At 46.5% G+C, this 947,037-nt stretch overlaps 4 protein-coding genes across 6 annotated transcripts; 2 read left to right on the plus strand and 2 right to left on the minus strand.

The window, feature by feature from the left end:
* Nucleotides 1–3,517: 3,517 nt before the first annotated feature.
* Nucleotides 3,518–11,455, plus strand: LOC146865559 (uncharacterized). The gene is made up of 3 exons (XM_085640165.1): nucleotides 3,518–3,769; nucleotides 6,360–6,536; nucleotides 10,994–11,455. The coding sequence occupies exons 1-3, from the start codon at nucleotides 3,518–3,520 to the stop codon at nucleotides 11,453–11,455; spliced, it is 891 nt and encodes a 296-aa protein (XP_085496291.1).
* Nucleotides 11,456–85,296: 73,841 nt separating this feature from the next.
* Nucleotides 85,297–213,590, minus strand: MARVELD2 (MARVEL domain containing 2). 2 transcript variants are annotated; one of them, XM_085632382.1, is made up of 7 exons: nucleotides 213,491–213,590; nucleotides 209,306–210,492; nucleotides 138,353–138,388; nucleotides 133,929–134,077; nucleotides 127,579–127,750; nucleotides 106,496–106,546; nucleotides 85,297–86,350 (listed from the first exon to the last, which is right to left on the minus strand). In XM_085632382.1, exons 2-7 carry the CDS (start codon nucleotides 210,476–210,478, stop codon nucleotides 86,231–86,233), a joined length of 1,701 nt encoding a protein of 566 aa, XP_085488508.1. In that variant the 5' UTR covers nucleotides 210,479–210,492; nucleotides 213,491–213,590; the 3' UTR covers nucleotides 85,297–86,230. The 2 variants fall into 2 exon arrangements, with proteins under 2 accessions (XP_085488508.1, XP_085488509.1); XM_085632383.1 differs by lacking the exon at nucleotides 213,491–213,590 and adding an exon at nucleotides 213,229–213,355.
* Nucleotides 213,591–336,198: 122,608 nt separating this feature from the next.
* On the minus strand, nucleotides 336,199–380,661 carry AK6 (adenylate kinase 6). The gene is made up of 5 exons (XM_085632386.1): nucleotides 380,048–380,661; nucleotides 358,983–359,075; nucleotides 357,672–357,730; nucleotides 357,447–357,592; nucleotides 336,199–336,498 (listed from the first exon to the last, which is right to left on the minus strand). The coding sequence occupies exons 1-5, from the start codon at nucleotides 380,094–380,096 to the stop codon at nucleotides 336,309–336,311; spliced, it is 537 nt and encodes a 178-aa protein (XP_085488512.1). The 5' UTR covers nucleotides 380,097–380,661; the 3' UTR covers nucleotides 336,199–336,308.
* Nucleotides 380,464–853,279, plus strand: RAD17 (RAD17 checkpoint clamp loader component). 2 transcript variants are annotated; one of them, XM_085632384.1, is made up of 17 exons: nucleotides 380,464–380,482; nucleotides 456,181–456,281; nucleotides 456,792–457,061; nucleotides 460,287–460,364; nucleotides 491,382–491,538; nucleotides 501,081–501,217; nucleotides 537,296–537,348; nucleotides 537,464–537,589; nucleotides 537,702–537,771; nucleotides 584,336–584,447; nucleotides 662,342–662,539; nucleotides 735,561–735,646; nucleotides 754,763–754,909; nucleotides 774,340–774,486; nucleotides 815,866–815,986; nucleotides 818,559–818,616; nucleotides 852,116–853,279. In XM_085632384.1, the coding sequence occupies exons 2-17, from the start codon at nucleotides 456,237–456,239 to the stop codon at nucleotides 852,369–852,371; spliced, it is 2,061 nt and encodes a 686-aa protein (XP_085488510.1). In that variant the 5' UTR covers nucleotides 380,464–380,482; nucleotides 456,181–456,236; the 3' UTR covers nucleotides 852,372–853,279. The 2 variants fall into 2 exon arrangements, with proteins under 2 accessions (XP_085488510.1, XP_085488511.1); XM_085632385.1 differs by lacking the exon at nucleotides 380,464–380,482 and adding an exon at nucleotides 380,671–380,844.
* Nucleotides 853,280–947,037: the final 93,758 nt, after the last annotated feature.

Below are 947,037 nucleotides of genomic sequence, written 5' to 3' on the forward strand. Positions count from 1 at the left end.
TTTGAGACCCCCGCAATACTTATCCGTTTAATGTTATAAGAAGTAAGAAATTACATTATATTGCGCGAGTAGGTGAAATTGTATTCGCGTGTATTTGGTTGCTAAGTGATCATGTATTTAAGGCTGTTAATTATAAGTCATTATCAAATAGTATTTATTCGATTATTTTGTAACTATAAAATCACATGTAGAGCAGTAAAAAAATAATACTCATATCATAATATATTGGATACATGAAACCGATCAAATGGCTGTTACAAGATACAATTGGGTTTGCATTAAAATGTTGTAAAAAACCAGCCGACATAGTCTACCAGCAGAACTAATCACACATATGTAGCGGTCTAGTTGTTATCACGTCACGTTGACGTGACGCAGGCGGCCATGTTGGCGCCGGGGTGCGCGCGCAGCATTAGCGCGCCGGGCAGCCAGAGGGAGAGAGTGCCGGCCGACGCTCCTCGGTACATGCTCATCAGAATGCTAAATAAATATAGCGGTAACCCAACAACGTGCCTCGTGTGATTATTGAGTAACATTACAACATAGTATTGTAATTGCATTTATATAGCGCTTACTACCCCAGTCGAGGCGTTGAAGCGCTTTTTCTGCGAGTAGCACGCTACTCCGGAACCCAAGAAGGATTAGTGTTTAATTAGTATAATGAAATATGAAAGTAATTTGAGTGGTGGTTGATAGGTTAGTCAGTTATTTGGATTCAGAAGGATAGCGGAGGGATATAGGAGGGAAAAAGGTTTGCATTTATATAGCGCTTGTTATCCCTGATGGGGTGTTGAAGCACTTTTTGTTTTTACGAATAGTACGCTACTCCGGAACCCATTAAGGATTAGTGTTGAATTAGTATAGTGAAAACTGAAAGTGATTTGAGTGGTGGATGATACGTTAGTCGGTCATTTGGATTGAAAAGAGTTTCAGAGGGATAGCAGAGGGACAGAGGTTTGCATATATATATATTGAGCTTGTTACCCCTGATGGGGTGTTGATGCACTTTTTTCGCGAGTAGCATGCTACTCTGGAGCCAATAAAGGATTAGTGGTGAATTAGTATGGTGAAATATGAAAGTAATCTGAGTGGTGAATATTAGTCATTTGTATTGAGAAGGATAGCGGAGGAATAGAAGAGGGGGAAAGGGTTGCATTTATATAGTGCTTGCTACCCCTAATGAGGTGTTGAAGCATTTTTTTCGGTGAGTAGCACACTACTCGGAACCCATAAAGGATTATTGGTGAATTAGTATAGTGAAATATGAAATTTGATAAGTGGACATGTTAGTCAGTTATTTTGATTGAAAAGGATAGTGGAGGGATAGAAGAGTAAATTATTTTTATATATATATTTATTTATTTTTGGGGAGACGTCGTAGCAGTAGTAGGAGGCTTGGGATGAGTAAAAATGGATGTAGAGGGGAAGGGTTTAGAAAGGCTTGTTTTGGGGGATCAGTATAGTAAAAAAAAAGTAGCAGATGGTGCAAGGAGGGGATAGTCTAGAAAGGGCTATTTTGGCTTCAAGTACATGGAAGGTATATAGATGCATATAGGAAATAAATATAAGTAGATTAAAGATGCATTCAATAAACTCTGGTTTTCAAGTGTTGCACTTAAAAAAAAAAAATATATATATATATTTTTTTAAAGATAATTATTCAACATGTTTATACAAAGCAATACACGTATATAGGTACATATCTATAGCACAAAAAATGCTTATATGTAGAGGGATATGCTGTATATTTCCGTTTGTGTATGGTGCTTATGTGGGAAAGAGCCAATTCTTGAGTCGTTTTCTGAAGATAACGTGGTTGTCGGTGGATCTTATTTTGGGGGGTAAGGAGTTCCATGGAATCTTTTGCCATTTCAGCCTTTACCAAGCAACAGACCTTAAACATAGTTTGGGTGTCAGATAAGAGTTGAAGAGACCGCAAAAGTGGTCGTGCTTGTTTGTGATTAAGAGAAATCAGAAGAGGTTTGAAGAACAAGTGAAGAGTATCCTGCAAAGACTGGTGGTCGCAGCCACAGGTACCTAAAAAACCCAGGAACTGAAGCCCCTCGGCGAGGCCAGGAGGTGATGTATCGTATTAAACCTCAATGTGGCCAATACAAATCTGTCCCTATCCTTCCCCAGAGTACACGGGTATGGTTTCATGTGAGGTACAGTTTTTAGTAACAAGTGGCCCCTGACCGCGGTTTTCGCAAGCTTAGTTGTTGTCAATCAAGAGCTCTGCGTTCTAAGAATGAGTGTCTTAGCCGTCTTACCTCTGCGTTACTTGCAGACTCTGGGCTAAAAAACAAATCCTCATTTCCCAGGCTGGGTAAGACAACCTTAATATAAGCAATCCACAGAATCTTGGTGACATGAGGCATAGTTCGACAATCCTTCAGAATTTGCTTGTTCAACTGTGATTCCCGATTTGTCCAGCTCTTAATCCAACATATTAATGGTCTACAAGCCATCGTGTTAGCTACGTATTGAACTCCTAGCTCCTTGGGTACTAAGAATGCCAGGGCACTATGAAGAACCTGCAACACCCAGTTTAAAAACTTGTTTTTGTCAGTCTAAATGTTGTTTGATATGATCCAGGATTATTCGTTTATATGTAATGTTTGATAACAATTGGTTTTCTTTATAAATTTATGTGCATTGAAAGCAGATCATGTTATGTTTAATTTATACAGTGGCCCCTGAAGAAGGGACGTCCTGTCCTGAAATTCGTTGGGCAATATACATTTTGAAACTTGAAACGCACAGATGAATATTTCATCACAAACTTTTTAATTACTTTATTGTTTGTTTATCACCAAAGGTCATTTGAGAATTGACAGATGTAATTACAGTGTTCGTTTATGAATTGAAAAAAACAGATTCTGAATACATGAATCATGTGACAAATTGATCAAGTTGTTTCTAATCTTTATTGAAATTTAGCAATTATAAATTATGGCAAAAGATTGTATATCCAGTTGAAATTGTTAATCTTGTATGTTAAATACACTAGGAAGTGCTCACAGATTTTCAGGTACAATGTCGTCCTGAATATAGTTAGTGTTGCAGGGGAGGTTCGGCAGCTTCCATACTCTGTGATGCATGCAATCTTGCAAAAATCTACGATACAATAGGTTAAATTGAGCAAAGGAGTGCCCCATTCAAATTATATTTTTTTGATTATCTCATTCTGTCCTTGGTAGTTGGGAGCACCCAAGTTGAAACATGTTTTTTGAAAGCATAGCTAACATTACTGATAACAGAGCTGAAACAAAAGGATAGACCACTGAAGAAGCAAATGAAATATATGCATTCATTCAGAAAACTACGATTTTTTAACACACAAGAAGGATCAACAGCACAACAATTAAGACACCTGGAATTCGTTTTAAGAAGGGAACTAAATCAGCGATTACATGCATCTATGTTGATTCAGTACCATAAAACTAAAAGGATCCTGAGAGGATTAAGATTAGCCATTAAACCCATGTTATTTAGTTTCAAACAAAATAAAGGATTCATGGAAAGATGGTATGCAGTGTTAAATAAGTGCTTGCTGGATTTGATCTTGTTATTGATTGAAGAGTTATCTAGATGCATCAAGGAGTTGGAAGAAGAAATTGATAATAGTAAAAGGAGTTTATCTATCCGGATGGAGGTGGATAACTGGAATAACACCTTGGAGCAAATCAATATTTGTTTAGATAAATATGGCAAGGATCTTGAAAAGCATAAATTACGTACATTTAAAAGGGACACTATTGATTACAAGGTAAATGAAGTATATACCTGGGCAGAGGTATAGGCCTCAGAAACTTCCATAGCAAAAGCCAAATGTTTCATCTGAGGAAAGTAGTGTATCTGATAGAGAATTGGAATCCAGTTGATCACCAATCTCAAAAGAATCTGGAGTTACACTGAGGGGTGCCATTGCAGAACACACAGGCACAGAAGCCATTGGAGACAACGCGACAGCATCATTTGTCGTACTTTAAATTTTGGGACCACGTAGGAGGCATGGCCCTACACTGCCTATTTCGGTATCAGCGAACCGCGAATGGCCAATGCGGTATGTACAAGTGTTTTGCATAACGTTTCATCGATAAATTCACTTTGTATACGATATTACACATTGACTTCGTGGGTTCCATTTTAGAGCGGTAGCCATCTTATGGTTGCCCTCACATAGGCTGCACATTAAGGACATGCACAGGCCTTCAGAACACATGTACATTCTATTGACTTCTCTGTGACCTGTGCGAACTGGCTCCACTGCTCGAGGTCAGTCCGGTCTCACGAGCTCCCCTTCCTACGGCCACCTGTGATTAGCATCAGGGTGTGACACACCATAAAGCCTTTCATCCCACACAAGCCCCGACTAATCTCTTTCACACCTGATTCTGCTTCCTGCTTTATGGCCTGTTTTACGAGGAGGAGGTGCCCGTGTTTATTGGGGTCTGCTGTTATCTGATGAGGGATCTGAGCCTCGCTGGGTAAATAATTGTGGGCTGGCTGAACCGAAATGTGGGATGGTCATCATGACTCTGCCTTTTCGTTTGTAATGAATACATATGAATGACCATATCGTAAAACGAGGAATGTGTGCCTGAAGCATGATATTTTGTATATAAGGAGAAGACTGGTTTTGTAACCTTGAGCAGTCTCCTGAGAACATACTCGCGTGTACTTCTAGGATACCTGTTACTGACTGCAGTCATAATAAAATCGATCTTTGACGCCACCACAAGACTCTGTGTTTCTGTGGTCCAAGACAGGAAGAACTCGAAGTCATAGGGTGCTACCCCTGGCACCGCTGGGTCCTAAAACCCCAGTACTTCAGTTGGCGCCCAGCGTTGGGCGATTTCAGCGGTACTGGTCCAAGCCAGAGGTTCGTGAGGAGCTTCGTGTGGAAATTCTGGAGGAAGGCCGCCACTTCATCGACCCCTGCATGTCGACGTGGTCCGAAAGTCTTTGCTGCGAGGTTCCCCGCTTGCTGACGGCTACGAAGGACTGCTGCCCTGACTATCGCCCTGTTTTGGACCCTTGATAATTTGGTAGAGCGAAACGATTAACCGAGTCTTCTGGTGACGTCATCGATACCTCAGTTAAGTATAAGTGGAGCGTCTCCTAATTCTTAGTTTGGTTCTTAGTTTTGGTATCCCTTCGGGATCGCTTTGATTTGGAGCTTGCAAGCGCCAAAGCCGAAGGACTCGTGTATTCACGAGACTATCGCGTTTTGATAATCCTTTGAAGTTTGAAACTAGACTAGTGAGCAAAGATGCCTGGTTCTAGTATATTTGGAAACTTGTTTTGTTTGGGTTGTAAAAGGGATTCCCAATTAGAGGATTCGTGTCCGGTTCTTCCAATTGGAACTCCAACTTATGAGCTTTATGTAAAACATGGCGTGGGCCCCATTGCATATAATGAAGTATGGATCCGATACACCAGGAAGGACGGTGTTTTAAAATGGCCCCAAAATGGTAGTTTCGATACAGATATCTTAGACAATTTGGAAGTTAAATTATTTAAAAAGAAAGCCCGGCCGGCGATGTTTGATTCTTTCCGCCTATGGCGAAAGGAAGCCAAACAGAAGGAAATTAAATTAGCAAAAAGAAGGTATGTCGATAATGCAAGCAGCTGTACAATTTAAAGATAATGAGGAGGAACAAATGAATGAGCAGTTACAATGGCAAAGTAAACTAGGGATCGATAAATGTTACCCAGTTTTACCGCACCTTCAACAAAATGTGTTAAAAGAAAAGGAGAAAGATCCCCTAATGTCACATTTGCTGAGTTCGCCACCTCCGTATGCGCAGAGTGCTACAGCACCTCCGCAACCCTTGAATGCACAGCCTCCAGGTAATGTGCCGCAAGCTTTCCTGCAGCCGCCAGCTCCTCCTCAGCCGGCGTCTGCTCTTGTGGTGCAGCCCCCTCAAGGGCCGCCGACTTTGCTGCCTGCCTCCCCTTTGCCTTCTGCGACTTTGCCTGCCCCATCAGCTGCCTCCCTTGGCGCTCTTCCCGATATTGTCCTTGCATCTGCATCTACACCTACTGTGCTTCCCTCTGTTTTCTCCCCTGTTCTTATGTCAGATTCTCCTGCACGACAACGCATAACTAGTGCGGTTACTAGTTTTGTGTCGCCTCTCCTTGGGTTATCTAGTGTGATCCCTGGCTCACAACGAAAGCAGTTGCGTAGTCAGCTGCCTGGTTCTGAAGAGAGAGAAGTATTAGACCGCATGGCACATAGATGGATTGTTTACCCTTCGAGATATGATGTGGAATCTGTTCTAAGTGTTTTTCATCAATGGGAAGCACCAAAGCAGATATACGTTTTTGAACAGATGTGTGCTTTCCTTTGTCAGGAATTAGAGGATAATGGCTTAGAAGCAATTCCACAGGAGTTGTGTCGTTTACGGTTTGAATTCGAAAAAGGCACGATTGTGGGTTCTGATGTCGAAAAAGCAGTTGTGGCGTTGTTGTCTTTTAGGATTGAGGATCCTTCCCAGCAACTGTTTGAGCATGACCCCTATGGTAAAAAAGTGCGACAATACCCTATGAGAGAAGTCCCTCCGGTATGGAAGGAAGCCGTTGCGGCTGATGCCGGTCTCGGTATTGCTGCTGCTCCAGCTCATTTCCAGCGTGTTTGGGGCATGTCCCTTGGAAACGATCTGAAGTAATAGCGCTTAAACAGACATTGCCTGATCCCCGTAAAAACCCTGCAGGATATTATAAGGAGTTGTCACAGACGGCAGGATCATGTATCATGAATCTAGCTGACATAGATATGTTGTTTGGAAATGTTGTTCCACAGCCTTTGTGGGGATTGATTCGTAATGCAGATCATGCTGCAGAGTTAGGTGACACATGGGCTAATATTATTATTGCTAATGATGGACAAGATGGTGGTGCCAAGCCTGACCCTTTGGTAGCAGAACTCCCTGCTAGAATCATTGCTTACATGAAGACTTTAATGCCCGTGATGCGTGTGAATTGGGATAAATTGTCTGCGTGTAAGCAGAAGAAAGATGAAACAGTGTCTGATTTCTTCACCAGGTTTGAGGAAACGTTTATTGACCACAGTGGTCAAGATATGAGTACGGAAGGTGCTCAACGATTATTTGTTGATAAATTTGTGCATAATTTGCTTCCCGAGTTGTGTAAGAAGTTAAAAGATTCAGAGAGTTCTTGGGCTGTTTCCTCATCAGCGCAAATACTGGCTACTGCACAGTATTACGAAAATAGAGATAAGGATGAGAAAGATAAAGCAGACAAGAAAACGAAAGAATTAAAAACGAAGGTTCTTTTACAGCAAGCTTACCCGCCACGTGGTGGCCAGAGTAATTATCAGCAACAGCCACAGTTTCAGAGAAACGTGCAAAGGTACGAGTATTCTCAACCACGTGTTCCTGTAGGCCCTAATCAATGTTCATATTGCAAGGAAGAGGGTCATTTCAAGTATAGTTGTCCTATTCTGTTACAGCGCTCTAATGGCGCTTTTAGCACCAGAGGTAGAGGTGGTCAACAAGCTCCTAGAGGTAGGGGACGCGGGAATGTTCCCCAGAACGCGCGTCCTCTTCCATCTCAAAATACGATTAATAGTTTTGATCAGCAAGCCAATGCAACTGGTAGGACAGCTCAGTACTATAACAATGACTATTATGCAGAGGATGAAAATGTAGAAAGAAATGATTACTAGGATAGCCGTAGACAAAGAGAGGGAGTTGTTTCAGTGCCAGTGGATCAGAGTGGACCGTATGTCAAGGTGACTACAGCGGGTGTGTCAGAACCTTTTCTGTTGGATACTGGTGCTACAAAAAGTTCAATTATGCATTCAAAACTCCATGGCGCACCTTGTCTGGCGACACGAATGTTTCAGTAGGTTTTTCTGGCGCCCCGGTTAGGAACCCGATCTCTAGTCCTATGTCCCTTTCTGTTGGACCTTGTGAGCTGAAAGCACCCCTTATCCTAACGACAGGTTGTGGTGAAAACCTGTTAGGATTAGATTTGTTGAAGAGATTACATGCGACATTATATTGTTCCCCCTCGGGAGTACAACTTACACTTGGTAGGAAAGTGATTTCTCCAATGTATTTGTCAAGGAATAAACTGCCAGCTGAATTGTTGTCTCTTCCGGATGATCTTTGGGCTTCTGGTCTTAATCATGTGGGCCTTTTGGAAATACCGCCATATGTGGTAACTTTGAAAGCCAATGTTAAATTGCCACGCATTCCCCAGTACAAGATCTCTAATGAAGGTGAAAAAGCATTGCTAGCGATTATCTATGATCTGATTGAAAAGGATGTAATTGAAGAGACAAGAGGTAACGTTTGCAATAGCCCTGTTTTGCCTGTTTTAAAACGTACTGAACCTTCACAGCCACCTGTTTACAGATTTGTGATCGATCTTAGAGAGGTAAATAAGATTGTTGTGCCACAGTTTCCAGTTGTCCCTGATATAATTCCAGCTTCCGCTGCTTGGTTCTCAGTGATTGATTTAAAGAGTGCTTTCTTTAGCATCCCGATTGCAGAGGAAAGTAGGGACATTTTTGGTTTTAGCCTAGGAGGTCGTAGCTTCCGTTTTTAACGCGCTCCTCAAGGCTACTGTGAAAGCCCATCAATATACAGCCAAGCTTTAAAAGCACAGCTTGATGCAATTGTTTTACCTAGTGGTGCCACCCTTATCCAGTATGTTGATGATTTACTAATCGCCGCGGATACTGAGGAGATTTGTAAAGAAGCTACGGTGTCATTGTTGCGTCATTTGTCTGCCTTCCATCACAAAGTGTCTCTCTCAAAACTGCAATATTGCCGACAAGAAGTGACCTACTTAGGTCATCTCTTTTTGAAGGAGGGAAGGAAACTGACCCCAGAAAGAATTCAGGCCATTGCAAAATTGAGCGTGCCAAGAACACAGAGAGAAGTGCGTGCTTTCTTGGGTATTACTTCCTACTGTAGGCAGTGGATCCCGAGTTTTTCTTTGCTGGCAAAACCTTTAATAGCATTGACATGTAAAGATACACCGAATCTCGTCCCATGGTCTGAAGAGTGTCAGAAAGGTTTTTCTGAATTGCGTGAGGCATTATGTTCAGCTCCTGTGTTGGGCACTCCCGACTACAGCAAGCCTTTTACATTGTATGTTCACGAGAAAGAAGGTTGTGCATTGTCAGTGTTGACACAGTCTTTTGGAGACAAACAGCGCCCATGTGCGTATTTTTCATCGACCTTGGATCCAGTAGCTAAGGCCTTGCCAAGTTGTTTGAGAGCGGCAGCAGCTGTCTCTATTCGACAGTCTGCTGGGTTAGTAATGAATAACACGTTAATTGTGATGGTTCCGCACGCAGTGGACACGTTGTTGAACAGGACCAAGACACAGCACTTAACTAGTGCTCGATTGTCAGGTTATGAGTTGACACTATTAGCGAGTCATGTACACATAAGAAGATGCAACACATTGAATCCAGCTACTTTATTGCCGATTGCAGCAGACACAGATGAGATTGAACAGCATGATTGTCTGTTCAGAACAGAAGAGGAAACAAAAGGGAGAGTGGATCTTAAAGCTACTGCCTTGACTGAGTGTGATGGTACCTTATGGGTGGATGGTTCATGCTTCAAGCTTCCGAATGGTGATACGACTGCTGCATATGCTGTCACGACTTTGCACACGGTTGTTGAAACCGCACGTATACCACATAACTCGGCTCAAGCAGCAGAGCTAATTGCACTTACGAGAGCATGTGTGTTGTCGAAAGGTATGAAGGTGAACATATACACCGATAGCCAGTATGCTTTTGGCGTGGCCCATAGTTTTGGGCGCTTGTGGAAAGAACGTGGATTCCTGACTTCGCATGGAACCAAAATTCAAAATGGTCAGTTGGTGAATGATCTCCTTGAGTCACTGACCTTGCCGCTACAAGTTGCGATTGTAAAATGCAGTGCACACAAGAAAGTTACAGATGATGTCGGTCGTGGTAATGCATTTGCTGATGAAGTTGCGAAAGAAACAGCAAAGAATGTAAATAATCGAATGTATGTTGCAGGCCCTGCAAGATGGGTTGGTGATGTTGGAATGTGTGAAGACACGATAGAGAGCGTGAAGTCCCTTCAAGCTGAAGCCACAGAGAAAGAATTGAGCAAGTGGAGAGAAAGTACGGGTAAATTGGATGAAAAAGGTTGTTGGGTCGATTTGTCAGAACATCAGCGTTGGTTGTTACCCGATGCGTATGTGCTTGCAGTGGTGACGATGGCTCATGGAATGGCCCATATTAGTGTAAAAGGGATTTGCAAGTGTTGGCTCCAGTATGGCAAAATGCTGGAATTCCCAAATGTGCAGAGAATGTGGTTAAGAATTGCATGGTGTGTCTGAAGTACAATCCTGGTAGGGGAACCCCAACTCCAGCTGGTCATTTTGCACCTCCAACGTATCCGTTCGAGGTTTTGCAGCTAGATTTCATCCACATGGAAAGGTGCAACAATTTAAAATATGTACTCGTTGTGTCTGTGCTGTCTCAAAGTGGATAGAAGCATACCCCTTAAAAGACAATACTGCCTTATCCACAGCTAAAGCCCTCGTCAAAGAATTTTTCCCTAGATTTGGAATGCCAAGAATGGTCTGGAGTGATAATGGGAGTGAATTTGTGGGTCGAGTGATGAAAGAAGTATGTGAAGGGCTAGGCATTACACAGAAATTTCACGCTGCAAATCACCCCCAATCAGCTGGATTAGTAGAGTGCTATAACGGCACCTTAAAACTTAAATTGGCTAAGATCCAGGCGAGCTCTTGTCTTAAATGGCCTGACGCTCTGCCTTTAGCACTCCTGTCAACCAGAATGACTGTGCACTCACGAATGGGACTTAGTCCATATGAAATAGTGTTTGGCCGCCCGGCCAATATATGGGGAGTGCCAAGGCGCACAAAATTCAGCGAAATCGAACATCCAATACTGCTTGACTATCTGTATGAATTGACGGCTAAATTGCGTGTTTTACACCAACAGGTGCACGATACTCTGCCTCAGGCCTCTGAAGCTCCAGGACATCCCATCGATCCTCGAACGTGGGTGCTGATGAAGAATTTTCAACGGGCAAAGAATGATGAGCCCCGTTGGACCGGCCCCCATCTCGTCCTTCTTTCTACAAGATCGGCTGTTCGAGTGAAAGGAAAGAAGAACTGGATCCACGGCGTCCACTGTAAAAGAGTCCCTTTGCCTTTGCCATATGACCGGTGGGTCCAGGAGGGGATCGCTGATTCTGAAACTGAGACCGTGCCTCGTTTTCTGCCTTTTAGCGATGCGCGTGTGAAAGGAACAAGCTCTGAGCAAGAAAGTGACAATATTCTGCAAGAAGCTGTGCCACCGTCAATCCGATTGGATACTACAGAGCCTGAACTTTTGTTTCAAGATCAGACAGTACCCGGACGAGAACGCTATAACTTGAGGCCTAGAACTATGGACAAATAAAAATTCTTTTTCTTTGATATTTTTGACAGTACAGCTCTCTCTCATCTGAGAAACTTTCTTATTTTTGGTTTTTCTTTTTCGAACCACCATCCGGGTTCAGCTGTAGGGTCGCGGTGCCAAGACTTTGGGGTACAAGCCGGAGACGTTAGGTCAACGGTTCTGGTTAGTCTGGGGCATTCCCTGGACTGACAGGTGTATTCCTAAGCAGAAGAAACTCACCCGCCGCGAACAGCACGATTAGAGGATGGAGTTTTTCAAGATGGAGAGACCCGCTGAGGAAATGAACTTTAAGAAAAGAATATGTAAAATAATGAAGAGCAAACGTTTTGTATTATTATGTCTGTTTGCACTAGTTAGTATGATGATGTTTACTGTGGGATATGTATTATTGTCCTCTCAAGTGCCATTTGCACCAACCGTACAGCCTATTGCTCCTCCTACTGTCTCCTTACACTCTTTCCACCCTCTGCCTGAACACGAACAAGCTAGACGGTCTGAGTTTGTAAACAACTCGTTTATTCAACTCCTGCACCAGCACCAACTAGTTATGAATACAACCAATTGCTGGGTGTGTGGTTTAATGCCACATACCATTAATAAGGGTATCCCATATCTAGTGCTGCCGTTTAGCTATAATGGATCGTCATGGGCATTCCAGACTATGTTTCTTTTTGCATTAGATGCCTACTCCCCGCGACAACCGCGTTCCATCAGACCTAGCACAAACAATAAGGCCTTAATGAAAGGAGTTGCTGATATGAGCAGAGATATCGACGCATACTCATCTATTCCCTAGGATGAATTGCGAGCTTATGTAGGTTGGAACGCGACGGGGTATAGCATTAGTCTGGGCAAAAAGCAGCGCAAAATTTCATCCCCAATTTGGGTCGTACCCCACATAGGTCGGTTCTGTCTACAAGGTAATGGTCAGAATCCAAGAGCTCAACTGGGAAAAAGTGACTGTACTGAAACGTACGCTTTTCCATCACAATTTTCCCCTGCGTTTTTGGCTGCCAAGGGTACACATTTTGTTTGCAATGACCGAGCATATACATGGTTTGCCCCCTGATTTCTCGGGCACATGTTATATCGCAAATTTGCTACCACCAACATTTACTGCTGCCTCTGATTATCACAAGACCAGAGTTGTGAGAGGCGTTGTTAGTCAGGAGGATACTGCCGGTCAGGAAGCGGGAGACTTCTTTTTGGGTTTCCTGCCGTTTTGGGGACCGATGGTCAATAGTAGGAACCTGAGACAACTGACTCGTGTGGTTGAATCCACTGTTAATGTAACGGCTGGTGCCCTTGGTAATTTGACAGCTGAGCTCCAAGTGGATCGCCTCATGACTTTGCAGAACCGTATGGTTCTAGACGTCATACTTTCAGACCGTGGTGGGGTATGTAAGGTCATCCAATCTAGCTGTTGCATTTTCATACCAGATAACGCTCCAACAGTTTATCAAGCCATCTCCAAACTGCATAAAATATCTGAATCTATTCACGTAGATAAAGGAGATTGGTCACTGATGGGGTGGTTCTGGGAACTGATATCTGCCTGGGGATGGAAGATTCTGATGGTCATTGGAATGATCTTAGCCATTCTTTTCCTGTTCTGTCTGTGTATACAGTGTGCTCCTGCAGTATGTGGCCTCTGTGCTACATCGTGTATAAGGAAACCTGTAACGAGGGACGAGCTAAGCAATAGGATGATGCTACAGCAACATCTCCATGACCTTATGAATATAGACCTGGACTCGGATTAATATGAGTATAGTTATTGCCTATGTAAGGGCAAAAGGAGGGTCTGTGGTACTTTAAATTTTGGGACCACGTAGGAGGCATGGCCCTACCCTGCCTATTTCGGTATCAGCGAACCGCGAATGGCCAATGCAATATGTACAAGTGTTTTGCATAACGTTTCATCGATAAATTCACTTTGTATACGATATTACACATTGACTTCGTGGGTTCCATTTTAGAGCGGTAGCCATCTTATGGTTGCCCTCACATAGGCTGCACATTAAGGACATGCACAGGCCTTCAGAACATATGTACCTTCTATTGACTTCTCTGTGACCTGTGCGAACTGGCTCCACTGCCCGAGGTCAGTCCGGTCTCACGAGCTCCCCTTCCTACGGCCACCTGTGATTAGCATCAGGGTTTGACACACCATAAAGCCTTTCATCCCACACAAGCCCCGACTAATCTCTTTCACACCTGACTCTGCTTCCTGCTTTATGGCCTGTTTTACGAGGAGGTGCCCGTGTTTATTGGGGTCTGCTGTTATCTGATGAGGGATCTGAGCCTCGCTGGGTAAATAATTGTGGGCTGGCTGAACTGAAATGTGGGATGGTCATCATGACTCTGCCTTTTCGTTTGTAATGAATACATATGAATGACCATATCGTAAAACGAGGAATGTGTGCCTGAAGCATGATATTTTGTATATAAGGAGAAGACTGGTTTTGTAACTTTGAGCAGTCTCCTGAGAACATACTCGCGTGTACTTCTAGGATACCTGTTACTGACTGCAGTCATAATAAAATCGATCTTTGACGCCACCACAAGACTCTGTGTTTCTGTGGTCCAAGACAGGAAGAACTCGAAGTCATAGGGTGCTACCCCTGGCACCGCTGGGGTCCTAAAAACCCCAGTACTTCACATTGTCTTTTTTAGCCAGAAGCTCGGATCTAGAGAAACCTCCTGACCAGGCGCAACTTAAATCAACCATTGCAAGTCAAAAACACATAGAGGAAAAAGAAGAAGACAGAGACCAAAAAAATATACGGAGCCAGAAACCCTAGCCATTAACATTTCATCACACCAATTGACAGAGAAACTATTGAAAGGTTCTAAATGAAGGTACGTTGTTTGTACCCACCTATATCACCAATTTATTTAAATCAGAAATTGCATTATTCAAATTCATGAGAGTACTAAGATTGCGATTTTTTTTTTGTTGAAAATATCATATCTGAGAGAAATGTGGTTGAAGAACCCTTGTACTCGGAGTTAAAAAAAAAAAGTACATTCATGTCTCCTGTTTCCCACAAACTACTTTACATGTTTGTGATTCTGGTGAAAAGGGATTTACAAGATTTAAAATACGCAGGCAACAAATGCACAAATTTGTCTAAACATGAGCAACACATGTTGACGATGTTGGCTAAAAACAAGAATCTCACATTTCAAAAAGCAGATAAAGGGGTTAGTCATCATGGATCGGGTATTTTACCTCAGGAAGTTGACGTGCATGTCTCAGATGAGTCCAGTTTCATCAAGTTGAGTTACGATCCAACTAATGAAATGAAGGAAACTCTTAATAAGATTTTAACAAAAGCAATGGAAATGAATTGGATTAATGAGAACACAAAGGCATTTTTATCTACACCTTTTCCTAGCTGCCCAAAGTTGCATACGTTGCCTAAAATTCATAAAGATTTAGAAAACCCTCCACTCAGGCCAATCGTGTCAGGTTGCGGATCTTTATTTGAGCCACTTGGTAAATATGTTGACTCTTTTCTTCAACCAATTGTACAATCTTGACAGTCATATACACTAGACACTACAGATTTTTAAAAATTGTTTGCAGAATTTACCTAAGGTTGACATGAATAATTGGATTCTGTGTACTTTAGACATGACAGCACTATTCATCTATTCCTCTGGCTGAGGGATTGGAAGCAATCGAATGGACACTGGTCACCCAGACACCCTTAAGAGTCATCAAAGTGTATTTGCTTGAACTGCTACAATTTTGCTTACAACACAGTTACTTTGAGTGGTAAAGTGATTTTTTCTTACAAATCAGTGGGACCTCTATGGGTTTTGGGGGGCCCAACTTATGCCAATATCTACATGGCCAAATTTGAGTCTGGCTAATTTTTTTCGACAGAAGAATGGAATGAACATATCATGTGCTATTTCAGGTTCATTGATAATATTTTCTTAATTTGCCGACATACCGCGTCAGCATTATTGGCAAACATAGCAACACTCAATGAAAAAAAGGAAAGAATCAAATTTACTTACACCATCAATAAGACAGGAATAGCATTTTTGGACGTTTGCATTGAAATTCATCGGGCCGAGATAAAAACAAGAGTTCACATGAAACCTACTGACAGGAATAATGCTTTACATTTCCAGAGTTTCCATCCTCCTCAATTACTAAACAACCTACCATACTCACAAATGATAAGAGTCAAAAGGATCACGTCTCAACCAGAAGAGAGTCAAGAAGCCATAGCCAAAATTAAGTTGAGATACTTAAATAGAGGATATCAAAAACAATCCCAGATCAAGCTGAAGACTGCATCATACTCATAGAAAGACAAAAAATAATTACTAAGAAATTGAAACCTGATAAAAGACAAACAGTCTCTGCTTCGAAATTCTCTGAACAATCGAGACAGATTGAAAGAATCATATAAAAAATGGGAACTCTTGCAAAACGAGTCAGATTTCTCACTAATTTTCAATCAGAGACCCATATATGCATTCACCCGGGCCAGAAACATAAAGGATTTACAAACAGTCACAGAGAACATCGTGGTCAGCAATCCGAAAAGCATGAGCAAATGCCATAATGCGTCCACTGTAATAATGTTATTTGTGGGAGTAACATCACCCATCCTAGAATGGGGGAAATTGTGAATTTAAAACATTCTGCAGATTGCAATTCGAACATTTTTGTATATAGTATCAAATGCCTGTGTGGTCTCTTTTATATTGGAAAAATGGAACGTAAAGTGAAGACCCGTATATGAGAGCATAAGAGTACTATCCGGAACAGGATTATGAATTCTAATCTGGCAGCACATTGGATAGATCAACAACCCAATATCACACAGTTACGGTTTTCAGTCTTAGAAATAGTTCCATTCAAGGCTTCATTGTATCCAAACAAGAGGTTACTACAAAGAGAGATATTTTGGATCAAAAGATTTGATACCATGATGCCACATGTTCTGAATGATAAATTGGAAATTAGTTGTTTTTTATAAATAGGATGAGGTTTGACACCCAAATGTATCTGTGCACACAGATCACGTTTGAGTAGATGCTCCCTTTAAGACATATAATTGGATTTTTTGGACAGGTAGCATGGTTGACATATGTCACATTGGACATGTTCGATTAGAGGTTACCTTTAGGAAATATAATTGGCATTTATAAACCAATTTAGTTTCAGGCATTGCGGTCGACATTTGGACATCAGATTAGCAGTAGAAGCAATGGGGTGGCCAACCAATTAATGTATCATTGAAAAACTAGCATGAAAAACATGCACCCATCTAGAAGCAACACCGGAGGGCATGTTAAAATTTAAGATACGTTGCAATGGTCATTATAGTGACACACGTAAGCAGGAAAGAAGAAAATCATTTACAATATGTAGAGCACGGGTGTCACGTTGGATTACTAACTCACATTATTCGCAGTTTATTTGCAATTCAAATGGAAGCACTCATGTATGCTTAGTGATCGTCTGTAATTTTTGCAGTGATTATTTAAGGTCAGAAGATCACATTGTTAATAAGATCGCTTGGCAAAAACAGTTATTATGATTGGTCTGGAGTCATTAGACTGTTGGTGTTCTAGAGACTTAGGGAACGGTACATAGGTTTTCACTATGTTAAGATGGCCGCCATGCGGGATAATGCTTTGAGAAGTTTTACTGGGAGTCGTCCGTTTCCTATGTTTACTGTGGTTACAAATCAGAAGTTTGATGCGGCGACGGATTTATCGAGACATGAGTTTTCTACATTGGAACAGTATTGGGCGGATGGTGTTTAAGAAGTGTTTGAGATCTACTAGGAACCAGGTGCATCAATATTGGTTTGAATACGGTGTGCACACCGGTTTACAAACTGGGGAAATCATGCAGTGTTTAATTCTGGTCTTTGGGTGCAGTATAGCGTTGTAGTAACTAAGTATTGTAGAAGACGCCAAGACTGTGTACCTAGCTGAGTCAGAGTTTTTTAGGACACATTTCGGCGGGTAAGAGTTTTAGAGGTGCATGTTATGAATCGGTGTGTTACACACAGAGAGTGCATATCGTTGACACTTTCGCTTAAAGTTGGTGACAGGATTTTCACTGGAATCGTTTGTGTTGTCTGGGAGCTTCTGTATTGTGACAGGTGGAAGCAGTATGTAACAGAGTCATCAGCGATACTGGTTGTCACTCTAGTTGAATTAACATTCATCTACTCACAGTGCATGTTTTTTCATTCACCACTTTTTTTGAGTAAATAAGGTGCCTGAGGTTGTTGAATACGATCCAAGATTATTAATTTATATGTCATGTTTGATAACATTTGCTTTTCTTTATAAATTCATGTGCATTGAAAGCAGATCATGTTATATTTAATTTATACAGTGGCCCCTGAAGAAGGGACGTCCTGTCCCAAAATGCAATGTAAATTTTGAAACTTGAACACACAGATGAAGATTTTGTCACATATCTTTGAATTACTTTATTGTTTGTATATCACCAAAGGTCTTTTGAGAATTGACTAAGATGTAATTACGGTGTTTGTTTATAATTTGAAAAAAACAGATGTTGAATCATGTGACAAATTGATCAAGTTGTTTCTAATCTTTATTGAAATTAACAATTATGAATTATAGCAAAAGATTGTATATCCAGTTGAAATTGTTGATCTTGTATGTTAAATACACTAGGCAGTGCTCACAGATTTTCAGGTACATTGTGGTACTGAATATAGTTGGTACTCTCATATACCCCTTTAAATCCCTACCGTATAGTACCTTAGATACGCATTTGGCCTTATAGCCCTTGAATATGGCACTCGGAAGACGAAACTCCAGTTGCTGTGCAAATCTGTAGACCGTGGCCGATGCCTTAATCAGTTCTATTTTCTTAGATTCTGTTAGACTTGGCACCATTGGCGTGGGTCTCCCTTTCATTTTTCGCTGTTGTCTCCTCTGTTTTTGCTGGTATTAGAGGCCCAGGGCGCTGTGCCACTGCCATTCAGTGACACAGCGCGAATGCTCCCTGTGTAAATATGACACGTGAATTGGTATCTCCATGATTGGCTTATTTGGGTTACCTGTTACTCCCTAGTAGCGTGGCCTGTGTGTGCCCAGGGCTGGTAACCCAAATGCTGCTGATGGGCCTGCAGCGCTGGGTTGCGCCACCCACAGAAGCAGCTTGTTAAGTGTGTCTCAGACCTGCCACTGCAGAGTCTGTGTGCAGTCCAGGACTGCCATCTTGGCTGTGAAGTGCACCCACTTCCCAGCCCCTGAACCTTCCCATGGCATCATGGGAGTCACCCCTATGGTAGGGTGCATTGTATGTGTAAGGTAAGACATGCCCTGATGTGTGTAGCATGTCCTGGTTGTGAATTACACCCAATTTCGTTTTTCACTATTGTAAGACTACCTGTTCTCCATAGGCCAGAATGGGAGGTTTGGCTATTACATTTTATAGTCCTAAATGACCCAAAGCACATAGTAGAAAAACGAATTTATTATGCCTGATCTCATAATATTAAAATACATCTTTTAGTTAAGTTTATTTTTATATTCTGTGTTTGAAAATACTACTTTTAGAAAGTAGGTATTTTCTTGCCTAAGCCTTCCAGTGTGCTCTGCTGTTATGTGTATTGGCTGTCTGGTTTTGGAAGGACAGGGCAGGCTGAGTCAGACCTGGGTTGAATAGAGAGATCTGCATTGGAGTATGGGGAGGGGTAGCTCCTTGACATGAATTGGGCTGTGCCTGGCAAGGTGAATGCTGGCTCCACCTCCTACTGTGCACCTGATGGCAGACCCCCTCTTTCTGAAAGGAAGGATGCAGCCTGGTAAACAAAGTTCTCCAAGACTGGGCAGAACTGGTTCTGGCTGGGTTCAGTGACTTGTAGCTTCTGAGAACAAAGACTTTTGGGGTATAAATATCTGTGCTGAAACCCCTACAATTTGTATTGCTCCTGGACAACAAGGGGAACCTCTGTCCGTGTAACTGAAGGAATCTGCAGGAGGTGACTGTCCTTGCGTGCTGTTTTTGGATTGGCCTGCAGTAGTTTTCACTGGACTTGGAAGAAGAGGAAAAGGACTTTGAAGAGAACTTTTATTTCAACTTGCTAAAGCAATCACCCAAGGGCTAGAAGAGAGCTAGCCTCCTGCTGGAGTCTCAGGCACATCAGACTCCACCACCAGCCTCCTGATTCCTCCCAGCGAGGATTTCTATCTGCAGGTGAGGCTCCTGTGAGTTCCAGGCCCTCTTGTTCTACTACGGTGAAGAGAGTGCTGAAAATCATCGCTAACGCCCGTTTGCAAGCTGCTGCAGCTGAAGAGCTTTCGGAAAAATCATCGCTCTGCTGCCGCCGAGCGCTCGCAAACCAAGGATCATTGCATCGCACGCTTGCAGGCCACAAAGAGCTCGCTAACACCCAAAGATCATCGCATTGCACGTCTGCAGGCTGTCGAGTGCTCGCTAACCAAGGATCATCGCATTGAGATCATCGCATCACGACATCGCAGTGCGGGCGCCGTGCGTCCGCCATTTTTATCCCATCACACCCGGATCGTCGCTCCCTCGTGGAGCGCCATTTCTTCTCATCACAACAAGGTTGCATACGCAACAGGCTTGGCGCATCATCCTCCCTTGCGGCAAGGATTTCAATGCATCGCCGGCTTAGCGTGAAGAAGTTTGTCGCTTTGTCCCGCACGCTTCTGCAGATCAGCGCATCATCCTCCCTTGCGGCAAGGATTCAACGCATCACTGGTCTCGCGTGAGGAAAATCATCGCTACAGCTCGTTTGCGACATTTTGGTTGTTTTGCTACAGAAATCAGGTACTTTGTAAGTAAAAGGGTCGCAGAGACCACTGCCTTGAACTGAACTCCTCTTTGCACACTTTGAACTATTTTTGCAGCATTTCAAGAATAATCCTATTTTGCAGTATTGTGGCTTTTTACCGTTATTGGTCTTGTGATAAGTCTATATATAAAGATACTTATTTTTCTATAATTACTTGTGTGGTGTCCCTTTGTAGTGTTCTTCACTGTGTATGGTCATAAATGCTTCACACACTGCCTCTGAGGTAAGCCTAGCTGCTTGTGCTACGTTACCACAGGGTTGAGCAGGGGTTATCAAAGGGTGTAGCCCTCTTACTCTGACTTAGGAAGAAGGGTCCCTACTTGGACAGTGGCCAGCCATTGCCAGCTAGAGACCCCCATTTCTAACAGATTCCACAAGGGGTTTCCAATTACTGTGACAACCAAATATTACCCGGAGATATGGAAATACTAGAACTTTAGTGAGAGCCCACCTTAAATGTTTTTGAGTGTGTATTTCTTGGGCCCAAGACCATCCTGTGTGATTTGAAAAAATTAAACGCGAGGTCCATGCCAGCCATGAAAACCAATTTGTCAAGCAGCAGTTGCAGCTCCACTGCTGTTCTTACCATCAGGACTGCATTGTCAGCCTATAATAAAATAGGTATATGTCTTGATCCCATCTTCGGGTAATCAGCTCCAGTAGACCGAAGGGCTTTCTCTAAACCGTTGATATATAATGCAAACAGAAATGGGGCAAGGATGCAACTCTGCCTCACCCCTCTGCTTGTGTCAAAGGGTTGAGTGCTCGTCCCCCTCTGAGAATAATGAACAGGCGCTGTAGTGTGAGCATGTAGATCACTCAACAGATGTACAATGTTAGGGCCAATGCCCAGGGCAAGTAGCAAGTGCCATCGTTTTTCATGGTTGACTCTGTCAAACGCAGACATCGAATCCATGAAGGCGAAGTGGATGGATTAGGGCTTTGCAACGGTGTACTTATTGATGATCGAATATAGGTTAAGGCATTGGTCCGATATTGATCTGCCCTGCCTGAACCCATATTGAACATCAGAGATAATATTATGCTTGTAGGCCCAACTCATCAGTCTGTAAAGCACTACCCTGCCAATGACCTTTACCACTCTATCAATCAGGGAGATAGGCTGATAGAATGGTGGATTGTCCGTACCCCACTTTTTAAAGATGGGAACAATTGTTTCAGATGCCAATGAGGGGGACAGACTCATGACTCTTATTCACTGCTCGTTAAGAACCATGGTCGGGATTGGGGGACAAAAATCATTGTCATCCAGCCACAGGTCAGGGGGATTCCCATCTGGCTCTGGTGCTTTATTACAAGACAGGCCCGATTACCCTTGGTCATTTCCTCTAAGATAAAGACAAAGTCTGGACATCTCGCGTAAGAGACACCAGAGGCCCTATCCTTACCCGCCGGTTCACCATTATACATCTCCCTAAAGTATGGCATTCACTGCTCCTCAGTTATATGATGACATAAAACGGGGTCATTATCGTTAGCGGGGCTAGGTCGATTTATTACATGCCAAAACAGGGCGCTAATCCCCACTTCACTGGCTTGTACTAGATCCTCCCACTCTCTCTCTCTCAACTTGGCCTTACAGGTAGCAAGTTGCTTCTTATAGGTCCTATAACAGACGCTTATTATTATTATTATTATGGAATTTTATAAAGCGCATGGTTACGCACCTCGGCGTGTCCCCGCGCTGAGAGGAAATAGAGGCGAATCAGGAAGAAGGTCATAGTAGTGCTGAGCGGTAAAGGTGGGTTTTTAGTGCTTTGCAAAATTTATTCTCTGAGGGTTCAAGGCGAAGCTCTGCCGGGAGAAGATTCCAGTTTTTGGCCGTGAGAAATCTAAAAGATCTCCCTCCCATTCGAGCTTTCCGAAATTTGGGGATGACAGCTAGTCCAGTGCCCGAGGAGCGAAGCGACCGCTCCGGTCTGTAGGGGGTGATAAGATTGCAGAGGGGAGTAGGTGCCCTGCTCATCATAATACGATGGCATAGACATAGTGCCTTAAAGATGATCCTCTCCCTAAAGGGCAGCCAGTGGAGAGTCTTCAGGGTGGCTTTAGATGGCTTACGTCTAGGCAGTCGCAGTACCAATCGAGCTGTAGCGTTTTGAAGAACTTGGAGACGATTGAGGCACTTTGCTGTCACGCCTAAGTATAGAAGATTAGAGTAGTCAAGTCTAGACGTGACTAGGGCATGAACAAGAGTCTTCCTGGCGCTGACTGGAAGCAGATCGAGAGTTTTCCTTAAACTTTTAAGCATGCCAAAGCAGGTTCCAACCACCCGATTAATCTGGGCAGTAAAGGCGAGATCAGAATCACATACCACTCCCAGATTTTTTGCCTGTTGACACGGCACAGGGGTGGGTCCCAGGCAGTCTGGCCACCATGCGGACGACCACACACTCGGTACACCCCCCACCACGAGCACTTCAGTTTTCGACCCATTCAGCTTCAGGCAATTAGTAGACATCCAGGAGGCAAGCTCCTGCATGCATGCTCTGAAGCTGGATGCCGAAACATCCGGTGCTCGTGACAGCGAAATGACGAGCTGTGTGTCGTCGGCATAGGTCACTAACTGGAGGTCGTGGCTTTCCACTATGGTGGCAATCGGAGAGACATACAGGTTAAACAAGGTGGGGCTCAGGGCAGAGCCCTGTGGAACCCCTTGATTAAGAGGGAACATGCGAGAGTAATGTTCTCCCTGTCTAACCTGAAAGCTCCTGTCAGTGAGAAAGGATTGGATCCACCTAAGTGCAGAACCCGTAACTCCACCTTTGTTGAGACACTGTAGCAAGATGGAATGTGCTACAGTGTCAAAGGCTGCACTAAGGTCCAGTAAGACGAGGGCCATAGTATGTCCCTCATCAACGCCTTTCCTAACGGTTTCAGTGGCCAAGAGTAACGCAAGCTCCGTAGAGTGGTGGGCCCGGAAGCCGAACTGTGTAGTGTGGAGCAGGTTGGCTTTCTCCACAAATGCCATCAGTTGAAGATTGGCTACCTTTTCTGCCACTTTAGCCATGTAGGGGAGGAGAGAGATGGGTCGGAGATTATCCATCCTGTCCCAACTGAGGTTAGGCTTCTTTTGGAGTGGAAGAACTACCGCCTGTTTCCAACTCTGAGGTACACTTCCGGAGCTAAAAGAGAGATCTAGAACATCACTAATATAAGGTTCAAGGATCTCTATGCTCTCTGCTAGAAGTTTAGGAGATGCAGGGTCTCGTGGGGACCCTGATGTAATCGAGCGACAGATCCGCTGGAGCTCATTCGAGGGAGGGACAAGGAAATTGGTTAGGCTGTTCGTATCTATGTCTGCTAATTTGCTCTCAAAGAGAGCTGCTCCCATTTCTGTCCTTCCTGAGAACGAAGAGTAGATGGTAGCTACTTTGTCCGAAAAGAAGGCAGCGATACGATTGCAGGTGTCTTCAGAGACCAATGACGGGTCCATCGAGGCACCGCAGACAGCAATTTCCTTGTAAATTTTAAAAAGCTCCTTGGTAGAATTATTCGCTTCATCTATCCTGCCAGAGAAGTACTTAGTTTTGGCCCGCCTAATTTCGGTATGATATTTCCTGCGTTTATCTTTATATCTTTGTTTATCTTGATCAATGTAGGCCAATCTCCATTGTCTTTCATATTGTTTACATTCTGCTTTCAATACACGGAGTTCTTTACTATACCAAGGGGCGGATTTCTGATGCCTTCTGTGCGAGTTGTTATGGCAAAGAGGGGCAGTGTCATCGAGAGCTTTATTTATACGAGCATCTAATCTTTCAGAAGCAGATGTTGCATCCTCACCTCCTGGTTTACCGCCAATGGACAAGGCAATGTCGAACTTTGCTTTAGAGAATGCGGTCCATTTACGACGCATAAATTTAGAGTTGGTCCTCTTATGACTATTGCTCAGAGGGCTGGTTAATGTAAACGGAACAAGGAAGTGATCAGACCATGAAACAGGAACAGGGGCCTTAATTTCAATACCTTCCCAATTCACAAAGATAAGATCCAGTAAATGTCCCTTTTGATGGGTGGGGGCTTTGGATTTAATCTCTAGTTGGAGGGAGTGTAACTGTTGACAGAGGTCAGTTGCTCCTTTGTCCAGCGGGTCATCCCAATGGATGTTGAGATCGCCTAAAAGCAAAAATGTATCCCTGCGTAAGGCGGTCTCAGTCAGGCCATCAATGAGGCTATTGGAGAACTGAGTACAAGGACCCGGAGGGCGATAGATCAGAAAGCCCTTCAGTATGTTTCCCTCGTTGACCTTGATGGAAAAGGCACCCGTCTCACTGTCCGCAATAGCAAGAGGTTCGAGCTGGCAGTATAGTGGCTGTTTGTAAGCAATGGCTATTCCACCACCTCTGCCCACCATCCTATCTGAGCGAGCCAACACGTATCCAGTAGGGAGAGAGGCTATTATATCAGGCTCAGAATCAGAGTCGAGCCAGGTCTCAGTGAGAAATAATAAATCCAGTTTCAGATCTGTAAGCAGCTCGTAAATGTCAAGGCTATGCTTCCGCATGGATCTTGTATTGAGCAAGCCGCATAATAGCTTGCTGTTCTTGGTTTTATGCACGGGTTCAATGCGCCAGTTGTATTGACATTCTGTGCAATTACCAGACTCCTCTGCCTTCAGACTGTGTAAACAAGCTTTAGAGAGAGGTGGGCATAGAGCTCGAAGTTGTCGAGCACTCCAACGGATTGCTAGCCCTCTTTGGTCAGGGGTTGTGGCCCCTTGCCCCGGCCGGCCGCAGACGGGCTTGCCTTAGGCGCGCCTTCGGCGCGCCAGCGGCGCGCCCGCTGCGCGCGTCCGCTGCGCGGTCGCGAGAGCATCGACCTAAATAGGGGCAGATGAGGAAGCCTAGCGCGCTAACCTCAAGGCACCCAAAATGGCGGCTACGTTTAGGCAGGTAAGATCGAGCTGTGCAAAGATGCAAAAACAGTCTTCATGTGCAAATGGCAGTGACAAATTCGTGGCAGTAATTAAGGTAAAACAGTTTTAAAAACAACTCTTTAAAACGCTATATGTCTCGCTATAGATCTCGCGCTCTAACTATGCACCCGGCTCAAGCCTCAGGTGTCCTCAGCACGGTCGCGAGAGCATCGACCTAAATAGGGGCAGATGAGGAAGCCTAGAGCGCTAACCTCAAGGCACCCAAAATGGCGGCTAAGTTTATGCAGGTAAGATCGAGCTGTGCAAAGATGCAAAAACAGTCTTCATGTGCAAATGGCAGTGACAAATTCGCGGCAGTAATTAAGGTAAAACAGTTTTAAAAACAACTCTTTAAAACGCTATATGTCTCGCTATAGATCTCGCGCTCTAACTATGCACCCGGCTCAAGCCTCAGGTGTCCTCAGCGCGGTCGCGAGAGCATCGACCTAAATAGGGGCAGATGAGGAAGCCTAGAGCGCTAACCTCAAGGCAGCCAAAATGGCGGCTACGTTTATGCAGGTAAGATCGAGCTGTGCAAAGATGCAAAAACAGTCTTCATGTGCAAATGGCAGTGACAAATTCGTGGCAGTAATTAAGGTAAAACAGGTTTAAAAACAACTCTTTAAAACGCTATATGTCTCGCTATAGATCTCGCGCTCTAACTATGCACCCGGCTCAAGCCTCAGGTGTCCTCAGCGCGGTCGCAAGAGCATCGACCTAAATAGGGGCAGATGAGGAAGCCTAGAGCGCTAACCTCAAGGCACCCAAAATGGCGGCTACGTTTAGGCAGGTAAGATCGAGCTGTGCAAAGATGCAAAAACAGTCTTCATGTGCAAATGGCAGTGACAAATTCGTGGCAGTAATTAAGGTAAAACAGTTTTAAAAACAACTCTTTAAAACGCTATATGTCTCGCTATAGATCTCGCGCTCTAACTATGCACCTGGCTCAAGCCTCAGGTGTCCTCAGCGCGGTCGCGAGAGCATCGACCTAAATAGGGGCAGATGAGGAAGCCTAGAGCGCTAACCTCAAGGCACCCAAAATGGCGGCTACGTTTATGCAGGTAAGATCGAGCTGTGCAAAGATGCAAAAACAGTCTTCATGTGCTTATAGAGTCCTTATCTCTGGGGACTGTTCTCAGAGCCACCTTGAAGTTCTTTAAAGCTTCAGTACAATTCCTATCAAACCATTTTTACTCACTAGACCTTTCCTGTCTCAGAGGGGCGCTCAGTAATGTGCCAAATTTCTGGGAGATGCCCTCAAAGACATTTAGGATTAACTTACCGGGGGTATCCGGATCCAAAAAAGTAAGGAAGTTACCTATACATGCCAAAAAGAGTGAATTTCTGAGCTGGGTGGCCTCGACTTGGAACTATTTGTCACAGCTCCACCGATCTTGGTGGGGGAACACGCCTGTTGTTACATGTGAGCTTCTGGTACTACTCCATGTCCTCCTCAAGACCAGCAAAAGGGGATTGTGATCACTGAAGACACTGTACTTTTTTAATTATAAGAAGTGCTCCTGGTTTTATGGTATTTACCTTTTTAACATTTCCGTCAGTATTTATCCATATGTATTTTTTGGTTTGGCCATCTTATCAGTATTTATCCAAAATGTATTTTGTATTTTGTGAATAAATGAAAACAAAAAAATCCTACATTTCTGCATTTATTTAGTAGATAAACGTGCACTCGTACTTTGATGCCTGTCCTTTATAGCAAATTAAGCAGCCATATATAACAAAACAATCCAAATACAGGTAAATATTGGTATTATACTACAAATATATATTCACATATGACTGTATTTAAGGGAAAATGTAGCCTATGTTTTTAACTCCCTATGGTGTCTGTATGCACAGCTGTTGGACTGGAGTTCATGGCAGACAACATGCAGAGTCACTCACAAGAAGTCCAATTTTCTGTATTTTTATGATTTTAAAAATAAATTCAGCAAGGAAACATTATTTACTGTCTGTATTTGTCTGTAAAAATTGAAAACTGGGCGCCTTAATTATAGGGCATATTTGTTTTGGATAGGTCTTTGTTTTTAGGTATGGTTTGACAGCAGCGGTGTCTTTGACCTTATGTGATAAACAGAAAAATAACTTTAAGAAGTTCTATGGTGAGAGGAGATTTGGCTCTACCTAAACGTTGGTTACCTGAAGTCAGCGTTGGATTGGGATGCAAAATAGGCCTGGCCACCTAAAAAAAAGTGCCCCACATTTGCGGATTGTGCTTTTTCGCAAACCACTGCTTCAATCTTTTAAGTATTATGAAAAGAAGGGGAGGGTTGTTTAAAAGAGGCATGGTTTCTTAACTTCAAATGCTGCCAGGATTCTTTTTTTACATGGATTAGTTCACACTGGAGAACGACACATGAATATAAGCGAGGCCACTTCCGCTCAGGCCCCCTGCTCAATCTGCATACCTTAATGGGCCAGTCCAGCAAGAGACTGGCAATAACACTTTTACCCCCTTGGTAAAAGGTAGGAATTAGAGGCCCATTTGCCTCCGGTGAGGCCGCTCAGGCCCCCAGCGGGTCACTGGCAGCATCTGTAAAACACAGACACAGCCCAAATCGGCTTCCATGCTACCCAGAAAAGTGGCCCACAGCTGCAACTCAGATACTGGCCCATTGCTCGAGTGCCCGCCTTACCACTCCGACCCAGCCCAGAGTACAGCATTTCATGGGACAGAATTTGATGTGCGTGCTTCTTCTGAAAGAGTGGTTGTATTGCACTCCTATTAGCTGGTGACGGGTTTTCCCTCACCTAACATGGCTACTGCATTCCAACATGATGCGGAGGCATCCCTGGAACTCTCTGTAGTGCTACACTAGTATTGGCTGCACTATTGTTGATTTCTCCTTGCTAGGTGAATCACTGAGGATAGTGTATGGACCTCTTTACATGACATGTATGTTAAGGTGGATATCTGTCTACAACTCACAGAGACATGATCAGTAATTTCAGTACTTCAGAATTGTCTGACAACCAGTGGCGTAGCAAGGTCAGGTGGTACCCGGTGCGGAACATTTCTTGTCAGCCCGGCTTGACAAAATGGCAAAAATATGTATTTAAAACACATATTTTTGCCATTTTGTCACCCCCCTCAGTGATGACTCCCAGGGCGGCCCGCACCCACTGCACCCCCCTTCCTACGCCACTGCTGACAACCAATCGCATGACTGAATATATTCTGAAAGCCATTTGGGAGTGGGAGTCAATCCTTTTGTGTGAAGCGGCTCATTGGCACATTAGCAGGACCCTGTCCAATCCTAGCAAGCTGCACAGGATTTCAAATTTCTAATTTTCCGTGGCATCTGCACGTGCCTCTCTGGTGTCTAAGCACTGTCCCAGCTGTGCTCTAACTGGTCTTTGCTTGTGGATGACAAAGGCAAGTTGGAAACAAGCCCTGTACAAAAGTGGCGCTGGGCCATGACTCCCAACCTGGACTCAGCCCCCCGCTATTGCTGATGAGGATAGTCTGGATGTGAGGAGGGTGGGCCAGGGCAGCAGTTTTGAGTAGGACTGACCTCATGCTTTAAGAGTGAACGACAATCGGACTTGTCTTGGGGTTCTTGTGGCAGCCAGGACTGGCCATACAGGCTCTTACCGGTGCCCATGGTTCTGGAGCTCAGGTCAGTTGGGGATAGGCTTTCTGTGTGTGACCATGGCTCCTGTAGGATATATCAAAAACCAAAGGACATGATGGACGGAGTGTTGAACATTGCAAGCACTCACCCCCAGTCAACTGATCTGGGTTTAATCCATCACCATTCTTTAGCCCACTCTGCCACCCCAGTTCAGACATGGCCATATGCAAATCAGTCTGACCCTGTGCCTCATGGGAACAGTCCAGCCCGAACTGCCAAGCCATGTCTTCTCTGGACCGGAAACAAGCTTCCTAGGACCGGTTTCTGGCATTTCAGCCGTCTTCAGCCAGGCTTGCTTGAATCCAGTGGCAAAGTGAGCAAGGGACTCACGTCTGAGCATACCCTGCCAACTTATGGCGAACAAAGCAAAAACCAAAGGAAATGATGGACGGAGTGTTGAACATTGCAAGCACTCACCCCCAGTCAACTGATCTGGGTTTAATCCATCACCATTCTTTAGCCCACTCTGCCACCCCAGTTCAGACATGGCCATATGCAAATCAGTCTGACCCTGTGCCTCATGGGAACAGTCCAGCCCGAACTGCCAAGCCATGTCTTCTCTGGACCGGAAACAAGCTTCCTAGGACCGGTTTCTGGCATTTCAGCCGTCTTCAGCCAGGCTTGCTTGAATCCAGTGGCAAAGTGAGCAAGGGACTCACGTCTGAGCATACCCTGCCAACTTATGGCGAACAAAGCAAAAACCAAAGGAAATGATGGACGGAGTGTTGAACATTGCAAGCACTCACCCCCAGTCAACTGATCTGGGTTTAATCCATCACCATTCTTTAGCCCACTCTGCCACCCCAGTTCAGACATGGCCATATGCAAATCAGTCTGACCCTGTGCCTCATGGGAACAGTCCAGCCCGAACTGCCAAGCCATGTCTTCTCTGGACCGGAAACAAGCTTCCTAGGACCGGTTTCTGGCATTTCAGCCGTCTTCAGCCAGGCTTGCTTGAATCCAGTGGCAAAGTGAGCAAGGGACTCACGTCTGAGCATACCCTGCCAACTTATGGCGAACAAAGCAAAAACCAAAGGAAATGATGGACGGAGTGTTGAACATTGCAAGCACTCACCCCCAGTCAACTGATCTGGGTTTAATCCATCACCATTCTTTAGCCCACTCTGCCACCCCAGTTCAGACATGGCCATATGCAAATCAGTCTGACCCTGTGCCTCATGGGAACAGTCCAGCCCGAACTGCCAAGCCATGTCTTCTCTGGACTGGAAACAAGCTTCCTAGGACCGGTTTCTGGCATTTCAGCCGTCTTCAGCCAGGCTTGCTTGAATCCAGTGGCAAAGTGAGCAAGGGACTCACGTCTGAGCATACCCTGCCAACTTATGGCGAACAAAGCAAAAACCAAAGGAAATGATGGACGGAGTGTTGAACATTGCAAGCACTCACCCCCAGTCAACTGATCTGGGTTTAATCCATCACCATTCTTTAGCCCACTCAACCACCCCAGTTCAGACATGGCCATATGCAAATCAGTCTGACCCTGTGCCTCATGGGAACAGTCCAGCCCGAACTGCCAAGCCATGTCTTCTCTGGACCGGAAACAAGCTTCCTAGGACCGGTTTCTGGCATTTCAGCCGTCTTCAGCCAGGCTTGCTTGAATCCAGTGGCAAAGTGAGCAAGGGACTCACGTCTGAGCATACCCTGCCAACTTATGGCGAACAAAGCAAAAACCAAAGGAAATGATGGACGGAGTGTTGAACATTGCAAGCACTCACCCCCAGTCAACTGATCTGGGTTTAATCCATCACCATTCTTTAGCCCACTCTGCCACCCCAGTTCAGACATGGCCATATGCAAATCAGTCTGACCCTGTGCCTCATGGGAACAGTCCAGCCCGAACTGCCAAGCCATGTCTTCTCTGGACCGGAAACAAGCTTCCTAGGACCGGTTTCTGGCATTTCAGCCGTCTTCAGCCAGGCTTGCTTGAATCCAGTGGCAAAATGAGCAAGGGACTCACGTCTGAGCATACCCTGCCAACTTATGGCGAACAAAGCAAAAACCAAAGGAAATGATGGACGGAGTGTTGAACATTGCAAGCACTCACCCCCAGTCAACTGATCTGGGTTTAATCCATCACCATTCTTTAGCCCACTCTGCCACCCCAGTTCAGACATGGCCATATGCAAATCAGTCTGACCCTGTGCCTCATGGGAACAGTCCAGCCCGAACTGCCAAGCCATGTCTTCTCTGGACCGGAAACAAGCTTCCTAGGACCGGTTTCTGGCATTTCAGCCGTCTTCAGCCAGGCTTGCTTGAATCCAGTGGCAAAGTGAGCAAGGGACTCACGTCTGAGCATACCCTGCCAACTTATGGCGAACAAAGCAAAAACCAAAGGAAATGATGGACGGAGTGTTGAACATTGCAAGCACTCACCCCCAGTCAACTGATCTGGGTTCAATCCATCACCATTCTTTAGCCCACTCTGCCACCCCAGTTCAGACATGGCCATATGCAAATCAGTCTGACCCTGTGCCTCATGGGAACAGTCCAGCCCGAACTGCCAAGCCATGTCTTCTCTGGACCGGAAACAAGCTTCCTAGGATCGGTTTCTGGCATTTCAGCCGTCTTCAGCCAGGCTTGCTTGAATCCAGTGGCAAAGTGAGCAAGGGACTCACGTCTGAGCATACCCTGCCAACTTATGGCGAACAAAGCAAAAACCAAAGGAAATGATGGACGGAGTGTTGAACATTGCAAGCACTCACCCCCAGTCAACTGATCTGGGTTTAATCCATCACCATTCTTTAGCCCACTCTGCCACCCCAGTTCAGACATGGCCATATGCAAATCAGTCTGACCCAGTGCCTCATGGGAACAGTCCAGCCCGAACTGCCAAGCCATGTCTTCTCTGGACCGGAAACAAGCTTCCTAGGACCGGTTTCTGGCATTTCAGCCGTCTTCAGCCAGGCTTGCTTGAATCCAGTGGCAAAGTGAGCAAGGGACTCACGTCTGAGCATACCCTGCCAACTTATGGCGAACAAAGCAAAAACCAAAGGAAATGATGGACGGAGTGTTGAACATTGCAAGCACTCACCCCCAGTCAACTGATCTGGGTTTAATCCATCACCATTCTTTAGCCCACTCTGCCACCCCAGTTCAGACATGGCCATATGCAAATCAGTCTGACCCTGTGCCTCATGGGAACAGTCCAGCCCGAACTGCCAAGCCATGTCTTCTCTGGACTGGAAACAAGCTTCCTAGGACCGGTTTCTGGCATTTCAGCCGTCTTCAGCCAGGCTTGCTTGAATCCAGTGGCAAAGTGAGCAAGGGACTCACGTCTGAGCATACCCTGCCAACTTATGGCGAACAAAGCAAAAACCAAAGGAAATGATGGACGGAGTGTTGAACATTGCAAGCACTCACCCCCAGTCAACTGATCTGGGTTTAATCCATCACCATTCTTTAGCCCACTCTGCCACCCCAGTTCAGACATGGCCATATGCAAATCAGTCTGACCCTGTGCCTCATGGGAACAGTCCAGCCCGAACTGCCAAGCCATGTCTTCTCTGGACTGGAAACAAGCTTCCTAGGACCGGTTTCTGGCATTTCAGCCGTCTTCAGCCAGGCTTGCTTGAATCCAGTGGCAAAGTGAGCAAGGGACTCACGTCTGAGCATACCCTGCCAACTTATGGCGAACAAAGCAAAAACCAAAGGAAATGATGGACGGAGTGTTGAACATTGCAAGCACTCACCCCCAGTCAACTGATCTGGGTTTAATCCATCACCATTCTTTAGCCCACTCTGCCACCCCAGTTCAGACATGGCCATATGCAAATCAGTCTGACCCTGTGCCTCATGGGAACAGTCCAGCCCGAACTGCCAAGCCATGTCTTCTCTGGACCGGAAACAAGCTTCCTAGGACCGGTTTCTGGCATTTCAGCCGTCTTCAGCCAGGCTTGCTTGAATCCAGTGGCAAAGTGAGCAAGGGACTCACGTCTGAGCATACCCTGCCAACTTATGGCGAACAAAGCAAAAACCAAAGGAAATGATGGACGGAGTGTTGAACATTGCAAGCACTCACCCCCAGTCAACTGATCTGGGTTTAATCCATCACCATTGTTTAGCCCACTCTGCCACCTCAGTTCAGACATGGCCATATGCAAATCAGTCTGACCCTGTGTCTCATGGGAACAGTCCAGCCCGAACTGCCAAGCCATGTCTTCTCTGGACCGGAAACAAGCTTCCTAGGACCGGTTTCTGGCATTTTAGCCGTCTTCAGCCAGGCTTGCTTGAATCCAGTGGCAAAGTGAGCAAGGGACTCACGTCTGAGCATACCCTGCCAACTTATGGCGAACAAAGCAAAAACCAAAGGAAATGATGGACGGAGTGTTGAACATTGCAAGCACTCACCCCCAGTTAACTGATCTGGGTTTAATCCATCACCATTCTTTAGCCCTCTCTGCCACCCCAGTTCAGACATGGCCATATGTAGGATATATGGCAGCAACACTCATAAGGCATATGTAGGAATGATGTTTTGACATGGAATACTTCACTCGACTGACCTCCCTGCCATGTCCAATGCTCTCAGGGTGTTTCAGGAACAGTTGCTGCACTGCAAGTTTGAGCTTGCTCTGACTCGAATGCGAGGATTCTGATGCACAGCTGTGTTCAGGAGAGACTCCAAGTCCCGGTTGTAATGGTTCACTCCTCTCCTCTCAGATGTCACCCTCAGGATAATTGAGTGGTGACTTAATGTTGGGTGAGTGGTGTCTGAGTGTGCAGGGTGAGTTTTGCATCAGTGTGCAGGGTTACTGGTATGTGTGTGTGCTCAGGGTACTGGGTGCTTTAGTGTGTAGAATGAAAGGTGTGAGAGTGGAGGGTGAGTGTGAGTGGTGTGTTAGAGGTGTGTAAATGCATGGTGAGTGGTGTGTGAGTGTGCAGAGTTGGCAGTTTTTGAGTACAGGTTCAGGTGAGTGAGTGCAGGGGCAGCGATGTCTGAATACAGGGTGAATGTGCAGGATAAAGGGTGTCTAAGAGGCGGGTAAAAGTGTCTAATTGCAGAATCAGCAGTGTGTGAGCGTGTAGGGCCAATGGCGTGTGTGCAGGATGAGCGGTGTATGAGTGCAAGTTGAGATCTATGAGTGTGCAGGGCGAGCATCAGTGTGAGTGGTGTGAGACTGCAGGGTGAAAAGTATGTGAGGAGACTGCATGGTGAGAGGTGTGTAATTGCTGAGTAAGAGGTGTATGAGCGTTTTTTAAGTGAAGGCCGAGAAGTGTGGGTGTGAAGTGAGGTGGGTCAGTGCAGGGTGAGAAAATGATGACTACAGGATGAGTGGTGTGTGACTAGATGGTGCGTGGTGTGTACAGTTTGAGGTGTGTGCGGAGTGGGCGTTGTGTGTGTGCAGAGTGAGCGATATGTGAAAGAGGTGACTGAATGTAAGATGATGTGTGTGTGTGTGTGGGGTGAGAGGTGTGTGTGTCTAGGGTTAGCATATGAGTGCAGGATAAGAGATGTGGGAGTAGGGTGAGGTGTGAGTGCAGGACGAGAAGTATGTGAGTGCAGGGTGAGTGACTAGCATACATGGGGTTTAAGTGCATGGTGAGGTATGTGTGCAGTGTGGACGTAGGGTGAGAGGTGTGTGTGTGTAGAGTGAGAGATGAGTGAGTGCATGGAGTGCAGTGTCTGAGTAGAGGGTTTATGTGGTGTTTAAAATTTGAACCGTGTGTGAGGGTACAGGATGAGGAGTGTGTGTGTAGAGAGTGAACAAAGTGTGAATAGAAAGTAACCAGTGTGTGAGTAAAGGGTAAGCAGTGAACTAGTGTCCAATGTGGACAGTATTTGTATGTGTGGGGTGAGCGGTATGTGTAGGGTGAGTGAGTGCAGTGTGCGATGTGTGTAGGTTTAGGGGGAGGTGGGTGAGTACAGGGTGAGAAGTATGTGAGGAGTGCAAGTGTAGGGCAAGAGTTATGAGTGCGAGTGAGGTGTGTTGGTACAGTGTGACAGGTGTCACTGCCAGGTGAGAGGTGTCTGAGTGCAGGATGATCAGTGTGCAGCGTGAAAGATCAGCTTGAGTGGTGTGTTAATGATGCATGAGTGTAGGGTCAGAGGTATGTGAGCAGTATGAGTGCAGAGTGAGAATAACAAGTGCAGGATGAGAAGTGTGTGGTTGGAGGCTGAGGTGAATGGATGCAGGGTGAGAGGTGTGTGAGTACAGAGTAAGCAGTGCGTGAATAGATAGTTTGTGCAATTTGAGAGGTGTGTGTGTGTGCAATATGTGCAATGTGTGATTAGAAGCTAAGTAGTGAATACAGGGTGAGCAATAAGTGAGTATGCAAGGTGAGCAGTGTGTGTGTGTAGGATGACAGAATGAGGGCAGGGTGAGAGGTGTGGATGTAGGGTGAGGTGGTGAGTTTAGGGTGAGCAGTGATTGAGTAGTGGGTGACTGCAAATTGAGAGATGTGTACAGGGTGAGCAGTGTCTGTTTCTAGGGTGAGTGGTGTGTGAGTAAAGAGTGAGAAGTGAGTCAGTGTGCAAGTAGAGGAGGGGGGGGTGGTGGTGGTGGGTAGGGTGAGCAGTCAGCATGAGTGTTTTAGTGGAATGTGGGTGCATTGTGTGAGAGGTTGAGCGGTATCTGAGTTCAGGGTGAGAGGTGGGTGGTGGTGAGTGCAGGGTGAGCATTGACTGAGTGCAGTGTAAGAGTGCAGGGTGCATGGGGTGGGACTACAGGGTGCATGGGGTGGGTCAGATGTGGCTTAATACAGGGTGAGCGCTGTACCCATGTGAATGCAGAATTAGTGTTTTGGCTTTTGTGAGTGCAGGGTGCAGCTCCTTTAAGCCAGACATATTAGCATTGGTCAGTGCTTTTCAATAAGTGGTGTGAGGTGTGTGAGTGCAAGGTGAGGTAAGTATGTTCAGGATGAGAATTATATAAGTGTAGGGTGAGAGTTGTGAGAGCGGGGTGGGGTGTATTGGTGCGGGGTGACAGGTGTCATTGCTGGATCAGAGGTGTATGAGTGGTGTCAATGCAAGCTGAGCAGTGTGCGAGTGTGCAGCGTGAAAGATAAGCTCGAGGGCTGTGTTAGTGGTGCCTGAGTGTAGGGTGAGGTATGTGAGCAGTTTGAGTGCAGGGTGAGCATAATGAGTGCATGATGAGAGGTGTGTGGGTGAGGTGGATTAATACAGGGTAAGTTGTGGGGGAGTACAGTGTAAGCAGTGTGTGAATAGATGGTGTGAGCAATTTGTGAGGTGCGTGAGTGCAGTATGTGTGAAGAGTGAGTAATGTGTGAGTAGAAGGTAAGTGGTGTGAATAAAAGGTGAACAGTGAGTGTGCAAGGTGAGCAGTGTGTATGTTGGGTGACAGCATGAGTTCAGCGTGAAAGTGTGGATGGATGTAGGATGTGACGGGTGAGTGCAGGGTGAGCAGTGCTTGAGTAGTGGGTGGGTGCAAATTAAGAGGTTAGTGTGTGTGTAAGAGAGCGACAACAGCCTATTTTAACGGGAACAGAATGGAAAAAGACCTGAGCAGTTCATAAACCCACAACATGAGCCGAAGTTTTTGTCCTCAGAATGCAAGCCCCAGCAGTGTGCGCTAGTATACTACGAGAACACCCCTCGTTTGCTCTCTGAGGTCTGTGTTCGTACGTCTGTACTGTGGATATTACCCCCCCCCCCCCCCCAAGCTGCGTGCTCCAAGTGGTTCATCTGCATTCCTCGGAAGGGTCCCCAGCAGGACAAGACACGTGTGAAGCTGCTGAACGTGTTTAGAAATGTGTGTGGCTGGCCGAGGCGATAGTAACGTCACACCACCGCCCCAACTCCTGACTTTGCTATTCCCTGCAATTTGGTAGAAAACATTTGAGGAAAATAAATCTTACACCAATTCCAAAATCACACACCGACGCCCTCATGTTGTGACAATGGAACATTTCTGTCCAGATTTGTTCATAGTAATGTTGATTTTTCTCTTTTATATTTATTTCATGATATTAAAAGATCCTTTTGAAAATGAAGCTCGCCCTATCAAAATAATTTACCTTCACTTTGGCTAGCTTTTGCATTTCTTAGTGGCTCTCATCAGTGAACAGTAGGATCACAAACTGTCAGATCCTGTTGGGAGGGCCACAGGGCACAGAAAGGCTGCTGGGCTCGGGCCCCTACCACAGTGGTGTCCCGGGGTCCATCCTGCCATGGCTCTGTAAATTGGGCTCAGCACAACCCTTTCCACAGTTGATTCTCAGGTTTGCAGGGGTGAGCAGTTGAAGGCTTCTCAGGGAGGTAGAATGGGAGACAAGAGCTGATAATTCAACAGAAAACCAGAAGACCCCATACCATATTGTCCAGCCCAGTGTTTATCTTAAAGTTAAATTATAGTCCTTTAATCACACAAAAAAGTAAAAGTGCACCGCTTTATAGGAATTGCAATTACATGTTTGTAATACAGTTACAATATTCAGTAAAGCACTACACCCCACATTCGGAATTACATCTCCCCACTATCGAATGTATCTAATGACTTCAGTCCCAAGTATACTGTGAGCATAGGCATAAGTCACGGGTGCAGATTTCTTCAAATACTTCACTGATGAAATGCAAAACTTGGTTCTTTGGTCAAGAAGAACTTGGAACTGGAAGAAAAAAGGGGGATGGTTTGGGTCCCCACATTAAGGAGTGTAAATCCATTGTCTAAAGCTTCAGAACCAGCTTGGGTGGTTCTCTTTCAAGTATCATTCAATGTCTATTCCTCAAACATAGCTTCTGTGCAAGGTGATGGTTCTCACAGGAAGAGTATTCAAAACAAGGGCACAATGAAGTGTGAGATCTCTGCACCTGGCAGTCAGCAGCTTTCCTGTAGCAGCAATCGGCAAAAAACAAAAGAGCAGGTCATGCCGAGAAACATCCTTATCTTGAACAACAGAAACTGCAGCCCCACCCCTCACCCCTACAATTTACCAAATGGCAGTGCACAGGAAGAACCACTCAGCAGCCTTTTGCTAACAAGTTCCTCATTGACTTTCTAAGGGAAGGCCTGCGTCCGACCTCTTTCAGTTCAGCGATTGAGTCTCCACTCTCCAGACACAGGAAGGCAAGCATTATACTTGCACTGTCTGGGGAAGATGTCCATATTATCCATCTTGTGCCATGCTAAACCAGAGGCATCCAGAGCTGATCCCACCGGGCCCAGTACTCAAATTCATATAACCCACATTCCTTATACCATACATGTACAACACATTCACTGCACACACAAATACGCAACACACACGCAGAATCAGCACAAGGTTCTGGGGTTCACATAACAGCGGAACTTCACATGAGAGAAGCAAGTCGTTTTGCCTCTACTTGACATAGAAATAGGTCTAGTCACACTACAGATTCACAAAACACAGGACACCACTTTATATGTCTCAGCATGGCATGGACAGTAATCTTATGCCCACTGTGAAGGTACGCTTTGTGCGCCCCTTCAAGTTACAGACCTCGCATTACCAGGGGCAGACCTAAGCCTCGGCGCACGCTAGAGTAGAATGGCACTAGGGACAAACAAAGGTATGGGCCATTTCAGTCCCAACACAAACAGGACAATACACGCTGGAGAACAAAAGTAGTAGTTAAAATAATGGCACTATCATCTAGATCACACAAATGATCTAGTTCTCGATACTTGCATTCTTTCGAAGACACCCTTCTAATAAAATGTATGTACCAGATGTCATTTGGCAGTTTCAGCCTTAAACATCATAGTATTTATTATCTTTAGAACAGAGGTCTTAAACTGTGTGTTGCACTCCCTGGGGGTCCGTGGTTGTAGTCCCAGGGGGGTGCAAATGCCTCAAAAAAGTACTTTTAAATGAAGATGACCTGGAAGCAACATCCTGTGTTTTTTTCCCTCTGCGTGTGGCAGTGTAAGATCTCTGTGCCCTGCTGCCAAGTCTATGTGCACCAAGGGACTGATCATGCATCTCAGCGCAGCACCCAGCTATATAAATCTGCCGCAATAATCACTCGGAATGGGACTCAAAATGTTGTGATAATATAAGATGTTTGCTGAAGGTAAAGGGGTGTCCTGGTGACAATGACCTGGATGGGTTAGAGCTGGTTAATGCAGCCTGTATGACCCTGGAAGGAAATAACAAAGAGGATGGCACTCATCTAATCTAGAAGAGCATGAGCCTCTTCTCCATGAAGGTCTGTATTATAAGGGTGATCATGGTGAGGTAGATGTTATACGGTCTTGGCTTGAAACTGGTCACCTTTCTCCCACTGTATTTTCTCCATCTGACTTTGCTCCCGCTTAGTCTGCCACCCTTGAGCCCATTCTTCTCAGGCTCTCTTCCTTCATGGAATACAGGCCCTCCATGGGTGCTAAGTCTTTGGATCTTGAACGCCTGCCATATTATCCACTTTCTTGTTAAATTTGTCCAGCAACATCACCAGTGTCCCCTCAATGCCTCCTGGACAGACCTGCCATCCCACTCTTTTCAGTGTCTGCTGATCCACCATGAAGCTGGGACCGCAGGTGAAAGTATTTTTCTCATCAAACCAGCAGTGAGTCCCAGTAGGACAAAACGTGTCTGTGAATGTTAAACAATTTTGAGAATTGCTTGATTTGGGCAGTCAGAGTTGAGTTTAAATGGGTAATGGTCTCAGACTGACAATATTGAGAGATTTTGCTTGGAATCCTTGAAGCTAAATATTGGCTGCCTCTAATTCAAAATCTGCCTAAGACACAGTCTCTACTTGTGACGTGATTGTGGGATGAAATCCTACAAGAAGACAGGTAGGGTTGAAATGGGCAATGCAGCGCGTAGCTAGTCATGAGACATGTGCCGTTTTATACCCGATATAACAGTGGATTATTTTGTTGCGTTCCAGTACTCATCATCATATTGGAGTTGGTTGGTATATACAAACACAAAAAAAGTGGGATGCTAGCACCCAACTACAACAAGCATTGGCATAGCCAATAGGTCTCGCCTTTGAGACCTTATAAGTGTTTAGCCATGCAACAGTTGCATAACTAAATACTTATAAGGTCCCAAAAGCGAGACCTATTGGCTATGCCAATGCTTGTTATAATTAATTGCAGGCTTACCTTTTGAGACTCATAACCTGAAAGAGGATGTGCTTTCAGTACAGAGCTCCTTAAATTTCTAGTGGACGCCAAGTGCTAAGAAAGAACACTTACCTATGGCGAGGAGTGGAGTTGGCAAGAAAGGTTAACTTGGGGTTAAGCATTTGCTCACGGAGAACATCAAAGCGGCCGCGAAAGTGAAAGTGATCGCGAACAAGCGGGCGCGCGCCCGCGCACATGCACTGTAGCTCTAGGCTGGCCATGGTAGCACTTTTCTGAGCCCTCACAAAAAGTCTCGCCAGACCAGCGCATGCGCTGGGTCAGGCGAGACCTAAAAATACAGTGTTAGTTATATCACCTTTAACTCTTTCTGCTGTATCACATAAACATGATTTTGTGCTGCACTTGGTATATACACACATGTATGGCCCCTGAGTGTGGGTCTAATGGAAATTTGACAGTGTAAGAAAACTGCATTAATATGGGCTGTGATCAGATGTAGAAGCGTGTGAAGGAGGTACAAAGTGCCTTAAACGGTGGCAGGGTGAAGTTAAATGAAATGCAGTTCTTAGAGGTTAGCAGGTGTTTGCCACTTTCTGAAGATCTCTACACCTTCAACAAACCTTACTAATAGTTACACTTCTTTTTGTGATGTCCCTGTTAGAGACACCCTACATTTTTTATCGCAAGTACAGCTATGGTGACAAGTCTGACTTCTCCTTTCACTGGGAGAATGTTTAGGACATAATAAAATAGGCGGGATGCTCTGTGCCATGGAAGGGGAGGGAGCACTTATTAACAGCTGTCTGCAACCCACAGCAGAGCAAAGAGTGAGCAGAAGTTGGCGAGCCAACAAATTGAGCCAAGGGTCCACTTTGGATCTAAGAGTCGTGCACAAAATGAGCCCTGAAAATATTTGACACTTAAATTGTGCAACAACATCACGTTAGAATCTGGCAAGATGTCTTAAACTCTAGAAAGTGTACTTCTTTAACACACAGAAGATTTTCACCTTAGCACATTAGTTCATTTGAAAACCTTTATTCAAAGTGGGAGTTTTGTAAACATCAACAGAGAAACATTCATGCCCCAGCCCTGATCACAGTGCTATAAGTAAACAAACAAGCTGGTTAGTTGTCATGTATACAGCATACTTGGTTTGGTTCCAATTATAAATGGAGCAACGTTATAGGCTATTACCTCAAACACACTACAGTGCGCATCCTGAACTCAAGCATTTGAATGTGATCTCATCAGAGGCGCAACTAGAGGTACATTTCGGGAGGGGGAGGGGCTACTAAAAATGTAGGGGGGACTGACTCTTCCAGCAATATGCAGAGTGGGGGATGCAAGGACTCTAAGAAGGGGTGAAAAACAACCAAGCCTCGTTAACAAGTAAATGGTTTTTTAAAGACCTGTGAAGTACTCGGGTGCGGCTGCAAGAAAACGGACGCCAGCCCACAGCAGCTTCAAAACTGTGTGTGTGTGTGCGCCCAGAATGCTGTCTCAGCCGGGCTGACACACGACGGGGGGTAGGGGGGGAGTGGGAGGCTGAAGCCCTTTGAGCCCAATGGGCATTGCGCGCCTGGATCTCATATGTGATAATGAACAAAAGGATGCTTGGTAAAATAATAATTGTGCCTAGGATCACACAATTAGGTCAAGCAGGGAATGATCTTATATTTTCCAGTTTTACACTGTGCAATTCAGCCACTAGATTGCTATCTAATTCTGCCATCAAATATTAATGCTTTGTGTTTAATTCTGAAAGACAGGGGCGTAGCTTCAAGGGAGGGGTGGTTTGGGATGTTACACTCCCCTAATTAATGTATTTTCTTATAATTGGGTATACGTGATTACAGTCGGGTATGGCGAGGAGTCTGTTGGATTTTTTACATACTTGCAGACAAAAACTCACACACACTCTCTTCCTCTCTCTGTATTGAAAGTCTTCAAAAATGTTTATTTTACAAAGTATTGTGTTTTAGCTCACTTAGTACCCCTACCAAACTGTATTCCTCTCCCTTCCCACTGCCCCTTAAGCTCCTCTCATGCGCCCTGCTTTTCGTATAAAGTATTTTAACATGTTATGCCAGTGTGATGGTTGGAAAATCTGAATCTCACCCTCCCCAATCTTACTTACCAAGCTACACCGCTGCAGAAACGATGTGGTTAGATTTTGCTGACAGGTAGAATTCACATTTTATTTTGTGCAATTTTACATAAGTCAAACTTTGGGCAATTTTACCCAGCGCTTTTACAACAGAAACCATACTCTTAAGATTGATCAGTGCCAAATATATACATTTCTGCAACAGGCTTCTGGATGCCGCTGCTGCTCCTTGCAGGCGCCCCACCCGACACTAACAGAGCAAGCAGCATGTTTAACTTCTGCCGGCTCCGAGCTCTGTGATCCACTGTGGCAAAATCTGTGCAGACTAGAGAAAGACCACTGCTCCTCGTATTTCAGCTGCACCAGCGACCACTTTCTTTGTGTCGCTTAAGGTTTTAAAGCTAGCAAACAAACTGTCTCTTGGTCTTGCATGAAGTATTAAAGTGCGTGCTTTAGAGGTGTGTGTGTACACTGGAAGGAATGCAGTGTGCACACCTGCGCACACATGTCTCAGGAAACGTTGCTTGAAATCGCAGCTTTGGTTATTTGGTGTGCTTCAGCGTGTCTTCAAATACATGCATCAGTTGAAGTGCTTAAAAAAATTATGGTAATTCTGATGCTGGGTGAGGGGGTGGAGCTAGACACCATTACCTGAGGACGCGGACAGCACAAGCTCCTCACCTACCGCAAACCCTCGGCCACTAGCAACCTCCATATGTATCCCGCTTCTTTTGCGAAGGCGCCTCCAGGAAGTCGTGGACAGCTTGTAAGTGCCAGAGAACGGCAGTGAAAGCAGGGTCGGCGGAGGAGCGTCGCCCCACTGCTCTAAGAGCAGTGGAAAAGTGAAAAATAAAATAATAACAAAGTTATTATCATTTTATTTTTCATTACTGTGAGCTAGATTAGGGTGGGGCGGGGCTAGTGCACATGACTGCTTGGCCGGCCCTCTCAGACCGGCCAAACGGTCATGCGCGCTTTGCCTGTTCCCCACCAGGCTGCATTACACAGCCTGGTGGGGAACATGCCCAGGCAACCGGTCCCCATCTGAGCGCCGATCCACGACGCTCAGACCAATCACAATGCTGCATTGCAGCGGAGCATGGGAGCCTGTGTGCTTCCGGAATCTTCTGCAACGACAGAGAATGGAGGCGGCCGCGGCACAAGGAGGTAAGTGGTTTTAAAAAATATATATTTTGTACCTTTGCCCCGTCCCCATTCCCTGCCAGCCGCCACTGGGTGAAAGACCGCTGGCAGCTCTCAGCATGGCTCAAGATATTAGCCTCGCACTTCTAATGGGGACCACGCTGCCGCCCGACATGGCCTGGCTGCACTGCCTCTCTACCCCTGTAGGAGGGTTGCTTGTCCTTGGGCCCCAGTGAGGACTAAAGATTTACTGGAGGCCAGCCTGCTGCACTGGGCAGTGACGAATCTCGATCAGGCAATCGCCCGCTGCTGACAAGATGGCTGCCCGCTAGCATAGCGTGGGGCACGAAGCTATCGGATCACACCCCTGAGTAGGGCGCTGCTCCAGAGAGCTGTTCCAACAAGGATGAGGGCTTGAGTACCCCTTTGGGGCTATCCCTCATCTTTGTGGATTTGAGTGGGGCTCCCAGGACCATATTGCTGCCTCTTTAAGTACCACATGCAGGGCAGGGCTGCTATCACAGCTCTTGCGCCCTTCACTGGCAACTGGGGATAGCACAGGGTGCCCCCCCCTGATATTTTGCATTCGGCTGGCAGGGGACGTCTGGAGAAGGCCTGGGAGAGTGGAATTGCTGTGGCCCCTCCCCCGGAGAGCTGACTGCTGTTTTCAGTCCAAGTGGACATGGGCACTGCTGCTGGCAGCTACAGTCCTACCTCTGAACTGCCCGGGGTCAGCCTTTCATGAGCGTGCTGTTGGAGGCTTGGATGATCACTGCCTTTGCTCCTCTAAGCCCTGATGGTGACTGCAGGATTTGGTGGGCAGCCTGCATGGAATGGTTGCCATACAGTTAGTGATTCTTTCTTTTGCGGCCTCTTCCCCCAGCTCTCTATGGTCTGGACCTGGTGGTGATGGTGATAGGGCTGCTATAATCCCCAAGAGCCTTGGAAATCTGGCTGGTGGATGGTGCTGCAGTTACCCGGAGTTCTCCCTGACTGCTGATGGGAGCCTAGGGTAGATCACGCTACAATAGGACCACTGTTAGGTAGTAGTGCTTCACTGGTGTTTTTCCCTGTGTCCTGCGGCGGTACTCCTTCCTCTACTATTGCGATTACCATGGGGCACACATGACATACCAAAGACGATGCGTCCACAAGCTCCTCATAGCAGGGTTTCAAGCAAGTTGCAAGTCATGGTCACATAGTGCATATTGATAGTAAATTCGAACAACTCATGACTTAAATCAATGCTTCTGCGGAACCAGTGGAGGGTAAGATTGACTCCATTGTAGTGGTACTTGGCCTTATCCAAGAGGACTCCCAGAAAATGTCTGAGATGGTCAATGCTCTGGACAGCACTGTGCAGTCCTTGGCACCAGCTGTTTAATCCCCTGATCACCATCTTACACTATTGGAGGCCCGAACGCGGCACTTGACTGCTCAGCTTGATGATCAGAAGGGGTGGGCCATCTGGAACAATGTCCGAATTGTGGGACTCCCGGATCGTGTTGAAGGTAACTTTATTTTGGCTTTCCTGGAGGATTGGCTACAGGAGGTGGTAGCCCCGGAGGGCTTATCCAAATTCTATGTCTTGGAGTAGGCTTATAAGGTACCGGCTCAGCCTCCTCCTCCAACGAATTGAAGGCAACTCTATTTTGGCTTTCCTAGATGATTGGCTACAGGAAGTGGTAGCGCTGGAGGGATTATCCAAATTCTATGCCTTGGAGTGGACTCACTGGGTACTGGCCTGGGACCCCCCCTCTTCCAGTGGTTTTGCACCTCTTGCACATTTGTGACAGGGATCATCTGCTACTGCAGGCCCCCTTTTATACAGCATCTGCTCATGACCCCTTTGAGGTGGACAATGTCAAGGTGTCTTTATATCCTGACTTCACCCCCTAGGTTCAGACCGAGAGGATGTTGTTACTTGCGATTAAGATAAAGCTGCGTGACCTGGGTTTGCTTTGCTCCTTACTGTTCCCCGCCCGGCTGAGATTCTAAACAGAGGATCAAGTGCACTTCTTCATGGACCCTCCTGCAGTATGGGATTGGCTCGAGTTATATGACAAGGGCACTGTACATCCTGATCTGCCGGAGCAACAGACACCGCTGCACCCACAGCGCCAAAGATCACGCCGTAGGGGGCTTATCTGTCGATTAAGTCGCAGGTGGCACTGGAACAGAAGAGGGAGGTGGAGACCTCTGCCTCTCTTGGAATTGGTGAAGGCTTTCAGCAACAAATATCACTGGCCCATCGCAGGTCTGCTTCTGACTGAGGATTCTGTTGTGCCAGGTCTAGGGAACATACTTCCAGGGGTTACCACGGGTACAACTGAAGGAAAGTGCCCCTTTTTGCATGGTTACCCCCCACTTTTTGCCTGACATCTGATGCAACCTGACTTGATGTACCCTGGGCCCCTGACAATCTGGTTTCCAGGGCTTGTGTTCTTTCACAAACCTGTAACTGTGTACCCATAATTGGCACATCTCTGGCCACAGGTAAGCCCTTTGTAAAAGGTACCATGGGTACCATGGGCACTGTGCCCAGGGAAGGCCTCTAAGGGCTGCTGCACCTATTGTGCCACCCTTAGAGGTACTGTACCTTAACACCCAGACATTGCCATTGTAGGCTGCATGTTTTCGTGAAGAGAAATGTGAAGAGTTGATGTAGCACACATCCCTGTGTGCCATGCCTGCAACCCACTGCCTTAGGCCCAGGTGAACTACCCTCTATTAAGATGCACTAGTGGTATGAGCCCTGTACCCCAACAATGTCTAAGGCCTTTCTTGGACATTGTAAGTGTAGTAAAGCCATAAAGAGTATATGGTCTGAGAGTTGGTCATTACAAACTCACCAGCTCCATAATGGCTTTACTAAAAACTGGGAAGTTTGGTGTCAAAATTCTCAGCAAACACAAGGAGATGATGGACGGAGCGCTGAAACTTTTCAGACACTCACCCCCAGTCACATATGTGGGTTTAATCCATCATTGTTCTTTAGCTCACTTCGCCACCCCAGTTCAGACCCAGCCATTTGCAAATCAGTCTTGACCCTGTGCCTCATAGGAACAGTCCAGCCCAAACTGCCAAGCCAGGTCTTCCCTGGACCGGAAACAAGCATCCTGGAACCGGTTTCGGGGTAACACCCTCCATCAGCCAGGCTAGCTTGAATTCAGTTGCAAAGTGAGGAAGGGATCCACCTCTGGGCATACCCTGCCAACTTAGGGCAAACAAAGCAAACACAAGGAGATGATGGACGGAGCGCTGAAACTTTTCAGACACTCACCCCCAGTCACAGAAATGGGTTGAATCATCACTGTTCTTTAGGTCACTTTGCCACCCCAGTTCAGACCCATCCATATGCAAATCAGTCTTGGCCCTGTGCCTCATGGAAACAATCCAGCCCGAAATGCCAAGCCAGGTCTTCCCTGGACCGGAAACAAGCATCCTGGGACCAGGTTCGAGGTAACACACATCATCAGGCAGGCTAGCTGCAATCCAGTGTCAAAGTGACCAAGGGAACTTCGTACCGGCATACCATGCCACCTTAAGGCAAACAAAGCAAACACAAGGAGATGATAGACGGAGCACTGAAACCTTTCAGACACTCACCCCCAGTCACAGATCTGGGTTTAATCCATCATCAGAAGAAGAGGAGGATGTAGGAAGGTGGATATCTGACTATGGTTACCCCCAACTTTTTGCCTAGTGTCTAGCTGGTTTTTCGACTTAGTTGGCCTGAGATCCTGCCATTCAGGGTCTCAGGCTGTCTGCTCTCTCTGTAAAATGGACTCCATGTACCCTAGGTACATAATCAATTGGTAAGGATCACCTTATTGGACCCTGTACAGTGTACCCTAGGTACCCAGGGCATAGGTGTACCCTAGGCCTCCCAGGGGCTGCAGCATGTATTATGCCACCCCTGGTCTGGCCTTCCAATCAGACACAACTGGCTGATCACTCAGCTGGGGCAAGGTCGTGTAATCACCCCTTGCTTAGATATAGTATGCCTATATCTGCCCTTATATATAGACACATGTGTACCTATCAGTCACTCCTATGGCAGGCCTTAACAATCCTGGAGGCAGAGTGCTTGGTAACATGTGAGATGGTGCTCTAGCATGAGCTGAGCCTGTCTGCAGCTTTCGGAACCATGTCCTTATAGCTGTTCTATGATATAGCCTACCATATACTCTTAAAGTGCCTTATAATCTTAAACGGTTATGGTAACTATGGTTTGGCTTTATCAAAACATGTCGTGTAAGGTGTCTAACACTTTGGAATAATACCCCCATACCATTTCTGGTGATGAGGATATTATTCCCCCCTTCTAGAGGGAGAGACATGTTAAAATCCTACTTTGCTGTTTAACTCTAACCAAAGCCTCAGCATCACAAAATGGATGCTGCTGCCACAGACACAAGTCTGACCTCCTGCTGCTGGGAGTGATCCCAGCCAGGGAGGCCTGGACAATAGGTTTCCTGCTTGGGGAGGTGCTAGCACCTCCCCAGACAGCCTTTAGTGTATTGGGGCAGGGTGGGCTGAAAGGAATGAGACATGCCTGGGGCACACAAGGTGTTCCTTGCATAGTCCAGTTCAAACCGGCGCTGGGGCACTCCAGCCCCAGCTATGGCGCGAAACTGGACAAAGGGAAGTGGGTGTAACCACCCCCTCCCAGGTCCCACCCATAAGGCGTGACCTAGCAGGTATCCCAGCCCCCCAGATTAGTATAAGAGTGGGAGTTGGGCCTCAAGAGATTAGATTATCCTGAACCTGCAAAACTGAACAGAAACTCTGGACCTTCGACATTCGACGAAAGAAGAAGACTGAAGAATCTCCCTTGTAGCCAAGGAGTGGCTACCCTGTGCAAACAGGCACCATCAAGTGACTACCCTTTGCTTTGTGAAACGTTCGACGAGGAACCGACTGCAGAGCCCGACCAGAGCCTTGATTTCCAGACTTCTCCGACCCTCATCCACATCTGCAGCAGAGCTGAGATCCGTGGAGGCGACGAGCGACGTGGGACCGGCTACCTGGGAAAAGTGGCTAGTAACTTACAGCGCAGCTTCTGAGGTACCCTCGAAGTTGTGCACCGGGGATTGAGAAGCCCCAACCCCAAGCACCATCTGCACCGAAGACCAGCCCCCCACACTCCACGAGTCCTGCGTGGGGCCCTTCAGCATTTTCCTGCTTGCCGCGTCTGTCCGGTTGCTTGCCCGCTGGCTAGTGGCCTCTGTGACGACGCTCCCTGAAATCTTCTGCGCTGGTTTGGCTCCTCCAGACTGGCTCCCGCTTCTCTGCAAAGAAGAAGCACCCCAGACCTTCCTGGTCTGCACCAGAAGCAAGTCCCTTGTTCTTCGTGGGTTCCGCTTGCCAAGGCTTGGTGAGTCCTAGTCCAACTTCGACGCCGCCGACAGCAAGAGCCTTCGTGGGACAGCTCGCCTCCTGGTCCTGGTCGTCCTCGACGCTTCCTGGTCCTCCTGGCTGCAGCGACAAGCTTCACCTTCACCTGCAACTCTTCACGACATCGCCTGGTTCCTTCCTGGTTCCACGTGGTCACTGGCTAGTGACCTTGACTCTGTCCCCTCTGCTTGCAGGTTTCTTCTCTTCTTGATCCCAGCCTTGGGATCCACCGGACACTCTCTCCTGACTGCCTGTCAGCATCTTTCTTCAGGCATCCATAGGAGTCGACGACGAAAACGACGCATCTTCACCCCTATGCACCCGCAGCCGGTGGGCTAGGTAACTTGGGTACTCCGGTGCTCATCAGGATAGTGACTATCCTAGTGTCTAGTTTTCAAGTCTCAACTTCCTAGCTACTCCGGAAGTGTCCTAAATCTATCTATTTCTAAACTGTAACATTGCTATTGACTTTTACGCATTACGCGTGAGTGTTTCCACTCTGCACACGAATCCCGTGGGCCTCCCACTTCCTAACTAACGCTAGTGTAGTGTAGCCCCAGCGATTCCCTAGGCCTAGGCCTATTCTATTTCCGTGACAGTGGTTCTTATACCACTTACTTAGTATATGGTTTGCGTGGCCCCTAGGGCCTAACTGTATTACTTACCTGTGTGACTTACTGTATGCATTAATAAGACTGTGTTGTACTTACCTCTAAACTCATAAAGAGTGCTGAGGGTTTGCTTAGAATAAATACACTTTATTTTATATATATATCTGTTGTGGTGTCCTTTCATTTGGTATTCAAGGGATTATATATGGTATCACAGCTGGCTTCACATGCCATTCAGAGTTTAGCCTAAGACTGCTCTTGTCCATGCTACCACTAGGATAGCTGGTCTATAAGGTTGACTTTACAACCAATCACCATAAGGGTATTTGGACTGATATAAGGTGTACACTATAACTAGTGACATCATACATCAGGCCAACTTCTCACAGAGGACACCTACTGCTTTGGCCCCAGCTCTATCGGCCTGTCCTGGAGCAACCCCCAAAGCCCGGAGGACCTGCCTTCAGTCATCTAACAGACTCTGTCTCCCATGAGCACTAGATTTGCTCAAGCAAAGACTCATCCACAGAATCTAGATTCAGACGGATCTGCGATTCTGCACCCGACGCCCATGGCCCGAGTTAGAGTGACCCAACACCCCAAGGATGTCTCCCCAGCGATCTTGACCTGGGATCTGGTGATCCACAACCTCCCTCAAGCTTCAAGACGTCACCTGCAGCCTCAGCCTGAAGGATCCCCCGACTATCACCAAAGCTGGTAAAGAAGCCCGACGCCAAAAGACACCCCTGCACACGACGCCCCACGGCCTTGGGTGGCCCAACCAATGGTGTCCAGGCATCCCCCAAGAACCCAACTTACCTCTCCAGATGGTGGTTGCCTTCAGGAAGTCTCCCTGCCAGAGCCTGCAGCAACTTTGCCGAACAGAAGGTCCACATTGGAAAGCACAGTGTCCCCCGACGTCCTCTTGGCACCCTGCACCCGGCCGCCCCTGTGCCGCTGGTGGAGCAGTTTGTGTGCTGATTGTTGGCCCCTGCAGTGCTGACCTTAACCTCAGGAGCTTTGCTTCCACACCTTAGTGGCCTGCTCGTAAGCAGTTCCTGACCAAAGGCCCTCTTAGCCCCTCTAGCTAACAGTGGGCCCCTGCTGCACTCTGCACCCAGCTGCTCCAGAGCCGCTGGTGGTGCAACTTGAGTGCCTATCTAGACCTTGGGCAACCATGGTCCCGACCCCCAAAACTCCCATTCGTGAGTCGAGTGCTTACCTGTTAAACAGATAACAATTTTCCTTCCATAGGGGTCAATGTTATGTGTTTTTGACCCTAACAATTTTCTAAGTGTTGAACTGATGTTTTTATGGAGAAAGAGTAACTAAACTGCAAATCTTTAAAAGTCTTACCGTGCTTTGTGGTATCCCCCGGTGTGGTGTCTAGGCATACCACCCTGAGTAGTCGATGTAATCCCAAAGTAATCTAAAGGTATTACAAAAGTAATTACTATGTGATTTAAACTGCTTTTTGAACCAGTACAAACCTGTAACAATTACAAATCCATTCCCAATTACATTTCAGTGTAAAGTATTACAATTGAAAGTATATTTTACTTACGTGTGCCAAGTCCATCTTGGTTCTAAAAATAAAACATAAGTATATGTTTGTATACTTCCCCAACTGGTCTGGATTCTGTCTCTGAGTGGGTGTAATCAGTCCTTGATTGAGTGAATACGATAAGTGCTTAACACACCCTCTGGATAAGCCTAACTGCTCACCCACACTACCACAAAGAGAGTTGTTAGTACTTACCTAATTTAGCCTCTGCTATACCTCTGGGGACTCCCTGAACTCTGTGCACACTATACCTTACTTTGGTATAGTACATTGCCGGCTTCCTACAATAACTGATGATCTTGTTTGACGATTGCCTGAATGGCTATAGATATGGATGCCAGTGTAGTCCTGACTGTGGTGTGGTGGCTGCATCGTTTATAATACTGTCAATTTCTCCTGGTTCCCGTTTCTGATCTGTGCGGGCTGGGGAGTGCTGACGGCGGGAGGCACCTTTAACAGGGAGTCCCACTCTATTAGATTTCCTTTATGTCGGCCTTTTCTCCTCTTTTGGCAGGCGGTCCCATTTCTCCAAGTATGTCTTTCCATTACGGAACTAGTTGGTCCCTTTTGGACTTTAGTTGGCTCCTTGGTGGGCCCTGTGTATTTGGGAGGGTGTATGGAAGACCTATTGACTAGTGTTTTGATGGGGCACATGCCCATGTCCATGGTGAGATCTATGAATGTATTGATTAGAATAGCACGCTTTTGTTGGGCTAGGGCACTGCAGGAGACTCGCACTAAATTACCATACATGTGCACGCTCCTGTTGTTTGTTGGCTGCCCGGCTTTGGGAGCTATTGGGGGTGGTCAGGGCTCCACAGGCGGATGGCGGTGGTGATCACTATACAGGGCGATTTATTTGTGGGAGTGAGATTTGTCCCTTCTTGGAACTCCAGGAGCACTTTTTGCTCCCAGGAGCTCTTGTGCATGGTATATGTGAACGGTGGGGCCGTGGAGTTGCGGAACGACCAAAGCATGAATGCTTGCATCACCTCTTTCTCATCACGGGCCAGACGAGGGCGGTCACGGCACCATACAGGCCTCTGCTGAAGGGGGCACAGTTGGACCTGGCGTGTCTCCGTCGGTGCTGGGAAGAGGACTTGGGTAAACTTCTGTCGGATTCGGCTTGGAGGAGCGCACTGGAGCTCACCAAGGGTGTCCAGGAATGCCCGCTTCAAGCTTATTCAGTTCTATTATTTACACCAGGCCTACCTCACCACCGGTGAATACATGTCATGTTCCCAGAGGCGGCGTTGGGTTGTCCTAGATGCTCTGCGGATGATGCAGGTTTTTTGGTATGGTCCTGCCTGATGCTGCTCAAATACCAGACCACTGTCCTCCTGGTGGTTTGCAGGGCTACTGATCGGTATTTCAAGCTTACTCCCCAAGTGAGCCTGCTGGGCCTGCACAAGCGTGGTGTGGCTCGGAAGGTGGCAGATAGATTTGCGGAACTGGCATTGATTCTCGGCTGTAGGCAACTGACTATGAGCTGGAAGTCGGCTCATGATCCTGATGTGTATAAATGGGGATTGGAATTCGTAAAATGGGCTGTGTGAGAGGGAAGCAATTCGAAGAGAAGATACTAGGAGGGTACGGGAATTACTTATTCTGCCCGCTTGCGATGATGTACTACTGGCTTGCTCCAGGCTGGAACCTGGTGGGCATAATATGGAGGATTGGCCCCCCTCAGAGGTTCCTTAACCTCGTTGAGTATTTTAGAGTGTGAGAGTGTAGCTGACCCGCGCTTTTAAATGGGTATGGATGCGCGGATAGGTGAATGTGGCCCCGGATTGCTTAGGTGGAAGCATGATTTTACAGGCTACCACCATAAATGGAATTTGTCTACTGAGAGGCCCCCCCCCCCACCTTTCTTTTGTATTTTTCTATTATTTATTTATTAGGCGCTTACCGTAATGTGTAGTGGTACTGTCTCATTCTGCCTGCCTGCACTACTCCACTGCAATCTGCCTTACTTGATTAAAATGCAAATAGAAAAAACTTTTTAAACAAAAACTCTGATCCTAGGTGCTGTGGTGGCGAGGTCCAAGATGTGGCTAAAAAGAACCACATTTTCTGTATGTGCATTCTTAATGTTTCACCTTCTGGTAACTGCATATAAAATAACGCAGACATTTTTAATGAAAAATAAATTAAGATAAACCAATTCGTAGAAATGCACCCTTTTACGTTATGAATCCGTTGATTAATTCAATCCCTGCAGATGTGTATGTGATCAGAGAGTCACAGAACAGAATCCTCAGTGGCACAATGGGGAATAGTGACTTGTGTATGTATAGTGCTGCGAGGTCCCAGCCTGTAACCGAAAGCAGTGTGAATGTGTACAGCATTATTTGAAAACACCCACAGTATAAGATAGCTGCCATGGGGGGGCACGGCTTTAGCACACGTAAGATGCCCATCTAGGATTGGGGGCTTTGAGGGGCTTTTGTTGTTGTATTATGGGGTATATGGCCACTTATATTAAGCATGGGTTTGCTCTCCCTGCTCACTCTATCTTCCATTTCTCCCTCTTTCTCCTACTTAGCCATTGAAACACATTCGTTCCACACCATATGCAAATCTCATTTGCTTCTTTTTGACTTACCAGGTCCAGTTAGTTTTTAGGCGACTACAATACCCCATTGGAGTTTGGAACCTATCTAAATTTGCTAACCAGGCTTTTGCTATCTCTCTCTGATGACGTACACCACACTTAAAATATTATTTGTGAACACTAAGGGCCTCAACCACCGAATTGAGCACTAGAAAAAATATTACATTATTGTCACAAACTTCATGGTGATATCATGTTTCTACAAGAAACAAGAGATGGCATCATTGAGGCACGCAGTATGCAATACACCTGGTTACAATATAGTGTGTGTGCCCAGCGAACAAAAAGAAAAATGGTGTAATAATGCTTGATTCGAAGAAAGTTAAAGGTACACTCAAAACTATCTCTCAGGATAAGAACAGTAGATGGCCAATAACCAATGTCACCACAGGTGATCTTATTGCCGATATTGTTAATATAAATGACCCCCAAGAATAATGAACCATCCTTTTGAATTGACCTTTCAATGGTCGAAGGATCCAAAGCTTAGAACCAACTTCTCGAACCGCTTTGACTCATTACGAATTAAGGCGATTTCAAGAAGAGCCTGAAGACTTGGCTGTTCCTTTCTCCGGATGGCCTGTGTTATTCTTTACTATAATGGTTGGGTACAGGACTATTTCCTTTTTTTCTCATCTGTGTTGCTTTTTCTTTTTCGTCATTTTTCTCTTTTTGACTAAAGTTGTACCACGACAAAACAGAGACAGAGTAATGTAGTATACTACTTATTTAACAAAATGGTTGGATTTGCATCAAAAAGTTGTTTGTAGTAAACATAGGCTTTTGAATAGCAAAAATAATAAAAATATTAAAACAAATGGCACCTTATTTTACTTTAATACGTCAGGGATAGGATTGAGGCCTACGCTATGATTAGGGTAATGCAAGGGGCAAATGTAAACGTTATGGGCAATGATTAGGGCTAAGGATTGGGCATAAAGTTAGGCATGGGTTAAGAATAGAATAAGAGTTATGATATGAGATGTGGTATGAATATGTGTCAGTGAAATTGAATTGTTTAGGATTATTGTTAAGTGTTGCATGTTTCAATTTAAATGTTGTTAATATTGCAATCTAAATAAATAATGATTATATTAAATCAAAAATATATTCTGGGACCTTATAGAAAATGGACTGTAAGAGCTAGGGCAAAGGATAGAAATTCACCTTATCTTAAACGCTTTGTTAAATTACCACAATGTGTAGCATCGCCTTAGGGTATTTAAAAACACTAGGAATTATTTGTATTTATTTCCTCGTTAACACAAGTACTTAAAAAGGTTTTACTTTAAGTTCAGCTGAAACGCATTCAATGATTTTAAGAAGTAATGAATATATTAATATCTAGCTTATTGGACAGCCTCTGACAACAACTTAAACTTCCTGTTGTCTCACAGGTACTACCTGAAGGCCCTGGCATTCATATGTTGTATGTTATTAAGAAACAAATGAAAAAAACTTGATCTATATATAAAAAAAGGATAATGGTGACCGAAGGTTAAGGGGTCAGAGTAAGGGATGGTGCAAGGGTTAGGACTTCATGTAGTGTAGGGGTAAGGCTAAAATGAATAGGGTTAAGTTGGAAGTTATGGTTAGTGTTTAAGGTACTGGTTAAATCGAGATATTTTGGTATTGGGAGGTAAAATGAGACTGTTTTACCTCTACATGTTTGTATTTCACATCCAAATAGATGTAAACTACAACATCCAATCAGAATTGACTGATATCTCTTTTCTATCACATCCTTGTCTCGCTTTACCTTTTGACATGGTGCTGTGAGTGGACGAAGATATGCCACCTGCAATATGAGAGTCCAGTCCAGGTCTTCCACCCACCAGCCTACTGGCACAGGTGTCCCTCTCTACTCCACACCCCCTTTTCCCATTAGCTCTGGTTTCACTCAAGGTTCTGGAGACTAGATACAGCTGGTGAGTTAACTCATAAGGGGACCTGGCAGGATTGACCTCACGGTTCAGTATCCGTTTATCAAAGCAACGATTGTCCACTTTAGCATTGTCCACTTTACCGTTGTCCACTTTACCATTGTACACTTTAACATTGTCCACTTCGGCATTGTCCACTTCACCATTGTCCACTTTACCCTTTTCCACTTTACCATTGTCCACATTACCACTGCCCACTTTACCATTGTCCTCTTTACCTTTATCCACTTTACCTTTGCCCACTGTACCGTTGTACACTTTACCATTCAACACTTTACCGTTGTCCACTTTACCATTGTACACTTTACCTTTGTACACTTTATCGTTTTACGCTTCACTTAAACATTGATTATTTAAACAATTGCATAAATAAACCTGTGCTACAGAATACACACTTAATCGTGTGATTCCTGTTACACTGTCTAATTATCACTGTTCACACGTCACGAGGAAAAACTTACGAAACTTAAGCTTCTAGAAGAGAGGCAAAACCTGTGGTAATCGGAGCACAAAACTCAGATGCCGCCTGTTAAGGTACATTGTCACCCTGCGTTACCGACGTTCACCGTGTGCGGTCCCAACTCACTGAAATCGCAGGACTCCTAATGCGCGCCTTAGTGTTGCAGGGACCAGACAGTGAACAGTGCAAACAACTTAGTTGAGAACCCCATTGTTTGTAGGGAGTATAACCTTTCCATGCGTACAATTTTGGATTTCAGCTCCATGCAGATTGTTGTGCTTGTAACTTTATTGCCATAGCAAGAGACAAGGAAGTAAACATGTTTTGAGGGGTTAGTTTACAGCACAGTCACGAGCTGACTTAAAACCCCAGGTGACGACTCATAATTTAGTTTGTACAGAGGTTACCTGACGCCACCTGCAGTCCGCTCGCCTTTCTATGAGTCACGCCTCACGCCTTCCGGGTAACCTCGCGGCAGTCAATATAACAGATCCCTATCTGGAGATGAACGCGCCTCCCCGCTGCTGCTTATCTGTGAGGCAGCCCTGCCTGGAATTCATCTACTTCCTCCTCATTCAGGGGGCTTTTACGATATGCCCGGACTCAAACGAAGCACCGATGACGTGCTACAGGGAAACCCAACTTAACATATAATGGCAAAGCCAGCAGGAGGGGGTTATAAACAGTGCTTTAAATGGGAAAAAATTAGTGCAGGTTCTCGCTTAAATGTGACAAGGGGGTGGGGCTAGGGGCGGGGCTAAAGGCATGACATGCGAAGCTTATTGACTTATTTACTAGTTGCAGCACATAGCAATGCAAAAGACATTTGTTTATATAAAGAAAACAGGTTAATTTGTTAAACATAACGAAAGCTAAACACAGTGATATTTTAACATTTCCTTGTGTTGTAATATTTCTCTCGCTTTTCTCTCACACAAAACACGCACAGGCAAGCAGGTAAACAGACAAACATAAGCAGACACTCGCACCAAAGAATCAGGTGGGATTAAAGCCATTTTAACCTCGTTATCTCCCATGGCTTTCTTTATTGCGCTGCCTCTGGGCTCCCTCGACTCCTTACAACACAGCATCATGGTGAACACCCAGATATCATGCAAATGAGCCACGTTGAATACTACAGCGGCTCAGGGCTATAAACGTGCTTTGGCTGTCAAAGAGATAGGCTACCATCACTAGAGGCCAATACCCTACCCTTTCATGAGTACCAGTACTCTCCTGGCAGGAGAGAAGTGCCAGTACTCAGAGTGATACAAATAAGAAGTGCCCGTACTCAGTACCTGTGAGTACCGGCCCATTTAAAGCACTGGTTATAAAGGAAAATGTCTCTTTATTTACAACTCGACCATTGGTATATGCATGCACTCTCACCCATGCAACCACGCACTACCCTTGCACGCATGTGACTATACATCCATCCTTTTACCCATTCTCGCATTCACCCACCTACAATATGATACAGAGACAGCCACTGATAAACGAAGGGACTCTCAGTTATCAGCTATTGAAACTAGACCCCGTTATTTAATATAGTGTGGCAAACAATGCCCACCAATGACAAAGCCCGCTAGTGACTGACGACCCCAAGACCTAATGAAAAGGTCCCAGAATGGGGAAGTCTGTTTAGATTCAAACCAACGGGTGGCAAAGCACAGAGGTGGCAGTGGGCAACACTGGCAGAACGTGGAGGGCCGGCCTTGGCAGCTGCCGCCTGCGTGAAAGGTCAGCCACCTTCAGGGCTGGCATTGGCCCTAGAAACCTTCAGCGCTGCCAGTGGCCCGGACTGGCACACCGTCCACACGTCTGCCTTCATGGGTAGCAGAGCACATGGCTGGCAGAGAGGTCGCCTGACTGGCAGTGTGCTGGGAGGCGTGACTGTGTTCAGGGACAAGCAATAGCAGGGTCTGGGTGACCGTGCACACGGCCAGCAGACTGTCTTGCATCCGCCTGGCAGTGTGCCAAAATAAATGTTTACGTGGTGGAGGGTGAGAGAGAGAGAGAGAAGTTGATGAAAGGAGGTGCGTGCCGAAGGGGTGAGTGGAAAAAACGGATGAAGATGGAAGATGAAGTGTCAAATATTTGCATATGGAGGCATTTCATAAAGAGATGTGGTAGAAAAAAGGCGTGACTAAGGCAAATGAAGAGTTTGGAGAGGAAATGGAGGGAAAAGTGTACACCTGGACAGGTTGAGACACTCAGAATACCCCTCCCTTTTCACAGACCTTTGTAAGATTTCCCTCACAATATCAATGATGTCACTTAACTGTTGAGTGATGTCATACTTGAGGCCAAAGCAGTGCTTCACAAGCTCGTAAATTAGGGTTACTTTGCCTAACCAAAACTGACTAACTGTCAAAGTACAGTGGTTTTTAGGTTTTTTTTTGTAACCATATTTTCACTTTAGCTATGTTTTTCATTGAATTTGATTTTTTTGTAACCTACGTTTGGTTGTTCTAACCTAAGCTAAGCATAACTTCACTTTAAGCTTTGTTTTTTCAGTAAATATTTGGGTTTTTTGATCATATGCATCATCCAAAAGTTGCCCTCACTCAACCTGACTTGGACTGGGGTTGCTGCATCTACCACATCCAACAGTTTCCTGCACCCAGCCTGCTGTGTTTGGCCTTCAGATGTGCCCGGCAGAGGTTAGCAGCAGAGCCCCAAGCCCAACTTACAGTGGAGGACAACCCCTGCTGCACATGACTTTGGGGTTACATAGGGACTGGCCCCAGGATTTTTAAAAATGTTTCATGGACGCACCTGTAAGCTTTGCGAACGCTTGCTAACTTGAGGACGAGCTGGTCAACCTGTGGGGTTCACGGACCTAATTCTGGATTTGCAGACCGCAGGCAATGTCCAGAATAGGTCCATGACACTTGCCATCAGTTTGTAATCCTTTGAACAAGATTAGCAGACCTCAGGGTGGGGTAATGTTGGGGATGATGGGGGCAGCACACCCAATTCCAGGGTCTGCAAACTCCACTGGAAATTAACTAAAATGGTTTATTTGTTTAATTTGAATCTCGGAGGGCACTAACTCTCCCCTGTTTTCGTTCTTTCTATTCTTCAACATTTATCTTCAAGTTGTGGCCAGTCAATCAGAGGACTTTTTTGCCCCCCTCTTTCCCCACCTGATGGAACTGCATGAATCTTGCCATGCCAAATCCAGATTTCATGAACTTTATTGCATTGGAAAGCTTTGTGCAGATTTGTCAAACGCCGCCAAAGTTATTAGGAAAACAAAAATGCCTTTTTGAGGGAACCTCTGACTTAACTATCACTACACAGGGTTTGTTGATGCCTATGTAATCGCTCCAAAGGTGTTCCCTATAAAAATAATTGAGGAATTAGTGGTTAACCCCTTGTTTTTATCTCCCACACAACCAAGAGTGTTGATGACTTTTCTGGATTAAAATATTTGGCCTGCAAGGATTGGAAACTGTTGTGTAGTTCAGAACGTTTAACATGAAATCACATCATGCCATTCTGTTGCTAAGAGTTTTACAACGCCGTTAGATTATTTTATGATGTAGCGTGGAATGCGGTTTGTGAACTCTCACCACTACAGCAACATTTCATGCCGGGTGACGTTTCTACAATTGGCGATGAGCGATTTAAGGCCCATCCCACTGTGGAGAGGTTAGTCGATCCTTAACAGAACGAATGGCGGGGGATGTTTGAGGGGATCGTAGGGGCGGGGGTAGGATCAGGTGTCAGTCGTTGGATGTATAGCGAGGTCTTAGTTTTGTAACACCTAATTTTAAATACTGTGCACCCTGCCTTATTGGGCAATAAGGTCTACCTTAGAGGTTATTGATAGTTTCATATTTATCAAGGTTTAGATATTTCAACAGGGTGATTTGGACCGGTTGAAACTGCAGTTTCAAACTGCACACCCATTTTGCAGTGGCAGGAATGGAGACATGATTTACAGGGCTACTGCAATGGGTGGCATAATGGGTACTGCCGCCCACTTTTAAGTTTAGCACCCCGGGTACAGGTATTACCATATACTAGGGAATTACAAGTAAATGTAATGAGCCAATTAATTTTATGCCAATTTTTGCCTCATTCAAAAAGAAGAGCACTAGCACTTCTTTAAAAAACTGTTTATTAAGGTTTTATTTTAGATACTGTGTTATGTCATGCATGCAGAGGTAATCTGAAATCACAATTACAGGTTCTTACATTTGCATAAAAATTGAACACTTGCGCTATTCTATTTCACTTTATATGTCCATTACGTTGAAATCTCGCCACCTTACGTTGTCTTTTCTGTTGTAGATTTTTGCAGGACTTGTGATTCAGTCTCATTAGTTTGTTTAGTTCCAGGTAAACAACTCTTCAAACTTGTTAACACAAGCAACTGTTCTCCACTGGCGATTGTTTACATCTTTTAACCTTCGTCACCCTCTAGTCCTTCTTTGTGGCTCGTCCTATTGGTAGCTCTGATAAATGGCTCTAGTGCATGGAGATCTAGTTTGGTAACTATTTCGTTACTTCCGATGCAATAGTGTTTGGATAAAGCCATCATCAATTCACCCCATGTGTCTGCTACGGGTTACTTTCTAGCACTTCCAGTCTTTTCTGTCCAGTGCTAATCCTTCACTCTTGGCCCATCTACAGACGCCTCTTCTGCACAAGCATTAGACCACTGGTTGGCAGAGATAAAGTGCATAGAGGTTTGTGGCCAACAAAAATGGGTTCAGCAAAAAGAAGGCAACAATCTGGGGGAATACCATGCAAATGAAAGCCATTTCAATAAGATAAGTTTCATATTGTAGATTATTACTGCTAAAGTATGGACATTTGGTGAGTAACTTTTTTCCTTGACCAGGATAGCTGGGGTCTTAAAAACAGTGTAAACCCTCTGAAAGTGTGCAAATCTTTGTACTGCAAACACTAAACGCAAACATGCACTGGCAGATCCAATTAGGTTCACATTTGTGACCTATTGGCTTTGCCAATGATATTTAGCCACGTTGCACAGCAGATGCAGCATGGCTCAAGTTAAATGTTGCAGCTGCTTGCGTCATTTTGCATGTCATGCACCACGCATACAAGCACCTACAAAATCAGGCCTGCACTTTATTTAGTTACCAGGGAGGTGATAGCAATATGGGAGTTGGGGAAAAGTAACATAGAAGGTGCATGTAGGGGAAGGAACAATGGGAACAGAAAAGGGGGACATGCGTGGGGTGAAGTAACACAGGAGACACAAGAAGGAAGATTGGAAGAAGCCCACGGGTGACACAGAGCAACACAAGTGCATGAAGAGAGAGATGGTAAAGAGTTAATACCCCATGGGTGGGATAACCACAAGATTGACAAGCTGGGAAATTAATAAGAAGCAGCCAAATGAGAGTGAGAGGAAAATCAACCAATGGTAAGTAATGGGTGGGCTCCTCTATGTTCTTGGCCTAGTAGGCTCAACCTAAAAACAGGCTGAAAGATGAATTAAACTTACTTTTGCCTATGATACAGGAACTTTCTCTGACTAGGATGACTATGCTGCCTTGGTTTTATATCCCTTTTTGAATATCATAAACTTTTCATCAGACTACAGGATATGCTGTTGAAACTGTAAAATGAAGGGAAGCAGACAAAGGTGAGATGGAAGAAACTTGTACCACTGTATACTAAAGGAAACATAACAAACATTCCATCTTGTGACCAGACACACTTTTTTCCTGCCAGTTTGCCCCCAAATAGAACAATCACAGATTAGAATGGAGAAGATTATGGACACCACTGCTGATCTTTGTCTGAAATTGATTATCCACAATGGTAGGTAGGCAAAACCCGGGGTCACCGTTTGGATTTATGTATATTCTGTTACTTATGTAGAGCAAACCGAGCACTAAGCTTTGGACTTAAAGAGGGCAGAGTATCAGACAGTTGCTAATCACGAGGCCCATACGGCCTATCTGGCGAAGTAAAAAGGAAGTTATGATGGAGGGACCAAAACAGGCAAGCTGCTGGCATGGCTTGGTTGTAAACAGAGAGAGAGCATAGCTGTTAGAGAATTGAAGGCCGAGTCCAGCGACAAGGTGACAGGGAGCAGTGAAATAGCTCTGAAATTTGCCAAACATCTGGAACTCTTCTATGACTCCCACAACGTGTCCTTAATGGGGCAGTCTTACCCTTCATAAATGACTACCCCATGAGAAGGCGGGGGTGGCGGGAACCCATGGTCAGGACTTGTATGCCAATATCACAGTGGAGGAAGTCTCATCCGCTATGGGTCAAATGTAATCTGGTAAAGCTCCTGGCCCCAATGGCTTCCTGATTTCTTGTTCAGGAAGTTATGGAGGTGGACCGTGACCCCTCTGCACGCAGCATATGTAAAGGCTTTTTAGGAAGGAGAGCTCTCAGATGACATGTGCACTGTGACCATAGTACTGATCTCGAAAGCAGGCAAACCCCTGGATAGATGTGAATTGTATAGACCCATCTCATTATTTAATGCGGATATCAAGATCCTGGCCAAACTGCTGGCTGCCAGGCTGAAGGCGATAGTGTTGAAACTAGTGCATCCAGACCAGAATGGATCTATGCCAGGTCACTCTACCAGGCTGAATCTTGGGCAGCTGCACAATAATTTGGCATCAATCTGGGGTTCATAGGCGGGAAGAGCTATTGTGTCCCTGGATGCTAACAAAGCTTTTGATTCTGTGGAGAGGGCCTACATTTTCAGAGTGATGGCCAAGATGGGGTTTAGTCCGAATTACATCCAGTGGGTCAGATTGTTGTATGACCGTCCTGTAGCCAGAGTGCAGGTCAATGGATACAAGTCACAGGAATTTAGTGTACAACATAGCACCTGTTGAGGGTGCCCACTTTCACCGATGTAATTTGCCCTGGCCATAGAGGTATTGGCGGAATGGGTATGTATGGATCTGCAGGTGTGGGGTTGGCACGGAAGTTGGGGTATGAACAAATGTATTTCATTGTATGCTGATGACATCCTGCTGTATTTAATCAATTTGGCCCAAACATTGGATAGGCTATGTGATATCTTCTGCATTTTTGCCATCACACCGGTTTCGCCATAAACTGGGAGAAATCGCTACTGTTCCCAATGGAGGATACACTAGCCGCTGCAGATAGGAAGGTCATAGTTTAAGTATCTAGGAATCTGGATAAGTAGATGCCTGGACTCGTATTATGAGGGGAAACTTGGAACCCTTGCTTAAACGCCTGGAGCAAGATGTGAGACACTGGCAATCGCTACAGCTCTCCTTGTTAGGGAGGGCATCGATATTTAAAATGGTAGCACTCCCAGGGTTCCTATATATCCTCCAGAATAGCCCCTATAGGATTCCCAAGGTCTTTTTCACAACGGAAGACGCACTGGTATTAATACTACTTTGGGCAGGGGGACAACCCAGAATAGCCATGGGAGTCTTGTGTAGGTCAAAGTACGAAGGCGGTTTTGCCTTACGGAACGTGTGGAGGTATTATGAGGCAGCACACGTGAGTTTGGTGAACAACTGGGCATATGCGGACTGGAATGACCTGCCATTTAGACAGGAATGAAATGGGGACAGAGAGTTACCTGCATGCACTATATTGGAGCAAATTGACACCCTAGGAGTGCCTGGTAACAGAAACAGTGGTAGGGATTTGGCATAAACTAACCAGGGAAATGGGATGGAATTGTCGGCTAACTCCTAAAACACCACTGTGGGAAGGCTGCAGGGTGCGGCCAGTGGCGGCCTTCCAGGGATTTAAAGGTTGGGATACAAGAGGCCTATCCACATTGGCAGATGTGTGTGACGCAAATGGGGTGGTCCCCTTCTCCTATCTCAAAAAAGAATATAAGATGTCAGGAACCCAGCAGCTGTATTTCGCAGGTTGTGGCACGCCCTAGGGGAATGCGTATCCCTGGAGGAAGAAACACAAGAAGATTCCCCACTAGAAAAAAGACTTTTGGATGGGCTTGTAGAACATAAACGTATCTCAAGGACGTACAGCACAGTGATGAGTCACACAGGCTCCTCTGCTGTGGTTACAGGAAAAATGGGAGCAACAATTAGGAGAGTTAGATGAGGATGACTGGCGGGAAGCAGAGTTCCCTGCGATGGTGGCAATAAAAGCAAGTTTTAGATTGACCCAACTTATGGTCCTCTATAGGACATTCTAAATGCGTACCCTGCTCCACAAGATCGGGAAGACGTGAGACGCGTCCTGCCTGAAAGGTTGTGGATTAGAAGGTACTTTCCTACACACACTATGGAGTTGCCCCTGTATTCGAACCTTCTGGGAAAGACTGGAAAAATCGTTGGAGGAAGCGACTGGGTTACTATTGGAGCTACAGCCCCGGTTGGCGCTACTGGGCATATGGAGCCCGACAAGCCATTCGATACCAGAAACTGTTAGTAAACTTGGGTTGTAGGGTGGATAAATGGGAGTATAAAACTATATGTGCCTGTTGGCTATTGATCAACCGTCACTATCGTCTTAGTCATCACATATATTCACATTGCATACATTACTCGCACACTCACTGTTGGGTAGGTAGGAAGCACTTCTAGTGAAACGAAATAGATAAAAAACTCTGTATTTTAATAATCAATATAAATTCATCACAGTTGTGTTGTATAAAACATAATAAATCATATACAAAAAGGATCATATACAGTTAAAAATGATAAAAGCACCAAACACTATATCACAGTTGTTTCACAACATATTCCCTGTTATGGAAAGGAGAACAAAAATTGACAAACAATGTGTCATATATCTGTCAATTTGGATTTCTAGAGGCAGTGTCAGACATGAACATACTGATCCCTGTCTTTCCCTAACTGTACCAAATTTAACACTAAAAAGACAACTGGCGTCGACGCGTTTCGGTGGTGATAACTTCACTTAGAACCACCTTCCTCAGGACTCAAGCTATTTTCTCCTTGTAATTATACGTGTTCAGTTATGATGTAGAGTTCACCTATTAAAGAAACATATTTATACATTTTAAACTCTACATCCATGAATTAAAAATTATTCTTTTATGTTACAACGGTGCATTCATATATGTTACCAATACAGATGTATAGTTTTTCAACAAACATTTCTTTTCACATATTGGTCTATTAAATAGACTAGTATTCTTAAATGTGTAAACTATTTCAAGTTCAAAAAGTGCTTAATACCAGACAACAAACCCAACTCTTCATTATTTCATTCTATGTAGCTCCTTACACGCATCTTTTCATACTCATTCAACTCTTGTCGTTACATTCAACTTTTATCCTCCACTTCTACATGGAACTCACCGGTACGAACGTACTGCGGCAAAGTAGTCTCCAAAGGTGGAGTACTTGTAGATGTCTGGATGGACGTTCAAGATTTGCAGAAATTGCTAGAATAGTAGAAAACTCAAATATAGATTTCTATTTCTGGAAATAGTTGAGAAAACAAATAAGGGCCTCCATCATTGCCCCTATTTTTTGATGTCGCTTATATTCCTCTAATTGTGTCATTTAATTCTATTTCCACAGTTTCTTATTAATGTTTGTACATTTATATAATATTGCTGCCATAAAGGGATATATCCATGACAATCATCGGTGGGTTTTTATAGATAAACTTTTATGGTTCGTGCCTCCCGATAACACATTCAGAAGGTGGAAATATAATTCATTGGTTGTGTCTAATTAATATACTCATTATATAGACATACTTCGATAATTATCATAGTTAGGACCAATAACCCACCTAAATTTTTTTCAAGGAACGCCAAAGACGGGGTAAGTTTCACTTCATATTCAATTAGTTTGCCAGAGTAAGTCTTGATCACTGTAGGGTTAAATTAGAGTAATGATTGGCAATTAGTCTCCCTTCTCATTAAAGATATGCATCGGGTATTTGAATGGATTGTTCCATTCGCGCTCACCTTTCGTTTCTGGAGTTTTATTTATTCCGGACGGATATCAGTCCCTCTTTTATGTTTATTTATTCTTCTTTTTCAAGCCGGAATGCGCGTATGGTTTGTCATCTCCCTTAATATTCTGAAAAATGAGGCAAAACCATTGTGTAAGTCCCATTGTATATACACCACCTGTTAGTGTAACTATCTATTCATCTAATTCAAATACGTTCATTGATGTTTTAATTTTTGGGCCCCCTCTCAAACAAAAATTTTTTAATATACTGAAGGGTAATCTGGAATGGAGGTAGGCGTATTCATAATCCCCTCTGTTTGTATTTTCCATTTCGAAAGAGTAAACCAATTCGTGCCCCTTATTGTGTCGGCGTCATTATCTTTGCACCTACTCCGTTAGTCATCAGCTAACTACCACCCATTTGTCCAATATTTTAGTCCAATAACAGGGAACCTTCATTGTTGGAATACTTTTAGACTGACTTCCCGTGTTTAACTGCAAAGCGGTGCGTGTGGGAATTCAGTACGGCTGTAAATAATTCCAATGCAATATAAAAGGTATTTCTACCCCCGTGTTATCGTGGCCCTGCTAGAGCGGACTAGTACCAGCCCATATCGATAATTAGCCCACCCATTGCTTACCGTGTCTCGGGGTCGTATGTGTGTCCCTCCGTCTTTCGTCTATTCTTCCGCTTTCTGTTTGTGCTTGCTAACATCGGTTGTTATATCCGTTTAGATAACGTGTGACGTCCTCCCATGCGTGCATTAATGGAAACTAACGTTTTCCTCCCGTGTATGGTCCATAGTCGCCATCTTGGAATGGGATCAAGGTTGTCACTCGGATAGTTTCAAACTCATAAATGGCTTAGTTTACCCATTTCAAACTCAGAATTATTCAGATATATCAAGGCCGAACTTCTTTTATCCAAATAAGGTCGGATTGAATGTTCTATATAAACCCCGTTTTTTGATAATGCCAACTAATGACAACCCCTCTGAATCTATTTAGAAGATTTCTTCACGAAAGAAATTTGTCTTTTATGTTATTCATTGTATCATATTCTTGTTATTTCCCCTATATTTCTCGCTTTCATTTTTGAGGGTTCCTCGTATGGTTAATATGCTAAGGATTTTTATATGTATTATTGTTGAATTCCTCGCCACACCATCTAGGAGTCTCTGTTATCACCTAATTTAAATCCGACTCGTATTGCAGGTAATGATACTGCACTCAGGGGTTAGACAACTAATGTCATCCAATCCTCTTTGGAATTTAATCCTTTTTGGACAGTATTTAGAGTGAAAATGTACCATTGTTCTCTGTTCTTTCTCTTTGTCTCCATATTCCCTCCTCTTCTGTTGGTCGTAATTCTTTCTATAATGAACCATTCAAAATCAGTATGTTTGTGGTTCATTGAGCTATAGTGCTCTACAAGAGGGGCATTAGGTTTCTTTATTTTGATTGCTGACCTGTGTTCTAAAAGTCTCAGTCTCAATTCTCTCCCTGTTTCACCAACATACGCTAGTCCACAAGGGCAGCGCAGGAGATATACTACATTTTTAGTTCTACAATTATTTAAATGTTTGGGGACCATTGTGTAGCCATTGTATGTTAAGGATTTAGTAATTATACAATTCGTGCATATTGAACAACTGCTACATTTATTGTTTCCTAAGGCTACATTTCCCTCAATTGTTCTCTGTGTTCGTTGGTTTTCCTCCCTGTATGTTCTGACCAAGTTTTTACGTATGTTGTCGTTACGTTTAAACGCAAATAGAGGTTTAGGTAGTTTTTTTTCCTCACCTTCGTTAAGAATACCCCAATTGGAGTTAACTATATTTTTGAGTCTGTTGCTTATATTAGAGAATTGGGTGACAAATACAATTCTGTTGTCCGAGTTACTCTTCTTTCTCTTTTGATCTTCTACATTAGGATTTAACATACTTTCCCGATTGTAGAAGCGGGCTCGCTTGAAGGATCTTTTAATTAGTTTTTTGGGGTAGCCCCTGTCCTGTAGCTTGTTTTTAAGTATAGCGGCATGCTTGTTGAAGTCCTCCAATGTTGAACAGTTTCTTCTGAGGCGTAGAAACTGCCCAAAGGGGATATTGTCCCTCTGGCTCTGGGGATGATAGCTCGTGTAGTGGAGCAATGTGTTCCTATCAGTGGGTTTGGAGAATAGTTCAACTTCCAGGAGTCCTTCACTGGTCTTGATTGTGATATCTAAGAAGTTGACTGCCCTGTTGTTATAGTCGGCAGTGAACTTGAGGTTGGTGTCCCCCAGGTTTAACCATTCCAGGAAGTCAACCAGGGTGGGTTCATCTCCCTCCCAGATGAAAAAGATGTCGTCAATGAAGCGGCGCCAAAGACGGATGTTTTCAGAAAAAGGCGCCGCTTCATTGAAGACATGCTTCTCCTCAAATTTGCCCACATAGAGGTGGATAAATGGGACATTGCACAGAGGTGAGGATCCAGGATTCTCCCTGCACATTCAAATTGAGTATTGGGAATGGAGTTGTGCAGAATAATGTAAAGGAAAGTTTACAAGGGGAGAGGGTGCATGAGAAAATATGAAAAGATATGGGGGGTTGAGCCATGGGAGCGGGTTAGGAGTGGAGGTAGAGTGTACACACCTTCTACAAGGGCTGAGAGGGCCCCATATGCCAGTATATATCACAAACAAGAAACCCTTGTGTCTATGAAACAAGTGGAACTGCCTAGCTGTGCGGGGCTAATCCTTTAAAAGGACAAAATCCATCACCCACCAAAGGTGGCATGCTTCATTGGGATCCACCTTGTGCCGTTATGCCTACTCACTGCACGGGCTACAACCACCTCACTGAGAGGGAGGAGCTCAGGGATGTTTTGTATGGAGAGGGGTATACTAACTACCACAATGAGGGCTCATTGGCACCAATAGACCATGGGGCCAATTGCAATAGTGAGAAACTAATATATTTGATCACCTGCCCTTGCCAACTAAGGTATGTTGGAATGACAACTCGTAAGGTAAAGATCCGCATAATGGAACACAAGAGCACCATAAGATGCAGAAAACAAACCACAACACTTACCATCCACTTTCTGGGGTAAGGTCACCAGGCGGAGGACCAGAAGTGGACAGTGTTCAATCAATCCAACATTCCTCAATTCGTGTCTGATATCACAGGGTTCTTATTTATAAGGGAACTGTGGCGGGTTTATAGACTGCGATGAGACAGGGAAGGACTGAATGATGATATCCCTTGGTCCTCTTTCAAAGCTAGCTAAAGCAACAACTCTGTGTACTGTACATTACTAATACACCTGACTTAATTTTTTATGACATTTGTCTATCTGTAAGATATAGGGAGCTACCCCACTAAGTACATATAGTCATTTAATTCTTCCCCTTTACATCTCACAGCTAGTGTTCCCAACCGGATATGCCCCCTGTCCAAAGAGTATGGGGACTCCAGGGCGAGACCTCCGCCCCACATTGGGAGAGAGGGGGCAGGCCAGACAGAGAATATTTTGTGTGTGAAAAAGGCAGCTTTATTGAAACAGGTGCACATTACAAATACCATACCTAGCAACTATCTTACAAACTAAAACCTCGCAATACATCCAACGACTAACACCTGATCCCACCCCCACCCCTACAGTCCCCTCAAACATGCCCCCACCCTGTCATTAACATATCAACAACATTACAATATATTGCAGTTAAAAATATGCCCGACTATAAAACCAACCTCCCATACCTGCCTTTCCGAGGCTGTAAATAACAAAATGTCTACAACTGACACTTAAACTACCTGCGTACCCTTTCCCTGCCCACAACTTCCAACACTTAACCAAAAACCTCTGCCAACCCTGGCCAACTTTTCAAAATGCCGCCCCTCCTTCCTACGTACACCACTGGGCTCACGCCTGCCTGACTTTGCACGTTTAGGGTTCTGGCCAAAACTTCTCTGACCTCAAGGAGGTATAAATCCATACCAATCCTAGAAAGGTGTCCTCCACCTCTGAAAAACTCTGCTGTGTCAAAATTAATCTCTTTATGTTAAATCCTACCAAACCCCAATCCTCTACAAAAACGGGCCATCTCGGTGTTAAGCTTCCATCTGGCCTGATCCACTGCGCCTGGGTTGAGCGCCCCGCCAACTTCTACGCTGAACAAATTCAGTCCAGAAAACAAAACAACCTGCCCACTGTTGTTTGATTAGAGCCAAGTCAGTTTTCATGTTTTGCATCAAAACAAGTCCCTTTTCCTTACACAGGTCATTCTCACCTAAATGTATCACCAATATGTCCGGGCACCTGCCGCCCACCAACAAACTGCTTAGACAAGGCACTAGCTCTTTCCAGTACATGCCTCCTTTACCTTTCCACAACACTTTAAATAGAGGCTAATTAAAACCTATGTTTTTTCCAAAATAGCTCTGGTGGGCCGAAACCTGAGCCCAATTTACGAAGTAGTACCCCACCAGCCAAATTGTCATCTCTTCAGAAAGGGGGCCAGACACAGAACCTGAAACGAGAAAAATCTGCATGAATTTAAGCATTGTTAACAATCGCGCCAGCTGCCCCGTCATCCCTTCTCAGGTAACGCCTGTAACATTCAGAGGACCCGCGCCCCAGCCGCATGAGGTCTCCCCACTCCCAACCTCTATTAACTTCTGACGCTGCCCCAATTCGGAACGAATGTGTCCCAAAACCCGCTCTGTTGACTCCAAGCTTTTTGAAGGCCATCCTCAGAACCGCTAATAGCTGGCATGCTGTCACTCTGCCCCTATTAGCATGCATAAGAATTCCCCCTCACCCTCAGACCCTCCCGACAGAGCGTGCCACCGAGACGCTCATCTAAAGGGGCAGGTTAAAGAAGGTTCAGCTGCTTGTAGCAATACCCATTTTCCGAGTCCCCTTTGATCTGTTTTAGACTTATGCAACCATATATGGACCCCCAAACTACGCGGGACCACTTCTTCCCACTTCACTCCCCCACCCTTTTTGTCTCCTAGCATCTCTGATACCCTGAAAGCGCCAAAGAACATCCACACCATGAGTGTAGAAAACATACAAGTCTCAAATTTGTTGATACAAATTCCTGGCAATATCTTTAACAACCGGCCTAGCAGCCGCCAAGACAAAGGCTTCCTCAAGTGCTTCTTCTGACCATATTCTCTTGCCCAACCCTTCAAAATTCTTGTTCCTAACTTGCCTGCCGATGGCGGGTAGCCCCACAGCAGCTTGCCCACAAAAGCAATCCCCGCTAACTTCCCAGCAATTGTGACTCTATACAGTCCTTTGTCAATGAGATCCAAAATGAACTGTGTGACATATACACGTTGCCCACTGTCAGTACGGCTCTGTGCGCCTGAAAGCAAGAATTCCTTCCACGCCAAACAGTAAGCTATCCTGGTTGACTTTGCTAGAGACCTTACCACCAGTTGTGGCATCCAGTTGTGGCATCCTGTGTTGCCTATGTACCACAACTGCGGCGGCATTGGCGTCAGAGTCCTGTCGGCGTCCTTGGCTGGCCCACGGAATCTTCCCCACTGCGAATGAGACACAGCATCTGCTACGTCATTGTCCACACCCGGGACATGTAGCGATCTAAAGTCAATGTCATGTCGCAAGAAAACCAGGACGAAAACTCTCAACAGCTTCAAAACCTGTTCATCCCTTGCTGACTGGCTATTCACTATCTCCACCACTGACATATTGTCTACTCTGAATGTAACTTTCTTGTGTGCCAGCTGTTCTACCCGCAATGTCACCGCAACTACTAAGGGAAAAAACTCAAGAAAAGCAATGCTCCTACCTCTATCTCTCCATTGTAAAGGCCATTGTTCTGCATACCACCTCCCTTGCCAAAACAAGCAAAAACCTACACTGCCTGCTGCGTCTGAAAATATTTGCACGTCCCACAACAAGTCATCCTCTCTAACAAGTGGAATCCCGTTGAAAGACTGCAAAAATACCCTCCACATTCTCAAATCTTCTTTCACACCTACCAAAAGCCGCACGCGATGGTGAGGTAAATATTGACCTGACAGTGCTTGCCCCTACCTCCTACAGAAAGTCCTTCTACTCTCACTACTCTGCATGCAAAGTTAAGATGGCCCAACAGGACCTGTATTTCTTTGACCTTCACCTTTTCACGGGCTAGCATGCCATTCAGCAATTCCATTGTAGAAGTAGGGTAAACCCAATATACCCTTGAAGGCTTGGGCAAATCAAATAGTAGTAGGTAAAAAATGTCTGCAAGGGATTTTATTCAAAGAAAATTAATGATTGGTTGTTCCGAAATTATTTGTGGGGTGAGTCTAGTTAGATCATACACCCAATAGTCATCTGACTACACAAATTAATGAACATAAAAAAGCACAAAAACACGGGAATATCTTTTGTTGAAAATGCAATATTATTTATATAGATGAATCAAGTTAAAAGAGGGGGGTACAATTGAACAATACATTCAGCAATAGATCATGAAAGAGGTACAAATAAAATTAATCCTTCAGTTCATGAAAATGACATCTATTCCAATGGAATCAGAAATAACATATCTCCTAATGAGAATAATAATCACTTCAAACAAAAATTGTTTCGGAAATAGACGTTTCGGTCTTTTAAGGCGTCAGTCCATCTTCAGGACAATGGATATTGCAAAAAAGGAAGGACCCCTATATAAACACAATACAATAAGTCACAGGAATGTAAACATCATTGCACTATAAATTTATAATAACACAATACAAGATACCCGTGTAGAACCAAAGAAACTTAGAGTTATTACTCTTGTGACAACCGAATTGTACCAGCATATTATATTATATTATGGTTTGTGCACTTTAAAGGTGAAAGAGAAATAGCATACTTCATGACCATCGCCACCCTGAATTAAAAGGACGTTGCTCAATAAACTGATCGTGCTTACTTTTTCAAGTCAAACTCAACACGATAAATCCTAGTCGTGGAGATTAAGTCTGTGCCTCTTAAATAGATGGCGAAGCTATCACTAGAAAATCGAAAAATATATGATGAATTAATTAAACTTAGTGATGTCTACTTCATATATCAATAATTATTTATCAGTGAATTATTTAAAAACATACCTGATCAATGGATCACGTATCGGCCAAATTTAATGGCGATAATTTCCAAGACCGTCACAATTAATGGCGTCAATGTCAGAGGGTGGTCATTCATCCAATGCCAGATTTATCAATAATCTCTGCGGAATATCAAAAAATTAAATATAGATGATATTGATAACCATATGTTATGTGACTCAGATAATAAATACCACCATCTGTATTATAATTCTTAGGAATTCTGACATATCTAGATGTTCAGACTATAGCTAGAGAGGAGTGAAACCTTCACCAAACACGTCATGGTTACTCATGTTATTTTAATTCTGCTGATTTAGATATTACAAACGTCTTGCAGATATCCTGGCGAGCTGGTAATAGCTATTAGCAGACACTCTTAAGCGTGGGTCGATATCGACCACTTACATCCAAAAAGCATATGGTTACCCAATTTATTTAGAGCACATAACTAATGCAAGGCTCTAAACGATATAGTTAAGCACATTTGGCAATTTGTAATTATAGTGGCGAACGTACTAACTGAGGATAAATTAAGAAACCTCCAATTTGCAGAGCGTGAATAACATAAATTATTAAATCTTAACATTATTGATTTATTAAAACATGCCTTGTCGTTCTTTTTTAAAAAGAAATGTGTAAAATAACAGTCAACGTCAGTGGACATCGCAGATTTGTATCAATGTGTGTTTACTAACATCAATACACTTATCACAAAGAGACCTGTGCGCGTTTAAGATAAAAATCTAACGAAATGTTTCGCTAGACTCAACCATAATTGGCATTAACTCTATGTAGCGAAATCTCTATCAAGTGCAATTCATAGGCGTTAGAATAGAAACCTCCATGCCATGCAAAATCGGCAGGACACGGTAAAAAATAAATGTTAACGCTAGAAAACAGAGATGCATAATAGGTCTACCTGCTTCCTCAAGGAGAGGCGTTATCGGAAAGCCAACGTCAATCCTTGAAAGCACACGACGAACCTGGGCTTAGCACGTCGGCGTCTATTTGAGCTACATGAACCGGAAATAGACGCGTATATGACCTGGTGCAAAAGTACGGGCGGACTTAGAGTAGAACTTATGACTAGTATAGCGGCCATTTTGAACTACCTGAACTTACACTGTTCAGATCTAATCAGTGATAAACTGTCACTCCATGTACACTTTATTTGTCATTCTTTTCACCAAAATTGTGCACAAAGCCAGAATAACACTAATCGTGTATTTACCAAACAAATGTATAACAAACAGTCATGAGTATAGCAAGCTTGGATTTGTAGCACAAATGTCAAAATCATGTATATTAGTGTCACATAAAACATTGCAATATAATGTTTACAAGATGGAAATTACAATGTACATATATAATGTTTAAAAACACTATTGATAGGTGACATGTAACACATAATCATCTGTAACAGTCAACTTTCACTATCTAGTTACCTGTAGTAAAAAAATGATGAATCAGAGCACCATTATGTGGTCCCAGGTAATATTATCAAAGACATGCTAAGGTATGCCATTCAGTGGCAGAATTCAAACCCTCTTTGATGCTGTCAGCCAGACACATCCATCGGTTCTCCTTCAACATGAGGTCCTGATCTACGTTGGATTGTCTGATAGTGGGTTTAACCACTTCCAGTACCCGCCACAACATGTCTTTCTCTGTGTGTTTTAAACGCACATAATGTTCGACAAAGGGTGCATTTTCAACCTTTCATCGAATCCTGAACTGATGTTGCAAAATCCGTTTCTTAATCATTTGTGTCGTTTTCCCTATATTCTTAAGGCCACACGGGCATTCGACGCAATAGACAACGTTACTTGTGTTACAGTTGGAAAAGGACTTGAGTGTAATCTTTTCACCATTTAATTCATTGATTTCTGAAGCTGAGACATTGTCCTACACAGATGAATACGTTTTGAAAATTGCAGCGGGCCCCTCCCTTTTGGGCACCCGAGGATCTGTGACACACCTACCATATGAATCGGACCTCAATCAATTAGAGAGACTGAAAAAGAAATTAGTTCGAACTGAGCTTCATGCTAAGTTCCTCACTGATTGCTTGAACGCAAATATTATACCTACAGGCCTACAGATCAAGAACATGCCCATCATCTTTATAGAGGATGAGGATTTCAAAATAGGCTTTAGCTTTGCATCAAACAAGTGCTCACGCACATGGATGGTGCTGAGCATAGAAACAGCGATCAAGCATATTAAGTTGCTCTCCAAAGAGATTGAGAACCTTGAGAATAAAATCAATTCAGATTCAAATATTGCCAACGCAAAAGTATTATTGGACAAAATCGGACAGACAATAAAAGAGTTTGAGGAATTTAACTCCCATAAAAAAACTGATAAATTGCATAAAGATATTAAGAGATATAGTAAAGAAAGAACATATCCATATCTCCAGAAAGATTTCTACCAACATAGATCAGGCCCTCATGTTGAAGGAGAACCGATGGATGTGTCTGGCTGACAGCATCAAAGAGGGTTTGAATTCTGCCACTGAATTGCATACCTTAGCATGTCTTTGATAATATTACCTGGGACCACATAATGGTGCTCTGATTCATCATTTTTTCACTACAGGTAACTAGACAGTGAAAGATGACTGTTACAGATGATTATGTGTTACATGTCACCTATCAATAGTGTTTTTAAACATTATATATGTACATTGTAATTTCTATCTTGTAAACATTATATTGCAATGTTTTATGTGACACTAATATACATGATTTTGACATTTGTGCTACAAATCCAAGCTTGCTATACTCATGACTGTTTGTTATACATTTGTTTGGTAAATACACGATTAGTGTTATTCTGGCTTTGTGCACATTTTGGTGATAAGAATGACAAATAAAGTGTACATGGAGTGACAGTTTATCACTGATTAGATCTTAACAGTGTAAGTTCCGGTAGTTCAAAATGGCCGCCATACTAGTCATAAGTTCTACTCTAAGTCCGCCCGCACTTTTGCACCGGGTCATATACGCGTCTATTTCCGGTTCATGTAGCTCAAATAGACGCTAACGTGCTAAGCCCAGGTTCGTCGTGTGCTTTCAAGGATTGACGCTGGCTTTCCGATAACGCCTCTCCCTGAGGAAGCAGGTAGACCTATTATGCATCTCTGTTTTCTAGCGTTAACATTTATTTTTTACCGTGTCCTGCCGATTTTGCATGGCATGGAGGTTTCTATTCTAACGCGTATGAATTGCACTTGATAGAGATTTTGCTACCCGGTGTTAATGCCAATTATTGTTGAGTCTAGTGAAACATTTCGTTAGATTTTTATCTTAAACGCGTACAGGTCTCTTTGTGATAAGTGTATTGGTGTTAGTAAACACACATTGATACAAATCTGCGATGTCCACTGAAGTTGACTGTTATTTTACACATTTCTTTTTAAAAAAGAACGACTAGGCATGTTTTAATAAAGCAATAATGTTCAGATTTAATAGTTTACGTTATTCACGCTCTGCAAATTGGAGGTTTCTTAATGTATCCTTCGTTAGTACGTTCGCCACTATAATTACAAATTGCCAAATGTGCTTAACTATATCGTTTAGAGCCTTGCATTAGTTATGTGCTCTAAATAAATTGGGTAACCATATGCTTTTTGGATGTAAGTGGTCGATATCGACCCACGCTTGAGTGTCTGCCAATGGCTATTACCAGCTCGCCAGGATATCTGCAAGACGTTTGTAATATCTAAATCAGCAGAATTTAAATAACATGAGTAACCATGACGTGTTTGGTGAAGGTTTCACTCCTCTCTAGCTATAGTCTGAACATCTAGATATGTCAGAATTCCTAAGAATTATAATACAGATGGTGGTATTTATTATCTGAGTCACATAACATATGGTTATCATTATCATCTATATTTAATTTTTTGATATTCCGCAGACATTATTGATAAATCTGGCATTGGATGAATGACCACCCTCTGACATTGACGCCATTAATTGTGACGGTCTTGTAAATTATCGCCATTAAATTTGGCCGATACTTGATCCATTGATCAGGTATGTGTTTAAACAATTCACTGATAATTATTGATATATGAAGTAGACATCACTAAGTTTAATTAATTCCTCATATATTTTTCGATTTTCTAGTGATAGCTTCGCCATCTATATAAGCGGCACAGACTTATTCTCCACGACTAGGATTAATCGTGTTGAGTTTGACTTGAAAAAGTAAGCACGATCAGTTTATTGAGCAACGTCCTTTTACTTCAGGGTGGTGATGGTCATGAAGTACGCTATTTCTCTTTCACCCTTAAAGTGCACAAACCATAATATAATATAATATGCTGGTACAATTCGGTTGTCACAAGAGTAATAACTGAGTATTTTGGTTCTACACGGGTATCTTGTATTGTGTTGTTATAAATTTATAGTGCAATGATGTTTACATTCCTGTGACTTATTGTATTGTGTTCATATAGGGGTCCTTCCTTTTTTGCAATATCCATTGTCCTGAAGATGGTCTGATGGACTGACGCCTTAAAAGACCGAAACGTCGACTCCTCCATCTATTTCCGATACAATTTTTGTTTGCAAGTGATTATTATTCTCATTAGGAGATATGTCATCTCTGATTCCATTGGAATAGATGTCATTTTCGTGAACTGAAGGATTAATTTTATTTGTACCTCTTTCATGATTTATTGCTGAATTTATTGTTCAATTGTACCCCCCTCTTTTAACTTGATTCATCTATATAAATAATATTGCATTTTCATCAAAAGATATTCCCGTGTTTTTGTGCTTTTTTATGTTCATTAATTGGTGTAGTCAGATGACTATTGGGTGTATGATCTAACTAGACTCACCCCACAAATAATTTCGGAACAACCAATTATTAATTTTCTTTGAATAAAATCCCTTGCAGGCGTTTTTTACCTACTACTATTCAGCGATTCCGACATTTCCCTTTTATTGTCCTCTGGCAAGCGCGCCCGCATTGCCCTTGAATCAATTTCAATTTAAAAAAAAGACAGTGCAGTGCTGGGGCCCATTGTCTTTTCCGGTGCCAATGGCATCACAAGTTCCCCCATCAGCTCTTTGAAGTTTTCCAGAGCCGCCTGGCACTCTGGAGAGCTGGGGGAGCCCACAAAGAAGAAATCACCCAGGTAATGTGTCACTAACTGGTGCCTTGTGTGCTGTGAAAAAAGCCACTGGAAGAAGGTACTGAAACCCTCAAATAATGTATATGACCTAGGGCATCGGTAATGCTTTATCCACATACCATTTCCCGTCGAAATGGATACCCAGAAGATGCCAATTTTCTGGATGGACTGGAAGCAAACAGAAAGCTGATTTTATGTTGCATTTTGCCATTAGTGCAGCTGCACCCGCTGTCATAACTAGTGACATGGCCACGTCAACTGAGACTATGGCCTCCTTTTCATCGATAAAGTCATTTACTGAGCTCCCTTCTGCCCATGATAAATGCTGAATTAGCCGAAACTGACCCGACTACTTTTTTGGCACCACCCAAATGGGTAAAACAATCAAGTTTTCTATGGGCCAATCATAGAACGACCCTGCCATTCTTCTCTCCCTCACTTCTTTGTCCAATTTCTCCTGCACTATTTGTGTGTGCTTCTTTGCTGAATTGAGATTCTCCGCCCACCTCCTGCGCCTCGGGCTAGTATACCCCAAATGAAAATCCCATCTAAAACCCTCCCTCAAAATTTCTGCTGCACCTTGGTCCTCCTATCCCTGTAGCCCTACTTCAATATTTTCCGGCATAACCAGAGTACAAGCCTTTTGGCCCAGCCCCTTGTGCACCCCTAGCCCCCCGTGCGCCAACAAATTGCGGACGCTGTTGCCCCCTGCATTGGCTCCCCCTTGTTGCCAACGCAGGTTTCCTTGGTGGTAGAAGGCCCGCACCAAAGCAGTTGACCAGCGAATGTCGCCCCCTGCACTTCGAGCAATTTTAGCGGAATTTACAAAATTCTCAAGTGCACAAACCTTTGTTGAAATCCCAACAAGCCCCTCTCAACCCCGACTGACCTTGTCCTGTACTCTGCGCCCCACCCCGGGTGGATCTCCTCTGAAAGGGCGGGTAGACTATCGGAAGACCACTAGCTGTAAAGAAGGTTTTATTCCCTTTTGCCACCCCCATGGTATGCAGCCACAAATCAGTGTCCAACTATCCCCATTTGGCTTCTGGGCCCCACACAATGCGTGCCCTAACTTCCTAGTCTTATTGTGCCCAAGCATATCTCCCCCCTTGTAATTTGAGCCTTCCGGATCACATCCATGTATTTAAATAGCGCTACGCAGTGCTCAGGATATTTTTCGCAGTAAATGCTTGCATATAAATTCTGCCGTCCAGTTTTCGATTGTCAATGTGATCCTCTGCCGCTTGACCAGTTTGTACTCTTCTTCTTTTGACCCTACTTTCGCTCGCACCTCTCTATGCAACAGCTTCAGCATTTCTACATACTCCCCTTTCCAAATGCGCTCTTTCGTAGTTAGCATCAAATGTGCTCCTAATGGCTTAGTCATGCCCATGTGAGGGAGTATTTTAATCTTCAATTCCATACTCTCAGGTTTTTCCCTCTTCTCCTCAATTGCATCATCTCCCTTGTCTTTATCATTATTGGTCTTACTCCCTCCTGTGACAACAACCTCTTCTGTGCCCACACCTAAGTACGTGACATACTTACCCTTCCGTAACCTACCCTTCCTATCCCCCCCTTATGCTAACCGACACCATGCAGTCCGCCTCGCCAGTGGCCCCGTATTAATCAGTGGCTTAGCTGGCCTCCCTGCAGGCCCGACGCCTTCCGTGGTATCTGAAAAACACTAGCAGACACATTAATCCGCCCCCCTTCTCGGTCCTCTTCTTCCAGTAATTTGCCTTCTTCACGGCTTTCCTCATCAAAATCTAGCTCTTCACGACCCATCCCTTGATGCCATTCACGCTGAGTCACCACCCTAGAGCCCCTACTGGACCCCCTTTTCCCTGCTTCTAGTGGTGCTGAATGCACCCACCGGTATTCCACCGGCCCAGCAGACCATTAGATCCTGTTATCCGTTGTCCCTGAGGACCGCTGAGACCCGCCAGGTGTTGAGGCCAGCGAGGTCGCCCTGGGCCTACGTATGCTGGCCATGACGGGTTCCCCCATTGGTACCGGGCGTGCCGCCCGATGCTCCACCCTCCCTTCTTCTTAGCGCCAGTAAGCCGCTCCCAGCTCTGCAGAGTCTGTCCCGCCGCGTTGCTCCTTCGCCTGAAAAACAAAAGTCTGATCTGGTGTGCTGGGCCTAAGCAAAATCCCCTTCTGCTGCAGTCTCCTCTTCGTACCTTGCTGAGAGCCCAGTTCTGCCCACCCTAAACCTGACTTGAAACCCCTGACTGCTTCACTGTCACTGCCCCCCTTCTTCATCCCCGCTCCAGTCCAACATGGCAGCAACACACGTTGTTGCGGGGCCCTGCGCCAGATTCCGCCCAGGCCCCCCAAAGTTGGGCTGTAATTCCACCCCTGCACGCCCTTTGCGGCCCACCCTTAATGACCCCTATACCCCTGCCCTTCTGCCAGCGACCCCCCTGAGCCAAATAAGCATCTAACTGACCCACCCTATCCAGACTCCTCACTTCTTCATTCAATGAAGTGAAGCTATCTAACCCCTCCCAGGCATGAGTGCCCCCTGCTGGCTCCCAATCCCGTGGGTTGTTGTTTTCTTACCCCTCATCAGAGTCCCCCAGCTCAACTAACCCCCATGCAATTCCAAAAACCTCTCCCTCCCAGCGACCAAAAGCCCCATACCGCTGAGGCCACTCCAAGATCTCCTTGACATTCCCTACTTGTGCATGCCCTATCAAACCGAGTGAGGTCATTACCAGACTCAATATCACTCTCAGCCCCCCCCCCCCATAAACCTGCTGAGCAGATGTACGCGTGCGTGCTTCTACTTCAGCACCGCACCGCAACTTGCTCCTGTCACCTCCCCGCCTCCTCCTCCCTGTACCTTCAAAATTGAAGTCCTCGCTCCCTTTCTGACAGCTCCGAGGTCTCCGGTGTCATTTACCTCAGGCCCCGGAGCTGTCAAAGCCTTCTCCTTCCTTCATGCGCCTGCTGTGCCCTCATGGCCCTGCCCCCCTCCTCCCGTCCCAGAGCCTTAGACACAGCCCGAGGCCCTGAGTAAGCAGATGCACAAGGGGCTGCTATCCTAGCATACGAGCTGCCCCTCGCACTTACCCCTGTACCTTTGACCTCTTGGAAGAGGTGCACGCCACCACTGCAGCCGCCACCCACGCCGACACTCACCGGGGTGGGCGCGATGAGCCCGACACTCCTGGCACCAACAGGTCAAGCCGCACTGAGAAGCCGCATCGCCTCCAGCACACAAAAATCATCCATGGTAAGACTTAATGGCCTATATAACTAACCCAATCTCTGTCAAACCTAACGTCCTACAGCAAAAAAATGCTCTACGCTACCACAGCGCCCAGCCACGCTGACCCTTATAATTTGGGCTATAACTGGGCTATATTTTACGAGCCCAAGACATTACAAAATGGCCGGCACCTGGCCCACCCACCCCCTCCCAATCTGTCTGGGTGGCAGACCTCCCTACGCTCAGCTGCCCCCCAAAACCCCATTGTTATTAAAACCTTTTCATTAACCACTGCTCATTGGGTTTCTGATAGTAGTACTAGGAATTTAACAAACCATATCGTACAACAACGCAGCTTAGTCAGCCCTTTATTTTTATCAATCTAACTAGAGAGATATACAAACCGCCTTGAGTCCCTACATATGGGTACACCCCCATGTTATATATAAAAACAATGGTTCCAAGGAATGCTTTATTGTTTTTGCCAATTTCTAATTGGGTCTCCTTTTTGGCACTACATTTCCCATGTCCGAGCCAAGTTATGTGACTGTGCGATTCTGGCGTCGCTACATCAGTGTTTACAATCCATATGACGAGTCACGCTGCGGCCAAAACACACACCGGTTCCTACTTAGCATAAAGCGGGACCGCTATTTAAAACGGCGACCTATTGAGACCTCTCTCCCCTCCCGATGGGGCTACAGAGGCTCGGTCGTCGAACAAACAGGTAACAAGATCAACCGGGAACCTTATAAACATAAAGGATGGTCAACATTAATGCTCTTTCAGCCTGCCTCTCTTTGTCTAACATAGGCGGTGGTGCAATGAAGGGTTTGTCACAAATTCAGAGATGAGCCTTCATTCCTCGATCAACCATAATACAGTACTTTCTTTCTGACGCCGCAACCAATATGCATATTGGTTGCGGCTCCAGGGGATACTAATTTGTTTTGTGATACTACGGTTGTAATTTCCCCTACCCCTGTGGACAGCAATGTTCTGTAATACTGTATATCTACTCTTAACAGCATGATCGATTTATAAGGCATACATTTTTACACTGAGTGTGTAGGTGGTGACATCATAGGGACTCCCCTCTAGAGCACCTATCTTTGTTGAAACATCCGATGTACCATTGTATTACTTCTCACACTTGGCTAATATAACATAGTTGTAATCCTAGTGCATATACTTGACAGTAATTGACATATAACACCAGGAACCTGTGCTTTCCTTTTCTATGAAGTTCAGAAGGCTGGGTATCTCTTCACCTTTTTTCTCCTTTCAATTAGACAAGCTTCCAGTATGCACACTACATCGATATCTCGATATAAGTGCATACACTGGATCTTTCTGCCTGGTTTCTTTTACATATAATGAATGCACAGAAGAGTAGTAAGCGACTACTAACCACCTCTCAACTGCCACTTATCTTTCAGGGCGGTGATGTTTCCTGAGCCGCATGTCAGGTTGAGGTGAGGCTTCTTTCCCAACCCCAACGGTAAGCCTAATCATTACAAACTTTATAAGCGTGGGGCTATAATGAAATGACAGTTATGTGCATTTCTGAGCTATAGCCTTGGCATAAATGCAATTGTGCATGTTGTTTTGTCTTGATTAGTTAGTTTCGCGCTTGAGCGACTATAACTGTTCTATGCTTTGACCTAGATTTTGTGCAATTGTGACTAAATCTTTTTCTTTATGTACACATTTCTTTAGGGACCACCAGTGAATCCCTCCCAAACTAAGTTCAAAACTTTGTACAAATTGATTTTTGAGATCAGTTTCTATTGATCAAACTTGGGTTCTGTGATCTTGATTTAAATTATGGGATAAATGACGATCAGTAGTGGCACTTCTTTTGATGTTCAGTATTTATGGCCGAGCCTTACTGATTTTCGGCCAAACTCTTTCTTGGTGAGAGTTTTTTACCTTCCTGCAGCTTTTTGTGTTGTCTGGCGATATCCTGGTTCCCGATGTCACCAGAAATAGTACGTTTCTTGGCCAAGTATGTCAGGTACCATATCTGATGACCTTGTAGGTGGTGTAACAGGTGATGGAGGGGTTGGATGGGCAGAATGTAATCCCTTCAGTGATGTGGGTCCTGTGATTAATAATCTTCAGATGCTTGTCGGGATGTGCCTCTGTGTGAAGGATGATTTTTATGGATGCCAAGATGGTGTCTGAAGGGGGCATAGTGGAGTATTACATCCATCGAGGTGGGAGGGGAACATAAACGGTTTTAGTCTTCTTGGAAATGTTATCTTGGAATGCGAGGTCTGTGTCAAGGGTGAATCCCAGGAACTTTGAATTGCCTATCAAATGCGGTGTGCAGTGAACTACTTTTGATTCGGTGACCCAAGCTCGAATGGAGCTCTCGCAAACAAGATGAATTGAGCTTTAGGTAGGTAAATGACACCCAGGGTTGCATTGTTCAAGTCAAGATTTTAGTAGCCGAATTTGGCAGAGGTTGAAGTCGTCAGCTTATTGGTCGATCTTCTCTAATGTTTCCATTTTAGTATATCCCACGACTAGGCGGTAACTAATAATAATAATAATAATATGAAATTTATAATGCGCTCAGCTTACCCGGGGACATCCCGGCGCAACAGACCAGAAGGAAAGACTCAGCTAATCACTACTATGGAAACAAGTGGGTCTTAAGAAGTTTCCTGAATGGTAGGATCTTGGGCTCTGAGCGGATCTTGAGGGGCAGAGAGTTCCAAAGAGAGGCCACTTGCACAGAGAAACGCCTGCCCCCAGAACGAGCTCTTCTTACTCTCGCTAACTGCAAAAGGTGTTTTTGGTCCGAGCGCAGCAGACGTGGGGGTTTGTAAGGACGGGCCATGTTAGCAAGGATGGGGGGGCCTTTGCCATGTAAAATTTTGTGGACTGTACATAGCGCTTTAAATTCGATTTAAAGCGCTATGCGCATAGCGATTTAACTCCGAAATTGTGTTTCAATACACAGACAGTGTCTGAACTTGGGGCTTTGTACATAATGGGATCTGTAGTCAAATAAAAGCTTTGTTACATGTAATAAATTCAGGGAGCTTGGCTTGCTGAGTGTTTCGTTAAACCTCAAGCATCCAGCAGATCAGCTTAAAGTTAGTGTTAGTAACTGCGTAGTTTGGCAGTCCCTACAATTTAAGCAAGAGAAAAACGAATGGCAACCTGACACTAGCAGTTGAAAATGTAATATATATGTATCAGAAAATGACACACCCTAAACATCTGTATACAATATCTGCCAGCACTACTCATTTTTATAGGAGATGTGGTTATTTGCGACTGACAATTATGCTCGTAGCTTGGCACTGCACCTCCCCACACATATATCCTCCTCTCCCCGTTTCCGTGGGATTCCAGGAATGACAAGAGATCTTAGAAGGCCCAGAAAGTTCGGCTGTTCGGCATTATTATTAGCCAGAGTAAGAATTGCCAATGCTTGGTTTTTAGGCCTCTCACTGACGAATTAAGTTTGAAGCAGTGACAATTGATAAAGTAATGCCAGGCAGAACACGCAACCCCCGTTCAAATACGGTTATCGCCAAGACCCATTGACATTTGACAGAAGGCAAATATTGCCTCCTTATCACCACTAACTTACCATTATTGCGCTTGGAAGTAGTTCTGCTGGAGATACATCTAGGCAAAATATGAGAGAGGCAACTTGGTATTACATGACTTAGCTGTGGAAAATATGTTTGGAAAACATTTACAACCATCAGTATGTCATCACTACAGAGTGCGAATACTGCAACCTGCTGAACACCATTATGAAGAAGAATTAACTAATGTGCAAAGTGAACTACAGCTTTGGAGCATCACTATCAATATTATTTGCATATTCCTTCAACCTTTTTGATATTCTAGATGTGAAAATGAAGAAATGTACGTGTTTTGTTAAACTAAAATAAAATGTATGACAGGAAGGAGAACCAAATTAGTATACTTAGCAACCTAACAAAGCACCCAACGCTTTAATAGCAAGTGCTGTTCAATGTCATGCTATGTGTGAAAACCCACAATCAATAAACAAGAGCATAAAGTACAACATAAAGTGTGGAAAATATAAAACTCATGTGGAGCAGTTAAATTACGAACCAAGCTTCCACTGCTAAAATAAAACTGTGACTCAGATATTGTAAAGCTCAATTTTCTTTATTGCACTTTTTATTAAGATTAGCTTTCTCAATCCGAGCCATATGAAGGTCTTGCCTATGTGCTTGCTATTTTTTCTCCAGTCCATTGCTGTATAATCTACTGTACCTGTCCTCCTTGAGCACGTGTTACTTCTGTGCTAGCAAGGCAAAATACACAACAAACATTCTATACCTTGTTAGAAGAGGACTCTCATATCTATTTAACACCCGAGACTTTCACTTCTATTGAAGATCCAGAATTCTGTGGCCAGACTTAAAAAAGCAGCTCAACTAATATTTACTTTGCATTTAAAAATAAGTTGTGGTAAATAAGAGATCCATGAGAACAAGAGCATTATAATTAGCTCCTCTCCAATTCACTTATGCCACCTTGGCAGAATATGTTCAAGACAAAGCGACAAAAAAGCTATGAAAATCTAATTGCATGTACACAAAATAGAAGGAACGAAATATGTGGTGTTGTGTTAAAATGTAAATGCTTCAACTGTACAGAGACGGCACTTAACAGAAAAACATATTTTCAACTACAATATGCATTATATTTTGGATGGCAGAACATTATATAATATTGATCTACAATCCGTTGACTTTTTTTTTTTAAGTGAATGCATTATCAGCTCAAGGCTCGATGGTATAGACTTTTGATGCAGCTTTGTTATAGTTTTGGGTTCAACTACAAGATTAATTTTTTTTTAAAAAGTACAAAAATATGTAAAAAATATAGCAAAAGGTTTCTTTTCCATGTTACCATAATAAAACTCAAGCTGCATTTTATTGTAAAAAAAACAATTATTCGTTTTTAAATAAGGCATTTTTATAGTGATACATTTGCTTTCAAGCTCTTCAGACATAGCAGTAAATTTGTACAAAAAAGCAATTCTGTGTAAGAGACTGTCCATGCAAGTACGGCTTCCAACTAGTTGTATCCATCATTCCAATTCATAACTTTATCGTAGTCCTGAATTCTTTGTTTTATATGAGAGAGTTTGTTCTTCAGATATTCACATCGCTCTTTCTTCTCCAAAAATGTAGGATCCTGCAAAAAAGATGAAATCTATAAGTACAGACAAACTTGGAAAATATATACTTTTCAGATACACAAACATGGGACCAACGTCTAAGAAAACATATCCATATAGAACAAGGCACTTATATTTATTTAATCATCCTCAATATTTAAACCAAAGTACTGTGTTAGTATTGTCAGTAGTTAAGTGCATTCAAACAAATATGCACATTAAAAAGGGTTTCAAGTAAAAGCAATACAAAAGCGAGTCATTATTTAAATGCAGAAAATACAATTTGTCAACAGAAGAGCGGAATTGCTTCATGTAGTAGCAGTTTAAAATCTTCTGAAAAGCCATTGATGATAAGTGACATACTTTCTTATCTTCAAATTTAGCTGTTCAGAATTTTTTTTCCCTTAAAGTAATTATTCTAGAATCAACGTAATGACTCTGTTATTTCGTCAAAAACAAAGTGAGCAAACTCCTCGTAAAGCAAATCTCAAGTTAGGTGGTGGAGCAAGGGACAACCAACCGTGACAAGTAAGTAATGAGCCCAATTGCCAAGCTGCAAAAAAATGAGCAATGTTTATATCGGTTATCTGATGTTATCTTATGTTACACTGAATCTGGCATAGTTTAGGCAAAGCAATCGTTGCCCTTGTGTTTGCTTTGTTTGCCCTAAGTTGGCACGGTATGCCTAGACATGGGTCCCTTGCTCACTTTGCCACTGGATTCAAGCTAGCTTGGCTGATGAGGGGTGTTACCCCGAAACCGGGCACAGGAAGCTTGTTTCCGGTCCAGGGAAGACATGGCTTGGCAGTTCTGGCTGGACTGTTCCTATGAGGCAAAGGGTCAAGACTGATTTGCATATAGCTGTGTCTGAACTGGGGTGGTGAAGTGAGCTAAAGAACGATGATGGATTCAACCCAGATCTGTAATTGGGGGTGAGTGTCTGAAAAGTTTCAGCGCTCTGTCCATCATCTCCATGTGTTTGCTTTGTTTGCCCTAAGTTGGCCGGGTATGCCCAGATGTGGGTCCCTTGCCCACTTTGCCACTGGATTCAAGCTAGCTTGGCTGATGAGGTGTGTTACCCCGAAACCGGTCCCAGGATGCTTGTTTCCGGTCCAGGGCAGACATGGCTTGGCAGTTCGGGCTGAACTGTTCCCATGAGGCACAGGGTCAAGACTGATATGCATATAGCTGTGTCTGAACTGGGGCAGTGAAGTGAGCTAAAGAACGATGATGGATTCAACCCAGATTTGTGACTGGGGGCGAGTGTCTGAAAAGTTTCAGCGCTCCGTCCATCATCTCCTTGTGTTTGCGATCCACCACTAAGACAGTTTTACAATAAAATGACACCAATATTACATTTCATAGCTGTCAAAAATTAAACAAAGAAACAGTAGATATCCATATTCTAGAAATTTTGAGCATCACCATCCAAGGATAATGAACATATACTTTCAGAAGAATATGTTACCTAGTACCAATATTGTAACGCATCAATAACAACCAGTAATCATATAGTATCGAAGACATACAATACAAAGATCCCTCACTGCCTTAAAGGTTCATTTTTGAGTATGTCAAGTTCTTCAAAAGGTTTCTAAATCTTTCAGGTCATCAAAAATCTTCCCATGACCCTCATGAAAGATCCTTAATTTCACTGGACCCACAAAGGAAAAGGGGAAATTAAGTACTTTTAGTTCCAATTTCAGACTAAGAAAGTTCTTCTGTTGCAACACTGTCGGTCTTGCATTGACTTGAGAAATGCCAAATGTTTGGGGCCGTTCCATATCAGGGTTTTTTTATTTGTCTCATTTGGTCGAGGATTGGTTCAGTGTGCTGATATTTAAGTGGACGGAAAATCATACGTTTTGGACTTCGAAGGGGTCAAGGAGCGCTTGGTGGGGATTTTGTGGGCTCTCTCATTTTCCAACTGTTTTGTGAGAGATAGGCCCATGGCTTTTGGTAGCCACAACACCAGTAGAACACAGGCCTCTCCTTCAGAATCATCAGGGAGGCCTAAAATTCTCAAATTACCCCTTCTGTTTCTAGCTTCTAGGTCGTTGACCTCTCTCTACAAGGAGGTTACATCCTTGGCCATCAGGTCAGATTTTTTTGGACAGCATGGGGAGAGGAGTTGGCCTAACGGTTAGGGCGGTCGACCTTGAATCTGGGGAACCGGGTTTGAGTCTCGGGAATGACACTGAACATTTTGTGAGTCTGGGCAAATCACTTAATCGCCCCGTGCCTAACAAAAAATGAATGTATTCTCATGTAACGCAACTGGTGCTAAGTAAAGCGCTCTGATAACGGGTCAAGTTTGTGCTATATAAAACTCTGTAAAAAAAATAAAAAATAAAAAAAAGACGGTCTTCTACTCTGCTGATCTGCATTTCTGCCTCCTTAATTCAGCTGGTTAGAGATTTAGCATCATTTCTCATTGCACATGCATGTATGGTGTTTATTAGGCAACAAAATATGTAGTGAGGTCGAGTAAACTTGCTCAGAGGGATACACGTAGGCCCAGATTTCAGCAATGACCTTTGCATTCTAATAAAAAACTATTCACAAGACTATCTTGTTCCCAAGTTGCGAATTAATTGCAACTGCATATTTACATTCACGTTCTTGTTGCCTCATCTGGGGCCTGTGGATCAAAGTCTGAGGAGAGAAATAGACTGGTAATCATATAACCGCAGGATAAACTTTGTTTCTTCAGGGATCATCAGCGATGGCAACACAGCAGCGAATGTCGCATAGGCAGGCCTTTGGCCTGGCAGATTTATTAGACAGTGAAGTGGCTGAAGCAAACAAGTGTGAATAGGAGAAAATCATGCACATGCTCGGGACCGCAACCACCAACATTGCACCCACTTGCGCATCCATGAGGGCAGATGAAGTGGTTACGACAAACTTCCCTCAGAGGCCGTAATGAGAGTGCACTATGCCATCTTAAGAACAGCTGTGTCAAAACTACAAAGGCTAAACTGAGCATAGAAATCTCATGAATTTAGTCTGAAACAAGATCGCTAAAGTCAAATCAAATCAGGTGTTTATTAAGCGCGACTACTCACCCGTAAGGGTCTCAGGCACTGGGGGTGTGGGTTCCAATTCATCAAGGAGGGGGTCTGTCGAAGGGCCAGGTTTTGAGGTTTCTTGCGAAGATGGGGAGCGATGTTATCTGTCTGAGGTGGAGTGGAAGGTCGTTCCAGGCTCTGGCTGCGCAGAAGGAGCAGCCTCCCGATCTGGTCTTTCTGGTGCGGGGGACCACGGCGTAGGAGAGCTGGGCTGATCGTAGGGTCCTTTGGGGTGCATGGAATTTGAGTCGGCTATTCAGGTATGCTGGTCCAGTGTCGTGGAGGGCCTTGTGAGCGTGGGTTAGTATCTTGAAGGTGACTCTAGCTTCGATGGGGAGCCAGTGGAGTGTGCGCAGGTGCTGGGAGATGTGGCAGTGTCTTGACAGGTTGAGGACCAGTCTTGCAGCGGCATTTTGGATGTTCTGTAGCTTGCAGGTGAGGTTTTTGTTTATTCCGGCATAGAGTGCGTTGCCATAGTCGAGCCTGCTGGTGACCAGGGCGTGAGTAAAGTCTAGTGATGGATGTAGATCCAAAGGCGGTGAAATGATTATCTGCTCTGTAGTGTAGACAGTGTAGAACCACCTGCACCTGTGATTTTCATTCTGCGGCAGCACTCCAAACCTTGGTGGCCATCTTGCTCTGGCACAAACCACGACCCTTTAGAGCCCCTTCTGCAATAGCAGTTTCTCCCAATCCCATTTGAGCAAACAGATACATACCACTGGGTGACAGCTAACAGAGAAAGTGCTCTGCAAGATTTACCATGTAGACAAGGTGGCAAGGCAATTGGAATTGGAGTTAAGCGTGCTCGCCCAGTGCGTAAGAAGAGCCAGCACTGACTTTCAACAGATGTACACTGCACCACTGCTCTTCAGTGGTGTTGGAGAGGTCTCCTGCACCCCCTCAGTTCACGGGAAAATCGGTGTCTGTACATGAGGCCAGTCCAGTCAGCCCCTACAAAGCCCTTGAGGCATTCTTGATAGTGCAGCAACAATTGTTGTACCCATAGGTGGAACGGAGTGAATGAAGCAATATTGGCACTTGGTAGCAGGGTTGAATCTTTGGAGAATCTTTGCTGCATGGCCCACATACAGTTGTTGGGGTTCCATGCAGTCACCTCAGAACACATCGTTATCCCTCAACCATGAAAGAGGTGCCTTTGTGGACTTCCCTCCAGGGCTTTGTATTCATATTATGAAATTCAGCTGGTATGAAACATTTTGAAGATCTGCATGTTTTGGTATCCTTCCCATTTGAAGATGATGAAAGATGGGAAGTCTTAGGTCTTAATCCAGTAGAAGTAGTGTAGATATTTTTAGGGTGTTTGAGGGAAGGCTCTGACATTCTTAGCAGGAAATTATAGACTGAAGAAACTGTGTTATGCAAGTACACTCAGCTTCAGAGCTCTCGAGGCCACTAGGACCAGCTGGGAAAAGTAGCGATTTTGGGGGTGGTTTTTGCAGGTTGCTTTATTGTGAGCTGAAGTTCTACTCTTTTTGCCTGCTGCGTCCCTCTCATTTCTCCAATTCTTCTCTCTCTTTCTTCTGTCCATTACTTCCTGTGCCACTTCACGTGTTTTCCCTCCTTGTTTATTCTGTGAGGTTAAAATGATCTTGCATTAAGGTAACCATATAGTGAAACCCTGAACAGCGCTTTTCTTTATTGCAATTCAGTAACAGCCTTGTGTCAAACTGTGGTATTAAACCTCTTGAATGATGGGGAGTAATTCTTACATGTTAATAGTGTGGAAGATAAACAAAAAACCACAACAGTGTCCATGATGAGAAAAATACATATGTGCAGGTCTAAACTTGTATCCTATGACCTCCGGATTGAAAATCTGTAAAGGCCACCTTCCCTCCTTTTCCAACACTAGAAAATGAAAGCCAGCCCTTTCTTGATTTGAGACATATGCTGTATCTACACATTACTTGCTCTATATCACTGAACAAGCCTAAAGCTAAGCATTTTTTTTTCACAACAAATTTTATTAAGCATTAATGGCAGCATACATTATAGATACAATTCGGATTAAAAGCTACCAATCATTTTTAAACATCAAGCTAGCCTGCAAATACAGCAGGCCCGACATTTGAAACTTGACACAGGCTGCCACATATAAAGCTAAGCATTTTAACCAAGTTACCAATTGTCATGTCTTGAGAAGCTGAAACTATTTCTAATTGCAGAAAGCCTTGTTTGAGTTATGTGGCTTGCCTATTAAGCAATAAAACACTATTTTGTACATACTTCAATTTGCATGGAAGTAAATGAACCTTGACCATAAAGATGTGCATATTTACTGACTATTTTTAAGTCTCTGCAGGAGTCTGGCGGATATCTTCTTCAGTTAAAATACTACTTCGGCACTGTCTAAATAAATAATAAATGTGTATTCTATTATTACCTGAAGCTCTGCGTAAAGTGTGCTTTTCTTAGATTGTATATTTTCTGTACACTTTAATAAAAGCAATTCAAACCTAAACGGTCTACACCACTGGCAATGTTACTTAATACATTTCTGGATTTGCCTTCTGTGGCTAAAGTCATAACACAGACATTATTGCACCTATTGGCCAAACAAGTGAAGGATGCTCATGGTTTGAGATTAGTATATTGTACAACAATATTCTATCTGCTGATAGGTCATGTCAGAATATGAGCTTGATCTATTGTCACACAAAATACCATTAATTATTGATCCACTACAAGCACCTGCTCTTTGTTATGCAATCACTTCTTCTAGAAGAGATTCAAGAAACAAAGGTTCGGTGAACATTACGTTTTGCTTGTAGGCAAAGTCTTATGCAATGCCCTAACAATTGACATTGTCTCTGCTGATGACCATCTCTTATACGGAAAGCATCTTAAATAATCTTAGTTAGAAATACATTAATGAGACCTCGAGTATAATATCTCTTCTGCCAGCTTCCCACATTCATCTGTTTGTACCCAGCCCATGCTCTAAAATGGTCTTTGGGAAGAATGTGGCTTGTTTTCAAGCCTTACATGAGGCCCTTACTGAATGTGTGCAGTACAGCATCAATGACAGGCCAAGAGAGGATATGGAAGGGATAGCCAGCAGGATGCCTCTGGTGGGCAGTGCGAACAGAGCACTGCACCTCTCTTTGCTGGTGGCAATAGCTCCGGATCAGAAGTATGAACACTTGCGTCACATGGGCACACATATGAGTGATGCCAGGCCAGCTCCAAGCACTATCCCAACTGTACAAAATAAATTAAAGTTGCAGCAATCAGAAAATGGGGGATAACTGCAAGGCAGAATGTTTAGAATGCGGTCATGTAGGTGAACAGTCACATCAGCAAGCCTGGAGGACATCAACATTGTAGAGCGATACCTTTGCCTGAATCCTTTAAAATGTAAACACAAAACTCTTGGCCTATGAGAGGACTTATGTAGTGGAACAGAAAATATAGAGAGGAGGCAATTAGATTGTTGCCAATCTTAATGTATAGAATGAGTGAGATGCTTGAAGGTGATAACAAAGAGTGTAAGCCAACAGCAAAAGTGGGCTCGGAGAGCCAACCTCATGTAGTTCTGTCATTCCCCTAAAACAGAAGCAGAAATAGGGAAAACAATTAAGTACTTACTGATATTGAAGGCATTAAAATCCTCATGACTTAAAACATAAAAATACCTAGCCAGAAACAAGCAACCAATGACAATAAACAGCACCACCACAGAGATCGTCAACTGCCAGAATCTCAAACAATGTAGACAGCCTAAATAAATACAACAAGAGATTACACCCTCAGGCAAAACATCAGCAAATGACACTCCAATACAGAGAATTTGGGACAGAGGTACAAATTAATAGTACAGCAGAGATGTCAAAAATAGGCTAGCACAAATTAAGATGGCAAACAGTTTCTAATGCTGGGTCTTACCAAAAACACACAGATAATTCTCAAAGAAAAGTAGACACATTACTTATAGGACTAGCCCGTTGCCCTTCAGCAGCTACTGGGAATCGGTCTGACCAGAAATTGACTATCTCGTGATAGGATATGTTTATTTGCAGCAAGCAGTGAATAAAGTGAATGTTGTATTGCACTGCACCCAGTTTCACACCTCTATGCTGTTCACTGATTGGTAATAGCTCTTACCCCTGAACTTGGGGTCTTTGCTGCTCGACTGCATCTCGATGGAAATCTGCAGAGGAGGGCTGATATCTGAGCCTCCATTCAGCCATTCTTACAAGATGCATCCCAGGGTTTTCAGCAGTTATCATTTTCAGTTTTTATGTGTGTAGTTTCCTATGCTCTTCCTCCACCAAGGCTGCCGTCTCCCTATCTTCTATAACACCAGTTGGGAGTTCGATATCCATAGAGGTGGGATGGAGGGTAAAGCATCTGCAGATCTTAGTGACTGCTGGAGTTTGGAGGAGGAACATCTGAACACTCAACATGGGAGTCTCCCGATGCTAAGTATAGAGGGTTTCTCAAAGCCAATATGGCAGTTAGCATTTCTGGGTCAACGAAAGAAAAGCTGGAAAGACTCCTCTATTCTGAGGTGAGTAGACAGCAATAACGTGTGTTACAAAGCTTCAACCTTCCTGTCTCTGTCACGTTTCTGCACTCCTTTGCGTTGACAAGTTTGTGTTTCTGTTTGGTTCTTATTGTGTCATATTCCTGTTGCTAACTGTGTTGTTCATGTTTTGTTTGCATTTATATGGAGACCTTTTTTAGATTGTGTTTTTTCCTCGGTTAGGAAGGTGCGCGGTTCTTCACATCTGCCTTTCGTGGAGATTCTGTGAACCTACTGTTTTATGAGACTGTTTTCCTGTCTCACCTTGCAAGCCCCTTTTTTTTTAGGAAGATGGGCTAATGGTGTCCAGAGATGGTTGCCCTTCTCATCCCTTCAGCCACCACCGAAGTAAGGTAAAGGCTGGCTTAAGACCGCCTCTTATCAGGACATTCTACATGACAGTAAGCGCATCTTGTTTTTTAGCCGAACTTTGCACAAGTGATAACGAGAGGAAGCAAGTGTTTTGTTGTTGCAAAGAAAGTATTAATAGGAAAATGGATCGGATATGATGCAGGGGGGACAGCGATATCCTGCAACCTGTACACCATATTTTGAAGATCTGTAGAAAGCCTTACAATATATAGAAACAAGGGATTAGTATGAGAGTCACTATAATTGTAACACCACCACAGAGACAGGAAAATATATTTGCAGATGTATGAAGAAGGTTGACATTGATACACAAAGTGTACACCTACATTATCTACACGTTGGAAATAGATACCCATGTCAAAGCTACACAAAATGATACCCAACAAATTAATTGTCATTATTTGCGAGTGTATTGGCAGACGGTGAGTCATTTTCTCTAAACACCACCAGTTTCAGGCCCTCAAAATTATGAATGTAGATACTTTCTACACAACTGGTTGTTACATTTACCACAGGTATAGCGAATTAACAAGGGATATTTGTTACAAAGTTTGTGGGAACTGGGAAAGAGAACCCTGACATAAGAGTAAGTAACTCTGTAGCCAGTTGCGGCTCCTCCGCTAAGGTGGAGGAGCGTCGGCCCACTGCTCGTTGAGCAGGGCAAAATAAAAATAAAACGATAATAACAAGACGTTATCATTTTATTTTTCCTTGCGGGACTTTGACTGTAGCCGGGTCGGGCTGGGCTGGGCTTCCTCCACCGTCAGAGGGAGCAGGAGTGGTTTACACTCCCATCCTATGTTATGTTATTTTAATTTATTATTACGCGCAGCTACTCGGAAGTGTCCCGGCGCTAACAACAGAAGAGGCGGCCAAACCACAGATATCCATCAAAACAGCAGTGTCTTCAGGGATTTTCTAAACAGGTGCGGATAACAAATAGCCCTCAAAGACAGGGGAAGAGAGTTCCAGGCAAGGCAGGCTCTACGGGCAAACGAGTTGCCCCCCAATCGAACACGCCTAAATTTGGGGGTCTGCATAAGCAGCAATGAGGGTGACCTCAGCTGTCTCCTAGGAATATAAAAGGAGAATCTGTCCTGCAGATACTTGGGGCCCAGACCGTGAAGGGCCTGTTGAACAATAGACAGCATTTTGAATTTAAGGCGTGATTCCACGGGAAGCCAATGAAGTGCCCGAAGTTGGGCCCGAGCACTTTGCAGGGAGGACAAGCCGCCCAGGAGTCTGGCTGCCGAATTTTGGACCACCTGCAATTTCCTTACTAGGTGGCCAGGGCAACCTACCAGGAGGGCATTAGCGTAGTTAGGCGGGAGAGTAGCAGAGCACGCACCACCGTTTCTCTGTCCCTGTCTGGGAGCAAGGGTAGAAACTTCTTAAGACTCCTCAGTAGCCCAAAGCATGTGCCAGCAAGTTTTTTTATATGCGAAGCAAAGTTCAGGTTTTCATCAAACCAAACGCCGAGATTTTTAACGGCTCCATTGATCGCTGGGGGACATGGAAAGCTCGGAGGCCAGAGTCTTGTTCTAAACTCAGAGGAAAAAGAGCCGAACAACAGGACTTCCGACTTTGCCTCATTACATTTCAGCTGTGCATTGGCCAACCACTGAAAGACCGAGGACAGACACTGATGAGGTCTGACCACCGAGTCATCTTCTTTGTTCCAAGTGAACAGCAGTTGGGTGTCATCCGCGTAGGCCATCACTTTAGCCCCCAGGGACTCTGCCAGGAAAACCAGCGGAGTCACATAGATGTTAAAAAGCAGAGGGCTAAGTGACGACCCCTGCGGTACCCCCGTAGTAGCCCTCAAGGGGACCGAGGCACAAGGAGGAAGCCAAACCTGCTGCATCCTTCCCTCCAAAAAGGAGCTGATCCAAAGCAAAGCTTTCCCAGACACTCCAATGTCCGAGAGGCGGTCAAGGAGCATGGCATGAGGCACCGCGTCGAACGCCGCCGAGAGATCAAGCAATATAAGTGCCGCTTTCCCGCCGGCGTCCAGACACTCCCGAATCGACTCCGAAACCTCCAACAGGGCGGATTCGGTACTGTAGGAGGCACGGAATCCAGACTGCGCCGGATGGAGAACACCAGCCGCCTCGGCATAATTAGTCAGTTGGAACGTGACTGCCTTCTCGCAAACTTTGGCCAGACTAGGCAAAAGTGAGATAGGTCCATAATTCTCTGGGAGCAGAGGATCAAGGGATGGCTTTTTGAGAAGTGGCAATATTAAAGCATGTTTCCATGCCATGGGCACATGTGCTTCCCTTAGTGATTGATTGACCAAGTAATTGACCTCAGTGTTGATGGTATCTGCCATTTCCGAAAGTAGTCTGGCAGCGCACGGATCGTTCGGCGAGCCAGACTTGAGGGCTTTAAGAATTCTAAGGGAGCCGAACAAGTCAATCGAACAGAACTCAGAGAAGCTGGGGATCGAAAAGGCCTTAGGCAGGGTGGGAACCTGCTCAATACTAGCCGACTTCAACAAAGGCCGAAATGTCTCCTGGATGCTAATAATTTTATCCTTGAAAAAAGATGCCAAAGTGTTACACCAGGTGTCCGAGACAAGGGCCACAGCTACCTGAGCACTAGGAGCAAGGAAACTCTGCACTATGGCAAAGATCTCTTTGGCGTTGCTATTAGCCCGTTCAATACGAGCAGCATAGTACAGGCCCTTGGCCTCCCTAGTCGCTCTATAATAGAGTTTTTGTTTAGATCTGAGAAGCACTTTGCCATGGTGCTGGTATCCACCGGAACGCCAGGACCTTTCTGCGACTTTGCAGATGTGCTTAAGACTCCGCAGCGAGGGAGTAAACCATGGCTTAGGGGGGGACTCTCTTCTCAACTTGGGCAGCCCAGCCGCCGACACCGAAGCAACAGCACCTGTGATCCACTCATCGAATTGGGTGACATTAGCCTCCAGGACTGTGCCAAAAGTGGGCCGAGAAGCATCAAGCGCGAGGCTGAGCTGAGTAAAAACCACCTTCTTGGAGAGGGGCGGGCGTTTACTGTTGGACGGTCTCCAAGCGTCTTGTAACGCCCAGGAAAAAAAAGATAGGAAAATGATCTGACCATGCCACAGGGCGCGGCTTCATGACAGAGGTAGGAAAATTAGAGCAAATCATATCAAGAGTATGACCACCCTGATGAGTTGGAAACAAGACCACTTGGGATAGATTTACAAGATGTAAGGAGTCTAGAAAGGCAACTGAATCTGCCTCTTCGCTGCAATCAAGGTGGATGTTAACATCCCCAAGGAGAATAAATTTCGAAAACCTCAAAGCTCGCTCAGCTAAAGCCTCGCCACAGGATGCTAAGAAGTTCACAGCTGGGCGCCGACTGGAATGGCCGCCTAACCTCGGAGCTCCGCCGGAGCTAGGGCTCAGTTACCCGTAAATCTGCATTTAAATCCGGCCATAGGGGAGTGAAACGCTTATGAAGACATCAGGAGCAATTCTACACCGAATAAACCCAGAAATAATCGCTGGCTCGGACATCGGAGATCACTGAAGGCGTGCGGACCGATGGTACCGGTGAAAGGGGGCGGCGCAGTCGAGGCCGGGAGAACGTGAAGACGACACACTGCCTACAGGGAGGGAGGAGCGCCGAGGTCTGCGGGCGCTGCTGGAGGAATCGCCAGCAGTGGGGAAGCCCGACAATACCGGCTGGAGACCTCCGCCCGGACGTAGCCTGGAGGCGTGGAAGAACCCGAGCGACAGTAAACTGGAGTGGCGTCAGCGAACGGGGTGGTGCCCCACAGAACTCCTCCGTCAGCTGGCGGCAAAACGGCAGGGGCACTATATTGAATAACTGTGGAGAAAGGGGGAGACGAGCGGAGACTGCGGGTGTCAGGCGGTGAGTGCGGCAAGCGGGGGAGGCCCTGTCGGCCCCACAGCGAACAGTAGTGGCCCTGCGGGAATTGCTCTATACCCCCCTCACACCGCGATCAACACCCCGGGGTCTGTGATACACCGCTGGGGCCCAGGGGCAGTGTGTGCCAGAGAGTCCTAGAGGCTCACAGGGCTGGCCGGACAGCCCGTACTCCAGCCCACCGCAAGAGTGAAAGTAGTACGGGGATAGAGAGGAGCCCCACACGGCTTCCCTGCGGGCCTCTCGGGGGCGGAACTCCGGGGCTTGAAACTCCGGCCTGCGGTCGGGCGTCCCTGGCCCGCACTGGGAGAGCGGAGTGGAAACAGCCGGTGCATGCGGCGAGAGGGACACGCATTAACCGCAAGCAGAGCGGCAGGACGCACGTCATGGAAGAGGCTGCATGGGGATCCGCCTGGTGAGAACGCACCCGCTCAGGGCGGGGGGGATTGCACGACCGAGGGCCTACGCAAGCACCCTTGGTCTAGAGTGGCGGGCTGAACATTGAGGTAGGCGCAGCGTGGCAGTGGTGGGGTCGCCGGAAGAGCCCAGAATCCCCCGGAGGTCATTGGCGTGGCAGTGATCGATCGGCGCTGTGGCTCCAGTCGGGGGCTGAAGACGAGAGGGTGGTGAACCACCCGACGCGGAGCGGCGGAGGCCGGGACGCACGCACTAGTCTGGCACCCTAACACAGCATCCGGACGGGTGGCAGGAATGTCGAGTAAGGCTGCGCCGGAACACCCCAGTGCAGCGCCGAAGTGGTAGAGGGAGGCAAGACTGCCGCCCACTTGTGACCAGCTGGCGAGACAACGGTGAGGACCCAGTACACCCGCTATCAACGCCATACCTGGCTGAGTGCAGACTGATAGCAGCTTCGGAATTTATTGGTGGTGAACCTGCTCCTGGAGAGGCCTGCGGGCAGTAATTGGGAAGGCTGGAGCGCAGAAGAAAGCCGGCCACCGGACACGGTGCAAATATGAGGCCCAAACACGGCTCCACGGTGCAAGTCAATAAGCTGGACAAATATGCGATCCCTAAGCAGTCCCAGTCGTCTGCGGAGGGACAGGATGGCAGACAGGGGGAGTCGGAGCCGTCGTTGCAATCCATAATGGCGGCCATTACGAGTTTGGGGACCACACTTGAAACGAAAATGGACAAGATGTTTATTGAAATGAACCTTATGAGGGAAGATATGCAGAAAATGACGGACCGGGTCAAAGAAACAGAATCAAACGTCACTGCACTTCAGACAACCACTAAAAGACTGGAGGAGAGAATAAATGCCTTGACCCACCAACACCGCCAAATGGCGGCGAAGCTCGAGGACCAGGAAGGGAGGGCCCGACGCAGTAACATCAGAGTGGTGGGGGTTCCGGAAGGACTTGAGGGGCCGAGTGTAGACCTCTTCCTGGAAGACCTGATATTAAATCACCTCAAACCACAAAGACTCTCCTCATTCTTCACAGTGGAACGGGCACACAGAGCACTGCTCCCCAAACCGAAGCCGGGGGCAGCTCCCAGAACGATCATCGCAAAAATTCTGAACTACAGAGACCGGGATGCTATCCTACAGGCCGCAAGGGTTAAGGGAGATGTGAAATATGAAAATGCCACTATCCGGTTCTTCCCAGACTTCACCCTTAAGGTCCAACAAGAGAGGAGGTCCTTTGAAGGGTTGAAAGCCGCCCTGCGACAACGCGGGATGAAATACATGATGTTCTACCCGGCGAAGCTGAAGATTCTTGTGGGCGGAAAATCGATCTTTTTCACAAACCCTCAGGAGGTGCAAGACTGGCTGGACAGTACAGCAGACCGTCAAAAGCACACTGGACCTGCCACGGGGGGGACAGAGCCTGGAAATCGAAGGGTAACATTTGCGGGAGTCGAGGTGGAACGTGGACCGCATACAGAACGCGCATGGAGATCACGGTCCAGCAGCCCGGCTCGGGCTCCACCGAACCAAGATTCTGATACATGAGCTTCCTGCTCTCCACTTTGAAAAAGACTCCAAAATAGTAATGTGCAAAAAGGGGGGACGCTGCCCAAAAGGACAACAGGGGGCGAATCCTGGTCCCTAAGCCATCGCGGGACAACACTACCTGCAAACTGTAAACACTGTGCGGCACACATGCATGTCCTGAGCCAGAGACACGTACTACCGAAAGGGATCTGCCGCTTCATGAGGTGGAGAACACTACTGAGGTGCATAGAGGTAGCACTGAACTCCCCATATGGCACACACTCTTTTCGGCACGGGGGAACGGCCTGGGCGGCAGGGATCGGCTGCTATCCACTTCCCCAACGCATAGTTGTTCACAAATTGGGGCGATAGGCACTCTGCTGGTTGGGGATGTGGGTAGTTTGGAACCTACGTGGCAGGGGGGCGGGGATGTTGGGGTTGGAACTTTGGGGGACTGTATTTGTTGGGTTGTCGACAAGGGAAGGAAAGGGAGGCAGGCGGGGTTGTTATTGGTCGCGTAATTATGCAGCATCGGTCGCATGGTCGGGATACTTGAATTTTGAGGAACACCACACTCCCTGTTCTCCACGTCACACATGCAGTGGGATAAAAGTCTTAAAATTTTAAGTTGGAACGTTAATGGGTTGGGGGACAAAATTAAAAGAAGTATTGTGCTACAATACATTAAACGCCACTCCCCTGACATCGCACTACTACAGGAGACACATTTGATGGGAAACACTTGTAGAGCACTTAACAGATGGGGCTACAAAATGGTCACACATGCGGGGTTCACGGCGGGGTCCAGGGGGACTGGGATCCTAGTGCGCCACTCTTTCCCCTTTTCGATTCAACGCTCCTGGAAAGACCCTTTGGGGCGCTACGTCGCGGTCGCAGGACAATGGGAGGGCCACACACTCATGCTGGTGGCGGTATACATTCCGCCGGGTGTGCAAGCACAATCATATAAAGATTTGGGTGCCTTCTTATTGGGCTTACCTACGGGACGCCTCGTGATTGGAGGAGATTTTAACTCCGTGGTCTCCGGGGAATGGGATAGGCATCCTCCGCGGGATATAGGAGTAGGACAGCAGTGGCTCCCCCAATTTCTTGATGCCTTTGGCCTGGTCGACGTCTGGCGGAAGCACCACCCCACCAGCAGAGGGTACACTTTCTTGTCGGGAGCACACAATACACTGTCTAGACTCGACTACATCCTCGCCCCAGTGCAGACGGAGATGACTGTCACGGAAATTGCGCACCTACCCCGGGGCATTTCAGACCACTCGCCGATATGGGCCCACCTCACAATAGGGGACAAGAGAGTCGAAGGCTTAATGCCGGTAAACCCATGGCACCTTAAAAGCCCAGAGACTAGAGCAGCACTGGTAAAGGCCATTGAGCAGTACTTTATAGTCAATGAAGGTACGGTGGACTCACCATCCATTCTATGGGAGGCATTCAAGACAGTCATTAGGGGGCAAGCCCTCTCACTCATAGCGGGTAAGCGTAAAGAGAAAAATAAACAGCTGACGGATATCGAACATGCAATCGTACGGCTTGAGGGGAAAATTGGCCGGGAGCCTGACGATGACAGCTCCCACCAATTGCAAATCAGGGCAGCGGAATATAAGGACATCGCCACAGAAGCGGCAAAAACTCTTGCCTGCAACAAGGACGGGCGTATATATGACCAAGGCGATAAGGCGGGCAAACTCATAGCCTGGCTGGATAAGAAAGAAAGGGAGCAACGGGTGGTGCCAGAGCTCAGAAGCGCTTCGGGTACCATACTAACCGAACCGAGCGACATAGTGAGAGAGCTAGCCCTGCACTTTGAGCAAGTATACCAGAGACAGTCTGACCTCAAGGAGGACGACTCCGCTGCCTTCTTAGCAGACATTCATCTGCCCACCCTAATGGACCGGGAACGAGAGGATATGGAAAACGACCTCACTACAGAAGAGCTAATCAAAGCAATAGGTGATCTCAAGTTGGGTAAGGCATTAGGGCCCAATGGCCTTCCTATCGAACTCTACAAGCTTAAACCTGATAAGATAGTGCCATACCTGAAAGCCATGTACTACGATAGTCAGAAGAAGGAAATGTTACCTAAAGATCAGCGCATAGCCACGTTGGTCGCGATTCCCAAACCAGGGAAACCGAAGGCGGAGTGCACGTCGTATAGACCTATTTCACTCCTTAACGCGGAACCCAAAATACTAGCCAAAGTCTTAGCCAACAGGCTCCGTACTGTCATCACCAAACTAGTGCACCCTGACCAGTCGGGCTTCATGCCTCATCGGAATACCGCCCTCAACCTTAGACGCCTACATGGTGTTCTGGGGCGTTGCCCCGGAATCCAGGAGGACGCCATGGTGGTTTCACTGGATGCAACCATGGCATTTGACACCCTTGAATGGGCTTACCTCTTTGCAGTGCTAAAGAAACTAGGTTTCGGGCCCAAATTTATAGGGTGGGTGCGCCTCCTATATGCCGAACCGCTCGCGAAAGTGTCAGTTAACAACAAGACGTCAGAGCTATTCACTCTTGGTAGAGGTACAAGACAGGGTTGCCCCATGTCGCCGTTGCTATTCGCTCTCTCGCTTGAGCCACTGGCGGCTTGGATACGCAGGGACGTGGCCATCCGCGGACTCCGGTGGACTGAGGGCTGGGAGGACAGGATCTCGTTATATGCAGACGATATACTGCTTTATCTGTCTTCCCCGGTGCGTTCCATAAGGGTGGTGTTAGACATATTCGCCAGTTTCGGAAGAAACTCAGGTTTTCGTATTAACTGGAGCAAGTCATCGATTTACATGCTCCACGGGAAAGCCCCCTCCCTCCCGAGAGACTGCGCAATTCAGATAGCGGAGGATGGCTTCCGTTACCTAGGGATATTCATCACTACTGACGTTAAAAATCGGTACGACAAAAACCTGCTACCTCCATTGCGAAGGCTGCGAAGGGATGTAGAGGTCTGGAAGAGGTTGCCCCTGTCCCTACTAGGGAGAGCGGCCCTATTCAAAATGATGGCCCTGCCTAGATTCCTCTATGCCCTCCAAAACTACCCAGACACGGTACCGCAAACCACCCTTAGGGAGGTCGAGTCCCTGCAGAGAGACCTATTGTGGGAGGGCAGGCCCCGAATTGCGCTAGGCAAGCTCACATTGGGGTGGTATGATGGAGGTATAGCCCTTCCGGACATCAGGAAATACTATTGGGCAGCGCAACTGGCAGCAATAAACCAATGCCAGTACGGAAGTGGCGACGACCCAGCGTTCGGAATGGACAGGTGGCAGCTGCCGGGGGGTGACTTCACGAGATCCCTGTATTCCAGACCCAATAGGTATCTGCTCACTGGCCCCACGAAGCACGCAGTCCAGGTGTGGCATGTGGCCACCAAAACCCTGGGGTGGGCAAATAAACTTACGTTAGCAACCCCCCTCTGGGATACAGAGAAGCTGGGTACTCTGGGGCGTAGCAAAGGATTTGCAAAATGGGACCTCATCGGCATTTCGCACATTAGGGACTTATGGGGGCGGGATGGAGTGGTGACGTTTGCTACACTGCAACAGACATACGAAATGGCGACGTCGGAACACTTCCGTTATGCACAGATACGGCATGCCCTGCAAGCCGCCATCCGACCCGGCTCGGAGCTCCCTGAGGCGTCCCCACTTGAGGATAGACTGCTTGATGGGCATCTGCCAGACAAATGTATTTCTCTCACATACAAAAAGCTCATCCATCACACCCCTGACCCCCTCGTGGCACTCAGGGAGAAATGGGTAAGGGATGGCCTGGAGGTGGACGATGAGGAATGGCAGGAAGCACTCTCCTCGCCAAAGGAGGTGGCTATATCGGCGAAGCTAAGACTAATACAACTAAAGATTTTACATAGAGTCTACATATCAGGGGCCCAACTAGTCCACATGGGGAGTGGGGCGGACGGGATGTGTAGGAGGGGATGTGGAATGCAGGGTACATTCCTACACATAATCTGGGAGTGCCCAGTAGTTCATGGCTTCTGGCGGTGCACACTGAAAGTTGTGAGTGAGGTGTGGGGAGTGCCCTTGCTGCCGGAGGCCAAGAGATGCCTCCTGAATGTGTGGGAGCCCACAGATTTAACTGTGCACGGGAGGTTGTGGGCCACACTTGGGCAGATGGTGGCAAAGCGAAACATAGCGCAGCTGTGGGGGGCCGCTACGCCACCTACGTTAAAGAAATGGAAGGAGGATATGGACTGGTGCATGATCCGCGAGAAAAACGTTTACATAGCACGGGGTTGTCCCAAAAAATGGGTGGCGATTTGGACTAAGTGGAATACATACCGGGGAGGGATATGTGAGCCGCTGGCTATCACGTCGCCAGAGGACCACTGTACACTGTGAACCGCAATGTATGTTTAATGTAGCTCTGCTTGCAGCGCGGAAGAGAAAGTACCGACGCATGTGTAAACCGATGCAATTATATTATGTGAGATGTGATGCTGTGTAACATGACCTAAGTTTCTATGTTTAAATAAAAAGAGTTTAAAAAAAAAAAAAAGAAGTTCACAGCTGAGCCAGGGGGGAGATAAATCAGAGAGCCACCAAGAGTGAATTGGGCCGAAAGTTGCAAACTAAAATGCAAGGCCTCGCAATTGCCCCAGAGAGTAGAAGTTTCACTTCGAAAGGTCCAATTGTCCCTATACCAGATGGCCAAGCCACCACCTCTGCCAGTGCAGCGATCCACCCGGTGAACTTTAAATCCTATGGGTGTAGCCATGTTCACTAAGGGATTAGAAGAAGCATCAAGCCAAGTCTCGGTCACAAACAAGATATCCAGTTTATTATCTATGATCAAGTCAAAAACATCCAAGTAGTGCCTTTTCACGGATCTCGCATTAATGAGGCAGGCGCTGATGGTGATGGAACTTGAAGAGACAACAGCTGAGCCAAATGGTATAAACTCTGGCGTAAAGCGAAACGCACAGCTACCACATACAAAGTCTGAGGAGGGGAGGTTAAAGCAGACTTTATCAATAGGGCACCGAGGTGGCTATAAAGATTTGAGCCACCCAGCCGACAGAATAAGTGGGCCGAAGGACTCAGAGGTAGGACGGACAGAATGACATGCCCTATGCCCTGACAGTGCGCTGACGGGCGCAGACGGGCTTACCTTAGGCGCGCCTTCGGCGCGCCCGCTGCGCTCGTCCGCTGCGCTTCCTGTCAGGCATCCTACTTAAAGGGCGTGGCTGGGCCCGAGGAACAGCGTGCAACATCTAGAGTTCTGACCGCGAAAAACGCGCGTCGCACTCAAGATGGCCGCTAGATTACAAGAAAAACGTCCCCCAAACGAAAGCCCAGTATACGAGGCTTGTTCCAAAAAGATGACACAAAGGCAAATTCCCACAATTAAAATTCAAATTCAGCCCCCCACAAGTTCCCACAATTAAAATGCAAATTCAGCCCCCCACAAATTCCCTCAATTTAACAAGCGAACACACAAAAAGCAGAGCAAAAAGTAATTTTAAATGGATAATCGGCAGAGCGCAGCCTTACTGAAGCCTAAGGGCACATGACGGCTTGACTGGCCTTCTGGGGCTGTCTAAACAGTCATGCGCACTTGGCATGTTGACTACTGGGCTGTGCTACACAGCCCAATGGAGAACATGCCCAGCCTCACAGTTACTGCCTGAGCGGCCGTTATGGCCGCTGAGACCAATCATGACGCTACTCCTGTAGTGTCGAGATTGGCTGGGAGACGCCGGGAGATTCGGTGCTTCCCGTGTTCTGCGAGGACTGAGAAGAGACGTGCGGCGGCGAAGAAGGTAAGTACATTTTTTATTTTTAAATCATGCCTCCCCCCTTCCTGCCCCCCCACCTCCGCACAGAGGCAGCCACCACTGTGTATAGTTGATTTGTCTTTGAGAACAGGAGGCCTATACTAGCTAACATGAGTTGACAGCAGTGACGTTCATTTTGCCAATCACTTAGTAATGGGTATGCAAAATATAAAAGATGCTCTCACAAATAAATCTATATAGCTATACACTCCTCTTGTAATTTATTACAAGATTTGAATACAGCAATATAAATAAATAACTCAGTTTGCATACAGAAGCTAAACACTCTTTGGAATAGGATAGACGATATATGTAAATATGTAACTTAGAAGCCTACAAATACAAATTTCAATTTCATGAGTAAATAATTTTCAAGAATTAAACAGTCAGCGTTCCTGAAGCTCTTCAAAGGGAATCTTTAACAAAAGGGTTTACACTACATGGCTTGGCAAACACCAGGACTCGAGGATATAAAATTCAGCAAAATAAACTAGCAATACTCACATTCTTTTTCTTTTTGTATTCCTGAAGGACTTTTGCAACCCGGTCATATTCCTAAAAAAGCAAAAGAAAAAGGAGTTATGCACAAAAAGTTATGCAGACACATAGGGCCCGATTTAGATCTCGCAGACGAGTTACTGCGTCTCAACGGTGAATGATATCCCGTCCGCCGAAATATGAATTCGATAAGATATAATGAGATTTGTATTTCGACGGATGGAATATCCGTCACTGTTGTGACAGATTAACCAGTCTGCCGAGATCTAAATCAGGCCCCAAGTCATATTAGGCTCTAAATATAGAGTTTTTGCCTTTTGTAAGGTTAAAAGTGATTTAAGTTTCTACTTAAAAAAAAAAATGTATTGCAGATTTTTCAAATATAAATATACATGAAAAGAGTCACATAATAAAAAAAAACCCTATCCTTGCAATGACAGATATAAACAGCTCGATGTGGTAACCAATAAATTCATAAAGTTACCTTGTATAAATTTTGCAGATGCAAACATTTTTTTTAAAACTACTCCAAATTTATGACAATGTTCTAACCGAGTTGAGAACGTCACATTGAGCTCAGCCTAATTACACTTAATTCATGACATTAAAACATTGAAAATAGTTCACTGAAGCCATATAAAGTGCCACTCATCGATTATAGTGCAAATAGAGCAATAAACATTACTCAAAAACATACTAATCTCAATGTCAATTATTGAAACGTTGAAAACACATGCAATTCATAGCCACGGTGCAAAATATGCTACTAATATTACTGAATTCAGCCAGGATAAAAAGAGTTGAGTGCTAATTCAGACAGTAAAGTGCATAAGGTGGTTCTAGCTTGCAGCATTGTTGTTCCCGAGGGAGTTGTGCACATCTGATATATGACAGCCATGGAGAAAATCTCACTAATTCCGGGAGACCTAGTTTAGCACCTTTGACCACTTAATCCGGCTGAGCTGACCGCAGGACACTAACCCAGTCCGGTATAGAAGCCCAGATCCGGTTCCCCTTCTTCCTGGCTTTTCCTCCTTTGCGCGCATACAAGGAAATTTCCAAATTGTATATTGATAACAGATGTGCAAGCCATTGGCGAAATGACGGGGGATGTGGTCAGTCTGGCTGTATTGCATCCAGCCAGATTAATGCAATGCAGATACGAACCACTGCCATGATTACAAACACAAAGAACTGATCGGGCCTTGTAACCCCCCTCACTGTGCATGCCCAACAACATTCGACCCTCGAAGACACGACACGCATGATGAACACCATCCACTCCGGATCTCCGACCGACCCATGCCCCCACCATGTCTTCAACAAGGCCGCCTCTACCATCGCACCCCACCTCCGAGATATCATCAACACCTCCTTCGACACAGCCACCTTCCCGGAGAGCTGGAAGCACGCCGAGCTCAGCGAACTGCTGAAGAAACCAACTGCGGACCCGACCGACCTCAAGAACTTCCGCCCTATCTCGCTCCTTCCATTCCCTGCCAAAGTCATCGAGAAGGTCGTCAACAAGCAGCTGGCCGCCTTCCTCGAGACGAACGGATCCCTCGACCCATCGCAATCCGGATTCAGAGCCAACCACAGCACCGAGACCGCCCTCATCGCAGCCACCGACGACATCCGAGCCCTGCTCGACAAAGGTGAAACAGCGGCACTCATCCTCCTTGACCTCTCCGCAGCATTTGACACTGTCTGCCACCGCACCCTAGTCCAACGCCTCAACGACACCGGCATCCAGGGGATTGCTCTGGAATGGATCATCTCATACCTCTCCCGCAGAACACAGAGAGTGCGCCTCCCTCCGTTCCGCTCTGAGGCCACCGAAGTCATCTGCGGCGTCCCGCAAGGATCATCGCTCAGCCCCACTCTCTTCAACATCTACATGAAACCCCTCGCTGCCATCGCACGCCAACACAACCTCAACATCATTTCCTACGCCGATGACACCCAGCTGATTCTCTCCCTCACCAGAGACCCCGACACCGCCAAAGCCGACCTACACGAAGGGATGAAAGATGTCGCCGAATGGATGAACATCAGCCGCCTGAAGTTGAACACGGACAAGACAGAAGTCCTCATCCTGGGACCGTCGCCCTCCGCCTGGTGGCCCCCGGCCCTGGGCACCGCACCCAAGCCAACGGACCACGCACGCAACTTGGGCGTCATCCTGGACTCCTCCCTTTCGATGACCAGACAAGTCAACGCCGTCTCCTCATCTTGCTTCCACAACCTCCGCATGCTCCGCAAGATCTTCAGATGGATCCCGACCGAGACCAGGAAGACTGTCACCCAGGCCCTCGTCACCAGCAGACTAGACTACGGAAACACCCTCTACGCCGGTACAACAGCCAAGCTTCAGAAAAGACTTCAGCGTATCCAGAACGCCTCCGCCCGTCTCATCCTGGACGCCCCCCGACGCAGCCACATCTCGAGCCACCTGAGAGACCTGCACTGGCTCCCTGTCAACAAGAGGATCACGTTCAGACTCCTCACCCACGCACACAAATCCCTCCACGACCTGGGCCCAAGGTACCTCAACGACCGCCTGACCTTCTACACGCCCACCCGACAGCTACGATCCGCGAACCTCGCCCTCGCCGTCGTCCCTCGCATCCAGAGAGCCACCGCCGGAGGAAGATCCTTCTCCTACCTGGCGGCTAAGACATGGAACTCCCTGCCTGTCCACCTGCGGCTGACCCAGGACCACCTCGCCTTCAGGAAACAGCTCAAGACCTGGCTGTTCGAGCAGTAGCAGACCCCCTTCCACAAGCGCCTTGAGACCCTTCCGGGTGAGTAGTGCGCGATACAAATTCCTTGATTGATTGATTGATCAATCAATCAATCAATCATCGTTTGTATGCACAACATTATCACCCCTAAGGGAATTTGGGTGCTGAAAGTGCAGTGTTCCTGTAAAAAAGGCAAGTCTTGAGCTTATTCCTAAAGTCCGCCAGGGAGGGTGATGGAGCAGGTAAAGCAAAATTTTGTATACCTCCTCTATCTTGCATGAAAATACTAATTATATAACCTACTTATGGTATAATTTGACTAACGGTTTGCTGTGTTCTATTAATCAACTATTTGCATTTTTATTAGACACCAATTACACGTGGGACTTATTGCTATTTGCATGGCAGAATAACTCGAATAACTAAATTATGTACGCATATTAATAGTAGTACATGTGGTAATAGGATATCGCATGATTTATGTTGCTTTTGTGATGTTTGCGTTCCCGTTTTGGACCGTAAGGGTGAGTTTTATTGCTTTAAATGTCGCTAAAAGCTAGGAAAATACTAAAACAAAGGGATTAGTGAGGGTTTAACATTAGAATCTTCATTTCTTAGTATTAATTACTCTTTTGTGTTTGTTTCGCTTAAATTGGCATTTGGGCCTACCAAATCATGGCGTCCAAAATGGAGTTCAGAAGTGCCCACCGTCTTGTGAGCACGATGCCTACTGCGCAAACTCGGATGGCTCCGTAGACCTCCCGGCGACCTCAAGGCACAGTGTTCCTGGTCAAGGATAGGAACATGGAGGATTGCCAAACTTCAGTCAGTAAAATCTGGTCTAAATGAACAATTGGGACATACAAGCAAAACTTTTACATTGTTGCATAAGGGCAACATGGACAGAGGAAGTGAACCAGCATAATCCATGAGAACCTCAAGTAATGTAAAAATCGGATGTTTCCAATTAGCCAATCGTCTGCCTTCTTAGCCTAAGAATGTTTCATGTTATTCCGAATTTCATTATAAAAAGGGTACTAGAATAGGGAGGGGCATTCAAGGCATCCTGCGGTTTTCGATGACTGCACACCCCTATCAACCCCACAGGCGAGGACAGATGCTTGCACGATTTCTGGTCCTTTGGAGATCTTTGGGACTGTAACGTGCTGAGCAAAGAACTTTCGGACTTTGAGCTTTGGCCTGCTTTATTTGGACAATTTAACGGCTAAATTCGGTTATGCAGAGCCAAATGAATTAGGAAAAATCCAGATAGCAAGAATAGGTGTCATGCGATTTGTGCTGATTGAACAAAATTCTAAACTTTGATTGACCAAAATGCTAATATTAATTGCAAACAAAATTTAGATAAACAAATATTTGATTAACAGAAATTACGAGTTTGTGGTTTTTTCAATGAAGAGAGTGGAGGATTCGGAGTCTTAAATGCGTTTTAGCTGGTTCTAAATCACCATCAACCAGTCCAACTAATTGGTCCATCGACCAAGTGGTGGATTGCCTTGATGTTTAAGGTTAGGATTCTATAGGTGGTGATGCTAATGTATATTCTGTAAAATAACTTTTCTTCCCTATAGGTAATAAGGTACTCCCCCACATGTCCAGCGCGTAATCATCATCCCTCCTGTGTGCAGAATCATGAGAGGAAACGTATGAGTGTTGGTGTTATGGGCCCCACCAATGAATGCGTGTGTGAATGAGCTAGTGTGACGTCGGGTCTGCGACGCAGGGAGGATAGTTGTCAAATTTGCCTTTTTCTTTCTTCTTTTTCCCCGATTTCGTGCTGGATCAAGGGTGCTGTTCGAAGGCGGAGAGGCAGGTTGTTCCGGGTCTTGGCGGTGGTGCAGGAGAAGGAGCAGTCCCTGCTGCGACTGTCAGATGCACAGGTGCGGGCGAGTAAGGTGGAGCGTAGATGCCTTGAGGGCAGATGGAAGATCAGTCTGTGAATGATGTACGAAGGTCCTTGGTCGTGGAGAGCTTTGTAGGCATGTATGGGGTTCTTGAACTGGCATCTCTTCTGGCTGGAGAGCCAGTGGAGGTTTCTGAGATGTGGACTGAAGCAGGTTCATTTGGGGAGGTCTAGGATGAGTCTGGCAGCAGCATTCTGTATGCTCTGGAGTCTGCTGAGGAGCTGGGTGGAGATCCAGATTAGAGCATGTTGCTGTAGTCGAGGTGGCTGGAAACAAGGGCCTGTGGGACTGTCTTTCTGGTGTTGATTGAGATCCATCTGAAGATTCGGCGGAGCATGCAATGGGTATGGAAGCAGGAGGAGGTGACTGCGTTGACTTGTCGTTTCATGGTCAGCTGGCTGTCAAGGATGATGCCAAGGTTTCGTGCATGGTCGGTCGGTGTGGATCGGAGTCCTGCTAGCCCACATCTGTGGTTCCAAACAGAGGTGGTCTTCTTGAAGATTAGAACTTCTGTTTTGTCAGAGTTCAGTTTGAGGCAGTAGTCTCTCATCCATTTGACTACATCAGTCATGGCGCTGCAGAAGTTGATTTTGGTGCCGGAGGGGTCCTTGGTGAGTGAGAGGAATAGGTGAGTGTTGTCTTGTAAGAGATTATGTTAAGTACGTGGGATCTGACGACATCTGCGAGGGGGGTCATGTAGATGTTTAACAGGGTGGGGCTGAGGGATGATCCTTGTGGTATGCTGCATATGATGTCCTTGAGTGCGGAGGTGTAGGGAGGCAGTCTGGTGCTCTGTGTGTGCCCTGTGAGGAAGGAGGCGATCCACTTGAGGGCGTTTTGCTGTATGCCAATGTGTAGTAATCACTCCAGGCTGGTTGAGATGTTTTAGGAGTATTTATTGTAGATCAATAGTAGAGCAGTAATACAGCCCCACCAGGAGCAGCCAGCATGGTTCTCAGCCCTTATCCAACTGTGGTTTTCATACACCAACATTCCATGTTACATCATACTTACAGGGTTCCACTGGTGGAGCGATTGATGACAAACTACAATATAGCTAGGATATAACACAATGTTATAGAGTCTGTCCCATGAGGGTGTGGTGGGCAATGCTGCCAAATGCATCAGAGAGGTCGAGGAGGATCAGGGCCAGTTTCTCCATGGTCAAGGAGAGTTCTGTTGTCATCTGTGGCAGCGATCATTAACTCGGGGGTCAGAGTAACATTACGTTTTAGCACAGTTTCCATGAACTTTGTTATATCGCGCTTAAATGTTTCAAACGCAGGGTATGTACTGAATATATGAACCACATCCGTCCTCTGACTTAGACAGCGAGGGCAGCTGATGCCTACTGAGCCCCCCATTTGGCAATTTTTGCCGGTGTATAATAAAGGTTGAAAAATGTTTGTAATGTTGCGCCTGCAAACCAGCTGAACACAACAGTATTGCCTAGCTAAAGGGATTCGTAAAAACAACAGTCTGAGGTGCCCAGCTTCTGCCATTTATCGCTATACTTCTCAAGATAATCCAGTAATAAAGAACTCAGACCCCCAAATATCTGACTAATTGCACACCCCTCCGTAATCCTTAGTAACTCCATTAGAGCATCTTTGGCGAAGCCTCCTGAGCCCCCGGTTTTCTTCAGAATAAAAACACGGACCTGTAGGTATTTATAAAATTCCTTATGATTAATCCTAAAGTCCACTTGCAATTCCTCAAATAAAGCTAATCTTTCCCCCGCATAAAAATCCCCCAACCTTTTGAGTTCTTGGCCCTCCCAGCTGAGCACATAAGAGTCCTTAAAAATTACGGAAAGTGTTGGGTTTCTCTGCAGTGGAGTATAATAACTGAGCCTATCAAGCACTGTCTTTAACCTCAAAGTTGACCAGATCTCAAACGCAGCACAGTGGGTTTTGAATCGGACCTTCTTGTAATAATTGGGTTCTATGTGCCTCAAAAAACTACTTCAGGCCTTTTCCCCAAGTAATAGGTCATAAATGGGGGGTGTATTTTCTCCATCCCACCAATCTCTCACATGCCCTCCAATGAGGGAGCACATATACTCCAGTGCAGCTGCCCACTGATAAAGTTTCACATTTGTGACAGCCCACCCCCTCTGTCCTTAGAGAGCGTCATGTATTTCAGTGTTCTTCTATTTTTGCATATGATCAAATTAATCTGCATATCATGTCATCCATTATTTTGAACCAACATTTCGCAAGCCCGAGTGGGATTGCCCTAAAGCAATAAAAAACTTTGGGTAAAAATAGCATTTTCACCACATTGCAGCGGCCAACAATAGACAAATGCAAATTATCCATCTTCCAGAAATCTCTTTTCGCCTTTTGGATGATGGGGCTAGACTGGATTCCATAGTTTGGTCCACATCTGCTGCAATATTCAAACCCAAATATACAGCTTTCTCAACTAATCGTGTTTCAACAATTTGTATCTGCCTATTGGCCACCAGTTTTTTGACAGTTTAGAGAATAACTGGAAAACATCCGAGACACCTGGACCTCTTTTTCTATCTTCTCCAGTGTCGAACCAGGATTGGGCGTCACAACTGCAAAATAGTCTGCTCAAGCAAGGACCTTGGTACTCCATACTTGAAAATGCATAGGACTAATTAGTGCATTAGCTTCTAACTTCCAAATCAAAGGGTCTATATAGAGAGTAAATAGCAAGGGGGGACAGTGATACCTCTGCCTGTTGCCTCTCACAATCTGTATTTGCCCAGACTATCTCCCCATGATCTGAAGCCTAGCAGTAGGTTTATGATAGACTGCAGCCTTGATGTAGCTTATCCCAAATCCAAACCATTTCATAACAACCCACAGAAACCCTATCAAACACTTTTTCTGCGTCTAATAGGGCTAATGCCATGGGATCCATGGAGATAGTGGCCGCATCAAAAAGCGTTTTGACTCGTCGAATATGATCTGTGGTCCCGCTCCCTGGAATAAAACCATGCTGTCTAGGAGAGAACGCCTTACCTATAATCTGACTGAGCTGCGGGGCTAGAACTTTAGAATATAGCTTAATGTTGCTGTTGATTAGCGTAACTGGTCTATAAGACCCAGGGTCTTGCAGGGGCTTTCCCTTTTTTAATAACACTACTATATTAGCCAAGGACCACGAGTCCGGTTGCCCCTATTGCACCTATAAGAATGTCTTAGCTAGATCAGACCCTAGGAGGGTAAAAAAAGGTCATCAAATTCTAGTGGGATCCTGTTGACTCCTACAGCTTTCCCAGATGGGAGAACTTTAAGGGCCTCTCGGATTTCCTCTCTAGTGAAGGGAGCGTCAAAAGATACCGATCTTCAGGGCTTATCTTGTTTACTAGAATTGAATCAAGATATTGCCTTATATTTTCCTCCTCAGCTCAATAAACCTTCTCAAAATATGTTCGAAACACCGAATCCCATCTAGATCAGTAGCGGTGTTGCCCCTTCAATCTCTAATTTTGGTAATCTCCCCTCTGAACACTTTTTACCTAGTGCGTACCCCAAGGAGATATCCTACACGCTCGCTGTATTCATTGCACTCCCGCCAAAAATGTTTCTGCTGCTCTTTTTACCAAAATGTCATTAATGGCTGTCTTACCTAATATAAGTGTTTGCTGGACTCTCTCAAGGTCTAACCCTTCCAAGACCGCTACAATGAGTTGCGCCTCGACATCTTTGAGCTCTCCATATAACTCCCTCATATTCTGATTTGGTCTTTTCTGCCGGTTCAGGCTGCAGCTAAGCATTTCCCTCCTTACACCGACTCTGAATGCATCCCACGCTATTACAAATGAGGCACTCCCTCGGTTGTATTCCAGGAATCCGGTTATTCATATGTGCCCAACAAGAGGGATCTCAATAACGAGAGTGTTGTGATCGGACATTACCCGGGGACATTTTTCAATTTGGCAGCAAACAGGTATAAAACAGTAATCCAGTTGGGAGTGTGTCCTATGGGTGCCTGAGAAAAAAAGAATAGCCGGGGTCCAGCATTTAATCTTATGCCATATGTCAAGTAGTCCATGGTCCTCCCTCAAATGAGGCAGAGCTTTAAAAACTTTAGATTTACGGCCAGTATAACTATTGGTTCCAGCGTCAAACAACCCTCCAATCACATTGATATTCAGATCTCCGCATATAATCGGGGTTGGCCATGATGCCAACTCAATATCCAGAAAATTAAAAGTTGTAGGGTCATCTACCATTGACCCCTAAACTGAACATAAAGTAAAGACGCCAATAGCACGGTGGCAGTTAGTGACAGCCCCCCTCTATCATATTTATCAGCCAAACAGAGTTTAAAGCTACATATATTTTTATGCACCAATATTGCAACCCTAGGGTTCTGGTGCCCTGTGTAGAGTATAAGTGTGAAGCCGAGAGATTCCAACAAGTTTTTCCTTGACGCCTCGACATGCATTTCTTGCAGAGAAGAAATATCAGCCCACAGCATTTTTAAATCTTCGGCCACTTTTCAACTTTTGGCATTATCATTTAGGCCACAGATATTCACAGTCGCTACATTATATGGAACATATTAGCAATTAATCACGCCAATAGCCAGATCGCAGGGACCACCTTCAGCATCAGCCTTTCCTGTGCTACCCTGAAGCATTGCTCGCTCTGGCCTATTTTTTAGTCAACTTTGCTCTTGCATTGTGCACCACTTCCCCCACACCCCTGAATTGACCCCCTCCCCGACAAAGCCCTTCCCATCCCAAACCCAGACTAATCCCCCCTCCTCACTACCTCCTAATAGACTCCTCCCTCTTTGTCCCCCAGACCACAACCTAGAAGCAATTAGACCTCCCAAGGCCTGAGCGATAGCTCCCATGTTCACCGTTTGCCACCTCCCTCTCAGCACTGGCCACCTAAATTGTGTCTAATAAGAAAAAGAAAAAAAAGAAAAAGCACGTATTATCATAAGGGGATAATCAGATCCAGTGCACTCCAGATCAGATAACGCCAATACATCAAAGGAGGCAATTGACCACAGATATTTAGAGAGGAAACCACAAAAAGTCAATAGATCAATAAGCACATTAAGATATTCTTTAACCTTAACCTCCAATAAGAATGTATGAGTCTTGCCTTTTAAAATAATTTACAGAGGAGCAGGATTAATAAAAAATGCTTAACCCCCAACGTCTGAAATGGTTTAATAAGCTGTCTCAGCCTACATCTCCTCTAGACTGTAGAATGACAAAAGTCTGGCCATACAAAGAAAGTCGTGTTATTGAAACTGCGCTTACCATTGGGCGGGCTGTCTCATAGATCCCTTGCCTCAGCAGATAGTTCCAAAAGTACACAATTACCGCTCTGGACCTGTTGATACTCTCTTCTGAAGTCTGAACTTGTTTCTTGAGCACCAGCAGAAAAAGGTGCACTCTCTGAATCTCTGTATCCCAGTTTCATTAGGCTAGCTCAGGAAAAGCCCCTTTGAGAAGGCTCAGCATGAAGGCCCTGATATCACTGCCTTCCGCTAGACCCAAGAACCCCAGGTTATTCCGTCTTTGTCCATTCTCAAAGTCCTCCATTTTTCATAACATATCGGATATCTGAGACTCATGCGAATCAGCTCGGTGATTGTGCTCCCATATCAGTTTCCAACACTGCAGCAAGTTCTTCCACTGAGGATGTCCTCTTCACAAAAGCTTTATTACCTTTCCTTACCACCCCTTGCAATTCTTGTGTGGCAAGTTGAGATCCCTGAATTTCATTACGAGTTTCCTCTTGATGCTGCTTTATAAGCTATATATGAGCCACAGTGTAGACTCTTCTGTTCCATCCATAGAGTTCAGTTGTGTTCTCTCCAGAGCAGATGGTGGGTGATGCCAATCGTGGGGCTCTGGATATATCTGCTGCGCAGCACAATAATCCCACTTGAAAGCTGAAGCTGCCTGACACTTATTCTCTCTCCTTCAGATGAACCGGTTTGGTTTCTGCCATTCGATTTCCTTTGTCGTTTTGTTCCCCTAACCATAGCACTCAGTCCCTCTGATAGGCTGCTTACACTGGCCCCACAAATAAACAGGCAGAAATCATCATCTAGATCACAAAGGCCAGAGCTGGAGGAGACAGAGCCATCAGTAAGCGTAAATAATTTGTCTCTTGGGTCAAAGGAAACCCCTAGGTTCTTATGAGGCCCAACACACTTGACTAGGGATTTGTTACCATTGGTATGGGAGTCAGGCAGTTTGAAGACTCGAGACCCCTCACTAACGTCAGTCTTATCCATCTCATGGGAGCAAGCTATGGGGCCATCCAATGCCTCACCCAAATGCGTCCCACTAAGTCTCTCCCCTTGGGTCCTCGGTGCTTCGACACGTCCACCAAGCGTTTGCTTTGCTGAACATTTATGATTCTCTCCTGTGCCCGTCTCATTAATATCTTGGGAGCTCGCCCCTACCACAGCAACATGGCCCCCACTAACCTGCTAAGTGTTCAGCAGCTTTCAGCTACCGGGGTCCTGGGGACCTTCGGAGAAGTGTGGCTCAATGATTAGAGCGGCAGACCCTGATGCAGAGGTCTAGCCCGGGACCAGGGTTCAATTCCCCGCCTCGGTGGGTCTTGGGCTCAAAAATTCCACGGACCTGATAATTCTCGCCTCGGTACCATTCCAATCATGGAGTCCCACTCTGCAACTCTGGGCAATAGCTTGCTTAATCTCCACAACGGCCCCCACAACGCTAAGGATGCCTGGCCTCCACCTTGGGGGTGCCCAGGAGTGGACGCCTCACAGGGAAAGCCAGGATGGGTTCCACAGCGGTATTCGTACAAGCGCCTTGAGACCCTTGCGGGTGAGTAGTGCGCTATACAAGTATCAATTTACATTTACATTACATTACATTCGGCAATCTGTTATCCGCGTGGTTTGCCATTGGGGGACGTGAATCAAAGTCTTTTGCAAGGGACACGTTGGAGCTCTGCTCTATCATAAACTTTGCCGCTTTGGTAGGATCTGCCTCAGTCCCCCTTAAAATGGTGCCTGATGACTCCGCGAGAGACAGGCTGCCCCCAGAGGCTGGGGCAGTAAAAAACTCCATCATCAAAGGCGGAGACTGCAATGCTAACCCCTGTAATCCATATTGTTGGCACTCCTGGTTTGTGAGTTTTTTTTCCATGGTTGCCTCTCCCTTCAGGCTTTTGGCAATTTGTGGTTCTGTCTTTTTCACCCTCATTCCAACACTACTCCCGTCTGTTTTAGAGCAAGGATGCCCAGAAAGGCACGGTCCCTGTGCTGCAATCTCCTTGTCCTGAATCGACATTGAAGTTTTCGGCGGCATTCTGCTCGCTACTATTTGACGCACACAGACATCAACACCAGGACGCCACTCGAAACCAACGATGCGTCTTGGTGTTCATACTACCCACTGAGCAGCACAGGACGCTACCAGCACCAGTACCCAGACCACAATCGGCCGGCAGACTTTCCGCTTTACTCCCAGAGAAGGGCCAAGCAATTCTGCATGCCGTATCTGATAAAGCCGCTCTCCTTTCACTAGCTGCAGGGAAGGAACAGTTCATGAGGCTGCTATGCGGTCACCATCTTGCTTCTCAAGAAGTTTCTTCTTACTTAAAATGAATTTAATATTTTCAGTGCCTTTTTAGATAAATCATGATAGGTAGAAGACTCAAATATTTGTGCTTTACATTATACATTATACTATTTATACTAAGGGTGATCGCAAATTCGAAGTTAATTAGATTATCAAAAACGGTTACAAATTTAAGTAAAGACATGTACTAGAAGAATGCAGTTACACAAATATCAGCTCTCTGTATGACTTCAATATACTTCTCATTTTTCACAGAATGCAAGAGTCACTAAAAATATAGCAGTTAAATATACATGTTAGTGCTGAATTTATGAGCTCTGTGTAGTATTCCTTGCTTAGAGTTATGCTTCTAAATGCAGGTCTAACAGCAGAGCTCCCCCCCAACTGACATATCCACATGCTGTCCTCCTTGCAGCTGACTTCATCATCATTTTGTCTCCTCTGAGACTCCAGGGATTCTAGTATTGAGGTCCTATGCAATGGCCCTTCACTGCTTGAACACCAGCTGGAGAGTAATCAACTATCTGCTACTACATTCCCCTAAGATAGAGTAGCCCATGGAAGTACTCAATCCCTCTGTGTGGAATAAGGGTTGCAGCACATAGGTTGTCTGACAATACAAGGAAAGCATTAAAGGTGGTGTGACCTGTGGAGGTGAACAGGGGCTGGCTAACAGTGTTTTGTCAGGGCCTACCCAAGAAGATCTACAGACCATCCCTTCCATTGCTATTAGTCATCTGCCACTTATTTACTCAACCTAGGCTATGTTAAATACACCCACCTAAGTTAGTCAATGGAGCATGCATCCAGCTCTCAGTTGTCCTCCTAATTATGAAAAGCAAACCAGTGAGCTAGCCAGTGCATTCATCTGCTCACAAACACTGTAGGGAGTCGCCTAGACAGGAGTACACCTCTTTATAATCTTTTGTTCTGCGTCAGGTTCTGCTGCTTAGAGCATTTACACATGCATCAATTAAAAATAAAATCACTGCTGCCAAAAAATATACTCATCAAGAATACTGCTAATCTACAGCAGCGCCTCATTAGTAGCCCTCTCACTACTCCAAGGAAGTGGGTCATTAAAACAAGGGATTTCTTGTCATACATGAATTGGAATTTCTTTTTCCAAGTCTTTCCTCTTCCAGCAATACACTGAAAATAATACATATTTTACCTTATAGGGCTAAACTCTAGATCATGTTATAACATAACCTGCTTTTGTTTTATAGGCAATTGTGTCACTGGAGTAAAGCACGTACCTCATCCTACATATCTTAATACTCTAGAGAAGACTATTTGGGATTTTTACTCACCAACCCAAATCCAATTGAGATGGAGGCCACTTAAGAATTGCCCCACTCAGCTACTCCCAAGACACTATCCAAGTATACAAACCTGACCACACTGGTATCTGGAAACCAGATGGCCATTTTAACACACATTACCTTCTCATTATGTATCTCATTACAGTCCCTATGCAATCTGGGGTAAACCCACTTCGCAGCTGCATAACAAAAAACAGTTTTTTGTTTTCTTATACTTAGGTCACAGGGCTCCAGTGGGAGTCCCCACTGGGGAAGTGCTCCCATAGGTTCTGGTGGAGAGCCTGTGGTCATGGTTCAGAGTCACTGGTAAGCAGATATGGCTTACCTTGACAACTGTTCCATCCCAAACCCTAACAGACTTCTTTCTGAAGCTTCTCAACTTTCAACCAAATACCAAAAGAGACTCACCATCAGGTGCCTCTGCTTTGCCAAAACAAGTAGATTCTTGTGGACCAGATCTCGGCTTTCCATTAAAGTGCATTTACAGTTCAAAATGTTTTTGAACAAATGCCCTAAATCCTACACCTTATTCTAGATCTACAGAGCTTCCTGACGAAAACTATTGACTAAAATGTTCCTTAAACAATAACCATAGCACACCTCTCGACTGCAACACCTGGGAGCATATAGATAGATAGATAGATAGATAGATATTCACAGCTATCTTTTTTCAACCCTTACTTTGCTCTCTATATATTGAATTTTTTATTGAAGATTTCCACACTAGCATTTGGAGATACCAATAGGGGCGAAGCATCTCGTCAACATGACCCAAATTCACATAGTAGGCTCTTCAAGAACATAAGCAAGAGTAAAAATAAACTTCAGACAACCTTTACCCTCCCCCTGCCTAGTACCTATAACCCTAATATACATTCTATAGACCACCAACTGCGGCAGAAGGTGGAGTGTAATTAATCCTGATACCACCATTGTTCACTACAGTCCTATTGTTGTATTGAGGTAAATAACCTAATGCTCTAGTTGCACACATAGCCCCAAGGTTTTCAATCTAGGGGGAAAGCCATACATGGCAGACCCTCTGACGTCATCCAGCAAAGGTTTCCAAATCGTGTCAAAACTACAGGTTCTCCCTTGACATTACTGGATAGTTGTTCTGTTGCTAAATTGCTCAACACTTTTCAATATATTGATGTTTGGAGGGACGGGTTCTTCTTTCTCCTCTGGCTTCCTATGACCAGTTAAGCGGCTCCAAAACAATTCCATAAGAGCTAGCTATCATACTTTCTAACCCCTCTCATGCCCTGCAGTTTTACCCCCAGGACAGCCACTCCAGCATTCCTGAGTCCTCTGAAATGGGGTAGCCCAATACCTTCTTAACGGTTGTCAAGAGCTCTTTATGCTAGAGGCATAAACCTTGACTGGACCACCAAGCACCTGGTGTATCTCCCATTTAACCCTCCAGCATTCAGGACTTAATGTTTGAGATCATATAATTTTGTAGTGGCATAATACCAGTTGTATATTAATTTACATTTATAGTGGACCTCTATATTTTGAAAGTCAATCGTGCTTCTCGCCATGTCTTTTATATAAGGTCTTCCAAGATCTTCAAGGTATATACTTCCCCAATTAACACGCCTATTTCAATGTTTGTGCCTATGTGGCGAAAGGGCTGCGAGATTAATAGTGTTTTATGCAATACAGAGATCACCCTTTTGGTTCCAGAGAAAAAAGTGGAAAGCTTTTCAAAATGGGGTTCCTCACTGATAAATACTATCTTAATGCCAGGATGTAGCAATCAATGTTTAAATTGCCAGTAATGCAGTATTTTCTCTTCTCCTCAGACAAAGTCACATTTCCAGGTGTTGAAGGAGTTAACTCGGTGGGTCCTGTGAAAAATGCACGATAAGATTATGCATCCTCTGCCCCAGTCTCGTGAAGGTTTTCATGCCCCATCTCCAGAGTTGGCATGCATCGGGGTATGTGGATAACGAAAAGAAAGTAAACCGCATTTAAATGTTACACAGTCCCAGCGTCCAAGACTTGTCCTCGTGGGAGAACTTCAATATGCGCTGGGTAACCATGCTACATCCCAGCACATTCTGCCCATTAATGTTCGTTCCATTTGGATCCATATTATATCTTTTTCTATTAGAGACCAGTCAAACAGGACTCGTAGTTGGGCAGGCTGGTAATATAGTTCACATTTCGGAAATACCTGGGCACCTTCTGAATAAGGCCCCTGCAGGAGCTTTAGTGCAATTCTGAATTGGGATCTGTTACATACAAAGAAGTTGCCCTTATTAAATGGTAAATTATTGCTAACTCTGTAGGGACCTCATTGTATGTTGTTGCCTTATGTGGTGTTTCCCTAATTAATCAATTATAAAACATTTACGAGTTTCTGTATTCTATAACGTTATTTTTAAATCATTTCATAAACGTTCAACTTACATTAAAAACATTTGTTCATTTTTAATACATAGAGTTGTTGTCTTGACGAGCATATTCCCGTTGTTTTGGTGTCCTAATTTGCACCTCATGGCTTCTTTTTTTAAATCATAAGGATTCCTTCATTGTCTTCTTTGGTTTGAATATTGCAAAGTCTCTTTTGTAGCTTATTGATTCTTTTGTAATCCCCTCGTAATCCACTGTTGACTTGTTTCTTCCACACACATTACTTAACTAGTAGCATCATTAGGATTTTCCAGGCATGGCAACCACCCTGCTGTTCGAGTCCGCCAGACTGTGTGCTCGGCGGGGACCCACTATTCTCTCCCCAGGTAGCAGAAATGCCCTGGGTTGTCGGTGGAGCTGGCAAGAGCCACAAGAGCAATGTCTATTCAACTCAATGTCATGCTGCACACTCCAGTAATATTATTTCAATGCTAAAGCTTGTTTATTCTAGAAATGGATAAGGGGTCGGCAGCATGCTGATAATATGTAATATTTATCTCCCTCCCTGGGAAAATAAAGGTGAGAAATCCACATAATATTGACACTAAGCATATATATCTTTCTTCTGCAATACTTATACGGGATAACTTGAATTTTTGTCTGTATGAAAGTGACCCGTAGATCTGTGCTTTAAAAACTGTGATGGTATTTGGGGTCTCTCTAAAGCTTGCGTAGCAATGCTAGAAGACCTCAACTATACAATCAACGGTTAGTCTATATTTTAGACAGGTAAATGGACACTGCTAATGACTCACTGGCTCATCATACCCATACTACTGCCCCAGCCCTAAACCTGTTGCATTACATATTAGTTTCGGGTAAGGGTTGACTTCAATATCTCACATATTTTTGTCACACGGATTTCAAAGCGATCATCTACCCAGTTTGCTGCAAGGCATTGTTTTCTATGTTGAGAACTGCAATTTGCTGCATGTATAAAGATCAATGGATAAGGTACAAATGTGATGTCACAAAATTGGTTGGGAATTGATATAGTAACAGGTTGCTAAATTTGAATCTGGCTAAGCTAACAGATCTTTATAAGGACACACAATTTAGAGAAGAGGAGTTGCCATTTTGGGAAGTTATTTGCCAATCTGCTTTACATGCGTCTGTTATTCCCTCCACACTGCACAGTACTTTTTTACTGCCACTTTTAAACAAAACCGCCATTGAAAAAAGTCAACCATGGTTTGACAGAGTGTAGGAAGATTTGCTAAAAACACAAAATTCCAATACAGGCTAATATGTATAGGAAACAGCTTATACTGAATGTGAGAGAGAGAAAAAAAGTTGCAGCCTCTCAATGGGCAAGAAGTTGCCAAGAGGTGAAAGGAAGAGATGACAGACGAAGACGGAGATCTTGATTGTAATAAGAACATGAAAGCATGGCATGCTCATTCAGAAACCTCTTATGGGGAAAAAGCAACAATGCCATCTCTCAATACCTATCTACCCCTGGTGGTTGGAAAATAAACTGGACTGTAGCAATAATAAAAAAGTAAATTATCCAAACAAAGAGCTCTAGTGTACCACGACCAAACGGCATTATTAATGCTTTTTTAAAACTCAATCCCTACATTTGGACTAAGGGATTATTACTGTGGTTATGTGCTATTGCCAACAAACAAAGGATTTCTCCCTGTATGTTGGAAAGCTGGTTGAGTTTAATGCACGAAAAGGGGGAATGCTATCTGCCTAACAATTAAAGTTTAAAAAATAATTAAGAGTTTTATATAGAACGAACGCGACTAGAAGATATCAGGTATCAGAGCGCTTTACATGAGCACCAGTTTCATTGCAGACGGACACATTATATTTTTGCTAGGCACGGGGAGATTAAGTGATTTGCCCAGAATCACAGGATGTTGAGCGTCGTTGCCGAGACTCGAACCCAGTTCTGGATGGAAAAAAATGAGGTTATACCAACCTCCCAAACTGGCTTTATACAGGGTTCGTCAACAGTGGATAATGGAATGGCACTAACATTATTTGCGCACTTTAATAAATAAAGGCACCATCCCCAATATATTTATAATGGGCAATAACACGATTCCCTCTAAAGCTTGGAGACTCCAAGGTGTCAATCCTAGCATATACAGCTGATTTAATAAACCATAGGATAAACAGGTGATTTAATAATCATGCCCCAAGCACAGGTGGGCGTCCAAGGCCTCTGGAATAATCTATTGCTGTTTACAACGAGTGCAATGAATTAAAAGTGAACACACTGAAAACCAAGATTTTGGGTTGGGGACAGTTAAAATTCTCATGGTATGTGCTTAGTTTTAAAATGGAAGAGATTACCTTTAGATCTACCTTAAACATGTTTCTGATTTGGACCACAAGAAATTGTGTAGCATGTCTGGGTCGAAATGTTTTTTGTTATATTTTGAAACTTTATTGAAACCTTTATTTGATGACTTGCATTTCTTTATAACTCTGTTATCTTCTTCCACCCCTTACTCTCCCATCTCTTGTTCTTCGCTCCTCCTCCTCAGGAATGTTGCAAATTGGTAGTTCTAAGGTTGTCAGTTGAGACACAGGGCTAAATGAGCCTGAATTCTGACAGAAGATAGTTTGGCTCTTGGTGTTGCTGATCCCAGTGACCCAAAAAAGTACTAGTTTAACCTTACTTCCTCAGTTCACCCATAGATCAGCTTTCATGACAATTTTGGAGGGTGCTCTTTGGTTCCACTCACACAAGTTTTCACTAGTAAGAGAATGTTAGTTTTACTATATTGTGCACCTGCATATTACGCCGATAGCTATGCCCTGTTATAGAAGCTGAAATGCAAACACATTATTATATGCTGAACCTAAACTGCCTGCTCTTTCAGGGAATCTTCACTTTAACCGGCTTCCTTGAAATACTGCTAATAATTAAGCCTCACTCATCTGAGAACCTTTAGGCCAGGAAGTAAGTAATGAAGAAAATCATACTGAACATTTATGGACAAAATGAAATCTTACTGAACCATGGCTATTGATTACACAAATCAAGGCCTCACTTCGAGGTCTCGCCTGCATGCCGCAGTATAACTGGAGCTTTAATGAAGATAGGCTTCCTTTGAGCGGGTAAAAACATTGGTTCTCTTTTGACTTATCACTATGGAGAACTATCCGTTTAGAGATGCCTATAAACTATCTTAAACCTTCTGTTTGAAAATTAGGTTATGAATATTCAAATGTCTGACGTTCTTGACATTAAGATTTGTTGACATGACAGGAACGCTCTCCATGTGTAGAATATTGTGTCTGCCACCTGGCTTAGAAAAATGTATCACACATATTCTGTATATGTGACATAAAAACTGTGGAAACATTATCTGAGGGGAATATTCATTGAAAATGCTACATTCATGATTATCAAAGCTATTGAATTAGGTCTACGGAGGGATTGATAGAATTCGCTTTAGAGGGATTACATATTTTAGAGAAGTCATACAATCATAGTATATTGGCAAATCATTGCGATGATCGCTGGTAGTATTTTTGAATGCGGTAGGCACTGATGTAATCTTTTCTGATGGGGTCACTGCTACAACATTAATAATATTAGTAGCTCTCGAACTACAAGCGGACTATGACCTGGCAGATACTGAACGATTCCGATACCTACAAATCCGACACGCACTCCGGGCGGCGGTCCCACCCGGGACCCGGCTGGTGGAGTCCTCGCCGTTGGAAGACAGACTCCTCGCGGAGCACTTGACTAAGAGAGCGACGTCTCTGACATACCGGAAGGTGATAAACAACCAGCCGGACCCATTTTCAGCCCTTAAGGCTAAATGGGAGACAGAGCTGGGGGAATTTGACGAGACGGACTGGCAGGCAGCGCTCTCCTCCCCCAAGGAGGTGGGGATATCGTCCAAATTGAAGCTGGTACAATTAAAAATTCTACACCGCACGTACTACACCCGCACACTCTTATATAAACTTAAACGGGCCGACTCCCCGCTATGTCTCAGGCAGTGTGGTATGGACGGTAGTCTTTTCCATACCCTCTGGGAGTGCCCCGTAATTGCCCAATACTGGAAGGCGATAATGCGCACACTCTCCCAGGTGACAAAAGTTCCGACGCTTCCGAAACCAAGAAGGTGTCTCCTCAATGTATGGAAGCCTACAGATCTAAGCCGCGTGGCGCAACTCTGGGTGACACTGGGACTCCTGTTGGCGAAGCGCAATATAGCCCAAAGATGGAGTTCTAGGCAGACCCCTACCCTCGCCCAATGGTGCAGAGACATGGACACCACAATGGTTGTCAAAAAAACAGTATACATTCACAGAGGTTGCCCCTAAAAGTGGACCCAGGTATGGGGAGGGTGGAATGCATACAGAGGGAACATATGTGAACCCCCGCGTGAAACCTCAGAATCGGAATTGAGTGACTGAGATTATATGGCTTATCCATCACTTGATTATAAATGGCTATGTTACTACCTGATGCCACTGATGTACCAATGTTCTGTGAAGGTGTTCTCTGAATCTCGATACACAATCAAACGGTTGTAATGCTGATGTACACAATGCCAATGTACGTTGTTTTGTGTTTGAATTTATTAATAAAAATATTTTAAAAATAATATTAGTAGCTCTCGATGAGTTCATTGAACATAATTAGGTCTTATTACAGAAAAGGTTACAGACCCAGAGTCTACACTTTTAAAACTCACTGTGGGGCCAACATCTCACAGTTAATTGCCATGGTCCTTCTGCAACACTCCAAGACTAGGTTCTTACTACAATGTTGCACGGTTTCTAAAATTCTTATTTCTGCAGATGAATAAATGCCATTGTCTCTCGGTCCCAGTTCTAGGTTTTCAAAATCTGGAACTTCTCAGGGACACAGTATGATGATAACAAGGGGAAAGGCATGCTAGCCGACGTCAAAAGCAGCAGACTCGTCATCCTTTATGTGCATGAAGGTTACAACTTGTAATTGAGCACAAAGCACTAATAAGCTAGTAGTGAATACGTCTCTGGCATAAATGACAAATGCTTTTGCTCACGAAACCTCAGTAAATGAGCACAACATCTCAAATTCTTTCCCCTGCAGCACTATCGTGTTCCCAGCATGCTTAGACAGTAAAAGAATAATACTTACCATCTGGTTATCTGGGTTCAGAGGCAGCTTGCTCATCACCGAATCCAGCTCATCAAACTTTTTTAACACTGCCTGCACCTCAGCAGAAAGTTCTTTATATTCTGAAAATTGATCATTAAACACAGCCTTATAGCGATCTCGTTCTTCGTCTGATCGAATTACTGGATATTTTCTATATAAAAAGAAATTACATAATTAGAATGAATTTGCACAGCAATTTGTCATTTCATTATCAGAATATTTGTCTAAAGTAATATTCAAATCACTCAGGTAAGAAACGACTGCGGATGCTAGGGTGGATCAGTTGTCCATGTCAAAAAATGTCTATATGGTAGCTCAAAATTCAGATCTATATTATCTTTTCCCAGAAATGTTACAGTAAGCTTAAAAAATGATGAGCGGAGATGAGATGTTCAATAACATACATCAAATCATAACCAATGTATCCTTTAACTAAAATAAAGATTTTGTTACTGCAAATCACATTGCAACTATTTGTTAATATGAATTATTTGTTTGATTTCTGCATTGGTGCATAGAGTACCAGAGTTTAGGTCACAAACTAATTTTGTGACCAGCGGTGGGTCAGTTAATATGTAGCATGACAAATGGGAAAACAGCTGTCAGACCTGTTTGGGGGAAGGGTGCCTCACAGGGACTACTGAGGTAGGACTGTGGTGGTTAGTGTCATTTGCCTTTGGTGTAGTTCAGGAGTCTGTCTTATAATGGCTCTTTAAACTAGGCCAAGTATGCCAGTTTCTGCAATTGACTCTTGGCATTGCAAGGGCATGCAGTCAAAGTCTTCTCAGTGAGGTGGTGTGGGTGAACAGAGACTCAGAACTCAAACAGTCAAACAACAGACACCAGAATTCACTGTCCAGCCAGTACTGGTTTTAGTAAAAAGGAAGTACTTTAATGTTACATCCAAACGGAATACAGTATTTCAGCTACAGAGTACTACAACTTCACCTACAGGTAGCCACACCACCTATAGTGACCTATCCCAACTCTTAGTGTGCCTCCCAAGTATCTTTGATGACTTAGCAGCAATAAATTGTCATAAGGCCATGATTATAACCAGATGCAAGTTCACTAACCGATCGTCATCTCGAGTAACCCATATGTTAGTTGATTCACGGCAGGCAGACAATATAGGCACAGTCTATTTGACTTTCTGTATCAGGCACAGTTATCTATTTCAGTGGCAACATCACTTGGTGTAGCGCAGGATGGTGCATTTGCACTGTTGCTGTCTTCGTCTGTGGCGCTGGACCAGTGATGGCAGCCTTGCTCCTCACTTGGATCATTGGAAATGAACACTGCAGCAAGCCTACTGGACGGATGCTCATCTTTGATAGAAGGAGTCCCTCCAGGAGATGGAGCAGGGATGCCAGACAGCCTGGTGACACATCGCAACTTGGGTAAGCGCTGGTTGCAATGCCAATGTCAGTCAGCTTTACTAGGTGCATCGGACGCCAATAAAATGGCTGGGCTTCCCCTCTTGGACTGTCTCTCTTCCTGCAGAGCCAGACACTCACCTTCCCTCTCAGACATGGGCACAATGGGCGAACACTCTCCATCTGTTTGTCAACCTTCCTACAGTAGCAATCAGAGAAAGACCAAAGGGCAGGCCGTGACTCGAAATGCCCTCACACTCAATAACAGAGACTACTCACTGAACCCCTCTATTTCACCATCTACTAAATGGCAGCGTTCAGGTTGGAATAATCACCAACCGCTACTAAAAGGCCCTTATTTCTAACAGAACCCTTGTGTCCATCCTCCCTCAATTCAGTGTCTGAGCCTCCAGTTACTGGAATGGAGGTAATACGACGACACAGGTCCCAGGATGCTTGTTTCTGGTCCAGGGAGGACCTTGCTTGGCAGTTCAGGCTGGACTGTTCCCATGAGTAGCAGAGTCAAGACTAATTTTAATATGGCTGGGTCTAAACTGAGGTGGCATGGTGAACAAAAGAACGATGGATTAAACCCAGATCTCTTGAATGGGGGTGCATTTTTTGAGTTGTTCCACATTCTGGCCATCATTTGTGTGTCTTTTGCTTTCCTAAAAACATATTAGACAGCTAGACAAATAGCATTTTCTGGCTAGAACCTCTTTGTTCTTGGAAAATCTGGGGTTTGGTACCAACTATAACAGTCTGTATCACTGCTCTTTCTTGTAAAGATGCAGCAGAAATACTTAGGCATTCTCAAAAATAGGATCAGGACAGGTCTGTTATTTATAGTTTTCACTTTCTAGTTTTTCATTTTATTAATGTCAGTCTGTTAGAGTGAACTTACAAGTAAACTGCAAAGCAAAGAAGGAGTGTGACAAATGTTGTGCTCTGAAGAAGCATTAATAATGGGGACAAAGATCAAAACCACCCTTCGTGATCAGAGCATTCTTCATCGGTTAGACTTCTAGTCAAAAAGCTATCCTCCCAAACTGTTCTGATTCGTGGAATTACTGTCTACAGCTAAAAAAAAAATCATAAGGTTACCAATCCACATATGCTGACCCAACTGTGTGAGGGCAACATCTCCTCTAGATAACTTGTGCAAAACACTAGAGCGGTGGCTGCCACCTTGTACGTGGCAATGAAGGGGGTACCATAGGTACCCCCCCAAGTGCAGCCATCCATCCCGCACCCCCCCTGGGGGCCCGCAACGGGCCCCCAAAGTGATTTACTGTATGCCTTTCCAAGCAGAGTCTCCGCCATGGAAAGGCATACCCACCGCAAGCATCATAATATGGATGGCGGTGCCTGCAAGGCACTGCCACCATATTGTGGGCCTTTTCCGCCCGGCCGGCAATCGTGCGGATTGTCGAACGGCGGAAAAGCGGCAGACGGACTTTCCATCCACCGTGGTAACCCCGCCATGGTAATATGGCAGGGGGTAAATGTAGTTGTGATTGCGAGCGGATCGGCGGTGGGGTCCGCCCGCCATCATACTAGGCCCCTAGGTCATCAGATACAGTAGTTAATGGTGTGGAACATTTATATTTTCAAGTGCCACATGCCAATAGAAATGAGTAGTCCTCATCAATGTGAGTGGGGCATAGATCATACAAATGGCCTTTAAAAATTCATTAACAACTTTAGCAGGATGCTGCTTAGAGACATAGCATTTAATATACACAAGTCCTGTCCTGAGTAGCTTGTGTTTTGGTTCAGGGAAGACCTGGCCTGGCAGCTTCGGCTGGACTGTTCCCATGAGGAGAAGGGTCAAGACTGATTTGCACATAGCTGGGTCCAAACTGATGTGGCTTGATAAGCAAAAGAATGATAGGTTGGGATGGTACACGAGTGATTGTCAGTGGTTGGACAAATTGTAAGCATTCCTCCCAGCACCTTTTGTGTGTTCTATGAGCACTAACAGACACAAGTCTTTTTTGACCCAGAGGTTGAGAATGTCACCTTTGATGTGGACAGTACCGGATTTTGTGTTGTGTTTTGGTCTGAAGCTCGACTGTACTTTGTTCAAGTGGTAGTTCATAGCTATGATGTGTGTAGTAAGTTCAGTAGTCACCACCTTTTCAATGACTTTGCTTTTGAAAGGTAATTTTTTCACGGTCTTAAATTTTGAGGGTTTTCTGGAAGTTTAATTTCTTAGGTATTGGAGTGACTAGTCCCAAATTTAAAGTGGCTGGTAAGCTGCCTTCAGGCAATGATGTATCTACAAGTTTGAGAAGCAGGGAAAGAAATCAGCCGCTGATAGAGCTTCATCTGAAAGAGTTGATGAATTGATAGTCATAATGATATTGCAAGGTCCTTTGTGTCCAGAATTTGAAAGGATGACCATTTGGTAAATGATCTCCCTTGCTACCTTTTTGACCATGTCTGGAAGAAACTTTTGGTGCTGCTGCCTGTGTCCCCAATCTTAATATTGAACTAGCTGTTTTTCATCATGAGGTCTTTCTATTTGCATTCCCAGAGGACCGGAAGCCATCAGATTCCATAGTTCTCCCATTTTTTATAGTGGTCTCTTTAGAGTTTTGCGTGGGGTTCGACAGAGAGAAAGAAAGATCAAATGGCGTTCAAATGTGGAGAATTGGGATGATGCTGTAGCTACATAGTCCCTTGAACTTTTATGAATGAAAGCTACTCCTTTGTTTTTTATGTAAATCTGTCTTTATGGAAGAAGGCACATCCATCTTGTCTAGGATGTCTGAATACATGATAATGCAGGAGAAAGCAACGTTTCTATTATGAAGAGCATGTCTAGAAGGTGAGAATTTAATCGAGCCAGGGTTCTGCAAGAGTGAGCTATAACTGATCTAGTGCTGATGAGCATCCATCTTAAGGCTAGAGATGAGTTTAAATAATTGAGGATGCAGTTTTGATATTCAGAAGCATGTTGAAATGAGTCTCTTGACATGGGTTGGTGATCGAGCGAATGAATGGAGTGATGTCACAAAGAATGGTAATTTGTGATCTTGTGGCTTTTTGGTAGACACATGATCCAATGGCCTCATTGACTGAAGAGTAAGGAAGGTGAATCTGACGTGGATGTAGTTCAAAGTTACATATGAATCTACAACGGTAGTGAAGCTCTGAAGCTTTAAATTATGGCTTACAGTTGATAAGTCATTGTACCTGAGATCAACAAAAGGCATATGGAAGAAGTGAAGGTCAAAGTAAGTAAGAGATATGCTCACACTGTTGGCAGCTTAGCACTGTGTGGCCAGAATAGGAGACAGGCCTTAAAAATTGGACCACAAAACCTCTAGTCTAGGAGGCAGTCTTCAAGGTTGGACCAAGTTGGCTTACTTTAAGTCTTGCCTGCCATGGTCACACTACAAACCTTACAAGAGAATACAAGGACAAAACATGGACGCAAACACACAACAAAAGACAGGATTAAAACATGGGGACATGGGAAATTGACAACAAGAAAGCAAAGAAACGCAAAGTGATTCCAGAAGTAAATGTTTATGCAGTACCCACTGACACCCATGTAGTACTCACTGACAACCATTTCCTTACATCTTGTTAGTGTGAGACACCCGGCTACCAAACCCCCCGAAAACAGAATGTACTGGCTACCACCTTCACTGGCAACTCTAGTAGCCCAAACAGGCCACAGGAGTCCATTTCACACAATGACAGGGACACGCATGACGCACACGAATAAGAAGAAGCTCCTCTGCTTCAGCTTTTTTTTTTGGAACACTTCACTCGACCTGCAACTGCAACAAACTCCCTTCCAAGAAAGTATTCCCACCTTTGTGCCAGCACGGCTCAGCTTTTGTAAGAGTTCCTGCAGCACTCCGTGTACTCATGAGAGCATGGAGTAGAGGCCATCTCTATGACCATCTTGGATGGGATACTTTCATAAACAGGTGAGACCACCAAATTAACCTGTTTATACACCAAAAGATTTTACAGCAGGTGGCTATTGAAATCAACAATCCATCCGTATCGGAGAAGCCAATCAGCATTGGAAGAGATTTGAAAAGGAAGCTGGTGTGGTAATGATCGACTAGATTTACAGGTATTGTGCTTCAGAATGGCCAGGTTCAGAGTGGTGAAAGGAGCAAGTAAGCCATCCCAGATGACAGATTCTTTATTGTGGTTTTGTAATATAAGTAGAGCTCCTGTTTTTTTTTTTTTTTTTTAACATTTCCCCCTGTATTTATCCATGTTTATTTTTTTGGACATCTTATTGCTATTTAGACATATATGTTTTGTGTTTATTTAATAAACTATGTGCACAATTGTATATTTCCACATGTAGTTAACTGATAAACATGCACTCATCCTTTGATGCCTGTCGAGTTTTAGCACATTAAGGAGCCAAATATAACAAAATAATACATGGACGGGTAAATATTAGTATTAAACTTCACATATATGCTGTTTAACGATATCTCATGCTCTTTTTTATTTAAATTTGTTTATTGCTTTTCACATTTTATATATAGTACACAACCGCTCGGGTATTACAAAACTGTGTAGGGGTTCCTTGCCCCTCCTCCGATTTTACTTATATGTTTTACAGCAATAAACAGACCGAGCGGTCGTACATATCAATATATGTCCGTGATAACAAAAATTAGTTTTCTCGTTTTTTGATAACAGATCTCTCATGCTCTTTTGTAACTCCCTATGCTATCTATCTACTCAGCTGTTGGCCTGGAATTCATCTAAGACAACATGGAGAGTCACTTAAAGGAAGCCTAATTTTCTGAATTTTTATGCTTTTAAAAGAAAACACATATAGGAAACATATTGTTTTAGGTCTGTATTTATCTGTAGACATCAGCAGAACCGGTACACTAGGAGTCTTACATATACGACTAACTGCAGAATTTTACAGCAATCATCGCTTCATATAATAATACTTACCCTATATAGTCAGGCAACACTATGGGCTTAGGGATATGTCCTGCTGGAATATGCCCACTGAGCAGTTCTGGTTTCAGAATCGTCGGTTTCAGTTTTTGGTTACCCACTTGTACTCTGCTCAATGGATCAGTTCCTACTGCCACTTCATGCTAAACAAAGAACACACACATTACATCACATAGTAATACTAGGAATTTTACTATAGAAATATAAAATTACTTACAATAAGACAATGCCACTTTAATAATTGTCTAAAAAAGTAGGAGGTTACAAACTGGCTAAAATTAGTATAATGTCAAATTTATGTTAGACCTGGCAATTCAACCAACTTTAAATACATAAAAAAGGGTATTAACAATCGTTGAAGTTCAAAATCACATTGCCAGTAAAGCACCAGCGCTTCAATACTGATGTAATTTATCACATCAATATGCTTTAGTTGATCTAATAGAATGATGCCTAACACCTGATCAAATATATGTTCCTATTACTTTAAGTTATTCCATTGCCAACAGTCATGGAAATATATAGAGAGACATTAAAAATAATTACCGTCCCAAAATCATACTTAACTATCAGATTTCATTCGTCTACTGAGTTCTGGAATTAATGTTAATGTAAGCCCTCTACTTCTTGTCCTATTTGAGGTCCTAATAAAATAGAACACAACTGCTAATTTAAATGTTCTAAAACCAACTTCATCAAAAAGTGCACCACTGACACATATAAATTCCTAAGAAAAAGACGATGCGGGCAAATACATAAGATGTGTTCAACCGACTCATAATAAAGGTTACAAAGACAACACTTGCAATTCACTCTTCGAACACCGCTCTATGCACCTTAAAACTAGAAGATTAACTAAACTTAATCACAAGAACTTCTTTTAAGCTAGTCTTAATCGAAACAGGATTATCAAATAGAGAGAGTAGCACTAGTATAAAAGGCAGACTTACAGTAAACCATGATGCTTTAATAGTTTCCACTGACAATTTATTGGTTGGCAAGTCACACAATTTTTCCTACTGGATAAGTTGGTATCTGAGCAGCATAGTAGACCATTAAAACTTTACATATTTAAGGTTTACATTTCTTATACAAGTTATCATTTAAAAGCTTTTGGTGGCTTTTAATGAGACAGAGTCTATTTAAGTAAAGGACAATAAACATCATAAAAGATACTGTTAGAACTCAGATCCTTGGTGTGGTATTCTCCCAGACATTTTGACTTCCCACCCCTATTTTCACTGAACTCGTTTTTGTTGGTATTGGGACTCAGTGCACTTTACCCCTGCTAACCAGTGTTGTAGTGCTTTAGTTTTTTCCCTTAAACATGGTAAGATTGGCATACACCCTAATTTTAACATTTAATTTATTTAGCATTCCTTAGAAAATGGTGATTCATATACAGAGTCAATAAATTAAATTATGTAAGTGGGCACCAGCACTCATTGTGACACCAATTAAGGTAGCACTGTAAAACATGTCTCAGGCCTGCCTCTGCAGCCTGAAGTGCAGTTTTAAAGTGCCATTTCGACCTGGCAAAATAAACTTTTGAAACACGAAAGAACCGAACTAGGTTCGAATCAAACTGCACAGCCGAACTCGAATGAATCCAATCAATCAAATCATCAAATTTCATCTTTGTTTTCCTCTGACTTTACTCCATTATTAATGCTTTCTTTTTCCTCATTTTATTCACCCAGGTATGCTTGGCATAAGTAAAAACGCAGGAGACATAGAATCAATCTACATGTCACGATTTATTATAAAATGTCCCAATGCATTTCGGGAAACTTCCCTTCGTCAGGAGACTCTAAAATACAAAAGTAACAAACACCACCATCAACCTCATTGTCACACATTTCACTTGTTTGTTTTAAAAATATATTCATCTCATTAAATATTCCTTATTTTTAACGTGTATCAAATACCCGTAAACCAGCATTTCATGATGGCCAACTATGCATAAATAAATCGTACTGAGAATCGCACTTGTTAATCCTACCCAAACCATTTTCTTCTGTCCCCAGGAGTCTCCCATACCTCCATTGCACACTCCTCCCATGTGCTCAAAGCGCTACTACATCTAACAGATCGTTTATCAGCTATGGGCTTACCGTGACATCTCTCGGGTTACTACCGTGGTTGAAAGTCCGTTTTCTCAGGTTGTGCTTTTCTACTGGGGGTCATCATACGTTCGAATTGCATGAAGTGCCACTGCACATCCTTTCTAACTATTCCAGTCGTGCTTAATTTATAGTCCCTGTTCCTCCTTCCCCACAGGTGTTCCATACCCACGTGACTCCTTAGGTAACAGCGTGACTCCCTAGGTAACAACGTTTTAATCCTTATCACTTACCTCTATGTTAGGCCCCAACGACTCATAGGGCAAGGTGCATGGTATTTAAAAAGTAGGACATGTGTGCTAACCTACTACGTGCTATGGTGCTTAATATGACATCCTGCCATCTACAACAACAACTACTACATCTCAAAGGGACTGAAACAGATGAGGGTGTTTTTGAATGTATCCCTAAGTGAGGACATAGTTCTAAGACAATGAACGGAAACTTCAGTTACGCTTTCACTGAAAAAAGCTGGCTTGCCCAACTGACTTCCCGAAGGTTCACCCAGTCTTCAAATCTACCATGCTTAGCAAAAGCAAAAGATTTCCCCGAACCACAATATAGTAGCATATTTAGGTCCTAGAGGAAAGTGAATGCAAACCACCTCTCTAGTTGGATGGGAAGCGACAGTCAGTCAGACACTGATCGCTAAACTAGAAAACGAGGCCATATTTAGCTACACAAGAATGTAGGGAGGCTTGCTAACAAGTGTTACAAGTCCACACAAGTGAATAAAGGTTGCCATCCAATCCTGAGAGGCAGCCAAAGAAATCCTCCATACATAGAAATAGTAACTATAGCATACAAAATACAAAGACAAGAAGTAGAAGAAGGAGTACCAACCCTGAAAAGGAGGATGGTGTCTGCAAGGGAAAAGCCGAAATTCAACTTTATTGGCAGTAGCTGTATTGAGGTCCCAGGTAGGTCGTTCATATGTGAACAGAGAAATTCACTTTTAGAAGTCCAAAAGGATATTGGGTCCCTTGGAGCCCTATATTTATTGTTTATATAGACTCAAGTTCATCCTTGTTGCAGAAATTGAGACAAACCCTTCTTCCATCCCCTCCTCAGTCTGACCTATGACCAACACTTTTAAGCGAATAAAAGACACTGACATCTCCATAGACCAAATGTGTTTCGGAGTGAAGGGCCAAGGAACCAAAAGATTAAAATCAGGGTTAAGAAGGGATAATATATTTCCCCACCCGTATTATTTAAATCCTGAACATAACATGGCTGGAAGCGATGAACAGAAGTACCCCTTTCCCTGGATGCTAACAATGGTCATGCTGGCAAGATCAGGAACAGCTGCAGGTTAGAGAGAATCCCAAAAAAACAAGACGTTCCTCCAGGAACGAGCAGCAGGTAACAGGAACGCGAGCCACATACCTATAGCTGAAAGGGGAAACCACATACGGAAAGAATAAGACAATCAGCTGGAGGGGTAGTGGCTAGAGGGGAGAAGGTGCGCCACAAGGTAGATTATGTCATGCCTGGAATAGATTTGTCAGATCAAAGTAGGTAGGTTCTGACTCCTGCAGCCATTTTGAGGCGGTCAGACACCGCAGACGATCTAAATATCTCCCATGCACTTCTGGAAAAAAGTTATCTACTTGGCAACAGCCACCCAATCGCCCTAATAGATCGAGGAGGATGAACTGCACCTTAAGACAAACCTCAAAGAACAACAAATATTGCAAATCCATCGCCCTTTCCACATTTTACGCGTCATGTATTTCCTACCTGCGCGTGCGAAGCTCTGGCAGCCAGAATGCTTACAGTACACTGTTCAGGAGATTATTCTGCCCAGAGTCACAGATTGGAACGTCCTGTGGTTCCTTCATCGTGGTTAAAAAAAGATTCTTGTCTATTCACTCACAGGCTGCAAACATTTAAGCCGCACGGGCACGACACAAATCGTCATGGTGAGGCAACAGGCAGAGAGAACAGGAAACAAACAGGTATTGAAATACCCGCGGCTCAATCAAACCTATCTGTCCCAGATGCAAAAGCAAATATCCTGCTCTGTTCTAAACTCATGAGAACACATATGAGATGGCGAGGACTAGGCAGGGCATGGGTTAAAAAACTGCACACATACTGCATCACTAGACTTACCCTCGAATCACGCTCTTCAAGCAGGACCGAAACTGCTGCAAACAAGCAGTCATTTTACACGGCCAATCTTTTTCAAAGGTTAAATGCATTCTTAATATAGTGGGTATTGGTAGAACTGTGGTTGAAAACAAAGTATTTAAAAAAAACTAATTGTAAAACTTTTAAAAGGCAACTTACGAGGTTCTTGGCTACTGGAATCGGATGTTCGTTCATCTATAAAAAACAAGAGTTAACAAGTCAGGGTTGGTTCTGAAACTGAAAATGTTATTTATTTATTTCCTGCTCAGGCTCATCCCAATCTCTCTACATGCACCACTCTTTCAAACATCAGTGCTGCAACTGAGTCACAGAAAGGGAGAATTGTTATGCAATTGATTCCTACAAAAAAAGTTGGAATGTACTTTAGTAGGAATATGCCTACGGTTGCAGTAAATGTCTGACTTTTGGAATTGAGAAAGAATTTCAGGAACAGATGATGCGGTTTTAAGGTACTCACACACATAGACAGTTACACATGTCTAAATGCAACAAGTGTACGTTTATGTATGGGTAAATGTTATTTAAACTTGAATTTTCACTTTACAACTTTCTTTCTCTAGGGGAACGCTAATGTTCCCCGCAAAGAAACCCCTCTCCATACACACCCACGGACTTTGGGAGTGTAACCTCTCCATCCCTACCCTGGATATGCACCATTCTTCTGCCTTGAATGGCTAAATCTCCAATCAGAGCCAACGGTGGAATAAGCCTATAACAGGTTTTGAACACACACAAACTTGCAAGTCGGCAGGTGTTCATCTACCTGGGCAGATACCCATCACCCCATTCACTGTCCTACACTGGCATACCCATCACTACTATCTGAGGGAAAGCTGATCTGCTCACAGGTGACACTACATCACCCTGGGGAACATTATCTGTGCAAAAATTCATTTATACACGTAAATCCAAGTTTTGAGAATACCAAATGCAAATTAACATGGAGGCACATGAGTGGAAAACAGTACAACTCCAACCATTGCAGAGGAACAGTACAAATGCAATTCATGGGGTGAGCACCCATGGAGGAACCCACTGACTGTAGGGGGTGTAGTTTCAACAGACCCTTGTGGTTGGACTCCTTCCTCAATAGCCTTATCTAAGCAGATGCTGGATGGAGTTGTGTGGTACAGGGCCTTGCGTTGCTAGCAGTGGCTGATGCTGGGTACACCAAACAGTCAAAACACATACAGATTAGCCTCCTTGGAGTAGTTGCCTTCTCCGTTATAGAGCTGCTCTCCACTGGGTGGCACCAAGAGGGGCACAAGACTAACATCCGATATCACCTCAACATGCACGGTGCCAGCATAAGCAGGTGTGCAGCTCTAAGCTGTGGAGCAGGTACATCTTTGGAGGCACACCTTTGGAAACACTGTTTTTTTAAATTTAAACACATTATATTCAGTTTTTCCGATTACAGTACAAGCAAGTAGAACATTCGAGTAATTACTATTTTTGCAGCAGGATATCACTTATATACAAGGTGGTAACAATAAATCGCCTGAGGTTTGTTCACAACTTAAACATTGGCCACCTCGATATGCTCGTCATATTTGGGACCCGGCTAGTCAACCTACGTCACAACACAATAACTCTTCACATCTTGCCACCGTATCAAATTCACTTGTTTCTGAAGTCAAGAATTGTTAAGTAATACGCATTTTACAAAACTCCCCTCCCCTGCTGACGGGCCGCTCCTGTGCTTTAAAACTGGAATCAGTTAGGGTGTAGCTCTAGCCTAGCTTCTAAGAGCCGCAAGTGGGGTGTCCATCCCGATAAATGGATGAATCCGTCTTAAATTGGGGGAGGACAAGGGGGGTATCAGACTAGATCCCAAGCTTGAGAATTCGTGTAACTACCTTAGTAGATGCTCCCATCTATGTAGGAGCGCAGTGACAGTGCGCAGAACCTCCTGCATAGTTTCATGGTACAGGGGTGCTGGCCGCCCTAAAAGTCTCCAGCAGGAGGTCCCAATTCATAGCAATAGGTTCTATTCTTAGGCCTCTCTTCTCCTCACGCCGGATAGCTATACTCTCAGCCAGTCCCCATTTTTCTACTTCCTCCGCCCAGCTAAGTAGTGTTGGGGCTACAGGGGATTTCCACCTCCTACTGATGCCTCGCTTGGCAAGTAGCAAAGCCAGATGTGCAAATTTAGCCTGTACTTTGCGCTCTTTATGCCTTCTATATAGCCCCAGTAGACCTGTATCTGCTGTATGCCTCCCTATGTCACCCTCCAATGTATCCTTTAAGATAGTAGTTTAAGATAGTAGTTACGCCACTCCAACATCTCCCCAAGCTGGGGCAGGTCCATAGTATATGTACCAGATCTGCATCCTGTTCCCGACATCTAGGACAGAACGGCAGGATGGTAGGAAAAATGATATGTAACCTATGTGGAGTCAGGTATGCCCTCTGCGTCACCATATATTGGATACATTTAAAACGAGTATTGCGGGATACTTGTTTTGGGCATTCTAAAATCAATGCCTGTTCTTTGTCTGTAAATGGCCTACCTATATCCCGTTCCCATTTCACACATGTTGCATTTAGTGGAGATGGGCGGTGTGCGCGAATGCCTCTATATAGCCAGCAAGTTAGATGGCCACCCGTCCCCATGAGATGTATCAAATGGACCAACTCATGTGTATTCGGTTCTGCCCCATCTGGTGCCCAGTGTCTGTTAACATAACGCGTCAGACTGGCATGAGTTAAGAACAGTGTCTCAGGGACCCCCCGTTCGTTCGTGAAATCCGTGTGTGTGAGTAATAACTTATCCACAAATAAGTCCCCAACTGTTGGCATTCCAGCTTGTAGCCAGGGTTTTAATTTGAAAGTGGTTAGTGTGCCCAGACTGGTAGGAATACGCAGAGGGACTATTTGTGTAGGTTAACGCCCGTTTCTAGTAGGTGAGCCAGGTGTTAAGGAGTGTTCCTGCCAAGTGTGGAATGGGACAACCCAGAGAGAGCAGTTTGTGTAGTGTACCCTGAGCCAGTTTGTGTTCCGAGTAGGCTATTTCCTGCTAATTTCGACCTGCTAGCCAATAAGAAATTGTGTCAATAGACAGTACGCATAAAAATCCGGAGCCCCTATCCCACCAGCTTTAGCTGGTGGTAGTAACTTCGCTAAGCTCAATCTTCTACGACCTGTGCCCGATATTAAACTAATCAGGAGTGTATTCAACCTTGTAAAGACTGCTCTATGGACTATCTCAGGTGGATTAGTAAAGAAGTACAGTAAACGCGGGAGCATAACCATTTTAAAGCTTGCCAGTCTCCCTGCTACTGAAAGGGGCAGCTGCGCCAAAAATGCAACTTGAGCCTTCAATGATCTGATCGTCCTATATAGATTCCCTTCTATGAGATCTATTTTCCTTCTATAAATTTGTATTCCTAGATATTTGAAGGTGTTATGTGCTAGTGTTACGTGACGGTTTCCAAAAGGAATAGTCAGCTCTTCTGCAGCACTAAAGGGAGAAGCATAGGATTTTCCATAATTTATTGCCAGACCTGTTATGTATTCAAATTGTGTGAAAAGCTGTGCAGCGGGTTCCAAGTTATTACACAGCTTCCTAGTATGCAGGATGATAATATCCGCATATAGTGATATCGCATGATAGGCTCCACTAAGGTTTATACCCCAATCTGCTGAAGATGTTCAAATTTTATAGGCCAATGGTTCAAGGGCAAGAGCAAACAATATCATACGCAGCTGTTCCAGTAATTCTGCATATTTAATGCAAGCTTCCTGGAGTTCTGGCTTTGCAGTGGGGTCTCGGGCCACCCTAGTCTCGAGCACAGCCTTCGGTGTCCTGCAGATGTTATGTTATGTTAATTGTACTTACCCGTAGGTGTCCTGGCGCTGAATGCTGCCTTCTGGTTGTCAGAGTATGAGTTAGCCCAGGAGGTAAAAAGCCAGGTTTTAAGTCCCATCCTGAATGTCATCAACTCTGTGGTGTTCCTGAGGTGGAATGGTAGCTCATTCCAGGACCTAGTGGCGCAAGTAGAGAAACTTCTTCCCCCCAATTTGCTTTTTTAAATGTAGGTACTACCACTAATCTTGCTCCTGTTGATCGGAGTGCTCTCTTTGGAGCATACCATTTAAAGCACTGTTTTAGATGTTCCGGACCTCTACCATGGAGGGCCTTGAAAACTGTGCGCAAGGATTTAAATTGAATCCGCTGTTTGACCGGGAGCCAATGCAACAGTTTTACTCCTTTTTTTATTGATACAAATTTTGGTGTTCCAGTCAGAAGTGTTGCTGCCGCGTTCTGCACAAGTTGAAGCCTACACAGATCTCTGTGTATCTGTTGTCGCATACCCGCGGAGGTGCTAATAGAGGTACCTCCAAGTACCACTTTAAATGTCTCCCATTCCAGACCCACTGAAGTCGCCGTACCAGCATTCTCTGCAAAATAGTGCGTAATAGTGGACGCAAGTGTTTCCTGAAACACCACATCCTCCAAGTATCGGGGTCGAGACGCCATGTTGGTACTGGTGCTGGGATGCGCTCCCATGTGAATGTGACCTCCAGCACACTGTGATCTGAGACTGTTTTGCCCACATAGGCCGCTCGGGTGGTTTGTGTAAGGAGTGACTGGCTGCATAGTATATGTTCGTTGCGTGTATGGAGATCGTGTGTGGCAGAATAAAATTAATATTCTTTCATTCCCTTGTTATGGTTCTGCCATTCGTCCGCTAGGACCCATCCCCGTGTCCAGTTCTGCAGCACTTTAGAGTGGCGTATTGTTTTGGCCCACTTAAGGGTGGGTGGGATCTGTCCAATACAGTGTCAATAATCAAGTTAAGGTCGCCCCCTAGTATTCAACATATATTTGTCCAGTCCGCAAGTGCTGCACTAAACTCGGGCATAGAAAAGGTCTTGTTCCGAGTTGGGAGCATACAATCGACCTAGCCCTATTGGGGCACTGTCAAGAGTGCCCTGGAGAAGGATATATCGGCTTTCCTTATCTACCCATTTCTCTTGCAGTGCGAATGGAACCCCAGACCACAGCCAAATAGTAGCTCCTTGCGCATAAGCAGAGAAGGCTGTACTATATACATGTCCTCACCATTTGTTCTGTAGCTTAGCGCTTTCGGGTTCCGTTAAGTGTGTTTCTTGCAAAAACACTATTTGTGCCCGACGCCGGATTAATTGAGGATGCACTCTTTGGCTTTTGTGGGGTGATCCCATACCCCTAATGTTCCATTTAATACAGTTGTACTGTTGTAATGTACTTGCCTTAGCCATTAAAGTGTATGTACTCATACCACTGAACCCAAAGTGTCTGTCGGGCACGGCCCGTCAGCATTCCTAATAAAAACCCCAATACGCGGTTCAACCAAAGAACTTGGTTCGACTAAACAAAAAAAAAAAATGCTAACTAAAACTGCAATTATAACATTTGCTATTGCATTGGGGGCAATGGCTAAACATGACCAAAGGGAGCCTCCCATGCTCCTAAAGTTAGTCAAAAAGAGAGGGGTGCCAGCCCCCGCCCGCGGGATCCCCCAGGCCGCAACCTGAGACAGAGTTCAAGTCGTTTAAAACAGCAAAACAGTAAAGAGAGCGGGCATCAATCCCCAGAAGTAGGAGTCACAGGGAGCATATGTTTTAGTCTGTGATCATCGAGTGTTCACAAATTAGCTTAACCCCCTGTAGTGCAGGAACCAGATGATGTCTCCCCCATTAATAGTAGTGTTACTTACAATTTGTGGCTCAGGAAGTCCGCTACATCCATAATGGGTTAACTATTCAGCTGAGCTCTGCAACGTTTGATTTAGTTGAGGAGGTCATTCACGGCCTGTGATGACAGTGAGGAAAACAACTGTGGACTTTGGTCTGACTCAGATTGTGCCGCGTCTACGTAGAAGACTCATCATCTGTGACTATTCTTGCATCTCTAAAGGTAGCAGCAGATATGATGGCCTTTCTCTGTTCCTCCAGTAGATGTTCAGGTGTTGAGGTTGCAGCTTCCTCGTGTTGCTTGGATTTAGTTCGGTGGTGTTGCGTCTGTCGCCTCCTAGGTAGGGACTCCTCTGTTTGTAGATGTGCGGAGTTGACAGGTAGATCCGGGAAAGTATGTTCAATCAATTCCCATGCTTCCGTCGGGGTATCAAAAAAGTTGATCTTTTGTTCAGGCATAATTTTTAGTTTTGTTGGAGAGCGCATATTTTAAAATGTATTACTTGCAGATGTTGCTTGACTCCATAATATTGCGCCCTTTGCTTCTGCACTTGTAGTGTATGATCCGGAAAAAAGGAAATGCATGCATTATCCTTTGTGACTGGAGCTTTTTCCCTTGTAACATCTGGTCGCGGTCTCTGTAACTGAGCACTCAGGCCACAATAGGGCAAGGTGGCATGCCCGGTACCCTACGTCATGTGGGTACTCTATGTGCTCTCTCTATGCAGAAGGCGTCAGATAATCGCCCCAGTGGAATGAACGACTTGAACCAAGTTTCCGCATATAGCGTTGCATTTTGTCCTTCCGAGTTCTCGGGCAGCACATTATTCCGACGAGACCGCCCTTCTGCATCTTCCACCTGTTCTTGTAGAGCTTTGAGCTGATATTGCATCCTTTCCAAATCGTTAGAGTGCTCCTTCTGCTTTGGATGCAATTCCTGTACTGACACCTTGTTGGCAATCACTTTCTCAGCGAGTTTTTTGTGGTCATCGCGTATGATAGCGATGTCTGCAGTGAAAGAGCCCAGCTGCTGCTCCATCGGTGCTCATGATTGCTGTATTTCTTGTAAAATGAGGTACAATTTGTCCGGTTGTGCGCTCTCCGCAGTAGGAGGTATCATATTAGTGGATGTAGGAGTCGAGGTTGCACTGGATTCTTCCATGTTCAAATTCCTGCCCTTCGTGCGGCCCATGGCGCTGTTAAGCCAGTATACGTGTCCGACGTGAATATATGATGCCGGTGTGTTCCTGTAAGGAGAAATCGTGGTCGTCGTCTTCCTAGAAAGGTTGTTCACCAATGGTATCTCGGCAATGGGTTCTATCTTCGTCATACCTATGGCTGACGCGCCTTGACTGGGATCCTCTCTGATCCGTCCAAAATGACCCTGTCAGTTCATGAGAGGAGCGTGCCATTGCGCCACGAAATTAGTTACCTCACTGCAGTGTTTAGCTACCTTTAAGCAGTACACCGCTCTCGCTGCTAGATTCAGGATTCTCCTTGCAGCAAAGTGCCGCATTTCTCGTCGGCCGTCTTCAGGGAGCGCCATGTAATTCGGTCCAGGCCGCTGATGTAGTATCACTGCTCACAGATGGAGGATGCAGGTAGTGTTGATTCCTATTCCCGCAACGCTATTCTGGGCGTTACCATGTAATTACCCGGCAGTGCTCTGCACCTCAGGTCACCGCATACTGCTAAAAATGTCACAGCATACACTTCCAAGTCATCTCAGCAGGGGTCCCGCCACCTCTCTACAGGGGGGCTTCCTGCGCCAATCGGGGCCAGTTCCAAACCTTGTGCATTGGCCAGGTCCAGCTGCAATCACACAGCCAGAACTCTGCACCAGTCTGCTCTGCATGCCTCAGGCAGCCCAGGGTAGGTAGTCATTCAAAGTAAACCTCACTAGTGGCAGTAGTGGTTAATAGTACAGCCAGGCAGAAACTCCTGCATATTGTTGCCAGGCTAGGAGTGTAAGCATCTCTGGTACTCAGTCTCCAGGGGCAGCAGGCTTTAATGAAGTACTGCAGCACCATACGCTGCCAGCACACAATGGGGACAACAAGTCCTCTTCCACAGCTTTGCCCCTCTGGGGCCGGGTCAAGCGCGACCTCAGAGAGTGCTGTATCTCGGGGGGAAACAATTAATTCACCACACAGTGGAGCCACACACAGTGAGCCGAAGGTGAGACAGTTGCAAGCCCCTCGTCAATCCGATCCTTCCCGGCTTCACATATCTAGGCGCCGCAGTGTACAGTAGGGGTTCGGGCGCTTCTCACCTCGCAGATCATGCAGCGGGCCATGATATGCCTGGAAACCCCAGCTCTGTCACAGTCTCACCGACTTTTACATGTAAATACGTAGGATTACTTATAGGGTAATATATAAATCTATTTCCCCTAAATCAGTCGTTCTTTTCATGAACTCTGAATAAATCCCCTGTGCCATGCAACTTAGTATTTAATAATTCCCAAAATGTGAAAAGACTAGCCACAAATAAAGTCACTCAACCAACACCCATCAAAAGAAAATAAAACTCATAAAAATGATGAGGTGCAGAGAAAAAATGTGGAGACATGAGAAAGTATGTCACGTGCGCACCACCAGAGGAGCTGCTGGCAGGTACTCACTAGCTTGCCCACGTTTTTATCATCACTGATAACTTTCTCATAAAGGAAAAAAATGGTGTCCAGAACAAAGAAGTGTGAGAAAAAATGTTTTTGAAAGAATATATGCAAAACCCCAAAGAAAAAGAGACCTGTGAAGTCTCAAGTAAAATTAGGTCTAACTCATGTATTCATACACTACGGTGGATTTGCTATATGTGATCTGCACATCAAAAATGTCTCCAAATAGTACTAAATCAACAATACACTTTCTTTTGATCTTTAATATTGGGTTCAATCTACAATGTATGTTTTTCTATATGATTTGCAGCCTTGGGGAAGCACTAGGTGGGGCGAAACGTGCGTCAGCTGCTGCAGTCCAAAAAAAGAAATAAAATGATTTCTGAATGATCTACAGCTACGTGGATACTGATTTGGAAACTCTCCTATAATATGATGACATGGTTGTTGAAAGTGTATATAACATATGGGATTAGAGTTACTGGTGTATTTTGTGCTCTTGTGTTTTTTTGTTAGGACTTCCAATTTCTTTATTTCATTGCATGAATTATCCGAAGGTTAAAAACACAGTCATGTCGTATAACCACATCAAGGATGGCCAACATGTTTCATTGCCTTTTTCAAAGATAGCGGCAAATTCATCAGGGCATCATTCACTTCCCTGGACCTTTCTACTTAAGAAAGAGTGACTGCGAATATGCAAAAAAGGAAGAAAGAAAGACAAGGCTGGTAATTCATGAGAGACATCACCCATTCCCATCCTCAAATTCAAGACAGGTAGTCTAAGTTAAAATCAACTAAGTTGAAATAACAACCACATAACATGAGGTTATCAGGGTTATTTACCTAGTGAGAGCCACGGGCCCGCATACCAGCTCTCACCTAATTGCGGGGGTATGTGCTATGTACACTATTCTCCCCATCTGTAAGCACCTCTGTTGCTCACACCTTCATCTGCGGAGACAGACATATACAATGAAAACACAAATGTGTCACACCAAAATCCTCTACCAACACCACCAATTCAACCTGTATATCCTCCGTTATACTAAAACTCAGGATTGAAATTGAAACGAATTTAGACATCAAGAAGTTTGTATCCTCCCATGACGTATTGAAGATCTTAAGCGAGTCATGCCTTCTCGAGCCAAGAGCGCATTCACACCCCTTCTCTTTACATTTCGTTTTGTTGGAAAAAAGTTTGCCATAAGCCTTTTCCCACCAATTCAATGCACACACAACCCTTTGACAATCGTCTCCCCAACCATACTCTCAACGTTAGGGCTACAAATGCGCGTAGTCACTCGCCCCGGCAACAATACGAGCCAGTGCGCGTCTTCATTTTATAAGAGTAGCGTGTCTCTTCCACTTCCGGTTCGCGTCAAAGCGTGAACTACACGACCGGAAATAAGAGAAACGCGTCATTTTACGTGAGGCCGATTCAGCGGCCATCTTGAAAGGGTCAGTCTTGTATCTACTGTGATGCTATTGTTACCCAAACAAAATACAAATATATTCGCATCACAGCCACCTTGCAAGGTCAATGCAGCATAATGATGTTCAATAATACTGAGCTGCCGCTAAGCACTTTCCATTAAAAAAACACCACATTTTCTCAAGACCAATTATAAATGCAGAGAGATTTATATTTTGGGGGCCATTTATAACCAAAGTCAAATCACGCGCACAATTAAGGACGCATCAGATGGCTAAGGGAACTAGGCATCCTAAAGCATGTATACCTTCAAAACAGCCAAAACAATTTGTCCATAATAGTAAGGACATAACATTATCTGACCCAACATTGACCACAAGTGACCAGTACTACATATGCTATCATTGTCTATCTAGTGATCTTATTCCATTCAATTTGGTCATTAAGACCAATTTGGTCCGCCTTTTCAGAGTAAATCCAATGCGCCGCTTTCATTGCAAGTGTTCTCTCAATGTTATTGGGGTCACCTATTGCTTTTCCCAACACCACCCACTTCACTGCCCTGTAATTGTGTTGGTTATCTTTGTAATGTTGAACCAATCTCGTGGTCAACTTCCCATTTTTGATTGTACTTAGATGTTCTTGTATCCTCACTTTGATTTTTCTCGTTGTGAGGCTAATATAGTGTAACCCCATGGGCAGGTTAATCTGTAGATGATGTTTGTTGAATTGCAATTGCTTAGCCTGTTTAGGTACCACGTTCTCCCATTCTGCAGCTGCACACTCAAGAGTTTTTTCGGTGAGCTCACATACTGAGCATCCCCCACACAGGTAGTGTCCAGGTGGAATAGATGTGCTCATTGTTTGTTGTATAGGCCTCGTGTGGACAAGCCTGTCCTTAAGATTCTGTGCCCGTTTAAAAGCAAACCTAGCTCTGGGGCATTTGGTAATCATTGGTAGATAACAACGTCCAATGCTTCCTAATCACCTGACGGATTTTGGTCGATAAGGGGTCAAAAGTCAGTACAACAGGCAGACAATCATTTTTTTCTTTTGTATTCCTTCCCAGTAGGGCCTCCCGTCGAGTATTATGTGCTCTCTTGCGAGCCCTGTTGACAATTCTTCTAGGATATGCACGCCTCACCAGTCTTTCAGTTAAACTTTCAGACTGTTGCAAATAATCATTCTGTCTGCTGAGGAGTGTCTGTAAAAGAGGGGAGTTTGTTCTGAAATATTTCAGCGAGTATTCATCCTGGAGAGAGAGAGCCTGCAGGCATGCTTCCAGCAGGGCATCCTTGCAGGCCCGTAGGCTCCAGCAGTGAGGTAGGAAAAAAGGACTTCTCTTCAGAAATATTAGCGTGAATCTCCTGGAGGATGGACAGGACACTAAGGGACCCAGGGGCTGGAAGACCAAGCACTCAAGCCTAGTCCTAAGTCGCAGGCAGGCTTTCTAAGGACACCTTGAATCAAGTGCATCGCTAAGATACAAGGGGACATAGCTGATGAAAAGAAGCTGGTGGGAACACCAGCTCTCAAGCCAACCACTCCGCAGCTGCATTTGCATGCTGCTCATCTCCACTGCTAGGTTTACCAACACTGTTTGGTCAGAAAGCGCAATAGGTGGAGCTTTTCCCCTTTGTTGAGGTGATGGGAGATGCTCCAGAAGTTGGCTTCAGCCACGTACAAGCAGCATATTTCTAAGCTATTCACTTCATACAGAATAGTGCTGAGAAAGGACAATTCTGAGATAATGAATAATTAAAACTAGACGATTAAACCATGACTGATACTGAGCTGGACTCTACCTTTCCGAGCCTGACAGACTTTAGACTATCATTCTGGAACTCTCAAGTAATCTGAAGTAATCAAAGAGTGATGCATTTTGTTTTATGAAATTGCATAATAAATTAGTAATAGAACTGATGTGGGGCTTCCATTCCCTTCAGAAAGTGGTGACAAAAAACAGGGAGGGTCTTACAAATATGTATATATGTTCAATGTGACAAAGCAGTAATTCTGTAAGGCAACATTTTTTGCGCACCTCTGTGGGAAAAGGCTTCTTCTACATTAATTTACCCATTCTGCCACAAACACTGTTAATTTCAGATCATTAAAGTAAAGTTATGGGAACACTACCACATAACAGTGACACAAGCTTTCAGAACAGGAAATGGGTGATGACCAAAGCTACTAGACCAAAAGAAGATCAAGGACATCTTGCTGCCATCTCTCCATCGTCATGGATACCCCATGCAAAAGTAACTTATAAGCCAGCACGTATTAGAATATCAGGTGATTTTACACTACTGAGGTCCAATAAACTCATTGGAATTGTGAGATACTACCAAATAGTGGGTCAGTCAGTCATCATCTGGATTTGAGGCCTTGTGCAAGATAGCAGAGAAGGTTGTATATACAGGTCGTAGTTGCCCCTGGAAGTTCACTAAACCCTGGTATCAATGGAACATATGTCATGGACTTAATTGAGATTCTTTAATCAGGAGGTCTTGAAAGTTGGGGTACATTGTCACGCTGAAAAGTTGATAGCCACCATACGTCACTAATGAAGCCGAGTTATGATTTGTCACACTTAAGCAGTAGTTCTTTAGCAGTACACTGGAGGCGTTTATTAGCATTAGAGTGGTTGGAATTCTGCCGAATTACATGCCTGACCATATGTGTAGTTATGTTATGAAAATTAATAAAACAGTTTTAAAGGAGGATATCTTGCTGCCTTAATCAAGACAATGTTGCTTCTTTCTGCTGCCCGAGGCCCTAGTTCTCTATGGGTGAGTCAAATCATAGACTGCCACTTAGAACAAAGTATAGCATATAAGTGGGAAAGGGTCAGGCAAATCTGTAAATATCTCAACATATACAACTTCAAAATAGCTTATACAATCTGAGGAGTAACCATGTTTGGTTCCTGATCCAGTGACTGGGCCGAATGAGACTATCAAGTATATTTGAGTTATGAGTTTGTCAGTATTAAGCACAACACAAATCTAATGCACATTAGTAAGAGCAGGCCTTATCCAAGCCACAGCAGAAGACATCCTGCCTATGAAGGTGAATGACTGCTCACCTCAAGCCTTTTTAAGGTTTACGTGCAGGAGAGGATCAAATAAGCTTCCATAAACCAACCACCAGACCTCACAACTGTCATACGCTTATGTTAAGTGATATAGAACAGCTATCATTTTAATAGAAACCAACTTATGCTGCAGATTCAACAAGTTTCACTTTCTTGCACAAAACATTTGTAGAGAGGGCATATATCAGTTCACTGACTGAGAACAGGCCTGGGTGAAACTTCAATTACACCGGGGTAATTTTGTGAATTTCATGTTACGCAAAAGACTGGAACGTAAGCGGCTGTCATTCGTGGTATTGTGGTTTTGGTGCTATTGTGGTGTAATTTCACATAATTTCCCAACATTTTTTGCGTAATTGTACAACAAGTTACGTGATCATCATACATCCTTGAGACTCCAGCACACTGATTGAGCTGTATTCACTACATTCCACAGGCATGGTTTTACAATACAGTAACAACGTGAAAACAGTTTGCCATTCCCCATCATATAACCCCTTCCTGTAAGTGCCATCTGCTTCTGCAAACTAAGCATTACCTTTTGTAAAAAAAAGAGGGCATGACACACTACGTAAAAGAATGGATGGCACATCTATTGATCATTGGGTCAAATGTAATGCACACAGGAACTGACTCAGTGCGTACGAGTTAAACAAACAAATAAACAACCCGTGAATCCAGAAACCATCGCCAGCCTTTGTCTCAATTCTAAAATGCAATTTGTAGACAAATCATTTATAGCAGATTAAAGCTCGTGTTTCAGATGGTTTACCATTGACATGGCCTTTCAACACAGCACAGGAATAAACTCACAATACCCTACAGTCCTGCTCACAGCATGATTCCATTGTAAACTGCCTACCTGAGAACTTGCCACAAAACACCACCCCTCAGCCTACCACAATACATTGGATTGCAATAGTTACCTCAATCACCTTTCTTTCAAGGAATCTTGTCCAGTGACCTCAACTCAATCCCCCAAAACTATTCACCAATAATCCACTACCAATTCTGCTATCATTGACACTGCAAACTTGGTTATTCCAATGTGCAGTGCACCAAGAGTTAATAAATGACTTTGGTTGATTAATCAACGTCCTTACTTAATGAAAGAATAACAATTAAGAGCTGAATTAGGTTTGGAGGAACGAGTGATATAGCCGAAAACATCTCTACCTGCGAATAGCTTTGCCTAGGTTTGGACATTTTTAGTTAACTGAGATAGTTGGCTTTATGACTATCGGCCTGGGAAATTCTGTCATCAACACACATGTATAATTTTTATTCTTTTTGATACAAATTTAGTAAAGAATTAGTCTGTAAATATTTTATAAATGTTTGTTCTGCTGTAAAATCCAAATTTATTTTTGTTCGTATTACTGTGCTTTAGCACAATACATATATTAGGTATGAATTACCTTCAAGGACTTGTCCTCTTTAAAAATGCTACTCTATAGCCATTTTCTTTCATAACTTGATACTGGGTATGACATCATACCTCACTGCGCAATATGCCACACATTAGAAAAATTGCTCAAATAAGAAACTGCACCCGTGGCTTCCTTTTTCTACCTGTAACTCCAAAAACATGACCTTTACCCTAAATCTGGGGACTGAAAACTGTAGAGAGAGGAAGATTTAGTGACTTAAGTTTTCCAAAAATGTAATCTACCACAACATCTTGTTATATCTTGTTTGAATCCACAGCTCTCTTTCTTGCTTGTTATTGGAGTGTTACAAACTGTAACATGTATTTAAAAACATAACCTGAGAATACTAACATGGCTGTAAAGGAGAAAAATAAGGGACTGCAAATCTGCAGTATGAAGAGAATGTATGTAATTAGCCAATGACTGTCATTTACAGATGATCTGAAATTAATAGGAGAGTTAGTTTGTAGCATTTGGTTATTACCCACTTTAGAACACCAACATCCAGCCAAAAGAGAAACAATGGATGGAAAATCAAAACTTGACCTTATGCTAAAAAGGGGACATTTTAAGGAAGGAGCAACATTCCCTACACCGCGGCAACTCGTAGGGCTGTTTGTTGTTGGAAGCTCAATACTTGACACAAGGTCTGGTATTGAATATGTGTTGTTACTTCGCATACCATTAGTGCGCATGTTTTTAGTGCGCTGCCTTTACTTAGCATTTGCCATTTCTAAGCATGATTTTACTTTGCATGGTTTTAGTTTGCAACTGCATTTAAATCGATTAAAAATGCTTTTGCTTCGCCGGAAATTACTGTGCATACCACTACATCGCAATTTTAGTTTGTTTAATATAAATTCTTTCCAAATAGTAACCTATCCCCTGGAGCGGGATGCCAGGAAAACAGGGGTTTTGGGTGGGGAACTATTTTAATAAATAGGGTAATACATGAATACCCGGGTATTAAATTTAATACCCAAGTAATTTTTTTACTACTCTTTTTTGGGGGGGGGGGAATAATTACAATGAATATGTCCGACATCCTTTAAAAATAATTTACGTCAAAATTATAATTTAAAAAAAAAATAATTCAGAGTTCCAAAAACATACCTAATACCAATATAACAGTGTTAAAACAAGTACAACACACTTAATGATATTAATACATTTTCATTTTGACATACTATATATAAAAGTCCTTTCACTCTTTTTACACAATCACATTACCCAATCAGATCTCAAAATGGCAGATATTCCACATGCCAACCTAACGAAATATGTTATTAAACATACACTTTTTTTTAACAAAATTACTCCGGTATTATTTTTAATGCACAAGTATTTTTTTTACATCCTCTATTTTTAAAAAACTCGCTCACAAAAAAAACTCCCTATTATCTATGATAATATTTACATTTTCATAATATATTTTATTCCCATTTCAACATGCGCCAAACTCTCTGCTCTTTAATTCATGAAACTAAATATACTCAAATAATGTATTATTTTAATACTATTACTTACATGTTTTACGTGCCGCCATTTTAAAGTCCTTTTAAATATCCTGTGTTTATTTTCCCCAAGCACGTTACTTTGCCAACCACGTTCTAAGCGTGAACATGGTGTCTGTTGGCGGACTCGTGACACTACTTGATGATGTTTTCTTAATATATTTTGTTCCTATTTGAACATGCGCCAAACTCTGCACTTTAATTCATAAAAAAATATATTCTAGAATAATGTATTAATTTAATATTGTTAATTTCCTGTTTTACGTGCCGCAATTTTAAAGTCCTTTTAAATTTCCTGCCAACCACGTTACTTTGCCAACCACGTTTTACGCGTGAACATGGTGTCTGTCGGGGGATATTAAAGTCCTTTTAAATTTCCTGCCAACCACGTTACTTTGCCAACCACGTTCTACGAGTGAACATGGTGTCTGTCGTGGGGCTCTTGACACTACTTGGTGAGTTGCAGTTGTTTTCGAAGTACAAACATGCAAACTAAACGTATTTGCGTACTACTAGCATGCGTAGTAAAAGCATGCTAAGTAATAGTGCCTGCGAAGTAAAAAATGCATAGTAACGGTAGTTCTAAGAAGTGCCCGCGAAGTAATGGTAGATTGCCCTGGTATTAATATATACACATAGACTTTGTTTGGCGTGGAAGTATGCATTGAAAACAGACAGGATGCCTATATAAGAGAAAGGCTTGTTTGGGTGCAATGGATCAGTGGCATCCAGAAACCCTATACAAATGAACCATGAGATAATCACATTGTGCACAAAACCCAAGAAAGGATCTCTGGGTATTTTATCTTTACTGACCTCTATGGGGATAGAAGGTCTAGTCATAAGCCGCCTCCTATTGTTCTCTGGATATTTTTTAGAGTGGAAAATGTGCTGCAGTGGTACACTTGGCCGATTGGAGGTGTGTATTAATATATTTAAAAAAATACAAGTTGGGGAGTGCAGGTTTTTTTTTAAAGCAAGTACAACATGAGTCCCTACTCAGAGATTCAAATATATATTACCACATCTTTACAGGGCATCTGACTATTTGAGCCTCTAAGCTTGGCACATAGGTAGAAGAATAGAAATAACTCACATGCCGTTTTAGGTATTCAAGATGCTTGTTAAGAAAAGTACATGTCTATTGACCAAGGTGAAATAATAAAATGGCACCAGAAATAGGCTATGGGTAGGAACAATAGAGAAAAACAGAAAATAATTTATTACGTCAACTTCCAACCTGATTTCTTTCCCTTTGCACATATGTTCTGTTGCATGAATGAAAATTAAATTACTATACTCATATTGTTTTGTATATGTGTATTGTAATAATTTCTGTAATATTCTCATGTGTATTAGTGAATAAACTGGCTTACTTTTATGTGTATATTTCTAGTTTTGTTGTATTTACTAGCCACAATAAAGATATTAACTGGATATGTATGTGTAAGTTTGGAGGAGAATTGTCCCTCAGATTAAACAAGCCTTATGAGAATCGATCTTAAAAGACTGTCCAGACTAAGGCTGCTTGAATCAAAGGGTTGACAGTGAAAAGCAGCGTCGACAGATAAACAGTATGTAGAGCTTGACCTGTACAAGCTTGGTCTCCTGAAGAAATAATTCTAAACATTAGTCAATTAAAGTAGCCAAGAATGTAGTTAAGTGGCAATAATTATTTCTGCTGACAAATTACAAGCATATTTTCTGGCAAAAAAATAAAACGTGTAGAATCTAAAGGGCATAACATAGATATAGAATTTTAGGTAGGTGTGAATACAGATATAGATACGTTTTGAGACTATTAGCATTATATGTAAGAAATGAAAAGATTTTAGATTACAGTATGAAAGTCTGTTGCAGACTAAAACATTGAGTAGATGTTAACAAAAGAGAGCCACAAGAGGGTGCTAGCTAGAGATGAGTATCTAAATCCCCCAACCCTCTCAGGTGTTAAAGGGGAGCATTTTAGAAAAAATGGCATTGGAACTTTCACCACCAGATCAAATCTCAATCACTCAAAGCAAAAACACTCATTTCACAATATTTACAACAAATCTTCACAGCAAACAAAGAAACCTTCACCTACAGACTCTCCAGTTTGAAAAACACTAACTTTTCAATACTGTCTCTTATGCTATGTGCAGATATTTATATAGCGCAAATCACCAACCGGTCTCTAAGCGCTTGCTTAGGGAACCCGTCCTGGTATTCCCCTATGAGATAACCCAGCAGGGCATCCACAAGGTGAAAGCCAGGCATCCCGCCGCGAGGGGCCATTGTGGAGTCTAAGCAAGCTATTGCCCAGAGTCGCAGAGTGTGAACCCATGAATCGAGTATGCACTGGAGCGAGAATTATCGAGTCCATGGACAATTTATGGACTCAAGACCCAGCCGAGCCGGGAAGTGAACCCTGGTCCCGGGCTGACCTCTGCTTCCACGTCTGCCTATTTTAACCAGTGAGCCAACCTCCTATCGAACTCTCCAGGTCAATGAATCCCAAGTTACCTGAAAAAAACGGTATGACTTAAATCACCACTAAGCAAAATTAAATAAAACTAGGGTGCAAACAGAAACTCTCTGATAACCAGGATTCTGAGTCATATCAATCCCCTTATCCGTCACACAAACCTTGATTAAGAATCCTTAATGCCAGAGCCACTGACTTACTTCCTTTCTTTATATTTCCATCTGTATTTATCCATATTGATTTTCTTGCATGCTATTAGCCATATTTAAATTTAAACACAGTACAGCTGTATGACAAGTAACATTTTGAAATAGCAACATCTGGTTCGGCAGTTTCATTAAAATAATCTAAAAATTACCCTTACACAATACATGTAACAAAAAAAGGATGAGAATTACAGTGTTTGATTAAACCATATAATTGCTTATGAACCTTGCACACATAGAAGTCAACATACTTATTTACTTGACATTTTTGTCTGGGTATCATTGCAAACATATTGAGGATTTATTGAGGTGATAATGAGAAAGAGTGATCCTAAACACTGGACCTGTGGATCCATCACACATACCAGTTATACAGTATTGTCTAGCAGATTATCAGATCCATTATTATTTTATATTTGCATACAAAGTTACTTTTATATTATTATACAATAATGTAATTGTTTTAAACTTTTTCATATACAGTTATATACATTTTCTGTTGGAGACGTACAATAAACAATTATACAGCCAACATTTATTTTTAGAGTCTTTATTTAATTATACCACGATTCAAAATCCGTATCTGCATCATACAATGCTAGTTTCTAAGGATTTGGCACTCATCAGGACCCCTGTACAAACTAACTCATGCACATCCCGAATGTGGTCGTACAAACAGTAGTTCAATATCTATTTGTTCAGATTGGTTTGGACTACTATTTTAAGAAACAAAATGGGACTGTTAGCTTAAAAAAAATCTCTAAGCATTAATGCTGTCTGGCTATGCCCAGGGTCTGTGAAATGTTTTTCAATATGTATAAACAATTTGGGCATTTTCCATGCTCGTTGGGTGTGCCCATGTCCTCCCTGGAGTTAATCTGTTACAATCCTGCCCCAACATGGGCTATGTCCAACTGTGTGGTTGGTAAGCTACTGGTTCGATTTGCAAAGCACATTAGGGCTGGTGAAGATAAAAGCCTAATTTCTCCTCGTCCAATCAGATGAGAATTGTCTCACATACCAGAAGCTGTCTAAACCAATTAACGCATTTTCCCCATGATTTAAATAAACCACAAGAAGGAATTTCTTCTCGCATATACTTTATCTGTATGTCAAAAAGAATAGCAAAAATTTATATTAGGTTTTGTATTCATAAACCTATAAGGGATTTTCTTGAATAAGCTTAGAACCGCTTAACTAATCTGCACCTTATTTGGAATGAAGAACCAAGGTCAATCAACCGAGACCCATTTTTCAAATTTTAAGTATAGAGGTACTACCATGTCTCCATAATATATAGTTTTATGGACTCATTCTGAAAATGTAAGTGGCACACAGACTTTCACTAAGGCCTAAATCCGATTGTGCTGTCCCTTCCTAGTGAGGCGAGTTAGCGAAATGCTGGTGCTCCATCTGTTTAAGCTCCCCGTCTGAGCACACCCCTCAGTCGCTGGTGAGCATGCAAGAGCATTTCATGCATGCTCATAGACTGGCAAGTACTTTTGTTCTAATTGTTTTACGAAAGTCCAACAGTGGTCACAAACCTATTCCCCAAATATTCAAGAGCAGGACAGGAGTTAGAATAGTAAATCATCCTCTTCTGGAATACTTGGGGTTATTTCTATGCCGCTCTTCCAAACAAAAATCAACATCTGAAAATAGAGGAAGCACAGAAATGTAGGCACTTCCGGGTGCATAGACAGACATGTGAGCTTGAATAGTAGGGTAAGGCAAAGGCGTTGCAACTCTCGTGTCCACTCACTTCTGGAAGGTGGGTAGTACGGAGAAAGTTAATACCATCAGACTAACCTCTGAAGAGCCTGTAGGACTGGGACAGTGAGACACAGCAGACAGCCCTAATACATGCTCTAGCCCTCCTTACCTCCAAATGCTGAAAATTAACGAAGCAATTATGTTCAGAAATTAAAATATGAATTGAGTATTATATACTTAGAAATACACATCATCACTCCTATTAAAAACAAAAACAAGGTTGAGAGCAGAACCAATGAGTCTAGTAGTTTCAATAAGGTATCACACCCGTGGGTTTAGTGGTAATTTGTTGATTTTTAAAGGCCTGTGATGGGAAACAGATTAATGAAGTAGAAACTGGAGAGTTACAAGAGCAAAGAAAGTAATCAGTGCTGCAGCAAACCTGCACTGTGTTATTTACCTTTTTTAAATACCAGTGACGAAGTCTGATGGAGGATGCCCCTGCTGGTTGCTCATTTAAACCTGAGTGCAGTAAATCAATTTTGTTCAGTGGACTGTAAGCCAGCTTGTTGATTAGAGAAAGGAGATTCAATCATGGAGATAGGCTGGCATCCAAGGACAACTGTTGACTGCAATTAGCCCCTCTAAATGTGTTCTAACAGATTACTAGCCGGAGAAGACTGCTAATGGTGGGGATGTCCCTGGGAAGCCTTGGAAAATGGCATTACTAATACCTAGCAAAGGGGCAATCAACATGCGAGTCACAGTTGGGATCTCCAAGAACCAGAGGGTTCGCTTGGTTTGCCGTGCTCAGATGGACAGACCATTATGCCATTTGATTACTAGTTGGGTGTAGCTGTCAAGGTCAACATGAAGTCATTTAACGCAGTCTTTTGTGACTCCTTCTTAAGTTGGGGGCACATTCAATTTATGCAACAGCAACTGGGAAATTATTCTTGTTAAGAAAAGGAGATAAGACCAATATTTCACATCTCCAGTATGTAGTTTGAATCTGGAATTGTACTACTAATTGTCATTGCTCGCAGCAGCTCTATTAGGAGGGAGGGGTGTAGTACAGAAAACTGACCTGCTTTTGTGTGTGAAAAAGGCAGCTTTATTGAAACAGGTGCGCATCACAAATTGTCCTGGCAAAACTGTGTTACAAAATTAAAACTTTGCTATAGATCCAGTGAACAAGACCCTGGCTCCACCCCTACAACGCCCCCCCCCCCAACATACCCACCCTGCAGCTTACTCATTTAACTGTATTGCATTTCAACATTTTCAACTTTCTATTCCCCCTACATCCTACTACTATATGTATGAACCTGTAAGTAACCAAATGTCCTAAACTGAACCTTGAACTACCTGCCTACCCTTCCCTAGCAGACGGTTACCCAGCTGGCAATACCAACCACTTGACAACCTTTTCATGCCCCCGGAGCACCTCTTCCAAGCAGCAGCGTAAACAAACATACCCCAGTGCACCTGTCTCAATAACAGAGCCCCTATCTCAAGACTCACCATTTTTCACCCCAGTAGATCCTAGCCAAAGGGACGGGCGGGAGGGGTATTTAAAACATTCTTAACTCCCAACTCCCACCCACCAGGTCATCTGAACCCTAAATTGTGGCTGGTAGCCCAACTCGACCCCCAAAATATATGTTTGGGCTATAAACGTAGCCCAGTAGAAAAAGCAGTCACTCGACTGCACCACCCTCTCAATCTGTCCAAGGGGAGGGGGGAGGGGGGTGGGGTCAGACTTCCCTTCAGTCAGCTGCCCCCCCCACCCCCCAAGTCCTCCCCTGTGCTATAAAGCCAGCAAACACCGACTCGCTTGTTTAGCAATTCTCACAGATCTGTTTCAAAATGAGAGTTTCCCACTATCATGGAAAGAATGTTAACTCAATTTTGACTATGTAGGTCACTGCAATATTTTGAAACGCCTGATGTCCCCTTCAGGTACCCTCCGATTGGCATAGCTGTTCAATAAAAGCCATCTTTCCTTTTTTATTGTAATAAGTATATTTATCCTGCCTACCCCTCACATCAGAGAAAAGCTCTTTTTAACATTTGGACCACTTTAGCTGCAAAATTGGTTCGATCAGGTTAAGTTTTTCCATGTAAAACAATCTTACTACGTTTTGTCTCCTTTTCCGCATGGTGGACGTCTGAATATTCGATTAACGATAGGCTAAATAAGTGGCATACTCTTACCACCTCATACACCATATTCCTACTGTACACTGAGCAGCTTCACCCATGGCTTTGCCTGACTTCTTGTGCTCCTCTGTATTAACTACTAAAGCATAATTATGGCCTTTATTTTTAATCCATAATCTCATTTGAGTAAAATCCTCTCTCAGTGACCCTCTGAGGTTCACTTCAGGATTTGTAATTTACCAAATGAATAAACCACTTATATGTGTCTATTTACCAACAGAAATCATCCTTAAGACTGGTACAACCCACCCCAAGGTTCCTTCCGCTAGATCAAACTTAACATGATTATAAAACAGGGTAGTCCTATGTCAGTCCACAAGAGTCAGAGCCATATTACGCTTTCAGGATTGCCACATATTATGTAAATGATCACTTTTTAGATTATTTGCATGCACATTTATCACACATGGTTATTCGGATAATTTGGGCACGATCCTACCCCTATGTTCCATCAGTGAACACCCCTGATGTAGAGAATGTACCAATGATAAACATGTTGATATAGTAAATAAGCAAACCTGCGTACTTTGTAGACATGAATGAATGAAACTCTGACATACAACAGTCAAACTCAGTTATCTGGGCAATTGCTACATCCCAAAGCATATCATTGTCTAGGCTCTGTGTTAAAAGCAGAAACTGTTCATCAAGATTTTTCATGTTTAACGTGAAAACAAGGGACACACACAGTAATAAGTCAAAGCGATCACAAATTCGACAAATAAAGAAAGAGAAGCACTAGATGGGCCCAATGACTTGCAAAAAACAAAAAATCCAAAATCTCACAATTACTAAAAGTTAAATGTGCAGGACCAGAAAGCCTCAAGCTGGTAATGAAAAAAAGGGATATTAACTAAAAAAGTGCATGGTCAACAGGAAGCATTTGTGACCAAGGAGGTCAGAATACAAAATCAAGTTGGCATAGGCTTATATAACATTAAGAACAACTTCAAAACAGAAAACAGAGCAAAACGAGCAATTTTCATTCCTGAGATAATGCATCCACATCGCAATGGATGTTTTCCATGAAGATACATTGCTCAGCATTAGGAGTAGGTACAGGACAATAGGAGAAACAGTTTAAAGGTGCCATATGGAGTTCCACAGTGATCATCTGTAAATCCTCTCCACTTTGAAGCCAATCTGCGACCACAACCTTTTTTTAACCACTCCTGCAACAATGCTACTAACCATCACTTGCATGACTAACAAACACAACCAACACCAGGAACTGCACACCTGTCTGTCAGTCATCGATAGATACAGGCTTTCTGAAAAACTAAACTGCTCTAAAGTAGAAATGTTGCTTAACTGTGTTAAATGTGCTTAGTTACCTCCAAATCTACAAAGTCATCAACTCCTAACAAGTCAGTCACCACCAGCACAAAATAGTCTAAGAAGCACTATCATCTTAAAAAGGCAATTTAAGTTAAGATATGAAGTATGAATGTTTCACCCCAGAACTTCTTGCATTACTTCTGCTGCATCCTTAACTTCGCAGATCGCACAGGGATTACTAGTAACAAGGAATTACCATCAACTGATGCTTTGACTCTGCCAACACACTTTATCTTGTTCTGCCAACGTATCAACTCTGCGGCCTCCGAATCCATACAACTAAACATGACAACTAAACTAGTCATCAGACAGAAGTCCTTGGTCTTTATCCACAAGCTAGAAATCACTCCTCTGGTTGTAATGAATGTGCTTTTTGCTAAAAGGACACACCCAAACCCTGCACTCCCACTTTGGAGGCAAATATACCACTGCACCTTTAAATAATACACTTTGAGCAGCACTCCCTAAAGACGAGGAAACGACACAGAACTCCCTTTAGGCGAGGCAAGAAAACAAAGTCAGGTGCATTTAAAATAACACACAAGTTTATTAATGCAATATTTTAGAAAGGCAGGCTGAATAATCAGTAATTGCAGACTCCCAAATATCAAGTGAACAATTAAATGAACAATTGAAATAAAATGCAGTATATACAAGTAGAAAATATATACAAAATGGTTAGAAACACCTCACCGATTGAATTTGCATCATCCTTGCCAACTCAAGCTGGGGAAGCCCTTCAACAGCCCAGGAAGGAGATCAATCAGGACTCAAGTTCCGTCACCTCCAACGCAATACGTCTATTCTGTGGTAAACTTCCACCTGGCCCCCGAAGGCTCCCAGCTTTAATACGATTACTAAACGTAATACGAAGCTTTTATAAAACCTCGCCCCCTTCTCATGAGAAAGAACCGAGCTGGATGTGCCAGTCTGCATCAAGGCCAAGACGAAGGTTGGCCAAGCTCCCGTATTTTGACTTTGAGGCAGAGTCGTACATTAAACAAAAGCAATAGCTCAGAAAAACAGAAAGACCTTGAATGTGAATAACCCAAACAACTTGCAAGCACTGCTGTGCACGCAGAAAAACTGCAGCAAGGCAAAGCCAAGGAAAAAGGATGACATGAGGCCATGTCAAAGCCAATAGTAAGCACTTATAATTCTCATAACCCAAACAACTTGCAAGCACTGCTGTGCACGCAGAAGCAAGGCAAAGTCAGAAAACAAGATGACATGAGGCCATGTCAAAGCCAATAGTACTGTTCTACTTCGTGACAGCTCCCACCAAAAGACAGCAAGATTACAAGACAGAAGAGAAGCAGGCTTTTGCAGGACCGTCCTACATTAAGGCTCGGGTAAAATAACACACTAAAGTCAATTAAAATGGTGGTAGTTGAAGGTCATCATAGGGTGCCAGACCACAAGAGTGGCTCTTTCATTACACTGGCCCTCCCTTCAACTTTTTGATCACCTACAAAATATTTACATGAAATGAAAATCCTCCATTTAAGAGTCCCAAACTAGGGGGCGCTAGGTGGCGCACTAGCGAATGGACGCCTTCACGTGAGGCTCCCGCTGGACGGCGGTTCATATCCGTATATTTATCCTGAAAACGGCACGGCTGGGCGTCGTAGTCGCCTGTGGAGACGCAGAAGGGTTTCCGGAGCGTCCTGCCGAATCTGAGGAGTTTACGAGGAGAGGGGACGGAGAAACGATGCCTGGATACTTGCAGCAGAGGTCGCGGCTGAAGACGCTGGGACGCACCGCCGGTTCACGCAGGCACACAAGGCGCGGCTGCGATAACGGCTGGCGGCCGCTGACGCAGGCTGAGTGTAGGACGCTGCCGGACGCCTTCGGAACTCAGAAGCGGGTGAGGTGCGGGGCTGCCAGGTGACCCGCTGCTGTGGGAGGTGCAGTTGGGACCTAGGCGTCCCCCCCATCCAAGTGCAGAAGCTGCGACGGGACTTTGGCTGTCCCGGGCGTGAAGCGGGACTCGCGCTTGCTAAACGCGGCGCTGTGCCAGGGGGTGGCTGCAGGGAAGGACATCGGCCCCCCTCCCCCCCCCCCTCCGGAGCTGAGGCAGACGTGGCGTCTAGATCTCCCAGGTAACGAGGGAGCAGAGCTGGGAGAGCTGGTGGGCGGGCGCGGAGCCGCCGAGTGGAGCCATTGGGCCTGGAATTGCTGGGGGATCTGCACGGGTGCGTACCTGACCCTGGGCAGCTGCTGGGACTCCTGAGAAGTGCGCTGGCCGGCTGGTGGATGCGCAGCAGGCGGTGAGCCTATGGTGAGAGGAGAGGGGGGGCCGCGAGCAGCCTGATACCCTGGTTCTCTTTGGAACAAGTGTCTGCTGGGTCCTGCTAACTTGCAGAGAGTGCGGTGGAACCCGCTGGGAGCGGAGGAACGGAAAGACTGTGCCACTACGCGTTGGTCGACGGTACCGGCGAGCTGGTGGAGGGAAGGCTTGGAGGCGGGGGTCGGCGCCGCATCCCGGTCGGGAGGAGATCTGCCCGTGATCGGTCCCTTTGCTGGGGTTAACGGAGGGCACCGCCCGAGGACCAGGATGGGAAGGACTGACGCGAGACAGCCCAAACTCACGTTTGAGGCAGCCAAGAAACCGACCAAGGCGGGGGAGGAGACTCGCGGCCCGGCGGAGCCACCCGGAGTGGCGGGAGGTTCGGTGGATGCGGCGCCAAACCTACTGGAGGTGCTGCGGGAAATGCGACAAGGGTTTGCTACGATCGCAGATAGGGTTGATAGGGTATCCTCCCGGCTGGAAACGGTGACACAAAAACTGGATGCGCATGAGGAAAGGTTGACAGTGGCGGAACAGCGGATATCGGATGCCGAAGACACGGTGACACAGCACACTTCGCAACTATCCAGAATGGACAACCTGCTACGCCTCATTGCGGCTAAAAATGAGGAGTTGGAAGCGAGAAGTCGGCGCAACAATGTGCGCATCGTTGGTATTCCAGAGACGACGAATGTGGGTAAAATGGAGGAATACGTCGAGAAGATGCTGGTGGCGGCGATTGGCTCGGACGCCTTCTCTCCCCAATTCATAGTGGAGAGGGCGCATCGGGCCCTGGGCCCTGGGCCCTAGACCGCGGCCGGGGGCGCCGCCCAGGCCGATCATCGCCCGGTTGCTCAACTATCGGGACCGGGATGCTGCCCTGCGGGCCGCACGAGGCACGCGTTCGTTATCCTACGAGGGGAACTCCTTCACGCTATACCCGGACTTCACACAGCTAGTGCAAGAGGAACGTAGGAAATTTCTGGCAGTAAAGGCCAAGCTGCGCAATCTGCAACTGGACTATGCACTGCTCTACCCGGCGCGATTGCGTATCACATATCAGGGTAGGCAGAAATTCTTCACAAATCCTCAGCTGGTGGAGGATTTTCTAAAGCACTACAAGCGTACTCAACGGCCAGGGGCTGGAGTGGAGGAAGCTGCGGACTCCCAGCGTCCAGAGCTGTCGGATGGTGAACCGTGAGTGGGGAGACCCTTGACTAATTATATGGTAGGACTTGGAGTTGAGAGTGTCGCCAGGGCCCTGCGCCTGGAGTCACTGGCTGCGAGATATTGTAATGGACCTTGCCTTGGTGTAGTTGTTGCGGGATAACGAGGACTGGGGGATGGTTGTGTGCTGCGGGGGTCTCTACAATGTCAGATACCTTCTTGAATGCAGTAAATATGGACAAATCTTGTTGTGGCTGGCTAAGGGGCGATGCTGGAGGCTGACTGCGGACCTCGGGTGCCTTTGCTTCTGGCGCTGTCCCCATCCCCCTGTATCGCCGGGCCGGAACACGTTCTGCGTGGGCGGGCTGGTGGTCGCGGGGGGGTATTAGTGGTGCCGCCTAGGTTCGCTTCCCGATGGGAATTACCCTAGTACATGGTTGAGGTTTGGGGAATGTATTTGCCCGTGTTCTATGGGGCATGTATGGGGAGGGGGGGATGCAGGACTGGCAGGTTGGGGTTTGCTTCAGTGGGAGCGGGGTGGGATTATGGGATTCAGTTATGTTGTGGATGTTTGCAGTTCCAATACGGGGAAAGGAGACTCGGGCGGGATGCGGGATGATCGTCTCTGGAGGAGACAGGTGGCGAAAAAAGCACTGCGCTAATGATATGGCTTTGTGGGAGTCAAGCGTTGAGGTGGCACTGGGGGTTATGGTGATGCATGCTGTGTTCGGGGTGGAGGTGGCATACTGTTTAGGGGGCTATCTGGATATCGGGAGGGTAACGCATGATGGCTGAAAGCGCACGCAAGTCGAAAGTCACAATTATGACTTGGAATGTCCGGGGGTTGAATGACGCGAGAAAATGTAGGAGGGTGGTGGCATACCTAGAGCAGCATCAGGTGCTCATTGCTTTGTTGCAGGAGACGCATCTTAGCCCCCGGACCAAGTACACATTTGCGAGTAAATGGGCGGCGGTGCGTTGCTTCTCCTCGTACTCAGGGTATGCCAGGGGCATGGCGATCCTGATCAAGAAAGCGGTGCCGTTTGTGTGGCTAGGTGAAAATACGGACAGTGAGGGGAGATTTGCCTTGCTGTGGGGTAGGCTTGGCACTGACATGGTCACGATTGTAAATTGTTATGGTCCAAATGTGGATACGCTAGCCTTTTTCACTGCGTTGTGGGGCAGGATACTCAACATAGGTTCTATGCATATCATCTGGGGCGGGGATTTTAACATCACAATGACTCCAGGGATGGATAGGTCAGATGGAATCCCACAATATAATAAAGGTGCGAGGGACGCTGTGGCTGGCATAGTGGAGGAAGGTGGACTGGTAGATAGCTGGAGGTTCGTGCATACTGGGAATCGGGAGGGGACGCACTTTACAACTTATGCCAACACGTGGGCCAGGCTTGATTATTGCTTTTTATCTAGGGGGCTGATGGGGGACTTAGGGCGAGTGGCACATTTGCCGAGGTCTTATTCGGACCACTGTCCAGTTCTGGTACAGGTAGCAGTTCCAGGTTATGGAAGGGTGGCACCGAGATGGCGTATGCAGCCCACGGCATTGTTGGATACACTATTTCAGAAAGAATTGGGGGAGGAGATAGCAGAGTTTTTTCCCCGCAACAAGGGGTCGGTGGATAGTGTTGAGACCATCTGGGAGGCGTTTAAAGTGACGGTCCGGGGATACTACATCTCTAAGAGCTTTGGTGTGCTCAAAGACATACGCAATGCGCTCACCAAATTGGAGGCTGAAGTGGCGGAGCTGGAAGCCAGGATGGCCCGGGAACCAATGGGTCCTATCCATAGGGAATTCAGAGAGGTGCTCACGCGGTATGAGCAGGAAGCGGAAAGGGAGTCCAAATTTAGGGGCAAACATTGGCAGGCCCGCCGATATTGTGAAGGAGAGAGACCAGGCCGTGCTTTGGCAGAGGTTGCTAAGCACTCGCGGGGCACCTCGCATATATTGGAGATACGAGCACCGGGAGGGAAAATGCGTCAGGACACGAAGGGGATCCTGGGTCAATTTACCGCACACTATGCAGGGTTATATGCAGCGAGTGGAGGTGAGGAGGGCATACTTGGAGATTTTTTGGATGATGTGGTATTATGCTGGCTGAGTGATGAACATAGACAGTTTCTTGGGGCCCCATTTGAGTTGGATGAAATACGAGAGGCAATTATGTCTCTGAGTAATGGTAAGGCGGCGGGGCTGGATGGGCTGCCGGCGGAATTTTATAAATGCTATATTGATATCATGGCCCCAGTGCTGCGGGAGGTCTTTGAGGAGTCTCTGGAGGTGGGAGTGTTACCTGGGACGATGAGGGAAGTGCTGATTACCTCACTGCTGAAACCGGGGAAGGATCCAGCGGACTGTGATTCGTATAGACCGCTGTCTTTGATAAATTGTGACGCCAAGGTCTTGGCGAAGGTGTTGGCCACCAGACTGTCTCTGCTAATGACCAAGATTGCCCTTCCGGACCAAGCAGGGTTTGTCCCGGGGAGATCAACTGCTAGTAACCTGCGAACGCTATTCTCCCTGATTCACACGATAGCGCCGGAATTGCCCGTGGCGGCCGTGTTTCTGGATGCTACCAAGGCATTTGATTCGGTGGAGTGGAATTACTAGTTTGCTATTCTGTATAGGATGGGGTTTCCCAAGATCTTCGTGGCATGGATTAAATTGCTATATACTGACCCGCCAGCGAGAGTGCTAATTAATGGTGAGGTGTCTGAGCCTGTCCCACTAACCAGGGGTACTAGACAGGGTTGCCCGCTGTCTCCCTTGCTTTTTGCTATAGCGATCGAACCGTTGGCATGACGCATCCGCCAGCTGCATAAACGAAGCGCCTTTAAATGTTATCAGCGGCAGATTGATGTGTCCCTATACGCTGATGACTTAACGCTGTATGTGGTGGACCCGCAGACTAATCTTAACCCACTGCTTCGAGAATTTCTGGTGTTTGGGCGGCTGTCTGGCATCCAAATAAATTGGAAAAAGTCACAGTTTTTCCCCCTGACCCCTGCGGTGGGCCGATTTCCCTTAGACTATCCGATCGAATGGTGTGAGTCGGATCTTAGATATTTGGGGGTGCAGATTTCGAAGGTCCGTGAGGAGACGTTGCGGTTGAACTATGGTACTGCTATGACTAAGTTGGAGGAGGATGTTACTCGCTGGATATCTCTGCCATTTACGATGGCCGGTAGGGCCTCACTGATCAAAATGGTGGTGTTACCTCGTTTTCTATACTTCTTCCAGAATATCTCGTACTATCCAGGCGTTTTTTTTTCGGATGCTGCACTCTGTGCTGTTGCGGTTGTTCTGGGCAGGCAAGCAGCCCAGGCTGGCATGGTCGATCATTACCCAGCCGTATGATAGAGGTGGATTTGATGTTCCAGACTTCCTGGTGTATTATATGAGTGCGCAGGCCCACTTTGCTTATCATTGGTTTGCACCTGAGCCATTTCTGCCGCAGCTAGCGGTGGAGGACTGGATAGCTCGACCACTGCCGCTGAAGGGCATCATACATGGCCCCGTGCGGGTGATGGGTATGACGCTCAATACAGTGGCGTGCACGGTAGATGCGTGGCGGAGGGTTCTGTGCAGGTTGGAACTCAGCTTTATGTATGCTCCTACGTTGCCGCTAGTGTATCATCCAGAACTGTCACTGTTGCAGGAAGGAGGGTTCCAGGGGCTTTGTGCTAGGATAAAGGTCCGGCATTGGGGTGACCTTTTTGCTAACGGACGGTTTAAAACACGAGAGCAGCTGTTCAGTGGATATCTGCCGACTCCACTGGACGTCTTCTACTATGTTTGGCTGCGTCAGGGGCTGCAAGTGGTCTTGCCGCACTTTCCACAGGAACCTGAGATAGTCAAGCCCCTACAGGTTGTGCTTACATCCTCAGATGGTAGGCATTTGGTCTCCCAACTCTACGGCAGCATTCGGGAGTGCAGTGGGGGAGTGGAGTGTGCAGCACTCAGGCAGTGGTGTGCCGAGTTGGGCAGGGACATCACTGTGGCGCAGTGGACATATTGTTGTGACTTAACATCCCAGATATCGTCCAGTTGCAGATTACGTATTATTCATTATAAATTCCTGCAGAGAATGTACTATACGCCCGCTAGAAAGCTCAGATTCCGACTATCGGACAATGATAAATGTGAGAGGTGCCACATGGAGGGAGCTGATTTTTTGCACCTGGCCTGGCTATGTCCCGGGGTTGCTGAGTACTGGTCGCAGGTGCACACGGCGCTGCGCCACGGTGGGCGACGTGGTTGAGAAAGATCCGTTCATTATGTTGCTAGGCTATACTGTGTCAATACCTAAAGTGCATCGGAAGTTTGGGAACATAGCAATACTGATGGCGAAGCGGCGAGTTGCTTGCCGATGGGGTAGGGGTCGAGCACCGAAATTTAAGGAATGGATAGAGGACTTACTATACTGCCAGGAGCAGAATGTCATATACGCCGACACACAACCACTGCATAGTAGGACTAGGGAGATATGGGACCCACTCAGGGGGCACGGCCTAGCCCCGCTGACGGGGAGGAGCAAGTCCTTGCGGGAACGGCACGGCCGGACATAGTATCCGCCTAGAGGTGACGTAATGGAGGCAGGCGAGGGTGGGGACTAGGTGGGAGGTAACGGTTTGTGCGGCGCTGAGATGATCTGGTTGGGCTGTGGTGAATGTGGACCTTATGGTCTGTGGTGTGAAGGGGTGTTCTTGTATGACTGCACCCCATGGACGACGCTGATGCCTGGAACTGATGGGCCTCGGATGCTGGAAAGTCAGCTCGTAGGCCTGCATTGTAGAGTTTTCAGTGGTATTGTTATCGCGTGGGGCATGCTGGTAGTCGCCACCGGACCTCCGGGGTGTCGATCATTTGGCTGTGTATAGGGTGGATGACGACTTTGGGGATGTATCATTCCAAGCCGGCCCGTGGGGTTGTAGGCGAGAGATTGTACAACTGTGCAATACTATAATAAAGGTTTTGGAACTTTAAAAAAAAAAAAAAAAAAAAAAAGTTTGCTTAGCAGAAAAAAAAAAAGAGTCCCAAACTAGAACACGACAATCTTGGATGCTTCTCTGCCACCATAGCCAGTTCTAGGTTCTCAGAGCACTCTGAAGGTCAGATAAAACGCACAATTCCTCGCCATCCAGGTAACCAGCATGAGCAATGCACTACTGTTAGCTGCACCAAGATTTACCACCTCGTCTTCAGAAGAACTTCAAGCCGATAGGTTATGAAATATGCTTTGAAACAGCTCATTCGGGTCTAATACACCGTGAGGCAATTTGCTCTGTTCAGCGCTTTATACAAACCAACACGGAGGATAAAATTAGATTTACCATCTTTGTTTGAAGAAAAAAAAACAGAAGGGAAAGGTGCACAGATAGCTCCTAAAGTACTGTCACCGGCACCAACAAAAGGGGAAAAATAGACAGGTTCAAAGAGACCACTTCTGCCCTGTGATTACAATGCCACAAGATATGCAAAGAGAAAAAGGCAAAGTAGGACATTGAAATGCAAAGTGGAGAAGTGCGAGCCACGTCACAGACTGAAGTATGCTATTCTGACAAGGCACTTACTTCCACATTGCTACAACAGTCAACATGAAAACACAGAAAAATCACAATATTGTTACGATGTTGTATTTTGAATCATACCACATCTAAACTGTACTGACCAAATACAGAGGGTCGCACTGTGCCCTCCTTCCCCTGTAATAGAGAGGAAGTAAGATGAAACAGCTGCATCTATTTTATTCACAGTTTGAACTGTTACGCTTAATATTACAAAATAGTAATCAATTCTGCAAATTTGATTTTGTTTTCTATTGGCTTGAACCATATTGTTTTTTAAAATATTTTTGCACCCACAACACACAAAGCTGTTTCTTATCATTAATTTTAGAGACTACAAAATAGTAATCAATTCTGCAAATTTGATTTTGTTTTCTATTGGCTTGAACCATATTGTTTTTTTAAATCTTTTTGCACCCACAACACACAAAGCTGTTTCTTATCATTAATTTTAGAGACACAGGCAGACTCGAAATGCTAAAACCTTATCAAGTAGTAGCTATTCTTTTTTAAATGGTGTATTTATTCATATTTTTGCCATATTTATGAGCCAAAAGCATTAGAAAATCCATTTCCATTATTTAGTGTTGATGAAATTCAGTATTTTGTTAGATCTCATTCATAGCAATTGTCCGAATCACAGATTATCCCATCAGCAGGTGTGACTTAAGTGTGAATACCGATGAGTATGTATCATTTCTTTATAGGAAATAGTGCAATATTTGTTTGAAAAAGAAAACTCTAAAATAGACACTGAACATGCCCTACACCCAGGCCAACCACAAAAATATCCACAAAATAAACCCAGAGCCTACATTCACCAAACCATTAAGGTATAGACCTTATTTATTTCTTTGGAAGGGGGGCTTGTATCGCCATGTGATAACCTATGCAGGGCCTTTCTAGCCAAAGACACATATCTTCTGTCCTTCAAGTTCCATATCATGTAAATACTGGTTATCTGTGCTATTTGTAATCGCAGTAAAAAGCATTCAAGTAGTCTAGCTAGTAAGAAATGGCAGACCAGCTGTCTGATTTAGCGCTGACATTCATGCAGATGCATGGCTTTTTAGGTCTCACCTAGCGTTGCAGCGCATGCGCTGCTCACTCTGCGAGATCTATTGTAGCCGAGGAGACTTCGGAAAGCGACTTGAAGCCCCGCCCATCCTTCCCATTTTCCGGCGTCATTATTTATGTTAAACGCTGGCCTCCGATTGGAAACGAGGCTTCTTGGTGAACGCCCCGTCTCCTTCTCGGCCAGCCCATCCGGACTGGATCGTGTGCTGGAGGCGTGAAACGGTCTCCTTCCATTAGGTCGCTGAGCACTTTTTTTTTTATTTGCAGTGTATTCGCTTTCATTTTAGCAGCCGCACTTGTTTGGAAAGTGGTGATTATTGTACATTTTGAAGGTACAAATTATTTTTCGGATTAACAAAACATGTGGACATTCTTTTAAAATCTGCAAGGCTTGCTTCATAAAACAGCACTTTGGCTCTGACTACAGTGTGTGCGTAGTCCATAGATCGGTAGTAAGTTAGCATTAGCATGTGTTTTTTTAAAACGGTGTTACGTTTCTTCCCTCCGTGTCCTTGGACTGGCACCAGATCAAGAACAGTGCTCAGTTTATTCTCCTGCCACCTCTCCACGGCTGCGTGCTTACAAAGGCACTCATTCAGGGATCCGTGAACGATTTTCTGTGATATATTTTAAAAACCTGATCGACGAGTAAGTACTGTTATATTTCCTCTTCAGTTTGACACAAAGGGGGTTATGGTTATGCACGCGAGCACTTTTTATCCCCGTGGTTTGTTTAAATAAAGAGGAAAATGTGTTTTCCGATGACCAAAGCATTTCTGTTATGCGTTTTCCTATACTGGATGGAAACTCATTGAGGAACCAGGGAATGACCCTATGCTAAGCAACAGTGGTCATTGATTTTAGATTGCGATGCGAGTGTCCTGTGGAACGGAGCTCTTCATCATTTGACGCAGTCCTGCTTCATTACTCATGTAGGGTTGAATTTTACCTGGTGCTTTACCTTGGACTAACCCACAACAGTCTTAAAAAAATACCTCTGAAGTGAAATTTAGCATGAACAACATCCACCTCCAAATACCAGCAGTTTGACCAAATGTGATTGTTTTAGTGGCTGTAAAGTAATGTGGCCACTTTGAGGTCGAGCCCCAATGCTTTCTCGTCCTCTCTGGCCCTCCTCCATTACTTTTCTCTTTTCTTCAGCATTGCATCGGTGTAATCCCCACCCTTCCACTTTAAAAAACACAACACACTTTTGCATATTTTCTTTTCTTTTTTGTTATCGATCCACCTGGGATCTGTAGTTACAAAGGGAAAACAAAGCATTTTGTAGGCCGAGTCAAAGGCTTTAAACCTGCTGACAGCTCACATGCGCTTTGGTATGGCGACGATCTTTTGTGTCTTTAAAAAAAACAAGCATTTGCAATGCAATAGGTCTCGCATTTACGCGAGTTGAAGCTATTTGCATTGTAAACGACAATGCGTTTTATTTAGGTTTCAAAAACCAAAACATAAATAAAAGGCATTGTCATTCACAAAGCCAATTGCTGAAACTCGCGTAAATGCGAGACCTGTTGCATTGCAAATGCTTGTTCTCTTTAGGGCACATAAACAGAATGTTACCACCTTAGATTTGGGGCTAAAGCATTGTCAGCACCATCCAAGATTACTTCGGCTATTTAGTTTTTGCTATTAGTAGACACATTAGCAGCCTAATACTCGTTGCAGCTTTGGTGGTTCTTCCTTTATCGCTTAACAGATTTCAATGCAAATAAAAGAGTGACACTCCCAACAGTTAAGTGAAATCAATAAGTCAATTAATTCTATCTTGTAGGTCATCAATTAGGCCAGTTCTGTCTTTAGTGACTGATAAGAGCTTACTGAAACCATATACCATTTGCTGGTCAAGAGATTCTAAAAACATTCCAAAGTCTTGCCTTTTTTATTTCTTTATTGACATTTTCGTAAAGATACAATATACATCAGTCATTACAACAAAAACAACTCGGTGTATAGTTGTCCAATGTCTGTAACAGTGCAGAACACATACATATGACCTCTTACAAAATGTACATGACATAAGCAATGTGATCCCTGTGCGTGGGGTGCTAGAGATGCAGAATGAAACTATGACATAGCGCGACATCGAAGTATTCCAGTAGGTCATTTGTGCAGATCCTCATTTCCTACTTATACCTTTATCTAGTACATACATCAATTGACTCAAACGACTTCAGTCTGCGCAATCATCTCTCTTTCATCCTCTACTACACACGTCTTCTCCCGAACCCAGTCAAGAAACGGTTCCCAGATCTCTCGTGGTCTGGACGTGGGTGGCATTAACTCCCAGAAAGTAGAAAGTTGTATCTGACCGTATGTGACCTCCCTAATCCATTCTTTGATTGTGGGTTTCCTCTTCCTTCCCCAATATATTGCTATTTGACGTTTTGCGAACAGTAACAAGAGGGCATGTAACTTACGTTTCTTTACATGTGTGTCCTTTACATACCCCAACAGTCCCACCATTGGAGAGGGTTGTAACTCTAATCCCAGGATTTGATTAATGGACATGAAAATATGTGTCCAGAACTCAGCTAGTTTGGGGCATTCCCATGCCATATGCAAGAAGGAAGCCTCTAGTGTCCCACAACGCCAGCAGCAGCTATCCTCCCTAAGTCCCATCTTATGTAGGCTAAGGCGTGTTCTGTAATATCGATGTAAAAATTTGAAGTGAATCAGACGCAGTCTGTAGCTTGGGGAGAGCAGCAATGTGTCCATTGGTCCTCGGTCAGAGGGGATTCCAGTTCCATATTCCATTTATGTCGGGCGCTAGGCACTGTCACAGGGGCGTCTATTTGCATATTCGTATAGAGCCTGGTAATGAGTCTGCGTGGAGAGGGTGTTCGCAGCAAATTCTCCAGGGCCGCTAGGGTGCGTGGTTGGTTAGGAAATCCAATATGCAGCGCACGACACGCAGCTCTAATCTTGTGATACAAGAATGTTTCTCCGAAAGGTACTACCCGACCCTCCTCTGCCGTCGGAGGATCGCGAAATACCCCCCTGGATAAAGGTCCGCGAATGTATGGAGTGACATCTTCTGAGCAACCTTTTAAATCAACTCGTCATAAATGTTCGATAGCATTGGGTTCTGCGCCAGGGGGATAGAGGGGGCATATAGCACCTGGTCACCCGCTCTTCTTTTCAGCCCATCCCAAGCCCACCTCAGAGGAGTCTATGCCCTCCAAGGGTCTTTTGTAGGGTCGGTGGATCGCCACTTGTAAGGGAATCGGTGCAACCGCGTCAGTCTCTACAGCCACGTGCGGCTGAAAAGGCGTAGGATGGACCCAATAATGCAAAAACTGTGCCTGTGCACACAATGCGTATAGTTTCATATCCGGGGCGCCCAGTCCACCCTGCTTGAGCGGTAGCGATAGTAGTTCCCACGAAACTCGAGCTTGCCCCCCGACCATACCAATGAGATTAGCAGCGATCTTAGTGTACTAAAAAAAAAAGATTGTGAGAGTATGATTGCCAAATTTACAAACAGGTATAAAAATTTGGGAAACACCACCATTTTTACCAATGCAATCTTCCCGGCTAGCGACAGGGGCAGTTTTGTCCACAGTGTAACTTTCTCCTCCAACCAAACAATGGCCCTGCCATAATTTAAGTTCCACACCTCCTGCAGGTCCCTGCTAATCCAGATTCCCAGATATTTCATCTTTTAGTCTTCCCACTGTATCGCGAACTCAGATGTCACTGCCAACGTATTCTCTGTGAGAGGGAATACCACCGACTTAGTCCAATTAATAGATATACCAGCCAGCCCACCAAATTTGATAAATTCTTGTAAGACTGTGTCTCAATTTTGTGCAGGGTTTAAGATATAGAGGGTAACGTCATCTGCATACATTGATATCAAGAGGCTTCTAGCGCTAAACCCTATCCCTTTGTCTGTGTGGTGTTGTCTTATACGTGCAGCCAAGGGCTCCATCGCGAGGGCAACTAGCAATGGGGACAATGGGCAACGTACCCCTTGTAATTTGAAATGGATCAGATATTAGGCCGTTTGCACGAACCCTAGCCGATGGTCCAGTGTATAACAACCTTATCCATCTTACAAACAAAGGACCAAACCCCATTCACTCAAGAATTTTAAACAAATACGGCCACTCCAGCGAATCAAACGCTTTCGTCGCGTCTAGGAAGACCGCCGCCGCCTGTACATCTTGGTCTAGATAATGGTGGACTGAGAAAATTGTTCTAAGATTGTGTGAGATGGACCTGCCAGGTATAAAGCCCAATTGGTCTGGGAGGGCTATCAATGGGAGCAGGGGTTGCAACCTGTTCGAAATCAGTTTTGCCAGAATTTTAACATCTACATTTAGTAGCGACAGCGGTCTATATGAATCAAGATCGTTATCCGGTTTCCCAGGCTTCAATAGGGTTACAAGTATAGCCTCCCGCATTGTTTTCGGCAAAGTACCCGTTTCATGGGCCTCCTCATAAACCGCCAGGAGTTTAGGTGCGAGTTTTGACGCAAATGCCTTGTAAAAGGCAGTCGTCAGACCGTCTGATCCAGGGGCCTTATCTAACGGTAGGATCTGTATTACTGCTGATACATCCTCCATTGTGAAAGGTAGGTGCATGTATTTCCGGTGTCGGTCATTAAACCAGACCAACGCCAGGGAGTCAAGAAATGCCTGCATTCCCTCTGGGCATTCGGTTTGCGTGGCTGTGTAGAGATGGTTATAGAAGGCGGAGAACTCTTTAAGTACCTCCACTGGGCCCTTAGCCGTTTCGCCAGTCTTGGCTTTCAACTCAGGGACATAGACAGCAGTTCTTGTTTTTTTTAAGCATACCTGCAAGTGTCCATCCAGGTCTGTACCCCTCGCCGTACCTACGTGCCTCAGCATATTTTCCAAGGAACTTTATTTCCCTCTGTGCCTCCTCATCATATTCCAACAATTTAGCCTTCAATTGAGCTAGAAGTGTGGGTGAGTCTTCAGAGTATAAATGTATTTCTAAATCATGTATATGCTTCTCTATGTTCTCCAAAGTGGTCCTTATGGCTTTAAGCACCCCTGCCTGTCTAGAGATACACACCAAAGTCTTGCCATCAATGCATCCCAAAGAGGCTGCGGCGGTGGTGGGTAGTACAGATATTAGGAGGGGCAGAGGTAACAGGGTCCATTTGTGATAAGTTTGATGTTAGTGGGGGAAAGAGAGATAAAACTCATTTTTTTTTCAGGAATGAAAAGTGGTAAAGGAGCAGCTTATTGCGTATTTATTTGGTTGCTTCACAGGAAGAGAGTCACTATTGACGGTCCGTCACTTTACAGGCGGTTGTATCTCATATGTCGCACCCATTTTGGAATATCATATGAAGTTGTGCATGTCTTGCAATTCGTTGATGTGCTTCCTGGCTGTGGTAGACATCTTCAGCAAAAGAAATGCAGAGTCTGATGCTTTAGGCATTCTGGATCCATGAAGTCAAAATAATGGTGTAACGAGAGACTAGTCCTACGCTCTTTATATTACACTGTAGTGCTGGTGAGCATGGGATAATGTACCCTAGGGAGGATTTGCTGACATTGTGCTTCGAACAGCTCAGTGTTGATGTGAACAGAGAAGAGGTGCAATCTGTTTAAATTGATAGGACCTTTATCAATAGTCAAGCTTTTAACTCTTTTCCAAGCATTTTGCATTATCCACCTTATGATTTAAATCAGCATGTTATTAACCACGTTGGACCGTGTCAAGGTTTGATCTAGTTTGGTTTTGCCATCATTAAATCATGCATTAGTAGTATGTGATTTAAATTTTTGGTTTAAATTTAACAGTTTCCAAATGTCTGTGAAAATGTTCTGCTGCAACCCTTCCTTAAAATAGCTCATCTTGTGGACTCTCGCATCCTCTAGGGTATTACCAATATGGTTAAGGTGGTGGCATGAGCCAATCATCATGCTTTATTTTCTTCTTTGTTCCTGAGGTTTCCATCTGGACTAAAGATGTACTTAATAGTTTATTTTGATCTGAAAGAAGTTGTTGGGTCAAATACTTATTAGCAGAAATTCATGAACATTCTGCATCATATCAATTTTTGCCATAAATTTAAACACTATTTAATCTTTAGTGATTAAGAATGTCCCTCTACGTATGTCAATTAACAGCCCCCCTAAGAGCAGAAGAAATAACAAGGTCCTTGATACGTTTAAAAAAGAATGCCTAAACTTTAGTGAAGGAATTTGCTTCTGCTGCCAAATAGCCATGAAGACAGGGTTAGACCCACGTTAAGCAGAGTTTTTTTCTTTTGAAAACTTTTGAACTCTCTTAAGTAGCTTAGGAAACTATTAGGCATACCAATAAAACAATGTCTCTACAGTACATCATGACTACTAGACTAGAGTGAGAACAAATAATGCAGCAAAGACAACAAAACTTCCCGCTTTCCCTTGGAGTTCCTAGGGAGGTCGCCTTATCTTCCCCAGTTTTGATGTCGCACAGATAGCTACTGACAGAGTCTTAAAAGAGAGAAGACAGAGTTCTGTCTGCCATGAACCATTTTGAGTGTGTAACAATTTCTTCTCTGGGCTGAGGAACAGCATGCTGGTGTCCATCAATCTGGCCATACAACTGAAGCGGGTGAGAACAACAAATTGTGGCAAATACACCCACAACCCCTTCACTTCCTTTTCAAGTGGAACCAATGTAATCTATACACATTTGTCGTCTTGGGCAGGCCCCAATTTGCTACGGGCAGCACTGCTCCGTAGCAAAACGGTAACAGCTGCTGCTTTATCCTGTATTCCTGTCTTTGACGCCATCCTTGCACTATTGCGCGCTTTGCACCTCTGATAAACGTCTAGGTTTTAACATTTTTAAAATATTACATTTACATTGTGTGATTTTAATGAATACAAGTTTTTAGCCTACCTTCTGCCGCCAATACTTTTAGATAGACATCACCCCTGACCCCAGTCCGTCACGGCGTGTGCCGATTGTACGGAGGGTCGCATAGGGGTTGCACAACTTCCGGTCTTGGACGGAAGGTCAGGTGCGCGTTCTAGTGTTTCTCCCACAATTTGCTTACTTTAGCGGGGCGAGGTCGCGGACGCGCGCAGCACTACTCCGTAGCAAAACGGTAACGGCTGCTGCTTTATCCTGTATTCCGGTCTTTGACGCCATCCGTGCACTATTGCGCGCTTTGCACCTCTGATAAACGTCTTGCTTTTAACATTTTTAAAATATTGCATTTACATTGTGTGATTTTAATGAATACAAGTTTTTAACATACCTTCTGCCGCCGATACTTTTAGATAGACATCACCCCTGACCCCGGTCCATCACGGCGTGTGCCGATTGTACGAAGGGTCGCATAGGGGTTGCACAACTTCCGGTCTCGGACGGAAGCTCAGGTGAGCGTTCTAGTGATTCTCCCACAATTTGCTTACTTTAGCGGGGCGCGGACGCGCGCAGCGGCGCGCCGAGGCAAGCCCGTCTGCGCCCGTCCGCGCCTGGCAGTGGCCAGCGGCCCGAAACCCTGTCGGTTTCGTTTTAGGATGTACTAAGACTCGTCCTTTCTTTGTCCCAAAGTATCCTTGGACAACCCTGTCGTGTGATCAGATGACAATGGGGCTTATTCAATATTCGAGTGCCCAACTCAAAGACCTAAATGTCTTCTCCGCGAATAGCACCTGCACTTCTGAAAAGGACTTGTTCCAATGCCCTGAAATTAGGCGTCTATCCAGTTTAACCAATGCAGCCTTACTCGCCAGTCCCAGGCCGTTGAGGAAACGTGAAGCCCCCCTCCCCTCACTGAAAGCAATCTATTTTAACACCCGTTCTGTCTCCAAACATTCTTTGGAGATATGGGATTTACTGGATCAAACTGACCCAGAAATATGTTTTATCACAGAAACTTGGCTTCAGGAACATGCCGGTCCTGATCTGCATGTAGCCCTTCCTCCTGATTATAAAACTATTCGTATTGATAGGAAAGAGAAAAGGGGAGGTGGTCTTTTAATTGCTTATAAATGCACTTTAACAATCAGCGCTTTGGAAAATGTATCATGCAGTCAGATGGAAATTTGCATTTTTAAAATTATTGGTCTTTTAAGTGGGTCTTGGAGAGGAGCCCTGGTCTACCGTCCCCCTGGCACAAAAGGCGACTTTTCGGATCAACTAGTTGAAACCATTGCCCCACATGTTATAGCCTCTGACAACTTCCTTCTCCTTGGTGATTTCAATCACCATGCGGAATTGCTCCACAATCAGGACACAGACAAATTACTCTCAAATATGAATTCTCTTGGTCTGGTTCAAATGGTGGCTGGGTCTACCCATTACGCAGGCCATACGCTTGATCTTCTTTTATCTAATGCACTGGAACTGGTCATTGAAACCCCGGAGCCTTTGTTATGGACTGACCATTTCCTGTTGAAATTCACTATCCCCACTACCCTTAGAAAGAAATTACACTCTGACAGCAACCAAGTATCTTGTAGGCCTTGGCGTAAAGTAACGTCGCCACTATTCAAAGATAAGTTCTGTCCTTATCCCTTAAACCCCGAGGCGAGTGTTAATGACGATGCTGCGCAATAAAATAACGCAATACTAACTAGACTGGATCTAATTTCCCCGACACAGATCATTAGGTCCAAGAATCGAACCTCCTCCTGGTTCACGGATCATTTAAAAACCTCCAAAAAATTGTGTTGCATCGCAGAAAAACTGTGGCGGAAAACAAAACGCTCAGCAGATCGTGAAAACTATAAAAAAAAAATACACCATGGTTACATGCGCGAGATTAAACTAGCCAAAAAAAAAACACCTGGTAAGTCGGATAACTAAGGCAGAAAATTCCTCAAAGGAACTATACCACATCTTTAAAGAATTCACTACTGCTGCTAATGAACATACTGTTCCTGTCTCTCAAAATTGGACAGATTGCTTATCAGAATTTTTCGAGGAAATAATTATGAATATTCACAAAACTTTCCCCACCACCCCTGACCACGGGTACACTGAACCACTGTGTCCATCTCTTGACCGACTTTACGGAGTGTGAACTTAAGTCTGTCACCACGGCCATAACTAAAATAAAATCTGGCTCCCCCGCTGATCCTTTCCCTTCTAAATTCTTTCCAATTATGGCACCTACAGTCCTACCAGGGCTGGTCAGTCTATTTAATAAATCCTTGGCTGAATCCGAGTTTCCTTTATGTTGGAAAACTGCCAGAATCAGACCAATTTTGAAGAAGCCTTCGGCAGATCCAGAGATACTTCTGAATTACCGGCCAATCTCTCTATTACCCTATTTCGGGAAAATGTTGGAGTCCTTGGTAAATAAACAGTTGGTGTGCCACCTTGAAAGCCACGGACTTTTGGATCCCTCGCAATCTGGCTTCAGAGCAGCACACAGCACTGAGACTGCTCTGGTAGAGGTCACCGACAACATTAGACTAGCTCTGGACAAACATCAGTCAGCGATCCTCGTTCTGCTCGACCTGTCGGCTGCCTTCGACACCATCTCCCATCGTATTCTTGAGCGACGTCTCTGGGAGGTTGGTGTCAGGGGGCAGGCCTTGAAATGGTTCATCAGCTACTTGAAGGATCGCAAAACCATTGTCCAGATGGGTAATACCACCTCTAGTGAACGATCAGTAACGACGGGCGTGCCCCAGGGCTCTATTTTGAGCCCTACCCTTTTAAGATTTACATGGCACCCCTAGCTGCTGTGATCAGAACTCATGGCTTCGACGTCTTGTCCTATGCGGACGATACACAGATTCTGGTCACGTTGGGCCCTGACCCTAACTATACTAAGAAGCGTTTTAAAGACTGTTTGATCCATGTGGACAAATGGATGACATCGAACCATCTTCAGTTAAATGGGAACAAGTCTGAGATCATGCTTTTTGGTAAAGCGACCAACCACTGGACGCAGGATTGGTGGCCATCCAGGCTTGGTCCATGTCCCCCTCACAAGAACTTAGTCCGGAACCTAGGATTCCACATGGACAACTGTCTGTCCATGAAGGGGCATGTGAATCATATTATTGGTACCTGCTTCGGTGTTATGCGGAGCCTTCGCAGAATCTAAAAATGGCTCCCCCTCGAGGCCCGCAGACCCCTAATACAAGGTCTAATAATTAACAGAATGGACTATGGCAATGCTCTTCTGTTATCAATTAATTCTGATCTCCTAGACAGACTCCAGGTTCTTCAGACCACTGCTGCGAGGCTGGTCCTCGACCGCCCTTATAGATCGCCGTCGGCACCTTGCCTGAAAACCCTCCACTGGCTTCCAGTGAGAAAACGCACCCTTTTTAAGACCTTATGTCTAACACACAAACATATGTATGAAAAAGGTCCTAAATAGTGGGTGCAAAAATTACAATGGAACCAGCCGTCCAGGGCACTGCGTTCTAGTGACTCTGCTCTGCTCACCCCCCTCAAAATTCACACTGCTAGACAGGGTGGGTGCGCTTTCTCATTCCTGGCTCCAGCTTCTTGGAACAAAATGCCATTCAAACTTCGCAGCATGTCAGACCACAACTGTTTCCGTAAGAGACTGAAGACCTGGCTGTTTGGAAAATAGCCGCTGGCCCAGTCTTCTTACCTGCTCTCAGCAGCCTGCAAGCGCCATGAGACTCGCAAGAGTGATATGTGCGCGATACAAATACCCCTGACTCGACTTGACTTGAATTGAAGGTGGGAGGGAATAGATAAGTACTTTAAGATGTTTAATAAGTGCAGAAAACAAGACCACAAACCATCATCCTTCAGGAACTGGCTCCAGCCTCCAACAGCCAGAAAAGGGGAAGTTTTAGAACCAGAATGCAAAAGCAAGTGAAAAACAAACATACAACGTCTCAAGATGATGCTTGAGGTGTCAATATGTACAATCAATTTAGCCACCCCTTAACTACATTAATGAAGACATATCACAATGTTAGTGATCGAAGAGTACAACAGGGAAAATCAATTTATATTCTTGTTGTAATACAAGCTGGAAAGGGGAAAAGCCAGATAATTTGGAGGCACGCCTACCAAGCGTTCAACAGCCCATCCTCTGGTTCCACAGAAAGGCCTGCTAAGCCTCACCATGTCAACCCGACCTCAATTCTCCCCGAGTGGCTTCTCAATAACTTGTCTGTGCCAAAGACTTTTGTTATGGTGCTACCCACCCTGATACAGTGGTGGCCTTCGTGGAATGGTACGCTGAATAGTCATGTTGCATAATGATAGAAAAGATTGTTGGGTGGAGTTCTTTAAGGCCAGATACAAGCAACCTGGGGCCCTCTTTCCCTGTTTGCGACATGGTGCACCTTAAAACAGGTGCACTGGGCGGAAACAGGGAAAGGTCGCCCTATTATATAGTATGCACTGCACCCAAGGCAGCTGCGAACCTGTGCTGCCCTGGGGGCAGCACATTCAAGTGAAATACAGAGAGGCTTTAAAGCAGCCGCTCCATGTTTCACTATGCAGACTGCAACCCGCGTGCCCTTTCAAGGGGGTTAGAGATCCCCTTGCAGGCGAATGCAGTGAGTGACTGCAGCCACTTGAGAGGGGATGCCTTGGGGGGGGGTCCAAAGGACCCTTCCCCCCTCTCCCCCTCCAGAGGGCCGCTGTCAGGGTGCGCACTGACAGTACCCCTCCTGAGAGCTTCTTTGCCTCTGCACCCGCGTTTATAATACGGCATGGGCGCAGAGGCAAAGGGATTCCCTCATTTGCATGGGGCATGCCCCCATGCAAATGAGGGAACGCCCCCTTGAGGAAGCACTGGTGCTGTATGTGCACTAGTGCTTTCAGTATTATAGAAGGAGCCGCACAAGCTTCTGCGGCCCCTTCTGTAATACCAAAGTGCCCCGGGGCGCGCAAAGCGGGCGCAAATGCCCGGTGCGCCCCCGGAACACTTGGTGTAATACAGCTCCTGAACCATTAAAAACATTAGCTTAAATGGCTATTGCTCCCAAGTGGTCTTATCTCTGTCAGGTAGACCTAGGGCAGGACTAATGGCATGGTTTAAAGCCACTTTTGATTGTAAAATCAGTTTGGATCCTTCAGATTGCACTTTATGTCGAGCTTTTCTATCCATGTGGCCCATTGCCCAATGCCTGAATATTGTTTTCAATCTTTTTAATAACGGGTATTTTGAGATTGATAACACTGCCAATTTTAACATGATTTTATTCTTGGCTTGGAAGCCCAACTTGCCTCTTTAAACAAAGATTATCAAATCATTTTAGAGGGGGATTTTAACACTAAACGTGGGTTAAAACGGATGGGAAATGTGTGAATTATGTTTGATAACACTGTTATAGGCCACAATTAGCACCCCAGGGATCAAAGCACTTTTGAAAGTAGAGAGTGCTTCTCTATCATGGACCATATTTTTGCTACCCATAATCTGTTGGCTAGGGTTTTCAGGTCTGACACAGTCATTAGCGCATACAGTGATCATAACCCCCCCTAATCCTTGATTTATGTATTCAGGTGGAGTCAGTGGCCATGCAATCTTTAACAGTTAAGACCCAAGGTTTGCACCTGGCCTGGCGAAATACTTACCTGAAAATTCTCAGGTGTAAACTTATCTAAAACATTTTCTTTTGGTGTCAAATAGTCTTACTCTCTATGATGATCACCAGGCTGTGGGCAATCTATTTGTTCAGCTGAATATAGCTGTGAGTGGATTGCTTATTATACCAAGTAGACCAGGGGGTCATGAGGTTAAATGGTTTGATCAGCATGGTAGGAAGGCCTCGGTGCACCTACACGGGGCACTGAAGAAGATATCTAGGGACTTCTGCAAAATCCAACAAGGTAGAGTAGAGCATAAGGCTGCTCTGAGGGCCAGAAGTAAACAGCTATAAAATGAATCCTGGGGGAAGTTGATTAGGTCATGCAGGCTGAAAGACACGAGGGGCCTTTTGGCTGGAGGCTAACAACACTAAAAGTGCGAGAGTTAAATCGAGCAATATTTCTACCACCATTAGCCCGGAAGCCCTCGTTAACCATTTTAAAGAGGCGCTCGCCGGTCAAAGGGAAGGAAGGTTGCTGAAATGAGTTACTTAGAAGCTGTTCCGCACTTGTCATATATTTTATAAACCTGGTCACAAGCTGGGGTGCTCACCAGTGAGCCAGAACATGACCGCTTAATAGCAGGTGTGTACATTGTGCAAGTTAAGAAAAAAAAACTGTAGTCATTGTCTGCATTCATCAGGCAGCACTGGGCCTAGTGTTTCCAATGGCTATGTTGAGGAGGAGGTGGCCTTCCCATTAGCCCTGGAATTTACTCTTGATGATGAGGTTGTGGAGGTGATCAATAGGAGTCCCTCAAATAAGGCTCCAGGTCCGCTCGCTTTTGTGTAAGTCCTTTAATGCGATTTGTAAGGTGGGACTACCAAAGTCACGGCACACTACTGATATTGTCCTGATTCGTAAGAAGGGTAACCCTCACTCGCCAGGGTGTTACCGGACGATATTCCTGCTGGACTCTTCAGGGAGAGTTGTCGTGGAGTGTCTTCTTAGCTGGGTTAGAGAGACCGATACGGTGACAGAGGTGCAGCATGGGTTGTGTGAGGGGCTCAGCAAGGTGGAGCAATGCCTAAATTTGCATCTGCTGATCAGCAAGTATAATGTCTGGCTTTCATGGACCTCTCCTGTGCATTCTATAGCGTGGTTAGGCCTAAATCATGAGAGATCCCGACCAATCCAGGGGTAGAGGGAGATTTGATACAGTGCCTGACAGCATTATGCTATCACTGGTCAGCTTCAGTTAGGTTTGGTCCATCAAGAGAGCAGACACTTAGTTTCAAGATAGGGAGCGGGGTGCGCCAGGGATGTCTAGGCTCTCCTATTGTTTCTTTTATATATTAATGGTCTAGGCAGGCACAACCCTGTCTAACTAAGTTTTGGACACCCCCTCGATTGGTACCACTTTTATGATATGCATATGACGCTGTTTTACTCTCCAGAACCCCCAATAGCCATAATTGTTTTTTCAAGAATTTGTTTTTTTAATGGGGACACGTGGTTTGGTCATTAATCAAACAAAAACATATATCATGGTTTGCATTCCTACGAAACATAAGATGTGAGGCATATTTTTACAAGGTCATCCTGTCGCCCAGACCCAGTATTTTTCATATTTGGGCATAGTTATGGATGCTAGGGTTAATTGGGGACCGTGTACTGCTAAAGTACACCAGAAATTTGTAAGTGGGGTATATTTTTAATCTTGCTAATCTGCATTGGGGGAAAAATCTTGTAGCCCCCCCTCTTGGTGGTTTATAGAAGAAAATGCCTCCCACTCCTTCCATACGGCTCGGCAATTTGGGGTTACTCCAATATTAGTCTCCTCCAGGGTGAGCAAAATAGGGTTTTTTAGGCGACTCCTTGGTGTTCCACCTGCATGCTCTACTTTTATTATGCACGCAGGAACGTGGGGCGGATTATGCTGATATTATTAAGCTTGCCCCCTTGTTCTGGTGTTTGGTCTGGGTGAACCCACATGCGTCGCTAAACAAGGAGATCATCGGTGACGGTCTCTCATGCGAGAGAGGTCCGAAAGTTCTTTGGCTTAAAAACGTTAAATCTGACCTGACGAATTTAGGAAGGCTGTCCTTTTTTTTCTAACCCAAATGCTATAACTAAACCTGACTTGGCCTGGGTAAAAAACACATTTAAGAAATGGATGAGGGTTCTTAGAAAGGAACATGAACTCAAAAGCTTACTGTTCTGGAGTATGTGGAGTTACACAGCTCACTAACCCTGTAAGCCTATCTGGAAGAGATCAAGAGATCGTGGGACAAATTAATAACTAGGTTTAGGTTAGGACTTGCGAGATGGCACCTTGGCTTTCCCCTTGGCCAATCTAATTCATCCTTAGTACTGATATGTCCATGTGACGAATCCTCCCCACAAAGCCTGCTGCATTTCACCTTTTTTTGTCAATTTTTTACCGATTTTACCAAAAGGTTTCTAATCCTAATTATTAGGCAGCAGGGAATCAGAAACCGTGATCAGCTCTGTTTTTTTGCAGCAACTTGATTCCACATTCAAATGTATAAATATTTGCTGCTTTTTAAAATGTGCTATCAGCATAAGGAAATCATTGATGTTTTAATGGGATGGTACATTTGGGGTGGGTCGTAACATCCGTTTCTTTGAGGGATTTGCTGCGATTGTTACTTATTTGTGAAAAGATGTTGGGCCGACCATGTGGTTTTCATTTCTTTTTACATTTTTTATAATTATCGACCATGTATTTGGAGCCTCGTGAAATTGTATGTCATTTGATACTTGCACTTTATCTGCTACTACCTCATAAGGAAGAAAGAAGGACCATTGTTAGCTAGGATTGTGGCTTCCTGTGGCACGGTTTGCTGTCTGCTTTTTAACAGTGATGTGTATTTGCTGATGCTTTTCCAATTTTAGTGCAATCGATTGTTGCGTCTATATGATGTGGTTTTTATGTGCTCTGATGGCTACTTTTGTAACTTAAATAAAGTGAGTTTTGATTTTATTTTATCTAGGAGTGTACTAACCAAACCCAAAGCAGCTGCCCTTCGGACACACTGCAACCTTGGATTTTGTATTAGCCTGGAATCCAAAACAGAGTTCAAAAGAATGCAGACTCTGGAAATATCAATGGGAGTCACTGGTGCACATAGGCCGCACTTGCCCAGTGCTGCCTGACGAATGCAGACAATGACCACAGACTTTCTGTTAACTTGCACAATGTAGGCATCTGCTGCCAGGTGGAGGTGTTCTGTCGCACTGGTGAGCATCCCAGCAGGTTTATAAAATATACGATAAGTGCGGAACAGCTTTTCAAAATACTTTATGGGTTTTCACAAGGTATACAGAAATCGAATAGCAGGGTACGCAAGGGTATCCAAGGCAAAACTTTACATGTGCTCGCTTACATGACAGTCTAGTCATTGTGCCCATGGAACTAACGAATTTCAGCAGACTTCATTCCCTCTGCCAGGCAAGCGCTAACTTAACATAAAAGCACCATGCACTCCCTGAACTTTCCTCCTAGTTAGAATGTGATCTTTTCTAAGGTGCTTGGGCAGCCCTGTTACTCCTAGTAACTTTCAGATTGTGCTAAGCCTGCAAAAAGCAAACCATCGTTTGCGGCTAGATCACCACCTGACTGCACTCTGCTCTTTAGTCTGATCGACACGCGAACCTGTCTACATATTGAATTTAATGACGAACAGTCCCATCTTAAGATGCTCATTTTATTGTTACGTTCATATTATTAATGGCAATTTTATTAATATCGATCAAAAATATGGTTTTAATTAACTGAAATATTTTTCAATGACAATGATGCCAGCTTCTAGAACCGATGTAGACAGAATGAGGAAATAAAAACAGCATCTCAACCGTAATGAACATTTAGAAGGAAGAAGGCTGTCTGAGGATAGATGTGCACATGCCAGAATGCAATTACTAGTAAAGTATGAATTAGGAGAATATAGCTTTAATCATTACGATATCACACAGAGGGACTGAAAGACCAAAACACAGGACTCTACAACTCCTAGTACTCATATTGTTATTGGCTAGAATAGTGCGGATAAATTAAGGTGTCTCTGAGGTGATTTGAGACTAGAAGACATGCTGTAATACTTGGGATGTCCTTTGGATGTGTGCTGGTATTTATGTAAGGGTGTTGCTGCAGCTGATGACTACTAAAAGTGTGTGAGTAAAGCTATTTTGACCTAGCTGCTGAGGAGAGATCATGGAGAAGAAACTCTACCCTGGGTCCTTCCTACGCTTGCCACTTAGAACTACAAGGTTAACCTACTCATCCCCGGAAGGAAGTGTGTGTGATCTCCTACAGTATGCACCCAAGGTGCTCCAGCTGTGACAAGACAGATCGAGTTGGTGGTGAGGGTGGTTGGATTGTCGTGGGACAAACTAGTCTGCTTGCTCTGTACGCAGAGATAAAACTAAGACATTTAGTCTCAGTATCGTGCACTTTAAGAAAAGATATCTAAACCCTACATCAGAATGGATCACCAATACACAGTAGAAAACAAATTATCAGTGACCCAATTAGTTACAAAGGTTTATTAACAATGACAATATGATGTGCATATGTATTATGTTGTCGTATCTAACATGATTTATAGATGTGCAGGTTTTGGATATGAAGTCGCGTTCAAGTGGCACCGATCTAGGACGCCTGTCCATGTAATCCAGTTAGAAGGAGGAAATAATGAATGCCACTGGTTGGCTTTATCATTCACACAGACACTGGTCAGTAACTGATGCAGGGTAACCTAGTTTTCCTGAAGGAGTGAAGGTGTTATGTGTGAATGCCGCAGAAAATACTTCTACCCAGGGCACTAGCCACTGGTGATAGAATTTAGGCTATTAGGCAGGAGAAAACCGCTGACACTTGTTAACATGTACTGACTGTCTCATTAATTACAAATAGCACAAGAGAAAAAGCATTTACAATTCCAAAAGTAGAAAAAATGATTGCTTCCTGTATACAATGCAGATATGAGATAAAGAATTTAGTGTGTGATGATTCAGGGTATTTTTGAAACGTCAAATAGATTACCTATGCCTTTCAATGCCTGAACGCCACAGAAAGTGGACTGATATACCAAACAGCCAAGAGCATGAGGTGACAGAAAAATACTAATCTGGAGAGAGCTAACGCCCATTCAATGCGTTGGTTGAGGGATTGGTAAAAGCAGGAGCCACCAAGCCAGGCCAAAAGATGCTGTTTCCCTAAAAGAGTTCAGCAAATTTCTGTAAGGCAATCTGGTGCGAGACTACTTACACTAACGCAGCCACATAATGCGGGGAGCATATACAGAGCCCGATATTGTAAAACATGGGTCCTACCAGGCTCTTACGCAGACACCTGGTGGCTGTGGTATTTTAAGCGGTTGTCCATAAGGTCCACAAATATGGCTTTGGTTACCATATACATGAGGACTGCTAGCTCCTTCGTTGCAGGAGGAGGAAGGCGGATGGTCAGACAGCACCCTTCATCTTCACCCTGTCCGAAAGGAGTGTATCGGGTTTAAAGGCTTTGCCATTAAATCACTACAGAAAATACAAGTGGCACAGATAAAACAGGTAGCTTTCAATAACGTTACTTTCTACAGACAATGAAACACTTATTTTGCTTAAGGTTATGGCTCAGCACAGTTAACCATACCTCACTAAAAACAAACTGTTAATTTAGGTAGTGTGAATGAGTAACACCTGTTGCAAAAAACACCGTTCAAGACCGCTTTAAACTTTGATATCTTCAATTACCAATCCAGTCAACCCAGAGTCCTCTCTGTGTTTTTAATAATGCAATTAAAATAATCAATACTAGACTTCTATAAACACATTCAAATAAGTAATTTGCCTTAAGACGACAATAACAGTTTTTCACGTGTCCCACACGGTGATTCATATGCTGGTGCAGTAAGTTCATGTAGACATACATATTTTGTGTTTTTCATAAACAGACACACCCAGGTGACGTCTCCTCCAAGGCCACTCTACCAAGGTCGCACTTGTTTGTAATTAGGTCATAAATCAAATCATACTGAAGGGAGTGTTTGTGTGATCAGCATATTCTAAACACGACCCCTTACCTAACAGGAAGAACAAGAATTGAAAACGCGAATAGGTGTAGATTTAGAACATAAGTAGTCAATTATGAATGCGTAAAAGGAGCAGAATGAGAAATATTTGGTGTGCACATATTTTGACGAATATAATTTGAACTACATATTAGAAAAATAAAGAGCTTAAAGTTTGTATTTGTCTCAGTCAGTCAGTCAAAGAAGCTTTATTGGACTAGTCATAGTCAAGTCATAAATGCATTACAGATAAAAGATTAAAAAAATAGTACATTGTATTTCTTCCTAACCCAGCACAGCGGTGTGTGTGAGAGGTAGTTTCCACTGTACAGTACAAAAGTGTAAAGAATGTGTTGTACATTACTACTTCTCACAACATGGCTGCCTGTTGTCGTTATCCCTTTCTTTGTGTTTCCACTTCCCCACCCTTCCAGAATACCTGCATGCATTCTATGTTCTACAGTAATGTTCTTGAGGAGTCAGTTGGTGGTTCGGTCAGCTGGTGTTGTGTCTGCTAAGCTGTCCTCTTGAATAAATCTACCTTCTTACCTTATGGATGTGTCTGGCTGTTTCCTGATGATCTTACAACAATCTGGCAACGATTTGAGGAACTACTGCTGACCAGACCACAGAGAAGACTGTGAACTGTCTTCATCACAGCCTTAAGCGACACTTCGCCAAGGGAACCCACATTCTGCTCCTTCCCTGCCAAATGGTGGTTGTGTTGTTTCTGGGGCAGAAACGAAAAAAGGAGAAGAAATCGGATTAAAGCACCTCTGACGTCATCCACGCAACCGTGAGTTAACTGTTGGGTTCGCGTGTGCTTCCTCTTGCACGCTCTATGCATGTTTCCTGGTTGCTAGGAGGCCGGGTCAGCAAGCGGCGATATTCAGAAGCTCTTGTTCCTGCGTTCCACGCCTCTCTTCGTGTGTCACCACGCAACGCGCTGCGTCACGACGTCCAGCGTAAGGTGACCATCTTAAGTGTTACTTCCACACATTGCCGCGTTGCTAGGATACCACACCAATTCTTTTAAACGAATCTCCTCAGCCATTGAAGGCATTTCAAGTTAGCGTTTACCGCATTTCACTTGTACTGCGCATCACATCTACCACGTCTACGGTGATGCGCACACCCGTGTTATGTTATTCGGTGATACGCACACCCTAAGCCTACTCCTGAATAATATATATTGGTTACATCCATTCTCCAGGTACTTTTATTCTTTTGCAGTGCTTCTCACATGGTGATGTGCACACCCTCAACGTGCATTATCCCAGCATATGTATTGGCACATTCACAGAATATAATTATATTATTGTTTGTTTTTTAATTTGTTTATTAACATACTTACCATCTACTATTATATTCATTTCTCTGTGTACACTATTCCCAAAGCCAATAGCCATGTCACAACAGATTGCAGTCACTCTACCTCCTCAATTCTTAAACGAACCTGGTACCCCCTCCATACCATGGGAGGACTGGATTGTAATATTTGATAACTATCTTGATGCTTTAGATGGTCAGGAATTCTCAGAAAGCAAAACAAGCATTGTTACTTAGCGCATTGGGAAAGGAAGGTCAACGCATTTTTAGATTTCTACCCCAAGCGCTACAGGCAAATGAACAACCCATGCCCGATGAATACAAGGAAGCTATATGTAGGTTAGAGGTTTGATCTGCCAAGGAGGAGAACCTAGTTATGAACCGTTATAAGTTTTTACTCATCGGCAACGGAGTGAAGAATCTATTGATGACTTTGTTGCTCAACTGCGAGAACTATCCGTAAAGTGCAAGTTTGGAGCTATGACTGATGAACTTATTAGAGACCAGTTGATTGTACAATGCAACAATCAAAAAATTCAAGAAAGATTATGGGTGGCGAAAACCCCACCTTGAAAATTGCTATTGATCTAGCCAAAGTAATTGAACAATCGGAAATATGTATGAAAGAGCTACAAAAAACTAACACTCACCAAGAGGTGTCTGAAGTATCTGAAAAGAATGTGGGAGATGGAAGTGATTTTGGTGACGATGAATCGGTTGCTTTAGTTAGAAACAGAAACAGACCTGGTAACAAAAAGAATACGTTGGTAAAGTCCTCCACCAAGTTTTGTTTGAGATGTGGCAGCAATGGTCATGCATCCGAATCTAGATTTTGTTTTGCGTCGAACAAAGAATGTTTAAAATGCAGTCAGCTTGGCCATTTTTCTAAAATGTGCAAAACTAAAAGTCGTCCAAAAGTAGCTGTCATCCAAGATTTCCCCACAGAAATGAAAAAAGAGAGAGAGAGAGAGAGAGGTTGTTGAAAATACAGATTTGATTATTGATAATGAGAAGAGAGAGAATAGACCTAAAACAGCTTTATTCCGTATTGATGGCCGTAAAGTGTCTCTCATGGTAGATAAGGGTTCTAGATATACCATCATTCCAAAATCCATGCTGGAGAGTGAATGGGGAAGCAAAATTTTACATCCCAGTGACATATCTCCTGCAGGGTACGTGTCTGCTAAGCTGTGCTCTTGAATAAATCTACCTTCTTACCTTATGGATGTGTCCAGCTGTTTCCTGATGATCTTACAACAGAATGTTAATGTAAAAGCCAATGTAAAGATACAGGCAGAGCAAACTACTTTTGCCAGAAGTTAGTGGTAGTTTACGAAAGGAAATAAGGGCTGCAGAGAATATCACTAAATATGTTTCATAAGAGGAAATCGAACACTTTTTAGGGCTCGCGAGAGCTCTTTTGTGTGGGGTTAAAAAACGGAGCCTGGAATCGCACACGCTCGTGCGTGTGATTTTCCTTTTGGCTTCCGTGATTGGCCTTTGCGTGCGTGTGTTTCTGAAAGACGGCACGCAATAGGCCAAAGGCGGGCACATTGCTCCGCCCATGGCCTATTGGTGTCTGTTACCACGCACCAAAGTCCATGTGGTTTCAATCATCGTGCCCAGACACGGGCGCGATAATTGAAAACACATGTTCGGTGTGGCGCGTGCGCACCACTCGCGGGCGTTTTTTTTTTTACAATAGCGATCGCTTTCGCGATCGCTTTTTAGTGCCGCTTGTTTGAATTTGAAAGAGTCTGTATCATGTTTTACGTGATGTTTGTTGTATGAATCACAAACGTTTCCTCGACTCGTGCATGGGCTCTAAGAGCCGAGCCACACCACTGGCTCGGCTCTCGTCGGCTCTCCCTGTTTATTGGTTTACTCGCCACCTCCACTACTTCATACTTATGTTAGTGACTCCACACCTCTGCATTCAGGACAATTACATGTGTGATGTTTACAAACAGCTACTGGAGGGCAGCACAAGGTAGAAGACGCGAACCAGCACTGCTCCTGGAGTTGTAAAAGATTATCTCTGCAGCTAGAAGGGATTATGTTAGATACAAAAACCACGCACAAAACAATTCCATCACGGCTGAATGAAAAATATCATTTGATGGCCAAAGTTCGGAATGCAAGGATGGGTCAGTTACAGGGATGTGGACGAGGATTTATAAAAGATGAAAGCAAAATGAGAGAAGGTGCGGGAACCGCCTTGAAGTAGCCTGTGTAGCGGGTGCTAGAGATCCTCTCCGGGATGCGCTTAGAGTGAACACCTGATGGTGCTAAACAACAGAGACCCCAAAGCCTCCACTGCAGCGGGCCTGTTCTAGGAAATGTCCTCTGATGAGAGCAGGCAAGAGTGCATTATTGCCTTGCGTCTTTCATCTTCCCTCTCTCCCGTCACTGCTTGTGACCCCGCGCCCCCTTCTATCTGGTAATAATCCGAAAACTCTTTTCACTTTCGCAACCGGTAGCAGATGTCTTTCATTAGTCTGTCCAAACCTGCCATTGTGTGCCATCAATGCTGCGGCAGTCCTGGAGAAATGTGTCATGTGTGTGCATCTGTGCGTGACTGCCGGACACTCCTGAGGCTTGAGCCGGGAACAGAGGCGGTTTGTCTCGTCGTTTCTCGCTGCGCTTGTTTTAAATACTTTTTACCATTTTTAAAAAATAAATAACTTACCTGCACTGTCTTAACCCTGCTTATTTGCACCTCAACTTCATATATATTTGCTATTAGTATACTCGCTGCCCTTGCACATACCTCTGTGTTGGGAGGGTATTCCTTTTGCGATCCTAGGCACTGAGAGCACGCCGTACTTGGGCGCGACCACCATCTTGGGTGAGGGTAGGGTTGCGGGCCAGCCTCTCCATACCCCTACCGGAAGACGGAATTAATGCGCGATGGCGCGAGCGCACAGAGGGCGCGCCTAAGGCAAGCCCGTCTGCGCCCGTCCGCGCCAGAACGAGCCAGGACCTATAGACATCCTATTCAGGGTAAGATAATATATACCAGTGCTCAGCTTCATCAGCTTAATAGGGCACCGATAGATAAATGTTTCCATCAGATGCGGTGCGACAAACCTGGGAAAAACTGTTCATACTGTTCATTCATCCTGTCCCCCCTCATTTCTCCTCCCACTGCCCGCACAGCACACTATAAAATGTTTCTACTTAATTGTAGATCTATGGTTAAACACCGTAAGGAGATTTCAATGCTGTTACAGGATCTTAACCCTGACGTCATATTTCTAACTGAAACTTGGCTCAATTCCAACTCGGACCCAGATATTGTGGAGACCCTCTCTCAGGGATACATAATACAAAGGGTGGACAGGGCTATAGGTAAAGGTGGTGGCATCGCAATTATCCTCAACGACTGTTTTTCCTGTCGTTTACTAGGGAACCCCCTTACAGACTGTGAGAACATGCATTTTTCCATTGAATTTTCCCCCTTACTGTCAGTTTCTGGCATTTTGATTTATCGCCCTCCTGGAGCAGATGGCTCCTTTTGTAAAGAGCTGGTAGAGACAGCGATTAACTTAGCCAGCATGTCCGCTAATGTTACCCTAATAGGTGATGTTAACCTACATTTTGATGACCCTACAGCGCTCACAGCGGGCGAACTGGCAGCTGATCTTGCGACCCTGCAGCTTTCTCAAAAGATCTCCAAGGCTACGCACTTGAAAGGGCATCGCCTTGATTCTGTGTTCTCCAATTTGGAGTACCTTACAGGAGATGATCCCATACCGGTTCCTTGGTCCGACCACTCTCTTATTCCTCTCTCCTGGTGCCCGGTGAACCCTACTCCGCAAGCTCAATCTTTATTGACCTTGAATAGACCCTGGTCTAAGCTTAACCCTGATAATTGGATTCAGGTATTGGAGAAGACCAGACCCATACCCGTTTCCTGTCCCATTGCAGCGGATAAAAATTTCCGCAGCTGGATTGAAGATTCGTTGGACCAGGTCTTACCCAAATCCCTGATAAAGAAAAAAAACAGCACTTATAAAGCTCCTTGGTATTCTGCGGAACTACGTGCTCTTAAACAATGCTGTAAAGTTCTTGAAAGGAGGTGGAGAAGGGATTTCTCCGACAGTAAGAAGACTGAATATAGGAAAGCTATCAGCAAATATAGAGCAGGAATAAAGAAGGCACAAGCTTTGTTCTATGAAGAGAGAATTCATCAGGCCTCTAATTCTTCGAAAGAAACCTTTATGATTATTAAAAAACTCATGAAAATTCCCGTCCCCTCTATCGCTCCTGATTTGTCAGGGAAACGCTGTAGCAAACTGGCAGAATTCTTCAGCACTAAAATGTATAAAATAGTGCGATCCATGCCCGATGCTGAGACCACATGTGATGATAAAGGTGCCCCCCTCCCTGATCAGACACTGGACTCCTTTCCCCCTCTGCCTTCAGAATTGCTTCTGACACTTTTCTCCCAGGTTAAAAGCGGCTCCCCCAGAGACCCGGCCCCTATGAACATTCTGGTTAAGGGATATTGCTGCAGAGGTGATTAATCAATCACTTTATACAGGTATAGTGCCCCCGAAATGGAAAAGGGCTATGGTGAAGCCACTGCTGAAAAAACCAAATTTAGATCCTTAAGAGCTAGGTAACTATCGCCCTATTTGCCTTCTCCCGAGAATCGCCAAAATCACAGAGAAATATGTGAACTCTATGCTCTCTACGTTTTTGGAATTGCATGGGGCTCTACATCCCTCACAGACAGGATTCCGCCCACGATAGGGCACGGAGACTGCCCTGGTGGCTGTGGTGGAAGAGGGTGGAAAGATTGTAGACGCTGGAGACTCGGCAGCAATCATTCTTCTCGACCTAAGCGCTGCATTCGATACGGTAAACCATTCGATTCTGATACACCGTCTCAAAAAAGATGGAATTGGTGGCTTGGCCCTGAAATGGCTCTGCTCTTTCTTGGAGGACCGAGCTCTCCAGGTCTTTGAGGGAGACATGAGCTCGCCACCCCAACCTCTGCTATGTGGCGTCCCCCAGGGATCGTCGCTAAGTCCTACCCTGTTTAATATATACATGGCCCCCCTGGCAGCCATTATAGCGCCATTTGGAATTCAAATGGTAACATATGCCGACGATACCCAACTAGTTGTGGCCCTCAACCAAATGACTCATCAGACTAAGGCCCTCTTCTTTTGTCTATCTGAGGTCTTTAAGTGGATGACGGCCTCCCAGCTGAAGCTAAATGGGGATAAGACGGAGATTATGATTCTGAGCAACCCCCCGCCCCCATCTATATTGAGTCCTCATGGCCAGCGTGTATGGGCCCCCTTCCTGTTTTCAAAACTGAAATAAAGAGCCTAGGCATGTGGCTTGACCAGGATCTGTCGTTCAAAGTGCAGGCTAGGAAAACAGTGGCCACCTGTTTTGGTCTGCTCAGAATGACAAGGAAAGTGCTGCCTCTCCTCCCCCCTTTGGCTAAGAAAATCCTGATTCAGTCCCTGATACTTTCTAGGATTGACTATGGTAATGCCCTTTTTCTGGACGCTCCAGCATTAGTGAGGACTAAACTCCAAAAGATTCAAAAATGTGCAGCCAGACTGCTCTCAGGTGCACCCAATCTGCCAAACTTTCTATTTGCTCACTGCACTAGCTGCCGGTGAAGGAGAGGGTAAACTTCAAAGCCCTCTGCATTGTACACAAAACCCTTCAACGGTATGGCCCCCCCTCTCCTAGCACCCTTAATTCGGCCTTACAAAGCCAACAGGAATCTCCGCTCTAATGATCTTCACTTAGTTTCAATCCCGAAAATTAAAAGGGCCCGAAGCGAAGGTCGCCTCTTTTCCTTTGATGCAGCCAAACTTTGGAATGCCTTGCCTCTCCGGCTGCGAAGTGAGCCTAACCACCTGGCCTTCCGAAGACAATTGAAAACGCTCCTGTTTCCCTAATCTTCCTCATCCTGTCTGCAGTTAACCCAGCGCTGGGAGGCCTCCGGGTAGCCATGCGCTTTATAAATGTACTTCATTTCATTTCATATGAGGGGGTTTGTGCGGACGCACGTGTGTGTGTGTGTGCGCCTGTGCATGTATGAAAGACTGTGTTCAAATTTGTGTGTGCTTGTGCATGTCTGTGCGTGTGATGGTGTGTGCATGTACTTGGGTGTTTCTGTTCTAGAACATGTGACTATGTGTGCTTGTGTTTGTGCGCGCAGATATTTCTGTATGTGTGCTTATGTCTGTGCGTGTGATGGTGTGTGCATGTACTTGAGTGTTTTTGTACTAGAGCATGGGATTGTGCTTGTGCGCGTGGATGTTTCTGTATGCGTGCTTGTGTGCGCGCTTCTGTTCGCCTATGAGAGTGTGTGCGCACATTTGTGTGTGCTTGTGCATGTCTGTGCGTGTGATGGTGTGTGTGTGTGCGCATGTCCTTGTGTGTACGTCCTTGGGTGTTTTTGTTCTGGAGCATGTGATTGTATGTGTTCTTGTGTTTTTGGTAGTTTCTGTATGTGTGCTTGTGTGTGTGTGTGTGTGTGTGTCTGTGCATGTATGAGAGTTTGAGTGCATTTGTGTGCGCTTGTGCATGTCTGTACATGTGATGGTGTGTGCATGTATTTGGGTGTTTTTGTACTAGAACATGTGATTCTATGTGTGCTTGTGTTTGTGCGCGCGGATGTTTCTGTATGTGTGCTTATGTGTGTGCTTGTGCATGTCTGTGCGTGAGATGGTGAGTGCATGGACTTGGGTGCTTTTGTTCTGGAGCATGTGATTGCATGTGTGTGTGCGTCTGTGCGCATATGAGAGTGTGTGCACGCATTTGTGTGTGCTTGTGCATGTACTTGGGTGTTTTTGTTCTAGAGCATGTAGTTGTGTGTGCTTGTGGATGTTTCTGTATGTGTGCATGTCTGCGTGTGTATGAGTGTGAGCTCACATTTGTGTGTGCTTGTGCATGTATGTGCATGTACTTGGGTGTTTTTGTTCTAGAGCATGTGATTGTATGTGTGCTTACGGATGTTTCTGTATGTGTGCTTGTGTGTGTGCGTCTGTGCCCGTATGATAGTGTTTGCCCGCATTTGTGTGAGCTTGTACATGTGATGGTGTGTGCATGTACTTGTGTGTATGTACCATGGGTGTTTTTGCGCTAGAGCATGTGATTTTATGTGTGCCTGGTTGTGTCTGCGCATGTTTCATAATCAGTTAAGTAGCTTATAATGGTGTTTAGATAAAATATCAGGAAAAAAATATTGTTTGGATCAAATCTGGTGTCAATCATATTGAGGACAAATATATCATGAAGGTAAGTTTCTATGCGTGAGCAAAGTTTTACAACATATAGCTCCACATATATGTACCTTTAACAATCTATACATCTTCAAAGTACAGAGATGTGCAGTTTAGAATAGTAAGTCAATACTCAACATACCTCCTCTATATCTCACTTCTCGATATTTTTGACACAATATTCTGTCCGTCAACCCTTGCAGAACTCCCATCGGCTGTCCTGCCATCTGAGCTCTGGCTCCAGCCAGTCGTGGTGAGTGGGGCCTGATGTACTAAGCAACTTTGCGATTGGACAGCCGCAGCCCGTGAGGGTAAGATTAGTGAGGCCGGGTGGGGAGGCATTTCGACAGGCGACGAAGAGGGAAAATTATTTATTTATTTAATTTCCCCTCATGGTCGTCTGGTGGAGTAGGCAGAGGTGTGCATTCCAGCTTCACCCCCTGATGCTTTTACAAATGGATTCTTTTTTATTTTTTTTTACAGCAGCACCGGTTCTTGTAAGGCACATGTAGTGCTTTAAAAAAAAAAAGAATTTCCATTTGGAATCTGCTGTTCCTTGCAGGCCACCATCCCTGCTGGAGTGCCGTGACTGCTTATTCATTACGCAGGTTGCTCTGTGACTTCCTGCGAATGATGATTTTGCAAATCGTAATAATGCATAGGTGTGTGAAAAATCTGATACACGTTGCAAAAGTCAATGGGAAATTTGCTATCACTTCTTCCAACCAGTGTCTTTGTACATCTGGCCCGGTTCGGGAAGCAAGCCAGTGATTAAGCAACATGATAGTGAACTTTTAACATAGTTATATGTAGTCGGATAATATTTAGTGCTAGTAATGGTTACATCTTTTGAAATTCTGCATAATTCTCAACATATTGAGAATATGAGAATGATTATTTTCGACTGGGTGTTTTGGGGCAATTTTATTGCATTGTGGGTAATGTAGTTTACCGAACGAGCTAGTGGGAAGGTTAAGGAAGAGTAATTGTTCAATTAAGTAACATATAGTAGGGCGGGATTTCCGACAGGTGAATGTGGTTAAAAGCGAATGAGAGCACGGGGGTGAACTCTTTGGACCATGAGACGAGACTGGATGGGTTTGAAAAGTTGTGGCAGGTATGCAAATATTTTGGGGAACATCGTGGCAGAGAATAGAATGAGGTGATAGCGAGTGGGTTTAAAATGTGGGTACGTGTTGAGAGAGAAAAGTCGTGGAATTGGGTGAATAGATAAGAGTAAAATGAGAGGTTGCAGCGATGTTAAAGGTTGAAGGTTATATGCGGGAGTTCGCAGTGTGCGAATAGGGAAGGTCAAGGGAGGGTAAAGGGGAGTAAGCGTGCTGAATGATAAGTTACCGATAGAAGGGTCTTTAAGAACGGGGCACGAGTATAGGTATTAAGAGAGGAGCAATAAATATACTGAGACAGGCTGAACAAAATACACTTTTTTTATGATAGATGCAGCAGGTAGCACAATAATAATAATGAAATTAAAATGGTAGATGCATAATTACAATAATGAATACTGATTGAATGTTAAATGTTTTATTGTCTATTTCAGTTACCCCTGAAGAAGGAGTATGCCCGAAATGCATTGGGTTTTTTAATAAACACTGCCGTGAACTAACCTTGCATCTGTACATGTTTTTGTAAGAGGTCCGGATGGGCACAACAAGAACATGAGAAACTTTGAAAATGACATAGCATTCCTACGTGTGGATTGAACTGGAATTGATCTAAAAAGGTGCTAAAAAAAGTTGGTTTAAAATGGAACAACAAAGGAAAAAGTGAAAAACCTGAGTAAATTGTTAACTATGAGCAGGCGCAGAATGGGCGCAAGCATGTTGGCAGTGCGACTGGACATGGGGTGAAAAATCGCCCCACATAAAGAACTGTATTGCATGCTACATAAAATGTCAATTTGTTTCCTTAATTAGTTATGCCTATCCTAACCAATTAAATGCATTAGGAAGTAGCGGTCTTTAGAAGTATCTGGTTTACCAGAATGTAAAACGAGAGAGCGCGAACTACTTCCTTTGTTACCACAGTTATCAACCAATAAAGCAAGCAGTTTGCCCGTAACGTGAAAATAAGTAAACATGACCGAGTGTTCTCTGCTTAGAGAAACAGATTAAGCTTTTTTGCAAGGACTCAAAGTATATACATTGACATGAACATTAAATCTCAGTTCAAAGATATCAAGCTTTTACAGGTGACAGACCAAGGAAAGGGACCTAAGACTCCCCTCTCATTGCATTTGTCTGAGAGTTCATAATGTAAACAGATTCCTATTGTATCTGGGAAGTCTGGTTGGGGAGGGATGTCTCAGGTCAGTTAATAGTTACACGGCCCCAATTGCATCAATTGAAGTCGTTCTCCTTTTTTTCTGGAGACCCCTGTACCATGGTTTCTCAAACTCAGTATCCCTTTTAGCACTTGAATCTCAGGGTAATGAGACAAAGGAGTCCAAGTTTGACTCAGGCTGGTGATGTGGCTTATAAACTCAAAATTAGGCAATGTTTAAAAGATAAGATACCTAATGATCATACAACTATATACTACACACCAAAATGACAAACATTTACAACATTTCAAGTGGAATTGCAAATTGAAATCCCTCCTAAATGAGCCATGCAGAATCAAAGTGTGCCTCAAAGAAATACCACGAGACAACTAACTAGGTACAACTAAAAACTGATCTTATGTGCGTGGTTCCAGGTGACAATTTGCACACTAACTGGCTCTAAATCACAAAAACAGGAATGCCATTATATTGTATTGTAATTGCATTTATTTAGCGCTTACTACCCCTGATGAGGCGTTGAAGGGCTTTTTCTGCGAGTAGCACGCTTCTCCGGAACCCATAAAGGATTAGTGTTGAATTAGTATAGTGAAATGTGAAAGTAATTGGAGTGGTGGATATGATTAACCTTGAGTTTCAAGCACTCCATAAAACCTATCTGAAAGCTCCTGTAGGCCATTAGCAGTGCGAGCTAGGAGCTCTGCGTCATCCTTGTACAGGAGTACAGAGACCAGGAACGAGCCAATATTGGGAACATCAGGAGTAGACACACATAGAAAAATATCTAGGGTGTTAATCACTGTTCCCAATAAGCCGCGCGGGCGCGCACCGAAGTCACCCCAAGCCCGCATTGCACTGAATTTAGCGCGCACACAACATCTAATCCTGTAAAACCGTATTTATGTTAATTGCGGCACCCGTGAGCGCTGCAATTAACATGAATACTACCTCAAAGGGTCACAATCAGCCCCGCAGCTTGCACTGTTACGAAAGGAAAAACAGTTTCTCCAAAACAACGTGTGCTTTAGCACACGCTGTGTTGGAGACTCTGCTTTTCTTTTCTTAATTGTGCACAGCTACGGGGACGATTGTTACCCTTTGTGTTAGTATAATGTTAATTTCGGCGCCCCTGTGAGCTGCAATTAACATGAACGGTGCTGGACCCCGGATAAGTACGCACAGCACGCCCTGGGCGAACATCAGCGCTGCCCCTGGATGAATGCCCTCTCCCCGCCTTAAGACTGATTGGCTAGTGTTGGGAGCCACGCCGGGGACCCTGGACTCGGACCTCATGCAGGCAGGTAGGGGCCGTCTTTACTTGTTCCCAAGCCCCTCCCGGCCAGGGGTCTTTTATCCTCTCACCGAGACCTCGCTGTCCAGTGGCACCGCCCGCTATATGGGCCCAAAGCTCGTGGACTGGAGGCCTGCGCACATCTGTCGTGCCAGAGATCTGATAACCTCCGTTTCATGCACGCCTTACAGGTCCACGGGGAGGGGGGGTGAGATCAGTAGGTCCCAGTGGCAGCTTCGGACGGTGCAAAGATACCTGAAATTAGGCAAGTGACATCATATGACAAACACAGGTCGCAATGGACGTGACCTGCTCACCCTTTCCAAGGAGATACGCTCTCGATTCAGGCCCGGTTCTAGCGGGTGGGCCAGGCCCACCCAGACATGAGCCTGGCCTACCCCAACAGGAGCCATGGCCCTCACAGTGAGGGCTAGAAGGCAGGTGCACAATGGTATTGGGCTCAAAGGGTTGTGTGTGTGTGCGCGCGCCGGGGCACACACACAGAGACAGACAGTTTTAGAGATTATCATAGCCGCACCCGAGTACTTCACAGGTCTTTAAAAGACCATTTACACGTTAACGATGCTTTGTTTATTTTTTCACCCCTTCATCGCCACATGGCGAAAGGCGACAAATCCTTTCATTGACAAGGATAACCTTTGCCTACTGTTCTGCTGCGTGGATATATATTTTCCTATGCAGCGCAGGAGAAAATAAGTTTGTTTATCCCTATTCACCTTTCCTGACCCCTGCAGCTGCTTATCACATCAGGCTGTGACACAAAGTTTGTCTAATGGAGTAGTAGGAAAGAGAATGTGTTAAGATTTGGTTTTTCTTTTAAGAATCTGCAGAGGCCCAGTAGGACATCTACTTCGTGTGCGCTTCATTTAAACAGTTTTTATCATTATCATGGCTGATGCAGGAAAACAATAAGACAATAAAAGATGCCCAGATAACGCTGGTGATTAATGATCCTGCTTGAGAGCAATCATTTGTCTGTTAGTAGTTTTTAAATGTAGATGAACTGTATTTTATGTGGAAGCTCAGTGGGTTACTGCCTTTGCCATAGAGATCCTTGTGTTACTTGCAGTTCAGAAGTTACGATCCTAACATAGGACAGTGACCAATGAACTGTCACCTAAGAGCTGCATACAAACATGAATGGAATAGTTAGAACTTCGCTTTTTTTGTTTTGTGATATAGTTAGAACTTCCTCAGTCTTTCATAATTCTAATGTTGCTAAAATGAGTATGTTTAGGCAGATATACATTTTTATCAGTAAAGCTGACCCCCATGGAATACTCTTTAAATCCTAAGGTTGTGTTTCCCCAGACCAAACCCTCTCAAAATATACTGCCCACCAGTATGGATGACATGTGATTCATACACCTTGTAATCCTCATTGGCTTATGTGACATTCCCTGTAGACTGATTTACATACTTGTATGATTCATTGTCTCTGTATAAAGTGTGCGTGGTGTAAAGTACTTACACACACTACACTGATATGAGTAGCGCTATACAACAAATGAAATGCATATGAGAGAGGGGCTACGGAGCGATGAGGGGCACTGGTGGAGGGTGGCAGTGAGGGAATCTGAGGAGGAGGTAGCGGGAGTGGTTGTGGAGCGAGGAGGGGCACTGGTGGAGGGTGACAGCAGGGCTCGAGTCGGGGTACCACGCGGGTGGACGGCGTCCCCCACTTATTTTACCGGGTGCTCGATAACTGGAGCAAATGGAGCCACACATTCACTCTTTGGCCTCTCTGGGGCGAGATCGGAGCTCATTCAGAACGCTGCAAACGCGCTGGCTTCTCTGATGCAATAGCATCTAAGGGGTGAGCGAGGGGAGGCAATGAGTCTGATGGTGCAAGCCACCTTTCGTGACGTCACTTCCTGTTGTCCCCCCACTTCTTTTTTTAGGACTTGTGCCCTGGGTGACAGTGACAGTGACAGTGAGGGAATCAGAGGAAGAGGTCATGAGGGGGAGGGGCTACAGAGAGATGAGGGGCACTGGTGGAGGGTGGCAGTGAGGGAATCCGAGAAGGAGGTCATGAGGGGGAGGGGCTATGGGGAGATGAGGGGCACTTGTGGCGTGAGACAGTGAGGGAATCTGAGGAGGAGGTCAATAGGTGGGGGCCATGGAGGACGTCCCCAGTGTGCTTCACATCAGACTTGCGTTGGAAGTTGGGGTGGAGCAGGTGCTGCAGCATCAAAGGGCATAGAAGAGACTACATTTCTTAGGGGACACGGAGAGCCTTGGGGAGAGCTGAACCTGGGTCTGGCCTGGCTCTAAGAGCCAGATCATGAGCTGAGCCATAAAAGATGTAACTAGGGTAACAAATGTGAGGAAAATGGTAGACTAGAAAACAGAAAAACATGGATTTTTCATCATATTAAAGTGTTTCAATGGCGAGTAAACGATATTTCATGGAACTGAGTGATGTTTATTGAAAGTAATATTTTTTATAACATGAAACATTCAAGAATACCGCCGTAGCTGTACGATTTTGCCACAAATTATCCAAAACTTGTTCGCTTCGGGTGAGGTCCTGCTATAAATTCAACCACAGCCTGGCCCAATTGCTTTGTACTAGTCATCTTCTAGTGAATCCAGTGATCCCACGCCTAGCAGCACTAATTTCTGGGGACCGTTACATATTTTTCCTAAACAAACTTTCATCCAGAGCCACAGACAGAAAACAATGCACATCTTCTGAGCTAAGCTTTGAGGACCGGCACTTATTGTTTTACAAATTAAGCACTGTTTTCCGTAGTATTTGGCAATTGTTGAAGTACCAAATGAACGCTGCAGTCTACAGCAAGAAGATTCCACCTTTTCACAAAAATTAACTTTGAGCGGTTGACACAGCTGCACATGGCCAGGTTTCGCGGGTGGCACCCGGTGCAACATTTTTTCTTTGGTGCCCTCCTCTCATAGCTCTCTTTTCCACAAGTTCACCCACTGCCACTCTCCAAGAGTGCCCCTCATCTCTCCATAAACGCTCTCTCATATATATTTCATTTATTTTTATAGTGCTTCTCATACCAGTTTAGGATGTCGGATCACTTTACATCACGCATATATTACACAGACATGAAGGCTTATAAGTGTGCAAATCAGAGTACAGGAAATGTTACATAAAACAATGGGGATTTAAAGGTGTAGGACTACCATGTCATTCATGCTAGCAGAATGTATGTTTTTAGAGTGTTTAATAAAAACCATAAAACTACACTCCAAACATCTCCTACAACAAATACAAGGGTCATATTAGAGTAATCTTAGGCACCAAAACAATTCAGCAAGAAAAAGGTCCTCAGCCTTGTGGTTGTTTAAAAACTCAGGATTTTGAAAGCACAAGTCTTGTTTGAGACTCTGCATTTATTTTGTTAATAGAACGCAGCTGCAGGGCTGATTGTGTGCCTTTCAAAAGTATTCATGTGCAGCGCCTTGTACATGCATAACTGCTGCAGCGAATAGCATAAATACTTTCAAAAAGGCTCACAATCTGCCCCGCAGCCATGCTCCTATTAACAGTGATGGCACTGGACTTGTGTGAATGGCCCTCTTCCACATTACATGTTTTCCTGGATGCCACACATTTCACAAACTATCTCTGACGGGATATCCACACATTACTCCGTAGCTTGCACATCAAATTATAGATATGTAATTGTGTATATATGCGATCTTGTATAGGCTCCTAACATTTCCCCACCCTATGAACAGTGCTCGAGTTGAGGATCTTTAGTAAAATCGTATTACGGTACCACCATTGGAGTCCTGTGCTTTTCTGAACCCGAAGTGTACTTGCCTGTGTAACCAATTCATGTCTTGGCATGTGTATCTAAATTGAAAACCTGCTTTAAGACCATTCATGTGGTGCTGCATGTGTGGAAATGCACTGGCTTTTCACTTTTTGTGAGCAAAAGTTTGGAGTGATATTTGGCGCTGCACCCCCACGCGTGGTCTGGTTCCTGGCGCACATAGTCTTGGTTGTAGCGCACAGAGACCTTACACTGCCGCACACAGAGGAAAAAATTAGAGGGAACATTGGTGTTAATATAAAATAAGAATAACAAGGGGGCCAGTATATAGCCTTGTATAACCCCAGCGGGTGTCTTGGATGGGAGAAGTCTGGTCACCGCGCTGGGTGTATCGTACCCTATATGGACCTCTTGCAATACATTTAGCTCTTCATGATCAGCAAGTGTAGTCCTACAGGCTTTGTCAGGTCATTCACAATGTAAAATGAGAGATAATCACATTTAAACATCAATATGGTAATCCTATTCGCTTTAACACAAACATAAACATTGCCAAGTGGTCTTAAAAGACCCACCAAGCATTTTAGGCAGAGCCAAGGTATACAACAATAGGCACATAAAGTCTCCATCTTGAGACACCGAGCATGTATTGTGAGGAAACCTATTTACTACTAACCCCCTTTCTACCGTATTTGTAAGAGAGCTTGCAATGTAAAGACATTTTGTATGATCTTTGACAAGCAGTTGAATGTAAAATAGCTTCCTATAATATTTTTCAGAGAGTTCACAATGTACAATCCCTTCCTACTGTACTGGTCACGAGAATACACCATGATAAGCTCTGTCCTACTGTATCTGACCAGGGTTCTTTGTTAACAATGTCCCTATTAGTTACGAGTAACGGAACTTCTTTTAAGAAGGGCTCAACTATTTTCCAATCAAATACTCGTGGAAAAGATGAACTTGTGAGTAGAGACACACCACCTCTCTTAGTACTACAATTTACAGCTCTTTTTCTGGGTGATCACATAAGCACTCACACACAACTGTGCTGCCAAGCCAAGCAAATGAAATCACACAAAAACAGGGGGTGTCAAAGGTGGTAGCCAAAATGCTTTGCTACTAGAGTAATATATAGAACTACATATTCAAACATATTTGTCTACAACTTCAACACGGTATAATAACAATACACCCACAAAGGCCTATTACATATACTTTTCACAATAAGCAATTCAGGCCTATTGCCTAGGTCCTAAATGTTCACAGTAAACAGATCAGATCTAAGGCAACTTACATAACATCGCCCAATTAATCAATCAGGCCTAAGGCTTTGATCAGTGACTTGGCACCATAAACAGCTCAGGACTACCATACTGTGCAATATCTGTGCAATACAAGTGTTCTGTACAATATTCTGTCAGTTAAAGCGTACAACTTCTGCCCAGTCAAATCCAGTGGGGGGAAGAAGGTCAACATGTGGGAGCCAAAGCCCCTCCCTAGCTCTTTTTAGGTTAAAGCCTACAAAACAGCGCAGCTGTCTGGTTTCCAAACACTCCTTGGGTACTTTAATGCATTTCACCCATTGTTACCATTGGCTTTGGGTTTTGTAACTCACAGTTGCTTGCTGGCTTTATTTGTTTTATGCTGTCCAGTGTGACTTTGTCCCTCTTGTGGAGCATAGCCTGTTCACTGTATTCTTCCACGAGTGCTCCCTTTTTATAAACAGGCCTTTAAAGTTTGTTTTTACCTTGTCATATTTTGTGTACATTCAAAGACAGAGTTCAAATGTCAGGCCCTGTCTTCAGACTGAGTTCGGTGTTTACTTTGCTTTCTCTGACTTCAAAGTGAGAATATTTATGTGACAATCATGCTGGGCACTATGGGTGGAGGAAGGCAGTACGATGTAATTTATTTCTAGCACACAACATTTAAATGTCTGTAAATGAACTATGCAAATATTTCAGTATATATCAGAATTATGAAAGCACAAATGAAGTAAATTTTTTGTAATTCTGAAGTGTGATGGAAACGCATTTCAATACGATTAAAACAAATCAGTACACTATTTCTACACATTAATTAGAATTACAGAAAATGTACTTCATTAGCTACACCCTTGAAGAATGTGTGACTATAGGGCGCTCCACCCCAGCTTCCGAGGCACTTGACACCCAATAATTGTGGGTGATTCTCTACAAAGACCTTTAGGAGTCAGGGTGAACCAGATGATGAAGCATGACACTACTACAGTGTGTGAGGGTTATATATAAAAAAGGATTTTTTTCCTTCCCCGCACGAGTCATTCGGAGCTAGCACATCCATTTGGGGTGACTGACCCCTTTCTCCAGTGCATTATATAGAATCGCCCCCATGACCCTTGGTGGGATACTTGTTGGCTGAACTGAGTTATTTATACTGCATTTAAGAGGTATGAATATTGAGTGATTCAATATTTTTTTTAATCTTCGGAGATTAATGATCCAAAAAAAGAAATCGCTCAGCTGGTAACCTTGTGCCTAGATATTGGGACCTCCAAACTATACTCATCACAAGCGGTTAGAGATACTTTATCATAAATATATATTTACACCCAAAGACACGAACATCAAGTCCAGCTGTTTGAATTTCTGATTGAAGAAATCCAGATAAGCTGATTGCCAGTATTAACAGAAATTTGACGACTACATTGAAGAAATATGTAAATTGTGTCTTACCTCACTTTCTAGATATGCTTTCCGTTTCCTATTCTCTTCGTGCCTCCACAGCTTTAAGCAGACAATGGCACTAATGAGGTAGATGAACATAATCACAAATAGAAAGATCATGGCTGCTGTCTGTCCGCCTTCCACTCGACAAAATGCAGCATTCATTGGAGTGTTAAACATTGCATAATAACATAGTCCTCCACGGTTTGTATCATTCACATAGACAATAGCAGCTGCAAGGTATAGAATGAACAGTGCCACATTTATTCCAAACTCCGTTAAGGGCCACCAGTTGGAATCCAGGAGAATTGTTCGATAGTACATGGACATGCCAAGCACAAGGAGAACTACCGTTGTTATCCAAGCCAGGCCCGCTACCACAAGCACAAAGGGGGTTTTAGGCCCACTATAATAGTAACCCCCAGTCATACTGGTAGCTGCGTAGCCATAGGGCTGTGAATATCCGAACATGTTGTACCATTCATTGTCTTTGTGGATATACGCTGTAACACAGGCAAAGACACCTGCACCCAGAAGCAGCTCCACAATTCCCAGAATCCTCAGCAATCCTGGCCAAGACTTCATGTAGGCGTATCTCATGTTATACTCTTCCACCCTCTCGCTATATGTTTTTGCTGTTTGAGTATGGCGATCTAAGGAACCGTAGGGGTCTCGTGGAAGCATGGCTTCAGCTTCCTTTCGGGAATTGTAGCTTCCACCTGATCCACCATATGGATCTTTGTAAGAACTGGCAGCAGATTTTGAGTTCAAAGCAGAGTCCCTTCCATGTGTGGGTGAGGGCGGTGGTGAACACTCCGCCCCCTTAGAGATGTAGTTTACATCAGACATGGGATTCTCCCAATGTTCATTTTTACTCCCCCTGAAGAAGTTTTTCCATGAATCGGGAATGAATCGTCGTACAGGTCGCAATTCAAGAGCAGTAGCTGGATCCTCACTGTCACTTGGATAAAAGTCAGGGCCGAAAGGAGGTTGGAGTGGAAGAGGAGGTGGCGGGAGCGGATCTGCACTCAGAGCCAGTTCACAGTTTTGCAAGCTTTGAAGTGATCTTCCGACATCCATGCGCTGGAGTGAGTCCACTGGTACCTCATCATAGTGAGAAGGCTTTCCATTTTGTACTTGTGCCCGTGACCTTTGTCCTGATGAGAAACCACCTCCAGACATTTGTGGTGTGTACGCTAGTGAGAAATAAAACGTGAACAAATGTTTAGACGTAAAGAGAGTGGCTGTTTTCATGTGTACTTTTACCTCACATTAGTTCATCGAGGCATGCCTTTTTCCAGAATTGCTGTGTGTGCCATTTCACAAAAGGATGGATGAACTCTGCTTTTTATTTAAATAACTTTTTGCAATGAAGGTTCATTAGTAATAAAGTGAAGAAAAGAGAAAGAACAGGGGTGAGGAAACCAGTCCAATGGCCTTAACATCTACTTTTAGCAAAGAAATGTGGTAACAAATCTCGGTAAGCTGCTAAAGGACTCAGGGTGGATGGCTGGATGAGGGTTCAGAGGCATCTCCTACTTCACATAAATGGTGCAAAACTCACTCTATTATCAAATGCTCAACAGCCCAGGTCTAAATTTCTGATTACATCTAATGTCGCTCCTCTTCAGAATATGTAGCCCTTCAAACCGGATACCATAACTGATCATCTCACTGATCCACCAAACGCAGAGCGGAGCATGGCAGATGCTTAGTAAGACGCACCGCGGCAGTAGGGCTTGGAGTAATAGGGATTAAAAATAAGTAATCGATGCATTATCTCTATTGCCATTTTACTCATCTCGGTGCAGGTCTACGGCCTTCCAGTATCACAGAATCCAACAAAGAGCATTAGAAACCTCATGACCGTTCTAGTGACATTTCAAAAAGGGATCATGTGATTGACTGCTGGACATTAAACACATGTAGAAATATGCCCATCCCCTTCCGAAGCCTGAAACTTGTAGTGCTGGGTAAAGGTGACAGCAGAAGCCCATATCACTGTCAGAAAAATGCCCTTTACATCCACATAAGATGCAACCATTCATCTAGGCGGATTCCTCTGGGGGAATCAGCCAGAGGATGCCATAGCAATGGTGGGACTAATCCAAAGCCTGACCGGATACCATAAATGTAATTTAGCCTGGTTTATTTACAAGGCAATTGCACACGATCATGTGTTGGATATTGCCTATGGAACTGAAAACACTGTGTGCCTTGTAGTATAGTTCCTATTTATGCCAAGTCATATAAAACTGTTTTCTTCTTAGACCCAAATGAGTTCATGATAGAGTAGAATGTTAGGGGAGCATCCTGCGAAGAGGTGAGAGCTGCCGACTGGACGTCAGTTCCATATCTCAGTGGCTGTGGTATTCTTAAATAAACTTGTTCCCACTCTACTTAGACCATCGTAAATGTATGGACAGCAGACATAACAATTTAACCTTGGCGAGAAGGATGGGATCTGCTATAGCATCCTAGTGGGCAGAGCAGCCATTTGTCTTTTCAAAAACTTGCCTATTCTGAAAGACCTTGCTTTCTCTTCGGACAACAGCAGGTGTAAAACCAGCACCATGACTGCAACACCAGCACCACAACAACATATACATTCTGATTCTCTCAGTGAGTTCATTCCTGGAGTCTAGATATACGTTAGGGACCATCTCTTCTACGAGATGAATATGCCACCAGTGGTTTGGACTCTCAGAGACACTATGTATATTCTACCGGTGGCAATTCACAAAGACTACATGGATAGCAGTTCTTATATTTTGCCTAACAAGTTTTCACAGAAGATTCATAAACTAAAGTGCTGGAATCTACTGGTTCTCCCAAAGCAGACACACGTCCATGCAACGATACCTACCACCACCATAACTTTCACAAACCTACAGCATTTGTCAAACCCAATTACCATGCTCCGATTATCTAACTTCGCTTTCCAACACACACATTATTCATGCATGGTCTCAATAATATAACAGGCATATTAAGGAAGATCCGGTCATACTGACAAATGTAATAGTGCACAATCTATATAGTACCTTTTACATCACTTCCCTACCCTCAAGATAGCCTTAAGCTGATGCCTTTTCTCTCAACTTTCAACTATCATTCTATTAAAACCTTTGTTCTCGCTTTCACTGCTGTTCTTTTAGATTACTCTCTGTGCAGAGAACAAAATGATAACGAATATCACCCATCAACTTCAAAACACACCTCATAGTCACTCGTATTTTATTAGGTCTCCAAAAGACTTACTACCCATGTATGGCCGAATTAGTTAAGCTTATAAAGTACATGCACAGCAATTTTTGTACTAATGTAATCTCTTTTGCAGGCTTTTGTCACATAATTTGTGCCAACTTTTGTTTAATAGTTTGATGCAGCACTCCTGCACCCCGAAGGCAGCTAGGCTCTACACTAGTGACATTATATGCCTACTTTTCTGTCATGAAACATGACAACGCCGAGATGGTGAAGGGAAAGAGAAGCTACTTCCAGTGCTGTACCTACTCAGCCCGCTCGTGTTATAACTATTACCTACTCAGCCTGCTTGTGCTATAACTATTACCTACTCAGCCTGTCTGTGCTATAACTATTCTAAAGTGTTTTTTGGGAGAGTTTCTTGCTCTTTTGCATGCTGTCCGGGAACAGCGTTTTATGGGAGTGTGTGCTATATATGCAGCCTGTCCCTGGTGTGAGACAAGCTTAACTGTTGTTAGAAATGCATTATGGGTGTTAGAGAAGCTTGCTAAAAACTGTACTTTGTCAATGCTTGTTTTCATGGTGGTGTTGATTGTATCTGTGCCCAGGGCAGTGCAAGACCACGCAGAGCCAAACATACACCGAGTCCACCCCCAACCCCCCTTGCGCTCAGTAGTCAACCGGTACTTCGAGGAACTAAATAACCACGCACAGTGATACGGTACCTTCTCCGGCCTTTGCTAGCAGCGGGAAAAGAATGTAAATCAGCACCAAAGCCTGCGCTCGGACGGCACTACTTTTTTTCCTACTCGGACATAATCCTTCCCCAAAGAGCCGCCGTTTAAGACGAGATCGCCATGAGGGTAGGGGGGGAGAAGACAGCCCTCGCAGTGCTCCGAAAGGGGTAGTTTAGAATCCCTCTACGAATACGCTGAATGTTGTATGTTACATGTGCGGGGGCACAGTCTGCGCAGTAGGGTCTCTTACCTGTTCCCCTGCAACAAGTAGCTTCCTCTCCCGTTGGCTCCGCCCATACCGAGACATTGTGGCATACTCCTGGGTCAGGTGACTGGCCTGCGGTGACGTCACGCCGAAACCTAGCGCAGGTACTGGCTTACCTGTACAGTAAATGCTCCCAGTTTCTTCCCTGCCTCTCGGCTCACAGCAGGCTAGTCACTGCTTGCACAACCACTGTCATGTGAATCTCTCTCGGGAAAAAGAAAAGTAATGAGCTTCTCATGTAATATGGAGCCTTGAAAATAGAATACTAAATGTCAAATGCTAATGCGAATAAAATATAATGTTAGATAGAGAAGCCATGTCTATATTTGTGGCCGACTCCGTTATAGTTTAGTGCCCTCATTTCAAGTGCGAGGTGTTAGTCTACTTACTCCTGGCTTTGTAACTAGATAAAGTGCATTCTGGGTCTTGTAGTTTCACATTTAAAAATGTACCCATGAACTGTATATCCAGGGCTTTAAGTGGGATGAAAAAATGGGGGGGGGGGGGGGGGTCTCTCAAAGGGGCGTGGCCAGTGTAATTAAGGTTGTGGCTTAAAACACATAAGCTAAAAATCTGTGCTTAGCATAGTGTGCCGCCCAACTTGTATTTTGAAGTTTCTGTCATTGCATCCAGATATATGATACAACAAGTAACATCACACCTACAACAAGTCAGGACTATTTTTTAAATTTATTTATGGCATTTTTTTAAAGGGCGGACATTATCCGAAGGTGTCAGAGCGCTGTACAATAGAACCAGTTACATTACAAGAGAAAAGTGTTACACAATAGAACATTACAAGGATAAACAGGAGACTTAAAAGGAAGGGTACACACAAAAAATTCAACAGAGCACGCAAGGGTGAAGAATGTACAAGAAATAATACAAATTTACAATGATGAGCGAACTTCCTCAAGGGGCCTGAAAATGAAAGTATTAGTTCTCAAAGTGTCTTTGGAAGAGAAGAGATTTGAGGTCAGCTTTGAAGATCCGGGTAGAGGAGGTGGCACGGAGCAATGGGGGAAGTGAGTTCCAGATTCTCACCTCATTGCCTGAGAAGGATTGCGCCATCGATCTTTCCCTTTTTGAAGGAGGGGGGCTCAAGCAGGAGCTTTTCCGCATTGCGAGAAGGTCGAGAACCTCCAGACAATTTCAATTTATTTGCCAGGTAACGAGGGGAGGACTTGTGCAAGGCTTTGTGTGTGATGCAGGCAGTTTTGTAAATAGATCTTGCCTCGATCGGAAGCCATCGAAGAGAGGACAGGATAGGAGTGACGTGGTCGCTTCGTTTAGACCCTGAAATGAAGTGAGCTGCTGAATGGAGGATTGATTTGAGAAGGGAGAGGTGGGATTTGGTTAGGCCCATCAGAAGAGAATTGCAATAATCCAGTCTAGAGAGAAGCAGCGATTGTACCAAGGTTTTTAGGTCTTTCTCCGGGAAGAACCGACGAATCCCCCACAGAAGGTGCAACTGGTAACATGCGTTCTTAGCAATAGAGTTGATGTGGGAGATTAGTTTGAGTCTTTTGTCAAGTATGACACCTAGGGATTTAGCGCTGTTGACAATGATGGGTTTGTTGTTGAGTAAATTCAGCTGATCCATCCAAGATTGAACAGGAGGAGGGGAAAGAGAGGAAGAAAGGAGGAGGAATTCAGTTTTGGCGGGATTTAGAATGAGTTGGTGAGCTAACATCCAGTTGTGAATAGAGTTGAGAGTAGAGTTGAGTAGTGAGAGATCGTGTGCGGAAGACACCTTGAGGTAGATTTGAGTGTCATCCACATAAAGATGGTAATGGATCCCAGATTTACTTAGGAGGTTCCCTAATGGTTCCAGGTAGAGATTAAACAAAGTGGGTGCCAGGATAGAACCTTGAGGGACGTCTTGACCTACAGCCAATGGAGACAAAAGACGCTATCTTGATCATTTGAGATCGGTCTGAGAGGAATGAGGCAAACCATTTAAGCACTGTGCCATCCAATTCCATTCTCTGTTGAAGAGTGTTGAGGAGGGTGTTATGATTAACAGTGTCAAAGGCTGCAGAGAGGGCTAGAAGAATCAGAAGACACGATTTCCCAGAGTCGAGTATATGCAGTGCATCATCAATCACTTGCAGCAGGGCTGCTTCAGTGCTGCAATTTTGGATGAAGCCAAACTAAAAAACGTTGAGGAGATTATTGTCCATAATATGTAGGGAAAGTTGTTTCGCAACACATTTTTCGGTGATTTTTGAAAGAAAAGGGAGGGTGGTGATAGGGCGGAAGTTGTTGTGGTCGTTCGCATCAGCGGAGGTTTTTTTTAGAAGAGGGGTAACCTGTCCTGATTTGAGGGCAACAGGGAGGGAGCCTTATCTGAGGAAGAGATTAACTAGCCTGGTCCAGTAAGAGAGAGTATGGGTGTAGAAATTGATAGCGATTACACTAGGGATGGGGTCAGAGGAATAGTTGGAGTGTTCCGTTTCCAGGATGCATCTGAGGAGGTCATCTTCCGAGATGACGTCAAAGTTCTGCCAAGTGATTAAGGATTTCCGCTCCTCAATAGGGGTGGGGTGGGTGACCTGATCCACCAGTGCTTTGCATCAAAGAATATCGCGAAATCTGCTGCTTTCTTTGTGGAATCCTCAGGCTTAATGGTTAGGGGAGAACAGTTTGGGTTTTTGATGAGGTCAAAAAGTTTTTGGGGTCTGTTTTTGGCTGAGTCAAGGAGGGATCTGAAATGTGATGCTTTTTCATGGAAGAAGTGGTTGTGGTATTTGGAGCTTGCTGAACGTAAAAGAGAGAGATTGGAGGAGGATGGAGATTTTCTCCAATGTTTCTCCAAGATTCTAAGGTTTTTCCTTTCATCGTAAAGAGCTTTATTGAACCAAGGTGCTGAGGGGGTGGGTCTTTTCCTTTTGTTTTGGAGTGGAGCGACATTATCGATTTCGACTGCTAGGACTGAGAGGCACTGAGAGGTGAGATCGTTGACATCCATGTTAGGGTCTAGTCTAGGAAGTGACCACATAACAGAATCACAAAGAGTGTCAAGATCAATGTTTTTAGTGTTGCGGAACCAGGTATTAGCTCTTTTAAGTTGGCCGAGAGTTATGACGTGCGATAGGTGAAAACGGAAGGGAATGAGGAAGTGGTCAGACTAGTCTACATGGATGGGGGGAGCAATAGTCGGCAGGTCTGCTTTGGATACAACAAGGTCCAGAATTGTGCCCTTGGAGTGTGTAGTTTCCGAGCAATGTTGGAAGAGATCATTGGCTGAGAGAAAGGGGGCAAGCTTGTTGGCAGCCGAGTCTTCCAAATTACCCCAGTGGAGATTAAAGTCACGCAGGAAGATCTGTCTGTCACTTGGAGAAAATTGGTCACTGATGAAGTCGGTGAGTTCCTCCACAAAGGAAGAGCAGTTACCGAGTGGGTGGTAGATGGCATGGAATCTAAAGGGTGAGCCGTGATGTACTTGAAGTTCTAGGGATAGGCATTCGAAAGTACTATTGGCTTTGTCGATGGTTGTTAGTTGCATAAGATAAATAAGCAGCAACTATGGCTTGTATATAATATTGAAAAAGCTTCCGCTTAAAGCCCTGGTGACACCACGACAATGTTGCTGCTCCTGAGTTTCAAAAAGAGAAGGGAATCCAGAGAGAAAATGACTCTCTTTAAAGTATTCCCTTCCCCTACAACGCTCAACTGGCATGACGTCATGCCGTAACTTCTCCACTAGTGAGAAGTGAGCAGTGTGAGCACGCACACATCGATGTGCCTGCTGTCACTGCAGTCCGGAAAAAACGGACCGCCTGTGCCAGGGCACAAAACAGAGCCCGATAGAGACCTGTTTCAAGGCCTCCTTTAAAAAACTGCCGGTGCTCAGTCCCGGTGAGACCCGGCCCACTGAAAACCCTGTGTATTTCCTAGTATGCAAAAAGCTGTCTGGGAACAAGTCTGGACATGCTGAAACTGTCACACATACAAAGGGCGTATATTTATAGTTTTTATTAAAAAAGTTATTGATGTTTCTATATTCCTATTTACACTTGAAAAAGCTCCATGACTTGAGTTGAACATATCGGTATTACTATAATTCAAATCACTATTAGAATGTTAGAATATGGAGAAAATAAGACATCAACATCTTTTAGACGTGTTTCTCAGGGAAGGGCAGGTTTCAGTTAGGAGTCCGTTTATCATAATCCAGAGTCACAGAAGTATGAAGGGATCTCTGGAAATATACCCTTGGGGGCCTTGTGACCAAGGGAAATATATATGTGTATATTTACTCTTGTCAGTGCCCTTTGCTCTAATGCAATGAAGGAAAAAGCCCCTCCAGGCCTAGCTAGGTAGTAAAAGACAGCTATAATTGTAGATGAGATCAGTGGGTCCCTCATACACGGGGGCTCCAGTAACACTGCACCTGCTGCACCATTGCTGAATGTGCCTCTTTCTGAAATGTATATTTACTACTCTAACTCTGCACTGCTTTGCTATTCTCCACTTCTGAGTATAGATTTACACCAAGGTGTATATTTACATGTCTCCACCTCCTCAAATAACGGGGGGGGGGATGAAGCCTCCTACAACAGGATATATGAGTGTAAAGTTAACACTAGTGGCTCCTCTATTGGAAAATATCAGCAACATTATTTACATTTATTCTCTAAAAAAATTACTAAAAATATTTGATGCATAATATAAATGTCAATTGATTTTAACGATGTATTACTATCTAGAACTAATAAAATAAAATGTTACAGCACATTAGCTAGTTAATTGTCGAAACCCCTTTTAGAGGGCCACAGGACACGCAGGGGCTACGGGGCCCAACCGTGGTGGTTGACACCTCTTACTCCTGATGTCCCGGGGCCTGACCTACTATGGATCCTGAGCATCTGGGCCAAGTACCCTCTCTGCACTTGACTCTCCGTGGTAGCCGTGGACAAGCAAAGTCTCCCTCTGTGAGGAAGTGGAAATACAGCTTAGTGAACATGGCTGATAGCTCAAAATGCACTCATAATGTTAATAAATCAAAGTCCAGTCAAATCCTTATTTTTATATTAAAAATAAGCATATTATTTCTAACTCTATGTTTTGAAAGAGGCATTGCAAGATTTATAAGCAATAACACAGTCCCTTTGAGGTAATGGCTCTAGTGTTAACTGTTAAATCACTGTCCTACCCTCCTCTTGCAATGTGGGTGGGCTTATTCCCGATTCACGGGTGGCCGCATCCAGTGAATGCTCACCAGTAGGCCTTACTCAAGAGTCCACTCTGACGCTTAGGAAACAGTCAAAAGTATATATGGTGCTGCAGTACCTTTCAAAGGTTTGGGGAACACACAAGGGTTTAAAAACTGCCCTCACACACAGCAAACTGTGTCATGCTTCGTCATAAGGCTGCTAACACACCTTTGTGCAAACCAACGCTGGAGCTGGAGCAATAGGGAGGGGGAAGACAATACAACACGTAAGTGAAAACAGTATGGGATCACAAAGTGAGCATAGGTGCAGAAACAGTGATTAAAACGGGTCACGGGAAATCCCAAATACAACTTTAATCTTGGATGCCCTGTCCAGAGTAAAAAGGTCACTTCAAGACCAGTGGATGGTGGTGGCATGGGGAGCTATGATGAGTCACCTACCCCTCCACTCTGCAAAACCGTCGACATGTTTCAGCCGGCAAAATTAAATACCCCGGCTTTCATCAGGACTCACATAAGAAATGAACCCATGGGTACTACCCCTACCTCCTTTGATCCAAAGACAGGGGGAAGACACCCTTCTGAGTAACTGCTCAGATGATATGTGGTAGAGCGCCTTGCTCTCCAAGAGGAACCTGTAACAAAGTTAATAAAAACAAGTATCAAACAAACTGCAGTACCCTCTGTGAATAAACACACAAGAGTCCAAAGTGGTGTACACCCACCCGATAAGAACAGCGATTCCTTATGGGCGTCGCGTCACCGGCATGGGCCACAGGTGCAATTCTTAAGGCCCTGCAGTGTATTTAATAAAGACAGACATCCCACAATCTGCACTAGTTTATAAATAAAAGGTCACTCAAGTAAAAAATCAGGTGACTCATCATAGCTCCCCATACCACCATCCATGCTCTTGAAGTGATCTTTTTACTCCGGACAGGGTATCCAAGATTAAAGTTGTATTTGGGATTTCCCGTGACTAGTTTTAATCACTGTTTCTGCACCGATGTTCACTTGTGATCCCATACTGTTTTCACTCACTTGTTGTATTGTCTTCCCCCTCCCTATTGCTCCACCTCCAGCGTTGGTCTGTGTGGAGGTGTGTTAGCAGCCCTATGATGAAGCATGACAGTTTGCTGTGTGTGAGGGCAGTTTTAAAACCCTTGTGTGTTCTCCCAACCTTTGATCACAGCGATCATCAGTGCACAGTCCACCTTCTATTTTGTGTGCAAGTAGTTGTTGCAGGAGGTCAAAGTGGGACGTTTTTCCTCCTACCCCTTACTTTTTGTGTGAGTTGGGCTGCAGTACCTTTAGCAGCAAGTCCCCTCGGGGCCCAGCAGGCCCATATCAATTCATACCCTATCCAACAGCAAAGAAACTTTCACTGTTTCAGCTGGTGCCCCGACCGTGGGCACCCTCAATGCTCCAGTCCTGCTCGGTCGAGTCGCTCTGCATGCGGTATGTGTGGCATGCAGGCTCTCCCTGAGCTGTGCGGCCGACTTCAACAGTGATCGATGTGCTCTTGGCTTCCGGTGATAAGTTCGGCCACACTGTGGGACGGGGTCAATCCTTGAGCTGCGGACTGAGTTCCAGCAATTGAGCGATGTCCTCTCAACATCCCCTAAAGTCCACGGGACATGTCAGGGGCAGGTTTTAGTGCTTATTTCTGACATGCAACGTCACAGCTTCAGTTTTCTGGGCCGACGGCCCAAATTTCTCAATACCTGGCACCAGCAGCCTCTCCTGGCATACATGGTTGTTCTGATACCTGTTGGGAAGGCATTGGCTTTCCCTGTGCAGCCAACTACACCACAGTGGCCCATCCTGGCATACAGGATCGCCTCTAAGGTCTGCATGGGTCTTGACACTTTGTCAGCAACAATTATTTCCACGGTGGCCCCTGCTGGCATATGGGGTCATCGCAGCAAGGCAGTACGGGTTTCACGCTGCCTGCACTGCACTTGATTCATGGCTAAACTCATGGAGGGAGGCCCTCTACTAGCATATGAGGGTTGCCGATCTAAACATGCACACGGGCAACGACCGATTCAGTGCTTAGCTGTCTCCTCACACTTCACACTGGGAGTCCTCTCTACTTGACCTCGCTCCCTCCAATGCTCTACTCTTCCTCACAGGGCACACTGTTCTTAGTAAGCAGGCAGGCGCTAGTGCTTCAAGCTCCAGAGCAGGTGGCTTTGTTTTCCCTGGGTGATGTCCCCCCACCCAGCAGGGAAACTAGCAGGCTTTGGCCCCCCCCTCCTGGTCACAGGCAGAAGTCTTGCAGGGATTCTCCTCACACAGGTCGTCTGGCTGTTTAGCAGATCAACATTTTTGGGGGTCTCAACCTCCTCTTCTTATAGTCCATTTCCAAACACCAAATATGATTTAGGGTCTGGCTCTTTGAAGTTTTATGACAGGGTTCTGATGATTCTTTTGAAGTACACCCTTCCCTACTCTTTTCTTCCTCTTGAAAAACGTTCAGTCTCCACCGGAGAGACTCTGTAGCTGTCCCACAACACAGGCCATGGGATTGACTAGCTTTCACACCTGGATGTCAGCCACAGAGATATGTGCATCAAAAGGTTAATCCCAGACTCCCAGCCCTACTCCTTATGATTCCCTTATCAACCCCATCAGCGTCCAGGCCTCTTCCGTGTGATTTCTCACTGAATCAAAGACGACCCTTTGATGTGTTCTGGGGGGAGTCTCTCCTCTCTCTTCCTTCTCCAGAGTGTCCCACCCAGCTTGCAGGAAGGCAGCAATTCAAACATCTGTTTGAGGGGATGTCTCTATTCCTCATATCTTCACCAGGTAGGCCTGGGTTTCCAAAATGAAACCCAGGATCATCCATGTAGTGTACCATTGCAAGCACACCTGCATTCAGTGTTTGGACACAGCACACACTATTCAGTACTGTTACCTCCATGCATTGCTCCCTTCACAGACACATATATTCAGCACACACATTCACCCTATGCACTGTTCAGTACTTTAGCCTTTCTGTGTTGTGCCACAATGTGATACTTGCAAACACACACAGTGCCAGTACACACATTTATACTGTGCGCCCAACACTTATTCATTCATGTATTGTACTTTTCGCAATCCCAGAATATGCATTCACTGCGCAAGCACTGCATAGCACTACATCTCTTGTGTGATGTATCCCTCACAAGTATATATACACCCAGTACATACACTCACCATGCATGTACTGCATGGCACTGCTCTATCCCTGTACTGTACTCTTCCTAGACACGCATATATCCTGCGCAGAGTCACAACACTTTACATCTAACTGATGTAGGCCACGGGTGAGTTAAGCACGCAGCAGCTGAACTTTTAAAAAGGTGAGTGAGCCTGAAGGCCTCACTCCAGTGACACAGGGTAAAAAGGACCTGGTCACTTCTACCGTCAATACACGGTATGCTGCCACCACCGCGCCCGTGCTGCTTAACTTTTGGTCAAGGCAGTAGCCTTCCACTCTATGAGGGTACAGCTTTGGGTGCCCTTCCCAGTCCAACAAAACTGCAATCCATGAGACAGGCCTATGTCATGGCATAAACTCATGATCCGTGTTTGCCTATGGCAGCAAAAATCAGCATTAGGGATCAAGACAATAGTACAGTTGGGCACTCAGGTCAGTGGTACACATCCATTGCCATGCAGAGGACTTTCTTGTCTCAACAGAATTAAGTAATTAAAGACCTAAAGCAATGGACAGTCGGCCATACACGAAACGCAGCACCTGTACCTGTAAGTCACACATACAGTGTCATTAATAGACAGAAATGCGTGCTAACAAACCAAAAGGGCCCCCTGTCCAGGAGCACCTCCCCACTGAAGGGGATACAACACAAACAACCACAAGATTGGATCAGCACCACAGTCTGTCAATAGCAAAATCCGTAATTGTACAAAAATAAATAACAGTAGAAACAAGTCACTGCTAATGCAAAATCGTCTCGTCTCATTCTTCTTTTTTATTCCATTTAATCAAAAAAGTTTTTTTCATCAGCCGACGCGTTTCATCCTGTTGACTTAGGACTTCTTCAGGGCAAAAAAGTGGCCGACCAGCTACAGATAATCAAGAACGTTAGTGTCCATTTGTAACCGGTGCTGTTATGTACGCAGATCTATTGCTACCATGAGGTTTATATTTTATAGTATTATCGAGTGGTCCAAATGATAATGGAATGAAGTCATGCAGATGTCCAATATCCAGCTACGTTTGCACAAAAATGTCCATGTGTTAAAATGGCTTGATAACCATAGCCTTAGGGAAACGTAAGGCCAAAAGGTTCCATTAGGAACATATGACAAAGGGTGGAAAGTGTCCAATCCGACTTATACTCGAAGAAGATGCAGAGGATCGCGTATATATGGCCTAATGCCTTACTAATGCTACATCATCAGTACTTATTAGCCCTGAAGAAGCGGCTATAAGGAAGCAAATAGTTTTTCACGAGACTGATCTCAATAATATCCGTACAATTTACATTGTTTGTGAAAACATTGGAATATTGCTGTCTTTTTTGTATAAAAACCTAACATAATTTTAAATGAAATAAATGGGTAACTAATAAAATTGTGAGCCATATGTTTCCAGTAAAAACATGTTTTGCTCACCGTTGGAAAATCACTTTCAAACTTTGACACGTATAAGTCCCCCAGCCTTCCCTGAACAGCCGGAGGGACCCGTAATCGCGCTAAAGGCGCAAGACATTTCCTGTGGCGCGGGACGCTGTGTGTGACGAACAGGGCTGTTTCTCCTGCCTGCAGTGATTTTTGGCAGTCTGTCCAGCTGGGGTGGGACTTCATTACCCAGCCTTCCCTAAGCAGCAGGAGGGGTCTGTAATTGCGCAGGACATTGTGAGGGACATGCGCAGGCATGCACCTGGGCCAAGACCAGACCAAGAGCGGGCCCATCAGAGCCTGGAGGAGGGTGGGCTGGTCCACCCCTCTTGGCTCGGCCACCAAGATCTATCATCTGTATGCTTTAACAGCAGCCATCGTTGGAAAACCATGGGTAAGAGAAAGGCAAGTGCCATCACTGCGCCAGGTAATGATCCTCAGACGGCTGAGTCCATTACTAACTACTTTAATACCGCAATGAGTGCCATCAACTCTGAGACTGAGAGTGTGGAAGAGAGATTGGGGGCAACTAGAAAGAGCCAGTCACTAGCAACTACCAGTGACCATGTATACAATCTTGCGCAAGTCAACCTAGACATAATAACTGATGCAGGGGCAGTTGTAAACGAGGCAAGTTTAAAGCCAAATAATCCATGTGTGTGTGCAGGGGACCTTGACATCACAACACCACCACAGGCGCCTCAAACCTGTCCTGGCAGGTCTCCAAATAAAGATAAAACAGGTTCACCTCCAACTAAAGAAAGAAGGGCAATACCCTCCTGGTGCGCGTGCCCAAGGCCTGCGGAAAGAAGGTCTCGGAGTGCTTGCCGACTGAAACCAGGAATGGGTTTATAAAAATCCCAAAGTACATGCACAGGTGCAACTCTCTACAACTTATGATGGAAGTGATGTTAATGTCCTCGGAGGCATTATCCAACTGGAAGGGATCATCACAAACCTACTTAGTCCTGTGCTGGCTGTGCTCAAGCGTATTGGTAAAACCTTGAGAGAGCTTGCTGTACAAATCCAGCACAAGTCACCTGGTTCCATCGAGCACTTCAATGCCCCACGCGACTTGAGGAGAATGCTCCCCCTGCACAGTCACTACGGACGATGGGAGTCTGAAGCTCCATAACCTAGTGCCAAGGCCACAGGCTGCCTCTGATGGAATAGGCCGATGCCCTGTAGAGAGGTCCTTCCCCTCTTCACATATAGGTTCTGTTTCTGTTGCACCAGACTTGACAAAGAATTCTCTCCCCTTACAGCTACCCTCTGATTGTTCTCCATACATGATTGTACTAAAAAAGAATCCACCTTTAAGCCCAAATTTCTCTGAGTTAGATTCTCAGTTAAAGCATTAGCTTACTCACTGGTACAGCTCGCCTCTTGGTAATATTAATAGTCATGTACTCTCTAGAGCCATAATAGGCGTCCATAGGGTATCCTGGGTCGGCAGTAGACCAAGAAAGGAAGTAGGCAATTGTATCGTAACCAAATGTTTTGCGATACCCAACTGGTTGGCTACATTTTACACAGGCTGCCTCAAGGGCCCTCGCAGGGCATACTATTGGTCCCGCTGGGGTATTTTTATAGGAATAGGATACTTTACCATGCACACCTTTACAACGTGTGCCATTACCACGCATTTTTTACTCTGCAAAATCTTTTACAATGCAGGGCTTTACAACGCAATCCATTACAATGCATTGTCCATTACAACGCAATTTACTATTCTAACTCCACCGGGGCGTTGTAATAGGGAATGCGTTGTAATGGTTTGCGGTGTAAAGGCCTGCGTTGTGAAAGATTTTGTAAAGTAAAAAATGTGGAGTAATGGAATGTGTTGTAACGCAGTCATTGTAAAGGATGTTTACCTTTTTATAGACCCAGGCAAGACGCTCCCTTTGTCTTACTCTTTTCTAACCCTAGAGGCACAAGGACATTTACTATCCTGACAAGGAACTGTTTCACTGCCCTCGAAGAGGTGGACTAACTGGATCATGTCAATACAAGACCAAGATTGACTGCAGGGGGAGGAGCCTAGCGCGCAACCAAGATGGCCGCGTAGGTGCGAGGCTCCCGAGGACCTCCGCAACCTCCTACGTTTATCCTGTCTTCATCCTGAATCGGTTGAGGGGACTGTGTCGGTGAGCCTGAGTCGAGGTGGTACCCGTTTTCCGTTTTTGAATCGGACCCCGGGTGCCGGGGTGAGCACCGACTGAAGTTTGCGGCCTACTTCCCTCCTGACCCCGGATTCGAGTTTGGGGGTAACCCAGTGGCGAAGTGAACAACAGCGGCGGGCTGGGCCTGGCGAGTCGCGTGCCCCGCACTTTCACTTTCGCTTTTGACTCCCCTTGCCCTCATCGCAAGTGGGATTACGGCGTTTCTTTGTGTTGAGGTGGCCTCGCTGGGAGACCCTGCCTGCCTGCCTGCGGTGGCCCGCTCTGCCGTCCTGGGGTGACCCCCGGGGCTCTCGGCCTTGATTGATTGCTTGCTCTCCACTGCGTAGCTGGTGAGGTCGCGAGCCACACGACGATGGCCACGAAGCAGGAAGGGGATCGGTTGAAGGCCAAGTCTACCAGGCGTGGCACCGCGCATCAGGCCAACATTATGGACCGCTACACCCTCCCGAAGGGGTCTCCCGGCGGATCGCACAAGTCCTCCGAGTGCCCCTCGGATGCCCCGGATTTGCCTGCGGATCTGACTTTGCAGGATGTTATGGGCGCCATTGCTGAGATGAAGACCTCAGTGGGCCAGCAATTCGACACCTTGGCACATAAACTCGACGCGGTCCTCATCGATGTCAACCTTGTTAGAGCCGATCTCTCTAAGACAAATGACCGGGTCGACTCTTTGGCCCACACCGCGTCGGGCCTCACGACTGAGGTAGCGGCCCTTCAGACGGAGGTGCATCGGCTCCGTCAGGCAAGTGCGCTCCTGGATCGGCGCCTGGAGGACTCCGAGAGCAGGGCCCGGAGGAATAATATCCGCATTATTGGAGTGCCCGAGGGACGGGAGGAGTCGGCGGCGGATCTCTTTGTGGAGGACCTGATCTCGACCCATCTCCAGCCTAAGGGGCTGAGTAAATTCTTTGCGGTGGAGAGGGCCCATAGAGTTCCCGGAGGCAGGCCGAAGGTCGGAGCCCCTCCGCGGCCTCTTATTGCCCGTATTTTTAACTTTCGGGACAGGGATGCGATTCTGCAAGCTTCCAGACTGCAAGGGCCGATTAAGCTGGAAAACATGGAGGTGAACTTTTATCCTGACTTCACGCAGGCGGTCCAGAAGCAGAGACTGAGTTTCCTGGGTGTCAAGCGGCGGCTTCGGGACATGAACCTAAAATATGCCATGCTCTTCCCGGCCAGGCTGCGGGTGGAGGCGGATGGTCGCACTCACTTTTTTGACCGTCCTGACATGGCCGGGGACTGGTTGGACACTTTGACTGGGGACATGGTCGGGATGGAGGGGGGGCGACGGGAGGTGAGCGCTCACCGGACCGGGTCTGAGGTACTGACACCGTGGCTCACCCCGGACGATGCCACTTTTGGCCATGCTTAGGGTCTTTTGCCTATTGTGCCTTGTTTCCCCTCCATGGGAGGTTGTGCTGGGTCTCGAGGGGGTTCTCCCTCCTCCTCTAGGGGGTCTTAGTAGTTCCATTTACATAGGGGCGACAGGCACACTGCAAGTTGGGGGGGCTGTTTGGGCTCATGCAGGGGTGCAGGGAGGGGGGAGTTTTGTTGGGGCTGTTGGGTTGGGGTTGGGTATTGTTTATTTGTACCACAAGGCAGATGTATTGTTGTGCTACTTCTACAGTGCTCCCTGGGGGGAGATGGCTCGATTTCGGCTATGATGGGGGGTAGGGGACTGAGTCTTTTGTCCTGGAATGTTAATGGAATGGGGGACAGGATAAAACGGGGTGTGGTCCTGCAGTTTTTAAAACGTATTTCTCCCGATATAGTATTTCTGCAGGAAACACACCTCATTGGAAACTCCTTTCGTGCTATGAATAGACGGGGCTATCGCCTTATAGCCCACTCGGGCTTCACCTCTGGTTCGAGGGGCGTGGGAATTATGGTTAAAACTTCGCTCCCGTTGGAAATGGATGAGGTGTTCCACGATGACAGGGGACGATACACGGCTCTGGTGGGTAGATTGGAGGGTAGAGTGATTGTTTTAGTTTCTGTTTATGTACCGCCAGGGTTGCAAACGACTACTTTCGCTGATCTGGGACGCCTCCTCCTTGGCCTTCCGGAGGGGATTCTAGTGGTTGGGGGAGATTTTAACGCTGTAGTTTCCGGTACTGAGGACCGTCACCCTCCTAGGGATCTCCCCCGTGCCAAAGCGTGGCTGTCCGGCCTCTTGGATACATTGGGGCTGGTGGATTGTTGGCGGCTGAAACACCCTACGCAGATACAGTACACCTTTCATTCCGGGGCTCATGGCAGTCTTTCAAGGCTTGATTATGTTCTGATGCCAGCGGCACAGGCGGGGAGGGTTGGGGAGGTACGACATTTGGCGCGGGGTATTTCGGACCACTCCCCGCTCCTGCTGCACTTCGACATTGTCCCGAGGGGGGAGGGGAGGGTGGTCCCGGTCAATCCCTGGTATCTGCGTGACCCCACAATTCGCGCAGATTTGGTTAAATCTCTTGAGCGGTATTTTGAAGATAATGTGGGGTCTGTATCGTCTGCGGTCTCTCTGTGGGAGGCGTTTAAGACGGTAATCCGGGGGGAGGCCCTGTCCCTCATTTCCCATTCCCGGAGGCGCGGGCGGGAGGAGGTGACCCGTATTGAAACTGAGATAACTGAATTGGAGGGTGATCTGGAATGTGGGGTGACGGATGACAAATTACATGCTCTCCGACTCAAGCAGGCGGACTATAAGGCCCTCGTCACGGAGGCAGCCAGGGGCCTCAGTAGAGAGCAGCATGGGAGACTGTATGATGTGGGTGATAAGGCTTGTAAATTGCTTGCGTGGCTGGATAAAAAGGAGAGAGCGAGTCGAGTTGTCCCGTCGATTGAGAAATTGGATGGTGTGTGTGTCACTGATCCGGGTGAAATTGTTGATTGCTTCGCAGACTATTTCCGTGGGGTGTATTCCCCGGTATCTTCCCGCTCGGAAGAGGATTCCCATGCTCTGCTCAGGGACATTGCGCTGCCTTCCCTTTCGGAAGAGGATAAAGTGTCGTTGGACGCCGCCCCTACATCTGAGGAGATTGCCCTCGCCATACATTCGGTCGCTTCCAGCAAGGCCATGGGTCCTAATGGCCTTCCCATCGAATTGTACAAGCTGCGACCGGATACGCTGGCGCCACATCTCCGCGCTATGTTCCTCGCGGCCCGTTCGGCGGGTTCCGTCCCGCTGGACCAGCGTCTGGCCACTATCGTGGTTATTCATAAGGAGGGGAGGCCGCGGGATCGGGTCACGTCTTACAGGCCCATTTCTCTGTTGAATGCGGAGCCCAAAATTCTCGCCAAGGTGCTGGCTAATCGGCTGGTTAGCATGGTGTACGATCTGATTCACCAGGACCAGTCCGGCTTTATCCCTCATCGCAACACCGCGCTTAATCTGCGGCGTCTGCACGGGGTGCCCGCGCGGGTCCCGTTCATACTAGAGCCAGCCATTTTGGCGTCCTTGGACGCCACTATGGCGTTCGACACGCTTGAGTGGCCATATATTTGGGCGATGCTGGCGAAGTTTGGTTTTGGCCCGGGATTCATTGGTTGGGTGAAACTGTTATACTCCGGACCTCTGGCGCAGGTGGTGGTGAACGGTAGAGTGTCGGCTCCGTTTGAGCTGGGCAGGGGTACGCGGCAGGGCTGCCCGCTGTCGCCGCTCCTCTTCGCGCTTGCCTTGGAGCCCCTGGCGGAGTGGCTGCGGTGGGAGCCTTCCATTCGTGGTCGCCGTTGGACCCCTGAGTATGAGGATCGCGTATCTCTTTACGCAGATGATATCCTTTTATACCTTGCTTCCCCGCGTAAATCGCTGATTGTATTAGTGGATGTTTTGCATTCCTTTGGCCGCAATTCTGGCCTAGTCATCAACTGGGCTAAATCCTGTGTGTATGTCCTCTCCGGGGAGACTCCTATCCTACCGCGGGGCTGCCCTATCCAGGTCGCTCCGCAGGGATTTAAGTACCTGGGTATCTTTATTACCCTGGACGCTGAGGCCCGATATCAACAAAATTTGCTCCCCCCCCTCCAGCGCCTGAAGGAGGACGTGGCGCGTTGGAGGCGCTTGCCGCTCTCATCGCTTGGCCGTGCGGCATTGTTTAAGATGATGTCGCTGCCACGTTTCCTATATGCTTTACAGAACATGATGGATGTTGTCCCGGCGCGCTACTTTCGCGAGGTGGAGAGTTTGCAGCGCCAACTATTCTGGGATGGGAGGCCGCGTATCGCCCTTGTGAAGCTGACACTCCCGTGGTATGACGGGGGGGTCGCCCTCCCAGACATCAAACGGTACTACTGGGCCTCCCAACTGGCCGCGATAAACCACGGCCTTTACGGGCCCGCTCTAAACCCGGCCTTTGAGATGGATAAACTATTACTGCCGGGTGGTGACTACAATCGGGCGCTTTATTCTCGATCGCTCGACGCGCGTCTGACGGGCCCTACGCGGGTCATGGTACGGGTGTGGCACGCGGCAAACTTGGCGATGGGGTGGAAGGATCGATTGACCCGGGCGACGCCACTGTATGCCTCTGAGCGGCTGGGCTCCCTGTGGACCTCGAAGGGCTTTGAAAAGTGGGACATGATAGGCATCAGCAGGGTGGGCGATCTCTGGACGAGGGGGGGATTCAAAACATTCGATGTGCTGCAGACGGAATTCCAGTTGCAGGACAGGGAGTACTTTCGATATCTACAGGTCCGTCACGCGCTGGTCTCCGTATTCCCGGATGTTGCCTCCATCCCGGAGTACTCCCCTCTGGAAGATAGAGTGCTAGATGGGCATGTGCCGGATGGCATGATTTCCTTGATTTACAAAAAGCTCATCAACGATCGCTCGGGACTGTTGACTAGCCTTCGTGAGGCGTGGGTCGCCGATGGATTGGAGCTGGACGACGAGGACTGGGTGTCTGCGGTGGCCTCCCCGAAAGAGGTGGCCATACCGGCCCGCCTTCGCTTCGTCCAGCTCAAAATACTCCATAGGGTCTATGTTACGGGGCCGGGTCTGATGCGTATGGGATATTCCGTGGATGGGTTGTGTCAGCGTGGGTGTGGTTCATTAGGGACCTTCGTCCATATTTTGTGGGAATGTCCGGAGGTGGCGCGATTCTGGCGTGGTGTGCATGCGGTGTTGCGGGCGGTCACACATGTGCCACTGCTTCCTGAGGCGAGGAGGTGTCTGCTAAATGTGTGGGAGACGACTGATTACTCAGTGCCGCAGACGTGGTGGGTGACTCTGGGCTATATGGTGGCCAAGCGTGACATAGCGCAATTGTGGGGCTCCCAGAGGTCGCCAACGATCTCGGCATGGAAGGACAACATGGATTGGTGTATGTTTCGGGAAAAAGTGGTGTATATCGCGAGAGGTAAGCCTGGGAAATGGGTGAAAGTGTGGGGCCCCTGGAACTCCTACCGTGGCGGTATTTGTACCCCGCCGCTGACGCCTGATCTGGCACTGGCCCCGTCTCCCTAGTCTCCTTGTCTCCTTGGTTCTGGGTTCGGAGTCCACTTTGTCTCCGCTCTGGCCTGTCCCCCCCTGCTTTTCCTGTGTATCGGTAGGGTCCTCCCCAGGGGAGCGCATACTGCTGCTTCGATTTCTTGCTGCCTTGTGGATTTATTTGTTATTTCTTACATAAAAATGGAACCGCCATCTGGGGGGTTCGGACGGTGTGGCCGCCAACGTTTTTTTCTTTCCAACTCCTGTGATCTCTCTCACGCTGCAGCGTGTGTTTCCCACTTGTATTCTATGCTCTTATTGTTTGCTAGCGGCCGGCCCGAAGGTTGTAGGCCCATTTTTGTAACTCTTTTGACTTCTGTAATAAAGGTTTCAAAAAAAAAAAAAAAAAAAAGATTGACTGCAGGGCTCTGCGGGTCATGCCACTCAAGGGTCGACTGTACTAAATTAGTTCAGCCCCACAATAATAGAATTCCCAAACGTGGGACTGAGCATCCGCATCTACCATCAAATGCAAATCATCATATAACAAGTATCCTGATTTCACACTGATTCAATCCCAACCCAGGAACAGTGTTGCCATGTGGAACAAGTAAGGACACTGTTATTTCCTATTTGAGTCTGCTATTCTGGAATGTTGCTGAAATTGCAAGAAAAACGTAATGATAATAACTGGGAACCCTGATACCCGACCACCAGATAGTGTGCCTACAAAAGACATGGTTCCGGACAAATGTACGTAAATGGTTTTTATTCAGTGTTCACTCCTGCCACCCCATCGACATCAGGGCACCACAGTGGTGGCCTATTAACCAAGTGTCACCATGCCACCTAAGATATCCAAAACGTATTTGGACTCTGTTCATTTCCAGATAATCCGTGTGCCATTTAGTTGCCTCTTGTTGTCCTGATTAATTTCTATCACTACAATTTTTTTATTACAGAGTCACTTGTTTATGCGTTTGGTAAGGAGTTGGTAGGAGTGAATGAAGACTATGTTATATAAGGTGCGGGGGGCGATTTCAATTCCAGACTATGCCCCATTTCCAACAACCTTGTTTGTGGGACAGGAGACAAAAAATCACCAAATTACTCCACTTTGAACATAATCTTTGTGGAGATATGTTAAGCAAACTGTTGGTGCCCCAAGATTATATCTTTAGTCTAGACCTGGCCCGACCAAGGATACCAGACAGGTTACATACATGGGAATGGAGATTGAATACATTGCATTATCAAAGGTATGGGTCAGGAGGGTACATACATTTTCCATCATAAAAAGCCCCATGAGTGATCACAATCCGATGGGTCTAGGCCTATACTTAGGGCTGTCAATATCGGTCTGTAATGTGGTGGTTCCCACGATTGAGTACACTAAAATGGCGCAAATTACGGGATATTGACCCTATCGCACTCTTGTCTCTACCTTTGGAGGAAAAGAGGGAGCAATTTGAGCTATGTTTAAGTTTTCAGCCCGATTCATTGGGGGTTATGAGGGCTTTTACAGAAATATGTAAGAGCGTAACTGAATTGCTGGTGGCACCACAGCCACGGCAGCTCCAAGTGCATTGAATGGTTTAACAAATCCTGTACACAAGCACATAGTAGTCTGATACGGGCAGTTAAAAGGTCACTTAGGGATATTATGGAAGTCAGAACCTGCAGTAAACGTTATAAGGACACTGCCAGGGTAAGGAAAGAGAAGATTAGAAGGGAGGCTTGGGAGCAATTTAATTCCGCCTGCGCAACGAACGATGTCTCTCAATTCTGGCGAGTAGTAAATGCACCTTTTTTTCTAAACAACCCACCACTAGTATAGATGCCACAATTCTAGAAAATGCTTGGGTCACCAATTTCACTAATGTATACAATTCGAACAATCCATGTTCACCCCGATGGCAGCTCAATAAATGCTGTAAACAGCCCAGGGGGAGACGATCAGATAATAGTCACGCTTAATGATTTTATATCGGCAGTGGAAAGATGTGTCCATGTAATAAAATCTCAGGACCCGATGGGGTCCCGATTTATCTTTGTAGGAGTAATCTGGATCTTTGGTCTCTGATTCTGGTGAATGTGTTACACAGTGCGATCCGTACTGGCACCTCCTAACTCTTGGTCTAGGGCAATTATTATCCCCCTCTTCAAGATGTGGAATAGAAGTGACTCACGGTGCTACTGCCCAAATATCCTTTGATAGATTCTACAGCTAAGGTGTTAGGCAGGATACTTACTGCTACCCAGACTGGAAAACTGGGCCACAGACAATGGCATTTTAACGGAGTCCAGCATGGCTTCAGACAGGGACTGGGGACAAGAGACCAATGACTGAATCTTCATTTGTTAACTAGTAGATATGTGCTCGCCAAAGGGGAATGCTTTTATTTGGCGTTTATGGACCTTAGTGCAGCCTTTGATAATGTCCTTAGGGGCAGGTTGTGGAGTATGTTGTTGGAAAAGGGGACTGATTCGTAGATTGTCTATTTACTTGCCCAACTTCATGCGGACGTTGAAGTTAGCGTCAAGTTTGGGCCCAGTGGGGAATATACATCATCTACAAAAATCAGAAAAGGCATCAGACAGGGGTGCTTGTTGTCCCCCTTCCTCTTCAACTTCTATATAAATGGCTTTGACAGTTACCTGTCGGCCATAGAAGCTGATTCCCCTAGGATAGGGACCAGGAAGCTGCCAGTGTGGATGTATGCAGATGACTTCATTCTCATGGCAAGATCAGGGCGGGGACTGCAGAATTCATTAGATTGATTTGTCATATGTGTCTGATCTGGGTTTATCAACTAACAAAGAAAAGTAATTCACTATGGTGTGCTGTTGCCCCTGAGCAAGGGGGCTCCTTTTCATATCGGTGGTATAGTACTCCAGCGTGTATCCACCTTCAACTACTTGGGGTCGTCCCATTCGTCATTACAAGCTCATTGAAACACCTGTTGATTGTGAGAACAACGCAATTTGAACAGACCGTTGCCTCCCTGTTCAAGTGTGCTGCAAAACTAGGGTATATACTGTCATCAGGCCGGAGCCTTATCAATTGCCTCCTAAGGAGTAGGTGTATGGTGTTACAGTGACTCCTCGCAACTACAGGTCAGTGAAAATAACTTCTTGTGCAGGTTGTTATCACTCCTCAAAAGTGTGCCGGCCATAAGTCATGAGGAACTGGGGCTTCATTATCAAAGCGATTTTATAAGGTTAGCGCCAGCCATGTTGTGGATCTCCATTCAGTCCAGGTCTGAAGCCGTCCTTAGCCAAATGGTGATCAAATGGCTGATGCATGTAAGAGAAGTTCTGCAGGAGATCAGAAAGTTAGATCTGTTCAACCCAGCCCCAGAGCATTAACAGGTCAACTAAAACCCAAGTGAAGAGCAAAGTACTGGGTCTAATAGCTGGGAAAAGAGTTGAAGTAGAAAGGAAGAAAAAGTCAGTTGAAGCTTATTTTCCATTGATCACAATCGCCAATATGGAACCATATTTCGCTAAGTGCCACAGCACCAGAGGTTTTATTTGACCAGATTTAGACTTGGTATGGCCCATTTCCTTCAGATGCCTAAGTTAACCCATTTGCTGCTAGGCCTCTTCCCCCTCTGTGCTAAGCCTTTTTTGGGCTATTTGGGGTAGTTTGCGCTTAGGCCCTGTAACTTTTTGTCCACGTAAGGTATTCATATCAACTTTGCGTCCTTTTCTTCTAACATTCTGAGGATTCTAAAGGTACCTAGGGTTTGTGGCTTTCCCTGGAGGGGACTGAGAAATTATCCAAAATACAGCTACATTTTTGTTTTTTGGGGGAAAATGTGCTGCAGAAGAAAGCGTCTATTTTTTCCCTACACATGGTATTAACAAAGGGTTTGTGGTGCTAAAATCACCATCTTCCAAGCTTTCAGGAACAGGCAGACTTTTGTCAGAAAACCAACACTTTCTACACAGTTTTTGCATTTTTTCTGGGACATAGCCTATTTTTCCTATTTGTTGTACTTTCAACCTTCTCCCAGTTAATGGTAGAAAGGGTGTAAAAGCAATAATGGATCCCGCAAAGCAATTCATTTCCGAAATGTAGACAAAAGTCTGAATTCAGCAAGGGGTCATTTGTGTAGATCCTTCAAGGTTTTCCTATAGAAACAGTTGAAATAAAAAAGTATTGAAATTGAGTTGAAAATACAGCCAACTGTGCCAACGTTTAGAAAGTGTTAGAAAGTGTGGAAAAATTTATTTTTTTAAAGCTAAATTTGAGGTTTGCAGGGGATTCTGGGTAGGAAAATGTTGGGATATCCATGCAATACACACCTCCCCGTGTCAGGAAAAGGCAGGCATAGGCGCCTTCAAGTTTCATATTCAGGCTCAGAAAACCCACAATAAAGGACAAAGGTAATACAATTTTATTTCCTCTCCTATGGTCCATTGCGAACAGCTCAATCAGTCATGAAGGGGAGTGACTATAAATAGAGTACTTGTATGTAGGCTGACCTGCGTAATTCCATTCACCTGTGAAGTCATTTTTGTTCTCAAGTAGAGCTGAAGAAGTGAAGATTTATGGCTGCCGGTTTTGGCAGCATTTCTATGTTTTCCAGTAAAAGGAGTTGTGGATTTTGGTGGCTAAAGGAGGTCTGCCTTTTCTGTTGTCTCAAGTTTCCTGTTAAAGTATCAGGGAAGGATTTCTCTGTTTGTTCTTCGATTAGCTGGTGTGTTTTCATTTTCTGAAGCATAAGGAGTGCTTGATTTATTTGAATTAATTTCTTGTTCTGGAAGTCTAATGACATTTTGCACTCTGCAAGCTTGTTGCTAGGGACAGCTGTTAAGCTGTAATTCTTATCCTGTTTGGCAAAGCGTGATGGACTACTGACATTATACATATAAGTGACTATTTGATTTTTTACTTTAAGATTGTTGTGCTGCTGAATCACAGAGTGTTTTATTTTACTTTCTGCTTTTTTCCTAAGCTCCCGAAATACAAAACTGGTTCATTTTGTAAGGGGAGTTTTTTCCTTGTGACATTTAAACTTGGGAGATAAATTAAATCTTTGCGATTAACATTTTCTTTCGTGAGTAACTATCATTTACCTAAAGGAATTTAGCTGTTTGCTAATTTTGGTCCACTGGCTGCATATTTCTCAACACAGAAAAGAAAGAATTTTCTGAATCTAATGTTTGGTGGCATTATTTGGTTCGTTGATGAGAATATTCATCATTGACAAACATACATGTGTTTTACAGTGAGTGCATGGTATGTATGAATTTCTATATAACACATAGCCTGTCTTATACTAGTATCACAAAGTTTTTGAATGAGGATTTTTAAATTTACTTGAGATCCATTTGTTTTGCAGCATTTTTGTACATATCAGTGAGAAAGGATATATGAGACTAAATGTGGTGCATAAGGAAAGTCATTGGTTCCATAAGGCAGAAAACCATATGATAAGTATTTTTTCATAGCAAAACTGTATATATAAGTTATCTTCTAATAGCAGTGAAAGTGGAGACCTTAATTGTCTTTATCTTTTCTTTACAGGTCTCCTTCCTTGCAGCTCCTTTCCCCACTACCCTCTCCCTCGCTCAATCACTCCAAGCTTCTGTGCCATTATGGTATGCGGAATTGGGTGTATTGAGGGGTGAACCCAATCTGAGTATCGTTCTGATCCCGAGGAGTTCGTACACATACATAGTCAGAACTTGACACCCTGGACTCCACTGGGTGCCTAGTTGTCAGAAATGTCTGGGTTTGGTAGGGTTCCATAGATGGCCCCTGGGCCCGGGACCAAAAATGCAGGTGACTCTCTCGCAAAACCAGATAGTTCTATGATCGATAATTTTGAAGTCTCCACAGTACATCTTAGGTCATTTCCTTTTGCAGGCACTAGTCCTACCCACATATGTGAGGTACCATTTTTATCGGGAGACCTGGAGGAACTTTGGGTGGTGGCCCATGATCCCACAACTTTCCCACACAGAATTGTGAGAAAAATTTGATTTTTGCCAGCTAAATTTGAGGTTTGCAGAGGATTCTGGGTAGGAAAATGTTGGGGGATCAACGCAAGCCACACCTTCCTGGACTCCCCGGGTGTCTAGTTTTTAGTAATGTCTAGGTTTGGCAGGTTTCTCTAGATGGCTGCCGAGCCCGAGACCAAAAACACTGGTAACCCCTTAAATAACCAGGTCATTTTGTGATTGCTAGGTGGGCACCTGTGTTTTTGGTCCCAGGCTAGCAGACATTTAGGGGAACCTAAACAACCCAGACATTTCTGAAAACTAGACACCTGTGGGAGTCCAGGGAAGTGTGGCTTGCGTTGATCCCCCAACATTTTCCTTCCCAGAATCCGCTGCAAATCTCAAATTTAGCAAAAAAACTCACATTTTCCTCTAATATCTGTGTGGGAAAGTTGTGGGACCACCGCACAGCACAAATTTCCTACCACTCAGCGTTCCCAATAAAAATGATACCTTACTTGTATGGATGGGCCAATTGCCTGTGACAGGGTAAGGCCAAAAATGCATAGAGATTGAGGAGGGCCCAAAGTGGGTCCAAAGGGGCATTTTGTCAATATGTTTTTAGGCTAACACTACTTTGGGCACACACAAGTGAGGTATAATTTTTCTCAGGAGACCAAGAGGAACGCTGGGTGGTAGGACATTTATGCCTGCGTGGTGATCCTACAACTTGCCCTCACAGAAATGTGAGGAAAATATGACTTTGTAAGTCAATTTGAGGTTTGCATGGGATTTTGGGTAAGAAAACACTGGGGGATCCATGTAAGCCACACTGTCAGCAAAGAGTCAGTCCACACACACCACCATCCATGCACACCGCCAGCCAAGTGCCATCCATGCACAACGTCAGCCAAGCACCATCCATGCATACCGCCAGCCAAGCACCATCCACGCACACCGCCAGCCAAGTGCCATCCATGCACACAGTCAGCCAAGCACTATCCATGCACACCGCCAGCCAAGCGCCACCCACGCACTCTGCCAGCCAAGCGCCAGTCCACGTACACCGCCAGCCAAGCGCCAGTCCACGTACACCGCCAGGCAATCTACACACACCGTCATCAATCGCGAGTCCACACACACAATTAGCCAAGTGCAAGTCCACACACACCACCAGCAAAATGCCAACCAAAGGTCAGTACACACAGACAGTGAGACAAGCTCCAGTTCACACATACAAACTTTCCAGGTTTCTAGTGGTTTAATATCACTGAAACTGCCAAAATGTGTGCCTAAAAAAAAGGGGAGCCACCCTTGCCTATGGGGCTTCTCCCTGACACGCCCATAAACATATCCCTAGTGCCGTGTGGGCTTTCTGCCCCCCACTGAGGGACAGCTATTGCCCCCATCTGCCTCCCAGGGGAGGCAGAAAGACTGTGGCTAATTTTTGGGGAGGTGGGGGTATTGGCGTGCCCATCCTGGGCAGCCCCCACCCCTACATACAATAAAATAAGCATAATCCCTGGTGCCTAGTGGGTTTTCTGCACCTTCGAGGGGAAGATAAGGGACTATTGCCCCCATCTGCCTCCCAGGGAGCAAAAAGACTATGTAAAAATGTTTGGGGGTGAGGCATTGGCATGCCTATTCTGGGCAGCCCCCACCTCTACTTACAAAAAACAACATAATCCCTGGTGCCTAGTCGGCTTTTTGCCCCCCTCCTGGGGGGGCCAGAAAGACTGTGGAATTTTTTGGGGGAGTGGGGGCATGGGCATGCCCATTTTGCATAGACCCCACCCCTATATACATAAAGAAATAAATCCCTAGTGTCTAGTGGGCTCTCTGCCCCCATCTGCCTCCCAGGGCGGTCAGATAGACTGAATTTTGGGGAAAACATTGGAGGAGCAAAAGCCCTTGCCCAAGGGGCTGCTAACCCATCACTGGTGCATAATGGGAGGATCCCTGCTTGGGGATCGCCCTCCTGCACTGATCCCTTAGCAGGGATTACACTAGGGATGGGCACCATTGGAAAGAGGAGATTCTCCCCTTTTCAATGATACCTCTCCCGTCTGCCTCGGTGCTCAGGGGGCTGAGATTGCCCCCTGAGCACTGAAACTGAAACAAGCCGATCGCTTCATTTTAGTTTTGGTTTCAGCATGACGCCCACATTGATCATCATTTCAGTGAAAGAATCAGAACAGCCTCGGGAGCTGGGGAAGCTCTTCCCCATCTCCTGAGGCTGTTTGGGGGGGGGGGGGAAAGGAAATCCCTCTGGTGCCCGCACCAGAAGGATTTCCTGTGCCATGTGGTCAGACGCACGGGATCGTCCAATGCATATGAGCACTTTTGCATCGGACGGCTCCTGCGCATCCGACACATGGAAGGGGTTAACAGAGATTGCATACCCTGTCCATGGAACTCATTAACTTCCCAGTCTCAGTTGCACTTGTTTTTCCTTTGTAATCTATAGAAAGATCTGAGAACACAGGTCCTAAGACCTTTGCTCAGGAGCCTTAACATTAGAGAATGCAAGGCAGCACTGGAGTATCTCCAGTTGCTACAAACTGATGTTTGTCACACAATCTATAGATTTATCGCTGCTGCTGTTAAGAAGCAGCGATTAGTTGGGAAATGAAAAACAAAAAGAAATCAAATGTTTTTATTTACAATGGAATTGTTTTTATACCTTTTGATATTATTTGTGATTGTTTTCAGTACTTCTGTGTAGTCACTTTATGTACGAAATTGTCTGCGAATGATTTTTAGACAAAACTATAATTCATTTGTGCTGTTTTGTCCCTTTCATCCCTTTCTCCTCTGTTTTAAATTTATGACTATGAAGGTGCGAAGCATGATTTTAAGTAAGATGACTTCATGTTTTCGGAAAGTGTCAGCTAAGAACAAAATGTATTTTATGTCTATTCTTTTATGGCTTTGTTAAAACCAAATAAAGATTGCAAACTGAAACTGAGAGGTTTAAGGTAGAATCAGAAGCACACGTGTATAAATATAACGTGGCCTCATACAAATTTGTTTTTAAATAACATGAGATGTACCATCCTACTCTAAGCAAGTAAATCCAAAGAAGGAAGAAAATTAGGCACGTGTCATCAGGAGTTGACTAATTGATAGAGCGCAGCTTGCTCTCCCGAAATCATGGATATACTTGGTCTCCGGGCTTGGTGGGATCGCTTATGTGTTTTTGTTTGGCGGTGGACTCAGAAGAACTGTTCTGGAGTCCCGCTACCCACCGTTTGCTCAAGGAGCAGGATTACTTTTTCTTAAACACATCTTATGGCTTTTGGGAAGTGCTTGAAGGCCTCTTTAAAACCGTGAGTTTATTCGTTTTTTTTGCACCTGAGGTTAGGGTAAGCCTTAGCGAGCTTATACCGCCAAGGTGCTTTTTTTGTAGGTCCTGAAGAAAGCTTCGTGTAGTCACGCCAAGGGGCTGAAACATGTCGACCAATGCATAGGATGTATCTGATCAATTCACATCAGTGATTAACATCCATTTTTTCACTTGTTTTTATTCTGCGCCAGGTTCGTCGCCATTAAAAGTGTTTTGGACGAATCCTGTGTACTTTTTAACCAGCACTCATTTTTTCTATTTTTACACTTATCACACATAACAATCTCTTCTTGTTTGATATTTACGCTCCGCTATAAGTAAGCGTTGAAGCACACCAGAGGTGCAGTAGGCATCTCTGGTTGAACCCTATGATGAAGCATGTCACCAACCAGGTTGGTGAGTGAGGGTTCTTTATCTAAACTTGAGTGATTTGTCATTGGCACATTGCTATATGTTAATGTTAATGTTATGGGGTGCTTATAAAGCGCAATCAATCATCCCCATGGGATATCACGGCGCTATAGTTGCAGACAGAATTGCGTAGGTAGTGCGGGGAAGTGCCAAATGATTACGTTTATTAGTCGGGTGTGGGGAAGAGGAACGTTTTTAGCTGTTTCCTGAATGATAGGTAGTTAGTTATGAGTCTAAGGTGCACAGGTAGATCGTTCCATCTGTTAGCCGCCAGGTGAGAGAAAGCTCGCCCTCCCATCTTTGCGGTTTTGACGCGTGTGGTTCTGGCTCTAGCAGTGGATTGAGAGCGTAGATTTCTGGGTGGGAAGTAGAGTGTGACTTTGTTTTTTAAGATGCACGGGCCTGTATTGTGTAGTGTCTTATGTGTTGTACAAAGTAGCTTAAATAGAGCTCTTTGTCGAATCGGCAGCCAATGCAAATCCCTCATGCAGCTCTTGGCTGAGTCAAATTTTCTTTTATTACATATTGCCTTAGCCGCGGCATTTTGTACAGTTTGTAATTTGGTGAAGAGATAGTCATTCATTCCTACAAACAGAGAGTTTCCGTAGTCTAACCTACTCATTAGTAGGGATTGGGCCAGAATCTTTCTGCAGTCCAGTGGTATCCATGGAAAGACTCTCCTCAGCATTTTTAACATGGCAAAGCCTTTACCACATGTTGTGGATACGTGGGTTTTCATGCTTAAGGCTGTGTCCAAAGACACCCCTAGATTCTTGGCAGTTGGAGTCGGGTCTGGGGGGGTGCCTAATGTTGTAGGCCACCAGCTGTTGTCCCATAGCTGGGAATGTCTGCCAAATAGCATTATTTCCGATTTGTCTGCGTTGAGTTTCAGACAATGACTATGCATCCAGGTTGCTAAATCAGTAAGGCAGTTGAGAAGTCTGCCTTTGGGGTCATTCTCCTCATCCAAGGAGATCATCAGTTGGGTGTCGTCTGCATAAGAGCAGATCTCGACACCCCATTTTCGCCCTATTTTGGCCAGTGAGGACACAAATATGTTGAACATAGTCGGGCTTAACGAGGCCCCTTGTGGGACCCCATACTTGATGTTCCGAGGAGGGGATTGAAAATCACCTATCTGTACTGATTGCGTCCTATCTTGGATGAAGGACTGTAGCCAACTTAAAGCTTTTTCCCGAATTCCCTTTGCTGCTAGGATTTCTAGTAGATGATTGTGGGGTACAGTGTCGAAAGCCGCCGAGAGGTCCAAAAGTATCAGGGCCACTGTTTTCCCCTGATCTACCATGGTTCTAATGTTGTCTGTTACAGCTAGGAGGGTTGTCTCCGTGCTATTGTTTGTTCGAAACCCTGTTTGGGATATATCCAATAAATCATTGGTTTCTAAGAAGTGGGACAACTGTCTGTTGACCAATTTTTCAAGTACTTTAGATAGGTAGGGGAGTTGGGAAATAGGTCGATAGTTAGCAGGATTGTTTACATCAGTGGCCACTTTTTTTAATAGAGGGGTCACTATGGCGTTCTTCCAGATTTTGGGGAATTCGGCAAGATTTAAGGAGGAGTTCAAAGCTTTTGTAACTGCTGGACATATTATCGGGGTTAGTTGGGAGAAAATGAAATGAGGACAAGGGTCTGATGGGGAGCCTGATTTTACCTCTAACATGACTTGACTCACTTCTTCTTCTGAGAAGGGGCCAAAATTGAGGCAAAACGCCTGCAGGGGGGGTAGTCCCTGAGGTTCGGTGTATGTAGACTTAGTGTTTAAAAAGGAGGCATAGATTGTATCTATTTTGTTGCAAAAGTAATCGTTGATTTTATTACAATTTTCTTGGGAGGGAGGGAGGTTGGATGAGAGACCCATGGGACTGCATAGTTCTTTGACAATTTTGAAGAGTTCTTTTGAGGAGTTTTTGTTTTCTGTGATTCTGTGCGAGAAGTAGTCTTTCTTTGCCTTCTTAATAGCTTTATTGTAGAGTGTGTGTTCTTTTTTGTAGATGGCTCTAGCGTCGTCGGTTTTGTTAAGTCTCCATCTATGTTCGTATAGTGTGCATTTTCTTTTCATTATTTTTAGTTCCTGTCCATACCATTTCTCAGATCTAGTGGATCTTTTTTTGTGTTGGGTGACAGAGCAGTGGTCAAGGGCCTTACTGATGTGAGACTGGAGTAACTCTATTTCGTCATTTGGATCAATGATAGTCGTGTTTGGGTGTGAAAAATCTTGCTGAAATTTTTCTATTGAAAATCTTTTCCAATTCTTGGTTTTAGATGAAGTCCAGGTTCGAGATTTTGAATTTTTGGAAAATACTTTGACCAAAAACTCGATTAAAGAATGGTCTGTCCAGATCAAAGGTTTTACAGTGTTGATTACAATGGAGTCTATATTAGAAAAGATTAAGTCTAATGTGTGTCCTGCTATATGTGTGGGCTTATCGATCCTCTGCGTAAGCTGTAGAATTTTCATGTCTTCTAGTAGTTGTCTAGTAAGGACATTGTTACCGTTTTCATAGTGTATATTGAAGTCACCTATCAGCAGGAAGTTTTTATTTTTGAGGCAGACTGGCATGATTTGTGCAAGAAGCTGGGTACAAAAATCCAACGTACTGCCTGGAGGATTGTAAATTATAGCTCCTCCGAGCAGAATGTTGGTGTTAATAGATACCGAGAAGGCCATAGCTTCATGACTATTGACCTGTGTGATTGCCTCCTGTCTGCAGGAGAGGGAGTCTTTAAATAATAAAGCTACCCCCCCGCCTCTCTTCTCTGTCCGGTTCAGGTGAAGTATTTTATACTCATTTGGGAGGGCAGTTGCAATATCGGGGGCGCTGTGGTGATCCAGCCATGTTTCTGTTATAAAAGCTAGGTCAGGTTTGATTTCCATCAGAATGTCCCATAAATCCGTAGCATGTCGGGGAAGTGATCTAGCGTTAATGTAGATGCATTTCAGGATAAGATTTGGGGTGTTTATTGTAGTGGGCTCGAGCCAGCTCATACTCTCCCATCTGCAATTAATGCAGCCGAAGGGGCCAGAGGTGTTTACCGGTCCCATTCGTGCGCATCGTGCTGGGTTATCAATTGTTTTATTATTGAGGCTTTTAATCTCATCACTGGAGTAGTGTATGCGGTGGTTCGTATTTCCTTGGCTGGGGCTGCCTGTTTGTGCAGGGGGTATGGCCCCTGGTCCCGGCCCGTCGCGGACGGGCGCAGAAGGGCTTGCCTTTGGCGCGCCTTCGGCGCGCCGCCGGCGCGCCCGCTGCGCGCGTCCGCTGCGCGCGTCCGCTGCGCGTTGCGCTGTGCATCGTCTTTTACCTCGATTTGCTTGAAACTGATTGGGGGTTGGACCGGAAGTGCCGGCCCCCTTGTGTTGCACGTGACTCCCTCCACACAATCCGAAGATTCGGTGGTGGACCGGGGAGTATGTGCGTCTGTCAGCGGTATGAATGCGGTAAGATTAATTTTAAGGTTAAAAGATGGATTTGACTAAAATATACACAATATCACACAATGTTTTAAAAAGATTAAAAACAATGTTTTTTAAAAATATCGTGTAGGACGTTAGGAGCCCTTTACCAGGCGCTCCAACTTGGCAGTTAAACAGAGGTTTACAAAACACAGAGGGCCCTTTGCCAGGCGCTCCTCTCACGTAACCAGCAGGCGCTCTTGCTCTCGCTCTCACCGTTGCATTAAGCGCGTCCGCTGCGCGTTGCGCTGTGCATCGTCTTTTACCTCGATTTGCTTGAAACTGATTGGGGGTTGGACCGGAAGTGCCGGCCCCCTTGTGTTGCACGTGACTCCCTCCACACAATCCGAAGATTCGGTGGTGGACCGGGGAGTATGTGCGTCTGTCAGCGGTATGAATGCGGTAAGATTAATTTTAAGGTTAAAAGATGGATTTGACTAAAATATACACAATATCACACAATGTTTTAAAAAGATTAAAAACAATGTTTTTTAAAAATATCGTGTAGGACGTTAGGAGCCCTTTACCAGGCGCTCCAACTTGGCAGTTAAACAGAGGTTTACAAAACACAGAGGGCCCTTTGCCAGGCGCTCCTCTCACGTAACCAGCAGGCGCTCTTGCTCTCGCTCTCACCGTTGCATTAAGCGCGTCATTTCTTTTACATTTTTCTAGTTTTCTTGTATTTGCACACTCTTTTGTTGTTTAATTATACTTGGAGACCATCAGCTATAAGTTCATGATTTTAATATGTATGTCCTGAAGAAGGTGGTGTGAACCAATAGTATTTTCACTGAAACGCCGCGTCGACAGATTTTAAACATTTATACAGAGCTGTGGAATTAAATGATTTATATATTTTGAATATTGTGTTTATGTAAATGATTCTTGATTAGTATGTTTATAGTATGATTATGTGGTTTACAAATACTTTTTAATAAATGTTAAACTCTAGACGGGATAGTGATACAAAGACTGTGGTACTGAATTTCCGTTTGCTTTTAAAATTGTTAATGTTGATACATACTACCCCTAAGTGTACGCATTTGAATTTTGAATTGATGTACCCCAAAAAAGTATATAAATACAAGTATTCCATGAAAGAGAAATTAACTTTTGTTTATTTATAGATCTAAAAAATCCTTCCCCTTAGACTGTGAACCATCCAAGCTCATTCTTCACCCTCTACCTAACCATCCCAATCACCACTGCTTTGATACAACGCATCTTTGATACAATACACCTTTGCCTGAAAACTGTCAATTACCACTATTTTTCTCAAGAATACAGATGCATATCTCAGAGACCTGAATACCTTTTACCACATATTAAACCTCCCATTTATTTTGAATGTCCCCGAAAGCTGTTTTGAAAAGCAATTTAAAAGTATTCCATATACTGCAGTCAGGCTTCAGATCTGGTTGCAACATACATTTTCACATACTACAAATAGCTAATGATGCACTACGCATACTGGACAGTGGTAAATCTTGCCTTCTTATTTTCCTGGACTGTCAGTCGCATTTGACAGATTTAGCCAAGCATCACTGTTAAAAACATAAGGAGAATAGATGGGACTCAGTGGGACAGGTCTGAGATGGTTAAAATCCTAGCTTGACAACTGATCTTAGTTAAACTACCAAACTCTCTCCAGCTCCATTATCTCACCAGTGCTCTTCAATCTATATACTTCACCCTCACATACCTTCTAAGACAATTCAACCTTTCTTCCCATCTATATGCTGATGACACTTGCTTTACCTGTGGGTCACTTTTCCAGAAGACATAGCAAGTCTGGCAAAGAAACCAGACCATCAGATATTGAAGCTTTTACACCACCTTAAATCGAAACCCCAGAAGGCGGACTAGTTTTCTCCTATGTACTGCACCACTCTGTACAAGACTAGCCTGATGAAATTATTCTGCTCAACTACATGATTGTTCAATATGTTAAAATGCTAGGCTTTACTCTAGATAAAACTTCAACATCAAATCAGATTCCCCCAGTGAATTAAGATACTCATTCCCACAGATGCCTTTAAAACAGTTGTCCAGTCACTGGTGCAATCAAGTCTCAAGTAGGGAAACCCTTACGAGCAGGCACAACAAAAACCAACAAACACCTTTAAAAGCAGCCCTCAACATGACAGCATGACCAATATCCGACACCAAGATCATGTCAACCATAAATAGCCCCTTCTCTTATAAATCCAGTCTATGTTACCAACTGAATATATTGTGACCTTGAGCCTCTCTTCCAGTCTAGTTCCTTTGACCAATTCAAGGACATGATAAAACCTACATTCTCAACTTTGGATTTCCGACAACATCCCCTCATGAAAACAAAAGTGCCCTTTTACAAATGGCGCAAAACCAGAACACTGTGAATCTGAGAGAAAGTAAACAAGCCTAGTATTCAATACAGCAAAGTCAGACAATTTCCAAGATGTGCTATCTTCATGTTCTAATCCTCAATAATTTGAATATTACAACTCTTATCCCCTCCTTGTGTTCATTGTAGTTCCCTCTTTCTGCATCAGACTTTGCCTCCAACTGTCATCCAAGATTTCAGACAGTAGAACTACCCTTGATTCATGCCTATCAGCTCCACTCGCGATTCACGATGCTTATGTCACCAAACTATGCACTTTCCTGCCTACATCTCCAGCTGAACTAATCCTCCATACCATACTAAAAACTGCCAACCCCTTGTTTGTATAACCTGATCTCTTTAGTACACACCTAAACATTTTTCTTTCCTCTCTTGCATCCTACTGCCACTCCCCCAAATGGGCAAAAACACAGAGCCAATTAGTATAACCTCAAATGTGTACTCATTATTGTCAGATATTTAGTCAACTACAACACTGAGCTTCATGACCTTATTGTCGATGAAAATATTGCTATTACTTTCAACATTGAAACGTGACTTAAAGAGCACATCAACTCTGACCTTATTGTAGCCATTCCCACCTCTTATAAAAATCATTTGACAGGGCAGCCCTATTAACCTAGAGGCAGTCTAGCAGTTATCTATAAATAACCATTTTGATTAGTTGAATTGACATTCCATTCTCGCCATCTCAGAGGCTGAGCTCCTACATGTAGCAAATAAGAGCTCTCCTAAAATTATGTTTAAAACTCAGATACTTTATAGACCATCTAATTTTCACAATCATTTTTCGCAAAATATAATGTGAATTCTCCCCCCCTGTATTCATTCTGCTAATTTACTAATGCGAAGTGATTTTAACCTTCATGCTGATAATCCCACCGACAATAATGTTAAATTGCTTCTTGATAATAATTTCAACTTTTTGCAATGCACTAAAGCCTCCACTCACTGCAAAGGCAATATTCTGGGCGTCATCTTTGCTCCTTCAAGCTCTATCGTTGTTTGAAGTATTGCTGCTCTCATTTGGCTGACCACTGCTCCACATTTTTCTCTCCAGTCCTCTCAACCTATTCCCAATCAAGTGCTCCAGCAACAAAACATGTAGATAGAAACTGGTCATTCCCATCTATTAACATCGCCCTGCTTCCCAAGAAAGTGCTCCAGATACTATTACTATGACTTAGAGCCCTTTAGCATAATTTTCTGAGACTCAATCAGTAGGGCTCTAAAGACCTCCAACCTATTAAATCCACTCACCATAGGGGGCGTGGCTTGGAAGAAAATTTGGCAGATGCCTTACTTCGTGGTTCTGCTTGAATTCCCTACTATCTTACATTATCCTACCCTCTATAAAGCTTGGGACATCCAAATAACCTGTGCTTCTCCCCCGATGTGTTGGCAACTGAGTGAGAAGTTTCTTGCCTGGTGCTGAAGTGGGAGTGCAATCGACTTGGCCAGGCTTCCGAACCACTAGGGAGATTGGACTGGGCAAACAGATGCTCTGGGCTGGAGGACATGGAGGAGCTGACCTGCTGCAGACCTGTGAGTGTGAAAGAGAGCCAGAGTGCGACAGTGGTGAAGTGCAGCTGGGCTTGAGTGCTTCGTAATGGATCAGTGAGGACTGCTGTGTCACCCGGCTTGGCAAGTGCACCCCCCACCACTGAGTGTCATGGAGGCCAAAACACATATATCAGAAGTCTAAGATAATTCAACAAAATGCAAAAAGACATTTAGAGGCTCACAGCTATCTCTAATGACTTGAAAGAAAAAATAGAAGACATGGAGAGAAGGACACGCAGTCCTAACATGAGTCTTGTCGGGGTGCCTGAAGGAACACAAGGCTCCCAAATGATGCAACTCTATCTGACCTTTCGCAAAACATGGACCCTGGCTGACACATTGTCTGACTGTTTTGCGATAGTGTGTGTACAAGGCCCTTGAAGACCAACCCCCTCCAAGACCCATCACTGCACAATTCTTAAACAATGAGGACAGGGGTAAGTTCCTGAGGGAACTGAAGGCCAGAAACGCCATCATACTTCACAACAAGAAAATAATGCTGTTCATGAATTATACCCGACTGATACAACAACAGCCTTGCTGTCACGATTCCCCATCTCCATACCCTTATCACAGAGAGTACACACCTCAGCGCTCCCCTAGGGTATGAATGCACGAGGGAGAATGACTGAGCACTACAACTCCCAGCATACCCTGGGACATTCCTCCGCCGTTCTGATTGGCGGACACTAATTCAAACTCCCCCTTAAGCACCTCCTCCACAGGAAGAAGGTGCTTGACAATCCGTTTAGCTTCCTACGTCGGAGCGGACGCTTTCCTTCCCGCACTGGATTTCCGAAGACAACGCTGTTGCAGATTTCATCAGGGCGGACGCTTTCCTTCCCGCGCAGGATTTCCGAAGTCAACGCCGTTGCTGAATTCCTCGAGGTCCCGCTGGGACATTCAGCGCCGCGTTTGGAACTTCCTTCACGATCGTTACCGGACCCCGAGGGCTGCAAGGCATCGCTGTTGGCACTCACGCAAGTACTACTCCCTGAGCGTGACCGCGTTTGCCTTGCTTGTGACCCTCGTTCATTTTTGCTTGCTGTGTTCTTGTTCTTCCCGCACAGAGGTGCAAGGAGAGAACTTAACCCGGGGTAATTTCTGCTTGTGCAGAACTGATTTCTGCTGCCTCAGTCCACCACGGCTCCTCTTCCCCCGCCCTGTGGGTACAGACTCTCGTGCCGATTACAGGGGGGTTTCTACAGCTGTCCAGATTGCCCTGGGCTGTGCCTCACGTCAGTACTTTTCAGCTTCTGCCTGAGATAGAACGGGAGTACAGACTTCCATTCAAAACCTTTGCCTAGATCCCGTTAAGAACGGAACGCGTTCTCTACGTGTTGAATTCGGACACGTATTTCCTGGGTCGTGACTGCCTGGCTCCAGTAAGTGCCTGGGGTGGTTGCCTTGGGAAGGGAAGGGACGGGGGAGAGTGGATGTCAGTAGAGATAAGTGCTGATGCTAGTGTACCTTCTTCTCGTCCCTCTATAGGGCCCTCCCACTATCCGGATTTCGAGCGCAGACCAGACACTGGCCAGACGCTTCCCAGGCAGTGACCTTTCTTATTTTGTCCCCTTCCCTTTTCCCCGGGGTGCTGAGTCACATAGCTGCGTATTCTTGCACTGTGGGGCATAGCATTTCGGAGAGCTGGGAAGCCCTTCAGCTCGTCATCGTTCCCGCTGGCTGCTGCGACATGGTTAGTGGAGTTTAACACTGTCCGTCATCACTAACACCGTGACAGATTGTCAAGCCCACGAATTGACGACCAGCCTGAACGATGGACACGAATGTAGTGTTGACCTCGTTACTAGAGAGCTTGAATGCTCTACAAGTAGAGGTGCAAACTGCACGCTTAGAGAACCAAGATCTCAGAAAGGAAATGGGTACTCTGCGTAGAGAGGTGGCAGGTCTAACGCGGAGAAGCCCCTACATTAGAGAAGCAACGCTCCCCCCCCCAGGGGTCACCACACGCCCTCCAGCCAGGGAAGACCAGGCAGGTGGTTTTTTTTTTACCATGTCCTCAGGTCCTTCACAGTCTAGTGATCCAGTACCTACAGTTCACGTGATTCAGAATACTAGCATACCTCTAGCACCCCCTGAACGCTTCTATGGCGAACCCAAGAAATTTGAGACTTTTCTAAATCAGTGCCGGCTTCACTTCTTGTGCAAACCAGCGGTCTTCCAGGATGACACGGCAAAAACAGCATTCATGATGTCGTATATGGGGGGAAACGCCGCTAGCTGGACCATCCCGTTGATGGAGAGAAACGATCCGGTCTTGCACCAATTCCCGGACTTTTGCATAGAATTACGTAAACTCTTTGACCGAAAATCCCATATGTTAACCTTGGACCGTGAACTCCTCACCTTAAGGCAAGGGACACAAGATTTGCTCACATACGTCACCGCGTTCAATCGGTTAGTGGTAGAAACCGACTGGCCACCTGAAAAAAGAACCACCTTGTTCTACCAGGGCCTGAGAGGGGAATTGAAAGATGTACTTTCCCAAGTAGTTCAATTACCTCCGACGTGCGAGGAGATGATCGAACTGACCGTACAATTAGACCACCGGTTACAGGAACGCAAGGGAGATAAGACTCGGGGGGAAGCACGCCCCTGGTACCCCAAACCTAAAGAATATTCCGAAACAAGATCCAAGAACTCGGAAGGAGTGGAACCAATGCAAATCGGAGGTATACGTGGACCCCTCTCCGTAGAAGAGCGAGAGAAACGAAGAAAGATGAAGCTCTGCTTATACTGCGGGAAAGGAGGTCATTTCATCCGAGAATGCCGAGGCCGAGCACAGCTTCCCGAAAGGAGCCTGTCACCAAGACAGCCGACTGTGATGGGAACTAAAGAAACGGCGGAAAACTGAAGAGCCCGAACGAGTTTGAGATCGCTGGACCGGGCGGAAGAAGAACCTCGATCTCCTCCGTCATAGCCAATACCCTACAACCCGCAGTGGCGCACCTGAATGTAGCCGTATCCCTATGGGTGACCCAGGGTTCACCCCTTCAAACAGATGCCTTATTGGATTCGGGGGCAACAGGGAACTACATGGATATCGACTACGCTCAGAAAATAGGCATCCCCAGCGAAAGAAAAGAAAAACCCGAATGGGTAAAGGCAGTGGATGGCTCAGTGCTAACCTCAGGACCAGTCACCTCGCATACACCACCGCTACTAATGCAGTTCGGTGAGAACCATCTAGAGTGCATACAGTTTGACCTGATTGATGCGCCACAATTCTGTCTAATTCTGGGTATGCCCTGGCTGACACTTCATGATCCAGAGGTAAAGTGGGCAGCCCGCACCGTTACCATGAATTCCCAGTATTGCAAAGAACATTGTACTCAAGTTAAATTTCCCCCCGGAGCCGTCGAGAATACCAAGGCAAGGCTAGTGGCAAGCGCACACGTACCAGAAACCTCTGTTATTGCAGCCACGCTACCAGAGGAATACGCTGACTACAAGGCCCTCTTCGATAAACAATCCGCGACACAACTCCCGCCATATAGAGTTTACGACTGCCGCATTGAGCTGATTCCAGGAGCGGATATCCCGTGTAGTCGGGTATATGCATTGACAGAGGCTGAGACCCACTACTTACAGACATACCTGGAAGAGAACCTCGCCTCAGGATTCATCACCCATTCATCCTCACCAGCCTCGTCTCCCCTCTTTTTTATACCGAAGAAGGACTGCGACGAGCTCTGCACGTGTATAGATTATCGCGCACTAAACCGGGTGACGGTGAAGAATCGCTACCCATTACCCTTGATTCCGGTACTCCTCGATCAAATCAAGGGGGCCCGATATTTCACTAAACTGGATCTACGCGGGGCATACCACCTGGTTCGGGTAAAGAGCGGAGACGAGTGGAAGACCGCCTTCCGAACAAAATTTGGCCTTTTTGAGTACCGGGTGATGCCATTCGGGCTCTGTAACGCCCCAACAGCGTTCCAATACTTCATGGACGAAGTATTGAGGGGATACTTGGACAGTTTCTGCATGGTCTATATTGACGATATTCTCGTTTATTCCACCACACTCCAGGAACATGTTACCCACGTCACCGCTGTTCTGGATCGGCTTCGTCAGCATTCTTTGTATGCTAAATTGGAAAAATGTTTATTCCACGTACAAGAGGTCACCTTCTTGGGCTATGTCATCAATGCTCAGGGGTTCAAAATGGATACGAGCAAGGTGGACGCTATCATACAGTGGAAAACCCCACAGCACGTAAAAGCAGTACAAAGCTTCCTCGGCTTTGCGAATTACTACCGGCGATTCATAAAGGACTTTTAGAAAATCATCCAACCCATATCGCATCTACTGAAAAAGGATGCTCCTTTTGTCTGGGTAGAGGCAGCAGACCGATCATTCCGAAGTCTGAAGGACAAGTTCACTCAAGCTCCCATCTTGCGACATCCAGACCCGCAAGTCCCCTTTATTGTAGAGCCGGATGCTTCCCAATATGCTATTGGTGGTGTTTTGTCCCAAAGACATCCTAAGACAGGGCAACTACACCCGGTAGCCTACTACTCGAAAAAACTAAATCCCCGCGAAATCAACTACTCTATATCGGACAAGGAATTATTGGCGATAAAAAGGGCCTGCGAAGAGTGGCGGCACTATCTGTTGGGGGCTCATCATACATTCGAAATCTACACAGACCATCGAAACCTGCTCTTTTTGAAGACTGCGAAAGCACTAACACCACGCCAATTACGATGGACTCTTTTTTTTTCGGATTATGATTTCATTATAAAGTACCGGCCAGGTTCCCAGAATGGAAAAGCGGATGTCCTCTCCCGGCTTCCTCACGAAGAGAGAGACACCGCAGACGCCCGCATGGAAACTCCATTCATTCTGGCAGAGGGAGTTGTGAAAACACCCACCATTGCCGTTATCACCGCGGACCAATTCCTGAAAGAAGTCCAAGCATCCCTGACCAACATAGACACACAAGCCTGGTTAACGAAAGCCCCGGACACAAGATCGGAGAAAGAAGGTCTGCTCTTTGTTCAACACGCTCTGTATATCCCTACGACAGAATTACAAGAGCAAGTAATGACCTGGGCTCATGATACGGCTTTGGGAGGACATATGGGAATCCAGAAGACCATAAAAGGTATAGAACGATCTTTCTGGTGGCCAACACTGAGAGCTGATATGCGAGACTACGTCAAAACCTGTGCCGTGTGTGCTCAGGGTAAAGCCGTGCATTCGAAACCCACAGGACAGCTATGTCCTTTACCAGTTCCCCCACGCCCCTGGCATACCATTTCTATGGACTTTATCGTAGAAATGCCTCCTTGTCAGGGATATACGGTGGTACTAGTGATCGTTGACCACCTTACCAAAATGGGACACTTTGTCCCTCTGGAAAAACTCCCTACTTCGTATGGTTTGGCAAGGTTAATGCTCCAACATGTCGTACGAGCCCATGGAATTCCCTGTGTGATCATTACAGACCGAGGGACACAATTCACCGCCCGCTTCTGGAAATCGCTATGCGCCTCCATGAAGATAGAAGCCAAGCTCTCAACAAGTTACCATCCCCAAACAGATGGAAAAACGGAGCGCTTGAACCAAACCTTGGAGCAGTACCTCCGCTGTTATACCATGCAGAATGCCACGGATTGGGTCGATCTCTTATGGACCGCGGAATTCGCATACAATAATACCGAACACTCTACGTTGGGATGCTCTCCGTTCTTCTGTTTATTGGGACACCACCCAAACATACTCCCCTTCGAGTGGCCCATAGAAACAGCTCTTCTAAGCATCCAGGAACACCATGCTCATCTCAGGGCAATTCTCATAGAGGCAAAACATAACCTGGTGAGAGCGCAAGCAGCTCACAAAAGATTCGCAGACAAGAAAAGAACCCAAGAACCCGACTATAAAATCGGGGATAAGGTCTGGCTAGCTACAAAAAACATACATCTGAAAGGCATAGACAAACTCAAACCCAAATACATAGGCCCCTACAGTATCGAAGAAATCATCAATCCAGTAGCGGTACGACTAGCATTGCCCCTTACTGGCGAATACATCCTGTCTTCCATGTTTCCCTTCTCCAGCCATGTCCAGTCAACGTTCGAGTTATAGATCAACCCCCTCCAGTTGTTGTAGATGGGCAGGAGGAATATGAAGTGAACAAAATTTTGGATTCCCGATTGATTCGGGGACGAGTCCAATATTTGGTAGATTGGAAAGGATTTGGGGTGGAGGATAGAACATGGGAACCCGAACAGAATCTCCATTGCCCCGAGTTAGTAGACCAATTCCACGAAGACAATCCAGGGAAACCCGGACGACCGCCGAGTCGGCGATCCTTCAGGAGGGGTTCTGTCACGATTCCCCATCTCCATACCCTTATCACAGAGAGTACACACCTCAGCGCTCCCCTAGGGTATGAATGCACGAGGGAGAATGACTGAGCACTACAACTCCCAGCATACCCTGGGACATTCCTCCGCCGTTCTGATTGGCGGACACTAATTCAAACTCCCCCTTAAGCACCTCCTCCACAGGAAGAACGTGCTTGACAATCCGTTTAGCTTCCTACGTCGGAGCGGACGCTTTCCTTCCCGCACTGGATTTCCGAAGACAACGCCGTTGCAGATTTCATCAGGGCGGGACGCTTTCCTTCCCGCGCAGGATTTCCGAAGTCAACGCCGTTGCTGAATTCCTCGAGGTCCCGCTGGGACATTCAGCGCCGCGTTTGGAACTTCCTTCACGATTGTTACCGGACCCCGAGGGCTGCAAGGCATCGCTGTTGGCACTCACGCAAGTACTACTCCCTGAGCGTGACCGCGTTTGCCTTGCTTGTGACCCTCGTTCCTTTTTGCTTGCTGTGTTCTTGTTCTTCCCGCACAGAGGTGCAAGGAGAGAACTTAACCAGGGGTAATTTCTGCTTGTGCAGAACTGTTTTCTGCTGCCTCAGTCCACCACGGCTCCTCTTCCCCCGCCCTGTGGGTACAGACTCTCGTGCCGATTACAGGGGGGTTTCTACAGCTGTCCAGATTGCCCCGGGCTGTGCCTCATGTCAGTACTTTTCAGCTTCTGCCTGAGATAGAACGGGAGTACAGACTTCCATTCAAAACCTTTGCCTAGATCCCGTTAAGAACGGAACGCGTTCTCTACGTGTTGAATTCGGACACGTATTTCCTGGGTTGTGACTGCCTGGTTCCAGTAAGTGCCTGGGGTGGTTGCCTTGGGAAGGGAAGGGACGGGGGCGAGTGGATGTCAGTAGAGATAAGTGCTGATGCTAGTGTACCTTCTTCTCGTCCCTCTATAGGGCCCTCCCACTATCCGGATTTCGAGCGCAGACCAGACACAGGCCAGACGCTTCCCAGGCAGTGACCTTTCTTATTTTGTCCCCTTCCCTTTTCCCCGGGGTGCTGAGTCACATAGCTGCGTATTCTTGCACTGTGGGGCATAGCATTTCGGAGAGCTGGGAAGCCCTTCAGCTCGTCATCGTTCCCGCTGGCTGCTGCGACATGGTTAGTGGAGTCTAACACTGTCCGTCATCACTAACACCGTGACACTTGCTCCTTCTTAGTAGTCAAACAAAAACTGTATGCCATACAACTTGACTATGAGCTCATGTTTCTGGACAAATTGCAGCCCCTTTCCCAAAATAAACCTTTCTTCGTCGAAATACCAGAGGAAGCATTGGACTGAGTGGAGGTGAGAGATCCTCCCAGAGGCCAGGTAACTTGTACAGGAGGTTCAATGGGAAAGAAATTTGGGCCATCCAGACCAGGTGACTGTGGAACTTGGTGGCAAGAGAGAAGCCAGGGAAAACTGCCACCTTCTACGAGTGGCAATGAAGACATGGCCGATAATGGAGGGAGGGCCAGTGTAAGAGAATGCAGGTGTGTAGGCTGTTACTGTCACCACTGACTCACTATAAACAATGGTCCAGCGACACTTAACAGTAAGTTGAGATCCTGGCTAGATGGGATGCCTGAGGTTTAAACCCAATTTCTCACTGAACAGTTTGGTACAAATATGGAGGTTAGGAGTCCAAACTGTTTTTTTTTTGTGGGAATCAACAGCCCCAAGCACAGATCGAGGATAACCTTTAGATATAGGGACCAATAAGTGCAACTGCCATTCAACCCACAGCCAGTTTTGGTTGAAGCTACACAAGTTGTGAGCGTAAGAGAACAGTTGCTTCCTGGGAAGAGGGATGGCGGGATAATATAGAGGAAGTTGGGGGTGTATGTTTGGGAAGACGGGCAGAAGTCCTTCTTACAGCTGGGGACCCAGGCAGTTTTAGACCCACGCAATAGAAAGCCTAGGGGGACAGTGGGGAGTAAACGCCAACAGCAATATTCACAATGTATAGATTCACTGCACACTGCCACATGTACAGTGTACATTGTCACTAATGAAAAAAGAGTGAGCTGATGGCACACCTGGGTCAGTTTGCCTTTCCAGAGTGCTGAGATATATTACTCAGCCCTCACATGCAGCAACCTAAAATCCTATTATGGAATGGGAATGAGCAAGTCAACACATTATGAAGGAGGGGTCTCAATATTTACACAGACACAGGCTGGAGTTTGCCCTTGTAGAGGAAACTCATCTTGCATGAAATACATGAAAATGTTTGAACAGGGTATACATTGTAATTCTTGCATACTCTTGTTTTAGAAGAGTGTCCAGAGGAGTGGCCATACCAGTGAGGAAAAATCTGCTGTTCCAAATAGAACATAGACATTGCTTGACCCCGGGTGTAGATAAACGGAGATACGGGGGATGTGAAGTAGGAGAACAATTTGTTTTAAATGTTTACACCCCCCCCCCTACACTGCAACAAATGGTTTTAGAGAAATTGGGACAGATCCTGTCACTGCACATAATAGGGGGTGACTTTATAGATCTGTTGGACAGGGCTCTGGATAGAATGATACGCACACCAGGCCCCCCTCCTAGGCCTACCAGATTAGCATAATTTACTTATGCTATGGACCTGGTGGACACATGGACAGCAAAACATCCGGCAACTAGGCAATACTTCTTTTTCTTGGACGTACATAAGACTTTATCTAGAATTGATAACATGGTTGTCCTGTTGAGTGAAAACTTGGCCCTCCTAAGGGCCTCAGACCACTCCCTCCTTTGAGTTACGCTGAGAAGAAAAGATAGATCTCAAAAAGGTCATTTAAAACTGGACAGTTTGGAAGTCCAGGACAAAGAGGTACTGAAAGCACTACGTACAGCCACCAAACTTTATTTAAAAAGAACGGTCACTCAGTGGATTCACTTATAGTGTTCTGGGAAGCATACAAGATGGTCCTTAGAGACAGAGAGAAAAACATTATCTCCCAAAAATGGAAACAGAAGATATAACAAGCCACACACCTGGAGAAGGAGATACTGACAAAAGAAAGACTACACACCGACACAGGTTCGCAGGCCAGTCTCTAGCTCTTAGAGGCATCGCAGAAAGGAATACAACTCACTGGCACATAAAGTGGCCAAACAGCACTTTTATGCAACACAAAATAAATTGTACAAAGTGGGAGATAAGGCAGGTTGGCTTTTAGCCTGACTGCAAAGAGAGAGGAAGCAGGCAGATGCGTGACAGTCAACGAGGACCAGGCCTTAGCATTCGAATTCGCACAATGATACCACTCCCTGTATAGTAAAAGGCTGACTAGTAGCGTAGAAGGGGAAACAACCTTTACAACGCAGTCATTACATCGCAGTACCTTTACATAGCAGTCATTACATCACAACATCCTTTACATTGCATGTCATTACAACACAGCCATTACATCGCATGTCACTACAAAGCATGTCATTACAATGCATGTCACTACAGCGCAAGCATTACATCGCAAGTCAAGTCAAGTCAAGTCAAAAAAGCTTTTATTCGGTTAGTATAAATACAACCATATAAGCTGAATTCACATAAAAATATACAATAAAAATTTTATAACATATATTTGACTTAATACAAACTAATGACAGATCTCTGAACCGAGACCAGTATCTCGCACGGAGTGATAAAGAACCATACATAAATACACATCAATAAAACAAAATAAAATCCGACAGATGTCGCTAATAAATAAATAGATATTATAAAGTAAACTTAGAATCAAACGGAATTATAGACTGCACTTGCTAATAAAGTAATATGTGTGTAGTACAAAATTTAGGCATACATATTTACATTAGCATATTATTACTCAGGACATAAGGCTATCTAGAGCACCACCATGTAATCATAGTAACTTATACACATCTACATGATAGCCATTATAAAACGCATTTCTCATAATCATAAAATTATAGATTTCCTGGCAGCTCTACACTTCAAAATAAAAGATGCAACATAGAAGCATACGTCTGGGCTTTGAAGGAAACATAATAAGTTCATAGCTTCTGCTGTTAAACGGATATTATATTTTAAAAGGATAGGTTTCAAATAAAACTTCCTTAAGAAAACATAAAACTTACAAAATAGCAGGAAATGGCAACAGCTTTGTTTAGAGACGTTATCACATGGGCAGTTTGAATTGGAACCTGCCCCTATTACAGGAAAGGATACTAGATGATGTACAATGCCTAGTCTTAAACGTACTAAAACAAATCGGTGCGATTTATTAGTCACATCCACCAAGTACGACTGAAGCCCACTCTTAAGGCTAAGCTGCCTATAAAATACAGAAGTTTTTTGGGTCCGAAGTTGTTGACTTCTTTCTTCCATCTTATACGATATAAAAGTGTCTTTAATTTCCTTCTTTGAAATAGGTATTATATACTCTGAATGAATATTAATTCCAAACAAAGTATTAAACCAAGAAGTAATGTAATTTAAGCACGGAATACGATGACATAGATCTAACTTAAGGCAGTCTTCAATTACAGACTGTGTGAACGCAGTTTCCTTTTTATGCCATATTGCACGCCATAGTAATAGGGGGCGTACTGCCGCCAAATCAGAAATATATTTGAGGCCAGTTTCCTGGTGAATCAAGTCTGTGGAAGCTGCAGCCGGGACACATAGCAGTTGTTTAAGGAAACTGTTTTCATTTATCTGGAGTTGGGCGGTAGAGGAATAACCCCATAATCCAGCTCCATATAGAGCTGAAGAAACACATCTCGCATTATATATGGTAACCATGTCCTTTATTCTATGGTCCCCTATTTTCGTTGCAAAGCGAAAAATACCATTAGAATTCCTATTTACTTTATGTCCAATATTTACTTGCTCGTTAGTCCATTTGCTGTTGCCATCAAAATTAATACCTAAATAGCAGAATGTCTTAACAGCTTGGCTCTTTGAACCTTCTAGGAAAAAGGAACATGGTGACTTCAGTTTTTTACCGCATGTCATTGTGAAAGTCTTAGATTTATTAATCAGCAATTTCCTGCCATTTATAAAATGAGTAAAAGCGTCGATGAGACGTTGTAGTCCCAAAGGGGTGCGGGAAATTAGGACAGCGTCGTCCGCGTATAACAATACCGAAACGACCATATTGTCAATTTTGGGGGCATCGGCTGGGATGTTGTTTAAAATAGATGCAATTTGATTAATAAAAAGAGAGAATAAGAAGGGTGCCATAACACATCCTTGCCTTATGCCTCTACGCACAGTAAAGAAGGGAGTTCGCTCGCCAGTGGGCCCGTAGCGTACACTGCAAGAAAGTTTTTCGTATAACCTTGCTAGAAAAAATACAATCTCCTCCGGTGCTCCAAGGTCGAGCAATACTGACCAAAGGAGCGAGTGGTCCACTAGATCAAATGCGCTGCTCAAGTCAGCGAAGCATAAAAACAAATTACCTCCTTTCACTGTAGTATATTTATTAATAAGCAAATCCAAATTAAGGCATTGCTCGATAGTCCCAATGCCTTTCCTGAAAGTACATTTGAATCTGCAGCCCAATCTTCCAGTCTTTTTAAAAGTACCCTACTTAGTACTTTAATTGAAGAATCTAGCAATTAAATAGGACGGTAGTTACATGCTTCAGATCGTGATCCCTTCTTATGTAGTGGGACAATCAATGATTCCGCCCATGATTTTAGAAAATTCCCCTCCGATGCAGCATTAAAAATTCTTGTCAGGATTGGTGCCCAGAGATCTATTTCATCTTTATATAAATCAATCGGGACACCATCCGGACCTGGTGCCTTGCCCCCTTTACTGTTTGCCATCCCTTCTCGCACCTCATTGACGTCAATCATTAATGGCATAAATGGCCAAATGGAATCATTTGATAAAAACTGATCTAAAAAAACCTTATCTGGGTTAAAAATATTAGAAAAATGTTCTATCCACTCTGTGCAATTAACATAGGACGTCAGCTCAGGGATATGATCATCCTTTAAAAAGGGACTATTTATAATTTCCCAAAAAAGTTTTACATTTTTAGTGTCACTTGCAAAGCCTAGCTTATCCCAGGCATCTATTCTCATCGCCTTTTTATGGGCAAGGACAGCTTGTTTGTAGGCATATCGCAATTTGCGGACTAAGATTTGGTCACGGGGCTTGGACCTTAGAACTGTCTTTAGGTTAGTTAATATCTCCGTACATTCGGAGTTGAACCACTTCTTACCGACATGTTTTGGGCCTTTGGATTTCCGAGTTAATATATCACTTACCACCTTATTAATATTAGAGAATTCCATACATAATTTGCTAGGGGTAACCTCATCCCTTAGACAGTAATTAATACTGTCTCTACAGCTACTAACCACAGCCGATTGGATCTTATTTGGGTCTACACCATCCCATTTAATTCTCATACCATTCGGCCTGATAGGGAGAATATCTGTAATTATATAATCCTTATTAATCAGTTTGTTACCCCATGCCAACAGGTCTATGGAAATACTGTTGTGGTCACTAACCACCTGTTCGGTTATCCAAAGGTCCACATATGGACTATTCCTAGTTAGTAAGATGTGATCAATATTACTATTTACTTCTCGACCAGTGAATGATGGACATTTGATATGGCCCTTACTCTCGGTGCAATCCAATAGCTCAAGGTCGAGTTTGGCCATTAAGGCATTAAGGGTCATGCCGTAATCACAGTGTGGGAAATGTAACATATCATCCTTGGTCCCTACGATGGTTGAGTAAGACTTCATATAACCACAAGAGTTAATAAATGTGGTGGGACAAGCTTGGATATTAAAATCACCTACCCACACAACAACAGTCAGCTTAAGTGAAATATTTAATACCTTGTCCAACTCTTTTTCCAGTGAGACTAAACAGGCTCCCCTGTCCCTGCGAAAATTATTATTGTAAAAATTAATTAATACCAAATCCTTTCCAACAGGGAATGATAGGCGCAGAACTTGACTATGGGTGTCAATGGAAGAATAAGAAATAATTTTACATCCAATCAATTTAGTTGAGATGAGCAACAATAATCCACCCTTGGCTCTACCCATTGAGGAGGGTATTGCATTAACACAATATGAGGTATAACCTTCCACAGCGACATAGTCTGTGCTCCATGTTTCTTGGAAGCAAATTATGTCACTTCCGCCGTTAATGAAATCCAGCCAAAAGGGAGTACCCAATTTATTTCCAAGACCTGCGATGTTCCAGGTTGTTAATGAATACCCTTCTTGAATCTTGGCGATTTTATCGTAATGCCTATTTGTAGGTACTTCTATATTCGTGATAGGCTCTCTAGGTATGCTAGCTGTTAAGATGTCAGGCACGCTGGAGTCATTTATAGCCGGTAACCCGTTCATTATAGAAAGATCCTGACGGTTAACAATGACTTCACTTTGCCTTATGGTTATGTTAGGGTTCACCGTAATCCCCTTATCAATATTTCCCGCTATATTACCTAATAAAGTTCCATGTCAATCATTATCCTCCATTTGTGTCAGACATTGAAACCTGTTATAAAGTGGTAAGGGGGAAAACACAGAACTAGCAGCTGGCTCCATAGGCATCCACTTGTTCCTAGCACGAGGAACCCTGTGACCAAAAACTAAGTTGTTAAACGCAGGGAATTTGTAGAAATAGGCAAGTGGCAAGAGGGTAGTATTGTATTCCCAACTGGAAGGCGGGGGGGCTGAAGATAAAACTTTGTGAGCCCAAAATGGTGATCCAAAATTAATTATAACACAGTCCCCTTCAAAACCTTTTGATGTAGGACCTATCCAACCCACTCTTTGAGTAAGCAAGATCTTATCTGCATCTAAGATTGAAAACCCGCAATTTTTACTTAACCAATAAAGGGTTTTATTTTTAAGAGAGGCATTTGTTTCAGGTTGCCCTTTCCGTAATCTGGGGACATTACACAAAACTGCGACATATGCTCCACATTCAGGTGGCAAATTCATAACAGAAGGAACATTATTGTTTGTAAAATCTTCAGGTTGACGTGTGCCCCTTAAATGATCTGTCGTTGGGCCTCCTTGCTTCTCGGTGCCTTCCATAGGGATGGCAGCTTTTTCCAAAGGAGCTATACCATTCCCTTCATGGCTTCCCCCAACAGTTATATTACTACTGTTATTGTTGGTGCTGTCAGGTAAAGTACTTGGAGCTAAATGGTGTATAACTGGACCTCTTGATTTATCTTTAACACCCACGGTCATATGTGAATCAGATCTAGATGCAGCTTTATTTAGAGTGGGTTCCGTTTGCGGGGCAACTAGTAAAGATTGGGTAGCCTTAATTAAGTGGCGAATTTGTGTTATATGTTGTTCTATAGAATCCATCCGTACTTCTAAGTCACAAATTTTCTCCAAAATAGGCCCTATGTGTGTCGATAATAAAATTTCCATTTTCTCTCAAAAGCCATCCTTGCCAACCACATGTACAGTATTATCACACTGTGCATCAGGAACTTTAGACTGAACTACTGGTGATTCCCCCTTACGACCAAAAAGGTTACCTGCCTTTTTATAATAATTCCTACAAGTTTTACCCCTATGTTTGTATACAGACTGATCTTTCTCAATATGCTTTAACTTGCTTTTGGCCTTTTGCCCTCTGGTTCTCACCGGTGAAATAACAACATGAGTCGTGGCCAACTGTGGAACATTAGGCGGCAGATTAGTAATATTACCATCTAAGTCAATAATGTCATTGGGTGGTTGAAATTCTGTGCTTGAGTCCTGTCCCGAAAGAACAGGTGTAGTCGAAAGTCTGCTTACCCTGGGCGACAAATCAGGTTGTACAATATGAGTCACTGTTGAAGGCTCAGAGATTTTATGAGGGCCTGGTAATCCAATATAGGAGGTCAACAACATGGAATCGCATGAATTAGCCATAGTAGTAGATGAATCAACCGGCAGTACAGGAAGGGCACAGCCAATAGGAAGTGAGAGGCGTCTTTCTGTGTTCTCTATTGCTGATGCAACAACCCCGATGGTTTTCTGAAGCATGCGGTCTATGGCTGTTAGACTTGGGAGTGGAGTATTAGTGGATGTATTCTGTCTGGTATTAGGCCGAGTGGGACCACTAATAGGCACAGTTTTCCCCATCCTTCTAGTCAACTCGGAACTCACGAACACAATCGCAACTAGTTGCTTTTCACACAGGCTTACCTATAATGCAAGTCCATATAATCGGAAGACCATAGGGGGTGGCCCAGCCCAGCCTCTCCCAGCCCCGGACATCGCAAGTCATTACAATGCTATCATTACAATGCATAGTACCCTTACACTATCCAACACTTACCCTACTGTTGCACTCACTGGAGTTAGAATAGTATTTTTTACCCCTACACTATCCAACACTTACCCTACTGTTGCACTCACTGGAGTTAGAATAGAATTTTTAACCCTACACTATCCAACACTTACCCTACTGTTGCACTCACTGGAGTTAGAATAGTAATTATTACCCCTATACTATCCAACACTTACCTTAAATGCGATGTAATGGTATGCATTGCAATGGTATGCATTGTAAAGGTATGATGCGATGTAATGGAATGCATTGTAAAGGTAGTTTCTGAAAATGCGATGTAATGGCATGCGATGTAAAAGAATGCGTTGTAAAGGATGTTGAGATGTAAAAACTGCGTTGTGAAGGCATGCATTGTAAATGTATGTGTTGTAACGTCATGCATTCACGTAGAAGACATCACAGCATTCTTGGGAGAACTGAAGATGCCCAGTCTTGATTCAGACAGCAGAAAAAGAATTAACACTGACCGAAATCTCAGAAGCAATAGGCCTTATGCAAAGTGGTATGACCCCGCGGCCCAATGGTATTCCAGTTGTGAATTTTATAAGAGGGTCTCCCTGGAGCTGGGTCCCCATATTCATAATATGTTCATAACGCCATAGATACTGAGGAAATGGCACCGATGTTCAGCATGCAATTATTGATGTACTCCCAAAAGATGATGATGATAGATAAATTTATAGAGTGCAACTGTCACTCCGGGGAGCATCATGGCGCTATAAAGAGGGGAAACCCTGAAATGTCTGTTCTTCCTACAGACAAATCTCCCTGTTAAACACCGAAATTAAAATATTGGCAAAGATCATGGCAGGATGTCTAGCAAAGATCATCAACCCACTGATCCATAGAGACCAGACAGGATCATTACCCAGGACGCGTACTTGACTCAATCTTCAATGACTGAGCAACTGGATGGATACAATTAAAAAATGCATGTGAGCCACTGGGCATTATAGCATTTCCGGCAGAAAAAGTGTTAGTTTCTATCGTCTGGACCTACCTTTTCCAAGTCCTGACGGCCCTTGGACTTGGCCCTAAATTTCGTCAATGGGTAGTGTTAGAAATGGGATTTCTGGTTGGCTAGGGCTTGCGCCAAAGCCAGGCAGAAACCACCACTCTAGTCAGGGCAAGGAAGTTACACGCCAAAGACAACCCCTGCTCACCCCCTTGGTAGCTTGGCACGAGCAGTCAGGCTTATCCCTGAGGCAAGGTGTAAAGCGTTTGCGCGCGCACCCAGCAACAACACCCAAGGCCCACCACAAAGGAAACTCCACACAAGGTATTCTATAAAAATAGCCTTTGCATTATAGTAAAACACATTAGATAAAAACACACACTTTACAATGTGCCAACAGGCACGGGCAGAATTTACAAGGGATTATATATACAGGGGACAGGGCCACATGGACCACTGTCAGGAATTAGCACTTGTAGAACTAATACTTTCAGGACATAGGATCTAAAATTACTGTAGCACACAATTAGAAGATATAGCGCACAACCAGTACCCACTGGTAACAGGTAAGTACCCTCTTGGGAAAAGATCACGCAGGGAAACATGAACACCCTAGCATAATTACCACTAGTAAAACAATCTCCAATGCATCAACACAGTTTAGGAAGGAAAATATCATGAAGACATTGCGCAGGCGCAAAAGTACATATATGAAAATCACCAGGTGCCCTAGGGGAGGGCACAACACAGCAAAACTGTCCCCAGGCCAACTGGCCTCTCAGGGGTGCGGAAATGACCAATATCCAATATCCAGTGATATCAGGGGGCGACTGCGCAGGCTGCGTAAGCCAGGCGCACAAGGCACAACCTAAACGTGGCAGCTGCCCACTAAGTGCTGGGCAGCTGTAGGGACTGGGGCCTGGGCACCTCTGGGCCCTTAGAACAATTATGGCAGTCGTCGGAGCCTGTCTGGGCTCTGAATCAATAATGCCCCCGTAGCGTTGGAGCCTCGTGGGCTCTGAAACAAACAATGTGCCCCGTTTGGAGTCCCTCTGGACTCTAGCCAATGTCGCCCCCAACGTTGGAGCCTCGTGGGCTCTCAATCACAAGTGCCCCCGTATAGGTAGGAGCGGCCCGCTGCCTTCCGGGGCCGCTCTTCTTTGCACAGAATGCCCCCAAAAGGTTGGAGTCCCACTCGGGGGACTCTTGACAAATAATTGGTCCCCAAGCAACGTTGAGGCGGCCCGCTGCCTTCCGGGGCCGCCCGACACTTGGAATGCCCGGGTGCCTTGATCAGGCACCACAGAAATGCCCCCGCAGTTGGAGCCTCGTGGGCTCAAGGAAATAGACCGGTCTGGGACCGGCACCCACAATACCCGCACGGAGTCCCCCAGCCCTTCACAACTTACCGGGCTGTTCGCTGGGGACTCCCACGGTGTCTCCGCTCCGTCGCTGTGGCCGGTAGCACTCCGGCGGGGCAGGGGAGACCTCCAACTGGTCTCGACTCCGGGCGACGCAGCCTCGCTTCCCGGAAGCTCCCCCGGCTCGAGGTGCAGGGTTGCTGGCCTGCCAATGGCAGCACGGCCCAGAGCGCCTCCACCAATGGCAGCGCGGCCCTTGCGACGAGCCTCCAGGCTCAGGAGCGCCTCCACCAATGGCAGCGCGGACCTCTCACGGGAGCTCCCGGGCCGGTGGCGGTGATTCTTTCGGGACCCAGGCTTCCGCCGGCCCAACAAGGGGTAGGCTCCCGTTCTTTAAGCACATAAACGCGGGGTGGGCACCCGCTAATAATAACGAAGAGGTGCAGAACAGCGGGGTTGGCACCCGCGGTGAAATTAAAACAAATAAGCGGGGTGGGCACCCGCCAACGAGCGCCACAGTGCGGAGTGGGCACCCGCCACGACCCCAGCAGAAAGCGAGGGAATCCCTACGTCGGGGTTCCCCCGCAAATCATCGCAGCTCAGCGCTGCTGGCCATAAATAAAGCGTTTTTCTCCCTAAGAAGGCCAAATAAGGCGCTCTTCCAGGCTTTCAGGGGAGAAAGCAAGTCCAGCCAAAGTCTGCAGAAGCAGGGCGGGCAAAGACTGGGCCCAGGGGCCAGCTCACAGGGCCCTCCAGCAGGGAGGCAGTCCCCAGTGGCGGTCTCTCCTGGCGCCCAGCAGCAGCAGGCCCCCCTCAAGTTGGATCAGCAAGAGAACACTTGTAAGGGGACACAGCCCCTTTTTATACAGTAAAAAGTCTTTGTCTGAAGGTGCAGGGAAGGGGCGAACCAGTTCCAACAGGTTCCTGAGCACTTTGTTTTGCTCAGCCCCTCTCCCTATTCACTGGCAGGGCTAGGGTCATTAGACGCACCACAGGGGCCGGAGCCAGCATTGTGTGGGGAAAGCCCTGTCCTATTCAGGACCCAGGTATACTCCTCCCCTGCCATCAATATGCTAACTCCCTATTCACCACTGGGTGACTCCTCCTGACTCTGGGGATTTCCCTAGTCCGTCACATACCTCCATCAGCCAATCGCCAGACAAGCCACACATTTCACACTGCACACTGAAGTGCCCACTTCTAGAAGTGGCACTTCCACACTAGGTACAGGCACGCCGCACACATCATCGCGCAGCATTCAATCACACGAGTCCGCACATACCAAACTCGGGCCTGCACACCCCACGCATCAGGAACTACCAGGACACATACATTCCCCCATGCATTCCTATGGGAGGGCAGGCCAACCTCACAACACGCACGCACTTTACCCTGGGACACAGCGGTAAAGTGCGCAGAAACCCAAAAGCACTACACCAAGTCACCAATAAAAAGCAAAAAGTCTCGGGGGTGAACCTGCCAGAAGGGCCAAGTCCAACAGGTAGTCTTGTTGAATGGGAAATCCATGGCCGAGGTTAAGAGTAATTTGGAGCTAACCCTCTGACACAATCCATCTTCTGCACGGCACACGAAAGAGGTGTCCTCTGTTCCCTCTCATCTTCGCCCTCAGTATGGAGCCGCTGGCATGCTTGATTCGGGTGTTGACAGATATAGTGGGATTCCCTGAGGTCGTAGGGGAACCTGAGATTTCACTATATGCAGACAATGGTCTACTGTATCTTTCTAAGCCCATGCTGTCTCTGAACATGATTTTGCCCGTGTTTCAGAATTTCGAACGATAACCAATCTGACTTTTGGACAAAAACCTGGGGGATTTGGGGGGAGGGTCCTTTGAGAGTTTCAATCAAATGCTGAACGGTGGCAGAAGCTACCACTCTGGTTACTAGGGAGGGTACCCGTATTTAAAATGATCACACTACCCAAATTCCTCTATGCCCTCCAGAACACCCCTTGTATGATACCCGACACTTCCTTTGATAAGATAGACAGAATCCTGCAAACATTACTCTGAGATGGAGGTCTACCTAGGATAGCTCTTCAAACACTACAATGCTCGATATAAAATGGTAGCCTTTTGCTTCCATATATAAGAGTCTACTATTGGGCATCTGTTCTGCTCGATTTTCCCGGCCTTCTTGTGAGGAAAGGTGATTGAATGTGACTTCAGTCTCTTACCATTCAAGTCTAAGGGTTAGAGTAGTGAATGGAGCCTATTTACTAGGCACTTCGACATGATCCTGTGCTATTCCCCATAGATCAGGGCTTGCACACATAGCCTAGGGGATAGATTCGTTAGTATTAGGGATAATCTGTCCTGTAGTGAGGGTATTTCATGGAGCCGTGCTGAATTCAGGCCTGGTAGGCCTCAAACGGGAGGGACTCCATCTTTCTTTCTGCTCCGGCAGCTTGGGATGCTTCTAGGTCAAATGTAATGTTTTAGTTATGAGGTGTTATTCGCTTGGAGAGAACCGGTTCAGGCCGGCCCTTATCGAAGGATTGTATTTTTCTTCATGCCGAAGACACTACATCAGGCCGGCCGGCTGGGAACGTGTCCTTGGTACGGGGAGGTACAAGAATTTGGTGGGCGGCAGGTTACGGGCCGGAATTTTCCATGAGGAAACGCACCTCTATATTAGTGAAAGTCTGAGGCAGTTACATGTTCAGTCCGTAGGCGGCATCTAGCCGTTAGCAGTAAAGCTACTACTTATTCCAGGGAAGACAGACGCCATCTTGAAGGCGGAGAAAAACCGAGAGACAGACACTCTCCTAGCAGAATAGCCAGAGAGGAGAGAGTAGCCGATAAGGAAGAGGTCCCAGTGACTCGGAGAAAGGTGAAGAGAACAGCGCATGGTGGTGCAGACATGTATCCGTGACTGCGGAGGTGTGACTTCCAGGCGAGCCGAGGCACAGACGAGAAGGGAACCTAGATGACCACTGAGTGCAGGCTACATACTACTAAGGTGATGTCGACCCTTTCTTATTAGAGTACACAACTTAATCTTTCACTTTTATTTGCAGGTTATGTGTTATATTGTAATGTTATGTGATTGCGTATGTAATGAGTAATAAAGTACCCAGTTTGTAGTGAATCAACATGTGCTGCGTGTTCTTGTATGAGAGGGTAGCCTATTCTTCTAGTCAGCTGCGGCTACATGAACAGATGTTAACCCTGATCAGGTAAGTGGTAACTGAATAAGGGAAAGAGGAGCCCCTCGAACCGGAGAACAGGCTATGCTCGAACTGGCAGTTCTTGTGTGATCTGATGAATAGTGAGACTGATTCCCTTTTTGTATGTTATGGTGATCATAGGATGAACTGTCGTATGAGACTGCCGTCTGGGTAGAGAGGTCTGGATTCGTATGGGATCGCGAGGCCGCCACTTGTGATACTGTCGTATGGGCAGAGAGGTCTGGATTCGTATGGGATCGCGAGGCCGCCGATTGTGCTGAGACTGCCGTCTGGGTAGAGAGGTCTGGATTCGTATGGGATCGCGAGGCCGCCACTTGTGATACTGTCGTATGGGCAGAGAGGTCTGGATTCGTATGGGATCGCGAGGCCGCCGATTGTGCTGAGACTGCCGTCTGGGTAGAGAGGTCTGGATTCGTATGGGATCGCGAGGCCGCCACTTGTGATACTGTCGTATGGGCAGAGAGGTCTGGATTCGTATGGGATCGCGAGGCCGCCGATTGTGCTGAGACTGCCGTCTGGGTAGAGAGGTCTGGATTCGTATGGGATCGCGAGGCCGCCACTTGTGATACTGTCGTATGGGCAGAGAGGTCTGGATTCGTATGGGATCGCGAGGCCGCCGATTGTGCTGAGACTGCCGTCTGGGTAGAGAGGTCTGGATTCGTATGGGATCGCGAGGCCGCCACTTGTGATACTGTCGTATGGGCAGACAGGTCTGGATTCGTATGGGATCGCGAGGCCGCCGATTGTGCTGAGACTGCCGTCTATGTAGAGAGGTCTGGATTCGTATGGGATCGCGAGGCCGCCACTTGTGATACTGTCGTATGGGCAGAGAGGTCTGGATTCGTATGGGATCGCGAGGCCGCCACTTGTGCTGAGACTGCCGTCTGGGTAGAGAGGTCTGGATTCGTATGGGATCGCGAGGCCGCCACTTGTGATACTGTCGTATGGGCAGAGAGGTCTGGATTCGTATGGGATCGCGAGGCCGCCACTTGTGATACTGTCGTATGGGCAGAGAGGTCTGGATCCGTATGGGATCGCGAGGCCGCCGATTATAAGAGGTCTTGGTATGTATAGTAGGAATTCCCTGTCCTTAGGTGGTAGATATATGTGGTTACCTATTGTAGATAGGCCCTAGGGAGAGGGAGGGGGTAACGTTCTGGCTGGGTTAGTGAGGCTCTGATGAGCGGGTTCTATCTGATCCGAAAACCCAAGTAGAACATTTGGCGTCACGAACCGTTTACGAAACCTGTGTGCGTTGTGGTTGTATCGTGTTTGCTTTCGGCGCGTGCGTGGTTTCGTTTGTATATTATTTGTATATAATTGTGTGTATAGTTTTTTTTTTCTCTTTCTTTTTCTTTTTCTTTTCTCTTTTCTTTCTTTTTTCTTTCTTTTCCGAGATGTTTTCTAGAAAGTCGAAATCTACTTTTAAGTTGCCCGTTGATATTCCCGGCTGGGATTCAACGCCTTATGAAGCCTTAGCCCGTGAGTGGGCTGATTCTACTGGTTTGAGTGAGAATTGGAATTCTTTTTTGGAGCTGGCGGAGCCGGCTAATGTGATTACTTGTTTACAGAAGGCGCCGGTATCCAAGGGTGATGAGCTTCCCGTTTTGGGGCGCAGAGGTTGGATTGTTCTGTCTGCGTACAGGATTCTGCATGAGAGGTTGTTGAAGTTACAGAAATCGCATAAGGATGTGGAAGCGAACTTTGTTGAGATTCAGAATGCTCATACTTTGTTGCGGTGTCAAAATAAGTTGCTTGCTGACAAACTTGAGACGTACCAAACTATTGCCGAGAGGGCGGCTGTGCGAATTGCTCGTTATAAATACAAGAATCGGCGTGGTCGGGTTTCGACGCGAAAGGTGCGTCTGGTCGTGGCGAAAGCCGGACTGGATTGGAATCCTGATGAATGGGATGGTAATATCTGGAACTCGAGTGATTCTCCTTCCTCGGGTGAGGAGTCTGCCAAGCGCGAGTCCTCTCGCTCCGGCCGTGATTGTAAGTCTGCTTCTTGCGCCTCTGATGGTGCACCCCGTGATTGCGCTCGTCCTTCGAGGGGGGTCGATGCTTCTTCCACTGATTGTTCCTCTACGTGTACTGATCGAGCTCCTTGTGATGCTCGTCCCGCAGTCTCGGTGCATCCAGTTTTTCGGCGGAAGTTGCAGCAGGCTCCCGGTGCTCCGAATGGTATTGCTTTAGACTCTTTGGAGGATTTTACTCAACAAGAAATTAGTGATATTTTGCAGCGATTTCGGCAGCGAGCTGGTGAGACCTTACTCACATGGATGGTGCGCCTTTATGAACTGGGCGCTGCTGGCATTATGTTGGATGCTGGCGATTGTTTGAAGTTTTGTTCCTTGAGTTCGGATTCTACTGTACAGGATCATTTTCGTAACTTTAATGGTGGTGGTCAAATTACTTTGCTTCAATTGGCGACTGAGGGTTGTAATCAAAAATATCCTACTGAGTCTGACTGGCCTGTGAATGACAAACCGTGGTATACTTTGCGCGATGCTGCACAACGTCTCAAAGAGGAGGTGATGAAAACGGCAATTTTTCGGAATACTGTTGACAGGTTGCTTGATGGTTTGTTGACATCTTCTGTGCGGAATCGTATTATTCGTTCTTCCCCTGTTGCTTATAAGCAGGTCATGATGACTTTATTGATTAATCAGACTGGTAACATATTATCTTTGGTGCTGGAATCGGTACGCCAACTCGGTGAGTTGGGTGAGTGGTTTAAACCTGAACGGCAGTCCCGGCCTGACACTCGTACTCCTGGTGACAATAAACTTACTAGACGTGATATGTTTTTTGGTCTTATGGCCGATGGTGTGCGGAAGGAGGACATTGACGGTGAGACTACTTCTCGTTTGTGGGAAATGTTTCGCAAACGTGGCTTGGATCGAAAGGAGGGTGCCCGGCGTGTTCGGACGACTGAGTGTGATCGTGGTTTTTCTGACGGTAGCGGTGATGACGACCGCCGTGGGCGCTCTGATCGTCGTGATGATCGACGTTATGTACGTGATTTGTCCCCCCGTCGTGAGAGAGACAGAGACAGAGAGGGGGAAAGAGAAAGGGGGAGCGATGATTATGTTAACAGCAGACGTAGAGATGATAGGGATCAATCCCCTGAGTTGAGAAGGAGAGAGGATCGACACAGATTGGCCGATCGAAACCCGCAGTACAATGCAGAGGACAGGAATCCATTTCGTAATAGAGATGGATATGAACAGGAGGTATCGATACCTGGGAAACGTGAGATTCTTTATCCTGATTTATCCTGGTACACAGAACGCAGTAAAAATGACTAGGAAATAGGTCAAGCTCCAGTACACAGATGGGCTCACAGAGATAATAGACCCTATGTAGATATTGATATTTATTGGAGACATCGTAATGTCCAAAGGGCCCGAGCATTGGTAGATACAGGAGCGGAGGCCACTCTTATTCATGGAAAATCAAAGAAGTTTAAAGGTCAGCCTTTTACAATTACCGGATTAGGTGGAAAGGAAACTCCCGCAGTTCAAACTTTACTTGAAATGAGAATAGGTAGAATTCCTAGAAAAGAATACTCTGTATTAGTGGTACCACTCTTAGAATTCATAATTGGAATTGATATTTTGAAAGGAATGACTTTGCACTTAGATGATGGATGTTACCAATTTGGAACTAAACATTATATATCGTCCAGGCCTGTACGGGTTGGTCGTTTAAGAATGCCCCCCATAAAAGTTCCCCAGGCGACAAAAGTGGTTTGTCAGAAGCAGTATCGTATTCCAGGTGGTCATGAAGAGATTAGTACCACTATTCAGGAGTTGGTGGATGCAGGAGTTATAACCCCAGTTACTTCTGCTTGGAATAATCCTGTTTGGCCTGTACGTAAGAGTGATAACTCTTGGCGCATGACTGTTGATTATCGAGAATTGAATAGACACACACCCTCTTTGACTGTTGCAGTACCGGATGTTATTACCCTAATTGAAAGAATCCAAAAACATCCAGGTACATGGTATGCGTCCATTGATATTGCTAATGCTTTCTTTTCGATTCCGATTGCCCCTGAGTGTCAGGAACAATTCAGTTTTACGTGGAACGGGCGTCAGATGACGTTTAGAAGTCTTCCCCAGGGCTATGTGCATAGTCCTACGATATGTCACCGGCTGGTGGCAGAGCATCTGGCTGAGGTACCGGTTCATCCGCAAATTCAGATATGTCACTATATTGATGATATTTTGATCCAAGGCGAAACACAAGAGGAAGTTCAGACCCAATTGGACAGAGTCATTGAGTGCCTGCATGAGAAAGGTTGGGAAATCAACCCGGATAAATTACAAGGTCCGTCCCAGGCTGTGAAATTTTTGGGTATTAATTGGCATGAGGGGCACCGAGAAGTGATCCCTCAGGTTAAACAGAAAATTCTTGATTTTGCAGTTCCGAGGAATAGGAAAGAAGCCCAAAGCTTCATTGGTTTGTTTGGTTTTTGGCGCCAGCATATTCCTCATTTGAGTCAAATATTGGCCCCTTTGTACCATGTCACTCGTAAAAAGAATGCATTTGAATGGGATAAACCACAGCAAGATGCGTTCAGTCTGGCAAAAGAAGCAATTCAGCATGCTCTGGATTTATGGCCTGTATGTGATGGTGATGTGGATTTGAATGTGTCTGTACAAGGCCTCTATGCGAATTGGAGTTTGTGGCAGAAACAAGGCAAGAGTAGAGTACCGTTAGGTTTCTGGACCAAAAAGTTACCTGATGCTGGTGAGCGTTATACACCTTTTGAGAAACAGTTACTTGCATGTTATTGGGCTCTGGTGGATACCGAGCAATTGACTTTGGGACATGATATAGTTTTGCGACCTGAAATTCCTATCATGCAGTGGGTTATGAGTTCGCCGAAAACTCACCGAATTGGACACGCTCAAGAGGCGAGTGTGATTAAATGGAAATGGTATATACAAGACAGGGCACGTGTGGGACAAAAAGGAGTTGCATCTTTGCATGAGCAGGTGGCGCGGGCGCCATCGACTGAGACTGAGAGTGAATGTTCCGTACCTTTAGTACAGGAGTCTCCTGTTAAGTGGGGTAGACCTTTTGATGATTTGTCCGCAGAGGACAGAAACCATGTCTGGTTTACGGATGGTTCAGCAAGGTTCATAGGGACGAAACGGCATTGGAAGGCGGTGTCCTATAATCCGATCACACAAAAATTGCTGAGTACAACTGGTGAGGGTAAGAGCAGTCAATTTGCTGAACTCTATGCTGTTTATCAAGTTCTGAAACAAGAGTTACCTGGCACATGTCATATTTTCACCGATTCTTGGTCTACTGCCAATGGACTGGCAGTTTGGTTACCGACTTGGCATTCCCATAGTTGGAAAATCCATTCAAAAGAACTGTGGGGAAAAGAATTATGGCAGGAGATTTGGGAAATGCTCCCACAGAGTACTGTTACAATCTTCCATGTGGATGCTCATACCCCGATAGACTCTCTTGACAAATTCTTTCATAACATTGCAGATGAGAAATCTAAAATTGCTGAGGCAGTGGTGGACAGGCAAGATTCTGATATTGCGGGATTGGCGAAATGGGCCCACCAGAAAGCAGGACACTTTGGAGAGAAAGCCACTAGCAGGTGGGCTGCTGATCGAGGAATTTATATTCCCCTAGATTTAATCAAAAATGTTATTCTACATTGTCCCATTTGTCAGCATATCAGGCAGCGCAAAGTGCCCCAAACTGTTAAAGGTCATTTACATCGCGGGAAATTGCCCGCTCAAATTTGGCAGATTGATTACATTGGTCCACTTCCTATGAGTAGGAATTGTCAATATGTTTGCACTATTGTTGATACACACAGTGGCCTGTTGGTGGCCCTTCCCTGTAAGCAAGCTACCCAATTGAATACTATTAAAACATTGGAATTGATTATGATGTATTATGGTGTGCCATTCCAAATTCAATCTGATAATGCATCCCATTTTCGTGGAAGATTGGTACAGGAATTCTGTGTGGAAAACAATATTGAATGGGTGTTTCATATACCATATTATCCACAGGCCTCGGGTCTTGTGGAGAGGTTGAATGGCCTGCTGAAAGATCAGTTACGTAAATTAACAGATGACAAGTATAAGAATTGGCGAGACTTTTTGCCTCAAGCGCTATTGATTTTGAATAACCGTCCTTTTCTAAATGCTGAATCCCCACTTATGCGTTTGTTTCCTCCGAATGTTGATGCTAAGCCCAATGAAATCAGAGAGACTGTGATGTACTGGGAAATTACTCCCGGAGCTTTGGCTCCATGTAGAGCGACCCCAGGGTCGGCAGGTTTAGACTTGCATGCCATGGATGACACCGTTATAAAAAGTAAGAATCAAGTCATCATTGAAACTGGTGTTGGTGTTCATATACCAACTGGGAATTTCGGATTAATCGCCCCTAGATCGGGGCTGGCTGTAAAAGGCGTTCAGGTGCTTGGAGGAATCATTGACAGTGATTATCAGGGAGAGATTAAGGTGCTCCTGCTGAATAGCAGTGAGGTTGACTTACTGATACATCAAACTGACCGAGTGGCTCAATTGCTGATAATGCCTGTTTTCAGTGGTGAGATCACAAAAGGCACTGCCCCAACGTTGCTAACTGTACGAGGCCAGAAAGGTTTTGGCTCCACAGATAATCCTGGGGCCAGAGTTTGGGTGCAGTCGCCTAAGAATCCCCCTGAACAAGCAGAGGTCATTGCAACCGGTCAAGATAACACCATTTTAGTTATGAGACCAGGGAAAGATAGCTGGGAAGCAGTCCCGGCTGACAAATGTTACTTACGAGAATGAATAATGCCTGTATTTGATTCTCTTTCAGATCATTCTTTGGACTGTTGCTGCAGGATGTGTCGGCGTTGGACTCCTTTTGGGCTGGTACGACGAGAGAGGAGGGATCCCATCAACCCGGGCTGAATTGAGAACCCGAGTGTCGCGTTCCTTCGCTGCGTGGGATTCGTCGTCGAACTTTTGGACTACGTTAGCCAAACGAGTGACTAAAGCCCCTCATTTCTGCTTGACACCGATGAGATCGGTGACTGACATTCTAGCGACTTGTTTAGTTGCTGTCCCTGCTTCATTGGAGACTTTGACTCATATTTTTAATATATCGAATGCTCGCCCCAATGTTCTTCTGGGCGATTTTGCTACCTATGAGTATTGCCCCTTGTGTACTGTACTGTCAGACCCGATACCCCCCATCCAGTCCCAAATAGTTACCTATAATATCACACAGGGTGATTTGTGTTTTTTCCTTACTTGTGATCCTAGTGCGATTTCTGAATGTATGCGTTTAAGATTGAAAGGTGCCACTTCATTCACCGCTCATGAACGAACTTTGTGCCTTCAAAGGACACCAAAAACATGTACTTCTGTTCAGAATAACATGACTTGCAAGAGTTTGGTAGTTACCCCCAGTCATTATCGCACGATGTTACTACCTGCCGGATGGCTTTTCTCATGTGGTAATACTTCCTGGCCATATATCCCCGCAAATATTTCTGGAGGCCCTTGTGCCATTACCAGACTGAGTTTGTTAATGTTTTCATCACATCCGAATGCCAACTCTCGTGTGATTCGAGATACAGTGAGGTTACAGGAGGATTGTGACTCATCTTTGCATTTATATTCCAAGTCTGAATACCTTAGCCTGGCTATTTCAATTGTTGGTGTTCCTGCTTTGGCAGTTTATAATGCCAAATCTATTGGGAAAATGGCCTGCTGGATGGTAAAATCCATTAATCATACTTCTACAGTCCTGTCTGACATGCTATTAGACGCCCAGGGTGAACGTAGAGCTATCTTGCAAAATCGAGCGGCCGTTGATTATCTTTTGCTTAAACATGGACACGATTGTTCTGATTTTGAGGGTCTTTGTTGTTTTAACTTGTCTGATCATACAAAATCCATTCAAGCTCACATTGATAAACTACATGACTTGACAGAAGAAGTTAGAAAACACATTGACCAGGGCTGGTTTGACTGGCTCTTTAATTGGTTACCTGATTTGCATATGTTACGTCAGATATTAGGAGGTATTCTGATTACTATCGGCATTTTGATTTCTATCTGTTGCTTTATTCAGTGTATTCCTTCACTACTTCAATTTTGCACACCTGGTACTAGACATAGATCAGTTAGTTTTGTTTCATATTATTCTTCCACAGATATTAGTTCTGTTTAATGAATGTGTAATAGACTGAAGTCAAGGGTGAAATGTTCTGCTCGATTTTCCCGGCCTTCTTGTGAGGAAAGGTGATTGAATGTGACTTCAGTCTCTTACCATTCAAGTCTAAGGGTTAGAGTAGTGAATGGAGCCTATTTACTAGGCACTTCGACATGATCCTGTGCTCTTCCCCATAGATCAGGGCTTGCACACATAGCCTAGGGGATAGATTCGTTAGTATTAGGGATAATCTGTCCTGTAGTGAGGGTATTTCATGGAGCCGTGCTGAATTCAGGCCTGGTAGGCCTCAAACGGGAGAGACTCCATCTTTCTTTCTGCTCCGGCAGCTTGGGATGCTTCTAGGTCAAATGTAATGTTTTAGTTATGAGGTGTTATTCGCTTGGAGAGAACCGGTTCAGGCCGGCCCTTATCGAAGGATTGTATTTTTCTTCATGCCGAAGACACTACATCAGGCCGGCCGGCTGGGAACGTGTCCTTGGTATGGGGAGGTACAAGAATTTGGTGGGCGGCAGGTTACGGGCCGGAATTTTCCATGAGGAAACGCACCTCTATATTAGTGAAAGTCTGAGGCAGTTACATGTTCAGTCCGTAGGCGGCATCTAGCCGTTAGCAGTAAAGCTACTACTTATTCCAGGGAAGACAGACGCCATCTTGAAGGCGGAGAAAAACTGAGAGACAGACACTCTCCTAGCAGAATAGCCAGAGAGGAGAGAGTAGCCGATAAGGAAGAGGTCCCAGTGACTCGGAGAAAGGTGAAGAGAACAGCGCATGGTGGTGCAGACATGTATCCGTGACTGCGGAGGTGTGACTTCCAGGCGAGCCGAGGCACAGACGAGAAGGGAACCTAGATGACCACTGAGTGCAGGCTACATACTACTAAGGTGATGTCGACCCTTTCTTATTAGAGTACACAACTTAATCTTTCACTTTTCTTTGCAGGTTATGTGTTATATTGTAATGTTATGTGATTGCGTATGTAATGAGTAATAAAGTACCCAGTTTGTAGTGAATCAACATGTGCTGCGTGTTCTTGTATGAGAGGGTAGCCTATTCTTCTAGTCAGCTGCGGCTACATGAACAGATGTTAACCCTGATCAGGTAAGTGGTAACTGAATAAGGGAAAGAGGAGCCCCTCGAACCGGAGAACAGGCTATGCTCGAACTGGCAGTTCTTGTGTGATCTGATGAATAGTGAGACTGATTCCCTTTTTGTATGTTATGGTGATCATAGGATGAACTGTCGTATGAGACTGCCGTCTGGGTAGAGAGGTCTGGATTCGTATGGGATCACGAGGCCGCCACTTGTGATACTGTCGTATGGGCAGAGAGGTCTGGATTCGTATGGGATCGCGAGGCCGCCGATTGTGCTGAGACTGCCGTCTGGGTAGAGAGGTCTGGATTCGTATGGGATCGCGAGGCCGCCACTTGTGATACTGTCGTATGGGCAGAGAGGTCTGGATTCGTATGGGATCGCGAGGCCGCTGATTGTGCTGAGACTGCCGTCTGGGTAGAGAGGTCTGGATTCGTATGGGATCGCGAGGCCGCCACTTGTGATACTGTCGTATGGGCAGAGAGGTCTGGATTCGTATGGGATCGCGAGGCCGCCACTTGTGCTGAGACTGCCGTCTGGGTAGAGAGGTCTGGATTCGTATGGGATCGCGAGGCCGCCACTTGTGATACTGTCGTATGGGCAGAGAGGTCTGGATTCGTATGGGATCGCGAGGCCGCCACTTGTGATACTGTCGTATGGGCAGAGAGGTCTGGATCCGTATGGGATCGCGAGGCCGCCGATTATAAGAGGTCTTGGTATGTATAGTAGGAATTCCCTGTCCTTAGGTGGTAGATATATGTGGTTACCTATTGTAGATAGGCCCTAGGGAGAGGGAGGGGGTAACGTTCTGGCTGGGTTAGTGAGGCTCTGATGAGCGGGTTCTATCTGATCCGAAAACCCAAGCAGAACAGCATCGCAGCTTAAGTTTGTTAATGATTGAGGGTTCACCTTGATGTGTGACCCGGTGAAGATATTGGAACAGATCTTAATGGAACCTCGCTCCTATCTTCACTATATGTATGGGAGAAGATGTGACATGATGCGCCCCACCAGTGCTACTCTGGTGACCCGGGACATAGGATTGAAATACATGGGGTGACACACCAAGCTTACGCGGAAAAACCCTTATGGCAGGGTAACAAGCTGCAGGAAGAGGGGAAACTGAAAGGGTTCAAAAAGTGGGACCTCATTGGCATTCTAAGTTGGACGGCATAATCCAAGACGATTCTATAAAATCTTTTGAAGACCGGCAGGAAGAATACAACTTGCTCCCTACCCAGTGACAAAAATAACTAAAGCTCAGACATGCCTTGGAGGCAGAGGGGGAAGTCTGAACAGACTTTATTTTTAGCCCCCCGTTGGAAACCATGGTGTCAGGAAGAGTTTATGGGTAAAGCCATCTCCTTCACCTACAAAACTCTCATTAATAACAGGCCTGAGCACCTACCAAACCTCAGGGCAGCCTGGGAAGCAGACCCAGGTCAATTAGAAGGTTGAGACTAGGACACCAACGGAAAGTAGCGATAAAAGACCAGTTGAGTAATTCAACTGAAAGTCCTCCATAGAGTACAATATGAAAGGAGTAAACTATACAAAATGGGAAGGGGGCAATCCCCAATATGCATGCACTGTGGAGAAGCCGAAGGTACGTTTTTTCACACTGTGTGGGAGTGCCACTCCCAATCCAAAGATACAGGTCTACAATAACAGATACATTGTTGGGGGGTCCTGGTGGGCACCGTGCCTAGTAGCCCTCAGTTCACACACTTAAGGATCCCATTTGTTGTTGATCTTCCTAGAAAGCAACTGATGTTCAGCAACCTGGGTTTTATACTATCAAAAATAAACATAACCGGAATGTAGGGCAATCCATCTATCCCCACTAAGCAAATGTGGTCAGCTGGGAAGATAGCTTGTATGAAAGCAGAAAGGGCGGTTTATGAGGAGAGACGGTACCAGCATAAGTCTGCAAAAATATGGTGGGAGATCAAGGACATACAATGGGTTTGACTGGGAAAACCGGTTACCTTAGAAAAATGACCCTTCGTTACAAATGCTGGGTGGTGCCCCATAAAGTCACGCAGAAATGAACAGCAGTGATTGTGATGATTTCTTTACTGGTGATACTGTGTGCCGCTGATTGTTTGAATGTGGAAAATCAAATAACAAGAAAAATAAGCATTAAAAATGCAATAGGTCTCGCTTTTCATTAAGTTAAAGCCATTTGCCTTGCTATACACTACCATTTGCAAAGCAAATGGCTTTAACTTAATCAAAGGCGAGACCTATTGCAGTTAGATTTGTGTGGAAACATTCCTTAAAATTGTTGTGTGAAATGGTATCACCAAAATCTTGCATTGCTGCATGGTTGGGTACTGTTCCAACGGAGTGGGTGGAAGATGGGGCGTGGAGTGATGAACAAGTGGACACCTTGAGCTATGTCCATAGGGTTGCGTTGAAGAAGACGTGTGTTTGCAGGCTGTTCTGAACTGCAGGTGTTGTGATGTACACTCCTATTTTTTGGGATTTGGTGTATTGCCAGGGTGAACGATTTACAGCGGCTGTTTTGTTTCAGGGTTGTCGCTGTTTCACGTGAGGACCTGAATGGATGAGTTAAGAGGTATCTTGTAAGTATTTGCTGAATATGCTTTTGAAGATTAGCCCTATAGTCTTGCGTTATGTGCTTTCCATGATGGATTCAGAGGCGGCTTTTAGAGCTACGGGCTGAGAATGAACACACTGGCAGGGCTGTAGGCATTCCAGTTACATGGATGTGTTCGGGCCTCTGACTACACCAGGGTTTGGTGGTTTCTCTGAACATTGGCTGGAGGACCGAGAGCTTATGACTGCGGGCTCATCTCCAACTGCTGTGGGACAATAGGAATGAAACTGATTTTAGGATCAATAAATCACACATACGGATTGTTGAAAGGAACCCTTGCTCTTTATAGGAGTCTCTCATTAATGCATTAGTGGAGCTGTCTTTCCATATGAACCCAGCACTGCACGAATCCTGCATGTCTTTGTATGTTGGGCCTGCGGACTGCTCTATGTTGTATGAGCATCAGGGACACATGGAACATGGGGCTTATGCAGTGGGATAAGGGGGGTTATCTCGTGTGTCACAAAGACAAGAGAGACAGAACCGAATGTGCCCCACTTACCCAAGACCTGGGTGTGTTGCACATGAAAAACTGACTCCTTCCAGGCAGCTGCCTGTGGTGTATAGCCCTGTGGCAGGTCGGGTACCCCTGCTCCCTGCCTCTCCGTGGGCAGGTGGGCGTAGCTTCCACCCTGCTAGACACTGGAGAGCCCCGTGCATTCCTGCGAGGCATCTTTATAAGAGCCTGCGTGGCCTTGAAAGCGAATGTACCGCTGTATAATTTACGTTGGCCAGTAAAAGGCATTGCACGCACAGCACATCGAATTCCTTCTGAGGAACACGCAGATATATAAACCAGGGGCATTGCAGTGTGCTGCTCTCTAATGAGGACTGCCCAGAAACACTGCGCTCCTGCTTCCACTGCTTTCAGTCCGTCATGTTGATACTTTAAGAGAATTAATAGTTATACAAAATGCAGCTCGTGGCACCGCATGACAAACACCTGACAAGTATTCTCACTCCCTGCCAGCACGGCATGAAGAAGGGCACCTGCACAAGATGCATATATTATTGGGATGCACTACCCACTAAAGGGCGGGCTGGTGCGTTATCTATCTATCTATCTATCTATCTATCTATCTATCTATCTATCTATCTATCTGTCTGTCTGTCTGTCTGTCTGTCTGTCCATAAATCTATGTAACCCCTACTCACGCCTCACTCTCCTCTTTCTCTCTCATTGTGTACATATCTTGTAAGGCCACTTCGCTCCCCCTCACCTTTTCCCTTTTCTACAGCTTCTCCTTGTCTCTACGCCCTGTGTTCTTCAGCTTCGTTGAAACACGGCCTTCCGCTGCCCTCGACCTTCGAGGAGGCAGGGTGGCACAAGAGAGGCATGCCGAATGCCAGACAGAAAATAAAGCGGCTCGAGCACGACCTGCCCCTTCCATTGGCAGACGGCTCTTGGAAACTGGTTTGGGCGGAGAGGAACCTGGCAACAGAGCTGAAAAGGATCCCATTCGCGGGCGAGGTGGCGAGCCTCGCAGGATGTCAGAATGGTCGGTGCCTATTTAGCACAAGAGCTCTTCCTCCCCGGGGGCCTTAGGTGTTTCTCCTCAGACCGCAGCCAACAGGGGGACATGCCTGTTGGAATAATGCCGTCACCGCCAGGTAACTCCAGGTGGATACCTCTGTGGCGCGCCCCTCCCCCGAAAGTATGCATGTTAATAACACAAAACGCACAATCCACATCTATTTCAATGAATTTGGGGTGTATTTTTTATTGAACACGACTGTGTGTTCTATGCCGGTTACATGCAGGCGACCCGCACCCTGCGCCACTCCAGCTCTCCAGGTGTGCCTGGGAGGGGTGGGAGGCCACCATTTTACAGAAGCAGGTAACGTCCAAGGGTGGATGTGCCACAGCCCAGCCCCTCTGTGTTAGGCACACGGTCTTTGATGCACAGCAGCAGGCTGGGGTCGGAGAGAAGTCTTCACGCAACAAGTGCGAACATGCCAATGCCATGCAGACAGATGGAACACAAGCCAGAAACAGGGTGTGCTCAGCTTTGCACACACACGGGGGATGCCACAGAGCAGGCAGCTATCTTACGGCTCCTCGGCTGGTGACAACACCTCGTGCAGCCTGGACAGAACTGCGCCCAGGGTTACTTTTAATATTCAGCGATAAGCTAACCAAGGGCGACACATTAACACCTTCATCCATTACCTAAGGCTCAGCATCATTTGATGCAAACTACTCCCACCAGGGCTCACTGGCGTGACTACACAGCGCGCACACACTCTCTCAGCACTGAAAGCAGCTGGAAGGCAACTATAACAAACATCGATCTCTTATCTTTATGGGGCCATGTGTGTCTAATTAGCGTGGAGACGCGCACCGCCCCCGACCTCCCAAAGGAAAAAAATCTTGACGAAACCAAGATTTCTTTCCTTTGAGAGGTCGGGGCAATGCGCTCCTCCATGCTAATTAGAAACACATGGCCCCATAAAGATAAGAAAGTGCTTTGCGACAGCACCAAAGCAGGCGTCCCAGTCCGGATCGGAGGCGAAAGGGCGTCAACAAAAAAACCCTAATTTCCAATGGCAGGCCACCGTTAAGCATTAAGGGTGACGCCAGCCAATGAAAATGAGGGTCGGGGCTTCAAGTCCCTTTTCAAATCTACTCTCCTACGAAATCTCTCGCCCAGCGAGCAGCGCTTTGCGCTGCAACGCCAGCCGAGACCTAAAAAGCATTACAAAAATCCATTCACCATAAGAGTTTACTCCTAACAGCTCCCTGGTCCTCTCTACTTCCTTAATGGAACCTAAAAAAAAGATGCAAGCAACTGGAATGCAAATGGACTACTGATAAAATTAGTTATCAGCAATCTCCGTGGTATTTCAAAAACGTATTAGAACCATTTACATCAACTAATATAGTTTTAACAAAGTTGCACCCACCTAACAAACGTTCAAAGCCACTTGCCCCCTTTCACAAAAGCTATGCAATAATCTCTCATTTGTTTTCAAGATATAATCAGTGAAATCCTGAATTTTATTCAGACTTCACCTGCCCCGTTCTGACATTAGCTAATCCAATCCCATATTGGTCAAACCTATATCTAGAACTTAATACCATTGAAAAAAGACAACATATAAAAAAAACTCTCTGTCCTCAGGCTCCATGCTCAGCTAGCTCTATTAAGCTATAGGCACTGCTCATTGTCCCTCATTTAACGAAATTATACAGAACCTCCTTTTCCCACAATGAGATCTCCATCTCTTGGAAGTGAACGATGGTAGTCCTACTTTTTTTAAAAGCTAACACTGGACCCTAATGCTCTCTCCAACTACCACCGTACCTCTCTACTAGCTGCTGCTTCTAAAAGTAGTCATTCGCTAACGCACAACTGTCTGCCTTCCTGGAATCATTACAACATTGTTTTTTTTGTTTGGATGGATTGGTTTGTGGACGTACAATGTGGAATGAAACTATGTTTCATAGAAAGAGTTCCCATGTGCATACTAGGACTACTTGCAACCTTTTCCGTTACTTTGGGAACATCTGCCACGAGAAACTGTCTTCTTTTACTCACTCATGTGCCTTTGCTAAAAAAAAGACTGTTGTTCACAAACTTTACATTTTGAATAGTTCGACAGCTTACGTGATGATCACCACCTTTTCACTATAATATGTGTCTTCTTTATGCTGCATGACAATCACCCTATATGAACTGACCAATGGACTGAGTGGTCTGATCAGATGAGGTGACCCAGGAGGTGTCACCCCGGAACTTGCAGATTGATAAACATTGTGTGACAAAGAGACAAAAGAGTAGTTGACTTTTCCATCTTGCTTTTTGAAAATTGAGAGGATGCCACAGAGCAGGCAGCTATCTTACGGCTCCTCGGCTGGTGACAACACCTCGTGCAGCCTGGACAGAACTGCGCCCAGGGTTACTTTTAATATTCAGCGATAAGCTAACCAAGGGCGACACATTAACACCTTCATCCATTACCTAAGGCTCAGCATCATTTGATGCAAACTACTCCCACCAGGGCTCACTGGCGTGACTACACAGCGCGCACACACTCTCTCAGCACTGAAAGCAGCTGGAAGGCAACTATAACAAACATCGATCTCTTATCTTTATGGGGCCATGTGTGTCTAATTAGCGTGGAGGCGCGCACCGCCCCCGACCTCCCAAAGGAAAATAATCTTGACGAAACCAAGATTTCTTTCCTTTGAGAGGTCGGGGCAATGCGCTCCTCCATGCTAATTAGAAACACATGGCCCCATAAAGATAAGAAAGTGCTTTGCGACAGCACCAAAGCAGGCGTCCCAGTCCGGATCGGAGGCGAAAGGGCGTCAACAAAAAAACCCTCATTTCCAATGGCAGGCCACCGTTAAGCATTAAGGGTGACGCCAGCCAATGAAAATGAGGGTCGGGGCTTCAAGTCCCCTTTTCAAATCTACTCTCCTACGAAATCTCTCGCCCAGCGAGCAGCGCTTTGCGCTGCAACGCCAGCCGAGACCTAAAAAGCATTACAAAAATCCACTCACCATAAGAGTTTACTCCTAACAGCTCCCTGGTCCTCTCTACTTCCTTAATGGAACCTAAAAAAAAGATGCAAGCAACTGGAATGCAAATGGACTACTGATAAAATTAGTTATCAGCAATCTCCGTGGTATTTCAAAAACGTATTAGAACCATTTACATCAACTAATATAGTTTTAACAAAGTTGCACCCACCTAACAAACGTTCAAAGCCACTTGCCCCCTTTCACAAAAGCTATGCAATAATCTCTCATTTGTTTTCAAGATATAATCAGTGAAATCCTGAATTTTATTCAGACTTCACCTGCCCCGTTCTGACATTAGCTAATCCAATCCCATATTGGTCAAACCTATATCTAGAACTTAATCCCATTGAAAAAAGACAACATATAAAAAAAACTCTCTGTCCTCAGGCTCCATGCTCAGCTAGCTCTATTAAGCTATAGGCACTGCTCATTGTCCCTCATTTAACGAAATTATACAGAACCTCCTTTTCCCACAATGAGATCTCCATCTCTTGGAAGTAAACGATGGTAGTCCTACTTTTTTTAAAAGCTAACACTGGACCCTAATGCTCTCTCCAACTACCACCGTACCTCTCTACTAGCTGCTGCTTCTAAAAGTAGTCATTCGCTAACGCACAACTGTCTGCCTTCCTGGAATCATTACAACATTGTTTTTTTTGTTTGGATGGATTGGTTTGTGGACGTACAATGTGGAATGAAACTATGTTTCATAGAAAGAGTTCCCATGTGCATACTAGGACTACTTGCAACCTTTTCCGTTACTTTGGGAACATCTGCCACGAGAAACTGTCTTCTTTTACTCACTCATGTGCCTTTGCTAAAAAAAAGACTGTTGTTCACAAACTTTACATTTTGAATAGTTCGACAGCTTACGTGATGATCACCACCTTTTCACTATAATATGTGTCTTCTTTATGCTGCATGACAATCACCCTATATGAACTGACCAATGGACTGAGTGGTCTGATCAGATGAGGTGACCCAGGAGGTGTCACCCCGGAACTTGCAAATTGATAAACATTGTGTGACAAAGAGACAAAAGAGTAGTTGACTTTTCCATCTTGCTTTTTGAAAATTGAGAGACAGTTTTCAACCTTGCGGAATCTGCAGGCTTTCCTTGGGGTGACACATATGATGTGTGTGCTATTCCTGGACTCCTTTGCCTCATTGGGAGAGAACCTTCGAGCTGATATGATTCACAACTTTTTCTGAACTTTTCTTCTATAGTTTTGGTAATTGATGGGCCACAAGAGATACATTTGATTATTTTGTATTTCTCAACAAATGGCTGATATTTTTGTATTTTCTTTTCTTAAATTTGTTGATAAAACTAAACTATCCTCAAATCCTGTTTTTGTCTTTCTATGGCTTGTCTTCAATTATCAATAAACTCCCGCATCTCTGCTCTTGGCATAACTCCCCCCACCCCCCTTTCTCGCCCTCTTCCCACAGTCGATACTTCCCCCACGATTTGTGAGTCAGTTCCTTTGCCAATCCCTAAAAACTTCACTGCCTTCTACCTCAATACCCGGTCTGCTGTTGCCCATGCGCACGAACTTTCGGTCCTGCTGGACCTTCATGCTCCTGATCTCCTCTTCTTAACCGAGACCTGGTTCTGCGACGACTCCCTCCCTGCCCTCCTATCCACCTTACCGGCCTCCTACTATGCCTTCAGGGCGGATCGTTCTTCAGGCAGAGCCGGGGGCGGCGTGGCGGTCATCGCACGTACCGATCTCCCCTTTCAAATTCTATCCCTACCTACCATTGCCACCACCGAATTTCTGGTGATCCGCACAGTCTCCACCTCTCCCCCCCTAACCTGCTTCCTCACTTACCGTTCCCCTCAGTCCCCCCTACAGTTTCTCCCTGACATTTTGGAGGTCCTGGCCACCATTACAGTCAACAACTCCTCCATCTTGCTCCTTGGCGATTTTAATTTCTGGCCCTCCGATCCCGCCGAATGTCCGTCATCAAAGGAATTTTCCGAAACCCTTCACTCCCTCAACTTTATATCTCATGTTCACTCCCCCACCCACATTAAAGGTCATCGGCTTGACCAGATCTGGTCCCTGAACTGCCCTGTGGAATCACTTTCTATTTCCCCTTGCCCTTGGTCTGACCACCACCTGATTTCCTTTCTCCTTCCTATTCTCCCTCCAGTTAAGCCCCTTCGGCCCAAAAACACCTGGGTCCGATCATGGGGCCGTGTCAACCTTGAGAATCTCTCCTCTCTCCTTACCTGTTCTCTTCCCTCTCTTCAGGGCTTTACCACCGCCTCCCAGGTTGATGCCATAGATCAGTGGCTCTCCCATAGCCGCGACTCCGTTGCCCCGCTCAAGCGCATTACTGCCAAACGCGACAAAGACGCCAATCGGTGGTTTAATAAAGAGCTTAAAACCACCAAACTAACAGCTCGCCGCGCGGAGCGGGCTTGGAGGAGAAACTATTGCCCCACTTTGAAACTGGAATACACCAACATCCTGAGCCAGTACAAAAAAGGCATCTTAGAGACTAAAACTTCTTATTTCTCCTCCAAGATCTTAGCAGCAGAGAACCAGTCCAAGGAGATATTTACCATCGTTCATAACCTGGCGTTCTCGGACAGAACTACTCTAAAACCAGCCCCGTCCGAAGATCTCTGCCTCTCTCTCAATAATTATTTCATTCACAAAATTGCCACCATCAAGGCCAACATCCCTCTTCCTTCCCCATCTTTTGTTGACCCTCAATGTCCTCCCCCCAAAGGCGCACTGACTACCTTTCCCCCTATCACTCGGGAAAGCCTGACCTTTTTGGTGCCTTTGATCAAATCTGGCTCCCCGCTCGACCCCTGTCCTGCCCACATCCTCCGTCACATCTTTGTTTCCTGCCCAGACCCTCCCCTTCACCTCCTCAACAGCTCCCTTTCTCAAGGCATAGTCCCTAGCTCCCTGAAATCCGCGGTAATTGTGCCCATTCTGAAAAAACCTGGGGCAGATCCTTCTGTCCCAGCCAATTTCCGCCCCATCTCCCTTCTGCCATTTCTGGCTAAGGTGCTCGAGCGCCATGTCACCTGCGCTCTGAGTTCCTTTGTGGAGAAGCACGGAGCCCTTGCCCCCCGCCAAGCCGGCTTCCGCCCCGCACACTCTACGGAGTCCGTTGTCATGTCGGTTCTAGAGACCCTCAGGGAAGGTATGGACACCAATCAGCACCAGGCCCTTGTGCTCCTCGATCTCTCAGCCGCCTTCGATACGGTGGATTATAACATCTTACTTTCCCGTATCAGGGCGGCGGGGATCGGGGGGACTGCCCTGGTCTGGTTATCCTCCTTCCTGAGCAACCGCACCCAGGCTGTCCGCCTGGGTGACTTCACAGAGGACATCCGGAAAGTTCCGTGCGGGGTACCCCAAGGTTCCTCTCTCTCTCCCCTCCTGTTTAATTTGTATATTGCCCCTCTGATTTTCTCTCTTCAACTGATGGAGGTCGCCGTATTTAATTATGCGGATGACCTCCAGCTGGTCTTCAATCTTTCCTCTCCCTCTGCTGTTCTTAATTTCCAAACTGTCATGCTTCATATCAGGGACTGGATGAACCGCAACCACCTTAAACTCAACCCTGATAAAACCGAGCTGGTGTTGACGGGTGGTTCATCCAGTCCCTGGTCCCCTCTTTTTTGGCCCCCCTCTCTTGGTTCTTCTCCTGTTCCCTCCTCCTCAGTTAAAACTTTAGGCATAAAACTTAACTCTCAACTCACCCTTCACTCCCAGGTTAGCTCTGTGGTATCTTCCTCCTTCCTCTCACTGCGTACTATACGCAGGGTGTCCCGCTTCTTCACTTTCTCTGCCCTTAAACTCATCATCTTGGCCATGGTGGTGTCCCGCCTGGACTATGGGAACGCCCTGTATGCCGGTATCCCTGCATACAGTCTGCTTCACCTACAACAGATACAAAACCAGGCGGCCCGCCTGGTTTTCAATCTCCCTAAATTTCACCATTCTACCCCACTTCTGAAATCACTTCATTGGCTCCCCGTGCGAGCTAGAATTCAATTCAAGCTCGCATCCATCACTTTTCTGGCCCGATCAGGTTTGGCGCCAGCCTTCATCTCCTCTGAGATTGTTTCATACGTCCCCACCAGGGCTCTACGTTCCTCCTCCCAGTCCCTCCTCTCCATCCCACGCTTCCGGAGAAAGAAGCTGGGGGATCCAAATTTGCTATCCTTGCCCCCACCCTCTGGAATTCCATTCCCCTTGAACTTCGCTCCATCACCCTCTACTCACAATTCCGCAAATGCCTTAAATCCCACTTATTCACAAAGTCCTTTGAATAAATGCTCCCTCTGCCCTCCCTGCTTATAACCTCAGTCCCCGTTAGCTATAGCGCCAAGAAACCGCTGGTATACGTGCGCTCTAAAAGTACTTTCAAACTCAAACTCAATTGTGCATTCCAAATGAGGATTAATGAGAGATGGGAATGTACATAGAGAGTTCTCTGGACACAGATTCTGATGTTACTATTCAGCATAGCTTTAACTGAGTTATTGGGTTGTATGATCTTAGTCCGAATTAATTTCTTCAGGAGATTTGATCTAGCTGTAATAATCCTGTATTTCTATAGCATAGTGTTGAGGGTTATATATACACAAATCTAATTACCAGTTTGTAGGTCAGTTATTCAATACCTGGTCCTCATTGGATAATCTGATTGGATCCCCTATATCTGACCTCTATTGGCACGATTCCAGATCCACCTGAGGACCAAGTAAATTTGACTGAAGTTTAGTGTAAGGAGATAAAGTGAGACAAAGTAAATGCGGGCTGGCCGACAAAGTCACCGCAGGGGACCCTCATAAGAGGGCGGGCCCTTTAGTGCCACAAGATGGCACACTGGGCAGCCTAGTGTACAGAGACCCCTTAGGGGTCCCGCTCGTCACTTCCAGCTTGCCCATGTAGTTGTGATAGAATTGGAACTAAGGGTTGGAATATGATGGGACAACTGTTACAGAGAAAGGAGAGAGAGGCTGGGAAGTGATGATTAAATGGCTGTAGTGGTCGTTGCACTTTAATTGCTTCTTGTCCTTTATTTACGTGCTGCGTGTTCACTACAGGCTTTTGGTGATTAGCTTTTGACCAGACAGCTGGTGTATCAATTAACGCATGCTGGCCGACTGCCATCACTGGGAATCGACCATTGCAACATTATTTGAATTGATCCAGGAATTGTCCATGGTGGTTTTCTGATGTCACGTCTGGTGGGGGGGGGGGGGGGGGAGCTGAGTTTTAGGTGTCTGTATTGTAGGCTTTACGGCTGCTGGCAAATGGTTATTCTTCCTTCATACTGATGCATAATTTTACAAGAGGAGCTCCTGCGATGAACACGTGTTAATCGTCATATGATGCATCCTGAACAGGAGACACTGCGCGAACAGTTGGGGGACATCTCTGCATGTCTCCAACTACACACACAGATGTAGGCGTGCTGATGTAATCACGCTTTGCACACTGTAGCGCTGCCATTTTGAATTTTTGGAATTGGAACTTCCGAGCAAATACGACCTGAAGGTATCAGAGTGCTTTATTTATTTGTTATTTATTTAATTCCTTTTTATATAGCGCGGACTTTACCCAAAGGTGTCAGAGCGCTTCACAATAGAACCAAGTACGTTACATGAGGAGAATATTACATATTTACACGTTACAGAAACAAACGGGAAACAAGAAAAGGTCAAATAAAACAATTAATTGTCAGTCACACAAAAAACACAATAGGATGAAGTTTTACATTAGCACCAGTTGCGTTATAGACGGACACATTCATTTTGCCAGGCACAGGGATAATAAGTGATTTGCCCAGAATGACAGGATGTTGAGCATCCCTGCAGAGACTCGAACCAGGTTCCCCAGCGTCGAGGTCAACCGCTCTAGCCGTTAGGCCACATCCTCTCTGCTGGCTCTACTCATGAATAAACTTGCTTACGTGCCTAGCAAGCTATTGTACTCACAGCTTTTATGTAAAGGTGCATCCAATATCAACTGGGCAAGAATGGCTTCACCGGTCGTAAACATTGCAAACACGGAGTTTTGATCTTGATACGCTGTTAATAGTCTCATCTTCCACTAGCTTAATTCTGGCTGGGCTCTCCTTGTGCAAGTGTCCTATTTATGAGTTTTTCATGTGATCGCCTCTGCAGGTCTTGGTTCATGTCAAGGTAACTCGTCATTACATGCTTAAAATAGAATCCCTCATTTTGGGCGTGGCAACATTACTCTGAAATTAGCAATCGACTACTTTCGCTGTTTGTTACAGAGCATGTGCAGTTACAGTGGAAAAGAAAGAGCTAAGGGTTTCCATGTAATTATTTCGCCTTGCAACTAATCGACTGTCATGGCAAATACTTTGGTAACAGTTAATCCGCCTGAAGAGTTGTTATGTGTTCCCAGTGACTCCCCTTTGCTTTCGTTACAGTGAAGAGAGTAATTTTGGAACTACATCACTACTTTCGAGTTTGGTGGAGCTTTATTTCCAGAACATGAAAAAAAGTTTGATTGCATTCCTTAGGTCCTCAATGTTTGAATATTCAGTCTACCAAAGAAGGTGTGGTGAGGAATGGTAATGTTTTTTCTGAAGCATTGGCCCAACTAGATAATTACTTTTCACCTATAGTTTGCATAGGCATTACACGTTATCAAGTATTTCACAGAGTTCAAGAAAAACATGAGTCTGTTATAGATATGGGAACTTAAAGGAAGAGTTAATACAAGATCAGGCGGACGCGCGCAGATACGTGATAGTCGCTGCTGCTGAAATCACCGCACTTGATTACTAAGCTCTTAAACATTGATTTTAGCACTCTGTTTTTTTTTTTAAATTGTACTTTTAAAATTTGATATTTACTTTACTGCTTTCTTGCTGCACTTTGCACTTTCTCTGATGCTGGGCCTGACGCCTGCATCCCGGTCCACCACGGGGTTTCCCCACTTGTTGTGGAGGGTGCCGGCATCACAGAATCCCGCTTTCCGGCTATTGAGGGCTGCTAGTGGCGGAGCGGAACAGTTAGCACTTTAGCGCTCACAGCCTATTTAATTGCCATGCTACCCTCGTCGCGCAGCGGACGCGCCAAAGGCAAGCCCATATGTGCCCTGTTGCAGTTAGCGCTCTAGCCGGAGGCTAGAGCGCGAGGGGGCAATACGCGAGTTGAGCTCACGTCGACGGACGTGAGCGCGTGTATATACAATAAAGGGGCGGGCGAACAGTTAGGGAGTTCGCACCCAACGTCAATAGCGTGTGAGTGTCCAGTTATTGCGCACCGAGAGCGCGCTAGGCCATAGACAGGTGCAAGCAGGCTCTGCAGGCCCCCACCCTCTACCACGAGGGGAGAAACACAACACTGGCGACGAAGGTGGGCCCCTGTTTCAATTTAAGGGATCTGAGCAGCCCTGATAACCCACGCCACCGGCCTCTGAGCAGCAGACACACCCCTCGAGCCTGGGAAGGTCTCGCCTGGCGGCGCAGCGCACTGAACCTGCCTGTAACGAGCCACCGGCAAGTCAAGTGAGTGGAGGACCACTGTAGTCACGGCGAGCACGTGGGTGGTATTTCGACGCCGTAATGAGCGACACTGAACAGGCCGGCCCAGCAAGGGCGCTGCCCCATCACCCCGCGTCAGGGGTCTTGCCTCCGTTCAGCGAAGCCGCTGACCCCACGACAGCTGCCCGCGATGGCAGACCTGGCTGGGCAGGCTAGAGAACTATTTTATTGGGTCAAGGGAGACGGATGGAGCGGTGAAACGGTCTCTCCTCCTCCACTACGCGGGGGAGGAAGTGTACCTACTGTTCAAGCACCTGCCTAACACGGGGAACCCAGATGACTACCAGGCAGCAGTAGCGGCTCTGAATGCGCACTTCGACCCCCAGGTCAACCCAGACTATGAACACTTTAAACTACGCCAAGCGAAGCAGCGCAAAGGGGAATCTGTGGATGCTTTCCACACGAGGCTGAGAGCCCTCGCAGACACGCACCTTGTAGGGGACAGGGCCAAAGAAGAGATCCGGGCGCAAATAATTCTAGGAATCAGTTGTAAGACGCTTCGAGGGCTGATACTTCGCCAACCCAACATCACGATGAACGAGATCCTAGTCCTGGCCAGAACACATGATTTGTCAGCGGCGCGAGCGGAAGAGATGGACCAAGCCCTAGTCAAGGGTGCAGACAAAGGCGTAGAAGTGAAGGTAGAAAAGATGGACGCAGTGCGAGCGAAAGAAAGGCCACAGAAGCTCCGGGACCGGTGGGCCCCGGCTCAAGCCCGGCAGTGTGGATACTGCGGGTATGACGACCACCCACTCAAAGCATGCCCGGCTAGAGGGAAAACGTGCACCAACTGCGGCATCGACAACCATTTTGCGTCAGTCTGCCGGAGGAAAGCGCAGAGAAGCGGACTCAAGCGAGACAGGCCGCTGAGGAAGCTGGTGAGACAGCTATCACACATGTCGCTGTCGTCACAGCCGAAGCCCAGGAGGGGACAGACCAAGGGCTTTCAAGACTCAAGCACAGAGTCCGACGATGAAGACGAAACGTACCTCGTGTTGTTCACCAAGGCCCTAAAGCGTACCAGACGACCGCAGCCACGGTGCGACATACTCATAGCCGGATCGGAAGTGAATGCCGTGATCGACACAGGCGCGTCCGTAACAGTGATGGGTGTACAGCAGTATAACCGCCTCAGACCAAGGCCTGAGCTCCGACGATCCAAGGCCAAGATATACGCCTACGGAAGTGACACGCCGCTTCCGCTAAAAGGCAAGATGACGGTAGCGGTGCAGTCGGGACAATCAGAAATTGTCATTGACATTCACGTAATCGACCAAGAAGTGGACACATTGCTCAGCGGGCACGCCGCAGAGGATCTAGGGCTCATCACGTTCCTCCGGATGGTCCAGGACAGGCAAGTCGAAGACCTGTTGGAAACATTCCAAGGCCTATTCTCAGGACTAGGGAAGATCAAGAGGCCGCCGATACGCCTCCACATCGACCCCGCGGTACAACCGACAGCCCTCAGACACAGGCAAATTCCATTACACCTACGCCCGCTGGTAGAGGAGGAGCTCCAAAGGCTGGAGGAACAAGGAGTGATTGAGAAGGTCACAGGTCCCAGACTGTGGGTATCCCCAATGGTGATAGCTGAGAAACCACGACAACCTGGGAAAATCCAGATGTGCATCGACATGCGCCTCCCTAACAAAGCCATCAAACGGGAGAGGCACATCACTCTGACCATGGATGATATCGTGTCGGATCTAAACGGTGCCCGATGGTTCTCGAAACTAGACCTAAACGCAGGCTACCACCAGCTCACCCTAGCGAAAGAGAGCCGGTACATTACGACATTCAGCACGCACCTAGGGCTGAGACGGTACAAACGCCTAAACTTTGGGATCTCGTTGGCCGCCGAAATTTTCCAAAATACCATTAAAGACATCTTGATCGGCTTACCTGGCGTCATAAACGTGAGCGATGATATCCTCATCTACTCCAAGACAGTGGAGGAGCATCACAGACATTTCCGTGCCACCCTAGCACGCCTACAGGAGCACGGTGTCACCTTACACCGGGAAAAGTGCCAACTGTTTCAACAGACGATCGAATTCTTCGGATACGTGTTTACTAAAGAAGGCATCCAAGTGGATCCCCGGAAGTCCTATGCCCTCAAGGTGGCGGCAGCCCCTGCGTCAGTGGCCGAGGTCCTCAGCTTCCTGGGGATGGCCACTTATTGTGGGAGATTCATCCCGAATCTGGCCACCCTGGCCGAACCTCTCAGGCACCTCACCAAGACAGATGTAAGGTGGCAGTGGACCAACACCGAGGAGGCAGCGTTTGAGGCGATCAAAGGGGCACTAATGGACCAAACCACACTGGTCTACTTTGACCCGAGCAAAAAGACCGAGATCCTGGTGGATGCGAGTCCTGTGGGGCTAGGGGCGGTCCTAACGCAAGAACAAGAACCAGGCCAGTGGGCAGCTCTAGCGTATGCTAGCAAGGCCCTCACAGATACAGAGAAACGATACTCCCAAATCGAGCGTGAAGCTCTGGCGATCCGATGGAGCTGCCGTCACTTCCATTTGTACGTATGCGGACACCCGTTCACAGTGGTGACAGACCATCAGCCGCTAGTACCACTATTCCGAGGGACAGCACCACACCCGCCCCCACGAATAGAACGATGGGCCATTGGCCTTCAACAGTATCACCTAAGCGTAGTATATCGGCCAGGGGCTAAAAACCCAGCGGACTTCCTGTCCCGACACCCAGAGAGTGGTAACAAGCCCACGCCAATGGACAGTGAAGAGGAGGCGGAAGGTCACCTCGACATGGTGGCTGCGCTGACGTGCCCCAGTGCCTTAACTCTAGAGGAGATTCAAGAGGCGGCCGCCCACGACCCGGTAATGGTCAAAGTCAAAAGCACCATCCTCGAAGGCTCGTGGCAGCACTTCCTACAGACAGCAAATTCATGGTCCAACGAGAACAGAGACGACCTCCAACACATGTGGAGAGTACGCCACGAGCTGAGCATAACCAGAGGAGGACTCATCCTAAGAGGCTCCAGAATTGTCGTCCCAGCTGCCCTCAGGACAAGAGCTACACAGCTAGCCCACAAAGGACACCAGGGGACGGGGAGAATGAAGGCCAGGATGAGGGAGAAAGTGTGGTTCCCGAGCATGGACGAATATGTAGATGACGCCGTTCGTAGCTGCCAATCATGCCAGCTAACCAGCGGAGCCCAACCACCAGCTCCCATCATAACCGAAGAGCACGGACAAAGCCCATGGGAGAAAAGAAATGTGGACTTCGTGAGCCTGCCAGACGGGCGAGTCACGTTAGTAATCATCGACAGCTACTCGAAGTACCCGATAGCGGAGGCGTTGCCGTCCACCGCCTTCGTGCACGTGGGACCAGCCCTGGAAAAGGTGTTTGGGATGTTCGGATGCCCGGAGGAGCTGCGGAGTGACAATGGGCCTCCGTTTCAAGGACACGAGTTTGAGGAACTCGTAAAATCACATGGCATCCGCCATCGGCGCATCACCCCGCAGTGGCCCCAGGCCAATGGGGAGGTAGAGCGGTTCATGCGGACCATCAACAAAATACTGCGCATCGCCGTGTCCGAACAGGTAGACCCGGAACATATCATGGTTCAAGGTGGTGAGGAGGCCTGCTGATGACCAGGAGGCTACGGGAGTCGACGAAGACCATGACTCCGGGGCCCTCCCAGCGAGTGTACCCAGCTCCGTCCCACGGTGCAGCCCAGGGACTGATCTGGACAACACCGAACGCCCAGGTGGCGAACCAGGACAAGAAGCTGCACCAGCAACCCAAGCCCCGGCCCCTCGGGGGGCCTCAAGGTATGAGCTGAGAGAGAACCCCAGGCCCAGCAGCCGGTTGAGAGACTTTGCGTGCCAAGTAAGTGACGCCGCGAATTAGAAGCTGAACTGCCGTCAAGGACTAAAGTTGGAGAGGGATGTTGCAGTTAGCGCTCTAGCCTCCGGCTAGAGCGCGAAGGGGCAATACGCGAGTTGCGCTCACGTCGACGGACGTAAGCGCATGTATATATGATAAAGGGGCGGGCGAACAGTTAGGGAGTTCGCGCCCAACGTCAATAGCGTGTGTGTGTCCAGTTATTGCGCACCGCGAGCGCGCTAGGCCATAGACAGGTGCAAGCAGGCTCTGCAGGCCCCCACCCTCTACAACGAGGGGAGAAACACAACACGCCCGTCCGCGTCCGGACGGGCCCAGGGGCCACGACCCTTGCCCCTTTTTTGAGGGACAATAGGAGCTACTCACAAAAGCAGTTATACAAGCTCTGGCCTAACCCACAACATGATTGCAATACTTTTAAACTGGAAACCCCGGATTCCACCTGCTCCTGCTCTGGCTATGCTTTTGTTACACAGTACAGCAGGGAACATACCACAAATACCACTGGTTCTTAGAACACCAATACACAGAAGCTATTCCCTGCTAGGAGTAAGGTTACTCCTCCCAGGGAATTCACCTTCTTCAACATTAATTGTCGGTCGCTCCCCACACATAAGGATGACATTTTTGACCTCTTGTGGAATAAACAACCTGATGCTATTTTCCTCACGGAAACGTGGTTACACAAGAGCTCTGGCCCCAATGTTGCGTCCGCTCTGCCCCCCAACTACACGCAAATTAAGAAGGATCGTGGTGCCAAAACAGGAGGTGGCATTGCGCTAATTTTTAATAATTCATATACCGGTAAATAGGAGGATTTAGCCTTCAAGGATTGCGAGGCCAGCTCATTCAATCTCCCTTATACCCCATTTCACTCTCTGGGATCTTGATCTACCACCCTCCTGGGCCAGCAGGCCCATAGGCTGCGGCCTTTCCTGAACTCATCGCCCACTTTCTGTTGGACACTGCCAACTTCACTATTCTGGGAGACTTAAATATTCACTTCAATGACCCAACATGCAGTACAAGCACTTCCCTGATGGCTGATCTAGCAGCTATGAATGTCCTACTCTGCAACTCAGGTCCCACCCATAGGACGGGTTATTTATTGGCCCCATTTTTCTAATCTATCTAGTATCTCATGCCAGGCAGCTCTCCCAGTACTTTGGTCCGATCATTTCTTTGTCGGGTTCAGGGTGAGGCTGGATCTGCAGCGTGAGAACACACCCATCTTAGCCACCAAGTCGGGGACTAGAAACTGGAAGAAACTAGACATAGATACTTTTAACCAACACCTCTCCAACAACATCCCTGCCATTACTTCAATCAATCTAGCAGACTCGGACACGATCCATACCTGGATTTTAACAGCTATTGATGCATGCCTCCCACCTTCTATTAAAAAAGTGAACACTCACCGACCTCCTGCCCCATAGTTCTCGGAAAGGTTAAAAACAGAGAAAACCAAATGCAAGGCACTAGATAGACGCTTGAGGAAGGACTATGCTCCAGAATCTAGAATTGTATACAAATTAGCTAAAAGGGACTACCATTCCCTCTGCAATGCTGCCCGAGCTAAATATGTGAGTAACACCATTACGTCGGCACATAACAGCCCTAAGGCCCTGTTTAAATTATTCAAAGATCTTTCGGGTGCAGCCTGCCAACCCATTCCCCCTGTACTAACCGAAGCTCAATGCGAGGATGTAGCCAAGTTTTTCATCGATAAAGTGGAGAAAATCTACACAGAACTGAACGTAGTGACAACCAATGTGGTGCAGCAAACTAAGAACTCCCCCCTTAACACCAGATTGTTTTGCTCCGCTGGCAAACCAGACCGCCGTACCTGCTAATACGCTAGAAAATTGGCTGCTTCTGGATACCATCTCTTTCAACTGCATCTTAAATAGCCTGAAATCCGGCTCACCCAGAGATCCTCTTCCCATCCCCGTACTTCAAAAATTGGAGCCATCGTCACTAAAGTTTATCATGGAGTTGCTTAATGCATCCCTGCAGGAAGCAACCGTTCCATCTGTATGGAAACATGCCATGGTTCCCCCAATGCTGATCCGGCGGAACTATTTAATTTTCGCCCGATCTCTTTACTTCGGGCTTTTTCTAAAATATTAGGAAGGCACATTAACCAGCAATTGACAGATTTTGCCGACTCCCACAATTTTTTACATGCATCACAGTCTGGCTTTAGAGCTGGGTTCTCTACGGTAACCACTCCTTTGGGAGTTACAGAAACTTTGCGTCAACGGCTTGATATGGGCGAAACTGTAGCACTCATATTGCTTGATTTGAGTGCTGCCTTCGACATTGTGTCACATACCGCCCTACTAAAAGCTTTACAATCTCTGGGCGTTGTCGGGACAGCACTCAAATGGCTCCCTGATTTCCTGACCGACTGTACTTTTCAGGTTTTTTCCCCGTCAGCAAGCTCTAAGTCCCATGCTTCTCCTCATGGAGTACCGCAGGGCTCTATCCTCAGCCCATTACTGTTCAATATCTATGTTAGACCTCTGGCTACAATTGCTGAAGATGCTGGGCTGTCTATTTTTTCTTACGCTGATGACACCCAGCTAATCTTCTCCCTTTCCACCAAAGAGGCATCTTCTCTCCAGGTAGGGCTTCAAAACATAGCAGGTTGGATGCATGCCGACTTGCTAAAACTTAACAGCGGAAAAACAGAAGTACTAATTTTTGGGAAAAATAAAGATCTCTGGGGCCCCCAGCATTGGCCTCTTCAAATGGGTGCTCTTCTCCAACCTGTGCAACTGGTCCGCAATCTAGGCGTAATCATTGACGACCAACTATCTATGAGGCAGCAAGCAGTCAAGGTCGCCTCAATCTACTTCACCATCCTAAAGTGGCTTAAAATAATCCTTTGGATGTTGCCCGGTCCCATGCAAAGAACAGTGGTCAAGGCTCTTATTACTTCCAGGCTGGACAATTGCAACGTCCTGTATTTAGGAGCCAATAAGGAGGTGATTCAAAAACCGCAGGTAGTGCAGAACTAGGCGGCCAGGTTACTCTGCCAGGTGCCTAGAAGGGCCTCCATCTCAGGCTCGTTCTACAACCTTCACTGGCTTAGGGTGGAGAACCGCATTAAATTCAAGGCCCTGAGTTTTATGCAGGGCCAGACTGGGAGTCGAAACCAGCCCTGGCAAACTGCTCAGCCAGCCCCCCCGGAGAAGGGGGTGCGACCGAGCTGTTTTCTAGGGCCGGTTTCAGCTGATTTTGTTACGGGGCCGATATTGCCAGCCCCCGGTAACAAAAACAGCCCCCAGGGGTCCAAAACCAGCCCCACACTAGCGGCCCACCGGGGAAACGCCCAGTGCCCACTAAGGCCAGTCCGGCCCTGGTTTTATGCATAAAATCAAATCGGGCACAGCACCACAGTATCCGAGTACCTTAGTCCATCCCTACCTCCCACCGCGCCTCCTTCTATCTTCTACTCAAGCCAAATTCTCAGTCCCTAGGACCAGACTGTCGCGCATGGGAGGCCAGTCTTTCTCGTGCCTGGGCCCTTCTCTGTGGAATTCACTCCCTACATCACTTTGGAATGAAACCAGCTATAAGAAATTTCGCAAAGGCCTAAAAACGTGGTTATTCAATCAATAGTCTCTTCTCAATCTACTCGTGTGAGATGGCGCTGGGAAACCCTCGGGTAGATGTGCGCCTTATCAAATTAAATTAATAATAATAATCAGGTGGTCATGCATATGCGTAATTCTGCCAATTCAGGAACGATTGCAGGTTAATGGTGATGCTGAGCTAAAAGATATCACGGCCATTGGGACGAAGACTGAATTGTCCAGGTGGTGTGCGAAGGCTATTAAGACAGGATGTGGTACATTAGAAGAGAAGTGGTTGCTAAGGTCACTTTTGACAAATAATAAGAAAGTTTAAATCTGATAAGTATAATAAGGGTAAGAACAAGAATCAATTACGTTGTTATCGCTGTGATGACACCAATCATTTAGCATCTAGTAAGAGTTTCCCTGCCATGAAATAAAAATGTAGCAACTGTGCTAAAATTGGCAACTTTGCACAAGTGTGTAAAATGAAACATACATTTTGGGAAGGTCAAGTGCATTGGGATGGGGATACAGAATCATCTAGTAATGAGCAGTCAGATTCTTAATATGTTTTAAATATATACGGAATGAGTTGTGCTTAACATTTATGAGGGTAAATTGAAAAACAAACCTATTTGTTTTGTGAACATTGGAGGTGTTGGTATTCATATTGTTGTGGATTTTGGATCCTCATATACTATTGCAAATGAGAAGGTTTAGAAAAACAGTTCTGAGAAAAAACTAGGTTTTACACTCATTAGAGGGGATATTGCACCAGATATTTTCAACAGATAGGTGATTGATATTTTGAGAAACAGGAAACTTATCTTAAGATCTAAGAACAGCGATTGCCTAGGGAAATTGTATGTAGCCAGGAAAGGTCTTGTACTATGATGGTTGGATCAGAAAAACCTACATATCACCTTCGATTAAAATAGTAAAGAACAGGTTTCAGAGACTACTGGTTCATGCATGGATGACACATTTTCTGGTGTGTTCAACAGAAGCGTTGGGTTCTTGAAGGGTGTTGAACACAGGATTGTACGAAAAGAAAATGCTATTCCTAAACTTCATAAAGCAAGGAATGTACCAATGTTACTAAGGGAGGATGTGTCTAAAGAGCTGCTCTGGTTGGTGGGGGTGCAAATAATAGAACCAATTGAGTCTTCCAAGTGCTTGGATCTTTTGTTTGCGGCTTAGTAAGCCAATGGTAAAATTAGGCTTTACATTGATCTTCAGGATTTGACCAACACTATTCTCATTGATCGCTTTTGTCTATCTGAGATTAGTGAGTTGGTGGAATTGTCCAAGGGTAGGAAATTGTTTTCCACATTAGATTTGTCTACAGCATACCATGAGGTACCTATGAGGAGAGTAGGACATGCACCTCTTTCATTATTCAAGAAGTATGTTTGCCTTAGCCTCAGCTTCAGCGGTGTTTCAGAGGCTTATCTTTAACCTTCTAGGGAAAACAAAAAATGTAACTGTTTTTTTCAGGATGACATGATCATAAATTAGAGAAGGTTCTCAGTATTGTGACTGATCATGGAGTATTCAAATTGTAGATTTTCACAAACAGTAGTCACAAGATTAATGATCAGGGTATTAGACCAAAAAACGTGTTGGTAAGTTATATTATGGCTGTACCAGCACCACAGAATAAAGACGATCTAAGATCCTTTTTGAGTTGTTTTACGTTAAGTTTGTTAAAAATTGATCTATGAACACTTTTACAATAAGAAACTTGCTGAAATCTAAGGTTTCATTTGAATGGTCTGAAGAATGTGAGAAAGAATTATTTAATTTAACGTGATATTGTTTCTGCACTGGGGTTGCAAGATTTTGAGCCCCAAAGCACTAGTTGTTTCACTACGGATGCCAGTAGTGAGGGATTAGGTGCTGTGTTATCACAATTTAGGGAGGATGAAATAGAAGTTGTTGTCTCATTTGCTTTTAGAGCTCATTCTCCAGCAGAAGAGATGCATGCTGGGATTGAGAGGGAGGCTCTGGCATGTGTTTGGGCATTAGAGTATTTTCGTTCATTTGTGTGGGGAAATTAAATTATCAGGTGCGATTATAAGCCTTTGGTCAAAGTGTAATCCTCCGATGGCTTATTAAAATCTTCCCCAGGATTAGCTAGAATTCCATGCGCATGTTGGATACGTGAACAAGGTAGTGTATGTATCTGGGAAGAAAAGTGTCGGATTTTCTTTTTAGAAGGCCAATTACGTTAACTGAAAATCAAGATGTATTATTAGAAGAGAAAAAGGTAGCTTTGATTTGGGGCAGTGGTTTACAGAGTTTTGATAAGGAGTCATGGGTAAAAGAATGCAAGAAAGATTGTTTGATACATATAGTTGTTCGCTGAGTTGAAGTAGGTTGGGCAAAAAAAGAGAAAGTTTTACTCATTGAGACCATTTTGGGAAGTTCCTAATGACTTATCATCGGTAGATAATTTGCTACTGGCAAGGGGAAGCAGTTTTGTTCCCCTGAGTTTAAGAGAAAATATAAATTCTATGTGACATAAAGGTCATCTGTGAATCAGGAAAACAAAAAGTGCTGTGAGGAATCTATATTAATTTCTAGTAATTGACAGTGATGTTGCAGTGATTGTATGGCTGCAGAGGAGCACCAATGACACAGTATGTGTGCCTGGATGCACCTTGCAAGAGTGTTGCAGTGGATATAATAGGATCTATTGGTGTTCAGAACAAATCATGGATATGTTCTCAAGGTGGCCTTAAGTTAAAGTGGTTTACAAGGCTGAAATTGATAGTGTGTTGCGATTTGTAGACAGAGTGTTCCAAGATGAAGGTTTAGTTGCATGTTTATTGAGTGACAATGGTGTTCAATTCACTTCCACTGAAGGGGAAGGATTATTTGAGGACTACTTCCCTGTATAATCCTATTGGCAATGGAATGGTAGAGGGTTTTAACATTGTTTTTTAAAGGAGCTATACAAATTGCCCTTAAGAATGGTTTGAATTAGTTGAGACAGGTCATAAAAACGGGGTGGTCATACAGAGTTATTGTAAATTCAATTCTGAATGGCTAGTTAGAACTGAAGTGGTTCATTGGTCTAGACGTTCACTATAATATAAAGAATAAAGGGTAGGGGAATGGTCAAGATGGCGGCCACATCGTTGTGAGCTTTGCAGCTAGTCCATCCAATATCCTCTGTTAATACTGCCCATCCAGACCTAATTGCAGAAAGTTTCCTGGGCACACTGAGTGGCCAGCAGACACTGCCAGATTCCCAAGCTGATGGCCGTAGTCCCCATATTGAGGAAACTGTGGCCATGTGGTACTGGCTGTGACGGCGGGCCTTGTGTGTGCCCTACCCGCTTGCAGGATCCAGGCTTTTGATTTCCACTACCTGCCTGTGAGGTGGCCTGGGGTCCAGAGGAGGTCGTTACCCCGCTGCTGTCGCTGAGAAGCTCGGAGGGGGATGCCCTCCGCAGATCAACACTGTCTCCATTGAGGTGAATCTGCTCAGGGCCGACCACCGTAAGCTGACAGACGAGCAAGTGAAACGGATTCCTCACTGTCCACCCTGGGGGCCACTGTGCAGGAAATCAAATGAATCATTAAGTGAAATATTGAAACAGACTAAGCCCAATAGAATATTACTAAGGGCAATCCCTTGTAGGACGTAATCCCTCACTCACCATAGATGACATGCTTCATCATTTGAGATTCTCCTCCCAGAGGAAAAACCTAGTTCCTCTGGGGGCTACAACCCCCTCTCTAAGAGGGAGGAGCTCAGGGATGTTTTCAAAATACACTGGAGGATAAGCTAAACATGTCGACCATTACTTTTTGATCACCACAGTCTATAATTCTTTGACTGGAGGTGTATACGATTTTAATCCTGGTCTTGCACGGCTGTGGTAGATTTACAGTTACATTTCTCACTTTCGCCTGCCATTCCTGAACTAGTTTTAACTACACCATTCTCACTTAATTGCTGGTTCATTCGCACTGCACCCCTCACTCACACAATAAACTCATCATCTGAGGATTTAGCTTATCCTCCAGTGTATTTTGAAAACATCCCTGAGCTCCTCCCTCTTAGAGAGGGGGTTGTAGCCCCCAGAGGAACTAGGTTTTTCCTCTGGGAGGAGAATCCCAAATGATGAAGCATGTCACCTATGGTGAGTGAGGGATTACGTCCTACAAGGGATTGCCCTTAGTAATATTCTATTGGGCTTAGTCTGTTTCAATACTTCACTTAATGATTCATTCGATTTTTTGGACTTACAGACCTCAGGGTTTCGTATTGGTTTTTGATTTGCGATTGGGGAACAAACCCTGTGTGGTCTTTAAACCTTCCCTGAGACCCCCCGGCTTAGAACCGTTTTGTGTGTATATGCCCACTGTGCAGGACCTGCATGGTCGAGTGAAGTTGATGATTGAGGAGGTGGCCTTGCTGCACAGCAGAGCGGAGGATGCCGAGGGGCGCGCAAGGCACAATGACATTCGTCTAACGAGGTTCCCAGAACGATCGAAGGGCCCCAACAAGGAACCCTTTGTTGAGACCTGGTTGATGGACATGGTGCTGGCTGGCTGAGTCCCTAAGTTTTTCTCGGGGAAGAGGGCCCATTGAATTCCTGACCTTTCTTAAGGTCAAGCAGTGTCTTCCGGAACTGAACTTAAAGCATGCCCTTCTGTTTCATGCGAAACTGTGAGTGGTGGATGGAGAGACCTCTATGTCTTCACTACACTGGAGGATGTCTGGACTGTGCTCCATGCCAGGGTTGTGGCCCCTGATGCTCCTGGACAGGTCAACCCTGGAGACTGGTTGACATCCCGCACTCGCCGGCGCAAAAAAGAGACCTACTAGGGCCTGACCTTCCTAAGACAGGGTGTCCGATGAGCAGGCTAAGGCTGTGAGGGAGAACTTGCAACATAGCTCAAACCCATTTTCGTTGCTGCAGGTTGAAAACCCATCGGATTCTGGCTCAGGCACAGAAGGCTCTGGGTCATCCATGGCAACTATTCGCCATGGCCCGACAGTCACTCCGCGCTCTGTGGATGACTTGTAATGCATGCTAGTTGGAGCACGGTGGTTGAGCTGGACTGACCTGGACATTTGGCTGTGGCCCTGCAATGTTGAGGAAAGCCCTTGGACACTGGAATATCTGGGGGTAAAGTTCCTCTGACTCGGACTAATGCCAGGGAATTGATCAGAGATTGTTCAGAGATGTACTACTCCTGGCCTGCCCCTGACAGAATACATTGCATGAACGTGATAAGATTGCAGGCATCTGTTATGTGCCAATCGAACTGTTTGGGTTGTTGTGGCAAGGGGCGGGAAGGTACTCAAGCCTGGGTTACGGGAGTGGTTCCGATGCATTGTTGGATTGTTCCTTCCTTTCTGGCTGGTTGAGTGGACGATCTGATGAGGTGCCAGCTTGGCGGGGGCTTTGAAGGTTTTAAGATCTATAATTTATGAGTATGGCTACTACCTTTAATGATTTAACCTGGAACATACGGGACATGGCGACCCCTGCCAGGCGACACTGAATGTATGCCTACCTCTAGCGTAGGCATGTTCACTTTGCCTGTCTCCAAGAGACACATCTGACCACAGGGGTGCTAGATAAAGTCAATAAGTGATGGAGTGGACAGGTTTACGGAACTGGATATTCAGCTTATGCCTGGGGGGGGGGTGGGGGGTGTCCTTATTTGGTTTGCTCTGGAGGTCCATTCGTAAAGACTAGAGTCAGCGCTGACAGGGAGGGGTGTTATGTGACTCTGGAAAGTACCTTGGATGTGCGCCCCTTATCCATGGTCTCCCTTTATGCACCCAATCCTGTTTTTAGACTCTCTCTCACCGACCATGAGGCTTGAGCCACTAGCCCCAGGGCTCGGGGGGGGGGGGGGGGGAGACTAACTGCATGCACAGCGTGAACCTAGACCGCTCGATAACCCCACTGCTGGGTATACAGGCAGACACTTTTAGCAGTGGTCTAGGTTATCCAACTTACATGATAGCCATGTGCTCAGGGCACCCTGGGGAGGTGGAGTACTCTTACTACCTACCGGGACACTAGGTTCACGCTATGCTGGATTACTTCTTTTGTAGTGTGGACTGCTGGCCTCCAATATGCGGTTCGCAGTATCTGGGTAGGACCCTCTCAAGTCATAGTCAACTACAGGTCACGTTTCAGTGGGCAATATAAGGGCTTCTATCCCAGCCTGGCGTCTTTGGATGGAAGCCTTACAGGATGCTGTATACAGGGATACCACAGTCGCGCACATCTTCTGATACTTTGAAGACCACACAGGTTCAGTGGGCTGCCATGAAGGTGGTCTTGAGGGGCCACAGCATTGGCACGACATGGGGAGTTAAGTCAGCTCATTCTTGGTGTGATGACTCCCCCATTTTTTTTTGCCCCCCCCCCCTCGCCTATACTCTCATGGTGGTCTCGCCACTCATAATGCCACAGCACCACCTAGTGGCGTATAAAAGCCAGTCAAAGGGTGTTACCTGTTACTGCAGTTTTTTTTTAGGTCGAGCCTAGCGCAGCGTGCATGCGCTGCTCCAGGAGATGACCTTTTGGAAAAGGTCTGCTCCTTTTTTACACTTGTGCGTGTGGCGGCATCCACCTTGCGGGAGGGAGCAGCGGCGCGTGCAGGGGCCATCTGTTTTTCTAATTAGCTTTCACTTTCGTGCTTTTTTGAGCTGCTGCACGCGCAGGGGCCATCTCTTTTTTCTAATTAGCTTTTTCTTTTCCTCTGGCATTACTGTTAAAATGAGCCTCCGGAGTGTTTATAATGGCTATGAGAGCGCGCTCTGGTGTTCAGACTAGAGGCAGGGCGAGTTTTGTGCAGTGTCCGTCAGTCACTTTGGGGTTTTCAGTAAAGATTTCTTGATGGCTCAGATGGTTTCCTTTTACAATCAGCAGAGTATACTGATGCATCACCCTGCGGTTGGAGCACTAATTTACATGAAAATAGAATGAGACTGATATTGATGACAAAGGAATGGAAAATGCAGTCTTTTTGTGACTGCTGATCTGTGTGACACAAAAAGGTGCGTTTCGGCTTCTCTGCAGTAATCGTCTTCTGTTTGAGGTCTCTATATGTATTATGGCGGATGGAGAATTAAGAAGTCCTTGTTGCAAGATGCACTACTCAATATTTCCACGGCTCGGTATTTGTACTCATTATTAAGTTGAATTAAATATTTGCCTTTCGTCTCCTAATGTATAATTAGCCACTGGCATGAACTGTAGAGACAACCTGTCAATCTGTTTGGTTTGCAATGCAATCTAATGTAGCTGTTCTGGTCTCCAAGCCTAGTCCCTAATGGTTCTTGGCACTTGATGCACGGGCTAAAAATAGCCTTTCTGTCCTAGAAGGTTTTAGCTTTGGATTACGTTAACTGGGACACGACAGACTGACGCAAACAGTATTCCCTCTGCATGTCCAGTGTGGGTCTGCTGAGGAGGCACATGATATTGACTATAACAGGCATTGACTAAATAATGATAAGTCATAGACGCACATTAAGAAACTTGATTTTCCAATGTAATAATAATTTAAACATTATTTTGTTTTTGTCGTTGGGACACAGATTTTATCTGGAGTGCGTCCAATAATAGGAGAACCTAAAACTACGATAATGGTCTCGGTGGTGGAAAAATCAACTCTTCTTGTTCGTGAAGGTGGCAACTGCCTCTAGAACTTTTTTATAACTTAACTGTTTTTAATGTACGTTTTGTTTTTTACAAACTGTTAAGCATGTGAATATATGTTTCATTAGTTGGGACAACCTGGTTAGAAATGGAATTGCACTTTATTTCCATTCATCCTACAGCCCATAACATTTCCTGTGAGTTCTCTATCGAGTGTCTTTTAAACATTTAGGTAAGAAAAGGCGGTTGCTCAGTCTCAGGTTTTATTATTAAAAAGCTTATGGTTGCATTGCCTTTAACCCTCATAGAAGTAAAGGCAATAAATTAGATTTTAACTGAACTATACTTTGCTATTACCAATATTGATATACACTTTATAGCAAATCTGTCTAACAGTACAGCTACATTGAGTTGGAGTATACATTTTAAAAGGCAGGAGGATATTAAATAGTGCTTTAAGAAAGCACCACGTCCAGGAATAGCATCCCGAAAGGAACACTGAAACCCCAAAACTTCCTTAGGAGTAAGTGTGCTTGAAGTCTGGGAGCTATAGTCCCACTGGCTGAAAGTCTTGTTAAGAATGTACAGTTTTTCTCAAACACTGAAACTGGACTGTGCACGCAGGCCCCAGTTTAAAATCGAAATTCCTAACTTGTGATAAAGCTGTGCAGTGGATAAGCGGTCTTGAAGCTTAGGGCAGGGAAGGTCCTTCTTTCTTCCTCTTCCTTTGGCATTTGTTAGCTCTGTATAGTCTACATCTCTTCATCCATACATATTGAATGTATGCATGCTGCTGCTGTTCCTACTTGCTTGTTTGCACTCCAGTATCGTCAATACAAACACATTATCTAAAGAAAGTTAGAATTGTGGATTTTAATTTGGGAATTCCAAAAGAGCAAGTGTATGTGTGTTTCTACTAGCATTGGACACTGAGCACTGCCTGCTTTGTACACTTTAACAAGCCATCTGAGACCCTCCAGCTGAATGAACCCTTTGTCACATGTACTTTGGGCCTGGGTCCATCTGTGGTAGCATGAAGGTAGTTTTTGGCGTACCACAGAGAAGTTCTTTCCCTTGTAACTCTCCCAAAATATGTGTTTTCTGCTAAAACTGTCTGCTTCTTTTGAACAGGCATCAGAAGTGGAGGGGGGAAATAAATAAATATGAAGATAATGGTGAAATGATGCACGTGTTAAAAAAAAAACCTGCGAGTTCTTAGGGCTACAGCAGAGTTTCTGTGTTGTTTAATGTATTATTATGCTGCCTTATAGTTGGAGACAGGAACACATTCTCTCCAGACCCGTATAGGATTGCTCTGTTGTCAGGCTAATCCTTTAAAATAGGTGGTAAAACAGATGTACAGTGATGCTTGTGAAACCCAGGGGTAGACCGCATGCTGTGAGCTCTCCCTGGGATAACAAGCACTGGCATAGCCAATAGGTTTTGCCTTTGGGACCTTATAAGTATTTAGTTATGCAGTACAATATCCTTGGTGCAACAACATCAACTGTTGTGTGGCTAAACACTTATAAGGTCCCAAAGGCGAGACCTATTGCCTATGCCAATGCTTGTTTTTCTCTGGTGATGCACTCATTGGCTGCTACTCTACAGAATAGGGTGCTTTATATCAAGTGGGGTACACATCCTATTTTACCTATATATCCCAACACACGCCATACTATTGTGGGTCCTACTACTAGAATACTGTTCATATATGCATGAGAGGGTAGATCTTCTTGTTCACCTATTGACCATTGCTTATCAGAACACTGGAATGTTGAGCATGACATTGAAGACAGTGGAGTGCTCCGGGCTTCTAATAGCCAGTAGAAGCCCGAAGCAGCAACATTCCCATGTTTGCTTTCCACAGCAGTTGCTGTAAACAAGGGCCTCACGGAGCCCGCTGAGTTTTCTATCCCCCTCTGGCTGCGCGAGGCCTTTATTAAGCAAATTAGAACATTCTGCGCTCTAGTGAAGGAATGTTCAAATAGCCTCTTAGACCTCAGGAGATTTTCTGTACATTGTTAAAGGCCCTCGCCTTTGGTTCAGGCCTTTAACGCTGGGGTGGGCTATAAGGCCATATTAGAAGATTGGAATGTTGGGAGCTCCATTGTAGACAATGGAGTGCTCCATGCTTCTACGGGCCGGTAAAGGCCCGCAGAGCAACATTCCAATGTTTTACAAAAGCCTCTCTAAGTTCGAGGGGATTTAAATCCCCTCGAGCTTCGAGAAGCCTTTGTTTAATTTGTTAGAACATTCTGCCCTCTAGTGGCAGAATGTTCTAATAGCCTTAAAGCCCTTCGTAGCAGGGCTATACCGCTATTAAATTCCCGCTGCTTTTGTTAAAGTCCCTCGCCTTCGGCTCGGGCCTTTAACGCTGCAGCGGGCCTTTAATAGCCGGTATAGCCCGCTACGGCGGGCTATAAGGCTATATTAGAACATTGGAATGTTGGAAGGTCCATTGAAAACAATGGAGTGCTCCGGGCGTATAATGGCTGGTATAAGCACGGAGCTCCAACTTTCCAATGCTTCTTTGTTCACAGCTGTGGCTGTGAACCAAGGCTTCAAGGAGCCTGAGGGGGTTTCAATCCCCTCGCTCTCCCTAAAGCCTTTGTTTAATTTGTTAGAACATTCTGCCCTCTAGTGGCAGAATGTTCTAATAGCCTTATAGCCCTTCGTAGCTGGGCTATACCGGCTATTAAAGTCCCTCCCCCTTGTTAAAGTCCCTCGCCTACGGCTCGAGCCTTAACACTAGAGCGGGCCTTTAACAGCTGGTATAGACCTCTACGGCGGGCTATAAGGCTATATTACTGCATTCTGTACAACTTGTGGTGATTTATGTTTAAATGTCAATAAAGAAATTTAACACAAAAAAAAATAGAATATAAAGGGTACTGTGACAAAAAACACACCAAAGCATGTGAGATAAAGGTGGGAAAATAGGCTAAAATAAAATTTAAAAAACGGAAAAGTGCCTTAAGGGACCATTACATGCTATGATCTTCAAAGGGTAATACAAGTTCTAAAAAAAAATCTGTGAAAGTCGAGAATTGCAGTTGTTGGCACTAAACAGAGTGGCACTGTGTCCAAATGTGGTGAAGGAAAAAAGGGAAATCGGGTACAATTGTTTGAGGATTTTGAGAACTAACTCAAAGTAATGACGGGTGAAGAAAACCACTCCGATATGGATTTGGAAGTTAATTTTGACTACAATATAAACTGCAGTCAGGAGAATTAGTTGTTAGAAATGCATGAAGGAATTGTACAGGTCAACAAAGGTTGAGAGGGTGAACCGAGAGATACTAAATGTCTGTAGAGGGAAATAAGTCTTTCCAAAGCTTTGGATGATTTTTAATGTTCTTACAAATGTTTAATTAGGAATGAGATAAAATATATTTTAGAACATTGGAATGTTGGGAGCTTCATTGACAACAATGGAGTGCTCCGGGCTTTTAACCCCTTGTGCGCTCATGACGGAACCACGCCGACATGAGCCACGGGCGGCGTGTGCTCATGACGGCGTGGTTCCGTCATGCTGCGGCCGTTGACGGCCGCTCCTCCCACGCGGCTCTAATTCCCCGCCTGTGCGGGCGAATTAGAGAGTGGGCGGAGTCGTGACGGAACCACGCCGTCATGAGCACAGCTCGCCCGTGACTCATGACGGTGTGGTTCCATCATGAGCATGGCGGCGCCGCGCTCACCCCTCACCCCCCCAGCGCTGCGGCGGAATTTGCACTGCAGCGAAGGGGTTAATGGCCGGTAGAAGCCTGGAGCTCAAACATTCCAATGTTGTGGTTCACAGCTCTTGCGGTGAACAAAGGTCTCATGTAACCTGAGATTTCAATCCCCTCGGGCTCCGTGAGGCCTTTGTTTTATTTGTTAGAATCTTCAGCCCCATAGTGGTGGAATGTACTGAAAGCCTTCTAGCCCTCCATATCTGGGCTATACCAGTATTAAAGTCCCGCTCCCTTGTTAAAGGCCCGAGCCAGCCTTTAGTGGCCTCTATAGCTGCTACACCAGGCTATGGGCTATAGTAGAGTGATCGAAGTAGTGGCTGTAAATTTTCATTCTGAAGTTTAACATTTCCATTCATATGCTTCTGTGGAAGCTCTATTGGGTAAATAGTATGTCAGATACTGTAAATTAAAAGTTACAGGAATTGATAATACATTTGTTAGTGAATAAGGGTGTGTGCGCGTAGTGGTGATAGAATTGGAATATTACAGGAGACCTGAGGGAAGAAATGTGATGTGATGACCGTTACACAGGAAGGAGATAGACGCGGGAAGTAGTGGTGCGATGGCTGCACGGATCGCTGTGCTTAAATAAAGGAACACAAACAATTACAGCGTTCACTACAATGCATTTATTTATTTTTGCCTTTTTGATATAGTGCAGACGCGACCCGAAGGTACTGGAGCGCTTTTAACGAGCACTAGATACATTATAAAAGGCTGAATTCATTCATTTTATTTTAGACACAGAGAAATTAATTTGCCAAATGTCACAGGATGTTGAGCCAAGACTCGAACCTGGTTCCCCAGCTCTGCCTGTAAGGCCACATCCTCTCCCCGTCTGAATGCTCTGGGATGCTGCAGCGTTCACAATGCAGGAGCACAGCAAAACTACTTAACAGTTGTGGATTTTAACTTTTCTACAGCTTTCCTAGCTGGAGGAAACCCAAGCTCCAGCTTCAAAACATTCTGAAGCTCATGAGGAAACAGTTGTACGAGGGCTGGAAGAGTGAGTCAACCACCACCACCACCACCACCACCACCACACCACCACCCCCCAGCGGCCGAGATTTGCAGCCGTTCGATCCCAGCATCCTTTATTGACCGACAAGTGTTCCACGAGTAAATATAGCAGCATTTTTCATGGATGTTAAAGCAAAAGCAGGCGCTTGAAGGTCCACACTGAGTTACTGCCCTTTAAAGGCTTCCGCTGTTTCTTTAAATTGAATAACTTCGCTACTAAATTTCTTCCCATGCTGCATCAGAATGACTTATAAAAAGCCTGGTTAATGGCAGACCTTCATGAGCCTGTGGCAAACGGCTGTTTCCCAGTTGAATTTGTTTCCGTGGTTAGAAACACTTACTCGAAGTGTGCGTTTTCTTGGTTAAGACGGACCCTGAGGCTTCCACGCCCTGCGGCACTTGCTTTGTTCTCGCCATGCCCGGTTCCGTGTGAGGCCTGCTCTTTTTACATGCACGGCAGAGTGTTATTAGAGGCATCATTCTACGTCAAAGGGCTGTATTTATCCCAAGTTATAGATTTCTTTAACAAAACCTCGGTTTGCCAAATACTTGGGTATTAGTCACCATTCGCATTGGGGCTCAGCTCATTTGTAAATGACCATTCCGTACCCAAGAAGTTTTCCCAGCGAATGTTCTCTTTACCTGCTGTTGCCAGACGGGCAGTCTGTGGACACTGGGCATTCATTGCATAGTGCCCCAACTATTTTTAAACAGGGCACCATGCATTTTGCAGCAATGTTAACTGGGTTGATCTGTCAGTTCCAAATAATATAGCACAAAGCACTCAAGAATAACATTTCATATTGCCCACACTGAAATTGCTTAAGCATTTTCCTCAGTGCTTTCAAAACAAGTATTAGCAAAGCCAATATGTCTTGTTACCCAAGAGCTATTGGCTTTGTCAAGCTTTTGTTTAGCAATCTTGTACAGCATTGTGGCTGCGTGTGAAAGAAAAAAGCGATACAAGGTCCACGCTAACTGCATCACAGCGCGTGTTTTTTTCCTTTACTTTAGCCATGCTTCACAACTTCCGAGCTGCTGTATAACATGGCTAAAACACATTAACAAAACCAATAATTCTTGCAAAGGTGAGACCTATTGGCTTTGCCAATGCTTGTTCTGCTTCAAAGTACTGATGTTCTTCCTTTTGAGCATAGTAAAATAACGTACGGCTACAACACATGCAATTACCATGCATGCCTTGACCACCCCTTGTAAGTAAATACATTTTTTTTAAAATAACTTACTTTATATTTTTTGGTCGGTGGAGGGGGACCTCCCAAACCCTACCGATAAATTAATATTTCTTTTTCGGGTGCTGGGGGCACCCCAAAACCCATCATGCTTTTAATTTTCTCCTAACCTCACTTTACCCACACCATAACCCTAAAATTACACTTACCTACCTTTAACACTACCCAGCCGAAGCCTTAAATTACCCTTACCAGTCTTAACCACTGCCCAGTCTAAACCCTAAAGTTTCCCCTACCTGTCTTTTTTTGATAAACACATTTTTAATGATCTAACAAGGAGGCACCAGCCATACATTACGACACCATGAAGACCAGGAGTACAAACAATGATCAGCGCGACCCATTTCACACATTTGAACAATAAAACTACGTGTGTTAGGACATTCCCCTGGAGACTAAACCATTCCCCCAACCACTTCCCCCAAACCCTCCGATACTTCCTAGGACACCCACGTGCTTCTTACATAGTTCTTTCCTGCGTGGCACACCAATCGACCCCAGCCCGCCAGCGTCTTACACATGGGGGTTCAGGGCTTTTCCATAAGGCTGCTATGTCCCTTTTAGCCACCACCATTGCTGTGGTAAAAGACAATTTGTCATTCCGGGACCCATCCAGCCCATCCGTAATGCCCAGGATCATGTGTTTCAGGTCATGCGGGACATTCCACCCCAGTATTTTAGTGAGTTCCTCCTCAATATCCCCCCCAGAACCGCGCCAGGGAAGGACAGGCCCATACCATATGGAGAAAATCAGCAGGGTTGTGACCACATCTCGTGCAGGCGGAGGTTGGGCTAAACCCTGCTCGATGAAGGCGTACAGGGGTGAGGTAAGCTGCATGCAAATAATAAAGTTGCATCATACGCAGCCTAGCGGAGGCGGTGACCGTCCTAGGGGCCCTTCTTCCTCCAACATGCCTATCCATTCCTCCCACTGAGTACTTAGTCGATCTAGGGAAGTTGGGGTATTATTGATCAGCGTACGGTAGATGCGGGAGATGCCCCCCCCTTCCCAAGTCCCCCAGCATAATCTGCACCTCAGGTGGGCTGTGGTCAGGGAGACTTGTGCCTATTGTGAGGTGTGCTTAAAGCGCATGCCGCAGTTGTAGATACTTATAGAATTGCGACTGGTGTAGGGAGTGTCAGGTTTGGAGGTCTTTGAAGGAGTGCATGTGATCCCTCACCCACACGTCACCCAGCTGCGAAATTCCTATAAGGTCCCAGGATCGGAAACCCTGCAGCCCAGAAACCTCTTTAAGCCAGGTCCCCTGACACAGGGGTGTGCATTGGTTCAGTGTCTGTGTCCATTTGGTGTGTCGCAGCGCTGCCCGCCAGGCCAGCAGCACTGAGCGAGTCACCTCCGGCATTTGGGACAGGATAGGACCTCCATACAGTATAGACTGGACCCTGTTCAAACCCAAATCACCCAGTTCAAGCCTGTATGCCGGATAAGACCAACCCCCATTGAACCAGTCGTGAATGGTGAGCAGGCGCGTGGCAAGATAGTATAGATATAAGTGGGTCATGCCTTGGCACCCGAATGAGGCAATCCTACAGACGTCCAGAGCTGTTCTGGCTCTACCTTTCCCCCAGAGAAACTTCATAGCTAAGGTATCCAGTTCGCGAAACCAGGTCCTGGGGGAAGCAAAGGGGGTATGTAGAGGAACCGGGAAGAATCATTTTAAAGAGGGCAACCCTCCCCATGGGGTTCAGGGGCAATGTTTGCCACGTCTGAAGATCCGCTCTAGCCCTCTTCACTAGGGGAGCAACATTGAAGGCCCAGCTGAGCTCGGGGAGTAGAGTCACCCATATCCCCAAGTACTTGAACGATTGGTGACCGAGTGGTATGGTAGACTGCCAATCAAAGCACTCTCGGGACACGTGGAGGGGGACCAGGACCGATTAATCGGAGTTTAGCCCGATGCCCGTTCAAAGGACTGTAAAACGCTGAGACAATGGGGGCGACCAGGCGGGGTCCGCTAAGTAGATGAGTACATCGTCCGCGTAAAGAGCGATCTTAACGGTTTCGGTGTTGGGCCATTCCCAACCCCGCACCGTCACGCACAACCATATCAGGGTCGCCAGGGGCTCCATCACCAAAGCAAAAAGGAGGGGTGAAGAGGGGACATCCCTGCCTCGTTCCCCTGCAAACCGGGAAGGGTTCTGACAGGACCCCATTTGATAGGACCCGTGCCCTCGGGCGGGCGTAGAGAACCTGGACCAGACCTCTAAAGGGGGGGCCAAAACCCATCTCGTCAAGGACAGCCTTCAAAAAACCCCAATCCACCGAACCAAAGGCTTTTTCAAAGTCTACAAGGAGGAGTGCTAGATAGGAGGTGAGCATGGGACGGCGATCCAGGACCACCTGCAGCCTCCGGAGACAATGTTGGGTGCCACACAAGGGCATGAACCCACATTGGTCGGGATGCATCAACGCTGCTAAGTGGGGCTTGAGCAGCTGGGCGAGGACCGTGGCGAACAGTTTCAAATCAGTATTAATGAGGGAAATGGGGCGGTAATCCGCACACCATGGCGAGGGTGGCTGGGATTTGGGAAAGACCACTATGGTGGCCATGTCCGTCTCAGGGGGGAAGGAGCCTTTCTCAGCCACCTCCTGAAACAGTCCCGCAAGGTAGGGAATAAGGGTTTCGCGACATAGAGCATAGTATTCCTGAGGGAGGCTGTCCGGGCCCGGCGTCTTGCCGGAGGAGATGAGGGAGATCGCCTCCCCAATCTCATCTTGGGGACATGGGGCGGTCCAGGTCTTTTTGAGTTGTGGGGTCCAGGTGGGAGAGACCGCTGGCGCTGATCCGCAACAGGCCGGAAAGCGAGAGGGTAGGATTTCTGGCTGCATACAACTGACGATAGTATGAGGCAAAGGCGTGAGCCATCCCTGCTGGGTAGCAGTGCACCGAACCGTCCTGATCCTTGATTTCAGGGATTATATGGTTTGCTCTAGGGTAAGTGGCTAATCTGTGGAGGAGCGAGCCATTTTTGTAACCCCATCCATAAATCCTGGCCACCGATGAGCGCCAGAGGAGCTTGGCAGCGTCCAGCGAAAGTTGTCTGATCTCTGAGCGAATGTGAGCAAGGAGTCTCGCCTCGGAGGCTTCAGGAGGGTGGGTGGATGTTTGTTCAAGATGCAGTGCTTGCGCCTCACCTGAGGTAATTTGCTCCATTTGCACCAGTCGTTGGATTTTGAGCTGACCCATGGCGACGCCCCTAATGAACAAGTTACTTACCTTCGGTAACGATGTATCTGTATGAAACGTTAGTTAGATTCCTCACCTTAGAATATCCCCAGGCGTTAGGCTGGATCCAGAAAGATTTTTGTAGCAATACCCCTTGCGCGTCGCTAGGCGTAGTCTGCGGCTCCGCGTCTGTCGTTGGCGTCGTGCGCCGGAATGACGTCGGAGTACTTAGACGCCGCCCTCGCGCGCTGACGTCAGTTCTTATACATAGCTTTCCGCGCCAGGGACGCTGAGCCATGCAAGAGACCGACACTGGTGCCAAAAAATCTAGGGCCCTGAAAGGGAGAACCTTAACCCTAGATGTTGGTTCGCAGAATGGGGAGGCTGGGTGAGTCGGTGAGGAATCTAACTAACTAACTAATGTTTCTTACAGATACATCGTTACCGAAGGTAAGTAACTTGTTCATCTGAAACAAACACGTTAGTTAGATTCCTCACCTTAGAATAGATACCCCAGCAATACCAACCCCGGAGGTGGGCCTGCGAACCAAGATCACACCAGAAAGTCCTGGAGAACAGAACAGCCAAAGTGGCCATCTCTCCGGACTTGGCTGTCCAGGCAATAGTGCTTGGCGAACGTGTGCAGTGAAGCCCACGTCGCCGCCTGACAGAGGTCCTGCAAGGGGACTCCCCGTCCCAGGGCAGTTGTCGCTGCTGTGGCCCGGGTGGAATGGGCTCTCAGCCCAACAGGAGGGACCTTTTTCGCCAAGGAATAGCAGAGTTTAATACACAACACGACCCGTCGCGAGATGGTCCGCTTGTGCACAGCTTTACTCTTCTTCGCACCTACATATCCAACAAAAAGTTGGTCGTCCACCCGGAACGGTTTTGTGCGGTCCAAATAAAAGGACTGCGCACGTTTTGGGTCCAGACGGTGGCGCCTCTCTTCATCTTTTGAAGGATGCGGAGGCGGAAAGAAGGTGGGCAGCATGACAGATTGCCCGATGTGAAAGGGAATCACGACTTTAGGAAGAAAAGAAGGACGTGTCCGGAGGACAACCGTATCCGGATGAACCGAAAGGAAGGGAGGCTTAGCTGACAGAGCCTGGAGCTCACTCGCCCGCCTAGCGGAGGTGATAGCCACCAGGAAGGCAGTTTTCAGAGTCTGTAGACGAATGGGACAGTTGTGAAGGGGCTCAAAGGGAGCGCACATCAGAAAAGTGAGAACAAGGTTCAAGTCCCACTGATTCATTACGAAGGGAACAGGAGGGAACATATGAGTAATGCCCTTGAGAAAACGTGGGACAACAGGGGACTTGAAAAGAGAAGGCTGATCAGGAAGCCTTAAGAAAGCAGGGATTGCAGCAAGATAACCCTTCAAGGTGCCCAGAGCAGAGCCCTGCTGGGCCAAAGAAAGAAGAAAGAGTAGAACCTCAGAAAGAGGGGCAGAAAGGGGATCCACAGCCTTTGCTGTGCACTATCCAACAAATTTGTTCCACCGGCAGGCGTATACCGTCTTTGTGGAGGGACGCCTGGCTGCCAGAATGACATCACAGACTTCAGGAGGCAAGTCAAATGGCATCAACTGCCGCCGCTCAATCTCCACGCATGGAGGTGGAGGCTGGACAGGTTCGGGTGGAGGACCGTCCCCTGCTGCTGCGACAGAAGGTCCTCCTGAAGAGGCAGTCGTATCGGGGGAATCGATGGACATACTGAGTAGCTCGGGATACCATTACCTTCGTGCCCAATCCGGAGCCACCAAGATGACTTGGGCCCGGTCACGCCTGATCTTCTTCAGCACTCTGGGCAGAAGTGGTATAGGCGGAAAGGCGTACAACAGACCGCAACTCCACTCGCGACGAAAAGCGTCTCCGAGCGAGTGCCGCCTTGGAAATTCCAACGCGCAGAACTGCTGACATTGCGCGTTCTCTTCGGTGGCGAATAGATCTAACCAAGGCTCTCCCCACTGCAGAAAGAGGCCTTGCGCCACATCCGAGTTCCGACACCATTCATGATCCATCATGCACCGGCGGCTGAGTTAGTCTGCTCTGGCGTTCAGAGAGCCCGCCAGATGTTGAACCACCAGGGTGATGCCCTGATGTTCCAGCCATGACCAGAGGCGCAGAGCCTCCTGATAAAGGGTCCACGTCCCCACCCGCCCTGTTTGTTGCAATACCACATGGTGGTGGTGTTGTCCGTGAACACCTGCACGACACTTCCCCGGCCAGAGGGAAGGAAGGCTTTTAGTGCAAGTCGGATCGCCCTCAGCTCCATTAGGGTGATATGGAGCCGAGTCTCCGCCGGAGACCAGAGTCCTCTGATCTCCGCCTCTCCCATATGGCCCCCCCATCCCAGGAGGGACGCATCCGTCACTACGAAATGCTCCGGTTGGGGTAGGGAGAGGGATGTGCCGCTGACCCAAACACGATTCGTGAGCTATCACTGCAGCTGGTTCGCAGTGCCCTCTGTGATCAAGACATGGTCGGACAGGTTGCCTCGATGCTGGGCCCACTGAAACTTCAGGTCCCACTGCAGAGCCCGCATCCGCCACCTAGCGTGAGGTACCAACAGGATGCAGGAGGCCATCAGCCCCAGAAGCCGCAGCACCAACCTGACCGAAACCCAGGACAGAGGCCGGAAGATGGAAATCAGGGCCTGAATGTCCCGGACCCACTGTTCCGGCGGATAGACCCGGAACTGCGCCGAATCGAGAACCGCCCCAATGAAAAGGAGCTTCTGGGAGGGACTCAGGTGCGACTTCGGCACATTGATGGAGAAGCCCAGCGAGTGCAGGAGGTCGGCCGTAGTCTGGAGGTGGGAGACGACTAGCTGGGGCGAGCCCGCCTTCAACAGCCAGTCGTCGAGATAGGGGAAGACTGGAACCCCTGATTGGCGCAGATGAGCTGCGACCACCGCCATCACTTTCGTGAACACCCGAGGGGCACTGGTGAGGCCGAAGGGGAGCACGGTGAACTGAAAGTGCTCCTGAACTACCGTGAACTACAGGTAACGCCGGTGGGCCGGCAGGACGAGGATGTGGAAATAAGCGTCCCGCAAGTCCAACGCTACCATCCAGTCTCCAGGGTCTAGGGCAGCCAGAACCTGAGCTAGAGTGAGCATCTTGAACCGGTCCTTCCGGAGGAAGGCGTTGACGCTCCTGAGGTCCAAGATCTGGCGTAGGCCCCCTTTGCCCTTCTTGGGAACCAGAAAGTAGGGGGAATAACAACCACGACCTACTTCTGGACCAGGAACGCGCTCGACGGCCTCCTTGGCCAAGAAGGCCGAAACTTCCTCTCGTAGAAGATGCAAATGATCCCCCGACATACGGTGGTTCAGCGGCGGCATGGCTGGAGGGGTCGTCTCGAAGGGGAGGGAGTAGCCCCTTCGGACGATTTGCAGCACCCACCTGTCCGACGTGATGGAGCGCCAGTGGAGCAGGTGATGGCGAACCCTGCCGCCCACTGGCATCGAATGGGCCTGAAAGCTCGGACTAGGAAGGCTTTGAGGCAGATGCTGCCGGGGTGGATGTGGACTGACCGGCACGTTGACCTCCAGTACCGCCTCGGCGGAATCCACATCTGCGACCGCGTGCAGGTTGGTTCTGCGGCCAGTGGCTGGGCGGACGTGAGGAGGCGTCCCTTCCTTGGCCACGAAAGGGACGAAAGGCGGAAGTTTGCGGCCGTGGGGCCGAAAGACCCAAGGACTTGGCCGTGGCCTGGGAGTCCTTGAACCGAGCCAGCGCACTGTCCACCTTTGCACCAAAAAGGCGAGTGCCATCAAAGGGCATGTCCATGAGGGAACTCTGGACATCCCCCGAAAATGACATGGACCTCAGCCAGGCGTGACGCCGGAGCGCCACCGTGGTGGAAATCGCCTGACCCAGCGAGTCCATGGTGTCAAGTCCACACCGTATGGCGTGCCGTGCTGCATCTCGACCGTCAGCAAGTGCTTGAGTGAGTCGTGTCCGGGCCTCCACCGGGCACGAGGGCAGCATGTCCTCCACCGTATCCCACAGAGTGGGAATAACGGTCCAAAAGGCAAGCGGTATTTAAAGACCGCAGCCCCAAACTCAGGGACGAGAACAGTTTCTTGCCAAACTGTTCCAACCTCTTGGATTCCCGATCCGGAGGAGCGGACGGGAAGTAGGATTGGGAGGTTGAGGCCTGGATAAACAGACTCTCGGGGGTGGGGTGTTGGAGACGAAACTGGGGTGGCCCGGAGCATAGCGGTGGCGCCGGGCAACGTTCCGGTCCACAGGAGAGACTGTGGAGGGCTTGGACCAAGTGCCCTGCAGAACGTCAATGAGGGCCTCATTAAACTGCAGCAGAGGCTCAGTGGAGCTTGCTGTCGGTTGAAGGACCTCTGTGAGGACGTTAACGGCCACAGCAGGCAACTCCAGCCCTAGGGCGTCGGCCGCCTTGCGCAGCACCACTGAAAAGGCTGCAGACTCCTCCGAGGCCACAGTCGGAGGAGAGCTGACACCAGCATCCGGGGAGGTATCCAGACCGCTGGCATCCCCCAATTCCTCTGCCCAGTCCTGAGAAAGTTGGGCCTGAGCGGCCATAGGGTCTTCAGACCCCTCCCAGTCGCCCTCGTCATCTGATTCCCGATAAACAGGAGGAATGATCGGAGCCGGGCAGTAGATGAAGCGTTCTCCAATCGGCGGCGGTAGCGGCACCGGACGGCGCCGCGGTCGGGCCCGGACCGGGGCTAAACTGGGGAACGACGTCGTCCGGGAACGACGTCGGGGGTAGAACCGGTGTCGGCGCTGGCGGAGGAGGCGTTGTGAGGTCGACCGGCGCTGACCGAGATCCAGGCCTGGATCCCTCGGGGACCTGCGGCGTCGGGGCCGGAGCCGTCGATGGCGCCGGAGCCGCCAGGACACGCGAGGTCGCCCAGTCGAACCTGCGGGGCCCGAAGGCGCGCCTAGAGGCGTCGACGGCGGAGCCAGGCCCCTCATGACCGAGAGGAAGGCACTGACCTCCGCCGGAGTCGCGTCAGTCCCAGGGACCGGCGGGTATGGGGACGGACGCGGCTCCTGCGGCTCAGACGGAGCCGCGGGGGTGGGACCACCCTGACCCTCAGCCGAGTCCCGTGACCGGCGAGGGGAGTCCGAAGAGCGATGTCTCTTGGACTTCTTGGAGTGCTTCGACATACCCGAAGACCCCGACAAGCGAGGACGATGGCTGCGGCTCCGCGATCGGTCCTTGGACCTCATCCTGGACCGGGAGAGGCGCGGAGCAGAGCCGAGCGCCGAAGCTCGAGAAGCTTACGGGACCGCTCCTGCCTAGCTTTCGACGTCAAGGCCTGGCAAGCGAGGCACGATTCCGCGTTATGGTCGGCCCCCAGGCAATAAAGGCACCGGCGATCGGTCGCCGACATCAGGCGTCACAGACTTTGAAACCAGGCATCCTACCGGCACCAGAGTCGAGCCGATAGACCAAAAGAAGTCAAAAAAGTTAGTCAAAAAATGACTAGGGGTAAGCTCTTCCTGGATCGGCGCGGAAAAAAGAAGAACTGACGTCAGCGCACGAGGGCGGCGTCTAAGTACTTCCGACGACGTCATTCCGGCACACGACGCCGACGACGGATGCGGAGCCGCAGACGACGCCTAGCGACGCGCAAGGGGCATTGCTACAAAAATCTTTCCGGATCCAGCCTGACGCCTGGGGATATTCTAAGGTGAGGAATCTAACGTGTTTCTTTCAGATCATGACCTTGCCAGCCTCCCACAGGGTGTCTGGGGAGAGCACCGATCCCTCGTTGGTCAGAAAGTATTGCTTAAGTTCCTGTTTCTTATCCTGAAGGAACCAAGCATTTAGCCTCCATGTTTGACACATAGAGGGGGACCCGTGTTAAGCATCACTGGGGAGTGGTCAGAGATACCCCTGGGAAGGATGGAAACATCCTGGATCATGAGACAATCAGTCGAGGGAACGAAGAACATGTCGATACGCGCCCGTGTATGATGGGCTGCCGAGGTATGTGTAAACTGCTGAGAATGTAGGTGCCAGACACGCCATGCATCGCAAAGACCCAATGATTCAGACCAAGAGGTCAACTTTCTTGCCTGCGCGAATCTACCAGGGGAAGGAGGACCGGTCGTGTCCAAGTCAGGGGAGGAGACGGGATTAAAGTCACCCCCAAGGAAGGTGAGACCTAAGGGCAGGGACCCTAGCAGGTCGACTGATTTGGCCAGGGTCGCTGTCAACATCGGCGGGGGGGGGGGATGTAGAGTGATACAAGATGGATGCCCCCGTTTGGCATGCCACTCAAGGCCATGAAAGTGCCCTGGGCATCATGGGTGACGCGCGCAGTCACTAGAAGGAGGGAACGTTTCACTAGGATTGCCACCCCACGCGAGCCTCGAGTGAATCCCGAATGCCAAACCCCATCATAACCGTAACGTGTTAGAAAGGGACAGTGATTACCCAGCAAATGTGTTTCTTGTAGCAATAGGACGTCATCCCCGAGGCATTGCGCATAACGTAGTACTGCCATGTGCTTAAAGTGGTCCAGGAGGCCATTGACATTCCAGGACATGTCGCGCAGGTAAGTCCCTATCAAATGCGTATCAGGTATTTTGGCAGATAGTGTCCGTGATGGGGAAAAGTCTCAAAGGGAAGTCGGGCCATGGGATGCGTAGTCTGCAGGTCCGATTGACTGTCCAATGAGGAGCTATCGTGTCCCCAACCTGGCTTTACCACTACCTAAATTTTTCTTTTAAATAACAAAGATGTTTATTATAATTTTTAAAAACCTAGATGATAAAAGGTACAAATAGTTAACTGCATGGTAAAGACTGCATGGTAAGGGCTGTTTCTCCTTGTAAAACGGTTGTACAAGACACTATCATGGTTAGATTAGATTACTATTACTTCGTATTTCTTAGCTTACCAACATTCATACTCCTTCTCTCACCTTGTGTGATCTGTTGGTTCAGTGCAAAGACACCTACTGTTGGGTAAAATTTGAGCTCTGTAAGTCAGCAATTCATTTACATAGGCACTCATTTTGGGGAATTAGCACTTATTTTTATCCCACTGACGTTTACTGAGAGCAAGAGAAAGACACACGACAAAGATGGAGAAAGAGAAACACGGAAAAACTGTCACAAAGGGAGAAACCAGGAAACTGCAAGACAAACAAGCATTTGTAATGCAACCGGTCCCGCATTTGAGAGAGTTGTAAATGACAATGTCTTTTAACCATGTGTTTTGGTTTGGAGTGGATGTATGTGGTTTGAAGTAGAACTATGTGGGTTGAATTGGAATTGTTAGTTGTGGAATTGTGTGTTCTGTAGTGTATTTGTGTAGTGGAATTATGTGGGATGGTGAATAGATAGGGGTGAGTGCTGCACAGAATAGACAGAAAGGAAGATAGAGAGGGATAGGTAGTTTATGCACCGAGTGGCGAATGAACTCCAGACAGAGGACCAGAAAAAGTGTGTACGCAGAAGACACCCCCAAGAAGAGGAGCGCTTGGGTTTGAAGGATGGAAATCTTGAAAAGGCACAGCAACGAAATTGTGCTCGAAAACCAAAAGTGAACCACTATGAGAAAGATGGGAAGAGTGCGCGTGAGTGGGAGGGGCAGCCAGAAGGGCAGTGGGGAAGCGAGAGGTGGACCAGTGCACAGCGTATGAAGGCACAGGAAGGTAGCATGTGTGAGCAGACAGTATAGAGAGAATATAGAGAGTGTGAGGGAGAGATGAGAGGGGCAGTGGGTGTGTGGGGGAGATGACCGGGTTGGTGGAAGTGCGATGTAGAGATAGGTTGTATTGGAATGCATTGATGTGGGATTGTGTGTTGTGGGACTGTGTTGTGGAAATATGTGACATGGTGTGCTATGGAATTGTGTGACTAGTAATTAAATGTTATTAGCTGTTGTGGAATTATGTAGAGTTACATTTTGTTATCGAGTTAATTTTGTGGAATGGTGTTGTGGAGTTGAATTATGTGGTGTGCTGTTACAATTTGTGGCATTGTATGATGTTGAAATCTGTGGTGTGTATGGAGGTATGTGGTGTGTTGTGAATTGTGTTGTATAGTAGAAATATGTAGTTTGGGGTGGAATTATGTGGTGTGTTTTAGAAATGTGTGGAGTTGAATTGTGTTACGTTAAGTGAAATTATGCTTTTTGAAATTATGTGTCTTGGTGTGTAGTGCCTTTATGTGGATTTTGATATGTGTCAAAGTGTATTTATGTGGGGTGTCTTTGTGCCGTACTGAGTAGAGCGTAATTATTGGTAGTGTAATCATTTAATATCACCACACCTTTCAGATATCAAGCACTAAATATTCGCAAAATCAGTCCTAACATTACTTTGACAGAGGTGGACTTGTAGAAGCTCAAAACTCAAGAAAGTGGAACACCCCCAACCATAATCTGAAATCGGCACCCGGTTGGAAGCAATTCAGGAAAAGGACAGGTTACATAGTTGGACCTACTTTCGACTGAACACAGTTCTTGGGTTGAGATGACAAAAAAGAAAAACAAGCACTGGCATAGCCAATAGGTCTCGCTTTTTGGACCGTATAAGTATTTAGTTATGCAGCACATTATCCTTGGTGCCACAACATTAACTGTTGCATGGTTAAATACTTATAAGGCCCCAAAGGCTAGACCTATTGGCTATGCCAATGCTTGTTTAATTAATGTTACAGTGCACCTGCACAGTACAGCCTGGTCCAGTGCATCTCAGTATGTTGCAAATAATTGTAAATTTGAAGGTCGTTTAGAGAAGCCCCATTGTGAATGATTCTAAGAAAATAATGAGCTCAGATTATCTCTGTGTGCCTTAACATTATTGCAACGTTTTATGGGAACCATATGTAGGTGTTGCAACTCTTAGAATCATGATCTTTTCAATTTTCCGAAATCCAATGCATTTCGGGCCGGGTGCCCTTCATTAGGGATCACTCTATGGTTAAACAGATAATGCTTTAATTCAGCGATGAAACCATAATGAAATTCAAAATGAATGATAAGTTAGCTAGTTGTCTTATGGTGCGTGTTTTTATTCAAGGTCTAGTAATATACTGTGACCGTTGCAGGACGAGGTATAAACTTTGAGGCTATGTGCTAGAAAGTGCGCATGAATATAGTCTAAGTTATTAGATCTCGTAACAGTTGTCTGATGAATCCAAGATAACCAAGATAGAGATTAAAAAACGATCGACCATACACAGATATCAGTGCAACAGTGCTTAAAGAAGTGATAATCGTGACCGAGTTCCGACGCGGCATAAATAATGCAGTGGCTTCTATTAGTGAAAACATGCTTAAAGTTATTTTTAAAAAGTTTTCAGGCTACGGTGCACCGGATAAGGATAACGTGCTTTAATGGTATTATAGTGTCAGTGAAAACATGCTTAAAAATGTCACATATCATTTTAGAGTTGTTCTGTGACTGAACGGCGAAAACTGGGTGGAATGGTACTAACGGCATATTATATAGGGGTCTCTATGAGATTATCGTGTATCGAGGTGGTTATACGGTGCAAAAGGCGATACTTTTGGAAGTGATTAAATAAGACTTACTTAATGATGTGAATAGCCTGAGGTAATCGGTGATGAAACCAAGTGTTCGCCAACTTGTCGAAGCTGAAAAAACACCGGGAACTGGCGGGTGGTATTTAGAGAGTCTCGTATATGTTAGTAAACAAAACCAGCGCTCTCCAGGCAGCCACGTCACCCGCGATTTACTTTTAACATTAAAAGTAAAGCGCGGGTGCCGCGATTATACCAAAAGTAAAGTAATAGAAAAAAACCATCTATTTCTTTACATTTGGTATAATCGCGGCACCCGCGCTTTACTTTTAATGTTAAAAGTTAAGCGCGGGTGACGTCATCGCGATCACGATCGCTGTGAAAGCGAAACTGATCGCGATGACGCCTCCTGAGTGCTGCTGGCTGGCCTAGCGCATGGCGGCCTGGCGCGCGTGCACGCTCACATGCACGCAAGCGCTAGGCCAGCAAGCAGCACTTAAAAAAGCGCATATACAAAATGTCTCTCCGAGCCAGTGCTAAGCGCTGGGCTCAGCGAGGCCTAAAAAACGGTCTGAGATACAAACCCATCAAATTGCACACCAACTTGCTCTACTTTTTTTAATTGGAATTTTTCCCTATCTTCGTTTTTTTTTTTTTTTTAAGTACTTGAAAGAAGACATAATGCTTTTAAAAACTTCTATTTAAATGCCACCACTATAAACATTGACCTCCGCACTATTATTTGGAAATTAGACTAAATGCAATCTCCCCCTGTATGCCGTCAGAGCATTCTGTAATTACTTAACTTTGCTACAGGACACCTCTATCATCACTGTGGACATATCCTACTTCGTCTGCCCTTTAAGACGTCAATTATTTTTAGGGAGGGAGTTAGTAGCCTTGAAATCAAGGTTTACCTGAAAAAAAAAAAAAAAACATGAGGAACGTTTCTGTGTGTGCCCTGGAACCTTCGCACTCCAAACCTAATGTTCCTTTACAGCCCAAAGCCCATTTGTGAAGCACGGAGTCTGTTCATTTTAGTTACTCAGTCGTAGTTTATGGAAAGATTTCTAGAGAATTCTCGTTAGGACGGGGGACTCGACAGGGCTGCCCCCTCTCACCCTTGCTGTTTTCCCGGGTCCTGGAATCGTTGGCGATCTGGGTCCGTGCAGACCCGTTGATACGAGACCTTTGTTGGGCAGAGGAGTGGGAGGACAGAATATCCATTTATACAGACTGTGTCCTTTTATATGTGGTATCGCCACACGCTTCCCTGTGTAGGATATGGGATATATTCACTTCCTTTGGAAAACGCTCAGGGTACACAATTAATTGTTCTAAATCAATGTTTGTTCTCAGGGGAGAGGCCCCACAGCAAACCCAGTGTACTGGAGTAAAGGTGACTAGGGATGCATTTCGATATCTATGGATTAGGTCACGGTGAACTCAGAGGCCTTTGTCGACCATAATCTCCAGGGCCACCTATCACGACTTAAAAAAAGATGTCTGTCACTGGAGGAAACTGCCTCTTTCCCTACTGGGTAAAGCAGCGGTATTTAAGATGATAGCATTGCCCAGATTTATTTATGTGTTGCAAAACACACCATTCCCAGTCTATATTTTCAGGTTATTGAATCGAAATGGAGAACCCTGTTGTGGGATGGGAAGGCTCCTCGTATAGCACTCAAAGCTGACCCGTGTTTGGTACGATGGGGGAATAGCATTGCAGGACATCTAAAAATATTACCTAGCGGCACAGCTTGCCAGTTAACCAATGGATGTACTGTCCCCCTGGAGATCCAGAATACGCCATTATTATTATTATTATTACTGAGTTTTATATCGCGCCTGGTTACCCTTGGGCATCCCCGCGCTCTTCCAGAGAGAAAGACACCATAACACAGAACAGCAGCATTAGGCAGGGAACAGGTGGGTCTTTAAAAGTTTTCGGAAACGTAAAGTACTCGTTTCAGAGCGAAGGAATAACGGAAGGGAATTCCACAGAGTTGCAACATTTATGGAAAATCTTCTGCCGCCGGTCCTGGCCTTCCTCACTCTCGCAACTTGCAGCAGATGTTGGTGATCCGAGCGCAAGGTACGAGGGGCCTTGTAGGGTTGAACCATCTCCCGTAGGATGGGTGGCCCTTTACCCTGCAGGATTTTGTGGGCCATGCAGAGTTCTTTAAAATTCACCCTCTCTCTGATAGGAAGCCAGTGAAGCACCTTAAGCGCCGGGCGGGCAGATTGATGCCTGGGAAGATCCGTCAGGAGCCTAGCAGCAGCATTTTGTACTTGCTGCAGTTTGTTTAAGGTTGTTTCTGGGGCCCCCAGAAACAGCGCATTGCTGAAATCCAACCGTGAGATGATGAGTCCCCGGATTAGCAGCCTCCTCGAAGCCATCGGGAGAAGAGGTAAGATCTTCCGGGCAGCCCGGAGCAGACCAAAGCACACGCCTGCTGTTATTTTAGCGTGTGTCCTAAAGGAGAGGTCCTGCTCCAGCCACACCCCCAAGCTCTTAATCTCCTGTTTGGGGGTGGGTGCCACTCCCAGGCAGCTGGGCCAGCTGCTCGGTGAGAGGGAGGGAGGGGAGTTCCCCAGCATCATCAATTCGGTTTTCGAACCGTTAAGTTTGAGTGCTGAGCTGCACATCCACGTAAAGATCTGAGATAAACAGGTGTGCAGCCGGTCGGGTTGGTTTGCCGACTGGGGGAGCCCTACCACCAACTGGGTATCATCAGCGTAGCTGATGATCTTGATACCCAGTGGCAGCACCACACTCTCCAGTGGGGCCATATAAATGTTAAACAATGTAGGGCTCAACGATGAGCCCTGTGGCACACCACACTGGAGGCGGACAGATGTTGATTTCTCCTGGCCTTCCCAAACCTCAAACGTCCGGCCCTCCAAAAATGACGCGAACCATTTCAGGGCCATCCCGGAGACCCCCACCACCGACAGCCGTTGGAGTAACACCTGGTGGTCAACGGTGTCAAATGCCGCACTAAGGTCCAGGAGGATCACTGCCACCGATCCCCCTGAATCCAAAATGCTCCTGGCATTCTCCACGACTGCGAGCAGGGCAGTGTCCGTCCCCTGACCAGGGCGAAAACCCGTTTGGGAATCACCCAGGAGGGAATTGGATTCCAGAAAACCCGATAGACGCCTGTTCACGAGTTTCTCCGCCACCTTGCTAATGCCGGGAGGCAGAGAGATGGGCCTAAAATTAGCAAGGTCGGCGGGGTCCAGGCTAGGCTTCTTCAAAAGGGCCTTGACAACCGCTCCCTTCCAGCTGGGGGGGGAACCACTCCTTTGGAGAAAGAAAGATTTATAAGGTCAGTCACAGGGCCGCCGATGATAGAGGCGACCTGCTTCAGGTAGTTCATCGGTACAGGGTCTCTCGGTGACCCACTCTTCACAGTCGCCAGAACCCCGAGAGCTTCCTCCACCGTGACTAGGCCAAAGGAATCCAGCTCCACTGCCCGCGGCCCGGGGCAAAGCCATGGGCTGCCACCCGAGTGTGTCTCCTGGGCTAGCTGAGGAAGAGATGCCAAGATGTTTTCAACTTTGGTCTTGAAGAAAGAAGCAAGTTCGAAACATTTCTCACGTGGGTTATCGTGAGTAACCGGGGGTTCAGGAGTTTGCAGGAGTTCTCTGATAACCCTGAAGGATTCCTTCGAAGAGTTGGAAGAGAGACCTATTCTCTCCTCGAAAAACACAGCCTTCGCTGCCTTGATGGCGGATTTATAAGTACCGAGAGCCACCCGATATTCTATCCGGCTGTTTTCCCTCCAGTCCTTCCTCCAAGTCCGCTCCATCCTCTTGCAGCCCTTCCTGAGTAATCTCAGCTCTGGTGAATACCAGGGGGCTGATCCCACTCTTCTACCCCTAGTAAGTAATCTTTTCTTAGGTAGAATGGCATCGAGCGAATTGGTCAGCCAGGTGCTAAGGTTCACATCGGATGGTCAACTGTGGCAACCACATGGCTACAAACAAGCACTCTACACCCCTTTCAAAAGCGGAACCCTCACGGGACCAACATCACTCACGGTCCAATCATGGCATAGGACCCTCAAAACACTAGGATGGGAAGGAAGAATCACAAGCCACCCCCCCCTGTGGGATTTCCATTAATTGGTCACTTTGGGACTCAAGCCTGGGTTCAATAAGTGGGACATGATCAGCATCTCCAGGGTGGTAGATTTATGGAAAGGAGGGAAAGTCATACCATTTCCCAACTTGCAGCATGAATACGGTCTGGTTACATCAGAGACTTTTAGATATCTCCAAATTCGACATGCCAAAGATGGCAGTAATCCCCAGGGGAGAGGTCCTCCCGGACGCGTCCCCGTTGGAAGCTAGGCTACTTGACGACTATAAGACGTGCAAAGCGATCTCATTGACATTTAAAAAACTGATTCATAATACCCCAGACACATTGCACTGGCTCAGTCAGCATTGGGAGGCAGACAGGGGGGACATAGAGGGGGAAGATTGGAGAGAGGAGTTATCCTCACCTAGGGAAGGGGCGATCAGGGCACGATTCTGCCTAAAACAGCTTAAAATCTTACATAGCGCTTACATGTCATGCAACACACTAGCAAAGATGGGGAGGAGGCCCAATTCCGTCTGCCTGCTGAGATGTGGATGAGATGGTACCTTCCGCCATATAATCTGGGAGTGTCCAGTGATGCAAATTCATTGGACTTTAGGGATAACCTGTATAAATAATCTGGTGGGAGAAAGTGTACCCCTCACAGAGAAAAGAGGTTTACTAAAATGTGTGGGAATCCACCGATCTAGGCCAAATCGAGCAAGTATGGGTCACGATGGGGTTGATGGTGGCTAAGAGGAACATTGTGGGAATGTGGGTAACAGAGATACCACAACTGAAAGATTGAAAACGAGACATGGAGAGGTGTGGTGCAGCGGCCAGGGCAGCTGACTTCAGAGCACAGGGCTCATTGTTCGATCCCCAGCTCCGGTGGCAGATCAGCTCAGCACCATGTGACTCTAGGCAATAGCTCACTTAATTTCCACAACTGCCCCCAGCGCCTTGAGACCCGCGAGGGTGAGTAGGTTGCGCTTTACAAAACCGGCTTTTACATAGACTGATGCATGATCGTGGAAAAAGTTATCTGTGAAGGCCGAGGATGTCCACGAAAGAGGGGAAAGATAGGGACACATTGTAATGAATACAGAGGTAGGCTTTGCGCTAAGCGGGGGCAGGGGGCGAACAACCTGCAATGCTGGCCATGGGTGGAGGGGCAGACAGAGGAGAAGATGGGGAAGAAACCCGCTGATGTGCGTGGATTGTCAAGGGCAGGAAACAGAAATAATAATTTCACAATCACCATGTATATGTGCAATAACCGGATATTGTTGATCTTATTGTGTGAATGCTACCTTTACTCTTCAATAAAAAGGTATGAGAAAAAAAGCTTATGGAAAGCAAGCTCTTCGAAGGTCTTCACGTTATATTCAGGTTATATGCATCCCGACCATCTCTCAAACTACTTCAATAACTTATTAACAAACAATTTAGTATCTACTAGTACCAACTAACATCTTTAGGAGGTTCGCACAAACGGATAAACAACCGGTTCTGTATTTCTGTTATGTACAGCATTTCTTGTCCAATCATTTTGCCACCAATCTCCAATAAAAAAAAAAAATCTTGAAAGATAGGTGGTTTTTTTCCACCCTCTACTACTGCCTTCAAAGGAACGTGTAGTGAGTGAGCTGCTTAGCTGCTTTTGGAGCTAGAAATCAAGGCAGAGCTGTGAAGTCTTTTACAGTGCTCTTTGTATCTCAAAGCATCTCAAGGTTTTGGTACCCCTATTTAGATAGTGAAATACACTCAGAAGGCCTGAGGTGGAGCAAGGCAGGTTCTTATCCGCCCTCAGGCAATCCCTACCTGGGAACAGTTTGTTTTGTAAAATATAATTGTCACAGAAATCGATTAGGCAGATGGTTAGCTGCAGAACACTGCAGTACTTCTCATTGATGCCGTTTAATCCCGCTTCCTGGAGTTTCACTTATGGAAAGCATATGCACCAGGATCCTTTTACTAAAATGCTGTGGCGGGCAGGATACCCTCTCTTGCCAGAACAATGCAGTTACTTTAGGACTTAAGATTTGGTGGAAAAGGAGGGCAAAGGGGGAGAATAAAGCTCTGTAGGTTTAGTCCATTGTAGAGTTTACTCAGCCAAAACAGTATTCGTTCTTCACAGGCGGGTGCTGAGCAAACAAGGCGAATGACACTTCACTGTGATTTACATTGAAAAATACCAACAGTAGCAATGCAAGCATGACTAATCTGTAGAAAAAGACAGACCTCCACCATTCCTTGCAAAATAAACCCCTGCAACACTATCATGAATCTGGTGCTGCAAAACCAGTTGAATCATTTACAAAGCCATCATGACCAGCACATCCACTTATCTTGCAATCAAAGGTCACCTCTCTGGTGGTTCTAGGCACAGCCATGAATGTAAAAAGAAAAGGGAAAAACAAAAGAAGAAACAGGCCTTTTTTATCCAAGTCCCCAGGATTCTGGAACAACAATCCCCCATATCCTTTAGGATTGCATAGACACGTTTTCAATTTAGAAAAGGAAGCAGAAGCTAGTGCTCGAAGCAGACATCACAGTTAATTAAAGGAGAGTAAACCTGCATCGCCTGACACTAGATAATCATACCCCCCGCCCCCCAAAAATTCCAAATGGGCAAATAGGATTTACAAAGACGTTTGTGGTGACTGCAAACCCGATTTGGCTTTGAAATAGATCTGGATAGCTGATAGCGGGCTTAAACCTAGAAGCAACACTTTGGACAATGATATGCCAAGATCATGGCATTTGCACAGTGCTCAGCCCTCAGATCTGACCTCCCCCAAACTAGTCTATACCCCAATCTTCCATTTCCCCTCTCCGGCCTAATTTATTGCTGTAGTCCTCATCCCTCACCTTCATGTACTTCTAGACCTCAATCAGCTTGTTGTGCCTGTTGTCTACCGTAAACTACTCCAAAGCAGAGCTCAGTTCCTTTGCAACTAGGTTTGCGATATGGAAATCACACCTTACTATGGCCTTCTAGCTCTGTGTGCCATTATTCAATGCTGAATACATTTATTTATTTTTGTTCACAAAGTGAATACTGTGCAGCATTGCTTACATATGGGTAAAGCCACCCCGCTTCACATGAGCACTTGCAGGCACGGACTTCTGGTCGAAGGTGAAATTAAACCAACTTTACGTTATCCACAAATGCTACTGCTTTTTGGTTACAGGCTCAAATAGCAAACAGTCTAAGAGCGTACTCGTATGCTTTCAAAGTCATTGATTTTACAACGGAAATAATGCTTTTACACTAACCTCATCTTTGGGCAGACACTCCAGTTTATGATGACAGAGGACCTCCCACCCCCTAAAACAGCTTAATTTTGGAATGTCTCACAAAGTTTCAGATACGCTTCCAAATTAAGCCATTTACACATGAGGCCTCGTGTAAATTTGATGGCTGCATTAATGACAGTCTGGGTTATATGGGATGACCAGAGCAACGCAGAATAACTATGCCTCTAAAGCTACTCACACACAGCTAAAATGTAATTCTTAATTGGGATAGCACAATGACACTATTGCATTTGTATATTTAAGGGACATTAAATGATTGGTGCTAAATGTATGCACTCTGTGCCGCCATTTCTTTGTGGGGACGGCTCTATGGAACACAATGTTCATCCCTTAACAGCATAAACGTTCATTCCCCTCACCGGTGCAGTTCGTTTAGATGAGATATCATGGTCATCATTTACTTTAACCACTTCACTAAGGCAGGACCAGACTCTTTGTGGCTGGGTCTTGCTACCCCCTGTTGTATTTAGTAAGCTGTTTTGTGGGCACTTTAAAGATGGTCACAAACTACCTCATAATTAATTTTTATTGATCACTGGTATGTCTGCCCTCCTGCATTCAGTGCCTCTCCTTGAGCTTCTATGGTTGCTGCTCACAATATATAAAAAAACAAGCATTTGCAATGCAATAGGTCTTGCATAACTGATAGTTTGAGGTATTGGCTTTGCAACAATAATGCAACGCCAATAGCTCATACTTTCAGTAATGCTAGACCTACTGCATTGCAAATGCTTGTGTAGTGAGCCAGGAACCAGCACTGTAGGTCTCAGTGCAGTATCGCAGACTGCTCCTAGAGGTACATAGTGAGCAAGGCACCAGCACTGCGGACCTCTTTTGGTCACATATGGTACTGCACCCTGCAGAAGATATGGTAAATCCAATCTACCCATAATGCATTGCAAGCAAGACAGTACTACTAGTACATTCAAATAGCTATGTCCATATATACATTTAGTAGCTTTGAAATGTGAAAATTACTACATTATTTTCGGATTAGGTTGTACTCTGTGTGGAGCAGATGAAGGGGAATTTATAGACCGTCTCATATAAATGTGAGATGTTCTAGTGAGCGAAGTAACCACTGCCAGCCTAGCTTAGGACCAAGCGTGTCCTGCCTGAAGCCTTTAAAGAAAATAGTTCCTTGAGGCTGTAATTAAAACCTCGGGAGTAACAATACATGTAACAGGGGGAGGGGAGGGGGGGGGGGGATGTCCTCATAGTCAGCAAAGTAACCACTGCCAGCCTAGCTTAGGACCAAGCGTGTCTTGCCTGAAGCCTTTAAAAAAAAAAATGCCTTGAGGCTGTAATTAAAACGTAGGGAGTAACACCACATGTAACAGGGGGTGTCCTCATAGGAGGTTACAAGAAGAGAAAAGGCGGTAGTAAGAAGGGACTACTAAGCCTATTGACAAATGAAAAGCCACCATTTACAAAAGAACAGGGACAGAAGCCAAGTAAAAAGATGGGCAGAAAGTGGACGGGGCTTAATGCACATATCCTGAATACAGCAGGTCTTGAAGAGACAGTGCAAGTGCTGTCTAGGCGAGACCTAAAAAACATTGGCTAACATTTCTGATTCATGAAAGATGGAGAATAGTTTTACTTTCAGGAGCATATTGTAGCTGTGGACACTATTACAATGCTGGCTTCATAAGCAAAAGATCAAAGCAACGTGACTACATACAGAATTGAAAATATTTCATTTATTGGGAGCATCTACACCCAGAATCGTCCTATAAAAAAAAAAGTATGTATAAATCAGTCCTTTAAAGTCCAAGATCTTGCATCAGGATTTAATTATTGTCTTTTATCCACTGCTCTGTCCACTGTGAAATCTGTTCCACGTTGCGCTCCATGTCTTCAGGAGTGTTGCTGGGTAATTGGTAGATGATTTCCTGCTTGTAGGATTCTAGGGCCTCTTCATAAAGGGTCTGAAATATTTCACACTGCACGTTGTCCTGTAGCTTTTTATCTGTATAACCCCTGGAAACAAAAACAGTTAAATACATTAATGTATGTTTACCAAAGAGATTTCAGAAGCTAGTCAGCCCGCGTACCTGGGAGAAAGTGCCTGCAGAGAAGCATTACAAACAAAGCTAGTCGCCGGAAACTAAATTTCCCCATATCAAGTATTCTCAAATGGCTGCATTCAAACCCTTAACACTGTCCCTAACTAAAGGGCCAGCAACTTGCTTTGCTAAGACCAAGACTGAGACTATACCCTTTGTGTAGAGTAGACTGTTTACCATGCTTTGCTACTCTCGAGATGTGTCTACTGTCTCTTCGGAGACAGCTGCGGTTCTTCCATAGGTTCTATGTTCAGCTTCTTGAGAGAAATAGACAATTGAAAGAAACCAATAAACAAGCATTTGCGATGCAATAGGCCTCGCATTTGCAAGAGTTTAAGCTATTGGCATTGTTAATGACAATGGCATTTATTTATGTTTATTATCCAAACAGATAAATAAAAGTCCTTCTCGTTTACGATGCCGAAAGCTCAAACTCTTGTAAATGCGATACCTATTGCATTTCAAAGAAGCGGCTGCCATTGTCCTGGGCTGCTTGGAAAGTGGAAGAATGCATGGCGCTTTGAAAGTTGTAGGAAAGCATGCTGTGCCTGCAGTAGGAGAAATTCATTGAAGAAAATAGTGCTTGCAGACTAAATAAGACGTACTGTGTAACAACCGAAGTAAAAGGGCCAGTCCTCATGGGAGGTTACAAAGGAACAAAGGAAGACAACGCGGTACTAAGGAGGGACTAACAAGCCTATTAACAATTCAGAGGCCAGCCTTTACGAAGGACAATGACGCAAGCTAATGACAAATGTGGGCGGAGTGGGCGGGGCTTCAAGTCCATACTCTAATACAGCATGCCTTGCAGAGCAGCGCATGCGCTGCCCAGGCTGGACCTAAAAAATGACTCCCACACCAAGTTTGTGTGTGGCCATCGGGAAGACCGCATCCGTGCATCAATTTGCAGCGCCTTCAGAGGAACCACAGGTACGGCGGTTCCTCTGAAGGTACAGAGTTCATCGTGGGACTATGACAAGCGGAGTCCACCCGGGGCAGCGGATGTAGTGTACTTCACCACCGTGACAGTTGGCGGGCAGCCTGCCAAACTTAAATGCAGGGCCTAAGTGTTACTTTTTAGCCAAGAGAAGCCAACTCTTTTAAAGCAATACACCCTTCTTTACAGCATTCTAAAATAAATTAAATCCATTCCAGATCAAGAGACATATAAAGTTATCATGATTGATTTTCACATTTCCTTTTAACTTTTTTAAATATAAATTGATGTGATTCCCAGTGTTCAGGTTACCTTACTTTTCAACGGATTTTAATACATTGCATGTTTTTGTGGTTGCCTTTTTTTGCACCATTTTTGTTTTCCTTAATGTTCCTTTTTTTGTAATTCACTATAGAAGGAATTCGTCATAAAACATTGCACTGTACCTATATCTGTAAAATAAGTCTGGCAAACACAAATGAATCAAGGAGGCAGAGGAGGGACTGCGGCGCTACCCCCACGAGGAGCACAGCCCGATGATGCTTTACACTCGCAAGGGTGTGTAGGGGCACAAGAACAAACAGGAGGAATCTCCCCACTCACATACACTCAATTATCACTCTCTCACTCACAGCCATAGCGGGTTGCAGAGTGTTCTCGTTCCCTCTTCTTCCAGGAACTGATACCAATAAGTGTAATTGACGAAGGCCATGGGAGCATTGGTACAGGACCTTTAGTTTTTCTAATTAGCTCCTAGTCCCCCCCCCCCCCCCCCACCCCCCCCTTCTCTCTAGATTGTGTCTATAAGGGATAGGAATACACCATATAATGTTAAATATGTTGCATTCCTGCCCTTTCCCTTAGTGCAGCTAGGTGGCTTGCTGGGCTGTTTGAAGGTTTGCTAAATATGCCCAAGCCCAGAATTTATAGCGCTAAATGGCATATTTGCATTTTGTGTGGTTGGTCCTAGTTTTCCTGAATTTAACTTAATTGTGCAAAAGGAAATTATGTGAATTTTGCACACCCCACCATACAACCTGAACCAGACAATGCAAGATGTCAAGTCGAGCCATTTTTAAGATGGACTATTCCCCTGAAAAGTACATTCCCCAGCCTGAAGAACATCACTCTGCTGTGCAAGCCAAGGCAAGCTGGCAGGCTAACACCCTCGGTGAAGGTGGACTCCCATGGTTACAGATTCCATGTATCGGTATCCCTAAGGGAGGAAGAGTATTGCACATAGTGGAAGATGATCGGTACTAGGCTGGATGTGCGAGCCTTGGCTCCTGGACCTAGCCCAGGAATAGGTTGAAATGTAGGGCCATGACATGCCACATTACTGACGTGTGGGACGTATGTCAGACAACAGTGAGACAACAAACTAAAGCACAATCCATGAAAGCGGAGGCCATTGTTTGCTCCTAAAGTTGGATTGGGACAGAAAAGAGGCCCGGGCACCAAATTAGAAGTAGCTCCATTAACAAATCCAATAACTAAAAAGTAGTGGGCCACAATTACAAATTAAGTTTTAAATTTGTAATGTAAAGACATGTTGTATAGGTGGTGTTTTACAAAGTATGGCAGACTCTTTTTGTGCTTGCAGCAATGTTTGTGGTAATATCATAGAAATTAACAATAAAAACCAGCCCACCAGCCAATAAAATCACCCCACAAATAGCCAAAAAACCAACCAATGCACTGATCTGTCAGGCCAGCCTATAGGGCAGGGCCTGGTTCACCTGTCCCCATTCGCACCCCACTGGCCTTTTGAGTGCGGTCCAATAAAAGGGCGTCACTTGCACCATGTACATATGGTTTAATAGTCAATCATAATTTTTCACATTTAACAATTGTGGCCATATACAAGGTGTGCATTACAAACACAATATCAAAGAAGGAGAAGGGGGACGAGGAGCTGGTTGCGGTCCAGTGCCCGTGCTCCACTGTCAAGTCGTTAGACCAAAAGAGGGGGGTCACTGTTCCATCGGTGTGGGTGCTAGAGAGTCACCCTCACACACAAAAGAGAAGAGAAAAACGTGTTGGAGCTGAAAGTGGATTGGGGCTAGGTATAGGATCCACTTTGTAAGGGGAAGAACACAATTTGTCTCTTGTTGCCCTCAAACAACCAGAGGGTTGTGTGACGTCATTGGACGTTTGCTCCTCGTTAGGCCGGTGCTGCAATGCCTAAAGGGTCCCCCCGAAGGGTCACTTTGGCGGAGATCTTTTAAGAGAACATGCCGTTAACCCCCACCAGCCCGTGACAACACAGGTTACCGGCACCCCAGCCCATGGAGTAACTTTCCATGAGACGTGAGGTGAGGCTTAGGGACAGTTACTCTTGTTGCGTGTGTATGTGATTTACTAATCTACTGAGCCACATATGGTGGTATGACCGGAGCGTGTACGTAGCTGCCTTCTCAGGTTGGGATAGGATATGCATATGCGTTACGGCCTCACTTACTCTCTGCAGTACACCGCATCACACCACCCGATCTGGGGAGCGGCTATTATGACATGCTTCAATCAGAAAGAACCAATGTAGGCCTTTAAAATCTTACCATGTGTACTTCAAAATTGGCGCGTCCCAGTCAGTGGGGGCATTCGAGAACACCAGACAAACTCTGGACGCAACCGGTAGGTTGCCCAGTGAGTAGGCTCGGACTGCCCCTCCCCCAGAGACCAACCCCTTGCCGAAGCCAACACCAATATCATGTTTTTTTGCCCAGATAACACACAGCGCTTTCGAATACAGACACATGCCATTTATCTATGCTTAATAAGTGCATTGTGTCTTTTTTATATTCCTCCATTTCCTCTCTCTATCTAGGTCATATCTAAGGGGCGAATCAACGACTGAGTTGTAGCTTAGCTGTAGTGACCATTTCAGTTATCAAGGGCACATTACAGCCCAGAGACGTAACACACAACCTTCTGTTTTTTAGCATGGCAAAGGGACCAACACAGTAATAAATGTTTCCGCATTTGGAATCCTTTAGCCATTTTTAATTCTTATCACACACACACACTCACTGTGCACATAGGTCCCACTCCCCCAACACACCCCAATTCATCAAACGGCTGTTCTCTTAAAAGATCTCCGCCAAAGTGACCCTTCGGGGGACCCGTTAGGCCCAACGAGGAGCAAACACCCAATGATGAAGCATGACATCCCTTGGGGTGTGCGAGGGCAACAAGAGACAAATTTGTGTTCTCCTCCTTACAAAGTGGATCCTGGACCTAGCCCCATCCCCTTTCAGCTCCAACACGTTTTTCTCTTCTCTTTTGTGTGCGAGGGTGACTCTAGCACCCACACCGATGGAACAGTGACCCCTTTTTTTGGTCTAATGTGCATTACAAACAGACATACTTTGCTTGCTCAAGGTAGTGTTGTTAGTTAGATGGAATGGAAAGTTGTTATGATAAGGGGCTGATCGTGGAAAACAGCAGTTGCGCATTTGATCATACGCCCATCATTTATAAACTTGTTTAAGAAATTATCTGCTTGCTAATAGAACTAGACCAGAGTTTTCCCCGTCCCTTTTCATTAACATTAGGTCTTGCAAAGCCCGACCAATGTTGGACAGTGTGAAACTACAATTCCCAGCATGCATAGTGATGTGGGATCAGAAACCAAAGCTGGCTGAAAGTCGTCCTCATGACACAGTGCCCCTTGACAGCTATAAAACAAGCAGCCCTGCCACACTCATAGAAACAGGCTAAGTGAGTGCTTCGAAGGACACTTCTCTGCACTTCTCCGCTTTTATTAGTGAAACAAAGTCCACATGACTTGGTTCACTAGCTATGGCCGCTCTGTGACGTAGCTGCACAATATGCTTTGATGAATCAATAAAGCAATAATAAGTTACCCAGCAAAGCCTGGGCGATGCAGGCCAACGGCCTCGAGAACAGACCAGACTTAATGATGCTTGCTGCACAGAGAGCCATCTTATGCGGAGAAACATGGCATGACTGCGGGTGGACCACACACAAGACAGTCATAGAAAACCCATTCATGCCCACGCCGCACATAAATCAGCAGGGCAGCTCTTGACCCTACAGCCCTCTCCTGTCTCTGTAGATGCCATCTTACCTGCTTCTCTGATCAAATATAAAGGTGGCGGGGTGAAAAGGCTGATGGCACTGGGCCTGGCCAGTTCAGATCTACTTGCGCCACCTGCAAACCTGCTCTGCACTGGCACTTGTCACACACAATGAAAAGCGCGGTTCCATGGTGGGGAAAGCAGGGGGCACAGACACGAGATGTGCACATAAAAGAGGAATGCCCCAGCTAAGCTGTCTTCTAGCAACAGAGCAATGAATACACAAAGGGGCTTATTATCTCAAGTAAAAATGCCAACGCAGAAGAGTGGTTACAAAGCATGAGAAACTGTTGCATGTTATCAAATATAAGAAATTAAAATGCATTGCGTAGCAAATAACTCTTCTGAGCTTTAAGGCACTGCAGTGTCCGAGGAGAAACTGAGGTCTGTAATACATACAATGTGGAAATACAACAAGATAGAGAGCATCTCTTTTTGTCACAGTATGAAGCAGCGGCATCTTGTCAGCTCGGTGTGCATGAGATAAATGTACTGAAGACCACAAGAGTGGTAAATTGCATGAGCTGTGTCCCCGGTTGTCCAGCGTAGGCACACAAAGGTTTGATTTGGGCTTGATACAGGGCAAACCCAAGTGTTTTCCCTCGCCCAAACTGAAAAACCTGGAGAATATAAAACCAGTTGGAATATATGCGGGGAACTGAAGGCCTAAGAGTAATTTCTACATGTACAACCAGTAAATGTTAAATTATTTAAATCGCTGCCTTGTGAAATGTGAATCATGTTTTCTAGCAGTTAATTAAACCAAATCTGAGCAGCTGCTTTGGGTAAGGGCAGGCAACGGAGCCCAACAAAGCCTAAAAATAAATAGCCTACTCTGCATGCTTTATGTTTATGAGCCACTGACTACTTTCATTATCGGATCCCTTCCCATAAAAATATCGGCATTCAGATTCAAGGCGTAACGCTCCTTCCTTGAGGCGACTCGTTAGTCGGGATTTCAATAGAATTAGATTAGATATCGAATTTCCAAAGTCAGCCATAGTGTAAACTGCGGCTACAAATGATTTATATTAATTACATGACCTGCACACCGTTTAGCCGCTTTGGTTTGAAAGTACACCAAGGGCTAGAAGAGCAGGAGATGAGGGCCCGAGTAATTTTCTATTTCTGGCCCAGGGATTAAGGGTGTTGAGGTGTGCTCCCTGGATATATTTTTACCCTACATACGGAGAACTAAGAGCCACAGGAGAATTTCACACTTTTGGAAGGACATCTCTTCATTAGTGTGCGGGTGAACGGAGGGCCCTTATTTAAATGAGAGGGTTTATCGACTAGGAAGGCCATGCGAGTTAGAGAGGTGTAGGGAGCTGATCAGGCACGGCATACCTGCTGCAACAATGAAATATACAGGTGGCAGGCTGTACTCTTAGGCAGAATAGGGCACAGGTCCCTGGCACTTCTCTCTCGCACCCAATGAAAAGCGCGGTGCCAGGGTGGTAAAGGCAGGGGGCGTAGACATAAGAGGTGTACGTAGGAGGGGAACGTCATCCTCTTCGGCCCGCCCACCCCAGCTAAACTCAAAAAAACAATCTGAGCAGCTGCTTTGGGTGAGGGCGGGCAATGGATCAAAAAAAGAAAAAAGCCTAAATACCGAAGGGCTACTAAATTAAAATGCAAGCGGCACAAGCTACTCACAGGGTCTGGGCGAGCTACCGGTAGCTCGCGATAGACTGTTTGGAGACCCCTGGTCTAGATTCATGGATTTTTGCTGCTAAAATTATTTCTACAACTCAAGTCAATGAAAATATAGCGCAGTACAAGGAAAAACTCTTCTCAAATCCAGAAGTGTGCACTGTGGGCTACTGCTCATGGCACCACCCAATTCGTATTTTCTCTAAAGGTAAGACCTGCCATGTTACAGATCCTACGGTGCAGGGGGTACTAAAGATAGGGACAACCCTGCTACATTTCCTAGCTCAGAGAAGAACTGGAAATCTTTAGGTCTGAAGAGAATACTTTAACCTGGTCATCATAGAAAAAGAGATTCCTACAAAAAAGTGACAGATTATTCTGTAAGATTTTTGATAGTTCATTTCTACAGTGTTCTAGAGACTGTACGCCCAATATGGCTCAAGGATTCTCATTAACAAAAGACACCGGCTTAGATTAAATAGTCAACCACTGGGAACTAAATGCAGAAAGTGAAGAGGGTAGGAGTCATCTTAGAAAAACGCTGAGGAAGGCCTAATTTTCTCACTATTACAATGAATTTTTTTTTTGCTCGTCGTGAAAACAAAGACAGACAGCACAAGAACAACAAATTATGCAGAAACAGGCATTCATCATACCTGTGTAAATCAAGCGAGAAATGAGGAGAATGAATTCATTTTTTATAATTTTATGACGATTAGAACTAGCAACTGGGCTTACCTAAGGGCCAGAGAGAACAAACTGTTAACCATATAATTTTTCCTACTTGACAAAGCTGGAAAAGGACCAGTGATTTAGCAAGTTCTCATCATCGAACACCACTAATTTGTCTGCTCATGTAGAGCCATACACAATTACTGCACATACAGCTACTAATAGCTGTTGAGATCAAAACGGTGCCACTGATAATTGAAGGTCTCCATTCAGCGTTAGCACATGTTGAGGGTCTATATAGCACATATGGAAAAGAAACAAAATAATAGGTCAAGTAGATGCAGTAAAAGAATGTGGAGAGTGGTAACCTGAAACATTATATATCAGAAAAGACTCCACAGAAATGCGCACATGGCTGCCAACAAAAGGGTAGATTCATTCAGGAATTCTTTAGAAAGTGCAACAAAAAGCAGTCGGGTGGAAGAAAATTAGAGGCCTGGAAAAGTCTTCTTGAAAAAAATAATAAATAAGAATTGCCAACGAGGTTATTAACACACAGCAAGACTTTTCTGAAGCGGTGGTAGTGCACTGTAGACAATTAACTAAAATTAACTTTATTTAGGGCTCAGAAAAGTAAAAATATCCCCACAGTAACGTTTTTTCGTTAACCCAGCTCAGAAAGTGTTTGAAGTACTTGGCACATTTTATCAGTAGATTGGCTAAAGGATTCCATCATGGCTACCTTGTCGAGTGCATGACCGAGCTACAAACTGTAGCAAGTCGGTATACTAGGAGGGATACAGGACTGGGTGCATATTTAGAGACTGGAGGTAAGATATTATCTGCTGTGGGTTTTCTCTATTTCAGGGTTACTCATAGTACGGCCCGCGTGCCGCCAGCGGACCGGCAAGCCTTCCTTGGCGGCCCGCGGACCTTTCAGACATCGTACCGGTGTACGAGCGAGGAAGAATGGAGTTCAGGCAGGCAAGAGCCCCATTATGCACTCGAAGACGGAGGGCTGCTCTGGTTGGCTGAAGCTCCCGCCCCACGTTCGGAAATAGCCCGCAGTGTGCAACGATTGGCTACTCAACCGGAGGCTGCAGGCTGTCTCTCCAATGAGCTGTGGAGAAAAGGGAACCCTCCGGTTGGATGATGTACGTTGGAGCCGAAGCCCGCGCTTCGGTCAGCCTTTGTCTCCGTGTCCATCCATTCAATTGTAGTCACACGGATCGCTCGCCCCCGGTCAACTGGGAGAGGAGCCCAGGATGTTATAAGTGTACCGCCCTTGGTCACCCTGGAACACGCCGCCGTTAACTGCGCTCGATTTCACGTTCACATCGTCTGGGAGAGGGTAGGGGGGGGGGGAGAAGAGAGAGAGAGAGAGAGAGAGAGAGAGAGAGAGAGAGAGAGGGTAGGGGGGGGGGAGAAGAGAGAGAGAGAGAGAGAGAGAGAGAGAGAGAGAGAGAGGGTAGGGGGGGGGGAGAAGAGAGAGAGAGAGAGAGAGAGAGAGAGGTGTGTATGCTGGATCTGGTGGCTCAGTGGACGAAGGCGTCTGCTGCAGGGACCTGTGTTCAACCTCATGGTCACAATTTTTTTTTTGCTTAAGCCCCGCCCCTCCCCCTCTGACCCCGCCTCCACCGGTGCGGCCCTCAGCCACAAACCACACTGTAAATTTGGCCCCCGAGAGAAAGTTTGTGAGTACCCCTGCGTCTATTTCCTGGGGTTGCGGTGAGACCAGGATGACAAGCAAGGACCTAAATGAAAGTCACCAAAAAGAACTCCATAACAGTCCTATGAAATGTTAGGATATTGGGCTACGGGTGTCCACTTCATTTTCAGTACTGCTCACTACAATGAAGTCGGAAGGAACCCAGCTTCTCAGTAGTCCCTTAACAGCAAGGCTGAGCTAGTTCCAGCAGGGCAATGCTGGTCTATTTTGTGCAACACATCCTGTGTTTTGCCTCGCTGCCTACGTGTTTTGAAGTTGCAGGAGGGTATTAGCACTTAAGAAATAAAAAGTATCTCATCGAGCCAGACTGCTCGAATTCATAAACCTTATTGTGCAGACTTTCTAGCCAGTGGCCATTGCCGAATGGTCAAATACCAACACGCAGATAGTAGCCTGGAAGTTATTGATCAAAGAATCAGGGAGGATACTCTTGATTTTGGCAAAGAATATTTGGTAAATTGCCACTAAAACGACGGTGGATCGTGGACTTCACCTGCACATTCGGGTGAAACATCGACGTGTCAAACTGAGTGTTGTTGGCCTGCAACGGTGTGTGCGGGTTGATTAAAAACAGCGGCTGGCATGTGTTTTGTACGTGATGGGTGGTGGCAGGGGTTGTCTTGAGCGCACCGGTGTCATGTAGATTGGGGTACTTGGCCCTATAAAGATGCCTGGACCTCAGTTGCCACCAATAGGAGTGGGCGATGCAGTGTGTAAGGGCAGTAGCTCTGTTCTGGAGAACAGGATGATTAAAAACAAACAGTTCGTGCAAAAACTCCACGATGTGGGTAGGCCCTGCGACGTATGCAGCAATACACCTTCTGTGTGCGCACGTTTATCCGTTTATACAGTGATGCCATGCAATGGGTGTAAAAGCACACATGTCCATCTTGAGCCTGCCCGAGACATATGAAAAGTGTGCATGTGAGCACAGCCATGTCACATTGTCTGTAAGCATTAAAATACAACTGCTGTAGTATCATAACCACATGCTCTAAGCTGGAATACGCAGAGTTCTAAAAGGACCTTGGGTTGCGCTGGCCACAGAACTTTTGCACATTCACTACTTTTATTGTTTGTCTGAAAAATTGGCCCGAAATATTTCACCCAATCACGATAAAATACAACAGTAGGTTAGCCTGATTCTGTGTGTACCATTCACACTTCCAATGCTCCTGTGTGCTGGCAGTACTGCTATAATATACTGCATCTAAATTCATACCTTAACTCGAATGCCCTCTTATGCAAATACATCGTTTACATCATAGTTTAGGTGAGTAGGTGTATGGTAGGTGTAATAAAGGCGTGTATGTGGTTTGCATGCCTACAAATGAATACCAATAGGTCCCGCCAGTGGCTTTGACAATTTGTTTTAGCCAGTTGTACTCTAGTGCGGCTGCAATTCAGTATGGCTGTAAGTTATTGGAGTAAAGTGGCTTGGAGTGAAACGTTCTTAGGTTGAGCAGAGTATAGTGTTTTGGAGTTGCGTGGAGTAGAGTAGACTTGAATGGTATGGTGCGTTATGGAGTGGCATGTAGTGTTGTGCAGTGTAATGTAGGAAGTATAGTGTCGTATAGTAAAAGGGCGTAGAGTGGAGTAGACTGTAAGAGTGGGGCAGAGTGCTGTGGAGTGGCATAAAGGGTGTTGTGTAGAATGGAGTAGCGGGGCACAGAGTGGCAGTGCCGAGTAGAGTGGCGGTGCGGCATAGAGTGGCGTTGCATAGAGTGGGATACTGAAATAAACAAATGAAAAACAATGGGCAGGCTCAAGTTCACAAAATATATACATGTCTCGAAGAGACAGATCAAGCGCTGTCTAGGTTCGACCTATAAACGAATGGGAACAAACAAATGAATAAATATGGGCAGGTACCTTTTAGTAATTCTGGTCATTACAATGGCTCTTGGACCAGTAAAGCCCACACAAAGCTATATAAACAAGTTGAAAGCAAGGTTAAAATTACAGGGACAGTTAGTAACTGTTTCAGGAGTCAATAGTTCATAAGTGAATTCCAGCTAATTGGCACCACCCATTTAGGTGTTTTAGCACTTAAAGCCTCTTGAAACATTGGGATTCCCTGCTAGAACCATCCATGTGCAGCTAGCCTCCAGGTTTAGATAGAGGACTCTTGTCCACTATACTGGTGGATCGCCTTTATTCATCTCTTCCAGGGACTGATTTATGTAAGAACAGCTCTGTATGGTTTTCTTGTACCTTTGTGTATCATGCTTAAACTATAAAAACACTATAGAGGCGAAGCGGTCCCACTGGCTGGCTCTGAACTCTTGGCAGCATACACCGGCCCTAGCATGACGCCAAGTTCCTGCCCTAAGGAGAATGCCTACACACCTTTGAGGTCGGCTACGGAGAAGTAAAATATGGCATATCACCTGGCTCCAAGAAAGTCCATATGTTTAAGTGCTGCTTGCCTTCTGAGACTATTGCAATGTTTCAGAAAAAGCACTGCGTATAAAGCAAATTATCAACAAACGTGCACCTCTTGAAAAGTGTAGTATCCTGCTAGGTTTTCAAAGATGCCCAAACTTTTAAAACCAAGCTCTTTTCAGAATGCTCGGGTTCTTAAGCAGTGGAGGGTGCAAGATCCTCCTTGCGAAGGTCATGCTACCTGGTGGGGCAAAGGACAACCAGGAGACCCTCTCTCCTAGCATAGATTACCCATATGTCTGTTTTTAACCAGACAGTGTTGACCTCCCAATTTCTTCATGGTCATCCTGGTGTCGCTTTTGGCTCTGGTGTTTTACTTAAATAATCACCCAATTCAGTTAGACTGCAGCTTATATTAAACAAAAAAAGATAAAATAACCTAAATTATTTTCATTGGTCTCACCCTTCAAAACACGATGATACATTCTTTACAAACTCAAAAGGCTAAGAAAAAAGGCACTTCAAACTGTTAGAGTGCCATGCGCAATCCGACCTGCACTTAAGACCGCACCCCTGTTATCTAAAACTGTTTTAGCAGTCGCAAAAGGAGAATCTGGCTGTTTGCGCCCGCTAAAGAGCCTTTTCATATGTACTAACTTTATTTTGCGAGTCGCTAACCTATTACTGACTTGCAAAATAGGGTTTGCATGTCGGTATTCGGAAGGAGAGTGTTGAGGGCATCCCTTACTAATAGCGAGTAGCAGGGGGATGTATGAATGTTTTGTGACCAGAATGCAGTCGCCAAACATTCATATTTTACCGACTCCGTTAAGGAGGTGTTAACCCGTTGGCAAACTTGAAGGGGTCCACAGGTGAGCACTTCCCCCCTTTGTGAATGTGGGAGCCAATTTGGAGCAGGCAGTGGTGGATGGACCACTACCTGCTCTAAAAAAAAAAAAAAAAAAAAAAAAAAAAAAAGAATGGAGGAAACTTTATTTTTCTTTTTTAAATACATTCCGTTTTCCTTAAAGGAAAACGGGCTGCTGCACTTAAAAAAACAAAAACCTTTATTTAAAAAGTATCACAGACATGGTGGTCTGCTACCCCGGAAGGGCAACATCCCTGTGATTACAGGCCATTTCCAATAGGTCGTAAACTGCAACTTGCCTCATGAATATTGATTAGGTAGGTCAATTGCGACCCCATTGGAAATTGCTAAATGTGTCTGAAACACATTGATACATTGCATTTTGCGACTTCCTAATTGCGAGTCGCAGAAAGTTGCAATTAGGAACTCGTAAAATGTTTGTCGCACATGTGCCCTAAATTGCTTTATTATGCAGGTTGGTTTTGAGGCAATTCACTGGTGTAAAGGGTAATAAACAAACAATTTGCATCAAGTATCTTAACAAAAACAATGATGAACGCTCATAGCACCTGGATAAGGACAGCACGCAAGTGCTGTGTTCTTGAGGCTTTGTAGTAGCAGATTCACAACATAAAAGGAGATCAATACAGAATTTGTAGCACTAACCATCGTAGCTCAGCACTGGACCAAAGTAGATTTACTAATGACACCTTCGAGAAATAAACATTTGATTCAGCAAATTAAGACACTGAAAAGCGAGCAAGGGGCAAAAACAAAATTCCTGGTTAATCCAAATGCAGGAACACAAAGCACGAAACACCTCACAAAAGAGGTGGAATACTATGAAATTAAATTAACATTCTTAACATGAGGCGATGGAAAGATAGCCTTTAGTGGCTAATCCCACGTCTAGACTATGAAAAGTAAATCTGATATCAAATACATTCCCTGGCTTCTGATAAATTAAAGTATACCCAATTCAGAACCACAGACAAATTCAGTACTACGATGCCTGCGCTGCATTCATAAAATATCCTCCATGCTCACCCACCAGGACATTTACTCTGAACTTTCCCTAGTCAGCAGAGACTTAGCCATTTTGACTGATGCCCGGTGGAGCTACCTTGCGAGCTAAAGGGGAGATGGACTATGGATTCCCTCCTTTGGCATCACCTACCCAGCCGGTCTTTGGGCAAACTCTCCTGCGTCTCTCCTGTCCTTATCTCCCTCCTCCACCTTCACCTACCCCTTTCCACTCTACCCTTCTCCTCTTTCCAGCTATTGACCTTTGCCCTCTCCCGTCCTTGCTCATAGTTCCCACCCTGATTACCAACTGAACTTTCTTCTGCGAGCTTTCCCTCGTCAATTGAGACCTAGATTTTTGACTGATGCCCGATGGAGCTACCTTGTTTAGCTAAAGAGGAGACGGACTGTGAACTCCCTCCTAGGACGTCACCTACCCACTCGGTCATTGGGTAGACTCAGCCTCATCCTCCCCCTTCACACTTTCCCCTTCCACTCCATTTGTCTCGCCTTCCTTTCCTCTCTCAATGTGTTGATTATTCTTGATGTTATTTGTAATGGTTAGCATTTTTCTGTAACATTGTGTAACCTAATGTAAAGCGCTCTGATACCTACAAGTCTAGCCAGCGCTATATAAAACTCATAAAATAAATAAAATGTTGAAAAATCAAATTTTCAATTCTCCTCTGGATGCATTTTAGAAAGACTAACTACACAAGTTGGGCACTGAAATACGAACACACGCAGCTCTCCACTGCAGTGCAGAAAACAGACTACCTAGAGAGAATGTTTTAAGAACTCTGAACAGCAATCCAGAGAACAGATCAGTTCACATCCGTTCCTCTGCGTGGTCTAGGATTTCCAAGCACCTTTAAAGCCCTTGTGTCACATCACAAAACAGAATCAACAGATATTAACTGAAGATATGAAAGAAATTAAGCAGCATTTCACACTGCCGACAAACAAAACTACCTTTCAGCACGTAAAAGTCTGGAACAAAGAGGAGGCAAATTAGAAGTTGCAAGCTCTGCAGTAAAAAGGTAAACATGGCTGTACAATCCCCAATGCATGAAAATGGTCTGGCAGTGGCTTAGGTTTATGGTGAAAGTACTTGCAGACAGGGGCGGACTGTGAACACAAACCAGCCCTGGCAACTTAGTTGGACCGGCCCCAGGAGGAGCATGGGGGTGGGGTGGGGTGGGGTGGGGAAACACTGCTGCCAAACAGGCCCCCCAGAAACACAAGCATTGGCATAGCCAATAGGTCTCGCCTTTGGGACCTTGTAAGTGTTTAATTATGCAGCACAATATCCTTGGTGCAACAACATCAAATGTTGCATGGCTAAGCACTTATACGGTCCCAAAGGCGAGACCTATTGGCTATGCCAGTGCTTGTTACCACCAGGTGGGTGGAGGGGGGGGGGGGGGGGCTTTCCCTCGCATCTAGGGTGGCCACATATATGGCAACCTTTCTATTCAGAAGCCATGCCTGTGTGCCTTTTGTTGCCCAATGGTAAAAATACCCCACTCCACTTGCACTGGTTTGAAAGGCATGTTTTAGGGGACCACTGGCCGGGAAAGCCTCTGTCATGTGCCTGCATGGGCGGAAGATGTTTTGCATTTGCGCTCTATAAGCTTTGGACGCAGGAACGGCATGGATAGTAGATACCAGAGGTGTGCGTGTTCTAGTTCTTCCAGCAGAGCCAACTTCCTCTTTCTAAGCCAGACCGTGACAAGCGGAGGCGGCTGCAGCAGTCCAGGAAGAGACGATGCTCTCCTTCCCACTAACAGGCATCTGCTATGTCAACAAGAACTAGCAGCAATGAGCAATTCATAAAACTACGTCAACGCTGCAGCATGAGGGAAGTCTGTTAGCATCCTAGCTTGGCCTTGTGAGGACAGGAACCACCAAGTAGAAGTAAAGAAAGCAAACATTTCCAATGACCTTACTGAAATATTTCACGGTGCAGAATAATCAGGGATGAAGGCTGCCCCAACCTCAGCCGGAAGATTTCAAGAACTTCATTGTGTGGGGAAATAAGGAACCTTCACAGTGGCAGTTCATTACTTCTGATGCTGTGTGAACTCAGACCATTAGCCAGATATTAGGCAAACATCTGCCAAGTCAATAGGGATGGCGTTGGCAAGCCAGTGCAACGTTTATTTCGGCATGCGTGTGCCGTAAAAATGAAGTGAAAACATGCCGCCACCCAAACAGGGCAGTCATATGCTTACAATAAAAAGAGAAAAAATAAAAATACACAATTGCATATAGTTTGTGTAGCACAGTACAGGTGCTTCGTAGCAGGCAGGTGAATTTAGAACATGCAAACCCTTCTTTGAATGCACATCACAGGAAAATCGAATTCCCTTTGGCACAAAGGGTACTATTGACTTTTAATTACTGAAACGGTAAACAGTTGCACAAAGAAAGGAAAAGAAAAAAAAGACCCATAGAAGACAACCCCAAACTCCACTGGAAATATTTGAATATGTGCTATGCCACTCTTTTATAGTGTTCAACCATCGCTTGGAACAGGGGGCGTTCTACAGAAAAAAACATAACTTAAACATGCTGTGGCCAACACCAATAGACACTAGGTAAACTACATTCGGCAAAAAAAGGACGCTTCTAGCCTTGGTCTGCCCTGAAGCAGAGGATGTGTACGAGGAAACCAGCCCCGTGGCGAGAGCGTGTGTGTACTAGAAACCGAGGCACTACCGAATAAGGCCTTCGTGTCAACATAGGCAAGTTTTATTCAGAGAATCCTGGCACTTCTCTGTCAAACTGTGGGAATGTAATATTTATAATAATAAAAAAAAAAAGGAAACGCAAGGCCCAGCTGTACAGCGTGTTCGGAATGGTGACAAAGCAGCATGCAGAAGAGAAACACAAGGACAAGCAGGAAGTGGGATAGGGGAGAGGGTAGGGCACGTCGCGCCCTCTAAGGGGAGAGAGGCACGCAGGCTGGCAAATGGTGTGCACTTTCGCGGCCGCTTTGATGTTCTCAGTGGCCGCGCGGCTCACTGAGAACATCAAAGCGGCCGCAAAATGATCACGCAGGCTGCCAAATGGTGCGCGCGCCCGGCACACATGCACTGTATTTGGAGGCCTATAAAGCACTGGTTTGCACTTCCAAATCCCCCGTTTACTAAAGCTCTCGCCAGAGCAGCGCTAAAGCGCTGGCTCAGGCGGGACCTAAAAAACGGCCCCCACCCTTCTGGCCTACCGAGAAAACAGCCAGCGCCCGCTACGGCCAGTCTGGCCCTGCTTGCAGAGGGACAAGAGGAACTGCTACACTCCTCTGTTTAGATGGAATCAGAAACAACGTATGTATTAGGCTGTGTATTGCAGATGGAGAGACTGAGGAGCAATATCCTTTCCCACCCTTTACTCCTCACGTCACCAATCAGACAGAGGCTTCCAAACTCAAACCTACTATTTGATGGGTATCTTGAGGGGTAAGGCATGGCAAAGGACCCGGCTGTCAAAGTCAAATTTCTGGCACATATCTCTAAAACTGGATATCTGCTTGCTCAGGTTGTTTTTTTGTCATTTATGTAATTACTTGACTTCTACAGTTAAGCTGAGAGTTCACATGTAGGAGGAAGCAATAAATTGTGTGCATACTGGGGCTCAATCATGTCTGATAGCAGTAAATTTGTCCCAATCATTGAAGGTGTGGTGCAATGAGGAGGCATATCCGGAGCACACTCAGTGAGATCTGTAATGTGAGCACACATTGATTTTACCAAATAGCTAGCCGGCCTCATTAACAAACGGAGCCTGTATACCTAGCATGCCCCTCCTGGCAACTCAGATACAGGAAAAGAGATAGGGCACAGCGAACATAAACCTGGTGTACAACATTTACACCAACGTAAAGATCTTTGTACAGAAACATCTGAACAAACTAAATGAACAGCCAGTGTCCTGCCCAAACACTGTACCAAACGCAGACTACTTACTAGACTCTTGTGCCTGGGAAGTGATCCTCTTGAAAGAAAGCCCTTATTAGAGACAACATAACTTACAGAATGGGACAATGTATACCAGGTTTGAAGACTCCCCTGACGGTAAAGGACGGGGACGCTAATCTCTACAAAGGAGACATGGTCTTCCACAACCATATCTGATAAGAGGAGGCGTGGGAGAAACACACTGTTCTCAGCTGTAGGTTGCTCACTAGTGCAGAGCTGTAAATGAGGGACAATAGAGGGTGCAGGTTATGTTTTGCTTTTGATCCACACTACTTAATAGAGGACCTCTCGGAATGTAGTTTGCTTGCAAGAAAAAGAGTCTGAAGCAAGAAGTACTTGGCATGCAACTACTAAACCTACAAAAGAAAGAAATGGAGGACAAAAACACATACAATCCATCCAACACTAAACAGGGAGTGCTCACAGCTTTTTCAGTCTGCTTTGGGGGAAATTGGGGGCTACTGGGCCCATCTAGAGAAGCATGTGGAAGGATCACACAGGGAGCTTTAAACTCAATTTTGGGCGCATTTCATATTCATCCTCAGACTGGCTGTAAAACAAAGGAAGGTGAGCTTAGAAATAACCAAAATATAGAGATCTTTTTAAATTCTAATTATGAGTGCACCTAACCCTTCTTCTCAATTACATTCCACCAGATTATGTGGAGGCGTCAATGTAAAAATACACATTTATTTTTAAACAGGGCTCAACATCGGTATTCAACTAATTGGTTTATTTATTTTACTTGTACTGTTAAATAAACTACAATCGTAACAGTTTCTTTTGGCTATTGTCTATTGCTGGCGAGCTTGAACTGTCTTTACCTACAATTGCTTGGTAAATCAAAGCCCTAGAAGAAATGAAGTAAAAATGCTTGTATTGCTATGAACCTTTCAGTCTGAGAATATTTTGTTAATTTCTGTTCAAAACTTCAACACAGGGCGATTCATATAGTCGAGGCATTTGTTTGCCACTACAAACAATGCATCAGTTTTTCAACTGGCACAGTGAAAAATACTTAAAAGTAAACAGATGTCATCGAATGTTCTTGTGTTCGCTCTTCATATTATGATTATTAACAATCTGGTTTCAGCACTTCCAGGTTTGCATTTATGTTTTTTCTTAGAATTGCTACCGTTTCTCAGTCAGAAGTGAATGCTAACAGGATATTACTAAGTATTTCTAAGGGAAACGTTCAGCTGCCACCTGCCAATTCATACATGTTCAGAGATGTATCTAAAACGCCTGTGAAAGCTAGGACTATAGAAACCTAGGGAATTCCGAGCCAGCTGCGTTTTACATGGGCCATGTATCTATGAATTCACTCAGATGCATTGTGGTAAATGGGGTGCATTATAACTCACCATTGTTGGTGTAGCCAGTGCAGAGTGTCTCTACACATGCACTTCAGGATATTTGTCCTTAAGTAAGAGTAATTCTTTAAATTTGGGGGTGGCACACGGTCTCCTCAGGTTTTGTACCACTTCCAGAGTGCAGGTGCATCCGAGCTCGGCAGCTCAAGAGCTCAACAAGAGCCAGGGATGTATCAAAAACGCCTGTGAACTGACAATAGAAATCTATGGACCCAGTTATATGAGCCAGATGTGTTCTGCTGTGGCCATCTTCCAATGAATTATACTCATTTTCTCTTCTCTATTCAGCTCAATTGTTAGCTCAGCTTTGACAAGATATTTTCGTTGATTGAGAGAAGCTTGGCCCAGGTCATTATTTTTCAAGGATTATCACCATTTAAATGAGTTTCATTATGCGAATGTATCTTATGTGGACATACTGAAAATCCGGAATGGATCATGCCCTCCTGGTCCCAAGATGGACACCGCAGGCCTTCCCTGCTTCCACAATCACCAGGATTGTCACAGCAAGTCAGTAATTTTCTCGTGTTCATGATGCAAATGAGAGCTAGCGTGGTACATCGGAGGTACTGCTCTATATGTAATTAAGTTTCACTTTTGAATAAAGGTAATCAGTATCTGAATTAGGAGTGTATTCAAAGAGTCTCCTGAAAGCAAAAGGCAGTAGCACAGATTAGAGAAAGTCACAGCTCACTTAACCGGAGTGAAAAGGAAACAACATCTAGTCAAATAGCCTTGATTTGGAGATACTGCGGTTCCTTAAAGCCCATCAGAAATCCAGCTTTCTGAACAGGTTATCATGTAACAGCAGCCACAACTTCAACCTGCAGAACTACCCATTTATAGTTAAAAGACCTCAAAGACGAGGTACACATTGTCGACATTGTACCCAATGAGGAGGACTCCTCCTTCAGATTAAGGCTGTGGTTAATTCAGTCTTTGCAGCACCTAAGAATAAGCCTCGATCTCCTATTGCAAAAAAAAGGACTACAATGATCTCAACGCCTATACTTCTTGTAAAGATTTCGCCATGCAAACATGGCAGCATTACAAGTAGGCTGATGGATAATGGTACAGGATTCAAAACAATGGGAATGCCTTAGGTGTTCTCCGTGAAGGATCTGAACTAGCAAAATACTTAGAGGGGCTTTAAACTATCCAGACTCTCTAAATGAGTTGTCATGCAAGGTCTTTGGTAGCAAAGAGAAAGCGTTGGTCAGAACAAAAATTTTTCCATTACAAAGAACATCTGTTTATTACTTCTCTGCCCATAATGCAAATTAAAAATCGACTTAAGATGTTCGAGTAAGGCTTATGCGACCCCTCAAGTAATAGTTATGCCACAGTGCTGACAACAGAAAATTAAACATTTGTGAAAAGCCCATCCTAAAACACATTGCCTTAATTCTTTGTGTGTGCAAGATAGGTTGCAGAACAGGAGTTCAATTCTTTATCACTACTGGATGCAGATAATCATCAAGAGCGTGTAGCACACACATGCTCTACCTGGACCCCATAAATATGTAGTATTGTAGCATGTCAGTGGGATACTGCACTATTTCCAGCATAAGGTCAGCTTCACATCACTTTGTACAATTAAAAACAATGTTTTCAGTTCTGTTCCCCACAACGAAGGAATGTAGGCCTACTGGATCAGGCCACTGTTTCAAATCAATGCTGCGACAGTGGTCCAATTAATAAGCAAAAACAGCCTCTCGCCGAGTTTCTGAACATTTAGTAAAGAACAGTAACAAATCTGAGAAAATCGAGGACAACTCTACTTAAGTTATCAAGTCTACTGATTGAAGTATTGAGCAAACGTCTGCTGTGCACAGAAGATAATGAATTGCACATATGCACCTCAACACAGTGGTGCACCCGTTTGTGATACAAGTTATCAGCAATAATTTGAAAAACATTAGAAATTTTTAGTGCAAATAAAAGTTAATACTTCCACGGACAAGTTATTTCATGGATGGGGATTGTACACTGGCACAATTACCCTATTTCTCTCACAAGGAAATACAGTACCCTGGCCACGTTTAAAGACTTTCAGACACAATGGAGAGACTATAAGAAAGAATAGTTGGTTGTCAGCCTCTCTTAGTTACGACCATATCACCATCATGCACCAGCTCTTACCTGGTCTCTAACCTCTCATAGAGCAAAGTATTGTCCGTGCGGAGCACAAATACTATCTGAAACCACCGCTCCGGGAAGAAGTCGCAGCCATGATAATCAACAATCATTCCCCCTCTGGACATCCGGTCTTCAAGTTCATCAATCACCTGAAAAGGAATGGAAACGGTATTATTACAATACCCAACAAACAAATACAGAATGAAGATTAGTATGAGAAGTACTCACTCGGTCTTCATCTATAACAGGGCAATCATACTCTTCATCATATCCTTCATATAATTCACCTGCAAAAGAAAAAGACCACTAGGTTTTAAAGTATGACTGCCAAGTTTCCATATTTATTTATCTATCTACCAGAAACCCTGCAGCTTACCAAAATCACTCCTCCCCCAGCCCAGGGGGTACTGCTGTGAATAGCCCTTCCAAAAAAGCACAAGCACCTACCACAACCACCTAATTCCAAACGTAGGAATCACCCGACAAAAATGTAAATGGAACTGTACACCCCACCAAGATGCAACAAGTACAGTTAACTTCTACAGACACGTATTACCAGTATTTACATTTCTGCTTATAAACACTCTCACGGATGCTCGTCTACAGACTCCTTCAAACAGAGGCTCTCAATTGCCACAGTCGTAAGAACGACAGGCATTTTACAAGCCTGTTGGCACCACCTCCAAACAGAAGTTCACCAGAAAAACTATTATTTACATTTCGGTTACCTCCTTCTCGTAACCCACACCCCATGCCAATAAATACAAAGTCAGGCACAACCATTAGCACTCATACCAAACACAATTTTAACTAAACGTCAATTTCAATAAAACAAAATAGATATATTTAGATTCACACAAACATCAAAATTAAAAGTTGTCTCTTGGTGCAGTGATTTTGAGTGAATACCAAATAAAAACCTTCTTTAGCGTTTTAGCCATAGGAAAATTTGAAGAAAAAAAACCAGCCTGCCTAGTGCAAGCTTGCCAACTTGTCGAATGAATTAAAAAAAAACCAATAACATGCAAATATGTTGTACTCTTATTTCACCCATCAAAGAAAATACCTTTCCGTCAGTTTACTTCGTCCTATCTTTATGCCATGCCCTACTCTCAATCCAAAAGGTTACCACAAAACTAATCACTTCCTTAATCTTAACTTTAAGATAATTACATTAAATTGAGTTATATATAACCAACACCCTAATTGAACTCCATTTTTAAGTAAAATAATGTCTTTGATTTGCATGCTTTTTTTTTTCTCCAAGAGAGCACGTCTCTGGAAGAATGTTGCACCAAGTACTCAAAGTAGGGTGGGGAAAGGGGAGTTGTCAAAGCAGAGATAAATATCACGAGGAGGCAGATTAGCTATAGCTAAGTTTTTCCTCTGAATATTTAGGTCATCCTTTCTGTCTTCACGTTTTCTTTGCCAGACTCATTATTAGATGGCTGTTTTCACAATTCAGCTGTATCAAAATGTGGGAGTGAAGAGAAGGACAATGATTGCAAAAGGAAACACAGTGTTTGCAAACAAACATACCTTCTTTTGCTAGATCGCTTACACTGATATACGTTAGTCCTGTACGTTCTGCCAGTTCTTTACCCAGCGTAGTTTTTCCAACACCTGGTGTACCTGCGAAACAAAAAGGTAAATAATACCTAGTTACTGGGAAGGGAACAGGAGTGGATGTTCCTAATTGTTCCAGATTTATCTCACAAAAACACATTCTACTTTATAATCACCATTTAGGGTATTTTTTACTTTAATGGGGAAGCCCTTAAATATTAGTGCCAAGTTCATAACAGAGCTTTACTCCACCCTTACACAACTTACTCATTTTACCAGAAGCTTTTGGTTATCTATTTTTGTACAAGTCAAATTTTATCTGGAATACACTAGGTTGCTGGGTATTTAGGCCCGGAGTAACTTGTAGACCACAGCCTTAGGACGAAAGAAAAGGCCAGGCCTCAAAATGATTGTGTCTTCAAAAACCCTAAGAAAAGGATGCTTTAAAGAGAGAGCACCCAGTTCACACAAAGGCTGAGCGGAGAATATAGCCAACAAAAATAAAGTCTCAAGGGACAACAAACGCAAATCCAAAGAGTCCTGGGGCTCAAACGAAGGAGCCATCAATGCCCCCAAAACCAAAGAAAGATCCCACGAAGGGAAGTGCTTCGGAGAAGAATGAACAGTACGCTACCCCTTGAAAAGGGGAAACAGTCTTTATACTCCGTAGTTTTTATTTCGGTGTACATTTACCACGCATTTTATACTTCGATTAGCCTGTTTCCACACGAGTCTTAACATCGCAAGACTGTACCACGCATTTTGAACACAAGGTGGCAGTGTTTAACTATAAAATAGGACGGAATGCAGAAGGTATAATAAACAGATTAAACAGTACATTTACAATAAATGTATGCAAATAACGGTGGTAAGGCTACTGGGAGGTTCCGGGAAACAGCCTTTTCCACAACGTTTTTCCTATTAAATACTATTACTGCAAATGTTTACAATGTAAATATTGTTTCAATGCATGTCACTACAACGCGTGTTTTCACCACCCAAATTCAGCAACTGCCAAGGAAAATTTATAAATGCCCCTTTCCTTTTGTTGTTTTCCCGCATGCTGTTTAATATATAAAACCATTTTCCTTTTGTTGCCTGCGCCGAGGTAAAGAGCAATGTATATGGTTCCCTACTGCTATTTAATAAATAAGACCACATTTGTATATAGTAAACACATGTTAAATTGTACTGTTTCTGTTAAAAGGCTTTTTAGGTCTCGGCTAGCGATGGCTGCGCTTGCGCAGTCTCGCTCGCGAGAGATAATGACTTGGGAGAAGAGGGGCTTGAACCCGCCCCTCTTCTCCCCTGTTCTCCATTGGCTGGCCTAGTAAATGCTGGCCAGCCATTGGAGAAGAGGTCCCGTCACTCCAATCCTGCCCCGTCCTTTTCGGATCGGGGGGCGTGTTTTTTGCGAAAAGTCTCAGGGAGGAGACAACAGCAAAACACGCCCCCGAATCCGAAAAGGACGCTCCCTTTCTCCGAGGCATTTCTACTCTACCTCAGAGAAAGGCTGTGGTGTGCCTATCCGCTCGATGGGCTCCAACGATTTCCTGAACGAGCCCCCTTCACTCGTCACTCCTGACAGCCATTATTGACAACATGTCAATTCCAGGATATGAAAGCAGCGGGGGCCGGGCGCGGACAATCGGGCTGTCAATTAAGTTTTCCCCTTTTTGTGAAAAAGGGGACCCGGACAAAAGCACTGCCCGGCTGGGGGCTGCGCTGCCCCAAGGATGCGAGCCCCCCTCTCTGCACAGTTTACCATTCAAAACCAAACAAACGGGGCCTGCCCTTTTTAGTGCCAATGCAAGAACATGCGGACGTGGAAGTGTGGGGCGGCTTAAAGATGGCGAGAGATACACTCAGATACACATATTCATTTGCATTTTTTTTTAAGTGCCAGCAAACACTCCCTGCGCCCTTTAACGCTGTGCGGCTCCCGGTGGAAGCGAGCGCGACGCTGCTATCTGCATTGTGCGGCGCGAAACTTCCTGTGTGTATTGATCCCTTGCTGAGAGCACTGTCCGTCATGGGGCTGCTTTGTCTGGCAGTCACTTCCATTTGAATTTGACTGACTGAGGGAGCCTGGTTTATTTATTTGTAAAGGACAACAAGGCTTTTCATTCATAATTCCGGCAGCGGGGACGGGTGCTAATGACAGAGCCCTGAATAATGAGGGCGCGCGGTATTCAAGGCAGGAAGGAGCGCGGCCGGGGGTAGCCAAATGAGTGGAAGAGCGGGAAGTAGGTGAAAGTGCCGGTGTGTGCGTGTGAGAGGGAGATGGCGTGTAAAAAGGCCCACAGTGTGGGGGAACGAGATCACAGGCGTTATACAGACATAGGGGGTCCTTAATAGGTGTGAGACAGAACAAAAAAAGAGGAAACCGGAAGAAAGGTGCAAAGCGGCCTGCAATCCAATAATTAATTCTCTGCCAAATTTACAGCCTCCTAAAGGTCACAGAGGCCTTCCAGTTACTAAAGAGAGGGAGGAGGGAGGTCAAACCAAGTATAGGCCCTGGTGTGTTTTTTTTTGTTGCAGTTTTTATATGCGGCGAAGTTGGCCCAAGAGCGCGACAGCGCTTTATACAACCACCCGTTAATATTACAAAAAGTGAGGTTATCATTATTATTATAATTGTACTTGCAATTTGTTATTATACAGCTTGTTCCTCGAAGCTGGGAATTTCCTTTGGTAGGACCTCTGGGAAAACACAGAACTCAAAAGATAAAATACATTTAAAATTCTTCCTATTTTAGCTACTCAAATAAGAGCTATCAGTTGCTAACGTCCTGCACCCTGTATAAGTATGTCATACGAACAGCTGAACGTGGGGTCTGGCTGATTGGAGATGGCTCTAAAGAGATTAAAGGCCTCTCTTCTCGCGAGACTGTTGTATTAAATCACCGCGAGCGCCCCATTTTCAAGCCAAATGGAATGAGCCCGAAGACAATGCCACACAACATGGGGGCTCTCTTGCAAGCCATACCCAATTTAAAGGTGTAGGCCTGTTAGTTGGATTATAAATAGGTGGCAAAATCCCTTCCGTATTATAAACCCAATTACATGTGGATAGTAACACCTCGATAGCGCCTCTTTCACATCAGCCTGCTGCGAAGCACATGCACGTTTCATTAAAACAGCTACACAGCTTACGTTAAAACCAGTAATGGCTTCCTAAACAAGCAGCACAAAGTGCCTGACGCCGACAGTGACGTGGTCCCCGCTACAGAACACCTAAAAAATATAAACAAAGAAAATATCCAAGTTCAACAGTGGCATCAGCGTCCCAGAGAACAAAGGAGAGAAGCATACACGTCCCGAACAGCAGGCCTTTAAGTCGGATGAACAAACTGGGGGGGGAAGAGGGTGATCTCTCAAAGGGGCGTGGCCTATGTAACTAAGGTGGCTTAAAAACACCTAAACTAAAAAAAAACCCTGTGCTTAGCATATTGGGCCGCCCGACTGGTATTTTGCTGGTTCTGTCATTGCATTCAGATATAGAATACAACAAGTAAAATTATTCCTTCAGTTCTGAAATGATGACTGAAAGTCCTACAATGAGTCTCTTCGAAGTTACATCAAAGGCAGTGAAGGGTGGTACTGCTGCAGAGTTCAGATTATTTTTTCACCCTGAGGGTGAGGGCAACAATGGAGAGCCCGATAGAGACCCATCTCAGTATGTGCTTTGTAGAACTGCCCGTGCTGAGCACCCGCAGGACCCTGCCCACATAAAGTGCTGCTGAACAGTCTAGCATATTCCTTGGATTTCAAGGTGAATTTAGTGAGGGTTGCATGGCAGTGAGTGCACAGAGTGAGTGAAGAAATGCATGGCAGGGAAGGCACGGAGTGGGTGAAGAGTTGCATGGCGGTGAGGACACGGAGTGAGTGAAGGGTTGTGTGAGTGAAGGGTTGCATGGGGGTGAGGACACAGAGTGAGTGAAGGGTTGCATGGCGATGAGGACACTGAGTAAATACGTGGGGGGGGGCAGCTTGGAGCTGGGTCTGCATGGGGGCTTCGGCCGGGACTTCCTCAGAGTTAGAATGCATGTATGTGGGGACCGGTGGAGAGGGTCGAGGGGGCACCTTTCATCCATTTGTCAGAGGCGGGAGTCCGACCCCTCCTCTCTTTGAATATCTGGGGTTTGTGTGTAGGGTGGGATTACAGGGGTGCGGGTATAATTTCTCTTCACACCTGGGGCTCCCTCTCACAGAGGTGACCGCTGAGGTGGGCGGGGCTTTGAGACGGCTTTCACTCTGGAAGGCGAGACATCCCTAATCCGACACAAATATGTGCTAAACCCGCTCAGAGCTGCCCGCTGACCAGGGCGATTAGACCTTTGTCCCAGTGCCCCACATTTACACACAGCCTTGGTTTACACAGGGGTTACCAGCCTTTTCTGTGCCCCACACACCCTAGGAAATGTTTGATTAATGTTCGCATTGCACCTCCTACAAAAGTAACATCACATTTCCTATTATGCATAGAGTGTCGCACCCCTTGAAATGACATCTCGCACCCCCGGGGGGGGGGGGGGGCATGCCGGGTTGGGAACCCCTGGTTTAGCAGAACATCTCTCCCTCACTGCCCTTAGCGAGGTAAAAGGTGTATGGGCCATGGCAAAAGGGGCTGGGGAGGGGGGCAGGAGCGATTCAGAGTGAGGATTGGGGCGCCCATCATACATGTGCCCACCCTCAGTACTTCCTCAGTGGTCGCCAAGATGTTGAAGCTGGCACCCCATAGAGTGATGCTGTGAGTGAGTGCCTTGGGTGCTGGAGGTGGGGTGCCGTCATTCCCCAAACGCCTCCGGTTCCAGTATTGTTTAAGGGTTCCTATAACTTGCAGGGTGGGGTGCCCTAGTTTTGCAATAGCAATAAGGTGACTTTCGTTCACATCTGGATGAAAGAGCCCCAGATCTCGGGGTGGGGGGAGGGGGCTTTGCTGCACATATGCGTCACGTCACAGACGGTATAACTCTGCAATGGAGCGGAAGGGGCGCAGAGCGGCATGTCTGGAGTATTGCTAGTACTGGGGTCTGTGTACCCCAGAATTGGCCTAAGGTGGGCATAGGGGGCGTTGAATCATTCCCATACCTAGTCTAAAGCCATGGCAAGGGGGGATGTATCCCATATCCGTCCAATCCCAGTATGGGGTACATATCATTCGCACGAGTCTATAGCAATACAAAGTCCGTCTTCTGCTGCTCGTCTTCCCCTTCTCTTTTTTAAATATTTATTTATATAGTTCTTGTCATCAGGAAGGTTTCATGGCACTGACATGCCAGGCGAGGGCCATATTAAGATTTCACCAAAGCTTAATCGGAATAAATACATTACTGTAGCCCTCTACAAGACATATAGGGGGTCATTAGATTTCTTCTGACAGGTCTCCTGTCTTAGCACTAGACAGGAAAAGGTGCGTCTCCCTGTCCACTCTTTCTTCATTCTGGAGATACAGAATTTCAGGTCTGTCTTGGGATGTAGCGCACAATAAGGGAGAAACTTACATTTAAGATTAGCCATGCCAGATTGTATGCCCTATGGAGAGACATTTGGACTGTACACTTTTCTCTCTTTCTCTTCTACTCTCTTTCTTACTCCATACCCATTTCTCTCTCCACTTTTCTCTCTTTGTCCTTTTATTCCCATCTCTCTTTTACTTCCCCCTCCTACCCCTGCCTCTCTCTATTGCCCCAATTCCACATGGTTTTAGTTTAGACCACTGTTTAGATAACACCAGTTTCTGTTAGTAAAGTGCAAAGGTCATCAATTCATGAATTTAAACGAAGCACCAGACGGTGCCCTCCGTGACATGTAGGTTGCAGTTTCCGGGGAAAGGCCAACTACCACTGAAATCGCCCTGATTGGTTAATAATACCCCTTTTACTAATTTTGAACACAAATAGTCAGAAAACCGTTCACTTGGAACAGCCCTAAAAGCCCCCATATTGCCATAAAACGTACAGTGTCGAAACTGGGAAATGTGAAAGGCTGTTGTTTTCTCGAGTTGGGAGTCCACTGATTTGGGAGCAGCGGCCCTTGCAGCTCCCCTGCCTAGTGTGTGATGGGACCAGTGGTGGGTGGAGAGAGTGAGCATTCACGAAACCCCGCATGCCAGCAATAGAGCTCATAGTTGTGTTTAAAGGCAGCAGCCTTGTTCTTTTATTATTGCCTGCAGACTGGGAGGGTGTTTATTGTGGAAGGTGAAATGGTGATTTAGTGTGATGTGACTAATGGGTTCTCGTTCGGAATTATGTTAATCACGTATGGAGGGATGGATACACCCTCAGGATAAATCACAGAGCAAGTGGTAGGTGAAAATGTAAATAATTGAGAGAATGCATCTGCGAGGAGCACACTGATGTATGCATGAGTGATTTATTACGAGAGGCATGTCTGTGCCAAGACCGGAACACAGAAGAGGCGCTGCACACGGGACAACAGGAAGGGTTGTGATTCCAATACAGCACCACCGTAGTAACAGGATGGGTTAGTCATGCGTAGGATCCCACAATCCGGTCAAGTGAGGACAGCCAGGATAACAACACAGGTCTTCTTAATCCGACAGGTGACATATCCACTAAAGCCCATCATAGATTTCACAACCATCTGAAAGGGGAAAACTGAACACACTCAAGAACACTGCCTGAACACAAAATGAAGGCTGCTTGTATTTTCCTCTGCGGAACATGTTTTATTTAGTTTTTAGGTCTCGGCTAGCGAACAAGCATTTACAATGCAACGGTCTCGGCATTGTTAAAGTTAGAGCTATTGGCATTGCTCATGACATTTTTTTTGTTTATGTTTTTAAAACATGTAAAGAAACGGCATTGTTATATACAATGTCAATAGCTTAATCAGTGTGTGTGTAGGTGGCTCTGTGTGTGGGTGCAAATGCAATAGGTCTCGCATTTGAGAGTGATTAAGCTATTGACATTGTAAATAACTATGCCGTTTCTTTAAATGTTTTAAAAACAAAAACATAAACAAAAATAATGTCATGAGCAATGCCAATAGCTCCAACTTTACCAATGCCGAGACCATTGCATTGTAAATGCTTGTTTAAATATGCTTCCGAGGTAATTCAGCCGACATGGCGGAGGAGATTGATGTATGACACAGAATCTTCAAGAGTACTGTCCCAGGGAATTAGGCTATCATCTCTCTTCTGTGCTTCTACGGCTTATTCTCCCTTCATGTATAAAGCATTAGGGGCAAGTTAGGAAGAATAAGACAGATAACACAGAAATAAAAAAAATAAAAAGGAGTACCACAACTCAGGAAGAGAGTAGTACTTCTGGTTTGTTGAGCACATTAAGCAATTTAACTGTCGTTGAGATTAACACCAAACAAGGTGCCCCTTCTTCAGACAAAATTAATGTTACTCTAAAAAAGAAATTAATCCAACATTTATTGTTAACATTTAATTTTCCTAAATGTAATATTGTTGCAGCTAATATATATATATATTTTTTTTAACTCTGCTGTTTTGAAACTTAGAAGTCCAGTAGTGGCAGTGTTACTCTGTGAATACTGGTTAGTATGTCCGATCACTAAAGTAATATGAAATAACCGAAGTAATGATATTATGCGTGCTCATGGTTTGCGTGGCAAGTGTATTTTCAATGTATGCCAATGTAAAAGCGTGCTATTGGTATGCATGGTAAACACTACGATGTAAAGACATGCGTAGTAAAACCACACGTGGTAATGTCATACATCCCTTGAAAAGATGCCCCACCAAACCATCGGGATCGGACAGATTGTTCCAAGAACTCCGAAAAGCCTTAATCGCAGCCCACTGAAGTTTAAGGGAGGCATCCTTCAACCCCAAAGAAGGCCCCTCCTTTAGAAATAGCAGCACATCAAACAAGGTAGAAGAAGTAAGGTCCAAACCCTTCCGACACCACCTACTGCAAGAAAGCTGGTAAGATATTGGTAGAGGAGCGCCTAGCAGCCTGCAGAGTCTAAGTCAAACTAGCCAGAACCCCCTTACGCAACACACCTAGTCGTTCAACCTCCAGGCCACCAAGCGCATCCTGGACAGAACATCCTGCTGTAACACAGGGAACACCAAGGGGGAGGGAGTCAGGAGCAACACCCACTCCACTTACCTCCTTATTTCCGCAAGAAGAGGAAACCAAGAGGCCCAGAGCCCAGCCGGGGCACTAAAAATGACAGACGCTCCAAATATCTGGAACCTGAGAAGCAGGGGAAAGGAAGGAAAAGTGTAAAGAAGCCCCTGTGGCCACTGACAGGAAAGAGTTTCCACAGCCCAAGCACACCCCTCCCAGATCGCAGAGCAAAACAGTGGCACCTTGGCATTGAGAAGACTCTCAAAAAGATTTATCACAGGGACACCTCACCACTCTGTAAGCTCACAGACAGCAAAAATCCACCGATGAAGGAATGAGCCCGCTGAGAGCGTCCACCACAGTATTGGAGCCCCCCCCCCCGAATATGGATCGCAGACACTACCAACAGAGGAGACTCCGCCCAACAAAACAAATTCTCTGCCACTAGAGCCAGAGAAGGAGATTTTGGTCCACCCCCCCGTTCACATAAGCCATTGTCGTAACGTTGTCTATGCTGACCAGAATGACTGCACCCACCAGATAACAAGAGATGGCCCTCAGAGCCAAGAGGACAGCTTCTAACTCCCTCCAATTCGAAGACCTCCTGCTTCGAAACTGGGACCGAGGGCCCTTGACCTGATGCACCCCCATTCAGGCCCTGCAACCCAACAGACTGGCATCCATTGTGACAATCAAGGGGGCATGAGGTACCTGACAAGCCATCAACCTTGTCCACCCAAATCTATGGGGATACAGTACTTGGAGAAGATAGGGGAAGACACTGGGGAGACCAATCCACCAAGTTGCGTGTCATCAGTTTGTGCAAATGAAAGCCAGTCCAGGGAACCAGAAACACCATTGCAGCCAGATCCCCCTGAACCTGGAACCAATGTGCAGCCACCTAGATGGGCCGGGTAAAAAAAAAAAATAAAAAAAATAAATAAAAAAAACACACCAATGTGGAACTGGATCTTCACCACCCGCACCTCGGGCAATGTGCCCACTCCCAAATCGGTACAAAACCTTGCCCTAATAAAGAGACAGTCCTGGCCCAGATCAAGGCTGGATTTTTCCAGATTGATAAGAAAACCGCGCTCCTGCAAAAAGTCCAGTAGCACCCTGTGTGTCTGCGAGCCAACCAGCTTGAGAGAGCGTGAACCAACCAGTCATTGAGGTAAGGATGAAGGACGATCCCCTGACGGTGGGCCACTGCCATCAATAGAGCAAACAGCTTCATGAAGAGCCTCGGGTGGACTTCAGACCGAATGGCAATACAGCAAACTTACCCATCACAAACCTCAGAAACCTCTGATGATCTAGAGCTATAGGAACATGGAGGTAAGCATCTTGGTGGTCTATGAAGGTCATAAAGTCCAGGCACCGACCAAGGGAATTATGGACTGCAAGGTCACCATTTTGAAAAAAATGGTCCAGACCCACCCACTTACTCTCTTCAGGTTCAGAACCGGCCTAAAACCACCGGACATCTTCTGAACCAGAAAAGGAATCATATAGCAACCCAGTCCCTGTTCCTCCGCGGGAATCGTAACAATTGCCCTCTTCTCTAGAAGAGCAAGAACCCCTTCCAGAAGAGCTTGCCTCTTTCCCAGATCCTTGGGGAAAGGAGTATGGATGGTACCCCAGCCGGAAGGCAGAGTGACAAAGTCGATACGATAGCCATTTCTGGCAATGTTCAAGGCCTAACGATACCTCAAATCCAAACTCCAGGCGTCCAAAAAGCTTTCCGCCCACTGAATTGAGGCCTCCCTGCGATGGGACTTCCGCTTGAAGGAATCATGCTGATCCTTGGCGCCCGCCGAGGCAGACGACTTTTTCGGCTGGAGCTTCCTCTGACGCTCTGAAAAAGGCTTGGAGGGCTACCGGGAGGAACAAAATGAAGAAGGTTGATCCCAAAAGCGATAAGACTCCTTCTTCCCTTTGTACAGTAAAGCATGCTTTTGATCCTTGAAAGCCTTAGTAATCATGCTGTTTAACTGAGCCCCAAACAGCAACTTACCGTCAAACAGGACCTTAAGGAGAGAAGACTTCTGAGGAAATATGAATTTTGTGATCAGTTATGTCCCCTATCGTAGACCCCAACGGCTCCATGTATATGCTATAAGTACATGTATGTTCCCTCCTTCTCCAGTTTTGAAGACGCAAATATATGTGCGTCCACCGTCAACATGTCCTCTTTCAGATCCACCATGAATGGGTCAGATATTCCTTTCCTAAGTATGAAAGGCCACCGACTTTATGTGGTTCACTTTCCACATTTTACAGACTCAAGCGAGTAGGCCCGAATTCTGTCATCAAGCCTTTTCCTGCCTTCTGCCTCTGAAAGCTCCAGTCTGAGCCTGCATCTGTGACCATGAACTTTGTCTTACTCCCTGCGCGGCTAACGGTGCCTGATCCAGCCCGTCGCCTGCCAAAAACTGTATTTCACCTTCAAGATTATCTCCTCCGCCCCTCATCCGATGCATTCCTGTCTAGCAGTTTAGGTAAACATTCCTCCAGCTACCGTGCAAAGGGCCAGGCCTCGCTGTCCTCATGCAAGTAATTCATAGCCCTGTTACCATGGAATATTCCTACCCCCTCGCATCTAGTGTAGACACTTAGACGCTTGTACACGCACTAACAGTCAGTATAGTCAGTATAGAATAAGATTCTATCCTAAGAGACCTCTCTTTTTTGGATAACACAGTTCTTTAAACATAGGATATTAGATATGATTTGGGATTAGGTTGACATAACCCCAGACTTCTGTCTCCACATGTAGAGCTAAATGTCAAGTCCTTTCTCCCTCTAGTTGCACGTCAATCACACGTCATGCGGCTGCGCACGCATCTCTGCCAAATATTTCTGCTGACATTGCAGGATTCTCTTATGGATCCACCCACTTATGACATCATGTATAATGACGTTTTCTAGTTACGCCTATTCTAGTTACGCATGCATATTATATTTTGTCTTATCAGTTGATACGCCTACTACATCTGTTTCACTGTAAATGCCTTTTCTATAAAAATGATTACCTGTCAATAATATATGCCCTTCCTTCCTGAACTTTCGTGGTGGTGGAATAGAACGCCAACAATTCGAATTGTATTCCTTTGTATAGGAATAAAGCCTTTTTAAACCTCTAATACCACGGATTCTGCCTCTCATTTTACTGAGTTGTTCTTAATAGACTTTACCGCATAAAAAATAGTACCGGTAACGAAATATTTACCACACTTCTCAGAAAAGTCCACCTTCCAATCACGCATCAACAAATTCCTCCGAGCAAGCACCATGGAATCAGTCGCCATGGCGGAAGACTTCAAGACATCTGAAGACATGTCCGCCTGCAAGTTGGCCTGTTGCTCCATGTGAACCAGCAACTCAGAACAATCTGTCTCCTCCTGAATTGCCGTGGCCAACTTCTCAAAGTCTGAAACGAGAGACTGAGCCGCATATGCTGAATAAATACCAGCCTTGAAAGTCCGATTCTCCGGAGAGAAAGCCTTCTTAAGCACCCCCTCAATCTTTTTGTCTGTAGCATCAGAAGAACAATCCTCAGGATTAATTGCAGTACGACCAGTGGCCAGAACAGCGCCCACTTCAACTGATTGTGGAAAAAAAGAGTCCTCACCATCCTTCAGCGAATAAAGCTTTTGCAGAAATCGTCGAACCGAAGAGCATTCCAGGTCACTCCATTCACCGGTGATCAAATCCTTGATTCGGCCAGGAAATGGCATAGCAAAAACAGGAGGCTTAACATATTGTGGGAACATGCCTTCCGCTTCCTCGGAGGAGAAAGGCGCAAACCCCAAATTCACCTGGATGTGCTGCCTAATGTCCGGGATCTCCTCTCTATGCACAAACTTCCCAGTAGAGGTGGAAGGGCAGTCAGTCTCCGAAGCCAAGGAGTCCCCGGGGGGGGGGTCCACTGGACCCACAGTCGAACAAAAGCCCGGGTGCCTAGGCTAGGTCTGTCATTCAAATCCCTGGCTACAGCTGCTTCAATCATCGCCTGAAACTCATAGGAAGAGCGCAAAGCAGAGGTTTCGCAGAGCCCCTTTACCTGCTCCAGCTAACCCTCCTAAGTAGAGGACAAAACATGCTTGCGCTTGGATGCACACTTGCCCACCATCATAACAATGAAGAACACAGAGCCCACTTCAAATAGGCAGACACCCCCTCCCCCACAAGACCCGGGACCAATTAGTAACGGAGAGACAAATGAAATATGTCACAATACCAATAAGGAAGGTGATAATAAACCAACCAATCCCCGATGTACACAAGCACATGAAAAAGAATAAAAAAACTGCCTTACACAAGGCCCTTACTGTAATCAGCGAATAACTGACAATAAAGCCACGCCGTCTCCTCCCTATTTGACGCAACCTCCCTGGCTGGCCGCCGACCCGGAAGCACAGCTCCGTCACCAGGACTCGCAAGCAGACGCGCCATCAAGGAGCACACCGCGACTCCCAGGCACAGCGCCTAATGGCTATCACGCCGATCGGGCCGGCCCACCATGTCCGACCAGCATACCAAAATTAAACACTCATAATGACCGCAGCACCACACACGTCCGGCGTGTGGTATACGCATACTACAGTATGGTAAGACAGTGAAACAAGCATTTGCAATGCAATAGGTCTCGCATTTACGCAAGTTTAAGCTATTGGCATTGTAGATATCAATGCATTTTATTTATGTTTTAAAAACATAAAACATAAATAAAAGGCTTTATCATTTACAATGCCAATAGCTCTAACTAGCAATAACGCGAGACGTGTTGCACTGCAAATGCTTGTTATTGTATTGTTTTTGGCTCATGGGCTGAACTGTGAGTTGTTAATTCAGCGGGTTATATTTAGGTACGGATGGTGAGATGTCAGAAGACCAGGAATACTTGACTTCTGCTTTAATCCTTCAACCTTCTACTGATTGGCATATCCACTAAGCACCCCAAGTCCAAAATCATTTTTTCCCGTTTTTGTGGGCTTTTTAACTTGCGTCAAAATTGTGTTCTTTCTTTTATCCACTCCTTACTAGTCTCCACTTGTAGTTTGTGCAGTTTAAAAAAAATTAGTAATACTCTATAGCACTCTGCTACTTAGCATACATTGTAGTGCATTTTTCTGTAGTTTTGAAATATAGCACAAACTCGACCCGAACGCCGAGTGCTTTACATGAGCGCCAGTTCATTACACAAGGTCACATGCATGGTTTATAAGCATTAGGATATTAAGTGCTTTGCCCTGAGTCACGAGTGCACGCTTTACAAGCAAACATACCTACACGCATCACATTAAGCAGGTTAATCACGCCCTAGAGATACATTCATAGAACAAGAAGCAGCACACACACACACAGGTTACACACAGGACAAGCAACAGCACTGACACACAAACCCACACTAGGTACACCCAGAATAGCAGCACAGACACACCAACTCACACTAGGTGCACACAGAACATTAGCACAAACACACACACTTGGTGCACACAGAAAAGCACCAGCACAGACACACAGACACACACACACACAAGGTGCACACAAAAGAGCTAAACAGACACATAACACTTGGCATACACAGCAGTGATAGTTGCACTGCCGCCTGTTCCTACAGGATACACCCTGGCGCCAGACCGTCTGTCGTCGTCACTCACGTCGCCCAGTGCTGCTGCCAGAGCATGGTTTACACCGTAGTGAGCGTTACCGGATCCGAAGAATTTGCCCAAGGTAAACAGTGCGACAGCTCAGGTCAGCCAGGCCAGGAGTCACAAGGGAGCTGTAACAATGTTCGAGGTGGGACGGACACCGACACATTATCGGCACCAGCTCCACTCGTAGGGAAGCGAGAGTTACTGGGGTAGCACCTGCACTTCTATTCTAAACAGGACTGCTCCACTTTCTGACACTTCATGTGGAGGAATAAGTTCAAGATCACGAAGTTTAGTATAAAGAGCCAATATTCCTGGTTTTGTACTTGTGCCATGCTGATAGGCAGTGTGAAGTGAGTGCAGTTGTGGCACACACATGCAGTGGTGTCTCCGACCTATAACTTTCATTCTGAAATTGGTGCATTATTTATTCAAGGCCTTTTGTATAGCTCTTAAAAGTTGCTAAAAAAATAATAACCACCTTACCGGGTCCCGAGCCGCCTCAGCCCTTGGCAGTGGCGGCCTCCCAACAGGAAGCAGCATCAGGCAGCCTCCCTCCCCTCCAAGTTCTACTGCGATCTCTCTGAAGGTTGCTGCCGTCTGCATGGACAAAGAACCCAATGTAGCTGCCTTTATATTGAGAAGGGTGTCCCGGTGCCTGTCCTGTAAGCCCCTCTTCTCCCGCCTAAGTTCTACTGCGATCTCTCTGAAGGTTGCTGCCTTCTCTGCAGTTCTCGTCCACTCGGGCCTTTGGTGAGCAGGGAGTAAAGAAAGTAAAAGTGGGGAGCAATGCGAAGCGGCACGCCGTGCTCGCACAGCATACGAGTGCATATCTTCTGTCCGGGCGCGTGCACATGCCCTGTCATGCACGCCGGACAAAGACAGGGAGGGAACCAAACATGCTTTACTCCCAATAAAAAGCACGGATTTTGAAGGCGTGCCAATACGGAGTGTGGGTGGAGCTTCCAACCTCGCTTCGCAAGCTAACGCGATGACAATAGGATCTCGCCAGGAGCGAGCACCACATGTGCTGCGTTGCTAGGCGAGACCTAAAAACAGGAGGATGTTTATTGTATGATCGAGAATCATGTGGTGTGGGTGTCTGTTGAGGCAGGAATGCCTCATGTATGTAATGAAGGGAAGGATGAGGTATTTAGAATTTCCAAGCCAGCCGAACTTAGCGCATCCTTGTTGACTACAGAAGTTCTTCAACATTTCAGATCAAGAGTTTGGCATAACAGCTATACTTCTCGTTGGGCTAGAAGTTCCCATCTACGATGCCATCAAACACTAATCATGTACTCGCATTGTCCATCACCATCTCCCCTATCCACCCTCGAAACTTAGGGCTCCTTACACTCTTAAACAATTGGTGAGTTCCCTGATAACACCCACACAATCACAAATTTGATGACAATCTGTAACTATGTGTTTCCCCTCCTTTTTTCGACAGCCGTAGTTCTGGTCATCAATCCTGTTAGTCAGTCAACAAAAGGGGGGCACTGTTCCAGAGTGAGTGATGCCAAGAGTCAAGCACGCACTATAAGGAAAAAGAGAGAGAGAGGAAGGAAAGGGTGCTAGGTCTGGGACTCAGTGGAGGGAGGGGGGGGTGAATAAAAGACAAATCTTCAGGCAGGTGTCAGGACGGGGCAGGTTTACTGGAGCAAACACCTGAGTAAATACCCCAGTAAGGTGCAAGCACCTTAAGCCTCTAGTCTATGGAGCACTGTTAGCTCCACTTTAGGTCACGATCAAGAGGGCATATCTGACTACTTAGTCTTAGCCACTACCTATAGTACTTAAGGTAATGGCCCCCACTGATCGTTTAAAGGGCTAATGTTACCCCTCTACTTCTTCACCTTCGTGCACAACATCCCTTTCACAGTTCTTTCTGGTCCTGATGAAACGCCAGGGATCTTTCTGACCATGGAGGCGTGAAACATGTCGACCTTATAGTTACCTGCAAAAACAACAGTTGATGGACAGAATGCAGAACAATGTCATATATTCACCCCAGTACAGAGATCTGGGCCTAAATCCATCGTTTTTTTGCTCACCATGCCGTTCCAGTTTGAACCCAGCCATATGCAAATCAGTCTTGACCCTGTGCCTCATGGGTACAGTCCAGCCCGATCTGCCAAGCCAGGTACTCAAACGCTTCGTCCATCATCCCCTTTGGTATCGCTTTGTTCGCCCTAAGTTGGCAGGGTATGCACAGACGTGGGTCCCTTGCTCACTTTGCCACTGGATTCAAGATAGCCTGGCTGATTAGGGTTATGAACCCGAAACCGGTCCTAGGATGCTTGTTTCTGGTCCAGGGAAGACATGGCTTGGCAGTTCGGGCTGGACTGTTCCCATGAGGCACAGGGTCAGACTGATTTGCATATGGCCATGTCTGAACTGGGGTGGCAGAGTGGGCTAAAGAACGGTGATGGATTAAACCCAGATCAGTTGACTGGGGGTGAGTGCTTGCAATGTTCAACACTCCGTCCATCATTTACTTTGGTTTTGCTTTGTTCGCCATAAGTTGGCAGGGTATGCTCAGACGTGAGTCCCTTGCTCACTTTGCCACTGGATTCAAGCAAGCCTGGCTGAAGACGGCTGAAATGCCAGAAACCGGTCCTAGGAAGCTTGTTTCCGGTCCAGAGAAGACATGGCTTGGCAGTTCGGGCTGGACTGTTCCCATGAGGCACAGGGTCAGACTGATTTGCATATGGGCATGTCTGAACTGAGGTGGTGGAGTGAGCTAAAGAATGATGATGGATTAAACCCAGATCAGTTGACTGGGGGTGAGTGTTTGAATAGCTCAAACGCTTCGTCCATCATCCCCTTTGGTATCGCTTATAGTTACCTGGGCACATTATGCTTTTGTTGGTAACCTATGGGTTTTTAGGTCGAGCCTACAGCAGCACATGCGCTGTTGCTCGACTTTTAGTAAGGGGCTTTTCAAAGTCCTACCCAGAAGCTTTCCTGGCCTAAAGCTTCCGTGAATGTGCACGTGAACGCGCGCAGCCTCCATGGTTATCTCATTAAGCCTTGCTCTGCTTGCACTACCCCCTCACTCCCCCCTCCTTTCTCCCCCCGCCCTTCTCGTCACACGCGTGCACTCCGCCCCCACTTGTTTATTTACTTTTTGCCGCGAGGCCATTTCCTGTGCGCGCGTGTGCACTCCCCCCACTTGTTCTCTTAGTTAATTGTGATATTCCTCTCTACTACTAGATACATTCTCTATGTTGTGGGCTTTCCAGGTCTGACCTACAGTTGTGCTCATCCACGTGCTGTAAATAAATGAGCATCCTAAAATAAAGACACTATGTTGCTCCACCTAGCAACTTTGGGACCTTCTCTCTAACCGGTGAGTCTGGATTAAATAAAGGCAGCATATTAACTCTCCCACCAGTAAGCTTTGACTTGATGTCATCTTCTTTAATTCTCAAATCAGCCAAAGATAGGTTTAGGAGTGAATTCATCAAAGGTAGGCTTGGTTTTCGACCAAATAGTTACTCGCCTTTTTCCATTTTTATGGCGAGTTCATAATACGGTCACCAGGTGAAATGCAAATGAATTGCAGGATACACTGTTTAAGTTGTAAACTGGTTAATTTTAGTGGTTCAAGATGAGGGCTTGGAATTAGTTGGCATGCTGTGTTAAAAAACCCCGCGAAGTGCCTCAAAACCAGCATTATAGTGCGAAACAAAGGACCAGACATTCTGTTAAATGTTACCCCACTCACTACAAACACATTAGCAATGGTGTGTTTAAAAAGTGAATGAAAAGGTTTGGTGTGAGCACTTACTAGTTGGCTTATTCTTTATGCCTGTCCAGCGAATTATTTCTCAGCAAACAAGCCAACTGTCAGAGACACGAATTGTACCTGCTATGGAGGCGAACATGCTTTAGGATTCAAATATGTCACCTATACTGAAAGGCCCTACAAAGCGAGTTATACATTTTGTTGAAATGAGGATACAGTGTAATAAATCCTGGACCGATTAATATAGTGTGATGGTGCTAAAAGCATCATGTGTTAGGAATCAGATAAAGGCTTTAACATTGGTATTGGTAATGTGCAAATATCTAAAATATTACATGTTTATTGTGCCAATCGTAGCTTCTATAATTAATGTCACTTTCATCTTGTGGTGAGAGTTGAATTCCTTGCTTATCTGAACAATCATTGGCATAGCCAGTAGGTCTTGCCTTTGGGACCTTATAGGTAGTTAGTTATGCAGCACAATATCCTTGGTGCAACATCACCTGTTGCATGGCTAAACACTTATAAGCTCCCAAAAGCGAGACCTATTGGCTATGCCAATGCTTGTTAACTCTGCCAAGGGTACCTCTCCATTAAAATTCCTTTTGGTAACCCTTAGACAGTTTTAACGCATTGCACGCACGATATCACCCTTCACTTAGGACTCCATCCACAGGCCCACATGCACCCAACGGCAGTTCTCAAAAGATCTCCGCTAAAGTGACCCTTCGGGGGACCCGTAGGGCATTGCACCGCCGGCACGACGAGGAGCAACTGCCCAATGATGAAGCATGACATCCTTCGGGGTGCGTGAGGGCAACAAGAGACACAATTTGTCTTTTCTCCCCCCCCCCCTCCCACTGAGTCTCAGATTTAGCACCCTTTCCTTCCCTTCCTCTCTCTTTTTCCTTATGGTGAGTGCTTGACTCTTGGCATCACTCACTCTGGAACAGTGCCCCCCTTTGTTGACTTCATGGTTAGTTTGGAGCACAAGTACTGGACCATTAACTAGCTCCTGGTCCCCCCCCTCCCTCCCTCTCTTTTTTGACATTGCATCAATTCTGCTACACATAAGAGACAGCAATTACTGCAGAATTCGCAGATATAGTGAACAAATAACAGTCTAGCAATGCAAGCCGCATTGAAAGTTTTTAAATTGTCTTTATATAAATGTTGATATCTATTGGTAACGTCACACAGTCCGACACCAATTGATTTTTTTTTTTTTAAATGATTTTTTTTTTTAAATACAGAAATAGGACCATAAAGTTTCCATGTATCCAATGCGCCCCCATCTCCAAAATGCCAGCGCGGAGTGGTTTGGTCCAAACTTGATCCAACCATCGCCTGTTTTGCCTCAATCATCATTTACCCAGGAATGCATATGCTACTGCTAGGACCTCTGAGGCACCGCCCACTTCATCATTGCACATCGCCGCTAAGACTCCGGCATCCAACACAATATGTGAGTTAGGCAAAGGCCTTGTCCTCTACCAGTACAAATAGCCATGCAGATCAAACACAAAAGAGTCTCTTTATCTATACTTTGCTCATGTGCACGGCCTTTTTTTTTTTATATCAAATCAATAATCTCAACTGTAATGTTTGAAAGAATGTTAACTCAAAGGTATGGACCACTCATTTCATAAGGCTTTATTCGGAGCTTAAACACAAGTCCATAAAAGCAAAACAAATACACAACGAATACATTAATCATAACCATAATGAAAGATTACAAAACAGATTACATGATTAAAACATTTAAATGGTTAAAAAAGCATACTGGGCCTTGCTTTGATAGCTAGTAGGAGGAAGGTAGTAGTAAAAAAGCAAACATCAGGATAAGGTTTAAAAAGCAACTTCATAGCATCTTGTACACTCCTGACTCCATATTTTAACAGGATAGGCTTAAGGTAGGCTTGACGATAGTTACCATATAGATTACACAGTAAGAGAAAGTGCATGGTGCTTTGAACTGATACATTATCACATGGGCATGGGCCGACCGGGTGTTTTTTGATACACGGGTAGGCCACCATATGGTGCACTATCCCGAACCTTAATCTGGTGATAACATACCGGTGAGAGGATCGGGTGACTAGGCTTAGATACGGCTGAAATCCCTCAGTTTCACAGAATCTGCCGTAAAACATACATGTACTTAAATTACTACTAATCCTTTCCCGCTTCTCTGACTTATGGACCACTCAATTGTAATATGCTGAATGTTATACGCCTACCCACAATTCCTCTAATGTGAGAAAAAGGAAGAAGGAGAAGAATATATAAAACATTCCAACGCAACATAGGAAATATTAATGGAACCAATTAAACGTACTTGACAGAACATTTTCATGCCCATTACACATGTTTCTAATTCCAAAACAAAACTGATACAAGAGCATCTGATAATGCCAAGTGAAAAGACCAAACCCAACATTCAAGGACCCAACATAACACTTTAAGCCAGATGTGGTGTTCTGCATCACAGAGTTCCAGAATGGATACTGGTTATCATGGTGGAACGTTGGAACAGGGTTTGGTGACAGTTGATCTGGTCCTCAGTGTGGATGGCGGTCTCAGCATGTACTCTACATAAATATAGAAGAATATAACCTCAAGGGTAACTCTACAGGGAAAGGTGTGGCGTAGTGGCCAGGGGTGCTGACTCTGAAGCACGGGGCTCACGGTTCAATCCCCGGCGGCAGCTCAGCCCAGCATCATGTGAATCTGGGCAATAGCTCGCTTCTTCTTCCCGACGGTCCCCAGCTCCTTGAGACCCTTTGGGGCGATTCGTTCGCGCTTTACAAATACCGGGCTATTAAGCTTTATTGAAGACCACACGTTTACACCAGACATTACCTAACGTTAACACAGGAGCACAATATTAGCTGCCAGGCTATGGCTAATAATCACAACATGGTAACAAAAAATGCACATGGGTTAAACGCGGAACGTAAAGACTAAAATAATTACGAGCACACACACACCCAAACACAACAGGCCAGGGACCTGGGCCAAACACACCTCACGGCAGACTTTCTGTCACATTTCTCAACACATCAGGTACTCTTTTTAATCTCCACTCTGGTCAATGAAAAAGCCAAGAACAGGGGTGGTCGCACAGCCCTGGCCGCTAGGAAGCCGTGCCATGCTCTCCATGTTCTGATAACGTATCATAAATATTAAACAATTTGAGTGATTTCAAAAGGTTTACAGATATGTTTTCTGATTAAGCAGCAACAGAAATTTTAGATTGTCTGCAGTTCATTGGCTACGAGTCTTCGACTCGTCTCGAGTAGATGCAGTCGCATGATGCCAGTATCAAGAAAAAGTAACTAAAAATATTTGGCAGAGTTGGATAAACCGTCGGGTTACGCCACTGTGCCAGGTACCGTCCTGAGCTTGTGCAGTATACTGAACTGCTATCTACAGAAATTCGATGCATCCCCCATCCTTGCACGCCAACAGGCACGAAAAGTAAAACACAATTTACCGCTAACTAGCGTAATACCATCAGCTATTAGGATCGAAGATGCACATTCTCACCGGTGAGCAAAATATTGGGAGCCTTCTGGAATCCATTCGACGCCGCCATGTCACGTTCAGTATATTCAGCTCCTGTACAGCACGCGAAAGCACAGAGGTTCCCTAACTATGACGAAAGAGGCTTTACAAAACGAGAGTGCGCTTTGGGGCGTCAACTAACCTTAAGGCGGCCTGGCAGCTGCCTGCAGCCAATGTAGTGAACTCTCCCGTCTCCTTTCACTGCTCCCGCGCTCACAGGTCGATCCTTGATTGTAACGCGATATAGCAGGAAGTCTCCACTCTTGGAAAAAGGTGGAGCTCACATAAACTATCATCTAGCAGAAAGATGTCGGGATTCCAGAGAGACGGTGTATTGTTGTGTTTTAGGACCTTATGAACTCTGATACAATGCGTAGCAGATGTTCCTATTGTAGGCCACATTTTTAAACAAATATGGTAGGCTACTTGTTTTGCCTGATAATGAGAGCAATTTGAAGGATGACATGACAGACGCCCAACTGCATGCGCTTGTGGGAAGTTGAACTTCGTTCTCGTATTGATTTATCCCATCTCACTAGAATAAGATGGCTGCCACTTTTTCTTGCTTTCGTTGTTTTGAAGCCAGTCATTTCCCCAGTAGTTCGGCGCCATTACTGGTGACGTCATGTGTATGCGCCGTTCTGTGCGCAGGACCCGTGACTGTTTGTTGCCGGTGTGTTTGACGGCTTTAGTGGACTGTTGTAGCGATTTCCTTATGTAGAGACTACCTGACAGGCGCTTAAGGAGTGGAAACATTTTTATAGAAAACTGTCCTGGAGGTGAGAGTCCTACATGTCAGTGGCTGCACTTTTATGGGGCTAAGTGAGATTTTGGTAGGAGTTGCAAAGGATTTTTCCAACTCTCGCCTGTCTCGAATAAGGACCTAACCCAGTATAGCCATTGGTTGCGTTATGGATGCCCTTTATGCTCATTCAACTCTGTACTGTCACGCCGGCTTCTCGAATATCTCTGATTGTCCTCTCTTTACTTATATATTCGTGTGTTGCCACTTTCCCCCCTGTTAGAAGATTGCCAACTTAGGCCAGGCATTGACACAGTGCATTTTGGCTCTGATTGACAATGTGTAAATACATTAATATATGTTGCTTGTGCACGTTACCTGTCCAGTGGCGTCCACAAAAATAGATTCGACTTTCGGTCATGGGAAGGAATTACTATATAATTGCAATTGTCAATCACAGCGGTGTTGTACGAGAGTGTCAGGACTGGCAGGTTAAGGAACGTGGGAAGCTTTCAAACCAGAAGGTCCGGTTCTCAGCGTAACCACTTGATCAAATTGTGTGATCTTGGGCATATTCTTATATATCACTCTACATTTTTTCATTAACTGCCAAAATCTGGGATCATCTAGAAGCAAATTTATTGAATCTGAAATATCCAAGAACATTTATTCGTAAACACATAAATCTGTTTTTCCTTCTTTTGGTCTACCGTGGTAACATTGCCTATTATTTGTCTAATCCCATTTCACTGCTCAAAGTTATTCTTGATATTTATCATAGCGTCACAGGTGGGCCCTTGATTAATTGACCATATATAGTAAGTGAGTGCTGTGTCCAAGTGGAGGAAACCGATCGCTAGATGCAATTAAGTTAATTGATCACTCAAATATCACTGACTTCCCATTTAAGAGATCCAGATTATTTTATGCATGCTTCTCAATTCACCCTTATTTTTTGTTTGTACTCGCCTTAGAATAGTTTCCACTCTATTTTAGAGATTCCGATTATTTTATGCATGCTTCTCAATTCACCCTTATTTGTTGTTTGTTCCCACCTTAGAATAGTTTTCACTCTTCCTGCATGGCATATGCTCCTTATATGCTTCAGTGGGGTCAGACTCCATCTTCAAAAGATTGTTCACTTCCATTTGTTCAATCGGATCACTTGCAACAAACCATTAAGTTCAATCTTCTCAAGAGCTTCACAGGCATGTTTTTTGTCACAAAGGTAACTGACATAAAATCAAAGCAATCGACTTAAAATTTGGCATTGATAAAGGTCTTTAATTGCTCACTCAATTTTATTCTAGTTTGTGAGCATAAACATATTATATTTATGATAACTATGATTGTTCGGACTGCTAACAGAATACATCCAGAAAACGGTCTTCTAATTTAGCAATCAATGGGACGCTAAAGGTTTACGTCCACTGTAGGTATGTGAATTTGAGCATGGTGGGAGTTATGTGACTAAGCACGTTAAGTGGCAGCTGACTAAATAGCCTGCTCTGTATTTGTAGTCTTTGTGGGACGGTAACTTCATATCTCCCCTAGGAAGAAACAATGACACAAGCCTTGGTAATGTACAGAGCCACCCTCTCAGGTTAGGACCTTCACCTAAAAGAAAGGACTAGAACCGAGGGGACTTGAGGGCTGGACAGGCAAATACTAGTCCTCCTCTACCCACCGGCAGGAAAATTCTACATAACTCACTGACATCCTCTCCTTCCTTGTGGGACACACTGAACCCCTAAGTATGGAGAAGAGTTGTTAGTCATGCATGTTCATTGAGTAAGCAATAAGTTAGTGAGGCACAGTGGGTTATCACTAATGATTCACTACCCCTTGGGCAAGTTATTGGCCAGCATGTGGTGATGTTAGAACAAGCTTTCTTTCCTTTAAAAAATTTCCCATAGCTGTGCATTATAATTCTTTCAGACAGGTATTAAAAGCATAGCCTGTCATAGGCGGTCCCAATAGGAGAAATAGTGCAGTAATAGGGTAACCAGATATTCCCAATCTAATATTTTCTTTTATTCTTTTAATTTGTTTCATGACATCTACCTTCAAACACATGTAACATAGCCTCAAGCTTCTGCTTAGTCCTTACATGCACTATACAGATGATTTCTTCCTAGCATGGATTTCCAGCATTGAACAGTTCTATCAGTATTATACTGAGCAAATATTCTCTAAATAACTGCTCTATTTGTAAACACTGTGTAAGGAACCGCTAGTCTATCTGCAGTATGCCTGCTGGTATTGTGAATCACTTCTGTTCTCACTCCTCTTCCCTGCCCATTTCGTGCCACTTCCATCAATGAAACTTGGATTGCACCTAAAGACACCACTATACTTGATGCTCACCTGAAATCACTTGGTGAAACGTTGAGCTCCTTGTCAACAAGTTCCTGATTCCAGCTCGCTCCACCCACCCGGTCACACTCAGGCCCCAGGAGTCATTGGATCCTTCTTGAAACTCCTAAATTAACTTGGACTCACAGCCATACCACTTTCTCCGAGTCCTTAGTGACCTCACTTTCAGCAAGAAAAATGACAAAACAAACTATTCTCTTCATTTAACTGCTCTCACTTTACTCCTCTCTTTACCATATCTTCTTGGCATCTTTATTGGCACACTTCACTCGGTTTTCAACTTTCACTATCTGTGTAGGTGTATAGGAAGCTTGAATTGCTGATTTGTGGTGCACCTTATCTTAGAGAAGATTGAGAGCACATTTTCACTTTACAAATGGCAAACCATCTATTGGCTTTGTGAATGCTTGTTTTACAGTCAATTAAATGTAAGCTAACGCTTACTCTCGTCTAATGCTTTAGAAATATTGTAAATAGGACTCATTTTGAGCTTTCATATCATTAGTGTATTTTTTTTAACTGTAATCCTGCCAGTGATCTAAACAAGCATTGGCATAGCCAATAGGTCTTGCCTTTGGGACCTTATAAGTGTTTAGCTATGCAACAGTTGCATAACTAAATACTTATAAGGTCCCAAAAGCGAGACCTATTGGCTATGCCAAGCGGCCGTGAGGCCGCGAAAGTGAAAGTGATCACGATCAAACATCAAAGCGGCCGTCGGCCGCGAAAGTGAAAGTAATCGCGGTAAAGCACTGCGCGCGTGCCCGCGCATATGCACTGTAGCTCTAGGCTGGCCTGGTAGCACTTTTTGGAGCCCTTTCAATAAGTCTCGCCAGACCAGCGCATGCACTGGGTCAGGCGAGACCTAAAAATGACATTACCAGTAATCATAAAGAACGCCCAGATTAAGGCGGAGTATTCAGTATTGATTCACCAATATATACTCCATTGTGGATTTTTACACTCTCAAAGATATTATTACATGTTTGAAAGCTGATCGAGTTTTAGATTTGTCACAGTAATAATTTCATGATCATAACATGAGAATTTATTCTTAACAGTATGTGCACCAATACCCATATGAGCTTTAACCGCACACCCTTAAATCTATTCGTCAGTCCAACAGTAGTATCAGTTGATTAGGAAACGCAAATACAGTGTATTTATTAGTACATGCAATTCTGAAAAGGTAAACTCAATTAATGTTCTTCATATCCAACAGAGAGTCCAATACAGGTCAAACAAATTCGCTGATTCTTGTCTTTATTAGCTTTAAAAGAATTCCCAGCACACGATATAGCTGACGCGTGTTTTGTCTGTACTCAGACTTTTTCAAGGCTGGAAAAGTAGATATGTATAATAAGTATTCCATATTCAAATCAATGATAGAGGGAGGTAGAAGAAGCAACGATCCATTAGGCTTCCAACTAGTTATCTATAATCAAGGAGAATAGATCACTTGTACCCGTTACCAGGGTTCATGTGGTTCTTTCCGTCATTTGGTTAAAAAACCCTCATTTACGTAAACATTTCAAAGGGCGGTATATCTTGGTTCTCCGCCTTAGTTCAAGTACGTGACAGCATCATCATAGGATTTCTTTTATGCTTCCTCCACCTGGAGGGAACCACTGGATATTACAGTAGTGATCAAAAATTGTGAAAAGTGCTCGTGTGGAGTGAAAAATTGTTAAAAAGGGGTTCCTCATGCTACCTAGAACATATTTTATTCTGTCTTGAGCATGGGAAAAGAATAAAAACGGTATTGTGCAAGATTGGCCATACAATGAGTCCACTGCACTGTTAGTCCAAGTGATCGGTCGACATGCTTCAGCCCCTTTGGTGACCCTAGGGGTCGGGGGACTTTCGTCAGGACCTAGAAAGGAGTGTTTGTGTGGAGGAGATGGATTTGTCCAAAACCAGAGTCAAAGTTCAGGATACGTATTGCTGAACTTAAGGTCAGGAAATACCTAATGTGGAGAAGGGAAAGAAAACATAGTCAAATACATCCTGAAAACATTATAAGAAATGTAGGTAGTCTTGTGATGAGGTATGTTTTGTTCAACTTGAACATTTTACTAAAAAAGCAATTGAGAAAATGGCAATTCTTTAAAAGGTAGATACAGCATTCATGTCCAACCTCTTATAAGCAAGTCAGTGGGAGCCCTAAACGCGGCAGTCTGACATGTCATCTGGTATTACTGAAATTGTGTGGGAGTTATATAAGCTGCTAAGAGAGGTTGTACCGTTATTGTGGTGGCATGTGGTGGTGAAACACCTCAATAAGCAAATACAATAATGGCAACTCTTTAGGAAATCGATATCGTAAAAGCCCTACTGGTGTTGGTATAGAGAGTTTATACAGTTCGCCAAGTGTGTTAAGAGCTTTTCATAGTTGTGCTAATAGCGTTATGTCTATGTACTAATATCTAGACTGCTGAGCGTGTCTATTCCTTTAGTAGTGGGCGCGTACCTGGAGCCAATAGTGAGGTGAATGGTATGCAGTTTTTGACGCCGACGTTAAAAATTAGAGTCTGTATGCAGTATCAGGATTGACTAATCCACGTTTCTGTTGTTCCCATTGAAGCGCGTGTTTAGGGGCGCTAAGCAAGGCGTGTCTTAGGCCAATAATGGCGTGTAGGGTGACAAGTTTATAAAGTTGTATTGTAACGATGATACCGCTGTTGACATTGTAAGTCAAGGCTGTCACTGCCAGCGTGAAGTTTTTAAAAGCGCATGATGAAAGGCATTCACGTGAGCAAATCTAAACCAAGCGCGTACCTTTGAAATCCTAAATCAGGGCTTCAGCGGGAGACGGAGGCGCAAAAGTACTGCTGCTAGAAAAGGTGGAAAAGGAAAAAGAAATGGGGACAGAAATCAAAAGGGGTTTGGTTTGTAACGTTACGTGTCTCCTATGTCTCTCCGATCTTTCTGTTCCTCGTACCGATTCCTGCAGTATACACGACTTGTGCTGGCGCTGCCTTCCTGTTCCCAGGTGACGTAGAGGTCTAAAAGGGCAGACCTTAAATACTATGTTAGAATATAGAAGAAAGACTAGTGTTTACGTGAATGAGGGTTTTTTAACCACATGAACCCTTGTAACGGGTACAAGTGATCCATTCTACTTGATTATTAATAAATATTCCATACAAGATGCACAAATACAATGGTTATCCTATTTACACAGAATACAAAACTGGTGTTTCCCACAACCTGCTTGTGAATAGAGACATTACACTGAATTAAATCTACAATTAAGTAGATGCTTGTAAAATGCCTCGACATTTGTATTAGAAAAGTCACCTCGACTATGATACATTATTGTGTAGCAGAAAGAGCATCGGATGGAGGAAAGAAACAGATGGACTTTTAGATACATATATACATATTATCACAATCTGATGTGCGGTTTTTCCTTATTAAGGAACACTACTACCTATCAAAGTATGTGCACCAATATTTGCTTCTGAGGATCAGAAACCTGTAGATGATCCTTGGACATACCTTAGCCACTCTCCCTTTTGAAAGAAGAAACATAAATGGAGAAGAAATCAAAACCTTTTATTCGGCTATAATATGTGTGCTCCAAATGGCAGGTCTAAACTAAATGACCTAAATCAACATCCACACCACTAATGGAGTAGGTTAATTTTCGTGGATTATACATGTGCACAAGTATTCTGTTAAGCTACCTTTGATAATTAGAATTCTGTCCAGCTTAGAGAAAAATCAGGATCCACAGTACACATGAAGTTGTTTCATTTAGAACATAAACATGTTTGCAAGTGTCAGGATACTATATACGTTTTTCCAAAGGTATAAGGCGGCCATAGAATCTGCAAGCTTGATATAAAAGATTGTAAAACTATTTCATTTCATATTTGGGGCATTATATCAAGATAACATTTTCTGTCTCGTTTTTTTTTTACTTGAATATGTTTCTTATTGAAATCCACTTCAGATAGCATCAAGTCTCATCAGTTCTCTGTTAAGGCTATCAGCAAAAACTAGAACATCTGGTCCAAATGGACTTTCATTAAACATGTTAAAATTATAAAAAGTATTCTGAACCAGATTTCCTTTTTCCTGTAGTGGAATATTTTAGATTCAAGCCAATTGCCTAGATCTTATGGGGATTTGTTGTGCAACCTATCTACAAGAAAATGGGATTCCACAGATCCAACTACCTACATACTGATTGCTTTCTTGGATTCACAGTAATATGTTTTGCAAGCCTCCTACTTAATGTCTTAACCTCATGGGTTGAAGAATTTTTTTTTGTTTGATAAGATAATTCCACTTCTGAAGGTAACATTTTATCATTGCATATGATGTGTCACAACAGGCCAAGGCTAACTCCATGTATGTTTTTATAGATCAGTCATCTGCTTTTAATAGAATTAACAGGGTTATGTTATGAAAGAAATTATCATCTTGGGAAAAATATTCACTTTTGACCCTATTGACCTCATTGCAAATAGATACTTGGTTTCCTATCCAGGTAGGAATCGGTAATTTGCTTATTCAGAAAAATGGACTGGCAACAAGGGTTAATTTTCCATTCCATGTTTGTCCCTTTTTAAAATTCGTTTTACCTGTTGTTAGACTGACATGTATTTGTGCTACCACAATTCATGGCATACCTATTGTGTTCTATACTTATCTGAGGAGGCTTTGCGTCAGCCGTGTTCAGCCATTAGGGTTTTCAGCGTAAGAAACTTTGGTTATTGGCTTGTGACATTGTCAAAACCATTTTGTCTCAGCCCGTAGGAGAATATGTATCTCACTGTTTTTAGGTCTCGCCTAGCTATTGTGTTTACGCAATCGCTATGCGAGACTCTAGTAAAAGGGGCATTTCAAAGTGCTCCCAAAAGTGGATTGCATGGCGAGCACGCGCACAATCCCGTGCATCGTGCCGCCTTGCAATCCGTTTTGGGAAGCGCTTCAACCCACTGGCGCCCTCGGCATCATACTTCAAAGGGTCCGCTCCCCAGCCTGGAATGCTCTCCCCTGCCCCGCCAAGCGTGCGCGCTTGCTTTCACTTTCGCGCGGCGGGCTCTCGCTCGCGTCCGGACCAATTTGTCTTGTTTTTGTGTTGTTACTTTCCTTACAGAATTACTTTGCTCTTGCCCCTGAAAAAACTTTCCTGTCCTTGCATTATGTATGATGAGTTGCACAGAATTAATTTCTAAAGTGGGATTCATTGATTTCCACGTGCATGTAAATCCGCATACCACTGCCTACATTTTTGGGGCTTTGTGCTGTATGAGTGTTGAGATTCTTGCTAGGAGAGAGTGATATCTGTTCTTGCTGAAATTGTTACCTTCCAGTGCAGGTTTGTGGCTGAGGCGGGCCAATCTTTGTGTGGAAAGAACTGTATCGGAGGGGGAAATGAAGATCAGTCTATTCCTAGCAGCTGTCCTCTCCTTCACATCTCATTCGAATCTCCGATGGGCTTTGTACAGCGCATCCATTGAAGCCCTATTCCGCCATCAGGTGCAAATGTAAAAATACTCAAACGTACATGCTGTACTAATGCTAGTTCAAACCATGAGGAAGACACCAGAGCTATGGCTCCTAAACTGACCATACACACGCCCCCTAAGCCACCCAATCTCCCAAACACACACCACCTACGCCCTTAAAGTACCCACATGGTACGGTCTGTTCCAGCCACTCCCCTCTCCTTTGACGACTCACCCCTTTGTGCAATTAAAAACCAAGAATTTGCAATGCAATAGGTCTCGCATTTACGGGAGTTTGAGCTATTGGCATTGTAAATGACAATGCCTTTTATTTATATCTTGGTTTTTAAAACATAAAATAAAAGGCATTGTAATTTACAATGCCAATAGCTTCCTCGCGTAAATGCGAGACCTGTTGCACTTTCAATGCTTGTTCTATTGGCTGTTAGGATGTGTCCTTCCTCCTATATTATAATGCTCGAGGGACTATTTTACATGTTCCTGGTTTTTTAATTAACACACATTCAAGTGTTTAACACATTCGATCTTTACTCATTGCAGGCTTTATTTTTATTTAAACGTAGCAGGCGTTTTTAAAAGCGTTTCTGTTAGCGCTCAAGCGTGCACCTTTGCTTAAGGTAGCTGCCCTGTTGGTTTTTCCCTTTTAAATTCTGACTGCCTGACCTCAAGACAGCTTGAAATCTTAAACAGCTCGGGAAGAAGTGGATGTTTACTTGTGTCTTTCTTTTGTATCCATGCTTACTACACATAACGTAATATCATTCTTCTTTTGGAATAAGTTTGTGAATGTTTACCTCTGACTTGCATGTTGTTACCATGCACACAGGTTTGCTTACCTCAACCGTTTATTCTTTAAAATCTTAGACATCCATTGCTATAAACATTTTACTATTGCCACATTAAACAGAATGCAGTGCATGACCTTTGGGAGATCATGGTGCTAAGATTCAAACTGTTGGCTCACTCATACTTCAGCATGTAGTTGACAGAGAGCCACCCCGCCTGCTGTTTTATGGGAGGTACTCCGAGTATCCAGTAGTGTTTGACTGAAGATAAGTTGAGCGCTTAGATACAAGGCAAAAAAAAACAAGCATTTACACTGCAATGGTCTCGGCATTGTTAAAGTTAGAGCTATTGCCACTGCTCATGACATTATTTTTGTTTATGTTTTTGTTTTTAAAACATATAAAGAAGCAGCATTGTTATTTACAATGTCAATAGCTTAATCACTCTCAAATGCGAGACCTATTACATTTGCACCCACACACAGCCACACACACAAAGCCACCCACACACACACAGCCACTCACACTGAAATAGAGCCACCCACAGAGCCACCTACACACACACACAGTTATTAAAAGGTGTTTCTGATGGCGTGACAATCGTCTGCTCTAAATACACAATAAAAATACACTTAAAATAGGTATCATCCACCCAAAATAGTTAGACAAAAATATGTACTTAAAACAGCATCAAAATATTTAACTGTTCAAAACGTTAACATTAAATGTACTACAATGCAGGAAAATGGAATAGGGTCCGACTCCATAAGTATCATATTCCACGCAAACATCCATTTGTAATATAAAAATTGCAAACACATGAAGGATAAATAATATATTTCCAAATGTTAACAGTGTAGCCTGGCGCATGAGTGACATGCAGAACGAGAACCGCCCTGCTCAGCCTAAAAGCCAGGCGAGGAGCGGGTAGCTGCAAAGTACCCCTACGGTGCCATCCAATTGGTGACATACAAGTGGAGTAAACCTAAAGATACCACACGACTTCCACCCACAGTCTGATGTCAGTCCCCACAACAAGCCTGAGCTCCCCTACCTGGGCAGCAGTGCAGGCAGCTAGGGCAGTCGGGCAGCTGTCAGTCGTTGCTCAGTTCCCTCTCATTGACCGACTTCCCCCGGGGCACCCCAGTGGACAGCTGGACCGAGACGGGCTGTCATCCCGCGGCTTGGATCCCCCGCCCGTGATTGACTCACCATGGGTCCTCCACCAGCCAGACCGGGCCCGCTCCACGCTGCGTGGCGCCCGCCCACTGGCGGAGACCGGGGACAGCTCGGTGAGTGTTTTGTACACCGCAGGGGCACGTGCGGACCCCATGGCCAATCAGCACCTCTGGAGCCTGTGCAGCACGCTGGGATTGGTGAAGGTGCCAACGATGATCCAATCCCATGTATTATTTTTTTTTTGCTGCATAAGATAAGAAGCAGCAACTAAGGCTTGTGTATGATCGTCGCACGCTTTGCGCCAACAGCAAACAAGTTGATGCACAACTTTGCATTCCTTACACTTTGCTGGGCAAAACGCCTGCTCAACGTCTGCCACACTTGGTTAGGCACCCCGAGCCGTTTACTCGGACACTCCTAATCCTGATGGGGGAGGGAAGTCCTCTGGTGATTACTAGCCGTACGCAAAGATGAACGCATGGCCTGGACAGTCAAGGTTGTAGCGCCAGGCCAGAAAATCTATCGTGCCCAAACAATCCCGCCTACTGTGTTATTCGTTCCCAAAGCAAATGCGGGGGTGAGGGAGGGTATACCCTGTTCAGACGTACTGTAACTAGCGTCACCTTCGCTGAAGAGCACCCGGGGGGGGGAGGGGAGCACAATGAACGCCATGCTTACATTACAGGCGAAGTCAGGGCACGGCGGGTGAGTCGTCCCGAGAGCGCATGACCAGGACTACCCTTCGCTCCAGAGTAAGTCCGCCCGTGTCCCGAATTGGCCAGTGAGCGTGGCACCGATGCCTTGTGTCCCCATTTTTTTTTTTTTTTTGCATGTATATAGACCTGAAAGGATGGAGCACTTTCATGAGCCCAGTTATTACATAGCATCTATAGTATAGGCACGGGAGAGTAGGAGATTTGCCCAGAATCACGTGAACGTGACCCCCGAGGCTCGAACCCTGGTCCCAACACCAAAGTCGGCAGCGCGAACTCGTCCCCAAGTATGGAGCGGTAAGTGAGCACTGTTATACATTATACATTCAGGCACATGAGGCGTAAGTGATTTTCCCTGAATCACCGTATGTGAACGCGACCCCGAGGCTTGGACTCTGTAGGGAGGGTCACTATAGTACCAGCCCGAAAGTCGGTAGCGCAAACTCAAATCGCAGAAACTCAATATTCTGTTCGAGGTAAAAGGGTGAGGCCCTCCCCGCAAGCCCGGTGACTGCCGCGGGTCGCTGTGCCGACCCCTCCTAAGAGGAAACTACCCGGGCCGCTCCGGAGCAACGGTCACTAGTCTGGGGGGGAAGGGGAGGCCCAGCGATGCCGACGCATCCCTGCTATCCCGATCGTTGCGAGGGAAGTTATGGGGGGGGGGGGCGATGTCAGGCGGAGCCCCAGCACATCTCGTGGGGCCCCCCACGTGTGCGCGACCAGGTGCCAACTCCAGTCACTCTTTGTGGGCAGAATAAGCCCACTCCATACTACTGTAAGGGCCAGGGCTCGCCCCGGAGTGCACATAGCCTGCGTTGCATCAGAGGACCAAACGGCACCTCTGCCCGCATCCCCCTGCTGCCCCATGCACAAGCCAGCATATTAGTGTGGGGAAGCGGAGCGATGCGAGCACGCAGCCCCCTCCCCCGTTTGCTCAACAGTGGACATACCACGCCTGCACAGGGACCTGAATTGGCGGGAGGAGAAACCCTGGTTTTCTGAGCAAATCAGGCCTGTGCTCCATGGCAGACACGGCCAAGTGGAGCAAGGAATCGATTCCCCGTCCCGTGTGTGAGCGTCGCCCAACCCCCAAAACCCCACCGTTCCGCAGGCAGCGGTAGAATGGTGATACCAACGGCGGCCACCCCCGGATAATGGTCCTCGTGACAGTCGGGGGGTGGGGGGGTTGGAACTAATCTTGTTTAGGCTGCTTTGTTAGGGGTTGCGACGATCGCTGCCCTCCTCCAACCCAACAGTCTGGACCAGGGCCGGACTGGGAACCAAATCCGGCCCTGGCAAAGTGCTCGGCAGACCTATGCTGAGGGTTGAAAAGCATGCTAGAGGTGCGGGAAGCGTGGTGTGATCAGCGCCGAGTGAAGATGTCGGTGGGGTGAAGAAGATAAGAACAGTCTTACCACTCGATAGGGACATCTTCAGCAAGATCAGCACCAGAGGTGAGCAGGGTTGCCCGAGAGCAGGGGGAGAGGACGAGCACACCACTGCCTTTCTCCGAGGCGAAGCAGAAATGCCTCGGAGAAACGCAGCGGCGGTTTCGAATTCGGGGGCGTGTTTTCCTTTTCTCTCCTCTTGCCATTGGCTGGAGGAGAATTAGAAAAGTTGCAAAAAACACGCCCCCGAATCCGAAAAGGACGGGGCCTGTTCGGAGAGACAAACCTCTTCTCCAATGGCTGGCCAGCATTCAAGAGGCCAGCCAATGGAGAAGAGGGGAGAAGAGGGGCGGGTTCAAGCCCCTCTTCTCCAAGTCATTAAATCTCGTGAGCGAGACTGCGCAAGCGCAGCCTTCGCTAGCCGAGACCTAACCACAGGCGTTTCTGAAGTACTATGCACACTGCATTAGGCAGGATTCTCTGTTTTACAATGAACTTGGCAAAGAACTTTAAAACCTTAATTTCACTTTACAACCCACCTTTAATCCATTCAGAGTAGTAATGTGCCCCCCTATACATAACGTAAAACTAATGGGTAGGCTTTTATGTTTGTAAAACAAACCCATTGCATCATCTGAGTGCTCTTGTTTAGTGGCTGTTTTGCTGATGTGAAGAAGTTGTGTGAGACCTGGGCAGCCCCACTCTGAGCTTTTCAGTAATCTGTATAAATAATTATTTCCAAGCTCACTGAATGATGCATTATAATGTGTCCAGGCTGAAATTTGTGCATCGGGGTTGGGGGGCAGAAATTAAAAATGCATATTGAGAAAAATATGCACAGAACTTATCTGTCTGAGAAAGTGTGTGGTTGGTTATTTATGCTATCTGTGTAAACACATCTGGATTTTCATTGGTCGATCTGGCTTTTATTAATAATGTCTATTGGTTACAGAACTGTTTATGCTTATTAACTTCTGTTATCTGAGTCTCTACAATCATTTTAATTCTAAAACCTGCCTGTAAAGCACTAAAGAGTCCTGCCTTACCATGGTTATTTGTTGAGCCCAGATTCTAGTGAATTCAGGCTATTTTATCTATTTAAATCCACGCCATTTGAATGTTATATGGTGGGATTCCTGCTGTAGTCGCTGAAGGTTGCTTCTATAGAAGAGAACGCTGCTCTTAGGAAAATTATTGACATGCACTGCAAAGCTAAATATAGGTGATTTCAATGTTGTGTGTGCGCCTTTTTGGGTCGAGCCTAGCGCAGCGCACATGCGCTGCTCTATGGGGAGGCCACTTGGAATCACTCCAGACTTTATTAAAACTTGTCCGTGTGGTTTTCCAAATTCCACACATTCCATTGGCCTTTGCGTGTGGCTTTCAAAAATGAACGCACACAATTGGCTAAAGGCGGGTGCATGTCCCGCCTTTTCTCTAAACGTTCCCTCCCATGGCGTTTGGGTTTCGGGAGCGAGCAGCGGCACGCAGTGTGCCAGCTCCTTCCCTGGATCATGTTACTAATTAGCACGGCAGCGCGGTCGCTTTTGCGGCTGCGCTTCTTTTTTAGGTCTCGCTGGCGTTGCAGCGCGAAGCGCTGCCGCCAACGAGAACTATTGTTGCCGTGATGCCTCTCAAGGGAGACAGACCGGGGCACGCGCAGCGATCGGGGTCTGTGGACGCGCTTCTGAGACGCGCTTGCGCAGATGCGCACACACAGACATGCACGCGCACACATCCCGCCGCTGCCGAACCCCCTCACCGCAACCTCCGATCGGCTGTTTTATCAAATTGTCCTTTTGTCACTTTTAAGATTTCTTCCATCAGCTGTTTCCTCACATAGGGAGGAGGGGCAGTTCCTTCCATGCAATACGGCCCTTGCCACAGTGAGTGACTGACTAATAATACATGAATGATGTCACGGTTACCTTGCCTAACTGAGGTATTGTATCTGTTATTTATATGGAGTTTTCCATGGCCACGACTACTCGGACTTGCCATCTTGCCGTGAGAGCTCACTTGGTGTTTGATCGACAGTAGGAGGGAGGTCTGATTAGTTTGGCTTCAACTGATGCCACAGTCACGCGTTTGCATCTGGAGCACAGGCAGAGCAGTGAGCCCGTATTTCATGACGGATAAATCTAGCGCACCGCCTGTTCCAAGGATGCATGAAAGCGAGCAGGTACCCGGGACCGTTTAACGTTCCAGAAGCTGATGGAAAGCAGGCACTCCTTGGCGGAAAGTTGCACTAACAGAGCTTACCCGTATTCCACTGCACACAGATTTATTGTGGTGCAGGTTGTAATATTTGCCCTCTCTGCTACTTCTCACCCCTCCTGCGCCTTGCCAACTAGAGAGCCCTTGGAATCCAGTAGGGGTCATAATATGTGCTTTATGCGGGCACTTGACTCGCCTTAACTGCATGCCTCGGTTTACTGCCCTCCTTGCTTCTGAATTGAGACCAGGTGTTGCTTTCTGTAATCCGGGCACATCACTTTCCACAGCGCGGATGGATGCCGGCGAGGACCCAGTGACCTGCCGCCTCCTTGCTAAAGTGCACAGGGCATCTTGTAGTAAGCCTTGCTCGTTGAGTCCGTTTTAGCAAGGACTGGTGAATGGGCCAAGTTTGTTGTTTCTCAGCTGGTGTTTGTATTTGATAGTGTATGGGAAAAAAATGACTTTTGGGCCGCCCGACCGCCTCTGCCTTTAACTATCAGTATCCTCTATTTACTAGATTTTGCGGTTTAAATTTTGGTGCGATATATTTACCTACTGGCAAAGTGAGTTGTTACTCAGGAGTAAAATGGCAGTTAGGACTTGAGTATGGGTGGTAGTTTTGGAGTATTAATCAGAGTTGCTTTGCTAAGCCAGTGTCTGAAATCCATCGAAGTTAGTTTTGAAATCTCCTTACAATTTGGTCCTGGGCTCTGATAAATTACTCGTATGCCCTCCTTCTGATCAGTCTGTGAATAACCTGGGTAAAATGGCTGTACAGATCTGGCCGCGTTTCTTAAGTTTTGACAAGGGGAAACTAGGAGTAATTTGTGCTGGGATACACTGCAGTGCTTTCAGTTCTGCAGCTGGTACTGGGGAAAACATGCAGGACTACTGCATTATCCCAAGGCTGCACTGCAGAATGTTCTCGAATGTTGTAATAGGTCTCCCAAACTCTTGGACAGGACCCCCCAATAGAAGAAACAAGTTAACCTCCTGCATGACCGAAATAGCAAACTGGATGAAAGCCAACTGCCTCAAGCTCAACACAGACAAGAACGAATTAGTGATCGCCGGCAAGAACTCCTCACGATGGTACTCCACCTGGTGGCGGCTGGCCAAACTCAGACCCACACTCAGCATCCATACCATGAACCTTGGAATAATCACGGACAGCAAACTGGACATGAACTGTACAAGTCTGCTTTATCACTGCATCAAGTAGATTCTTCGTAGGTGTGAAAAAATTCGGTTTTAATGAGGAAACATCTTGCGTACAAAATTGTCCAGAGCACCCAAACTATGCAAATTGAAAATGTTGTATGCTGCACACTATCCCCACCAACCTAATAATTTTGCCCCCCTTACAAAATACGAGCCTCTTCATGAGTAATATGCATTTTGTTTTCTTTTAGTAGAAAATTATTAATCCTGTACCTTAGATGGCTGCATATTTTGGTAGTGGAACAGCTGTTTATTTGACTTAACATTAAGTGGTTGGCTTCAAATGGTTGCACAAAGAGCAACTTTGTCCTACTCAGTTTACAGCTGCATGTTGAATCACTGTAAAATGTGACTTCTAGTATGGTGACTTGTAGCAAAGGTGTTTCCAACATGGATACAGTTATGAGGCTGAAGGTATCAACACTACTCCTGTGTATAGTTTTGTAGAGATTTTCCTTTAATCCCAAAGAATTCTAAAATCTAAATGGAGCTTTTACATTCCTGTAAAAGGGAGGTAGATGTTAGGACGACATCACTGGAATATTGCGCTGATAGGTTCTGAAACCTTAAACCAAGTTGAATCGTGTTTTTTGATGGCAGATACTTTTGAGTGTCTGTTACCAATACTTTCTGATGAAGCAATAAAATTTCGCAAATGCAGCTGTTACAGGGCATTTTATAGAGGCCTAGAGTAGTACAGACACTGGATCTGTAGCGGAGAGAGCTGTTGGTGCTTGGAATACATGACCTGTGCAGGGACTTGAAAAACACTCTGGGGAATGAGGAATTGTAGAAAATACTGCTTGAGTACAACGTTTGCAAATAGTTTGTCCTTTCATTTACGTATTTTTTTTTTGGGGGGGGTGGGGGGGGGGGTTTCCCCACTTCAGATTTTTTTTTTTTATACCCGGACGCTTGTATTGCAATATTTTTAAGTGTAATCTGCTCCCGCCATAGAGGGTTGATAGAGTCTTTGCCCTGAGGGGGTCATTTTACCACTCCACTGTGGTAATAAATGGCATACCTTTGACTGCTCAAACAGTTGTTTCCCTTTGTAAAGACATTGTTACTTGCAACCAGTGAGGCAGTAAACCTGTCTCTGGTAACATCAAATTTGACCTTTGCACTGCAGTAGTAAATGTGTGATTGTGTGCTCATTAGCACAGTTGCTCTAAATAACATTTGTTAATGGCCACATTTATTTTCCTGGCATGAAACAAAAATATATCCTACATGCCTAAACTATACTTTTTTTGTCTTCATATGCTTGGTAGACTGGTCTTTTATGCATACGTTCTATTTGTGGTTCTGTGGAGCCCTGCATCAGTGATCTGCACTGTCACTAGCTGCACACGTGAGGAACATGTCTGTTATGTTAGCAACCATTATTGTGTGTTATAAACCATGGGTGTGTCTAACACAGCCTTTACCTCTTCTCCTCCTTTGCTTATTTATATTCATATTTGACTGATGTTAATTATGCTGAGGATTACATGGTGGAAACCTGAAAATTCCAATAGCTAAAGTTCCTTGTCTTTGAGGGAATTCAGTTGCTTAAACAATACAAACAAGTAATCCATTTTATTTTTGGTACCTTTAGTATGAATCTAAGATTAGGTAGCTGTGATAACATAGAGCCTTTCAAAAGTGAGTATTTAGAAATGTGCACTTTTTTTTAGATCTTGCCTACCAGAAGGCACCAATCCAAAATCTTAAAGTCCGCGTAGAGTCCCCCATTGCTTACTGTTAGTTGGCTTCATTGTCACTCATTTGCTTGCTTATTATTCAATGACTTGCTTCCTTTGTAGGTCTCGCTGGCGTTGCAGCGCGAAGCACTGCCGCCAACGAGAACTATTGTTGCCGTGATGCCTCTCAAGGGAGACAGACCGGGGCACGCGCAGCGATCGGGGTCTGTGGACGCGCTTCTGAGACGCTCTTGTGCAGATGGGCACAAACAGACACGCGTGCGCACACATCCCGCCGCTGCCGACCTCCCTCACCGCAACCTCCGATCGGCTGTTTTATCAAATTGTCCTTTTGTCACTTTTAAGATTTCTTCCATCAGCTGTTTCGTAACAAAATTATTGGCCGACTAATGGCACTCTCTCAGGCAAAGGCTGTGCCTACGGCGCATGCGCACGACTTTGTTACATGCACCTCGGTTCCCGTGATCAATTACAGTAATGCTGCTTGGATCTCGGTACTCACGGAGAAACTCCCTGTTTGGCCCGCTCATCTTCCACTCGCGATCACTGCCGCCACGATCGGGGCACGCTACCCTAGATAGGGCACACCACTGCTGCCTGCTTCGCTGTCAATACTCCCACGAAGAACCAACTACTCCATCCCGCTCGCTGTTTGTACACACCCCGCCCACACTGCACATTCATTGGTCGGATGAAAACAAGTGGACACATTTTTGGCTGTTCTATTGGACATGGCCATTGACAAGCAAATATTTACTGCCAATCAAAGTGATAACCTCATTGCACACGGAAAAACAAGCAAACTACATCCTTATTGGTAGTGCAGCAAAAAAAAATCGCATGCGCATTCTCCAAATAGTGTCCTTTTTGGCTCACTACCGCAGTGATTAGTCACAAGCAGCCACGAGCTGTGAGATGTCATTAGTGAGGGCTAATGACGTACACGGAAGCAGATGGATCCTCTCGTAGCAGCAGTCGCGTTAAGAGGAGAAAGCAAACCGGCTAGGAAAGGTGACATTCCAAATGCGGAAATTGGTAAATAATAGAACCCGAGGGTGCAATTTTGAGGTCTCCCCGATCTGCTCCTTTCAAACCTCCAAGGTAAACGTTCCATGTAGCCAGTATGGTTTTACCTTTAGACTCCTCACGGTAGCTCCCATTTTCGTGTATTCTAGTTCCATTTATGTAGCGCTTACTACCCTTTATGCGACGTTAAAGCATTTGCTTTTCTTCATTTACTTATATTTCCTGCTGTCGTTACTATCTTGTTCTACTTCTTGTGTGTCTGGCTGGCTGTGTGAATTGAAGTGCAGTGTGTTGGCTTTATGTGTCTGTTCGTATTCGTCTCAGTGCGTTCCGCAGTGCTAAGTGCAGTGCTGGCCGTAGGGCTGGGCCGGCGGCGTCTCACTGAAGTGCTTGAGAAGTGTCACTAAGACATACACGGTACCCTTGTGTCTAATGACAAACAACAGCTGATGCGATCTCTCAGATGGTGTATGAGTTATCGTTTCTGCCAGTAGCTGAGTCGGCCCCAGAACCAAAATGGAAAATGGTCTTCGCCCTGGGGGCAGGACGGAGACGGTAGTCAACAGGTCGTTTACATTTGTGAACATTGGCAATGTTAACGTTTTTATTTTGAAGAGATTGCCTAATTTGATGTGTGTAATTAGGTTATCTTTATTAAACAGCACATATCGACACACGAGGCTCCTGTGACCGTATAACATGGCTCTGTCAAATGAGAGAATGAAAACCTATATTTGAGGGAATATGTGGCATTGTATTTGACACCACACTCTGACCGTGAACAATAGGCCCCTAGTGTCTGTTTCTGGCCCTTTCTTATTCGTAAGCCCTATGTGCATCTGGGAATAACACACATATGCACGCCAAACAGCTATACAGCCTTGGTTGTACATACATTTACATTAACATGACCCGTAACACATTTTTGCTTGAATTTAGAGTAGAGGCAAGGGTTGCGCGTGCACGTGACAAAAAGGGAGGGCTGGAGCGCCAGGCGGGAGAGAGAACAGAAGGGCAGTGAGAAAGAACTTATAAAGAGAGCAGGGAATGACGGTGGGGGTGCAGACGGAGAAACACACAGTGAAAGGGAAGGAAGGAAAGAGAACAACTGAGAGAAAGAGGCACAATGAGAAACAGCCACAGAGAGAAGAGAAAGCACAGAGAAACCGAATCTGCTGCGGCGTGGGGGGGGGGGGTAGTCTGGGCCTCCACTCCCCCCCCGGACATCAAATACTGGCCACCCGCGTCTGTGCGGGCTCCTGACCGACCCCTGCTTTCACTTAGAAAATAACTTTATTTGACAATTCGGAAACTTGTCCGGTTAGCTGGACCCGTCGACTCCGTGCTCCCCACCCCCGCTTCCCCACACTCCCCCTCGCTGAGAATTAAAGGGCCCTCCACCCTGAGTGCTGCTGGGCACAGGAACCCCATCACCTTCAGCGTTGGTACCACCCCTTCTCCCCCAACCCCGGGCCCCCATCTGTGTCCCCCTGAGAGTTCAGAGACCAACCTAAGCGTTTGAGCCCCCGCCCTGAACATATGAACCCCATCCTGGCATTCACAACACCAGCCCCCCACCTCAGCGTTCAGACCCCCACCCTGAGCATTGCGACCTTCACCCCCACTATGGGAAATGAAGTAAAAACAGATATTTAAATAGTTATCTGGCTTAGTACTCACACACACCCTTGCATCCACACAGTCTTTTTTTCAAGTTTGAGTTTATTGAGAAACAGGGAACAGCATTTAGTAATGCCTTAAGCAAGAAGAACACAAGTCAACAAAGAATAAACAAGCATTAAAAATGCCATAGGTGGAGCGCTAGGGGGCGCCGGACCGCAATGGCTGCCTAGCAGAGCGGCTCCGAGCGCCCGGCCCCGTCTTCTGCTGCTTAAGCCGTCCCTCGCTGCCCTGGCCGGGAGCTGACGGGCGCTTCTGGACTTGCATTGGTCCAGCGTCCGGGGGTGAAGTCTCGAGAGCTCCGGTCCTCCCCGGCCGCCAGCCAGCCGTGTTTGAGGCGGGCCCGGGACGCGGACGCGGAGCACCTGGAGCGGAGCACGGCGGAGGAATCAGCGAGAGTCCGCGGCGCCCACGAGGTCTCTGGGCCCCGGGTCTCCGGAGACACAGAGGGAGCAGTTTGACCGCGGCGATCGCGGGGGCCCTTTCCCCCCCCCCCCCCCCCTCAACACCCACCTACTGATCCTGCCTGCCGGTGGGGGGGTGGAGCAGCCTCCGGGGGACCGCTCGGCGCCGGGTGGTGGCTGGTGAGTGCGGCGGCATCGAGGCGACCTGCAGGGCCCTAGCGGTGGTGCTTGAGATCCGGTGGTGGACTCGGGGGGGTGGGGGGGCACCGGCGATCTCTCAGCTGCCTGCCTTCCCCCCCCCCCCCGTGGCTGCTGCGGGCCCTCGGAGGGTGCCCGTCTGGACCCGCAAAGGGACGCTTTGGGGCCGAGGCTGTACCCATGTATCGGGCCGCGACCGGCGGTCGGGAGGCCTGGCTCCTTCTCTCCTCCTTCCATCTATGCCCCGGGGGGTCGCCCTACAGCAGTTGCACGCCTGTAAGGAGTGAGGGGGCACGGGGCCCCGCGGGTAGTGGCGGCATCGGCTGTGGGTGAAGAGTGGTGGCGGTACTTTACCCTGGACCCTGACGAGGTGTGGCACGGCGGCGGACCCTGGGGAGGGCTCGGCTGTCATATCGGGCAGCGCCCCGGGAGGCGATTTGCGGGGCCTGTGTCTGCTGGCTGCCCGGGTGAGGGGAGGCCTTGACTGCACGTTCCTCCTCCCACCGCCCGGTTCCTCGGCCCTCCTGGGCCCACCGGGATCCTTTGTGGGGCCCACCGGCGGGTACGGCTGTTCCCGACGGACTGCAGTGCGGCAGGCATGGGCAAGGACAGGGCCTCCAGACCGGCGCCTGCGGCCACCCAAACCAGGATCGATCAATTTACGACCTCCGAAAAGGGAACTGGTCCGCCAGGGGAGGCAGCATCGGCGCCGGCCACGGATTTGGCGGCCATCTTGCAGGCCATTAACGCATCCCGTTCCTCCCTGGAGGGCATGGTGGGCGAGGTTAAGGTAGATGTTGCCCTTCTCCGACAGGATCTGCGCAACGCCACTGCCCGCATCTCTGAGGCTGAATCGAGAATCTCAACGGCGGAGGACGATATCCGGCAGCTGCAGGATCAAGTACGGGAGCTCACCACCCACTCTAAAGAGTTGCACCGCCGGGCTGAGGATGCCGAGAATCGGGCGCGTCGCAGTAACCTCCGCTTGGTGGGGTTTCCGGAAGGGGCCGAGTCGGGCCGGGCTGACGACTTCTTGGAGCGCTGGTTCCGCTCCTGGATGCCAGCGGACAGCCTATCGGCCTGGTTTGTTGTTGAAAGGGCCCATCGCTCCTTGGCCCCGAGGCCTCCGGGGGCACCCCCCCGCCCCTTCATTCTTAAAATCCTTAATTTCAGAGACGCCATTCTCCGGGAGGCCAGGCGGGCTGAATCCCTCAAGTATCAGAATCATAATATCATGATCTTCCCCGACTACACTCGGGAGGTTCAGGAGCAGCGGCGATCCTACACGGAGGTGAAACAGAAGATGCGGTCCCTGGGCCTTCAGTACCAGCTGCAGTTCCCGGCCCGCCTCCGGGTCATCTTTCAAAACAAAGCCATTTTCTTTGAGACGCCTCGGGCCGCTTGGACTTGGTTGACAGAGGAGCACCCGCTCCACCGTCCTGGGCAGGGCTCCCCGGCACGGAATCGCAGGGGACCGGTTACGCCCAGGCCGTCCAGGACCCGTCGTAGGAGACGCACCGTGCCCCGGGGACGCGCTGAGGGGGCGGTGGTGGTTACACGCTCCATGGGACGGCCGCGTCGGGCCTCTGGAGCTTCCCCTGCCTCTTCTGTTGCCCCTGTCAGTCCCGATGCCGCGGACTGCCGGGCCGGATCCCCGGTGCGGTCGGGCTCTGCTGCCCCGCCCGCTGCACAAATGGACATTTCGGACCTCTCCCGCAGTCCAGTTATTTGACTTCCTTCTATGTTGATGGCTTGCTTGATTGCGAGGGGACTGGGGATGGTCTGCCGGGCTGCTAATGTTAACGTTTGGACTTCCGTGCTCCGCTTCAGAGATAGCTCTCGGCCAGGGCGGGGGATTTGGTCATTATCCGTTTGATCGGGGGTCCACTAGGTGCTCAGGCCCGAGCGTTTTAGCTTGGTCGTTGTTCTTCACAGTTAGGGCGACAGATGCTTCTGTTCTCGAAGTATAGGGTGGGGGGTTGGGGTGGTTTCGGGGTTGTTTCTTCCTCCTAGGGAGGATTTTGTTGGTTAAAGAGGTCCTCCTCAGGTTTCTTGTTCTACGGCATCATTGTGTTCCTGACCTTCTCACTGGCCTGCTTGCCCGTGATCTCTCCCCTTGGGGAGCCCCTGCGCCTGCGTCCCCCCTGGTCTCGCTGCGGAGATCGCGCTCAAGGGACTCCCCCCCTACTCCGTACCATAGATGCTCCAGCATGGGGTGATGGCTGACAATACCGTTCCTAGGGCCGCCATGCGTATTCTGTCATGGAATGTTAATGGTCTTCTGGATCGCTTCAAGCGCATGGCAATCCTTAAATACGCGCAGCGTCTGGGGATTGATGTCCTTCTCCTGCAGGAGACTCATCTTCTGGGCAACAATTGTCCCTTTCTTGCTCGTTACGGGTACGATAGGGTGTGGCACTCAGGCTTTGTTAGGGGTTCCCGGGGAGTGGCTATCCTGCTTCGGCGGACTTTTCCCTTCGTTCTTGCCCAGGTGCACGTTGACTCCCAGGGTACGGCGGTTGCGGTTTGTGGCACCCTTGGGGGGCGTCCCCTGACCTTTGTCTCCTTGTATTCGGCACCGTCCCTGTTGCAGCCCGTCCTTTCATACACTGCCAACTTACTTCCAGCACTCCCGGCGGGTGCGCTTGTCTTGGGGGGGGATTTCAACGCGGTATATACACCCAGCATGGATGCGACGGGTCCGGTCTCCACTGCCAGGGCTACCCGCTCGAAATTGTTGTCGGGCTGGGCTGAGGCCCAGGGTCTCTGTGACGTCTGGAGGGTCTGGCACCCGCAGGCCCGCCAGTACACCCACACCTCAGCAGCGCACCATTCGCACGCCCGGATTGAGTTAATTTTTGTCCCCTCCACCGAATGCGCAGGGGTGCAGGATGCCCGCATTCTTCCTAGGGGTGTCTCAGACCACTCTCCGCTGTTTCTGGCCCTCGGCCCGCCTCCCTTTTCCGCCCGCCCTGTGTGGCGCCTGAACGCTTGGTTCCTACAGGATAAGGACTTTCGGAAGTTGGTGGGAACTGAGATTTCCAATTATTACCGACACAATGTGGGATCGGTCTCTTCCGCGGCCGTCCTCTGGGAGGCTGGGAAGGCGACTATTAGGGGTGCGGCTAAGGGTCTTGTACAGCAGCAGCGCCGGAAACAGCTCCAGCGGCTTACCGAATGTGAAGCGCAGGCCCTGGAGCTCGAGCGCGACCCAGAGACTCTGGGAGACGCCGGGCGGGCGCGACGCTTGGCCTTTCTACGGGATGAAATTCGCCTGCATTCCATGGAGGCGGCGAAAACTTTATGGCGCTCCTCGGTGGCGCGGGTGTACGGATGGGGAGACAAGAACGGTGCTCTTCTCCACCGGCTGGCCACGTACCCCCGGTCGAGCAGGATTATCCCCGCTATTGTGGGCCCTACCGGTGATACTCACACGGCCTCCGTGGCGGTGGCTCAAGCCTTTGCTGACTACTACTCCACGCTGTACCGCGCTCGGAAGCCCGGGACCCCCCTTAGGGAGTTGTTGGGAGCGGGTGGTGCGGAGCTGCAATGCTTGGGGCGTGAGACTAGGGAGTCCCTTGACTCGCCCATTACCTTACAAGAAATCGATGATGCCATCAGCCATCTGGCCCCCGGGAAAACCCCGGGCCCGGACGGCTTCCCGCAGGAGTACTATGCCCACTTTCGTGAGACTCTCGCTCCGCAGCTTTTGGACCTCTATGCAGAGGTGCTAGAGACAGGTTCATTCCCATCGGAGACTGACACGGCTACGATAGTCGTTCTCCCTAAGACGCAGCCTCCGTCGCAGTCCTGTTCGGACTACCGACCGATATCTCTTATTAATACTGAGGTCAAAATATACGCCACCGTCCTGGCACAGCGGCTGCGTCCATGCCTCAGCTCCCTGGTCCACCCGGACCAATGTGGGTTCATGCCGAACCGAGGTACGCGGCACTGCCTGCGGCGCCTGCATCTCGCCATGGCTCACCGAGCATGCCTCTCTCCATATCTAGCTCTGTTGTTGGTCGACTTCGAAAAAGCCTTTGACTCAGTGGGGTGGGTCTACCTTGATGAGGTATTGGAGAGGATGGAGTTCGGTCCTCAATTCCGCGCCATGGTCCGGATCTTATACGCGGCGCCACGGGCTAGGGTGTTGGTGAATGGGGCTCTATCCCGCCCGTTTCCTATTGGGAGGGGGACGCGTCAGGGCTGTCCGCTCTCGCCCCTCCTCTTTGCCTTGGCAATGGAGCCTCTGGCGGTTTTGGTCCGCTCGGACCTTGCTCTCCGTGGGTGGGCTTGGCCGGGCATGGTCCCCGATAAAATAGCTCTGTATGCGGACGATGTCCTCCTTTACCTTTCAGACCCGGCTACCTCTGGTCCTATTGTGCGTGGGATTCTTCGCCGGTTTGGTCAGGCGTCGGGTCTTCGCCTCAACCCTAGGAAATCGGTCTTGGTTCCGCTACACCCAGCTAGGGATTGCTTCGATTGGCAGTCCGATATTCCCCTCCGGAGGCTTTCTTTTAAGTATCTAGGAATCTGGGTCACCCTTTTACCAGAGCTCTGTTGGGCCCTTAACGTGGCTCCCGTGGTTAACAAAGCTAGATCGGACCTGGCGCGATGGCAGTCGCTCCCACTGAACCCACTGGGGAGGATTGCTCTCTACAAGATGATGATCCTTCCCAAATTCCTATACATGCTGCAAAACACGCCCTGCTCTTTCTCCCGTCTGTGGTTCCGGGACTTGGATGGTATGGCGACCAAGTTTCTATGGGGTGGCGGTAGGGCCCGTCTGGCCCTGGGCCGGTGCCGGATTCCATCGCACGATGGAGGTATGAGCATGACCAACCTTTATTTATACTACCTTGCGACTCGACTCCTGGTGGTCCATGACTGGTTCTCGGGCGGGTGGGGCGACCCGGCCTACAGGCTGGAGGTGCAGATACTGGGGTTCCCCTCTATTCACAATATGCTCTACGGGGCGACGCTACCTCGGTCGCTTCCGGATGTTGTGCGGGCCCCCTTCTTGGCTTGGCGTGCTGCTCTACGTCATACCCGATGGTCGAGGAAACTGACCCGCGTTACACCACTCTGGCAGGGCACTTGGCTGCGGGAGGTCACGGGCTTGGAGGGATTTCGGGCGTGGGATCTCCTTGGGATCTCCTGCTTAGGCGATCTGTGGCGAGGGAGTCACATGTGCTCCTTCCAGGAGCTTCAGGCTCGCTTCTCGCTGTGCCCCACACAGTTTTACAGATATCTTCAGCTGCGCCATGCGCTTCGGTCTCATATACCGCTTGACTCGCGGATCCCTGACCATAGCCCACCAGAAGCGCAGGTGATGATGGGGTTTCTGGGTAGGGGGGGTATCTCCCGTATTTACCGGACCCTGGTCAATAACACCCCTATGGACTGGGAGGACACGAAGTCGCGTTGGGAGGTTTGGGTGGGGCCGCTGGACGAGATCGATTGGAGGGAGGCCCTTATGGCGCCTAGGACGATCACCTCCTCGGCCAGGCTGCGGCTCATCCAGCTTTACTATTTGCACACTGCCTATCTGACCCCGGAGCGCCTCCACCGTGCGGGTCTTTCTACTGATGCTTCCTGTGCCCGTTGTGGGGCAGACCCGGCGGATTTTTTCCACATGGTGTGGACATGCCCGCGTCTGGAGAACTACTGGGGCGAGATTGAGGCTGAGCTAACCGAGACACTGGGGTGGGAGGTCCCCCATGATCCCAGAATGGCCCTGCTGGGGATAACGGATGGTCTGGATGGCTCCCGTCATGAGAAATTTTTCTTAACTACAGCTTTGGTGGTAGCAAAACGGGACATTGCGGCCGCGTGGAAGCGGTCTGAACCACCCACATGTGCTACGTGGAGGAGGGGGGGTGGATTGGTGCGCAACGCAGGAGCGCGTGCTGTATTCAGCGCGGGGCTGTCCTAAGAAGTTTCACAGAGTATGGGGGAAGTGGCTAGGGGGTATAATTTAGGGGTGGCAATGCGGGTGGATGGATGAGGTGGTCGGGAAAGGGGCGGGGGTTCTTGCTGTTGTTTGCCAGTGGTCGTAGACGATATCTTTTGATGCCAGTTTGCTTGGACGGTTGTCCATGTAACTTTGTATGTTTATTTGCAAAAATAAAAATTTGTTTATCAAAAAATGCCATAGGTGGGCATGGAGCAACCGATCTTCGTAGCTCGGGGATGCCCGCGTAAACATTTTAAAATCTGGCAGCGGTGGGCAGACTTCAGAGGCATTTGGTTGGAGCCGCCAGGGGACCAAGACCCAGGGCAGGAATTCTGAAGAGCCAGGGCAGGTCAGGAACACAAGAACAAAAAGAGGGTGAGGGACTATCACTCTTGTTCCCCCTGATTCAATCAGTTAAACAACAAAAGAGTGACAAGAGAATAGGGAGCAAAAAAGGCACGGGCAAAAACCAAAAAGATTTGTTAAAAGAACCCTCACTCACCAACCTAGTTGGTGACATGCTTCATCATCGGGTTCCCACCAGAGAGGCCGAATGCCTCTCTGGTGTGCTGCGACGCCTGTGTTACAGCGGAGCTGGTTTCTGATTGTGAAGGGGAGTGAGATTAAAAGGTAAATGATTTTAACCAATGACAAGTTTATTCTTGGCAAATCAAAGACCAATAAAAACGTGAGTTGGGCAAGATCTGGTTGGTAATGTTAACCAGAGCTTGACCAATTTATAAGGTCGACATGTTTCTGCTTTTTGCGCCCAGTTGGCTAAGCTTTCATCAGGACCACAAGGGTCTCCACGGCGGTATGCACACGCTAAGGCGCACCCTGACCTGTGGAGATCAAATGGTAAAACTCACGGTTTTACCGAGAAGCCTCCTATTTATCCGGGGCTAAGAATGTCTGAAAAAGAAAATAAGACAGACAAACCACATATAAAGACATAAAAAGACAAAACATTGTTGATTGCATTTGCATCTTTTTAACGTGCTTGCGTGAACAAAAACTTTTTGTAACCCGTGCTGTGGAGCGAGAGTGGGTGTCCGGATAGCGATAATAGCTAACAACACCTCAATACGAGTGATTATTCGTCGTATATGAACGGACTTATGGAAATGTGGACTATTTTCACAAGACCGTGAACATTAGTTGTGCCTGCATTTGATTACATCAAGTGATGTCAGAGCTACTGACAAAGTGCAATCGTAGTGGCTATTTGGCCGGAGTGTATGTCGAACATATAGCGAACTCGTCAAGTGGTAGGCATGCTAAAAACAAGCGTCTGAGGTGTTTGCCAGGCGCCGTTGCTCCAGAGCATGACTAACATTTAAAATTGGTTATAAAAACAGCTGCATGGAAAAACCAAATGGCCCTCTTACTTATGTTGTTGGTGTTACTAGCATCATGGGTCCGGGAGGGGGGTAGTGAGCTATAGTATCTGGCGAAATAAGAAGACAAATCATAACTGTTTTGATCTGCTTTTGGTAGATTAGTTGAAAGGAACCTAATGCGGTGTCAAAAAGTGGTTCGTCAACTTACTTCCATGCTCGCACACTCCCGCGATCAACCTCGATCTGTCCTCCTCGGCCCGGATATTAGTGAGTGAATGGGGAACACGGAAGTAAATACTCCGTGGTTCCCGTCACGTGATTATTTTTACGTGCGTATGCGTGTGATGCAGTCCGAAGGGGCGGGTGATGACGAAGTTTGAGTTTGTGTTCCTATTGGTTCTCCCCTCGTGATGGGGAGGTTGTAAACTGGCGCGTATTATTCAATGGGTTGAGAGTGCCAAATACACCCTTTGTCAAAACGTCAATTTACAACGTCTAATCTCAAATAGTAGACTATTTCCCTGATGTTTGGCAGTTTATAGGGGTTGGCATATACCACATCGTAAAAACTGCCTATGGGGAGTCTTGGTCGAGGACAAATAATGTCAACATGATAATTCGTGCTGACAAGAAAATCAAAGGCTGTGTGCGGTGCAAAGAACTGCACGGAGGCTACTAAGGTGTTGATGCCAAACTGGTTCGGTTGGATCAGCGAATTAGTTTTTCAATATAGCACCCCAAGGGATATTGTCGTTCAGACCTTTGAGATGAGTAGATAAACGATAAACCCAACGTTGTTCTTTCTCAAATAGCAATTGTTGGGTAGTTGCTCCAGGCCTGAGTTTTTCAATGATCGTCCATCTCATGTCATTCGTTGTGTGATTCAACTGCAAAAAGTGTTCCGCCAGTTTTGTGCTCAGCTTGCGACATCGGATGGTGCTGCGATGTTCGCAGATGCGCTGTTTTATTTTCCTCCTCGTCATGCCGACGTATCTCAGTCCACATGGGCATGTGATCAAGTAAACCACGTCGGTGGAGTTGCAATTGGTGTGCATTCTCTGCATCCATTGTTTTCCTTGTTCAAGTATTAAATACTTAGAGGGTGTAGGAAGGTGGATATCTGACTATGGTTACCCCCAACTTTTTGCCTAGTGTCTAGCTGGTTTTTCGACTTAGTTGGCCTGAGATCCTGCCATTCAGGGTCTCTGGCTGTCTGCTCTCTCTGTAAAATGGACTCCATGTACCCTAGGTACATAACCAATTGGTAAGGATCACCTTATTGGACCCGGTACAGTGTACCCTAGGTACCCAGGGCATAGGTGTACCCTAGGCCTCCCAGGGGCTGCAGCATGTATTATGCCACCCCTGGTCTGGCCTTCCAATCAGACACAACTGGCTGATCACTCAGCTGGGGCAAGGTCGTGTAATCACCCCTTGCTTAGATATAGTATGCCTATATCTACCCTTATATATAGACACATGTGTACCTGGCAGGCCTTAACAATCCTGGAGGCAGAGTGCTTGGTAACATGTGAGATGGTGCTCTAGCATGAGCTGAGCCTGTCTGCAGCTTTCGGAACCAAGTCCTTATAGCTGTTCTATGATATAGCCTACCATATACTCTTAAAGTGCCTTATAATCTTAAACGGTTATGGTAACTATGGTTGGGCTGTATCAAAACATGTCGTGTAAGGTGTCTAACACTTTGGAATAATACCCCCATACCATTTCTGGTGATGAGGATATTATTCCTCCCTTCTAGAGGGAGAGACATGTTAAAATCCTACTTTGCTGTGTAACCTCTGACCAAAGCCTCAGCATCACAAAATGGATGCTGCTGCCACGACACAAGTCTGACCTCCTGCAGCTGGGAGTGATCCCAGCCAGGGAGGCCTGGACAATAGGTTTCCTGCTTGGGGAGGTGCTAGCACCTCCCCAGACAGCCTTTAGTGTATTGGGGCAGGGTGGGCTGAAAGGAATGAGACATGCCTGGGGCACACAAGGTGTTCCTTGCATAGTCCAGTTCAAACCGGTGCTGGGGCACTCCAGCCCCAGCTCTGGCGCGAAACTGGACAAAGGGAAGTGGGTGTAACCACCCCCTCCCAGGTCCCACCCATAAGGCGTGACCTAGCAGGTATCCCAGCCCCCCAGATTAGTATAAGAGTGGGAGTTGGGCCTCAAGACTTTAGATTATCCTGAACCTGCAATCTTGAACAGAAACTCTGGACCTTCGACATTCGACGAAAGAAGAAGACTGAAGAATCTCCCTTGTGGCCAAGGAGTGGCTACCCTGTGCAAACAGGCACCATCAAGAGACTACCCTTTGCTTTGTGAACGTTCCACGAGGAACCGACTGCAGAGCCCGACCAGAGCCTTGACTCTCAGACTTCTCCGACCCTCATCCACATCTGCAGCAGAGCTGAGATCCGTGGAGGCGACGAGCGACGTGGGACCGGCTACCTGGAAAAAGTGGCTAGTAACTTACAGCGCAGCTTCTGAGGTACCCTCGAAGTTGTGCACCGGGTTATTGAGAAGCCCCACCCCCAAGCACCATCTGCACCGAAAACCAGCCCCCCACACTCAACGAGTCCTGCGTGGGGCCCTTCAGCATTTTCCTGCTTGCCGCGTCTGTCCGGTTGCTTGCCCGCTGGCTAGTGGCCTTTGTGACGACGCATCCTGAAATCTTCTGCGCTGGTTTGGCTCCTCCAGACTGGCTCCTGCTTCCCTGCAAAGAAGAAGCACCCCAGACCTTCCTGGTCTGATCCTGAAGCAAGTCCTCCGTTCTTCGTGGGTTCCGCTTGCCAAGGCCTGGTGAGTCCTAGCCCAGCTTCGACGCCGCCGACAGCAAGAGCCTTCGTGGGACAGCTCGCCTCCTGGTCCTGGTCGTCCTCGACGCTTCCTGGTCCTCCTGGCTGCAGCGACAAGCTTCACCTTCACCTGCAAATCTTCACGACATCGTCTGGTTCCTTCCTGGTTCCACGTGGTCACTGGCTAGTGACCTTGACTCTGTCCCCTCTGCTTGCAGGTCTCTTCTCTTCTTGATCCCAGCCTTGGGATCCACCGGACACTCTTCACTGACTGCCTGTCAGCATCTTTCTTCAGGCATCCATAGGAGTCGACGACGAAACCCGACGCAACTTCAACCCTATGCACCTGCAGCCTGTGGGCTAGGTAACTTGGGTACTCCGGTGCTCATCAGGATAGTGACTATCCTAGTGTCTAAGTTTCAAGTCTCAACTTCCTAGCTACTCCGAAGTGTCCTAAATCTATCTATTTCTAAACTGTACTATTGCTAGTGACTTTTACGCATTACGCGTGAGTGTTTCCACTCTGCACACGAATCCCGTGGGCCTCCCACTTCCTAACTGTTGCTAGTGCAGTGTAGCCCCAGCGATTCCCTAGGCCTAGGCCTATTCTATTTCCGTGACAGTGGTCCTTATACCACTTACTTAGTATATGGTTCGCGTGGCCCCTAGGGCCTAACTGTATTACTTACCTGTGTGACTTACTGTATGCATTAATAAGACTGTGTTGTACTTACCTCTAATCTCATAAAGAGTGCTGAGGGTTTGCTTAGAATAAATACACTTTATTTTATATATATATCTGTTGTGGTGTCCTTTCATTTGGTATTCAAGGGATTATATATGGTATCACAGCTGGCTTCACATGCCATTCAGAGTTTAGCCTAAGACTGCTCTTGTCCATGCTACCACTAGGATAGCTGGTCTATAAGGTTGACTTTACAACCAATCACCATAAGGGTATTTGGACTGATATAAGGTGTACACTATAACTAGTGACATCATACATCAGGCCAACTTCTCACAGAGGGGGAGGTCAAATGACAGACACTGCATGAGCCACAAGGATAGTGGCCAACAATGAGAGGGAGGCCCCACGTACTGACGATGGACTGTTCTTGATTTCTTTCCTGAACTTTCGGACGGGTATGCACCAGGGAGTCCTTAATGCTCCTTGCCCTTTTATAAGAGAACAAGGGTTTCTCCCAATCATGTTTATTGCTTGTCAGAATATTCCAATGTTTCCTTATGGACTTGCTCACTGCGTTGGAGGCTGCGTTGTAAGTTGTGACGCAAGTGAGAGGTATGGTGTCCTGATCCTCTTTCTCATAAACTTCCAAAAGAGCTTCTCTGTTTTGGTTACGAGCTCGTTTGTTGCTCTTTGAGAGTATTTTGTTAGGGTAACCACGATCTTTCAATTTGGCAGTAAGATCATTGGCTTGTTGTTTGTATGTTGAAACTTCACTACAGTTCCGACGGAGCCGAAGGTATTGACCAAATGGCAGGTTTTCCCTCAGTGGGCGAGGGTGGTAACTGGTGAAATGTAGTAGATTGTTTTTTGCCGTCGGTTTGTGGTGGTTTTGGTTTGGTCTTTGATTTGCCAAGAATAAACTTGTCATTGGTTAAAATCATTTACCTTTTAATCTCACTCCCCTTCACAATCAGAAACCAGCTCCGCTGTAACACAGGCGTCGCAGCACACCAGAGAGCCATTCGGCCTCTCTGGTGGGAACCCGATGATGAAGCATGTCACCAACTAGGTTGGTGAGTGAGGGTTCTTTTAACAAATCTTTTTGGTTTTTGCCCGTGCCTTTTTTGCTCCCTATTCTCTTGTCACTCTTTTGTTGTTTAACTGATTGAATCAGGGGGAACAAGAGTGATAGTCCCTCACCCTCTTTTTGTTCTTGTGATATTTTGCAGCGCACAGCTGCGAGGGTTAACTCCCTTTCTTTTGCCTTACTTTAGCGACTCCACATATAGCAGCATGGATAACCTTGGTCTCTCTTACTCGAATGAAGAGGTGGATGCCCTATTGGCAGACCCCTCACTCTTTTCTGACCCCTCGATCGCTCAAACAATTTCACAAACCACAGAGTGGGATAAATTGAGCGAACAGAAAAGAGGGCGGATACGTACCATTCTCCATGGCACGATCCTCACCGAATACTTAAGAAACAACATAGCACCCAAAGGTCTGCTGGTTACCAACGCCCCTCGCATTTTTCTGGATGATGCACAATTTAGAAAGGAATGGGCACAGATCGCCTGGCACTGTACCAGGGATTGGTTGGTGCTCATAATAAAAACAGCATTAAGGCTCTCGGAGGCTATTATGGTAGAGATCCAGTTAACCGAAACTCACTTCAGGACCACCTTAACTGGCTACAAAAAACGACTCGACGAACTGAATAAAGAAATTAATGAGTATAAGGATTCTCTCACGCAATCTAAAGCCCAGAAATTCCAGAAGGATCTATCAAGATGGTCATATTCAAGGGCATATCCATACACCAGCCCAGACTACACCCCGCCTTCAAGGAATGACTACAATACTGACAGTTCATTTGATGGTTCTACAGCAAGTGATTCCAGTGGCGATAGCTATAAAGCACGCCAACGGGGAAGAGGAAGGAACAGACGACAATATAACAACCAGACCTGGCATCCCTTCCAACAATCTCCTTTCCAACCCCCACCATTCCACCCTATGATGGGTTGGAACCCTGGCTTTTTACCGCATCCCCAGTACCAACAGAACCAGTATCGCCCCCCTTTTTTAGAGAGGGGCAGAAGAGGCCGCGGACGGAGAAGAGGACCCACCCAAGTCCAATGGCAACAGGACGAAACAGTGGGGGACAATACGCGGAGCAAGGCACCACGAGCAGGCCCCAGCAATCAAAGAGTTTGATCACGAACCTCTCCTCAGTGATACTTACATCTGATGAGACTTCGGTCTTGGAAAAGGGGTTAGGTTTCGTACCTACGGCCCGTTTCGATAGATTCAAACTCAAATGTGAACTTTCAAACTTCTTCAGGAAACTGAAGCTTAAGAGTTTCTTCGAAAAGCAGCCCCTGGATAACACCCAGCCGCTATTGAGTGACACAGGGTTTAAGGTAAAATCTACCTTCACCCCGCCTCCTTATGCTATTCCACCTGAGATCACAGCATTTGAACAGGCAGTATCCAACGATATTGACGCCTTTATGGAACCAAATCGCTTCAAGAACATGAAAGCTGGCGAGTTTCAAGCTTTATATTCTTTGCAAGCCAACACGAACATCGTGATAAAATCGGCAGACAAAGGTGGCGGAGTAGTAATACAAGACACCACTGCCTATGACACGGAGTGCAGACGCCTCCTTAATGACCCTATCAGCTATACTCCCCTAGTTGCGGATCCCACCCATGAACTCCGGAGCTGTAACGCCCTGAACGTCTCAGGATCGTTTAACAGACACGATAATGAGGACGCAACCACTTGTGAAGGGTTAGTTATTTTAATGAAGGCAAAAACAATACAACGAATAAACAAAAGTTATAGTCACTGGAATCCTCCAGGCTAAGTACGTTACCAGCCCACAGCACGGATGGTCCTAACCGTCCTCTGCATATACGCCGATCCCGGCGTATGCCAACAGAGGGCAGAAATGAAATGGCCGACAATGCCAATCGGTAGGCTGTGAGGGGCACGACGAGTGTTGGGGAGAATCGAGGAGTCAGGGAAACACCCAGCCGGGGTCTCTACCTGAAGGGAGCAGCCGCTCAACCTCTTCCTCCGACTGCACCGGGACGCGGAGTCACCTCCTGGTGATGCGTCACCGATACCCCAATCAAAAGCAAGAAGACTGAACCGAGAGCAGCCGCTCGATCGATCCTGTGGACTTCCGAGTCTGTAACGCGGCAAACACCTCCTGGTGTGCGTTACAGCTGGCAGTCCCTGTATCTCTGGTCGGGCTGGGAGTTACGACTCCAACCAGCAAAAGCGCCACTGCGCTTTGACTCAGCCGAGTCAAAAAGCGAAGCTCAATGGTTGACCGGTAGAGCTTCCGGGTCCTTCACAGGTGACGATGGGGCAAGACACGGCCCAGGGAGTAACGACTCGACCTACCTCCGTTCTTGCCTTACTGGAGCACCACTCCGGAACACTGCTCTTCACGAAGCAGGTACGTCGGTGTAAACACAATATCCGACAGCCTTGTACCTCCCGGTTCCTCCCTTTATAGGGCGTGTTTTCCTTGAGTTATGTAACAGCTTTCCTGTTTACATAAGGGCGTGTTTTCCCTTGAGTTATGTAACAGCTCTCCTGTTTACATAAGGGCGTGTTTTCCCTTGAGTTATGTAACAGCTCTCCTGTTTACATAAGGGCGTGTTTTCCTTGAGTTATGTAACAGCTCTCCTGTTTACATAACCTCTCAACCGCTAAGCATCCTGGGAGATGTAGTCCGTTTACGCTGGTTACCGTTTTCCTCCCCTCGCATGACAGGAATTCTTGACAGTACATCCTCCCTCTCAGCGGCTCCCCACGGGTCCAGCGCTGGCAGGAAAACGCCGATGGAACAAGGAGACCAAGCGCGGAGCATGAACCCCTTCAGCCGGTTCCCATGATTGCTCCTCCGGGCCATAGCCTTTCCACGCAACCAGGTACCACAGCTTCCCCCTGCGCCATTTGGACGCCCGTATGCCCGACACTTCATACTCCACCTCCGACTCCACGTATACCGGCCTAGGTGTCCCAGACGGCTTGGAGGGTGCTGGTTTGAGCAATGATACATGAAAGACAGGGTGTATCCGCAATGACTGGGGCAAGCACACCTTCACGTTCACGGGACCCATACACTTGGTAATGCGATAGGGGCCCATGTACTTGGGATGGAACACACTGTTCTTTCGAAACCTCATGTTTCTTGTGGATATCCAGACGTAGTCTCCAGTGCGGTACAGTGGCCCGGGCCTTCTCTTCCTGTCGGCCGCAGCCTTGTATCGTCTCTTGGCCTCTATTAGGACAGCCCTTGAGCGCATCAACGTGTCTTTTATGTGTGCCACCCTGTCCGCTGTGGCGGGAATCCTGTCCTCTCTGAACGGATGTAGAAATGGCAAGAACCTGGGATGTTGGCCATAGTTGCTATAGAACGGAGATGACTGTGTGGAGCTGTGAGTGGCGTTGTTATAGGCTATCTCTGCAACCCATAGCAAGTCGACCCATTCTTCCCTGCCCTGGTCCACAAAACATCGCAGATACTGTTTGAGCGTTTGGTTCAGGCGCTCGGTTTGGCCGTCCGTTTGAGGGTGGTAGCTGGTGGACAGGGCGGTCTTAACATGCAGCGCAGTGCACCAAGTCTTCCAGAATTGCGCAGTAAACTGCGACCCCCGGTCCGACACGATCACCCCAGGTAATCCATGCAGTCGTACCACATTCTTTAGGAGTAGTGATGCCAATTCCCCGGCCGTAGGGACTCTCTTGCAGGGGATGAAGTGCCCCATTTTCGTCAAGTAATCCACCACCACCAGTATTGCCGTCATCCCCTGGTCTACCGGTAGGCCCACCACGAAGTCCAGTGATATGCTATCCCATGGTCTATCCGGGGTCGGAAGTGGATGTAAGAGCCCTTGGGTTCGGCCATGGTCGGCCTTCATGGTAGCACACGTAGGACACTCCTGTCCCCACCTCCTGACATCCACTCTCATGGTTGGCCACCAGAAATGCCGTCCCATGCTAGCCACCGTTTTTTCAAAGCCCAAATGACCTGCGCATGGAGAGTCATGGCACCAGATGAATGCTTGTTTCCTTAGCCTAGGCGTGGGTATCAACAGGCACCTGCCCTTCAGGGGTATCCCGTCCTTCAGCTGCCATTCTCTGTGACTGAGGAGCCACCTCCGCCATGCGAATGACCTGATCCCTCTCTTTATTCCCCTCAGGAAAGTATCCGGTTGGATAACCCCCAATACCATCCTCGGGGAAATGATGGAACGCTCGGTCGCAGGCAATGGTTCCTTAACTGCAGATTGACTGGACAGGGCGTCCGCCTTCCGGTTTTCCGTCCCTGGCCGATATGTGATGCGGAAGTTGAACCCCGCAAAGAAGATCATCCACCGCAGCTGCCTGGGAGAAAGGTGTCTTGTGGCCGTCATGAACTGTAGATTCCGATGGTCCGTGTACACCGATACCACATGTCTTGCCCCCATCAACCAATGCCTCCATTCGGTGAAGGCGTCCTTGATTGCGAGAAGCTCCTTCTCCGCAATATGGTAGTTGCGTTCGGCGTCGTTGAGTTTGCGGGACATGTACGCAACGGGATGAAGCACCCCTGTGTCGTGGTTGCGTTGGGACAAGATAGCCCCCAGCGCCACATCCGAAGCGTCCGCTTCCACCACGTAGGGGAGATCCGGATCGGGGTGAGCCAACACCGGCGCCTTACCAAAGGCGCTTTTCAGGGCCTCAAAGGCTGTGTTCGCTTCAGGGGACCAGACAAACTCCTTGGACTTCCTCAGTAGCTGTGTGATTGGGGCCACCAATCCTGAAAATCCATCTATAAACCGCCTGTAAAAGTTGGCGAAGCCAATGAAACTTTGGACTTCCTTCACGCTTTGGGGCACCGGCCATTCTTTCACCGCCTTGATCTTTCGTTCTGCCATCTCCTGTCCCTCTGGACTCAGCATCACTCCGAGGAATTCCACGGACGTGACGTGGAAGTCACACTTGCTGAGTTTACAAAACAGCTTGTTTTCCCTCAGCTTTTGGAGCACAGCATTGACGTGGTGTACGTGCTCCTCCACACTGGACGAGTAGATGAGGATGTCGTCGATATATACGACCACGTAGATATCCAACTCCTCTCTGAATACCTCATTCAAAAAGTACTGAAAGGCTGCCGGGGCGTTGCACAGACCGAACGGCATGACGAGGTACTCAAAAAGGCCGAACCTGGTCTTAAAGGCGGTCTTCCACTCGTCTCCGTCCCTCATGCGCACCAGATGGTATGCCCCTTTCAAATCCAACTTGGTGTAGATACGAGCTTTCTTGACCTGTTCCAGCAGTACACTGATGAGAGGCAAGGGGTACCGATTCTTTATGGTTATCGCATTCAATGCCCTAAAGTCCACACAGGCTCTCAGCTCCCCATTAGCTTTCGGGATGAAGAAGAGTGGCGAGGCGGCCGGAGACTTGGACGGGCGGATGAATCCTAGCTTGAGGAGTTTATCCAGGTACCCCCGGAGATGCACGTTTTCAGGCTCCGTCAGGGCATACAGCCTGCCGCTGGGAACGCTGGCCCCTGGCACCAGGTCGATCTGGCAGTCAAACTGTCTATGTGGTGGTAGCACTTCCGCCTTCACCTCATCAAATACATCCTCAAAACTGTGATAAGCCTGGGGGAGAGCCACATCTTTTTCTGCCGCTGTAGCCACCGTCTGACTCCCGCTCTCATCTGCGTCAAGGGATTCCGTTCTTTTTCCACAATGCAGGATGCAATACGGTGACGTCATTTCGACGCGATGTGTTGGCCAATCCACAGAGGGGTTGTGTTTCTGTAGCCACGGCAATCCCAATATGACGCCATATTGGGGCGCTCGGATGATGTTAAAATCGATTTGTTCCAAATGGTTCCTCCCATATCTCATCGGAAGGACCCCCGTGTGCTGCCCGATGGGCCCCGTCACCAATCGCCTTCCGTCTACAGCATAGACGTCTTCGGGTACAGCTTTGGGAAGAAGCACTAGCCCTAGCCTGCATGCCTCGTTGTGGTCCATAAACATGCCAGTGGCCCCTGAATCCACCATGGCCACAACGGGTATCCACTGGTCATGCACTCCCACGTGCACCGTGAGAAACAGGTGTCGGTGTCCCTTAGTGACCGAGTTGGAGAGTGAAGGGATGGATGAGTGACTCCGAGATGCCCCTTCTTTGGTCTGGGAGTCCTCTAGTTTTCCGCCGGTATGTCCACCACGGCTGTTACCGACCGGTTGGCCCGATAACGTGACGTCTTCGGTTTGGCAGGGCATTCACGTACGTAGTGGCCTTTTTTGCCACAATATAGGCACAATCCTTGTTTACGGCGTGACTCTTTCTCCGTGGCTGTGAGGCTCGCTCGTATTGCGCCGATGTCCATGGGTTCTCCCTTGGATGCGGTGGAAGTTTCAGGACTTCCCACCGTCACATAGGATGGAAGGGATTTTCCTTTTCTCCCATGATCCCCTTTTCTTTCACTCAGCCTATGTTCCAGCCGTAATACCAGGTTGATAAGGCCCTCACATGTCTTGGGTTGAGGGTCAATATGAGCCACGGCGTCTTTGAGCTCATCGCACAGCCCGTGATGGAAGAGCGCCGTCTGTTTAGCAACAGGCCACTTGGTTTCCGCAACTAGCCGTCGGAACGCGTTGAGATACTGCACCAGGTCGTTGGATCCCTGTCTCAACTCAAGCATTTCACGGTCCGCCGTGTACGAGTCAGCCCTTCTGTCGAATACCTTCAGGAATTCCTTGCGAAAAGCACCCCAATCACATAAGATGGGGTCGTCCCTGCTCACCAGAGGTACGGCCCATTGTGCCGCGTTTCCAGCCAAATAGGAAATAAGGAAAGCCACACGAGCCTGACTCGTGGGGAACGCCTTTGGTTTGCACGATAAATGTAGCGCCACTTGTGTGAGGAATACCTGCACTGTGTTAGGATCCCCACTGTACCTCTCTGGTGTTGCCAAGGGGATGGCTACCGGCATTTCCACTACTACCGCAGGGGTCTGGTTCGTGAGGGAGGTGCTGGGCGTGAGCGGGTCCAATTGGATAGCATCCAGTCTGGCTTTTACATCGGCTGTTTCTTGCCTAGAGGCAGCCACTTCAACTTGCACGGTCGCTAAAGCAGCCAGCACATCATCAAGTGTTGCCATGTCTGTTATCGACCGGGAGACAGTTAGTGTTATTACGGTCGGATATTTTGTAACGCCCTGAACGTCTCAGGATCGTTTAACAGACACGATAATGAGGACGCAACCACTTGTGAAGGGTTAGTTATTTTAATGAAGGCAAAAACAATACAACGAATAAACAAAAGTTATAGTCACTGGAATCCTCCAGGCTAAGTACGTTACCAGCCCACAGCACGGATGGTCCTAACCGTCCTCTGCATATACGCCGATCCCGGCGTATGCCAACAGAGGGCAGAAATGAAATGGCCGACAATGTCAATCGGTAGGCTGTGAGGGGCACGATGAGTGTTGGGGAGAATCGAGGAGTCAGGGAAACACCCAGCCGGGGTCTCTACCTGAAGGGAGCAGCCGCTCAACCTCTTCCTCCGACTGCACCGGGACGCGGAGTCACCTCCTGGTGATGCGTCACCGATACCCCAATCAAAAGCAAGAAGACTGAACCGAGAGCAGCCGCTCGATCGATCCTGTGGACTTCCGAGTCTGTAACGCGGCAAACACCTCCTGGTGTGCGTTACAGCTGGCAGTCCCTGTATCTCTGGTCGGGCTGGGAGTTACGACTCCAACCAGCAAAAGCGCTACTGCGCTTTGACTCAGCCGAGTCAAAAAGCGAAGCTCAATGGTTGACCGGTAGAGCTTCCGGGTCCTTCACAGGTGACGATGGGGCAAGACACGGCCCAGGGAGTAACGACTCGACCTACCTCCGTTCTTGCCTTACTGGAGCACCACTCCGGAACACTGCTCTTCACGAAGCAGGTACGTCGGTGTAAACACAATATCCGACAGACTTGTACCTCCCGGTTCCTCCCTTTATAGGGCGTGTTTTCCTTGAGTTATGTAACAGCTTTCCTGTTTACATAAGGGCGTGTTTTCCCTTGAGTTATGTAACAGCTCTCCTGTTTACATAAGGGCGTGTTTTCCCTTGAGTTATGTAACAGCTCTCCTGTTTACATAAGGGCGTGTTTTCCTTGAGTTATGTAACAGCTCTCCTGTTTACATAACCTCTCAACCGCTAAGCATCCTGGGAGATGTAGTCCGTTTACGCTGGTTACCGTTTTCCTCCCCTCGCATGACAGGAATTCTTGACAGGAGCACAATTCATCAACTGGTAGAAAACGCAGAACTCCAGGGTTTTATCACCAAACAAGAAGCAACTTACCTCACAACCAGTGAGGGTATCATCCCTTACTTCTACACCCTCCCGAAAACTCACAAGAACAGGATACCTCCTCCTGGACGTCCCATAGTTTCTGGGATTGGCTCACTGTTGGAACCCTTGTCACGCTACTGTGATTTCTTCCTGAAACCACTTATACAGGCCACTAGCACCTACCTCAAAGACACGAAAAGTCTATTGGCCCTCCTCCATGAGATCACTCTTCCAGATGGAGTCGTTTTTCTGGTGACCATGGACATTGAAAGCCTTTATACCTGTATTCCTCAGGATGACACCATCAATGTAATCAGGAGCACCCTTGAGTCTAGCCCTTGGAACTATACAACTCCGCGTGAATTTGTGATCGCATGCGCCACACTTGCATTAAAAAGAAATTTCTTTGAATACAAGGGCAACCTGTTCTTACAGTCAACAGGCACATCGATGGGCAGCACTTTTGCGCCTTCGGTAGCTGGGCTGTATGTATTTGATTTTGAATGTAAATTCATTCTAACGCCACAAAACCCTTTTTCGTCCAATATTTTCTTTTGGAAAAGATATATTGACGACGTCTTGATCATCTGGCAGGGTTCTGAGGAATCCCTCCTCGATTTCTACAACTGGGTGAATGAATGCAATCCTCACCTCAAGTTTACACATACTCACAACAAAGATGAAATGATTTTCTTGGATGTGGTAATCACCAGGGTAGGCAATACGCTTCAAACCAAAACTCACCACAAACCGACGGCAAAAAACAATCTACTACATTTCACCAGTTACCACCCTCGCCCACTGAGGGAAAACCTGCCATTTGGTCAATACCTTCGGCTCCGTCGGAACTGTAGTGAAGTTTCAACATACAAACAACAAGCCAATGATCTTACTGCCAAATTGAAAGATCGTGGTTACCCTAACAAAATACTCTCAAAGAGCAACAAACGAGCTCGTAACCAAAACAGAGAAGCTCTTTTGGAAGTTTATGAGAAAGAGGATCAGGACACCATACCTCTCACTTGCGTCACAACTTACAACGCAGCCTCCAACGCAGTGAGCAAGTCCATAAGGAAACATTGGAATATTCTGACAAGCAATAAACATGATTGGGAGAAACCCTTGTTCTCTTATAAAAGGGCAAGGAGCATTAAGGACTCCCTGGTGCATACCCGTCCGAAAGTTCAGGAAAGAAATCAAGAACAGTCCATCGTCAGTACGTGGGGCCTCCCTCCCATTGTTGGCCACTATCCTTGTGGCTCATGCAGTGTCTGTCATTTGACCTCCCCCTCTAAGTATTTAATACTTGAACAAGGAAAACAATGGATGCAGAGAATGCACACCAATTGCAACTCCACCGACGTGGTTTACTTGATCACATGCCCATGTGGACTGAGATACGTCGGCATGACGAGTAGGAAAATAAAACAGCGCATCTGCGAACATCGCAGCACCATCCGATGTCGCAAGCTGAGCACAAAACTGGCGGAACACTTTTTGCAGTTGAATCACACAACGAATGACATGAGATGGACGATCATTGAAAAACTCAGGCCTGGAGCTGTGGTAAATATTCTTTTTTTACCTTGACTGAATTTCATACGGAATCTAAAATAAAGTAAAATAGCTCAGAATAACAAGAGGCAGAATCCGTGGTATAAGAGATTTTCTGAATGGGCTTTATTCCAAAATGGCCGACTCGAGTGGCGGCCTTCAGGTTCCGTCACCACGAGGGTTCAGGAAGTGAAGTACCGTACTTTATTGACAAGAAGTAACTTTTATAGGTCATACATTACAATGAAACGAATGCAAAAAGGCGTAACAATTGATAAGGAAAATGACATAGTAATACGTAATCGAAACTAGGCGTAATAAGGAGCAAAAAAGAAACATGATTGGCTCTGATTATCATACATAGGTGGATCTATAAGATAATACTTAACATAGATGCGCGCGCAGCAGTATGACGTGTGATTGACGTGCAACTAGGGGGTGAAGGGGACTTGACATTTAGCTCTACATGTGGAGACGAGAAGTCTGGGGGGTCAAGTCAACCTAATCCCAAATCATATCTAACATCCTATGTTTAGAGAACTATGTTATCCACAAGGAAGGACTCTCGGACAGAATCTATTCTATACTGACTGTGTGTGCGTGTACAAGCGTCTGAGTGCCTATATGAGATGCGAGGGGCAGAAAACTTTCCATGGCAACAGGGCTATGAATTACTTGCAGGAGGACGGAAAGGCCGAGTCCTTTGCTTGTGAGCTAAAGGAGATGTTTACCTAAATCACTAGACAGGAATGCATCGGCTGAAGAGCAAAGTAGATAATCTGAAGGTGAAATACAGCTTCTTGGCAGGCAGGCGAAACTGGCCGAGGCAGGCACTGTTAGCTGCACAGGGAGTAGGACAAAGTTCATGGATACAGATGCGAGCTCAAGCTGAAGCTGTCAGAGACAGAGAGCAGGGAGAGGCTTTGAGGACAGGATCGGGCCTACTTGCCTGAACTGTAAAAATGGAGTAACTTAGCCATATAAAGTCGGTGGCCTTTCATACTTAGGAATCGAATATCCAGCCCATTGATGGTGGATCTGACAGAGAACATGTTGACGGTGGACGCACATATGTTTGCGTCTTGGAAACTGGAACTGGAGGGAACATACATGTACTTGTGACATGCACATAGAACCGTTGGGGTCCAAGATAGGGGACATAACTGATCAGGAAAATCCACATTTCCACATTCCCTCCTTGTCCCCTACTTGCCCTTCAAGAGATATCAATCTTCATCATTCCATCGATTTGCTCATGGAGCATCATTTCTTCTTCCTTCTTCTTCCGGCATTTTGAACGAGAACCTTGATATGGAATGCATGATGTGGCACACAGACCACAAATCGCTGGTCCACATTGCAGGCATAAACAACAACTGAAGAGCATAAGAAGGCCAATACCTAGGAAGGATAGAACTCTCCATCCCCAGGCTGATATCACACTCCAAAACCACCCGGACCACGTCCAAGTGCCTGGATTCTCGTGTATCTGGCTCACAATCTTATGAAGGCGTGTTATAGCTTTATATACAGATGGCGAATTTTCTGGTATGAATATGCAGCAGCTGGATCCGATGACCCTGCAAGCTCCGCCCCTATCGGCCAGGATGACGTCAAGGACAAGACGATTCTGGAGAACAACAATTCTCATCACTGATTGTTCCTCTGTCAGATTGCCTAGGGCGGCTATAGTCTCGTTTACTACAGCTTCAAGAGTCTTGGTTAGTCTACGTATCAGCTTACTATTTGATATTGTACCTATATAGGGAAAGATACCTTTATTGAAATCTACATACTTGTCCCATGCCGTCTCAGTATAATCGACAACTGGGAGATCTCTTCGCTCTCTATTGTGTACTAAATGAACATCTCGATAATAATCAGGAGGAGCTAGGAAAACAGGTGGCAAAAGGAATGCTATGTAACAGGTACCATCCCAATCTAGAGGCAGACGCATATATGCCGTCTGACCACATATAAAGTAAGAATGGCGAGAAGCTCTAAATGAGGATTTACCTTGATCACTATATTCTACTGTAGTAACGCATTGGCTATGGCCCATATGTATGGAACCAACTTTTCTTACACATAATTCACCCTTAACTGGAAATACTGACATAGTGGGCAGAATTAGTTCAACTTCGGATTTGACATTCAGAATCATAAGATTAGGTGTAAAATTACCTAATTTATACACTTCATTTTCTAGATCAGTCCCCGTTCTACTGGGGTGACCCTCCTTATTAGGGTGACAGACTTTGAATAAAACTAGATTTAGATTTCCCCATATCCAATGTTGTTGATAAACTGCTGTGTCTTGGTCTATGGAATTTAGTAAACTAAACCATGCTCCGCAGGAGCCATTATGTGTGAACGGATGTGGAAAGAAAGGCAGAACTCCTTTGTTATTCTGATAGGGAGGGAGTCGGCCACACACCCAACAATTGGTGGCATTACTAGTCTGATGGGAATGATGTAACATACTAATGAAAGTGTTATTGCGCAGCGCAAGTCTATAAGATAATTCATGTGGCGGTAGGTCACTAAAAGAATGTTCAGCAGCAACATTATAAACATGTCTAGAAATAGGATGATATATGTGCAAAATCACACTCGTAATAATTATTAAAAGACTCAATAAAAACAGAATTAATAATGTCCTCATACAGTAGCTACGCAGTGATTTACAATACGCCTGTCGTTTCAACATTTCCCGGGTATTTTCTCTACTCAGGTCCAAGGGATACATGTCAGAGACAATTCAACCGCTTCACCTTGGAGAGGACTTAAACAATCAAATTGCTCGACTGTTTGGGCCTAAGCTTTAATTTATAGTTCTGAGAGTCACTTTGCTCAACAAAGGGAAGTTTTGAATCAGTCTGTGAGGGAGTGCAGGGCACAGTGTCTATATCCGAGGATAGTCCATGAAATTTCTTGATGTGGCTGGAATGTATCCAGCCCTTGCGGCCCTCAACTTTCACGGCTGTTCTTGTGGTCAGCAGGACTAGCTTCGGTGCTTTCCACCTGGGCTCCAACTGGGTCTTGCGATCAAAATTCCTCACAAACACCAGATCACCCGGAACAACGTCATGGGGTTTCACCTCAGTGTTGTCAGGAAAGGCTGCAGCTACCTGTGAACGACAAGATTGTAGTGCAGACATCAAGGAAGCCAAGTAATCTGTTAGCATATCACAATTAACATCAGTTATTTTACGTGGTATTGGCGTCCCCCACATATTTGGTGGTCTTCCGAAGATCACCTCATACGGGGATAGCCCTGTTCGAGAGTGTGCTACCATTCTTATGTAAAATAGTGCAACTGGTAAGGCTACTATCCAGTCAACACCTTTCTCCTTACATATTTTAGACAATCTGATTTTCAAAATTTGATTATGTCGTTCCACGAGACCTGCTGCCTCGGGGTGTCGGACACAGTGGAATTTCCACTGATATCCCAACAAAAGTGAGACATGTTTCATTAATTCGGATGAGAAAGGCTGGCCGTTATCTGAATATACAACACGTGGTAAACCGTACCGTGGGAAGAATTCTCGGACTAACTGTTTGGCAGTAGTCGGGGCCGTGTAATCTGATACTGGGTACGCCTCAGTCCATCGGGAGAGAGCGCAGACAACTACAAGAACATATTTGAATCCTCGACATCGTTCCATCTGGATATAATCCATTTGGAGCACTTCAAAAGGATGATCAGGAGTCTGGAATCCACCCTGTTCTACGGGAACACTTTTTCCTGGGTTGAACTGACAACATATCATACAGGTACGGACTTTTTGTTTAGCTGCTGCTCGTAAATGTTTATTGAACCAAATGTGTTGAATGCTATCTAGCATAGCTTTCTCTCCTAAATGCGCCGGGCTGTGAATTGTAGCTATAATGGCTTGGACCATAGAGTCAGGAAGAAACCATACAGATTTCTCCTTCGTCATCCATCCCTGATCTGTCTGGATCCCTCCTAGTTCAGTCCATTTCTTTAATTCTTCTGCAGTAGCATGTGTCTGTATGTCAATTACATCAAGTGCGGGATCCTTAATTGTCATACACTGTGTTGGTGTCTGAACTATTGGCTTTGTCATGTCTAATGTGCGATTCTGAGCAGTCTGTTTAGCTGTTCTGTCAGCTAAATCATTGCCTTGAGAAATGATATCAGTAACCTTCGTGTGTGCTTTACATTTCATAATCGATATAGCAGTGGGTAGATGTATGGCGTCTAACAAGGCATGAATGAGGGGTCCGTGCTGAATGTGGGCACCATGGGAGGTTAAATAACCTCTCTCTCGCCACAGCACGCCGAAGTCGTGTACAACTCCGAATGCATAACGTGAGTCAGTGTATACATTAACTTTCTTATTTGTGGCTTGAATACAGGCTTGTGTTAGAGCAATAAGTTCTGCTGCTTGGGCTGACAAAGTATCTATACAGTTTGTCTCAATAACTTCAGTGTCTGTTGTGACTGCATACGCGGCCACTAAATCTCCTGTACTTGTTCTCATGCACGATCCGTCTACATACAACGTCAGGTCTGGATCTAACAATGGAACGTCTGTCAAGTCTTGTCTAGGTTTCGTCTTTATTTCAATAATTTCAACACAATCATGAGCTAGTGGGTCTGTTCCAATTACAGGTAAAAGTGTAGCAGGATTCAATGTATTACACCGTCGGATCTCTATGTGTGGCTGAAACAATGTCAGTTCATAACCGGTAAGTCTTGCTATGGTCAAGTGTTGTGTTTGTGTTCGGTTCACAAGAACTTCTACTGCATGTGGTACTTGTACTGTCAATGGATGCCCTAACACTATGGCATCGCTTTGTCTGATTGCTAAAGCTGTTGCCGCCACTGATTTCAGGCACGCGGGCAAAGCCTGAGCTACGGGATCTAATGTACTGGAAAAATAAGCACATGGCTTGCGTGATCCTGCTTGTTCCTGAGTGAGTACTGACAAGGCAGTACCTTCGCGTTCTGTAACAAAGAGTGTAAAATGTTTGCTATAACATGGTGTTGCTAAAACAGGTGCTTGACATAAAGCTTTCTTTAAGCTTTCAAAAGCTTGTGTATGTTCCTGAGTCCAAGGGAGAATAGTCGATGTGGCTGCCTCCTGTGTTGTTAACTGAATGAGTGGTTTTGCTAGAAATGCGTACTGAGGGATCCACTGCCTACAATATGAAGTGAGGCCTATGAAAGCCCGCACCTCCTTTTGTGTCTGGGGTATTGACATGTTAGCAATTAACTGGATGCGATCTGGTGTAAGCTGCCTTCCCTCCTTGGACAGCGAGTGACCAAGATAAATAACTCGCTGGACACAGAATTGCAGCTTAGAAGGAGACACCTTGTGCCCCTTGTCGGCTAGAAAATGTAAAACTGTCAGAGAAGCCTTTTCACATTCATGTTCGCTTCTCGCGGTGATCAGCAGATCATCGACATATTGAAGCAGTGCAGTATTGACTGGCATGTGGATACTGTCAAGTTCTCGTTTCAGTGCTTGGCTGTAGATGCTGGGGCTTTCTGTGAATCCTTGGGGAGCGCGTGAGAATTTAAAGCTGCGCCCATTTAAACTGAATCCGAACAAATATTGGCTTTTCGGATCTATTGGGACGCTGAAAAAGGCATTCTTGAGATCAATTACAGTAAAGAATGTTGCTTCGGAATCAATTGCTGTCAATAATGATGATATATCGGGGACCACAGGAAATTGTGGCACAATGCACTTGTTTAGTTCACGCAAATCAATAACCAATCGGTATACTGGCGGAGCAGTAGGATCAGTTCGTTTAAGAATCGGAATTATCGGTGAATTACATACATTGGAGTCTGTTTCTACAACTACTCCTTGGGCAATTAGCTCATCAATGATTTTCAACAAAGCCACTACAGCATCTTGCGGTAACTTGTATTGTCGCATTCGTGGTAATACCACTCCTGCCTTGAGTGTAACTGTGTATGGTGTAATGTTCATGCAACCAACATCAGTAGGGCCTTGTGCCCATAGATGCGCTGGTAAAGTCTGTAGTCGGGGATCCATGTCTCTAGACACATAGTGACCTTTAAAATCACGTAAAAACAACCTTACTCCTTCCGGAGAACAACATATTATGGCTCCTAGGGCTTTCAGAGTTTTAATTCCTAACAGATTTTCTGGGCATGATTTAGTAAGCAATAAATCTGTAGTTCGTGTCAAAGGTCCTATCGTAAGTGGAAGAGGCTGTGATACTTCATTAACAATAGGTTTTCCTGAAAAACCAAGGGAAACATTTTGAGAGCCTGAGAGGGGTACCCCTGGAACTTCACTACGTTTTATAGTTGTTCGACTTGCCCCTGTATCGAGTAAGAATTTTCTATCTTGACCTAATAATTCACTATGTACATAAGGTCCTTCTTGATCTACAGGAATCTCGATAAGGGGTAAGTCAACTTCCCTCTCTAGGCTGGTTCATGCGTAACGCTGATACTCAGGATATTCATACTGTGCAGTCTGATACATTTGTCGTGTTGTGGTTTGTGTGGCAGTAGCAGGCAACGGTGGTGCAGCTGGCACAAACTGTATTGGCTGTTGTGCGGCTGGCATGGCCTGGGAATGCGGCATAGCTCCTTGTTCATTCTGATCTTGTCTGAGTGGCCGTGATCTTTCTTGTGTTTTACCTATGGCGATATTATGCTTTAAAACTGGACAATCGTGTACGTAATGACCTGGCTTTTTGCAATAATTGCAGGTCCCTTTTACCGGTCCTGCTGAATCGGACTGTGTCATACCCTTTTTATGTCCTTCAGCCGGTACTGTCTGAGACACTAGCATTTTCATTTTTGTATCTTTCATACGTCTTTGTTCGTGTTCTTGTTCATCTCTAATTCTATTGTGATGATACTGTAACATTTGTAGCATTTGTGACGGAGTGTTACTTTGCCAGGTACTCTCGAATTTCAATATTCTATTCTTTACTGGAGGTAATGCATTTTCTACTAATTTTGTCACAAATAAATGTGGATACGACTCACTACTTGTTCTTATACCACTATTTATTCCAAAACATTTTTCAAATCGGGCATAATAATCACTTGTGTCTTCATCATGCTTTTGTTTACAGGCCGTGATTGCACCCCAATCTTCCTTTTTCGTAGTTAATAAACGTGGCAGTACTTGTACTAGTAAACCTGGTAATGCTTTGACTTTATCCCCGAGCCCTGAACCTGCAGTTCGGGCCTTTTCTTCCGTTTCTAATGCTGTCCAATCTATCTTTTGGTCTCCCACTTCCCACTCTTTTTCTTTCAGTTTTTCATAAATGCCAGCAGGTAAGAGCACCTTTAATATCGTCATAATATCAGGATAGGTATACTCTCCCATCAGTAACATGTCCTTAATTTCTCGGTGGAAACCCGCTGGGTCTTTGTCATGACTTGGTACTACTTTCTTCATTTCTAACAATTCAATTTTTGATATGGGTGTGTATACAAATACACGGTGAAACTGATTGTCTTCGCCCTTTATTGGGTGCACTTCTCGTAAGGGATTTTGTCTATCCATATAATACGGCGTTCTTTCTCTGCGGGGCAGCGGGAAAGAATCCGGACTTACAAAAAGGACATACTGTTTACGTGACACTAATATTTCTTTAATTAACTTATTACTAGAACCTCTCCATCTGTTCGTGAGTAGTTCCGTTAATATATCAGGTAAAGGACCAGGGTCAGCATGTTGGCTCTTATATAATATAAGGAGTTGCTGAATCATATAGATTCCAGCTAAACGTTGTTCATCTGCACTGAGGTTAAAAAACGTGTGTGCTATGGTCTCATCACCGTATTTTTCAGGACTGTCAATCCAGTGAACGGCTGATCTGGCTAATTCTTGCTCATCCATGGAATCGAGGAGGTGGTAACCCCTTCGTTCTCGTAGTATTTTATCTGCGGCTTGAAACAAATGTTCAGGAGACTTCAGATTTATTACAGGCGTCGGATACGTTCTGCTATTATTTGGACATACAGAGTGTATGGGATCAGAAAAGCATCTAGTATTATCACAGGATCTTCCTCTGCCTACGTAGGCTATGGTCTCTGACTGTCTTGCGGAATTCCCTGATTCGGACACTTCATCTTGCTCGAACTCGTCTGTTTCCAATCTTTCTTCATGAATACGTTCTATTTCTCTACGGATTTTTCGGCACATGGCTATTATACAGTTTTTCTTATCGTGTCTCCCTTCTGATATATTCTGGCTCCATCTTGTAAGCATAAGCATTGCATTCGGGTCTACCCCCGGACGGTCTTGATTTCTGATCACACAGTTTATGAGGAAACGTAACAGTTCCCCCTGTATCTCTACTTTCTGGAATTCCATAGCTCTGTTAATACATTCTGGGTCTCGCCCTGTTTGGACAAAATGATATATTTTATCTAGATGCGTAATCATTCCTGGTAACCTCGCTAAATACTCTGCGGCTCGTCTGATACGTAATGATGCCAGGACCATTTCGTCCTCTTTACCGACCACCGGGTCATATCTACAATCTATAAGGAGTTCCTTAAGCGTACGTTCACTTACGAATTTGGGTGTACGTGAATGCGCTGATTCTTGAAAAACAAGTTTATTTATTCTAGGTGGTGTAAAGGTATTGCTAGCACCTCCCGTGGCCCCATCTGGGGTGTCGGGTGTGAATGGATTCGTCGAACGTGACACAGCAACTATAGGTGTCGATACCACTGTAGAATCGATTGCGGGGACAGATGCGGAAACAGATGTGCTTGCCGGAGCTTGTGTCGGGACTTGCTGTTGCACGGGGACAGATACCTGATCCTGACGCTGAACCCCTCCGCCAGACGATCTGTGTGGTGCGGGGTTAGCATACTCGGGAGCTGCGTCATCTAGATATGAGGAAAGAAAAACATCTTCTGCGGTTCGGGGATGCCCTTTTGGATGTACCTTAATTGGAAATAATGGGGGTGGCAAGTCTTTTGGCATCTCTGGAACAGCCTTAGGTAGTCCTTCGGCTAGGAGGGGATACATACCTTTCATAAGAGCATTTCTTTGTCTATCTATTTGTTCTGATTTCACTCGGATACCTTCCTCAATTAATAGATTTTCTTGAACTTCCTTTGAACTTTCTTTACTCCTCTCTTCTTGTCTACGTGCTTTTTCTGTACGTCTATGAGATTCTTTACGCCATAACTCAACAGCGTCTTTCTGTGACTGTCTGACTTTTCTTTTCCATAACTCTTCCTCCACTTTCATGATGCACTCTGCATCCCAGGTTCCCGCTGCGGGCCACCTTTGACTTTCCGGTAATCCTTTGGTATAATCTACCCATAAATCAAGAAATAATATGGCATCTAAGCCATGCTTGTGATACATAAAATGCCCTGGAGTGTCCCTAGGAGGAATAGGAACTGCTTCTTCAAGCACCCCTTTTCTGGTAGTAATCTGTCTTAACTTCGAGAAGAGCGGCATCTTGACAACTGATCTGATACTTACTCTTGAACTCACTTAATACGAAAAAACACAATAATGAACAGTGAACAATGAACAATCATTCATACCACAATATGCAAGACATTTGAACACTTTAAACATTAAACATTAAACATTTTAAACAGGACCGACAATGATGACAGTCTGCATAACTAATCACCAAGCTGAATTCTTGACAATAACTGAATACTTCGGAATACTTGATATACTGCTAAACAGTACATATACACTGCTAAACAGTGCAGACCGGATTTGTGTACCCAAATCCGTCTTGACCGGCACAACCTATGTGCGCGTCAACACGCCTCCCCGGCGATGGTACTCACCGAGTAGCTCCTTGAAACGGAAGGCCTCAGAGAATAAACGGGACTTGATGACTGCGGACAGCGGACCCTCTGGACATCGGGATTTCGAAAACCTGGTGGGCCTCTGTATACCTCGGATCTTGCTCTCTCAGCTAGGCTCTGGTCGGGATACTTCGCACTTCTCACCGCCTCGTCTGGGTTGATCGCAGCCTCAGTCGCCCCCGCTTGACCGGAGGGAGCTACAGGAAATCCTGTTGGTACGCGTTTATGGTCCGTCCAGCTGTGGCAGGAGACCGGGCCTGCAACGCACCGCCGGCGCGTGAGATGAGAAAGTGTCCCTGTTCGGGCGCCATTATGTGGTAAATATTCTTTTTTTACCTTGACTGAATTTCATACGGAATCTAAAATAAAGTAAAATAGCTCAGAATAACAAGAGGCAGAATCCGTGGTATAAGAGATTTTCTGAATGGGCTTTATTCCAAAATGGCCGACTCGAGTGGCGGCCTTCAGGTTCCGTCACCACGAGGGTTCAGGAAGTGAAGTACCGTACTTTATTGACAAGAAGTAACTTTTATAGGTCATACATTACAATGAAACGAATGCAAAAAGGCGTAACAATTGATAAGGAAAATGACATAGTAATACGTAATCGAAACTAGGCGTAATAAGGAGCAAAAAAGAAACATGATTGGCTCTGATTATCATACATAGGTGGATCTATAAGATAATACTTAACATAGATGCGCGCGCAGCAGTATGACGTGTGATTGACGTGCAACTAGGGGGTGAAGGGGACTTGACATTTAGCTCTACATGTGGAGACGAGAAGTCTGGGGGGTCAAGTCAACCTAATCCCAAATCATATCTAACATCCTATGTTTAGAGAACTATGTTATCCACAAGGAAGGACTCTCGGACAGAATCTATTCTATACTGACTGTGTGTGCGTGTACAAGCGTCTGAGTGCCTATATGAGATGCGAGGGGCAGAAAACTTTCCATGGCAACAGGGCTATGAATTACTTGCAGGAGGACGGAAAGGCCGAGTCCTTTGCTTGTGAGCTAAAGGAGATGTTTACCTAAATCACTAGACAGGAATGCATCGGCTGAAGAGCAAAGTAGATAATCTGAAGGTGAAATACAGCTTCTTGGCAGGCAGGCGAAACTGGCCGAGGCAGGCACTGTTAGCTGCACAGGGAGTAGGACAAAGTTCATGGATACAGATGCGAGCTCAAGCTGAAGCTGTCAGAGACTGAGAGCAGGGAGAGGCTTTGAGGACAGGATCGGGCCTACTTGCCTGAACTGTAAAAATGGAGTAACTTAGCCATATAAAGTCGGTGGCCTTTCATACTTAGGAATCGAATATCCAGCCCATTGATGGTGGATCTGACAGAGAACATGTTGACGGTGGACGCACATATGTTTGCGTCTTGGAAACTGGAACTGGAGGGAACATACATGTACTTGTGACATGCACATAGAACCGTTGGGGTCCAAGATAGGGGACATAACTGATCAGGAAAATCCACATTTCCACAGAGCAACTACCCAACAATTGCTATTTGAGAAAGAACAACGTTGGGTTTATCGTTTATCTACTCATCTCAAAGGTCTGAACGACAATATCCCTTGGGGTGCTATATTGAAAAACTAATTCGCTGATCCAACCGAACCAGTTTGGCATCAACACCTTAGTAGCCTCCGTGCAGTTCTTTGCACCGCACACAGCCTTTGATTTTCTTGTCAGCACGAATTATCATGTTGACATTATTTGTCCTCGACCAAGACTCCCCATAGGCAGTTTTTACGATGTGGTATATGCCAACCCCTATAAACTGCCAAACATCAGGGAAATAGTCTACTATTTGAGATTAGACGTTGTAAATTGACGTTTTGACAAAGGGTGTATTTGGCACTCTCAACCCATTGAATAATACGCGCCAGTTTACAACCTCCCCATCACGAGGGGAGAACCAATAGGAACACAAACTCAAACTTCGTCATCACCCGCCCCTTCGGACTGCATCACACGCATACGCACGTAAAAATAATCACGTGACGGGAACCACGGAGTATTTACTTCCGTGTTCCCCATTCACTCACTAATATCCGGGCCGAGGAGGACAGATCGAGGTTGATCGCGGGAGTGTGCGAGCATGGAAGTAAGTTGACGAACCACTTTTTGACACCGCATTAGGTTCCTTTCAACTAATCTACCAAAAGCAGATCAAAACAGTTATGATTTGTCTTCTTATTTCGCCAGATACTATAGCTCACTACCCCCCTCCCGGACCCATGATGCTAGTAACACCAACAACATAAGTAAGAGGGCCATTTGGTTTTTCCATGCAGCTGTTTTTATAACCAATTTTAAATGTTAGTCATGCTCTGGAGCAACGGCGCCTGGCAAACACCTCAGACGCTTGTTTTTAGCATGCCTACCACTTCACGAGTTCGCTATATGTTCGACATACACTCCGGCCAAATAGCCACTACGATTGCACTTTGTCAGTAGCTCTGACATCACTTGATGTAATCAAATGCAGGCACAACTAGTGTTCACGGTCTTGTGAAAATAGTCCACATTTCCATAAGTCCGTTCATATACGACGAATAATCACTCGTATTGAGGTGTTGTTAGCTATTATCGCTATCCGGACACCCACTCTCGCTCCACAGCACGGGTTACAAAAAGTTTTTGTTCACGCAAGCACGTTAAAAAGATGCAAATGCAATCAACAATGTTTTGTTTTTTTATATATGTGGTTTGTCTGTCTTATTTTCTTTTTCAGACATTCTTAGCCCCGGATAAATAGGAGGCTTCTCGGTAAAACCGTGAGTTTTACCATTTGATCTCCACAGGTCAGGGTGCGCCTTAGCGTGTGCATACCGCCGTGGAGACCCTTGTGGTCCTGATGAAAGCTTAGCCAACTGGGCGCAAAAAGCAGAAACATGTCGACCTTATAAATTGGTCAAGCTCTGGTTAACATTACCAACCAGATCTTGCCCAACTCACGTTTTTATTGGTCTTTGATTTGCCAAGAATAAACTTGTCATTGGTTAAAATCATTTACCTTTTAATCTCACTCCCCTTCACAATCAGAAACCAGCTCCGCTGTAACACAGGCGTCGCAGCACACCAGAGAGGCATTCGGCCTCTCTGGTGGGAACCCGATGATGAAGTATGTCACCAACTAGGTTGGTGAGTGAGGGTTCTTTTAACAAATCTTTTTGGTTTTTGCCCGTGCCTTTTTTGCTTCCTATTCTCTTGTCAGGTCAGGAACACGCCATGTTACGGATGGGGGCCGAAGGATGGGAGGGGGGACTGTAATAGTGACCATGCGATGGGGGGGTGGGAACCGGGAGGAGGGGGCAGGGGGTTGGGAGGGGGAGAGGAGGGTGGGGGGATAGTTCAGGTTTAAAAGTAGGTGTAGTATGTTCTTCGTTTAACAGTAAAACAAAATGGATTGTGCTGTTGTTATTGTGATACATCTGCCTGGCTGACGTACCTGGAGGTCAGGGCTCAGCAACTGTAATGCAATCATTTAATAAAATTTGTTTAAAAAAAAAAAATGCCATAGGTCTCGCCTTTCATTAAGTTAACCCCTTGAGTGCCCCGCCCTTTCCCCGCCCTGTGCCGGCCCTTTCATTAGCGGGCGGGGTTCATGACGAGATAGTCTCGTCATGGGCACAGCGCAACCGCGCTCCATGACGAGACCATCTCGTCATGGGCACTGAAGGAGTTAAAGCCATTTGCCTTGCTATACAATACCATTAACGAATCAAATAGCTTTAACTTAAACAAAGGCGAGACCTGTTTCATTTTCAATGCTTGTTGTTTTTTATGGTGTCCACTGGTTCTGCTCTGGGAGCAGGAGGCATATTTCTTTCTTCTGTCTCTCTTCTTGGTGGAGGGGGTACTGGTTGGCCCGACATGTCAGAGGGGGGAATGCAGATGTGAATTGAAGAGGGGCCGCTTAGGGCAAAATGCGTCGGAGCTCATTAAACCACGGATCTTCACGAGGTCGATAAACATAGCTTGTTTTTCGGAAGCTTGACATGCGCCGTAAATGTATGCGTTCTTTTGTGCAATAAACGCCTTGTGCGCTTCAGCCATTGGGCACCTCAGTCTTTCGCTGTAGACTTGCATTTAAGCTGTTGGTGCTGAGACAGAGGACAGACCCTGCAGCACAATGCCCCATCTAACTCTGCGATAGCAAAAGAGCCAGCTCAAAGCTCTTTCTCCTCAAGAATAAAGCTTGGCGCTAGCTTTGAATGACATTATTCAGATTATATATTGTCCAACTTCAGCAACTTTGCCACAATTGTCCCTCTTTTGAAAAAGATTTTCCCCACCGTCTCGGTGCCTCTTCATTCCATTCCCTCCTTCGCTTTTATATATCTTAATATATTCCTGGCTTTGCATCAATGTAGAGCGGTTCTGGCCAAGGTATGCTGCTTTGCACCGTCGGGAAAGCCATGTCTGTCAATGCCCCGTTGTGGCAGTCGAGCACTGTTTTCTCTCAGTGATTTGTTAGAACGACTAGTGCTTGGGTGGCAATTCACTTTGTAACAGACCTCCGCACATTTATTCAAGCCACAAGCACACACATGGCCCTAGATCTACAGTGACCACACTCATGCAGAATCTCTCAGGAGTGGCCCTAAACTATCCAGAGTCTTTCAGTCTGGTGTCAATGTGGTTGGTTCCATAAGTGGGAGAGGGGCATGGATTACTGTGCAGCAATGGACTGTGGGCCCTGAAAGAGTAGTTTCATCGGCACTGATTGAATGCTCCCCAGGTATCCTGGGAGTCGCACTACTATCCCCCCCCCCCCACACCTTACCCCCGGGGTGGTATGGATCAAAAATTCCCTTCTCTCTACCCGTTTCCTGGTGCCCATCTGTTTAACTTGTTCAAATATCAGAAGTCCATTTCTTCCAAATTGAAAGTGCGTAGTAATATGTATGCACGGTTGCCATGATGCAAGCATTTCTCACACATAGCATTGCACTTTTGAACACTAGAGGACTGTCGTGTTTATTTTACATATTTAACGTACCCTGCATTACTTTGAGTATAAAAACAGAAAAGACCAGTTTAGATAACTTTAGATCTGTTTGTTTTAAAAACATGCAATGGCATTTTTAAATGTGCTCAGCCAAATGTCCCAGCACTTACAGTAAAATATTTCAAAACACTTTAGTAACACAGAATGAATTTGCTGTGCTCCTTGAGTGAGTGCACTCATTAACTCCTGATGTCATGAAGCCCCCCCCCCCCCTCCTCCTCCCCTTCCTCCTTTTCCCTCGTCTTTGAGCGTTATCTCAGCGCTCCACTTTTCTTTCAACAGTTTTATCTCTGTACTGTTTTCAGGCATCAGCCGCCTCCGCGCCCCTAACCACCTTCAAGCCCTCCCTTCAGCAGTACGGGTCTTGCCTTTTCAATTTTTTTGTTAGCTATCCCTCATTACTTATCACATGCGTCTTTCCTCTCCCTGACTACTAATTGCTCTGCTGCTTCCACTTTTCTGGGCGTATCTCTCACATCTTCCCTTTGTTCAATGCTAAGCATTTTCTATGCCTTTCAGCACTTCTGTATCATTCATAAGTGCACGCTTGATTTCCAGCACTCGCATTTCATCCGTCTCAGCACTCTTTTCCTGCACCGTTATCTTTTTAGTATATTATTGTCAAGACATCTGCTGTACTCTGTAGTTGACCTCTATAGTTGCCTCTTTTTCGGTTCCATCTTGAAAATTAACCGCACCTTTTAACATTCGCGTTTTTTCAGCACCACCTGTATCCGTCAATCTATAAGTCTGGCATAGGTCTATAACAAATAAGCATTAGAACATGCAGGGAAAAGTTGCTAGCATTGCATGGAGAAAAAAACTTGAACACATTTTTTGTGTTAATTCTGTTTTTATTAGGGTCGTTAAGTTGTTTATAATGTTTTCTTGGTTATATATAGGGTGACATAAATGGTTAAAACACATTTTTTATTATAACTTTTCAATATGCTTCACAACATTCACAATGCTCTGCAACACAGCTTAAAGATATTATCAAAGCCAATAGGTCTGTCTAAACACTTATTAGGGCCCAAAGGCGAGACCTATTGACTATGCCAGTGCTTGTTAATGGGTATCAGCACCATTATGTGTAGTGGGGATTTCTGCCATATCACAAATATAGGAGCTCCGTGTGCAGTGAGGAATATTTGCACCTTTGCCCATGCAGACTGTTTGTGGGATTTTCTGTGAAACGAAAAACCTATGACACATTGGAGAAATTATTTTTAAAGACAATCTTCTTGTGCCGTGAAGGATGCAGCACCAAAAGACTAAACTATTCACAGGCTATATGCTTTAGAAATGCCATGTAACCGAATACAGTAGCATTCTTTCTTGGTAATTTCTGCAATACCCTGTAGACGTTCTATAAAGGGGCTTCTCATATAGTGGTACTTTGTTATGGGAATTCCTAAAATACCCTAGAGATATAAACATTTCCATGCAGTTAACGGTGTTCTGTCATAGGAATTACTTCCATGAGTGTGTAAACTTTGTTTACATGCGATTATGATGCTGTTGCAGCTAGAAAAAGCCATGAATAGAAAATCTTGCTATATATTATCAACCCACGCTGCCTGTACATGAATCTCTCATTAAAGAGGGGGGGGGGCATGTCACATTGTTATGAATGCGAAACCAACTCAGCCACAAGTCTGAGTAACCCACGTTACCAATATCCTGTAACCCGAACTTTATTTCCCCTGTCTGTATAAAACCTGGAAATGTAGAAGCTGGAATTTAATTGAACATGGCTTCTGTACAGACACACACTTAGTATACATGGGATTCACATTCAGCTGTGCAGACAAAAAAAGGCACCAACTTTGTGTATTCTCATGAAAGCAAGTTAGTGGGACCTTAGTTAATTCTCTTTTTAAGGGTTTGTAAACACATAGTGCCCATGCTTCTTTACAGAAATAGTGACATAGGTAGACAACTGAAAACTTGATATGCTAATATGTGAATCCTTCTAAACGATATTTGAGCTTCACAATTTGACATCCCAAGCTCACATCAGATAAGAATTAGAGCTTATTAAAATCTCATTACTAGCTAACAGAGTGTTAATGCATTTTTATTTTTTGACATCACAAGATTTCTAACAGAGAGTAGCATGGAAGGAGATGTTTTTTTTACACGAGAACAAGAGCAATCCTGTGTTTGTTTACTTGAATTTCTTCCGTATGCAGTTTAACATTGTAACACAGTAGTTTCTGGAACAAATCAGTGTTGGTATTGTAAAATAAAACTGCTCTTCCAGTATTGTAAAATAAAACTGCTCTTCCTTCTCCGGAACTTTTTAGTGTTTGGTGTAATTCTTTCATTAGATGCTCAGTGGTCTTTTGCAGCCACTGCCCACATAAATGAACATCTGGCAGCAGCTCACAATGGAATTTATGACTTGGCAGTGATTCGACTCATGGTGGACACTTGTCAAATATGGGCCATTTCATAACTCTGTTTTCACTACGAACCTTACCAGCCATAATCAGACAGTTCTTCGCTCACGTTTATAAATGTGATTTACCCTTCTATACCTACACATATCCCTAGTCCATGGGAGTGGAGAGTATATTGCCGGGAAGGTTGATGGTACACAACACCTCAAGTAAGGGGTCTCTGCTCATGGGCCCACTAGTGCAAAGCAGCCCAACACCTCTGTCCAAGATGTGACAGGCATGCTTTTAGAAGGCAGAGGGTCTCCACATAGCTGTTTCATTACTGCTTTATTGATTTCAAAGTAGCTTTTTACTGTGTAAACTGGGCGCTTTTGTGGAACAAGCTGAAGCGCTGCGGTCTCCCCGAAATACTGCTATGAGAAATCCAGTCACTATACTCTGAAACCTGGATTCAAATAAAAATCGGGGACGGTACCAGAATATCCAAGAAGATCGTTACTCACCACGTCCGCTCCTCATCTCTTTAACCTCTTAATGCAGATCTATCGTGAGCCTTGGATCAGGAAAACTCCCATTTTCTGCGGTTTGGTCCTCTTCGGCTCATTCATCTATCATACGCAGATTACATTGTGCTTTTTAGTTCAACCAAAGATCAGTTAACATCTTTGCATGGTACGCGAGACCTAACCATCTGGAGGTCAATGTGACAAAAACTAAAACAATGTCCATCGGTTATCGACCTGGGCAGGCTGCCACAATGATATTAAATGATGCTCAACTGGAAACAGTATCTAATTACAAATATCTTGGACTGTATCTTGATTCGAGAGGAAACGTCTTCCACCAAAAACAATATATAGAGAAGAAGGGGCTTGCATGAATCCATGTTTTCGCAATCTTGGCAGAAAAACTGGGCGGGCCATCCTTTCAAGTACTCTTATCAGTCACCGCCGCAAAACTTCTATCAACCATTACATACGTTAGCTTGGCCATGAGAGGGCAGGATGCTGCAATAGTGGATAAAACCCTGTCTAACACCAATAAGCGAGTATTCAACCTGTCCCAAAGCACATCGCCAGCACAAATTTGGCTCAAACTTGGGCTAATGAAGCAAGACCTAGCCAGAAGGTCAACAGCAATACAAATTTTGTATAAGATCAGTAGTTATCAAGATTCCACACGAAAAAGCGCGTTATGGTCAACTTTTCAAAGTGATCAGCGATCGGTACATTATAAATAACTGAATTCCTCCCTCGAACAACTGTGTCTAACCGAACTATGAGCCGCAAGTCTGCCATAAGATGCCTTTAAAAAGGCGACCACTAGGGCACTAAAGCTACAATCTTGTCTTGAAGACAAAGTCAAATTCAGTTCCCGCTCTCACACATGGATAGTTATCAAATACTATGACACCCTGGCCCCAGCACCTTACCTGGCAATCCCCATTTCAGCACATATAAAGCACAAACTCATGATTCTGCGCATAGGTAGCTTACTAACACTAGTAATCCAATCAATTTTCACACACGTTTGTTTGACATCAGATTACTTTGCAAAAGAGAAAAAAAAGATAATCTCACTCATTGGACAGGCACCTGTCCCAAACTGTGCAAGCTTAGCTCACAAACTGTTAAAGAAAAGTTTCAATGACAGAGTGATCCATACGTGTTGGGAATCCCTAAATAGCATGCCTTAATCCTTAAGACCCCCAGTTAAACTGCAGACTTGTTAAATTTCTGGCAATGGCTCCAACCAAATAAATATTGAATGTAATATTATTGTGACCAATCCTCTAGCACAACTTAATAAATGCTGTAACAGGCTTGGGTCAAATAGGTGGCTGAATACAAGTTACATTGGTTTTGCGTATTTGAACAAATACTGCCCTGGTTTTAAAACTGATTTGTTTTAATCATGCCATTTTTATGGTAAAAAGATTGATTGCACCCTTCCTTAGGATGTATTATTCTATTGCGTTATATAGGGTTACATTTTATACTTCAAATTTGCGAAATTGTCATGGCCATGCGTATGTGCACATATACTGCACAGGGGGGCCGTTGCAACAAGTTGGAATCATTTTTAGCGTTATTGTACTTACCTGTTGTGCCTCTTGGTCCTTGGGGCAGCTCTCCTTATCGGCCTTGAATCTCCCTCCCGCCGTCGCCGGACAACGCGACCGCTGTGTGGGGGGAGAGCATTGGAACTACCTTACCCAAGATCCTTGGCACCCGGAAGCGCCGCATTTTCGCGCCCGAAGGCGCTACAAAACTGACTCCGCCCTCCGCATCGCGGGACGCGTGCGGGCGGCGCCGGGCTAAGCCCGGGCAAAGGGCGGGCCGTTGTGTGGCCGTTAGGGGGCCGGGGGAGGTCGGGTCGGGCCAGCCTACTAAGTTCTAGCCGCCCAGGAGTGTGACAATCTATGAGGACTGGTGATGTAATCAGAAAACCTATACAAGACTTCTATTAGTTTAGCATGTACTTCGTGTATTATTGTTTTAGATTATTGTGAGTATTGTTTGTTAATATTAAAGAAGGGTGAAGTGATTTGTGAAGGTTCTCTACTTAGTGATAGGATAGTATTTATTGTAAATTAACCCTTGAGGTGTCTTAGTTTACTCCGTGAGGGTTAGCTATTTAGACTCTATATTTCCTTTGTAGACTATGGCAAAAAGCAAGTCTACTATGGATAATTATTTAGTTAAAATGGTGAGCAAAATCAACAACGATAGAAGGAAATCATTGGGTAAAGATATACCCCCAGAATTACCCCCAGAATTATTGCTCCCACCTATAGACGATAACAGTAGTACTGCTATGGCTGATTTTTCTATTATTGATTCCCCACTTATGGAGACTTTAGCAAGTCCAGTTCCGGCTCCAAATGCTTCAGATCAGGATCTCTCATCCGATCGTGGAGAGTTTATTAAACCACACTCTCCTGTTAAACGTGCAGTAAGGAAATGTAGAAAAACACAGATTAAGGATAAGAATGTGCGTTCCAAGCCAATATTGGCACTAGATCAGAGAAGCACTAAGACTACTAAAGAGACTCAGTCTAATGCTGTAGACTTGAACTCTGTTTTCCTGGGCCATATTGCAGAGATGCTTGAGACAAAACTAAATGCCATAGTGAAGCCATTAGTGGAAAAAATAGATTTTTTAACTACTGAAGTCTCTAGGTTAGGTGGTCTTTTAACTGATCTTAATAAAGTGCAGAGCATAAAACATACAGAGACTTTAGAATCTAACAATTCTGCACATTTGTGTGTATCGGGGGGAGTAAAACCCTTAGAATCTATCCCAACAATAGGGGGGCTACCCCAGAAGGCAAACACTACTATTGTGGGGGAAAAGAAAGTATCATCCAGTGTTGCGACGCCCAATATTTCAGTGGGTTTAACATGCTCCGTGAATCTTCCACCAGACTGCGATCCTTATGTAGTAGTCCTTTCAAATGTTCCTCCCTTAAATTCTATTGTACCTAATCCTCGGGATGAGCCTCACGACTCACTTAAGCGGAAAACATTTGCGTGGTTGAATAAAACCTGTGACTTTCCTACACACCTGTTTCATCAAATATTGTCTACTAGGCGGGTTCCTTGGATTGGTAACTCGAAGAAAAGGGGCATGGGGGATTGTGTGATCATTAACTTTAGATATCCCCAACATGCTAAGACCGTTTTGCTTAGAGCAGCTTCCCTGGCCCCGGGGGAGAAAGATGTGACTGTGCACTCGTTGTTTTTTTTTTATAGTCCTCCTGATAGAATACCTAAATTCGGTATTGTTAAAAACGGACCTCAAAATACTAATAGTAGGCCAGTTTTTCAAATCCCCACCGCCAATAGATTTTTGGCACTAAGCACATTGGACCACAATGATTGACCTTTACAGGATGGGATACCCACTACAGGAACAATTTCTGTAACTCAGGTATGGGGGCAAACTCCACGCAGTGTAAATTTTGTTCCCATACATCAATTGGAATCTACTCTAAAAGCTGTGATGTCAAATGAGCAGTTGCACAGTAATGATCTTCTCAAAACTAACTTGGGAGAAGTAGTTAAGATGGGTGAGGTGACTAGGGAGGGTGAGGCCATTAGTGCTTATGACATAATTCCAGATTTAACCCTAATAGGGAACATTATGGATGACACCCAAGTTGAAGATACAAATATCATTATTAGCCTTGAGAGAGATACAATATTAGGTATACCCCCAGTAAGTGTAGAAGATAACCCAAGCTTAAGATTGGTATCATGGAACATAGCAGGGTTAGCTAGAAACTTAAGGGATGTGGTGTGGTGCTCATATATTGAGGATTATGATATTATTTTATTACAGGAGACTTGGTCTGTTGAAACCCCCCATAGACTAGGGTATAAAGCCTATAGTGTTGACGCAACCCCATCAGTAAGAGGAAGAGCATCAGGGGGGTTGGTCATATGGGTTAAAGTCACCTTGGAAATAGTTGTTACCCAATTATCTATCCCCTCTTTGGATTTACTAGGGTTAAAAATAGTGACGAAAGGAAAAGAAGTTATATATTTGATAAATATATACAACAGACCATATCCATCAAATAAGGAATCAAAGGTGGTTGAACTCCTGGATTCCTTTTTAGATACATTAGGCCCCAGTGCACAAGTAATAGTTGGTGGGGATTTCAATTGTAAGTACGAGCCAGTTTTGGGGCTGGAAACCCTATTTGAAGAGCAAGATGCTGCTAATGATATCTTGATCCTAGAGCCCACGGGGTCGGTTAAATCCACAATAGCAGCTACACAGATTCTACAGCTGACCGTGTCTCATGACTTAAGGGCATGCAATGGTCGTTTTCGCTCTGATAGACCACCGGCTCCAACTTTCTCGAAGGGAAATTCTAGGTCACATATTGATTTTGTATTGGTCTCAATGACTCTTTGGCATCTAATTACTGACTTTAAGATAGATTTTAGGTCAGAGAGTGACCATCTCCCACTCCAACTATGGTTAGTTTTACAGTTATTTACTTCTAGACTAGTTGGTGAAGCTATATTATCTAGTATTGATGGGGAGCCAATGGTAACGAATAATAGGCGTGCCCTAAGATGACCTAATATTTTGGGGAACGAGGAGCTATTGTCAAATATTTATAATACATTCTCAGAGACAGCAGGTAATTCTCAGAAGCCCTTATTGGGCTCAGAGGGCGTCCTTGATCTACATATTAAACTGGTAGATGCGTTAACTCCCCTTATGAGTAAATTGTATAAAAAAGGTGAAAATCCAAAAGGGACTGATTACGAACTGACAAATCCATGGTATAATAATGATTGTCGTTTAGCCAAATCCAGTTTGATTCGGGCAGTTAAATCTAAGAACCAACTGGATATAAAAAATGGTAGACTGGCTTATAAGAAAGCTTTGGTACAAGCGAAAAAGAACTGGGATGGAACCCTATGGGATGATCTCTTAAGTGCGGCAAAGTTGAGAGATCAGAGTGCATTTTGGAATTTAATATCTAAAGGAAATCGAAGAGGTAGATCACCAAAGGATGTATACTTGGATGAGAAAACCTGGTGTGACCACTTTTCAAAGCTTTATTCCGATGACTCTGAGGGATTGACCCTAGGGCTCCAAGCAATTAATGTCGATTTGAATATTGATCCCTTGAGATTTAGCCTAGAAGAAACTACTCAGGCACTTCAGGCTGTAAAAATGGGTAAAGCTCCTGGTCCTGACAAAATCCCCGGTGATTTATTAAAGCATGACGGGGAAGTATGGGGCCCTTATATAAATTTCCTGTGTAATTCAATTGTCGCAGGAACACCAATCCCCGAATCATGGAAAGGGGCGGAAATTGTAACTATTTTTAAAAAAGGTGATCGTTATGACCCGAGCAATTACCGCCCAATAAGGTTAATTGATATTTTACAAAAAAATTTTGCCAGACACATTTTAAATAGGCTTTTAAATTGGATTGACGAGATGAAGATTTTAACCAAATACCAAGCAGGATTTAGGTCAAAAATTAGTACAGTTGACCAGGTATTTAGGTTTTTGTGCATTTGTTGGAAGTATAATAATTTAAGGAAAGGCAGCCTGTACATAGCGTTTGTTGATTTGAGAGCCGCCTTCGACCTTGTTCCCCGTAATTTGCTGTGGACTACTCTTAGGGATATGGCGGTCCCAGGCGAGCTTCTTAAAGAACTTATTAAACTACACACTGGGAACTACGCTAAAATTAGGTGGGGTAACAGTGGAGAAATTTCAAGGCCCATATCTGTGGACCGTGGTGTACGACAAGGATGTGTGTTAGCACCTACACTCTTTTCATTATATGTTAACGATATCCCTAGCCACTTAAGTAACTGTGACCATGATTCCCCGAAGTTAGGTGGTGAGGCGATTACGTCCTTACTTTTTGCAGATGATACAATCTTAATTTCACAGACCCCGAAGGGGTAACAAAAACTGGTGGACTCCTTCCAAAGTTATTGTGTGAGGAAGGGGTTAGAGATTAATCCATCCAAAACGAAATATATGTCCATAAATCCCCAAAAATCATTTAGGAAAAATTTGGTTTTAGAAAAATCAAAATTGGAACATGTGGGGAGCTTTAGTTATTTAGGATTATTGCTGGATAATAACCTTACATGGAAAGGGCAGTAGGAAAAAAGCAACTTATCTCTTAAACAAAATTCATTACCTATTTTAAAAGTGCATGGCGCAAGTTATTCTAAAGCTATTACGCCGGCACTTGAGGTATTTAATGCTCAATCAGCAGCACTTTATGGTGCTGAGCTTTGGGGATGTTGCTGTAAAGATAATTTTGATAAAGTAGAAAATCACTTTGTTCGTAGGCTGCTCAAAATCCCGACTAGAACCCCCTTATTACCAATGTTCCTTGATATTAATCTTAAAAGGACTAATTACCAAGCTATATTAAGACCATTATTGTACTGGGTTAGATTGTGGACAACTCTGGAGTTGGATGACTATAAGAATGGGCTGATTGAAATAATTCAGATCAATGGGCATATGAAAATACCCTGATTAAAACACATTTTTACGTGGTACGTGAGGTTAGGGCTTTCCCACTTTTGGGAGACTCCCCAGAATTTGACCCCATCCTCAAAAAAGCTTATAAAGGACACTTTTTGGTTTTATGTCAATCATGAATTAATATGTAGTACATCGATTGGCACACTGACCCAGAGATGTTTGAACATAAAAGTGACATCTTGATGTTATCAGTCACTGAGAGGAGGGCAGATTCTGTGCTGTGATTGGGCCTAAATCCAGATTGAGAGAAGTCTAGGCCCTCCGCTGCCTCGATGTATTTGGACAAGTGAGTGTTTACGTGTCTCTTGGTCATCCTGCTGAGAAGGGGTAGGAGGGAGATGGGTCGGAGGTTGGAAAGGTCAGTCCATGGAATTGCTGCGTTCTTTCGGATTGGGTTCACCACTGCTTTCTTCCATTCTGTGGGCACAGATCCTTCCCTAAGAGAATGGTTGATCAGTGTTTGAATGTGGGGCCTAAGCAGATTTTGCAGGGAGGCAGTTATTTCAGCTGATAAAATATCATTTGGGGATCCAGATTTTATATGGCTCATAAGGGAGGTGAGATCTGAGTCATTGACTGCTGGGAATATCGTAAGTGTGGTTTACTCCGTGTGGGCAGGATGGAAGGGGAGAGAGAGTTATTACTATTTTGATTGGAGACCAATAAAATTTTGTCGTAAATCAAATTTATTTTATTTTCAAAGAACAAGGAGATTTCATCGCATAATTGTTGGGTAAAGTCCTCAGGGCTTTTGCACGCGGTAGGTTTTACAAACTCCTGAAGAATTTTAAATAATTCCTTGGATCGATTTCCCGCTTCTGCGAGTTGTTGAGAGAGGCTATTCCTCCAAGCAAGTTTGATGTTTTTGTAATATTTAGTCTGGTCCTCATGATGTGCTTTCTTGTTTTCTTCGGTTCGTGTTTTTCTCCACTTTTCCAACCTCCTACATTTTTGTTTTTCTGTTCTAAGCTCCTCGGTATACCATGTTTCCTGTTTGGTGGCAGGGTATTGTTTGTGTAATTTTAGAGGTGCTATTTTGTCAATTGCTTCTTTGAGGGAATTGTTGAATTTGGTTAAAACGGTCTCTATACTATCTGTCTCTGTCTCTGTGGGAATGGGCCGGTCTTTCTCGTGCCTGGGCCCTTCTCTGTGGAATTCACTCCCTACATCACTTTGGAATGAAACCAGCTATAAGAAATTTCGCAAAGGCCTAAAAACGTGGTTATTCAATCAATAGTCTCTTCTCAATCTACTCGTGTGAGATGGCGCTGGGAAACCCTCGGGTAGATGTGCGCCTTATCAAATTAAATTAATAATAATAATCAGGTGGTCATGCATATGCGTAATTCTGCCAATTCAGGAACGATTGCAGGTTAATGGTGATGCTGAGCTAAAAGATATCACGGCCATTGGGACGAAGACTGAAATGTCCAGGTGGTGTGCGAAGGCTGTTAAGACAGGATGTGGTACATTAGAAGAGAAGTGGTTGCTAAGTTTAAATCTGATAAGTATAATAAGGGTAAGAACAAGAATCAATTACGTTGTTATCGCTGTGATGTGATGACACCAATCATTTAGCATCTAGTAAGAGTTGCCCTGCCATGAAATAAAAATGTAGCAACTGTGCTAAAATTGGCAACTTTGCACAAGTGTGTAAAATGAAACATACATTTTGGGAAGGTCAAGTGCATTGGGATGGGGATACAGAATCATCTAGTAATGAGCAGTCAGATTCTTAATATGTGGAGATAGAGGCACAGAGGTGTCTGTACCTACTTCCCATAAGCGGACCCGCTGTTGCGGGCCGCTCCAACGGTGGGGCATCTTTTGTTTTCAAAGCCCGTGTGGCTCCAACGATGGGGGCATGTTTTCAGTGCCACGTGGGGGTCCTGAGGGCACAGAGGTGCGGGCCTCCTCAATGAAGAGTGTCACAGCTGCGTCGCCGTGGCAGGTAGCTGCAACGGGGGCACATTTATTCGTAGGGCCCCAGTGGAGGGCCCAGAGGCACAGTGGTGCCCGAGTGTTTCTGCTAATCACAGCCGCCATGCGAGAGCGCAGGTGGCTGCAACGTTTTGCGCAGTGTCCTCGTAGAGAGTCCCTGAGGGAGGACAGGAGGCACAGTGGTGCCAGGGCCTTCACAATTCTTCACAGCTGCGCAGCACTTCGTGCCAGCTGCTACGTTTAGGCCACAGTTCTTTGGAGGCAGAGGAGTGAGGTGCACTCCTTTGCCCCAGCGCGGTGGCGCACTTTGGATTCTGCTGCATTGGCAGCAGCCCTGACATTCTGGACGCAGGGCATTTGAGCCCCTTTGAGAAGGCCAGTTGGCTAGGGGGACTGTTAGGCTTGTAGGGCGCCAGGCCCTAATGTGATTTATGTGATGTTAGGAAATGTGATTCTCTACTGTGATTCATGCCTCTAAATGCGTTTGGGGATGAGATTATGTGCGTAATGTGATTATGCTGGTGAGGTTATTTCCTAATGTGAGTTTACCCCTAATGTGAGTTATGCTTAGGAGGTTAGGAATACGTTTAGACTTGTGAGATGATTGCATAATGTGTTTATGCTGGTGAGGTTGGCGCAGAATGTATTTCACGCCTAAATGTGATACTGTGCATAATGTGGTTTATTTTGCAGTATAATACGAAGTACAGTGTTTGCCAGTAGTTACTGGCTTTGTTCTACATTTATGATATGTCCTACATTTACTAAGCTCACTTTGTGATGGTTCTGACAGTGGTCCAGTTGGCCCCGTCAGGTGTACATAAACCCTTGTAGATATTACCTAGTGCCAGGTGGCACAATGTATATTATGTGATTACTATTCTAATGTGTTATGAGAATACAAAGGCTATTTTTATATAACCTTGTGTGGAGTTCCTTTTGTGGTGTGCCTGGTATGTTGTTGCTGTGTGCGTGTGCCAACGCTTTACACATGGCCTCCGGGATAAGCCTGACTGCTCGTGCCAAGCTAACAAGGGGGTGAGCAGGGTTTATCTTTGGCGTGTAACTCCCTTGCCCTGACTAGAGTGGTGGTCTCTGCCTGGCTTTGGCGCAAGCCTTAGCAAACCAGAGATCCCATTTCTAACAGGTATGTTATGGCAATCTAAAAACACCCATGCTCCGGATCTCTACAGCTCCGGGTCCTCGACAGCAGCAGCCTGAGAGTCTGGATGGCCTGTGGTTTCCCGGTGGGCTAAATATGTAACAAGCAGGCCCCATATCTCTTTGGACCTTGAGGTAGGGGGCATAAGGGCCAATACGCGCCCAACTGTCCACGGCAGAATTATGGCATCGAGCAGCCAACATCAAGGATGGGGTACAGGTCTTCGCCCCAATGCATAGCGAGATGCCTCTTAGCAAGGATGAGGAGTATGGCTGTTAAGTGTCTGACTCCCTTCAGGACATCTTTGAAGTCCCAAAAGGACCACCAACAGTTTTCTGTTGAACTGGTGTTCCATAATCGTGTCGAGCACAGACCCCCAAAAGGCCACCATCCCAGAGCATCTCCATGCCAGGTGTAGAAAATCCGCATCCAGCACCCCACACTATACAGCATCCTGTGCAGAATTGTGACTTGTTTTGCGTTGTAACATATAACCAGGTGTTAAGATGGCTTTGGGAAGCCACACCTACAGCTCCAGTGGAGGGTCAAAAAACTTCAAGAATCTCTCATGGCCAGTGGCACGGAGTCTATGGATCAAGAATAACATCCAGTGTTTTGCTATTTGACTCTGGTTGTATGTCATGAGTAGTGACAAATGTGCCTTCAGGGAACAGACTCCCCAGTGTCATCAATTGTAGCCGATTTAGGCTTGCGCATACCCCTCGATCTAGTGTTTGTGGTAGAGCTGGGTTTTGCATGGTGGGGATTAAGCTAGCACAAAGAACTGGTAGGGACAAATCGCTGTCATGCCCAGACTGTTCAGTTGACAGCGTCCACCCCACCCCGGGGCTACTTCATGGGGAGACAAATTGCAGTCAGTGGGCAGGACACTACATTATCCAACTCGACAGCCACATGCCGCTGGAACGGTATGGGGTGATGCCAATAGTATGCAAACTGTCCCTGAGCACGGTAATAGTACAGCTCCATGCCTGATGCACAGAGACTTCCCCCCCCCCCCTCCTCCCCCCACCCCCCCCTGCTCAGAATGGAGCGTAAGCAAATCCCAGGTGGCTCTGGGCTGTCACCCTCTCATGACAGGTTACCAAGGGCCGTCCTGAGGCATTTAAAAAAGTATTTGGTGGGCAGATGGTTATGTTTATGAAGAGATAGAAAAAATGTGGAAAAATTACCATTGCGGCAATCGCGCTTGCCATAGACAGCAGCAATTTGTTCCAAAATAGCACTCTTTCTTCCAGCCAAGTCAGCATTTTCCCTTAGTTTTCTCGCCATGTCTCATCTAAGATCCATAAGCCCAAATATTTAATGGCTTAATCTGCCCAACACAGTGGGTACTCAGTACTGACCCTGAATGTGCCCTGCGCAGGGGGGATATAACAGATTTTGGTCAGTTTATCGTGATACCAGACAGACCTTCGTAGTGGATGAATTCCCAGAGTATGAGTGAGAGGCTGAACACGGGATCACGTATATATAACGTTATGCCATCCATGTACATAGAGACAAACCGATGTCTAGAGGTGTAATTGAGTCCGCATTGTGAGTAGTGTTATCGCAATCAGGGCGCCAAGGGTTCCGTCACTATCGTGAATAACAACGGGGGCAGCGGACACCTTTGCATGTTGCCTCTCGAGATTGAAATTAAGGAGGTGACCTCGCCATTCACCCAGAAGCCTGCAGTAGGATCTGCAGAGGAAGTGTTGGCTAAACCTAATCCTTTCCAGCAGATGAATTAGGTACTCCCATTCTAGTGAGTTGAACGCATTGGTGGCATCCAAACAGTTTGCACCGGCATGTGGCTCCAGGTTTAAAGTGTGTAGGAGTGCAAATGTCATTCTGAGATTGTGGCTGTGGTCCGTCCCGGGATACATTCTGACTGGTCAGGTCAAATTGCAGTCGGCATCAAAAGTGCCAGCCTATCTGCATTCAACCGGGTCAGTATCTTATTGTCCACATTTATCATAGGCAGCAGTCTATAGGAACCACATCTCTCAGAGGCGTTTATCTGGTTTTAATATGGTGGCAATAAGTGCCTCTCGAAGGGAGGGTGGGGGGGGGGGTGGTCTACCAAGCTTTAAATCCTCTTTATACAGCAAGCACGTGTAGGGCCAGAACTGGGTATATTTCTTATAGAAGGACAGCGGAAGGCCATCCAGTCCTGGAGCTTTGTCACCTGCCAGGTATCCTCGACTGTAAAATGAACATAAAGATATTGCCTGTGCTAGTTATCCAGCCAGAGGAGCTATATGGAATCAGTATAGGACATTATGTGGTCCATGGTAAAACCTAAAAAGGTCTGGGCAATCTCATCAGCAATATTTTGTGTCTCTCCTAGTTCGTCTGCAATCTGAGGTATGTATGCAGTATTTCGAAGCTTCCAGAGTAACCTGGCCATGGACTTGCTTGTTGTGTCCCCCTTTCCATATACTCTAGTCCAAGATTTCTTACTCAATTGGTAAAGTTTCTTGTCAACCAGCTCATTGTATTGAGCTTTTACTTGATGTCTGCTAGCGTCACTGTCTTTAGTAGCAGATGACTCGGCTCCAGGTTGCAGATGTCCGACTCCAGGTGTGTCAGTTGGGCATGCAGTGATCTCAATACACCCATCTGTTTAGATATGCATAACCCCCATATCACCATCTTGAAAGCCTCTCAAAGAGTAACCTCAGAAGACACCGTCTGGGAGTTGAGTCAAGTAGTCCACAATAGCGGTACATATATCGTTCCTAAATATTGGGTCGCAGAGCGCCCCAGACTGGTGCCGTCACACAAATGCCCTTGACTGCTCACCCTCCATTGACAGTTTCATGAGCACTGGGGAATGGTCAGAAAGCGTCCTTGTCAGGTGCTCCACAGGCACCAGGCAGCGGCTGAGATTCTGAGTGATCAACCAATAATCTATTCGGGACCGTGTATTCTATGTGTATGTGGTGCATGTGCTCTCAAGAGGGTCTCTATTGTGGAGTCTCCACATGTCGACTAAATCGCTGTGTATAGTAATATTGTGTATTTGGCGGCGGCGCATGTGGGTTCGGCCGCATAGTGGTGCTACATCTATCCATTGTTGTGTGCAGTATCACATTAAAGTCACCTCCCCACACTATGACTCCAGGGCCTTGGCTCAACACCTGGCTCCACTGGTCCTTAAAGAAATCAGGGTTATCCATATTAGGGTCCTACACAGAAACAATTTTCATATATTTACCTTGCAACGTCCTACATAGTATGACCTATATACCCTCTCTGTCGCATGTCACTTTGTTAGTGCATCATTGGGTCCCCCTACAGATAACTATTGCCACTCCCTGTGCATACCCTGAGTAGGGGGCTGCATGCGTTTCAGCCATCCACCCACCTCACAGCCTATGGAGGGTGTGACCTGTCAGATGAGTCACCTGTAAAGAGCCACCTCTGCAAGGAAGCAATATAAATAAGTTAGGACCCATTGAGGCTTAGGAACATCGTACATACCTCTAATATTTCAGGAAAGGTATTTCACCACATGTATGTGAGTTCTCTGGGTATTCATGATTTCTGGGCTCTGTACATGAGGTCATCTAGCGTTCCAAGGGGTGCCAAAGACCCCGTCTTAACGGTGCCTGCCAGACCATGTTGTTTGATGTACCTGCAGTGTGCGACATGTAAAGGAAAATTCATTCCCACCGCCTCCCACACCAACAGCCCAAACCTGTTGAAGGCATGACCACCTCATACAACAAGAACAGCAACCCACTGAAGGTAACAAAACAAATTTAACACATCATGTAATAATTGGGGTAATTACTGGGAAATATCCCTCAGGTAGTCAGGTGGCCGAGCGACCTCCACTCCCCCGTACGGCCTGTCATGAAAGTGGGAGGAGGTGCTCTCGGGCCCAGCGACTGATGTGCTCGCTCCATGGAAAAAAGCAAACTGAGAGAATCCACGAATAGCAAACGGAACATGGTTTCGAGATATGTTCCCCTTTCTCCATAGCAGTGGACTCGGGGAGACCAAGAACCCGCAGAATGTTGCGTCTGGACTATACCTCTAAATGTAATTTTTCGCCTTAACCACAGCTAGAACTTTCTCCATTTTGCGAAGCTGCTCGTTTTGAGTCGTAGCCATGTCTTCAGTGTCAGAGACTTGGTTTTCCACCAGGTCCATGCAGTCATGCTTGTCCATGCTCCCCTTCATGTGTTCTAGCCTACTTGTGAGAGAGTCAGTCCTGGCATTCATCTTATGAAGGCTCTGCTCTATTGCAGTGAGAAGTGGCCAGATGTTTTGTTCAGGCTGTACATCAGGCATTGGTGCAGAGAGCTCAACACTTCCCTCCGCCTCTTCCGCTGTGTGAGTGGTTCATTTTCTCTCAGAAGGGAGCTTTGCTTGCTTCTGGTCTTGCTTTTGCCCATTGTCACAAGGAGAGCAGGCCAGCAGCGCCCGGTGTCTCACATGAGTAGGCTCGTCCGGCGGCACTGCTGTCTGTCTGTTTGTCCCAGATCCCGCCACTCCCTACGGAGGCAGGGGGGAGCACAAGCAGATCCGGGGCCCCTTACACCCTCTGCCACGTCCGGTGTTCGTCTCAATGTTCCAAAGGGGCCAGATAGCATTGGTCTCCCCCTCACTCCCCTACTGCTCCTCCCTGTTCAATATTCTTAGGGGCCAGGCAGTCTCAATCGCCGCTCCTGCAACCTCACTCACAAAGGCAGCAGTCCTCCTATTTGTTGTGTCGGCCACTAGGCCCACATGACTATATTGATGGACACAATAACGGGGTGGTAGAGTACTGTAACTGGCTACGAGCATGTGCACCCAGGTCCTTTTATTAACAGGCTCACGTCACTCGTGACGCCTGTGATGAATGGGTGTGAGGTGCATGTGTGCCCACTCCCCCAAAGGAGTGATTAACAAACTCTGTGTCTGCTGAGACATAGAACATGTCCAGCAGGACACAACACCATTCACTTGGCGGTCTCCCAGGCCTCAGGTCCGCTGCGGCAAAGACCTGTCTTTCACTCCGCACTCACTTTCCCACCTGTCTGTTATTCTACCATCCTCCGCTCTCTGCGCTGTTATTTCTCATCGTGGCCGCGCCAGTTCGGTACAAGGTCTCCTCTCAGCGGCCTCCGCGTGGCCTGGTGATCCTCCACAGCCACGCAGAGCCAGCAGCCTCTGTGCCGTCAAGCCCCGTCTCCTCAGCCCCCAGCACAGCTGCCAAGCGAGGGCCCCGACCTCTTTCCTCAGTGGGTCCCATCTCCTGCAGTTGCGCTGAGCCGGCGAGTGGCGCCTGGGCTTCACCAGGTGGGAGAGCGTGCGGCTGGCCAAGCAGGCCAGAGCTCACAGGTATCCATTCACGTGTCTCCAAGATCAAATGCAGACCCAGGCCCCCAGCTTCTTCACCCAAAGGACCCCAACCACACAGTCAAGAAGAAAAAGATGAGTGATACTGGCTCATATAAATGCCAGATTTAGGCCGCAGCTAATAGAGCCCCTCTTAAGTGCGGCCGTCTTCCGGCCCGGCTCTCTGTAGCCCCCCTCCCCCACCAAAGATAGGTAAAGGCTATTGGTTCCTGAAATACCATTCCTTTTGGGTTTGTTTCTCTTAGCCATTAAGACAGCATTGACTTCATCCATGGTACCAATAAAGTGTAATGGTGGTATTCTGAGAAGGAATAATGCACTTAGACTGCCTATTTATGGAATCCTTCCTTTTGGTGTGAAAACAGAATAGTTTGCAAATGCCTTCTGTGGAATGCATGTATTTTTACTGTGGAGGGTTACCTTGGTAATTTCTGTTTCTTATTCTGTTTTTATGTGGGTAAAGTAAGTGTATTTTAATATTTTGTTTTTATTTGATTGTTTTTTAGCTCCATTCCTTTTATGTGTTCATGTGGCATGGTGTGGATGGGAATTCCTCAAGCTGATGATGTCAAAAACTTCTTACAGCAGAAAGTTAGTGTCTACTAAGGTCAGTAATCTGGATTCATGTGTCTTTTCTGATATATGTTTATTATCTTTTCCTTCTTAAAACAATTCAAACATAGTAATGTACAAGTGATTCATAGAACATACTTCAAACCCACAAGAATAGCATTTTTTATACTGCTTCTTCAGTTCAGGTTCTTGTGTCATCAAGAGGAGTTTCTTTATCGCATTCTTTACTATTGCATTTAGTTTGGTTCTTTAAATATACAGAAGCACATAGCAGTTACGTTCCTTGTATACAATTCACAATATTGAATATACACTGAAGGCAGATTAGGAATACCGGCTTTTATTTTTCACCTAGTGGTTCTGAATTGCAGCGGATAAGAATCTTGTGGCTACAAAAAGGTCCGCATTTATTGTTTTTGATCAAATTAAGTCTTTAAGTTTGTCATGCTTACGACTTATCTTAGATATGCATTTGCTAATACCTTTTTATCTTATCATTCCTATGTTTGTAAGCTATACTCCTCTCTTTTTGTGTCTAATACAGATCACAGACTGGGTAGAACCATCATTCGAAGATTTATTTGGAAACTCAGTCCTCACATCGGCTCCTCCAGGATCCAATTTATCTGAAGGGATAAAGAGACACCATACGAGTAAAGACAAACCCTCTCTACACACCAGCTTCCAGAGCAAGTCATTGCACAGAAAGAGAGCAAAGCCCTTCTCTATCGAACGAATTTGTGATCAGTCTAAACAACCGGCAGGCGAGTCTTGCAATGATCCATGGATTGATAAATACAAGCCCGAATCACAGGTTCGTAAGGTTAAATCTGAATTGTTGCTGCTTAATACAGCAAAGCTGTGCTTTACTCTATATTTTGTTACCACATTTGGTGTGAGTCACTCTACTCCTTAAATCAGACAGGTCTTGAATGAAAGTAATTGGACATGGTTTGTAATGTAGTGAACAATTTCATAGCTGTCCGCTTGTTCTTTAGTTTTCTTGCTTGATTCCAAAGAACCAATTCACTTTCCGAAACAGAAAACATGGCATGTGTTCATGTAGAAAGAACCTTTTAAAGTGTTCCCCTTCACAGCTTGCAAGCCCCATCTACTGTGCCATGTTTTTTGTAAATCATTTATTTAATTTCAGTTCAATTTTTACCAAAGATGGGTTATCTGTGCTTTATTTAAGGATGCCTGCCATCTTTTCCTAGATGTAACAGCAATGCATATTTCTGCAGCAATGCACAGTTTCATATGCAAGTTTGTTTTTGCGCAAAGCACCCATCTATGGGTAAGCATCTTTGTGGGCATACAACATGTTTTGTGTGTTCCCAGCCATATCTTTGTCTTTTGAAATATGGTCCAAAATGGAACTGTATCAAGTTCTTGCTTGGCAAAGTTTTCTCTTTTGTAGATTCTCATTTTAAAGAAGATGCACATATTCATTTAAATCCTTTTTTTCTAAAGTCAAATTGGGGGTCAAGGATTAAGAGTAGTGCAGCTTGCTAAACTTCGTTATGCCTACTTTACTGTGGAGCTGTGGCACTGCTTAATTTTCAGTGTCCAGTTGCACCACCCAGGTTGACTGATTGGTCTGGGAAGTTTCAATTGTAGGTCCGGGAGGCAGCAGCTGCCTGGTGAAGGGCTTCTTGTCTCTGGCTGACGCCTGATGGAGAGCATCTAACTAGTGTGGAGTAAGTCTGTGGCCTATACTGGTGATTAGTCTCCTTGTTTATCCGACACTGGAGGAGTACCTCTGGGTCAATGTGCAACTCAGGTCCCGAGGAATACTAACGATATTTGCTTGTTGAAGCCTTTCATTCTCCCTTGTTCCAGTCCATATCCAAATATAATGCAATGCAAACACGGTAAACAGCAAGCTAGTAAAGAGAAATTGAACTTTTTTGCTTAGGCCTCCAACAGCTAAAGACTCCAAAAGCAAAGTAGGAAACCAGTTTAGCTGGGATGACTTTAATACAGGGAGAAACACTATAAATGGCTACTTCAGGTAACTGCAGAGTAGTACAAAGAGGATTATATCTAAAGTGTCCACCAAGCTGAGGCTGCTAGAAAAATTCAGAAGCTGTCTGGACAAAAATGAAAGCGGGACGGGAGACTTGTTTAAGAGAGTTTTTGTGACAGACAAAGTGTTAAGAAACAATGACTATAAAGTCAGAAGAGTTCAAATGGTTAACGACTATAAAACCCGAAGAGCTCAAAAGTTTGAAAAATGTACTGACTTCTCGGTCGCCCACCTTGAGTCTAACCAATCACTTGCACTGTGCCACATGTTCCCTTAGAGCACCTCTTTACAAATCTGTTCTTTGGATTATTGTGGATACAAACTAAGATATTAAATTACAATATATATATATTTCTTAAGAAATCATATTTGACTGTTGCCTCCTCTGAAACAAAGACAGATGTGAATATTGTGGCTTGATCGTAAGACTGGTCTAGATTCCAAGCAATAGATGTATATAAAATATATACATAGGAGTGGGTTTCTCAAGCCGTCCATGAACCACAGATCTCTTCCAAATGAACCATTGTTCTTGTTATTAAATTGTGTAACTGGGCAGATCCAAGCAATGGGAAATGGTTGCCGAAGTGGCTATAAGAAAGGGGGACCTACAAGGTAATGGGGGGCAGAAATCCACATTTTCCTGCACAGAGCCATGTATCTTTAGTGAGAAAACGGGATCGGCAGTCCATCATAAAAGAGTTGATCACCCAGGGCATGCATGTTCTCCAAAGGATGTCAGATGAGGATATCTGAAGGTTTGAGGGGCATCGGGGAATGCAGCAGAGGGGATGCTGCCTGACCTGAACTCACCCATTTCATAAGGATATTTTTCTTTATAAAGTGCTAAATTGTCCTGCCTTTCTGATCCTGTATTCTCACGAGCGTGGGAGTGATGCATTTAGGATATGTGACAACTGTGTTCTTTTGTTGTTTATTCCACGCTTGATTTGGGAGACAGTTAAAAACGATATTTTGGCCTTTCTTCACCTCCACCCTGGACTGTGTTTTTCTACACCCCAAAAAGGAGGTTTACATAATGATTATGGTAGTTGTGATGTTTAAAGAACCGAACTGCTGCACACAAGCACGACATCGTTGAACGTACCAGAATTGAAATCCTTCTTTTGCAGGCACAGTGCACTATTGATGTATATTTAGCGGCAGTAGTGTAGCAGCAGTGGTGGCAGGTGTTGCCATCTGGGCTTGCCTATCTTTTTAAACCTCCTGCCCTTCCTTCTTGCTGATTGGTTGTTGATCCTCCACTAGTCTTCTCTGAAACCAGGTTATCATGGGACGAGCAGTTGCAGAGACGGATTTGTGGCTATGCTGTTTTACCCTAGATTTATTGTTACATTCAAACATACCTTTGTGTTGAATAAAAGATTTGAAACACGAATTGCAAACTGATCTCTAACTTGTATTGGACATGCATTATGTTGATGTATTTTGTATTAAGAGGTGATAAGACTCTGTCCATAAGTACAGTCGATATATTGGGTTGTACAGAGAAACCCAGATGTGAGCATATTGTTTCGGGCAACTTAAATCTGAACATGGTGATGAGGATAGCTCTCTCATTTGGCCAAAAAGTGAATAAAGTGGTTAGCATTTGTTTTCTTAAATATGTGATTTAATTCAATGAAATCACCCTACTTTTCCATAAACCACTTAGTCAGATGGTGAGTAATGCTTGGTCTTTATATCTTGCATAATTATTTAAAATGCACTGTTGGAATTCATGTTTTTAATGCCGTATTTCATTTCAAGATCTTGTATGTAAATTGAATGTGCATTTGGTTGGTTTCCGTGCTTCTCTGTTTAATTATATAAAAAAAAATACTTCAGATGTTATGCCTTATTCGGTAGTGAAGCTGCTGGACCTTTTCACATGCTTTTGAATGCCCTAGTTTAATAAGGGCAAGGTGCTACCAATTCAACGAAAGTTATCTGGAATTACCGGGATCTGAGTAAACTGTATCATTAATCGATTACTTTTTGTGATGACAGGCTGAACTTGCTGTACACAAGAAGAAAATTGAGGAGGTGGAAAGATGGTTAAAAGGTCACATTGCAGAAAAGAAGCAGGTATGCTGTACAGTAATTGTAATGTGAAGTCATTTATTGAAATGACTGATGAAAATAAAAATGGAATGTTATTACAGTGGGTTTAAATAAAGGAATTTACTAAACCTTGAAGTGATGATAGGGTAGAAAAGTCCTTATGTAAGAAGTATGTAATGTAAAAAAATGTAATACCAGCATTTGAAAAAGGGCACAGCTATCTCCGGAGAGGTGTCCAGGCGCTGAGGACCGTCGGGAAGATTAAGCCAGCTATTGCCCAGAGTCACATGGTGCTGGGCTAACCTGCCGCCGAAGCAGGGGATCGAAGCGTGAAACCCGTGGTAAGGAGTCAGGCACCCTGGCTGCTGCGCCACACCTTTTACACAGTATGGCATTATATCAGTTTTAGTGTGGGCAGGATGCATATACATACTCAAATGCCCCCATTTTCTGGGGCTGTGATAAAGTTTGTTGGTTGTACAATAAATTATGGCATTTAAATCATTGTTCCATAGCAACTGTCAGTGAAGTGCAGACTTTTTACGGATGTCACTTGTTAGGTTTTGGCCTTTCTCAGTTTAGCTTTTGGCTTCCTATTTTGTGTTCACTTTTTAAACATGCTCTTTGCACAAATACATTTTTTCATTTAAGGCTTACTATCAAAAGTATGATGTGAGTTTGCAAGACACCTAGGAGATCCTGGCATGTTATGCTAAGGTTTCTCTCCTTACACAACACTGATTATGGAAAATACTGCTTTTCGAAGCGTGGTCAGAGTGGGATGCGAATACTCAGACTAATAGCAGAGACACAGAGGCACCCTCCAAGGCTACCTGCTGTCGCCTCTGTTTGTACTCGCCATGGAGTTGCTGGCATGCAGACTGCAAATGCAGGGGTAGGGTCATGGGCTATGGATAGCCGGAAGTACACATGCTGTTTCCCTTTATGCAAGCGACTATGCATGATGTGGACTCCGAATTAACACCCACACTGCAACAATTGGACTCTTGGAACACTGTCTGGACTCAGGGCCATTTCTACCATTAGACAAGACTAGGCGGCCGCCTAGGGTGGCAAAAGGGGGAGGGCGGCAAAAAACATGAGTTTGGGAATCCTGCTCATTTCCACTCTCGCTGTGACAGTATCAAAGAGGCGCCAGGACTCGGCATCCCAAACCAGACGGGGACAGGAGATCTGCAGCCGTGGCGCGCAGCATGCCCTGGAGAGGCACCCGGTGCTCAAGGCAGACCTGGGCACAGGACACCGGGAGTAGATTGGGCCGGGAATGCTGGATGGCCACCCTGTGCAGGAGGAGACAGGCGGTGGTGCCCTGTGCTCCGCTTGGGACCCCAGGCCCGCAGCCCTACCCCCAACCCCCGGGCTGTCATGGCGGATGCGCCGCTGTGCTTCACCTGGGTGCTGCTGGTGCTGGCCATGTCCTGCGTGCCCGTCGGCCTGGCGTCCAACCCGCCACCCAACAACAAATGCCACAAACACTACACAGTAAGGATTACTTGCATCATTTCTCGAATCGGACTCGCACTAGAGTATACACCCTTGATTAAAAGGGCTGGACAGCGATGGTGAAGTATAGTGCTTGAACCTCTACTTTGGCCTGGGAGCCTTTCACAGGATTGAAAATTAAAGCCTGTGTCGTACACGCCGTGCCAACATCACTCCCACCCGTACCTGCACGCCTGGGAACCGAAAGTTCCCTCTACATGGCATATTACAAGCACACTCAAGCTCGACCTTCCCTCTCTTGCTGTGTGTACTCGACCTTCCCTCTATTCCTGCGTGGGACCCAGACAGGAAGGAACAGCTAGAAGTTCCAGGGTTAGCGGCTTTTAAGCGCGGCAGTGTAGCGGCTAGGCCTAGCATGCCTGGGTGTTGTTCCTCGCATTCCTTACTTTAGCAGCACGCTCTTGAGCGCTGAGGGAACTGGCGATTGTGGACACATGGTTCGCCTCTCGACAGCAGGCCAGGGCGGCAAAGGGATCAACTGCTCAGGTACAGCCAGCCCTGGGGAAAAGCTGCATTGGCTGGGTGAGTCACGCCCTTTTCACTTCAACTACCAGCCCACCCACACATCTGCACGACCTTTCCCTGTCTCCCATCTGTCATTCTCCACATGTATCTACCCACCGCGCATGTTGGTTCATTTTCTCTTCCTCGCCTTTCTATTCAGTTGCCGACACCCCTCCCCAGTCTGCCATCCAGTGAGCCAGCCGCCTCTTTCCACAATCCCTCTGGTACCATTTGCACTTCTCCTGCAGCTGCTGTACTTTCTAGTAATGCATGTTTTTCAGAAAATTTGACATTTGCAATGTATTGCTGCCGCTTATCTACCACCGGTGATTTAAAACGTTTACGTGTTTGTTCTGTTTGTGCCCAAGACATAAATATTCATGCTTAGTCTATTCATGCTGATTTAGAGTTGTGCAAAGGGCCTGGCCCAGCAGGCAGTGTGCCTGTGTGATGGGGAAAGACGCTTAGTGGAAAAAGCTCTGCTGGAGTGTCGTCCAAAGGAGTGCCCACACCTTCTGTGAACAACATGCACGATGATGATACAAAGGGCGAGCTATTACACTAATGCATTCAGGTAGTGTTTTTGCAGCTCCTGCTGTGGTTCAAGGATTGTTCTATCTGAATATGATGTCAGTTTACAGTTATTATACCTTAGGACTTACCTGAACATTACATTATACAGTTCACACTGCGGAAGTAAAGACACAAATGGAGACCATGCGGTGCCTGTAAGTATTGATGGCAGGCAGTTGGCCCTCAGTTTTGGAGACACTGGTTTTTGGAACTGTAGGAGAGTGGCACCAACTGCATAGTTGCCCCCAACTTTTTGCTGATGTTTTGACTGTGGCCCTGCTATCCAGGACCCCAGCCTATCTTCTTCCTCTCTAAACTGATGTGAGTACCCTAGGTACATACCAATTGGATACTGAGGACACCCTATCAGCCCCCTGTAGATGGTACCCTAGGTACCCAGGGCATGGGTCCCTCAGAGGCCTACCAGGGGCTGCAGCACTTATTGTGCCACCCCTGGGACAGCCATACAAACTGACACCACCAGACCACTACTGTAGTCTGGGTAAGGTGGTGCTTGCACCCCTTACAGGGATAAAGGTATCCTGTATCCCACTTAATACAACACATATATCCTCATAGGTCACCCCTAAGGCAGGCCTTGCTAATCCTACAAGGCAGGGTGCTGAGATATGTGTGAGGGGGAACCCCTACCTGAGTAGGGCCCCTCTGCAACCTTCGTAAAACTATTGCTGGTTTGTTTGTAGTGCAGCCATACCATATACTCTTAACCGCATTATGAGTAATCGCAATAGCGTGATAACTTGAGAGTGGCTGCACAGAACCATGTCATGTTTGTTGTCAAACATGTAGGAATCATACCCCCAATCCAACCATGGGAGTGAGGGCATGATTCCCCCCTGCTAGAGGGGCAATATGGTAAAAGCGGCAGATTTTAGACACCAATTTAAAAGTGCCCACGTAGTACAAAATGGAGGCTACCCGCCAGCCAGACGACTCTGGCTGACTGTTGTTGGGCAGAACTCCAGCCACGGCAGCTGGACAATAGGGATCTTGTTGCAGGGAGATGCTCCCACCTCCCCAGACAGACTATGTGGATTGGAACTGGGTGGGTGCACCATAGGATGTCTTTCAGACTAGCACGTAGGCTTCTCCAGTGCCTACTTCTGCATACACCGCCTCAAACCGGTTCAGGGGCATCCTGTCCCCTGCCCAGGTGGGAAAACACACAAAGGGGAGAGGGTGTAGCCACCCTTTCCCGCCTGAACTCTCATTGGTGGGCTCTGATCTAGACACTCCCCTAATCCTTGGATAAAGGTGAACACAGGGTCCCCAGAGCCTCAGATTAATCTTGGACTTCACGGTCTTGAACCTTCGACTTGCTGCCGCACAGCTGAATGAAGACATCCCCAATGGGGTAAAGGAGTTACCCCCCTGCTTGGCAGGCACCTGAAACCCTGCAAGTGACCCGGTTGGAACTCCGCTGCTCCTACGGACAGCAAAGACTTCTGCCTACCTCGAGGTGGGTTTCCAGGCATCCCAGAGGCCTGTGAGTGTGCACAGCAAAGCTCAGCACCGTGGACCCCGTGGGTGCCGAGATCCCCAATACCCCAGGACACCGGCCACCTCTTGCACAGCACACCACCCCGACCAGCGGGGAAGTTGTGCTTTGGCCCATTTATGAGCCAACCTCTCAGCATCATCTGTGCCAAAGATCGACGCCCTAGCCCGCTCCGGCGACCCTCGGGCGCATCTTTACGCACGCCAAATTGCTGCCTCCCATGGTCCCTTGTCTCTCGACTGGTGGGCCCTAGCGGAGGTCAATCTTCACTTTAAAGGGCTCCCCTGGTTGCTCCAGGCCTGCTCTACAGTCTCCTCGCTGCAGACCTTGCTCATACCTCGTGGGTCTGCACCAGTAGCTGTTTTGTGTTTCTTGCGTGGGTTGCGGTTGCCAAGGCTTAGTGGATCCAATCCGGACACTAACACCGCAGCGACCCTCATCCTTCGTGAGACAGTCGCCCTCCAGAAGCTGGCCTTCCTTGAAGCCTCCTGGACCCCGTGGCTGACGATCCAAGCTACCCATCTTCCACCTGGAAGCACCCGACATTGAAGGGCTCTTTCTCCTGAGCCCCCTGGTCACTGTGCCGTGACCCAGACTCTGTCCCCTCTGCTTTCAGGTCCTTACCTTCAAGATCTACATCTTCAATCTGCACGACATCGATGAAGCTTCACGCCAGCAGCAGTTCTTCACCTTTTTCCATTGAAAACGAGATCGCGACCCGACATCGAAAACGACCTATGCACCCGGCTTCCCTGGGGCAGGTAACAGTGGTACCTCGGTACTGTCGTGGGTGTGGGCCCTCCAAGAGCTTAACTCTAAGCCGCTGAACTTGAACTCCTGCTAGAAGTGTTTTAATTCTTGCAATTTCCCACCGCGACATTCTCCATAGGGTTTAATGGAGATCCCAACAGTAGTTTATACCACTGCACGCGTCTCCCATGGGCTCCCTTCCTCACTACCTTGGGTGGTTTCTTAAGGGGCCAGCGACCCTAAGTGCCCTAGGCACTGTCTGTAGAATTGTCGTGGTTCTTATACCACTTTTTTAATATATGGTTTGGTCACCCCCTGGGGCCCTATGATTCCAGTGCTATTTATTGTAACTATCAATGCTTGTTTGAATTGTATCTTTACCTCCAGTTTCATAAAGAGACTAGTGGGATTATTCTTAGAATAAATACATATATTTTATATATATACCTGTGTGGACTACTCTTTCATTTGGCTATTCAAGAGGTTATCTATGGTGAAACAATAAGCTTAACACTCCTTCAAGACTTAGCCTGAAGGCTGCTCTCCACAGCTACCACTAGGATAGCTTTCTTTAAAGGTTGTCTTATAACCTATCACCATAAGAGTCGAATTGGACTGGTGCAAGGTGTCCCCTATAACTAGTGGACAGCATATGCCAGGCAAACTTCTCACAGGAACCCACAAGCTATCCCCACCCCCCTATAATAGAAAATTCACATATTTATAGGGCGTCATGAAGTTGGTGACAAGCGGGAAAAGCTGACTACGCTATAGGATTCATTGAGAAAAGCACAGACGCGCGCTGCTCTGGCAGCTGCAGTGCATGTGACAGGGCTGCTCTACACCATGCAGTGCATTGCTGCTCTCCCCTGGTGTTGAATTAATAAATGTGTATAGGCTGGGCTCAGTGACTATAGCTGGCTGCATCACCATGGCAGAAGTCACATGAATTCATGGCATCACAGGACTGCAACAGTGTCCATATTTTGCCAGCGAGACAGGACTTAGTGGGCGTGGCCGCCCACCAGCGGCGCGAGCAAGGCGTCAGTTATGATTCTTAAGTTTAGTTTTGCAGCCTGCGCCACCACTACCTCTTATCATGATGCCCCCCTCCCTGGTGCCTCCCATCACAATGCGCCCTTGACCGGACCGGGCTGCTGGAGACAGGTTATCGCCGCGGGGCTCACACATACAGGTCTGTAATATCAGACCTTCTTGCATTGTAAATATATTTAATTTTAAAGGGTCAGCCTGAGCGTGTGCCGTCACTGCTCTCCTGAGGCCTCCCTGGTGCCCCGGCGGCTAGGCAGCACTCCACTCAGCTAACTCGAACAGTGAGTGACTGGGACCAGCAGCCGGAGTCTGTTCATGGCAGAGAGAGTGATGGTAGTAAAGGTAGAAGTGGGCGGCATTTTTCAATTCTCGCCTAGGGCGGCAAAACACCTAGAAATGGCCCTTTCTGGACTGCAGATGAATGTGTCCAAGTTATGCCTTTTCTCACTGTCTGACCGATGCTCCACCCTGATGGTGGACGCTAGACCATATGTTGTCCCCGTGGCTACACGTACTTTCCAGTTTCTAGACATTCAGGACTACAGCGATTCGGGGGACATTTGTGAGAGCTACTAATACTATCCCGCAAAGTGTTTACCGATTTGAACAGCTGTCTATCCGAGCTGATCTGCAGTGTGTCGCGGCTTTGCACTGGGCAGACTGTGTTTACCAATGGCCGTGGGATTTCTGGGAGGGCCAGACTAAGAATTATACTACCTGCGTGCCAACTACAATGTCTCATGACGTGGATAACCCCTGAGGCATCACAAGACGGCCAACCTCGTCTCCGAAAGACAAGGGAGGGCATGCTTACGGATATATTGGGACAGGCCCCTGGGGTCAAGAAGGTACCACTCTTGATGAGAGTTGCACATTATTGCTGGATGCGCTACTGGCGATGCAGGTGCGCTGCAATGGCATACTTGCTGGACCTTCCCCTTGCCGATCTTTGCCAGGGTCTAGCGAATGGCACTTTGATCCCAAATGACCAGACCTCCATAGTTGACCTGGGTCGGCTGTTTACGGAAGTGACAGCCCTCTCGTTCGAGGCGCTCCGAAAGATGTATGCTATCCCATGGGACAGTTTGTGGCACAAGCAGCACTTGGATGGGACATGGGGAAACCAAGTAATGAGCTGGCGGTAGACCCAGCACTACAAGTTCTGTTAACATGGAGTCCCACGCGCCACAGGATTACTAACATATACAAGGCTCTGATTCAGGAGATGGGTGGAACCCTCAGCCACTTAAGGGAGCGTTAGAGCCTGGACCTTCAGATCGCACTAACGGAGGCAGACTGGAGCAAAGTCCTGAGCTACATTCCGATAGTCTTGAGAAATGCACGGTTGAAGCTGTTACAGTTTAACTATGTCCACTGCATGAACCTCACCCCGTTACGCCTTCATTGGATGTTCGGCACAGTGCCACACAAATGCGCTAGAGTACTTTTCCCACATGACATGGCAATGTGAGGTATTGCAACTGTTCTGGGCCGCTGTGCTCACATATATCACATGCGACATGGGCTGACAACACATCAGCACACCTAAAACATGCCTGCTCGGCCTGATTCCCCGCCCCAAGACGGATAAGGTGGGAAACAGACTCTTAGCACTGGCGAGACGTGCAACAGCTGTGCACTAGAGTGCGAGTTCTGTGCCGCAGCTTAGTAGAGTGCTTGTGTGCCACTGGGTGAAAACGGAGGATGATGTGCTGCAGCGGCTCCGCTTGTAGGCGAGGCAAGCTGCCTACATCATGGGCTGGGTCTCGATACTATTTCCATTAGAACCTGACCCAGATGAGCGACCGCCCTCAAGGAGTGGAGAAGAGAGGGGCTGTTCGAATGATCGGCACACAGGATTTGGAGCAGACAGATAGGTATGTCACGTTCCACAGAGCAGGGTCGCAGGCGCAATATTCAGCACGTCAGTTGCGGTTCTGCCAACCCTCCACTGCTTGCCTCAGTGCACATGTACACTCAAGATAAAAGCGCACCCACCTAAAGCTAGATTAATTCTGAATGAATGTATGATTGCCTGCTGTATTGGTCCGAGAACTTCCTTTTCAATGACTTTCCCCAATGTATATTGTAAAATGTTAATGAAGACGTTTTATGTAGTATTTTTATAGCGCAAGCATGGGTGCCATATAGGGTCACAGACAAGCATACAGTCAACAAGTGATAGAATGAGTAGCTGGTCTGTGGACTGTTAATGCATTGTAATGTAGTGTTATTTGAAGAGGTGCACCTTAAACTGTTTTCTAAATTGGAAGAGCCAACATTGGGGCAGTCCTGATGGATATGGGGGTGATGTTCCAGGTTCAGGGTCACTTCTTCTGCAGTCTGATGGTGTCCTGGCTGCAGGTGTGCCGAAAACCACCAGAGATGGTGAAATTGTCTGCAAGATAAGCAGCAAGATAATCATGGCTGCTGGTCGTGATGGCTTTGTATGTGAGGCAGCTGGTTTAGTGGAGGAGGGGCATCAAGGGGAGCCAGTTGAGTTCCATCATGATGGCGGTGACGTGGTAATATTGTTTCAGGCTCTGCATGAGATGCGTACATGTAAAATATAAGGCTAATAGTTTTTCATAGTGAAAGTGGTAATGTTCTGTTCTATTTGGATTTCATTAGTGTTCAAAAGTTTTCAAATAATTGAGATTGCATTTGACTTGTTTCATTAAGGAAAGTCCTTTATGATCTCTCCAGGGTGCAGTCTGGACAGTTTGTTCCAGCGTCTGAGAGTGAAAACAGAAAAGGCACAAGTTGAGGTTTTTGAGAACATTTGCAATTTAGGATCTAGTATTATGTGCAGCTCTGCATATTTTTTTTAAACAGATCTTAGATGGATAGTAAATGAAAGTTATTTTGAGCAGTTCTTCGGCTTTCCTCTGCAGCTTGTGATTGGTTCAAAGTGTCTTCCTTTGCAGGTCAGATTGACATCTTGTGGTGATGTAAGGATTGGAAGGACTGGAGGACTCTGATTCTAAGAGTCAGTTACTATGCTGCCCATTCGTAGGAGGATATACCTTGCTTCAATAAAACTTACAGTTTAACCCACAACCTGCGTGGACCGATAACTACTCAATTGGAGACGATCTGGAGATCAGGCGATCATCCTCCTGTCAAAGGCAGCCGTTTCAGGGGCCAGAGAGTAATTCTTCATTTCAAGAAACCAGGAGTACGGTTTCAAACTCTAGTTCACTCGTAAGTGAAGGGAAGACATTTTAAAGTTTTGAATTAACCGGAGGAAGCTCAGCACGACGTTTTCCTTCAAGCAAATATTAACTTTACTTACTGACAATTTGACCATCATTTTGTGTAACTACACATCTTGCGCAAGCTGTTTATCAACGCAGCGCGGCTTCCAGCTCGAGTGCAGTTGTGCTCACGGCTCACAACTCAACAAAAGACGCGGCCTTAAACACAAGTGTGGTGAAGCTCACGACTGATCAAATGATGCAGCTTCGTGCTATAACTTGTGAAACTCAGCCGGTCTGACTTTTTTTTTTTTTTTTTTTTTTTTATACAGCAAACCAGCTCGTGCATACCTTGTATCTGCCTCCTTGTCTTCTGCCTCCTTGTTTTCTGATCAGCTCCTTCCGAGCTGCTGTCTTTTCACCAAGCCTTCTCTTCTACCGCTCCTTCCTGGAATTGACGATAAAATGTTTCCCCCTATACTGCACCTGCTGGATTTGCACAGCACTGCACGGCTTTATTACTGTGACGTGCACACAAAGTTAAATTTGAAGCACATTTGGGGCAAGTTTGTACTTCAGCGATTTACACGCTTGTGTAAATTTGCTTTCAACCTTGTACTCTGTTACTTTTGATGGCTCTTTATTGTACTGCACATATTTATTCTTCTCCGTGATGTGCACACATTTTATTCAGATTTGAACCTGTACGGCACATTCTTATTCACCTCTGTGATGTGCACACACTTTCAGTAGTGAGTGTAAGTCTGCATTTCAGTGATTTGCACGCTCTGTTCAAGCTAATACTTCAACGATTTGCACGTTTAAAAAAAAATAGTTTTGTCTAAGGAACATGCAAAGCATATCTCCTCCTGCACCTTTTTTGCAAGAGCCTGGCGAACCACCTTTACAGTGGGAACTTCAGATTCTCTCTATCAAGGCTTATTTGGTAGCAATCGATGCTACAAAATTTAAACCAGAAAGAAAAAAAAAGGTTTAATATACTATCATTTAGGAGTTGAGGGTCAAAACATTTTTGATCACTTACCAGAATATGAAGTTTTGGACAAAACAGAACTTGACGAATTTGACACTGCAATTGCACAATTGGACAAGTACTTTTCTAAGACCAAAAATCGAGTTGTTCATAGATTAAAGTTTTTCATGAGAGTGCAAAAACCTTCGGAGAGTATAGATGCGTATGTTACTGCCTTGAAAGTTCTTGCTGCAACTTGTGAGTTTGAAGATTTTACGTCACAGCTGATTAGGGATCAAATAGTGGTTAGGTGTAGCTATAAGAAAATACAAGAAAGGCTTCTAGCATGCATAAACTCTTCTTTAGATGGAGCTATTGATATAGCAAAAAGCATTGAGGGTTCTTGTGAGGGTGTTACATTTTAGAAAAATCTCCTAACAAAAAATCTATTTCAGGTGCTGTTATAAATAAACCAGTCACTGTCTTAGAAAATAAGAAAGGCAAGAATTTGGTTGGATCTAATCCTCAAGTTTTTCAAACACGAAAAGTCAGTTGTTACAGATGTGGGTCACCCAGCCATGTCTCTACATTCAAATATTGTCCAGCTCATGGACAACAGTGCAAAAAATGTGGTAAACATGGGCCATTTCTCAAAGGTGTGCAGGGGAGCAAGAAATAATTCTGTTCGTTGTGTAATTAGTGAAGAGTATGAAGTTTGTGACAATGATAAACATTTGGAACAAAAAGAACTATTGTTAGGGGTGAGGTGCGAGCAGGAAGACAATGTTTCTGAAATAGCTGATCCAGAAGTTGAAGTGTGGATTGATGAAGTCCCAGTGAAACTTCTAGTAGACACAGGGGCTTGCATCACCATTGTCAATCACAGTAAATACATACAATTATGGAACAAACAACCACTGTTGCCTCCTGATGTCATGACCGTAGTGTTTGAATGCAGTAAGATAGATTTAGTTGGCTACTTCTAGACCACTATCAAATTATTACTTTCTGCTATCAAAGGGAAGGTATATGTAGCATTCAAAGGCATTAATGTCTTAGGTTTAATTTATCAAGCCCAATTCAATTTGACGATTAGACCTGGGTCCAATTTTCCAGTTACCAATGAAAAGTGTAATATCTAGTGTGTCACTAATTTGGAAAATGATTGGGAAAGCAAGTTTCACAAAGTCTTTCAAGAAAATTTAGAGAAGATAACTGACTTTGTCTATTCTATAAAAGTTAAACAAGATGTGCCACCCGTAAAACACAAATTACACAATATTCCTTTGAGTATTAGAAAGGAATTACCAGACATGTTCAAGAATTTATGTGATCAAGGGGTCATCAAAAAGGTTGAAGGCACTTTGTGGTTATCTCCTATTGAACTAGCCAAGAAGAAGTCAGGTGAACTGAGAATGTGTGCGGATTTAAGGAGTGTCAATGAGGCCATCTGGGTGGGAAATTTCCCTTTACCTAAAATAGAAGATTTGATCACAAAAATTGGGTATTGTAGCTGGTTTACCAAGTTAGACCTTAGATCTGCTTACCACCAAGTTGTCTTGGATGAAGATTCCCATCATTTGACAACCTTCGTCACGCCAGAAGGTACTTTTTCAGTTCTGCAGGATTCCATTTGGCATAGCCTCTGCAGCAGCGGTCTTTAAAAGACTGATGTCCACAATGTTTCAAGACATTACACAAATAGCAGTGTTTCAAGATGACATTCTAGTATTTGCAAAAACTGAATCTGAGAATTACATTGTGTTGTCTAAAGTCCTTAATGTACATGAATCAAGAGGGGCGACTTTACGAAAAGATAAGTGCATTTTCAAAACCAGGGTGTTGGACTTGGCCCTTTTTGCATTTCTCCCAGCTTTTTTCAGTGCAGTGTTAGTGGTTTTAGGCCTCTAGGCGCTTTTACACTGCTGTTCAGTATGAAGTGCGTGCGCTCTGTGTTACATTTGGTGAGATTGGCCTGCCCTCCCATAGGGATGCTTTGGGGATTCCCTGCTAAGTGTGTGTCAGTGGTAATTCCTGTTAGGTGAGAAGCAGTGTGGTCAAGTCTAGTATGTATGAAATCGTGAGAGTGAATGCTGCGCAATGGTGTGCGCACATCCGTTATGACTATATGAGAAATGCCACTTTTAGAAGTTGGCCTTTCTGTGTGCCTGCCTGCCAGATGTGTATTGGTTGTCTGGTTTTGGAAGGTCAGGGCAGGCTGAGCCAGACCTGGGTTGAATAGAGAGGTCTGCTTTGGAGCATGGGGAGGGGTGACTCTTTAAACCGAGCAGGGCTGTGCCTGGCAAAGTAAATGATGGCTCCACCTCCCACTGTGCATCTGATAGCAGACCCCCTCTCCCCGAAAGGCAGGATGCAGCCTGGTAATAAAGATGCCCCAGGGCCACACAGAACTGGTTCTGACTGGGTTCAATGACTTGTAATTGTTGAGAACAAAGACTTTTGTAAAGTAAAGGGGCTGGGACCCCATGAGGTTGTTCAGTTCCAGGATGCCATGATGCTGTACTAATCCTGCTGGGGTGTGCTGCTGGGGCCCAGGAGGGCTGCCTCCCTGAGCCCTGCATTGCCCCTTCATTGCTTAAGACTCATTCTTTATTTCTGAGGACTTCTAGGCCCTGTGAGCGCTTTGCCCTGACTTTCCCCAAAGGAGAGGGAGAGCCTTGGGGCTGCGCAGCGCCAAAGCTACAGCCCCTCTAAGAGGGAATCCCCATCGTTGGGATTCCCCCGTAATGTCCTTAAATCACGGGTGCCCACCCCGCTTATTTTTATATTTACGTCGTGGGTGCCCACCCCACGTGGCCGCTTATTATTTATTTTTAACGGGGGCCCACCCCGCGCTATATTTCAAAATACGAGGGAGCCTACCCCTCATCACCGCCGCAACGCAAGAGAAATCACCGCCGCGACAGGAAGTCAGGCACGTCTGCCAGAGGACTTGGGCGGAGCCAGCGGCAGGTCAGCAAGAGATGCCTGTGTTGTGTTGCGGGGCTCCCGTGAGCAAGGGAGAGCCCCGGCGAGGAGAGGACGGGAGCCTACCTCGCCTCCACGGGCACCGCTGTAAAGTCCCGGGTCCCAGGAGGGGTGCCCGGGTGACGATGAAAAGTCGACAGGGGCCGCCGATGGCTGTGCTGGGCTCCCATCAGTGAAGGGATGCCCCGCGCCGCTAGAGAAGTGCTGCCGGCCCCACCTGCAGTGAAGAGGAGAGGCGTTCCCTGAAGACGGCGCCTTCCTGCACGGGGCTCCCGTGAGTGAGGGAGTGCCCCGTGGGCGTTAGCAAGCAAAGAGAAGCACGCATGAGGAATCTGGTGATTGGATCTGGTCGGTTCGGGAGCATATCGAGGCACGCTATCGGTGCCTGCCCCCATTGTTGTCTCCCCTAAACGGCCCCGCCAGAGAGCGGGCCGCTCCCATGTTGTTTGACCTGTTTTGTTTTAAGAGCCTGGGCCGCTCCAACGATGGGCTATTTGTTTATAAGGGCTCCAGTGGGGTCCCGAGGGCCAGTGGTGACCGTACTTTCACCCAGTTCTGGCCATTTCCTACAGCTGCCCCATTTGGCTAGAGGGCAGCTGCAACGTTTTGCGGGGCCAAGCTTGTTTAAAAAGGCCCAGTGGGGCCCCGAGGGCACAGTTGTGCCAGGGCCCCTTTACTCTGTTGTCAGCTGCGCCGCACCAGCACGGGCAGCTGCAACGTTTTTCGCATATTTCGTCCAAGGGCACATTTAGAGCCCAGGCCACATTCTGATCCCAGCTGCCAAGCAAGTAGTGGGCAGCTGCACCGTTAAGGCTGTTCTTTCTTTAAGGGGCATGTTGTGAGTTAAGAGTGGGATGCACTCCTCTACCCCAGTACTTCTACAGCTGCGTAGCACTTAGTGCCAGCTGCAACGTTTAGGTCTGCGCAATTGCGCTCATGGATTCTGCTGCACTGGCAGCGCGCCCTGACTTTTGGACATAGGGCATCTGAGCCCCATTGAGATGGCCAGTTGGCCAGGGGGACTGTGAGGTTAAAAGGGCGCCAGGCCCTAACGTGATGTATGTGGTGCTAGGAAATGTGATGCATGTATTATGATTTACGCACCCTGTTTTACTCTCTATTGTGGTTTTAGGATTATGAGGTTGTGCATACTGTGTTCATGTTTGAGTTATCCTCTACTGTGGGTGGTGCTAGTGGGATTATTTCCTAACTGTGGTTTATGTATGAGGTTTATTGCACAATGTGTTTAGGCCTATGTATTTTACGCCTAGTGTAATGATGACTGCATAATAGGATTTATGATGGCCTAACGTGTTTTATACTTATGGGGCCTATTGCCTCAAGTGATGATTGGATAAGGTAGTATGCTGACGATGCCCATGGCATCCTGTGATTTATTTCCTACTGTGGGTTGTAAAGGTGAGGTTATTCCCTAACATGAGTTACGCATAGGAGGTTATAGTCTGATGCGTTAAGACTTATGAGAAGATTGCATAATGTGTTTAGGCTTATGAGGTTGGCGCAGAATATATTTCTTGCCTGATGTGATACTGTGTATAATATGATTTATGGTTACAGGATGAAGCTGAGTACAGAGGTTGCCAGTAATTACTGATTGTGTTCTATGTTTATTCTAGATGTCCTTACTTTTACTATTCTTACTAAGTGATGGTTCTGACAGTGGTCCATGTGGCCCTGTCATGTGTATATAATCCCCTGTAAATATTGCCCAGTGCCAGTTGGCACAGTGTATATTGTGTGATTACCATCTAATATGTTTTATGATAATACAAAGGCTATTTTTGATATAACCTTGTGTGGAGTTCCTTTTGTGGTGTGCCTAGTATGTTGTTGCTGTGTGTGTTGCGCAAATGCTTTACACATTGCCACCGGGATAAGCCTGACTGCTCGTGCCAAGCTACCAAGGGGGTGAGCAGGGGTTATCTTTGGCGTGTTACTCCCTTGCCCTGACTAGAGTTGTGGTTTCTGCCATGCTTTGGCGCAAGTCTTAGATAGCCAGAAATCCCATTTCTAACACAGGGAAATTGAGTATTTGGGTCCTGTTTTCTCTGATCAAGGAGTGAAACCTAAACCATGTCTTGTAAAAAGCATAGTAGATGTGCCCGCTCCAAAAAACAAAAAACAATTGGTTTCTTTTCTCAGTTGTGCGAATTTTACGCAAATTTTTTAAAGAATTTCGAACACTTTGAAAAAAATGCTGACTTTATTTGGTCTGACACGTGTGAACGTACATTCAAAATCATCAAGAATGAGATTGTTAACGCTCCCGCTTTGCAGCCATTTATTGAGGGTAGAACTACTGTGGTGACAGTTGATGCGTATGAGTATGGTCTTGGTGTGGTTCTTTCTAAACTTGAAAAGGGTCATGATTTCACTGTAGGTTTTACCTCTAGAACTTTAAGACCAGCAGAACGCAAATATTCAGTGATTGATAAAATAATTATTGGCATTTGTATGGAGTGTTGAAAAATGTAAAGCATATGTATTCAAAAACAATCATTGTTCCCTAGTGAATATTCTTTCTGGGAAAAAGATTAAACGTACTACAGCTAAATTTCCAGATTAGCAGCAAAATTACTAAAATATACCTTCACAATCCATTACATACCGGTTGGAAAAAATTCTCAAGCTGACGGTCTGTCTAGACTTTCCATTGAGGAATCTGGAAGCTTAGAATAGGAATCAGAAATTGAGAAATGTTTCATTGCTTATGTAGGTGATGAGGGGTTTGTGAGACAAATGAAGATTGAATAAATGGAATTGAAAAATACCTCATTTTATGTCAGGTAATTGCGTTAGTGAAGTCAGGTTGGCCCAAAGAAAAACAATTGTCATATGATTTACAAATGGTTAAAAAAAATTCTCAAGAATTGTCCATAGAAAATGATATCTTAGTGCATGGTGACAAATTTGTTGCACCTTTATGGTTTTGACAATTCATAATAGAAAAGTAAGAGAAAGATTCTGGTGGCCACAGATGGACAATAACATTGAAGAATTTGTATCTAGGTGCATAAAGTGTAAATTGAGTGATAACGTTTTAGTCACAGAACGACAAGTGGATTCTACTATTTGGTGTCCACAAAAAGCTTGGCAAAGTGTTGGGGTAGATTTTTTGGGTCCTTACCAAATCTTACCCTATGGTATGAGATATTTTATAGTGATGGTGGATCATCATTCTGAATGGATAGAAGTGGAGTCCGTTTCTGAACCAACCACCAAAAAGGTGATTGAATGTTTTCAAAGAGGGTTCGCTAGAGAAGGACTACCGAAAGAGATCTTAACTGACAATGGATTTCATTTATTTTAACAGAAATTACTTTATTTTAAAATAAATGTGCCATAAGACACTTAAGGACACCACTTTACCATCTCCAGAGCAATGGAAAATTAGAGCGCTTTAACAAAGGTTTAATGAAGTGCATACAAGCTACCATAAGAAGCAACATGAATGTAGCTATATCTATACAAGAGTTTATCCGGTCTTACCGTACTACACCCCATTCAGTAACTGGGAAGTCTCCATTCGAACTGATGAGGGGGAGAAGCAGCCACAGAATTGTGTCCATATTGGGTAACCCAATTAGTCTCCAATCAAGGGGGGATTGAAGACTAGTGGAAATCTGCTGAGAATAATTCCAAGTTGGGCAATTTCAAAAGGGCAAATAAAATGAGTTCTGGTTTGGAAAAAGAGTGCAAATTAAAAGTACGAGACTGGGTGCGTGTCAAGAATCCTGTTCTGATTGGAAAAGTTTTATCGAAATTCAGAGATTCTGTTCAGGTGTGTGAATCAAGGAAAAATGATGGGAAACTTTCTGATGGAAATTGGTAGAATGTTTCTCATGTAGCCTTGACTACTCATAACGGTTGTACACATGGGAAATTGAAAAGGAATATGATTTTTGGCAAGATGGTCAAAGTTTTTAAGGAAAAGTACTCGCACTAAAGTTGTACCAAAGAAATGGGACGATTGTTACTTATTAATTTATTTTTTAGATGCAAACAGTTATTGTGTTTCTAATCTACTTTATTCTTTATCTTGTTTGTTTTGAGGGGCGCCGGGGTGCAACATTTTGCATTGTTATTTCTATACTTGTTGTTTTGTTAATGCTTCATTAAAAAGGGGAGATGTGTGGTGATGTAAGGATTGGAAGGTTGGTCTGAGAATCCTGTGAGGTCACTGGAGGACTCTGATTTACGAGTCAGTTACTCCGGTGCCCCTTCGTAGGAGGATGTACCTTGCTTCATTAAAACTTACAGTTTAACCCAAAACCTGCGTGGACCCATTACTGCACATCTTTGTTCTAGCCATGACTTCACTCGTTGGCGTAGTGATGTGTCCGAATTGTCCGTAGCAGACATTAGGCTTGCCGGACGGGATGACAAAGTAATAGAATGGAAGGATCTGTGTGATGCATTTCTAGATCCGGAAGTGGCTATAACCTCTTCTGATGATAAGCATATATCGAAAATGGGGAATCTGATGGGGGAGAACGCAGATGGAGTGGGTGTCTCATAACAGGGAACCTGGATTATAACGCATGTTTATGTCTGTGTAGGAGGCTAAGTGTCAGGAGCCTCAGAACAAGTTATTGTGGGAACAGTTGGGAGAATTGCATACTTCCCTGACCCTTTGGTGCCTGATTGTATACCTACTATGTCATTCAGTGCTGCTGTATTTTTTATAATAAAACTGAAAAATATAGGTTAAAAAAAAAAGTGAGGTTTCTTCAACGCGAGTGCTCCTTAGCATCCTCCAATCTGTACTAATGCTGCTGGGCAAGATCTAATAAGTATCTGACCGATGTATTGAGGTCTGACACTTCAGTTTTCAAGTCCTTCACTGATTTTTCACTTTCCAGTGATCTGTAGCTTGTATTAATGCAGTTCTGCTCTCAGTAGGTTCCTCTCCAGTGAAATAAGATCTATCTTATTTTCCAAGGTCTCTGAATCTTTCTATAATGGCAAGAACTTTGGCCCCTGTTGTATGAGCTTGGGTTCCAGGTGCATGTGGGTCTCCCTTGCCCTTGTGGGTTTGCCATTTCTGGATCCTACTGGGTATTAATCTACTTTGGTCTGTTGGGATATACTGGTCGCTCTATGTTTTCCAATAATCAGGGTTCCCTCCATCTCAGACAACAGGGAGGGCTGGACTATACCTCACCCTCTCTGGGGTACGATAATTCTCACAACAGGAGGATAAAAACTATAGCGGCTGGTCCGCATTGAAAGGTTGAGGCTGGTCTAAAGTTCTTGGTTTGTTACCTAGGTGAATTTAATTTGGTCCCTGAAAAGGAGCTCTTGCAGAGTGATTTATTGTTCAGACTGGTCTCTGCCGTAGAAATGTATGGTCATAGGAGGCCTGGATACTGGCCAACGCTGCCTGCAGGCAGCTCCCTACCATTCCCCCTCTTGATGATGATGCCAAGGGCACACTAATTCAAAGACCCTGGGAATAAACAGAGTCTCAGCTTGTTGGGGACAGCGGGGTTGAGACCAGGGACACCCACCCATGTTACTGGACTGTTCAACTTTTTCCTCCCTTTAATGACTTCAGAGGGTAATGGTTGACCCCAGTCGTTCTTTTCATTTGTTGCTGGCTTTTTCCTCACAGTGGTTGTCTTCTGTTGAGCTCTGTCTGGCTTGCAGACCACATGCCTCACATTTCCCAGTTCTGATTGGTTTGAATTGCAATTCTTTGCTCCAGAGACCTGCAAAAACCAAACTCAAACGGAGTTTCATTTCTAGTGACTTAGGCAAACTTGAATATTGTGAAGACTGGCTTGGTTTAGCATCAGGGAAGAATAGCTTGCACATATGCCAGTCTGCATATGTACTGCTTTATTTCACTATTGCCAGGCTATAGTGTGTGCAGTAGTAGTGATCTGTTCTGTCCTCTGAAACTAGCTGACCAGGAGGGTTTCACTATATATTTACACCCCATAAGCATGGAATTTGCCCCCTTTTTCATTGCTCGCCTGTGAAAATTAAGCACAAGGAGGCAAATGTGAAGTCTGGGGAACACCACTGCGGACTTGTCTATATTTAGTTGGATTGCCTTAAGTTTGTCAGTAAGAAAAGTTTTTATCCACCGGAGTGCCATGTCCGTGAACAAATATTTTTCTAAGCGAAATGGTAGTGTAGAATGGCCAAAGGCAGTTGAGCACAACAAAAGTATTACCGAGCTGACACCACTCCATCCACTATTGTCCCTAAATCATCTACAGCAGATGTAACCACTGTCTCGGTGCTCATATCTGATTAGAAGCCCCCTTTAGCACCATTTATTAGACCTAAACGTTCTACATAATATAGGAGCTGTGATGTAAGAGGGATTTTTTCAACTAACTTGTCAACTTAAAGAATTACAAAAGTTTAGTCTAGCTACGGTATTTTTCTAGGCTAGATCAGACGATTACTGACTAAAAATGCTTAATCAGTGAGATCCGTAGCAAAACATTTTTTTAATGGCAAAGATTAATCTTGCTGGGCAAATATTCAGTGGTAAACCGGATAGATTACTCTTAAACATTACATTTATTAATCAGTTGTAGAAAGAGGGTGAACGTGATCAAACCTTACATTAGAAACAGATCCCTCATTTTGTAGTTTATCTTTATCAACTGTGTGACATGCCTTGAACTTTTCTCAGCTTTATTGTGTAAATAAGATGAGTATCCAATAAAGCTAGAGAAGTACCACCTCATTAGCAGTGCCTCTCAAGTTTGCATGGGAGCCAAGAGATTTAAAAACGTATTTTCAAATATTATCGGCCATAAGGGTCTTTTATTTTAGTAGTATCTTCTTCTATCTTGTGGACTATAATTATTTGTGCCAATTTTTTTCAAATGTTTTTTCCTTCTTTCGCTTAAGTGGAGACTTCACTACTGTTTAATTAGCTTCAATTTACAGGAATTTGCTTGTAAAAACGCAATCTAATTCAAAGCAGTAGTAAGTAGACTGTATTTTATGTTTAAATCTTTTTTTATTATCATCATTAATGGGAGAGTGATACATCATCTTTCTTCAATATACTCTAAATTGCTTTACATACAACGTAAATCTTTGAAAATTCAATATTCGTATTACATTCTTAATACAGTTTTCATACAATTGTTTCTGTCACAGTATGCGTATCGTCATTGTATCGCAAGTACCAGCTCTGAAAGATAAACCAATAAATTGCAAACTATCATAACGCCTCCCCACCTCCCCTACCGGTAATCCTATTAGTACTCATACTGTATTCATTGAGAGCTCGGAGGTAGCGCAGTTGGATTGTTCTGAGGGATTTGAGTCTCTAACTCAGATCCGTTAAGCGTAGCACTCTTAGGCACTTAGGGCAAGTTATCTCGTTAAACTCTGTCGACAACAACGTTAAAAAAGGTTTCCACACCTTCTGAAATGCATTTTCAGAACCTAGTCAAGGAGACAGTAATATGTTCCATTCCTAGGATGTACCATATACTATGTAGCCAGCCTACCTAAGTGGGTGGTGTTGATGTCCCCCAATGTGTTCGAATATTTTGGAGAGCTGCCCCCAGTGCTAACCAAATCTGTCGTCCCTTACTGCTTTTGAGTGGATATGTTATCGGGTTGGGTAATCATAGCACCACATATACTGTAGTCTTGGTATCTGTGTGTCGAATTGTTGGTCTGTGTCATCTAAGATTCTGGACCAGTAAGTCGTTTAAGTCTGACATTCCCACAGTAGATGCACCAGGGTTTCCTCCTCCCCACAACCTCTCCAACATGTAGGGCTCCAATCCGGTTACCTCTGTTAAGGCGGAGAGGTGTAAGGTACCAGTACATAGCTATTTTCATAGCTGTTTCCATACTGGCCACGTTACGTGCTGTGTGTTTCACTCTAAAGTAAATCCCTTCCCATTCCTTCTGAGATAACTCTGCCAAGTAATCTCACCCATCTTTTCTGGCTAGGTGTGGAGTGCATTAGAACTGATTGTCTGAGCATATCTTAGAGCTCTGATATCAACCCGTTGTTGTTCTGTTTTGTTATTAACCATTTCTCATATTGCATCAGTTTGCAGCTAGCCTGCGGCCGTATCCCTGGTTGAAGTATCCAATGGCGTAATTGCATGTATCGTAACCTTTCCGTTTCCAGGACCCCATAATCCTCCTTTATCTGTGGAAATGAAATTATTCCCGTCAAATCAAACAGGTGCCCTACTGATCTGCATGGAGTGTCGTGCCACGCCTGAAATGCCTTATCCTCCATTCCTGGGGTGTACTCTCTGTTCCCAAACAGAAGCGTCATAGGTGATGGGAATGTTGTGAGCTTCCTTGTAGTAGCCACCCCCTCCCATACTTTCATCACAGATTTTGTAATCCGTGATCTCAGTAAACTTTGGGGTCTGTTCGACTTCTTCAGGAAGGGGACCTTCCATAAAGGAATCTCCGCTGGTGCTCTATCCTAGAATGGCCATCTCTTTTCAGACTCAGGCCTACTCCATTCCACCAGATACCTCAATTGGGCCACTTTGAAGTAATCAAGTAAGTTCGGGATCCCTAGACCCCCATTCTCCAGCCTCATGTATCCTAATTCTCTTCTCATACATGGCCGCGCTCCGGCCCACACAAAGCAATTGATTTCTTGATGCAGTGAGGTAAGGACCCCCTCTGGCGGGAGTGCAGGCGAAGTCTGAAATAAATACAATGCTTTCGGTAATAGAGTAATTTTGAAAGCGGCCACCCGCCCTAGGAGCGATAGTTGATGTCGCCACCAATTACTCAAATCCTTTGTAATCTGTCGCGTCAGCCTGTAGTAGTTTAATCTGATCGTCTGATTAATTGTATCCGCCAGTTACAGCCCTAGGTATGGAACAGACTCCACCACTCAAATCCCCAAAATCTGTTCACTTTCGTTCCAGGAGGTTTGGCTCGTTGGATTCAAATTGAGGATCAGCGATTTGCCAACATGAGTCCAAAAACACGAAACCTGACCAAAGACCTCCAGTTCCTTTAAAAAGGTGGGAAGGGAACTCTTTGGTACCTCAAGCGCCGCTATGATATCATCCACGTACAGGCTAATAGGGTGTGACCCCCCCCCCCCCCCCTCAAACAGTATCCCTAAAATCTCCGCATTTTCCCGAATCCTCTGTGCTAGGGGCTCGATATATAGTGCAAATAGAAGGGGTGACAACGGGCTTCCCTGCCTGATGCCTCTTTGGATAAAGAAGGGACAAGAGAAGACACCATGAACTCTAATTGAGGCTGTAGGCGTTACATAGCAGCAACCTACCCATTCCCAAAACCGGTCTCCCAACCCAAAATGCACCATTGTCTTTTCCAAGAATCTCCAATCCACCCTGTCAAACGCCTTTTCGGCATCAACCGTCAGTAGAAGCGCGTCCATGTTCGTTTGGTGGGGCTTGTCTGTTAAGTGAAGAATCCTCTTCGTATTATCTCCACTTTGCTGAGTTTGAATAAACCCTGCCTGGTCAGGTTCTATTAGATTCGGCATTAGCGGGCCTAGTCTTGTGGCCAATATGCCTGTGAATACTTTAAAATCTACATTAAGAAGCGATACCAGTCGATATGACCCGCACTCCTGCTTATCCTTTCCCCGTTTTGGTAGTACCAACTATTGCCACCACCAGCCTGGTTGAAGGGATCGGTCCTAGGCTCTCAAAGGAGTTAAATAATCTCGTCAGTATCGGGGCTAGGATATGACAAAATCTTTATAGAACAGTGCGGAGAATCCGTCCAGGCCAGGCGATTTGAGCAGTTTAAGTTGCGAAATTGCGGTGACCACCTTTTCAATCCATATTGGATCATTCAAGGATCTTGCTTGATCCGGTGTTATTTTGGACACTGTAACATTCTGTAAGTACGATGTCAAGTCGCATCCGGGTGGAGTGTCTTTTGTGTATAGAGTCTCGTAGAACTCCTGAAAGGTCTGGGTTATCTCTTGATCCCCAGTAGCGTCCCCCTTTCCCTCTCTCTTTAGCGAGTGTACCATTGTCTGCTGTTTTTGGCCCCGTAGCTTGCTTGCTAGTAAACGCCCTGTCCTATTCCCCCCCAATGTAGTAGGAGTGTTTAAGTCTAATCGCTGCATATTCCGCCCTATCCAAATCTATCCCTGCTAACTGTGCCCTTGCTGCTTTTAGCTGTCTCCTCACTCTGGGTGCCCCAGTCCAGCTATGTACCCGTTCCAGCTCTCAAACTTGTGCGGATAACTGTGCGCATAGTGCTTTGCGTTCTTTGTTTTCCGCCGCAGTGATAGCTATTAGTTCTCCTCGTACTACTGCCTTCATATCTTCCCACAGTATAGTGACGGCTACCTCAGGGGAATCATTAATATATAAGTAGTCGTTAATGCATTTGGTGATTTGACTTGTTGCCTCTCCGCCTTCTTATGGCGCATGTATTCTTTGAGCCTCCAACATCAAACCCTCCTCTGTTGTGGTGCTAACTGTATCTGAATAGTCACTGTGTCATGGTCTGAGAGGGCTCCCGGGTCTATGTCCACCTCCTTTGCCACTCTGTTAATCAGTCAAGTCGGGAAGAATGAATATTGTGATGCATGGGGGTGGGCCTCCCATCATAAGTTTACCAAACGCATTTCCTGTAGCCATTTCTTCCCTTCCTTTGATATCTCCCACTTCTGATTGGATTGCAACTTCCTCTTTCTATTCTACAATTGAGAAGAACTGCTGGGTGAACGCCCTCGAGCGCAGTCGATGCCGATATTTGGCAGTAGGAGTGTCTCCTGTAGGAGTCACACATCTGCCTCAGAATTTTCTAACTAGGAGAGGATCGCTCTTCTTTTAATGGGATTGTTAAGCCCCTTTACATTTAGTGTGAGAATTTTCACTACCTCTCGCGACATTTCAGATAATTGCCTCTAATGTTCATCTGGGCCCCGATTAATACCCCATTTCTCCACTCTTCCTGCTCGCCCCCGCCTCCCTCCTGTTCTTTGGCAACATTCATGAATACCTTGAGTCTCATAATCTCTGAATACCGGTTGCCCCTCCTTTCCTCCCTAGCCCCAACTAGAACAAAAGTGAACATACCCTAAAATAGACCAGGATCCGCAGAACCAGTCTGCGTACCCTTGGTAAACCAGTTTGTAGGGTGCATCTAGTGGCCAACAATCTCCCCCCCACTCCCTTGAGTTCCGCCCGCCTGGCACAGCTATGTTCACTTATCTGACCCCTGTAGCAGTTCAAACACCATCTTTGGAGCAGGATTCGTTGGACAGGGAGTTCAGGATAGCCTGTCTCTCCTGTGCGATTGTCTCAGAGTCTGGTTTCGACGCTGTATCCAAAAGTCTGCCTCCCCGAACACGTCTCCATCACTCTCTTTGTCACTTTTTGGCCCCATTCTCCGAGTCTTCCTGTTGGGGTTTCTCGATACCAAGAATGCGGCATGCTTCCTGCAATTACCGGATTTGGTGCAGTTTATCTTCCCACCTGAATATAAGTCGAAAGGAGTGTCCCCATGAATACCTAATGCCTTGATTCTGTAGGTGTGTCGTAACTGGCCTGAAATCCTGTCATTTCTGCAGTATATTTGTAGCTAGATCCTGGTATAGCGTAATGACGTGGCCCTGATATGCCAGTGGTTGGTCCATCTTGCGCTTACCTTAGTATTTGTTCTTTCAACTGAAAGTCTGGTAAGTATGCCAGGATATCTGGGGGAGGCGCTGGTGCTTTCCTTTGCAAGCCTACCCTGTGGGCCCTGTCTATTTTAATTTCAAAATCCTGGGGCGCCTGTAGGATGTGTCTGAAGAGGCCCTGGAGGTATTGAGTGATATCCGTTCCTTCTTCTTTAGGAGGCACACCCTTAACTCGTATGTTATTTCTTCGAGAACGATTCTCCAAATCTTCCGCATGGGCTTGGATATCTATCTATTGGCCCCCGGGGGCGAAGTACATCTTGCTGCAACTGTTCCACCTCTTCATTCTGGGCCATCTTATGCTCCTCCATGCTGGCGACTCTTTCCCCTTCTGCGGCAAGGTCCTGCCGCAGTTCCTTTATCTCTTTTGAAAAGTGCCCTCTAAGAGCCTGTAGGCCTTCCCGAGAGCGGAGAACAGATGTTCCAAAAAGGTGCGCGTGACCTGTTCCTGAACGTTCTCCATTTCTTGTCCCCCTGTCGTAGTTGGCGATTCTCTCCCGTCTCCCCCGCATGCCTGAAATCTTAGTGAACATGTCCTTTACGTTTCTGTCTTTTTTGCCATGTGTTGTAGACATCTCTGATCCAAGCTTAGTGCAGCTGTTTCAGCAATTTGGTAGTGGGGTACACTCCCGTTGAATGTACGTAGGGTCTTTTAGAGTGATTCTGCTTGCTCCTGCGATGCTTCCCTCCGGCCTCCTTCTCGCGGCACTTTCCACTAGTATGATAGTGTCTCAGGATTACCACCTCTGTGCACGGGGCCCCTTGCTGTCAGATTAGACTCCCAGGCAGCCTGTGGACCAAGTTACTCCTCCTTCTCCTCAGGTTATCCCCTTGTCTCAAGTCTTAGGGAGTGTGGGCTTAGTGGATGCTATTTGGCCCAGGGCAATGCGGCGATTTGGGCGTGCCTGTCATCTGCTATTGATTACTTTGTCTCTGCAGGATCCGCCAGCCCCTGTGCTATTCTTCGCTAGTAACCACCATGCACCAATCGCCTAATAAATGCGCCCTTCATGCCTACACCTTTGTCGATGGACGTGCAGCAGGCCTGGCTCCCGTGTTCTGTTTGCCCACCTGGTCTGAGAGCCTGTTGCAGTCCTGGGGACCTTCGCGCCCACTGTCCTGGTCCGTTGTCCCACTTAGTTCACCACTGCGTGTATCTGTAGGGAGCTGGTCTAAACTGCACTATCTGGTGGTGCAATAGGGCGTTTCCCTCCTTCTTCATGCTCCACTTTACTAGAGCCCTACTTGAATTCCTCCCTCTGTTGTGCCTCAAGTGTGGCCTTCCAAGTGCTGCCGTCTCTTACCGCCTTGCTCTGACTGAGCGATCCGCAGTCCGGGTTTCTCCTCCTGCATCGGCTGTGCACTCGGGCCTCGCCACGCCGTCCTCACCGAAGCCGCCGCTGTCGCGCGGCTTACGGGCGTGGATCCCTTCTCCAAGGGAAGTCCTTGACGGGACTCTCCCTGCGCTGCAGTTAGTCTCCGGAGCCCCGCAGGTCTGTTCACACTGGTCTCGGCCCGTCCTCCGGACACTCCCCTGCTTTAAGTTCGGGGTATTCGCCGCCATTTTGGGCAGCCCCTCTCGGCATCTGTCGAGCTCTTTTCTTGGCGATTCTAGCTCCACTGCTGTATCTGTGGCTCGTCACAATAATCACGCTGCTTCCCCTTCACATCCTGGGGTCTCTCGCTACCCAGGAGCGCTGGGTAGAGGATCGGCGGACGGGAGCGGGGAGACGAACGAGACACGTCTTTCGCCATCTTGGCCACGCCCCCAAGTAGACTGTATTTTGATTGTTCTCGGTACCCACTTCTGAATTCCCCAACAATTTTAAAGTATTACAGAAAGTAGTACTTAGGTTATCTGGGATAATTTTATTCCATTTCCTCTTAACACTTTTATGTGAACCCTCATCCATGATGAGGTCCTGGGTAAATTCAACCAACATTGAGAATGACATACAAAATGATCAATTGAGGAAACCTCTATAGGCTTCTGAACTATTAAAATATTTTGTAAACTAAAAATCAAATCACGTCCATGTCTGGTTTGCACTGTGGGGCTTGCAACACCTTGAATACGTTTTCGGAACCCCATACCAGTAAGTAGTATCTTTTCTTTTTTTAAACATCTTTTTTTATTAACATAGCTCAAGATCATATGCATGACAAAGCAGTGAGCAAAAGGCACATAAACCAAAAGTGGTACATTACAGAGTTGAGGATCGGGAGAGTTACCCAAAGGTCCCGCTACAGCTGCCCCCCACCGCCTCTGAAGGTTCGGAATCTGCACCATGGGCCCCACACCCTCCTCCATTTCTTCACACAGCCCAGGATTTATAGACTGTTTCCTCCGCCCTCTGACACCAGTCCAGGTCCCTGAGCCACTGGTCCCATTGTGGAGGCGCAACCGCCCCCCAGGCGCTCGCAATGTTCCGTTTTGCCACCCCAGCCGCTGTAGCCAGCCAGATATCGTGATACCTGGACCAGTCCGTGTCTCCCTTGATCAGCAGTAGCAGCCACCTGGGCTCCAATGGGACCGGCACACCCACCACCTTCGCCATAGTGTCCGTCACCCGGGTCCAAAAAGGTACTATGTTCGGACATTCCCACAAGATGTGGAAGAACGTGCCCTCCTCCCGGCAGCCCCTCACACACAGAGGCGACAGCGCCCTGCCCCATGAAAATAGGTTTGTCCGTGGATAGTAAACCCTATGCAGGATTTTGAATTGGATGAGGCGAAACCGCATCCGGATGGCAATTTCGCGAGGGCCCTGCAGGGCCTCCTGCCAGTCCTCGTCATCCATGCTGCCTATATCTCCCTCCCACTTAGCCCGCAAGGAGACGAGGGGGTCAGGCATGTTATTAATGAGCTTACGGTAAATGGTGGCCGTTAGCTTCCCCGGTATGGGGTCAAGCAAGAGCCTATCCTCCAGGGGAGAATACTCGGGGAGCGAGGAGCCTCGTCGCAGGTAGGAACCCAGGGCATGCATGAGGCGCAGATAATGGAAGTGTTGAGCACTGTGCATGCCATACTCCTTTTGGAAATAATCAAAGGATCTGGGGGCGCCCCTCTTCCATACATCTCCCAGGTAATCTATCCCGATCAATCGCCATCCTTTGAAACCGGTCAGTCTCGCGACCTCTGGTAGTTGGTCCCCAAACCAGAGCGGCGTCCGACACGTGAGGGTGCCTGCCCACCCAAGAAACTGATGGGCCTCCCGCCAGCACTGTATGACCACCCCGGTATGCGATGGGAGGTCCCTGCATCTCCTCCTCGAATACAACAGCTGCTCACAGTTTCCTCCTGGCATAACATGCCTGTCAACCCTATACGCCGGCTCCGACCCCGTTGCGTACACCCACTCATTAACTACTTGTAGCTGGGAGGCCCAGTAATAGAGACGGACATCCGGGAGGGCCAGCCCCCCGTCGTATACCCCTCTTGTAAGCTTACCCAACGCTATTCTAGGGCTCCCTCCGTCCCAAAGCAGGGTCCGCACCATCTGTGAAATACGCCAGAACACCCCCCCTGGGATTGGGTACGGTGAGTTCTGTAGGATATAGAGGAGGCGCGGTAAAGCCAGCATCTTGAAGAGCCCCGCGCGCCCCATCAGAGACAGAGGCAAGGATCGCCAATGAGAAACATCCGCTGCTAGGCGCGCCAGAAGTGGTTCCAGGTTTCTTTGAAAGAACACCTCTTTATCTCTAGTCACATACACCCCAAGGTACTGAAAACCCTCTGACACCACCCGGGCTGAGCACCCAGTTGGAATCCGCGGGGTAGGGCCAGAGAGAAGTAGTATCTTTTCTGACATTGGGCTACCCAACCATTGTCATCACCTATGACAAGTGGTTTGTCTAATGTACTCTGGCAGCGCATTGTTAAATCATCCAACCAAATGGAGCAGTTGTCACCTACATAGGAAACAGTGTTTTCCATGGCTCAAACCTGTCTACCCTGCCTGCTCATCATTGTGATCGTCCTGGCATTTTTTCCTGACCAAGTAAGCGTATGTCTTGAATCCCCAGAGAGATGCTTCACATGTTTTACTCCTGTCCCCCAGCAAAGTTCTATAATTCTTAAGGAAGGGTTTATATCAAGCATACCCATCCCCTTTCACACCTATCTGTCACCCATTTCACATGTTTATTTTTCCACTTGCTTCCTATAGAAAATGTATGATTTCCTACTAGCTACCCCTTTCCCAGCAGTTATGATGATGTGTGTCATTATGAAGGGATGATTGAGACTGACAACAGTTGCAAACCACAGCATTGACTTCATAGTTGGTAGTGACATCTCTCTGTACCAATAGACATCTTTGTGTATGGAGTTAGGGGGATGATTACAACCCTCCATTAACCATCCAATGAAGACACTGGTATTGGTGGATGTTGATACTAGTCCAGGGGCATAGATCATTTTACATAAACTCCTAGTGAACCTGCCTATTGACTCTCCCTATGTAAATCCATTCAGTGTTCAAAAATAGGAGCCCTTGCTTTCCTCCGAAAACATTATGAATTTAGGTAACATTTATGAGTGTAAATAAAGAATGGGAGTTCTTCTTTCTAGGGTTCCAGGGTTTGTTTTCATGAAGAATGGCATATGAAAACAGTTCTTGTCCAACTAGATGTATGTTCTGACCATTTCCCCATGTTTGTTTCAGATGCTGTCCAGTCAACCCTCTTTCCTTCGTAGTTCAGCGAGTAGTGTTTTGAGGATTGCATCCGTAAACGCTGAAATATGAGCTAGTGTGAACAAGTTCTAGTTGACCAGCCTGTGACTTTATAGAAGATAGCACGTTTAAAGGAAGGCCACTGGCCTGGCACCTTGCCCACAACTGAAGGAAAGGGATGAGATCTGTGCCCATCCCGTATCATGAGTTCAACTCAGTTAGAAGAGTTGCTGTCACAGCAATGGAGTCTGATTGGACTATTTGGAGAGAGTCCACAATCTACACTACACGTTATGGGATTCTCTGTGTCATAGATTCAGAGACAGCAAGACAGTTAGTTATAAGGAAAATCGCATTACAATCAAATGCACAAAGAAACATGCACTCGAGTTTGACTCGGCAACTGCCACAACGTTGGATATAAATTGATACCTGGGAATAGATTGTGTTCACGTTTGGCTTCTTTGAAGTTGTAAGCATGTGTCATTGGAAGGATTGTAACAATTTCAGTGTACTGTTTTTCTTCCCCTCCCCCGAGATCCAGGTATAGTTAGTAGCATTGTTGAAAAGCCTGATGCATCAGCCGTTGAAACAAAGTTTAGAGTTTCCTCCATCCCAACCTCCTGACTCCTGTATGTTAGGAGCTTGTGCCAAGACTGAAGTGCCTTGTCAAGCAGGACTGTGATGAGCTGCAGAGTCATAGATCCCTTCTTTGCATGTATCTCCACTTTTCCTCAAAAAAAATCCCTTCGTCCTGTACCTTTGTTCCCTGTTAAGGCAATCGATGACTGCTCAAGAAAGAGTTCAAGAAACCTCTGGGCTGAACCTCTCCTTTAGTTCCAGGTTGCCTGATAAGCTCTTCTTCCCGCTTGGCCGTGCAAAAGCCATTGTGGGAATGTCTGTCTTGTGAGGTCCCTTGAACATTACCCCCTACCGACTTAACTCCTTTCATGGCCACAAGTATCTACATAATCGCTCCTTGTCTCATCATCCTCCATTTCAAATCTAAAATCTGGCATGACCACTCACTGTATCACCAAGTCAGCTGCTGGGGCCTGCGCAAGGCCAGCAACAGTGCAAGTAATGAGCTGTGAACCGAGCCGCTAGGTGAGCAGCAGACAATGTGGGCTCTACACTCTTAGGACAGCATAAGCAGACAGAACAGAGTTGCATAAAGTTTGTAGGAGATGGGCATGTACATTGATATCCTTGTCTGCAAACTATAACCTTTTACTTGTTGCTTTGCCTTTATACAAATAAAGGTCTTGTAGTGTTAAAAAGATATAACATTGGTTGAACATTCTAAGTATTACCATTAATTCAGGTGTTAAGCATATCTGAGTTCTCCAAGCCTACATAACCGTCCAAGAGTAACCCTTTTTGCTTGTATTTGCTCATTGTAGTTCTCTGTTGTCCCTGGAGTGCAGAGATCATACTCTAATTGTTACATGGATTGTCCAGCACCTCTGAGTGCCCAGGAATAGGGACAACTTGTCAAATGATCACTATTTAGGAACTATCACCTGTCAAGAGGTAGGACTTGCTATATAATACATTATCGATGCGTGTTATAATATCTTCTCTTTGCATTCACTTTATTAACAGTCATTCTTTTGCTGCAGGGTGGTTCTGTTTTGTTACTGACTGGCCCCCCTGGTTGTGGAAAGACTGCAACAATGAGCGTGTTGACAAAGGACCTTGGGATTCAGGTGCAAGAATGGACCAATCCAGTCACAACTGAGTATAAAAAAGATGAATTTAATGACGTTTACGACCGAGGTAAGTTGTTCCTATTTTCACTTCTTCTGCACACAAGGACACATTAATTACTTGATTCCGTGTAAGTGAAGAGTTGGAGAGTTGCAGTGCCTTAGCTGCATGGCTCTACAGTTCTTTTATGATGGGCTGTTTATAATCCCTTTGGTGGTTTCAGTCCAGTTCGGACTAGAAAAGCATCCTGTACACTCAAAACTGTCATCACACCCGTCACATATTGGCACCCATGTGATGGTCTCAACACAGAAACAAATGATCATTATTAACATTTGGCCAAAGTAATATCCTGGCACCAGTGGTGACTGGTGAATGCAGTGGGGCGTAACTACCTGCCAGAAATGCACTCAGGAAGCAAGGCAAAGAATGACAGTTTCTTGTTGGTAGTTTTTGAATGTGGCTTTGCCCCCAAAAAAACGTTACAAAAAAGAGGACCAAGTGGTGAATTTTTGATGCACAGTTCTCAAAGGGCAACAACAAAAATATTCAAATACTTTAATGATATGCAAGCCAAGTCGGGGATTTCACCCGCACAAGAAATCTGTGAACACATTGGGGCAGAACACAATGCTCATTTCAGCACAATGTCACTAAAACTGGTTGTATACGCATAAGTCTCACAGACAGAACATCTAAATTTACAATTTCACATGGCCTAACATGTTTCAAAATGTATATATATTTTTAAGTATACGTTCAATTTTTTCTCCCTACACCTTCCAAGGCGATTTTAGAGATACGTTTATCACTGAAAATCAATTTGGAAGGAGCATATTGGAAAAACCAAATCCAACATTCACCACGTCTGGGCAGCCGAACTAGACAAATCCTAAAAATGCATACAACAGAGCTGCTGTTTTTATTCCCGAGACCTTAAAAGATGGGAAATCATTCGGAATAAAACAGACTTGCATGTTTATGCCTCAGACAGCAGTAGTGATAGAAAAAATCTTCATCACTGTAGATGATGTAATGCCTAGTTACAAGCCAAACAATAACTGCTATCTAGTAACAAGGAAACAAGATCAGCACTAAGCCTTCCCAACACAGCACAAATTAAACCCTTTTGACTCGGACATCAACTTACCATTCCCCCCAAACTATGCATATTTTCATTTTGGAAAAAGAAGCTTATAAAACCCAAAATAAAACTTTCTCATCTTTGAAAAAGAAAAAAAAAACATGAAATACCTGTGTTTTATTTTTAGTATTTGCGTGTTTGGGCCCAAAACATGATTTTATTTCCATCAGGCCGTCTCAAGTACCACTACACTTGGGCAGATTCCAGCTACCAGGGATATCCATCGTATGACCTGGATTTCCAACCCTGTTAGGCCAGGGATATGACTGAGATGGTCAATATACCAGCAGTGGTGAAAATATTGACAAGAATGCCCGAATAGGCGACTCTTTAGAAATATCTAAGTGACTACAGTAAACACGGACCACAACATAGCATGAATACCCATATAACCACTGGCTCCTAAGCCCCCTACCCCTCTGCATACCCGAGCCCCAGTTACCCTAATCACCTCCCTCTGTCAACTATATGTGCAAACAAATGAAGGTGAACACAGTCTAGGACACACCCAGGCATTTGCTTCTCCTGACCAGTGCCCCCTTCTCACTTTTTAAAAATCTAGTTTTATTATTTTTCAATGTAATACATTGCTCTCAAAACAAGTATTTGCAATGCAATCGGTCTCGCCATTGGGACCTTATTTGTATTTAGCTATGCAGCACATTAGCCTTGGTGCTGAAACATCTACTGTTCTTTAACGTGGAGGGAAAGTAAGCACCAAACTGCAAGACATGCCAGGTAGGTTACCCCCTACTGCAGTGTGTCAAGTAACCCACTGTACCCCCTGCTGCAGTGTATCCTGTAACCCACGGTACCCCCTGCTGCATTGTCTCCTGTACCCCCTGCTGCAGTGTATCCTGTAACCCATTGTACCCCCTGCTGCAGTGTATCCTGTAACCCACTGTACCCCCTACTGCAGTGTATCCTGTAACCCACGGTACCCCCTGCTGCATTGTCTCCTGTACCCCCTGCTGCAGTGTATCCTGTAACCCACTGTACCCCCTGCTGCAGTGTATCCTGTAACCCACTGTACCCCCTGCTGTGGTGTGTCCTGTAACCCACTGTACGTTGTGCAGTGTGCCTTGTAACCCACTGTACCCCCCTACTGCAGTGTGTCCTGTAGCCCACTGTACCCCTTGCTGCAGTGTATCCTGTAACCCACAGTACCCTTTGCTGCATTGTCTCCTGTACCCCATTGTACTCTCTGCTGTAATGTATCCTGTAACCCACTGTACCCCCTGCTGTAGTGTATGCTGTAATGTACTGTACCCCCTGCTGCATTGTCTCCTGTACCCCACTGTACCCTCTGCTGTAGTGTATCCTGTAACCCACAGTACGTTGTGCAGTGTGCCTTGTAACTCACTGTATCCCCTACTGCAGTGTGTCCAGTAACCCACTGTACCCCTTGCTGCAGTGTATCCTGTAACCCACGGTACCCTTTGCTGCATTGCCTCCTCTACCCCACTGTACCCTCTGATTTAGTGTATCCTGTAACCCACTGTACCCCCTGCTGTAGTGTATCCTGTAACCCACTGTACCCCCTGCTGTAGTGTATCCTGTAACGCACTGTACCCCCTGCTGCAGTGTATCCTGTAACCCACTGTACCCCCTGCTGTAGTGTGTCCTGTACCCCACTGTGCCCCCTACTGCAGTGTGTCCTGTACCCCACTGTACTACTTAATGTAGTATGTCCTGTAACCCACTGTAGCTCGTGCAGTGAGTCCTGTAACTAACTGCAACCCACCATTGGGACAGTTCCTTCCTTCCTTCGTAGCTCACCCCAGTACTACTCCAGTACTGAGACCAGGCCGCCCGCCCGGTGGCTGCCAGCCCCCTCCCCACCCCGCTATGCACAGAGCCAGAACTGTCCATCACTTCTACAAGAGTTAACAAAAACAAGCATTGGCATAGCCAATAGGTCTCGCTTTTGGGACCTTATAAGTATTTAGTTATGCAGCACAATATCCTTGGTGCAACAACATCCACTGTTGCATTGCTAAACACTTATATAAAGTCCCAAAATCGAGACCTATTGGCTATGCCAATGCTTGTTTTTTTTTTTAAATGGTCGAGTCCGTGTCTAAATGAATGCACTATATACCCGTCATCTTTAAATGTATTTAAACGAACGATGATTTAATTGGGGTTGGCTTACAACAACGATGCTGCTTTCCGGAGAAGATGTGTTCATGGGGAAAGGGGCACATGTAACTGCCGTTGACCAACAGCATGGAGACATGGCAATGTTGAACCATTAACGAGAACAAATTATAAATGGACAAATCAAAACTTCACATCAAAAGCTATATCATTATTTCGCACAAAACATTGTTAAAATTAATTCCTCAAAAATCTTTTTTTTAAATGTGTATATTTCTACGAAATGAAAAGTTAAACGTTTCTGTTGACTTTCCTCGAACTCCCCGCGCCGTTATGACGGCTTCACAGTGATGCGTTTACCTCTGAGAGATGGCCGCCAGAGCTGCAAGTGAACCGGAAGCGCGATGCCTGACAACATGGCTGCCTCCGTAGTGTGAGGTCAGGGTGGAAAAATCCTCGTACGCGGTGCCCTGGACATCCGGCTTATTGCGGACTCGGAGCCGGCGATAGCTTTACTGCGGGGTACCAAGAGGTTCCTGACAACACCCAGGGGTAACAAACGTTTAGGTTAAGTGTGGTGGGAACATGGGAATACAATTAAGACAGGGAAGGTTGGCGGGCGGTTTAGCTGTGAGTTGGATGAATAGGTTACTAAATATGGTAATTGTGCAGTTTGTATATGTTTGTTTGAGGTGGTGTAACAGAACAGGAGGAATATGTGGAGCATCGGCGGAAGAAGGAACATGGTGGGTGGTGAGCTGGCGTGAGGTCTCACACTGACAATCCCTCATCGCGATCACTGTAAAAGCGAAAGTGATCGCGATGACGCACACTAGGGATGCGCGCGCAGCAGCGGGGGGGAGGGGTATGGTGCAGAAGGCTGGCGCTGGATGGCTGGGCGAGAAGGGAGGGGGGAATGCGGGGAGCAGCTGTGCGCGTGCACGCCATCGTGCACTGTAGCTTGTCGCCATCACAAAAAGGTGAGTAGCACTTTCTAAACCCACCTACTAAATGTCTCGCCAGACCAGCGCATGCGCTGGGTCAGGCAAGACCTAAAAATGATTGGGCACGTCATTAACAAGAACAGAACACTAGGACGCAAGAGGCAAGGCTGCTCACTTCATCAGATTTGGCCTGCTCTGTGGTTTGCAGTTTATTGAAGGAGGTGGTCTGCCACTTAAACCTAGAGGGAGGTATTAACCTCTTCGCTGCGGCCCAAATTCCGCCGCAGCGCTACCGCGATGCTGACATTCCAATCGCGGGCGTGGTCATGACGTCTCCCGGCCGTCGTCCGCACACGCCCACCGTGACCGCATGACGGCCGGGAGACGTCATGAGCATGGAAGAGGTTAATGCCACAAAACCAGCCCACCAGGGAAGGGACAGCTTTGTGGGGTTTTTCAATCCATTTGTGGGGTTTTTCAATCCACCTGTGAGGTTTTTCAATCCACCGTTTTCCACCGGTTTCAAAGTGCATTTTTCAACGTATCTTTTTTCTTTCTTTCAACACACCTCTCCTCCCCTAGCCTAACCCCCCACCCCACCAGCAGACACCCTCACACCACCTTGTTGATCTGCAAACAGAGAAAGAAGTGCTGAAGCGAAGCTTTTCCAAACTGGGGGAACTGGTTGTGGCAGTGTCTGAGTGTGTAAGATAGGAAAAACGCCAGGGGGGTCTGGGGGTGGAAATGCAAATAAATAAGAAGACCTCACGGGAAGAAAAGTGAGAAAACCGCAAGAAAAAAAAACTGGGAGTTAGGGGTGAATGAGAGGGGACATGCCGGAGGTGGTCTCCTGGGAGGACCAACGTGGGTAAGTTGGGGTAGGGGAAATCGAGCTGTCAAGAGGCGAGAGCTCTCAAAGTGAAAGAGACAGGCTGAGATTGGACGTGTTCAGAAACACCCGAGGAACACAGATAAAGGTCAGGATGGTGGAGAAGCGGAGGGCCCTGGGGCGAAGAAACCTGCTGAGAAAAACAGGTGAAGAGAGACAGGAGTGAAAAGCAGGGTAGCAAATGAGGTGAGAGAAATAAATAAAAAGAGGTGAAAGGAGAAACAAGCATTTCCAATGCAATAGGACTTGCATCTACGCGAGACCTACTGCATTGTAAACAGGACTGCGGGTGGGCGAGAAGGCATGAACAACGGAGCGCGGGGGGATGGGTCAGGGGAGCGAGAAGGCACGAACTCTCTCAGTAAAGGGGCCAGTAGCCATGGAGGGATACAAATGACAACATGGCCGTTATAAGGAGGGACTGACAAGCCTAAAACAAATCGGAGGGCAGCATTTAAGAACGACAAAGACACGCCAATGAAAAAGATGGGCGGAGAGTGGGCGGAGCTTTCACGGAGCTTCCACTCCATACTGTATACTGCATGCCTCGCAAAGCAAGCAACATGCGCGCTGCCACTTTAGGCTCGACCTAAAAAGAAACGGTAACAATAGAAAGCATGCAGATGCTGAAGATAGTACAATAATGACAACATTTGGTAAGGAGCAACCAATTCTATATAGACACCAGTGGTAACAAGAACGATATCAAACATCCAATCACAAAAGAAGTTATCCCACATCCACGCAAGTCAGCAAACACCGTATTTCTTAGGATGGTGATGTCCCACATTGTCTATATTGGTAACATGAGCAATGTGCTACTTTGTCCCCCACCCTCCGTCTAACAGCACAAGGTACAGTGATATCCCCTAAGGGGAGATAGCAGTCCCTCAGACCGAGAGGAGAGAGGTCAGTGCCGGGAATAATAGAGGCAACTTGTAGGCCAATATTCTGCTGTACAGTTGTAGAGATGTGACACGTGTCCCATGTAGGCCACCAGGAAATCCTTGAAAATCTGGAGGTCATGTAGTAGACCATCCCTTGAGGTGGCTATAGGGATTTTGCACAGCTCCCGGATCTCTTCCCACCTCATTGCCACATGCCCACTTTTCACTTAGCAATAGAGGTTCTTGTTCTGCATCTGATGACTCTGGGAACCTTTCATGCAGGGGATGGCATGAGCAAGACGCTGCACCCCACAGTTCCCATACTTCAGGAGACAGAGCTGTAGCCAGCAGAGCTATCTCAACTTTTTAAGCCTTCAAATGGTCTGACTTCTTTCCAGAGTATGCTAGGATGCATTGGACTGGCTGTAGGTCGACAGGCTTTGGGCGCAGGGGACAGCCTGGGAAAAAGAACTCAAGAAGCATTGAGAGCAGGCAGCAATAGCTACTTTGTTCTCTGTCCCTCCCACATCCCTCCGCCTCTTCTCGTTGATTGACCTTTCGAAGGTTCTGCTAATGCGAGGAGGCAGTGAACTTGGGGGAGAGTCATTGACTCATTTCCTTCCAGTATTTAAGGTGTGGAACTTTCTAACCATTGGTCTAGTAAAACATCTGCTTTTTTCAGTTCCTGCATAGCTTCTCCACTGCCTCACAAGCACATTCTTGCCATGTGAAAGTGGCGTGCAATTGACGACATCCATTGTTGGATGCCCAGCATGAGCCTGTACACTACTCTGCTGCATATAGACTGCCAAACTGTAGAAGGAGTGCAGCAGACTATGGTGCCAGTCTCCTCCTCCTTTTATGTGAGCAGGTGTAGGTCTGCCCCAGTAGCACTCTGTGAGTAAGCCACTGCTGCCTGGTACTAGTTTACGATGTTTCATCTTAGAAGACAAAATCAGGTCTTTTGTCTCAGACTGCTGTTTGACTCTGCATTGGCAACAAGTATAGTTAGGTGTGCACTTCCAAGTATAGTTAGATGTGCACTTCCAGCTCAGTGTGATCAATCTGAATGAGTTGCAGACATTTGAGTATGAAGACTTATCACACAACAGGGTCCATCCGGAAGCTGGGAGTGTAGCACATCCCAAATCTTCGAAGGATCAGGAAGTTGACCTTGTTGATTTTGATTACCCCTGGTACTCCACTATCAACTAATGGAACAAGTGGCAATGACAAGGCACTGGAGTTAGCCATACTTTTCTTTCCTCTGGCCACTTTTTGTTCCATGTTGCCACTTTACAGACAAGCAGCAGCATTTGCATTTTGGGAAAGTGATTCTCCTTGTTGAAAATGTTATTTCTAACCATTTCCTTATGGCGTTGTGGTATACATTTCAGAGTTCAAAGATATTACTGACCTCATTTGGCACAATGCACCTTTTTATGAAACCTCTTATGTAGAGTCCAGAGACATTTCCCTCCTTTGTAACATTTATGTCTGTCGGTCTGTGTAATTATCAGTGGAGTGGTTAACACATCTACAGTCCACTAAAAACATGTTCCAAAATGTGTTTAATAAGATGAATAGGTTCCTTCATAACCGGCCCCAGCTCCCGCAGAGTCACAAACTACATGAATCCAGATACAAACTGAGCAGTAGTGGTCTTCCTCCAAGGCAATCATAAAGGTCAAAAACTTGGAAATTTCAGTTTTGGAATGCTAAGATTTATTTAAAATAAACTTTATTTTAAATACTTAATATTCAGTGCTGAGCATCTGTTCACTCTCAATTTGTGGTCATAATATCGCATATCACACATATTCCACCTTCTCCTGGCCAATAGTCTCACCCTGTTTTCTCTGCATACAGGGGCTAGATTTACTTGTTCTCTGATTTTTGTAGGTATTCTTTTTCGCATATTAAAACATTCTTGCACCCCTACTTTAGCCATGGGCACTGCCACATAATATGCCAGTCTCCAGCATTTTCAAACTTGCATTTCAGGCTGTTGGGTATTCTTATACAATAATCACTCTAACCATTATTTACTTTCTGTTAAGAACCTGAAAATGTGTCACTTTAAAACTTGCATTGGTGGAGACCATTTTAGATTGTTTTATGTTGTTTTTCAACCCCCTTAAATTGGTTCCAGTCCTTGATTGTTTCCCATTCGGAGTTGGCCTTGATGGTCTTTCTTACTCTGAAACAGAATTTTGTCATGCCCTATTGCTTGCAGTATACAATACTGTTATTCTATATCCTCCCATTTATGTTTACAAATTAAGTGAACAGGTCAGGTGTCACTAATTCTGCTGGTATGGGAGCCGACTTTTCACTGTATGCATTATAGATTGCCTTGATTGAATCACAGATTAATTCCTAAATTGATTAAGATCATTAACATAACATATGAAGCCAGTCTCGAACCTTGCAACAACTTTTACATGACCCTAATACCAGTTGTATAATAAAAACCATGCATGTCAAATAATGCATCAAGTTGAATCCAATCTCAAATCCATACTGTAATCAAATGTTTCTTCTGGCATAAGCTCTGTCACAGAACAGAAGAGGATGTTCACAATTTATTTGCACCCCCCACCTCACCCCCCAGGGAACCTTCAAGCACAAACTTGTGACAAGCAGGTCTGTGTGGTATTTTAGAGGGAAAAAAATATATATCGTCCACATACATATAGAGTCTCCCTTTTACAAGATTCTATATGTCTCATAAAATATTACCATAGCAAATGGCACTCCAGTGTCCAAAAAGCCAGCAGCTCCATTGCTGTCATTTACACTAATCGAGATAAGAAGTCTCTGTGCCTTATCCCCTTATGAATATCGATTGAGTTGGAAAGCAGACCACTAATCCTACATCTAGCTCTAGCATCCGCATCAAATAGCCTTTGCCCCTCACCATGTTAGCTTCACATCCGAGACAGCGGAGCGCAGCCTACAAGGATGACCTTACACCAAGTCAGAAGCTTTCTCAGCATCTAACAATACAGAGACCAATGGAATAGTCTGTTTCAGTTGGTGAAAGATTGTGAATACTGTACTTAGATTATATGTTGTAGCTCTCGAACAAATCTGTTTTAGTGCATTAGCACAAGCCCTTTCTTTAGTGGGGTCAAGTGATTAGCAATTAGCTATCACTTTGGCAAAGATTTAGTTGTTCACATTGGCTAGGGGCAACCGTCTGTACGATGAGCATTCCATCATGTCCTTCCATATCTTAGGAAGTGCCATAATAATTGCTTCCCAAGTAGATGACTGGAGCGTGCCAGTCTTTGTTGCATTGTCGAATACCAATAGCCTGTGACGTAGCCGACTCCCCATTTCTTCAAGTACTCGATGACGGATGAATGAGTGACCATTTTCTGTAAGGAAGCAAGCACTCTCGATCATCCATAAAATAAAAGGGAAAGATATCTTAGAGCTTTGCAATCTTCTAAAGTAATTTGAACTTCTAAAGTAATTAGATTTTTAACCTTGTTGCTCAGGAACATGAAAATGTCTTGGTGACTGCGATATCCTTTTAACTTAAATGGAGGCCATCTTTATTGCTTATGCCATTAATAGTATGTTGCAGTGTTTACTTCTTTTAAAATATGTTGGAAACGTTTGTGTTTTTAATTTTCCAGGCTCAAGTTTCCAACCTTTCACAAGTCAGTCTCAAACTTCACTTTTTCAAGAATTTCTTCTGAGAGCAAACAAATATAATAAATTGCAGATGCTGGGACAACCCACCGGGACAGACAAGAGGCTTATCCTAGTGGAGGTAAGACCTAATCTTTTCTTATATCCTATGAATGAATGTGAAGTGTCAGAAAACACTATGAGGCCTATTACGATATCGGTCAGAAAGCGTCCGACCTGAGGTTGGAGGCTTTCCGACCGATATCGGTTTCAATTCCGACCACCTAATTACAATTTAATGTAATGGATTCCGAAGGGCTTAAGGAGCCTGTCGGCCAGTCGGAGACCAGACCAAATCCTAATGGACGGTGTTTCCGCCGTTGGGATTACAATGCTCGGTTTCCCACTGGCTTTCCATACCAGATTTTCTGACATGGAAAGCCAGTTGGAAATCAAGTTTGGGAGCCCCAGGCAGGGCTCCCTGCTATTTGCAGCCTCCGATTGGGGGCAGGGGGGGGCACCTATGGTGCTCCTCTGTTGATCCCTGCACCGAATGGCAGTCACTCTGAGGTGCCTGCCACGCTGTGCAGGGATCAACACAACCTCCCATTTCCCTATGGGAGCTTGTGCTATGGCCGGTTTACGAGCGAGCACAAGCTCCCATAGGGAAATGTGAGTATGCGACCGCACCATGTACGGTCACATCATGATTCTGCGTGCTCGAGACTGCCGACCATAGGTCGATCTATCCCATTTCAGCGATGATGTCAGTTGGAGGCAAGTCCTACCAACATCATAATCTTCCCCCTATATTGCAAAACGGTCAACAATTAGGAAGGACAATTATTTCCCTGACAACCATACTTCCCAATGTTATGTGACCAGAACCTTGTAGGATTTTTCAGGTTCCAACCACCAATTTCCATATCAGAGAAAATTACATTAAGAGCGGATGCCATGGTTTTTTATGCCAGTAGATGTAATGAAAAAAAGAGTACACAGGTGACTTGAGGGCTTCGTATATTCACATTTTCCAAGCAAACTGATCAATGGAATGCAGTTCTCTGGCTGCCATTTCATTAATGTCTATGTGATAGCTTAGTTTCACTGAGTATCATTTCTCTAGCAACAGAATACATTCATGTCAGAGAGCACATCCTTCTCCAGAGCCCTTTATAATTCCATTGAATGAACATCGCCCAATACCTAACAAACTTTATTGAGTTTTGTGGCACATTACGGGCAATGCCCATTACATATATTCCGGATACAGTATAATATAGAATAGTACCAGTTTTACCCAAGCAACGACATCGCCTGTGAACCTACAGGCCAACAAATGAACTTGGCACAGGTTACATCGTGTTCCCACTGCAAGGAATGTCCTTATGGAGTTAAGTACATGACACAGATGACTCGTCCTACAATTATATGATCTACGCTTGTTATGTTGCTTGATCATGGAGGGTCTGGGGATGGTAGGGGAGTCAAGCCTATACCCCGGTATGTTGCCCAACGAGACCACATTTTCTGTGTTTTTGCGGACAGCCTCACGCTTGATACATGGCTATCTCTGCCCCCATGCATCTGTCCATTACCTTTTTCCACCCCCCCCCTCCCCCAGTGACAGCAGGGAAGTCCCCTTCCACGTTTGGGCAATATCCGCTTGGTGAGTGTGAGGCCCAGAAATAATAAATGTTAGTTGTAATGGTTCCCTCTTATCCCTTCTGTACTGTGAAGTAAGAATAACTTGGGTTCGAATGGTAACCGCCAGGACAGGACCTGACCCAGACAAGAGGATATCCTACGCCAGAACTTCCGCAATGCCTCACAGCTCCAGATCGTGTGTAGAAAGGTCCTCTCCGATTTGCCACATCTAAGACGTGGGGGACTGAATGGTGCCCATTTGGCAGAGGCGGGAGCATTTATAATATGCTCATGAAGATATTTAAATTGGATCAGACGATATCTCGTGGCACCCCTGGGCTAGCTAAGGCTTCAATACAGTCATCATCTGTAAGGTCTGGGATGTCAGCTTCCCAAGCAGCTCGCGTTGTGGGTAGTGTATTTTGGTTATGGGTGATCATTGTCTGGTAGATTTGCCGTATTTTGCGCGCGCCAAGGTCGCCCTTATGTAGGCGTCCCGCTAAATGGATTAAACTCTGGCAAACCATCCAGAAAGCGGATTTGGGTGGTCAGGGTTTTCTTAGCTATAGGTATTTATAGAACTGTGTTCGGTGGAGATGGCATTCTGTTTGCAGCTGTTTGAAAGATTTGAGTGTGGGCCCCTGCATTATATCACCTAGTATGGAGACTCCAATGAGGCCCCATGCCCCGAATCCTAGGAGCACAGCAACTAGTCTTAATTAGGTTTCCTGCCACAAAGGGGTTGTCTGTGTCAGGTGCCTGTCTCAGCCCATCTTCTTCACTGTGTGGCGCCAGAGCTGTATGACGACTCTACAAGCAGGGGGTAGATGGTCGAGGTTGTTGCGGCTGTAGAGGAGGCTCAGGAGGGAGGTGTTCCCCATCGCAAGTCTCTCCACTACGAACGCTGGGTCTGTGTGTGAGCTGTACCACCACTCATTTATATTCAGCAGGTGGGATGCTGCATAGTAAGCATGTATGTCCGGTGCCGCTATCCCATCCACAATAGGTCGACTGGGTGCAGGTTCATATTGCAACGCGAATAGCGCCCCCCCCCCCCCCCCCCCCCCCCCCCAAGAAGCAGTTGAGGATTATGTTTACCTGGCAAACCATGCTCACAGTATATTGTATGGGACATTTTGCAGCTGGTACAAGATGTAGGGTAGGGAGAATATTTTAAAAATTTCATGCCACCTGAACAGAGGCAGAGGGGACCATCCCCTCGTCTCCTCCCGGATGCGGGAGAGTAATGGGTTGATGTTGCGCGGCCAGGAAATCGTGGGACATGGTGGGATGTAGACCCATAGGTATTTAAAGCCCCCTGTTGCGTGAGACAGTTGTGAAGCCCAAGAGCCACGCACCTGGTCCCCACATACTGGGAATAGAACCGACTTCGCTGGGTTGGTTCCAAGGCCGGAGGTCTCCCCGAATCCATGGGCCGGAGAATCCGTTAAGAAGAACAACACATCGTCTGCGTATAACCCAATCCTATCGAACCTGTCCACTGAGCAGTTGTATCCTCTTACCAAAGGATCTTGCCTCACCCATGCAGCTAAAGGCCCTATCGCGAGCACAATTATTAGTGGGGACAGAGGGCAGCCCTGTCTCGTGCCCCGACCGATTGGGAAGTGCACCGACTGAAATACCACCACACACACCAAGGCCAAGTGCTCTGTGTATAATATTTGTATGTAGGAAAAGAAGCAAGGAACAAAGTTGAGAGCTCGGATGAGCTGAAATAGTAAGTCCAGCGTCGGAAGTCGAACGCCTTGTCTATGTTGGCTAATAGGATGGCGGCTGGGCGGCCCAATTCTGGGGATTTTGCAATGGCTTTGTGAACTTGTCTAATATTATGCCGGGTAGAGCGGTGTGGCATGAAGGCAGCCTGATCGGGTTGGACGAGCTTGTGAATATATGTGCAAAGGCGGTCGGCAAGAACTTTGCCTAATAATTTAGATTTGAAATTCAAGAGAGAGATTGGGCGGTAGGATCAGGGTTCTTCTGGGGGGCTTCCCGTTTTAAGAAACACCACTATTTCGGTGTGGCGCCAATCTGGGGCAGAATACGCTGCTCTAAGGCTTTGTGGAGTGCATCTAGGATGCGTGGACCGAGTTGGGACATATGCAATCGTAAAAATTCACTTAGGAATCCGTTAGGGTCAGACGCTCAGCTGGGATGTATGCTCGACAAGGCTTCACTGAGTTCTTTCACTGTTATAGGAGCATCTAATTGGTCCCGTATCTGATTTGATATCTTTTGGGGCGGTATGTCTTTAAGGAATTCGCCAATCTGCGCTCTAGATTTGAGTTCTTTCTGTGCATACAGGGAGGTGTAGTAGGTTGCACACGCCTGAGCCACCGCATCCGGGGTAGTGCATAGAATCCCTTCTGCATTTTGCAGCACAGGCACTGAGGCAGGAGACAGTACAGCTTGGCATAAGTAGTGAAGCGTCTTACTGGATTTGTCACCCCATTGATAAATTCTATGTTGGGTCGCCAACCATATCTCGTGAGCCTCGTTAGTGAGATGTTGATGTAGCTGCTGTTGTGTTTGGAGGAGTCTACGCTGTAGCATTGGAACTTTGCCCTCCATCACCTTGGCCTTGATAACCCACTGGAGATTTTCCAGGGCTACTACTAGGGCTAGGTGACTGCGTTTTTCACCCGCACGATAGCGGATGTCCACACCGCGGAGTGTGGGTGAGGGCTTCCCACGGTTTTTATAGTGGCGGAGACAGTGGCCACGTTAGACGCTAGGTAAACTGTGATCGCCCGTCGGAGGGTATTTTGATAACCCAGATTGCGCAGATGCCAGGGTGACATTCAGCAGCTGAATGGGGGTTGTGTGACCCAATGCATAGCTCAAGTGAGACCAGGGAATGGTCTGAGAGACCTCTGGGGAGGATGGAGACTGACGAGGCCCTATGTATGTAGGTGCATGGTAGAAAAAGGTAGTCTAGCCTGGTGTCAAGAATTCCTGTCATACAAGGGAAACACGCCCTTATGTAAACAGGAGAGCCGTTACATAACTCAAGGGAAACACGCCCTTATGTAAACAGGAGAGCTGTTACATAACTCAAGGGAAACACGCCCTTATGTAAACAGGAGAGCTGTTACATAACTCAAGGGAAACACGCCCTTATGTAAACAGGAGAGCTGTTACATAACTCAAGGAAAACACGCCCTATAAAGGGAGGAACCGGGAGGTACAAGGCTGTCGGATATTGTGTTTACACCGACGTACCTGCTTCGTGAAGAGCAGTGTTCAGGAGTGGTGCTCCAGTAAGGCAAGAACGGAGGTAGGTCGAGTCGTTACTCCCTGGGCCGTGTCTTGCCCCATCGTCACCTGTGAAGGACCCGGAAGCTCTACCGGTCAACCATTGAGCTTCGCTTTTTGACTCGGCTGAGTCCAAGCGCAGTGGCGCTTTTGCTGGTTGGAGTCGTAACTCCCAGCCCGACCAGAGACACAGGGACTGCCAGCTGTAACGCACACCAGGAGGTGTTTGCCGCGTTACAGACTCGGAAGTCCACAGGATCGATCGAGCGGCTGCTCTCGGTTCAGTCTTCTTGCTTGTGATTGGGGTATCGGTTACGCATCACCAGGAGGTGACTCCGCGTCCCGGTGCAGTCTGAGGAAGAGGTTGAGCGGCTGCTCCCTTCAGGTAGAGACCCCGGCTGGGTGTTTCCCTGACTCCTCGATTCTCCCCAACACTCTTCGTGCCCCTCACAGCCTACCGATTGGCATTGTCGGCCATTTCATTTCTGCCCTCTGTTGGCATACGCCGGGATCGGCGTATATGCAGAGGACGGTTAGGACCATCCGTGCTGTGGGCTGGTAACGTACTTAGCCTGGAGGATTCCAGTGACTATAACTTTTGTTTGTTCTTTGTATTTTATTTGCCTTCATTAAAAGAACTAACCCTTCACAAGTGGTTGCGTCCTCATTGTCGTGTCTGTTAAACGATCCTGAGACGTTCAGGGCGTTACAAAATATCCGACCTTAATAACACTAACTGTCTCCCGGTCGATAACAGACATGGCAACACTTGATGATGTGCTGGCTGCTTTAGCGGCCATGCAAGTTGAAGTGGCTGCCTCTAGGCAAGAAACAGCCGATGTAAAAGCCAGACTGGATGCTATCCAATTGGACCCGCTCACGCCCAGCACCTCCCTCACGAACCAGACCCCTGCGGTAGTAGTGGAAATGCCGGTAGCCATCCCCTTGGCAACACCAGAGAGGTACAGTGGGGATCCTAACACAGTGCAGGTATTCCTCACACAAGTGGCGCTACATTTATCGTGCAAACCAAAGGCGTTCCCCACGAGTCAGGCTCGTGTGGCTTTCCTTATATCCTATTTGGCTGGAAACGCGGCACAATGGGCCGTACCTCTGGTGAGCAGGGACGACCCCCTCTTATGTGATTGGGGTGCTTTTCGCGAGGAATTCCTGAAGGTATTCGACAGAAGGGCTGACTCGTACACGGCGGACCGTGAAATGCTTGAGTTGAGACAGGGATCCAACGACCTGGTGCAGTATCTCAACGCGTTCCGAAGGCTGGTTGCGGAAACCAAGTGGCCTGTTGCTAAACAGACGGCGCTCTTCCATCAAGGGCTGTGCGATGAGCTCAAGGACGCCGTGGCTCATATTGACCCTCAACCCAAGACATGTGAGGGCCTTATCAACCTGGTATTACGGCTGGAACATAGGCTAAGTGAAAGAAAGGGGGATCATGGGAGAAAAGGAAAATCCCTTCCATCCTATGTGACGGTGGGAAGTCCTGAAACTTCCACCGCATCCAAGGGAGAACCCATGGACATCAGCGCAATACGAGCGAGCCTCACAGCCACGGAGAAAAAATCACGCCGTAAACAAGGATTGTGCCTATATTGTGGCAAAAAAGGCCACTACGTACGTGAATGCCCTGCCAAACCGAAGACGTCACGTTATCGGGCCAACCGGTCGGTAACAGCCGTGGTGGACATACCGGCGGAAAACTAGAGGACTCCAAGACCAGAGAAGGGGCATCTCGGAGTCACTCATCCATCCCTTCACTTTCCAACTCGGTCACTAAGGGACAACGACACCTGTTTATCACGGTGCACGTGGGAGTGCATGACCAGTGGATACCCGTTGTGGCCATGGTGGATTCAGGGGCCACTGGCATGTTTATGGACCACAACGAGGCATGCAGGCTAGGGCTAGTGCTTCTTCCCAAAGCAGTACCCGAAGACGTCTATGCGGTAGACGGAAGGCGATTGGTGACGGGGCCCATCGGACAGCACACGGGGGTCCTTCCGATGAGCTATGGGAGGAACCATTTGGAACAAATCGATTTTAACATCATCCGAGCGCCCCAATATGGCGTCATATTGGGATTGCCGTGGCTACAGAAACACAACCCCTTTGTGGATTGGCCAACACATCGCATCGAAATGACGTCACCGTATTGCATCCTGCATTGTGGAATAAGAACGGAATCCCTTGACGCAGATGAGAGCGGGAGTCAGACGGTGGCTACAGCGGCAGAAAAAGATGTGGCTCTCCCCCAGGCTTATCACAGTTTTGAGGATGTATTTGATGAGGTGAAGGCGGAAGTGCTACCACCACATAGACAGTTTGACTGCCAGATCGACCTGGTGCCAGGGGCCAGCGTTCCCAGCGGCAGGCTGTATGCCCTGACGGAGCCTGAAAACGTGCATCTCCGGGGGTACCTGGATAAACTCCTCAGGCTAGGATTCATCCGCCCGTCCAAGTCTCCGGCCGCCTCGCCACTCTTCTTCATCCCGAAGGCTAATGGGGAGCTGAGAGCCTGTGTGGACTTTAGGGCATTGAATGCGATAACCATAAAAAATTGGTACCCCTTGCCTCTCATCAGTGTACTTCTGGAACAGGTCAAGAAAGCTCGTATCTACACCAAGTTGGATTTGAAAGGGGCATACCATCTGGTGCGCATGAGGGACGGAGACGAGTGGAAGACCGCCTTTAAGACCAGGTTCGGCCTTTTTGAGTACCTCGTCATGCCGTTCGGTCTGTGCAACGCCCCGGCAGCCTTTCAGTACTTTTTGAATGAGGTATTCAGAGAGGAGTTGGATATCTACGTGGTCGTATATATCGACGACATCCTCATCTATTCGTCCAGTGTGGAGGAGCACGTACACCACGTCAAAGCTGTGCTCCAAAAGCTGAGGGAAAACATGCTGTTTTGTAAACTCAGCAAGTGTGACTTCCACGTCACATCCGTGGAATTCCTCGGAGTGATGCTGAGTCCAGAGGGACAGGAGATGGCAGAACGAAAGATCAAGGCGGTGAAAGAATGGCCGGTGCCCCAAAGCGTGAAGGACGTCCAAAGTTTCATTGGCTTCGCCAACTTTTACAGGCGGTTTATAGATGGATTTTCAGGAGTGGTGGCCCCAATCACACAGCTACTGAGGAAGTCCAAGGAGTTTGTCTGGTCCCCTGAAGCGAACAAAGCCTTTGAGGCCCTGAAAAGCGCCTTTGGTAAGGCGCCGGTGTTGGCTCACCCCGATCCGGATCTCCCCTACGTGGTGGAAGCGGACGCGTCGGATGTGGCGCTGGGGGCTATCTTGTCCCAACGCAACCACGACACAGGGGTGCTTCATCCCGTTGCGTACATGTCCCGCAAACTCAACGACGCCGAACGCAACTACCATATTGCGGAGAAGGAGCTTCTCGCAATCAAGGACGCCTTCACCGAATGGAGGCATTGGTTGATGGGGGCAAGACATGTGGTATCGGTGTACACGGACCATCGGAACCTACAGTTCATGACGGCCACTAGACACCTTTCTCCCAGGCAGCTGCGGTGGATGATCTTCTTTGCGGGGTTCAACTTCCGCATCACATATCGGCCGGGGACGGAAAACCGGAAGGCGGACGCCCTGTCCCGTCAATCTGCAGTTAAGGAACCATTGCCTGCAACCGAGCGTTCCATCATTTCCCCGAGGATGGTATTGGGGGTTATCCAACCGGATACTTTCCTGAGGGGAATAAAGAGAGGGATCAGGTCATTCGCATGGCGGAGGTGGCTCCTCAGTCACAGAGAATGGCAGCTGAAGGACGGGATACCCCTGAAGGGCAGGTGCCTATTGATACCCACGCCTAGGCTAAGGAAACAAGCATTCATCTGGTGCCATGACTCTCCATGCGCAGGTCATTTGGGCTTTGAAAAAACGGTGGCTAGCATGGGACGGCATTTCTGGTGGCCAACCATGAGAGTGGATGTCAGGAGGTGGGGACAGGAGTGTCCTACGTGTGCTACCATGAAGGCCGACCATGGCCGAACCCAAGGGCTCTTACATCCACTTCCGACCCCGGATAGACCATGGGATAGCATATCACTGGACTTCGTGGTGGGCCTACCGGTAGACCAGGGGATGACGGCAATACTGGTGGTGGTGGATTACTTGACGAAAATGGGGCACTTCATCCCCTGCAAGAGAGTCCCTACGGCCGGGGAATTGGCGTCACTACTCCTAAAGAATGTGGTACGACTGCATGGATTACCTGGGGTGATCGTGTCGGACCGGGGGTCGCAGTTTACTGCGCAATTCTGGAAGACTTGGTGCACTGCGCTGCATGTTAAGACCGCCCTGTCCACCAGCTACCACCCTCAAACGGACGGCCAAACCGAGCGCCTGAACCAAACGCTCAAACAGTATCTGCGATGTTTTGTGGACCAGGGCAGGGAAGAATGGGTCGACTTGCTATGGGTTGCAGAGATAGCCTATAACAACGCCACTCACAGCTCCACACAGTCATCTCCGTTCTATAGCAACTATGGCCAACATCCCAGGTTCTTGCCATTTCTACATCCGTTCAGAGAGGACAGGATTCCTGCCACAGCGGACAGGGTGGCACACATAAAAGACACGTTGATGCGCTCAAGGGCTGTCCTAATAGAGGCCAAGAGAAGATACAAGGCTGCGGCAGATAGGAAGAGAAGGCCCGGGCCACTGTACCGCACTGGAGACTACGTCTGGATATCCACAAGAAACATGAGGTTTCGAAAGAACAGTGTGTTCCATCCCAAGTACATGGGCCCCTATCGAATTACCAAGTGTATGGGTCCCGTGAACGTGAAGGTGTGCTTGCCCCAGTCATTGCGGATACACCCTGTCTTTCATGTATCATTGCTCAAACCAGCACCCTCCAAGCCGTCTGGGACACCTAGGCCGGTATGCGTGGAGTCGGAGGTGGAGTATGAAGTGTCGGGCATACGGGCGTCCAAATGGCGCAGGGGGAAGCTGTGGTACCTGGTTGCGTGGAAAGGCTATGGCCCGGAGGAGCATTCATGGGAACCGGCTGAAGGGGTTCATGCTCCGCGCTTGGTCTCCTTGTTCCATCGGCGTTTTCCTGCCAGCGCTGGACGCGTGGGGAGCCGCTGAGAGGGAGGATGTACTGTCAAGAATTCCTGTCATACAAGGGAAACACGCCCTTATGTAAACAGGAGAGCTGTTACATAACTCAAGGGAAACACGCCCTTATGTAAACAGGAGAGCTGTTACATAACTCAAGGGAAACACGCCCTTATGTAAACAGGAGAGCTGTTACATAACTCAAGGGAAACACGCCCTTATGTAAACAGGAGAGCTGTTACATAACTCAAGGAAAACACGCCCTATAAAGGGAGGAACCGGGAGGTACAAGGCTGTCGGATATTGTGTTTACACCGACGTACCTGCTTCGTGAAGAGCAGTGTTCAGGAGTGGTGCTCCAGTAAGGCAAGAACGGAGGTAGGTCGAGTCGTTACTCCCTGGGCCGTGTCTTGCCCCATCGTCACCTGTGAAGGACCCGGAAGCTCTACCGGTCAACCATTGAGCTTCGCTTTTTGACTCGGCTGAGTCCAAGCGCAGTGGCGCTTTTGCTGGTTGGAGTCGTAACTCCCAGCCCGACCAGAGACACAGGGACTGCCAGCTGTAACGCACACCAGGAGGTGTTTGCCGCGTTACAGACTCGGAAGTCCACAGGATCGATCGAGCGGCTGCTCTCGGTTCAGTCTTCTTGCTTGTGATTGGGGTATCGGTTACGCATCACCAGGAGGTGACTCCGCGTCCCGGTGCAGTCTGAGGAAGAGGTTGAGCGGCTGCTCCCTTCAGGTAGAGACCCCGGCTGGGTGTTTCCCTGACTCCTCGATTCTCCCCAACACTCTTCGTGCCCCTCACAGCCTACCGATTGGCATTGTCGGCCATTTCATTTCTGCCCTCTGTTGGCATACGCCGGGATCGGCGTATATGCAGAGGACGGTTAGGACCATCCGTGCTGTGGGCTGGTAACGTACTTAGCCTGGAGGATTCCAGTGACTATAACTTTTGTTTGTTCTTTGTATTTTATTTGCCTTCATTAAAAGAACTAACCCTTCACAAGTGGTTGCGTCCTCATTGTCGTGTCTGTTAAACGATCCTGAGACGTTCAGGGCGTTACACCTGGATAGAGATCCGTGTACTGCTGAGAGGAAGGTGAAGCCTAGTTCTGTTGGATGATATGCACGCCCTGCGTCCAACCACCCCAGGGTAGAGGCTAATTGATGTAGTTTGGATTCTCCCATTTGGGGTCTGTGACTTGTCTCAGGCCTATGATCTATGGGTTCCATTATGTCGTTCCAGTCGCCACCCAACACTGTCGGACTGTCTGGGAGTTTCCCCAAAGTTGTGTAATCGTGTCAATAAAAGTGTAACCGCGGGGGGGGGGAGGCGAAGTGAAGGGGATCCTGCGATGTATAAGAGTGGCTGTGCCACGTGATCCGCAGGCAAACGCTGAGTGGTACACTGTATCATAGCCGAAACGGGCCAGGCATGGACTTTATTTCCCAGCAGAGGGTTCTCTTGTAGGAGGAGGATATCTGCCTCGCATCGTTTGGCTTGCCTAAGGACAGCACCTTTTTTTTATTTTATCAAGCATCCCTCTGACGTTTCAGGGTATGAGGTTGAGACCTCCAGGCTGTGAGTTCTTCTTATGCGTAGTCATCTGTCACTTGGGGAGGATGCCATCTGAAGTGAACGTGTGGAAATGCAATGAATTCACTGTGCCCATACCTAAGCTGAAATAACTTTTGCACAAGAGTGCTGAATGTCCCACCCCAATACTTCCACCAACAGGGAGTATCTGTTGCTGTTGGAGGATGCCCAAGGCCACACCGGAGGGCCCCAAAGTGCCTCCACCAATAGTAGCCTAACTTCTCAATGTATTTGACCATGACTGTTCAGAACATGTGGCAGGCACCAAGCCTAGACCCCCAGGCCGTTTTTGTTCCCCAGGCGAACCATAGTCCTCAAAGTGGTAGATTTCCATGTTCGGAGTCACTGGCAGGGGAGGCGGAGATGCCCCCATCACGTTCACAACTCATTGCCCTGAGTCTGGGAGCGCCGGTTGGACCTCAGTCTTTGTCGACTCTTTCAGTTGACCTTTTTTGGGTAGTTCTTGCAGGTGCCCTGTGAGGTATCGGACTCTAGATGTGGCGGGGTGTGTGGTTTGAGATGGACTGCCTCGTCGGCCCATGCAAAGATTGTGTCTGGTGTGTCGAAGAAGAGGGACTTGGGATTGTATATAATTCTCATATGTGCTGGATGCAGTAACATATATTGAACATTCAGCTCTCTGAGTCATCGCTTGGCTGCGGTGAATGATTGTCGTTGCTGCTGATCTAGACGGGTATAGTCAGAGAAGATCATTATAGCCTGTGAATTATATAGCAATTTATCCCTGTGAGTTCTGGCATATTGAAGGATGGTGTCGCGATTCATGTAGTTAAGCAGTTTGGCTATAACTGGCCCGGGGCGTTCCCCTGGAGGGGGCTTTCTTGTCAGTGCCCGGTGAGCTCTCTCCACAACAAAACAGGGCGACAAGCAGTCCTCGGGCAAGAGGGATTTCAGCCATTGTATGAGAAAGTGTTCCATAGAGGAGCTCTCACACCCCTCTGGAAAGCCAATGAGGCATAGATTGTTTCATCTGGAGTGGCCCTCCTCATCTTCCACCCGGGAGCCCCATACCTTTTTATCAGATATTGGTGACAGGTTTTCATTTTGAGGTCTTTGAAGGCAGCGTGTTGCATTTGGTGAAATGTTTACTTTTGATCAAAGAACAAACGTTTTAACTCTTGATTATTTTTCCTGAAGATATACAGTAATGCATAATGCAGTAATGCAGCACCTCACATTGATGTGGCACATCTTCCGCCTAGTAGAACTCTGACAAAGAACAGGGGTAGAGTTGCACTCGCTCTCCAGCTATCTTGTGATCAATGATTTAATTTCAGATGTCATCAGTGATGTTTTCTGTGATTTAATACGATATGTGAGGTCATAAAAGTGCATGATGCGAGCGCAAGTTATAGTTACTTAAGTTAACATCAGAGAATTGTAGTTTTTTTGTAACTTTAAAATGTTACATCTAACTGACAATTTGACCTAACTGTAATGTAACTTTTACCTTTGGTTTTTTTTTTCCAGTGAATTTGTAACTTTTTTCCCCAATTTGAACTGGGACATTACCATATCTAACTATAACGTCACTTTAAACTTTGCTGTTTTTGGTGAATTCCGGAAACCTTTTTTTAACTGTAAAGTAACAATACGAAAGGGTGTAATTTTAAGTAAGGAAGACCTTCTGGCTTTGTCAAAGGGTTGAAACACAAAAAATAGAAAAGGTAGGCCAATTGGTTTTATAAAGGGTTCAGTACATCAACATACCTACTGGCCTATTGTCTTTGTCTAACAGTCACCACTATAATTTATCAATATCCTTAATTCAATAAATTCCATATAATACATTTATAGCAATACATTTTTAGCACTCTTCAGGATGCAAAATGCAGCCATAAAACCTACCACAAGGGGTCTCTGTACTGTAGCTGAAGAGCATACAGCTCTTAGTGTGTATTCAATGATCTAGGAGACATTTATATATTTTGTTTTACTTCCCTGGGGTTCTACTGCGATTTCTGCAGCCCCACACAACGTAAAACAAAAATCACTGGTGGGGTCACTGTTCCTCTTGGGGCAGCACCACAAAAAAATCTATCTGTTCGAGGCATATGAGCTGCAGAGTCACACACTGAGGATAAGATCGCCATCTGGTGTTGGGCTCGGATGATTGCAGGTTGTTGTTGTCTTCGGAAGAAGCCTTTGGTCACGAGGTTGGTGACTCCTCCCCTGGACAACAGTGCGCATGGGCATCCACTCCATCGTCAGATTGTTTTTTTCCGCCATTGGGTTCGGATGAACTTTTTTCCGCTCCAGCAGAAAACTTTTAGCAATCGATTTAACTCCTTAATCTTCATTCCATCGACGTCGAAATCAACTCGGACCGGTTCCGGAAGCGGCTGATGGACAGGACACCCTTCAAAAAATGCCCCCAGTGTGGAGCGAAGTTCCCCCACAGTGACCACCACGAGGTTTGTAACCTCTGCCTGTCGCCGGAACACAACGAGTCCACCTGTCCAGCTTGTGCCGCTTTCCGTTCGAAGAAGACCCTCCGGGACCGAAGAGCTCGACGCCATATTATGGCCAAACCAGCTCCAGAACCGGAGGACATCTTTGCTCAAGATGTTCCCGAAGATGACACCGAAGATCTCGAGATCGTGTCCGAGGCCGACGATTCCGATGACCTCATCACTCCAGGGCAGCGTGTGAGTACCACCCCCCCTGCCCCTGCCCCATCCAAAAAAGCATTGGTCAAGACTCCGCCAGCTGGGCCCAGTCGCGACCGGAAATCCTCTTCAGAAGCCCCGCCCTCGGGCCCGGCTCCGAAGACATCTAAGCCTGTAGGTGGCTCGGGCTCGAGCAAACCTCATCTGATTGTGCCTTTAACACCCTCGGCACCGAAAAAACCACTATCGGCACCGAAACAGGCTTCAAGACCGAAATCTCCTTCGGCACCGAAACGTTCCTCGGCACCGAAGTCTCCACCGGCGCCAAAACGTTCTTCGACATCGATGCCTAAAAGTCCCTCGGCACCGAAACATACATCGGCACTGAAACATACATCGGCACTGAAACATACATCGGCACCGAAAACTCCATCGGCTCCGAAAAATCCATCGGACCCGAAACATCCTTCGGCACCGAAAACATCATCGGCACCGAAAACTACGTCCACACCGAAAAAAGCTCATAAAGACCCGAAGCGGACGTCGCCGCCACCACCTTCGGAGCCAGATGAACTTTTTCGACCAGATCCTACTCAAAAGCGGATCTACATCAATCCTGACACTGGACATGTGACTGCCATCCCATATAAAAAGCGGAAGCTGGACATTACACCTCCTCCAGCTCCCATACGAAAAAAGGACTGTGCCACTTCACCACTTCGTCCTTCCTCTCCTGTATTACCTTCTAACCCGTCCCCCCCCCTCCTCCTCCTGCTTCTCCTTTACCTTTACCTTTACCATCTCCCTATCATTCACCTCCTCCACAGGATGATAATGATGACTTAGGGGGAGGGGCGGACCCTGATTTATTTAATGATCCTGTTGATCCAAACGACCCGTTTACTTTTCCAGACACAGCACCAGTAGATGACTGGTCTTATCCAATGCCTGACATGCCTGACCCCACTACCTACCCCTCCAAGCCCTCCCCTCCTGATGACCATTTGGGGTTTGGCCAACTAATAAATAGGGCAGCAACATTCCATGGTGTCACTATGCACATGGACCCCCTTGAAGAGGATTTTCTCCTCGATACCTTTGAGCAGTCACAAAAAACTGTTCATATACTTCCCATGATTAAAGGGGTTATAAAGCATGCCACTGACGTCTTTAAAGACCCTGTTCGAGCGAGGGTTCTCAACCCCCGCATTGAAAAAAAGTACCGACCAGCCCCGCAGGACCCTGCATACATTAAAGCCCAGCTCCCTTTAGACTCCTTGGTCGTATCAAATGCCAGGAAGCGCGTTAACTCACAGACAACTGGAGAAACGCCCCCCCAGACAAGGAGTCTAAGCTTTTAGAGGCCTCAGGCAAACGAGTCGCCGCACAGGCGGCGAACCACTGGCGTATTGCCAATACCCAGGCCCTGTTAGCCCGGTATGACAGGGCACATTATGACCAACTTGAGGACCTTATGCAACATCTGCCTGAACCCTTTAAGTCCCAGGCCACTGACCTCATTCAAGAAGGCAAATTAATATCTAATGCCTCCATTAAATGCGCCTTAGATGCGGCAGACACTGCTTCTAGGGCGGTCAATACTAGCGTCTTACTCAGACGACATGCCTGGCTCCGTATTTCCGGTTTTAAACCGGAGGTTCAAACCGCAATTCTGGCTCAACCTTTCAACCAAGAGCAGTTATTTGGCCCTGCAGTGGATACTGCATTAGAGAAAATGAAGAAGGATAATGAGACTGCCAAGTCTATGGGAGCACTGCAGTCTCCTCAAACCCGGGGTTCCTTTCGTCGCTCCTTTTATAGAGGAGGCTCCAAAAACACATCAACTGAGACCACGTCCACCTTTAAAAATTCTGGACAAACATCCCCTAACAGAGGTTATTTCCGGGGAGGTTATAGGGGAAACAATAACAAAGGTCGAGGGCGGGGCAACAACAACAACACCCGCACCTCCCCAGCCACCAAACAGTGACTTGCCACCACTCCCCCCAGACCATTCCACTCCGGTAGGGGGGCGACTCCAACAATTCCTACCTGTCTGGACTTCCATCACCACAGACAGATGGGTAAGACAAATTATCCAGTCTGGCTACTGCCTAGAACTCCTACAAACCCCCCCAAACATACCACCCAAACAACGTCCAATGTCCTCACATCATCTCTCTCTCCTCAAACAAGAAGTTCAATCCCTGTTACAAAAACATGCGATAGAACCAGTCCCCCTTCAACATCAGGGAACCGGGGTGTATTCTCTATACTTCCTCATTCCCAAAAAGTACAAAACATTACGGCCCATACTGGATCTCAGACTGCTAAACCAGTATATACATTCAGATCATTTTCATATGACCACCCTCCAACAAGTCCTCCCACTGTTACAACAGGGAGACTTCCTTGCCACATTGGACCTCAAGGACGCGTACTTTCACATCCCTATGCATCCCGCTCACAGAAAATATCTACGATTTGTGGTAGATGGGCAACACTATCAATTCACAGTTCTCCCATTCGGAGTAACAACAGCACCCAGAGTGTTCACCAAGTGCTTAGCAGTCGTGGCAGCGCACCTCAGAAGACAACAGATCCATGTCTTCCCCTATCTGGACGATTGGCTCATAAAAGCCAATACTCACCAAAAATGCGTTCTCCACACTCATCGCACCATTCAAACTCTCCACAATTTGGGGTTCACTATCAACTATCCCAAATCCCATCTACAACCTTCCCACTTACATCAGTATCTAGGAGCAACCATAGATACATCCAAAGCCATTGCTTATCCCAGCACTGCCAGGATAGCCAGTATACAAAATCTCATCTCTCAATTTCAAACTCATCCATCTCTTCCAGCAAGAGTGTTCATGCAGCTCCTAGGCATGATGGCGTCCTGCATCTCCATAGTCCCACACGCACGACTTCAGATGCGTCCTTTACAGGAATGTCTAGCACAACAGTGGAACCAAGCTCACGGACAACTTACCGATCTGGTGTTGGTGGACAGTCGCTCGCTTCGCTCACTGAAATGGTGGAACACCATCAACCTGTCCAAAGGACAACCGTTCTTAGAGCCTCTTCCACAAGTTGTGCTAACTACCGACGCATCTCTCACAGGGTGGGGAGCCCACCTCCTTCACCATACCACTCAGGGCAGATGGACCAGTCAACAGAAACTGCTCCACATCAACCACCTGGAACTCTTAGCAGTGTTCCTAGCACTAAAATCCTTTCAAGTTCACCTAAAGAACAAAACTGTCCTCATACGCACAGACAACATGACGACAATGTATTATATACAGAAACAGGGAGGGACACATTCTCTCCAACTGTCCCAACTGGCACAGCAAATCTGGAGATGGGCAATTCCCCAAAACATCTACCTGTTAGCAGAACATCTCCCAGGGATCCACAATCAAGTGACCGACCTCCTAAGTCGCCACACACAGCATATCCACGAATGGGAACTACACCCCAAGGTTCTACTCCCCTTCTTCCAAAAGTGGGGACAACCAGACATAGACCTGTTCGCCACTCCCGAAAACACAAAATGCCCAACCTTCGCCGCCAGGTTTCCACACCCACAGTCGAAGGGCAATGCCCTATGGATGAACTGGTCAGGCAGATTTGCGTACGCTTTTCCACCTCTCCCACTAGTTCCATTTGTGGTACGCAAACTGAAACAACAGTCACTAACACTAATACTAGTGGCTCCCACTTGGGCACGTCAACCGTGGTTCACCACACTTCTGGAACTATCTTTAGTTCCACATCAAAGGCTACGCCTCTCCCCGGATCTATTAACCCAGAACCATGGAGAAATCAGACACCCAGATCCTCAAACACTGAACCTAGCGATCTGGCTCCTGAGGTCTTAGAGTTCGGTTACCTCAATCTCCCTCCAGACTGTATGAATATCATAAAGGAAGCCAGACGCCCTACTACTAGAGCGTGTTATGCCGCTAAATGGAAACGATTTGCCATCTACTGCGCTAATAATGACATACATCCATTGGATGCTTCCATCCAAAACATCATTTGCTATCTACTACACTTGCAAAGATGCAATCTAGCGTATTCTTCTATACGTTTACACCTAGCAGCCTTGGCAGCCTACTTGCAAAATAGGCAACACCTGTCCCTTTTTAAGGTACCAGCCATCAAAGCGTTTATGGAAGGTCTCAAAAGAATTCTTCCCCCAAGATTGCCACCTGCCCCAGTGTGGAATCTCAATGTGGTTCTAACAAGACTCATGGGTCCCCCATTTGAACCTATGCACAAATGTGAATTGCAATTCCTAACATGGAAGGTAGCTTTCCTTATCGCAATCACTTCCCTACGCAGAGTAAGTGAAATACAAGCCCTTACACAGGAGGAACCTTTCTTACAACTACACCGTAACAAAGTGGTTCTTAGGACAAACCCTAAATTTCTTCCAAAAGTGATTTCCCCTTTCCACCTTAACCAATCAGTAGAGCTACCGGTCTTTTTCCCAAACCCAGACTCCGTAGCTGAAAGGGCCCTACATACCTTAGATGTCAAAAGAGCCTTGCTTTATTACATCGACAGGACAAAACCCTTTCGAAAGACAAAACAACTCTTTGTTGCTTTCGCACCACCACATAAAGGCAACCCGATCTCCAAATCAGGTATAGCCCGGTGGATAGTTAAATGCATCCAAATATGCTACCTAAAGGCTAAACGTACACTTACAGTTCCCCCTAGGGCGCACTCCACGCGTAAAATAGGGGCTTCTATGGCCTTCTTAGGTAACATTCCCTTAGAAGACATTTGCAAGGCAGCCACGTGGTCTACCACGCATACCTTCACTAAACACTATTGTGTTGACGTGCAGGCCAAACAACAGGCCTCCGTGGGCCAGGCTGTCCTAAAAACTTTATTTCAAGCTGCTGCAACGGATACAGGCGACCACCGCTAAGGGGAAGCACTGCTGTATAATCTATCCTCAGTGTGTGATCTGCAGCTCATATGCCTCGAACGGAATATGCTACTTACCAGTATGCATCTGTTCTTGGCATGTAGAGCTGCAGAGTCACACACGCCCGCCCGCCTCCCCGGGACCTGTATCTGTTCCAGCATCCGTCTTACTTAGACATTACACATGGACATCCTTTCTTTCATTTCTATACACTCCATCTTTTCCCATCATGGCGAAAAAACAATCTGACGATGGAGTGGATGCCCATGCGCACTGTTGTCCAGGGGAGGAGTCACCAACCTCGTGACCAAAGGCTTCTTCCGAAGACAACAACAACCTGCAATCATCCGAGCCCAACACCAGATGGCGATCTTATCCTCCGTGTGTGACTCTGCAGCTCTACATGCCAAGAACAGATGCATACTGGTAAGTAGCATATTCCTTTTTTTTTTTATTGTGGGGGCACAGTCTCACCTCTGGCTTATGGAAGTTTTGGTACAGGCACGCCATAGAGCTGATGCCTTCACGGTAACAAGGTCAAGGAGTGTGTGCCCTCTACTTTCTAATTCCGAAACAGGACTGTTCACGTCAGCCAATCCTTGACCTCAAACCCCACCATCATCACTTCCTGTTGGAGTACTTCCACATGACCACCCTGCTGAACATTATGCCTCTGTTCTGCCAAAGACTCGTCCTGATGGTGCTTGACCTAAAAGACACCTACCTCCATATCCCCATCTACCCTGTCCGCCACCACCAGTACCTTCCCTTTGTGATAAGTGAACAACACTACTATATTAAAGTGCTACCTTTCACAGTCACTATGGCTCTAGAGGTGTTTGCAAAGGGCTTAGCAGTGGGGGCTTTGCATCTGTGCAGAAATGCTCCCTACTCCATTCCGTAATCAGATAACTGTTTGATAAAGAGCAGCAACAGACAACAATGTCTAGCACACACTCAGATGGCGGTGTCCCAAGTCCACTGCCTAGAGTTGCATCAACATTAAAAAGTCCTGAGTCCATCACAATAAATCCAGTCCTTCTTTTACCTCCAAAGAGTAGAGTATTGACATTCAAACAACTCCTTCCCCTTTTTCAGACGCAACAACCTATGGACTGTAATCAGATTGGTGGGGATGATGGCTTCCAGCATCACAAGAGTGCCACCTGCCAGTTTGCACCTGCGCCCGCTTCAGAAGTGGGAGGCAGTAGTCACAAGGGGACAGGCACTTGGAGGATCTAATGTTGGTAAAGGCTAATGCTTGGTGCTCTCTGCAATGTTGAAACAGCAACAACATGTTGCTCAGCAGGCCTTTTCTTATCCCTTTTCTGCAAGGGGCGCAGACCTCAGTCACATGACCCTGGATCCCCTCCCCCAGCACCAGGGCAGTTGCATTAACTGCCATTAACTCCTCAAGTTTATCTTGGGAGAGGCAGCACCCTAAAGACCCTGTGTATTACATTCAAAAGCATGTTGGAGAGGGACACGCTCTCCACAGCTGCCTGCATTTGCTAAGCAGTTCTGGCATTACCTCAACAAAGTACATCTTTTAGCAGAGCTCTTGAAGGAGGTAGAAAAAGACTTAAGGTACCTGCTCAGCATGTCCATGAGTGGAAACTCCACCCACACATCCTCTAACCATCCATCTTTTCACCTCACCTGCAAACGCAAAATGCCCAAACTATGCCTCCAGGTTCCCACACCCATAGTCCCTGGGCAATGCACTATATGGATGAATTGGCCTGGGATATTTGCCTGCGCTTTTACTCCTCTTCCCTCATCCCACACATGGTCGGGAAGTATGAGGCAGGTGTCGATGACACTCAACTTGATGGCCCCAACTTGGTCAAGGCAGCCTGGGTTCTTCTGGAGAAGTCCATCAGCCTGCATGAGAAGTTGGCACTCAAGCCAGACCTCACTCAATATCAAGGTCAACTCTGCCACCAAGACCCCAGACAGCTCAACCTACAGTCTGGTTACCTCAACCTCCAGGTAGAGTGTGTGCGTATACTGCATGAGGCGCATAAGCCCACCATGTGTACATGCTACGTGGCCAAATTGAGTTATTTCTATTCTACTCCATTTCAAGGCAAATAGATCCATTCAAAGATTCTGCACAAGGTATTATTTGCTGCCTTTTGCACTTTAAAAAGGCAGGCCTAGCATACACCTCCATACGCTTGCACATAGTCGCAGTTTCAACACGTGCAAATTAGGTAACATTTGTTCCTCTTCAGAATCCCTGTAGTTAAGGTCATAATAGTGTGATACTTCCCAGATCGTATTCTGCCCTGGTGTGCAATACTCATACGGCTCATAAGTCCTCATACGGCTCATGGGTCCATTCTTTGAACCTCTCCACTATTGCAAGTTGTGGTTTGTTTTAGAATGTAGCTTTCCTCCTTACGATAACCTTGCTCAGACACATTTGCAAGTTTCAAGCTCTAACAATCTAGAACCTTTTACCCAAGTCCACAAGGGCCTCAAGACTAACCCCAAGTTTATATCCAGGGTAGTCTCACCTTTCCACATCAATCAAATCATTGAGGTGCCCTTTTTTTGGCAACTGGATCCTTTAGTGGAAAGGGCTGTACACGTTCTAGACATTTAAAGTGCAGTCATACTATATCGACAGGACCAAGTCCTTTCGTAAAACAAACCGTTTGTAACCTTTGCAAAACCCTGAAAGGGACACCCCGTCTCTAAATCATGCATTGCAAGATTGTTAAATTAATGCAGACTTGCTTAGCTAAGGCAAATCATGCTCCTCCTGTGCCTCCTCAAGCCCATTCCACATGCCAGAATGCTTCCAGCATGGCTTTCCTGGGTAACATCCTGTTAGCCGACATCTGGAAAGGTGCCATCTGGTGAACTCAACACACATTGACTAAACACTATTGTGGGATATTCTGTGCTGCCACGGGCAGTGGTTGGCCAGACGATGTTAGGAATTTGGTTCCAGACATCTGAATCATCTGCCCACTAGCCACCACTTTCAGAGGAACCTGCTTTACGGTGTATACAGAGCATATGGATCTATAGACATACATGCTACACAAACGGAAAATGGTATTTACCCTGTGAGCATCTGTTTGTAGCATGTAGTGCTGTAGATTCACATGCACTCACTCACTTCCTAGGAAGCAATTAGTGATCACAGATGTTCAATCACTTTTTCAGTTAGTTTGACCATTCACAATACACAGCAAACACAAGGAGATGATGAACGGAGTGCTGAAACTTTTCAGACACTCACCCCCAGTCACAGATCTGGGTTTAATCCATCATCGTTCTTTAGCTCACTTCGCTACCCCATTTCAGATCCAGCCATATGCAAATCAGTCTTGACCCTGTCACTCATGCGAACAGTCAGGCCCGAACTGCCAAGTGCTCACTACGCCACCAGTTTCAAGCTAGTCTGGCTGATGAGGGGTGATGCCCCGAAAACGGTACCAGGATGCTTGTTTTCCGGTCCAGGGAGGGCCAGGCCTGGCAGTTCGGGCTAGACTGTTCCCATGGGGAACAGGGTCTAGGCTGATTTGCATATGGCTGGGTCTAAACTGGAACGGCTTGGTGAGCAATATAACAATGGATTAAACCCAGATCTGTGACTGGAGGTGAATGTTTGACAATGTTCAACATTCTGTCCATCATCTTTTTGTGTTGCATTCTCAATACACAGCACACATTATACTTGTCCTTGACACTTCACTCCACTTATACTACCGATTGAGCAGAAAACAATCTAAAGTGTTTAGCCTGTGTTTTGCCGTTCTCGTGAACTATGAGAGGACTCACAACAGCTTTTGTGACTCTAACTTCTTTGTACAAAAACAAGTTGTAGCATCCAGGTCCAACTCTAAATGATAGAATGATGTTGATCCACATGCAGAGCATGTGGATCAACAGCACTACAGGGTGCAAACAGATGCTTACAGGTTGGGTAACCTTTTCCTTACATCTTTGCTTGTGTTATTACTGTTTACCTCCCACAAGAACTTGCCAGATTGTGCTCGAGTTTTGCTTCTTTCCAGCTGCATTAGGTAATTCACTTTTTTCCTGTAATTCTCATTTTACTCTTTCGTTAAGTTCTTCCCTGTTCCTTTTATTTTACTTTGTCACTTTTTTATCACTTTTCACTCCTACTGTTCTGACACCTATGTGAGCATTTGGGAATAATTCCATGCCCTTAGGTGTTCCTCAGACCTAGTTCTTCTTAGGTCACGTGCTTCTTTACTTACTCCATGTTTTACCCACTGCCATCTAAGTCTACCGATGTCAACTTCTCTGGCTGCCTCTGTACATTGATAGATTTCATAATAATTTCCTTGGGAGCCAATGGTAATTGTTGTGGACACTGGGTTATGGCCTCTCTCAATTCTTCATTTCCTGTTTACTGGTTTGAATTTTGTTTACTTTTCTAAATGATTAAGAATGTCACCAAAGGAGAGAACTGACTCCTCCTGATTTGGTAGTGGCCACATTGTGGCATATCTATCCCAACGGGTATGAACGCTACTTAGTGCTATTTCCAGCAGAATACTTTGAATTTTCTCTCTTTGGAATCTTAAACAAAAATAAAGGCGTGTTAGGATCCAATTTTCTTCCTCCCTATTTTACCTAGAATTGTACTTTGTCACTAAGGCAGGGCTCATTTTGCCACTTATCTCCTCTTGTTATTATTCAGAAGGCCCTCCATTTATTTGAAATAAGGCTCTTTCACGATCATCAGCATTTTCAATTACCATAATTATCAAACCTAAATCTGTCTGATAGAAGAGATGCCCAAAATAACCACTAAGCAAAAAAGTGGTTATAAATGTATTGCCAAGTCAGAGATATAGTAATAACTTATTTTTATATTGCTCTAAATACTACACTTTCGCATTTGCAAGTGCTGTAAATCACAAATATTGCAAACATCATATTTATGGTGGTCCATTGACCCACCTCAAAATGATAGCAGGCTAGTCTGCCTTGCTGGGATTCAAATCATGACCTCCAGAACAGTGCCTTTGTCAGCAACGCACATTCAGCTAACTAAGTAGTTCTCCTGACATACAAAAGTTGAAATGAAGTACAGTGGTTCAGGGTTTCGTATATCCTCCATGAGCCGTTCCTGACGAATGTCAACCGCTGCAAAGACTTTATTAATGTATATATGTCTGACATTCTCAATGTTACTGACCTCTGAATTTCAGTAGCTTGACGCTATGAGAATTGCCAATGCAGGACAAACATGATTGTAAATAAGGAAATAGACAGATATATAGCTAATTTTATATTTTATTATATTTTTAATGTTCGAGGCATGTGGGCTGCTGAATTCATATCTGTGCATAGATCGCCGCCTAGTGTTGGGTCCGGATGATTGCACATTGTTGTCCTGGAAGAGTCTTCGAAGTATCACGAGATAGGGGACTCCTCCCCTGGACTACAGTGCGCATGGGCATCCTCTCCATCCTTAGATTGTTTTTTTCCGCCATTGGGTTTGGATGTGCTTATCTTAGCTCAAGTTCGGAAACTTTAGTTTAAGGCCAAAAGGCCTTTAGATCTCGTCGGTATTGTTCGCGTTCGGTATCGACCAGTTTATTTTGTGTTTTAGTACCTTCTTCACGCTTTTCGGATCCGCTTCGGTCCGAACATCGATCACCGCTCGACGATGGAATCGAGGACTCCTTTCAAGAGATGTCCTTTATGCCATGCGAAATACCCACACGTCGATGTCCATCCGGTGTGCAACAAATGTCTCTCACCGGATCATGACGAGTCTAAATGTATGGCCTGCGCCCGGTTCCGCTCGAAGAAGACTCTGCGGAATCGACGGGCAGCGAGATTGGAGGCACAGCAATCGGCGCCTGCCCCGGTCAACATCTTCAGCACCGAGGATGAGGAAGCCGAGAGCGTAGAAGACATAGACTCCAGCCATGCTTCCGAACATGAATCTCGATCGGAAGACGAGATGAGGTGATCTTCGAGGACGAAGACGTCGTCGACGAGGTAGGAGACTACGATGAGGCCCTGGGGGCCGAGGAAGATAGCTCCAGCGAAGAGCTAGGCCAACCCGTCGATACGGAGGCCGAGAGACAAAGTCGTCATAAGGCTCAGGTCGAGGGATCGCCTGCGGGCCTTACCCAAGATCAGTCACACAGTTCTTCGGCCCCGCCTCAAGGCCCGGCCTCGAACATTTCACAGGAGCCATTAATATCGAAGACGACTGGATTTCCTTCAGTGAAACCGAAACCATTCGTCGCACCGGTTACATCAAAACCGAAAGTGAAACTGGTTGCGATCGGATCGAAGGCCTCGAAGCCCTCCACTCCTTCGACACCGGCACAGGTCATCGGCACCGAACACACCAAAAGAGATTTTGGTGCCGAGCTCACCAAGACGGGTTCCGGCACCGAGCCAAAGAAGAAGGCCCTCGGTCCCCACAAGGCGCCTCGGCCTATGGCACCAAAGATTACGGCCCAACCCACAAAGGTCAAGGTGGTCGATCCGTCTGCGTCGACATCAAAGGGTGCGACGCCTACCAAATCATCGGTTCCAAGGAGCGTCGATACCCACCTTCGGATCGACGACCCAAAGACTGGGAATAAATCGGATACCGCTTCGACGCCTGCCTCCAAGGTGCCTATCGGTTCCAAAGTGCCATCTGCGTTCACCTTGCAACGGGTCTCAGCGTCGTTGCAACGCATCAGGGACCGGGCAACCCTCAAACCTACGTCGGGTCCCGAAACGCACAAGGCCGCAAAAGCACACTCGGCGCACATCACATTTGAATTGCCGTCGCCCAAGGCACCGAAAATGTTCGAAATTCGGACACGTGTCCACCAAACACAGACACTATCCGCTGGACAAATCGATATCGAGCCTTCACAGGCACACTTTATCGACGCCGACACTGGTAGGGTGATGCTCCGCAAGCGGAAAATCACACCAGACAAGGGTTTGGACTCATACAAGATTCCTTTGAAACAAAAACTGCCAGCAGATTCCGCACCAGTGCTTCACTAAACCTTTCAACCCTACCTTCAGGACCCACCGTCTTTTTCTCCTACGCATTCAGAGGCAGATGCCGGAGAGGACTATGTAGGGGATGATACCACTTACCCGGTGGATATCGATCCTGATGATCACATGCAAGACCCAGATCAGGCATGGGGTGACCCCACCGACCAGGGTTACGCACCAGATACTCCTGACACGCAGCTTTATAATATAAAGACATCTCCCACGGAGGACACTGCTGCCTTTAATGCCCTCATAGAACGGGCTGCTGCCAATCATGGAGTGGAACTCCATTCTGACACTGTGGAGGAAGATTTCTTAGTGGACACGTTCGCCTCCTCTGAGAAAACCGTCAAAACTCTGCCAATGTTGAAGGGGGTTCTGAAACCTGCAAAAGACATTTTTAAAGAAACAACCAGGGCACGGGTGTTGAACCCCAGAATCGAAAAAAAATACAAGCCAGCACCCGGAGACCCTATGTACATTAAGGGTCAGTTACCATTAGACTCCATGGTTGTTTCTAATGCTCGCAAACGAGCACATTCACAAACAACGGGTGATGCTCCTCCCCCCGACAAGGAGTCCAAAGTGCTGGAGACATCAGGCAAAAGGATAGCAGGGCAAGCAGCAAACATCTGGCGCATTGCCAACACCCAGGCACTCCTGGCCCGTTATGATAGGTCACACTATGACACACTAGAATCACTGCTACAACACTTGCCAGATGAATACAAAGAGGCAGCAGAGCTCCTTATCAGAGAGGGACAACTCCTTACAAATGCGTCCATCAAATGCGCACTGGATGCAGCCGACACTGCCGCAAGGGCGATCAACACTAGCGTAATGTTGAGGAGGCACGCATGGTTGAAAATCTCAGGCTTCAAACCTGAAATTCAGAACAATATCTTAAATCAACCAGTCAACCCAGACTTTTTATTTGGCCCCGAGGTTGACACTACCCTCGAAAAAATTAAAAAAGACACTGAAACTGTAAAATCAATGGGGGCTCTGCAGTCGCAGCAGTTTCGGAGTGGCTCCTTTCATCGCCCCGGGAATAGAGGAGCAGCTAGAGGTCAGGGGTCCCAGCAGCAGTACAATAAAGGGGGTACACAAAGTACCTATGATAAAAACAATAGAGGTGGATATCGTGGATCCAGCACCAAAGGCAGAGGACGTGGGTACGGCAACACCAGGTCCTCCCCCAAAAACAAACAGTGACGCCTTCTCCCTGCCCCCCGAACACATAACACCTGTCGGGGGAGACTCCAACAGTTCCTGTCAGTCTGGAAGTCCATCACCACAGACAGGTGGGTCAGGGAAATTATCCAGTACTTTTACTGTCTAGAATTAACGTCCACTCCACCCAACATACCGCCAAAGCACCGTCCTATGTCCGTAGAGCACTTGGCATTATTGCAGCAGGAAGTACTAAGTATGCTGCAAAAAGGTGCAATAGAAGTCGTGCCCGTAAACCAACAAGGGACAGGGGTGTACTCTCTGTACTTCTTAATCCCAAAAAAGGAAGGATCTCTCAGACCTATACTAGACCTGAGACACCTCAACCACTACATTCTGTCAGAGCATTTCCATATGCTCACCCTACAGCAGGTTCTACCGTTACTCAGTCAGGGAGACTTCCTAGCCACACTGGATTTGAAAGATGCGTATTTCCACATACCCATACACCCATCGCACAGAAAATATCTCAGGTTCACTATTCAGGATCACCATTATCAGTTCAAAGTTCTCCCCTTCGGAGTAACAACAGCACCCAGGGTCTTTACCAAGTGCCTAGCGACAGTGGCTGCACATCTACGGAGACAGCCCATTCACGCCTTCCCTTACCTGGACGACTGGCTTGTTCAGGCAAAGTCAGCCCAGCAATGTGGCAGCCACATGTCCCTCACCATTCACCTTCTTCACAGTCTAGGATTCTCACTAAATTACCCAAAATCACATCTTCAACCCGCACACGTACGCCAGTACCTGGGCGCGACCATAAACACTCTGACAGCCACAGCTCAGCCAAATTTAGTGAGGATCAACAGCATGCAACTGCTGATCACAAAGTTCAAACCTCAACACTCACTTCCGGCGCGAGTGTTCATGCAGTTGATAGGCATGATAGCCTCCTGCATTTTCATAGTTCCGCACGCGAGACTACATATGCGCCCGCTTCAGGAGTGCTTGGCACGTCAATGGAATCAGGCTCAAGGACAATTAACAGACCTAGTGTTGGTGAGTGGTCGGGCATACAACTCTCTGCATTGGTGGAATCCACAAAACCTTTGCAAGGGCCGACCGTTCCAAGAGCCTGTTCAGCAAATAATACTGACGGCGGACGCCTCTCTCCAGGGATGGGGAGCTCATGTACTCAATTACACAGTGCAGGGACTATGGACGACACAGCAAAAGAAGATGCACATCAACCTTCTGGAACTGATGGCAATCTTCCTAGCCATGAAGGCATTCAAAGTACACTTATGCAACAAAGTCGTGTTGATCCAGACGGAAAACATGACTGCCATGTACTACATACAGAAGCAGGGAGGAACACACTCTCCACAGTTGTCTCATCTGGCTCAGAGCATGTGGAAGTGGGCCATTCAAAGGCACATGTTCCTCATGGCGGAACACCTCCCAGGCAAGGACAACCAGATGGCGGATCTGCTCAGCAGACACAGCCACCAAATGCACAAGTGGGAGCTACATCCATCAGTACTCCAATTGTACTTCCAACAGTGGGGTCATCCAGAGATAGACCTATTCGTCACAAGGGAAAACGCAAAATGCCGCCAGGTTCCCGCACCCACAGTCGCAGGGCAATGCGATATGGATGAACTGGTCAGGCAGATTTGCGTACGCTTTTCCCCCAGCGCCATTAATACCGCTAGTGGCACGCAAACTGTGACAACACTCACTGACGCTCATCCTGGTTGCTCCAACATGGGCACGCCAACCGTGGTACACCACCTTTCTAGAACTTTCCGTGGTGCCGCATCAAAGGCTGCGGATCACACCCGCACTTTTAACGCAGAACCATGGCGAAATTCAGCACCCAGATCCGCAACAGCTGAACCTGGCAATCTGGCTCCTGAAGTCTTAGAGTTTGGCTACCTAAACCTGCCACCTGAATGTATGGATATCATCAAGGAGGCCAGAAGACCCACAACCAGAGCTTGCTATGCGGCTAAATGGAAAAGGTTTGTCATTTACTGCAACAACAATGACATTAATCCGCTGGATGCATCCATTCAAAACATCATCTGTTACCTCTTACACTTATACCAATGCAATCTGGCATACAGCTCCATACGTATACATTTAACCGCGATAGCAGCCTATCTTCAAAACAGGCAGCACCTCTCTTTATTCAGAGTGCCTGCCATCAAAGCCTTCTTAGAGGGACTAAAACAAGTGATTCCTCCAAGACACCCACCGGCACCAGTGTGGAACCCTAATGTGGTCCTCACCACATTAATGGGTCCACCTTTTGAACCTCTCCATTCATGTGAGATTCAATTCCTCACCTGGAAAGTAGCTTTCTTAGTGGCAATCACTTCGTTGAGAAGAGTTAGTGAACTCCAGGCACTAACCATTCAAGAGCCATTCATACAGGTTCACGCAAACAGAGTTGTACTACGTACCAACCCCAAATTCATGCCTAAAGTGATATCGCAGTTCCACATGAATCAGACTATTGAACTGCCTGTTTTCTTTCCAAATCCACAAAATGTCGCAGAGAGAATGCTCCATACACTAGATATAAAGATGGCCCTCATGTACTATATAGACAGAACAAAGGATTTTAGGAAAACAAAACAACTTTTCGTTGCCTTTTCTCCACAACACAAAGGCAACGCCATTTCCAAAGCAGGGATAGCCAGATGGATCGTTAAATGTATTCAAATTTGCTATCAAAAAGCTAAACGCACATTAACGATTCCCCCACGAGCCCACTCAACACGAAATTTAGGGGCGTCCATGGCTTTCCCAGGAAATATGTAGAGCAGCCACATGGTCCACTATACATACATTTACCAAACACTACTGTGTAGATGTACACTCAAAACAGCAGGCAGCTGTAGGACAGGCTGTTCTCAAAACCCTTTTTCAGACTGCTGCAGCTGGCACGGGCAGCCGCCGCTAATGGAGGGACTGCTATATAATCTATGCACAGATATGAATTCAGCAGCCCACATGCCTCGAACTGAATATGCATCTGTTCTTGGCATGTAGGGCTGCTGACATTCATATCGCCCACCCGGCGCCTGTAGCGGCTGCAGCACTCAGAATTACTGTATAGCATGGTCATCACTTACTGTATCTACTCCATTACTGCCACAATGGCGAAAAACAATCTAAGGATGGAGAGGACGCCCATGCGCACTGTAGTCCAGGGAAGGAGCCACCTATCTCGTGATACTTCGAAGACTCTTCCAGGACAACAATGTGCAATCATCCGGACCCAACACTAGGCGGCGATATATGCACAGATATGAATGTCAGCAGCCCTACATGCCAAGAACAGATGCATACTGGTAAGTGGCATATTCAATTATAGATAAGCATAGATAGATGTATAGCTAAGTAACTTAGTCATCCCCTAGCGTATATAGTTTGTGACATACACGGGTAGGCTGACTGTTGGGCTGCAGAAAAAAGGCAAATTACACATAAATTCTACCTCTATCCCAGTCTCAATATCTAGGGAGGCTGCATTGAGTTATTGAACTGAAAGCTTCACCTAGCCAATGCAAGTTTGTACCCTTCAGTGCAAATCGACCACGAAAACATCATTTTCACACTTCACATCCCTTGTCAATGATTCAGAAGCCTATAACTAATAAGAACACCTTGCACAACCTTTATGGCAGTGAAGGGGTAGACGGTCAACTTAAGAAATGTACTAATCTATGCAAAGTAGATGTGCCTGTTCATTTGAGAGATTAAGTCCATAAACAATGGGCTAGGTAGTCCGAGTTTAATTGCAGAGAATTATGACACGAAAGCTAAAGACATTTATAAAGCATATTGATCGGGCCATGACAACATTCTAGAATAGGAAATTTCCTAGTAATGGATACTCGCCTACACTTCTATACCAGTTGGCGATGCTCATGCCTTCTTCACTACTGGTACTGTGGCAGAATGTGGGTCTCAAAATGTTTGTGATAATGTAACCCATTTTTCACTAATAAAATCCACAGTATGGGACAAAAGCCTGTTGACGATTGATAAATCTCATGCTCTTAAGAAGGATTGACTATATTCCCATTTGACCAAGGGCGTTGCACACCGGTCTCCCTTAACTAAGGACACCCTGCAAATGCTTTCTCATTAAGAAGATGAAATCTACTGACAACCCTCCAAACACTGCCTCTTCTGACCGTTCTCCTCTTTCCTGGAGAGGTTACAACATTTTATTACCTGGCTTACTAATGCCTCCTCCCAAAACAGGAACTTGTTAAAAAGCTCACCTCCTGAACTTCTAAACAAGTAGACAACATGCATTTACTAAGTCAATATAATATTCATTGTCCGCACTGAAGCAATTTTTTTTTAATTCTGTTTTATTGAGTTATAGCAACTTGTTGACAGCAAACCATAGGTACATACATATATAAAGTAACCAATGAGGGCTCGCTGTATCCATATGGTAGAGTAAGTTGTTACAAGTTGCAGTGGCTTAACGTCACAGTCATATCACTGCTTCACAAATGTCAAAAACAGTAATATTCACGACCATAATATAGGAGCTTACCACCAGTACCATTGTTAAAAGCATTTCAAAGACATAGCCCTGTATGGGTGTTTTATCAGTTCCCAATCTCCATCTTAATTGACATTTTAACCTAGGTTTATAGCCTCCTCATACCAATTTAATCAATAAGGTTTTTAGCCTAAAGAAGATGTATTTCTCAAGGAGAAAGGGGATATTATTAAACAAGTAGAGGAATTTCGGCTAGGAACTACTGTACCAGCCCAGTGGCTTAACAATAACTCCCATAACCCCCTCCAGCACTGTGCACGGGCGGCGGGCCCCTGGCCTGAGGGCTCCTTACTGGGTCTGGAGTGTGGATGCCCCCTTTCATGTGCTTAGCAGGGGGGCCCCTGCAAGTTTTGTTACTCCACTGTACCAGCCATAAGCAGCGGCAATATTTTCCATCTCTCCACTTGCCCAGTAAGCACCAGGCCATAGTTCTCTCTCAGCATCAGTTGTTTATCTCTAACAAATATACTGAGATATTTAACCGACTCTACGCATCACCACAATGGATATTCAGTGGGAAGCTTACCCATAAGCTTTGTAAGAGGGAACATTTTTCTCCAGTTAATTTGTGTTCCGGAGAGTACCCAAAGCGTTGTTACCCCTCCAATTATAATTTCTAAATTAGCCTCCGGCTGTTTCACAAATAGGATGATATTGTCTGTATACATTGACACAAGCAAATGCTTAGTCGGGAATGCTATTTCCTTTTGCAGGTGTTTCTCCCCTAATCATGACTATAAATGGCTCAGTGGCCAGTGCTGAAAAGAGGAGCGAAAGTTTGCACCCCTGACGAGTGTCTGGAAAGTGTACCCATTAACAGGTACCCTAGCCACGTAAATTAACAATCGCAATAGCTCCGGATATTGGAGCTAATCCACCATTCTTCATAAACAGGAGGGCCACTCCAATGAGTCAAAGGCTGTACCAGCATCAAGGAACACAGACTTGATGTATATAGGGAACATGGTATGCAAATTATTGAGGTTTCCCACCCCTGGTATAACCCCATATAGCTTCAGCAGCATCAAGCTCCTCATCAATAGCTATTACGTGGGCAAGAATATTTTTGCCCATATTCATAAGTTATAAAGGCTTATTGGATTTCCCATATTTTTCTTCCTTTGCTGGTTTTGAGATTGCAATGTTGACCTGCTTCAAGAATCGAGGGGGTTAGCATCAGTACACCGCTGAGCCCGCTGGATCTTAAATTATAAAATTCAGACATCAGGCCACCAGAGCCGGGTACCTTTCCACCCAGCATTCCTTCAATGGTAGTCATCATTTTCTGGACCCAGTGGGCTCCTGCGTGTAAGACAAGGTAAGCAAGTGCTAACCCATCTAGGTATTCCACAATGTGGAGGGTTCCCTTTTTGGATCATGAGGCATATAGATTTTAATAATCTGTTTTAAACTTCTGAAGGAAGGCAAGGTGTCTCAACTAATTCCCTGGTAGGTGACCTCATTGAGTGTATAACTGCTTGCTGGTGGACCTTTCTCGGCATCCAGGACTATGTCCTGCTAGCACCCTCTCTCTCTTCCCCAAGTGTTTGCTCTCTCTTTCAGCCATCTCCCTGTAGGCCAGCAGGGTTTAATTATTTCTTTAAGTACCTTAGAGGAATGGGATGCTTCATATCTAGATTTGAGATCAGCTGAAGTTTTCTATAGTCTGTCTGACTGCGTATGAATGGATCACAGCATCCTGATGTGTTTACCTTTCATGAATTTCCTGACACGTATCTTGAATGTTTCCCAAACAGTTGTGAATTGGCCAACTGGCCTAGTGTTAATTTCAAAGAATGCCTTTAAGGCAGCCTGCATTTCGTTCTTGAAGGCCGAATCTCTAAGGGAGCCCTTTCAGAATCTCCATTGCTTAATTTGAGTCGGTGGTTGCCGATGGGGCCACCAGCACTCACGTTTGGAGACCGGCACATATTTTTCTGCATCTGACATTTACTGGGAACATTAGGCGGAAAAACAAAGCAGAAAGACCCCAGACGAGAAAGATGGAAAAGAGGCACGATATGGATTCAACACTAATTAGCCGTGGTATTGGGCATGCTGACATTTAATTGCATCAGCCCTGGGATTCTGAGCCAGGTTTGGACACCATCACTCATATTAATACAAAATAAGCATTGGGAATCTCCATCTAACATGCTGTCACATTGGGTTTCGAATCTCTAAAGTTAGGATCACATGAGAGTGGTCTGATAAAGTCTGAATCAGTTATTAACCTTTTGCCAAGCCCCCAGTTTTGAACTAAAGTACAGAGAAAGCAGTTTCTTCACACCTGCAAACTTTATCAATATAGCTTCCTAGATGCCATCAATTCAGCTTCTGCCCCAAGCATGGCATGGGCACAGTCTTGCAGTATGTGACAGAGAGCTTCCTAAATTTCATTTCCAAAGGGCGTCTGGTGGTCTTGACCCAGCTTGGTCCTGCTGGATCCCTCCGCAACCTTTTGATACAGTTGGCCATGCCATTCTCCACGACAGGTTGTCCTTGATGTCCGGTTTAGAGATTCATGCAACTAGAGAATGTACCTTCTTCCTAAGTAATTTACACTCCACATTATAAATTCTCCTCAATACCATGTCTCTTTAATATTTATATCTACTGCTACTTCACCTTTATTAATATGTAGGAATTAGATTTTTTTTTAAAGATGCAGATGGCGTCCAGAATCGTAAAATTCTAAAAGGGGCGGAACAGGAGTTTGGTAGCTGCAAGCTTCGTCATTGATATTAGCTCAATAAAACAGCAAAAATATTTTAGTCACCGTGGCACTCCTGAAAAGATCAACAGCACGTTTCACAAGTCCGCCTTTAATAGATCTAGTCATTTTAGCAGAGATGAGAAGATTAAAAACATAGGCGTTGTACTGGATTCAGGTCCTGCTTTAAAGACACAAAATCAACAAAACTGGCACTAGTGTTTATTCATTTTGCTCTCTTTTATAAGGAAAGTAACTTATCTCATTCCATCTTATGTTAGGGGCACAATGGTGGGAGTACAAATCGGGCTATGATTACTCCTTTAACACACTATATATTTGAGAATTACTAAACACTTTATTTATAATCTAAAGATTGCAAATAATATTGGTATTGGAGTACTGAAGGTCAGTGGGTTTCTCTCCCAGTGAAAGTAGAAAACAGAATTCAGTTTAAAAGCATGTGCATCCTAGATTTATTGAACACTAGAGCTCTGAATTCTACTCTCAGCATTTACTGTGGAGTGGAGGCAATGCGAGCAGCTGCTAAGGCCACATATACAAGGAGGATTTCCTCCTGTCTTACCCATTGCTACATCATGCATTTGCCCACACTTACACCTGGTTTCAGTGCACACTGCAGTAGAGCTTTTGTGGCATTCTCCAGGAGTATGCCTATCAAAAACCTATGCGGCACATCTTTCACCTACCCACATGCAGTCTGTCAATATTATGATCTTTAGACTTTCTCACAAAGCAATGCTAAATTTGGCACGACAGTTCTTTGTAAGGTATTTGGCTAGGCTTAAGTTGGCCAATTCTGCTTTCTCCTTTCCTTCTTTTTTTTTTTTGTTTTTTTGTTTTATACTTCTTTTTATTAAACAAGTGTCAGCATCAGTATACAGTTTAAATACAATACGGTTAAAATACAAATGTCTCACCATCCAGCACTTAACGTTAACAGATAGTTATTTGGGCACAGTCAATACGTGGATACTTCCTGTCCTGTTGTCTCCTTTCATTCTTATTGCTCTGGAATCTACTTACACTTTGAGAATGGGAACCAACAAGACCGCAGGTGAAGGATCAGTTTACTGTGACTCCATTATTTATAGTTGATAGGCTCTTTCTCGTTACCAACACTGAACCTGCAGTCACTGGTTTATGGACTCTGGGTGACAGAGTACCAACTCTTTGATAGTAAAAAGCCATTGGGCTAAAATAATAAAGTAACCATGAAGGTAGCTTTATCCTAATGATATAAGAGGTTTAAAATGGATCTCTTGGCCATAGGGTGGAATGGAAATGTTCTAGCTACAACACTTTATATAGTTTTTAGAAACCTGGGACTCACTGTTTTCCATGGTTGTTGTTGTGTCTGAAGCCATGATGAATATGCTGTAGGAAAGCACAGTGCGACATTCTTTATACAATATTTAAAATTCAAAGATCGCATTGTCCTAAAAACACTATTATAGAAAATGCTGATTCCTGGTTATTATCGTATTTTCTTTTCTTCTGTAGGATATGCCGAACCAGTTTTATCGTGACCCCCCAATTTTACATGAAGTATTGAGGTATGTTTTAAGACCCCTCTTCTCATGCACTCATTTCAGCTCCCACTTATTCAGTGCATTTCCAAGATACGTTGTAAAGCAAAATATTATGACTGATCTATGATTTCATTTGCAGGAGGTTTGTACGAACAGGTCGCTGTCCTGTGGTATTTATTATCTCTGACAGTCTCAGTGGGGACAGAAACCAAAGGCTACTCTTCCCAAAGGACGTTCAGGAAGAGCTCTTTATTTCCAATATTAGGTAACATGATACTATTTATTTAAATTTCTGTAATCAGAACGTTGATTATGTGCGGTATAGCTGACCTAAATCGAATAGATTGTTCTATAACTTTCATTTTTGACTTTGACAGTTTCAACCCTGTGGCTCCCACGAGTATGTTGAAGGTTCTGAACCGCATCGCTACAACAGAAGCTAGTCTGGTAAGGCTTAGACAAATTCTCCAGTTTTTATTCTGTGTACTCTGGAAGCTTTCTTCAGGAGAATCAGTCTACTTAAGAACATAGTTTGGCAGAACTGAGTACGTTTTTTAAAATTTTTGTTATTTGTCCACCGGAGACTCTTGTGCCACAGGCAAGTAGTGGTAACCTGTTCTCACACCACTCTATTTTCAGAATACGTTTTGACTGATGGCATCTGATACCCTATCCTTAACTCCCCGTTGCATATGCCTTGCAGTCTTCCTTTCCAAGTCCAGTACACCATTAACCTCTATATGAAACAATATGGCTGTATTAGTCAATAAATAAATCATCTCCAGCCACTGCACATTGCCTCGTGGTAATTAACATGTGTATAATGTTTATCGCTTCAAAGTATGCCCTTCCTCTTTTTGCTCCCCTCCTGCTGCCCAACTCCTGAGGAAATAAACCATGCCAAGTTATTGACATTTGTATAGTACTGACCGCCATTGTGAAGGCATCATAGCGCATTCAGTGTCTGAAATCCCTTTCATGCGAGTCTGGAAAGGCCATCATTAGTTCAGTCTTTTTCTTTGTTGATATCTGACTGTGTGAGATTAGTAAACTTTTTCACTGGCTAGTTTAAAACATTATTTTTATATTGGTGTGCAGATACGTTTGTTCGATCTTGGAAGAGCTTTTCAATGGTGTGTGTGTGTGTTTGTGTGCGCGCGCTCACGCAGATAAATTTACCAATTGTTCTCTGAATTAGGTTGTCAGTTGTCCATTACATGGCCAAAATTAAGTATTCTCAATTAATGCACCATATTCCTGGCAGTTAATTATGTTGTCATTTTTCGGGCATGTTTAAGTTTTCCTTATCGAAGTTATTGTAGTCCTCTACAGAGCACTAATCTAATGGAAAACTGTTCATGTTTACCGCTAAGGATCATGATCAGATGAGGCCCAGTAATCCTCATGGTAACATAAAGAAATGGTCTGCAACGTTTTTAAAGCAAGCATAGTGCTAAATGAGTGACATTTCACCAGATGAATAAAACAGACAGTTGGAGCAACAGTGGAGCTTAGTAACAGTAGTGAAGTAACTGTGCTTGGTCACCTACCCAAGCACAGTGCAATGTAAAGAATGCTATTGAGTTACATGTTACTCAGGTCAGCTAACACCTGTTGCCGTTTAAGTAATATCCAAGTGAGAGCTTTTAGAAATGATGATGCTGCAACGCTATACGTTTGGATCCGGTGGATAATAGAGAGTTGGGGAACAAGTTTAAGCTTGACCTCCTTACATGCTGCCTATAGCACAGAATCTCACAGGCACTCCATGCTCATACACAGGCCAAGGAGAAAATAGACAACAATTGTACTCATTCAACACACTATAGATACTATCCATGGTAAGGAGGGTGACATCATTCTATTCACTTGGAGTATGAGAGGGCCTATGGACCTTCTCAAGATACATTAAGTCTTGGTTATTTAAATAAGCACCTTATACCGCTACGATCTAACAAATTTTCCTGAAGGTGGAGTTGATTTTGGTGTAGGTCATGTAATTCTTGCTATACCAGATAAGTAGCAATCCTTTTTAACAAGGGCACGCCATTTCAGCTACTTCACTCCATCTCAGATCCTGCGGTGGGGTATGCAGTATTGGATGGGGATCACACAAAACGAGTCTGTGCATGTGCAACTAATATTGAGGACCTGCCCTTCCTTCAGAGTGCAATGGTGGAGTGCAGATGGGAGTGAAGAGATACAATAGTAACATTTTTTACAAATAATGCTGGATCGGTCTCGAGCGCTGGGGTGGTATGGTAGGCATTCAGGATGGTTATCTGTGTGGTGTGCATGCATACCAAACACAACATAGTGCTCCACAGTATAAATAAATACTTCACTATACATTGAATTCCCTGGAAACACATCAAACACTGTCCAGAGGAGAGTTCAACCTGCCCACCATTGAATCCTCCTCTCATTGCTAGAATACAAAGATGAAGTGGACAGGTAGGTGAAGCTTTTAAAAAGTATGGGAAGGGTGAGAGGCCAAACAGCGAACTGTAGAGATTAATTGAAAAGTAGCAATCTAGTCATGAAAGAGAGAGACTCGGGGAATGAGTTGTATTGCAGCTCAGACATCTTGATGGCTTGCACTGAATTATACACTAACCGATATTCCTTCAATTGTCTGCACCTTTGAAGGCTTTGAAATGTATTTTATTGTGCACTTATCCTTAAGATTTTTGCTGATATTTTTAACCTCTATTTATTAATTTTATTTTTGTGTAACAGTTTTTATATTTTATTTTCGACCCTCACAGTTCCCTCTTATTATCACTGAGCTGTATATTAACTTTACTTTCACCTATATTTTAGATTAAGCAATCAATTTATCTGGCTTCCCATTTTAGGCACTTTCTATCCCTTCCCCAGTTCAGGTGCTCTTTTGTTGCAGGGATTCTGCTCATGCACAGAACTATGCGCAGGAAACCAGGACCTCAGTGAATTGTGGTGTACCAAAAAACTCACCTCAGTACCCAGAACCCCTATCCGACTAGCATCAGTGTCTCATTCGTTCTCCGTATCATCTCAGAGCTACCAATGATTAGACAACCAAGAACAAGCGACTTAGAGTACTCTCGGGAATGGTGGGAATCAGAAACACCTCTTCATTATTATTCTCATATCAGTCCACACCAAGAGGAATCAGAGACACTGTAAAGTTTAAAATGTTTATTTTTAACTACGTGCCCTGAGGAGCAATACTTTGGCTAACATAAGCAGACAAATGATTAAAAACAAAACCATCAGCATTGTTACAATACCATAGAAAATGAAGGGAGAAATCATATTACAAATGATAGTGGAAAACAACCACCCTCCCTTCGATAGTAAGCTAGTTTTATGAATCTAATAGAAGGTCTCTAGGCTTGAATGGGGAACACCATACCGTAAATATCAGCTTAGGTGAATCACATCACAGGATCAGCTCTGCTCTGTGTCTGGAAAAGGTTTTCTCCAAGTGTCTGAATCATGCATGCAAATGCAAAATTAAAGGCACCTGAGTTTCAGATATTTGCAGCTGTGTGCGTGTTATGGCTAGAGCGTGGGCCGATCAACCTGAACTCAAAAGCATACATTGTTATTTGACCTTGATGGCTTCTGCACACAGTGTTCAGACTAAGGTCGCGGTGCTCGTCTAGGGATGTGAACAACAGATCGTTCTCATGTGAAGAAAAAGCAAGCAAGCAGTTTTTCTTGTAATAACAGCTGCCTGCAGTGTCGAGTGCAAAAGCAGCAAAAGTGGCAAGATGGCGTTTTACATCTAAAGCGCTTATGCTAACATAGCAATGTGTGTACATAGAACCCCATCTCCACTACACTTTGGTCTGCTACACTTTGTATTTTTGCAGAAAGGACACTATACTTGGGGAATCTTGTATTATTTTCGGCCATCTTAGGTAAATGCTTCTCTTTGTTCCATCCAGACCGGCCATTTTCTCAGACTTAAGCTGTAGCTCTGTCTGCTCTTTGAGAGCATGTGCGAACCGACTTCTCCCTATTAAGCATCAGTTGCTGTGCAAAGGCAATTCCATCTGTGTTAAGTCTGCACATCTGGAGGGAAAAGCTGTCCTTTTTCACCCAACCTCTCTGTTTCCCTCGTAGTGCCTCCCATTAATGCAGGTAGGCTTGTTTATTCAACATGGCTTCCTAAATATATTTTCCAATGCATGTTTACAGTTTCATCACAAATCAGTAATCTGGGTCTTGTAGCAAAGTCTGTGGTCACCGTTTCACTTCTAACTTTTTTAACCAATATTTCACCTTATTCTACAGCTACATTTAGTTGAGAGGCTGCTCTCCGTAATTGTCGTTCTCTCTCATGGCACCCGAAAAAAAATTCCAAGCTATTTCTTGCTACTTTTTGGGGCTTCCTTTTTATTGCTGAAATTTGGTTAGATCAAACCTCTGTACATAATTTAGAACGTTCTACCCTACTTTGATATAAAGTTATATATTTCAATCAAACTGTTCGAGTAGGAGGTGGGGATGCAATGATTTATAGAGAGCAGCCTAATTGCTCTTTAATCCACCAATGCTTTCAAACTCACTAGGATTTTTGCAAGTGATTTGCACTATTTCACCTGAGTGTTACCTGTCTTATATGTCCATTTATCACCCTCTTGACTCTGCCACAAGTTGTTACTTCCTTATTGAGCACATTAGGACAAGCACTGTTAGAATATCCAAACTGTATTATCCTAGGGGATTTCAACCTACATCTTAATAGTCGTGTTGATTTGTCTTCTTAACATTTCTCTCAAACTATGAATTCCTTTGAGGTCACTCGGTTTGTACAGACTCTTACTCACAATAAAGGCCATACTTCAGAGCACATTTGGATGATAAATATTGCAGTCTCCATTATTGAGATTCAGTAACTTCCTTGCACTACTCGTTACTTGTTCTCCTTTTCTTAGCAAAAGAAAAAAAAACATCAATTGTCAAATTACCAGTCTCTTTAGTGAGATGTAATTGGAAGAGAGTCAATGACACTAAAGTAATAAATGCTGTACATATGTTACATGATAACTTGGTTAAATCCAGTTTTGTATATAATGCCCTATCTAGCTTTCATTCTGTCCTCTTAAAGGTTCTGATTCAAGAATTCCTTGTAAAGGATGTGAAGCACTAATAATACCAGTCTCAGCAAGCAAATGGTACACTTATAGTTTAAGGAATATTTGATTAGTCTTCAGACAGGTTGAGCAGAAATGAAAGAAATTCCTTTGGTGAAGCTGATCTAGGTGCATACAGACTACTCATTACATATTTAAAAAAAAAAACGTCTTCAGAGGAAGCCTGAATACCGCTTATCGTGTTAAGGAATGCCCGGGTCATCTAACTCATTATTTGTGGGGTTTTACGCTAGTTTGCTATCCTAGTAGACTTTCCAATATGTTGGGTCTGACGCTATATTAATGGACAACAGTACTTCTTCCCATTGTCCTGCTATGGGCTTTTTTCCCAAAGCCCTGACCTCATCTCTGTGGAACTCTATCCTTTTGAGCTCTACCCATTTATGAACTTAGCCTTTCCATAATACTATTGTGTTGTGTCTAAATCAGACTTCAGTCTATAACAGTAGTCTATTAGGTCATTACAAATGCCACTTCTGTAAACATATTGCTCACTTTTTTTGTTTTAGGCAAATGAACTGCACCAAAAGTTATCCAATCATTGTGTATTGGCCCGCCCTTCCTTGTGTAGCCTCCAGGTGCAGTTTGACTCCCTTATAGTATGATACAGTCACCGGGCAGTTCCAGACTATATGGAAGAATCCTGTGTCACTCTGAGCACATTTGGGGCATGTTGGGCTAAACCTTTTGGGTGTTAAACGTCTGTGAAAATAGTTTTAATGTGTTTACTTGATGGTTGCTTTGGGTGCAATCTTATTTGAGTAAAGTATGCGATCCCAACCTTTGTCAGCAATCGCTATGCTTAAGCCTTTACCCGCTGTATTTTTAGAGCGTTTAGATGGTTTTTCTTCTCTGTGATAAGTGTGTGGTAAAACCATGTTGCCAACAGTCTGCCACATTCCAGGACTTATTGTGTTTGCGGTTCTCTGTTTGGATCCTCTCACAATATGTTCTGAAATTTATTTTTCATAATGTTATATTTCAAAAACTTTCTCCATGTGAGTCATTTAGTTAAATAGCATGAGTCTGCCATTGTCATAGCAGTCTCCTGCTGTTTCCAGTCTTATTCTCATCCAGAGCTGCAGCTGCACTGCTGTGAAATAGTCCCTGGTCTTTGGAAGCCTAATTATAGGAAGGGCGATTCTCCTTGTCCTAACTAAAGCCTGCCTCCAACCGCTCATCACTGTTGCAAGCAATATGAGTCTGTTCGGATGGTGTGTGTTTGCCCATTAGTGAGTCAGTCAGTTTCATAGCTAATGTATCTATGAGACCTATCTTTGCCAGTTATATGCCTTCATTCCATTTTGAAACACACTGCAGCTGTGCTGGCAAAGAGTACATTTTAAAGCCATACACTCTCAGCCCTCCCTTATCTTTTGTTAGTTTTAATTTGGTTAAAACCACCTGATCTCTGGAAGTGCCTTGGATCAAGTCTTTGAAAAAGGATTTTGAGACCAATATGGGGAGCATGCTAAAATGGAAGAGTAGTCTGGAAGCCTGATCCTCTAGGCCAAAGCTATGTGCCCCATCACCAAAGTGGCAGCAGTGTTCAGAACTCTGCTGTGTTTTAGGTTTGTAAGTGCTTTCCTCAGGTTTCCATCCCTTACATTATTTTCTATATGAAAAAATTTGGATATCTAAGCATCTAAATGTATGTGGTTTCCATCTTATTGCCTGCTCCTCTATTATAACTGGGGTACTATCCTGTTCCAGTTCAATGTTATGGTATTTATTTTTATAGAGCACTTGTGTATCCGAAACTGTCTTAGTGCAGCCTTTTTTAAGGAAGCCAGTCAGACCTGTGAATTTCTTTTGCTGGAGGAGAACCTACCATAACTGGACACAACTGGCTTGTTGATTAAAAACCCATGTTTTAAGTGCATTCCTGAAATGTAGGAGATTGATCAATTCTTTCAATTGGAGAGTGAGAGAGTTCCATATCTTAGTTGTGGTTATGCAGACAACAAAACTTTTACCTCCCCAGTGGGATTTCCTGAATTTGGGCCCTATAGATTTTTTTGCAGCCACTGTGTTCAAAGGTCTGGTGAGAATATATCAGGAAGCATTTTATATTAAATACGTTGGTCCAGGGGGGTGTGGCCAAGCGGTCCAACATGGCGGACACGCTTTAGACTAGCTCCGAGGCCCGCTCCTTAATCCTTCCAGTATTCTGTGCCATCAGAACGCTTTATCTCTTCCCAGTTGCTTCTACCCGTGCCTGCCTCTGCCCACCGTGCTAGAGTGCCGTCCCCTGGCGAATTGGAGACGAAGTGACTACCTGGCGGTGTTGCCTGTTGATCTGTCGCTCTGGCCTGTGCAGCGCTGTGCGTCTGCGCCTTTGCTGGGCTGAGGAGATGCCCGTTGTCTGTCCTCGATCGTGTGCGAGGCCCGGGGGCTGGATTGCGCCGTCTCCTGCGGGGTTCCTGTCTGGGCGACTGTGAAGTGCCTGTGCTGCGGCTGTGAGGTGATGCTGCCAGCCCTTTGAGACAGGACGTTGTCGGCCCTGTGCGGTGTGCGGGCTGAAGTTGGGGTCCCCGCCCAGAGCTCCCCGTGGATCGATCGGTTTGCCGTGCCGCCTGCCAGTTGCGGTGTTTTGGCAACCACATCGTCCGCCGCCCCCTCTGACTAGAGGCGGCCCTGAAATTGAGCGCGGTTCATTGGAGTGGGCCGTGCTGAGGCCGGGCCCCTGCTGAGGACTGCTGCGGACGGGCTGGGCGATCGATGGACTGTACCGAATGTCCTGGATGTAGGGCGCCCTGTGCAGTGGTGTGCGACCCCTTTGGACTCGCTGGTAGACCCGCCTAAGGTTAGTGTGTGGGCCCCCCTGCACTGCCCTTGCCTCTGGGGGCTTATGGGTACCCTCCGGCTGCACTCTCCCCTCGCCTGCGCCTCTCGGCTACCTCTACCAACAGGCCTATAGTGATCTGTGAGCGACCCGGGCCCTTCTCCAGATTATTCCTGCTGGGACCGGGTTGCTGGCTGGGCTGTGCCTTGTCCTCCCTGGTGCTGTGCTGTGCTGGGCTGGCTGCAGAGTTCCATATACGACTTACCCTCCCTCCTCTCCTAGAGTCCGCTGGAGTGCCCTGGACTGCCTCTGATCCTGCTGTGGTCCCTGTGGGGAGAGGGTGACGACGAGGAAGACCCTTGGCCGCTGCCACCCTGGATGCACGATCGTTCTCCGTGCCGCTCTTGAGGGAGGGTCGTCCCTCCTCCCCCGCCCTCTGAGTGAGGTTGAAGTTATTGCTCCTGCTGAAATAATAGACGGTCCTTCTGATCCCGTCACAGGCCCTGTGGAGCGTCCCTGCGGCTGCGCTGCGGGAATGGTGGCGACGTGCGTTGGTGGGAGTACCCACTGGGGGGGTGAGGCGTTGCCTGCATGCGTAGGCGGCCGGGCTAGGTCCCGATGCGGCTTGTGCGTGAGTGGACTCTATGCCTACTTCCCTGCCCACCGTATGGTGAGACTTGGTCTTGAATTGCTGATCACCGCTGAGGATCCCTCCCTTCCTCCGTCTCCCTGGTCCGCTCACCATCAGGGCCGCTGATCTGAGTGCCACGCGCTGCTCGCTGCCCTCTACGAACCCTGGCCATGACTCGTGACGGGCCACTTGGGTGCCAAACAGAGTACCCTGGATCGCTATGCTGGGGCTCACTCGGTGGACCCAGCGAGTCAGGGCTCAGCTGGTCCGGGCAACGCTGCGTTGATGGCGGCCATAACGCCGTCGCGAGACATGCTGGAGGCCGAGATTGGAGCAGTTGGATCGGATGTGATATTGATCCGCCAGGATCTCCACACAGCAGTGGATAGAATTACGGAAGCAGAAGCTCGAATATCAACAACAGAGGACACGGTTGCGTCTCTCCAAAAGAAGGTGTCCTCCCTAGAATCTATCACTAAAGGTCTCGTGCTTCGAGCGGAAGATGCTGAAGGAAGGGCCCGGAGGAATAATCTTCGTTTTGTGGGTTTTCCTGAAGGTTGCGAGGACAATAACATGGAGCGATTCCTCACCACGTGGATTAAGAGCTGGATTCCCCAAGTGTCCCAGTCTAACTGCTGCATTATTGAACACGCACATCGCACCTTGCTGCAAAAACCTCTGCCGGGGGCCAGACCTCGACCCATTATTGCCCGATTCCTCAACTTCCGCGACCGGGATGTGATCCTTACGCAGGCCTGGCAGGCAGGCAAACTGCAACATAACTCCCACCATATCCTCATATTTCCTGACTATACGAAATTGGTAAAACAACGCCGACAATCGTTCAAGGCTGCTAAGGCTCGACTGCGGGATCTTAAACTCCAGTATGCGCTGCTCTATCCAGCCCGCCTGCCAGTTATTCATGATTCACGTACGTTTTTCTTTGATACCCCAGAGGAAGTTTTTCGCCTGGACGGACTAAACTCGGAAACTCAAAACACATACTCCACCGCGATTTGACTCAGAGTCGCCCTCTGGAGAAGCCACGTGGCGACCCATCAACCGCAGATCACGCTCGAGGCGTCGCTCACAGTCCCAGGGTGCTTCTGGTTCCCGGGTAGATGGAGATACATGGGACACCCTACCGCCGCATTCTGGAGACTGAAAACCCGTATCAATACTCCTCTACAGACTGGACTGTCTGGTAAATTCTTTTCCACTCTTCTTATATTATGTCTATATTTACAAAGTACTGTGCTTGTATTGGGGTCATGCAACTGAACTCTGCTTGGTTATTCTTCTGATGCCTCTACTTATGGGCCTACGTGAGGCCACTCCCCTGCGTATCCGTCTCAGTATCTGAGACTATACTGTTTGTTTGGGGTCAGTTCAATGGGGAATCATTGGTGTGGAACTGTGCCCTGCCCCCGTTGGGGTGACGGTACATCGCCCACCATGACAGATACTATGGTTTTGAGGTATTGGGTGGGGGTTGGGTTTGAGGGTTGTTTGACTTCCTTAATTGTTTTTCTTTTTGTCACTGCCACTATGTTTCCCGCTATCTATATGCTTGAAATTGCCAATGCCACTCACCTTCTTATCGTCCCATATTTGTACTATTGCCACAGGAATTAGTGGGAGGGTGAATAGAGAGCTTAGCTGGAACGTCAATGGGCTACTCGACAAGATTAAGCGGGCCCCTTGTTGCGCCAGGCAAAGCGGCACAGGACAGATGCCCTTCTTCTACAGAAAACCCACCTGGCGGGTACCAAGGCACCGCGCTTGGGGCGCTTTGGATTTGCGTCCACCTATCATGCTGGCTTCACGAGAGGCTCCCGGGGGGTTGCAATTCTCATCCATCACAGCGTCCCCTTTGTCCATAGACGAACGTGGTCTGACCCACAAGGCAGGTTCCTTGTGATTTAAGTAACACTATATGGGGAACACATTGTACTGGGTAGTGTATACGCCCCCCCTCTCTCATGGTTCTTGGTTGAAAAACTGACGATGCTTTGATCAGGTAATAACCCTTGTTGGAGGCGATTGGAATGATGTCATGTCCCCATCGCTGGATAGATGGCTTGCTGTGGTCCATGCCATGGAGACTCCGAACTCCAAATGATTGCTCTTGACTCAGAGATTGGGGTGGGTCGATTCATGGAGGACTATGCACCCTCACACGCGTGCCTACACTTATTTTTCTAGTGCCCATGCATCCTTCGCTCGTCTAGATTACATCTTCCTGCCAGGTACACATATACATAGGCTGTCAGACACTAAGATCCTCCCAAGGGCTGTCCAATCGCTCGCCGGTATCCCTTCTCTTCTCCCTGGATCCCAGGCGCTCCCCGTTCCGATGGCGCTTGTCGTCGTGGTTACTGCGGGATGCTGACTACAAGACGCACATCCATCACTCTCTAACAGATTATTTCTTGCTTAACACAGACTCAGTCGCATCTCCAGCCATATTATGGGAGGCGATGAAGCCCACTCTCCGAGGAGTGGATATTCCCTTCTGTGCCGCGCGACGCAGGCAGTAACGGGATAAGTTATTAAAACTTGAGGCCCAGCTACTCGACTTGGAGCGCACCAGTAGGGGTGTGATGGGCAAAGTAGCCCGCTGACAACTACTACATTTCCAACAAATATAAACCAGCGAACTGTTAAACGAAGCCCGGCTCTATTGGCTGGCCACTCGCAGCTGAATATACCAATGGGGAGACAAGTCCAGCGCCTTGCTGCATCGTCTGTGCCAGCAGACACTGCACTCCCGGACACTCCTGAGCATATGGGGTCCTGATGGGACGACCCCCACGGATCTGTCCATTTTTGCGGACTGTTTTGCCCTATATTTTACAGATCTATACGCCCCCCCATGAAATATTGCCTGCTAACCTTATACAGAAGTTTATCGATGACTTTCCTCCCCCAGCATTGTCTGATATGGAGCGAGAGGAACTTGACGCCCCCCTATCTGTTGATGAGCTGCTAATCGCATTGCTGAGTATGCGAACTGGCAAAGCACCTAGTCCGAACGGCTACCCATGCGAGTTTTACCAGAAGTTCCATCCTATGCTATTAAAACCCTTCAAGCTTCAGGTTAACAGAGCTCACCTGGACAGCCCCCCCAAAGAATTCCCAGCCTGGAGTACCAGTGGATTTGTAAGGGTTTTGTTCAAGTGGATTGCGGAATTGAAGTTTCACACTTTCAAGGACCCTCTTGGAGATTCCAGAACCTTGGATTGTGTGTTGGATACTTTGGGACCCGCAAGCAGAACTGCAGGAAGGAGTTCTAACTGGACCCAGCCTGCTGGAGAAGGCTGCACAACAGTGGTGAGAAATTCTCCAAAACAATTTCTAAAGGTGTGTCCCTGTCAGAGAAAAGAAATGACTAAAAGGGGAACTGTTGGTTTCTAAGTACTAGAAAGTGACTAATCTTTCAAACTCTAGTTCCCTACAGTGGATTTTTTTCTGTTTTGGTGTCATTTAAAACATAAAAATATTACCTATTTTTATACATTGGTGTTGGAATTTTATTTGTGTTGTGTCTGAATTATTTACTGAATTGGTGTTTTTAAATGCTTTACATACCTGTCTTTAAAGTTAAGCCTGCCTGCTCGCAGCCACGTTACCAAGGGTTGAGCATATGAATAATTTTCTAAGACCTATTCTGAGCCCTATACTGTTAGTGGCCCTATTGCCAGGGGCAGACCTTCATTTGCCCCTACCAATAATCCACTTTCCAACATTTGGTGCTCAGCGGTGTGGATGAGGACTTGCATTTAAAACGTACACCTTTCAGTAAAGTGAATTAAGATTGTAAATATCCTCTAAATTGCCTTTGAACAACATTTTTTAGTTTGATTTTTGGAATTTGAACTAAACTGTTTTTAATCCATTGTTTTGATTTTTCCAAATTGTTCTAAGTCTGTTGTGCCTAGTTATTGTGACCCAAAACTAGGGAACCATGGAGCTGGACCTGGCTAAACTGCCCCAGTTTGCAGTGGGTGATCTTAGGGTACTGTGTAGGCTTAGGGAGCTGCCTATTTCCAACAAGATTAAGAAGACAGCGTTGCTTAAGTCCCTAATGGCCTGGGCTGGTGTAGCTGAGGAGACTCAAGGGGGAATGGAGGGTGAGACCCCCAACCTCAACCCAAAGGGGGTGAGGATGATGCCTCTTCCATTTTTTTCTAGTGTTAGCCATATGATTCCAGGTGGTGGGAGAGGGGAAGGGTCCCTTACTCCAGAACCCCCAATGTCCCTTGCAGAGAGACCTCTTAAGGCTCAATTAGCTTTGATAGCTTTGGAGGAGAGGGAACTGCAATTGGCTGAGAAGAGATGGGAGAGGGAGGAGGCGTTGAAAAGAAATGGTGGCAGTGAAAATGATGAAGATTTTGAAATGTCATGGGGTGGTGCATTTGTTCACAAACTTCCCAATGGTATAGTACCCAAGTACACTGCGGGGGATGACAATGACAAGTGGCTAGCAGCTTTTGAGAGGGCCCTCAGAATGAGTAGGGTCCACTCTAAGTATTGGGGTGCACTCCTGTGGGAGTTGATTCCAGTAGCTGGGAGGGATAGGCTCCTTACCCTGAAGGGAGAGGATGCAGAATCATACCAGCAGATGAAGGAATGCTTAGTCAAACGATTTTGTCTGACTCCAGAGCAGTACAGGTTGAGGTTTAGAGGCACCCAGAAATTGAGTTCAAAGTCTTGGGTAGACCTTGTGGACGTTTCAGTAAAGGCACTGGAAGGCTGGATTATTGGTAACACTGTTGAGACATATGAAGGATTGTATAGTTTGTTTTTGAAAGAACATATTTTGACTCATTGTGCAGAAGAAAAGTTACGCCAGTATCTAGTGGACTCTAAGCTGACAGACCCCAGAGAGCTGGGAGACGCAGCTGATGAGTGGGTGAGAACCCGGGTTTCCATTCAGCATCAGGGGGGTGACAAGAAGAAAAGGACAGGCCCCTCCCTAGGCGAAAACCCAGGGAAAAGAAGGTCAAAACCACCCCAAATTCAAAGGGGGGGGGGGTATCGGGGAAAGAATGGTAGGTTCTTTGATCCCTCAAAGGTGGGTAAGTGCTTTGACTGTAACCAGCCAGGGCACAAACAGGGAGATGCTGTCTGTGCCAAGAAGCTCCCCCTAAGGGGCCATCCACAGGGATTGCCAGTGTAAGTGTAGGGTTGGAGACTGGTGCCCCAGAGAAGGGTAGTCAGGTGGTGGAAGCAACCTTAGTGTCCCTGGGTGGGGTGAATATTGCAACGGTTGCTGCCTTACCTCCAAACATGGGCAAGTACAGGCAGAGCCCTAAAGTGAATGGGACTGAGGTTGAGGCTATCAGAGACACTGGGGCTAGTGTAACTGTGGTCCTTGATGAGCTGGTGCCTCCAGGAAGGTTGCTACCTGGTGAGTTTCACCAGGTGAGTTATGAAGACAGCACTACCAAACTCCATCCTATGGCTGTGGTGGATTTGGGATGGGGAGGTGTGACAGGCCCTATGAAGGTAGCTGTGTCAAAGGGGCTCCCGGTCCAGTGTTTACTGGGTAATGATCTTGAAGCCTCTGCTTGGTCAGAGGTGGAGAAAGGACTCCATATGAAAATATTGGAGCTCCCTGAGTGAGTATGTGCTGTGACTAGGTCACAGACTAGCCAGAAGGGAGGGTCTGGACACTTGGACTCTCTACAAAGGGCCAAGCATCCAATGACAAGGGTACTGGGCCTGGTGAGCCAGGCCAGGGAACTCCAGAGGGGCAGGAAGAATCAAACCCTGATGGGGAGGATCTGGCCTCTGAGGGAGGGACTCCATCCCTGCCAGAGCCGTCAGATTTGACAGAACTGACAGGAGCAGGTGGACCCTCCAGAGAGGAGTTTAGTAAGGGACAGCTAGACTGTCCCACCCTTGAGAGCTTGAGGCGGATTGCTTCTAAGCAAGAGGAGGGGGGTGACAGTGGGTTTCACAAACTCTACTGGGAAGATGGAGTGCTTTATACTGAGGCCAGAAACGTCAAGGAGGGGGCCACCAGGAGGTTGGTGGTGCCCCAGAAGTACAGAGAGTTAATCCTGACTTTGGGTCATGATATCCCCTTGGCAGGACATTTGGGACAGACAAAGACATGGAACCGGTTGGTGAACCATTTCTACTGGCCCCATATGTCTGAAAAGGTAAAGGAGTTGTGCAGCTCCTGTGTCACCTGTGAGGCCAGTGGCAAGGCAGGGGGCAAGACAAAGGCTCCCCTAAAACCACTGCCAGTGGTTGGGGTTCCTTTTGAAAGGGTGGGATGGACATTTTTGGTCCCCTGGAACCACCTACTGCATCAGGGAATAAGTATACCTTAGTGGTAGTGGACCATGCCACTAAGTACCCTGAAGCAATCCCTCTTAGAACCATTGATGCTCCTGCAGTGGCTAGAGCACTGCTTGGTGTGTTCACCAGAGTAGGTTTTCCAAAAGAGGTGGTATCAGATAGGGGCACGGACTTCCTGTCCAACTATCTGACTGCTATGTGGAATGAGTGTGGTGTCAACTACAAGTTCACCACCCCCTATCACCCACAGCAAATGGTCTTGTTGAGAGATTCAACAAAACCCTGAAGGGCATGATAAATGGGTTGTCAGAGAAACTCGGGAGGAGATGGGATGTTCTCCTTCCATGCTTAATGTTTGCCTACAGGGAGGTGCCACAGAAAGGGGTTGGTTTCATTCCCTTTGAGTTGTTGTTTGGACACCCTGTGAGGGGGACATTGAGCCTGCTGAGAGAGTCTTTGGAGAAGCCTCTTAAGGAAGCAAAGGACAACGTGCTTGACTATGTGCTAGGCCTGAGATCTAGAATGGCAGAGTACATGTACAAGGCAAACCGGCAACTGGAGGCCAACCAGGAGCTCATTAAGCACTGGTATGATCAAAAGGCTACTATGCCTGAGTATACTCCAGGACAATTGGTGTGGGTGCTGGAGCCTGTGGCTCCCAGGGCTCTCCATGACAAGTGGAGTGGGCCCTATCCAATCTTGGAAAAGAAGGGTGAGGTTACCTATTGGGTTGCCCTTGGCACCCCCAGGAACCCTCATAGGGTCCTGCATGTGAATAGATTGAAACCCCACCGAGACAGGGCAGACATGACCATGTTATTGGTCACTTATGTGGGAGTGGAGGAGGGAACTGAGCCTGTGCCCGACTTGCTCTCCACTAATGTGCAAGATGGGTCAGTGGAGGGAGTTGTGCTCTCTCCCAAGTTGACAGACCAGCAGCACAGAGACTGTAAGCAAGTGATGGAGCAGTTTTCTGGCCTGTTCTCTTCAACCCCAGGCATCAATGAGTGGTGTGTGCACGACATTGACATTGGTGACAGCCTACCTGTGTGTACAGGGTGTCTGACCATGTCAGAGCCAGCATTAAAGCGGAGTTTGCTAAGATGCTGGAATTGGGGGTAATTGAACTGTCTGAGAGTCCATGGGCCAGTCCAGTGGTCCTGGTACCCAAACCTAATCCTCAGATGGGACTCATGGAGTTAAGGTTCTGTGTGGACTACAGAGGATTGAATGCAGTCACAAAGATTGACGCTCACTCTATACCTAGCGCTGATGAGCTCATTGATAAGTGTAGGGGCTGATTACCCTGAGTACCTGATTACTTTTGACTTGACTTCAGGTTACTAGCAGATTGCCCTCACTGATGAAGCAAAGGTGAGGTCAGCATTCTCCACACCAGAGGGACATTATCAGTTCAAGGTAATGCCCTTTGGCTTGAAGAATGCACTTGCCACCTTCCAAAGGTTGGTGAACAGGGTCTTGTCTGTGTTGGAACAGTTCAGTGCAGCTTACCTGGATGATATAGCTGTATAGAGTTCTACCTGGGGGGGATCACTTAAGCCACCTAAGGGATGTGCTTCAGGCCATTCAGCAGGCAGGCCTGACTATTAAGGCAAGCAAGTGCCAAATAGGGCAGAGTTCTGTGGTGTACCTGGGGCACCAGGTAGGTGGGGGTCATGTACAGCCTCTCCAAGCTAAAATCCAAACTATTTTGGATTGAACTGCTCCTGTTACCCAGACTCGGGTCAGGGTATTCCTTGGACTGATAGGGTACTATAGAAGGTTTGTTCAAAATTATGGGACCATTGTGGGGCCCCTAACAGAACTCACTTCTAAAAAGAGGCCAAAGAAGGTGGATTGGACCCCAGAGTGTCAGAAGTCTTTTTGACACTCAGAAAGCTGCTATGTGTACAGCACCAGTGCTACTGGTCCCTGACTACACAAAATAATTTGTGGTTCAGACAGATGCTTCAGAGCAAGGGATCGGGGCAGTGTTGTCACAGCTAAATGAAGAGGGCCTTGATCAGCCAGTTGCCTTTATTAGCAGGAAACTTCTTCCCAGAGAGCAGAGGTGGAGTCCCATTGAGAGAGAGGCTTTTGCTGTGGTTTGGTCCCTGAAGAAGTTGAGACCATATTTATTTGGGACTCTTTCGGTTTCAAACTGACCACAGGCCTCTCAGATGGCTCATGCAGATGAGAGGGAAGAATCCCAAGCTGTTAAAGGGGTCTATTTCCCTACAGGGGATTAACTTTACATTGGAACACAGACCTGGGGTTGCCCATGCAAATGGACTTTCCAGGCTTTTCCACTTAGCTGATGAGGACTACCAGGGTGTAGGTTAGTAACCCATCATCTTTCATTTGGGGGGGGCGGCTATGTTGCAAAGTCATCCTGTGCCCTGGTAACCCCCCAACTTTTTGCTGAATGGTACTGGTGGTAACCGACTCTGACTGACCCTGGGCTCTGCCTAACCAGGCCCAGGGCCAGTGCTATGCTGAAAGACACATTTAGAATACAGTGAAACCACCTACATACACTAGGGTACACTAAGGGTTGGGGTACCCCTGTGGTTGGCATGACCTACCCTATCAGACCCTATTAAATATTGGGGCAGAGGGATTAAAACTACATAGAAGTCCCTAGCCCACAATAGAGCATGGCAGTTTTGGAGCCCAGCAGCTTTTCTGCAATTGCATGTGTGCACTGCTGAAGCCTGAGGTCAGTTTTAAAAGTAGCCCTGGGCGGCAGGACTGCTTTTAAAAAATAAATTGTGCTCAAACTCGACATTGAATAACCTACAATGTTTTGGCATATAGGAACCCCCAGGGTCTCCCCTAGGTGTCCCAGGGGTGGGCGGTCAGGTATTTATAGACCCTTATACAAATGAGTTTTATATGCCCTGGGATAAGTAAAATTTCACATTTCATTCTCTACGTTGTGATAAAGTGCTGCCCAAATACGACTTTGATGCTAGGAGCCCTGTGGAGGGAGGATCTGCAATATTTCTACAGATTCAGAACCCCTAAAGTCTCCCCTAGTTGTCCCATGGGGTGGGGGTCCTGTAGATATCAGCAACGTACTTATAAAATATGTTTTTGTAAGTCCTGGTGCTGGAAAAATGACCCAAGTAATTTTTCCCATTGCGAATCCCCTGCTACATAGGTTAACATGGTAGGAAGTAATTAACTAATAACTGTTGATAGGAGAGGGCTAGAAGTATCATTCAAAGACTTTCCCGAATGGTATTAATAAATTCAAGAATATGATATGGTTGAATTTCTCCTAAAGGGTACAAACAAGAAGTTATAAGACTTTCTTGTTTGTAAGTCCAGATTCAGCCTTCCAGTGGTCTGTCCTGATTGGTCAGAGTTAAGTGGATTAGCCAGGCTGCCTTGAAGAGGTGATAAAGAGCCTCTGGGGTTAACCAGCTCTGCTGGGAGGGCAGTGTGCTGCTACACAGGAATGCCAGAGCAGGGGGAGGAGTCGTAAACCATGGTCTTCAAAGAAAAGAGGAGGCCTTCGTGTCATTTACAACTAAACTTTTCACCTCAGCCAGAGCTAGGCTAATGGAAGGAATGCACAGATGCAAGAGGGAGTGTTTATGGAAACTAAGCCATGCTATAGGTGTGTTTAGCCAGCTCTTACCTCCCTGCTGGAAAATCAGCCATTATGAATTTGGAGGATTTGGTGCACTCTGGGACAAAATAATGCCACACTCTACAGGATGTGGTCATATTCTTGGGGAGTTGCCCTGCTCCCATTGGTCAGCAGTGACCTCCTGCTTGACCCAGAGAACCTGGAATAAGTATCTGAGAGTGGCAGAGCCTCTCAGATATGCTGCTTGAAACTTAAGAGAATCAGAAGGGTCTGCGCTGAAGATTTCTGATGTGCATTTCCAAAAGCCAGGACTCTGAGATTGCGCATTTTTTGCACCATTTAAAACTACAGCCCTGTGGATTAAATCTGCTTCAAAATAACTAAAGAGTGGACTCCCTGCAAGCTACAGGTTAACAGAGCTCACCTGGACATCCCCCCCAAAGAAATCCCAGCCTGTAGTACCAGTGGATTTGTAAGGGTTTTGTTCAAGTGGATTGCGGAATTGAAGTTTCACACTTTCAAGGACCCTCTTGGAGATTCCAGAACCTTGGATTGTGTGTTGGATACTTTGGGACCCGCAAGCAGAACTTCAGGAAGGAGTTTTAACTGGATCCAGCCTGCTGGAGAAGGCTGCACAACAGTGGTGAGAAATTCTCCAGAACAATTTCTAAAGGTGTGTCCCTGTCGGAGAAAAGAAATGACTAAAAGGGGCACTGTTGGTTTCTAAGCACTAGAAAGTGACTAATTGTTAAAAATTCATATCTCTGGTTCCCTACAGTGGATTTTTTTTCGTTTTGGTGTCATTTAAAAGATACAAATATTACCTATTTTTATAAATTGGAGTTGGATTTTTATTTTGTGTTGTGTCTTAATAATTTACTGAATTGGTGTTTTTAAATGCTTTACATACCTCTCTTTGAAGTTAAGCCTGCCTGTTCGCAGCCACGTTACCAAGGGTTGAGCATAGGAATAATTTTCTAAGACCTATTCTGAGTCCTATACTGTGTTAGTGGCCTTATTGCCAGGGGCAGACCTACATTGGCCCCTACCAATAATCCACTTTCCAACATATAGATAGTCCGAACATTGTTTACAGTTTGGCCAATAGTTTTGTTGCATATTAATGTACAGGGCATTGCAGTAGTCCAATTTAGACAAGATCACTGTTGTGACGACTGTCTTTTTAAGGTTGATAGCCATAAAAGGGAGGATTTTTCTGATTATTTTTAGGCTTTTGAAGATGGATGAGGCAATTCGATTAACCTGTCGAAAGTCAGCCTACCTGTCGAAAGTCAGCCTATTTTTGAAAAGGATACCTAAGTTCCTTACTTTTTCGACTGAAGTTGGCAGGGCACCCATATCTTGGGGACACCAACTAGGGGACCAAAAGGATGTACTATTTCTAAATAGGAGGACTTCTGAATTTAATTTTAAACAATTGTTATTCATCCAGTCTCCAATGTTTTTCATACAGTTATGAAATTTGGTGGCCGTGGGTCTGGGTTGCCTGAGATCGAGACCACGATTTGGGAATCGTTAGCGTACAATATCACTGAGAACCTGGACATTTTGATCAGTTTGACCATTGGTAAAATATATAGGTTAAAAAGAGTAGGGATCAGAGAAGCACCCTGTGGTACACCGCAGGGAAAGTTGAAAGAGTTTGATACAAAGTCATCTAGTGCTACATATTGTTCTCATTCTGACAGGAATGTGTCATGTTTTCCCTATATAGCATTGTCATTTGCCCTATGTTAGCCTAACCAGGCATTCTGTAGGACACATTTATTTTGCATCTGTTACCCAATATCACGTTTGTTCTTTTTTTTTCAAACAAATTTTATTCAGTTTTATATTGGGACAACATGGGCCAGTGGCCGACACATCAATAAAAACATCTATATTTGTCGTATTGTACCAGGGTGATAAAACAAGGAACATACAATAACCATGGCTAGCCTGGGCACCGGAACGGTTCTCTCCCCTCCTCGCCACATCCCCTTCCCTGCCATACCTCTCGATCTATGATGCCAGATGTCCTCCGGACATCCGTACTCAATGTCTGTGGGCTACACTATTACAGTACTACTTCTCATTGTATGAAAGTGTCTGGGATTCCACTGCCGGCAATTCAATACCCCTGCACTCCACCGATCTCTGCCATATCTTTCGGTGTTTCTGTGGGCAGTCCCCGGCCTGAAACACAGCCAACATATAACACTTGCTTTGTTCCATATGGTATTTTAATTTTGTACAGCCACAATAATTCAAGAGAAAAGTTACAAAAGTACAAACATATACTATTAAAGTTTATACATAAATACAAAAAATTTGAATTCAACTATATCATATTGTATTTTCACACATAGTCTGCACATGTTCTTGTATTTTGTTCTCTTAATGGGATTTAGTTGGGACAGCCCATGCAAGGTCAAACTACATTGCTCCTTACTATTCTCTGTGGTCGGAAGCTAGCACCTATACATAATAGAGAAATAGAGAAACCCATCTGCTATTTTTGAGCACATATGTCTTGTCATATAACCCGGGACGTGTTGTTTTGAAAACACACAAAGCGGAGACTTGCAGGCAGAGCAAAGGTTCTGAGACGAAGGAGCTGAGTCAATTAAGATGTAGAACAGCCATCTATGTATGCCAAGTTATGGGGTTCGCCACTACTTCCAGAGATCTATAATACAACACTTTGCTTCAATAGTGGGGGTGGGTTTAGGCAAATCTGTCAGCTAATATGACAGGGCTTTTCATTGTATATGGTCTTTTAATCATGCTAATGACATTGTTGGCCTACATATGTTTTCTAGTTGAGGCGCAGTTATTGCATATTAGAGCACAATAGTTTTAATAAATATTGTAAGCTTCCTTCATGTCTCGTCCATTTTTTGTGGACAAGTACGAGTGAAAGAACGAAAGGGGATGTCCTGCTACCGCGTTCCCTGAGAAGGTCGAGAGTGTTGAGTTCTGGTGTGCCAAATCACTCGTCTCTCTCTGGAACTATAAGGAGGGCAAGAGAGGCAAAATAAGCTAGTCTGATTCGGGCCCATAGGTGTTGATGTGGTGTGGGTACTCCATCTCTACATACTGATATTCTGTGGTCCTAAGGATAGTTCTGTTCCTGAGCAGAATCCTTGCAACATGGCGCCGCCATGTTGTTCTGGTACTTATTTGTGGATCCCTTGAGTAGTGCTTGCGAATGTCCACAATACCCTTGCACCTTTTACCAGAGACGTCCGTGGTGTTGTGGATTACTCCTCCACAGTATTTAGGAGGCACCTAATTCTGTTGGGTTTTCAAGTTTGAAAGTTTTACAGGATATAACCCGATTTTGTGTTGTACTTTGTTTTCCATTTTGTTTAGGTTATGGCAACACCACAACCGATTGCAATTCCGGCTACCTGCATTTTATGCACATTTAGTTCAACATTGACTTCCTAATGCAGGTGGTCCTCTTATCTTTGTTGTACAAGCAGATTCAACATACTGCTTTGAAGTTTTTTTATTCATGGGTCCCTTTTCCAGCTTTGGATGGGAATACTAACACATTCCATACGTACACTGTACCTGCAACGCCTAATCTCTATAGACCTTATGTGCTCATTGAGATTGGTTTCTTGGTGCCCTCCAACACATAGCTACACCTGTACACTTGGGGTCCCCTTAGTAATGAGGGGGCGATTTGGCCATCATTAGCTGGATGTACAGTGTACCCTGATATGGCTAATCAAATTGTTGTACAATCACAAGCTTTACACACTGGTCTGCAGACCTTGTGCAGATGCTTAACTGAATTTGTTTTGGCTAGGACAAGCCCAGTTCTCCAGTATTGACAAAACAATTTCCCGACCACCAAACTGTGAAAAAGAGATGTATCCAATTCCTCTTGTATCCAAATCGATTTATTTCTCCAAGATTCTTCAGTTCTCATATATTTTTATCTTCAGATATAGCCAACACGTGTTTCGTCAGAGAACGATGTTCTCACATCACTGACTTCATCGGGGCTTCACAAATAAATATTGAACAATAGTTCTTCAAATAATCCTGTCCCAGTTTCATCTGTCTCCTCTGTAATAATACTGGTCGGACCAAGCTTTTTATGACTCATTCAAACGTAGAGTACTCCATGTTCAGTTTCGAGTGGCGTGGTGACACAAGATACAAGAGGAATTGGATACATCTTTTTCACACTTTGGTGCTCGGGGAAATTGTGTTGACTGTTTCAGGACTGGGTGTTCCCCGTCCATATCTGTGGGCAACAGTGGCAGCCCACTTCCTTGGAGCTCCTAATTTGGGAATTGTTCTTTTATGTACAGGAGGGAAGAGGTAATGAGTTTGCACAAGTGACCCTGCCACTTTTTTTTTTTTAATTTCTCCAGTATTGAATCTTTCATATATTCACATGCTTGTATCTTCCCTGTCGTCATGGTGGGAGTCTCACGGTAAAGGAAATACATAGCAGTAAAAAGAAAAACTGCTTAGATACCATAGATGAGTATGAACTTCGGTAGCCCAGTACCATCATTATGTGGTCCAAATGCCAGCCAATGAGACGCCAGTCCTGAGATCACACTCCCCAGCAGAGCCACCATACCTCAGATTTCCAACCGCCATCGTGTCAGTCTCCCTGAGCTTTGCTCAGTTTGTTCCCTTGATTGAACTTTTGACCTGTATTTACAGTATTTCCTCTGGAACTGAGGTATTGGTTTTTTCTTCAAGCTTTCTTCAAAATGTCTGAAGGCTCTAAAAAGAGGCTTTTCAGACCCTGTAGGTCTTGTGGGAAGGCCAGGTTGTTCTCTGAGGACCCCCACAAGGATTGTTTATACTGCCTCTATCCAAAGCATGTCCCTAAGGTGTGCAAACATTGTAGGACTTTTTCAGCTAAGACACTTAAGGATAGAGAGGCACGTTTGCTATTGTGGCTCCAAAAGAAAAAGGCCACTTCGGATTCTGAGGATGACTCTAAGGCTCACTCCTCTTTAAAACGCAAAGGAGGAGCTTCTGAGGCAACATCTGATTTAAAAAATCAGTAAATCAAAGGAAAAGGAGTACTCTTCTCCATCTCTGCCTCATACTCCAATTAAAAAGTCCTCAGAGACGAGGGCTCTAGGAGCGTTATTACAAACCAGAGAAGCAATAGCGTACACTTCAGAGGAACGCATCCAAAAGATTCTGAAGCTTACCTCACAACTAAAGAAAAGAAAGTCCACTTCAGTAAGGATATTCAAATCCTTGTTGGGGATGATGTCATCCTGCATCCCCTTAGTTCCAAATTGTCTGCTTCGCATGCGGCCTCTACAAGAACTTCTAGACCGTCAATGGGAGCAACATCAAGGTTCCTTTGAGGATCGGATCCTCATCAATCCTCAAATAAAGGAGGCGCTGTCATGGTGGGGAATAAGGCAGAACTTATTAGAAGGGCAAATCTTCGATCCAAAATCTCCCAGTTATATAATGACAACAGATGCATCATTGCAGGGATTTGGAGTGCATCAAAGACATTGGAGCAAACAAGAGGCTCAATTACACATCAACCGTTTGGAGCTAAAAGCGGTGTTCTTGGGTCTCCAAGCCTTTCTCCCCAGGATTCACATTTCTACAGTTCTAGTCAGGACAGACAGTACAACAACGATGTTTTATTTAATAAAACAAGGGGGAACAAGATCAAAGCCCCTATCAACACAAGCTCAAGAAATCTGGAATTGGATTCTAGTTCACAATATCTCCCTGCAAGTTGAACATGTTCCCGGAATACACAACATAAGAGCAGATTCACTAAGCAGATCAGAAAGTGTTTGTCACGAATGGGAACTGAATCCGGATCAACTCATTCGAATTTTTTGATTATGGGGCACTCCAGCTCTGGACCTGTTTGCCAATCGAAGCAACAAAAAGTGCTAACAGTTTGCAAGCAGATTCCTCTTCAGCTCCGTTGGACAGGGATGTTCGCATATGCATTTCCCCCATTCCAGCTGATCCCAAAGGTGCTCAGGAAGATGAGATGGGAACCGTGTCACTTAATTCTGATAGCCCCGGCATGGCCGAGACATTTCTCATTTTCGGATCTTCTTCACTAATCAGCAGCTCCCAGAGTGCAGTTTCCTCTAATCCAGGATTTGAGCTCCATGAATAAGGGGCAAGTTCTTCATCCCCAGTTGGCCTCGCTGAACTTGTCGGCATGGAACCTCGCTAGCATGAATTTCAGTCCTTGAACATTAACGAAGAATGCCGGGATATCCTCTCTCACTCTTGTGCAATTTCCACAAATAAAACCTATGTAGCGAAGTGGAAAAGGTTTTGCCAATGGTGTTTGACACAATCTCTTCACCCCTTACACTCTTCTTCGGAGCAGGTTCTCCCTTACCTATAGCACCTGGCCAAAGCAGGCCTTTCTCATGCATCAGTCAAAGTGCATCTGGCTGCCATTTCAAGGTATCGCTGGAAACCAAATCATCCGTCACTTTGGTCACAGAGAGTGATAAAGGAGTTCTTAAAAGGATTATACAGAGTTTTCCCTCCAATTAGACATCCGTCAGTACCATGGCAGTTTTAACACAGTCTTGGCACAACTCATGAAACCACCTTTCGAACCGATTCACAAAGCTGAGCTGCAGTTTGTATCTTGGAAAGTAGCCCTACTCCTGGCTCTGACGTCAGCTAGAAGGGTCAGTGAAATTCAGGCTTTTTCCAACACAGAGCCTTTCCTTCAATTTAAGACAGACAAAGAGATCTTATGAACAAACCGTAAATTCATTCCAAAAGTCCCTTCGGATTTTCACCTCAATGAACCTATTGTTTTTCCCACATATTTAAAAACCCATCGTCTGCAGCAGAAAAATCTTTGCATACATTAGATGTCAAGAGGTGTTTAAAATGTTATATTGATAAGACAAAGCCATCTCAAACAACAAGTCAGCTGTTAATAGGGGAAACAGCCTTTACCACGAAGCATTTTCTACGCGATACGTTTACAACGATACACTTACCTCGTAAACGTCTTCACAACGCGTATTGCTTCAACGACGTATTTAGCACGCAAGCAACGTCATCACGGAAAAACGTCTTCCTGGTCAGAAAAAAAGCTTCAGTCCATCGTTAGTGTCGGCGAAGACCTAAGAAAAAGGGAAAAAAAAGAAGAAAGGGGACTTGGGGGGGTCTCCCCCCCAAAAACGAAAAAGCGGGGTAAAGGCAAGATCGAGGTAAGGGCAATGCGAGGAAAAAACATTTCGTTGTAACGCATGCGTGGTAAAGGCATGCGTTGCAACGGAATGCGTAGTAACGACATCTATTCGTTAATAGCGTTTGCTGGTCCCAGGAAAGGTTTGGCTTTATCAAGGTCTAGAATATCCAGATGGATAACCTCAGCCATTACTTTGTGTCACAAAAAAGCCGGAAGTCCTTTACGCTCGACAGTTCGAGCTCACTCAACCAGAAAAATGGCAACTTCAGCTGCATTGTTTGCGGGAGTATCTCTTCTGGATATTTGCAGAGCGGCAACGTGGAAGAATGTACACACGTTTACCAAGCACTACTGTCTGGACGCAGCTTGGAAAGCAGATTCAGCAGTGGGACAAGCCGTGCTACGTCATCTGTTTCATTATGGTATTTACCTGACAATGTTTTCTCTAAAAAATGGTTTCTTGTTTCATGTGAATGTCTTTTTCTCAAATGCTACATTGAATAGCTTTTTACTATACGTCATTGAAATTTGCGTGATATATGGCGTTATAATACATGTCGATGCATTTAATCTTTCTATCTTCTAGAGGATATTTAATAGCCTCATAAACAGGAAGCCGAGCCTGACAAAAAAGGGTGCTTGCCTAGAAACGTTTACTTGTAAGAGTACTGCTTTCTATTCTGATACAAGCATGTGAATCTATGAAAGATTCAATACTGGAGAAGAAACAAGTTACTTACCTGTACACTATGGTTCTCCAGCATTGATTTATTTCATAGATTCAAGGCGACCCGCCCGCCTCCCCGTTTCTCAGGTAGACCACTTTTTTATCTCGGATTACTTCCTTGGCTCTCACTCGGGGCTGGAAATCTGAGGTATGGTGGTATCTAGGCAGTTTTTCTTTTTACTGCTATGTATTTCCTTTACCGTGAGACTCTCACCATGACGACGGGGAAGATACAAGCATGTGAATCTATGAAAGATATCAATACTGGAGAACCATAGTGTACAGGTAAGTAACTTGTTTCTTGCCTGCAGTGCCTACCATAAGCCCTGACATTTTTAATTCAGTTATTGGCAAACGACCCACTGATGGTGAGGAAATTCCATTTTGGATCGACCAAAACATCGACCAAATGGAAGCTGTGTTTCCCCTTATGGGGCCACAAGACCAACACAGAATTTTGACTATGTGCTTACCCAATTGAATGGTTCCTGGTTTTGAAGAGTGTAACACCTAGGGGACAGTTTTTGTTGCTGTCTATAGTATCTGACACGGCGCTCCCTTGATGTCCGTCTTACTAGACGTACTCAAACAGATACAGAACGAACATGGGGCAGCTGCTGCCCTAGATTGGGAGATTAAACTAATGGGAAATGTTCCCGTTTTTTCTGAAATGATTATGGCGAATGTTAAAGGTGAAGCAGATTCTCTGGCTATACGCCTACGCTTCACAGAAGTTGCCCAAGTCAGCTGTGATTGCGAGTTGCCTGTAATCATTGCTGATGTGTATACATCCTTAGGACACAATAATTTGGGATCCAGACCTACCAAACCACCACTTGACAAACCTAGTAGAGGCAAGGAAGCCAAACCGGCCCGTGAGTTTGTAACAAAAAAACATGGTATAAATCTAATCAACAACAGAAAGGTAAACCTCATGGAGGTTCTCCACCCACAGAGTCCTCATACAGACAGTACGATTTTCGAAATTGCACTTAAATAAAGACTCCAGACAGATATCGGGTTCCTGAAACACGTTCTCCTTGTTCCTTTCAGGAATCATCTGACCAGCAGGAGGACAGAGCAGAGCGGTCTGAACGCAGACAAGGAGAGTATGTGAAACCGAAACGGGAGAGACAATTCTCGTCTGATGTGACATAAGCCACACCACCTCAAAATAAAGCTCCTTTTCAGAAAAAGAACGTTGCGGCTTTAACCGCTAAATATGCCACAGACAATGGGAACTCTACTCCTGAACAGGGGTTGAGCGATAACTGTCCTTGGCAGCACGGCAGATTTCACCATAGTACGCCAGAATCTCCAGCAGTTTCTGTTAGCGTCAGCGACTAATACCTCTGTTACAGTTGGAACTGGAGATAGACGCATAGCCCCTCCAGATAGATTATATTATTTAGATATTCAAATAGAAGGTGACGTGCAATGCACCATTAAAGCAGTATTCTGGGAAAATGTGACTTTGTCCTATGACGTCCTGTTGGGGGAGGTCAATTGGCCCCCACTGTTTATACTACCTTCCTTTTTTATACTTGCCCTGAACAAGTCCAACAAGCTTCTGCAGCAGAGTGGGCTCTTGCAATACCCCCTGTGCTCTATCGCAGTCACGTTCAGTGGGATAAGGATTCTCCTTATCACGTTATACCCTTAAGGTTCAGTCCACAAGTGCAGCCACAATACCCAATTAAACAGGATGCGGAAGCACCTGTTTGAGAAGTACTCTTCCAGTACCAAGAAGTAATTGAACTCTTGTCTCCTAGTTAATCATTTTTCCTGTTTTAAAACCGCATCATTCCTATCACATTGTCTTACACTACAGACATTTAGACAGTCAAACACGCACATTTGCAGTGCAGAACATACGCAGTACAGCACTAATTAACAATATAGTCCGTAAAAAATACAAAACCATGTTGGACATTTTCAATGGTTATTTTAGCCACAATCTAGCGCCTGAAATTTGAGATTGGACTGCTTTTAGCGCCCTTGGTTTTCAATTATGATATGAACGACTCCCAATGTGCTATAAAAATGACTTTTTGCTGAACGCATAATGTCAATTCTACATGATAATGACCCAGACGCATTGTCCTATGTAGATGATACCTTACAGATGATGACTAAATCCACACCCAGCCAGAGTAGATCACATAATCGTAGGGTTTACTGAACTTGGCAATAAGTTCAACTATAAGGAATCTAATATAAATTGTTTCTAAGTGTCAGTTGTGTATAAATCGCATCTGTATTCCAATGTGGAAATGTGTTATGCTTCCACTGAAAAAATACTCACATCAGTGCAGATCCATCCTTAAAGAACAGCTGCTTGCGCAAGGGAAACACATTGTTGCTGTCACTCCCGTGCCTACCTCAGAAGCTGTCACAAAGGCTAGCATTTCAAATGCTAAAGCCGTTCATCCACGATGGATACAGTGGGCAACAGCTGTTGATGTAGACTTTGTCTTTGTCCTGTCTTTACATAGGCAGGCATTCCTACAGTATGAGCATGTTTATCCCATGACCGCTCCTATTTTGCCCCTTGATTTTTTTTCTGTAAACAAATGTTATTCAATTTTTGTATTTGGTACAATAGTGGCCCAGGGGGGCCATACATAGTAAACAGATTTTATTAAGCATTTCTTACGTAATGTTACACATTATCAGCTGTGTAGTACATTTATTTAGTTAGTATAGTTCCGCAATATCTTCTTCTACCATGTCATGCGAACATTCATATAGTCCCATCTTGTACATCTCGTTCTATTGAGCTCGTTAATATACTGTTACTTGCTCAGACGCTGCCGTCAAACAGGTACAGATCAGTTTGTAGCTAATGTTTTAGGGAGTTAACTCCTGCATGGCCAACAGTTCTTTATGCAGCTATGGGTAACGGTGACAACCCAACTCTCCGTCATCCCCCCACCCTCCCCATGGGCGTGCCCAGATGTAGCAATTTTCTGTCATTCTCACCCTAGTTAGTGTCACTTTCCAATGTTTGAATCTGTGTTGCCCACCATGCCATGTGAGCAGATGTACTCTTGATCAGCCTTGTTCTCCCACCTCCTCCCGCACATCCCATACTTCTTCATCATCTGCATTTGTTGGTTGTTTTAATAGTGTCACTAACTCCTCCAAAGCTTTCGCTATCTCCAAAGGGCCCTTACCTCGCCTGGCTTCTCTCAGTCTCACTGCTCCCTCGTATGTTGCCCGTTTTGTGAATTCCTGTTTCCATCTCCACAGCGAAGGTCCCCTCTGTGATTTCCAATTAGTGGTGATCTCCCTTTTGGCCAGTACAAGTGCCAGATCCTGAAACCGACTCGTGACTTTAACTTTGGATGTGTGCGGTAACCAGTGTAACAGACAATACCCTGGTGTAACTTGGACCTCCTTTTCGGTGATTTCCACTAGCATTGCAGTCACCTCCCTCCAGAATTATCCCACCCCCGAGCAGACCCAAAACATATGCAAGTATAATGCATCAGTCTCCCCACACCTTAGACATTGAGCCGCTCCCATCCCAAAGTATGTATTAATGCGTGCTGGTGTGAGGTATGCTCTGTGGAACATGTACAAATGTATTAATTGGAATCGAGCGTTCCTAGTGACCTTTGTGGTTCTCTCTACTAGTATATGCAATGTCTTCTCCTCAAAATCTATTCCTAGGTCTCCTTCCAAGGTTTCTCTCAGTCTGGTGAGCGCAGGCAGAGTGTCATTTCTGAGGCATACAATAAAGACAGGTCACCGCCTTAAAAGTCCCCGAGGCCGATGCCACAAATTGGCAGCCTCCCGATGTGGAAGGTTCCGAGAGCCCTCCTCCCCAGTGCTTTTGTACCGCTGTTGTAATGGCGGTGTATAGTAAGAAATGTTGTCCAGGTATACCATATCGTTCTCTGAAGTCATTAAATGGGAGTAGGGTTCCATCTTAATATAGCATTCCTATTGTGGTCACACCCAACTCTGCCAAGGCCTCCAACTCTCTCCAGTTACCTCTATGGGGAAGTCCCATGCAGACGGTAATGGTAATCTCCGGGTCATATTGTTTTTTAATTTTAGCCCTCTGGTGAGTTTAATCCCAGCACTTGCGTATTACCTTGACTTCGGTATTTTCATCTCCTCTGCGGGAAGGCAGACGAACACTATATTGGACAGTGTCAATAAACTTGGGACTGCATCATTTGGTTGGTCTATCCCTGACTGTCCCCGCCACCCATATCGGGAGCCACTGTAGTTGTGCTGCAAGATAATAATATTCAAAGTCTGGAAGTGCAAGGCCCCCTGCACTTTTTGGTCTCGTTAACGTACTCCACGCTACTCTGCGTCTACCTGAGCCCCATATAAAGGTGATCACTAGCGACCTAAGATAAGCAAACATTCCTGCTGGGATCCAGACCGGTAGAGTCCCGAATAGATATAGCAATCGTGGGAGTGTCACCATTTTCAACATTCGTTCCCCTGATTGCCTTGGCTATATTTCCTTCTAGTAAGTCTGCCCATTCATGATAAACAGTAACGCCCAGGTATGGGAGACATCTATTCTCCCAATTCACTTCCACTCCCAGTTGAGGTTGTGGCCTCTCACGCCCTGCTTTTGTGGAAAAAAGGCTTGATTTCTGCCAATTGACTTTAAGACCCGACACTCTAGCTAATGCGGCTAACAGGTCCCTCGCCCCCTCTAATTCTGAACCGGTGTCTCGAAGAAACAACAAGGCATCCGTGTATAGTGCAATATGCTGTGTTCGATGCACCGCCTCTAGCCCTCTGTAATGTAGCTCAGTTCTGGCCCTGGATGCCAAAGGCTCCCTGGCCAGAGCCAACAGTAATGGGGAGAGCGGACAACCCTGCCTCGTAACCCTTCCCACATGATAGGCCTCGAAAATCACACCCCCTGTTTTGACTCTAGCAGTGGAGTCCGCGTCCAACAAAGATGTCTATTTTTCAAATTCTGAGCCTGGCCCAAATCTCTCACTCACCCTAAATAAATATTGCCATTGTAGGCTATCAAAGGCTTTTCCGATGTCGACCGCAAACACAGCCGCCTCCTCTCCATTATAGGTCTCAGACTCCAGAATACGCATCAGCCTTCAGATAGTTGTCGTGTTACGTGTTGGGATGAACCCTGCTTGGTCTATGTGTATGAGTTCTACCATGAAGGGAAGTAACCTCGTAGCTAGGATTTTACTTAAAACTTTATAATCTATGTTTAGCATGGAGAGTGGCCTGTATGCTGTCTTATCTATTGTTGATTTGCAGGGTTTTAGTTGTGGGATGATCAAGGCTTTTCTTGTGGAGCTCGGCAAAGACCCTCCCTGTTTCGCCCAATTATATACTTTCACCAGTCTTTTTTTTGTAAACAAATTTTATTCGTCAAATACACATGTCGCGGAGCTCTGTAACCCAGAGACTTCCATAGCATCAAGAAACAACATATCGGCTTTGACAATTTTCTCATGAGATACCTAATGGAAATTACATAAGAGACGTGCATAACAAAAACCGCCCCCCCAATTAAATGAACATTGAACAATCCCTCCCCCCACCCCCCCACCCATCGCACCGCCAATCCAGTCAAGGCAGCAAATCTGTTTGCGGCTACAATTCTGTCCTCACTACAAATCATGTCCATACAACACAGCTGCGCCCAATACACACATGTTGCATGTCCCCCAAAAGCAAGGAAGTGAGCGCCGGCCACCCAGGCAATTATTCCACTGGAATGGGTTCCAATTCCAGTCCCCTGTAATCCGCCCACTGCTTCCAAATTTTATAGTGTTTTCGCGGGCAGCCCCGCGCCACATAAATGGGGGCCTCTAGCCCCATACAGAAATCCAGCCCAGCCTTCCAAGCTGATATTGAGGGGGAGGCCGTCGCCTTCCAGACCCTCGCTATATCCCGTTTGGCAAGGGTAAAGCCCAGGAGCATCAGATGACGCTTATAAACATTGCCCCCTATATCCTCCATCACATGTAGGAGCACCAGTTTAGGGGACCGAGGAAGATCCCAACCCAGAACCTCTGAGAGGCATGTCAGCACCCCCCGCCAGAACCTAGCCAATGCAGAGCAGTCCCATACAGTGTGTAACAGCGTCCCTTCTTCACGCATGCAGCGAAGGCAATTCGGAGATGCCACTAACCCCGCCTTATACAATCGAACCCTGGTAAAATACACTCTGTGGAGGTATTTAAACTGAATGAGTCGAAGGCTCACGGAGATGGCTGCCCCGCGCGGAGAGGCCAGGGCCTCCGTCCAGTCGTCCTCCTCCAGCAGACCCACATCCTCCTCCCACACCCCACGGAGACGCTGCAGAGACAGGGAGCAGTGAGTCACAAGGGACTGGTATATTCTCAATCTTATGGTCTCGTAGGTCCCCCATGAACAGTTTGGCCTCTATTGGGCTAAAATCGTCCAACTCCTCCAGACCCACCAGACTGGGAGAAAGAGCATGTCGGAACTGCAAGTATTTAAAGAATTGGGTGCGCGGCATTTGAAAGTCTGTCTGCAGCTCCTGGAAGGATTTCAGGATAGAACCCCTCATGACATCCCCCAAAGTGGAGATCCCTATCGCGTCCCAGTCCTGGAAGCCGGGCAAGGTCGCCAATTGCGGCAGGCCACCATTTCTCCATAGTGGCGTCTCCCCGGTTAGACGATTCCATCAACCCATCCTCCGCAGCGCCTGTCTCCAAATCTGAAACACCAATTGTGTCACGCTAGGCAAAGGGCGCCGCAGCGGCGCAGAATAGAGGAGTGTATGGAGTGAATGATCTCCCATTAAGCGGCTCTCAAGGCTATACGCAGGATCCGACCTGTCGCCATACCACCATTCATTAAAGACCAGCAGGTGGGAGGCCATATAGTAGGAGAGAATGTCGGAGGTAGCGAGTCCCCCGCAATACGTAGATTTAAAACACGTACGGAGTGCCACCCTCACAGCCCCTCCACCCCAGAAAAACTGACCCAGTATTGCTCTCACCTGGCGGAACCAACCCGAAGGAATAGGATACGGATGATTTTGCAGCTGATATAGCAGTCGAGGAAGGGCAACCATCTTGAAAATGGCCGAGCGGCCATATAGAGAAAGGGGCATATGAAACCATATTTGGATATCGTCCCGCACCCTATTCTATACCGGCACCAGATTCTTTTCCCAGGAGGTCGACCGACCGTCGGACAGGAACACACCCAAATATTTCAGCCCCCCACGCGCCATCTGCACCGCGGAGGCCCAGGCCCCAGGATCGGCCCCGCCTCCCAGGACCCATATGGTAGACTTGCGCTCGTTCATAAACCAGCCAGCAGTCTCTCCAAACACCTGCATAATACGCAACAGCCGCGGGCCAGTCCTATCCAGTTGCGTAAGAAAGAATAGCACGTCGTCTGCATATAAGGCAATATGATCTGACAGACCATTGGCCCACTCGAATCCCGACACCTGCGCATCGATCCGCACCCACGCAGCCAGGGGCTCCATAGCCAGGGCGAACAAATAGGCCGACAAAGGGCACCCCTGCCTGGTACCCCAACCAATGGGGAAGACCGACGAGACAGAGCCCGCCACTCGCACAGATGCTGTTATATCGGTGTAGAGTAAAGTCAGATAAGAGAGAAAGCGAGGTCCTAGATTCAATCGGCGTAGGAGGGCAAACAAATATTCCCAACTCAGGGAATCGATGGCTCGATCCATATCCGCAAGCAATAGGGCCGCATGTACCCCAAGACTGCCGGCCGCTGCGATAGCCGCATGCGCCCTGCGTATATTGTGACGGGTCGCCCGCCGGGGCATAAACCCGGCCTGGTCGGGATGTACAAGAGACGAAATGTGAGGACAGAGACGATTGGCAAGCGCCTTGGCCAAGACCTTAGCCTCTACGTTAAGAAGGGAAATGGGACGGTAGGATGCGCGGTGCTCGGGAGCTCGGCCGGGTTTGTGAAATACCACCACCTCAGCGTGCCGCCAGTCTCTGGGCAACCTGCCCACCTCCCTGGCCTCTTCCACCACCCTGCAATAATGAGGGCCGAGCTGCTGGGAGTATTGCTTAAAAAATTTGTTCGGGAATCCGTTAGGACCCGGCGCCTTACCAGGCTGCAGCTCCTGAACAGGGGAATTCAGTTCATCGACCGAGAAAGGACGATCAAAGTCTGCACTGACTTCATCGGTCAGGGTCCTGGGAGGTAGGTCATCTAAAAATCGGGCAATAACCTCTGCCGGCAAACACTCTCGGGGCACATAAAGGTCCGCGTAATAGTCCGCGAAGCTCTCTGCAATGGCCGACGGGTCCGAAATCGGTACTCCATCGGGTCCAACTACACCCGGAAGGATAAGGGACTTCGTCGCCCCTTGACACAGTCCATGCAGGAGTTTACTCGATTTGTCCCATCACTGGTAAATCCTGCTGCGGGTTGCCAACCACGCTTGACGGGCCTCATCCAGCAAGATGGAGGAGAGTTCCTGCTCCGCCAGCAACAGTTGGCGGCGGACCCGCCGGCCCTCCCCACAACCACTGCGCGCTTCTAGATCCAAAATCTTCGCCTCCGCCCGCACAAGTAAGTCCCTGCAGGCCCTGCGGGCCGCGGCACAGAAGGAGATATCAACCCCACGGAGCGTGGGCTTCATAGCCACCCACAGAGACGCCGCCGCCGACACCGCCGCCACATTTTGCTGCAAATAATGATCTATGGCGTCTCCCATGTGTTCCTTGTATTGCGCCTGCTGGAGATTCCACACAGAAAGACGCCACCGGAATGGTCCTCGCATAGGGCCCGCACGCAGCGTAATGGCGACCGGAGAGTGATCAGAGAGCCCCCGGGGGAGAATATCGGCCTCCACCACCCTGCCCACGTCACCCCGAGACACAAAAATACAATCGATACGAGAGAGGGAGTCGTGGACCGCCGAGAGGTAGGTGAATCCCGGAGTCCTGCCATGCAACCGACGCCAAGGGTCATCCCACTCCTGGCCCATTACAAGGGAATGAAGCTTGGTGGAATTGCCACAAGCCGGGGCCACATCGGGCCTCTGCCTGTCAAGAGCCAGGTCCAGCACATCATTCCAATGCCCACCAACCACCGCTAGCACCTTCGGGATATCTGCCCACACAGTCACCAACTTCTCAACGAAACCCCAGGACAGCGGCGGTGGGGCGTATACGCTCCCAAAGGTCACAGGCTCACCCCACAACTCCCCCTGTAGAAAAAGATATCTGCCCTGTGTATCGCTCCACGCTCTAACATGCATGTAGGGAACTCGTTTATGAACCAGAACTGCCACTCCCCGTGAACCCCGCACAAAGCCCGCATGGGACACCTGGACATACCCAAAACGTTGAAAGCACAGCGCCTTCGTCCCCATGAGATGCGTGTCTTGGAGCATCAGAATATCCGCACCAGCGCGCTTAGCCTGCTTAAGGATAGCGCCGCGCTTAATCTTATCTATCGCCCCTCTGATATTCCAACTGAAGATGCGCAGGGACCCCGAGGAACCCAGTAATTTACCCGGATTGGCGGCCATAACAGAGCATCAGTAACCAGACGAGCCCCAGCTGCCCAGGACATGACCCACAGTGCAACCCCAACCCGCGCATGGACAGTGCGATAAGAAAACAACAACTCCCAATACAACCCCCGTAGCCCCTTCCCCCCACCCCGTACCTCGAAAACAGAGAAGTACCTGTCGTGGCAGGCAGTGCCAGCAGACCCCAACAGGGGGTACCACCCCACCCCCACCAACGGATCCCCAAACTACCACCCATCATCCCCTGGTCCCCATCCCTTCTTGGTGTAACCAACCGGGATGACAGCCCATACAGGGCTCCCCTGACCACTAGAAATATGTCCAAGAGACATGAATGTACATAAAGAGGGAGAAATCAGTCTGCCGGAGCCGTCGGATTCAACGCCGGCCCCTCACCCGTCAGTGCACCCCCGGACCTGGATCGCCTCCTGGACCTGGAGCGGCGAGACTTCTTCACCCGGCCACCAGGCCCGCCCCTGGTCACCCCGCTCGAGGAAGAGTCCGATTCCTTCCCTGGCGGAGAGTGAGGGCGCAGCCGCACCGTCACATCCGTCCAACTGAAAACCTCCTCCGGGGAGTCAAAGAAGTATTTGCGGGAGCGGTAGACGACCCGCAGCCGGGCCGGGTAAAGCAACGCATAGGGAAGCTTGAGCTCCCGCAGGCGGGCCTGGGCTGCAAGAAAAGATTGCCGCAGGTGCTGAGTTTGTTTCGTATAGTCCGGTAATATGAGGATACGGGCGTTGTTAAATTGCAAGGGTTCGTGGGCTCTGGCCTGCTTAAGGATCACATCCCGATCATGGTAATTAAGTAGTTTTGCAATCACTGGCCGCGGCCTGGCCCCGGGGGGAGGCTTCTGCATCAGGGCTCTATGCGCCCTCTCCACCACAACTTATTTGGAGAGGGAGTCAGTAGGTAGCCAGCTCTCTAGCCACCGAGCGAGAAACTCCTCCATATTCCCAGACTCGTATCCTTCCGGAAAGCCGACAAAGCAGAGGTTAGTACGACGGGCCCTTCCCTCCGCATCCTCGACCCTGGATGCCAGGCCCCGCTGGGTAGTCTCCAGAGACGCCACTCGTTGCTGCAGGGTAGTCACCACATCCTGACTCCGTGATACGCGACACAGCATTACGCAGGTCCTGGCGCAGCAGCATGACATCGGAACCCACTGCCCCTATTTTGGCATCCAGGGCGTCTCTGGATTGGGTGATAGCCGCCAGGAGGGCAGCATTGTCCGGCACCGCACCGGGGGCCCAGCCACCGCCCCGGCGGGACCCCCCGGGCCCGCATATTTATCTAACGTGCCCTGTTTGGAAGGCCCTTCACTGGGCTTGTCCCTCGTCATGGTGAGGCAGGCAGACCCCTACTTTCACCCGTCTTGGCCGTAGTATGTTGACATACGCCGAGTAAAACTCAACCGGAAGCCCGTCTGTCCCTGGCGTCTTATTATTGGCCATGGCCTTTATGGCTGCTTTGACTTCTTGCAGCTCTATATCCCTTCCCAATGATTTGGCTGCTTCTTCATCGATAGTAGGTAAAGCCTGCGTCCCTATGAAACTATCAATATCTGCCCTTGATGTCACCGTCTTGCTCTTGTATAACTTGGCATAATATTTCAAGAACACTGTGTTTATGTCCTGTTCTGTATATACTTCTCTTTCTAACTTATCTCGAATCTCAAGTATAGGTGAACCTCTTTTGGCTGGGTTGGCAAGTCAAGCCAACATCACCCCCGATTTGTCTAGTTCCGCGTGAGCTCGGACCATATAGTTTTTGTAATCAGAGCAGCGGAGGCGTTCTACATGTTCCACCACCGCCTCTTTGGCGGCCAGGAGATGTTCCTGGAGTTCACAATTGCCTGGCCTCTCTCGCTCGAGATCCCTGAGATTTTGCTCAGCTTTAAGAGTGTTTCTCTCAACAGCATTCCCGTGATCCCCACCATCTCTGAGATGGATTTCCCCCTAATTACCACTTTAAATGCGTCCCATTTGTTCAACAGATTATCAGTCGTTCCCGCATTACCTTTAAATTACTGTCCTATCGCAGTTTGCAATGTTGCGCTGAAAACCTGGTCTTCTAACACTTCCAGTCTGAGTGTCCAAGTGGGGATGCGTGGTCTTTCTTTAGTCCAGTGAAGCCCTATCAATAGAATACCTGCACTTTTGTAGTTGGGGGTGGAGTCAAGACGCTGTATCCTCTGGTCTCTCATCTCCAGGTTCCTCCCCACCTAAACTGACAAGTATTGTGTCCCCCCCCATCCATTCTCTCCCTCACTGGTTGGAAATCCCTTCCATTGAGAATATTTACCCCCTATACAGGGCCAAAAGGATATCGACAGGTGCAATTATTGTCCTTGCATATTCATCTGTCACTGAAGTCCCTGTTCAGATGAGGTCATCCCCTGATTTGGGGGTGACTTTGGGCAAGTCCGTGTCGGATTCCTCTGCTGAGACTTCGGGAGCCATCTGGTGTTCTGTCATCGGCACTGTTCCTCAGAGACCTCCGCCTGACTGAGTTCAGCAACTTCACACAGAATTCTGTCTTTCTTCCCTGGCTTCCTTTTGAGGATGCTGTGCCGGTCTTTTCAGGCGATCTTTGCTTCTTCTGGGTCATTTCCCCCATTGAGTTCTCCCAGGATAACTGGGTTGATTCCAACCATTCTCATGTTTCTTGGGGAGACTGGAAGAATCGGGCTACTGTGGGAGATGTCACTCTGAGTCTAGCTGTGATTATCATTGCGTACCGAAGCTGGAGTTGTCTAAGGCACCGCTTCACAGCTAGAAAGGAGGCACGTTGCCTCTGTACTTCTTTCGTGAAATCCAGAAAGATAATTATTTAGCTGTTTCCGATTTGCAGATGCGTATTTTGTCGAGCTTGTGCTAGAATATGGTCCCGGTCTCTAAAATGAAGTAGGCGAGCAATCACTGGACGTTGGGGCCCCCGGCTTTGGGGGACGCGCCGGCACCCTGTGTGCTCGCTCCAGCGCATAGAATTGTGATACGCCCTCAGGGGCCACTTCTGTTTTCAGCCAGTGTTCTAGGAATTACACCATGTTACTGCCTACTTTTCGCTCCAGAAGTCCAATGATTCTTATATTATTTGTACGGGACCTCCCTTCGCTGTCTCCTGCACGCGTTTCTAGGATCTTCACTCTGGTCATCACTGCAGATAGGGCTTTACTATTTTCAGCAATCTCCGCCGGTACATCTGCCATCGTATATTCGTTATTCGTTACACGTTCTACCAGACGGCGGTGATCATCCTTCAGTAGATTCAAATCTGAACCTATGGCATTTATCTTTGTTTCAAGTGCTTCTAGAGATGTTGTAATGGCTTGCATGATATCCGTTAAGGTGGGACAGGAGGGAGAGGTCTCGTTTGATACTCCTCCTGAGTCATCCTCCTCACCATTGTGCTCTTTCTTTTGCAGGGATCCATATTATCTGTGCCTCGATGTTTGGATACTCGCCCCATCTTTACCTAGTGGAATCTCAACTTTATCGTTTAGGGCGGCTGTATCAGCTAGGGACTAGAGTCCTCTTCGGTCTGTAGGGTTCCTTTAATTCGGAACACTGTTGTTAGGCGATGAGGGCAGCACTTAACTCCGGCAGCAAGCCCCGTGGTCACCTCTCCACAGAGGACAGCCCCCCCTGCGCCAGACGATCTGCGCGGCGGGGGAGCAACTCGTACCCCGCCAACGCAGTCAGCCCAGGAGTGCCGCCCCAGGGGGACAGATCAATGTCCGTTGACTCCCACCAAGTAGGACAGTCTCGGTTATCCTTCACGGCTCCTCCACTCTATTTACTCCTACTGCTTTTCGCCTACTCCCAACCGCTCCTCTTCCTATGTCGTTGTGTGGCGTGTTAACATGCAAGCCGTAGTAGCAGAGTCTTTTGGTTCAATGCACATCCACTAGCTTATTCCGAACACTGAAGATGGATGGACATTATGATTTGGGGTCGCATGAGTACTGCTTTTTGCCAACGCCTCACAGAGCTGTAAACCTGCCCTCATTCCCCACATGTTCACCAGGAGTCTTTATCTACTTTTCGGTCTGTAGCGTCACCTCTCCTTGCCACCAGGTCCTGTAAACCTGCGGCAATTTTTTTTGTTTTAAATCCCCAGGGGCTCCTCTCAAAGCCGTCCACAATGGTCGCAAAGCAGGTTGTAAATCCCTGAGGCCTTCTCAACGCCGTCGCTCACGGGCACCTAGCACTCTCGCTGGGCCCTGTGCCTGCTGTAATTTGAAATGTGGATACTCTTGGCGATGTTGCACTGTTTGCTACTCCAGTCTTAGGGTGTTCCCCTCACCCCCCCCGCCTCCTCGATTTTGCTGATTTGGGAGCCCCCACCTTCCTGTTGTTTAGGTGCGTCCTCTCCTCTGTCCTAGTTACCGTTGGCGCCTCAGTAGCTGACCGTCTCCGCGCACCATGCTCTGGGTGCCCAGACTCTCCTGGCACTCCTGCCTCCCTATCTCCCGCTGCCCACCCGGTGCGCACCACGCTGCACAGCCAGCTAAGTCCATGCCACACTCTCGCCGCACTCCTCCTTGCCGCCTGCAGGTAGTATGGCGATGTAGGGCCTGCCCTTTCTTGTCCCCAGGGGCTCGCGCCTCACCTTCTCTCGCCGCTTAGATGTGTGCCGCCATACCTTGTGTGCCTTTCGTTTATCGTTCTCCCGCGGGAGTTAGTGCACCTCCGCCGCCGCACTTTCGCTCTCCTTCTCTGGGATGGTAGGGGTCCTCTGACGGCCTCAGCCGCAGCCGTCACCATGCCTAGTGCTGACTCACGGCTTCGCTCCAGCTGCCACCACAGCAGTCGCCTCGTAGTCTTCAAGTCCATCCCGCAGTTCCCGCTGCAGCAGTCTGAGCCAGTCTCTCAGAGGCGGTCTCAGCTGGAACACTTCTTTTCTGCTCAACGGCTAAGGAGGGGCCGCCTTCTCTCACAGCATGGCCGTCATGTTCCCTTTGCGCTCAGTTGCCTCAGTTCTGGCGCTCTCTGGACTGCCTCCGTTACTACAGCTCACTTCCCTCACTGCCTTTGGCAGCTCCCAGACCCCTCATGAGTTTATGGGGGTACTGGTCTTCAGGATGATTGCGGGTGGAGGAACGCCCGGCAGGAGCCCCTCGAGGCGCATCCTACTCCATTGATGGTTAGCCGCGCCCCTTCCTGATTGTGTAAACAGAAGTCTATATGAAACTCGACTTTGGCGGCGAGGAGAGGGCAGTGCTTGCTTTGGCATTTCTGAGGCCTTCTAGGAGGCGGTGCGACATCAGAGACTGAAATTGGACAGGCTGGGAAGAGGTCGCTCCGGCTGATGCAGCGGGAGCGTGCCTGGCACTGGAGAGACGATGACTGCTGCTGATGCGCGACGAGCTCCACCAGATCATTGCTAGCAGGAGTGTGGTCCTGTGCCCCGGCGGGCAGGACCCCCACAGATCTAGAAGGAGCCTGCAGTGAGAGCTGGCCGTGCTGAACTGCGAGACCGTGGGCCCTCTGCCCTGAGACGTTGAGTGTGGGTGCGACCTACCTTGGAGCTCTTGTGTTGTGTCGGGCCAGAGGCCTTGTCTGGTGCTGTCTCTGCACGACTGGGTTGGTGGTGGCACCCCTCCCTCCCTCTAGTCTGCCTGCACCATTACTGGGATTGAAACTACACGAGCTGGAACGGGTGGGGCAACATCGCGGACAGCTCCTATTTTGGTTCCCATATGGCTGCTCATACTGAACACTTTAAGCCTCCATCGGCTCAAACCGAGGAGGCACCACTGACTGCATTTAAACAAAAGCACTGCGAACAACTGCCACTTGCATTCTTTTGTTCCTGTGCATTAGCTATACACTTTTAACATAAATTGCTTATTTACCGTAATTTTTTACCTTCGAATGGCACATTAATACACAACGTGGCATAAGTGTGTAATGTCAGGAATTTCCGGAAATCACAAAGAACTTTGCTGTAGTAATTAAAATGTTGCCCTGGCCTAGAGAAAAGCAAGTGTAGGATGTAACCAAACTTATCATTGCCCTGATGCAGTCTTTACAACACAAAACCTTAATGTTTGCTTGTTAGTTACACAATCTTAACTCCTGCCCCTACCATGCAGTGCTTGAACCTCACAGGTAATGTCCAAAATGACCTCTCACATTAGATTAGTGACATCACTAGTGACATCACATACCATGCTGTGGGGCATGATCTGGATGTTGGCCTACCCCTGCACTCATCATCCATTTTCCCAGAGCCTGCGCCCATCTGACTCTGAGAGCCAAGCCTTGCCTTCTCTGCACCTCTTCCCCCTCACCCAACTGATACTCCCTGCTCATGGCTTGGCCTTTAATGTATGTGTAGGAATGGAGTATTACTATCAGCACCAAGATGTAACTCTAAAGATTAAATAGAGACAAAATGCTGCTGCTGTTACCCAATAGCATTACGTAACCTTGTGACTATCAGCAGTAGTTTTAAGGCTGAATTGTCAAAATACAGAAGTCCACAGGCCTGCAGACGAGCTTGGATGGAGCGCAGGCACAGATGACGCAGAAGACTGGCAGGATGATGAGACCAGGAGTCTTCCAGTTTCAGTCTCGGTTCCCAAAGCAAAGTCCAATGAAGTCCAACGTGCCCAGACCGTTGAAGATGAAGTGGTTTCGGTTCTGAATCTTGTCCTACGACGAATCTGAAGAGCCACCCACAGATAAGCCCTTAAGTACCCACAGGAAAGAGTTGGGACGATTCAGGGGTCCCTCTCAGAGGAGGGGCCGAAAAGAGGGGAGAATACTCCCATGTCCTTTGTTCAGTTTTGCACCAGAGCGGGAGCCAATGGCTCCCTGAACTGGTTCCAACTGGAGTGGAGTACCTCCTCTGCATTTGCAGGCACCGCAACAAAGCTGACCGGTCTGCTGCTCCTGAGCTCCCACAGACTCCGAAAGGTTCAGCAACACAGGTGGTGGTTCTTCAACTCCCTTGAGACCTGCACTGTCTTCACAGCAAGTTTGATGCCAGCATCCCTCGTCGGGACCAAGCACAGCATTGACTTGAAATTGCCAAGGCTTGTTGACTGTCTTCTCCAGAGATCTTCAGACTCCAAGAAGCTCCAGCCTTCAGCATCTCTTGCTACCAAGATCTTCATCCTCACCACATCCTCTGCGCCCTGGGCTTGCATCATTGGTGAGCTGCTCGAGGCCCTCTTGTGACTCCTGTGGATCCACTTGAGGGTCTTCTTTGGCTCCAGTGGGCTCCCTTCCTTGCTTGGGGCCTGCTTTGACTCTCCTGCAGTTGGTGGGTCCCTTGCTGGTCCCGACACTGCACCTTCTTCGTTTTCATCATCTTTGCTGCTGCCAATGCTTGTTGTTGCTCCCGCCAGACACAATCTGACCAGGTGCCGGCTCCGATGACTTTCACCACACAGCCCCTATGCCACCTAAGAAGTCTTCAAACAAGGTTTCTAGTTACTTCTCTGCCGTGGATAAGAATCTCCCTCCGGCCGATTTGGACCGGGCACGGACCATGGCTCTCACTAGGGAGGATCTGGTAGCCACTCTACAGGACTTTAAAAAGGATCTCTCTCAAGAGATGAAGAAAGATCTACATGCTTCCGTGGATCAATTGAAAGCCGACCTCACCGAGAAGATGACCTCCCTGCGACAAGATGTAGACGCTGTGGGCTCCCGGGTGCTGGAGGTGGAAGAGCAAGCACAGGCCCTTAAGGCACGTTCCCATAGCCTACATAAATCCCAGCTGTCGCTTCAGTCCCAGCTGCAATAAATGGTTCTGAAGGTGGAGCATTTGGAGAACAGGTCTCGGAGGGACAATATACGTATTCGGGACCTGGAGGAGGGGGCAGAGGAGCCTGACCTCGAGGCGTTTGTCATAGGGCTCTTCTCGGAGCTGCTGGCCCCCGTCAACTAAAGATCAAGATTGACCGAGTTCATCCAGTGGGGCCTGCACAGGCAGGTAAACACAAACGGACTAGAGATGTCTTGGTGAAACTACACTCCTTTCAGATGAAGGAAGCCATTTTGGGAGTGGCGAGGAAGAAAGATGAGGCTTCCGTTCAGGGATATAAATGTGCCCTGTTTCAGGATTTGGCGCCTGCCGCTCTGGTGCGTCAGCAATCCATGCGGCCTGTCACCTCCAAGCTTCGGGAAGACAACATCAGATATCGATGGACCTATCCCTTTGGGCTCACCTTTGAATACCGGAACAAGTCTCACCATGTGACATACTGAACAAGGGGTTGCGGGTCCACTGCCTCCCGGTGTCAACGGAGGGGGACGCCCCTGGTCCCTCTACCGGCGAGAGCCGATCCAGGAGGGAGACCTGGTCATGGCAAACGATCTCAAAGAATGGTTCAACATCAAAATGACTCTCATGAGATGTGCAGTGGAGTTTATCTATGTTGGAGTGCTGTGATCCACACACCGCACTCCTATGTGCAACCTCCGAGGACTAGTGGGAGGGATCGACGGTGCTGTGGAAGGCCTGCATTGGCTCTCTGAGCTATGATGCAGCGGGGTGACCGTCATCAACAGTTTTTCAAAGTACTCTCTATGCTATGGCAGCAGGGGGTGCGGGCCTTGACCGTACTGCCCGAAATGTTGTTTAGCTTTTTCATGGCATTTCCTGCCGAGGGCCTGATGGAGCCCTGGCGTATTTTTTCATGGGGTTGTTGGGGATTTGGTTTCGGGGAGGGGGGGGGGGGGGGTACCTGGTGGTGGTGTTGCAGGGATCCGGGACTCCTGGACGCATAAGGGCAAATTCTGGTGGGTGAGCAGACTTGGCACCATTGCAACAGCCGAACCCTGTGCAGGGTGGTTTGTGGGGGGGAGGGGGGGGGGGGAAACAATGGGCAAAAAGGGTACTTTCAGTTTCTGAGATGATCTCAATAGCATCCTGGAACATTAAAGGCCTTAATTCGCCACAAAAATGGCAACAAAATTGGAAATATATTAACGACCGTCAATTTGAGGTAGTGATGCTCCAGGAAACGCACTTGAAAAAGTCGGAAGATAAGCGGCTCCTACATAGAGCGTACCTGTTAATCTACCAATCATCGGCTAGCACCAAACACAATGGGGTAGCATTGCTTTTTCGATCTTCCACTAAATTCCAGCTGACAGCAGTTCAGACCAACCGGGAGGGGAGAGTTCTTATGGTAAAGGGGAGGATGCGGGACACCTTATGCACCTTTATCTCTCTATACACACCTAACACGGGACAGGCGACTTTCATTTCTAACACGCTTGATTCCATGGCTAGCTTCGCGAAAGGCCCAGTGATTCTCCTAGGCGACTTTAATCTCACATGGCATGACACGGTAGATAGCTCCCATACACCCAGGACGACGCCCACCTGCTTTCCCAAAGGTCTCAAGCAAAAATTTCACACCCTAGGACTTTTAGATGCGTGGCGAATATTGAATACTGACACCAAAGACTATACCTTCTTCTCTCATGTGCACCGCACCTATTCTAGGATTGATTACATCTTCATCAGCCAAACACTTCAGGGGCCTCTTCGGGCAGCCCAGATTTTGCCCATTTTCCTCTCGGACCATGGTCTCGTTTCTATTAGTTTAGAGTCGGGAGGCCTAAACCCGACACTGCCCGATGGTATTTCCCAGCTTCTATCACCAGGGACAAGTCTCTCCGGGAAGACTTGAGAGCCGCTATTGCTGAATTCTTCACCCTTAACGTCCCGGCTGACACCTCCCCGGCTGTTATGCGGGGTAAATGCATCCAACTTCATGCTGCCCTTAATAAACAGAGAGCGGCGGAACTGGCGGCCACCGAAAAATCGCACAAGGATCAGCCCACTTGGGCGTTACAGAGACAGCTCACGGCCCTGAGGGGCAAGCTCAGGGCTATCTACAACAATAGGGCCGAATTCACCTTACTCAAATTGCGGCAGACATCCTACGCACAAGGGGACAAGGTGGGGACCGATCTAGCACGTCAGTTACGAGAAAAATGAGAACACAAGTATATAGGGGGTATACTGGACATAGACAGTCGCTTTGCTAACGACGACTCCAGTAAAGCCAACATCTTTGGAGCTTTCTATGGAAACCTCTACCGAGGAGTTCCTCCTGACCACATCTTGCAGCAGCAATATCTTGACTCCTTAGAACTCCCCCGCCTCACACCAGCGGTGGCGGAATCGCTAGCATCGGAGGAGGTTAGACAGGCTATTACTAGACTTAAACTACATAAGGCCCCCAAACCGGATGGCCTCACAGCTCACTTTTATAAGTGCTATGCCTCCGAACTGATCCCACATTTGACTTCCCTATTTCATCCCATAGTGCTGGACGCCAAAGTGTCGGCCTCGATGGCTGGGGCTGTTAAATCTGTTATCCCAAAACCGGGGAAGGACCCTCAACTATGTGCATCTTATCGACCTATAGCCCTTCTTAATCTCGATGCAAAGCTTTACTCTTCTAACTTGGCTGCCAGACTTGAGGACCTGATGCCCATTCTAATCCACCCGGACCAGTCTGGTTTTTATAAAGGGGTGGCAAACACATGACAATATTTCCGCACTATCCATCTTATAGAAAAAGCCTCTAAGTTTAAAGTCCCTGCTATTCAGGTGGGGCTTGACTGAATGACACATGTTGTGGTCTTTTACCAAACCCAGTGATCAGTATGCAATCGCCGAAGAGCTCACTGGGCACAGAACATGAGATTTAGTCAATACGTTCATCCAGTTGCCCAGACTTTGACCTCTGTGTGCATATGGAACTGCACAAACAGCCCACCTTTCCACTTTTAATTGACCCACAGGATCCTAACCCTCAGCCTCTCAAATGCCCACAGCATTCAGTGCCACTTCAGACTCCTGCCCAATGAGTAGGTTGATGTTTGTTTGCATTTTTGATCAGCTTGGTTTTGAAGCTGATGCTTTTCCACGTGGAGATTCAAGTTTTAGCTGTGGTAGTATTTGTAATAATGAATGTTTCTCTATTTCTACACATAAATGCTAGACATATTACTTATAAAATAATAGAACATGTTATTTGGTTAGAAGATATTATTTATGATTGTTGTACGTTTTGAGATTGTGCTCTGTGAATTTTTGATAGTATCTTTTTCTATTTTCAGAGTAATGGAAGCGTTTTTATCCCTGATAAGACATTCCTGGAGTTGCTTTGTACTGGAAGTTCAGGCGACATTAGAAGTGCGATTAACAGTCTGCAGTTTTCCTCTTCCAAAGGTGTGTCAGATTAAAACAGTGGGCTTGTTTCATCTGAAGTTCCATTAGCCTGATAATGGCTTTTTTTTTTAAACATTAAAGCTGAAATGAATAGTCCAGGGTGAATGAAATTCTAGAATCAAATGGCTTCACGGAAAATGAAATGGTTTAAAGGTTACTACAAAGATGTTTAAATTGACTCAAGGACTAGTCTTACTCTTTATAGCCTGTTGAAATTGCGTTGTATGTTTTTATATTTTATTTGTCTTGCTGTGATATTATTTGTTCCTAGTATAGCAGAGAACTTGGCCTCTGTTCACAGTTCGGAGGTACTCTATTCCAGTTGTGATGGATTAGCAATACAACCGAGTGACTAGGGTTGTTCTTAGTGACGAAGGGGATAACAGCATATGTACTCAGTTGCAAATACTTGGAAGCAGCCTGGCAAAGCTATAAACACACACGTTTAAAGCAGGTGATATTGGGCCCTTTCAGAGCATTCTACTGTGTTAATTGCAGAGCTTACTTGTTCTCCCTATTTTTCTTTACCTGCTGACTGCGAACAATCATTTGTCTGCTGCATGCTATTATGAATGCAACATACCTCATCATCATCTTTAAGCATATGTGCAGTTCCAGCCATGCAGGTGGGAACAGTTTTGAGAGTGGCGTCTCTAGAAGTGAATTTAAGTAGGGGCACATGCTTTGTAAATTGTGTATAGGGCAAGATGACCCTATCTCACAATACAGAAAAGTCTGGTTGCCATATTCTAGACCACTCTTGGAAGAGCATAATTCTATACTCAGCATGAAAACAGCAAGAGCTTCTTTTATCTACCCACTAATGGGGGGAAGGAGCAACTTGCTAAGTGGCACTTAAGTGGTACAGGTCGAAAATAGTACTCTTTCCAAGTGATTCAGTCTATCTGATAGAGACTTCCAGGCATATATTCCTTACCTCAGAATTATCCCTAGGCACCGGTGGCGGAGCCCAAGATCCTCGCTGCATTCGAAGTCTTCTTCGAGGAAAATTTCAAAAGAGAAAGAAAAGTAAGAAGTCGAAGAGTTCTTCGACTGCGCCCCGAACGTCGAAGTCATCTAATAAAACGAGGGAGTGTCATCATTCGAGTTCTGGCTATGCGGTTGCGCCTGGGCCGGCTCTGCTCCTCCCTGAGTTTCCGAGAGCCAAAGCGACCTCCGCCCAACTTAGTAAGTTCTATGAGGCCATGCACCTAATATTTGCATGGCCCATTCCCGCTTGCATGGCTTCGGACCCCGTGGGTTCGGGAGGGGCACCCACTGGTTCTTTGCGGGTGTTTCCATCCGCAGCTCCAGTAGGGCCTCTCAGATCCACGGATGATTCCAGACTGGTGCCGGTCCTACCACCTCGACCTTCTCCAGCACTTGTCCCTGATGCAGATGCTCCAGGCAGCGCACCCCCTCCCCTGTGCTGCCATCTCCTTCTTATCCCCAACTCCGACACGGAGCCGGAGAGTCATTGTCCGATGTAGGCACCGACTGGAGCCATGCATTCCAGGCCGTAGCCCTATTCCTATTGAACTCGGGAAGGATTGGTAGGGGTCGCTGGACTCCGAAGAATACCATCCCCTAGACCCTAGCATGGACTAGTATGAGGAATTGACAGACACAAGTGGACTGGACACCGCTCCAGATACTGGCATGGTCTCTCCTCCTACCTTGGCTATGGAGGATTGAGCCTACTTTGTTATAGTGGTGAGTAGAGCATCCGAGGTCCTGGACATTAGCCTACCCTCAGCGGCAGTCAAGACTAAGTCTTGTCAGACGTACTTCAGCTTGGAGTAACACCCTCCGAACTGCATATTACCTTTAATGAAGCCATAACAGACATCCTGCTTGGGACTTGGTCCAAACCTTGCACTGAGCCTCCTGTGACGATTGCCCATCGCTATAGCCCCACCCCATGAGACACCAATTTCCTCACGCAACACCCTACCCCAGAAAGATGGGAGGTCCAGTCTTCCATAATCCGTGTTAACCCGGACGCATTCCCTTCCCCTCCACTGGATAGACAATTCAAGAAGCTGGATACCTAAGGAAAGAATGTTTTCTTCCACCAGTCTGTGAACACTGTGTGCCTGTTGGGCCTTTACTCCCATGCATGGTAAGATTCGGTTGCATAGGTGCTGCCATGGTCCTGGAGGGGGCCCGGGCCATACTCTACCAAGCTATGACAGACGGGAGAGATGCAGCCAAGTTTACAATCCGATGTGGCTGGACAAAACTGCCTCGCTAGGCAGAGTGGTTTCTTCATCAGTGGCCTTGGGGTGCCACGCCTGGCTGAGGAAGTCAGGCTTTTCTGGGGATGTTCAGGCATCTCTTATGGACATGCCTTTTGATGAATCATGTCTCTTAGGAGAGAAGGCGGACTCCAATCTGGAGCCTTCAAGGATAGCAGAGCTACAGAAAGGTCCATGGGCCTTTCCATGGTCCCTCGTAAACCTCAATCCGCTTTTTGTGGCACCAAAAGGGAATTCCAGCCATGCCTTTACTCGCCCAGCCGCCACAGCGTGAATGTTTCTCAGCCTCTGTGTGGCCGAGGGTCCAGTACCCACAAACCCTGTGGGTCAGGGAGCCAGAGGTCATGCCAGTCCACCGCCCCCCCAGCAGCCGCAGCCTAAAATCTGCTTTAGTTTGCCCTCCAACCATTATGGGTACCCAGTGGGAGGCAAGATATGCTATCACCTGCCCAATTGGCAGTCAATAACATCAGACCACTGGGTTCTTCAGATTGTCCGAAGGGGCTGCTGCCTTCCCTTTATGACTTCTCCTGCATCCATGCCACCCACTTGCGACAGGATCACAGAGGACCAGCTCCCCTTCTTCTGTCAGGAGGTAGCTGCTCTCTTGGCAAAGGGAGCCATAGAGAGAGTGCCAACACCAGAAGTAGTAAACACTACAGGAGTAACTCTTATACCCATGTGGGAATGGGGTATACTTTGTATCAAACAACACTATCCCAAAAGCGTTATATTAACAAAATTGCATATGTACCACACTAGTTTTCACAGTCGCACCAAGAGAAAAAGATCACACTTATAGAATGAATTTGTATTGATAAAAACTGAATATACAAAAGACAGCATCAGGTATGCATCAAGAAAGTGCTTAAGGAGGGCGTGGCTAGCGACCGGCACAGATGACCGCAGCTTAAGAGTGCTCCAGCGCTCGTCCGACATTCCCCACGAATCCAGATATTAATCCGATCCCTACACCGTAATTAACCTGAGGCGGAGGCTCCGCTACAACCAACGCAGCGGATGCTGCGATTTCAGTGAGAAAAACGGGACCGGGGCTGCCGGAGCGCAGGAGGCGGATTCACGGCCTAGGTCCAGAAATCAAGCAGAGACCTAGCGTACTACTGGAAGCCGCCCGCGACGGCGACGAGACCGACCAGGTTAACGGAGGAAACAGCAGGCCAACACGGCGGGCGGTGAGTGACGTGACGTACTAGAAAGAGGCCCGCTCGATATATTGACGGCACTGAGGCGCTCTCGACCTGAAGCCCGCCTCGCAGCACAATTAAGGAGAAAATCGGAGGGCGGGAGTAAAGTGAAACGAGCGCCATGACGTCGCTAGATTGAGTCTAAACAGAGCAGCAAGCACAGCGTAGAAGCCACGGGTGCCCACATAAAAAGCTCTGTACTGGAGTGAACTGATACCACGGACGTTAGCACGCAGAGTGGTGGAGGAAGACCCACTAACAAGAGAACCGGCTGAAGGGTCACTGGAGCAGCCCTCAGAGACTCTGAGATAAGGCCTGACCGGCTTCATAGGCACTGGAACATCCAGAATATTACAGTGGATCGCAGTCATAGTGCCAGCAGTGAGGTAATAGACCGCGCTTGACGCAGCATGAGCGTGCAAAGCCACGTCGCCCCACCTGAACCAGTCTGGTGCGACTACAGGACACCCACCCATATGGGAAGCGGCACCCAAATCGCGAACGGCGTGGAGTAAAAACGCAGTGCCCTAGAAGAACCACGGGGGTTGGCGCAGCCCCTACTGAAACCGGTTGCCAAAGACTGCGGTGGGGTGGGGCAGGAAAACCGAAAGGCTGCACGAGGGGGTCACTCCACGTTGGCAGGCAGCGGCGAGTACTGTCCCGCCTCCCACGTCAAGTGAAAGGGCGTGTCACACGAAGTCTGCGGTGCCATGGGAGGCAGAGGACAGAGATCGGTGCAAAGTAACCGACTAGACAAGTACGCATCTACCAAAGAACAGCCAGACACGCCGGTGATGGCCCCAGGCAGACAGTGGCCAACAGACAGCGAAACCTAAAGAGGTCATGTTGCAAGATGTGATGACCACTCTGCAGCAAATGCAAAACTCCATTGGCACTATATCATGTGACATAACTCTGCTACGAGCAGATATCTCCAAAATGAACTTGAGAATGTCAGAGGTAGAAACTACCACTGCAGCTCTGTCGACTGACACTGCGACACTGCAACGACAAGTACGTCACCTGGAATTAGCCACCAAGCAGATGGCAGAATAGCTGTATGATCAAGAAGGGTGCTCACGACGCAACAACATTCGCCTGGTGCGGGTACCGGAAAGCATCAAAGGGACAGCATTGGATCTCTTCGTTGAAGACCTGGTGCAGAACCGATTGCAGCCACGTGGACTCTCTAATTACTTTTCAGTGGAAAGAGCCCACCGGGTACCAGGAGGGAAACCAAGACCAGGGGCCCCCCCACGACCTATTCTGGCACGTATATGCAACTTCAGAGACTGGGATGCGATTCTACAGGTGGCCGAATTGCTCCCCCCTTGTGGGTGGACAATAGTAACGTGACATTATACCCTGACTACACAGTGGCTGTGACAAAGCAACTACGAAACTTTTCAGACGTTAAAAGAGAGCTGCGCAGTCGAGAACTCAAATACGCAATGCTCTTCCCAGCGAAACTGATGGTAGAAGCAGAAGGGAAGAGCTGGTTCTTCGTGACGCCGGAAGAAGCCCAAGAATGGTTGGAAGGATGGCGCCCAGCCAAAGGATTTAACTGACAAGGGGCAAAATAAAGGCACCAACTCACTAAATTAGCCCTAACAACAGAGACAGAGACCGTAACAGGGGCGGCAGCCGGCGCGCGGGCCGACCATGACAATGATACCCCACATAGTAAAACCCAGAACCACGGGGTCACCCCAAGGACGGCGTTGCCACACCCCGACAGGAAGTTTGTGTAAGGGCAGGATTGCAGCGACCTACAGGCAAGGCGTCCGTTTGATGGGGCAACTTTAGATCCCGCGGACTGGGGGACACACGCCATAGACAGCGCACGCTGGCCGTATGGAAAATTGGAGCTCAGGTCGGATGGCCGAAGGGTGCAGAGTGTTCGCAACAGACTGTGAGGACACAAACTGGAATGTACAGGGGTGCGGAGTGACTCTCTTCCCCCCCCCCCCCCCTTCCTTACGCAAGTACAAAGTTATGGGACTGAAAGACTGCTGAGTTGAGGATCAGAACAGGAGACACTGTGGGGACTATAATACGAACAGCCCGAGGGTGGACAAACATTAATGACGATCATGACACACACAAATTTGCAGATTGGTGACGCAGGTCCCCAAACGCAGGCCGCCTGACCGTCCGGCCTTCCGTTGAGGGTACTATCATTGAATGTAAATGGTCTGGGAGATAAAATTAAAAGGGGCCTAGTCTTACAATACCTCAGACATAAAAATCCCGCGGTTGCACTCCTCTAGGAATCTCATCTGACGGGGACGACCTGTAAAGCACTGGACAGATGGGGCTTTAAAATTATGGTGCACTCTGATTTTACCTCCGGTTCAAGAGGGGTCGGGATCCTAGTAAATAGGTGTTTCCCATTGATTATAACTGGGACAAACAAGGAGGACCAAGGGTGATTTGCAGCAATAACATGTCAATGGGACGGTAGAATATATAACATAGTGTCAGTTTACATCCCACAGACATTACACCAGACTGTCTTTCCGGACCTGGGAAAATTCCTAATCACACTTCCACGTGGAGAACTAATTATGGGGGGCGACTTCACTGCCACCATGAATGCATCCATAGATAGGCAGCCCCCTAGAGACCCCAGTGGTGCCAACCTCAAGTTAATAGAGTTCGTAGAAGCTCTCAGCTTATTGGATGTCTGTAGGACCAGATACCCGACAGAACGGCAATATACATTCCACTCTGCAGTACATAATAGCCTCTCCAGGATTGACTGCATTTTTACCTTAGCCACAGGGATGCTAGGAATGACAGAGATTACGCACCTATCCAGGGGTATATCAGACCACTCACCAATGCTCATTGCATACACAACCTTCACCCCGCACCGGAGAAGACTGTTCCCAATACGCCGCGGATACCTCAAAAATCATAAAATCAGTAGGGACCTCCCTAAGGCGACAAAGCACTATTTTGAAGAAAACCAGCACTCGTTCCCTCTCCAACGACTCTGTGGGAGGCTTACAAGACAGTGCTCCGCGGGCACGCAATCTCCCTAATTACGGGACACAAACGGACACAGCAAAGCCACATTGAGGATTTAGAACTGGAAGTATCCTTGGCAGAAGCAGCACATACAGCAGACACCAATGAGGAGACGACACATAGGCTACACCTTGCACAACAGGCATATAAAGCCTACACACGGGAGGAGACTAATAATACCCTCACAAAAACACAACACACTGTTTATCTACTAGGCGATAAAGCGGGTAGGCTATTGGCTTGGTTAGAAAAGAAGGAGAGGGCAAGTAAATGGGTGGCGCAGATCCGATTAGATGATGGACAAGTAACAGCTGCACCGCAACAAATCAATAAAGCGTTGGCAGCACACTATAAAACAATATATACACAAACTGCCACAGCCTCGAAAGACGACAATCTTACATTCCTCAAAGACATACGCATGCCCACACTAACTCCAGATACAGCAGCGGGTCTGGAAGAAGACATAACACCGGAGGAACTCACACAGGCAATAGGAGCACTGCACACGGGGAAGGCCGTGGGACCCAACAGAATTCCGGTGGAATTCTATAAAAAAGCAGCACCCCAACTCGTACCAGACTTACTAGCCATGTACACAGATAGCTTAGAGAAGGGGATCCTTCCTAGAGATCAGCGCCTGGCCACCATTGTCGCGAAACATAAACCTGGCAAACCACCACAGGAGTGTATGTCTTATAGACAGATCTCCCTGATAAACGCTGAAGCAAAAATACTAGCTAAGACACTGGCCACAAGATTACAACCACATCTCAACACGGTGATCCATCTGGATCAGTCCGGATTTATGCCAAACCGCAATACTGCGCTCAATCTGAGAAGGCTGCACAGTGTTATAGAGCGTAGGTCCACCATAGAAGAGGACCCAGTTATTCTTTCACTAGATGCACGAATGGCGTTCGATCTAGTCGAATGGCCCTTCATTTTTGCAGTCCTCGGTCACATGGGATTTGGGCCCAAATTCTGCGCGTGGATCCAATTACTGTATACTCAGCCACTGGCACAAGTAGTGGTGAACGGCCATATATCGACAGAATTTTCATTAGGAAGGGGAACAAGACCGGGGTGCCCACTGTCACCACTCCTGTTTGCGCTAGTGCTGGAGCCCCTGGCCGCGTAGATAAGACAGGACCCAGTGATACGTGGATTAAGATGGGCGATGGACTGGGAAGATCGAATCTCGATATATGCGGACGACATACTTTTATATCTAACATCCCCAACACGCTCCATTTAATTGCCTCTTCGATATCTGTACGGCTTATGGGCGAGTCTCCGGATATACCATAAACTGGGCAAAGTCACTTCTTTCTATCTTACACGGTTCCCAGCCACAGCTCCCACGAGGATGTACACATCAGATAGCAGACGATGGCTTTAAATACCTAGGGATATTTATAACGCATTATCGAACACAGTTCTTAGCACAAAACCTAACACAGCCCTTGACGAGATTCAAAGGAGACGTCAAACACTGGCGCATTCTGTCACTGACATTGCTGGGAAGGGCAGCCCTTTTTAAAATGATGGCACTTCCCAGGTTTCTATATGCATTACAAAATACACCATTCCCTGTCCCCCCAACATACTTCGCCACGATAAATGCAGAAGTGACGACTCTGCTCTGGGATGGGAAAACTCCCCGTATAGCTATTCACAAACGTACGAGAAGTTGGTATGATGGTGGTATCGCCCTCCCTAATATCAAAATATATTATTGGGCTTCCCAGTTAGTTGCCATCAACCGATGGCTGCATATACCCCAAGAGGACCCAGCATACCGAATGGATAGGCACCTACTAGACGCAACGGGGATTATGGGAGCGCTATACAACAGGGTTAGTAGAAGCAACCTCACAGGTCCAACAGCACACACGATACACGTCTGGTTCGAGGCACAGAGAGCACTAGGATGGGAAGGAGTAATAACACAAGCCATGCCACTATGGGACACAAAGAGACTGGGCATACTGCGCAACACCAAAGGGTTCAGCCAGTGGAATTTGATAGAAATATCAAAAGTTAGAGATCTCTGGAAGAAGGGGAAAATGGTCACATTTGCCCATTTGCAGGCCACCTACGGATTAGCAAAGACCGAAATATTCCGCTACATGCAGGTCAGACATGCACTCCAGTCTTTGATCCCACCAGGAACTCGACCAGAAGAATCCTCGCCGTTAGAAGATAGGCTTCTGACAGACCACCTCCACAAAAAGGCAATCTCACAAACTTATTGGAAAATTGTGAATAACAGCCCCGACCCCACGGCAGCGTTGAAGGCCAGATGGGAATTAGAAATAGGTGACCTAGATGAAGCTGACTGGCAGGAGGTGCTGGCGTCCCCTGGGGAGGCAGCGATACCGTTGAGGCTTAGATTGGTGCAATTAAAAATTCTGCACCGCACATACTGTACTAGGAAACTATTACACAAAATACACCGAACAGACATACCACTTTGTCTCAGACAGTGCGCAGAACCAGGTACACTATACCATACTATCTGTCTCTGCCGCTACATGCCGATGGCGTTTCGACCACTCTTAGTTTGAGGTCATCATCAAGACAAGGAATGCACTACAAATAGAATTGTTACCTGTAATAATTCCTGGAGATCTGCAAAAAAGAATTAGGAACAGTGGTAATCACGTAACCAAACCCAAAACCAAGGTATTAAAACTGGCCCAGCACCACACCGTGATAAGGTGAATGAAGAAAAACAGATACACTCAGAATTGGTCTCTCTCATATAATCAATCGCCCATAGAGGGTAAAAACCGACAAGGGCAAGAGAAAACAAGAGAGCCTGGGAAAAAAGCAATTGAGCTTTGAAGGGGGCAAGAAAAACTCATGAGTGAAGGGCAGGAACCGGCGTGGCCAGGAGGACCGTGAAACTCTATTGATTGTAAACTGTCACCTTTCATTGGCAGAATGCATGAGCCAAAAACAATCCGGTTTAAGCTGTGAAACAGCAGACCCAATAAATGCTGGGCCCAAAGGTGGCTTGCAGCGTAAGACACTAGAGGAGAGGAAAAAGCTGAGTCTTACCTGTGAGGATGAAATCTTACAGCAGAATCAACTGCCAATAGAGCGTCTCGCTGGGCCGTGAAAACACTCAACTCAGATAAAGCCGGTTGGAACACCTGCGCACTTGGCGGAAAGTGAGGGCTATACCGATTAGTGGTTTAACAATGGTGCCAAAAGGGGATGTCTGCAAAGGAGCAGCAACAGCTGTAAGTCAGGCACATGTGCCGAAGATGCAGTAGCTGCTTTGATTGAATCAGGAATGGAGCGTAGAAAGGACTCGCAAGAGCTTCCCAGGCGTACCAAACAAGGGGTGAGAAATAAATGAAGGGTAAATGGAGGCATCTAAAAAACAGGAAAATTGACCCAAATTTGGCAATTATATAAGAGAAGGGAAAATTAAACAAGGGTATAATGAATCCATCAGGTGTATTTACATGGAAAAACTTATCACTGACCCGATTTGAAGGCGTACTATGTAAATAAATATAATAATGGTTGTCCTAATTTGTACATATGGTAACAAAGTGATTGAATAAATACAAGCAAATTAAACAAAGCATGTTCAACTAAACATAACTGAGTAGATGACAGCCGTATTATAAACATGGGAATTGCAACATTAGGCCAGATAAAATGAATTAAGACAATTTGCAGACAAAGCGATAGTATAAAAAGGAGGAAAAGTTACAAACAGTCATGCAATGGTCATATTCCGATACTTAGCTGGAGATTCCATATTGCCAACGGAAGATCTGAGCAAGGAAACGAGGTTATTGTAGACAGTGAAGCACATTATATATTGATCATACTATTTCATTCATCCAGAGTTAAGCCTTTTATTGACAGAATCACACCTGAAGATCCATCGGCATTCCCATCGTGTAAGAAGACGTTCAAGAGCTCCACCTCGTGTAGGGAGGTGAAGTTGGTCAATTATTTGCCAAGTGAAATCCTTCTCAGTATGTTTCAGGGCGGAAAAATGAGCCACCAATTAGGCATCCAGTCCATCTTAGGGTCTAGGGGCTGGTGTACAGACTATTTCCTCTTGGGGCACTATTGTTAAACCACTTATCAGTCTAGCCCTCGCTTCCCGCCATGCGCGCAGTCATTCCAACCAGCTTGCCTGAGCTGAGCGTTCCCACGGCCCAGCTAGAGGCTCGATTTGGGGTTGCTTCCCCTGGAAGAGTGATTTCTCCCTTCAGCGAAGACTCATCTATTTTTTTCTCTCCCCTTGTTGTTTATGCTGCAAGACCCGTTTGGGCTCCGCATTTAGTGGTGCTGCTCTTTTACAGCTTAAACCTGATTGTGTTTGACTGATGCGTACTGGCGTTGGAAGGTTACACTTTACATTTAACAGAGTTTCATGGACCTCCTTGCCACACCGGCTCTTGCGCTTCAACCGTGAGCTTTTCTTGGCCCCTTTAAGCTTAAATTGTGTTTTTCACAGGTACTTTTGTTTTCTTATAACTCTTGCCCTTCAACCCCCTTCGCACAGTGTGGTGCTGGGACAATTTTGATACCTTGTTTTTATGTTTGGTTACCTGATGACCACCGTTCCTAATTATGATTTGCAAATCTCCTGGAATCATTAGTAGGCAATCCTATTTGTAATGCATTTTTTGTCCTGATAATGACCTCAAACCAAGAGTGGTCAGAACGCCATCTACATGTAGCGGCAGAGAAATGGATTTTGATTGTGTCATGATGATTTTATAATAGACTAATTTCACTCGTGCACAAAATTCATTGGATGTATTTTCCCTTTTTTGCCTTGGTTTTCGTTTCCTTTGGGTTTCATTTTGCGCCGTTGATCTTGTTTCTCTCGAGCACTAGGTGTTCACCTTGCACTCTTTTAAGCACTTTCCTGATGCATATCTAATGCGGTCTTTTGTATATTCAGTTTTTTTTTTTTTTTTTTTTTTTTTTTTTTTAAAAACCTTTATTCGGATATTTCAGATACACAGCTATTCAGCCGACAACCCGGAGGTTCGGCAGCTCGTCAATCAACATATGTAGTCTTCTATAGCTGTCATGCAGGAGAGAAAAAAGGTTTCAATTTTAAAGAAAAACATAACAAGCAAGGCAATACACATCATGTGTTCGCGTCAGATCCCACCGATGAGGCGGCCCCATATCCACCATCAGATCAGCCCTCAAGTGTGGAGGGGAGGGAGAGGCAGAGGCACTAACTTTCTATCAGATTTCATCCGCAAAACTCAAGTCGGAAGTGGGGCTAGGGGGAAAGGTGCTCCTCTGGTGGGTCAGTGGCAGGAGGCAGGCAGATGTACCACCTATACTGGTTCCACCCCCCCCACACCTTGTGCCATTTCTTGGGCCTCCCCCGTGCACAATACACTGTTTTCTCCCGAAACATGCACCAGTCCATGTTATCCTTCCATGCATCCAGGGTGGGCGGGCTAGGGGATCCCCACAATCGTGCAATATCCCGCTTGGCCACCATATTACCAAGGGTCACCCATTGAGTCTGCGCAGCATCGTAGTCTGTAGGGCCCCACACGTTCAAGAGACAGCGCCGCGCCTCTGAGTGCAACACAATACCCGTGACCTCCTGCATCACAACATGAATCTGCTTCCACAATTCCGCAATCACACCGCACTCCCATATAATGTGCAGAAAGGTGCCCACCATCCCGCAGCCCCTCTTACACAGCCCGTCCTCGGAGAAACCCATGTGGACCAACCGGGGGCCAGTGACATAGACTCTGTGGAGTATCTTAAGCTGGACCAGCCGCAGCCTGGCGGGGATGGCAACCTCTTTCGGGGAGGAGACAGCGCACTGCCAGTCCTCATCGTCCAGCTCAAGACCGTCTCTAGTCCACTGGTCCCGCACCCCCAGGAGGAGATCGGTACGGACGTTCACCAGCTTCTTGTAAATGAGAGAGATTGTGCTCTCCGGCACATGGCCGTCCAAGATCCGGTCCTCCAACGGAGAGGATTCAGGCACCTTCTCCCACTCAACGAGGACCGACCGCAGCGCATGACGTACCTGCGCGTACCGGAAGTATTCCGTGCCCTCTAGCGCATATTCCGTCTGCAGCTCTGTAAACGACTTAATCCGCCCCTTGGCCAGCATGTCCCCCACCCTGGAGATACCAATCAGGTCCCATTTGTCGAAACCCTTAGAGTTCCAGAGTTTCCCCAGCATGTCCGAGTCAAACAGCGGAGTGGCCAGTGTGAGTCTATCCTTCCACCCCAGGGAGTTCGTGACTGCCTTCCACACGTGCACCGCCACCCCGGTCGGCCCCGTGAGGGATCCAGCCGGGGCCCTTGAATAAAGTGCTCTATAGTAGCCACCACCCCGCAACAACCACCGGTCCATAGCGAAGCCGGGGCTAAGCGCAGGACCGTAGACTCCGTGGTTGACTGCGCTCAGTTGGGAGGCCCAATAGTATCTCCGGATGTCGGGAAGCGCGATACCCCCGTCATACCAAGGGAGAGTTAGTTTTGCTATCGCTATACGCGGGCGGCCGTCCCACAGCAGCGAACGCTGTAGACTCTCAACCTCCCGAAAGTAACTGGCCGGGACCAGCTCCTGGGTGTTCTGCAGGGCATAGAGAAAGCGGGGAAGCGACATCATTTTAAAAAGCGCCGCACGACCGAGGAGGGAAAGCGGCAGCCGCCTCCAGCCTGCCACGTCCCGCCGCAGGCGCGCCAACGGAGGGAGCAGGTTTCGCTCATACCGTACCGTGGGGTCGGCTGAAATATAGATCCCAAGATACTGAAAGCCCTCCCGGGCGATCTGGATCGGGCAATTCCGCGGGGGAACCGGAGCGTCTCCACACAGGGCGTACAGATATGACTTACCCCAGTTGATGGTGAGCCCCGAGTTCCTCCCGAAGGAAGTCAAGATGTCGCAGACAACTATAAGGGACTTCCGGGGTGAGGTAAGATAGAGCAGAATGTCGTCGGCATAGAGGGAAATGCGGTCCTCGTGGTCGGGGGACCAGCGAATCCCCCTCACGTCTGGGTGCCACCGTATCCATGCCGCTAGCGGCTCAAGGGCGAGAGCGAACAACAGCGGCGAGAGGGGACAACCCTGCCTGGTACCCCTTCCCAAGTCGAAGGGATTGGAGGCCCTCCCGTTAACCGCAACTTTGGCGAGAGGTCCTTCGTATAAGAGCCTCACCCAGCCCACAAATCCGGGCCCGAAGCCGAACTTCGCGAGCGCGGCCCACAAATATGCCCACTCAACCGTGTCGAATGCCATCGTTGCGTCGAGCGCCGCCACCACGGCCGGTTCCCGCATCGTCCCGACCCTTGCGATCACACCATGAATGCGCCTAAGATTCAACGCAGTATTTCGATGTGGGATGAATCCAGATTGGTCGGGGTGGATCAGGTCACCGACCACCCTGACTAGCCGGTTTGCGAGGATTTTAGCAAGGATCTTCGGCTCAGCGTTAAGGAGCGAGATCGGCCGGTATGAACTGCACCTGTCTCTAGGCTTGCCATCTTTATGGATGACCACGATCGTTGCCAGGCGCTGGTCGAGCGGGAGGGAACCCGTCGCCCGCGCCTCCACAAACATGGCTCGTAGGTGCGGAGCGATCTTGTCCGGCTGGAGTTTGTAGAGCTCAATGGGCAGACCATTCGGACCCGAGGCCTTGCCCGGACGCAAAGAACGGATCGCCCCCGCAATCTCATCGACCGTGATGTCGCCATCAAGGTCGTCCCTGTCCACGTCGGAGAGGCAAGGCAGGGCAAGATCGCACAGGAGTGCACATGAGTCCTCCACAGGCCTGTCCGACACGGATGTATAGACCGTGCGGAAGTAATCCGCAAAGCACTGGACTATGTCCTCCGGCTCCGTGACCAGGACGCCAGCCTCCGTCACTAGGTCCGGCACCACTCGATTGACCCTCTCCTTCTTGTCCAGCCACGCGATCAATTTCCCGGCCTTGTCCCCGACGTCGTACAGACGGCCCCGCTGTTCCCTACTCAGAGCCTTGGCTGCGTCAGTCACGAGTGTATATTCAGTTTTAACCAATACAAATTCAATTATATAAGTGGGGAAGCCAGAAGCAGGTTGTGGTTGGTATTCCCGCTACTTTTTGGTGCCCATAAACGACAGAGTCCTTCATCCTATCCTAGACCTGCGCCCTCTCAATTTCTTCCTGAAAAATGAGAAATTCAAAATGCTCATGCTTGCTCAAGTCCTGTCTGCCCTGGTCCCGGGAGACTGGAAATAGCGTTGGACTTGCAGGACACATACTTCATCATTACTGTCCTGCCTGCCCAAAGGCAATACCTGTGGTTCACGATCACTTTCAGTTCACCGTGCTCCTTCTTTGGCCTTACCAGTGCCCCTCGGGTGTTCACCAAGGTTATGCCGGTAGTTGCAGCTCATCTGCAGAGGTCAGGGGTGCTAGTCTTTTCTCGACGACTAGCTATTGAAGGCGAGCTCGCCGAAGGTTGTTGTCTCCTACGGACCTCCTGCACTTGCGGGGTTTACTGTCAACGTGCCAAAGTAACAGCTTACTACCTCTCGGACACTCCCTTTCATTGGCACTGTTCTGAACACTGTGCAGCTTCGGGCCTATCTTCCTGAACGCCGAGAACAGGATATTCAGGCTATGCTGCCGATGTTTCAGTCTCAATCCTGGATTTTGGTGAGATTACTATTTGTGGCTGCTGGACATAATGGCCCCCTGCAACCTGCTTGTGGCACATGCCTGCTGGTATATGCGGTCTCTGCATTGGGACCTGAAGTTCCAGTGGGTGTCGTAGCATCAGGGGAAATCTCTCCGACCTGGTCCAGATCTCAGAGGGACCTGCATATGATCTGCAGTGGGGGTTAACGGACTGCAATTGGGTCAGCAGCAGACCCCTCTCCCTTCCACAACCAGGTCTGACAGTAGTGACAGATGTGTCACTCCTGTGATGGGGAAGCCATCTGGGTGAGATGAAGATCAAAAGACTCTGGTCTTCAGCGGAATCTGGACTCCACATCAACCCGCTGGAGCTCTGGGCAACCCAGCTGGCATTAAAATCCTGTTTGCCCTCCATCAAGGGAAGGCTAGAGCAGTGTCTCATCACTTGGAGTTCCCTAGTTGCATTTGATTTGGGGGGGGGGGGGGGGGGAGGGGGCAGGGCAATCTTTAGCACTACTGTTGTCAGTACTGCCCAGCTGGGAACGATGGGGCTGGACTCGATTCACTCCTTTCTTACCAGCCGAACACAGCGAGTAAGACTACCTCCGTTTCTCTCAGAACCTACAGAGATCAGTTGTGGAGTGTCTCAGGGCTCCTACCTGAGCCCCACCCTCTTCAGCATCTACATGGAACTCCTCGCAGCCATCGTCCGAAACCACGGACTCAGCATTGTCTGCTACGCTGCTGATCCTCTCCCTCACCAACGAACCCCCAGCCGCCAGAACCAACTTTCATAGCGGGATGAAGGCTGTTGCCACCTGGATGAAAGATAGCTCCCTTAAGCACAACTCGCACTAGACCAAAGTATTCCTCCAGGGACCCGCCCCCTCAGCCTGGGATGACTCCTGGTGACCCGCCGCACAGGTAACCCCTCGCACCCCCACAGACCGAGCACGTAACCTCTGCATCATACTGGACTCCTCGCTCACAATGAACCACCACATCAACGTTGTATCCCCTTCCTGCTTCTACACGCTCCGCCTGCTTCAAAAGACATTCAGATGGAAACTCACAGAATACAGAAAGACGGTCACCAACGCACTCATTACCAGCAGACTCTACTACGGCAATGCACTCTATGCCGGGGCCACCCAGACACAGCTCAGGAAACTAGAGAACGTTCAAAACGCCTCAGCCAGACTGGTCCTCGACATCCCCTGCCGCAGCCGCATCACACATCACCTCAGACTACTCCACTGGCTTCCAGTTAACAAGGCTGCTCCTTCTGGAGGATCTTCAGTTGCAGCAGCAGGGGAGAGATCTCCACCCAAACCTGTCAACGCTCTGCCTTCATGCGTGGGTATTTAGGGGCAGTGGTTCAGGTGTTCAAGGACAACCCCATCACCATTTAGGGCCGGTTGGGGTTATGGACTCTTTGTCAAGAGGCTCTGCTCCTCTGGACATGGCTGGAACGTCAGGACATATCCCTGGTGATTCAACATGTGGCAAGCTCTCTGAATGCCAGGGCGGATGAACTCAGCCGTTGATGCCCAGAGGATCACGAATGGTGTCTCGATCCGGAGGTGGCACAAGTTATCTTCCAAGATGGCACAGCCTTGATTGGATCTGTTTGCCTCTGTCGAAAAGGTGCAATGTCAGCAGTTTTATGCACTGGATTTTCCACGGCAGCTTTCGTTCAGTGTATCTTTTCCTCACGAGTGGAGCTCTGACCTCCTGTTCATCTTTCGACCAATACCACTTCTGCCCAGAGTTCTCAAGAAGATCAGAAACAACCGGGCCCAAGTCATTCTTGTGGCTCCAGATTGGGCAGCGAGAGTCTAGAGCTGTTGAGACTGAGCAAGGGTCCTCCCATCAGGCTATCTCTTCCGGAGGATATTCTGTGCAGCAACATGGCAGGGTTCTGCACCCGAACCTGACAACACTTCGCCTTCATGCGTGCCAATTGAGAAGCGACAGTTGACCGCTTTTGGCCTTCCGCCCAAAGTCTGCTATGTTATCTTGGCAGCCAGGCATCCCTCTACCAAGATTGTGTTTGCCTTCTGTTAGGGCACGTTTGTGGCATGCTGTGCACAGTACAAATATGCACATGCGCATCCTGCAGCTTCACTTGGCAAGTTGTTGGGTAGTTAGTTCAAGTTGGTTCTGGTTCTCACAGGTCAAGGGGAAGAGGCCCACCTCTAAGATCTCTTCACAATGTCTGTGCAGAACAAATCTAATGCTTTCCTCCACATACAATTACTGTTCAAGGCAGTCTTCATTGCCTCAAACTGTTCTTTCAATGATGTGGAGACCTCACATTGTGTGGAAGTTCAGCAAGGCAACTTGAGCTGAGTTCCAGTAGACTCACACCTCCACAGCACCAGGATACCCTTCTTGGTGATAGTGCGCTGTACAAATCTGCATAACATAGCGTACCATTGATTAATCAATAGGCTCTTAAATTTGCTGGGCAATCTTTTTGGTTGGGCGTACTAATTTAAAGCACTCCAACTCTAAGGAATCCCTGATGTAATGACCCAACGGGCTGAAGATTACAGGAGTGAACCTGCAGAAGGCCTCTTATGTCCCAGATGCAGAAAGGCTCTTTAATCACTCAGTATCTCACTCAGTAAATTCTAATTCTGATCATTTCTTCAGTAGTGTATGTTCCTTAACATTAATCAATATTAAAGAGATTAAGTAATAGATAAGGAACCAGAATCCAAAGAAATGTGTGAATGTTTTACCAACGGGGTCACCAACTCTGACTCAAGTTCACACTCCAACATCAGATTCATCGGCGATTTTACCTTGAGCCTAATGAGGGCACTTACTTCAGTCAATTATATAGAAGCTCTTCAATGCTACCCCAAGCAGTGTCACCCAAATACACCAAATTCAAACTGAAAGAAACCCTGCATTCCAACAAACGATTGCGTTTCTCCTACGTTTCTAAAGCAAAGCTAATGTGGACTCGAAAATGGAATAGGATACTTATTTATATTGGAGGAAATAATTGAAAACCTTTTACAGTGGCTCAACTAAGAGTTCCTATATTGCTTTTTAAAAGGAGGGCTTCATAAAAGGAGGGCTTAAATCCACCTGGTCTCGTGATGTACTGTTGAACCTTATTAGGTTCCACCACTTCCCTGATAGAAATTGATTTGCCTAAAGTTTCAGTAGTGTCGGGCTCGATAGAGTAAAAAGTGAAATCTTCTTTGTACTAATGGTCATCTGGAAATAGCTGAAGAATTGTATCCGTCTTAACGTTTGAAACACTAGCTTTGTCCACAATATTCGCAACATCATTCCAGCTTTACTTAATTATGATCCTGTAGGCCACCAGACTTTCTCAAAGTACTGCTAATTCTTTTTTTTTTTTTTAGTTATTAATGATATGCTCACAGTGATGTACATTGCTTCATGCCTACAACCCTGAGGCCGGCTGAATAAACGTCGTGAGATATTTAGTGGCACCGCACATCCCAACCTCCCTCCAATCCTGTCAGCGCAATTGTCAAATCAGCAATGCTCTAGGAACGCCCGATAGTTCAGCATAGTACATCCTTGCCATAGTAGTAATCTTCACCAAAGTCCGCAGTTTTCTCAGTTAACATACCTTGTACAAAACACCCAACTCCCTCCCCACCCTCACCCGAGCCTGTAGCATCGCAAGGGCCGCAACCCTCACGTGTTGCCCACTCTCATACACCATCCAGAGCCGCGGCTCCCCACAGAGAGCCGTTCCCCCCCGCTGCAGAACACCACACACCCGTCTGTGTGTCACCCAATGACAGTGATGAAATCTCAAGCCTTGACGCCCCCTCTGTGCAAATGACACAACCAACGCCAATGCTACCTCCTATATATGACATATATCGCAAAAACTAGTCAGACAATAGCTTCCCTTGCGCTCCCCTCGCTTTCCGCCCCCAGCTCAGCGCCCGCCTCCATGCGGTCCCTCCCTAGGTATTCCGCGTATAAGCCCCAAACATTTTTTGGCCTGCTTCTTGGAGAGAGTAGTTCGCTATAAGTATCTGATTGCGTGCAGCAGTAAAGTACATCTTGCTCCCACTGCGCAACTGTTGGAAGGGGCCCCCGCATCCAACACATCGCCACCCTGCGTTTTGCTACTAGCAGTCCCATATCTACAACCCTCCGCGCCGCCCTAGGCAGTCCCTTAGAATAGCCTAAAAGCGCAACAGCTGGGCTAGGGGCGAGCTCCAATGTGGCTATTTTACCTATCTCCTAAAAAATAGCTTCCCAGAATTTGTGGATGCCCGGGCAATCCCACACTAAGTGGTAGAAGTCTGCTACCGGATGTGTACATCTGTCGCATGACGCCTCCTCTCTAAGGCCATACCTATGCATCCTCTCCGGTGTGTAATAAGTTCTATTTATGTATTTGAAATGCACCAATCTATGCTTGCCATGTAGCGAGATCCTGCGAATGCCTACACAGCAGTACGACCACATGGCGTCATCTATGACAGTATCCAAGTCTCTTTGCCATGCCAATCTAGCCTTGGTGTACTGCCGGGACCTCTGCGACAGCTCAGTGTTGTACAGATGCGATATCAGCTTGCGAGGACTCTTTTGCTTAATGAGGTAAGTTAGCTCCGGGACCTCCGGGGGTTCCGCCATGTCATCTCCCAAGTGCCGTCTCAATGCCCCCCTCACCCTATGGAACTGGAAGCGTTGCAGCTGGGTGGGGGCTTCAGCCTCCGCCGCCACATCGTCCCAAGTCTTAGCCTTGCCGTCCACAAACAACTCTCCCATCGTTTTGACTCCAAGCTCATCAAGGGCTCGCGTCACTCCTGTTTCCTTACAAGAGGGAAGCCACCCCACCCATTCCAGGGGCATTAATGGTGAATATAGTAACGCCCCTGCCGTTTGTTGTAGTATACAATGCCAAGCATGTCTAGTGGAGTTTAGCGAGTCCAGGAAGCCCACCCTGCGATCCATCGGCTCACATATTATCGCTGGGAGGGGTAGCGGGTCAGCAAACAGTCTCTCCAGCTTTAGATATGGGATCGACTCCTCCCCGTGTATCCAGCTATGTGCCTGTGCACCCTGCGCCACCCTGTAGTACAGCTCCAGGTCCGGCGCCCCTAGGCCACCCATACAATAAGGCAGTGTCAAAACTCGCCAGCTAGCACGCGCCTGTTTACCCGCCCACGCCAGCCGCAGCAAGGACTTATTAAGTCTAGCGAAGAAGGAGCGCGGCAGCACAATAGGAATATTAGCAAACAGAAATAGGAATCGGGGCAAAATCACCATTTTCATGATTGAGATCCTGCCTACCAGCGACAAGGGCAGCCCGATCCAATTCTCCACGTCATCCTCCAGCTTATTAATTGCCCTACCATAATTTTCCCGCAGTACTATTTCAGAGTCGACATGCAACTGTATACCCAGGTACCTGACTGGGTCATCAGACCACTGGAGTGGATAATCTATTTCAAGGATTGTAGTAGACGGAGTCAATGGGAAAGCTATAGACTTGGACCAATTAACACGTAAACCAGACAGCGCTCCGTAGTGCACCACCTCCCGCAGCACCGACGACAAATTATTCTCCGGATCTCTAACGTACAGCAGTGTATCGTCTGCGTATGTCGAGACCACAATCTTATAGGTAGGGAAGCTCACCCCCCGCAGGGCGTGGTACTCCCGTAATGCGCATGCCAGGGGCTCCGCGACTATAGCGTATAAAATGGACGACAATGGACACCCCTGTCGCGTCCCTCTAGTAATCGGGATCGGATCAGAGATCCTGTCACCAAGTCGTATTCTTGCAGTAGGACTCCTGTAGAGCGCCCCGATCATCTGCAAAAAAAACGGTCCCAGTCCCATTCTGGTCAATACCTGGCTCATGAAGGGCCACTCAACAGAGTCAAACGCTTTCTCCATGTCCAGGAAGACCGCGAGTGCTTTCGAATCCGGCCGGACATGTTGAATAGTGCCAAACACTGTGTGCAGATTGTAGGTAAGGTTCCTGCCCGGTACAAACCCCGCCTGCTCCGGGGCCACCAGCTTTGGGTGAGCAGCGCCAGTCGCGTAGCCAATACCTTTGCAAACAGCTTTACGTCTACATTAAGCAGGGAGAGCGGCCGATATGAGCTGCACTCCTCTGGGGGCTTCCCTGGTTTGGGGATGGCCACAAGGATAGCCTCACACATAGAGCGTGGCAGCTGGCCCTTGACACAGATGTCGTCTAACAGAGTCGCAATATGCGGAAGCAGCAAGTCTATAAAGGTTTTGTAGAACGTGACCGTGAGGCCATCTGCTCCCGGCGCGCCATTCGCCTTCATTCCCGCTAGAGCTTGTAGTATTTCATCCTTCTCTATGGGGAGGGCTAGGAATTCCCTGTGCGAGTTGGTCAGGGAGGGCAGTTTTATATGATCTAAGTAGTCTTGTTTACTGTCGTCCATGTCCGTCTGTCTCGAGGCATAAAGCGTAGCGTAATACGACTTAAAGCGCTCAACTATATCATCTTCATCTGTTAGCAGTTCCCCTCCTTCCGATCTAATCTTAGTGACATTGGCCTTACTTCTACGAGCTTTCAGCATGTTAGCAAGAACAGAACTGGGCCTCTCTCCCTCCCCATATACCCTGGCAGAAGCATACTTCCCCAAATGTTTCACCTCCGCATCTGCCGCCTCATGATAATCTGCCAGAACTTTTCTTAACTCCTCTGTCACGTCGCCTCTCCCCTCTCTGCTGCCGAACCTCCAAGTCCCCCAGGCTACTCTCTAAGGTCCTCAACCGACGCCGGAGATCGCGAAGCACCCCAGAGTGCTTAGCCATGGCCACCCCTCTGATGCAAACCTTAAAGGCTTCCCAGACCGTTTGGAAACTATCCACTGTGCCAGTGTTGATGTCAAAATATTCTTTTATCGCTTCCGCTATTTCCTCCCTAAAGAGGGGGTCAAGTAGTGAGTACGGGGGGAACCGCCACGCAAAGGGTGGAATAGTCTTCTTCGGTGTAGATAGTCAGCAGTATGGGGGAGTGATCGGATAGAGTCCGCGGCAGTACCTGGCAGGCACGGATCTGCGGCAAAAGAGACACCGATACCAGCCAGTAGTCAATACGCGTATGTAGGTCATGATATGCCGAATAGTGTGTGTAGCCCCCCTCCGTCGGGTTAAGCGTTCTCCAAACATCCGCCAATGCTAAACTCATCAGAGCTCTATCAACTACCTTGACTCCAGCTGCCGGACCTCTGTGCCGGCACCCCGATCTATCCAGGTCCGGCTGCCGGACCATGTTAAAGTCTCCGCCCCACAGAATATTAGGTACTCCACAGCCCCGTTTGGCGGTTACTAGGGATTCATAAAATTCCGGACAGTCATAGTTTGGTCCATAGACATTAACTAGCAGTAGATCGAGGCCCCTGCCCTGACAGCGCGCTATTACAAACCTGCCTCCCCCGTCCGCTGAGACCAACTGCAACTTATAAGCTGATTTAGGGTTTGTCCAGATCATTACACCCCTAGCATGTGTTGTGAAGCCAGGCCCCAACGCGTTCCCCAGTACCCCTTTCGCGCGCAGCATCGGACTCTGGTTAGGGAGATGCGTCTCCTGCAGGAAGGCCACATCTATACTATGCCTGTTAAAATAGTGCAACACCTTGCGCAGCTTCCGGTGATCATTAAGGCCCCTGACATTCCATGTCACAACTCTCAAGGAGCACGACTGACCCCCATGCATGGCATCACTCGTCATTTTTCACCTATCTATACATTGTAACAGCAAGCATGTAGTGCCCCACATTGTGCAGAGAGCAGGCAAATGACAAAATCGAACCACATATATCCACATACGGCTCAAAAACAAAAAAACAAATTCCCTCCCAAACACCCCACCCACAGCTGACCTCCCCCAAGTCGGCCATGCCGTTCCCTATCTAGGGACTACCCACTCCTCCCCAGACCCTTCCTCCTCCAAAAGAAAACTCCTGAACACTGTGGTATACACTCGTGGGCGGAGGTCGCTCAGTGCTAAGTTTAGAAAGGGAATACACCCTGCACCCTGTCCAAACCTCCGAGCGCCAATAACTCACCCTCTCTACTTTGCCGGGCCATCAGCCAACTTTGGATCTAGTGACACTGGGCCCAATCTCCGCTGCTCAGCTCACGTCTCGTAAGCCAGCCATGCGTCATGCGCTGCAGTCACCCCACCAGGGTCTCGCAAATGAGTTCGCTCTGTCGCATCAGACTCACGCAACCCCACCAGACCATCGGCAGCTCCTCATAGCTAAAGGCTTCTTAATACTGCACAACTCACCGCACACCACAAGTAAAAAAGAAAGAAGAGCACAGAGTACCCCACTGCCAGCACCTCTGCGATGGCTCCCGACCTCCCAGAACCCAACCCCCACCTGCTCTCGGTGACCAACATTAGTCCTGGTGATCAAGTGTGCTGTCCATCTCGTCCCCCTGCAGCTGCTTCTCCGGACTTTTTCGCCTCTCCTTGCTCCATTCGTTTAGCGCCTTTTGCAGTGTCCTGGGATCAAGAAGAATGTGGGTCTTCCCCTGCCGATTAACTCTCAGCTTGGCAGGGTAAAGCATCGCGTAGTCCAGTCCCATATTCCGCATTTGCTTTTTGGCCGGGATAAACTGACGCCTAGCCTCCTGGACACGAGCCGTGAAGTCCGGATAGAGTGCAATGGTCGACCCCTCGTAGGACAGCGTCTTCTTTTCCCTGGCCGCGCGCAGGGCTGCATCCCTGTCGCGATAGTTCAGTAATTTCGCTATAATAGGTCGCGGTGGTGCGCCCGGCGGCGGTCTGGGCCCCAAAGACCTATGCGCTCGTTCCACCACAAACATGTTAGAGAATATCCCCTGACCCAACAGCTCTACCAGCAACTTCTCCACGTAGTACTCCATCCGACCAGTGGGTGTCGTCTCCGGCAGGCCCGTAATGCGCAGATTGCTGCACCCGAACGGGCCTCCACATCCTCCATTTTGTCCTGCAGCACCTGCATGAGTCGCCCCATCTTAACGCGATCCGTTTCCGACGACGTCTGCACCTCCTCCACGTCAGCCAGCCTCTGTTCCGTTTGGTCCAGTCGCTCCGCGTGTTTGTCTAAGCGCTCCGCCATGCGATCCATGCGGTACGTAAGCGCATCAATCTTGGACCCCAAGGAGTTTATGCCAGTTGCAGCCCCTTTTCCATAGATAACAACAAGCTTCTTATGTCCTGTTCTTCCTCCGGCGCTCTGCAGGTCGCCCCGTCTGGAGCAGCCTGGGTCTTGGGGCGTTTCTGTTCAAAAGTTAGCTTCGGCTGCGTCTTGTCGGTTTTGCCCATCTTGCGCCTCGCCGCAACCCGGCACTCCCAATCGCAGCCGTTGCGCTATCTCCCAGGGAGTACTCGTCGCCACTCACTTGCAGCCGTGGACAGGCTTCCACCACCTACTGGCCAGCACCTCTCACTTGCGAACCAGCCTTACATCACTGGCAGACCGCATAACCACGCCGCTCTCTCCCACGCTGATCCACAGGCAACTACACCCTGGTAAGAGCTAAGGTGACATCCGCAGGGCCTCCGCATCCGGGGGGGTCCCCCCACGCCCACCAAACCGCCAGCGTCCAGGCGTCCTCCCCGTATTGGAAATGGCGTCTCCTGGGCTCGCCTAATGTCCACCAACCGCCAGCGCCAGAGGGGGAGGGGGGAGGTGGGGGGAGAGGGGGTCTTCAGCTGATCAGTGCGTGGACTTCCCTACGGGGTCCCCGATCACCTCCGGTGGCAGACACCGTCATTTATCTCACCAGAGTGTCGAAATCCGCAGCGCCACGCAGGCAGTGCACGGCATCAGTAAGCCTTCCCTCGGAACTCCAGCCGCCGCACTCACCGCAGATCGCTCCTCTCACGCTACCTGCAGTAGCGTCGCCACAGCCTCCGCACTGCCTCTGCTGTGTCTACGTATCTGCGCGACACCTTTCTTGCTTTTGCGGTGAAATCATGTGGGGGGCCGGGACTTTGCTCCCCGCCAAGCCGCACGCACAGCCACGCGGCCCGGCAGCACACTGCAACCTGAGCCCGGGGATTAGCGGCCCGTGTCTGCCTTCCGCTCTGCCATCCAGCAATTCGTGGTTACGGCGTCCTCCGGAGTCCCGGTTTTTGGACTCAGGATCCGCACTGGCATCCGCGCTCGGGCCCCAGCGTTTATATCAGTATCCCGGCAGTAGAGGGGCAGGATTATTCAACGGATCGTGTCGCTGCGCAGCGGAGCTCTAGGCTCAGGCAGCCATTCTTCTCGCGAGCTAAGCTCCGCCCCCCAAGTACTGCTAATTACTATACATATTAAGTGCAGATTATCTTACTAACTTCCAGTTCTCCACTGATTTTGCACATTTCACTTCCTTGACCATTACTTCTTATGCTGATATGTTAGTTGTGTAGCCTTTATACTAGGTCTGCTTTTTCCCAAGATAGTATTGTGTTAACGCACCCAATTATCACTTTAGCTGATCACAAATCAAATCATCTATGTAATTTTCTTCGACATAGGCTTCAACGCATCCCTAATGGTAGCCCACAGAGCAGTGTCACGAAATACCATCTTGTTAATTTTCCGCAAAGCGTTCATTTGGATCTCTAGTAGATATTGCAGTCTCCAACATGAGTAAACAGTGGTCTGACCAAGTCTGTGGTTTACTGTCAGTTGACTACACTAAAGATCTTAGAGTGTTCCTTATCAACAAATAATTTATCATTTTGTATGAGCTACAGTTGTTTGAATAAAAAGTATAGCCTCACTTGCTCCCATGTTCTGCTCTCTATTTGACCAACAAATGTCAATCTGTTGTTAGTTGTGTGAGAGAAGGTGGAGTGCTTGGATGAAACGTTCCGTTGTGTTAACAATCCCAATCAGAGTTCGAAGATGCATTGAGATCGGCCAATGCTGTTGCCCCCACTGTGACTTTCTCTCTCATCAGGAATAAGTTTGGGTAGAGTAATTCCCTTTCTTCATTGGTCCTGTACACAAAAATTAAAGTCAATGATATTAACTTCAGTTTACCTCTAACCACTGCACTCCTCTAATTATCCAGCCATCTCTCCTCAAGGACAAAAGACATACCTTTCTTAGGTAAAATAGCTGCCCCCTGTCAGATTAGGCACTATAGGATGAAAGGGTCTGTGATACCAATATGAACATAGCCATGCAGCATCTAATTTCAAATCTTTTCAAATGCCTTTCTGGAAACCTTGCAATATGTGCTTTTTTTGTTCAACCGTTTATTTGAAGCTTTCCTGGGCCGTTAAAACGCACACATTTAGAGTATTGAATTAGATAGCTGACATTTGTTGGACAGATGGTTATTCTAGGATCCTAACTGGTGGCACCCACACTGACAAGTTGACACCTTAGAGCAGATAGCCGTCCCCACCTGCTTCATAGTAGGTGTTCTACATCTGCAAAATGCAATTTGTGGCATAATGACTATTTGTTTTATAGGACTATCTTAATGTAAAATCAGGTCTCTGTACATGTATGTGGTGCAGCCACTGGAGAAATATCCGGTCCTCAGCAGGACCGCCTTGTATGACACCTACTTCAGCACAGAAGAAAAAAAGAAAAGAAACACTATTTGCATTGATGTTCCAAATATAGCCACATTTCAGTATCATCTGTTATATTTAAAAAAACAGGCACACTACTTTAACAACGGGTGATTTTTAGAGATTTTTTTTGGTGTCTTTTGTAAAATACGCAGCCACAGTTAGGAGTTAGTAGTGGTAGCCTCATCAAGGGACCAGTATGCCATCATTCTTGTTCAGGTGATGTCTCTTTAAGTTCCTGTTCATGCCTGTTCCCTTCAATCCTATCCGCCTACTTTTCTTTCTTTGCTCTGACGTTGCTTGTGTTTCTAGGCGATCTGGTAATTTTGTTAATGTCTGTTTCTTTGCCTGATTGGGCGTAGTTCAGTTTGAGACCATGTTAATCTTCTTCAAGTATCTTTATTATAATTTTTTAAAACAGATTTTATTGATCCTTATGGAAAAACAGCATAGCAGTTAAGCCGTTCACAACACAGCATTCATTATGCGTTAATTCGTCATATCAACTGGTAAATACATATCTGAATGTTCCATAATCACAGCCAGCATTGGATCTATAACCCTAATTATCCCCACCCCCCTCCCGCGAGTCGCCAATATAATGATTAGTGCCTTGGGTGCAGGGATGCATTGATGGCAAGCAGTCTGAGTGCATTCGTAGGGTGTGGTAGTACAGAGGTAGCGTATTAGTCTGTGGGATCTATCTGACATGGTAACTATCTAGGTAATGTTGGTTCTAGTGTCGTACATGTGTCAGTGGTGTTCCTATGGGTCTGCTCCTTCTTCCGGCTGGGTCTCCACCTCTGGGGGCTCTAGGTCATGCACTAGGGTCTCCCAGGCTCTGACTATCTCTGTTTCGTTATCCTCTTTTAGCATCCCTCATCAGTATTCTCCCCTCACACCCCACCCATTTCAGGAGTTCTTTTCTCTAGGTGGTCAGATTAGGGCCTCTTATGGCTTTCAAATTCCTAGTTATCTCGCACTTCGGTAGCACAAATGCAAGGTCTTGGAATTTACTGGTGACTTTGGTTTTGGCCATATGGGTGAACCATCCTAAGAAACAGCGTGCTGGAGTGCAGAGGACCTCCCTATCGATGACCTCACTCACAGTTTGCACTACCCCCCCCAGTATCCTCGTAGCTGGGTGCAAGTCCAGAACATGTGCATAATATGTGCTCTTACTTCACCGCAGGCAGGCTACCCCTTCTGCTTGGAAGTACCTGTGAATGCGCTTAGGTGTCAGATAAGCTCTGTGAAAAACTTAGTAATTTATCAGCTTGAATCGTGCATTTCTGGATACCTTGGGTTTTCTAGCTAGTATATTGTCCCAGTCCTTTGTTGGGCGAAGTGCCTCTAGTGGGTACAGTCCGTCCGCATGGAGCGCTCTGTACAGTGAGGATACTGCTAGATGGTTCCTGCTGACAGGGCAATATAGTAACAGTTCTTTTGCGGTGGGGGCTCTGTAGATCCCGTCCGCCAATGTTTACGGATTGTTGCTCTGATGGCGCTGTGCAACAGAAAATGTGCCTGAGGCAGATTTAACTCTGTTCAAAACTCTTCGAATGGCAGCAGGTCATTGTCTTTGTAAAGGTCGCACTTTTTTGTCGCCCCAGCTTCCATCCATACCTCCAAGTCTTACCAGTTACCACCATTTGAGAGGGCCTTTAGCACATCCATTGGGATGGTCGGCGAATACAGTATTCTCACCCCCATTCTCTGCAACCCTCGGCACCAGCATTTAGCCTGTACTTTGAGCTCCTGAGGATTATTTCGGGATGATCTTTTCACCCTGATAAACACTCGTAGTAGGTCGCACAGCAACGGTTTAGTCCGCTCTGGGACCCTCTGCTCGTTGGCACCCCAGAGCTATGCCTCATACCAGCCACTGTAATTGGGCTGCTATGTAATTGGACTCAAAGTCCGGGGCCGCCAGTCCACCTGCCGTTATTGGACACTGCATTGTCTCAAGAGCAATCCCTCGTCGTCCCAAGCTCCTGATAAAGACCCTCAGACATCCATAGGGGGAGTGAAATTAAAATAATACAGCAGGTGGGGGAGTGCTACCATTTTAAGGAGTGCAATCCTGCCAGCCACCGTGAGCGGCAGGGTTCGCCTGAAATCTATGGATAACCTCAGCCCTTGCAGTGCTCTCCCTATGTTGCCTTCATAGATATCCGGCCAGGTATGGTAGATGTGGACTCCAGAGGTACGGCAAGCAGTCAGGCTCCCATCGTAATCTTGCAAGGTGCCCTGGGGTGCGACCTGTTGGTATCACTTGAAAGAGTCTTGACTTTTCCCATCTCACCTTGAGCCCCAACATGGAGGCGAACCCCTCTAGCATGCCACGGGCTCCCATCAAGTCTCCCTTTCTCACTTCCAGGAACAGCAACCGGTCATCAGCATATAGTGCTATGTGGTGGCAGGTATTTCCAACATACAGTCCTCTGTGAAAAGGCCCTGTTCTAGCTGCGATCGCAAGGGGTTCTATAGCAAGGGCGAAAAGCAAAGGGGAGAGCAGGCTTGTCTTGTGCCTCGCTCTACTGGCTAACTTTGCGATATGGTTCTCTCGGTTCGCACCTGGTCTGGTATATAGGAGTTTAATCCATTTAATAAATCCCTCCCCAGCCCCATATGTGCCATTTCTTCATACAGGTAGGACCATTCGAGGCTGTCAAAAGCTTTTTCTGTGTCCACCGCTAAGACCGCCGCTGTTTCTCGACCCCATCTGTTCGCTTCCAAAACGGATAATAGGTGTCTTCTATTCGCTGCTGCATTGCGATATGGTATGAACCCAGCTTGGTCTTTATTCACTAGAGTAGTCATAAAAGGTAGAAGGCGGGTAGCGAATATTCGACTTATGATTTTATAGTCAATGTTTATCTTTGAGAGCGGGCGGCATGCCAATTTGTCATGGGCTGGTTTATTTGGTTTTAGAACAGGGACTATAGTAGCCTCTATTGTAGTGTCTGGTAGGAAGCCTGTTTCGTTAGCTGCCTTGTATAGCGTCACCAAGTGAGGGACTAACTCCGAAGAATACGTGAAGAAAAACTCTGCTGGAAACCCATCTTTGCCCGGTGTTTTATTGTGCGTTATTTGATCTGAAAGAAACACGTTAGTTAGATTCCTCACCTTAGAATATCCCCAGGCGTCAGACTGGATCCGGAAGATTTTTCGGCAGCAATACCCCTTGCGCGTCGCTAGGCGTCGACTGCGGCTCCGCGTCCGTCGTCGGCGTCGTGCACCGGAATGACGTCGTCGGAGTACTTAGACGCCGCCCTCGCGCGCTGACGTCAGTTCTTGTTCTTCTTTTTTCCGCGCCAGTAAGCGCAGATCCGGGAGAGCTACCCCTTTAGTCACTTTTTGACTAACTTTTTTCGATCCTTTTTGATCTTGTCTCGACTCCGGTGCCGGTAGGATGCCTGGTTTTAAAGCCTGTGCTGACTGCAACCGCTTGATGTCGGTTACAGACCATCACTGCCGTTGCCTTTACTGCTTGGGCCTCGACCACGACGAGTCGTGTTCGGACTGCAAGGCCCTGACCTCGAAGGCTAGACGGGAGCGGTCCCGTAAGCTTCTCGAGCTTCGCCACTCGGCTCCGCGCCCCTCTCGATCCCGGTCCAGGAGGAGGTCCAAGGATCGGTCGCGGAGCCGCAGCCGACGTCATCATAGATCGTCTGGCTCCAAGTCTTCGGGTAAGTCGAAGCACTCCAAGAAGTCCAAGAGGCGACACCGCTCTTCGGACTCCCCTCGCCGGTCGCGCGACTCGGCCGAGGGTCAGGGTGGTTCCACCCCCGCCGGTCCCTGGGACTGACGCGACGCCGGCGGAAGTCAGTGCCTTCCTCTCGGCCATGAGGAACCTGGCTCCGCCGTCGACGCCCGCTGGCGCGCCTTCGGGCCCCGCGTGACCCGACTGGGCAACCTTGCCTGCCGGCGGCCCCGGCCCCGGCGCCGTCGACGGCTCCGGCCTCGACGCCGCAAGTGCCCGAGGGACCCGTTCCCGAGTCCCCGCCGACGCCGGTCGACCTCGTCACGCCTCCTCCGCCGGCGCCGACACCGGTACCACCTCCGACGCTGGCTCCGCTCGGCGTCGAGCTCCAGTTCAGCCCCGCTCCGGGCCCGGCGTCGATGGACGCCGCGTTCGGCGCCGCTGGAGACACATTATGTCTATCGCCCGGCTCCGATCCTTCCTCCTGCTTACCAGGAATCGGATGATGGGGGCGAATGGGAGGGATCCGAGGATCCTCTGGCCGTTCAGGCTCAACTGTCACAGGACTGAGCAGATGAACTGGGGGAGGCCAGTGGTCTGGATACCTCTCCAGACACTGGATTCATCTCTCCTCCGACTGTGGCTTCGGGGGAGGGTGCTGCTTTCTCTGTGGTGCTGCGCAAGGCGGCCGCAGCCCTTGGGCTCGAGCTACCTGCCGTGGCTGTGAGGACTAACGTCCTCACTGAGGTGCTTCAGTCTGCAGCAAGCTCCACTGAGCCTCTGCTGCAATTCAATGAGGCCCTCATTGACGTTCTGCAGGGCACCTGGTCCAAGCCCTCCACAGTCCCTCCTGTGGACAGGAACGTCGCCAGGCGCCACCGCCCTGCTCCGGGCGACCCCAGTTTTCTGTCCCATCACCCTACCCCCGAGAGCCTGGTTATCCAGGCCTCTACCTCCCAATCCTCCTTCCCGACCGCTCCGCTGGACCGGGATTCCAAGAGACTGGAACAGTTCGGCAAAAAGCTGTTCTCCCTTAGTTTGGGCCTGCGGTCTTTGAACACCGCCTGTCTCTTGGACCGTTATTCCCACTCTCTGTGGGATACGGTGGAGGACGTGCTGCCCCTGTGTCCGGAGGAGGTCCAGACACGACTTACCCAGGCTCTGGCCGATGGGAGTGATGCAGCGCGACATGCTATCCGATGTGGGCTTGACACTACGGACTCGCTGGGTAGGGCGATTTCTACCACAGTGGCGCTTAGACGTCACGCCTGGCTGCGGTCCACGTCCTTTTCGGGCGATGTCCAGAGCACTCTCATGGACATGCCCTTTGATGGCACTCGTCTTTTTGGCGAGAAAGCGGACAGTGCGCTGAATCGCTTTAAGGACTCCCGGGCTACGGCCAAGTCCTTGGGCCTCTCGGCCCCGCGGTCGCAAACTTCCGCCTTTCGCGGCCAAGGAAGGGGTGCCTCCTCACGTACGCCTAGCCACCAGCCGCAGAACCAACCTGCGCGCGGTCGCGGACGTGGTTTCCGCCGAGGCGGTTCTGGAGGACGACGCAGTCAGCCCACATCCACCCCGGCAGCATCCGCCTCAAAGCCTTCCTAGTCCGAGCTTTCAGGCCCATTCCACGCCAGAGGGCGGCAGAGTTCGCCATCACCTGCTCCACTGGCGGTCCATCACATCGGACAGGTGGGTGCTGCAAATCGTCCGAAGGGGCTACTCCCTCCCCTTCGAGACGACCCCTCCAGCCATCCCACCGCAGCACCACCGTATCTCGGGGGATCATTTGAATCTTCTCCACGAGGAAGTTTCGGCCCTCTTGGCCAAGGGGGCCGTCGAGCGCGTTCCGAGCCCAGAAGTAGGTCGTGGTGGTTATTCCCACTACTTTCTGGTTCCCAAGAAGGGCAAAGGGGTCCTACGCCCTATCTTGGACCTCCGGAACGTCAATGCCTTCCTCTGGAAGGAAAGGTTCAAGATGTTAACTTTGGCTCAGGTTCTAGCTGCCCTAGACCCTGGAGACTGGATGGTAGCGTTGGACTTGCAGGACGCATATTTCCACATCCCCGTCCTGCCGGCCCACCGGCGTTACCTGCGGTTCACGGTGGGTCAAGAGCACTTTCAGTTTACCGTGCTCCCCTTCGGCCTCACCAGTGCCCCTCGGGTGTTCACGAAAGTGATGGCGGTGGTCGCAGCTCATCTGCGCAGATCAGGGGTTCCAGTCTTCCCCTATCTCGACGACTGGTTGTTGAAGGCGGGCTCGCCCCAGGCAGTCGTCTCCCACCTCCAGACTACGGCGGATCTCCTGCATTTGCTGGGATTTTCCATCAACGTGCCGAAGTCACACCTGAGCCCCTCTCAGAAGCTCCTTTTCATCGGAGCGGTTCTCGATTCGGCGCAGTTCCGGGTCTATCCGCCGGAACAGCGGGTCCGGGATATTCAGGCCCCGATTCCCATCTTTCGGCCTCTATCCTGGGTTTCGATCAGGCTAGTGTTGCGGCTTCTGGGACTGATGGCCTCCTGCATCCTACTAGTGCATCACGCCAGGCGGCGCATGCGGGCTCTGCAGTGGGACCTGAAGTTTCAGTGGGCCCAGCATCACGGCAACCTGTCCGACCATGTCTTGATCTCGGAGGGCACTGCACAGCAGTTGCAGTGGTGGCTCACGGACCGCGATTGGGTCAAGGGCAAGAGCCTCTCCCTTCCCCAACCGGAGCATGTCGTAGTGACGGATGCGTCCCTCCTGGGATGGGGTGGCCATATGGGAGAGGTGGAGATCAGAGGCCTCTGGTCTCCGGCGGAGTCTCGTCTCCACATCAACCTGTTGGAGTTGAGAGCGATCCGACTTGCACTGAAAGCCTTCCTTCCCTCTGTCAGGGGAAGTGTCGTGCAGGTGTTCACGGACAACACCACCGCCATGTGGTATTGCAACAAACAGGGCGGGGTGGGGTCGTAGACCCTTTGTCAGGAGGCTCTGCGCCTCTGGACGTGGCTGGAACACCAGGGCATCACCCTGGTGGTTCAACATCTGGCGGGCTCTCTGAACGCCAGAGCAGACGAACTCAGCCGCCGGTGCATGATGGATCACGAATGGCGTCTGAACTCCGAAGTGACGCAAGGTCTCTTTCAGCAGTGGGGAGAGCCTTGGTTAGATCTATTCGCCACCGAAGAGAACGCGCAATGTCAGCAGTTCTGCGCGTTGGAATTTCCAAGGCGGCACTCGCTCGGCGACGCTTTTCGTCACGAGTGGAGTTGCGGTCTGTTGTACGCCTTTCCGCCTATACCACTTTTGCCCAGAGTGCTGAAGAAGATCAGGCACGACCGGGCCCAAGTCATCTTGGTGGCTCCGGATTGGGCACGAAGGTACTGGTATCCCGAGCTACTCAGTATGTTGACCGATCCTCCGATACGTCTGCCCCTACGGGAGGATTTTCTGTCGCAGCAGCATGGGGACGGTCCTCCACCCGAACCTGTCCAGCCTCCACCTCCATGCGTGGAGATTGAGCGGCGGCAGTTGATGCCATTTGACTTGCCTCCTGAAGTCTGTGATATCATTCTGGCAGCCAGGCGTCCCTCCACAAAGACGGTATACGCCTGCCGGTGGAACAAATTTGTGGCATGGTGCACAGCAAAGGCTGTGGATCCCCTTTCCGCCCCTCTTTCTGAGGTTCTACTGTTTCTTCTTTCTTTGGCCCGGCAGGGCTCTGCCCTGGGCACCCTGAAAGGTTATCTTGGTGCCATCTCTGCCTTCTTGCGGCTTCCTGATCAGCCTTCTCTTTTCAAGTCCCCTGTAGTTACACGCTTTCTAAAAGGCATTACTCACACGTTCCCTCCTGTCCCTTTTGTAATGCCTCAGTGGGACTTGAATCTTGTTCTCACATTTCTAATGTGTGCTCCCTTTGAGCCTCTTCATAATTGTCCTCTTCGTCTGCTGACGCTTAAGACTGCTTTTCTGGTAGCCATCACCTCGGCTAGACGGTGAGTGAGCTCCAGGCTTTATCTTCAAAGCCTCCTATTCTCTCTGTTCATCCGGACAAGGTTGTCCTTCGGCCTCGTCTCTCCTTTCTTCCGAAAGTGGTGACTCCATTTCATCTTGGGCAGTCTGTCACCTTGCCCACCTTCTTTCCGCCTCCGCATCCTTCCAAAGAGGAAGAGAGGCTCCACCGTCTGGACCCAAAACGTGCGCTCTCCTTTTATCTGGACCGCACAAAGCAGTTCCGGGTGGACGACCAACTTTTCGTTGGATACGTGGGTGCTAAGAAGGGGAAAGCTGTGCACAAACGGACCATCTCTCGGTGGGTCGTTTTGTGCATCAAAATTTGTTACTCCTTGGCAAAAAAGGATCCTCCTGTTGGGCTGCGCGCCCATTCTACTCGGGCCACGGTGGCTACTACTGCTTTGGGACGGGATGTCCCTTTGCAGGACATCTGTCAGGCGGCAACGTGGGCTTCGCTACACACGTTTGCCAGGCATTATTGCCTTGACAGCCAAGTCCGGAGGGATGGCTTTGGCCGTTCTGTCCTCCAGGGCTTTCTGGTGTGATCTTGGTTCGCAGACCCACCACCGGGGATGGTATTGCTTGGGTATCTATTCTAAGGTGAGGAATCTAACTAACATGTTTCTTTCAGATGAACAAGTTACTTACCTTCGGTAACGATGTATCTGTAAGAAACATTAGTTAGTTAGATTCCTCACCGACCCACCCATCCTCCCCGTTCTGCGAACTGACATCTAGGGTTAAGGTTATCCTTTTCAGGCCCCTAGATTTTATTTTTGGCACCAGTGTCGGTCTTTGCATGGCTCTGCGTTCCTGGCGCGGAAAGCTATGTACAAGAACTGACGTCAGCGCGCGAGGGCGGCGTCTAATTACTCCGACGACGTCATTCCGACGCCGACGACGGACGCGGAGCCGCAGACGACGCCTAGCGACGCGCAAGAGGTATTGCTGACGAAAAATCTTCCGGATCCAGTCTGACGCCTGGGGATATTCTAAGGTGAGGAATCTAACTAACTAATGTTTCTTACAGATACATCGTTACCGAAGGTAAGTAACTTGTTCTTTAATAGTGTCTATTATCTAATGGCAGTTATGTCCCCTCCCAAGGTATCTTCCTCTTCCTCCGTCATTCGCAGGAGGTCAGCCAATAATATTTGTGCCTCTTGCATGTCTCGGGCAGCGGGGCTCGAATGTAGGGCTGAAAAGTAACCTGAGAGTAATTTCTCTAGTGTATATACTCTGCAGCCTCTCCATCTTGTAGTTCTAGGATGGGTGAGCCTCGCTTATCAGTGTTTGCTAGCCATGCTAATAATGCGTCCGGTTTGTTTTGCTCAGCATAAGTCTTGTCATTATATAGCTGATAATCAAAACATCAGAGACTATCTACCTGTGTTGCCACCTCCTCTTTTGCTACTAGGAGTTCACGCTGGAGCTTAAGGTTTTCTGGTTGTCTAGTTTCTATGTCTATTAGGCGGTCCTCCGCATTTTCTACATCTTTTAAGAGGGCCTGTCTAATCCCTTTGGACTTGGCGAATCAGTACCCTTGTATCACAGTTTTGAAGGCATCCCACTCAATATGGGGGCTGGATGCGAAGTCAGCATTGTCAGGAAGGTAGTGAGTGATTTTGGTCCTGATTGTCTCACGGAAGACCTCGTCCTCCAGCGATTCAGGCTTAAGTTTCCATACAGGTATGAAAGGTTTGGGGTGGACCCTTCGCTGTCGTAGTAGTATCGGATTATGATCCGATATGGTACGGGATAGGTATTCAATCTCATCAATTAGGTTATATAGGTCAGGGGTGGAGAAAAACAAATCCAAGTGGACATGCAGTTCATGGAGTCTTGAGAAATAGGAGTAGTCTCCATCTAGTGGGTGCTGGTGTCTCTAGGAGTCTATTAGGCCCCATTGTTGTTGCCAGTCTGAAGACCGTGCGGGTCGTCTGGGAGTCCTGCAAAGGAAGGTACGAACCATCTAATAGGATGTCAGAAACTCAGTTAAAACCGCCCCGATTAGTGTCGTCGTTGTTAACCATGGTGCCAAGCGTCGGGACATATGCGCAAAGAAGGTACCCTGATCCATGTTAGGAGCATATATGTTGACCAGAACTACCTCTTTACCGTCTAATGGGCATTTTACTGCCACATATCTACCCTCAGTATCAATCATGACCTGTGAGTTGAAATGGAACCCCTGCTCTTATCCATAGAAGTGTTCCTCTGGCATATGCCAAGTATGTGGAAAAGTCGCATTGTTGACCTTCAGCTCCCCTTTTTTAAGTGCTAGTGCTAGTATGGAGTCCTCGTCTCTATAGTGTAGGAGCTGCGCAATCATTGATTGCAGGGGAGCTCCTGGTGGTGGAGGCCTGGCCATGACACGATGCGCTCTCTCGAGGACGAAGAAAGCAGAGAGGCCCTCAGGGTGCGCAACAATTGTTCTAGATATTGTACTGCGTTTGATCCTTCAATCTTCACTGGGATGTCTATAACACGAATGGTTTTGCGGCGGTAGCGATTTTCAACATCTTCTGTTCTTTTCTCCATTGTCCGCACTTTGAATTCCATGGTTTACAGCTGTTTTTCCATCGCATCCATAGTTGGTGAGATTTGCCTTTATAAGGCCATAAAACAGGACAAACAGCCACTAGAGCGCCTGCAATGGTAGGAAGATTTAGGGAAGCAAGTACCAGAGGCGGAGTGGGATAGGATCCTAGAGCGTACTCCGAGGGTATCCAGAAACGCATGGTTTAAATTAATTAATTTTTATGTCTTTCATAGGGCGTACCTTACACCGTCCAGAATCAGGAGATATTTTGGCACGAATACAGCAGCGTGTCCACGCTGTGGGGAAAGGGAGGCACACATACTACACATGTTCTGGAACTGCCCCACGCTCCAACCCTTTTGGGAGGAAGTAAGACAAGTAGTGGGGGAACTCATTGACAAGGATATCTCACACACCCCAGAGCACTTCCTTCTAGGATGGTTTCCCCACACGGCTAAAAAAAAGACAACTGGGAAATTCCAAAACTTGGCATACATACTAGCTAAAAGAGAAATAGCCAGAAATTGGAAGGCGCCGGGAGGGCCCAAGATTGCCTCCTGGACAAGAGAGCTAGAGAAATGGCCCAGGCTGAAGGCAGGTTATTGCTTAGGGAAGCCCAATGGGGGCTAGGCAAACAGGACAGAACCAGAGCGTAGGAGGGACTAGTGAATAAGCTGCTAGCTAGACGACTGGATAGTGATTGTGGGGCGAGCAACCCGCAACCCCGGACCAAGGGAATGGTTGAGTAGAACACCGAATTAGAGGCTGCCCACTGCACTGACGCCCGTTGACTTTGGAAGAGGAATCCACGCACCATACATTATCACACAGATTGTGACTATATCTTATAAGCAACTCAAGGAGGGAGGGGGGATGTTGTGTTTAACGGGATTGTTTACTTCAACACGGCAGAGAATGAAACCACCATTCTACATGAGTAACAATGTAAGAAGGGGTACGGTTGCTGAACATTGGCTAATATTCCATCCCCGCACCCCCCCCTAATTTTCGCACGGCGTTTCATAGCCAGCACACTCTGTGTTAGAGCTCACGGTAAGCAATGGCGTCCTCTCCACTGTGCCACTTCTTTGGTCCCAGCTCCTAGCTCTATGGGTGATAGGCAACCCTGGACCCCCAGTTCTCCCCCTCCAGGGCAGTAATCAAGCAGGTGCTCTGTTCATCTGTTCAGGTGCTCTGTTCATCTGCGTAGGCCTGGTAGGCTCTATCTTCTCCTGCGCATGCGGGGGAGTGGGGGGGGGGGGGGGTCTCCGCTCGCAGCTCTGCAGCTATGTAGTTCCCATCCCCTATTCCGTCTGCTGCGGAGGGCGGCGGGGCAATGTTGCCAGATTGGGCTATTTCCCCGCACAATTGGGCGACTTTTTTCCCAGTTGTGCGGGAAAAACCCATGCCTGGCGGGGGGCTACTTTTTGGGCTAGATTTAAAAGGGTGTGCGCAATTTTACTGGCCTGGGCGGGCGCCGACCACGAGGAGTCCGTCGCATTATGGTGGCTGTCAGTGACAAGCGCTAACTTGTTACGTAGTGCACAGTGCTCTCACTCTTATTTTGCACATGCGTGCTGCACCGCCGCACGCACCACCCAGAGGGGTCACCTAGCTTTGTTGTTGGCAACTTGTGTGTGTGCGGGCCAATGTGGGGGTCCCCCAGGGCCGTCAATCCAGTAGCGCACGAAAACGCTACCAATGACGGCCCTGGGTATCATTTTTTGGCCAGCCCCTGCGGTTCTCTATAATGCTGGGACTGCGTGACGTGAGCTCTTACTTTCAGCGCGGCGCTCGGCTCAACGGTGGACGCATCATCATCATCATGAGGAGTCTGAGTCGGACGCACGTGGTGTCCCTGCTGCTGCCGCCCACTGTGGTCCACTGGTGGTCACCCAGGCCACAGGCGGCGGCAGGCGGTGCTCGCAGGCAGCGCTCTCTGTGCAGCGCAGGCTAGCCAGCCCAGTGAGCCCACCACCAGTCGACAGCACAGCCTGGAGTCACGCAGCACAGCAGCAGGCCGCCCGGCGGCGCCCGCAGTTGCTGAGTCCGGACTTCGACGCCCGACCTCAGGTGAGTGAGTCAGAGGCGCAACTAGAGCCAAATTTCGGGGTGGGGGGGGTGTGTGTAAGAAAATTTTTCGATGGGGGGGCTGAGTCTTTAAGCAATAGACAGAGTGGAGATTGGGGCAGGGAATTAAGGGCGCGTGCATTTGTAGGTAGGGTGACCAACCACCGTCCGTAATTTGGACCTCTCCGGGGCAACGTGTAAACCCCAGCGACGCTGTCAGAGGCCGTGATTGCCCGTCAGCTGAAGGAGCAGAGGGCGGCTCCCGCCCGCTGGGGAGAAAGACAGGCTGTGGGGCAGCCGAGAGAGAGACCAGCTGGGCTCACCCGCACACGGCACCGCTGTGGTCCTGCAGGAGGCGCCGACTTTAAGTTCGGGGTGCCAGCTGAGGAACAGAGTTCGAGACCACTGGCTGCACTTTGCCCACGGGCAGATGAAAGGAATGTGCAAACACACCAATGCTGGTACAGAATCCAGTTAATTCAAAGAAGCTGGTGAAACAAGTTGAAAAGAAGGGGCTAGAGTTCTTTCAGTCTCATCATTTTAGAAAAGTGCAGTTTCAATATTATATTCAAGGAAGCCATGGTTGCTGCATTTTTATTTTATGCAACTAACAACCATTAACAAAGCTAATGTTTCTGGCTTTTTGTAGGTGTAACGTTACTTGTTGTGATATATATCTGGATGCAATGACAGAAGAGGCAAAATACCAGTCCGGCGACACACAATGCTAAGCACAGATTTTTAGCTTAGTTGTTTTAAGCAACACCATTAATTACATCAGACACGCCCCTTGGAGAGACCCCCAGTTTTTTCATCCCGCTTAAAGCCCTGGAAACACCATGTCACAATCACCTCATGGCCTGGCATGACTCATGACTTCCACTTTTTCAGATTGCCTGTGTGCAGGTGCATAGTTAACCCTCCCCCACCCCATCCCTTGCTTTAGGAAGACAGCAAGGGCAAAATTCTTGATGGGCCTCTTCTGTCTGCAACTCTGCAGACAAAGGCTCAGCTCATAATTAAGAGGAAGAGGTGGGCGAGTGAGTAAGTGAAGGGATGGGTGGATGGCTGGATGGATTAGTGAAAGGGTGAATAGATGGATAATGAGCGAAAGGATGGATGGATGAGTGAAAGGGTGGCTGATCGGTGAGTAAATGGGTGGATGGATGAGTGAATGGATGGATGAGTGATAGGGTCAATGGATGGATTCATGAGTGGATGAGTTGAAGTATGGGTGGATCGAAGAAAGGAAGGATGGCTAAGTGAAAGGGTCAATGAAGAGAGAAAGGGAGGATGAATGGATGACTGAAAAGGGGACTGGGTGGTTGGATGATTAACTGGGTGGATGGATGAGTAAGTGAAAGGATGGCTGGATGGGTGAGTGGATAAATGGCTGGATGGATGAGTAGATGGTTGGGTGGAAGAGTGGATGGATGAGTGTACGGATGGATAGGGTGAAACGGTAGATGAATGGATGAGTGAAAGTGTGGATGGAGGGATGGATGAGTGAAATGATGGATGGAAAGATACGTACGTTTTTAAATGGATGAATGTTTGGATATAGATGGAATTACTTATACACTATTACGCGAACGTACCTTTTGTCCCGAAGTTTTGTCCTGAATTTTGACCTCCCGTCCTGAATTTTTGTCCTGAATTTTGACCCTTTGTCCTGAATTTTTACACTCACCATCCTGAATTTGCACCCATGCCAGTGGGTCACCCTATTTGTAGGAAGTGATGAATATTGATAGATGCCAGGAAGTTGACGTAGGTAAAGAGAGTGTTTTAACACCCAAACCAAAACTGACCACATCGGTTGTTCGTAGGCCAGCCCAGCTTCGAAAACGGTCGTGCAGGGGCCACCCAACCTCGCACGCACCTACTGGCAGCACAGTACTGGCATGGATCTGTCACTCCGTGCTTCACCATGTTGCTGATGCCAAGGCGCGCACTGACGCACACTGTTTGCCGCTCAAACTGGAGCTGATTTCCGGGGGGGGGGGGGCTGAATCTTTAAGCAATAGGCAGAGTGGAGCTGCAGGGGCTCTTAGAAGTCGCAGTGAGAACTGGTCTTAAAAATTAACAGCATTAAGGCAGGTGCCCGGTTAGCACCCTCCCACCATCTGTATATTGAATAGAATGTATATTTGTCGTGAAAATTGTTTCTGATGACAATTTGTGCATAATTGGAGACTTGCTAATTTGGGCTGGTTTTTGGGCTGAAACTGGTCTGATTGGGCTTATTTTGGGCTTATATTTGAGCGGCTTTGGGCTTGGAACGGGTCTAAAAATCTGGCAACACTGCGGCGGGGTCAGTATCGCTTTTGTGGAGCGGTGTGTAACAAAGCCTTTCCCAGCTAGGCTGCCTCTTAGCCCATCAGTGGTTCAGTCTTGGGACTCTTTTCGGGACTGGCGCCTCCCCTCTCTGTGCTGCTATAGATCAGGCCCTTCAGACACCGCCCCGCAACTGGTGCTCCTCATTCCCACCCGTTTGTAGGTTCAGCGTTGTCGGGCCTCTGGCATGGGGAAGGCGCAGGCCCGCGATCCTTGACTTTCCCCCCCCCCCCCCAGGTCAGCGCGCCACTTTTCAGCTAGTGCCGTCGGCCCCAGCCCTCGTCCACAACAGCCGGTCGTTTTCCGCTCCCCAGGTCACGGCAGCCACATGTCGGCAAGCGTCTCAGCCTGGAGCTGCCTCGCTCCCAGTTGCCGGCGATCCCCTCTGCTACTCTCGTCCTTCTTGGGCCAAGGCTGGTCCAAACAATCCCTCTTGGCAGCCATCACAGCCTTGGTGCCACGCTTCTTGGTCAAGTCGGTTCAGCTCTGCGGCAAGCTGGTCTCCATAATGCTCTGGTTTCTCCCTACAGGTGCTGCCAATTCCTCCAGGCTCTGCCATCTTGGGCCGTCGCCCGGGTGAGCTTTTCCGGATGAATTCAGGACGATATGGAGAGATAGTCACTTTGTGGCTGTGTGCGCCCTCCTCAGCAGTGAGCCCCAACTTGGAGCCCCCACAGTCGTGGGGGGTCAGGATGTTGCTGGATCGGGCCAGCCGCGAGGAGCTCCAAAAATATATAATGGAAGAGTTAAAGTGTATCCCCTTTTAAATGAATGGGTGATTGCTGTCTGGCTGCTTTGATATTTACATATTTCATCTGTAAACAATGGACCCCATTGAGTACATCTGTTTTTATAGGTGTTGATGCAGACTCTTTCTTATGATATTGGGAATGAGAATCTCAGTGGATTGAGACTGTGGAAAGATGTTTTACTCAGGGAATGTGGCTCTTCCCACCTGTAGTGCCACATGAATGCTGGTGAGTCATTCCAATGCTGTTTGGGAGATGTCGCTGACAGTGGGTCCCCTTTTACCGGACCATGTATGAGGACACTTTGCTGCAGTGTTTTAGGATGGATTTGGGACCGCTAGACGTGGTCTTTGGCCTATTATTTCTCCCTTTTTAGGTTTGCTTGTTTACACTCCTTCGACCATCCTTGAGATGTTATAAGGGGTTTTTACTCTATGGACCACCAGTCTTGGGGCCCAGCTTTCGTACTTAATTTATTTATTTTCTATCGCCATTTGTGCTTTTTTTTTTTTTTTTAACTTTGTTTATTGGTTTCAGTCATAGCGATACATGTATGGTTTGGACAATATGTTCAAACTTTCATCAGATATTCGGGTAGACGTACGATTCCTTCGTTCATATTAAACATTTCCTGTCGAACCCACCTGCTTATGCATTTCCATTTCGACAACCGGCGACACACATAGATCTCCCCGATATTTGTTCCAATGTGACCATTTCTTATCCCATTTCTTTGGACATCCTCTAGCTTTCAACACCTCGGTTTCTGCCAACATACATCTGTCCATTTCTTTAGCCCACGTAGTGGCGCGTGGCAAGCCCACTCCCCCCACCCTCTAGCAAGTTCTCGTTTTACCAATGTAAAGCCCAGTGTGGTGAACTGCTGTTCAACTTCCGTCAGGTCGGTCTCTCCCCATATGTTTAACAATCCCAGTTGCGGTGTTAATTCTATGTCTTTCCCCAGCGACTTACCCATGTGGCCTGAAGCGTCCTCCCACAGGGTGTATATCTGAGGACATGTCCATAAGGTATGGTAAAATGTAGCCTGTCCGCCACATCCCTTAATACATCGGTCGTCGGGTTTGGCCCCTATTCTCGCCAGAACTGTCCCTGTGATATATGATCGATGGAGTATCCCAAGTTGGATTAGCCTAAATCTCTGTGTGATTGCCGCCTCTCGGGGGGACATCAGTGCTGCCTGCCAGTCCTCATCATCCAGGGGGCCCATGTCAGCCTGCCACCTTTCTCTGAGCTTCGGGAAAGTGTCCGGCAAATTATTACTTAACTTTTTATAAGTTAAAGATATTGCTTTCGAGCTGAGGGGCCCGTCTAATAGGCGATCCTCCAATGGTGACGATTCCGGAATGTATTTAAGAGAAGGAAACGCTGACCGGATCGCATGTCGAATCTGGAGATACCTGTACAATTCCCCTTGTGCCAGATGATACTGTTTCTGGAGGTCACCAAAAGTGAGAATAGCGCCCTTCTTAACCAGGTCCTTCACTACCAATATCCCAATGAGGTTCCATTTATCGAATCCAGGCTGATAGCACAGCATACCTAGCTTACGGGTAACCCACAATGGCGTGGCCCTTGAGAGGACACCCACCCATCCCAGCCGGGAAGTGACCAGATGCCAAATATCTAATGTATGTTGGGTAGGGCCAAACATTGTTTTCCTGTTTCTCCTACCCGTAGTGTACAGGGCCCCCAGATATCCTGAGCAGTCCGTTTGGTACCGATCCAGGACATACGCTGTATCATCCGGAGGGTGATATATCCAATGATTGACAGTCGCCAATTGCGCCGCCCAGTAGTAGCGTTGTATGTCAGGGAGTGCTATGCCCCCGTCGTACCAGCCTTTCGTCAATTTTTGCTGTGCTATTCCTGGGGCCCTGCCATCCCACAGCAGCGAGCGGATCTCCCCCTCAACCGCTTTGAAATACGAATCTGGGACTCTGTGGGGACAATTTTGCAATATATAAAGAAAACGAGTAAGGGCTAACATTTTAAAAAGTGCTGCCCTCCCCACCAACGTTAAAGGCAAAGACCTCCAGTGTTTTACATCTGCTCGTAACCGAGCCAAAGGTGGGGCCAGGTTGGAGTTGTAAAAACAGGTCTGATCCGATGTGACAAATATCCCTAAGTATCGAAACCCCTCCTTTGCGACTGCAACAGCACATTCTACCGGTAAATGAGGGGCTACCCCCCGCAACATAAACAAGACGGACTTGCGCCACTTAATCGCGTATCCTGAATATTTACCGAAGTTTGTAAATATGTCTAGCACAACTCTAATCGATTTGTATGGGGACGCTAGATATAAAAGTATGTCTTCCGCGTACAGGGAGATTCGATCTTCCACTCCCTCTTTCCAGTGCAATCCACGTATCATCACATCTCTACGGACTCGATCCGCGAGGGGCTCCAGCATGAGGGCGAATGTCAACGGGGAAAGCAGGCATCCCTGTCTAGTACCTCTCCGTAACTCGAACATCCTAGATGTGGAACAATTAACTCTCACCTGTCCCAGCACCCCATTATACAGGAGTTGTATCCAAGCTATAAATTTGGGGCCCAGTCCCACCCTTTTCAGGACCTCGAACATATATGGCCACTCAACAGAGTCAAATGCCATAGAGGCGTCGAGAGATAGCACCGCCGCGTCCTCTTCAATACATTGTCTGCGAGCCATCACATTATGGAGCCGCCTTATATTAAGTGACGTATTTCTCCCTGGCATAAAGCCTGATTGGTCTGGGTGGACCAGAGATGTAATGACAGTCCCTAATCTATTCGCCAGGACTTTTGCCAACACCTTTGTTTCCGCGTTAATCAGTGAAATCGGCCTGTAGGAGCCACACTCATCTGACGGCTTGCCCTGTTTGTGAATGACCACGATAGTGGCCCGCCGCTGATCTACTGGTAAACTGGCCCTCTCTAGACTTTCTTCGTACATGGCTCTCAGGTGTGGGACTGTCAGAGGGGCCACGGCTTTCAAGAACTCTATCGGGATCCCGTTAGGCCCCATCGCCTTACCGGATTTGATTTGCCCTAGGGCCTTGTTTATTTAATCGTTCGAAAGGTCGGCCTCCAGGGTCTCTCGTTCCATCTCCGAGAGGCTCGGTATCCGGCTATCGATTAGAAGCCTGCGAGAGTCCTCCGTCGTGTAGCCTGTGGACGGGGCGTATACTTTTTCAAAATGATGAGCAAATTTCTCAGCTATGTCTTGTGGATGCAGCACCTCCTCACCTCTCGGTGTCGTCAGTTTATGTACCCACCTATTTCCTTGTTCGCGCCTTTCCAACCACGCCAGTGTCCTACCAGCCCTATCCCCAAGCTCATACAGTCTACATTGAGTGGAATTATGTTTAGCCACCATCTGCTCCCTTGTTTTTATCCTGTATTCATCCTGTTTCAGCTGGAGTCTATGAGTTATGGTCGGGGAGGGGTCCCGCGAGTGCTCCTGCTCTAGTTCGGTGAGGTCAGACTCCACCTGGGCCAAGAGTTCTCGCTTCTTAGTAGTATGGCTCGTCTTTAAAGACAGAGCTTGTCCCTTAAGAACCACTTTATATGCTTCCCAGAGTACTTGCGCAGAGTCAACTGATCCCACATTTTCAGTGAAATAGTTCTCCGTTTGCCTGCGGAGTTCCTCTCTGATGTTGGGTATGCGTAAGAGCCAGGGATTAAGGACAATGGTGGAACGTGCTGTTCGTTCCCAATGTGTATATTCCGTCCAGACCGGGGAATGGTCCGAGATGCCCCTGGGTAGAACTTTGTATTGGGCAAAGTTACCTGTCGACGGCAGATATGTGAGGAAATAGACTACGATGAACACTAGAGAAGTATGTAAATAAATTCCACCTCGGATGAAGTGCGCGACCCACGTCCACTAAACCCAATGCCTGCACAAAGTCAGCCAGGAGAGCATTAGCTTTTTCTCTTGACTTCGGTGGGTGGCGATCTACGGTGTCATCTAAGGTCATATTGTAATCGCCCCCCATAATAAGTGTGCCCTCTCGGAGTCCGGTCAACTTCCTCCCCAGTTCTGCCAGTGCCGGCCTGCCGAGAGCAGGCGGCAAGTACACCGAGATGATATTCATAGTCTGTCCCTCCCATTGGGCCTCAGCTCCCACAAAACGTCCTCCTGTATCCGCCCATGTCTTGTGCACTATGAGGGGCGTGTTTTTTTTAACCAAAATGGCCGTTCCCCTAGAGCCCGTGGTGTAGTCTGCGTGTATCAGAAGTTTGTAACCCCACCTAGTGAGGGCCTTCGTTTTTTGACCCATCAGGTGGGTTTCTTGTAGCAGGACCCCGTCCGGTGAATGTCTCTTAAGGTACTGTTGGACTATCCCTCGCTTGATCTTATCTCCGACCCCATTACCATTCCATGACATTATCGAAAGGGTTCTAACTCTATCAGCCCCCATAGCCACATAGCACGTCGCTTCCCCATATTCGGATTATCACTAGGCAAGGAGAAGTTTGGGATTTGATTTGAGATTGTATTTGTAGAGTGCGCTATCACTCCGCAAGGAGTATCTTGGCGCTAACGTGATACGGTACTGAACGCACAGAATAGAATATTGACTTACTGAGAGTAATTAGATCAGAGCAAAACAACAGTCGTCCGAAATACCATAGATCCAGGTTTTGAGATCTTTCCTAAATGAAGGTTCAGTATTACAGAGTTTGATCTGGGCTGGCAACTTATTCCATGCTCTGGCACCCAAAAAGGCTAAGGTTCTTGCGCCTTTTAGTTTATATCTATAGTTGGGTAGTTTAAGAAGGTTTGCCGAGGAAGATCGGAGTGGCCTAGTAGTAGTATAAGGAGTGACACGTGCCGACAAAAATTTGGGACCAACCTTCATCTTTGCCCTAAACGTGACAAGAAGAATCTTAAAGAGAATTCTTTTGTGGACCGGGAGCCAATGGAGTTTATTCATGGCGGCAGACGCTGAGGATTTTCTGGGAAGTTTAAGTACCAGGCGGGCTGCAGCATGTTGTACCAACTGAAACTTCTTTAAGACTGATCTATTGGCTCCAGCCAGTAGCCCGTTACAGTAGTCCATACGAGAAAGTATCAGGGCCACTGCTACGGACTTTCTGGCAGACAAAGGGAGAAACCTGAAGAATTTTTTTAGGGTTTTCATTAAGCCGAAGCACATTCCTGCGACTGCTTTGGTATGGGGAAGAAAGGAAAGGGAATTATCGAATTGGACTCCCAGGTTCTTGGCTACCTTGACCACCTGAGGGGGTGGGGTTACCCCATCGGGCCACCACTTAGACGGGTGGAAAGAAGTGTCAATCCCTATGGGGAGAATCTCTGTTTTATCAGTGTTACACTTCAAATAATTAGTCGACATCCACTGGAGGACCGCAGTTAAACAAGCTTTAAAATTAATTTCAGCTTGCGTGGAGTCGTTCTCCAAAGAGATAATCATTTGAGTATCATCTGCATATGATAGAACCTCAATCCCGAAGGAACTAATCAGAGTGATAAGAGGAGCCATATAGACATTAAAAAGTAGTGGGCTTAGGGAAGATCCCTGGGGGACTCCTGCTGAAATGGGTCGTTCGGAAGAGAGGAAAGGACCAAGGGTGATAGCCTGTCTCCGCGAAGTCAGGAAGGATTTAATCCATCTCAGCACCATACCTGAGATGCCGCTGCATTCGAGACACCTCAAAAGAATGTCATGAGAGATCGTGTCGAATGCAGCTGACAAATCCAGCAGAATCAACACCCCCTTCCTACCTCCATCTGCAATCATTTTCAGGGCATCAGAAACTTCAATAAGGGCTGACTCCGTGGAATGTTTGGGCCGTAATCCTGCTTGGCAAGGGTGAAGAATCTGTTGGTCTTCCAGAAATTTTGTGAGCTCCTTTAAGACAAAAGTTTCCGTGATTTTACCCAAGGTTGGAAGAAGTGAGATAGGGCGGAGATTGGAGAGCACAGCTGAATCAATATATTGTGTTTTTTTTTAGCAGTTTAACCAGTGCCAACTTCCAGTCTGCTGGGACAACGCCCGAGCTAAGAGACAAATTAACAATCTGATTAATCAAGGGGTTTACTACCTCTGACAGTTTGTGAAGGACAGATGGAGGACAGTCATCCAACGGAGACCCAGATTTGCATTTTTTCATAGCCAAGAGAGTCATGTCTAGCGATACAGGTGTGAATGCAACAATAGAGGCAGAGCTGCTCGTCGAGGGGGAATCAAGGGTGCAATTGCCGGCTGGAAAATTTTTCTGAATTGTGAGGATTTTTTCCTCGAAAAACAGGGAGATCTGATCACATAATAACTAAGAGGCAGGCAACTCTCTTTGCTCCGCCATCGGTGTTGTAAAAGATTTCACAATTTGAAAAATCAACTTCTGATTGTCTTGAGCTGAGTTGATTTTGTTTGTAAAGAATTCCTTTTTTGCCAGTTGAACCTGGGAGAAATATGCTTTCCTACCTTCCCTAAAAAAAATCTTTTTGTTTCTCCATATATCCCTTTCTCCACTGCCGCTCTAATCGCCTGCAATGCAATCGTGCTTGAGCCAGTTTGGGCGTAAACCAAGGAGTATTTAAATTTTGGGGTTTTAACGGCTTGCTCCTTATGTCCAAGGGCATAATGGCCTTGCCGATGTTGGTGAACCAGGACTGAAAAAGGTGAGAATCAGTCTCTGTATTACCTGTTAAAGACGGGGCAAGATTTTTGGCCACCATCAATAAATTAGGGTTTTTAACAATCTGCGTCCATGAGGGCCCCTGCTGAGGTTTATTAAAGATTTTCACAATCTGTGTCATTGGAGGCATTGTAATTCTAAGGGGGATGAAAGAATGATCAGACAAGATTAGGGGAACGGGGGTGTCTGCAGCAAGCCAAGGTAGATTTGAGCAGACCCCATTGAGGGTATGACCTGCCAAATGGGTGGGGCCATTCACTATTTGCTGTAGTGAAAACAAGTTTAAGATTTGAGAAAAATGATCTGTTCCGGATTCAGAGTTATCCTCTAAGTGAAGATTAAAATCACCTAAAAGCGTAAAATTAGCATATTTGAGCATGAGGTAGCTTAAGGAGTCGTTAAGTGAATTAATGAATTTAGCACTTTGACCAGGAGGACGATAGATAAGAGCACCAGAGAAACATAAAGTGGCATTCAAAGAAAGGCAGAAACCTAAACTTTCCACTTCCAACAACGCATCCAGTTCAAAGAAAGTACAGACCAACGAGTCACGTAATATAATAGCCAGTCCTCCACCTCTACCCACCGGCCGGTCCTTCCTATGTATAAGATAGCCTGATGGGACAGCGTCCGCAATATCTGGGCTACTCCAGTCCTTGAGCCAAGTCTCTGTAACAAAGAGGATATCTAGTTGAGAGTCTAAAATCAGGTCTCTGATGTCTTGGCTATGTTTGCCCATTGATCGTGCATTAATAAGGCCTCCCACTCACTGTCCGCCCTCCACCGTTGACCCCGTCTACTGCAACCCCTCGAAGCACATCATCACTTTGCTGACCAATAACACATTTCAACATGAAAACACCATCCCAACTTCCTAACCCCCTGGAGCCCACCCTCCCCCTACCTGCCCCCCCCATCCCTAAGATGAGACCCGAGCAAACCCCGCCCCCCCACCTCCCAACCTTTCAACAGCTTCCCCCCTCCCTGCCCCCCTGCCCGTGGATTCAAAACTACCCACACCCGAACATGTCAGAGAGCCTCTCTCCCCCCCTGAAATGTTAGACATGCACGGGGTGAACAACTCCCATCCCCGCCCGTTCACATCACGATGAACCAATACATTTCTCGCCATCCACTAAACAGATTGTCCAAACTCAGTCACAGCACATCAGATACCCCAAGGGAGTCAAAAAATGTTAGCAACCAGTTTCCACCTTTGTACGTTTCGGTCCCTTTGAATAGAACAACCCCCACCCGCTTCCCCCCTACTTGCAGTTTCGCTTGAGCTCCAGCTCCCTTTTGCTGACGCCAAGGGTCCTCAGGCCTGTAACCGCTGTGATCCTTCCTTCACTATCGCACTAGTCGTGGCAGCACCACTACCAAGACCCCTGCGGTGGGTAGATCTGTCGGGACGCTCTCGCCTCTGGGCACCCATCGTAGTCCATCCTTCCATCCAGTCCCAAACTGCTTCTGGTGAATCAAAAAACCACACTTTGCCATCCGACTCCACCCGCAGCTTCGCGGGGAATAGCATCGCATATTTCACCTCCCGATCTCGTAGTTCCCTCTTAACCGCTTGAAAGCTGCGTCTTTGGGCTTGGACCTTGGCCGTGAAGTCCGGAAAAAAGGTCACTTCGTAATTGTCTATTTTCAGCGGGGGACTAGATCTCGCTGTCTGCAGGATGGTGTCTCTGTCTCGGTAGTTAAACACCCGAGCAATGAGGGGTCTCGGGGGCGCCCCCGGCTTTGGCCTTCCACCTGGCACTCTATGAGCTCTTTCAATAGAGAAATAACTGGACAGGGCCTTAGGCTTTAAATGTTTCATAATTAGGTCTTCGACGTAGAGGTCTGCCGCCGGCCCCTACGTTTTTTCCGGAATTCCTAAGATGTGGAGGTTGTTGCGGCGGGCCCGGCCTTCATAGTCATCGAGCTGCTGTGCCATCCTTTCCTGCTTCTCCTTCAATTCGAGCATCTGGGTCTGTAGTTCCGATGTATCTGTCTGGAGGGAACTGGTGACCTTGAGCTCTTTCACTTTCTCGTCCATCTTCCGGAAATCAACACGGATGGGAGACACCGCCACTGTGACCACTGAGGCACGCACACCGTTGATGGCCGCCATGACATCATGCAGAGTCGGCTCCGGTCCTTGCTGAGAGGCCTTCGCCCCCCCCCCCCTCCTTTTCCGGCTGTGGCGAATCTTTCTTGCCTTCCCCTTTGGACCATGCGAATTTAGCAAGTTGCTTCTGGGCGTTCGCCTTAGCCCCTTTCCCTCCTGACGCCATGGAAGCACTGCAGTTGAAAGTCTCACTGGGTGAGGACACAGGCCAACCCCCACCAGTCCGGCACTGGTCGTTCAGCGTGGGTGACTTTCCGTCTGAGGCCCACCGTCACACTGTCTCCATCAAGTTTCAAGCGGCCAGTGGAGCCTCCAGGAGTCAGGGCTCCTCCGAAGCTCCCACCATGGCCCCCCAAGCCGACACCTGCCTTCGCTGTTGAGAGTTACAGGACCTCCAAGGCCCTCCGCCGGCCTTCGTCCTACAACGCCCTGTTCAGCTGTGAGTCCACTGGTCCTGCGCTGACGCCCAGGGTCTTCCAGAGCCAGCACCCCCAGCCGCAGGTACTCCTCGCGACCGTTCTCAAAACGACCTGGTTTTGCAAGGGGGGGTCACCTGGGTTTTTGGCCCGGTGCTCGGCGGCCATCTAGGGGAACCTACCAAACCCACACATTTCTGAAAACTAGACATCCGGGGGATTCCAGGGAGGTATGGCTTGCGGGGATCCCCCAACGTTTTTTACCCAGAATGCCCTGCAAACCTCAAATTTAGCTGAAAAATTCACCTTTTTCACACATTTTCGTGTGGGAAATTTGTGGCATCACCGGGCTGACACAAATTTCCCACCACCCAGCGTTCCCCTGGGTCTCCCGATAAAAACGGTGCCTCACTCGTGTGGGAGACCCGGGGGATTTTTTCAGCTAAATTTGAGGTTTGCAGGGCATTCTGGGTAAGGAAACGTTGGGGGATCCACGCAAGCCATACCTCCCTGGAATCCCCCGGGTGTCTAGTTTTCAGAAATGTGTGGGTTTGGTAGGTTCCCCTAGGTGGCCGCCGAGCACCGGGCCAAAAACCCAGGTGACCCCCCTTGCAAAACCAGGTCGTTTTGAGGTAGGCAATTTTCATGTCTCCTCAATACGTTTTGGGCCCTTGCCTGTCGCGTGTACTTGGGCCTCCCACACGAGTGAGGCACTGTTTTTATCGGGAGACCCGGGGGGACGCTTGGTGGTAGGAAATTTGTGTCAGCCCGGTGATGCCACAACTTTCCCATACAAAAATGTGTGAAAAAGGTGATTTTTTTCAGCTAAATTTGAGGTTTGCAGGGCATTCTGGGTAAGGAAACGTTGGGGGATCCACGCAAGCCATACCTCCCTGGAATCCCCCGGGTGTCTAGTATTCAGAAATGTGTGGGTTAGGTAGGTTCCCCTAGGTGGCCGCCGAGCACCGGGCCAAAAACACAGGTGACCCCCCCCCCCTTGCAAAACCAGGTCGTTTTGAGGTAGGCAATTTTCATGTCGCCTCACTACGTTTTGGGCCCTTGCCTGTCGCGGGTACTTGGGCCTCCCACACGAGTGAGGCACCGTTTTTATCGGGAGACCCGGGGGAACGCTGGGTGGTAGGAAATTTGTGTCAGTCCGGTGATGCCACAACTTTCCCACACAAAATGTGTGAAAAAGGTGATTCTTTCAGCTAAATTTGAGGTTTGCAGGGCATTCTGGGTAAGGAAACGTTGGGGGATCCACGCAAGCCATACCTCCCTGGAATCCCCCGGGTGTCTAGTTTTCAGAAATGTGTGGGTTTGGTAGGTTCCCCTAGGTGGCCGCCGAGCACCGGGCCAAACACCCAGGTGACCCCCCTTGCAAAACCAGGTTGTTTTGAGGTAGGCAATTTTCATGTCGCCTCAATACGTTTTGGGCCCTTGCCTGTCGCGGATACTTGGGCCTCCCACACGAGTGAGGCACCGTTTTTATCGGGAGACCCGGGGGAACGCTGGGTGGTAGGAAATTTGTGTCAGCCAGGTGATGCCACAACTTTCCCACACACAAATGTGTGAAAAAGGTGATTTTTTTCAGCTAAATTTGAGGTTTGCAGGGCATTCTGGGTAAGGAAACGTTGGGGGATCCACGCAAACCATACCTCCCTGGAATCCCCCGGGTGTCTAGTTTTCAGAAATGTGTGGGTTTGGTAGGTTTCCCTAGGTGGCCGCCAAGCCCGGGGCCAAAAACTCAAAGGACCCCCTTTGCAAAACCAGGTTGTTTTGTGATAGGTAATTTTGATGTCTCCTCAATAGGTTTTGGGCCCTTGCCTGACGCGGGCACTAGGCCTACCCACGCAAGTGAGGTACCATTTTTCTCTGAAGACCTTGGGGAACGCAGGGTGGGTGGAATTTTGTGGACCCACGCAGATTTCAGAACTTTCCACCACAGAAATGTGAGGAAAATGTGTTATTTTGGACACATTTTTGGTTTGCAATGGATTCTGGGTAACAGAACCTGGTGAGAGCCAGTGAAGTCACCCCATCCAGGATTCCCCTCGGTGTCTAGTTTTCAAGAATGTACAGGTTTGCTAGGTTTGCCTACGTGCCAACTGCGCTAGGGCCCAAAATCCACAGGTATGCACATTGCTAAAAAACATTCGGAGCCCGGTGGGCTTTCTGCCGCCCTGGGGGTGAATCGGGGAAGGGGGTTTCATCCTGATATGCCCCTAAAGGGGCAGAAAGACTGTGGCTATTTTTTGTGGGGGTGGGGGCATTGGTATGACCATTTTGGGCAGCCCCCACCCCCACGCATAAAAAAAGCCTGCGTACTCGCTGCCGCCTAGTGGGCTTTCTGCCCCCCCAGGGGGCAGATCAGGGGCCACTGCCACCATCTGCCCTCCCGGGGGGGCAGAAAGAATGGAAATTCTCTGGGGGTGGGGTGGGGTATTGTCATGCCCATTTTGGGGAGCCCCTACCCCTACACTAATAAAAAAAAAAAAATCCATGGTTTCTAGTGCGCATTCTGCGCCCCCAGGGGGGCCAGATTGGGGGCTACAGCTCCCATCTGCCTCCTGGGGGGCAGAAAGACTGTCATTTTTTTGGGGGGGGAGGGTGGGGGCATTGGCTGGCCCGTTTCGGGCAGCCCACAACCTAAAAACAATTGCGCTAAAAAAAATCCCTGGTGTATAGTGGGCTTTCTGCCCCCCCGGGGGGGCAGATTGGGGGCCAATGCCTCATCTGCCCCCCGGGGGGCAGAAAGGCTGTAATGGTGGTGGGTGGGGGCATTGGCGTGCCTGTTTCGGGCATCCCCCACCCTAAAAAAAGCTGAAAAGAACTCCCTGGTGTATAGTGGGCTTTCTGCCCCCCCCGAAGGGGCAGATTAGGGGCCAATGCCCCATCTGCCCCCCCGGGGGCAGAAAGACTGTGATTATTGGGGGGTGGGGTGGAGGCATGGGCCTGCCCGTTTTGGGCAGCCCCCACCCCTATTGTTGTTTTTTTATAAAATTCCCTGGTGTCTAGTGGGCTACTGCTCCCATCTGCCCCCCAGGGGGGGCAAAAAGACTAAATAATGCCCAAATTAATTGGGGGGAGCAAAGGCCCTTGCCCAAGGGGCCGCTGCCCCCTCCCTGGTGTCTAGTGGGTGGATCCCTGCTTGGGGATCGCCCTCCTGTGGCGATCCCCAAGCAGGGATCCACTGGGGAGGGGTACCATTGGAAAGGGGAGGTTCTCCCCTTTCCAACGATACCTCTCCCGTCTTTCTACGTGCCCCCTGAGCACGTACAAAGTGAAACCTGAAATGAGCCTCTTGGCTCATTTCAGTTTCACTTTCACTGTAATGACGTCGGCGCGACGTGCGCGCCGATCGTCATTACAGTGAAAGGGGGAAGGGGGGCCTCGGGAGCTGGGGAAGCTCTTCCCCAGCTCCCGAGGCTATTTTGGTTTAAAGGGAATCCCTCATGACAAGCTGGACTCGTCATGGGCACAGCGCAACTGTGCTCCATGACGAGTCCAGCTCGTCATGGGCATACAAGGGGTTAACTGAAGTTGCCACTTTAAAAGATATTATTATTGGATAATTAAAGCCCTTGACACTGTGGCTCCTCTTAAAAAATCACGTCTTGCCAAACCATCTGCACCTTGGTTCTCAGACGCCTCTTTATGGTTAGAAAAACAATATAAAACACCTTGAAAGATCTTGTCAAAGTGACTATAATTTGGAGAAGAAATTACCTACGGACCATTATTCAATAGAAAAAGATTACTACATCAGCTTCTGTTACCCACCAAAGAAATGTATCTAGTAAGTCAACATTAACAAAGGAGATTTCTAAAATTGTTAACTCCCTTGTCAAACCTGATAGTTAAATGTTCAATATTGCCAACCCCAAGAGGTCTGTAATAATTTATAATTGTTCTTTTTGAGAAATTAATTAAGATCTGTTTTGATTTTACTATGTCACCTAACTCTGAATCTTTCAGTGTTGCGCTCACTGGATGGAATCCACAAGGATCCCAGTAAAAACCTACCTTGGATTAGGTACTCTAAAAATGGTAGAGTCCTGGACTAAAAATCCCTAGAAAGACATTTGTTTTTCTAGAGTCCCCTCACTCACCTAGGGTTGCCCCAGGGTGACATGCTTCATCATAGGGGTCCTCCCAGGCATCTACTGTCGGGGGCGTGCTGCAACTTGCGTATTACGTAGGAGCACTTTTTTATTTATTTGTACTATGTGTAGTGCTGTGCATGTGGAGTGAATAAAGTGAAAAATGAATAAAAATTATCTAGATAGTGAGCCCTAACTTTATTCTGCTTCTATCTGGTAAATGTTAATAAAATGGGGCTAGTAACAGAGAACAGTGACAATTATGTGAAGCTGTCCCTATTTACTTTGTCGACATCTTTCGTGGTTACCCCAACCACTTCCTCAGGACCACACAAGGACCAGCCCTGTGTGCACCACTCCGTGCATTAAATAAAAAATATTTTTATACAGCAAACGTACTAGGTCTGCTTATTAGGTTCCATACATACGTTTCCCTTGTGGAAAGATATTCATAGTCACCTTAGGATGATGTATCTGTTTCAGAGATATAATGACACACATAAATTAGACAGAAACCCCTGTCCACAGGATATCGTGGACGGGGAAACAAAAGCGATGTACAATATATTTTGGTGCCAAGAATCTCTTGGGAATAAAATGGCTAAAATGCGTTTTACTAAAAATGTGCTTAAGTGAACTGTGGACACACAGACCATACACACATATAAACATAAAAACATAGTGAATTCCGCTGTTATCACCTACTTTTTAGAAAGTACTAGTCAAGTCAAGAAAGCTTTATTCGACGATTGTCATAAAAGCATATTCATATCATACATATTAGAAGATAAAAACATTTTAAGATATTTTAAAATGGTTTAAAACAATAAATAAAATAGAGATATTTACAAACTGATTCAGCAATTCATTGGAAGGAAAATTAATCAAGACAGCATTTTGCTCCTAATCACCCATGCCCTACCAAGAAACTTTGCAACAGATATATAAACAAATGAAGTTTCAGCAGATCGCAAAATGCGAACAGCCACCTTGGTATTCGTGGTACCCAAGGTCCGGCACATTGGTTTAAGCCAGGTCTGTCGAGGGATTATGTAGGAAGGGCATTGGAACAAAAAGTGATTAACAGATTCAACAGGTGCAGTGCAACCAGGACAATTAAGTACATTTTCTGTAGACCATCTAGATGTAAACTCTCTTACTGGGAGACTACCAACTCTGAGCTGAAAGTAAAGCTTCCTGTCCAAAGGACTGGTTATATCATCCCAGAAAGGTGCCAAGGAAATGGTATCCTTAAAGTCCAAGAAGATGCCAGATAGTGAAAGCGGAGCTGTTGTTCTGAAAACTCTGGATGCTACCATTTCCCAGTACAGAGACTTCAGGACTTGTTTGGTGGGGAAACAAGCATTTTGAGGATCCTCCCACAGGTTTTTTAGACCCAGGTCCCGAAGTGACTCATAGATCCTACGGAGCCACTTGACCTTTCGGCAAGTGTCCAATTTGATAATGTCCATGAGGCCAAGAGCAAAAAGCCTAAGTTCGGGGGTAACCCATAGCCGCCTCCAGTATAGAATAGGGCGGAATGAGGCAATTAATGCTATCGGTCTCATACCAAGGTCATAGAATAGAGGGCAAAGGGGGGTGCTCTGTGGTAGACTTGTTAAATTTCGAAGGAATTTATTCTCATAGGAAGATAGCTTATGTAAATTTTCAAATCCCCACAATTCAACTCCATAAAGTGCTGCTCCAACCACTTTTGCATCATAGACCCGAAGAGCAGGATCAATCGGTTTGGTCAAAGATTTGGCGTGTTCTTTACTTAAAGCACCAGAGAGTTGGGAGTGCTTAAGAGAAGCCAAGTTAACCTGCTTTTTCCAGCTCAAGTCATGCTGAATACAAATGCCCAAATAAGTAAAATCTTGGACCTGGTCCAGTAGCAAACTATTCATAAATATCTTACATTTAAAAGATTTTGGTTGGTTAAAAGACATGAATTTGGATTTTAAAACATTAATTTCAAGCCCACGGGCTAGACAGAACGCCTCAAACAAACTTAAGGACCTCTGTAGGCCACTCGGGGTTTTAGAAATTATGAGGCAATCGTCGGCAAACATTAAAATAGGAATTTTCGCACCTGCCAGAGAAGGGGCATCCACTTTCGCATCTATTAATAATTTTGCTATGTCATTAATGTATAGAGAAAATAAGGTTGGCGCGAGGACGCAGCCCTGCCTGACCCCCTTTTGGATGGGGAACTGCCTGGTCACTTGTCCAACACCACCCCATCTAATCTGCGCAAAGTTGTCTAAATGGAGTCTAGCAATTAGAGAAACTAGAGCAGCTGGCATCCCCAGATTGTCTAAGACAGCCCATAGGGTTTGCCGAGGGACTAAGTCAAAGGCTGCCCTAAGATCTATAAAAGCTGCATATAGGCTGCCTCCCCCCAAGTAGACCACCTTCCAGTACAGCATAGCAAAATGCAGCACCTGATCAATGGTGCTTATTCTTGCTCTGAAGCCAGCTTGTAGATGGGAAAGGATTGCATTATCTAGGGCCCAATCCAACACTTTGTTCAAGATCAACCTGCCTAAGATCTTTTGTGTGGTATCTATCAGGCTGATAGGACGGTAGTTAGCGGGGAGAGACTTGTCCCCCTTCTTGAACACAGGAATAATTTCTGCTCCCTTCCAGGATCTCGGGATAGGAGCGCCTCTAGCAATCAAATTGGCTAAAATTAGAATGTAGTTACCCCATGACTCACTATTACAGGAGAAAATATCAGCAGGGACTCCATCCATCCCAGGAGCCCTCCCAGGAACCAATGACTTAAGGGCAGTAACAACATCACCCAAGCTAAAGGCATCTTCATTGTAAAAAGTATATTGATAATTTTGAGATGGGCATGTGTTTTCATCAATTGCATATAAAGATTCAAAATGCTTGACCCAATCATCTTGTGTAACCCAGTTTTGTGGTTTATCAGGGTTACCGCCAGCCCCCCATTTAAAAACTGACCAGAATTGTCTCATGTCTTTATGGGCACCTGCTTCCCTAAGTTCCTGCCATCTTTGGAAGTCCCATGCTCTCTTAGCTTTAAAGATGGCTTGCTTATATGCATACCTGGCGGGACGAACTAAGGAGATGTCGCCAGATTTCAATGCGGTGCCCAGATTAGCACGAGCTTCTCTACAATCGGTAGAATACCAACGTAGTGAGAAGTCGATATTAGGTTTAGTTTTTTTTTTGGTGGGTCTAATAAAGATATCTTTGAGTTCTGAGAAGAAGGTTTCATGGATCGAAGTTCCCAGATTACAATGAGTTGCCGATGGGCACTGGTTAAGTACGGCCCCCATATCCTGAGTGGCAAGCACTAATCTATTAAAAATATGAGTTAAGCTTTCTTGGCTTTGAGCAACCTTTGCCCACTTTACGTGACGCATATCATTTGAAATAACCACGTCTTGAAGGACCTGGGGAGAAAGATTATTGTGGGCAGTTGGAGACACCCAAAGCGAGATAGTCAGAGAGAGAGGGTTATGATCACTCTCCAATCTGGCTATAACTTCCATGCCCTTCAGGGATTCCCATGAATCTAGAGATAGAAGGATGTAATCTATCCTGCTTGTGCGGGAACCACTCTTGAAGGTGATAGATCCAGATTTATCCTGTTCAGTCCTTCCATTTGTTGCACGAAGCCCCTTGCTTAAGCAAAGAGCGTTGATCTGGATTGCCAGTTCAGACCAACGAGTGACAGGTTCAAGATCTAAGCATGGGACGCCCCATAGGGCATCCTCAGCCGCCGAGATATTCCAATCAATACCAGAAAGGGGTTCAAAGGTTATATTAAAATCACCACCTACAATGACATGTGAGTGGTGAGAATAAAGAAGCAAGAGTTCCTCCAAACGTGCTATAATATCGGATTTCTTGCCCCCAGTGCTTCTAGCATAAACATTGTAGATATCCAGCGATTTGCCGTTTCTAAACTTGAGCTTAAGTAGTTGGATATCTGGGTGAGAAGTTGAAAGCTCCTTAACAATGATACCTAGGTCCTGTCTAATCCAGGTGGTGAGACCACCTGAAGGACGCCCCTTTTTGCCCTTTACGGCCAAGACGTTAAAATTCAGAAAACCCGCTGCAAACTGAGCCTCCAGTAGCCAGGTCTCTTGGAATAAGCAAATGTCATAAGAGTTGATGAATCGTACCCAGTTAGGATCATTCAACTTAGATTTAAGTCCTGCGATATTCCAGGACAGAAGTGTGCCATACTCAGAGATGGTTGCACTATCTTCTTGAATAGATTCTAGGGTACCATTCAGTGGAGTGTTCTCTATTGGGTTTGCAAGAGAACAATGCATATCCAGACTACCCAATTTACCAATGACAGGGACATTGTTAATCTCTGGGATGCTGCTCAGTGAAGACATCCTTACATAGACTTTGGAAGCATGTTGGTTATCCCTACTAGCCTGAGTACCGGTGTTAAGGGTTTTGTTAGGCAAAAGAGGAGAGGCAAGGGAAACCACTAGCCTAGCTTCATTACAAAGTCAATCATTTAATTCTAGGCCGGACTCTCCCAGGGGCTGTGGCCAAACACCTCCTGAGCAAGAAGTTTGTATAGGGGAGGACTTGATTTGGATTGTAGAATGGTCAGGAGGGCAACTTCTGTATTCTAGATTGATGAGGTTATCTGCTAAGATGGGATCGAAAAAAGTGACCTCTATAAGGTCCATCCTGTTATCATTCTGAGAAATCCTTCTAGCTCCCTCTATATCAGCTCTGATTACAGAGCAACATCCCCTTACATGCCTGAGCCAGTGTATGACCTTGTTAACCAGAGATTCACTGCTTTCAAATTGGGACCCAGAGGACAGTTTTGGAACATTTACCATAAGGACCTTTCGTGGGTGAAAAGTGCGACTGTGTGGCCCATGTCTTTGAGTTTGATGGTAGGGATTACCTTTAAAAGTAGTTCCTGTTCTCTCATTAGTAAGAGAGGATCTTTCAGCGCGTGGTAATGCCTGAGGCATACCAGGAGAGACTCTGATGGGATGTCTAACAGAAGGTGGGGTGCAAGCAGCGGCAGAGTTAGCCTTTGATATAGCTAAAAGACGAGACTGGATATTCGCAGGGTGAGAAACATGGGGCAGATTCTTAGCAATAACATTAGATGTTACTGACGGCCCATCGGTCACCTCTGTGGAGGCCTTAACCAAACCCCTCTCCGAATTAACAGAGTTTAGCTTAGAATAAGTATCAGTAGCCAGCTTAGATTCCCCCAACTTCGTGACAGTGGTTGATAGTGTATCAATCTTGAGTTGCATAGTCTCAATCAGGGAGTGCAGGTTTTTCACTAGAACCAACAGAGATTTTATATCATGTTTGCAGGATTCAGTCCCCATGAATTCCTCGGGCAGGTTAATGATAGGACTATCTTGAGGTAAAAGAGGACCTGTATTTGCATCCAAGCTTGCTGGAGGGAGCAGGGCTGGACATCTAGCATCAATATCAACTTCACTCAGAATGGAAAACCTATTGCTACAAGCTATACCCGGGGGACAGTTGAAGTCAGAAGGGGATTTGTCAGAGTGAACTTGGCTCACTTCCGTTGATACTGTGGGGGTGATAGAGACCACAGCTTTGCCCCTTACTCCACTTGATTGTTCTTCCCCACCCTTTTTCGAAAGGAACATGTCCGGGACTATAACAATGCTTTTAGTAGCCACATTTCTACCACCAGTAGCCTGCAAGGGGGTGGCGTTAAGTATTTCCCCACATTCATCAACAATAACCTCAATGCGATCCATGACACAGTTACTGGCTGCATGTTGGCGAGCTTTCTTTGCTCTAGTTTTCCTTGTCTTAGAGTTCACAGGCAGGGAACGTGAGGAGTCCGAATCTCCCTCGGGGGTTTTCCTTTTGCCCATGGCTGTTAAAAATGATGACCAATATACAGACCTTGATGAACCGGGAACACCTTGTTAAGGACCAGGCCAACCCGACCCAGTTCGACCCCGGACGGCCACAGACGGCCCGCCCTCTGCCCGGGCTCAGCCCGGCGCCGCCCGCGCGCGTCCCGCGACGCGGGGTGTGCTGACGATTTTTAAGCGCCTCCGGGCGCTAATCCGATGACGCTGGTTCCGACGTGGGCCCGGGGATCCTGGGTAATGTAGTCCTTACACGCCCTCCCTCCACGCTGCGGCCACAAAGGTTTCACACGCGGCGGCGGGAGGGGGGGGGAAGGACAGGGCAGTAGCAGGACACTCGAGGACAGTGGCGTCCAGACCCCAGGTACGAGCAGGGGCAACAGAGAGTCGTTTTTAGAAGGCACCCGCTCCGCCGGGTGTGCTGACGATTTTTAAGCGCCTCCGGGCGCTAATCCGATGACGCTGGTTCCGACGTGGGCCCGGGGATCCTGGGTAATGTAGTCCTTACACGCCCTCCCTCCACGCTGCGGCCACAAAGGTTTCACACGCGGCGGCGGGAGGGGGGGGGAAGGACAGGGCAGTAGCAGGACACTCGAGGACAGTGGCGTCCAGACCCCAGGTACGAGCAGGGGCAACAGAGAGTCGTTTTTAGAAGGCACCCGCTCCGCCGGGTGTGCTGACGATTTTTAAGCGCCTCCGGGCGCTAATCCGATGACGCTGGTTCCGACGTGGGCCCGGGGATCCTGGGTAATGTAGTCCTTACACGCCCTCCCTCCACGCTGCGGCCACAAAGGTTTCACACGCGGCGGCGGGAGGGGGGGGGAAGGACAGGGCAGTAGCAGGACACTCGAGGACAGTGGCGTCCAGACCCCAGGTACGAGCAGGGGCAACAGAGAGTCGTTTTTAGAAGGCACCCGCTCCGCCGGGTGTGCTGACGATTTTTAAGCGCCTCCGGGCGCTAATCCGATGACGCTGGTTAGAAAGTACTATTATACTTCATGGTGTTGCTGGGGCGGAGGGTCTCTAGATACCTAAATTGGAGAGTTTTAGAGAGTCAAGGTGATGAGTAAAAACTCATTGTTGGCGGGCTAAGAACTTTAGGAAAGAAAGGATTACCGGCAAGTCCCGAAAGAACTCCGCCGCGATAGATTAGCTATAGAATCTTACTTGTCTAAGAAGTACCTCCAGCCGTAAAGCCTACTGTCTCCCAGGAACACCGCATACTAACGAGTCGTTACCGGAGCTCAGGTTAAATGTACCTAGAAGGCGGGAAAATAGCCTGTGGAGTGTACGCTAGTGCGCTAATTCACGTAATAGCGGGCGTCATCTTGGAATAGTATGTTGCTTTCACATGCGTCCCGATAATTTTATTTAACATTCTTAGCGTGAAAATTGACTTCTTCACAATGCATTCAGATTATAGTTTCGAAATACCGAATTGAGATTATAAAATTAAAGGGTTATAAGCTACTGAAGGTTACGAAGAAAAGTGAAAAAGGAAGAAAGACTTGCGCCCCGTTATTTCTGAAGACTACACACATGGAAAAGAAAGGAGGACTCATGCCCCGTTACTTCTGGAGACAACTCTAATAGTGGGCGTATAGACATAAATTGTTTATTCATACCTTAAGATCTCTTGGTATTGGATTTGCCAAGTTACTATATGGCTATTCGTAGATAACCATGAGTGGGACAGTTAAAAGGAATGTATAACAAGTGATTATTATTTTCATCATAATATAGAAGGTATTTGAGCCTTAATAATTCTCCTTGTTTCATACCTTCTTATTCTCTCAAAATATAATTTTTTTCTTTTTCAAAAAATGGCGGGGTGCGTGCACCGTGAAAAACCCTAAAAAAAAAATACATTTTAAACTGTTTATAAGTTTATAGAAGATATTAACTGTTCAACTTTATCCAAATTCAAAAAAAAAAAAAAGAGCTGAGCCATTCCATAATACAGGATACAGTCAATCTATAACTATATACATAGGTAGTTTATTGTAAAATAAATATATAAAAAATATAATAATACATACATAAATTAGCATTTAATAAACCTTACAAATTAACTAAAAAAAAACATAGGTTTCACACACGTTATAGTTAGAAATTAGCATTTAAAAAACCTTGCAAATTCACTGAAAAAACCATAGGTTTCACACATGTTATAGTTAGCTGGACATTTCACTCGTAAAAAACCATTGAAATTCCCCCGTTATAGTTAGTTCAGCTAACTATAACTCGCGCGACCGCAATCCACTGCTGATGCCTGGCTTTCGGTTTTTTTAAATTTTAGTTTTAGATATGTTTCACAGCAGCACATGCTACTGTGCATCATGTCTTAAAGAAAAAAGTGCTCTGGTGCTTTTTTCTTGACTTGAACCATGGTGCACAGCAGCACAGACTGCTGAGCAACGTCCTCAAGTAAAGGAATAAAGCGCTATAACGCGGTCATTGCTTACTGCGTCATAGTGCTTTTTTTTAAAACTATGTTTCACAGCAACAGCACCCTGCAATATATATTACAAAAAAAAGTGTGAAGGGAGGGGGCAAGCCACTTGAGGGAGGTGCAGGGGAGGAGGGAGGGAGTGCAATCGGGGGGTAAGCAACACAAGAGAGGCACAGAAGAGGAGTATGGGAGCTGCAACAATGGGAGTGTGTAGGCAGCACCAGAGGCGCAGGGGAGGAGGAGGAGGAGGAGGGTGGGAGCACCAACCATGGACAGCGGAGGAGGGCAAGGCTGCAAGCAACATGAGGGAGGGAAAAGCAACACAAGGGACGTCGGGGTAGCAGCACGAGGTAGGGGTAGGAGATGGACTGCAGACAGGCACTCTTGAAGAGTGCGTTTCCCAAAGTAAAAAAAACAAGCATTGGCATAGCCAATAGGTCTCGCATTTGGGACGTTATAAGTGTCTAGCCATGCAACGGTTGCATAACTAAATACTTATAAAGGTCCCAAAAGCGAGACCTATTGGCTATGCCAAGCGGCCGAGAAAGTGAAAGTTATCGCGAGCACGATCAAACATCAAAGCGGCAGCTAAAGTGAAAGTAATCGCGGTAAAGCGCGGCGCGCGCCCCCGCGCATATGCACTGTAGCTCTAGGCTGGCCTGGTAGCACTTTTTTGGAGCCCTCTCAATAAGTCTCGCCAGACCAGCGCATGCGCTGGGTCAGGCGAGACCTAAAAATAATACCTGCAGGAGCAAGCGGACAGTGGCCTCAGATAAGAAGCTGCACTAAGTTTATGCTTTATGGCAGGGACCAACAATGACAGAGCCTGGATGAAGCAGGAAGCAGCAGGAGGCTGTGAGCAATCACAAGCAAGGAAACGAGCGATTTGGAAGCCAGCCGATGATACTTTTTGGGTGTTTTCTTTTCCAGTTAATCGATTTCGCCAACAGCGTCTCACACAAAACCTGAAAACAAACATGCAGACTAGCTTTATAGTGTATTAAACTGAAAAAGCAATGTTGTGGTTTCTCTATGTTGCCGTAGTATTGATTCATGAGGTGAGGAATCTGCAGGTAGAAGTATGCATCAGTCGAAAAACGTACCTTTAGTAATGATATTTGTGGTGGATAATCTACCTGCAGATTACTCACCCATCTTCCCATTAGGAGGAGGATTGTTGTTTAGTAAATTTCTCTGCTTTGCATTTCTGTCTATTTTGTCATCTTTATTTGTCACTAATGATATGGAAAAAAGGATGAAAACTAATGTCAGAGTGCCGGTATGACATGCTGTACAGCTTTGTGGCATCACGTTATGGCAGGTACCTGAGTCTATTTAGAGCTATGCTGCCACATAGTAGCTGTTCTAACTATTCTGGATCTAGTCTGGCACCTTAGGAAACGAGCAAAGTGAGAAATGTGACGGTAGATGGAGTATCCACCAGAAATATTGTTACCAAAGGTAAGTTACTTATTATTCATTTCCTATGCAGAACATGAATACAATCAATCAATCAATCATAACATTTCTAAAGCGCACTACTTACCCGTGAGGGTCTCAAGGCGCTGGGGGGGTGGGTGATGCTGCTACTGCTCGAAAAGCCAGGTCTTGAGTCTTCTGAAGGTTAGCCGGTCTTGGGTCTGCTGTAGGTGGGTGGGGAGGGTGTTCCAGGTCTTGGCGGCGAGGTGGGAGAACAACCTGCCGCCGGAGGTCGCTCTTCGGATGCAGGGGGACTGTGGTGTTGTGGAGTGCCTTGGGTGAGGAGCTTGAAGGATATCCTCTTGTTGACGGTGAGCCAGTGCAGGTCTCTCAGGTGGGGTGTGATGTGGCTGCGGCGAGGGATGTCGAGGATCAGGCGCGCAGAGGCGTTCTGGATGCGTTGCAGCCATCTCAGGAGTTTGTCCGAGGCTCCTGAGTAGAGGGCGTTTCTGTAGTCCAGTCTGCTGCTGACGAGGGCCTGGGTGACTGTTCGTCTCGTTTCGGTGGGGATCCACTTGTAGATCTTGCGAAGCATGCAGAGGGTGTTGAAGCATGAGGAAGAGACGGTGTTGACCTGCTTAGTCATGGAGAGGGTGGAGTCGAGGATCACCCCTAGGTTGCGTGCGTGGTCAGTGGGTGTTGGGGCTGTTCCCAGTGCGGTCGGCCACCAGGAGTCATCCCAGGCAGAGGGGGTGGATCCGAGGATGAGGACCTCCGTCTTGTCCGAGTTCAGCTTCAGTCGGCTGTTCCTCATCCATTCGGCGACGGCCTTCATTCCTTCGTGGAGGTTGGTTCTGGCGGTGTGGGGGTCTTTGGTGAGGGAGAGGATCAGTTGGGTGTCGTCTGCATAGGAGATGATGTTGAAGTCGGGCGAGTGGTGCCATGTAGATGTTGAACAGCGTTGGGCTGAGGGATGAGCCTTGGAGTACGCCGCGGATGATCTCGGTGGCTTCGGAGCGGAAGGGGGGAAAGCGGACTCTGTGTTCTGCCAGCGAGGAAGGAGGTGGTCCAGTCCAAGGCCTTCTCTTTGATTCCGGCGTCGTGGAGGCGTGTTCGTAGTGTACGGTGGCAGACCGTGTCGAAGGTGGCTGACAGGTCCAGAAGGATGAGGGCTGCTGTTTCTCCGTTGTCTAGCAGGGTCCTGATGTCATCAGTGGCGGCGATGAGGGCAGTTTCTGTGCTGTGGTTGCTGCGGAACCTGGATTGGGAAGGGTCCAGGATGCTGTTCTCCTCGAGGTAGCGGGTCAGTTGTTTGTTGACGGTCTTCTCGATGACCTTCGCCGAGAACGGGAGCAGGGAGATGGGCCGGAAATTCTTGAGGTCCTTGGGGTTCGCCTTGGGTTTCTTGAGTGAGGCGTTGATCTCGGCGTGCTTCCAGCTCTCCTGGAAGGTTGCTGTCTCGAATGAGATGTTGATTACTTTCCGGAGATGGGGTGCGATGGCTGTGCTAGCTTTGTTGAAGATGTAGTGTGGGCATTGGTCTGACGGAGATCCGGAGTGGATGGTGTTCATGGTCTTGATGTTGTCGTCATCGTTGATGTTGGTCCAGGCGAGCAGGCGGTTGGTGCGGATGGTGGTTGTGGGGGCGGAGGTCTCGGTGGTTGTCGGGGCGTTGAAGCTGTCGTGTTTGTCTGCGATCTTGCAGTGGAAGAAGGTGGCCAGCGAGTCGCACAGGTTTTGCGAAGGTAGGACGTCGTTGGTGTTGGAGCTGGGGTTGGAGAGATCCTTCACGATGTTGAGGAGCTCTTTGCTGTTGTGTGCGTTGTTGTCTAGGCGGTCTTTGAAGGAGGCCCATTTGGCAGATCTGATGAGGTGATGGTGTCTGTGGGTGGAGCTCTTGTGGGCTGCGTAGCTGTCCGGTGTTTGTTCACGGTGCCAGTTCTTCTCCAGTTTTCGGCATGTTCGCTTGGAGGCCTGGAGGTCTTCAGTGAACTAACTGGCTTTCTTGCTGGTGTGACTGTTGAAGGGTCTCTTGAACGGGTTGAGGGTGTTGGCGCAGTCGTCGATCCACTGTCTGAGGTTGCGGGTGTCGGGGTCGGTGGGTTCGGCGGGTGGGCTCTGGGCGAGGGAGGTGGTTAGCTGGTCTTCAGTGACTTTGCTCCAGCAGCGGCGAGGCATTTGTTGGGTGCGGTGGTGCGTGGTGGGCTTCTTGAAGGTGAAGTGGATGCAGCGGTGGTCGGTCTAGTGGAGTTGGGTGGTGTGGTTGAAGGAGATGTGGGGGCTTGCGGAGAAGATGGGGTCGAGCATGTGGCCGGCGGAGTGGGTGGGTGTTGTGACGAGTTGTCTGAGTCCGAGGTTGGCTAGGTTGTTGATCAGGGTGGTGGAGTTGGTGTCGTCGTTGTTGTTCTCGGGGTGGAAGTTCAGGTCACAGAGGAGGATGTAGTCCGTGGAGGCGAGGGCGTGTGTGCTGACGAAGTCGGCGATGGAGTCGCTGAACTGTGGTCGGGGTCCGGGGGGTCTGTAGACAAGGGTTCCTCTGAGTGTGGTGTTGGGGTCGATGTGGATTAGGAAGTGCAGGTGTTCGGCGGTGCAGAGGGTGTCGTCCGTGTTGGTCGAGACTCTGAGAGTGTTCCTGTGGACGATGGCGATTCCTCCCCCTACTCCATTGGTGCGGTCCCTGCGGGTGATCTCGTAGCCTTCCGGGACGTCGGGTGCCGAGGCGGCGTTCAGCCAGGTCTCTGTCAGGAAGGCGACGTCTGGGGAGGTTGAGTCGAGTAGGTCCCAGAGTTCAACGGCGTGTTTGAGGGCGGAGGGGGTGTTGAGGAGGATACATCTGAGGTAGTTGGGTTCTTTCCAGGTCGGCGGTTTGGCGGGGCGGATGTTGGTGAAGCTGCAGTTCCGGCAGGTGAATGGTCTGGGGGTGCGCTTCAGGGCGGCCAGGAAGCAGGTGTGTGGTCGTCCGGTGTTGAGTGCGTGGAGGGTGCTGGCATCGTAGCGGTTACGGGCGTCGTGGCGGTAGTGGGGGCCAAGGGTTCTGGCGCTGGGCACAGACGGGCTTGCCTTAGGCGCGTCTTCGGCACGCCAGTGGCGCGGCCTCCATATAAGGGGAGTTGGGAGGGAGGAGCAGCTGGGAGGCGGGGCGGCGAATGGAAGAGCAGGGGGCCGCAGGGACGTAGCGGCGGGAAGAGCAGGAAAAGAACGGGTGATAGATGGCGGGGGAACAGAAGGCAAGTGGGGCACAAAGACTAGCAGGAGAGAAAAAAGAAATTAGGCAAGCAACAACAGGAAAAATACAGTCAAGCAGTCAAGGGCAGTGCAGCAAAATAAACAGCAAAATAAGCACCAGTACACCGAGGCAGTACAGCGGCGTGGGGAGTGACCTGCCTGCGAGCAGGGTCAGAGGTCGCTCCTTTTACCACTGCGCGGCCTCCATATAAGGGGAGTTGGGAGGGAGGAGCAGCTGGGAGGCGGGAGCGGGGCGGCGAATGGGAGAGCAGGGGGGCGGGGCCACAGGGATGTAGCGGCGGGAAGAGCGGGAAAAGAACGGGTGACAGACGGCGGGGGGAACAGAAGGCAAGTGGGGCACAAAGACTAGCAGGAGAGAAAAAGGAAATTAGGCAAGCAACAACAGGAAAAATACAGTCAAGCAGTCAAGGGCAGTGCAGCAAAATAAACAGCAAAATAAGCACCAGTACACCGAGGCAGTACAGCGGCGTGGGGAGTGACCTGCCAGCGAGCAGGGTCAGAGGTCGCTCCTTTTACCACTGCGCGGCCTCCATATAAGGGGAGTTGGGAGGGAGGAGCAGCTGGGAGGCGGGAGCGGGGCGGCGAATGGGAGAGCAGGGGGGCGGGGCCACAGGGATGTAGCGGCGGGAAGAGCGGGAAAAGAACGGGTGACAGACGGCGGGGGGAACAGAAGGCAAGTGGGGCACAAAGACTAGCAGGAGAGAAAAAGGAAATTAGGCAAGCAACAACAGGAAAAATACAGTCAAGCAGTCAAAGGAAGTGCAGCAAAATAAACAGCAAAATAAACACCGGTACACCGAGGCAGTACAGTGGCGTGGGGAGCGACCTGCCTGCGAGCAGGGTCAGAGGTCGCAATGGTGTAGAACAATGGCAGGAACATGCAGAGGGCATCTGTGCTTCCCAGTCTGTACAGGGCTGCAGAGTCTGGCAGAGCTCTGTAGAGTTTGGGTGGAACTAGGTGTGCACTTGGTCTGGTTTAAAGTGTGCGAAGCATTAGTGACCATTGCTAGTGCTATATAGTTCATAATTAAACACTGCTGATAGTGTTTAAAGCATCATTGATTGTTGCTGAATGTTTGGCGGGCATGGCTGAAGGTGTGCCGGACATGACTGAAGGTGTGCCGGACATGAGGGAAAGGTTGCAGGGTATGTGTGAACGTCTGCAGGTGGCGACTGAAAATACGCAGGGGGGACTGAAAATGTGCAGAGCACGGCTCAGGGAGTGCAGGGTACTCGTGAACGCTTGCAGGGTATGTCTGAGACTGCACTGTATAGCCAAGGGTTTGCACTGCATGTCTGAGGGTGTGCAGAATGTTACGGTAGAATGGCAGTTCACGGTGTGCAGAGCAAGGATAAAAAATTGCGGCAGGTTCATTCTTTTAATTTCTAAGATATTGAAGGCTTCATAATGGTAATGAAGTGTCCTTAAAACACATGAGGGTAGGTGTACCTGGGATTCTAGTAAGGAGTTCTCAATTTCTATCAGTGTATTCTCCTCCATTGATTTTGTTCCTGAGACTATAGTGTCTATAATGCTCTTCCCTGCTTTTCAACTATTTTTACTATTATTAGTGTTACAAGGTAGCACTCTGCTATTATTTCAATACAATTCTCCCATCTTATAATGTTCCACTATGTGCCTCACTGCGTTGTCTTAACAGTTGATGCGTGCAATTGCTTATTTGGATCCATGTGTTATATAAATGTTCTATATCCGTTGCTTCTTCTAGATGCACTGTTTTGCAAATAAAACATGCAGAAAGAAACAATGTTATGTTTTGTGTAGTTCTAAAGCACACTATCACCCGTGAGGGTATCCTGTTCTGTTACTTTTGTCACTTAAGAGAAACTTAGCTAATGAAAATTTATGAGTGGGGGAGCATGGCCACACTCTAAGTGGGCTCTGCCGGCCAAGCTGATAATCCGCCAGGAATCCTGCAGACATCCATGTCGCTATCTCGACTCACCTCGCTCCTGGGTATTGACTGCTCCTGCTCCGGTCCTCCTCCAGTGCCGCCGCGCTGAGATCTGCTGTTTGGGGCCAGGCACGGTGTCTGGGCCCTCCTGCTGGCGTTGCCTGGGCCGTGTCAGCGCCTCAGCCTGGCGGCCTCCTTGAGACTGGATTGACATTGGGCTCTGCCTACTGCCCTGCACCTCCGGAGCCGGTGAGTGGTGACGCTGTGGGGGCGACTAGCGGCGGGGTTGGGAGCGGGAGTGCCGTACCGCCAGGCCCAGACCTCCACACAGCGCGGGCACCATTTTCCCCGTCCTTGGCGCCCGCTGCCTGCTCTTACCGGGCCTCACGACGCGGGCAACGTGCTCCCCACGACTCCCTGCTGTTTTCTACCCCTACTGGTGCGGACTCCCGGCTGCCCTGACTTCATCTCTGCTGAGATCTGGGACAACTCTGCTGCCTCCCGCTTACCTGCCGCTGCTGCCTGGCGGGCTGGCCTTCTAGCGCCATCAACGCACCTGACTTCGGCCTGGGGTCCTCCATTTGCAGCCACACGTTCTCTGCCTGCCGGCGCCAGCGAACTTGCTCATCACCTGCCTCCTCCCCGGTGAGCGGCCTCCTTGCCGAGTCCGGTGGGGGGTCGACCTTGTGGGCGCCTCGGTCGTCCTCGCCACCCACCGTCTGGACACAAACTCCTGCACGACTTACTGCTGCTGCCTGCCTGCCTGGACTGGTGCCTCTCCCTGTCGGCTGCCTCCCACCTCTGCCTCCGGGTAGGTCTCGTTGCTGCCGGGGGCGCCACGCGGCCGGGCTGGGGGCGTGCACATCGCACCGCGGGGTCTGGGCTTCTCATTCTGCTTCCTAGCGCCCATCAACGCCCGAGGCGCTTGCAGCCTCCTGGCTGCTCCTTTTGGGCCCTGCAACAAGGGCGGCGCGCTCCTCGCGATTCCCAGTCGCTCCGGCGTGTATGGCCCTGCCGGAGTGCTTTCTGTGGACTGCGGCGCTGGTGGGGGTCCTGCTGTGTCCTTCCTTGTCCCGGCACGCCGAGGGATTCACCTCTGTTCCCCTACGGACTGCGCCTCTTGGTCAGACACACCGCGACCGGCTGGCTGGCCTGCCCTGGCGCCCTGCTTGTCCCCTGCCACGCGCCTCATCTCTTCTCACCTCTACTCCCCCGGGAGTACACCAGTGTCTCTGGGACTTGACGCGGCGCCTGTCTCCTGTCATTGAGAGGCAGTCCGGGGTTGCCTCCCCTCTCTTTGGGCCTCCTGCCTCTGGCTCGGCCCAGCTGCCCCCCTGGACTCTGACAACACCCGGCGCTGCCGGACCTGCTCCACTCCTGCCCGCGGATTCTGGTAATCTCGCTTCCCCCTCATTGGATCCACCTGTTCGCACTGGCCTTTGATCAGACGCTGCTTCCCCTCGTGGGCCCGGCTGACCGCCTGGCCTGTTTCCTGCTCCAGCTTTCCATTTGGACCTAAAGACTGCAGTCCCCCTTGGGGCAAGGACCTTCGTCTGCCGCCCCTGTCGGGGGCAGTACCTGCCGCTTTGCCTCGCTCTCTCCCCACGGCAACAGCACCTCTCCTCCTCTCCCACCCTGCTCGGCGCTTCTACCTTGCCCTGTTATATCATCGGCAAATTTCCCCATGGGACTGTGCCTAATAATGGGGAAAACAGATCCCAAACAACCTTAGATTGCCTTTGACCAACGTCAGCAGACCCGCCAGGGCGGTGCGGTCACTGACGTGGGCGACTCCCCCTCCCAGGGTGATGCTGCCCTGACACAAGAAGATGACTTGAAGGCCATCATGCTTAACGTCAAATCAACCGTCACTGTTATCGCTGCCCAACTCGACCAACTGTCGACCCGGCTGGACGTGGTCAAAGCCCGAGTCGACAACATAACACACGCTTGCTGCAAGTTGAGACGAGGGTTTCAGAGGCTGAGGACGCGGCCGCGCGGGACCACCACAGGCTTCTCCAAATAGACAAGGTCCTCGAGGTGATCAGTAACAAGAACGAGTATTTGGAGGCGCGTTCCCGTAGAAGCAACCTCTGTATCACGGGCGTGCCCGAATCCTTCAACATCTCCAAGATGGAGGACTTCGTGGAACAGCTTATCCGCGAACTCTTTGGCGAAGTCCTATCCCCCGTCTTCATTGTCGAGCGTGCCCACCGCTCCCTCGGCCCTCGCCCGGCTCCTGGTCTGCCAGCGCGCCCCATCATCGCCAAGTTACTGAACTTTTGTGACCGCGATGCCATCTTGCTAGCCGCCAGGGACAAAGGCGTTATCCAACACCAGGGCAACACCTTGGCCTTCTATCCCGACTACACTATGGCGGTGCAGGCTGCTCGCCGCAATTTTTTCCCGGCTAAACAGATTCTTCAAAAGCACGACGTCTCCTACTCCCTGGCTTACCCTGCTAAATTGTGTGTCTGGCGGGGCTCCAAGGTGCATGTCTTTCTGGAGCCAAAGGCCTATGCAAAGAAACTAGACCAGGCTCCGCGCTCTCCTCCTGCTGGCTCTCAGTCCACTGACGTTGGCAACCTGAGTGACAATGACTGAACTCTCTTGGCATTTTTGTATTACTCTCCATTGTGTCCCCTAGTGAACAGTTTACTATTCTGGACATCTTTAACGTTGCTTCATTGGTTATATACAGGACTCCTCCCCTTAAATGCGTACCTGTCTGCAGCTCTCTGCTATTTGCGGCCTGTTCAGGCCATGTGGCCATTCATCTCAATGCTATGGTTAATTTTGCTCCCCCTCATGATTCTTGTGTTCCCCGACCATCACCTTGGCAGATATGTTAGTCCCTCTGGCGCCCCGTTGCTCTCTTTAAATTAGTTGTTGTGTGCGACAACTCCTGGTTTGGCCTTCCTCTGGGCAGGGGTGTCCGCTGAGCGGAGCCATGCCTCCACAGGATAATTACCTTTATTTCAGTCTCTTCTCTTCCCCGTCCCTGTTGGGGTTCCCTTGGGTGGGCTTGGTCTCTGAACCTGATTTGGGGGGGGTTGGTGTGGGTGGTGGGGGTTGGGGGGGTTGGTCTATTGGGTATGTTGCCTCTCCTTCGAGACCTGTTGTTTTTTCTGTTCCACGATTTCGTTTGCATTATGCTCTTTAATATTTTGTTGTCTACTCTGCACATCCCTTCTCTGTCACATAGGATTCCTTCAATGCACCTGTCCACATCCGTCACTCCCCTTCCTGGCACAGTGCTATGACGGCCATCACACTTTGGACCTGGAATGTTCGCAGTCTCAATGACCATCGAAAGCCCGCCTAGTGCATGCCCACCTCATTCGTCATAAGGTTGACATTTGTTTTCTCCAGGAAACCCATCTATTGCCTGCCACTGCCGCTAGGCTTCACTCTCGACACTGGGGTGAAACTCACTCCTCCTTCTTTTCCTGCTATTCTCATGGGGTGTCCATTCACATGCACAGGGGGCTCCCCTGGCACACATCTCAGGTTCTCCCTGACCCTGAAGGGCGCTTTATCATCCTGCATGGCACTCTCCTGGCGCAACCCCTAGTCCTTGCAGCGGTTTACGGCCCCAACTCTGATGACCCTGACTTCTTTGTGCAGGTTTGGCGACACATTTCATCTATCTGCCCTGCGGCGCTGTTGTGGGGGGGAGACTTCAACATAACGCCTTAAGCCACCCTGGATCGCTCTGGGCCTCACATCTCGCACCCGCGCGCCACGTCTCTCCTGCAGTCCATACTGTCTGATAACCCACTGCTTGATGCATGGCGGCACACTCACCCAGAAGCGCGCGATCGCACATGCGTCTCGGGTTCTGCCGGCTGCTGGTCCCGTCTGGACCTCTGGGTTACCACTCGGTATGCTTTTTTGTGGGTGACTTCTGTTGAACATATGGCGCGCACCCTTTCTGACCATGCTCCTGTTCGCCTCAGTCTGCCCCGCACTCCCAGAAGCGCACGTTCACCTGGCGGCTGCTCTCCAATGTGCTCCGCGATTCGGTTTTCTGCAAAGAAATCCAAACCGCAATCGCGAATTACTTTGACCTCAATGCTGGCTCTGTGGACTCTCCTTCCACTCTATGGAAGGGTTTCAAGGTGGTGATCCGCGGCAAATGTATCTCCAAGCAGGCTGGTGTCCTGCGCTCCATTCGTGGCACCCTGGAACGTCTGGAGGGGGAAATCAAGGCTCTAGACTCTATTCATTCGCTTGACCCCTCTCCCGCAACTCTGGGGCAAACTATCTGAATTTATTGATGAGGCCGACAGGGAACTTTCCTTTCTAGGTAGGGAGGCGAGGGCGCGTCGATATGGTGAAGGGGATCGCCCAGGTAAAACTTTAGCCATTCTCTTATGGCAGCCTCATGCTGGCAATTTTATTACTGCGCTCCAGGATGGGGGTCCGGAGCGAACCACCTCTCCTGCTGAGGTGGCGGCCAGGTTCACCACCTTCTATTCTCAACTCTATACCGCTGGTTTTGCTCCTTCTCATGACCTCCTGGATCAATATTTTGACACTCTTGAGCTTCTCTGGCTTGGTAACAATCATCGGGAGTACCTCGACGAGCACTTTTCCAAGGAGGAGATCTTGGCCGCCATTAATAGTCTACCTGGCGATAAGCCTCCGGGCTCTGACGGTCTACCTGCTTCCTTCTACAAGACCTACGCGCCCCTTCTTGTTTCGCACCTTGCTGCTATGTATAATGACTTTTTCGAAAGCGGCCACTTTCCTCCGTCGCTTCGTGAGGCCCTGTTGACACTTCTCTTGAAACCGGACAAGTCCCACGAACTTCTTGATTCTTACCGCCCATTGTCGCTCAACAACACCGACAATAAAATATTTGCCAAGTTATTTGCTTCCCGCCTCCTTCCTCTTGTGCTCCTGATCGCCCGCCCTGACCAGTCCAGTTTCATCCCTGGTCGTGCCATGTCGCATAACCTTCGGACTATATTTGCTGTTCTCCACCAGATTAACCCTGCTCTGCCGGCTGTGGCGGCCCTTTTAGATGCCACTAAAGCCTTTGACACACTTAAGTGGCCTTACCTCTTTTATCTTATCCCCCGCTTAGGCTTCAGCCTGGTATTTTTGCGCAAAGTCCACCTCCTTTATTCCCTTCCCACAGCACGCCTTCGTATTAATGGTCAGATCTCGGAACCCATCCCCGTTTCTAGGGGAACCAGGCAGGGGTGCCCACTCTCGCCTATGGTTTTTGCTGTGTCTATGGAACCCCTTGCCGTCTGGCTCCGACAGCATCGCACTAAGAGGGGCCTTGGATTCGCAGTTTGTGCGCTGGTCATCTTCATGTATGCGGACGACGTCACACTCTATGTCTGCAACGCCCAAGAAAATCTCGGTCCCATGGTCCGCGAGGTGGTGCGATTCGGGGGTTTGCCTGGGGTGCAGGTTAACTGGGGTAAATCCATTCTCTTTCCTCTAACAGACGCCACTGTCCCCTTTACCCCGGACTACCCGTTTGTGTGGGCCTCTGGACCTACTAGATACTTGGGCATCTGGCTCAGCAGAGACGTGGACGAACTTTGGAGGGCGAACTTTGGATGAACTTGGAGGGCGAATTTCAGCCGAGCGGTTCGACTGGCTGGAGACTAAGATCCCCCTCTATTTCTCGATATCCCCATTCCACTCACGGCTCATTTCTTTCGGACACTTCGCTCCCTAATCATCTCTCTTGTCTGGACTGGGCGTCAGCCTAGAATTGCATATGAAATTCTCACACTCCCCGTAACGTGTGGTGGGCTGGGTGCCCCGGATTCCAAATTAAATGCCCTTAGTGCTCAAGCCAACTTCCTTCACTTCTGGTTACATCAAACGCCCTTCCAGCCTCATGTAGCGGTTGAAGCTGACCTTGCGGCCCCCTTGCCGGTCCAGACAGCTGTCTTTGCCCCTGCGAAGCCTCTGCGCGCAGAGATAGATACGGTTGAGACTCTGCGCTGGGCCTGGGATGGCCTTCGGAAATTCTCCGGCTCTAGCTCACTCTCTGCCAATTCCATGCCCATCGCATATCATCCAGCATTCCCTTCCCTGCATACTGCCGGGATGGTTAAACGTGCTACTTGTTTGGGGCTCTCCACGTTGTCAGATCTCTACCCTGCCGGCGACTTCTTTTCTCTTCCAGCCGAATCCGGGCCTGTCGGGAACTGCACCCACGTTTCCACAGCCTCCTCCTTCGATGGCTGCCCTCGACCTTGCATACACCTCTGCTTCCCCCCGTAAGCAGGTCTCCAGACTTTATGCCCTTACACTGGCGGCATCCTCGGTCACCACTGACTGGGCGCGCATTGCGTGGAACGAGGACCTGGGCACCGACCTCTCTCCGAAGACCTGGCTGTACTGTTGCAGGCAGACTAAACGACTGTCTCCTAACTACCGTCTGCGCCTCATACATTTTTAATATTTGCACAGATTGTACTGCTCTCCTGCCCAGTTGCATAGAATAGGCCTCATTCCCAGCGATAGATGTCTCCATTGCTCTGCCCCTGCCGCTGACTTCTCTCATCTCGCATGGCTGTGTCCCAAGGTCTCTACATATTGGCGAGATTTGTGAACTGCCATCTTTGAGATTACTTCCACACCAGTTTTACCTGACCCGTTGATATGGCTATTAGGCTTTGTGAAACACTGTCCGGACGCCTCCCGTAGGCTCATTGCTATGCTGCTTGTTCTTGCGCGATGTAGGGTCGCCATGCATTCCGGTCGAAGACCCGGGCCCAAGGTTGGCGCTTGGCTTGAAGATGTGGCGTGTTGTCAGGCGCATCTGTCCGAATTCTGGTACCTGACGCCAGCAACTAGTCAGCCGCATGGTCTCTAGGTACCCCTTGTTTCTTATCTTCAGCACCAGAGCGCCTCACCCTCCGCGCTCCCTGCCGGCTCCTTGCCTGCGACGGCCACCGGTGCTGGCTTGTAGAGGTCGCCTCCCTTCCTCTGCTCACTACTGGCTCTGTGGCCTTTCCTACACATACTTTGCTTCTTCTGGGCACTCCACCTGGCACCTCCCGCTCCATCCTCCGCTGTTTCCCCTCATGCACTGATGTGGACTACCATTATGCAACTGTTTTTATGATGAATGTATCAGCTGTGTCTTTTCTTCCTAATCTGCGGAATTCCCGCCTGTATACTTTGTAACTGGATGTGCAAGTTTCTTCAATAAAGTTCTTTTAAATGTACATTTATGAGTACTTAAGTTGACTATGAAGACCAACTTTGTTTTTGTCATTGCCCACTTCACATTTTTTTACTTATTCTGTTCTTAAGGTTCAAATGTTAAAATCCTTTTTCCCTAACTTTTTCAGTTTAGCACAAATGTCTTTGTACACTTTTGTATGATTTTTTTTAAATTTACTCTGTTTAAAATATTATCTTTTACTTTGTATCATTTAAAAGTTTAAGGGACTGCCTCTTCTTTTTCGGATCTCACTGGTGTCTTAACTAGGTCTGGCTATTGTAGCTAAGTGCATGTAACATAGTAAAGAGGTATATCTAGTGGTAATTTTTGATTTTTTTGTTTCAGATGGCTCCTCACAAGAAAAAAGTTTTTCAAAGAAGAGAGTGAAACATTCTTCTAAGGCTGTTGTTGCATCATCTGTTCCAAAGCAACAAAATAAGACTGAGAAAGTTAAAGGGAAACAAGACGACCTCCAAGCTATAGGTGGAAAAGATGTATCCCTTTTCTTGTTCAGAGCTTTGGGCAAAATACTGCACTTTAAACGTAAGTAGCTTATTCATTTGGCTGTATTTATTATGCACTTTTAAATTACGATATTAACCCCTTGAGTGCCCATGACGAGATGGTCTCGTCATGGGCCGCGGTTGCGCTGTGCCCATGACGAGACTATCTCGTCATGAACCCCGCCCGCTAATTCAACGCCCGGCACAGGGCGGGGCACACAAGGGGTTAACACTTGAAACATATTATTTCAGCTAAATTTACAATAGTAATTCTCCATGTGCTGTTCCTTCTGTATCGGCTGCAAACAGAAAATTGTAACTTCCATGAAGGAAAATATTTTTTAAAGGTTTTAAATTAGTTTAGAATTTTTATCCCAGTAGTCATGACACTTCATTAATCATACAGAAGCTAGAACTGTCTGTAACCTCTTTTAAATGTTGCTCTGCCTCATCTGTTTATAAAGATATTAGATGCAATTTAAAGTTTGGGATGATGAAGATTAGACTGTCTTCAGCAAGTATCATATTTCATAAAATGCCTGTTACTGCACCAGTTAGTTATGTTTTTAACAGTGCTACAGAGTTTAGGGAAACTAAAGTAATGGCTGTTTTTAAAATTAAACGTGTTTTCGCACTTTCTCTACCAAAATTTAATCCCACTGTAGAACATGATGGACGGGTACAGAAAGTATAATTTGTACTCAAAGTAAAATTCTATTTTGGTGCTTGGAATCAATGGTAGTAGTCATGTCACAGAAGTTGTCTTTTGTTAATCTGAGAATGAGGGGGTGTTTTCTCATTTAAATGTTTCGGAATAAAATTTGTGCAGTGCAGTAAATTCACCAGAGTGGGGCAGGAGTGACCTTGTCCACTCTTTCCAAGTCTTTCCTCTCTGGAGTGAGAGAGACTTTGGATCATCAAGAGCTAATTGTTATTGAATGAACTACTCGCACTGGGAACTGAGTCCATTGCTGAATTTTTATTTTAAGGTTTTTGTGTTTAATGTTTAGCCACACAAGTGAACTCATGGGGGAAGACCTTGATAACCTTCCTTATATTTTGTTGCACTTTGCCATAAGAAGCAAAGGTGACACTGTAGAAGGGGGACCTGAGATTTGGGTCCAGTTTTCAAACTATATTCTCCTTAGCTATGTGACCCTCCAGTCTCACAGGACCTACAGACAATAAAATCACCATCTTTGCCCCCCTGCTGTCCTCCTAATAGTCTTCAATGTATTTCTTGACTTCGTGGCCTGGGACTTTATTTGCTTATCCACACTCTAATGATAATGGGCTGACTTTGCATTTGTTCCCTATTATAAGAACCTCAAGGGTTACTTTTGTGCACTTAAGGTACCTAACGATATTTATAGCCAACAGTGATTCACAGGTATTGGCAGGTAACATATCCCCACTATTGGATAAGCTAAAAGATGGCCTCCTTCACTTGGGCTTTTTGTCACAATCCCTGATGGAAACGGTGGAGATGATCAAGATGTTGATACCTCCTAGGGTACTAATCTGAAACAGACTTCTAGCCGCAGTTTCCTTACCTTAGAGTATTCCTCAGGCATCAGACTGGACCCGGAAGATTTTTTAGCAGTCCTCCTGCTCGCCGGTAGGTGGCATCGTTCGGCTCAGCGTTGTCTGCGCCTGAGTTGCCTTTCGTGGTACCTGTATAGGCTCCTCCCCGGTAACCTGACATCAGTTCTTACCTTTCCGCCCAGATAGCGCTGATCCGGTTTAAGCAACACCGCAGTCACTTTTTGACTGGCTTTCAGCGTTTTGTCGAATTTATTTTGAAAAATGTTCTCCTGTTGTGAGGTATGTCAGCCAAGAAACCGGATAGCTTCAAACCATGAGTAGCCTGTCACAGGCAAATGCCGGTCACAGACTCCCACTTGATGTGTTATTGGTGGTTGGAGTGCGACATGACTCCGAGACCTGCGAGGATTGCCGCATCATGCACCCGTAGGAGGTAAAGGAGCGCTTCCTCTCCTTACCACTCGACGTCAGTCAACTCTGCGACGCTAGAGGTTTGGGTTGTGCAAAAGGTCTTGGACTGTTCACCAAGCCCGTCCCAACGGTCATTGTCTGGTTAGTCTCATAAGCATAAAAAGTTCCAAGAATTCGAAGAGGTCTCCGAGTGTGCAGCGCTCTTTGAAGTCTTCCGGAGGACACTGGAGCATCGCCAGTCTAGGCCCTGCGAGCTGGCAGAACCTGTCCCCCCGTCTGCTTCGTGCTTACCTGACTTTTCCAGAGCCAGAGAAACCCCCATCCAGTTGAGGGAGTTCTGTGAGGTCATGTTTGGGCTGCCTGGCTCATCTGGCGCGCCTTTGGTCCATACGGGTGTGGGAGGGGCTCCTACTGGATCCACGCACAAAGACCTTCCTCTGTGCAACCTCCAGTGCCTATGCTTCCGACTCCCCTAGGCAGCGCCATCCCCATTGTTATTCCCGACTTCAACACTGAGCTTGATGAGCATTGCCCAGCTATGGCACTGATCGGGCCCATGCTTCCTGGATCTGAGCCAGTGCCTTGTATGTTTGATAGGCCAGGAGAGGGAAATGAATGGGAGGAGTCTATGAACCCTTATGAATGTCAGCCCCCGATGAGGAATAGGACAACTGGTCAAGGAACTGGTGGAGGCAAATCGGTTAGACACCTCACCTTACATTGGTGTGGTCTCCTCCTATTGTTGCTATGGAGGAGGCAGCCTTTTTTGCAGAGGTGGTGCGTAATGTGGCTGAGGTCTTGGACCTTCAGTTGCCCATGGTGACAGTCAAGATGGGAGTCACCCCTTCTAAGGCCCCTACTCCCTTTCAATAAAGACGTTCACTCTGGGCCTGGTCCAAGCCCTGAACAGGGGCTCCTGTGCATAAGACAATTGCCCTCCGCCAACGCCCTACTGCTGGAGACGCCAATTTCCTTACCTAGCACTCTGCTCTGAAGAGCTTGGTGGTCCAAGCCTTTACATCCAGGATTAAACCGTGCGCATTCCCTACCGCTCTACTGGATGGGGAATGCAAGAGGCTGGATACCTGTGGTTAAAAAAAAAAATGGTCAGAGGCATGTGTGCTGTAGATACACATGCTTTGCATACTCCTGCCATCTAGTGTTGGGTCCGGATGTTTGCAAGTTGTTTTTCTTCCAAGAAGAATTTTCCAGTCACAAGGTAGGGTGACTCCTCTTTTCAGTTATAGTGCGCATGGGCATCGACTGTATAATCAATGGGATAGATGTATGTTAATATGCATATATTTTATGGATTTATTTAGGCGGGTTCCATTGCCCTTGTCCTGAGGAGGCAAAGAAGAAATTGAAGGCTGAAACGCTTCCACGTCGACAGTTTTATAGAGGAGTCTTTATAAAAATGAAAATCGTAACTTAGTTGTTAAAACACATTAGAGCAAAGGGTATAGAGGTGCTATACCTCATGTGCCCAGAAGACTACCTCAGAGTGTATCACCCAGATTAAGTGCCTGAACACTTACCATTAGAAAAATGTGGGTATTGGCAATGTAGATTTCAGTTTATATTGTCTGTGCTGTTTATGTTTATATATATATATATATATGTACTTTTGTATGTTTTCTTTTTGTGTTTACAATTTTCATAATGATTAATTTTCAAAGATCGGTCCCAAGGCACATGTGTGTTTTGAATTGATTTTTTTCAATGTATTTCTATAGAATTTTGCACTACAAATAGGATAATTAATTGTTCCCTATGACTAAATAAAAATAAGATATTGATTTCTCCGTACCTATTTTCCTGTATATGATGTGGTTCAAACCCATTCATCAGGATCCGTTTGGTTCACATCCCGCTGTACCTGCATCAGTATTGTTTCAAATGCGTTTCTCATCCTGCGTGTCGAAAATTGAAAAAAATCCCTTAGCTGGATTGAGAAAACTCCAACTGCTATCTTCGGGCCTAGCCCGTTTTATTTCACTTCTACTCGAACAAACACTATTGAATAATCTGCCGATGGAATGGACTCTGATCCAAATTTGCCCTCAGTGCCACTCCAGATTTCCACACCGACCTTCACAAAGTCTGTAACCTGTGCCTTTCTCCGATGCACAAGGAAGAAGACTGTGACGCCTGTCGCTCATTTCGCTTAAAAAAGACATTCGGAGACCGCCGGGTTCGACATAAAGAAATGCAGCGAAAAAATATCGAAGACACCCTGATATATTCGGAAAAGACATCGAGCAGGAAGAGATGGAAGCATCTGCAGTGAAAGAAGAAGAGGCCTTCTCCACCCAAGACTAAAACTATGAATCCGAGCTGGAGATGGAACAAGAGTTCCATGATATGCCTGCCGGTCAAGGTGTAGTGAGTACCAAAGCCCCTTTACCCACAAAACCTGCTTCCATTAAACATAAGGCTCCGGCCACCACTGGCATTCGGCCATGGCAGGCACCAAGACTTTGCTTCGAATGCCCCCCCCTCTGGCTCGGCGCCAAAAGCGCACATCAAGGCTTACGACTCGTGCTCGCGTCGTGACACCACATCCTCTGCACCTAAAAGATTAGTTCCGAAAGACAAATAACACCCATCCAGCTCTGCACCGAAAAGTTCGGCGCTGAAACAGAAAGATACTCATCAAAAGCCTTCAGAGCCAATTCTGGAAACCATGCAACAAAAGCTGGATCCAAAACAAAAGAAAATGTATATAAATCCAGACACTGGACATAATACAGCAAAGCCATTGATAACATCCTCCAAAAGGAAAACAAACAAAGGATATAAAATCCCTCTCTAAAAAAAAATAAGGACATGGCTACTAGCCCTATTCACTCCATCACTCATACCTCTCCACCAGTACCTATTATACCACCCTTAGACCCTCTAGATATCGCACCACAGGGCTCTCCTTGTACAGCTCTTGATCCTTATGCACAACCACCACCAGATCCATGGGATGATTACAATATAGATCCTCCTACAAACACAGATCTATACGCTGCTAAACCTTTCCTTCCTGATGATAACTCTTCAAATCAGAAGTTAATTGCCACTGCAGCCACATACCATAGAGTTACATTACACAAGAAATCTTTTGAAGAAGATTTCTTATATGTAACTTTAGGTACTACACATAAAACAGCACAGTCATTACCTATGTTAAAGGGTATGATGAGACATGCTAAAGATATTTTTAAAGATCCAATAAGGGCACGTATTAGGACACCTAAGGTGGATAAAAAATATAAACCCCCACCATCTGACCCAATTTTTATTAAGAGCCTGCTTCCTTTATACTCCTTAGTCGTGACCAATGCTCGTAAAAGAGAAAATTCACAAACTTCAAGTGATGCACCACCTCCAGACAAGGAGTCCAGGTTAATAAATGCCTCAGGCAAAAGGGTGGCTTCAGAGTCAACCAACCATTGGCGCATAGCCAGTACATAAGGTCCTTTGGCTAGGTACGATAGGGCCCTCTGGGACGAAATGGAAGACTTACTCCAATATCTCCCAGTGGAGCATAAGAAAAGATGACAGGAAATAGTACAGGAGGGGAAACTAATTTCCAGTTGCCCTATTAGGTGTGTGTTAAATGCTGCTCATACGGCAGCAAGAGGAGTTAATACCAGTATTCTCCTCAGAAGACCAGCATGGTTAAGAATCTCTGGATTTAAACCAGAGGTACAACAGACAATACTTAATGCCTCATGCGATAAGGAACATCTTTTTGGTCCTCAAGTGGATGAATCACTTGACAAACTTAAAAAGGACACATAGGTGGCAAAATATATGGGAGCGCTAAAGTCACCCTCTAACAAAGGCTCCTTTCGCCGCTCTTTTTATAGGGGAAGCTCAAAAAGTACCTCCACAGATGCCAACACATCTTCCTATAAACCACACAATCAATCCTCCACCTCTAGAGGATTTTACAATGGTGGTTACAGAGGAAACCATTTTAAAGGCAGAGGTAGAGGTACTCCAATGCTTACCTCTCCATCTCCTAACAAGTAGTGACTTCATAACTAATTACTCCCGATCATCATACACTTTTCAGAGAAGACTGCATCAATTTCTTCCCATTTGGCAATCAATAACATCAGACAAATGTGTTTTGGGCATTATTCAACATGGTTATTGCCTGGAGCTCACCTCAATCCTCCCAATATTCCACCTCATATTCACAAATAATCTTTAGTGCACCAACAACTGCTCAAACAAGAAGTACAAGCTCTTTTAACAAAAGAAGCTATATAACTAGTGCCAATACAACACCAAGGATCATGGGTTTATTCACTTTACTTCCTAATTACTATCAAGGACGATTTTCTACAATCAGCATTAGATCTTAGACCTCTAAACTTATACATACTGTCAGAACACTTCCGTATGATCACACTTCAACAGGTGCTTCCTCTCTCACAGCGAAGTGACTTTATATCATTAGTAGACTCAAAGGACACATATTTTCACATCCCTATTCACCCAGCACCTCGCAAATACCTCAGATTTGTGGTAGAAGGAAAACACTGTCAATTCAAAGTACTCCCATTCGGAGTAACTACGGCACCCAGAGTAGTCACCAAATGTTTAGCAGTAGTAGCAGCTCATCTAAGAAGGCAACAAATTCATATCTTCCCATATCTAGACCATTGTCTCATCAAAGACAACACACATCTGAAGTGTTTACAACACATTCAAATTACTATAAATCGTCTTCATCAATTGGGATTCACAGTTAATGGGCAAAAATACCCTCTCCAACCTGCATGGCTGCAACCATATCTAGGAGCTTTGCTGAACACTCAAACAGGTTTAGCTTATCCCAATGCAGCCAGAATTCGCAATTTTCAAGCACAGCTGCTACAATTTCAAAGCAATCAGTATCTAACAGTAAGATCTTTCATACAGCTTTTAGGGGTGATGGCATCATGCATTGCCATAGTACCTCATGCAAGATTAAACATGCGTCCTCTACAAGAATGCCTAGCACGTCAATGGAATCAAATCACAGTGTCAACAAAAAGGTCTAGTGTTGGTAGATAGCTGCACTCATCACTCTCTGCAGTGGTGGAACGCACAAAACTTATCAAAAAGGGGCTCTTGCACGATATGTGGAACTTTCCACATCGCGTGCTCACAGCAGACGCATCCCTTACATGGTGGGTTGTCCATCTACAGCATCTAACAGTTCACGGTCTATGGGACACCAAAAGAGTCTCCTATCAACTACCTAGAGCTTCAAGCTGTTCTCCTAGTGATAAAAGCATTTCCACCTCATCTGATAGGGAAAGTTGTCCTAGTCCGGACAGACAGTATGACAGCTATGTACAAAAACGGGGGGACACACTCTCTACAGTTATCACGCCACTCTCAGACCATTTGGCGTTGGGCAATATATCATCGATCCAACTGCTGGCAGAACACCTTCCTGGGTTGGACAACAAATTTGCCGACCTCCTCTGCAGGAGGCAAGTCCACAAGTGGGGACTCCACCCCCAAGTCCTTCTCCCATACTTCCAAAATGTGGATTTCCACAAATAGATCTCTTTGCAACAGCTCAGAACTCAAAATGCCCCAACTTCGCCTCCAGGTTCCCACACCATCTATCCAAAGGCAATGCCCTTTGGATGAAATGGTTGCTTATGCTTTTCCGCCTTTCCTCCTCCTTCCATTTCTGGTTCGAAAGCTCAGGCAAACATCTCTCACACTCCTTTTGATAGCTCCCACATGGGCTCGTCAACCATAGTTTACCACTCTACTGAAACTTTCAGTAGTTCCATACCAGAAGCTTCACCGCACCTCAAACCTTCTCACTCAGAACCATAGAGAAATCGGACATCCAAATCCCAAGGAGCTCAACCTAGCGATTTGGCTCAAGTCATAGAATTTAGATACCCAAGTCTACCATCAGATTGCATGACAACTCTTGAAGAAGCAACAAAACCTACTACTAGAGCATGCTATGTATCAAAGTGGAAAAGGTTTGTTATTTATTGTAATAACCAAACAATTGAACCACTAGGTGCATTTGTTATTTATTACATCTACAACGTGCAGGCCTTGCATACACCTCCATATGCCTAGACCTTGCAGCAGTGGCTGCATATCTTCAAAACAGACAACACTTATCTCTGTTCAAAGTACCAGTAATAAAACCAAAACTTCCCCACTCACCTGTATGGAAATTGTTCTAACAAGACTTATGGGTCAACCCTTTGAACCATTGCACAATTTTCCACTGTAATTTCTTTCTTTGAAGGTGGCTTTTTTCCTTGGTAGCACTTCGATAAGACCTGTTGGGGAGCTTCAGGCATTAAACTTAAAAGAACTATTTTCGAGACAGAGTGGTTCTTCATACTAACACAAAGTTCCTTCCAAAAGTAGCCTCTGCTTTTCATATTCACCAATCAGTTGAGTTACCTGTTTTCTTCCCTCAACCTGATTCTGTAGCAGAAAGAGTTCTACATACATTAGATGTCAAAAGAGCATTATTGTATTATATTGATAGAAAAAAAGATTTCGCAAAACAGAGCAACTTTTTGTTGCTCTTGCTCCCCCTCATAAAGGGAAACCTGGGGAGAGGATGTAACCTTTCAGCTAGGGGTGTTGATTTTGAAGCTGGGGAACTGGGTTTGAGTCTCTGCAACGACGCTCAACATCCTGTGATTCTGGGCAAATCACTTAATCTCCCCCTGCCTAACAAAAATGAAACTGGTGCTCATGTAAAGCGCTCTGATACCTGATATCTTTGGGTCTAGTTTGCGCTATATAAAACTCTTTAAAAAAATAAGTAAAAAAACGATCTCTAAATCTGGTATCTCTAGATGGATTGTAAAATGTTTCCAACATGTTCTGTCAAAGCCAAAATAACTTTGTCTATACCTCCTAGAAAACATTCTACTTGTAAAATAGGAGCATCCATGGCATATTTAGGTTTCCTATACCTGACATTTGTAAAGCAGGTACATGGTCTACACCACAGTCATTTAGTAAACACTATTATGTGGATGTATTAGCACGACAACAAGCTAATGTAAGACAGACTGTAGTGAGGATATGGACACACCTGCGGACATTGCTAAGTTAGCATAAGTTAGTATATGCTTGGCCGCCATTTTGCCGCTTTTGCTCACATTACTACATGCCACATTTCTCGTAAACACTTTGCTTGCTCGCTTTCACTGAGAACTGTCTGCATGTCACATTTTTAGTTGAAGACTCTGCTCCTCGTCTGTACAGCGTGTTCAAGGTCGAAAAACAATGAGCTCTGTTGATTTGCTTTGGGCAGTCTCGCACCCTTAGCCATAACATAGAACACAGCTGCAAACTTGGTAACCTGGTGCTTTTAATATTGCCTTGCATGCATGTTAACACACTTGGAGAAACGCTTTCCAGGATAGAAGAGCTGTGATCGTTCAGTGATGTAAATTCCTGCATCTGAACTCGGAGGTATGGGGTCCACCGGACAAAGTCTTCTATAATTATAATAAACTAGCTTCTAGCACGGGGAGGGTGGCAAGGCGCTATAGTCCTGTTCCCATTATAATATGATTTCCCCGCTTGTTCTATATGGAATTAACAATGCTGTTCTGATAGAGACTACTAGCCGCAGATTCCTTAACGTAGAATTATCCCCAGGCGTGAGACTGGATCCGTAAGAAAAATAATTGCCACAGCATCTCTGCACGCCGGGGACGGTACCACGCGACCCCGCCCTGACATCGTCCGCGGACGTGACATAAGCGAGGTTATATAAGTTCCACCCCGCTGACGTCCGTTTCCTCGGGACTTCTGCGGACTCGCCGGCGGCGAGTTCAGCTTCAGGTTTTGGAGGTGTGGTGTCGTCGAGGTGCGGCCCTAAGGGGTTCCCTTCTTCGACCCACAGTGCAAAACCCCGCAGGGTTCCCTGTGGTGTCGCAGGAGATCGCCGGGACTCACGGCTCGTCCCCGAGTCCCCCTCGGTCCTCTGGGCAGGCGGCTGTCTTACTGGAGGCAGAGCCGACGCCTGTCCGGCGTCGACAGCTTTCCTCACCGGCCCTGGTGGAGGCCGGGACCCGGGGCGCCTCCCCGAGTCCCTCTCGGTCCTCTGCGCAGGCGGCTGCCTCGTCTGAGTTCGAGCCGGCGCCTTTTCGGCGCTGTTCATTGGCTGCTTCGGCTCCGATCCCGCTTCCTTCTACGATGAGGCACGTGGTGGTGGAGGTCGACTCGGCACCCCTGGCGGACACTTCTGCGCCAATCAAGGACGCACCGGTGCCCGTGGCGGACTCCCAGGCGCGCCGACCCGTCGTCGGATCGTCGACTCTTCTCCGGTTGTACCTTCCTCTCCGGAGGATTTTCGTCTCATTGTCTCCTCTTCACCTGAGACTGGACGCCGCATCGTTGCATTTTCCCTGGCGGCTTCCAGGGCGGGTTCTACGCCGTCTCCGCGTCCACAGCCCCGGACCCACTCTTCCGAACCGTGCAGTTGACTGCCCCGCAGGCTTTTCCACCTTATCTGGAGACCCCTCAGGCCCCTCACTCGTCCATGGGTCTTTAATCCTACAGGGGCTGGCCGTTTCTTCCTCCAGCAGGGCACGGGGACGTGCGGCTTAGTTTGCTGCCTTCGCCCACAGAACAGTTGCTCCCACCCCCCCACCCACCCCCACGACGCCCTACGGAGTTGAGTGTAGCCTTTGTCCGGGCCATCTCCACTGCCACCGGCATTTTGCAGTTGGGCAACCCGGTTGCTCCACTCCCAACGTACCACTGGTTGGAGGTTCTCCACCAGGGCTCTGGTGGAGGGGAGCCGCTTCTTCCATTTGAAGCTTCGCTCCGCAACTCTCTTCTGGGAGCCTGTGGGCGTCCTGCTACGGGGGATCCGGTGCCTCAGCGTCTCCTTCACCGCCCTGCCCCGCACGATCCAGTCTGCCTTTTATCCCACCCATCTGCCCAGGGCCCTGTCCTGCAGACTGCTTTTCCTTCCTTGCCTTCGGTGTTGGTCCCTCTGTCACGGGAGGCCCGGTGGTTGGACTCCTGGGGGCGTAACATTTTTGCATCCACTAGTGCTGCTCTGCGCATGCTCAACACACTTTGTGTGTTGGCCAGGGCTACCTCCAACCTGTGGGATTCCGCGGAGTCCCTTCTGTCTTTCACCTCCCACGAAGGTGCCCGCGCTGATCTGCGGCACCATGTGCGGGATGGTCGGGTGTTAGCTGCATTTATTCTCAGTTCGGCCTTGGATGTCTCTGATTCTCTCGCCCGCGCTATGGCGAGTTCTGGGGCCCTCCGCCGCCATGCTTGGTTGCAGGATAGCGTCTTTCCGGAGAATATTCGGGAGCGTCTTGTTGACCTGCCTTTCGATGGGATTCTGTTATTAAACACCCACGCAAACTCTGCTATTCAACGACTCCGGGGCTCCGTCCTCCTCCGTAAGCTTCGGCTTGTCGGTCCTCAGGTGTTTTATGGTAGGCATTTATCTTTCTCTTTGGGGCCTAGTGTTTCGGTTGGCCCATCTGAGTGCTGTGTGTGGCTTGGAATGCCTTCAGGGTCCTTAAGTTGGCTCCTCTGTTCTTTTGGCTGCTGGTTCAGCCCTTCAGCTTTTGTGGTGAGTGATTTTGGCTGTTAGTAAAGCCGTATAGGTCCTCAGATTGGACCATCTGTGTATTTTTTGGCTGATTGGTATGCTGCCTGTGTTGATATCCACCAGGTCTTTTATGTTCTTGACCTCTGCTGCGGGTTTCCCTAAGAGGTGTTCCCCTGTTTTGTTTTGGGACGTGTCATACCATAGTTGGGATACTTGTTGGCTATTGTATAGCTCTGTCCTTAGCTGGGCGGGTGTGGATACCTTCTCGGGTTCCTATTGTCCATTTTGCCCTTTGTTCCTGTGGGATATCTGCTCCTGTGCGTTTTGCCTTCTCTCTTGAGCCTCTGGATCGCCAGACCGACTTTTGCTATGCCGTCTACGGCATCATGTCTTGGTGTTTCCACCTTGTTATACGACGGTTCGGCCTGGGCCTCTGCCTTGTGTTCCAGGGGGGTTAAGTTATTCATGGTGTTCTCCTGTGTTCTGGTTGCCGGCTTTAGGTCTGTATTACATATGTCTCAATTCCCGGGGCCCCCCCCACCCGGCTGCTTCTTGGGGGGGTTCTTCTCCTCTTTATCTTTTTATCTTCTGGCCGGTCCCCCTTCTCTTCGTGGGCCCGGTTGTGCTTCTGGGACAGTCCTTCTCTGGGGATTGTTCTGGGGTTCCCTTGCCTCGGTCTTCATCTTGTGATCGGCTTGATCTGGGCACGCTACTTCATAGTATTTACCAGCTGTCTGCTGCGCACACCTGATAGTTATGGTCCACCTCCGAGGGCCTCGGCGTGTAACCGTGTGCTCCTGTCCCTTGCTTTGCTGGAGCTTTACGTGCCTGTGTCTTCCTTCTCACGTCTGCACTTATCGGCTGTGGGGCGTTCCTACCTTGTTCCCTGCCTCGGGGCTGACACCCGTTCAGCTGTCCCCTTCGCTGTGTGTGTTCTCCTGAGGCGGGCTCTGCCTCCGTTCCACCTCTTCTCCTTGGATTTGCGGATGGTTCTTTTCTTCCTTTGGTACTCGCTTGTTGCTCTCTGTCCCTCCGGGTTTTCTGGAGGACGCCCTTTGCTCCCCGGGTAGGCTTGTGGTATCCTGGCCTTCCCTTCTCCTTGTTCTTGCTTACTTCTGCTTGGAGGGGGCTGGGCCGTCCTTCCTGTCCCCATGACACATCCCCTGTTGGGGCCCTGTGTTTTTTCCAAGCTGGTGAGGTTCTCTCGCAGCCCTCCTCTACTCTGGGTATGGCTAGGGTATCTATACTACGTTAAGGAATCTGCGGCTAGTAGTCTCTATCAGATGTACAAGTTACTTACCTTCGGTAACGATGTATCTGGTAGAGACAATTCTAGCCGCAGATTCGTTCACGGCCCGCCCTTCCTCCCCGTTCTGCGAGGACCCTTCAGCTTGGTGTTCGGCACTCGCACTCGCCTTGTGGCATTTGTCTTCTGCGGGTGCCCTCTTTCACTTCCTCCCTGGCGGGATGCTTTGTTCTGTTTATTTGTTCCACTCCTTCTTTTCTGGTAATTGGACGGTAGGTTCATGTGTACTTTTGCATCCCTGCACCCTGGTTTTTCCAGTGTGGGGCCTACTCATAATCTTTCACCCTTTTTTCATTGCTTGGGGTTTCTGACTCCTCTGCAATCCTCTGGGTTGGGGTCTCTTGGCTGTGCCTCAGCCCTTAGCTTTTTACAGGGGATACGACACTCCTTGATGGTGTTGTCTTGGGGTGATATGTCGTTACTCATCTGTTCCGGACTTGTTGCCCTTCACTGTTATAGATTGTGGTTGCAGACTTTCTGTAGTCTGCCACAACATTTTTCATATGTTTTTCTGCCTCCAGGGAGAATATCGCCTTCGCTTTGCAGGGTTGCTTCTCAGAGCGGTGCTCTGCTCTTCCCTTTCCATGACTTTCAGTAACGCAGTGCTTGGCACTGTCCCTAATGGTGCTGTTCCTCACCATTCGCTTCTTCCCTTTCTGTTGCACTGCTTTTTCGCACACTGTTCCCATACTCTCACAGTTTTGTTTGTGATGGCTCCGCGTTGCGGCACGGAAAAGTTCTCGGAAGAAAACTGACGTCAGCTCGGAGTGGGACTTATGTGACCTCGCTGACGTCACGTCGCGGGCGACGTCAGGACGGGGTCGCGTGGTACCGCCCCCGGCGCGTAGAGATGCTGTGGCAAAAAAAAATCCGGATCCTGTCTTATGCCTGGGGATAATTCTACGTTAAGGAATCTGCGGCTAGAATCGTCTCTACCAGATACATCGTTACCGAAGGTAAGTAACTTGTACATTTGTTTGATCTTATGCATATTGCTGCTAGTATTGGCTCGTGTACTGCATTATAGAGCACGTTAGTTAAAATAAACATTTTAAACTATTCCTTGACTCTAGTTACTCATGTTGTGGACAAGTACGAGAGTTTGAACGAAAGAGTGTTCTTGTTCCCACGTATCCTGCGAGGGACGGAGTAGCATGTTCTAGGATGTCTAATCATTGTTCGCTTCGCTGTAGCACGGAGAACGAATGAGACACTATAGCTAGTCGGATTGGGGTTCTGGGCACTACACACTATGGTTTCCTGCGCATAGTTCTGTGTATGTGCAGAATCCCTGCAACATAACAGTCCTAAGAGCACTTTTTCAAACAACTGCAATGCCCACTGGTTAGCCACCGCTTTTATAGAGTACTGCTAAACAGTCTGGGCAAAGCATGTGTATCTACAGCACACATGCCTTAAACAGATTATGTTATGTAACCTGTAAGCATCTGTTCTTGCCATGTAGAGCTGTAGATTCACATGCGCCCTACCTCCTCCCCGGACACCTATGGTTGTTGCAGTTATTATTATTCATTTTTATGCACACATGGACATCTCTATACTACACTCATTTCACCTTGCTGGAAAACAATCCAATAATGGAGTTGATGACCATGCACACTATCACTGCAAGGAGGAGTCACTCTATCACATGACTGGATAAGACTTCTTAGAAGAAAAACAAATTGCTAACATCCGGACCCAACACTAGATGACAGGAATATGCAAAGCATGTGAATCTGCAGCTCTACATGGCAAGAACTTGTTCATTTCACTAATACGTCTAGTCCCAGATTCCTTACTCTAAAGTAGATACCCAAGCAACACTTCCACAAAGGTGGGTCTTCGAATCCAATTAAACCAGAAAGTCCTGCAGGTGGGGTGCGGCAAGGCCACCAACGATGAAATCACTCTGCTCAGCAAGTCGGTCATGTCCATCCCACACTTTATGGTGAACTTGACTGAATCTGCGCTGGTTCCCTGGCAAAGCTGTGTTGAATGCTCGCCAGGTGAGACCACTCCTAAGATTTCGAACCCACTTTGGTTTTAACTGTGCTCACATTGTATTTTAATATTTGCTTGCACTGTTTGTTTTACCTGTTGGCACCAAGCTCTGTATAGTGAATTGGAGGGGGGAGGGGGATCGAACTGTCGAACCGCTAGTGCAGCAGGTTAGCGGTCTAGTGACTGAAAGCAGGCTATTTAGCCCGCACGCTGACGTGGACGCACAGCGCTGGTTCCCTGGCGAAGCTGTGTTGAATGCTCGCCAGGTGAGACCACTCCTAAGATTTCGAGCCCACTTTGGTTTTAACTGTGCTCACATTGTATTTTAATATTTGCTTGCACTGTTTTTTTTTTACCTGTTGGCACCAAGCACTGTATAGTGAATTGGAGGAGGGAGGGGGATCGAACCGTCGAACCGCTAGTGCAGCAGGTTAGCGGTCTATTGGCTGAAAGCGGGGCTATTTAGCAAACATGCTGACGTGGACACGCAGCGGACGCGCCGAAGGCAAGCCCGTCTGCACCCGTCCGTGCGCCGGCCGGGCACAGGGCTAGTCTCCCTGGCCATTTTGCCCCAAAATTCATAAAGTACACCAATGAGGAGCTACATGGACTGAACCCAGTTAAGGGTAGGTTATGTTGTCCTTCTAATCCTCTAATTGATATCGATAAAGGCATGGAGAGTCTCTCCTGCCTTGGGTGTCGGCAACAACTTCCCTGCGTTCTAAATCTACCAGCACATGGTCCTGGTGCTGTGATAGGTAAAAAAAAGGACGTAAACAGTGCAGGCGCCTTAAAATGTATGTTATTCAATGCTAGATCTTTAATTAAGCATAGCACGGGATGTGCTTTACTGTTAGAGGATTTAGAGGTAAAGCTGGCCTTCATTACGGAATCATGGACAGACAATGCTTCTGGGCCAGACCTAGTGAAGGCAACCCCCCCTGGGTTTCGCTGCTACACCTTGGATAGGCTACATAAAAAAGGGGGAGGGCTCGCTGTCATTTATCATGACTCCCTGGGACCTAACTTTCTCCCGGTCTCCAACACGACATGTGAAGCATTAGCTTTCAACATTCATTCAATAAATCATAGGACCTTTAAAGGCATATTATTAGATCGCCCACCGGGTCCTAAAAATTGATTTTTGGAGACAGTATGCACCTTACTTGAAGAAGGATTATGTCTAGAATCCTACACAGTAATGGGTGATTTTAATTTTTATTTAGAAAGCCATTTGGATTCTGACACTAATCGGTTGGAGCAAATTATGGAGGCTGGAGGCTTTCAACAGTTGGTGAAGGCCCCTACGCATGAAAAAGGACATGCCCTTGATGGCATATACTCGAACAACCATGATCTTGTATGTACTTCAGTCTTTCCCATCTCATAGTCGGACCACTGTGCCATTCAGTTTGAATTGAATGGCTATGGGAGCCAATTAGCTAATACTAAACCAGCCCAGGAGATTGTGACCAGAGCCTGGGGATAATTGGATAATAATAAATTCGGAAACTCCCTCAGTAGCTCGATGCAATCCCCTCCCATAGAAGTGGAAAATGCCGCGGTGGCCTATAATCAATGGCTAGCCATATCTTGCAATCAACTAGCTCCTAGGAAACAGTGGACTCCCAAACGAGCATTACCGTCAGCTCCCTGGTGTTCGGAAGAACTTAGAGCTAAAAAATGGGATTGTAAATTGTCAGAAAGGGCTTGGCGAAAAAATTATAGTGAAGCAGATAAGAAAGAATACAAACACTGCATCACTATTTACAAACAATTGTTACTGGAAGCTAAAAGAAAGTTTTTTCAACTCAGATAGCATTGGCCAAGTCCAACTCAAAGGAACTTTTTAGCCATTTTCAAAAAATTGTCCACCCCAAATGCCCCCAGGAGCCATAGCAATCTATCATTTTGCAATAAAATTGCTGACTTTTTTAAACATAAAGTTGAAATTATATTTTCCTCCTTCACTGAAGCCAATAAAACGGCACAGTTTAGGCAGTAGTGGTCCTTCATTGTAATTTGACCAATTCTCACCACTGGAGGTATCAGAGACAATTAAGGTCCTGACCTCGATCCGTTCAGGAGCCCCTAGTGATCCCTGCCCTGCCTGGGTCATTAAACAAATACCTGAAGTGATAGGAATGGCCTTGACTCCCTGTTAAATGCTTTTTTTTCATCTGGCATATTCCCTACAACCTGGAAGCAAGCTTCTGTTCTCCCACTCTTGAAGAAGCAGAATCTGGATCCAAAAGACCCCAACGACTACAGGCCAATCTCGCGGCTCCCTTTTCCTGCCAAAATCTTGGAAAAGGTGATGAACATCCAACTCAGTGCATTTCTCCATCGTAATAACTCTCTGGACCCATCGCAATATGGGTTCAAGGCAGATCATAGCACTGAGCTGGCTCTGTTGAAATCCACTGAGGAAGTTAGAGAGGCCGTAGATGGAGGAGGTAGTGCGGTACTAATTTTATTAGACCTGTCCGGGGCCTTTGACACGGTCCATCATAAATTATTGATGGACCGGTTGTCTGAGATCGGTGTTAAACTTTTACAATCCTTCCTAGCTGACAGGTCTCAAACTGTGGACCTGGATGGTAATTCATCTAAACCATTTACACTCCCTTGTGGGGTGCCACAGGGCTCTTCTCTTAGCCCAACCCTTTTTAATATATACGTGGCACCATTGGCAGGAGTTAATAGATCTTTTGTCTTCCAGCTCACCTCATACGCTGACAACATACAAATAGTGTTGTAGGGGAGGTGAGAAAGAAACTGGGGACCGTTTCCATGAATGCATGAGTGCAATATCGTGTTGGATGTCCTCCAATTGCTTAAAACTTAATTCCAAGAAGACCGAGGTCTTAAAGTTTGGGAATAATCCACAGGTGTGGACACCGGACTGGTGGCCGGAAGACCTGGGCTCCTGCCCTGTACCCACTAGGAAGGCCAAAAACCTTGGGGTATTAGTGGACAACAAACTCACCATGGGTGATCAAGAAAGCATGGTGACCTCAGCTTGCTTTATGCTTCTTAGAATCATAAGGAAATTCAAGATCTTCTTGACCGAGAGCAATCTCAAGACAGTAGTCATGGCCCTTATAACGTCGCGTTTGGACTATTGTAACAGCCTATATATGAACATACAAAAACAACAAATGTATAGGCTCCAATTAGTCCAAAAAGCAGTGGCCAGGCTGCTGTCCGGAACACCTAAATTTGTCTCTGTGAAAGGAGAGCTTAAGAATCTACACTGGCTTCCGATAAAACAAAGAGCTCACTTTAAGGCACTCTGTATTGTTTTTAAGGCCATCAATGGAATTGGTCCTGAGTTTCTTAAGCAAAAGTTCGACTGGTATGTTCCTGGTAGAACGTTACGATCTACCAGTGCTAAACAAGTGCAAGTCCCCATGTCAAAAAAAGTTAATTGGGGAGGCAGGAGTTTTACTCTTTGTGCCTCGAGAGCCTGGAATGAGCTTCCCTTTTTTCTTAAGACTGCCCCGGATCTTCTTTCGTTTCGGAAGGGCCTGAAGACATGGCTCTTCTCGCAGTAGTACTCTTTCCGCTTCCCCAGGCAACCAGTACTTAGCGTCAGGACACCCAAGGGTAATTGCGCGCTCTACAAGTGCAAATAACATAACAATCTCTCCCATCAGCAATAGCCTGGGTGAGTATAGTTAGGGCCTCCACCAAGACCATTGACAGCAGTTGGGCTACCGATTCCCATATCATATGGAAGTAATGGTCCAATAGGCATGCAGTGTTCACCGACCTCTATGCAAAGTTAGCTGAAGAGAAGGATTATGTTACTTACCCTGTAAGCATCTGTTACTTACCTTCGGTAACATCTTATCTGGTAGAGACTCTATCTAGCCTCAGATTCCTTACCGGCCCTCCCATTCTTCCCGCTCTACGAAGAGATTACGTAATAAAGGGGTACCCTTATCAGGTACACCAATGGTAAGTTCTCATTGTGGCTACAGGCTTCTGGCGTGGAAAATCACAAGAGTAACTGATGCCAGCGTGCCGGGGTGGTGCCTTTATAGGTACTGCACCCATCACTTCTAGCGCAGGCAACGCAGAGCAGATTGACACCACCGACCGGCACGCTGGGGTTCTTCTCCCAAAACATTTGGATCCAGTCAGATGCCTGGAAAATATTCTATGGTAAAGAATCTGTAGCTAGATAGTCGATACCAGATAAGACATTATCGAAGGTAAGTAACTTGTTCTACACTCACCTTTCTTTGGAACAATTAGATCTTCAGTGTCTTGGCTAAATGCTGCAAATCAACAGACAAATTACATTTTAGGAAGCCTCCACAACACATGAAGCTAAAATATCCTCATATTTGAAGTTAAGAACTGTGCATAGGCAGAGAAGTATTTTAAAGCTGCACACCCCGGATTTTGGAACTCCATCCTACTCAATACTATGCTTTCTCCATCACTCTTCTGAAAATAACTGAAAATTCTCCTTTTCAAAGGACACCTCTTGCATCATTGTTGTATCATTGCTCCCTCTACACTGTTTCTGCAACTTTAACAGGCAAATCTCTGGATCCCCTTGCCAGCCTAATTATATGATGTTTTCCACTTTTGTACAATACTCAATTGCTTTCATGCTTCATATGCAGTACATAAATACTGATACATCCATATACACATACATATATACTTAAGGTCATTGCAAATGATAATAGCCTATCATTTGATTTCGGAAGAACTACTTGGCTTTAACTCTTATATAGATCAATGTTTGTATGCCTACCTTAACAGACTGAATATCAATTGGGCCTTGATTAGAATCACCTATTCTGTACGTCACTGGAAATATGTTAATAGGCTAAGAATATCTGAAGGTTATCTTTGTATAGCCATTTTAGGAAATTTGACATTTTAGAAACAAAAGTAACCAAGGAAAAGATTTGAGGTCAGCATTACAATTCTGGTCTTTAAATGATAAGCAGGGGGATTTGAACGTAAGTTAGTTTCTATATTTTTATGAGTATGTTGCATCTCTAAAACATTAGAAATTCACCATGGGAATCACTTCTAGTGATCTATGGCATTTGAATTGAAGCTAGGATTATCTGACCATCCTAATGCCATATAGTCCTGTGACATGTTTGTTGTGGGGCATTTCTATAAATGTAACACATTTGTTTTACAGTCATGTTTCCTACAAATGCCTAGCTATTAAGTGGGCTTTATGCGACATCAGTTGCATTAAAATGTGTTCTCTTTTTGGTAGGTAACTAGGGTGAATTATCAAAGGAGAGCTTACACGAAGCTAAGGAGATGTTTGAGGAAAGTTGACTATTTTACATTTGTGCATGCTTTTCTTAATGAGGGTGTTAGAAATGGATTGGAAATTTCAGGGAATCCAATTTATTGAGCAAAGCACCCAAGTGTGTCTGCCCCAAATGTAAAAAATATTAACAGCTGTCAGCATGAAATTGAAATGTCTAAGACATGATAGACTTTACACCACACTGTATCGCAAGCCAATTGAGTAAAACACCCTACTTGCTTACAATAGCCATCACCCACATGCCCTGCGAGATTATAATGATCATATCCCTGTAGCTAACTTGAACATTCCTAGCTGAAAGACTATGATTACCCGAATCAGAAACAGAGGCTTTCAATATAGACAGGCAGACACAATGTTAGAATGGCAAGATCTAGTTTCATTGTATGTGTTTTGAACTGTCCTTATGACCGGCAAAGATGGCTCTACTTAAACCTACTTTCTAATCAAATAGGGTGTGTCAACCTGTGGAATTATTTGTCCCAGAGACTGGAAGGTGGTTTCTGTGCCTCTCGGATATGGTCAGCGGTAGGAGGGCTATTTCGCACCACGTCATCACTGATGTGAGTCCAGGACTCAATTTTCCACACTGAATCATTGCTATCAAGTCTGTTAATCTAATTAGATCAGTGGAAGCAAACCAAGTCTCTAGTAAAAACCATGAGTGGAAGCATGTTTGTGATGAAGTGGAGTGGGGTGGCCATTCTAATCTGAGGCCTAGGCAGTTATTTTTCACCAATGGTTCTTAATAAATCAGAGTCTAGGCAGCATAGTTTACCTTTCTGTTCTGGATCCCTTGAGTACAAGCTTTACAAAGTTTCCTCATAGGGCCGCGAATACCCCTTTGACAATTCCTGTTATCACTCTCTTAATTTAGCCACTTTTCTTTTCCTTCGGTACACTTGGTTCGGCCCTTGTCTGCCACCCCTGTAACGATTCCACAAGCATTGAGACCTATGAATCCAAATTTGGCCCATTCATGAAGGAACTGCCTGTCGTATTTCAACAGGTTATCAGTTGGGTAGTTCCTATTCATCACTCCTGTGTAGCTGGGGTTTGATGTCACTCTGCGAGGAACCAACTTCTTCAGGTGTCACAAAAGCCTTGTATATTATGCTGAGAGCTTTTAATTGGACCGCTGAGTTGGACAGAACCAACAGAGTTAATTTGATGTGGATTTTTACGCTCTTCAACATTTGATCTTTCATAGATTGACGTCCTTAAATTATTTCTCAGCAGCAAATAAAAAGTATTTCCCTATTTTGAGCAAACTTCATAGGATCAATAATTTCTCCTCAAACAGTGGTCATCCTGTTCTTTTAAGAAATTTTTGATGACTGCCACAAGAAGAGTTTCTTCATCCTTTGTCCACGCTTTGTAGGCACTAGCTGCCTATGTGCTGCATCATTTACCAGAATTCTGTAGGGCAGGGATGGAAAGCTACGTTTTGCCGTTAATGTATCTCCCCCTTCTACGGAGGATTTGTTGAGAAATGCTCCACGGATGCCTCCTACAAATAAGTCAAAGAAATGAAAGCATGTGCACTTGCCTTAGTTAGACAGATCTAAATTGCCTGAAAGAGTGGCTTCTGTGGGGGGAAACCCCATTTCCTTCACATGAGCCAACATAGAGTCCTCACAAATGAAATGACTAAAACTGCCTTGGCTATCAAAAGTTAGCTCTTCAGAGCCTTCTGCAGTTTTCACTTCTAAATCTGCATCATTAGAGGCTCTTACTTTTAAAAAAAATATACCTACATCTGCAATGCACTATTGCTATTTTTAATAAGTGAGATACAGGAGACCAGTGGTATTAACCACAGGATGGATTCATAGATTGCAATCCAACTACAAAACTGGGCCATGATTACAATCGGAGTGATTCAGTGCATCTTCCCCCCCGGAAATGTAAATGATTCTAGTCAATTGGAGTCTACACCATTATTAAATCTTAAGGCCCCTTTAGCCATTTTTGAACCCATATTCTCGGCTAGAATGTTGTCAATAGAGAGTTAATGGTAAAATTGTATTTAAATTTACAAAGATATGACTGAAGTGGATGTTATCAATTAGGGGCAATTTCTATGTCATCTAATATTGAAGATATGTATCAAGCTTTTCCAAAATGATGCATCTCTCAGGGTGAGTAAGTCAGGATTCCATTGAGTTAATGGAGATAAATCCTGACCCTGTTATAGATTCAGAGGAAACTTACTCCTAGAAAAGGTCAACGAACTGTGTAGCCAACAATGTAAGTTTTTACACAGTAATAAGACAATGATAGAAAATGTTAGTACACAAAATATGCTAGTCGTGGGTAGAATGAAAAGAATAAAAAAACTATGAAAAAGGGACAGTAAAAGTATTTATGAAGATATTTCTGTCACTCTTGAGAGACAAATCATTCAATTTAAAATTGTGAACACTTGCCTAAATCTGCTATGCTACACCCCTAGGCAGATGATGATGTTACCATACCAAAAAGTTTGAATGATTGCAAAGTACTTGTAATATCCCAAATACGAATGGAATATTTTATATAAAAGGTATGATTCAAGTAAAACCAAATTGTTGGAGCCTAGGTTACAATGCTTGCATACGCATATGCAAAAAAGTGAAATAACTTTCCATAGATAACCTTCATCATCATCAAACAAATAGACCCTCGTAAAGTTAGCACATCCATTGGATGTTCGAAAGTTAAATATCAAATTTGTAACTTTGGATCTTCTCTTACCTTATCTAGAAGGTTCTACTTTAAATGTTGCTCACTTGATAAGGATATTCCATTCAATTATGGCGATAGAGTGGTGATGGGCCATACCTCCCAATATTTAAGTAGCCCGCAATCAAATGTTGTTTATCTTACATGATGAAATTAAAGCAAATTCAGGAGCTTTAGTCGTTACATTTAGGGGAAGAGTATGACTAACTACTGTATACCATTTACCTGTAGCGCCTATACCAATAAAAATTCTGTGCTGCATTACGCAAGCTCTGCATGCCTCATCTCAAACTTCAACTTAATAAAATCCTTGTTTCTGTATTTGATATTAAGCTTGAACATTGTCAAATTGCTGCAATTTATAAATCTCGGACTATTTCTGCTGTTTGCCAAATCAAAGATAATTTGTTTACATGAAACCTGATGTTATAGAATTTAATTAGGTATAAGGTCCATTCAAAACTGGTAATTTCAAGTCCAGAAGGACATGCTAGTGGAGGACTGGCAGTCCATTCAAATTCTGATACAAATAGGAGTTGCACTGAATTCTAAAATACTACGAAATTATGGCTTTTACCGTGGCAGAATTAGATAGCAGCTCGTGTGATTTAGTCTTGCTATAAGTGAACATTTATATTTCTTCTGGTATAAATAGTCTTGGAATGTACGTTTTACAGCCTTGCACTAACTTAATAGTGCGTTATTTTCATAAAGCGTGGGTTGTCATGAAGCATGGGAAGCTGGTCATTGCTTGATATTTAATTATTCAAGAACACTCTCTTCTGCAGTTTGGATTAATCATGAATCTCGCTGTATTGAATGAAAACCTCAGTGGGATATTTCAGGTTATCCACTTTGGATCAAACAGGATGTAAAGTTGAAAATTAATTGCATATTTGTCTGGTAGGAATTATTGTACTCTGTTAAAACATAGAATTACAAAGTACTAATTGAGCGGCGCTTTTACTGAATTCGAACAGGTCCAGACGAGAGAGTCCTATTTTTAATATTGATGTGGGGTTTTTAAAAAGTTTAAAGTTTTATCCTTGAATTGTATTTCCAGTGTTTTTACTACCACGAGCTGTGTTATAGCTCCAGGGGGGTAGGAAACACCATTGTTGGCAGAATTTAGGTCAGCGTTGCAGATATTGACGTTGACGCACTGGCGCGCTCACCCGATAGAAAAGGGGTTGATGACGCGACTGCGCAGCGGCGATTTTACTTAATTCGAGCAGGTCCAGACAAGAGAGTTCCATTTTTAATATTCATGTGGGGTTTTTAAAAAGTGTGAGCTTTTAAAGTTTCATCCTTGAATTGTATTTACAGTGTTTGTACTACCGCGAGCTGTGTTATAGCTCCAGGGGGGTAGGAAACACCATTGTTGGCTGAATTTAGGTCAGCGTTGCAGATACTGACGCTGAAGCACCGGCGTGTTCGCCCGATAGAAAAGGGGCTGATGACGCGACCGTGCAGCGGGCTCACCTAAGGCAAGCCCGTCTGCGCCCAATCGTGACCAGGGGCCAGAAACCATGCCTGTTCTACTAGGGAAAAGCATTCTTACACTGCGAATCAGCTCAATCTTTGCAAAGGGGCAATTCGAAGTAAGTGTGCTCATCGACTGGTGCCTGACAGCAATAATAGCCATTGCCCCTACTGTTCTTTCAAATTCTGTCCTAGGATTAGGACTCCCACAGTCACCCCTCCCAACATGGGACTCAAAATGTTTTTACTTAACTGTCGATCAATTCAGACACATGCTATAGAAACTCGGTTATTGTTGGAGGAAGAAAGCCCGGATGTGTTGTTTCTAACAGAAACTTAGCTCAATGGTGAGGCTGACCCCGCCATTGTTCAAACACTTCCTTTGGGCTATGCTATTCAGAGGCTTGATCGGGAGTCAGGAAGGGGAGGCGGCATAGCAATCATCCACAAAACCGAATTTAGCTGCCGCATCTCAGTAAGTCCCCTACCGGACAGTGAAAGCTTCTCCTTCCCAATCGGTGTATTACATATATGTATATTCGCAGGGATTCTGATTTATCGCCCTCCGGGCCCCCTTGGCCAATTTAATAGGAATCTCCCCGAGATAGCAGCCAATTTTGCTAGTTCTCTTCCCAATTTTATGCTTTTAGGGGATCTTAACCTTCATTTTGAGGATACCTCACAGCCACATGTGAATAGATTGATGGTTTAAGCGCATTTCAATTCGTGCAAAAAGTTGGTAGCCCTTCCCACTCTAAAGGTCATTTATTGGACCCTATTTTTCCAACCTTGAGAATCTTTCGGTCGGGGACCCCATTCCGGTGCCCTGGTCCGACCATTTCTTAATCCCTTTCCCTTTGGTCCCGCAGGCTATCTCTACGTCGGCCAAGGGAGCCAATAGACAGGCTCGTACATGGTCTAAATTATCAACAAAGTCGTGGGCAACGACCTTGGAAAACTCTATACCAACATTTGACCCAAATCCCATCACCGCAAATGCCAAATTCAATTAAATTAAATGAAATGAAAATGGCATGTGTAAAGCGCATGGCTACCCGAAGGCCTCCCAGCGCTAGGAACTGAGCTCACCCAGTGAGCGGCTTTAGATGGCCGGGAACAAGAACGTTTTCAACTGTCTGGGAACGGACAGATGGTCCTCCTCTAGACGAATGTGATTTGAAAGAGCGTTCCATCTCTTGGAGGCAAAGTCATGGCATGGCATGAGTGGCTTGAGTCATCACTGAATATTGTCCTTTCAAAAAAGGGACATATAATAAGGCAGGAACCAAGCATAGTCCCCAAAACTCTGTGAACTCAAGCAGACATGTAAAAGATTTGAAAGGAAATGGAGGAAGGATTTTTCTGCAAGTCATAAAGATAACTATAGAGAGGCTATAAAAATCTATAAAGCTGAAATAAAATCCGTCCAAGCTCTCTATTATGAAGAGAGAATCATAGCAGCTGCCAACTCCCCACGCGAAATGTTTCACTTTGCAAAAGCACAGCTTATTCCCCCCTCTCCTCCTATTGTATCTGATGATACTTTAGTTGGCTGCAATAAAATGGCAGGGTTTTTTTTCCAATAAAATACAAGTCATATATACCTCCTTCCCTCAGGTGATAGCCCAACAAAATTCAGTATTAAGGGATAATAGGTCCCAAGATGGAGATGGTTTAATTAAAGAAATCCCCCCTCTTAATCTGACTACTCTTCAAGGTATAAGTAAATTAAAATCTGGCTCCCCTATAGACCCTATAGACCCAGTATTTTAAACTCCGTCTCAAAGCCGTTCTCTCCAGTCATCCTTGACCTGATCAATGCTTCAATCACAACAGGACTTGTCCCTCCTTTGTGGAAGCGAGCAATGGTCAAAGCACTCCTAAAAAAACTAATTTGGACCCTGTAGTGTGGAGCAACTATCGTCCCATCTCATTACTGCCAGGTATCCGCAAGATCGCAGAGAAACATGTGAACTCTGTACTCTCTGCTTTCCAGGAAAACAACAATTGCCTCCACCCCTCACAGATGGGTTTTAGACCTCAACAGGGTACAGAAACTACTTAACAAAAAACAACCGCGGCTGACCACTGGTTCAGCACCTCAATCCTTGTATGTACAACAAATAAAAGTCCTGTGCACAATTCTTCCAAAGTCCGCCGCAGAAGGACTCCACTGAAATCCAGATGAAGAATCTTTTTTAACAAAAGAGGAAGGTGCACCAGTAAAAGAGTCCAAACTTGATAATAAGTCCTTAAAGTTCCTTTTAATCTTAAATATATTTTTTTCTCACAACACGAGAGATCAGCCAACGCGTTTCCTTCTTAAGGCAAGAACTTATTCAGGGCTGAAGTAAGTAACAAACAAATATAAAGACATAACTACATGTATATGAAACATATATATACATCCATAGTACTACAGACAACACATAAGACCATAAAAGAGACATTATTACATGCAAATACAAACTATAATACATATATACAAAGACATACCAGACAATATTCATATAAAAACAGAGTAATATAAATATACATAAAAAATACAAGATAAAAAGCTATATAAGCTGATATTTTCTTCTTTGACCATGCTATATAACTAGAGATCCAGTAGTTATTCAGTAGATGTCATTGATTAGATGGAGTATTATGCAAGCAACAATAGGTCATTATAAATGTTCATATATTTATAAGTTGCATAGACATATCCAACAACCAAAAAATATAAACAATATCAAGAATAATAGTTTTTGTAAATATAGAGTATGTCAAATAGAACCCAAATAATGAAATCCAAAATTATCTCACTTATACTTAGATAATATAAAGTATATACAAATGCAGGTCACCAAATGGTATGCGATTCAGATATAACCATGAAGTCGAAATTAGGAAATTCCACGATGCAAATTCAGATACGTAATTAACATAGGTTCCAACGTACTAAAATGTAAACGAAAAAGAAGAGAACAGAAGGAAAGAAAAAGAAGGGTGCAATAAGTAATAATGTTTGCATAGACATATCCAATAAGACAGCGAAAAAGCGTCAAAACCAATAGTCTGTGTCAATATATAACATCTAAAGTGAGGCCCAAATTGTAAAATATGACAGAGTCTCACCTATATTCAGACGATGTAAAGTAAATATAGTTGTAGATCATCAAATGGTATATGATACGAAGATATCCATATGCTTAGAATTCCATAATACAAATTCAAAGAAGCAATGCGCAAAGATTCCAACGCACTAGAGTATAAACAAACAGAAAGAGATGAAACGCAATAAGCAATAAAGCATAACAAACATAAAAACAGAGACAAAAGAGAGAAGGAAGTGGATGTATAAGTAACACAAGAGTCACCATGCATACATCCAAAAGTCAAGTATAATTCCCAATTCTAGTGGCCCTCAAGGATCATCATAAATAATCTCCAACAAACAATTAATATAAAAAAACGGCTCATGATGGAAAGAAACCATTCAACAGACGTTCCCCTTCGTTTTGAAATGTAAAACAACCCGTAAATAAATCTTAATCAGAAACATATCCTCATTAGCGAACGTAAATCAGCCCGTAATATTGTCAATCCGGTTGGTATACAATAAAGAACCACGGGTTAGATAAATCGCATCCAAGTACATAACAAGATCGAAAGGCCACTAAAACAGCATAATGCTATATAAGATTTAGGACCGCTTACCTTTTCCAAATACCAAAAGCGTGCAGGGAGTAACGGAGTCGGATAACAGTGTTTCAAACCCACCCGCGAAATCATTACGTAAATAGATCACCTGATGTCAAGTGACCCCTCCCCGTACGTCGGAAAGTAAAGGTAAATGGAGTCGCCATATTTGAATGGCATTTGAGCATATATAAAAATACAAGGAGCAGCGGAGATATGACCGAATTTAAACCCCATATATAGATGAAACATAGTGAATATAACCAGATACTGACACAACGTACCAGTTATAAATATAAAGTAAAAAAATAAAAAATAAAACAGCACATCCCCTTATGTTTTTAAATCGGCGTGCAGTTGTTGAAAAGACATACAATAGCACGTTCACATATATGTCCAGACAACAAATGAATATAATGACCATATTTAATTGGTGAGAATAATATGTCCAAGTGAATTTAAAAACCGCCAGTACAGAGAAAGTTGCCAAAAAACATAGATATAACCTGGTACAGACGAAATAGTACATCCTCACAGTTACCCAATAACAAATATGCAAACTTACCGTGTATAAACGTTAAGAGAGTAAATAGAGAACATTATTCAAAAGGAAATATTTTTTTAACAGTCATCCAGCATATATTAAATAATTGCTCCGATCTTATATAGAACCAATATATTAATGACACACGAAGAGCCTGTTCTGAACCAAAAATATAGAAAGAAAGGAAAGGATAAGAGAAAGAAGAGGGGGGAGGGGGGGGGGGAATGGTATGATCTGATCCCAGACCATACTTAGAGTAGCAAATCCCCATACATATACAGAAAATGCAGGTGAGTATAGCAACCATGTCTAGATGGTAAGAGCAATAAGTCAAATGAATGGATTGCAAATAAAAAGAATAACAATGTTATAATGAGGTTATATATAAAGGGAATAAAGGAACAAAGTGTGATCTGATCCCAGATCACACATATTAGACTGTAATCCATCGATACTTAGCAATTACAAGAAAAGTGTTTCTAGCAGCGTATCCACCCTAATGAGACATACTTTCCCAGATTGAATAAAAAAAGGTACCAATTAGCCTATTAATTACAGAAAATAATGCATCTCTGTATCAGAGTTGTGTCCCAAAGTGGCAGCTCGTAAGCGACATATCCATTTTGATTCATACTGTCTGAGTAACAATTCCCTATTTGATCCTCTTTTGCCCACAGGTATATGTTCAATACCATGAAACCAAAAAGAGGAACAGTCATTGTGTGCGATCCTGTAATGCTCAGTTATAGGCTATCTTGTATCATTGTTCAACAGGGCTCGCCTATGTTCCTGTATATGTATTTTTAAGGGGCGAATGGTACTTCCCACATAAATTATGCCACAGTCACATCCAAGAATGTATACCAGATAGGTAGTATTACAGTAAATGAATTGATTAATGTTATATATACGTCTACTATTATACGAGAAAGTCTTAGTTTTATTCTTACCCATGGGACAAATGTTACAGCTACCACAAACAAAAAAAACCTTAGGTTTTTTGGGGAGCCACATACCACTTATTTGTGGAGTAGTGATGTAACTGGGACACAGCTCGTTTCTCAGTGAGACACCTTTTTTGTATGTTATGGCGGGTGTAACAGAAATGCAGTCTTTTAGTCCAGTGATAGAGGTCAGAAGGTCCCAATTTCTCTTAAAGGCTTTAAAAATACTGCCACTGTGTGTGGTGTATTGTGTAATAAATCTTGCCCTGTTAAGTTTATCACAAGATTTAGGCCTATCAAGTAGTGTTAAATCCCTAGTAGTGGACAGAATTCTTTGTTCAGCTTTATCAAGTATCTTATTATTATACCCTCTGTTTTGAAATCTTCTCTTAGTTTCCCTAACATTTGAGAGAAAACTACTCTCCTCACTACAATTCCTCCTAATACGTATGAGTTCCCCAAAGGGAATGTTGTTGATAACAGAGCTTGTGTGAGCACTAGAAGCATGCAAAACTGCATTGCATGCAGTCTCCTTTCTGTAGAGTTTACTTTCAACCTTATCATTTTCAACATAAAAGTTGATATCGAGAAAATTGATACTGCTCTTATGGTAAGACATAGTGAGTTCTACATTAAACACGCTATCATTTAGATAAGTGAAATATTGCTGCAATTTTTCGATAGAACCGGACCAGAGACAGATGATATCGTCTATGTACCTCCCCCAGAACACAATAAATTCGGTCCAGGGGGAGGCACATCGGGCCCAGGCATGCTCCTTCTCGTACCACCCCATAAAGAGGCAGGCGTACGAAGGAGCAAACCTGGAACCCATCGCAGCGCCCTTGATCTGTTGATACCAGCAATTATCATGCAGAAAAAAGTTATTCATGAGTATAATATTAACCATCTCGACCACCATTTCATTATGTTCGTAGAGCTCAGCACCCTCTCGATCCAAATAGGAACGTATGGCCATTATGCCAAATTGTTTATCAATACACGTGTAAAGACTCTCGACATCAAGTGTCACAAAGAGAAGTTCCTCAGACCATTGAAAATCTTTAAGTTTGACAAGAATGTCTTTACTATCCTTGACATAAGATGGTAAATCCAAAACATATTTGCGGAGTTTAAGGTCTGCAACATGTGAGAGTTTTTCGGTGGGTGAGCCCACCCCCGAGATAATAGGTCTTCCTGGGGGGAATGACCCCCCTTATGTATTTTTGGTAAATGTATATACAAGGGAAAGATGGACATTCAACCTTTAAAAATCTGTATTCATCTTCTGATATCAGAGAAGTATCTCTCCACTCACACAATCTGGTATTAATCATAGTGGAAAGAGCGGGAATAGGATTGATTGTAACCTTCCTATAACATGTGATGTCATTCAATTGTCTGTTAATCTCATCAAGATACTCTGTGCAATTCATAATGACTACATTTCCCCCTTTGTCGGCTTCGCGTATAACAATGGTATTATCCTCCTTTAAACGCTGTAAAGCCTGTCTTTCAATGTACGAGATGTTCTGTATTTTATGTGGTTTGTATTTGTTAGATGTTTCAAGGGCATAGAGCTCTTCAGTCATTTTCTTGTAGAAGATATCTATATTTGGATCATAGCCAAACGTAGGTACAAATTTAGATTTAGGGTGTAAACCACTATCATTATGTACATCCTGAGTAATATTGAATTCATTCAACAAAATAGGTATATCACATGGAGTATCATCACAAATAGATAACAGACATTGAATATTTTTAATATCCGCAATGGTATGAGAGCTAGGTTCACTCGATAGCCTATTAATATCTTGTTCATGTGCTCTATTCGAAAAATAATCACAAAGTTTTAAATTTCTTACAAACTTATATAAGTCCACATGTGTGGTAACCAAGTCCCCACATTGTTTGGGACAGAAATTCAAGCCCTTACTAAGAATACGAGTCTCATCTTCATCAAGTATTTTATTAGAGAGATTGACAATTTTCAAAGTGTACTTATCATCAATAGAAGTAGTATCATCAGATATTAATTGATGTTTCCCTTTTTGGTCTTGGTCGATGTATCCCCCTTGCCTGTTGTAACCTTGGGATTTCCTTTTGGACCTCCTCCCACCACGCCTGATCTTAACTGTTCCTGCGTTTGTTGGAGTCTGTTGGAAATGCGTAACTTCGCCAGTTCTTTTTGGAAAGACGAGGCCCCTTCCCCTAAAGGCATTTCCTGTACTATGGATGATGATACAGTACTGCCTTGTGATGAAATAGATATATTACTGGTTGAGCCTGTGTCATCACTCTCTCCCTTATCTTCTCTACCTCTTTTCTTATCCTCAAGACCTTGTACACTATCAAATTTCTTATGAAAAGTATAAATTCTACCATCACGGTAGTCTCGATCGTCTCTCTTAATCTTTCTAAGTTTTTTATCCTTTAAGTATGTTAAAAAAAAGGGTACAGAAACTGCCCTTCTGGGAGTAGTGGAGGAGTCCAGAAAAATTCTAGATGCCGGAGGCTGCGCTGCTATTATTCTTTTAGATCTTAGCACAGCCTTCGACACGGTTAACCATCAGCTGCTGATCCAGAGGCTAGGTGAGATGGGAGTGGCCGGGACATTGCTTAAATGGCTGCACTCCTTTCTGGAGGACCGATTCTTTGAGGTTTTGTGAAGATGGAATTACCTCAAAACAGAAGCCTCTTAAATGTGGTGTTCTCCAGGAGTCCTCCCTGAGCCCCACTCTTTTTAATGTTTTTCTAAGCTCTTTAGCAGATGTGGTCTTACCTTTTGGAGTCCAGATAGTCACCTATGCTGACGACACCCAGCTGGTTGTCTCTGTCAACCAGCAGGAGCGCACTGGGCCTGGCCTTGCCCTGAGCCTGGAAAAAGTTTCAATGTGGATGGAAGATTCATATTTGAAACTTAATGGGTCAAAAAACGGAGCTAATGCTCCTAGGTAACCACGAGACTTTACATTTAGGATTGTTCTGGCCCAGTTGTCTTGGACCACCCCCACCCTCCCCCCGTAAAGATCAAATCAAGAGTTTGAGTGTCTGGCTTGATTGTAATCTTGACTTTAAGGAGCAAGGGCAGAAAGTGGCAGCCAGTTGCTATGGAATTTTAAGAATGTTACGCAAAGTCCTCCCTCTGCTACCTTTTCTCGCCAGGAGACTTATGGTTCAAGCTCTCATCCCCTCCCGGCTTGATTATGCAAATGCTCTTTATCTGGGAGCACCTTGCTCCATGATGAGAAAACTACAAAGTGTGCAAAATTGTGCGGCGCGCATGCTCCTGAACATTCCTAAGCGCCTTTCGGCTAAGCCTGCTTTGGCGACACTTCATTGACTCCTTATTCAGGAGAGGATCCAGTTTATTGCGCTGTGCATGGCACATAAGGCTCTTTCAGGCAAAGGATCGCCCGTTATTCGTTCTCTTATTCTACTGTACCGTCCCAATAGGGCGTTGAGGTCAGAGAATAAGCATCTGGTCGCAGTACCGAGAATCAGAAGAGTACGCAGTGGCGGTTTTCTCTTCTCTTATAACGTTGCCAAACTCTGGAATCGCTTACCCTTACTGATTCATGCTCAACCAAACTACTTGATCTTTCGGAAACAAATTAAAACACTACTTCTCCCTTAACACTGTTCGGAGTCCGTGATTGAGCCGCTAGAAGCGCCGGGATGCCTTCGGGTAACCAGGCGCTTTAGAAATGCTGTTTAAATTCAATTCAATTTAAGGGATTCCGTTCCACTTAAAATATGCGTTGGATTACTACATTGCTCACCATGACATATTTTACAGACTGGTGGAAGTAGAATTATGTGGAACTATCTGGTAGAAATAGATTTAGTCTTGCATTTGATAAGTACTAGAAGTACTATTGAAAGTGCACATCTAATTGATGATGGTGATCAATGTTGTTTTGAGTTATTGAATTTTGGTGTTTAGCAAATATTTTGTTTCAGCAAGCAAACTGGTATTCCTTATAAATAACTCCTTGAATTGTAAATATTTTGCAATTACTATCACATGAAATTTGTTCTAGATTCATTCGAAGCACAAACTTGGTATACTGTACAATAAAACTTTTATCATTTATAATGGTTAAAAATCCTGGGAGACTATATATCATTGGTAACAGGTACGGTGTTTTTTCTTTTTAAATCCGCCCCAATTAATGAAGGGCGGTACTGTAACTGCTTATCTATTGTTTAAAGAAGATTATTGCTCTCACCAGTTCTTAGAGTCTAGTATAATTAGTTGAAATGTATCTATGGATAATGTAGTCAATCTGATACAGAGATATAAAGTCTTGCTCAAGGCCCAGTGGCATTCCAGTCACTATAAACCAGATTTTATCCTTGTATTGGGCAAATATGTTTTCCAGGCAACTTTAGAATGTCATACAGCTTTGACATTTCCTAACTTGTGGAAGTGTAGACCGATAATTGCAGTCCACTAAATGGGCCCAAGAAATCAAGCTGATTGTTATTGTCCATTATTGGAGGCCTCTGTGAAAATCTTTTCAAAATTCTTATGACACCATTTGCTAGGCTTGGTGGATACTATTCCGATATTTATGATAAATCAAGGGGGCATACGTGCAAATTGTTTTACACTGAACAGTGCACTTGTGCTGAAACTAATTATTGATAGTAGTAGAAGACTGAACCAAAAGTTGTATGAATCTTTTATTTATCTATCAAGTGCCTTTAATAGAGTTTATTCTTCCACTTTTTGAACAAATTTGTCAGCTTGGGGCATTCCACATGGTCTCTTGAAATTGCTTTTTGCATTACATACAAGAGCGTGGGCAATAGTTTTGATAGGCCCAAGAAGAGAGTGCACTTCTAAAATCTTCAGAGAAACAGTTTTAAGCGGTTCATCCATATGGCTGATTTTCCATTATCTGGAAATATCAATGCAAACTGTATTGTGCTCCTAGACAGCAGTCAAGTTTTGGGTGACGGCAACAGTTAGCTGCAACAAAGTACAACTCAGAATTCCCAGGAAATGGGTATTTGCAAATATTAAATTATGAGAGTAGGGGGCGTGGTCTGAGGCGTCAAGATGGCGGTCGCACTCTAAGAGTGCTCCGAACCCCCTCCGTCATCCGCCTTGCATCCGCCACCGACAGCTGCCATCCAACCGGGATTATCGCTGCCAGTGCTCTGCTGTCACCATCACTGTGCTCTGGGCCGGTTTCCGGACAGTTTCAAGTCTTCCCGGCCCATTTCTGCTCTTTGCCTCCGGCTGCGCGCAGAAAATGGCGGACCCGCCTGTGGCCCACCTCGGGGGTGCGAAACTTGAGTGCCACTGAATCTCCCTCCAAGCACCGGCTGCGGCGCCAGAGGGGTGGTGCTCACCTATGGGTCAGAACTGCTGCTGTCAGAGAGGGGTGACGAAGCACTGCGGCGGGGGCCAGCGGAGGGGGGCCTGCCCTCTGAGCTGGACGCCGGGGGTGGAGGTCCCTCCTGACTGCTGGGCCCGGGTGCTGCGCTCCACAAGGGAATTGGCCGGAGGTGCGGCCGGGCTCGGCCGCTGCTGCTGAGGGGTCTCCATTTCTACACTCCGCCCCTGAGACTGAGGCCTGCTCTGCCTGTGGATCCTGCGTTGCTTCTGGAGATCCTTGGGCCGGCCGGAGGACGAGCTCCGTCGGCCGGCAGTGATCCTAGCCGTCGGCCGGCAGTGATCCTAGCCGGCTGGATCGGCCACCTAGATCGGGCGGCGGCGAATTGATGCGACGCGGGCCTGGAGTCGTCCTGGGCTCCCACATAGTGTGTGCATCTCCTGCGGCCCAGACTTCTCTGTTTCCCCTGTGAGTGATTGGGCCCGCCGGGGTTGGGGGCTGCTGTCCCCGGGCTGGGCCTCCCTCCTCTGCCACCGTTGTTCCGACGGGCTTGGGCCCCATCTGATGCTGTACGGGCGGAGGGGGGGCCTCTGGACCAGCTTAGGCTGATGCGTGGGGAGGGGCCCTCCCTCCCTGGCCCAGCTTTATTTCCCTCAATGCCCCGCACCGGCCTGCGACCAGGAGGCCCGACGGCTTGATGAGGTCTGCTCCCGGCTACCGGAGCGGGTAGCGCTGTCCACGCGTGCAGTGACTCCTGGGGCCTGATCGACTCCAGGGCCTTGCCCGGTGTGGTGGGAAGATCGGCCTCCTACTGGCGGTGCACCTGGGAGGTGCCCCTTGCTTCCTCCACCACTGTTGAATGCGACTTTGGGGCTGAGGACCTGCCACCATATCGGGTGGTAGGAGGCGAAGGGATTATCTAGTGCCCCCCGCCCCCCCCCCCCCCTCCGTTGTTCCCCGCACTGCCCATCCTCTGGAGCTCCTGAGCTGGCTCTTCTGCATCACGGCCGGTCACAGGCCCATCTCCTGAGCTGCAAGGTGTCCCCCACGGTGCCTTCCCTGACGATACTGACTAACATCACCCGGGCGTGATCCGGACCATTGCTGTGGCCCTGGTTGGGGCGGCGGCCCACCTGCCCCCGCCGGGTTGCTTGGACCCTGTGTCGTGGTTACCCCCTTCTAGCCTCCTTAGTGTCCGCTCCGGTGAGTGGGGTCCGGGGGTGGGGATCTACCACCGCGTCGGGTGGCAGTGCGGTGGAATATGTTTGGCACCCCCACCACCCCCTCTCTTCTTCCTTGGCGGGGATCTGAGCTGAGGGACTGTCACTGCAGCTGGTACCCGGACTGACCTGGTCGCGTCCGGGACGATCTCTTCCTCCTGCTTCTATTGGGACCTGGGGGGGTGGACTTGGGCGCCTGGGCCTAAGCACTGACGGTTTGGGTGTCGGAGGCCCACCTTCATCCCCCCCCCCGACCCCCCCCCCCACCCCACCCTGCGGGACGGAAGCCTACATTTGCCTGGGCCGGACTTCTACCCATAGAGGCGATGGGCAGAACTCGCACCCCAGAGAACCCTGTCCCTCCAACCCAAACTAAAATGTACTAGTTTACCACATCAGCCGGGGGGGCACCTATCTCACCTGGTGCCACTGGGGACGATCTTTCCACCATCCTTCAGGCGATAAGCACGTCGCAGGCCTCGGTAGATTGGCGAGGTGAGGGTGGGCATGGCTCTCAACCGCCAAGACCTGCGCAACGCTACGGCACGCATCACGGAGACGGAATCCAGTATTTCCACGGCAGAAGACTACATTGGCCAACTTAAGGTCCAGGTGGCCCGCCTCCAGACTCAGACCACGGAACTCCAACGAAGGGCCGAAGAGGCTGAAAATATTTCGAGGAGGAAGAACCTGCGCCTTCTTGGGTTTCCCGAGGGTGTGGAGCAAGGCCACGCGGACACGTTCGTGGAAACTTGGGTGCGCTCCTGGATGCCCAAGGAGAGACTTTTGCCCTGGTTCGCCGTGGAGCAGGCCCATCGCTCCTTGGCTCCCAAGCCTCAGCCTGGTGCTCCCGCTCGACCCATAATCCTGTGTTGGAGAGGATGGATTTCGGGCCCCCGTTCCGACGCCTTATTCGGATCCTTTACTCTAAGTCCAAGGCACGTGACCTCATTAATGGCGAGCTCTCCCCGTCCAGAGGGGCACCCGTTAGGGCTGCCCACTCTCGCCGCTTCTATTCGCACTGGCGATGGAGCCCCTGGCCTCCCTTATCCGTCACGACTCCCTTATCCGTGGTTGGGCCTGGGATCGAACTCAGACTGACAAGATAGCCCTGTATGCAGATGACGTCCTCCTTTTCTTGGCAGACCCTGAGAACTCTGGTCCCAGATGCTTGGATGCCCTCTCTGCCTTCGAACGGGTCTCCGGCCTCAGACTCAACCTGGCGAAATCCACCCTAGTCCCCTTACATCCATCCCGGGCGTGCTTTGACTGGCAAACGACTATTCCTCTGCGCACACAATCATTTAAGTACTTGGGTGTGTGGGTCGCCCTCCTATCGGAACTCGAGTGGGCTATGAACATTACGCCCCTGGTCGCTAGGGCCAAGGCTGACCTCCGAAAATGGAAGTCCCTCCCTCTCAACCCCCTGGGCAGGAGTGCCCTCTTTAAAATGATGGTCCTCCCCCGCTTCCTCAACATCCTACAAAATATCACCACTCATTTCCCAGGCAGCTGGTTTCGGGAATTGGATGGCGTCTTCACCCGGTTTTTATGGGGGAGCGGGAGGCCGCGTATGTCTCTGGCACATTGGCGCATTCCACCCTTTGACGGGGGCACGGGGTGACTAATCTTCACCTCTACTACTTGGCCACGAGGCTCATCGTGATCCACGACTGGTTCGCGGGCGGCTGGTCCGACCCGGCGTACCGGGTGGAACTCAGGTTAATGGACTTTTCGCAGATCCAGGCATACCTGTATGGGAGCCCCGTGCCACAGGTCCTGTCCCCCCGTCACCAAGGACGGTGCTTGTGGCCTGGCGCACAGCCCTCCGCCACGTAAAGTGGGACCGGAAACTCACCAAACAGATGCCCCTGTGGAGCGGAGCCTGGCTGGGGGAGGTCTCATCTCTACAGGACTTCTGTCGTTGGGATCTCACCAGGATCTTGTTACTAGGAGACTTCTGGGTGGGGGACCATGTCAGAACTTTTGCAGACCTACAGCAACGCCACTCCCTCCTTCCCTCCCAATTCTACAAGTATCTACAACTCAGGCATGCTCTCCACACACACATTCCATCCCCCATCTCTCTCCCGGAATTTAGCCCATTGGAGGCCCAGGTGATGATGGGGAACCTAGGCAGAGGGGGGGTGTCACAGATTTACCGTTCCCTGGTGAACAATGGCCCTGGATCGGCTCCGTGCCCGCTGGGAGGGATGGCTAGGTCCCCTGGAGGAGGCAGACTGGAGAGACGCCCTTATGGCCCCCAAGATCTTGACAACCTCCTCCAAGTTTCGTCTCATCCAACTCTGCTACCTCCATGCGGCATTCCTCACCCCAGCACGCCTATACAGCGCTCACATGCGACCCTCCCCGGCCTGTGCGCGCTGCAGCCACGCTCCAGCAGATTTCTAGCACATGGTTTGGCAATGTCCCGCTCTGGCGTCGTTCTGGAGGGGGGTGGAGCTTGAGCTTACGTGAGCCCTTGGGTGGGAGGTTCCCCACAACCCACTACACTTGCTCTTGGGGGTGTTTGATGGCCTCGATGGATCCCAGGCCGATTAGCGCTTCCTGGGAACGGCGGTGGCGGTGGCGAAGCGGGATATAGCAACACTCTGGTCCCAGGCCAAACAACCACCTGTGAGGAAATGGAGGAGGGGAGTAAATTGGTGTGGTGCTCAGGAGGAGCCCCTCTTTGAGGGCCGGGGTTGCCCCAAACATTTTGGCAAGGTATGGGGAAATGGTTCAACTTACTACCCACTTGAAGGGTCCGAATGTGTCGAGTTCATGTATATTTGTAAGCCAATGTCGTACTCATTCCACCTATGCCTAATGAGTCTGTCGTATGTATTTCATCTCAGTAATGTGCTTGATTTGCTGCCGATGTATTTTCGTTCTAAAAACCAAATAAAATTGATTATCAGAAAAAAAATTATACGAGTAAACGATTATAGTTATCTGTGAATATTATTTCAGAATAAGCGTTTTTTGTATCTAGGCATTATAAAATCATACAGAAATCTCAGTATGACTATGTTGTGTTTTGTTTTGGATGTAAATGTGGCTTGGCTCAGTATGAAAGCTTTTACTGCTGTGTATGCTTCAGAAAATCCTGTGATTGCATTCAGTTGAAGCAACAAGATTCAAATTGAGGCTTATTGGTCAAAGCTGTAGGAAATATGACCACATTCTTAGACATACCTATGCATTTTGAACTGAAGCTACAAACACAAAACATAGCTTGATTGTGCAGGAGTTAATGACAGATGTTTATATATTTCACATTAGCAAAATGCTGCTTCACAGCAAGGCATAGATATCCAGGATATAATATCCTTTATACAGAGTCCTATTTCCATTTGAGGCTATGTCCGAAGAATGCTAAATAGACATATAATTTTGCTCACAATGGCAGTCATTACACATACACATAAGAATTTTGATTTCTGTATGCCGTACTGCTTTCCTGAACAAATGCATTAATTTCTAGCAGATAATTTAGATCCTCATATTAGGAGGTTTTATATGAATTTTAAATCTGGGTAGGGAGTGTCTTCCAGTAGTTGTAAATATCTGGCCCAGCTAACTGAGTGGTAAATCATACATACTGATGGATGCTTATAACTGCAGATTCCTTACCTTTAGAAAATTCCCATGTGCCTGACTGGATCCAGAAGATTTTTTAGCATAGCTACGGCATGCCGGTAGGTGATGCCATGGAGCCACCTCATTCCTCCCCATAAGTAACGGTCAGAGCTTGCATATGAGTGCCACCCAAGCTCATTGACATGAGTTCTTTTCTTCCCACGCCTATGTATGCAGATCCAGAGCTAGCTCCTAACTTTTTCTTGAAGGTTGACAAGTTTTTTCTCTCAATTCCTTTATTAGTGTGGAAGGGAATATGTCCCCTCCTAAAATTAAAGTTAAAACCTTGTAGCAATTGTTGCAAAGAGATGTCTCTGACAGATCCTACAAGGTATGTCTCTGGTGGTTTGGGCCACTACTCCAAGTTGTGCGAGGAGTGTGCCCTAATGAATCCAAAGGTGATCCGGGATCTTGAATCCTAGTTTTGCATTGCTGAACAGCGAAGAATGTCCTGTAATCCCTGTTCCCGCTTGAAGTCAAGAGGGCAGACTCATTCCAGATGTGGGGTCCTTCCCTCGACAGGTCTTTGTTGTGGTCCCAGTCTTTGGGTAAGTCGAACTCTAAGGAGAAGGATAAGAAGGCCATTTGGGACTTGTCTCGCCACTTTCTAAGACGTTGTGAAGATATCAAGGTGTCGCCCAGGTCTTGCTTACTGTCTGCTGCAGAGGAGCCTATTCTGCAGCTGATCCTGTTGCACTTCAAATTTCCTGGGCCATCAGTGACGTTGCAACAGATTGAAGCTTTCAAGGAAGCTATTTGCGTATCATAATTACCCTGCTGGCTCCCTCTAGCAAGCCTTTGGGTTTCACTGATCCGCCTAGGCCTCAATTATGGCTCCTGCCTGTGGATTCGTCCCCTGCGCCGTCTGTGCCGCCTGAACCCGGTTCGAGTTCACCTCCAACTCTTTTGTAGAAGTAGTGAAAAATGGGTATTTGTTGTTTCAAATTGTATGGTGTGAATGGACATTATGTAGATTAAGTACAGCAATATCCAGTAGAAGGAACTCCACCATGGGGGATGATGGCTAAACAAGAAATGGAGGCTGGACTGTTTTTGCATGTATGGCGTGAATCTACTGAAAAGGATCCCTCATTACAGTTTCTGTTGAATGGCACTTGTGATTATGATAAATTGAATTATCTGAGGGAATGTATGTTTGAGAAAGGAAAGAGGAAAGTCAGACTGTTGAAGTTTGATGTGCTGAATAGGTGGAAAAATACACCAGGCGAAAACATCTCAAGCAAGTAATGAAGACATTAGGGAGAAAGCAAGGGAATAAAACGTAAAGTAAAGGGATGATGAATTTGCTGAAGAGATGAGGGAACATAAGATGAAGGAGATTAAGACATTTGTGGTATATGAATCAGAACAGATGGCCTCAGCTCCTTCCATTTTAGGGGACCCTATAATTGAACACATTTTCACTTAAAGACTGCACCCACCACCCTATCAAGCGGCCATTGATCATTTAAGGAAACACAGGCAATATCAGAAACCTTCAGTTCCGATATACGTGCATTAAAAGAACAGGGTGACCCAACCCACCCTTTTTTCTCCTCCTCCCCCCAGTTTGCTGCCTACAGGGTAACCTGCACCCAGTATTACATTATTAAGAAGCACCATAACACCAGAAATGCAATATCAATTTAAAATATTCATTCAGAACTTCATGAATCATGGCACAGAGAAGGATGCAGATAAATGGGATAGGAATTTGAAAATGCAGTGAAATACTCTATAATACAAGAAATGGGAAAGGTTGTTGATCGCCTATGCATTAGTTCTAATTCAGTAAGGTTTAAACAGGGTCAGCCGTTGGACCTGACACTAATAATTTCACCCATTACGACAGCAAATGACTGAGACATTTTGCCTGACGGACGCTGAATGTATTACTGCATTTTCTCTATATCTTGAATGGATTGACACATATCAATCCTTATGTGCCTCTGTGATGGTTCCCTATGCATGAAGTACCAGGGTTTGGCACCAATAACCTTCGTTATCATTTACATTTCTCCTGGACTAAAACAGAACTTATTGCCTTTTCCAAAGACTATTCTGATAGTAGGGAAAGCCCCAAAATATGGTATACCAGGACAGAAAGATATTGTGCATAGACCCATACTACGCTGAGAGACAGCCACAGGAAAAACAGAATAAGGATCAGAAAGACCAGGAGTTGAAGAGTAAACTGTTGTTCTAGCACCTACAGCAAGGGAGAGGTAGGTCCACATTCCAGGGACAATGGGAGGGTAGGAGGTACAAGGTGATACTCTGTACCAACTTACAGACCCCAGAATGGCGAAATAGATAATGGGTACTACAATTGTACAGACCCTTATAATTGGATTAGAGAGTGCCCGTTAATACAGAAAACCATCAGAGGGCGCTCCATGTCACGAGAACGTACCCAAGGGGAATGCAGAAATTCTTTTAGCAGAGAGTCACAACAAAATATGAGAGAGTTGTGGCACATCAGCCAGAGCGGTTGATTCTGGAGCGCGTGGCTCACAGTTCGATCCCTGGTGGCAGCTCAGCTCTGCATAATGTAACTCTGGGCAATAGCTAACTTAATCTCCCCTGCGGCCCGCAGCGCCTTGAAACCCTTAAGGGTGATATGTTTGCTCTTTGCAAATAGGAATTATTATTATCATTACATAATGATATGTCCAATAATGACCCCTTGCCAAATATTATGCTAATGACACCAATTATCAGGAACACCAACAAAACTACTTTGAAAGACAGGGTAACAGATCTCACATGGCAACTGTCCCCTTGCCTGATTATGAAGTTGCCCAATAGTGTGGCTCGGGAGGAAGAGAGGAATAGGTGGAAATTCCAGTGGATCCAAGAGAGCCATATATTGAAGAAATGTTGCAAGGGCAGAAGGTGAAATTTCTTGTAGACAGTGGGGTCACTAATTCCTTCATTTCTCGATAAGTTATCCTATATGCACCCCTCTCTGGAAAATATAATACATCTGTGGGATTTTCTAATGTAGCTGTGCAGAGTCCTGTCTCCGTCCCACTGACAAATACCATTGGCCCAATAATTGAAAAACATTTGTTTGTATTGACAGACAAATGTGCCCATAGCTTGTTGGGCATAGAATTAATTAACAAATTAATTAATTATTAATTATCAAATTCTTGACTGTACTGAAAACTCTCCTTTTCCCGCTAATGTCTACTTTGCCCGACCCCAAACTACAGTACCTGAATGGGTGTTTGACCCAGTAGACAACAATATTTGGGCCACCAGTAAGAATGATGTAGGACATATGATTATAGCACCGGTACAAATAATTGTGAAGCAAAATGTTCCTATTCCACGAGTACCACAGTAGAAAAAATCACCACAAAGAGAGCAGGGAATGGAAATAGTGATACATGACTTACTTAAGAACAGAGTGATGAGAAATACAGGGCTCCCCATGTAAAAGGTCGTCCTTCCTGTATTATTTAAATAGAAATTAAAAGAGCGAGTGATGATCCCGTTAAGATGTTTTGGAGGTTTGTGGTTTTAATGCACAGGCACAAAAAGCACAACTAGACACCTTTCAGTTGACACTAACCACCACTCTCATACAATACATAGATTAAATATTATTGGCTAGCACCAGCTAATAGACTGCGGTTCTGACACCATTGCCTCATTAAATTCCTTGGAACACATGATCACAAGGTATCTCCCACCAAACTGCCATTTGTTCAACAGGAGGCTGTCTATTCAGGATGACACCTGTCACATGGCGAAAGGAGACTTGACCCTCAAAGAGTGAAAGTTATATGGATTATTCAACCCATTACAACAAGCACAGTACTTCCTGGATATAGCAAGTTATTGCAGACCGTAGATCCCTACCTTTTACCTTCTTTCCAAACCCTTGCTAAACCTCAGGAATAAAGACAAAACGTGACTGACTGAAACTAGAATATTTTTCTGCAAATCAGACAGCCACTTTGTGACACTCTTGCTCTTGGAATGCCTGACTGTACTAAAGAATTTCATCTTTTTGTACATGAGCAAGACGGGTACACACTTGCTGTTCTTACACAATAACAGCAACTGCAAAATGAACAATTGATGGATGGAATGCTGAACAATGTCAAACATTTACCCCAAGTACAGAGATCTGGTCCTAAATCCTTTTTTTTGCTCACCATACCATTCTAGTTTGGATTCAGCCATAAGCAAATCAGTCTTGACCCTGCTCTCCATGGGAACAGTCCAGTCCAAACAGCCTGGCCAGGTCCTCCCTGGACCAGAAACAAGCATCCTGGGACTAATTTCAGGGTATCGCCCCTCATCAGCCAGGCTGTTTTGACTGCAGTGGCATGGAGAACATAGGACCCACGTCTGGACATACTCGTCCCACTCGGGGTGACTAATGCAAAAAGAACATTTGTCTTGTGTTCGCCATTCAGATGCTCCTAAATAGTTCACCGCTGAACTTAAAAAACTAAAACTCGAGCTTCGTCAAAAAGAGAGAACATGGCGACTAAGATGCAGCTTACTTCTCTACCAGAATACTAAATGCCCACGACAAATCTAAAATCTTTATGATTGTGAACGACCTGTGCAATGACGAGAGAACATTTCCCAGTCAGGCACCTACTCAAGAGCTCTGTAACTCCTTGAATAATTTTCTCTTGGACAAAATGCCCGCCATTAAAGCCAGCATCTCCAACACTGCCAGCATGGAACCACTGGAAGATGTATCCAGTAACCTATCCACACTAGACCTCCTTCTGCCTATCTGTCCCAAGACATTATTAGATCTAATGACTCGTGTTAAATCCGGGTCTCCTAATGACAGTTGTCCACCTTATGTCTTGAGAGACATTTTCTCTGTCCTTCCTCACAGCGTACTCCCTTTCCTTAATGAGTTACTTGTTCAGGGCAAGGTACCCAGTGCATTCAAGAACGCTACGGTAGTTCCTCTTATTAAAAAACTAGGGGCCGACCCCTTGAATCCCTTGAACTATCGCCCTATATCTCTCCTCCCCTTCCTGGCCAAGATCTTGGAGGCCCACGTGGCCAGGTGCCTGTCCAACTTTATCGAACAATCAGACTACTTAGAGCCAAATCAAGCGGGCTTTCGGCCGGCGCATTCAACTGAGGCAGTGATCCTCGCAGTTCTGGACACTCTCAGAGCAAATGCGGACAGTGGTGTCCACCAGGCTCTGGTGCTCCTGGACCTGTTGGCCGCGTTATACACGGGCGACCACAACATCTTGTTGAACCGTGTCAAACAGGCAGGTCTACGAGGGCCTGCACTCAGTTGGATTAAATCCTTTCTCGCCGACCGAACCCAAGCAGTAAGACTCGGAACTTTCACCGCCCCCAAGCTCACCTCCACATGCGGAGTCCCACAGGGCTCATCTCTGTCCCCATTATTATTTAATCTTTATCTCAGGCCCCTGATCCACTCCTTAAAAAACAGAAAGATCACCATTAACTACGCAGACGACCTTCAGCTCGTTTTTCCACTGGATTCCCCTGATTCGGTTGCCGAATTCCAAGCTATCATGATTCATATCCAGCGCTGGATGGATCTGAACCACTTGAAACTTAACCCAGGCAAGACGGAATTAGTGTTGCCTGGGAAGAGCCAGACCTGCTGGGGCCTGCACTACTGGCCGACCGAAATTGGATCACCCCCTACTCCCTCCCCCTCGGTGAAAAGCCTAGGGGTCACCATCAATGCAGACCTCTCGCTCAGAGGACAATTGGGCGCAGTGGTTTCCTCCAGCTTTTTCCAACTGCTTAAAATTAGGAAATACGCCCACTTGCTGACCCATTCAGCCCTCATACAGGTGGTGATAGCTTTGGTTCTTTCCCGTTTGGACTTCTCGAATTTGATCTACCTCGGTCTGCCGCTGTGTCTACTCAAACGCCTACAAATTGTTCAGAACCAGGCAGCAAGACTTATCCATAAACAGCCTAAATGGCTGTCTGCCAGACCTCGGCTGCTTAAACTCCACTGGCTACCGATGGCCCAACGGGTAGCCTTTAAGACAGGATGTTTAGCCTTTAAGGCCCTGCACTGTAACAGCCCCAATTTCATCAGTAGCATGATCGATGTGGCACGTGCTTTATGAAGTCAACGATTGGCTCACCTTCACCTGTTAACCACCCCGACCATCAAACGCAAACGGCAAGGAGGGTGCCGTTTCTCTTACCTCGCCCCTGAATTCTTGAACTCCCTACCCCTGGCACTCAGGAGTTGCGACAACCTCCTGGGTTTCAGAAAAGCTCTGAAAACCTGGTTGTTCGAGCAAGCCTATGCATAGTTCGATCTGCGGCGACACTACTCATGATTAACGCCATGAAACTTCCGGGTGACCGTGCACTTTAGAAGTTTTTATTAACTTAACATAACATAACATGGACAGAATGCTGAACAATGTCAAACCTTCACCTCCAGTACAGAAATCTAGGCCTCAATCCATGTTTTTTTGCTCACCATGCCTTCCAGTTTTACTCATATGCAAATCAGCTCTCCATGGGAACAGTCCAACCCAAACTGCCAGGCCAGGTCCTCCCTGGACTGGAAAAGAGCGTCTTGGGACTAGTTTCAGGGTATCACTCCTCATCAGCCATGCTAGCTTGACTCTAGTGACATGGAGAGCACGTTCCCACGTCTGGCCATGCTTTTCTGACTCAGGGTGGCAAATGCAAAAAGAACAATTGATGGACGGAATGCTGAACCCCGAAACCCATCCCAGGATTCTTGTTTCCGATCCAGAAAGGACCTGGCCTGGCAGTTCGGACTGGACTCTTCCCATGAGGAGCGGGGTCAAGACTGATTTGCATATGGCTGGGTCCAAGCCGGTGTGGCATGGTGAGCAAAAGAACGATGGTTATAATCCAGATCTATTGACTGGAGGTGAGTGTTGGATTTGTTAAGCATTCCATCCATCATTTGTTTGCGCAGCATTTTTTGCCCTTAGCCGAATGGGTGTGTACAGACGTGGGTCTCTTGCTTGCTGTGCCACTGGATTCAAGCTAGCCTGGCTGATGAGGTATGATAGCCAGTAACCAGTCCCAGCATGCTCGTTTCCGGTCCCAGGAGAATTTGGCTTGACAGTTCGGGGCTGGACTGTTCCCATGAGGTGCATGGTCAAGACTGATTTGCATACGGCTGGTTCCAAGCTGGGGTGGCATGGTGAGAAAAAGACCAATGGATTTAACCCAGATCTCTTGACTTGGGCTGAATGATTTGTTCAGCATTCTGTCCATTATTTGTTTGCACTGCATCTTACACAGCAACAGGGCGACAGGAAAAGACCCTGCCCTTATGTTTTTTGCCAGCATGCCTGCGTGCATCTGCAGCAGCAGCTGTTTCCCTAAAACAAGCAGAAATACTGATTCTAGGACACAAAGTACGTCTGCATGTACTTCACTCGCTAGATGTATTGTTAAACAAAACGTAAACTCAGCATTTGACAAATACCAGACTAATATGTTATGAGGTATGTTTGTTCATTCCTCATGTTACTATACATCGATGTAATACACAGTCCAGCGACGGTCGTGCCTCTTGCCCAGAATGATACTGACACGCCCCATATTTGCGAACTTTTTCAACAAACTTGATTGGGTTTTAAACAATGTTCCAATAAGGTACTTCTGGATATAAATTCCATTCAGTCAAGAGTTTCCTTCCATGAGCTTCAGTTACTTTTGAATTGGTCTGGAATGTCATATCAGTTGCCCAGGCCCTCATCTCCCACTTCCCACTGCATAGAAGTAATACAATATAAACCTTGTTGGTCCATAATGGTCTCATCTAATGGTCCATATAGTCACTGTTCAACATTTACCCACCCTCAACTAACCCCCCGCTCTCCCCACCCCCCAGGCGTGTTACATGTGATCGGGCTCATATCTTTCCATTCCGGGGATTCCTTCCTCTGCATTCTGCTAGCTGCCATTATTGTTCTGTACCATTAGCCTATCGGTGGAGGGGCAGCTACCCAAGTTTGTCTTCACTAGTAGTCGGCATATGCCATGATTTAGGGTGTGGGGTTCAATCTTCTGAAAGGTCTTCATCCCTCTCGCCGTCTGGGTTCTTTAGCAGTTCCACTAATGCTACCCATGCCCTGGGTATTTCCAATGCCTTCTCAATCTTTTTTTTGCTATTTGCAACTTGACTGCCCCCTCGCATTCTGTTCATTTCACAAATTATTTTTTCCATCTGGCTATATTACGGCCCCCTCTTGCTTTCCAATGCCTGGTGATGTCTCTTTTAACTAAGACAAGTCCCAGAAACGTACTCATCCACTTATTCTTGGCTGTGTGGGAGAACCAGTGTAATAAGCAAGTGTAATAAGCAATATCCTGGTGTTGCTACTATCTCTCTATCGGTCACGTCCACTAATAGCGTGTTTACCCCTTCCTAGAAGCTTCCCAGGTTCGGGCAAACCCAGAACATATGCAGGAATTCTACGCCTTCCATATTGCAACGCGGACTAGCTGCTGTTTGCGTAGCAAAGTATTTGTTAATCTTGCCCGGAGTAAGGTAAGCTCTGTGCAATACATAGAAATGTACCAATTGGAACCTAGCATTTCTAGTACTCCTCAACGCTCTTTCCACTAGCTTTTTTGGCTGTGGCATCACCCAGATCCACCTCCCATTTTTGACACAGCTCGGTCAGCGGTGGGAGTGTTTCGTGTGTTATACGCCTATAGAGGCATGTGACCGCTTTAAAGGTACCTGCCGCTGTCACCACGTATTGGCACCCTGCTGATGTCTGCAGCTCTGCGAGTTCCTCCCACCAGTGTTTCCTTATGGCTGTTGTGAGGGCCGTGTGTAATAAGAACCCCCCCCCCCCGTAGGTCATTAAATGAGATCATAGTACTCTCTTCTCCCATTGTGGGTATTCCCATCTCCCCCCAGGCCTCCAATCTACGCCATTCTTCCCCATGGGACAGTGCCTCACACATAGCTAATGGGATTTCTGGGGCGTAAGGGCATTATATTAGAGCTGTTTGCAAACAATTCAGAGGGGCTAGTGTGGTCCCGTGTGGAGAGCTTCAGTATTACTTGCGATATAGTATTCGTAGGCTCGGGTTTCATCTCCCTGGTACTCCATCCCCCTAAATCGTCCGGCCACCCACTTCGTGAGTCACTGCAACTGTGCCGCAAGTTAATAGGCCTCAAAGTCAGGTACTGCCAATCCTCCCTCCGTTCTTGGTCTCATAAGGGTGTTGAGCGCTTCTCTCTGTCGCTAGTCCCCCATATGTACCCTGACACCATTGTTTTAAGTTGAGTAAATAGTCGCGCCGGTATCCAAACTGGTAAGTTCTAAAGTAATACAAAAGCCTGGGCAATGTCACAATTTTTAGGAGCGTTACAACAAACAAATGATGGACGGAATGCTGACAATGCAGACATTCTCCCCAAGTCAAGAGATCTGGGTTAAATCCATCGTTCTTTTGCCCACTACGCCACCCCAGTTTAGACATGGCCATATGCAAATCAGTCTTGACCCTGTGCCTCATGGGAACAGTCCAGCCCGAACTGCCAAGCCATGTCTTCCCTGGACCGGAATCAAGCATCCTAGGACCGGTTTCTGGCTATCAGCCGTCATCAGCCAGGATAGCTTGACTCCAGTGGCGTAGTGAGCACGGGTCCCACGTCTGGGAATACCCATCCCACTTAGGGCGCAAAGCGTTACAACAAACAAATGATGGACGGAATGCTGACAATGCAGACATTCTCCCCCAGTCAAGAGATCTGGGTTAAATCCATCGTTCTTTTGCCCACTACGCCACCCCAGTTTAGACATGGCCATATGCAAATCAGTCTTGACCCTGTGCCTCATGGGAACAGTCCAGCCCGAACTGCCAAGCCATGTCTTCCCTAAACCGGAATCAAGCATCCTAGGACCGGTTTCTGGCTATCAGCCGTCATCAGCCAGGATAGCTTGACTCCAGTGGCGTAGTGAGCACGGGTCCCACGTCTGGGAATACCCATCCCACTTAGGGCGAAAAGCGTTACAACAAACAAATGATGGACGGAATGCTGACAATGCAGACATTCTCCCCCAGTCAAGAGATCTGGGTTAAATCCATCGTTCTTTTGCCCACTACGCCACCCCAGTTTAGACATGGCCATATGCAAATCAGTCTTGACCCTGTGCCTCATGGGAACAGTCCAGCCCGAACTGCCAAGCCATGTCTTCCCTGGACCGGAATCAAGCATCCTAGGACCGGTTTCTGGCTATCAGCCGTCATCAGCCAGGATAGCTTGACTCCAGTGGCGTAGTGAGCACGGGTCCCACGTCTGGGAATACCCATCCCACTTAGGGCACAAAGCGTTACAACAAACAAATGATGGACAGAATGCTGACAATGCAGACATTCTCCCCCAGTCAAGAGATCTGGGTTAAATCCATCGTTCTTTTGCCCACTACGCCACCCCAGTTTAGACATGGCCATATGCAAATCAGTCTTGACCCTGTGCCTCATGGGAACAGTCCAGCCCGAACTGCCAAGCCATGTCTTCCCTAAACCGGAATCAAGCATCCTAGGACCGGTTTCTGGCTATCAGCCGTCATCAGCCAGGATAGCTTGACTCCAGTGGCGTAGTGAGCACGGGTCCCACGTCTGGGAATACCCATCCCACTTAGGGCGAAAAGCGTTACAACAAACAAATGATGGACGGAATGCTGACAATGCAGACATTCTCCCCCAGTCAAGAGATCTGGGTTAAATCCATCGTTCTTTTGCCCACTACGCCACCCCAGTTTAGACATGGCCATATGCAAATCAGTCTTGACCCTGTGCCTCATGGGAACAGTCCAGCCCGAACTGCCAAGCCATGTCTTCCCTGGACCGGAATCAAGCATCCTAGGACCGGTTTCTGGCTATCAGCCGTCATCAGCCAGGATAGCTTGACTCCAGTGGCGTAGTGAGCACGGGTCCCACGTCTGGGAATACCCATCCCACTTAGGGCGAAGAGCGTTACAACAAACAAATGATGCACGGAATGTTGACAATGCAGACATTCTCCCCCAGTCAAGAGATCTGGGTTAAATCCATCGTTCTTTTGCCCACTACGCCACCCCAGTTTAGACATGGCCATATGCGAATCAGTCTTGACAATGTGCCTCATGGGAACAGTCCAGCCCGAACTGCCAAGCCATGTCTTCCCTGGACCGGAATCAAGCATCCTAGGACCGGTTTCTGGCTATCAGCCGTCATCAGCCAGGATAGCTTGACTCCAGTGGCGTAGTGAGCACGGGTCCCACCTCTGGGAATGCCCATCCCACTTAGGGCGAAAAGCGTTACAACAAACAAATGATGGACGGAATGCTGACAATGCAGACATTCTCCCCCAGTCAAGAGATCTGGGTTAAATCCATCGTTCTTTTGCCCACTATGCCACCCCAGTTTAGACATGGCCATATGCAAATCAGTCTTGACCCTGTGCCTCACGGGAACAGTCCAGCCCGAACTGCCAAGCCATGTCTTCCCTGGACCGGAATCAAGCATCCTAGGACCGGTTTCTGGCTATCAGCCGTCATCAGGCAGGATAGCTTGATCTCTTGACTGGGGGAGAATGTCTGCATTGTCAGCATTCCGTCCATCATTTGTTTGTTGTAACGCTTTTCGCCCTAAGTGGGATGGGTATTCCCAGACCTGGGACCCGTGCTCACTACGCCACTGGAGTCAAGCTATCCTGGCTTTTCGCCCTAAGTGGGATGGGTATTCCCAGACGTGGGACCCGTGCTCACTACGCCACTGGAGTCAAGCTATCCTGGCTGATGACGGCTGATAGCCAGAAACCGGTCCTAGGATGCTTGATTCCGGTCCAGGGAAGACATGGCTTGGCAGTTCGGGCTGGACTGTTCCCATGAGGCACATTGTCAAGACTGATTTGCATATGGCCATGTCTAAACTGGGGTGGTGTAGTGGGCCAAAGAACAATGGATTTAACCCAGATCGCTTGACTGGGGGAGAATGTATGCATTGTCAGCATTCCGTCCATCATTTGCTTGTTGTAACGCTTTTCGCCCTAAGTGGGATGGGTATTCCCAGACGTGGGACCCGTGCTCACTACGCCACTGGAGTCAAGCTATCCTTGCTGATGACGGCTGATAGCCAGAAACCGGTCCTAGGATGCTTGATTCCGGTCCAGGGAAGACATGGCTTGGCCGTTCGGGCTGGACTGTTCCCATGAGGCACAGGGTCAAGACTGATTTGCATTTGGCCATGTCTAAACTGGGGTGGTGTAGTGGGCAAAAGAACGATGGATTTAACCCAGATCTCTTGACTGGGGGAGAATGTATGCATTGTCAGCATTCTGTCCATCATTTGTTTGTTGTAACAATTTTTAGGATGGCAACCCGGCCAGCTACCGATAATGGGAGGGTCCTCCAGATGTCAAAACTAGATCTAGTTCCCCTTAGAGCTCTCCCTATGTTGCCTTCCAATAGATTCCCTTGTGTATGCTATATTTGTGTCAAACAACGGTCCACCCACCTCACTCCTTCTGTCTCTTGTGGGCTTACTCTATTCGTCTTAGTAGGGAAGAGGCACAACTTCGCCCAGTTAACCCTGAGTCCCGCCAAACTTCCTAGTCTATTGAGGAGCTTTTTAGCCCCACAAAGTGCGTCTCTCGTGTCTGCCTGGAACATCAGTAAATCGTCTGCATACAATGCAATATGATGCATCTGCCCAGACACTTCCAGACCCCGGAAGTGCTGGCCTGTTCTAGCATGAGCTGCCAGCGGATCCATAGCCAGGTCAAATAGGAGGGGTGACAGTGGGCATGCATTTCTCGTACCCAGGCCCGCTCTGCAAGCGTTGGATATCAGGCTGCCAGTCTTGACCCTGGCGATGAATTCTTTGTGAAGAAGAGCCATCCATCCCACAAACTCAGCTCCCAGCCCAAATGTCCGCATCACTTGGAATAGATAAGGCCATTCAAGGCTATCGAATGCCTTTTCAATGTCTACAGTGAAAACAGTTGCCTCTTCCTTCCAGTAGGAGTCCGCCTCCAACACATGTAGGAGACGCTTAACGTTCAATGCCGTGTTTCTGGTGGGGATAAATCCCGCCTGGTCTCTGTGTATCAGTGTCATATGTAGAAGGAGGAAGGTGGCCAGGATTTGGCTCAGGATCTTGTAATCCAAATTAAGCATGGAGAGAGCGGTCAGTATGCCGTTCTGTCCCATGCTGGTTTCCCCAGTTTAAGCAGCGGCATGATGACCGCATCTCTCGTCATCTCAGGCAGATGCCTCTCCTGCTTTGCCCGGTTATATAGGTCCACCAGCCTAGGAGCTAATAGCTCAACATATGTTGAGTAGAACTTCACCGGCAGCCCATCCGCCCCTGGTGTCTTATTCCTGACCATGTTCTTAATGGCCCCTCTCCCCTCATGCATCTCCATGTCCCATCCGAGGCTGTCTGCTATTTCCTCAGCCAGTCCCGGAAGCTCCAAGTCCCTTATAAACTCATCTAGACGCTCGTCCGTCGGGCCCAGTCTGCTCCAGTACAGGTCAGTATAGTGATCTAGAAACAGGTCATTGATGTCCTGTTGTTTGTAGCGGGTCTCTCCTCTCTGCCCCCTGAGCTCTAGTATTACTGTCCCCATCCTAGCCGTGTTAGCCAACCAGGCCAGTAGGGCCCCAGATTTGTCCATCTCACTGTTTGCCCGTGTTGTATCCCCCTCATGCACATCAGGGAAACACAAATAGCATCTAGGCGAACATGGAGCTCATGCATTTCCGAGACAAATGAGTAATCCCTATCCTCGGGGTGTTGGGCTCTCCAGGAATCCACCAGTTCCCACCGCTGTTGCCTAGGTCGGTGCGCCTCTGCTAGTTCACGTATGTGAGCGTCGGGTAGCGGAGGGTGAAAGCGGTCCAGCCCAATATCCGTAATACAATTAAAGTCGCCACCCAGTACTAATGTTTGCAGCAATACTGAGGCCAGCGTCCCAGAAAGCTGTGACAGGAATGTGGGCTGCTATGTGTTAGGGGCATATAGGCTCCCCAGGACAATATCTCTGCCGTCTAAACGTCCGGATGCTACAACAAATCTCCCCTCTGGGTCAATTATTTGCTGTGTGCATTGAAACAGCACCCCTGCCCTCACCGTCTCGGAGTTCCTCAAAGTTTAAAAGTTTAAGCAGCGTGTTGCACCACTCAGACAATATCGTCCACCGTCTGGGGCTTGACCTCCGGTAATTCCGTCTCAGAATCCTCATTGCCACTGGTTGCCAGCGAACTTTTCGATCTGTCCACTTCAAACCCACTTTTGCTTGCTCTAGGGCTAGAGCCATTCTGACTAAGTTCTGCCACTCCTTGCAGTGCTTTGTGCCGCTCAGATCTGAGCTCCTTGGTAGACGGGGCTCGAGACATACTTTTACTTTTGTTTGTACTCAGCTGTATCAGGTCCGGCAAGGGGTTGCGTCATTCCTGGCCTTGTCGAGAGTCCAACCATTCCTGTGCTTCTTGCGGCATAGTAAAGGATTTCGCTCCTGTCGTATCGGTTACCTGAAGGCGTGCCGGAAACAGCATTGCTTAGGGAATCTGCAGCTGTCGAAGCTTCTTTTTGAGGGTCAAAAACAACGCTCTTTGCCACTGTACTTCCCTTAGTGAAGTCCTGAAAAATTATCTAACTGTTGTCCATCTGTAGGTCTTGCTTTTGGCAGGCTTGATGGAGAATATGAATATGAAATGAAGGAGTTGCGCCACTATTGGACGAGGAGGGGCTCCAGGCTTAGGCGGTCTGGCTGGAACCCTTTGAGCTCTTTCCAGTGTGTAGAAGGGGGAGAGCCCCTCCGGCGCCACCTTGGCCCTGATCCATTCCTCATGAAATCGAACCATGTCCGTGCCTTCCGCCATCTCCGGCACTCCCAATATTCGTAAATTATTTCTATGGGATCTTCCTTCACTGTCTTCAGCCCTTACCTCTAGGACCTTGATCTTGGCTTCCACCGCACTGAGTGATTTTTGTAGAATAGTCACCGTTTCAGGGTGGTCAGTGAGTGCTTTTTCCGTAGTTGCGACGCGCTCCTTAAGTTTGCGGTGGTTGTCCTTCAGCAGACTGAGATTTGTCCCTATTGCATCGATTTTTGCCTCCAGCACCTCTCTGGAGGCCGTGATGGCCTGCATGATGTCCGTCAGGGTGGGCCTCATGGGAGCAGCATCTTTTCCGGCCTCCACAGTCTCATCATCGTCATCGTCTGGGTTCCAGTGCCCCCCCCCTGCTAAGGGTGCTATACCCCTTCTTCCTGGGTACGTTCCCCAACTTCCTCTCCAAGTTCTTGGCATCCCGGCACCGGACAGATCAACTTACTCAGGTGGTGTCTGAGTGATGTTATCTGCCCCTTCGTGCTTTAACTGGGCTAATTTCGGTGTGGGCTTCTGGTGTGTCACTCAGTTAGATATCACGGTCTCCCGTGGCAGCCAGGGTCAGTTTTGCCACTCGTCGAGTTCCAGGCCTGTGGGTCACACTGCTTCTCAATAACTGCCTCCTCTGCTCCTCTCCATCAGCCACCGCCGAATTGAGGCAATGCCCGCTGTTGTCTCTTCGTCGCCCCTTCTATCCCTCTATGAATCTCACCAGCATCAAGGGGTTTGGAGGGGCCCCTAGCCAGACGCCTACTGCTTGTTGATGAACGTGCTCACTATGCTCTACTTGTCCTGGTGTGTGCCAGCCCAGAACCCTCCGGGCTCTGCCTTCTCAAGCTTTACTGGGTGAGGGATAGGTTATGGTCCTGGAGGCCCAAGTCTGTGCAGCGGTTACTTCCTCCCCTTTCTTCCTTCCTGCAGAGGCTCAGGAGGTACACCTCGATATCCTCATTGTTCCGTTATGTCTGCCCCAGGTCTTGTCAGCACGGCCCAAGCAGGGGCTTTCCTTCAGCCTTCCAGGTCCTTCTCACTCCGGGGCCTTCCGTTAGCACCTGGGCTCCCACCAGTTAATCCCTTATCCCACTTAGGGCGCCCTTGCTTCCGTGGGCTTTTGGCGTGTGTAGCCTTCTAGCGGCGGCCGATGCAGGTCGTCTGCTTCCAGTGAGGCAGTTCCCGTCCGCACGTCTTCTGTGGAGCAGCTGTCTCCTCCCCTCAGCAGGACACACAGGGCTCACGCAGGGATGTCCGTCCGGCCCCTACCAGTACCTCTCAGCGCTGCAGTCGATAGCCCCGGGGGCCTCTCCTCCGCCGCTTCCGGGATTCCGCTCTGGGCTGCAGATATCGCTATTGGTTACTTCCCATTTCGCTCTTGGTTTCCTGCATCACCAGGGTCCGCCCGCTGCCTCACGGCCGCCATTTTGGCGCTCTCGGCGCTGCTCCTCACCAGGTTGATTATCAATAATTTCTCCACCAACAGGAGACATTTGATAGTCCTCCCTCGGATTGGCGTGACCCAGGGATATTCTGCCATGCAGATGTCTGAAAATAATTGTGCCCGGGGCTCAGGATGACTGCTAATGGGGGATATGGTATCCAGAGCTCCGGAGTCCGCTCCTGCTCACATAGGCACCAGGCCAAGCCTCCCCCCCCCCCCCCCTCCCATATTTGTGTAATGATCACAGAAGAAATGGAGAATAGGTTTACAGGACACAGATAGGAGAAAGATATGGTGACTTATGGGTTGATGGCTCTAACTTTAAGCTTAACGATGGGACAACTACGGTTGCCAACGCTGTTACCACCTTACACAATGTAATTGGAACCTATAGACTATTAGAATTATCGGCACACACAGCTGACTTAATATATATACTGATAGCCAATATGTGTTTGGAGTTGTGCATAATTTTGTCAGGCTTTGGGCAGAAAGAGGTTTCCTCATGTCTCAAGGAATAAAAATGCAACATTGTCCACTGATTGTGAAATTATTGAATGCTTGATCATTGCCAAAAAGAGTAGCTGTCGTCAAATGTAGTGCACACTAAAAGATGTCATAGGCAAAGGGAATGATTTTGCTGACTAGATAGCCAAAGAGATTGCACAGAATGTTATGTCATTAACATATGTTTCCCAACAAATGTTTATTGAAGAGAACGAAAGTACTTTTGACTTTAGTGATAAGGGCATTTCCATTGGACTTTATGGAGCTGCCTCCTACAGATGAGTATCAGTATGTACTGACTGTGGTATCCATGTTCAGCATGTGGATTGAAGGGTACCCTTCTAAGCGATGTGATGCTAGGTCCACAGCTAAATGCTTGCTGAATAATTATTTCCACACTTTGGTTCGCACTGGATTATTTCAAGTGGCAACAGGGTGCTCGTTGTCAATAAGTTAATGGAATTGGTCTCTAAGGCAATATCAGTACAACAGAAGTTTCATTGTGTATATCACTCAGAAGGAGCTGGTGCTTTTGAAAAGAGAAATTGCATCCTGAAGGGCAAGATAGCTAAAATATGAACAGAACATTCACTTGGGGGAAGCTTTGCCACTTGCCCGTATGAATAAGCGAACTACCCCAGGTACTGTAACACGTCTCAGCATGCCTGTCCTAGTCATTTGTCAGGCTGCAACCTGTCCGTCTGTGCATAAATTCATGAAGCACTACTGCCTTGGCAGCCAGGTTTGACAGGAAGAAGATTTCTGTTTCTCAGACGTGCTTGACTTTTTGATTTGAACTGTTCCACGGCCCGCCAGCTTGGGAGGTACTGCTTTATTATCCTGTGAGAAATCTACAGTTAGAAGTATCCACAGGAAGAACAATTTATTTACCTTCTGTAATGATCTTTCTGGCCAATACTCTTATCTGACTGCAGATTTTTCACCACCCTCTCTATTCTGTGAAATGGCCACTTTATTATCTAAAAAGATCCCAAATTAGATAGCTGCATATTGGCTTAGAAATTGGGTTGTGATCTCTATGTCTGAGAGCACAGATAGTCAAGGAAGAACCTGACATCAGTGTGCTAGGGTGGTGCTTATACGTGGCTGTGACCGCCACTTCCACCTCCAGGGCAGAACAAGGTCTATGCAGGGCTGCACAACACCACTTACGGGTGTGCAGGGGCTATGCTATCTTTCAGATCCAATCTGGCACCTGGGGATGTTTTAAAGGTGCATTCATGTTCAATTATGCAATTAATGTGTGCAAAACATTAAACTTGTTCTATTTTTTTTTCCTGGATTGGTTTACTCCAGAGAGCACTACCTGTTTCCACTGTTTAAGAAGTGTAATCTATGTTTGTTATTGGACACTAAGTCTATTTATGGAAATGAAAGAGGAATATTATGATCACGAAGAGGAAAGGAGCAACAATTATATAAAAGTTGTCAATTTGTGGAGCAGATTAATTAATAACCTGCTGGTGCAGGGATCACCACGGGTTCTTATCAAGTAAGGAGGAATCAACAGTGGAGCGAAGTACAAACCATAGGTAATTTATTAAGCATACAGAATGAGTCTCCATCCAACGAGCACCATGGAGTTACTCAAGGAAAAGAGCACACTTGAACAATAGCTACATGGGTTTTTATAGGGAAGATGACAAACAAGGAACGCCCAGAGGTAAATAGAACTTTGGAAAGAACACACAAATGAGCTAAGGCAAGAATCTGACAGCCTCTGTGTTTTGTGCAATTTCTACGTTTTAAGGCTGATCAACAAAATGTGCTATTCTGAGTAGACTTTACTTAAGGATTAACTATTGCCTGAAAATCTCCGAGCAAGCTGACTCTGCATGTTTACGCAGCCTACAATGTCTCAACTTTAGCTTTGTGACCTAATGTTTATGCAGGTAGCGTCAGGGACAGAATCGGGTTGAAAACAGATCAAAGGTGAGTATGAATGAAGCACAGCTAAATTAAGAATATGAGAGATTCAGATTTTAAGGTTTCACAGTCCTTCCTTTTCAGCTGTGCTGAATACATAAGGAAGGTACATATATACATTTTCATTATTTCATCAATTTCAAGTTGTATCATCATTTCTCTACTTAATTCATGAACATTAATTGGGAAAGGCTTGATACTGTTACAGGTTATATAAGCTGTACATGTCACAGGGGCATGCTGAATGCAGCAACAGCAAGTGAGAAAGATGGCTCCTATAATCACTATTCCCTTTAATTATGTCCAGCCCCAAGCAGAAACAATACCTCAAAACCATTCTGACCAAATCCATGTTCCTTTTTCCTTGTGTAATTCTGCACTTATTTGATGAAGCTTTTGTGTGGCTCAATTAACATTAAGTGCGTTTTATGTATTTGACAGTGTGAATCCTTAAGAGAGGTCAAGGTGAAGTGATAATGTTCAGATGCGGTAGAAGTAGGGGGCACTAGGCTATGAACAGGGTAATATGTTTTAAGCCTCAAAAATAGACCCAAAGAAAAATCCCAATACTAACAATAGAAAACTTACAACTATCCCTATTTTTCTCTTTCTAATCCAAAACTGTTGGCTTTTAGCGGGGGCATTCGGGGCAAGTACTTCTATTCCTTCTAATAGGTCAAAAACACCTTCCTAAAGGGCCTTAATGACCGACAACTCTACCTATTTCAATGTAATCTATATACAAATACCTATTTCAGAAGAACACCTAACACTATTCCCTATACTGATCTTTTATATCCAACCTGTATGGTTCTTAACCTTCCTTCCTCTTAGTGTAGTATTTGTTGTTTGATTGCCAAGATAACAAAGAGTAGCATAACGATCAGCCAGAAACAGAGCAATGTAGTCTCAATTCTCCCAAAATTTCCTCACTATACTATCAGAGAGCATTAAGTCCCAAGTGTCTTTTGCTTCAAAGCCTCACTTGCAAGCTTATGTACTGGTCCGCACGTTGGCGGTCTTGACCACCGGCATGGGTTGCCATCTCTCCAGAGATAGTTTCTTCAATCAAAGTCTATAGTTCTTTTCGGCCCTTGGCCACACTTTGTATCAGGGCTGAACAATGTCAGGATGTTCAAACAGAATCTGTTCCTCTGGGTCAGGCATGATGGCATCAAGTTATTATTCCAATGACACCACTTCACCATTTTAAAAAAGATCAGCATCTCCAAAAGGCACTTGCTGAGAGATCTGATCATATTCAGGTATTCCTCTTGTTATCCACTGATCATATGGCAAAGGGAGTGGCGCTTCTTTCTCCGCATCACTGGCATGGAGCTGGTGCCTGTGCCCTGTGCGCTTAACAGCAGTCTGGGTGGCGAAGAGAACTTGCACTGGCCTCTGAAACTGTTGGGTAAAGACACCGGCTCAAGGCCTCAGCCTGTGACCTGGACCTTTAAGACTGGGAGAGAGACTGGCCTTCACCTTTGAATGGATCAAATGCAGATCTTTAGTCAACACAGTAATCAACAAGAATGGTAAATTCAATGTCAGATTGTCCTTGATCTTGGTACACCCTATACATTTGCTGATCTCCCCATAACCACCTCAACTGGTTGCAAGACCTTCAGAGAGCAGATCTGGGGGTGCAAAATATCCTGTTGAAATGGTGTACCTTTTCCTGTGCTATAAGTATGGCACATCACGCACTTCTTGACATAGAACTCTGCCACCCTGGGAATCAGATTATTGAACCATACATGATCTGACATGGCCACTATTCCTTTAGCACTGATATGGGCTGAACTGTGGGCTATGATAACAATAACATTCACATAATAATTTGGAAGCATTCATCTTTGCTTTCCTGACAGATCTATCCAACATCCTTTTGCATCCTTGCACCTATATTTTTTACATTGTTCCTTCTGTTCCTCCGTAGCTTCTTCCTGTACTTCCCTAATGAAATCTAGAGTTTGATTAAACCTAGTCACTACTGGTGTCCATCTAACTGTCCCTACAATATACATTAAACTATACTCTAAATAGGCTGATCGTTTAGCTGTTTCATTGGCAAAAGTATTTCCCTGTATTACCTCATCTATAATTTTCTTGTGGACAAAATATTTAACAATAGCAGCTCTTTTTGGTAACATCAAGGTATCCAGTATCTTTACTGTTCATTCCCCATACTGTATCTTATCACCATGCAAAATAAAATAAAACCTCTTTTTTTTTTTTTCTCTTCAAATTCATCCGAATGAGGGGGCATCTCCAAAGGTATAAATATTGATATTTACAGTCAAATCTGTACTTAATTCACAAGTTCTAGTCAAAGCTGTCAGCTTCACATATTGCGTTGACATTTGTTGTATTTTACATAACTCAACCACAGATTTCAAGGGAGTAACTGTATAAGCCGCTATACTAGAGCCATCAGGTAGTTTGTAACATGCACCATCCACGGACAGTTCCCCTGGTGGATCAGATATAGGGGTATCTGTCAGGTCTACCCGTCCCTTAGTCTCCTTCTCAGTAATAAAATATGCAATCATGCTTCTCATCTTGTTGGGACTCCAAGAGGGGTAGTACAGTGGGTGGATTCAAAATGTTACAGCATTTCAGTGATGTTTTGGAGCAAAAAGTATCCACTCATACCCTGTTAATATCGCACTGGTCAGGTGCTGGGTCTGAATAATTTTTTTAGATATTCACTAAATGTGGTACTTTAATTGTTCAAATTGTGACCTTAAATATACACTTCAGATTGCTTTATCGCAGTGGGGTCCAATGTGGAGGAGAAATATGCACATGACCTATTCCTTCTTACATGGGACCGTGCCAAGTTGCAACCATTACATGCAAAAATTTGTAATAATCAAGTTTTACCTAAAGCAGGAGTATTACATAAAACATTTCTAAATTGCAAAAAGACAGCTTCACACTGATTAGTCCAAAGAAAACTGCATGCATACGTGCTTTAATGTTAAGACAAGCAGGGGGTTTGTAATTTATGAAAAATTTGGTAATAAACGCATAGATATTAGATTGAGTCAGTGGTTTCTGCAAGTTCTGCACCAATTATATCCTATGTTGTTGTATCGTCTCACCCCCCTTTTGACACGAGAGACCTAAATAGGTAATCTTCTGTTGATAATACTGTTATTGAAAAAGAGATACTTTATGTCCCAAGGATACTAAGTGATGCAATGATTTCACTGTAACTTGTTTCAAACCTTCTGCTGTATTGCTATGTCTCCGAGTAGCTTACCAGTGTACGGTCCAACCTGTATTTTAAAAAATAAAACTCTGGCATTCAAAACAACATCTCTTTTATATTTTCACAACTCATAAACTGATGCCTACAGAGAAAATAAGTAACATTTTAAAAATTAAACTAAAACTATTATTTCAGTTGGAGATGTTTATTGCTCATTTTTATAGCTTGGTGCAAAGGGTATTGTAGCTATGGTTTGCATGCACTACACATGCAGCTCTTCAGTTTAAATTGTCAAAGCCTTGCTTTTTTTTTTCATTACTGCTGAAAACCCTGCCTAATGCACCAATGTGATCACTGCTGATACTCTTGAATGGGGTGCTCATTTTACATTACTAGTAACTTTTGTCACAGAAAATGTTGGAGACCCTTGTACTAACATTCAGTTGTTGTTAAATAGGGCTTTGAACGGGGATGTCAGAAAATCCCATAGGTGTATTAACTTTACCTGAGAAACAACAGGATATTGAGGTACTACTATCTTGTTACTTTTTTCTCAAATCAATCATAAATTGATAAACTTGTATCCTGTATTTCATCCCCCCTTTTAAGGACAGGAAGAATAGGGCTATTACATACATTAGAGGAAACTTCCTCAAAGCGAGTAAAGAAATCTGGGACGGCCTCTCCCTGTTTGTTTACAAGCAGTAAGGAGTGTCCAATCTATTTTCCAAGCTGGAACCATCGGTTTTATATAAGTAAGTATGTTACCATGGTAGATCCAGAATGAGCTGACTAGGTTTCTGACCAAGTTTCCGATCTCTATCAGCTGCTATAATGGCAGTCCAATCTCTTCCCAAATCAACAGCATAATCCTGTTTCCAGGTAAGTCGCCACATATCTGGTGGCAGGATCATACCAAAAAAAAAATATTGATATCCGCTAAAGTCACGATACAGGAATCAATGGCTGCCTATACATGATCATAAAATCCCCTAGGATTTTTCCTTATGTCTGGTAAGGAGGCTTTTAAAGTAAGTACATCCATCCTTTTCCAGGGCGTATATATCCAATTGTATAAAAAAATGGGCTCTAGCATTAGGACTATTTGGGTCATCATTATCCTCATTGAGTGAACTGTGGCGCAGCTTCCCTCATAGGTCTCTTTATTCAAGGAGAGGAAAAGAGTTCATTAAATTATCCAATTGTCATTGCAATTGCATTATTAATTCTATCTACAGGGAAGGCCCCTATCTGACACTGTCTATTAATCGCTCTAACATCATCCAGGCCATTTCGCCCTGTAGTCATCTCCCATTGAACCATAAGTTGATGAGTGAGCTTATTTATAAGACAAATAAGCTCACCTTCAGAAAAAATCCTGAATCTGGTTTATCATGTCTTCTACTTCTATTTCAAAATCACTTAACCAATTTAATAACATCAATCTTATCGCATCCTGACGAAACTGAGGTACAGTAGAGCGAAGAACTCGAGGGGTTAGAACAGATGCAGAAAGTCCATAATCATTAGACATTTGAAGTGCAGTGACCTGAGGTGGAAGCGCAGAGGCTTGGGATGGGGGTGCAGTGGCTTGGGTTGGGGGTGCAGTGGCCTGAGTTGGAGAGGGTAAAGAGTGTACCGGTACTGGTTGAAAAATAAGGGGCTGAACAACCGCAGGCAAAGGAGATGGAACCGGGGGTACAAGGGAAACAACTTTCAATGGTGCAGGGGGAAGAGGTGTTAAAGGTACATATGGGGGTGTGGGTCATTCTATCAACAACCTATCAATATCTGAATCCACACCTTCTTGGTGGACCTGAACTGCTACAATTGGTCTACCTATATATTGCTTAGATATTAATAATCTATGCTCCTTATCTAAACATTACTTTGTCTCCTGAACTTCCTTATCCTTCAATTCCTTATACTTCTGATACTCTGTTTTCCTTTCCTGTTTCTTTTGTACCTTCTCTGCCTTGAGCTGCCGCTCCCTTACTTCTTTTCTCCACATACACAAACTGTCAAACATAGCCGGCCTAACTTTCTTCAAAAACAATTGATTCTCTAAATACTCGAGTTTGTGAGGGTCCATGGTTCCCTCTAATGGCCATTATAACTGGGGATCCCCTTTTATATATTTGTTCCAAAATGCATTTATACATGATGGAACAAATAGCATATTTGATGTACATCTCAAAATTTGGCATACCTTCTGGTGGCGCCGGCTAACTTGCTTCCAAAATGCTCTGCTTATCGCAGCAGCAACAACAAAACTTCCAAAGGGTGCTAATCACAGGCATGTTATATAAGATTTTTAAAAAACTTATAAACAGAGAGAAATAAAAAATATTCTCACATTACCTTAAGTTCCAAAACAGAGTCTAAGTTTCAAAATACCAAACTGATCCTAGGTTTCAAAATTCCAAACAGATTCCGAACGGAGTACCAATTCCGAACGGATTACCAAACAAATACCAAGTCAAGACGAATATCAAGTCAAGCAAATACCAAACAAATCCTAACCAAATGAACAAATGAACCGGTTCAATACAGATTTACCTCATGCGTAGTCTTCACCTCCCACCTGTCGATCCTCCCTGATCCAAAGAAAATCACCAACCGAAGGCCCCAGTCAAGGCTAGCAGCCGCCAGGAAGATCAGAGTTGGAGAGCAGAAAAATCACCTTGGACCACGAGCAACACTAATCTCATCAGGTGGAGCGCTTCCTCAGCGAAGTTCATCTTACCAACCTGATCTCCTGCCCTGGTCCGACTGCAAGCGCTTGCTGGAGACCCACGCTTGAGCGCCAATTTGTGGAGCAGATTAATTAATAACCTGCTGGTGCAGGGATCACCACTTCGCCACGGGTTCTTATCAAGTGAGGAGGAATCAACAGTGGAGCGAAGTACAAACCATAGGTAATTAATTAAGCATTCAGAATGAGTCTCCATCCAACGAGCACCATGGAGTTACTCAAGGAAAGGAGCACACTTGAACAATAGCTACATGGGTTTTTATAGGGAAGATGATAAACAAGGAACGCCCAGAGGTAAATAGAACTTTGGAAAGAACACACAAATGAGCTAAGGCAAGAATCTGACAGCCTCTGTGTTTTGTGCAATTTCTACGTTTTAAGGCTGAACAACAAAATGTGCTATTCTGAGTAGACTTTACTTAAGGATTAACTATTGCCTGAAAATCTCCGAGCAAGCTGACTCTGCATGTTTACGCAGCCTACAATGTCTCAACTTTAGCTTTGTGACCTAATGTTTATGCAGGTAGCGTCAGGGACAGAATCAGGCTGAAAACAGATCAAAGGTGAGTATGAATGAAGCACAGCTAAATTAAGAAAATGAGAGATTCAGATTTTAAGGTTTCACAAAATGTGGTAGATCATGCCAAGTACAGGAACACGATCTAACAGAAGATTACAATTAAGAAAAGAAAGAAGAAGATGGTACTGTGTGAGAAGAATAATACCGATAAGGCCATTAACATGATAGCTGTCAGTTATGAACCTCAAACGCAGTTCCACGAATGCTGGTGCACCCAACCTCTGATTATTCACCATGATTTCCTCATGTACTTCAACAGGGGGGAAAAATTCCACACCAGGTTTCCGACCCTTCAGCACTGGTAGCTCCATCACCACTACCCCTCTGTTACCGCCTCCTCTTTCACCTCCAACCATGACACCGGTCAAGCGATGTGGCTGGTATGGGTTCAAAAAGGTACCATCACACGCCACGGGTAATTTGCAAAGGAAAAGAAGTACAGGAGTTGATTCACCTTCTGATAATATTGCCCATTTGCATTGCTTGCTAAAGTGAATTTTTAAGTGTTTCAATTTACATATGTTAGCATGTGAAACATAATTCTTTCTTTGTGACTTTAAAGAGCAACCTCTTAATTTCCCATCATCCATCTGCACAAGAAGTGACACCACTGGTTTCACTGTAAACCATTTTGAAAAGAAGAAGCCAGGCAAGGGGAAATCCTTTCCCATTATCCATCTTCACAGGTTATGACATCACTTCCTTCATTCACCCTACTTAATTCAACTTTTCAGGGCGTTTGCATCAATGGATAGACACAAAAGGATAGCCTGTTTGGGACTGAGTGCCAGAAGTCCTATTCCACTGAGACCTACAAGATAAGCAAAAATCAAGTTCCTCAGTGAGCATCCCATACTGCCAATCCCCACAATCACACTCGTACCTGAACGACCCAAACATTCACATGGCATTCTCACAACACACTAACCCAACCTCGTACGCATCCCACTAACATCCAAAGAGACTCAAACTCCAGAACACGCATTCCAACTTGTGCTCATTAACCTCACTCTGCAGTACACCACACCATGCAGTTGAAATCTCAGCCGTCCCATATCACAGGCTTCATCAGAGAAATATGGTTTATCCCTACATCCTAGATGTCCTACTTCCCACTAGCTACAGCTTCCATCTTTGGGATTAACCACATAAGAAAGGAGGAGGCCTTGCTGTCATCCTGGTTATGCGCCATAGGCAAGCAATACTCCGCTTCATGGATCTGCTAACAAATCATTTTCCCTCTCTCTGGAATTCAGATCACCATCTTACATCTCATATACTAACTCATGGGCAGAGCAAGGATGTCATTGATACATTTTCAGATCTCCTTGCCCAAATTACATGCCTGCAACACCATCTTGGGTAACATCAACCTCCCAGACATGGTAAAGCTGAAAAATAAAACCAATCAACACCCTCTGCAGCCTCATAGACATACTCAACATGGTGTAGCATGTCACACAATCCGCCCTCTACAAAGCCAACACCTGTAACCTTTTCTTTTCAACATCACCAAGAATCCAATGCAGACCACCTATAACCCTGGACTAGAGCAACCACTTTGCCATTCCTGTCTCTCTGCCTAGTGCTGACCAGACCTTCAGATCCTTAAAAGGCTTTTTTTATTGATGAACTAAGGCTTGAACTCATCACTTAAAACCATGTCAATGCCAAGATCCATTTAAACAATTTTTTGGGGAAACCATGCAACCATCCACACCCTAATTAAAACGCACAAGCACAAGATAAAGCCTTCATCACTCTGGTAATATGAAGACCTCACTGACCATAAACAATCCAGAAAGGGCCGGAAAGAAAATGGAAGAAAGACAAAACTCCCAATGACCTCATAATCCTGAAATCCCTCTGCACAACATGCATACAGCTCATCAAAGAAATGTATTACACCAATGCCATCAAGTGAAGCCACCAATTTAAGCATAATACTTCAATTAAACACTACACCAACCCTTGCTATACTCACAGAAAATGGAATACCATCAACTGTTCTTCACTGTAAAAAAAAAAAAAACAAGATCAGACAGCACATCGACAACACCATGACTGCCTCATGGAGGCGATCCACACCTTCTCGTAGAAGCCTTCAAAGTCCTGTCTCTCATAGATCTCAATGACTCACTCCACGCCCTCAAACCACTTCTTATGAAGATATCTTACCTCATCCATCATAAAAGCTCCTTTCAGAGTCTCCCACTCCTAAAGAAACCTACAGTAGACCCTGATAACCTTGCTAACTACTGGCCCATCACACACATACCATTCATCGGCAAGGTCAATGAAAAAGCAGTCCATGTTCAACTTCAATATCACATTATTGCTAACTATCTCCTAAACTCCTACCAATCTGCCTTCAGATCATGCTGCAACAAACAGCACTACCTTACACACCATAGACTATGTCCTGTTGGCCACAGATAAAGATGATCCATGTCTCCTAATGTTGTGGAGCCTCTCAATTGCCTTCAACACAGTTGACAATTCCACCCTCAAACACACACTGGAGCCTCAAATGGGATGCACTGGCAATGTTCTTCCCTTGCTCTCCTCCTACCGTTCCAACCTATACCAGTTTGTTCCCTTGGATACCTCTAAGTCTATAAAGATCCCCATCACCTACGGAATTCTCCAAGGGTTCCTATACCGTGCCCTTTCAACTTCTATATGGAGACTTTTGGTGCTCTAACCGCAGATAACAGCATCAAAATTCACCAATTTGCCAATGATACGGGCTTCTGCTTGAAAACCTCATCTGCTTTGGACAGCAATTGCCATTACACTGCAGGCACATCATCTAGACCTGGATGTCTAGCACTTGACTGAAACACAACACAGCCAATGCAGAATTTCTGTTAATGGTCAAGATTTAACAATTCACAGCTCAAACCTGGCTCAATGGCCTGAATTTTGACGGATCGACCCTCAACTTTTAGTGAATGCAGAGTCCCTTGAATTAGTTTTGAACACCGATCTCACCTTCACGGAACACATTGCCAAGAAAACAAAGACTGATCTGGTACCAGCTCTCTTTTTTTAAAGAAAATGAAACTGTTTCTTCCAGAAAGTGACTTCAGAACTGCTGTTCAAGCCCTCGTATTCTTGCATCTGGATGGTGATATTCCCTGCTCCATGGCCTCTCAGACTACATACTAGCACCCCGTAAGGGCATCCTACACGTCACAGCATGTCTCATCCAGGGCTGGAAGAAATGTGATTACATCACCTCCATCCTGATGAAACTCCATCGACCTCGTTGCCTAGCTGCACCATCTTCCAAGCCAGCTGCGTCATTTCCTAAGCTATCATGACCAACACCCCTTCTTACCTCAGATACGCTCACCATCTCTGATGGTTCTTGACAGACAAGCAGCCAGACATCATCAGACTGCAGACTAAAAAGTATAAAAAAGAAGAAATAAGGCAGCAGGCCTTTTCCATCGATGCAACCAAGAGCTGGAACAACATCCATCAGGACCTCCCCAACACTGCTCCAATTTAGGAAAGAGTTGAAGATGTACCTCTTTAAAGAACACTACATCACAATGCATTAGCCACCCACAACCCAATTAACTGTCTTACTATTCATGACTTTAAGCTTGTCTTTGACCATGTGCAGCACTTTCTTTTGGCTAGGTTTGTACTATAAAAAAAACTACATACATACATAGTACCTTGGTGCTAAGTGAAGCCCATCCCAATACTAGATTGCGTGTGAAAGGAAGGGCAAGCACTTGTGAAGAACAAGGTGCCAGACAATAAATTAGCTTATCTCCCGGGCCAACCAAAGCCACACTCACTGCACAGAGGCCTTTGGCACAAAGGACAATTCTCTGATGTCATCATTGATTGATATTGGTACACAAGGCCCACCAAATTGTTCATGGTATCTTAAATATCTAGACCGCATCCTGGACACCAAAAAGGCAGAAATACAAGCTATCCTTTAGGAAGGAAAATTAACTTCAGCCACAGTAATAGGTTCAGCAGTGGACATTCCTTTATGGGCTTCTGATGAAGAGAATGCTAAAACTATTCCTCGCTCAATCCAGGGGTGCCGGGGTGTGTCTTGGAAATGTCATTTGGCGGGGACTCTCTTTTTGGAAAGCACATGGCCAGTTTACTTCAGGGCATCAAGATGAATAGGGAAACAGTACACTCACTAGGAGCCTTGTTTTTTTTGCAGATCAGCATTTTATGGATCTAGGGACAGAATGGAGTAGTCGTTTTTGGAATTGATTATTGTTATCCTCCGTGTCAACAATACACCCAATGTCATTCCTGCCAGCAGATGACAGAGATAGTAGGCCTATCTGAGACCTCAATGGAGGCTTTCCTACATCTCCCAGCCTACTAGAAAAGGAGGCACTCATGCGAAAAGAACTAGCCAAGAGAACCAGACTCCTTTTAGCTGTCGGCCTTTCCATCCCTTGGACCCCAGTAGGTGGAAAAAAGCAGAAGATTACCATAAATCGATGGGTATTGGATTTAATGCATTTCGGCCTTGTATTTGTTTCACAGATCACAGAGAAATGGCCACACCTCAAGAAGCTGCATGACAAAGTATTTACTATGTGACCGGAGCAATACAATTGTTTCACAAGTGCCAGAGAAACAAGGGTTTCTATTCCAGATAATTTTTTCTGGTCAAAATTAAACATGGGCGGAAGACCCTTCTAGATCTTAGACAACTCTATAGGTTTCTGCATCAAGCATGATGGCATCTGGACCTGGCAGATTAATTACAGGAGGAATCATTCATGACATCTTTATATTCCAATTTGCATATTTACACCTACCCAGTCAGTCAATCAGTCAATAAAACTTTATTCAGTTTTTTACAATCATAAAAGTATACAATAAGCAGCATCTCATTCAATTAAATATAAACAAGTCAATATCATAAAATATGTAATACATCTTCTGCAAGCCTATAAAACAAATTTTCTTTAAAATAGGAGATAAATATCGTCTTAAAATATGTTAAAACCAACTATTCCATTCTTAAGGCACATAAACCTTGAGGTACGCCTCGCTTAATACTTCTATACTTTAATACCTCATTCTCCTGATAGCTTAAAAGATCTAGATTTCATCAGAACTCTTTACATTTGAGGAACACTTTAACTTTCTTTATATATTTCCCAATGGCACAGGCTATATCCAAGTTCATCATTCCCACTAAGAGATTTACAGCTTGCTTCTTGTTTTTAATATCGTATTTTTTAAAAATCGGACCTAAAATCTCTTTTCGTATATCTAAAATCTTCAAGCAATCTAATTAAATATGTAAAATATTACAGGAAGTACCCAAAGTGCAAGTGCATTTTCCATTGCTATCTATCATTAAGTTTTTAACCACTTTAGTCGCGTAACAGGGGTTTATCCCAATTCTCAATCTTACCACTTCACGCCGTAACATACAACTAGGTAATCTGTCTATATAAGGGTAGTGTAAATCATTTCCCCATGCCGAGGCCATATGAGAAACTGAGTTTTTCCGTAAGAGATACTCCTGATCATGTGTTCGAGACACTTCCATTCCCAGTGACCTAAGTTCTTTCTTATCTTTCTTTAAATGGGGAGACTGAGGGCACAACTTTAGCTTTAACACACCATACGCTTCATTTATTGAGGCTCTTGTCTCTTTTGCCCAGGTCAACTCACTGTTGGATATTTCATTTTTACACCACTGCAATTTTTTGGTCCTCACCTGATCCTAAACGCTGCCAGAAGCGTAATAAAGCCATGCAAGCTGTTATAGCCCAAGAGGTGATTCCCAATTCTAATCTTGCTGCTTGTACCATAGATGATCTAGGCAGCGAGAAGAAACTTTTAAGAATGTTTCCCTCCTCTTTGTCCCATCCATTTTTGCCACTTAAATAGAGGACCTCTGCACAATACAGGAATTGTGGAGGAGCCATTGCTAGATAGGCCTTTAGAACCGGCCTATCGGACATTTCTCCATATGCACTATTAAATCTTTTAAGACCCTTCACGGAAGCCGATGCCCTTATTTTTAATGCATCAAGGTAGGTATACCATTGCAGGCTACTCGCAAACCACATCCCCAAATATCTATATTCTGTTACTTTTTCCAGCGTCTCTGTGCCCAGATACCAGGAGAACTTTGTTTTTCTTCTTCCAAAGCATAGGATTTTGGTCTTCTCCATGTTCACAACTATTTTTTTTATTTGACAATATTCATTAAACATGTTTAATTTTCTTTGTAGACCAATTTCCGTCTGGTCCATAATTACCAGATCATCTGCATATAACAAACAGGAGATATGGTTTCCTCCTAGTTTCGGGCTAGCCGCTCTAACCTTTCTTAATTTTGAGGGCAGGTCAGCTATAAACAGGGAAAAAAGTAAGGGGGCAAGTACGCACCCTTGTCTCGGCACATCACCGACCTGGATCCTTCCAGATAATCCTCCATCCTCATCCAAGATTATCTGGGCCCAGTTTCCTGTATGCAGGGCTTGGATCAAGGCCAATAAATCGCCTTGGATATTATACCCCACCAAAGTTTACCACAGCTGCTCCCTGTTCACAAGATCGAATGGTGCGCGGAAGTCCACAAAGCAGCAGAACAGATAGCCCCTCTGCTCGATCGACATACCCATTCATGCAAAGATGCACTGAAACCTCCTGATTTTCAGTAGCTTCCCAGTGTTCTCAACGGAAGGTCGTTTAATATGCGCCCACACCCAGAATTTCTACAAAAGGCCTTTTATTTGTGGTGGTACACCAAAAGAGACAAAGTCTCCAAGGTTTCCCATACCTGTGTGCTTGGCTGATAAAAGGAAACTGATCCCAGTAAGCTTGGCCATCCACAGGTGCTTGTCTGTCATTAGTATGAAAACTAGAACTCCCATTAAGCAAAAATAAGTCAATGTAACCCACAGCAATTGAATACTATTTGTGGGGCTGACCGCAGACATCACTCAGGTAAAAGATTAACCATCCAGATATAGGGACCATAAACTTCCCTTTCATGGTCAAAGATTTTTGCAAATATCAAACCAGCACAGTTCGTCTTTACAAGCCACTCTTAGTGCTGAAGTCCTTTTTTGTCCGTCCCCCCCACCCCCCCGATTCCGTCGCATTAGATAACGAGTCCGAGCAACCTTGCCCGATGCCCGGTGGAGCTGTCCTATGCAGCTATAGAGGAGTTTGGCCCTGGTTCACCCCCTCGGCCGTCCCCTACCCAGCCGGACATCTGACATTGTTTTTCCTCATCTCCAGGCTATGTTTCCTTCCCTCTACCTTTAAAACTTTGCAAATAAATAAATGAATAAACAAGATTATGAGGGTGCGGTGTTTATCGCTCCACACTAAAAGCAAGCCCAACATAGGTTGCAGCAGACCTATTATCTCACTGCGTTGCCCTTCAAATTACCCCAGCACTGTTTTGATAACTGACTCCTCCATTTGTTGTGGAGTACCAACATGAGGACTTATCCTCCAGAGGACTCTGGTCATAAGAAGAAAAAACACATTTACACACAAATGTACTGTAATTGAGAGCAGTTCACCTGGGACTCTTTCCTTCCACAGTCACACGCTGCCACATACACAAAAATAACACTTTAACTAATAAGATTACGACTAGAATCAAAACATAGGGTTCCATTTAGAGTCTGGTGGACAGGATACTCCATTATAAAGGTGGCAGAGTTCCCTGTCCTCCAAACCATTGGTCTGCCCACCCTATTTCGAGTTGGGCAGACTGTCCTATTCCTGACGGCGGTTCCACCACAAACCAAGATGCATATATGAATTAAGAAATTCATGTGTATAAGGGGTCTAAAGAAAGCATGTCATTTAATCTCCAAGTGAGGCACTCACTTTGCAAGTGTGGCTGGGAATGAACTTGTAATGTTGTATATAAATGTAGTTGCATTAAAAAAATTGTAATTTTTGCCTTTGGTGAGGATACTAAACCATATATGTATGTCGCTAACAGGTGGACCACCTACAGACAGTGATTTTACTCGTTTGCCATCTCATCTGTCGACGCATGAGAGAGACCCATTACTCGTTCAGCCGGAGGTAAGTGTATTTCATTGTTACTTCTATAAAAATGTAGCCTCTATATAGTCCCTTCTTGAGCATGGTGCTTTCATCACTCTAACGTGCAAGTTTTTATAATGTATATATTCGAAAATAACAAACTACAACCTCAATTCCTGATGATTAGCCCAAATACGAGGTCTGAGCCAATATGTGACCTGTACCCTGCTTCTCTAAATGCCTCTCGGCCTTCTCACCTCTGTCCCATCTTGTAGGCATCTTCTAAGTTTACACGTTGAGTATTGAGGAAACCTGGATTCACTCATTCAGTCTCCTGGATTTTAAGTGTCCATTTTCTCTGGAGGATACTGTGTACTAGGGGCTATTTTTACATGTCTGTTTGGATTCCATTTTGTCTTCAGAATATCTTTGCTCCTCAAATTAAGGCAACCAGAACATTGTCTGTTAAAGGAAGAAGTAACCTGGTAAAATGTCTTTTGTAGCACAATTTCTGCATAAGGCTATCTCCGTGAATGTTTATGAGCTTGTATTTGGCTACATCTGTTTTTGAACTTCTCTCTACTCGCTCCAAGTATCATCCTGCTCCTACTTCAGACTTAGCAGTGCTTTTTGTATTCCTGTCAGTACAGATTAGGACAAATCAACTTTGAGTACTTTTTTGCACTTTTCGCTTTATATTGCTGCTAAGTATATCGTGTAGTATTGCCTTTTTGGTTTTATTATATGTAATTTGACGTGCCGTTAAGCAAAATTGGATGCATCTGCTCAGTCAATAAAAAATTTAAAATTGTCTTGTTATAAAGGGGAAGGTGGCTCTAAGGCAAAATCAGTTTACTCTTTATCTGATCATGAAAGCAGCATAAATAGTTCAAAATCAGTTTGCTCCGTTTTTAGAAAAGGCTTTTAGGTTGATAGAAGTTTTCTTTGTTGAAGGCTTTTCATATATTTTTGCAGTAGTTTCAACAATCATTTTCCCTGATACAAACATATTTATTTATCAAATTCTTGTACAAACCATGTTGCCGCTTTCTGGGTTACGGAAGCCACTAGAATGGTACAACAGTTCAAAATATACATTGACTTGCACAGTGCTGGTATGTCCATGAATAGCATTAAAGTCATAAAAATTGTTTCTCATTCTCCATATTGTAGTGTTCAGATAAGAGGTTCATGGAGTAGGTCCTTCTGCTGATTTATTTGCTTCCTTAGACTTTGATTAGTTTACACTGAAAGAATTGGCTCCCTTGGAAAATGTTTGATATAGCGCTAAAGGATTCTCCAGTATAAATGTGTCAACGTATTAGTTTACTGATTCATTTACTTTCATTTCCCATTCCAACGGTGCTTATTGTGTCAAAAAAACGAATGAAAATCAATACCAGATCCACAATAGGAAGCTGCTGTCCGTTTTCACTGGTGTTGTTGTTTACGGCCTTTATGGACTCTGTACAAAGTCTTCAGTGCTCCCCTTAGCCCCGTAAGTTAGATTGGCATGAGTGGGTTCCAGGATGTGAGTGAAAGGGATTACTTTTTGGTTTGAGTTTTTAATGCTTACTGATTATTCACATAACAGTTCATACTCTAATATGTTGGACAAACCTGAACCTCAATGGTGCGCACATCCTCTGGGTAAGAAAACTGAGCAAAATCTAACATACAAGATCAGTGGCAGCTGTTAATTTTTGAAAGTGATGACATGGTACAGGACATGAATTTGAGTATGTGAAGTGAATGAGCCCACAATCGAGCAGGATTCTGGGAAGGAAGGGTATACTCTCCTCGATTATTTTTAATGGAGTAAAATAGTTCATTTCAAAGCACAAATCCTAAATTGGCTAAATAGCATTGGGGTCTGAAGTAGCACTCCTAAATATTCTGGTACTTTCATGGTGTTCCAAGCAAACTTGGCCTTCACCTAGAATGTTGCATGTTTCCATGGCTAGTACATTTTCAGAAAATTGTGGCATTTCCAGCACAATTTCCCTAAAAGTATGAAACGCGGTAAATGATACAAGCAGCTCAGAAGATGCAATTTCATAAGGCTTAGGTTGTACAGAGGCACCTGTATTAACTCCTTGAAAAGTGAAGGATGCAAACATAAAAACAAATGCTCAAATATTACAATGTCAGGCACTACAGCAGAGAGATAGGCAGATTTTACAGGTTCTTAAAGCATTGTTTAGTCAGGTGATGGAGACCTTACAAAGTTGAACAGCAAACAAGTTACACAAATCTTGCATACTTAGGTCACAGTCACCAACAGCAGTAGTGATACTCAGATAGTAAATTTAAATATATATTTCCGATGGATACTTAAACTTGCAGATTCCTCACCCGTTGAATTATACCAGGTGTCACACTGGACCCAGAAAAATTTACATTTCTTTGAAGCCGGTAGGGTGCGCTGACTCAGTGTTGACAATCAAAGTGTTGGCTGGTGATGACAATGGAGCCATATATATCACGATTGCCGTTCCCACTGGGACTGGCGAACTACAAAGATGGCCGACACCCGGGGCTGGCCAGGCAAGTCAAAGCGCAGCCACCCCCGAGCAGTAACGCTTTGCGTTTCTGCTTTGGGATAGTGTTGCACTTCCGGGTTACTAACCTATCTCTTCCAGGGCGTTGAGCTCCTCGTCCGTGTCCTGCTTCGTTGCGGTGTTTCTCCTGTCCGGGTCGTCTCTTCTCGGCATTTCACGTCTTGGGTGACAAAATATTCTGCTACCTACAAGAAAAAAGCAAAGCTGCATTACCGATTTAGACGGTAACAGCGCTTTCGCTCTGACATTTAATTGAATACTCTTTGTCTCCAAATACTTATCTGATCCTGTGTTCTTGGCGTTGTGGGGATCCGTTCTTGTGTTGGATGTACCTGTTTTTAGGGGAAGAAAAAAGGACAATAGTTATTTACCTGAACTATAAGGTGATACCTTTTTGTTGAGCATTTGAAGACAGTGATATTGGGGAATATTCTTACACACTGAAGCTTTGTTAATAGGCGGGTTCATTTGGCATTTGCATAGGTCATTCGTTATTGATTAACCCCTTTTTGAGAAGCCCTTAACTTAGCAGTTCCTAATTTTTAGGTCTCGCCTAGGCATCGCGCTGCTCTAGGAGATGACCGTTAGAAATCGATCCGCTCCTTTTCAAGCACACTTGTGCTTGTGCTGGCATCCACCTTGCGGGAGCGGCGCGCGTGCTAATTGAAAACATATGGCTCTTGCGCCGCCGCTGCTCGCTCCCGCAAGGCGGAGGCCAGCACAAGCACGAGTGCTTCAAACAGCTGCTGCTTGTTTGAGTTCCAGCAGGCAGACACAGCACACCTCCCCCACTTAGGATCAGGTTACTGCGACCGCGTTATTAATCACAGCGCGGGCCGCGCTTTTTCTTTTCCCATTCCTCCCTCACTCGCTCTCTCTCTCTCTTTCGCTCTCTCTCTCTCTCTTTCGCTCGCACTCTCTCTCTCGCTCTCTCTCTTTTGCTCGCATGTTTAATGTTCCATGTTGGCTCCAGTTCACTCCACTCTCACCTAATGCGAGCCTCCAACATCAGATAACTCTCATGTGACTTCTCTAGATATTCGATCTGATTAAAAGTACAGTGTAAATATTATTAGATAATTAGGAAATCCAAGCACGGCACCCACCTCTGCCTAACACCGCCTGCCCACAGACTGCATGCTGTGCTTTCTTTACACAGCCTTTCAGCAAAGCCATTCTAAATACATCACAGCAAAACATGACACAATTACTTGGGCCAGTTCGTTTTGACAGCTTTAAAGGAGAGCTACATTAATGCGAGCACTTGCCTCTTCTTACGCGGACCGTCCGGGCATTCGGTCTTCTGCCCGTCGCCCGTTGTTGATCTTCAAACCAGTGTCATTTTCCTGCAATTGTAGCACTTCTGAGTTGTCTGGGAGTGGGCGGTAATACCACAGCATACGATTACCTCGGATTGGAGAACTGGAAGGACTTTAGCCAATCCTAGTACTCCGCACAGAATTCCAAAGTGCCGATTGGCTATAAAGTCCACACTTGCTTCTGTCTGAGCCTAACTACACCAATGGGCGGGTGCAGCTTGCCCTGTTGGAGCCAAATGAGCCTGGTTGGTGTGAATCACCTGAGGAGTTAGTCACGAACCGGGCAGTGACCGCTTGTGTTCTGCCATGTTAGCACATGCCGTTCTGCATGGGTGCGAAGGGAGGGCAAGAGTTCAGTGGCGAGTAGAGCTGTATGGTGATCGATGCTGCTGACCGAGTTCCCGATTCTGGTTTTCCTGTTTTGCCACCATCGACCTAGTCACTTGGCACTCATACCGGCTCTGTCTTTTCCAGTCCCTGTACTCTCCTATCGCCTGTCTTTCTATCCCGAGTCTTACCTTTTTAATCTTTAGGCCGTACTTTCATCATACTTCTAACGCACCACAAGCTGTGGCACGTTGTCCCGCAATGTACCCAAGTTACAGGCACAGAGTCCCTATTTTTACCCCCTTCCACATCAAATACAAAACATTGCCATCAACTAACTATGATCACTGCGTCATAGCCAAAATCTAAAATACAACACTGCAGCTGCAGCCCCGTCCCAAATCCAACCGCAAAACAACACCGCCAAACTGCCAACATTGTATCGCAATTATTAGAACATCACACAACCAAACGCCAACAAGACTCCCCACGAGTAAATCCACTTTTCCACCCCTACTTAAAACTCCCTCCCTCCTTTACCAAACACAAAACGCCGGTCAACGGGTTGTTCGTCAACTCTTAAGCTCTGCTTTCTTTTCTTATACAATCAATACACCCTAAACATATTACAGCACAGAACATGAAATTGTCTATTGAGCGCACTTGTATGCATGTGTACATCATTGTGTTTATTTGTTGTGTATCTCAAAAATTCCTGGTGGCACACCACCCAGGATAATATCCTGCATAGCTAAACACTTATAAGGTACCAAAGGCGAGACCTATTGGCTATGCCAATGCTGGTTTCTCCAGCGCCAGACACAAGCCTTACAACTCCAACTACTTATATTTTTTGGAAGAAGGGAATCCTCAAGGTATGGAGTAGTATTGTAGAGAGAATAAAGGGAGAGAAGGTGAACCTTTCCACATGCTAACCTGTTCTCTGTACTTCTCTGTTGCCTACAGCCTTTTGCCTTGTCCTGACGGGTCCTGTTGCCGCCTGGGGTTTGACGTGGGATTTCTTTTCCCTCTCCTTGTTTTGTTTCCCTTCTTCCCCTGGTCACCATTGTCACTTTGACCTTGTTGGGTGCAATAGGTGGCTCTGGGAAGTTGTGGATCTTGCTTCATGTTCATGACGTTCCTGCAAAAATATTGTTGAAACTTGACAATATAGCGTCCACCCTGGGGCTGATCCGAAGCTTGTTCTCTGAGAGTTTTAATGCTTCATTGCTCCAAATTCTCAAAAATATATAAAGTGCAGTACTTTTGGACTTTAAGCCCTGTTTGGCAAACCAACCCTCACTCTATGTCTGCCGTTGGTGCCTAGGATCAGACCGTGACTCTAAGTCATGTGAGTCTTGCCTCAGTATGCATGCACCCCAAAGCAATTAAGGAGAGGAAAGTAAACATTTTCATGGCATGGGGACCGCAAAGACAAAAGACGAAGGCCTTGGAACTCCAAGGTGACTTACAGTATACTAATATAGACTAACATCATTGCCCTTCACCCAAAAAGCTTAAATCATAGGTCTTGTCTATCATAAGAAGAAGCATGGCTCCGAATAGGTAGAATAAATGTAGAATCTGTAGTGCGAAAATAAACACCCCAGTTAGTAATTTTTGCAAAACATATTATAGGCACTTTTAAAGTAAGTAATTCTCAACTATAGCTGTAGTTTATGACGTGTGGTAACATGCAGTGATTCCTGCTTTCCTATAATGAACTATAATACATGAGAGCTTTTAATCCTGGTGTAAAAGCTCATATTCCATTTCCTTAGTATAGGTGACTTCCCTAGTCGCCTGTAATAGATAAATGACATAACCACTCAACTGTTAAAACTTATTTGAGTTGGGTTCTGACGTCAAAATGCCTGCTGCTAGCAGCCAGGACATGGAGCATAACTAAATCTGTCTTTAAAAACCGAACCCTTTTTTTTTTCTCATTCTGCTCAGTTTTTTCTAGATGATAAGCAGAAAGGAGATACCTATAGCAACATGTTTGTTTTCCACACTTTAGGTAATAATAGAAAAGATAGAATCTCTTTGTATGTTACTACGCATTCTGAGATACAGCATTTTTAAAAATCTGACTTGTATTAAATTGATTCTAATATCTTTTTGCAATAAATGTCTGCCTTTTGGTGTGGTGTGTTTTCCACCAAAAATTCAAATGTTGTTCTTCGTGTTTACAAACATCCTATCTCTTTATTATGAAAGAGCACCACACCAAGGATTTAGGTGGTTAGTGGGAAGGGTCATGGTGTGACCATGTATTATAAGGAATAAAGTACCCACTGCCATACATTAGAAGGATATTGAAAGTCAACTCTGATTTCCATCTCTCTTTTTCAGGGAAATCTGCCTTCAACCTTGTTTCTCTATATAGTTACAGAACTCTTCGATAGTTTGCAATAGCCATATAATATAAGTCTGGAGGTATAATATCCAATATAAACTATAGCTGTGTAAAAAATATTACACTTCCTACCATAAATGTATCTGGTCCTTTCTGCTAATGACTGTTCATTTCAGGAAAACCCTACAGAAGAGCTGAAAAGCTTTTTCTGTTTTCACTGCTCCATAAGCTTATTTCCACACTGTGTTGGCTCTGGCAGCACCAGACATTCTGATGTCATAACTGAACTGTAAAAATAAAAAATTAATACAGTTGAACAGCTACTGCATTTTTTATTAAAAATGTCTTGTGAGATGTGTGTGTATATATATCTATATATATATTCAGTGAAAAAACCATAGGTTTCAAACATGTTATAGTTAGCTGGACATTTTACTGATAAAAAACCAATGAAATTCCCCCGTTATAGTTAGTGCAGGCAACTATAACTCACGCGACCGCAATCCTCTGCTGATGCTAATACTGTATTTAGACACTTATTTGCCCATGTCTTCTTCCATTAAATTTTAGCTATACATATATTACAAATATTTTTTTTTCATAAAGACACATATGTCATCAGCAGAGGATTGCGGTCGCGTGAGTTATAGTTGCCTGCACTAACTATAACGGGGGAATTTCATTGGTTTTTTATCAGTAAAATGTCCAGCTAACTATAACATGTGTGAAACCTATGTTTTTTTCACTGAATTTGCAAGGTTTTTTAAATGCTAATTCCTAACTATAACGTGTGTGAAACCTATGGTTTTTTCAGTGAATTTGTACGGTTTTTTAAATGCTAAGTTACTTTACGCCATTCGTGGCGTGCACGCCCACTTAACGCAGTTCGTTCCGTGCGCGCACCGCGCGCCCACTTTACGCAGTTAGTGCCGTGGATGGGCCATGTACGCACGATGCGCTTCGCGCACCGTGCGCACATGGAGGACATATTATGCGCTTCGTTGTGAAAGGTAAGCTTTTAAATTTTTTGAATTACCCATCTGCCATGCCCGAATGGTGCCCTTCTGGCACCATTTGCACACGGGGTGTGGAGAGTGTGGATAATTTTTTTATTTTTTATTTTTTTTACCGTACGCGTACGGTAAGCGTAAACTGCGATTTTTCGAAAATAATTAAATTAGAATTTTTGCCCTTGGGGGCACTTTGGGGACCCATTAATCGAGGCATGGTGGTTAGGAGCAGTCTAAACATTCCCATTACATGTTTTTTGCCTTTGTTTTTCTTCCCCCCTTGACCGCCAGTAGATAATATATATCTGTATGTGTGTGTGTATATATATATATTCACTTAAAAAACCATAGGTTTCACACATGTTCTAGTTAGGTGGAGATTTCACTCGTAAAAAACCAATGAAATTCCCCCGTTATAGTTAGTTCAGATAACTATAACTCGCGCGCCCGCAATCCACTGCTCATGACGTCACATATTACATCACTCATGACATGGTCAGTGGCACCTAGTTACGAATGCCCTAATCCAAACATGCTAAGGGAATGGGGCGAAAGTAACTTACAAGCATCAGCAAACTTGGTAAGAATACTGGTAAAATATGCGGATATCGACAGAGAAGCACTTATGCGGGAGATCGAGCAGATCAATGAGAGCCTGAGCAAAATGGAACCGAATGATCTTATTACCAAAACAAGGGCAGAAATAAAAGAACGTTTAAGAAAACAGGAAGAAATAATAAAGGCGCGCAAAGCTTTCAAATTCGCCAGGGATAAAGCGGATTATGAACATGGTCGCATATACACTTTCGCCCGTAAATATGAAACAGCAAAACGTAATAAGACCAGCAATAAAGGAAACCAGTTGCCAGAACAAAGCTCCAGCATCAATTCCAACTTCGCCACCAATGAACAAACAACAATATCGGATACAGATTCACTAACAAGTGAGAATTCATCCGAAAGGGGAAGTAATATGGAAGATGAAATGCAAAATAGAGTGCTGGACTTAGGAGAAGAGGTGGATTTTTTAGCGTTAGACCGACGTCAAACGCTACGACCGAGACAGCAAATGAGGAGAGAAGACAAAAAAGAAACGACATACGAAGGAGGGAAAGGCGGAAAAACTACAAAAAACATTAAAAAGCCGAAAAAAACCTACTGGCGCAAAAAATAAATGTAGATGACAACACTATCATCAATTTGTCCACCATCACTCTCACGCAAGCAGAAAAGCAACTACTAGCGCTGGGACTCTCATTCTGCCCGATTTAGTGACTTCAATTACACCCGCACAAGGATTGACATATTCTGTTTCATACGAAAACTTAAACTGAAAAAGTTCTTTGCCATTAAGGAAGGTTTGAAAGGCATTCAAACAGAGGGTAATGTCAACAGAGAAAACACGGAACTACAAGCAAAAGATGTTCCAGCTCTCCTAACCTTACATCATTTATTTGATAATAGGTCCAATGAAACACAGGAAGACACTGATTTTTTGAATACGCAAGATCGTTTAGCCACCGCTGCCATCAAACAAAGCAGAGCAGGCATAAGCCCTTTCAAACCAAAATCACGGTTTATCCCCATGATGCCTAAAGATGCCATCGACATTTTCCATGAGGTGGTTGTTGAGGATATTAAAAAACGACACTATCAAACCAAACACAAAAAACGTCATAATCAGGAGTGAAAATACTTCCAACTTATGAAAAAACTCGAGTCTAACCATGAAATCTTGGTAAGGAAATCAGACAAAGGGGGCAATGTTGTAATCTGGCCTTAAAAGGATTACAAAATAGAAGCACAAAGACACCTGGATGACAAATCTTGTTATGAAAAAGTAGATCATAGAACATATAATGTAGCCAAGAATGGTTTGAAAAGTAAGCTGCTACAATGGAAGAGAGATGGGTGCATCTTTTCTGAAGAATTTAATTTCTTATTTGTGGAGCACCCAATCTTACCAAGGCTATATTTTATTCCTAAAGTCCACAAACTTACCACTCCAGTGCCAGGAAGACCAATAATAGCAGCCATTGGCAGCATGGGTGAACACATTATGTGGACTTCTTTTTACAAGATTTGGTCAAGGAACTCCCGACGTATTTCAAAGACACTGGTGATTTATTAAATAAATTGACTAGCGTACAATGGACAGATGATTTACTGCTCATTTCGTTAGACATTGAATCGCTATATACTAGTATCGAACACAAAACAGGGCTAAATGCTTTGTCACATTTTCTGGGAACTAGACCGCTAGAACTGTATAATCACAACAAGATGTTAGTAGATCTAGTAACGTGGTGCCTGTTTAACAACTTTTTTGTGTTTGGAAATGAAGTGTATGTACAGAAGAGAGGCGTAGCGATGGGGGCCTGCTATTCCTCCAGCTATGCATATCTTCATGTAGGCTGGTGGGAGGACCAGGTCCTCAAACGCACATTTCAGGAGGAATACCGCACCCATGTAGTTCAATGGTGGCGGTACATTGATGATGTCCTGATTATTTGGAGAGGGGATGAGCTAAGTGCTAAGAATTTTATAGACAAGATTAACATTAATATCTACAATCTCAAATTTACATCTCATTTGAGTACTACACAAATAGATTTTCTAGATGTTAAAATCTATGTCAAAAACAATCAGTTGGCTACTTCCCTACATAGAAAAACAACAGCAGGGAACACTACCTTACACGCCAGCAGTGCACAGCCCCACCATACCATTAAGAGTATACCCCTAGGTGAGCTAACACGCCTAAAACGCATCTGCAGCACAACAGAGGACTATGAAGTCTGTAAACAAGAGGCGTTAACAAGATTTCGTACCAGGGGATACAAAGAATCAATACTTAATGAGGCAATTTCTAAAGTGGATTTAAAACCTAGGGCAACACTCCTATCCTTTAACAACCGTCTGGCAGTCAATGATAACGTGAACAACACTCCCAGACTCATCACTGCGTATAACAGACAGGAAAGACAGATTAGGTCTATTGTCAAGCGCAATTGGCCCATTATTATGACAGGCGGGGTTTTAGCTCCCATTTTACCATCACAACCCACGATTACACATAGGAAGGGACCTTCCATGAAAACTCAGATCGTTAAACCTTTTCCTGAACTAGCTGCTGCCAAACAATGGTTACAACCAAAGCAGGGGTTCATTAAATGTTCCTCCTGCAGAGCATGCAAGTTTGGAGTGAATACTGATACATATTCTACCCCCTTCAGTCCCAATATGGTCAGAATGCAGGGTAGGTTTAACTGCAAAACAGAATTTGCAGTTAATGTTCTGACGTGCACCTGTGGCCTCAGATATGTGGGAAGTACCAAGCTGCAGGTGCACGTCAGAATTTTGCAACACTTACGTGCCATAGTGAATAATGATTCTTCTTATCGAGTAGCTAGGCACTTTAAGTCGGTTCACAACAATGATCTGAGTTGTTTAAAATATTTTGTAGTGGCAAGTTTCCCAAACCGCGTCGTGGGGGGAATAGAGAAAAAAGTCTAAGACTACTGGAATCTAGAATGATTTTAGAACTAGATAGTAAGACCCCCAATGGCCTAAATAACACAGATGAGATGTATCACTTTCTGTAAAATATGACATACATCCGGTTAACAGATCCTTTTACTTGGTTTTTCTGAGCAATTTTTTGAATTTTTTGCATTTTTTGTCTTTTAGTAGAGGTGATTGTGGTTCTTCTTCTTTTTATACAAAAAACGTCAGATGGTTTTTGTTAGGTTTTAGCCCTGATTTTAACTTTGTTGGATAAAGGTTTTTACCTTCCTTTAACTTGATGTTTTTAACCGCCTATTTATGTATTTATACATTCTATTGCACTAGCACTTTATGGGGATCCGTTTAAGGATCAGGTATTTAGCACCTTTATTCGGGTATGTTATACTGTATAAGATTGTCTGTTTCTACTTTTGAATGCCTCTTGAGATAGTACAGCATTTAAGCTGCTATTGGATACTAGTTGGGCATAAGAGGCTTGTATGCACAATAGAGTAAAATATTTCTGCACAAATGAATGTTGCAATTATTTAACATTATTTTTTGCTTGGCTAATTTGCACAGTTTTTAATTCTATTTATTAGTATATTTATATGCTTTTAGAATATATTTGATTATTGGCAGTGTTTGGTTATAATATGTAATGAACATGACTATCTATATGCATTAAGCAGCAATTAGTAACAAAATGTTGAGAAAACAGACCTACCTGAACATTAGCGTTTTGAAATGTTTCTTCTATGTTCATGCACCACGTGGTGTCAACACTCCATTCACTGTAAAGCATTTAAAAATGATGACGTATGTGTTTCAATCTGACTTGTGAGCAAGGGCTTCTGAAGCCCGAAACGCGTCAGGTTCGAGGTTCAGACGAATAAAAACTCCATATGACCTTATTTCGTTGGGTTCGCGCCTCTGTTCGCCATTTGTGTGGAGGTGCAGAGAAATTATCGTCTTTATATATATATATATATATATATATATATATATATATATATATATATATATATATATATATATATATTTACCAAAGACAAGGTTCTTCCTAGAATCGAGCCCGTAGTCACGTGGGTGGTGCGTCGCGCCGGCAAAACCACAGCCGGACAATGGTATCAAAATAACTTCAAATAGAAGGCACGCTCAAACGATACTCTGCAAGTGCAAAATAAATTTATTCCAACTGAGGAATACATTTCTTTTGCACTTGCAGAATATCATTTGAGCGTGCGTTCTATTTGAAGGTATTTTGAGATATATGTATATATATATATACACACACACACACTAGGATATAACATGTTGGGTTCGTAATACACCATTACAAAGAAAACAAGAATAATGTTAGAATTTAAAATGTTTATGTAAAGAGCTTAGTTTCCAAAGTACTGATGTCAAACACACACAAGATATCAGTGCACAAAAGAAAATCAGATGCAAGGGCTTGGTCATTTTATAGTTTAAATACATTTAGTAGTCTGAATTGGAACATAACAGAAAGGAAAACTTTAATAATTTTCAAACATAAATGTTTCAGAACTGGTTAGATCATACAAAGGAGTGAATTACTTTCCGGTAGCTCTGCCTGAGTAGTTGACCAAATAAATGTAATTTTACTAATATAACTTGTATGTTAGCAAGGGTTTTCTGAAGGAAACAAGTCTATCTCAGAGCAAATAATGACTACCTCTGGCCCCCCTGCCTCATGGTTTGGGACCAGATATATGAATACTCAGTCCCTTTCAGGCGCACAGGACAGATTAAAATACCTAGATTTATACCAAACGAGAGATGTGAGGGAATTCCACAAATCAGCTCAGGACCCTAATGGATTTTCAGAACAACGTGCAACATTGGAGGCCACATCAACTTTTGCTGCTAGTTAGAGTGGTGTTTTACAGAATACTGGTACTCCGAAAGCTTTTACATACTCCAAAATACATCACGCTGTGAACTGAATACATGAAACTGTCCTTTCCCTACTATAGGTTGGTAACCTTCCATGCATTGCCTTGGACATATAGACCAGCGGAGCGTTTGATTGAGGCATTGCACTCGCAACTACTCGGATGTCAGTATTTCATGCTAACTGGCTCCATTCTTTTTAGAATCAATCTTTTTTTATTAAGTGATACACGTGCCAAATACACAGCTCGGCTGCCTACATCCGTGGGCCGGCAGAGCGACACAATATATGCCATACACAGCACCCAGGTCTACAGCCCGGAGGGCGACCCCGCAAACAGGGATGGAACACAGGACAGGCCAGCCAGGCATGCACTCGGAGATCACAAAATTTTAAAGCAAGAGCCCAAAACAAAACGAAACAGACAAATCCCCACCCCCCTCCCATCCCTCTCCGCATCAGCCTCTACCCACTACTCCGAAACCCTGCAAGCCGACAGTTTCAATCAACGGGGAATCAAACCTCCCCAGCGCCCCTTGCTGGTTCTAGCGGGATAAGCTGAAGAATTTGCAGATATTTAGGGCACGTAACTTCCCGCACCTCCTTGGATAGAAGCCGCACAAAGAGGGCCCAAAGCTTCACATAATCCGATCCCTTCCCCACTGTGCCAACAGCACCTGCCGTGCCGCCAGCAGCGCCAGAGCCAGCTGCCTGCCCTGCAACGAGCGCAGGGAGAAGCACTTGGGGTGCGAGAGACCTAACAACGTGTGGACAGGTTCCCGCGGCAGTTTAATTTGAAACGCCTCATCCAGGTCATCCAAGATCATCGCCCAGTACCGCACCAATTTCGGGCAGCGCCACAGCAAGTGCAACAGAGTACCAGATTGCCCACACCCCCTCCAGTAAGGACCCGATTTAGCAGGATCCCAAGAGTGAATGCGCGCCGGCGTATAGTACCAGTATGACGCCACTTTATAAGCAGATTCAGCCCCCGCCGTGTCAGACGACATATGGTGGGCGCGATAGAAGACCTGCTTCCACTCCTTGGCCGTCAACGGGCGCCCCAGCTCAGTCTCCCAGCGAACCTGCGCCTTCGACCTCAGCTGCGTAGGATGCGCCATTAGGAGGGCATAGAGTTCCGAGATGAGCTTCCGATCATCTTTCTTGTAAATCAACCAGCGCTCAAAAGCGGTCAAGGGACGGGACATCAAGGCGAAGTTATGAGGAAGGGAAACCCAATGGGCAAGCTGTGCGTGGTGATAGGCGTCGGTGGGCGGTAGGTCAAAATAGTCTCTGCGCAGGCGGGCGAAAGGGATTATGCCATCCGGCTCCAGTAGGGAACCCACTCTCTTACAACCTTCCTCACGCCAACGCTGAAACACAGGTGACGCACAACCCGGCGGAAAATCGGGATTGTCCACAATAGGCGTCATAGGGGAGGGGAACGTAGTCCACCCCCGAGCGCTCACTAGTTGATCCCACGCCTTAAGAGTCGGAGAAGTCACAGGGGAGGAGTAAAGACCCCAGGCCCTGTGCTTCCGCGGAAGCCAGAGCTCGCGCCAGATATTACAGTCCGCAACCGTCTGATCCATAAAAAGCCAATGCTTGCTAGAGGAAGGCCGATTCCACTCCGTGATATATCGGAGGCAAGAGGCCTGGTAATATGCCCGCAACAACGGAAAACCCTATCCACCGGCAGCCTTCGACGCAATAGCGATCGAGAAGGCGAACCTTGGCCTCTTATTGTGCCACAAACTTATTGAGCAGATCTTGCAGCTTGCGGATGGCACCAGGAGGCGGCTGCGCAGGAAGCATCTGAAACAGGTAAAGGACCCTCGGCAACACCAAGGCGAGACCAATCAGCGAGCGCTTTAGTGGTTTGTTCCAGCAATAGTCTATTATTAAGATGAGCGGTTTTGACAACTGACGAAGCCAAGCGAATGCCCAGGTAGGAGATATCAGAATGCACCCACTGGAAGGTGAAATCTCTCCGCAAATCATCGACTTCCTCTTCAGGGATAGAAAGATTAAGCACCATCGATTTTGAGAAATTAACTTTAAATCCCGCAACCGATCCAAAGTCGCAGAGTTCTCGTGTCAAGCACCGCAAAGAGGTGCGCGGGTGGGTAAGAGAGAGAATAACATCGTCCGCGTAAAGACTGATTTTGTGAATGTCTGCGCCGAATTTAAGGCCAAAAGTACGCAGGACCGCGAACATGTAGTCCCAGTCAACCTGGTCAAAGGCCTTCTCAGCGTCAATGGAAAGGAGACAGGCCGGGGTCTGAGACCGATGGACCAAGTCAGTAAGATGGAGAAGACGTTTGGCGTTGTCCCCTCCCTGATGCGTAGGAATGAACCCTGACTGATCCGGGTCAATAATGCCATCCATCAGTGGACTGAGACGCGCCGCCAGGATGCCCGGGAACAATTTAGCATCAATATTTAAGAGGGAAATTGGCCTATACGAGCCGCATTCCCGCGGGTCCTTCCTGGGTTTAAGGATAACCGTAATCGCAGCTTCAGCCATAGTGGGGGTCACCTCCCCCATCTCCAGAAATGAATTAAAAAGGGGAGCCAGCTCAGCACAAAAGGTCTTAAAAGACAGGGCGGAAAAACAGTCAGGACCAGGCGACTTGGCGACCTTAAGGCGAGCAATCGCCGATATGACTTCCTCAATACGGATGGCAGACTCCAACGCATCAGCAGAGGTCGCGAACAGCGGCGTGACTCGACAGGAGGCAAGATAAACCTCCCGCCCCGCCGGATCGGTCACCTCCCTGGAGTACAAGCGCTGATAAAACTGCCGGAAAGACTCCACAATAAGAGCGTCAGTAGTTTGCTCCACCGCCCGAGCGTCCTGAATGGACTGGACCGCCGCGCGTTGCGTGCTCGCTCGGAGCCTATGGGCCAATAACCACCCTCCTTTATCCCCGCTAAGGTAAAATTTATGCCGCAGACGCAACAGCGCATATTCGGCCCTGTCAAGATCCAGATGCTTCAGCATACGCCGCTTCGCCTCTAATTCTCGCCACACCCGAGGCGCACCGGTGAGCTTATGGATGGACTCTAGGGCCCCCACCTCACGCTCCAACTACGCACGCTTATCCCTACGAAGACGCTCAAATGCAGCCGCCAGCGCAATGAACTCCCCCGCACTACCAGCTTGAGGGCTTCCCAAGCCGCCGCCACCGACGTAGTACCCTGATCATTAACCGCCAAATAAGCAATGATCGCATCGCGAATCCGAGCAACCGTGGAGTCGGAGTTGAGCAAAGAATCGTGCAGACGCCAGCCAGACGGAGAGGGACGAGACGCTGGAGAACTAAGCTGCACAGAGATGAGGGCATGATCGGACAGGGAGCGGGGAGTGATGGTCGAATCCGAGAGGGATGGCAAAAGTGAGGTGGAGGCAAAGAAATGATCAAGGCGGACATAAGTTTTGTGCGCCGCCGAGTAGAAGGTACAGTTGCGCTCAGTAGGGTGTTGTATGCGCCAGACGTCATGCAGACCACCATCACTCAACCATTGTCTGCCCCCCGGGGAGAGAGCGCCCGCCTGGTGCGATCGCTGCCCTGACCTATCGAGACCCGCATCCATCACCACATTCAGGTCCCCTCCCCCCATCAGTATCAGGGAATCAGGCGAGGCCAGCACCTCAGAAAAGGCCCTCTTTAGGAAAGACTTATGGTGGTCATTCGGGGCGTAGATGGACCCAACAGTGAAGCACATTTCCCCCCACTGCACACGAAGCGCCAAAAGCCTCCCTTTCAAGTCAGCAACCTGGGCGAGAACCTTCACGCTCACTAAAAAGAATAGCCACCCGATGCTTCTTAGCCGCCCCAGAAGACCACACTTGCAGGGGGAAGCGCCGATCTCTCATGCGCTTAATGTCCTTAGAGAGAAGATGAGTCTCCTGTAACAAACACACATCACCCTCTGCACCCTCCAAGAGGGATAGAATAGCTAAGCGCTTAACTTGATTATTTAAGCCCCGAACATTCCAGCTCACCACTTTAAGACTCTTGCTCATAAAAGACAAAGGAGAGATAGGCAATGTTCAAGCGCAAGAACTCAGAGCCAGTAGGGAGACTCACCGGCAAGGGCTCGGGAACAAACAAACCCCCACCCCGAAGAGGACTGATGCGGAGCCCCAACACATTCCCAAAAACACCCGTACCCCCTACCCCCACCCCAAAAGCAATAAACACAGCAGACATAGAAAAGTCATTGCAAAACCCAGAACCCAAAGACCCCGAAAGGGGACGACAGTCTAACATATAGAACAAACGATGTGGGGAACGTGGAACCCAGGAGGACGACACCTCGGCACAAAGAGCACCAGCCATCTAACCACACAGGGCAGTTGATGACCAGCACCCCCCACCAAGGACCTCCCCCCTTCGGCGCCGCAAGGAAAAAAACACCTGATGCTAACTCTAGAGGGTTCATGGAGCTTCGTTGCTGTCCGTCACTTGCACTACCGAAGTGACCGCCGCCTCCCGCTCCAGAAGACTAGTGGACACATCGGGCCCCGAGTGTCGGGGGAGCGGCCAACCCGCTCCCAGCCATCCGAGCACCTACGCCGCCGCGCAGGTGCGTCAGCTACCCCAGCCGGGGAGGAGGGCCATTCCAGTCCCAGAGCTGCATAAGCTGCAGACAACGAGCGTAGCTGATGAAGTTTGCCTTGGTGCTTAAAAATAAGACTGAAAGGATGGCCCCACGAGTACGGAATGTTATTCTCGCGCAGGTGAGTAGTGATGGGCCTGAACTCCCTACGCTTCACCAGGGTGGAAGCAGCTAAGTCCTGGAAGAGGGTTGGTTGGTGACCACGGAACCGGATCGGGCTATGCTCACAGGCCTTGCGTAGAATCTGCTCCTTAAGCTGAAAATCGTGCACGCACACCAAGATGTCCGGCAAGCCAACGCGGTGCACGCGATCCATCTGAATGGCCCTCTCCGTCTCCTCCACGAGAATCTGACGGAAAAGCTGAAGCACATATTCCCGGAGATCATCCCCCTCGCCCTTCCACGGCACTGCACGGATTCTAATGTTATTCCGTTGGGACCGGTTTGGCCCCGCTGGAACCACCAAGCAATGTCCCGCCTCAAAGTAGAGCCTCCAGGCTTCAGGGTCCGCCAGCCAGGTCACCGCCAGCCGCAGGCCCACAAGAGCGGCAACCGCCTTACCAGAACACCCAGGCCGTGGATGGCAGCCAACGCAGCCCGGCCTCCACGCTCCTCGGGTCTCCACCAGCACCCCCGCCTCCACCGGGGGCAAGTCAGACAGCACCAGGTGGCCCGGGGGGTCCAATCCCCACTCAAATCGTCTCAGGCGCCGCACTTAAACAGCGGCCGCAGCGGGGCCGGGCAGGCCCGCGCTGCACACTGGAGCTCCGTCGTTCCCCGAAATGGGGGTCTCCGGGATCAGCCGGTAAGTGGGCCACTCCTGCAGGTGACGGAACAGGAGCAGATGGGCATCAGGGGACAAGATTCCCCAGGTCGATGGGTGGTGGCGCCGGAGAGACGGAGAAACACGCCATCTTAGCCACGGCCCTTCCTGGCTCCATTCTTAATTCATGTTTGATAGGTGCTAGACACTCATGGTCTTTCTTACATGCTCAAATCATTTCAGCTTTTTGAAAACCAGAATAAACGATCGTTGGTCAGTGAGATGCTCCTTAGGAAAATTAGTCTTGTGCTCCTTCCTACAAAAATGGGGAAATGTTGTTCCAGATCAGGATTGCATAGATCCAGTGGACTTTCTTTTGTTTTCCTTTCTTCCCTGTCTGTTTTTTTAACCCAGCAATATCATGGTTCCTTGATGGTGCATTTTTTTGACCAAGGATGGTGGTGCGTTGTTTGTTAGTGTCTTTGCAAAATGTCTAACCCTAATGGCATGAAAAGACTAGAGGTTTTCAAGTTCTTCCCCTGTTCATAAGGAATAGTCTTAAGCGTGAAAATATATGGGACCAAATCATAGATCCTTACCTTGCAAGAAACCATAAGACCAATCTTGTTAGGCGTTTGAAAAAGTTACAGGGCTTGATCTGCTTATTGACTTCAATTGAGTATCTTGGTCGTCTGAAGCATCAACCCATCTTATTGTAATGAATTATCTAACTGTGCATATCTTTTTCCCATTTTATATTAGGGAGTGGTGGAAAAGTCGCACATGCCCGGAGACTTCTTTAATTTATATCTTCACCAAAACTACTTGGATTTCTTCACTGAAATCGATGACATTGTCAGAGCAAGTGAATACCTGAGTATTGCAGATTTCTTCAGTGGGGACTGGAATGTAAGAATTCTGTGTTTTTTGTCCTGTCGCAGAGATTTGTTATTTGCCTACTCTTAATGAAAACAAATGTTTACATGAACCTTTCATTTTAGTGATGTATACCATATGGGTGATACTGCTGCATGCAAAGAATTTGAGAGAGATCAAATTGATTAATTGTGTACACAGGTAAAGAGTAGCACAGCGCTAGTGGAAAAGCCTAATCCCTGGTGCATGAATCTTTGCATATGCCGTTCTTCCCATTTTGTTGAGCAGTTTAGGTGTGCATAAGAATTTAGGGATGCATTGATGATCAGTCCGGAGACATGGGGTTGCTATCACCAAGAAGGGTGGTCTAAGACCTCATCATCTTCACTACTTTCTCCCCCACCAGCAGGTCCTCGTCTTCAGCAGTTGGGTGGTCCTTGAATACCCTGTCAGGAACTCCTGGAGTTGTATTCTGGTAGGGTTGGACCTTGTTCCTATTTTGTTTAGCATTACAGAGAAGCCTAAACTTTCACCTCTAGGTTGGCGTAAGGGGGGAGGTCAAGCTCCTCAGCTATCCTCTTTGGTTTGCTCATTGTTTTAGTGAGGTTCTTTTTAGAAGACGTACACAAAAAATTCTGAAAGCTTACCCCCTAACTTCAGTAAATTTTAAAGTTTCTAAAAAAAATACTACAGGGACTTAATCAAAGGGCCTATCAAGACTTTTAGAAATTTGGGAAATAGTCAATTCAAAAAATGAGTTGTACTAAAGTCAATTTTTGGATTCTTATTGTATGATCTGGTGTTGACTAACTTAGTCCAATAAAGGCAAAGTCGTGGATCCCACCGCTGATCTACCAATGTAGGTTGCTGGCTCTATATATTCTATACCAAAGTAAGGTATGGTATGCACAGAGTCCAGTGGATCCGCAGAGTTATTGCAGAGGCTAAATTAGATAATCACTAACAGCTCTCTTTGTGGTAGTGTGATCGAGCAGTTAGGCTTATCAGGAGGTGTGTTAAGCATTTATTGTATTCACTCAGGCAAGAACTGATGGGACACACTCAGAGACTGAATCCAGACCATTTAGGTAAGTATAAAAAAGGTATACTTATATGTTCGAGGCATATGAGCTGCAGATTACACACTTTTGCATAGATCGCCATCTGGTGTTGGGCCCGGATGTTTGCAGTTTGTTTTTCCTCTTGGAAACTCTTTGGAAGTCACAAGGTCGGTGACTCCTCCTTTGGATCGTATTGCGCATGGGCTTCGGCTCCATCCTCAGATTGTTTTTTTCCGCCATCGGGCTCGGATGTAATCTTCGCGCTCCGGTTCCGAACATTTCCAGTTCGACGATCGAAGCGGAATCCTCACCTCACATCGCGGTATTGTTTAGATTGCGATCTCCTCAGTCACCTTCTCATCGACAAATCTTCGGTTCCAGTCGTCGACGGCGGCCTTCGGGCCTACCTAAACTCCGGTCCAGGCTGATGGAAAGAACTCCATTCAAGAAGTGCCCTCGAGGTGGGTCCAAATTCCCCCACACCGATCTTCATGAGGAGTGCAACCTCTGCCTCTCCCCTGAACACGAGGCTCGAGACTGTCCGGCCTGTAAGTCTTTCAGATCGAAAAAGACTATTCGGGACCGAAGAGCCAGACGAAACATGGCACACTCCTCGATCTCCGTTCCAGTCGACATCTTCGGAGACGACGTCGAAGATCCGGAACAGCAGCGCACCGAAGAGGACCTCGTCAGTGCTTCCGAAGCCGACGACTCAGATGTGGAGGACATCACCCCGGCGCAGAGGGTCGTGAGTAATATACCCCCCCACACCCGTGCCGACACCCAAAAAGGCTTCGGTCACGCCTTTGCCTCCGGGCCTAGGCGAGACCAGAGACACTGCTTCACACACCCCACCTTTGGGCCCGGTGAAGAAGCCAAATAAGCCTTCCGGCGGCTCAGGCTCGAGCCAGCCTTCCAGCGGTGCCGACAAACACACTTCGGCACCGCACAGCGAAGATTCATCATCTGCCACATCATCTGCCACTTCGTCCAGAAGGTCAGTGAAGAGGGGTAGGGTTTCCCCTTCACCATCTACAGACCGTCACGCAAAGGCCTCAAAGACCCCCCGTGAGTCTGAGAGCCAGAGTCCTAGCGAATCTCCTCACCATGGTGCAAAGGAGAGGGAAGGACTACATTCAGCAGGAGCAGTGGCAAAGACTAATAAACCTTTTAAAAAGCCTTCTTCTCTGTCATCTGAGAAGTTTGACAAGAATAGTCAATCGTCGACGACGCTGCGAAAGACTCAGTCGACGAAGGTTTCAAAGGTACAAGTTAAAACAGTGCCACCGTCGACGGTGCCTTCAAGTCTCCATCTGTCGACGGGGTCGTCGACGAGGATGACAATTCCTTCAACATCGACGAAGGTGTCGGCGACGATGGCTGCAACGACGATAACGTCGGCGAAAGCTTTAACGGCGGTGCCGACGACGACAGCCGGAGTGTCGACGGTCTCGTTGACCGTGTCGACGACGCCCATCTCATCGCCGTCGTATGCTCGTTGTGGGTGGGTCTTCCGTCGATGACCTCGTCGACGACGATTTCTTTTTCTTCTCCACTGTCGACGGTAGCGCCGCCGACGTCTTCGTCAACGGAGAAAATCAAAATTTCTTTGAGAATCACGCCGGACATGACTTCTCCAAGAAGGGTTACCCCTCTGCCTCCCGCGCTGTTGCTGGAGGAGGTAGACGATTCTGAGGGTGAGGATGATTCTTTTGGCTATGCCAATAGCCCCTCACAGCTTCTAGTCAAGTGCCAGGACACTGATTCTGAAGGTGAATACCTTCATGGACACTCATATCATCACCCTTTTCAACGTCAGGAAGACACTAGACAGGAGATGGTTTCTGTACCTTCTTCCCTCTTGACGGATCTTCAAGGCATGTTGCAGGACTATAGGAGGAGATTCTCCCAGCCACCTCCTTCATTTCCTTTGACGCAGACTGTTTCTGCTCCGCCAGCTCGTTCTGTGTCTTCGCCAAGACCGTTGTCCCAGATGGTTTCACAGCCTCAGTTAACCAGTCCAGTCATACCTCCGGTGGTTCCAGAGTTGCAGATTGATTCCTCGGACGAGGATCAGGGCGATATCACCAGGCCAGACCAGGGTACTGAGTGGGATGATTATGTTATACCGGACCCAGCTTCTCCAACACCGGATACAGCTGATTCTTCCCGGCAGACATTGAGTGGTTTAATAAATTGATGGAAAGAGCTTCAAGCAGATTTAAACTTCCCATGCCTTCAGCTCAAACTGAATGTTTTCTTTATGATTTTAAAGATCCTTATAGGAAGACTGTCTGTTCCATTCCTATCGTCAGCCATGCCTGGGATGAAGGTCTTACGGCAATGAAGAATCTGGCTACTGTCATTCCAGTCTTGCCGCGTCTGGAGAAAAATTACAAGGCCCCTGAAGTCAGTCCAGCATCCTTAACAGGTCAACCGAAGCCGGATTCAGTGATATCTCAGGCGGCTCAGAAAAAATCACGTAATCCTTCTGCGCCTCTTACTACTTCTCCGGATAAGAGTGCAGACGCCTAGATAATGCTGGGAAAAGATTTTCCTCGATGGCAAGTCTTTTGATTAGAGCGGCGAATGCGTTGGCAATACTTGGCAGATATGATCGTCAGATGTGGTGTCACCTCTCACCATATCTAGACCAGCTGCCTCAGGAAAACAAAGTGGAAGCAAATAAAATCTTGCAGGAGGGAGAGGTTACATCAGCTGAGATTATTGACTGCGCAATGGGCATTGCCACAACGGCTTTCCGTTCGCTTGCAGGCGCAGCTGTTCTTCGTCGCCAAGGCTGGCTAAGGACGACATGGTTCCGGCCGGAGGTCCAGAACAAATCCTGGACCTTCCGTTTGATGGGGAGGCATTATTCGGTAAACATATTAATGATGCCCTCCAAAACAACAAAAAGGATACGGGGACAGCAAGATCTTTAGGAACCCTACAATATCGGAAGGTTCCTTTCCGTGGAGCCAGAGGAAGGAGTACTACGACCTACAGGGGTTCATACCAGCAGCAACGGTATCCTTCTTATAATTCAGCGCCTCAGTCATCGTCCATCTTACTATCAAAGACAAGGCCTGACCTCTTCTTTCTCTAGGTCTAACTCTACAGGGAAACAGAATCGCCAGGGTTGTGACAACTCTAAGCGACAATAGCGGCGTACTGGCTCTTCCTGCTGTACCCCCCTCCGTGATAACATCTGTGGAGGGCAAGGTATCTCAATACCTCCACAACTGGCGACAGATTACATCAGACCGTTGAGTACTCAACATCATTCAATTTGGCCATACGCTGGAATTTGTACATCTTCCACCTTCCAAGCCCCCTGCCGCCATGCCTTCGAAACATCTGCGTCTTCTACGGCTCGAAGTTCATCAGATGCTCCTCAAGGGGGCTGTAGAGCCGGTCCCTTTTTCTCAGAAGCGAGAGGGTTTCTACTCAAGATTTTTTCTGATCAAGAAGACGCCGGAGAAGTGTCGCCCCATTTTAGATCTCAGGGAGCTAAACACCTATCTCATAAAACAATCCTTTCGGATGGTGTCTCTCCAGGACATTTTACTTCTACTCAACCCTGGGAATTTTATGGCCACTCTCGATCTCGAGAATGCCTATTTTCACATACCCATTCATCCAGCCCACAGGAGGTTTCTACGGTTTACAGTAGGCAAAAGCCACTTTCAGTTCAAGGTTCTACCTTTTGGACTTCGGTCTGCTCCGAGGATCTTTACCAAGGTGCTAGCGCCGGTGGCAGCTTTCCTCAGGAATCAGCATTTTCAAATCTTTCCCTACCTGGACGATTGGTTGCTAAAGGCTCCGTTTAGACAGACAGCGGAAGAAACAGTCGATGCATGTACGCGTCTGTTCAGCAATCTGGGCCTGATTCTCAACAGGAAGAAGTCATCTCTCTGTCCTCAACAGGAAGAAGTCATCTCTCTGTCCGTCCAAGGAAGCACGATTCCTAAGAGCCATTCTGGACACGTCTCTCAACAAGGCTTCTCCATCCCTCGAAAGGAAAGAGAAACTGATGTCCATGGCTCAGCTGTTGAGAAGAAGAAATTATCTTTCAGTTCGCAATTACAAATCCCTGCTAGGAGCAATTTCCTCTTGCATTCCGTTAATACCTCACTGCAGGTTACGGATGCGTTCACTTCAGGAACAGCTCGACCTACAATGGCGATAAGTGGACGGATCCTTCGACGACAAGGTGCTAATCATTCCGGCTATGAAAAAGGCCGCCTTGTGGTAGACGAAGGAGCAGAATATATCCCAAGGTCTATCCTTCGTAATCGATCCAGCTCCTCAGGTTGTGACTACAGATGCCTCGCTGGAAGGCTGGGGCGCGGTGCTATAGGATTTACATGTAAGAGGTCATTGGTTGCCACAGCACCGCCTTCTTCCTATCAATCTCCTGGAACTCGGGGCGATTCGTGTGGCTCTACGGGCTTTTCTTCCACGGCTGCTGGGACCGACGGTTCTCGTCCGCACGGACAGCACCACAGCCATGCACTACATAAACAAAGAAGGGGGTACCAGATCTCTTCCGTTGTCACAGGAAGCCCAGAGGATTTGGAGGTGGGCTATCCTTCACAGGATATCTCTGAAGGCAGAACATCTTCCAGGAATACTAAACGAAAAGGCGGTCATGCTCAGCAGACTGTCAGTCAGCCACGAACCAGACTGTCTTGCAGGAAATTTTTCTCCGGTGGGGCAGATCTTCAATAGACCTCTTTGCCCCCCTGGAGATCAAAAACTGCCAGTTTTACACCAGCAAGCTACACCATCACGGATAGCTTGGAAATGCGCTTTCGATAGCCTGGTCAGGCGCATTTGTTTACGCTTTTCCCCCCATTCCGTTGATACCCATTGTACTCAGGAAGATCAAAACGGAACCGTGCAAGATGGCTTGGCCGAGGCAGTGCTGGTTCACGGAACTTCATCTCCTCTCCCTGGTCCCTCCACGGCTGCTACGGATGGTCCCAGACCTCACGATGTCCCAGGGCCAGATCTGGCATCCGGATCCTTTTTTTTTTTTTTTTTTGAAACCGTTTATTGCAGTTTATAGAAGTTACAGGTATGGGCCTACAACCACCCGGCCGGCCGCTAGAGCATCAAAAGCATATTACATACATACAGCAAAAATTTTCTCAGCGGTGCACAGTAGGAAAACAGGAGTGGTCACTGGTGCAGGTCTCCAAGCTCCATGCCCACAGTACGGTTCCATTTTCTTAATACAAAACAACATAAACAAACCACGAACCGCAAGGCAACCCTCGATCCAAAGTGACAACACGTGCTCCATAAGTGGGGGATCCACACCAGCAGCAAAATTCTGAAGAGGGGGACGGGAGTAGATCAGGGACTGGGGGACCGCGCGCCCGCGGCCAAGGGAGGGGCGCCATCTAGGGAGACGGAGCCGGCGAGGCCGCCGGTAGCAGCGGCGGCTCACAAATACCCCCGCGGTAGGCGTTCCAGGGGCCCCAGAGTTTCATCCACGCCCCAGGCTTACCCCTCGCCACATACACCACCTTTTCACGAAACATACACCAATCCATATGCTCTTTCCAGGCCGACACCGCAGGGGGCCTCTGGGATCCCCACAATTGGGCAATATCACGCTTGGCTATCATGTATCCCAGAGTCACCCACCGCGCCTGCGGGACCGAGTAGTCATTTGGTTCCCAGACATTCAGCAAGCATCTCCTCGCTTCAGGCAGCAGCGTGACACGCGTAACCATTCGTAGAACCTCATGCACACCACGCCAGAATCGCTCCACCTTCGGGCACTCCCACAGTATATGCATGAAAGTCGCCAACGCACCACAGCCACGCTTACACATTCCATCACCGGCAAAACCCATACGTAAAAGCCTTGGCCCCGTCACGTAGACCCGGTGAAGGATCTTGAGCTGGACGAAACGAAGGCGAGCCGGGATGGCCACCTCTTTCGGAGAGGCCACCGCGGAAATCCAATCCTCGTCGTCCAGCTCCAGCCCGTCGGCAACCCAAGCCTCGCGGAGACTAGTCAGCAGACACGATCTATCGTTAATCAATTTTTTGTATATGAGGGAGATCGTGCTGTCCGGGACATGGCCATCTAGCACTCTGTCCTCCAGGGGGGAAGACTCCGGAATGGATGCAACATCCGGGAAGACGGAGCCCAGCGCATGGCGGACCTGTAGGTACCGAAAGTACTCACTGCCCTGCAGCTGAAACTCCGCCTGCAGCGTCTCAAAAGTTTTGAATCCCCCCCTCGTCCAGAGATCTCCCACCGTGCTGATTCCGATCGTGTCCCACTTCTCGAAGCCCTTCGACGTCCACAGGGAGCCCAACCTCTCAGATGCATACAGCGGAGACGCTCGGGTCAAACGGTCCTTCCACCCCATAGCTGCATTAGCCGCGTGCCAGACACGCACCATGACACGCGTCGGTCCCGTCAAACGGGAGTCGGGCGCGCCAGAGTAGAGCGCTCGATTATAATCGCCACCGGGCAGAAGCGTCCTGTCCATCTCGAATGCCGGGTTCAAGGCGGGCCCGTAAAGGCCATGATTAATTGCAGCTAGTTGGGAGGCCCAGTAATACCGTTTGATGTCCGGGAGGGCGACCCCTCCGTCGTACCACGGGAGCGTCAATTTAGCCAGAGCAATACGCGGCCTCCCGTCCCAGAACAGGCGCCGCTGGAGGCCCTCCACCTCGCGAAAGTAGCGTGCCGGGACCAAGTCCATGGTATTCTGGAGGGCGTAGAGGAAGCGCGGCAGGGACATCATTTTAAATAAGGCCGCTCGGCCGAGCGGCGAGAGCGGCAGACGCCGCCAGCGCACCACGTCCTCCCTCAGACGCTGGAGGGGGGGGCAGCAAGTTCCGCTCATAGCGGGCCTCCGGGTCAAGAGTGATATATATACCCAGGTACCGGAAACCCTGGGAGGCAATCTGGATCGGACAGTCCCGTGGCAGGACCGGGGCCTCCCCGGAGAGCACATAGACACAGGATTTCGCCCAGTTGATGACCAGGCCTGAGTTGCGACCGAAGGAGCGCAAAACATCAACCAGGACGATCAGTGACTTGCGCGGGGAGGCGAGATACAAAAGGATATCGTCAGCATAGAGAGACACGCGGTCCTCATGCTCGGGGGTCCAGCGGAGACCACGGATAGAAGGGTGCCACCGCAGCCACTCCGCCAGGGGCTCCATGGCCAGGGCGAACAGGAGAGGCGACAGGGGACAACCCTGTCGCGTGCCCCGCCCCAGCGCGAATGGGGCAGATACTCGCCCATTCACCACCACCTGCGCCAACGGGCCCGAATATAGCAATTTGACCCAGCTGACGAAACCCGGGCCGAACCCAAACTTCGCCAGCATCGCCCAAATATATGGCCATTCGAGCGTATCAAACGCCATGGTGGCGTCCAAGGACGCCAAGATGGCCGGCTCCCGCACAAATGGGACACGCGCGAGCACCCCGTGCAAGCGCCGCAGATTAAGCGCCGTGTTGCGGTGTGGTATAAAGCCCGAATGGTCTTGGTGGACCAAATCGCCCACCACGCCAACCAACCGGTTGGCCAACACCTTGGCGAGGATTTTGGGCTCCGCGTTCAAAAGCGAAATCGGCCTATAGGATGTGACCCGTTCACGGGGCTTCCCCTCCTTGTGGATCACCACAATTGTAGCCAGACGCTGGTCCGGCGGGAGGGAGCCCCGCGAGTGGGCCGCAAGGAACATCGCGCGCAGGTGGGGCGCCAACACATCCGGGCGCAGCTTGTATAGCTCAATGGGAATACCATTGGGGCCCATGGCCTTGCCGGATGCAACCGAGCGAATAGCCGAGGCAATTTCGTCCGAGGTGGGAGGGGCGTCCAGCGAATCCCTGTCCTCCACCGTAAGGGAGGGCAGTGCGATGTCCCGAAGCAAGGCATGGGAATCTTCCTCCGAGCAGGGAGAAACCGGGGAGTAGACTTCGCGGAAATAATCCGCGAAGCAGGAGACAATGGCTTCCGGTTCAGTGACGCACACACCATCCACGCTCTCAATCAAAGGCACCACGCGGCTCGCTCTCTCCCTCTTGTCCAACCACGCAATCAATTTGCCAGCCTTGTCGCCCACATCATACAATCGCCCCTGCTGCTCTCTACTGAGGCCCCTGGCCGCCTCCGTGACGAGGGCCCGATAGGCCGCCTGCTTTAAATGCAAAACATGCAACTTGGCGTCTGTTACCCCGCTCCCCAGGTCACCCTCCAGTTCTGCAATCTCGGCCTCAACCCGGGTCACCTCCTCCCGCTCGCGCCGCCGGGCATTGGAAATAAAGGAGAGGGCCTCCCCTCTAAGAACCACCTTGAAAGCCTCCCACAGGGAGATGGCAGACGGGACCGACCCCACATTCTCATCGAAATAGCGCTGTAAGGATTTGATCAAGTCGGCACGAATGGTGGGGTCGCGCAAATACCATGCATTGATCGGGGCCACTCTGCCATCCCCCCTCGGGAAGACATCGAAATGCAACAACAATGGGGAGTGGTCTGAGATACCCCGTGCCAAATGGCGCACCTCCCCCACCCTCCCTGCATGGGCCGCCCGGACAAGGATGTAATCAAGCCGCGAGAGGCTACCATGGGCCCCCGAGTGGAAGGTGTACTGTTGCAATACGGGATGCTTTAAGCGCCAGCAATCCACCAGGCCCAGCGTGTCTAAAAGGCCGGGCAGCCACGCCTGTGCCCGGGGGAGGTCCCTAGGGGGATGGCGATCCATAGACCCAGAGGCAACCGCGTTAAAGTCCCCTCCAACCACCAACAGGCCACCCGGAAGGTCCAGAAGGAGGCGCCCCAGGTCCGCAAATGTAGTGGCTTGTAACCCAGGCGGGACGTACACTGATATAAAGATAAACACTCTACCCTCCATTCGTCCCACCAGAACAGTGTAACGTCCCCTCTCATCATGGCGCACCTCGTCAATCTCCAACGGGAGCGAGTTCTTGACCATAATACCCACCCCCCGCGAGCCCGAAGTGAAGCCGGAGTGGGCCGCCAAACGATATCCCCGCCGATTCATTGCATGAAAGGTGTTGCCTATAAGGTGTGTCTCCTGTAGGAAGACAACATCTGGTGAAATACGTTTTAAATACTGCAGGACCACACCACGTTTAATCCTATCCCCCAGGCCGTTAACATTCCATGACAACACAATCAAATCCCTACCCCCCATGATACGTCAAAACAATCGGTCGCCCCCCACCGAGAGTCTTAAAAACAACAAAACAGTTGCGGGTTTGCCTTGCGGTGTTAACAAACAACACACCCCCCCCACCCCCCGGTCCCAACAGAACTCCCCCCTCCCTGCACCCCTGCATGAGCCCAGACAGCCCCCCCAAAGTGCAGTGTGCCTGTCGCCCCATAGCTAAGTACTAACTAGTCCCCCAGAGGAGGAGGGAAGCCCCCAGCAGACCCCACCCGACCTCCATGGGAGGGGAACATACGAAAGCAATATATGGTAAAGGAGTAATATCCCGAGCAAGGCCTATACAGTCACCCCTCAATTCTGATCCGGCGGGCCCTCCCCGCCAGCCGCGCCCCCCCCACCCCGATCTCCAGGCAAAGTATCTAACCAGTCCCCAGCCGCCTCGGGCCGGTCGAAGAAGTGCGTACGGCCATCCACCTCCACCCTCAGCTTAGCCGGAAAGAGCATTGAGTACTTGAGGTTTAGGTCCCTTAGGCGACGTTTAATACCGAGAAAGCTCTGTCGCTGCTTCTGGACCGCCGGAGTAAAGTCTGGGTAGAAGTGTACATCCATGTTGTCCAGCCTGACCGGTCCCTGTTGCCTGGAGGTCTGGAGGATGGCGTCTCTGTCCCGGAAATTAAAAATCCGGGCAATGATAGGCCGCGGCGGGGCACCGGTCTTAGGGCGGCCCCCAGGGACCCGGTGGGCACGCTCCACCGCAAAAAGCTTACTCAGCCCCCGGGGCTGGAGATGGGTCAGGATCAATTCTTCCACAAAGAGATCCGCCGCCTCCGCCTCTCGGCCCTCCGGCACACCAATAATGCGAACATTGTTCCTCCGGGCCCGACCCTCGGAATCCTCCAGTCGCCGGTCCATCAGGGCGCTCGCCTGGCCAAGCCGGCGCACCTCCTCCTGGAGGGCCACCACGTCCGTCGTGAGGCTCGTTGTGGTGTGGGCCAGGGAGTCAACTCGGTCGTTCGTTTTTGACAAGTCTGCCCTCACAAGGCCCACATCCACCAGGACCGAGTCAATTTTTTGCGCCAAGGTATCGAAACGCTGGTCCACCGAGGCCTTCATCTCTGCGATGGCGCCCATGACGTCCCGGAGGGTCAGATCCACCGGTTGGGCAGGTGCCTCCGTCGGGCCCACCAGGGACGACCGCGCTGTCTCCGGAGAACCCTTCTGGAGCGTATAGCGATCCATACTATTGGCCTGGTGCGCCGTGCCACGGCGGGTTGTCTTCATCTTCGCCCGGTCGCCATCTTGTTTGGTGGACATGCTGGCCCTTACACCGTCGTGCCAAGATCTCCAAACGGGCCGCCACACCAAATCACGGGTGTCAGGGGGGGGGACGGGGGCGACCACCGGGCAGCGGGTCAACCCACCGCCGGCGGGTCAGCCGGGCACCTGGACAAGGCAACACCACCGCACCCCGCTCCGCAGCCCGACCTCGCCTGAGGCAAGGAGGGCGCAAAAGCGAAAGTGAAAGTGCGGGGTATGCGAGTCGCTCAGCCCCGCTCGCCGTTGTTATTCACTTCGTCCCCGGATCGCCCCACTACTCCAATCCGGGGGGCCGGCGAGGAGAAGGCCGCAACCTTCAATCGATGCTCCCACCGGTGTTCGGGGTCCGATTCGAGCCCAAAGAACGGGCGGCGCCTCAGCTCGGGGTCACCGACACAGTCCCCTCAACAAGGACAGGATATCGCCAGGATTAATTCAGGAGGTCGCGGAGGTCCTCGGGAGCCTCACACCTACGCGGCCATCTTGGTTGCGCGCTAGGCTCCTCCTCCGGCATCCGGATCCTTGCTCCTTACACCTAACAGCATGGCTCCTGAGCAGCGAGAGTTTTGTGGGCTAGATCTCTCGTAGGAGATTAAGGAGGTGCTCTCTCAGGCCAGAGCTCCTTCTACTGATAAGACATACCGTTTAAAATGGAAGAGATGCTGCATCTGGTGTCAGAAGGAGGGTTTTGACCCTTTTTCATCTCAACCTCACCAAGTTCTTCCATATTTCATGTCTTTGGCTAAAGCGGGGCTGGCTCATTCATCCATAAAGGTTCATTTGCCGGCAGTTTCTCGCTATAGACGCACTGCATCTGGTCCTTCTCTTTGGTCAGCCAGGATTGTCGAGCAGTTCCTCAAAGGCCTCTTTAGAGTCTTTCCTCCAGTGAGGCCTCCGCCTCCTATGTGGCATTTGAATTTGGTTCTCACCCAGCTGATGAAGCACCCCTTTGAGCCGATTCATCGAGCAGATTTGAAATTCCTTTCTTGGAAGGTAGGCCTTCTCCTAGCTCTCACTTCTGCAAGAAGAATGGGCGAATTACAGGCTCTGACAATCCAGAAACCTTTTCTGCAATTCAAGAAAAATACAGTGATCCGGCGCGCAGAGATGCTGGGCAAGAAAGTTTTCCAGGTCCAGTCTCACGCCTGGGGATAATTCTACGTTAAGGAATCTGCGGCTAGAATCGTCTCTACCAGATACATCATTACCGAAGGTAAGTAACTCGGCTTTATGTCTACTCTAGACTTAAAAGATGCATATTTTAATGTTCCAGTTTATCCAGCTAATTGCAAATACCTCAGATTTGTGATAGCAGGCAAATATTACCAATTCAAAGTACTCCCATTTGGAGTAACTACTGCTCCCAGAGTATTTACCAAATGCCTGGCAGTAGTCGCAGCTCATCTCAAAAGACAACATATTCACGTCTTCCCCTACCTAGACGACTGGTTCATCAAAGCCAGCACTTACCAAAACTGTCTTCGACACACTCACACCACAATAGACCTACTTCATCAACTGAGCGTTACCGTCAATGCACTGAAGTCTCACCTGTATCCTTCACAGATGCAAACTTACCTAGGGGCCACTCTAGACACTATCAAAACTCTAACCTCTCCCAATGTAGCCCGAATTCACAACATGCAGTCTTTGATGCTACAGTTTCAATCCAATAAAACATCACCAGCCAGAGTGTTCATGCAACTTCTGGGAATGATGGCGTCTTGCATTGCAATTGTATCCCATGCAAGACTCCACATACGTCCCCTACAAGAGTGACTAGCACGTCAGTGGAATCAGTCGCAGGGTCAATTTACCGATCTAGTGTTAGTAGACGGCCGCACCCATCGCTCTTTGCAGTGGTGGAACCCACAAAAAGGACAGCCTTTCATCGCCCCTTTTCCACCGATCGTGCTCACAGCAGACACATCTCTGACAGGTTGGGGTGACCATCTCCAAGTTTACACAATATATGGTCTGTGGAGCAACAAGCAAAATCCTCCACATCAGCTATCTAGAGCTTCTAGCAGTCTTTCTAGCGCTCATAGCTATTCACTCACCTCATAGGCAAAGCTGTCCCTAGTCCGGCTAGACAACATGACAGCAATGCACTATATACAAAAGCAGTGGAGGGGGACAGACTCTCTCCAACTTTCACGCCTCTCCCAAGCCGTTTAGAATTGGGCAATGCATCACAGAATGTATCTTCTGGCAGAACACCTTCCCAGGGGCAAACAATCAGATTGCCGATCTCCTCAGCAGAAAGAGGCAGCAAATTCACGAGTGGGAACGTCATTCCCAAGTTCTCCTTCCAACAATGGGGATTCCCACAAATAGACTTGTTCGCCACAGTCGACAACGCAAAATGCCCAAACTTCGGCTCCAGGTTCCCACACCTGCCCTCAAAAAGCAATGCCGTATGGATGAACTGGTCAGTAATATTTGCCTATGCTTTTCCGCCTCTCCCATTCATTCTGTGTCCGGTTCAGAGGCACAGGCAAACATCCCTCACACTAATTCTAGTAGCTCCCATATGGCCTTGTCACCCATGGTACTCCACCCTGTTGTAGTTGTCAGTAGTTCCACATCAAATGCTGTATCTCACCTCCAGGCTCCGCACGCAGAACCATGGAGAAATCAGACATCCAAATCCCAAAGAACTAAACTTGGCGATCTGGATCCTGAAGTCATAGAGTTTGGTTATTTAAATCTACCACCAGACTGTATGACTATTCTAAAAGAAGCAAGCAAGCCTACCACCAGAGCTTGTTATGCAGCAAAGTGGAAAAGATTTGTTGTCTACTGTAATAACAACAAAATCAATCCTCTAGATGCTTCTATACAAAATATCTGTTACCTGTTACACTTACGGCAAACTTGACTGGCTTATACGTCTATTCGTTTGCACCTGGCAGCGGTAGCTGCATATTTGCAGAACAGGCAGCATTTATCACTATTTAAAGTTCCAGTAATCAAAGGCTTTATGGAAGACTTTAAAAGGGTAATACCACCAAGAATTCCCCCTGCCCCAGTATGGAATCTTAACATTGTCCTTACAAGGCTTATGGGTCCACCTTTTGCACCATTGCACAATTGCCCTTTGCGGTTTCTTTCATGGAAAGTTGCTTTCCTCATTGCAATCACTTCATTAAGGAGAGTTGGTGAGGTACAGGTATTAACCTTGGAAGAACCCTTCTTTCGGCTCCACAAAGACAGGGTAGTTCTTCGCACCAATCCTAAATTCCTTCGCAAAGTGGTTTCTACTTTTCATATAAACCAATCAGTTGAGTTACCGGTGTTTTTTCCTCAACCTGATTCTGTAGCAGAACAGGGTCTTCACACGCTTGATGTCAAAAGAGCTCTAAGATTTTCGCAAAACAAAACAACTGTTTCAAAATGGATTGTTAAATTCATTAAAACATGCTATGCAAAAGCTAAAGGAACTTTATCTATACCCCGTAGAGAGCATTCCACTCGCAAAATAGGGGCTACTATTACCTTTTTAGGTACCATTCCTCTATTTATTTATTTATTTATTTATTTTTCACATTTATAGAGCGCACTGTTACCCGGAGGTGTCCTGGCGCTAGTTGAGTGAGTGTGTATGGGCAGGGGTTACTGTGTGAAAAGCCAGGTCTTCAGAGCTTTCCTAAAAGACAAGAGATCCGGTAGTTGTCTGAGATTTAGTGGTAACGCGTTCCATGCCTTTGCTGCTCCTAGAGAGAAACTCCTGCCTCCCCAACTGGATTTCCTAACTCTGGGGATGACTACCAGACCCTGCTCGGCTGATCTCAGAAGTCTTGTTGGTCTATACCACTGAAAGAGTTGGGAGATACAGTGGGGGCCTAGGCCGTACAAGGCCTTGAAAGTCACGCAAAGGGATTTAAAAATAATTCTCTTGCGAACTGGTAGCCAATGTAGTTTAACCAGGTCTCGTGAAACAGAGGCAAATTTGGGTGTGCCTGTGATTAATCGGGCTGCAGCATTCTGCAGAATCTGGAGTTTGTTGAGGAGCCCCTGTTGGGCGTTCAGCAGAAGGCTGTTACAATAATCGAGCCGGGACATCACCAGCCCTGTAACCACGGTCTTCTTATGCTCTTCTGCAAGGAACGGCAGGACTTTTCGAATAGTTTTTAAAACAAAGTGAGTTGCTGATGAGAGTGCATTAATTTGGGGCTTGAAGGACAAAGAGTTGTCCATAAGTACACCGAGGTTTTTAACCTTTGGGACCGGAGCTGGCGGAGTGCCCATTTCCTCAGGCCACCAGCGTGGGGACCAGAAATTATCGTTGGACCCGAACAGCAGAACTTCGGTTTTTGTAGAATTTAATTTGAGGCAGTTATCTGCCATCCAGTTACTGACTTCCCGCATACAGCCTCTGAATCTATCAGCTGTACTGTCAGTTTCCCCTGGTAGCAGAGATACCACTATCTGAGTATCATCAGCGTAAGAAGTTAAGTTGAAGCCGAAAGATCTGATAACTGGTGCTAGGGTGGAGACATATATATTAAAAAGGGTGGGACTCAAGGAGGACCCCTGAGGGACTCCGCAGGGAAGCGTAAAAGGGTCTGATTCATAGTCCCCTAGTGCCACCTTCTGAGTCCTATCAGACAAGAAGGCGAGCAGGAGTTTTAGCGCCTTGCCCTGAATCCCAGTGGCCCTGAGTCGGTCCCCAAGTATCTTATGGTGGACCGTATCAAAGGCTGCGGACAGGTCCAACAGGATCAGGGCAGCTCTACCTCCTGCGTCCATCACTGTTCTCACATCTTCTGTTGCTTTAATCAGGGCGGATTCGGTACTATGCCCTGCCCTGAATCCATGTTGGGAACGGTCCAGGCCCTGGCCAGCCCCTAGAAAGGCGCTTAGCTGAGTGTTTAGGAGACCCTCCAGGATTTTCGTCGGAAGGGGTAGCCTAGCTATAGGCCGAAAGTTATTCAGGTCCGTCACCGCTAGGTTCGGCTTCTTCAACAGGGGTAAAATGGAAGCTTGTTTCCAGCATAAGGGGAATTCTCCTTTTTCCAACATGACATTGAACAGTGGGGTGAGCCTTGCGGCCACGGCCGAGGAGGCCAATTTGGCCACGCTGGCTGGGCATGGGTCATTGGGGGAGCCTGACTTTGTCCGTAGAAGTCTGCTCTCCACCTCTTCCTCCCTAATGGGGGAGAAGTTGAGAAGCTTCGGAAGATTAATGTCTGCCTCAGGGTTAGTTACTGGAGCGACAGTCTTGACCCGCGTGTCTAGAGGACGGAAGATATTTTCTACCTTTTCTAGGAAGAAATTCGCCAGCTCTTGGCATAGTTTACGGCTAGGGGGTATCTCCACTGGTTTGATGACCGCCAGGGACGATACTGTGCGAAATAATTCCATGGCGGAATTACTGGCCTCCTTAATACGATTCGTATAGAACTCCTGTTTTGCCTCTTGAATTGCAGATTTATACCTTTTTATCTCTAGGTAGAGAAGCTTTCTATCCTCCTCTTTATAGTTTTTCCGCCAGATTCTTTCCTGCTTTTTACAAAGCAGTTTATGGTCCCTGATATGTTCAGAGAACCACGGCGCGGAGGGGCTGGATCGAGTGGAGTGAAACGTTTTGGGCGGGGCGAGATTGAGGCATGCTGCCTCCAGCCAGTTGGTATATGAGGTGGCTGCGTCCTCCACATTAACCATCGGGGGCCGCAGGGAGGTTTTGAGCAGGCTCTCTAGGGCCTCTCCATCTATATTTTTCCACCTCCTGATCGTTCTAGGCGGGTTTATAACCTCACTAGGCCTGGAAGGCGGGGCAAGGCTGATTTCAAAATGCACTACCGCATGGTCGGACCAGGAGACCGGAAGAATTGCCGTAATTTCAAGGTTAGGAAGATTGGAAAAGATCCCATCTAGAGTGTGCCCCGCCCTGTGGGTTGGGCCGGTAACCCTTTGGTTAAGCTCAACCCCACGCATCTGATCTAAGAAATTCCGCGTATCGGGATCTGAATCACATTCCAAATGAAAGTTAAAATCTCCCAGCGCAGTAAATGTCTTTGTGCAGAGTGCTTCTTCTAGCAAGCAACTGAGTGCAGGGAGAAACGAGCTTTTGGGTCCGGGGGGCCTATAAATTAGGCCACCCTTAAAAGATTGATGGTTGGAAAGGGTCAGGTTATATATGAGGGCTTCAAAATGGTCGGTGGTACCCGACTGGAATGAACCTCTGATGGAATTATGGTAGATTATAGCTAGACCTCCCCCCCTTTTATTTCCTCTATTCTGAACAAAGCACTCGTACTCAGGTGGGGTAGATTTGATGATATCCGGACCTGAGGCTGCATCTGTCCAGGTTTCTGTTACGAATGCTATCTGTGATTTGGATTCAACTATGAGGTCCGCTAGTTCTATGCTGTGTCTCACCAGGGATCTAGCGTTAAGTAAAAGGCATTTAACTGCAGTGTGTTCTTTCCTTGTCCAAGGCACTGATGCGGCCGAACAGTAATTACTAGTATGCCAGTCAAACTTGGGGAGAGCTTGATTGCAATTGATGCAAAGCAGTGGGAAGGGCCGCTCATCCACACGCATTTCCAACTTAACGCATCCTGAGCTCCCGCCTTTGTACCGAAGAGCCAGAAGGGTGTCACGGCTGTAGGCAAGGTGACTTAACGTTTTCCCTGACCTCGGACCAAGGAATCCGGCACTAGGCGCGGAACCTAGCTGACATATGTAAGGCAGCTACATGGTCTACACCACACACATTTACCAAACACTATTGTGTAGATGTTTTAGCACGCCAACAATCTAATGTAGGTCAAGCAGTACTTAAAACACTGTTTCAAACAACTGCAACATCTACAGGTTAACCACCGCTTTGGGAGTATACTGCTTTTTAGTCTATGCAAAGCATGTGCATTTATAGCACACATGCCTCACGCCGATTGTTACTTACCCAGTAAGCATCTGTTCTTGGCATGTAGAGCTGTAGATTCACATGCGCCCACCCGCCTCCTCGGGCACCTAATGCTGTTGCAGTTCTTGATTATATAATCATACGCATGGACATTTCTATACTGCACTTACTTACTCCTCTCTCACCATCTTGAGGGAGAACAATCTAACAATGGAGTTGATGCCCATGCACACTATCACCGACAAGAGGAGTCGCCTTACCTCATGATTAGGAAAGACTTCTTTGACGAAAAACAACTTGCAAACATCCAGACCCAACACTAGATGGCAGGAGTATGCAAGGAATATGAATCTACAGCTCTACATGCCAAAAATAGATGCTTACTCGGTAAGCAACATAATCCTTCTCTGTGCTTTCCCTGCATCCTGCTATTTGCGAGGTTGGTATCCCCTGTTTAAGACATCAAGGACGATTCCTCCAAACAGACAATAACCACTGGACTGTCCTGGCAAATCAAGTCTCAACTGCTGCAACTGTCACATTGACCAACTTCCATTCAGTGACATGCCCACCTCCCCTTTTAAGGTTTGTAGATTTTTTTCTAGGTGGTCAGGATTGGACCCAAATGACACTTACTTACAGTTAAGTAGTATGCTATTTTTACTCACCTTACTAGGTCTGGTCTCTTAAACCACTTCCTACAGATGGTCATTCGGTCTCCATGCTTACCGGTCTGTGTATACATGCGGAATGTAAACTGAAAGAAAATTAACTCGTACATGGAAAACCAGTGGATGTGTTGGAGTCAAAGAGAGGGGTATGAACCGTGTCTTCCAAATTTAATTAACTTGTGATGCAAAAGAGCTCTGCTGCCCTCCAATACCACAGAAGCAGGGGAAACAATGATTCTGAAGAAATTGAGCTTTGGGACTAGTAGAAAATCACTGCATAGAATAGGTACACTGTAATAAAGTTTGGAGGCATTGATTATTAATACAGCTGTGTTGTATTTATTTTCTCAAACTGTGTTTTAGTCTCGATCAACGCTGAATGAATACAGCGCATCAGTGGCCACCAGAGGAGTCATACATTCGAACAAAGCACGAACTTCTGCACTTGGCCAAGGAGGAGTGGGTTTTAAACCTTTGCATAAACCACAGTGGCTTTTGATCAATAAGAAGGTTAGTATCTGTGTATATCAGATGGCATCATATGCTAGAAGTCACGTAATGTTACTATCAATCACCATTTGAATTTAAATGCTGGGTGAGACTTTAAATGCTGTCAGAAAAGCAGAAGTTTCAGAGTCTGTTAACATTTAACTGCCAATAATAAATAGTGCTAGCTCCTTGAACGGAAGAAAAGATGTTATTTACTTGAGAATGTTTATTACATGCTGACTTTCATCAAAGCATCAAAAATGAAGATTAAGATTTTTTTTCAATTTCAATCTGTTATTCTCCTGGTTTGGTGCTAAACAGCACTGCTTATATGCACAACCGTGTTTTATCAAATTAATCACCATTTTATGAAAGGACAATATTCCACAAGTTACCTTTACATCCTGGTTCTCTTCCACTCTCAACTTGTCGGCATCCCTTTCACCTTGTGGTAGGAACAGAAATTGCTTTTGGAGGGTTTAAAACTCAGAGCTGTGCATTCATTTACCTTTGAAACGTGTAAGTTCTATGTTGCATGTCCGAACACCGGCGTTTATGACCCTTTTTTGAGTCTCGCTTGATTGAGACAGGGCACACGTGCTGTCAATTGCGGAAATATATGTTTCTTTAAAAAACGCTGACGTCTGTTCTTTACTTTCTGCACCAGCCAGCACAGATGCAGGAAGAGCTACTCCTTAGTCATTTTTGACGAGGTTTCTTACATATTTTGTAGATCTCTTTTTTGAGGTCTTACCTCCAAGTGTGGCAGAAATGTCCTCTAAGAAAGCCGGCTTCACGCCCTATGGTCCCTGTCACAAACAGATGTCGGTGACGGACCCGCATCTAGTTTGCTTCTGGTGCCTCGAGCAGGACCGCGGCCCAAAGGCCTGCCCCGACTGCTGCGCCATGCACGGAAGCCCTTGAGGGAGCACTATCTCAAGCTTCTGAAAGCACGACGTGCAAAGCCATGACGATCGAGAGGAAGGTCCCGGGAACGGTTCCAGAGCCTGTGGTAGTTGTCTCAATCAAAGGTGTTGAGCTATTCGGGTAAGTCAAAGTCCCTCAAGAAGAAGTCGAAGCATGCTTCGACTTTGCCTTGTCCGTCGACCGATGAGATGAGGGAGCGTCGCCACTCGAGGCATGGCTCCGCGGTTGAGCTAGTGCCTGAGTCTGCTCTGTGTCTTCCCGAGTTTCTGGAAGCCAGAATGACCCTCTCCCAACTCAGAGAATGTTATGAGGCTATGCACCTCAGATTTGGGCGGCCCGTTCCTGCTTGCATGCCTTTCGACCCCAAGGGTTCGGAAGGGGCCCCTTTTGTATTCATGCCGGTGGCTCCGGCCCTCGCACCTTTCAGGCCCCAGCGATCCACGAATGGATCCGGACCTTTGCCCATTGTACCATTGCGACCTTTCCTGGCTCCAGTCCTGAGGCCAATTCTCCTGGCGCCATCAGTGCCCACCGACCGCACCATCCCCATCACAGAGCCGGAGGGGCTTTGTCCGACTCCGGCGCGGACTGGAGCTATGCCGTCCAGAACTGAACCTGAGCCATAGCCTTACAGGCTAGGATTAGGGGAGGAATGGGAGGGGTCACTGGACCCTGAGGAATCCCAGTCTCATGAGGAAGGAAATATGGACTGGTGTGTGGATATGGGTGAAGCCAGTGGACTGAACACTTCTCAAGATGCTGGCATGTTTTCTCCCCCTACTGTGGCCATCAGAAAGTCTCTTTTCTGTCCCCTCCTCATAACTTGGATAATGCATTATTTTTAACATAGCACCCATGGCAGCAGAATTTCAAAGTACTGTCAAACAGTAAAAGAGGCCATTTGTGTAGTACTTGAGAAAGTGGTCATTTACAGTGCAGCAAAGCCTGCATCTGCGGCAGCAAGCGCTATATATAAAACAATACATTTTCCACGTCTCTGTTCCTCAAATGGTACTGTAACTAAAGCCTTCTCAACTCATTAGTCTGCTCTATGAAGTCTGCAAATCCAGCTGTTACAGGATTTAGGCTTTTTTTTGTCTCACTTTAACACAGCTTGCAGTAGGAGATGCTGTTCTTTCAGAGCAAGTTAGAATATGAAAATCACCCTTTCAGGTGCAATTTTGCATACAAAGACAATGATCTAGATAATATAGCGCCTTATACCTGCTGTGTTTCCAACTCCCAAACACTTAAGTTTTTGACACCCTGGCAGTCACATTTTAGACGACCTGACTGAATGAGCAATACTCAACCCTCTGCAAGGAACTGAGTCCCACCGATCAGAACACTCTTTGGTCAACTCAGCACAACTTCCCGCTTAGTCAGTACCGGCATGGTGCTGTAGTGCTCTGAAGGGACTGTAAGATGACACATACCACTCTACAAACCACCCAAATAAATAACGGTTTGGGGAGACAATGCAACTGACATAGGCTAGGAATGAGGCCCTGCAGTGCTGCTTCCACACCCAGTAGGCATCTACTTCAGTCATTTCATTTCATTTCATAAGGCTTTATTCGGAGCTTAAACATAAAGTCCATAAAAGCACGTACATAACAATAAAAAAACAACATCGTATTACAAAATAATCAGGCTGTTAAAATACATTTATACACATTAAAAAACTGTTTAAAATATCATACTAGGCCTTGCTTTAATGGCTCGAAGTAGAAAAGTGGCCGTAAAGAAGCAGACATCAGGTGTCGGGTTAAATAACAATTTCATGGTATCTTTTACTGTCCTAACTCCATATTTCTTAAAAACAGGTTTTAAAAAAGCTGAGCGAAAATTGCCATAAATCGGACAAAATAATAAAAAATGCAAGGTGCTTTGAGCAGTAGTATTATCACAAGGGCAGGGACCATTCGGGCGTTTTTTAATACTTGGAAATGCCACCAAATGGTGGACAATCCCAAAACGAAATCTTGTCAGTACGAACCGATGGGAGGGTCTGGAGACGAAACTCAGATATGGTTGAAAACCCATCGTCTCACAGAAACTACCATAGAACAAACAGGTAGATAAATTACCGTTGTCCCTCCCCCGCCCCTCTATCTTATGGCTCATAAAAACAGATTTCATTTCATTTTTGGTCAGACCAGAGACTGCATAATGATCCTCTATTACATTAAGACCATAGATCTCCAGGAAATTACTCGAAACAAATTTGACCCATGGAATCTTTTGATGATTATCAATAGAGAAACAGTCTTTGATGATAGCTCTATTTAAGGAGGTCTCTTCCTTTGCCCAAATAGCACGCCATAACAGAAGTGGTCTAAGGGCTACAGAATCTTTAAGATATTGAATGCCAAACTCCCTGTGCACCAGATCGGTAGAAACCGAAGTGGGAAGGCACAGGAGTCTTTTTAGGAAGAGATTTTCCTCCACTTGTAGACTACCACTAGCAGAATGCCCCCAAATATCAGCACCATAGAGATCTATAGAGAGACACCTCATTTGATAAATTATCAACATGTCTTTTACCCGTTTATCCCCAATTTTAGATGCGAACTGAAACACCCCATGTGCGCATTTCGCCATCCTCACTCTAACATGGTTGATCTCACTGGTCCAACTACCTGACTTAGAAAATGTTATACCTGGGTAGTTAAAAGAGTCCACCGTTTGGACCTTAACCCCATCAATAAAAAACTAATGCGGTTTTTTACAGCTCTTACCACATTCCATAACAAATGTTTTAGTTTTATTAATCTTCAACTTCCTTTCCTTAATGAACTGAGAAAACCTGTCCATTAGGCGTTGAAGGCCAATGGGGGTCCTAGATAAAATAACGGCATCGTCCGTATAAAGTAAAACTGGGACGTTGAAATCAAGGGTTTTGGGGGCGTCAGCCACAACAGCCTTTAAAACAGAGTCAATCTCGTTAATAAAAAGGGTAAAAAGTAGAGGGGCAAGCACACAACCTTGTCTAATTCCACGTCTGATAGGGAACTTAGAGGTACGCTCCCCTTCCTGGCCAAAGCGGACACTAGTTCTAAGGTTAGCGTATAACCGGGCCAAGAAATAAACAATGCCCTCGGGTGCCCCCATTTCCAATAATTTCTCCCATAAGATCTTATGGTTCACCATATCGAAGGCACTGCTCAAATCTGCAAAGGAGAGGAAGAGAGAACCATTCTTGGCCTTCGTGTACTTCCCTATGAGAAGATCAAGGTTGAGGCACTGTTCTACTGTCCCTCTACCCTTCCTAAAACCGTATTGGGAATTGGCTAATATGTTATTTGAATTGGCCCATTCTTCTAGTCTAACCAGAAGCACCCTGCTCATAATTTTCACGGAGGAATCGAGGAGGGAGATGGGACGGTATTTCTTAGCGTCCCTCCTCTCCCCCTTCTTATATATGGGAATAATAATAGATTCTTCCCAGGTGTTTGGGACACCATAACAGACCGCTGCATTAAATACGTTAGTTAATAACGGGCCCCATATCTCTGGTTCTTTTTTGTAAATATCTATGGGCACCCCGTCGGGCCCCTGGGCCTTTCCTCCCTTACTAACAGAGATGCAATCCAGAACCTCGGAAATTGAAATGTCTAAGGGAATGACAGGCCAATCCCCTCCCCCGACCTCCAGAGAGTTATCCGAGTCAAAAATCACGGAGAAGTGGGAGACCCAGCTTTCTGCACTGACATTAGCCGTCAGTTCAGGCATCTCCTCGCTCTTAAGAAAGGGACTATTAACTGTTGCCCAGAAAAGGAAGGAATCAGAAGTTTCAGCCGCCTGGTCTAGCTTGTCCCATGCCTCTTGTCTCAATTCGGCCTTCCTTTTTCTGACCGCGGCCTGATAGGAGTCTCTGAGCTCAATAACCAAAGTTGTATCCCTGGGTTTAACTACGAGTGCCTCTTTTAAACCTTTAAGGGCAATGGTGCTAGCGTGGTCGAACCACCCCCTTTGCCTGCACGACTTACCCTTAAGAAGCCTAGTAAATTTAGCATCAATAATGAGATTGATGTTTGTAAACTTGGATACGATTACATCCGTTAATACTTGGCTCTCTAAAATAACGGCAATTTCGTTTACGCAATTAATAATAATGGAGTTGGACAGAATATCTGCTTTATCTCCCTTCCACCTAATTCTAATTCCATTTGGACGGTGGGGTTCGATATTTGCTATAGTGTTAGGATAGGGGCCTTGTGTCGCCTTCCAAAGAGTGGCCTCCATAGTTAGGCAGTTGTGATCGCTAATGAGATTATCAACTACCAAAGGGGCAGTACACCACGGGTTAAGGCTAGTTGAGATGCAAATAAAATCAATCACCGTATTTGCATTTCGGCCCGTAAATGTAGGGATAGTTTCCCCAGAGGCACCTTTCAGATTCTCCAACAATTCCATGTCATAAGTCATCAAGATTTTGTTTAATGAATCTCCATATGGATTATGGGGAAAATGAGAGACGCCTTCCCCCCAACAATTTACAAACCCTATGGGCGGATAATGGGCATACAGCAATATTAAAATCCCCTAGCCATATGAAATCAAACACAATATTGTTACCCGTTACTATGTCAGCCAGAGCAGACTCTAAAGCAAACACTACCTGCTGCCTAGTATTGTCAAAAACATTATTATAAAAATTGATTAAAAGGATATTTCTACCCAGCTCCTGGTATAGCCATAGGATCTGGGAGTGGGCCCCAATGGGTACATATTTCTTAACAATAAGTGGTGCATCCACAGAAATCAGAATCAAAAGCCCACCCTTAGCTCTGCCCGAGGTGGAAGCCACCGCCGGCAGTTGATAAGAGACATAACCCGAATAATTAATGGGGTCCATACTCCAGGTTTCCTGAAAACAAATGATTTTAAACTTATTAATAAAATCTAACCATCCTAAACAAGCGTCCTTTTGTGAGAGGCCAGCAACATTCCAACAGGCAATAGAACACCGGTCCCAATTAGCTAATGCAGTGGGTTTATAAGATACTACCCCATCCCCATCGCCAGTGGTCGGACTTACAATTCCACATGTGACTGGTGCATCAGTAGAGTTAACCCTGGATCCACTTATACCAGTGGCCTCCACTGATTCTGAAGCCCCAGTGATCGATCTTGCATTTCCACAGTCAACTGTTACATCAGTATTGTAAACACCAGAACCACTTGTAACAATGGCCTCCTCGGATTCTGAAGCCTCAGGGACCACACTACATCTCCCCTCGCCGATGGTCATAACCACAATGCCTGGGTCCACCATAGGGGATACCAGTCAGTCGTTACAGTCAAGCCCACTCAGGGCCTGGAATCTATTATACGTGGGGATAGTGGGGTCAACACACATGTTCATATCTCTGGTCCTCCCTTGGTGATGCTTAGCATCCAATTGAATATCATAATCTCTATAAAAGAACCCAAGGGGGCGGAGAGAAATTCCTTGATCTCGTGTAGGAAGAGATGCGGCTTTGATCAGGACCGTGGAGGTAAGTTGAGGGTTTCGAAAATTAATAACAATACAATCCCCTCCACATGTCTTACGGGATTTCCCCACCCAGTTAGTTCTTCTGGTACTTAAGATATCCCCTGACAAAGCTACGGGGAAACCACACTGCCGGTGAAGCCAATCCACGGTTTTATTCTTTAATGATGAATGGGATTCATCAGGGCCGTGGTTGCTTCCGGTCACTCTTAAAGGGGGAACATTGGTTAAGACTGCCACAAAAGGTGCACAAGTGGGAGGTAAATCTGGCTGATGGCTACTAAATATATTAAAATTTGCATTGGGACCCACCGGCTTCCTTAGAACTGAGCTAAAGGATGGTTTAGCTTGGGCCGGCACCTGCGGGGGAGAATTGGGAACAGCTGAGGGAGCTACACAAACATTCCCAGGACCAAATGTGCTGCTCACGGCCGACGTTACAACCAAATTACGGGAGTTACATGGTACCTCCACAGGGCTAAGTTCATTGACATTATTTTTAGCTCCCTTAGTGGCCTTAATAAATGTATCCACTAAACCTCCCAATCTAACTACCTCGTCTGATATTGTAGCCAGTTTAATCAATAGGGGTTTAACAAGTATGTCAAACTTGACATCAATAGCATTGATTAAATAATCGAATTGCTCCTTGTCTAAACTGATCGTGGTACCATCCTGTATCTTTTTTGGCTCACATTGGGCATTAGACAATAAGGAATCAGTTCTTTTAACGGGGCGGTTCCCCCCTCGTTTAGGCTGATTAATCTTGCTATTATTCCTACATGATCGTATTAATCTTTGTGGCCTCGGTGCTGGCGCTTTTGGAACGGTCGGATCAATAGTAGTTTCTGGACCAAGTTCCACATTGTTAGGAGGCTCAGGGATAACCATAGCCTCAGCTGTAGTATCATTTGCATCAACCAAAATAGGACTATCCATTGGGTCTATAAAAACACTAACATCAGGATTGATGGTTGACTGGATAACTGATCGGTCGGGAGAGGTGGGGCTCGAACTTTGAGACCCTGGTCGTCCGAGGGACTTCCTCCGTTCTTTATTGATTTTATCCACCATCTTGACTAAATAGTTATCCATAGTGGACTTTGCAACTGCTGATTTAGCTTTGGGCATAATGGGCCGGACTAGACCAATACATAATCTCTAAAATAGATTAGCACCACAAAGCGGCACCCTGCAGACCTGTACTAGGTAAAACAGTCGAACATAAAAGAAAACTTCCCGTAATACCACAGTACTGTTCGCTGCCCTACCCTTATAACTATAACGTTGCAACAAATCACCCAACAGGTTAGGCAGAGTAACAGCGAACGGACAGACCTGTATACGGCCCCCTCCAGCCCCCTCCTGTCCCGGACTGTCCGCCCTTTGTCCGGGCTTCGTCCTGGCGTCCCGCAGCGCGTCCCGCTCTGTGATGGATGGATGATCTTATATGGGCGGGAACCAATAGGCAAGGGTTGTGGGCAGGAAGGCGGTCCTCCACGCAGGTGTGCTGGCGCACGGACTCCTGGACAATGGAGTCCCGTGCAAGGTTCTTACTCGAACACAGGGCAGTTACAGCGTCGGCAGTCCCAGGTGTCTACCCCTCCGGGGGTGACAAGCAGCACAAGGCGATACTGGCCACAGGAACGAAGCGGGACCCAGTCTCTTCCAATCAGTTCCTGCATCCCCTCTTCCCCACAACAATGTATCAAGACACACATGGCACCCTTTCGCAATCTTTGGAAGTAAAACAAGCATTGCTAAAGGCAGTATGTTTTGCCTATTCGATAGCTGAAGGCTTTGTCAAAGTTTTGTTTAGCTATGCTCTACAGCAGTGCAGTGCAGCTGCTGTGCAGCATGGCTTAAAGTTAAGGAAAAATGGGCAATGATGTGGATAGCGCTTACCGCGTCAAAGCGCTTTTCTTTCTTAACTTTAAGCCATGCTGCACATCAGCCGCGCTGCTGTACAACATGGCTAAAAGACATTAACAAAGCAAATAGCTCGCACATAAGCAAGCCCTATTGTCTTTGCCAATGCCTGTGTTACTTATTGGTGTGGCTCAGAGCCTCCTTCTCTTACAATAAGCAAATTCATAGCTGAACTGACAAAATTCAACTGAAGTCCACTATCAGGTCTTGCTTTCTGAACGTTGTCGATTTAGCAATCAGTTTGCTTTATTCTGCCCTCTGCACTGCTTTGATGCAAAAGAGGTGGTCGTTCCAACTGCTTGTCGCAAGAATGTGTGTAAATTACTTTATACTTAAATACTTGATGCTGACGTAATTCCTTTATCCCAATTTGAGTATTGTCCCCAGGTCATGTTTTGAAAGTTCACCAACCTGCACATCAAAATGAATGTGTTAAAAACCCAGGAGCAAGTATTGGTAATTTATCATCCTACACAGGTATATATATATGGTTATTTTCCAGTGTCCTAGCTGCATAAGTTACAAGGCAGTCTCCGGCTCCTGTAATGTATACTGGATTTACTGTTCTTGATCTATACAGATTTCTGGGGGATATTGTAGCTACCAGGTTGGGAAGACATGATGTAAATGCATACTGATCACTGGAGTCTTTTCACGGTGGTGCATTTGTTTAAAATGAAATGTATATGTTTGTCTTTCTGTACTTTTTTAAGGTTTACTGCGAATTTGTGTTATTAGCAAATCACTTCCAACATCAATCCCTCATGTATAATTGGTGTTTATGCTGTGGTAATGGAGGAAGACATTATTAAGTGATGGAGCTACAGGAGATCTTGCATTTTGTACTTTCTAGAACTGATCATCTATACGGTCAAATAAAGAAGATTGCCAACACAATAATGTTTGGACATTGAATATTTCAATTTTAGGGAGTGCTCGAGGTATAGTTGAAGTATTGTGGACTTTTCTTATGGACAGCTGGCTCGTTGGCCAATCGTACCATCATTAATCAGAGCACTAACACTTGACGAAATAAGGGAAGTCTGTGCCTGCATATACCTAGCCGTCATCCTTGTAGAAAATTAACAAAATTCCGAATCGGGGTGGATCGCAATCCAACCTACCTCATCAGTATTGAAATTGCGCCTCACTACGGTTGGTGGCTATCACGGAGTGGACGCCTCCTGGCGTCAGCCGACCACCATGTCTCTGATCACATTTTAATAAAGTAAACTTTAAAAAAAAGAAAACGCGGCCCATTTTTTTCTTTAAAGGAAAACGGCTGCATAAAATTAAATCCACCTTTCTTTTTGTAAGTTTATTTAGCTGTATGCAATGGTCCTCTTGACCATTGCCTGCCTACTCCCCAACAAACTTGAGTCAGTAACTTTTCAATATTTTGTGATTGGATGACTCCTGCAAAACATTCATAAATTCCATAATAATTTGGTATTTGGAAAGGCCACCCTAATAACACCCATTTCCAATAGAGATTTATTATGACTTTTTAAACCCATTTTGTGATTCAAGTGTTTAATAGATTTAAAAAATCAATTTTGAGGTTGCAAACCCTGTCTGGGGTATGAGATAAACGTGCTGGTGTCAGAAGAGTGGACCATTATATATCTATTATGTAGCATCATTTTCAAGAAGTATTAGCAACTCCGACGGCATCACTGCGGATTTATGATGCAGTGTCCACTAATATATTTTAATAATATAAAATATTTTCTGGAAGAATAAAGTTAGTGTCTTATTTTTGCAAAACATTACAGAAGGATTTAATTGGAAGCAAATAGCTGAAGTTTCCACTGTAGTACATACCTATTCTGATAGAGGCAGATTCCTCACCTTTTGTGTCGTCCCTCAGGTGCCAGACTGGATCCATAAAATTCTTGAGCAATAGCCCTGCGCTGATAGGTGGAGCATTGCGGCTGCGCAGTGACTTTGCTCCACTTTGGAAGTGACGCGCAGGCACCCATATAGGTGCCACGCAGCTGCAATGATGTCAGTTCCTTTCTTTCAGCTCCAATAGATACCAAACCAGCACTACCCCTTGTCTCTTTGAGGCTACAGTTTCATAATTTTGCCAAAAATATTTATTGTTAGAGTGTACAAGGGAAATGTCACCACCTGAATCTACAGGGTTTAAACCTTATGGGGAATATCACAAACAAATGTCTATCCCAGACCTACATGTGGTTTGCCTCTTGTGCTTTACCTCTTGTGCCTGAGGTCAGACAGTGACTTCCAAGGCCTGCAGTGACTGCTCCTTGATGCATCCCAAGTCCATCAAGGAGTGGGAACAAAGCTGTTTGACGGAAAGCAGCACACAACTTCACATCGTGAGAGGTCCACTGCCAGGTTATAGTCCCCCACCTGTGGTCATCCTGCAACAGATCGTTTTTGCGCTCCAAATCTTCGGGTAAATTAAAGAAAAAACAGAAAGTCTAAGAGGACTTGTAATCTTCCTGCCACTCTCGAACTCTTAAGAAGGCGTGATGGTGTCAACGTAGGTCTTAGTCTTGGTCTCTCTCTCGAAGTCATTTCCCACTAGAAACCGTTTTTAGGTCTCGCTTAGCAAAAGCAACGCATGTGCTGCTCTCGCTATTCCGAGTACGTTTTGGAATCGATTCTACGGAGGGCTTGCATGCACGCGTGTCTGCATGGACAAACATGGCTGCTCTTGCCATTTGTCCATAGCAAACAGCATGCACGTGTCCGTAGTCCATAGGGACTGTAGACAGCCCGACGCTATTTTGCATTTTGGTGTCCTAGCAACGAAAATGGTTATTTATTTATTCTTAACCGGCACGTTTCTTAAAGATTCAGCTTATACTGAGTTTGTATTTATTTTGTTGAAACGCGTGCCGTGTAACTTGGTGCGCATTTTTGTGTGTTTTTGTTGTTAAAAAGGTTGCTTTCAGACCGCAGCTTGCCGGGGTTTCATGACTTTGAAAGTACGCAGCTTGCCGGGGTTTCATGACTTTGAAAGTACGCAGCTTGCCGGGTTTGGAAGAGTTTGGAAGTACGCAGCTCCTAGCAACGAATATGGTTGTTATTTATTTATTCTTAACCGGCACGTTTCTTAAAAATGCCGCTTACACTGAGTTTGTATTTATTTTGTTGAAACGCGTGCTGTGTAACTTGGCATTGGCATACTACTCACTCTCTACCCCTCTACTACCCCACTACCCCTCTACTACCCCACTACCCCACTATCCCCCTACTACCCCACTACCCCCAATACCCTACTACCCCACTACCCTACTACCCCACTAACCTACTACCCCACTAACCTACTACCCCACTAACCTACTACCCCACTAACCTACTACCCCACTAACCCTCTACCCCTCTTCTACCCTACTGCCCTACTACCCCACCACCCCCACCACCCCTCTACTACCCCCACACTACCCTACTACCCCTCTGCTACCCTACTACCACACCACTACCCTACTACCCCTCTACCCTACTATCCTCTACTACTCTACTACCCCCCTACCCTACTACCCCACTACCCCTATACTACCCCACTACCCCTATACTACCCCACCACCCCTCTACTACCCCACTACCACCACACTACCCCTACTACTACCCTACTACCCCTCTACTACCCCACTACCTTACTACCCCACTACCCTACTGCCCCACTACCCCTCTACCCCAGCCTACTACCACCCCACTACCCTACTACCCCACTACCCCTCTACCCTACTACCCCTCTACTACCCCACTACCCTACTACCCCACTACCCCCTACTACCCCGCTACTCTACTACCCCACTACCCTACTAGCCCTCTACCCTACTAGCCCTCTACCCCACTCCTCTACTACCCCTCTACCCTGCTATCCTACTACCCCACCACCCTACTACCCCACTACTCTACTTCCCTAGTACCCCACTACCCCTTTACTACCCGACTGCCCTACTACCCTACTACCCCACTACCCTCTACCACTCTACTACCCCTCTACCCCACTACCCTACTACCCAACTACCCTACTATCACACTACCCCTTCACTACCCTACTACCCCACTACCCATCTACTACCCCACTACCCCTCTACTACCCCTCTACCCCACCCCTCTACTACCCCTCTATCCTACTATCCTACTACCCCTCTACTACCCCACTACCCCTCCACTACCCCACTACCCCTCCACTACCCCACTACCCCTCTATTACCATACTACCCCTCTACTGCCCCACTACTCCTCTACTACCCCTCTTCTACCCTACGACCCCACTACCCTACTGCCCGTCTACTACCCTACTGCCCCTCTACTACCCTACTACCCCTCTACTACCCTACTACCCCTCTACTACCCTACTACCCCTCTGCTGCCCCACTACCCTCTACTACCCCACTACCCCTCTACTACCCCACTACTACCCCTCTACTACCCCTGTACTCCTCTACTACCCCACTACCCCTCTCCTACACCACTACCCTACTCCCCCTCTACTACCCCACTGCCCTACTACCCCCCCCACTACCCTACTACCCCACTACCCCCTATTATCCCACTACCCTACTACCCATTACCCTACTACCCCTCTACCCCACCCATCTACTACCCCACTGCCCCACTACCCCTCTACTACCACACTACCCTACTACCCCTCTACTACCCCCTACCCCTCTACTACCCCACTACCCCTCTACTACCCTATTACCCCTCTACTACCCTCTACTCCCCCACTACCCCACCACCACCCTACTACCCCACTACTACCCCTCTACTACCCCACTACTCTTCTACCCTACTACCCCTCTGCCACCCCTCTACTACCCTACTACCACCCCTCTATTACCCTACTACCCCTCCACTACCCCCTCTACTCCCTACTACTCCTCTACTACCCCACTACCATACTACCCCTTTACTACCCCACTACCCCCCCCACTACCCTACTAACCCCCTACTACTCCTCCACTACCCTACTACCCCACTGCCCTCATACCCCTCTACCCTACTACCCCTCTACCCTACTACCCTATTACCCCTCTACCCTACTACCCCTCTACTACCCCACTACCCTACTTCCCATCTACCCTACTTCCCATCTACCCTACTATCCCACTACCCCTCTACTACCCTACTACCCCTCTACTACCCCACTACCACCCCACTACCCCTCTACTACCCCACTATCCCTCTACTACCCCTATACTACCCTATTACACCTCTACTACCCTACTACCCCTCTACTACCCTACTACCCCTCTACTACCCATCTACCCTACTACCCCTCTACCACCCAATGCCCTACTATCCCACTACCCCTCTACTACCACACTACCCTACTACCCCTCTACTACCACACTACCCCTCTACTACCCCTACCCCTCTACTACCCTCTACCTCTCTACTACCCCTACCCCTCTACTACCCCACTACCTCTCTACTACCCCAATACCCTACTACCCTCTACTACCCTACTACCACTCCTCTATTACCCTACTACCCCTCAACTACACCACTACCCTACTACTCCTCTACTACCCCACTACTCCTCTACTACCCCACTACCATACTACCCCTCTACTACGCCACTACCCCTCTACTACGCCACTACCCCACTACTACCCCTCTACCCTACTACCCCTCTACTACCCCACTACTTCTTTACTACCCCTCTACTACCCCACTACCCTACTAACCCCCTACTACCCCACTACCCCTCTACTACCCCACTACCCCTCTACTACCCTACTACCCCTCTACCCTACTACCCCTCTACCTACTACCCCTCTACCTGCTACCCCACTATCCTACTACCCCTCTACTACCCCACTACACCTCTACTACCCCACTATCCCACTACTCCTCTACTACCCCTCTACTACCCCACTACCCCCTACTACCCCACTACCCCACTACCCTACTAGCCCTCTACCCCACCCCTCTACTACCCCTCTACCCTACTATCCTACTACCCCTCTACTACCCCACCACCCTATTACCCCACTACTCTACTTAGCTAGTACCCCTCTACTACCCCACTACCCTACTACCCCTCCACTACCCTACTACCCCTCTACTACCCCTCTTCCCCACCCTTCTACTACCCCTCTACCCCACCCCTTTACTACCCCTCTACCCCACCACCCTGCTACCCAACTACCCTACTACCCCTCTACTACCCAACTACCCTATTACCCTACTAACCCACTACCCCTCTACTACCCCTCTACCCCACCCCTCTACTACCCCTCTACCCTACTATCCTACTACCCCTCTACTACTCCACTATCTCTCTACTACCACACTACCTCTCTATTACCATACTACCCCTTTACTACCCCACTACTCCTCTACTACCCCTCTACTACCCCACTACTACCCCACTACCCCTCTACTACCCCTCTTCTACCCCACTACCCCTCTACTACCCCTCTACTGCCCCACTACCCTCTACTGCCCCTCTACTACCCCTCTACTGCCCCTCTACTACCCCTATACTCCTCTACTACCCTACTACCCCCTACCCTACTACCCCTCTACTACACCACTACCCTACTCCCCCTCCTCTACCCCACTGCCCTACTACCCCTCTACTACCCCACTACCATACTACCCCTCTACTACCCATCTACCCTACTACCACCCCACTGCCCTACTACCCCCCTTGTACCCTACTACCCCTCTACTACCACACTACCCTACTACCCCTCTACTACCACACTACCCCTCTACTACCCCCTAGCCCTCTACTACCCCACTACCCCTCTACTACCCCACTAGCTCCTACTACCCCACTACCCTCTACTACCCCACTACCCCTCTACTACCACCCCACTACCCCACTACTACCACCCCACTACTATCCCTCTACTCCCCCACTACCCTTCTACCCTACCGCCCCTCTACCACCCCTCTACCGCCCCTCTACTACCCCTCTACCACCCCTCTACTACCCTACTACCACCCCTCTAATACCCCTCCACTACCCCTCTACTACCCTACTACTCCTCTACTACTCCACTACCCTACTACTCCTCTACTACCCCACTGCCCCACTGCCATACTACCCCTCTAGTACCCCACTACCCCTATACTACCCCACTACTACCCTACTACCCCACTACCACCCCTCTAATAGTAATAATAATAAAGAAGTTTATAAAGCGCATGGTTACACTAACTAGTTAGTCCCCGCGCTGCGGCTAATTGGAGCAGCCTGGTACGTGGTAGGAGGCCGGGAGAAAAGGGCTGGGAAGGATTCTATGGGTGGAAAAGCCAGGTCTTTAGTTTTTTTCTGAACTTGGTTTCGGATTGTTCCAGCCGCAGTTCCAAGGGGAGAGCGTTCCATTGTTTAGCTGCTAGGTAGCGGAAGGATCGTCCCCCCATTCTTGTTCTTTTTATGGCAGGGACTTGAACAAGACCCGCGCCCCAGGATCGCAGGGCCCTAGAGGGCGTATAGGGGACAGAAGGTTGTGGAGATAGATCAGGCCCTTCCCTAGCAGGATCCGGTGACTAGTGCAGAGGGCCTTAAATGAGACTCTTTCTTTAACTGACAGCCAGTGTAGGGTAGATCGCGCATTTTTAGACGAGGCTCTCCTAGGAAGCATCAGGACAAGGCGTGCAGCCGCGTTCTGAATATATTGTAGCCTCTGCATGCTTTTACTGCTGGCGCCCAAATAGAGGGCATTCCCATAGTCCAGACGAGAGGTGACAAGTGCGTGGACTAAGCTTTTCCTAGCAGATACTGGAAGCACGTCAAGAACCTTCTGGAGGCCTTTCATTATACCGAAGCATTTCCCTGCAACCGTCCTGGAATGGTGGTCAAAGGAGAGCTTGGAGTCTAACCACTTTCCCAGGTTCTTTACCTGCTCCTTAGCGGCAGGGATAGAGCCCAAGGTCTGTGGCCACCATTTGGGAGACCATAGTTTAGTGTCCTAACCCACAATCAGTACCTCAGTTTTATCACCGTTCAATTTTAGGCAGTTGTTAGCCATCCAAACGGAAAGTACTTGAAGGCACATGGAAAAGTTTGCGGCATGCTCTTCACGAGATTGGGACAGAGATACCACAAGCTGCGTGTCATCTGCATACGACACTGACGCCGTATTTTTCGATGTTATCGGACAGGGGGGCCATATAGAGATTGAATAGCGTTGGGCTTAATATAGAGCCCTGGGGAACCACCTGCTCCAGCCTGATGTTCTTGGAATAATACGGTCCTTGGGCTACTTGAAAGCTCCTATCCTGAAGGAAGCAGCTTAACCATTTCAGTGCCAGGTTGGCTAGTCCACCTTCCTTGAGGCGCTGCAGCAGAATAGGATGGGCCACAGTGTCGAACGTAGCGCTAAGGTCCAGCAGGATCAGTGCCACCGTCTGTCCTGCATCGACCAGTCTGCGGATGGTTTCAGTGGAGAAAAGCAGAGCCGACTCTGTGGAGTATGTCGCCCGAAAGCCCGATTGCGTGGAGTGCAGCAGGTTAGTCTGATTCATGTGCCTTATTAGCTGGTCATTAACCGTCTTTTTCGCAATTTTGGCGATGAAAGGCAAGAGTGAGATTGGCCGCAGGTTTTCCAGCTGGCTACAGCAGATCCCGGGTTTTTTCTTTATGGGCACAACCACTGCCTGTTTCCACCCTCGGGGGACTATGCCTGTAGTGAACGAGAGTTTAATGAGGTGTCTGAAGTAGGGCGCTAGAGTGTCCATACTCTCATTCATGTTTCTGGGTTTCATGGGATCTTTCGGGGAGCCAGACTTGATACTCAGGGCTAAAGCTCGAAAGTCGACCAAGGATGGAAGGTTGAAACTTGAAAGACCGGAGGCCTCGTTCATTTTGCCAACTCTCGGCATAGCGGATTTCCCCTTACGAGCCTCCTCCGGGAAGGTTGAGTAGATTCTCTCCACCTTATTGGAGAAATATTCCGCTATCATGTCGCATGACTCAACTGAGCCCATATTGCAGGGAGAGATTCTGTCAAGCGACGATAATTCTTTGAAGATCATGAACATCTCTCTAGAGGAGTTCTCTGCTAGTTCGATTTTAGTGTTATAGTACGCAGCTCGTGTCTTCCTTATAAGAGAATGGTAGTTCTTAAGACTAGTCTTATAGGATGTTTTCCTATCTTTGGAGAAGTCTGCTCTCCATCTACGTTCTAGATGTTTACAGGAGGATTTTGCGACCTTCAGCTCTTCGTTGAACCAGGGAGCAGATCTACCCTGTCTCCTAGGAGCATTGGAGGCCCAGGGTACCACCTCGTCGAGTGCCTCATTAATGCGGTGTTCTAAGGCACTGCAGGCAGTTTCCACATCACTCCCCCCTGGAGGACCTCCCTGCAGTAGGGCTTGATTAAACTTAGCAGCCGAAAAGCTGGCCCACTTTCTCTGGGGTTTGCCTAAGTCAGATTTAAGCACAATGGGGGTTTTTGAGATCAGAAAACTAAAGGGAATCAGATACTGGTCTGACCATGGGACCGGGATTGGAGCGTCCACCTTGATTTCTTCCCAGTTGGCAAAGATGGGGTCTAACAAGTGTCCAAGCTGATGGGTCGGGAGGGAAGATTGGAGCACTATGTGGAGCGCGGCCAGCTCCTGGCGGAGCTCTTGTGCATGGGCATTTTCCCTATCATCGAAATGAAGGTTAAGGTCACCAAGCACCAGTACCTTGGCATACCGCAGTGCTAATTGTATAGCTTGTTCTCTGAGACTGGTGGAAAACTGTAAGATAGGGCCAGGAGGTCGATAAATCAGCAAACCCTTGATGACATGGGAGCTGTCAGCCCCGATTGTAAAGAGACCCGCCTCACTGGCCTCTATTGCCCCCCTTTTCAGGGCACATTCTATTGCTAATTTATGGATCATTGCAATCCCACACCCTCTATTAACGGGGCGGTCCAATCGTAGGATCCCGTAGTTTAGGGGGAGTGCCTCAAGGATATCAGGAGCAGAGTCCTCGGACAGCCATGTCTCAGTCAGCAGTAGAATATCTGGCTTACTATCCATGAGTAGATCGAATAGCTCAAGTTTGTGTTTAATAAGGGATCTACAATTGACTAATATTATTTGGAAATTCTGTTCTTTAAGGACGTCCCCCTGTTTTTTAACCAGTGAAAAGGGGCAGTGAGCACATTTCTGTACCTTGAGATCCAACTGTATGCTATGCGCACACAGGTCAGTTACGGGGGGGCGCAGCATACGAAGTTCCTCAGGGGTGTAACTAAGAGTGGTTGGAGGACGGGCAGGGGTTCGGGTCCCGGCAGGCCACGGACGGGCGCAGGCGGGCTTGCCTTGGGCGCGCCCGCTGCGCGTCCTTCTGAGCATGCGCCCTAAATAGGCCCCTCCCACCTCCACACTAGACCGCTGAACCTGGTCCAGCAACCGGAAGGCCGGAAGCGCTGTTCCCTACTTCCTGCCCTCCGTTCAATCGGCACTGGCAAGCCGCAACGGACCGGGGCAAGGAAGATAGGATCGTGTCACAAGAGTGGGTAAACTTTGTTTAAAAAATTATTAGAACACACAAATTAAAAGTACAGCGATTTTAGTGCCCAAGGCGGCTATACCGTGCAACAAGCAGTTCCTGACAGACTCTGCCACCGTCTGTGATTGAGCCGCTGCGCGTCCTCTGAGCATGCGCCCTAAATAAGCCCCTCCCGCCTCCACACTAGACCGCTGAACCTGGTCCAGCAACCGGGAGATCGGAAGCGCTGTTCCCTACTTCCTGCCCTCCGTTCAATCGGCACTGGCAAGCCGCGACGGACCGGGGCAAGGAAGATAGGATCGTGTCACAAGAGTGGGTAAGCTTTGTTAAAAAAATTATTAGAACACACAAATTAAAAGTACAGCGATTTTAGTGCCCAAGGCGGCTATACCGTGCAACAAGCAGTTCCTGACAGACTTTGCCACCGTCTGTGATTGAGCCGCCACTACCCCTTTACTACTCCTCTACTACCCCACTACCCCTCTACTACCCCACTACCCTACTAACCCTCTACTACCCTACTACCCCACTGTCCTACTACCCTACTACCCCTCTACTACCCCACTACCCCTCTCCTACCCTACTACCCCTCTACTACCCTACTACCCCACTACCCTACTCCCCCTCCACTACCCCTCTACTACACCACTACCCCTCTACTACACCACTACCCCTCTCCTACCCCACTACTACCCCACTACCCCTCTACTAACCCACTAATACCCCTCTGCTACCCCACTACTACCCTACTACCCCACTGCCCTACTACCCCTCTACTACCCCTCTACCCCCACTACCCCTCTACTACCCCTCTACCCCTCCACTACCCCTCTACTACCCTACTACACCACTACCCTACCATACTACCCCTCTACTACCCCACTACTACCCCTCTACTACCCCACTACCACCCCACTACCCCTCTACTACCCTACTACCCCACTATCCCATTACTCCTATAATACCCCACTAATACCCCTCTACTACCCCACTACCTCCCCACTACCCCTCTACTACCCCACTACTACCCCACTAACCCTCTACTACCCCACTAACCCTCTACTACCCCACTAACCCTCTACTACCCCTCTACTACCCCACTACCGCCCCACTACTACCCCACTATCCCACTACTCCTCTACTATCCCTCTACTACCCCACTACCCCTCTGCTACCCCACTAATACCCCTCTACCCCTCTACTACCCCAGTACCCCACTACTACCCCAGTACCCCACTACTACCCCACTACCCCTCTACTACCCCAGTACCCCCACTACTCCACTACCCCACTACTACCCCACTACCCTACTACCCCACTACTTCCCCACTACCCCACTACTTCCCCACTACCCTACTACTACCCCACTACCCTACTACTTCCCTACTACACCACTACCCTACAACTCTACTACCCCTCTACTACCCTACTACCCCACTACCCCCCTACTACCCCCTACTACCCCTTACCCCTATTACCCCTCTACTACCCCTATTACCCCTTACCCCTATTACCCCTCTACTACCCCTATTACCCCTCTACTACCCCAATACCCCTCTACTACCCCAATACCCCTCTACTACCCCACTACCCCTCTACTACCCCTCGACCTGCCCCACTACCCCTTGACCTGCCCCACTACCCCTCTACTACCCCACTACTACCCCTCTACCTCTCTACCTCTACCTCTCTCTAGCTCTCTACGCGCACACATATACATCTGCTCTCTCGTATGAAGGAGTTTGGTGTAATATGTATCGCGTCGGCCAGAGACGCGCAACAGAGGCACCCGCATCATAAGATGTCCCAGATCTCACTGGCTCTGCTGTGGCAGCTTTGTTTGTTTTTCAAGGTATTGGATGTTCTGGGCCCACCACGGCTATCAGGAAGAGATAAGGCAGTTGTGGGGTCATTGACCTCATATTGGGCGGTGTATATTGTTACTACTGCCCCCGCCGCATGGAATCCTGGTCTCTGAGGCTGATGCGGTAAGGGGACCTGAGGAGGCGCTTTGATTGGAACTTTCAAGCAGGAAAATGTTGTTAACGTGCATGCACTATTCCCTGCACCCCCGCACAACCACTGGGCGTCAATCTCACCCCCGCACCATCTACCTGGATCCACAACTAAAGGATTCTGGGTTCTGTAGTTCACTTCAACCTACGTGAACTAGCACAGGTGAGCGGACAATTAGGGGGCGGAGCGGGTTTGAACCAAGAACAAATAGGAGGCAGGACTTACCATCAGTTGCTGCAAACTTCCTGGATACTTGGGCGCTGAAGAAGGCAGATGACATGCCGAAATGCATTCGCCAAAAACCAATAAAATGCTTCCTTAAGGTGAACCCCCTGTGTGGCCTCTGCTCTCTCGTATGAAGGAGTTTGGTGTAATATGTATCGCGTCGGCCAGAGACGCGCAACAGAGGCACCCGCATCATAAGATGGCCCAGATCTCACTGGCTCTGCTGTGGCAGCTTTGTTTGTTTTCCAAGGTATTGGATGTTCTGGGCCCACCACAGCTATCAGGAAGAGATAAGGCAGTTGTGGGGTCATTGACCTCATATTGGGCGGTGTTTATTGTTACTACTGCCCCCGCCGCATGGAATCCTGGTCTCTGAGGCTGATGCGGTAAGGGGACCTGAGGAGGCGCTTTGATTGGAACTTTCAAGCAGGAAAATGTTTTTAACGTGCATGCACTATTCCCTGCACCCCCGCACAACCACTGGGCGTCAATCTCACCCCCCGCACCATCTACCTGGATCCACAACTAAAGGATTCTGGGTTCTGTAGTTCACTTCAACCAACGTGAACTAGCACAGGTGAGCGGACAATTAGGGGGCGGAGCGGGTTTGAACCAAGAACAAATAGGAGGCAGGACTTACCATCAGTTGCTGCAAACTTCCTGGATACTTGGGCGCTGAAGAAGGCAGATGACATGCCGAAATGCATTCGCCAAAAACCAATAAAGTGCTTCCTTAAGGTGAACCCCCTGTGTGGCCTCTGCTCTCTCGTATGAAGGAGTTTGGTGTAATATGCATCGCGTCGGACAGAGACGCGCAACAGAGGCACCCGCATCATAAGATGGCCCAGATCTCACTGGCTCTGCTGTGGCAGCTTTGTTTGTTTTCCAAGGTATTGGATGTTCTGGGCCCACCACGGCTATCAGGAAGAGATAAGGCAGTTGTGGGGTCATTGACCTCATATTGGGCGGTGTATATTGTTACTACTGCCTCCGCCGCATGGAATCCTGGTCTCAGAGGCTGATGCGGTAAGGGAACCTGAGGAGGCGCTTTGATTGGAACTTTCAAGCAGGAAAATGTTTTTAACGTGCATGCACTATACCCTGCACCCCCGCACAACCACTGGGCGTCAATCTCACCCCCCGCACCATCCACCTGGATCCACAACTAAAGGATTCTGGGTTCTGTAGTTCACTTCAACCAACGTGAACTAGCACAGGTGAGCGGACAATTAGGGGGCGGAGCGGGTTTGAACCACGAACAAATAGGAGGCAGGACTTACCATCAGTTGCTGCAAACTTCCTGGATACTTGGGCGCTGAAGAAGGCAGATGACATGCCGAAATGCATTTGCCAAAAACCAATAAAGTGCTTCCTTAAGGTGAACCCCCTGTGTGGCCTCTGCTCTCTCGTATGAAGGAGTTTGGTGTAACCTATATATATATATATATATATTTATATATATGCATATGCATTTATATATGTATGTGTATACATACATATATAAACATCTGCATATCTATATAGATACAAATATAAATGCATGCATACATATACATATATGCATACATATGCATGTGTATGTACATGAAAGTTTAAAAAACACTAATAAAAGCAAAGCTAAAAAGCAACCTAATTACAAACAGAATTGCTTTAACTTAAACGAGGGCGAGACCTATTGCATTTTCAATGCTTGTTGACCTTGTCCCTAGGCAACCCGAAATGCTGGGGCTGTTGCTGATATCGCAGCAGATTAAGGAACTCCATAATTCCATGCTGTGGCTTATTGGCACGTTATCAGCTCCCTATAGCGTGCCTTCGGGCCCCAAAGATCTGAGAGGTCTCCCAATTAGGCTTTCTCTGATGGGTCCCCTGGTTTTGCTTGGGTGCCCGACCAACTTTGGTATCGGCTTCTTCTTTAGTGCCACATCCCACTCTGAAGCGAAATCATCCGATGCTAGTGCCATCGACACCAGACGATAAGGGCCTGCCCATAGTGCTGTCCCCCCCCCAATCTTGACTGAGGCAGCATGCTTTAAGGCTGTGGGCCAACCACGATGCAGAGTCGTGCCCCGACTGCTGGGCCTTGACTTTGAAGGCTAGACGGGAGCAGTCCCGCAAGCTACTCGAGCTCCGGCCATCGGCTCCGCGCCGTTCACGGTCCTGGTCGAGGAGGAGGTCGAGGGACCGGTCACGGAGTCGCAGCCATCACCACCACTCGTCGGGTTCCAAGTCTTCGGGTAAGTCGAAGCATAGCAGGAAGTCCAAGAGGCGACATCGCTCTTCGGGCTCCCCTCGCCGGTCGCGCGACTCGGCTGAGGGTTCGGGTGGTACCACCCATGCGGCTCCATCTGAGCCGCAGGAGTCCCGTCCGTCCCCATACCCGTCGGTCCCTGGGACTGACGCGACTCCGGCGGAGATCAGTGCCTTCCTCATGGCCATGAGAGGCTTCGCTCCGCCGTCGACGCCTGCCGGCGTGCCTTCGGGCCCCGCGGGCTCGACTGGGAGACCTAGGGAGCCGGTGTCTCCGGCCCCGTCATCGACTCCGGTCCCGATGTTGCAGGCCCCCGCGGGGTCCAGGCCTGGATCCCAGTCGGTGCCGGTCGACCTCACGACCCCTCCGCCGGCGCCGACTCAGGTGCCACACCCTGCGCCGCCTTCAAACGACGCCGTTCCCCAGTTTAGTCCCGGTCCGGGCCCGGCGTCGGAGCGGCGCCGTCCGGCGCTGCACCCGACGCCGATGGGTGGCAATTTCATCTTCCGCCCGGCTCCGATCATTCCACCTGTCTACCAGGAATAGGATGACAGCGACGACTGGGAGGGGTCTGAGGACCCTCTGGCCCGGCAGGGCCAGTTATCTCAGGACTGGGCAGACGAGCTGGGGGATGCCAGTGGTCTTGACACCTCCCCTGACACTGGCTTTATCTCTCCTCCGACCGTGGCTTCGGAGGAAGGTGCTGCATTTTCTGTGGTGCTGCGCAAGGCGGCCGAAGCCCTTGGGCTGGAGCTACCTGCTGTGGTTGTGAGGACTAACCTCCTCACTGAAGTGCTCCAACCGTCCGCAAGCTCCTCGGAGCCTCTGCTGCAGTTTAATGAAGCACTGGTTGACGTTCTGAAGGGCACCTGGTCCAAGCCCTCCACAGTACCTCCTGTGGACCGGAACGTGGCCCGGCGCCACTGCCCTGCACCAGGCGACCCCAGTTTTCTGTCCATGCACCCCACGCTCGAGAGCCTGGTTATCCAGGCCTCTACTTCCCAGACCTCCTTCCCGTCCGCTCCCCCGGATCGGGAATCCAAGAGACTAGAAGAGTTTGGTAGGAAGCTTCTCCTCCCTTAGTTTGGGATTGCGGTCTATTAACACCGCTTGTCTTTTGGACCATTACTCCAACTCCCTGTGGGATACGGTGGAGGACGTGCTGCCCCAGTGTCCGGAGGAGGCTCGGACACGGCTCGCCCAGGCTCTTGCCGAGGGGCGGGATGCAGCGCGGCATGCAATCCGATGTGGACTGGACACTACGGACTCGCTGGGTAGGGCAATGTCGACCACGGTGGCGCTTCGTCGCCATGCCTGGCTGCGGTCCACGAGTTTTTCTGAGGATGTCCAGTGCACCCTCATGGACATGCCCTTCGATGGCAGTCGCCTTTTTGGCAACAAAGCGGTTAGTGCGCTGGAGCGCTTTAAGGACTCCAGGGCTATGGCAAAGTCCTTGGGCCTCTCGGCCCCCACGCCCGCAAATTTCCACTTTTTGCCCCTCTCGTGGCCAAGGAAGGGGCGCCCCCTCACGTCCGCCTAGCCATAGGCCGCAGAACCAACCTCCACGCGGACGTGGATTCCGCCGAGGCGGTACGGGGGGACAACGTGCCGGTCCGTCCACATCTACCCCAGCAGCATCCGCCTCAAAGCCCTCCTAGTCCATGCTTTCAGACCCATTCCACGCCAGTGGGAGGCAGAGTTCGCCATCACCTGCGCCACTGGCGTTCCATCACGTCAGACAGGTGGGTGCTGCAAATCGTCCGAAGGGGCTACTCCCTCCCCTTCGAGGCGACCCCTCCAGCCATGCCACCACAGTACCACCGCATGTCGGGGATCACTTGAAACTTCTACAGGAGGAAGTTACGGCCCTCTTGGCCAAGGGGGCCATCGAGCGCGTTCCTGGTCCAGAAGTAGGTTGTGGTTTTATTCCCACTACTTTCTGGTTCCCTGGAAGGGCAAAGGGGGCCTATGCCCTATCTTGGACCTCAGGAGCGTCAACGCGCCTTCCTCCGGAAGAAGAAGTTCAAGATGCTCACCTTAGCTCAGGTTCTGGCTGCCCTAGACCCTGGAGACTGGATGGTAGCGTTGGACTTGCAGGATGCTTATTTCCACATCCCCATCCTGCCGGCCCACCGGCATTACCTGCGGTTCACGGTGGGCCAAGAGCATTTTCAGTTTACCGTGCTCCCCTTCGGCCTCACCAGTGCCCCTCGGGTGTTCACGAAAGTGATGGCGGTGGTCGCAGCTCATCTGCGCAGATTGGGGGTTCCAGTCTTCCCCTATCTCGACGACTGGTTGTTGAAGGCGGGCTCGCCCCAGGCAGTCGTCTCCCACCTCCAAACTACGGCCGACCTCTTGCATTTGCTGGGGTTCTCCATCAATGTGCTGAAGTCGCATCTGAGTCCCTCCCAGAAGCTCCTCTTCATCGGAGCGGTTCTGGACTCCGCGCAGTTCCGAGCCTATCCTCCGGAACAGCGGGTCAGGGATATTCAGGCTCTGATTCCCATCTTTCGGCCTCTGTCCCGGGTTTTGGTCAGGTTGGTGCTGCGGCTTCTGGGTCTGATGGCCTCCTGTTAGTGCATCACGCCAGATGGCCAGATGGCGAATGCGTGCTCTGCAGTGGGACCTGAAGTTTTAATGGGCTCAGCATCGGGGCACCCTGTCCGACCATGTCTTGATCTCGGAGGGCACTGCACGACAGGTGCAGTGGTGGCTCACGGACCACGATTGGGTCAGTGGCAGATCCCTCTCCCTACCCCAACCGGAGCACGTAGTAGTGACGGATGCGTCCCTCCTGGGATGGGGGGGGCCACATGGGAGAGGCGGAGATCTGGGGACTCTGGTCTCCGGCGGAGTCTCGGCTCCCTATCAACCTTTTGGAGCTGAGAGCGATCTGACTTGCACTGAAGGCATTCCTTCCCTCTGTCCGAGGAAGTGTAGTGCAGGTGTTCACGGCCAACACCACCGCCATGTGGTATTGCAACAAGCAGGGCGGGGTGGGGTCGTGGACCCTTTGTCAGGAGGCTCTGCGCCTCTGGACATGGCTGGAACATCAGGGCAGGAAAAACAGGTAAGAGCAGTTCCTCTAAATGGCCAATTTGGAGAAATTCGTTGTGAGTCGGCTGTTAAGTCTAATCTGGGAGGGGAAAATTAAATTTCAGATCTTGTTGCCCTCACACACCTGTTAGGGTGTTATGCTTCATCATTGGGCGCTCCTCGTCGGACCGGCGCTGCAATGTCCAACGGGCCTGGTGGCATCTTTAGCGGAGATCTTTTGATCTGAGAACGCCGTTTATGTGAAGACCATGTGTGTGACTGTGGAGGGTAGTGACTCCTAAAGAATGTAGGGGTTTGAAAAAGCTAAAATAGACCCTGGCCCCTCGATAATTTTAATTAGGTTAGGTAGGGCTGGGACTAAGTAAAACCAGGGAGGCTACTCAGGTGATTCTAGGTATCAGGGTAGCCTATAGTTGACAGGGGTCAACATGTTTCGTGTCGTATATGCTCAAAATCGAGCGACACTTCTTCAGGACCGTGGGACCAACCATAAGTAAATATACCACAGTTCTTATAAAGGGGTATCTTGGGTCAACCACACGTAATACTGAACCTAAATATGGTCCAGATTTGAAGGCTCCGCCTCAGAATGAGGGGGTCAGTGCTTCATAGGTGAAGGAGTAGCAACCGGACCACTGGAACGGTCCCACCGAATGTGGCAGCGGGCAGGCCAAAACAGGACGTGTCTGCTCATCACCCTGGCGGTTCAACATCTGGTGGGCTTTCTGAACACCAGAGCGGACGAACTCAGCCGCCGGTGCATGATGGATCACGAATGGCATCTACACTCGGACGTGGCGCAAGGCCTCTTTCGGCAGTGGGGAGAGCCTTGGTTAGATCTATTCGCCACCGAAGAGAACGCGCATTGTCAGCAATTCTGCGCATTGGAGTTTCCAAGGCGGCACTCGCTCGGGGACGCCTTTCGTCGCGAGTGGAGTTGCGGTCTGTTTTACGCCTTTCCGCCTATGACACTTCTGCCCAGAGTGCTGAAGAAGATCAGGCGCGACTGGGCTCAAGTCATCTTGGTGGCTCCGGATTGGGCAAGAAGGTACTGGTATCCCGAGCTACTCAGTCTGTTGATCGATACCCCGATACGACTTCCTCTTCGGGAGGAGCTTCTGTCACAGCAGCAGGGGGACGGTCCTCCACCCGAACCTGTCCAGCCTCCACCTCCATGCGTGGAGATTGAGCGGCGACAGTTGATGCCATTTGACTTGCCTCCTGAAGTCTGTGATGTTATTCTGGCAGCCAGGCGTCCCTCCACAAAATCGGTATACGCCAGCAGGTGGAACAAATTTGTGGCATGGTGCACAGCAAAGGCTGTGGATCCCCTTTCCGCCCCTCTTTCTGAGGTTCTCCTCTTTCTTCTTTCCATGGCCCAGCAGGACTCTGCTCTGGGCACTCTTAAAGGTTATCTTTCAGCTATCTCTTCTTTCTTATGGCTTCCTGATCAGCCTTCTCTTTTCAAATCCCCTGTTGTTTCTCGCTTCTTCAAGGGCATTACTTGCATGTTTCCTCCTGTCCCTTTCGTAATGCCTCAGTGGGATTTGAATCTGGTATTGACATATCTGATGTGCACTCCCTTTGAGCCACTTCATAATTGTCCCCTTCGTCTGTTGACGCTTAAGACTGCTTTCCTGGTTGCCATCACCTCTGCTAGAAGGGTGAGTGAGCTCCAGGCTCTCTCTTCTAAGCCTCCTTTCCTTTCTGTCCATCCGGACAAAGTTGTTCTCAGGAATTCCTTTCTTCCTAAGGTGGTGACTGCCTTTCACATCGGGCAGTCTGTTACGCTGCCCACCTTCTTTCCGCCTCCGCATCCCTTGAAAGAGGAAGAGAGGCTCCACCGTCTGGACCCAAAACGGGCGCTGTCCTTCTATCTGGACCGCACCAAGCAGTTCCGGGTGGACGACCAACTCTTTGTCGGCTATGTGGGCGCTAAGAAGGGACTGGCGGTACAAAAGCGAACCATCTCTCGGTGGGTCGTTTTTTGTATCAAGGCCTGTTACTCCTTAGCTAAAAAGGAACCTCCTGTAGGGCTGAGGGCTCATTCCACTCGGGCTACAGCGGCGACCACTGCCCTGGGCCAGGGAGTCCCCTTGCAGGACATTTGTCAGGCAGCAACGTGGGCCTCGCTGCACACATTTGCCAAACACTATTGCCTGGACAGCCAAGTCCGGAGAGACGGCTTCTTTGGCCGTTCTGTTCTCCAGGACTTTCTGGTGTGATCTTGGTTTGCAGACCCACCACCGGGGTTGGTATTGCTGGGGTATCTATTCTAAGGTGAGGAATCTAACTAACGTGTTTTTATTTCAGATGAACAAGTTACTTACCTTCGGTAAAGATATATCTGTAAGAAACATTAGTTAGTTAGATTCCTCACCGACCCACCCATCCTCCCCATTCTGCGAACCGATATCTAGGGTTCAGGTCATCCCTTTCAGGGCCCTAGCATTTTTTGGCACCAGTGTCGGTCTCTTGCATGGCTCTGCGTTCCTGGCGCGGAAAGCTATGTACAAGAACTGACGTCAGCGCGCGAGGGCGGCAACTAAGTACTCTGACGTCATCCCGGCGATCACGACGCCAACGACGGACGCGGAGCCGCAGACGACGCCTAGCGACGCGCAAGGGTATTGCTGACGAAAAATCTTTCCGGATCCAGCCTGACGCCTGGGGATATTCTAAGGTGAGGAATCTAACTAACTAATGTTTCTTACAGATATATCGTTACCGAAGGATAGTAACTTGTTCATTTATTCAATGGCAACAGGTGATCAGCACTTACACCCATGTAAGCCCTAACCTGCTACTTAGTTTTATTCAAATCAGACACTTTTGCTCTGGGTATAAAGCAGGAGAGAAGGTGCTAGTGGATAACGTTAGTAAAGCATTTTACGCATCGAGGTTAATGGCCTTAGGCATTTGAAATAGAATATTATATCCGAAGGTTTATGAAGAGGTAGTACCAGACATTTTTAAAACCATTACGTTATCATATGTGTGCATGATCGGGGCACCCCAATGGAGACTTCAGACCCAGCTGAGCTCCAAAACAATTACAACAAACAATTGATGGACGGAATGCTGACAATGCAGACATTCTCCCCCAGTCAAGAGATCTGGGTTAAATCCATCGTTCTTTTGCCCACTACACCACCCCAGTTTAGACATGGCCATATGCAAATCAGTCTTGACCCTGTGCCTCATGGGAACAGTCCAGCCCGAACTGCCAAGCCATGTCTTCCCTGGACCGGAATCAAGCATCCTAGGACCGGTTTCTGGCTATCAGCCGTCATCAGCCAGGATAGCTTGACTCCAGTGGCGTAGTGAGCACGGGTCCCACGTCTGGGAATACCCATCCCACTTAGGGCGAAAAGCATTACAACAAACAATTGATGGACGGAATGCTGACAATGCAGACATTCTCCCCCAGTCAAGAGATCTGGGTTAAATCCATCGTTCTTTTGCCCACTACACCACCCCAGTTTAGACATGGCCATATGCAAATCAGTCTTGACCCTGTGCCTCATGGGAACAGTCCAGCCCGAACTGCCAAGCCATGTCTTCCCTGGACCGGAATCAAGCATCCTAGGACCGGTTTCTGGCTATCAGCCGTCATCAGCCAGGATAGCTTGACTCCAGTGGCGTAGTGAGCACGGGTCCCACGTCTGGGAATACCCATCCCACTTAGGGCGAAAAGCATTACAACAAACAATTGATGGACGGAATGCTGACAATGCAGACATTCTCCCCCAGTCAAGAGATCTGGGTTAAATCCATCGTTCTTTTGCCCACTACACCACCCCAGTTTAGACATGGCCATATGCAAATCAGTCTTGACCCTGTGCCTCATGGGAACAGTCCAGCCCGAACTGCCAAGCCATGTCTTCCCTGGACCGGAATCAAGCATCCTAGGACCGGTTTCTGGCTATCAGCCGTCATCAGCCAGGATAGCTTGACTCCAGTGGCGTAGTGAGCACGGGTCCCACGTCTGGGAATACCCATCCCACTTAGGGCGAAAAGCATTACAACAAACAATTGATGGACGGAATGCTGACAATGCAGACATTCTCCCCCAGTCAAGAGATCTGGGTTAAATCCATCGTTCTTTTGCCCACTACACCACCCCAGTTTAGACATGGCCATATGCAAATCAGTCTTGACCCTGTGCCTCATGGGAACAGTCCAGCCCGAACTGCCAAGCCATGTCTTCCCTGGACCGGAATCAAGCATCCTAGGACCGGTTTCTGGCTATCAGCCGTCATCAGCCAGGATAGCTTGACTCCAGTGGCGTAGTGAGCACGGGTCCCACGTCTGGGAATACCCATCCCACTTAGGGCGAAAAGCATTACAACAAACAATTGATGGACGGAATGCTGACAATGCAGACATTCTCCCCCAGTCAAGAGATCTGGGTTAAATCCATCGTTCTTTTGCCCACTACACCACCCCAGTTTAGACATGGCCATTGTGCAACATTCCGTCCATCATCTTGTGTGTTTTGCTGTTCACCCTATGTGGGAAGGGTATGCCCAGACGTGGGTCCCGTGCTCACTACGCCACTGGAGTCAAGCTATCCTGGCTGATGACGGCTGATAGCCAGAAACCGGTCCTAGGATGCTTGATTCCGGTCCAGGGAAGACATGGCTTGGCAGTTCGGGCTGGACTGTTCCCATGAGGCACAGGGTCAAGACTGATTTGCATATGGCCATGTCTGAACTGGGGTGGTGTGGTGAGCAAAATAACGATGGATTAAACCCAGATCTGTGACTGGGGGTGAATGTTTGGCCATTGTGCAACATTCCGTCCATCATCTTGTGTGTTTTGCTGTTCACCCTATGTGGGAAGGGTATGCCCAGACGTGGGTCCCGTGCTCACTACGCCACTGGAGTCAAGCTATCCTGGCTGATGACGGCTGATAGCCAGAAACCGGTCCTAGGATGCTTGATTCCGGTCCAGGGAAGACATGGCTTGGCAGTTCGGGCTGGACTGTTCCCATGAGGCACAGGGTCAAGACTGATTTGCATATGGCCATGTCTGAACTGGGGTGGTGTGGTGAGCAAAATAACGATGGATTAAACCCAGATCTGTGACTGGGGGTGAATGTTTGGCCATTGTGCAACATTCCGTCCATCATCTTGTGTGTTTTGCTGTTCACCCTATGTGGGAAGGGTATGCCCAGACGTGGGTCCCGTGCTCACTACGCCACTGGAGTCAAGCTATCCTGGCTGATGACGGCTGATAGCCAGAAACCGGTCCTAGGATGCTTGATTCCGGTCCAGGGAAGACATGGCTTGGCAGTTCGGGCTGGACTGTTCCCATGAGGCACAGGGTCAAGACTGATTTGCATATGGCCATGTCTGAACTGGGGTGGTGTGGTGAGCAAAATAACGATGGATTAAACCCAGATCTGTGACTGGGGGTGAATGTTTGGCCATTGTGCAACATTCCGTCCATCATCTTGTGTGTTTTGCTGTTCACCCTATGTGGGAAGGGTATGCCCAGACGTGGGTCCCGTGCTCACTACGCCACTGGAGTCAAGCTATCCTGGCTGATGACGGCTGATAGCCAGAAACCGGTCCTAGGATGCTTGATTCCGGTCCAGGGAAGACATGGCTTGGCAGTTCGGGCTGGACTGTTCCCATGAGGCACAGGGTCAAGACTGATTTGCATATGGCCATGTCTGAACTGGGGTGGTGTGGTGAGCAAAATAACGATGGATTAAACCCAGATCTGTGACTGGGGGTGAATGTTTGGCCATTGTGCAACATTCCGTCCATCATCTTGTGTGTTTTGCTGTTCACCCTATGTGGGAAGGGTATGCCCAGACGTGGGTCCCGTGCTCACTACGCCACTGGAGTCAAGCTATCCTGGCTGATGACGGCTGATAGCCAGAAACCGGTCCTAGGATGCTTGATTCCGGTCCAGGGAAGACATGGCTTGGCAGTTCGGGCTGGACTGTTCCCATGAGGCACAGGGTCAAGACTGATTTGCATATGGCCATGTCTGAACTGGGGTGGTGTGGTGAGCAAAATAACGATGGATTAAACCCAGATCTGTGACTGGGGGTGAATGTTTGGCCATTGTGCAACATTCCGTCCATCATCTTGTGTGTTTTGGAGCTCCAAAACAAGACAGCAGGGCCACTCTGTGTGAGCCTCGTTGGTCCTGAAGTACCTCGTCATGCAGGGCGGTTTTGACAGCAGTGGTGTCCAGACTGGACACTAACAAGTCTAGGTCGCTGCAAGTGCTCCAGTACCCTGGATATTGGAGAAGGGAGCTCCTGGAGGGTCTACTTTCTCGAAACATGGTGGAGAGATGGGGCTGACCCCCAGGAACCACGAAAACCTCCTCCTGGTGTGATGCTCCCTCGGTGGGCCCAATGGGCAGCCAAACGAGGTACCGGTAAAGTTCAGTTGGTGCCTGTAGATGTAGGGGGATGGCTACTTCATCTCAAGAGAGATGCTAAGTGGTTGTTGAAATGCTGGACAGTCCTCCAAGGCTTTGGGAAGGATGAGCAGCTTTTGAACGAGTCAGTCTTGGTGATGGTCGAGGTGCAAGCTGCTAGAAAGGGTTTGGCCCCTATTTCGGTGCAGGTTGTCCATTTTCACGATGCCAGCTCTTCTTTGTCCTCCTCTGTTCCCAGATAGACAAATCTGTGTCTCTGGCGTTGTGGAGGACCCCAAAATACTCAATTTCGGGGAATATATGGAAGCAGCCAATAGTCTACCTGGCACTGGGGTGAATACGCCCCCTATATAACCACTACCTGTGGGCAGCAGGCATAACCCTGAACCAGAATTCTCTAGTCACCAAATACAAGATGGTGAAACCCTTCACTGGCTATCCATTTCGGGTAGACTACCATAGGGGTGTGACTAGCCTGTAAGTAAACACGTCTCCTGAATATCTGATTTACCATCTGCTCTGGTGCCAAATATGCCTTAGGGAAGAGGGTGACGTTCCCCAAGTCTGGGGAGAAGCTGGGTTCTCACATTAAAGGCAGCAGAGTCTTTGAAGCCTCTGGCCTTGATGCATTAAATTCACTAGCAATCCTGCTGGAAGAGGAATGTTCACCTTCCGCAGGGCAGGCATTGTTCCTGGCCTCTGAGATTCCAGGCTGTCACCTGCAGGGGATCACAAGCTTGTCTGTGGTGGCAGGCTGGACGATTCCAGTCAGTCAACACATTAAGTGACTAATAAGAATACTAAGGTGCCCTCTGGGTGCATGTCGTCATAAATCCGATATTTGCATCAGTACAGATTTATTAAGACAAGATATTTTATACCAAACGCAAGTTTTGTCAGGTAAACCATTAAGTAGCAGGGTAACTCATAATGACCAGTACATAGATTTATATTGGCTTCCTGATCACTTGCAATGTCTAGCAATGGAACTAGACATCACAGGGACACATCTGCTCATGCAGCTGTGCCCTCAAATTTATTATAATGCACCCTGCCTTGGGGCTCTAAGGCCTGCTATAGGGGTGACTTACATATAATACATGCAGTGGTTGGGCATTGCACACAGGATGTGTGCAATGTTGTGTTTTCAAAATGACGTGCACCATTTCACGCATCCTGCAATAGCAGTCTTGCATGCAGTTTTGTGTGGGTCCATTAGGATTGCATAATACATGTGTACCCCTTAGATACCCTTTTTAATACCCATGCCCTGGGTGCCAAGGATACCATTTACCAAGAACTTACAGGGGTGCTGAAGTCCTTGCCAATTGGGTTACAATTAACATGTCAGTTTTAGGGGAGAGAACACTGGCACTGGAGCCTAGTTAGCAGGCTTCAGTGCACTGTCCGACTCAGTCACCAGCATCTAGTAGTTTAAATGGGGGCAAAAAGTGGGGGTACATCTGCAGTGGCAGCGGCTCCTCCGCTAAGATGAAGCAGCGTCGCCTCACTGCTCACGGAACAGGGTAAAAGGAAAAATAAAATGATAATAACTGCAGTTATCATTTTATTTTTTGTATCGTCATGGGCGGGGTGGGGATTGGCTCTCCTAACATCGGGGAGGAGGAGTGGTTACTGCACTCTAAAGTGCACATGACGCTTTGACCGTCCGTCTCTGGCCAGCCAAAGCGTCATGCACACTTTGTACATTCTCTACCCAGGCTGCATTACATACTGGGTGGAGAGCATGCCCTGGCCCCCAGCCCCTGTCTGAGCGCCGAATCACGACGCTCAGACCAATCACAACTCTGCATTTTAGCTTTGTGATTGGCTCAAGGGAGCCTGGGTGCTTCCTTGAAGAACTTAAACACACCAAAAGGAGTTGAGGGTAATACAATATCTCTAGATGTGGTGGCACGTGCTGTGTGTCCAAATACTGCCCTCAATAACACAATTGTGTGACATGCTTTATCATAGGGCTGCTTCAAAACACCCCTGCGCAACCCAACGCCTGGGGTGGAGCAATAGGGTAGGCGAAGACAATACAGAACACATAAAAGCATAACATTTAAATCGACTGGGATCAACGGAAGTGGAAGTGCAGTGTGAATTAAAACTAGCTTGGAGGTGTCACTATGCGTAAAGTTTATTCCTGCACCCTCCGGCCAGGATTAAAAACGTGAAGGATGGTGGTGACTGGAAGAGATTATGAACTCCTTACACACCTCTTTACTGCCAATTTGTCGACATGCTTCAGCCGTTATTATGTGCCCGTAGTGCAGGGTCACGCCGGCCTTTGTAAGATCCCAGGATCTAGGTCACCTCATTTCCTGAAGTGCAGTAGTGCCAGAACAAATTGTTCCTGCACCGAAGTATCACCTAAATAGCACTCTCCCGTAGTACGAGTTTGCCTTAAAACATTGTTAGAACTGGCGAGACGCGAGGGCGGACAAGCGGTCGTCAGGAGGAGCTCCCACCTTGACGTAAGTGTGACTATAGGGGATCTCTCCTTGTCTCTCGCCAGTTCTAACAATGTTTTAAGGCAAACTCGTACTACGGGCGAGTGCTATTTAGGGGATACCTCGGTGCAGCAACAATTTGTTTTGGCACTACTGCACTTCAGGAAACGAGGTGACCTAGATCCTGGGACCGGTAATGTCCTGACGAAGGCTGGCGTGACCCTGCACTATGGGCACATAATAACGGCTGAAACATGTCGACAAATTGGCAGTAGGGAGGGGTGTAGGGAGCTCATAATCTCTTCGAGTCACCACCATCCTTCACTTTTTTAATCCTGGCCGGAGGGTCCAGGAATAAACTTTACACATAGCGACACCTCCGAGCTAGTTTTAATTCACACTGCACTTCCAGTGATCCAATTCGATTGATATATTTTGCTTTTATGTGTCGTCGTGTCTTGTCTTCCCCTACCCTATTGCTCCACCCCAGGCGTTGGGTTGCGCAGGGGTGTTTTGAAGCAGCCCTATGATGAAGCATGTCACACAGTTGTGTGAGTGAGGGCAGTATTTGGACACATAGCACGTGCCACCACACCTAGAGATATTTTATCACCTTCTACTCCTTTTTGTGTGTTTAAGTTGTTCCCCGGGGGGCCCGAGTAGAGGGTTCCGTATCCCTCACCCCTTCTATTTTGTGTTGAAAAATGCTTCCTTGAAGAGACACGACGTTGGAGAGACGGAGGTGAGACACGGGGAGATCAGGTAAGTGAATTGGTTTTTTTTTTTTTTTAACTCCCCCCACTAACTCTCCCACCCCTCATACGGCCGCCCCGCAACCCCCCCATACCGTATCAGCTGCTACTGGACATCTGCAAAGAGAAATCCAGTCTCCTACACAGGCCTATTTCTTTCTTCTTTTTCTTCTTTCTGTCGCTCTCTCATTTTTATAGTTTTCCTTCTTTTATCGCTTTTGGGGTGTATGTAGATTATTTTATTTAACATTGAATGAGTGTTCAGCCTGTGATCTTTTTTATAATAAGAATGATTTTTTTTTATATTTGCTACATCTCGAAAAATAAAGTATGAAAAAAATAAAGACATCGAACAAGTAGGTCCTGCAAATTGTCCAGCATGGTTACTCATCACCATTCCTCTAAACCCCGCTGCACCCTCCACCATCTTCAGAACTGCTGATGGAGGAACATCTGTCCCTGTTCTGTTGCAGCAGTCTCGTGAGATCTAAAATGAGGCCTCAGTCTCATTTTAGATCTCCGCCCTCTCAGTGCCTTCCAGCACAAAAACAAATTCAAGATGCTCAACCTGGCTAGGGTGTTGTCTGCCCTTGAACCTGGAAATTGGATGGTAGAGCTAAACCTGCTGGATACTTATTTCCATATCCGCATCCTTCAGGCCCACGGATGCAACCTGCGTTTCACGGTAGGCCAGGAGCATTATTAGTTCAGTGTGCTCCCCTTTGGCCTTGTCAGCGCTCCTCAGTTGTTTACAAAAGTGATGGTAGTGGTTTCAGGGGTGCCAATCTTCCCCCTTGCTTGACAACTGACTATAGAAGACAGGCTTGCCCCGTGTAGTCGTCACCCACCCCTAACTATTGAGAACCTCTTAATATCATTAAGGCTCACTATCAACGTGCCAAAGTCAAACCTGACTCCGCAGATGTTCCCTTTTGTCAGTGCCAGGCTGCTATGTGGGAGTCCCTCGGTACATTCACGAAGTACTAGTGTCTGGACAGCCAGGTCAGTAGAAAAGGACTCTTTGCCTGCTTGGTCATGCAGGATTTTTTGGCTTGAGCCTATTCACAGTCCCACCTCCTGGGAGGTACTGTTTAGTATCTATTCAAAAGGTAAGGAATCTAAGGTTGCAAGTCAGAAGGGCAATTTACTTAACTTTTGTAATGCTCTTTGTGGTAGAGCCCCCTTCTTACTGCAGATTCCTCACCAACCCTTCCACCTTCCCATTCTGTGAATTGGACTCCTAATTTATAAAGATCCCACATCAGAGATTTGCACACTGGTCATGACCAATCTGAATATTGGGCTCCACGTCCGACTGCCCAAAATCGTGCAGAAAGCAACTGATGTCAGAGTGCCTGGGTGGTGCTTATATTGACCCGCACATCACTTCCAGAGTGGCTCAATGTTACCACAAAGCCCGTAACGGCACATTACAGCACGCAAGATTTTTCTGGATCAAGTCTGAGGCCTGGGGGAATATTCAAAAGATGATGAATATATGGTTAAGTAGGGTGCCAGAAAACTTGTTATATGTCGACTGCTGATTTGTTGCATATGGGGGGGCAGTACTTTTCTGTCTGCTTGCACTTCTGAATCTTATGGAACTTTCTATGCTGTCATGTATAAATACCAGCTAATGTCTCCTGGTTTACTGTTCGGTATGTAAAATCAATAAGATGTAAAAAAAAAAAAAAGTAGGGTGCCAGAAAGAGGACGACTGTCGGTAAGTAAATTGTTATTCTTGCTTTTTGTGTTGAGGTTTGCTCTTTAACTCTCCACCTTCTTTGGAAGGAATACTACCACTTGTTGAGAAAAGCTAAGTCTCACCTCTTGTGCGGGAGCCCGTGGAATCGTATTCATCAGTTCTAGCTTAATGATGTCTTTGGGCGACAGTACACGTTGTATAGGTGTTTCCTTTATTCGCTAAAAAAAGTATTTTTCTTTGTCATATCAAAAGTGAAACGATTGTTTGATGGACTCCTCCACTTCTCCCCATGTAAAGAAACAACTTTAATTGCTTTTTTTTTTACTTTCAGAAGGCCCGTCCCTGCATTTGTTTCTTTTAACACATTATTTGGTGAACTCCAGGTGTTTTTTATTTTTGTGTTTTTTTGGCTTAAAACCTAGTCGTTCACTTTCACAGATCACAGTGTGCTCCTAGGTGCCCCCTTCTCATTACCTGTTGTTACATTCTCAGTCATCTCCTATAATGTACTGCAAACCAAACCTTTTATAATGAGTAAGTAAAACAAATTGAGATTCTATATGCTATATAACTGCCATTTAGGTAGGTCGTCCTGCCATCTATCAAAGGAAGGCTGGTGCAGGTGCTCCCAAACAATGCCAAAGCCTTGTGATACTGCAACAAGCAGGGCGAGGTGGGGTCTTGGGCCCTGTATCATGAGGCTCTGTGACTCTAGTAGTGACTGGACCGCCCATGAATTTCTCTTGTTGTAAACCATCTGGAGGTATTTTTAAACTCCAAGACGGATGAACTCAGTCACAGATGCCTAGCGGATCACAAATGGCAGTTGCACCCAGAGGCGGAGCACTTAGCCTTCTAGCAATGGGGAGAGCCCTGGCTCACTCTTTTCGCCTCCAGTGAGAACGCGCAGGACTTTTACACGTTAGAGTTTTCTTCTCCCTACGGAATAATTCCCTTCTTCTAGAGTGGAGCTCGAGACTCCTGTATGCTTTCCTGCCACTGTCTCTCCTGCCTGAGTTCTGAAGAAGGTCAGGAATGAACAGACCCAAGTCATCCTTGTGGCATCAGATTGGGATAGACTAGTATGGTACTCGGAACCCCTGGGCATGAGCATCTGTTCTACTATCAGGCTGCCTCTTCAGGAGGATCTGCTGTTGCATCAGAACGGCAGTTTGCAGCACCTGGTCCTGCACAATTTGTATCTCCATGCTTGGAGATGGAGCAGCTGCAGTTGACCTCCTTTCCCCTGAAGTTGTTAATGTCATTTTGGCAGTGAGGTGCCCCACAGCAAAACCTGAGTACCCCCCCCCCACCCCTTGGGTCAAATTTGTGGATTGATGAAGCAGCCAACAAATTGTCCGACTAAGGGCTACGTTATCTGAAGGTTTGTTATTTGTTCTATCTCTGGCCCATTAAGGACTTTCTTTGGGTACTACTGCAGCTACTTAGTGACTCTTTCGGCTTTCTTGTGTTTGCTGGATCAGCCTTCATTATTTAAATCACCTGTGTGATCTGATTTTTAAAAGGTTTAGAGCATAATTTGTGTTTGCCAAAACCTACTGTGGTGTTCCAGTGGAACTTGAACTTAGTCCTCACTTTTTTGATGTGCACCTCTTTTGAGCTGCACAGCTGCCCATCGAAGATAGTCTTTCTCATCGCCATAACAACAGCTAAGCATGAGATAAGTGTGAGCAGCAGGCTCATTCTGTCAAACCACCTTATACAACGTTCTTTCTGGATAAGCTGGTATTGAGGACCCTAGCTTCCTTTTCAACAAAAGTGGTCACTCCATTTTATGTCAGGCTGGCATCACCCTTCTAGCATTCTTTGCTCCACAAAAACCCTCTAAGGTGAAAGAGAGGCCTAATTGTTTAGACCCTAATAGGGACATATGCTTTTATATTGACCATGCCAAAGAACATTGAGTGAACAATCAACTCTTTTTAGGGTTCTGCAGCACAAAGAAGGACAAGGCAGTGCAAAAATGAACTCTCTCTCAATAGATTGTTCTCTGCATGAAGGTATGCTATGCACTGGAGAAGCAGCCTCCAGAAGATTTGCAGGCTTACTCCATTAGGGCAAAAGCCTCTACGACTGGCTTAAAACCTGGAGTGCCAGTCCTGGGCATTTGTCAGGCGGCGACATCGGCGTTGGTACACACATTCACAAAGTACTACTGTCTCAAAAGTCTGGTCCATCAAGAGGGACATTTTCCTCGATCAGTCCTGTAGAACTTTTTGATATGAGCCAGTTCATAAACCCACCACCTTGAGAAATACTGGTATAGTATCTATTTCCAAGGTGATGGCTCTGCGGTTAGAAGTGTGCCTCAGAAAAAAACAGTTACCTAAACTAACAGGCTTTCTAGCGGATACTCTGTCTAACCGCGGGTTCCTCAGGAACCCTCCTATGTCCCCTTTCTGTGAACTGGACGCTTTTTCCATCTAAAAAGGTCCTAATTATAGAACTCTGCACACTGGTTATGCTATTCTGCTAAGGGGATCTGCGTCTGAAAGCACAGACAGCCTAGAAAGCAACTGATGTAAGCACACATGGGTGGCGTTTATATGTATGTCTGCTCATCGCTTCGGACCGGAACTACATTGACACGAAGCCACACAACGTCTCCTGCTATTGCGTAGTGTCTATCTATCCTCAAGGGGTTAACTTGAAACTTCTCATTTGTTTTACATTATTATTTCCGAACTTTGGAGCGGCAGTTTCTGTTAGAGTTCAAACCCAGAAATATATTTATTAAATAACCCAATCATTTACTCAGCAAAACAATTTATTTTTCCCTAATTGAAGTAAAGCAAACAGAACATAATGGTAGTTTACATCCACGATTGGCATGTAATTTGCAATCTTTAAGGGCCAAGGCTTTCCCCTGACCATCCACTCCTCCTGTCCTTACTCCCTTCCTAACCACCCCAACAGGAAAGGCCCCAAAACTTAACAAGGAATCATCAACATTTAACCTTTCAAAATCACCCATTCTGGCGATGTGCGTAGCTGCAGTATTTGTGGCTCAGTTCATGAGGTACCCAGTGAAACCTACCAAACTCAGACATTTCTGAAGAATCAAGTACGCGGGGAGCCATTGTGTGTATATTGCATGAATCCTACTATGTTTTCATGCCCATAATGCCTTGCAAACATCAAAGGTTGACTCAACTTCGATGTTTTAATCACATTTCTGTAAAGATGACCTTTTTGTAGAACTGATCAGAAATCATTCCTAGTGTGGGCTGCATGTTTCACATTTAAAATTGAACAAGCCCATTGAGCATGACCTGAGAGAACGGGATTATCTTGAAAATCAGTTTGGGAGCATTAATATCTGAAGTGTTATGCGCCCTAATGTTTTATGTTTAAGTCTGAATAAGCTGTGCAACTTTAGCTTAACAGCCAAGCTATTTTTCTGTGTGTCTTACAAAACGTATTCACATATTTATGACCAAGAGTGGTTTGAAAGTTAAAGAGTTCTACTACTACAGGTTGTATTTGTGCACAAAAGGATTTTATTTGTGCTGTTTGCCCAGTTGTGTTTTGCGTGGTATTGAATAACTATGTAATGGAATCGTTTGATGTTTCACTTCACTCATCTCACTTTTTGGGAATTATGACATTCCAGGACCTGTTTACAACACTTTTAATCAAAAAGGAAAGCAGTAATAAAATTTATTTTTCCCCTTTTTTCCTTGTTGATTGGCCTGTTTAGTATCGAGAGAATTGTCTTGCTGCAAAGTCTCTTTTCTCAAGTTTCTGTACGTCACCTTCGTGCCTTCAAACCCAGCTATTGCCATATCTTGCCATGCTAACCAACCCAATGAGAAATCAAGGTATAGTACACTTTATGTTCTATTTTGATTATGGTAAATGATAACTGATTCAAACTATGATAATGCCAGCAGTATGGTACTAACCAGTGTTTTGTGTTGCAGCTCAGTGTTAGGTTTGAATGAGTAATATTTCAGATTGCTACGTTATGTTGTGTGTTGCTTTGGTTCTTGATTCAGGGCACTGTTAGCCCTTAAGATACTTCTACATGAATATGATTTTTTTTTTGTTATTCTTCAATATTTGTTGCTAATAAGTAGAGGTAGTCCAAACTTCTGAAAAATATGTAAAGTTTACTAAACCAATTTTATATTTCTACTGGAAAAAGAGGTAAAAACCTACAGGAACTACTGTGAAAAATAATATAAATGTTTCATAGACCAATGCTAAAAAATTAAAAATTAAATTGGATTACAGTCGCTACATTCATTCAAAACATTCATTATTAGAAAACAATCTAATTGACCTATTTAAGCTCCAATTTGTGTACTGATGTCAAGGTCTTAATCTTCCTTACACATCTCCCTTCACACATCTCCCAGCCCGATTTTTGTGTTGTGGCGCTAGGTTATCTGCACTCTTGCACACCCCGCTTCCTCTCCTCTTGCATGTTTGTAACCTAAAAGCGCATAGAAGCTTGCTGCGTTCAATTGTAAAGATTGTAGTCCCTGATTGGCTTGGTCTTGGTGGCTGGCTTCAAAGAATTACTGTGGAGGTACCCACGTGGGCTCAGTGCAGCCTGTCACTAAGATGTGCTGTAGTGCAATTAAAGACTACCTCGATCAGTGTCTGTAGTCTGGTCTACCACAACAGTTCTGCTTCCTTGGCCCATATTTGCTTCTTGCCTGGAAATTCAGGCAAAGATCAAAACTCTACGGGTAATTTACAAAATGTATAAAAAATTTCAGGAAAAAAAGCAAAATGTTTAATATTTGCAGACAACTAAGAAATCTGTGTTTTCTGCAGAATAATCCCTGCCTCATATTTGAACTGTTCCTAGTAACAATTGAGGGAGACATAAAATGTGCAACCCAATGCTGTTAACTAAAATTGCTTATAGACTCTTACAGAGTGAAGATATTGTGGTGGGAAAGTTAGATGAGGTGCGTTTTTAGTTTCTCCAGGAAGGTCAAGAGATTGTACTCCAGAATGCCAGAACAAGTAACATTTTGTAGTCTGTGTCTTTCAACGATAATGTGGCATGCAGATTTTCAGTAGCCGAGTGAGGTGGAGCCCCCTGGTTATTGTTGTGTGACTGTGTTGCTGATAAAATCTGGAATGCATCCAGTCCCACCCGCTGACGTAAAGAGAAGTGGATGCTCTCGGTCATTTTTACTGGACCCCAGGATTTCATTGAATCTTCCAGTTTGACTGCAGCTCTGTGTACGGCTTGGGCGCAGCAAAATTGGTATTTTGATTGAGGGTGGGGAGTGTTGCTATTACCAATTTGTGAATTTGTGGTGGCTCCCATTATTTACAGATTGGCCTTATCTTTAAGGGGCTGAGGGAATATCGGCCTGTCAAGCCTACCCAGCCTTGAAGTGGAAGGCAGGAGGTCTTGTGAGGCACTGACCACTAAGTGATGTAGCGCCCTTAAATTGGGCAGCAAACATTTATGCACCCATAATTACCTGCAAAATAGTGAGATCTCAGTAAGGTCATGTGTGGTTGTTCGCACCTACCACTTCTGTAGTCCCATGTTGGGAACTAATCTTGGTGTTGCCCTTCCTTATGGGCTCATCATGTGAATGGATTAGCTGTTTCTGATATCTAACGGTAAAGACTGCCTTTCCTCCTGCAGTTACATCAGTAAGCTGAAAGAGGGAATTTGCAGGTACATTTCTCCACCCCACATAATGATTTTGTCTTGCATGGTTTTGAGTGCCATACGTTCTTTTCTTGTGGCTTAAGAAAAGTATGTGATTCCAAAGATTACATTACCATCCTTCTCTTTGCTTCCTTCTACGATGGAGAATCTTTCCATAGATTACACCCAAAGGGGCCCTATATTTTTCCAGGTGGAGAACTGAAGGCATTAGAGAATCCAATGTGATAGTGCAAAAAGACCCAGAGTAAGGCATCAAAACTCATCACAGCAGTTTAAGAGGCTCATTCAGCTATGTTGAGAAGGGTACCAGAGGCAGACATCTTCTAAGCTGTAACTTGGTCCTCTCTGCATGCACTCAAATCGGTATTTAATGTCTCAGTTCTCTTCTTAGAAGTATAAGTAAGTATAAGTTGGCTAATGTTGTCTTGCAAACCATTGTGGTGTATCAATTAACATTCAGTGAGCATTAGACACTGTTCGTTCCGTGATGCTGCTGTGGTAGCTGTGAAAGGTAAGGAAACTTTGAAATGGAGTATCCACTAAAAGAATACATTACATTTTCTAACATTCTTTCGGATGAAAATATAATCTTTCCGCAAACTTTTCTTCAGAAAGAAGTAAGCAATTGCATCCTTTAACGAGAAAGTTCAGAACAAAATGTGAAATTAACTGTCAGTGAATACTAATGTGTCCCATATTCTGTACTTAGTTTGTAAAACGTAAATCATATGCCATTTTCTTCACAGCTCAAATTGCATTTATCCAGGATGTTGGGAGACTACCCTTGAAAAGATACTTTGGAAGGTAAAACATAACAAATTTAAGTTTTGATTAAAAAGGGGCAAATTTGTTATTGTTTTTTGTTCTTGGTGTCTTATGTAGCTTCAGCACGCTACTTGAAGGTCCAAAGTAAAATTTCATATAATCGATAACGCCACATTTGAAATGATAACCAGAGATTCTTGTATTTACGTTGAATACAATGTTTTAGTATCATTTGAAAGGCTATTCAACATCAGGTTTTTGCGGGTGGGGGAGCAGGCTTTGCCACAGCGTGAATGATCGCTCCCAGAGCGGTTCTGCATCCCTCTTCGGATCCTTGGAGGTGGTCATGTTGCAGTAATCGAATCTGCGTGGACAACGGCAATGCTTGACTTGGCTGAGAATCAGGCATCAAGTGTTTGGTGGACTATCCCAGAAGGCCACCAGCTTACCTCAGTTTAGTGTTTGACTTGTGATTGCGTCTTGGAGTTAGAGGCAGGTGTGTGATTGAAGGCACTCCCTAAGAGGTGCGATCAGTAGACTCCAGAAACCCACAGACCGCAGGGCATCCGAGCTTGGTACTAGCAATGGTGAAAATGCACATACAAAGAGACGAAAAATACTTATTTTCAGTCCTAGCAGCAAAGAAAGTAACTGGCTGATGTGGGTGAGTGAACACATGTCTCTATTGGTGATCAGGCAGATAGGCATGATGGTGGCAATTGACTTCTTTAAGAAGCTGGATAAATGACTCTGTTGCAGTAGAACCCTAATTGTAAGTGTGGTACAGACGTTGATAGGGCGAGGGTCACATTCATGATGCTAATGATCCTGAAGCAAAACAAAGAATTTGAAGGCAGGCAGATTCTTCTATTCATGGACCTAGGCACAGCTGTACAAGCCCAGAGAAAGCAGCATAAGGCAGTGAGACATGTAACTTTGCTCTGGGTGTTGATTTATCGGTACGGTATCTGTACTGACTGTGTCTCAGTGTGGAGAGAAAGTAAAACATATGTTACTTTTTCCTGAAGGATCACTATTGTTTTTGAAGGACTCAAAAGCTGCTTCAAAACAAAATCTGTGATGATTAACCCCATTTATTTATTTGCTGGTTGTTATCACTATAATTGTCTCCAAATTATCCATGTAGTGCTGCCAGCCTTCCCTTTTAGCCCTGGCTCCTGTTGTATTTCCTTATCCCAATTGTGCCTCGCCATTCTATTTCATGCTTTCTATGTGGCATATAAAGCTGGTGATTAATTTTTTTCTGGGTGCAATTTTGTACGAAGCGTAATGGTCCATTCTCCAGTATTGAATCTTTCATAGATTCACATGCTTGTATCTTCCCCGTCGTCATGGTGGGAGTCTCACGGTAACAGAATGACCACAGCAGTATAAGAAAAACTGCATAGCAAAATCCCATAGGGAATCATCTTATTTGGTAACCAAATCTCATCATTATGTGGTCCAAGACTCAGCCAATCGGCTGCTAGCCCTGCCCTCACACTCCCCAGCAGAGCCTTCCTGCCTCAGATTTCCAACCGCCTTCGTGTGAGGAGGAGTCTCCCTGAGCCTTGCTCAGTTTTGTTCCTGTGTGAACTTTTGACCTCTGGTTCATCTAGAATTACATTCTTCTGGCTGGATTAAGGTATTGTGCTTCACCTTTTCTTGTTCAGGATGGCTGAAAGCTCTAAGAAGAGGCTTTTCAGACCCTGCAGATCCTGTGGAAAGCCTAGATTGTTCTCTGAGGACCCACATAAGGACTGCTTATATTGCTTGCACCCTAAACATGTGCCTAAGGACTGTAAACATTGCAGAACCTTTTCTGCGAAGACCCTACGTGATAGGGAAGCACGTCTTCTGCTGTGGCTTCAGAAAAAGAAGGTCACTTCAGATTCTGACTCTGAGGAGGATTTTAAGTCTTCAAAGAAGAGAAAATCTTCAACTTCGGAAGACAGTTCAGAGCTGAAAAAGCAGAAAACAAAAGACAAAGGGCCCCCTGCGTCTTCATTACCTCATACTCCTCTTAAAAAATCTAAAGAGTCAAGAGAAGTTTCCTCAGCCCCGTCGACGAAAATTAGGGCGTCGCCGGCGATTATTGCTTTGAAACCGTCGACGACCACCATATCGACGACGACGACTCCATCGACGACCACCATATCGACGGCGACTAAAACCTCGTCGTCGAAGAAAAGCCCGTTGACGATTCCGTCGACGGCCACATTACCTTCGTCGACGAAGACTTCGTCGTCAACATCTACGGTGTCGACGATAATACAGCTTACTCCGTCGACGACAGTCCCGTCGACGGGAACTTTTAAATCGCCTAAGGTAAAGAAAATAACATTGAAGTCTATGGCATCGTCGACGAAGCAGACTAAGTCTACAGATTTTACAACATGGACAAAAATTTCTCCGCTTCCGCCTTCTAATTTACTAGACTTACAGTCCGATGATGAGGAGTCTTCAGGAGTGGCTTATAGTCCTTCCCAACTTCGCATTAAGAGGCAGGAAACAGATGAGGAAGAATTTCATGAGGTGCAAGAAGTCTTCTCATTTCAGGATCGTCCTCCGAGAGATTCACGGAGATATGAATCTTTTCAGGAGTCTTATGCCTACGAGGAAGAGGAAGAGCCTCAGCATACTTCTAGAAAGGACTCTATTTCCATGCCGGTGTCCTTGGTGACTGACTTACGCCTGATGATCAACGATTACTATCGGCGTTTCCCGGACGCAAACTCTCAAGCACCACAGACGGTGGAGAAGCCGACGCAGGTTTGACCACCTCACTCTTCTCCCAAAACTTCCACTCAGAAGATCCGATCTCCGCCGATTATGACAATCAGAGATGACTTAGAAGACAGTGACGCCGATCAACTGGAAGAAGGAGAACTCCTTCAAGATAAGCAAGTTGACGATGAATGGGATCAATATATTCTCCCAACTACGCCGTCGCCATCTCCAACACCTGAAAATTCTCCGCCGCAAGATATAGGAGGGTTCCATGACATCATGGAGAAAGCATCAAAGCGCCTTGATCTTCCCATTCCAGTTCAGGAAGCCGAATGTTTTCTTTATGACTTTAAAGAGGAGTCACGCAAGTCTATGTGATCCATTCCAATAATCGACCATATTTGGGAGGAAGGCTTGAAGATTATGAAAAACCCGGCTTCCGTGGCTGCTTCAGTTCCTCGAATAGACAAAAAATATAGAGCTCCGGAATCGTCTCCGGCCTGTTTGATTGGTCATCCTCGGCCAGACTCTGTGGTGACACAGGCTGCCCAAAGAAATTCAAAAAATCCGGTTTCAACAATGGTTCCCCCGGACAAAGACGGAAGACGAATGGACGGTGCAGGGAAGCGCTTTGCAGTGATGGCAGCATCTTCCATAAAGGCTTCTAATGCATTAGCCCTCATCAGCAGATTCAACCGGCAGATGTGGTGCGATATAGCTCCCTTGCTCTCCCATCTTCCAGAAGATAAAAAAGAAGAAGCGGTGGCTATTCTACAGGATGGGGCTAGGGCAGCATCTGAATCCATCGACATCGCTATGGATTTGTCCTCAGTGGCTTTTCGACAAATGGCAGGTGCAGTAGCCCTGCGCAGACAAGGATGGTTGAAGGCCACCTCGTTAAGACCTGAGGTACAGGCCAAAATAGTGGACATGCCTTTTGATGGAGAGAACCTGTTCGGAAAGCATGTCGATGAGGCCCTCCAAAGTATCAAAACGGACACAGATACAGCGCGGGCGCTGGGATCTCTGCAACAGGGCAGGTTTCAGTCCTTTCGGAGGAGAGGCTCCCGAGGACAATTTACACAACGATCCTCGTTCCAATCGAACAGATATCAGCCGTACCAGCAGCAGGGATCTCGCCAGTACTCGAGCAATCAACAATTTCGATCTTCCAATAACTATCACCAACAGTCCAGGGGACGATCATCTACGAGAGGGAAGTCGCAGCAGTCCAATCGACGACAATGACTTCTCCAACACATCCGACACCTGTCCGAGAAGCAGCACCCATTACCTGACTTCATTTTACCCAGCTTGGCTGTCAATAACAACGGACAGATGGGTTTTAGATGTAATACAACATGGCCATACTCTGGAATTCGTAGACAAGCCTCCAATTCAGCCTCCTATACACAGGAGGCAAGAACATCTATCAGCCCTCAAGGCAGAAGTGATAGCGTTATTACAAAAGGAGGCGATAGAAGAAGTTCCACGGCTTCAACGCGGGACAGGCTATTACTCGCATTTCTTTCTCATAAAAAAGAAAGACACATCAAAGTGGAGACAGGTAATGGACCTGAGAGGTCTAAACAAATTCATTCAAAAGAAATCATTTCGAATGTTATCCCTGCAGGAAATTCTTCTCCTGATTGGCAGAGGAGATTATTTGGCATCCCTGGACCTCTTAGAAGCTTATTTTCACGTCCCAATCCACGTAAAACACAGAAAATTTCTACGCTTCATGGTGGCGGGGCGTCATTACCAATTCAAAGTCTTACCTTTCGGACTAAAGTCCGCGCCGAGAATATTTACAAAGTGCATGGCGCCAATTGCGGCCCACCTAAGACTACAAGGTCACCAGATTTTTACTTATCTGGACGATTGGCTTATCAAAGGAAGTTCGTTCAAAGACACCCATCGCTCCCTTCACGTTTGCATGGAGCTTTTCGATCAGCTAGGTCTCAGAGTCAACCTAGAGAAGTCCCATCTCAGACCAGCGCAGTCCATTCAATTTCTGGGTGCTCTAATCTGCACGGAGGAGGCCAAGGCTTACCCGTCAGAGGAGCGTATTCGAAAGATCATACGTTTGTCAACACAATTGCAAACAAAAAAGTCCGTTTCAATAAGGATCTACAAGTCATTGATGGGAATGATGTCCTCTTGTATTCCCCTACTCCCAAATTGCAGGTTCCGCATGAGGCCTATACAAGAACTGCTAGACGAGCAATGGCTTCAGTCGCAGGGATCCTTCGAGGATCGGATAGTAATCACTCCTCAGATCAGACACGCCCTGTCATGGTGGAAGATCAGGGATCATTTAGCGGAAGGACTAACTTTCGAATCACAGGTCTACAATTTCGTGATGATGACGGATGCTTCTCTTCAGGGTTGGGGAGCGCATCTCCAGGAGCTCGAAATTCAAGGCCACTGGTCAAAGGCCGAAACGCAGCTCCACATCAACTTGCTAGAGCTGAGGGCTGTGTTCTTGGGACTCAAGGCTTTTCTACCCAGAATTCGCGGATCGACGGTTCTGGTGAAAACGGACAGCTCCACGTCTATGTTTTACCTGCTAAAACAAGGGGGCACAAGGTCGAAACTTCTGTCAAAGGAAGCACAAGACATTTGGAAATGGCTTCTAGCTCACAACATCTCGCTTCAGGTGCAACATGTTGCAGGAGTGGACAACACAAGAGCGGATATTCTGAGCAGATCTCCCGAAATCTCTCACGAGTGGGAACTACATCGGAAGCACCTTTCCAGAGTTTTCAAGGTATGGGGCACGCCAAGGCTAGACTTATTCGCGGACCGCCACAATTCGAAATGCAAAAACTTTGCAAGCAGGTTTCCGCAGAAGGGATCGTGGGGCAATGCGCTACAGATGTGCTGGACAGGAATGTTTGCGTGTGCCTTTCCCCCCTTTCCTCTAATACTGAAAGTCTTAAGGAAAATGAAATCAGAGCCGTGCCATCTGATTCTACCAGCGTGGCCGAGACAAGCGTGGTTCTCCGAACTGATCAGACTCTCAATGACACCCAGGATACAGTTCCCATTAGTGCAGGATCTGATAACGATGAACAACGGACAGATACTGCATCCAAATTTGAAATCGCTCAGCTTGTCAGCATGGAACCTCACGAGCATGAATTCCACCTGTTAAAGATCCCTCAGGACTGCAGAGACATTCTGTCACGATCCCGGGCAGTCTCCACAAACAAAACATATGCGGCAAAATGGAAAAGGTTCTGTCAGTGGTGTGCATCTAACAACTTGCATCCATTTCGGGTCTCTTCTGATCAGATTCTCCCATATCTACTGACATTGGCAAAATCTGGACTCTCTCATATGTCCATAAAAGTACACCTAGCCGCAATTTCAAGGTACACAAGAGTGCCTGATCAGCCTTCTCTTTGGTCTCAAAGAGTTATTAAAGAATTCCTCAGAGGGCTCTTCCGAATGTTCCCTCCTGTTCAAAGACCAGTTGTTCCTTGGCAGCTGAATACAGTTCTTACACAGTTAATGAAACCGCCCTTCGAGCCAATCCATAAGGCGGAGTTACAATTTGTCTCATGGAAGACAGCGTTATTGTTAGCGCTCACATCGGCAAGAAGGGTCAGCGAGATTCAAGCGTTCTCGATTGCAGAACCATTCCTACAATTCAGGCAGGACAGAGTGATTCAAGGAACGAATCCCAAATTTATTCCTAAAGTCCCTTCCAGTTTTCACCTGAATGAACCAATAGTTTTGCCTTCATTCTTTAAAGACCCGTCAACAGCTGGCAGAAAGAGCATTGCACTCTTTAGACATTAAACGATGTCTCAAATTCTATATCGACAAGACCCAATCATTCAGAAAGACAAATCAGCTTTTCGTAGCCTTTGCTGGCCCCAGGAAAGGGGTGGCACTTTCTAGATCTAGTATCTCGAGGTGAATATCGTCAGCAATATCCTTGTGTCATGTCAAGGCTGGGAAACCTTTGCAAACCAAAGTACGTGCGCACTCCACGAGGAGGATGGCAACTTCTACGGCCCTATTTGCAGGGGTGCCATTGCCAGACATTTGTAGAGCTGCGACATGGAAGAATGCGCACACCTTTACTAGACATTATTGTCTGGACGCAGCGTGGAGAAAGGATGCAGCAGTGGGACAAGCAGTTCTACGGCACCTATTTCATTAAGGTATTTATCATGGATTATAACGATATATGTATGTACAGATATATGTATATTTACGCACATTTTTCAAATAACGCAATGTATGTTAACATGCTATCCAAAAGAGCAGAGCCCACGTTTATTGGGGGTTATAGCCTGGAAATGCAGTTTGGGATAAGTACTGCTTACTATTCTGATACAAGCATGTGAATCTATGAAAGATAATACTGGAGAACCATAGTGTACAGGTAAGTAACTAGTTTTTTTTATTTTCTTCCACACTAAAGCGGACTGCAGTGTTTGCAAGCCGGATTTAATGATTTTGTTTCTTGAGGTTCTACATTTATCATGGGATCTGTGTACATCTTTACATGGTTCTGACTGCTAATAGAAATCATTTACAACTAACAGCAGGCTTTCTTCTTTTCCTGAACTTTGGACTGCTTGTTTGTCTCCCAGGTTTACTTCCGGAATGTTTTCTCTTTTATGTCGAAGCCTACCACACAGCGCAGCTGTCTGGTTGCTAAAGACTTCTTGGGGAAATTCTGAAAGCTGACCTAGGAATGCATTCCATCCATTGTTCACCATTGGCCTTGTGGTTTGTAACTAACATTTCCTTGCTTACTGTTTGCTGGCTTTATTTGTTTTAGGCTGTCCAACATGTCTCTCGAGTTTTTCCAGTGGTGTATAGACTGTTCATTGTATTCCTCCACAAGTGCTCGCTTTATGTAAACAGGCCTCTACATTTTGTTAACTTGTCATATTTGCTGGGCATCTAAAGATAGAGATCAAATATCAGGCTCTGTCTTCCAATGGTGCTTTTCTTTCTCTGACTACAAAGTGAGAGGATTTACCTGACAATCTCGGGGTGTGAAAGGAAAGGGTTTTTTTCTACCATACAAAAAAATGTAAACATCTTTAAATGTACTGTGCAAATATATCAGACTTTCTCAGAATTAGGATAGCACAGATAAAGCACATTGTTTTGTATTTCTGAAGTGTGGTGAAAACAAATACTTCAGTATGATCAAAGCAAGTCTATACATTAGTGATGCCATTTTCCACACATCATCGTTTGTGTCCTGTATAGCTTTATCAGTAAAACTGTATTTCTGTGCAAACGTAATGGTAATTTCATTTGAAAATGTGTCGCCTGTAATGGCAGTGCACTATCACACAATGCATATGCCAGTCTACTCCCCTACACTCTCTGATAGTCCACGCCACTCCACGCATTTCATGGCACTCTACGCTATCCTACAAATCTCTGCTCCACTCTGCCCAACTCCACTCTGCCCAACTCCACTCTGCCCAACTCCACTCTGCCCAACTCCACTCTGCCCAACTCCACTCTGCCCAACTCCACTCTGCCCAACTCCACTCTGCCCAACTCCACTCTGCCCAACTCCACTCTGCCCAACTCCACTCTGCCCAACTCCACTCTGCCCAACTCCACTCTGCCCAACTCCACTCTGCCCAACTCCACTCTGCCCAACTCCACTCTGCCCAACTCCACTCTGCCCAACTCCACTCTGCCCAACTCCACTCTGCCCAACTCCACTCTGCCCAACTCCACTCTGCCCAACTCCACTCTGCCCAACTCCACTCTGCCCAACTCCACTCTGCCCAACTCCACTCTGCCCAACTCCACTCTGCCCAACTCCACTCTGCCCAACTCCACTCTGCCCAACTCCACTCTGCCCAACTCCACTCTACTACACACTGTGCCACTCAGCTCTATGCCACTCATTTCCACCCTATGCCACTCCATCGACAACACTTCACTCTAGGCCACTCTACACCACTCCACTCTGCAACACTTCATCTAGCCATTCTAGGTCACTCTACTCTACGAAACTCCCCCCTACGATATTCCGCAACACTCTTCGCCACTGCACTCAACAACACTCTATGCCACTCCACTCTGCACAACTTTACTCCACTCTATGCTATGCCACTCCACTCTATGGCAGTCTACACCACTCTGCGAATCTCTGTGCTGCTTAATTCTAGGCCACTCCACTTCACTCCATGACATTCTGCGCTACTCCACTCTATGCCACTTTACTCCAATCTATGGCACTTCACCACACTTTACTCCCCTAAATGACACTTTACCCCACTCTATGCCCCTCCCATCCACTCTGACACTCTACAACACTCCACTCTGACGCTATTAAACTTTGCAACTCTCTATGTCCTCCATTCTACTTCACTTTACTCCACTATTTGTCTGTCCACTCCATGCCACTCTACTCTACGACACTCCAAAACACTCTACTCCTCCGCACTTTACTAAACTCCACGACACTTCCCTCTACACCATCCCACTCTACACCATTCCACTCTGACACTCCACAGCACTCTACAACACTCTACGATACTCCATTGTACAACACTATACACCACTACGCTCTGTGCCACTTCACTCTGCACCACTTCATTCTATGCCACAACACTGCACTCTGCTTCACTTAACTTTGCTTCAATGTGCTCTAATTCAATCTGCGACCCTTTATTCTGCTCTGCGACCCTTTATTCTGCTCTGCGACCCTTTATTCTGCTCTGCGACCCTTTACTCTGCTCTGCGACCCTTTACTCTGATCTGCGACCCTTTACTCTGATCTGCGACCCTTTACTCTGATCTGCGACCCTTTACTCTGATCTGCGACCCTTTACTCTGATCTGCGACCCTTTACTCTGATCTGCGACCCTTTACTCTGATCTGCGACCCTTTACTCTGATCTGCGACCCTTTACTCTGATCTGCGACCCTTTACTCTGATCTGCGACCCTTTACTCTGATCTGCGACCCTTTACTCTGATCTGCGACCCTTTACTCTGATCTGCGACCCTTTACTCTGATCTGCGACCCTTTACTCTGATCTGCGACCCTTTACTCTGATCTGCGACCCTTTACTCTGATCTGCGACCCTTTACTCTGATCTGCGACCCTTTACTCTGATCTGCGACCCTTTACTCTGATCTGCGACCCTTTACTCTGATCTGCGACCCTTTACTCTGATCTGCGACCCTTTACTCTGATCTGCGACCCTTTACTCTGATCTGCGACCCTTTACTCTGATCTGCGACCCTTTACTCTGATCTGCGACCCTTTACTCCGCTCTGCGACCCTTTACTCCGCTCTGCGACCCTTTACTCCGCTCTGCGACCCTTTACTCCGCTCTGCGACCCTTTACTCTGCTCTGCGACCCTTTACTCCGCTCTGCGACCCTTTACTCCGCTCTGCGACCCTTTACTCCGCTCTGCGACCCTTTACTCCGCTCTGCGACCCTTTACTCCGCTCTGCGACCCTTGTTTCTGTTAAGAATGTTAGTTTTAGCAGCTCTTCTTGTTGCTCTTATTCAGCATGGATTTTCTCTACTTAACTTCAGCTGCCCAAATTTCAGAACCATTAATAGGATTTGTATGGCTGTAATAGACCATCCCTAGTGCCAGATTAAACAATAGCAAAAAGAACAATTGATGGACGGAATGCTGATTAATGTTAAACAACCACACCCACTATTACAAAGTTCTAGGCCTAAATCCATTATTTTTTTGCTCCCCAGTTTGGACCCAGCCTTATGCAAATTTGTATTGACCCTACTCCCCATGGGAACAGTCCAGCCCGAACTACCTGGCACAAGGGCATTTCGCAAAATTCTACCTTTGGAATTTATGCACTTTCTTGAAGAGAGTACCCCATATCTCTCAGGTCAAGTGGAGGAAGATTCCAGCAAGTTAGACAGCTGGATTAGAAGTACCTCCAATAAGCCTGCTCTGATCTCCTCACGTTTTCCTTGCAGAAATAAATCTTCTGATCCATGGTTTAGAGAGTATCTCAGGACTATGAAGAAACTTTGTAAAACCTTAGAAAGGCATTGGCGTAAAAACTACACGAATGATGACAGTCATCTACAAGGCAGCCCTAAAGAAATAATATGCGGCAGTTAGAGCAGCAAAAAATCTGTATTTTTAGGAGGGGATAGAGGAGGCTGGTAGTAAATCCAGGGAAATCTTCAGAGTGGTCAAAAATGTACTGCCCCCTGAAGCTTGTGCTAGATCGCACCAACCCACTGTAAATGGTGCGATCAGCTGGCAGCCTACTTTCGTGACCAGATCACAACTATTCAAGCAAGTTTAGCACTAGGGACATACGAGGAGGAATGTCGGCTGGAGACAGTGTGCTTCAGCTCAGTCTCTCCCATTTTGGTCTCATTGGTAAATGTTCAGCCCATTACTTTGGAAGAATGCTTAACTGCTTTACCTGCCCTTAAATCTGGATCGTCTGCTGACTCCTACCCACCTATTAGTGATGGGTGCAGCTGTCATCAATCCAATGGAAAATAGGGTGCTGAATGCATCATTATCTTCAGAAAGTGTCTCTGTGGTGTGGAAGCAGGCAAAAATCTCACCCCTCCTTTAAAAAAGCACACAGCAGACCCCACAATCAAAGAGGGCCACACAGACCACATCGTAGCACCCTCTCGGATTCGGAATAAGATTCCCTACCCCAGGAGTCCTCTGCGCTCAAGGCTACACTTAATGCCATGCAGCAAAGCCTTCAATCTATAGATGGCAAAATAGACATGTTAAATCATAATGCGCTAAATTGGACAAACACAAAGCCCTCCCGATGGAAGCAGAAATTTGTATTTCTACTGTTGAGGATACCCTGCAAAGTACAACAGAGAAATGCTTGAATATGGAGAAAGTACTGGAGCTGGTACCAAGCTAAATATGAGGATGTTGAGGCCAGGTCCTGCCGAAACAACTCACGAATCACTAGTACACGGTAATTCATCAGTACCGGCAGATGTTGCAAGAAATATTTGTTGAGGACCACTTATCTAGTGTGCTGATAGTGGAAAGAGTACACTGGTCCCTTGGGGTGCAACCATCCCAAACCCGGGACGACCTGCACCCCACTATAGTGGGACTCCTCAACTACAGAGACCGGGACACAGTACTCCACCTATCTAGGGAAAAGAAGAACATCAAATGTCAAGGAAGTGACGTAGCCTTCTTCCCCAACTGCACGGCAACAGTGCAGGTGGCTCGCAGAGAGTATCTCCATTTAAAAAAGAAGCTACAACAAGAGGAAATATCCTGTGTTATACTGTATCCGCCCCAACTGCGCATCGATGACCGGGGCACCAAGAAGGTGTTCACTATACCTAAATACCTAAAGCAGCAATGGAGTTTGTGAAAAAGATTGCCAATCATAGCAGGGCCTAACCTGAAACAGACTAATGACCTAATAGAGGTTTATCTACTGCATGAATGCGGATTATGGATGATCCTTGTCCCAAATCAGTAGATCTAAACGAAAGCTGTGTACATGGGAAACATAAGTGGCTTTTAACGGCTGTCACTGGTTAAAGTGACTGCCACATGATGATTTTCAGCAGTGTTTCAGGGGAAAGCCCTGATACACAAGAAACAGAACCTCAGGCACTTCTACGTACTAGTTGAACTGAATATTATTAATTCAGTGGCCAGAGCGCGGTCGAGACTCGAGGCCACACCTCGGTGTCAGGGCAAAGGAAGGTCCCATGGGCGGGTTCGGAGCCCAGAGATCAATTTCTTGTCTCGTGGTCACCTCTTGGTTTGTTTTTGGATAGTGGGGAGGAATGCCTTTAGCATGATAGTGATGCTGAAGTGGGGGCGGGGTGTGACTTTCAGTTGCTAACACAACGATTTTAGAGGATGTAGCCCTGAGGCATATATAGATGAGATGGCGAAAGCAAACCATGTACAATGGGTTTATGTGCAGGATGATCTGCCTTCCACCAAAGACCATTTAACTCTGATAACGTAGCATGTTAGCTGTCTCAACAACCCAAAAAGACCTGACCGGTGCTCACCTACCTAGTTAGACATCTTGTGAACATCGCCCTGTTACAGGAGACACACCTCATGAGACACAGGTCGAGCACTGCTTGTGCACGCTCGGCAGGTTTCGGGTGTTCTCGTCCTATTCGATATACTCCAAGAGAGTACTCGTATTGATAAAGAAGGGGTGCCATTTATCACCATGCACTCGAAGACGGATGATCAGGGACAATACATTATTTTACAGGGTAAACTGTGTGGTACACTAGTGACTTTAGTTAATACTTATGGGCCTAATGTTGACTATCCAGAGCTCTATACACAAATCTGGAGATGCCTATTCACCCTCCTGCATTCGGCTATTTTCAATGGGGAGGGAATTTGAATACATATATGGATCCAGTAATGGGCAGGTCTGCTGCGGCATGGCAGGCGAAGCATGCTGCCTAGGTTATATGTGAGGGGATGGTGGATCATGCCCTAATTAACACATGGCAGTACAGGAATCCCGGGGTGAAAGAGGGCACCTTCACATTGTTGGTCCATGGGGTCATAGCCCAAACTGGACTACTGGCTGGTATTGCGGGATATACAATCCTGGGTACATGACATAAAACATATGCCCAAAACACTCTTGGACTATTCTCCAGTGTGTCTGGAGGTGTCCATTCCCACACATACCCCACCACGGTACCTATGGAGAATGAAGGCCACAGCACTACTAGACCAAGGTTTTCAGAAGGGACTGTGAAAGGTTATTATATCATATTTCTGATGGATACATCTGCCTGTGAATTCCTCACCTTATGAATATCCCCTGCGCCAGCATTCCGCGGAAACGTTTTCCTGGCTCTCCACGCCGACGTGGTTGTCACAATGCTATGGCTCCGCACGCAGCTCCGTGTGACGTCACTGGAGCCATAAGAGGGCCACGTTGGCGTGATGACGTCAGTTCCCTTTTTTCCGCGCTGTCGACGCTAACGGTTTTCTACGGACTCTCCATTACTTTCTTCTGGATACTTTATATTTATTTGGTTTCCTTCTGTGGTTTCGACATGTCTGCTCCAATGAAGTTGGGCTTCAAACCCTGTAAGGAGTGTGGGGGACATATGTCGATCACTGACCCCCATGAGGACTGCCTGTGGTGTCTATCGTATGATCACGATGTCGAGGACTGTCCTTGCTGTAGGAAAATGAACCCGAAGTCCTTGAAGGAATGAGAAGCCAAGCTGTACATGGCTAAAGTAAGAAGAGAAAACAGGGGTCGAAAAAACGTTCGAAGTAGAGGTCGTCGACTTCACATGATTCGAGGAGGAAACACAAGAAGAAGAGGCATGGATCTCGATGCCATTCGTTGAAGCCGTGGCTTCGAGGTCGCCTTCTCCGGCTCCTTGACGTCGTTTTAAGGACTTCGTCTCTCCTTCTCCTTCAGTGTCCCCTCAGGTGACTCTGGCCCATTCTCCTTCGTATCAGGGGACTCCGGCACAGTCTCCGATGCCGAGATTCTCTCCGGCTCCGGATGGTTCATCCAAACCGGACGATGCTGAGATACCTTCGGCTCCTGTGGCTCCGCCTGTGGCCCCGGTGGTTCCGACTCCGGAGGCCCCTTGTTCGGCTTTTGAACCGGCGTAGTATCCTTCATACCTGGCGCCGGGTTCGGATCCCTCGCATTTTTTCAATGCCATGTATGGTGTGTTTCACAGGGCCTCTTACCCTTCTGGTGCACCTTCGGGTCCGGTGGGTCCTCTGGCATTTAATTTGGGTGTGCCTCACCATTATCCTTAGGCCCTCTTTGTGCCATTCATGCTGATGACGCTGTCATGGCAAATTCCGGCTCCGAGGATGTCGACGCCGTATGGGCAGTCCCCTGCTCCATCCGGCGAACCTTCTTCACGGATTCGTTCGCAGGTTGCTGCTATGGATCCGCCTTCAACGCCGCTCCCAGAGCCATCGACGCAGCGTGTGGCGCCGCCGATGCCGCAACCGAAGATGCGCTCGTGGAGAGAAGCGCAGAGGTTGCTAGAGGAGGAACAGAACAGTATCAGGCTGAAGATATTGGCAGGAAGGTGAAATATATGAGCCTGACGATATGTTCGAGGGTCTGTGTGAGGCAAGTGGACTTGACACCTCCCCGGAGTGGGACTTTGCTTCTCAGAAAGCTTCTCCTTCAAAGGAAGTTGCACCTTACCGTACTGTAATAAGGAAGGCTGCAGAGCTTTTGGATCTGCAGCTCCCTATGGCTGAGTATAAGCCTAATTTGCTTACAGAGGTGATTCATTCTCCGTCCTCTGTGGTTGAACCACTCTTGCCTTTCAATGATGCCCTGACGGAGCCGATCCTTGAAGTTTGGCGAAATCCTCTTTCTGCTTCTGCAGTTTCATGATCTGTGTCCAGAAGGTACAGACCTGCCCCAGGAGATCTTGTGTTCCTTTTTTCTCATCCTTCGCCTGAGAGTTTGGTGGTGCAGGCTTCATGTTCAAAGTAGTCTACGGGTGCATTTCCGCAAGCTCCTGCTGACAGGGATTCCAAGAAGCTAGAGCAATCTGCAAAGAAGGTCTTCTCGTCAGCGAGTATGGCTTTGAAATCCACCAACGCTACCTGGTGTTGGGTAGATACATTCATGCCCTTATGGACTCTGACAAGCAGCTTCTTCCGAAATTATCTGAGGAAGAACGGGGTAATTTGAGTGAGGTTCTGGCAGACTCTCAGGCTGCTGCCCGCCAAGTCATCGAGTCTGGTCTGGACACGGCAGATTCGGTGGCCAGGGTGATGGGTTCATCCATTGCTACTAGAAGACATGCATGGCTGAGGTCTTCTGGGTTCTCACCTGATGTACAGGCTGCCCTTCTAGATCTTCCCTTTGATGGTTCTAGGCTTTTTGGGGAAAAAACTGACTCTGCTTTGCAAAGGTTCAAGGACAGTAAGGCCACAGCAAAATCCTTGGGTCTACAGTCTCAGGCAAGAGGCTATGGCTATAGTAGATACCGTGGCTTTGGGAAATCATCCTTTCGTGGTTCCCATCAGCCGTAGCAACAGCAACAAAACCCCTTGTACAAGTCCTACAGCGGTAAGGGCAGAGGTCGCCTTCGTGGAGCGGGTCGTCAGTCTTCTTCCTCCTCCTCCTCTACCTCCCCAACCCCTCCTGGTAATGCAGGAAAGCAGCCCTAGATCCGCAATCCTGGATCATGCAGGTACTGTGGGGGGTCGGCTTACCCATTTTCTACGGGATTGGAAATTGGTCACTTTGGACCTTTGGGTTTTAGATCTGGTAGAAAATGGGTACGCCCATCCCTTCAGGGAATTCCCTCCTCCTTACCCTCCTTGCCAAGGGTTTTGCACGGAGGATCATTTACTTCTTCTTCAGAAGGAGGTTCTTGCCCTGTCACAAAAAGGTGCAATAGAGGTGGTTCCGGAGCAGGAAAGGGGTCAGGGATGCTACTCCTGGTATTTCCTGATTCCCAAAAAGGATGGCAGGTTACGTCCCTTCCTGAATCTCAAAACTTTGAATCTTTCTCAAGCAGGAGAGGTTCCAGATGCTCACCCTAGCGCAGGTTCTTCAGGTGCTGCAACAAGAGGACTGGATGGTGCCCATCGACTTGCATGATGCATATTTTCACATCCCAACCCTGAAGTTGCACAGGGAGTATCCCCGGTTTACATTTGGTTCGCAGCATTACCAGTTTGCGGTCCTTCCGTTTGGTCTTACTACTGCACCTTGAGTCTTCACCAAGGTGATGGCGGTGGTGGCTGCCCATCTCAGGAGGTCGGGGATCCCGGTTTTCCCCTACCTGGACGACTGGCTTCTGAAGGCAGTCGCCAGATATGATGCATCGTCATCTGCAGGTAACAACTCAGCTGTTGTTCAAATTGGGTTTTTCGATAAATGTTCCCAAGTCTCACCTGGTGCCCTCTCAGCGCAACCTGTTCATAGGGGCAGTACTGGATACCACTGTGTGTCGAGCTTTTCCTCCTCCGCAAAGGATTCCCGACATTCAGGAAATGATCCCTTTGTTTCACAATGGTGCGGTTGTTCCAGTTCTGAAGATCCTACACCTGCTCGGTCTGTTCGCCTCTTGCATTCTGTTGGTCAACCATGCACGCTGGGACATGAGGGTGCTCCAGTGGTGCCTCCGCAGGCAGTGGTATCAGCACAACGGAGATCTCAGGGAGTCTGTCAGGATCTCCAGAGAAGCTGCAGCTGTTCTATCTTGATGGAGTGTGGAGGGCAATCTGTCTCAAGGAAAGCCTTTTCATCTTCCTCCATCGGTGGCCACAGTGATAATGGATGCCTCTACCCTAGGGTGGGGTGCTCATCTGGGGGATCTGGAGATCAAGGGTCTTTGGTCTCCAGAGGAAAGATTGTCTCATATCAATATTCTGGAATTGCGGGCTATACGTTTGGCGCTCAAGGCCTTTCTCCCTTCCCTTCGCGGTCAGTCGGTTCAAGTCCTGACGGACAACACTAACGGGATGTGGTATGTCAACTAGCAGGGAGGAGTAGGGTCGTACCGTCTCTGCAGGGAGGCGTTGCGGCTTTGGTCCTGGGCTCAGGACCATCAGATATGCTTGATGGCGAATCATCTGGCTGGGGTGCTAAATGTGTGTGTGGACAGTCTCAGTCGGCAGTTCTCCACCGACCACGAGTGGAGGCTTCATCCGGAGGTAGTTCGACACATCTTCCGGACGTGGGGGACTCCTCGGGTGGACCTGTTTGCGACTCTCGAGAACGCACATTGCCCGTCATTCTGCAGTCTCCAGTTTCCGATGCAGGTAGCGTTGGGGGACGCGTTTCAGTTGAGTTGGAGCTCACAACTCCTTTACGCGTTTCCTCCCATACCCTTGATTCCTCGGGTTCTGAGGAAGATTCGCCAAGACCGGGCCCAAGTCATATTGATCGCCCCATATTGGCCATGAAGGGTGTGGTACACAGATCTACTTCACCTCTCATCGCACCCTCTGCTCCGTCTCCCTCTCAGGGTAGATCCCCTCTCGCAGTCGCAGGGGCAGGTTCTTCATCCCCACCTCCAGAGCCTGCACCTTCATGCCTGGAGATTGAACGGGGCAACCTGAATTCCTTCTCTCTCCCTCCTGACGTGGTGGATGTTATCTTATCGGCCAGGCGACACTCCACTAAGTCCGTTTACTCCTACAGGTGGTCAAAATGTGTTAAATGGTGTGGAGAGAGGTCTATTGATCCCTTAAAGGCTCATCTTTCTGATGTTCTTTGTTTTGCGTTGCATTTGGCCCAGCTGGGTTGAGCTGTGGCTACTGTTAAAGGTTATTTGTCAGCTTTATCGGCATTTCTTTGCTTGCCTGATCAGCCGTCTCTTTTCAAATCTCCAGTGGTTTTAAGGCTTATTAAGGGCCTTACTAATATGTTTCCGCCTACGCCCTTCATTATGCCCCAGTGGGACTTAAATCTAGTTTTAACTTTCCCAATGGGTTCCCCATTCGAACCTATGCATAGTTGTCCTTTGGGACTGCTGTCATTCAAAACGGTCTTCCTTGTGGCTATCACCTCAGCTAGGAGGGTGAGTGAGCTTCAGGCTTTGAGTTATAAGCCTCCGTTTCTGACTATTCATACTGAAAAGATGGTTCTCAGGACCAGGGCTGCTTTTCTGCCTAAAGTGGTAACTCCCTTCCATCTAGGGCATTCCATTACCCTCCCTACTTTCTATCCCCCGCACCCTTCCAAGGAGGAGGAGAGGCTGCACCGCCTGAATCTTAAGAGGGCGGTTAGTTTCTATCTGGATAGATTGAAGGATCTGCGATTAGACGATCAGCTCTTTGTGGGCTACGTTGGACGAATGAAGAGCAAGGCGGTGCACAAGCGTACTCTATCCAGGTGGATCATCTTGTGCATCAAGATCTGCTACGCTCTGGCTGGTAAGGAGCCTCCTGAAGGCATTAGAGCTCATTCCACCAGGGCTAAATCGTCTACTTCTGCCTTGTCCAGAAGTGTTCCTGTGCTGGCCATCTGTAAGGCCGCAACTTGGGCCTCCCTCCACACTTTCACGAAGCATTACTGCTTAGACTCCGAAGTAAGAAGGGACGGCCATTTTGCGCGCTCTGTTTTGCAGGATTTTTTGGTATAGAGGGGTGGACACCCTCCTCCGGGAGTGGGACTGCTGTGGGATTCTATTCATAAGGTGAGGAATCCACAGGCAGATGTATCCATCAGAAAAACAAGTTACTTACCTTCGGTAACGCTTTTTCTGGTGGATACAGTATCTGCCTGTGGATTCCTCACTGACCCACCGCCTCCCCATTGTCCACCCTTTTATACCCTAAAAGCGGTATTCGTTAATATGTTGTTTCATATTGTCATTGTGTATTGCCTCTGTTTGCCTTTGTGTAGGCTTATAGGAAATGCTGGCTTTCTTTTGCTTTCCTTTTTCACTTTACACTGTGTGTATTTGTGTGAATACTGTGTACTATGTATGCATTGTCTATATAGTCGGTCTGCCCGTTTCGCCTCAGTGGCACGGAAAAAATGGGTGGAACTGACGTCATCACGCCAACGTGGCCCTCTTATGGCTCTAGTGACGTCACGCGGAGCCGCGTGTTGAGCCATAGCATTGTGACGACCTCTTCGGCGTGGAGAGCTAGGAAAAGGTTTCTGTGGAATGCTGGCGCTGGGCATATTCATAAGGTGAGGAATCCACAGGCAGATACTGTATCCACCAGAAAAAGCATTACCGAAGGTAAGTCTTTGACACACACTGACCGTGCCAAGCTATTAGGACAGGATAGGCTGGGACGGATATATGACTGGGGTGACAAGGCTGGCAAATTGCTTGCATGGTTAGACAAGAGAAAACAGGCCAGCAGACTAGTGCCAGAAATCAAAGGTACCGATGGGTCCTCTGTGACAGATCCCCAAGACATAGCTAACCACTTTGCAGCTCATTTCCAAACTGTATATAGCTCGGTAGCACCATACCCTGAAGCAGGCTTTACTGATCTTATTAAAGACATCTCCCTTCCGAAACTATCAGACTCAGACCACACATTCATGGACAGTGCACTAACTGTTGATGAAATAGCAATAGCTAGAAGAACTTTACACTCGGGGAAAGCTCTGGGCCCAAACGGCATCCCAATTGAGCTCTACAAGCTGCGACCAGATAAACTGGCCCCCTATCTTAAATCCATGTTCGAGGACAGCCTTAAACAGAGCTCATTGCCATATGACCAGAGAACTGCCACTATAGTCACAATCCACAAGGAGGGGAACCCCAAAATGGAGTGCACCTCCTGTCGACCTATATCGCTGCTGAATGAGGAACCCAAAATTCTGGCTAAAGTACTTGCCACTAGGCTGATCAAGGTGATAAGCGATCTTGTCCATCCAGATCAATCGAGGTTCATGCTTAAAAGAAACACTGCTCTCTACCTGCGCAGACTGCACGGAGTCCTGGGCAGAGTACCGACGATACGCGAGGATGCCATTACAGTCTCCCTAGACGTCACTATGGCTTTCGATACACTGGAATGGCCTTATCTTTTTGCAGTACTTGTCAAACTAGGAATTTCTGCCGCTGGATACGACTGTTATACAGCGCGCCGATGGCTCAGATAGTTGTAAGTAACAGAAAGTTAGAGCCCGTTATACTCAGCCGAGGGACCCGTCAGGGGTGCCCCCTTTCTCCCTTACTGTTCGCTTTGGCCCTTGAGCCACTTGCAGCGTGGATCCGTAAAGATGTAATGATCCGTGGCATGCGCTGGTCAGCGGACTGGGAGGACCGGATATCCCTGTATGCGGACGATATTCTCCTTTATCTCACGTCCCCTAACAGATCCCTAATAGCAGCTTTTGACATATTAGATATTTTTGGTTGGTATTCTGGGTTTCGCGTCAATTGGCAAAAATCACTTCTGTATGTCCTATGGGGGACTTCTCCCCCTTTACCCCGAAATTGCCCGATTCCAGTAGTCACAGAAGGCTTCAAATACTTAGGCATATTTATATCTCTAGACCCATCTGTCCGATACGCCCGAAATCTGCTCCCCCCAATGCAGTGGCTCAAAAGCAACATAACACACTGGAAGTCACTCCCGCTCTCGTTATTGGGCAAGGCTGCATTATTTAAAATGATGTCTTTGCCCCGTTTCCTGTACGCGCTGCAGAATTCAGCCGACCTTGTCCCAAACTCGTACTTTAAACATCTCGAAGGGCTCCTGAGAGACCTCCTATGGGGAGGGAGACCACGTATTGCCATGAAAAATCTAACACTTAGCTGGTATGATGGAGGAATCGGCTTGCCTGATATTAAAAAATATTACTGGGCTGCACATCTAACAGCTATCAACCATTGCACATATGGCCGCCCTGACAACCCGGGGTTCCTTATGGATCGTTGGCTTTTACCCAACGGGACCTTTTCAAGGGCGCTATATTCACCACCAAACAAATACCCGCTCACCGGGCCCACTGCCCACACAGTTAAAATTTGGCACTCTGCTACTAAATCACTCGGCTGGCAAAACAAGCTGATGCTGGCCACACCCTTGTAGGACTCACAAAAACTTGGGTATATGGGAAACTCAAAAGGATTTTATAAATGGGACTTAATAGGTATTTCCCATGTTAAAGGCCTTTGGTACGCTGGGGGTGTGAAACCCTTTGACGCTCGGCTGCAAACAGCAATTCCCGATGACTCGACTCCACCGGACACCTCCCCACTAGAGGACAGACTATTGGATGCCCACCTGCCTGACAGGGCCTTCTCCCTAACATATCAGAAACTCATTAATAATATCGACAACCCCCTATTGAAATTGTGAGACAAATGGACTGAAGACGGAATAGAATTAGATGACGAAACCTGGCAGGAAGCGGTCTCCTCTCCTAAAACGGTCACTATCCCAGCGCGACTCAGAATGGTACAATTAAAGATCCTCCACAGAATTTACGTCACTGGTCCCAAGCTGGTGCACATGGGTGGACTGACGGATGGCTATTGTAGGAGGGGATGCACACAATTGGGCACATTCATACATATACTATGGCACTGTGAGCAAATCCAGGAATACTGGGGCAACATCCACACGGTCATGAGTGAAGTGTTGGGGGTAGAAATCAGACCGGAAGCGCCCAGGTGCCTCCTTAACATCTGGGAACCTACAGACTTCAACACTTATACTACGAAATGGGTCACGCTTGGCTGCATGATCGCCAAGAGAAATATTGCACAGCTCTGGGGAGCCCCGCCACCACCCACGGTCATAGCTTGGGAGCGAGATCTTGACTGGTGTATGCTAAGAGAGAAAACAGTCTATGTGGCCCGGGGTTGTCCCCGCAAATGGTCCAAGGTTTGGGCCCCCTGGAATGCATACCGGGGCGAGAGATGTACCCCTCCCCGTGAAGCTGATGAGGATGATCCCCCATCCCCGTGAATTTCAATGAATTATGCTGCTGTATTGTAAGTAACCTGATTCGACTGTAACCCTCAATTGATTCTGTGAATTTGTACCTTCATGTCGAGACTGTTTAATAAAAAGATTTACACAAAAAAAAAGAAGGCCACCACTTGTCACGGCAACATATTGCAAAATCATATGGGAGCTGAGGAAGACCAGAATGCAGCCTGACGACAAGGCTGAAAGGACCTTCAGCTAATGTGCACATAATCGGCATAAATAACTCAGCTGGCGAACCCTGCCATGAAATTACTGTCCACGTTCTCATACTTTTATACACAGCTATACAGGGCCCCTAGAGCAGTGAGGGAAGCTGACATAGCAGGGTAGTTGGACGATATTGCACTACCGTGGCTTTCAGAGGGACAGCGGGAGTACCTAACACAATCCACTACCTTCAAGGAGATAAAAGAGACTATTCTCACATTAACAAACGGGAAAGCCCCCAGAATAGACAGTATTCCAGTTGAATTCAATAAAGAATTTGCAGAGTTATTAGCCTCACACCTGCACTAGATGTTGACCGAGCATACGGAAACAGATACTCCCTCCCACACTCAGAGCGGCGCAAATTGCACTGCTGACACCCAATAAGCCACCTGACTGGTGGGATTCCTATCGGCCCCTTCTCTAATAAACATAGATGCAAAAATACTTGCCATGCAGCTCTAACCGCTCCTAACAAACCTGATACTGTCAGACTAATCTGGGTTTATTCCCACCCGCTCCACCTCACAAAATTTGCGTACCCTCTTTGCACTGATGCACCAACTAGACCCCTCACTAGGAGCAACGATAGTCCTCTTGGACGCTGCAAAGGCTTTTAACTCTATAGAGTGGACTTATATGCTGAAGATTTTACTTCGTATGGGAGTCCCACAAGCCTTTACACACTGGATATGTCTCCTTTATACTGATCTGACGTCACAGGTGAGAATTAATGGCACTATTTCTGACCCAATGCAAGGTCCACAGGGGCACACAGCAGGGGTGTCTGCTGTCACCAATCCTTATTGTACTAGCAGGAAAAACCCAGTGGCGGCTCCTCCGCTAAGGCGTAGGGGCATCTGATAATAACGCAACAATATTATCATCTTATTTAAACATACTGGCTCAGTTAGTTGGGGGACGGGGGCCGGCGGGGAAGGTCATGGCTATTTAGAGCTGGGGGAGGAGCGGTAGGCACTTCCTAAGTGCAATGACATTTTGGCCAGCCATCTCGGGCCAGCCAAACAGCCATGCGCACTTAGCATGTTTTCCACCCAGGATGCATACAGCCTGGGTAGAGAAAATGCACAGCCTCCCTGCCCCTGTCTGAGCGCTGAACCACGTCGCTCAGACCAGTCACAACGTTGCTGTAAGGCAGCGTTGTGATCGGTCAGGGGAGTCTGGGAGGCTATGTGCTTCCTTGTTCCTGCTGCCTGGGAGAAGAGAAAGGGACGGAGGAGAGGCAGTGGCTGGCCAGCCGTATCCACGCACGTTTTTTTTTATTCCCTCTGCTCAGCCACCCCTCACCCTCCACCCCTGTTTGGTAGCAGCCGCTGCTGTTGGAACCGCTGCTGTGTGTAATTCGCTAATGAGATGCCACCTCTGCATTGCGGTTTTGACTCTGCCCATTGGCTGTCTCACTTCATGCAGATGATATGGTACTATACATGCGAGACCCGGACTTTCACCTCTCATCCGGGAATATATATTTAATTTGAGTGCCATCCGGAAAAAGCATGAATTAGTTGAAATCGTCCATTGTATCCCTTACATTTAGTGCAGCGCTCCATACATTGGAATATCCCCTAGAATGGTGCCTGGATCCTGTCAAATACCTAGGTGTATGGATCCATAGAGACCCAGAATTAGTAGTTCGATACAGGGAAGGCAGAGCCATGTCTAAACTGGAGGACCAGGTGAAGCGTTAGTCACGGTTGCCCATATTTATGGCAGACTGTGTGGCAATCATGAAAATTATAGTTCTTCCCAACTTTCTCTGCTGGTTTATCAACATACCCATAACGCTCACACAAGTCTTCTTTAAAATGCTTAAATGCCATGCAGTGGCATTGGCTTGGGCAGGAAAAAAGCTCAGAATTAGCTGGAACACGCTGACACTCCTATATGACCAAGGGACTTTAATGCGCCAGACTTACCTGTACTACCTGTGCGACAGCCGCAATACGCACACTATTGGTTCTGCCCCCCCAGTGCACACACCACATCTGGCCATAGAGCATGACGAAGCACATCCGGTCCCACTAAAAGCAATGGTGCCCCCCATTCATGAGTCTAGAGCACACACAGAGATTAATACCATAAAAAGTACCACAAGAGCATGGCAGACACTCGGCGAACGAGCGGCCAAAACCCTGATACATGCACCGGTACTTCCAGTGTTATGCCAGCCAATAAGTTCAGAGGCTTGGATGAAGACCCTAGGGGATGTGTTCCCTGACAGGAATTTTTTGGAGCGGACTACAATATCACAATCGCCATGCAGATTCCCCCCTCATGCCATTCACATATATCGGACTTCATGCTGACTTACAGGAACTTTACCCACAGATCCCAGCAGAACCGGACCTCCAGACCCTTCTCACCAGCACTTCCTGCAAAAACCTAATCACTGAGTTATATATTGCCTCACAACGGGATGTGATGGCAGCCCAGTGTGCGCTGTTAGATATATGGAACTCTGTCCTTGACCCACAACTAAGCGGAGTGGAGCTTCTGCTGTGCTTTCTCTGGGCAGCTCATAACAAATGGTAATCTATGCATAATACACTTCAAATTCCTGAAACAAATGTACTACACACTGGTCAGATTGTTCAAATACGGGCTTAGATCAGATGGTAGAAGTGCACGATGTGATGCTGCGGATGCAGAGTTTTTGCTTCTGGCCTGGCGGTGTGGCCCGATTAATCAATACTGGGAACACATAAAATGAGTATTAGTAATGGAAACTGTATTGCACCCCACAAATGTGTATCTTGAGTTACATTAAACCACTGCAACCTGTCAACCGCAGACTAGTGGTGATATCACTGTTACTTGAGACAAATGCAGGGTTGCAATACACTGGAGAAAAAAGTCAATCACAAAACTCAAATAGTGGCTGCAAGACATTGCATATTGCATAGATCAGCTGTAGACCTATGCTGAAGAACTGCCAAGACCATCATGCCCGAAGAACATTTGGATCCCGATGACGGCATATTTATTATCACTCCCATAGGAGTCCTCATGAGGATATTATTCTAAAATGGGGGAATATGGCAAAGAGCACAAAAACAGCAAAAGTGGAGATATCCTGACGCACACCTATCTCGAACTATGATGGGCCGGCGCTGAGGCTTCGCGAACACGGATTACCACCCAATATTCAAGTACTTTTACCCCTACTACGGATCTACTCGAAGGAGGCAGATTACAGTTTCCTCCTCCATCTCTGACCACCTCAGTTACATCACTGAGAGGTATCTCTACCCCTTACTTAGTCAGCCACAGCACGAACTAGACCTACCATCTTAGCCAACCAGTGACGCTACAACCTACACCTACCTTGCCCCGAAGAAGCCCATGCTTGGGCAAAACGCGTTGGCTGTATTGAACCTCCTCAGCATCACAAATAAAATACAACTATAGAAATACAAGCAACGACGTGGACTCACTATTTTTTCTTAAACTTGTTGTGTATAAAAAATTGAACTTTGAAGTATATTATTACTACCTCTCATACCCTTGTGCTAAATCTTGTAATGTATGGTCATATAGCAGCTGGCCATCTGAGGCGGGCAATATCTAAATACCTATTTGGGACTTGTCTTGGCGGTTCGGTCATCTGCAACCCAGCTGCTTGTTTCTCGTATTATGTTATATAGATGAAAATGCCAATTAAAAACACATATGGGCCCATTACCAGTGACTGCTACTCACTGACCATCAATATTAGCTCCACACACTGTTTACCTGTGCCCGCTTCACCCTCTGCTCATCAGGTTTGATACTTTAAATGCCAACCACTGACTGCACTTGACAGAACCTATCAATTTTAGCTACTCTTATTATCCACCAGTACAAACTTCTTATACTGACATAGTCCTTTCAGTGCCTGCTGCTGTCACTGCTCACCATTGCCAGCTGCTCACACTTCAGAACTGTGTAGCCATTCGCACTGTACATCATTTTCGGTCCTCAGTCAACAAAGTGTGATCTGTTGCACTGCCCTCCATTATCTTCTACTCACACTTCCTGCTTATCCCACTAGTGCTCGCTTTTTGCTCTGTCCACGAGTACTTCCTATTTATTCTGGGCATCTATGCATTGTACTGCCCATCTCTGCTTCTATCTCCATGCCCTCCTGTCCTAACTACTCACAGTGGCTACCAGTGACAGCTAGTTGCACTAATAAACAGTTAAATTTCCATGAGCTAACAGTCACTCCCAACTCCCCATATTGCCTACTGCTGCCTTGGTCCCACACTACCCACTTGTACCTGCTTCACCGATGATCCTCTGTGTAGTCTACCCAAAAATGCCAGCTGCTACCACTGGCAACCAGTGCTAGCTCCTAACACTGCCCAATAGTGCTACACATAATAACCCACACTGTACCCTCCAGTGCAACATCCTACACTCCCACCAAAGCTAGCGTCTCATAGGAAAGCTACCTCCCTATATATTTCTTCTGTGACTTTACGCTCACTCCCTCTCCTGCTCATCCCTTTACTGCAGCCTCTCCCTCTCCCCTGAACCCTCTTCTTTCCTCTTTGTTTTATCTATTACACACACACTTCCTGCTGCTACTATTTTCATCCCTTCACTGTTTGACTCTGCTCTTGCTTCTCTTAGTTTCTTCTCTTCCTTCTTAAACCTCCCTCTCTGGGCTGTGGCTCCACACTCCTGTCTACTTCCATAATTGACAGTGCTGTTGGTGCTCTCAGTTTCCTTTGAGAACAGTGATTCAAGCACGCTACAAGGTGAGTGAACATCACAGGACCTTGGTGCAATCCTCTCATATGCAAGAGAGGCTTTCAAGTATGAGGGCAGTACTGAGACCTCTTCAATCTGATAAAGACTTCTATCCGCAGATTCCTTACATTAGAATGTCCCCAAGCGTCAGACCGAATCCGGAAGATTTTTTGTGAGCAGTACCTCTGCATGGCAATAGGTGGCGTTGATCAGCTCTGTATGCTTTGTCGGCATCAGAAGTGACATCTGAAACATATATAGGCACCAGCTCGGTGTGCAGACATCCGTTTTTTTTCTTTCTGCGCAAGCCAACGCTGATCTGATAGAAAGCTACCCCCAGTCATGGTTTGACTGGATTTTTTCAGGGTTTTCTCTAGGTTTTCCTCCTGGTGTGGTACAATATGTCATCTAGGAAGACAGGTGTTAAGCTATGTGGAGTCTGTCACAAGCCAATGTAGGTGACGGACCCGCACCTCGTCTTTCTGTGGTGCCTTGGGCTTGATCACGACACAAAGTTGTGCTCCGATTGCTGGGTCATTAACTCGAAGGGTTTAAGGGAGGGGTCCCTGAAGCTCATGGCGGCCCGGCATGCGACTACGAAAATCGAGGTCCCAGTTGAGGGTAGGGTCCCGAGATTGTTCCCGGAGCCCGAAGTTGCCATCGTCCCACTCCCAAGTCCTCAGAATATTCAGGTGAGAGGCACAAGAAGAAGAGTAAGAAGTCGAAGCGGTCTTTGACTTCTCCTTGTCCGTCGGCCGATGCAGCAAGGGAGCATCGCCATTCGAGGCCTGGTTCCTCGGAGCCTGCGTCTGGGTCAATTCCACGCCTTCCCGATTTTCCCGGAGCCGGAGCAACCCCCACCTAACTAAAGGAGTTTTATGAGGCCATGTGCCTCATATTTGGGCTACCCGACCTCCATCGACATGCCTTCGTCCCCGCAGGGGGACCCATCTGGTTCCGTGCCAGCGGCTCTGGTAGTGTCCCAGGCATCCATTCCTGTGTCCGGACTGGCACCGGTCGTACCGCCTCAACCTTTGCTGGCACACTTCCTGATGCCAGTACTGCCATCTCCATTGTGATCTCCGACACACAGTCAGATTGGCATTGCCCAACGCCGACAGGACTTTTGATTCCTAGATCGGAGCCTGAGCCCGATTCCCATGGGCTTGGACTCGGGGAGGAATGGTAGGGGTCGCAGGAAACTGAAGAATACCAGCCATACATAGAGGACCCAATATTGACTGATGTGAGGAACTGGGTAAAGACGTGAACTAGATACTAATCTAGATAATGGTATGTTTTCTCCTTCTACTGTGGCTATGAAGGAGGTAGCCTCCTATGCAGTAATGTTGTGGAGGGTATCTGAGGTACTTGACCTTTAGCTGCCCTCAGTGGCAGTCAAGACCAACATCTTGACAGAGTTGCTGCAATCGGGAGTCTTCTCATTCAAACCTTTATTCCTGTTCAATGATGCCCTCACTGACGTCCTGTTAGGAACCTCGTCCAAACTCAACACAGGGGCTTCTGTGAATAGGACAATCTCCCACCGTCCCGCCCCGGGGGACCCAAACCTCCCCACCCCCTACCCCACCCCGGAGAGCCTGGTGGTCCAAGCCTCAACTTACCAGGGCGCATTCCCTACCACTCCCTCAAACAGAGAATCCAAGAGGCTGGACTCTTTGGGGAAACAAATGTTTTCTTCCTCCTGCCTAGCACCGGTCTGTGAACACTGCATACCTTTTGGCCAGATATTCCCACTCTCTGTGGGATATGGTTGTGCAAATGCTGCCACAGGTCCTGGAGGATGTTTTAGGAAAACTATGGTTCTTGTGTGGCCCAAAGGTCCAATCGAAAGTGACCCCGTGGGAGACACTGTGTTAGGACTAGAAACAATAATTAATATTTTAGGGAGCCGTAAGTAATATACAGAGGGACACGTAGTTCAACTTATGACTGTTTTTTATTTTCAGAAAAATATTAATAGTATTCAGGTGATCACACAGGTAAGTGACAACAAGCGTGACGTGCAAAGTGAGGGTGACTTTAAAACAAAAACATTGCATTGACCACAATAATGGAACAATAATGGGAACTCCTCAAGAGTTTACAGATTGTAAGGTGTTTCTGTAGTAGGGGGTCGACGGCGTTTCGATCTCAGCTATTCGAGATCATCTTCAGAACATACAATTGGTGAGCAAGCTGAATTCGAACCGGACAGGCCGGCGGGTATTCAGAGGAATGAAGTAACACCACGAGAGGCAATTGTTGAGTATGGAGTGGTGGGGAGATTAATACATCTTAAGTCTACCCTAGGTTGTGAATAGTTTAGCAGGATTGCCTGAGAAACGAGAGGGAGAACAGCTGAGGGTGTTCTCCCGGTGGTGCGCAGAGCCGGGTGTAAGAATAATGAGAATACAGGATAGAGTTGCCTGATACTTGAAGGGCTGAACAGAAAAGTCTGTTCCCTTGGCGGCGATTATTTAATAATCCGATCACAGGGCAGCAAATGGAAACCTGGACGCGAAGAGCAGAGCATGTCCTGCTGCTTCGGAGGACGCGCTGACTGCTCCGCAGAGGGAACATACTTTGCTGTTCAACCCTTCAAGTATCAGGCAACTCTCTCCTGTATTTTCACTATATGTAAGTCGCCCATACAGCAGGCCCTAAGGCAGGGTGCATTATCTTACATGTAAGGGCACATCTGCATGAGCAGTTCCATTGTTAGACATTACAAGTGATAAGGAAGCCATTTTAAAGATATGTACTGGGCACTGGTCATTATGAGTTACCAGCTACATGACTTCACTGAAAATACTGATTTATGGTATCAAACATCTTGTCTTAATAAATCCCTTGACATGCACCCAGAGGGCGCCTTATAGGTGCCCCCTGTATCTTTACTAGTCACTTAGTGTGCCTGCTGACTGGTATCGTCCAGCCTACCACCACAGCCTGGACGATACCAGTCTGACCCCCTACAGCCCACTCCTTCAGAGGCCAGGAACAATGCCTATCCAGCAGAAGGTGATCACACCTCCTTCAGCAGGATGGCTGGTGTGAAGTTAGTTTATCAAGGCAGAGGCTTCAATACCTCAACCTTTCATATGCAACACCGGCTTCCCCCTAGCCCCGAGACCCATTTGGCACGAGAGCAGGTGGGAAATTAGATATTCAGGGGGCGTGTTTCACTTACAGGCTAGTCACACTCCTAAGGTATGCTACCTGAAGTGGACAGCCAGATTATGGTTTCACCATCTTGGTTTTGGCCAAAGCTAGAGAATTCTGAGTCAGGGTTATGCCACCACCCCACTGGAAGTGGTCATATAGGGGTTGTTGTCAATCCAGTGGTATGCAGTCCATCGGCTACTACCATATACTCCCCTAAATTAAGTATTTAGGGGTCCCCCCCCCCACACCAGAGAGACAAATTTGTCTAACCGGGAGCAGAAGAAGACAAAGAAGAGCCAACATCTTGAGAACAGAGGACCTGCACAGAAATTGGCGCTAAACCCTGCCTGGCTTCTTGCACCTCAACCATCGCAGAGACCGACTCATCCAAAAACTGCTCATTCTCCCCAAATCATTGGAGGATTGTGCAGCTCTAAAACAACCACTTAGCATCTCACTTGGGGTAGAGGAGCAATCCCCCTGCATCTGCAGGCACCGACGTCACATGTCCGGTATATCATTTTGTCACCATCTGGCCCACAGAGGGTATCATCACACCAGGAGGAGGTTTTTGTACTTCCAGGAGGTCAGCCCAGTCTCTCCACCGAATCTAGAGATGCTAAAGCCTCCACGAGCCCCCTGCACCAACACCCTGGATACCAGAGCACTTGCAGCAACCAAGACTTGTTCGTGTCCAGTCCAGACACCACCCCCGCCAAAACCAACCTGCATGACAATGGGACTTTCAGGACCAATAAGGCTCACATTGAGAGTGGCCCTGCTGTCTTCTTTTCCTGCCCTCTCCTGGTCAAACCAAGAACTGCGAGAGCATCCAACGCAATTGGAGAGCCAGCCAAACACCTGTGCCCCCGAGCCCCACAGCCCGGGTTCATGACAACTGACATGCCCCCTTGTTCTAAAGACCCTCACGAACCGAGCCCCTCTTTGGGTTCTACCAGGCTTTTCCCCAAGTCACCCCTTGCAGCCTTTGTTTTCAGGTGCCCATTGCTTTCTACGGTATAGATCCCGAGGCTAGCAACCCGGACAGTACCTCTGCTCCAGGACTCGCTTGGGCAGGTAAACTAAAACTGCTGGTGGTTCTTTAGACCTTGGCCACTAGCACCTTAAGTTCCAAACGGCTCCCCCACAAAATTCGACTACAAGTAAATGTTAGCAGTATGTCTTTCCCCCCACAGGATAACATTACCACGCCTGAGGCTCATACCTCAAAAAACCTTTATTCATGTATTTTCCTGTTATTTTGTTAAATCCATAACTCCAAAAGTACTTGTCTAAATCTGATGAGCTTGGTGTCTAAAATTTTATAAAAATCAGTGTTAGTTTTCGAAATTGGTCTCTGATTTCTTCTTAGTGTGTCTCATTTAGTGACCCTGTGTGTGCAACAAATGCTTAACACACCCCTCTGATAAGCCTAAGCTTCTCGTCCACACTACCACAAATAGAGCACTCTGGATTATTAAAGTTAGCCCTATAAATCAAAAAGGATCGTCTGGACTTTTTGCATGGTGTGGGCGTAGGTTGGCCCACTACATAAAAAGCCAGCTTCCTGGACTCAGTGGGACCTCAATCTAGTTCTCACTGTCGGTTCTCTGTGTGCTCCTTTCAAGCTTCTCCACAACTGCCCCATCAGGCGTCTCACAGTAAAAAAAAAATCTTTAGGTGGCAGTACATCTGCCTGTAGAATGAGTAAGATGCAGGCCTTATGCCGCCTTACCTCTGTCTATCCTAACAAAGTGGTGCTCCGCACTAGTCTCCTTTCTGCTGAAAGCAGCCACTCCATTCCATGTAGGTCAATTGATCACCTTGCCTACCTTTAACGCTCCTCCACATCTCTCTAAAGAAAAGGAGCAACTCCATCGTCTGGACCCAAAAAGAGTGTTGTCGTTCGACCTTGACCACACACGAGAGTTCTGGGTGGACGACTAACGCTTTCTAGGGTATGTTGGTGCAAAAAAAGGTCGAGTGGTACAGAAGCCAACCATCTCTCACTGGGTCTTGCTCTGCATCAAAATCGGCTACGCATTGGCCAAGAAGTAACCTCCCGAATGCTTGCAAGCTCATTCCACCATAGCTAAAGCTGCAACCACTGTGTTAGCATGTGGAATTCCGATCCTGGACATCTGTCAGGCAGCAACGTCGGCTTCTCTGCTCACGTTCACCAAACACTACTATATGGTCTTGCTCTGCATCAAAATCGGCTACGCATTGGCCAAGAAGTAACCTCCCGAATGCTTGCAAGCTCATTCCACCATAGCTAAAGCTGCAACCACTGTGTTAGCATGTGGAATTCCGATCCTGGACATCTGTCAGGCAGCAATGTCGGCTTCTCTGCTCACGTTCACCAAACACTACTATCTGGACCGTCAGGTCCATAGGGATGGGCACTTCACCTGTTCGGTACTGCAGGACTTCCTTGTGTGAAATTGGTCCGCAGACCGACCACCAGGGATAGTATTGCTTTGGCATCTGTTTTAAGTTAGGGAATCTGCAGCTAGAAGTCTTTATCAGATGAACAGTTACCTACCTTTGGTAACGCCTTATCTGGTAGAGACTATATCTAGCCACCGATTCCTTACCAAACCACCCATCCTCCCTGCTCTGTTGCCAGATTTCTAGGGGCGCGGCTGATCACTTTCAGGGCTCTACTTTATCCACACCAATGTCAGTGCTTTTCATGGCTCAGTGCGTCTGGCGTGGAAAGTCGTGAAATGTAACTGACGTCAGCGCGCCGAGGTGGCCCCTATATAGGTGCCCCGGACAACGCACGCGGAGTCGATCAATGCCACCTATTGGCGCACAGGGGTACTGCTAACAAAAAAACTTCAGTATCCAGTCTAACGCCTGGGGAAATTCTAAGGTAAGCAATCTGCGGCTAGATATAGTCTCTACCAGCTAAGGTGTTACCTAAAGTAAGTAGTTTGTTCTTCAAAGCTCTGAAGTGATCCTCGTTTAGGGAGCTACATCAGCGTAGCCTAATTTTTTAATGGAATAATGGTAACTTCCATGCCAAATGTGAATCCACCATAGTCAGTGTATTTAAATGAAAGATTTTCCTTGAGCCCGTATTTTATCAGGTAATGCTCACAGCTTTGGCAGGTTGGCGTGCCTCCTTTACACCGATGGTAGAACCTCTCATTTGGTTGCACCATTTTCTAAGAAATCAGTTTTGAATTTGTCGTTTTTTTCCAGCAGTTACTATGTTTATATTTACTTTGTGTATTTGACCGCTCCAATTTGCTTCCACAGGTTGAAGCTTGAAGCTCTTAATGACAAAGATTCTGGAGTCCCTGATCTCGACAGTGAGGATGAGGAGGAACTCAGTGGAACACCTTCAGAAAAAGCACTTGAACAGACGAAAAATCAGTCATCCGAGGAGGCATCATCACCCTCCACTGGCCAGGTGGGAGGCAGTGATCTGCCTTCCAGTCAGCCCCAACCCCCTGCAGCTAGAGCTGTCATGCAGGAGGATGAGGTACAAATAGAAGAGTATGATAGTGACTGAATTCTTGACCACCAACTGTTTGGCGTGGCCACTCAGATTGAATGATGGAAGAAAAGAAATCAGTGGCGTTGCTGACTGGTTTAAGGACTTTGTTTTTGCTGCAGCCAGTGGCATTTCAGTGGCATCTAGTAAAGGATGGAAAGGCTGTGGTCCTGCAGCAATAGAATCAGAGGTTGACTTCCAAGCTGCTACAGTTTGTATACTAGAGAAAGATCAGAAGCACACGTTTTACAGTTGTTATTAACAAAAGCCATTTTATTGTAATGCCCCTCTGAGCAGAGCACCTCATTTTGACATACACTTGATATAAATGTCTAGGATATTTATTTTAATGCAAGTGTATGACAATTGTTCACTTCTTATTTGCTGTTCTGCAAGTTGTCATGAAAAGGAAAATGTGAATTGTACTGAGTTTAAATTTCAACACTTAACTATTTAAGATGTAAATAAACAAAATGCTGTATTTCTTATATTCATTTGTTTTCGTTTGAAAGCACCATTTGCTACTGTTCGGTTCTGTTAATAGCTTGAGTGGGTATAAATGTTCTTAAAATATTCTTTGTGCTTTTTATTATTATTTTTATTTATTTTGGGCGTATGATACAGCACATACTATTTCTATAGAACTAGTGGTGTGCAAGCCAGCATGCGACAAGAGGGATGTGGTAGCATATAACTGAGACAGTAAAAGACTGCACACCTTGCAGTTGGATTTTTTCATTACTCATATTTATGTTACAAATTAACAATATTTGACACATGTAGATGAAGTGATATGACCTGAATAATAATTATTTGGTGAAGCTTTGAAGACAGGATTAGTACTCGGATTTCGTGGTTCCACTTTGGCACTTTACCACTTCTTCTTTCTGAAATCTAGAGTACAATAAAAATACACAAGTAATAGGTATGAAAAAGTGTCTTCATTGTAGATTGTGCATGGAGACCTGGAGAGGTGGCTAATTGAGCCTGAGCAATAGTCCTGGACATTGCATTACTGATCTTTAGTAGGTGACATGGATTGCAACGTGGCATTGATAATAACAGATGTTTGACCTGCGTAAATCACTTATGTTTTTCCAGACTCTATAGTTGTTTGTTGCAAACTCATTTCTGAATTTAATATTTTCTTTACAATTGTGCTGTGGGATGAAATACATGTATATGTGTGATATTGTTTCTAATTTTGTCCTGTTGCTGTGTTTCCACCCTTGCAAAGGTTTTATGAACCTAGGGTAAGTATCCCAAACAGTAGCTCAACAGTACGCTGCCATAAAGTGAAACATTTTCATTAGTTTTCTAAAAATGCCTATTAAGAGCGAGATTAAAGAGGAAGAAGAGGAAGAGAGTCCCAAAAGGCAGGTACAATCGAAGAAAAGCTCAGGCGCATTAAACATTCTCGTTTGGAAATTTTCAGTAACAGCAGGGAAGGTTCATTTTGATGGACTGTATACTTGAACCCTTTTGTTAATTAAGATGGGGACATAATTGTACAGGCACCAGTAAACCGCAAATACAGGCCTTGAACGGGAAGCCAATGAAGTGAGGACAACAAAGGCTTGGCATGGCAGAACTTGAGGTAGCCAGTCACTAGTCTTGAGTCTAGTTCTGGATTCCTTGGATCTGCAGCAAAAGATATTTAGCATTGTACGAACGTTTTCGCTGCCAAGGCCACCTGCATGCTTTCCCGCATTATTCAAGGAATAATTCCCGACCTCTGCAGAGATCTTGGGGACGGTGCTCTCTTTGGACTCAAACGGAAACACCACATTTCACAGCAAGATGGAAGGAGATTGCTTGTAGGGTCAATCCAAGCACTCGTACACAGTTTTGTCACAGGTTAATTATTTTAGACTGTTGCTCAAATACAGTATTTTAATCTCTTTTTTGTGTGCATGGACTCTTATCTATGTTTTTTATACATGTTTTTCTCTTTAGAGTTTGGTTTATAGTTGACCAGTTTATTTTCTGTCTTGGTGTTTTTTTGTTTTTTTTTACATCAGCACACTTTCATTTTTTATGCATGTGTGTTCGGCGCATATGTATCCATTTCTGTTTGTCTGTGCATTCTCTTTCCTTTTTTGCTTGATTGTGCTTTCTTTTTGGCCCTAGAAGTGCTTTTTTAGGTCTCGCCTGAGCCAGCGCATACGCTGCTCTGGCGAGACATTTTGTGAGCGGGGTTTTCAAAGTGCTACCACAGCTGGCCTCAAGCTTGCTCGGGCACGCACGCACAGCCGCCATCAGCCCGCGATCACGATGACTTTCACTTTTGCGGCTGCGCCAATGCTTGTTTGAAAATGCTGTCTTGTATATATGCTTAGAAAAATCAGCAATGCTGACTTAGGCCAATACCATGTAAAGCCATTAAAAACATTTTGATGACCAATAGGGTACCCTCATGTCCAAAACACATATGAAAATATGCCCGGTCTGCATCCTTTAGCTATATTTCAACGGTGCCTGAATCTTGAATTTAGTGAACACTATGGAAGCCTCACTTCAGACTTCTTGTCTGGACCGAGGTGTCTGTGAGTCTGACTGAGTAAAGTGCTTCACTCTGGTTTTCCAATACGTCACTTGATACAAAGTCTTTTGACAGAGCCGCGGTACACCCTCTTCTTGTTGTGTGTTGTCTTTATGAATGGCAGTCTATCAACTGGCCTCTCTTCATTGTTCTTCCTTGTTCACATGGATGGATAATTTAACTATTCCACTCCTAGAAGAAGCAATGGACAAAGAGTAGTCCTGTTTTATTTGAGAAGCCAAACCAGATTCACTCACATTTTCTAAAGCCAGACTAGTGAGTCCACAACAAGAACACTTTCAGAGAGGTGCACTCCTCATATTAACAAAACAAACAAAAAAAGTTCACTTGACATTTTGACAAATACTTGTGCATCTTTCTAACCTTAATCATCAACTTAATATCCATTTGGTTTTCTGCAAATAAATGAAAAAGGGCCGAAATATTGCATGTGCTGCTATCTTTTTAACGTGCACTTTTTTTCATGCTTTAAGGATAATTGAATTGCAGCCTTGTATGTCCAGGATACTGCACATCAAATTTGTAACAATAACAGATTTACAGTAAATGTACATCAGCAGTTATTTTACCTGCTGTCAAGTAAAATGATGGTCGCGGTCAGTCTTTGTAAAAATAAACGTTGTTAAGAGCAATTGATGACTCTATATCGTTTTTTGACAGTATGATTCAAGGAGCTGACATTGGCTCAAAAATAAGCATTTGCTATTGCAGTGCAAATGACTGGAATTCAGTAGGAATGGCAAACATAATGTTTCCTGTAATTTTTATTTCTTCTGCCAATGTCTGGTTCTTGACATACAGAGGCACAGCACGTGAATTATGTCCTCATTTATGTGGCCACACAACCAGCTGCTTCCTGTGTCGTCCCTTTGTAGCCATGGAGACGCATGTAAATGTTTGGTTACCCAGTCTGTATTTCAAGTATTTTGCTGTAAGTGCGCTATTGAAGACATCTCCCAAATATTGTTGCAGCTTCATGGTCTTGTAGCTGTTCAGGACTGTCCAACCGTGCTGTCTTTTGGCAAATGTGGCCTTGACTTCCAGAAGCGATAGTTTTTAGTCGTTTTGTTTGCCACTTTTCTGAATAAGTCGTAGCTGGCAGAGGAGTCGCAGACTTCTTGTAGACAAAATGTGGAGATTGTCACATTGAGATATTTTCTGGCAGGTGAATGTAATCTGTCTTTTATCTCCAGCCATATGTTATAATTTATAGTGTTTCGATCAGAGGTTTTGGATTTGTAGCAGCAGATGGTGAAGGCCACTCTCCTCACTAGCATCTGTTTAACTACGCCGAGTTCCAGTCTTATCTGTGCTGGAGATGTGTGACTGGGTAACTGCTGAGTTTGCCTATAAATCCTCACTCTGACTTTGTCTAGGGTCTCCCCGTTTCCCCCCTGCAGCGCCTGGCTCCCTTAGGCCAGGGTGGGGATTATCTTTGTACAGGCAAATTCAACAAGCATTGGAATAGCCAATAGGTCTCTCCTTTGGGGCCTTATAAGTGTTTAACCATACAACAGTTAATGTTTTTGCGCCAAGGGTATTGTGCTGCATAACTAAATACTTATAAGGTCCCAAAAGTGAGACCTATTGGCTATGCCAATGCTTGTTGTTACCTTTGTTCTCTTTATGCTTTCTTCAAATTCTGGGTGAGGTGCTTTCTTCTTAATTTATTGGTTGCAGGTGTGGGAGGCTTTCATTCTATCAGTAAGTTCAACATTACTGGTTGTAGGGGATCATTTGTTATTTTTGTCTGGGCATTTATTTGTCATTGGCTTTTTCATGATATACTTTGCATGCTTGGATGTTTTCTTTTTATTGTTTCATCTCGTGGTTAAGGCTGACTTGATGGTGCTGTTGTCTGTATAACCTATTGTTAACAATGCTTTGAAATATAAATAGAATAGGCTTTGGCTCCACCCAGACAAGTAGTTTCCTGTTGCTGCAGGCTATTAGCTTCCTATGGAGTGCTTACATTGTAATGCATCAAGGACTATTTTTACATCTAAGAAGTACACTAAATTATCACACATTACGTCCTTTATTTCATTGATGCGTTATATTTAGAGAGCAATCATTTTTAGGTCTGGCTTGACAGCGCAATTTGCACAAGGCTGGCTGTGATTTTAGAAACCAAAAAGTAGCTTTCAGGAGAGATCCAAGAATGTGATGCCAAGCACTGTGTCACTAAACACCATCGGTAGGTGCGTAACAACGAGTCTTGGTAGAAATCGATGACACGGATCCAAGACAGTTCCAGTGAAAGGTTATCTTCACATTCCAAGTTGTTTATTAAGTACAAATCGAAAAGAAACATAAGTCAAAGTGTGACGCTTTCTCTTTTCACCACTCTTGTCAGAAGAATTCAAGAGGATGTAAAGGTGCCTCTCAGTTTCTGTCCCCTACAGAGGAACCGATTTCACAATTTATACCGATGCAACCCAAATTTCCAGGTCCCTCGGCCACACCACCACATGTTGAATTGAAGCCTTCAAGGAAGTAATGTTCCACATAATTGGTGCCCTTCTGACTCCCTCGGGTGCGCCTTTTGGTCTCTAAGGATCCGAGGGCGTGCCAAGGCAGACTACTATCGGTGGACTCATCCTTGACACAATCTGCACCTTTTGACTCTGCTAGGTGGTCCAATTCTGGGAGCGACACCAAACCCAACTTTGATTTTGATGCCTCAATCTTTGCTGGTCACCCTGTGCATTAAAACCAGAGGCAGAACTCATTTAACAAGCTCTGAAGCGCACTCAACACTACTTCGACTGAAATAATGCCCTCCATATCATCTGTCACAGCCAGTCCAACCTCTTTCTGACTTGGATAGAATTCATCCTTTACCTAGAGCGCTCTACATTTCTTTTGCTTCAGATTCAGAACAATCAGCATGATAGAAATGCTGAGGATAAAGCATTATGAGGAGGATAATCTTTTCATGGACCTTAAGGAAGCCAGTTGATTAGACATTTCCCTGGATACTGGGTTCAACTCTCCCTCTATCGTCTCCACAAAGGTTAAACTGAGTATCTGGCTCAGGACTACAAGGTTTGTTATCTGCTAGTGACTTCTAACCTCAGAATCCTTACCTAAGAATAATCCCCCGCCATTAGACTGCATCAGGAATTTTTGTTCGTGAGCAGTACACCTGCACGCCAGTAGGTTGCATTGTCCGGCTCCGCCTGCCATGGTTGACATCATCCACGCCAGAAGTGACGTGCCACCCCAACGCACTGACATCAGTTCTTTTCTTTCTGTGCCAGTCAGTGAAGAACCAGGAAGAGCTACCCTGCATCAATTTGACTGACCTTTTTTCGACTTTTTGTCAACATTTTATGGAGACTATTCTCCTGGTGTGGCGAGGATGTCAGCTAGGAAAGCTGGTTATAAGCTGTATTTGGTGTGCCTCCACTGTTTGGAGTGTGACCACGATGCCAAGACCTGCGTTGATTGCCATGTCATGCACCCCAAGGCCTTTAGGGAGCAGTCCCTCAAGCTCCTCGCCACAGCAATGCTCACAAACTCAGTTGAGGGGAAGGTTCCAGGAACGTTCGCAAAGCCACTCTAAGCATTCGTCGTCGCAGTCAAGGTTATCAGTGAAGCCCCACAGACGCAAGAAGATCAAGAAGTCGAAGAGATCCTCGACTTTGCAACATCGGTCAAAGTCACCCGACAAAATGAGGGAGTGTTGACACTCGACGCATAGCTCTGTGGTGAAGCCAGTGCTGTCTCCATGCCTCCCACAGTTTCTGGGATCCAGATTGACTGCCGCCCAGTTATGTCAATTTAATGGGGTCATGCACCTCATATTTGGGCGGCCTGCATGCCCATGGAAGCACCTTTGGGCCCCATGGGTTCGGGAGGGACCCCTGCTAGTCTTCCGCCGGCAGGTTCGCCCACATCGCCAGTTGAACCCTATAGATCCATAAATGGATCCGTAGTGCCACCAGTCGAGCCACCTTGACCTTCCCCATCACCAGCCGAGCAACCTCGATCTTCCCTGATGCCAGATCCAGTGCTGCCGCCCCCCGACTCTACACATCTGCCCCATTCCCACCATCATTATCCCTGACTCCAACACGGAGCTGGACAGTCGTCGTTCGACGCCAGCTCCGTCACCAACAGAGGGACCGACTCCCCATGATAGAGCCAATGTTTTATTCCTACGATAGGCCTGGATTGGGAGACAAATGGGAGGCATCTGCTGACCCTTATGCATAACAGTTGGGAGTCCAAGGACAACTGGTATGAGGATGTGGTGGAGGCCAGTGGTCTGGACACCTCCCCAGACACTGGCCTGGTCTCCCCTTTGGAAAAGGATGTCTCTTCCGCCAGCCTGGCATTGCAGTTGGTGAATTCTGCATGCCTCGTAGGCTGATCCTCTCATGCCATCTGGGACTCTGTTGCACAAGTGCTGCCCACGGTCAAGGAGGAGGCCTGAGCCATAGTCTCTCAAGCAATTGTTGATGGAAGAAACATAGCCAAGTTCCTCATCCGATGTGGACTGGATATGACCGACTTGCTGGGTAGGTCACTTTAATTGTCGGTGGCCCTTAGGAGCTACGCTTCGCTGAGAACCATTGTCTTTTCAGGACATGCCCTTCGTTAGCTGTCGGTTGTTCGGAGAGAAGGCAAACTCTGCACTTGAGCTCTTTGCTATGCTATGACCAGGTAATTGGGTCTTTCCATGGCACTACGCCAACCCCAATCTACCTTCCTCCCCTTTCGTGGCCACGGCAGAGCTTCCATCTGCATCTTTACACACCCAGCCACTCTGGCCATCAATCCTCACAATAATTTTGTGGCTAAGGACAAAGTTTCCACAAACCATGTTGGACAGGCAACCAGAGGTCAAGCCAGTGAACCCCCCACCTCCGACAACCTCAGCCTCCCCCCGACAACCGCAGCCTCCAAACCCCTTTAGTACACCATCCAACCATCATGGGCACCTAGAGGGTGGCAGGATATGACATCACCTGCACGACTGGAGGTCAATAATAACCGACCATTGGGTTTTGTTGCTTGTCCAGAGGCGCTACTCCCTCCCCTTTGTGACCAACCCCCCCACCCATGCTCCTACTTATGACAAACTGAAGGCGGACCACCTTTCCTTGCTTTGTCTGGAGGTGTTCACTCTCTTGGCCAAAGGAGATACAGAGATGGTACCAGCATCAGAAGTAGGTTGTGGTTGCTATTCTTGCTACTTTTTTGTGCCCAAGAAGGACAGAGGAATTGTTCCTATTTTAGACCTGCACCTTCTTTTTTTTTTTTTTTTTTTTTTTTGAAACCGTTTATTGCACGATGAAAAAGTTACAGGCCGGCCGCTAGAGTAGCAAAAGGCATATAGCATACATACAGTGAGAGTCTCTCGGCGGAGCAGATTGGCAAATCAGGTAAAATCAATGGCGTAGGCCGCATAACTCCTAGCCCCCAATACGGTTTCCTTTTGTCAAACAGAACAACACAAAAAACCACACCCGCAAGGCAACCCGCGAACCAAGTAACAGTACGTGCTCCGTAAATGGGGGATCCTAACCAGCAGCAAAACTCTGAAGAGGGGAATGGGAGTATAGCAGGGACTGGGGAGCCACGTGCCCACGGCTGAGGGAGGGGGTCGGCTAAGGAGATGGGGCCGGCGAGGCTACCGGTAGCAGTGGCGGCTCACAAATACCCCCACGGTAGGCGTTCCAGGGGCTCCAGATTTTCACCCACGCCCCAGGCTTACCCCTCGCCACATACACTACTTTTTCACGAAACATACACCAATCCATATGTTCTTTCCAGGCCAACACCGCCGGGGGCCTCTGGGATCCCCACAATTGGGCAATGTCACGCTTCGCTATCATGTATCCCAGAGTCACCCACCGCGTCTGCGGGACCGAATAATCATTTGGTTCCCACACATTCAGCAAGCATCTCCTCGCTTCAGGCAGCAATGCGACACGCGTAACCACACGCAAAACCTCATGCACACCACGCCAGAACCGCTCTACTTTCGGGCACTCCCACAGTATATGCATGAAAGTTGCCAAAGCACCACAGCCGCGCTTACACAATCCGTCACCAGCAAAGCCCATACGTAGAAGCCTCGGCCCCGTGACGTAAACCCGGTGAAGGATCTTAAGCTGGACGAAGCGAAGGCGAGCCGGGATGGCCACCTCCTTCGGAGAGGCCACCGCGGAGATCCAGTCCTCGTCGTCCAGCTCCAGCCCATCGGCAACCCAGGCCTCGCGGAGGCCAGTCAGCAGGCACGATCTGTCATTGATCAGTTTTTTATATATAAGGGAGATCGTGCTGCCTGGTACATGGCCATCTAGCACCCTGTCCTCCAGGGGGGAAGACTCCGGAATGGACGCAACATCCGGGAAGACGGAGGCCAGCGCGTGGCGGACCTGCAAGTATCGAAAGTACTCACTGCCTCGCAGCTGAAACTCCGTCTGCAGCGTCTCAAAAGTCTTGAAACCCCCCCTCGTCCAGAGATCTCCCACCGTGCTGATTCCGATCGTGTCCCACTTCTCGAAGCCCTTCGATGTCCACAGGGAGCCCAACCTCTCAGACGCATATAGCGGTGACGCCCGGGTCAAACGGTCCTTCCACCCCATAGCTGCATTAGCCACGTGCCATACACGCACCATGACACGCGTCGGTCCCGTCAGACGGGAGTCGGGCGTGCCAGAGTAGAGCGCTCGATTATAATCGCCACCGGGCAGGAGCATCCTGTCCATTTCAAATGCCGGGTTCAAGGCGGGCCCGTAAAGGCCATGATTGATTGCAGCTAGCTGGGAGGCCCAGTAATACCGTTTAATGTCCGGGAGGGCGACCCCCCCATCGTACCACGGGAGCGTCAATTTGGCCAGAGCAATACGCGGCCTCCCGTCCCAGAACAGGCGCCGCTGCAGGCCCTCCACCTCGCGGAAGTAGCGCGCTGGTACCAAGTCCATAGTGTTCTGGAGGGCGTACAGAAAGCGCGGCAAGGACATCATCTTAAACAAGGCCGCTCGGCCAAGTGGCGAGAGCTGAAGACGCCGCCAACGCGCCACATCCTCTCGCAAGCGCTGGAGGGGGGGCAACAAGTTCCGCTCATAGCGGGCCTCCGGGTCTAGAGTGATATATATACCCAGGTACCGGAACCCCTGGGAGGCAATCTGGATCGGGCAGTCACGCGGTAGGGCTGGAGCCTCCCCGGAAAGCACATATACGCAGGATTTCAGACCTGCACCTTCTTAATCTCTTCCTGAAAAAGGAGAAATTCAAAATGCAGGCGCTACCTGTGGTTCTCGATAGGCCAAGAGTACTTTCAGTTTGCCATGCTCTCCTTCAGCCTTAACAGCACCCCTCGAATGTTCACAAAAGTGATGGCGGTGGTTGTAGCTCATCTGTTGAGGTCAGGGATTCCAGTCTTTCCCTACCTCGATGATTGGCTGTTGAAGGCGAGCTCGCTGCAGACAGTCGGCTTCCGCCTCCAGAAAACTGCAAATCTTCTGCACTCTCTGGAGTTCACTATCGATGTGCCGAAGTCACACCTGACTCCCTCTCAGACACTCCCTTTCATCAGAGCTGTTCTAGACACAGGGCAGTTTCGTGCCTATGCTGCAGAGCGTTGAGTCCAGAATATTTTGGCTATGATACCAATGTTTCAGCCTCTAGCGTGGATTTTAGTGAGACTGACTCTAAGGCTGTTGGGCCTCATGGCTTCCTGCATCCATATCCGCTGGATATGAGGGCTCTGCCATAAGACATGAAGATTCAGTGGGACTCACATGCTCAAGATCTCAGAGGGAATTGCAAAAGACCTGCATTGGTGGCTATCGAACCACGTTTGAGTCAGTGACGACCCCTCTCCGTTGTTCACCCAGAGTTGACTATGGTCACATATGCATCGTTTCTGGGCCGGGGCAGCCTTCTGGGAGAGATGGAGATCAAAGGACTCCCCTGCTTTCCAGCGGAATCCTAACTCCACATCAACCTGTTGGAGCTCCGAGTGATTCAACTGGCATTGAATGCATTTCTTCCTTCAATCAAGGAAAGTCTGATTCAGGTGTTATCGGACAACAACACCACTACCATTTAGGGTAGGGTGGGTTTGTGAAGCCTTTGTCAAGAGACTCTGCTCCTCTAGAAAAGGCTGGAACATTAGGGCATATCCCTGGTGGTTTAACACCATGCAAGCTCTCTGAACGCCAGGGCAGACAAACTCAGCCTTTGATGCCTAGAATATCATCATCATCATCATCATCATCTTCTTCATCATCATCATAATAACTTTATTTTGATCTCCAGGATCATAAAAGTACAAACATACATAACAACATAAATAAAAATGTCATCATACGCTATGATAATCACCATAGATCAAAAGCATATGTACTTTGATAAAAACATAATTTTCATAAAAATCAGTCAAAGGTCATAATACTATAGCATTAAAAACATGATGGCATCATACTAAATACAAAGTGCAATAAGGGACCACAAAAAGTGCAAGTGCTTATAAAATACATCATGGTGCGAACCATAAGATCTATCTTCTAATTGGTTAAAAGCTTATGCCTAAAATCTCAGGGTAAACTCGCTCAAGAATATAAAAAGAAGATTGATCATGTAAACCTTATTCTTACACACCATATGGAGAACAAATACCTTGAGACAACAAAAGCTATTGGTTGAAGGGTGTCATATTTCAGAATTGTAAGGGCCATCTGACAACTGAAGGTCCCTAAGTTCCTAGAGATCTTGACCATCCACTTGTGTGTCTGCTTTTTATAGGCTGTCCATCTACTGTTGTTTTTGCATTGGGCAGAAGAAGAATACATGGGCCTCAGTTTCTTCTGAAGCTCCACAAGAGAGGCATTTCCAGTCTAGAACCCCTTTCCAAGCATTAGTAAATACACGCAAGTAGAGGTAGCCACGCCTAAACTGTATATTAAGTTTCCTGGCTAAGGCTGGCTGAATCTCATCTGTGAAGGACTTGGCGCTATAATATTTATCTCAATAAACCTCTTAGTGAGTTTGCCCATAGTTGCACCCGTCAACAGGGAAAAGAGCTTCAACCCCATGTAGCTAACCACAAGATTCCTCCTTGATATTGGCAAAGAAGCTGCAGCAGGATTAGATCATAGGGACACTACAAATACTGGTAAGAGTTTCCCTAATGTAAGAAAGCCAAGGTAAAGTTTTTGCCCTGGGTGTTTCCAGTATCTCCTCCAGAGCAAGTCTGTATGCTATCCGCTCTTGGGTAGCCCAGATTCTCCTCCAAAAGAGTGGAGGTCTTAGACCAGTCCCCTCCAAGATGGGCCTTAGTCCAAGATCCAGGCGAAGTGGGGTTAGGGGATTGCTAGGGGGAAGACTCACCAGCTACCTAATATAGTTATTTTCAACCAGTACAATGTCTTTCACAGGTTTGTACCCCCATAGGTGATGGTTCCTAGGGCTTGGATTTTGTAGATCTCTACCAAATGGCTAATAGGCTTAGAAAAAGAGGCCCTGTATACCTTGGCGAGGACACCTGTAATCTGTGCAAGTTTCAGCCTTTGTTTGCCAATATGAAAGGACCAGTCCATATGCTCATTAAGAGTAAGCCCCAAATAGTCAAAAATGGGGACCCTCTCAAGAGGAATTCCATTCAAAGAGCGGTTAGATCGTGAGGAAGATGCTGGGTTAAAAACCATAAATGTTGTTTATCAACTTTAATTTCTAGTCCCCGCGACTTACAAAAAGAACTGAACCCATCTAGAATCCTTTACATTCCCATAGGAAAATTTGATAAAATTAGGGTGTTGTCGACAAACATCAGAGCTGGACTTTTGGAGGAGTTCATCTTCGGAGCATCAGTATCTCTTAACCCATTTAGTAAGTCCACCAAGCCATTGATATACAAACAAAATAAAGTGGACAACCCTGACATTCTCCCCTAGTCATGGGGAACGGTTCGGAAAGCTCACCCAGTTTCCAACATCGAACCTGTGCAAAGGACTTCTCATGCAACCTACTAATAATGTGACAAAGGTAAGTGGGAACCCCTAAGTCACTCAATATAGACCACAATTTACATCTTCGGACTAAATCAAAGGCAGACTTTAGGTCCACAAATATTAAGTATAGACTGCCACCCTCCAGTGCAACTGTTTTCAAATGAAGGAGTTGAAGGCTAAACACTTGATCAATAGCAGAGGTTCGCTTCCTGCATCCTGCTTGTAATTGACCTTGCAACACAAAAAGATGATGGACGGAACATTTAACTTTGTCAAACATTCAACCCAAGTCACGGATCTGGGTTTAATCCATCGTTTTTTGCTTGCCACGCCATTCCAGTTTGGACCCAGCCATATGCAAATCAGTCTTGTCCCTGTTCCCTATGGGAACAGTCCAGCCCGAATTGCCAGGCTAGGTCCTCCCTGGACCGGAAAACAAGCATCATGGGACCAGTTTCAGGGCATCACCCCTTATCAGCCAGGCTAGCTTGAAACAGGCGTAGCAAGCTCGGGACCCACGTTTGGGCATACCCTTCCCACTTAAGGTGAAAATGCAACACAAAAAGATGATGGATGGGATGTTGAACATTGTCAAACATTTACTAATTCAGAAAAAACCTAGGCAAGTACAAATAATGACATGTATGCAGGTGGACTGAATTAACACCATACAATTACAGTTTATCGAAATATTATGCATAACAATTTTGTTTTTTATCACAAAAGATATGTTTTAAAATGTAAATTATCACAAATCTGACCAATTTTTTCCATTATAAAACCAACAGTATAGTTGATTATAATGTCCTATATTGCAGTGTGTATATATAAAATAGTACATTTTAAAGGCCGTACCCAACAGGTCTGGGTGCCACCAGCCGCCTCTTCTCGGCAGGAGGTTCCTACAGGTGTCCCCCAAGGTTCGTCCCTTAGCCCCCTCCTTTTTAACATCTATGTTACTCCTCTGGTCTTTTTGGCCGAGAAGTTGGGGGCTAAGGTGATAGCATATGCGGATGACACACAGCTTCTTTTTACCTGGGCCAAGGGGGAAGATTCCGTCTTGCCTGTACAGAAGTGTCTGTCTTCGGTATTTGGTTGGCTTGCTAGTGCCCAACTCAAGTGCAACGAAGAAAAATCAGAGATCCTTCTGTATGGTAACTTCCCCTTGGACTTCAGACGCGAGATCTGGCCCCCGGATCTCCCTCCTCCTCCCTCTAGTGGTAACTCCGTTAAAAATCTCGGAGTGTGGTTTGAGGACAACCTGTCGTTCTCAGCCCAGGTGAAGAAGGTCTCGGGTGGCTGTTTTGGCCTTCTTAAGGTTCTTAGGGGTTTTCTTCCTCTTCTCCCTAGAACTGCCAAGGAAACGGTTGTTAGGGCACTGCTACTTTCCCGCCTGGACTACGCCAATGCCCTGTATGTGGGCTTACCTGGCTACTCCATGTACAGGCTGCAGTTGATCCAAAATGCAGCCGCAAGGCTCCTCCTTGGAATCGCCAGGAGCAGCAGCGTCCGCGCTCATTTCCGTGCCTTGCATTGGCTGCCCATGGCTGAAAGGGTTAAATTTAAAGCATTGGTCATCGCCCACAAAGCCCTTCACAACCTGGGTCCCATCTACTTGCAGAGGCGGTTTTCATTTTATGCCCCGACCAGAGCTCTCCGCTCTTCAGCCCTTCTGCTGGCCAAGGTTCCTCGTTTCTCCCGGTCCAGGATCGGGGGCAGCTCGCTTGCGGTTAAAGCTGCCGCTGCCTGGAATGCTCTCCCTTTCTTCTTGCGCAACACTAAGGACCCACTCTGTTTCAATCGTCTCCTCAAAACCCATCTGTTTCCATAGCCTTCTACCTTAGTTCTCCTCATTTGGCTTCGCGCTGGGACACTCCTTGGAGTAACTATCGCGCGTTATAAATTTATCTAACATAACATAACATAACAGTGTGTATATATAAAATAGTACATTTTAAATATGCACTCATTTACATTCTTTTCCTTTTTGATATTTGTTGTGAAAATACACGTTATAGTAATTCATTGAACCATAACATGATTAATAGAAGGTTCCACAGAGTGAATAGCGGAGATGAGAGAGAAGGCTGGTGGTATGTTACGCACGTTTCGGCTGAAACCATCACTACATAGAACATAGAGGAGAGAATACAGGCTAAATATGGTTGCCTACCAACCTTATGTTATATAAACCTCTCACGAAAAGATCGTTGTAAGATTATAAGGTAAGAGACCTAGTGACCTTACTTAAAACTTTTTGTGACTAAAGAAAAAATTGTTACGTGCCAATACCATAAAACAACCTACCTGTCATTCACCATGTATGGAAAGAAAAATGTGCCAAGGCATGAGAGAACCAGAACAAATAGTGTAAAAAATTAAGTATAGAATAGCAAAATACTCTCATCCATGTGGCAAATCCTAGGGATAAAGATGTCACATAAAGACCCAAGAGAGGCAGATTGGTATAGTTGTCCACAATGGTGTTTGCTTTATTCGCCCTAAGTTGGCAGGGTATGCCCAGACGTGGGTTCCTTGCTCACTTTGCTACTGGATTCAAGCTAGCTTGGCTGTTATGGGGTGTTAACCCAAAACCGGTCCCGGGATGCTTGTTTCTGGTCAAGGAAAGACCTGGCTTGGCTGTTCGGGCTGAACTGTTCCCATGAGGACCCAGGGTCAAGACTGATATGCATATTGCTGGGTCTGAACTGGGGTGGCAAAGTGAGCTAAAGAACAATGATGGGTTCAACCCAGAACTGTGACTGGGGTTAAGTGGCTGAAAAGTTTCAGCTCTCCGTCCATCATCTCCTTGTGTTTGCTTTGATTTCCCTAAATTGGCAGGGTATGCCCAGACGTGGGTCCCTTGCTCACTTTGCCACTGGATTCAAACTAGACTGGCTGATGAGGGGTGTTAACCCGAAACCGGTCCCAGGGATGCTTGTTTCCGGTCCAGGGAAGACCTGGCTTGGCAGTTCGAGCTGGACTGACAGGGTCAAGACTGATTTTCATATGGCTGGTTCTGAACTGAGTGGTGAAGTGAGCTAATGAACTATGATGGATACAACACAGTTCTGTGACTTGGGGTGAGTTCCTGAAAACTTTCCTTGTGTTTGCTTTGTAATTGACTAAGGGCACTATGAACCTCTATCCACACCTGGTGACGCTCCAATATTACCCTAGAGAAAACTTTCTGCATCTTGTCTATTAGCAAGGGGGGTCCTTTTTTAAACACAGGAATTAACCTGCTCCTGCCCAAGATTTAGGGATAGCCTCCCCATTATAGTGTTGAAGATCACCCATAAGTACGGGCCCCAAACGTCTGGTTCAGTGAGATAAAGAATCCCAGTTATTTTGGCAATACCAGGTGCCTTATGGAATGGCGCCATATACTTCTGTGAGAGTTATTGGGGGACAGTCCTGCAGATCATACCAGTGCAAAACACTTGTAAAGAGGTCTACATCAGTATTCACCCCTTCCTCCTGTCCCTCCTGCACATCATATAGTGACCTAAAGTGCCCATTCCACACTTCGGCCGTAATATTGGGCTTAATGTTAGATCATCCGTCCCTGTTCCCAAAAGTAACTATATTCCAGAAGGCCCTAAATTCTTTAAATTTGACGGCCTAGAGAAGTAAATCCCATTTGTCCTGGTCCCAATCTTTCTTTGCCAATTAATGGCATTCCTGTACATAACTCACACTTTGTATCTGACCTCTGTTGTTGGATTTAATGCCAATATTAGGGCAGTTTTTGCGTTTCTACAGTGGCCATTGAATCATGAGGGAGTGGTTTACCTGTGCCCTCGGGTCCACATTTCAACAAAAAACATGTCCTTTAATGTGTCCATTAATGCTGAACGAATATCAACCACTCTGTAGGTTAGGCTATTTTTACCATCCAACTCAATACATTTACACAAATGTTCAATAGAATTTCCCACTACCTCATACAAGGCGCCAATGGAATCAAAGATTGCTGCATTGTAGCCCAATGGATTCGCTGACGAGATGATGTCAAACACAAATGGTGTCTAGATCCAGAGGTTGCACAAGTTCTCTTCCAAGAATGGGGATGGACTTGGTTGGATCTGTTCACCTCTGTTGAGAACGCACAATGTCAGCAGTTTTATGCCCTGGAGTTTCCAAGGTGGCTTTCGCTCGGGTACTCTTTTCGTCTCAAGTGGAGCTCTGACCTCTTGTACATCTTTCCACCAATACCGCTCCTACCCAGATTTCTCACTATAGCTCAGGAACGACCAGGCCCAAATTATTCTTGTGGCTCCAGATTGGGCACAGAGAGTCTGGTATCCTGGGCTGTTGAGCCTGAGCATGGGTCCTCCCATCAGGCTACCTCTTCGAGAGAATATTCTGTCACAGCAACAGGGCAGGGTTCTGCACTCGAACCTGACAATGCTTCGCCTTCATGCGTGGAGATTGAGCAGCGACAGTTGACAGCTTTCAACCCTCCACCCGAAGTCTGCAATGTTATTATGGCAGCCATGGGTAACTCTTAGTGGGGTACGTCAAAGCCAAAAAAAGCAAGGTTGTGCAGAAACGGACCATCTCACAATGGATAGTGCTCTGCATCAAAATCTGTTACGAATTGGCCAGAAAGCAACCTCCTGAAGGTTTGTGACTCATTCTGCCAGAACGAAGACTGTGACCACTGCACTAGCTTGCAGAGCACCTGTCCTAGACATATCTGTCAGGCAGCAACGTGGGATTCCCTGCACACGTATATGAAACACTATTGCCTTAACAGGTCCACCGACACAGGCATTTTGCCTGTTTGGGCCCACAGGACTTTCTAGTATACTCCCTGTAGGAAAGTAGGATCTGCTTTCATGGTTACCCCCACAATTTGCTTGGTTTCTGTATATTTTGTCTGACTAGGATCCTGCTAATGAGGACCCCAGTCACTTTGCTTTCTCTCTAAATTGGTCATGGTAAGTGCTCCTGTACATGCACAATTGGCTACTAGTGTATCCTTGTAAGTCCCTAGTATATGGTACTGAGGCACCCAGTGCATAGGTACACCAGTGGTCTCCCATTGGCTGCAACATGTATTGTGCCACCCATGGGAGTCCACTTAAACTGTGTCTACAGGCCTGCCGTTGCAGCCTGTGTGAGTTGGTGTTTGCACCTCTCATGACAGATATAAGTGTCCTTCTATCTGGGGTCACTACACTTAAAACCTATAAGTCACCTCTATGGCAAGCTCTTCAGTCCTGAGGGCAGGGTGCTTGGTTATAAGTGTGAGGGTCCCACTGTATGAGCAAGACACCCTCTACAAACCCCAGAGTCAATTCTCCAGGCTTTGTAAGTGCAGTCAGCCATTTTGATAAATAAAGTGGACATCAGTCATTACGATATGTCTGTCTATATAGTGGCTGTTAGATTTGGGGGTCTCTAGTTGGTACAGGTATCCACTTGTGACAAATAAGGACCCTCGCCTCTAGTCAGGGTAAGGGGGTACACTCCCAAAATAACCCCTGCTCGCCCCCTTGGTAGCTTGGCAAGAGCAGACAGGCTTATCTCAGAGGCAGTGTGTAACGCATTTGTGAACACATACAGTAATCAAGTGACAGCACTACAGATGGACACCACACAAGTGTATATCAAAAATAAGTATTCTTTATATAGATTTACCACTAGACCATAAACGACAAAAATCCACAATACTGTTACTTTAAGATGGTAGAATTTAGCTTAGTTCTCTTTAGTTCTTAAATGCGACACTTTGAGTCAATGTACCTGTAGATGCGACACGCAGGGCAACAAAAGTGTTGCAACGATGTTGATGCGATGAAAGTTTGGTACAAAGAAATAAAGACGTGAAGATCTTCCTGATGCGGCTCGCTTTTCCAATGGTGCGAGAAGACTCGACTCGATGCGTCAGCTGCAGCGATGGCACCCTTGTTCAGTGATGCGGCTTTGGCGGCGACACTCTTCTCCAACGTTGCTAGACGCTTCCGCTCGATGCGATAACTGCAGCAGCTCCGACGGCGGCACGCTTCTCCGTGGATGCGAGGTGCTTTTCTCGATGCAGTGCAATGCGACAGCTACAGCGGCGTCATTCAAGATGCGACGGCAGCGGCTGCGACGGCGATACTCTTCTTCCTCAATGTGAAACTCTTCTCTTGATGCGGTGCAATGCGTCAGCTACGATAGCGACACGCTTCTCGTGATGCGGTGCAATGCGACAGCTACAGCGGCGACACCCTTGTTCAGTGATGCTGCGACGGCCAAGTGCTTCTTCTCCGTGAGTCGCACTTCCAGCTCCTTGTGACACGCAGTCCCTCAGAAGGCCCAAAACAGCAGCAGGCACTTCCAAAGAACTCTGGGGACCTGGGGGTTGAAGTCTGTTGTCCCTGAGACTTCAGCAGGAGGCAAGCCTTTTTCCAAGCCCTTGGAGATCCTTCACAAGTTGAGCAAAAGTACACACAAAGTTCCTTTCTCCTCTCTTTGGCAGTAGGCAGCCCCTGCAGGCCAATCTCCTAGTTTCAGGGATAGTCTCTCCTCCGTTCATTCCTGGTTCCTCTCCTCAGCAGAGGTTTCTTCTTGTTTCCCAAAGTGATCTAAATTCTTGGAATCAGGGTCCCAATACTTATACCCCAAAATCCTTTGTCCTCTGAGGGAAGAGGGGCCTTTGCCTAGTCCAAACCAGTTCTGGTCAGTCCTGGAGCACTTTGTTTACATGACTCCTTCTTTCCTTTCAGAGTGCAGGGCAGAGATATCAGACCCACCACAGGAGGTAGAGCCAGCATTGTGGAGGGAAAGCACAGCCCTATTCAGGTCCCAGGTGCAATTCCTCCCACCCATCTACATGGAGATCTCTCTATTCAGCCCTGTGCTGACTCACCCTGTCTCCGGGAATTCCCCAGCCCCTGGTATTCCCCAGCCCCTGTCACTCAAACTCCAGACAAGGAATACACAGCCTAGCCGAGGCAGGTTTGGATGGTTAGACAGGAAAATACCTACTTTCTAAAAGTGGTATTTTCAAACACAGAATGTTAAAACCAACTTCACTAAAAGATGTATTTTATCATTCTGAGTTCATGCATACTAAACTCGAATTTCTACTATGTTCCCTTAGTCAGTTAGGATTATAAGATGTAATAATCAAACTGCCCATTCTGGCCTATGGAGAACAGGTAGCCTTGCAATAGTGAAAAACGAAAATGGCTGTAATTCACTATTAGGAAATGCCACACACACCAGGGCATGTCCTACCTTATACTTACAATGCACCCTGTCCTTGGGCCTACCATAGGAGTGTCTGACATGAAGAAAAGGGAAGGTTTAGGGACTGGCAAGTGGGTGCACTTGCCCAGTCAGCATGACAGTACCAGACTGCACACAGGCTCTGCAATGGGAAGCCTTAGACACACTTTTACAGGCTGCTTCTGTGGGTGGCACAACCAGTGCTGCAAACCCACCAGCAGCATTTGGATTTACAAGCCCTGGGCACTCCTGGTGCACTGTACTAGGGTCTGACAAGTTAACCAAACCAGCCAATCATGGAATCACTTATCCATACATCAATGTATAATAGGGAGAGCATAAAACAGCCAACAGGTCAGAAAAAATATAGGAGGAAGGCAAAAAGTTCTGGGATGACCCTGCAAAAAGTGCCAAGTCCAACAGTGGCTGCACCGAATCCGGTCATGTTGGGTACCAAACAAGTTGGAATCATATCCCAAACCAATTCTAGTGTTGGAAGTATGATCCTATGTACTGGGGCCTCACTTGGGGTACCCCCTGTACTACCAGTAACAGCCTTTCAGGGTCTGACAGCAAGCTTAGGCTGCTGCCGACTACAGACACGATTCTGCCCTCCTGCTGCTGAGCCTAGCTTGAGCAGGAGAAGATAGGACACTAGGTTTCCTGTCGCAAGGAGGTGTAACCACCTCCTAGACAGGACTTAGTGTATTGGGGTGGGGTCGCTTCTCAACGCCACCAGACTGCTTTGAAGGGCACATTTGTGCCCTCCTTACATACTCCAGTTTGAAATAGTTCAAGGAGCCCTTCGCTTTCGTTCTGGCACAAAACTGGACAAAGGACATGGGAGTATCCTTCCCTCGTCCAGCCCCTCCTCTGCGATGGACCCTTGAGTCGTTTCAACCCTTTTTCTATAGTACTTAAGGGCTTACCTGTGGTCGGTTCCTTAGATTTGTCGTGGGACAAGAATCAAGCCTGAAACCATGTCACTCTTCAACAGTCTGTACACTTGGACTACTTTGAACTGCACCAAGGAAGACTTCTGCTGCTCCTGGTCTCGCTGTTCTGCAAGTCTTCTTCATTGTCTGTGCTTCTTCCAGGATCTTCAAAAGACTAGTGAGCATCAAGGACACCCGAAGTAATCGCCCTCGGAGTGAAGGAGTCGCTCCCCTGCATCTGCATGCACCGCAACAAAGCTGACTGGTCTGCTGCTCCTGACTGTCCCATGGACTTTGAAAGAGTTAGCAACACAGGTCGTGATTCTGCAACTCCCTCACGGCCTGACCTGTCCTCTTTACAATTTTGAGGCCAGTATCCCTTGTGGAAACCTCTGCGACCAAACCCCTGTGCACTGCGTCGACTTGCCATTGCCAAGGCTTGTTGGCTCAGCACTTCATAGATCTTCGGGCAACAGGAAGCTCCAGCCTCCAGCATATCTCCCTGCTAAGTGCAGCGTCCTCGCCGCATCCTCTGCACCGTGAGCCTTCCTTCTTGGTGAGCTGCTCGAGGTCCTCTTGCGACTCCTTTGCCTTTGGCCAGTGGGTCTTCCTGAGGGTCTTCTCCTGCTTCCGTGGGCTACCCTGTTTACTCTGGCCTGCTCTGACTCTCCTGTATGTGTTGAATCCCTTGAACCTTGCTGGTCCCAATGTTGCTCCTTCTTCGTTCCCCATGCCAGTTGCGGCTACCAAGGCTAGTTGTTGCTCCCGCCGGACACCGACCCTCTTGTCACAGACATTTGACGTGGGACAGCTCGTGCATGGCTCTTGGTCTTCCTCAACATCTCTTGGTACTCACAGCTGCAGCAACAAGGTCACCATCCACTCGTCTGAATCATCTGAATTCAGTGGGCATTGCTCTTCCGTGCCTCCTGGTCACTCCTGAGTGGCATAGACTCTGTCCCCTCTACTTGCAGGTTCTTCACTTCCAGAATCCACCTTTGGATTCCCCCAGACTTCTTCGCCTTCTTCTCCAGAGGCACTTTTCTCCAAGTCTTCCATAGTCGTCTACAGAGGTTTCCGACATCTTCAACTCTATGCACCTGGCTTACCTGGTGTAGGTAACCTGTTCACCGGGGCATCTATGGATGAAGTGGCTCTCCAACCTTCCGTCCTCCAAGGGAATTCTTTGGAGTCCTCTAGGAAGGGTCCTTCCTCTGCAAAACTGCAACCACAACTTCTCCATTGACTTTCTTTGGGCACGCGGCTGTGTTGCCACTCTGCACACAACCTCCGTGGGGTTCATGGGTACTTACCTTGAGTGGTTCCTTGTGTCCCCGGTTCCTCTGAGTTTTCTGGTCCAAGTCCCATCCTCCTTTACAGTTCGCATTCAACTTTCTTACCTTCGCTAACGCCTTACTTGGTAGACTCCTTACCAACCCATCAATCCTCCCTGCTCTCCAAATGTATTAAGAGTGAAGGGCACTAGTTTTGATGCACCAGTAGTCCGTTTCCTCCGTGTCTTCACGCTTCTGGCATGTAAATGCATGAAAAGAAACTGTCAGCTTTCTGGGGTGGCGACTATATAGGCACTGCACAAATCACTTCCGGCACCGACAACACTATGCAGAGCCAAATGACGCCACCTACCAGCAAGCATGGGACTGCTGGCACACAAATTTCCAGATTCAGTCTGATGCCAGGGGATTATTCTAAGGTAAGGAATCTGCAGCTATATAGAGGCTCAACCAGATAAGGCGTTACTAGAGATAAGTAACTTGTTCTTCACACCCACAGGTGACACGAGTAAATCTGAGCCAATGTACCAACGCTTGATTGTGAAAAACAGGTTTTTGTAGCGGGACAAACCCCACCCGATACATAGTTGAAGTGACATCAAGGCTTTTGGGTTACTAACAGTCCCTAAATAGGGATCTAGGGATACCATGGTGATTGGAAACAATCTTTTTCATTCTTCTCAATACCCCACACATAAACTTTACAAAGAAAAAGACACTTTAGCTAAAAAGCGTGTTGATTTCAACAAAAATATAAGAATATAATTAAAACAGCAAAGATGCATGTTGCGAACAACAGGAATAAATGAACATTTCTACCATGGTTATGTTGCTCAAATGTGAATTTACCTTGAAAAAATAAGACACGAGGCGTTTAAAACAGGAACAATTGGTTTAATTAAACACAGCAGCTGGGAGAGGAGACAACAGAGTCGTGGGTCTGAAGATTGGCTCAAAGCACATTGGTTTCGTCCATACTTTTTTACATTACATGAGGCGTCCTAAAGTAATTTGTGCATTCCTTTGGATACAGAAATCTGGGCCTAATCACAGGGTGAAAAATCTGGCCATTTGATAAAAAGCACAGGTGGGTCTCAACCTTGCGTGGACACAATGTGGAGCCAGTTGATACGTGTCCAGATGTGCTGCATAGGGAGCGCGTGATCACTTCATGTAGAGTGCATGCTGTGTTCTAATTGGCTGAGTGTTCCTAACTTAGTGTGGCATCAGGCTTTTTGGTGTTTTGGGACCGCGCTCCTCCCTCACGCCAAAGGTTTTAAATTGGGGCCAATCTCCTAAGACCATTGTTACAGGTCCAGGTGTGCTGCATAGGAAGCGTGTGATTACTTTATGTAGAGAGCATGCAGTTTTCTAAAAGGCTGAGTGTTCCTAACTTAGTGTGGCATCAGGCTTTTTGGTGTTTTGGGACCGCGCTCCTCCCTCACGCCAAAGGTTTTTAATTGGTGCCAATCTCCTAAGACCATTGTGGTGTCGCTGCCTATCTGGGGCATCTATCTGGGTTGCCCTGTTTCCGCGTTTGTCGAACAGTTACCTGTCACCCCACCTGTGATCTGCCAATTATTTGCTTTAGGCTTAGGTCACAGTGCCTCCCTGATCATGTATTTCTGACTCTTGCTTGATGGGGAGGTCAAATCGGATGGATTCAACAAAAGCGATGCAAGTCCGTTGTTATACGTACATCTATCATTGCGTACATCATATTTTTCAATATTAACATTCATAGTTACTTGCGTTCTACCTAATTTGAGGACTGTGTTTTTACAGCAGGAAACCCAAACTTGTAGTAAACCATACAAAAACAGCACAAAAATTACAATCTGAAGCAATGACGTGCACAGTCTGGTCAACTACGGGTGTAACCAGGTAAACAAATCAACAAGCCAGTCCTTCTCAGGAGCACCTCTCACCTTCTTCATGTCAGCTTGTAGACAATGCAGTGCTTGGATGGCAAGATTTAATGTCCTGTTGTCTAGGTCATTTCAGGGGGTGAAAGTACAGCAGGATATACCAATTTTGGCAGACACCCCACCCTTGATCGCAGTCATCAGGTTCAACACATACCGATGTTGCATCTACATAAGAGGGATGGCTCTTAGTTCTTCCTTATTTAGTTTACTTGATTTATTGAGCTTGGTAGCATTTAGGCTGAGCTCAGTATCGTTGATCATCTTCAGCATTTCCCACCTGGTTATTTGCAACCAGTGGGTGTTTGCCTTTGTTTACAAGGTGAAGAAGGGTAAGGACCCTCCCGCATTTACTTGAGTGTCGGTAAACAGTCTGAATTCTTCCGGAATTTCCTTATACTAAGCCCATAGTAATCAGCAGTTCTGTTTTTCTTGAACCTGAAACAATAGACTTGTTTTCTTCTGTAGCGGATATTGGAGCAACTCAAACAGATCTTCTCCAGGGATGAACAGGGTCGGGTGTGTATTGTTACAAGGGTGAAGAAGGCCCGCCAACCAGGGACGAGTTGCGTGTAGGCAAACTCCGCACATTGCCAGTAAGTATCCATCAACACAGAGGTGCCCCATTGCATATCTGGTACGTGCAGTATTGCTTCACAATTCTCATTTGTGACAAGCGGTATCGGTCCTTTGCCTCTGGAACACAAAGAATACAGTGTACGTTTCTGTACAATTAGGGGCTGCCCCTTCCCCTCCAACCATGTGTACCTATCTGTCTCAGTATCCCTGATTTCCTGGCGTGGGATATCTATGCTGGCATTCAACCCTTTCCTTCTAGACTCATTTCCCCTTGTATCTTTGAGGTGAATGGCCCTGCACTGGAACTCCATATCTGGGGCCTATTTGTTATTAAAAAATATATGCTAAGGGCCACCCTGGGACCAAAGACCGAGGCAGGAGCGGACATTTTTATTTGTGCACTTGTGTGGTGGCTTTGCTACCTCCAAGAACCTCTTCTCTGTAGAATCTTGGGGCCAAACAGTGTTCTTCCCTATAGTGCCTCCCCTGTACATCCTGTCTAGCTCAGTTTGAATGTCACTAGGCTCGGAAAAAAGATGCAGTGCTGTGGGATTGTTTACATGCTGAGCTAAATCTTGGGACAAGTAAAGTCTGTCTGTGCTCCAAGCATGGGGTATCAGCGAGCAGACAGCACGACCTAGGCAACTGCTAGGCGGCCATGTGCTGGTTCCATGTATTGTGCAATAGTGCGCTGTGTGGAGTGTGGAATACTAGTCTTTGGTTCAGTGCAAGTAAGGTGGGAGGGGTCCATACATAAGCGCTGTAGAAATGTCAAGGTAGGATCCATATGACTAGGCAGATTTCTCGCTAGAGGTGGATGCCGCCTCAACCGTGTTAATCAGATGGTGTACAAAGTTGCATTAATACATAACTTTTGTAAAATTGCACATGTTGGGATTGTGTCTGGAGAAGTCGTCAGCAGCTTTCTAGCATCCAGGGTTGTCTTTGCTTGGCACAGTGTAAGGAGTCTGTTGTAAAACAAAAAAAGTCCTGAAATAATAGTCCATGATCTTTTTTTTTTTTTTTTTTTTGTTGCTTTCAGCCATCGGGCCTCGTTAGGATTTCAGAGGTTTTCACTGAAGAGATGGTGGGCCGCAGAAAAGATGGTGCACTTATTGCTCGATTGCAGACCTGTTGGATAAGAGCTGTGGGTTGTAGGTTAGCTTTTAGAACATACATCATTATTCAGTCTCGTAAATTCCTGTGCCTATCCTTTTTGTGGCATTTCTGTGCATCCATTTTTTGCAATCTTTGGCGAGGTACTGGATGGGGGATGCCCAGTTTTGGTGTCATTTTAGGAGTCGTGGGTTTTTGGTCATGGGTCGCCCGAGCTTTATTATGTGGGTTTTGTAGGTTCTTTGGTTCTTCTACCTCACCGTAACAAAGGTGAATGTTTTAGTTGGGTGACCTTTGTGGGTGTGTGGATGGCTCTTTTTACCAAACTATCTATTTATGGGCGTCTAATACCCTACTTCCCATAACGTGTGCATGTGTGTGTAGTTTTATTGATGCGGATGGTACCTTTTGACCTACACTTGCGCAATGTGCAGTGAAAGGAAGGGGGCTTGTCACATTTAGGGGGTTGTGGGTAATTGCAACATGTCCTGAGGACACATGAATGCCCCTCTGGTCCCGCCACGTGCCATGTAACAAAGTTTTCCCTAGTAGAATTGGGTGTTTTGACTATGCCATTTTTCTGAAAGCTTTGCTTTTGGACTGCTTCTGTCAGGTCATTGGGCGGCTTCCTAAGGTCTTGTGTAGTGTTGTTTGGTTTTATTATGGCATACCGGTGGGCAGTGTTCCCTGTAGGCTGTGCGCGCGCGTGCATTCCGACCTCCACGAGCATGTAATAACTATTCTGAAGCGCTCACACTTCGGACAGGGCAAGAGAAACCATTTGCAGCTGCTGCTTTTAAAAGCGAGCAGAGCTAGAAATGTCCACTTACAGTAAAAGAGGTGGAAGAGCAGCAGCTTTCCCCTTCCACGACAGGGTGTGGGGCTGCCCAGGGTCAGACCTGGAGTAAGTAGTAGCAAGTAGTTCTTGCACATACTACTTGCTGCATTAGTTTTGGAGGCAGCGGTACACCTTTGCTTTGAAGAACGTGTTTTTTAGTGCCCAGCACTAATTGTCATTGTGCGGCACCCTGGTGATGTTTTCTTTAAAATCTGTGCTCTGGGCACTGGCAGCTGATGCCCCTGAAGGGAGGATGTCTGTTGTTTTTGGTCCACCCAGAGCACTCATGGAGGTGATAATAAAAACAAGCATTGGCATAGCCAAGTGAAGTGTGAGACTTCACATTTACATTTACTGCATCCTAAATACGAAGTAAATATAAACGTGAAGTCTTATACTTCAGTTTTTTTTACTTACAGCGCAGAGGTCCAACTGCAATTATTCGTTCAATGAGTGGGACCCCCACGTAAGTTGGTTTCACCCACTGTGGTTAAGAGCTCTTGAATGATTCACTGTGCATTACCGACAGTCTTCCCTGCTGGGGTCAGTAATGTGTGGACTCTCAGCAACCCCCCACCCCTATCTTGCAGAGACAGGCATGGACCAGAATAGCACTGGAGAATCTGCCCTCTGTTGACTTGATTCAGCATACTTCTGTCCTGTCTAGTTCTTGGGCTCTGAGAATACACTCCTTGTCTCCTCGGGGAACCCTTCTTGTATTCTGGGGCTTCCAGAATGCCTTGCACTCGCTCAAGGCCGTAACTCCACGGGGTGGCCCGCAACAGCTCGCTGATCCTCCAAACAACTGCTACTACATTCATCTTGAAGCGTGAACACTCAGCCCCTCCTATGCAGTTTTATTTCTTGAGACCGTGTAATTGAAGTGGGTGCAGTCAGTTAATTTACTTGGAGAAAAAGTAAATTTTAGAAATGTATAGATTAAATACTTTTGAGAAATTGCATTTTATTTAATGATTCATTAAAATGCTTGACAGTGAAAGTGATCCCTTATAGATATGGAGCACAGAGTGAGGGGTTCGAGAACCCGCAAACTCCCGCCCACTTGATTTGCAGAAGCCTGCCAACACTTTGCAAATGATCTGTCGGAGTTGTTGTGGCCGATGCCATGCACAGACTAGACAGCTGGGAGAGTAATTTAATAGCTGATCTTTTAGCTACGCTTGCTCCTTCTACTTTTTGTTTTTTACCAACATAAGCGATATTTTTTTTTATCTAGGGCAGTAAACAGTGGGCATAATTTGTTACAATAAGATATTTACCCCATTTGTATTCTACGCTTAAATCGAATACATAAAAAGAAGTTTGAGAGTATCGTAACGAAATTTAAGCTCTTAATAAATGATTATTACAGCATAAGGGACAAAACCAATGAAATATGGAGGATATGACAAAATAATTTACAAGTATTATCTTTTGGGCTTTTTAGGATCAGAAATGATGACCAAGCATTGTCTGCGAAAGGTGGAATCTCTACGTCCCTGTCCCAAATCTCTATCAGCAAATTCCGAAGCGCTTAAAATAGCGCGTGGATCATCTATAGGAAGCACAATGGGATGAGGAATGGGCGCTGGGAAAGGAAATTGCTTACCAACGCATATATCCAAACCGCAAATCAAGAATATGTGACCTAGCTCCAGATTACCCTCCTGCCGAAGATATATGAAAGCAGCAGATCCAGCATCAAGTGGGAGGAGACTCAGATCCTGCAGGGGTGGTAACTCCCCGACAAGAAGATCCCTCATACTAAGGGGACTGGTAGATCACGGCCAGTGGATCCCGCGGCTGGGTAGGTGTGTCGCGCCGCTTACCTAACACCGCGGTACAAAAGGGGGTGGTGATGGACGGAGCATCAGAACCAATCAAACACTCACACCCAGTCAAGAGATCTGGGTTTGATCCATCACCGTTCTTTAGCCCACTCTGCCACCCCAGTTCAGACATAGCCATATGCAAATCAGTCTGACCCTGTGCCTCATGGGAACAGTCCAGCCAAGAACTGCCAAGCCATGTCTTCTCTGGACTGGAAACAAGCTTCCTAGGACCGGTGTCTGGCATTTCAGCCGTCTTCAGCCAGGCTTGCTTGAAGCCAGTGGCAAAGTGAGCAAGGGACTCACGTCTGAGCATACCCTGCCAACTTATGGCGAACAAAGCAGTACAAAAGGGGGTGGTGATGGACGGAGCATCAGAACCAATCAAACACTCACACCCAGTCAACAGATCTGGGTTTGATCCATCACCGTTCTTTAGCCCACTCTGCCACCCCAGTTCAGACATGGCCATATGCAAATCAGTCTGACCCTGTGCCTCATGGGAACAGTCCAGCCCGAACTGCCAAGCCATGCCTTCCCTGGACTGGAAATAAGCTTCCTAGGACCGGTGTCTGGCATTTCAGCCGTCTTCAGCCAGGCTTGCTTGAAGCCAGTGGCAAAGTGAGCAAGGGACTCACGTCTGAGCATACCCTGCCAACTTATGGCGAACAAAGCGGTACAAAAGGGGGTGGTGATGGACGGAGCATCAGAACCAATCAAACACTCACACCCAGTCAACAGATCTGGGTTTGATCCATCACCGTTCTTTAGCCTACTCTGCCACCCCAGTTCAGACATGGCCATATGCAAATCAGTCTGACCCTGTGCCTCATGGGAACAGTCCATCCCGAACTGCCAAGCCATGCCTTCCCTGGACCGGAAACAAGCTTCCTAGGACCGGTTTCTGGCATTTCAGCCGTCTTCAGCCAGGCTTGCTTGAAGCCAGTGGCAAAGTGAGCAAGGGACTCACGTCTGAGCATACCCTGCCAACTTATGGTGAACAAAGCGGTGCCAATACAGTGTTCCCTGCGAAGGGCAAACACACGCGGCGGTCTTTCTCCGGGACTTTGCTTTATTAGCTTCAGGTGAGATGTAGCATCTGTGTAGTGTGAAGTGTGCTGGCAGTAGGTGAGAACGTCTCTGGCAGAATCTCAAGCTATAATCTGGGCAAAGGACCTCTCCTGACAAATGGTCAAGTGGCAGTCCTTATATGCCAAATCTTATCAGAAATTGGATTATGTGCATCAAAGTATGCGGCCCAGACGTTTCCTTATGAACATATATAGTAAAAGGACATCAATTTTAGACTACACTAATTTGATTATATGTATTTATGTGTTCTTATTTAACCCTGACATGGTAAAAAGTAGACATTTGACCCAGATGAATGTTACATCTATGTTATTAGTTGAATGTCTTAACACTCTGATACATCTTAAAAAGATAAGGTCGGCCGACATATGCATCGAAGGCAGACATGACAATGATTCTGCATACATCGGGAAGATTGAGAAGATGGTGACTTACATTATCAAGGGAGTCGGGGCCTACATGAAATGGAGTCTGACCTTAGGGGCTTACGTCAAAAGGGATTTGGAGGATTTGGAGGTAGGAGAAGTGTAGCTCACTGGTTAGAGGAGGCATACCCTGAAGCAGAGGTCAGACCCGGGACCAGGGTTTGATTCCCGACGCGGCAGGGTCTGGAGCCCAATTGTCCACGGACTCGATAATTCTCGCTTCTGTGCCTACTCTAAGCACGAGTTCACACTATGCAGCTCTGGGCAACAAGCTTGCTTAATCTCCACAATGGCCCCCGCGGCGGGATGCCTGGCTTTCACCTTGGGGATGCCCAGTACGGGTTATCTCACAGGGAAAAACCAGGACGGGTTCCCAATGCAAGCGCCGAGATGCCCAAGGGTAATTTGAGCGCTATATAAGACCGCACATACATACATACATACATACATTTCCAAATCTTGGTAAGCCCTATAATTCGTGGACTATGGTAAAGCCTAAGATGCCTGAAACTGCCTGAAGGCAACCTCTACAGCTTCAACCACCACCCATAAACGAAACGTCTCAATGGTATATGCCGCATGAACTGTTATTAGAAAAGTTACCGCCTCTTCCAGCACCCTCCCACCACCACCACTCCCCGCATCGGGGAAACCTCGAAGGTTGAGATACTGAGTAACATCTTACTGGACATTGGCCCCTGTCCCAATACGGACCACCATATGAATGGATTTGAGTGGAATAGATCTAAAGAATTAGAAAACCCACAGAATGGGGAATCACCTTTTAAAAGTCAAGCTTGACAAACCTACTGCAAAAGCTGCTCCCTCACACTGAGTCCTTATCTCCTCTTCAGTGATCTCTAACCTTAATGCATCCACTTGTGCCTTTGTTAATCTAGGAAGATCTTTATCCCGGCCTCTATTATCCCCCTTTCTGGCTGTATGTCTTCTTTATGTAACCTGCTCATATACGTCCGAGCTTCCCTTCTGATCTCTGTATTAGTATTCAAAGGCAGGCCAGTACCCGAATCCAGAAAAACATGCATCATGTTCCTAGCTTTAGCTGCTCTGACTTTTCAAGCCAAGAGCGAGCTACATCTTTCGCCATATGAAAAGTGTTGTAAATTACTAACTCTCCATCTATCCAGGATTTTCTTGTGAGCTGAATCTCATATTCTACCTGAAAGTCCTCCAATTATCCTCGCAGGATAGATATCGTAGGTGAGCCCTCTTATGAAGCCTCCTGAAGTTCTGTTTCTGTCATCTTCATTTTAGCTTAAAATATCTCTTCCCTACTTTGTGTTGTTCGCCTCCTACCAATCATTATGGCACTGATTACCGCTGTTAGGTATGCCTTACACAAATACTTTTGTAGGTTGACAGAATCTTTATTAAACACAAAAAAACTGCCAAGTCTGCGACCACCTCCTTATCCAGCAATATAGCTCTATGCTGTCCCCGTTGTTTGTGATCCCTTAAGATAGAACCATGGGAGAGTGATCTAAAAGGAAGGCTGGGTCATGGGCCACTAACTCTACTTCGTCACATAGGGATTGGTCGACCAAAAAATAATCTGTTCATGAATGATAACCATACTTTTTGATGTAAAAAGTAAAATCCCTGGCGGCACCCATTTTCACCACACATCTTGTAAATTAAATTCCACCATCATATCCTTTAACATACGCAAAGTCCTTGGGATACGTGTATATTTAGCTCTTGATGTTCTATCAAGGTCTTTATTTAAAATAATGATGAAATCTCCTCCAATGATAATGGGGACAGATATCTCCAGAACATGGCATTGCAACCTGTCTAACGTGTCTGAACCATCACTATTTGGACCATAATACGTTGCACACGCTATATGTGTATCCCGAATCACCAGGTTTGCCACCAACTTCTACCCGAGCTATCCGTATCATACTTCAATAATTTTATTCCAGAGTTTTTCCTGAGGACTAGAGCCACTCCTCTAGTACTTCCCCCTTGATCTGAACACACTACTTCCTGTACCCACTGTAGCTTATTAAAACAGGATCTACTCTCCTCCCTCTCTAAGTGGGTCTTTTGAAACATTGTAATATGTGCTCCACCATCTCTAAGATATTCTACCACCATCGCCTGTTTCCTCCTGGCTCTCAGCCCATTAACATTCCAGGTTATTATTTTAACCATCCTATCCATTCTTTATTACCTTATATCCAATGACCCCTCTCAGTGAGCTCTCCTGCTTGACCTACTATAATAAGGTTTTTCAGAAATTTGCTGGGTTATTACTAAATTGAGAGATAAGGACTTTTTTTATTGTTCCACCTTATGCCCAAACACCCATTGCTCACCCCTAAATCCCCCCCTCCCCCCCGGGAAATCCATTATCCTATCTTTTGGCAATATCGTCTGCCATTCCTGAGCTCCTTGCCATGCCATGGATGTTGAGGTGCATATCTCCAATATACATGCTTAACAAACATAACTATGTACATATGTTCTTCAAATCGAGTTTCTCTCCCCGCTCTCTTGGGGGGGTGGGAGGGAGGAGGGAGACGCCTAGGTTTTAAAAGCAGAAGCAGCATCTATCTGAGCGATCAGGCCATCAACCTCCTCTGGGTCCCACAGGTTATGCATCTTATTCTTCCACATAATCTTGCAGGGAATTTCATCTGTACCTTAGTCTCCTTCCTCTGTAGGTCATTAGTCCTAGAGCCCAGCTCCCATTGCCTCTGCGCAGTCCTCTTTCTAGTATCAGACCTCACTTGAAAGTTGAATTCCTCATACTTCAGGGTTTTTTCCCCTCAGTGCACGACCTAAGACTAATTTGTTAACAGCATAGGTAAGAAAGTTTGAGGATTTTCCTGGGAGATTTCCTTTTGGCCGTTAATTTAAACAGATCTTTATGAACTCTTTGGATCTCCTTATTCAAGTCCACATCCGGTCTATCAAGCAAGAACCCATCTCTTAATAGTTTCCTGACAAACTCTTTTGCATCCCCTTTCGCTGCGCCATCCGGAATGTTCAATATTTTAAGATTGTTACGCCTTGAATGGTTTTAAGGCCTTTCAGAATTCTCTTGCAGGGTCTTATTCTGTTGCTTTAAGGCCTCAGTATCCTGAGAATTTGTATTCACTGTCACCGTTATTTATTTCAAATTATTCTCAAGGGTTGAAGTACATTCAGCAAGGCTATCTAGTTTCCCCCCCCAAAAGCACACATTTTTCTTGTATGCCTTTCTGATGTACTTCTGATATCTCGAATTTCTTCAACATATCAGACCTTAATACCAGCAATATTTTGTCTAAAGGGTCTTGTGCTCCTTGTCCGGTTTGTGGGGATCTTTCGAGATTCGTGGGTGGTTTTCATCAAAAACGTCTGTGGTACGCGTTCCTACCCTTTATAACTCTGCACCCTCTCCTCTTCATCTAAGTCCGCCAGAGGGTTAAAATGATTGTTGGTGGCAATGAAAGTCCCTTTGGACCTTGATTTGATTTTAATTTGTATGCCCTAAGGCATCATTGGAGCTGGCTGCAATATTGAAACGATCAAAAGAAACTACAGCGCAAGATTGAAAGCCAGGTTTTGAGAAGCTTTCTGAAAGCCAGAAAATTGGATGAGTTCCTCAAAGAAACTGGCATTTGATTCCAGAGGCGAGATGCAACATGAGAAACTTCTACCGCCCCAAGAAGGTTTGCGAATACGAGCAACCATCAGTTGTCATTGAGAAAGCAGAACATACAGACCTGTTAGGTGTATACCATGACAATATTTTTCTAATAGATACGGGGCCTTGGAAATGCACTGCCTTATGAGCAATAAGCAAATTTCTTTTTTTTTTTTTTTTTTTTTTACTGGTAACCAATGGAGTTCATTTGCAGCTTTGACCACAGACTCAGGGTTTTTGGTCTTTTTCAAAACTCTGACTGCAGCATTTTGGAGCCTTTGGAGCCTGCTTAGGATACACTGCTGGGCTCCAACCAGGAGTGCATTGCAGTAGTCTAGTTTAGATAAAACCAGTGAGGTAACCACTGTTTTTTTGTAACTCTAATGGTAAGAAAGAAAGGGTTTTCCTCAAAATTGTGTATAAAAATAAGAGGATGTAAGGTTGTTGGTCTGAACACTAAAGGACAGATTGGTGTCGAAAAGTATTCCAAGATTCTTGAATTTGGACACTGGGACAGGAAGTGGACCAAGAACAACCGGCCACCATTTTGCGGGTGTGGTTTTTTGGTGTTGTTTTGTTCCAAGAAAAGGGAACCGTACTGTGGGCATGGAGCTGTGTGGCCTGCACCATTGATTACTCCTGTTTTACTACTCTTCACTGCCGAGAGACTTTTACTGTATGTATGCAATATGCTTTTGTCATTCTAGCGGCCGGCCGGGTGGTTGTAGGCCCATACCTGTAACTTTTACAAACTGCAATAAACGGTTTCAAAAAAAAAAAAAAAAAAAAAAAAAAAAAAGAACAACCGGCCACCAAGACTGATTCCAGAAGGCGGTATCCTGCCCATAGATAAGGAATTCAGTCTTTCCTGCATTTATTTTTAAGCAATGGCTGTCCATCCATTGCAAAACGGCACTCATGCATTTATTAAAACATTAAGCCACCTCTTCTAAGTTTTTGTTGATGGGAACGATAATTTGAGTATTGTCTGCATAGGGTATTGTGCGGAAACCGAACGATCTTATCAGTCGCATGAAAGGGGCCACATATATTGAATGGGGCTTATCGAAGAGCCCTGCGGGACTCCACGCGGTAAAGAGAAAAATGTTGACCTGAAATCTCCTATACTAACAGTTTGCTCTCTTCCGTTTAAAGGCACATAGTAGCTTATAGGCTATACCTTTGACACCTATGTCTAGGAGACTGTTTCAGAATTGCGTGACTTACTGTATTAAAAGCTGCAGTTAGGTCCAAAAGGATCACCACAGCCCTGTCTCCACGGTCCCTGAGCTACTGTAACTAGAGTAGTCTCCGTTCTATGGACTTTCCTGAAACCAAATTGGGATTCATCCAAGATGTCATGTTGGTCCAGAAACTGATTGAGACAGATGTTAAGGTATCTTTCTAGCACTTTGGCTAGAAACAGGAGTCTTGATATAGGACAGTAATTTTGTTCTTCAGCAGGGTCAAGGGATTGTTTCTTTAGGAAAGGCAGAATGGACGCCTTCTTCCATTCTGTAGGGAAAATCCCAAATTTTAGGATGTTAAAAACATCAAAGAGGGTGGGAGTGCAATAAAGACAACTATTTTGTGCAACACCCTAGTGGGGCATGGTTCTCAGGGGGCACCTGATTTCGTTTGTTGAAGGAGCTTAGTCATACACTCAGGAGAGATAGCTGGAAACTCATCAAAAACCTGATGTCCTTGGTTAAATTGAGTGGTGCCTTGTGATAGGTGGCTTGTTCCATTATTAAGGATAAGGTCATTATAAACCGCCTCTACTTTGTTTTTGAAAAAACTCGGTAAGTGCTCGCAAAACAGCTGTGAAGGGGTCACTGTGGGCGGGACAGACAGGGATGATAGACTAGATACCGTTTGGCACAGCTTCCGGGACAATTTCACGTAATTACTTCTCCATTTCCTTTCCTGCTGACATCAGATATATTTTTGTCTTATTTTCTCCCAAAACCAAGGGACTAATGAGCGCACTCTATGACTAATAACTTTCTTATAAGGGGCTAATTTAATTACTGCTTCGTGGATCTAGTTAGAATACCGCAAGGCTGCAGTGTCAGGAGTGGCAGTTCACACAGGTTGAGTGGACTCTAGTGTCCTAATTAGGTCCTGTTTGTTTATTTTGTTCCAAGGCCTGATCAGTTTGGTCTGGTTTTTTCAGGTTCAGGCCTTCCATCATCTGATTGAAACAGAAGCCAAAATGAACTGCTCTGTGGTCTGACCATGTGACTGGTATAATGTCTAATAAGTGCAACTCCAAGAAATTTGTAAAAAAGCCATTAAGCGTATGTCCAGCCTGATGAGTAGGAACAGCAACCAATTGCTTTAAATAAAAACATTGCATGTTATCGATAAAAGTATTGGTTTCCCTATTGCTAAGATCATCAAGATGATCCAAGTATAGTATAATAATATAAGAACAGACTTTCCAAGTAATCATTAAGGGCTTCTAAAAAAACAGTTTAGGGACCGGGGGAGGGGCTATAGACCAGAAAGCCATTAAGTTTGGTTTGATTCCTCACATTACATCTGAAGAGGGTGCTTCACAATCCGTTATTGAACCGGGTGGCATGATATTTCCAAAGTGTTTTTATGGAATTTAGCAAGCCCTCTCCCTTTTTTTATCTTCCTATCAAGCAGAGTAATCCAATATTCTGTGGGTAGAGCCACAATAATGTCTGGGGCCATTGTTGGTTCGGCCCAAGTTTCAGTAAGAAACATAATATTGGGATTATGAGCTTCTAAAAACTCATATAGTTCATAACAATGTTTGACGGAGTGTCCCGGTCCCCCACCTCCTCACTCCCCTGCATCTGCACAGCAGTTTTTGCCTGTTCCATAATTCTAAAAAAAAGGAGTTAAGCTCAGCTGTTGGCTTCAAAGAAGCAGGACCTTCTTTTAGACCACAGCGTTTTGGCTTATTAATACTTTTCAAGTTTTGATAGGGAACCATTTGAAGATCTTACAGAGCATGAGTAGGGTGAGGGAGCAGTCTGAGGAGACTGCGTTGATCAGGTTTTTCATGGAGAGTTTGCTATCAAGGATGATTCCTAGTTTGCGGGTATGGTCAGTCAGAGTTGGCGAGGCTCCAAGTTCTGACAGCGACCAGGAGTTGTCCCAGGCCAAGGCTTTGTTCCCAAAGATCAGCACTCATGTTTTGTCTGTGTTGAGTTTATGGCAGTTCTCTTTCATACATCCAGTTACGAATGTCATACAGTTGCAGAAGTTGGCCCTGGTGGAGTAGGGGGTCTTCGGATACCTGGGTTTCGTCGTTGTAGGATATGATGCTTAGTCCATGGTATATGCCGATGTTGGCCAAGAGGGTCGTGTTGGTGTTGAACAGCATGGGGCTTGGGGATGAGCCTTGAGGGACTCCGCAGATGATGTTCTTGGGTTCTGAGGTGAACGGCGGTATGTGGAATCTCTGGGTTCTTCCTGTGAGTAAGGAGGCGATCCACTTAAGTGTGTTTCCTTGGATGCCAAGTTGGTAGAGTCTCTTGATGAGAGTGGGAAACTGTGTTGAATGCCACTGAGAGAGCGAGGAGGATCAGGGCCACTGTTTCTTCCTGGTCCAGGAGGTTTTTGATGTCGTCGGTTGTAGTGATTAGGGCAGTTTAGGTGTTGTGGTTGGTATCGAATCCAGATTGTGAGGCATCCAGAAGGCTGTTCTTCTCCAAGTGTTCCATGAGTTGATGGTTGTTGGTCTTTTTGAGGACTTTGGTAGAGAATGGGAGAAGCAAGATGGGGCTGTGGTTCTTGAGGTGGATGGGGTCGGCGGAAGGCTTCTTGAGTAAGGGTTTTACTTCAGCAAGCTTCCATTGATTGGGGAAGATAGCCGTGGAGATGGATACATGGAGTTTGTGGGGAACTCCTTGCTGATTGCCTTGCTCCTGAGGTTGAAGATGTGGTCTGGCAGTGGCCGAGCGGTGCTCCAGAGTGGAAGGAGATCATGATGACGGTGGTGTTTGAGTGGCAAACTGATCCCAGTTGGTGAGTGTCATGACTGGAGGAAGCAAGGTGGTGAGGGTGTGGGCGACGTGGGTTGGGGTTCAAAGTTTTTGTAGATGGTGGCGATCTTGTCATCGAAAAGGTTCGCCATGGTGTTGCAGAGTTCCTGGGAGGAGGTGGTGTGTTGGGTAGCTCAGGGTTTGGAGATCTCTGTGACAATGTTGAAGAGTTCTTTGCTGTGGCTGGAGCGGGCTTCAATGCAATCAGCTAGGGCGGTCCATTTTATCTTGTTCAGGAGATGGTGGCAATGGTTGCAGGCTGTCTTGTAAGTGGCTCTGTCCAGGAGTTCTTTGGTGGTGCGCGGGAGGTGCAAGTCTCAATCACACTTTGGTATTCAAGTTGGTCTAAGATTTCTTTGACCAGTCTTTGTGCATAGTTTTTATAGGATACTGTCTCTGTGGATTTGGAGTACATTTTAATGGGATTATTGGTAAGTAGACTCCATGTCTAACTCTTGTATCAGGTGTTTCCACTGTGATATGTTCATTCAATACTGATGTCACCAGAAAATCCTTCAGGTTCTGGCGAGCTACTGTTACTTCTGCCGCGCTGTCTAGCATCGTCAGAGCCCATTGCCCGTTCAGAAGCAGAGTCCTCACTAACCTGGGCATGTCTAATTTTCAAGCCAGCTACTTTCTTCTCTTTGAATTGAGGTTTTGTTTTAGGTTGCTTTTCCTGTTTTATAATGTAATCTGAATTACTATGCGTTTCCCTTTTTGTCTTTGGTCGATCTTCTGTCTTTTGTTCTGATTGCCCGTCCCTCTCTGAGGTTTTTTGATGAACCCTGAAAGGAATGAAAGGAACATGTATCAGTATCTTGATACCCGTCAGGTTTTGTATAATTTATCACCATTCCCAAGTTTGTACCTTTTTTCAGAGTACTCCCGTTGGGGAGACTCACCCCTTGATCGTGAATTCTTTTCTGTATTATTATTTTTGGATTGTTTTTTATCCAATTTCCTTTTTTAGAAGAAGAGGGGCTTGCTTTGAGTTGTCCTTGTAGGGACTACCCACCATTTGTGCAATACCTGGTTTGGCTCCCAAACTATTTCTACCTAATGCGGCATAGGATTCTTCTATAATTTTTGGTAATTCTTGCTCCTTATTTATAGGAGCTATTTCCCTGAGGCGGTGGTGTGTAGCCACTGCTGCTGCCTCCCCTCTTATGTTGCTCAGCATGATTGCAGAGACTTGGGCAAAGTTACCCATCAGTTTCATTCCCAGGTTCATGGCAGGTCCTGCCCCATACTCATTCTGTATCTGTTTCAATACCTCAGGAAGGACTGCTATGGAAGGGGTACCATGTATTCTGATGTATACGGCAGCAAAGATTGTTCCCCAGGTGACACAATCCTCAATTGAGGGAACCATACCCATTGGCAAGCTAGTTGTTAGCATTCTATGTTTTTCCTGCGGACCCGTATGGGGAAATACTGCATCCAGCTATGCTATTTTTTGTGCTATCCAGAACGGAATCTACTCCCGTTTGGATGGAATTCTCCCCATCACTGATTTTAGTGTCAGTGGGTTAATTTTAGGTGTGGTCTGATGTGGACTAACTGGAGCATTTCTCGCAGGTTGGACTGTTAATGTTCGCATGACAAACTGAACAATGTGTCTGTATAGCCAGACTATGTCTTTATATATTGTACGGACTTCATCCACTGGTAGTGTATCTCTCGCTGGAAGTGGAGTGTATGTTGCTAAGACCGGCCAGGTCGCTCCTTCTATACTGAGTGGACCGAGTCGTGGGACAGATGTTGTGTGTGGGAGGGCACCTTTAAATCAGTTTCTGTGTTGCTGGTAAGTTAACGGGACTTCAATGTCTTTGTATAGAATGTATTCTTCTGGTGATTCAACTACATTGTATGTGTGGAACAATTTAGTATGTGGATCTGCAGGCGGGAACTGAACCCAAGAATAGAATACCTCTGATCCGAACACCACGTGTGCCTTAATCATGGAGATAACACAGCCACCTGTTGCGGGTACGCTGTGTTCTAACAATTTTATAGTTACTGCATGTCTGCAGTTTCTTGTTATGTTAAGAGCATTGGCAAATTCGTCTTCCCCCAAGCCTTAACCACCACTTGTGGACTTAGTCATTCTCAGGAGAAGAATAAAAAAAGTTCTAGAAATTAAGAGTTTTGCACAATGTGGGGAACCTTTTATCCTTATAAGCTTGTTTAAACCTTCAGCCAATACACAGGGTATATCTGCTCAACTGAGGCGGATTTCCCTTCCCACTTCAGACGACTCTGAAATGTGTGAGAAGGGCTTTCTGAGAAAGCACGACTGAACTATTAATTTTAAATGTTAATATAAGAACCAAACCAATGTTGGCGACGCCAGGTCGTGTAGTTCCTAGTAATCCCCAGGACCTGCGCATTTTGGACGTCCTAAACTGGGGGCTTGGTGTCCAAACCGCTTCCGGACACTCCGACAGGATATGTCAGCCATCAGACAAGCTGGTTATATAATGCCACTACAACCCCCCCTGTATCTCACAGGGGTGTAGGTCGTTTCTGACAACAACTGAACATGACAACCCCGATTCCCCAGGGATCGTGGAAAACAGTTCAGTACTTTTCGCTCAGTCACTCGTGCTCACTTAGTCTCAGAAAATACACAGGATGGCGATTAGGACATTTCAATAAGTATTTATTCGACCAGCGTCAGTCTTGTGTAAAACATATTTCCTGTGACAAGAAATCGCACGTACCAATATAGTAAACAGTAGATACATTTCTAACATAGTGCTAAGAAGATGAACATATACAGTGCAGATAATACAATAGCATTTGCATATTCCTAAGATGCATGCCTTAAGTAACTTGCCTAAATGTACATAGCCTAGATCTGTATGTGAAGCATGTATATACATATAGATATGTATATGTATATATGTATTTGAAATAAAAAGAGAGAGGTCCTCCTCTCCAAGGCATACACCTATTTTCAACCATTACACATAAAACATCCACATCACCAGCAATCGGAACCAACAATAAATGATGATCATTTGAAGTATATTGATGATGTATACTTGATGGTAATAGTATTGCCGTGTGAGAAACTTATTAATTTTAATAAATAACTTTTTATATCACTTATTGTTGGTTCCGATTGCTGGTGATGTGGATGTTGTATGTGTAATGGTTGAAAATAGGTGTATGCCTCAATAAAGGTGCCCAAAGGGATCTTTGTCTTTGACAGAAGTGTCTTATGTATATATGTAGCCAAGAATACCCTAGGGAAGAACCATCACCCTCACCTGATGGTAAAGAATGAAGGATCCATCTCTACTTCGAGGATGACACCCTGCAAGGGATGTCAGACCGCTGCATGTTGAAGTTTCAGCATGCAGGACCCGTGTCAGCTTGGAAGGAATTCTTCTCTGATTTTCAGGGGAAATAAGGGTCTTTTATACCAGAGTTGTCACTCTAGGGTTCCTTTTAGAATCGATATGGTTTGAAAACAATCATGAATGTTTTTCCAAACAAATGCAATCATGCACAGCGGGCTGTTGGCCAAGGATGAAAAAAGTGGTGACCCTTATACAGAATAGTTATGCCGTGCCTGAAGTCATGTTTATGTACGTCAGGTAGAGGGATTATGATAGAATACTAAGAGCCTGGTGTTGAAGAGACAGGAGCAAGCTACTAGGTAAAAGGTCACCTGTTCAGAACAGTTATTGTCATGTGGATGGGACATTGTATGTAAATAGGGGCATACATGCCAGGACTAGCCTAAAGGACATGACACCCACTCCTCATTAAAAGGTCAACAGGGTCCGCTTAGTAATGATAAAGCTAAGGCCATTAAAAAGTTTTTAAATCTTTTACAATAAAAACACTAAAAGCCAGAAAAAAGGTCAATAAAAGAACAAGGTATTTTTCCCTAAAAGTGTTCAAAAGGTCCTCTAAACTCCAACACGCATCCGAATCGGCAACAAAGTCATAAGTACCAACATTTACTGAAGAATACAAAATAATGTGACATAATAATGCAAAAAAGACACGACAAAGTACAAAAGAGGAGAAAAACATGCTCGCCAGCCACCAATGTAGACTTATTTAGAAAACCTTCACACTTTAGTGCAGAACCACTCATCATATAAAGAAAGGTGTATCAAAACCTACTCCTTCACTAAGTGCTCAGGGACATGCATGGTCAGACCAGCTATTGTAGACCATATCCTCTCAATTACTTACGAGAGTAAAACAATTCATGATTCATGACCAATGGCATCTATCCATATGTTCCAATTGGCAGTCGGAGTGCCTCTCTTTTTTCTAATAAAATACCGGCGCTCTTATCTGCACAAACAATAGATTTATGCCATCATCAATACATTAATTGAGAAAGACTCTTCGATGATATTTATTGTTAACTCCACACATACCCTTACTCAAAACGATGTCTCTTGTTCGGGATGTGGTATTCACTTCACTATGTTTATTCATAGGAACCCATGCGTGGTAAAAGCAAATAGTTCTAAACAGGGAAAGATATTAAGATAAAATTTAGGGGCTTTAATGAGCTAGGTATTAAGGGCTCAAGTATTACAACTAAGTGACTCCAAAACTACAAACCATAAGCATGTATTAGATAGAATCTGGAGCGTTTCTCTCATTATTCCTCATAGCCCATCAAGCCAGGTTTTAATTTTATAACCTTTCAGCTTATGTCGGTATTGTGCACAACAAACGTGCTTGCTGAAATAATAAAGAAAGAGAATATCCACTTAGGAGTTTCACAGTAATTACGCCATATAATCCTGTAATAACTCGGTATCCATAATTACAATACATGGAAGTGTAACACCATGTAAAATTGCTCGCCTCGCTGTCCCTCCCCCTAAATATATCCCCCCTCAGTCGGAGGTGCCCTAGCCTATATAGATGTCAGTACCCACCCCGGACCGCCCAAAATGTACATTCATGATAGAACCTTGTCTTGGTTGTGTATCCTATACTCGGGCTGTAAGAAATGTAAAGGCCACGAAGAAGACACGCCTCCACCCTAAACGCAAAAATGTCAATATGGGCGTTAACAGAGCCTCTACCCTGTTTGTTTCAATCTGAGGAATTAGGCCAAGACTTTCTCTAGCACAAATTCCGTTGGTTAAAGCAACCAACGCATACAATAACCATTATTAACACAGCCTAACACCTGCAACCCCTTCCACGCTGTGTACTCACCCGTTATAGTAAATTCAATCTTCCTTCACGGGACGCCCCACGTTTCACAATCCAGTGCGTGCCTTTCAAACCGGGACGCAAAGTTTAAATAGCTAATGCCTAGTTAGATAAATCGCGCAAAAAACTGACGCTGTGTACGTTCGACATAGCATCGCAGTCATAACCATAGAGATGGGACTGCACCGATACTGAAAGACAGGCGCCATCTTAATTTACATATTTTCTAATAATAATGGCAGTAATCCGATATTTCATGGATGGGTACGCAAGGGTTCATAACAAAGTTATGCAAGGACAAAACGATATTGTATATTATAGATGCCGGAGAGAGGCTATGGGCGGGTCAGGTAAATACATTAACTCCCTGAAGTTCTATGTGTCTACTATGCATGAGAGGTTCAGTATTTGTATCTCATTACCAAGTATCGTCAACCTCAAAAATTAGTGACTAGCATGTCTTAGAATCCCAGATGTCGCACCCTAGTTTTAGATCTTCCTAATTAACAGCAAGTTTCCTTTTTGCATATTTTTAAATTCCATATAAAGGCATGTGATAAACCTCTACAATGGGGTACCAGTCTAGTGTTATCAGATAAATCACACACCCTGAAACCTCCTTAGCCAGGGTCGGAACAATCTCTTAATATAATGAATGGATAGGCCATGAGGCAGTATTCTCAGTGTTTCATAGTGAGGCAGAACACCATATGATCATGACAACGTCATTCCAGCGGTGTTCTCTCCATATAAAGGGGCGGAGACGTCCATTGCGAATCAATAGGATTAAAATCAGGATGCCTGCTACTGATAGCAGGACCAAAGTAAGCCCTCCAAAAATGCTTCCAAGTACGGAGTGTATGAAAGATGGAATTACTCTGAAGCTGATCTGAAAGGTGGTTAAGAGACCTGATCCAAGACCCTTAAATAAGTGTACTATCCCAACAGTATCAGACATATTAAAGATCCGATGAACCATTTCACTCAAATGGATCGGGAAGTTCATACGGACCAGGGCCTGTATCTCTGCTGAAGACCTTGCAACCTGGAGATCAAAAGTCTCTCGGGCTGAATGTGAAGGTCACATTTTGATGAAACAACATGGCTTTCAGTCTGCTCAGCGAATCAAACTTTATACTGGAAACATTCAATGAAGGCCCCAGTGGTGCCTCCCTAACTAGGTGAGCTGGGGGAAACAGTACTTGCTTACAACAAATAACCCTGGAGTTACTGTGACAAGGTAAGCGATGCCTGGCTCCATCCCGCATCAGCCTTGATCATTCAGCATTGAATAACTTTCATTTGAGAGTAACTCAAAAACTGGATGAATCAATGCAGCTGGGGAGCCTTTTAAGTGGCAAGATAAGTTCGCTGTTGAAGCATTACATGCTCTGTGAAGCAAGACCTCCTTACACACTAAAGACGCACTTAAAGCCTTCTCACAGTCAGTACCACTTAGGAAAAACTTCAGTGTCTTTATTTCTACACCTATATCTCTACAGTAACTCCCAGATTTCCTGTATGTACCCTTCACCCAACGCTTCATACCTGCCTACCCTGAGGTAATTCAGGCAGTATTGGAACTGGAATGTCGTGATTGGCAGTGTGATATAGCCATAAATTAACCATTCCGTAGATGTTGACTCTACTACTGCTACTGTAAAAGGTGACTTCTTCAATTTGTCAATGAGCAGCATGGTGTATTGCATCTCTACGTGCCATGGTCATTTGTCTGTCACATTGTAAGCCGAAAACAGATTTGTGCCGTTAATGTACCGCCATGGCACATGGCCAGGACGCAATGATTGTAGCGTCCAGCTTAAAAGCATAATGGAGCGCAATTGAGATTGCCCATGTTGTAGAATAGACAAATCTTGTTCCATTATGTCAATTGCGGAGGATACAATGTTGCCCAGTGAATAATTATGGGACAAAAGTGTGGTTGTTCCATTGTCTACCACAGCTCAGGCTTTTTCTATGGTAATTCTATCAATCTTACGTAATCTCTCAGCAGCTTCCTGTTGGGAGACTTTCTACAGTTCATTCTAGATGGCATATAAGAAGTGTTCTTTACGCGGTTTGTGTCATTTCACCTGTAAAAGTGTTATGTTTTTTAGCCAGTCTAAGCACAACTTCCAACATTATAAGAAATCACTACCCCAGGGTCATCTGTGTGTGTATAGCGTGGGTCAGGCCTATTCATACTAAACCCTCCAGTGGTACCCCTGAATCTTGATTGACACCTATTTGTGTCAATAGGCCAAACCAACCAACCCTTCCAATTGGGAGCTGATGAATTGTATGTATTGTTTTGTATCATTGCACCCAGCATCTCTTCACTTATTAGTGCGTTATTTAATATACCTTCAATAGGTGTGGGCAAGGTGATGCGAGGTGTTGTTAGGTCTTTTATTTTTGCAAACCTGGAGCAGGTAGTCTGTTGGACTGTTCTGTTCAGGAAAATTATCTGTAATGGTATGAGGCAAGCTCTAAATAAAGCCTCTGTTCCCTGAACCTGTCAATCTTTTGTCCCCAGGTGAATTTTGTGTCTATTGTGTCCCTCCAATAGTCGAAACCTTATATAGACAGTTGGGAGATAAAAGGTGCTGAATATATAAGCTTGGTGTTTGTCAGCATAATTTTCTTTGAAGTTGCATTCATTAGCGCAAGATCGTAATAGTATGACGCTGGGTCTGATATATTGATTCCTGTAAAGTATGCAAATTTCTGTATGAATGTGGCAGAACTACCATTTGGCGGTGTCGGGCAATGTTCCCATTGATGGTAAGTGTTAACAGTGCGTGGGACACTCGCTTTGTGCATACAGCGATGACCATAATGGTGGTAACAATACATACTGTCAAAGTCAGGTGTATCTTCATACAATTTCTTGTACGAAATTGCAGCAGATTGTTCTAAATCTGAGAGCATAGAATTTACAGTTTCAGTGTCCCAATAATCAGAGAGTGTCATAATCATCACAGTGATGAAATCATTCAATTAAATTTTAAATATATGTGGAATTTTCAAATGTTCAGTAGGACCAGAGACATCATATGAAACCCCATTCCAAACTATACCATCAGGTACCGGAACAGCTGTAATGTTCACTACGGATAGGTCTCTCTGTTCACGGTGTGATGATGTAGGAGGTTTCAGGGTCAAGTTCACAGTAGGAAAAGGACAGTTACTATACCGGTTACTATACCAATCTAAATTAACAGGAACAGGATCCCTAAAGGAAACCAAAGATGCAACCAAGGGGACACAAAGTAAGTCTTTTTCAGCCAGAGATAGAATTGTCAGAAATAGGTGGCGTTTGCTCAGGTTCACTTGAATCTGAAGAAAAATCATTGAACATGATGAAGTAGCCAGCAGCAGGTCGATTTATCTTTGGGAGCTCATCAGTGTTTGTAGAACTGGCTGGTGCTTCTTGTGAAGGCACATAGATGTAAATTTCATTATTGTGTTGAATTGCAATTTGCGTTTCAGTTGCATTTGGAAGTTGTTCAATTTCAGCAGGTGTAATTCTCTGTTATTTGCTACTCCTGCATCTTGAGCAGAGAAGTCTTGAAACGTTATTAGTCGTTCCATCTAAACTTCCTGTTTAATAGCGAGAGATCTACGGCTACTCAGAACTCCTACTCAGGTCTACTGTTGATAATAGGACACATAGTGTGGTTTGGTTTGATCAGATCAATGGAAAGAAATCTTCTCTCTTTTATGCCAGCAAGAGGTGTAAGAAGTACTGTTCTTGTTCCTTGAACCACCAGGACAGGTACAGGTGTTCTGTATGATGGCCCAAACTCCTCCTTGTCCACGATCTTTTCTCTGACCAGGTCTCCAATCTTCAGGACCCAGGCAGGTCTTGCCGAAACCGGTTTCACTTCCCCAGTTGCGGTACGATTTACTTGGACATTGCTTTGTTGTAATGACCAGAATTCATTGAGTTCCTATAAAACAGCCAAACGATCATTTGATTCAATTTGAAGCGCCAGGATGCCCGTAGGGCGACAGCCGCGCTATACAAGTTTCACATCAATCAAATGGTTTTACATCCGCCACTGTGCTGGCACAATCGAGGTCAGATATCCACACTCTTGTCCCAAACAGGATCTCATTGGGGTATATCCTCCCAAGGATTTTCTTGACATGTTGTTTAGTGCCCTCTGGACCCCATATAGGTGATTGACCCCATATAGGTGATTGACCCAACTACTGTCCGCACCTAATACCCATGCTTTTAAGGATTGCTTTAGGTCCCGGTTTTTCGTCTCCACCACTGAATTTCCCTCAGGATGGTAGGGGGGGAAAAACCACACGGCCAAGCCCATACTTCTCATGGCTTTCTTGTAAGCCGGTGAGCTAAACGCAGGGCCGCGGTTGGAATGTAACGTGCCAATTGCGTATTTCACAATGAAGACTCGCAAATACTTTATACCTGGCTGGTGGTACTGGCCGCAGACGCCGCTCTTCCTGGTGCTCCGCCTCACTGCTCCGCCTCACTGCTCCATGCGCTGTGTTGCTACTCGGCCCTCTCCTGGATAAGTTGGCTGACACCGGCGACTAGGAAACATTGCCCCCTGCTGACGCACCAGCTGGAGCGTGCAGTGGGAGTCGTGCCTGTACACCCATTAGGAGCGGCTGGGGTTGCCTTGCTCGCGGAAGCGGCCAAGCATAGGCTTGGTGCGGGTGCCCCGCCCGGTCTGGCCCTCCCTTCCTTTCATTGTGGCTGCTACATTGGACTGACAGAGCCTATGATCCTTGGCGCAGGTTGGGAGAGACTGCAGTACTCGGACGGTTGGATTGCCCTTCTTGGCCCTGTGAATCGCCATAATGGCCAAGGTTTAACTGCCTGGCTTATCCTCCAAGCAATGTACCATGGACAAGTTTGCCCAGGCTGCGGGCTCGGGGCCATCGTTGGGTGTCTCGGAGACCCAAATTCCGGATAATGCAATCCTGCTGGCGGCGATCACACAGTCTCGGGAAACGTTGGAATCCAAGATAGGTGCGGTGGGAGCAGATGTCATGCTGCTTCGGCAGGATCTCCTCAAGGCGGTGCAGCGGATCACGGACGCGGAATCCTGCATATCAGATGTGGAAAACACTGTGGGCACGCTGACAAAGAAGGTGTCGACCCTCGAGTCTCTTACGCGGGATCTGGCAACGCGGGTTGAGGATGCAGAGGGGCGTGCCCGTCGCAACAATCTGTGCTTCATTGGATTCCCAGAGGGCTGCGAAGGAAAAGATGCAGTGGATTTCCTCACCACATGGCTCAAGAGCTGGCTCGTACCCGAACCACTCTCTCCGTGTTTTGCCCTAGAGCGCGTTCACAGTGCGTTACTGCAGAAACCGCCCCCGGGTACCCGTTCCCGCCCTAGAAACGCCCGCCTGCTCAACTACAGGGACAGGGATGTCATCCTTCAACAGGCGAGGGCGCGGGACTCTCTTCTCTGACTCGCAGCGCATTCTCATTTTCCCGGACTATACCAGACTCGTACAGCAGCGCAGGCAGTCCTTCCTGGAGGCTAAGGCTCGCCTTCGGGGCCTCAAACTCCCGTACTCTTTGCTCTTCCCGGCCCGCCTACGGGTGATACATGAATCGCGCACCCACTTCTTTGAGTCCCCAGATGAGGTATTTCAGTGGCTTGAGGAAAAGGTCTGGCTCATCATCTAGTGGGTCCAGGCATGGTCCTCTGGGAGAGGGTGGTGGTCAAAGACGTCAATCAGGTTCTAAGAAGAAATCCAAGACTCACAGCAAGTCAGCTAAGAGACTCCCTGATGGTCAACTAGAGCACTCAGTTTCCTGAAAGCTATAGCTCCGAGAACTGTAACTATATATGTTTTATGTCACTTACATGATATTTTTATTGCAGGCTTCCATTGTCTTACAAGTCTCTGACCCCTTGTTGTTTTGTTTCCCTGTGGGCGGGAGACTTGTATCAGGGATCCATCGGCTGCTCCTAGCTGCTACCCAATGTTGAGATTCTGGCCTGGAACATGCCTCGATAGATACTTCTATGTTCCTGCGGTATTAGGGTGAGGGGATGGTTGGGTATTTTTTGTGGGTTCTGTTATTATTTTATGTTAATGCCACTATGCTCTCTGCCATGTGTGTTTTAGGAGTTGTCACTGTCATTCATTTCGCTCTTCCTGTGCCTATACGTCATTGCCAGCCATGCCACCGGAGCTAGAGAGGGACGGGAGTAGAGAGCCTCGAGTCCTTAGCTGTAATATAAATGGTCTACTTGATGAGGTCAAGCGGGGTGCGGTGTTGCGCCAAGCCAAGCGCATAGGGCGGGCATTCTCCTCCTCCAGGAGACTTATTTAGCGGGAACCAAGACAGTTTGCTTGGGGAGATATGGCTTCACACTTGTCTATCATGCCGGATTTACTAGAGGCTCCCGGGAGGTTGCGATTCTTATACACCGCTATATCCCTTTTGTTCATCATAGGACGTGGTCAGACCCCCAGGGTAGATTTTTCGTGATCTATGTATGGGGAACTCATTGTCCTGGGCAGTAGCTATGCCCCCCTCCCCTATCGTGATCCTTTGTTGAAAAGTTGACAACACTCTGGACTGGACTCCCATCCGGATTGACTCTGCTTGGTGGAGACTAGAACGATGTTCTCTCTCCGTTGCAAGATAGGTGGCGTTCCACGGCTCGCATGACAGGGACCCAGGATTCTAAACTGCTACCCCTGGTGCAGGGATTGATATGGATTGACACGTGGAGATCCTTACACCCCACTGCGTGTGCATACACATTTTTCTCAGGCACCCATGAGTCCTTCTCATGGTTAGATTACCTTTTTCTTTCAGGGGCACATACCTATAGATTGCTTGCAGCTGATATTCTCCCTCGGGGGTTATCGGATCACTCGCCGGTTTCCCTTCTCCTGTCTACAGATCCCAGGCGCTCCTAGTTTTGGTGGCGTTTGTTGCCGTTGCTGCTATGAGACGCTGAGTACACAGCACATATCCAAAAATCTCTTGCTGACTATCTCGCCTTAAATACGGGCTTGGTAGCCTCTCCTGTCACTCTATGGGAGGCGCTGAAACCCACCCTCAGGGGGGGCGATATTGCATTTTTTACGGCGTAGCGCTGACTGTGCAGCGACAAACCAACATGACTTGAAGCCCAGCTACCTGACTTGGAACGTGCAAGGAGGGGTTCAGAGGGAAGTGTTGCGCTCACAGACACCTGGTGAATGTTCAGCAGACGTACGCCAGAGATCTCCTGGATGAAGCCCGCCTGTACTGGCTCGCCACTTGTAGCTGGATATATCAGTGGGGAGATAAGTCTAGTGCTTTGTTGTATCGTCAATGTCAACAGACGCTGTGCCCTCAGACGCTCCCTTGTATCTGTGGCCCTGGCGAGAGTGCTCTAAGCGACCCGTCTGCCATTGCTGATTGTTTCGCCATTTATTTCATGAACCTATATGCTCCCCAAGAGGTTCTGCCCGCTGCACTCGTCCAGAAATGTATAGATGACTTTCCACCTCGGGCCCTATTCAATGAGGTGCAAGACTCATTATATACTCCTATGTCACTAGAAGAACTACTGACTGCACTGCTCATTATGTGAGTGGTTTCCCCGGTGAATTTTTTCAGAAACACCATCCGCAACTCCTAAAACCGCACCTGGTGGCTCATGAGGCTTCCGTGAGTGTGGTAGTCTTCCCCCTGATTGGCGGCACGCCGAAATTGTAGTGTTCTTGAAGCCAGGACGCCCCCGTAACAATTCTCATCCTACCGCCCAATTTCTTTGCTCAATGTGGAGGCCAAGCTCTTGGCCAAGGTGATTGCCAATCGCTTGGTCCCGCACATCACGGAGTAGGTTCATCCGGACCAGGCGGACACAATATCAGACGCGCTCACAATGCAATAGCCGTGGTTGCCAGACTCGGGTGCCCTGCCGTGATTCTCTTGGTGGACATGAATAAAGCCTTTGACTCCCTTAGCTGAACGTATCTCTTCGCCCTGCTTGGCCATCTAAATATTGGCACCCGGCTACTGAAACTCATTTGCCTACTATATACAGATATAACCGCTTCGGTTAGGATGGCCGACTCGGCCCTTTCCAATTGGACGGAGGACACGCCAAGGCTGTCCACTCTCCCCATATCTTTTCGCTCTCACCATGGAACCACTAGCGGCCTGGGTTCGAGTGGACGCCCTGATGCGTGGGTTTGAATGGACACTGTGAATTTCCGATCGCATAGCACTGTATGCAGATGACGTGTTATTTTTTCTCACAAACCTTGATGGGACTGGCCCATGCCTCCTTCGATTATATGCAAATATTCGGCGAGACCTCGGACTTGTACATGAATTGGGGGAAATCATTTTTGTGGCCGTTGCGGGGCAGGGATCGATTGGGCGGCTGGTTGCAGGAAGTAGTTGTGGTTCCGGATGGCTTCAAATACTTGGGTGTCTTTCTCTCGGTGTCTCAGTCTGTGGCATGGAACAAAAACCTCCCCTTCCCCCCCTGTGGACACAGCTGAGCGACCGGACGCATGTGTGGTCTCATATGCCCTTATCTCTTTTTGGCAGATTGGCTATTTTCAAAACGGTTTCCCGACCCCGCCTTCTTTATCAGTTACAGAACCACCCCAGCCTGATTAAGCAGACGTGGTTCTGTCAATTGAACGCTATTCTTGCTCGGTTCCTTTGGGGTGGTGGTGCATCGCGCATTGCGCTGAGGACCTGCTTCCAATCTACTTATTTCGGTCGAGTAGCTACTCCGGACATCCATGCTCACTACCTGGACTCGCACCTTCTAATCCTTAACGAATGGTGGTATGGTGATCGTGGGGACCCGGTGTATGCCATGGAGCACTGGCTGCTGGGAGATACTGCCTTGCACATGGTGCTTTATTCGGCGGCGCCGTTGAAAGAACTAAAGCCTGCCACCGCCACTATCTTCAAAATCTGGAGGTCTGTGCTTTGCCAGATGAGTTAGAGGGGAGGCTGACCAGGAAAAATACATTATGGAACAATGGGCAACTACCAGAGCTGGCAAGATTGCCTCGATTTCGGGGCTAGGGGGCCATTGGAATAGACACGGTGGAGGCGGTGAAGCATGGCTATACACTCATGTCCTTCCTTGATCTGCAAACAGAATATGAGATGCCCCACATGCAATTCTACCGCTACTTACAATTCAGACATGCTTTTACCCCCTATATATCCTGCCTTATGGAGATACCCGAATTTAACCCTGTTGAGGCTAAAGTCTTTATGGTGGAGTTGGGGGACCATAAGATCACCAAAATATACTGTACGATCATTAAGAAAACACCCACCACCCTGCATAAAACAAGAGAGGCATGGCAGCAATATTTGGGCCCCTTGGATGAAGATGACTGGGTGGAGGCTCTGGAGTCCCGGCTAGTGCTGTTATCGCGGCCCACCTGCGCATTATGCAGTTTAAATATCTCCATAGAGCCTATTACACAAGGCACAGGCTGTGGTGGGCTGGGCTGATTGAATTCCCGCACTGCCTGCGATGCAGGTCAATGGAGGGTACTCTTCTACATACTGTGTGGTCCTGCCCTACCTTGTCGAGGTTCTGGGAGGGAGTGCTTGCATGCCTGTCCGAAGTATTATGGTGGGAGGTTCCTTCTCCCCGAAGCTGGTCATGCTCCATGTTACAGAAGGTCTGGGCGGCAACAGGTACAAGCGTCACCTTTTATTTTTGGGCCTTACATTGGCAAAGAGAGATATCGCCCGAGCCTGAAAGGAGGAATACCCGCCTTTGCTTGGGATATGGAAAAAGGGCTTGGACTTCTGTATGGGCCTGGAGATCTCTGTCTTTGAAGAGGTGGGCCGACTACAGGGGTCTGTATCTAGAACCTCCTCCCCTCACACCCCCCTGGCCTGATATCGCAGACTTATTGCTGTGAACCCAGCACACTGGACTATGTGTTGTATACCTGCTAGATGTGATTCCAGGTGGCACAGACTTTCCATGTATATGCAACAATTCTCTTTGTATGGCGGAAGCAACATGGCTAAGTTCTATATTTTGTCCTTATTTTTTTTTTGTAATTAACTTCTTATATGACCATTGTCATGCTCATGCTGAAAATGTTGATATCCATTTTTGTTTTCACCTATATATATTGTGGGTGCCAGGTGAGGCGCTCCTTTTACTTTGGCTGTCAACAATAAAATGTTGTTGTGAAAAAATTAAATATATATATATATATTGTGAACTGATCTGTGGTGCCCATTGAGTCAGCTATAACATGTGTGGTTCAAATGACCCATCTTCTTCTTATGGTTGTACAACATTGTGTAACTGATTAAATACTTCACATCAATTGTAATTTTAGTCTTCCTCATTATTATCAGTTATCAAAAATTAATCAACTAGTAAGCAAAATAAGGAATTTAAGGTCTAATGCAATGCTGTGAATGGATACTAGGGGTAACACTCACTGAAATAATGAATTGTATTAAATCCTTCAGGGGTTATTTTATGTCTAGAATGATCTGTTGACACTGCATTTGGTGACCTCTTCACCACAGAGTGAATCTGCTGTCCCAGCAGAGCGTCCACTCTTCCAGCCCTACCCCTAGACAATGCTGCGGCACACATAAAGATGGAGCTGTGCCGACGAGAATCCTTTTGCCTTCTTGATGAGGTCCGAAACATCATCTTGGCTGCCAGGAAACCTGCTACCAAATCCATTTTTGCAGGCTGTTGCAACACGTTTTGCAGTGGTGTGCGTTGGAAGGCTCACCTTTCTGACGTCTTGCGGTTTAGATCGTCCCTTGCCCAGCAGAGCATGGCAGTGGCTACTCTTAAGGTCTTTTAAGAGGTCCTGTTTGCTTTCATGTGTCTGCTTGATCAACCTTCCATGTTTAGATTGCCACTGGTGGTGCAGTTTCTAACAGGCTTGCTTTGCTTGTTTTCTCCCACTTTGCTTACTGCTCCTCAGTGGGATTTGAATCTAGTGTTGACATTTCTGATGGCATAGCCAAATTGAAACTCACCCAGGAAGGTAATAAATATATATGGTGAATGTATAGAGCAATGACCAAGTTTCAGCATGGAAGTTTTATATGAAGAGGCTTTACTCAACAATGCTGATGCAGCTGTCCCATCTGTAGCAAATGGTCCTGATCCCCAATGGGCTAGGGTTTGATGTCTCATCCACAGGATAAACACAAAGACAAATGTCCTATTTTTATAGTCTATCTCTTCTTTGTCCCAGAGTAACCAACTTGTCAGTCGTGTGTTATTTTGTTCTTTCATTAAAGAAAATGAGCCAACTTATGCTCATGTCTTATGGTCCTCAACCTTAGATGGATACATAGGAGAATAGCACAATACTAAAGTAATCTATGTAAGATGAAATTCCAAAACAACTTTTGCGAGGAAAGAAGGATGAACTCCTACAAGGACTTTGTCATGAATAAACGTATATAGAGGGGAAAGCATTTGCTTAGCCAATAAGAGCCTCACAATTGAATTCGGTCAAAAATGACAGCACAAGAAAGGTGAGCATCAAACTGAGGTCCCATTTAGGCGGAACTCAGTTTGATGAGACCCTTTCGAAAATATGTCCATACTCTGCAAGTCAAACAGGGTGTGGAAATAGCTTCTACATAGACAATAGTGGTACAAATATTTAACCCATTTCAAGCCAAGAAAAGTGTTTGCTTTATTGAAAAGGTAAACTGTATTATTGACGATAACTGATGTTACATTTTTTAACAACTTTATTTAAATTTTCCAAGATATTGGTACATGGATGTAAGACAGACCAAACCCGCGGGAGTATAATTATAAAGTAAATCCTGCAAACCCCCTTTCATCAAGTTAAGCAAAAATTACAATAAGAACAGATTAAAGAGTGAGAAACAACATTATAGATAGTCAGTATTCCCTGTAAGGATTACTCGCACAAAGAGGGTAAGTTCAGCATTTATTGGAGAGCAAGTCACCGGTAACTCTTCTAACTACCATTCCGGCTGCCTTCCATCGCACCACTTTCCAGAACCTGTGGCATCCTGTTAATAGGCACAGGTAACAAGGATACCACATACCCAACTTCTCATTGAGACGACATTTCACATAGGCCTGAGCCATCGTAAAGTGCCAGATAGAATCACTGAGTTGCTCTCAATCACCTGGTGTCTTTTCATTAGGTAATAGATGTATGCCATGTTCTCTCAAATTTAAATACTGTGTTGTGCAGTTGCTGAGAGTTTCTCAATCGCTAAGATATACCATGCATTTACCCACCGCATATTAAGCAGGGGTGATGTAGTCAATTTCCACGCAGGTGCCCCACATCCCTTCCAACAGATGTCGGGCCCGCCAAACATGGCCATAAACTATCTTATTGAGTTAGTAAGCAATTTCCATATGCTGTATGCATACAGAAGATTAGTCAGCCCTTCTACAAATTTTGCTCAAAGTTTCCTGTGGGATCTCCCTCCCTATAAGTGATAAATGTGTGTTTGATCTGAGTGCCATGTTCTTGAAGGAATTGGTATATATTTATCATGCCTTTACAACAGATAATATTTTCAAAAAAGGATTCCAGATGTGTCAACTCTCCATTCTCGGACCACTGAACTGCTGGCCCAGTGGACGGTTGAGTGATTTGAAATTCGTCTGTTAAAGTTAGGTAGAACTTTTCTCAGAATTCTGCATTTGTTAGGAGATTATCATCATTCAAGATTTCCAGTAATAATAAAGGAAGATTTTGATTCTATCTACAGAAGCCCAGGTCCATAAAGCCCGGAAGAAAATCAAGATTATGAAGCGGTAATACAGGTGATGACTAGAGGAAGCACCTTGTTGTTGTATTACTTTTTGCCAGTAATCTAGTAGAGGTAAATGGTCTTTAACAGTGAGCATGGTTTGGGTATGGCTATTGGGGATAACCATAATATCCACCTGAGGGCGATCTTCGAAAATTCCTTTTCTATTTGAACCCAGGGTTTCTTATCCGGATTGTAGTTCCAGTCTAAAGCTGTGCAAAGTTGATATGCTTTTATATAAGCATCTACATTGGGGAACCCTATATGCCCCTCCACCGTAGGATGGTAGAGGTTTCCCCTAGAGACCCTTGGGGATTAGTCTTTCCAGACAAAGTCCAGCAGTCATTTTTTTAATTCAGGAAATGACTGAATTCCAGAAGAGATGGGGTAGAACCTGGGTTGCATGGAGGAGGCGAGGCATAAAGTTCATTTTGAGGTTTGCTATCCCGCTTAGCTAGGAAATTTCAAGCCTAACCCAACAGTACTTGTCTTTGTAGATTTTGGAGCAAAGGAGGTATGTTGCAGTTAACCAGGTCATTGCAAGTGAAAAGCAAGGCGAAATTACTTCCCCCAACAATAGGCGATCTCTTTTTGTAGAGAGGAGTAATGTCCTTGATTTCCCTACATTCTGCTAGGGTGAAGGATGAAACATCCTGAAAAAGTTGAATGGTATCGGCTTTAAAAGTTACAGACTCTTGCTTGCGGGCTCCAGGAGGATCTTTTTTTTCCCTTGGAAGACGTGAATCTGAGTCACTGTGTCTGTTGTTAAGTTATGCCTTAGCAGAAATGTGCAGTATACTCTGTGAATGTGATCTAGGCAAACTTCTTTATCTTCGGGAAGCGAGAGTATTTGGGCAAACAGCGCTTGCACATGAGATTCTTCATCAGCGTTAGATATGTCCTTAGAAATACCTCAAATCGTCAAGTTATGACATCTGGATCGGTTTTCCAAGTCATACAGTTTCTCCATCATGGAATAATGTTGATGTTCCTAGGCCTTGATATGTATAGTCTGCTCATCATTTTCATGAGCGTGCAGTTCTTCCCACAACGTACGTCTGACCTATGGGATTCTGCAGGACCATGGCGAGGAGGGCAGCCCAGAGATGCCACAATTAATGTAAGTGTGTTTAATTTACCTTAAATTTTATTTTACTTTTAAAAATATTTATGGGGGGGCTCAGGGGTGCGGAGTTTTTGCCAAACTCTGTGGAGCTCCACGTAGAGCAACTACGCCAGCTCCGCCCGGGCTTAATCTAGAGGTAAGTTTAGTTGAAACTGAAAACATCCACAGTCAAACCCCCCATGAGTAACCTGTTGGGAACAATAGCAAGACCATTTTGTTTTACGCAAGTGGTAAAGAGGTGTAGCAAATACTGAATGTACTGTGGAATGGAGTTTCCCCTTGTTGTTAGGCTGTGTTTAGTCTCCTGCTGGAAGCGTTCGTTCACATTGTTAGTTACTAACTGTAGTTCAGTTGTTGACACACAGGTTCCTTTATCTATGGCTCAAAATTGGAGTTGTAGGGCTTTGTCTCAGTGTTGGGAGGAGATGCATTGTTACAGCGTTATCTGTCAATATCTGTAGTGGGGAGATTGTCAATTCTGGAAGGAACACTATCAATGCTTGCACTGCCCTAAACCGTAGCACATTTATGTGAGGGGTTCTTTTGGGACCAACAGCCAGGTCAAAAATGTATTTCTTTCAGAAATGTACATCAACCTTTAGTCTATCATTTTCGTCTCTTGAGACCTCACGGCACAAACATGTTGGATATCCTGTTCACCATATTGCAAGTCTATTGTATCCTACCGCACTTGTAACATGGCGGATGGATATCCGTCACATTTGTAACAGAGTAACCCGTTCGCCAAACTCTAAGTCAGGCCCTTCGTTTCTCCCATCAAAGCAGATTTCTGCCCCTTTGGCCTTTCTCACTGGACCATTAGGTGAATGCTGACTTCTTGGATGCTTTAATTATTTTAGTTAATAGCAAATGTGGGATGGCAAATGCTGAATGCATCATAGCTACTGCCATCGGTGTTGTTCGTTTGATGAAATCTTATGTAGATACATGCTGGCAATTTGAAGGTGCCATCTTCAGCTACCTTGTCACCAATCTCAATGGATAAGTTATAGAATTGCTTAGATACTCGTCTGAGGTCTATCGATAAAGTTCTTTGAGACCAAATTGAGCCTCTAAAATGATACTGATCATACCTTTGTCAGAATTCTGTCATCCTGCCACTAGGCGGCGCTCCCGAAGGCCCTCTGGACTCCTGCCTTTATCTCTAAATAGGACGTTATACACTTTTACCCCTTGCCTGGCCAGATACACTTTATATACATTCCAGGCTTCCACTTTGTTGTCCTGATGCATCATGGTCCTTATAGTTCCCTGTCTTGAGACCCTTCCTAGATCAGGTGCTAGTGGTGATTTCTTGTTTGCTAGATTTGTTCCTGGATTCTACGGTTATTTTGAACACTTTGTCTGCATTCTGGACCCATTTCTATGTTTGCTCTGATCCACACTCCATTCCAGGTTTTCATATTCCCTGTTTTGTGCCTCCTGGTTTCCTTGGTCTTCCTTTCTACAAGCCTCATTTCAGCCTTCCAATCATTGGTGGTTCCCTGATTCCCTGTACCTGGTTAATTCCTTGCACCTGACTCTCTCCTTGCACTTGGCTTTCTCCCTGCACTTGGCTTTCTCCCTGCACTTGGCTTTCTCCCTGCACCTGGCTCTCTCCCTGCACCTGGCTCTCTCCCTGCACCTGGCTCTCTCCCTGCACCTGGCTCTCTCCCTGCACCTGGCTCTCTCCCTGCACCTGTGCACCTCTCCTGAGCCTCCAGCTATTTCAGCCCTGTGAGTGCAGAGTGCGCCGTTTTACAACTGTCTTCTGTTGAGTCTCCTTGTGCTCTGTGTTTCTGCAGCTGTTTCTAAAGGCTAGTCCTTTGATTCTGTTCCCTTTTCCCTGTACCTATTTCCCAGATTTTTGGCTATATGTAATATATGTTCCTGTATCTGGTTTCCTAGTATCTCTGTTCCTCTGTTAGCTATAGTTTATAGTCTCTTGTTTCTGTCCCTAGTTTTCCTGCTTCTCTGTTTCTGTCTAAGCCATATCTCATAGTCTCCTGTCTACACTCTTCTTGATTTGCCCTGTGATATGCAGACTCCTAGCATTGTATTCTGTGTTCCTGTTTGTCTGCATATTTTTGTCTTGCCTGTTTCAGTGTAGAACTTTCCTAGCCTTTTTCTCAGAATTCCAGTCCTGTTCCTGACCTAGATTTCCAGTACTGTTTTGCCTGAGCCCAGTTTCTGTTTCGGTGTTCCTTGTTCTGTTCCCTGTTTTTCTGTCTTGTATTGTTATCCAGAGTTGTATTGCTTACGATGGTGCCAGTTTGATTCCAATGCTTGTTCCTTTGGCACAGAGACTCACCGAGCACACCTTCTCCATAGGAGCTGCTAGGTGTCGCCTAAAACTCTGTGAGATTCATCTGTTCCTTGCTTTTGTAGAAGATCTTTTTACCTCACAGAGAGATCATTTCAGAGGAGCAGACAAGCTATAGTTTCCCTGCTTAGACTCTTTTTTTTTTTTTTTGTTGAAAATATTTTTATTGAGTATCACATTGAAATTACAGGCACATAATGCAATTCTTAATCTTGCTGGAGACATTACTAGAAGTTCAGTGTTACGATATCACGTTCCCTGATTATAGCCCCACATTCAGAGAATAACAGCAGTTCCCAGCAATTGCAATATTTTTACATCAGAGGTAACCAAACCGGTAACCCAGGCAGTTAATGACTATTTTGATAAAGGCAGTTTAGTGCAACACCCATTTCAACCCCCTCCCACAACAACCCTCCCTCCACCATACCCTAACAAAACAAAGTACCTAAATGCCTCTGAGTGGCAGAAACACCCCGCCGATGTACCTGCGTCAGGTGCGCACCAAGCCCAAGATCCCCGACTAGGGGTCTATTCCGAGGGGGGGGGAAGGGGGCTGAAAGGGGGAGGGGGGAGAAGAAAGGAAACAAACAAGGAGGGCGGGGAAACAAGCAAAAGAAAGGATCATAGGAGGTAGCGAGGAAGGGAAAGAATATAAGTCCCAGCCGGGAAAAGGGGGAGTACAAGGAAGGCACCCACGCAGGGCACCGACTAACATACGTCCACCCGCTGTTATATGTCTGCCCCACTCTCTCGCAGGCCATATTGCGATATCTCGGGGTCCAAGACTTCTATTGCGTTGAATCGTTCCACTAGTTGAGCCCAATCCAGTGACATTGGTTGTTTCCTCAGACCCCTATACTCCTCCTGGTATAAGGTTTCCCTCTCCGCCACCGCCCATCTGCCCACCTCCTCACTCCAGGCGTCAATTCGCGTTGCCCGGGTAGCCTTCCAGCGTTTCGTTATCATGCGCTTCGCCAACATCAGGGCCAGCCCAGCAAATCTGCGTTGCAGCTTTGTTTTTTAGGGAGGGGGAGCAGCCCCAGCAGACAGGCCTCAATGGTGTCCCAAGGAGTACGCCACGTCACCACCGCAAGCCCACGAGTTACCTCTGACCAAAACCCCCGCAGCTTTGGACAATTCCATATCATATGTATGAAATCAGGTGCCTGGCATCTCGGACACGCCGCAGATGCCGTGGGGTACATCCTCCGTATCGTTGCTGTGGCAAGATACCCTGTATGGAGGATAAACAACTGTATCGTTTTTAAACGGAAATTCCGGTAAACTCTTCGGGGATGCTCCAGCACCTGTGTCTATTCCCTATCGTCTAAATTCCGTCCCAAGAGAACGTCCCACTTCTGTCTAAGATGCAGCAATGGAACAGACAAATGCTCTCTCAAGCCACGATAGAGCCAGCGCACCAAGTATCGGCCATGACCCATAATGTGTAAGGACCTCAGCAATTGCAAAGTTGGGGGCACCACGCGATCCGTGTACCAGTAAGTTCGAATGAAATGTACTATGGTCGCATGCGTGAGGAATAAGGTGCCAGGCACCGAATTGGCATGCGTGAACTCATCATGCTGCATCAGCTGGCCCTCGAGAAAGAAATCCCCGACTGACTCCACTCCCTCCCGAGTCCATCCCTGCAGTTGATTCTGAGTCAAGACCCCTCTCCTAGTCGGTAGCCCACATAAGGGGACATTCGGGGCATACGGAGACGGTGACCTCGCCATCTTCTTTGCCTGTGTCCAATACTGTAATGCAACTCTCAACAGGTAAGGAGGATCGCGCAACTTCCGTGCACCTGGACACAATTGCGACTGAAGTGGCCCCCGTTGTAACAATTCCGGGGTATATCCAATTTCGAATAAGTTCTTACCTGCCAACCAATACGCCAGCCATTGTAACTGCCCCGCTACAGAATATGACCTAAAATCTGGCGCCCCCATGCCTCCCACAGAGGTTATTATGCGTTATTTAACAGGTTAGGCGTGTGTAACGCGCCATGACTCTTTAGTCCAGACAGGATAATAACAGAAGGCGAAGCATATCCCATGAGCTCGAGGACTTGCAATTATGAGCCTGCTGAGGCTAGAGGATCATTGCTAAGCTGCGAGGCTGCAGAAGGAAACAATGCAATGCTACCCTCAGAGTCAGTGTCTGAATGCACACCCTCAGATTGACTAGTGCTGATGTCTGGGCGGGAGGCGCGCAATGTAGAGGCAGCGCGGAGGGCCCCCCGCCTGCCCTCCATAACCTGCTGGCGGTCCAGAGTGTCTGAGATCAAACTCTGTGTGAGAAGGCCTTTCTTACGCCTGCGAGGGGGACCCTGCGATTTGGGCAATGAGGAGTCCATACGTCTCATGGGGTGCACCTCGGGGAATACCTTGTCTAGCCACTCCCACGCACTGTCAGGGGTATCAAAAAACAGGGATCGCTGTTCATAGAGGATTTTCAATTTTGCAGGAAACAATAAGGCAAATGATAGGCCCACCGCTCAAGCTCGTGCCTTCACTTCCATGAATGAAAACCTTTTGCGTTGCACTGTCAAAGTGTAATCCGGAAATATTGATACCCTGGCATTAGCAATCAGCAGAGGGCCCTGGTTCCGCGCTGCCTGCAGTAAATGGTCTCGATCCTGAAGTACTGGGTATTTTAGACCCAGCGGTGCAGGGGCACACACCCTATGACTTCTGGGTTTCACCCTGTTCCGGACCTACAGAAACACAGAGTCTTCTGGGTGAAGTCAAAGAATCGTTTATTGGCTGCAGACCAATGACAGGTATCCTAGAAGTACAACAGCGTGTATGTTCTCAGGAGACTGCTGAAAATCATGGAAACGGACTTCGTCTTAAATAGGCCTTTTCCGGCCTCAAGCATACATTCCTAGGTTTTATGATACGGCAATATACAAGGATATGTTACAAAGAAAAGGCAGAGTCATGATGACCATCCCACATTCCAGTTCGGCCAGCTTACAATGATTTACACAGTAAGGTTCAGATCCCACATTAGATGTAAACAGACCCCCCAATAAACATGAGCATCTCCTGTTATGGGAAACAAGTCATAAAGCAGTAACAAGCAGGTGTGGAAGAGATTAGCCAGGGGCTTGTGTAGGATGAGAAGGGTTTTATGATGGGTCAAGCCCTGATGCTAATCACAGGTGGACGGAGGAAGGGGAGCTCGTGAGACCAGTTTGACCCGGGGCAGCAGAGCCAGCTGCCCAGGTCACAGAGAAGTCAGAAGGGAAGCCCATGTACTGTGAGGCCCGCATTTGCTCCATTATAGCCTATGTGAGGGCAATGACAAGATGGCCACTGCTTCCAAAATGGAACCCGCGTAGTGAAGCAGAATAACGTGTACGCAGTGCATTCAGAGCTAGAACGACAAGTAAAGCACTCGTACATGCCGCATTTACCATTTGCGGTTCGCTAATACCAAGATAGGCAGGGGTAGAGCCAGGTCCCCTACGCGGTCCCGAAGATTAAAGTACGACAGACCCTCCTTTTGCCCTTACATAGGCAATCACTATACTCATCTTAATCCGAGTCTAGGTCAATGTCCGCAAAGTCATGGAGATGTTGCTGTAGCATCATCCTATTACTTAGCTCGTCTCTCGATACAGGCTTCCTTACACACAAGGTAGCACAGAGGCCACACATCGCAGGAGCACACTGTATACACAGACAGAACAGGAAAAGAATGGCTAAGATCATTCCAATGACCATCAGAACTTTCCAACCCCAGGCAGATATCAGTTCCCAGAACCATCCCACCAGTGACCAATCTCCCTTATCCACGTGTATGGCTTCAGATATCTTATGGAGCTTGGAGATGGCTTGATACACTGTTGGAGCGTTATCTGGTATGAAAATGCAGCAACTTGATTGGATAACCTTGCATACCCCACCGCGGTCTGCAAGAATAACGTCTAGAACCATGCGGTTCTGCAAAGTCATAAGGCGATCCGCTTGGAGCTCAGCTGTCAGATTACTAAGGGCACCAGCCGTTACATTTATAGTGGATTCAACCACACGTGTCAGCTGTCTCAGGTTCCTACTATTGACCATAGGTCCCCAAAACGGCAGGAAACCCAAGAAGAAGTCTCCTGCTTCCTGACCGGTAGTGTCATCCTTACTTATCACACCTCTCACAACTCTCGTCTTGTGATAATCAGAGGCAGCAGTGAATGTCGGCGGTAGCAGATTCGCAATATAACATGTGCCCGAGAAATCAGGGGGCAACCATGTATATGCTCGATCATTACAGATGAAATATGTGCCCTTGGCAGCCAAAAACGCAGGGGAAAACTGTGACGGGAAAGTGTACGTTTCAGTACAGTCACTTCTTCCCAGTTGAGCCCTAGGGTTCTGACCATTACCCTGTAAGCAGAACCGACCCATGTGGGGTACGACCCAGATTGGAGATGAGATTTGTCGCTGTCTTTCACCCAAACTAATACTATACCCCGTCGCGTTCCATCCTACATAAGGTCTCAGCTCTTCTTTGGGAATGGACGAGTATGCGTCGATATCTCTACTCATATCGGCAACTCCTTTCATCAAAGCCTTATTATTGGTGATGGGTCTGATGGAACGCGGTTGGCGAGGGGAGTACGTATCTAGAGCATAGAGAAACATGGTCTGGAATGCCCATGACGATCCATTTGAACTATATGGCAGCACCAGGTAGGGAATACCCTTGTTAATGGTATGTGGCATTAACCCACAGACCCAGCAATTGGTCGTATTCACTACCAGTTGGTGCTGGTGCAGGAGCTGGATAAACGAGTTATTTACGAACTCTGATCGTCTGGTCTGTTCGTGCTCAGGCAAAGGGTGGAAAGAGTGAGAGGAGGCAGTAGAAAGAGGTGTAGGCTGTTGAGTGGGTGCAATGGGCTTTTGAGCGGAGAAAAACACAAATCCTACAATAAACATTATGATACTACACAGTGTAAAAAGGCACAAAAAGACAAAGCATTTACTTTTTACAATTCTACACATCCTGTCTTTAAAGTTCATTTCCTCAATCGGTCTCTCCATCTTAAAAAACTCCATCCTCTACTCGGGCCGCTCGCGGCGGATGAGTTTCTTCTGCTGAGGAGTACGCCTGTCAGTCCAGGGAAACGCCCTAGACCAACCAGAACCGTCGACCTAACGTCTTCGGCCTGTACCCCAAAGTCTTGGCACCGCGACCCTGCGGCAGAACCCGGATGGTGGTTCGAAAAACAAAAAATCAAGAAAGTCTTTCAGATGGGAGAGTAAAAAAATGTCAAAAAGGAAATAGTAAGGAAATCTTTTTTTGTCCATGGGCCTAGGTCTCAAATTATAACGGAGACGGCCAGGTGCTGTTTGGTCTCGGAACAAAAGTTCAGGCTTAGTGGTGTCCAGTCGATTTGACGGTGGCACAGCTTCCTGCAGAATATTATCACTCTCTTGGTCTGAAGCTGTGTCTCTTAGGCGTGCATCACTGAATGGTATGAAACGAGGTACAGTGTCTGCTTCAGAGTCGGCGATACCCTCCTGAACCCACTGGTCATATGGCAAAGGAAAGGGGACTACCTTGCAGTGGGTACCATGAATCCAGTGCTTCTTCCCTTTCACTCGCACTGCTGATCTTGTCGACAGTAGAACAAGGCGAGGGCCGATCCAACGAGGCTCGTCATTGCTCTTGCGCTGGAAATTCCGGACCAGGACCCACGTACCAGGGTTGATAGGGTGTCCAGGAGTTTCAGAGGCTTGAGGGAGAGTATCATGTACCTGTTGGTGCAAAACACGCAGTTTAACCGTCAAATCATACAGGTAATCGAGCAGTACTGGATGCTCTATTTCACTAAACTTCGTGGGCCTTGGCACACCCCATATGTTGGCCGGGCGGCCAAAGACGACCTCATAAGGACTAAGTCCCACTCGTGAGTGTATCGTCATTCTGGTGGACAGGAGTGCTAGAGGCAGGGCATCAGGCCATTTAAGACCAGTGCTCGCCTGGATTTTGGCCAGTTTGAGCTTTAAGGCTCCATTGTAGCGTTCTACCAGTCCAGCTGATTGGGGGTGATTTGCAGCATGGAATTTCTGCTGGATACCTAATCCTTCACATACATTCTTCATCACTTTACCCACAAACTCACTCCCATTATCACACCATACTATTCTCGGCATTCCAAACCTGGGAAAGAACTCTTTCACGAGGGCTTTGGCTGTGGATAGGGCAGTGTTATCTTTCAGAGGATAAGCCTCTATCCATTTTGAAAAAGCACAAACAACCACTAGTACATATTTTAGGTTGTTGCATCTTTCCATGTGAATAAAGTCCAGCTGCAAAACTTCGAATGGACATGATGGGGGTGCAAAGTGACCGGCTGGAGTTGGGGTTCCCCTACCAGGGTTGTACTTCAAACATACCATACAATTCTTGACCACATTCTCTGCACACTTGGGAATCCCAACATTCTGCCATACTGGAGCCAACAACTTGCATATACCTTTCGTACTGATATGTGCCATTCCATGTGCCATAGTAACTACTGGAAGCACATATGCATCAGGCAACAACCATCGCCTATGTTCTGTCAGATCAATCCAGCAACCATTCTCATCCAATTTACCCATACTCTCTCTCCACTTGCTTAACTCTTCCTCCGTGGCTTCAGCCTGAAGCGACCTCACACTCTCTATTGTGTTTTCACACATTCCCACATCATTAACCCATCTTGCGGGGCCTGCAACATACATTCTAGTCTTTACATTCTGTGCTGTTTCTTTCGCGGTCTCATCAGCAAACGCATTCCCACGACCAACATCATCAGTGACTTTCCTGTGCGCACTGCATTTCATGATCGCAACTTGCAACGGTAGGGTCAGTGACTCAAGGAGATCATTCACCAGCTTGCCATTCTGAATTTTAGCTCCATGCGACGTCAGGAACCCACGCTCTTTCCACAGTCGCCCAAAATTGTGAGCCACGCCAAAGGCGTACTGGCTATCTGTGTAAATATTCACTCTCATTCCTTCAGACAACACGCATGCTCTCGTGAGGGCGATTAATTCTGCTGCTTGAGCCGAATTATGTGGCACTCGTGCAGTTTCCACAACCGTATGTAAAGTCGTGATAGCATATGCAGCAGTTGTGTCACCATTAGGGAGCTTAAAGCATGAACCATCCACCCATAAGGTACCATCACACTCAGTCAGGGGAGTATCTTTGAGATCTACTCTTCCTTTCGTCTCTTCTTCCGTTCTGAACAGGCAGTCATGTTGCTCAACCTAATCTGAATCTGCTGGAATCGGCAACAACGTAGCTGGATTCAGCGTATTGCATCTTTTTATGTGTATGTGATTCGCTAACAGTGTAAGCTCGTAGCCCGATAATCGTGCACTAGTCAAGTGTTGTGTCTTGGTTCTATTCAATAATGTGTCTACAGCATGTGGAACCATAACGATCAATGCGTTGTCCATTACCAGACAAGCAGATTGTCGGATAGACATAGCTGCAGCAGCTGTCGCTCTCAGACAGCTTGGCAATGCCCTCGCTACAGGGTCCAAGGTGGATGAAAAATATGCGCACGGGCGCGGTCTGTCGCCAAAAGGCTGTGTTAACACTGACAACGCACATCCATCTTTCTCGTGAACATACAATGTAAAAGGTTTACTGTAGTCAGGAGTACCCAACACAGGTGCCGAACACAATGCATTGCGCAATTCCACAAAACTTCTCTGGCACTCTTCAGACCATGGGATAGGATTCGGTGTGTCTTTGCATGTTAAGGCTAACAAAGGTTTCGCCAGCAAGGAAAAGCTAGGGATCCAATGCCTACAGTATGAAGTGATGCCCAAGAAAGCACGCACTTCTCTCTGTGTTTTCGGCACACTCAACTGTGCAATAGCTTGAATTCTTTCTGGGGTCAGTCTCCTTCCCTCCTTCGATAAGAGATGACCTAAGTAGGTCACTTCTTGTCGACAATATTGCAGCTTAGAGAGAGACACCTTATGATGGAAAGCAGATAAATGGCGCAACAGTGACAATGTGGCTTCTTTACAGATCTCCTCAGTATCCGCGGCGATTAGTAAATCGTCCACGTACTGAATCAGGATAGCGCCACTAGGTAAAACAAGTGCATCAAGTTGCGCTTTCAAAGCTTGACTGTATATGGATGGACTCTCACAGTAGCCCTGGGGAGCGCGTTTGAAGCGGAAGCTTCGGCCTCCCAGACTAAAGCCAAAAATGTCTCTGCTCTCTTCTGCAATTGGGATGCTAAAGAAAGCATTCTTTAAATCGATCACTGAAAACCATGCAGCAGAGGCTGGAATCATCGTTAACAAGGCAGTTATATCAGGGACAACTGGAAACTGTGGCACAACAATCTTATTAACCTCTCTAAGATCAATCACGAATCTGTAAACAGGTGGTTGTGAAGGGTCCGTTCGTTTTAAGACAGGTAAAATCGGACTATTGCAAACGTTGCCTCTTGTCTCTTCAATCACACCCTTATTAATCAAGTCGCTGACAATGTCTAACAATGCTTTCTGGCCTTCATTAGAGATCTTATACTGGGGAATACGCGGCAGTCTGACATTAGCCTTTAAAGTTACCACGTACGGCGGTATCTCCAAGAGGCCCACATCATTGGGACCAGTAGCCCAAAGGGCATCCGGAAGGGATGACAGTTCAGGCGGCATTGTATTTTTGGACAAATACATTGGGGAAATCACTTTCTTGCCTAATGTAAGTTGTACTCCTGAAGGAGAACAATACAATGTAGCATGCAATCTTTTCAACAAATCTAGTCCCAGCAAATTCTCACCACAACCTGTCGTCAGGATTAGGGGTGCTTTCAGCTCGCAAGGTCCAACAGAAAGTGACATGGGACTAGAAATCGGGTTTCTAACCGGGGCGCCAGAAAAACCTACTGAAACATTTATATCGCCAGACAAACGTGCGCCAGGGAGTTTGGAATGCATAATTGAACTCTTTGCAGCACCAGTGTCCAGCAGAAAAGGCTCCGTTACATTTGCTGTAGTCACCTCAACATACGGTCCGCTCTGATCCACTGGCACTGAAACAACTCCCTCTCTCTGTCTATGGCTGTCCTAGTAATCATTATTTTCTGCATCGCCATCCTCCGCATAATAATCATTAGTGTAATACTGGGCCGTATTACTAGTCGCGTTAGCTTGCTGATCAAAGCTATTAATGGTATTTTGAGGTGGCAGAGGACGCGCGTTCTGGGGAACATTTCCACGCCCTCTACCTCTAGGAGCTTGCTGACCACCTCTACCTCTTGCGCCATACATATTACCATTCCGCTGCATTAATTTAGGGCAACTATATTTAAAATGACCTTCTTCCTTGCAGTATGAACATTGATTAGGACCTACAGGGACACGTGGCTGATAATACCCGTTCATTTGCTGATTGTTCTGAAACTGTTGGGGTTGGTGATAGACACCTGGGGGCTGCCTATAATTATTCTGACCTCCACGTGGTGGATAGGCCTGCTGTAAAAGGACCTTCGTCTTCAATTCCTTCGTTTTCTTCTCTGTTCTATCTTTCTCGTCTTTATCCCGATTTTCATAATACTGTGCAGTAGCCAGTATTTGTGCTGAAGAGGAAACAGCCCAAGAACTCTCTGAATCTTTCAACTTTTTACACAGGTCAGGAAGTAAATTCTGCACAAACTTATCCACAAATAACCGTTGGCCACCCTCAGTACTCATATCCTGCCCACTGTGATCAATAAACGTCTCTTCAAACCTGGTAAAGAAGTCTGACACTGTCTCATCCTTCTTCTGCTTGCATGCAGATAACTTGTCCCAATTTACGCGCATTGCAGGCATTAGTGTCTTCATATACGTGATGATTCTACCAGGGAGTTCAGCTACTATAGGCTCCGGTTTCGCACCACCAGTTTGTCTTGCATCAGCAGCAATAATGTTAGCCCATGTATCCCCTAGTTCTGCATCATGATCCGCATTACGGATTGACCCCCATAGGGGCTGTGGAACAACATTACCAAACAACATGTCTATGTCGGCCAGATTCATAACGCATGATCCTGCCGTTTGTGACAACTCTTTATAATAACCTGCTGGGTTTTTACGGGGATCAGGTAAAGACTGCTTAAGCGCTAACACCTCAGAACACTTCCACGGAACATGCACCCAAACACGCTGGAAATGTGCTGCCACAGCGGGGTTACCACCGACAGCTGCAACCGCTTCCTTCCATACCGGGGGAACTTCTCTCATGGGGTATTGTCGCGCCTTTACCTTCTTCCCCACAAGGACATCTTGTTCGAACAATGACTGTTGACAATCATCATTCCTAAAGGACAATACAACCGCAACTGCTCTATCTATATCGCGGTCCACAATTATACCAGTTCCAAAATCAAACCTCACTCTACACAATTCTTGCGGCCTCGGATTTCTACCACTATCCTCCAATTCTTCACAGAGAATTTCGCACATTTTCTCGAAAACATATCTCTGCTTCGGGGCATCCTACTGATGGAAAACACTGACAACTGATTCCACATCATACAATGAAGGGAAAACAATCCATCTACGCGCCATGCTGTCTATTACCATCTTCTCATCAGGGGTAGGCAACTGACTACGCAATTGCTTACGCTGCAAACCAGGAGTCGCATGAGACAACTCAAAGAGAGGCGACATTAATGAAGTAACCACATTAGCTAAACGCTGTCGCGCTGAAGGAGAAGCTGAGGCAGAAACAGGGGGGAAAACAGAGGGAAGAAAAGAGGACGTAGAAACAGGTACTGAAGTGGTGCAAGAAAAAGTGTCGGGGGAAGCAGCTGCTGAATTAGGCAAAGCCACAGGAAGTGCGGGGGCAGTTGGAAGCACAACTGGCGGCCCTTGAGAGGGCTGCGTTACATGAATAAGAGCCGGCTGCACAGCAGCAGGCGGTTGCGGCAAAGCTTGCAGTATATTAACTGGAGGTGGCATATTCACAAGCTGGGGAGGCGCCGTGGCATTTTGCGCATATGGGGGTGGCGAACTCAACAAATGTGACATCAGGGGATCTTTCTCCTTGTCTTCGGACTCATTCTGCCTAGAGTGTGATAAAGCCGGGTAACATTTGTCAATCCCTAACTTACGTTGCCTGTGCAATTGCTCGCTCATCTGCTCCTCCTCATTGTCTCTAAATTGTACAGCTGCCTGCATTACTGACATACCTCTCTCTCTTTTATTCTTTTTCGCTAGCTTAATTTCTTTCTGTTTGGCTTCCTTTCGCCATAAGCGGAAAGAGTCAAACATCGCCGGCCGGGCTTTCTTCTTAAACAATTTAATTTCCAAATTATCTAAAATATCGGTATCGAAACTACCATTTTGGGGCCATTTTAAAACACCGTCTTTCCTAGTGTAGTGGATCCATACTTCGTTATATGCAATGGGGCCTACGCCATGTTTTACATAGAGCTCATAAGTTGGAGTTCCAACCGGAGGAACCGGACATGATTCCTCTAACTGGAAACCTTTCCCACAACCCAAACAGAATAATCTACCAAATATTCCAGAACCAGGCATCTTCGCTCACTAGTCTAGATCCAAACGTCAAAGGATTATCGATTACGATAGTCTCGTGAATACACGAGTCCTCTGGCTTTGGGGTTTGCAAACACCAAATCACCAAGTACCAAATCAAACCAAACGATCCCGAGGGATACCAAAACAAATGGGAGACGCTCCACTTATACTTAACTGAATATTGCTGATCGATGACGTCACCAGAAGACTCTCTCGATTGTTTCGCTCTCTCAAACTCGTCAAGGGTCCAAAACAGGTCGATTAATCAGGGCAGCAGTCCTTCGTAGCCGTCGGGACGCGGAGAACCTCGCAGAAAAGACTTTCGGACCACGTCGACATGCAGGGGTCGATGAAGTGGCGGCCTTCCTCCGGAATTTCCACACGAAGCTCCTCACAAACCTCTGGCTTGGACTGGTACCGCTGAAATCGGCCCCACGTTGGGCGCCAAACTGAAGTACTGGGTATTTTAGACCCAGCGGTGCAGGGGCACACACCCTATGACTTCTGGGTTTCACCCTGTTCCGGACCTACAGAAACACAGAGTCTTCTGGGTGAAGTCAAAGAATCGTTTATTGGCTGCAGACCAATGACAGGTATCCTAGAAGTACAACAGCGTGTATGTTCTCAGGAGACTACTGAAAATCATGGAAACGGACTTCGTCTTAAATAGGCCTTTTCCGGCCTCAAGCATACATTCCTAGGTTTTATGATACGGCAATATACAAGGATATGTTACAAAGAAAAGGCAGAGTCATGATGACCATCCCACATTCCAGTTCGGCCAGCTTACAATGATTTACACAGTAAGGTTCAGATCCCACATTAGATGTAAACAGACCCCCCAATAAACATGAGCATCTCCTGTTTTGGGAAACAAGTCATAAAGCAGGAACAAGCAGGTGTGGAAGAGATTAGCCAGGGGCTTGTGTAGGATGAGAAGGGTTTTATGATGGGTCAAGCCCTGATGCTAATCACAGGTGGACGGAGGAAGGGGAGCTCGTGAGACCAGTTTGACCCGGGGCAGCAGAGCCAGCTGCCCAGGTCACAGAGAAGTCAGAAGGGAAGCCCATGTACTGTGAGGCCCGCATTTGCTCCATTATAGCCTATGTGAGGGCAATGACAAGATGGCCACTGCTTCCAAAATGGAACCCGCGTAGTGAAGCAGAATAACGTGTACGCAGTCCATTCAGAGCTAGAACGACAAGTAAAGCACTCGTACATGCCGCATTTACCATTTGCGGTTCGCTAATACCAAGATAGGCAGGGGTAGAGCCAGGTCCCCTACGCGGTCCCGAAGATTAAAGTACGACAATCCCTATAGTTTAAAATTCTGGCCAGGATAGGGCGAGGGTTTGCTCCTGGTACTGGGCGCCCCTTCAACCGTGAAATGTGCCGATAGTCCGGTAGGGGCCACAGTCGACTTTAACCAGACCTCTATGTATTCCGTGGGCGTAGATCCCTCCGTCCCCTCCGGCATCCCCACTATGCGGAGGTTGTTCCGGTGCGTCCGCCCTTCCGCATCATCAGCCCGTGCCTGAAGGGAGTCAATCTGCTGGCGCATATGTTGGATCTGCTCATCGTGGGCCTGCACCTGGGGCACCATGGTATCCACCTTCTGGTCAGTCGTACGGGTCCTCTCCGCCAGTTTCTTATGATCATCCTTCAACAGGTTGAGCTCCACCGAGACGATGCCCAGCTGAGCCTCCAACACAGAACGGGAATCACGAATCTCCCGCAGTATCATGTCCAGCTTGTCTCCTGGCGTGTCTTTTTCCGCTGCTCCCTCCGCCTGATGGGACGCTGGGGAGAGGGACCCTGTCCCCTCGGATCGTGGCGGTATCCTAGGTCTTCCCTTCCCCATAGTCTGCAGTGTATCGGGGTCCAGTGCCAGATATCCCGTGGCAGCGGCAGAGCAGTGGCTACTGCACGGCCTGCGATGCGTTGCTCCAAACGTGTATGTGGTCCCTATGGAGCCACTATCCCAGGCAATGGCACTGAAGCCCCCAGAACGAGCCCAGGGGCCACCCCAGCGTCTCGACTATGTTCCCTGCTTATACTCTTGTTGTGTGTTCTTGTGTATGCCCTGCAGATCTCCACTACCTTAGTCACAGCCTATTTCCAACGTGCTTTAGTTCTCTCCTTCTGTCCTGTTTTCCTTACAGCCTTCTAGAACTTTCTTGTGTGTATTCCCTTCAGAGATCACACACACAAACCTATTATCCAGTCTTGTTCCAGTCTCACTCAGCTAGTCCTCTGACCAATCACTCTTGTTAGTTCCCTGCTAGACCCCCGACAATCTTGTTCTTTTTCGTGTTAGCTATACTGGTTTTCTGATCATCAGTGAGTATGGGGGTCTTTTGTGTGTCATGTGTAAATGATAGCACTACAACTTTGGGAAAGGGCCAGTGGACCTTACAATGTAGTCCAACATTTAAGTCCTTCTTGATTATGTCATGCCATAAACCACTTCACCTACCTCTTTTTCAGTTGCCTGTTAGTGCATAATAGCACCCAGGTTACAAGAATCTGCGCTGTGGGCAGCTCCTAGATTATAGAAGAGGCTTAATCGGGGGGTTTCAGTATGTCGACTAACCTATGCATGTTGGAGATGAAGACCGTGCAGTTTCCCTGAATTTGCTTGATTTTTGTGCAACAGTCAACACAGTTAGCCATTCCATCCTTCTCAGCAGTTTCCAAACAATTGTTTTTTCTCCTTCATGCTAGAGTGGTTCAGAACTAAACCCGGGTGGGTAACTCCGCTCTGCCAGCGGAGTATACAGAGTTTTGCCAACTCCGCATCCGTTGTGAACGCGGAGTTTAGGCAAAAATACAACTCTGTGGCGGAGCAGAGTTAGCCGGCCCCTCCACCCTTCCAAGGTAATTATAATGTAAAAGAAAAGGCACTTACCTGCCGTGGCTTCATCCTCCTCGCCATGACCGCTCTCCTTCCACGTCCTCGCCATCTTTTTTCTTTGATAACCCCTACATTGTAAGTCTTGCTCATGCGGTACTCCGCGTAGAGGCACTACGCCTACTCCGCCCACTCTTAGAACTTTCAGTCAACATCGATCTTACACAATAACATTACCTCTTTTCACTCATATTTGTAGTTAAGTGTTGTGTGACTTTCCTGTCCCCAGAATTCTTTAATGTGTACCTCCAATAAGGCCCATTCATTCAACTGAAGAGCTTGCTTTAACCATGATAATAACATTCAGCTTCTCCAGTTACCTACTTGCCATTGCTGAGTTGCTGAGCGCTAATTGCTAAAAGGTCCATGGAGATGATGGTGGTTAGAGGTCTGGTGGTTTGCAGACAACTAGCCAAAAGGACTTAATGCTTCACCATCAATGATTGAACGGTTAAGAACATTTGGATCATTGTGTATAGTCATATCTCACAGCCCCTTAGATTTGCAACAGTGTATAGATTTCCACATTTAAGAAGATACTCAAATTACTGATCCATTTTCAAAGAATGTAAGCATGGGTGGGAGCTTTCATTTTGAGGAAAGATTATGTCAATATCATGTATTGAGATAGCTCTAAATAGTTTCACACCTTCAACTACTCCAGAATGTTGCTGTGTTTTTGGTAGCCTAATCCACAATCTCGTCTTCCAACCTTTTGAGTGTTGCACTTCCTGCCAGACATAAAGCATTTAACACTTAAAAACAATGTATGGTCTATCACCCTTTAATAAATCTTGTACTGCCATTATTGCAAAGTGCTTTCGTCCATACATCCCCTCCAGAAATCTTTATTCTGAGTATGGTGACTGCTCAGTGCAGACAACTCAGATGTGAGCTAACCTCCCTGATAATATTTAAGGCAGAATATAATTTTGCTTACCGCCTGATAGAGAGTCTTTAATGATTGATGCTATATGAAAGCATTTGCGGCTGGTTCCTTGGCATTTATCATTTGATTGTCCTTAGTGATCTAGTAAGGTCCCAGGCCCTTTGTGGCTAGGCGAGGGATCGAGCACAATCAGTGAGATGTTAGTGGTCAAGTACCTACAATGCGCTAAGTAAGCCTTGTAAAAGAGTCCTCACAGAGAGCCCACTCCCTCCTGACACCCACACCCGATTAGGTGGGCAACCCCTGTTATGTACACCCTTTGCCCTGTACCAGACCTTTACGGGTAAGCAATCTCTCTGCTGCAATCAATGAGATTTGACTGGCCAAGCCTCACCAATGCACAGTGTATATGTTGTGAAGACGTCCTCATGAAGACCCCACTCCCTCCAGACACCTACAACCCATTAAGTGGGTAAGTGCTTACTACGCAAACCTTGCACATTGTACAGAAGACATCAGAGCCATCCTGCTCTCTCCTCACACCCAAGGCCCATTAGGAGTGGCAAGCCCTTACTAGGCATACCCTTTGCCCTGTACCAGACCCTTTGTGAGTAGGCAATATTTTGGGTGGAATCCATGAGATGTGAATGGCAAGTGCCGACAATCCACAATGTATGCCTTGTAAAGAAGTCTTCACAAAGCCTACTCCCTCCAAACACCCATGCCCCATTTAGGTAGGCAGGCTCCTACTACACACACCTTAGGCCTTGTACAGAATTCCTCACAGAGAGCTCTTCACTGCAATGCCATCAGTGATATCAATTATTTCATTGCAAATGTAATGAGTGATGTAAAATGTGAAGTCATAAGCAGTGCATGACTGGGGTGCAAGTTATAGTTGAAAGACGCCATCCTCAACCCATCCCAATCTGGATTCTGAAGCAACCATAGCACCGAGACCACCCTACTCGCCGCCACAGATGACATACACACCCTCCTGGACCAAGGCCACACCGCAGCCCTCATCCTACTCGACCTGTCAGCAGCCTTCGACACCGTCTCTTATCGCACACTAGTCGCCAAACTGCACAAGGCTGGCATATAAGGAACAGCTCCGGAAGAAGCCAAAGAATCAGACTACCATCCTTCCTCTCCGATCCCACAAAAACCACCTGCGGAGTCCCACAAGGATCATCACTGAGCCCTCTTCAACATCTACATGGCCCCCCTCGCAGCCATCATCCGACAACACGGCCTCAACATCGTATCCCACGCCAACGACACCCAGCTCATCTTCTCCCTCATCAGAGACTCCTCCACCGCCAAACTCAACTTCCAGAAAGGAATGCAAGATGTCACAGTCTGGATGACCAACAGCTGTCTGAAGCTCAACGCCGAGAAGACAGAAGTCCTCATCCTTGGAACCACCCCTTCAGCATGGGACAACACTTGGTGTCCAACAGCCCTCAGAAGCCCAGCTACCCCCGCAGACCATGCCAAAACCTCGCCATCGTACTCGACTCATCACTCACTATGAACCAACAGGTCAACGCCGTCACCCCCAGCTGCTTCAACACCCTCCGCATTCTTCGCAAGGCCTTCAAATAGATCCCTACTGAGTCAAGGAAGACAGTCACCCATGCACTCATCACAGGCAGACTGGACTATGGAAACACACTCTGCGCCGGCATCAACAAGTCCCTACTTCGCAAACTCCAGACAATATAGAACACCGCCGCCAGACTCGTCCTCGGCATCCCCCGGCACGAATACATCAGCCAACACCTACGAAGACTCCACTGGCTCTCCGTGGAGAAAAGAATCACCTTCAAAATCCTCACTCACGCCTACAAATGCCTACAGAACAACAGACCGAAATACCTCAATGACAGAATAAACTTCCGATCTTCCAACCTTGCACTGGCCGAAACCCCGCGCATCTACAGAACCAGAGCAGGTGGAAGATCCTTCCCTCACATTGCAGCCAAGACCTGGAACGAGCTACCGGCAGACATCAGACACGCCCCCTCCCTGAACACCTTCCGGAAGACCCTCAAGACCTGGCTCTTCGGCTAACAGATCTGCAGAATCCCCCCCCCCCAAATGTCTTTAGACCCTCACTGGTGAGTAGCGTACTTACAATGCTCTGAATGATTGATTGATTGAAGAGTACACTATAACTGGAGAACTGTTGTGTTTTTTGGGGTGTAAAATGTCACACTATGACTGGCATTGTCAACTACCTATAACATCCCTTTAATCATTGTTTTTTCAATTCATTTTTAGGGTTTTTTAACTTTTAACATAACATGGTTTTATTACCATACCTAACTATAACGTCAGTTTAACCTTTGCTTTATCTGTGAAATTCTTTGCCGCCTTTAGCTGAAACCATTTTTGTTGGCCATAAAACTCTGTACGCATTTAATTTTTATAAGTCTATACTTTATCATACTACATGAATGCATGGCCTATAAATTAAATGCGAGCTGTAGCCCTCATTGTGCAACCCACTAAAGTAGCACTGTAAAACATGTTTTCAGGTCTTCCAATGTAGCCTCTACGTGCAGTTTCAAAATGCCATTTTGACCTGGCAAAATAAATTTTTTGTCAGACCTAAGCCTTCTTTTTTATACCTTTAAATCACCAATAAGATGGGCTCTAAATACCCATAGAGCTGGATGTATGGTAGGTAAAAAAGAAGAGATGTATAATTACAAGTCCTGCCAGTGAAAACCTACAAAGTTGTTTTTCACTGTGGAAAGGCTGGCTCTCCCGTATAAAAATATTGGGCTACATTATCACAATGTATAATGCTTAACTTCAGTTTGGGAGTAGCTAGAAATACGATTCAAAGACTCATTTGAATAGTGATAAAAAATCCAGCTTAATAGTAAATTGTATTTTATATTACTATTTTGGAAGCAACACTTTTAGAAAACTGTCATTTTCCTGCCTAAGCCAAATGTGCTTTTCTCCCACTGACCAGTGCTACCTGACCTCTGATTGGTCCCCTGGAGTGTTATGTGTACTGTTCCCAGACAGTGGAAAAATGCCTTGGGTTTGGGACAGGCTGTTCTTCTGTTGAGCAGGATGACCTAGGGGCTGTACCCAGACCCTTCCTGACTTTAAGTAAGGTCTACCCTGTCACTAGCAGATGCAGCTCATACCTGGGCTTGTCTGTTTGTTGTGTCTCTAGTCAGGCTGGCACCAAACCCTGTGGTGATAGAGGGACTGATCAGAACTAGTTTTGGGGGTGGACAATGGCTTGGCCTCCACCTACAGGCTGACACTGGGCATAAACGTGAACCCCACAGATCTCCTCTCAAAACACTTCTGGACCTCTGTGGCTCAGAAGAAAGACTGGTCTGCTTGTTGATGAAAGAATGAACCTGCTTGCCTTGAACAGAGGACCCCAGAAGTGACTCTAAGGGTCAATTGGCTGACCTCCTGTTTGAGCTACATGGGCACAACAAGCTTCCAGAGGCCTCACTCCTTCAACTACCCAGCTGACCAGTTCCAATTGGTCTTTCCCTAGACCCTGCTGCTGGCCTCTGTTGGATTGAGTCCTAATGCCCAAATGGTGCCCCACCAGTGCGGTACCCTTTGCTGGTGTTAAAATGTACTCCTCTTGCCAACACTGCAAAGGTTTACACTTAGAATTTTTTTGCCAACTTTTGTTCCAGACAAACAGGGAAGACTGGGACTGCTGTAGAGCTGAAGCTGTCGAATTGCTGGATTCAACTTGCTACTTTGCCCTGCTGAAAGAGATCTCCGCTGAAAGACATCTAACTTCTAGAAAAGTCAGAATATAGAGGGCTTCATGGACGTCTCCTGCTCAGAGCTTTGCCACCTTCATTGATAATTGCACCTGTACCCCCCGCTTCAGCAACTCGCCCTCATCGAGCCCTGCATCGGATCCAGCTTGCCTCACCGACTACTCGTCGACGACCACTTTTCTTCAGAAAATGTTTCAAGTCCAAAGGAAACCTTACACTGGGACTAACCTGGTCCCTATATCCGTCCCACGCTCCACCACAATCAGCCTTAGCTTTGCACTTTGACCCAGTCTAGAGCAACCTGATAGCCCTAGTTGGTGAATTGTGCTTTTTGGTGCTATTTTTAATTGAAACTCATATCTCTGGTTCTACTGACTGTATTTTAAAAAAATCTTTTATTAAATTTACAGCAAGTAAAAAAACAGACAGAATACCACATTGAAAGCAACATGCACTTGGTTAATGTATAGATCGCATTTCAGTATATACTTGTCTCATTCTTCGCCTCTCCCGCCACCAACACCGTATCGTGGGTGCAGTTTTGTGGGTCAATGTCTATGGCTTCTGTTGGGTTGAGGGAGATTGACAGGCTTCCCCTATAGACATTCTAGTTGCCCCAGATTTTCTCCAATTTTTGGGGGCAGTCCCACCTTTAATAGACCACTTACTCTGATGCCATGCACCAGTCCATGTCCCAATTCCAGTCTCCAGTCTCGCAGGTGACGCTCCCATTAGACGTGCAATGTTACATTTGGCAGTCACCAGGCCCGAGTCATCCATGTCTGTGCCACATAATTCAGGTCTGTTTATTCTCACACATTTAGAAGACACAATTTGGCAGATATCAGCATCTCACTCCAACACACTGCATTCAGGCACTCCACCACTGCTTCCCAAAATAATTGTACTACTGGGCAGTCCCAAACTATGTGAAAGAAAGTCCCCATCTTGCCAGACTGTCGACGACAGCCCACATCTGCTGCCCTACCCATTTTGTCCACTGTTGTGTATGCCAGATAAGACCTGTGTAGTATTTTGAGCTGCACCAACCGAAACCCAGCCTAAATGGCCACCTCCCTAGTGGACAACCCTCCCAAGTCTTGATCCCACTTTTCCCGCAGATGTTGGAGTGTGTCCGGTGAGTCATTGATCAATTTCTTGTATGTGAGAGGATTTGCCTTATAAATCATGTATTCATCAGGCAGCCTATTCTCAAGCGGCAAAACCCCGGGAGGTCTGTTCCCCAGGAGGATGGCTGCCTGGAGTACGTGTCTTATCCGGAGGTAATGATCAGATCCAGGCTGCAAGGGCTTCAGTATGAGAGCAAAGAGGAGCAGTAGGAGCAGAAAGCCTTGGTTCCGTGATAGACTAAAGACTTGGGACTCCCTCCCATTGACCATGACCTGAAGTAGAGTCTCAGCCCAGCCCATGCCTGCCAATAGTTTGAAAAGGTACGGCCATTTGACCATATCAAAGGCCATACAAGCATCCAGTAAGAGGACAAGAGCATCCTCCTGAATTTCACAATCCCAGCACCCCATAGAGATGTTGTATATTGAGCACCTAACTGCACCTTGGCACAAAGCTGGACTGATTGGGGTGTACTAACTTAAATATGATTTGGATAAGTTGGGAAGCTAAGAACTCGGCTAGAATGTTTACTTTTACAAGAAGGAGCGAAATAGGCCTATATGAGGCACAGTTATCTGGTAGCTTACCCCCTTTATGGATGACTACTAATGAAGCCAATCGTTGGTCCCTGAGGAGTGTGCCCTGGTCCCAACTCCCTTTGGACATCTGTAGTAGATGAGGCGCTATGGTGGTAGCTGTGACTCTATAGGATTCTATTGGGATGCCGTTAGGGCCCATTGCCTTACCTGTACTCAAGTCCTGTGTTGCCCAGGCAACCTCGTCCTCAGACGGATCACTCTTCATAAGTGTTGTCTTCCCCAGAGAGGGTTGCAAGCTGGAAATTAGCCAGTAATTCATGGGAATCCTCTGCTGTAGCAGTGCCTGCAGGGGAGTAAAATTGTGTATTGTACATGGCGAAAGAGTCAGCTAGGTCTTGTGTGTCTCTCAGATGCTCCCCGCCCTTCGTACGGACCTCAACAACCAGTGGCTTGCCCTTTTACGACTCTCCAGCCATGCTATCAACTTTCCTGCTTTGTCTTCGTACCTCAAAGAGGCAATGCTTTGTTGCCCTGTGCTGGGCTTTAGACGCCTCTGTGAGGGTATCCTTATTTTAGGTTAGCCTCGAGGTCGAGTATCTCGTGCTCGGGTGCCTCTATTCTGTATTTTTTTAATCTCTTTTATGCCCCACTATCACAGATAGCGCCTGTCCCTTGATGACTGCTTGGAATGGCTTCCATAAATTCTGTGTAGAAGTTACCAAAGACTTGTTTTCTGTTAAATAATGTTCTGTGGTGTCCGCGAAGCCCTTTCTAACACAAGAGATTTTAAAATACCATGGATTAAGAGTGATGGTTTTTCAGTCCCACCGCCTGCCCAAGCTGTAGACTGCCCAGAGCGGGTAATAGTCAGAAATGCCCCTAGCCAGATGCCGGACATCTAGAAAATTGGGAAGTCGATCGGCCAGGGTAAGGATGTAGTCTATAAGTGAAAGACTGCCATTGGCACCCTCGTGGTACTTAAAGTATTTTGCCAAGAGATTGAGGGTCTGCCATACGTCAACCAGGCCCACGGCATTGAGGGAATCTGCCAACAGGTGAATAGAGGATGTCATTTGTCTTGGAGGCAAGTGGTCTTTGAAATTGCAAAGTGCCAGGTGAAGGTCACCGCCTATAAGAAGTTCCCCCTCCGGTAGACCCAGAAAAAGAGAACTGAGATTTAGGACCGTGGTGTTGTGCAAACTGGGTGGAATTTAAGCTGACCGTATATTAACCGTGGCTTCCTTCCATGTCCCCGAGATGGCCACGTTTCTGCTGTGCGTGTCGAACCGGGTGTGGTGAATAGTCAGTGGCAATTGTTTCCTCATTAGTATCCTTGACCCTCTGGAGCCGGAAGTGTATCCAGCATGAGCTACCATTTTGTACCTCCATCTAGCACCATGCAGGTCTTGCCCATGTGGTGCGCCTCCTGTAGGAGGATCACGTCTGGAGCGTGTTGATTTATATATTGCATCACTACCTCCCAGCGCTTGATTTTATCTCCTAAGCCATACTGACAGGATTTTTGTCATTTTGGTGTGATTGTATTTATTAAAATGTGACCAATTTTTCTGAAATTAGCTTGGAATTTTTCCTGAGATGTGATTTCACTCTTACTGTTTGAGTTCTGAATAAATACTTTTAACATTGCCTCTAAGTTAAGCCTTGTGTGCCAAGCTACCAGAGGGATAATCACATGTTTACTTAGTGACTTTTGTGGTTCACCCTGACAAGAATAGTGACTATTATTTGAGGTGGGTTCTCACCTCCCTGAATTAATACCCCAATTTCTTACATTGGTGTTCAGCGGTGGGATCCAGTACTTGTATTTGTGCAGGGCCACTCAGTGTTTGTGTAAAACAAAAAATCCCTTTATCATCTGACATCAAAATCAATTTATTATTATTCAATTCTTCTTAATTTTAATTGCCCATATTTTTATTTTTCCTAAATTTCACTCCTGTTCTCATATTTTGCACCTGTGATTTTTCAAAGAATGAAAATGGATCTCAGCAACATTGAAAGCGTCACAGCTGCAGAGCTGAAAATGTTCTGTAAAGATAGAGGGCTGAAGCTAAATACCCCAAGAAACAGGGGTACCAGATAGCCCTCAGAGCCTGGGAAGGGGTCCAAATGTTGCATCATAGGAGCAGGATGTTGCTGATGATGCAGAAGAGGAGGAGGATGGAGAGAATATCTTGGCAATGGGCTCAGAGACAGAGGAGAACCCGCAGGAGTGAGGTTCCCTGCCAGGAGCAGTGCATACTCCTATAGCCAGATCCCCGAGGAGTTGGAGTACAAGAGAGCTGAGGCTGCAGTTGGCCATTCTAGCGTTGTAGGAAAAAAAGCTGGCCATGGAGGAAGCAGCTGCAAACAGGACCATGAAGTCGAGGAAGACAGAAGCTGAAAGGGCCCTGGAAGAGAAAAAGGCTGAGAGAGCCTTTGAGGAAAAAAGGCCAGTCCTGGAGTAGACGAATCTGCTGGTCCATGAGATTAGCCAGAAAAAACTGGACCTGAAAGATAGGAGGGTCAAAGAGTCCAGTGAAGATTATAGCGGCGACACAGAGGTGCATAGAGGAAAGGGTCCACATTCTCATTGACTTGGTGCCTAGCTTTGTGGTGGGGGGGGGGGGGAGATATTGACAGTAGTTCAAATAGTTTGAGGCCCAGGAGGAGACCCTAGAAATGCACACAGTCCCTGAAGATTGGGAGTGGCCAGTCTCTGGAATCATATGCCTATAAGGGGCAGGGGTGGTTCCTCCATGGGAGCGTGGGGGGCGTTGACCTTCTACTATGAGCCACTGTACGAGAGACAGACTCCTTTAAAACCCATTTGTGCTTCCCCTGAATCAACATTCATCTTTTTCCAATTAGTGGAGGGACTACAGCGGTCTTTCCCAGGAAAGATGGGCTGTGATGACAACCAGTCTGTGTAAACTTAACTGTGCATGTGAGATTGGCCATTGTTTTCCCTGTGGCCAGCCTCACTTGCGCAGTTCAGGCTTCCAGATGCAATGCTACCAGGGAGGTGAGAGAGCAAAGACACAGCCTCATTAGTCTTTGACAGAGCTGTCCTTGCCTGACCTGGCCAATCCTGGCACTGCTCTTATGCTGTTTAGTATTATAAGCAGCATGAGAGCAGTTATTCAATTGGCTGGGATGCTTAGGGCTTATCTTTTGCGAGAACAGCATGCACACGTTGTCATCTGAGCAGCGCGACACGGAACAATCCAGATGCCAAGGTAAGATTTATGGGTTTTTTTTGGCAGTCTCTATACTTATAACAGGCAGTAAATGCTTTAGAAATTGAATGTGCCCCTATCACCTCTGCAATACGAATTTCATTCTGCACCTATTGCTGCAAAATGTAATTCTTACTGCAAAGGTGCCCAACTACTTCCAGAATTTACCAGCCTCCTCTGCTAAGGGGAGGGATACCCACTGGCCCTAGGGAAGGATGAGACAAGTTTTGGGTGGATTTCATGGACTACTCGAGAAAGGCACTAGAAGGTTGAGAGAAGGGCAGGAAAGTGAATGTCTATGAACGACTGTACAATCTATTTTTAAGAGAACGCATGTTTAATAATTGCCTTGCAGAGCTTCGCCAATGCCTGACTGACTCAAAGCCCACTGTGCCCAGTGAGCTTGCGAAGGAAGCTGACCTCTGGTTAGTACAGGGTATCAAACAAGGTACCTGCAGGGGGAAATCACCAAAAGTGTTGGGGGAGACAAAGAAAAAAAAGCCCCACAAGAAGATTTCAGGGAAAGGAAGGACAACCAGTACAATCCTGAGCAAAAGAGGGGTGGTTTTAACATGAAGAATTTCCCAGGGTACTTCCAACCCAAGTACCATGAATGTTACTAGTATGAGCACCTTAAGAGGCATGCAATCTGCACCCGCCTAACGCATTTTCCCACAGGTGGGTCCAACCCTGAAAAGGCCAGTTTAGCGCTGTTAGGAGGTAGCCCTAGTTAGTTTTTTGGGGGAAGGGGCGTGCTGAGGTTACTCTAGTACCCGGGTACAAGAAGATGGTGCCAAAGGCTCACATGTCTGACAATACCAAAAAGTGTGGGCAGTGGGTCACCATCAATGGGCACACGGTGGAGGCTCTGAAAGACACAAGAGCCAGTATGACTACTTTTAGGTATAATCTGTTGTCATCAGAGATGGTAGTGCTCGATGTTGTCCCCCAAGTTGTGACAGCAGGCAACCAGGTAAGCCATTATCCAATGGCTGTATTTGCCTTTGAATGGAATGGACAGAGGGTTACAGTTCAATCTAATAATATTGTGTACCTATGAGCAATACTTGATACCTATACAGGAGGAGCTGAGTTTTAGATATATTAAGTTTAAACCCTGCAACCTCACCAAACCTGTCTGCCTCTTTAGAAACCTGTTCAATTGCTGTTAGAGGGTTGGAAGAAAATACTACCACATCATCAGCATATGCGACCGGTTTCAACTGTTGCTCTTCAACAGTGAAGGGTTGAATATCTACGTTCCTGCATAGTGACTGCAGGTATGGCTCTATATAGAGAGCAAATAAAAGAGAAAGCAGGCATCCCTGACGGGTGCAATCCAGATATCTGAAATTAATTAGAGCAGTTTTCTGTGAGTATTACCCTTGCCGTCTTATATAAAGCTTGAGTCAGGTTGATGAATCTTTCACTGATACCGAAAGTCCGCATTGTAGCCCACATAAAATCCCAGGCAACACGGTTGATGGCTTTTTCAGCATCAAGAAGAATCATGTCCATATTCTTATTAAGGCTCCCGGCCACATCAAAAGCTGCAATTGCCATATATGTATGTGTGTGTTGGACCACTTTTTTTGGGGGTTCAAAATTATTTTTATTAAACATAAGCAATGTGCAGGGTGGCATTGCAGTAAAGAGGACAGAACACTCCCCACAGTTGTTAAACAAGCTAATGAAGGTACAGATTCTTCACATGAGGGAGCCGTTATTGTTAGCCGCGTTCTAGTTACAAGCTGTCACTTCTATTCTTGTGCCCTGAGCATCTTAAGTCATAGATCTATATAACCCCTTCCCAACTATCCCTCCCCCTCCCCCACACTCAACCCACCCCACACAAACAACGAAAAAGCAATGGTGGTGGTCGTTAAGTGGTGCATACACTGGCCACGCAGCCTGATGTATAATTCTGAAAGCACGTTATGGGACTGTGAGGTTGGTTCAAACGTCTATAGAGGGGGACCCCCCAGCGCACCTGGAATTATCAGTGCTGGGTTCTGTTTAGCCAAAAACTGGAACAAGTGAATAGCCCGTAATGAGGGTGGACATACCGCCAAGGGGAGGTCCTGCGTGAGATATGAGAGTAGAGGGCCCCATTTGTATTCAAAGTTTTAGTAATTATCCGTGAAAATATCTGCCATTCTTTCCATGATGGGTAATTTCCAGAGGCGTGAGTGCCATTGGGACAGCACTGGTGCCGTCTTCTTCTTCCATGCCGCCGCAATTGCGATTTTGGCAGCCCCTAGGCATGCCCACATTATAGCCCTATCTGCTTTCATTTCATGTTCTATCTCTGGCTCTCTTATACCAGGAGAGCTCCTTCTATGGAGGTCATAATGGGGTAACCAAGTATATCCTTCAAGTGAGTCAAGATTTCCTCCCAGAAAGTTTTGATCGTGGGGCAATCCCACCAGATATGACGGAAGTCTCGAGTAGACCACACCCCCTCCAACACTGATCGGAGGCCTCCAGGAATATCTTTTTGACTTTCGTGGAATACATGTACCAATCAAAGAGTGTTTTAAAATGGGCTTCCCTCGGGCCTAGGGAGTGATTGCTCTTGCTGATGTCTGTCCACAAGTGATTCCACTCCTTGTCAGAGATTTCCCTCTCTATCATATGTTCTAAGAGGTTCATATAATGGTTCCTCGGTGATTGTAATGTGAGAGCAGTAAGCTATAAAGGAAGGAGATCACTCCCTTCATAGAGCCCACCCGTTGCACAAAGTTTTCTATCGCTGTTCATTCCGGTGTTGCTGCCTCCCTAACCTGTGGATGTAGGGCCCAGTGCTTGAGTTGACGGTAGTGGAAGTGCTCGCTAGGGGATACATGGAAATCCCTTTGGCAACTTTCAAAAGTGAGTATGTTGTGGTTATGAAATAGATCTGAGAGCATCAGACAGCCTCCCTCCCTTCATGCCCAAAACGGACCTTTGCGTAGTGCGGGGGGAAAATTCAGATTGTAAGGAATCAGAGTATAGGGTGACGGGAATGTAGTCCACTCCAACCCTCTGGACTACTTGTCCCACACCTTACGGGTGGTCCGTGTAGGTGTGCTGATGTAGGTGTTTGCAGGTCTGTCTTTCTTAGGCTTACAAACCACATCCCAAATTGTTCTCCCCACTATTGCCCTGTCCATGTGCAACCAGTGCTTATCTGATTCCCTCTTGGACCATTCTGCCAAAATCCTCCATTGGGTGGCTTTGTAATATAGACTAAAATCAGTAAGAGCCACCCCTCCATAATTCTTTGTGCGTCTTAAGGTGTGGAAGGGAAGATGGGTCCTGCCGTTCTGCCGGATATACCAGGTAATGAGAGAGTGCAGCCTGGGTAGGAAATCTCTATCTAGAACAATTAGCAGAGCCTGAAACAAATATAAAAATGTGGGTTGCACTGTCATTTTTATCACATGTATGCGCCCTAGCCCAAGAGTTAAAAAGAGGTTTTCACCGTTTGTGGTCCTTCTGGAGTTGGAGCAGAAGTGGCGGGTAGTTGGTCTTATAAAGGCCCTCTAGTTGTGGTGTTAGTTGGATGCCCAGGTACTGAAGAGTGTGCTTGGCCTCCTGAAAGGGGGTCCGCCCACGGAGAAGGTTAGCCTCTTCCTCTGCTACTGTGAGATTTAAAATGAACAATTTGGCCAGATTGACCCTGAAACCTACCACGTCTTCAAATACACGTAATTCCGCCTGTAGGGCCTGAAGCTAGTGGTCAGGACCGGTGAGCGTCATAAGAACATCATCCGGGAATGATGATAGTTTATATTCCTCTCTCTCGAAGATCAGTCAGTCAGAAACCTTTATTCCATTCCAGATGAATCATAAAAGTTCACAGGAAAAACATACAATCATAAAATAAGACAATATTTACAAAAGAGCATAAAAAATATCTTCGAAGGCAATTAAACACCTAATTACATACTTTTACATTGCATATCGTTTCCTTATTATAAAAACAATTTTTATAAAACTAAGCACAGAGCTGCAAATGGAGGCATTTGCTAAGGAATGTGAATAATTAAAACCCTCTTTATGGGAGCGAAAACAGTTTTCGTTTAAAATTGGTTTCAGAAAGCGCGCCCTGGGGTCTTTATATAATGTGCAAAATAGCATAAGGTGCATAGTATTTTGTTGGGCTGTGTTATTACAAGGACATGGGGGTAGCCTCTCACACCACCCCCCCTATTTTGGAAAATCCGCAAGAAAGTGCAGTGTGCCTAAACGAAATCTTGTCATTAAAAAACGTGCATTGCCCTGCAAGCTAAAAGACAAATAAAATTGTTGCTGTTTTAAGAAAGGGGGGTCCGGTCTATCTGTAGGCCTAGATGATATACTCAGCTCAGATCCAAAAGCTTCTTTTATGGACATTTTCATGTTTGGCGGTATACACTCAGGCTTATCATATAAATCTTCTAATCCTATCTTATAAAAGGTTTATTTAACGTAACATAACCAAGGGACTGCACATGCGTTGTCTAATTTCATGCAATCTTTTAAGACAAGTCGGGAGAAATTAAGTTCCTGTAGGGGAGCTAGACGGGATAAATAAGAGTCTCTTCAAAAATGTGTTCTCAATTATTTGAATCTGGGTACTCTTTTGATATCCCCACACTCCTGCACCGTAAGTTGCTCCTGACAAACATTTTGATTTATACAGTGTTATCAGCTCTGCAACAGGCTTATGGCCAAGTTTGGCCGCAAATCGAAACAACCCCACCATAACTCTTGAAGTTTGCGACACCTGGGATACTAAAAACTGATCCCAGTTTAAGTTAGAGTTAAAAACATTCCCCAAATAGCAAAAGTTTTTTTTACCTTCTCAATAACTGTCCCATTCACTGTATATTTTCGTTAATTTTGGCCCACATACCATGACAAAGGATTTCTTATAATTCACATTCAGGTCTAATGACATCATGTATTCAGTGAAAGCATCCAAACATCCCTGAAGGCTATTGGCAGTCAAGGCCATCAAAACCGTATCGTCAGCATACGACAATAAAGGTACTTGGGCACCTGCTATTTTTCGGCAGTACAAGTGTTTGTTTAACAGAAACTGCTCCAGCCCATTTGTATAAACCAAAAATAAAAACGGGGCTGGAATGCAGCCTTGCCGGATCCCCTCTGTCGAAGCGATGGGCTTGGTCTTCTTTCCCCCTGGGCCATAATGGATAACTACAGAGGTGGAAGCATGTAGTCTGCGGAGGAGAGTGACAAGTGATTCCTCAAAGCCCAGATCTTCCATCAGCGCCCACAACTTGCTCCTGCACACCGTGTCAAAGGCACTGGACAAGTCCATGAAGGCCAGTTGGATCTGCGCCCCCCTAGCCTTCATGTACTTGCCCATGATCATCGACAAGTTGAGGCACTGTTCGACAGTTCCCATTCCCTTCTTAAACCCATATTGGGTATGTGATATGAGCCCAGCATTGTTAGCCCATGACTCCAGGCGTGCTAAAATTACTCCCCCATCACCTTGCATGTGGCATCCATAAGGGAAATCAGCCTGTAACAGGTCGGATAATTTCTATTTCCCTTTTTAAATATTGGCACTACCACAGCTTTCTTCCAAGATTGTGGGGTCTGGCCCCTGATGGCAGCTCTAAAAACATTTAATAGTACGGGGCCCCAGAGTGACGGATTTCTTTTAAAAAGGTCCAAAGGTACCCCGTCTGGTCCTGGGGCTTTAGAGGCAATGCCCTTTCTAAGGACCTCCTCCACTTCGCCTAAAGTCAGGGATACACTTAATTGCCGGGCTGATTCAGGATTAAAAGGTATATCTGACTGACTGACCTGTGGACTAATGTCATTTGGGTTAAAAATGTTCGAAAAGTGGGACTGCCAAGCTAAGCCTGTTATATGTGTTTCCATGTTCCTGCTTACATCCGTGAAGAGTGGACGCTTAATCACCTCCCAGAAGGACCTAGCATCTCTTAGCATTCCTGCCTTTTCTAAATCTTCCCTGGCATCTCAATTCTTCTTTTCTACGCTCTATTGTGTTTTTGTAAGACCGTCTAGCTTCCTTAATCAAGGCCCTATCCCGTGGTACTGTGCTTAATGCTGTTTTTAAAGCTCTATTTGCCGCTGAGCACTCCGAATCAAACCATTTATATTCAGGGCGATTCATTTTTTTTTACTGATTTAAGCAGATTTTTTGCCACATCTTCTCATATGATTTCAAAACTCCCAATGATGGATTCCGGGGGGCTAAATAGGTTAAACAGGTTATCATGTCAGTTAGGTTAGACTTAATTATATTCTCCTCAAATTTGACATGATCCAGAATATTCCATTTCAACCTTACCCCTTGATTACAGTTATATTTTATAGGACAGTCCACAGCCATCCCCTTCGGAGCCTTAATTTTTAGAGAGGCTGTTAGAGGGTTGTGGTCACTGGCAGGGTTCAGTTCAACCAGCAAATTTTTTAAAAGATCAGAATGCCTCCTGGTAATCCACATAAAATCAATTGTACTGGTTCTGCCCCCGCCCTGAAATGTCGGGAAGTATGCCACCGAACTGTCCACTAGATTGTTCGCCGGGAATAAGTCGTTAACAAGAATGATTGAGTTTAATGCATCCCCCTGGGGAGTATGTTTAAAATGGGCAAGCGGTGAATCATCAAGATCAATCAACCCGCACACTTTGTTACTGCTTTGCTGACATAGTGTACAGTTGAAATCTCCAACCCAGATAATACATAAAGGGGAGAATTTTAGTGCTATTTTGTCAATTTCCTCTTGTAGGTAATTTATGACCCCCGTGCTTTGCTCATCAAAAATATTATATTACCAATTGATTAACAATAAACTTACATCTAACAAATTAAAACACATGATCAGTTGGTACCAGGGTGAATCAATTACCTTTTCGATTACGAGAGCCTCATACCCCACTGAGATCAGGGTTACCAGTCCCCCCCTTGCCCTCCCTGACAGTGATGGTTCCGCTAAGACATTTAGCGACAAATATCCATCTATGTTAACGTCTGTTCTACTCCATGTTTCCTGGGTACTGATAATATCAAATGTTTTAATGTACCAAACCCAAACCTCATCTGTTAGCTTTGGAATGATCCCTGCTACATTCCAGGAAAGTAGGAGTAGCTGGTGACAATTTCTTTGAAAATAAGGTGCTTGCATGGCTTGTCCGTTAGGGCCACTCGGGGTCTGGTCGGATGGGACAGTAATTAAACCCAATCCTACGAGACTCTCACTCATATTATGTAGCTGGGATAAAGGGCGTTTATTGAACCCTTGACTCGACTTCGAAGGATGATGCCCAGAATTAGCATTTAGTACCACAACACCAGTTTTATGAGGATCAAAAATGTTTTCCTCCAACCTACCCCCATTGGTTGACAGTCAATCTATTTCAGCCAAATCACTCAGTGGGGCAAATCGGTTTCTATGGAACCAGGGTGGTGTCTCAGAGTGCTTGGGGCGCTGGTAGATCGAAGTATGTCTCACTTCTTCCATATTATGATTTAATGGTTTGAGTGGAGGATAAAAAAAGCCCAATGGAAGTACCGAGATGATATGATTATACCCAATTTGATTTTGATTTGTCATCATGTCAAGTATTGTTTTGACTAAGCCTGGGGATCTAAATGTCTGCACAATACAGTCTCCTGCTAGATTTTTGGTCGTTGCCCCCACCCACCTAATCCTACGGGCCATCTTAAAGTCGGCAAATAACAATTTATTAGCCAATCCTGTTTTTGTATTATCCAAAAAATGTAGTGCCCTATTCCTCAATGAGGACCAATGTTCCCTTTGACCTAACGGTAGTGCCGGGACATTAGCTAGGATGATGATATAAGGTGAAGCTTGTGGCGGGAGGTGCAGATTAATATCAGTGTCACTTATGATCGGATTGTCACTCTGCTGACCCATAGTGGGGCCTTGACTTAATGGATTGGTGACTGATTTAGCGTGCTCCGGGTTTACCCTTTTCACATCAGAAGAATTATTTTGTGTAGACTGTCCATCTCTTCGCATGGGATCCTGGATCTGTAATGCTAGGTGGCTATCATATGGGTGGGTCTTCCTTTGGTCTAAACAATCCTGTAACTGTGCTTCAACTGGGGGAGTCATGATCCGTATTTCCTCCCCAACAGCCCCAACCGCATTTTCTGTTGGCTTATGCATGTGAACTAGTGAAGGTGGGGGTACATTCATTTTCTCCTCAAGTAAATGTAGCCTATTCCCAATGTCAATCAGTTTTAGGATGATAGGGTTTAAGTGTGCTGCTAATACCGCTTGTAGTTTGTCCCAAAAAAGACCCCCTCGCACTGATGGCGCGGTTATTGTGGAAGTCACCTCTACTTGCGATATGGACTTATTGGCTTCCAAGTTATGGTCATTGTCTACGTGCTCACACTGATCAATCTCTAGCCTAGGTTGTACATCGGTCAATTTAAGATGTTTAGTAACTACCTGCCCCTTTTTTTCCTAGGCTGTGGGGCCTTACTCCTGCCTCCCTTATTTTTTAATGACTGGCCTCTAGTTATAATTTTTGGCCTGACTTCTTTAGATATTTGTGGCGTAACATTCTCTGTTATTATATTTTGTGAAAGCAGCCCGCTGCCTTGTAGATTAAATTGGCAGTCGTCCTGGCCTGCAGGCAACCCCAGAATGCCAGGGCTATTAAATGCCAGTACCGGTAAAGAAGAGGGATCCATAGACAGGGACAGTCTACGTTCTGTTAACTCTATTTCATGTATAAGTGCCTATTCTGCTCTTATTAGGAAGGCATCCAACGTACCTACCACCCCCTGCCCTGCTCTGGATTTGCCCATAACTTGTTCCTCCCCCTGACACCAAAAATAAACTGACCAATAGAGTTGGTAAAGTCAATTAAAGCCAATTGGATTGGTCAGGTTAATGAGTAAACCTCAGCCAGCCAAACAGGAACTTTTCTTAAACGAAAAGTATTTTTGTGCGCCTCTGGGCGCCTCCCCTTCCTGCTGGCGCATCCTGGCGCAGAGCCTTATGGGGAATGTAGTCCGGGACAAAGTATGGCGTGCCTAGTTGAAGGTCCGTGCCCCAAAGTAAGGTGCGGCGTGCGGCGTTGCAAGTCAGGACCCCAAAGAGCAAAGTGCGGTGAGTGCAGTTGCAGCAGCATCAGGACAGAGCTCCCCCAAAAGTCACAAAGTCACAAAGGGAGAGCACCCCCCTCCTTTCTGCTTCTCACCTTATTCAGCCTTGTTTAGCCCGTCACCGCCAATGTCTCCTTTTTTAAAAGCAACCAGAATTGTGTAGCAGCCACTTCAACCCGCTTTAACCCTCTCCAAGCCTCTCTCTCCAAGCCTTAGTTTCCCTTCTGCTTCTGCTGGAGCCTCATAGGGAAGATTCCTTTCCATTTCACTGCCAGACAAGGGGAAAACGCTCTTACGTGCGTAGAAACTGGGATAATATATCAGTTGATACCCTTTGCCCTGCCCTCGCAGCTGTCCCCTTAGCCCTGACTTTAGATGTGAACTCTGATGCAGTGGCATTGAATTGCTGGATAGGAAATACAGTAGAATCCATTGCACCTGCAAAAATTGCCATGTCTCTCGAACAGAGAGGAGGACAGAAGGGGTGGCGGGTTGGCTATTATCTTTAAGGAAAAATACATGTTGGCGTCCTCTACACCTACCACTATCTCTGGCATAGAGGGGCTACACTTCTGCCTTCAAATCAATCCTCAACTATCGTTAGCCGGCCTGACTATCTATAGACCCCCGGACTGCTCCCCGACAAACACTTGTGAACTTATGGATGTGTTAGTCCAAAGCTCTCTCGCTCACCCACACTATATTATAGTAGGCGATTTCAATGTCCACGCGGATCGACCGGACTGTTCCCAGGCCAATCTACTTATCACTACGTTGCAAGCTGCCAACCTTACTCAAATTGTTTCTGGACCTACGCACCGGACAGGCCATACGCTGGATTTAATTTTCTCCAACATATTGGATACAACAACTAAGACTCCGAAGCCATTGTTATGGACGGATCACTTTTTCATTCGTTTTTTAATTTCCTTTCCATTTCACTGCCAGACAAGGGGAAAACGCTCTTACGTGCGTAGAAACTGGGATAATATATCAGTTGATACCCTTTGCCCTGCCCTCGCAGCTGTCCCCTTAGCCCCGACTTTAGATGTGAACTCTGATGCAGTGGCATTGAATTGCTGGATAGGAAATACAGTAGAATCCATTGCACCTGCAAAAATTGCCATGTCTCGCAGAGAATCCCCTTCCGCCCCTTGGTTCTCCACAGAGCTGATGGCGAAAAAAAGCAATTGCAAAAGGCTGGAGCGCCTTTGGCGAGTAAATTATTGCGATTTAGCAAAAACTCGCTATAAAAAAGCTCTACACGGTCTCCATCAATCTATAAAAAAAGCAAAAAAACTATTCATTGTGAATTCCATTCAGCTAGCGGAGCAATCAAGCAAAGAAGTCTTCAAGATTGTTCATTCATTTTTTAAACCTAGGGCCATTGAGACTGAAGTTACACCGTCGGCAAGACTTTGTGAAGACATCTCGGACTTCTTTGACAATAAAATTATGAAAGTCTATAACACCTTCACGAGTCCTGAGCCCACAATTATGGCAGACTTGATTAAAAATGTGACGCCCTCCCTATCCTTAGCTCAATTCCTTCCTATCCCCCTTCATGAAGTATTGAAGGAATTACAAAAATGCAAATCTGGGGCCCCTGATGACCCCTGCCCGCCTAAGCTCTGGAAAATGATGTCAGACGCTATTGCTGTACCACTCCTACATATATGGAATACGTCCATTGAAACAGGTACGTTTCCTGAGTGTTGGAAACATGCCACACTCCTTCCTCTGAAAAAGAAGCCCAACGGTGCTCCAGATGATCTAAGCAATCTCCGCCCTATCTCCTTACTAGCAGCTCCAGGTAAAATGCTTGAAAAGCTGATACAACGACAACTGAACAGCTTTATTGAGGATAAAGGCATTCTACATGAAACACAGTCAGGCTTCAGGTCCGGTTTTAGCACCGAGACCGCTCTTATTGAGGTAGCCGAGTCGATCAGGTGGTCCTTAGACTCAGGAGCATCAGCTATGATGGTGCTCCTGGATCTATCAGCCGCATTTGATACGGTGGATCACGGTAGACTGCTGCTACGATTGGAGGACATAGGAGAAGATAAGGCACTGAGCTGGCTCCACTCCTATCTTACAGATCGCTCTCAGAAAGTGGCATTGGGCACCTTCTCCTCTAAGCCTAAACGTCTCTAGTGCGGCGTCCCTCAGGGGTCGGCACTCAGCCCTCTTCTTTTTAATGTTTATCTAGCCCCACTTTTCACCCTGATTGCCAACTGGGGGGTCAAGGCGATTTCGTATGCAGACGATACACAATTAGTCTTCCCCTTCCTGGAGGTCTCGGAAGCAGCCTTTAGTAAAATGAGGGGCTGCCTTCGAGATGTGGCTTGCTGGATGAATGCAAATAAACTAAAACTGAACGCAAGTAAAACGGAGGTAATATTCTTTGGAAAAAATACTCATCCTCCTTCGGACCTGTGGTGGCCTCCTGAAATGGGCCCACCACCTTCCCCCGGACCCTATGCAAAGAATCTGGGAGTAAAATGGGATGAGAATCTCTCTTTTTCCTCTCACATACAGCAGGTCACTACTGGATGTCTCCATAAACTCAGAAATCTGCGTAGGTTTCTTTCTTTTCTTCCAGAAGAGTGTCGCAAAATGGTAG

Source organism: Triturus cristatus, chromosome 2_1, assembly GCF_964204655.1.
Source record: "Triturus cristatus chromosome 2_1, aTriCri1.1, whole genome shotgun sequence".
Classification (NCBI taxonomy): domain Eukaryota; kingdom Metazoa; phylum Chordata; class Amphibia; order Caudata; family Salamandridae; genus Triturus; species Triturus cristatus.

Bases quoted from the DNA above. Each gene is read 5' to 3' on its own strand.
- LOC146865559 (XM_085640165.1), top strand. From the start codon at position 3,518: ATGGAAAGATGGTATGCAGTGTTAAATAAGTGCTTGCTGGATTTGATC. The intron at 3,770-6,359 runs GTAAATGAAGTA...TTCCTTTGTCAG, and splicing joins GGGACACTATTGATTACAAG to GAATTAGAGGATAATGGCTT. The intron at 6,537-10,993 runs GTGCGACAATAC...TTACACCAACAG, and splicing joins ATGACCCCTATGGTAAAAAA to GTGCACGATACTCTGCCTCA.
- MARVELD2 (XM_085632382.1), bottom strand. From the start codon at position 210,478: ATGTCTGGAGGTGGTTTCTCATCAGGACAAAGGTCACGGGCACAAGTA. The intron at 106,547-127,578 runs GTAAGTATTATT...TTGCTTTTTTAG, and splicing joins TGAACCCAGATAACCAGATG to GAATATGACCGGGTTGCAAA. The intron at 86,351-106,495 runs GTGAGTATTGCT...TCTTTTTTGCAG, and splicing joins AATACAAAAAGAAAAAGAAT to GATCCTACATTTTTGGAGAA.
- AK6 (XM_085632386.1), bottom strand. From the start codon at position 380,096: ATGGCGGCGTCGAATGGATTCCAGAAGGCTCCCAATATTTTGCTCACC. The intron at 357,731-358,982 runs GTATGTTTGTTT...TTTCTTTTGCAG, and splicing joins AAGCGATCTAGCAAAAGAAG to GTGAATTATATGAAGGATAT. The intron at 336,499-357,446 runs GTAAGAGCTGGT...TTTTGTTTCCAG, and splicing joins TATGAGAGGTTAGAGACCAG to GGGTTATACAGATAAAAAGC.
- RAD17 (XM_085632384.1), top strand. From the start codon at position 456,237: ATGATGTCAAAAACTTCTTACAGCAGAAAGTTAGTGTCTACTAAG. The intron at 584,448-662,341 runs GTGTGTCAGATT...TTTTTGTTTCAG, and splicing joins GCAGTTTTCCTCTTCCAAAG to ATGGCTCCTCACAAGAAAAA. The intron at 735,647-754,762 runs GTAAGTGTATTT...ATTTTATATTAG, and splicing joins CATTACTCGTTCAGCCGGAG to GGAGTGGTGGAAAAGTCGCA.